General features: G+C 43.0%; 8 protein-coding genes, 7 long non-coding RNA genes and 1 pseudogene across 50 annotated transcripts; 8 read left to right on the top strand and 8 right to left on the bottom strand.

Annotated features, from left to right (window-relative positions):
* Positions 1-10,149: 10,149 nt before the first annotated feature.
* SUB1 (SUB1 regulator of transcription) lies at positions 10,150-30,621 on the bottom strand. 3 transcript variants are annotated; one of them, XM_021076608.2, is made up of 5 exons: positions 30,568-30,621; positions 27,748-27,820; positions 25,801-25,923; positions 16,413-16,521; positions 10,150-13,160 (listed from the first exon to the last, which is right to left on the bottom strand). In XM_021076608.2, exons 2-5 carry the CDS (start codon positions 27,817-27,819, stop codon positions 13,081-13,083), a joined length of 384 nt encoding a protein of 127 aa, XP_020932267.1. In that variant the 5' UTR covers position 27,820; positions 30,568-30,621; the 3' UTR covers positions 10,150-13,080. The 3 variants fall into 3 exon arrangements, with proteins under 3 accessions (XP_020932267.1, XP_084858177.1, XP_084858176.1); XM_085002051.1 differs by having other exon boundaries at positions 25,801-25,917; XM_085002050.1 differs by lacking the exon at positions 30,568-30,621 and adding an exon at positions 30,342-30,468.
* Positions 30,622-132,746: 102,125 nt separating this feature from the next.
* Positions 132,747-227,193, top strand: ZFR (zinc finger RNA binding protein). 4 transcript variants are annotated; one of them, XM_021076977.2, is made up of 21 exons: positions 132,747-132,863; positions 133,157-133,256; positions 154,125-154,148; positions 155,637-155,919; positions 157,585-157,729; positions 160,700-160,918; positions 170,449-170,696; positions 173,653-173,844; positions 174,932-175,223; positions 177,617-177,810; positions 182,120-182,239; positions 183,291-183,436; positions 187,141-187,303; positions 188,847-189,052; positions 190,737-190,887; positions 192,694-192,835; positions 197,582-197,679; positions 198,538-198,633; positions 215,481-215,592; positions 215,711-215,808; positions 225,676-227,193. In XM_021076977.2, exons 1-21 carry the CDS (start codon positions 132,827-132,829, stop codon positions 225,853-225,855), a joined length of 3,246 nt encoding a protein of 1,081 aa, XP_020932636.1. In that variant the 5' UTR covers positions 132,747-132,826; the 3' UTR covers positions 225,856-227,193. The 4 variants fall into 4 exon arrangements, 2 of the variants coding, with proteins under 2 accessions (XP_020932636.1, XP_020932637.1); XR_002339764.2 differs by lacking the exon at positions 197,582-197,679; XM_021076978.2 differs by lacking the exon at positions 154,125-154,148.
* On the top strand, positions 137,030-142,841 carry LOC110257314 (uncharacterized). The gene is made up of 2 exons (XR_002339766.2): positions 137,030-139,395; positions 140,483-142,841. It is a non-coding gene; the product is annotated as an uncharacterized LOC110257314 (long non-coding RNA).
* On the bottom strand, positions 153,106-160,154 carry LOC146395485 (uncharacterized). The gene is made up of 2 exons (XR_014831127.1): positions 159,490-160,154; positions 153,106-156,509 (listed from the first exon to the last, which is right to left on the bottom strand). It is a non-coding gene; the product is annotated as an uncharacterized LOC146395485 (long non-coding RNA).
* Positions 227,194-229,958: 2,765 nt separating the features above from the next.
* On the bottom strand, positions 229,959-230,239 carry LOC146395484 (mitochondrial import receptor subunit TOM5 homolog pseudogene; annotated as a pseudogene).
* A 20,997-nt stretch (positions 230,240-251,236) lies between these two features.
* On the top strand, positions 251,237-328,244 carry MTMR12 (myotubularin related protein 12). Of its 5 annotated transcripts, none has more exons than XR_014831104.1 (16): positions 251,237-251,466; positions 280,149-280,209; positions 282,718-282,860; positions 284,600-284,672; positions 285,806-285,936; positions 287,535-287,628; positions 296,566-296,695; positions 303,827-303,902; positions 311,271-311,377; positions 312,333-312,457; positions 314,955-315,033; positions 316,436-316,506; positions 319,349-319,521; positions 320,911-321,078; positions 322,225-322,381; positions 325,341-328,244. XR_014831104.1 is itself a non-coding variant. In XM_021077144.2 (16 exons), exons 1-16 carry the CDS (start codon positions 251,299-251,301, stop codon positions 325,908-325,910), a joined length of 2,331 nt encoding a protein of 776 aa, XP_020932803.2. In that variant the 5' UTR covers positions 251,237-251,298; the 3' UTR covers positions 325,911-328,244. The 5 variants fall into 5 exon arrangements, 2 of the variants coding, with proteins under 2 accessions (XP_020932803.2, XP_084858163.1); XR_014831103.1 differs by having other exon boundaries at positions 322,220-323,795; positions 324,759-328,244; XM_021077144.2 differs by having other exon boundaries at positions 322,220-322,381.
* Positions 328,245-373,165: 44,921 nt separating this feature from the next.
* Positions 373,166-422,213, top strand: GOLPH3 (golgi phosphoprotein 3). 2 transcript variants are annotated; one of them, XM_021077099.2, is made up of 4 exons: positions 373,166-373,717; positions 402,154-402,285; positions 409,769-409,883; positions 420,298-422,213. In XM_021077099.2, the coding sequence occupies exons 1-4, from the start codon at positions 373,493-373,495 to the stop codon at positions 420,720-420,722; spliced, it is 897 nt and encodes a 298-aa protein (XP_020932758.1). In that variant the 5' UTR covers positions 373,166-373,492; the 3' UTR covers positions 420,723-422,213. The 2 variants fall into 2 exon arrangements, with proteins under 2 accessions (XP_020932758.1, XP_084858165.1); XM_085002039.1 differs by lacking the exon at positions 373,166-373,717 and adding an exon at positions 398,920-400,569 and having other exon boundaries at positions 400,869-402,285.
* LOC146395483 (uncharacterized) lies at positions 381,942-388,487 on the top strand. The gene is made up of 2 exons (XR_014831107.1): positions 381,942-383,415; positions 383,724-388,487. It is a non-coding gene; the product is annotated as an uncharacterized LOC146395483 (long non-coding RNA).
* An 11,759-nt stretch (positions 422,214-433,972) lies between the features above and the next one.
* On the bottom strand, positions 433,973-850,915 carry PDZD2 (PDZ domain containing 2). Of its 7 annotated transcripts, none has more exons than XM_085002030.1 (25): positions 850,819-850,915; positions 712,175-713,013; positions 550,474-550,978; positions 540,057-540,199; positions 536,958-537,090; positions 531,295-531,450; positions 498,124-498,235; positions 490,455-490,600; positions 485,915-486,034; positions 484,740-484,854; positions 480,785-480,858; positions 480,426-480,651; positions 479,373-479,490; positions 477,593-477,725; positions 471,586-471,667; positions 469,855-469,889; positions 468,974-469,130; positions 466,655-467,454; positions 461,274-461,418; positions 454,304-458,207; positions 453,156-453,273; positions 449,529-449,630; positions 448,309-448,579; positions 445,219-445,353; positions 433,973-436,840 (listed from the first exon to the last, which is right to left on the bottom strand). In XM_085002030.1, exons 2-25 carry the CDS (start codon positions 712,648-712,650, stop codon positions 436,659-436,661), a joined length of 8,388 nt encoding a protein of 2,795 aa, XP_084858156.1. In that variant the 5' UTR covers positions 712,651-713,013; positions 850,819-850,915; the 3' UTR covers positions 433,973-436,658. The 7 variants fall into 7 exon arrangements, with proteins under 7 accessions (XP_084858156.1, XP_084858158.1, XP_084858157.1 ...); XM_085002032.1 differs by lacking the exon at positions 850,819-850,915 and adding an exon at positions 748,935-749,239 and having other exon boundaries at positions 468,974-469,097; XM_085002031.1 differs by lacking the exon at positions 850,819-850,915 and adding an exon at positions 748,935-749,229.
* LOC146395482 (uncharacterized) lies at positions 541,025-545,557 on the top strand. Its single transcript, XR_014831109.1, has 3 exons — positions 541,025-544,497; positions 544,566-545,283; positions 545,344-545,557. It is a non-coding gene; the product is annotated as an uncharacterized LOC146395482 (long non-coding RNA).
* On the bottom strand, positions 575,007-580,351 carry LOC146395481 (uncharacterized). Its single transcript, XR_014831108.1, has 3 exons — positions 579,585-580,351; positions 578,324-579,049; positions 575,007-577,794 (listed from the first exon to the last, which is right to left on the bottom strand). It is a non-coding gene; the product is annotated as an uncharacterized LOC146395481 (long non-coding RNA).
* Positions 610,912-617,260, bottom strand: LOC146395480 (uncharacterized). Its single transcript, XR_014831110.1, has 2 exons — positions 615,050-617,260; positions 610,912-614,108 (listed from the first exon to the last, which is right to left on the bottom strand). It is a non-coding gene; the product is annotated as an uncharacterized LOC146395480 (long non-coding RNA).
* On the top strand, positions 673,469-681,400 carry LOC146395479 (uncharacterized). The gene is made up of 2 exons (XR_014831106.1): positions 673,469-678,293; positions 681,342-681,400. It is a non-coding gene; the product is annotated as an uncharacterized LOC146395479 (long non-coding RNA).
* Positions 850,916-887,182: 36,267 nt separating the features above from the next.
* On the bottom strand, positions 887,183-887,659 carry LOC100525311 (Golgi phosphoprotein 3). The gene is given in 2 exon segments (XM_005672402.3): positions 887,183-887,529; positions 887,531-887,659. Coding segments are annotated over 2 exon segments (309 nt in total). The 5' UTR covers positions 887,603-887,659; the 3' UTR covers positions 887,183-887,292.
* A 31,892-nt stretch (positions 887,660-919,551) lies between these two features.
* On the bottom strand, positions 919,552-943,516 carry C16H5orf22 (chromosome 16 C5orf22 homolog). 7 transcript variants are annotated; one of them, XM_085002029.1, is made up of 9 exons: positions 943,328-943,516; positions 941,925-942,070; positions 939,790-939,939; positions 936,751-937,177; positions 932,102-932,164; positions 931,731-931,852; positions 929,821-929,887; positions 927,905-928,044; positions 919,552-921,438 (listed from the first exon to the last, which is right to left on the bottom strand). In XM_085002029.1, the coding sequence occupies exons 1-9, from the start codon at positions 943,406-943,408 to the stop codon at positions 921,384-921,386; spliced, it is 1,251 nt and encodes a 416-aa protein (XP_084858155.1). In that variant the 5' UTR covers positions 943,409-943,516; the 3' UTR covers positions 919,552-921,383. The 7 variants fall into 7 exon arrangements, 2 of the variants coding, with proteins under 2 accessions (XP_084858155.1, XP_003359785.3); XM_003359737.5 differs by lacking the exon at positions 919,552-921,438 and adding an exon at positions 923,599-924,591; XR_014831093.1 differs by lacking the exon at positions 919,552-921,438 and adding an exon at positions 923,889-924,591 and having other exon boundaries at positions 932,102-934,990; positions 936,243-937,177.
* A 112-nt stretch (positions 943,517-943,628) lies between these two features.
* On the top strand, positions 943,629-1,064,497 carry DROSHA (drosha ribonuclease III). 14 transcript variants are annotated; one of them, XM_085002015.1, is made up of 33 exons: positions 943,629-943,683; positions 946,613-946,678; positions 947,700-948,533; positions 953,392-953,484; positions 959,223-959,454; positions 962,412-962,553; positions 965,109-965,263; positions 968,867-968,947; positions 975,606-975,692; positions 976,975-977,061; positions 985,239-985,310; positions 987,178-987,259; positions 988,225-988,299; positions 999,623-999,792; positions 1,004,211-1,004,311; positions 1,005,967-1,006,066; positions 1,007,452-1,007,559; positions 1,012,953-1,013,060; positions 1,013,570-1,013,708; positions 1,014,026-1,014,086; positions 1,026,795-1,026,854; positions 1,028,179-1,028,278; positions 1,033,093-1,033,195; positions 1,035,701-1,035,771; positions 1,041,781-1,041,825; positions 1,043,307-1,043,464; positions 1,045,030-1,045,135; positions 1,055,663-1,055,804; positions 1,057,513-1,057,595; positions 1,057,687-1,057,790; positions 1,060,394-1,060,486; positions 1,061,297-1,061,343; positions 1,064,083-1,064,497. In XM_085002015.1, the coding sequence occupies exons 2-33, from the start codon at positions 946,662-946,664 to the stop codon at positions 1,064,211-1,064,213; spliced, it is 3,987 nt and encodes a 1,328-aa protein (XP_084858141.1). In that variant the 5' UTR covers positions 943,629-943,683; positions 946,613-946,661; the 3' UTR covers positions 1,064,214-1,064,497. The 14 variants fall into 14 exon arrangements, 13 of the variants coding, with proteins under 13 accessions (XP_084858141.1, XP_084858137.1, XP_084858148.1 ...); XM_085002011.1 differs by having other exon boundaries at positions 1,004,211-1,004,335; XM_085002012.1 differs by lacking the exon at positions 943,629-943,683 and adding an exon at positions 943,694-943,756 and having other exon boundaries at positions 946,614-946,678; positions 1,004,211-1,004,335.
* The last annotated feature ends 59,281 nt before the right edge of the window (positions 1,064,498-1,123,778 follow it).

Below are 1,123,778 nucleotides of genomic sequence, written 5' to 3'. Positions count from 1 at the left end.
TCAGTGGGCTGGAATGCAAACATTCTTCAAGTGGTCACTAAATGTGAGGGTGAGGGGCCGCCCTGTGACCCGCTGGTCTAACACACTTAGCAGCTCCTCCCACAAACACTCTAGAATCCCCAAAAAGACTGGAGAAATCTTTAAATGTCTTCCTTTGTTTAGAGGCTCCCCTCCAGGAGCAGACCCTGTAACCAACAGAAATGGTGGGATTAATTCTGGTTATGGAACTGGAGGCAGTGGTGGGTGGTGTCTCCATGGGCAATAAAGGTCCAGAGAAATTTGCAGCCCAAATGCTCAAATGCCATCTCCTTTCCCTACTGGTGCCCTTAGAGATCTTACTGGGCTGGGCATTTCACTGGTGCTACAACTAGTGCAGCTCTTACAACCAATCCTGGGCTTAGCCAGAACTGCTCTGTGACCACCAATGAAGGACCCCATCAAAGCTGCCAGAGAGGAGTTCCAGCCGTGGCGCAGTGGTTAACGAATCTGACTAGGAACCATGAGGTTTCGGGTTCGATCCCTGCCCTTGCTCAGTGGGTTAAGGATCTGGCGTTGCCGTGAGCTGTGGTGTAGGTTACAGACGCAGATCGGATCCCACATTGCTGTGGCCCTGGCGTAGGCTGGCGGCTACAGCTCTGATTCGACCCCTAGCCTGGGAACCTCCATATGCCGCGGGAGCGGCCCAAGAAATGGCAAAAAGACACACACACACACAAAAAAAGCTGCCAGAGAGGCTCTTGAGCTCCTCATGTGTCTTATTTTCATGTTCAGAGCTTTTGCTTTTCTCTTCCCCTGGGTGCCTTCTTAGAGCTGTCAAAAGTGAGGTGGCTACAAAATTTTTAGAGTCACAACTGGCCACAATGACGAGGTGCCACAGCCATTTGGTATATCAAAGGCTTGCCCTCCAACTGGTGGCTTTTCCAGGCTATCACACTGATTAGCTTAAGTAGTTGTGGCACCACCATATGCTGGTTAACTCATGTCCCATTGCCCCCACACTGACATTAGCCCTGTTCTCCCCAAATCTCAGAATGGAATTCTAGGGTCAGGTTCCCAGGGTCGTTTCTGGTACCTATTGCTGTAGCAGTCACAGTGCCAGCAGCAAGCAGATGGCACACTAAAATCATGACTTGAGAAGAGTTTGATAGAGACCAGTTACAAACGAGGACAGAAGAACCACAGGGACAGTGAGCACCTCAGGTTCAAAGGGACAGCTAAGGGAAATCAGGAGAGAATTGGGCAGAGGTCCCCCTAAGAGGCCACATTTAGTTGAAGGACACAGCCAACCCAAGGTGACCTTGAAGAGAGGCAGCCAGAGGAACAAACAAACATCTGATTCTGTTTCTCCATCTCTCCAATTTCCTAATGGGGCTCTGTACTGGCCAAAGCCAGCCAGGAGCCAGAAAGCAGGGGAGCCTGTTGCCATGTCCATCCAGGCCAGCCAAGCAGGGCCAGAGGGTGAGAGTGGATCTGAAGGTGCCCAGAAGACTGCTCACATAGAGTGTAGAGCGCCTCTACTAGGTTCCAAGTTCATTATGTTCAAGAAGTTGGGAAGAGGAGAGAATAAAGTCTGATTTTATATAATTCTCTTCTCTTTCCCAGCATCTTCATCACTAGTTAAGATTTTCCTGCAGTCACAAGGCCCATGGTACCTGAACTTGGTGGCCATAAGGCAATCCCAGTCACTATACTCTAGAACAATTCAACCCACCTGTTTCAGTTCTGGCTATAGTGGCAAAGTCCAACTAGAGCAAACCAACAGCAACTTTTATCTTACAGTTTAGCCTTGACTAAAGTGTTCAGCAAAGTCACCTACCCTGACAGGCTACCGTGTGCTGAAGATGCAAGTATGGACAAATGACCCCTTCTGCTCCTGCTAGGATGTAGGGAAATGGTTTTAAGAAACTCTGATTAAGATGTACTGGGTCAGGAGTTCCTGTCGTGGCTCAGTGGTTAATGAATCCGACTAGGAACCATGAGGTTGCAGGTTCGATCCCTGGCCTTGCTCAGTGGGTTAAGGATCCGGCGTTGCCATGAGCTGTGGTGTAGGCCGGCAGCTGTAGTTCTGATTCGACCCCTAGCCTGGGAACCTCCATATGCCTGGAAAAGGCAAAAGGACAAAAAAAAAAAAAAAAAAAATGTACTGGGTTAGGCACTAATTCTAGCTAATGAGGACAGTGAAATCAGGGTTACTTTGATACAGTCCATTGCTAAATCAATGAACCACAAGAGAATTTTGCTGTTGCCTAAGGTCTATACCACAGGAACATGGTGAGGTAAATACAGCCTCAGATTTTGGAGTCAGCCAGATGTGGATCCCAACCATGCTTCTGCCACTTATTGTGTTGCTTTAACCAAATCAACTGTTCTCTGGAAAACTCAAATTTCCACCAGTAAAATGTGAGTAGTAAGAGTACCTCTTCAAGAGAGGACAAGATGGCGGAGGAGTAGGAAGACACGCTCGCCCTCTCCCACAAACACAACAAAAAAAGCACATCTACAGAATAAATGACTCGCACAGAACAGCAACCAATCGCTGGCAGAGGAACCTAAACTCCAATAACGGCAAGAAATTCGTGACATTATTGCGCAGAACAGGAGAAAAGAGGAGAGTGAGAGAAGGCGAATCCGAGCGAGACGGGGGCTCCCGAAAGGGAACTGCGGAGGCGAAAGGGATCCCGCACCCTGGAAAGTCACCTACCGGGCGAAAGATCAAACGAACCGGAGGAATCTCCAGATGCAGAGAAGAGTGCAGCAGTAAGTTGGAGTACGGAAAAGCCGATCAAGAACCCAACGGACCATCTGAACTACGGGCAGAGTCACCAAAAATTGAGACGCCTGGGTGGGGGCTGGGCACCGAGACCTCGCCTCTGAAGGTTAGTCCCCGAGAGGGGGCCAAGGGACGCCTGGGTGGGGGCTGAACACCGAGACCTCGCCTCCGAAGGTTAATCCCTGAGAAAGGGCCGGGGGACGCCTGGGGGGGAGGGGCTGGGCACCCAGACCTCGCCGCAGAAGGTTAGTCCCCGAGAAAGGGCCGGGGGGGGGGGGGGGGGGCGCCGCCTGGGTGGGGGCTGGGCACCGAGACCTCGGCTCCAGAGATTAGTCCCCGGGCTAGGGGGGCGGGGCAGAGCGGAAACTGCTTGGGAGGTCTAGAAACCAGTTGACGGGGCAGAGACTGCCTGGGAGACTAGAAAACAAAGCTGTCGCAGAGGAAGGGAGCAATACTCCAGGAGTGGGGAAGGGGAAAGCCACATCAGAGGGAACCTGGGAGAAGAGCCTGGTCTGCGCCCGTGCTGGGGAGGGGAGAGAAGAAGGGGTGGGTCCCCATAGAATACCCCCCACGCCACAGCAAGCTTACAGGCCCGCTAGCTAGCTGAAAACTCTGCTTCCCAGTGCATCCCCTCCCCCCACCCCCGCCACGCCCTACGCTCTCACGGACCTGGGGCTGCCTGCCATCCAGGAGGGCTGGCCTCAACAATTGCCTGAAGCCTACCACCGCAGGGGCTCTCCCTGCACAGGCCTGCTTGCCCTTTGGAGGGGCTACACTTCCGCAGAGCAGCACCAAACAGCACCAGCCCCCGAGAAAAGGCCTGCAGCCTAGAAAAGCTAGAACAAGCTTAGCCAGGCTGTGAATAGATCGGCCTAATTCTCGGACAGTTTTTCTGAGTCGGGTTGCCCCGGGGAGGAGCCTCTTCGGTTTCCAACGGCCCTGCTACCCGCCCAAGCCCCCAGGGGATGCTCTAGTGGACCAGCTGCATAGGACTGCCAGCTCCAGGCAGGACCCCCTGCAGCCCAGAAAAGCTGCAACAAGCTCAGCCAGACTGTGAAAAGATCCGCCTACATTCTCAGGCTGTCCTTCTGAGTTGGGCTGCCCTAGGGAAGAGCCTCTCAGGTTCTCAGTGCCCCAGATAGCTGCTCCAGCCCCCAGGGGGTGATGCACCCCTAAAAAGCAGCTGCCCAACACCGCCAACCCCCTGCAAGAACCCCACAGCCTAAAAACACCAGAGCAAGCTCTGCATGGCCAAGTGAAATCTGCTACCATCGCGGTGTGGACCTCTCAGTCCTGTCGGCCCTCAGGAAGTCCTCCTTTGCTTCAAAGAAACACTGTTAGCCCCATCAACACTCCAGAAAAGCCACACTGCCTCAAAAAAGATTGACCAACAACACCAGCGCTTGGGAAATATTCCACGGCAGTGACAAGGCAAACACTGCCCGATCACGGAGAGTACAACTCCCTCAGGAGAAAGAAAACAACAAGCAAGATGAAGAAGCTGAGAAACCACTCCCAGTCAAACCAACAGGAGAACTCACCTAAAACAGTCAACAATGAAACAGATCTCGGCAGTCTGACAGACCTGGACTTCAAAAGAGAAATAGTGAAAATACTGAAGGAATTAAGAGAAGATAGGAACAGTAATGCAGATACCCTCAGAAAGGAACTAGAAAATATAAGGAGGAGCCAAGAAAAACTAGAACATTCATTTGCAGAGATGCAAACTGAACTAGGGGCAGTAAAAACCAGAATGAATAATGCAGAAGAACGAATCAGTGATATGGAAGACAGAATAATGGAAATCACTCAATCTGGTCAACAGACAGAAAACCGAATCAAAAAACTGGAAAGCAATATAAGAGACCTATGGGATAATATAAAGCGGGCCAATCTACGCATAATAGGAATTCCAGAAGGAGTAGAAAAAGATAAGGGAATGGAAAATATATTTGAAGAAATTATTGCTGGAAACTTCCCAAATCTAAAGGATACTGGATTCAAGATACAAGAAGCACAGAGGGCCCCAAACAAACTGAACCCAAACAGACCCACACCAAGACACATCATAATAAAAATGGCAAACGTTAGTGATAAAGAGAGGATCCTCAAGGCAGCAAGAGAAAAACAGAATGTTACCTACAAGGGAACCCCCATAAGAATATCAGCTGATTTCTCTACAGAAACACTACAAGCCAGGAGGGAATGGCAAGAGATATTTAAAGTGCTCAAAGGAAAAAATATGCAACCTAGAATACTCTATCCAGCAAGAATATCAGTTAAAATAGAAGGGGAAATAAAAAATTTTCCCAACAAACAAAAACTTAAAGAATACAGCAACACAAAACCCAGGTTAAAGGAAATATTGAAAGGGCTTCTCTAAACCAAAAAGAAAGGAAGGAAAGGGAAGAAAAAAGAAAAGAAAAAAAAAAAAAAAAAAAAAAAAGAAGAAGAAGAAGAGAAAGAACTAGGACTGAGGAAACTGCAATCAGAGAGAAGTCACTCAAATAAGCCAGCATACAGATTTAATCATGAACATGCTTCAAACAAAATAAAATTAAAAAGAAAAAAATAAAAAAGAGTCATCAAAACCATAAAATGTGGGCAAGGGATGTCAGGAGGTAAATAACCCTTTTTGTTTATATGTATGTCTCTCTTCTTAATTTTAATATAGTAATGAAGTGTTTGAACTTACAGGACCATCAGGCTAAAACACACATTTATGGGAAGGGGTTAGCATACTTAAAAAACAGGGCAATCACAAGCCAAAACCAAATATTGCATTTGCAAAAAATGAAAAAAAAAACCACTCAAGCAGATAATAACAGGAGACCATCCAACCAAAAAAAAAAAAAAAAAAAAAAAATGGAGAACCATAGAATCAACTGGAACACGAGGTTCAAAATGGCAATAAATAATCATCTATCAATTATCACCTTAAATGTCAATGGACTGAATGCCCCAATCAAAAGACACAGAGTGGCTGAGTGGATAAAAAGGCAAAAACCTTCAATATGCTGCCTACAAGAAACTACACAATGGAATACTACTCAGCCATAAAAAAGGATGACATCATGCCATTTGCAGCAACATGGATGGAACTAGAGACTCTCATCCTGAGTGAAATGAGCCAGAAAGACAAAGACAAATACCATATGATATCACTTATAACTGGAATCTAATATCCAGCACAAATGAACATCTCCTCAGAAAAGAAAATCATGGACTCCTCAGAAAAGAAAATCATGGACTCCTCAGAAAAGAAGAGACTTGTGGTTGCCTGATGGGAGGGGGAGGGAGTGGGAGGGACGGGAGCTTGGGCTTATCAGACACAACCTAGAATAGATTTATAAGGAGATCCTGCTGAATAGCATTGAGAACTATGTCTAGATACTCATGTCACAACAGAAGAAAGGGTGGGGGAAAAAACTGTAACTGCAATGTATACATCTAAGGATGACCTGACCCCCTTGCTGTACAGTGGGAAAATAATAAAAAAAAAAAAAAAAAAAAAAAGAGTACCTCTTCAAAGGCATTTCCCCTGTGGTGCAGTGGGTTAAGAATCCGACTGTGGCAGCTCAGGTCCCTGCAAAGGCGTGGGTTTGACTCCCAGCTTGGCACAGTGGGTTAAAAACTGCACCTGTGGCACAGGTCTCAGCTGCGGCTCAGATTCAACCCCTAGCAAAGGAACTTCATACGCCATTAAAAAAAAAAGTACGTCCTCATAGAATGATGAATATTAAATAGGAAAGCAAATAAAATTCCCAATACCTGCTTGTGCCCACACTTCTCCACCGTGGCACTCAACAAAAGGGAGTTATTATTCCACTGGGTAGTTTAGAGGAAGGGATAATTTAAATAAACTTACAAAAAGAGCTCCTACCTTCCCTAAGATAAAACAATTTCCAAACATGGGAAGGTTGAATCCAAATTCTTTTCAATACTTATAGGAAAGAATTGGAAGCACCTTTGTTTCTCCCCACTTTTAAGACTGCTAGAGTTGAAAAGTTTGCAAAACTCAGACTACCAAGTATTTTTAAATTCCTTTTAAAGTTATCATACCTGACGTTCTGCAGTTTTCTAATTGAAGTGGTTTGTTGACAGCACTGCTCTGAATACCTCTTTATAGCAAGTAATAGCTTTCTTTCTACTTAAAAATTCAAAAACCAGTTATAGGACTCCCGTGTGTTGAAAATGTTCGCAATTGTAGCTAAGAGCTTACTCTGCCTACCAGTTAATGACTGTAGTAAGCGAGAAATATTTCCCCACATTTAAGGGGGAAAAAAAGATTTACGAGTGCTTGGACACCAAAGACCTTTGTTTCTGAACTGAGAATTTTACATAGCGCTTCTGAAATTATTTTTCAATTAATAGTTAAAAAAAGGGAGTTCCCGTTGTGGCTCAGCAGTAATGAACCCAACTAGTATCCACGAGAACTCAGGTTCGATCCCTGACCTCACTCAGCGGATTAAGGATCCAGCGTTGCTGTGAGCTGTGGTGTAGGTCGCAGGTGCGGCTCAGATCTGGAGTTGCTGTGGCTCTGGTGTAGGCCAGCAGCTGCAGCTCCAATTCGGTCCCTAGCCTGGGAATTTCCATATGCCTCAGATGTGGCCCTAAAAAGCAAAAAAATTAAAAAAAAATTTAAAGGGTGAGTCTTCAAACCTCAACACCCTAAGTACTCCTAATCCCAGATTGAGGGCTGAAATTCTTAAATGACTCAAAATCCTCAGTGATTTCTGTTATATACCTTCTCACTACCCTTTCACCTTTTTGTATCACTCAAATGTGAATGAATGAAAATTTTTTTTATCTTCCAAGGCCAAGAAAAGGCAACAGAGCCTGTGCCTCAAAAACAAACTAGAGATCCTGTGAAATCAGATTGTTATGATCATTATACAACTACAGATGTGGTAACTTCATTTGAGTAATAAAAAAAATTAAATAAATAAAATTTTTAAATTAAAAAATAAAAAATAAATTAAAAAAAAAAAACCCAAACTAGAGAGGATCATGACTGGCTCACGCACCAAGTATGATTGCACAGCTGCCCAAGCCCAGTGCTGACGAACAAGATGATGGTTTACACTTGAGAAGCTCGATTGTGTGTGTCTGTGTGTGTGCACACATTGGGGGGGTGGGGTTTGAGAACCTAAATGGTCAGATTCATGACATTAAAACTGGTCATCAAATTCTTCTTTAAAACTATTAAAAGCATTCATGGTTCAGGAGAAAAAATCACCAGAAAACCAAAGCGGGAAGTGACTGAAACTATAGCTGACACCAAGCAGCACACAACAAACGTGTACTGAATACAGGCATCTTTGCACCATCACAAGTGCCACAATTTCCTTTAGTCACATGCCCGCCCTTGATTCCACACGCTTCCACATCCACCATCTCATTTCTTCTCTCACGACCAAGTTGCTAAGTCTCCAAATTCTGAACCAGCCTCCCTGCCTTGCCTACCCTTGTCAACATCACCCATGACCTACGAATTACCAAGTCACCAGAAATATCTATGTTGAAAAAGCAAAGGAGAAAGCAAAGAACCGGAGTTCCCACTGTGGCACAGTGGGTTAAGAATCTGACTGCAGCAGCTCCGGTCACTGAGGAGGTGTGGGTTCCATCCCGGGCTCAGCGCAGTGGGTTAAAGGACCTGGCTTTGCTGCAGCTGTGGCATAGATCGAACCTGCAGCTTAGATTCAATCCCTGGCCCAGGAACTTCCATATGTCATAGATGCAGCCATATTAAAAAAAGAAAGAAAGAGGAGTTCCCGTCGTGGCGCAGTGGTTAACGAATCCGACTAGGAACCATGAGGTTGCGGGTTCGGTCCCTGCCCTTGCTCAGTGGGTTAACGATCCGGCGTTGCCGTGAGCTGTGGTGTAGGTTGCAGACGCGGCTCAGATCCCGCGTTGCTGTGGCTCTGGCGTGGGCCGGTGGCTACAGCTCCGATTCAACCCCTAGCCTGGGAACCTCCATATGCCGCGGGAGCGGCCCAAGAAATAGCAACAACAACAACAACAACAAAAAAGACAAAAAGACAAAAAAAAAAAAAAAAAAGAAAGAAAGAAAGAAAGAAATTAAAGGAAAAAAAAGGAAGAACTACATCAGACTGAAGACTAAAAACCAAATGGGTTGGAAGTTTTGCTATAGAGACATAATTGGAACAAGCAGCAAAATTTGAATGGACTTTTTGACGAAGGGATATAGGGAATTCTCTGTACCATTCTTGCCACTTCATGTTTGGGAAATAAAATCAGAATAGAGCTATTAAAACACCAGGCTTAATTACAAGAGGGCCAATCTGGAACTTCCCATTACTTACCAAGACATATGAGCTACTACACACACAATTTTAGTTAAATTCTGGTTTGGGTAGTAGGAGAAACACCTTGTATACACAGCATTTTGCTACCAAGGTAGGTAATAGCATCCAACTGTTGAGATTCAGGACAAGAGCTTTTTTTGTCTAGCAAAGGGCAAGGAAGTGACATAAATCATTTCCAAGCTAAAATAAATTATCTAGAGGAAAGATAAACTACTTAAAGTTTCTATCAAGAGTCAAAGAAGAGAGAGGAGTGCTTTGCTTTAGGTAAAACAGTAGGTCATTGTTGGTTCAGGACTGAAAGGGCTACAAAGAAGATCTGGGAATGTCTGATCTCTGTAACAAACTCACACAAGTGAGTGAGGGAGGTGGGGGGGCTCTCTTGTGTAGCGAGATCTTTTACAGAGATGGCCCTCAGTCCTGAATAAACTGTTACATAATAAATAATTCCACATAAGTTTTTAAAGGTTTCATGCTTTTCAAACCTCCTTTCTATCCAATAATTCTTGAGTCGTACTACAAAACCACAAAGTCAGTGATTAACTGTATAAATTCCAAGTACTATTTTTTATTCTTGACTGGATTTGGGGGTATGTTTTACTAAAAAAATGTAGTTGATTAAATGGAACAAGAGTTATATGTAATCTTCCATAGGTCTATCCCTGTGTAAGTTTTCCTAAATGGAAATTTAAATGAGAGATCTCAGTATATACTTGAGCAAAAGTACTGAGCAAAAATACTAAAAAGGGAAAAATAGAGACTTTATAAATTAATTACAACAAGGAATAATCAGACTGCAAAGCACTCATACGGGTAAGAGGAGTCCACATACACCTTAAGATTTGCATCTTTTCACTGGATCAAGTAGATGAAAAAAAACGAAGCCACACCACCCGGTCCCAGAGGTCCTCAAAACATTCAACACTCTAAAGGCAAACTCACATTCCAAAGCATCCACACAGAAAAGTATCCTACTTGTTAATAAACCCATTCACCAGGTAACTTAGCCATTCATCTGCAGGTTTGTAAAACTGGGATGACACAGAGGGCACATTTCTTATTTTTATTTCAACATTTAAAATATTCACAGATGCAGTATTATATTCATTGACATCTCCATGGAAGATGTACCAAACAAAGCAGACAGGTATTACACAATTACAGAATTACATTTTTGTTACTATGTGAATGTTTACCCCTAGAGTTTATCTGGAAAAACACCACTTAAAAAAAAAAAAAAAGCAAAAACTTTTGAGTGTTTCACTGGGTTAATTTCCATAAAAAGTGAGTTGCAAAGAACTTCAGGAGAGATACCTAAATATTAGCGCTTTTTAAAAAATTCAAACTTTTACAGTACTCTTCCAACATACTCCCACCATCAGGAATACTTAAATAATTAATACTCAACTCTTCCTCTTTTTTCCCTCAATAGCCAAGCCAGGACGTACATACTTTTCTTGCTCATTCTTTTTTCCTAAACACATTAGGTAGGATAGGTTGACCATCACAGCATCTTGACTAGCTAATGAGGTAGGCGTTTTCTTTAAAATAAATTCTTCAGCATTTTATGAAGCAAAAGATAATAAAATTATAAAGTTTTTTTTTTAGCGGTTGTTCTTTAAAATGCCAAGAGCATTGGAAATTGGTCAAATGCTGCTTGTACTTTAATAAGACAAAGAGGAAGAACCCATTAGAAAGGCCCTGCTACTGAGCACACCCAAGGGCTGGCAAGAATTAAATTCATCCTGGCATTACAAGGTAAGAAACCACTGTCTCCTCAAGAAATCTTACCAAGAAGATAAAGTTTAAACAGAAAAGAGAAGTACCCTATATCTTTTCTTTCCAGTACAAGTTACTTTGTCTCTTCTTTCAACCCAGTTCTCATCCTTTTCTACCCTTTTCTAAGAGATCATTAATTTTTGTATATTTCATTTCAGTAATGAATTGAAATGAATTTAGTAGTAACCTTAAAATCTGCCAGAGAAACACTCCTTGTGTGAAAGTTTTAATGACATGATGCTAAACAACTAGAGAATGCCTTGGTAACAGATTTCAGCACCATCTCTGTATTAGATTGCTTCAGAAAGCGTACACCTCCTAATTTCACATAAACCTAGGAAATTTACTCATTACTCCCTCTTCATCTATACCAAAATCAAAGTTCTGTGTTCTAACTACCCTTTCTGTATATATAATAAGGAATACTTTACAAATCTACCCAATTCAGTTAACTGGGACATATACTATGTTCCCAAAATAAGGGGAAAGTTTTCAATCAAGTATGATTTGTCTAAAATACATATTCTGAACACTTTGGTACCTATTATTTAATGAAGGCTAAAATAACAGAAAAGAGGATTTATTTTCCCAATTAAGCACATATTAGGGTTACTGCTAAAAAAAAAACTTTCAAAAATCTTAAAAACGTGAAAGAAATACTTAGAACAGCTGCCAGAAAACAACTGCTAACTACATGCCCTGGCAGATGGTTTTGAAATCAAGCCCTTGACAATTCTACCACAAAATGTTTTAGATATAGCAATCAAACTTGGCATAACAGCGCAACTCTCTGATACGGCAGTAACCACTGAGATTAACTACCAAAAATAAAGTCATCAAGAATTTTTTTACATGTCGTTAAACCTCTCTTTTTACTATTCTATCTAGAACTGTGTCTTACAATGTGATCAAAATATCATGTGATATCATTTAGTGTGAAGACAATTCCTTCTTCACTGCCACTTTCTTTAATTTGTTATAGTTCCCCTACCTACACTCTTTTCCTAAGGCACGCCATGCCCTATTTATTGCTGCAAAGCCCCTGAAATCTGTGCCTCAATCTGTGTCTGCTTCATCATTATGGTTCAATGAAAACCACTTCAGAGTGCTAAAACTTAGTAACATTAAGTCTAGAATGCCATCGTTCAGTAGATTAACTGCAAAAGAACCAAGTCTACTGAAGCAAAGGCCAAAAAACACAAGTATATGCTCTATATGTTCTTTCCTCTAAAAACTGACCACAACATCTACCATGAGAATAAAGCTCAGTGATATCTCTGGCTATATATATAATCCATACTCAATGTTATAAAATAAAATGTTAGGCCAGTAAGCTTTCATAATTTTTATTAAATCCTAATCTAATTTAACAGTATCTGATTTTATAGACATCATCCCATGGTGAATATAAGTGAAAGCAAATCAGACATCGAAGTCATTAATTTCTGCAGACTAAGCAGTAACTACACAGAACACTACAGTTAATGACATACACTTACTTGCTCAGTTTTCATACAAGCCATGTTGTTTATCAAACTATATCTTCTAATATTTAATACAGTAGAATTAGTGATTGTAGTCTCATATTTTAATTACAAGTACCTTATTAACTAACATTTTGACAGTTTCGGACTTTCCAAATTAGCATAATATATTCAAGAAAAAGAGCAAAAAGCAAAATAAAAGCTGAACATGACAAGATAAGTTATTAGAAGTAAAAGAAAAAGGGGAAAGAGAAGTATCATTGGGGTTGGGGAAAAAAAAAAACCAAACCAGTCCAGACATTTGGTTAGAAGACTATAGATCCACTATGAATTTCACAAACCAAAAGTCAATTCAACACAATGTACATTCTTTTGAATGTAAAAGCTGAGTTGAAACTAAAAGGTCTATAAACTGTTAATTTTTGGCCTTAATACCAACTCTTTTGATCAAAGAAGGCCACAACAGTTAAGATTGTATTACTTGATTTTATTTCACACCAGGTGGTAGACACAAAAGCAATCCTCCTTAATAAAACTGACAATTAGCTCCACTCAGAACATTTTTAATAATGCACATTTAAAAAAAAAAGTATTCATCTTACAAACTGTTCTGCAATCCAAATATACAATAGCTTGGAAAACAACATTTAGAAAACAAAAGCCAATGTAGAAAGACAGATAAAACAACTAGGACAGTACAAGTTTTAATATGGCTCTGATTTTACAGTTTTCTTACTGCATCATCAATGTCAGATATCTGTTCTTTCAGCTGGCTCCACTGCTCAGGATTTAAAGAAATACCTAAAAAAAAAAAAAAGTTTATCAAAAACTGAAAATCTACTTAAGCTCTCTCAAGGATTTTCATACTTCCAACTAAAATAGTTTTATTAAAATTGCCATTCTGAATGGCACAATGGTACATTAAGAATCAAATCTCTAATGTTTGTCAATTATGTAATTATCACAACTACCTTAGCAGATCAATCTCATATCAAGTTTTACTTTCAACACTGCATTGTCCATAATGCCTATAATATACCCGGTGAGAACAAAGGATGGTGTGAAGATTTACCTCACAAATGCTTGCAAACTGGCAGGCTAAGTGGCCAGGCCTAGATTTGGTAAGTTACACCCCATTTCTATAACCAGTTGTTTCCAATATTTGCTCAAATTTAACAACATAAATGACTCTGTGCTGAGTTCTTCCAGAAGCATTCGTTTCACTCTGGAAAAATCCCTGGTTCATGCTCCAAACAGGATTTTTCAGATGTGCATACTAGTGAAGAGTGCACTCTGGAATCATGCTGTCAGGGTTCAAATCCCAAGCCCAGTAACTCTATGGCCTTTAAAAGAAGTATATTACTTCTAAGCCTCAGTTTCCTCACCAGTAAAATAGTGCTTATAACTCAAAGGGTTATTGTGAATGATTAAATTAACTAATGTGAATAAAATCTCAGCATATCATGACACATAAATGAGCATTAAAACATTAGTTAATAACATGTTGTTCCTATATAAGATGTAAAAGCATGTACAGAAAGTACTTTATAGAAACTTTCAGCGTTCTACTCCTTGGCCCATATAAACAGAAAAATAAACCAGAAATGGAAGAACTAATGACTTTCTTGGAAATCTGCTGGGAGGCACAGAAAGGAAGAGAACGTATTGGGAAGACCTAATCAAATCATTTTAGTCAAGAAAAGAAATCTGGCACTGGCTACAATGCGACAACCTGAATGATCAATCCAAAAAGTAGTCTGAAGAAAAGAAAACACAGAGTTAAGCTTTAAAAAGTCAAAAATTACCTGATGCAAACAAGTGGTACATTTCAAAACGACATGTAGGCAGAAAAGAAGAAAATAACATACAGAGGCATTTTTTTCATTAGCTAAGAATCAACCTAAACCAGCTAACTACCCAAATACATGAATTTCTGTTGGTACACAAATGCTCTCTAGCTGTTTGGTGAATGAATAAAGTATGCTTCTGTGATGATGACAAGCATGGGACAGATGAAGCACAAATAGAAGAAGGGCAAAGACCCACTTAAAGGACACCACCCTAAATAACATACTTTTGGAGATGAACCAAAAGGAAACACTGTAAACCAGGATTTCCATTCCTTTTACACCTTCCCACTGCCCCCACTCTCCTTCAAAATTGGTGTTATCTTTTTAAAGTACAATCAGAAGTAAGTTAGCAGCAACTGAAGTGATATTAGAGATATTATTTGGGGGGAGTGGTTTCAACAGCTGTATTTGAGACTTACTAAAATAAGTTTAAGTGTCATGTCCAAAAAGGCTACCAAAGATACGGAAATCAACTCAAGGAGGAAGTTGATTTCCTGCCCCCATTATTTCAACTTCAAATAAAGTCTAAACAATTTCAAGCTTAGGTAATTTTTTAAAATTCAGCCCTAATATTAGGACCAAATTCAGGAAATTAAATCTCACCTTTAAGATATACAGATGGCCAGCAAACACATGAGAAAATGCTCAACATCACTGATTATAAGAGAAATGCAAATCAAAACAACCATGAGATACCACCTCACACCAGTCAGAATGGCCATCATTAATAAGTCCACAAATAGCAAGTGCTGGACGGGTTGTGGAGAAAAGGGAACCCGCCTGCACTGTTGGTAGGAATGTAAACTGGTACAGCCACTATGGAGAACAGTTTGGAGATACCTTAGAAATCTATACATAGAACTTCCATATGACCCTGCAATCCCACTCTTGGACATCTATCCGGACAAAACTCTCCTTAAAAGAGACACATGCACCCACATGTTCACTGCAGCACTGTTCACAATAGCCAGGACATGGAAACAACCCAAATGTCCATAGACAGATGATTGGATTAGGAAGATGTGGTATATATACACAATGGAATACTACTCAGCCATAAAAAAGGAAGACATAATGCCATTTGCAGCAACATGGATGGAACTAGAGACTCTCATCCTGAGTGAAATGAGTCAAAGACAAAGACAAATACCATATGATATCACTTATAGCTGGAATCTAATATCCAGCACAAATGAACATCTCCACAGAAGAGAAAATCATGGACTGGGAAAACAGACTTGTGGCTGCCTGATGGGAGAGGGAGGGAGTGGGAGGGATCGGGAGCTTGGGCTTATCAGACACAACTTAGAATAGATTTACAAGGAGATCCTGCTGAGTAGCATTGAGAACTATGTCTAGATACTCATGTTGCAACAGAACAAAGGGTGGGGAAAAAAAAATGTATACATGTAAGGGTAACTTGATCCCCTTGCTGTACAGTGGGAAAATAAAATAAAATAAAATAGGAGTTCCCGTCGTGGCGCAGTGGTTAACGAATCCGACTAGGAACCATGAGGTTGCGGGTTCGGTCCCTGCCCTTGTTCAGTGGGTTAACGATCCGGCGTTGCCGTGAGCTGTGGTGTAGGTTGCAGACGCGGCTCGGATCCCGCGTTGCTGTGGCTCTGGCGTAGGCCGGTGGCTACAGCTCCAATTAGACCCCTAGCCTGGGAACCTCCATATGCCGCGGGAGCGGCCCAAGAAATAGCAACAACAACAACAAAAAGACAAAAGACAAAAGACAAAAAAAAAATAAAATAAAATAAAATAAAATAAAAAGGTACAGAGTTCTTGTATACCTTATAACACCTTCACATAGTTCACGTGATGATTGATTTTCTTTTTTTGTTCATCACATGAATAGGATAAAGAAAATGGATATATGCTCTAGCTTCACCATTTGCTAATGAAATAACATGGTCATCTTATTTATATAAGCTTTGTTTATCTGTAAACAAGGAAATGGTTCTAATAAAAAGAAAAAAGAACACAGATCTAATACTCTGAGAGAATATATGTCCTTGGGTTGGTTATAAACCGTGCTGTGCCTTAGTTTTCTGATTTATAAAACATGGATAGCTGTATCCACTTTATTGTGAGGGCTAAATTAATTGCTGTATGTAAAACACTGAGAACTATGACCGGCATGGAATAAAATATTTGTTATGTGCAAAAAAAAAACAAAAAACAAAAAAAAAAAACTCACCTTTTCTTCCTGGTTTCATTTCACCTTCTGGATCCATCCAATATTCTCTAATATCAATTAAGACTTTCCCTTTAAAGTCCCGAACACTGACATACCTCATTTTCCCAATCTGCAAAAGAAACAAACACATAAAAAGCTGTTCAACAATGGTATCCACATTTATATTCACATTTGCTGCATGCTCACTCTACTTTTTTTTTTTAGGGTTAAACCTGAGGTATATGGAAGTTCCCAGGCTAGGGGTCGAACTGGAGCTGTCAACTGCCAGCCTACACTACAGCAACAGCAACTCGGGATCTGATCCATGTCTGTGACCTACCCCACAGCTCACAGCAACGCCACATCCTTTAACCCACTGAGCAAGACCAGAAATAGAACCTGGGTCCTCATGGATACTAGTCAGGTTCATTACCATTGAGCCACGACAGGAACTCCCTCACTCTACCTTTTTTTTTTCTTTTTAGGGCCAAACCCTTAACTTATGGAGGTTTCCAGGCTAGAGGCTGAATCTGAGCTGTAGCTTCTGGCCTGCACCACAGCCACAGCAATGCCACATCCAAGCCGTGTCAGCAACCTACACCACAGCTCACGGCAACACTGGATCCTTAACCCACTGAGCAAGATCAGGGATTGAACCTGAATCCTCATGTATACTAGTAGAGTTCATTAACCACTGCGCCACGATGGGAACTCCTCCCTCACTCTACTTTTAATCACAAAAATAATTACTACTCTCAATATCAATACTACTCATAATATCAAAACTACACTGAAGGAACTATCACTGTTAAAAAGCTTTCTAAAAAAGATGAAACTAAACAAAACACATATCATGTTTCCAATCATTTTTACACTAAAAGAATCATTAGTAAAATAGTACAATGGAAAGCAGAATAGAGATGCCTTAAAAAATTAAAAATAGGAGTTCCTGTCGTGGCTCAGAGGTTAACGAATCCGACTACAAACCATGAGGTTGTGGGTTCAATCCCTGGCTTCGCTCAGTAGGTTGGGGATCCGGCGTTGCCGTGAGCTGTGGTGTAGGTCCCAGATGTGGCTTGGATCTGGTCTTTCCGTGGCTGTGGTATAGGCTAGCAGCTGTAGTTCTGATTCGACCCCATCCTGGGAACCTCCACATGCCATGGGTGCGGCCCTAGAAAAGACAGAAGACAAAAAAAAATTAAAATAGAACTGAAAAAACTAAATTAAAAAAAAAAACTAAAAACAGATCCAGCAGCCCCACTTCTGGGTATACATACCTAAAAGAAATGAAGGTTGAGTCTTAAAGAGATATTTATTTATTCACGCACCCATGTTCACAGAAGCATTGCTCACAACACTCAAGAGATGGAAGCAACCCAAATGTCCATCATCAAATGAATGGATAAACAAAAATGGGGGACACAGATACAAGAGTGTATTATTCAGCTTTAAAAAAGGAATTCTGTCACATGGATGAACCCTTGAGGATATTATGCTAAGTGAAATAAAACCATGACAAAAAGATACATACTGGATGATTCCGCATATATGTAAGGTACCTAGAGTAGTCAGATTCAGACAAAAAGTAGAATGGAGGTTACCAGGGGCTGGGGGAGGGAGAAACAGAGGGTTGTTATGTAATAGTTTTACTCTACAGATGAAAAAGTTATGGAGATCTGTTATCACAATAACACGAACATACTTAATGTTACTGTATGCTTAAAAATAGCTAAGATGGTAAATTTCATATTCAGAGTTTTCTACCACAATAAAAATCATTAGAAAGCAAAATCTTGCACAAACTACAGCCATAGGAAATCCATAGACTCAGCTAGCTACACTGGTTTAGCAACAATTCTGAATATAAGAATCCAGAGTTTGAGTCAATAGTAACATTTTTGACATTCATTTCAAATAACATCTTTAATACACTCCACTTCCAGTCTCAAACTGAGAACTTAAAACTGTCCACAGCGGGGGAAAACACTGTCCACAGAAAATTATTCTTCAAAACCTTCTACTGTTGCTTAACACGAACTACAGATGGCACAGGGAAGGAAAAGGCTTTACTCCACAAAGTGTCTGTAAGCATTTTCCCAGATGTCTCATGCTGCTATAAAAACAAGTACTCAGCTGCTTTAAGGGAATGGTACGATATAGTTAACACAACTTGTTAGCTAGCTACTTTAACTTCTACCCTCCTTCCCTAGAAACTTCTCACAAGCTTCCTCATCCATAATTTCAATGAGCTATGTATAAATGCTTCTGTTTACTACAGATGAACTTCGGAGGCATTTTCTTCCTACCAAATATGGCTAACCATCCACATATTTAAAACTTTGCAATTTTACAATTTGAAGTTCCTCACTGCTTTTCAAATAACCTGTGTTTGATTACACTAAATAAGAAATATAGGAAAAAATATAGGTCAACAAACCAACACTCTAAAACTTGGCAACAATGCTTCAGAGAACACCAGTACCAAAGCACTATGGGGATGGAAGGACAGGAAAGCCTGAGAACAGAGTAATGCTGCTCTACCAAAATGTGAACCTCTTACTGTTCTCTCTTTTTTTTTGTGTGTGTTGTCTCTTCTAGGGCCCCACCGGAGGTATATGGAGGTTCCTAGGCTAGGGTCTAATCGGAGCTGTAGCTGCTGGCCTATGCCAGAGACACAGCAATGCGGGATCCAAGCTGTGTCTGCGACCTACACCACAGCTCACGGCAACGCCGGATCCTTAACCCACTGAGCAAGGGCAGGGAACAAACCCGAAACCCCATGGTTCCTGGTCAGATTCGTTAACCACTGAGCCACAATGGGAACTCCTAAACCTCTTATTGTAACCAAAAACTTTCTGTGAATTTTGTATAGTATCCCTTAATATAGCTGGTGTTCATTTCAGCATAAAAAGCTTTAATGCAAATCTCCAAATAAAGGCCGGCAGCTACAGCTCTGATTCGACCCCTAACCTGGGAATCTCCATATGCCACAGCTGCTGCCCTAAAAAGACAAAATAAAAATAAATAAATAAAAATTATAAAATAAAAAATAGGAGTTCCCGTCATGGCGCAGTGGTTAACAAATCCGACTAGGAACCATGAGGTTGCGGGTTCGGTCCCTGCCCTTGCTCAGTGGGTTAACGATCCGGCGTTGCCGTGAGCTGTGGTGTAGGTTGCAGACGCGGCTCGGATCCCGCTTTGCTGTGGCTCTGGCGTAGGCCGGTGGCTACAGCTCCGATTCAGCCCCTAGCCTGGGAACCTCCATATGCCGCGGGAACGGCCCAAGAAATAGCAACAACAACAACAGCAACAAAAAATAAAAAATAAAAAAATAAAATAAAATAAAATAAATAAAATAAAAAATAAAAATAAATAAATATGAAAAGAAAAAAATCCTCCAAATCAGTAAATCAAACGATCCTTTCTTTTTTTTTGGCCATGCCAGAGGCATGCAAAAGTTCCCATGCCAGGGATTAAACCAGCGTCACAGCAGTGACAATGTCAGATCCTTAACCTGCTGAGCCACCAGGGAACTCTAAATGACCTTTTTTTAATAGGCAAAAAATTTGAACAGTCTTCAAACAAAAATATATCAGGCAAGTGCAAAGTCAAACTATATATCTATTAATTAAAGTGGATAAAATTTTAAAGACTGGCAATACCCACTGAGGATGTAGAGCACTAGAATCTTATACACTGCTGGCAGGTGTGTAAAACAGTACAGTCTTTTTTTTTTTTTTTTTTTTTTTGTCTTTTTGCTATTTCTTTGGGCCGCTCTCGCGACATATGGAGGTTCCCAGGCTAGGGGTCGAATCGGTACTGTAGCCATTGGCCTACGCCAGAGCCACAGCAAAGCGGGATCTGAGCCGCGTCTGCAACCTACACCACAGCTCACGGCAACGCCAGATCCTTAACCCACTGAACAAGGGCAGGGACCGAATCCGCAACCTCATGGTTCCTAGTCAGATTCGTTAACCACTGCGCCACGATGGGAACTCCAAAAGAGTACAGTCATTTTTGAAAACAGTTTGACACTTTCTTACAGAGTTAAACATACACTTAGCCTATAACCCAGCAAATGCACCTTGATATTTACCCAAAAGGAGAAAATGTCCACAAAAGACTTGAACAAGCATATTCGTAGCAGCTTTATTCCTAATAGCAAAAGACTAGAAAACAACCCAAATATCCATTCACACGAATGGATAAATGAACTGAGTACAGTCATACAATGGAATATCAATCAGCAATAAAAAGGCACGAGCTACTGATACTTCAAACAAGGACTGATCCCAAAACGTAATGGTACGCAAAGGACACAAAACAATACAGCCTATATGATTTCATCTATATGAGGCTTTAGAAAAGCAAAATAAATTTCTAGTGATAGAAATTATATCAGTGCCTACCTGGAGCAAGGGAATGGACTATAAAGAGAGGCCTAGGGGGAATTTCCCACCGTTATGGAAACGGCCTCATTATAAGAGCACGTTTATTACAGTTCATCAAACCATGCTTTAAATGTGTGCATTTTATCACATATAAATCATACTTATTCTGTTTTAAAAAGAAAGGAATTTGCCCAATAGTTACCTCTTCCTTGAGGAGAAATAAAGCTGACAAATTCTTAAATACAACAAACACCCCCCCAAAAAAACCCAAAAAACAAGGATACAGTAGTATAGATATAATAATTAAAAGCAGAAAGAATAAAGACCACTGCATTTACATATCATAGAAGAAAATAACAATCACATCACAGAATACGTACTTTTTTTTTTACCCGCACATCAACTGGAGATTAGTAGAGAAGAAAAAAAAAAAAAAACATGTATATCACACAGATCAGTGATTCTTAAATTTTTTTTTTATTTCCTGTCCCCTTTGGGGAACTGGAACTGATGAAGGTTATAAATAATCCCTTCTTTACAAAAAACTCAAAGAATTTCATGGGCTCCCAAAATGAAACCCCCAGGTTAAGAACATTTGACTCTGTAATAACATAATTTAAAAGTAACAGGCTTATCCTTAAATCATCAAATCAACTGAAGTAGTATTGCTGATCCTTTGTACCTTTCTTTGAAGAAAAATAGGGATCAGAGTCCTCTGCCTCAACCATTCTGACCTTTTAAGACACAAGCACTATAATTACAGGATAGCTCCCCAATTCATCTTTAACATCACTTTAAGTCATGCAGGGTAGATTACATGTTCTTAAAATTCAGAGCTGAAGAAACCAGACAAAAGCAAGTATCTAGTAGCATTTCCTCTCTAGTCAGGATTCTGCCCAATTCATTCTAGAGTTTAAAAGATTAGTGCGGTGACTTTCCCTGGGCACAATTCTCTTCAAATATTGTATCAGAGGGCTGCTTATGCTTGATGTACACTGCCTTATCAGAATTTAAGGTCATTTCCTCCATTTTTACTCTCAAGAGATGGATACTTAGGTTAAAAAAAAAAAAAAATCCTGCATAATGGCTACTAACCAATATCCAAACAATTTTAATTCAGAGTTCAGATCTATTTGTTTTTGGCAAAGTATACCTGATAACTGGGTCCTTAAAGATCCTAGCAATGTCTTAAAAAGTTCCATTCTAGGAGATGTCTTCAAGGCAGTTTCTTGGTAAATGAAGAGTGTAGAAAATACACAGCCTTTTTTTTTTTTTTTTTTTTTGCCACACAACACAAATTCCAGGGCCAGGGAACAAACCTACCCCACAGCAGCAACCTGAGCCACAGCAGTGACAACTGCAAATCTTTAACCTGCTAAGCCACCAGGGAACTCCTATAGCCCTATTTTTTTAAATGAACAGAATTTACAACTTTATAAAACACAATGAGGATAACTTATCTTCCTTCCAGAAACTACATCCTTCACCAGCCTAATAAAATTATCAAACCATTATTACCAATAAAAAGGAAGTCCTCATTTTATATTGTATTACCAGTGGATGCTAATGTGCTCTTAAGCCAATTAAAAGTCAGTATTACCACCAAAATATCTATGGCCAAAATACCACTTCAAGGAAAACATTCTAATGGCAATGAAATTAAATATCATATTATTTATTAGAATGCCTATCCAGACTACTTTCATAGACTACTAGGTCTGTGAAAAATTACTTTGAAAAAAAAGAAAAAGCCTATGTTCCTCCTAGAGGCACTTTCAAAAGGAGTCTAACAGACTTGTAAGGCTTGTGGAACCTTCCCAACGAGGGTTTTAGAACTAAACTCATTTTTTCTGGTGAAATAACCTCCCCATAAAAAAAGAACTGGTTTGCCATAACTACTCTAACAGAATAAAATCTCTAAATGTGGGGCCTGGTTTATCTGTAAAATCAAGAGTAGGGTAGACAAGATAAAATCCATTAATAGGCTACAGATGATCTATCATCCAAGTAAAGGTACACATATAGTGAACAGAACTGATCAGAGAAAAGCCCAAGATAGTTGCCAAGCATCTACCTCAAAGTTTTTACCTTTAGCAAACATTAAGTCAAAACATTCCAAAGCAACCCTTCATTCTACATGGGAGGAAAGTGACATACACTCTTGCAGATTTTACATTTCTTTCTGCCCTCTAAAATATCTTCCACTGCATTCAGAAAAAACTCAAACTCCTAGAAACGGCCTTCCTACAGGAAAGCCCTGCAAGACCGATCCCCTCGCCTTCCTTACCAACTAGATCTCCTACTTTCTAGGCCAACTTTCTAGACTCCAGCTACCAGGATTTTATAATTCCTGCACAATCCAAGCTCTTTCCCACCTAAAAGGCATCTGCACAACGCCCTCTACTCTGGAAACGCTTCACTCTTCCATACACTTGGCATGGCTGACTGTCCTTTATGTCTTAAGCTTTTTTTTTTTTTGCTTTTTATGGCCACACCTGTGGCATATGGAGGTTCCCAGGTTAGGGGCCTACGCTACGGCCAGAGTAACGTGGGATCGAGCCACATCTGCAATCTACACCACAGCTTACAGCAATGCCAGATCATTAACCCACTGAGCAAGATCGAGGATCAAACCCATATCCTCATGGATACTAGCCGGTCTGTTACTGCTGAGCCACAATGAGAACTCCTGTCTTAAGCTTTAAATGTCACTTCCTCAGAAAAGAATCTCAGAGCACCTTCTCACTCATAATATTCTGCCCTTTCACTTCTCCACCCTTATCATAGCTTCAGTTATATTATCTACTCAAAGAAATAAGAACCCTTTCATAACTCTTCCTTATATACAAAGGGTAATAACTTAGGTTCTCTACCAAATTAATCTAGTCTGCTTCTCATTCCTCTATATATAAAGTCAGAAGATTAAAACCCTTAAATAAATAATTGATCTGCATTTTGTCAGTTTTATCACTTTTTTTTTGTTTTTGCTTTTTTAGGGCCGCATTCGCAGCCTATGGAGATTCCCAAGCTGGGGGTCTAATCTGAGCTACAGCTGCTGGCCTACACCACAGCCACAGCCACGCAGGATCCAAGCCTCATCTGCGACCTGTACCACAGCTCACGGCAACGCTGGATCCTTAATCCACTGAGCAAGGCCAGGGATCAAACCCGCAACCTCAGGGTTCCTAGTCAGATTATTTTCCGCTGCACCCCGATAGGAACTCCTCATCATATAATTTTTAATAAAAAATATATGTATTTAAGGTATACAACATGATTTGTTATACATTATTCAGAGTGAAAAGATTATTACCCTCAAGCTAACACAGTAACATCTCCTCACACAGTTACCATTTTTGTATGTAATCAGTGCACCTGAAAATCTCTTAGTACAGCTCCAGTGTTCAATATGGTATTAAGTATAGTTACCATGTGTCTACTTCTTTATCCAGATGTATAGTAAGGCAAAATTGAGTAAAAATATCCAAATTCTGTTTTCCCATTCTGACCTTAATCCTGGTACTGCGTCTTTCAAGGACAGTAGTAAGTTAAAAAACAAAAACAAAAAAAAAACCAGAAACACATGCATGCACGCGCGCACACACACACAGCCTCATTTTGGTGTTCCCGTCGTGGCGCAGTGGTTAACAAATCCAACTAGGAACCATGAGGTTGAAGGTTCGATCCCTGGCCTTGCTCAGTGGGTTAACGATCCGGTGTTGCCGTGAGCTGTGGTGTAGGTTGCAGACTCCGCTCGGATTCCACGTTGCTGTGGCTCTGGCGTAGGCCAGCAGCTACAGCTCCGATTTGACCCCTAGCCTGGGAACCTCCATATGCCGCGGGTGCCGCCCAAGAAAAGAAAAAAAGACAAAAAAAAGCCTCACTTTGTTTGCAGTCTCATTTTGTCCAACCTTCTTTCTGGCTTCAAATGATACTAATGCCTCCTCTTAGAAAGGCTTAACTTTCTCATGTTCTCACAAAGCACTTATTTTTTTCTTGCTCCTATTACTGTACTCTTCCTATTTTCCTTCACCTTCTCTGACCTATATCCTCTTTTGTCCTTCTAACCTGAGTATCACCAAGACATGTCCTCACTCACCTCCCTCTTCTTCCTCTGGTTTATTATCTACTTCAGTGGAAGGCTTCAGTCAACCATACTAATGACCCCACAAAAAACAGTTCTCAACTAAGCCTTCCAGGTGTTAAAGGAGAGAGACTTTATCACATTTACAATCAGGTCCAAAAAGCCAAACTTAACAACCTTTGCCACTAAAACTAGTTTCCTCATATTTATCAAAGAAACCTTCACCTCTATTGTCTTTCAAATTCAAAACCAGTCTCTACTGATGGCTTCATGTCTCTAGTCCATTCTTCCTCATCATCGATCTATAATTACCATTATCTTATCTTTTGGAAAGACCATCAAATATTTATCCCCACTGCCTCTCCCATAAAACCTTCTTATACCGTGATACCAATAACAAGTCTCCCTAAAACAAGAAGCTATACTAGTACTGAGTAATTTCATCAAATCCCTTTAATGAACTTCCCTCATTTTATCCTGCTACTCAACCTTATTCCCCAACATATAAACAGAGGGCCCATATCAGTAATCCCATTTACCTGTTCTGTTATCAAGCCAAAACTAGGCAGGTTACATTGCTGTTTCCCCTACAGGAATATCTTCTGCATACTTCTCAGTCCAATGCTGGACCTACCTCCTCCAAACTGCTTTCTCAATGTGCAGTTCTCCATCTTTTTTTTTTGTATTTCTCTTAACTACATCATGTAAATTGCTTTCATTTCTACAAACTTGTTCTTACATTTCAACAAATAGCCTCAGTCGAGAGGACTATAACATACATAAAAGATTATTATATGTTATCAGATTAAGGTATTTTAAAAATTTTTTTTTAAGTATTGGAGAAATAACAATCAAAGGAAAAAAGGTACTTTTAACATCCTTCAGACCAAGGCAAATAATAATTCCTCTGGATCTAAGGAAATAACCAGCTAACCTGAAACATGTTATCATCTCTGCTGCTGCTGCTCTGCTTGGAGGACGACAGTGCTCTTGAAGTTTCACCAGTCTTTTGCTTCTTTACAGGTTTTTCTGGAGCAACTTGCTTTTTCCTCTTTAACTTGAAACAAAAACATGGTTAATATGATTAAAATTTGCCTAAGAACAAGACACATCTCAGGTTCAAAAGACTCCATTACTTTTCAACACTTGAAAGATTAAAAAAAAACTGTATTTATTAAGAAAAAAAGCATAAATACATACATAGGCAAGTTTCACTTGACAACAGAACTATGAAACTAACCTATCAAGTATAGTATTTTCAAACTGTGTTTTCAGAAACCGAAAAGATACTTCAGACATTAGTAGTGACCAGAGAAACAGTTATTCCATAGAATGTGATCTCACATAAGATTTCTTTGGTGGAAAAAATAGAGGGGCCTTCTGCCTCTGAATAAACTTTTGGAAACCACAAGTCTACTAAACTACTCAGTTATTTATTTTTACAAAGAAAATATACTAATTAGGACAAATGAACTAACTTATGATTATTTACATCTGCCCATTCCAAAAGGGACTGAAATTGGCTTAAGGAGTTGATAGTAGGCACAGCTAAGAATGTCACTTCGTACTGGGTACCGGAGGTGAACAACTCATCACAAAAAAAAAAAAATCGCTTATGATGGAAAGCACTATGTTAGACTAGCACTCAAAATCAAAACATTGTTTTGAAAGCAGCATTACTATAAAAGCTTTTTACATAGCCTCATTCCCAAAATGAGACATCAGTCCATGAAATCCAGTAGTTCCAAATCTAAACAGTAGAGGGCAGTCATGATCCTTAGTGGAAGGTATAAACTATTAAATGTTCCACCAAATTAAAGTTAGGTAAAATATAATGCATATTTATGTCCACAAATTGGAAAAGCGATTTAATGTAAGTGCTTAAAAGATTAATAGTACTATTTAGGATAAATAGCAAAAATTAGCGCAATAAGCAGTATGAGGCTTTGGATAGTCCCTGTGGACCGGCACACAATTGGCACATAAAAGCTCCAGAAAAATTTGTTAAATGAATGTATTCAAATGTTATACTGTAAGAAAATTTTAAACTCTGACATTTCCTCCTCAAATATAACTGCATATTCTTTGAAGCTTTTCAACCTTCCACGTGATACTTTATTTTCCTATAAAAAGTCCATCTCCTCCAAGATTCTCATATAAGCTCTCTTTTCTTCTAACACTGCTAACTGAGCTCAGGGACACAACTGTGTAAGCTTCAAGGAGATAAAGGACAGTGAGATGCTCAGTTAAGCAGATGCACAGTTAAGTTTATAGCATATCTGTTATCTAATGCAGAAAAAGCCTAGTCTATCAAAATGGGTAATTTCATGTTAGCTTTGCTGAGTGCTGATCTAACTAAAAGGAGGAGACCAGAGTAAATAACATTCTAATTTAAAATGTACCAAGCCTCCATTTTATGTAATCCCCGGAGGCAGAATAAACATCAAGGCTGAGAAGCCTATCAAACTGACATCTGCTTTCCAGGAGTTCAGATAATTTGGCTCAACTACTACACAGAATACCTAGAGACTAGGCAGACTACTAGATAATGGCAAGTAATGGCTTTGGCCTAATTCTAGCGCTTTTCCTCCAGGGTCTAAGGCAGTGGTCCTGCAGCTTTAGGGCTCCTAAAAACCTCAGCAGGAGACTTGTTAAAGTCAGAAGACATGCGCAGGTCTGACCTAGGGGCTTGGCATGTGTGTATGATTAAAAACCCTAGGCACTTTAGTCAAACGATCCAGGAGCCACCTGCTCTTTCAGAAACACCTATCCAGGCACTCGGTTTTAAGACTCTAACATGCTTTGCAGTTCTTCAGAACTGGAGGTGAGCAATACTGCTGAATTAATTATCACAAAAGTGACATGGTAGAGGTATAGTCACCTTTTTGTCAACTTCACTGTCAGAATCGCTGCCAGAAGAGCTTGAAGAAACAAGTTCCTTTGACTTAGGCATTCTGAAAGGAAAATACATTATGTAAGTAATTTACAAATTGTTCCATTACCTTCAACATAACTCTCCCCCAATTAGATTCCAGATGCTCCAAAATTCATTCTACCATTTTGTGGTACTGGAATTGTTACACTGAGGACAATGCTAGAAGTTATGTTCTTCCAAGTTGAAAATAACATGGCAGAGTGAAGTGCTCTGTATACAGCAAGAAGAACTAAATGTCATGTACATCTCATACTCCTACACCTCTCTCTTTCCCAAAGCCAGCGGGTCTTTTTATACTTCATTTTAGCAGGGTTAGATGTTTATGGATAGGGTAAATTGCAAGAAGGCAGCTGACAGCAATCCCTGCTAAAACCAGGAATATACATGAATAGTAATTTTCAGTACTGCTTTATACTTCCCATTGATGAGACTAAGTGTATGATCATTCACTGTGGGACTCCAACATACCAACAGCATGGCGAACTGTACTGTACAGATGTCGATATCTAGTTAAATTTTTACCATTATGATCCTATTTTTCATATTTTGTATATATTAATTTGGGGGGGGCTTTTTGACCATGCCATCAAAAGAGCAAGTACTGATTCAGAGTTGTACATAATTCACAGTTCATTACATTTTATACTGACTTTCTACTCTGGAGTATGACTAAAATTTGAAGACTCTGCTAATCAGAGGGGCAAAACCTTGCCTCAAATTCCTACTATGACCCTAGTTCCCAAGGCCCCCCAGACAGAGGTACATAAATCAGTGCCTTGCTTTCACATGCCTGAGAGCAAGGCACAGTCTTCTTCCTTTATGTTTCCCAAATTTCAAGCAATTCCAAGGCTTGCTGTACCTCTTTCCAAAGCACTATTACAAAAGTGGTAAAATGCTGGAGTTCCCGTCATGGCTCAGTGGTTAACGAATCCGACTAGGAACCATGAGGTTTTGGGTTCGATCCCTGGTCTTGCTCAGTGGGCTAAGGATCTGGCGTTGCCGTGAGCTGAGGTGTGGGTCGTAGACGCAGCTCGGATCCCTCCATGCTGTGCTCTTGCCTAGGCCGTAGGCCGGTGGCTACAGCTCTGATTACACCCCAGACCTGGGAACCTCCATATGCCGCGGGAGTGACTCAAGAACAGGCAAAAAGACCAAAAAAAAAAAAAAAAAAAAAAAAGTGGTAAAATGCTTACTTTCAAAACGAGTATCTTTTGTTCTCTCCATCTCTGAAAAGCCTGAGTCTTATTAATTTTTGTGTGCCATAAAGGGCCCAATGTACACAACACATACTGTAAATGGTTGCTGGATGAAAGATCACAAATAACGCAGCTCTCGACTAAACTTGCATTTGCACTGGCACTGAATGTGCCGCACAATAGGAGGTCAAGGTAAAAGAAATGGGCCATCCCCGGCCAGCACTAAATTCAAGAAGCTCAAACTATGCCCAACTCAGCCTTACTGCTTTTAACTGGCAATTTCTTGATGACAGGAGGAGTAAATTCAGAAGGGAGCAGCAACATTCATAAAACCACGTTGTATACATGAGTCCTGTTAGTGCCCCACTTTACAACCTAATCTCCAAAATCAATCTTGTTGTTTTTTATGCTAGTTGCGATTAATGCCCAAGAAACATTTTTTAAGGTAATTAAAGTGAACATAATCTATATTTCACTTTAAAACGGTCAAGCATAACTATACCATCTGTTCGTTAAAGGTACCTGGGGGCCTAAGACCATTTCAAAGAACCACCTCGTGTCTAACCCAAGTCAGTCCATCCGACACGAAGAGAAGGCAATGGTAACTAAAGCCAGCCTCTTTGAACTTCTAACAAAATACATTTTAATTTTTACTGAATAAGCCTTTACTGTTCGAGGTAAAAAAGGGGGCGGGGCAGGCTCCTCCTGAAGGCAAAAATGATACGAAAAGCGCCGGTATAGAACATACACAAAACACAACCTAAAAATCAATCTTCTATCTTTGATGAAGGCATGGGGGAGGGAGCATTAGAAAAGACGAGGTGAAAATAAACTAGGACCAAAGGACAGACGAATTCGGTACAACACGAGGGTGATAAACACTAAAACGGAGAAGGGGGGGGTCTCACAAGACCAAGAACCTCGGGACAGGCAACGACTTGGGCGAGGGGAGGCAGGTTGGTCGGAGGGGGCGTGGGAAGCAGCGAAATGCGGAGGAGACGGTGTGGGAAGAGGAGGGACTTGCACCAAGCGCCATTTTCTTCTCTCGAAGCGCTCGCTACCCCCCAGCAAACCAGCCGTCCCCTGCCACCCCAGTCTCTACTGCCGCCCCCTGGGTTCTCCTCCGCCCTGGCCCACTCTCCCTCACCCCTGGAGGGCCCCCCCAATCCTGGGGGCAGGGGTGGGGGCACCAGAGAGGCCTAGGGCAAGCGCAGGCCCCGCACGCGCCCCCGCCCGAGCCCAGGCCGCCGCATTGTCCCGGGGGCGCCCCGGCCCCCTCCCCGCGGCTCCTCGCCCCGGCCCGGCCGTGCCCAGCCGCCCCAGGCCGCTGTCCCCGGGTGCCACCTCCAGGCGCCGAGGGGCCTGCAGCGCGTGAGGCGCGGGGTCGGGTACAGAAGAGAGGGTCAGGGGAGGCGGAGGAGGAGAAGCTGGAGATCGGGCACCGCCGCCATTTCCCGTTGCCGTCGCGGACGAGAGGGAACGAGGGGAGGTAGTAAGCGGTTGGGCTGAGGGGGTGGGGGTCGGCCAGGTCGGGGTTTCGAAGGAGGAGGACCGGGACCCGAGTACTCACGCTCCGCTCGGGTAGGCGAACCACCTCCTGCTGGCTCGCTTGCTCTCGACTGACAGAGAACCGGAACTGACGGCAGCTAAGAGTCTCCGGCCCCGCCCCGCTGGGACCGCGGACACGTGATGGGGCGTGGCCTCCCCGCGGAAACCAACACCGAGACCCTTTCCAGGGCTTTAAAGGGACCTCCCCTGGTCCTGAACCGATGCCGTTAAAAGTGAGATGCAGCCAAGACTGGATCAGACCTGTGAGGGAACGAGGGAATGAATAAAACAAGAATGACAAGCACCGAGCTTTGCATTTGTTTAATAAATGTTTTCTTGTATTAAAATGAAATGTCCATACATGACCCTGGCTGGTAAAATTCAAAGGGAAGAAGCCAAACTCACAGCATTTAATTCCAGAAAGTGGGGAAAGGAAAAAAAAAAAAAAAAACTTTGCAGACCTCTTCGGCCACATACACATCCTTAATACCTAAACTGAATCCTGGAGGTGTATGGTAGTTCACAGAAGGCAAGAGAAATCCATACTACAAGCAGGAACACGGCCAATAGTTTATTTGAATGAATATTTAATGAATGCCTACTATGGCCAAGAATATATATATATATATATAAGCCAAGAATAAATATAAGCTCATATATGTACATGTATGTACATATATTTATTCTACACACATTTATCAAACACCTATGTTCCAGACACTGCAATGAGGCACTTAAATATTACTTATCCTAACAAGTACTTTCCAAAGTATGAATGATTATTCTCTCCATTTTGTAGATGAGGACATCAAGGATCAACAAGATGAAAGACATCTGCTGTAGGCTGTACAGGGAGTGTGTCATGACTCAAACCCTGCACTGCTGGAGTCACACTGGACGGACTGAGGAAGACTGAAAAAGCTCGAGCCCATTCCCAATCATGCAGTGTCAGGCTAGATGACCATTTTTAAAAAGAAAAAAAAAAAAGTGTAGAATTCCTTTTATATGATGTTCCTACAAAGGCAAGAATAATACATGGGGATCTAGGTTAGGTTACCTTTCGGGAGTATCGCTTGGAGTGAGAGTGAAGGAACCTGCTGGAATGCTGAATATATCTTGGTCTGAGTGGTGGTTAGATTTTCACCTAATATCTGTGCGTTTTACAATACATAAAGATACATTTCGATGAGAAAATTGAAAAAGTCAAAAAGAAAAATGAGAAAATTGAACTGTTAAAAATATGAAATTGGAGTTCCCGTCATGGCTCAGTGATTAACGAATCCAACTAGGAACCATGAGGTTGCCGGTTCCATCCCTGGCCTCGCTCAGTAAGTAAAGGATCCAGCGTTGCTCTGAGCTGTGGTGTAGGTCGCAGAGGCAGCTCGGATCCCAAGTTGCTGTGGCTCTGGCGTAGGCCAGCGGCTACAGCTCCGATTAGATCCCTGGCCTGGGAGCCTCCACATGCTTTGGGTACAGCCCTAAAAAAGCAGAAAGACAAAAAAAGAAAAAGAAAAAAAGAAAAGTAATTTACTCATTAACCACTGTTTCAGCGTTTGCCAGCCCAGAGTTTACACACCCAAAGATAGTTTGGAAAGGACCCCCACAAACTATGGCTAAGCTGACCAAAGTTCCCTTTGGGGCCAGTGGTGCCCTGAGGCTCTGTAGGGGGTGTCTGATTGGAATAAGCTCATATAGTGGAATAACTAGAGGATCACCTGGCAGCCTGGGCTCTGGGAGCCACGAATTCAGTTCTCTTTCAAAATCTGGATGCTAGCGGAGAAAGGACAGAGTTCAGGGTACTGGCTGGAGTCACTTAACACACAACCTCCCCTCCCTCTCATTTGAGATGGAAAGAGCTACAGTTCTCTTTACTTACATGGAGGAAACTGAGCAAAGGTCCTTTCCCGGTTTATTCACTCATTTAGTTAACATGTATTCAACACCACTACTGTATGCCAGCACTGCTCTAAGTGGTGGGAATTTAGGAAAGAATGAAACTGATAGGGTCACTCTAAACTCATAGAGCAGACAATAAGCAAGAAAAGTATTAAATAGAGATGGCAATCCAGATAAGTGCTAGAAAAAATAAAAGAGGAGTTCCGATTGTGGCACAGCAGAAACAAATGTGAATAGTATCCATGAGGATGCAGCTTCCATCCCTGGTCTCACTCAGTGGCTTAAAGATCTGACATTGCTGTGTGCTGTGATATAGGAGACACGGCTGGGATCCTGCGATGCTGCAGCTGTGGTGCAGGCTGGCAGCTGACGCTCCAATTCAACCCCTAGCCTGGGAACCTCCATATGCTGCAGGTGCAGCCCTAAAAAGCAAAAAAAGAAAAATGAAAGAAAATGAAAAAGAATAAAAGAAAAAGAGGATGCTGCAGTAGAGAGTTTTAGGGTGAGGTTAACTTAGATCTGAAAGAGGTGAAGTGGGAATATTTGGGCAGGGACTTTAATGAAAAGGGACAGCCAGGCTAAGATTTGAGTGCTGATGATTCCCAGCAGAGTATGAAATGTGTGCAAAGGCCGTAAGGTCTAGATGAGTCTGAAGAATAGAAGGTTCTCTTGATGTAGAATACCACTGGCGACCATAGGCTACACAGAGGCAGGAGCCACACAGCAGCTCCCCAGGCTCAGTGCCAAGGCTGCCCTAGCCCCCACACAGACTGGCTCTGCAAAGCTACCAAGCCCAGTTCCGGCCTTTCTCCAAGATCCAAGACAGCACCACTGTCTTCTCCTTCTCACCCATCGCTACTATGAATTAGCACCAAGGAATGCCACAGCCTCCCTCCAGCGGTGTCTGTGCCCAGAAAAAGAGATCTGTGCTAGGCAAGGGTTTGTTTTTTGAGGTATCACTGACACGAAATGGTGCAAGTCTCCGTGTAATCATCAAATGAAACCTGCAACCACAGATACTATGAAATTCCACAGAGATCTGAGCCTCTAGATTGGATGCTTAATGCGGAAACAGACTTAAGTTTGACCTAGGGGAGATGAAAGAGAACACTGGAGTGGGAGTAGAGAAAGACTGAGCTAGGAATGCCCACAAAATGAGTAAGGCACATTGAGAGCAGTCAATCCGGTCGGAGTCGAGAATTGGCGGAGAGGAAGAGGGCGATATAAAGATTGAGTTTTATGGGGTTCAGGGCAGGCAGCCCCAAAATACGCCACTTTGGCACATTGATTATATTGAATTAAAGTTACATAAGAAACTGTTGATACAAGAAGAATATCTGACCCTCCTTTGTCCCCTTGAAAGCAGGAAATAAATCTCCCATGTGCAAGGCACTCTCCCTGCATCAGGATAGAACAACATCCTTACCACCAGAGGCAGGGACCTCAAGGCCAGCAAGTCTATATAAACAAACTTTGTTATTTCTTGACTAATTTACTACAATGTCCCAAACGTTTTTGCCTTGTCGGTTCTTCATAAATGTATTGTTTCTTTGTCTAAAGAGTATGTATAAAAAAAACTCCACTGCTGGAGTTCCCGTTGTGGCTCAGCAGTTAACGAATCTGAATAGGAACCATGAGGTTGCGGGTTCAATCCCTGGCCTTGCTCAGTGGGTTAAGGATCCGGAGTTGCCGGGAGCTGGGTTGTAGGTTGCAGATGCGGCTCAGATCCCGTGTTGCTGTGGCTCTGGCGTAGGCCAGTGCGTATAGCTCCAATTTGACCTCTAGCTTGGGAACCTCCATATGCTGAGGGAGTGGCCCAGGAAATGGCAAAAAGACAAAAAACAAAACAAAACAAAAAAAACTCCACTGCTTTAGTCACTTTCTTTTTTTTTTTTTTTTTTTTTTGTCTTTTTGCCTTTTTCTAAGGCCGCTCCTTCGGCATATGGAGGTTCCCAGGCTAGGGGTCGAATCAGAGCTGTAGCCGCCAGCCTGCACCAGAGCCACAGCAACTCGGGATCCGAGCCACATCTGCGACCTGCACCACAGCTCAGGGCAATGACAGATCCTTAACCCACTGAGCAAAGCCAAGGATCAAACCCTCAGCCTCATGGTTCCTAGTCGGATTCATTAACCACTGAGCCATGACGGGAACTCCTTTAGTCACTTCTTTGAGTCTCCTATTTCTATGATCTCCCATACATACCATTTAAATTTGTTTTCCTCCTGTTAATCAGTCTCGTGTAGATTTAATTATTAGATCAGCCAAAAGGACCTCGAGGGGTAAGGGGAAATGTTCTCCTTGACAGTTTGAAGAAAGAAGGAAGAGCTGGAAACTGGAAACACTGCAGAGGAGGCTGCTCTAACTGCCGTTGTAAGAAGTGATGAATTCTTAGAATATCACAGAGACTTCCATTCAGACCTGGCCGCATCTCAGCTACCTTGCACATATCTGGGTCCAAGAGAAGGAGCACTAGCAGGGATAGACAAGGACAGAAAATCTGTTCTTTGAAGCCTAAACCACTGGGTCCAAGGAACTCTGCCTTGAAACCCATTTGCTGCGCATCCTCGGGGCAGAGCTTCCTGCCCGCGAGCTTGCGTCTCTCACAAGTGTACTTTTTTTTTTTTTGAGACAAATAGGAAATTTATTCTATACTTTATCCCATTTTGTATGGCTTTCATCATTACTATTTAGTATTATCTATTACATTTCAATTTTTCTTTAAAAATTAGCATTATATTAAAATTGTGTATATTATGCAACTAAAATTTATAAGGAAGAAAGCCTTATAAACCATTAAATATTTTATATAGCATAATAAAAAGAATAACCTAACTGGTAAGAATGACAAAAATAATACACCCTCTGAAAATAAGTAAAATATAAAATGCATTAATTGGTTAAAAAACAGTGTAACTATATAAATATGTCCTCACAATTTTGTTACATCTTACTGATTCTTCAATAAAGGCATTACACCATTCTAGGTGATGTGATAAACAAGACATTATAGATTTTACATTGTACCATGGAGAGAAATGGTTAGTAATAATACAATTGTAGACCTGTATTATTTAATTGTACAGTTGCATTATTTAATTATAATTACCATCAATTCTTTGATGGAGAGGAAATCAGAATCAGATGTAAGAAGACTTCAGCATTCCAAGAATGATGTCAAATAACCCCCTTCATGGTGGATTATGCACTTATTTACTATGAGATATATTTCTTCTTCAGAGATTCCTTGTTTGTGTTTCAATTGTAGATTTTTGGTTTGCAGTTATTCTGAAGTTTTGATATAAGAGTCTATATGTATATGAGATTGTTTTAAGTTGTTGGTCTCTTAATTGCAAGTTCATGTCCAGTGTCCTGCATTTGTACCCACCTCTTCTCATGATTTCTGATTTTGGTGGTATAATCGTGCATGGATGATTTCGTATCTTTACTGTATATATACATTTACTGCTGAGCCTTGTCATTTGTGGAATTTTTGTTTCCTGTTGCTGTCTTGTCTTTTCTGCCTAGAGAAGTTCCTCTAGTATTTGCTGTAAGGCTGGTTTAGTGTTGCTGAATTCTCTCAGCTTTTGCTTATCTGTGAAGGTTTTGATTTCTCCTTCAAATCTGAATGAGAGCCTTGCTGGGTAGAGTAATCTTGGTTGGAGGTTTTTTCCTTTCATTACATTAAGTATATCATGTCACTCCCTTCTGGCCTGCAGAGTTTCTGCTGAAAAATCTGCTGATAACCTTTTTGGAGTTCCCTTGGATGTTACTTGTTTCTTTTCCCTAGCTGCTTTCAAGATTTTCTCTTTGTCTTTAATTTTGGTTAGTTTGATTAATATGTGTCTTGGTGTATTCCTCCTTGGGTTTATTTTATATGGTACTTGTTGTGCTTCCCGGATTTGAGTGAGTGATTCCTTTCCCATGTTAGAGAAGTTTTCGGCTATTATCTCTTGGAATATTTTTTCTGTCTCCTTCTCTCTTTCTTCTCCTTCTGGCACCCCTATAATACGGATGTTGGTATGTTTAACATTGTCCCAGAGTTCTCTGAGACCCTCTTCATTTGTTTTCAATCTTTTTCCTCTTTTCTGTTCTGCATCTGTAATTTCCACTAATCTGTCCTCCACCTCACTTATTAGTTCTTCTGCCTCTTGTATTCTGCTGTTAGCTGCTTCTAGTGAAGTTTTTATTTCAGTTATTGTATTTTGCATCTCTGCTTGCTTAAGTTTTCTATCTTGTATCTCTTTTCTCAGTGTTTCCTGTAAGTTATCCATCTTTGCCTCCAGTTTATTTCCAATCCCTTGCATCATCTTCAGCATCAACAGTCTAAAGTCTTTTTCCTAGAGGCTAAGAATCTCCTCATGGCTTAGCTGATTTTCTGGGGTTTTTCCTTTCTCCCTCATCTGAGTTATAGTTCTCTGTCTTTTCATTTTTATAGGTTTTTGGTGTGGTGACCTTTTTACAAATAATAGAGTTGTAGCCTCTCTTACTTCTGGTGTCTGCCCCCCTTGTGGCTGAAGTCAGTATAGGGGGCTTGGTGTAGGCTTCCTTATGGGAGGGGCTGATGCCTGCCCACTGGTAGGTGGAGCTGATTCTAATCCCTCTGGGGGGTGAGGCTTAGTCTCTGGATGGGATTAGAGGCAGCTGTGTGCCTGAGGGATCTTTAGGCAGCCTGTTTGCTGAGGGGTGGGGCTGTGATCCCACCTGGTTGTTGTTTGCCTTGGGGCTTCTCAGCAGCTGACTGAAGGGTGGGGCCAGATTTTCCCAAAATGGCCAGCTCCAGAGAAAGGCAGCTGATGAATATTCCCAAGAGCTTTGCCATCAATGTCTCTCCCTCACAAGCCACATTCACCCCTCTTTTCCCAGGATGTCCTCCAAGATCTGCAGTCAGTTTTGACCCAGATTCCTATGGAGAGCTCGCTCTGCCTTAGGATCCAGTGAAAGTCTATGTGCGCCTTTTAAGGATGGGGTCTCTGTTTCCCCCAGTCCCTTGGAGCTCTTACACACAAGCCTCACTGGCCTTCAATGCCAGATGCTCCAGGGGCTCTTTCTCTGAGTGCCAGATCCCCACATGTGAGGGTTTGATGTGGGGCTCAGAACTCTCACTCCTGTAGGTGAGTCTCCCTCTGTGAACAGTTAGTTTTCAGTCTGTGGAGCTTCCCACCCGGGAGGTATGGGGTTGTTTATATTGTGAAATCGCCCCTGCTACCTCTTGATGTGGCCTCCTCTTTTTTTTTCTGGAGTAGGGTATCTTTTTTAAGGTTTCCAATCCATTTGGGTGGGGATTGCTCAGCTTTTAAATGTGAATTTTGTTGTTTTCAGGAGAGAAGTTGAGCTCCAGTCCTTCTATTCTGCCATCTTAATCCTCTCTAGCAATATCTTTTTTGATCCACCTCCAGAGGTGCTGGTAGGTTCTGGCTTCTCCTCCACTCCAAGTTCAAGCGTCCTATCTTAATAAATCTATTTCTTGCCTAAAGGAAAAGAAAAAGAAACCCACTTGCCAGCATTGACTGCAGAGGGGAGAAAGTCAATCTTCCTTCTTTGCCACTGATTATTGCATAGCTGTGGAACTGTGTGAGCCCAAGGCAGCTACCAAAAATAAACTCGGAGGCCCCAGTGTGCAGCAAGAGAGGACACCTTATCTAGGAGAGAGGAGGCCATGAACCCCAGCAGAGCTACACTTGTAAAACGTGTTCAGTGGTGGAGTTGCTGCATCAGGGTTCTGGAGCACTGGACACAGGTTCGATTCTTGGCCCGGGACAGTGGTTTAAGGATCTGATGCTGCCCACTGCTGCAGTGTAACTCACAGCTGTGGCTAAGATCTGATTCCTGGCCCAAGAACTCCATATGCCATGGGGTGGCCAAAAAAGATTTTTAAAAGATTAAAAGAGAGATAAAAGTGTTCAATGGTGTTCACCAAGCCCTGAGTCAATCTCACTCCCTGCATGGGGAGGTCCAGGAAGTGCATTCTTGTGGCCGCTATAGTAGAGAATGCAGAATCGCAAAATATGAAGAAGGACAGAGGTGGAGGGATGGTTAGGGATTTCGGGAAGTAAAAGAAAAATCCTGAGAAGCTCTGAAGACAAACCTGGGATGCCATGGAAGTCTGGGGGGGTACAGGGGAGGGGGTGAAAAAAAAGAGTAAACAAGCGAGTCTACCTATGGATCAATTAGATCCATGGTCACCATCCCCTCTCATAGGAGAAGGATTTATCCCCTCTGGGAAAATCAGAGAGGGATGGAATGTGTGAAGAAGTTGCAGGGCAAACAGACTACAGGAAACTGAGTCGAAGTCTGAACATTAATGTGAAAACATTCCTCCCCAGACTCTCCCCTTCTAGTACTATTCGACTTTTAAAAGACTGAGTGCAGGCGAAAGATATAAATTAATTCCTTAAAAAATATGTTTTGGGAGTTCCTGTTTTGGCTCAGCCTGTTAAGACCCCAACTAGTCCCAGTGAAGATGTGGGTTTGATCCCCTGGCCTCACTCGGGGGGTTAAGGATCTGGTGTTGCCATGAGCTGTGGCTCTGATTCTACTCCTAGCCTGGGAACTTCAATATGTCACAGGCACTGCCCTAAAAAGAAAACAAACAAACAAAACAGAAAGATATATGGGAGTGCCCGTCATGGCTCTGCAGTTAATGAACCTGACTAGCATCCATTAGGACTTGGGTTTGATCCCTGGCCTTGCTAGGTGGATTGAGGATCTGGCATTGCTGTGGCTGTGGCATAGGCTGGCAGCTACAGCTGCAATTTGACCCCTGGCCTGGGAAACCTACATATGCCAAGGGTGCGGCCCTACAAAGACAAAAAGACCAAAAAAAAAAAAAAAAAAAAAAAAAAAAAAAAAAGATATGTGTGTGTATTTTGTGAAACTCTGAATCATAATGAAATAAAGTAACCAGGAAAATAAACATGGACCAACATGGACCTGGTCTGCAGGCTCAGGCCCCTACCCCTCTTCACACCTCTCTCTTACAATCACCTACCTAAGAAACTAGGAGAGAGGCAAAAGTTTACCTCTACTCTCCTAGGGTCTTCACTGAGCCTGAAAACTAAATTAGGACAAATAAACAGGAGGAAAGGATAAACATTGATTTAGCATATGATGTATAGTACACAAAACCCTCAAAAGGAAATTAAGACCCAAAGAAATAGCAAAATCTAAATGCTTGTATACTAGGTTGAATTAGACATAATTGTGGCAAAGTAAATTATGTGGAGACACTAAAGAAAGATAATAATTGTTTGAACAAGGTCTATTTGTGTGGAATTTTCTGTCCTAATTTCAGTCTTTTTAGGACCGCACCTGCAGCATATGGAAGTTCCCAGGCTAGGGGTCAAATTGGAGCTACAGCTGCCGGCTTACCACACAGTTACATCAATGCCAGATCCAAGTTGGATCTGTCACCTCCGCCACAGCCTGCAGCAACGCCAGATCCTTAACCACTGAGCCAGCCAGGAATCCAACCTCATGGATACTAGTCAGGTTCTTAACCCACTGAGCAACGAGGGGAACTCCTCAACTTGTCTGTTATGTATGTATGTAGGTATATATGCATTTATTTTTCAACTTCAGTCTTGATGATAAGAATGTTACTTTCTTTCTGGTATGGAAAAGATATCTTCCACATAGGGATATAATTTATCACCCCCCCACACACACACCTTTTAGAAAGAAAAGGGGTAGGGTCAGAGTAATCTTCTTGCATTTGTTTTTTAAATGCCTTAACTCAAAATAATGTTGACATCCATTTTAAGGCATATCTAGCCTCTTTCAAAATCACACTCAGCATTCCAGGTAAACCAAGCATGTGTAAATGAAGGTAGGTCCTCTGTACTTTCATACCCTGCCGCTTTAACAAGAGTTTTCATTCAGTTTCTGTGTCAATGAGGGAAGTGGGCAGTGTACCTTCGGTGGTTTGAGTTTCAATTCTCTGAGCCTCAGGAGGTGGGGACCGGCTAAGGAAGTATGATTTTTAGAAGCACAGAGAGGTGAGGCTTTGCATGCAAATTTAGTTGGCTCTGTTTTCTTGGGTTGTGGTTCCTGGTGAAACTATTAGCAAATCCTGTTCATAAGTGATTTTCTTTCTTTCTTTTTTTTTTTAAGTAACTATAATCCGAAAAAATAAACAAAAATAAATTTATCCATTTGAGTGACAGAGAAAGGGCAAATTTTATTTACAACAAACTAGGTCTGCAGTTGCTTTCAAAAAATAGAAGGGAGGTGTAAATTCGTAAGCATTTGTACAGGATGGGGATTTGCTCCTGTTACAGACAATTCCTAGATGGACTCTTTGGCTGTGAAAGGACTCCACCCCAACTCCAGTCCTGGAGCAACAGCTAGTTTAAAAAAGGAAGCTAAGTAAATGAACTGAATCTGTAGTATCTGTAGGTAGAACAGAACGGGAGGACATCTGGAGAGCTGAGAGGAGAAGAAAAACAGTGAAGGAAACCACTCAGGAACTGTGAAAAGACCAGAACTTGAGAAAGAGACAGTGAAAAATTCCTGGAGACCTGGGGGGACTGGGGGAATTTTAAGTGGTCCCCTGCACATGATGGCACTAACACCCTCCATTACTCATTTGTTCCAAAACTTCAGAAAAAAGATTTACACAAGCAGCAGGATATTATTTTGGAACTGTTACCCAGTGTGGCTCTGCTTCCCAGCACTGCCTACCTTCTGACCCGTCCCCTCCCCTCCCCCCATCTCCTCAGCTCCTGCATTCCACAAAGAGGAGCGTGTAAGCACAGAACAAAGGGTTCAGATTCTTGGCTTTGGGCTTTTAAAGTCTTAGGACCCTAGGCATAAATTATAGATTTAAAATAGTAGGCAATGGGTCAAATTCTTTCCTTTCTACCTGTACTTCCACCCCCCTCTGAGATTTTTCCGGAGTCTGCAGACTAGGGAACGGGCAAGTCAGAGAGAAGAGAGATGAAACTTCTCTTTAGCGCCCTTGAGAAATAGCTCTGCTCCCTGTCCCCAGACCAGCCCTCCGGGATGATCCTGGGAGAGTGTGGGGATGGGAACAAAGCAAACCTGTGTCTTGCTTTCCGGATGGGCGTGATCTCTCTCTTTGCACCCCACAGAGTGTGAATGGAGATGGCCGTGTGACACATCAAGGGTGGCAAGCCTAGGGTGGCCTCGATGCATCCCAGGGCCCCTCAGGGTGAACAAGTCTTCCTCACAGGCCAAAGCTGCAAAGACGTGGCACCTACAATCAGCAGACCCAGAGACCTTGCAGTCAAGGCAAGGAACTCTCAGCATCGTGGTCTGAATAGAGCGGACAGAACAAAGCACATCTCAATAAATACCAGAGGGAAGAAGGAAGAAGGAAAAGAACCACAAAGATAAACTCTTTTTTTTTTTTTTTTTAAGCCCTCACCTCTGGCATATGTAAGTTCCCAGGCTAGGGGTCAAATCAGAGCTACAGCTGCTGGTCTATGCCACAGCCCAGCAATGTGGGATCTGAGCCTTGTCTGCGACCTACACCACAGCTCATGGCAACGCCAGATCCTTAACCCACTGAGCGAGGTAAGAGATTGAACTCACATCTCCATGGATACTAGTAGGATTCATTTCTGCTGCACCACAACAGGAACTACCTTTTATGCTTTTTTTTTTTTTTCAGGGCCACACCTGTAGTATATGAAAGTTCCCAGCCTAGAGGTTGAATCAAAGCTACAGCTGCTGGTCTATGCCACAGCCCAGCAATGTGGGATCTGAGCCTTGTCTGCAACCAGCACCACAGCTCATGGCAATACCAGATCCTTAACCCACTGAGCAAGCCCAGGGATCAAACCCAAATCCTCATGGATCCTAGTCAGGTTGGTTACTGCTGAACCATGACAGGAACTCCCCACAATGAACGCTTTTTTTCTTTTTTAATATTTTTATTTTATTTTATTTTATTACTCAATGACCCAGGATGAACTCTTAGGTGAAGACTAGCAAAGACAGATGAGGGAAAACAGGCTGCATTCCACCCCCACCTCGAAGCTCCAACACCATCTAAGCCCACCCCACCGCTGCCCAGAGTTAAATGGGGAGGAAGAGGAAAGGGGAGAATTCGTGAGTTTAACCCGAAAGAAGCTTCTGGCTTCTGGCTAACCTAAGATGAAGCTTCTGGCTACATGGAACAGTGATCATTAGACACAATCACAGAAAAGTCAAGAAAGTCCCATTTTTCTTCAGCCTAATTTTGCAGTATGAGAGCCAAACCTGTAACATGCAAAGAGAACAAGGGATAAAGGAAGAGGGGCAGTGCTGTGTGCGGAGGATGGGGTGGGCTCAGCGGAGGCCAGGAGCCCTTTGCTCGGGCTCACACAGGGAAGCAGACTACAGCACCAAATGAGATGAGAACATAACCCTCTCCAGAACAATTCTGTAAAACTAAGGGAGAAGGCTGGTGCCCCGGGACGCAGGAGATGGAAGTAACAACCGTTCCATTTGAGTATTAAACGACTGGTGGCTCTGGAAGTCTCCAGGTCTTGGGAATGCTAGGAGGAGGCCAACTGGATCTTATGTACAAATGGGAAAACACGTGCCCAGAGGCCCTAGGCATCCCTCTGGTGCAGTGAGTTGGGAAGGGAGAGGGTGCATTGCAAAGGGGGTGGTGAAAAGGAAGCATCCGTCTTTGCAGGGTGTGAGTTACATTCCTCAGACTCAGTCAAGTGAGCAAAAGCTAAGGGGAAAGGGCCATGCTTCACATGCTTTGAAGGAGATGGAAAAAGTAGTTTTCTGTCTCCCTCTTTTAGCCTGTTAAGAGTCTGCAGAGTTAGGCCTAGAGAGAGAGTAGGAAGGAAGCAGTGAGAATATTCACTTGGTGTTGTGTGGGCCTGACTACAACGAGACGTAATTCAACTCAAAGGAACATAGCAGGAGTTCCCATTGTGGTTCAGTGGGTTAAGAACCCGACACTATCCACAAGGATGCGGGTTTGATCCCTGGCCTCCATCAGTGGGTTAAGTTGCTGCATTGCTGCAAGCCATGGCATAGGTCTCAGATGTGGGTCGGATCCTGTGTTGCTGTGGCTGTGGTGTAGGCCTGCAGCTGCAGCTCTGATTGGACCCCTAGTGTGGGAACTTCCGTATGCCCCAGGTGTAGCCCTAAAAGGAAAAAAATGATAAAAAGGAGGGGACAGGCAGAGCTTCCATGCCTCCCCACTTGCATCTCTCACAAGCATCCTATCTTAATAAATCTATTTCTTGCCGATCAAAAATAAATACATAAAATAAAATAAAGGGGGAGGGACATAGCAATCAAATGCAAAGAGACCAAAATTTCTCTCCCAGTGGGTGTAGGTAATGCAGGTAATCTGAAGTGGATAAGACCAGGTGAATGAGGTGAGAGGAGGAAGGGCTGTTTGCTCCCAAGTGGGCAGTGCTCCGACCTAGTCATTAAAATTTCCGCTCTCAAACAAGCTGCGACAGGCTTCATATTTATCTGCTAAAATTAACTTTTATAGTACACCATTAAAAGTTAATAATTTGTAATTCTGAACATTCAATACTCCATCTCACTCAGGTAATTATAAATAAACATGAATTATATGTAAGGTCATATGCAATGAGTAACAGGAATATATTTAAGGAAGCTATTTAAATACAAACTGCTAAGCATTTTTCCCCTAGGGTGACTTTTCTGAACTTGGTAGTAGAGCTATTTTTAGATGCAACTTTCATTAGAAATGTTATGTCATCTTTTTCAGAATGCATTTTATAATGGCAAAAATCTACATACCATTTTTACAAGGTGAATAGCATAACTCATCTTACTATACACACCTGACTTATTTAATGTTCTATAAAACAGTGTAATTAGTTTCTAGTAAATATGCCACAACTTACATCCAATTGAGTGTTTTCCCCTTCAAAAGTCATCTTCTTAGAAGCTATATAATCATTGCAATGACTCTGACATTGGTCAAAGTTAACTTTTAGAACTCTGTTTCTAGAATAGCCTTCAGAGTTTGAGGCATGGTCTTTTATATGTCACTCGTGACAGGAAATCGTTAGCTTTTTTTTTTTTTTTTTTTTTTTTGCTTTTTAAGGCTGCACCTGGGGCATATGGACGTTCCCAGGCGAGTGGTCTAATCAGAGCTGCAGCTGCCGGCCTTCACCACATTCATAGCAACACAGGATCCGAGCTGTGTCTGCTACCTATACCACAGCTCACGGCAATACCAGATCTTTTAACTCATTGAGTGAGGCCAGGCATCGAACCTCTATCCTCATGGATACTAATCAGGTTTATTACCTCTGAGCCACAATGGGAACTCTGGAAATCTTTAGCTTTTGCGTTCAATTTCTCTTTGTAAAGAGCAAAAATATTTCTCAGATGCGTGATCAATAATATGAGTTATTAAGACATTCATGGAGTTCTCTTGTGGCACAGCGGGGTAAGGATTCCCTGAGCTGTCACTGCTGTACCACGTGAACTTCCACACTCCCTCCCAAAAAAGTGAAGATTTCTTCCTCATAGCATATCAAAGAGTTGCTGTTAAATCCAAGCAGAACTCTAGATTTGCAAAAAGGATCATATTCCATTGTGATTTGAGGTGGAGAGGAGGTAGAAAGTGTGTCTGAGGAGTAATTCTCAGGGGAGAGAGATGGAGGGGGTCGCGTTCTGTGAAGAGACACTTAGTTAATGAACAGCTGGTCTTTCTTCGGGCCCCCTGGTGCCAGGTTTTTCAGGAATTAAACCCTCTGATCTGGAAAATCAATCACTAATCAGCTTATTAAGTACTTCCGATGTGCAAGTCACTGAGCTTGACTCTAGGAACAAAGAGGCCTGATGGGAAGTGGGCATCATTCACAAAGCACCTCCTATGTGCCAGGCACATTACACACATTATCTCGCTGAGTGTTCACATCAACCCCGGGAGGATGGGATTTGATCTCCTTTATATAAAGAAAGGAATTACAGCCAGGCTGGGGAAAAAAGTAACACAATTTAGTGCGTTAAGCTGTGTTCCCCCAAAAGATATACTCTTATCCTAAACCCTGGTATCTGTGAATGGGTCCTCATTTGGAAATAGGGTCTTTGCACATATAATCAAGTTAAAACGAGACCATACTAAACGAGGAGGGGCATAAACCCAATGATGGATGCCTTGATAAGAAAAAGGAGAAGGAGATTGGATACAGAGACATGGAGAAGAAAGACTTGTGACAACAAAGTCAGGGATGGACATAAAGCATCCACAAGTCAAGGAACACCAATGACTGCTGAAAGTCACCAGAAACTGGAAGAGGCAAGGAAGACTTCTTCCCTGAAGCCTTCAGAGAGAGCATGACCCTGCCAACACCTTGATTTTGGATTGCAGACTTTCTAGCCTCCAGAACCATGAGAGAAGGAAATGTCTGTTTTTTTGTTTTTTGTCTTTTCTAGGGCCGCACCTGTGGCATATGGAGGTTCCCAGGCGAGGGGTTGAATCAGAGCTGCAGCCGCCGGCCTAGGCCACAGCCACAGCAACACCAGATCCAAGCTGCTTTTGCAACCTACATCACAGCTCATGGCAACTACAGATCCTTACCCCAATGAGCGAGGCCAGGGATCAAACCGGCAACCTCATGGTTCCTAGTTGGATTTATTCCCACTGAGCCACAATGGGAACTCCTTTTTTTTTTTTTTTTTTTAATGCTGGGTCCTGCCAGCTGCAGAACATGATAACAGAATGACGATGATGCTTTCTTTCAGGAGTTGGAAGCTGAACGCTTCAAATCTTGGCTTCATCTGGCTTCCTTTCAGTACAGTAAAAATCCCTTCCTATAAGGCCAGACTTTAGGAGTGGGGACTTTACCAGGACAGAGCAAGAATTGAGCCATTTAACATTCTAACTCAGAAGAATCATTTCTAAATAACCTATCTGTATATTCACTCCCAATACTTTTTATGAAATAATTTTTATTTATTTATGTATTTATTTATTTTGGTCTTTTTGCCTTTTCTAGGGCCACTCCCGTGGCACATGGAGGTTCCCAGGCTAGGGGTCTAGTCGGAGCTGTAGACACCAGCCTTCACCAGAACCACAGCAACACAGGATCCGAGCCATGTCTGCAACCTACACCAGGATCCGAGCCATGTCTGCAACCTACACCACACCTCATGGCAATGCTGGATCCTTAACCTACTGAGCAAGGCCAGGGATCGAACCCGCAACTTCATGGTTCCTCGTCGGATTCGTTAACCCCTGAGCCACGACGGGAACTCCTGAAATAATTTTTAAATAAACATTGTTTTCTTAAAGTTAAAAAAAAAAGTGTGGCATGTGGAAGTTCCTAGGCCAGGAGTTTAATCTGAGCCTGAGCTGCAACCTATGCCACAACTTCAGTAATGCCAGATGCTTTAACCCACTGTGCCAGGCCAGGGATTTAATCCATGCCTCTGCAGCAACCTAAGCCTCTGCAGTTGGATTCTTAACCCACTACACCAGAGTGGGAACTCCTGTTTTCACTTTTGTTCCTTTGTTAGATCTGTAAGCTTTATTTTGATTGCTTCTTTTTTAATGTTTTGCCATTGGATTGGTCATGTCCACAATGAAATGTTTCTTTCTTGTATCTGATCATTCTCAGGTATCGGCTGTTAAAATAACGGAACTACAAGCACAACCAGTTTAATTGCACTTCGCCTTATTTTGCTCTGCAGGTATTACACGTCTTACAAATAGAAGGTTTGCGGCAACGGTGCATTGAGCAAGTCTTTTGGTGCCATTTTCCAACAGCATTTGCTCACTCTATGTCTTTGTGTCACATTTTGGTAATTCTTACAATATTTCAAACCCACTGTCAGCAAAAAGATTCTGAGTCACTGACGGCTCAGATGATGGTTAGCTTTCTTTAGCAATAATTTTTTTTTTGTCTTTTTAGGGCTGCACCACTTGAATCAGAGATATAGCTGCTGGCCTACAACACAGCCACAGCAACGCCAGATCCAAGCGCATCTGCAACCTGCATCACAGTTCTCAGCAACAGCGGATCCTTGACCTAGTGAGCAAGGCCAGGGATCAAACCTGCATCCTCATGGATACTAGTCAGATTTGTTTCTGCTACGCCACAATGGGAACTCCAGCAGTACATTTTTTCTTATTATTCAAATGAATTTATCACATCTGTAGTTGTATAATGACATAATAATCCAGTTTCACAGGATTTCCATCCCATAACCCAAGTATATCCCCCACCCCCCAAACTGTCTCCTCTGGAGACCATAAGTTTTTCAACATCTGTGAGTTGGCATTTGTCCTGCAAAGAAGTTCAGTCTGTCCTTTTTTCAGATTCTACATGTCAGTGAAAGCATTTGACTTCGTATGGCTGACTTCACTTAGCATGTTAATTTCTAGGTCCATCCATGTTGCTAAAAATGCTGGTATTTCATTCCTTTTAATGGCTGAGTAATATTCCAGGGTGTATATGTACCACATCTTCTTGATCCACTCCTCTGTCAATGGACATTTAGGTTGTTTACATGTCTTGGCTATTGGATATAGTGCTGCAATGAACAACAGAGTACATGTGTCTTTGCAAGTCGTGGTTTTCTCTGGATAGATGCCCAGGAGTGGGATTGCTGGATCAAATGGTAGTTCTATGTTTAGTTTTCTGAGGAATCTCCATACTGCTTTCCAAAGTGGTTGCACCAATTGACAATCCCACCAACAGTGTACTAGGGTTCCTTTTTCTCTACACCCTCTCCAGCACTTCTTGTTTGTAGACTTTTGGATGATAGCCATTCTGGCTGGTGTAAGGTGGTACCTCATCATGGTTTTGATTTGCATTTCTCTAATAATGAGTGATGTTGAACATCTTTTCAAGTGTCTTTTGGCCATCTGTATGTCTTCTTTGAAAAACTGTCTGTTTAGATCTTCTGCCTATTTTTTGATGGGGTTGTCTGTTTTTTTGGTATGGAGCTGCAGAAGGTATTTATAAATTTTGGAGATTAATCCCTTGTCAGTGGATTCACTTGCAAAGATTTTCTCCCATTCTGTGGGTTGTCTTTTCGTTTTGTTTAGGGTTTCCTTTGTTGTGCAGAAACTTTTAAGTTTGATTAGGTCCCATTTGTTTATTTTTGTTTTTACTGTCATTACTCTAAGAGGTGGATCTGAGAAGATGTTGCTGTCGTTTATGTCGGAGAGTGTTTGGCCTATGTTTTCCTCTAAGAGTTTTATGGTGTCTGGTCTTATATCTAGGTCTTTAATCCATTGTGAGTTTATTTTTGTGTATGGTGTTAGGGAGTGTTCTAATTTCATTCTTTTCCATGTGGCTGTCCAGTTTTCCCAGCACCACTTATTGAACAAGCTGTCCTTTCTCCATTGTATATTCTCAGCAGTACATATTTGTAATTAAGGTATGTACATTGTTTTTTTTTAGACATAATGCTTATTGCACACTTAATAGATACAGCATAGTGTAAACATAACTCTGATATGCACTGGGAAACCAAAATATTCGTATGACTCTATTTATTGCAATATTCACTTAATTGCTGTGGTCTGGAACCAAACCCACCATATCTCTGAGGTATATATTTTGATTTCGATGAAGGGCAGAGTATTTCTTATTCCTTCTAAGTTGACAGCAGCTCACACTTTTAAGGAAGGACCCCAGCCGGAACAATGCCCTGGTAGCCACAGCAGGTGCAAAAGAGAACTGGGCTCTTTCGAAATAAGGGCAATGAACCGTCTCCAAAATAAGTATAGTGCCATGATTAACTATTTGAAAGCATCAACCGAACAGAGTAACATAAATACAGAATTGGACTGTTTTCCAGGATGAACTTTTCTTAAGAATGTAAAGTAGGCAAAAATGCATCTGCTTCTGCAGCTGTCACTCTGAACCAAATCAGGCAGATACTCCCAGGGACACATCCCGTCCAGTCTGACAGGTGTGGAAAGTAGGCAGCCTTAGCTAAGAAGAAGAACTAGACCATTTTCACTTTGACTTGCCCTTCTTGGTGGGTGCCCTAAACAGGGCTATTTATAAAGTGTTCTGAAAGTAAAAGAGTAATACAATTAAGGCGCTTTCGAGGCACCCTCCAAAACTCTGGTTCCGTTTCTCTTCTTGCAGCTACATGAGCTGCAGTGACTGGCAGCAGGAGAGAAAGAAGAAGGTCAATGCAGGTGAGAAGATGGAAACTGGAGCTCTTCCTTCCAGCCTCCCCAGGGAATTCTCTCCCAGAGGTGGAGGAGAAAGAGGGCCACAGGCTCACTTCATCCCAATAGCTCCCTCGTTCATCTTAAATACACAGCCAGGATTATTATCAACATTATTATGGCAGTTGGTATTGTTTTAGTTTTTCATTATTCTGGTGTGGGAGAAACTGATGTCCTGAGCTCAGATGTGGGATGCCTGTGATTGTACACACACACACACACACACACACACTAAATTAGGTTATCAAATGGTTGTTGAGTCAACAAGGAATGTTTCTTTATACTAGGTGCCAATAAAATCGATAAATACTGAGCGAGTCCTATGGGCCAGATATTCTCAGCCATTCTGAGACAAAGGTTATTCATTCAAAAGATAATTAAGAGTTCCTGTTATTGCTCAGCGGGTAAAGAACCTCACACAGCGTCCCTGTGGATGCAGGTTCGATCCCCGACCTTGCTCAGTGGGGTAAGGATACTGGCCTTGCCACAGACTGCGGCATGGGTTGCAGAATGTGGCTCAGATCCCACAGCTCAGCTGTGGCTGTGCTATAGGCTGGCGGCTATAACTCCAATTCAACCCCTAGCCTGGGAACTTCCCTATGTCACAGGGGCAGCCCTTAAAAAAAAAAAAAAAAGTCACTTCTGGAGTATCTACTATGGCACAGTGGGTTAAGAATCTGGTGTTGCCACAGCTGTAGAGGCCTAGGTCAAAGTTGCAGCTCAGATTCAATTCCTGGCCCGGGAACTTCCATATGCCTCAGATGTGGCCATGTTAAAAAAAAAAAAAAAAAGTGACTGCTAATTGGGTATAAGTTTTCTTTGAGGGATGATGGAAATATTTTGGAATTATCGGTGATTTCTGTACCATTTTACAAATAGATTACCACCCTATACAAAGTTAGAACTCTGTTTGTAATGGAAAGTAGAAAATGAACAACTGACACTGCCTGCCTTGTATAGGACAGAAGTTCAAAAGCCCAATAGATAATACATTGGCAACCGCCTACCACAGGGACCAGCCAGAATTTATTTTTTTTTTATTGAAGTGTAGCTGGTTTACAATGTTGTGCCCATTTCTGCTGTACAGCAAAGTCGCCCAGTCATCCACATATGTATACATTACTTTTCTTATATTATCTTCCATCATGATCTATACAAGATATTGGATATAGTTCCCACAGTATCTAGGACCTCATTGCTTATCCATTCTAAATGTAATAATTTGCATCTACTAACCCCAAACTCCCAGTCCATCCCACTCCCTCACCTCTCCCTTTTGGCAACCCCAAGTCTATTCTCTAAGTCTGTGAGTCTATCTTTGTTGTGTATATAGGTTCATTTGTGTCATATTTTAGATTCCACATAAAGTGATATCATATGGTATTTGTCTTTCTCTTTTTGACTTACTTCACTTGGTATGAGAATCACTAGTTGCATCTATGTTATTATTTTGTTCTTTTTTATGGGCTGCCAGAATTTGAACCCAGGTTTGATTGCTTCAGAACCAATACTTGGAGTTTCCGCCGTGGCGCAGTGGTTAACGAATCCGACTAGGAACCATGAGGTTGCGGGTTCGGTCCCTGCCCTTGCTCAGTGGGTCAAGGTTCCGGCGTTGCCATGAGCTGTGGTGTAGGTCACAGACGCGGCTCGGATCCTACGTTGCTGTGGCTCTGGCGTAGGCTGGCAGCTACAGCTCCGATTCGACCCCTAGCCCGGGAACCTCCATATGCCGCAGGAGCGGCCCAAGAAATGGCAAAAAGACAAAAAAAAAAAAAAAAAAAAAAAGAACCAATATTCTTTTTTTTCTTTTCTTTTCTTTTCTTTTCTTTCTTTTATTTTTTTTTATTTATTTATTTTTTGGTCTTTTTAGGACCACACCCATGGCACATGAAAATTCCCAGGCTAGGGGTCTAACTGTAGCTGCCGGCCACAGCCACGGTCACAGCAATGCAGGATCTGAGTCACATCTGAGACCTACACCACAGCTCACATCGATGCCGGAGACTTAACCCACTGAGCGAGGCCAGGGATCGAACCAGAGTTCTCATGGACACTCATCAGATTTGTTACTGCTGAGCCACAATGGGAACGCCCTCAAGTTCTTTAACCTTATCACATGTACAAGCTTCCTTCTTTTGCCCCATAAGGTAAAAGGCACAGGTTCCAGTGATTTGCACCCAGATATTTTGGTGGCCGTTACTTAGATCACCACAAATAGTAAGCTAGAAATTAATAAGGGCAAGAAAAGAAGGATAACAACTTTGGAAAGTGCCTTAAATAAGGAACAAACTGAGAACCATAGGGATTCAGAAGATCAAAGGAGAGATACTGCTCGGATAGTCAGATAGAGATGTATAAACGATTTGGGAATGGAAAGATAACACAGACATCCAAAGGAACCAAGTAAAATGATCCTGGTCTAAGAACAGACTGGGTCAGAGATGAAGGAAGCATTTGAGACCAAGAGACCTTGTTAGGGCTTATCTCCAAAGCTGGGCAAAAGGAGATTTAAGGTCCTTCACAATCCTGGGGCTGTCCACTTACGAGCATTTTGCTTTTTTTTTTTTTTTTTTTTTTTTTAGGGCCACACCTGCAGCATATGGAGATTCCCAGGATAGGGGTCCAATCAGAGCTACAGCTGCCGGCCTACACCACAGCCACAGCAATGTAGGATCCAAGCCGCATCTGTGACCTACACCACAGCTCACGGCAATGCAGGATCCCTAGCCCACTGAGTGAGGCCAGGAATGGAACCCGCAACCTCATGGTTCCTAGTCAGATTCGTTTATGCTGCACCTCGAGAGTAACTCCTTACAAGCATTTTGTATCCTCCTGTATGTCCTGCCCGAGGCAGATTCAGCCCCTTGTGAAGGTTGGGAAACCTCAGGATCAGGACTCGAGTGGGACAGGAGTGCCTGGGGTGCTCTCAGGTTGGTGCTGCCCTGAACCTGAACTTGTAGGCCCCTGAGACTGAGTGCCTCTGTAAATTTTGTGCCCTAGGCCCCGAACTTTCTCTTACCCCTAGTCCCAGCCCTGGGAGCATCTAGATGAGCAAGGCTTGCTTAGGAGTATACCAAGTCCTGCGCAATGTCGAGAAAGATATTTTATTTTATTTTTATTTATTTATTTTGCTTTTTAGGGCCACACCCACGGCATACAGAGGTTCCCAGGCTAAGGGTCAAATTGGAGCCATGGCCATGGCTGCCAGCCTATGCCACAGCCACAGCAACTAGATCCGAGCCGCATCTGCGTCCTATACCACAGCTCACGGCAATGACGGATCCTTAACCTGCTGAACAAAGCCAGGGATCGAACCCGAAACCTCATGGTTCCTAGTCAGATTCATTTCCGCTAAGCCATGACAGGAACTCCAAGAAAGATATTTTAAACTGTGTACTTTATCACCCTTCCTCCTATCATGACCCTTGGCAGACATCTTAATTTCTGAATCTAGACAATTTTTTTTTCTTTTTACTGTGGCGCTGGCAGCATATGGAATTTCCTGACATAGGAGTCCAATCAGAGCTGCAGCTGCCAGCCAACGCCACAGCCACAGCAACATGGGATCCAAGACACATCTGTGACTTACACCGAAGCTTGCTGCAACAGTGGATCCTTAACCTGCTGAGTGAGGCCAGGGATCAAACCCACATCCTCACAGACACTAGGTTGGGTTCTTTTTTTTTTTTTTTTTTTCTTTTTAGGGCTGCACCTGAGGCATATGGAAGTTCCCAAACTAGGGGCTGAATCAGAGCTTAGCTGCTGGCCTACGCCACAGCCACAGCAATGCGGGATCTGAGCCACATCTGTGACCTATACCACTGCTCACGGCAATGCCAGATCCTTAACCCACTGAGAAAGGCCAGGGATCAAACCTGCAACCTCACGGTTACTAGTTGGATTCATTTCCGCTGCACCACAACAGGAACTCCTAGGTTAGGTTCTTAACCCTCTGAGCCAAACGGGAACTCCAAGTCTAGACAATTTTGATGAAGCAAAGCATCTCCTGATCCAGGGAAGCTCTCAAACAAAAGCTGGATATCTCCTGCCATTTGCTTTAAGTTAACTTTCTTCCAAGTGCAAGCGCCTTTAAAAAAAGTAAAAGGAGTGAGTTCCCATAGCGGCGCAGTGGTTAACAAATCCGACTCGGAAGCATGAGGTTTTGGGTTCAATCCCCTGCCTTGCTCAGTGGGTTAAGGATCCGGCGTTGCCGTGAGCTGTGATGTAGGTCAAAGACACGGCTCAGATCCCACATTGCTGTAGCTCTGGCATAGGGCGGTGGCTATAGCTCCGATTAGACCCCTAGCCTGGGAATCTCCATATGCCACGGGAGCGGCCCTAGAAAAGGCAAAAAGGCAAAAAAAAAAAAAAAAAAAAAAAAGTAAAAGGAGGTCCCTGTCTGGTGGATTACCTCACTTCATGACTTCATGGGGGCCTGCAGGACCCTCAAACACGTCTCTTTGAGGACAAAGGGAGACACATGGGAAGCCGGGCCACTCATACCCCATGTGACCTTAGTTCCTTGGGCTGCTTGTAAGGCTCATGTGTTGATTTAGTGGCAAAACAAAGCAAACTGAAAAAGACATAAAGGTTAAAGGTATCAAAGTCTAAATAGGGGTCTTTGTTTTTATTCATTTTAAAACCATGCAGCTTCTCCTGAGGAAAGGAGAATTAGAGGAAGGAGAAAAGGGGCCAAAAATGCAGAGGAAAGAGAGAAGCCAGGGATGTTTGTAATTACACTTGAAGTTCATATTTCCCATGGAAATTGGGAAGAGGGGCCCCTGTGAAGGATTGCTGATTTGTTCTTGGGAAGCGTTTCATATTGCATATGGGGTCGGATAATTCTTCGTTGGGGGTGGGGGGGCTGTCCCGTGCGTTGCAGGATGTTTAGCAGCAGCCTTGGTCTCTACCCACTGGACACCAGTGGCACCCCTCCCCCCAGGCACAACAACAAAAAATGTCTCCAAACATTGCCAGTTATCCACCCCCAGGTTAGGGTGGAGGGATAATTCCCCTTTGAGACTTCCAGTTTTAGGGGGTTGTCAGTGCTTCACTTGACTTAATCAAAATGACTTTCCTATTATAAGACAGTGTTATGAATTCTGAATGAGAAGAAAAGGAGATAGCAATCTTTACTATGACATTGCAGAACAGTAACTCATCATTCTAGTCATCCTAAAACGACATCCAAAATAATAGTACAGCTATAGTTCCTGTCGTGGTTCGGCGGGTTAGGAACCTGACTAGTATCCATGAGGATGTGGGTTCGATCCCTGGCCTCGTTCAGTGGGTTAAGGATCTGGCATTGCTATGAGCTGTGGGGTAGGTCCCACACACAGCTTAGATCCCACGTTGCTGTGACTGCCATAGGCCAGCAGCTGCAGCTCTGATTCGACCCCTAGCCCGGGAATTTCCCTATGTTTCAGGTGTGGCTCGGAAAAGCAAAAAAAAACAAAAAACAAAAACAAAAAACAAAAGACTAGTACAACTGTTTCTTTTGTGTATTCCGTGGAATCTCTGATTTAGTAGAGAAAGAAGGGGGATAGCGCCCTGCTACAGCCCTCAGAGACCAGACATCACATATCTCTCCACCCACAAAAACGCACTTGCAGGGGGTTCCTGCTGTGGCTCAGCAGAAACGAATCCATGCAGATTTGGATTCAATCCCTGGCCCTGATCAGTGGGTCGGGGATCTGGTGTTGCCATGAGCTGTGGTGTAGATCTCAGCAAACATCCCCTCATCCTACCTTTCTCATCTGAAAAATGATGTCGAGAGCTACAACGAATAATCTTTCTAAATTTATTAATCAGGGAATTTCAACAGAAATCAGATACGTGGTAAATTTGTAAAGTGCTGAACTTCATATATTTATGTATATTAGAATACTGTATATAGTATTAAATAGATATAGATAGATAGCATTGTTTGTGTGTTTCTATAGCAACCCAGCTAGAGGAGTTAGTTTTCTCTGAGTACTAGAGGTAATGGTAAAATAGATGGTGTTAGCATAGCTTCAGGTGCTCATAGCTTCATCTTGCTGGATGCTCACAATAAGGCAGGGAACGTGATTAGGGTCATTTCTTGTGCATCTGGCATTTATGACAGTACAGGGATAATGGTCTCTCAACTGCCTCCATCACCAGAAAGGATGTGCAGGAGGAGAAATTGCCTGGCAGAGCTATTCCTCTGGGCAGCCTTATGTCCTATCTCACAGCTTTCAAGGTGACTGCATTGCTCAAAAGGAGGCCCAGACCTGCCAGACCCACCTTCTCCCCCTAACTTCTCATCCAGTCCCCTCCCCTTCTGATTCTGCCCACAGCTGCTGCTCTACAGCTCTTTCCTCCCAGGAACTTCAATGTAAATTGCTTTAAGCCAGGCCTCTGAGCATCCTTAAAGCACTTCCCCTGCTGTCTCCCATGTAGCTGGCCTGGTGATGAGCTCTGGTATACAGCATAGATTGACTGTTGTTTTGACAGTCTTCCCACAAGAATGGGAAAAACAAACAGCATCAGAAAAATGAGTAGACAGGAAGCTACAAAGGGGAAAAATAATAAACTTTTTTTTTTTTTAAAAGGGGGTTGGGGAATTCCATCGTGGTGCATTGGAAATGAATCCGACTAGGAACCATGAGGTTGCAGGTTCAATCCCTGGACTTGCTCAGTGGGTCAAGGATTTGGTGATGCCATCAGCTGTGGTGTAGGTCACAGACGAGGCTAGGATCTGGCATTGCTGTGGCTGTGGCGTAGGCCAGTGGATAGAGCTCTGATTAGACCCCTAGCCTGGGAACCTCCATATGCCACAGGTGCAGCCCTAGAAAGATAAAAAGACAAAAAAAGGGGGGGGGGGTTCATTGGAAGAAGGCTAGCAGGCTGCTGTAAAGATTCCTGGTACTATTTAAATTGGGCTGTAAGTGTGCATTGTACTTCCTTCCATGCTTCCTATTGGTTTTTCCTGCAGGCTTGTCCCCAATGAGACCAGGCCTGAGAGCTAAGCTGCCCCCATCAACTGTAAATATCCTCCCTAACACCAAATTATAGGGAGCATGATGGCCATATATCTTTGGACTTCAGGGTAGTTCTGTTAGTCAGGGTAGGGTTCTCCAAAGGAAACAGAATCAATAGAGGTTGTGTGTATGTGTGGAGAGAGAGAGAGAGAGCACAGAAGGGAGAGAGGGAGGGAGTAGTGAGAGACAGAGAGAGAGATTGATTTTAAGGAACTGGTGCACACAATTGTGAGGGCTGGCAAGTCTGAAATCCGTAAGGCAGGCTGGAGACCCAGTGAAGAGCTGAAGCTGCAGTCTTGAGTACAAAGGCAGACTGCAGGCAGAATCCCCTCTTCCTTGGGGAATTTCTGTTCTTAAGGCCTTCAGCTGATTGCACGAGGCCCACCCTTATTATGGAGGGTAACCTGCTGTACTCAAAATTGACTGATTTAAACATTAATCACGTCTAAAACTATGTCTTTGCAGCACTATCTAGACTGGTCTTTGACCTGGACATCCTAGCTAGGTTGACAGAGAAAACTGACAGTCACTGCAGTTCTAAGATCCTACCTAGTGGGATAGGAATAGATCCAATAGGACTTGAAACGGGGCTAAAGTACAGGCCTTGGGGAGCCACTCTGTAATGGTCCGGATTTGGGGATCCCATGGATAAATGGGCGGTTCTGCCTTCCACATGACTTCTCCACCCCCATCTTGTTCAAGCCCTCTCTACAGCTACAGCTCCTAAGAGCCCCCTGCTTCCCTCCCAAGTGATCATAATGCCAGCATAGTCCTCTCCTGCATGAGGGTTGCCTGGTCTTTCTCACTCATTCAGAGTCAGGAGGATGGGCTACACCCCTCAAGTAGAATTAGGCCAAAACGTACTGCAGGGCCAATGGGGGGAGCCTGGAGCAATCCAGGGATGAAAGGGCCTGGGCTGGCCCACCAGCCAAGATAAGTAAGTGCACAGTACAGAGAAGACCACCATTCTGTTAAATGTTACTTCTAAAACATCCAGAAGAGGCAAATCCATAGACACAGAAAGCAGATTAGTGGTTTCCAGGAGTTAGGAAAACTACTGAAACTAAAATTGAAAACTACTGAATTGTACTCTTTAAAAGGGTGATTTTTACAGTATGTGAATTATACCTCAATAAAGCTGTTTTTTTTTTCTTAAATGAATGAATAGGAGTTCCCTTTGTGGCTCGGCAGTAATGAACCCAACTAGTATACACGAGGACACAGGTTCGATCCCTGGCCCCACTCAGGGGGTTAAGTATCCAGCATTGCCATGAGCTGTGGTGTAGGTTGCAGACACGGCTTGGATCCCGTGTTGCTGTGGTGTGGTGTAGGCCGGCAGCTACAGTTCTGATTTGACCCCTAGCCTGGGAATTTCCATATGCCACAGGTGTGGCCAAAAAAAAAAAAAAAAAAAAAAAGAATGAACAGATGAGATCCTAATTATATCCAGATCGCTGGGATCATTTTAATTCAGTGTCAATTCTAGAAGGGAGGTTTGTCTTGAATAATTTGGGTCAGACATACGTGTAGCAAGAGATTCGAGTGGGTTGAATTCAAGATTCAGTTTGGCTAACCTAGATCTGTCAGTCCCATTAACCTTTGAGATTTGTTGCCTGATGGCCTGGTAAGGGTTGCTAGAATCCCCAGTCTTTAGCAATTGACCACAGGGCCCTTATCTCCCTGGAGTCACTGGTTGTCTGACTCTTCAGGGCACTGGGACACAACCATTCTGCAGAAATGCCCTTTTGGGAATTCATTTTACTACTTGCCATTATAGTGATGTAATTGCATGCTACTCATTGATAATGGACAAAACAACCACTAGAGAGTATAAACAAACAGATGGTGAGCGACTGCCTCGAAAAATGCTAAAGGCAAACTTCAAAAGATTCTTTTGTTTAATTGGTTTTGCAAACCTGATGCAGTAATCCCAGATGTGCAGTAGAGCATAAGCAGCAGCTCAGAAGTGACAGCGACACATTCTGTAAAATGGCACATTGTCAGAGCCATTCACGGGAGAAAACCCGAAGGCAATCAGGAGCCAGAAAATGGAATTACAATTCACTGGCAGGCCTTTATTCCCATTAATGATCCAAACGTTTCATGCTTAAAAACGCCTTCTGTCTCCCTAATGCATTTTCATACAGCATGCAAATTTCAAGTTGCTTCTCCAGGAGAATACTTTCCTCCCCCATCCAACAAGAGCCTATACGACTTGTTCAAGGAGCTCTCCATCATCAGGACCAACTGCTGTTGTCTGGGGGGCTAATAAAAAAGGTTCTGTCTAATCCCCAAGACCACCAACCTGTATTGCACCAGACCCGGTGCCGAATTTCTCTAACCACCTAAATGCACGTCTAGAACTCAGTCTTTGAAAAACTAAATACTTGAAAATTAACAAACCACTCTTACCGATGGAACACAAACATATGTAAACAATCCATGCGGTGTTCCCACTGTGACTCAACGGGTTGGAACCCAGCATAGCGTGAGGATAAAGATGTGAGGATGTGGGTTTGATTCCTGGCCTCATCAGTCAGTGGATTAAAGATCCGGTGTTTCCACAAGAAAGTCAGCGTAGGTCAAAGATGTGGCTTGGATCCCATGTTGCTATGGCTGTGGCAAAGGCCTCCACTGCAGCTCCTAGCCTGGGACCTTCCATGTGCCAAAGATTGGGCTGTAAAAAGAAAAAAAAAAAAAAACAAAGAAAGAAAGAAAAATCAATACAGGCCCACAAAAAATAATTGTTACAACAGGCAGAGTTTTATTAATTGCTGATCTTTTTTTGATGCTATTAATAAATTCTTCATGCAAGAAAGGCCATCTTGGGCCCGACCAGGTTTGTCATCTGAATCCTGGGTTCCTTCTTGTGGGATCTAGCAGAGCTGCACAAGGCTCTGAGCTTCTTCTTAGCTCTTAGCCACAGAGCATGGGTTGTCATTATTCTCTGTGGTTGCTCTATTCTTTTTCTTTTTTAAAATTGAGGTGTAGGAGTTCCCATCATAGCTCAGCAGTTAACAAACCCAACTAGGATCCATGAGGACATATGTGGCTCAGATCTGGTGTTGCTATGGCTGGTATAATTTACATACCATAAAATTCACCCTTTTAAAGTGTACAATTCCAGGGGTTTTTGTGTATTCACAAGATTGTGCAGCCATCAGCACCACTAATTTCAGAATGTTTTCATCACCCCAAAAGAAACCCTATGCCCAGAGCTACTGTTGTGGCTTGGTGGGTGGAGAACCTGACTAGTATCCATGAAGATGCAGGCTCCATCCCTGGCCTGGCTCAGTGGGTTAACAATTCAGCGTTGCCACAAGACGCAGTCTCACATGCAGCTGGTGTTGCTGTGGCTGTGGTGTAGGCCGGCAGCTGCAGCTCTGATTTGACCCCTAGCCCAGGAATGTCCATATGCTGCAGGTGGTGCCCTAAAAACAATAAAATAAAATAAAACAAAACAAAACAAATAAAATAAAATGAAACCCCATACCCAAAAGCAGTCATTCCCCGTCTCTTCCTGCCCCCAGCCCCTGGACACTATTAATCTACTTTCTGCTTTTTTAGACTTTTTTTTTTTTTTTTTTTTTTTTTTTTGTCTTTTCTAGGGCTGCACCCGAGGCATATGGAGGTTCCCAGGCTAGGGGTCTAATCAGAGCTGTAGCTGCCTGCCTACACCAGAGTCACAACAATGCCAGATCCAAGCGGCATCTGCAACCTACACCACAGCTCACGGCAACGCTGGATCCTTAACCCACTGAGCAAGGCCGGGGATTGAACCTGCAACCTCATGCTTCCTAGTCGGATTCGTTTCTACTGCACCACAATGGGAACTCCTAGACTTTCTTATTCTGGACATTTCAGATAAAAGGAATCACACAACCTGTGGTCCTTAATGACTGGCTTCTTTCATTTCCTATAATGTTTTCAAGGTTCAGCCATGCTATTGCATATGTGAGCATTTCATTTCATTCTTTTTATGGCTAAGTAATATTCCACTATATATTTTTCATCCATTCATCACTTGATGGACATTTAGGTTGTTTCCACTTTTTGGCTATTGTGAATAGTGCTGCTGTGAACTTTGGGGTGCGGGTTTTTGTGCTTCCTTTCTCTTGGATATACAATGGGGGTGGAGTTGATGCATCATATGGTGAGGATCTGTCTCACCTTTCTGAGGAACTCAAAAGACTGTTTTCCATGGCAGCTGCACCATTTGGCCCTGTGGTGGCTTCTTGCTTGGGTGGTGGTCGGGCCCTTTCTTGGCCTCTGCATTTTGGGCTCCTCACATACCCGCCTGATCTGCAGATCTGTCTTGCAACACATTTCCAGGTGCCGTGTTCTTGTTTCCTCTTCCTGTTTTCCTGTAGATCAGATAACCTTCCCCCAAACACAGAAGAAAAAGAGAACAAAAACGCCATGAGGCTGGCATACTGTCCCCCACACTTAATGTGCATGTGATAATCAGCCAGGGGACTCCTGGACTAGTTTTATGGCTCCAATCTGCTTCCCAGGCCTCCAAGGCAATCATTCTCAAACTATGGACCATAGAATCTGATGGTGCTCCGAGAGTTCAGCAAAGGACAGCCTTTTCTGCTCAACAATGAATATTTTAAATTCCTAAAAACCCTACTCCTTATTTTTATCTATTTCATATTTTGAAGCTCTAGAAATCTATCATACTCACAGCTTGCCCAGAACTTAGAATAATACCTCGTGTATAGCAGTTGTTCAATAAGTATCTAGTAAACGAATTTTTCTATTAAAAATTGGCAAGTCATGTGCTATGGTATTGATTCCCAAACCGGACTACATGTCAAAAATTGCCCAAACAGGAGTTCCCTTTGTGGAGTAGAGGCAATGAATCTGGCTAGTATCCTTGAGCACACAGGTTCAATCCCTGGCCTCACTCAATGGGTTGGAGATCTGGCATTGCTGTGGCTGTGGTGTAGGTCAGAAGCTGCAGCTTGGTTTCAACCCTTGGCCTGGGAGCGTCCATATGCCCTAAAAAGCAAAAACCAAAAACCAAACAAACACACAAAAAATTGCCCAAACAGTATTTGTTTAAATATACCTCACTGGACCCTGCTGAATCAGCCTAAGATAGGTTGTTAGAGTCATTGTTATCAAATTTCTCCAGGTGAGGCTAATGGAAGTTTCTAAAAACCTTAGTCTGGGGGCCATTGCTCTGAGAGATGCTGTCTTTGCCTGGCCCCAGGCAGGTAGCTTTTATGGTTACTCCCCACCCTAAGGCTTAGGGGTTGGACTCTGGTCCAGAACCACAGGTCAGCAACCCTGCAGTCAGGGGGCTCTTTCTGGATCCATTGGCTTCACATTCCACTGGCCCCTGCTGACTTCACTCAGACCATGAAACCTTCCAATATGTTTGATGATTCTCCATTCTGGAGCAACCATAGGTCAGTCTTTCCCTATATGTTCCTCATATTATTAAGTAACAGAGATGAAAGCCATGCTAGTTTAAACACCAAAATTCTCCATGGCCACAGAAGAGAACTGCATCACGCCTTATATTCTGTAACTCCCCCTGCTGTTCCCTATGGACTTGAGGGCCAAACACTGCCCACGCAAGCACGTATGGAGCTGGTGGTTCCCACTTTTCCCTCCACCTATCAGAAAGGGGCAGGAGTTCCCACAGGCTCAGTTCCTCTTTCAAAGCCAAGGCTGGTGTAGGAAATTGTAATGTTTTTTCTCCTGATGATGGACCTACAGAGGAAAAAAAAAAAAAAACCTCTGAGTCACCTTTATTTGCTTGCTCAAGTTTCACATCCTCTTTGCTCCCAGAAGGAAGGAGGACTTTATTGTACCAGCACATTTAAAGATTCTCTAGAGCTGTTCAGTTACTTATCTACAGTCAGAGGAGGACTGTGGGGTGAGGAAGACCAGAGCATGGCAGTGGAGATGCCCCTTAAGGCAGAGTAGGGGTAGCTGTGAGGGTGGAGTAGGGGGTCAGGGAGGGGAGGGGAAAGGAGGGGGAAGCAGGAAGGCAGAGTGGCTCTAGAGGACCTCTTAGTAGTGTCGGGTCAGCAAAGCACAGTATCCAGGAAGATGGAGCAATTTCCAATCCCAGTTCAAGCAAACCACCGCTGCCAGGGACCTGCATCTGCAGAGGATCAACCTACACTCTTAGCACTTTGCCACTCGAAGCGTGGACTTCCAACCACCAGCAGCATTTGTTTAAAAGGCAAAATCTCAGTTCCCACCACCTGGCTGAACAAGAGCCCCTGTGTGATTTGAACACACATTAAATGGTGCTCAGAACCAGCTTGGGAACAAGCACAACTCAAGAAGAGGTGATCCTGATTCCAGATGTTTCAACTAGTTTGTTTGTTTATTTTTTTATTTGTCTTTTATCCTTTTTAGGGCTGCACCCGTGCCACACGGAGGTTCCCAGTTTAGGGGTCTAATCAGAGCTGTTGCTGCTCTCCTGCACCACAACCACATCAACACCAGATCTGAGCCACATCTGCGACCTACACTACAGCTCGAGGCAAAGTCAGATCCTTAACCCACTAAGCGAGGCCAGGGATTGAACCTTCAACCTCATGGTTCTCAGATTCATTTCTGCTGCGCCACGACGGGAACATCCTCAACTGGTTTAGGGCCGGGCAGATGACCAGATGTTCCCACCTACATGTGAGCAGAATAAGGTTTGGAAGCCTCAACTAATTTTTTTCCATGTGTTTTTGTTTGCTTGCTTGTTTTTTGTCTTTTTTTTTTTTTTTTTTTTTTTTTTTTTTTGCCATGCCCAAGACATGTGGAAGTTCCCTGGCCAGGGATCAAACCCACATCACAGCAGCCACCCAACCTGCTTGCAGTGACAAGTTTGGATCCTTAACCCGCTGTGCCACAAGGGATCTTCCTCTATGTACTTTTATTTTTCTCTTTTGCCCATTCTTCATTTCCAGCAGATAGTCTGCTGCAAGCCCATTGCCATTTGGCAAGCATGTGAGAAGATGGAAAGCTATAGAGAATGAGAAAGACAGACAGACCTCTTCCCGACAGTGGCTTCTGAGAGCTTAAAGCCCATCATGGTACTGAATGTTTGGAAGTGGCTTTGGGGGAGAAAGAAATGGCTCCACACCAGAAAAAAATTGCTTTGTGCTGGGTGAAAGGAGAGACAGGCAAGAGGGAAGGTGCCCCTGAAGCCTGGAGACTGAGGCTCTGTTCCTGGTTGCTGCAGAGAGGAAGCCCCTGTCTTGGGGGAGCCCTGTGCCCTCATGAAATGGGGTTGGGGGGGGAAGGTCCTGGGACTTGAAGGAACCAAGTGGACAGGAATGAGGGGCATCGCAGGGTCAACCTGTACGAACTGGTGTGTCACAGAGACGGCCTTGGCGGACTCCTGCTGGACAGATGACGGGAAGATCAAATGGGCCTTCGCTGCCACCCTCACCACACCTTGGTGTCCACAAGTCCTGCAGATGCATTTAAACTCAGATAAATGGTGGGCGCCAATAGAAGGGGCAGGGTGGTAAGTGTGAAGCCCCAGAGGATGAGGCCCTTGGAATTAAGTTGCTATGGCAAATAAAGGCAGCCGGGATGTGCAGCGAGCACAGCACCAGCTGCAAGGGAAGGCAGCCGGGACTTTAACTCAGGAGCCTCCAAGCCATTCCTGTCTGGGGACCCGTCACGAGGCACCTCTTGGGCAGCTGCCCCTCTCACCACGACCTCTCAATTGTCTCTTCCGAAACCCCAGCTTTGCTCTTCAAACATCCTATTTTCTTTCTTCTTCTTTCTTTTATTTATTATCCTCAAAATTGTCTTTAACAGCCCAGCAGGAACAACCTCTACAGAGGTTGTTCAAATAAAGATCCTGAACAACAGCGAGGAAGTAGGCTTCTCCCTTGACCCACTTTCTCCCAGGGCAGGAACGCCAGTTTTTCAAAACACTGCTTCACCTCTCTCCCTGGAGAGCAGCGGGGACTGTGTGAATTCCCTCCTGGTGAGGTGACCTGAAGCCTCCCTGAATCTGCAGAGAAAGGGGGCAATATTCCTCCATTAAATGCAAACCAACTGTTCCATCCACTACCCAAGAATCCTCACCAGGAGTGTTTTTAATGAAGTCAAGGTGAAGTATGTGTTAGCTTTGGGGAGAAATGCCAGCTAATAACAGCTAAGGTGCTGTCCCCATTCCTGCCCCTCTCACCTTCTCCAAGGACAGGGTTCAGCTTTGCTAAAGATTCAGACCTTGGAGTTCTCATCATGGTTCAGAGGAAACTAATCCGACTAGTGTCCATGAGGACATGGGTTCGATCCCTGGCCTCGCTCAGTGGGTTAAAAGATCCGCAGTTGCTGTGAGCTGTGGTGTAGGTCACCGATACGGCTCGGATCCCTAGTAGCTATGGCTATGGTGTAGGCTGGCAGCTGCAGCTCTGATTTGACCCCTAGCCTGGGAACTTCTATATGCTGCAGGTGTGGCCCTAAAAGGCAAAAAAAAAAAAAAAAAAAAAGATAAAAGAAGAAAAGATTCAGGCTCTTTTCTGACCTGAAAAGTCTACCCCCCAAAGACCAATTCTTACTAAAAGCATTTGCCCTGTGATTGGTTCAGGAAGTGAAACTTTGAAAGGAGTTCCAGGAAAAACAATGGCCTGCTAGCGGCAACAGGCACCCCAGCCCCCTCCTTCCTGAAGAGAGGCCAGTGTGGAGGTAGAGACGTGCTGAGGGTAAGAGAAAACTCTGCAGACGTTCTCTGGGCTCTGTCATTTCTGGGCAGAAAATCCCCCTACTTGACCCAAAAAACAGCAGGGTCTGGCTTGGTGCCAGCCCCCCATCTCTAACCCACTGTGAGCCTCTACATGGCAGCCTGCTCCACGCTCCCTGGAGAGAGCAGTGGGCAGTTCTTCCCTCCCTCTAAACCCAGTCAGGTCTTTCATGCCTCTTTTCCAGGCTCAAAGAAATGGGTACAGACAGCTATCTTCAGTGATTCAGATTACAATCACCGCCTCTGCTTGCCCCCCACTTCCTCTTCCCCTCTATCACCTCTGAGAGGTACCTGTGGCTGCCTTTCAAGCATCCTGCTTTGGTTGTACATTTAGGTTCTAGTATGACTTCACCACGCTATTGTGGGACAGCCCACTGTAGGGGATCCATTCGTTGTAGGGCAGCTGGCTTCTGCCTTGTGGGCAAAGAAAAAGAAAGGGACAGAAGGTGTGGGGGGAAGAAGTTGTGAAATGGGAAAGTGGGAGATGATCAGCTGGCTCCTGACACTTCATTTCCTGCTCCCATTGGTCCTAAAGCCTGGCAGCCCTGGGTTTCATAAACACCACTGTGCATCACCCCAGCACCTCTTGTCTCCATCAGAGCCACACTAGTCCCCCACACAGATTGTCTGTCTCTCCACAATGATCCAGGATTTCATGGATACCAGGCATCTTTTTTTTAATCTGTATTTGTAACAGCTGCCCTTGTTGGGGAAGTCTGGCACAGAGAAGGTGATTTAAATGTCAGTTGAATGAATAAAAGGACAACTCGATTGTCCCACCTTATCCTTATGTGTCTCCACCCAAATTGTTAGATATTATGTTTGTGCTTTGCCCACACATGCAAATATTAAACATCTCTTTTTCCACCCACCGTTGACAGTTCAATGGAATCTTCTTTTGTAAATGCAGTGAACATGATTCTCTTCTCGGTACATGTGCTTTTTCTGGCTGCCTAGAGACAAGGGCTCTTTGGTGCCATGATGCCTGTGGAATCTCCCGCAGGACCTTCGAGAGGGAGTGGGTGCCTCCCTGTCATTCTCCCTTCTTGGCAGCAGCATCCGTGCTCTGCCGTAGATGTTAAAAATGCCAGACCAGGACTTCCTTTCGTGGCGCAGTGGTTAACGAATCCAACTAGGAACCATGGGGTTGTGGGTTCGGTCCCTGCCCTTGCTCAGTGGGTTAACGATCCGGCGTTGCCGTGAGCTGTGGTGTAGGTTGCAGACGCGGCTCGGATCCCGAGTTGCTGTGGCTCTGGCGTAGGCCAGTGGCTACAGCTCCAATTTGACCCCTAGCCTGGGAACCTCCATATGCCGCGGGAGTGGCCCAAAGAAATAGCAAAAAAAAAAAAACGAAGAAGCTCTGGGGAAGCAGGTCCTCCTTCATAACTGAAGAGACAGGATGGGAAGCCCCCTGCCTTGCTGCTGGAGACAAGACCTCGTGATGACGTGATGTTTGGAAACGTAGAGTGGTTTTAAAACCCCGAAGAGGAGTTCCATCATGGCGCAGCAGAAACGAATCCGACTAGGAACTATGAGGTTGCGGGTTCGATCCCTGGGCTTGCTCAGTGGGTTAAGGATACAACATTGCTGTGAGCTGTGGTGTAGGTTGCAGACTGCGTTGCTGTGGCTGTGGCATAGGCCAGCAGCTGTAGCTCCAATTCAACCCCTAGCCTGGGAACCTCCATATGCCACGGGTACGGCCCTTAAAAGCAAATAAAATAAAATAATAAAATCATGAAGGGACATATGACTGAAATGCTGAGAACAGCAGAGCAGGAAAAGAAAGAGATCCTGGCTGCTTAATGACTGTAGTAGGCTGAGTAATGACCTTGAAGACATCTATGTTCTAATCCCTATAACTTATACATCTTACTTTACCTAAGGAAAGGGGCTTTGCAGGTGTGATTAAGTTATGGATCTAGAGATAAAGTGCTTATCCTGAATTATCTGGGTGGGGTCTTTTAAAGGCAATCACAAAAAAAAAAAAAAAAAAAAAAAAAACAAAGGAGTTCCCGTGGTGGCGCAGTGGTTAACGAATCCGACTAGGAACCATGAGGTTGCGGGATAGGTCCCTGCCCTCGCTCAGTGGGTTAACGATCCAGCGTTGCCGTGAGCTGTGGTGTAGGTTGCAGTTGTGGCTCGGATCCCGCTTTGCTGTGGCTCTGGCGTAGGCCAGCAGCTACAGCTCCGATTTGACCTCTAGCCTGGGAACCTCCATATGCTGCGGGAGTGGCCCAAGAAATAGCAAAAAGACAAAAAAAAAAAAAAAAAAAAGGCAATCACAAGGGTCCTTAAGGGAGGGAGGCAGAGGAGATTTGACTACAGAAATAGGGAGAAAGAGGTTGCAGTGATTCCAGGAAAAGGTCATGAGCTAAGGGAAGCAGGGGGGCTCCAGAAGCTAAAGAAGGCAAGGAAGTAGATTCTCCCCTAAAGACCCCCAAACAAAAAACAAAACAGCCCTGCCAACTGACCTTAATCCAGTGAAACTGATTCCAGACTTATAGCCTGCAGAACAGTAAGAGAATAAATTTGGTTATTTTAAGATTCCGAGTTTGTGATAATTTGTCACAACAGCAATTTGTCAACAACAACCTAATAATGAACGAGCCCAGGGAATTCCCTACCTCTGGATTTCTTGTGAAGTGGTATCATTTTTTAAATCCCTGTGTTTTTAAGTGATTTTCCTGGAGGTCCGTTGTTAGCTGTAGCCCAATGCACACTAAATAAATTTTTTTCTTCTATTTTTAGGGCAGCACCCACAGTATATGGAAGTTTTCAGACTAGGAGTTGAATTGGAGCTGCAGCTGTCAGCCTACACCACAGCCACAGCAATGTGGGATCTGAGCCACACTGGTGACCTATACCAAAGCTCACACCACTACCAGATTCTTAACCCACTGAGCAAGGCCAGGGATCTAACCTGCATCCTCATGGATATAGTCAGGTTCTCAACCTGCTGAGCCACGATGGGAACTCCCCCTAAATAATACTTTTAGTGTGACTAATGGTGGTTTTGGTAGGGGTATTATAGGACAGTGGTTCTATGGCTAACACAGAGAGAACTTAAATATACACAGGAAGAGAGGGCTGGTAGAGCAGTTCAGGTTCAAGAGCTTGGCCCAGAATCAAGTTTCATCTGTCTAGTATATTAGGTACCTCTCACTTAATTTTTTTAATAGTAGTAAAATAAGTAGCAAATTTTAAAATTATAATTAAAATATATACTATTGCCCCGCCATGTCTATGGGGTCGCCCTCATCCTCCTGGCCCAAGGAACTTGTCACCAGTGCCATGGAAAACCAGCTGGAGAGGAGAGGGTCAGGTCCAAGGACGAGGGTCTGGAAAGCTGTACTTCCACTCATAGAACAATAGTCAGAACTGGCCACAGGGCCATGCCTACATGTCGGGGAAGCTGGAAGTCTTCACTCCAATGTGTCCAGTTAGAAACTCAAAAAAAGAAAGGTGACCACATATTGGGGGAGGCCAAATGGTCTGTTTCAGGAGTTCTGCAGATAGATTACGTGAGCATCCAAGCTAAAATCAAGGAGGGGTCAGCATCTCAGTACAATAGCCTATAGTCAATCCTACTGATGGCATTTAACTCAGTCCAGATGGCTCCTGGGCTGCTGCTTTATGATTTGGGGGCGGGGAGGGGGGGTAGCAGCAGAACTTTATATAAGAAAGACATCAGGGGTGGTACCCTTCCCGATTACGTAGTCTAGGGCATCTCTTTGGAACGTTAGTGTTCTAGGCACACACTTTGAAACTATGGCTTTGCTCTAAAAGAAAGCAAGGAGTTCCTATTGTGGCTCAGCGGAAACGAATCCGACTAGGAACCATGAGGTTGCGGGTTTGATCCCTGGCCTTGCTCAGTAGGTGGAGGGTCCGGCATTGCCATGAGCTGCGGTGTAGGTCACAGATGAGGTTCGGATCTGGCGTTTTGGTGGCTGTGGCGTAGGCCAGTGGCTACAGCTCTGATTTGACCCCTAGCCTGGGAACCTCCATATGCCAACCTCCATATGTGGCGCTAAAGACAAAAAGACCAAAAAAATAAATAAATAAAATAAAATAAAATAAAGCAAAACCATACTGCCAGACACAAATTCTTGGGGATTCCCAAGCCTGCTGAGTTTATTTCTCGGGTAAGAAACCCCTAGCCCTTGGTAAAGAAGCTGGATGGGTCCCATTTCTGCACTCAGTGCTTGGTCTATTTTAGAGTCACTCACTGCAGGGGAAACAGAAGCTCGAGCACTCCGCTCAGCAAGGGAGAAGCCATTTTCAATTACACTGCGCAGCTCAGGGTGCTGTCTGGGACCGGAGGAATGCTGGTTGCCATGGCACTGCTTTAAATTATGTCTATGCTGACACACCGTCACATGCTGTTCTCATACACTGGGGCCACATCTATCTCTTCCTGCTGTTTGTTGATTGATGCTTGAGCTCTGCACTAGGAATAGAGACATATGTGCAAGAAAAGCAAATCCATGTGGTTGTCACACCTTCTCCCTAAACAATATATAAGATACCAGGGATTGGAAATATTTGAACTAGGAAACAAGAGATCCAGGTTCTGCTCACTGTTTTCCATGCTGTGGCACTGGGTAAATCCTTTAGTCTCTTGGTGACTTTGGATTCCTTACCCGAACAATGAAAGAGACAGAGTGGCACGTCTCCTAGGTCCCTTCCTGATGTAACTGGCTCTGATTGCTGCGTGCTATTTTGAAGCCGCAGAGATGAGCAAGGTTCTGCCGAAGATGAACATCAGAGCTCAAGTGAGGCAATTCCTGTAAGTTGTTGCACAGTCCTCCCCATGCTGTTTCTGAAACTCCCTTCCCTCACCGCTGGGTTGCTAGGGATTTATTTTGAGTCAATTCCCTGGCAAGGTGCCATTCGCCAAAAGGTCACTTCTAAGGTACTAAGGGGACTGTTTTCAGGTTGGGTTGAGTCATTATTTCTTCTCAGGATAGTCCCTGGTTCTATGCTCAGGACTCTGGTTCTCCAAATTGTTAGCACCCCACCCTCAAATAAAGTCAATTCTAAAACTAGAGAAAAAGGAGTTCCCCCTGTGGTGCAGTGGGATCAGCGGCATCTTGGGAGCTCCAGGACGAAGGTAAGGTACGATCCTTAGGCCGGCAGCCGGGTTAAAAATCCAGTGTTGCCACAGTCATGGCATAGGTCCAAACTGCAGCTCGAATCTGATCTCTGGCCTGGGAACTCCATATACTTAGGGGCGGTAGAAGGAAAAGACGAAGGAGGGGGAGAAGCACAAGAAGGAGGAGGAGGAGAATAGAAGAAGAGGAAGAAGAAAAAGAAGACTAGAGAAAGATAGGCATGGGAGCTAGCCTTTGGACCTGTTTTACAGAGCATCATTGCATGGGACTGAGCAAACTGTGAGGAAGGAGCTTTGGTGCTTGTCTAATCAGGGTGCAGCTGGTTGCACTGTGTGTGACACGAATTAGGTCATCTTTACATTTCTGCTGACACTGTCCTGACCCCTACCCCTACATTTCTGCTGATTGCAGGAAGAGGGCCCCCCAACTTCAAAGTCTCCTCCCTACCTCACCTCAATCATTTCTGGGAATCCCCAGAGGGTGTCTCACATATACCCATGAAACAAAAATATGAGCTGGGAAACAAGGATAACAACAGGAAAAGGGTGCCTTGGCATAAACCAGGGCCACACATGTCATGGGAAAAAATCTAGGGCCTCCATAACAACCACCATCTTAATAACAAGGATTCAGAACCTTAGTTTGCCTGACAAGAGGGGAGAGAAAACTCTAGGCAGATTTCACAAACTCCAGGCAAAGACAGTATGTCTCAGAGCAGTGGCCCCCAGACTAGGGTTTTCAGAAACTTGCATCAGCCTCTGGAGTTCCTTTTGTGGCTTAGCCATAATGAACACAACTAGTATTCATGAGGATGGGAGTTCAATCCCTGGCCTCGCTCAGTGGGTTAAGGATCCAGCATTGCCTTGAGCTGTGGTGTAGGCTGGCAGCTATAGTTCTGACTGGACCTCTAACCTGGAAACTTTCATATGCCACAGGTATGGCCCTAAGAAGCAAAAAAAAAAAAAAAAGGTCCATCAGCCTCATCTGGGAAAATTTGATATAAAAAAAATGACTCTATGTCTACCCTAGAGAGGATGATTCAGCAGAGCCTAGTGAGGTATATTAAAACAAATACTGGAGTTCCCATCATGGCGCAGTAGAAACGAATCCGACTGGGAACCATGAGGTTGTAGGTTTGATCCCTGGCCTTGCTAAGTGGATTACGGATCCGGAGTTGCCGTGAGCTGTGGTATAGGTTGTAGACAAGGCTCAGATCTGGCATTGCTGTGGCTGTGGTGTAGGCCGGCAGCTGTAGCTCCAATTAGACCCCTAACCTGGGAACCTCCATATGCCATAGGTGCAGCCCTAAAAAGACAAAAGACAAAAAAGAAAAAAAAAAAAAAACTTGCTGTACAGTATAAATTTGACAGAACACTGTAAACCAGCTATAATGGAAAAAATAAATTGTTATAAAAATAAATAAATTATAAAAGAGTTAAAAAAAAAAAAGACAAATACTGGAGTTCTCTGACTATGAGGATGCAGGTTCAATCCCTGGCCTCAAACAGTGGGTTAAGGAACTGGCATTGCCATGAGCTGTGGTGCAGGTCATAGACATGGCTTGGATCTGGCGTTGCTGTGCCTGTGGCGTAGGCCAGTGGCTACGATTCCAATATGACCCATAGCCTGGGAACCTCCATATGCCTCAGGTGTAGCCCTGAAAAGACAAAAGTGAAAACAAAAAAAAAATACTTTTTTTTTTTTTTTTTTTGCTTTTTGTGGCCGCCCCAGCGGCACATAGAAGTTCCCAGGCTAGGGGTTGAATCAGAGCTGCAGCTGTTGGCCTATACCACAGCCACAGCAACATGGTATCCAAGCCTGTCTGTGTCCTACGCCACAGCTTACAGCAACACAGGATCCCTGAACCACTGAGCAGGGCCAGGGATCAAACCTACATCCTCATGGATACTAGTCTAATTTGTTTCCACAGCACCACAATGGGAACTCCCTGGCTGACTCTTAAACAGCGGAAGCTAGAGTAAATGATGATGGCTTTCTGGGAGGATATGGTGAAACAGATGTCTAGTGCCTTGCTCCCCAACTGACTGAGCCCTCCCCCTTTCAATTGGCAGGGTCAGATTTATCACTTACTAAGAACTCAGGAAGGAAGAAGGAAGTGTTTGTCAGCCAGAAGCTGGGTAACTCCCCACATCTTAGTTCTTTTAATATATCAAATTACACCCTTTCTTTGAGCTTTCTTTTTTTTTTTTTTTTTTTGAGCTTTCTTAATGTTAATATCTTACATACCAGGATGCAGTTCTCGAAAATAAGAAATTAACATTAGAAGAGTACTATTAACTGAAATACAGTTTATTTGGTATCCCCAGTTTCCTATTAAATCATTTCTTCTGTTCCAGGATCCAGTCTAGCATCCCATTTTGCATAATTTGTCATGTCTCCTTAGTCTCCTTCAGTCTGCAACAATTCCTCAGTTTTTCTTGTTTCTCTTGACTTTAACAGTGTTCAAGAGTACCAGGTATTTTGTAGAAAGTTTCTCACTGGGGGTTTGTCTGATGACTTCTCAGGATTAGATGGAGGTTATGGGTCTGGGAGAAGAAAACAACGGGGATGATGCAATATGTTTTCTTTTAACATAGAAACAGGAGTTCCCTTCACGGCTCAGCTGTTAACGAACCCGACTAGGATCCACGAGGATGCTGGTTCGATCCCTGGCCTCACTCAGGGGTTAAGGATCTGGGGTTGCTGTGAAATGTGGTGTAGGTCGCAGATGCTGCTCAGATCCCGTGTTTCTGTGGCTGTGGTGCAGGCCGACAGCTAGGCCTCTGATTCAACCCTTAGCCTGGGAACTTCCATATGCCAAGGGTTCGGGCCTAAAAAGCCAAAAACAACAACAACAACAACAACAACAACAAAAAACCCAAAACATAGAAACAACTTAAGATCCTGGTTGACAAGTGTCCTGTGATGCTGAAGGGAGGAGGGGTTTTGTGACATTTAGGCAAAAAAAGGGAAAGTTCATGCAACTGAGGCTAGGGAGAAGGATGTTGTGTTATTCTGCAGAGGAGGAGACACATGATTATAAGACAACAAATTCAAAAGGCTGGCTACAGTAAAAGAAGCTTTACCTGTCAAATGGAAATCTGTGTCCAGCAAAATCTTAAAAAGCTGAAATTTCTCTGAGATTTCATCTTTTCTTCTAATAGTTTAGGTAACAGGAAGCTCCGTTATGGGGTTGGCTTTTCTTTGTCAATAGGCAGAATGTGGTCAGGCATGATCATGCTTAAATTTTACTCCAAGAACAATGGAAAGTTAAGGCTGGAAACACTATTTCAAGCTGAGGGAACAGTATCTTGAGAGGCAGGAAGATGTGATAGAGAACTTGGCACATTCAAGAAAAGGGATTGCCTGGAGGGAAAGGTTAACAAAATGGCATCAAAAGAAATAAGGTACAAAAGGAATCAGTGGTCAGAGCAGGAAGAGCCTTATATCCCACATTAAGGCATTTTGGATCTGATAAGTGCCAGAAGTCAACAGCTGACTTCATTCTAGACTTTGGTCCCAAGCCCAATCTACCAATTATCTTGCAGACTCAAATCACTGATTTTAAGGAATCATCAGACAAATGAGCAGGTGAAACACTGCAAATTTATCATCTGCTCAGTGACATTCCTTATCACTGGGTCAAGAGTGTTAGCTAATGTGTTGTGAAGAATAGCACATGTATAGATAGCCCTGGAAACTCTACCTAGTCATTTATGATGGAGTATGATGGAGGATAATGTGAGAAAAAGAATCTATATATGTATGTGTGACTGGGTCACTTTGCTGTACAGTGGAAAATTAACAGAACACTGCAAACCAGCTATAATGGAAAAAATAAAAATCATTTAAAAAAAAGAATAGCACATTATTACCATTAGGCCAGCCATCACCAGTATTTAATTTGTTTGCACTATTTTATTGGCTACAACCCAGCATGGGGAAGTTCCCAGGAGCCCCAGGATGGAACCTGAGTCAACTTGGATCCTTAACCCTCTTAGCCACAAGGGAATTTCTGTTTGCATTATGAAAGGATTAACAGACATCCTCACTGATCTCCTTATACTAAGAATGTGTGGTTACCACATTCTTTTTTCCCTTAGATCTACCTGTTATAATAGATACTTTGTTACCTTCCAAACCATTAAATGTAGATTCTATCTCAGGCCCTATTTTCCCCCTATGTTCTTTCTCTCTGGTACCTATATCCTGAAAACTCCAAAATCTTCATCATCTGAATTATCATCTGATGTCCAGACTATATTTCCACTGACTCTTGGCCTCTGATTTGTCTACGACACATTCACCTCAAACTGAGCATGTCAGAAACCAAACCCTTTATATGCCTCTCTCCCACCAAAATCTGCTCCTCCTTTCATGTTCCTTATTCAGTTATTAGAACCATCATCCACCTAATCCCCTGAAAAACATAGAATCATCTTTGTCTTTTCTTTTTTTGTTTTATTGTTGTTTTGCTTTTTTAGGGCTGCACCCCCGCCATATGGAAGTTCCCAGGCTAGAGGTCAGATTGGATCTACAGCTGCCAGCCTACGCCACAGCCACAGCAACGCTAGATCTGAGCTGAGTCTGCGACCTACACCAAAGCTCACGGCAACTCTGGATCCTTAACCCACTGAGCAAGACTAGGGATGGAACCCACATCCTCCTGGATCTAAGGATTCGTTAACTGCTGAGCAAAAGGGAACTCCACCTTTGTCTTTTCCCTGTTTGTTACTTCTCATGTCTAATCTGCCACTAAATCTTGTCCATTTTTAAACCAATTTTCTCCCATTTCCCCCAAATCCTTTACTACGTACCATCCAAACTGAAAGTTCAGCCCAAACTGAAACTATATGCCATCAGCTTTGTTTAACTATCCTCCAACGCATTCTCAGAAACGTCATGGGTACTTTTTTTTTTTTTTTTTTTTTTTTTTTGTCTTTCTAGGGCCACACCCATGGCATACGGAGGATCCCAGGCTAGGGGTCTAATTGGAGCTGCAGCTGCCAGCTACACCACAGCCACAGCAACGCAGGATCCCAGCTAAGTCTGTGACCTACACCACAGCTCATGGCCATGCCGGATCCTTAACCCACTGAGCAAGGCCAGGGATTGAACCTCAACCTCATGGTTCCTAGTTGGATTAGTTAACCACTGAGCCATGACGGGAACTCCATCATCATCGGTACTTTTAAAAATGTAAATAAGCGACAGGTTACCTGATGTGCAGAGCAACCCTTCCCCTCACTGCTGTGGTGGTTTGGGGGAAGAGGGCGTGGTTGGGTGAATGGAGCCCTTGGACTGGTCCCCTCCAGCTGTAAGTAACCATGTCTGTTTAAATCTCAACACTTTCTATTCTCCTTTTCAGGCTCATTTCACACCCTCTCTCCCTGACCCTGCGTGCCACTCCTGGCCAAGCCCTGTTTTTTGTTTGTTTTTAGGACTGCACCTATAGCATATGGTAGTTCTCGGGCTAGGGGTCGAGATCAGAGCTGCAGCTGCCGGCTTATACCACAGCCATAGCAACTTGGAATGCGAGCCTTGTTTGCCACCTAAACCACAGCTCACAGCAATGTTGGATCTCTAACCCACTGAGCTGGGCCAGGGATTGAACCCATGTCCTCATGGATACTAGTTGGGTTCATTACTGCTGAGCCACAATAGGAACTCCAGGGTATGATGTATTCTTAAGATCAGTTAAGCCCCACACACATATGGGTATGTACTGCACACCAGACTCTAGCCCTACACTTTCTGCCCACCCAGCATCTGCTCCAAATGACCTGGCCCAAATACCAGCTCCTACAGAAATTTCTCCTTGACTTCTCCCAGGTAGATGTAATGGTTTCCTTCTTTTCTGTACCCATGCAGTTTTTCATACATGAAATAAACTCTTGATATTCTTAAGTTTAACATGCCTAGTTTAGCCAGTTCAAAAGTTACTCTCTTAAGGTGAATCTGTGAAGTGTCATCATTGTCATTTTGCCAGATTGGAACCGTTCTCCCTGAAGAGCTGGGGAACGAGAGTGAGTCACCTCATCTTGGAAGCCTCTCCTGAGACTCCATCCCACTCAGATTCAGACCCGGTGACCCTCTGAATCAGTGGGAATACTTCCAGCTCTGAGTGAAAACAGGAATAACAGCGTTTAATTACTTCACACAACAGAGTCTGAAGGTGAGTGTTCCCACGGTTTGCTTGGCTCCTGGTGCAATGTGAGAGCTCTGGGTCAGGATGTTTGTTAGCTACTCTGCCATGTCCGCACAGTGACAATATGACCATAGCCGCTCCAAACAGCAGCTCCTCATATAATTCCACTCAAAGTGGGAAGCAAGGACAGGGCTCCTGCCATGGCATTTGTCCTAAGGAAGCAAAAATTCTTCCTAGAAGTCCTCCATGGACTTTCCCTTTTACTTCGTTGGCCAGAACATACCGTGTGCCCAACAATAAACCAAACAGCAGAGCAGAGGTACAAAGGAACGATGCTTGATTATATCAGCGGTCCTCAGTCAGCAGCACCAGCATCACAAGTTAGAGTTACAAATGCTGGGGCCTCACCTAGCCCAAGTCAGAAACATTGGGGATGAAGTCCAGGATTCTGGGTTTTGAATGCCCTCAATGTGATTTTGATGCATACTAAATTTTGAGGAGTTCCTCTTATGGTTCGGCTATAACAAAACCAACCAGTATCCATGAGAAGGTAGGTTCGATCCCTGGCCCCACTCAGTGGGTAAGGATCCCAGGTCGCCATAAGCTACGGTGTAGGTCACAGACATGGCCCAGATCTGGCATTGCTGGGGCTGTGGTGTAGGCCGGAGGTTGAAGCTCAATCCCTAGCCTAGGAACTTCATGTGCCATGGGTGCAGCTCTAAAAAGACAAAAAAAAAAAAAAAAAAAAAAAGACAAAATTCGAGAATCACTGGCTTAGGGAGTTCCCTGTTGGCTTAGAGTTTAAAGATTTGGCATTGTCACTGCTGTGGCTCGAGTTTGATCCCCGGCCCAGGAACTTTTGCATGCCGCAGGCATGACCAAAAAAATAAAAGGGGAGAATCACTGGCTTAGATCTAACATAGTTCATCCTGAGCCTGGGGAATGTTCACCTACCTGAGAATCTTGCCTCCTGAAACAAAATCAGGATTCTGCGCACTAAGGGAGAAGGAGGCTGTTGAGTAGGCATCACCTTTCTATCATCTCCATTTAAAGTGTCACTAATTACATTATTTATCCACTGATTTTTCTCACCTGGCTCTCTGCCCCACCTGCGAGCTTCTTGAGAAAATGAACTTGGTCTTTTATTAGTGTTTCTTTCCCTAGCACAAAAGAAGGCACTCAATGTTTGCTGGGCAAACCAGTAAACATTAAAGTGGCCTCTCCTTTCTAATGGTCCATCCTCTTCACAGCTGCTTCCTGCTGCCTTCCACTCAAGGAACATTTTCACATCAGCTCATGCAGTGAGCCAAGAGCAGTCTCTTCCAGGGGATCTGAGAACAATTATTCCTTTGCACATGGGTGCAAGTGCAAACTCTGGCTTTCTGAAGACATGTTGGGCCTTTATGACATTCATTCTGTTCTGGGGTGTCCTCCAGAGAGCACTGCTGTACAATAGCACAGAACTGAGCATGTTGATTGTTCAGCTGAGCTCTGGCTGCCAATTCCTGGCTGGCAATCTTTCTCAGAGGCAGCTGTGTCCTCTGAGTCAAATATGACCTGGAAAAAAGCCTGCAAGTTTCATCCTCCGGCAAGAACTGCATAGCAAGAGGCAATGGCATGGCGGCAACACTCATTTTGTTCTGCCCGGCAGTAACCTCAACAAGCTGCTTTCCTGGGCTTTCTGAAGCCACTTGTATTAGGTAGGACTCTCTGGGTTACAAGTGACAGAAACCCAAATGAAAAATGCTGAAAATAAAGGAGAGGGGGAGGAAGACTACAGGGGCATAGAACTACAAAGTCTTGAGGTAGCATCAGTTGCAAGCTGCAGCTGTATGCAGATGCTCCAACGACGTCCTTGGAGACTTCTGGCTTCATCACACAACCGGATTTCTTCTACCTGGCTTCTTTCTAGGCAAACTTTCACCAAACAAGCCAGGAGCCACTTAGGACTTAGAGCCTATCCATTTACCACCTGTGGCAGAAAGCAAGCCCCTCTTTCTCAAAAGTGACAAAAAAGTGCTGGGGATGACCCTTATGGTCCTACCTTAAGTCACACGGAGGAGACCAAATCCACGCCTGCCCCAACTACCACTGTTCCTTACAACGAGTCTCCCGGGAACACTTCATGAAAAAGGCACCACAGCCATGCAGAGCTGGGCATCATTTTTCAAAGCAAGGAAGAAAAATAAAGTATCTCCTAAAGACAAATAGTGCAGATTTTCTCTTTCCCACTGGCTTGAAACAGCTCGAAGCCCTACTGAGCAGGGCTGGGGCGATGATACCAACAACCTCCCTCTCTGTAATTTAATCTCCGGAGCACCTGCCCTGAACAGTCAGCTCAGCCAGCAACCCCCTCTCCCCGAAACGTTCCTTGGCCCACTTTGCCGTCTTTTGTAATAATCAGTTAACATCTGCGATATTTTATATGTGGCAGGAGAGATATTTTTTGTCCTCCTTTACCCGTCTTCCTCCTGGAGTTGAATACAAGGTAGACTAGAATAACTAAATGAGATTTCTCCTAATAACCTAAAGATCCCTTAAGCTGAGAAGTGGCAGTGGTTGGAATCCCCTTCCTCCACCGATCCCAAGGGTAAGACCTCAGAGAGGCCTCGCCGTTGCTTTCCCCAGGACTCTCCTGACCCAAATCGCTGGATCCATCCAGGAAAGAATCAGAGGCAGCTGAGGGCCTGAATTCACCCTGAGAGAGAGGCCAGAGGGGGAAGGAAGGAAGCGCCGTGGTGAAGAGATAGAGGAGGTAAGAAACCTAAAGGGGTAGAAAGTGGAAGCAGGAGTTCCCGTCGTGGCATAGTGGAAACGAATCTGACTGGGAACCAAGAGGTTGCAGGTTTGATCCCTGCCCTCACTCGGTGGGTTAAGGATCTGGCATTGCCATGAGCTGTGGTATCAGTCGAAGATGCGGCTCAGATCTGGCATGGCTGTGGCTGTGGCACAGGCCAGCAGCTGTAGCTCTGATTGGACCCCCAGCCTGGGAACCTCCATATGCAGCGGTGGGTGCAGCCCTAAAAAACAAAACAAAACAAAAAAATGAAAGCAAAGATTCTTACTGTCTTCTAGGGGAACTGTATTTCTCCATCTGCAAGTGCTGGATGCAGCTCACTGTGAAGACAGTCTTTAAATCAATGACAAAATCAAGGACTTGGTCCCTGCCTCCACCTATCTCTGACTAGAAGTGTGAGAACGAAGAGCTGCCTTGGAGGGCGGGGAGCAAAGGAAGTCCAGGCAATCTGGCTCAAAGGCTCTAAACTGAGGTTTTCCACAACAGGGAGGCAAACTAGCAGGGAAGCTGGAAAAACAGGGCAGAGAAGCCACCCCCGGCACTTCAGCCCAGCACCCGCCGCTGCCGGGGGGCGGGGGGGAGCTCTCATGGACCTTCTCCCAGACCCCAAATCTAGGCTGTCAGTGAATCCATCCGAGGCGTGGACCAGACAGCAACTTGCTTCCTAGCACGGGTAAACCAATGGGCTCACATGTTTATTTATGTCAGAAGCATTGCCAAGTAGATGCATCAGAGGAAGGGATATTCTGCTGATTTAAAAATCTCTAAGGAGGAGTTCCCACTGTGGCTCAGTGAGTTAAGAACCTGACTAGTGTCCATGAGGATGAAGGGTTGATTCCTGGCCTCGCTCAGTGGGTTAAGGATCCAGCTGTGTGTAGGTGGAAGATGCAGCTGGAATCCCACATGGCTGTGGCTGTTGGCTAGGCTGGCAGCTGTAGCTCCCATTCTGACCCCTAGCATGGGAACTTCCATATGCCACAGGTTCAGCCCTAAAAGCAAAACCAAAAACAAAACAACAACAAAAAAACTCCAATGAATTCATTTCTCAAATGCATTTCTTCTTCTCTGTTGAACCTATAGCCCTCCTCTACCTGGGTCTGTTACAAGCTCTTTTCAAGCAACTCACTGACTTCCTAGCAGTTAAGTGGAAGCTTACTTCTCTATTTTGGAATTTCTTCCCAGGGGACCCTTCTTTTCTTCCTACAGATCCAAAAGCCCCATTTGATTTCTTCCTCCCTTCCTCACACCTGCTACTTTCTCTGCCTTTTTGTATATTTTGATCAGTGTTGCTAGTGGCCAACAAGAATCCTCTCTTGCTAGTTTATGCAGAAACAGATTCATTAACCAGTATTAGGTAGCCTTATACAAACTGCCTAAGGAGGAACCCACATTGGCCTAGGGAACCAGCCTTGTAAATAACCTCACTATTGCCACACAGGCCACTTAGCATCTCTAACCAGGATTCTCTTTATAATCCCAAGGCTCTCTGCTTACATTATAGACATCTTAGATTTGTTTACTATAATTTTCAGCAGATGGTGTCTGATTCTAATGTATTAACATACTAATCACAATTTTTAAGGCACTTTTTTATTTTTAGGGCCGCACCTGCAGCATATGGAGGTTCCCAGGCTAAAGGTCTAATCAGAGCTACAGCCGCCAGGCTACGCCACAGCCACAGCAATGCCAGATCTGAGCCACGTCTGCAACCTACACCACAGCTCACAGCAATGCCAGATCTTTAACCCACCGAGCAAGGCCAGGGCTCAAACCCACAACCTCATGGTTCCTAGTCAGATTCGTTTCCACCGTGCCACAAAGGGAACCCCTTAAAGCACTTCTTATTGAGGTGTAATTGCCATATTAGTTCCAAGTGTATAACATTCTGATTCTACGTTTGTGTGTACTCCAAAACGATCATCACTGTAGGTCTAGTTAACATCCATCACCATACATAGCTACAGACTTTTTTTCTGTATACTAATGACAATGTTTTTTGTCTTCTATTTTTTGTTTTTTTAACAGAAGTTTAGTAGCAGTAGGTATCTTTTTCTAATTAATATCAAGATGCTATATGGGTGAATGGGAATCATGCCCATGACCTCAGATATTAAGCAATGGAAACCACAACATAGCTGCTCCAGAAGAACTAAAAACATGCTTTCCAAAAGATGAGGTCTCCTTGCCCTCTGCCAGGGTCTCACTGGCACCCTGAAGCGTTACCAGGTGAGTTGTCTGAGGAGCCCTAGATGCACAGGAGTCTAGTAATGACAGGCTTCTCCTGCCCCTCCTTATAGGAACCCATGGTGTGTCGTTCTGTGAACCAATCCATGGGGCCATCTCTGAGGTCTGCAGTGGGTCGCATCTTGTCTCCCCAGACCCCATTTTGTTGCCACTGAAAAACACCATTCAGCCTCTGATCTTTAAACAGTTCTGCTGATCCCTATGGTGAAAATCCGAGAAGCCACGCAGGAGGGAGAAACTTGGAATCAGCAAAAACATCCCTTTTTATGGTGCATTATGCTTTGCAATTTACTCATTGAATGTTGCACGATATTTACAAAGCTACTGACATCTCAGAAAGCTTTCTCTGAATTCTTTCTTCAGTCTGTATAGAAATGCAAATAGAGCTTCTATTCCAACTCAGTGATCTGAGCACACACATGAATAATCTACCCGCCCCCCCCCACCTGACATCCCATCCGAATGAGAGTAAAGAGAGTGGAAAGGAGACATCCACAGCTAAGAGATTTCAGAGGCTCAAGAATGGATGAAGCTGCTGCCTTGAATTTATGGGGAGGGTCTGACTCCCTGGAGGAAGCACACAGCTCCATAGAGGGTCTGAGTCCAAGCAGAGCAGCCTAAACAGCAATGACTTGCATAGCTGCTTGTCACACTTGATAGGCAGCAAGGAAACCACCCACCCAAACAGAGATAAATTTATTACTCATGGGGGAGTGGCAGCTGTGTTCCGTCAGGTCCACCTGTCCCCCAAGCCTCAGGGGGTGATACAGAGCCGAGAGGGGTAAATGCTGCCCACACAGAGGTCCAGGTCATATTTGAGGAAACCCCCAATCCCTTAAAGGAAACCACTAGCCAACCTGCCCTGCCCCTCCTGTGCCCCGGGGGAAGCCAGTATCTTTGTTACACTGGTCGGAAACAAAACCATCTTTCAACCCAGACATTATTTGCAGCTTCCAAGGATGCAAATATGCAATGCCTGCAAACAACTTGAAAAGGCTATCTGGACAAAAGTGGTCATAAAATGTGCAGAAATACCATGGAGAATAGCCTCCCAGCATCCTGTTGGAATGACAGAGGAAGATGGAGAAGTGAGGAGGAAAAGGAGTCAGCTAAAGACCAGGGGAGGAGGAGCGATGTTTAACCGATATTCCGATATTCCAGCCCCTGGGGCAGGGAGCGAGAGTTTGAAGTTCGTACCTTGGCACCTCCTCAAGTGCAGGGGATTTTCTCTGAGGAGTTTTAAGGCTCCTTTGGCAGGGGTGGGGGTAGGGTGGGATGCTTACTGATGTCTGGGATGTTATGAAATGAAGGTGAGCCATAGAAGATAATCCAATAGGGACTAAGGAAAGCATTAAGGATGGACAGGAGTCATCAGGTTGCAAGGACATCATCATTGAGTGAGAAGCTGACTACAGTGGAAGAGACGTTCTCAAAGCACAGCCAGCCAACCAGCTGAGCTCCCCACCCTTACAAGTAAAGACCACTTCCCCAGCAGGTGATGACTCCACTCCCGACTCCCACTCACTTCCTGGGTCCTCGAAAAAGGCACTCCAATGAAAGGCCCCTTATTCTTTTTTATTTATTTATTATGTATTTTAGGGTCACACCTGTGGTGTATGAAAATTCCCAGGCTAGGGGTCATGTCAGAGTTGCAGCTGCAGCTGCCAACCTATGCCGCAGACACAGCAACTTGGGATCTGAGCCGCACTTTTTTTTTTTTTTTTTTTGTCTTTTTGCCTTTTCTAGGGCTGCTCCCACGGCATATGGAGGTTCCCAGGCTAGGGGTCTAATCGGAGCTGTAGCCGCCGGCCTACACTAGAGCTACAGCAACGTGGGACCCAAGCCGCATCTGCAACCTACACCACAGCTCACAGCAACGCTGGATCCTTAACCCACTGAGCAAGGCCAGGGATCGACCCCGCAACCTCATGGTTCCTAGTCAGATTTGTTAACCACTGAGCCACGACGGGAACTCCCCGAGCTGCATCTTTGACCCCACACCACAACTCATGTCAATGCCAGATTTTTAACTCACCGAGCCAGGCCAGGGATTAAACCTGAGTCCTCAAGGATACTAGTCAGGTTCGTAATTTGCTGAGCCCCAACAGGAACTCCAAGGCCCCTTATTCTTGTCCACATGGACACCTCAAGTCAGGCCTATCTCAGGGGAACTCCCAAGACTCTCTCCTCTTTCTTCTCCTCTGGAGGTTTCACATTTCTTTTTTTCCCTCCTTTATCAACCACCCCCACAGCATATTGAAGTTCCTGGGCCAGGGATCAATCCGAGATAGAGCTGCGACCTATGCCACAGCTGCAGCACCACTGGATCCTTGACCCACTGCACCAGGTCAGGGATCAAATGGGCGCCTCCACAGGGACAAGCCTGGATCATTAATCAGATCATGCCAGAGCAGGAACTCCAGTTTTCACCTTTTAGATTCAAGCTAAAGTATGGAGGAACAAATTATGGTTACAAAACAGGATATGACCTTATTAGCCTTAACAATGGAAAAGTCTGGTGAGGGCTTGGGAATTAGAGCATGGAAAGAGGAGCTTAAGGGAAAGGCAAGTGTTTAGGGGTTTTAATAAAGGGTGAAATAAAGAAGATATTGCTTATAATCATTGGAACAAGAAAGAGAGATTTAGGAGTACCCGTCGTGGCACAGAGGAAACAAATCCGACTAGGAACCATGAGGTTGTGGGTTTGATCCCTGGCCTCGCTCAGTGGGTTAAGGATCTGGTGTTGCTGTGGCTGTGGTGTAGGCTGGCAGCAACAGCTCTGATTAGACCCCTAGCCTGGGAACCTCCACAGGCCCTGGGTGCAGCCCTAAAAAGCAAAAAAAAGAGAGAGACTTAAGCCCATTGCTTAATACTAAAACGGTAACCACTAGAGGAACTAAAAATAACAGTATAACTCCACTGAGAGAGGAGTGTGAGCAGTCTAAATCCTTGTCATTCACAACAGGAAGTCAAGAGATAATCTCTAAAATTGATAAACTAAGAAATGGCAGTGTAAGCATAGTATATAGACGCACAGAGGTAGTTACCTAAAAGCAGAAACCAAGTAGCTTCCTCTGGGCAGCACAGAATATTCCTGAAACAGGAATGGGTGTTGTAGTGCAGCAGAATTTAATTTTTTTAAATTATGTTCCTGTTTTACTTTAATATGTTAAGCAATTTTAAGAACTATAAATGGGAATACATCTGTCTTCCCTCTCTTCCTATGTGGTTACATGAATAAAATTTTTCTCAAGCTTCTTTTCTTCTTTTTCCTGGTAAGACTCATCAATCTTCTTCCCAGTTCCACAAGCATTGATTTTAAGGATGTTCAGTGTATCAAACAACTTTAAGGCTGAACTAAACACCTAACACCCAAATAAGGAATTTCTTTTTCATTTATTTATTTATATACATATTCATTCATTCATACATCCATTCATTCAATATGTGTCCTGTGACTGTGTAATACACACTAGGCACTGGGGATAAATAGCAAATTTCACAGATTAGTACACTGACTTCAAGGAGATTACACTTCACTAGGAGGGAAACCTATACTGTGGTAAGTGCTGTGAAGTAAAAATATAGGGAGTTCCCATTGTAGCTCAGTGGTAACAAACCCTACTAGTATCCATGAGGGTGCAGGGTCCATTCCTGGCCTTGCTCAGTGGGTTAAGGATCCAGCGTTGCTGTGAGCTGTGGTATAGGTTGCAGATGCAGCTCGGATCCCAAGTTGTCGTGGCTATAGGGTAGGCCGGCAGCCGCAGCTCTGATTCGACCCCTAGCCTGGGAACTTCCATATGCCTCAGGTGTGGCCCTAAAAAGACCAAAAAAAAAAAAAAGGTGGAAATATAAGTATATGGAGGAGTTCCATGGTGGCCTAGGGGTTAAGGACCTGATGTTGTCACTGCTGTGGCTCGAGATTGATCCCTGGCCTGGGAACTGCCACAAGCTACAGGCGAGGCCATAAAAAATAAATTAAAAATATAGGGAGCTATGAGAACTAGGGGCAGGGGGAGCTGTTAGGTGAAAGAGGAATCCTAATTCGTTTAAACTATTGTTTCTGTATTTTGGAGTACTCACAGCTCAACCTGATCTTAACTAACACACAGACACTCTATCTGCCCAATAAAACTTGTATCACGTTGTTCTCTCCCTGGGCCTGAATCTGGGAAGAAAGGCACAGATCCCTTCACTCCCAGGGTCTGTGTCTCCCCCACAGCCACACCCACCCCCACAGAGCCCAAGGTCCTCTTACTCAGGGAATTGATCAACCTCCATGTACCCAGGGCATTTCTCCACTTGCTCCAGTTGGAGGAATCTTTTTTTTTTTTCCCCATCTTTTTAGGGCCACACCTGAGGCCTACGAAGGTTCCCAGGCTAGGGGGTCCAATCAGAGCTATAGCCGCTAGCCTACACCACAACCACAACGGCAGATCCAAGCCGAGTCTACGAACTGCACCACAGCCCACGGCAATGCGGGATCCTTAACCCACTGAGTGAGGCCTGGGATCGAACCTGCATCCTCACGGATGCTAGTCAGATTTGTTTCCTCTGAGCCACGACAGGAACTCCAGGAAAATAAATTTTAAAAGTTCTCATCACAAGAAAAAATTTGTAAATAAAAACTGTGTAGGGACAGATGGCTATTTGACTTATTATGGTGGATCATTTTGTAGCGTATACAAATGTCAAATCATTATGAAATACACCTGAAACTAGTAGAATGTTCTGTATCAGATGCTTCTATTTAAAAAATTATTTTTATGTTTCCTGAGGTACCATTTACATACAGTAAAGTTTATTCTTTTTGGTACACAGTTCTATGAGTTTTTGTCATCTAAATTTGTGACTATCTGGCAAATTTAATAGATAAGGAATGCTGAGGTTTTAAGGATACTATTTTTTTTGTTTGGTTTGGTTTGGTTTGCAAGTTGTCCATATATGTCAGGGAGAGCCCTGCTCCTTGAGAGGAAAAAATCAGATTTAGGACTGAGCTTATATGGAATGGCTTAATATGACTTTATTTTGTATTTTCACTTTTTAACTTTTTTGGTTTTTTGTTTGTAATGATTTTTATTTTTTCCATTATAGCAGGTTTACAGTGTTTTGTCAATTTTCTACTGTACAGCAAGGTGACCCAGTTACACATACATGTATACATTCATTTTTCTCACACTATCATGCTCCATCCTAAGTGACTAGACATAGTTCCCAGTGCTACACAGCAGGATCTCAATACTTATCCATTCCAAAGGCAATAATTTGCATCTATTGACCCAAAATTCCCAGTCCATCCACTCCCTCCCCCTCCCCCTCGGCAACCACAAGTCTATTCTCCATGTCTATGATTTTCTTTTCTGGGGAAATGTTCATTTGCACCACATGTTAGATTCCAGATGTAAGTGTAATATGGTACATATGGTATTTGTCTTTCTCTTTCTGACTGACGTCACTTAGTATGAGTGTCTAGTTCCATCCATGTTGCTGCAAATGGCATTGTTTTGTTCTTTTTTATAGCTGAGTATTATTCCATTGTGTACATATACCACACCTTCCTAATCCAATAATCTGTCAGTGGACATTTAGGTTGTTTCCATGTCTTGGCTATTGTGAATAGTGCTGCAGTGAACCTGTGGGTGCATGTGTCTTTTTCAAGGAAAGTTTTGTCTAGATATACGCCCAAGAGTGGAATTGCTGGGTCATATGGCAGTTCTATGTATAGTTTTCTAAGGTACCTCCATACATTCTGTTTTCCATAGTGGTTGTACCAGCTTACATTCCCACCAACAGTTCAGGAGGGTTCCCTTTTCTCCACACTCCCTCCAGCATTTGTTATTTGTGGACTAATTAATGATGGCCATTCTGACTGGTGTGAGGTGGTACTTCATAGTAGTTTTGAGTGGCATTTCTCTAATTATTAGTGATGTTGAGCATTTTTTCATGTGCTTGTTTGCCACCTGTATATCTTCTTTGGAGAAATGTCTATTTGAGTCTTTTGCCCATTTTTCCATTGGGTTGTTGGCTTTTTTGCTGTTGAGTTGTATAAGTTGTTTGTATATTTTAGAGATTAAGCCCTTTTCTGTTGCATCATTTGAAACTATTTTCTCCCATTCTGTAAGTTGTCTTTTTTTTTTTTTTTAATGGTTTCCTTTGCTGTGCAAAAGCTTGTCAGTTTGATTAGGTCCCATTGGTTTATGTTTGCTTTTATTTCTGTTGCCCTGGAAGACTGACCTGAGAAACCATTTGTAAGGTTGATGTCAGAGAATGTTTTGCCTATGTTCTCTTCTAGGAGCTTAATGGTGTCTTGTCTTACATTTAAGTCTTTCAGCCATTTTGAGGTTATTTTGGTGCGTGGTGTGAGGGTGTGTTCTAGTATCATCGATTTGCATGCAGCTGTCCAGGTTTCCCAGCAATACTTGCGGAAAAACCTGTCTTTTCCCCATTTTATATTCTTGCCTCCTTTGTCAGAGATTAATTGACCATAGGTGTCTAGGTTTATTTCTAGGTTCTCTATTCTGTTCCATTGGTCTATGTGTTTGCTTTGGTACCAGTACCACACTGTTTTGATGACTGTGGGTTTGTAGTATTGCCTGAAGTCTGGGAGAGTTATGCCTCCTTCTTGGTTTTTGTTCTTCAGGACTGCTTTGGCAATTCTGGGTCTTTTGTGGTTCCATATAAATTTTTGGATTGTTTGTTCTAGTTCTGTGAAAAATGTCATGGGTAATCTGATAGGGATTACATTGGATCTGTAGATTGCTGTGGGTAGTATGGCCATTTTTACGATACTAATTTTTCCAACCCAGGAGCATGGAATATCTTTCCGTTTCTTTATATCTTCTTTAATTTCCTTGATGAATGTTTTGTAGTTCTCAGCATATGTCTTTCACCTCTTTGGTCAGGTGTATTCCCAGGTATTTGATTTTGGGGGGTGCAATTTTAAAAGGTATTGTATATTTGTATTCCTTTTCAAATATTTCATTATTGTATTCCCATCAGTTTCTCCTTTTATGTCTGTGAGTATTTGTTGTATTATCTGGGTGCTCCTATATTAGGGACGTATATATTGATGATTGTAATATCCTCTTCTTGAATATATCCTTTAACCATTAAATAGTGTCTTTCTTTGTCTTCTTTATGGCTTTCATTTTATTTATTTATTTATTTATTTATTTTTTGTCTTTTTGCCTTTTCTAGGGTCGTTCCCTCAGCAAATGGAGATTCCCAGGCTAGGGGTTTAATCAGAGCTGTAGCCACCGGCCTACACCAGAGCCACAGCAACATGGGATCTGAGCCGCATCTGCAACCTTCACCACAGCTCACAGCAACGCTGGATCCTTAACCCACTGAGCAAGGCCAGGGATCGAACCTGCAACCTCATGGTTCCTAGTCGGATTCGTTAACCACTGCGCCACAACGGGAACTCCCATCCTCTCACTTTCAATCTATATGTGTACTTTGCCCTAAGATGAGTCTCTTGTAGACAGCAAATTGTAGGTTATTGCTTTTTTTTTATCCAATCTGCCACTCTGTGTCTTTTGATTGGAGCATTCAGTCCATTGATATTTAAGGTAATTATTGATAGATATGTATTTATTGCCATTTTAAACTTTTTTTTCCAGTTGATTCTATGTTTTTCTTTTCTTTTTTTTTTTTTTGGTTGGATGATTTCCATTTATTTTATGCTTGAGTGCTTTTAGTTTTTGTGAATGTAATGTTTGGTTTTGATTTGTGGTTGCTGTGTTTTTTAAGTGTGTTAACCCCTTCCTGTATCTTCTTGCTTTAGCCTGATAGTCATATAGGCTTAAACATATTGTTAAAATAATAAACATATTATTATTAAAATAATAAACATATTATTAAAATTTTAAAAAGAATCTATATTTTCTTACATTCCTTCCCCACATTCTATGATTTTGAACTCTTTTTTTTTTAACATCTTCATGTTTAGATCTGTATGGTGGTTTATTTAAGTGATTGCTTTCCAATTATGGTTTCCTCCATCCTATTTCTTCTTACCTCTTTTGTTGTTGTTGTTGTTTTATTTAGAGAAGCACTTTCAGTATTTCTTTTAGAATGGGTTTAGTATTGCTGTACTCTTTTAGCTTTTGTTTGTTGGAGAAATTCTTCATTTCCCCTTCTATTTTGAATGATATTCTTGCTGGATAGAGTATTAGAATACAAATTGCAAATTTTTTCCTTTCAGCACTTTAAATATATCTTGCCACTCCTTTCTGGCCTGTAGTGTTTCTGTAGAGAAATCAACTGATAGCCTTATGGGGGTTCCCTTGTAATTAACACATTGCTTTTCTCTTGCTGCCTTCAGAATCCTCTCTTTAACTTTTGCCATTTTTATTATAATATGTCTTGGTGTGGGCCAATTTGGGTTCAACTTGTTTGGGGCCCTCTGTTCTTCCATATCTTAATATCAGTTTCCTTTTGATTTGGAAAGTTTTCAGCCATAATTTCTTCAAATATATTTTCTATCCCATTTTCTTTTTCTTCTCTTTCTGGAATCCCTATTATGTGTAGATTGCCCTGCTTTATATTATCCCATAGATCTCTCTCTTTCTCCCTCTCTCTCTCTTTTTTTTTGGGGGGGGGCACACCTGCAGTACATAGGGGTTGAATTGGAGCTACAGCTGCCAGCCTACGCCACAGCCACAGCCACGTCAGATCCAAGCCTCATCTGTGACCTACACCACGGCTCATGACAACACCAGATCCTTAACCCACTGACCGAGGCCAGGGTTCGAACCCACAACCTCTTGGTTCCTAGTCAGATTCATTTCTGCTGCACCACGATGGGAACTCTCCCATAGATCTCTTATATTACTTTCATGTTTTTTTAATTTGGCTTTCTGTCTGCTATCCTGATTAGGTGAGTTCCATTATTCTATCTTCCAAGTCATTAATTCGTTCCTCTGGATTATTCATTCTGCTATTTAGTGCCTTTAGCTCAATTTGCATCTCTGCAAATGAATTTTCTAATTTTTCTGTTCCTCCTTATATTTTCTAGTTCTTTTCTAAAAGAATCTGCATCACTGTTCATATCCACTCTTAATTCCTTGATATTCAGCCTTAATTCCTTCGGTATTTTCACTAACTCCCTTTTGAACTTAGTGTCTGTCAGACTGCAGAGGTCTGTTTCATTGTTTGCTGCTTCATGTGAATTCTGCTCTTTTAGCTGGGAATCGTTCCTGAGCTTCTTCATCTTGCTTATGTTTTTCTTTTTCTATGAGTTTAGGGAAGCCAAACTATAGTCCTGGAGAGCTACTTCTATGCAAGAGTACTCCTTTGTATTTTGTGGGGGGTTACTATTTATTTTTGTCATAGGAGTTTGAATATCTGCTGTCTCTTTCTTCGGTGTGAGCAGGCTGTTATCCCCAGGGTGCTGAGCGTGTTTCCAGGGAGATAGAGGCAATGGGTATGGCTGGTAGTCAGTGCCTCATTGCTGGGCTCTTAACAGCAGCAAGGACCTACAGGAAGGTGGCATAGGCTACTCGTAGGTGCAGTGCCCTGGGAAGTGTAATGAGCCTAGGCAGATTTACAAGGTGCTCAGAGCATTTGGCTGTGAGTTCCCAGGGGAGTGAGAGCAACAACAGGTAGTGTCTGGTCACAGTGCCCTCCTCTGAGGTGACTGGAGATGCAACTGGTGGGGGGCCACGCCCACCTCTGGAGTCTGAGATAACTGCAGTGGTTTCACCCACCACCTGCAGACCATGCAAGAAACACCCTTTCTTACTTGGCCCACACAGGAGGTGCTGTACAGGCTGCCCCAAATTGCAGGATCCTGTGAAGTGACAGAGATCAAGCATGTGGGCATTGCCTGGAGTGTTCAGCAGTGACAGCAACATGGCAGGTGTGCTCCCAGGGGTGTGAGAACAACAGGTGGTGTTCGGTCACAATGCCCTCCCCTGTGGTACCCTTGAGATGACTGGTGCCTGTTCACAGACCCCTAGCGCGGTAGGCCACGCCCATCTCTGGAAACAGAGATAACTGCGGTGGTTTGCCCCCACCACCTACAGACCAAGCAGGAAGCACCCTGTCCCACTCAGGAAGTGCTGCACCAGCTGCTCCTAGTTGTAGGGTCTTGGGAAAGGACAGTGATCAAGCATCTGGGCGCTGCTCAGAGCATTTGGCATTGGCAACTGCAAGGCGGGTGTGTTCCCAGGAGGGTGAGAGCAACAAACTGTGGTGCTTGGTTGCACTGCCTTTTTTTTTTTTTTTTTTTTTGTGCCAACCCTGAGGTGACTGGGGCCTCAGGTGGAGCCCACTCACAGGTCCCCAGTGGTGGCAGGCCACGCCTCCCTCTGGTCTCTGAGACGATTGCCACAGTCAGCCTCTGATGCCTGTAGATCACTCAAGAGGCACCATGTCACACTTAGCCCTGCACTGTCCTTTGCCCACACAAGAGGTTCCCAGCCACCCGCAGCCTGCATCAGAAGTGCCCAGCCTCCTGCAGCCAGAGCAAGTGGCTTTTCAGCACCGGTAGCCTGTGCCAGAGGCACCCAGCCCTCCGAGAGCCCTAGCGCACGCGCGCAGGGAGATTCCTATGACGGTCCACCCCTCCTCCTCTCACCCTCCCCAGCAATGGCGCCTTGCTTCTCCTGCGGGCTTAGACCTTCTCCTGCGTTCCTTCTGCAGTGGTGTTCCACTCCCCAGCCTCCCCAGCCTCCCCAGCCCGTAGCACGCCGCTCCCCTTCCCCGGGGGCACATGGCTCCTTAGCCCCTCAGGCTGTCCCCACACAGCCAGCCCCAGTCCTCTCCCCAGGACTGACCTCTGGAGCCTGAGTCTCAGCGCCCAGCCCCTGCTCCAGCGTCTCAGGCTGTGGTGTCCAGAGCTGTGGTACAGATGATCTGTGCGGCTCTCACTCTACTTTGTCCTCAGTCCAGCTGCTGCGCTTTTCTCAGCGACTTTGAGGTCCCTCCGACTCAGCTGATGTCCCTGTCGGTAAGGTGGCTTCCCAGGGTTCCTTTTCCCCTTCACAGCTCCCTCTCAGGAATGCTAGTCCTGTCCTGCTTCTTCTCTCTATTTTTCTTTTGTTCTACCCAGTTATGTCTAGGGTTTCTTGCCCTTTTTGGAGGTTTAAGTTCTTCTGCCAGCATTCAGTAGATGTTCTGTGCACATCATTTTACATGAGGATGTGTTTTTTTTGATGTGTTTGTGGGAGAAGATGAGCTCGACCTCTTACTCCTCCGCCATCTTGCTCCGCCTCCCCGACCCAATATGACTTTACCCAAATCAATTATGAGGAGGGAGGAACACAGTATCTGAAAGGGCCTAACAGTGCCTGACAAGTGGGAGGAATTTGTTGAATATAGATCCAAAGCAAGAATGACAGAAATGGAGTTCCCGTCGTGGTGCAGTGGTTAACGAATCCGACTAGGAACCATGAGGTTGTGGGTTCGGTCCCTGCCCTTGCTCAGTGGGTTAACGATCCGGCGTTGCCGTGAGCTGTGGTGTAGGTTGCAGACGCGGCTCGGATCCCGCGTTGCTGTGGCTCTGGCGTAGGCCGGTGGCTACAGCTCCGATTCGACCCCTAGCCTGGGAACCTCCATATGCCGCGGGAGCGGCCCAAGAAATAGCAACAACAACAACAACAACAACAAAGACAAAAAAAAAAAAAAAAAAGAATGACAGAAATCATGTTTTATTCATGCTGGAAATGCAGGAGTCCTTCTCAGCACCCTCCTGAGGAGTTCCTGATGTGGCTCAGTGGTAATGAACCCAGCTAGTATCTATGAGGATCTCGGTTCAATCCCTGGCTTTGCTCAGTGATTAAGGATCCAGCATTGCCATGAGCTGTGGGTATATGTCACAGACACAGCTCAGATCCTGCATTGCTGTGGCTGTGGCATAGGTCAGCAGCTGCATCTCTGATTCAACCCCTAGCCTGGGAACTTCCATATGCCGCAGGTGTGGCCCTAAAAAGACGACAAAAAAAAAAAAAAAGAAATCATTACCCTCCTGGATTTCCCTTACTCATGTCATCACTTGAATGTCCATATGTTCACTCCCTCTTGTGTCAACCTTTCTCTGTCTCCAACACTACCCCCACCCCAGCCATTATTATTTCTCATGTGAACTACAAGGAAGCCCATGTCAGCACTGATATAGGCCTGATGTAAAAAACTCTATTAGACGTGCCAGGGAATAACACCCAGAAGACAACACAGAAGGAGGAGATGGGGAGCTACAGAGCAACCTGTGTAAAAAAAATTAATAAACAGGAGTTCCCGTTGTGGTGCAGTGGAAATGAATCCAACTAAGAACCATGAGGTTTCAGGTTCGATCCCTGGCCTCAGTGGGTTAAGGATCCGGCGTTGCTGTGAACTGTGGTATAGGTCGCAGATGCGGCTCAGATCTGGCATTGCTGTGGCTGTGGTGTAGGCCAGCAGCTGTAGCTCTGATTAGACCCCCCTAGCCTGGGAAACTCCATTTGCCGCAGGTGCGGCCCTAAAAAGACAAAAGACAAAAATAATAATAATAATAAAAAGAAATCTTAATTAAACAGAATGAGGAGACCAGCAGAGGGAGCTCTCACTGCCTACACTGAAAGCAAAGACCGTGGGAGGAAGACTTCCTCTTCTTGCCTGGCAAGAGCTCAACCAGTGAACATCCAAGGACTCTCTTTCCTATTGTCCTCCCAACTTCCTTCTCCCCTCTCTAAAAGAGTTCTCCTCTCCATTTTTGCAGGGGGCTTGTACAGGGCTCACCATGGTTGCAGACTCCAAATGCAGTTCTTTGCTAATCTCCAAAAAAAAAAAAAAAAAAAAACCCAAGACCAAAACAAAACAGAACATTTTTTTGCTGAAGAAATAACTGGCAGTCTATTTGTTTTAGGTCAACAAGTGCATTATGACAAAGAAATAAACTGTCTTCGGTATTTGCCATGTTGCATGACTTCCTGCAATTATCTAGCATGAAGCTCATCCAAGAATGAGGTCATTTCACATCGAAACTAGAATTACTCTCAGGCACTACTGAGAGAAAGATCTAATTTTCAGGATCTTCAGTGTCAGGAGACAGAGGGAAGATAAAACTCAGAAAAGAAAGCAAGGGGAGAAAAAGAAAATCTGAGTTGGAAACTTTGAGCTTGGAGTAACAGACCTTCCAAGGAACCCTGCAATTTATAAAGTTCTGTAAAATTCCAAAGCAACCCCCATGCATCATTGCACAGGGCCCCAGTACATACATAGTAGTGTCCCATACTCAGTTAAGGCTCTGCTGTCACCACCTGGAAATTCTTTTTTTTTTTTTTTTTTTTTTTTTTTTATCTTTTAGTGTTTTTTTTTAGGGCCTCACTCGTGGCATATGGAGGTTCCCAGGCTAAGGGTCTAATTGGAGCTGCAGCCACCGGCCTATGCCAGAGCCACAGAAATGCCAAATCTGAGCCAGGTCTGTGATCTACACCACAGCTCATGGCAATGCCAGATCCTTAACCCACTGAGCAAGGCCGGAGATTGCACCTGCAACCTTAGGGTTCCTAGTCGGATTCGTTTCTGCTGCGCCACAATGGGAACTCTGGAAATTCTTAATTTTTAAAAAAGATCCCTGCATTTTTATTTTGCACACAGCCCTGCACATCATGTAGCTTGTCCTTGCCAGGGCAATTGACCAAATGGAACCTAAAAAACAGAAATTCTAAATCATTATTTCATGGTTTCAATTTAAGCAGGGGGTATAGCTCAGGGATAGAACATTTGACTGTAATTTAAGTAAATTCCCTTCTTCAAGGAGAGTTTCTCTTTTCCCCTCTTGAGATGATCTGATTTCACAGTGGGGGATGCCTTCAAGGAGAGTCAGAGTGGCCATGAGTGGCCGCCCACATGCCCTTGGCTTTCTGCTGTACTCTGAGGGCTGCTTACTGCCCACACCTGCCTGGAGATGCTTTTCCGGCCTCAGGAGGCTGCCTGAGCTGCACAGGGGGCAATCCTGAGTGCTGGAGAACAGAGTTAGTGGCTATGGACCTCCTTCTCAGGAATAGGGATATTTGAAGCATTCTGAGACTTGTTCTGCTCTACTCCCAGCGCTCCTCAGAGGGTAAGCTCTGGCTGCTTGTGGTGGAGACCTGCTTGCTGATGCTTACTTTATTGCTCTCTTCCTCACCCCATCTCATGCCTCCATTCCCCTATTAGACTTTCCTAGAATTACCTCCTGAATAAACTGCATGCAGCCAAATCTTCATTTCAGGAAATTTCTGGAGGAACCCAAAGACAAGTCATTCCATTCAAAGAGTGAAATGAATGACAACTTACACATAGTTCAAGGGCTGCTTTCTCTTCAGTTTGGCTCTGAGCCAGCAAACAAGAGTGCAAAGGATACACACCAGGTAAGAATTCAAGCAGGCGAATCCTTAGTTCCTCTCTGAACAGTGGCTTTAGAGTTGGGAACCTGCCAGGCGAGATCTGCAGACTCATTACCCTCTATACCAGTAAGTTGAAGGAGAGGCCTTCTTGAGATATAACTCCTGCCATGTAAGGAAATTCTCGCTGTGCTTTCATTACTTTATGTTCTTCAAGTGACAGAAAACTTAGGAATGTAGCTTAAACAAGTAGGAAGTTAATTTGTCTTTCACAATAGCAGGTTGTCAAGGGTTGGTAAGAGACTCCTAAGTTTTGTCTCACTCTGCATGACCTCCACCCTCAAATCTCCTCATTCTGCAAAATGGCTGCTCACAGTCCAGCCATCTCATCCATGTCCCAGACAGCAGAGAAAAGAAAATAAGGAAGAAAACACACCCTCTCCCTTTTAAGTCTCCTTGGCATATGTTATACATATTCTCTTCTGCCTGTATCCCAAAGGCCAGAATCTAATCTCATGACTTTACCAAGGTGCACAGAAGTCTGGGAAAGGTAGTCATCACTCTGGACAACATGTGCCCAGCTAAAAATTAGGAGTTCTATTTCTATAGAAGAGAAGAACAATACTAGGGAGGGACAATTAACAGTCCCTACCATCGCAGCCTTGAAGAGTTTCTTGGGCCCTAGTTTAGCCCAGAAAATGCAGAATAATGTCCTTTTGCCCCACAGAGGCATAGATATGGCCAAAAATCCCTAGCTCTGATGAAGCCCTGCAAACTGAAATGAGGTGGACAGATAACTATAGAACAGATGCATGTCTCAGGAGATGCCAACTTGAATAGAAGACAACTGAAGTCCAGATGCCCTCCACTATCATGGCATATGCCAGCCCTCTGCCACCCTATAAATGGAACCCCGGGAAAAAGAGGAATCCTAAGTTGGGTTAGATCGGGTTTCTACTTCCTTAGTGAAATGAAGGTTATGATAACCATTTGGGCTGGTTCTCCTCCTACTAGATGGTAGGATTTGCATTTCCCTGACCCTTTGAAGTTAGCTATGGTCATGTGATACGTGAGGCCAATGATAGTTGAGCACAAGTGAGATATACTCTGTCTAGGCTGAAGGGTTAGAGTTCGTGATGGTTAATTTTATGTGTCAGCTTGGTTGGGGCATGGATCCCAATTTTTGGTCAAACACCAGTCTCGATGTTGCTGTCAAGGTATTTTTTTAGATGTGATTGATTAACCTTTAAATAAGTAGACTTTGAGTAAAACAAATTATCTTTCATAATATGAGTGGGCCTCATTCCATCAGCTAAAGGCTTTAAAAGAAAAAGACTAAGGTCCCCTTAGGAAAAAGGAATTCTGCCTCCAGAATGCCTTTGGACTCCAGCTATATAACATTAACTCTTCCCTGGGTCTCTAGCCTGCCCTGCAGATTTCAGATTTTTTAGTGCCTGCAGTTGTGTGAGCCAGTTCCTTAAGGTAAATCTCTCACTGTCTGTTTCTCTGTCTCTTTCTGCCATACACACCCACAACCATACCCACCCAACCCCCGACACACACATTCCATTGGTTTTATTTCTCTGGAGAACCCTATGCAGAGCCCATGTGCAATTTGCCGTATTTTCTTTTTTCCCTCTTGAAGGCACATGTGGAGATGAGGTCTCTGGCCTGGGTCCTTAAGTTACGGTAGGAAGTAGAGTCCCCCTGTTGACCCACAGTGGACAGGTGACATAAGAAATAGCATGTAAAGCCAGTGAGAAAAGGGGGCTGTTTGTTGTCACAGCATAATCTAGTCTATAAACTAGTCTGGGGAGGCAAAATAGAAATTAGGTTGACATAGAATCCTAAAGGAATTTCTATGTCTCCCATTCTGGAATTACAGACTAAGATTTCATTTCCTCCTACAACCACTCACTATTTCTTATTTTTTCTGGCTGGGATTATCCCAGGGTTCGAGGCCCTCAAGAAGCAGCTCTTGGAGTTTCCCCTACTTAGAATGTCCGTGGAATCAGTGTCCTATTCCCACTCTTCCATCCTTCATTTAAGCTTCCCTGGCTCTAAAATTCCTCTTCCTCTCAATTCAATAAAAATGTTTCCTTTTCTTCTTAGTGTGAGCGATCACAATTATGCAACAAGAGGTAATAAGCAAATTCCCTCCAATGAATAGAAGCTTCATTTTCCCAAGGGGATTTGCACTTGAAAAGATTTAAAAACAAAACAAAAATCCCACACAAATGAAGCTATACTTGGCGAAATTCCAGAAAGTGCGATGAAGTGAAATTTCCTGTAGTAAGGGAGACATTTGGGGATAAGAGGAATTTTTCACAGGTGCTCTGCAGAAGGTATCGATACCGTTGGATTTTATTTCTTGGAATTTCTGGGAGCTGCTGAGAGCTGGAAAACAAGGACTCCTCAGGGATGCTTCAGAACAACTTCCTGTATGGTCCAATAATCCCCATCTCTCCTTCCAAATGCTTCCCAGTGACCATTGTGGTCCAGCCCTTCCAGCCTCCCAGCCTTTCCTGTCCATCCTCTGGCCCAGTTGCCAGCCACTTGGTTTTCCACAGGGAGCAGCTTCCCAGGATGTGTGACCTCTACCTCAGTGTAAGGTCCTTGAAATCCAAAGCACAAGTACCCTTGGAAGCCATGTCTCCTCCCCTTATTCACCCCAGGAGGCTTACTTCTAATCTCAATTGTAATGTATATTCATAAGAAACCAACTAGGCAGCTTGTTTAAAAATGCAGATACAGAGATCCAGATTCTAACTCAGAAGATTGGGATGCAACCCAGAAAGCTGCATTTGTACAAGCTTCTTTTCCCCAGGTGGTTCAGACTAGACTCTACTTGGAGAAAACAGTGCCCCAGGGAGACTGGGTGGGCTATGAGAACAGCCTGCCCTCCCAAATCCCCACAACATATAGAAGCCATTGGTATTCATTGGAAGCATGTCCTTCCAGAACATTTACATATATAAGTGTACATAGAATAAGTAAATATTCTAAGCCTATAGAGTAATCTTATAGGGCTTTTTTTTTAAAAAAAAAAAAAAAAGATCATGTTGTACCTATAGTCTCTTGCAGCATGTTTTTGTTTTTGTTTTTTTTTTCGTCTTTTTTTTTTGCCTTTTCTAGGTCTGCTCCCGCTGCATATGGAGGTTCCCAGGCTAGGGGTCCAATTGGAGCTGTAGACGCCGGCCTATGCCAGAGCCACAGCAACACGGGATCTGAGCTGCGTCTGTGACCTACACCACAGCTCACAGCAAGGGTGGATCCTTATCCCACTGAGTAAGGCCAGGGATAGAACCTGCAACCTCATGGTTCCTAGTCAGATTCGTTAACTACTGCGCCACGACAGGAACTCCAGATTTTTTAATTTTTTAAATTTTTTATTTTATTTTATTTTTTTGTCTTTTTAGGGCTGCACTCGGGGAACTATGGAAGTTCCCAGGCTAGGGGTTGAATTAGAGCTACAGCTGCCTGCCTACACCACAGTCACACCAATGCCAGATTCCAGCCTTATCTGCGATCTACACCAAAGCTCAGGGCCACGTCAGATCCTTAACCCAATGAGCGAGGCCAGGGATTGAACCTGAGTCCTCAGAGATACTGGTCGAGTTTGTTACCTCTGAGCCACAATGGGAACTCCAGCACAATTTTTTTTTTAATTAACAATAGGATTTTTTCAATCAACTCTTTTCTAGTAAGCTCCGACTTGTGTTTTTGAACCTTAAAACAAACAAAACCAATAGACAAAAATGGAATGTTGTTTCTAAGAATTTCTGGGCCACTTTTCTCTTTTCTTTCTGTTTACAAAAGGAGGGGTCTTTTTTGTGATTTAGTCTTTGGTGACAAAAAACGAGGACAAATGGTTGTCTCCTCTCCCACTCAATGTTTACCATATTTGCAAAGAACTTAAAAGTTAACACATAAGAAAGAAGCAACCAGCTCCAAGAGCTCTCAAATGAAAGTTGGGATAATCAAGAGTTAAATGACATTTGTTAATTCAGGGCTTTTATAAACCTGGTTTAGAGCCAGTAGCCATAGGGCAGAAACCAATACTCAAAAAGACAATCCATTTGACCAACTGAAGGGTTAATTTCTATGGCCTCCAGGAAGAGGCCTAATAGTTCCCACATACTTGGAAGTAATTATCCCTCCCCACCCCCAACCACCCCAGCGCCAGTCCAGCCCCAAGGCTGATATCTGACCGAAATTCATGTGCCCCCTGGTGGTTTGAAGGTAAACTACAATTTTATTTTGGAAGAACAAAATCAGTTTTAATATCCTTGCATTTCACCAGGCAACATCCACACAGAGCTTTCCAGGGACACATGAGCAGGCACAGAGTCCTCTTCAAAGGTGCATCAAAACTGTCAGGTAAGGATATCATAGCTTTGGTAGCATCCTCAAACACGTGGGTGCTTATTCTACACACCTCAAATATGTGGGTGCTTTACTACTTCACAAATGCAGACATTTAGCAGTCCTTAAAAACAGTTCTGGAATTCCTGTTGTGGCTCAGTGGTAACGAACCTAACTAGTATCTATGAGGACTGGGGTTCAATCCCTGGCTTTGTTCAGTGGGTTAAGGATCCAGCCTTGCTGTGAGCTGTGGTGTAGGTCGCAGACACAGCTGGGATCCTTAAGTTGCTATGGCTTCAGTGTGGGCTGGCGGCCGCAGGTCCAATTCAGTCCCTAGCCAGAGAACTTCCATATGCTGCAAGTGAGGCTCTAAACGGCAAAAAAACAAAAATAAGCAGTTCTTCCCTGACTCACCTCTAGACACTGAACCAGGCCAACCCACCAGTGCATGTCACAGACAACACTTGATAAAAATCAAGCCCCACGTTCAGCATGGGCCCTCTGGCTCCACCAGTGCCACACTTCAATTCCAGGCCTGCCTGCCCACCTTCTCACCTCCTTTCCTGTGTTTGTTTTTCTAACCACCCATGATGGATCCCAGAATCTGCTCCAGAGACAGAGCTTGCATTCGCCGTCTGCCCCCTAGGCTCCATCCAGTTTGCATGTCCTCTCCATCTCCACTGCTCTAAATAGGGAAAATCCGACAACTCCTAACCAGGAAATAATAGAAAAGGGCCTCTGGACCTTCAAAACGGGCTACCAGCCTTTAGCAAGACACTCTATACACATGCAAGAGTCTTTTTATTTATTTATTTATTTTTTTGTCTTTTTGCCATTTCTTGGGACACTGCTGTGGCATATGGAGGTTCCCATGCTAGGGGTCCAATCAGAGCCGTAGCACCGGCCTATACCAGAGCCACAGCAACGCAGGATCCGAGCTGAGTCTGCAACCTACACCACAGCTCATGGCAACGCTGGAACCTTAACCCACTGAGCAAGGGCAGGGATCGAACCCACAACCTCATGGTTCCTAGTCGGATTTGTTAACCACTGAGCAACGACAGGAACTCCTCTTTTTAACTATAAATTGTATGGACATGGTCTATTGTTTAAAAAAAATCAAATGCAACATATAGAAGGCTTTGTTGTTAATTCAGAGCATGTCCTTCTAGAACTTTCCATATGTACTTACATATATATAAGTATACTTAGATAAATATAGAGATTTGTAAGCTTGTAGTGCTTTTTATAAAAAAACAAACAGGATCATATTGTATCTATCTTTTTTTGCAGCATGATTTTTAAAATTAACAATAAGATTTCTAATATCAATAAATCTTTCTGGAAGTTCCCTGGTGGCCTAGAGGTTAGACCACCAGGGAATGTTGCTGCAGTGGTTCGGGTCACCACTGTGGCTCAGGTTCAGTCCCTGGCCTGGGAACTTCCACATGCCACAGGCATGACATAAATAATAAATCTATGTGCATACTTATGGGGCCATTTTGTTCTTTTTAACTGCTACATACTATTTCATAGTCTTGGAAGTTTAGAGAGCTAAAATAATAATTCTTTCCTAAGTCTGGGCTCAGGAAAGAAAGCAATGGAAGCAGCAGACATAATCAAAAGAACTGACAGAAATCAAAATATTCATGATGTTAATAATCTGATTGGCAAACATGGCTTAAGGGCACATCTAGAAGAACTTGCTGCTGTTTCACCCTGTATGAGTATAAACTGACTTGCTGGGTCACAGGCTTCCCTGGACACTCCGCGTGTCCTCGGGCAGAGCACAGGCTAGAGCGCCCGCTGGGCAGACATCTTGGAAGACGGCGGTGAAACAGCTGAGCTAAGGCGCCCAGCCCTTTCTACATAACTCACCAATTGGGCAAACCAGTTCTCTTCTCATAGGGATGGATGCATGAACAAGGTGTGGGAGGGAGGGCAAGAGTGTCATCTAAAATCTAACTGAGGAGTTCCTGTCGTGGCACAGTGGTTAACGAATCCGACTAGGAACCATGAGGTTGTGGTTCAATCCCTGGCCTTGCTCAGTGGGTTAAGGATCTGGCGTTGCCATGAGCTGTGGTGTAGGTCGCACATTGCTATGGCTGTGTCGTAGGCCAGTGGCTACAGCTCCGATTAGACCCCTAGACTGGGAATTTCCATACGCCATGGAAGCGGCCCAAGAAACGGCAAAAAGACAAAAAAAAAAAAAAAAAAAGGAAAGAAAAATTATGTTTAGGCTTGATTTATGTTTGATCTTTAAGACATGTAATAAATCATATATTTTAGAACAATTTCTATTTTTAAAAAGTGGTAAAAATAAATACTATTTTGGCACTTGAAGGCGCAAGTTTCCATTACATGGAAATATCGGTGATGCAGAACCTTGATTCCTACATGTCAGGTCCACTGAGTGTTGCTATAAGTCTTAGATATAAAAAGCCATTGCAGAACCAAGCTCATAAATGCAGAGCAAGGAAGACCTTACCTATAATTTTAAGCAAACGTGAAGAAGACTCAGGTGCTTATTCTCCCACGCCAAGCCTGGTTCCTGCATTGGGCTGCACAGATGTGGAGCTCTTTATCTTACAAATTGCAAGCTCTTTTGTGTTCCAGTTCTTGGCCTTGTTGTTTCCTGCTGCAGATAGAAGTTCATGGTCCTATAATTTGAGGTTCCGTAGACTCACATTTAGCCTGGGGTTAAAAATCAGGGAGGCTGAGATTTTAGGCTAGAGGGTAAAATCGAGGAATATGAATCAAAGTAACAATAACAGAGAATCAATCTTCTGCTGCCTGCCCTTACCATTGAGATATCACTCCTCTTGCTCAAGGTGTCTCCATGGTAACCCACTTGTGCCTCCAAACAGCCTTGATGGGCCCTGTGGGAGACTGGGTTACTGCTCCTCCACTCCTTCCCTGCAGTAGAATGAAACATCCACAGCCTTTGCCTTGTGACTTCCTCGGGTCTCTCATTGCAGTACATTTTCATGCCCCATTGATGTGGGGCTTGACTGTGTGATTTGTTTGTCAGTGGAATATTAATGAATGTCACCTAAGCAGAGGTTGTAAACGTGCCTGCATGGTTTCTCCTTTTTTTTTCTTGGAATTTTTTTTTTTTTCCTACATCCGTGGCATGCAGAAATTCCCCAGCCAGGGATCAAACCCTCCCCACAGTAGTGACAATGCTGGACCCCTAACCTGCTGAGATACCAGGGAACTCCCCCTTCCAGTTTTATTGAGATATAATTGGCATATAGCACTATATAAATTTAAGGTGATTTAGGGAGTTCCCGTCGTGGCACAGCTGGAATGAACCCGACTAGGAACCATGAGGTTGCAGGTTCAATCCCTGACCTCACTCAGTGGGTTAAGGATCTGGCATTGCCATGAGCTGTGATGTAGGTCGAAGACATGACTCAGATCCTGCATTGCCGTGGCTCTGGTGTAGGCTGGTGGCTACAGCTCTGATTAGACCCCTAGCCTGAAAACTTCCATATGCCGAAGGTGCAGTCCTAAATAAGGAGTAAATAAATAAATAAATAAATTTAAGGTGATTTAAAAATAAATTTAATGATTTGACTTACGGCTTGACTTCTTACACGTCTATCATCCTCCACCACAAGCTACTGGTCCCCATGAGAGTCATGAAGCCACAGCCTGAAGCAGAACCCCCCTTCAGCTGCCCTGAAGACCTATAGTGAGAAACAAATGTGGTGCTGATGTTGCTGTAAGCTGCTAAAATCTGAGTTTGTTGCTTTGTTTAAACATCATTGCAGTGAAACCTGATGGCCCCAGCCGCCTTTCTTGGCATACCTTGGGTGTTGACCCTGAAGCTCCCCTGTCACTCCAAAAGTCACTCTTCACCAGACATGAACTGTGACTCTTGAGCCTGGGTCTCCAGTCTCCCCACTGTGCCTGGTGCCCCTCATAATCCCCTGTAATAGGTGCCACGTCTCTGGGGTCAGAGGCAAGGTACAGCTCCCCTCAGGTGTCGACAAAGTAAAACACTTTCTTCCAATCTGGGCTGAACTCTATAAAGCCATAAAACAGGAGTTCCCATTGTGGCGCAGCAGAAATGAATCCCACTAGGAACCATGAGGTTGCCGGTTCCATCCCTGGCCTCAATCAGTGGGTTAAGTATCTTGCATTGCCATGAGCTGTGGTGTAGGTCACAGAGGTGACTCAGATCCCACATTACTGTGGCTGTGGTATAGGCCGGCTGCCGCAGCTCCAATTAGACCCTTAGCCTGGGAACCTCCATATGCCATGGGTGTGGCCCTAAAAAGACAAAAAAAAAAAACACAACAAAACAAACAAACAAAAAAAACTATAAAGCCATAAAACAGAACCACCCTGAGCTGTTATCTACAGATCTTAAGTTTAACTAATTTTTTCATGTTAGCACAGGATTCCTCTCCACAGGAGGCAATATAAGACAGCTGGGCCTAAAGATCCTTTGAAATTCTCTTCAGAGATGCATTGTTGGGGTGAGTTCCATTCCGTCTAGGACACCACCGAGAAGGTTAAGGTAAAGTCAGTTCTCTAATTGAATGTGGGTTCCAGCCCTGAGGTTGTCAGCCCTAGGGAACGAGGCACCAGGCTCCAGTGAGGAAGGGAGCCATGGGGCCCATGTGGAAATTCACACGAGCTCCATAGCTTATGCCTGCATTCTGGGATGCCAAGTAGGATAAGGAGCTGGTTAAGAACCGTATTTTCACTTTCCTGTTCTCTCGAGAAGACAGGTGTGTATCAGACTAGTTCTGGAAGATTCACTCATTCACACATGTAGCCAATACGTACTTAACTACTGCACTAGAGATACAAAGATGAAAGAAAAAAAGTTCTTGCCCTCATGAAGCTTACATTCCTGGGAACGGGAAGAAAATAAAGAGGAAGGAAACAAAATAAATAGAAAACACATGATAATAAAATAAAGAGAAAAACATAATTTTCAGTAGTGATAGGTGCTACAAAATTTTAAAAAGCAGGGTAAATGGTGGAAAGAGGTAGGGCTCTTTACATATGGCAGAAAAAAAGGCATCTCTCTGAAGCTAACATTTAAGTAGATACCTGAATCAAGGGAGGGGAAAAAGCCATTAGATGTTTTAAGGAAGAACAATCTAGAATAGTAAGAACAAATATAAAAATCCTGATTCTGGAGCTGTGGTGTAGGTCACAGACGCGGCTCGGATCCGGGTTGCTGTGGCTCTGGTGTAGGCCAGCGGCTACAGCTCTGATTAGACCCCTAGCCTGGAGACCTCCATATGCCTCGGAAGCGGCCCTAAAAATGGCAAAAAGACCAAAAAAAAAAAAAAAAAAAAAATCCTGATTCTGGAGTTCCCATCGTGGCTCAGTGGTTAACGAATCAGACTAAGAACCATGAGGCTTCAGGTTCGATCCCTGGCCTCACTCAGTGGGTTAAGGATCCAGTGTTGCCGTGGTCTGTGGTGTAGGTGGCAGACACGGCTCGGATCCCACATAGCTGCTCTGGCGTAGGCCAGCAGCTACAGCTCCCGTTGAACCCCTAGCCTGGGAACCTCCATATGCTGTGGGAGCAGCCCTAGAAAAGGGAAAAAGACAACAACAACAACAAAAAAAAATCCTGAGTCTGAGGCAAACTTTCAAGACCATCTTGAAGGCCAGTGACTAGAGGACAATGAGCCAAGAAGAGTGGAAAACGGTAGGTGGGCAGGGGCCAGGGTATAGAGTGGCATGTCATCCATGTAGGGAATTTGAAATTTTTTGGGTTCTATTTAGGGCTGAATTCACGCCATATGGAGGTTCCCAGGCTAGGGGTCGAATCAGAGCTGTAGCCTCAGGCCTACACCACGGCCACAGCAATGTGGGATCTGAGCTACATCTTCGACCTATATCTCAGCTCATGGCAACGCTGGATCCTTAACCCACTGAGTGAGGCCATCGAACCTGAGTCCTCATGCATGCTAGTCAGATTTGTTTCCGCTGAGCTGCGGTAAGAACGCCAAGGAATTTGAATTTTATGATAAGCGGAAAAGGAAGCTACTAGAGAGAGTCGAGCAGGGCAGTGGCTTATGAACGGATTAATATCTTTAAATCCCAATGTTCACTGATACAAAGGATAAGGTAGAAGCAGTAAGATCAGTTAGAAGTTTAGGAGTTCCCGTCGTGGCTCAGTGGTTAATGAATCCGACTAGGAACCATGAGGTTGCGGGTTCAGTCCCTGCCCTTGCTCAGTGGGTTAAGGATCTGGCGTTGCCGTGAGCTGTGGTGTAGGTTGCAGACGCGGCTCAGATCCTGCGTTGCTGTGGCTCTGGCGTAGGCCAGTGGCTACAGCTCCGATTCGACCCCTAGCCTGGGAACTTCCATATGCCATGGGAGTGGCCCAAAGAAATAGCAAAAAGACAAAAAAAAAACCCAAGTTTTTGTGGCAGTTCCTGTCGTGGCTCAGCAGGTTAAGAACCTGACTCGTATCCATAAGGACTTGGGTTCAATCCCTGGCCTCACTCATTGGGTTAAGAATCTGGCATTGCCGTGAGCTTGGTGCAGGCCGGCAGCTGCACTTCCTATTCAACCCCTAGCCTGGGAACCTTCACATCTCGTGATTGTCACCCTAAAAAGTAAAAACAAGAAGAAGTTTACCGCAGTAGACCAGATGAGAGAGACCAGTGGTTTGGACTGAGTGGCAGGAAATGAGGTAATGAGAAGTAGTCAGATTTGCGGGATAGTTTGAAAGTAGAGTCAACAGGACTTGGTAAGCATTTGGATATGGAGGGTGAAGAAAAGAGAAGAATCAAGGATGACGTCCTGGGCTGGGCAGAGGGAAGTGGGTGTAGGTCTTAAGATACCATCTGGAGCCCTGTTTTACACATTGTAACTCAAGATTTACTCCCATTCCCCATCATTTATATGAGAACATCCTAAGGACAGTTGGCTATGCATGTCCCAAGAGAGGCCAGAGCTAGAGGTATGAACCTGGATGAGTTTGAAGCCCAGAAGCAGGACGAATTCTCAAAGGAGAAATTGTAGTAAGAGAAGGGATCTGAGGACAGAATCCAACATGCCTGGCATCTCACAGTTTGGAAGTCACCTTGAGAAATGTGGATGGTTTTCATTTTGGATGTTATGGTGGAACCTGATTAAGGCAAGTATGCCTTAATCATCTTGGTCCCTCCTCCAGATTTTGCATAAGCTTGATGGTGTCTGGCCCCTGGCTCAGTAGCAGGGAATTTCAACGGAGACTTCAGCTCTGAACCTGAAGGAACAAAGCCAAATCAGGCTTGAGTTGCAGCCAGAAACCAGGAGAGAGCTGACAATTTACTTTGAATTGCATGTGGTTCCATGAGAATTCTGTGGCCAGGATGTCAATTACATTGTATGGGAAAAGAAAAATGGGGAACAAAAATTTCTTAGCGTTAGAAATTTTCAACTATCTTTTGAGTGAAACTCTAAGTTCTTAAAATAAATCTTTCACAGTTGCTGTGAAATAATTAAATTTTGCTGCCCATATCATAATTTTTAAAAATATTTTTTTTTGTGGAGAATTTCTAACTTATACACAAGTAGACCAGGAGTTCCTGTTGTGGCGCAGAGGAAACAAATCCAACTAGTATCCACGATGATCTGGGTTCGATCTCTTGGCCTTGCTTAGTGGGTCAGGGATCTGGCGTTGCCTTCAGCTGTGGTGTAGGTCACAGATGCGGCTCAGATCTGGCATTGCTATGGCTGTGGCATAGGCCGGTAGCTACAGCTCTGATTCGACCCCTAGCCTGGGAATCTCCATGTGCTGTGGGTGTGGTCCTAAAAAGACAAAAAAAAAGAAAAAGAAAAAGAAAAAGAAAAAAAAGAAAGAAAGAAAAAAGAAATGAAAAAGGAGAAATCTCAAAGGAAACTGCAGAAATACAAAAAACCATAAGAGCATACTATGAACAATTATATGCCAACAAATTTGACAACCTAGAAGAAATGGACAACTTTCTAGAGACATACACCCTGCCAAAACTAAATCAAAAAGAAATAGATCATTTGAACAGAATGATCACTAGAAACGAAATTGAATATGTAATAAAAACACTCCCTGCAAACAAAAGTCCGGGACCAGATAGCTTCACAAGAGAATTCTACCAAATATACAAAGAACTTATATCCATCCTTCTTAAACCTTTCCAAAAAGTTGAAAAAGAAACACTCCCAAAGACATTCTATGAAGCCACAATTACCCTAATACCAAAACCAAAGATACTACCAAAAAAGAAAATTATAGACCAATATCTTTGATGAATATAGATACAAAAATTCCCAATAAAATTTTAGCCAACAGAATCCAACAACGTATAAAAAAATCATACACCATGACCAAGTGGGATTCACCCCAAGTTCACAAGGATGGTTCAGCATGCATAAATCAATCAGTGTGATACACAACATTAAAAAAAGACAAGTCAAAACCCACTTGATCATATCAATAAGTGCAGAAAAAGCATTTGACAAAATCCAAAATCCATTCGTGATAAAAACTGTGATAAAAACTGTTACCACAATGTAGAGGGAACATATTTTAACATAATAAAAGCCATTTATGACCAACCCACAGCCAATATAATACTCAGTGGAGAAAAGCTGAAAGCCTTCCTGCTAAAATCTGGAACAAGACAAGAATGCTCACTCTCAATACTTTTATTCAACATAATATTGGAAGTCCTAGCTATAGCAATCAAACAAAAGAAATAGAATGTATCCAAATTGGAAGAGGAAATATTAAATTGTCACTCTATGCATATGACATGATACTATACATAGAAAACCCTGAGGACTCCACACAAAAGCTACTGGAATTGATCAATGAATTCAGCAAAATAGCAGGATAAAAGATTAACATTCAGAAATCAGAGAGTCCCCACTGTGGTTCAGCAGCTTACAAACCCAACTAGTATCCGCAAGGATTCGGATTTGATCCCTGGCCTTGACCAGTGCGTTAAGGATATGTTGTTGCCATGAGCTGTGGTATAGGCAGGCAGCTGCAGCTTTGATTCAGCCCATAGCCTAGGAACTTCCATATGCCACAGGTGCGACCCTAAAAAGTAAAACAAAACAAACAAAAAAATTCAGAAATTGGTTGAATTTCTGTATACTAACAATGAGATACTAGAAAACAAATATAAAAATAAAATACCTTTTAAGGAGTTCCTTTTGTTGGTGCAGCAGAAATGAATCAGACTAGGAACCATGAGGTTGTGGGTTCAATACCTGGCCTTTCTCAGTGGGTTAAGGATCTGGCTTTGCTGTGAGCTGTGGTGTAGGTCACAGAAGTGGCTCAGATCTTGCTTTGCTGTGGCTGTGGTGTAGGAGGGCAGCTGTAGCTCCCATTTGACCCCTAGCCTGGGAACCTCCATATGCCGTAGGTGCGGCCCTAAAAAGACAAAAGACGAAAAAAAATTACCTTTTAAAATTGCACCCCCAAAAATTAAATATCTAGGAATAAACCTGACTAAGGGGGTAAAAGACTTTATTTGCTGATAACTATAAAACATCAATCAAGGAAATTAAAGAGGATTCAAAGAAATGGAAAGATACTCCATGCTCCTGGATTGGAAGAGTTAATATTGTTAAACTGGCCATACTACCTAAAACAATCTACAGGTTTAATGCAATCCCTATCAAATTACCCATGACTTTTTTCACAGAACTAGAACAAACATCCAAAAATTTATATGGAACCATAAAAGACCCAGAATTGCCAAAGTATTCCTGAGGAACAAAAACCAAGCAGGAGGCATAACTCTCCTAGACTTCAGATAATATTACAAAGCTACAGTAATCAAGACAGTGTGGTACTGGTACAAAAATAGACATAAAGACCAGCAAAACAGAATAGAAAACCCAGAAATAAACCCTGACACCTATGGTCAATTAATCCTCGACAAAGGAGGCAAGAATATAAAATGGGAAAAAGACAGACTCTTCAGCAAGTGGTGCTGGGAAAACTGGACAACTGCACATAAATCAATGAAACTAAAACACACCTTCAACACCATGCACAAACATAAACTCAAAATGCCTTAAAAGCTTAAACATAACATAAGACATCTTAAAACTCCCAGAAGAGAACATAGGCAAAATATTCTCTGACATCAATTGTACAAATATTTTCTTAGGTCTGTTTCACAAGGCAATAGAAATAAAAATAAAATAAGCCAATGGGACCTAATCTAACTTAAAAGATTTTGCACAGCAAAGGAAACCATAAAAAAAAGACAACCTATGGAATGGGAGAAAATAGCTGCAAACAATGCAACCAACAAGGGCTTAATCTCCAAAATATACAAACAACTCATATAAGACAGCAACCTAATTGAAAAATGGGCAGAAGTCCTGAACAGACATTTATCCAAAGAAGACGTACAGATGGCCAAGAGGCACATGAAAAAATGCTCAACATCACTAATTATTAGAGAAATGCAAATCAAAACTGCAATGAGGTACCACTTCACACTGCTCAGACTAGCCATCATTAGTAAGTCTACAAATAACAAATGCTGGAGGAGTTCCCGTCGTGGCGCAGTGGTTAACGAATCCGACTAGGAACCATGAGGTTGCGGGTTCGGTCCCTGTGCTTGCTCAGTGGGTTAACGATCCGGCATTGCCGTGAGCTGTGGTGTAGGTTGCAGATACGGCTCGGATCCCGCGTTGCTGTGGCTCTGGCGTAGGCCGGTGGCTACAGCTCCGATTCGACCCCTAGCCTGGGAACCTCCATATGCCGCGGGAGCGGCCCGAGAAATAGCAACAACAACAAAGACAAAAGACAAAAAAAAAAAAAAAAAAAAAAAAAAAAATGCTGGAAAGGGTGTGGAGAAAAGGCAACCCTCTTACACTGTTGGTGGAAATGTAAATTGGTACAACCACTATGGAAAACAGAATGGGGGTACCTCAGATAACTAAATATAGAACTACCATGTGATCCAGCAATCCCACTCCTGGACATATACCTGGACAAAACTGTCACACAAAAAGATAAATGCACCCCTATGTTCACTGCAGCACTATTTACAATAGCCAAGACATGGAAAGAACCTAAATGTGTCCATCAACAGATGAATGGATTAAGAAGATGAGGTACATATATACAATGGAATACTACTCAGCCGTAAAAAAAGAACAAAATAATGCCATTTGCAGCAACATGGATGGAACTAGAGATTCTCATACTAAGTGAAGTAAGTCAGAAATAGATAGACAAGTACCATATGATATCTCATATCTGAAATCTAATATATGGCACAAATAAACCTATCTACAGAGAGAAATGGGAGGGGGAAGGAGTGGGATGGACTAGGAGTTTGGGGTTAGAAAATGCAAACTATTGCATTTGGAGTGGATAAGCAATGAGATCCTGCTGTATAGCACAGGGAACTATATCTTGTCACTTGAGATAGAACATCATGGAAGATAATATGAGAAAAAGAATGTATGTATATATATGTATAACTGTGTCGCTTTGCTGTACAGCAGAAATTGGCAGAACAAAGTAAATCAATAATAATAAAAAAAATTTAAGAAACAAGAATCTACATTCTCACTTAAAAAAAGGGGGGGAAGAATCCAAACAAGGTCCACACTTTGCAAGTGGTTGCTATGTTTTAAAAATCTCTTTCGATGATTTTTTTTTTAATTTTAGGGCTGAACTTGCAACATATGAAAGTTCCTAGGCTAGGGGTCTTATCAGAGGTGTGGCTCCTGGCCTACATAGGATCCTGCCTTGCTCCCACAGCTACAGCAACTTGGGATCCGAGCTACATCTGTGTCCTATACCACAGCTCATGGCAACTCCAGATCCTTAACCCCCTGAGCAAGGGTGGGGATTGAACCTGAGTCCTCATGGATACTAGTTGGGTTCGTTACCACTGAGACACAAGAGGAATGACTAAAAATCTCTTTTAGTCACAGGTTTTCCCTCTACTTCTTTTTATAACATTTGCAATTTATCTGTTGAAAAAACAAGGTTGTTTATCCTGAATAGTTTCCAATAGTCATAGGCTTTGCTTACTGCATCATACAGTTTATTAAATATCTTAGTCCGCCTCTGTATTTTCTATAACTGGTAGTTGGCATTAGATCATTTTTTAAATACAGGCATTCTCTCAGTATCTGCTGGGGATTGGTTTCAGGGATCCCACAGATACCAAAATCCTCCAATGCTCTAGTCCCTTATACAAAGTGGTATAGTATTTACATATATCCTACCCACATCCTCCTTTTATACTTTAAATCAGCTCTAGATTTCTTATAACAATTAATACATGTAAATGCAATGTAAATATTTGCCCATGTGCAGCAAATTGAAGTTTTGATTTTTGGAAATTTCTGAAAAAATTTTACTTTTGTTAAAGTATAATTTATTCAAAGTTTACTTTTAACTCTCTTTTTGAATAGTAGAGAGTAAGGAGTTCCTGCTGTGGCACAGTGGGTTAAGACTCCAACTGCAGGAGTTCCTGCTGTGGCTCAGCGGTAGTGAACTGGACTAGGATCCATGAGGCTGTGGGTGTGATCCCTGACCTTGCTCAGTGGGTTAAGGAGCTGACATTGCCAAGAGCTGTGATGTAGGTCGAAGACATGGCTTGGTCTGGCATTGCTGTGGCTGTGGCTGTGGCGTAGGCCTGCAGTTACAGCTCTGGTTCAACCCCTAGCCTGGGAACCTACATATGCCATGCGTGTGGCCCTAAAAAGACCAAAAAAAAAAAAAAAAAAAAAAGAATCCAAGTGCAACAGGCTGTGTCGTTGTGGAGGCTCAGGTTCCCTGAGGCCCAGCACAGTGAGTTAAAAGGATCTGGCATTGCCGCAGCTACAGCTTGGGTTCAATCCCTGGCCCAGGAACTGTAAATTTAGCAGGACCCTGTGAGACTGTCCCATGTCCTACTCATGTGGAAGACAGGAGTAGATCCCCACTCATGTCTTCCACATCCCTTTTTATCTACAGAAAAACTTTAGTCAAAGAACCAGTTTAATCAGAGAAGTGAAAAAAATACAGAGAAAAAAGAAAACTAATAATAATTCAGCCATTCAACAAAGTCAAGGACCTTCAGTTCTTCAAAGACTATAGAACTGTGGTGTAGGCACAGACATAGCTCAGATCTGGCATTGCTATGGCTGTGGCGTAGGCCAGCAGCTGCAGTTCTTATTCAACCCCTAGACTTCCATATATCACAGGTGCAGCACTAAAAAAAAAAAAAAAAAAAAAATAGAAAGAAAGATGTGTTGTTTAATATATGCGCCAACTTGACTGGGCCAGGGGGTGTCCAGACATTTGGTCAAAACTTATCCTAAGTGTGGTTTACCGTGGTGTTTTTGAATGAGATTAACAATTAATCCATAGACTCAGTAAATCAGATCCCTTTCCTAATGCGGGTGGGGCTCATCCAATCAGTTGAAGGCCTTGAATAGAACAAAGACTGATCCTCCCTGGAGTGAAAGGGAACTCCTCCTGCCTGGTTGCTTGCTGGGACATTAGTCTTTTTCCAGGACGCAAAGTGAAATATTGTTCCTTCTTAAGTCTCAAGTTTGCCAGCTTTTGGCCTAGAAATTATACCGCACCTCTCCTGGGCCTCTAGCTTGCTAACTGCAGATCTTGGGACTTCTTGCCTTCCACAATTGAATGAGCCAATTCTTTATAGTTTAAAAAATGTCATATATGTTTTAAAAATATTTGTATGTGTGTGTTTTTGTATTCTGGTTCCGGTTTTGGCTCTCTGGAGAACCCTGAATAATACAGAAACTAAATGGAGGATGGAACTTGAGCTAGGCTGTGAGGGATTGGTGGCCTTTATTTTTATTTTTTATTTATTTATTTTTTTTGTCTTTTCACTATTTCTTTGGGCCGCTTCCTCGGCATATGGAGGTTCCCAGGCTAGGGGTCGAATTGGAGCTGTAGCCACTGGCCTATGCCAGAGCCACAGCAACGCGGGATCCGAGCCGCGTCTGCGACCTACACCACAGCTCACGGCAACGCCGGATCGTTAACCCACTGAGCAAGGGCAGGGACCGAACCCGCAACCTCATGGTTCCTAGTCGGATTCGTTAACCACTGTGCCATGACGGGAACTCCAGATTGGTGGCCTTTAAATGGTTAAAGAGGAGTTCCTGCTGTGGCTCAGTGGGTTACAAACCTGAATAGTATCCATGAGGATGAGGGTTCAATCCCTGGCCTCAGCTCAGGAGGCTAAGGATCCGTCATTGCTGCAAGCTGTGGTGTAGGTCACAGGCCCAGCTTGGACCTGGCATGCCTGTGGCTGTGGCTCTGGCTGGCAGCTGCAGCTCTGATTCAACTCCTAGCCTGAGAACTCCCATATACCACAATTGTGCCCCTAAAAAGACAAAAAAAAAAAAAAAAAAAAAAAAAAGATTAAAGACAAGGGGGAAGGTTATGCCAGGAAACCAAAGTGGAAGAGTCTGGAATACGAGTCTGTTCCAGGGGGCTTAGGGGGGAGATTGGGCAGACTACAGTCCAGACTTGGGGTTGTTGTGTTATGCAGGGTTTTGGAGGACAGAGTAAGGAATATGTACACAGTCCTACAGGTAAACAAGAATCATTGTCCACTCTCAACAAGATAAGAGCCGAATGTTGAAGAAATTTGATGCATAGGCAAAACAGCTCAGAGCAGCAGGATTTGCTGGACAAATTCCATTGCGGAATTCTGAAAGAATCCAAGATTCTCATTATCAACCTTGTGTCAGAAGTCCCACACGGTATCTTTATTTTTTGTTTGTTTTTAATGATTTTGCTTTTTTCCATTACAGTTGGTTTACAGTGTTCTGTCAATTTTCTACTGTACAGCAGTGACCCAGTCTCACACACACACACACACACACACACACACATATGCATTCTTTTTCTCACATTATCCTCCATCATGTTCCATCACAAGTGACTAGATACAGTTCCATGTACTATACAGCAGGATCTCTTTGATTATCTACTCCAAATGTAAGAGTTTGCATCTATGAACCCGACTCCCAGTCCATCCCACTCCCTTCCCCTACCCCTCGACAACCATTAGTCTGTTCTCCAAGTCCATGTGTTTCTTTTCTGTGGAAAGGTTCATTTGTGCCATATATTAGATTCCAGATGTAACTGATATCATATGGTACTTGTCTTTCTCTTTCTGACTTACTTCACTTAGTATGAGAGTCTCTAGTTCCATCCATGTTGCTGCAAATGGGATTATCTTGTTCTTTTTATGGCTGAGTAGTATTCCATTGCTCACAAGGTAGCTTTAAAAGCCACATTTGGGAGCCCTCCAAACAGGAGCTGCAAGGCTGTACAAGCATCTACCTCCACACAGTCACACCTTGATTTTGACACTCCTTCCTGCTCTCCACATCCCTTTTGACTCTCTGGTTCTCTCTGGTTCTCATCCTTGAAATCTGTGTGTCTTCTTGATTTCATTTCATTTCTTTCTTTCTTTCTTTTTTTTTTTTCTTTCTCTGGCTGCACCTGTGGCACGTGGAGGTTCCCAAGCTAGGGGTCAAATTGGAGCTACAGGCCTACACCACAGCTCAACACCGTATCCTTAACTCACTGAGTGAGGCCAGGGATCGAATCCACATCCTCATGGATTCAAGTCAGGTTTGTAACCCACTGAGCCACAATGGAAACCCCCTCCTTGATTTCTGATGCATTCTAGTTGCCATTCCTTCCTCAAAGAGTCAGCTTCAGCCCAGGAATATCTGCCTGGCTTAGGTAAGAGGCAATATAAGGTACAGTATATTGCCAACAATTAACCCGTTCTGTCTATTTATTTTTTGGCCACACTTGCAACATATGGAAGTTCCTCAGCCATGTATTAAATCCATGCTACAGCAGTGACCTGAGCTGCTGCAGTGACAATGCCAGATCCTTAAACTGCTGCACCAAAAGAGAACTCCTAACAACTAATTTTGCCTTTTTTTTTTTTTTTTTTTTTTTGTCATGGGCCCACAGCATGTGGAAGTTCCTGGGCCAGAGATCAAACCCAAGCCACCACAGTGACAAACCATGGAACTGCCCAGGAACTCCCAGCTCTGCCTCCTTAAATAGCTGTGTGATCTGGGGCAAGTGCCTTAAACTTTCTGAGCCTGTTTTCTCATCTGTAAAATAGAGTGGTGGCAACTTAAATTATTATTAGGAGAATTAAATAAGATGTCACCTGTAAAGTGTTTAGAACAGGTCTGGCACAATACTAGTAGCTGCTTTAAAAAAAAAAAAAAAGAAAAGAAAAAAAGCATGAGGTCTCAGGAGTTCCTATAGTGGCTCAGAAGAAACAATTCCAGCTAGTATCCATGAGGATGTGGATTCGATCCTTGGCCTCGATCAGTGGGTTAAGGATCTGGCGTTGCTGTGAGCTGGGAGTGTAGGTTGCAGACCTGGCTCGGATCCCGAGTTGCTGTGGCTGTGGTGTAAGCTGGCAGCTATAGCTCCGATTCGACCCCTAGCCTGGGAACTTCATGTGCGGCAAGTGTGGCCCTAAAAAGTAAAACAAAAACCAAAATAAAACAAAAGACCCAAAAACCCCACACACGAGGTCTCTCTTTCCACAGCTCCCACTGCTCCTTCACCTGTTGAGGTCACCAGTGACCTCGAATTTCAGCATCTGGGTCTCAGCGCTGTGTACAGCACTCTCTCTGACAACTCTGCCAGGAGAACTGGATTTCCATACTGCTAAACCCTAAGCTGGTTCCTTACCCCTTGTCCCATCTAGTTAAGCACCTAGAGGAGGTGCAGAAGAGGAGAGGAGAAGCAGAAGCCAGGACCTGTTTCTGCTCAGCTGTGGGCCCTGAGGCCCTTTCCCAGCAGGCTGAGCTGGCCCTGACCAGGAAGGGAGGTGCAGTGGGAAAACCTGAGCCACAGTAGGAGGGATCAGGAACCCTACCTTAGTTGTCATGGGCCTGCCTGTTATCTGTTCTGCTAGATCTTCTCAAGCCCTTAAGCCACAGGCCCGGCCCACCCTCCAAGCCTCTGGACTCTGCCTGCATTTCCCTTTCCTCGTCTGGACCAGGAGTCTTCCCTTTGGCAAACCTGACTTGTGTTTGACACTCTAGCCCAAAGGGGTTCTCCTCTGTTTTCCTCCAAAGGCGTTATTGATTTTTCCTTTTATATTTAAATTTGCAATCCATCAGAAATTGATCCTGCCTCTAATTTGAATATCCTACAGAGAACTGAATTGAAATGGTTGCTTTTTGTTCTTTAGGCAGTGGTGTCTGCCAGGCTGTTCATGTTTCCTTACCCTCTGGAGCTGACTTTGTTCCTACTCAGTCCCAAGCCTGATTTTCCAGCCTTCCTGTTCAGTATATGAGCTTTCTAAAATCTCCCCTAATGTCCTATTAATTGTATCAACCAGAGTTTCTATGGCTTGCAAAGATTCCTGATTTTTTTTTCTCTTTTTTTTTTCCTTTTTTCTTTTTTTCTTTTTCTTTTTTTTTTTTAGGGCCAGCCACAGCCACAGCCACAGCCACAGCAACTCGAAATCCGAGCTGAGTCTGTGACTTACACCACAGCTCATGGCAACTCTGGACCTTTAACCTACTGAGAGAGGCCAGGGATTGAGTCCTCATGGATACTAGTCAAGTTCATTACCACTGAGCCTCAATGGGAACTCCTAAAGATGTTTACACTGCAGAGAAGTGGATGGCTCAGGTCCAGCTATCTGGTGGTAGCAATGAAGATCTTTGGGTTATCAAAGGATTGCCATTGGTAAAATAGTAACCTATCATATTTACTTCATTTATGCAGGAGACTAGAAATGCCCATTCCTAGGCATTGCCTAGAAATTGCAAAGTATGGGTAGCCATAAATTTGTTTGTGGTGGAAACACTGGCCATAGGCAGACAAAGATTGCATGTGTGGGGCATTCAGCAAACTGCCAATAGGTTACTGTACATCTCCAGAATAGATTCTGGGCTCTTTAGGATAAACCAAGTCTTATTCTTTCATTTTTTAATTTATTTTATTTATTTTTATTTTTATTTTTTTGCCTTTTTGTCTTTTAGGGCCGCATATGGAGGTTGGCATATGGAGGTTCCCTGGCTAGGGGTCAAATTGGAGCCATAGCCGCTGGCCTGCACCACAGCCATGGCAACACCAGATCCGAGCCACATCTGTGACCTACACCACAGCTCATGGCAACGCCAGATCCTTAACCCACTGAGCAAGGCCAGGGATCGAACCTATATCCTCGTGGATGCTAGTCAGGTTTGTTAACCTCTGAGACACAACGGAATTCCCCAAGTCTTATTCTGGCAGAAGAGATGCCCCGCCCACACTCAGCCTGCTTGCAATGGCTGAGCTGATCAAGGACACCCTCTGTGCACACAGCCCATCCTAATTGTTTCGGGGCTCTAGAGATTTGTGAGGGAGAATATGGCAGGGCTGAGTGGCTAGAGACACATGATTTCACTATTACCAAGAGTACGATAATCATAATCACAACTTTGGTGTCCCCTGCCACCAACATAATTCTCAGTCTGCTACTCAAGCTGGAACCACCTAATCATCCCATGGAGAAGGAATGGCAGATATGGTTAATGGTCCACTTGGCAGCTACTCTGCAAAGGGTGTAAAAATTAGGAATCTTTTCAAGCCATAGAAACAACTCTGGCTGATACAATTTTTGATGTGGGATTTTAGGAGAGATTTCAGAAAGCTCATGTACTGAACAGGGAGGCTGGAAAATCAGGCTGGAATTGGAGAGGAACAAAGCTGTCATGGGCTGAATGTGTGTGTGTCCCCCAAAATTCATGTCAGAGCCCTAACCCCCAAATGTGATGGTATTTGGAGCTGATGCCTTTGGGAGGTAATTAGGGTTAGGTGAGGTCAGGAGGGTGGGGCCCTCAGGATGGGATTAGTGCTTTTATGATAGGGATAGTGTAGGATAGTTGCACAGGTAGTATGTAGGAGATCATAGATAGAGAGGGAAACCTAGGGAAATTTGAGAGACCACTGTGAGTTAATACTCACTCAAGAAATCCGTCAGAATATCTTGGAATGAAGCAGACTTGTGTAACTATAAAGCCATAAGTAAAAGCACAAGATGTGCCCCAGATCATTAAGTGAAAGATAAAATGAGGCCTGCATTCAAGTTCATCAAGATAATGATCCTTAGGATCAAGGACAGGAATTTAAGGGGAAAATGACATTCCAAAGAAGGAGATCCTCATTATATGGAAACCTGAGATGATTCAACATTTTAGCGTATGTTACCACCTTACTGCTGATTTGAATAAGCATCATGACAGTCCTAGTTTGACTTCATAGGGTCAAATATTCTCTTACTGGATATGGAGGAGGACCTAATGATGTAAGCCTGACGTCTACTCCACGAGGAAGAAGGCAGTCTCTTCCCCCTCCCCACTTTCTTGTGGCCACCTGATCCTTGGGGCAGAGCTTCTTTGCCTGCCCACTTGTATCTCTCACAATCATCCTATCTTCATAAATCTATTTCTTGCCTATCACTTTGTCTCTTGCTGAATTCCTTCTGTGCTGAGACACAAAGAACTTGAACCTCAGTAAGCAGAGAAACCAGGTGAGTGGTTCTAATTTAAAAAACAAAAACGAAAAAAAAGCTGTGGGTTCAAATCCCAATCTGGCTTTTAGCTGAGTTCAGGTCAGAACTCAGAAATTTTGTCAGTTTAATTTATGAGAAGAGATACCAGAGGGTTTGTTCTTTTTCCTGGCTGCTTCTCTCTCCCAGCACACACTTCGGAAAAGGCCACCTGAGCAAGATGCAAGATGTCCAAACAGGAGTTCCCATCATGGCGCGGTGGAAACGAATCCAACTAGGAACCATGAAGTTGCAGGTTCAATCTCTGGCCTTGCTCAGTGGGTTAAGGGTCTGGCATTGCCGGAGCTGTGGTGTAGGTCACAGATGCGGCTTGGATCTGGCATTGCTGTGGCTCTGGCATAAGCCGGCAGCAACAGCTCTGTTTAGGCCCCTAGCCTGGGAACCTCCATTTGCCACGGGTGCGGCCCTAAAAGGACAAAAGCAAAAAAAAAAAAATTAAAAAAAAAAAAAATGTCCAAACAGGAAGAATGTCTTCACCAAGAAATTGAACCCTGCTGGACCTTGATTTTGGACTTTCCAGCCTCCAGTCTTCTGTTGCTTGAGCCATCCAGTCTATGGAATTTTCTTATGATAGCTCTAGCTAATACAGCAGCCATTCCCTTTCTTTCCTAACAGAATCCTTATTTTGTGATGAGTTGAACCCTCTGGCAATAGAATCCTAGGGAATGAATAATGATTTGTCTAAGATAGTCATGTAGTACCATCCCCCTTTTCTAACAGTGGGTTTAACAGTGGGCATGTCAATCAGTTATGGCTAATAAAAATCAAAAGAAAGTCAGGGTTCAGGTTGCTGCTATGACAAGGGAAATTCCACATGCTGTAGGAACAGCAAAAAAAAAAAAAAAAAGAGTAAAAAGCCATAAATAATCCTTTTTCCTCTGCTGCCCTTTCCTTTCTTTTGTGCAGTTGGAGCAGCAGCAGCCATCTTGTGACCAGGAGATAATATACATGAGAAAGAAAAGCTAATACCCTGATGACAGTCAGGCCAAGAGTACTTAATGATATCACTGAGCCATTTAATCAGTCCTGGGACGTCATGTTAAGTAAGCAACAAACATCCTTATTGTTCACAGTTACCAGTCAGGTTTCTGTTATTTGAAGCTGATACAGGAGGTCATTGGACTTCTCCCCAGGCAGGTTGAATTCCAAAAGGCATTTAGCCAATGGAAGGCTGTACCGTTTCTCTATGCTCAGAGGACAGATTCTTGGTAAACTGTTTTCTCCCCACTTGGAGGCAGAATATCATAAAAGTTAAATGCTCCAGCTTTGGAATCAGATGCATGGGTTCAAATCCCTGCTTTTAAGCTGATTAACTGTGTAACCATAAGAATGTTACTTAACCTCTCTGTGCCTCAGTTTCCTTTCTCATCAAAACCTAGGAATAATAGGAGTTCTTGTGTGGTTCCACAGGTTAAGAATCTGGCGTTTTCACCGCAGTGGCTCAGGTTGCTGCTGTGGCACAGGTTCAGTTGCTGGACTGGAAACTTCTGCATGCCACAGGCATGGCCAAAAACAAAACAAAACAAACAAAAACCCTAGGAATAATAACAGTGACAACATCATACGGTTGTGAGACTATTATGAGATGATACCTGTAGAGTACTTAGCACAAAGTAGTATACAGCCTGGCATGTAATTATCACCCAAATGTTTGCTGTGATCTATGACGGAAGATGAAGTATAAGGTCTTCACTACTTAGTGGATGAGACTGTCCAGCATGGATTCATGCAACCTTTGATTGTACAGGTTGACCCTCTGCTCTGAAATGTCTGGTGAGTCTTATTTATAAAGGGAGTGAAGCTCTTAGGGCAGAGGTAGAGATAGAGTTTGACATTACAAGCATAACTTTCACCTGTTTAGGAGCACAACTCATCTCCTTAATGGACTTAACCTCAAGCATCAAGTACAGAACACTCAAATCTTCATTAAAGTGGGACTCCAGGGAACCTAATTTGGGACAGACCAGCAGTGCAATAAGTAGAGAAGCTTTGAAGACCTGACAGAGTTTATTCAAATTGGTTCCGCCCATCAAATTACTTTGATGCAGGAGTTCTCTTGTGGTGCTGTGGGTTAAGGATTCAGTGTTGTTACCTTACCTCTATGGCTCAGGCGCTGCTGTGGCACAGGTTCAACCCCTACTGGCCCAGGAACGTCCATATGCCTCAGGAACAGCAAATAAAAAATTTCTTTGACGTAGGTAGATCTTCAAGGGTTTCATGAATGAGAACACTAGTGGCTTCTAGCATAGAAGTCATTCTCTCCACAGATGGTGCTCTACCAAAGCAACCTTCCCCTGGGGAAATATTGGAAGTCTGTGATTGTCTCAGTGAATGACAACCCTGGCATTTAATAGTCAGGGGCCATGGATATTAGACATGCTGCAATGCACAAGGCCATCCTGTGTGACAATGGATTGCCTCAATACCAAACTAGAGGGAATTCCCGCTGTGGCACAGCGGATTAAGGATCTGGCATGGTCTGCAGCTATGGTGTAGGTGGCAACTGCAGCTCAGATTTGATCCCTGGCTCAAGAACTTCCATAAATTGTGTGTATACCAAAAAAAAAAAAAAAAAAAAATCAAACTGGACATTTATGTACCTGTAAAGTATGTTTATAGTGATCTAAGCCTAGAATCTAAATTATCTTCAATATGTAAAAGCAATGTATTTTTGCATAGTTTTAACATGCTCTAGATTTGAAAGGAATGTCATTATTATGGAAATGAAAGGATGGTTGCACGGTGTTCTGTTTAAAATGTTAGCACAGATTGTTTACTGTTTCAGAAAATGCCATCACCAGTGCTCTAGTAATTAGCTGGTACATTACCTGGATGCCATCTGCACTTGCAAATGTTGCTTTCTTGGAGATTTTCACACTAGGTGCAAGCACCTGTTGTACTCAATGTCTCCCAGAGAAGTCCTGACCAAATAGCAATAAGCTGAAATAGACTTTTTTTTTTGTTTTTTGTCTTTTTGTCTTTTCTAGAGCTGAACCCACGGCATATGGAGGTTCCCAGGCTAGGGGTCTAATCAGAACTGTAGCCACTTGCCTACAGCAGGGCCACAGCAATGCCAGATCCAAGCTGTGTCTGTGAGCTACACCACAGCTCAGGGCAACGCCGGATCCTTAACCCACTGAGCGAGGCCAGGAATTGAACCCAAAATCTCATGGTTCCTGGTTGGATTCCTTAGCCACTGAACCACGAAGGGAACTCCCCAAATTATTTTATTATAAAGTTTCTCCTTCTCCTTTAGATTTCTAAGGCACTACATGGATTTTTTAATTTAAAATTAAAATTTTATTTTAAAAAGAAAAAATTTAATTGTACATGGAATATGTACAGTTATCTACAACTTTCATTTCAGCAGAGAGGATATTACAAAATATTTGTTATAAAAGGGGCCGCAGTATTTGGGTTTGATAAATGGAAAAGCACTGCTCTATGGGGACTTTTTTTTTTTTTTTTTTTTTCTCTTTTTAGTGCCGCACCTGTGGCATGTGGAAGTTCCCAGGCTAGGGGTTGAGTCAGAGCTATAGCTGCTGGCCTAGCCACAGTCACAGCAACCCCAGAGCCGAGCCACATCTGCTACCTACACCACAGCTCACTGCAGTGCCAGATCCTTAACCCACTGAGCAAGGTCAGGGATTGAACCTGCATCCTCACGAATACTAGTTGGGTTCGTGATAGCTGAGCCACAACAGGAACTCCTGGGGAATATTTTTTGAAGTAAACTTGACATTGAAGTAAACACACATCCAGAAAAATGCACCAATCATGAGTGGACAACTCCATGAATTTTTTACAAATAACCTGTTATTGGAGTTCCCTTCATGGCGCAGTGGTTAACGAATCCAACTAGGAACCATAAGGTTGCAGGTTCGATCCCTGGCCTTGCTCAGTGGGTTAAGGATCCGGCGTTGTCGTGAGCTGTGGTGTAGGTCGCAAACGCGGCTCGGATCCCGCGTTGCTGTGGCTCTGGTGTAGACCGTTGGCTACAGCTCCGATTGGACCCCTAGCCTGGGAACCTCCCATATGCTGCAGGAGCGGCCCAAGAAATGTCAAAAAAGACCAAAAAAATAAAAAACCAAATAACCTGTTATTACCCATTTTGTACACTTATAAATTAAATTTTTATAAGTTACATATCTCCTCTGATGGACCCTAATATTACAATTTCACAGAACTCTGCCTCATACCCTTCCCAGTCATTTCCACTCACTATCCTGACTTTTAACACCAGAGATTAACGTTGCTTCTTCTTAATTAAAACTTAATGGAAAAAATTATAGGAGTTCTGTCGTGGTTCAGCAGGTTAGAAGCCCGACATGGTGTCCTTGAGGACACTGGTTTGATCCCTGGCCTTGCTCAGTGGGTTAAGGATCCAGTGTTGCTGCAAGCTGCAGTGTTGGTCACAAATGCGACTCAGATCCACTGTTGCTTCGGCTGTGGCCTAGTCCAGCAGCTGCCCCTCTGATTTGACGCCTAGCCCAGGAACTTTCATATACCTCAGGCACAGCCCTAGAAAGAAAAAAAAAATTATAATTATGTGAGGTAATGGATTAACATAATTATGATCATGTGAGGTAATGTGTTAACTAACATTGTAATCATTTCACAATATATGCAACATTCAATAACTGTATCAAGTTATTATACATCTTAAACTTACACATGTCAATTATAGCTCAATAAAATTAAAAAAAACTTCAAGTAAATGACATCATATAATTCTGTACTTATTTATGTCTGACTTTTTCCCCCTCAGCACTATATTTATGAGAACCATCTATGCTGCTGCATATATCAATAATTTATTCTCAAAGCTGCTATTATTTATTTTATTTATTTTTGGCTGTACCCATGGCATGTGGAAGTTCCCAGACTAGGGAATCAAACCCCCACACACGGGTGTGTGGTGACAATGCTGAATCCTTAACCTGCTGTGCCACAAGGGAGCTCCACTGATACCAGTCTTTAGTATGAATGTAATAGCATTCATTTTTCCTTATTTGACTATTGATGAATACTCAAGTAGTTTCCAGTTTGGACCATATGAATCATTGCTCCTATGAATATTATTGCACATATTTTTATTAAATATATATGTGTATATATATATATACTTCTGTAAGTATACTTCGTACTGATGCTGGATTGAAAGTATGCATTTATTGAGCTTTACTAAATTCTGCCGGGTTTTCCAAAGTGGTTGAAACAATCAGCACTTCCTCTGCAGTTATGAGAGTTCCACTGGCTCCACACTCTCTAACTCCACCTTAGGCAGACTCTTGCCCTTCAGGCTTTGAGAAACTAGCAAGGTGGGAGAGTGACCCCCTCAGCCTAGAGTCCTCTCTGAATGTCTTCAAGGTTGAGTGTTGCTTAGGGGCATAGCTGGCAAGTGCTATGAGCAAGGCCTTGGCTGAGTCACAGCCCAGTCCAACCTCTCTGAGGCTCTGGAGCTCCCACTGCATCTCAATTGGTGGAGGCGGAGGATGACTCAATGCCAAGGCCCTTCAGGCAGAGAAGAGGTTGTTCAAATGCTCTGGGCCTCCAGCCTGGCTGAGCTGGCGGAGTGACGCAGAGCTGGCTGCACATGTGGAGCGTGGAGTAGGCAGCAGCAAGGGAAATGAGAGAGGGGGCTGTCAGTCAGCTAGAAAGCAGACTCAAGGTAGGTGGAAGTGGGGGAAGCCAGGGTACAAATGGCTGTGTTTCCAAGATGTGTGCCAATCAGATGTACTTAGGACTAGGGTGGGGTTTTTGTAGCTTTTTTTTTTTTTTTTTTTTTTTTTTTTTTTTTTTTTTTTTTTTTTGCTTTTTAGGGCCGCATCCGCGGCATATGCAAATTCCCAGGCTAGGGGTTGAATCAGAGCCGCATCTGCAGCCTATACCACAGCTCATGGCAACACCAGATCCTTAACCCACTGAGCAAGGCCAAGGATCAAACCCGTGTCCTCATGGTTACTAGTTGGCTTCATTTCCACTGCTCCACAACAGGAACTCCTAGAACTAGATTTTAATTGAAAAATTAATTCAGTGTACAGGGAAAACTTCTTCCCAACCACCACAAAAGGCCCTATGATGAAAAAATAAAGTCTCTTTTGCCTCTTAGATTGATGGTCCTCAGGACCCCTTCCCAAAAGAAACACAGCCTGTATTTATGCAAGAATAGACACAAAGCTATCTTCAATAAGTTTTGCAACTTCTCTGGGCTTTATCATCTTCATCCCTAGAATGCTAGGGCTGGGCTAGTGTTCTCCAAACTTCCTTGCTGATAAGAATCACTTGAGGAGTTCCTGTCGTGGCGCAGCAGAAACAAATCCGACTAGGAACCATGAGGTGGTGGGTTCAATCCCTGGCCTTGCTGTGAGCTGAGGTGTAGGTCGCAGACGCGGCTTGGATCTGGCGTTGTTGTGGCTCTGGCATAGGCCAGCAGCTATAGCTCCGATTAGACCCCCAGCCTGGGAACCTCCATGTGCTGCAGATGCAGCCCTAAAAAGACAAAACACACACACACACACATACACACACACACAAAGACTCACTCAAGGAAAATTGTTCGACACACGGTTTCCCAGGTCATAGGTCCTGGGATTTCGATTTAGTGGGACAGCAATTGGATTTAAGAATTTGTATTATCAGGAGTTCCCGTTGTGGCGCAGTAGTTAACGAATCCGACTAGGAACCATGAGGTTGTGGGTTCGGTCCCTGCCCTTGCTCAGTGGGTTAACGATCCGGCGTTGCCATGAGCTGTGGTGTAGGTTGCAGACGCAGCTCAGATCCCGCGTTGCTGTGGCTCTGGCGTAGGCTGGTGGCTACAGCTCAGATTAGACCCCTAGCCTGGGAATCTCCATATGCCGCGGGAGCAGCCCAAGAAATGGCATTATCAGAAGAATCCTTAGGTGATTCTTATAATCAGAAAGTCAGAAAGTTGAGGGAAACACCGGATTTAGTGTAATTTTATTTGGTTTTGCCTAGGGCAAGGGGGTGGTGGGCATGAGGGGTGTAGACCCTAAAGATCCAGCCTCTATTTTTCTGGTTTCCTGACATAGAGAATAAGGACACGTAAAATATCTATTTAACAAAGCTGGGGATTTATTATTCATATGAATCAGTAATCAATTTCTATGACAAAATGAAACTGGCTTTGGGCTGAAAGTCAGGAGATGTGTTTGGATATGGCACTGCCACTAAGGAGCTGTGTGACCTTGGAAAAGTCACTTACCTCTCTAGACCTATTTCCCTATGTTTAGAGTGAAGTGTTCATTTGCTAGTACCTTATTTATTTACTTACTTACTTATTTATTTATTTATTTATTTTAGGGCTGCACCCGTGGCATATGGAGGTTCCCAGGCTAGGGGTTGAATTGGAGCTGTAGCCGCTGGCCTACACCACAGCCACAGTAACTCAGGATCTGAGCCATGTCTGTGACCTACATCACAGCTCAAGGAAACTCCAGATCCTTAACCCACTGAGTGAGGCCAGGGATTGAACCCACATCCTCATAGATCCTAGTTGGGTTCGTTAACCACAGAGCCATGAAGCAAACTCCCTGAGTTTTGTTTTGTTTTTCTCACAGTTTTTTTTTTCAGGGCCACACCTGTGGCATATGGAGGTTCTGAGCTAGGAGTCAAATTGGAGCTGCAGGTGCCAGCCTACACCACAGCCACAGCAACACCAGATCTGAGCTGCGTCTATGATCCACACCATCGCTCATGCAATACCAGATCCTTTAACACACTGAGCGAGGCCAGGGATTGAACCTGCATCCTCTTAACCCACCCGGATTCTTAACCCAGTGAGCCACAATGGGAACTCCTTTTCTCACATTTTGATATCTCTGAACTCAGAATGTATCTTATAACCAAGAGTGTCTTACAAATATCATTGGCAGAGTTTTTATTTTCTTTGCTGCTTTTACACTCTATAGCAGACTAGAATCAATTAAATACCACACTTAGAAATTTACTTCTAGCCTAGGACTGGTAAAGACTGAACGCCTAGCCATGGGACACCAATTGACTGTGAGAACTGTCCATCATGAACTGGGTATTATCCTGCAAACCATGAAATTAAACCCATACAGCAAGCCTTCCAAAATAGAAGCAGTACATTTGTGTGTATTTTATATATGTTTATATTTGTGTGTGTGTGTGTGTAGCCTATCTGGAGCAATCCAGTAGGCACAAATAAACTATCTCAAGCTGGTGGCCCAGAATCCCATGTTCCCCGCTCCTATTACTTTGCCATGTCTGCAACCTACACCACAGCTCAGGGCAACGCCGGATCCTTAACCCACTGAGAAAGGCCAGGGATCGAACCCGCAACCTCATGGTTCCTAGTTGGATTCGTTAACCACTGCACCACGACGGGAACTCCAGAACATTTCTACCTTTGAGGAAAGTTCTTTTGGGCAGTGTTGCTCTAAGAATGTGGGCTCTAAACCAATATGCCCTTTAGTATCTCTCATTAATGATCATACCAAGTTCTAAGTCAGGTCACAGTGTCACTTGGACTCTTCTCTGATTTCCTAAATAGCTATTCCTTGTGGCTGCCTTGAGCTCTGAAGGTTCTTCAGATTCCAAAGACTATGTTACTGACACAAAGAAACCCTTACAACCCTGCTGCTGGGTGCTGACTTGGCAGCAGATTACATGGGCTAGAGTGTCAAGGGAGCTAGGAGGACTAAATTAGGTTGGCATTTGCGTATGTGCTTGGTACTGTGTTGGGTGGCCATTGGAGGAAGTTATCAAAGATACATGTATAAACCATAAAAACATTGCTCTCAGGAAATGAAGGACACAGGGCTAAGCTCATCTACCTCACAAACAGTTATTTAGTACCAACTATGCTCTTGCCATGGTCCTAGGTACTGGGGTTTTGATGGCAGATAAAACAGGCTTAGCTCCTGACCCCTATGAAACTTTTTTTTTTAATGGTTGCACCCATAGCATATGGAAGTTTCCAGGCTAAGGATTGAATCCCAGCTGCAGCTGCAAGCTACACCACAGCTGTGGTAATGCTGGATCCTTTAACCCATCGTGCCAGGCCAGGGATCAAATCCATTCTTGGGAGACAACCCAAGCCACTATAGTTGGATTCTTAACCCACTGTGCTACAGCGGGAACTCCAGAACTTACATTTTTTCCTGGGGGAAAGAAAGATATTGAGCAAGAAATAACAAGTCTGGAGTTTCCATTGTGGCTCAGCATTTAACAAACCTGACTAGCATCCATGAGGATGCAGGTTCGATCCCTGGCCTCGCTCAGTGGGTTAAGGATCCGGCATTGCTGTGAGCTGTGGTGTAGGTTGCAGATGCGGCTGAGATCCTGCATTGCTGTGGCTGTGGCCAGCAGTTACAGCTCCGATTAGACCCCTTGCCTGGGAACTTCCATATGCTACAGGTACGGCCCTGATCAAACCCAGGGATCAAACCCGCCTCCTCAGGGATACTAAGTCGGGTTCCTAACCTGCTGAGCCACAACAGGAATTCTTGGACCTCTACCTTTTTATTCCATTCGAGGCCTCAGTAGATTGATTGATGGTCTCCCACATTGGTGAGGACATCTACTGATTCAAATGCTAATCTCTTCCAAAGACACCCTCACAGACACACCCAGAAATAATATTTAACCAGCTATCTGAGCATTCCTTAGCTCAGTGAAGTTAACGCATATGAATAAATGTTCACAGTAACAGTATTTTTATTTTTTTTTTTATCTTTTTGCCATTTCTTGGGCTGCTCCCACGGCATATGGAGGTTCCCAGGCTAGGGGTCGAATCGAATCTGTAGCCGCCAGCCTACACTAGAGCCACAGCAACGCCGAATCCTTAATCCACTGAGCAAGGCCAGGGATCAAACCCGAAACCTCATGGTTCCTAGTTGGATTTGTTAAGCACTGCGCCATGACGGGAACTCCGAAACTCGTTGGGTTCTTAACCTGCTGAGCCACAACAGGAACTCTGAGATTGTTCTTGTAAATTCCCTCTTTGTAGAGAGTACACCATAAACAATTTTCACTGATGCCACACCTACTCTGACCTCTAGGAACAGTTACAGAAGGAAAGAGGCACGCCTCCCTCTTTCCACTTACATGCCTGCTTATCAAGGTTTGCCTGCAGTCCTCTCCCATCCTCTAAATACCTGTCAAGCAACCAAGCATAAAACTGGCCTAAAAAGAATCTTCTTGGGCAGGTGATTAACACCTGTCTTGTCTCCTCCAGTCTTATTCAAATAGCCTAGTAACTAACAGTGCCAATTTATCAAAATAATTACAGTCAGTGCCTCCAAGCCTTGATCCATGAAGCTCAAAGCAAATTACCTTTAAAATGCAGTTCTAGGAGTTCCCGTCGTGGCGCAGTGGTTAACAAATCCGACTAGGAACCATGAGGTTGCGGGTTCGATCCCTGGCCTTGCTCAGTGGGTTAACGATCCGGCATTGCCGTGAGCTGTGGTGTAGGTTGCAGACGTGGCTCGGATCCAGCGTTGCTGTGGCTCTGGTGTAGGCCGGTGGCTACAGCTCTGATTTGACTCCTAGCCTGGGAACCTCCATATGCCGTGGGAGCGGCCCAAGAAATAGCAAAAAAAGACAAAAAAAATAAAATAAATAAAATGCAGTTCTAAGGCCCTATGTGTAGGAGATGTTTTTTCCTAGCAACACACTTGGAGCACAAATAAGTTTTGCCCTGGGAAACATCAGTGTTCTCAAAAACAATGACATGGATTTTTCTCAAAAATTCTACACTTCCTCTTTTTTGAAATGAATAAGGATAATTTAGATGGGACCTTAGAACTGTACCTTTGCATGAGGTATGGGGGAGCAGGATTGGTACAAATAAGAATTGAGGTATTGTTGGAGTTCCCATTGTGGCTCAACGGAAACAAATCTGACTAGTATCCATGAGGACAAGAGATTGATCCCTTGCCTCCCTCAGTGAATTAAGGATCTGGAGTTGCTGTGAGCTGTGGTGCAGGCTGGCAGCTGCAGCTCTGATTCAACCCATGTCCTGGGAACCTCCATATGCCATGGGTGTGGGCCTAGAAAGACAAAACAAAACAAAAAACAACAAAAAAGAATTGAGGTATTTTTCTCTTCTGTCATAAGAAGGTGGGATAAGGCTCTAAACTTCGTGAGTGAGAGCTGTGGATTTTTTTTTTTTTTTTCCTAGGGGTACATGGAAGTTCCCCGCCTAGAGATACAGCCTATACCACAGCAGCAAATCCAAGCTGCTGCGGTGACAATCCTGGATCCTTAACTCACTGGCCCACAAGAGAACGCCATTTTGCGTTTCTTAAAATGCTCAGGTGAATAGCAGAGGCACTGGGGTGATGGGCATGGATAGGGCAAGGAAGAGGTGAAATGGAGAACTTGGGCATTGATGGGAGGCAGGAAAGAGGTTGGGGGGAGAAACAGTCAATCAGAATGAGGGATTGCAAGAGGAAAAAGAAGGGTTGTAAATGCATAGGGAAAGTAAAGAGAAAACAGCGAGAAAGTAGAGGGAATAGACACATGCTTGCATGGGAGAGAATATCATTCCATTCCTACAATAAAAGATTTGGCACTCTTTCTTTTTCGTCTTTTCAGGGAGGCACCCGCAGCATGTGGAAGTTCCCAGGCTAGGGGTCCAATCAGAGTTGCAGCTTCCAGCCTACACCACAGCCACAGCAACGTGGGATCCTAGCTTCATCTGCAATCTACACCACAGTTCACCGCGAGGCTGGATCCCTAACCCACTGAGCAAGGCTAGGGAGCCAACCCGCGTCCTCATAGATACTAGCTCAGCCACATGCTGAGCCACAACAGGAACTCCAGAAAGATTTGGCACCCTCATGAAGGACTTCCATGATCCAGACTCCTTGTCCTCAACTCCACCAGACCAATTTCCTTGCTGCTCTTGAGCACCCCTGCCTTAGGACCCTCCATTTTGCTGTCTTTCCCCCAACCATTGACCAGATTTCTTCCTTCGCTTCCTTCAGGGTTCTACTTGATGGCTGTCCTAACCACATTCCACATAAAATAGCATCTTCCTCACTCTCTATCTTCTTTACCCTGCTTTATTCTTAAAGCTTCAATCACCAACGACATACTCATTATTTATTTGGCTATTGTCTAAATCTCCTCTCCCTACCCCAGAAGGTAAATTCGGTGTCAAGAGGGACTTTATTTTGCTCACTGCTCCATCTCCAGTACCCAGAACAGGGTCCCATGCTTAGGGGGCTCCATACTTTAGGAATGGGTGCCAGCCGGAGAAAAAAGGACGGAAGAGATGTGGTTGGGAGGGGTGTCCAACGCAAGAGCACACTTGCCTTTCTTTTCCTCTTTTTCTACTCCACATCTTATTTACTTATTTGTTTCATTGTTTTTTGGCCGCACATGGCGTTCCTGGAGGAGGGGTCGGATAAAAGCCGCGACCTAAGCCATCCTTTAAACTCCCTACACCAGCCGGGGATCGACCCTGTGTACTCGCGCTGCAGAGACACCAACGATCCCGATTTGCCACAGCGGGAACTCCTCCTTCCCCATTTTAAAGGCTAAGGACAAGAAGCGGGAATACGAGAAATAAGGAAGGATCCAAATTAGTTCAGCTCAAATCCTGATGATGGAAAGTTCATGGGAAGACCGAAAGGTGGAGAACAAATGCGCACGTAAAAGTGAAAGAAGTTTAAAGTAAGAGGGAAAGACTGGTAGACGTCACTCTCTCCAGTCACTCTCCCGGATTACCCCAAGGCTGGCCCACAGGGAGGCTCGCCTTCGTCTTTCACCGCGGGCACTCAGCCAGCCTAGGCTGAGGCCCGGCTAGCGCCCGCGGAGCCGCGAAGGCTTTAGGGACTACAGCTCCCAGAGTGCCGTGCGCGGGAGCGCCTGCGCAGTGCGGGGGGAGGCGGCGGTCTGTTCTCCGCTGAGGAGGAGCGGGGCAGAGGAGGGAGGCAGCGGGTGAGAGTTCAGAGTTCAGCAGCAGCAGCCCGAGCCCATGATTCCCATATGCCCTGTAGTTTCTTTCACCTATGGTGAGTATAATGTGCCCCGCCGGGGTCCCCGGCCGGCCCCTTCCCCGGCTCCGGGCGGCGGGGAGGCGCGGGGGTTGGGGCAGGCTCCGGGGAGGAGGCGGCGGCCGCCACCGGGGCGTGTGAGTGAGTGAGGGAGTGCGAGGCGGGAGGGGGAGGCGGCGCGGCCGCGGCCCGGCCCGGCGAGGGCGGCTTCTCACGGCGCCTCTCTCTCTCTCCCCTTCCCTCCCTCGGCGTCTCTGCCCCTCCGCGCCTCTCCTCCCGCCATGGGACCCGACTCTCCGTGCCCGCCGCAGTGCCCAGCCGGCTGGGGGAAGATGCCAAAATGGCGACCGGCAACTACTTTGGATTCACCCACAGCGGGGCGGCGGCGGCGGCGGCTGCGGCCCAGTATAGGTAACGGCTCCCCGCCCTCTCCCTTCTCTTCCCCTGTTCGCCCCTCCGCCCGGATCCCGCCGACACGACGCCCCCGCGCCCGCCCCCGCCCGCCGACCCCGAGCCCCGGCCCGCGGCAGGCCAGCTCCGCGGTCTCTCCCGGCCGGCGGCGGCGGCAGCCCCGGTGGGGCGGGAGGGAGAGAGGGCCGAGGCTGCGGGCCCCGAAGGGCCGCCCGGGCCTTCGGCGGCCCCGCAGCTAAAATGGCCTCCCGCGGCCTCGGAGCCGAGCCGCCTCCCCCGCCCGGCGGGCAGCGGGAGGGAGCCGAGACCGCGGCCCCCCAGTCCCCGCCCCCGCCGGGCCGGTCCCCACCTCCGGGCCCCCACCCGCTGGGGGACGGAGAGGGTGGGCGAGGGAGCCTCGGGAAGAGTGCGAGTCGCACCGCCCGCCGGCCGCCTCCGCGCCGCCTCCCGCGCACCGGTCCTTGCCCGGTGCACGGGCCCCCGAGCCCAGATAACGTGTTGTTTTCTCGGGTACTTTCTCCTCCGTTCCGTGGCGTCCCTCGCTAACAAACTGCGGGTGTCACCTCATTCATTTGGTTCCTTTAGTTTTCCCTCCAAGGAGAGAGGTAAACGTACCAACCACCTGTGAATTGGGTGGTTGGTAGACTGGAAAAGATGTGTGAAGTTTCTAGTGCTGATAAATGAGTCCACAGCCTTGTTCTAGGTATTGCGTTTAGGCTCCAGGTGGGCCAATAATTCCCCTTGACGCGTCTTTCCCCTCTGGGGAAAAGAAAAGTGCAAGGGAGGTGCTGAGTTAGTGAGATGCATCATCTGAAATCTCTACCTTAAGGGAAGCTCTAATTTCTGAAGTGTCTATTTCGCTGTATATCTTAACAAGAGTAAGAAAAACACTAGATTGTGTTGTTATTGTTACTTTTGAGTCAGTCTGGGACAGTCTCTTTAGACTCAGGCCTTAAGCGTACTGTGATCAGTTTTTTATATCGAGAGATTATTATATTAGATATCTGTGTGTACCAGGTAAATTAGCTATTGGTCAAACCCAGATAGTTTTATCTCCTTCACTTGGGGTGGCAAGCTATCCAATGGAAATGGTTATCATTGGGAACCTGAAGACCTGGGTTCCAGTCTTTCTCCTCCTGATTTTATGATTTTGAGGACATCTCTTATTTGGACTTTCATTTTTCTCATCTGTAAATTGGGCTGTTTTGGGGGGCTAAAACTTGTAATTCTGAGGAGTAGAGTTGCCATATTTCATGGAATTTATAAGATGCCATTTATTGTAAGGGAGGGGTATCATTATTTTACGTGTTCCTAAAAAACACTACCGATTAAAATATGACTCTGCTTAAGACCCCATTGATTTTTAAGAGATGATAAAATATATAAATATGTATTTTATTGATGAATTTGGTATTTTACTAATTGTTGAATGCCTTGAACACATGTGGCATTTTTTACAAGTCTCTTTTACCTTGAAGTTTATTTTCGGAAAACGGACTGAGATGACAAATTATTGGGGCAAAATTTTGGGGCTTTTCAGACATGAAAAAATCCTTTGCTTACAAGTTGTGATAATTAAACATCTAACACAGTCTCAGCTACTTTGATAAAAAGCTGATAATTTTTGTGGAGAGAGAGGAAAAAAGCCATTTTCTGGGAAACAAGAGCTAGCTAATCAGCATCTGTACCATAAATCTATGGCTACTAAGTATTGTGTGTTCTAGACGAGGCTGTATTTAACCACTTACATTTTAATTGTTTTACACAGTATTTTTCTGTTACTATGGGCAGAGTGATAGATTTGTTTGATTACTGTTTACTGAAAATGCAACAGGATTGTTCTTTGTGGCAGTTCTGAAATATTTTTTCTAATGTAGTCCTATAGATAGAAATGAGGGGGAGGAAATGCCAATTTAAAGATAATCATTTTTTGATAAAATATTTGCATGTATGTATTTTATCCTAATATAAGAAGCTATTGCAGATTTTCTGTGCCTAGTTTTTCCTTAGCTTTGAATCGCAAAGTTTCAGTAAACTGTAATGGCAATTCAAAATATTAAGTTGCTTGTTATGTGTATGTCTAATGAGAAAAGACCAGTCTTTTGACATTACTTATTTATGCATATATTGGCAAAACTAATTGTTAAGAGTCTCTGTCTTTGTTTATAACATAGTATATGGAAATTGTTTGCTTTTAATGGAAAGAAATCTCGTCCAATAATGCTAATACTTTGGCTCAAGGAAGATGAACAAATAGCATTAATAATAAAAGCATATGTAAAAATGGTTTGATGATGCTGATCTTTCTTCCTGTCTAGAAATCATTGAAATGTGATTTTAGACATGGAAGACCAAGACTGACTTTGAAAAAAAATTTCTTTTTCTCAATTTGAAGGCTGTAAACTCAAGGAAATCTTAAACATATATATGTGGATTATGTGAATAGTTCCTTCACCTGTCACTGAATACAGATAACTAAAAGTAACTATATACTAAGTCGATTTAATTCTGGATTTTATTTTTCTTGGTTAGAGCTGTGTAAGGTATTTGATTAAATTTATTTTAAATTCAGACTTCTTTTTGGTTGTTAATATTTGAGATTTATAATGACATACTAAATATCAGTTCTTTAAGAGGTGTTATAAAGATCTCTTATAAGTTCTGCTGCTAATAACTTAGATAAATCAAGCTTTTCCTTTGTATGATGCATATTAAATATTTTTGTGGTAAGCATTTGCTCAATCCTTGTGCTGCACGTTCCATCAACTATTGAATGTTTTTCTTCCTGCTTTCTGTATTTTTCCAAGGCTAGTAAATAAACATATTGTGCCATTTGCCACTTTTGCAAATGTAATCTTTTCATTTTTTCTTACCTTTCATGTGTTTTTTTTTTACCCCCTTGGAAATGAAATTAAAAGAGATTTTCAGGAGTTCCCATTGTGGCTCAGCGGGTTAAGAACCCGGCTAGTGGAGTTCTGGTTTTGGTGCAGCAGAAACAAGACCTACTAGTATCCATGAGGACGCAGGTTTGATTCCTGGCCTCATTCAGTGGGTTAAGGATCTGGTGTTACCTTGAGCTGTGGTGTAGGTCACAGATATGACTTGCTTGGATCCTGCATTGCTGTGTCTGTGGCGTAGGCCAGCAGCTGCAGCTCTGATTTGACCCTTAGCCTGGGAACTTCCACATGCCACAGCAAAAAAAAAAAAAAAAAAAGAGATTTTCAAGTATTATTATGTTTATATGTTTCTAGTAGGATGTTAATTTGGAGTGCATAGGACAAAGCAGATCTCTAGAATAATGGAAAAAATAGGAATAGCTTCATGGGACAAAAGGAACTTGGGTAGGTACCTACTTCAGTTAGAGTACCTTTTTTTTGTTGAAGAAAATATTCTTAAAAACTTGTAGACAGGAGTTCCTGTTGTGGCTCAGCGGTTAACGAACCCAACTAGCATCCATGAGGATGCAGGTTCTATCCCTGGCCTTTCTCAGTGGGTTAAGGATCTGGTGTTACCATGAGTGGTGGCGTAGGCCAGTGGCTGCAGCTCCAATTCTACCCCTGGCCTGGGACCCTCCATGTGCCGCAGGTGTGCCCCTAAAAAGACAAAAAACAAAAACAAAAAACTTGTAGACAGTAATATTATGATCTTGGAAAAAACTGCTTTACAGATGTAGGACTTAGGGTAGCAAAGTATGTGAGAAAGGTTATTCTCAGTGGAAAAAACTTTCTAATTAATATTTTCATAGGATCAAATCAGTTTTTTGCGTCTCCATCATTATACAGAAGTTCAGTTTTTTACAAGAATTTGTGGCATAAATAAATATTCTATGTATGTGTGATATAACCTAACATAATCTCATTGTTTTTCACTATTAATAGGATATAACCACTTCGTTGAGAGTTTTAAACAGCCAGTTTCTCTTACACTTTAGCAAAGCTTGGACATACCGGTTCTTGTCACCTTTCTTATCCAAGATACTTATCTGTTACCTGCATGACCTAAATCTTTAGCTTGTGCTTAAACTCATTTTCTTTGTTCTATCTATAAATCTTAGTGTATCATTGATATCTGAATGTTATTCTACCTTCAATAAAGTTAGCTATTTAAAATAATCATTTGGCAACTTTTTTTTTTTTACCCTTTTAATATCAGAATTTATTGAGTTCAAAGATTTTGGAGTAAATGATTATTTAAAGGGGCAAAGTAATTACCACCATACTCTAGAGTCACAGCAAATGTTGTTATATAATAAATATTTAAGTGGATTTCGACTGTTGACTGGACATTAGTTTAAGTTAAGCATCTGCTAGTCAAAAGAGGGCATCTCATCTAATGATTCTTGAGATGTCTTTAGGATATCTATTCCTAAAGGATAAGTGTCTCTTCACATCACTAAGATAGTTGATTAGGCTGATTAGTGAATTTCCCTTTTTTTCTTTTTTAAAAATTTCAGTGTAGAGTTAAGAATATTGTATCTTAAAGGGAAGAATGAAAGTAACATTAGTAAGGAAGAAAAAAGTAATCACTAGCTGAGATGGTGAAAAAAAAGTGAACAGGTTTTTTAAACCAATCTTAGTGATGGAAATTTACTGGCTCTACAAAAAAAAATTTGCTGCAATAGCTAATTATATCAGATCGTCCATTGTTGAATCAGAGGTCTTAGGATTCCTATTGCATGAATGAATTTGAAATAATGAAAATTTTCTCTCCAAAAGTATTATTGCTGTTAGAGTGATGATTTATCCTGTATGTGTTATTAATAGCCTTAAGAGTACAGTGAGCCAGAATAGCCCTGTATAGAATGCCTAAGGCGTATGCTTGACTGTGCTTTTATACCTTGCCTCACAATACAATATGATGAAAAGGGCATGAGCTAGTCAGACTTTGAATTTGACTTTCAGCTGTATTTCTTCAGACACTTGGCCAAGTCACTTAATCTTTCTACAGCTCAGTTTCCTCACCTAACTTGCAACTTCCTAGCCTACTGCCTTTTTTTGAATAGGCATTTTACCAATGCTCGTTTTCTATAGTGATTTGAATAATACTGTAAGGGTTTTAAAAGATATCCTTAGTTGATGTCTGTCATACTTAATATATAGAGCTTCATAATCTCAAAATATTTTAAAAGTAGATCCTTGAATATTAATTGGAGGCCTCGGTTTCAATATCAGTTTAATAGGGAAGAAGGGGAATTTTTTTTTTTCTTTTTACAGCTGCACCTGTAGCATTTGGAAGCTCCCAGGCCAGGGGTCAAATCTGAGCTGCAGCCTATGCCACAGCCATAGCAACACTGGTCCTTAACCCACTGAGCCACAATGGGAACTCCAGGAAGTTTTTTATTATTTGTAAGCAACATGATTATAATCACAGACAAATATGGGAAATAATAAGAGTTCAGCAAATGTTCTTGATCTAAGATCAGGGAAATATTGGTAACACTCCTGTTTTCAGCAATGTTGAATTTGATTATTGAATTTCAAATAAGTTCCTTATATATAGCCACAAAACTTAAGTAGAAATAAAACTAATGAGACATGCAGAACACTTTAAGGAAAAAATACAATGGGCTATAAAGGATATAAAAGAAGACATAAATGAAGATGGGCTCTGTTCATAGAGTGAAAAAAAAAATCAATAGTATCAAATTATCAATTTTCTCTTTAGTCTGTATTTAATGTAATTCCAAGAAAAATCTCAGGAGGCTTATGGGGTAACTTGATAAAGGAATTCATGTGGATGGTGAAGAGAGTATTTGTTCAGAAGTAGTCATGAAACCAAACGTTATTAAACAGAAAATTGTATTGGTAGAGGGACAAATAGGTCATTGGCTTAAAATTGAGATCTTAAGGAGTTCCCTTGTGGCCCAGTGAGGTAAGGGTCCGGTGTTATCACTGCTGGGACTCAGGTCACTGCTACGGTGCAGGTTCCATCCCTGGCCTCAAAACTTTGGAGTACTGAGATCTCAGAAATATAAGTGCTCGTGGGCAGTTGGATTATAATATATATGGGTGTTTAAGTAGAGGTATTTATCCAAAAAGCAAATCAACCAAATGATTATTCAGAAATCTGCTCTCGGGATAATGAGTTCCCATTGTGACTCAGTGGGTTTAAGACCCCGTTCATATGCATGAGGATGCAGGTTTGATCCCTGGCCTCGCTCAGTGAGTTGAGGATCTGGCGTTGCCACAGGCTGCAGCCTAGATCACAGATGCATCTCGGATCTGGAGTTCCTGTGGCTGTAGCTTAGGCTGGCAGCTGCAGCTCTGATCCATCCCCTAGCCTGGTAACTTCCACATGCTACAGGTGTGGCCTTAAAAAAAAGAAAAGAAGATGGTCCTTAAGCTTATAAATGTAATAATTGATAAAATATGTTAGAATTACTATTAGATTAAAAGTGAGGGGTGCACCGACAGTGCTTGTCCATACGTTGTTCTTGGCATCACTCTTATCAGAATAGAGGTTGTTCTCAGTATGACATTTCTTAGTATTTTGTGCAGCGCAGCTTTAATTCATTGTTTTTGAGGGTGAATTGGTGAAATCAGAACATTGAGTTTTTCTTTTTAATATTAGTTTCCTCCTGTAAAGTATATATATTAAAATATGTTTATAGGGAGAAACTTATAAAATGCATAGTTCTCACTCTCAGGGAGTTTACACTTCTGGGGCATGAGAGTAGAGGCAGATATACCTACAGGAAACTGCTATGATAACAATCATTTCTGAGCTTTAATGGAATACTAAAATGGGGAATTGGAGAATTGTATGAAGTTTGAAATACGCTTCATAGTCTTTAATTCTGAAAATCTAGGGAAGGTCATTTTAGACAAAATGTTTTGAGCCAAGACAAGAATGAACTACTTGCTAGATAGGGTTGATAGTGGGTGGGTTCTGAACTCAGGCTACCTGAGCTAAATCCTGACCCCATTAGTTACTTGCCATGTGACATTGGACAGTCTTTTGGTTCTTGAGTTTCTTCATCTGTAAACTAGAGATGATACTAATAATTACTTCAAGGATTAAATTTTTTTTTATTTTTTAACTTTTTTTTGTTTTGTTTTTGGAGGGCCACACCCGTGGCATATGGAGGTTCCCAGTCTAGGGGTCTAATCGGAGCTGTAGCTGCTGGCCTACACCAGAGCCACAGCAACTCAGGATCTGAGCCATGTCTGTGACCTATACCACAGCTCACGGCAACGCTGGATCGTTAACCCACTGAGCGAGGCCAGGGATCGAACCCGCAACATCATGGTTCCTAGTCAGATTCGTTAACCACTGAGCCACAATGGGAAATCCCTTCAAGGATTAAATTTTTTTTAAAATTCTCTATTAAAGTATATATAAAAAGAACTACATATATAATGAGTGTAGCTTGATGAAATGTCATAAACTGGTCACACCTGTATAACCAACACCCAGATCAAAAAAACAGCATTATCAGCATCCCAGGAGACCTCTATATTCTCCATTATGTTTTGAGAATTCAGTGAGATAATATTTATAAAGTACTCAGAAAAGTTCCTGCATTCATTTATTACATCTTCATCAGTGTTAGCTATCCAGTAGGCATTTGGAAATGGAGCTCAGGAAAGGAATAAGGGTTATGTAAATCTGAATATTACCCATATGGTGCTGAGCAATCATTATACCTGTGTGTATGGATGCAATGAGAGAAAGTAAACAGCTGGCATACATCAAACATTTAGTAAACACTTTTTGAATGAATGAAAAAAAGAAATAGAGCCATGTTTACAAATTTGGGAATCATGTGTTTATGGTAGGGCTGGAGAAATAAATACTGGGCCAGGGTTGGAGGTGGTGGACAGAGAGCTGGGAGAATGCAGTGTCATAAAAACCAGAAGAGGATAGAGAGGTAGTCAGTAATGTTAGGGCTATAGAGAGGCTGGATAAAAGATTAGTAGTTATCAAAATCATTGGTATAATTTTTTTTCATTTTTTAAAGTTTTATTGAAGTGTAGTTGATTTACAAGGTTGTAATAATTATTGGTGTAATTTTAATTGGTAACCATTATACAAAAACTAGAATCTGATCACTTGGAGCCGCAGAAAGACAGGCATAAAATTGGTTTTGTAGTCCAGTCAAATTCTTGAGGGTCTTAGGTGTTAAATGGGCTTAAAGTGTGAGTTCCTGTTGTGGCTCAATGTGGGATTGCTCCCTGGCTCTGCTCAATAGGTTAAGGATCTCACATTTCTGTGAGCTGCGGTGTAGGTTGCAGATGCAGCTCGGATCCCATGTTGCTCTTGCTGTGGTGTAGGCTGCCTGCTATAGCTCCAATTCAGTTGTAAGCTGGGGAACTTACATATGCCATACCTGTGGCCCTAAAAAAAATTGAAAAATAAATGGGCTTAAAGTATTGGAAAACACCGTGTTTGAAGAGCAATTAAATGAAAATAGAATTTTAAATTTATTTTTTTATTTCTGGGAAAAGATATATTGTATAAAATGCTTTACTTTGGTGTGGTAGCATTAAATGGGCAGAGAACTTTTTTTTAATCTTTTTAGGTTCACACCCACAGCATATGAAGGTTCCCAGGCTAGGGGTCAAATCAGAGTTTAGCTGCTGGCCTACACCGAAGCAATCTGGGGTCTGAGATGCGTCTTTGACCTACACCACAGCTCACGGCAACAGTGGATCCTTAACCCACTGAGTGAGGCCAGGGATCGAACCCAAGTCCTCATGGATACTGGTCGGGTTCGTTAACTGCTGAGCCATGACTGGTACTCCAAGAACTTCTTGAAATGAGATTTGAAGAAGTCTGCCACTTTTTGATAGGGGGAAAAAAAACAGTAAGAATGCATTTTAAAAAATAACTGTAGGTGAGGGCAAAGAATGATGTTATTTATGAAGATGGTTTTATTGCTGCTTTCACTCTCCAGCCTCATCCTTCTCAAATCATTTTTTACTGTAAGCAGAATGGTCACTATAAAAATGTAAATTTAATCACAACATTCTTCTGCTGAAAATCCTTCGTTTGCTATCCATTAGTTTCAGGATGTATGGTTATCCTGGCTTTATATTTAGAGGATTTGGGGTTATTTTACAGGCTTACAATTCCTTATTCACATTTTGGAAATCCAAAAACTCCTGAAAACACTCCTAATAATTTAAAAAAAAAAAAAAAAAGGAAACTAATATGAATTGGAGGTCCAGTCACGGTGCAGTGGGTTAAGAACCCAACTGAAGTGGCTCAGGTTGCTGCAGAGGTGTGGGTTTGATTCCCAGCCTGCCACAGTGGGTTAAAGGATCCAGCGTTGCTGCAGCTGCAGCCTAGGTCGCAGCTGTGGCTTGGATTCAATCCCTGGCCTGGGAACTTCCAAATGGGGAACGGCCATTAAAAAAAATAGTAATAATGTGAATTGAAGGAAGGCTATTTTTAGTTCTTTATTTTCATCTCCGTGTGACTATTTATATCTTTCCCTGAAGAAATGTTAGAGACATAATGAACAATGTGTTTTTCTAGAATATAGAAAGTCATAGAGCACTTTGGTGTAATTGATTCATGGTATCCATCAGCTTTAATTGTACCCAATAGCTTGTTTCTTTTTTGAGTAATTCTGTTTACAAATAGAGAAAAGGATTAATATTACATGAGGTTTTTTTTTTTCTAAGTGGATTTCCAAAGAAAATAATTTGCTTATTTTTCAAAATGGAATAAAATCCATTTTAACTTTTTCTTTTTTTTTTTTTTTTTTGGTTCAGGTCTGGAGCATGTGGATGTTCCTGGGATCAAACCTGAGCCACTGCAGTGACTATGCTGGGTCCTTAACCCCCTGCCACAAGGGAACTCCTGGATTTTTTTTTTTTTTTAATAAGCCTAAGATTTAAAGTATGGGATCTCGTGATCTTATTTTTCTGTAACTTGAAACATTTTGCTATTTCATAATCTGAGGAATTTTTTCCTTTTTACTCATCCCTTATCCCAACAATGCTATTAAAAAAAAAAAAAAAAGACAACAGGAAAAACTGTTGGAATCACTTAGGATGGTACAACAGTGAAAAAACTGGAGGATATTGCATTGCCCAAAGTGTTGCATCTTTCAAAAAAGGCTTGAAAAGAAAGTAGAGACACTGCCTTTAATAGTTGGCTTTTAGTTTTCCTTTAACACAACTGAGGAATTGAAATTATTTGTTCTGGAGAGTTCTCTTGTGGTGCAGCAGGTTAGGGATCTGGCATTGTCACTGCATCAGCTTGGGTTGCTGCTGTGGCATGGATTTGATCTCTGGCGCAGGAGCTTTCACATGGCGCAGGCATGGCCAAAAAAAAAAATTACTCATTCTTTGTTCATACTGGCAAAGAGAAGAAATTTAACACAAGAAAATATTTGACAATTATTAGATAAATAAGATGAATGCAAAAATAGCACCAGTCTAGACAAATTATATTGTATAAGCAAAATCTCAAGACTAAGGTTTTGTTTTCTCATTTTTGGCTGCCTTGTGGCAACGTATGGAATTCCCAAGCCAGGGATCAAATAAGCCTCAGTTAAAACCCAGGCCGCAGCAGAACCAAGATTGAACCACCTTGCATCCTGGCACTACAGAGATGCTGCTGCTGATCCCATTGCACCATAGTGGGAACTCCTCGACTAAGAGTTTTTAGGTAAAATGTCCTAGATGAATTTTTTCATAGAAGAATCTATAAGTAAATATATTTCTGAGGATTAAAAAAGATAATAAGGTATTCTTATTTAGTTACTAGGACTTCATCATGTAATAGTCTGTGGCAAGATCCAAAATATCCCATTTTGCTAAAAGTATATGTAGCAGAATTCTTTCAACTTTTGTGATGTTTGTGAACCAAAATTTATTGATACAGTTCATTAGTGGACAAATGCTCAAGACCAATATGTATACAAAGGTAATTGGTGGGTTTTTTTTTATTTTGGCAGTGCCTGGGTCACATTGAAGTTCCTCGGTTAGGGAACAAATAATTGGAAATAGATGATGTAGAAATTAAGAGTTTCATTAGATCATTCCAAAATAAAAAAATATTTTGATGATATTTTGCAGTTATGGAGAAAAGTAGACGACCACTTCTCTCTTTGACAAAATATAAGCCATAAAACACTTAAAATTTTTTTTTGAAGCATTGCATGTTTACACTTCAAATGCAGGAAGAAGAATCAGAAGTAATGATGGGTTAGAACTCAGAGAACTGTTTGAAATGTGGAATCAGCATTTATGGGGTGGACATGTTCCAGGTTCATGCATGAAAGTTCATGAACAGTTAGGTTCAGAAAGCGTGATCTATTTTGTGTATATATGAAATGAAAATTTGAGTTAATACTTGTTCTTTATTATCCCTTACTCTTAATGTAAATTGTCAAATGACATCAAAATACAGAAAATGTGAGAGATCCAGTGGACCCAAGTGATAAATGGCAGTGGCTATTTCTCCTAGTATACTGAGGATCAAAGGTCCCAAGAAAAGTTAACAGTTTTCATATGACATTTAACCACCTCCTCCCTTGTAGTCTACCAGTTTAATGAGTTGGTAGAAATTGTAGGATTGATTATTGTATTTGGTCTAGTTTTTAAGATGAAAATGGACCCTGAATTTAAATTTCTAAAATTCTAAGTGATACAGTTATTATTTTAATAGCATTGTGAAGGTAATGGAAGCATGGCATTACCATATTAAGTACAAAGAATACTTAAAGATGGTTTGTCTTTGGGGTGATTCTGTCAGTTTAATTTTCCATTATTTTCAACATTATGAACTATTAAATCTAATTTAAAAGAAGTTAAATTGTCAGTAATTTTGCAGATACATAAAATGCCATAATTTGACCTAGAACAACCCAACAGTGATGAACATTAAATTTGGACTAATGAAAAAGTCAGATTGTGTTTTGTGTGCCAAGAGAAAGAAAAGAAAATTTTGTCTGTCGGTTACTTTACCATTTTATCCAAAGTTGAAACAAAAATGCACACATAACACAGTTTATTTTCCAGGGGAGAAAAAGCACATCTAATAATGTAAGTGACAGAAGTTGTCTACATTTTCTTTTTCTTGCTTTTTTTTTTTTTTTTTTTGTTCTTTTCTTTTTTGTTTTTAGGGCTGCACTTGTGGCATATGGATGTTCCGAGGCAAGGGGTTCAAATTGGAGCTGCAGCTGCTGGCCTGTATCCACAGCCACAGCAATGCCAGATCTGAGCCATGTCTGCAACCAGCATCACAGCTCATAGAAACACCAGATCCTTAACCTACTGAGCAAGGCCAGGGATCAAACCTACATCCTCATGGATACTAGTCAGCTTCATTAACACTGAGCCACAACAGAAACTCCTTATTTTTTGGGGGGATGCCTTTTTTTTTTTTTTTTTAATTTTATTTTTATTTAACTATAGTTGATTTACAATGTTCTGTTAAGGCCTTAATGTTTTCTTGATTGAGACTTTTTCCCCTCATTCCCTTTCACGGTCAGAAATGAAAAATTCTGCATCTGTCCTGTTCTGAAGTTCCTCTAGAGGTTTAGCATGAATATTTCACTTAGACTAAAATCATTATCTTTACTCTCTTAAATAATAGTAGGACTTAAAATGCTTTAACTTTGATGAGTCCCCTCCTGATTTTTGTGCTTTTGTTGTACTATTGTGTTAGATTTTTTTAATCCTACAACCATTGTTGAACAAAATTATTTTATATAGCCAGTGATTATTTAAATTGCCTTGATATTTACCACTTTTTTTAACTTAACATCCATTCATTCTGAGATCATTTTCATTCTTCTTAAAGTAAATCTTTGAGAATGTCCTTTAGTGTGGATCTACTAATAACAGGGTTTTGTTTTTTTTTTTTAATCTCAAAATATCTTCATTTTATCTTTCTCATTCTTGAGAAGTCATCATTTAGTCTCTAGGGAATTTTTTTCTTCCCTAGTGCTTCTCTAGTGCTGCTAGTGCTTCTCTCTCTGGTGTTTACAGTTTCATTCAGATATATCTTATTGAGGATTCCTTATTTAATCCTACTTGGGGTTTGTTGGGGCTCCTGGATCTGAGGATTGTTATCTTTCATTAGTTGTGAGAAATTTCACACATCTGATTTAGATGTTTCCTCTCTCATTCTTTTTGTTTTCTTTGCTTTTAGGGCTGCACCTGTGGCATATGGAGATAACCAGGCTAGGGGTACAATCGGAGCTACAGCTGCCAGCCTACACCACAGCCACAGCAACATCAGATCTGAGCTGCATCTGCAACCTACACCACAGCTCATGGCAATGCCAGATCCTTAACCCACTGAATGAGGCCAGGGATCGAACCCCCAACCTTGAGGTCCTAGTCGGATTCATTTCCACGGTGCCACAACAGGAACTCCCTCTCATTCTTTTTCTTTATTTTCAATTCCAATGATTTGTAAGTTACCATTTTTTATTCTTTCCTCTTCGTCTTTTTTTTTTTTTTTTGGTCTTTTTATCTTCTTAGTGCTGCACCCAAGGCACATGTGGCCCACGCCACAGCCACACAGGACCCAAGCCACGTCTGCGACCTACACCACAGCTCACAGCAATGCTGGATCTTTAACCCACTGAGCGAGGCCAGGGATTGAACGTGTGTCCTCATGGATACTAGCCAGATTTGTTTCTTTTTTTTTTTTTTTTTTTTTTTTTTTTCTTTTTTGCTATTTCTTGGGCCGCTCCCGCGGCATATGGAGGTTCCCAGGCTAGGGGTTGAATCGGAGCTGCAGCCACCAGCCTACACCAGAGCCACAGCAACGCTGGATCCAAGCCGCGTCTGCAACCTACACCACAGCTCACGGCAACGCCGGATCGTTAACCCACTGAGCAAGGGCAGGGACCGAACCCGCAACCTCATGGTTCCTAGTCGGATTCGTTAACCACTGCGCCACGATGGGAACTCCCAGATTTGTTTCTACTGAGCCATGACAGGAACTCCTCCTCTTGGTCTTTTAACCTCTTTAATGTCTTTGATCTCTATGTGTATGTTCTGGGTATAGGTTTTTGTTTTTGTTTTTTTGCCAGCTATGTCTATAATTTGTGTGATGCCCTTCTGAGTTTCTGATTATAGTTTTTATATACTATATTTCATCTCTGCAAGTTCTCTTTATTTATTTGCTCATTCATTTATTTTGTCTGTGCCTGTGGCATGCAGAAATTCCTGGGGCCAGGGATCAGATCTGCACCACAGCAGTAACCCTCGACACAGCAGTGACAGTGCCAGATCCTTAACCCACTGAGCTACTGGGGAACTCTCTGTTTTTTTTTTAAAATTGATCCAGTTGTTTTTGATTGACCTCTTAATTCTTGCCCTTGGTTTTAATAGTCTCTTTGCTCCTTTAAGTGTACTTACTGTGTATTTTGCCAGGGATTGAACCTGAGCCGCAGCAGCAACTCAAGCTGCTGCAGTGATGACATCAGAACCTTAACCCACTGTGCCACAAGAGAATGCCTCAATTTTTGGTTTTTGGTTTTTTTTAATTCTGCAAATTCTTGTTTATTATAGCATCCTGTTTCTTTATGGGTTTCGTTGTAATTTTTTTTTTTCAAATGGAGAACACTATTTATTCATTTATTTTTGCTTTTATGGGCCACACGTGTGGCATATGGAAGTTTCCAGGCTAGGGGTCAAATAGGAGCTATAGCTGCCATCCTACACCACAGCCATAGCAACTCAGTGTCTAAGCTGTATCTGCGACCTACACCACAGCTAATGGCAACATCAGATCCTTAACCCACTGAGCAAGGCCAGGGCATCCTCATGGATCCTAGTTGGGTTCATTACTGCTGAGCCACAACTGGAACTCTCTGGATTTTGTTGTGATTTTTGATTGAAGTCCTCTCTTTCTTGGAGCATTGTAGCTTTAGAGAAGAATGTACATTTTGTGGCACCTGGATGGACTGTCAGCCTAGAGAGACATTAACTACTTTGCTTGGCTTTTCCTGGCCAGGTAATATGAATTCTAGAGCCCACATTAGGAGAGTGCTTGCTTGTGGTTAAGAATTTTCAGGGGAGACTTCTCTCCTTTACCCAGAGCCAGATTGAGACTAGAAAGTTTCCTTAGTGTTCTCCCTTAAAAGGGGCTGGTTTTTTTGTTTTGTTTTGATTGTCTTTTTGCCATTTCTTGGGCTGCTCCTGCGGCATTATGGAGGTTCCCAGGCTAGGGGTCGAATCAGAGCTGTAGCCACTGGCCTACGCCAGAGCCACAGCAACTCGGGATCCGAGCCGCGTCTGCAACACCACAGCTCATGGCAATGCTGGATCCTCAATCCACTGAGCAAGGCCAGGGATCGAACCCACAACCTCATGGTTCCTAGTTGGATTCGTTAACCACTGAGCCACGTCAGGAACTCCGGGGCTGGTTTTTTTCTCCTAATTCACCAGTTGGTTTCTTGTAGGAGTTCCATAGTTCTGAGCCATTATTTCCCAATGTCTTTCATGTCTCTTCTAACACAGAAAATGATATTTGTACAGCAGCACACTGGGTAATCTGAGAGGAGATTTGGAGCCCTAGATAAGACTATTAACAGCTGTAAGGCAATAGACTCGGGGCTCTGACCACTCATGCACTGCTCATCTTACCTGAGAACAAATACTGTTTCTCTGGGTTTTGTTGTTTTTTGTTTTTTAATTAGGAGTTGAGTGATTTGGTTTTTTTTTTATTTTTTAAAGTTTTTTTGAAGTATTGTTGATTTACAGTGTTGCAATAATTTCTGCTATATAGCAGAGTAATTCAACTATACATATACACACATCCATTCTTTTTCAGATTCTTTTTTCATATAGATCATCACACTCTCTGTTAAAAGACAATTTTGCTTAAAGGGGTAATAAGAGCAGAAAAATGAACAGTGAGTACTATTACAGACTATTACAGTTGATGCTCTTTATCATAAAATGGTGGTTCTTGAGCTTTTTGGTTTGAGACCCTTCTAACTATTGAAAACCCAAAGAGCTTTGTTTATGTGGATTATATTTACTATATTAAAGGAGTTCCCTGGTGGCCTAGCCATTAAGGGTCTGGCATTGTCACTGCTGTGGCTTGAGTTCAGTCCCTGGTTCTACAACTTCTGCATGCTGTAGGTGTGGCCAAAAAATAGAAATATATATATGTGTACATATGTATGAATGTATATATATGTGCATATATATACACACACTATATTAGAAATTTTAAAAATATTTATTAAATTATTTAAAAATAGTAGTACAATTGCTACATGCTAATCAAAAATTTTTTTTGTGAAAGATAACTGTATTCTAATCAGTGAAAAAGTAGTGAAATGAGAGATGAGAAGCATTCTTTCACATTTCTACAAATTTTTTTTTTTTTTTTTTTTGGCCTTGCCCACAGCATGTGGGAGTTTCCAAGCCAGGGATTGAACCCACACCACAGTGGCAGCCTAAGACACTGCAGTGACAGCACTGGATCTTTAACCCCTGCTCTGCAAGAGGACTCCTGCAAATCTTTTTAATATCTCAACTAAGATGGGTATAGCCTCATATCTGCTTATGCATTTAGTGTTTGCAGTAAATTGTTAGGATTAAAATATATGAAGGCAGTCTGTAATTGAAAAGGGAGAGCCAAGCTCCTGGACCCTCTGAAACAGTCTGAGGGACCCATAGTGGTCCTTGGATCACATTTTGAGAACCATCATTGTATAGAAACTAAAGGTGGTATAGAAATGTTTTCCCTATTACGAAATGCCACTTTGTATGTACACATAAATTATTTTACTTTCAGTAGTCACTATAATGTAAAGCCAGGTCATATTAATGGAATTTGAAAGCACTTAAAGACAGGCCCAGAGTTGGATATAGGTTAGGGTCGAGGCCAGAAATGTAGATATTAGAGTTGTGTTGGGTAACTAGAAAAGAACATTTAAATTTGGGGTTGGTTTGTTAGTCATTCAAGTTGCCAGTTTGAGAATTCTGATACCTTTATGTTTCCCGGTCCTCCACCTCCAGAGTAATGCATGAATTAATTTAAAATATAGAAGGGCTTAATGAAAACAACATTGCCTTATTTTCTTTCTCTCTGCCTCCCAATTCTACTTCCTAGGGACTCCCACCTTTAATGCATTTTGGTTTTATTTTTAACCTTCCTAGCACTAAATAGTATGCTTCTCTTTTAGGTCTTAATTCATCAACATTGTGTATTATATTTTGAGTTTTTACAATCATGGTTAGGGTTTATTACATACTCTCATGCTTATCATTTCTCCTCCCAGATTCAGTGGTATGCCTGTTTCTCTTAGTTCAAACAATACACTCTAATTCTTCTTTCATCAAAGGTAAACAGTATCTTGGTATTCTCTAAGAATCTTGAAACTCTTGTGCTTTATTTCCCTCTTTCTCCACCCATCCCCCAAATTAGCTATAGTTTTCCTTGTGATAGCATTTGCATTGTGTTCTGTAGTTATGGTTTATCTTCTGTGATTTAGGTTAATTCTAAAACTTAAAATCAGAAACTGTTTCATTATTATGACTAAATAGTTTTTATTTCGGAGCCAAGTACTGTTCTCTGATTATAAGATTTCTAATGTGTTTCATTTTTACAACCCCATATCACTTAATAGAGAATCTCAAGGTCAAATGGATTTTTCCTTTTTTATACCCTACTAATTACTAAACTGTGATCATGAATTTTCTTGAGCAGTTCAATATTTCCTGAGATCTTTCATTACCTTTTTTTTCACCCAAATCTTCTTGGTGTTTTGATTATTCCATGAAATTTTTCCAAGCTCGTGGTTTACTGTTTATTGTCCAATCTTCTGTTTTCCTTGACATCTTTCTCTTGGAGGCTTCTGTCCTTCCTTTGATTCTAGTCTCAAACTCACTACCTTTCTTGGCCTGCTGTATAGCTGCTGACCTGGGCTTTCATCTCTCTCCTGAGTTTAAAATCCACTGTTTGTGGGTCCCGTGGTTTTTTTCTTGGCTTATTTTTTGCTGAAGTATGTTTTCATGTAGCTTCCTAAGGAAAAGACATATAGGAGGTAAACTCCTTCAGACCTTGAATGTCTTAAAAAAAACCCTTTATTGTGCTTTAATAGTTTAGCTGGGTACGGAATTCTACATTAATAATCATTTTTTCCCTTGAATTTTGAAGACATTACCCTGTAGTTTTCCAGCCACTAGTGTTAGCAAGGTCTGATTTTCATTTAGTTTTATGTAGGTGACCTGTTTCTCTCTCTGGAGATTTAAAGGATCATTTTTTGTCTTGAGATTATGAGATGCTATATGTCTTTTAGTATTGTTCTGTTTTCTACTCTCTAGACCTTTGAATTTGAAAATAGGTACCTCTCTTCAAGAGTGGCAAATTTCCATTTCTTTTTTTCTCTTTTTTCCTCTTTAGGGCTGCACTTGCAACATAATGGAAGTTCCCGGGCTAGGGGGTTGAATCGGAGCTGCTGGCCTATGCCACAGTCATAGCAAACAAGCTGCATCTGTGACCTGCTGCCCCTTGTGGCAACGTGGGATCCTTAACACAATGACGTAGACCTGGGGTTGAACCTGCATCCTCATGGAGACTAGTCTGGTTCTTAACCCGGTGAGCCACAACAGGAACTCCAGAAATTTTATTTCTTAATTTCTACCATCTGCTTTATTTCTTTTCTTTAGAATTCCTTCTTATTAAATATTAGACCTCCTATATTTATCCTTTCTCTTTTCTTTTATAGTTTTCATATCTTTATCTTGTCTGTGTTTTTCAACTTTATCTTCTAACTAGTGTAAAGCTCTTGTTTTATGGATACAAATTAAGAGTTTTTAAAAATTCTTATCTTGTTTCTTTTGCAGTTCATAGTAGGCTGTCTTTAAACATCTGGTGGTTTTGACTAACTGTTTATTTTGGTAAGGCTTCTGGCTGCCTTCACTTTTTGGTAAGCAGATGGGGAACTGACCTGACCATTAACCTTCTGCTTAAGTCATAAATATAAAGGGGTTTTTTTTGTTTTTGTTTTTGTTTTTGTTTTTTTCTCTTTAATATTAATAATTTCCTAAATACTTTTTTCTTTCCCCACCCCAAGAGAAATACCCTTCCATTGTATGTCTGATTGTTTCTTAAACTTTCTTACCCATGTTGTTTTTCGTTTTTTGGCCTCATCCATGGCATGTGGAAAGTTTGCAGGCCAGGGATGGAACCCGTGCCACAGTAGTGACCTGAGCCTTTTCAGTGACAACGCTGGATCCTTAACCTGTTGCACCATAAGGGAACTCCACCCATGTTGTTTTTATATGTTTGTTCATGATTTGGTATTGATTTTGTCCCAGTTTAAAACTGAAATAAAAACCTCTGCTCTACTGGATGCTTAGTAAACAAAAATCTTATACTTTACAAATATTTTTTGATGGCACAATATTTGTATTTGTAATTTATATCCTATTTTATTTAAGAAATAATTTAAAGACACAATTGTCTTACATTTTATGTAGAGGTATAATTTAACACCTTTTATTCTCACACTGTAGGAAAAAACCTTGATTTGAACTATTTCAACTTAAGACTAATTTTGTGTAAACTAATATGAACTTGACCTGAATTTATAAAAAGTAATTTATTTAGACTTAACTACCTGATATTTAATTGAATTGGTATAGTTCAGTCTGATCATCTACGTCATGTAAAAGTCAGTTTTTCTAAAGATAACTGAAGTTGGAAGAGCATTTCCCTGATGGGTTTAAGATAACAAACCAGAGAATCTTTATTCTGAGCTGCAGTCAACTGCCCTAGCCTTTGACCCCCTGAGAACTGGGACTGGATCATCATTTTTCATGATGTTTTAGTAGAGAATGTGGTTCCAGCCCAGGTGATGCTAGGGACCTGGCTATACAGAGCGAAGCTAGGTTAGGGAGCTATAGGGATATATATGGTAATTGCTAAATGAACTGGCATCTTTTTTATGGTTCCTGGGAAGGGTAGCTAAAATTTATTGTTTAAACTGAGATACATAGGAGAGTGAAAATGTTATTAATTATGCCAGGGACAGTAGGCATGAACCAGAGTGCAAGGTCATCCCTTCCTGAGTCACATGGACTTTTTTTTGCTTTTTAGGGCCACACCCACAGCATATGAAAGTTCCCAGGCTAGGGGTTGAATCAGAGCTACATCTGCTGGGCCTACACCACAGTCACAGCAACGCCAGATCATTAATCCACTGAGTGAGGCCAGGGATTGAACCCGCAACCTCATGGTTCCTAGTTTCTGGAACTAGGAACCATGGTTCTTCGTTTCTGCTGCGCCACAACGGGAACTCCACAGGGACTTTTAAGAATCAGAGTTTGTATAAGTCAAATTGCCTGCCTAGTGTACTTGACACTCCTGTTCTATATCCCCACTTTTGCTTTTTGTCCAGTAAGACATGTTTTGGGGACCAAGAAATGGAAACAGATGTTCATTAAAGAGCAGTGGTATGAATGGAAACAGTATAGGAATTAAAGACTGTCTGAATTTTTACATAATGAAAATCTCTCCTGTGTAATAGCCTGTATGTACAAAATCTTATCAGTAAATGTTAAATACAAGTTTCACAGAACTGATATATTTATATTTTAAACATAATTCTTTTTCTCAGTTCTAGGAATTTTGAAGAAGTATATGTTATTGGACTTTTTCTTAAGAATGTGGAATTATCCATAGAAAATATCAAATTATCCATAGAAAATGTCAATTCCCAAACCAATTTCTCACTATTACAATATAAACTTCCCTTTTCATATCTTATAATTGGCATATATGTAGAAATTGTTAGCTAATTTTAATATCAAAATGTGGAAAACCTCATCCAAATAGAAATTTTAAGAGTTTCTTTGGACTCTGTTCTAAGTTTTTGTTTTTTTTTCTTTTTCATATTGGGCTGAAATCTGCCACCCTTCCATCCATTGGTTCTAGTTCTGTTCTCTGGAGCAGCATGGAGTAAGTCTCTTCTATTAGAAGGCAGCTGTCATATCTTCCAAGGTCACCTTTTCTAGACTGAATGTCCTCAGGTCCTCTACTTTTTGTATGAAATAATACCCATACTTAAAAACTTCATATTGACTCCCTTTGAACACATCCTAATTATCAATGTTTTCCATAATACAGTTAAAGTATGATGGCCTCAAATTTTAATTCTGTGCCATATTTTTATGATATTGTACATACTAGTGAACAATACCTTGTACCATAACCCATGAATCAGAAACTAGTTTATTAGTTCAGCTTCAGCTTATGTCAGGTATTTTTTTTCTTAGCTATTCTTAACTGTTGGCTCATATTAAAACTTATGGTCACCTAAATCCTGCCAACTAAATAACTGCTGGGGCTTTCTCTTTTTTCGGAAGGCATTTCTGCCTTAGTAATACAGAGTTATTTAGCAAGTGTGATTGTGAATGTGTTACTTAATCAGAGAACTTAAAACAAAAATGTTTCGTATGCTAACGTCTCTGGGCCTGGTTTTATGTAACATAGGCTCTAAACTTAAAACTTAAATGTTATTTTAAGAATTTTAGCTTAATATTCTTTTGATTGATAGTTTTGGAAAATGTTTATCTCTTTGCGGTTTAAATGGTTATGATTGCAAAGCATCTGATTTAGGTCTCCTTTTGCAACACATGCTATGTTTTTAAGAGAAAAAGAAATGTTTATATTGAATTGCTGCCTATAATCTGGAAAAATGTATTACAATAATAGATTTTTCCATTGTAAATTCTGTACCCTAGAGCAGGACTTCTCAGCACTGTTGACATTCTTTGGATAATTCTTTGTTATGGATAGCTGTCCTTTAATAGGATATGTAATAACACCCTGGCCTCTACCCACTAAATACTAGTAGCACACATCACCACCTCTTCCTCTGCAGTTTGACCATCAGAAGTATCTCCGTATCTCCAGACATGGCCAGATGTCTCCTGGAGGGCAAAATCTCCCCCAGTTGAGAACCACTGCCTTCAGAGTGTCAGAAGTATTTCTTAGTCATCTCAGTAATAGTTTCTACCTTAAATATTTTCCATAACTAGAGTTACAGTATTTTTCTTAATATAAATTCTTCATAGAGTTTTTTTTTTAAAAAAAACTGTAGAACATAATAAAGAACTTTATATACAATAATACTTTTTAAAATTCCTAGTTTGATCAGTTTTTTCTTTTCTTTCTAATACTGCTTCTTGTCCCAGTTTGTCCTCCCTGCTTTGTGATGCAATCTTTGATCTGAAACATAATGTGTGACTATCTAATTTATTGAGATTTAGAAATGAAAATTATGCAACAATAACAAATAGGGTACTGATTAGGTGGTTTATTCAGCTCAACTACTTGCTCCTTTGTATTAAATTACTGGAAAATGTGCTTTTGATTTAAGTTGATTAAACCCCTACATTTTAAAATTAAATTGTTTTATGTTTATTCTTTTGCTCCACAATATAGCCAGCAGCCAGCTTCGGGTGTAGCCTACTCCCATCCAACTACAGTTGCTAGCTACACTGTCCATCAGGCTCCAGTAGCTGCTCACACAGTTACTGCTGCCTATGCACCAGCAGCCGCCACAGTTGCAGTTGCCAGGCCTGCTCCAGTAGCTGTTGCAGCTGCTGCAACAGCTGCTGCTTATGGAGGTTACCCCACTGCACACACAGCAACTGACTATGGTTATACCCAGAGGCAACAAGAAGCACCTCCACCACCACCCCCAGCTACTACACAAAACTACCAGGTAAGAAAACTGCTAGTTTCATTAGCCTTAACATACATTTTCAGTGGTGTTAATGTTTAATGTTAATGTCCAAGCCAATACCTCTGAAACTCGGGTCTTCCAAAATGTACTTCTAATGATAGAGAAAAACGAATGTGTATTCCTCTGTAATTTGGGGGCATATTCCAAGCATTGAGTTTCCTTGCAATGAATTTTATACTAGTAATCCCTCAGCCCATTCCACTCCATTCCATATCTAAGTTTGCTTTAGTTAAAAAAAAATAATAATATTTACTGATTAAATATTTTGTTTTTATTCTAAGTTTTTGAGAAAAATTAAGTCATGCAGGATCTTCTGCTCATTGTTTTACTGTGCCGTTCTTTATCCACTTGGAACACTCTTATGTCTCCTATTTTGAGAACCATAAGCCTGAGCTATGTAGGACAAACAGATTACCTAGTGCTTTCTTGAAACTTTACAAAGATGGAAATTCTTTTGCCTAGGTATGCATTCTTCTCCTCAAGGTGTTCTTTATTGATACTGAACAGAAATTGATCCTGCTCTCTCTTTTTTTATTTTTTTGTCTTTTTGCCTTTTCTAGGGCCACTCCCTCAGCATATTGAGGTTCTGAGGCTAGGGGTCTAATCAGAGCTGTAGCCACTGGCCTATGTCACAGCCACAGCAACTCAGAATCTGAGCCACATCTGCAGGTTACAGTACAGCTCACGGCAACGCCGGATCCTTAACCCACTGAGCAAGGCCAGGGATCGAACCTGCAACCTCATGGTTCCTAGTCAGATTCATTAACCACTAAGCCACGACGGGAACTCCCGATCCTGCTCTTAAATCATAATTGCTAGGTTTATGGGGACATAAAGGTCTAATTTCTATTTTAATAATATATAATTCTCTTTATGTCTGATATAGTACTAAATTACTACTTGCTTATTTAATTAAATTTGGCCCGAGTTCTTTAACCCATTTTTTGTTTGTGTTTAGGATTTGTTTTTTAAACATTGGTCCTTCTGGACTTTGCCTGGTTTTTTAAAATTCTTTCTAAAATACAGAAATTTATTTTGTTAACTAAGAAATTGACATATGAATCAGCAGTATTAGTATTTGCCATTAATATTTAGCAAGTTACTAAACTTGGAATTGCTTTGACATGTGTGGTTATTTTATGTCCAGAGACAAAAGATAAGGAATGTCATTGTTTTTAATAGGGTGTTGCTGTTCCTTTCCCTTGGAACCTCTGTTCCCCTTTCCTCCACCTGGAAGCTCCTACTCTTCATTATGTTAATAAACGATAGTAAATAAGGAAGAGTGAAAAGAAAGTTGAAGCAGTCACAAAGCTTAGAACACCTAGGTTTTCTTTACTGTGCGTTCCATCTTTAAGGCAGATGAAATTTTTCAAGAAAATTAATTTTTTTAATCAATACATATTTTAAAATATTTTGATAGTTTTTCCGATTGTAAAAGTTAAGCATGCTGCTTAAAGTGGTTTTGACCTTATTTGATTAAGTCCAAAATGAATACCCTTTGTATTGAATTTGAATCTTTCGTCTACCTTCATAGATATTTAGATTTTTGTTTTCCTTTACTGTGTTTTTTATATACTAAAGATGAGGGTTTTTTCCCGTGTCACTTCACTCATAGCAAGATTTTCTTTCATTCTCTTTCTTTAGGACTCATACTCATATGTAAGATCCACAGCTCCTGCTGTAGCTTATGATAGTAAGCAGTACTACCAACAACCAACAGCGACTGCTGCTGCTGTAGCTGCTGCTGCCCAGCCTCAGCCTTCTGTTGCTGAGACCTACTATCAGACAGGTGGGTTTTAACATGTTTTCATTGTACACTATTGAAACATAATTATTCAAACATATTTTTAGCGAAGATAGGCTTTTCAGTCCATCTAGACTCATTGTGTTATATTACCTTGAAAGCTAGGTTCTAGGAGTTCTTGCTCTGGTGCAGCAGGTTAAGGATCTGGCCTTGTCTCTGGCAGCACAGGTTTGATCCCCAGCCCGGCACAGTGGGTTAAGGATCTGGCATTGCTGCAGCTGTGGCATAGGTTGCAACTGCGGCTTGGATTCAATCCCTGGCCTGGGAACTTCCATATGCCACAGGGTGTAACTGAAAAATCAAAAAAAGGAAAGCCAGGTTTTAGTTATAGCCTTCTCTTTCTCTGCAAGAAGAATGCCTTTGAATCAAAGGGAGAAGACCATAGAGGCAATTCACTTCCTTCCCTCCTGGAAGTGTATTTTATATCTGGTCTTCAGCTTATAGTTCTTTCCTGCTGAAATAAACTATACAAAGGAAGTTGTGGCATTCGGGGAAAACTATGGCACTTGGGGGAAACTATTCTATACTCTGTGATAGCTTATATAGGGGAAGAAATCTGGAGAAGAATGGATATGTATGTATATGTTTATGGTTGATTCACTTTGCTGTATACCTCAAACTAACACAACATTGTAAGTCACCTATACACCAAAAAAACTTATTTAAAAAAAAGAAGAAAAAGAAAAGGTTGTGGCAATAACTTCTGGCCACCTTCTTCTCTTTGCCAGAATGCCCAGAACATAACTGCTGACTGCTTTTGTAACCAGTAGAGACCCTGGTATAGTTTCCATTTTGTGGACCCATATTTTTCATTCCTCTTTTTCTGATAATAACAGTTGGTTCTATTACCAGCTGCTGATATTACGGCATATAGTAATGATTTGAATGCAGAAAGTGTTTTGTTTGGAAAGAAGCCTATATATTTGTAGTCTTTAAAGATGGATTTTTCATGGAGATATAATTGAAAACTTTTAAAATAAACCCCTCTTGTTTCTGAAAAGTGGGCAACTCCTTTATTTTAATCATTTTTGAAGGACCATGAGAGTATAGATAGAGCCTTAGATTAGAATAGACTGGAATTGGTTTCTAGCACTGTCACTACCACTAACATGGGCAAGCGATTTTTACATCATTTCATCTCTGTTTTCTTACTTGCGAATAAGATAGTAGATTCAGATCTTTCTGGGGGTACTTTTAGTTCTAAGATTGATTTTATGAGTCCCTTAAAAATGGTTTAAAAATATTTTGAATTATAATGACCCTGACTTTGCTTAGTCTCTTGTTTGATTTTTTGTGGGTACCGTAAACTATAATGATCTTTTGGTTAATTACCAGAGTTAGATTTTGCTTAAGAGTACTGAATTATCTAAGAGTCAGAAGACCTTAATATAGTTTAAGCTCTGATAGCAACTATGTGACTTTTGTAAATCACTTAGCGCTTGGACATAGGGGTTTTTTTGGTAAAATGTACTCATCTGTATGTTGTTGGGATCAAATTTCATACTATGTATAGATACACTCTCAACTGCTATTTATTTAAAATACCTTTACTAGGAGTTCCCGTCGTGGCGCAGTGGTTAACGAATCCGACTAGGAACCATGAGGTTGCGGGTTCGGTCCCTGCCCTTGCTCAGTGGGTTAACAATCCGGCATTGCCGTGAGCTGTGGTGTAGGTTGCAGACGCGGCTCGGATCCCGCGTTGCTGTGGCTCTGGCGTAGGCCGGTGGCTATGGCTCCGATTGGACCCCTAGCCTGGGAACCTCCATATGCCGCGGGAGCGGCCCAAGGAATAGCAAAAAGACCAAAAAAAAAAATTAAAAAAATTAAAAAAAAAAAAAAAATACCTTTACTTAACTGAGCATAAAATGAATTTGGCCCTTGGTGTTTGGGCCTTTCTCAGAAAATTATATTTGTATGCTTTAGTAATCATTAATATAATTTAATAAAAGATTTATTATTAATTTAGTGGTAATAAAACTCGTAACATTCTTAGAATGTACTTTTTTTTTTTATATGCCTGCACCTGAAGCATATGGAAGTTCCCGAACTAGGAGTCAAATCAGAGCTGCAGCTTCAGCCTGTGCTTCAGCTTACAGAAACGCCAGATCCTTAACCCACTAAGCCAGGCCAGGGATCAAAATCTATGTCATCACCAATCAGTCCCTTAACCCACCATGCCACAATGGTAATTCCTACATTTGTTTTAATATGGTCAAAGGCAATAAAAAGTTTAGCAGAAACATTAATGGTAGCCATTTAAGAAGAGCTGCACTTGGAGTTTCCTTGTGGTGCAGCAGGTTAAGGAACAGCATTGTCACTGCAGTGGTTTGGGTTGCTACTGTGGCACAGGTTTGATCCCTGGCCTGGGAACTTCCATATGCCATGGGTACAGCCCCCCACCCCAAAAAAAGAAGAATGGCTACATTTAAGCTATTGACATTTGAAGAATTGAGTCAGTAGCTCTTTGTCGGTTGTAATTAGATCAAACTTCACTATGTGGTATATTAATAAGTTCCATGTAAATTTAACATTGAAAATTTTACTGTGACTTACATTATACTTTGAGACTCTTCTCTTCTTGTCCCATACTAGGCATAACCCTCAAGTAGACTGAATAGACTAAGTACACACACACACACCTCCTTTTTAAAAACTTTAATTATTAGTAACTTGTTTTAACTAGTACTGATATTTCAGTTAGTGGTAAATTTTGACAAAGTGCCAGTTACATATTTATAAATATGTAAAAAGCATCTGGGAAGGGATAGTAAATTAACTTTAGAGATGTTATATTTTGTTCCATTGGTAATAAGAATTTTACCCCTTTTACCAAGAAGAAATTACTAGCAAAGAATTTACAGTTAATGATGTTACATTTATTTTTTTCTAGGATATTGGTACAGTAACTGTAGTGGTTCACCTTTCTAATTTTCTGATGTCTCTTTCCCAATTTAGCCCCTAAAGCAGGTTATAGCCAAGGTGCAACTCAGTATACACAAGCCCAGCAAACTCGACAAGTGACAGCCATAAAACCAGCCACACCAAGTCCAGCTACCACTACTTTCTCCATTTATCCTGTATCCTCCACCGTACAGCCAGTAGCAGCTGCAGCTACTGTGGTGCCATCCTATACCCAGAGTGCTACTTATAGTACCACTGCAGTTACTTATTCTGGTAAGGCTGATAAACTGTTTAAATGAGTAAGCAAACTAGAAGGAGACTCACTAAGAAACTGTCTTGACTGACTTTCTGTGTTCCATGAAATGATCTTATTGCCAGTAGCAAGAATTGAATTAATTGTTAGTCATTAATACAAATACAGGTGCATAATGTGACAAGTGAACCATACTCTTAAGTTGTATACTTTTTTTTTTAAAGCCAAGACATTTTAGTAGAATGTAAAAATGCTCTTTGGGCGTTTGATAGGGCCTAGCACTGCAATTAGGGAAAATAAATGACCCTGTAGAATACCTGGGTATTCATTTCCTATCTGACTTTTCCAGATGAATTTGAAAATTCAAGGTTAACTTCAGGAAATACTATTGATGGAGTTCCTGTTGTGGTGTAGCGGAAATGAATCCAACTGGGAACCATGAGGTTGTGGGTTCAATCCCTGGCCTCGATCAGTGGGCTAAGGATCGGGGTTTCTGTAGCTGTGGTGTAGGTTGCAGACTCGGCTCGGATCTGGCGTGGCTGTGGCATAGGCTGACAGGTGTATCTCTGATTCAACCCCTAGCCTGGAAACCTCCATATGCCCTGAGTGCGGCCCTAAAAAGAAAAAAAAGGAAATACCATTAACAAAATATTTAAATTGTTTATTTCAGCTCTTGAACTGCTGTATCTTCATATTTATTATCAGAAATAAGTGATCTGATAGAAAATACTGGGTGACCTTTATAAATATCTGTGGGATGATGGTTATATACATCTCTCTGAAGGAAAGAGTAGCTTTAATTTCCTTAAGTAATCATACATTTTCCCTAAAGAAGAATAATCACTAAAATCTTGCTGTGCCCCCCTCTCTTCATTTCTAGTTAAGGTATTTTGTAGTATTGCAGTGATTGAAGTCACACATTGGGAGTTCCTGTTGTGGCTCAGCAGTTAACAAACAGACTAGTATCCATGAGCTTGCAGATTCCATCCCTGGCCTCACTCAGTGGATTAAGGATCTGGTGTTGTCATGAGCTGTGGTGTAGGTCACAGTTGTGGCTTGGATCTGCTGTGGCTATGGCTGTGGCGTAGGCTGGTGGCTACAGCTCTGATTCAACCCCTAGCCTAGGAACCTCCATATGCCATAGGTGATGCCCTAAAAAGACAAAAATAAATAAAGTCACACATGGCTTTTTTGAAGACGCTTAGCCCTGTACTACTAGCTGGCTTGTTTTACATTTTTTTATTTATTTAGCATGCTGTCTTGTTTCATGCAAGATTTAGGTGACATAGTAATTTTAATCTTACCTTTTGATATTTTGTGGTAGCTTAGATGTTAGAAGCCTAGCTGAATTTAAACATTTTCTTTTACTTATTAAAGGGTTTGTTTTTTGTTAGCTCTTATGTTAAATACTGTGCTGGATGCTAGGGATACAGTGATGATTCAGGCAAGCTTGATGTATTTGGGGTGAACAGTTCTTTGTGGCTGGAATACAGGATATTTGGGGTGAACAGTTCTTTGTGGCTGGAATACAGGATATTTGGGGTAAATATCAGGAAATGAGGCTGGAAATGTCAGTGTGGAAAGCCTTGTAGGGTCTGCTGTGGTGTCTGTCTTTATCTTAGGAGCAGTTAAGTTGCCAAAAAGGAGATCTCAAGAAGGGAAGCAGTAGGAACAGATTTGTAAGTTAATAAAGACAACCATGTGGAAATGAACTGACGTGAGGAAATGTTATCATTCCTAGATATGTCATTCAAGATTGCCCAGATACAACTTTTCTGCCTTTTTCTATCTCATTAACTAGTTATAACTGTAACTGGGATTATTTCAGTGAAATCTGATTCGACAGTTTTTTAAATCCGTATTAGCTTTAACAAAATAAGGAGTTTATATAATGGTATCATTTCCTATTCTGTGTTTCTCTTTTATATGTACTCCTTCTTGTCTCTTTTCTCTCTCTATTTCTCAGCCTTTGTCTCTCTCAGTTGCTTGAATATACCTTACACAGAATGAAGATAATTATTTTTATTTACTGCTTTATTATGTGCCTGATACATCATTTTAAACTTGAAACTCTAGATTAAAAAAGGAGAAAAAACTACTGAACATCTACCCCTAGACACTAACCATTAACATTTTAGTGCATGTCTACTTTTCTTTCATGGTAACATGCATTATATAAAACCATGGTTTCTTGGAGTTCCTTGGTGGCATAGTGGTTAAGGATCCAGCGTGTCACTGTTATGGCACAGGTTTGATCCCTGGCCCAGGAATTTCTCTATGCCACAGGTGCTGCCAAAAAAATAAAATAAAATCCTGATTTTTTTTTTTTTTTTTTTTTTTTTTTTAATGAATTTGTCTTGGAGTTCCCGTCATGGCACAGTGGTTAACGAATCCGACTAGGAACCATGAGGTTGTGGGTTCGATCCCTGCCCTTACTCAGTGGGTTAAGGATCCAGCGTTGCCATGAGCTGTGGTGGAGGTCGCAGCCGTGGCTCGGATCATGCGTTGCTGTGGCTATGACATAGGCTGGTGGCTACAGCTCCAATTGGACCCCTAGCCTGGGAACCTCCATATGCAGCAGGAGCGGACCTAGAAAAGGCAAAAAGACAAAAAAAAAAAAAAATTGTCTTATCTGCACTATTATATAAACTATTTTCTTCATTGTGAATGTCCTTTTATCTCACTAAATATAGAGGTATGGCATTCCTTTGATTCATGCTTTTCTCAAATTAAAAAAAATTTAATTCTGCAGAAAAGTTGAAAAAAAAGTACAAGGAGTTCCCTTTGTGGCTCAGCAATTAACAAACCCAGCTAGTATCCATGAGGACGGAGGTTTGATCCCTGGCCTGGCTCAGTGGGTTAAGGATCCAGCGTTGCTGTGAGCTGTGGTGTGGGTTGCAGATGCAGCTCGGATCCTTCATTGCTGTGGCTGTGATATAGGCCGGCAGCTGTAGCTCTGACTCAGCCTCTAGCCTGGGAACCTCCATATGCCTCAGGTGCGGCCCTAAAAAGACCAAAAAAGAAAAAAAAAAATACAACAGATGTGCAAATAATGTTTACCTAGATTCACTGATTATTATTTTGTCATACTTGCTTTTATCTCTTCTCTTTAAACAGATTTTTCAAATGGCTCAGCAGTATGTTTTGTAAGTTGCAGAGACTTGCTGCATTGCCTGGAATTTTTCCTCCTGTATTTCCTAAGAATAGGGACATTCTTTTGTATAGCCACAGTGCAAATACCACAAAAAGGAATTAGACATGAATATTACCTAATAAATTTATCCACATGTCCACAAATGTCTTCTATGGCTGGGCTTTTTTTTTTTTTTTTTTGGTCTTTTTGCCATTTCTTGGGCCGATCCCATGGCATATGGAGGTTCCCAGACTAGGGGTCAAATCAGAGCTGTAGCCGCCAGCCTATGCCAGAGCCACAGCAGTGTAGGATCCGAGCCGCGTCTGCAACCTACACCACAGCTCACTGCAATGCCAGCTCCATAACCCATTGAGCAAGGCCAGGGATCGAACCCACAGCCTCATGGCTCCTAGTTGGATTCGCTAACCACTGAGCCACGACGGGAACTCCTTCTAGTTGGGCTGGGCTTTCTGTATGGTTGATGTATTTGTGTTTATGCTTTGTTTTAAATTCGGGGCCCAATCAGGGATTATGAATTGTATCTGGTTGTTAGTTTCAGTTTCCTTTAACGTAGAACAACCCTTATTTTTTTATCTTGTCTCTCATGACCTTGATGTTTTCAAAAAGTTCTGGCCAATTGTCTTGTAGAATGTTCCACAATCTGTATTTATCTGTTTTTTGTTTGTTTGTTTGTTTTTCTTTTTAGGGCCACTCTCGAGGCGTAAGGAGGTTCTCAGGCTAGGGGTCAAATCAGAGCTACAGCTGCCAGCCTATACCACAGCCCCAGTAATGCCAGATCCGAGCCACATCTGCGACCTACGGCACAGCTCATGGCAAGGCCAGATCCTTAACCCACTGATCAAGGCCAGGGATTGAACCGACAACTTCATAGTCAGATTTGTTTCCGCTGCACCATGATGGGAACTCCTATCTGATTTCTTTATGTTTAGATTCTGGCAGCTTTGCAGTCAGTAATTAACTACCTATGTGAACTTTCCATTTTTTTCACATCAGGTGCACATAATAATTAATGTCAGTTTATTACTTATTGATGATGCCAAGAATAACCACTCATTATAGTGGTGACTACCAGACCTTTCCGTTGTAAAGACATCCTTTCTATTTGTAATTAGCCAAGTAATCTGTGGGCCTGTTACCCACTACTTTTCTCTGAAGGTGTTAGATCGTTTGAAAAACTTAATAACTGAATCAAGTTCTACAGTGGTGAATGCAAAATCCTTTTACTAAGAATCAGTGTAAAAGGATTTGGATTCTTAGATGTTCTTCCCTAAAGAAGAATCCCCTCATCCCTTCCTTTTTAGTATTACTGTGGGTTCCTTTTTTATTCAATGTAATATAATCCATTGCTTTTCCTTTTTCTTTTTGAGGCACACAGTGTCCCAAAATTGGTCCGTGGAATCCTTTTCAAACCAGAAGAGTCTTTTGAACTTGGCATCATTAGTCTTTGAGCACATCTTTTCTTTCTGTCACAGTAAGATGTGACTCTGCCTAATAATTCAGCATTGTATCCCTAACTTCCAGTATAGCATTTGACATAGGGTAAGAGAGAAAAAATATCTGAGAAATTAAAAAAAAAAAATTTAAATTCAAGCTTATAACACCCACGCTAGACCAAAACATCAAGAGCTGAAAACTGAAATTGCTCGTATCACCTTAAATCCTCCATGGAACAAGACAGCATATTAAGGCATAAATAAAATGCAAAACACTTTGAGCCTTTCCTGTGTTAGATTCACAATTAGCCATTTTACAAAGGAGCCAAGGTTTATTATATGGTAATGGTATTTAGAAACCAAGATCTGTGCTTAGAAAAACATAGGTTGGTTGGTTGGTTTTTTGCTTTTTAGGGCCAGACCCGTGGCATGTGGAAGTTTTCAAGCTAGGGCTCGAATTGGAGCTACAGCTGCTGGCCTGCATCGCAGCCACAGCAACATGGGATCCAAGCCACGTCTTTGACCTATACCATAGTTCGCGGCAACACAGGATCCTTGACCCACTGAGCAAGGCCAGGAATTGAACCCCCCATCCTCATGAATACTAATCAGGTTCATTTCTGCTGTGCTACAATGGGAACTCCTAAAACATAGTTCTTAATAAAAGTATACTGTTAATGTATGCATGTACTATGTTTTATTTTTTGATAGGCAAGAAGTGGATTTATTAATATTGCATGCATATGAAAAATACAAGTCATGGGCGAAGGGGCTCTGTCCTTTTGTTTCTTTTCTTTTTTTTTTTTTTTTGTACTATATTTTCACGTTTCTATTTGGGGACATTTAGTTTCATATTAGGGAAAAACTAGAAACAATCAGTACTGGGTAAAATCCTTTTCTGTAAAGATTTGTCTGTTTTTTCCACTTGTTTACCTAGGATAAATTCCTAGATTTGGAACTGTTATTATATCAAAGATTATATAGTTTTTATGGAGTTACCTAGTGGCCTGGTATGTTAAGGATCGGGTGTCACTGCTCTGGCTTCGTCACTGCTATGGCATGGGTTTAATCCCTGGCCCCGGGAACTTCTGCATGCTGCAGATGCAGCCTAAGGGGGGCGGGGGGGAAGAGTATGCATTTTTGAAAGAACATGTGATACACACTGTGAAATTACCATCCACAGATGTCATTATCAGGGATTCTAAGTTCTCTGCAGTTTTATATTGGCTACAGCTTAGGTCAGCTGTTCTTTTAATCTCATTAGAAGATGAGTTCTAGAATACTGGTACCTACTAAATGATGACTGTAGCATGATGCATTTACTGCTGAAGTGATAGTTTTGTTTCTGATACCATACCTTTAAAAGTTCTATTTGAACTGTTAGAATTATGCAACTTACTAATTGCGAAGTATTTGTAATAACACTACTTTTTAAATGAAACCATTTTAGCTTTCAAAAATTGAGCTTTCTCTTAGAGACACAACCTTGTATTTATTATTTTCCCATAATACTTTACAAGAAATGTATGTATGTTTGCTGTTAGTTATAGGAAATTTAAAGGTGATCCTTAGCAGAGTTGCAGACTTTCAACCTACCTTTCAGTTTATGCTTTGATTTTTTTTTTTTTTTTTAATCTTTTTTTGTCTTTTTCTAGGGCTGCTCCCAAGGCATATGGAGGTTCCCAGGCTAGGGATCTAACTGGAGCTGTAGCCACTGGCCTACACCAGAGCCACAGCAACTTGGGGTCCGAGCCGCGTCTGCGACTTAAACGCAGCTCATGGCAATGCCGGATCTTTAACCCATTGAGCAAGGGCAGGGATCAAACCCACAATCTCATGGTGCCTAGTCTGATTCGCTAACCACTGCGCCATGACGGGAACCCCCAGTTTATGCTTTGATATATATATTTTTTTAAAGCTAAGTAATAAGCTTATAATTAAGCTTACCTTTTATTAGTTTTAGAACACGTATGTGCAAATGAAAGTTATTTTGTAAATATTACCCTTAACCTAGTGATTTTCTTTTTTAACTATTTAAAGGACCTTAGCCTCACTTTTCTCATCTACAAAGGAGAGTAAGGCCTGAAAAACTACCTTATAGATCTGTTTTGAGATTTCACTGTGTTTGAAGCACTGCCTTTCACAGAGTAGTAGATTCTCAACTTTTAAAAAACCCAGAAGTCTGCTCATCAAGTTTTGAATAAAGATTTCATATAAAAATTATAGTTGTAACCAGTAATCCACAAGGAGCTTTGGTTTTTGTTGTTGTTGTTGTTGTTGTTTTGTCTTTTCTGGGGTCACACCCATGGCATATGGAGGTTCCCAGGCTAGGGTTCTAATCGGAGCTGTGGCTGCCGCCTATACCACAGCCACAGCAACGCCAGATCTGAGATCCGTCTGCAACCTACACCACAGCTCATGGCAATGCTGGATCCTTAACCCACTGAGCGAGGCCAGGGATCAAACTCTCAACCTCATGGTTCCTAGTTGGATTCATTAACCACTGAGCCATGATGGGAACTCCAGAAGCTTTGTTATTTTTAAAATTGGACAATTTTATGGTGTTTAAAGAGCAAAATTTAAACTGTACGTATTTCTGCCTATAAATATGAAAGCATTTGTAAGCTTAATTATGTTCTTTTATCACATTCTTCAGTAATAGAGGCCACTAGTAGTACTGACAAGTGAAGAGTTTATTAATTTATAGAGATTTTCTTTTAAAAAATTATACCAATTGTTTTCTAATTTTTAAAAATCTGATTATATGCTTATTGTTAGTATGTTTACCTGCTTCTTCCTACTTTTTTTTTTTGTCCACTCCCATGGCATATGGAAGTTCCCAGGCCAGGGATCAAACCTGTGCTGCAGCAGTGACCCAAGCCACAGTAGTGATAGTGCCAGATCTTTAACCCACTGAGCTACCAGGAATCTCCCCTACTTTCATTTTTATATATTTTCTTCCATTACCACATTTTCTTTCTTTATATCTTCATAAACAGGTCATTTAATAACATTACATAAAAGTCTAGGGACACTTTTCATGAATGTTACCCAGCTGCTTTCTCTCAAATATATGTGGTTTCAGGTTCTTATGATTCTCATTTCCCATACATCTTAACTCTCACTTTTCTAATTCATATTTTCTTCTCTGTGTGTATTATATATATTGGAGTCAGTGAGGGTCGTAAGTCTTTACTTTTCTGTATAGTAGTATAGCAATCTGAATGTGAGATACCAAAAAGTTCAGTTTTCCCTTGGTAATTCTTCCATGTAATAATGGCAGCTAGGAATCTGTTTTTCTTTGTTTTTGGCTATGCCCTCAGCGTGCACAAATTCCTGGGCCAGGGATCAAACCACCATCACAACAGTAACCAGAGCCATAGCAGTGACAATACTGGATCCTTAACCTGCTGAGCCATCAGGGGACCCCTAGGAGTCTCTCTCTTGTGCCTTAATTCTGCCCACTCATTTCAACTTTGGGATAAAAGGATGATAATTAGGGAGTCCACCAAATTTCCAGAGATCTTAGTTTAGGAAGCATTAAGTTTTCCAGCTTTGAATAGGTTTGTAAATAAAATCAGCAACTTTGTCCAATGTGAGGCTCTTAAAGACTTTTAAATCTAAATCACTGAACAGGAGTTCCCATTGTGGCTCACCAGTAATAAACCCGACTAGGATCCATGAGGATGCAGGCTCAATCTCTGGCCTTACTCAGTGGGTTAAGGATCCGGCATTGCCATGAGCTGTTGTGTAGGTCACATACACGGCTTGGATCCTGTGTGGCTGTGGCTATGGCTCCGATTCAACCCCCTGGCCTGGGAACTTCCAAATGCCACTAGTGTGGCCCTAAAAAGCAAAAAATAAAAAAGTAAATAAATCACTGAACATAAACAGCCTTTATGTATTATAGTAACTACTTGGTGTGCTTATTCATCAGAGTCTTTGAACAATGGAAATGGATAAAATCCATTTAACCAGAAAATTCAGTACTTTTTCATCTTTTAGTAGATGAGAACCAATAATGTATTTGGGGTTTTATTTCAAGATCTTTTATTTGTTGTCCTAGATATTCACTTCAACTCCAACTCCATATTAGGGACTTCTGCTAAGCTTTATTCACCTTGCCCCTCCACCAGTTTCTGTCAGCTCCTTGCTTTTTTTGGTTGCACAACCAACCCATAAGTCATCCCTGGGATTGAAAAATCTTGGTGTCATCTTTGTGTGTTTTTGTCTTCTTTAATATCTTTTATCCTCTCAGCCACCGAGCATGTTTCATGCCTTTTTTTTCCTGTCTAGAATCCTAGTTTAGACTTTTCAAATCTAGCATTCCCCAGATTGTATTCAGAGGTATTCTGCTTGGGGAAACTAGTAACAAGTTTCTAGAACCAAGTTCTCTAATCACCTAAGTTTATCAAACACCCTATCACATCCATCCAGCTGAAATATAAACCTTTTTTGTCTTGTTGCCATTTCTTGGGCCGCTCCCACGGCATATGGAGGTTCCCATGGTAGGGGTCTAATTGGAGGTGTAGCTGCTGGCCTACACCATGGGCACAGCAACGAGGGATCCGAGCCACGTCTGGGCCCTACACCACAGCTCATGGCAACGCCAGATCGTTAACCCACTGAGCAAGGGCAGGAACCTGCAACATCATGGTTCCTAGTCGGATTCGTTAACCACTGAGCCACGACAGGAACTCCTGAACTATAAGCCGTCTCGAAAGCAAGGACCAGATATTTTACTTACATAAGTAAATACTTTGTTGATTTACTTACATAAAAGCAAAATAAGTGAGTTTTTTTTTTTTAGGTTTTTTTTTTTTAAGGTTTGTGATACGCTTTATTTGTAAATATGCACATGATGTAAACCTGCCTTTATTAGTAGAACTTAATGGATTTAAATTCATTTATCTTTCCCATTTATAATTATGTAACATAATCTTTGTTTGATTTTATTTGTAAGGTACCTCTTATTCAGGTTATGAAGCAGCAGTGTATTCAGCTGCATCCTCCTACTACCAACAACAGCAGCAGCAACAGAAGCAGGCAGCAGCAGCAGCTGCAGCTGCAGCTGCAACGGCTGCCTGGACAGGGACCACCTTTACTAAAAAAGCACCATTCCAAAATAAACAACTGAAACCAAAACAGCCTCCCAAGCCACCCCAGATTCACTATTGTGATGTTTGTAAGATCAGCTGTGCTGGACCACAGGTACTTATGTTTTATGTTTTACCATGGGTCTTCAGTGGTTATTTTTGATAGTTAAGTGTGGTTGATAGTCTAGCTTCTATGACTGCTAAGAAGGTTTTTATTTTCTTCTCTTGTTAGCTTACAGTCAACAACATAAATATTTGTTAAATGGTCATTTTTTAATGGTCTTTTTTTTGAGACATAAGCATTCTGTTAAGAAAAAGACCATAAAAATGATTGTAATGTAAATGAAAATTGGGCAGATTGAGGGGTTTTTTAGGAAGGATACTTTGCTCTTTAAATAAAACTTTAAATTTAGCGTAATAGAGATCCTGCTCTATAGCACTGGGAACTATGTCTAGTCACTTATGGTGGAGCATGAGAATGTGAGAAAAAAGAGTGTGTACATGTATGTGTAACTGGGTCACCCTGACGTACAGTAGAAAATTGACAGAACACTGAAAACCAGCTATAATGGAAAAAATAAAAATCATTATTAAATAAATAAATAAATTTAGCATAATATTAGTTGGGATTTGGGAGTAAGAATGAATCTTTTTTTGACACCTATGACTTGCTTTTATAAATAAAGCCTTTATGAAAATATTTTCAATTTAAGACATGGGTTATTTATTTTTGAGGTCCATTTTGAATATATAAATAGAATTTTATAGCCAAAAAGGGATGACCACTGAGATAATTAAGCTTTGCACTCTTGTATTAAAGATTAGAGGACTTTGTCAAATGTATTATTTTTTGTAGCATATAAATAATAGCAGAAATCATAGCAGAAAATTGTCTTTCTGGAGTATTAAAAAAAATCCTTAATAACAATTTTAGGATAACATTTCTAATGAGACTGACTTTTGTGTATGTTACTTATTTCTGTATAATCTCCTTCATGAAGATATAGGGATGATGGGAACAAAAACAGTGTAGGGAAGTGTCTTTTTCAAAAATATCAACTAAAGAAGCGTGCAGAATCTTTTTTTTTTTTTTTTTTTTTTCTCCTGTTGCTGAATTAAAATAAGGGATTTAGGGAAGAGTCTGTTTTAAGTTCAACTTCCTTCCCAACTTTATTTGTTAATACTTTCTTTAGGAATGTCTAGTTTTTATATAAAAATTTAATAATTTGTCAGACAAAGGCATAGTATTTGAAAAGACAAGTTTTTGACTCTAGTGGTTTCTTTCATTTGTGTCTGTCTCCAACCCTTAGGCAACCTATGTACATTCTTTTTAATTTACTAAATTAGTTGTCTACTTTTTAATACTAATTTTTTGGGTACTTTAAGTTAGCAGCATTTCCTGAGTTACACCAAATTAGGAATATTTTAATATATGTGGCTAGTAACAGAAAATCTTTTTCCTATTTTGAGTATGATGGTAAAGTTTCATTGTGGTTACATGGTTGGGGGAGAGGAGACAGGTGGGAAATATTTGCATCAACCCAGGATTAAACATGAAAAGGAACAAAAATGTTGGTTTTAGTATTTGAGGAGTGTATCCTACTCAGTAATGACTGTTTAGAGGGGATGATGCTATGAGAGGCACGTTCAGACCTTCAGAGACTTATTGACTGTGTGGAACCTGTATAAAAGGATAGAACATGGCTCTAGGGTAATAGGTTATTGGCAGCATTTAGAATAAGCATGTATAAGGTTGACCATTGAGTTAGGACGGCTGGATGGTTTCACAAGAATAGTCCAAGGGTACTCCTACAAGTTATAGGCACTGACTTAAGGGGCATTGCCTTAGAGAAAAATATCACTGAGTTGGTAAGTTAGAGTCTAGTGTAGACATAGGGAGGGGGGGAGAGTAAGTTGGTTCAAATATAAGGGCCATGATTCCAGTCCTGTTTCTGTGACTAACTTGTGGATTTGGGCAAGTTTAACTTTTGTTTAGTTTTTGTTTCTTCACTTCTGTAGTAAGGACTCATCCTAAATAATTGAGGCTCACACTGCTTCATGGAACCACTTTAGGCTGCTGCACATAATAGGAGAATCAGATAGCTAAGTGTTCAGTCTTCCTTTTGTTTCAAAAACAGAGTAGCTTTCCTTACTTGTGCATTTTGAGAAAGGATTCTGTTGTTTAAGATTTAGAAAATCATTGTTTTAGGTAATCTCTAAAATCCCATCCAACTCTGAGTCTATACTGTGTATACAATTTTATGCTAATCATATGTCTGTCCTAAAAGCAATTTTGAAAATAATACGTAAAAGATGGAGTTCCGGAGTTCCTGTCATGGCTCAATGGTTAAGGAATCCAGTTAGGAACCATGAGGTTGTGGGTTCAATCCCTGGCCTCACTCAGTCGGTTAAGGATCCGGCATTGCCGTGGGCTGTGGTGTAGGTCCCAGATGTGGCTCGGATCCCTCGTTGCTGTGCCCATGGTGTAGGCCGGTGGCTGCAGCTCTTTTCTAGGGCTGCAACCCTAGAAAAAACAAAAAATTAAAAATAATAATATGTGAAAGAGTACCTATCTGGCCCCACTCAAGAAAAAACAGACTACCCAGTAGTCTTTATTAACCTCTTCTCATTTTAATAAAGCTGCCTTCTTCAGTCATCTGCATTCAAGACAATTTTTAATACATAATTTTATTTTGACGGCTAGTATTACAACAATACTGTTTTCCCTTTCAAAGATGCACACACAGTTTGGGCTGTTAAATATTTAAGTAGGCTTTTGTTCAGGGTGGCATGGATTCTAACACAGATTCTGTGTGAAAATGCATCCTGAGTTTTCTCAGATGCAACTGACTTTTGTAGGTCAGTCTTGTAAATAAACATACCTGTTTGTGAAGTCTTGTTACCATATAGTAACTTTTTTTCCTCTCATTTCATATGTAGGGAAACCACATGCTCTTGTTCAGTTGATTTTTAAATTGTTTAGTGTTCATTTTTTTTATGAGAATTGAATAATTTCAAATGATGTAGACAGAAAATTAGTGAAGAAAAATTTATTCTTTTTTTTGAAACAGACTTATAAAGAACATTTAGAAGGGCAGAAACATAAAAAAAAAGAAGCTGCATTGAAAGCTTCACAGAATACCAGCAGCAGCAACAACTCTACTCGTGGGACTCAAAATCAGCTACGTTGTGAGCTCTGCGATGTGTCTTGTACGGGAGCAGATGCATATGCTGCCCACATTCGTGGTGCTAAGCATCAGAAAGTAGGTGTTTTTTCCCACACACACTTATGTCTTACTCTGTTTTCTTTTCCTTTTTCAGTGAGGGGTGGTGGCAAGTTCCCTGGTGGCTCAGTGGATTAAGGATTTGGCATTGTCGCTACTGTGGGGTGGGTTCAGTCCCTAGCCCCAGAATTTCCACATACCACAAGCACAGCCAAATAAATAAATAAATAATAAATTAAAAAATAAAGGTGACTTCAAGGAGTTCCTGCCACTGGCACAGTGGGTTAATGATCCGGCTTGTTTCTGTGGAAGCTCTGGTTTGATCCTTGGCCTGGAACAGTGGGTTAAGAATCCAGAGTTGCTGCAGCTATGGCATAGGTTGTATCTCTGGCTCAGATTCAGTCCTTAACCTGGGAACCTCCGTATGTCCTGGGTACAGCCAAAAATGGGGGGGGGGGGAGGTGGCTTCAAAATTTGAAAACTTTTGAGTGTGTTATATACCTTGCTTATATGCCTAATATATATAAAGGTGGCGTCAGATAGTCATTGCCTAAAGAAGGAAAGACTGGAGATCTTTCTTTTTTAGATTTAACTAGGTAATTTTTTCCACCAAATGGAAATTGAGTTATGTGATTATTTTTCTCCTTTTATCTTGATCTAGTCTGGGTTGGTATGCATGTGGCCTAGTCATTTCATCCTTCTCTACCTTAGTTTCCTCACCTGGTGGTAGATGGAAAATGTATCCATATCTGCTTCACTGAGATTATTTTGGAGATAATGAGTTTTTATCTAAAAATGTATATAGGAGTTCCCACGGTGGTGCAGGTGGGATTGGCAGTGTCTCTGCAGCGCCAGGACGCAGGTTCCATCCCACCCTGTCACAGTGGGTTAAAGGATCCAGCCTTGTCACAGCTGGAGCATAAGTCACAACTGAGACTTAGATCTGATCCCTGGCCTAGGAACTCCCTGTGCTGTGGGGCAGCCAAAAAAGAAAAAAATATGTATATAACAGGAAAAGTAGAACAAAGAAAAATATAGTTAACATTTTCATTTTATAGTGTTTTTTAAACTTTAAAAAAAAAATCTACACTCTGAGATTCCTGACAAATATGCTTTTATTTTGTAGGTGGTTAAATTACACACAAAACTTGGTAAACCCATTCCTTCAACAGAACCAAATGTTGTTAGCCAAGCTACTTCTTCAACAGCTGTGTCTGCTTCAAAACCAACTGCCTCTCCTTCAAGCATTGCAGCAAGTAATTGTACTGTGAATACTTCATCAATTGCAACTTCTTCAGTGAAAGGTCTTACAACTACAGGAAACTCGTCTCTTAATAGCACAGCCAACACTAAAATATCAGCAGTGCCCACAAATATGGCTGCCAAGAAAACATCTACACCCAAAATAAACTTTGTTGGCAAGTACTGAAGATTCTCTGTGTTCTTCATAACTGTTAAAGTGATGTTTCTCCTCCATTCTAGGACTAACCCTTCTACTTATGCTCTTGTATTGGTCTTCCCCTTCTCTTCTGGAACCTTATTTAATCACATATCCGTCATTTTTTCAGTTCTCTAATGGCTTTTTCTCCCTTTTCTTCAACTATCAGGTATACCTGTGTCTTTCATGGTCTAAATATATATATATATGTGTGTATATATATCCCCCCATTCCTCAGGCTGGTAACCCAATTCTTATTTTCTCTACTTCCTATCTAATCCTTAGTCTCTTAGGGTGTCTATTCTTTTCTGCAACTGCTTTCAGGAGTCACCAGAAACTTACTTGCCAGATCTAATGTCCAGTTTTCCATTTCATCCCATTGACGTAACATTTGGCACAGTTGACTACTCTACCTTAAAGCTGAAGATAATGTCTGTCTCTATTACATGCCCAGTCACCCATTTCTCATGTGTCTTTATTGGTTCTCCTACTTTCATGTTCCTTAACCAGTGACCCTGTGACTTCAGTTCTAGCTCACATCTCACTCCAGTATTCAAGAGCTGTCTCATCTATTGCACTGTATATGCAGTGACTTTAAAATCATTTTGGCAAATTCAATACCCCCATTCAAGTTCTAGAGCCATATTTTAGGTATTTCTTGGTATGGTTCTGCTGATGCCTGCCAATGTCTCTAAGCCATTAACTCATCACAAGTTTTTGCATACTGCAAAATAATAAAATTGCTGCTTTTTCACATGGAAAACTTCACTGACATTATTTCTTCTTACCTATTGCCTCCTCCAGTTGTTGACGTAATTGTTTTGTTTCCATCACTACACTACTTCTCCACAAAGTGTCTTGTCTTCTTCATAGCCGCTGCCTTGTTTTTAGGCCTTCAAAGTTTCTTCCTTGGAGCTTGTTTCTTAACTGCATCCGGTCCCTCGAAAGCTTTTGTCAGTCATTTTTAAAAAGATGTGTATCAAGTTGTGTTAGTTTCCTGTCCAGAATTTTCTTTGGAAAAAAAAGGAAAAAAGAAAAAAGAGTTCCTGTCGTGGTTCAGTGGTTAACAAACACAACTAGGATCCATGAGGATGCGAGTTCGATCCCTGGCCTTACTCAGTGGGTCAGCGATCTGGTGTTGCTGTGAGCTGTGATACAGGTCACAGACGTGGCTCGGATCCTATAGTGCTGTGACTGTGGTGTAGGCCAGCAGCTGCAGCTTGACCCCTAGCCTGGGAACTTCCATATGCCACAGGTGTGGCCCTAAAAAGCAAAAAAAAAAAAAAAAAAAAAAAAAAAAAAATTAAATAAAATGAAATTTTCTTTGGCTTTCCTCTTGCATATAGGAAAAAAAACTCTTATTCCTTAATTATGTCATCCACGGCCTTTGACAGTTTGACCGCTGTCTTGTGTATCATCACATTTACCTGGGTAGTAATTCATATTAAATTGGTGAGTCTTCTTTGAATTTACCATAGTCTCTTTAACCCTGTGTTGTGCTTCTAATTTGTACATGGTGTTTTTTCTATTTATTTATTTATTTTTGTCTTTTTGCCTTTTCTAGGGCCGCTCCTGAGACATATGGAGGTTCCCAGGCCAAGGGTCCAATTGGAGCTACAGCTGCCAGCCTGTGCCACAACCACAGCAATGCCAGGGATCGAGCCCACAACCTCATGGTTTCTGGTTGGCTTTGTTAACCACTGAGCCACAATGGGAACTCCTGTTTTTTATATTTAGACATCATTCTCTTTTTTTTCTGCCTGGCCATTTCATATTTATCACTCTTCTTTCAAAGCCCAGCTCAAGTGTCACACCTTGGTGAACGAAGCCTTTCTTAACTGTATTAGGTTAAAGGGTACTGGCTCCTTTCTTCCCTTTACATTCCTACAATACTCTATTAATGCTTATAATAGTGCTTCCTGCATTGTATCATAATGACTTGTATCTTCCTTAAATTATTGACACCTCAAAGACAGCTACACTTTTTCTCATTATATTACCAGAACTTAGGACAGTACCCAGTTCTGTGGCGCAAAGGGATACAGTATGAATTAGGCTTAGACTTTAACATTTCAGGTACTTGGTATTTATTTTTACGTACTTGATGTTATAAGAGCCATAGTGGGGACAGAGTAGACTCTTGCGAATTGGCAGGTAGAGAAGCGGAAAATTCAGGCATGTGTTTCATTAATACAATAAAAAAGCCAAGTGGTTTAGGTTTATATGGCTCTTCAAAATTCTGATCCGTTGTATGTCAAGCAGGAGTTTGACTTTTGGTAGGAAATACCAGAACTTTATCTGAAGTTTTTGTTGTATCAGGTTATACATTACACAGAAATTTAAAATTATTATAATTCTTTTATTCTCTCCTAGGTGGTAATAAACTGCAATCAACAGGAAATAAAACAGAAGACTTAAAAGGAACTGAATGTGTAAAAAGCACTCCTGTCACTTCTGTACAGATTCAAGAAGTAAAGCCAGACACAGTGTCAGAACCAGTCACACCTGCATCTCTAGCTGCTTTGCAGAGTGATGTACAGCCAGTGGGCCATGATTATGTGGAGGAGGTATTGATTTAAGAATACTACTGCTGGAGTTCCCATCATTGCTCAGCAGAAACGAATCTGACTAGCATCCCTGACGATGCAGGTTTGATCCCTGGCCTCACTCAGTGGGTTAAGGATCCGGCATTGCCCTGAGCTGTGGTGTATGTCATAGATGTGTCTCGGATTTGGCATTGCTGTGGCATAGGCCAGTGGCTACAGCTCTGATTCAGCCCCTAGTCTGGGAACCTCCCTAAGCCATGGGTGGTGCCCTGAAAAGACCAAAACACAAAAAAATACTACTGCTGTGAAATTAGATAAAGGGAAGCGATGTGTCACTTTGTTACAAGCATGCTTTATATGTAAAATTAAATTATTCTCAGTTGTACTTTAGATTACTTATAAAAGAATATCAAAGGAGTCTTTGTTAATTTTTTTTTCCCTAAAGCCCGCCTTTAAAGCTGGCCTAAATGACATCACAATATTTTTTTTGTTTTGTTTTGCTGACTTATGTCTTTCCCTGCTAATACTATCATTATGATGTGAAGTAACTTTACATTTATTTGTTTGGCTTTCTTTTATTGCACCCTTCTGCTATTCTAAACATAAACAGTAAAAAAAAAAAAAAAAAAAAATTGTGAGCGGCAGACACGTTGACAATGAGAGCCACTGTTTCTCTTGAGCAGTTTCATGTGTAAAATCAAGATGGCTGATTTAACAGATCCTGTTTATTTGATTTCTCATACTGGTTAGAAATCAGTTTTATTTTTAAATTTAATTTATTTGTTTATTGCTTTTTAGGGTCACACCTGTGGCATATGGAGGTTCCCAGTCTAGGGGTCAATTTGGAGCTACAGCTGCTGGCCTACACCACAGCCACAGCAACGCAGGATCCAAGCCGAGTCTGACCTACACTACAGCTCACGGCAACACTGGATCCCCGACCCACTTATCGAGGCCAGGGATCAAAGCAGCATCCTCATGGATACTAGTCAGATTCATTTCCACTGCGCCACAATGGGACTCTGAGAAAACTATTCCTGTTTTACAGGCAGAGTGACTCAGTAAATGGGGGATGAGAGAACTTCAGAGGGCCTTGATAGATAATTTGCTTTTAGCAGAAAGGCTAACATACAGTGATGTAGCCCTACTCTTTACTTTCACTATGTTATAGAACAATTCTAGAGAATTAAGTTCTTTGAGCTTCAGTGTCCACATCTATAAAATTTGAATATCTCCCAATGAAATTGTGAAGATTAGATGAAGTAAAGTAACACAGTACCCAGCATAAAGAAGATTTTTGGCAAATATTTATTTGTTCCTTCATCCTTTTCCACATCAAGAAAAATTACACGTTGAGTTCTTTGTTTACAAGGTAGAAAAGTGGGCTATGTAGTTTATAAATAGTTCATTTACAATTTTAATTTGAAGTTACATGTTTTAAAAGACTTAAGACTTGGCTGTCTAAAAAAAAATGTGCACAGCCAAAACACCTTAATTACCAATGATACTGGTTGGTAATCTATGTATATTCTTTTGAATATTCTTTTCGTTTGTAGTTTATTAAAGGAGATTAAATATAGTTCCCTATGCTATTACAGTAGGATCTTGTTGTTTATCCATTCAATATATGAGAGTTTGCATCTCCTAATCCCAAACTCCCAATCCATCTCTACCTCACCCTCCCTTCTCCTTGGCAACCACAAGTCAGTTCTCTGTGTCTGTGAGTCTGTTTCTATTTCATAGAGGTTCTTTTGTATCATTTTAAATTCCACATGTAAGTGATGGTCATGATATTTGTCTTTTGTTGTTGTTGTTGTCTTTTGTAGGGCTGCATCTGTGGCATATGGAGGTTCCCAGGCTAGGGGTCTAATCAGAGCTGTAGTTGCCAGCCACAGCCAGAGCCACAGCAGCTCGGGATCCGAGCTGCATCTGCGACCTACACCACAGCTCCCGGTAACGCCGGATCCTTAACCCAGTGAGTGAGGCCAGGGATTGAACCTGCAACCTCATGGTTCCTAGTTGGATTTGTTAATCACTGAGCCACGACAGGAACTCCTGTATTTCTCTTTCTGAATTAGTATGATCATCTCTAGGTCTTCCATGTTGCTGCAAATGGCATTATTTTATTCTTTTTTATTGCTGAATAGTATTTCATTATATGTGTGCATATAAAGATGTGTGTGTGTTTAATGTATGTTGTGTGTATATATATGTATACACACACACACACCATATCTTCTTTATCCATTCATCTGTTGATGGACATTTAGGTTGTTTCCATGTCTTGGCTATTGTAAATAGTGCTGCTGTGAACATGTTATCTTTTTGAATTATAGTTTGGTCTGGGCATGTATATATGCCCAGGGTGGGATTGCTGAATTATATGTTAACTGTTTTTAGTTTTTTGAGGAACCTCCCTACTGTTTGCCATGCTCTTTTCCCTAGTGACTGCACCAGTTTGTATTCCCACCAACAGTGTAGGAAAGTTCCCTTTTGTCTACACACTCCCAAGCATTTGTTTTTGTAGACTTCTTGAAGATGGCCATTCTGACAGTGTGGGGTGATACCTCATTGTAGTGTTGATTTGCATTTTTGTAATAATTAGTGGTGATGAGTGTCTTTTCATGTGCCTGTTGGCCATCTGTATATCTTTGGAGACCTGTCTATTTGGGCTTTCTGCCCATTTTTCAGTTGGGTGTTTTTTTTCTTAATTGTGTGAGCTCTTTCTGTATTTTGGAAATTAGTCCCTTGTTGGTCACATCATTTGCACATATTTTCTCCCAGGTCATAGTTTGCTTTGTTTGTGGCTTCCTTTGCTGTGCAAAAGCTTATAGGTTTGATTAGGTTGATTTGTTTATTTTTGCTCTTAATTTCTTTTGCTTTGGAAGACTGTCCTAAGAAAACATTGGTGCAGTTTATGTCAGAGAATATTTTACCTCTGTTCTCTTCAGTGAGTTTTATGGTGTCATATCTTGTATTTAAATCTTAAAGCCATTTTGAGCTTATTTTTGTTTATTTATTTGTTTTTTTGTCTTTTCTAGGGCCTAACCCTCGGCATGTGGAGGGTCGCAGGCTAGGGGTCTAATTGGAGCTGTAGCCGCCAGGCTACACCAGAGCCACAGAAATGCCAGATCCGAGCCGCGTCTGCAGCCTACACTACAGCTCACGGCAACACCAGATCCTTAACCCACTGAGTGAGGCCAGAGATCGAACCTGCAACTTTGTGGTTCCTAGTCGGATCCCTTAACCACTGTGCCACAATGGGAACTCCCTATTTTTGTGTATGATATGAGGTGTATTTTAATTTCATTGATTCGCATGCGGTTGAAGAGACTGTCTTTTCCCAACACCACTTGCTGAAGAGACTGTCTTTTCCCCATTGTATATTCTGGCATCCTTTGTCAAAGATTAATTGACCATAGGTTGTGGGTGTATTTGTGAGCCTCTCTTCTGTTCCGTTGATTCATATAGCTGTTTTTGTACCAATACCATGGGGTTTTTTTTGTTTGTTTGTTTTTGGTTTTGTTTTGTTTTTTGCTTTTCGGGGCCGCACCTGTGGCATATGGAAGTTCCCAGGGTAGGGGTCAAACCGGAGCTACAGCAGCTAGCCGTTGCCACAGCCCCGGCAACTCAGGATCTGAGCTGCGTCTGAGACCCACACCACAGCTCATGGCATTGCTGGATCCTTAACCCACTGAGCAAGGCCAGAGATCAAACCTCATGGATCCTAGTGTTCGTTAACCACTGAGCCACGAAGGGAACTCCCCATGCTGTTTTGATTACTGTAACTTTATAGAATTGCGTTCAGAGCCAATCTTTAAGATTTGCAGACAATTTGAACTCGGAATTTATTGTAGACTTTTTAATAACATTCTAGTCCACTTGTTTTCCTAACTGGTTGTGCAGTTAGAAAAAACTGACATTGGTTTTCCATAACGCAACATAGGCTTTGAGGAAATAAACCAGAAGAATGCTTTTAGTCATTTTTCTTTCCATTTCCAAGAGCAGTACCTAGCCAGTAGCAGATATTCAGTAAATATTAGAGATTTTAGGGTTCTAATTGTATTGAAATAAGAATGTTTACATATAAACAAAAGCATTAATTGAAGTTATTTAGAAAAGCCTTGCATGCTACAGTTAAAAATTCTAACCTTTTCACTTCTATAGATTATCCTTTTTGAAAAGTATAGACATTGCCTCCTTTTTTCCCCTCATTTCAAATTTCTAAAAGTTATTTACAACTTTGTCAGAGAACCCATGAAAGTTTATAATTGAAATCTTTAACTGTAACATCCCTGTTGTGATTCTTGAATTTTTTTTCCTAATCAAGGTACGAAATGATGAAGGAAAAGTAATTCGATTCCATTGCAAATTATGTGAGTGCAGCTTTAATGATCCCAATGCTAAGGAGATGCATTTAAAAGGGCGAAGACACAGACTTCAGTATAAAGTGAGTAAAATTTCAGCTGTCTTCTCTTTTTATATGGCTTGGAACATTCTAGGTTCAAAAACAAAGCATCTAAATATAATTCATTAAGTCCATGAACTCCCATTCTAAGATTGTCATGTCTCAGAGTCAGATATTTAATTTTTATTTATTAGTTTGTTATACTTAAGTAAAAACAATACTGTGGTGACTGGCAGATAAACATGTAACATTGCTTGGATCAAGTAATCATGTAAAGATGATTGCATCACAGGAAGTGCTTAAAAGAAATGTCAGATCTCCATCCATTTCCTTCCATCTTGGCAGAATTCCCACTGCAATGAATTTTAAATGAGGGATTCTACATTGAAAACACTTCAAGTGATAAGTTAAATAAAAATAGTCTGGAAAAGGGCAGTACTTTGATATGAAAAGAATATTGTAACCCCATACTCAGATACTTAGAATCATGTAATTACAAACAGAGGAAAATTAAATACCCATCAGTCCCCTAAGGATTTCTTCCATTGGTTAGTGCTGAGTTAAATACCTTTTACGTAGTGTTTATCATTTAACTTGGACAGGAGTTCCCGTTCTGGCTCAGTGGTTAATGAATCCGACTAGGAACCATGAGGTTGCGGGTTCCATCCCTGCCCTTGCTCAGTGGGTTAAGGATCCGGCGTTGCCCTGAGCTGTGGTGTAGGTTGCAGACGCGGCTCGGATCCCGCGTTGCTGTGGCTCTGGTGTAGGCTGGCAGCTACAGCTCCGATTTGACCCCTATCCTAGGAACCTCCATATGCCACGGGAGCGGCCCAAGAAATGGCAAAAAGACCAAAAAAAAAATTTTTTTTTTAACATGGACAACTAAGAGTCTTCAGAGTGGGAAGGAAAAAAAATGTTGATTATTATATTCTGAATTTTTCTTCTGATGCAACTTATTTACTGCTTTTGCTCTTGCAGTAAGAAATTTGCACCTAAAAGCCTCTATGATGAAAGAATCTGTAGGATTGTATGATTTAAAGATATGTGTAGATTGTTAGAGGTTGGTTTTAAAAAGTCTTGTCTGTATTAACAGAAAAAAGTAAATCCAGACTTGCAAGTAGAAGTAAAACCCAGTATTCGAGCAAGGAAGATTCAAGAGGAGAAAATGAGGAAACAAATGCAGAAAGAAGAGTATTGGCGAAGAAGAGAAGAGGAGGAACGCTGGAGAATGGAAATGAGGTACTATCTTTAACACTTTTTTTCTTTTTAGGGCCACACCTGCAGCATGGAAGTTTCCAGGCTAGGGGTTGAATTAGAGCTGCAGCTGCCAGCCTACACTATAGCCACAGCAACGCAGGATGTGACCTGTACCATAGCTCATGGCAACACCAGATCCTTAACCCAGTGAGCGAGGGCAGGGATCAAACCTGCTTTCTCATGGGTACAAGTCAGTTTCATAACCTGCTGAGCCACAGCGGGAATTCCAGTATCTTTAACTTTTAACACCATGATAGTGGTTTAGCCTTTATTTAAAAAAAAAAGAAAGAAAAAAAAAAAAAAAAGCAAGCCCTAACTACTCTAACTTACTCCCATTCAGAGCAATTTGATTTATTTCATATACTTTCACTTCTCAGGAAGCTCCTAAGTCTAGGAAAGAAATGCATTAAAATTAAATTACTGGCTATTCTAATATTTGATCATGTCCTTGCTTTAGGAGTTATATTGGAAATGCTATCTTAAACACCTCAGTTTAAAACAAACAAAATAGAACCTTTAGTTATATGGTAAAAATATATTGAGTATTAAGATTTAATGGATTCTAGGATTCCCCAGTGGCTGAGCAGGTTAAGCTCTGGTGTCACTGCTGTGGCTCAGGTTGCTGCTGTGGCATGGGATTCACTTTTGACCTCAGAACTTCTGCATGCTGGTGGGCATGGCCAAAAAAAGATTTTAAAAAGAAACTTTTATTATAAAAATGTTAGAGGCTACAGGGAAGGAGAAATGAGAAAACATTTTCCAGAGATACATAAATGTTTAGTTTTTATTGATAAAACAGGCGTATCTTTAAATGATACAATTTAGTATTTTTATTATATTCACAGTTGTGCAGTCATTACCACAGTCAATTTTAGAATATTTTCATGATCCACAAAAGAAACCACAGACCCATTAACAGTCACTCCCTATCCCAACACCCTGTTATCCCCCCACTTCTCCCTTTCCCCTAGACAACCACTAATAAACTTCGTCTTAATAGATATGCCTTTTCTGGAAATTTCATGTAAATGGAATCATAAAATATGTGATCTCTTGTGTCTGGCTACTTTCACTTAGTGTGTTTTCAAGGTTCATTCATATTCTGGTATATATCAGTACTTCTTTTATGGGTAAATAATACTCCATTATATAAATGTACCACATTTTGTTTATCTTTTCATCAGTTGATGGACATTCATATCATTTCTACTTTGAGGCTATCAGACATAAATATTGCTCTATGAGTATTTGTGTATAAGTAGTAAAATAAAGATAAATATGAACAGGAGCATAATGTGTGTGTATTTTATAACCTACTTTTGTCATTTACATAGCAACATTTTTGAAAAGTAAGCTAAAACTATTTTCCATGGCTACATGGTATTCTCTTGTGCAGATGTTAAAATTTTCCTTATAACCAGCTCCATATTGTTAGATATTTAGGTTTTTGCATTTTATAATTATTACGTTGACCATTTCTGAGGCTGTATTATTGAATAAATCACACTCAGTTGCTAATAATAAAATCCCAGAAATGGAAACATTTAACTGATGGATACCCATACTTCTCCCTGTACTGGATAGTGTAACTTAGTGGTTCTCAAACTCATGGGTCTCAGGACCTTTCTTTCTTTCTTTTTTTTTTTTTCTCAGCCGCACCCACAGCATAGGGAAATTCCTAAGCCAGGGATTAAATCCAGGCCACAGCTGTGACCTGTGCCACAGCTGTGCCACACCAGATCCTTAACCCACTGCACCACAGCAGGAACTTCCCCCAGGACCTTTTATACTCAATAATCATTAAAGACTCCAAAGAGCTTTTGTGTATATGGATTATAGTTGTCAACATTTACTGTATTAGAAATGAAAACTGAGAAGTTTAAATACTTAGGAATTTAAAAGGTTACTTTAATTATATTTGTTAAAATGTAGTTAAATATGTATTTATTAATAAAGTATTAGGTCAAATATATTAATATGGTGGATAAATATAGTGTGATAACTATAAAGTAACTGCATTTATTTCCCAGAGTAAAGGGAATGACATCATTTTATATTTTTGCCAATCTCTTTATTTTTTTTTATTTTTTTTTTGTCTTTTTGCTATTTCTTGGGCCGCTCCCGCGGCATGTGGAGGTTCCCAGACTAGGGGTCTAATTGGAGCTGTAGATACTGGCCTACGCCAGAGCCACAGCAACGTGGGATCCGAGCCGCGTCTGCAACCTACACCACAGCTCACGGCAATGCCGGATCGTTAACCCACTGAGCAAGGGCAGGGACTGAACCCGCAACCTCATGGTTCCTAGTCGGATTCGTTAACCACTGCGCCACGACGGGAACTCTTGTAATATCATTTTTTAAGCACTTATATGTGCCAGGAAGTAGCACATAGTGTGAAGTATGAATTGGTAAACTGTGGATAAAGGTCCCTGCCCTTATTTAACTTAGACGTCTTTAGTAATAACAAAGTATTCAAAAATGGAATGAACATGCCTTTCCAGATCCTTCAAGCTATTCTTATTTATTTTCTCTCAAGGCCTAAATAACAGAAGTATGGTTTTAGCTGTTTCAAGTCGGATAAGCTAAAAAGCATTGCTTATTCCCAACCTGCAGAAATTGGTGGTTTCTACAGTGCTACTTGAGAAGCACGTTTCTTTCTTAAATTTTGTGCTTAAGCAAATTTGTCTAGTAAAAACTTAATGTTACCAGAAATTCTAAAGTTATTAGGTCCCTAGTTTGAAGCTGAAAGTGAAGATAGAACCGAGAGGGAAAGAATCACCTAGTATGAAAGAAATTAGATTCTGAAAATGTTGACCATTCATTAAAGCAGTTACACAATAGCTGCCCAGAGTTCAGCCCAAAGGTGTTTTATTTGGTACAGCATGAACCAAATAATTTAAAGACCATGAGATTTCACAAAAATTCTGAAGACCTTGAGGTACAGCCTGTATTCTCTTATGGCAGTAACTAATAGCTGAGCCAGAACAAGTACTTTCTTCTTTACCATAATTCTCATCACCCTTAATATGCCCACGTGAGACAAGATATGAGTTGCCATTTATCACTGTTTTTCCTCATGGTAGAGAAATGTCTTTGTCTCTGCCTTTATCAGATAGGGGAAATTAAAGGTAGTCTTCAGACATTCTCTCTAAAGAAACAAATAGAAAAGAGCACATTTCTTTGGAAATAATGAAGAAAATTCTTAAATGTATGCCTTGGGTCTTTCACTCCCACACATTATTGGTCTGGTCATATTAGGTAAGCATTAAGTTTATAATCTCTTTCTTTCTTTTTTTTATTACTCTGAATTTTATTACATTTATAGTTGTACAACAGTCATCACAATTTGGCTGTGATGATTGTTGTACCTGTTTATAATCTCTTAAAGAGGGAGAATTTAGAAGGAATTTGATGGTTCTGGTGCTTGTCCTTTCAACTTTGTCCTCAGGCTGTGAGTTTTTCCTTTTCTCTTTATTTTCTCATCTTCTTTTTTCACTTGGATTCGCTTCCATTCACTTCTAGGTAAAAGCAAATAAAGGTAATCAGATACATCAGGGAAAAAGAAGATGTCTTAACTAGACTGATTTGTGGTATTTTTTCTCATTGTTTTTTTTTAATCATTGTTGATGTAAATTCTTGGATTGTATTTTTCTTATAAGCTTATAGTATCATTCTCTGTGTTTCAGGCGTTATGAAGAGGATATGTACTGGAGAAGAATGGAAGAAGAACAGCATCATTGGGACGATCGCCGCCGAATGCCTGATGGAGGCTATCCTCATGGTCCCCCAGGCCCACTAGGCCTTCTGGGAGTGCGACCAGGCATGCCGCCTCAGCCCCAGGGGCCTGCAGTGAGTGTCCACTTTGTTTACATAGAGGGTGAAAGTCTAAGTCTGGTTCAGCATTAGAAGATAACGGTTTGGGGAGCTAATTCTTAGACTTAATAATCTCCAAATCTCAATGTAATTTTCCATCTGATTCAGAATTTTCCCTCCTTTTATTATAGGTTCTCAACTCATGTTACGGATTTCATGGAATTTCCATGAATCTTTCTTAGTTTCAATATAAGCTAAGGGAGCAGAGCTTCTTTTGCTAACTGTTCCTTCATGTAAGAGATTTTCTTGCCTTTGTTCTGTAGATTATCAGGAACAAATAATTTTGAAGGCAGTTGCTTTGCCTTCAGAATCATTCTTATTTTCTCATTACCAATGGCATAGAATCTTTTATTCTTTCTTCAAATACTGAGCATCTAAAACCTACCACTGCTTCTGAATTAAGTGCAGAGTAAGGGATAGGTAAATGGTTCAAGATGAGCCCACAGTGGATGTGTTAGGAAAAGTGTAGGAAAGATCTAGATCTTGAAAGTTTGTGTTCTCTGGAAGCTGGATAAAAGAAGAGACACCTGGTTTATGAGGAATGTTTGCACATAAGTTCAGACTACAGAAAAGAAGAGCTTTTTTCCCCTTTATTTTTTTTTTTCTAGAGAGCACTTAGAAGGAAACAGCAAATTCATGCTCTTTAAACTATTTCTCATGTGTCTTTCCATAGAACAAGCATTTGTAAAATGTTTCAGGAATTCCCATTGTGACTTAGCAGGTTAAGGAACCCAACCCAGTGTCCCTGAGGTTGTGGATTCAATCCCTAATCTTGCTCAATGGGTTAAGGATCCCGAGTTGCTGTGGCTCTGGCATAGGTCTCAGCTGCAGTTTCAGTTCAGCTCCTAGCCCAGGAACTTCCATATGCCGCAGGTGTGACCCCAAAAAAAAGAAAAGAAAAAAAGCAAAATATTTCAGAATCACTGGTTTTTAAAGTTGAATAAAAAGCATTTTTATAACCTTAGATGGTATGTATTATAATTTTACTTGTTTTGACTTAAAAAAAAATGCACACATAGGCGTTCCCTTGTGGTGCGGCAGGTTATAGATGCAGCATTGTCCCTGCCACTGCCTGGGTCACTGCTGTGGGGTTCCCTGACATGGGAATTTCCATGTGCTGTGGGCATGGTCAAAAAAATGCATGCCTACATAATATATACATACTTACATACTCACTCTTTTTGTTTTTGGCCATGGCATGTAGCACCCTGATGTGAGATCTCAGTTCTTAGACCAGGAATTAACCTGGGCTACAGCAGTGAAAGTTCTGAATCCTAACCTCTAGACCGCCAGGAAACTCCCCGTACTCACTCTTGATAGTATAATTCTCCATGGTTTACATTTTTGTTTTTACTGAAATGGAAGAAAGGGGAAGATAGTTTTAAATGGACATTTTGCATAATTAGTCAATTTCTTATTGAAAAGATGTGACAAACATATATATGTTTAGTTGAAAAATAATTGTTTACTTTTGCTCAGGAAACTTTTTTTAAAATAGTTGTCTTTTTTTCCTCTCTAGCCTTTACGTCGCCCTGACTCATCTGATGACCGTTATGTAATGACAAAACATGCAACCATTTATCCAACTGAAGAAGAATTACAGGCAGTTCAGAAAATTGTTTCTATCACTGAACGTGCTTTAAAACTTGTTTCAGACAGCTTGTCTGAGCATGAGAAGAGCAAGAACAAAGAGGGAGATGATAAGAAAGAAGGAGGGAAAGACAGGTGCGTTTTTAAAGTATTTTACTTCGTATATTTTTGTTTTTCTTTATGTGGACTTCTTACACTTGAAATAAAAGTTACGAAGATGAAAATTTTCTGGTGAGTTTATGTGTCTTAATGCTTATGTTAGACATTTAATGTATTCAGCAGCCTTTTGCTGAAATGAAAAATAATATAATTTCATACAATCTCCAACCTTATAATTTTACTTAATTTAAATTTATATAAAACTATTTCAAGGAGTTCCTGTCACGGCTTAGGAGTTAGCAAACCTGACTAGCATCCATGAGGACGTGGATTTGATCCCTGGCCTCACTCAGTGGGTTAAGGGTCCAGCGCTCCCGTGGGCTGTGGTATAGGTCACAGGCTTGGCTTGGATTCTGCATTGCCGTGACTGTGGTGTAGGCTGGCAGCTACAGTTTCGATTGGATCCCTAGGTTGGGAACCTCCATATGCCACAGGTGTGGCCCTAAAAAAGACCAAAGAAAGTATTTCAAGTCTGTTTTTAAAGCAGCCTTTGTAATTGTACAGTTGTATTCAGCTGCTTTTCAGTTTTTATTTATAATGTTGCATCTGTCTCAAATTCACTTTGTACGTGGCTTCTTTTTCCTTAACACATTGATCTATAAGCATGAATAAGCCCAAGCCATGGCAACATCTTTCATAATTGAGTTTACATTATGACCTATAACTTCATTTTCCCTATGCCATTTTTAAATATCTTTTTTAATTTATTTTTTTGTCTTTTGAGGGCCATACCCGCAGCATATGGAGGTTCCCAGGCTAGGGTTCTAATCGGAACTGTAGCCACCGCCTACTCCAGAGCCACAGCAATATGGGATCCGAGCCGCGTCTGCGACCTACCCCACAGCTCATGGCAACACCAGATCCTTAACCCACTGAGCGAGGCCAGGGATTGAACCTGAAACCTCATGGTTACTAGTCAGATTCGTTTCCACTGTGCCACGACGGGACTCCCTATACTTTTTTTTTTTTTTTTTTTTTTGTCTTTTTTGTCTTGTTGTTGTTGTTGCTATTTCTTGGGCCACTCCCGCGGCATATGGAGGTTCCCAGGCTAGGGGTCCAATCGGAGCTGTAGCCGCCAGCCTACGCCAGGGCCACAGCAATGTGGGATCCGATCTGCGTCTGTAACCTACACCACAGCTCACGGCAACGCCAGATCCTTAACCCACTGAGCAAGGGCAGGGACCGAACCCGCAACCTCATGGTTCCTAGTCGGATTCGTTAACCACTGCGCCACGACGGGAACTCCAATATACTTGTTTTTTTAAACATGATTTTTATTATTATTTTAAACATTTAAATATATTATTATTTTAAACATGATTTTTATTATTCAGTCTAACGCTTTCCCAACTGAGCTATTTCAGCCACCCAATATTATTCTGATTTGTGAAATAGAACACACAAAAACATTAATGATCTTTGCCTTCCAGTTGTCCCTGTAAGAACTTAGTTCTCGATTTATTAATTTATCTGTATTTCTTATCTAAGTGAAGGTTACTTCTAAAAATACTGTGGGTTTTTGTTTGTTTGTTTGTTTTTTACTGTAGCTAAGAATTTTAATGGTGTAAAAGTTATTTTCATGTACTGTTGTGTGTTGGGAGATTACCATGGTTCTTGTTGAGAAGAGAAATGTCACTGGTATAACTGGATTTCACTGCAGAGCTTTAAAAGGAGTTTTGCGAGTGGGAGTATTGGCAAAAGGATTGCTTCTCCGCGGAGATAGAAATGTCAACCTTGTTTTGCTGTGCTCAGAGAAACCTTCAAAGACATTATTAAGCCGTATTGCAGAAACTCTACCCAAACAGCTTGCTGTAAGTATTATGGAAATGTTCATTTTTATCCTTTGTCTGGTTCAAGTTTTTGGCAGGACTAACTGTACTTCAGCTTAAACCTAAGCCAGACTTTAAAGTTTTGGCTTGACTTTCCAAATTGAAATGTCTGCTTGATTGCACAAATGGGTAGAACTATTTTCTACTTTGTCTTTTTAGGGTTTATAGTGCTTCTCTTTGAAATGAAGCCATCTTGCTAATTTATTTTAAAATATAAAATTACAGCATGTGTCCTCTTCCCGTTCTTTTTCCACGATTTAAATAAAGAGAAAAGACAGTTGTTGAGGAAAAAAACAAATTTTTTTAAATAAAGCCCATGTATAGCAAGCTTAAATTTTTAGAATTCATGAACTTCTTTCCTACTTAATTGAATGTATTTTTAATAAAATATAGTGACTGAAACTGAAACTCTGATTTGAATTTTTAGTATAATTACTTTTCGTTTCCTACATGTTATAATGGCAGGAATTACTTCTTGCTATCTATCCAGCAGATTGCGGCAGTGCACAATTAATAGAATATTCCCTTTTGGTCCAATAAAAACAAATCTTTTTTTTATAGGTTTGAATTTTAAAAATTCTATGTAGTATCTTGTGAGAGTCATAGACTGGGATTTAAAATAAAGGTTCCTTGAGTAATTTAATATATAAAACTTAGGTATTAGAAAACCAAACATTATTTAGTTGGTAATGTGTATTCTGTAGTAATGTCAGAATAAATAGTATCTGACTATAGCAAAGCAACTGATAGCAAGAGCTATCCTATCACTTGAGGCTGTGAGGGCAATGAAGGGGAAGAAGGTGTTTGAGGACCTTGAGAAAAATACGTAATTTGCAGGAAATGTCTTGATCCTGAATTTTGGTGCTTAGTAGGACTACAGAGCAGGCAATACTATATCCTAAGTAGCTAACAGTTAAGCGCTTAAGCTAAAAGCAGAATACTTTTTCCAGATCAATCTGTACTTATTGCAAGTGTATAAGCAAGAGAGAATTGATTCTCATTATCATCATTGTCATAGTTAGCATTTATATAATGCTTACTATGTGCCAGGCACTGTTTTAAGTGTTCTATATAGCTAATTAATTTATTCTTCTAGCAATCCTATAGGTTAGATAAAATTACTATCCTCATTGTATAGAGAAGTTAAACAGTTTGCCCATCTTCGCATCATTAGTGAAGTAGCAGAGCTAGAATTTGAACCTTGATACTATGCTGTAAACACTGTAATTTCTGTAGTCTTCATTTGTTCATATAAACTGGAGTTTGTTATATGTGTACTAAATTGCAATGTGTCTTATTTTTTCTTCTGTTGATCAGGATTGTTTGCTCCCTGATAAATGCAGATCTGTTAATTTCACAGACAGGGTTCAGTGGGAAATACTGAATTACATCTCCTGTTAGTTTCAGATGTCTGTTTTAGTCTCATTCACATTCTGCAGTTATTTCAGTACTTAACTACCCAGATGCTATTAGGAAGGTATGGTAATAAGTATGGCAGTGTTTCTTTTATTTAAGTGTTTCATCATCTAAGAGAGACATAACGCACATACAGATAACTCATATGATACAAATAATAGTAAATATTAGGTCAACAAAGAATTCTGAAAGGAAAGAGGAGTTAGAGATTTATATTTGCATGTTATTGCAAGGTTTCTTGGGGGGAAGGTAATACATGGTCTACCCTTATAAAATGGCTAAGGTAGAGAAAAAATGAAGGAACCATGATGAAGCTGCTTTGTTTAATAATGTAAAAGGTCCGTCTAATTTCTTGTACTCTTCATTACATAGGTTATAAGTCCTGAGAAGTATGACATAAAATGTGCTGTTTCTGAAGCAGCAATAATTTTGAATTCATGTGTGGAACCCAAAATGCAAGTCACTATCACCCTGACGTCTCCAATTATTCGAGAAGAGAACATGAGGGAAGGAGGTTGGAAAGCCATTAAACATTCTACTTTTTAATAACTTTTATTTTCCCATTTATTTACTCTTTAAGATGGCATTAAGCCCTAGAAGGCAACATGCTGGCATTGCATATGAATTTGATAGATTTGACTTATATAGCTACTAGTTTTGCTTAAGATCATTTCCCAGATCTATTATTAATATCTCTTTATAATGCACTTTTATATAAAACACTCATGGTATTGATTTTCTTGATTTTTGTTTTCTTGCTAACCTCAGATTTCTGGAAAAAGAAGTTCAAAATTATTCTTACCAGCATAGTTGACCCATGAAAAAATTAAAAGAAATGTTGCTAGTAAGGGGCCACAAATTTAACTTCGGTTAAGAAGTTCTTGTTCTTGCCTTGTCTTAAAAAAAAGACAAGAGAGTTTCATAAATAAAATTGGTTAAATACTCATAACACTTAACAGTTTAAGAGGCACTGTTATATATGTAATCATGGATTTGGCTTGTCATAAGGTAAATATTTCTAGTTCTCTGAGGTTGCTCTTTGGTTTGGAGCGCTTTCATAAATGCAGAGCATCCTAATGCACGTAGATTTTACTAGAGATACTGCAAAATATATAAATGGTGTAGGGATAGTTAGTGAGTTATAGTACAATTCAGGGTTTTTAAACTTACTTTACAATTACAGAATATGAAATCCTGTTGGTGCCAGCAATGTTGCTTTAGGGACTGTTCTGTAACATTTTCAGAGCTTCAAAAGCTTTTAAGCCAAAAAGCATGGTCAGTGTCTGCCTCAAGTTGGTTCTGTTGTTTTTTGGGTCAGATAAAATCTACTTTGTTTCCTTTCATGTTGTTTTGTATACATCTTAATTTGTTGAGTATGGAGTAATAGTCTACACTGATATTTCTTTGTGATAAAGATAGGAAGAAAAGAATGCTTAAAATTAATTTGCCTGAAATAGCATAAGTAGGCTCTCAATTACTGTCCCTTTAAATTTGTTTTCTTATAGCAAAGCAGTTTTGGGTTTTTTTTTTTCTTTATTTAAAGGCACTGGGCTTTCTATAACCCAGGAAAAGAACATTTTTATGAAAAATATGATCACCGGGAGATGTCTAACCTTGCCTATATTATATATACACCGCATATCATATATTGTATGTTATATAAGTTTTACATCTTAATACATGGGGTTTATGTAAAGGATCTTTTACAGAACATGAGTTTCCACTCAAGGTCTGCCTGTGGATATTGCTGGAAAAACAGTTTTCACATTGACCTGAGTCAATCTGGTCAATTTAGGTGCAGCATGTGACTGTTAGGATTTGAAAAAGAAATCTTCAAAATTTGGTTATAAAGAAAACTTGCAACATTTAGTGTGAAATCGTAACCATTTAACTTTATTTCAGAGCGTATTTTGTCCAATTATATTTAGGCTTACTAAATTTGTACAGTATCAAGTCATTTTATGATGTTGGCAAAAGTGTAAAGTTAATAGTATCATATTTGTAGTAGTCTTTCATAACCTGTCCCTTCTAAAGGAAACAAAATTATATTTTTGTCTGACCCAGACTTGAGTTAGAATTATTGTTCTGAATTTCATAAATATTACGGTAAGAGAAATGATCAGTCCACAATTGAAAGATTTTACTTCAAGACACTGAGCTGAAAAGTTGGAAGTGCAAAGAGTGTAGAAACATTGATAGTGTTCCTTGCTGCATATAACTGCAGTAAACCATGTCTTTAGCTTCATTATGAAGATTGCTGCAGAATAACGGTATGTATGCTCTCTCACTGCAGCTCCGAACGCTCTGTGTCTTACAATCATTTAAAGCCTGTAGCTTGCTTTGGGGAGTTAGTACAGGGGAAAGGAAGGCTTTGCCGGAAGAGCACTTGCATGTAAATCATGAGACTGGCAACTTGCGCATAGTTGTGGTAGCCTCTTAATGCATAATGGTTTTGTTTAATACCAAAAATTATTTAAAGGAAATTATTAAATTGCCCAAATAACTGTTAAACGCATGACAGATGTATTTTATAGTACTGTGTTTGACAGTTAAACATTAAGTAAACATTTAATTGACTTGAAGCTTGAAATGTTCAAAATGCTCTAACCCTTGCTACAGAATCTCTTCTGTAACAAGTCAAGTATTGTGTGTGTTTTTTTCCACCTGTAGCTTATCAGGCCCGGTCCAAAGCCTTCTAGCAGAGGGAATTGATTCCTGTCAGGGGTTGCTGCCAAGACATCGGAAGGATTTTTGACCAAGGTTTTCAAAAGCTCAGTGTCACACCTGCCATTTGATTAAGGAGGGATTTTGGATGCAGAGTCTGGCATTTAGTGTCCTTTGTGTGGCTGTTTCGTTTGTTCTGTCTTTGTCTCTCTAGAATTGAGCAGTGTTCACACTAGTTTTTAAATTGTTGGGTGGATTATATTTTTTACATAACCATTTAATTTAAATTAATATATTCCCATTAACTTTTAATCATAAAATAGTGTGGACACAGCATGTCTTCTAACTGGTGATTAACCCCTTAAAATTTATGAAATACATTTTTTTAGGTTAAGAATTTGCTTTTTTTTAAAGTAAATTAACTTTTTCTTTAAACTGGGTGTCAGGAAGCAAGTATGATTTTAGTACAGTATATATCTAAGGGGTTAATCCACTTGAAATATAAAATGGGTGCAAAAATCCACACTCTAAATTTGACAGAAATTTCCTACTCACAGCTCTTAATTGTTTTTAAATTGCAATAGGTGCCTTGGCATCTTTGAAATTGTATCATTAATTTAAATTTCCAGAGTTATAGATGCTTGTGTGCAAAAAGAAAACTGTCCTTACATATTGGAGGAAATTAAAAGATTGTGAATAAGCATTGAAAATTCAGAAACTTTTAGAAAGAGATTGCATATTGTCACCTATTTGCATCCTAGCTTTAGCAAATAATGTAAATAAATAAGGAACATGGAAAGGGTTCTTCAGCATGTTCTATAACCTTGCTTGGGGGAGTGCTTTTTTGGTGTTGTTTCTTTTTTTATTTCTTAATTAGCAATGCTATCCTGTGTTCCTTTTCCTTCTCTCAGAATAGTCCATTTATTATGTTCAGTATATTTATGGATTCAGAAGTTCGTCTTGCAGGTTTCGAGATTGACTAGTTTTTTAAAGTAGTAATTTTAGTATTTTAGTAAGAGAAGTCAGAAAGTATTTCTGACTTGATACTTTGTTTTTAGTACCCATATTCCTCCTTCCGTGGTCACTTTCAGAATGCCACTCGGTGTTCTTTGATTATCTGTAAATTTCCCTTTTACCCTATCTTCTGAAAATCTGTGCCATCTGACTAATTAAGGAGTAAGAACTTGAGTAGAAAACCCAGACAAGGGATGGAATTCTTTGTCACTTTTAAAATAAACTTTTTTTGTATGTCATCTACTCAAGGACAAATACCTTTTAAGATTTCTGGATGCTCATATAAAAGTATACAATTGGGGCATTCTCTTGTGGAGCAGTGGGTTAAGGATCCATTGTTATCACTGCACAGGCGTGAGTTTAGTCCCTGGCCCAGAAACTTGCACATGCCAAGGGTGCTGTGAGGAAAAGATACATATACAATCAAATAACTTGGCTAGAGTTGCAATAGTACTCTTAAAATAAAATCATCTTTAATGTTTACTTTTGTCATACATTTCTTCTTTTGTCCCTAGTATTCATTTGGTACTTTCAATAATTTATTAAATTATATCCTAAATGCCCCATAATTTTGTTGCTTTTTATTTAGAAGACTATTAAAGTCAGTAATTACTTGCCTGGTATATAATTTTCCTGTATCCAGAAAATATTTTAAAATCACAATAAGTTAGATTGACTTACTTACGAAGTTTGATTAGCAACTTTTATGTACATCTTACAGATACGTTTAGATGAATGTAAAGCTGGCCCTCCAACTACTTTTATGAATGTAAAGTTAACTTCTTATCCTGATTTAGGTTCAGATTTCCTCTCAAGTTTCATATAGCTTCTTTATGTTTTAATACAATAATATGATTAAAATCAGTTATTAAAACTGACTTTATAACTTAAAAGATTCTACATATTTATCATCATAGCATTCTGCTTACTGCATCTGTTCTATTTCTATACTTATCTTGTTTAACCATGGCGGTTCTTATTGCCCTTTTCTACTTACTGTTTCTCTCCAACTGTTCTTCGAAACATTGTGGGAACTTTGAGTTTTAAAGGGGCAGTTCATATTAGAGCTAAAATTCTCTTATGGAAGAGAAAGCATTGAACTCTTAGAAATGCCTGTTTTGGGCTCTTGATTTTTTTATGATTTTTTACTTTATTGATCATGCCATATTTATCATTAGTTCTTTACCATATTAGCCCCAGAATAACCTATGACCATTTAAAATACTGAACAAACTCAGTAGTTTATTGTACATTTTCATTTTTTAAGGTGGATTTTTGTGTTCCCTCTTGTCTCGTCTTTGCTGGTACTCTATGTCCAATAATCCTTTCCTTTTGATTTTATTTTGGTGGGTAGGTTTTATTTTTGTAGAAATTATTTATTATATAATTAAAGAGTTCAACCTAATTCTCTTGATCTTCATATTGGATTATGTAAATTTGTCGAAAGTAACTCCCTGGGGACTTCAAAGTGCCAATAAACTCAAATGGCTCATGTGACACTGATGCTACTTTAAGGAAGTGTCTTGCTCACCTGGTCAAACACCCATTCCTCACTGCATTTTGCCAATTCAATCCATTTTAGATGTAACCTCGGGTATGGTGAAAGACCCACCGGACGTCTTGGACAGGCAAAAATGCCTTGACGCTCTGGCTGCTCTACGCCACGCTAAGTGGTTCCAGGTTCGGAACATCATTTTACTTTTTTCTTGTAGCCTTATGAGAGAGTAGTTCAGTAAAACATGTTTAACTGTGTTTAAACATTTCAAAAGATTGCTCAAGCAATACTATTTTAAATTAAATATCAGAAAATATGTTAACATAGAAAGCCGGGTATGAAGATCTGCATATTGCAGTTACTCTTCATTTGATAATAAACTCAGGTTTTGGGGGCATTTTATAGTTTGGGTCTTTTTTTTTTATTTTTAGTAGCCATATTTAAAGTTGACTTGTTTAGGAACATCACATTTGTGTATATATATTGTATTCCATAAGGCTGCAGATTAACTTTGCTTTGAATAATGGAATATGTGTTCAAGCTTTGTGTATAGTTTTAAGATTTTCCCCCTTCTTTCTCTAAGTTAATAAGTGTAGGGAATGAAAGGTGAGGAAGCAGCTGTTTGGTTTAGTGACTTTGCAGTTATGCAAAGGCACAGAAAGGAAACCAAACAGATTTCCTTAACCTTTCAGTCCCTAGACAAACTTTTTAGCTCTTTTACTTTTTCTTTTATTTCTAATTTAGGCAGACTTTTTTTAAGTTCATTGTTTTAAATGATCATAGGTCAAGGTTCACAGGGGATCAAGAACAATTATTCTTGTATAATCTGTTTACTTTGACCTAAAACATCAGCTTTTAAATACTAACCCTGGCATAAAATACTGCTGTAAATGGCAGCTCATTGAATCTAATTTTAAGTGTGGTTATTTTGTTTTATTTTTATCTGAGCTTCCATTGAACAGTGGTATTTTAACTTTTTTTCATCAAGGGATATTTTCAATATTTCTAAGATTAATTCAGTTGGTTTTTGTGTTGCTCTCAAGGCTAGAGCTAATGGTCTGCAGTCCTGTGTGATTATCATACGTATTCTTCGGGACCTCTGTCAGCGAGTTCCAACTTGGTCTGATTTTCCAAGCTGGGTAAGTAACATGAAGCTGTAATGGTCTGAAAAATAAACATTTAGGAAATATTTCTGTAGGGTTTTTTTAATAACCCTATCTTAGACTTAATGATCAACTTTATTTCCGTTGACTAAATGTAGTCTTTTTCCTTTTCTAGTGAGAGATACTGAGTGGGTCTCAGGGTGTTTATTTTCTGAGAATTGTACTTGATTTTCTCTTTGTATTTTCCTCTCTTTTTTTGTTTTTACTCTTCTCTCGGTGTTTATAACTTTTTTTTTAAATAGGTGCAATTGTTAGTTGACTTTTACATAAAGGTACAAAGAAAGCTAAAAATGAGCTATTCATCTTCCTATACAGGGTTTTGTTGACATTTTTTAAATACAAGGAATTTTTAAGATTTAGAAATACACATTATTCAAAAATACATAAAGGAATTCCATTGTGGTGCAGTGGGATTGGAGGTATCTCCAGACGGCTGGGACTGGGGCCTATCCCGGGCCCAGCACAGCAGATTAAGGATCCAGTGTTTTCACAACTGAGACTCAGATCTGATCCCTGGCCCAAGAATTCCTTATTTCTCAGGGTGGCCAAAAAAGAAAAAGGAAAAACAAAACAAAACAAACAAAAAAAAAAAACGTAAAATTAGGATATGTGAATAATGCAGAAAGGCACAAATCAGAAATGAGAGCTTCTCATCATTTAAAAGCAAGTTACCTTGAACACTTTGTTGTGATTTCTCCTGGGGGGTGTAATGCATGCATTTATGCATCATGTGTGTTCCTGTTTTTATGTATGTACAAATAATACCCCTTTGATGTTGAACTCTTCTGTTTCCTGAATAGTAAGAATTCACACACAAAAAAAGGGATTCATTCAAAAATAGAACTGAACCACAGTTCCCGTTGTGGCGCTGCAGAAACGAATCTGATTAGGAACCACGAGGTTGCGTGTTCAGTCCCCAGCAGCACTGCAGGTTAAGGATCCGGTGTTGCCATGAGCTGTGGTATAGGTCGCAGATGCAGCTCGGATCTGGTGTAGGCTGGTGGCCACATCTCCAATTAGACCCCTAGCCTGGGAACCCCCATATGCCGAGAGTGCGGCCCTAAAAAGACAAAAGACAAAAATAAATAAATAAAAAACAAAAATAGAACTGAACCTACTGATTCCAGAGTTGTGTCAGGGAGAGTTGAATAGCCAGGGTTCTTTTTTTGACGTAGGAGTGGGTCATGCCATTTACATCATTTGCATCTTTCTTAACAAAATGTATCTTGGAGTTCTTTGAGCACCGCATTGACTACACAGTATCCTGTTTATATGAACATGCCATGTTTTATTTAACTGGTATCCATTTGATCGACAGTTGGTTTGTTTTCGGTGTTTTGCTATGAAATTTTCATTGTGTGGTCAGGCTTCCATGAGAATTATACATGTGATAAGTGGTTAGGGTCATTTGCAATAGAATTCCAAGGTCAAAGAACTTGTGTTGATTGTTCACCAGAAAGTTGGAGCATTTAAAAGTTCCAAAAATTGTTGAAATGATCATTTCTTTCACACCCTCACTAACCTTGGGATAGCATCACACTTCTTAACACATGGTAGATAAAAAAAATGTCTCTTTTTTTTAATTTGAATTTCTTGGAGTGATTATTGGCATTTGTAATTATTTTTTCTCTTAACTGCCAGTTCCTTTGTTTCACATCATTTTCTCACTAATTTATAACAACACTTATGAGAAGTGAGTTCTTATCTGTATTAAAAAATAATTATTTCCAGGTTTTCATCTGCTTTTCAGCTTAATTTTTGCTGTTTTATGAAAGTTTTTATGAATTCTTTTCTTTTTAGGGCCACATATGCCTATGGCATGTGAAAGTTCCAAGGCTAGGGGTCAAATCACGGTTACAGCTGCCAGCCTACGCCACAGCAACGCGGAATCCAAGACGTGTCTTAGACCTACACCACAGTTCATGGCAACGCTGGATCCCCGACCCACTGATCAAGACCAGGGCTCGAACCCACATCCTCATGGATACTAATTGTATTTGTTTCCACTGCGCCACAATAGGAACTCCTTAAATTTTTATAAATTCTTAAATTTTTATAAATATTTTATGGCTTCAGGTTTTGCATTCTGCTTACAAAATTCATATTTCAGGTTATAAATTATTCACACACACTTCCTTCTAGACCTTTTTTCCCCCCAGCAAATTATGTTTTATACAGATGCTTACTTATTTAATTATTAATCAATTAATTAATACATAGCAAAGCTCCTGGAAGGATATATTTCAATTTTTAAAATTCTTTTTTTAGGGCCACTCCTATGATACATGAAAATTCCCAGACTACGGGTCAATAGCAGCTTCAGCTGCCAGCCTACACCAAAGCCACAGCAACACTGAGCTAGGGCAGGGAACAAACCCAATCCTCATGGATACTAGTCGGGTTCATCACCTCTGAGCCACAACAGGAACTCCCTCTTTTACATTGTGACAGTGGTTTTCTCTGAGTGGTGAGTAGGAGGAGGAAAATATGATTAGAAGAGAGATCTATAATGTTTTGTTTTACTAGGCTAAAATATACATATATTACGTGTATAAAAACTGATTAAATAAATAGACTAAATGTAGAACCAGCTTTGTGTTTTTCCAGATCAATCGCCAATTATTCCAGTACCATTTAACATTTTATTTAGTAGTGATATTTGTTCTCCCAACCCTTGTTTTGAAATCTCACCATTATCATAAACCAGTGGTTCTCAACCAGCATTAGTTTTGCCGTCCAGAGGACACTGACAATTTTTGGTTGTCAGAAGTGGTCATCAGTAGCACCCAGGAAGAGAAACTCTGTCCTAAAGCCAAGTTCCTTTTCTGTGTGCCTATTTCTATAGTCATCTTTCATTCCTCAGTCTGTTTTCTTCTCTAGTAATAGACTCTTTTAATTATTAAAGCTTCATAGTGTTTTAAAATTGTCTTTATCACATTCCTCCCTCTCCATTCTTTGTTGATCACTATAAACACCATCTTGCACAGAATTCTTTTTCCAAATGAACTTAATTATCATTTTGTTCAGTTTCTCTAAAGTTCTCTTAATGATTTTTCATAGTACTATATTGAATTAATAAATAATTTGCAGACTCCAACCACTTTTATAAATACTACTCTTCTTTATGGAATGTCCTACCTACTGGAATTAATTTTACACACTTAACTTAGCTTTGAATGAGTTCTGTGTATGATTGTTTATACGTAGGTATTTATCTTTTAGAATTTTTTTTCAAATTCCAATTTCTGGTTATCGTTTATATATATTAATTTTGTTAACCTACTGCCTGACTGCATTCCTTTATTTGTAGTAATCTTTTTCATGTGATATTCTTGGGTTTTCTAGTCTTAGAATCATACCTACAGGAGTTCCTGTCGTGGTGCAGTGGTTAACGAATCCGACTAGGAACCATGAGGTTGTGGGTTCGGTCCCTGCCCTTGCTCAGTGGGTTAAGGATCCAGCGTTGCCGTGAGCTGTGGTGTAGGTTGCAGATGCGGCTCGGATCCCGCGTTGCTGTGGCTCTGGCGTAGGCCAGTGGCTACAGCTCCGATTCAACCCCTAGCCTGGGAATCTCCATATGCTGAGGGAGCGGCCCAAAGAAATAGCAAAAAAAAAAAAAAAAAAAAAAAAAAGAATCATACCTACAAATGATATTTTGCGTTCTTCCTCTTTTCCATTTTAATCAATTAGTACTTCTAGAATAACTACGAAATAAAATACATGGATTTTATATTCTAATTGCATTGAAAATGTTTGCAAATGCTAAAGTGTATTAAATATGTTGATATAGCCTTTTATTTGAGATATTTACTTCTTTGTAATGTTAGAAATATCAATCTTCTCTTACATTACTAAGTTTTGGGTCAGGAATGGAAATTGAACTTCATTAGATAATTTTCAAAGTTTATTGACATAAATTCTCATATATATGAGAGTAATCTTAATGAACTATTAAGTTTTGTTTGCAGGAATTTTGCAGTGGCACAAAAGAAATTTGCGTAATTTTTGTCCTGTTAGAATCAATAATGCACTCACTATGAAAATAATTTAGAAGTTTTTGTTCTTTTTCTAAATTCTGAGACAGTTTTTAGTAGTATCAAAACTCTGTTTTTTGATAATTTACAAAATTCCCGAGACATCATCAGTTCTCAGTCCCCTTTAAAGCAGAGTAGCATTTTCTTGGTTCCTTTTATTGTGATTAATTGGTTTAATTTTACCTTCTCCTGGGGTTAATTTTGGCAACTTATCTTTTCCTAGAAAAATTGACAAATTCAGCTAGGTACTCAGATTTTTATATAGTATTGTTCTCTTGGAGTTTTGAAAACACCGGTAGCATCTTTATCATTACTTTTAATTCTTTGATAAGACTAGCCAGTTAGAGTGGTTGCCATAGAGGAGCAAAATAACAAATGTATGTTTCAGTATTTATTTGTGATCAGAATTCATTGAATTCTTGAGTTCCTGCTGTGGTGCAGTGGGTTAATGATTCGGCTTGTCTCTGTGGAGGCACAGGTTTGGTCCCCACCCTGGCACAGTGGGTTAAGGATTTGGTGGTGCTGCTGCAGCTGTGGCAGGTCGCAGCTCTGGCTCACATTTGATCCCTGGCCTGGGAATTTCCATATGCCACAGATGCAGCACAAAAAGGGAAAAAAAGGATTCATTGAATTCTTTTTTTTTTTTTTTAATTCTTTTTGCGGGGTGGGGGGGAGCCACACCAGCAGCATATGGAAGTTCCAGGTTTGGGGTAAAATCAAAGCTGTAGCTGCCAGCCTATACCACAGCTCACAGCAATGCTGGATCCTTAACCCACTGGTGGGGCCAGGGATCAAACCCACATCCTCATGGAGAGTAGTCGGGTTTTTACCACTAAGCCACAGCAGAAACTCCCTTAATAGATTTTAAATATGAAAAATTACGAGCATTACGTAATTTAAAAAAATTTTAATGTATAAAAATGGGGGTTCCCTGGTGGCCCAACAGTTAAGGATTTGGTGTTGTCCCTGCTGTGGCTTGGGTTCAGTAGCTGGCCCAGGAACTTTTCTACACTGCAAGCAAGCACTACCAAAATAAAAAGTATAAAAATGTGAGTATTACATATTATCATCTTACTTCCTGCTTTCTTCAGCCCAGATGCCCTTGAAGCTATTTCTATAGAAGGAAGTCTAAGCTTCAGTACTTGTGAGACTGGGCCACCCCTTCTGAGCTACTCTAGGAGTCCAGCACTGCAGATAGCACTGCCCTGCCCTACGCCTTACTTTTGTTTTTTATCAGAAAGCAACATTAGCTTCAAGGGATGCTCTCTCCTTTGAGGGTACAGTGGTCTGAGAACTGAGTGAAAAAGAGAGGATACACAGGTGAAGGGAATTGGGGGAACATAGGCCATGGCAGGGTAATGATGAGAGAACCAGGGAGGGCAAACAAAGCCACTGGCCAGTCTTTTGAAGCCATGTTCCGTTGTGGCTCAGCAGGTTAAGAACCTGCATCATGTCTGTGAGGATGCAGGTTCAATCCTTGGCCTTGATCAGCGGATTAAGGATCCGGCTTTGCTGCAAGCTGCTGCATGAGTCGGAGATGTGGATCAGGTCTGGCATGGCTGTGGTGTATAGGCTGGCAGCTGCAGCTCCAATTAGACCCCTAGCCTGGAAACTTCCATATGCCACAGGTGTGCCCCCCCCAAAAGGGGGGGGAGAAACCATGTATATAAAATATACCAGTATTTTGGTAGTTTAAAGCATACCAAAATGTCAGTATTTTGACATTTAAAAATCTCTTAGTATGATATTCTTTAGGCAGTGGTTTATTATTTTTCCTTCCCACCCCAGAGAGAGCCAACTCCTTGGATTTAGCTACCAGGTCTGCTGTCTTCCTTAGTAATGATTTGTTAATTTCTGATTTCATCTCTGATTTTCTGTTCTCCTTAGATTAATTTTTATTCCTTTACAGACTTTTTTAGTTGGATACTTGTTCATTCACTTAATTTTTAATTAATGTAGAGGTTTCAGAAATGTTATTTAAAGCTAGAATCTTTTTTTGGTTCTCTATATAATATTTTCTCTTGCAATATTTTCTATATAATCTTAAATCCAATTTTTTAAATTTATTTATTTATTTATATTTGCTTTTTAGGGCTGCACTCGTGGCATATGGGGGTCCCAGGCTAGGGGTCTAATCAGAGTTGTAGCCGCCAGCCTACACCACAGCCACAGCAATGCCAGATCCGAGCTGCATCTGTGACCTATACCACAGCTCACGGCAACGTCAGATCCTTAACCCACTGAGTAAGGCCAGGGATCAAACCCACAACCTCATGGTTCCTAGTCAGATTCGTTTCCACTGCACCACAACAGGAACTCCTGAAATCCATTTTAATATTTGTCTTTAAGCCAAGAGTAGTTTTTTGAGGGAATTTTTAACTCTACATGACTGAAGAAGTTGCTTTTGTTTTCATAAATAACTTCCAGTGTTTATAACATAAAATCCAATAATTGTATTCTGCTATTTGCAATTTGGGAAATTTAAAATTTTATTTGTGGTCTAATATGTACAGTTTTTTATAAACTGTGAGCACTTAAAAAATGTCATCTCAACAAGGTATAGCATACAATGTATACCCCTTAGTTTAGTTTCTTCATTTTGTTCCTGTCTTCTCCTTTCATATTTTTTGTCGACTTCATTTTTCCTAGGCCTGAAAATGATAAATTAAAATCTGTTATTTCTTTGTCTTCTCTAAAATTTGTGCTTTATTGGTTTTTTTGCAATAATATTTTGGACATAAACACAGTACAATAATGTCATTATCATGAATTTGAACCTCTTGCCATTATAGAAGGCATTCAGCACTTTCTGCCACTATTTTGTACGTCTTGTCTGTTTATTAGTATTAAAACTAGCTTTTAAAAAAAAGAATTATAACTAACATACAATGTTATATTGGTTTCAGGTGTAGAGCATAGTGATTTGATATTTCTTAAACATTGTGAAATGATTGCTGAAATAAGACCAGTTACCATCTGTCACCATACAAAGTATTGTAATATTGACTGTATTTATTGCCTATGTGCATTTACATCCCTGGGAGTTTGTACCACTAAATCCCCTTCACTTATTTCATCTTTATCCTCGCCCTCCTAAACACTAGCTTTTTTTAAATTGGAGTCTGGCTGGTATGATTCTATTTATGTTCCTTTTGTTTTCTTCTGTCCTTTGCCATAATTCTTTTTTTTTTTTTATGTGTGAATGTGTTTTCCTTCTGATTGTTTAGACAATTAGTTGTTGCCCTTATAGTTTTGTATGGTATTTTCATTCATCTGTTTAACTTTTTTTTTTTTTTTTTTTTGGCTTTTTGCCTTTTCTAGGGCCACTCCAGCGGCATATAGAGGTTCCCAGGCTAGGGGTCTAATCGGAGCTGTAGCCGCCGGCCTACGCCAGAGCCACAGCAACACGGGATCGGAACCGCATCTGCAACCTACACCACAGCTCATGGCAACACCGGATCGTTAACCCACTGAGCAAGGGCAGGGACCGAACCCGAAACCTCATGGTTCCTAGTCGGATTCGTTAACCACTGCGCCATGACGGGAACTCCCACTTGGACCCACTATGCCTCAGCAGGAACTCCAAAAAATGTTTTAAGTTTTTTAAATGTCTATCATGTTTGCAAATCTTTGCCAATTACCGTTTATTGAAAAATACATTGTTAGGTCACAGTTTTTCCTCCTCCATTTATTGATGTTGTTCCATTATATTCCAGCATTGAATATTGCTAGATCTGATGAGCCTAGTTTTTTTGCCTTTTTCTACAGGCTGCTGAAAGAATTCTTTCTTTATTCCTGAATTTCAGTAACTTAACCCAATTAGGTCTTAAAATCTTTGGTTCAGTATCAGCATTTAATGGAAGTCTTCATATCCTTCTTTTTTTTTTTCTGCAGAGCTGATAAATGATTAATATGATTCTCTATTTCCAGGGGCACCAGTTATTCTTATGTTGGATTTCATTTGTCTTGCCTGTGTTTTATCTTTCTGATTGTTTTATCTTTGCTTTCCTCTCGTGTCCCCTGTGATTGTTTCTTTGACAGTAATTTACCTTTCAGCTATGTCTTAATATTCTTTGTTACTCATTCATTCTGTAATGTTACTTTGCTTTTCAATTTGCTTTATTAGCTCTGCAGTCTTCATCTCAACTTTGAGTTCTTAATTTGATTGGCTTTTTACATTTACTAAATTCTTTATAGCTCAGAACATTAGCAGATTATCTCTTCTTTCCCTTAAATTAAGATTGTTCCAGGAGTTCCCGTCGTGGCGCAGTGGTTAACGAATCCGACTAGGAACCATGAGGTTGCGGGTTCGGTCCCTGCCCTTGCTCAGTGGGTTAAGGATCCGGCGTTGCCGTGAGCTGTGGTGTAGGTTGCAGACGCGGCTCGGATCCTGCGTTGCTGTGGCTCTGATGTAGGCTGGCAGCTACAGCTGCAATTCGACCCCTAGCCTGGGAACCTCCAAATGCTACGGGAGCGGCCCAAGAATGGCAAAAAGACAAAAAAAAAAAAAAAGAAAAAAGATTCTTCCAGAATAGTTTTTTTATTTTGTTTTTGTTTTTTTGCTTTTAAGGCCGAATGTGGCTCACGTTCCCAGGCTAGGAGTCAAATCGGAGCTGCAGCTGTCAACCTGTGCCACAGCCACAGCAATGCAGGATCTGAGCCTCATCTGCAACCTGCACCACAGCTCACAGCAACAGCAGATCCTTAACCTGCTGAGTGAGGCCAGGGATCAAACCCACATCCTGATGGATACTAGTCAGATTCATTTCCACTGCACCACAACAGAAATCCCAGAATAGTTTTTTTTTGTTTGTTTTTTTGTTTTGTTTTTGTTTTTGTCTTTTGTCCTTTTAGGGCCGCACCAGCAGCATATGGAGGTTCCCAGGCTAGGGGTCTAATCGGAGCTGTTGCTGCCAGCCTGTGCCAGAGCCACAGCAGCACCAGATCCGAGCCGCATCTGCAACCTACACCACAGCTCCCCTCACGGCAATGCCAGATCCTTAACCCACTGAGGGAGGCCAGAGATCAAACCCGAAACCTCACGGTTCCTAGTCAGATTTGTTTCCGCTGTGCCATGACAGGAACATTATTTTTTAAGATATTTTTTAAAGCACTTTTTGATTCACAGCAAACCTGAGCAGAAAGTAGAAAGAGTTCTCACATGTCTCTATGCGTGTGTGACCTCCCCCTCAACATTTTGTACCAGAGTGATACATTTGTTACAAGCAGTGACACATCATTATCATTCAGAGTCCATGGAGAATAGATTTTTCATCTCTGTTTTTCATGCTTTTGTTGATGGTATGTTTTCATCATGACAAACCAGATGTCCTGCCTGATTTGTTTTAGTTTTTTCATTTCATTAATGTTTGGCATTGTCAGGTCCGTTACCAGATCATCCTTTTATGCTGAGACATCCAGATAAGAATTGTCTTTGCATCTACCCACACCTTTTAAAATACCTCTCGTTTTCCTTCCTCCACGAGCTCTGCCCTGAGGGTTGTTTATGGAAGTAGGGTTTGACTACTTACAGACTTGTTGCAGACATGAGCCTTCTCTCTACTATGTCCTGATTAAATAATGTGCTGGGGTAGTTTACAGGGTGGATTCCATTGGCACACCTTTAGACTTCAGGTTTCAAACTTGGGATGGTTTCCTACAGCTTTGCCTATGCAGAATCTGCTGTTTCCTGAGCCTATTCGCCATCTCCTTTCAAGAACAACTTATGTTTCCCTGAAAAAGAGAGCTTTGGGTATGTGAAGCCACTTTGAGACACTTGTGTTAAGAATTCACAGCCAGCTTTTTTTTTTTTAGGGCCACACCTGTAGCATATGAAAGTTCCCAGGCTGGGAGTAGAATCAGAGTTGCATCTGCTGGCCTATGCCACAGCCGCAGCAACACAGGATCTGAGCCTCATCTATGACTGACACCACAGCTCACACAACACCAGATCCTTAACTCAGTGGGTGGGGCCAGGGATCAACCCTGCATCCTTATGGATACTAGTTGGGTTCATGACTGTTGAGCCATTATGGGAACTTCCCACAGTCGTCTTTAATATTTTTCCCTGCATCATACTCCTTTGGAAGATCTTATTTTTTTCTTTTATCTACATGTTAGTCAAATGTCTGTTTATTATTAAAGATAATTAGATGTGGATAATTAGAATTCCTTTTATTCTTCCCTTCCTGTCTTCCACAAAGAGTCTTCCCAAGTGGTGTATTTTGTTGCTTTTCCTTTTCCGGTTGAATGGAAGGTGGTTAGAAGAGGTTATGTTTAGAGAAAATTCTTTATCTGGGGTGACCTGCAACATGATTTGTTCTTCGTCTCTTGAGTTGAGACTTTTTGGTGAAATTTAAAATTTTTTTTTCTTTTTCCACCCAACTGCCAACCCCCTCCCCATTTTCTTCTAAAGCTCTAAATTAGGAGCTATTCATGGAAAGTTGCCCAAGCCACTCAGTTTCTTAGAAATGTTCTCTTTTCCTGGCCTTTTCCTCTGTTTAACTGAAGCTGTTGTTTTTGCTCCTGTGGCAGTAATGTGCGTCATAACATTTCTTTAATCATAATCAGGTTTGGGGAACAAGAGATCTGGAGATCTGCCTTTGTGCTCTCACCTTAAGGAGAGAGTACCTTTTCTTAATTTTCATAGAAGAAATTTGAAATTCTTAGGAACTTCATAAAAATCTATAATTTTGTTTAGCCCTAGACTACCATGTATACTTTGCATAAATCTTTATATAACAACACCTGCTCAGAATTTTCCTTTACCACTGCAGTGAGTACAGCAAATGATAGTCTGCCTTCAGAGTGTATCTTTTGTTCTAAAACTATGGTGATGAAGTAAGGAAAACATAAAGTTCTCTTGTGAAATCAGTCTGACATCACAATTGCTGTGTAGAATCTAAACCTCCTTTAGAATAGTATACCTACTGTAAATTACAAAAAGGCATACAGTTGATTTTTAATGTTTATTACATGTTTTATTTCTAAACAGTATATGTTAAGCTAAGGAAGGTTTTATGAAGGAGAATGACCTATCACAGCATGAATAAACCTCCAAAACAGTATGCTAGGTGAAGGAATCCAGACAAAGAAGGTTATGCTTTATATGATTGCATATTCGTGAAATGTTTAGAATAGACAAGTCCATAAACAGAATACAGATGGGTGGTTGCCAGGGACTTAGGAGAAGGAGTGAGTGAAAAGAAATTGCTCAGTGGGTCAGGTTTTTGCTTTGGAGTGATAGAAATGTTTTGAACTAGATAGAAATGTTTTGAATTAGATAGAAGGATGGTTGTACAGCATGGTAAGAGTACTAAATGCAACTTAAATGTTCACTTTAATATAGTTAATTTTGTGTTATGTGATGGCCTGGCGGGTTACGGCTCCTGCATTTTCACTGTTGATGCTCTGGCTGCTGCTGTGCGGCACAGGTTCGCTCCCTGGCCCAGGATCTTCCACATGCTGCAGGTGTGGCAAAAAAAGGGAGGGGAAAAAAAAGAGGAGGGGGGAGAGAAAGAGAGAGAGAACCTGCAACTCTCATTCAAAAAAAAAAAAAAGTGAAGGGATAGTCTTCAAAGAAGAGATTGAGAGAACTGCCCTAATTATACTTTCTGCTCAAATAGCAGTTAATATGTATGACTCGGTATTTGTTTCCTCATGTTTTATTTTTCAAGAGTACAAGTAAATTAGATTTTAGTGATATTGCTTGTAGAAAGAGAGCTCATGTCAGTTTTAGAGTCAACGGAGAGGTTTTCAGTAATGAGATACTGACATTACAGGGCAAAGAACTAACAATTTTAGCTTGCAAAAGAAGCAGCAAATTATACTTGGACTGTGTCATCTCATTCACTTTAGCTTACAAACCATAACTCAGCACTTAGCTACCTCCTAACAGAAACCATCTACTTAAGTGTATACACACTCCCAAATCACCAAAAGCTGTAAGTAAACTTTTTTTAAGAAGAGTTGAGTATGAAATAAAGTGCTGTGTGTAAATATAATACAAAAATATAACATCCTACACATGAGTTTAGGAACAGGAAGTCTGTCATGAATGTATCAATCTTAACCTCTTTACATTGTAATATAGAAATGACTTTTATATATACACAACTGCTTATTGTAAAATCCAAATCTAATAACATAAACGTTTTTATCTGTCATATGAGAATAATAGTTGGATCTACCACCAAGAAGTGGTTATAATGATTAAAATTGATTCATGCCTTAGAATAATGCTTAGCATGTAATAAGCATTCAGTCAGTGTTAGTTATAATGATGAAAAGGATAACTGCTACTACAGTTAGTTAAGCCAAGTTTCTAGTGTTACATACTTAGACTGTTTCTAGCCCATTACAGATAAACAGTTGCACTGAACGTTGTGTTTTCATTCAGTGTAATAGCCCTATTGTGAATTTTTAGTACTAACATTGCTGCGTTTGTTGGTATGTGCCTTTGAACTTGCCAATTTTGTGATTTTTATTTTATTTTATTTTTGCTTTTTAGGGCTGCACCTGCGGCATGTGGAAGTTCCCTGGCTAGGAGTCCAGTTGGACCTGGAGCTGCTTGACTATGCCACAGCCACAGCAATACCAGATCCCAGCCTGCGATCTATACCACAGCTCACGGCAAGGCCGGATCCTTAACCCACTGAGTGAGGCCAGGGATCAAATCTGCAACCTCACAGACACTGGTTAGGCTCAGTACCGCCAAGCCACAACAGGAACTTCTGTGATTTTTTTTTTTTTTTTTTTGAAGGTTTTACAGGTTTACACCACCACCAAATGAAAGTACTTGCGTTACCATAGTCTCCCAAGGTTTTTTTTTTAATCTTTAAAATTGTGATATAATGGCATTTAGTTATGAGAAATTAAATGAAATCATGTATTTAAAGTGCTTAGCATGTTGTCTTCCCCTTAGTAAGCACTGTTTTTGTTGCTACTACTGAAGATGGGAAGGAAAAATACTTACCATGTGAAAGCAAATATTACCATCCTAGATTTAATATGTAATATTTAAGAGAGCTTTTCTCTCTAAATAACTTTAGCCACCAAAATCCTTTATAGCCTAAAAAATCATGTCCCTAATTTGATTCTGTTTTTAATACTGCCCTTTTACTTTTGAAGGCAGACATTTCAGAGTTTATAAACCTCACATGCTTTGTTGCTTTCCTAACTGTAGGAGAGCAACTGTGTTCCATAGAACATAAACATTTTTAAGTTGTTTGCTTCACAGCAAATGATATCAGAAGGGCAGATGGTTGACTTAGTTTTATTGTGTGATTAAATATAGGAGCTTTTTGTGTTCATAAAAAATTCATTTCTTTCTTGCTTTTAGTTTATCCTAATATGTAAGTATAAATTACAGATATCTACTTCTAAGGTCAGTCAATAAGTGGATTTTGAAAAAGCTTTGACTTGTAATACATTTTATATTTTGACATACCTATATTATGGCTGATTACTTAATACTTATTCTTCTCTTAATAGTCTCTAAAAGTACTTATAAATTTGAATTATTTTTAGTAAGTTGTTAAGACATCAATTTTGTATTTTAGTAAATTGCTAATTATAATCCTTGATTTCTTCTACTGGCAGCATTATTTTCCCATTCTTTCCAAAAGTAGTCTGTTTCATAAACATTTATTGAGTGTTTTCTATATCCTGGCTACTTAACGCTAGGAAAAAGGGTTCAGGAAGACATTTGACTATCTTTATCTTCAGAGATTGTAATCTTTGGACATATTAAAATAATACTTATCTGGAAAAGAGTTTTTTTATATAATAGAGTTCCCTGTAGATAACAGACACTGATTCCTAAATCAGTTTCAATTTTAATACTAAAATTTAAAATGAAAATCCTTAAAAAGTATCTTAAACAGCTTCCTGCATTCTTCAACTGAATAAACCATCTTCATTTTTTTGGTTGTGCTAAGAATTATTTTTATTTAAAACATCTGAATAATGGCCTTGGGGTGAGTGGTTGAATGTAGTTTTTATCTGTTTTAAATCTATGAGTTTTTTTTTTTAATTTATTTATTTATTTTGTCTTTTTTTTTTTTGCTATTTCTTCGGCCGCTCCCGCGGCATATGGAGATTCCCAGGCTAGGGGTCCAATCGGAGCTGTAGCCACTGGCCTACACCAGAGCCACAGCAACACGGGATCCGAGCCGCGTCTGCAACCTACACCACAGCTCACGGCAACGCAAGGCCAGGGACCGAACCCGCAACCTCATGGTTCCTAGTCGGATTCGTTAACCACTGCGCCACGACGGGAACTCTGAGTTTTTTTATGTATGCAACTAGAAGTGGATTCTCACTAGGGCATTTTCAGCTTCGGTATCATTTTAAGGATTTCATTCTAATTCCACTCTGTTTATTTTCTTTGAATTATTGGCGGTCTTATTTAACTAAAATCTTATAACATGATGAACCTTAAACATTATTAGGCAAGGCGTTCCCATTGTGGCTCAGTGGTTAACAAACGTGACTAGTATCCATGAGGAAGCAGGTTTGATTCCTGGCCTTGCTCGGTGAGTTAAGGATCTGGCATTGCGGTAAGCTGTGGTGTAGGTTGCGGCTGGGCTCAGATGCGGCATTGCTGTGGCTGTGGCATAGGCCAGCGGCTACAGCTCTGATTGGATCCCTAGCCTGGGAACCTCCATATGCCTTGGGTATGGCCCTAAAAAGACAAAAAGACAAAACAAACCAACATAAATACATTATACTAAGTGAAAGCCACATGTTTAATTATTACATTTGTATGAAATACCTTTTTTTTTTTGCCGGCCCAGATCCAAGCTGCAGTTTTGATTTACACCACTGCAGCTATGCCAGATCCTTAACCCACTGTGCCAGGCTGGGGGTAGTGATCCTGCATCCCACCACTCCAGAGACTGCCTCCCATCTTGTCACGCCACAGGGGAGCTCCTAGATGAAATATCTAGAAGAGGCAAATCTATAGAAATAGAAAATGGTTTAGTTTTTGCCAGGGGTTGGAGGAAAGGGAGAATAGAGAATGACTGCTAATGGGTATGGAGTTTCTTTTGGGGGTGATAAAAATGTTCTGGAATTAGAGAGTGGTTATGATTGAACACCTGTGTAAATGTACTAAATCCCACTGAATTGTACACTTTAAAAGAGTGAGTCTTCATATCTCAACTTTAAAATCTAAATGGAAGCACATTTTTCTTTTTTTTTTTCTTTTTTTTTTTTTTTTTGGTCTTTTTGTCTGTTGTTGTTGTTGCTATTTCTTGGGCCGCTCCCGCGGCATATGGAGATTCCCAGGCTAGGGGTTGAATCGGAGCTGTAGCCACCAGCCTACGCCAGAGCCACAGCAACGCGGAATCCGAGCCGCGTCTGCAACCTACACCACAGCTCACGGCAACGCCGGATCGTTAACCCACTGAGCAAGGGCAGGGACCGAACCCGCAACCTCACGGTTCCTAGTCGGATTCGTTAACCACTGCGCCACAACGGGAACTCCTGGAAGCACATTTTTCTAATGAAAAACCTTTCAAAACACTTTCCAGATCTAAATCTATACTTTTTTTCTTTTATTCATTGGTTTAGATTTTGAGTCTCTCAAATATAATTTGTGTTTTCCTTAAGGGTAGCAGAAGTACAGTTGTGCATTAAATGAAAATTTAGATAATAATTTATTGTTTGTAAAGAAAAAACAAAAGTCTTCTTTACTCAGCAGAATATTGTCCTGCTGTAACTCCTTGGTATCATCAGTATGTAGGTAAGAAAAACAAATCTATGTGGGAGTTCCTCCTGTGGTGCAGCAGAATCAGCGGCATCTCTGGAGTACTGGGACACAGGTTCAATCACTGGCCTTGCTCAGTGGGCTAGTAAGAATCCGGTGTTGCCCTGAGCTGTCGTGTAGACTGGCAGCTACAGCTCCAATTCGACCCCTAGCCTGGGGTACAGCCCTAAAAAGACAATAAATTAAATAAATAAATAAATAAATAACAGAAACATAACCTGTTTTTCTTCATTAAGCATAAATTGGAAAATATTTTTAAGATATGTTATATTGCCTTATTAATTTTGTTTTCATTAGTTTAATTTTTGTTTTTATATTACATATAATTTTTAATTTATATTTTTGTGGTTCTGTGTAACTTTTTCTTTCTGTCTTTTTTGTTTGTTTCTTTCTTTCTTTCTTTCTTTATTTTCTTTCATGGCCACACCTACGGTATATGAAAGTTCCCGGGCTAGGGGTCAAATTGGAACTGCAGCTGCTTACCTCCACCACAGCTTTCGACCACGCCTGATCCTTAATTCACTGAGTGAGGCCAGGGATCAAACCCGCATCCTCATAGATACTGTGTCTGGTTCTTTACCTGCTGAGCCATAATGTGAACTCCCTGTGTAACTTTTTCAGTCTGTAAAATTTTTTTTTTTTTTTTTTTTTTTTTTTTGCCTTTTCTAGAGCTGCACCCTTGGCATATGGAGGTTCCCAGGCTAGGGGTCTAATTGGAGCTGTAGCTGCCGACCTACGCCAGAGCCACAGCACCGAGGGATCCGAGCCGCGTCTGCGACCTACACCACAGCTCGTGGCAATACCGGATCCTTAACCTACTGAGCAAGGCCAGGGATTGAACAACCCGCAACCTCATGGTTCCTAGTTGGACTCGTTTCCACTGTGCCATGACAGGAACTCCTCAGTCTATAAAATTTTTAATGACAGTACCACAAGTAGTTTGTCATTCTGCTGTTTGAAAATGAGTAATTTCTTTGAGCTGTAAGCTGCTAAACACATTTTTATGTTTTTATTTTTAGGCTATGGAGTTATTAGTAGAGAAAGCAATCAGTAGTGCTTCTAGTCCTCAGAGCCCTGGAGATGCACTGAGAAGAGTTTTTGAGTGCATTTCTTCAGGGATTATTCTTAAAGGTAAGTTTTACTTCATTTTTATTATGTGCTTGCGTATTTGATGGTTGAATGAGAACTCTTCTTTCTTTTACAAATAGATGATGTGAATGCTTTTTTCTGTCTGCACTGATTGCTGTAGGTAGTCCTGGACTTCTGGATCCTTGTGAAAAGGATCCCTTTGATACCTTGGCAACAATGACTGACCAGCAACGTGAAGACATCACATCTAGTGCACAGGTACCAGTGTGTTCCTAATTCTAAAACTTTGTCATATCACTGCCCTTAAGGTTTTTGTTTTGTTTTTTGGCTTTGTGAGGTGTTTGAGGCCGTGCCCATAGCATATGGAAGTTCCTGGGCCAGGGATTGAACCCACACCACAGCAGCAACCCAGGCCACTGCAGTGACACTGTCAGATCCTTAACCCACTACACTACAAGAAAACTTTGGTCTTGTTTTTTTTTATAGTTGTTTTTTAGAAGAAATCACTGTATAGCATTCATTCTTCTGCTTCTTTGGTAAGGCCTTATAGAGGATATTAAGTAGATTTCATTAATATAATCTTAAATTTTATTATTTTAACTATGTATTTGTCTAATTAAGTGTATTAGGTAAATATAAAAATACAACAGTATTTTTGATGTCACTGAATCTGGGTATTACATTATATATCAAGATCAGTAGAGACACTATTTGTGTCCTCTAGATGTACAGAAGTGTTGTGCTGTGTGGTTTGTGGTAAATTTTGTTGTAATTTAGCCTTTCCTACCAATAAAAGTGCAGCTAATGTAGTAATTAAAAATGTGGGCTTTGGAGTCAAGACTTCCTTGAGTTTGAATACCAGCTCTGCTGTTTCATCTATAAGGGATAAGAGTACTATCTGTCTCGAATAGGATTATTGGGAAGATTAAACAAGTTAATATTTCAGTCAGTCTAAAACTGCTCTGGCTTTCCTTTTTTGACTCCAGAAGTGCACTGAGAAAGCTACTTAGCTGTAAATAATAATAATCTACTCTAAGGCATTTGAAATTATTGCACTTAAGATTTTGATCTCTTGTCTCTTCTGGAAAGGATAATTTGGAATTTGGAAAATCATGATTAAAGTAACTTTTCATGCTAAAAGTATATTGAGGGAGAGTCAATAGTAATAGAAATTATAAATATCTTAGACTCATAAGATTTGAGTATATTAAACAAATTTTGTTTTTATTTTGGGGGGTTTAATTTTCTTTTTTTTCTTTTTTTTTTTTGCCTTTTCTAGAGCCATAGCCATGGCATTTGGAGGTTCCCAGGCTAGGGGTCCAGTTGGAGCTACACCTGCCAGCCTACACCACAGGCACAGCAACACAGGATCCAACCTGCATCTGCGACCTACAGTGCAGCTCATGGCAATGCCAGATCCTCTACCCACTGTGCCAGGCCAGGGATCGATCCCCCAACCTCATGGTTCCTAGTCGGATTTGTTAACCACTGAGTCACAACAGGAATTCCTGTCTTTGGGTTTAATTTTCTAAGGAAGAAAACAGTTGCCCTAAGTTGCTTTTCTTTCTTCCTTGACACTTAAAGAAGGAATTCTTATAAATTTATTGTTAGGAGCAGCAGGGCATTAGAAAACTAAGAGAATTCATAATTGGAAGGAAGGAAACTTTTTAAAAATGTGACTTTGAAGAAAGTGATCTGGTTTTAAGAGGTAGTTAGAAATGTCCTTGTCAAGGATGTCCACTTTCACCACTATTATTCAACATAGTTTTGAAAGTCCTAGCCACAGCAATCAGAGAAGAAAACAAACCAAAAAAAAAGGAATCTGAACTGGAAAAGAAGTAAAACTATCACTGTTTGCAGATAACATGATACTATACCTAGAAAACCCCAGAACAGCACCAGAAAACTGTTAGAATTCATCAACGAATTTGGCAAAGTTGCAGGCTATGAAATTAATAGACAAAATCACTTGCTTTCTATATACTGATAATGAGAGATCAGAAAAAAATGAGAGAAACCATCCCATTTACAATCAACATCATGCAGAGTTTTTTCAGCAGAAACTCTGGCCTGCAGAGTTTCTGCTGAAAAATCTGCCGATAACCTTAATGGGGTTCCCTTGTATGTTATTTGTTTCTTTTCCCTAAGCTGCTTTCAGTATTTTCTCTTTGTCAGTTCAGTTTTGGTCAGTTTGATTAATATGTGTCTCAGGGTGTTCCTCCTTGGGTTTATTTTATATGGTACTCTTACACTTCCTGGATTTGAGTGAGTGGTTTTTTTCCCATGTTAGGAAAGTTTTTCGTTATTACCTCTTAAAGTATTTTTTCTGTCCCTTTCTCTCTTCTCCTTCTGGCACCGCTATAATACGGACGTTGGTGCATTTAACATTGTCCCAGAGTTCTCTGAAGACTCTCTTCATTTCTTTTCAACCTTTTTTCTCTTTTCTGTTCCTCATCAGTGATTGCCGCTAGTCTGTCCTCCACCTCGCTTATTTGTTCTTCTGCCTCCTGTATTCTGCTGTTGGCTGCATCTAGTGAATTTTTTATTTCAGTTATTGTATTTTGCATCTCTGCTTGCTTAAGTTTTATATCTTGTATTTCTTCGCTCAGTGTTTCCTGTAAATTATCTATCTTTGCCTCCAGTTTATTTCCAATGTCTCACATCATCTTTAGCATCAATAGTCTAAAGCCTTTTTCCTGGAGGCTGAGTATCTCCTGATCACTTGGCTGTTTTTCTGGGGCTTTTTCTTTCTCCCTCATCTGAGTTACAGTTCTCTGTCTTTTCATTTTTATAGGTTTTTGGTGTGGTGACCTTTTTGCAGACAATAGAGTTGTAGCCATTCTTACTTCTGGTGTCTGCTTCCCTTGTGGCTGAAGTCAGTATGGGGACTTGCTTAGGCTTCCTGATGGGAGGGACTGGTGCCTGCCCACTGGTAGGTGGGGCTGATTCCTATCCCTCTGGTGGGTGGGGCTTTGTCTCTGGGTTAGATTAGAGGTGGCTGTGTGCCTGGGGGGTTCTTTAGAGAGCTTGTTTACTGATGGGTGGGGCTGTGATGCCACCTGGATTATTGTTTGACCTGGAGCTTCTCAGCACTGATGGGTGGGGCCAGATTTTCCCAAAAATGGCCACCTCCAGGGAAACACATGCTGATGAATATTCACGAGAGCTTTGCCTCCAAGGTCCTTCCCCCACAACGAACCACAGTCACCAGTTTTCCCAGGAGGTCCTCCAAGAACTGCAGTCAGGTCTGACCCAGATGCCTATGGAGCCTTTGCTTTTTGCCCTGGGACTCAGTGTGCATGAAAGCCTGTGTGTATCTTTCAAGAACTGGGTCTCTGTTGCCCCCAGTCCCGTGAAACTCCTGCACACAAGCCCCACTGGCCTTCAATGCCAGGTGCTCCAGGGGCTTTCTCCCAGTGCCAGATCCCCAGGCGTGGGGATTTGATGTGGAGCTCAGAACTCTCACTCCTGTAGGTGAGTCTGTGATACAGTTATTTTCCAGTCTGTGGAGTTTCCCACCCAGGAGGTATGGGGTTGTTTATATCACATAATCGCCCCTCCTACCTCTTGATGTTGCCTCCTCTTTGTCTTCTGGAATAGAGTATCTTTTTGAAAGTTTCCAGTCCATTTGGTTGAAGGTTGCTCAGCATTTGGTTGTAATTTTGTTGTTTTTGTGAGAGAAGTTGAGTTCCAGTCCTTCTATTCCACCATCTTAATCCTGTCTCCAAGACACAACCATTTTCTATGTAGACAAGTAGAACACATACTCTTCATGTGACTCTATGTGAAAAAGAAGCTTATCTGATAGAACATTGTATTAGTTCCCTGTGGTGCTGTAACAAATTATTACAAATGTAGTGGATTAAAACGACAGTTTTTTTCTCAGCATTGTGGGGACCAGCAGTCCAAAATCAAGAAGTAAGCAGAGACATAAGCCTTTGAGAGTCTCTTCAAGCTTCTGGTGACTGTCATTGTACAGTCAACATCAAAAAGAATAAAATACCACTGTTCCTGTTGTGGCGCAGTGGTTAATGAATCCGACTAGGAACCATGAGGTTGCAGGTTCGATCCCTGGCCTTGTTCAGTGGGTTAAGGATCCGGCGTTGCCATGAGCTGTGGTGTAGGTTGCAGACGTGGCTTGGATCCCGTGTTGCTGTGGCTCTGGCATAGGCTGGTGGCTACAGCTCCGATTGGACCTCTCGCCTGGGAATCTCCATATGCCAAGGGTGCAGCCATAGAAAAGGCAAAAAAAGACCAAAAAAAAAAAAAAAAAAGAATAAAATACCTAGGAATAAACAGGAATAAACTTACCTAAAGAGACAAAAGACCTATACTCTGAAAACTATAAGATTTTGATGAAAGAAATCAAAGATGACACAAACAGATGGAAAGATATATACCATACTCTTGGATTGGAAGAATCAATATTGTCAAAATGACTGTACTACAAGGCAATCTACAGATTAAGTGCTATCCCTATCAAATTACCAAAGGCATTCTTCACAGAACTAGAACAGAATATTTTAAAATTTGTATGGAACCACAAGACACCCCAAACAGCCAAAACAGTATTGGGAAAAAAAAAAATGAAAATGAATGAATCAAGCTTCCTGACTTTAGACAATACTACAAAACTACAGTCATCAGAACAATACGGTACTGGCACAAAAACAGAAATATAGATCAGTTGAACAGGATAGAAAGCCCAGAAATAAACCCAAGCACCTGTGGTTAACCAATCTATGACAAAGGAGGAAAGAACATACAGTGGAAGATAGTCTCTTCAGTAAATGGTGCTGGGAAAACTGGAGAGCTACATGTTAAAAAATGAAAGTAGAACGCTAATACCATATACAAAAATAAACTCAGAATGGGTTAAAGACCTAAATTAAGGCCAGATACAGTAAAACTCCTAGAGGAAAACAAAGGCAGAATGTTCTTTGACATAAATCACAGCAACATCTTGTTTGATCCACCTCTTAGAAAAATGACAATAAAGGCACAAATAAATCAGTGGGACCTAGTTAAACTCAAAAGCTTTTGCACAGCAAGGGAAACCATTAAAAAACCGAGACAACAACCCTCAGAATGGGAAAAAATCTTCACCAACGAAGCAACAGACAAGGGCCTAATCTCCAAAATAAACAAACAACTCACGCAACCCAACAACAAAAAAACAAACAACCCAGTTGAAAAATGGGCAGCAGACCTAAGTAGACATTTCTCCAACGAAGACATGTGGATGGCCAACAGGCATATGAAAAAATGCTCAATTTCACTAATTATTAGAGAAATGCAAATCAAAACTACAGTGAAACGCTGCCTCACATCGGTCAGAATGGCCATCACTAACAAGTCAGCAAATAACAAATGCTGGAGAGGGTGTGGAGGAAAAGGTACCCTCCTTCACTGTTGGTGGAAATGTCAATTGGTACAACCTATGTAAAATATTATGGAGGTACCTCAGAAAACTAAATATTGAACCACCCATATGATCCAGCAATCCCACTGCTGGACATACATCCAGACAAAATTTTCATTAAAAAAAAGATAATAATGAACCCCTGTGTTCATTGCAGCACCTATTCACAATAGCCGAGATATGGAAACAATCTAAATGTCCATCGGCAGGTGCATGGATTAAGAAGATGTGGTACATATATACAATAGAATATTACTCAGCCATAAAAAAGACAAATCAGTGCCATTTGCAGCAACATGGATGGAACTAGAGATTCTCATACTAAGCGAAGTAAGCCAGAAAGAGAAAAACAAATACCATATGATACCACTTACATGTGGAATCTAAAATATGGAACAGATAATCCTATCTTTAAAAAAAGAGAAATGGATCATGGCCAAGGAGAGCAGACTTGGGGTTCCCAAGGGGGAAAGGGGAGGGAGTAGGACAGATGAGCATTTGGGGAGTTTTTTGGATACAAACTGTTATATTTGGAATGGTCGGGCAGTGGTACCTTACTGTACAGCACAGGGAAATGTGTGTGATTGGGTCATTTTATTCTACAACAGAACTTGAAGAAACATTATAAATCAACTATACTTTATTCTGCTTTTTGGTGGGTTTTTTTTGTTTTGTTTTGTTTTTTGTTTTTTTTGTTTTTTTTTTTTTTGTCTTTTCTCTTTTCTAGGGCTGCACCCACGGCATATGTAGGTTCCCAGGCTAGAGGTTGAATTGGGGCTGTAGCTGCCAGCCTACACCGCACTCACAGCAATGCCAGATCCTCAACCGCTTGAGCGAGGCCAGGGATCGAATCCACCACCTCATGATTCCTAGTCGGATTCATTAACCACTGAGCCACAATGGGAACTCAACTATATGTTAATAAATAAAAAATAAATGAGAAAATAGTATGACAAAGAAGAAACAAACAAACTAGAAAGAAATGTCCTTGTTAGAGTTCCCTGATGGCTCAGCAGGTTAAGGATCCCGCATTGTCTTGAAAGTCAGTGGAGAAAAGGGAATCCTCATACACTGTTAGTGGGAATATAAATTGGTGCAGCCACTGTGGAAAGCAGTATGGGGGTTTCTCAAAAAACTGGAACCACCATATGACCCAGCAGTTACACTCCTGGGTGTATAGCAAAAGAAACCAAAATCTCTTAATTCAAAAAGATAGACACACCCAAATGTTCATAGTAGCCAAGATATGAAAGCAACCTAAGTGTCCATCAGCAGATGAATTGATAAAGATGTGGTATAGATACAGTGGGACACTAATCAGCCATTAAAAAGAGTGATATTTTGCCATTTGCAGCAACATGGATGGATTTGGAGGGTGTTACGCTAAGCGAAATAAGTCAGAGAAAGGTAAATATTGTATGATACCACTCATGTGGACTCTAAAAAATATGATTAGTCAGTATAACAAAAAAGAAGCAGACTCCCAGATGTAGGAAACAAATTAGGGGTTACCAGTAAAAGGAGGGAAGGGGAAAGGGACAGTATAGAGGTAGGGGAGTAAGTACAAACTATTATATGTAAAATAAGTTACAAGAATATATTGTACAACATCAGGAATATAGCCAATATTTTATAATAACTCTGGAGTGTATTAACCTTTCAAAATTATGAATCACCATATTGTTCATTTGTAACATATAATATTGTACATCAGCTATACTTCAATCAATAAAAAGGAAGTTACATATACTGCATCATTCCATTTATGTAACATTTGTGAAATAATAGTTGTAGAGATGGAGAACATATCAGTGATTCCTAGGAGTTAGATATAGGGCAGAGGATTGGTTTGGCTATAAAGGGAGTCTAGTGATAATAGAGTTTAATGTCTTCTAATGGTAGTTATACAACGCTGCATATATGGTAAAGTTTCACAGAGCTAAACATCACAGATAAACAAGTGTATGCATAGCTGGTAAAAAATCTGAATAAGCTCTATGCATTGTACCCATGTCAATTTCAGTTTTTGCTTCTTGGTGGCTATAGTGAGCACATTAATAATTATCTTCCTTCCTTAGTCTCTGTCTGGATCTATTCCTCTCTTTCTTCTATATTATTTACCTTTATTTTTGTATGCCTCTGTATGTTTTTTCCCTAGCAATCCTTTACCAGTTACTTCTGCAAGATATAGCCTTTGTCATTTATTCAGATCCCTTACACGGATCCAATAGAAAAACATACCTTTTAAAAGGTACGTAAAGGTGCCATTTACATCTAGTCAATCCCCCTACAAAAGGAATTCAGTAAACCTTAAATCTTCTTTGATATTGTTTAAAAATGCCAAGATTACTTTGTATGGGAGTAGTTTTAATACTAAATCTAATTATTTAGCAGCAAGCTTCGGTGCTGCTAAATAATTGCCAAACATACAGTTGAAATCTCTCTTCTTGTCAAAATTTAGAAAGACATACAAACCATATGCAGAACAAGAACTTAAAAGAGTGCTCACTCTAGCCTCAGATGCTATTTTTAGTTTTTCTTACTATAATAATTCTTCTATTTGGAAACTCCTAGTATTAGAATAGGCTGATGATCAGTAGCAGTATCTCTGTGGTAGAAATGTATTATTACTCATTATTATATACTAGATGTCTTTAGATGTTTTAATACAGAAAAAAAATTTTATCTTTGGGAAGGAGCTTTTGTGAGTCTCTAAATAAAGTATTCTGTTATGATAAATATTCTTGGTTGCACTTCAGAAAGTTAACAGCCTTATAGCTTAAATGAGATAGAAAAGCACCCGGTACTGCCAAAAATCCAAGACTTCAGACATATCAAGTTCTGAATATATAAGTGATTTGGGAACTTTTCAAGGTTTAAAAAGCCAATCAATGTATGAGGCAAAGTTCTAAGGAACTAGAATCATCAAATCTGGAAAAAAAATTTTAGAACAATAAATTCTCACATGGATGGTTGTAATCAGTAACTCTCTCAGCTGAAGAAAGTAAACAGGGATTTAGAATAGTCTTGAAGAGTAGCCACTTCGGAAAACAGTTTGGCACTTCCTCAGTGATTAGACAGAGTTACTGTATGACCCAGCAGTTTGACTCCTGGGTATATACCCAAGAGAACTGAAAATAAATGTTCGTTTAAAAAATTTAGGGAGTTCCCATCGTGGCTCAGTGGTTAACGAATCCGACTAGGAACCATGAGGTTGTGGGTTTGATCCCTGGCCTTGCTCAGTAGGTTAAGGATCCGGCGTTGCCGTGAGCTGTGGAGTAGGTCGAAGACGAGGCTCAGATCCTGGGTTGCTGTGGCTCTGGCGTAGGCCAGCTGCAGCTCCATTTGGACCCCTAGCCTGAGAACCTCCATATGCCACAGGAGTGGCCCAAGAAATGGCAATAAGACACACACACAAAAAAAGGCACGTGGTCTCAGGACAATTCCTGTGGTGGCTCAGGGGAAACAATTCCAACTAGTATCCATGAGGATGTGGGTTCGATCCCTGACCTCGATCAGTGGGTTAAGGATCTGGCGTTGCTGTGAGCTGCGGGTGTAGGTTGCAGACCTGGCTCGGATCCTGAGTTGCTGTGGCTCTGGCGTAGGCTGGGGGCTACAGCTCTGATTAGACCCCTGGCCTGGGAACCTCCATGTGCCGCGGGTGCAGCCCTAGAAAAGGCAAAAAGACCAAAAAAAAAAGAAAGAAAGAAAAAATGTATACACAGGAGCTCCCCGATGGCTCAGCAGGTTAAGGATCCTGCATTGTCACTGATGTGGCTCTGGTTAGAGCTATGGCACAGGTTTGATCCCTGGCCTGGAAACTTCTGTATGCCATGGACACAGTCACAAAAAAAGAAATTTATATGCCAAAAAAATAATTTAAAATTTTAAAAGTAGGAATTCCCATTATGGTACAGCAAAAACGAATCCGGCTAGTATCCATGAGGGTGTGGGTTCGATTGCTGGCCTCGCTCAGCAGGTCGGGGATCCGGCACTGTTGTGAGCTGTGGTGTAGGTCAGACGTGGCTTGACAAAAGACAAAAATTGTGATACATGAGATCTTGTGACATTGATGCCTAGTATATTCCTATTTATATACAGCCATGTAGTGAAAAATCTTTTTTTAGTTGATGAAGTAAAAAGTTGAAAAATAATATTCATTTTGTAAACCTGGGGAGGTGTGTGTACCTGTAGCCTACACACATGGGCATCCACAGGAAAAGTATGAAAATATGTGAATATGAACCAGAGATTCATTCAAGGAGTGAAATGCTTTTTCTTTTACTGTATATTGTTTTAGGATTTTTTTTTTTTAATGAACATGATACAATTTTTTTTTTCAGGATAATTTTTTTAACTTATGGTTTTGTTTTGTTTGTTTTTGGCCCTGCCTGTGACATTTGGAGGTTCCTAAGCCAGGGATTGAATCTGGGCCACTCAAGCTGCTTCAGTGACAACGCTGGATCCTTAAAACCCATTGCGCCACAAGAAAACTCCTTTTTTTTTTTTTAAACCAAAATAGTATGCACTCAGAAAAGCCTGAAAATAAAACCGTCAGAACATATTGACTCCTTCATTTGTGAGACTTAATATTGTTCAACGTCCATTAAACATGCTTTTTTTATATTGTGTGGGGCTATATACCTAACAAGAATTAACATTGATTTTTTAAATTAACTAAATTCTTACTCTTTTTGTTGCAGTTTGCATTGAGACTCCTCGCATTCCGCCAGATACACAAAGTTTTAGGCATGGATCCACTACCCCAAATGAGCCAACGTTTTAACATCCACAACAACAGGAAACGAAGAAGGGATAGTGATGGAGTTGATGGATTTGAAGCTGAGGGGAAAAAAGACAAAAAAGATTATGATAACTTTTAAAAAGTTACTGTAAATCTTCAGTGTTAAAAACAACAGGTGCCCATTTGTTGGCTGTTTTTCATTCATAATAATGTCTACTTTGAAATAATTGTCAAGAATTTAAAGAATTTCATGGAAGAACCAAGTTTTTCTATGACATAAAAATCTTAATGTACAGTGTTAGGTATTATATGAATGGAAAGACATCCCCCAAAATTGTGCTCCAACTAGGGGGAAAACAATTGTTCTGATTTTTTTTTCCCATTGCTTTTGTTTTATTTACTGATTGCCCTAGCTCCCCTGTATTTGTGTCTTTTACTAACTAGTCCTATTAAATCTTTACTGTATTTAATGCAGTATTTGTGCTTCAGTTGCTATGTGTATTTTGATATTTTTATTTAGAGGTTTTGTTTGCTCCTTGACACTAGTTGTTACTTTGTGTTACAGATATCCTTTGCCCCTTAATATTTTACAGCAGTACGTTTTTTTGTAACGTGAGACTGCAGAATTTTTTCCTTTTGTTTTATTATTCTTTTATGTGATGGACTACGACACAAAAAGTTATTCTGCCATTTAAGTGCTCAGAACTGAATGTTTCTGCAGATCTTGTGGCATTTGTCTCTCTAGTGTGATATATAAAGGTGTAATTAAGACAGATTTCTGTTAATCTAATCAAGTTTGCTGTTAGTTGTGCATTAGCGGTATAAAAGCTAATATATACTATATGGTCTTGCAACAGTTTTAAAGCCTCTGCATAATTGATAATAAAATGCATGACATTTTTGTTTTTAATAGACTTTTAAAATTATTATTTTAGGTTTGACACATAGATCTTTGTACAGTTGACTTTTTGACATAGCAAGGCCAAAAATAACTTTCTGAATATTTTTTTCTTCTGCATAAGTGGAAAGGGCATTTTTCATAAATAAGTGGGCTAACCAATATTTTCAAAAGAACTTTATCATTGTGCAACTAACAACAGTAACTAGCCCTTAATTATGAAGACAGTTCCTTACTGGTGTGTGTGAGATTACTCTAGCAACTATTACAGTATAACACAGTTGAATGATCCCTCCCCCTGCCCCCACACCCAATCACCCAGCTAATTTACAGTTCTATTAACAGTGAGGTCAATAAAGTATTACTGATATAATTTAAGATTATCTGAGAAAAAAAAACAGAAAATTATTTGGTGTGGCCATCTTACATGCTTATATGTCCTACAAAAAGCTAAATATTCTGGCAGTGGTGTAATGAAAAGTTACATCTTACTGTTAATAATATGTATGCTCTGGTACACAGATGTCATTTTGTTGTCACAGCACTACAGTGAAATACACAAATAAAAAATTAAATTCATATAATGACTTACATGTATTATATATTAGAATTGACATCATAAATACTTTTGCTTTGAAATGACTTATGCTTCAGTAAAACCATACATATTCAGATTTATTGGGTACTTATATTTTGTTATTCCTGACAAAGGATAATTTCTACAAAATTAACATAATTGAATACCATATTGGTTCAGTTTCTTTCTTGGGTCAGAATCGTCCGCTGGACACCATAGGAGACAAACGCTGTGGGGAAAAAATAAGAGACTAGGGCTTTTCTCCCAAATTTGTCACATGCTATCTTCATACCTTGGGCAGGTGTCTTTTTAAGCTTTTTTTTTTTTTCTTTTTAAACTTTCTGAGTCTCATTTTATTTTTTTGAATATTGAATCACCTAGTAAAAATTTTGAAATTTTCTTTCTCACAGTTCTCTTGAGAGAAGAGGAAAGAGCTAACATCACACACTAATGACAGACACCATGCTAGGTTTTTCACATGTTTTCCTGTTTAAAACTGTCATAACACTAAGAATAAGTGAAGATGCTGTCTGTACTTATTTTTCAGATGAGAAAACTAACACCCAGAGTGCCTAACTAAAGGTAGTACATAAATTTAGTGACAGAGTTGAAATTGAGAATCAGGTATCAAAACTCATGCTCCACACTTTACCAGTCTGCTCCCTTCATCCTGCAGGTATGTTCTAAAAAATGTTTTCAGCCCAAGTTTCAAATTCTTACATTTAGTTTTGGATGTCTTCATCCAGATATACAAGTGGTGCCACTTAATTTTTTTCAATAATTATTCACTATTATATTTACATGGCTTGTTTTCATAGCTGTGGCTGTATCCCCATTGACCATCTCATGAAACAAGTTGGATTGAGTATTTGTAGTATCTTCTGCTTTGACAGTTTTTGAAGGAAACTACAAACTCTTAATCAAAAGAAACAAAAACATTGGTCACCCTGCTGATGCATTCTTTTTTTTTTTTTTTTTTTTGGCTGCACCCACAGCATATGGAAGTTCGAGGTCAGGGATTGAATCCAAGCCGCAGCTGGGACCTACACCACAGCTGTGGCAACACAGGATCATTTAAACCACTGCACCAGGCCAGGGATTGAACCTGCAGCACCGCAGAGACAATGCAAGATCCTTAACCCGCTGCACCTCAGCAGGAACTATTACACATTCTTGAACCAGTTGTTTTGGCAACTAATATACTTAGTTATTCTTTGCATTTCAGACTGGCTTTCTCTGTTAAAATATTGCATGCTTATGTTTCAATGATGATAACCTGGATAATAAATGCATCCTTCTCACCTACCCCCCCTAATTACATGATGCATTCCAAATTAGATTTTTGTCTTCACCACTGTTCTGTTTCTTTGAATAAGCTAGTATTAAAAATGCAAGCTTGCGTGAACAGCGTTGGAAAGATCCCTGATTTTTTTTTTCCAAGTCAGTAGCATTTTAAATCATTTATTCCTGCTTATTGACAAAAAAGCATAAATCTTTTGCATGGTCACGCTATTATGTTGTTAATGTATGTTGTGACTTTAAGTTATAAATTTAATGGATTCACCATTTTTTATACTGAATTTAGCAGAACTAAAATTTTTCCCAATAAAGGGTAAATTTTATAGTATCATACATAACACTCATAGTAGTGATTTCAATTTATTCATGAGAGTCATCTGGGGAACGTTCTAATAATCAAGATTCCTAAACCCTAACTCCAAAGATTCTGACAGAGGAGGTAGGTCCAGAATAAGCCTGAGGATCTGCATTTTAAGATGACTGTTTTTTGATCATTTGAATGGGTTTTCATAATGTGTTATAAATTCAAAAAGTGTAAAGGAGTGTAAGGCATAAAATATCTTCTGCCTCCCTCCCCTTAGCCTCGCATTCCGTTTCCCTTTCATAGAGGCAAGTAGCATATCCTGTGTATAACCTTCCACAGGTGGTGTGTGCACATGGCGACATTGATGCATGTGCCCCTTTGTTCTGTTCTCCTTATGGAGCACCACGTACTGTGCACACTGTCTGTTTTGCACCTTGCCTTTGCTGGTTTACTGTAGCGTGGAGTCTTGGAGATTATTCCATATCAGTACACATAGGGAAACTGCCTTTTTTTTTTTCTGTCTTTTCTAGGGCCGTACCCTCAGCATATGGAGGTTCCCATGCTAGGGATCTAATTGGAGCTGTAGCTGCCGGCCTATGCCAGAGCCACAGCAACGCGGGATCTGAGCCGTGTCTGTGACCTACACCACAGCTTACGGCAACACCAGATCCTTAACCCACTGAGCAAGGTCAGGGATCGAACCCGCAACCTCATGGTTCCTAGTCGGATTCCTTAACTGCTGAGCCACAACGGGAACGCCTGAAACTGCATTTTTAACAAGCATTATAGGAATATTCCAAATTAATTATTTTCTTCAACTATAGGTGATTTCTTTTTTTTTTTTTTTTTATTGCAGACATAATTCCCTTACAATTAATGCTTGGTAGAAAAGGGAGTTTGACATCATTTACAATTATACCAACATTCATGGAGGCTAAATATTACAGGCAAAAGGGTGTACTCTGACCACAAGACATCTGTTGATAATTCCCAGATAGCTTTTTCTTTTAGCTATGAAGGTCAATTACCAAAGCCAAACTTAGTGAATAGAATTTTTATGTCCATCCAATCAAAGAGTCTCATAGCTTTCTGGGCCTATTCATTAGCAGACAGGAGTAGACGCCGTAATCAGGTTCTTAAACATTCACACATCATGCCCACTCTTCATATGCTGTCCAGTTTCTTTAAAAGGAGTGACTCAAAGCAGGGCCACATAGATGAGAAAGTGCTGTGTGGAGGAGATCACATCCTCATGCATCTTCCATTTCATCTCTTTGGGGTCCAGGCTTGATGCAGAGTCCTTGATCCAGAACATCACGGCTCTGCCTCACCACTTTTAGTGTTCTTAGTGTTCTAGGTCTGCTCTTAGTGGCTGCCTGGTGCCAATCATAGGTGGTTCTGATGCAAGTGGTACATGGATTGTGCTTTAATAAACAGGCTTTGCAGCCCAGAATTTTTATTCAGTATTAAAGGTATTTTATTATCAACCATACAGTATAGCAGTGAGTTGCAATATTCAGCAAATTGTAATATCTCTATCCCCTAAACAACTTTACTGATTAGTTGTCATCCAGGTAATTTTAATAAGCTATAGTTAGTTTTAGTCCTTTATCTTGCTTAGTGTAATATTAGATGTAAAATAAAATCTGAAAATAGGAAACAACTAACTTCAAAGCTTGAGGAATATTTTTGAACAATGTGTAAACTGGTTTCATGATAAAAATCTATTATATTCATTTTATCCAAATATAATCCCAAGATACAGTGCTAGAGACAAGTTTCTTCAGTTTGGAAAAGACTATTTAATCAGTTGAGTAACTTTACTTTGAAATACTTTCTTAAAAAGCAAGTAATCTGTCAAACAAAAGTGGAAAGGCTGTTAAATTGATCTCACTGATTAATCATTTAAAATACCCGAATATTGGAGTTCCCTGATGGCACAGCAGGTTAAGCATTCAGTGTTGTCACTGCTGTGGCTTGGGTTGCCACTGTGGTATGGTTCTGATCCTTGGTCTGGTAACCTCCACATGCCTGAGGTGTGGCTGGAAAATAAAATACATAAATATTGAGGTCAGAAGTAGAACGGGAAAGAATACCTAATGCTTGGATCAGTATGGACCCTGTATTAAAGAAATACAGGATAATGCAGTTTCGCAGGTTCCTGATGAAAAGAAGCCCAGTATGTTGCAGTTTACTTTGAGCTTTGCCAAAAGCTGTTTAAAACGCAAGTTGTACCTCAGTGTGATTTAGTATGCATTATAAGGCAGACAAAAACAGAAAGCCTGCCTTTAACTAATGCATAATATAGAAGGCTGGAAGGAACTTAAAACCTGCATTACCAATCACAACTAATTTTAGTGAGATAGCATTGCAAGCCTTTTAACAAAAGAGCTTCCTTGTATCCTTTATGTGAGTGATAACCAAAATGAGTGTCCTCCTGCCCTTGGCATTAGTCACAGCTTATCTGAAGTATGGTGTTCAGTTCCGGGTATTAATTTTTATTCTTATTTTATTTATTTTATTTAGTTTTGGCTACCCCACGGCATATGGAGTTCCCAGGCCAGGGATCAGATCTGAGCTGCAGTTGCAGTTACAACAATGCCAGGCGTTAATTTTAATGTGATAGTCAGAACAATCAAGATAGTGAATTTGTTCAAAATTATGGTAATTGGAACCTCGGAGCAGGATGGACAAGAGATGATGTGGGAGAGAGAAAGGATTACCTTCTAATATGAATGACTATGGGGGAAAAAAGCCGTTGAAGAAATGGCTTTTAAAATCATCAACTGCAACAATAAATGGACAGGGGTCACTTACAAAGAAGCTGCTGCCCATGTTAAAATTATAACCACCTCTTTAAGATTTTGGTTAAAGGTCTTAGGATTAGGTATAAGAACATCTTTTCCAGGTTTAAGATGCTATTATTGTACTCTTGGTCCATGTACTTAGCAAAGGTCATTTGAATAGAACTCAAATGGCCAGCTGCCTTAACCTAGAAAAGAGTTATTTCACAGCAGTCAAAATACAAATAGGAAATCAGATTTGGGGAAAATGGGTGCTGGTTTTCTTTTCCCTCGTTTTCCTTTTTTCATTTTTTCCTCCTACCTCTTTGAACATTCTTTCTCTGCTTCTGAAGCTTCTAAATAGGATCAACCCTTGACTGCACAAGTTTGAACTGCACTGGTGCACTTACACATGGATTTTTTTCAGTAGTAAATATCACAGTACCGTACAATCCGCGGATAGAGAGGAACCACGGATATGAAGGACCAACTACAAGTTGAGTGGATTTTTGACTGCAGAGGATCGGCTCCCCTGTCTGCCTCACCCCTTATACTGTCCAAAGGTCAGCCATACACTTCTATAATTCTGTCATCAGCATCTTCTGTATATGTACATGCTATTGATGATCTCATCCATCTTCTAAGTTTTAAATACCCCTTTTGTTAAATTTATTTCTAAATCCTTTCTATATCCAAACTCCATTCTTCCTCTTTTTTCTTTCTGCCTCCAATCTCTACACTATTCGACCTACATCCCCCAGATTATTCCTCTTAAAGCATCAATTTGATCATGTTGTTACTACTCTAAAGACCTTCAAGTAGCCCTACGTCACTGTGCTAAAATGATATAAAGTGGTTTCATCTTCAAGACATCACTGGGTCGTAGGTGTTCATTACATGTGTGCAAACCAGGGTTTGAGGTTAAGTCACATGCTGTTGCTATAGTAAAAGGGCATTTGAATATCTCTTCTCGATCTGATCTTGATTCAGATCTTCATGATCCGAATATGTCACATCATCAGAAAGCTACGTATGCGGAGAGTCCACTGACGTCAAAGCCCAAGCTTTCAACCTTTATGCTGTGTACCTCCTACAGACGTGTCTTTTAGTCAAGACTCTTTCTGCGAAATTTTAATGCTTAAGACATGATGTACAAATAGATGTGAAGTATCTCAACTTTGATCTCCTCCAAAGACCTACCCATTAGCCTTTGTTCCCCCATCTTCCTTCTAAGGAACTTACAGAGTTCTAGCTCTTTCAAAGATCAATGATTAAGGAAAAAAGAAAATTCCATCTCCTTTGCTCTGCATTTTAACCTTACCTGAGCAAGAAGTAAACTTGATATCTAATGTACTATACCCAGGACATAGCTGTGTCTCACTGTTAGGAACACTGTGAGGAACTCTGAGCCAATATTAAGCGAAGATTTCACGCAAAATCCCAATTTGACTTTTGAAAACCTACAAAATCTGATGACATAAGGCATGTGTTCCTATGATGAGAGTAATGTCTACTCCTTCTAGAGAATAAATTTAAGACAAAGCCTGTTCCGGACAGTTTACCAAAGCCTCTACTATTCCCTATTTTTTGCCCTGTGGGCATTTGGGGTTTTTATATTTAAGATCCTGGACATTTTACCTATAGACTCTTCCAGTTTTCATGTGCAATCACATTTGTTAAACTGAGCAGCGACAACCTCTAAAATTACTGTCAGTTCAAAAATTCAATTCTATAATCATGTGTTTTTCTCTTATACACTAGGATACTTGATGTTTCCCACAACTAAGTTAAAGAATAATCATAAAGAAACACCTGGAGTTCCCGTTGTGGCGCAGTGGTTAACAAATCCGACTAGGAACCATGAGGTTGCAGGTTCGATCCTCGCCCTTGCTCAGTGGGTTAATGATCCGGCATTGCCGTGAGCTGTGGTGTAGGTCGCAGATATGGCTCGGATCCTGAGTTGCTGTGGCTCTGGCGTAGGCTGGCAGCTACAGCTCTGATTCGACCCCTAGCCTGGGAACCTCCATATGCCATGGGAGCGGCCTAAGAAATGGCAAAAAGCCAAAAAAAAAAAAAAGAAAGAAAGAAAGTAGCACCTGATGCACTTCCTTCTTTGTTGCAAAAGAAATGTCAGGAAGGAGGCATGAAATTTAAGCAAGCTACGGCCTCAAGGGAATCCTTTATTTCAGAGCAGAGATCAAAACCTATCTGCTGAAAATCTTACAGTAACTTTAAAGCTGCCTGCTTGTCTTCCTCTCTGCTCTTTGGTTGAACTAAAAGAGGAGGAGGGAGAAGAAAAGGCTGTGGGAGTTGAAGAGAACGAAGATGGGCTGTAAGGAAAATACGATGTTCTAGATGGAAAAATCCTTAACTGTGTGGGTTCTTAATCTTTTTATGCAATAGCGCACATCAAAAAAGATTTTAAAAAGCAGAGGGCTTAGTATAAAGTGAAGTGGAAGGGAAGCTACAACTAAATTTTTCATTGAAGCCAAATTTATGAGTTCCAGTCCCTGATCAGATGCAGTGCAGCAAGCACCCTCCTCCCTGCCATTCCCACAGATTTCAGCTATAAAATCTGGATAAAATGCATAGAACAGCCCTTCGAGGACCCTGAACAGTAAGTAGCAGGCAGATTGGAGAAAACCAGAACCGAGGCATCATCAAACCTACAGTTTTAACATATTTCCCCTTTCAGCAGTAAATTCTGCTTAGCCCTGCACACGAGTACAGTCTTTGAAGTGTGTGGCAGAATGCAATAACTAAAGCCCCAGATTTCTGACCAGCAGATTGAAAAGGAGAGTCATAAGAAACTGGAACCTAAGAAGCAGACAGGGAAGAGGAAGGAGCTAGGCAAATGACCTCATAAAGACATTTATGAATACTACTATAATAATAATTATTTTCTGGGGCTCAACTCCAACTTAATTTTATGAGGCCTAGATTACCCAAATGCCAAAACTAGATAGAAATAGTTTAAAGAAACAGAATCACTTTGTTGTACAGCAGAAATTATCACAACATTGTAAATAAACTATGGTACAATTTTAAAAAAAGAAAAGAGAAAAGCTACATTATCATTTCAGTATTACAAGCATTTGACAAAATCAACACATTCACAATAAAATTCTCAGCAAAATTAGAAATAGAGGGAAGTTAACCTGCAAGAAAACGCAGGAGTTTCCATCGTGGTGCAGCAGAAATGAATCTGACTAGGAACCACAAGGTTACAGGTTCAATCCCTGGCCTCACTCAGTGGGTTAAGGATCCGGCATTGCCGCGAGCTGTGGTGTAGGTTGCAGATGCGGCTCAGATCTGGCATTGCTGTGGCTCTGGCATAGGCCAGTAGCTACATCTCCAATTAGACCCCTAGCCTGGGAACCTCCATGTGTCATGGGTGCGTCCCTAAAAAGACAAAAAGACAAAAAAAAAAAAAAAAGAAAGAAAGAAAGAAAGAAAACATACAGCTAACATCATATACGATAATGCAATATTAAATACTTTGTCCTTAATTTCATGAATAAGGTGAAAATGTCAACTTTTTTTTATAATTTTTTTTATTTTCTCACTGTACATCAAGGGGGTCAGGTTATCCTTACATGTATACATTGCAATTACAGTTTTTCCCCCACCCTTTCTTCTGTTGCAACATGAGTATCTAGACAAAGTTCTCAATGCTATTCAGCAGGATCTCCTTGTAAATCTATTCTAGGTTGTGTCTGATAAGCCCAAGCTCCCGATCCCTCCCACTCCCTCCCCCTCCCATCAGGCAGCCACAAGTCTCTTCTCCAAGTCCATGATTTTCTTTTCTAAGGAGATGTTCATTTGTGCTGGATATTAGATTCCAGTTATAAGTGATATCATATGGTATTTGTCTTTGTCCTTCTGGCTCATTTCACTCAGGATGAGATTCTCTAGTTCCATCCATGTTGCTACAAATGGCATTATGTCATTCGAAAATGTCAACTTTTACCTCCTCCATTTAACATTGCACTGGAGGTCCTAGCCAGTTTTATATGGCCAAACAGTGAAATAAATTCATCAAGCTTGGAAAAGAAAAAAAATAGATCAAAGAAAACTCAGACCAATATGCCTGATGAAATTAGACTGAAGAATCCTTAACAGAAGATTCTACAAAGCAAATCTAGCAATATACATAAAGAATAATCACCACCAATAAAACCAAGTGGAGTTTATCTTGGGAATGCAAGGCTGGTTCAGTATGAAAATCAATCAACATGTGAATTTCAGTTCTAAAAATATAAAACTATGAATTTTTTTTTTTTTTTTTGTCTTTTTAGGGCTGCACTAGCAGCATATGGAGGTTCCCAGCCTAGGGATTGAATCGGAGCCATAGCCACCATCCTACACCAGAAACCACAGCAATGCTGGATCCCAGCCGTGCCTGCGACCTACACCACAGCTCACAGTAATGCTTGATCCTTAAGCTACTGAGCGAGGCCAGGAATCGAACTCTGGTCCTCATGGATGCTAGTCGGATTTGTTAACCGCTGAGCCACTATGGGAACTCCCAAAACTATAAAATTTAAAGAGAAGTAACTGTGGACGCCATTACAATATGTCAAAGAGTTGATATTAATAGATATGTTCAAATCATTTGTCTTTTTTTTTTTTTTTTTTTGGTGGGGCCACACCCATAGCATGTGGAAGTTTCCATGTTAGGAGTTGAATCAGAGCTATAGCTGCCGACCTATGCCACAGCCACAGCAGCGATGGATCTGTGCCTTGTCTTCGACCTACACCACAGCTCACGGCAACACCAGATCCTTAACCCACTGAGCAAGGCCAGGGATCAAACCTGCATCCTCGTGGATACTAGTCAGGTTCGTTAACGCTGAGCCATGATGGGAATTCCTGTTCAAATCATTTGAATCTGATTCTCCTAAGAAAGAATTGGACACAAGTATAAAGATTTTCTACCTGAATACTCAAGAATTGGGAAAAAATGGGACATCTGTGGAGTGAATCATTACAAATAACGATGTAGCTGTGTGTTTATTGACACTCCGAGATTTTCACAAATAAAGTATGTAAAACAAGTCTATGAGTCCACATTTGCAATACATGCATTCACAGACACACACACACACATGCATAGACATGAATTGCAAATGTGGACTCATACATACACCGTATGCACACACGCACACACACACACACACACACACACACACACACACACACACGAAACAGTCCTAACTCAAAATTCCCATCGTGGCACAGTGGTTAATGAATCCGACTAGGAAGCATGAGGTTGTGGGTTTGATCCCTGGCCTTGCTCAGTGGGTTAAGGATCTGGCATTGCCGTGAGCTGTGGTGTAGGTCACAGACGTGGCTCGGATCTGGCATTACTGCGGCTGTGGGGTAGGCCGGTGGCTACATCTCCAATTAGACCCCTAGCCTGGGAACCTCCATATGCTAAGGGATTGGCCATAGAAAAAGACAAAAAGCCAAAAAGCCAAAAAAAAAAAAAAAAAGAGGAAATAGTCCTAACTCAAAACTGTTAACATTGGTTTTCTCTGGATTATGAGATCTTGAATGACTTTTCCTCTGATTCAGATGAGTTGACTATTCAGATGATTTGACAGAATACTTTGGTGATAAATAATAAGATAAATTTCTTTTATTTATTTTTTCATTAAAAAAATTTTAAGGTACAGATGATTTACAATGTTGTATTAATTTCTGCTATACAGCAAAGTGATTCAATTATTCATACACACTTACCCATTCTTTTTCATTTTTTTTCCCCCATATAGTTTATCACCGAATATTGAGTAGAATTCCCTGTTCTACACCGCAGGTCCCCGTTCCATATACAATAGTGTGCATATGCCATTCCGAAACTCCCAGTCTATCCCTCCCCGACTTTCCCCTTTGGTAACAGTAAGCTTGTTTTCAAAGTCTGTGAGTCTGTTTCTGTTTTGTAAATAATTTCATTTGTACCATTTTTTAGATTCTGTATATAAGTAATATGATATTTGTCTTTGTCCAACTTACTTCACTTAGTATGATAATATTTAGATTCATCCATGTGGCTGCAAATGGCATTATTTCATTTCATTCTTTTTTATGGCTGAGTAATATTCCATTGTATATATGTACCACATCTTTATTCCTCTGTTGATGAACATTTAGATTACTTCCATGTCTTGGCTATTGTAAATAGTGCTAGAGTGAACATTGGGGTGCATGTATCTTTTTGAATTATGATTTTTCTCTGGACATAGGACCAGAAATGGGACTGATGGATGGTATGGTATTTCTATTTTTAGTTTTTCTGAGGAACTGCCATACTGTTCTCCATAGTGGTTGTACCAGTTTACATTCCCAGCAACAGTTTAGGAGGCTTCCCTTTTTTCTGCACCCTCTCTAGAATTTATTGTTTGTAGACTTTCTAATCATGGCCATTCTAACCTAAACTTCTTTCTCTCAAAGGGTACGGGGGCAATGTACATGACTGGACAATTCTTAACAGAAATATATATTCTCAAAAGAAATATAAATAGCCAATAGCCATATGAAAACAAAATTTCAACCTTGTTAGTAATCAAGTAAATACAGTTTTTTGTTTGTTTGTTTTTTGTTTTTTGGCTGCTCCTGTGGCATGCAGAAGTTCCTGGGCCAGAGTTCAAGCCCATGTCACAGAGACAACCAGCGCCACAGCAGTGAGAAAGCCGGATCCTTAACCCACTGAACCATGAGGGAACTCTGAAATAAATATACATGTTTTTAAAGTAATAGGTTTTTTCATAACTAGATTAACAAAGATTATAAAGATTAAAAATATTAAGTAATACTAAGACCTCAAAGACAGAGGCAGGGGCACCAGCTCAGTTGACATCTAAATTACCTTCCTTTTTTTTTTTTAATGCAAAAAAAAAAAAAAAATGGGGGAGAGATTTTGATCCAGTAACTGAACTTTAAAGAATTTATTTTAAGGAATTAAACTAGGGAACAATTTTCAGAACTTTCTGAGGTTCTGTTGCTGGGTTATAATCCTCAAATTTGGCTCAAATAAAAATTTCCACTTCATGGAATTCCCTGGTAGTGCTGCAGGTTAAGGATCCAACATCATCCCTGCTGTGGTGCAGGTTTGATACCTAGCCCAGGACTGCCAGCAGTGCCACCAAAAAAAACACCACACTCATTCAACCCCTGCTATTCCTGAGATGTTGTTAGCCCCCTTAAGAATGTTCACTAGGGGAATTCCTGTCATGGCTCAGTGGTTAATGAATCCAACTAGGAACCGCAAGGTTTCGGGTTTGATCCCTGGCTTTGCTCAGTGGGTTAAGGATCTGGCGTTGCCGTGAGCTGTGGTGTAGGTCGCAGACATGGCTCAGATCCCACGTTGCTGTGGCTGAGGTGTAGGCTGGCCGCTACAGCCCCGATGAGACCCCTAGCCTGGGAACCTCCTTATGCTGCAGGAGCGGCCCTAGAAATGGCAAAAAGCCAAAAAAAAAAAAAAAAAAAAGAGAGAGAGAGAGAATGTTCAGTAGGAAAAAAGCTGAAAATAACTATGTCAGAGCCTAACACAAAAAGAAAGTTACTTTATAAAATGTTTAATGAAAAAGATCAGACGGCCAAACCATGTGAGAAGGTTTATATCCCTTTTTGTCTTAGTAGAGAAGTATGTATACATAGCCCATTCTTCCCCAAAATGTTTCCGGTGGTTACCCCTCTGAAGTATGACTATGGCTTGCTCATTTTGAGGTTTTTATTTCTATTTGATTAGGAGATTTGCTAATCTCTGTTTCTGTAATAACTTTTACTATGTCGTAGGAAGTGATGACTTCACAATTGTTAAATAATTACTACATAATAATTCTTTAAAAAGAAAAAATTGGTGTCAAAACCCTCCATGCCTAAAGACAAATTCCCAAATCCTGAGCATGGCACTCAGGGCGCCATAAACTATAGCTCTAACCCGTCTCTCCCTTAAGCCTGTCTCCTGCGGCTCCCTGAGCTGGAACCTGCCCTGCAGCCCCCAAAGCAAAGCGCTTGCTCTCGCCTCCCCATGTCGGCACGTCCTGTTCCCTCTGCAATCAGCCTCAGAGGCCTTGGAGGGGCTCCTTTATGACCCAGAGTGACAAAGCCTTTGCTGTGGGACAGGGCAGGGTGGGACCCTGGAATCCTAAGGCCAGGCAAAAAGCAGAACAGAGAGACTTCTTTCCAAAAACAAATTCTTTTTCTGGCCACATAAGTGGTTCCAAATTTAGTTTCTTTTCGTATTTGCCCTGGAGTTGATGTGGTCTCCCATGGCTCTTTTTTTCCCTCTCTTTCTGGGTCCCCGGTTCAGCGGAGCTGTAAAACTTCTTTTCAGGCTTCTTAAACCTGTGCGAGATGTTTGCAAAGTCTGAGGCTGCCCTGCTTGGTGCTTTACTTGGCTGCCTTCAGATTCTGCTGCAGAGACCAGGTGAATGAATGGTGAATAGACTCCAGTGTTCTGGAGGCAAATGATTAGTAACTGTGCTCAAGCAGAAAAGTTAGCCTGTGAAAAAATATTACGATATTGCTCAGCAGTGCAGCCGTTTCCATTTCACAACACTCTCTCTTTGCCTTTGGACAAAAAGGAGTTTTAAAAAACATTTTGGTTACATTTTAACCTTGGGATAGACAACCTACATCAACCATAAAACAGTGGGCCTTTCACACCCTCTGTGGCCTTTCACAGCACCTAAACAATAAGCCTTTCAGGTTCTCAGTGAGTGGGGATGGGTTCGCCAAACTCAAAACAGGCCTGGCTGCACTTGGAGCAAAGATCAAATAACCGCTGGGGAGGCGTGCTTGGCCTGTTTTTATTTGAGATGTTTCTCCCCACCCTTGTGACGGCAAAGGCTTCCTTCTTCCCTCTGAGGTCATTAGGCCTCAGAGGCAAGTGGCCCTTCTCTGTGGAACAGAGGTGTCTTCGTATGGTTCCTCCAGCTTTTCAAACCAGAATCAGCTATGAGCAAACCCAAGAAGGAAGAGAAGATTCTCTCAGTGCCATCTCCCTTCAGATTAGAGAATCAGCAGCCTGGGGAGTTCCCGCTGTGGTTCAGAGGGTCAAGAACCCGACTAGCATCCACAAGGATGCAGGGTCAATCCCTGGCCCCGCTCAGTGGGTTGAGGATCCAGTGTTGCCATGGGCTATGGTGTAGATTGCAGACTTGGCTCAGATCTGGTGTTGCTGTGGCTGTGGTGTAAGCCCAAAGCTACAGCTCTGATTCAACCCTTAGCCTGGGAACTTCCACATGCCACATGTGTGGCCTGAAAAAGAAAAAGGAATAAAAAAAAAAAGAGAGGTTGAGGAGTTCCCATCGTGGCGCAGTTGTTAACGAATCCGACTAGGAACCATGAGGTGGCAGGTTTGATCCCTGGCCTTGCTCAGTGGGTTGAGGACCTGGTGTTGCCATGAGCTGTGGTGTAGGTCGAGGATGCAGCTCGGATCCCTCGATGCTGTGGCTCTGGTGTAGGCCGGTGGCTACAGCACTGACTCAACCCTTGGCCTGGGAACCTCCATATACCAAGGCAGCGGCCCTAGAAAAGGCAAAAAAAAAAAAAAAAGAGAGATTGAGAATCAGCAGCCTGGATTCCAGGTCCCCAACCAGCCCAGTGTTACCAGAAATTGTAAGACCTAAACTTAATACCATAACATACTTTATCTACTTTGTGATACTGGGCCTTCATATGCTTAGATGACGTGTTAAGCATTCATTGTGTCAGTCTTAATAATTGGAGACATCATTGCTCTCAACTGGAGATCATTCCTGCCTGCTAGATGCTAGATCTTGACTTCCCTTATCCTGGAAGGACTCAAGAGAAATCTGAAATGAAGAGCCAGCCAAAATAACAGGTTTTCGGCTTGCTGCTTCCTCCTACCCCCCACTCCAGACACCCAGACACAACACACACACCCCACGGGTATGAGCTGGGGAGAGGCTAGCTTGGAGAGAAAGAGCAAAGTGAGAAGAGGGAAGGTCTTGCACTAACCACCTGTCCCACAGTTACCCCATCGTTTAGGAGAACTGAGAGGAGAATGGGCCCAGGGCTGGTGCCCTGGGAAGGGGCTTTGGGAGTGTGGTAACTCTGCTGATGCTTCCTCCCCCAGACTCTGGGCTCTGCTGAAGTTGAGGTGGTACCTTGGTCCTTCCACGTGCTGGAGAACTTGCAAAAGCCCCTTGATTCTTCTTGTCTCCCTGAAGGGTTTGGAAATGATCCACAGTTTTCCATGGACTTAGGAGAGGGAGCCAAGTTGCTGCCTGGAGGAAATGGGTACCCAGTTTAAGGATAAGGCTGTGCCAGCCGGCTGCACAGGGGCTGGATGAAGTGACTGTACCCGAAGCCGGCACCCACTGAACCAGGTACTTTCCGTGCTTGGGAACAGGCAGGACAGGAAATGGGACCAGGCCAGGGAAATGGGCAGCCTGATCTGCCCCACCCAGGCCTGGCTGGGGCTTTGCTCATCCTGGAGCTTCGACTCAGGCCAGAGAGTCAGCGAGAAACATGGAAGGAAGCTCTGGGATGGACCGAGAGTGGCTTAGAAGATTTGACATGACAGTGATAAAACTCAGAAATAGCCAGATTATGTTGCCTGCATCACGTCACCATGGCTGGAAACTCATGTCCAGAAGCCAGATTTTGTGGCAGAAATAAGTCCCCAGGGCAGCACTGACCAGCAGTGTGATCTTGGGCTAGTTGTTTTCCTTCTCTGGGCTTTTTTGACAACCTCTCCCCTCTCCTCCCCCCACCCCCCCAGATCTTCAAAATGAAATTTTTTTCCAGCTGTGGGAGTCGTCTGCAGCCTCTGGAGGTGGCCCAGCAGTTAACCTGAGCTGAGTTTCTACAGCATGAGCGGTCGTGAACCCAGTGAGTCCAGAGGAGGCAGAGGTGGGCGTGGGGAGGAGGACAGCGAGGCGGGATGCGCTCTGCCTTGCCGCCTCTGTCATTTGCCTTTACCCCTTCATCCCTGCTCCAGCTCCCCAGCTGAGGGAGCTCCCTAGCTGGAGAACACCTTCCTCGTTACCACAATTTAAATAGTCCTGCAGAGGGCAGAGTTTCCTCTGTCCCAGCGGCTGCCTGTGTTCAGGAATGATCAGAGCTTCAGTCAGGTTCTGAGGGCTCTTCCATCCCCGGGATGATCTGGTCAGAGCACTGACGATAGCGCTGTAGGGAATATGGAGAAGGGCAGGCCTCTTCTGAAGGTGAGAAGCTCCTGGCACAGCCCCAGGGAAGAAGACAAAGACGTGGACCTATTGCACTGGTTCTAAGACAGAGTCAAGTTCGCTGGTCAAGGCAGCATACAGAGTCCAGATGCTTAGAAATTCAGAAGTGGGAGTTCCCGTCATGGCGCAGTGGTTAACGAATCCGACTAGGAACCATGAGGTTGAGGGTTCGATCCCTGCCCTTGCTCAGTGGGTTAAGGATCTGGCATTGTCGTGAGCTGTGGTGTAGGTCACAGACGTGGCTCAGATCCTGCGTTGCTGTGGCTCTGGTGTAGGCTGGCAGCTACAGCTCTGATTCGACCCCTAGCCCAGGAACCTCCATATGCCACGGGAGCGGCCCAAGAAATGGCAAAAAGGCAAAAAAAAACAAAAAAGAAATTCAGAAGTGGTCTAGTCTGGTGCCAGTAGTCCCCAAGGAAGATGTCAAAGAGGTGGTGGCATTGGGTGTAGACCTTGCTGGATAGAAGATTTAGGGACCAATGCCAAGCCAACAGATAGAAAATGGCAAGAGCTTGTTAAAAGTTAGATTATAATTCAGTGTGTTTTACTTGTTCATTTCTAAATGGCTGACATTAGGAGTTCCTTTGTGGTGCAGTAGGTTAAAAATCCGACATTGTCACTGTAGCAGCTCAGGTCCCTGCTGTGACATGGGTTCAATCCCTGGCCCAGGATCTTCTGCATGCTGCAGGCATGGCCATAAACAAATACATAAATAAATAAATAAAATTTTAAAATGGCTGATTTTGTGTTATGTGTCTTTCACTTTAGTGGGGTTCGTATGTTGTTTGTCTTTTTAGGGCTGTACCTGCAGCATATGGAGGTTCCCAGGCTAGGGGTCTAATCAGAGCCATTGCGGCTGGCCTACACCAGAGCCACAGCAACGCCAGGTCCGAGCCGTGTTTGTGACCTACAATATAGCTCATGGCAACACTGGATCCTTAACCCACTGATCGAGGCCCGGGATCGAACCCCAAACCCCATGGTTCCTAGTCGGATTGATTTCCGCTGTACCACGCCGGGAACTCCTCACTTTAGTTTTTTAAAAAAACAACATGAGATAGCTCTTTAGTATTGTTGAGCTAGATAAGAATTCTCATGGTTCAAAATCCAAAGATTTAAAGAGTGTACAGTAAAAACTCTTCTTACAGTCTTTCCTGCAAATGTCCAGTTTCCCCTTCTAAAGGTAATTAAGGCTATAGTCCCCTTTAGATCTATCCAAAGCTCTTCTCTGCAAACATCTTTATTTCCATCCTTTTATATGCAAATGTTAGCCTACTCAGCGAGCTTTAGGGCACCTTGCTTTGATCACTGACTGTATCTTGGCTCTCACACCTTAGATGCCAACTCTCTAAAAACGTCCTTTAATCCTCACAACTATCCCATGATGTAGATGCCATTATAATCTTTATCATCCTCATTTTTTTTTCTTTTTTTTGCCATTTCTTAGGCTGCTCCTGTGGCATATGGAGATTCCCAGGCTAGGGGTTGAATCGGAGCTGTAGACACCGGGCTACACCAGAGCCACAGCAACGCGGGATCTGAACCACGTCTGCAACCTACACCACAGCTCACGGCAATGTTGGATCCTTAACCCACTGAGCAAGGCCAGGGATCGAACCCGCAACCTCATGGTTCCTAGTCAGATTCGCTAACCACTGAGCCACGACGGGAACTCCATCCTCATTTTTATAGTGAGAAAACTGACGTCAAAGAAGACAAATACCTGACGTTGACACATCTCGTGTGTAGAGGCAGGCCTTAAACCCAGTCAGTCTGACTCCAGAATATTTGCTTTTACCTACTAAACTTCACAGCCTCTACTTAAAGAATTTTCTCATTCTTTTTTTAATTTTTTTCACAGAGGCATAGTATACCATTGTGTGGCTGTACCATAATTTATTCAACCCATCTCAACTAAAGAACCCTTAGGTTTTTTCCAACATTCTGCTGTTACAAAAATTGCTGCAGTAAGCTTGGATAGATAGCATTTCACCTGGATCAGAGTCTCTTCACGATATATTTTTATTTCATTTTTTAATTTTTTTGCTCTTTAGGGTCACACCCGTGGCACATGGATGTTCCCAGGCTAGGGGTCAAATTGGAGCTACAGCCGCCAGCCTACACCACAGCCACAGCAATGCCAGGTCCTTCACCCACTGAGCAAGGCCAGGGATTGAACTCACAACCTCATGGTTCCTAGTCAGATTCGTTTCCTCTGTGCCACAAGGGGAACTCGTCTTCAGGGTACATACATTTTTTATTATTTATTTATTTATTTATTTATTTACTTAGTCTTTTTAGGGCCACATCCGTGGCACATGGTGGTTCCCTGGCTAAGTGTTGAATCGGAGCCACAGCAACGTGGGATCTGAGCCGTGTCTGCGACCTACACTGCAGCTCATAGCAACACGGGATCCTTAACCCACTGATCGAGGCTAGGGATCGAACCCACAACCTCATGGTTCCTAGTCAGATTTGCTTCCTCTGCACCACAATGGGAACTCTTCTTCAGGATACATTTCTTAGAAGCAAAGTTCCTGACACAGTTTTTGATGGATAATGCACAATGGCCATCCCTCTTGCCCCAGCCATTTACATCATTCCCCCAGTAATGGATGAGAATCTCTGTTTCTCCAGTCCTCACCGAGGGCTTACTTAATATTGCAGCCCCCAATAAGTAGCAATGTATTAGTTAAAGAGGAGACCATCTCTGCCCTCCAGAACTTCCAGTCTCGGAGTTCCCGTCGTGGCTCAGTGGTTAACGAATCCGACTAGGAACCATGAGGTTGCAGGTTCGGTCCCTGGCCTTGCTCAGTGGGTTAAGGATCCGGCGTTGCCCTGAGCTGTGGTGTAGGTCACAGACGCAGCTGGGATCCTGAGTTGCTGTGGCTGTGGCGTAGGCTTGGCAGCTACAGCTCCGATTCAACCCCTAGCCTGGGAACCTCCATATCCCATGGGAGCGGCCCAAGAAATGGCAAAAAAGAAAGACAAAAAAAAAGAACGTCCAGTCTCATTGGGAGAGGCTGGAAGACAAGTCACAGCAGACCATCAGTAAACTTTTATTTAATAAATGAAAGAATCAGACAAGTAACTTATGTTTTTATTGTCAGTCTGGGTTCTTGGACTCTTTAACCAAAAGAAATTGATAAGAGGCCAGATGAGAGAGTGAGAGCAAGGAACAGGTTCCCTTGCTCACTCTTTGAGGGGGTGGTGAGCTGGTCTCTTAAAAAGGGTGAGGGTAGGGATGGGTGGGGCCAGAGGGGTGGCTTAGGTGGTCTGCCCACCCCCTTGGTGGTGCTGTGTGCAAGGTGCCTGTGCAGCATCCTGGGTTTTGTTTGTTTGTTTCCTTTTTTGGCCACCCTGGGGCATATGGAGTTCCCAGGCCAGGGGTCAGAGCCACAGTTGTGACCTAAGCCACAGCTTTGGCAATGCCGGATCCTTAACCCGGGGGATCGAACCTGGGTCCCAGCACTCTCAAGACCACTGATCCCTTTGGGCCACATCAGGAACTCCTGCAGTACTCTGCTTTTGCTCCCCATACCTCAGAAGTGGCAGTTGAGTTTTGGCCTTTTTCTATCTTGTTGTTTAAAATTTGCTCCAAATGCACTTTGTGCGCCATAGTTATTTTTGGTTTCTTTGTATTCTGTTGCTGAGGAGAATTTGTCCAGGTGCAAGCATGGCAGGAAAGGGTCGAAATCCCTGCCTGTCTCATTGTAAAGAAGACAGATCATAGAGTGGGCTCATCAGAGTGGCCAGTATAGGCTGTGTGTTTGTGAAAGAAAAAAAAATTCACCAGGAAGTCCTTGTTCATAATCACCAAGTCTCCCGACCAGGCGCCACAAGATTGAGAACAACCCAAGCACTTCTTAATCCAGGTCTACGCCTCACCATCTTCAGAAGAGGGGTAGGAGACCCATGGTCACAGCAAGAAGTTAAGGAATTTTCTATTTTCAGTGAAAGAAGAGGGTAAGTCTTTAGATCTGGACTATTTGCTAACATTGGAATTTGGAAAGTGGCCATTAAACAACATGTGCATTTTTGTCCTTGAATTTATTTGTTTTTCATTCATTCATTCGTTGCTACTTTTTTTTAAAAATCAGGGAGTTCCCGTTGTGGTTCTGTGGGTTAAGAACCAGACTAGAATCCATGAGGATGTCTGTTAGATCCCTGGCCTCGCTCAGTGGGTTAAGGGTCAGGCGTTGCCTTGAGCTGCAGCGTAGGTGGCAGATGCTGCTTGTATCCTGCATTGCTGTGGCTGTGGCATTGGCCAGCAGCTACAGCTCTGATTCGACCCCTAGCCTGGGAACTTCTTTATACCGCAGGTGGGGCTCTAAAAAGAAAAAAAAAAAAAAAAAAAGAAAAAAAAATCAGGTCCTAGTTTGTATCCAAGCGATTTAAAGTGTAGACTTTATCTCCGATGCTGGAGTTTGAACTCCTGTTTGCCCTCTCATCCCACCCCCTGTCTAATCAATTGCTATCCAGGCTGCTTTTTATCTAATAACCTTTCATTCAGGTGCAAATATTATTGAATCCCTGCTATGTGTGTGGTACCTGTCAGATAAGGCTGAATAACACCCACAAGTAGGCTGCTTCCAGTGACTCTGAGGAGAAGATGCAAATACTCAGCCTTAACTCTCTGCCGGAGGAAAAATATCTCCTCCTCCTGTGGGAGTGCGCTGTTGGCTTCAGTTTTCTGTGGGAAGAAATGGCCCTGCCTTTTGTCTGGCACTCATTTCTGTGTGAGCTAAGATTTGTGCCTATTTATAATTCTCCAAGAAAGCTTAGGGCAGCATTAGGAGAAAGGAGTGACCTTAAACTATTGTGTGTAAATTAAAATATTTCAAAGTCTAGGAGCTGCCATCTGTGTTTATTAATAGATGGGGAATTATTTGACCTCAGCATGACAGGAATTTTTCAGTCAGTTGGGAGGGACTCTCCCAAGGAGATTTGATCCACACCCTAAAGATCAAGTGAAAATGTGCTGATAGCTGGAGAACCTTAACAGGAAGATGGAAACAGATGGTAGCTTTTTCTCTGTCCTCACTCCCTTACTTTTCCCTAAAGAAAGTGTGGGTTTTCATCACTGAGTCAAAAGTGCCCCGGAAGCAGCCAGCCATTCAGTCTTTAAAAGTGTTCCTCCTGTGCTGGCTATAGATTTCTGAGAGTGTATGGATGCAGTGGTTGTGTCAAGTTTCTAGAATCATCACTTTGCAAACCCATTTGATCACAAATGGATGCTAAAGAGCAGAATAAAGTAATTATTATAAACCATTAAAGCAGGATGTTTTGAAGGGAGGGTAATTCAATGTGGTGGATTAGAAATAAAAGCCATTATTTCTAGTCCGAGGGTTGGGCGCATGTTAAAAACAAAAACAAGAAGTTCAGTTTCTAGCCTCACTCAGCAGGTTAAGGATCTGGTGTTGCTGCAAGCCAAGGTAGGTGTAAGTCGCATATGTGGCTCAGATCTGGCATTGCTGTGGCAGTGGCCGGTAGCTGCAGTTCCGATTTGACCCCTAGCCTGGGAACTTCCATATGCCTTAGGTTTGACCATTAAAAAAATAAAAAAATAAATAAATAAATAAAATTAAAAATAAACATTAAAAACAAACAAAAAAGGAAACATGCCTTTGTTTAACAGGTGCCTTGGCTGATCACTGAGAGAAGTCACTGTGCTTCTCTCTCTACAGTCCTGGAAAAGGGGTAGATTGTGTCCTGCTCTCTAGGACTGTACTAAGGTCAGCCAGCACCTATTTAGTTCTTGCTGTCTACTAGGCATCACCTGGGTTATCTCATTGAAGCTTCATAACAATACTCAACCAGCTTGATGTAATTATTATTGCAGTTACTGTCATCCTAGATAGAAATAGAGGCACAGAGAGATGGAGTAACTTCTCCAAGTTCACAGATAATAAAGGGCATAGCCAGGGCCAGAGCAAAATGAAGATTGTGGAGTCCTGGCCCAAGACAAGGAAGTTAATTTCCCTTCCCATAGACGGAATGGGGGTGGGGGTCTGACTTCCATGGGATTGGAGCCTGACCACATTTGGTAGCTGCAGTGGAGTGGTTGAAAGGCCCTGGCCTGTTGCCATAGAGCTGCCAGCCTAGGGCAGGGATGGCTGCTTACACCACCCAGAGACCTGGAACGGATTGGGGCCTGTGACTGACCCTGACCACCTTGTCAATGTTCAGGCACTCATGGGGGCTAGGAGTTCCCCTCTGTCAATGAGGCCCGATTGCAGCTCCAAGAGGTCAGCAGGAATCTTAGGTCTGGCTGGGGCAGTCCAGGGTGCCAGGGCACAGTGGGCACACAAGAGGACATGGAATGGCACAGGAGCTGAGGCTGCAAGACCCCTTCATTGGCTCTATTGTCACATCAAACTTCACTTAAAAAACACAAATTTGGGAGTTTCCATGGTGGCTCAGCAGGTTAAGAACCTGACTAGTATCCATAAGGGTGAGGGTTTGAGTCCTGGCCTCACTCAGTCGATTAAGGATCCTGTGCTGCCATGGCTGTGGCGTGGGCTGGCAGCTGCCGCTTGGATTCAAACCATAGCCCGGGAACTTCCATATGCCACAGGTGCGACCCTAAAAAGAAAAAAAACAAAAACACAAATATAAAGGTAAAATGATTCAGGATTTGAAGACAGAAGCCACAAAGCATTTAAACCCCAAGCCCTTCTAAGTGCAAGTCTTGTGTGACTGCGCCAGTTGCATGTCTGAGAAGCAAGCCCTGGCCACAGGCGGCCATGCTAACATACTGACTATGGTGGAAGAACATGAAAAATTCAAAGTTCTTTGAGAAGAAAGAAAGTAAAAATTTGTTCAGACTGTAAAAATATGCCCTGCCATTTCACTTTGATTGTTTTTTTTGTTTGTTTGTCTTTGTCTTTTTTTTTGCCACTTCTTGGGCTGCTCCCTCGCGGCATATGGAGGTTCCCACGCTAGGGGTCTAATCGGAGCTGTAGCCACCGGCCACGCCAGAACCACAGCAACGCAGGATCCGAGCCGCGTCTGCCACCTACACCACAGCTCACGGCAACGCCGGATGGTTAACCCACTGAGCAAGAGCAGGGATCGAACCCTCAACCTCATGGTTCCTAGTCGGATTCGTTAACCACTGTGCCACGACGGAAATTCCCATTTCACTCTGAAAAGTAAAAACTTCTGCGAAATATAAAGTAATACTATTAGTCTCCACAAATAACGTCATTCCCAACACCTCCCTAAGGAATATCTTTCAAATGAAGTCTGACTTGGCCTTCCCAAAGAGAATTGACCATTCTTTTATTGGGCTTCTTCCCAATTTGTATAATTATAATGTTCAGAACCTGGGCTTTGGAATCAGACACACCTGGGTTGGAATCCCAGCTCTGTTAGTGACTTATTATGAGATCTGGATAAATTACTTGCATTTGCTCTTCCACCTGAGAACCAGGATAATGTAATTCAGGGGTGGCTCCAGAACTGCAGTATCTGATAGGCTGAAGGATGGCAATCTGGTTGAAATGAGGCCACAGGACTTGTCCTGACCTATGTGTGCAAAAGTAAGCACATTCATTTTCGCTTAGAGTTTATGTTTATTTGGAGTGGCTTTGCTGGTGACCATGGGGCAGTCATGGAGAAGAAGAGGGTAAAGAGCCATTGATGGACTAGAATGCTTAGCAGGGTCTGATAGCGAGAAAATTAACTGCAAATATTTATTTTTAGTTTTTTCCACTAGACTGAATTTCTTTAGAGCTGGTCCTGTCTTATTCATCTGTGTCTAAAACTATGCTTAGCGTCAAATGTCTAATGTAAATGAATTTTCTTTACAATCTTCACTAAAAATGAGGGTTTTATCGGAACTGGAGAAGGCAGATGAAAGACACCTCTTAAAGGCTTTGGTCATTCTGTTAGAAACACAGAGAAACAAACACAAAAGTTTAGAAAAATGAGGTCGACAAAGTCTTTTATGATCAAATATTTAAACCTGTTCCTAGATGCCTCTTATCACTTGGTTTGTCTCATTCGCATTCGGTGATATCTGACACCGCGCACTTGGGGAAATTTCATTCCAAAATGGCAAGAGAAGAGAACGACTGCAGTAAATCAAAGCTCACAACTCAGTGACTGCAGAATCTGTGGGCGACTGCGATGTTCTTACTATCCAATCGCCGAGGAGTCCGGAGAGAACGCTCTCTGGATTGGTCAGAGGAAACATCGCTCCAGGTTCATTCAAAGGGGCTTGAAGTGGGGGCTAGGCCCGCAGAGCCTTCTGGCCAATCAGAGGACGCATGACGGCGGGCTTTGCCGAACATAAGGAAAGGGACCTATCTCGGAAGGCGAGTATCCGCCAGTCAGCCCCGCAGGTCGGGAGCGGAGGGGGCGTGGCCTCCGGCAGCGAGTCCCAGACACCCTCGGCCCCCGTGGAGTGGGCGGGGCCCGCGGGCCTGGGCGGGGCGAACGGTGTCAGCGGCTGAGCCGGATGCGGGCGGCGCCGCGGCCGCCGCGGCCCTGGGGATGGGCGGAGCCCCCGCCGCCAGTGCTGGTGGCCGCTGCGAGCGGCCGCCTTTGCTCCCGCGCGTCGCTGCTTCTCAGGGCGGCGGTATGCTGGGGAAAGGGGTAGTCGGCGGTGGCGGCGGCACCAAGGCGCCGAAGCCCTCCTTCGTGTCATACGTGCGCCCAGAGGTGAGGAGGCGCCGCGCGGGCGGGGCGTCGGGCAGGAGCGGCCGGGGCGAGGGGCGCCGGGAGCCCCTTCCCTGCCGCTGGAAGGGCCGCGAGCGCTTCCTGCCGGTGTCCGGGAGGGAAGCCGGGCAGGGTGAGATCCCCAGGGGCGCGCTGGGCCCCCCCGCCGACCCGGGTGGGGATCTCCCGGCGCAGGCAGGCAGGTGCCCGAGTGAGGGCCCGGCTCTCTGGCGACCAGGTGAAGGGGCCCGAGACGGGGAGGTACTGCGGCCCTCAAGCTCCTGGCTACAGTGGAGGGGAGCTGGGGTTTGGGGCACCGCGGGAGGGGAAGGGTTGGAAGGGTCTGGACCCCCGTGGGGACCTGCCCAGAGCCTGCAGTCCGGGTGGGTCTGCCCTGCCCTTGGAATTTCTCAGCGAGCGTGTAGAGCTTGCTTATCTTAGCAGCTTGCTTCTGAGTGCTATTTGATGCCGCTGGTGGGATACCGTGCACTGCCTCCCGCCTCCCATCAGCACTGCAGGGAGAAAATGTGGGTCGGTCCCAGCCTCAGTCAGTCTCTGCCTCTCCTTGTGAATTCTCCGTCGCTTCTTCCCGCTTTCATTTCACCCCTCACCATCACCCTTTCGACGTCCTCCAGGAGTTTACTGTCAGGTTCATTCATTCATTCAGAAAATATTTTTTCAACTCCTATTCAGTGCCAGGCACTGTTCTAAACTGGGGTATACATCATTGAACAAAACAAAGATCCCTGTTGTTCTGGATCTTATCTGAGGGAGAGAGGAGTAAACGACAGATAAAATACATAAAAGTAAATGATATGGCGTATTAGAAGTTGAAAAGTATCACGGGAAAAGAAAAGACCCCTCTTTCCTCCTTGTACAGTGGCATTTGAGCAAAGACTTGGAGGATGCTTGGGATCTGAGGTGCAGGTGGAGCGAAGAGTCTGGAGTGTTGGAGGGGCATCAAGGAAGCCGGACCTGCAGAATCCGGTGGGGGAAGGGGAGAGTCAAAGAACAGGAGGTTAGAGAGGTTACAACTTGTAGGTCATGCTGAGGGCTTCTTGAGCAATAGCTCCCAATCCGAATACCTAATTAGATGTGTTTTCATTTTGGATTTCTCCAGGTTTTTTCCTGCTCCTCTCTCAGCCCTTTAATTAGCCCTGTGCAGGCACACTAGAAGACTCTTGTGCTGTCTTTCCACTTGGGTAAAGCAAAGGCAGGTGGGCTATGGATGGGCGGTCTTGATCTGGGACTGCTTCTCTAAGACCACCTGTGGCCCAAAGCCTTTGCATATCTATCTTTAAATTCAAATGTGTCTTTCTTTCAGTGGAGTGGACTTATTTTTAGCCCTAATTTTAAAATAAAAACCACTTCCTTTGTAAATGCTTGATAAGGAGTCAGGGTCATCTTGAGTTTTCAACAGGCTCCCCTTATGTGTGGAGGGTAAGTCATGTGGTCATTTTCTCTTTGTGTCTTTTTTTTTTTGATTGAGCCCTGGTTGAAGTACAACTGATCTTTTAACCTTTCCTCTTCAGTGAGATTAAGCTATAAGTGGAAAGTCTTCTGAAATGTGGCCAGAGTTCAAGAATGTTCAAATTTTTTATCCACCAAGGGCACATGTTGTAATTAGACATGTTTTCCCTCTTTGCCCACAGCACCTGATATATTTCCTTTGAGGAATAATTAGGGAAGGGGAAGGGTTCAACCCCAGCATAAGCCCAAAGTGGTCACATCTTTCAGATCCTTAAAGTTGGCAGTTTTGTTATCGTGCAATAAAACACTACTGTGTAGACACTATCATTCTTTGTTGAAATCTGTCTCTCAGAATAGTTACTAACAGAGGGTAAGGCTCTGACCTAAATTGTAGATGATTTTCAGAAGATAAGGGAATGAGGGAGTGAAAAGGCAATTTGTTTTTAAGTACAGCACAGCTTTCGCTAGGTATTACATTATTAGAAATGCGTGTGTGTGGCTTCATCATGTAGCCTATGTGCCTCTGAGAGCCTTGGGTGGAGTAAACTTCTCTTGGCTCAGTTAATAGGAGTCCTACGGACACTTTTCTGAAGCCTGTCATTCTGCTGTTTTCTATTCCTTTGCCTCAGAGTGCCTTCACCTTTACTGCCTCTTGTGTGTTTTCCTTTCATTTACTTCTTCACATGCCCTTTGCTTTTGTTAGCTGGGAAGTCACAATTTCTCAGACACCTTTTTCATGGTAGATCACTGAGCTACCAGAACAAGCTTCACACCTTCATGGTGTAAAGTGCCTTGTGCCTGGTGGTGAACTTGTTCTTGGCTGATCAGATCTTGGAAGGTTCAGCAGCAGCTGCATTCTGTATGCCGAAGAGGCTATCAAGGGTCAGCACTTAACTGTTAAAAACAGAAGGCTTAACTGGGTCAAGTATTTGAACGTGATGCTTTTAAACGTGATGGCTTTTTTTTCCCCCCTGTAATCAGAAAGGATTGGCATTGGACAGCCTAAAATGAGGGTAGGAGTTACCTTTACCTGTTAAAATTGGATCTCTGCCACAGTAACTTGGCTCTTGTGTCATTGATTCTCCTAAATCAGTGAACGTGAAAGTTAAAAAAATCCCCAGCTGTATTTTAGGATTTTTGGTCATGTTTTATAAACTCTGCCTGGAGGGCTGTGGCAGTATATTCTGTAGATGGGAAGCCCATGGTTCTGGAAGCTGAGGTGAACAGGAGGGAAAGAACTGGGTGTATCTTGGTGGTACCTGATGCTAGTACCTAAAAACATCTCAGCATCTCCACCCTGGCTCAGCCCCAGGCACAGGTGCAAAGGATGTCTGTGCAGGGAACCCAGGGTGCTGGTCCGTGTTTCAAGGAGGTTATAGTTTGAGTACCAGATCCACTTTTCTTGTTAAATAAAACACCTGTGTGAATTATTATTTCAGTGGTCATAAGGGTTCATTGTAGAAAAACAAGACAACAGAGATAAGCAATTTTTTTACAAAAAAGTTATAAGCTTGTCAATAACAGGCGTTTCAAGTTAGACCCCTTTTCTAATTAATAGAAACACAGTGTAATGGGGAAATGTTTAGTAACACGAAGAGCCCAAGAAAGTAGTGTGGCTTTTAAAAGGTTTTCTAGTTAGTCACTTTCTCTGGTGCCGAATGACAATTCTGATTCTTTAAGACTAGCAGTTCTCTGCTCGGTTACCTTTAAATCGTAAGCACTGGTTTGGTAATTCATAGCGGTTAGAGATGCTTCGTGTCTGTACCTGGTGGCTTAAAAACAAAGGACCCTTAGGTGATCCTAAGAGAAAGTTCTGATTTTGCTTTGTTTTACCTCCCCCCCCTTTTAGGGCCACACCCACAGCATATGGACGATTTCAGGCTAGGAATTGAATCAGAGCTTCGGCTGCCAGCCTGTGCCACAGCCACAGCAATGCAGGATTTGAGCTGTGTCTGCCACCTACATCACAGCTCACGGCAATGCCAGATCCTTAACCCACTGAGCAACGCCAGGGATCGAACCTGCGTCCTCATGGATACTAGTTGGATTCATTACTACTGAGCTATGACAGGAACTCTGAGAAAGTTCTGATTTAATAAGAACTGGTTCCATTGTGATAAGGGAGCTGAATAAAAGCTTCAGGCTGCTCTTGTGTTTTTCTCTGAAACTAAGACCAGGAAAAATTTGGCTTTTAGAGTCTGCTGTAACTAAATACATTCTAGAGTACCTGATATCACTTATTTCTCAGTGAACATATGTCCTATATAATATAATTTGCTGGCTGTGAGAGGTCTTGGTCTCAGTTTTAAGTCTAAAAATTATTATACTGTATGACACTGTATTAACTATTTAATGCCTTTATGCATGAGCATCTTATACATAAAATTGAATTATGTGCCCATATTTGTGTGATAGTCCAACTATGGTTAAAGTGTACTTTCTAGTAGAGTCTAGGTCAGTGTTTGCCTTGAATGTGCTAGTAATAGTTACTAATTACTTAATTGTGAATTTTTAGATTTGGAAGAGAATTGAAAGATGATCCACTGCACCACTGTGCTCTTCCTCTGTTCTGCGGATGTGGAAGTGAGGCCCTGGGGGGTTTATTGTCCTGCCCAGGGGTACAGTGTTATTGCAGAACAGAGTTAAGAACTGTCTTCTGGGGCCAGCAGTGCAGGTGGTGAAGCCAGACCCAAAGGAGCTCAGGAAGATTTTTTTTTTTTGCCTTTTTTTAGGGCCGAACCCACAGCATATGGAGGTTCCCAGGCTAGGGGTCCAATCGGAGCTTAGCCTCTGGCCTACACCACAGCCACAGCAACACTGGATCCCAGCTGCGTCTTCGACTTACACCACAGCTCACAGCAACGCTGGATCCTTAACCCACTGAGCAAGGCCAGGGATCGAACCCGCATCCTCATGGATGCTAGTTGGGTTGGTTAACCGCTGAGCCACGATGGAAGCTCCAGGGATTGTGTAGATGTGGGGAGAAAAGGCAAGGAAAGATGTGAAGATTGAGAAGTGTCCAAAAAAAAATCCAGATTTGAGAGCTGATTTTTTTCCCCTTGATCCTTATTTACAGCCATTTCTTTTGGTGAGGAGAAGTGAACCTCTGCTCTTGTATTCTTCCCAGAGCTATGATGGAGGGTATATATCAGAATGAAAAGAAAAAAAAGAAGAGAGTTGACTGATATTCATTAGGCATTTCTGCCGAGGAGATGCTCACCTCATTTCTTCCTCAACGATCTGATGTGACTTGGTGGATACTACTGTTATCTCTCTTTTTTTCGTTTCTTGCTTGGAAAGTGAGACCCGGAGAGGTTAAGTACCTTGCTCAGGGTCACAGCTGGCCCGGGTTGGTCTGACTCCTGGTCCATTCTCTTATCCCTGTCTTTGTGAGCACAGGGAATCTTCTTAGTGAGACAGGCGTATAGGTCTGCCTGGGGTTTGTGCCTAGAGTGCTTTCACATTCTTGCTATTAGCAGCGGCTGCTTTCTTGGCTTTTGTTAGGTTATCCACCAGGGTACTGTGAGCAGATAGGGGGCTTGTTAGAGATAAAGCCAATTTGTTCAACAGATTCACACCTGCTAGAACCAGGCACTATTCTGGATGTTGGGGGATCCAAAGGTGAAATGATTGAGATTACTTTTTGGTGGAACACAATGGTATTGGGGTCCTACCTTTGGTGACTTAGTTGGATCAAGGACAAGAGGAGATTGGTTTATCCTAAAACAGACCTCCTTCCTCAGTCTTAGCAATACAAAATACCTTTTAAAGCAAAAACCTAGATCTGTTACTTTAAGACTGTAACTTTTTCTCCATCGCAAACTAATTTTTCTTTTTTTTTTTTTTTTTTTTTTTTTTTTGTCTTTTTGTTGTTGTTGTTGTTGCTATTTCTTGGGCCGCTCCTGCGGCATATGGAGGTTCCCAGGCTAGGGGTTGAATCGGAGCTGTAGCCACTGGCCTACGCCAGAGCCACAGCAACGTGGGATCCGAGCCGCGTCTGCAACCTACACCACAGCTCACGGCAACGCCGGATCGTTAACCCACTGAGCAAGGGCAGGGACCGAACCCGCAACCTCATGGTTTCTAGTCGGATTCATTAACCACTGCGCCACGACGGGAACTCCCGCAAACTAATTTTTCAATGGCAGAATTTTCTCCTTAGCTTAGATGTCATTGAGAGTGATTTAACAGGCCATTAAAGGACATTAAAAGTTCTTCCAAAAGTGACCACTTTCTTAGCTGTGGCTTTAGCCTGATCCTCCCAGAGCTTCCGCTTTTTCTCTCCTGCCTGTACTTCCTGCGGCATCTCCCTGGGTCCTGTCCAGCAGCACACAGCTTCTGCAGATGGAGCATCAGATGTCCTGAGGCTGTTGTCAGGCAGCACTTCCTGCGGCCCATCAAACAGTTGCCACATGGACAACCCCCGTCTTAGCTAGCCGCTCTTCTGCACCCTTCTTCCATCTCTGAGGTTAAAACCAGGGCTTGTTATCAAAGTCTTAGCTATGGGGAGCCCATGGTTAGAAATGTTAAGTTCTAGATCCTTCTCTGAACATCCTCAACAGAATGTTTGATGTTCTTTGACTACTTCTGCATGAATCCATCCTGTGTCACAGAGTGTTGTAGAGAGAACTTGATTTTTAGGGGTCAGAATTTTTTTATCACCATAAAAGATTTATACCTTGTGTTTATGATAAAGACAGTATAATAAAGTTGCGGACTTTGGAAGTTAGAAAAATTTAAATTAGCCTTAATTATGCTAACATAACCAAAGCAATTATTTCCATTTTTTAGTATGTCCAGACTTTGTCCATTTATGTCATAGGGTTGTGCTCATAATATGTGCAGAAGTTTATAGCCCGCCCAGTGCTTGTTAGGTACGAGGGTGGCACCGCTGATTCATTGTTGTAGAGCAGAAACTTTGAGTTGTTTCTCCAGCAGTGAGCCTCCCTCAGTTTCTTAGCAAGTTAAGCTTGTGACTTCTGCTGTGCTTTTTTTTGAGACAAAGAACAACAGTGGGTTTGCAGTTTAATGAATCCTTCAAAATAAACCTCTTGAGGGATTTCTCTTGTGGTGTAGCAGGTTAAGGATGCGGCATTGTCATTGCAGTGGGCTCAGGTTGCTGCTGTGGTGAGAGTTTGATTCCTGGCCTGGGAACTTCTGCATGCTGCAGGTGTGGCCAAAAACAAATAAATCAATAAAATAAGCCTCTTGAAGTAGATTAGGAGGTAGGAGTGAACTGGAATAATTCTTATAACCTCAGAAGATTTTTTTGCTGCTTTGGAAGGAAGAAGAGAGTAGGTAGAAATGGAGGCCTCTAGGAGGGAGCAAAGCTGTCCAAGAGCTGGGAGGGCCGCAGGGCCTCCCCCTTCCCCTAGTGCCCTCTGTGTACCTGGAGTGTCACACCCCAAGGAAAGCCAGCACTTGTCATCTCTGTCGCTTGCTAGCTGTGCATGAGGCCAGTCTTTGAAGCCTCGGTCAAGCCTCAGATTTCTATTTGAAAAGTGGGAATAATAATTCCCATCTTACCTGGTAGGTGTATGTGGACATTTATGAATCTGAAATGTGATTATTCAGGCAAAGGGTAGCCTTCAGTAGATGTGGGCTAGTGTGGTTACTATTAATCAGAAGCACCTGGAGGGTTTCAGAAAGTACTTAATCATCAATCTTAGAACACAGAAATCTTTCCCAGCTAAGGTATTAATGAAAGTGGAATATTTAGTTGTTATGGTTGTTGCCATGGTATCATGCTAGAAAAGTGCACTGTGAGCTAAGTCTTTCTTAGAGTATTTTTTACTATCTCTGAAAGTTTCTTTTCCTCTTTTCTTTGTTCCTTTATATATTTGAGAATGACTTGATTATATTTACGATTGCAACCTAATGAGAACATTTAGTAGTAGACTTCTTTCACTGTTAACATTTGGCCTTTGACATTGTGCTAGATTCATTCTGTGGACTTACTATTTTACCTTTTCCTCCATTTCTGAGTCTCTCCATCCTAGGTCATATTTTATCACATCTGGTCAGTGATGTACTTAAGATATTAGTAAGTAAAAGCAAATTACCTCTTGGAGTAATATTTCTCTTTACCTACTTTAAAGGCAGTTGCCTGACCGTGCTGTTTTGATGTTATATATAAATGCTTTTCCCTCCTGTGCCCCTTGATCATTCTTTGTAGACCTGGCTGGTGGACATCCTTTCAGAGGTGGCATTTAAGCCCTCACTTGTTTGCTTTGAGAGAATAGTGGGGCTTCAGCCAGGAGAAGAGCAGGGCTTGTGTATGGAAGCCATGGCCCCAGCGGTGAAATATTTTGAAGTCTACCTTTCCTTTGCGACAGATCACCAACCCTTGATTCAGGTAGTGGTCCTGGGCTGCTGCTGCTGGATTTTTGCTTTTGTGTTTCCTGAGAGGGTTTTTTGAGATTCCTGTGAATACTTTTGAAGGGAATAATACCAGTTTTTTGGATGAAAAAAATTTCACTTTTCCTACCCTTTCTCCATACATAAAATTGAATTCCGGTTTTGCTTTAATCCCTTGAGAGCCACTTCCCAGTGTGACTTTACCTCTCTGAGCCTCCCTTTCCTGGCCTGTCATGTTGGATGCCCATCTTCCTAGCAGGCTTTTTTTTTTTGGCCATACCTGCTGCATGTGGAAGTTCCCAGAGCAGGGATTGAGCCCAGGTGGCAGTTGCTCCCTGCACCATAGCTGCAGCAAGGCTAGATCCTTAACCCACTGTGCCACAAGGGGACTTCCCCTAGAGGCTTATTTATTTTGAGCATGAGAAGAAATACCACGGATACCCAGTTCAGGACCTGACACATGGCAGATACTCAATAGCTGCCAGATACTGTTATTATAACAATAACTTGAATGGGAAGAATTACAGAGTGCGTAGCTACCATTTGCTAAGCACCGTTAGAATTAGGAGTGAAAGAACAGGCAGTCTGCACTCAGGAGGTGCACATTCTGCTGGAGAGATGGTGAGTCGACAGATGGCCGTGATGCGCGGAGGTAGGTGCTGCCTGTGGCTGAGGGAGGCGTGCACGGATGCTCTGAGAGTGGCGCAGAGGAGGGCCACTGCGGCAGCATCTGGCTTCCTGGGAAGGCTGTGTGGGACTTGGAAAGGGCAGCGCTGCAGTGGGCTGGTGTGCAGAGGAGGAGGGTGATGCCATGGGCAGGCAGGAGGGACAGCTAGGTTGTAGGCGTGTGGAGACCAGGTGGTTGGAGCATCTGTCCTCATCCCTTATGTAAGGTGTGTGCTGGGGTGCAAGTGAGGCAAGTCTTGCAGAGTGGAATCCAGGGCCCTGCGGGGACATGCAGGTCCTTTCTTCCTTTCTGTGGGTGCTACTTTCCAGGTCAGCCTGGCTCTTGGTGAGCCTGCAGGCAGCCCCTTGTGCTCAAATACCATGGGAAAGCTACTGCCCAAGGCTTTGAGCTCCTTGCCAGCTTCTTGGCTGACCTGGTATTTACACAGCAGTTCTGGAGGGGGACCAGGAGGGGAGACACAGAAGGCAGCGCCACGTGTTTCTGCAGCTGCTATTGGCCCATCAGTGAGCTTCCATGGCAAGACTGGCCACCCCGCAAAGTTCTCCTCTGGTGCAGTGGGTTAAGGATCTGGTGTTGTCAGTGCAGCGGCTCAGGTTGCTGCTGTGGTGCAGGTTTCATCCCTGGCCCGGGAACTTCCGCAAGCCATGGGTGTGGCCAAAATAAAAATAAAAAAGACTGACCGCCCCATGACTGCCTGTGACATCTTTCTTCCAGTGCTTGTACACTTTCTAGCACTGCCCTCTTCATGTTGCATGTAGCATGGAGGTTAGGAGTGTGCCTTTGGATTAGAGCTTTGCCACTTGCGATAGAGATTTAGGCTGCATGTGTAACTTCTCTGAGCCTCAGTTTCCCAGTCTGTGAAATGGGAATGAAAGTAATACTGTCTAGCCCATAAGACTGTTGTTTGTCTTAAGTGAGGCCATCCATGGAAAGCTGCCAACACAGTACAACTTGGTGTGTAGTAAACACTCGTGAAATGTTAACTGCTGTGGTTGCAGTTACTCTTCACTCCAGAAGCTGCAGTGTGTGTGTGTTTATTGCTTGGGCCACCAGAGCAGGTTCCGGTTGTGGCCAAGATGACCTGTATTCCCTTCCAGCATTGTTCTTCCCTTGCACTCTCAGAGGCTTGTGTCTGGAGCCAGGTGTACCAGCCTTCTTGTCAGACCTCACAGTGTGTGAGTTTCCAGCTACCCTTGTGCAGTTCTTTTCCACTGAGTTATTTCATGGATTCCCTCTCCGTCCTCCTAGAGCAGTATCTTCCCTTGTCTCAAGGCTGCCAGAAGGACCTGGAGTTTGGGTAGCATGTTAGCTCCTGTGCCTTACCTCCCATTCAGCTCCACTTCTCTCCTTCTAGCTGCTGCCAGTGACCACCTCTCTCCCCAGTCACGTGGGGTACAAGCCAGTCACAGTCCCCAGAGTGCCCTTTGAGGGAAGCCTTTGTGGTGGTCTGTCTGTATTTGCATTGCCACTCTTCCAGCAGCATCTCCTCTAGTGCCTGGTACCACTGACCACAACTGCTTATCTGGTCTGCTTATCTGGTCTCTCCACCTGCCACTGCCACCTTCTGCATCCCCGCTTCCCCACACACCCTCATATCATGGCTGGGCCCCTTTTGTCTTTTTGTTTTTTTGGTAGGGCCACACCCGAAGTGTATGGAAGTTCCCAGGCTAGGGGTTGAATTGGACCTGTAGCTGCCAGCCTACGCCGCAGCAACGCTGGATCCCAGCTGCGTCTACAACCTACACCATAGCTCACAACAACACTGGATCCTTAACCCACTGAGTGAGGCCAGGGATTGAACCTGTGTCCTCATGGATACTAGTTGGGTTCTTTAACCACTGAGCCACAACAGGAACTCCATGGCTGGGCCCCTTTTGGATGTAGCCTTCATGTGTCAGTTTCTTATTTGCATCCTTGATGCCCCCTGCCTCTTCCACTGGTCCAAATCTTAACACACTTCCCAGGCTCACTCCAGGTTTCCCCTGCTTCTGTTTTGCTGAAAGAGCAGCAGCTTGGATTTGGGAACCAAGGCTCTGGCCGTTTCTTTTCTGCGTGTCCTTGAGGGAGCCCCTTTACCTTTTTGGGTCTCATTTCCTGATTTATAGAGTTGGATTAGGCAAGTATTTTGGTTTTTATTTTTATTTTTTATTGTTGACATACAATATTAGTTCAAGTGTACAGCAAAGGGAATATTTTAGATATATACGTGTGTGTGTGTGTGTATACACACACATATATCCATTCTTTTTCCCACGTAGGCAGGTGTTTTTAAACATATTTTGTGCAAGGACACACCATCCCAAGTCCTGCTTTAGAGATTCAGATATGACCCAGGGGTGGGGAAGGGTGTGTGTGTGTGTGTGTGTGTGTGTGTGTGTGTGTATGTGTAGGAACCTGCATTTTTTCCCATTAACTGTGATCTCTTTTTTCAGCCTCTTTTGGGAACCGCTATTTCAAATGAAATCTTAGGGGAAATCCCCAAATAGAGAACAGAAGAGAGAGAGTGAGAGGTACAGTGTGGAAAGCACCAGACCAGGCAGTACGGAAGGCTTTTATTACTGTAGGCTCTTTTTGTTCTCAAGGCTTTCCTGCTAACTGGCATCCTCCTTTCTTTTTGTCTGTGATACAGGCTGCCTATAGCTGTAGATTCTTGGTGATGCCATGAGTGTTTATTCTCTACTTTGTGTATAATTGCGCTATGTCTGTGGCTTTTATTTCCCCAGCAGAACTGTATGCTCCTTGAGTGCAGGGCTGTAGTGCTGGCTACTCACTGTGGCCTTGGTGGGTCTCCAGGTGGCTTCAGAGAGGGCTGAATAACTGTGACCCAGGACCATCCTGGAGAGGGCTTCAATAGGTAGCTGGTGGGAGCATTCCTCAGAGGTTGTTTTTATTTCTCCTGCAGTCATTTGGGGTGTTGAGGTTGAGAACCACGTGAGGCGCTTCAATATGATCACTGACGGTACTATTGGTCCTTGTGCCCTAGGAGTCAGCTTGGCATGAGGTGCTTTGCCTAAAAAATATTCTCTTTTGTTGTCATCCTGGCACCTAGTTTGGTAAATTGGTGACTTGCATGGATGCCTGAAGCTCTTCCCCATGATGTGTCTCCAGAGGCCCTTTGCTTCAAGCAAGCAGACCCTCTTTGCTGGAATTGAGCCAGCTCTTCAGTGACTTCAGATCTGTGGGTTCTGAGGCTTACACTGCTACATGGGTCTCACCATTTCCTTTCTAGCTTGAGTTTCCTACTAGAGAGAATGCGATAAAGTGTTTGGATTATTTAGAAGCCTGGAGAATGCCTGGTAAGAGTGATCCTTGCTCAGAAGCATGAGTAATCTTTCCACTTCTGTTCAATAAGTGATGATCATTCAGAACAGGTGAGGGCTTTGCTTTGGGTCTTCGTGAGCAGTTACTTTTTCCCTCCTCACTCCCACCCGCCCCAAACTGAGGTAAGGGAAAAAAGCAGTAGATCTAAATGTGAGAGAAAGGATTTGAATGGACACATGAGTGAGTATTGCTTAACTGTTGGGGTAAGAGCACTGTGGAAGGTTGTTGCCTATTTTCCCTGTCCTGGAGACTCATTACAGTTGAAGGGACACTCGATGGCATTACTTTGTAATAGGAAAAATGTTTAAGATTGTCTGCCTAGGGCTAGGGGTTGAGTTATAGGGAGAATGGGGAGTGACTGTTAATGGGTACAGGGTGCCTTTTGGGGATCATGAAAATGGTCCGAAATTGACTCTGGTAAATGGTTGTACAGTTTTGCAAGTATACTAATAAACACCATTCCTCTGTGTGTGTGTGTGTGTGTATTTTTTTTTTTTTTTTCTTTTTCTAGGGCCACAGCCGTGGCATATGGAGGTTCCCAGGCTAGGAGTCTAATTGGAGCTGTAGCCTCCAACGTGCACCACAGTTCATGGCAACACCGGATCCTTAACCCATTGAGCAAGGCCAGGGATCAAACCCGCAACCTCATGGTTCCTAGTTGGATTCATTAACCACTGAGCCATGATGGGAACTCCTTTTTTTTTTTTTTTTCCCGTCTTTTTGCCTTTTCTAGGACTGCTTCCTCAGCAAATGGAGATTCCCAGGCTAGAGGTCTAATTGGAGCTGTAGCCGCTGGGCTATGCCAGAGCCAAAGCAACGCCAGATCTGAGCCATGTCTGTGACCTACACCACAGCTCACGGCAACACCAGATCCTTAACCTGCTGAGTGAGGCCAGGGATCGAACCCTCAACCTCATGGTTCCTAGTCAGATTCGTTAACCACTGAGCCATGACGGGAACTCCTTCCTTTGAATAATTTAAATGGTTGAATTGGGAGTTCCCTAGTGGCCTGGTGGTTAAGGATTTGGCATTGTCACTGCTGTGGCTTGGGTTTGATCCCTGGCCCAGGAATTTCCACATGCCATGGGTGCAGTCAAAATAAATAAATAAATGAATGAATTGTACAGTATGTGAGTTGGGTCTTAAAGCTTTTACAGAAACACAGTTTGCGAATCAGAAGGACTAAACGTGGTGTCAGAAGTCCTGAGAATGAGTTATGGCTTTACCACCTATTTAGCCTTGTGAGCCTAGGTATGTTATTTAACCTCTTGGAGCTTTATTGGTCTACCTGTAAAGTGGGGATGAAAATTCCTTATAGGATTGTTGTCAAGACAAATGACATAGAACATGTGAAATTGGACATAGTAAAACCTCCAGCAAATTATATGTTTATGTGTTTAAGTTAGGCATATATTTTTGTGGATAATAGATGCTTAGTCTGAAAGGCTCTTAAGAGTTCCCAACTCGCCCTGTGAAATGAACACTTATTGTGGCTGAGAACTGATTTGCATGATGAGTTAATAGCAGAGTCCTTAAAGACCAGGTCCCGAACCGCCCCGTGTCTGTGGTCTGTTACGTGGAGTCCAGACAGTTTGCCTCTTACTGCATGTCTGCTCCCCCAGCTTCAGATGCTGCTGTCTTGCTTTATTGTCAGAGTAATTGTTGCTTGTGATGGACTGCCAAGGCAGTGTATGGTTAGTAGAGTTAAGCTGTGGTCAGACTCTCAGAGGAATATGAGCCTGCTGATCAGGCTGGCTCAGAAGGGAGCGAAAGCTCTCTGGTCAGGAGCAGGGAACCAGGAGCTCCCCTTGTGGCTCAGCAGTAATGAACCCGACTAGTATCCACGAGGGATGTGGGTTTGATCCCTGGCCTCTCTCAGTGGGTTAGGGATCCAGTGTTGCCGTGAGCTGTGGTGGTGTTCTAAGATGTGGCTGGAATCTGATGTTGCTGTGGCTGTGGTGTAGGCCAGCGGCTGCCGCTCTGATTCAACCCCTAGCCTGGGAGTTTCCATATGCTGCAGGTGTGGCCCTAAAAAGCCAAAAAAAAAAAAAAAAAAAAAAAAAAAGGGCAGGGAACCAGCAGCCCTGGGACCAGCTCCAGGAAACAAATTCTATTTTGATTTCTCTAGCTTCCTACCTAGACCTGGACAGGGAATGGATTCATTTCATCTCTATCCTCAGTGAAAAGGCAATTGTTTTCTTTTGAAGTATAGTTGATGTACAATATTATGTAAGTTACAGGTATACAGTATAATGATTCACAGTATTAGGTAGTAATTTTTAAAAGTGCTGTTTCTTTTCTTTGTTTTTCTTTTTTTTTTTTTTTTTCTATTTTTTGCTCTTTAGAGCTGCACTTACGGCATGTGGAGGTTCCTAGGCTAGGGGTCTAATCGGAGCTACAGCTGCCAGCCTACACCAGAGCCACAGCAACACAGGATCTGAGCCGCGTCTGGGACCTACACCACAGCTCACAGCAACACCGGATCCTTGACCCAGGGATCAAACTGGCAACCTCACGCTTCCTAGTTGGATTCATTTCCGCTGCGCCACAACGGGAACTCCAAAGCACTGTTTCTTTAATCTCTCAATAACTATGTTTAGGATTAAAAAATACAAGAATTATTTGTCTCTTGGTATATTTTCATTTATGCGTGCTTTCAGGAGACTATTATTGACAGTTCACTATTTTTCAGGAAGTGTATGCTGGGCGTTGACACTAAAAATATATATAGGTACAGCCTCAGCCTGAATTCGTGTCATTGGTTTGGGATACAGACAAGGTAAGAGACTATTCCATACAAGAAAGCTTTGCAGGAGTTCCCATCGTGGCTCAGTGGTTAACGAATCCCACTAGGAACCATGAGGACGCCAGTTTGATCCCTGGCCTTGCTCAGTGGGTTAAGGATCTGGCATTGCCATGAGCTGTGGTGTAGGTCACAGATTAGGCTCGGATCTGGCGTTGCTGTGGCATAGGCCGGGCAGCTACAGCTCTGATTCGACCCCTAGCCTGGGAACCTTCATATGCTGTGGGAGCAGCCCCAGAAATGGCAAAGAAGATCCAAAAAAAAAAAAAAAAAAAGCATTTCAGAGGACTTGAACTGTGTGGACAGTGGGTTAGACAGTGAGTTGGATGGGTAGAGCTGGGGGATAGTGGCTTGGGTGCGCCCTGTGGGTGCACTGGGGGCTAGATGGAGGCAGCACGACCATAATCACAGGAGTGTGCGAGATGAGGGTGGCCTGAAGAAAGGGCAGCAGCAGAGATGGACCGGCATGGACAGAATCTGCAGCTGTTAAGAAAGCAGAGCAGACAGGATTATGAGAGGCAGGGGATAGTGGAGAGTGACAGCTGGGTGGATGGCGGGGCCAGAGTCCCGAGGAGGACAGCAGGTTTGGAGAGGGTCAGTGGGGAAGTGATGGGCTGACTTAGAGGTATGAATTTGGAGGATCTGGGGACATTCCAATGCCGGAGGCCTGGAGGCCCTGTGGGTGTCCACATCTGGAGCTCCGAAGAGACAGCTGGAGCAGAGAGCCATTTGAGGGGTGGGTGGTCATCAGCATATGTTGTTGGAGAGCTCCTCCAAGGAATGGAGGTCCCGTGAGGAAAAGAGAGGACCCTGCCCAGAAGGGAGATGAGGAAGGGCAGCCGGACAGGGTGTTGGTCATTTTCCCCGGAATGCGTTTCTGCTGATTTTCACGTTTCTATCTGAGTGACACTTCCTGGGGAGAGCAGTCTTTTTTTGACCCTCTCTGAATGTGGTTGGGTGTTTCTGCTGTGTTTCCATCGAGGCCTGCTCTCCTCAGAGTAGCACTGCACACACGGCTTTATGCTGTGGTCAGAGCCCCATGTGCTCTGGGGCGTTAGGGGCTGTGTGTATTCATGCCTGCATTTGCTGCGCTGGTGCAGCAGGTGCATAAGAAATGACAGTTCAGTCAATGAGCGAGTGTGTGAAAGGCGTGGGGGAGGAGACAGTGTCCCCGGGGAGGATGTGGTCAGCGGGCAGAGGCAGGTTTATTGTAGTAAAGAGCACGGCTCTAGGCCGGCAAACCCAGGCTCAGGTCTCACTTCACTTAGCCTTGGTCAGCTTCATTTTCCTCCTCTATAAAATGGGAACAGTAGTGGACTTAGCAGTTGTGAGGATTAAATGAGATGATGCGTAGGGAGAGAACCTTCTGCAGGTGTCTCATATTGTGCTGATTATCCAGTGTTCCAGTTACTATTTTTTATTTGTCTAACTGTTGTGAGGGCAGAAGTCTTTTTTTTTTGTTGTTGTTGTTTTGCCTTTTCTTGAGCCGCTCCCGAGGCACATGGAGGTTCCCAGGCTAGGGGTCGAATTGGAGCTGTACCCACTGGCCTACGCCAGAGCCACAGCAACACGAGATCTGAGCTGCATCTGCAACCCACACTATAGCTCACGGCAATGCCGGATCCTTAACCCACTGAGCAAGGCCAGGGATCGAACCTGCAACCTCATGGTTCCTAGTCGGATTCGTTAACCACTGCGCCACAACGGGAACTCCCTTTTTTTTTTTTTTTAAGTGGAAGTGAGTTTTATTTTTAATTTTTTGGCTCTGCCAGCAGCATGTGGAAATTCCCAGGCCAGGGATTGAACCTGGGCCCCAATAGCAACCCAATCTGCTACAGTGACAATGTCAGATCCTTCACCCGCCGAGCTACAAAAAACTCTGAGTTTTGATTTTTTTTGTTTTGTTTTTTTAATGGCAATAGCTGACCTTTATTTTATTTTTATTTTTTAAATTTTTTTGGCCTAGGCGTGATGTGGGATCTTAGTTCCCAGACCAGGGATTGAATCCATGCCACCCAAATGTTGAAAGCACTGAGCCCTAGCCACTAGACTACCAGGAAACTTTGTTTTTGTTGTTGTTTGTTTGTTTGTTTTAGGGCTGCACTTGTGGCGTATGGAAGTTCCCAGGCTAGGTGTTGAATCAGAGCTGTAGCTACCAGCCTATGTCACAGCCACAACAAATCAGGATCTAAGCTGCGTCTGCCACCTACACCAAAGCTTATGGCAACACTGGATCCTTAACCCACTGATTGGGGCCAGGGATTGAACCCGAATCCTCATGGATACCTGTTGGGCTCATTACCACTGAGCCACAGTGGAACCTGCCTGATAAATCAATTCTTATTCATCTTTTTATCCTGGGCATTTGGTATTTAGGGTACTAGGGAGCTCTTTGTTGAAATGAATTGGTGTCTGTTGGAGATGAATCATCTTGCAACTCTGAGTAACCAGACATATAACTTGAGTGTTGACCTACTGGTTTCACTGCATGGGCTCTTTGGAACCCTGAGCTTTGGGCCACTCCTTCTCAGAAACAGTTCTGAGGCATCAGATTGACCCCTTTTAATTGCTGGGCCAGCTGTTTGGTGTAGGTTCCAGCGGGTGTGTCTCCCTTGGGCCACAAGCTTGCTGGAGAATTGATGGCAGTTCCAATCTTGTCTGGCACAGACGTGGCCAGAGAAGGAGTGCTTCTGGCTCCTCACTGGACAAGTTTCTTGGATGAGGTGGGGGTAGCAGCAGCTGCGTGTCCTGGGAATTGTTGCTACTTGCCATGGGAGCAGGAACAGATGTAGCTTCTTTTGATCTGTGGGGGTAAAATGTGCAGAGTCTGGAAGACTTGCTATTTGTGCCCTTATCCTCTTTTTAAATTAAAAAGTAGCCATAACATTGGAGTAAATGTTGAAATAAGGAATTAACCAAAAAACCCCAACCTTGATCTTGCCACTCTGGCAGAACCACACTCTATGTGTGTTCACACCACTGTTCTGACTGAATTCAGCCCCCTCGTATACCCTAGTTTTGAAAACTTGGACATTGAAAACTTGTGGCCAGTGCCAGTAGCCTTTGCTGTGCTTTTGTTGAAAATTTACATCATTTTCAAATGAGTTTCTTTTCAGGCCTCTTGCGAAGAAAAGTCTATCGTCATAACTAGCAGAACCAGTTTTGCTTGACTGTTAAAGAACTGTACTTTTTCTACCTTCTCTTCTTACACATTGAACTTGATACTTAATTGGGGTCAGTAAGGAATTTTATCCCACTTGTCATAGCTCTGGAAGTAAGATTGTGACCCTTTGCTGATGGGGCAGCTGGGCAGGGAGTGTCAGCATTGCAGGATAGTGGGATAGAAGGAACAGAGGGTTAAGGGAGACTCTGGGACTTTCACTGAGGCCATAGTGACCCAGGTGACAGTTTAAGAAGCTCCCACCGCTCTGGAGAACAAGGGATCGTGCAGGTAGCTGTCCCTGGGCTCTTGCTCTCCTGCAGTTCTTACAGGACAGGCTTTACAACTTCCAGTCTTTCCAGATTAATACCACATACATGACAGTCTCGAATGGAATGTCCTTTACAGTATGATGAGAGCATTTGGTGATGCTGCCATATTAATGCCTAAGCCTAGATAATGTCTCTTAATCTCCCATATGTTCCTTGGTCCCTGCTGGGTGCAGTGTTTTTAAAACCTCTCATTACTTAAAGCCATTCTTAATTAAATTACTCAGTGAAATCTTTTGAGCACTTATTGTTTGCAAGGCCTGTACTGGATTCTGGGGCAACATGGCGAGCAAAAAACCAGAGAGAGGACCCGCCCTCAAAGGGTGTATAGATTGCTGGGGAGCTAGACTTAAATAATTACATAAACAGAGATGAAATTGCACTTGTGCCAAGTGCTAGGTGGGAGAGCTACATGGGGCTGTGAGAACCTGGTAGCAGAGAAGGCCTCCCCAAGGAAATGATCCTTGTCGTGAGATCTGATGGATACACAAAGTTCACAAGGCAAAGAGGGAAAGGAGAAGCATTCTAAGCAGAAGGAACGTGCACCCGGGATGGGAAGGAGCTCGGCAGTGTGGCTGGCATGCAGACTGAGAGGAGGATGGTTAGACAAGTGGGTGGGGGCCAGGCTGTGCAGGGCCTCATAGGCTTTATTAAGCCGTCGCCCTCATCTCACCAGTGATCCAAAGCAGACGGTGTTCTGAGAGGATCACTGCTGCTTTTGGGCGGAGTATGGGTTCAAAAGAGGCAGATGCGGGTAGAGCAGTTGGGAAGCTGTTGCAGTGGTCCAGGTGGGACATGATAGCTTGGACTAGGATGGTGCTGGTGGAGATGAGGGAGGAGCATGGATTCTAGGTCTGTAACAGGCAGTGTTGACAGAATTTGGTGATAGATTGGGTATAAGCGTGAAGGAGAAAGAGGTGTAAGGGCGGAGACTCTTAGGATGACCTCTAGGCTGTGTGCACATGAAGGGAAGCTCCGGGCAGCCCAGAGTGTGCATAGCAGTGTTATTTGTGGTTGGAGCCTTTCCCGGAGTGTGGTACATCAGTAGGTTCCCACTGAACTCTCGAGGGTTGCATGGGGCAACATGCAGAGTCTTAGGCCTTGGAGGACCCAGTGGAGTAAGTCGTTAAGAGGTGATCTCTTAGCTGGTGTTGACGAAGCCTGCAGATTCTTCCCCACAGAGGCAGCCGCTACTCCAGGGAGTAGATACGTTTTGTTTTTTTTTTCTTTTTTTCTTTCAGCCTCTGTCTCTCCACAGCACCTTTAGGCTTTTTTGCTGGGCTTTTTCAGTGATCCATGCGTCCCCTACCTCCTTGCTGTGAGGATTCAATGAGTTGATAAGTATAAAGCCCTTTAACAATGGCTGGCACCTAAGGCTCAGGAAATGTTGTCGTTCCCCTCTTGCCTCAGTAACGGCTGGCCCTTGAGAGTAGCCACCTTGGCACTCACAGAGTGGACACTTGTGATTTCTGCAGTCCACAGGCAACCCCTGAGTCACGATGCAGTTATTTGTGATGTCAGAAAGGAAAAGATTGTATTTATTCATCCAATTGTAAAGGTCAAGTTGGACAGCCTTTAATCACTCATCCAATAAATTTGCCCAGGAAGACAATAGCTTATACGCTTTGAGAACTCAGCGTGATCAAGAGTAGGATGTCCTCAAGGGAATTTCATCATGTCCCCTAACCCACTGTAAGTCCTCTGTCCAGCCTCAGCGCATCCAGACCTGGGCTGTGTCCTTATTGTTAACCTCTTCCCCTCTCCTCCATTCGGCTGTGTCCATTCTCCCCAGAGCAACAAATGATGGGTGTTACAACGCTTTTTCTCAAGAACTTTGTAATATTCTCTCCCTATTTGTTAGTTAGTTCTGTGTTTTTCTTGTGGATGTCAAAAAGCTATTATAAAAATACAGCGGTGGAGGGACACAGCTGGTGAGTGCCCTCCATGCTGACCTCCCTCCCCTCTCCCCTCCTCCCAAGCAGAGAGCCTCCCCAATTAAAAGGCGAAATTCCCCCCCCCCTTTTTTTTTTGGTCTTTTTAGGGCCCCACCAGCAGCATGTGAAGGTTCCCAGGCTAGGGGTCAATTCAGAGCTGCAGCTGCCGCCCTACATTACAGCCATAGCAACTCGGGATCTGAGCCAAGTCTGTGACCTACACCGCAGCTCATGGCAACTCCAGATCCTTAACCCGCTGAGCGAGACCAAGGATTGAACCCGCAACCTCATGGTTCCTAGTTGGATTTGTTTCCACTGCTCCATTACGGGAACTTCCTAAATTCACTTTTTTTGAGGAGAACTTTTCTTTATGATTCCTCTTTGAACACCCTGATGTATTGGAGCCCTTGAGGTTATTTTCTTCCTAGGACTGGTGTATAGTTTGATTTGGGAGCAGGGGCAAAGGGGAGGGTTGGTGGTAGGGGTGATGGTACTTATTTTTTCCTTGAGTTGATTATCTGTAAGAATTGATAGTGAATGTTTATAATTTTTTTGAAATGTTGCCAGAGGCAGGTTAGATACGAGTGATGAGTGCCTGCAGTGTGGCTCCTTACAGTTCAGTGATCAAGTGCTTGCTTAAACAGGTTTTTAATCTCAATTTGTCACTAACTTTCACAACTTAATCTACTTTGAATAAATCCAGTAGCCGAGGAAGCTTTCCTTTTGTATGGCTTGGCCTGAGCAGTCCCTCCTTTGAATGTGGTGTTCTCATAAGAAAGCCATTAGTTTACCCTTTGGGTCTTTCTTGTAGTGGGTTCAGAGTACTTTCTATTGGAGAAGAAAAAGACACCATATGACCAGACCTAAGTCATCGTGGGCTTGTAGAAGACAAATCCTATTAATAGAGAAATGCCATTTCTTTTTCCATGACTTCAGATATTCCTGTGTAGTCACAGTCTTATGGAATTAGGGCCAACCTGGCTATTGCTAACTGCCAGAGCTTCTGATCCACAGAAAAAAGAATTGGGAAGCCTCCCGAGTGGCATTTTATTTAGTTTATTGAGGGAAACAGGATTAAGAGAAAAGTAGAAATTACTCTACTTGTGACAGAATCTTGAATAATTGCAACCCTCAAGTAGTATATTTGAATTCTTTGTTTAGTCATCAAAGGAAAAGAAGAGAAAGGAGTCAAGAGGCAATACGGGGAGTTCCCGTCGTGGCGCAGCAGAAACGAGTCTGACTAGGAACTATGAGGTTGCGGGTTTGATCCTTGGCCTTGCTCAGTGGGTTAAGGATCTGGCATTGCCGCGAGCTGTGGTGTAGGTCAAAGACACGGCTCGGATCTGCTGTGGCTGTGATGAAGGCTGGCAACTGTAGCTCCAATTAGACCTCTAGCCTGAAACCTTCATATGCCAAGGGTTCAGCCCTAAAGAGACAAAAAGACAAAAATAAATAAATAAATAAAGAGGCAGCACAGAAGCAGCAGCACAGTTAATGCTCTCAGACAGTTGTAACAACTCCCGTCTACTGAATATGTCTGCCAGACGTTTACACCCATTTCTCTTTAGATCCTCATGTTAGGCAGAATTGTTTGCATTTACACTGGAGGAAACTGAAGCTCCATCAGGTTAAGTGACAGGTCCAAAGTCATATCTGTAGGTACCAGGGCTGACTTTGGACTATGTGTTATTTCCGTTTTTAGTACAGGCACAGAGAGATGTTTGGAGAAACAAAGGGAAAGACTAGTAGTACTATGGTAGAGACACAGCTCTCTGCTTCAAAAGAAGGTAAGTTTTGTTCTAAGATACACTTGGATTTCCTCCCAGTGTGTAGATGAGAATGCATTTCCCCCTTGGATTTTCTATTTTAGCGGAGAAAACAGAGTATTAAGTGTCTGCTTTAGAGCAGTAGAGTGACTTGGAGGAAATAAAATGTTTGTGTATGTCTCTTTAGCACTTGGTGCCAGATGTGATTGAAAGAAACTGTTTTGGAACCTTTAGGGATGTTATGTTGCCTTTTGGAATTTGCCCTTCTGGCTGGATGAAATTAGACTGAGAATAACAACTTGGGTTTTGACTCAAAGCCCTTGTAAGCAATGAGGTTGATGTGAACATTTACAAGCATTTTGGCCTATGAGAGATTCATTGCAGGGACCCCCACGCCATTCTTTTCAAGGTTAGTGATCCTCTGGCAGGCCCTTCCCTTTCGCTGCCTTTGCCGAGATGCCCTAAATCTATCACACTTTTAAGATGTGCATCCTGAGTGTGAACTTGGTCAGAAACTAGAGAAAATACTTTTTGAGGACCAGTGGAATGAAAACAACCAGGCTGCTTTGCAGCCTCTCAGCAGATTCTCAGGAGTGTAGCTGACGTTAGCTTTCACGTGCTTTTGTCCTGTCCATGGCAAATCCTTGTACAGTGCAGTACGGTTCTCTTAAGGGAATTTTTCTAATTTGTTCTAATCAGTTTTGTAACAGGAGACTGATTTTCTGCTCTACGCAATGGATGTGATGACTCTTTTTTCTTTTGTGGTAGGAAACTGGGGACCGTGTCTGTTGGAACGAGTGCACAGCTGCAAGGAATGTGGGCTGTGGAGTTAGTCAGGGCTTGGGCTTGGTCAGTAACTTATTTTCTCCTATAAAAGGGAAGTTCCTGAGCCTCTTTAAGCCTCAGTTTCTTCATCTGTAAAATGGAGCTAATACCAGTCCTAGACCGGTCATGAGGATTAATGAGATGCTAATGAAGAGTACTTAGCTGCCACCTCATAGAGCTTAATAAATGCAGGCTGTTATCATGACAGTTAAAAGCATGCAGTTGAAATGGAAGCTGGGACTGATGGCCAGCTTGCAGAGGGCTTTGATCCCTGTGTGCAAAGTTGGCCACATCTGGCTTGGCTGCTCAGAAGTCTTTCACTTTGTGATTTTCGACAGTGTCCTGAATAGCTGAGCTTGCTGCCTGGTCTGTGTTTTGGCAAAGTAAAGTCTTGTTAGAATTCCTTTAGTGGCATTGAGGGCAGAGGCTCACATGCACTGGATGATTAGAGTCCTTTTTCCTGGCCGCAGCGGCTGTATCTCACTGTGCTGTTCTGGCCTCTCCTTTCCCGTCCACAGTGCTGAAGGAAGTCTGATGAATAGCAGCAGCTATAGTAGGAAGTCAAGCACTGTTAAGAATCTTGGTGGTTTTTCTGTCACCCCCTCCAGTGATGAAATTCCCACACTCTTTGTGAGATGTGTGGCTCCTCCATGCCTTAGCTGCTTAGTGGGTTTTTCCCTTTTCTTAGATCAGTTTCTGGTCAGTAACTTGTTGCCAGTATCAGACTGTATTTAATATTATTCTAGGGAAGACGAGTCCCTACTTTTAAAATGAAAAATGTGGAGTTCCCGTTGTGGTGCAGAGGAAACGAATATGACTAGGAACCATGAGGTTGTGGGTTCGATCCCTGGCCTCGCGCAGTGGATTAAGGGTCTGGCATCACTGTGAGCTGTGGTGTAGGCCAGTGGCAACAGCTCCGATTAGCCTGGGACTCTCCATTTGCCGTGGGTGCAGCCCTAAAAAGACAAAAGACAAAAAAAAAAAAAAAAAAAAAGAAAAAAAAAAAGAAAAATGTGTACTAAGCTTGTGGGGCATTTGACAAGGATGAAGGTGAGTGGGGAAAGATCTCCATTCCTTCCCTTTTCCCCCCTCAGGAAATGCTTCTAACAGATTTCATTTTCATCCCTTTGAGAACACGGTGCCATGTTGTGACAGAGGGCTTGAGACAGGAGGGGGCAGGAGTCCTCCTTTGTCCATTTCTTGTGAGGGAATGCCCCCCCAAAGTCCCAGCCTCCTTTGCGGGCACCAATACTCAGGCTCACTGCACTATCATGATTTTGATCTCGGGCAGGCAATGCAACTCTTGATTCCATTCTTTTGCATGGGGCACTAAGGCCTGGACACTTGTCTGAGATCCTCCTGGTATGGTAGCCCTGTAGGCTAGGGCCCACCCAGGTTCCTGAATGAGTCCTGTGCTTTTACCTGAAAGACATTGGAGATAGGAAGTAACCACGTGCTTAGTTCACTCCTCTGCTTAAAATCCTTCATTTGCTCCCCATTGCTCACAGGATAAAGCCCAGTCTCCTCAAAATGGTCTATAAGCACACTACCCGCCAGCCCTGTTTCTTGCCTCTCTTGTGCAATTACTTGCATCTGTGTTTTTGCACCTTTTTCTTCCTTTCCTCCTCTCTCTGCTGGACCCTCTTTTGAACTCCTGCACGTTCCTTATGAGCCACTTCTCTGGAAGCACTTGCTGGAACAGTCTCCCCACTCCCCTCCTCCCTCTGTGGGCCCCCTACAGAGTTAGGTCCCTCCTTTTGTGCTCCCGTAGCCCCACATCAAAGCCTTTGTCATAGCATCCATCTTTTTGCATATGGTCGTGCAAGCGTGTTAGTATTGTCTGTCCTCCCCCCTGCACTCTGCGCACCTCTTGACCTAGCACTTGTGGGGATTCATTTAAATTATCTTCGTTTCTTTTTCTTTTTTCCCTTTTGGCTTATAAATAAAAATTCAAAGTTGTTTACTCTTCTATCCATCCCATGAGCATCCATCCAGTTGCCTGTCAACTAGTAAGGTGCATGACTGCTGTTCATAAATCCTCTTGAAATGTTCGGGATAATAGAACATCTGCCTTTGCTTAAAACTTGTTCCATGCCTTCTAGCCGACTCCTCTCTTCACACCTTTATACAAAAGGTCCCCCAAATCTGCACCCAAGCAAGCCATCCATGGATAAAAACAGAAGTATAGCAGGTTCCAGACATGTCAGAGACCCAAGTCCACCTCCTCAACTTTCTGCTAGTTCTGCCTAGCACCTTTCTGCCCATAGATACAGCACTGAGCTTGTGCTTTTGGATCTGGGAAGTAACAGTTTCATGTAAACTTAGGTGCAACCCTATGTTCTCTAAACCACCACTTTGTGCGTCTTGGTTAGAATAATGGTAGTAGCAATTCTTGTCATCCTCACAGTCAAGAGTAGCAAATAAAACGTCATCATTGTGCTATCTTTGTTTCTTGTAAACCTCCTGCTCCTTTTCCGTGTACGAACCTTAATTATCTTTAGAAGCCTAGTGTCCTCTGCTTTTTTGTGTATATGTATATGTGTGTATACATATGTGTGTGTACACAAATGACAGAACTAAGATGATGTGGGGGCATTTTGTTTTTTAAGTCAGTTTTTGCCTTTTTTTTTTTTTTTTTTTTTTTTTAACCTGGTGTGTGGGAACTGGTAGGGCAGGGCGTAGTGTGCACCTCTGTACCCAGAGAGGTTGTGTAGGGTGGTGGGGGTAGCAGCCAAGGAAAGCCTTCAGGGAGGTTTTAGCAGTTGAATAACGGTGAAATCCTATGAGACTTTGCAGCTTGGAGGCCTCATCCGTCCTCACCCCATCTAAAACCCACACACTTGAGGGGCGGATGCTAGATTGTCTAGCACTTGACTCTTCCCTGCCAGTCTTACTTTTGTGAGATGGTGACTGTGTGATGTTGGTCCCTCATCCTATGGCCCTGGATAATTGTACGGTGAGGTGTTGCATGACATCTGTCATTTGTGGTTTCTCTGTTGTTAGTGTAGTTGACCTAAGTCAGTGTCCTTCGTGATAATCAGCAGAACCACGGTAGCTAATTTTTGCTAACCAGGGGATCCATTATGAAGATACAGGTGTGATTCGTTGAACTGTGGGCCAGAGGCCTGTCGGGGCCTGGCCAGAGCCCAGAAAGCCATGGAGTCCAGGCCATGGTTGTCTGTGTGTCTGGGGGTGGAGGTTTTATCTCCCATATCTTCTTGATGTGTCTCATTCTCTGTAGAACAGCTTTATCTGCTGCACTGTATTTATGACTAGCTCTGCGAGTCTGTAGTTGAAGCAGATTAGATTCTCTTAGCCCTTCAGCCAAATAAATGGTGGAGATAAAGTAATTAGCCACTTGCCAGTACTGTCTGCTAATCCATGCAGTTGATGAGGGGGGTGGCTCACTCCGGGAGGTTGTGGGAGCCGGGAACAGTCTGGGGGAAGGCAGTTTGGGGTAGGACAGATTCCTAAAAGGTGTCTCCTGATTGTCTTGTTTATACGATGTAAACAAAGAATTTCACTGACCGTTTCAAGAAATGTGTGTGGGTAGTTTTGGATAGTACAACATGCTTATCATCAGAAGATGATACTTCTGCGGGCGGACATAGCAGTAGGGTGGTCTTCTCCATGCCAGCTTCAGGTTTTGAACTGGAGTTCCAAGCACTGAAGATGATTGCTGGAGTTCTGACAGCCAATTGAATTTAATGAATTCGCTTCGCTTTCCTCAGAGAAAGATGATAAGCCTGTCAAAAATAATTATGCTTTAATTTAGTTCTTTGTCAATGACAGATCTTGAAAACTCTCAACAAGAATTTCTAAATTATCAAAACACTCAGAGCATTTACATTTGCAACAATAGTCCCTCTTGTGTAACCTAGAGCAGTGCATCAAGAGTCATCTGGGGAGCTTTTACAAAACCTGAGGCCCAGCTGCAGCCCCCACACTCTGCTTCCTCAGGCGTGTGGTGGGGCCGAGTGTCTGCAGAGCTAACAAGCTCCCCAGAGGATCTGACTCTCTGCAGGTTTGAGAAGCACTGCCTCAGAGAGGCTTGATTTATGGGCATCTCCTGGGATGGAAATCATCGTTCTCTCCAAAACTGAGTCGTCTCCACACTCAAAAACAGGTTCTCCCAGGAGGCCATGACGTTGTTCTTATCCTTCAGCCTCAAGGTGGGCTGTCTGGTCTCTCCCTACCTTGGCTGTACCCAAGTTTCTTCTGATGCTGTGCTTCAGTCTGAATCAACAAATTCAGAAAACTCATACCACCCAGAGACTTCTACCCAAAATGAAATAAAAATATTCCATTTTTATTTGTTGAGAGAACTCGTGTTTTGTAGAATTTCTCACAGTCAGGATTTGACTGGTTGCATCCCTGTGGTGTCATTTAATGTGTCTGTCCCAGGGTTCTTATAAATCAGTGGGTTGACATAGAATCTCACGCAGCTTGAGGTTAGATCATTAGGCAAGAATTCTTCATAGGTGGTGGGGTAGGTTGATGAGGAGGCCCAACTTGCCTCTCTATTTGTTATAGTAACAGCCTTTTAGATGATTGTTTTGGTCCATTAATTCATTAAGGATTGCTCATTATCTTTGTTTTTTTTTTCATTTTTTTATTACTCAAATGAATTTATCACATCTGTAGTTGTATAATGATCATAACAATCTGATTTCATAGGATTTCCATCCCACAGCCCAAGCACATCTCCCCACCCCCCAAACTGTCTCCTCCAGAGACCATAAGTTTTTCAATGTCTGTGAGTCAGCATCTGTTCTGCAAAGAAGCTCCATCTGTCCTTTTTTCAGATTCCACATGTCAGTGAAAGCATTGGATGTTGGTGTCTCATTGTATGGCTGACTTCACTTAGCATGATAGTTTCTAGATCCATCCATGTTGCTAAAAATGCTGGTATTTCGTTCTTTTTGATGGCCGAGTAATATTCCATTGTGTATATGTACCACCTCTTCTGGATCCACTCCTCTGTCGATGGACATTTAGGTTGTTTCCATGTCTTGGCTATTGAAAAGAGTGCTGCAATGAACGTTTGAGTACATGTGTCTTTGCGAGTCGTGGTTTTCTCTGGATAGATGCCCAGGAGTGGGATTGCTGGATCAAATGGTAGTTCTATGTTTAGTTTTCTGAGGAATTTCCATACTGCTTTCCACAGTGGTTGCACCAATTTACAATCCCACCAACAGTGTCATAGGGTTCCTTTTTCTCCACACGCTCTCTAGCACTTATTGTTTGTAGACTTTTGGATGATGGCCATTCTGGCTGGTGTAAGGTGGTACCTCAGAGTGGTTTTGATTTGCATTTCTCTAATAATGAGTGATGCTCATTATCTTTGAATGTATGATAAACACAACCCAACATAGAAGCATTTGAAGATATTTTTATTGAGAAACAGTGGCGCAGAGCCTGGCCTCGATTCCTTGACTGGCAGCAGTGGCATCCTGTGGCACTGTCCTGTGGTTTTAGGTAACTTAGAATGGGCCACAGCGTGCCCAGCTGCCTTTGCCTGAGCCCTGGCCTGCTACAGAGTAGAGGGATCAGGATTGACCAAGTACATTCATTTTTTTCCTATTTTTACCTTCAAGCCCTTGACACTGGTCCATTTTCTCTCAAAAACACACAGTAGTCTTGTTTTGTTCCCTTGATCCTCGCTGGGGAAGAGGGGGGTTGTTCTGTGGACTGGCTTCCATTCTCTTCCTGATTCTGCCTGAGCTGCCTTACTTTGCTGTGTGACATTTGTCCCTTTACTTGCAGAGTGCCCACCCCTGTCCCTCTGCTTGAGACAACTAATAGATGTTGACCCTAAATAAATAATGTAATACATGGAACTAACTTGTTGGAATTTTCTGAGTTCCTTCAGTTAAAGTACTTAAGAAACCCAAACAACTAGCTTGTCAAATAAACAAAAAGCTCCTCTGTGCATATGGTGTTTTAGTGTGTATTCTGAAAACATAGCTTTTTGTTATTCATTTTGAGCCCTTAAACAAAGAAAAATATCACCCTTTGCTCTTCTCTTTTAGGAAATTCACACAAACGAAAAGGAAGTAACAGAGAAGGAAGTAACTCTTCACTTGTTGCCAGGTAACAGTCATGTTAGCATCCTACCTTGTGTGCAATTCAAAGCCAGCGATAAATTATGTCATCCCTAGTAGCTCTATATATAAACTCCTTTGTTTTCATCCAGACAGTGTGTGACAGTAATGAGTTGGGCAAAAATATCAAGGTCTTTAGTTCAATAACTGCACACCTGGGACTGAATATTACAACATCAAGAAAGAATTTGTTTCCCCTTCCCCATAGCTGATAAAAATAACCCTAGGACATTCTCACCTCTTTTCTAAGCAAATGAGGCCTTTTTTCAGGTTGCCTTACTTGGCTTCATCAAGTTTTCTGGTCCCCTAGTCAGGGAAATTCTGGTCCCCCACAGAGCGCTACACTCCACATGCACTGGGCTTTAAGCAACTGTGGGGCTGCCAGGGCTTTGCTCTTAGGTCATCACCGAGGAGCCTGGCTTGGTGGGAATTTTTATTTATTTATTTTTTTTTGAGATGCAGGAGAGACTTTCCGTAGCTTAAGTTTTAATCATTTCTGAATTCACAAACAGAAACTACTTGGTATAGCCCTCCTGTATGTAGCTCTCCTGTGAATTGTGCATTCAGTCCTTCCATTTACTTTTTTCTGATCTCAAATGGCTTTTTTCCATAAGTATTTTTAAGAACATCTTCCCAAAACAATAGAGGCCTTGTTCTGGTACTTGTAATTTTATTCCATTTTATAGGGAGGATGAGAATGAATAAGCACACGTTTCTGATTGATCCACCTTACTTGGTAAATATATCAGCATCTATAACTTTTTAAAAAATGTTTATGTGTTAAAGGCTTTTCCCCATGATAATGGCATAGTCCTCAATCCATATATCCTATTGTCTTTGCTTCGGTTATAGATTCTGAAATTTACTTTTGTTTTTAGCTTAGTGCTATGCATGTTCTCCCATCCCCTGGACCCCTGGATTTCCTGACAGTCTCTTCTAGGTGTGCAGCCTCAGTTTTTGAGACTAGATTAAGATTTCTTCCAGCTCCTGCAGCCATGACTCGAGACTCTGTCCGCTCCCAGCGGATAAGAGTGGCGCAGCGGGCCGTGCTTGCGGAGCCCCAGCCCCACCCCGGCATGTCCTGTTCCACCCTGTGTGCTGGTGTCTGGTCTGCAGGGCATGACCACAGACCCATATGGCTTGCCTGGTCTTGCGAGAAGCTCGCCATTAAAAGCTGTTTCACACCAGGAGTTGAAAGCACAGGAAGCCATGCTCACAGGTCTTCCACCCCGGACTCAGCTGAAGCACTTTTTCTGGAACTATTTGAAACCCTAAGGAGGCCCTGACGTGATTGTTTTCTTCAGGCTCTGTGGTGTCTGTAGAGGCTGACCTGGTGGCTGAGGATTCCCATAGTAATTAACTCCTTAGAAGTCTTAGTGTCTGAAATTCTTCTTTGTTTTCATTTTGAAAGTTAGACCAAATGAATTCTGAACCAAACAGTATATTTAGGGACATTAAAGGAAATAACCAGAGGGAGATTCTGAGGAGAAGATGTTTGTCTGTTGGATGAGAAGAAAATCCCCCCCCCCCCGGTTTTTGGCTGGCCTCTGGCATATGGACGTTCCTAGGATAGGGATCAGACCCTTGCCACAGCAGAGATCCAAGCCCCTGCAATGACAACGGTGGATTTTTAACTCTCTGTGCTATAAGAGAACTTGGAAAATTCCTTTTTTTTCCTTTCTTGTTGCAAAGTATTTTCACCTTTTTTTCATGTCCCCTGTATCCTTCTCTTTGTTCCTGCCCTCACTCAGACATCCAAGCCCTCATGAGCTTCTCCACTTCCTGCCTCTCCCTAAATCCTCATCTTTTTGACTGTAGAGAAGTATTCTCTGTCACCAGGAAATAGAGCTTCTCATGCTGCTGGGCGTCTGCAGATAGAGCAGGAAAGGTGACACACTGAGAGGAAATACCCTCAACTAAGAAAGAGAGGAAACACTGTTTTTTCCCACAAACCCCTGACCTCCCTTTTCCTCCCATCCCTGTCCGTGAAGCCAGAATGAATGTGATTGTGCTGCGCCCTCTGTGCCTGAGGAAGCTGCCTGAGGGCCCTGGCCAGGGAGACACCCGCCCTCTTTCAGCAGTTCTGGGGGGGAGGAAGGGCCCACTTGCCCTGGAAAGGGGGCCAAGCGCTCCATCCAGAGGACGCTGGCCAGCCTTTCTGGCTTTGCTCACCTAGGGTACCGCTTGGGTCCAAGTGATAAAAACATGAACACCTGTGCTTGCACGTGTAGCGAGGCCATTTCCAGCCATTTGGAAAGGTCTGCTCTTCACCGTGAGGAGACAGAGAAATGCCCCGTGTGCAAGTGTGTCTGAACCATTGTGATTTCACTTCTCTGTGGTCTCCACTCCGCTTCATCTTCTCCCCTTGGTTTAGCAGCTCCTGAGCTGCATCGTAGCGTGTGTTTGTCTTTGCGGGCATAGAGCTGGGGAAGCTTGTACTGTTCGCATTCTGTGTGTTCCCTGAGGACTAAAGGGGCCTTGTTTTGGTTTCGAGCAGGTGAACAGCTGCTCTGTGAAGCCAGCACAGTGCTCAAGTGTGTCCAGGAAGATTCCTGTCAGCGTGGGATCTATGGAAGGCTGGTCTGCACAGACTTCAAGATCTCTTTCTTGGGCGACGATGAATCCGCATTGGATAATGATGTACGTATGAGCTGCGTTTGGCTGAGTTCAGGGGAGCGGTGCCCTTGCAGCCCCACTCTCTCTTTTCCCAGCTTCTCAGTTGCTCGCCCCCCAACACACACACATACCCACAGCGACCAGAGTCCTTCTCACCACTGGTTTGCTCTCTGTCCTTTGGCATCTCCTTTCAGTGGGAGGACCCTCTGCAGTTTCCCACCAGTGCCTCACGTCACACTGGCTAGCGTTTGACTTCCTAGGTTGACATGGGAAGCTTTTTGTTTTCTTCTGTGTTTTAGTGCAGTACATAGCACTCATGGGAGTCACATCTCCCCAAACAGGCTAGTTCCTCATGTTTCCTCTGTACTTAACTCTTCTTCAAATTCAGGAACTGAGTTATGAAACTGGGGCTGAGGGCAGCACTTGTGTTTGAGTTTACTCTGCACCAAGAAGTAGTGTCCTCGTCCCACTTATGAAGAACGAGCAGTGGAGGGAGGTGAACGCCCACACCCCTCAGAGTGCGCCGTGTGACAGCAGGAACCAGCCACTTCAAAGCATGGGCTTCTGTGCTCCTGTTGCTCTAGCAGCTTGGTTCCTAGTCCTGTAGAAAGACAGCATTTACAGAAACTTGGGGTTTTCTTCCTGAAGCTCTGTCACTTACCTGTGTGCGTCTGCGTGGACAGGTCTGAACCTGCATGTGCCACTTCCCAGAACCTCTAAAGGGCTCTTAGGTGGCCTGGGAGCAGCCAGGAAACAGCAAGTCCTGCCTGGGTTTGAAAATGAGCGCTTTCCGCATTTCTCATACACTTCACTCCTTCAGTGTCCCTTTCTTGGGGATGGACTACATTTCCCTCTTTGTTCAGTTTTTTAAAGAATGTATACCTTTTCAAAACGACAACAACAAAAAATGAAACAAAGGAAAAAAAGTATACCTTTTCATTTTTTCCTGGTTTATTGAGATATAATTGACATAACATTGTATTCGGTTTTTTTTTTTTTTTTTTTTTTTCTTTTTTGCCTTTTCTAGGGCCACTCCCACGGCACATGGGGGTTCCCAGGCTAGGGGTCGAAGCGGAGCTGCAGCCGCCGGCCTACCTCAGAGCCACAGCAATGCGGGATCCAAGCTGTGTCTGCAACCTACACCACAGCTCACGGCAACGCCGGATCCTTAACCCACTGAGCAAGGCCAGGGATCGAACCTGCAACCTCATGGTTCCTAGTCAGATTCGTTAACCACTGCGCCACGACAGGAACTCCAACATTGTATTAGTTTAAGGGTACATACAGTATAATGATTTTGATATATTTTGTATTGTGGTAATTTCTGCTGTACAACAAAGTGATTAAATTCTATATGTACACAAAAGTTTTTTCTTGTGATGGGAACTTTTAAAATCTACCATCTTAGCAATTTTCAAATGCACAACGCAGTGTTAATTATAGTCTCCATGCTGTACGTTATATCCCGAGGACTTATCTATTTATTTATGATCAAAGTTTGCACCTTTTGACCACCTTCACCCATTTCTCCTATCCCTCCCCATTTTCCTTCTTTTTTTAAATTACTCAATTAATTTATTACATTTAGAGTTGTACAATGATCATTATAGTCCAGTTTTATAGGATTTCCATCCCACACCCCAGCACATCCCCCCACCCCATTTTTCTTAATATGCAAGTGGAGAATGGTGATTTGCTCTGCCTATAAATGTCTAACAGTACACAGAAAGGAGTCAACAGTTGTTTCTTTTTGAATTTTGTAGGAAACCCAATTTAAGAATAAGGTCGTAGGAGAAAATGACATTACACTCCACTGTGTTGACCAGATTTATGGAGGTAAGTTTCTGTTTTCCCCTGGGGTGTTGTCAGTCTTCGAAAGTGTAACTGATAATGATTATTTTTTGGTCCCTTTATAGTTGACTAAAATTTCTTCACATATTTACCTTGTTAAAATCAGTTTTGTGAATGATAAAAATGAGGTGTAAAGTGGCTTATTTGGAGTCACTTAGCTGGAGGAGTGGGCTTGAACTTGGAACCTGTTCTTTCATGATGCCATTACATATTAGATGTTGATCATATGTCAGTGTTAGCTGTGCAGGTCTTACTCTTTTATTTTTCTTTTTTTGTCTTTTAGGGCCACACTCACAGCATTTGGAAGTTCCCAGGCTAGGGGTCTAATCAGAACTGCAGCTGCTGGCCTACACCACAGCCACAGCAACACCAAATCTGAGCTGAGTCTGCATCCTGCACCACAGCTCACGGCAATGCTTGATCCTTAACCCACTGAGCAAGGCCAGGGATTGAACCCGCAACCTCATGGTTCCTAGTTGGATTCGTTTCCGCTGCGCCATGACAGGAACTCCCAAAGATTTCCTTTTTTTTTTTTTTTTGTCTTAAAGGCTAACCTGATAAAGGTCTGTTGTGGTGCTCTTGAGTGTCTTTGCTACTGACTAAACAAGCCTCTCTCTGCTCCACTTCTCTATTTTTGTAGTCAGGGCTTTGTCAGAAATCTTCCAGTAGCGTTTATGGTGTTCCCAGCACCAACAGACCCTGCGGGTTCCAAACTCTGGGGTGGAGGTGGGGGCGTGTCCGGAGGGCCTTAACCATGAGTCCAGGATTTGACTGTCCCCAAAGCACATCCCCAGGGAGCTCCCTTCCATCTTTTATAATTTCACTTTCCAGAGTTGGGTTTTCTGCACAAGTCAGTTCTGCTGACAGTGGCCAGTCTTTTTTTTGGTTTTGTGCTTCCTCGGGAGGAATGAGGAACCTTGGCTGTTCTTGGAGAACCAGGGCCCCTGCTGGGTGGGACTGGGCCCTTGCCGACAGTTACTTAGAAGGTAGAGCTTTTCTCTCACTTTTGAGAGGTGTCCTTAGAAGTAGATCGTCTACCTTGTTACTTTAGCATTAACTTGAAACTTGATTTTCCTTATAACATGATTTTCCTTCTTAATTTCATTGTTGATGTGTAGTGTTTGATGAGAAAAAAAAGACTCTCTTTGGACAGCTGAAGAAATACCCTGAGACACTCATCATCCACTGCAAAGACCTCCGGGTATTCCACTTTTGTCTGAGGTACACAAAAGAAGAGGAAGTCAAAAGGGTAACTAGTTGCATGTGTTTTTAGGTTTTATTTCCCATCAGGTTTTCCCCACTAACTCTAGTTCTTACTTCCAATTCCCGAAGGTCGTGGGGAGCCTATCACTCTGTAAAGTTGAAATCAGTTACAATCTGTGTGCTTAGATTTGAATTGAGAGCTGATTTGGTAGCGCATGACTGTATTATCTTGGCACATGCTACCTTCAGTCCTTCTGTTTATAGTGTTTTTGTTCCCGGAGCCTCCAGAGGATGGGAGGTGGTAAAGCAGGGTCAGAAGGCAGTGGGGGAAAGGGGAAGATGGAACTGCTAGAAGCAGCCCTCTCCGCTCACCTCTGACAGCCTTCCCAGAAGGCAGCAGCAGTGACCCCCAGCTCCTGGAATGAATGAGTTGACATCTGGGAGGCTGTGGTTACCCATGGAAGGAGGAGGAGGTACATGGGTCAGATGAGCAAAAAGCAAGTCACCAAATAAGCCTGCACATTTGGTCACTTACTTAATCTGGTTGCTGCAGCACATTGAGATAATGTAACTGGTTTCCATGGTTATCATAACTTCCAGGATTTCTCTTAAGATACTGAAGATTTCAGGCTGGCCACAGTCATGGTAGATATATCAGGGGAAACTTATATGCGTTGTTTTTGGCTACAGTGAGTTATGCATTCTTTTTAGGAAGCCTTTTAATTTTCTTCCATGTAGTGTGGTGGTTCAGTTAGAATAATAAACATGATTTTAGTGTCTGTTGTGAGCAGGAAAAAGAGTGGTATAGATAAGGAAAATTGCCAGAGGAGCCAGAAACTTCATTTTGAATGATGATTTTAGTCGTCTCTCTAAACACACTTTTGTTGAGAACTTCAGACAAAAGGCACAATGGATTGATTTCCTTATCTTTTTTTTTTTTTTTTTTGGTCCTTTTGCCATTTCTTGGGCTGCTCCCACAGCATATGGAGGTTCCTAGGCTAGGGGTCGAATCGGAGCTGTAGCTGCCAGCCTACGCCACAGCCACAGCAACAGCAACGTGAGGTCTGAGCCGCGTCTGCAACCTACACCACAGCTCTCGGCAATGCCGGATCCTTAACCCACTGAGCACGGCCAGGGATTGAACCCGCCACCTCATCATTCCTAGTTGGATTCGCTAACCACTGAGCCATGACGGGAACTCCTGATTTCCTTATCTTCCAGAATATTCTCAAGGCCACAGGAAGTAGATCAGGATAGCTAAGCATCTTCGTTTTTATCTGATGTCACCTGTGTGTCTTTGACAAGTCACATTTTTGAAGTATCTGAATATAGCACTTAATTTTTTTAGCGCTTTGTTTTTGAGAAATTAGACTTAAGTGTAAAAAATTGCTTTGGAAATTTAAAGCTCTTAAAAAATCTGACAAAATGGTTAGCATTCTGTTTATTTGGCATTATTCCCAGAGATAACATTACAGATACAGACCTCAACAAGAGTTGGCATGCTGCCCATCAGAACCCATTAGCGTTACTGAAAACCTAGACAACTTGGTTCTTGTCTCTCTCAAGTTTATCTGGCAAAAGCATAACTCTCTCAAGTTTATCTGCCAAAAGCATGACTCTTTCCATTGCTTGGTTCTCTTCTAGATTGTCAGTGGCATAATTCATCATACCCAGGCTCCAAAACTACTTAAAAGATTGTTCCTGTTTTCCTATGCAACTGCAGCACAGAACAATACAGGTGAGGTTTCATCTGCAGGTAGCCAAGACCCTTCCGGTTCCTACCTGTAACTTATGGGAGAAAACCCATCTGTGGTTCCCCTCCTGCTTCTCTGCAATTGGTCATTTCTTGCTTGGGTGATTCATTCAGATGTCTTAAAAATTTTTTTTCCTGTCATCTTTGTTGCTTTCTTTCTTTCTTTTATTTATTTTCACAACCACACCCATAGCATATGGAGATTCCCAGGCTAGGGGTCAAATCGGAGCTACAGCTGCTGGGCCTACACCACAGCCACAGCAAAGTGGGATCCAAGCCAAGTGCGTGACCTACACCACAGCTCAAGGCAACACTGGAACCCTGACCCACTGAGCGAGGCCAGGGATAGAACCTACATCCTCATGGATACTAGTTGGATTTGTTTCTGCTGTGCCACAATGGGAACTCCTTGTCCATGGGTTCTTTTTTCTACTTGAGTATATTTGATTTCATTTCATAAGACTCTACAAAATGTCTTGCATTCTAGTAAGTTTTTCAGCAATGAAAACATGCTGTATAGCAAATATTTTAGGGAGAAATAGAATAGTTGGGTATAAGACAACACATCAGAAAACTAGTTTGATTAGAAAACTTAAAATTCCAAATGTTTTCCATTCTATTCACTGTAAAAGAGCAATCTTTTAAGTAAGAAACTTTGGTCATCTGCATTAGCTATTAACAGTGCCTAGCATTGAATTAGTGTTTCCACAGATGTCTGTCTTCTTCCTTCTCTGGATCTCACCTCTCCATCTGTTCACTTGTTCTACCCACTCTTCTTTTGCTTAAAATTCCAAGCTAGCATTTTTATTTTTTTCTTCCAGTTGTATTGAGATATCATTGGCACACAGTACTGTTTAAGATTAAGGTATGAAGTTTCCTTAATACTTAAGGTATGAAGTTCTTAAGTACTTCACAAATACTTCATACTTAAGTATGAAGTTCCCTTCATACTTAAGGTATAAAGTTGGTGGCTCAGCAGATTAAGACCTGGTGATGTCCCTGCTCTGGCTTGGGTTGCAGCTGTGGCTCCGTTTCAATCCCTGACCCGGGAACTTCTGCACGCTGTGGGCGCAGCCAAAAAAAAAAAAAGTTTTAAGGCATACAGCATAGTGATTTAACCTACATACATCATGGAATAATTACCGCAAAAAGTTTAATGAATATCCTTCATCTCGTATACAAGATTAAAGACATAGAAAAACATTTTTTTTCCTTGTGATGAGAACTCTTAGGATTTACCCTCTTTAACAACTTTCACACGTAAATGCACAGTGGTTTGTTTTGTTTTGTTTGTCTTTTTGTCTTTTCAGGGCCACACGCACGGCATATGGAGGTTCCCAGGCAAGGGGTCGAATCGGAGCTGTAGCCTCAGCCTGCACCACAGCCACAGCAACACGGGATCCGAGCCGCGTCTGCGACCCACACCACAGCTCACGACAATGCCGGATTTGTAATCCACCGAGCAAGGCCAGGGATCAGACTGGCATCCTCATGGTTTGTAGTCGGGTTCGTTTCCATTGCGCCACAACGGGAACACCCAGCAGTGTCAATCATGTACATCGAACCCCTCTGCCCATCATCCTTAACGTGAAATTGATGTTTAGTGCGCCTGTGTGCCTTGTGCTTTTCACCAGGGAACTGGCATGCTAGTTTAACCTCATTTATCATGCATACTTTCTGACATGCTGAGTTGCATTGTCATTAACTGCTCACTTGGTAAATGTTTATCAAACGCTTGCTGTGGGTTGGGCCCTTGGGGAGATGAACAAGTCTAAATCCCTGCCCTCTAAGAGCCTCAAGTCAGACAGAGGGATGTGTGCCCTGGTGGGAGGGCTATCCAAGGCGAAGGCTGTGACTGAGCTACAGGTGGAGATGGGGGAGTGTCTGGCACGCACACAGGAGTCTTTGGCCTGTGCAGAGATGTGCAGAGGGCTAAAGAGAGCGGGTTGCATTTTGGGAACTATGGTGATTTAGTAGAAAGGGTCTGAATTTGGAGAACTGTCCCACCTGAGTTCAAATCCTTGCCCAGCTAACCAGAGCTGTGTGATCCTGGGGATGACATTTAACTCTTGGAGCCTGTTTTCTCACTTAAAAATTGCAGTATTAATGCTTCCCTTGGAGTGCTGCGACGATTGTAAATTGTTTGCATGGTGCGTGGGGTGCAGTCGTTGAATGAGGGGTAATTGAGAGTGTAACTGCTTGTTCAGGACAGACAACGTCCAGAGGATCTCGTGTCAGTATGAGATACATTTAGCACTACTGTCAGGCTAAACATAAAACCTGTTCCTTAATTCAGTAAGTTCATCTTTGAAATGACCTTTTCACTGTGCAGTATGTGTATGTGCTGATTAACTGGGTACTGGCTGACAACAGCTTGTTGCAATATGACATATAAAATAGGAGGTCTTTGTTGATTCCTCTAACTTATATAAACATTTATTGTGTCTATGTTTGAAAATCTTACTCTTGTTTTTGGGAACTCTGCCTCTTCCTTATATCCTGGCTCTTGGTCTGGACCCAGCACAGGACTGTTTGACAGCTTCCTGGCACATGTCAAGCTGGGTGCCAGAACCTTTACTTTGACTGACCCTGGCAGTTTCATTACCTTGCGGTGGCTTTTTGTGCCAGGAAGCTCAGGATATGTAACATCTTCTCTTCTATCTGAATTTTAGCCCCTTTATCGTCTCCTTTCAACCTCCATTTTTTTTGGGAAGTGAAGTCTCTAATGATGATGCAAATTGACTGATGAGCTTTTTCACTAAGTAGGGATTTGTAGGGGGGTGCTTTGCAATCTGAAATCTTTCATTATTCTCAGGCTTAGTAATTCACAGATGTGGAGTCCCCGTTGTGGTGCAGTGGTTAACGAATCCGACTAGGAACCATGAGGTTGCTGGTTCGGTCCCTGCCCTTGCTCAGTGGGTTAACGATCCGGCGTTGCCGTGAGCTGTGGTGTAGGTTACAGACGCGGCTCGGATCCCGCGTTGCTGTGGCTCTGGCGTAGGCCGGTGGCTACAGCTCCGATTGGACCCCTAGCCTGGGAACCTCCATATGCCGCGGGAGCGGCCCTAGAAATAGCAACAACAACAACAACAAAAGACAAAAAGACAAAAAAAAAAAAAAAAACCATGCGGGTTCGATCCCTGGCCTCAGTGGGTTAAGGATCTGACATTGCAGTGAGCTGTGGTGTAGACCACAGACGTGGCTCAGATCCCACGTGGCTGTGGCTGTGGTGTAGGCCAGCAGCTGTAGCTCCAATTCGACCCCTAGCCTGAGAACCTCTATATGCTGCAGATGCAGCCCTAAAAAGCAAAAAAAAAATAATAATCATAATAATTCACAGATGTGCTTGAGCTGAAAGGTACTAAATGCTTTTATGACAGGGTATTTTAGGGAAGAACTTAGCTGTATTGATAAGAAAATGATCTATTATGCATTGTATTATTATTACTTATGTCCATGGGGGACTTCTTTTACATTCATTACTTTATGGGAATTTCCTGGACTGCTGCCTAGATTTGATTCCAGCTCTGCCATTGCTTAGCTTTATGACACTGGACAAGTTACTTGACCTTTCTGTGCCCCTTCTGTAAAATTGAGGAAATATTACCACCTGTCCCATAGGGTTGTGGGGATTGAGTTTTTAAATGAAATATGCTCAGAACAGCACCTGGCACATACCAAGTGCTGTATAAACTTAACTACTTAAAAAAAAAAGTTAATCTTATTATCATCCTTTGTACTATGATCTGGTTTCATTAAAAGGAGCAGGTGGAAAAAAAAAAAAAACACGTGGCAGCTAAACAACATGCTACTAAACAACCAATGGTTCACTGAGGAAATCAAAGAGGAGATTAAAAAATATCTAGAAGCAAATGACAACAAAGATACCACCCTCCAAAACCTATGCGATGCTGCAAAAGGCGCTTTATTTTATAGCAATACAAGCCCACCTCAGGAAACAGGAAAAAGCTCAAATAAACAAGCTAACTTTACATCTAAAGCAGCTCAAGAGAGAAGAACAGACAAGACCTAAAGTTAGCAGAAGGAAAGAAATCATAAAGATCAGAACAGAAATCAATTAAGTAGAAATGAAGAAAACCATAGAAGAGATCAATGGAACAGAAAGCTGGTTCTTTGAAAAGATCAGCAAAATGGATAAACCCTTAGCCAGACTCATCAAGAAAAAGAGAGGACTCAAATCAATAAAATCAGAAATGAAAAAGGAGAAGTAACAACGGACATCACAGAAATACAGAGGATCATAAGAAACTACTATATGTAACTATATGCCAATAAAATGGAAAACCTAGAAGAAATGGACCAATTCTTAGAAAAGTACAATCTTCCAAGACTAAACCAAGATGAAATAGAAAAGATGAATGGACCCATCACAAGAACTGCAATCGAAGCTGTGATTAAAAACTTCCGGAGTTCCCATCGTGGCGCAGTGGTTAACGAATCCGACTAGGAACCATGAGGTTGCGGGTTCGGTCCCTGCCCTTGCTCAGTGGGTTAATGATCCGGCGTTGCCGTGAGCTGTGGTGTAGGCTGCAGACTCGGCTCGGATCCTGCGTTGCTGTGGCTCTGGTGTAGGCCAGGAGCTACAGCTCCAATTCGACCCCTAGCCTGGGAACCTCCATATGCCGCGGGAGCGGCCCAAAGAAATAGCAAAAAGACAAAAAGAAATAAAAAAATAAATAAATAAAAAACTTCCAACAATCAAAAGTCCAGGACCAGATGACTTCAGAGGTGAATTCTATCAAACATTTAAAGAAGAGCTAACACCTATCCTTCTGAAACTGTTCCAAAAAATCGCAGAGGAAGGGACACTCCCAAACTCATTCTATGAGACCACCATCACCCTGATACCAAACAGACAAAGATATCACACAGAAAAGAAAATTACAGGCCAACTTCACTGATGAACATCGATGCAAAAATCCTCAACAAAATACTAGCAAACCACATCCAACAATACATTACAAGGATTGTACATCATGATCAAGTGGGATTTATTCCAGGGATGCAAGGGTTCTTCAGTATCCGCAAATCCATCAGTGTGATACACCACATTAACAAACTGAAGAATAAAAACCGTATGATCCTCTCAACAGATGCAGAAAAAGCCTTTGACAAAAATCCAACACCCATTTCTGATTAAAAAACCCTTCTGAAAGTGGGCACAGAAGGAACCTACCTCAACATAATAAAGGCCATATATGACAAACCCACAGCTAACATCATTCTCAATGGTGAAAAGCTGAAAGAATTCCCACTGAGATCAAGAATAAGACAAGGATGTCTGCTCTCACCACTGCTCTTCAACATAGTTTTGGAAGTCCTAGCCACAGCAATCACAGAAGTCAAAGAAATAAAAAGAATCCAAGTTGGAAAGGAAGAAGTAAAACCATCAATCACTATTTGCAGATGCCATGATACTATACCTAGAGAATCCTAAAGACTTGACCAAAAAACTGTTAGAACTCATCTGTGAATCTGGCAAAGTCATAGGATACAAAATTGATAACACAGAAATTGACTGCATTTCTATATACTAACAATGAAAGATCAGAAAGAGAAATTACGGAAGCAATCCAGTTTACCATCGCATCCAAAAGAATAAAATACCCAGGAGTAAACCTACCCAAAGAGACAAAAGACCTATACTCTCAAAACCGTAAGACACTGATGAAAGAAATCAAAGATGACACAAACAGATGGAAAGACATACCATGCTCTTGATGGTATGGGTTGAAGAGTCAATATTATCAAAATGACTATACTACCCAAGAAATCAAAGATGACACAAACAGATGGAAAGACATACCATGCTCTTGATGGTATGGGTTGAAGAGTCAATATTATCAAAATGACTATACTACCCAAGGCAATCTACAGATTCAATGCAATCCCTGTCGAATTACCAAGGACCTTTTTCACAGAACTTGAGCAAAATATTTTAAAGTTTGGAAGCACAAAAGACCCAGACTAGCCAAAGACATCCTGAAAAAGAAAAATGGAGCTGGAGGAATCAGGCTCCCAGACTTCAGACTATACTACAAAGCAACAGTCGTCAAAACTGCATGGTACTAGCACAAAGAAAGACATATAGATCAGTGGAACAGGATAGAAAGCCCAGAATTAAACCCATGTACTTACAGCCAACTAATCTCTGATAAAGGAAGCAAGACTATACAAAGGAGAAAGGACAGCTTGTTCAATAAGTGGTGCTGGGAAAATGGGACAGCCACATGGAAAAGAATGAAATTAAAACACTCCTTAACACCATACACAAAAATAAACTCAAAATGGATTAAAGACCTAGATATAAGACCAAATACTATAAAACTCTTAGAGGAAAATGTAGACTGAACACTCTCCAACATAAACGACAGCAACATCTTCTCAGATCCACCTCTTAGAGTAATGACAGTGAAAACCAAAATAAACAAATGGGACTTTATCAAACTTAAAAGTTTCTGCACAGCAAAGGAAACCCTAAACAGAATGAAAAGACAGCCCACAGAATGGGAGAGAATATTTACAAATGAATCAACTGACCAGGGATTAATCTCCCAAATTTATAAATACCTCCTACTACTCAATACCAAAAAAAACAAACAATCCCATCAAAAAATGGGCAAAAGATCTAAACAGACAATTCTCCAAAGAAGACATATGGATGGCCAAAAAACACATGAAAAGATGTTCAACGTCACTCATTATTAGAGAAATGCAAGTCAAAACCACTATGAGGGTACCTATCACCTTACACCAGCCAGAATGGCTGTCATCAAAAAGTCTGCAAACAATACGTGCTGGAGAGGGTGTGGAGAAAAAGGAACCCTATGACACTGTTGGTGGGATTGTAAATTGGTGCAACCACTGTGGAAAACAGTATGGAGATTCCTCAGAAAACTAAAAATAGAACTACCATTTGATCCAGCAGTCCCACTCCTGGGCATCTATCCAGAGAGAACCATGACTCAAAAAGATACATGTACTCAAACGTTCATTGCAGCACTCTTTTCAATAGCCAAGACATGGAAACAACCTAAATGTCCATCGACAGAGGAGTGGATCCAGAAGATGTGGTACATATACACAATGGAATATTACTCAGCCATAAAAAGAATGAAATATTGGCATTTTTAGCAACATGGATGGACCTAGAAATTATCATGCTAAGTGAAGTCTGTCAGACAGCCAACATCAAATGCTTTCACTGACATGTGGAATCTGAAAAAAGGACAGATGGAACTTCTTTGCAGAACAGATGCTGACTCACAGACTTTGACAAACTTACAGTTTCCAAAGGAGACAGGTTGGGTGGGGGGATGCGCTGGGGGTGTGGGGTGGAAATCCTATAAAATTGGATTGTGATGATCATTGTACAACCATAAATGTAATAAATTCATTGAGTAATAAAAATAAATAAAGGAGCAAGTGAAATAAAAAAAGCAGGTGGAAGTTTTATCAGACACTTTTTTTTTTTTTTTTTTTTTTTTTTGTCTTTTTGTCTTTTGTTGTTGTTGTTGCTATTTCTTGGGCCGCTCCCGCGGCATATGGAGGTTCCCAGGCTAGGGGTCCAATCGGAGCTGTAGCCACCGGCCTACGCCAGAGCCACAGCAACGCAGGATCCGAGCCGCGTCTGCAACCTACACTACAGCTCACGGCAACGCCGGATCGTTAACCCACTGAGCAAGGGCAGGGACCGAACCCGCAACCTCATGGTTCCTAGTCGGATTCGTTAACCACTGCGCCACGACGGGAACTCCATAGACACTTGTTTTTTGAGAATGCTTTCTTTTTCTCCTCCCACTTTTCAGGGCTGCACCTGTGGCATACGGAGGTTCCCAGGCTAGGGGTTGAATCAGAGCTGCAGTTGCCGACCTACGCCACAGCCATAGCAACTCAGGATCCAATCCACGTCTTGGATCTACACCATAGCTCACGGCACTGCAGATCCTTAACCCACTGAGCAGGGCCAGGGATTGAACCCACATCCTCATGGATCCTAGTTGGGTTAGTTACCACTGAGCCACGGTGGGAACAAATACGTATTTTTTAAAGATGTGCACAAGTTTGAATTAACTGATAGGTGTAAATACACGAGATTGTTTTTGTTCTCGTCACCCCCATCAAGCAGTGGCTTGGGAGGGGACCAAGGACACACTTGCTGAGCTATAAGTGCAGTGCTCCTGGGGACTTGCTCCTAGCAAGCAGAGTTGAGGCAGCAGTCCCCGTCACCATGATGCGGCCCTAGGCAGGCAGGCCCTGACCTTCACCGTGGCTGATTTGTTCATGGCTTTCAAAAACCAGTTCTCTTGTGGCCCAGGGGATTGAGGATCTGGCGTGGTCACTGCAGCGGCTTGGGTCACTGCAGTGGCCGGGTTCGATCCCTGGCCTGGGAACTTCCACATGTCTCAGGTGTGGCCAAAAAAAAAAAAGAAATCCTCTTCTTGGCAGTGCATTTTCAAATCAAAGGAGGTTTCGCACTCAGGAATCTGACATGCTGTTCAGATGAGTTTGCCATCTTCTGCACACATTGGTAGGGCTAAAAATACTTTATTATTTTAGTATTTGTGCCAAGCCTGTCTTTTAGTGCTTCACAGGATCTTTTTATGTTATATAAATTATCTCATGGTCAGATGACTGAAAATGGAGCTATAAATTACTTTTGCAAGGAATGGAACAAGAACAGCTCCTTCCCTGCCCCCAGTATAAAAAGGCAGAGCCTCAGTCATAACTTTGGATAAATGACGGAAAAAAGGAACAAGGTTAGGATTAAGCAGTGAGTTCATTCTTTGTGGATAAAAATGGGCTTAATGGAGGAAGTTGAGGCCCAGGGATCCACTTTCACTTCATTAAGATACCAGTGCTTCATGACAAGACTTTGTCTTTTTCAATTTTTCTTCTTAGCTACCGACCGCAAGAACCATGCTGTAATGTTTGACACACTCCAGGACTGGTGTTGGGAGCTGGAGCGGACCAAAGGCAACATGAAATACAAAGCAGTGAGTGTCAATGAAGGGTATAAAGTCTGTGAAAGGTAAGCCCTCAGTGCTGTGCTTTCCTGTTTTGTTTTTTTGTTTGTTTGTTTGTTTTTGCCTGTACCCGCAACATGCAGAAGTTCCCAGGCCAGGGCTTGAACCCATGCTACAGCAGCGATGAGCTGCTGCAATGACAACACTGAATCCTTAACCCACTGAGCCACAAGAGAGCTCCATGCTTTCCTTTAATAACAGCTTTATTGAGATATATATGCATATATATATATATATATTTTTTTTTTTTTTGGTCTTTTTTTAAAAAGGGCCGCACCCTCGGCATATGGAGGTTCCCAGGCTAGGGGTCTAATCGGAGTTGTAGTTGCCAGCCTACATCAGCCACAGCAATGTGGGATCCAAGCCTCGTCTGCGACCTATGCCACAGCTCACAGCAACCCCAGATCCTTAACCCACTGAGCAAGACCAGGGATCGAACCCGAGTCCTCGTGGATACCACTCGGGCTCATTAACCGCTGAACCATGGCAGGAACTCCCCATATTGAGGTCTAATTCACAGTTCATCCATTTCACCAATGTGAAGCGTGTGGTGTTCTTTTGGTACCTTCACAAGTTTGTGCCGCCATCACCAGAGTCAATTTTAGAACATTTTCATCAACCCCAAAAGGATCCCATCCCCGTTGGGAGGCACTCCCCATGTCCCCCCAACTCCCCGATCCCTAGACAACCTCTAATCTACTTTCTGTCTCTATAGATTTGCCTCTTCTATGTATTTCATAGGAATGGAATCATATAGCATGTGGTCTTTGTGCCTGGTTTCTTTTACTTCATGGAAGTTTGGCAGGGCTCATCCATGTTGCAGCATATATCAGAATTTCATTCTTTTATTACTGCTGGATAATATTCCACAGTATGGATATACCACATTTTATTTATCCATTCCTTAGTCAGTGGACTGATTGGGTTGTTTTCCCTTTTTGGCCATTATGAATATGCTGCTCTGAACATTAGTGTACAGGGTTTTGTGTGGATGTATATTTTCATTTCTCTTGGGTCTATACCTAGAGTGGAGTTGCTGGGTCTTGTATTAACTCTGCATTTAACCTTTTGAGGAACTGCCAGACTGTTTTCCACAGCCACTATACCATTTTACATTCCCACCAGTAGTGTGTGAGGTTCCACCTTCTCCATACCAATACAGTGCTTTTTAAAAAACCCTGAGTGTATCCCTTAAAACGTTTAAAAGTGAGTGTCTTTTTTTTTTTTTTTTTTTTCTTTTTGGGCCACCCCGAGGCATATGGAGTTCCCATGGCCAGGGATCAGATCCCGTAACCCACTGTGCCGGGCTGGGGATTGAACCTGCATCCTGGTGCTGCAGAGATGTCACTGATCCCATTGCGCCACAGCAGGAACTCCTGAATATGGGTCATTTTCTTCCCATTATTGTATCTAATCTAAATGTAAAACTTTCTGAGGCATTTCTGAATATATATTATGTTTTAACTTTACTTTTATCAAGCACTTCGATTATTCATTCAGTAAACATTTTTGAGGGCCTACTATGTGCCAGCCAATGTCTCAACTACTGGAGATGCAGCCTAAAAATCCCTGCCCTCCTGGAGCTTTCCTTCTAGAGGGAGGAAAATGATGATAGAGTAAATGAGTAATTAGACTGTATTAAAAGGTAGTAAATGCTACGGAGAAATAGGACCAGGCAAGGGGCTTGGGTGTGCTGGAGGTGTTGGCGGGACCTTGGTCAGGCAGAGGGGACCACAGGGGCAAAGGCCCTGAGGTGGAATCTTCTCTGCCTTGTGTGAGGAACGGGGAAGAGCCCCAGGGCAGGAGGGAGCAAGGGGCAGAGTAGTAGGAGGTGAGGTCGGAGAGGAGAGGGGCCCGTGGAAGCTGACGGCCTGGATGCTTTCATAATTTGTGGCGCATTGCTGAGGAGTTTCAGCCCAGGCGTGATGTGCTCTGACCTACATTTTTAAAGGATGATTCTGCACAGTCCTTTTTTGGAAATTTGAATCTTATCGTTTTGGAACATACTCCCCAACACCCTGCTAAGTTGCCAAAAATTTGTATTTTTTGTAGAGTGTTTTGTATCCATGGTTCTGAGGAGCGTCTTGAGCAGATCAGTTCTGATTTTGATCTGTCTCAGACACTTACAAGGTTAGCTGTCCTCTGACAGCACAAACCAGGGTGATGCTGCAGGGCAAGTTTCTTATACACGCCCCCACCCCCACCCTGCCCCTCCTCCCATCTTTATAATCACAGAGCTCAGAAAGGGCAACCCTTCCTCAGCAGGTGGTCAACACCCTTGCCCCTAGGAGGAAATATTTTGTAACATGATGTTGACCTTAATGGAAAGCGTCCCAGTTCCCAGGATTGTATTTTAAATCCTGCCACATACTGATGAAATTTCTTGGTATTTGCGTCATCACATCAAAAACGTACCAGGTAGAAAAGGTGGTGGGAGTGGGGTGTTGGGGGTGTTTGTAATTTGAGGTGGATGGGAAAATAGAACCCCAGCAAACTTTTGGTGCTCAGAGTCCTTGGTGCAAACACCCCAGGATGCCCCATCCATGCACTGCCGCAGCCCCGCACTCACCCCACTTTTCTGCCCCGTGGGGATGATAGAGGAAAAGCTGTGCTTTGTTTCTCACCTGGACCACTTGTGGTAGCTGCCCCCATGGTCTCCCCCTGCCCCACTTTGGCCCCCAGCTTCCATTCTCCGTGTGGCAGGCTGAGTGTCTCTGGTGTGCTTCTCGTCATCCTCTCCCTTGCTTCGCTGGCTCCTCCTCTTCATGATATCGAGGATAAAACTCCTAACAGGTGCTACAAGGCCCTTGGTGGCTTGACTCCTGCCTGACTTGACAGCTGTGTGTGAGCCCTGTATACATCCCCACCCCCTCCATCGGGCTGTGCCCAAGCCATCTCCTGTCTGGGATGACCTTTTGCTTCTGGCTGTGCAAGTGAGTTACCTCCACTTCATCTGTCAGGTCTCTGCTCAGGCATGTCTTGTAGAGAGTCCTCCCAGGACTAGGGCAGGCCTCCTGGTGCGCTTTCTTGGCACTGCATGCCTGTCTCCATAGCACTGCCTCCGATCACGAGGTTCTTTTTAATCTCTATTGCCATCTGGTTAATGTTTGTTTCTGCATCCCATCAGCTCTGGGGAATCAAGGACACTGCTTTTGTTCATCTTGATATTCTCAGCACCTATGGTGCCTGGGTTAGAAGAGCCACTCAATAAATAGGAGACAGAATGAATGCATTAACAAAAGCCCCAGTAGTTAGAGGAGACCCCAGTTAGTTTGGGTAAGAATGAGAAACTGACTGTCTACTTTGCCTTCGCCTAGAAAGCTTTTCCCATGCCCCACCTCCCTGGGAAAGTACGAGGAGGTCCCAAGCCTGCAGGATATGTGTCACACAGGAGAGCTATGAATTGATGCTGCCGCAGGAGGACACTGCTGCTCTGGTGCTGTTGCTGGGGCGCCTCCCTCACCCTAACTGAGGTTGTGCCTAAGTGGATCATGCAGCTTTCCTTAGACAAATTCAGCTTGTGTTTTGAGAGGCTGTTTACTTTGTGTTCAGAACTTATCCTAATGACAGAAAGGATCAGTTCAGGGAGGGATAGTTGTTTGTAGATGTTGGGGGTCTCACAGCAGAGCCTCCACAGAACCCCCTTGAGTTCCCTGGGACAGGGTAGGGTTTGACAAGCTCCTCTGCTGGTACAGAGCTGTCCTCCTCTCTGCAGCCTCCTTTCTGCAGTGACTGACATGCTAATACACTTGGTTCTGATATTCCCCCCCGCCTCCCGCTTTGGTGAAAGACTAAGAAAAAAATTAACTGGTTAACCAACATCATAAAATATTTAGCCTCACACGTTGGGGAAGACATGCAGATTTTTTTTTTTTTTTTTTTTTTTTTTAAAGCAGTGAGGCCCCATCCCAGCTTTGAAGAATGAGCCTCTGGGGAAGGAGCTGAGAATCTGATTTTAAACCAACCCCACCGGTGACTGTCCTATAAGGGTTGGGGGACACTGTTCTTTTTGTAAGTTGCCATCTAGAGCCGTGCTCCTCACTGGAGGCTGTGCTGCTCCGTCATCACCTCGGGAGCTTATGAAATGCAGATTCTGACCCTGGAGGTCTTGAGAGCTGCTTTCCTTATAAGCATCCAGGTGATTGTTGCTATTCACTTAGAGTAGCAGGAGCTTCTACAAGAACTGCACTCATCCTGGTTGCACACCTGGAGAGCGTTTCATAGTTCTGGGATGGAGACTAGACATTGGGAGTTTTTAAGTCTTCCATGTGATTTTAATGGGCAGCCTGAGTTTGAGAGCCAGTGGTCTGTGAAGTGGCCTTTACTTCAGTGACAACCCTGAAGAAGGGATAGTAAGCTCACGCACCTGAGGAGACATGCAAGAAAATATTCCAAGCACTTCAGAACCTCACAAGTCAAATAAATCTTCTAAGTTTTAATGGCTTGAGGTACCTTAGCCTTGACCAGTGGCTAGTGGCTCCCAGACCTGGTTTTACATCACAGTATTATGGGAGCTTTTTTTCCTTTTGAATTCCCTGTAAGGGTTTCTTTTCTTTTTTTCTAGTGTAAAATTTCAAGCAGTATAAAAGAAAAGAGAATTTGATGAATTCCCTTTTATGTATCACCCAGCTTCAACAGTTATTAATTCATGGTTAGTCTTATTTTCTCTATGCTTCTACCTACTCCAATACCTGTCTCCCCAAACATTTTGAAATAAATCCTAGAACTTATCACATTTCATTTATGAATATTTCAGTGTTACATCTCTAAGAATTATGCATTCTTTTTATAAACATAACCATAAAGCCAGAACCATTAGCATACTTTTCAAATTTAATACTTGAGCCCTTGGACAAAAAGACCAAAAAAAAAATTTTTTTGACCCCTTAATGTCATTCAGTACCCAGTCTAGTATTCAGATTTCTCCACTCTAATAGATGTTTAAAACAATCTGTCTTTCTGGCACACCCTCCATGGGGTAGCACTAGTTATCCTATTGCCCTTAAACCTTCCTTCTCGGCAAGACATAATAAACAGTTCCAGACCACACAGCTACTTGGTGAGTAGGGGGACAGCACAGAATTGCTGTTTGCCTAGAAACCTACCTGTCACCTGAGACGAAGGCTGAATACTTTGGTCAAAATTAATCTCTATCTCCACTCAGAAAAAAAAAAAATTATCTTTCGTCTTTTTTTTTTTTTTTTTTTTTTTTTTTTTGTCTTTTTTTTTGCTATTTCTTGGGCTGCTCCCATGGCATATGGAGGTTCCCAGGCTAGGGGTCGAATCAGAGCTGTAGCCACCGGCCTACTCCAGGGCCACAGCAACGCGGGATCCGAGCCGTGTCTGCAACCTACACCACAGCTCACAGCAACGCCGGATCTTTAACCCACTGAGCAAGGGCAGGGACCGAACCCGCAAGCTCATGGATCCTAGTCGGATTCATTAACCACTGCGCCACGACGGGAACTCCTCTTTCATCTTTTTAATCTGTTTTAACATTAATCAAGATTTAGTGAAATTGCTATCTTGAAAATTGATAGGTTCTTAAGCTTTTTAATCTGTGAGGTTCTCACACTGTCATCTTTTTCTTGGAATTTATTTGAAGAACCAGGCCATTTGTCTAATAGTTTCCTGCATTCCGGATTTTGATGGTCACACCCCCATGGTGATGTTTAAAATGTTGCTCCATCCCTTATGAATTGATTAGACCTGGTGGCTTGATCACATTCAAATTCTAATCTCTTCAACTTGGAAAATCCAACTTTCCCATGAACTAATACTTCAGAAATTTATCTCAAACATGCAGCATGCATACCAACACCACCTGATCACTTCCCAGTGTAGTTTTTACACCATAGGCACCTTAATTCTCATGGGGCTTTAATTCAAGCTTTTTTTTTTTCTTTAAATGAACGTATTTTATTATCAGAATATAAATCAGAATTTGATACTTAATATTTTTTCTCGAAAATCATCTTTCTTTGATATTTTAAACAAATATATTTTACAAATATTTTAAACAAGTTCAAGCTTTTTTTTAGTGAAAGCTGTTTACAGCTTGACAGTGATAGAACTCAGGTGGCCTTAGTAATTGAAACCTTCATCTAGGTGTTCCCGTTGTGTCTCATTGGAAACGAACCTAACTAGCATCCACGAGAACAAAGGTTCAATCCCTGGCCTTGCTCAGTGGCTTAACGATCCGGCATTGTCGTGAGCTGTGGTGTAGGTCGCAGACATATCTCTCATCTGGCATTGCTGTGGCTGTGGTATAGGCTGGCAGCTCCGATTTGACCCATAGCCTGGGAACCTCTATATGCCGTGGGTGCAGCCCCGAAAAGATAAAAACAAAAAAACCCTGCACCTATTAATTAGAGGAGGAGACAGTGTCACTGTATGTCATGGATCTCTACAGCTCTAAGAATCTAGCTTTCCCATATCCTACTACTTAACACATTTGTTATTTTCAGAACCTAAATCTTCCCCTGTAGAAACCGAAGTCACACTTCTTGGGTCTAGGTCCCAGCTCCACTAAGACAAGTTGTCTAACCTGGGAAGGGCCTAGATAGAGCTCTGTTTCTTTATCTGTAAAATGGGAATGAATAATAAAAAGTACATACCTCGTAGAGTCTGGGGAGGATTAAATGAATAATTCATGTTCAATAATTAGAACAGATGAGGACAGAGTCTGACATACAGTGAGCACTTAAGTGTTGTCAGAGCACTTGATGAAATATCTGGGCAGCAGTCATGGTAATTACTGGTTTTTATGTTATCTCAGTGGAAGCAACACACGTATTAATATTGTCACTATATGATGAGAAAGATCACTATAATTTTGGAATAAATATACTTTTAGATAACATGTCTTAATTCCCTTATTTTATACATGAGGAGACAGACCCAGAAAGGTGGGCTAACTTACCTAGGCTTGCACAGACTCAGAGGCAGAGCTAGCATTTGAACCCAGCCTCCTGACTGATTTGGTCAGAGATGATTCATTTGTGCTGGTTCTTCTTAACAGGGAAATATGGTCCCTGTCATAACACTCTGCTTAACTTCCTCTGTTCATTGATGTTGAGCTTTCCTATTTAGTGATTAACTCCAACGCTAAAACCAATGACATCTCTTTCTTCTAGGTTGCCGGCATACTTTGTTGTCCCCACCCCGCTTCCTGAAGAGGATGTGCCACGCTTTCAGGGTCACGGCATACCAGTAAGTGCATCTGGAAACCCTAAAAGCATAGTTTGCTCATCGGCCCATCCTGGCAGTTTATCCTGCTGCTTTACCCTTGGCTTTGGTATTAAAGAGTTTGTCCTCAGTCCAAGAGCAATCTAAAAATATCTTGGGGACTCCCTAGAGGAGCCTCTTCGGCATGAGGCTCCCGGGGACAGAGTACTAAAGTTTTCACAGATGCAGTGGAGCTCTTAACAGAGAGGTCTTGAACGAGCTTTAGCAGGATTACAAATCTGTCTGGTGTTGAAAGCCAGCCTGATTTAACACCTAAATTGTTTGGAGGCTGACCCCCTCTAAGGGTTGTAGGGTTTAAGATTTTTTTGGCCTGCACCATTGATCTCGAATGGACACGGCTGAGTTTTCTCCCAGAGACAGCATGGAGAGCTGACTTAGTTTTCACAGAATGGAATGGACTGGGATGGGAGCCACATTTAATGTGTCACTGATCAAAGAAAGCAAGACTCTGGCGGTTATTCTAGTTTTTACATGGTGGTTGAGAGTTTACCAACCCTGCAGGGAATTTAGTACAGAATGAGAGTTGCAGATAAATGCTGTGCTATGCGCATGGCTGGTTCACCAAAAAAGGTCACTCCCATAGTGGGAGTGTTAAGCAGGGGTCAGATGCCCAGAAGTGCATGCAGGCCAGGCAGGTAATGAGGGTGGCCCCTGCAGTGAACCAGGGACCCTCTGCCAGGGTAAAGGGGTGGCTGCCCCTCTGTGCCAGCCGGGTTGTGCCATGTGGGATTTTAGGCCTAATCTATCTGGCCAGATGTCCTCATTTCTCAGGAGCAATCAGAGATACACATTTTTATGTGTTTTCCTAATTTCTAAATGTATGCAGCTGTTTACAGCTGATTCAGATGTTTATAAAGCATGTCTCTGGGCCAGAGTTGGCTCATGCCCCACCAGTTTAGAGCAGTGATTCTCAAACTCTGGTCTCAGGACTCTTAATACTCTTATTGAGGACTTCAAAGAGTTTTTGTTTATGTGGTTGTATCTGTTGATATTTGCCATATGAAAAATTAAAACTGAAAAATTGCTTAATTTTTTTAGTAATAAACTCATTTCATGTTAATATAAATATTTCTATGAAAAATCACTGTATTGTCCAGAACCAAAAAATAGAGTAGTATGATTTTGCATTTTTGAAAATAGAAGACAGCTGCATTCTTGTATCTGCTTCCTCCATTCAGTGTGCTGTGGTATGTTGGGTGTGGTTGAAGTACATGAAGATCCAGCCCCACACAGATGTGTATTTGGGAAAGGGAGAACTAATTGATAGCTTTTTCAGATAATTGGAAAATACCATTCTTTGATGGTGCGCCAAAAAATTGATGTGGTATTTTCATAAAGGTTAACTGCCGTAAGGAATATGAAAATATAATCAGTGAATGTCTCATTCACTACTAACTTAAAATCCATTGGTTTGTCTTGCACTCTGAATGGATCTTAAAACATGCATGTGGGAGTTCCTGTTGTGGCACAGCAAAAAACAAATCCGACTGGTATCCATGAGGATGAGGGTTCAATCCCTGACCTCGCTCAGTGGGTTAAGGATCTGGCCTTGCTGTGAGCTGTGGTATAGGTCACAGATTTGGCTCAGATCCTGCGTTGTTCTGGCTGTGGTATAGGCTGGCAGCTGTAGCTCTGATCTGACCCCTAGCCTGAAAACTTCCATATACCGCAGGCGTGGCCCTAAAAAGAAAAAAAAAAAAAAAAAAAAAAGCATAGTTTTAGAATATAATACATTGGTTATTTAAAAAATATTGGCTCACTAGGTTATACAGATTGTCTAGGGACGTGCTTTCTTATGTAAAAATTGTGTTTATTACTATCATTCCTGTCTCCTCAGAAAAGTCTTTAAATATTAGGAAGCTGTCCAGCTAAAAAGACAGAGGCTAGTTTTCCAGAAGTCTTATTTTTGCTTGAAAGTTCAATTTTTTTTTTTTTTTTTTTTTTTTTTGCTTTTTGGGGCCACACTCGCGGCATATGGAGGTTCCCAGGCTAGGGGTCAAATCAGAGCTGTAGCTGCTGGCCTTCGCCACAGCCACAGCCACAGCAACGCAGGATCCAAGCCATGCCTGCAACCTACACCAAAGCTCATGGCAACCCCAGATCCTTAACCCCCTGAGCAAGGCCAGAGATTGAACTTGTGTCCTCATGGATGCTAATCAGATTCTTTAACTGCTGAGCCACGATGGGAACTCCGAAAGTTCAATTTTTATCATTGGCAACAAATTGTCGGTTATTTTCCTTAAAGTGATATAGGCTTGCTTTTTTTTTTTAAGAATGAATGTCTGCTGGATACCAGAGTCCAGACACCCAGAGTTTGTCTCTTACTGTTTGAGTGCCATGGAGACAGCAGCTAGTTCACAGTCTTATAAGTGCTTTTCCCTGAGACAACACTTTCCACTCCATCTCATAGATATAAAAAAATTAGCATTAAATATTAACATGTAATGACAAATATTAATGTAATGAATAATGTTTAGTTTTTCCTTATGGACATTCTTGAGTGAAAGTTTTGTTTTTGCAAGTGCGTAGCAGAGAAGGGTACAGTGATGACCAGGGCGATGGGTAGCAGTGCCTTAGTTGGTGCCAAGGCACCAGCAGTTGTAACACTATTGGTGCAAATGTCAACACACTGAAAAAGACAAACCATATCATAGTATTATTCTCGGGCCTTCTATGAGGGTGTTTGGATCTGTAGTGTACATTGTGAGAATCGCTGTTTTAGAAGAATAAAAATGAGGGTCTTGGAGTTCCCATCGTGGCACAGTGGTTAACGAATACGACTAGGAACCATGAGGTTGCGGGTTTGATCCCTGGCCTTGCTCAGTGGGTTAAGGATCCAGCATTGCCATGAGCTATGGTGTAGGTCGCAGACGAGGCTCGAATCTGGTGTTGCTGTGGCTCTGGTGTAGGCCGGCGGCTGCAGCTCCAAATAGACCCCTAGACTGGGAACCTCCATATGCCTTGGGTGCGACCCTAGAAAAGGCAAAAAGAAAAAGAAAAAAAAAAAATGAGGGTTTTCATCCTTCAGCCTGTCATAGATGAATCTAGAAGAGGGTATGCGTGTGGGAGGAAACTAAGATGAATTGTCTACACATTGAGGGAATAGGGTCCCTCTCCACCCGGCATTATTTGAAATTTTCATCCTCTCTTCTAGCCAGACCTTAGGTCTGAGAAGTAGAAACTATCCTGAGACAGTCTGGTCCGAGGAGCCAGCAACAGAACTTTGTTAGAAACTATAGGAGGGAGTTCTCACTTGATTAATTTTAGGTCCTGAAAGTCATAGTGGAGCTTGTGGAGATGGACAGTAGAAAAATATTACACAAAACAGCATTTACACATGCACTCAGGGAACACAGCTCTCAATACACACCACATCAAATTTACTACTAGTGACATTTAATATATTCACGATGTTGGACAACCGTTATCACTAGTTCTAGAATATTTTTGTATCTCTCTTCTGCTTTTTCACCCTGACTGTTCACCAGGTCTGTGCTTTCCTGCCTTCATTTACTCCTCTTCAGGGAAGACCTGCCTCATTTGTGACACCAGTCATGTCCTTGCTGCCGTTCTAGAGACTGGGCTCCTGGAGGGCCCTGTGCTGTACTCCAGCCCCGAGGATTGATGGATTTCCTTGCTTATTTTGCTGTGGGGCTGGTGAACACTCCTGGAGATGATTCACAACTGCAGAATGTACTTAATGAGATACATGAAAACTGGTACCTTGCCTCACCTGGGCCCTGGTTCTGCTCAGCAGCTGGTTAGGGTTCTCCTTCTGGTTCCCGTGTCATGCTTCTGTGGGTTCAGTGCAAACACCTTTTCATTCGTGTTAACTCGGTGATTCCATCCTTAGGTCTCACTCTGGGTAACCACCTTTCTCTCGCTTCCTTGGGGTCTTGGAGAGCAAGCGACAGAGCTCTCTCGTCTCTCCCACCCCCTTGTCCATCTCTGTGCTCCTGTTTCCTTCATCTCCAGTCCTGACCTTGGCCTGGGCTCTTCATCTCCTCTGCCCTAGATGTGCCTGGAACCCGCTTCCTCTGCTCTGCCCCTTCTGCGTATGTCTCCGGAAATTCTGCTCTGTGGAAGGCACGTTCAAACATTCACACGTTCATGTTCATCTCCCCTCACCCAAAGAAGCCTTCCCTTTAGAGCTGAGTCCTGGCCTGCTCTCCTTGACTGTACTGCCACACATAGTGAAGGTCTGTACTCATTTTCTCCACTTGCCTCTCTACCTTCTCCCCTGGCAGCAGGCTCTCTGCTCCACCTCTGCCGATGGACCTCCCAGGGTTCCTGAGCCCGCCCAGCCCCCGTTCTGTATGCTGGCACTGTAGTTCTGGGCGCTGAGCACACCCTCCCTCTTTTGCCTTTTAAATTGCTGTCTTGGGGAGTTCCCGTCGTGGCGCAGTGGTTAACGAATCCGACTGGGAACCATGAGGTTGTGGGTTCGATCCCTGGCCTTGCTCAGTGGGTTAACGATCTGGCATTGCCGTGAGCTGTGGTGTAGGTTGCAGACGCGGCTCGGATCCCGTGTTGCTGTGGCTCTGGCATAGGCTGGCAGCTACAGCTCTGATTAGACCCCTAGCCTGGGAACCTCCATATGCCACGGGAGCGGCCCAAGAAATAGCAAAAAGACAAAAAAAAATAAATAAAATAAAATAAATTGCTGTCTTGACTTTGGAAATACAGTGCTGTCTTGGTCCTCTTAGCTCCTTGGTAATTCCTTCCCTTCCTTCTTACACGGCTCTCTGACCTCCAATTGCAGGTGTTCCCTGAAAGCTCTTTGGCTCTATTAAGAGAGACACCTTAAGATGTACCAAGTCATGCAAAAACTATTACGTATAAAAGAAGCTGCAGGGATATATTGTACAACATGGGGAATGTGGCCAGTATAATAACTATAAATAGAGTGTGATCTTTCAAAATTGTGAATCTCAGAGTTCCCGTGGTGACGCAATGCAAACAAATCTGACTAGGAACCATGAGGTTGTGGGTTCGATCCCTGGCCTCGCTCCATGGGTTAAGGATCTGGTGTTGCCGTGAGCTGTGGTGTAGGTCGAAGATGTGACTTAGATCCCGCGTTGCTGCGGCTGTGGCATAGGCTGGCAGCTGTAGCTCTTCTTAGATACCTAGCCTGGGAACCCCCATATGCTGCAGGTGCGGCCCTCAAAAGACATAAGACAAAAAAAAATTTGTGAATTGCTATGTTGTACAATAGTAACTTACATAATATGTTACATCAGCTACACTTCAGTTTTTTAAAAGACCAAAAAAAATAAAAGATGTACCAAATAATGAATAATCTCCCCCCTCCCTTTTCAAAAATAAACAGAATCATCAAACTGATTCTTGTCTGTTGACAAGTCATTCATGCCAAGAACTCTGTGGTGCTTCCCCGGACAAAGAATTGTACATAATACAATAGAGAAGACATGCGCCTTGTGCTAAATTCCTGTGAGAAGTCTCTCTCTGATGAGGAATTTTGCTTGTTTTCTCCCTACTGTTTCAAGCAGAGAGTGTGAGGGAATTGCCCCTTAGTGCCTTGGCTGAGAGGAGGCGGTTATAGATGAGCCCCCCATAGAAAATGAGCTATGGTTGAATGTCACCAAAAGCCCCCGGAGAGGAGATAAAAAGGATTAAGAGCACTGAATTTCCTAGAGTGTCTCCCTTCTCAGAGTGAGCTGCACCCATGGGGCAGCAGTGCCTGGGGGTCAGACTAGCAGAGGGCTGAGTGCCAGTGCTTAGCATGAGGTTGGAAAAGGGAGTAAGAGGGCAGCCAAGGGCCCTTGGATTTGTCTCAGTGTTCTAACACTGCTGTCTCGTTGGGAGTCTTAGAGTCAGCGCTCTTTTTGACAGCTCCTGAAGCAGTTGTGTGTCCCTCTGTCCTCGCTCCAGGGTGGCCCAGTGTCTCTTCTGCTGTAGCTGGCAGTCAGCTCCCGTGTCCAGAGCTCCAGTCCTGCCTTCCTCTCCTAAGCTGATAACCCTCATCTTAGGCGCCCCCCGAATGTCTTCACGTGGTTGTCCTGCGGACAGTAGACACCCAGCATACCCAGCACTGATTCTTCCCCTTTCCCCTGAAGCCCAAACCAGTTCCCTTTCTGACTTCCCAAGCCTTGTGCAGAGTATCATGCCAGACTCTGTGCTGATCTCTCACTTCCAGCCCAGGCCGCTGCTGTGCATGGTGTGTATGTTGCAGGTGACTGGTGAGAGGGTGCCTCTTCTGGGCAGCTGAAGTCTCTCAGGTTTCCTTGAGCCAGGGCCCCAGGGCTCCGTCAGCAGAACAGGGCTGGGCGTTGGCCACTTGCAAACCCTCAACCAGGCCTTTATACAGGGCACAGAGTCTACAGCTCTGCTTACCTGCCCCAGCCAGCCTTCCCCCGTCCTCCCTTCCAGGCTCTTCTGGCAGATTCCTTTGCCCGCACATCAGTTCTTATCACCTTGTGTTCCTGTAAAACAGCAAACAAATGAAACTTCCACTGTATTCAGAAAAATCCTTGAACACTTGGGTCCATCCCTGGTGGGCATTCATACTATTTCTTCCTCCACTGCCCTCCCTTTTTGTCCATTGAACAGCCCCTTCTCTTGTGATTTACCACCTTCAGCTTTCTGTTGTATTTGCAAATGTATTTCCCTTTTTAGTGTATAAGCTCCTTGAAGGTAGACACAGTATCTTAGCCCCCTTTGCATGCTCTCACAGCCTAATTCAGCGCCTTGCACACATGAGCCTTGTATATGTATGAGGAATAACCAACTGCGTTCTTTCTAGTGTGAGCTTTCTCTAATGATGGGAGCTGCCCCCTTTTGGTCATTCAGGTAGAGCACAGCCTTCTGAGTCACCGCGGTGCTGTCTATGCAACTCGGGGAAGTTATTCCATCTCTCCAAGCCTCAGTTTCTTGCCACTAATGGGGATAATACTCACACCTACCTGTCTCAGAGCGTGCTTGTGAGAATCAAATGACTTAATTCACGTAAAACCCTGACATAATGAGCTGCACTCCAGTGATAGCCTCTATCCTGATAATAGTAATACTGCTTTTATTATCATCATCCAGGTTCCCAACATTAAAGTCAAGTCAGAAGGTATATATTAGACCATAAGCGAGTCTGAGTGTGACTGCCCAGCCCTGGGGGTAGGGGTAGGGGTGGTTTTTAAGACTAAATCAGTCTTTTTCATTGTGAGTATAACACATTTATTCCTTGGCATAAGAGTGAATGGATCCAGCTATTTCATATTGAAGGTTTATATTTCCCTGTATGAATTTAAATGCTAAGCCTCCTTGTCCTCTGTTAGGCGGTTTACATTATGTCTGGAAAACGTTTATTCTGTTCTGCAGATATGGTGTTGGTCCTGCCACAATGGATGTGCCCTTTTGAAAATGTCAGCACTGCCCAAAGAACAGGATGATGGCATTTTACAGATCCAGAAGAACTTCTTGGATGGGTCAGTACTGTCCTACATTTTCTTATGGTTTATTTAGCTCAGTGTTTGTTTTTCAGGAAGCAGGGACCGTTCTTGGTAGTTTGCCCTTTTCAGTTTACCTACTGCTTACTTGGGGATACTGCTTAGGGTGGTTGTTTTTAATTTGAAAGGAATCAGTACAACGTAATCATGAAGACTGTCAACTCAATTGTTTTTATTTTTTAAATTTTTATTTTTTATTTTTTAATCTTTTTATTTATTTTTTTTCTTTTTAGGGCAGCACCCGTAGCATATGGAAGTTCCCAGACTAGGGGTCGAATCAGAGCTACAGCTGCCGGCCTACACCACATCCACAGCAACCCAGGATCCAAGCCGCATCTGCAACCTACACCACAACTCATGGCAATGCCAGATCCTTAACCCACTGATTAAGGTCAGGGGGCGAACCCTCATCCTCATGGGTACTAGTCAGGCTCGTTGCCTCCGAGCCACAACAGGAAGTCCTCAACTGCACTGTCTTGAGAGATGCATGCTGAAGCCTTTAGGGGCGTGGCATCTGTAATGTTAAAGTCGTCAAATCCAGGTCAAGGTATATGTCGCTGTGCCGTTCTTTTCTGCAGGTTTGAAAATTTTCAAAATGAAAAGTTAAGAAAAAAAAAAAAAAAACACCACCACCCAAAACTGGATGAATTAAAAATCAGAAAGGGAGTAGACTTTGGAGTTCAATTGCCTTGGTTCTCAGGTCATGGCTCTGTCGGGTTATAAACTTGACAGTCTTGCTCCTTGTCCCTGTGCTCCCACCTCCTCTGACGGGAGGGGCAGTCGTGTGGTAGTTTCCTTGTTGGGAAGGAGCTGGTGGGAGGATACCTACCGAGCCCTTCCCACAGGTCCTGGCACATAGCAAGTGCTCAGGAAAAGCTAACTAGTGCCTACTCTTGCCTGCACTTCTAATCTCTTGTTACTTTTTGGTACCTAGAATTTACAAGATCATCCACAGGCCACCCTATGAAATTGTTAAAACTGAAGACCTGTCAAGCAACTTCCTATCCCTGCAGGAAATCCAGACGGCATACTCTAAGTTTAAACAGCTGTTTCTGATAGGTGAGCAGAATGCTGAACAAAAACTTTCTGTCAGAGGGGGAAATACCTGTCACGTGGATCAGGTGAACGCTGGTGCCTTTGCCCTGGGGTCCCCATGGTATTTCGCAGAGGTTCACAGCCACCAGGGCCGGTGTCGCAGAGTGGAGGGGCTGGCCGCCATCTGCACACTTGCTGCCACTTTCTTTCTCCAGGCTCGTGCCCCACTGCTCCTCTCAAGGCACTGAACTCAGAACCAGCCTCCTCTTCTCTTCCCTCCCAGCACTCTGGTTGTCTTTAGGGTCATGGCATCTGTAATGTTAACAGTCGTCAAATCCAGGTCATGGTTTATGTCACTGTGCTGTTCCCTTTAGAAGTTGTCGAATTGGGTGAGTTCCCATTGTGGCTCAGGGGAAACAAATCTGACTAGCATCCTCGAGGACGCAGGTTCAATCCTTGGCCTTGCTCAGTGGGTTAAGGATCTGGCATTGCCGTGAGCTGTGGTGTAGGTCACAGATGCTACTCAGATCTGGCGTTGCTGTGGTTGTGGCGTAGGCTGGCAGCTGTAGCTCCGATTCAACCCCTAGCCTGGGAACCTCCATATGCCGTGGATGCAGCCCTAAAAATACCAAAAAAAAAAAAAAGTTGTAGAATTGTACAATACCTGTATTCACTGGCTATTTTGGAAAGTGAATGATCTATTTCTTTTCCTTAGTGGCTTATTACAGACTCCTCCCTGACTAAGTGGAAATATTTTACTTTTTATTTTTGGATTTGATGTGCATGTGTGTATTTATAGTGTTAAAAAATTCAATTAATCAGAAATGTACAAAGAACAAAATATGCCCCTCCGAGCCACCTTCACTTTCCTGCCCAGGCTGCCCAGTGTGAACAGTTTAGAACTTGAGTAAGATTTAATTAAGATCAGTCACCTATTGATTCTCTTTAGTTTTTTTTGTTTTTGCTTTTTTTTTTTTTAGGGCCACACCCATGGCATATGGAAGTTCCCAGGCTAGGAGCCAAATCGGAGCTGTGACTGCCAGGCTATACCACAGCCACAGCCACACGGGATCCCAGCCGAGTCTGCGACCTACAGCACAGCTCATGGTAACACTGGATCCTTAACCCACTGAGCAGGTCCAGGGATTGAACCTGAGTCCTCATGAATGTTAGTTAGGTTCTTTACCACTGAGTCACACTGGGAACTCCCTCTTCACTCTAGAAATGAGTGTTTTATTAGAGGTTTGTTACACTTACAGGTAATTTTTCCTGACTTTGACTTTTGTAGATAAGGATGAATATGACACCAAGGGAAACAAGTGTACACCTCTAACTCGAATACATTGTGCTACATGTTATAAAATAGATTTATAGGAGTTTCCCTTGTGGCTCAGCGGTAACAAACCTGACTAGTGTTCATGAGGATGTGGGTTCCATCCCTGGCCTTGTCAGGGTGTTGTCACGAGCCTGTGGTGTCGGTCACAGATGAGGCTCAGATCCCACATTGCTGTGGCTGTGGTATAGACCCCTAGGCTGGGAACTTGTATATGCGGTGGGTGTGGCCCTAAAAAGACCCCCAAAAATAATAATAATAATTAAAGATAAATAAATAAATAGATTTATAAAAAGCAGGCACCTGGCAGTGAGAGTAAGAAATTCTGCTATCTGATACAAGACTGATTTTCTACTCTGCTTTCACCATCCAGGACTTGTGGGGTTATCTGCTGTCTCATTGATTTGAGTTGCCAACTTTGACATGCATAGACAACTTGAAAATGGGCTGCTTTTTTTTTTTTTTTTTTTTTTTTGTCCTTTTAGGGCCGCACCCTCCGGCATATGGCGGTTCCCAGGCTAGGGGTCTAATCAGAGCTGTTGCCGCCGGCCTATGCCAGAGCTACAGCAGTCCCAGATCTGAGCCTTGTCTGTGACCTACACCACAGCTCACGGCAATGCCGGATCCATAACCCACTGAGCAAGGCCAGGGTTCAAACCAGCAACCTCATGGTTCCTAGTCGGATTCATTTCCACTGCGCCACGACGGAAACTCTGGGCTTGTTTATTAAGGTGGGTTGGGGAGATTGTTTCCAGTGTGCAAGGTGAATGTCTGGGTGTGTGTTTAGGATTCTAGCAGAAGCTAGCCATCCCCTCAGGCCTCAGAGCAGCAGAGCATGTCCTGGGTGTCTTCCTTTTCTAGGAGCACCAGCCTGGCTGTTGGCTCTGTCTGCCTAGAACATATTACTCTCAACTCAACAATGTGCATACAATATACCCTGTGTGCATATTGCAGGGCACTTTTTATTTGAGCAATAAAAGTCTGTTTTTGACTACCACACCCTGCCAGGGGTTTACAGGTCAAAACCTACTTCAGTTGAAGATTTGAAATGCCCTTTACTTAAAAGTGGAAGCTCGTCCTGGATTTGCAGCTTGGTCTGGGGCCGCACGTCTGCATAACACAGGTTTCACAGCATGTGTGTCAGCAGTTGGTGCCTGACTTCTTTAATCCTTTCTTTCTTTTTTCCAGATAATAGTACCGAATTTTGGGACACAGATATAAAGTGGTTTTCCCTGCTGGAAAGTAGCAGCTGGCTTGACATAATCAGGTATTTCAAGTCATTGTGTTTTGCTCATGAATTTCACGGTTCTCTAATCTGAAGTGGTAAAAAGCAAACTGACAAATAACTTGTATATTTTGCAGTTAAATACTCTAGATCACATGTTCTGTTCAGGGCTCAGCTGAATTTTACATTCCTCATTGATTATTTCTGTGCACATCTGATCAGCATTTACAGACATGCCACCTGCCCACGAAGAGATCCACTCCCTGGACTGTAGGCTAAGGATCGAGAGGCCACAGAAAAGGGGCGTGGAGACCAGCATTCTGACTGAGCATCCGGCTCACCTTCAGGGGAGGAAGCTGGGCACTGAGAAGGGGAGGGTGCTGAGTTTTCACTGAAGGCCTTTTTAGAAAAATCCTGTGTCTTTTATGTCTCTTAGCTATTAAATTTTTTTTTTTTTTACTATGATTAATGCCAGGTAGTTGTGTTTCACCTTGGAATTAGGTAGAGATTCCAAGAGAACAGAATTTTATTCCCTTCATATTTTGAATCGCTTCTCTCTGTTGCCCTTAAGTGGAGGAGAGGGCAAAGGAAGGCACAAAACAAAAATGACAAGGGGGAGAGGAGGGGAGAGGATGGCTCCAACCCCAGGACACATGTGAGGAAAGGGAAGACCTCTCCCTTCTACCACGCTCGGCGGCGTTGTCTCTTAGCTCTGCCTGGGAGTTTGGGCAAGGGAACCTCAGGCCTCCAAACGCTTGTTAACAGATAGGTTTTGAGGAGCCTGCTGCATGTCCCGTGATTTGAATATATAATCACATTGTGATAAATGCATTGTGATAAATGCTGTAAACAAAGGAACCTTTCTGTGTACATGGTGGCTAGAGAAGGCAAGGGTCTCTAACCAGAGGAAGAGCCGTGGGGGAGAGAGCAAGGGTATGAAGCCCGAGTAATTAGTACAGAAGGCAGAGCTGCTGGCAGTGGCAACAGTCTCTAAGGGCATAGTGTGTCTAGAGAGAAACAAAGGGATTTCTGGGCATGCTGGGCCTCTCCAGCCACATCAACACATTCGGCCAATGACCTTGAATTAAGCATGATGGACGTGCAGCACAGCCTGCAGGTGTGGGCTTGAGGGCTCTTACTGGGACTCACCGACACACTCAGCTGTGAATTTGCAGTAAGAATTTCTAGTTTAGGGATCACCTAGGAACATTTTTATGTCAGTTTTGGAATTCTAAAGAATTTAAGTTTCTGATAAGCAGATGAGTGTCTTGCAGTATCTGAATAGTGTAAATGATAATTTGTTTCTTTTCTGAAGGAGTTTTAGCACGAAACAGTGCGATAAGAAAATGAAGATCAAGTCAGACACCTCTCAATAAATTTCTTAGTGTGTATGATATCAAGCTCAAGACCTAATCTCCCCTTTTCTTGTCTCTCTCCTATTTAGACGCTGCCTGAAAAAAGCAATAGAGATTATAGAATGTCTAGAAGCACAAAACATGAACATTCTTCTTCTAGGTAATATATTTACAGCACAAAGAGTGGTCTCCTTTTTTCTTTACTTGGGATTTATTTATATATGGGGCTTTATGTAATTGGAATTCTCTTAAAAAAAAGGGTGAGCTGGTGTAGAAATCCTTCCCATTCTTTTTACCCTGACCTTAGAATCCTTTGCTTTGGATTTCAGTGTTGGAGTTTAAAAATGAATTCTTTCACTTGGAACTTGGCAGACCTATTTGTAGCCCAAGAAGGAATTGTTTGCTATCTTTTCCAAAGCTCACATTTCCTAATGTTTTGAGGTTTTTTGTTTTATATTAACTCAGTTAAAGTTAAAATCTTTGGATGATCTTTTTGTATGAAGAGACCCATGGATGGTTTAATTGTTACTTTTGCATCTTTGTGTCCGACAGTTTTGTATAGTTGCCATAGAGACTTTGTGGTCCCCGATTTCCTTTTCTTTTGTGGGCTTAACTTGCCGTGCATGCAGACAGGACATACACATTCGGCATGTGAAAAAGCAGAGCGTAAACCTTAGGCGATGAGGATTGTTGCTGGAATTGGTTAGATTTGAGCTGAAGTAGTATGTTTGCTGTTTTGAATATTTAAAGTTTCTTCTACCGCATGCTTAAGTAGACTGTCTCATGCTTTCATACCCTTGAGCTTTTAGCATTTTCCTGACACTTTCCATGACTGCTGGGATTTGACTTCTGTGGGCAGACTGGAAAAGTGTGTGCCTGGGGCTTCTTGTACCCTCTGATGCTGGCTCACTGACTTAAATTTGAATACATTCACAGAGCACCTCCCATGTACAGAGCTGTGTGCTTCTGCCTTCTAGAAATTTACCAGCCTATGAAGAGAGCAAGCCTAAGGTTGTTATTGAAGAAGTCCTACCTTACAGTGGCAGAACAGAGTACTGAGTAACTGTGAAAAGGAGGAATAAAGACTGGGGGCTGAGAGATGGAAATACCCAGGGCCCACCTGCACCAGTGCCAGAGTTGCATAAAATGAAATGGGAGGAGTTCCCTTGTGGCTCAGTGGGTTGAGGATCCAGGTGTTGTCACTGTAGCAGCTTGGGTCACTGCTGTGGCCACATTTGATCCCTGGCCCGGGAACTTCCACATGCCCTGGGTGCAGCCAGGAAAGAAAAGACACTACAATAAAACCCAATTAATGGGAATCTCTGGCGGACGAGGCTGAGCTGTCACTTGATCCTTAGTGGATTGCTGGGTTATGTCTCCTCTGAAATCTCGTTCTTCCTGAGACCCACAGATGTACAGTTAACACCCTTCACACAGAAGAAGGAAGATCCTCTGAAAAAAATGAAACTTGTTTCAAAAGGTGATAGCACTAGGAAGACACATAAAAATCTGTTTCTCCTAAAGCCGCGTGTTCCCACAGTTTGACCTTGTTTCCTGGAAGAGAAACAGGAGAACAAGTGTTCACTCTGGGGTCACAATGAAGCTTTAAGAGTGGAAACACTTCCCTGCTTAGAATTCTCTCTGAAGCTTCTCTAACTCCTGCCGGCACTATCGTCCTCATGGACATTTTAAAGTAGCAACTGGAGAAGTTTCCTGTCGTGGCTCAGTGGTGAACAAATCCGACCAGGAACCATGAGGTTGTGGGTTCGATTCCTGGCCTTGCTCCGTGGGTTAAGGATCCAGTGTTGCCGTGAGCTGTGGTGTAGGTTGCAGATGCGGCTCGGATCCTGTGTTCCTATGCTCTGGTGTAGGTCGGTGGCTACAGCTCCAATTAGACCCCTAACCTGGGAACTCCCATATGCCGCAGGAGTGGCCCTAGAAAAGGCAAAAAGACCAAAAAAATAAAATAGCAACTGGAGTTGCACTTATTTTTGTAAAGTAGAAACCACAGGGGTGTAGACATTGATTTTTCAGGACCTTAAAACTCTAAGACAAATGCATGGGTATAGACATGTTTTTATTTACTGTAGGTCATGGCTGGCGAGCCAGGGTGTGAGCAGAATTTTCATCATGTGGGTTTTGTACCGTGCACTCCAGGGGTGGACGTGTGGCTCACACTTGCTGTGGAGAGCCTCCTCTAGGCTAGGCAGGGGGAAGCAGGCCCTTCTCTGCTCTCAGATAGAAACGGAAAGAGTCTTGGAGGGAGAATCAGAGGCATCCTAGTGCAGTCAGAAATACAACACTTCCTTGGAGTTCCCATCATGGCACAGTGGAAATGAACGCAGGTTTGATCCCTGGCCTCACTCAGTGGGTTAAGGATCTGGCGGTTGCCGTGAGCCATGGTGTAGGTCACAGACGCTGCTTGGATCTGGTGTGGCTGTGGCTGTGGCGTAGGCCAGCAGCTATAGCCCTGATTTGACCCCTAGCCTGGGAATGTGTCGTGAATGCGGCCCTAAAAAAAAAAAGAAATATTACACTTTCTCTGAAGCAAGAGGTAGCAGAGGGAAGGCGCCTGAGAAGCAGCTGAGCCTTGGAACAGTGAATTCAGTGATGGGAACTCGGACACACTAGCTGGAAGGGTTTTGAGTTGTCTGTGGAGCCCAGCAAGCCACCACGTTGTGTGTGATTCTGCCCTCATCAAGTGGCACATCTGGACCCCGCCTGCTGACAGTGGGTCTGTTGCGCTGTGTTTAATTATCAGTAACAAGCCCATCTTAAGTGCCATTGTGCGCTGGGACCTATGCCAGCCAGGCTAGAAGCAGTTTGTCTCTCAGTCTGAAAGCATTACCTTTTTTCCCCCACTGGTTCTGCCCTTTTGAGAATTGGAGCTTGACGGGAACAGACATTGGTTTGGGGCCGTGCTGTTACCTGTGCCTCTGCAGCTATTTAACTCTTGGTACCCTTCTTCCTCTCTGCGCTGCCACTGGGCACCGCCTCCCCAGAGGAGAACGCCTCCGACCTCTGCTGCCTCGTCTCCTCTCTGGTGCAAGTGATGATGGACCCTCACTGCAGGACCAGGTTTGGTTTCCAGAGTCTTGTCCAGAAGGAGTGGATCATGGGTGGGCACTGCTTCCTGGATCGCTGCAACCACCTGCGTCAGAGTGACAAGGAGGAGGTGAGTGTTGTCATCACAGAGCCATTCAGCCCTGGGCAGGCAGAGCCCAGTCGTGTTTAATACCTATCTTCAGATGCAAGGGTCACTGCCTACGCAGGGCATGCCCTAGGGGCTTGCCACGGGGGCTGAGGTCACTTCACTGTCGGATGACTTTGAATGCCTTAAAAACATTGGAACCCTTGCAGGGGAAAGGGATATATATTAACAGGCGTGTTCTGGGGGGAAAAAACAAAACAAGCGTGTTCAGAGTCTTGTAAATCATGTACCCAAGGCTGTATTATATTTCCTGGTGGAAGTAATCCTGATTTGTAGAACTTAAATAAAAATTAACTCAACGAGATTCCAACAGCTTCTGACAAGTTAGTCTTTGCAAAAAAATGAATATTCTGGCAACAGCGTGCAGCAGCTTGATGTGGGATCTCAGTTCCCAGACCAGGCATTGAAAGTGCTGAGTCCTAAAGTTTCAGTTATGGCACTGCAGAAACGAATCTGACTAGCATCCATAAGGAGGTGGGTTTAATCCCTGGACTCGCTTAGTTTGTCGGGGATCTGTCGTTGCCATGAGCTATAGTGTAGGTCACAGACTCAGCTCAGATCCTGAGTGGCTGTGGCTGTAGACTGGCAGCTGTAGCTCTGAGTTGACCCTTAACCTGGGAACTTCCATATGCCTCGGGTGTGGTGCTTGAAGAAAAAAAAAAAGTGCTGAGTCCTAACCACTAGACCACCAGGGAACTCCCTAGAAACTTATTTTTGCTGCTTATACCTTCTCTCCCATCCTGTCTCTTCTGGGCCCTCATCGTCAGGGAGTAGAGAAAGGTTCTGTTGACAAAAGTTGACGTAACTGAGTAGGGGGGGGTTTTTTTTCCGGGTTTTTTTTTTTTTTTGGTGGGGGGGGTGGCTGTATCTGTGGCATGTGGAGGTTTGGGGCCAGGGATCAAGCCTGGGCCACAGTAGCAACCCGAGCTGCTGGAGTAACAACACCAGATCATTAACCCGCCTCACCACAGGGGAAGTCCAAAAGTGGAATTCTTTTTGGGAGGCAATAGCATTTGACTTCTTGGGGTTCGGAGTTAGTGTTCTCTGTTAGGATCAGTTGCAAGCGCCCATCTGTCAGTGCTGATTGACAGGGGCGTTTTACACATTTCATCTTGGGAATATCTTTCACACCGGTAGGTCTTGCCAAGTCCTGAGGTTAATCCACAGCCGTGTGGTTTCAGTTGAGCATCTTTATCACTGGGAATGGGAATCGCCTAGAATGTGTTTCCCAGAGAATACAGTGCCTGCAAGAAGTGGTTATTCTACAGCTGTGGAGATGCTGTCCCTGAACCAGGGACCGCTGGCTTTGGCCTTTGGTACCTACTCAGCCACATGTATCTCATTGCCTCCTAGGTTCCCGTGTTCCTGCTCTTCTTAGATTGTGTCTGGCAGCTGGTGCACCAGCATCCCCCAGCATTTGAGTTCACGGAGACGTACCTGACCGTTTTGTCAGATAGCCTGTACATACCTATTTTTAGTACTTTCTTCTTCAATTCGCCTCATCAAAAAGATACGAACATGGTAAGCGTCCCTCTTAGGAAGCTTTTAGTGTACTGAAGAAGCCGTGTCTCAAAAGTAGGATGCAATAGGATTGATGATAAAATCGATATTTATATAACACCATCCTGGGCCCTGTTTTTTGTTTTTTGGGTTTTTTTTTTTTTTTTTTGTCTTTTTAGGGCCATACCTGTGGCATATGGAGGTTCCCAGTCTAGGGGTCAAATTGGAGCTATAGCTGCCGGCCTACACCACAGCCACAGCAACATGGCATCCCAGCCACATCCATGACCTACACCACAGCTCATGGCAGCACCAGATCCTTAACCCACTGAGCTAGGCCAGGGATCAAACCTGCATCCTCATGGATGCTAGTCTGGTTCGTTGACTGCTGAGCCATGATGGGAACTCCCTGGGCCCTGTTCTGCTTTCCGGGTATTGATATTTAATCCTGAAGCACTCTGTGGGTCTGAATTACTACTATCCCTGAGGAGCTGAGGCACTGAGACAGTAACTTGCCCAAGGTCACGTGGTCAGTATCGGAACTGGGAGCAAGTGTCCGAGCTGAGAATTAAGTGGATTAAAAGTCATCTTTGTGAACAGATCAGATGCCTTCTCTTCGACTTGCCTGATGCTCGGAGTGACTGAAGAGAGTGGAGTTAAGTGGTCTGAAACCCCTTTAGGCTCCTTTAAGGCCGTGTTTCTGAGGCTTCCCTGCTCTGACCAGCCCTCTGGGGGCCTCGTGGTTTGCTGCAGCTCGCCCTCCAGTGGGAGAGGTTTCACACAACCCCTCTAGGGAAATGCGAAACACAGAACCCAGGCCTCCAGTTGCACGGCCATGCGGCTCACCAGCTCTGTGACCTCAGGTAGTTTATTCAGTTTTCCAAGCCTCAGTTTCTCCAAAGGTACCATGGAAAAGTTGGAGTGACCTCACAAGGGTGTTGTGCCCAGCACAGAGGCTGGTCTCCTTCCCCCACCCCCACCGAAAGCCGAGAGGGAAACAGCCCCTGGTGGCCTTTGAAACGAAGGGCTGGGAAGGCTGGGTCTCAAGTAGGGCAGGCGGGCAGGCGGGCGGGCGGGCGGGCGCGCCTTTTGTGGCCTCTCAGGACTGTTTGCTCTCCTCAGCCCTCCCTGGAAACATCGTGACCTGTGCTTGTTTTGGCAGGGTAGGGAAAGCCAGGATACACAAGGCAAGCCTTTGAATCTCCTCACCGTGTGGGACTGGTCTGTACAGTTTGAACCCAAGGCCCAGACGTTGCTCAAAAACCCTCTTTACGTGGAAAAGCCAAAACTGGACAAAGGCCAGCGGAAAGGAACGCATTTGAAAGTAAGACATGCATGTATCTGACCCCCTTCATGTGTGCAGAGATCCTCATGTTCGCAAGGATAAAAGTTAGATACGGATTCTGGACACACAGCCGCAAAGTGGAGATTGTGACACGCAGATTGTCAGGGCCGGAGAATCCTGTGCGCTCAGCAGGTCTGCCTCCACCGAGGAGACTCGGCCGTCGGCTGAGTGTCACCAGGGGTGCTGCGGCCTGGGCCGCCGTGAGCATGGAGTCACATGTGGTTGGTAGAGTGGAAGGAACGTTGACCACCAGTTCGCAGCCTCTCTTTAGGCTAAAAGGGATTTTTGTGACTAATATGTTCTGTCAAGGGCCACAGAGTCTCTGACACCACTCCCCCCACTCCACTGTAGTGTGAAAACAGCTGCAGACGCCACATAAGCAGCCGGGCATGGCCGTGTTCCAGCATTTACGAAAGCAGGCAGCAGGTCAGATTGGGCGACGGGCTGACCTTTGCAGACCTGGACTGTAATTGACAAGTGTTGCATTATTTGAGTTTCCTTTTAGGTATTTACTCCTGATTTTACTAGGTGTTAAAACCCCAGCATTCCCGAGATGATGTGTGATTTGCATGGCCTTTCCTAGTCCTGTCTCCTGACCTGGATGCCTGACCTCCCACCAGACTCCACAAAGGGGAGAGCAGTGGTGGTCGGTCGCAGGCTAGTGCACGTCGCCACCTTTGGCACCACTCTCCTCTGATCCCACTGTCTTGGGGTGGGGAAGGGCAGGGGAGGTGGCTCCGTGCTAAAGAGGCCTGGGGACCCAGTGAGCCAAAGCCAGTACTTTCAGAAGATGCCAGCTGGTGGAGAACTGAGAGCTGCCACTTTGCCCTTTCCAGGGTCCTCAGGCCCGAGGTGGGAGTTTCCCCTCTTGATTCAGTGTCCTTCCTGTCTGTTGGACACAACTGCCCTGAGCTCCAGAACAGCTTGGCCAGGGGACAGACATTGTCAGTGTGCTGTGCCCCCTGGTGGCTGCACGCACACTTCCTGCCTGGTCAGGATTGCAGAACTGCCCTGGGCCCCAGGGGCAAGGGCGCTCAGAGTCAGGCAGACACCAAAGCTCCAGCTTGTCAGGCTAGATTCCTTTTCTCTGCCCACGTGCCCTCTTCCTAAGTGTCCTTTCTCCTCTTAGGGAGGAACAGACGGCTGGCTTCCAGGAGCTGGCTGGTGGGAGAGGCTTGAGCTGAAGGGTAGGGGCGTCTCAGGTTGTACTCATTAAAGCAGAGCAGGGTTGGGCCACTGAGGACTTTTGAAGCCTTTGGGTGGGGAGCCCAGGAGACAGGCTTGAGGCCTTGTGGTAAGTGCATGGGCAGCCTCAGAGAACTTCCTAGAGACTGAGTTGCCACAGCCAACCAGCACAACGTGCTGCCCTGGGAATTGCCGCAGGGTCCACCAGGCATGCAATCCCAACCTCAGTCCCAGGCCTGGACCAGCTCTGGGTACGTGGTGTTGCTCCCACCTGGCCCATCTGGAGCGCTCCCTTCACTTAGGGTTTGAGGGAGGTGCTTCCAGGACAAATGGGGTTGTGCCAAGAGAACAGGCTCTAGAACGAGACTGTGTGACACCACATCTGGCACTTGGTAGCTGGGGCCATTGCAGTTTGCTTAACCTCTGTGCCTTGGTTTCCTCACCTGTGACACGGACCATACAGTGACTTTGAGAAATGGGTAAGTAGAGGCACGTTAAGCTCTGAGCGCAGAACCTGGGAGGCAGTGGACACCTGCTTCCCCAGTCCCTGCCCTGCCCAGCTCAGCTGGGTCACCGGGGAGAAGAGAGGCCAGCCCCCAACTTCTGGTCTTCAGCTCTCCCGTCCCCAGAGAGTCAAAAATGCTGGTCATCTCTCACTCATGGTATTGTGAATGGTTTTGCTTTATGTTTTTATTGTTGTTCTATATTCTATAATAAGGAAGTATTTTTTACAAGGAAGAACTGCTAGTAGGAATATGTTAAGGAGTTATAAGGCTAACCCAGAAATAAAACGTTTATCTATTCTTACTCCAAATGAACACCTCAGGAGCAGAAGAATTGGGGAGAAACAGCTTCTACTCATATCTTTTCCCTTCCCCTTGAGCACCAGGAATCCCTCGTATCCTTTTTTACCCATCTTCACAGCCCTTCCATGGTGCATCCCAAAGTACAGCACCTGCTCTGGCTGCAGGTAGAATTACCGAGGAGGACAGAAGTGTGAAGGCGCCCACATTTTCTACCTTGTGTGGCTTAGCCAGTTCCTCAACTTCCTTTTTCTCCCATCATCTGTCTCTTTATCCAAAAGAGTTGGTTTTTTTTTTTTTTTTTTTGGGGGGGGGTCTTTTTTTTTTGTCTTTTTAGGGCCGCACCCTTGGCACATAGAGGATCCCAGGCTAGGGGTCTAATCCGAGCTACAGCTGCCGGTCTATACCTCAGCCATAGCAACGCCAGATCCAAGCCATGTCTGCAACCTACACCACAACTCATGGCAACACTGGATCCTTAACCCACTGAGCAAGGCGAGGGATCGAACCCGCCACCTCATGGTTCCTAGTCGGATTTGTTAACCACTGCGCCACGATGGGCATGCCATCATCAGCCTATCTTAAACTTGTTCTTCGAAAGTACTTAGTGCCCTGTGGTATCACTATGATGGAGAGAAGGGATTTAAATTCTCCCTCTTGGTGTCACAACTTGCCTTTCTGCACAGCTCCATTGTACCTGGTTACATCCATTTGTTTGTAAACCCGTTGTGCATCTGACTCGTGCATTGTAGAATAGACAGTACCCCCACTACCACCACCACTGCTCTCTATGTGCAGTAACATGGTAGTGAATTGGATTCACAGGGAAATTCTAATGTTTCGTGGCTCTTGTTAAAGCAAGATTATGCTTGCTTGCTTTTTTTTTTTTTGAAACAACTGAATCTGCTCTCGGGCTAACCAGAGATTTTTATTTGTGTTTTCTCTCAAAGCATCAACGACAACTTTCTTTGCCACTCACCCAATCTAAATCATCTCCAAAAAGAGGATTTTTCAGGGAAGAAACAGATCATTTAATTAAAAACCTTCTGGGCAAGAGAATTAGCAAACTGATCAATTCTTCCGAGGAACTGCAGGACAACTTCCGGGAGTTCTACGACAGCTGGCACAGTAAGCCCCCCAGCTACCATGGGCTGCTGCTGCCGCACATCGAGGGGCCAGAGGTCAAAGTCTGGGCCCAGCGCTACTTGCGCTGGATTCCAGAAGCCCAGATCCTGGGTGGTGGCAGAGTGGCCACCATGAGCAAACTCTTGGAGATGCTGGAGGAAGTCCAGAGCTTACAGGAGAAGATCGAGGAGAGACACCACAGCCAGGAGGCCCTCCAGGCGGAGGCCACCTCCCTGCTGAGGAACTCGGCCCGCCTGTCCTCCTTGTTCCCTTTTGCCCTGCTGCAACGCCATTCCTCCAAGCCGGTCCTGCCCACCAGCGGGTGGAAAGCTCTGGAAGATGAGGAAGACTTGGCCAAGCGAGAAGACGAGTTTGTGGATCTAGGGGATGTGTGACTGGTCTCTTCGGCCATGGCAAGAGAGGAATGTCTCGGGCTGGGGCAGGAGTCAGGTGCGTCTGCTCCCTGCGTTGGTGTGTCGGGCTGAAGATGACTGCCGGGAGGACGGGCTCAGCTCCGGGCCCTTAGGAGGAAGCCTGGGCCTTCAGGAAAAGAGCTGGTTCTCATTTTCCCCCCGTGGTTCTGAGAGACTATGCAATTAAAACCGTATCGCTAGTATTATTCATTGAAAGGAGTTACTGCTTTACCCATATTACTGTTGTGGCCAGTGTCTGCTGTGAGGTATCGTACAGACCCTGCAGTAGCTGGTTTCCTACTCAGAAAGGGCTTTGGTAAGAGACGCTTGGACTCCATACTGTCTTCAGGTCTCTTCTGTGCCAAGTTGCTTGCTCCAGTCAGCAGGAGTAGTGTCTCCCCAGCCCGTCTCAGTTCAGAGCAAGTTCAGCTTTATGTGGTGTGTGTGTGTGGTGAATTGAGAGATTCAAAGAGAGGTATTAAGATGTCTGGCCTTAGTTTCCAAACCATAGCATTTTTCCTTTCTATGTCCTCTTGTCTCTAGAAAAGTGGGGGAAATTGCACGAGTGTCGCCCATCGTGACCTTCGAGGCTGTCCTCAGACTGTGTCACTGTATGTGGGGGCTGGGGGCTAGGCGACCCGCAGCGCCCCTGCTTGGGGGCTGACAGCTCCAGGGCGCCCTGGCGGTTCCGTACACTTGCCGCCAGCCCTGCACGCTCCCTGCCTTGGTGTCTGTCCCAGGATCTTGCTGCTAAACCTGTTGGTCAAACTAGGGGAATCTCTTTGGTTTGCCCAGAGGAGCTTCCAGTCTTCTGAGGTGCTCAGTGTTTGAAAGCAGTGGCTCTGGCTTTTTCCAGTGGCGCGCCGAGGCTGTGGAGCGTGTGTGACCGCCGCCCTCTGCAGCAGCCCCTCCGTTTCCCCAGATTCTCTTACCTTCCAGTCTGATGCATAGGTTCACTGCTGCACGTGGCTTTCGGAGGGAAGCCGTCAAGCGTAAGCATCAGAAGTGAGAGTTATCACATTGTACCTCAGCGATTTAAAAAGCCATAGAAGACACTTGACTCTGCCTGGTAACCTTCTTGGATCTGCTGTCTAAATGATATATATTTTTTAAATGCAGGAAAGTACACTTTATAAGGACCGGTTTTTTCATTCTCCACGGAACCCTGTTCAGTTCCCCAGAAGGAAGGGGGGGGAAATTATCTCACGTTAGAATGTTTCCTATCGAATGTTTGCCTTTCATATACATTTGCTCTCCAGTATGGATCCCGAATTGAATATTCCTTGTCTAGAGAAACGTTCAGTTGCTCAAAGGCAATAAGAATTTTGAAACGGTTGACAAAGAAGGGTTTCTTGGTTTGCACTGAATCGTCTTTTGTACACACAAGAAATTGCTTTGCTGTCCTCCCCACGCCCTGTTAGTCTGTTAAGACGATGGAGGTTGAGGGGAGGGCAGGATTCATGTATCTGGGGCCAAACACATGCCCAGTCTTGGGTGCCTTAAGAATCTCACTAGTAAGGTCAGTGTTAGGCTTGGAATAGGGATTTTAAAATTATCCTAGTTTATTGGCCACCTTTAAGTATGTTCTATGGGCCTTCTTAAACTAGCAGTAACCTCTACTTCTCTGCCCCACTGCCTCCCAAATATACCATGGAGCTGACTAATTTTGTGACCATGTTATAATGGGAATATTTATACAGTAGCTCTTCAGTCTTAAAATTTAGTAATTTTCATTCCAAAAATGCCCAGTGTGATGCTTTATAATCCATAAAGTATGGTTTAAAGGCACAAGGTCATGGCCCCTGTCATAGCAGTTGAATGTGCATTGAAATATTTTTCTATGATTTTTAAAAAATTACAGTAGAAAAATAAGCTGTTGTAACACGTAAGGTCATGACAGTTTATGTATTTATATTGAAATCAGATTTCTATAAACTTGTATTTGTGTACAGGATTCTCAGTGGGTTTATATATTGTGACATTTTTATTCAAGGTTGAGATGTGGATTATGCTTAATAGTAAAAACTGAAATGAGACCATTTACTTTGTGTAAAATGCTGCACTGCGCACGTTCGGAAATGTAAATTAATTTGCTGTATATAATATCTTGAGTTTGTTTATACCTCTAAGTTTTTACACTGAAGATAAATTAGCTTTAAATACATTCAAAACTCTTTTTTTTAAAGGAAATAAGCTGTTGGGCTAAATCTGTATAAATGTGCTTTTTATTTTCTGGATGTACAATGAAAGTTTATACTTGTATTTCACTGCATCATATCTGATTGCAGAAATTAAAGCACAATTTACAATACTGTATTTGGTGTGGTTGATATCACATGGAATAATTACTTTCATTTATTCAGTGTGTGTGTATGTGGTTGGTTGGTTGGTTGGTTGGTTGGTTGGTTGGCGGTGGGAAACCAGTAACCAAATAAAGATTTAAAATTTCAGATGTGACAGAATACTGTGAAGAAAAATAAATAGAGTAGGAGCCCTATAGGGTGAGTAAAAGGAAAGGGCTTTTGATCCCTGAAATTAAGTATCATTACCTCTTTGCTTTTATAGGGATATAGAAAATGAGAATTCTCTTATTTTGTCGCTGGAAGAGAGGAGTTCAGTTAAACCATTAGAGAGAAAAGCTTCGTTTCTCCTTCCAGAGAGGATGAGCAAGCTGGCACTGGGTGAGCTGGTGGGTACAAGCAGGCTTTTTTCCTACTTGGTTTTGCGTAGCACTTACTAGATTGAGAGCCATCGCTTGTGTTTGCTGAGTTCTCTTTCTTCGGCCTTTCCTACCTGCGTCTCCCTTTGGTCCTGCTCCTCTATCACAGAGCGGGCTCTGAGCCATCGCCGGGCCTTCAGAAACCCTCATTGCTGCCACGTTCCTTCACATGTTTCCGTTCTTTGATATTTGTATAAATTCCCAAGCAGTAACTCTGGCCCTATAGGGTGGCAGATTGTAGTCCTATTTTACACATTCGTTAACTGGCTTGGACTCGAGATGCACTGGCCATCTCTCGGGATTTTGCTTGTTCCTTAGTTTCTAGGTGAAGGTGTTGGGGGGACCTGAGGGGAGTGGGAAGAGGTGGGCGTTTTCCTTCCCCTGTGATACAGGATGGGGGCGGGGGCGGGAGGGGTGGCTCCTGTGCCTTCGCACCTCCTCCCATCCTGGAAGGTGAGTCCAGGGGCAGAGGCAGCCGGGAGGCTAGCCTGTTTTCCAATCCCCTTCCATGGTTGTGGCTAAAGTTGCTCAACAGGAGGCAAGTCTCCTCAGCTGCACACATGCCCCCAGGCTCTGGAGCATTTATGAAGCCCGCCCTGGGGCAGGACAGGTTGAAGCTGAGCCCCCAGGACCTTCCGCTGCAGGGACAGGGTCTGTAGTGAGCCAGCCTTCCAGCAGCCTCCCCCAAACATGCACTCACTATGCTGCCCTGAGAGACAGTAGATGGTGTAGGGGAAGCAGCACTGTTTGTGCTCTGGGCTCCAGGGTAACCAGGGATTGTGCAAGGGCTTCTGTTGATAACAAGGTGGGCCAAGGGTAGTACAGTGTAACTGTTTAGATGTCCTTTATATATTGAACAGGAAAGTAATTTGTTAGAGTGGTGGTTCTGTGTCTTTAAAAACACAGACATCTCGGTCCATTTGGTGGTTCAGATCCAGGCTCTTTTAAATTCTTTATCCTGACTCCACTGTCTGCCTTTAGCAATTTAAGGATATATAAATATGGAAATACACACAGTAAACTTTCGGCTTTCTTTTAAAAAAAAACTTTCCAGTCTTGCTAGCCAGTCCAGTTTTTGTTAACAGTTCCCTTTTTTAAATTGAGATTTGAATATTCCTTTCATGAAAGACTGTGTGGGTTTTTTTTTTTTTTTTCCTTTCGTCCTGAACAGAGGACTTTTCAAATGGCCCTCTTCACAGAGGTTTGGGGCCTCTGTGAGTGCAGTGCTTGCTTATTCCCAGCCCTGAAAGGGCACAGCGCGTGCGCCATGTCCGTGCTGGCTGGGAAGGAATGCAAACTGACCTGAGCACCCCGCTTGGAATGCACTGCAGCGCCTCAGGGAGAGCTGAACACAGCCCCACCCAGAAAACCTAGGGTGAGGGTGGACGTTGGGGGCAGGGATAGGCACGGAAAGGGCCGTAAGGGAATGTTCTGGAATGGTTGCAGCATTCTATATCTTTTTTTTTTTTTTTTTTTGTATTTTCTAGGGTCACACCTGCTGCATATGGAGATTCGCAGTCTAGGGGCCTAAAGGGAGCTGTAGCCGCTGGCCTACACCACAGCCACAGCAACGTGGGATCCGAGCTGCGTCTGTGACCTACACCACAGCTCATGGCAACGCCGGATCCTTAACCCACTGAGGAAGGGCAGGGATGGAACCCTCAACCTCATGGTTCCTAGTCGGATTCGTTAACCACTGAGCTGTGACGGGAACTCACAGGAGTATATCAAACCACCTGGCTACCAGGAAGATGCAGTGGAACTTGGAGAGGGAACCAGAACATTCATGCTCCCCCTCTCTCCCCACCTCAAACCCCCATTTTCTGTTTCTATTGTCTTTCTGTGCCATCATTTTCTGTTGCCTGAATCATTGTTCTGACTCCTTTCTGCTTTTGGTTGCCTCTCTCATGTGGCCATGAATCCTCCTAAAGCAGTCATGTGATTTTTTTTTTTTTTCTGTTTTTTTGGTTTGAATACATGTAATGGGTGCATCCATCAGAACTCTGGGTTGCAGTATTATCTTAAGCCAGAAAGAGGAATTGTGTGTGTTTGAAGGTTTAGGTCAGAGATGCTGTTGGGTCTCAGTTCCTAAAACCCAAATAGTTTTTTCTGAGTGTTCTTTGCTGCTCTTGTTTGGTCCACCAGCTTCCTCATCTTTCAGTCAATGAAGTGGGATGCAACTCCCATAGCAACTCTGTTTGCAAGAGACCAGTCAGATTGAACTGGAATCTTGGCCCTTTTCCAGATTCTGGGGAAGAGTCTGGGCCAGCCAGCTGTGGGGCAGGGCCCTGAGGTCACCGCCATCAGCTCCGAGGATGCTGTGGGTGTGCCCTCCCAGCTCAGACTTTGACAGCTCACTAATTGTGATGCCACCATCTTTCTCTGTCATATTCTCAAATTTTGTAACATTCTGACTGTCATATTTCGTATTTCCCTAAGTTAACTGGCACTGGCCCTCATCAGGGGCTATGGCATGTGATGGATGGGTAAGGAGCTGGCCTCTCTGCAGCCAGACTGCCTGAATCTGAGCCCCTGATACTTAAATTACGAACCATGGGACTTGGGCGAGGGAGTTACAATTCCTCTCTCTGTTTCCTCATCTGTAAAATGGCAACATTCACAGAACCTACCTTGCTGAAGTGCTAAAAAAGAGTTCCTTTTGGAGTTCCCCTCATGGCTTAGCGGTTAGTGAAGCTGACTAGGATCCTTGAGGATACGGGTTCTATCCCTGGCCTCACTCAGTGAGTGAAGGATCTGGTGTTGCTTCGAGCTGTGGTGTGGGTCACAGATGCAGCTTAGATCCCGTGTGGCTGCGTCTGTGGCGTAGGCAGGTGGCTACAGCTCCAATTCAACTCCTAGCATGGGAACCTCCTCATGCTGTGGGTGTGGCCCTAAAATAGCAAAAAAAAAAAAAAAAAAAAAGATGAATTCCTTTTATGTGTCTGTTGCATGGCAGATGCTCGAAAAGCTAGTATTAAATTGTGTAGTCATTTAAATGCTTTACGTTGACAGAGGGGGGTGTGTGTGTGTGTGTGTGTGCATGTAAATTAACTTTACTCTATCCCAGGAGCAGGTAGCATTGGAAGTGAAATTCCTAAACACTAATCCAAGTTCCTGAAGTGACTACATAAGCACCTTAAATGCTCAAAATCCACCTCAGAAAGTTTGTTGAGCATTTTCCAGTGGTGAAATGTGTAGGTACTTCAGATACTTGATTGGCTGGACAAGCGGTAGAGGCCCCATCCTCAGATCTACAGGATAAAAATATCCCCCAGGCCCAGCAGTGTAGACTGTGGAACAGAGCACGAGGTCTAAAAACCCCATTGGTCCCATGAGCTCCATGTCACTTGACAGACCCCAGGGCAAGCTGATTTTGCTATCTCATCGCCATCTGTCTTGGAAGTGAAATTTTCATGCAGAATTCTGAGTGGAGGCCTGAGGACAGAGAGGGAGGCTTCCTTCGCAACTAAATACAGGATATATGATTGCTTTGTGCTGTTAATAAATGTTCACACACCTGGTGGACTTGATCCACGACTGGCTTTCATTGTAAAATGCCATCTCCTAGGGAGGTTGTGGTGATGATGGCAGGAAATTATGGCCCCCGTCTACCTCTGATTCCCAGAAGCTGCTGACTTAACAGGAGAATATAATAGTTGCTGAAGGGCCAAAGTGACTTAGATCAAGTCATGACATTCATTCAGTAGTCGTATCTGGGGGACACTCGTCATGCCTTAGAGTTGTATGGGAAGCTCAGGGTGTATGAATTCTGTCTGTGATCTTTGGCCTCTCGTGGCTGCTGGCTAAGGTCTATATATCTTAGTTTGGGTTGACCTGGTAGCTGACATGGAGACAAAGTTTGGGTGCAAGTAGTTTCTTTGGCAAGTGATCCCAGGCAGCTGTGGTCAAAAAGTGGGGAGCTGCGACAGCAAAGAGCAAGCAGTGCGTTCATGAGCAAGTTACTGCTGTGAGCATTGGGCTCCGCCCTGCTTGGGACCCTCTGAGTCACCATATGAATTTTGGGCAGGGGGATGTGTCGATTACACCCACATTTCTTCATCCTGCCTTTCTCACGCAGCATTCTCTTAGGGAAATTCCTCTCTTAGGTGGCAGGTTCCAATGCATCCTTATATGATATCTCCTCAGAGAGCATCTTAACAGGCTGTGCAGCAGCCTCTTCAAGCCCATTTCTCACTAACCCTTTCAGCTCTCTCCTACCTCAAGAGAAATGCCCTGTGAGCATTTCTAAATGCCCTTCCTATTTCTACCAAAGATTGGATTTCATCCTGCTCTGAGCTAGTTACAAGGCCTGATTTCCCAGAATTCCTTTTTTTTTTCTTTTATTTTGTGGCCGTGCCCACGGAATGTGGAGGTTCCAAGGCTAGGGGTGGAATCAGAGCCGTAGCTGCTGGCCTATGCCACAGCCACAGCAACGCCAGATCCGAGCCGTGTCTGCGACCTCCACCGCAGCTCATGGCAACGCCAGATCCTTAACCTACTCAGCGAGGCCAGGGATGGAACCTGTGTCCTCAAGGATAATAGATTCGTTTCCACTGAGCCATGATGGAAGCTCCTCCCAGAATTCTTGAAGAGTTGACCCACACTGTCCTTGCCTTGTAGGAAATGGCAAAATTAACTAGATGATGATGTGAGTCAATCCTTCCTATAAATTAGAAACTTTTATTAAATAAAAAACTAAAATAATTTCAGTGTTTTCCATTCCTATCATCTAATCTCAGGGACCCTGCCAGCCCATTGAGGTGTAATAACATTTTCAAATGTATGGCCACACCCCAAATCCTCCAAGTTTCAAAGCATTAGGAAAGGACAGCCAGAATTCAAGAAATAAATGTTTGGTGATTTTTTTTTTTTTTAATGAGCTAAAAGCCAAGACATTCAACAGCCTCTGTTTATAACAGGTGGTAAGAAAACATAATGTAACACATACTGTTTCCTGCCTTTGCATAACCAGCTTGATGTATAGCTCTACTGTGTGAGCAGATTCAAAACTTGTTGGTTTTCTTTGCAATAACATAGCACATGCCGGGGAATAAGGGTTCAGTGTGTTGTAGGCACAAGGAGAACTTATCCTGGACTGACTCAGGCAGAAAGGAGCCAAGTCAAGACAAAGGGCAACTTAGACACATAAATTCCAGCACGACGCCCACGGCTGTTTGGTGCGTGGATACGGTTCTGTGGCTGCATCCCAGTGACCCATGTTAATGGGGACCTCTCTACTTAGACCAAGTAGTTGAGAGTGTTCATGACTCACAGAAAGAACAGGCGGGGTAGGAGGAAGCTGGACTTTAGCTGAGTTTTTCTTTTGGGGGGAAGGGGCAGGTAACAACTTTATTGAGATATAACTCACAGACCATACGACTCACCCATTTAAGGGATACAAATCAGAGTTTGCCTAGTGGCTCAGCAGAAACAAATCTGACTTGAATCCATGAGGACACAGGTTCGATCCCTGGCCGCATTCAGTGGGTTAAGGATCCGATGTTACTGTGAGTTGTGGTGTAGGTCACAGACGTGGCTCAGATCTGGTGTTGCCATGGCTGTGGTGTAGGCCAACAACTGTAGCTCTGATCTGACCCCTAGTCTGGGAACCTCCATATGCCGCAGGTGCAGCCCTAAAAAGACAAATATTTTTTGAAAAGGATAAAAATTGATAGTTCTTAATATAATCACAGTTGTACAACCATCCCCACAATTACAGAATATTTTCCTCACCTCCAAAAGAAACCTTTACCCTTAGCTATCATCACTCCCTAACCCCCATGTTTCCACCTTGGAAAACCACTAATCTACCGTCTCTACCTATTTACTTATTCTGGACATTTTATAAAAACAGAATCATGTCTGTGGTCTTCGGTGATCAGCTTCTTCCACTTAGCATAAAGTTTTCAGGGCTCCTGGACCCTATAGCACTTATCAGATCTTCATTCCTTTGTATGGCCTAATAGTAACCTCTTGTATGAATATCCCATGTTTGGTTCATCCATTCATTGGGGCATTTCGGTTGTTTTCTTATCTTAGCTATCACGAATAGTGCTATTAGGAACATTCGTGGGCAAGTTTTTGTGTGGACATGTGTTTTTATTTTTCTTGGGTTTGGATCTAGGAGTACAATGTCCAGAATGAGTAATAACCCTTTGTTGAACTTCTTGAGGTTCTGCCCAGCTGTTGCCCAGAGCAGCTGCACCATTTTCTAATCCTGTCAGCAGTGTAGGAAGATTGTATTTTGCCACACCTCACCAGCACTGGTTATTACCTGACTCTCTGATTCCAGTCATTCTAGTGTATATGAAGTGGTGTTGCTTTTATTTATTTGCGTTTCTCTGATGACTGATGATGCTGAGCATCTTTTCACGGGCATGGTGGCCATTTGTTTTCCTTGGGGTTGGAGAAATGTATTCCAATTCTTTGTTCATTTTTTAGTTGTGTGGTCTTGTTAAAAGGTCTTTGTGGAGTTCCCTTCGTGGCACAGTGGAAACGAATCTGACTAGGAACCATGAGGTCGCTGGTTCGATCCCTGGCCTTGCTCAGTGGGTTAAGGATCTGGCATTGCCGTGAGCTGTGGTGTAAGTCACAGACATGGCTCAGATCTGGTGTGGCTGTGGCGTAGGCTGACGGCTGCAGCTCCAATTAGACCCCTAGCCTGGGAACCTCCATGTGCCATGGGTCTGGCCCTAAAAGGACAAAAGACTAAAAAAAAAAAAAAAAAAAAAAAAAGGGTCTTTGTATATGCTAGACACAAACTCCTTATCCGACATGTGATTTGGTTTTGGTACCAAATGTTGATCACTGAAACAGATTGGAGAGCCCAGAAACAAACACATGCTTATAATGGTCAACTGTTTATGACAAAGGAGCCAAAAGTATACAGGGAGGAAGACAGTCACCTCAATAAGTGGTGTTGAGGGAGTTCCCATCATAGCACAGCAGAAAGGAATCCAACTAGAAACCATGAGGTTGTGGGTTCAATCCCTGGCCTCACTCAGTGGGTTAAGGATCCAGCATTGCTGTGAGCTGTGGTGTAGATCACAGACGCAGCTTGGATCCTGCATTACTGTGGCTCTGGCATAGGCTGGCAGCTGTAGTTCCAATTCGACCCCCTAGCCTGGGAACATCCATATGCCTCAGGTGCGGCCCTAGGGGGGAAAAAAAGTGGTGTTGGGAAAACTGAACAGCTACATGCAAAAGAAGAGAACTGGACCATTTTCCTATACCATATATAAAAATAAACTCAAAATAGAATACAGACTTTAATGTAAGACCTGAAACCATAAAACTTCAGAGGTAGTATGCTCTTTGATATCAGTCTTAGAAATATTTTTTGGAATCTGTCTCCTCAGGCAAGGACAACAAAAGTAAATAAACAAACAAATGAGACCACATCAAACTCAAGAGCTTGTACACAGTGAAGGAAACCAAAAGAATGAAGAGGCCAACTACTGAATGGGAAAAAGATATTTGCAAATGATACATCCAATAAGGGGTTAATATTTAACTATTTAAAGAACTCACAGCAAAAGAAACCATTAAAAAAAGTGAACACACAGTCTGTGAAGTGGGAGAAAATAGTTGCAAATTATGCAAACGACAAGGGCTTAATCTCTAAAATACACAACTCATACAACTCAACAACAAAGAAACAACCCAATCAAAAAATGGGCAGAAAACCTAAATAGACATTTCCCCGAAGAAGACATACAGATGGCCAACAGGCATATGAAAAAGTGATCAATAACACAATTATTAGAGAAATGCAAATCAAAACTACAATGAGGTACCATCTCACACTGGTCAGAATGGCCATCGTTAATAAGTCTACAAATAAAAAATGCTGGAGAGGGTGTGGAGAAAAGGAAATCCTCCTTCACTGTTGATGGGAATGTAAATTAGTACAACCACTATGGAAAACAGTATGGAGTTTCCTCAGAAAACTAAATGGAGAACTACCACGTGATCCAGCAATCCCACTCCTGGGCATACATCCAAGCAGTACTATAATTCAAAAAGATACATCCACCCATATTCACAATAGCCAAGACATGGAAGCAACCTAAATGTCCATCTACTGATGAATGGATTAAGAAGTTGTGGTACATATACACAATGGAATACTACTCGGCCATATAAAAGAACAAAACAATGCTATTTGCAGCAACTTGGATGCAACTACAGATTATCATACTAAGTACATCAGAAAGAGAAGGACAAATACAACATAGTAGCACTTGCACAACATGGTATCTAAAGTATGGCACAAATGAACCTATCTGCAAAACAGACTCACAGACATGGAGAACAGACTTGTTTTGCCAAGGGGGTGGAGGGGAGGGAGTGGGATGGACTGGAAGTTTGGGGTTAATAAATGCAAACTATTACATTTATAATGGATAGACTTATTATCCTACTGTATAGTACAGGGAACTATATCCAATCTCCTGGGATAGAATTGTGATGGAAAGTAATATATTGAAAAAAAGAATGTATATATATGACTGAATCACTTTGCTGTACAGCAGAAATTGGCACAACATTGTAAATCAACTAGTTTAATAAAAGTAAAAATAGAGGCAAAGAGAGAAAAAATATTTAAGGAACTCACACTTCTCTATCAAAAAAAACCCAAACAAATCAATTAAAATTGGCAGAAGAAGGAGTTCCCATCGTGGCGCAGCAGAAGTGAATCTGACTAGGAACCATGAGGTTGTGGGTTTGATCCCTGGCCTTGCTCAGTGGGTTAAGGATCTGGGGTTGCCGTGAACTGTGGTGTGGGTCGCAGACGTGGCTCAGATCTGACATTGCTGTGGCTGTGGTGTAGGCTGGCACCTGTAGCTCCGATTAGACCCTAGCCTGGGAACCTCCACATGCTGAGGGTGCAGCCTTAAAAAGCAAAAAAAAAAAAAATTGGCAGAAGACCTGAAAAAACATTTTCCCAAGGAAGACATACATATGACCAACAGATGCATGAAAAGATGCTCAACATCACTAATTATCAGGGAAATGAAAATCAGAACCACAATGAGCTATTATTACCATGTGTTTATCAGAATGCTATTACCAAAAAGCCAAGAAATAACAAGTGTTGGTGAGGAGGTAGAGAGAAGAAAACCCTTGTGTACTGTTGATAGGAATGTAAATCGGTACAGCCACTATGGAAAACATATGGAGCTTCCTCAAAAGATTAAAAATAGAACTACCACATGATCCAGCAATTCCACTTCCATGTATTTATGCACAGAAAACAAAAACACTAATTTGAAATGATAGATACCCAATATTCACAGCATTATTAACAATAGCCTAGATATGGAAGTAACCAAAGTGTCCACATATAGATGAATGAATAAAGAAGATGTGTGTGTGTAGATACATATATAATGGAATATTATTCAGCCATAAAAAATAATGAAATCTTGCTAGTTGGACCTAGAGGGCATTATGATAAATAAGTCAGAGGAAGACAAATACCATGATTTCACTTATAGGTGGAATCTAAAAAACAAAACAAAATGGTTCCCTTGTGTCTTAGTGGGTTAAGGATCTAGTCTTGTCACTGCTGTGGCTCAGGTTGCTGCTGTGGTGTGGGTTTGATCCCTATCCCAGGAATTGGTGCATGCTGTGGGCATGGCCAAAAAAATTTTTTTTAAACAAAACAGAAAGTGACTCCTAGATCCAGAAAGACAGTTGTTGCCACGGTGGGGGGGAGGGGGGCGGGAACATGGGCGGTGGCAAAATGGGTGAAGGAGATTAAGACATACAAACTTACAGTTATACAATAAATTGCAGTGATATAATGTACAGCATAGTGAGTAGAGCCAATCATCTTGTAATAATTTTTAGTGACAGATGGTTACTAGGCTTATCGTGATAATCAATTCATAATGTGTGTAAATGTCTAATCACTATGTTGTACACCTGCAATGAATATTGCATGTCCACGGCATTTCAATAAAAATTTGTAAAGAGTTTATTCTAGATACAAGTCCCTTATCAGACATACAATTTACAAGTACTTTCTCCCATTCTGTGTGTTGTGTTTTTACCTTCTTGTATTTTCACAGCACGAGTTTAATTTTGATGAAGTCCAATTTATCAATTTGTTCGCCTTTTGTTGCTTTGCTTGACTTCATTGCCAAATCCAAGGTCACAAAGACTTACTACTATGTTTTCTTAGAAGGGTTTTTACCATTTTAGCTCTTATCATTTGGATCTCTGATCCATTTGAGTTAATGTTTGTATATGGTCTGAGTAGGGTTCAACCTCATTGTATTCCATGTGGATATCCATGCAAGGTTCTTTTTGAGACTTCTCATTCCATTCTGCCTGCTGGTATTTGAGATTCTTTTTAATTAGAGGGATCCTATAGGATACAGATGCAATGGGCCTGGACACTGTAACCTACTGTGTAATTCTAACCCAATAAATACATGTTGAAGAAGCTAATTCAGAAGAAGGTGGCTTTGTACTATTTGGTCTCAGATTTGTTATTATAAAAGATTGGCTTTGATATTTGTAAATAGAGCCATCGCTAGACATTAAATGGACACTTTTATTAATAGTGAAGAAAGAAAATCCTCCCTTAGCTCTGAGGATCTAACTCTGAATTTTTTTTTTTCTTTTTTCTTTTTTGGGGCTGCACCTAAGGCATGTGGAAGTTCCCAGGCTCGGGAGTCTAATCGGATCTACAGCTGTGGGCCTACATCTCAGCCACAGCAATGCAGGATCCAAGCCGCGTCTGCAACCTACACCACAGCTCACGGCAACGCCAGATCCTTAACCCACTGGGTGAGGCCAGCAAACCTGCAACCTCATGGTTCCCAGTCGAGTTGGTTAACCACTGAGCCACGAAGGGAACTCCTGAGCTCAGCATTTTTCAGGGAGGTTGTGGCTCCTGGTCCACACTCCCCATCACCCCTGGCCTCCCATTGCCTTTATCCCACCATTTTTCTCTCTATCCCTCCTGTTACAGTGGAAGACTTGGCTTCTTCTCTCCTTTGGGAGTCCCAGGACCTGTGTGTGGGCTGCCATCACCTGTTGGAATGTGCACAATCCAGGAGCATTTACTCCCTGTTATCTTCTGTCTCCCTGGTCCTTTAGTCTCTCCTGACCCTGCCCATCCGTATTTCAGTGAGCCCTGCCTTAGCTTATCTCTAAGCAAACAAAACCCCTGTCTCAATCCTGTCTTCCCCCTCAGGCCCCCCTCCCTGCCCCGCCCCTGCCTCCCCCATCAGGCTAGACCAGAAGAACCCTCTTCAGTGAGGTTCTCGCCATCCTCCCTCACACTCGCTTCTCAGTCCACCCCAGACCGCCGAGCCTGTTAGCTCAAGAACCCAGTGAGTTCCATGCCACCCAACCCAGCGGTCCCTCGTCAGTTCCCATTTTGTTGAACCGTTAGGACTGAGCAAGACAAGCCAAGAAGAAGGGGAGAATGGACACTGGGAAGGTGGCTGTCAATGTCTGCCAGACCTGGCCTGACTTCCTGAGTGGTCAGCGCCACAGGCTCTTGCCTCCTCCTTAAGTAAGTCTCTTCATTTGGGCTCCGGGATACTGTGCTCGCCTCCTTTTCTTCCTACCCCTCTGGCGGCTCCTCCTTGGTCTCCCTGATAGAGATTCTTTTTTCTATCCTCCTCAGGTCCCTTCTCACTCTTTGTGTGTGTGTGTGTGTGTGTGTCTTTTTTTTTTTTTTCCCAGGGCTGCACCTGAGGCATATGGAAGTTCCCAGGCTAGGGGTCAAACACAGCATCAGCTGCTGTCCTACGCCACAGCTCATGGCAACACCAGATCCCCAACCCACTGCAGGGATTAAACCTGCCAGGGATTGAACCTGTGATCATCCTGGATACCAGTCAGGTTTGTTAACCGCTGAGCCACAGTGAGAACTCCCAGGTCCCTCCTCACTCTTAACCCTCCGCCTGGGTGATGTCATTCATTCCTGTGGCTTTAATCACCTGTGGACACTAATGGCCTCTGAAGCCTTATCTCCTGCCTATATTCCAAATCTTTATCTCCTGCTTCAATCCATATATCAGGACTTGAATGTCCACAAAGCCCTGAGAACTCAGCATGTCCAAAATGAAACTCATAGAGTTCCTATTGTGGCTCAACGGAAACGAACCCGACTAATCCATGAAGGGTTCAATCCCTGGCCACACTCAGTGCGTCAGGGATCCAGCATTAACATGAACTGCAGTGTAGGTTACAGATACGGCTTGGATCTGGCGTTGCTGTGGCTGTGGTGTAGGCCAGCAGCTGCAGCTCCGATTTGACCCCTAGCCTGGGAACTTCCATGTGCCATGAGTGCGGCCTTAAAAAGCAACAAAAAACCCCAAAACCCAAAAACTCATTTTATTCCCTCCAAACTTCTTCTCTTGCAGAATTGTGTCCTCCCAAAATGGCTGTACTGTTAAGGCAGCCGCCCAGCAGCCCCCTGGCCAGAGTGTATCAGCTCTAGCGACAGCCCTGGGGCTGCAGTGTATCAGGTCTTTACCCAGCGAGAAACCAAGTGAGCCCTTGGAGAGTTGGAGAACTCAGGTTTGTTATGCCTCCAGCGGGCTCAGAGGAGATCGCTCTCCAGAGCCTGAGCCCCGAAGAAGGGTTTCACAAGGCTTTTATGGGCAACCTCTTCTGGGTGTATGCTTGGCTGGTCGGACCAGAGTGAGAACAGGCAGGGTTGTAATTGCGGAAGCAACTTTACAGAAGCAGATGCATGGGGGAGGGGTGGTTAGGAGCAATTGGCTGGACTTTGCTGAGTCATCATGGCTGGGGTCTCTCTACTTTTTTATCAGGACGTTTCCTCCTACAGTACCATCCTTGTAGTTGTGCTAGACGTCTTGTTTCCCTTTACTCCCTGACCCCAATTAACACATTCTGAATCCTTCATCTTCTCTCCCCACTGTCACTACCCTAGCCTTACCCAGCGTGGGCAGTCCCCTGGACTCCAACAACCTTTCTCAACTCATTTTTCTCCATGTTAATCTCCAATCTGATACCCACTCTGTAGCCAGAATCTTTCCAAAATGTCAACCAGATCAGCTCACTTGCTTCTCGTGAAATAAATCATCATAGAGTAACAAAAACGGTATTTTGGAAGCATACATTCATAGACACGAGAAAGTGCCCACAATATAATCCATAAGTGGAAAAAAAAAAGTGAATTTAAAACTCCTATCAAATTTCTAATTTCATTTATGTAAATGCATAGAAAAGTGGCTGGAAAAATATTCCAAAATGGTTGGAGACATTATCTCAAACTGGTAGAAGTATTGGTCATTGTTTGTGTCCTTCCTTATATTTTTATTAATTTGACAATTGTTTCTATCATGTAGTTGTGAATAACTTAGGTGTTTTTTTTTTTTTCCCCCTTTGGTTGCAAGAGAAGAAACCCAAAGCAAATATGCTTTAGCTAAAGGGGGAAGTTATGAAGATCCTGTTCTATCTCAGAAACTAAATGATGAGAGAACAGCCCAGCCTCAGCAATTACTGGAACCAGAACTGCAAATGCTGCCTGTGTTCCTTCTCCATCTCAGTGCCTTTACTCCGTTTGTCTACATTGTTTCCTCCCCACTTTCCAGACCAGTTTTCTCTGATCCAAGTAAGAGAAAATGTCCTGGGGTTCTTAAGAAAGACTAGACCACCTGTTCCTAAATCCAAACCAGTTAAGGATTAGGGATGTCCCAGCTCAGCTAAGTGTACTACCCTTGGCCAGTCACCTACAGATGGGCAGAATCATGGGGCACTCATAGTGGCTTCCATGGTGATCATGTGCACGTGTGTGTGTGTGTGTGTGTGTGTGTGTGTGTGTGTGTGTGTGTGTGTGTGTGTGTGGTCGGGGGAGGGACTGAAGAAAAGAATAGTAGGTGGTCATTTCCAGAAGGAAAGGAGCTCTGTATTTACAAAGCAATAATCACACCAACATGATTATTTTAATTTATTAAAATTAGAAAAAGTCTACAGTGTATCTTTAAAATCTCATAAATTGTTTTCAGTAACTTCTCAGTAAATCAGCACTGACTCAAACGTTTTTCTTTCAAACAGCTAACCTCAGTCCTCACTAGCTTCTTGGAGTTCCCGTCATGGTGCAATGGAAACAAATCTGACTAGGACCCAGGAGGTTTCGGGTTTGATCCCTGGCCTCGCTCAGTGGGTTAAGGATCCAGTGTTGCCGTGAGCTGTGGTGTAGGTTGAAGACTCGGCTCAGATCCTGCATTGCTGTGGCTGTGGTGTAGGCCAGCAGCTGCAGCTCCAATTTGACCCCTAGCCTGGGAAACTCCATGTGCCACGAAAAAAAGGACAAAAGACTAGCTTTCTTTTCTTTTTCTTTTTTTTTTTTCCGTCTTTTTACCTTTTCTAGGGCCGCCCCCGTGACATATGGAGGTTCCCAGGCTAGGGGTCGAATCAGAGCTGTAGCTACCAACCTACAGCAGAGCCACAGCAATGTGGGATCCAAGCGGAGTCTGTGACCTACACCACAGCTCACGGCAATGCTGGATCGTTAACCCACTGAGCAAGGCCAGGGATCGAACCTGCAACCTCATGGTTCCTAGTCAGTTTCATTAACCACTGTACCACAATGGGAACTCCAAGACTAGCTTTCTTATAAATTATTTCTACTGGTCATTTACCCAGAAAATATACAGATTATCTGCTTCAATCCTGGTTTTTTTGTTTTGTTTTTGGCTACACCTGAGGTATGTGGAAGTTCCCTAGCCAGGGACTGAACCCGTGCCACAGTTGCAACTTGTGTCACAGCTGTCGCAGCACTACCACAAGGGGACTTCCAAGCCTGTCATTTTAGATAGGATGGACTCAAGCCCAAAGGGAGGACATGGCTGGCTAAGCTCCCCCAGGGGTTTAGCAGAATGCCATTTCAACACCATCCTTGTCCAGCCATTTCTGCTCGTCTATCTAAACCTCCCATCTTCCTAAGCCACCTCCAGCTTGTGTCCCCAAGACTATTCAGAACAAAGTCTCAAAAGTACAACAAGCCTGACAGGCTCTTGGCATATAATTACTCTCTTCAGCTGCACTTCCTAGACCTAGACGTTCATTGGGAACCTTGAGTCTTTTCCTGCCTAAGTGCTCTAAGTCACTGACATTCCAAAGAGCATAGGCAGGGCAAAGGCTTTCAAGGATATACTGGCGAGAATGCAGGCACATTCTGAAGAAGGGGAGCCTATTGCCTTTAAATCCTACAGATTATAGATCTGGGAGTCTAAATACCTGAACACATCCAAACAATGTGATTGCTGAAAAGACTTCCCCACTCACCCACCCCGGCTTCATTCTGCCGCCTTCTTTTTTTCTTTTTTTTTTTTTTTTTGGTCTTTTTGCCTTTTTTGGGCTGCTCCCACAGCATATGGAGGTTCCCAGGCTAGGGATCAAATTGGAGCTGTAGCCGCCGGCCTACGCCAGAGCCACAGCAACGCGGGATCCGAGCCGCGTCTGCAACCTACACCACAGTTCATGGCAACACCAGATCCTTAACCCACTGAGCAAGGGCAGGGATCGAACCTGCAACCTCATGGTTCTTAGTTGGTTTCGTTAACCACTGCGCCACAACGGGAACGCCTGCATTCATTTTTTAAGAAGCACAGTATTGTATGAGTAGCATACTGCAGGATGTGCTTCAAGTATGGACTGTCAGGCCTGGGTTGACTTGTTGGCCGTATTGCATGGCCTAGTTCATCTTATAAAGAAGGGATGGTAGGAAGGGTAACGGCTGGGAAGAAGAAAATGACTCAGTGTGGCAGGAAGCCCCTAAGCCGACTTCCAGTGGTCACATCCTTGTTCATCTTCTCTCTCTAAGTGTGGGCTGGACCTCGTGGCTCTCTCCTAACAAATCGGGTATTGCAAAGTGAGTCTGTTACAAAAGAATGTGACTTTCATCTCTCTCTCTTGTTTGGAGTGCTTGGGTTAGGGGAGGGAAGCTGCCGTTTTGTGAGCTGTCCTGTAGAGAGACAAGAAACTGATGTCTCTGGCTAACAGCCATGGAGGACCTGAGGTCAGTCGACAACCAGAGGTAAGCTTGGAAATAGACCCTTCCTCCATTCTCCTGTAGGGATATAGTCACCTCCCTGAACGCTGAGGTGACTGCACCCCTATAGGAAACGTTGAATGCAATCTGAAAGAATTTGAGCTGGAGTTTCCCGGAGTTCCCACTGTGGCTCAGTGGGTTAGGGAACCAACGTCGTCCCTGTGAAGATGCAGGTTCCCTCCCCGCCCTGGTTCAGTGGGTTAGGGATCTGGTGCTGCCATGAGCTGCTGTGTAGGTCACAGATGCAGCTTAGATCCAGTGTGGCTGTGGCTGTGGCGTAGGCTGCAGCTGCAGCTCCAATTTGACCCCTGGCCCAGGAACTTCCCTATGCTGCAGGTGCAGCTGTAAATATAAAAAATGGAGAAAAAGAAGAAAAAAATGTACCTGAGCCAGAGGACCCAGCTAAGCCATGCCCAGATTCCTGACCGATAGGAACTGTGGGATAGTAAATATGTTTTGTCATTGTAAGCTACTAAATTTGGGGATCATTTGTTATGCGGCAATAGTTGGCTAATAGTCAAAAGCTACCTCATATGGAGAACATGTCATAAATTTCATAAAATGAAGACTACTTATTGCTGAGCTGGAGACATCCTAGCTGCACACGCTGAAAGAGAAACTTAAAAGGGAACGATGTTTTTAAATCTTTTTTTTAAATTTTTCACACTTTTTTTATAGCTGGTTTATAGCGTTCTGTCAATTTTCTACTGTACCTCATGGTGACCCAGTTACACATACATGTAAAGATTCTTTTTCTCACATTATCATGCTCCAACATAAGTGACTAGGTATAGTTTCCAGTGCTATAGAGCAGGATCTCATTGCTTTAAATAGAGCTGTGACTACAAATCTGATAAGTAACTTTGCCACATTCCTACTTTGTTTTTTGTTTTTTTTGTTTGTTTGTTTTTTGTTTTTGGTCCTTTTTAGGGCCACACTTGCAGCATATGGAGGTTCAGGCTAGGGGTCTAATCGGAGCTACAGCTGCCAGCCTACATCACAGCCACAGCAATGTGGGATCTGAGCCTCGTCTGTGACCTGCATTTCGTCTCATGGCAACACCAGATTCTTAACCCAACTATTGCGGCCAGGGATTGAACCCGCATCCTCATGGATACTAGTCAGGTTCATTGCCACTGAACCACAACAGGAACTCCAACAGCATTCCTATCAGCACATCACAAAGGGTTTTCTAATAAAAAGTTCCATATTTTTAACTTTGCATGATGCTTTTAGGAATGAGGCTCTTTTTTAAGGAAATTGAATTAAAAAATTTTTTTAAATTCTGATTTTTTTTTTTTTTTAAATTGGGGGGGAGTTCCCTTCATGGCTCAGAGGTTAACAAACCTGACTAGGATCCGTGAGGATGCGGGGTTCCATCCCTGGCCTTGCTCAGTGGGTCAGGGATCTGGCGTTGGCTTGAGCTGTGTTGTAGGTCACAGATGCAGCTCAGATCCCACGTGGCTGTGGCTGTGGCGTAGGCCGGTAGCTGTAGCTCTGATTCGACCCCTAGCCTGGGAAACTCCATATGCTGCACCTGTGGCCCTAAAATAGCAACAAAACAAAACAGAACAAAAAAAACCCATGGCATATGGAAGTTCCTGGGCTAGGGATCGAATCTGAACTGCAGCTGCCATCCATGCCATAGCTGTGGCAATGCAGTTCCTTAACCCACTGCACTGGGCCAGGGATCACTTGCACCCGTGCCACTGCAGAGACAACACCGGATACTTAACACTCTGTGCCATATAAGGAACTCCAGAATTCTGATTTTTTTTTTTTTTGTCTCTAAAATTGTTAAGTAAATTAGTAATGAGTCGAAGTCCCTAATGTTTAGGAAAATTGATTTTCCCCATTATCAACTAACGCAGTTCATTTTGGTCCTTAGCAGCATAGTGTAGTGATCAATAGCATGGAATTTTTTAGGAGTTTATTTAATTTGGTTTATCTCATTATCACTCAGACTCTTCAGTAATGTGCTTAACTTCCCAACCATTCATTTCCTTTAATGGAAAAAAGCCTCAAAAATGTATTTTTTGTTTTCTCCAGCTTCATCTAGTTAATGTATATTTTTGTATGGCACATCATATTATACATAGTATTAGACCATTTTTAAAACAGACATATAGTTTTCCACTGAAGTTTTTGCATGTCTGGCCTAAGATTACATTAATTCTTGGATGGAAAACAAATAGCACAACTTCCCGACTGCACATGTTCCAACTCTAACTCCATGAGTAACTGGTTCTGTGACTTTGGGAAGTTACTTAACCTCTCCATCTGGAAAATGGGGATAATAGTGGTATCTGCCTCATAGGGATTTTAAAAGGATGGCACAAATTAATAAATATAAAGCAATTAAAACAGTATATAGCATATACTCAGTGTTATATTTCTGTGCTAGGAGGAGGTTGGAGAAGGCGTTGAGTGAACCAGAATGCAGTATCTGCCTAGAAACAGTGCATTTTGATAGGAAAGTTAGTGTAGCAAATGCTGCCCTCCCAACCTCCCTGCCCAAATGCTGGGCAGAGTGGGACCCAACAGTTTGCATGGGACATAAGCCATGTTGGAGAAAATGTGGCGGCCAGTACTTAAACAGTTAGTGGAGGGGTTCCCTGGTGGCTCAGCAGGTTAAGAATACAGTGTTGACACCACTGTGGCTGGGGTTGCTGCTGTGGCATGAGTTCAATCCCTGGCCTGGGAACTTTTGTATGCCCTGGGCATGGCCAATAACTAAATAAGTACAGTGTATGAAGAGAACTTAGTCTCAGAAAAACAGACAGTTGGAAAAAGGAAAAATACCCCTCCAAAAACCATAAAGTTATGCCATGAAATTTTGATTACATAAGAGGTTAAAATTTTAGATTAGCATTTCTTCACTTGGCCACTCCTATTTGCATCATGCATGGATTTGGTTGAAGGCTGGGTCAGTGGTTATTTCCCTGAAATATCATTAGCATTTCTGAACACACTTTTCCACCCAGGAACTGACCTCATCTACTGCAATGATCTCTCCTGAACTAACACTGACATTTACGAAATAAAAAATGTTGCTTCTAAGTTTCAAATGCTATGTACAAGACCAGTTATTTCATTTTTACTCTTGGTAGCAGAATTATTTTACAAAGTTGAATCAAGGAAAAATTTTAACCTTGCCTTCATTTCTCCACATCCACTAACGTCCTAAAATACTTACTAGATAAGCTCTACAGGAGACAGAGGGAATAACTCAAGAGCTCCAAGCAGTTTTTCATTCATTTAATTAAACAACACTGAATACACCTGCTGTGACTAGGCACTGTGCCCTACTAGATGTCTCAGATGACTAAAACATGGGCTCTTCCCTCAAGAAACCTACAGTCATGTATCAAATGAAATTACAGGAGTTCCCATTGTGGCTCAGCAGCAATGAACCCGACTAGTATCCATGAGGATGCAAGTTCAATCCCTGGCCTTGCTCAGTGAGTTAAGGATCCAGTGTTACCATGAGTTATAGTGTAGGTCGCAGACATGGCTCAGATCTGGCGTTGCTGAGACTGGTGTAGGCTGGCAGCTGTAGCTCCGATTTGACCCCTAGCCTGGGAAATTCCATATGCTGAGGGTGTGGCCCCCAAAAGAAACACACACACACACACACACACACACACACACACACACACACACACACACGCATGCAATCCATCAGACATAAAAGAAGACAAATAAATGGAGAGACACACATGCCCCTGGATGGGAAGACTCAGTATTATGAAGGGGTTGGTTTTCCTCGACTTAAACTGTAACCCAATCTCAGAATAAATCTCAACCCAAATTTGGCCTCCACAAAATGATTCTAGGTTCACCTGGAAAAGAAAAATGAAAACAAAATGAAAATTTTGGCAAAAGAAGAGTAAGGAGGAAGACTTCCCCTGAAGATAATAAGGTACATGATATAGTAATTATATCAGAACACCAAATAGCCGAAAATGATTAGAAATCAAAACAGGACAAGGAAATGAAAAAGAATAAAGTCTAAAAATGGATGCAAGGAGATACAAAAATTCAGAATATTGTTATTTTGTTTTTCCAAGCAGTATATTGATTTTCAGTCCAAAATTATTGTTTAGGAGTTCCCATCGTGGGGCAGCAGAAACAAATCCAACTAGGAATGACGAGGTTGCAGGTTCGATCCCTGGCCTTGCTCAGTGGGTTAAGGATCCGGCATTGCTATGAGCTGTGGTGCAGGTTGCAGATGCAGCTCGGATCTGGTGTTGCTGTGGCTCTGATGTAGGCCAGCGGTATAGCTCCGATTAGACCCCTAACCTGGGAACCTCCATGTGCCACAGAAGCGGCCCTAAAAGGACAAAAGACAAACAAAACAAAACAAAATTATTGTTCAATAAATGCAGTTAGAGCCACTGGCTAACCACTTGCAAATATATATATATATATACATATACACACATGTATATATATGTATATATTTGGGATTCCTACATCATATTTATATTAAAATCTGATTAAGTATTAAACATAAAAAAACCATGAAAGAATAAAAAGAAAATGTAAGTGAATGTTTTTACAATCAAAGCGTGGGGTACACTTCCTTAAATGTTTGGCTTCGGTGGATACTGCCAGTTTTCCAGGGTGGTTATTAAACAGTTTGAAGTTCTTCTATTTTTTTTTTTTTTTAGGGCTACACCCGTGGCATGTGGAAATTCCCAGGCTAGGGGTTGGTTGAATCAAAGCTGCAAATGCCAGCCTACACCACAGCCACAACAAGGCCAGATCCAAACCATGTCTGCAACCTGCACCACAGCTCATGGTAATGCCAGATCCTTAACCCACTGAGCAAGGCCAGGGATCGAACCCACATCCTCATGGATACTAGTTCGGTTCATTACCGCTGAGCCACAAAGGGAACTCCTTAGTTTACTCTTCTATCAGAAGAGTATAGAGTTCAGTTGCTTCATGTTCTTGCCCAAAATTGGTACCATCAGCTTAAAATTTTTTACACATTTTGATAGTTGTAAGGTAGTGTCTCATTGTGGTTTTAACTTGCATTTCTCTGGCAACCAATATTGAGCACATTTCCTTTGCTTATAAATATGTGTACGTTTTAAATCCAGCAACTTTACTTCTGGGATTTTAGGTGCACTTCTACTGTGAAGTATGATTATCTAGTGATAACTACCATTAATGTCTTGATTGTGGTTAACCTAGGTAATAGAATGATGAGTAATTTTTTTTTATCACAATTCTGGTTTCATCCTGACAGGTGATTTTTTGTCTTTTTGTCTTTTTGTCTTTTGTCTTTTGTTGTTGTTGTTGTTGTTGTTGCTATTTCTTGGGCCGCTCCCGCGGCATATGGAGATTCCCAGGCTAGGGGTCGAATCGGAGCTGTAGCCACCGGCCTACGCCAGAGCCACAGCAACGCAGGATCCGAGCTGCGTCTGCAACCTACACCACAGCTCACGGCAACGCGGGATCGTTAACCCACTGAGCAAGGGCAGGGACCGAACCCGCAACCTCATGGTTCCTAGTCGGATTCGTTAACCACTGCGCCACGACGGGAACTCCCTGACAGGTGATTTTTAATATGTTCTTGATTTTTAGCATTTTCTGAATTTTTCACAATGAGTGTATATTTTTTTTGTATTTGGAAGACATGGACAAGTATTCCTCTTTTATTTGGGAACAAATAGAAATAAAAATATAGCCCAAATAACTTGACAGAATATCCACAGTTCAATCCTGAGCAATGCCATTTGAGGTCACATCCCTCATTTAAAATGGAAAAGATATATCTACTATCCATATCTTTCTAAATATTATTTCATCTCTAAAAAGAAGCAGGGCTCCTTGGAGGAATGGCTGAGTCCAGGTCTGGGACAGGGAAGCACAAGATGAGCCAGAAACATAGGGACATCCTGGTGTATCAGAAAGTAAGGAAACGAAGGAGTTCCCGTCGTGGCACAGCAGAAACAAATCTGACTAGGAACCATGAAGTTGTGGGTTCGATCCCTGGCCTTGCTCAGTGGGTTAAGGATCTGGCGTTGCCATGAGTTGTGGTAGGTTGCAGAGGCGGCGTGGATCCTGCGTTGCTATGGCTCTGGCATAGGCTGGCAGCTATAGCTCTGATTCAGCCCCTACTCTGGGAACCTCCACATGCCGTGGGTGCAGCCCTAAAAAGCCAAAAAAAAAAAAAAACAAACAAAAAAAAGGATTGCTAAGTCTAGGAGGTGAATGGGGGAGTTTGATGAGGAAGAGGGTGTAACAGAATTCTGAAGTATTTCTTCACAAATTGCTTGTTAGTTGCAAGGGTAAAAAATAACTACACAGTGGAGAAAGCTGACAACGCCTGCATCACTTGATCAAAATTAACCAACAAGAGGCAGGATGACATGGTGTGCTTCCAGATATGGTTCCTGGAGAAGACCAGAAGAGCATTTCTGTGTTAGTGGGTAGGGGACCCATGACCTGAATCGAGTCATGAAGAAACATCAGGCAACTCCAGCAGAAAAGTATTCTACAACACAACCAGCTTATAGTCTTTAAATATAGCAGTGTCATGAAAGTCCAAAAAATACTAAAGATCTTTTCCAGATTAAAGAGACATGATAATTTAATGCATATGCGATCCTTGGTTAAAGTTTCTACTAGAGGGGGAAAATGCTATAAAAGAATTTTATTGGTATAATTGACAGAATTAGAATATGGATTGCAGAATAGAAAAAAGTATGGATCAAGTTAAATTTCTGATTTGATAACGGTTTTGTGCTTATGTGAGACACTATATATTTTTCTTTTTTTAAAAAAATCTAGGAGTTCCCATCGTGGCGCAGTGGTTAACGAATCCGACTAGGAACCATGAGGTTGCGGGTTCGGTCCCTGCCCTTGCTCAGTGGGTTAACAACCCGGCGTTGCTGTGAGCTGTGGTGTAGGTTGCAGACGCAGCTCGGATTCCGAGTTGCTGTGGCTCTGGCGTAGGCCGGTGGCTACAGCTCCGATTCGACCCCTGGCCTGGGAACCTCCATATGCTGCGGGAGCGGCCCAAGAAATAGCAAAAAAAAAAAAAAAAAAAAAAATCTAATTTTATTGGAGTATAGTTGATTTAAAATGTGTTGGTTTCAGGTGTACAGCAAAGTGAATCAGTCATGCATATAAATATATCCATTCTTTTTTCCCATATAGATTATTACAAACTATTTATTTATTTTTGTGCCACCTGTGGCATATGGAAGTTCCCAGGCTAGGGGTGGAACTGGAGCTACAGCTGCCAGCCTACACCACAGCCACAGCAATGCCAGATCTGAGCCATGTCTGTGACCTATACCACAGTTCAAGGCAATTCTAGACCCTTGACCCACTGATTGAGGCCAGGGCTGGAACTCGCATCCCGGTGGATATTAGTCAGACTCATTTCCTCTGCATCGCAGTGGGGACAATCATCTATTTTATACAGTAATGTGTATATGTTATTGCCACCCTCCCAATTCTTCCCTCCCCAAATGATTTCACTTATGGCAATCATAAGATTGGTTTTGAAATCTCTGAATTTGTCTCCGTTTTTTAGAAACAATACTTTTTTTTTCCCTTTTTTTGGACACCTGGTGGCATATGGGGTTCCCTGGGGCAGGGATCATATCCAAGCTACAGTTGCAACCGACACAGCAGCTGCGGCAACAACAGATCCTTTAACCCTCTGCACTGGGCTGGGGATTGAACCTGTGCCCTAGTGTTGCAGAGACACCACTGATCCGATTGTGCCACAGTGGGAACTCCTAGAAACTATACTAAGTAAATAAATAAATAGAGTTCCCATTGTGGCTCACTGGGTTAAGAACCTATGAGCTGTGGTGTCGGTCATAGATGAGGCTTAGATCCTGCGTTGCTGTGGCTGTGGTGTAGGCTGGCAGCTGTAGCTCCGATTCAACCCCTAGCCCTGGAAACGTCCGTGTGCCAAGGGTGCAGACCTAAAAAACTAAAAAAAATAATTTTTTTCTTTGTAATGGTGATCTATTTGTTTCCTTGTTTATTGAGAGGCATCTTTCATTGCCTAATTTCAAGAATATAGGAGTTTTGTTTGTTTGTTTACAATAGAAAAATAAACCCCAACCCACTGAGGGAGGCCAGGGATCAAAGCTGCCTCCTCGTGGACGCCAGTCGGATTTGTTTCTGCTGTGCTGCAACGGAAACTCCTTAAAAAGAAATTTTTCTCGTGAGCACCGTGGAGGAGATGTTTGTGGCCACTGGAACGGGACTGTCACACCTGTCAGGAGTTACATTTGAAGAAGAGAACACACCTTAGAATGGTAGGTGTGTCTTTGACATACCTATAAGAAATCCTACAATTTTAGAGTTCCTGTAGTGGCTCAGCGGTTAACGAATCCGACTAGGAACCATGAGGTTGCGGATTCGGTCCCTGGCCTTGCTCAGTGGGTTAAGGATCTGGCGTTGCCATGAGCTTTGGTGTAGGTTGCAGACGCGGCTCGGATCCCACGTTGCTGTGGCTCTGGCATAGGCCGGTGGCTATAGCTCCGATTGGACCCCTAGCCTGGGAATCTCCATATGCCAAGGAAGTGGCCCTAGAAAAGGCAAAAAGACAAAAAAAAAAAAAAAAAAAAAAGAGAGAGAGAGAAATCCTATAATTTTGCTAACATGATAGGTAGAATATAGTTCAATTATGTAAGGCCCGTCCAGCAAAGATTTGTTGATATTTAACTTTGCCTTCAAAACTTCCCACTGGTCTGGCCTTTGAAAAAGGCAAACCTGAGTTACTGTTGTGGCTCAGTAGGTTGGAAACCCAACATAGGGTCTGAGGATACAGGTTCAATCCCTGGCCTCGCTCAGTGGGTTAAGGATCTGGTCTTGTGGCAAGCTGTGGTGTATGTCACAGATGTGGCTTGGATCTGGCGTAGGCCAGCATTAGTGGCTCTGATTTGACCCAAAGCCCAAAAACTTCCATATGCTGGAGCCGTAAAAAGAAAAGAAAAAGAAAAAGCTTAACCCAACCCATTCATTTTCCACCTCCCCTCCTTAACCCTTATGGAGACAAACAAAAATAAAACTAGTAAGCCAGACCTGAAGGCTGGATATAGCTATGATTTAGACTTGGACAAATGAGCTTTGGAGGAGACATTAAGATTTTAAGGTCATGGGAGTTCCCACAGTGGCTTAGCGGCTTAAGAACCTGACATAGCGTCTGTGAGGATGCTGGTTTGATCTCTAGCTTTCTCAGTGGGTTATGGATCCCGTCTTGCTATGGCTGTGGCTGTGGCTGTGGCTGTGGCTGTGGCTGGCAGCTGCAGCACCAATTCGACCCCTAGCCTGGAAACTTCCATATGCTGTGGTGTGGCCCTAAAAAAAGAAACAAACAAAAGATTTTAAGATCATGAGGTACCAGTTATTACAATGAGGCAAATGTGTTCATCCAAGAGGAGGCAGATGGAGTAAAGGGTTTAATGATGCTTCCAGGGGTACATGCCATTCACCCCAGGACAGGCATCAATCAGGGAGAAGATGGCTAATTCTAGTCAAAACTTTCTACACGTATGTTATAAATCTTCCTTTGTTTTCTTTTATTTTTTTATTTTTATTTTTTGTGTTTTGTCTTTTCTAGGGCCACACCCACGGCATATGGAGGTTCCCAGGCTAGGGGTTGAATCGGAGCTGTAGCTGCCGGCCTACACCACAGCCACAGCAAAGCAGAATCTGAGCTGTGTCTGCAACCTCCAGCACAGCTCATGGCAATGCCGGATCCTTAACCCACTGAGCAAGGCCAGGGATCAAACCTGCAACTCAAGGTTCCCAGTTGGATTCGTTAACCACTGAGCAGTGATGAAAACTCCCTTTCTTTTATTTTTCTTTTCTTTTATCTTAAAAGCATGTATTAATATTGAAGTATTAACTTTGCCCAAGGAACTAAAAATAGTAGAGAACCAAGAAAGGTAAACATCTGTCAAGCCCATCTTTCTTTTCTTTTCTTTTTTTTTTTTTGATCTTTTTGTCTTTTTAGGGCCGCATCCATGGCACATGGAGGTTCCCAGGCTAGGGGTCTAATCGGAGCTGTAGATGCTGGCCTACATCACAGCCACAGCAACGCCAGATCTGAGCCATGACTTCAACCTACACCACAGCTCACAGCAACACCGGATCCTTAACCCACTGAGTGAGGCCAGGGATTGAACCCTCATCCTCATGAATGCTAGTGTGTTCGCTAATTGCTGAGCCATGATGGGAACTCCGTCAAGGCCATCTTTATTAAGAAAGTCTTTGAGAGAGCAAAACTGCCTTCCAATGGCTCATCTCAAATTCTATGTCTTACTTAACCTCAGCTTCTGCAGCTTAATTTTCCTGCCAGCGGCATCTTCTGTTTCATTACTGAGTAGCCATTCTAGAGTTCCTGGGAGCAGTCCACTCAAGAAACAGTCCTTAAAGCCACCAGAGAAAAGGATGTCAGAGACTATGTGAATGTGATGTCTACTGGAGAAATAAGTCAGATGTGAGCTGCTTTATTCAGCAGCCCACACTCAACCTGAAACCTGGAATCTACCTTTTTTTTTTTTTTTTCTTCGTCTTTTTGCCTTTTCTAGGGCCGCTCCCGCGGCATATGGAGATTCCCAGGCTAGGGGTCTAATTGTAGCTGTAGCCACCGGCCCACGCCACAGCCGCATCTGAGCCACATCTGCAACCTACACCACAGCTCACGGCAATGCCAGATCCTTAACCCTCTGAGCAATGCCAGGGATCAAACCCGCAACCTCGTGGTTCCTAGTTGGATTCGTTAACCACTGAGCCACAACGGCAACTCCTGGAATCTATCTTGTAGAAACACTCAAGATGCAAGATGTTTGTACAAAAGAGTTTATTGCAACACTGTTGGAATAGTGATCACTTAGGAGTAATTTAGATGCCCTCATCATTACAGAACTGGTTAAACTGTATGCCCATATTGTGCAATACTTTGCAGCCATTAAAAGACATCTTATTTTGTGGAAAAAGCAAATTGCAGAACAGCATAAACAGCATAATCCTTCTAGATTAAAAATCTGTATAATACATGTGCATGTGCTACACATAATTGCATAGAATGGGGACTGGGGAGGGAAGGATGGCTGTCAAATCACAGTTCTAGCTCATATGGGGGAGGGACCTGAAAATGGGGGGTGGGAGGAAAGGTGACTTTCATAGTTTGCTCTCTGGAATTGATTCTTGTTTGAATCTTTTATTGTAAGAAAGTGGTCATGTCACTTGCATAATTTTAGAAAGAACGTATGATGCATTTACTCTCCTAAAAACAAGAAGTGCTAAATTCAGTGAACCTCCTTGGCATCTGACCTACCCACAGCCGCCTTCAAGAGCTCAGAGACAATTGAGACGATTTCTGTGACAGCTCCTCAAACTCACCTCCACTCACTTAACTGGTATGACGTCTCTTTGTCCTGCCTTCACAATTGCAGGGGTCTTTCCCTCTCTTTTGAGAGCAGATGGACTTTCTTCTGTCCCTGACTGCTGCATTACCCTGGTGGGTTTTCTCAGCCAGCCTGCTCCTGGCCCCTGGGTCCACTGATGGCCTAACTCATCCTGTTTAAAATCTCCAGCCTGTAAAATGAGTTGTAGGGTCAGCTTCCACTAAATTACTTATTTGGATGAGGGGAGCTGACGGAGGGTTCAGAGTTCTAGCGTCAGTTAACAACAATTCCTCTTGGTCACTGACTTGCTTGTTTCACCTCAAAAAGGGGGAAGTCCTTTGAATCAAAATACATACCAGATTCTGCCCCGGAGAAGTTTGAGCCAAGGGAAACTCCACTTACTCCATGAGTCAGTTATTTGTTTCTCAAGATTCAATGGCTCATCTCTGCTCCCCATGGCATCAGCTGGGACAGCTTGGCTGCAGGGCAGGAGTCACTTGCAAGATGCCTCCATCAATGGCTGGCCAACTGAGCTGTGCACTGGGAACTCAGCCAGGGGCCTCAGTTCCTCTTTAGGTGGGCCTCTCAACAGAGTGTTTGGATTTCCTCACAACCTGGTGGCTGACTCCAAGAACCATTGTCCCAAGAGAACACAGATGTATGTATTCTAATCTACCTTCGGAAGTTACCTAAGGTCAGTTCCACCATCCCCTGTTGGCTGAGGCAGTCTCATGATTCAAGAGGGGGAGATACAGACTCCATCTCTCTCTTTTTTAAATTTTTATTTATTTATTTATCGTATTAAAATATAGTTGATTTACAATGTTGTGTCAGTTTCTGCTGTACAGGAAAGTGACCCAGTCACACATGGCTATACATTCTTTTTCTCATATTATCTTCCATCATAGTCTGTCCCAAGAGACTGGATATAGTTCCCTGTTCTATACAGTAGGACCTCAGTGCTTATCCATTCCAAATGTAATTGTTTGCATCTACCAGCCCCAAAATCCCCATCCATCCCACTCCCTCCCATCTCCCTCTTGGCAACCACAAATCTGTGTGTCTCTTTCTGTTTTATAGGTCAGTTCATTTGTGTGATATTTTAGATTCTACCACATGTAAGTGATGTCATATGGTATTTGCCTTTCTCTTTCAGACTTACTTCACTCAGTATGAGAATCTCTATTGCATTCCAGAATCCCAGACTCCATCTCTCTCTCTCCTTTTTTTTTTTTTTTTTTTTTTTTTTGCTTTTTAGGGCTGCACCGGCAGCATATGGGAGTTCCCAGGCTAGGGGTTGAATCAGAACTTCAGCTGCCAACCTATGCCACAGCCACAGCAACTCGGGACCCGAGCCGTGTCTGCGACCTACACCACAGCTCATGGCAATGCCGGATCCCTGACCCACTGATTGAGGCCAGGGATTGAACCTGCATCCTCATGGATACTGGTCAGAATCATTTCCACTGTGCCACAATAGGAGCTTCTCCATCTCTGGATTGGGGCAAATGTAGGCCATCTATCGGCCACCCCTGGGTTTTGAGAGAGAGCATAGACAGAGCTCACCGAATCCAAAGAAGCATATAATAGCAGTTAAGCAAATGCAGACTGAGAAATTGATCCTCCCAGATCTTCCTCAAACAGAGCTTCTATAGTTTGGTTGATAATAAATTTTCCAAAAACCCTGAATTATTCATCTGCAAATGTAAATGCAGAAAGAATAATAACTCAAAACCAAAAGCAGAACCTACTCAATCCAGCAACCCTTCCAAAAAATCCAATTTCAATGTCAAAACCAAATTTCAATTTCTTTTTACATTTTGACTTATCTAAACCTCCCTTTTAGAAGGAAATAAAGTTAATTACATCCCATTATATTATTTATTAAGTAGTTCAAGATCAAATTTTCCTGGGATTTTGAGTTAAGGAAGATAAAGTCATTGTTAAGGTTATTAGGAACATTGCTATGTCACCTATTAAGATAACTTTCTTGCATTTTCATCTCTTTTTGGTGGGAAGAAATAATCCAGTGGAAGTAATCATTTCCATTTTTAGCGGATTAAATTTTGGTAAAATTAGTGTTTCCAAAAACGACGCTGTTGCTGTTCCATTCGGCTGATACACTCTATTCAGAGGAGCTTTCCCCCTTCCGTTGGTTTTGGATACTTTCTGAATTTTGTGCATGAATTGATAGGGAGGGATTGTGGTGGAGAGAAGGTAGAGTAGGGACAAATTCAAAGGAGAACCTTTGGGGCAAAGCTCAGAAGGATATGGTAAAAGGTGCCATGCACTCCTGAAGAGTATTGTGAGCTTCTAGGAAAGGGGTTCTATAAATGCAAGATAATAGCACAATTTTATATACATATATAGTCTTTTTAGGGCCGCACCCGTGGCACATGGAGATTCCCAGGCCAGGGGTCTAATCAGAGCTGTAGCTGCCAGCCACAGCCACAGCCATATGTGATCCGAGCCTCGTCTGCAACCTACACCATAGCTCACGGCAACGCCAGATCCTCAACCCACTGAGCAAGGCCAGGGATCGAACCTGCGACCTCATGGTTCCTAGTCGGATTTGTTAACCACTGAGCCATGACGGAAACTCCCAATTTTATATTTTAAAATTGGGTAGGAGATGGGAGAAGACTATTCTCACAGGGCTGTACCTTGGAAAATCTCCTCTACCCTTTGGCAGTAAAGCCTTTTAGCGAGGAGGGCAGGAGCAAGATGGAGAGAGAGCTACCCTTCAGGAGGGGACAGAGCAGAAAGCCACTTGGGAAATTCCAAGTCAGCTGGGGATGGTGGCCACCGGGCAGCAGGCAGCATATTATGTAGATTGTTCTGCTCTTAGTATTTTTCTCTTAGTATTTCCTTCTGACGCAGCATTCCCAGAAATGAAGGTAAATGAAGTGTGGTGGCATTTGGGCCGGGAGATGTTTGCATTGGCACAGGAGCAAAGTAAGCAGAAGCGATCGTGAGTGAACAAATGGATTAAATTTATGTGTGTAGGAGAAAAAAGAGACAGCCCCCGCCCCCGACAGAACGGGCAAACAGGCACATCTACAGAAACAAAAAAATTTGTTGAGTTCTCTGGTGGCTCAGTGGGTTAAGGATCTGGTGCCATTACTGCTGTGGCTCAGGTTCGATCCCTGGCCCAGGAACTTCCGTATGCTGTAGATGAGACCAAAAAAAAAAGGTAGATTCATGGTTGTCTGAGGCCAAGGAAGGGAGGTTGGGGGCAGAAGGGGATGACTGCTAGTGAGGAGGTGTTTTGTGGGGAGGGGATGATGGAAATTGTTCTAAAATTGATCATGGTGATGGCTGTAACTCTGTGAACACATTGAAAACCATTGAATGGTACAGTTTAAATAGGTAAATTGCACGTGTATGAATTATATATCAATAGAGCTGCTATTTTGAAAAAGTAAATTCCACAATTGAATATAAGTAAAAGTATATGGATGCGTAGATTTTAAAAAATTGTTATGTTGCATAGAAAGTGTCTTTATCATCTATTCATTCACCACTGTGTCCCTATTTCATCTCTCAAATCATGTAATCTCTTTTGCTAGTTTCTTCTGTATCTTTCCAGGGCTTTACCAATGCTTATGGAAGCAAATATGAATATGTATTCTTTTGTTCTTCCCTTTCTTGCATGAAAGGCAGCATATTATGTAGATTGTTCTGCTCTTAGTATTTTTCTCTATACAATACATGTCAATGATCTTTCCACATTGGCACAATTTTTTTCTTTTTTGTCTTTTAGGGCTGCACCCGTGGCATATGAAAGTTCCCAGGCTAGGGGTCTAATCAGATCTACAGCTGCCAGCCTACACCACAGCCACAGTAACGCCAGATCTGAGCTGCATCTGCGACCTACACCACAGCTCACAGCAATGCTGGATCCTTAACCCACTGAGTGAGACCAGGGGTTGAACCTGCGTCCTCATAGATACTAGTCAGGTTTGTCACCACTGAGCCACAGTGGGAGCTCCCTATTGGTGTAGTTTTAATGTTCCTTAAGATCAATAAAGTTAAGCTCTTTTTCATACTTAAGAGCAACTGAATTTGTTTTTCTGGGAACAGTCTGTTAATATGTTGTGCCCATTTCCCCCCCATTTATCATGTGTCTTGACTTTGAGATTTGTTTTCCATTCTGAAGTTTTTAATTTTTATGGAATCAAATTCATCAGTGTTTTCTTTCATGACTCTGGATTTTGGGTGATGGTAAGATAGGCTTCTTCTTCCCAGTGTTACAAAAGAATTCACTTATATAGTGTTCTTCTGGTACTTCTATGTATTTACTAAATGCTTTGAAGTATTTCTCAAAATGAAAAGTTGAGAGAAAAAAAAGAAAACAAATAGCAATGGTTAAAATGAACATGTATTAGGAATAAACCTAGGGACTTATAGCTGTGGCACAACGGGACTGGCAGCGTCTCTGCAGCCCCAGGATGCAGGTTCAATCTCCAGGCGGACACAGCCAGGTAAAGGATCCGGCGTTGCCACAGCTGTGGCATAGATGGCAAGTGTGGCTCATACCCGATCCCTGGCTTGGGAACTCCATATGCCATGGGCCAAAAAAAAGAATAAATCTAGCAATATTTAAGACTAACATGTGAAGCTATCTGGAGATAATAGCTTATTTAAACAAAGGTTAATTAACTACTTTAACAATAATAAACATTAAAAGCCACTGTGTCTTTAACCAGATACGAAACACTCAGTGTATGAGAATGGATACTTTGTAGTGGCTATCAGGTGAGTCTTGAAGTGTCCTCAGGTTGGAAATTGGCAGAAGTCTGAAAGCAGACTTTTAGAAAAGAAGCGGAATGTTTTCCCACCTGTTGCATCTTGGCTCAGCTTTGATCGGTACAATGTGGCAGAAGTAATATTCAATGTCTGAGCCTTGTAGCTCCTCTTCCCCTTGGAAATCAGATGCCATGAAGAAGACTGGGTCAGCCTCCCCAAGACCTACAGCCAACACCAGTTCCCACGTATGTGAGTGAGGCTCTGCTAAACCAACCAGCTCATGTCAAGCTTCAGTTTGATACCAGCCATGCAAGTAACCCCATCGGAGACCAGCAGAGGAGCCCAGCTCAGGCCAGCCCAAAGTACAGAGCCTCAGAATAATGAGCAAATAGTTGCTGCTTTAAACCATTATTTCGGGGACGTGGTTTGTTAAACAGCAATAAATAACTCATATAAATGCTTTTCTGAGGAGCTTTGAATAAAGAAAAGAGATAGATTAGCTTTTGTTCATTAACTGGTTCATTCACATACTCCATCTCCAGGCAGAAAGGATTCAAGATGGCTGAATGGTGCAGACCCTAAGGTGCTGCCAGTGATCCTGTATTCTTGTTTGCGCCTTTATATAATCCTGTCCTCTGGAGTGTGGGCTGAAACTAATGACTGCTTCTAACCAATGGAATTTGGCAACCGCGATGGGCTGTTGTTCCTATGACAATATTACATTACATAAAACTCCATTATGCTGACAGATTCGCAGGAAGAATCTAGGGATTCTCCTTATTGGCTCAATGAAGTCAGCAGTTGTGTTGAAGAAGCCCATTTAGCAAGAAACCGAGTGCAGCTTCTAGGGGCCAAGGGTGGCCTTCAGCCAACAGCCAACAAGAAACAGAAGCCCTGAGTTCTAGAACTCAGAAATGAGTTCAACCAATAACCCAAGCAAACTTGGAAAGCAGTCCTGCCCCAGTTGAGCTGCCAGATGAGAATGCATCTCAGTTGACATGGTGATTCCAGCCTGGTGAGTCCTAGGGTGGAGGATGCAGCTGAGCTATGCCTGATGCCTGCCTTACAGAAACTGGGAGATAATAAATGTCTCCTGTTTGTTCTGCAGCCTAGAAAACTAACATAGTAGCTGCTCAGGAAGAGTCACCTTCTTTCAATTCCTGGATGGGAAAGCAACCTGTGTTCCTAGAAGGAAAATTTGTGGTTTGTGAAAAGAAGATGACATTCTACGGCTTTGGAAGGTCAGTTCTTTCTTATCACACCGTGATTCATTTAAAATCTTGGACAAGAGGGTATTTCCTGGTTGACTCAGGAAACTGAGGATAATTTATTCAGAGAAGGTGGGGTAGAGAACAAATTAAACTTGGGAGTTCCCTTGTGGCACAATGGGTCTGGCATTGTCACTCCTGTGGCTTGGGTCGCTGCTGTGGCATGGGTTCAGTCCCTGGCCTGGGAACTTCCACATGTCACTGGCCAGTCCAAAAAAATATTTGTATACATATGTAAGAGGCTTTTTTCTAGGTAACACTGAGTAAGCTATTCAGTTTCCACTGAGCTGAATAACATAAAGAGGTGTTTAGTACAAGAGGCTGGAGGATTATACCTAAACCTGAAGTAAATTCCAAGAAGATTGCTTTGGTCTAAAACTTCTATCACTGTAGAGATCTTTATTAATAAGTCAGGAAATGCCTCATCTCCACATCAGCAAGTTTTCATATCTGGCCTCATACAGATTATAATTAGGGATTTAACTTAGGAGTTTAGAAGACTTCCTAATTATTATGGTGGAAAGATGCCGAACTACCTGGTAAAATCATGAAAACTTGCCTGGCTAGCGTTCCAGGAAAAATGAGTAGGCAGTTGGAAAAATTTCAGAATTGTGAACTGTTTGATCTCTTGAGAGCCCCTTATACTATAGGATTCTAGAATTAGTGTGACAGAATGTTATATAAACAAAGAACAAAAATTGTTTTTATAGCTTAACTAGTCAGTGTATTCCTTTGATGTTTACATTGTTTTCTCACTGTGATCTTCAAGAAAGGTGAGAGAAATTGCTTTCTTCTACATTTGTTTAAAATTTTAAATCCTAGTGCAAATTTATTAGTTAAAAAAATAAAAATTTCTTTTAGTATTCCAAACGTATATTTGTTTTTCATTATCTCCCTATAGCAATAGATAGGGAGTAAACATTTTAACCTAAAAATTAAAAATGCCTATTAGAAAAAGCACATTTTTTTCCCTAGGAGTTCCCCTTGTGGCTCAGTGAAGTAAGAACCTGACATAGTGTCCATGAGGGTGCAGTTTTAATCCCTGGACTTGCTCAGTAGGTTAAGGATCTAGCATTGCTGCAAGCTGTGGTATAGGTCGCAGATGCAGCTTGGATCTGGTGTTGCTGTGGCTGTGGTGTAGGCTGGCAGCTATGTCTCCCATTCAGCCTGAGCCATGTGCCCCGTGTGCAACCCGAAAAAGAAAAAAAAAAAAAAAAGAACAGCACATTTTTTAAAATCCAAATTTTTTTCTTAATAATATAGTATTCTGGCACATGCTTCCAGATAGACCCAATTCAGAGATCCCTAATTTTTGTTAATAACACGTTTATTGGAATGCAATTTATGTACCACACAATTCACCCTTTTAATTATTTATTATGGGTTTTTCTGGTTTGGTTTTTTTTTTTTTTTTTTTGCTTTTTAGGCCCACACCCACGGCATACGGAAGTTCCCAGGTTAAGGGTTGAATTGGAGCTGCAGCTGCCAGCCTATGCTGCAGCCACAGGACGGGAACTCCCAATTCACACTTTTCTTTCTTTCTTTTTTTTTTTGGTCTTTTTTTTTTTTTTTTTATCTTCTTAGGGCCGCACCTGCGGCACATGGAGGTTCCCAGGCTAGAGGTCTAATCAGAGCTGCAGCCGCCAGCCACAGCCAGAGCCACAGCAATGCAGGATCCAAGCCGCATCTTCGACCTACACCACAGCTCACAGCAATGCCAGATCCTTAACCCACTGAGCAAGGCCGGGGATCAAACCCGCAACCTCAACCTCATGGTTCCTCATGGATTCGTTTCTGCTGTGCCAAGATGGGAACTCCAATTCACACTTTCAAAGTGTGTAATTCAACGGTTTTTAATATATTCACAAAATTATGCATCTGTCACCACAACTAGCTTTAGACCACTCCTATCACCCCCAAAAGAAACTTTGCACCATTTAACGGTCATTCCTGTTTCCCCTTCATCCTCCTTAGCCCTGGGCAATGCTAAGTACTCTCTGTTTCTGTAGAGTTGCTTATTCCAGACATTTCATATAAACAGAACTGTACAACATGTGACCTTTTGTGGCTGGCTCCTCCCATTAGCTTAATGTCTTCAAAGTCTCTCCATGTTGTAGCATGTATCAGCACTTCATTCCTTTTTGTTGCCTAATATTTCGTGATGTGGCTACACCACATTTTATTTATCCATTCACTAGTTGATGGGTATTTGGGTTTTTGGTATTTTGGTATTTGGGTCACTTTTTCAATATTATGAATAATACTGCTATGAATATTCATGTACAGGTTTTTGTGTAAACATACATTTTCATTTATTTTGGGTATATAAGTAGACATGGAGTTGCTGGATCATATGGTAAAATCTATGCCAAATGGTTTTCCAAAGTGGTGTACTATTTTACATTCTAACAAGAACTATGAGGGTTCTAATTTCTCCAAATCAAAATACTCGTTATGGAGTTTCCATTGTGGCTCAGCAGTAACAAACCCGACTAGTATCCATGAGAATGTAGGTTAGATTCCCCAGCCTTGCTCGGTGGGTTAAGTATCTGGTGTCACTGTGAGCTGTGGTGTAGGTCACAGACTTGGCTCAGATCCTGTGTTGCTGTGGCTGTGGTGTAGGCCAGCAGCTGGCGTTCCAATCCAATCCCTAGTCTAGAAACCTCCATATGCCGCACAAGCATCCCTTAAAAAAAAGTACATATATATACTTTTATATATATATATACACACACACACACATATATATATACATATATATATAATTGTTAACAGCTGTCTTTTTTATTATTGCCTTTCTAGCAGGTGTAAAGTAGTATCTCATTATGGCTTTGACTTGCTCGTCTCTGATGATATTGAATGTCTTTTCATTTGCTTATTGGCTACTCTTTTATCTTCTTTGGAAAAATGTCTACTTATATACTTTGCCTATTTTTAAATTGGGTTATTTGTGTTTTTATTATTGAGTTGTAAGAGTTCTTTATATATTCTTGATACAAGTCCTTCATCAGATATATGATTTATAACAAGGTTTTTTTTTCCCATTACAAGGGTTGTCTTTTCCTTGATGATGTCCTTGAAAGCATATTTTCTTAGTGGTGTTTTTTAACAATGTTCAATTTATCTCTTTTTTATCACTTGGGCTTTTGGTACATATCTAAAGAAATGTTGCCTAATCCAAGATTATGAAGATTTATGCCAATGTTTTCATCTAAGCATTTTGTATTTGTAGCTACATATTCAGATCTTTAATCCATTTTAAGCAAATTTTTGTACATGATATAAGGTAAGAGTTCAACTTAATTTTTTTAAGCTCTTTTTATCTAACAGGATTCTTTGTATGTGGATAAACAGTTGTTCCTTCATCATTTGTTGAAAACACTGTTCTTTCCTTATTGAATTTTCCTGGCACCCTTTTTGAAAATCAACTGACCATAAATGTGAGTGTGTATTTCTGGTAACTTTTTGTGTGTATGTGTGTTCTTAAAGTTTACCTTGTCTGATATGAGTATAGTCAGTCTAGCTTGTTTATGGTTGCTATTTGCATAATACATATTTTACCACCCTTTGTTTTTAACCTACTTTCGTCTATGGCATAATAAATTACTGCAAGTTCAGTAGCTTAAAACAACACATTTATCATTTCAGAGATTCTGTTGGTTAGGAGTTTGGCATAGCTTAACTGGATTCTTTTTTTTTTTCCATTGAAACGGTCACATCAAGACCATTTTATTATTGTATTTCTTTTAAGTACATTGACCTCCACCAAAATGAAGTTTATGCCCTAAACCATATACAAAATTTTTAAAGATTGGCTTCATTGAGGTATAATTTACACAAAATGATTCTTCACAAAGTTATACATACAGGTACCACCACCATGATGGACATATAGATTATATCCGTTAGCCCTTCCCATTTGACCCTTACCTGCTCTGTCACGTGCCACGCATATTCTCTGATGTGCTATCACTACCATTTAGCTTTGCCTTTCCTAGCCTTTCCTAGAAAGGAAAGCATTAGTAAGCTCTTTTTATCTAATGGGATTCTTTGCTTAGAGTTTCACAAGGTTGTGATCCAAGTGTGGGCTGGGTTACATTCTCATCTGGAGCTTGGGGTTCTCTTCCGAGGTCATTCATGTTGTTGGCATAATTTAGTTATTGTAGTTCCACGACTGTGACCAACGACTCTTAGAGGTTACCTCTCTCTATCAGCAGTTCACAACACAGTTTTCTTTTTCGAGAGAGTGTCTGGAGAGTCATCAAGAGAATGCCTCAGCTGACTCAAGTCTCTCATTAGGGAAGGGTTGGATCCACTTTCAAGGCACCACATGATTATACCCACCCAGGATTATCTCTCTTCTGATTAGCTCAAGGGAATTTATTCGGGACCTTAATTACATCTGCAGCATTGCTTCCCATTTGCCATCTTCTCGTGGTTAGACGTGAGTCACACTCAAGGAGAGGGGATTACACAAAAATGTAGATACTAGGGCAGCAAGAACTGAGGGCCATGTTAAAATTATGCCTATGACAGATGGGGACACGGGTAGGAGCACAAGGGTCTCTATGTACATTCCTTCTATCCATTTTGATTTTGGAAGTATGTGAATTTACTATTTACAAAACAATAACACTTTAAATCTTTGAAACTTTGCATTTGTGTCACTGGACTTTTATGTCTCTTACCTGCTTTGTGTAGCGGTTCTTACTGTAAAAATCACTAAGTCATTATGAGGTGTTGGTTAAGAACATAGACTCTGGAGGCAGGCTGAGCAGCTTTGAGCAAGCTATTTTATCTCTTTGTGCCTAGTCTGTAAACTGGGGCTAATTATAGCACACAGGATGTTGTGAGAACTGGGTTAACACATTAGTATCAGATACTGCTGCTTGACGACACAGAATCTTAGTAGCATATAATAATAAGCATTTATTGCACCAATCATCAGGTGGCTAGAATGGCTCTGCTGATCTCAGCTGGACTTGGCTAGGCTTGGCTTGGCTCTGGGCTGTGGATTAACTTTTTTCTGCTCCATTCTCATTCTCCTGGGACTAGCACACTACCCAGAGGAAGTATTTTTATGGCCATGATGGAATCTCTTCTTATGGCAGTAGTCAGAGCACAAGAGGACCAGTACCTCTGCACAAGCTTATTTCATGCCTCTGTTTGTATCACATTAACTAACATCTTATTTGCCAAAGACAGTCTCACATGGCTAAATTCCAGGTTGGGCCAAGCCCGACATCAAGGAGTGATGAAGTATACTTCACGCACTATGAGGTGGTGGCAAGGATATGGATGTATAATATGACTAAAGGGGAGTGACAAATTGAGACCTATATAGTTCAGTCTAAAATTAACCTATAAGACACTTATAGCTGTTTTACATTTAAGACATTTACAGCTGGAATATAATAAATGCGCAACAATCTTTGCTGTCATTGTATCAGATTTTTTTTTAAAAAGAAATAATAATATTGCTATCCTAAGAATAAAGCTGGTGTAGGAATATAAAATGGTAAGCCCTACTGGAAAAGAGTTTGGCAGTTAAAAAAATAACAAAAAAACAACTAAACATACACTTACCATATGACCCCAACTGCACTCGTGGGTATTTATCTCAGAGAAATGAAATCTTATGCCTGCACAAAAACATGTACACCAATGTTTATATCAGCTTTATTTGCAATAGACCAGAGTTGGAATGCAAAAGTCACTCAATAGGTGAAGGGGTAAACAAACTATAGAATATCCATACTGTGGAATACCACTCAGTGACAAAAGTGAACAAACTATTGATACACACAAATTGGATGGATCTCAAGGGAAATATGCTGAGTGAAAAAAGACAGTCTCAAAAGGCTACCTAGTATATGATTTCATTTATATAGCAATCTTATATGACATAATTATAGAGATGGAGAGCAGATTAGTGGTTGCTAGGGGTTAGGGATGGGAGCAGGGAGGCGAAGGAGATGGGTATGACTATAAAGAGGTAACATGAGGGATCTTTGCGGTGATGAAAGTTTTGTATCTTGATTGTGGTGGTGGTCACATAAATCTACACATGATAAAACTGCATAGAACTACACACACATGTGCACACACACGCACACACAAATAAGTGCCTATAAAACCTGTGAAATACGAATGTCTGTGGATTGCATCAACATTTCTTTCCTGGCTTTTGTATGTACTATAGTTATATAAGATGTTATTCTTGGGGGATACTGGGTTAAAAGTATATGAGACCTCTGTACTAATTTTGCAGCTTCCTATGAATCTATAATTATTTCAAAAATTTTTTATTGGATTTAGAGTCATAATGAGGAAGGCTTCTCCCCTCCAAGTTTATGAAAGAGTTTACTTGTACTTCTCGTGTTTTTATAGTTTCATTTTGTGGGTGCTTTGAAATTTTTATTAGATTAAAGCAGAAAGCTCCTATACATCCAGCTATGTAGACAGCATCTCCTCTTGGGAGTTTCATATGCTTCACAAAAAGAGATAAACTCACACAAACCTGGTCAGGGCCCTGTGGTCCCTGTCTCATTGAACGGCTCTCCTGTCCACACTCATATAAGTCAGAAGTGAGGATTCATCCATGAAAAACTCTCTTCCTAATACCTCACTCACTCCACAGTCAGTATTCCATTCAGTTCTATCAATTTTACTTCCTAAGTATCTCTTGAAAATATTTGCTTCTTACTGTCTCTTCTTTCATGGTCATAGTTATCATCACATCCTTTGGGACTACTGCAGAATGAACATGCTCCTGTTTTCATTGTGACAACTCCTTGGTGTATCCAGTGAGCTTTTCCAAGCACAAATCTGATAATATCACACACACACCCATTCACCCTTTCCAGCCTTCCCCAAGCAGGACATTTAAAAGCACCTTTGATAGCTTCTCATTGTGTTTGGTTGGAAAAAGACGAAAATCCTAAAATGATCTCATAGCATTGTATGATTGACCCTTGTCTGTCACTAGTACTTTTATTTATTTATTTATTTATTTTTGCTTTTTAGGGCTGCACCTGTGGCATATGGAAGTTCCTAGGCCAGAGGTCAAATCACAGCTGCAGCTGACAGCCTACACCACAGCCACAACCATAGCAATGCGGGATCTGAGCCACATTTGAGATCTACAACACAGTTTGAGGCATCGCCGGATCCTTAACCCACTGAGCAAGGCCAGGGATTGAACCCACATCCTCGCAGATGCTAGTCAGGTTCATAACCCTCTGAGCTACAATGGGAACTCCTGGTTTAGTTAACCTCTGCCCATTCTTGGCTTACTACTTCCTTAGAGTTGCTTCCTTTGAATCCTAGGTAAAATATGTTTCCTGTATATTTGAGCGCACATGCTCTCAGAGTACTGCATTCCTACTGTATTCAAAGCATTCTTAATTTATACATTAAAGTGATGATTTGCTTAATATCTGTGCCCTTTACTAAACAGTCTCATGAAAGACTATGTGTCTCTTGGCTTACTGTGATATCTCCTTGCTGAGCATAGTGCCTGGGTGTTAGGGCACATATGCATAAGTATTTGTTCAGTGATTGAATTAGGGACCTGGGTTTTAGCCACAGGCTTGCAATTTGCCAGATGTGTTATGTTGGGCAGATTACTTAAATGGGTGTCTCAGTCTGGGGTTCCCAGAAAGCAGGGACTAAGACAAAAGCTTTCGTGCTGCTGTTTCGTGAGGCAGTGCAACTCCCAGGAACCAGGAACGGGAGCCAGGGGGAAGGAGTGAAGAGTGAAGCAGGGAGAGCCCTACACAGAGTGTGTAGTTGAGCTTGCTGTAGCTAAGTGCCACTGAGAAGCTGTATAAATTATCTATAAATAAGCCATTTGGGGAGAGACAGAGGAACATTGATCCACCAGCTTCAAACCTGCTAATTCCTGCACATTTCCAGTTGACCCACTGGGTGTGAAGTGTGGTGCTGACAGACTGCACTGGGAGAGGTGGCTGGACTCCTTGAAGAATTGCAGTACAGCAGCAGCAGCTAATCTGCAGGGACTGAAAACATGCCTGGCACATATTCAGCAGTCAATAAATGAAGGGTCATTGACATTAGGAGTACACATTTTGATCCCAAAATATAACTTATTTCCTCATGCTCCTCTTTTTCCCTCCTTTTCACCCTTCCTTCCTCCTCTCTTTCCTTCCTTCCTTCCCTCCCTGTTTCTTTGTATACAGACAAGGTGATTTTGAAGTCTACCTTGTGGAATATATAAAAAAAAAATGCTAGGAAAACTCTAAAAAACAGCAACAAAGGTATGTAAAGTCTCAATAATTTCAAGAGTGTGATACAGGTACATGAATAGTAAGACAATGAGCATATATTTTTGGGGACAAAATATATGTGGCTCTTCATTATATTTATTATAGCATTGCTTGTAATAACAAAGAACTGGAAACAACCTAAATATCTGTCAATAGAGGACTAAAAAAAATTACAGTATGTTTATACAATATAACTGAAACAAATCACAAAGAAGCTCTTAAGTAATGATATAGAATATAGAGTAATATAGTTGTCACTCATTTGTGTATATGCCCAAGTATTCTGGTACCTATTACTGTATAACAGATTACTCCAAATTTAGCAGCTTAAAACAACAAATATTGTCTCACTGTTTTTGTAGCCATTCAGGAATAGTTTAGCTGGGTGATACAGGTTCAGAATCTTTCATGGAGTGGCAATTAAGAGGTTAGGTAAAGGTCTGACCTGGGCTGGAATCCACTTCCAAGATGGCTCACTCACATGGCTGTTGGGTAGGAGGCCTCAGTTCCTTGCCACTAGACCTCTTCATAAGGCTGCTTGAATGTCTTCATGATATAGCAGCTGGCCTCCCTTGGAGTGAATGATCCCAGAGAGAGCAAAGGTGAGCAAGGAAGAAGCTGAGGACTTTTATGATCTAGTCTAAGTCACACAGTCATGCCTGCCACATTCCTTCATTTGAAGATAGTCACTAAGTTTGGCCTGCACTCAAGGGGAGAAGAATCAGGCTTCACCGAATGTGTTGACATATTTTAAAATCACTATGGGGCTGTGGGGGGGTGGGGTGGGGTATGGAGGTGGTAACTGGGCGAACAGGGCCAAGGGTAAAAGGAAGATTTTTCACTATATCTATCTTTAAACTCTTTCAACTATGTATTTGACTATATCGATCAAATCATTAATTATATTTCTTTTAAAAAGCAACATTTTAAGCTGTTTGGGAAAGAACTGGAAGAGAAATTAAAAAAAAAAAAAAAAAGGAGTTCCCGTCGTGGTGCAGTGGTTAACGAATCCGACTAGGAACCATGAGGTTGCGGGTTCGGTCCCTGCCCTTGCTCAGTGGGTTCACGATCCGGCGTTGCCGTGAGCTGTGGTGTAGGTTGCAGACGCGGCTCGGATCCCACGTTGCTGTGGCTCTGGCGTAGGCCGGTGGCTACAGCTCCGATTCAACCCCTAGCCTGGGAACCTCCATATGCCGCGGGAGCGGCCCAAGAAATAGCAACAACAACAACAATAAAAAAAGACAAAAAAGACAAAAAGACAAAAAAAAAAAAAAAAAGAGTTGAACAGGATTGTGAATGAGAGAAATTGGTTGAAGTGAAACTGACCTTTGCTCTAAATGATAGGAGAAAGGGATAGTTGACTTTGTGGTCACCCTCCTCCTCACTCCAGAAGATTTAGTTTCTCATTTTCCAAGGCATGGGGTGGCAGTGATGGTGAATAGCCACAAGATTTGTGGGTAATGGGTCTGTGGAAGGGGGAGAACTTTTTTTTTTTTTTGGTCTTTCTGCCTTTTCTAGGGCCGCTCCCGCAGCACATGGAGGTTCCCAGGCTAGGGGTCTAATCGGAGATGTAGCCTAGGCCAGAGCCATAGCAACGCCAGATCCCCAACCCACTGAGCAAGGCCAGGGATTGAACCCACAACCTCATGGTTCCTAGTCGGATTCGTTAACCACTGCGCCACGACGGGAACTCCCGGGAAGAACTTTGTGTTCAGAACGTTCTATGGGACGATTTTACTGTGGGCGTTTATCACTTACTACAGCCCTGTTAGGACAACGCATTCCTCATTTCCAAATCTTTCTGTAGCCACAGCCTGTGGTCACTATTGATTTTAAATAATATCGGATGGCATACAATGCCATTTCTGGATAATGTTTTGCTTAGAAGTTCTACTTTTCTGGATCTCCATCCTCCCCCCGCCACCCCTCAGGTTTGACGCTATTCTTTAACATAAATTGCACAAACTAACATGCATGCCAAGAGGATTTAACCCACTGATTAAATTGAAGGAGATTTAATGTGTACAAAGACGTGGCATGAAACCCAACGGGTTTATTGTTTCTATAAAAGGTTCGTTAAAGTTGACTGACTGACGTGTGCAGTACTAACTGTACTTACTGCTCCCTGGTCCCGGAGGGAGGAAGAGTTTTACAAAGAAAACTATTCAGTTCTTTCTAACCTCTCTTTCCATACCGTCACACACCCAGAAAACACTAAAGTCCACTTTCAAGCCATTTAAAAGCAATTGTTCCTCCTGAAGTCTGGGAACGCGGGCAGAGGACGCACCCTGCCCTCACCCCATCAGCGCTGAGCAAAGTCCTCCGAGTGTCTCCTGGGGACCCCGGATTCCAAGACGGGTCCCTTCAGCCCTATCCGAGGGCGACTCCGAGGTCGGTGGTGTCCGAGGTGCTAAGAGCACAGCTCGAGGCTAAACAGGGTTCACGCTCGCTAGGCCACGGGGGTGGCCCCTATTCGCGGGGGCCTGGCCAATCTCTGGCTCCAGCCCGGGCTCCTCGACCCGCACAGGGGAAGGCGGGCGGAGGGCGGACACGTCACGGGAGGGGGGCCGCGGGCCGAGCGCGGAACGAACCGCCAAGGAAAGGGCGAGCGCCGGGGAAGACCCGGGGACCGGGGAAGGGGTCGACGTCCACAAGCTCCCACTCCCACCCCTGCCCGGGGCCGCCAGGTCCTCGCCGGCCGCTTCCGGCGCCCTCCGAGCCCCTCCCGCGCCGGCCGTGCCACATCCTCCAGTGACGTCAGCCAGCGCCGCCATATTGGAAAGGCGCCGCCGCTGCCGCCGCCGCTTCCTCCTCCACCGCTGCTTCTTCCTTCACCGCCTCCGCCACCGAGCTCCGGCTGCCAGGGGGTCTGCGGCAGCAGTAAGAAAGCAACCCCTCGCTCGCCCCGCCGACGCCCAGCCCGCCCGCTTCGCCGCGGCCCGTATCCCCATGACTGCCTCCTGTCCCGCTGCCCGCGGACGTCGCCCCAGCGCCCGGGTTTAACACGGAAGCGCGGGTCGGGGGCTGCGGAGGGAGGAGGAGGGAGACCCGGCCGGTCCCGCGTCTCTCTCGGCCCGGCGTGGCGCCTCAGCCGGAGCCATGACCTCGCTGACCCAGCGCAGTTCCGGGCTGGTGCAGCGGCGCACCGAGGCCTCCCGCAACGCCGCCGACAAGGAGAGGGCGGCGGGCGGCGGCGGCGGCAACGGCGAGGACGACGCGCAGAGCCGCCGCGACGAGCAGGACGACGACGACAAGGGCGACTCCAAGGAAACGCGGCTGACCCTGATGGAGGAGGTGCTCCTGCTGGGCCTCAAGGACCGAGAGGTGCGGCCCCGGCGGGCAGGGCGGGGGCGGCCGGCGCGGGGCTCGGGCGCCAGGCGGGAGCCCGGCCACTGGTTCCGCGCGTCTGCCCTCGGAGCTCCTGAGCTCCGCGCTCGGGAGCGCCCAGCCGGCCCGGTGCTTCCAGATCCTCCCCGCACAGATTGTTTGGATTTCCCTTTCTCCTTTCACAGTCACTCCTTAAATTTTGACTCCCCGACAGTCTCTTTCTTCCTCGCTTTTTTTCCCAGCGTGTCTAACCCGTATAGACCCCAGGGTACAATTCCCACCTGGAGACTGCGGGTTAGAGTGAAACACATGGAACCACCAGCGCCCCGAACTCATGGTTCTGCAGGTTTTAGGACCTGGGAGGGATCCACGAATCTGCCTTCTGGGGGATTTAAAAAACAAACAAAAAACAAACCCAACAGCTTAAGGTGTACCTTTTGGAATTTTGGGAAATTACGGTGAGATGGTAATGGAGGCAAAAGTTGTTTTGCTGATAAAGTTAGAAGTCCAACAAAATTCTCGTGAAGCCTCCTGGAAATTGACCTTCTAGGTAACTTGCTTTGGGTGAGAGATTATTTTAAGTATTGCTTTTACGTTTTATTGCTTGACTGTGTTCAAAAAAGTGTTTACATTCTCAAGGAAGGACTTTTTCGTGGGGGTGCTTGAATTGCTAGGTTTGTTATTTGATGAAAGGCCTGAAAGTTTCAGTAGATAACTTGTGTTCAGATTTTGAAATGATTATTTTCACCCCAGTATCTTGTGAGAATGTTCACACATACAGAAGTTAAGAAAACACTGCAGTGGACACCTATATACTCATCTCCTAGGTTCTGTAATCATTATTTTATTATATTTGTTTTATCATATGTATATGTCTCCAAAAATTATAGACTTGCAGAGGGTCGGACAGGTCAATGGATATTGTATAAATTAGCTATGGTGGGGAGGGTTCTAGAAACTTGTTTTATCTCCATATGGAAACTACAGACAGCACATTTTAGAATCAGATACAAAAATATCTAAGTTTTTAAAAAATTTTAATAATATTTTCCCAATTCATAGAGGTGGGCAAGAAAAAATTAGTTCTTATTAAAGCAACTTAGTCTTATTTCAGCAAGATTTATCAGATATAGGTGAGTTTTATATGGATTATTCGTGGACTCCTGATATTTGGTAATCTCATGAATTAAAACTTACCTTGATGGAAATGGCAGTATTTCCAGAGTATTTGCAGTATCCAGTTTTCCATTTTGCTCAGGTTTTACTGATGATCACTTGGAAAAAGGTTGACGTCCCTTGGCTATTAAAGGGCCTGGTATCTGTTTTTGAATTATTGAGTTATGATGAAAGCAGCTTATATGTGAAATATCTTTTCGTTCTTTGGAAAAACGAACTAGATGTACATTGACCAATGTGACTTTTAGAAAGTACTCAACTTGGTTTTTTTTAGGCTTCACACCTTAAAACTGTGGTTCTAAACATTTTTCTTTAAGGCTTTATCTTTTTCCTTTGAGACAAAAGTAACATTGTAGAAAATACCCCCAGGAGTTCCCTCTGTGGCTCAGCAGAAAGGAAACCGACTAGTATCCGTGAGGATCCGGGTTTGATCCCTAGCCCCTCTCAGTGGGTTGGGACTCCAGTAGTGGGTTGGGGATCCAACGCTGCTGCAAGCTGTGTTGTGGGTCGCAGACTCGGCTCAGATTCCGAGTTGCTGTGGTTGTGGTTGTGGCTTAGGGCTGGCAGCTGCAGCTCCGATTGGACCCCTAGCCTGGGAACTTCCATGTGCCACATGTTCAGTCCTAAAAACAAAACAAAAAAAAACAAACAAAAAAAGAAAGAACCCCCCATCTCCACCCCCCCAGCAAAACACCCAAAGTGAAGCAAACAAGTTATTCATGTTACCAAGTGAACAGTTTGGTTTTAGTTTTTGAGACTTTTCTATGTGAACACTTTGTAAAACTAAAACTTAGAAGCTAAAACCAAAACTAGTTTTTGGACTTCTGAGTCACTTTAAATGAGAAATTATGGTGAGAAAGTACCTTTTTTTTTCCAAGTATATGTTACTCTAAATGTTTAACCTGAAGTGTATTATTAGCATGCTGTTTTCTTTGTGATGAGTTTTCATGAAGATAATCTAAAGAATTATTTGTTGAAGCTTAATGATGCTTACACAATAAGTTCTCAGGTGGCAGGTAATTCACTGTACTTTGCCATGTCATGGCCAAGGTCCGGACACTGGCTAATTCTGAGCATTTCTTGCTGATTTCAAAAACCACAGAGGGAAACTTTTTCACCTCTTTTTTTTGTGGCAAGTCCTGTAGTGGAGGTGGGTGGGATTGGGACTTTGTATTGCTTTAGTTTTAGCTTTTAGATATTTACCTGTATATTTTTCCCCTGTCCTCACATCTTTACATAATAACTAGCCCTGGCAACTCATCCTACCAATGCTCCTCCCGTGTCTTCAACTCATATCACTCTTTAGGGGACAGGAATTATTCTCTTACATAGGTTCGAGGCATTTATGCTTGTTAATGTTATATTTTAACTTACTAAATTTAATGTTAACAAGTTCTCAACTTTAGCCACAATATACAGCTTAGTTAATTCACAGCTTTAACTGTTATTTTAACTTAGTGCTCATCTTTGTGATATCTGGGTACTCCTAAGATTTAAAAGCTAGATTTAAAGTTTTGGTAGGTCGTTAATGATAGACACATTTTATATATATGTGAGCTAATCTTGTTTGAAATAAAAACAAGGAAAATTTTAAAGAAATTGTGGAGTGGTGAAATTAGTTTGACTCTAAAAATGCTGGAGACTTATGGCTTGTAAAAAATAATTTTTGTTGAATAATAAACCTTCACATGAGTGTGAAGAATTTTTGCAAACTGAGCACACCTGCTAAACCAGTGCCTCGATCAAGAAACAGGACATGTCCAGCTCTCCAGAAGCCCTGTCTGATTTCTTTTCCCTTCACTGCCTGGTCCTCAGGGGTCACCACTCTCTTGACTTTAGAATTCAGCATAGAATAATTTCACCTAATTTTGTACTTTTTCATTTGTGCCTTTGTTCAGTATTGTTTGTGAGCTTCAACCATGTTGTGTGACGTTGTCATTTGTTCATACTCATTGTACTGTCAACTTAACTTTTTAACACATTAACAATCTACAGTATTTTAAAAAATCACATCCTGAATCTAATACTATCCCCTTCACCCCTTTACTGAACAGAAGGCTCAGCCTGCCTGCCGGTAAGCATATGGTCTGGCTTCAGATTACCTATTAGGGGTGACTATAAAGTTATTGTGAGTTTCATTTGAGATTTTTTTTTTTTTAACCAATGATTTTCCTTTCTGGCTTTTATTAAAACACAGATGCCTGGGCCCCTCTGGGGATTCTGGCACTCAGTCTAGGCAGAGGACTTAAGTGTTGAAGTAAATCTTCAGAGGCCACAGCAAGGATGGCAGATAAGTTTAAATTTGAATTCAGCTTCCAAATAATTAGCAAGGTTTCTGCAATCTCCCCTCTGTTTGAGGGGGAGGGGCAACAGACAGGCCGGGTTTTTTTTTTTTTTTGGTAGGCAACAAATAGATTTATTAAGATGGGGTGCTTGTGAGAGATGCGAGTGGGCAGGAAAGGAGGTTCTGCCAAGCCAGGTATTTTCTTTTCCCCAACTATTTGATTTTTCTGTAGAGGCCTTAATAGAGTGTTTTTGGAATGTCTTACTAAGGATTATCTGAAATAACTTGGTGTCATATACTTTTAATTTACATTTGTGGTAAATCTTAGTAGAGTTGGATTTGATTATTTTAAATAGCCAGGTGTAATTTAGAGTGTGCATATGGAATAGCTAAGGGGAAAGAAGGGATGTAGTCCTGGTCTGAAGTATATTCTTTGTTTCACACAATAACTGAACTCTGAGCCTCACAGCAGCATATGGAGATTCCCAGGCTAGGGGTCAAATCAGAGTTACAGCTGCTGCCTACGTCACAGCTCACGGCAATGCCAGATCCTTCCCCCAATGAGTGAGGCCAGGGATCGAACCTGCAACCTCATTATTCCCAGTCGGATTTGTTTCTTACTCTGTCACAATGGGAACTCCTAGTAAAATCTTTTTAAAGTTAGCCACAGTCAGTTACTAATGGTTTGTTTGTTTTTAAAATTTTATTGAAGTATATTTGATTTATTATTTTCTGTTTATTTCTGCTGTATAGCATAGCGACACATTATATAATGTATTCTTTTTCATATTCTTTTCCATTATAGTTTATCACAGGGTATTGAATATAGTTCCCTGTGTTATACAGTAGGACCTTGTTTATCCATTCTATATATTAATAGTTTGCATCTGCTAATTCCAAACTCCTAAACTGGAGGAGGGATGGATTGGGAGTTCAGGACTAGTTACTGATGTTCTTAGTTCTTACAGATAAGAATCTGTTGTTTTTTTGTTTTTGTTTTTCTGTCTTTTGTCTTTTGTCTTTTTAGGGCCACGCTCACAACATATGGAGGTTCCCAGGCTAGGAGTCGAATCAGAGCTATAGCTGCTGCCTACACCACAGCAATGTGAAATCTGAGCCTTGTCTGCCACCTACACCACAGCTCATGGTAATGCTGGATCCTTACCCTGCTGAGTGAGGCCAGGGGTCAAACCTGCAACTTCATGGTTCCTAGTAGGATTCATTTCCGTTGCGTCACGACAGGAACTCCATGAATCTTAATGCCATAATTTCACTCTGTATCTTGAAAAATAAGTAGGTGCCTGAGCTGGATAATATACAGTTAGGATAAAATAGGTAACTTTATCTAAAATGGAACTGATTTTTGTGTGACTTTTAAACTGGCTCCAAAGATTGATCCAAAGATGTGTTCCATTTTTGGAGTAAGTTTTTCCAAGGTTGCTACTTTGAAATACAGTATTTATCAAGACTTCTGAGTTTTGGAATTTTGTTATTACTTTAATACAGATAATATGCTTTTCACATTTTTGAAAGATTTGAATTTTTATTTTTTTCAGCTGTCTTTAAGACTAAGTATAGTTCTCTTGTGATGTAGTTGGTTAAGGATCCCCTGTCACTGCTGTGGCTTAGGTTGCTGCTGTGGCGAAGGTTCAATCCCTGGTCTAGAAACTTCCACATGTTCTGGGTGTGGCAAAAAAATAAAAGAGTAAGTACACAACTATGAGATAATCAGGATCTCAAAAATCAGTTTTTGGGTTCATTGAACCACTTGATTGTATCTTTTAAATAAGATTTTATATTCATAAAATCACTTTTCATTGCCTTGGGGTTCTTTCACAGTATGGCAAAAAACACTCATTGTTCATTTTATAAGTCATACTAATGTTTGATATTTATTAATTTTAAACCATCTGAGCATTCCTGTATGGGTCATTTTGAGATTATCTTTTAGAATTATAGTTTGAAATTATTTTGATCAAATAGTTTGGGAGTTTTTCTGATGTTTGAAAAAATAGCCTGTAATAGTAAGTGTAAGCTTACATGTAAATCTCAAAAGACCTTGAGTGCATTATGCTTGTCCTTATGTCATGTTCAACTTTTGGGCCCAAATCCTTTATGTCTAAGCAAACTTTCCCTGTTTTGTATCAGCATAATTTTTTTTTTTTTTTGCCATTAATCAGAGTAAATTGTATCATTCAAAGTTGCTATAGTCTTTGTTTAGGGAATTTTATTTTCATGAATCTCCTTTGGCAGGAGATGCATGACTATAGCATGTGGAAGTTCCTGGGCCAGGGATTGAACCCGTGCCAAGCAGCAACCCAAGCCACCTCAGTAGCAACGCTGGATCTTTAACCCATTGAGCTAGGGGCCAGGGATCTAACATGTACCCTCATGGATACCAGTTGGGTTCATTACTGCTGAGCCACAATAGGAATCCTAAAACAGGGTGCTATTCACATTATCTCATCTTAGTAGTTGTTTGGTAAAACCCTGATCTGCCAGAATACAATTAATCTTAAAGTATATTACATTACAGAAAGAATGCCTCTGGTAAATACACTTTTAAGCTTGAAAAAGTTAAATTTTAAATGAAAAAAGTAACTTATTTTTGGATTTAGTCAATTGTATGTAGTTTACATATTCCTTTAATGGGGAAGTTCTTAAATTGAAGTCTACCGGTGGAGTTTCGCAAGTTCGTGAACACTCTGAAGTTGTGTGTGTTGCACATGTATGTTTTTCTGGAGACAGAGAACACAGCTTTCACCAGATACTCAAAGCACTTAGTGAACGGTTTACAAATGATCCAGTAGAAACTTTCTTTATTTTAGTTTAACTTTTTTTGTTTTTGCTGTGTTTTGTCTTTTTTTTTTTTTCTCCTCCTAAAAGTTGACTACAGAAAATTTTAGGTTTCAGGGTTGCAGTGAGTTGGATTTTCAGTTCTGTGAGATTTGAGATAAGAAGCTAACATTTCTTTAGTCTGGTCATCTTGCTAAATGACATAAGGTTTGTAACTACCACATGGAGAGTTGTGACAACTTTATGCATTCATCATATGTTTATTGAGCCAAACCCTTGATGAGTTGCTAACACTAGGGTGAAGGTGTGTATCTTCAAGCCCATTTCATTTTAGTTCTTTTGGGTTAAAACTCTTATAGTAAACTAAAGAACTAAATTGTGTTGCTGTCATGGAATTTTTCCATGGTGAATATCTTAGCCTGGCATATAGCTACCACTCAGTAAATGTTTATTAAGTAAATCATGTATTTTCAATGAGGGCAGTGTCATCCCTAAGGGAGGGAAAGTTAGTTCTGGAGGTGGTGGTAAAAAATTCTTAACTCCTTTTATGTATAAAACATGGATATACATGTGGTATATAAACTGATACACGTTGTGCCCACTTGCTAAAATTTTATGGGAGAGGATGTGGTTAGGGAAAAAGTCTGAAAAAGCTATTTTAGGGGGCAGTGATGAAAAAAAAAGTTGAGAAATACTGAAATAAATCAGTATTGGAAAATACTAAGTTTGTGCTTAGCTGAAGGTTTAGAAATCTTTTTCTCTGATAGGAATTTTTATTATAATAGAATGTGATTTTTTTCAGTAGTAGGAGGAACAGTTTTAGCATACTGAATTGTAAGGAGTTGTGGGTTATTCAGAAACAAAGTTGTTCTTGTTAATAACATGTAGGTAAACTTTTTATTCCCTACTCGCTACCATCTAGCCTCTGGAGTGATTGAAAATTAAAGGACTGCGTAGCCATTTCTAATGGTTGTTTTGACTATGGTTTTGTTTTTTAGTTTCAGTTTCTTATATGCAGCTGTTAAAAGTTCTTTACCATGTTAATGAAATAAGCTTAGAAATAGCATTTTTAAGAATTTAGCTTAAATTTTAGTGCAGTCATTGAAATTGAGCTCGTTATTTTTTTGTCTATACCCTATTACATAAAATGGAAACAGATTTAGTTCAGTCCACCTATTGAACACCTATGTGTCAATGTCTTTGCTAGGTGGTAGGGTTAGAAAGAAATACTTCTTACCATCAAGGAGCGTCCAGTCTATATACGGAAGCCAGATTTACAAATGATGTCACTAAAATAGGTACTGACTTTAATGGAAGTACATGTTAAGTGTGGTAGGGACATAGAGGGATGCTTTGGATTAGGAATAAGAAGATTGCCATGTACTTGAATCCCAGCCTTGTTCTTGACTAGTTAGAAGAGTGAGGATAAATGCTTTGACTTCTTAGACTCTCAGTCCCCCCTGGACACAAAGGGCCTACATTTATGGGCTGTCCCATAACCTCTAAATTGTCATGATCTAACGAATTGGCACATGTTCAAGTGCTGTGAAAACAGCAAGGTGTTAAACAAATGTAAATAGGTAGTACCTAGCCTAGGGAAGTGAATTAAGGTTTCTAGTGATCTAAACAAGTATTTAATATTTTCATTATTTTTATTTCTTTTTCTTTTATTTTGGCCACGCTCACATCATGCTAGTTCCTAGGCTATGGAGTGAACCTGCTTCACAGCAGCAACCTGAGCCACTGCAGTGACAATGCTGGACCCTTAACCTGCTGAGCCACAGGAGAACTCTTTTATTATTTCTTGACCCTCTTGTGCTCTGCTGGGTTTCGTGAACATTCCATTCAAATGCAATTGCTTACAGTAGTTCCTGTTGTGACTCAGTGGTCAACGAATCTGACTAGGAACCATCAGGTTGCGGGTTTGATCCCTGGCCTCGCTCAGTGGGTTAAGGATCTGGTGTTGCCATGAGCTGTGGTGTAGGTTGCAGATGCCGCTCGGATCCGGCGTTGCTGTGGCTGTGGCATAGGCTGGCAGCTACAGCTCACATTAGATCCCTGGCCCGGGAACCTCCATAAGCCATTGAGTGTGGCCCCAGAAAAGACCAAAAAAAAAAAAAAAAAAGAGCAATTGCTTACATATGCTTGCCTATTTGTGCACTTGTCCTGAACCTACAACCTGTTTTATTTTTTTGGTAATCCCTGGCCTGCTGTACAAGAAATCTGGCAATCTGAAGTACTACTTCTTGTTCTTAGGCTAAGTCCAGAGTCTTCTTGAACAATTATAGGTACTGCTGACTCTCTAGAGACAACAGAATTCTCCAGTCCTCCAAAATGATTAATGACTGTAATGATAATTAACTAACACATTTAACATGCCTAGCATAGTTGTATTAGCATAGTAAGTATTAGGTTTCATTATGTCTTGGCTCTAAATTGGAGAGCTTTATGGAGTTCCCTGGTGGCCTAGCAGTGAAGAATCCAGCGTTGTCACTGCTGTGGCTCAGGTTCTATCCATGGCCTGAGAACCTCTTTATGCTGTGGATGCAGCCAGAAAGAAAAAAATTGGAAAGCTTCAAAAAAGGTTCTTGATCTCTTGCAGCCCCTCTGGATCACCAGTTCTTCCCACCTTTTATTGTTTGCACCTCCTGTTTTTGATAACCCTTCCCCCATTTTTTAAGGTGGAGGAGTCCTTCCTGTCTGAGTTCAAGGCCAAGACCTTCTTAAAGTGGTAGGGCTGGGTCCCTAGGAGAAGGCATTGGCCCACAACCCTTTTTAAATTTATCTTTATTGAAAAATTTCCGCCATTTCCTTTCTATCTTTTAATTTACTTTTCATTTCTCCTTTACTGTAGGTTCTTTGGCTACCTGAGCCCTTTTCCCGCGGAGGTTGAGAGTGGGGAAAGATGTGGGAACAACAATTTCCCCAAATTGCACCAAATTATACAGTTTTACTCTATGCAAGGCTTTTTGTTAAATGAGAATAGGAATAAAAGTAACAGGAAGAGTCCTAGTCTTCACAAGTTTATAGTCTGGTAGTGGGGAGACAAGGCACTTGAGAGTTAAAGCAACAGTGTGAAGTAGTATCCTGAGTGCCGCTTGGGTAGTAGAAGACAATACCTTTTTGGTTCAGAGGAAGTAGTGAGTTAGGCTGAGCAGAGGAGAGTTGCCTTGAGCATTGAGCGTTGAGCTATTTGAGACAGAGGGGCATTTCATTGTAGGAGAGTAGGGCAAGCCAGAGCTTGGGACAGAACTTCCCAGGGAATTCTATTCACAAAATAGTGTGGAGCTGACTGGAAGTTGGTTTTGGAATTAACATTTGATTGTCGCAAATAGTATTTTAAGATGGTGTTTATGAAATTTTAAATTAAAATTTAAAACGTTTTAACGTACAATTCAGTGATTAAAAAATATTTAATACATTTAGAAATTGTTTTTAAGTTTTGAACTTAGTTTTTCTTTTGGCCGTGCCTGTAGCATGTGGAAGTTCCTGAGCAAGAGATCAAACCTACGCCACAGCAATGATCTGAGCCACGGCGGTGACAATGCCAGATCTTTAACCTACTAAGCCACTTAAAGTATTTAAGTCTACCCTTCCATCCATTCATCTCTCATTTGTCCTTGAGTAGCTGAGGATCTTTTATCCTCTGGACAGTGTTCCTAGTGCTGGGCGAGAAACATCGCAATAGTTCCCTTCCACCATCTCCATAGTCTTAATGTGATTGATAGGTGTCGAAGAAAAACTAAGTTTTTAATTTTAATTTTTTTATCATGGTAAAGCATACATAACATGTACTGTCTTAGCCCATTTAGAAGCGTACAGCTCAGTGCTGTTAAGGGCCTTCACATTGTTGTTACATGCACATTGGTGAATGTTGCATCCACCATCAACCACTCTTCTGTTCCAAACTGAAACTCTTGCCATTCATTGTTAACTCATTTCCCCTTCTCCCTGGCCTCTGGTAATCACCATTTCATCCTACTTTCTATCACTGTGAATTTGACTATTTTAGTCACCTCATACACGTGGAATGATACGTGTCCTTTTGTGTCTGTTTTACTTAGCATAAATGTTTGCAGTGGTCACTCATGTCATAGCATGTATCAGAATTTCATTCTTTTAGGCCCGAATAAGCTAGTATATGTATATACCTTATTTTATTTATCCATTTATCTGTTGATGGCCAGTTTGGTTGTTTCTGCCTTTTAGCTATTTTGAATAAGGCTGCTTTGAACATTGTGGTACTTCAGCTGAGTCCCTGCTTCAGTTGTTTGTCTGTTTAGGGCCGCAGATTTGTTATATAGAAGCTCCCAGGCTGGGGGTCAAATTGGAGCTATAGCTGCTGGCTTACGCCACAGCCACAGCAATGTGGGATCTGAGCCGAGTCTGCGACCTACACCACAGCTCAGGGCAACGCTGGATCCTTAACCCACTGAGCGAGGCCAAGGATGGAATCTGCATCCTCATGGATACTAGTCAGGTTCATTTCTACTGAGCCACAGTGGGAACTCCCCTGCTTCAGTTCTTTTGGATATATACCTAAAATCAGGTTCTTGCTCTTTCAACTCCTTTTCCTGTATCTGTCCATCTCCTCCAGTGACCAACCACACACTACCATTTTGAGCCTTGTCATGGCTTTACTTTCCCCATACCTTAGTGTGGGGGGTTTCTGATCATAAACTTTGTTATTAGAAACTCTGCTTTCAGTAAAATTGGTATTGAAGGCCTAGGATTTGCGTTTTTTATGTGGTTTCTTCTACCGTTTGCTGGAGGAAGTGGCTTTTCTGTCACTTCCAAATTTCTTTGATCACATTTTGTCTGATGCTTTTGCCTCATCTGTAAAACTGTGGCAGCCTCTTTCAGTTGGGGGGAAAATTTTTTTTTTAAATCATCTTAATAGCTGGTAAGAAAAGTGAATTCCTTTAAAGAGTGGAGTTCCTCATGTGGGCACTTATCCAGATTTCATGAAGAGTGACTGTCATCAGTGGTAGAGTGGGTAGGAGCGCTGACTGCTGTGGGGACTGGGGCAGGTGAAGGTGACTTGCAGTTGCGGAGTGTGGCTAAGGAGGACTGTTGGAAATGGTAGGGAACACTTGGGGAGATAAGTTTTGAGTGGAATTTCGGATGAGATGTGGCATGTGACTTGATAGGAAACTAACATTTGAGACAGGATGTATTTTGATAGATTGCTATGTATGTGAAAGTAACTAGATGGGAAAATTATCCTAAAAATGATGTGGTTTTACACAGCTAAACAAAAAAATCAGACTTGTTTAATAATGAGAACTTGTTTAATATGATGGGGATTGTGTGTGAAATAGGGAAAATGAAAAGTCATTAGTACCTTAGGAGCTTTAAACATGGTTAGAAGTGATATTGGAGGCAGTTATAGGTTTTCTTTATTTTTTTATTTTTTGTCTTTTCTAGGGCTGTACCCACGGCATATGGAGGTTCCCAGGCTAGGGGTCTAATCGGAACTGTAGCCGGCCTGCACCACAGCCACAGCAACTCAGGATCCAAGCTGCGTCTGCAACCCACACCACAGCTCACGGCAATGCTGGATCAGATCCCTAACTCACTGAGCGAGGCCTGGGATTGAACCTGCAACCTCATGGATCCTAGTTGGGTTCATTAACCACTGACCCACAAAGGAAACTCCGGAAATCACATTATTAATTTTTTAGGCCTTTATGCTTATAGTAGTAGATTCGTCTATGTAGGGTCTCCCTTTCTCTACCTGGCAGCCAATTCTTTACCCATCTCTTGATGCGAGAGTTTTACTTCACATTATCCTAACCCCAGAGGGACCATTCGGTTGCTCTCATATCCCTTTTCCTTATTGTTGTGTACACCTAATACGATGTCTAGAATCCTGTAGGTGTTTATGCATGTGTATTAGTCTGCTGGGGCTGCCATAACAAAATACCTACAGAAGTGTAACAGAAATTCCTTTTCTCATTGGTCCTGGAGGCTGGATGTGTATGCAGTTAGTTTCTGGGGAGGTTCCTCTTGCTGTGTCTTTGGCAGAGGGAGAACAGAATCTGATATCTGTTCCTATAAGGGCACTAGTCTCATCCTTATGACATCATCTAATCCTGATTATCTCTCAAGAGGCTTCATTTCCATATACCATTGTATAAGAGTTAGGTCTTCAACATGTGAATTTTGAGACTTGTGTGGAGGTGGGGGAGATCCTGTTGAGTTCATAGCATGTTTTTGGAATGAATGAGTGAATGTCATTTTATTCATATCAGTATTACGATATTTGTTACATTGAATTATAATGATTATTTTTTCTTTTCATTCTGTACCTTGGATTTTGGTCATCTCTGTCACCTCTGCTTAGCAATGTCTTAGTTAGTACTCAGTGGGCATTTAGTGAATTAAAATTATATTTTTCTTCAAGAATTAAAAACATTTTTTTACTTTATGTAGTTTTAAATCTTATGTTACTTTGTGCCCTTGCCTGCCCAATGGGGTTGGTTTTTTACTAGGGAATCATGTAGAGGCCAACATCTAATAAATTTGTTACGGTGACTTGATAGAAAACTTAAAATGCTTTCCTGATTCTATATGCTTTCCAAAATGTCCTCAATTTAAAATATTGACAGTGTAATGTAGTGTTGAAAGCACTATATCTAGAGTCACAGCACTGTGGCTTTCAGCATAACTGCTGATGTGTAAATGTGGTTGTACTTCCTAATTTACCTAAATTTCAGATTCTTCAAATGTGAAATGATAACATTTTACTTGGTCATTGTGAGATGAGGTGATAATTTACATATGTGAAAACAGCTTTGTAAACTGAAATGTTATTGTGTTGTGTTTACTAAATTAAAACTTTGTTTCCTAGGGAAAAATTAAGGTTATAGGATTATAGTTCAATCTTGTTAATAAGATACTGTTAAATATACTTTTTAAGGAGTTCTTTTGTGGCTCAGCCGGTTAAGAACCTGACATAGTGTCCGTGAGGATGAAGGTTCGATCCCTGGCCTCACTCAGTGGGTTAAGGATCTGGCATTACTCCAAGCTGTGGTGTAGGTCGCATATGCCACTTGGATCCTGCATTGCTGTAGCTGTGGTGTAGGCTGGCAGCTGCAGCTCTGATTCAACTAGCAGGGGAACTTTGATATGCCATAGGTGTGGCTGTAAAAAGAAAAAATACGTATATATTTTTAAAAACACTGCTAGTCAAAAACATGTACATTTTTGCCACACATCCTTCTAAAAATTCATTTGCTTGAGAGGAAGTCAGTTTCTGCTCACAGTTTTTGTGCTCTGCAGTGAAGTGAACAATGGCAGGTATGGAAAGAAAAATGAGTAATACCTTCCGTTTTCATGGGGGCTGAAAGGAAGCACATGTGCAGGAGAGGAATAATAGAGCTGTGGCTTTGGCGCTAGGGAGACCAGTTTCAGTTCCAACTTTGCCTCTCAGTAATTGGCAGGTCTCTTAGTTCCCTTGTGCCTCAGTTTCATTATCTTGTAAAAATGAAAGAATAAATCCTGTTTTACTAGGTCTTCTAAGGATTAGATATGATGCATATCAAATGCTTAGCCCAGGTTTAATAACTTAGAGTAGTACCCAGGGTATGTGTGCACATCGGATATGTCCCAAATGTTAATAGACTGTTATACTTGAGGGAAGTGAGTGATGGGTGGAAGGGGAGGGAGGAGGTAGAGACTTTAATTTCTGTCATACAGTTCTATTTGAAAAAGATTTTTAAACAAGTGAGAGTGATTGAGATGTCTCAAGAAGAGTGTATAAATGAGATAAAAGATCACTTACACAATAGGTAGAAGTGTAACCTTTAAAAGCCTGAGCATTTGTATCTTTTTTTTTTCAGATTCTACATATAAGCAATATCATGTGCCATTTGTCTTTGCTTTGTCTGGCCTACTTCATTTAGTGTGATAATCTCTAGGTTTATCCATGTTGTTACAAATGGAATTGTTCTTTTTTATGCTGAATAATATTCCATGTATAAATATACCTCCTCTATCTGCTCCTTGGTCGATGGACATTTAGGTTGCCTCCATGTCTTGGTTGTTGTAAATGTTGGGGTGCAGGTATCTTTTTGAATTACAGTTTATTTGGGATATGTGCCCCGAAAGGGGATTGCAGGATTATATGGTAGTTTTTTAAAGAACCTCCGTACTGTTTCCCATAGTGGCTGTACCAGTTTACATTCCCACTAACAGTAAAAAAAATAATCTGGATGAACTTACATACAAAACAGACATTGACAGCAAACTTACAGTTACTTAAGGGAAAAGGGGTGGAGGGATAAATTAGGAGTTTGGGGTTAACATACACACTATTACATATAAAAGAGACAACCAACAAGAACGTACTGTATATAGCACCGGGAGCTATACTTAATGTTTTGTAATAACCTATAAGGGAAAAGAATCTGAAAAAAAAATGTGTAACCGAATCACTATGCCATATACCTGAAACTAATACAATGTTGTAAATCAACTGTAATTAAAAAAAAAAAAAGAAAAGAAAAAGCCTTAAGTAGGAGCTGCAGAGGAAAACAGGAGAGCAGTGTTATGGAAGCCAGAGGAGGAGGGAATGTCAATAGCTTTTGTGGGTTGTTACTCAGGAGAACTGTATCTGTTGTTGAGAACTGGATCAGATTGCATAGGTTGGGAAGTGAAATGGAAGTGGGGGAAATTATTTTTGACTATACTTTTAAGAAGTTTGCCATGAATGGGAGTAAGAGAGCCACATTGGTCCTTGTTTGTCCATCTCTTTCTCTTGATGGGGCAAACTTGAGGATGTTTGAATGTCACTAGGAAGGTGCTAATAATACATATGCTAGAGGTTTAAAGTATTTTAGGAGGGCAGGAGTTCAGAGCAAAGGTACATCTTGAGGTGGGAGAGAGTGGATAGAAGAATTAGCCTTAGGAAGATTTCCTATTGTAACCAGACAGAAGAATGAGTATGGACTATGAAGTTGAGTTTGTTGGTGTGGTTCATTGCTGAAAGTTGAGGTTGTTCCTATCTGATGGTATTTACTTCCTATGATGACATCTGCTGAAAATGAGCCAGGTTGGGATTGGAGGGGAATGTCGTTTTGAAACAGTTGCTATGGAGAGTGTGTAAAAGTTTGATTAGGGAAATGTAGAAGGATTTGCCAGGATGGGCTTAGTTTCATTTGTACTGAGATGTCACGTTTTCTTTTTTTCCACCAGGAGTTCAGAAGCACAGGTACTGAAAAGGAGAAAGTGGACAGTTGGCTGGATCCTTTGGAATTTTGCTAGGTTAGAATGCAATAGAAGAAAAAAGAAAATTCCTTTAGGAAATTATTAGCAAGACTGTAGTTGAAGTGGTATAGTCTGGGCTTATTTTTTTCTACTGTGGAATTGGGGGTGATGATAATAGTACTTACCTCAGAAGGTGGTGAAGGTTTAAGCAAACTATTTAGGATAGTACTTTGGCACAGAATGAGTGCTCAGTAAGTGATTGTGCTGCAGAGAGCTGAGGGTACTGATGCATAGAAGGGAAGGAGGCGTGCGTTTGGAGTCTGCACAGAATTGAGAAAGAATTGCACATAGATTGAATTTATTACTTGGGTTGGGTTCTAACAGAGGGGTTCTTGGTTCGAGACTGGTTTCCATGTTCCCAGGGAATAGATTGGTTCTTAGCCTGAGGTCACGGGTGGAATTCTCGATAAAAAGCTTGGGTGGGAAAAGTTATTTCTTTATTTTTAAAAACTTATAACCGAAAGTTATCATCTACTTAGTTATGACTATAGGAAAGCTGAAGTACTGGTAGCAGTATCTGTGAGTGTGTCATCAGTAGAAACCAGAGATTATTTTTGTATCACATCATATATTACATCTATTTAGACACATTGTCTGCTCATCACTGTTGGAATTATGGTAGTTATAAGACTTATGCCACTAGAATTTGTTGTTTAATCTAATAAGGAAGAACATGTAATATCACATTTGTTTATTTTTAATATTTTATTAACTTTTAAGTTTGGTTTCCTTTGTAATCCTATGCTTTTTATTTTATACACTTAAAAAGCGGGATAAATACAGTAGTCCTTAGGTATCTGTGGGGCATTGTTCTAGGACCCCCACATCCAAGGAGATACCAAAATCCTCAGATGATCAAGTCTCTTATATAAAATGGTGTTTGTGGGGTTCCCTTCTGGCTCAGTGGGTTAAGGATCGGCATTGTCATGGTGTGGGTTTGAACTCTGGCGTGCTTGTGCTGTGGCTTTGGCCAAAAAACAAAGTGGTGCTGGCATATAATCAACACATATCCTCCTCTATACTCTTAAATCATCTTTAGATAACTATTTACACTGCATTAAATATTATAAGTTGCGGCCACATTTTTTAAAAAGTTTTATGAAGTATAGTTGATTTACAATGGTGTGATAATTTCTGCCATACAACAAAGTGACTCAGCTATACATGTACACAAATCCATTCTCTTTCAGATTCTTTTCTCACACAGATCATCACAGAATATTGGGTAGAGTTCTCTGTATTATGCAGCAGGTCCCTGTTAGCCAATCATTGCATATACCTCAGTGTGCATATGCCAATCCCAAACCCCCAGTCTATCCCTTCCTCCCTGACCTGTCCCCTTCAGGAACCACAAATTTTTCAAAATCTGTGAGTCCATTTCTGTTCTGTAAGTAAGTTCATTTGTATTCCCCCCCCCCCCGGTTTTTTTTTGCCTTTTAGGGCCATGCCCATGGCATATGGAGGTTCCCAGGCTAGGAGTAAAATCAGAGCTGTAGCTGACGGCCTACGCCACAGCCAGAGTAATGCAGGATCCGAGCTGAGTCTGCGACCTACATCATAGCTCACAGCAACACCTGATCCTTAACCCACTCAGCAGGGCCAGGGATCCAACCTGCATCCTCATGGATGCTAGTGAGATTCATTAGCCCCTGAGCCATGATGGGTCTTTGTATCCTTTTATGAGATTCCTCATATAAATGGTATATGATGTTTGTCTTTCACTGTCTAACTTCACTCAGTGTGATCATTTCTTGGTCTATCCCTGTTGCTGCAAATGGTGGTATTTCATTCATTTTTATGGCTGGGTAGTATTCCATTGTATATATGTACCACATCTTTTTTTTTTTTTTTTGGTCTTTTCAGGGCCACACCTGCAGTATATGGAGGTTCCCAGGGTAGGGATTGAATTGGAGCTGTAGCCACCGGCCTACTCTATAGCCATAGCAAAACAGGATCTGAGCCACGTCTGCAGCCTACACCACAGCTCACCGCGATGCTGGATCCTTAACCCGCTGAGGGAGGCCAGGGATCGAACCCCGCGTCCTCATGGATGCTAGTCGGGTTTGTTAACCACTGAGCCACGATGGGAACTCCCTATGTACCACATCTTTATCTATTCCTCTGTCAGTTGACATTTAGTTTCTGTCCATGTCTTGGCTATTGTAAATGGTGCTGTAGTGAACATTGGGGCACATGTATCTTTTTGAATTATGGTTTTCTTCAGATAAATACCCAAGAGTGGGATTGCTGGATCATATGGTAGTTCTGTTTTTAGTATTTTGAGGAACGACCATACTGTTTTCCATAGTGGCTACACCAATTTACATTTCTACCAACAACCTTTCCACACCCTTTCCAGCATTTCTTGCTTGTAGACTTTTTAATGATGGCCATTCTGGCTGGTGTAAGGTGGTACCTAATAGTAGTTTTGATTTACATTTCTCTAATACTTTGCAGTATTGATTTTACAGTGTAAATGGAGGCAACTTCAACCCCCCCCCCCCTTTTTGGCATTGCCCTCATCAGCATGTGGAATTTCCTGTGCCAGGGATCAAACCTGTGCCACAGCAGTGACCCAAGCTACTGCAGTGATAATGCTAGATCCTTAACCCGCTGTGCCACAGGGTAACTCCAGATTCAAAATTTGCTTTTCAGAACTTTGGATTTTTTTTTTCCCCTAACGTTTTGGATCCAATTGGTTGAATCCTTGGATGTCAAGGGCTCACTAAAATTAAAATTCTTTTAAGTGCTAAGTTTTAGAATAAGGAGTTAGTGTCTTAGTTACTTTCAATAAGGTATGGGTTTTTTATCTTTCTTAAAACTATGACTTGTAGGTTTTTTTAATCGTTGTGTTTCAATCACTGGTATAATTCTTTTTGATGTTCGAGTTGTCTCCCCTTTGGCTTATGGGAATTCATTTCTTTTGGCTTCAGTATTTTTTTGATATGGCTTATTAACCTTTGATACTTCTTGCCTTCTGGTCAGCACTAGCAAATGTCCCAGGCTTATCTTGTGCATGCCCTGTTTCAGACCTGGGACCAGTCTTCAAGGAATCCTAGTTTTTATTAGTGGGGAATGAACTACAACCTGGGTACTGGGTGTACTCAGTTTTATTGAAATGTCGCTGCTTCTAGGACTTTTCAATATGCAGAGATAGAATATATATTTTTGAAGGGGCAGAACTTGTATTTTGCGGGGAGGGGAAAAATCAGTTTACCCCGCCTTTTTTTTTTTTCTTCTTTTTATGGCTGCACCTGTGGCATATGGAATTCCCTTGTTCAGGGTTAAATCAGAGCTGCAGCCTGCAGCCTACAGCCTACACCACAGCCACAACAGCACGGGATCCAAGTGGCATCTGTGACCCATGCCACAGCTTGCAGCAGCACTGGATTCTTTATCCACTGAGCAAGCATCCTTACGGATACTATGTTGGGTTCTTAACCCACTGAGCCACAATAGGAACTCCTTTACATGGTTTTTGATTCAGATTTAACATGGATTTTAATTTCACATGCTGAATTTTATGACTCTTTTTTTCTCTTAATTTAAAGTCTTGGTTCCTAAAATATTAATTTATTTGCATGGACTTACTACATGTATTTCAATAGTTTCAAAATAATAATACTGTTACTATTGCTACTGATTGACAATTAAGTTCAGCCTAAAATTTCTTTGCAGTACTTTACTAAGGATGTACAGTTAAAGTATTGCATTCTAAAGTCAGAATAGTTACTACTTCTTTGTGATTGTATCAGTAAGTAGTATACAGTTAGGTTAGTTCATTTGTTTTCATTATTTAAAAATCTTGTTTCTGTTTTGAATACCTGTAACTACAAGTTAGAAGTCTCATTTCCATCATTCCTCTACCTCATTCGTTTCTTCTCCTGTTGGCCACTTTTAAAACTTAGTTTGGGGTTTGTCTTTCCAGTATTTCTTAGCAAAATTATACATATATTCATTCTGACCCCTCTCGTCCATATATAAAAGGTAGCCCATCATATGTGCTGTTTGACATTGCTTGAAGATTGTTCCACATCATTATATAGAGATTTCTTATGGCCGTATAGTATTCCATTATGTTTATATGTCTTCATAAAGTCATTCAGGTTTTTTTTTTTTTTTTTGCTATCACGTGCAGGAGCTTGATGTGGCATCTCAGTTTCCAGACCAGTGATTGAACCTAGGTTGCAGCAGTGAAAATGCTGAATCAAAACCACTAGACCACCAGGGAACTCCCCTCATTCAGGTTTTTTTTTTGGCTTTTTTTAAGGGCTGCACTCACAGCTTAAGGAGTTTCCCAGGCTAGGGGTCGAATTGGAGCTGTAGCTCCTGGCCTATGCCACAGGCACAGCAACACAGGATCTGAGTCGTGTCTGTGACCTACACCATAGCTCACGCCAAGATTGGATCCTTAACCCACTGAGCAAGGCCAGGGATCGAACCTGCATCCTTGTGGATGCTAGTCAGATTTGTTAACCACTGAGCCACGATGGGAACTCCCCTCATTCAGTTTTTATTGATGGATTTATGGGTTATTGCCAAGCTTTTGCTACTTCAGATAATGTCACACTTAATAACCATATGCTATATTATTCATATTGATGGGGATGTATTTCCAGAGTAGATTCCTAGAAGTAGATTTCTGTGTCAAATGTCCTTTTTGTCCCTCTTTTACCATCTTCTTTTGTGTTAAATAGAAAGTTAAAATTACACTGTTTAAATTTCCTTTTCCCCACCTTCTCTCTCTCCCTACATACCTATATCCATTTGAGTGTTTTCCTCAGTAGTTGCTCTAGGGGTTACAACATGCATCTTTATCACACTCTTGATTTTTGTAATACTCATTTGATTCCAGCAAAATATGGAAACTTTGCTGTAGTAGTGCTTTATTTACTCCCCCTTCCTTTGTACATTGTCGTTGGAAATATTACAAGTTTATGTGCTATAACCTCATTTGTACTATTTTATTTTTATTTTATTTTATTTTTTATTTTTGTCTTTTTGCTATTTCTTTGGGGCCGCTCCTGCGGCTTATGGAGGTTCCCAGGCTAGGGGTCGAATTGGAGCTGTAGCCACCAGCCTACGCCAGAGCCACAGCAACACGGATCCGAGCCGCATCTGCAACCTACACCACAGCTCACGGCAACGCCGGATCCTTAACCCACTGAGCAAGGGCAGGGACTGAACCTGCAGCCTCATGGTTTCTAGTCGGATTCGTTAACCACTGCGCCACGATGGGAACTCCTATTTTTGTTATTTTTGACTGTTCCTGTGGCGTGTGGAAGTTCGTGGGCCAGGGATTGAACCTGTGCCACAGCTGTGCCCTAGCTGTTGCAGTGACTCCAGGTCCTTAACTCCTAGGCCATCAAGGAACTCCCCAACAGTACTGGGGAGTTTTATACTTATTGTTTTATGGAGTCCTTTCCTTTCAAAGAGAGAAATATGTAGTCTTTTCTAGTTATTTACCTTTGTCTCTTTTCTTCACAGGGATGTGAAATATTGCCTAATGTTATTTACTTTCAGTCAGCAGGGCTTCCTTTATTATTTCTTTTAAGACAGGCCTCCTAGCAACAAATTCAGCCTTTGTTATCTGGGAATGTCTTTATTTCACCTTCTTTTTTTTTTTTTTTTCCCCGCTTTTTAGGGCCGCATCTGTGGCATATGGAAGTTCCTAGGCTAAGGGTTGAAATGGAGCTGCAGCTGCTACTCTACACCACAGCCACAGAAGCGCCAGATCTGAGCCACATCTGCAGCCTACACTGCCTCTCATGGCAATGCCATATCCTTAACCCCCTGATCGAGGCCAAGGTTTAAACCTGTGTCTTCATGGATATTAGTCAGAATCGTTACTGCTGAGCCACAGTGGGAACTCCCTCACCTTCATTTTTGAAGGTTAATTTTGCTGGATATAGACTCTTAGTTGATAGTTTTCTTTTTTCCACACTTTGAATGTTATCCTAATGCCTTCTGGTCTCCAGTATTTCTAGTGAGAAGTTATCTGGTAATTGTATTGTTCCTGTATAGGTGTTGTATTGTTTTCTTGTGCTGCTTTCAGTACAGTCTCTCTGTTCTTGTCAACAGTTTGACTGTGATGCACCTGGGTGTGATGATCTCTGTATTTATTCAGCTTGGAGTTTGTTGAATATCTGGATCTTAGATGAATATTTTTCACCAAATTTGGGAAATTTTCAGTTGTTATTTTTTTCTGCTGTCTCCTCTCTTTTTCACATTTCTGTCACTTCTGGGAGGCTTCCTTTTGAACACTTTAGTCTCTGAGGCTTTCCTCATTTTCTTCATACTTTTCTCTTTTTGTTCTTTAAATTCAAGTCATTGATTTCTCTCTCATCTCACATCTGCTGTTGAGTTCCTATCGTGAACTTTTTATTATAGTCATACTTTTTAAAGAATTTCCATGTCTATGCTGAAATTCTGTATTTGATGAATCATTGTTTTTCTTAATGAGTCATTGTCATTCCTTCCTTTAATTCTTTAAATATGGTTCCCTTTATTTCTTAACCAGTTATTTGATGGAATGTCCTTTGGTTTGAATTTATTGTGTAAATGATTTTTAATGTGTATCTTAATGTGTGTGTGTTTTCTATCTTTGTAAGGTTAAGGATGTCAGGGTTTCATTTGCTTCTAGTTAAATGTGATTAATTGGAATGTGGCACTTTAAAGTGTAAGTGGTGTTTGATTAATCACAAATCCTGATTTGCTCTCTGACAGATGGATTTAATTGGTTTGATGGGACTGTTTGTTTTCTAGTAAGCAGCTGCCCTTATTGTGAAAATTACACTTTCTAATAGCAACTAAAGGTTAAATGTATGCAAAATTTGAATTTCTTGGCCATGCATAATATTTTTTAGCCTATAATGAATCTTTTAGTTACAGTTTCTATGCTTAAATTACAGAGACCTTTGTTAGATACCACTGGTTTAATATTTCATTAAATTCCTTTTGATAACACTAAAAGTTGCTTGCAAGAACAGAAATCTTGGGAGTTCCTTGTGTGGTGCAGTGGAAATGAATCCGATTAGTAACCATGAGGATGTGGGTTTGATCCCTGGCCTTGCTCAGTGGGTCAGGGATCTGGTGTTGCAGTGAGCTGTGGTGTAGATCGCAGATGCACTTGGATCCCATATTGCTGTGGCTCTGGCAATTTTCCCGATTAGGTTATCACGGAATATTGAGTAGATTTTTTTGTTTAATTTTTCAAGTTCATTCTTAAACAACAAAATGCTTCTGGTTAAATATTCTGGAGCTCATGACTTGAATAATGAGAACTCTTCTCAGTGTGCATATTTAGGGGCTCAGTGAGCAACTTCCTTTTTCTCCATTCAAGTTGGGTCACTTGAAGAAAAAGTAATCGGGCAAATAGAAACAGCCAAATTTCTCTTTTTTTCACTGAGAAAAAATTGTGCTGGAGGTGGTTGCTTAGATGTGCAGCAGCATTGGGTTTCCTGTATGTAGTCTCTGTCTTCTTAAGTGTAGATCTTGGGACTGCTCACCAAGGAAAGGATTCTGTCTGCAGAGTTTGTCCTTGATCATTGCCTTGTTTGTTATTGTACCATTCATTCTTTCTCCTCAGGTCCTTGCTTCTGAGTGGCATACTGTTTGGTAAAGGTCATTTATCCCAGTTTGAGTTACAGCCTTCTCATGAGCTCTGCCTAAAGGTTGGCCAGTTTCTGATGCTGAGTTTTACCAAGAATGGAAGACTGATTGGAGTGCTCTGTAGTTAGTTTGCTGGCTCTGCATTGGGAAAGTCTCCACTTATCAGGTTATTATTAATATTTGTTGTTATGAAAGTGGAATGCTAGTGAAAGGCAAGTAGAGGTTCCTTGAATTAGTTTCCAGGGCTTTTTGATACCCTGTCTCTTGTGTTATTCTTGGTTTTGTTGATGGCCTGTGAACTGCACGTGGTATGACTTTTGAATGTGCCTGTTTAAATTTTCTAGCATCCCAGCTCACTGATAATAACCATATTAAGGCCTTAATGGCATCCTTATTCTTTCATGTTTCCCATTGTTTTGGACCCATGACCCTGATGAAATCATGTTTCTCTAGATTCTGTGGGAAGTAATGTATGATCCATCTCTACCTGGCATATTTCTGCCTCTCCCATCCTTATATTTTAGAAATAGGAGCTAATTCTAATCATAATCTTGAACTTGTAGGGTCCCCACATGGTTTTTTTCCGGTCATTTAATCTCCATCAGGACCCAGTTGAGTCTTCTACAGTGATTGCAGGACATCCTCAAGACCCTGTAGTTACTGGTATTCCTAGTGCAGTGCTGCTGTTTTATCTTAAGATGATAGTGGTTCTCCCTTAGTGTGATCCTAAACTTTGAGCACTAGTACCATGTCCTTGAACTGACCCAGAGCATGAAGACGTTTCCTCCATTGCTGGTGGTGGCATCTCAGACCCATTTGGGGAACTGAAATGATTATGGGCATTCAAGCACAGAGCTGTGTCATGTCACTAAATACATAGTCATAATATTTTTTGTAATAATTATTGTTGCAACTTTACTCTTTTACAATATGGTTGCAAATGTAGCTAATTGTGCTTTTGAACCAAATTATAAACTGCTTGATATTGTCAGGCCTTCCTCACTTATTTTAACCATCATTTTTACTGTGGTTGGCTTGCTTTTTTGACAGAGGGTATAAGGTTTTTTTTTTTTTTTTTTGGTGAGTGGCAACAAAGACGTGGACTTTATTTAGGCACAGTTACATTTCCCAACAAGTAAGAAAGTGGTTTAAAATCACAGCTTCCCCAGGCAACTGGTTCCTATGTACTTCTGACAGGAAGGTGGGAAGTAGGGTGGAGAAGTGGGTTATAGCATTAAGGCCCAAGAAGCTCACTAGTGAGGAAGAACTAGGTAGGAGGAACAGAGAGGAAGAGAAACCTTGCAGGAAGAAGAAAAAGAGGGAAGGGAAGGGTCCTTGAGGAAGGTGGAAGAAGAAAAGGAAGAGGAGGAGGAGGAAGGGAAGGAAGCCTTGGAGAACAATGAGGCAGCTTAGGATGAAGCTGGCCTCAGATCATGCGCAAGAGGGTGTAAGATTTTTACTGGGGCATAAACATACTCATGTCCTGAATATATAAACCATCCTATTTAGACTACAGTTTGTTGTAATTGTTTCAGGGAGTAGTGGTTTGAGGACAAAATACCTCTGTCCACTTTGGTTGTTACTAACCTGCTTTTGTAAAATCTTTTCCGCTGAGAAGTCACGTGGATTGGTGGCATGCCTGGATCTGGATGTTCAGTCACGCATTCTTGTACCAGGTTCTAAGTACTCTCAGTAACTGTCAAGTTAGATCCTAGTTCATCATTAGACTGATGTACCTGTGAGACCTGTGCTACATGTCTTTTCTTTCTTCCATGGGTTTAGGTTAGCTCAATAGCTATAATACCATATTTTCTTTAATGTACTGTCTATTTAAAAATGAATCTCAATATAAGAAATACAGCTTTTTGCCCCTCAGTTTTATTAAAATAACTGATATACATCACTATATAAATTTGAGATATATAGCACGATGGTTTGATTTACATATGCAGGCATATTTTATTATATAGTGGTTTGGTTTATTATGCTCCAGAGATATATGTCTTAAAAACTAAAGGTTTTGTGGAAATGTGTTGTCAGAAGATCATTAGTATTTCTTTCCTTTTTTTTTTTTGCGTTTTGGAGCCAAATCTGTGGCACATGGAGTTTCCCAGGCTAGGGGTCAAATCAGAGCTACAGTTGCTGGCCTACGCCACAGCCACAGCATTGCCAGATCGGAGCCATGTCTACGACCTACACCACAGCTCACATCAGTGCTGGATCTTTAACCCACTGAGCAAAGCCAGGGATCAAACCCTCATCCTTATGGATCCTTGTTGGGTTCGTTAACCTCTGAGCCAGGAAGGGAACTCTGATCGTTAGTATTTTTTTAGCAATAAGGAATTTTTAAGTTAAGGTATATACATTTTTTTAAGACATAATGCTATTGTACACTTAATAAACTATAGTGTAGTATAACTTTTATACACACTGGGAAACAAAAACATTTGTGTGACTTGCTTTATTGTGGTGATCTGGACCCAAACCACTGGTGTCTCCAAGGTATACGTATATTTTAAAATGATTTCCACAGGTGGGTTTAGTTAACATCCATAATCTCATTTAGAGATAAACTTCTAAAATGTCATTTTGGGGTTAATGAAGTGTAGTTTTAAGGTTAGCACTAGAGACTAAAAGATGAAAGTGCTCTTTAGCACTTGGCAAGGCATAAGCTGGTGCTCCAGCTTCTCTGTAGTTCTGCCTGCTGTCTCACACGTGTTGTGACATGGATTCACTGCAGAATTTTGCTGGCCTAGGTCATGACCAAATTCCCTCAACTCATTCCAGTGTACTGCTTTCCCTCTAATATACTTAATTCTCAAGGATGGCACTGCCATCTGACCCAGTAATTCCATGAAAACTTTTTACTTAACATTGCCCTTTTTAGTACCCTTTCTCTCCCACCCCCCATCTCCTGCAACTTGGTTAATTCCTGATTGTACTTTTATGATGTAGATTTAGTGGGTGTCATCAACATGCGAGAATATTCTGTTGCTTGCTATGACTTCGATGGCTTCATTTATCTTGGAATATTGCTTGTGAGTCCTAGAAGCTTTGCTACAGAACTCTCCAAGCCCATTTTCCCACATGAATTCAATTCTGTTTAAGCTTGTGTCTTTTAATGTTAATGCCCTAAAACCATTTGCTAAATGTAGATCTTTAAAGTCTGTTATTAAAGACTCCAATTTGCTGCCATATCTGGGTATATCATTATGCTGGGAGCAATCAAGGTTGAGATGCATTTCGTTCTCTGCTAGCAGATAGAAGCTTCTAAAATTTCCATCTGTCCATCCGAAATGTCCAGGTTGGAGAAATAGCATGTTCCTGTCCACATCCATCACTGTTGTATGAGATGCTCTCTGTTGTTTATAGTTTGTAGAGGCTCACCTAGAAATTCCATCTGTATGTCCAGGCCAGTTGTAACTTGATTTCATGTGAATCCATTCCTAGGCTTCTTAGAGCTTTAATTGTCTTGGATCCATAAGCCATGGATTTTACCTAATATCAGCAGGTTGGTCTTATTAACAATTTAGCTAGTCACCAGTGATCTTAATATAACCAGATACCTAACTAAGTTTTAAAGGATTCCCTCAAATCCAGTCAGTGTCTGCTTTCCCTGCCTCACATTTAAATCTTTTTTTTTTTTTTTTTTTTTTTTTTTTTGGTCTTTTTGTCTTTTAGGGCTGCACTCGCTTCATACAGAGGTTCCCAGGCTAGGGGTCCGATTGGAACTGTCCCACTGGCTTACACCACAGCCACGGCAATGTGGGATCCAGGCTGCATCTGCAACCTACACCACAACTCACGGCAACACCAGATTCTTAACCTACTGAACAAGGCCAGGGATCAAACCTGGGATCGAACCTGCAACCTCATGGTTCCAAGTCGGATTTGTTTCCTCTGAGCTGTGATGGGCATTCCATCCTAAATCTTCTTCTTTTTTTTTTTTTTTTTTTTTTGGTCTTTTTGCCATTTCTTTGGGCCGCTCCTGCGGCATGTGGAGGTTCCTAGGCTAGGGGTCGAATTGGAGCTGTAGCCACCAGCCTACGCCAGAGCCACAGCAACACGGATCCGAGCCGTGTCTGCAACCTACACCACAGCTCACGGCAATGCCGGATCCTTAACCCACTGAGCAAGGGCAGGGATCGAACCTGCAACCTCATGGTTCCTAGTCAGATTCGTTAACCACTGCGCCAGGACAGGAACTCCTAAATCTTCTTTAAATTGCTCTTTTTTGTTTATCCCTTGTGGCTCCCTTAATCTAAATTGTTATTCTCCCAAAGCATTCATTCGCAGAAGTGGTGGCTTTGTTATTTAAGTCTCTCTGTCAGTAGTGAAGTCCCATGGACCCTGATGGTCAGTCTTTCTCCGAAGTACAAGCTGACCAGTGTGACCTGGCAAAGTACTAAAACTGACCTCAAGAAAGTACTAGGACCAAGGATCTAGGCCTTCCTATTTCTCTGTCCTCCATTCTTCAAAGAATCCATTAATCTGTTCTTCCTCCCATCAAGATTATATGTTACCCTTTTCCGAGTCTTAACTAGAATCAGTTACAGCTTCTGCTTTCTCCTCAGAGTTAGGTACTTTAGTAGCTGGCAGCCCTGCTGGCAAAGTTCATGGCTTTATAATTTGGACAGTCCCAGTTATTAGCTCTCAAAGAGTGCCGTGACTTCATCTGGTGATACCTGTTTGACTGGAGTATTCCCACGTCCCTAGACGTCTTCAGTCTCATTCTGTTTGACTGCCTGCTTTGGATGTTGTCCTTAAATTTCTCTTTGTTGGGGCGGGGGAGGTGGGGTGCACCCATCTCATGGCTTTACTGTTTGTTATTCAGAACTTTAGGCATGGCTCCATATGTAAGTTTTCTGATATATTCTTCCAGATGTAACCTTGTGCTTTTATTTAAGAGTTGAATGATGTTCTAATTCTACATGAGGCCACGTTGGGCTAGAGTATTTTTCCTGAGCTTCTTAATTTGTCCATGTATTCTACTAATAAACCACTATAATCTAGGGCTGAGCGGGTGACCCCTGAGTCCTGCAATCTAAAGAGCCTAATATGCACTCATAACTTAGTGACTTCCAAAGTTATGTGTTGTTTATCTACATGAAAGTGGTAAAAAAGACACTTAAATTCCTGAAAATCCTATGTTAGTACTCTATAGTAATTATATTTTTTCAGTATTATGGAAAGACATGAAAGGTAAAAGTCATAAGAAATAACTTTGGCTAAAAATAATTCTGTTCTTGGCTCTGAGCACAAAGCAAATTAGCTCTTTTGTTTTCTTTTTTAATAGGGTTACACATCATTTTGGAATGACTGTATATCATCTGGATTACGTGGCTGTATGTTAATTGAATTAGCGTTGAGAGGAAGGTTACAGCTAGAGGCTTGTGGAATGAGACGTAAAAGTCTATTAACAAGAAAGGTAAGAGGGGACTATATAACATCACCTTTTAAAAGAGTTTGTGCTGCCTAAAAAATAAGACCGTTTCTGCTAATAGCTTTCAACAATTAAAGAGGAAGTTGATTTTAAAGTTGTCTTTATTGAATCATGTCTTTCTAGCATCTTGGTTTTTTGGTTCTTTGTACGTAATGAATAATGTAATTCATTGTTATGATCACTGGCCATTGTGTCTTGAATCTTCAAAACAACTCTGTACTTTATTTGCTGCTCCTGAAAGTCATGATTTGGATGACTTGATATAACTACTTAAAGGTGATATTGTGCAGATTTAACTATGCATAGGCTATTTATCTCTTTGCCAGAATACGAATACTTTTCAGATCTCTGCCTCTCCAATGTGAAGGGCTGTGTAAATAGAGGTAGTATTGGCTAATTTTTAGAACTTCAACCTTAATCTAAAATATTCAAGACTGTTTCTCTTCTAGTCTATCATTGTTTCTTGAGGAGCATGGGGTGTTTCAAAACTATTTTTCCCTTAATACACTGTCTTAAAATGAAGTCCACAAAGTTTCAGGTGAAAACTGAACGTTTTTTGATTGATGTGGTAGAGTAATAATCCTATAGGAAAGAAAGACTTAATGTATTCTTTAAAGTTATATGCAAAATAAACATGGTAAAGGAGAAAATATTCTGCTTACAATTTAAAAATTCAGTCTAGTCCTGTAGAGTAGAGTCAAAATGAACTGGCATGAGATTAGGTTTAAAATTACTGTTTTAGATATCTGTCATAAAGGAGAATATAATTTTATTTGTTTATTTATTTATTGTCTCCTTTTTTGCCATTTCTTGGGCTGCACCCTCGGCATATGGAGATTCCCAGGCTAGGGGTCGAATCAGAGCTGTAGCTGCCAGCCTACGCCAGAGCCACAGCAACGCAGGATCCGAGCTCGTCTGCAACCTACACCACAGCTCATGGCAACGCCAGATCCTTAACCCACTGAGCAAGGCCAGGGATCGAACCTGCGACCTCATGGTTCCTAGTCGGATTCGTTAACCACTGAGCCACAATGGGAACTCCAAGGAGAATATAATTTTTATTTCCATTTTACTGTACTACCATAGATTTATGGAGGACAAAAACATTAAGAATCTGCCATTATAATATCAGTGAAGTATACACATTGGTTACTACTTCTAATAAAAATTATAAGTAATTTTGTGCTAATGTTATGGAGCCCTGACCTAAAGTGAAAAGATTTTGATACTGTTTGTGTGTGTGTGTGTACGTGCGCGCTCGTGTGTAGGCGGGAACAAGAAACAGTTTTGTGTTAGTTATCAATAAATTATTTGCTCTTTCATTTATTTATGTATTCATCATGTATTTATTTAGTGTTCTATGCATTGTGTTTGACCCTGGGGATACATTGGCGACTAAGAGACATATGTTCCCTGCCTGCGTGGGCTTTTTATTTTAATCTTCTTGTTTGTGTGACCTTAACTAGGTAGTTGGTATGTCTTTTGGAAAAATACTCCAATGTGATTTCATTTACTCAAAAATAATTGACTTTATTAAGCTAATACATATGTGATAGTTATAAAATCAAATTGTAATGAAAGGCTTACAACAAAAAAATAGCAGTTTTCTACCTACCCTTCCTCACTTGTTAGTCTCGCTCCTGGGAGACAACCCAGTCCTTCTCTTGTGTGCTAAGGCTGCCTTAACAAATTACCACAGACTGGGTGGCTTGAAACAACAGATGCTAATTCTCTTACAGTTCTGGAGGCTGGAATGTGCTGTGCTCTTGTTGAATGCTCATTGAAGAAGATTTTGTTCCTTGCCTCTTCTTAGCTTCAGATGGCTCGAGGCTTTCCTAGGCTTCTGGCTGCATCTCCCTCTCTCTTCTATTTTCGAATCACCTTGTCCTCTGTATGTTTCTCCTTTGTATGTCACTTTCATTGCATGTTGGCTCATCTGGGATAATCCAGGACAATCTCATCTCCAGATCTAATTTAACTTAATTTTTATCTACAAAGATTTATTGAGAATTAGGTTTCTGGGGGTTAGGTCTTTTGGGGACCACCATTCAACTTGCTACAGTTCTTGGTTATTTTGGCATTTATTTCCATATTTCTAAATAATCTTATACCACCGTCTCTTGAACAGTCAATTTGAGGTGCTGTTTACTTATATCTGTTACATAAAACCACTTTTACCCCCACTTCTCAGTCTTCCTAATAATGTTACAAGTTTTGGCAAAACAGTAATGATTGTTTTATATTATTACTACTATGTTAATACTGTTTTCTGCAGAGTTACGTTATATCCTGTTACTTCCTTTCTTACATTTTTTCCCCCTAGAATTAATCTCTCTCTCTCTTTTTTTTTTTTTTTCTTCCCCTTTTATGGCCACATCTGTGGCATATGGAAGTTCCCAGGCTAGGGATTGGAGCTGAGCTGCATCTGCAGGCCTGTGCCACAGCCACAACAACACTGGATCTGAGCCGCTTCTGTGACCTACACTCCAACTTGTGGCAACACTGGATCCTTAACCCACTGAGTGAGGCCAGGGATCACACCTAGATCCTCACAGACACTGTGTCGAGTTAACACGCTGAGCCACAGTAGGAACTCCAGTCCCTTTTTTTAATAAGGTTTTCTACATGGCTGTTCTTTTTTTCTTATATGCTCCATCAGAGAAAAATCAGCATTATTTTAAAATGTTCAGATACATCAGTTAACTCCACTACAATTTGCTTGTGCTCCATCCAGTCTGGACTAGTTGTGCTTTGGTTCTACTGGGACTTCCTTTCACGTTTTAACTGCTTTCAGCCCCTCAGTTTCTTTTTTAGGGCAGCACCCACAGCCATAGCCACACCAGATGCGAGCCGCATCTGCGACCTACACCACGTAGCTCATGGCAGTGCTGGATCCTTGTAACCTATTGAGCAAGGCCAGGGATCAAACCTGTGTCCTCATGAATGCTAGTCAGATTCATTACCGCTGAGTCATGACGGGAACTCCCCCACAGAATTTTTAAGGCATTTCCTCACTGTACTCTAGTGCACAGAGTTGCTATTAAAGTCTTATACCCTTTTGATTTTCATTCTTTGTATGATACCTGTTTTTTCTTCTCTGGATACATTTAAGATATTCTGTTTTTTTCTGTTGTTGTGAAATTGTGGGTCTTTTAAAATTCATTATGCTTGGACTTTTTCAGTCTAGAAATGTGTGCCTTTTGATTTTGGAAAGTCTTCTTCAATTTCTTGTATCTTCACCCTGTTTTCTAGAACTATGTAAGTTGGATGTGGACCTCTTGCCTATTCTTTTTTTTTTTTTTTTTTTTTTGTCTTTTTGCCATTTCTTGGGCCGCTCCCGTGGCATATGGAGGTTCCCAGGCTAGGGGTCGAGTCGGAGTTGTAGCCACCGGCCTACGCCAGAGCCACAGCAACGCGGGATCCGAGCCGCATCTGTAACCTACACCACAGCTCACGGCAACGCCGGATCGTTAACCCACTGAGCAAGGGCAGGGACCGAACCCGCAACCTCATGGTTCCTAGTCGGATTCGTTAACCACTGCGCCACGACGGGAACTCCCTATTTTTCTTTTCTTATCTTCTTTTTTATTTTTATTTTTAATTATAATATTTTTTTTATGACTTTATTTATTTATTTATTTATTTATTTTCCCACTGTACAGCAAGGGGGTCAGGTTATCCTTACATGTATACATTGCAATTACAGTTTTTCCCCCACCCTTTCTTCTGTTGCAACATGAGTATCTAGACATAGTTCTCAATGCTATTCAGCGGGATCTCCTTGTAAATCTATTCTAGGTTGTGTCTGATAAGCCCAAGCTCCCGATCCCTCCCACTCCCTCCCCCTCCCATCAGGCAGCCACAAGTCTCTTCTCCAAGTCCATGATTTTCTTTTCTGAGGAGATGTTCATTTGTGCTGGATATTAGATTCCAGTTATAAGTGATATCATATGGTATTTATCTTTGTCTTTCTGGCTCATTTCACTCAGTATGAGATTCTCTAGTTCCATCCATGTTGCTACAAATGGCATTATGTCATCCTTTTTTATGGCTGAGTAGTATTCCATTGTGTATATATACCACATCTTCCGAATCCAATCATCTGTCGATGGACATTTGGGTTGTTTCCATGTCCTGGCTATTGTGAATAGTGCTGCAATGAACATGCGGGTGCATGTGTCTCTTTTAAGTAGAGTTTTGTCCGGATAGATGCCCAAGAGTGGGATTGTGGGGTCATATGGAAGTTCTATGTATAGATTTCTCAGGTATCTCCAAACTGTTCTGCATAGTGGCTGTACCAGTTTACATTCCCACCAGCAGTGCAGGAGGGTTCCTTTTCTTTTCTTTTCTTTTTTTGTCACGTGAGGATCACTAGGACCTTTCTATTTAAAGATAGCACAGTCTGCTCTATGTATACCCATAAGTCATTAAACTACATTCTCTAAAACTTTTGCCTATTCTGTTCCAATGTTATATTTTTTTAAAAGATTTTAATTTTTCCGTTATAGTTGGTTTACAGCATTCCGTTGGTTTTCTGTTGTACAGCAAAGTAACCTAGTCACACATACGTATTCTTTTTTTTTTCTTTCTGGTTTTTATGTTCTTTCTGGTTTGTTTCCTAGCTGTATTGAGATATAATTGACATGCTCTTGGTCTCTCTTATCTTTTAACCCTCTCTTGAGTTTTTCATTTGGGCTTTTATGTTTTTGATATTCAGGAATCCTTTCTTGTTTTTTCTTTTTTTAAATTTTGGCTTCTTTTTCTTGTCTTTATCTGTGCTTCTGTTTCTTCAGTTCTTGTTTTGTCTTTTGGTCTCTTTCTTGTTAAATAATTTCTTGCAAATGTTTTGTCACCTTTATTACCTGTTTAAGAATCAGCCTTGTCCTCCCCCCAAAGAGTAAAGAGAAATTATATGTTTGGGCAGAGAATATTTACTTGTGGGCTACCACATTGCTGAATTTTGTTAAGGAGTTGGGACTTGCTCTGAGTTAGTTAAGAATTTTAAGCAGAAACTAGAATATCATGATAAGATTTGCCTTTAGAAAGATTAGTGAGGAGAATGGATTGAAAGGGCTAAAACCAGTACAGGGAAGCTAGTTAGGAAACCTAATCCAAGGAAAGACGCCAGATTAGATAGATTAGAGTGATTGCAGAGGTGATAGACAAAAATAGTTGATCTGAGACAGATTTAGGGTGTAGAATTTCATAAGAAAAAAGATCCGACTACACCGGCTTATCGTGACTCTGAGGCTTGTCTCAAAGGGATGGACATGTGGTAGGCTTTGAGGCCGGATTGCAGTGGATTTAAGGAAGTTAAGAAATGGTATAGCCACAGCATCTAGACATACAACATTTTCTGCCAGAGTTCTCCTTTTCTTCTCATTCTCTCTGACTTTCTACTAAAAGCATGGTCTAGAACAGCACTTTCCAATTAAATGTTCTATGATGATGAAAATGTTCTATATCTGCACTGTCCAGTATGGTAGCCACATGTGTCTTTGAGTTGGACATTTGAAGTCTGGCTAGTGCAAATTGAGACATCCTCTAAATAACAACACACTGGATGTCTGAAGACTTACTTATTACTATGGAAAAATAAGAATGATAAAATATCTCAATTTAAAAATATTTATTATCAGAGTTCTCTTGTGGTACAGCAGGTTAAGGATCTGGCATTGTCACCAGTGGCTAGGGTCGCTTCTGTGGCATGGATTTGAGACCCTGGCCTAGGAACTTTTATATCCTGCGGGCATGGCCAAAAAAAGAAAAAAGTGTGTGTGTGTTTATTTATTTATTTCTTATATGTCAGTATTTTGGATATGGTGAGTTAAATATATTAAAATTAATGTCACCTCTTTCTTTTCCTTTTTAAATATAACTACTAAAAAATTTAAAAATAGGTTTGTGGCTTGTATTTCTGGTTCTAACTTTATTTGCATTGGGTCACGCTGTCTCAGAAATAGACACTGTATTTTTTTTTTTTAACCTTTCATAAGATTGAGCAAAAAGGAAAGGTCATACTGTTGAGGACAAATTTTAAGTGAGGGCTGTCCCATTTAAAACATAGTACTGTTAGGAGTTCCCATCGTGGCGCAGTGGTTAACGAATCCGACCAGGAACCATGAGGTTGCGGATTCGGTCCCTGCCCTTGCTCAGTGGGTTAACGATCCGGCGTTGCCGTGAGCTGTGGTGTAGGTTGCAGACGCGGCTCGGATCCCGCGTTGCTGTGGCTCTGGTGTAGGCCGGTGGCTACAGCTCCGATTCGACCCCTAGCCTGGGAACCTCCATATGCCGTGGGAGTGGCCCAAGAAATAGCAACAACAACAATAACAACAACAACAAAAGACAAAAAAAAATAAAAAAATAAAAACATAGTACTGTTAAATTTCATAACATTTTAACAGCTAACATCAAGTAATATAACATTCAACTTTGATATTAAAAGAATTTCAACTAGAAATTTGTTGTTTAGCCAAGAACATTAATGAAGTCTATATAAAGATCTAGAAGTTGGCTGAAGTGGTATAGCATTTTCTTATCTCAACTCCACCTCCTCTTAAGGTGGATTCTCTATCCATCTTAAAGTTTTGTAATATTTAAGAATTTTATGTAATCAAACCTATTAGTATTTTCAAGGTTTCTGCTGGTTATCACAATTTTGAAAAAACTTTCTCATCCTCAAAATTTTATATATATATATATATAATTTTTTTTTTTTTTTAGGGCCACAAGTGTGGCACATGGGAGTTTCCAGACTAGGGGTTGAATTGGAACTACAGCTGCTGGCCATAGCCACAGCCACAACAATGCCAGATTCAGACTGCATCTGCGACCTCTGCCACCGCTCATGGCAACGCCAGATCCTTAATCCACTGAGCAGGGCCTGGAATTGAACCTGCATCCTCATGGATACTAGTTGGGTTCATTTCTGCTGAGCCACAATGGGAACTGCTCCAAAATATATTTTATATTTGAATCTTAATCTTTCATTGTGGTATAAGCTCTGAGGAGCCAAGTCTTAATTTTTACTTTTAATTTGTTAGCCAGTTGTTTTAGTAATGTCTGTTGAAAAAGTGTATTCTCCACGAATGTGAAACTCCACCTTTATTATGTAGTGAATTCTTATATAGGAGTCTGTTGTGGAACCAATAAGTGTTTAAAAAAATGAATCTGGATCAAATAGCTCAAGGTTTAGCAGTGAAAGGAATCACAGTGAGGATAAACTGTTCTACCATTTTGCTTTACTACTTATTGCACAGTAGGTATATTTTTCCCATTTGTAGTAGTGGCTAATCTGGTTATGTTAAATACTGGAATTCCTTAATATAGAATTAATTTAATGTATGCTGTATGAACACTTGTTGCTGTATGAACACTTGTGACTTTAAGCATAATGAAGTATTTGCATAATTGTTTTTTATTTAAAGAGATCAAGTGGATGATGTGATTCTTATTGCTTACATTTTAGGTAATTTGTAAGTCAGATGCTCCAACAGGGGATGTTCTTCTTGATGAGGCTCTAAAGCATGTTAAGGAGACTCAGCCTCCAGAAACGGTCCAGAATTGGATTGAATTACTTAGTGGTAAGCTTCTGTGTATGAATTAAAAATCAAATTCTCTAAAAGATTTTTGTAAAAGTTTAAAATCCTTTTGAAAGGAACTTAGACAAAATAGCCCAAAGCTTATTTTAGTTAGGCAAACTTGAAAGTTAATCAGTCATAAATATAGAAAATTGTGTTTTTTAAAATTTTATCACCTTTTCAAGACTAAGTATATGTTGAATGAGATATACTTCTTTAGAGCTCCTATCATTCTTTATCAAAATTACTTCATGTTACCTTATTCTGATAGGCGAGGTTAAGCTGTGGTAACAACCCTAAAACCTCAGTGGCTTAAAGCAGATTAATCTTCACTCATACTGTAAATCAGTCACAGGCGACTTTATTCTCACTTTGGCTTCTGGGCAGATGGAGCTGCTACCATCTGAAGCCTCATAATTCACTACTGTAAAGGGGAGAAGATCGAAGCACATCACCCAGGCTCTTAAATTGCTGCTCCGAAATGACATGTGGTTTGGGTTTCATTGGTCTGAGCAAGCCACATGGCCTTCCCCAACTTGAAGGAGACAGAAAGTGCAGCCATAGGAAGGAACACATACTTGGTTGACAGCAGGAATGACTACATTTATTTTAAAGTTATTTGTGTATTGGTCTAATCTTCAGATAGTGAACTACTTGAGCATAGGACCTAATCTACCTTGCTCTTTACTGTTATATAAATTGTAGCTTCTGCATACATTTATGTTCATTTCATTTTATGTTTAAATAAATGGCTCTTTAGAGTAACTGTTTTAAAAACATTTGAAGATTGTCAGAGATTGGTAATTGAATATGGTGTCAGTTTTCTTAGGAAACTCTGAGTTGTATGATGAGGATGTTCTTATATCAGTATAAGATTGAGTTTTGCATGTTTATTTAAAGCTTCAACACTCATTTTCCATTCTTAGCTAATAGGACAATAAATGGGCACTTTTCCCTTAGGGCAGGGTTCATTCTTCTTACAGGTAGAGAACATACTTAATCACAAGATGTGGTCCTGATAATTTTGAGGGTGTTTTGTTTGTTTGTTTTTTACTGTCCACTTGTAGATCTACTGATAAATTTCTTTTTACCTGATTGTGTAAGAGAAACTTTAATGTGACCCTTTTCCTCTCTTTGTGCTTGTGATATTGGTATTATCTTCAATTATAATTTTTTTTTTGTAGGAAATCTTTTTTTTTTTTTTTTTTTTCTTTTTAGGGCCAAACTCATGGCATATGGAGGTTCCCAGGCTAGGGGTGGAATCAGCCGCTGGCCTATGCCACAACCACAGCAATGCCAGATCTGCCCCACATCTTCAGCCTACACCACAGCTCATGGCAACGCCAATCCTTAACCCCCTGAGCAAGGCCAGGAATTGAACCCATGTCCTCATGGATACCAGTTGGGTTTGCTACCTCTGAGCCATGATGGGAGCTCCCTCGCAACCCTCTTTGGGTGAGTCTTCCACTTAGGCCTGTCAGCAGACTGTGGCCATTTGACAGACACTCAGTGAGGGCATGAATGTTAATATAACTCCATATGTTAAATATTAGCAACTATAATTTTTAAAGATAAAACCAGAAGTGCTGGAGTTTCCATCGTGGCACAGCAGTTAGCGAACCCCACTAGCACCCATGAGGTCATGGGTTCGGTGCTGGCCTTGATCTGTGGGGTTAAGGATCCAGCGTTACCCTGAGCTGTGGTGTAGGTTGTAGATGTGGCTCAGATCCCACATTGCTCTGGCTGTGACATAGGCTGGCAGCTTTAGCTCTGATTGGACTCCTGGCCTGGGAACCTCCACATGCCATGGGTGAAGCCCTAAAAGACGGGGGCGGTGGGGGGGAATAGAAGTGCCGATAACTTCTGACTGTACCTGATTGATCATTTCTACATTCTCAGGAGATAACTCGCCTAAGTAGTCTTTGTGTTGAGTTCATGTTGTGCTGCCATTGTTAGTGCATTCCCACTTCTGGCAATATAAATTAGACTTTGTAATTACACTCTCAGCTAGCCAGAAGGGGGGTTTCTCAGAGTTGTAATTACTTTTTTGGCAGAGTGTTAAAGTTCTTTTTATGGAACAAGGTGGAGATCTTGGCCTAATGTCATTGTTATTGATACCCACTTTGGTACCACTTAGCACTGTGGAGGTATTTTCAGATGCTCTGTCCATCAATGATCTCTTTATCTTATATTATGTGTGCTGGCAGCATTGTATGGGATTTGACTTTTTTTTTTTTTTTTGACATTCTTTTTTTTTTTTTTTTTTGGTCTTTTGTCTTTTTTTTTGTTGTTGTTGTTATTGTTGCTATCTCTTGGTTCTTGGGCCGCTCCCGCGGCATATGGAGGTTCCCAGGCTAGGGGTTGAATCGGAGCTGTAGCCACCGGCCTACACCAGAGCCACAGCAACGCGGGATCCGAGCCGCGTCTGCAACCTACACCACAGCTCACGGCAACGCCGGATCGTTAACCCACTGAGCAAGGGCAGGGACCGAACCCTCAACCTCATGGTTCCTAGTCGGATTCGTTAACCACTGCGCCACGACGGGAACTCCGGGATTTGACTTTAATAATATATCTTAGACCACTGAATTTCCTCTGACAGTTTATATACCAATCATGTACATGTGTATGCAAAGAGTATGGCTTGGAAAGAGTTGCATTTCTCCATTTATGGTGGCATATATTTCTTAAATTTATATAACATTTTATGCATGTATGTAGCTTACCTGGTACTCAATGTAAATGACACTTACTTTAGCTGCTGTGTGCTGTTCTTACTTGATTGAGAAATGAGAGGAAGGCAGAAGTCTATAAGCTTTTCTCAGTTTTATTAAATACAATTAAGATTTTGTGAAACAGTGTCCATTTGAGTTGAGAATTTGTGTAAACCAAGAAGCTAATACTTAGCAAGTGTTTTTGTTTTGTTTTGTTTTTTAGCGCTGTACCTGGGGCATATGGAAGTTCTTGGGCTAGGGGTTGAATTGGATCTGTAGCTGCTGGCCTACTCCATGGCAATAGTGATGCAGGATCCGAGCCACGTCTGTGACCTATACCACAGCTCACACAATGCTGGATTAACTCACTGAGTGAGGCCAGGGATTAAACCCACATCCTCATGGATCCTAGTTGGGTTTGTTACTGCTAAGCCTAGCAAGTGGTTTTTAATTTTTGTTTTAAACAACATCCTGTGAAGTTGAGGATCTCTGTAAATGCCACAATATTGCCTGTAGCACTTTAGTTGCATGTTCTTGATGTATAATAGGAATAACATAATTTCAATGTAAAAGAATCTAGAGTGGGAGGAGGAAAAAAGCAGTTTTTTAAAATTAAGAAAAAATGTCTACTTCCCATCTAATTAAAGTACTGCTAGTGCTTGCTGATTTTTTTTTTTTTTTGCATGTGGTAAGATATAGCCAACCTAACAGCATTTTAACCATTTTTAAATGTTCAATTCTCTGGCCAGCTTATTGATTTAAAAAATTTTAGTTTATTGATTTAAAAATTTTTAGTTTAATAAGTGGTATCAAATATCAGTTACTGCAGCAATACTGATATAGGTACTGTAAAACTCCATACTGAAAAAAAAAATCTTTTTCTTTTTTTTTTTTTTTAATTTTATTTTTTAGGGCCGCACTCAGGGCACATGGAGGTTCCCAGGCTAGGGGTCCAATCAGAGCTACAGCTGCCGGCTTACCCCACTGCCACAGCAACATCAGATCGAAGACTCGTCTTTGACTTACACCACAGCTCATGGCAATGTCAGATCCTTAACCCACTGAGTGAGACTGGGGATCGAACCTACAACCTCATGGTTCCTAGTTGGATTCATTTCTGCTGTGCCACAACGGGAACTCCTTGAAAGAATCTTAAAATCTGTTTAGGGGATGGTTGTATTTTTCTAATAACAGATTAGAGTTTAACAGTGTGGTTCTCTGGAGGTGAAGTAGCTAAGAAAAGAAATCCTTTAGTAGTTAGAGGTGGAAGTGGAACTTGGATTAGGCCTTTGAAGGGTGAGAATGAGACAGAAAGAAGGAAGTGTTCCTATTCAGAGGGATTAGAGGAGGTGGTAAAATTGGTGGACTTGTCCTTACACAGCTAAGTCTTATTATGTGGTTTTCAAAACTATATATTGTACTGAATTGTTGAGGGATACCTGCATAGGTGGCAAGTGTATATGTAAGGAAAAAAGAAGGATTAACCTGAGTTGATCTGGTGATTACTCCGAGGCAGTGTACACATGTTAAAACTGCTGATATTTAAAGATTACTTATATATCTTGTTAATTAAAAATTAATAGATGCGTATATTTGAGGCAAAGACTTAAAAAAGTTTTTTTTTTTTTGTTATAAAACATTTAATGTTAACCTACAATACAATGTAAACTTTTATGAAAAAAATTTAAAGTACACTAGATTTCTTCAGTAAATTATCCCATAACTATTCAGGTACAGTACAAGCTGGGGCACTGCATCCTTTATGGATGGGTATTCTGTTGCTGTGTCCCTCAAAAATCCTAAAAAAAGCCAGTTGTAAAGTGGAGCTCCTTGTTCAAGCTTAAAAAAGTTTAAAGACTACTTTTTAATAGAGTTTTTTTGCTTTCTGAAATCTGGACATGTAATTGATCAGTTTAGTCACAAGGTGTCACTATACTGCCAAATTTATGAATAAAGCTGCTTTTTTTGGCAACATGATGTCAAGGAAGATGGAAGTTTTTTGTTGTGAAATTATTTAGGTACCTGCCAGTATGTCATTTTCACTGAAATAGTTGTTGGGCAGCGGATATAAATAACCTTTGAAGAACTTTTCCTCTCTATATGTACTCCTCACAGTTTCCGCAGTAAAAAGTGAACTATAAATAAATTCTGTACCTTTCAAATTTGCTTATGTAACTTAGAAAGTCTTTTCGCATGGTGAATAATTTAGGATGAATAACAATGTGGAACACAGTAACATCTTTTAACCTAGAATTTTGAACATTATTCATCCATTAGGTGTTTGTTACATTGTGTTTGAAAGATATTCAACTTTCTGCTAAAATTGAAGCAGCTAAATCTTTAGTAGATAGTATAGGTTAAACCTTTCTTCTTTTCACTTATCCAACTACCCTCTTCTCATCCCAGTTTATGCTAGTGTCCTAAGGATGCTCATCTCAGGGGTCACTACTCTTTAAATTGAGCTTAATTTGGTTCTTTTAAAAGAACAGGCAGAAATGTTAGGGTGTCAAGACGCTTTGACCACTTAGGTATTTCATTGTGCTTTTTCGGGGTTGCCCAAAAAGTATTAAACCACTTTTGACATTACTCACATTGGTTTAGCCTTCTGCTTATGGGATTTCTTCATTTTTTTTTTCAAATATCTGATATCTGAATAACATTTTTGTTGGAGTGAATACACAAGATTTGCCTCTTTCCAGGAAATTACTACAAAAGATGATGATGTTTGTGTGCTTTTTTGTTACTTCCTCTGAAGCAGAAATGATTGCTCCTAAGAAGGTCCAATCATGAATGGACCACCTTATTTTTAAAAATTTTTGTAGAATACCTTATCGAAGGTGGGTCTTTGTTCAGGCTCTTCTCATTTTTAGTAGCAACATTAAACTAAGCATACTTTTTTTTTTTTTTTTTGGCTTTTTAGGGCCACACTCATGGCATATGGAAGCTTCCAGGCTAGGGGTTGAATTGGAGCTGTAGCCGCTGGCTTACACCACAGCCACAGCAATTCGGGATCTGCGCCACATCTGTGACCTACACCACAGCTCACAGCAATGCTGGATCCTTAACCCACTGAGTGAGGCCAGGGATTGAACCCAAAACCTCATGGTTCCTAGTTGGATTCATTTCCACTGTGCCGTAAGGGGAGCTCCCAAACTAAGCATATTTTGGATTTGGGAGATTTGTCACAGGGACTTTATAAGCATTATTTGTTTTATGGGTTGCAATACATAAGCTTTAATTGTGGCTAAGGTATAGATAAACCTTAGCGTGACTTCAGTATAATAGACAGTAAGTTATAAACTGCTAATCCCATTTATTTCCAGTGAGAGTGGAGAACTGGCAAATTATTACTATAAATATAGCTACTTTACCTTGGATTTGAACTAGAGCTTTTTGTGGGGTTTTACATAAATTTGACTATGGATTATTTTATGTTCCTTAGTTTAAATTTCAAAAGTCAATTAGGAATGTTAGAAAACATAGCCTAGCCAGTTCTAGCCTACCACATGCCAATGACCTTAGAAAACACAAAAAGCCCAAACTGTCTCTTGAAAGGTATAGCAGGCAGGCATTTTTGGGGGGAGACAGTGGGTTGTCGGTATCACAATTTAAAAATGGAAGTCAACTAATTTTTGAAAGAAAGTGTGTGACTCTACTCTGGGGCTCATTATTTTTTGTGCATGATCACTGCCTATTTGCTTTGTTTTTTCTGCCTGAGCAGGCTCCTCTTTCATAGGATGTCAAACCCTGATGCATTTCAAGGTTTAACTTGAAAATTCTTTCCCCTGTAACTTCCCTAGAAATACCTCTTAACGTCAAACCCAGGTAATTTCTTATTCTTTTTTAAAATACTGTTTTTATGGCCCTGTTTACATCTTATTCTAGCCAGTACAGTTAGTTCTTATATTATGAATCTCTTTCCTTCACTTGATTTAAAATTTCTAGAGTTAAAAATATGTCTTACTAATAATGTGTGCATTCTCAATACCTAATGTGATTTTTTTTTTAAGACCATTATAAATAGGATAAACTCTTTGTGCCAAAGTGCTGATTCTGCACATGGATAAATAATAATAGCTAACATTTATTGAGAGCTTGCCATGCACCAGGCTCTACTCTTAGAACTTGATGTGTCTTTAACTTACTTAATCCTCATAATAACCCTTATGAGCTGGATGTAGTTGTTACCCTTGCTTTACAGATAAGGAAACAGTAATAGGGGTTAAGAAGCTTTGCCCAAGGTTGCACAGCTAAGAAATGACCAAATTGGATTCAAATCCAAACAGTCTGGCTGCTCTTTAAACCTGTTATGCTATAATGCTTCTTCAAGTAACTATTAATGATTTCCTTCTCTTTTGGTCTTTCTCTCTCTCTCTTTTTTTTTTTTTTTTAAAGGCCGCACCCTTGGCATATGGAATTTCCTGGGCCAGGGTTGAATCAGAGCTGTAGCCACTGGCCTACACCATAGCCAAAGCAATACCAGACCCGAGCTGTCTGCGATCTACACCACAGCTCACAGCAACTCGGGATCCTTAACCCGGGATCAAACCTGCAACCTCATGGTTCCTCTGCGCCATGATGGGAACTCCTCCAGTGATTTCTTAACATTAAATGTCTTACACCAGGTATTGGAAGTAAGTAGAATTTCATTTATTATTGAGTTATATTTTTCTTTTACACTAAGTTTTAAAATCCAGTATGGTATCAAATATATTTTAACTCTTTTACTTTTTGAAGTTATCAAGGAAATTGAATACAGTGATTCTTATTCTTTGTGGAAGCTGATTTGCCAGGGTTTTTTATTTGAAAAGGTTTTTTCTTTAAATGCAGAAGATGACTTTAATTCAATAGTAATTCATGGTACCAGTCCTTAAATACTTGACAGTTTTTTTCAAGTCTTTAGTTTTACAAAGTGAATCACAAAATACAAAATGGCAATTCCAGATCACTTGTTCTATTTTTTTTTTGAGTGGTTTTTTTTTTTTTTTAAATTATGGTTGATTTGCAATGCTCAACAATTTCTGCTATATGCGAAGTGACCCAGTTATGCATATATTACCTTCTTTTTCTTACATTATCTTCCATCATGTTCCATCACAAGTGCAGATCATTTGTTCTTTAAAAAAAAAAAAATCTTATTTTCTATTCATTGTGTTCATATTTCCCTTTATTTAGATAGTTGTAATAGCCATTTTTAAGTACTTGTCTGCTAATTCATCATCTCTGTCATTTCTGGGTCATAGAAATGACCAAATAGATTTGGTTGACTGTTTCTGTAGATTTTTTTTCCACGTAGTTTTGGGTCACATTCTCCAGTCTTGTAAATTTTTTTGTCTTTTTTGGGGCCACACCCACAGCATATGGAGGTTCCCAGGCTAGGGGTTGAATCAGAGCTGTAGCTGCTGGTCTACAACCAGAGCCACAGCAACACCAGATCCGAGCCACGTCTGTGACCTACACCATAGCTCACGGCAATGCCATATTCTTAACCCACTGAGCAAAGCCAAGGATTGAACTGGTGTCCTCATGGATACTAGTCAGATTTGTTTCTGCTGAGCCACATGGGAACTCCCCAAGTCTAGTAATTTTTATTGATTGCTGGCCATTTTGAATTCTGTGTTGTTGTGTGCTGAATTTTGTTTGTCTTTAAATAGACTTCCTGCTGTGGTACAGTGGGCTAAGAATCTGACTGTAGTGATTCAGGTCAATGTGAAGGTGTGGGTTTGATCCCTGGCTTGGCATAATGGGTTAAAGGAACTGTCATTGCCATAGCTATTGCTCAGATTTGATCCCTGGTCCAGGAACTTCCATGTGCCATGGGTGTGACCATAAAAAAATAAAATAAAGACTTTGAAATTTGCTTTGCTAGGCAGTTATTTGTAGTTCGGTTTGTTTGTAAGCTTTGTTAGACCAGGTCTTGAGTAGCCTTTATTCAAGGGTGAGTTTAGCTGTACTACTGAGAAATGATCCTTCTGAAGTCCTTTCTGGATGAATGTCCTGGGTGTTCAATAAGACCTTTTCATGTTAATTGCGCTCAGATTTTCCCCAGTCCTCTGTGAACTATTGGAATGTTTGCCTTACAACTTTCTGGTAGTTTTTGTTTGTTTTACCTTGCTTTGTGGAGTTTCTCACCATAACGTGTGGCTTCATTTTTAGCCAGACTCAAGTAAACACCACGCAGATTTCTAGAGCTCGTATTCTGCATAATCCCCTTTTGTCCATCACCCTGCCTTATGTATTCCAGCTGCGTTAGCCTATCCCGACTCTGATCTTTGCCTTTTTAACTCCTTGTGAATCCTGTGCTCTGCTTGAGGTCTTCAGTCCTGCTGCCTGGGATGTGCCTTTAGGTAGTAAGTTTGGGCAGCAGTAGGGCTCACTTAAGATTTTTCTCCAAGATCACAGCTCTGGGCTGCCTTTTGACTAGCTTCTGAAAACAGTTGTTTCATGTATTTTATCCAGATTTCTAATTATTTCAAGTCAGAGGGCAAGTCCAAGACAAATTACTCATAGCCCTGTATTCTTCAGTGTTAAGTCATATAGCAAAATATTTTTGGCCATGCCCATGGCATGTGGAAGTTCCCAGGCCAGGGATCGAACCCAGGCTGCTGTGGTGACAACACCAGATCCTTAACGTGCTGAGCCAGGACTAATGGCACCACTAAGAGAACTCCACTAGGGCTTTCTGTGGCAATTGAAATGTTCTATTTCTGTGCTGTCAACTCAGTAGCTTCTAGTCCCAGTTTGCTTTTGAGCACTTGAAATGTGGGTAGGGCAGCTGAGGAATTGAGGCTTTTATTAATTTAAATTTAATAGCCCTATATAGTTAATGGCTCCTGTAGTAGACAGTGTAATTTGTTTTTTCTCAGTGTTAGCAAATTTTATTTTTACAGCTTTTGCATGTGATAAAAATGTCTGTGGTTAATCTCTAATATGTCCCAATTTAGAAAATTACTATAGTATTTTTTCAAATTATACGAATAGTTACATATTCATTTGAGATCATTTGGAAAATACAGAGTACAAAAAAGATAATTTGTCACATATAAGCCCAAAGATAATCAAGATTAATACTTTGATTTATTTCCTTTCAGTCATCTTTAAGGAAAAAAAAAGTTTTAGTGAAAAATCATTTGGTTTTATTTTAAATATTTGTCTTGGAAGAAAATGTGCATAGATCACGAGATTTAAATGATGAAAATGTTTTGTCCTTCTGCCATTAGCTTTATATTATTTGTCATCCAACAATAGCATTGCTAAAAAGGCTTTTTCCTAGCTTTATAGACCAGGTATATATGTAGCAGTTTTAGAAATAGTGTATTAATCAGGAGACTTTTGTATTCTTTCCTCTCTTTGTTGCAGATTGGTGTTTAACAGAAAAGACATCTTATTTTGCTATTGACTGCTTTTTGACAATAGCCAGAGAGAGGCCAAATATAATTTATTATTAGGTGGGACTGATTTGAAGACTGCTTTTATAAAGTTTGGTCTTTTGAGTAATTACTGTGCCTGAAAATCATGTGTCAGGGACTTAGAAACCAGAGGCCTGGCCCTTAAGGAATTTTAGCTGGCAAGAAAATGTAGTTGGATTTTCTTCTGTTTCTCTGGAAGAAAAAAAGTCAAATGTTGCTGTTCATTTTACTAGTACACATTTTAATGAAATTAGAGAATACCTATCATTTCTAACTTCTGAAATCTTTTGTTAGGTGAGACTTGGAATCCATTAAAATTGCATTATCAGTTAAGAAACGTGCGGGAACGGTTAGCTAAAAACCTGGTGGAGAAGGGTGTACTGACAACAGAGAAACAGAACTTCCTGCTGTTTGACATGACGACACATCCCCTCACCAATAACAACATTAAGCAGCGCCTCATCAAGAAGGTACAGGAAGCCGTTCTCGACAAATGGGTGAACGACCCTCACCGCATGGACAAGCGCCTGCTGGCCCTCATCTACCTGGCCCACGCCTCGGATGTCCTGGAGAACGCCTTCGCTCCCCTGCTGGACGAGCAGTACGATTTAGCCACCAAGCGGGTGCGGCAGCTCCTGGACCTGGATCCTGAAGTGGAGTGTCTGAAGGCCAGCACCAACGAGGTGCTATGGGCGGTGGTGGCCGCCTTCACCAAGTGACTCAGCCCCGAGCCAGGCGCTGTCCTTTCTCTCGTGTGAGCCAGTAGTTTTTCTTCTCTGGACTTCTGGTTTTCTGCAGTTTGTCCTTTCCACACTATAATTGGCTTTTGTTTTATGAAACGGTGGGTGGCTTTTTCTTTTCTGTATGTATGCAGGATTCTGCTGGTACGAGAGGCCTTCTTTCTGTTTTAAAAGAAGTTTTACTGCCATATTGGCATTCCACTCCTTGTTGCCATCTTCACTGTTACCTGTTTTGGGTTTCTGGTGTACTTTGGCTTTCAGAGTACCTCCACTCTCCTCACATGCACATCTTTTGGATTACCTCAGGTTGAGTTTTTCCCACATGTGCACATACATCTAGCATTCTGCCTGCAATTCAGACAGAAGTCACAAAAAGGCCTTTAACTCACCAAAGGTAAATATCTGTATCTATTAGGACATTTTATACATAGAACTCAGTTGAGATGTATACTTAACAAAATTATTTTTAAATTGAAACAACACAGTAAATAATATAAAGTGCCCCTTGGATTTTGCTTCCCATGTAAATCTATTGTATTATTACACTTGTTATAATTTTAACTATTAAATCATAAAGGTCCAATTGTTTCACAAAGCCAGTTTGGGATGGGCTGCATTCCAGCTATGCTGTATATAGTTTGAATTATATATAAATTGCTCTTTCTTCTGGCCACCCCTGCCCATCTTAGTATTTTGCAAGATATAATTATCTATACACCTGGTGCCCCTTACTTGCTACAGTCATTATTATTTGATGGCAAAATAGCCCTCTCATCATTGAAGGAGAGAGAAAAGATGTAAGTCTAATTCGTCTCAAGATTTTTTGAGCTGTGCCATTCATGGTACTCTTTGCCTATGCATCTCCTTTTTCGAATTTTTTTTGGTCTTAACTATTTTTATCATTTCTGTAGGGAAGAGGCTTGTGACCAGTACTAATCTTGAGTACAGTTTTATCTTTTTCTGTCCACAAGTAAATTAATGTCTGCTCTTAAATGTCATTTATCTACTCACACTTTCTTGGGAGAAAAAAATCAAATGTCAGTTCTAGCAGATGTTGCATGTAAATTGTTAGCAAGTAATGACTACAACTCAGATGATTAAGAATTTTGTAACAGAAAGCTCTGCTGTTTTAATTTTTATATACAATTATGATTAGCACATTGTAAGAATATAAACCTTTGCTTTTTAAAGTTTATTTTTTACTATTTCTTTATCACTGTTTATCGTATCACCTTTGGTTTCATAATGTAAATACTATATATTGAACAAATTAAATGTCAGATTTTTTATTACCATAGTTCATGTTACTAGTGGGGCTTTCAGGTGTTTAGAGATTTTTTTTGGTTAACATTCAATGCAAAAGTACTAGATGGTGTATAACTCTAGGTTGAATTTTAAGGGATTCCCTAATATGTATCCTATCTTTTTATCTGAAGTAATAAATAAACTATGATCTTGAAAGTGCCTGAATCAGGTCAAGCATGTCATTTGTATTTTTGTATTCTAATTTCTGTGTTCTTAGTTTTCTTTCTGATGAAGTTTTACTTAGCTGTAGTAGAGTGTGGGAATATTTCAGTGCAGGAGTTGGTAAACCTTGTCTTATCAGGCCAGAGAGTACATATTTCAGGCTTTGAAGCCATGTATGTTGTCACAGCTACTCAACTCTGCGGAATGAAAGTTGCCATAGACAATAGAAATAAATGGCTGAGGTTGTATTCCAATTAAACTTTATTTACAAAGGCAGGCACCTGGCCAAGGGCAGAAGTTTGCAAATTCCTGCTTTAACGCTTGGAAAAAGATTTTTCCATCCATTAAAATAACCTCCTCTACTTCCAAAAATGATATATCACTGGTGGTAATTCTGTAAGATGGTATTATAGTTTCTTCCCATAAATGAATCTTTTTTTTTTTTTTTTTTTTCTGGCTGCATCCATGGCATTTGGAAGTTCCAGGGCCAGGAATCAAACCCAAGCCACAGCAGTGACAATGTGGATCCTTACCCACTAGGCCACCAGGGAACTCTTCAAGTGGATGCTTGAAACTGATACCAGTGTCCTGGAATTTCTTTTTAGGCGGAAGATTCACTGTTTTTCCTCCTTCCTTCCTTTTTTTTTTTTTTTTTTTTCTTTTTTTTTTTAAGATATACTGTTTTTCTCCTGAAAATATTTTAGAAATAAGGTAATAAGGAGTTCCCTTCATGGCTCAGCGGTTAACAGACCCGACTAGGATCCATGAGGATTCGGGTTCAACCCCTGGCCTCACTCAGTGAGTTAAGGATCTGGTGTTGCCATGAGCTGTGGTGTAGGTCACAGACGCGGCTTGGATCCTGTGTTGCTGTGGCTGTGGTGTAGGCCGGCAGCTGTAACTCTGATTCTACCCCTAGCCTTCCATATGCCGCAGGGGTGGCCCTAAAAAGGCAAAAATAAATAAATAAAATAAGGTAATGGATATTTCTAAGGTATTCTTTCCTTTGTCTTTCTTTTTCTTTTAGGGCCTCACCCTGGCATATGGAGGTTCCCAGTCTAGGGGTAGAATCAGAGCTGTATCCGCTGGCCTATGCCACAACCACAGCTCTGCAACGTATACCACAGCCCGTGGCAACGCTGGATCCTTAACCCAATGAGTAAGGCCACTGCAAAGAGTCTGCTCCTTTTTGACTTATTCATACGTTGTTTAATTGCTAGTCCCGATCTAGATTAATGCTCTAACAGAAGGGAGAAAGGAAACTTAATGCATAGTCTGGTCTTAGTATTTTATATCTTGTGTTTGACCTTCCAAAATTCCAGTTACTATCTTCATTTAATGAAGAACATGCTCAGAGAGAGGGATTTGCCCAGTCTCACCTTATCTGGTAAGTGTTTGAGCTTTTAATCTGAAGTGATGGAAATAATGGCATTCAGCTATAGTTTTTCCTTATTTGGGCATAAGGAGGTGGCTTCTTTTCTTTGAGACAAAAACAGAATAGCTGGCATGCAAAAAACTCTCAGATGGTGCAAAATACAATGATAAAAGGATGTCTCTGCTTTATTCTAGTATCTTGGTATATAATTTAACATAAACTATCTTTGGAGGAATGAAAAAGTTGACTAATTCTATATGTTCTCAAAAGAAAGAAGTGTTGTTAAATGTTAGATGGCCAAGAAAGCCTTGGCTTGCTTGCTGAAGCAAGATTGCCCTGTGGTCTCTGATGTGCTCTGTCCCTCAGTTCTTCCCATCCTTTGGTGTCTAACTGTTTCAGTGGTGATATAGGACCATGAGTAACGACATCCAGCCTGACAATGGCAAAGGGTCTATGACTGTCATACATGGCTACTCGTGCCCCAGGAACTTGGAAACTATTAGTCACAAGTCTGTGTGAGATACTTACTTTGCGAAGTTTAATTCAACTCTGCGGCCCCTCCATTTACATTAACATGTATATTGTCGGATAATATTGTTATATTTCACTTTCATCCAGATCAAGGTGGCTGACACCCTGAGGTGATGTCCAGTTCATGGTAGCCCACTGGGTTCCAGAATGATATCCTGGCTCTTACAAGTTCTGCACGAATGTCATATATTCTTTAATAGCACCAGTAAGGTAGTGGTATTAATGTTTATAACCTTGCAGGCTACTCTTCAAAGAGGTATGGATGGTAAAGTTAGATTGATAACCACACTTCCTTAGTCCAGTTTTAGAATTATATAGGCATCTACTCTTTTTTTTGGTCTCTTAGGGCTGCACTCAAGGCATATGGAGGTTTCCTGGCTAGGGGTTCAATCAGAACTGTAGTTGTCGTCAGCCTATGGCAGAACCATAGCAATGTGGGATCTGAGCCATGTCTGCAACCTACACCACAGCTCGCGGCAATGCCGAACCCATAACCCACTGAGTGAGGCCAGGGATTGAACCTGTATCCTCATGGATGCTAGTTGGGTTCACTAACTGCTGAGCCATGTCAGTAACTCCTAGGTGTCTACTCTTGATAGAGCAGTGGTGTACTACAATTCCCACTAGCATCGTTAGATACACATGTGCAGTTTACTTTTTGCCCTTATATTGTGGAGAACTTTCAAAATAAGCACACACTCTTTTTAATCAATTTTGGCTTCATTGTATAACTTCTCCCATTAATGGACATTTGGATTATTCTCATGTTTTTCATTATTACAAACAGTATTGTAATGTATATTTTTGTACATATCTTTATTTGATTTATATAGGAATTAATAGAACTGAATTTGCTCAAAGGGTATGGCTTGGTAATGTAAAAGATAAAGCCAAAGTTTCTAGGATGCATGTTAATGTGTACTTTGAATAGTGTAAATATGGGTTTCCTACATCTTAGCTATTAGTGTAGAGGATATCATCAGTCTTCATCTTTGCAAAGGTAGTAGTAAGGGAGATTGATCAAATTTTAATTATCGAAGGGCTGAGTATCATTTACTGTCTTTACTGGTAATTTGCATCTTTTTTCTACAAATTATCTGCTCATTTTCCTCATTCATTTTTCTAATTTAGGGTATTAATCTTTTTATGAGTTGATTCACCAAGACTTTTCATATGTTATGGATATTAACCTTGTGTCCATGATGCAGTAGCTTTCCCTAGTCTTTGGAGTTGGTATACATGGTAAGTTTTTTTTTTTTCCTTCATCTTTGTTTTTTTTAACCATTCAGAAAAATGTTAAGTGCGGTGCTCAAGCATGGATTCTGTGGAGACCTTAATTGTCATACTAAAGAGATCTGTATGGTATCCTGGTTTTGGGATATGTATAAATGTTTCATAAAAGTCTGGAGGAGTATGATTAAACATAACAAATACATGGAGTTCCCACCATGACACAACAGTATTGGTGGCATCTCTGCAGCATCAGGATGTAGGTTCGATCCCAGGCCTGGTGCAGTGGGTTAAAGGATTCGGTGTTGCCACAGCTATGGCTTTGGTCACAACTGTGGCTCAGAATCTCATCCCTGACCTGGCAACTCCATATGTTGTGAGGTGGCCAAAAAAAAAAGGTGTGTGTGGGGGGAACATAATGTATAACAATCCAGTGTATGTCGTGTATGTAAACATTTCATTTACTTTTATTTTTACTATTTTTTTTTTTAGGGCCTCACCCGCAGCATATTGAGTTTCCCAGGTGGGTTTGAATTGGAACTATAGCTGCCGGCCTACACCATAGCCACAGCATCTGTGACCTACACCACAGCTCAGGGCAACGCCAAATCCTTAACCTACTGAGTGAAGCCAGGGATCAAACCTGTGTCCTTTGGAAACCGTAAGTCAGCATCTGTTGTGCAAAGATGTTCATTGGGTCCTTTTTTTAGATTCCCCATGTAAGTTACAGAATATGACGTTGATGTCTCACTGACTGATTTAGCACGATAATTTCTAGGTCTATCCATGTTGCTGCAAATGCCATTCTTTCTTTCCTTTTAATGGCTGAGTAATATTCTGTTGTGTATATGTACCACATCTTCTTTATCCACTCCTCTGTCAATGGACATTTAAGTTGCTTCTATGTCTTGGCTATTGTATAGAGTGCTGCAGTGAACATTGGAGTACATGTTTCTTTTTGAGCCTTGGTTTTTCTTTGGCTAGATACCCCAGAGTGGATCAAATGGTAATTCTGTTTTTAGTTCTTTTGAGGGATCTCTATACTGTTTTCCATAGTGGTTGCACCAATTTACACTATGTAACAGTCTCTTACAGACTTCCCGTTTTCTCCACACCCTCTCCAGCATTTATTGTTTATAGACTTTTTTGATGATGGCCATTCTGGCTGGAATAAGGTGGTACCTCATAGTAGTTTTCATTAGCATTTCATTTGCATTTCTGTAATAATTACTGATATTGAACTTTTTTTTTTTTTTTTTTGGTCATATGTCTTCTTTGGAGAATTGTCTCTTTAGATCCTCTGCTTTTTTGAGGGGATTGTTTGTTTTTTTGGTATTGAGCTGTAGGAGGTGTTTATAAATTTTGGAGATTAATCCATTGTCAGTCACTTCATTTGCAAATATTTTCTCCCATTCTGTGGGTTGTCTTTTTGTTTTGTTTAGGGTTTCCTTTGCTGTGCAGAAACTTTTAAGTTTAATTAGGTTCCATTTGTTTGTTTTTATTGTCATTACTCTAGGACGAGTCTCTGAGAAGATACTGCTATGGTTTATGTCAGAGAGTGTTCGGCCTATGTTTTCCCCTAAGAGTTTTATAGCTTCTGATTTCATTCTTTTCCACGTGGCTCTCTAGTTTTCCCAGCACCACTTATTGAAGGGACTGTCTTTTCTCCATTGTATATTCTTGCCTCCTTTGTCATAGATTAGTTGACTGTTGGTGCATGGGTTTAATTCTAGGCTTTCTATCCTGTTCCACTGGTCTGTATTTCTGTTTTTGTGCCAGTACCTTACAGTCTTGATGACTGTAGCTTTGTAGTATAGTCTGAAGTCAGGGAGCCTGATTCCTCTAGCCTCCATTTTTTCTTTCTGAGGCTAGTTTTGGCTCTTCTGGGTCTTTTATGCTTCCAAACAAATTTTAAAATATTTTGTTCAGTTTGACATATACCACATTAACAAACTGAAGAATAAAAGCCATATAATCCTCTCAATAGATGTGGAAAAAGCCTTTGACAAAATCCAACACCCATTTCTGATAAAAAAAACTCTTCAGAAAGTGGGCATAGAGGGAACCTACCTCAGCATAATAAAGGTCATATATGACAAACCCACAGCTAACATCATTCTCAATGGTGAAAAGCTGAAAGAATTCCCACTCAGATCAGGAGCAAGACAATGGTGTCCCCTCTTGCCACTACTATTCAACATAGTTTTGGAAGTCCTAGCCACAGCAATCAGAGAAGAAAAAGAGATAAAAGGAATCCAAATTGGAAAGGAAGAAATAAAACTATCACTATTTGCAGATGGCATGATACTATACCTAGAAAATTCTAAAGATGCTACCAGAGCTCATCAATGAATTTGGGAAAGTTTCAGGATACAAAATTAACACACAGAAATCAACTGCATTTCTATATGTTAACAATGAAAGATCAGAAAGGGAAATTAGAGAAACAGTCCAGTTTACTATTGCATCAAAAAGAATAAAATACCTAGGAATAGACCTACCTAAAGAGACAAAAGACCTGTACTCTCAAAACTGTAAGATGCTGGGAACTCCTTTTCCTAAGTATCTTAATTATGTTCTTTTTGACATAAACATCACTTTCAAAGTCTGATTATATCATGATTTTCTTTCCCTGATGAATGCATTATTCTTTTTGCCTGGAGCCCACAGAATTTTTCCTCCCAATTTCTTGCCAGTAATGTTACTACTGGTATTGGTTGTTGTGGATCAGTACTCCCAAGTACATGGTGTTTTTTTTCAATACATAGCATCAAATATTTTTTTATTCTCTAGTTTAGGAAAATTAGATGTTTAGTGTTTGTTCTGTTCCCTTGTTTAGGCTTTCTTATTTGGGGATTGCTCTTATGTGTTTAGGCTTTCTTATTTGTGGGTTGCTCCTATGTGTCTTTTTTTTTTTTTTTGGTCAGTTTTGCTTGGGTTCTTTATTACTGATCTTTTAAGTGTTTCATGCTTTTTATCTTCTCTTAAGATGTACTGTTTATTCACTGTGAATGATCTTTCTAGTTTAGTCCTTTCAGTTACTTTAATTTTTTTCCTGAGTTTTAATCTAAATTTTTATAATTTCTTGTTGATATCATTTATTCATATTTTGTGTCATTTTCTCCAGCTATTTTAATTCATTTTGGGGTTTGTAATTTTCATTGGTTCCTGAGTTATGTCTTTCTCTTGTGCTTTTGTTGTCTGTAGGGATTGTATTTGCTCCTTGTGCTCTTTTTTCTTAAGGTAACTTTGTATGGGATTTGACTTAGATTATTTTCTGTTGTCTATTTTTTCTTGAAATTACTTTCCCCTTCTTTTAGAAGGGAAATTGTGGGTCCAGGTAGCTCTTCTAACTTTTTATTTTCTAGAGCTCCTTCTTCTGTTTGAATATAAATATGACAGCTTGCTTTCTGACATCTGGTTCTGCTATTCTCACCCACCTTTATCTGGGCCTTCCTTTTTTTTTTTTTTTTTTTAAATCTCTATTGCTCAATTTGCATTTTATTCCCAGTAGTTTTCCCTTAGTGTGGAGCATTGGCTGATCATTTTTGAGAGTGAAAAAACTATTTAAGTTTCAGGGGTTATTATCTGGTTAGTCCTCTGAACATCCCTGGTAATTATAGGACCTTGGGTAAGAGGGTGGGGATGGGGTGTGCGTCTTAGGGCTTTGAGATACCCAGTCACTTCCTTCTACTTTTGCACAGATTCTGCTTCCAAACTGGCTTATTGCTGTTAGTAGTTTGTCCCTGCTCATTTGTACATTTTGGGGTTTGTGAGGGTACATTCACACCTACTTTTGCTGTAGATATTTACCTTGGCTTTCTGCACTGGTTGGTCTGGGTGTGTGTGTGTGTGGTGTTAGTGGTGGGGAATGGGAAATGGGTGGGATATGAAGAGATTAAAAAACTCATTGTTCTTGCCTGAATCTACTGGGACAACCCATAGTGGTTTTTAGTTTGTATGTAGTCAGGTTAAATTATGAGTCTCTTGCTTTATACCTTCTGAATTTGTTAGCCTCGTATTCACTTTATGATTAAAACAATATATTTAGCTATTTTGATGGTTTTTTTATTTTCCTTTCTTGGTTTTAAATTTCTGTATGATGACTCTGGAATTTTATTTTGTTGTTAAGGATTTCGTTGCAAGGGATTTTTTCCCCTAAAATACCTAGCCAGTTTTCCTAAAACCAGCTATGTTGAATAATCTGTGTTTTCTGTTACTGATTTATGACACCCTTTTGAATTTTCTTTGAATTCAGAATCCATCTCTCTATCTGTTGTTATAGCAGTGGTTTGCCAGTCTATGGAAGAGGAGCCACTGTTTTAATTATAGTAGTTTTCTGATGATGATGTCATAAGAATAGTCCCCCACTTATTATGCCTTTTTCAAAGTAATTCTTGCTGAGTTGTGTGTGTGTGTGTGTGTGTGTGTGTGTGTGTGTGTGTGTGTGTCTTTTTAGGGCCACTCGCATGGCATATGGAGGTTCCTGGGCTAGGGGTTGAATTGGAGTTAGAATTGCCAGCCTACACCACAGCCACAGCAATGCCAGATCCGAGCTCTGTCTGTAACCTTTTTCAGGTTAAAAAATTATTTTGAGATCATTGTTGGACCTAATATTCCAAACTAATTTGAAGAGCTCCCACTTTGGCTCAGTGAGTTAAGAACCTGACATAGTCTCTGTGAGGATGCGTGTTCTATCCCTGGCCTCCCTGGGTTAAGGATCTGGTGTTGCTGCAGGCTGTGGTGTAGGTTGAGGATGTAGCTCTGATCCTTTGTTGCTATGGATATGGTATAGTCCAGCAGCTGCAGCTCCAATTTGACCCCTAGCCGGGAACTTCCATATGCCCCAGGTGTAGCCCTAAAAAGAAAAAAAAAAATTATAAACTAGTTTGAGGAGAATTGAGATCTTTTTTAGTATTGAATCATCCTATCTAAGCTATATCTCCCCATTTGTTTGAGTTATTGTTTTATATCCTTTAATAGAATTTTGTAATTTTTTTTGTCTTTTTGTCTTTTTGCCATTTCTTGGGACGCTCCCTCGGCATATAGAAGTTCCCAGGCTAGGGGTCAAATTGGAGCTGCAGCTGCTGGACTATACCATATCCATAGCAACAAAGGATCAGAGCTACATCCTCAACCTACACCACAGCCTGCAGCAACGCCAGATCCTTAACCCACTGAGCAAGGCCAGGGATCAAACCTGCAACCTCATTGTTCTTAGTCGGATTCGTTAACCACTGCGCCACGACCTGAACTCCTCCAGAATTTTGTAGTTCTTTTAGTCTTGCTGGTTCATGCCAAATTAAATATATTTTCAGTTACTGTTGTGAATAGGTGTTTCCTCTTATAATATGTTTTATCTGGTTATTTATAAATAGCAAAACTCTTGTTTCAGTGGATAATTTTTGATACGACCTTACTGAATTATATTTTAATATTTTTAAGTTGATGTGTTTTGCTTACATATACCTAGATATATCTATGCAAATTATGATACTTTGTTTCTTTTCCACTATTTATACCTCTTTAAAAGATTTTTGTCTAATTGTATTGGTTTGTACCTCTAGACTATTGTTATCCAGCAACAGTGAACATTATTTTTGTGTGTATTCCTGATTCTAATGGAAATGATTCTGGTGTTTCTCCATTAAGAATTTGAGGCAGGCTTTTTAGAAAGTATGTCTTTTTGTTGTTGTTGTTGGGTTTTTTGTTCTGTTTTGTTTGGCCATTTTTAGGGCCACACCTGTGGCATTTGGAGGTTCCCAGGCTAGGGGTCAAGTTGGAGCTGTAGCTGGTGGCCTGTGCCACAGCAACACCAGATCCAAGCTGTGTCTGCGACCCACACCACAGCTCATGGCAACTCTGGATCCTTAACCCACTGGGCTATGCCAGGGATAGAACCTGCGTCCTCATGAATGCTAGTCAGATTTGTTTCCGCTGAGCCATGTTGGGAACTCCTAGAAAGTATGTCTTGCACAGGACTTTTTTTTTTTTTTCTTACTGATATAATGGACTACATTTATAGATTTATTAATTTCAAATCATTGATGTATTCCTAGAATTAACATCACTTAGGCTTGGTATTTCTTAATTGTACTACTGTGTTCTATTAGCTCATATTTAATTAAGATGTTATTTTATTTTTAAATTTGTTTTGTCTGTTTTCATTTTAGTCTAAGCATTTTCCTTTTTTAAAAAATTTATAGAGTTGATTTACAATGTTCTGTCATATTCTAAGCATTTTTCAAGTTCATCAAGTTTATCTTCAATGTCACTGACTTGTATTTCTGAATTTGCTTTGACTTGATGCTTCTTTATATGGCTTTGGTTTGGTAAGGTGCTGTATTCAGTTTCTGTTCTTAGTTCTACCAGATCCATATTAATAACATTTGATTTTCTTATCTCTTCTTTGATCTTGTGCTTCTTAGAGGTCACATTCTCTTTAAGTGTATTGAGAATACAAAACTGTTTGTGTTTATGATTTTCTTTTGATTCCCAAGTTGGCTCTCCAAATTATATTTTTCATCTGCCTTTTGCTTATTATGTTTCAGCATCCTCCTTTTACCAATTTCCTGGTTTTGTGTTCATGAGAAGGACCCTTGTTGAGCCTGACTGTTTACTGGGAAGATGGGATTCTCCAGCCTGCCATTTGGTCAGTGGTGGATCCTTCAGAGCTCTGTGTTTAAGCATTGTTCAGCTCATTTCTTAGGATGAGCAAGGAAGGTTGGATACCAGCTGCTTTTAATCTTCAGATCTCCTTAGCTCCTTTGGGGGGATCGAGAGGAGGGATGTGGATTGGCACTTGGTATGACCTTTATGGGGTTGGGTGAGCTCTGGCCACTAATCCCTGAGTTGATCAGTGATCCCTTTTGCAGCAGGAAACCTGTGTGGTAGGAGTGCCCCTCAGATCAGACTGTCCCTTGCCTGTTACTCCTCTGACTGCCAAGGCTGACTTAGTACCTGGGGAAATTAAAGTGACCCACCTCTTCAACTTCACCTTCCCCGCCATTCTGAGGAGTGGAAATGGCTCCAATTCTGGGTGCTTCCTTCTTTTTCTGGGGCCCACCTTCTCCTGCAGTTGTCTTTCTTCAAGGTAAGTATTTGGTGACATTCTTCAGAACTCTCATTTCATACCACCTTTGCTCCTCTTATTCATAGAGAATTGTATCCCATTTCATTGTTCTCCTTCAGTTTGGTCTCAAATTTTATTTCTTGTACAATATGGTATGTAGCCATCAACATTCACTGAATGGATTTGTGACTATTTCTGTAAGATATTAGCATCCTGCCACCCCAAAAAAGCTCAGCATTTTACTTTTATGTATATATAGAAAGTCAGTCAGCAAGCCTGTATGTCCAGAGAAATTCTGTGATACAGAGTGGGGCCAAAGTTAGGGCCCTACTTTAAGAATGCCATCTTAAGTAAAAGTGTGAGGACCTGGGGATAAGGCTACCAACTGGCAGAGGGAGGAGAATCGAGTCTGCAGAAACACCCACAAATTGCAGTGGAGCCGTCAGTGGCGGTGGGGGGGACACTGAGTGACGACGCAGGAGCCACGGAGGTCCCTCTGTCTTTGTGGCCTGGTCCTATGCTAAGTCCTGTTCTTGACTTTCTGTGAGATGCAATTCTGCCTTCTTCCTTGGGTTACTCTAGGTTGTCTGCTTTTGAAAACCAAAAGAGCCTAAAATCAAGTAGATGCTTTTTATTTCACTGTGAAGCAAGGTCCCAAGATCATCCAGTGATGTGGGTGGGGTGATGAATGGGTAGGGGTTTTAGGAAGAATCAAGAATATAGTCATGGTGAAGAAGGAGAGAAAAAACTGACAAGGAGACAACCATTGCATAGCATCCAGAGTCCAGAGGAGGTTGGGAATGGAATTGATAGCAGCAGCATTCTGTGTAGGTGTGATTTTCTCTGGGATAGGGAGGAAGGAACCAGGAAGCTGGCTAGTTGGAAAGATCCCAGATCCGTTGTGGTGAGGGAGCAGAGTGCCTGTGGGCTGGGGGGAGAGGGTTGTGCTCTCCCGTTGGTCTAGTCTCAACAGAGTTGGGGAAGCAGTGGAGGTTCTGAAGGGGAGAAAATCGATGGTCTAGGGATTGGAGGGCCTGTTGAAATTGAAGAAGCAATCCTGGGAGGAAGGGGAGAAAGCTCCAGGCGGTCAGGAGGTTGTAAAAGCGTGAGTGTTTAGCAGGTTTAGAGGTTCTGGTTTTGGATTGTGTCAGATCTGAATGTGGCCTTGGGAGAAGGGTAGCTGCTGAGTTCTGTTGCCTTTGTCCCTCTCACCCACTCCTGTAACCAACATTTTTTTTTTTTTTTGTCTTTTCTAGGGCCAAACCCACAGCATATGGAGGTTCCCAGGCTAGGGTTCGACTCAGAGTTGTAGCCGCCGGCCTATGCCAGAGCCACAGCAACGCGGGATCCGAGCCGTGTCTGCGACCTACACCATAGCTCACGGCAATGCCGGATCCTTAACCCACTGAGCAAGGCCAGGGATCGAACCCGAAACCTCATGGTTCCTAGTCGGATTTGTTAACCACTCAGCCACAACAGGAACTCCTCAACATTTCTTATCTTGCTATTTTAAAAGGTTATTCTGTAGATGCAGAACTAAATAAACACACCCCCAAACAAGTAGTAAACAGTTTATTTTTTTAAAATTACTTAAAAAAGGTTGTTTATAGAGATGTGGATTTACATAACTTGGCGACAACATTTTTTAAAATGTACAGGCTATTTCATATTATTGCACTTACTCTTTAATAATATATAAGGCATTTTATTTTACATAAATAAAGGATAATGTATAATATCATACAACAGGTGTGATGCCAATTAAGTTAACCCTAAAATTAAATGAGCTGTGTATGGAAGGATAGAAATGAAACCCAACCTACTTCAACCTTCACGGTATATAGCCTTGCAACTAAGACTGACTTACATGTTATAACAGTTACCATCATAGCTTATTGTGGATGACTGACTGACCAGTTAAGAAACGAAAACAAAGCAAGTTTTAGTAGGACAACACCATTAGTGTTCATGTCAGGAAGTGTGGGAATTTATTAGACTCATTAGCAATACTAGTCATGCCTTGAACACTGACGACAAATAAATAGCTTTCTATCTTAGGGTCAAAGTTGAGCTTTTGCTTCTTCCCTTAAATCCCAGCTGCCATATTGCAAGGGAACTGTTTTGGCAAGGTCTTCTAGAAATGGCTGATGACTTTAATACAGTTTAGTGAGCCAGAGGGCCACCCTTGCATGCTTCCGATACAAGGAAGAACCGGAACAAGGTCTCCGATACAAGGAGACCGTTCCATTGCTCCCACTGCTCTAGAAAGTCCTGTCACACAGGACTGTGCATTTCTATGTAGGCACAGCCGGAAGAAGGGAGGCAAGAAATTTAAAAGGCGTTTTGACCTCAAATAGCCTCTCATCATTTAGGCAAGAAAGCAGAAGCCACCAACTGACCCCAGAGACTTAGAAACAATCTAGCATGCACCTTGCACTGACTGACTTCCTATAGTATCCTACCTGGAACTGTAATAGTGAAAAGTAGAAGCTAAATTAATCTGGTCTTTCTAGCTAACTCTTGAACTACATTCTCTTTTGTATAACCTGTTTAAAAATGAGAAATCTGGGCTCATACAAGCCAGATAGTTCACTGCCATCTGAGCGACCTCTCTGGGCCAACTCCAGAGGTTGACTGGGATTAGTCACTCAGAAATAGGTTAATTAAAGAAATCGCCAACAGAAAGCCTTAGCGTCACCATGCACGCAGGCATGCAGGCTCACCCGTATTCACAGGACTCATTCAGCTTGTGTCACCCGAGGATGTGGGTTGTCCCCACACAGTTCTGCTCCTTCCCTTGAATGACCACTCACCCTCATTCTCCATCTTCTTCTTACATTTTGGTAAATTAAGCTGATGTGGGTTTGGATTTTAGGAAAAGAAGGTACAGTACGAGGGGAGAAGAGCCAGTTTTGTGACGACGAAGAGCACATCGAATGGGAACAGATACTCTGAAGAAGCTCGTGCTTTGAAAGAGCAGCTGGGTCACAAGCAAGCGTGAGTCACAGCAGTATTCTGCAGGGAAACATTTTTGGCAAAAGGAAGACGTTGCAAAACAGGAAAACAAAAAGAGCAAAAATTTCAGTCACTGCAGGGCTATGTCATTACACCCAGGTCAGAAGAATAGATCCAAGGCTTAGAAATGCTACATTTCTTAAGCCTGTTCAGAAAGTTGTGGGGGTGGGGGGTGGGGGGCAGTCAAAGAAAAAATGTTCCATAAAAGGATTATTTTAAGCTCCTCTATTTGGATTATAAATCCAGGGATACTAAAAAGATAACTGATTTCTAAAAATTTACATTAGTAATTGGAGTACATAAAATATAGAAATGGAAACCCAGTGACAATGATATTTTTGTTTGCTCTTTTGTTGACCAGTCTTGAATTCAAGAATTTATTCAAGACAAGTTCCAAACTAGATGCAAGGTGCTTTCAGAGCTGGAACTTTCTGCTCATTCTAAGCAGCAAAGTTCATGGCTATTCAGTACAGTTTATTGGAACTGCATCCCTATAAAACTGCCTTATGACATACACTTTTAGATCATGATCAACACTTAATGGTGATCAATAACCACTGAGTTGAACTATGCATCCGTACGCTGCACATTACACTCACTAAAAATACCACTTTCTCTATTCTGCTTTTTCATTTTTGGATAAATTCCTGAGCTCAGCCTAACCAATCGGTCATAATTGATTTTGTTTTTCAAGTGTCATTTTCTTTTCAGGATAACACACAGACCCAACAGCTCTTTCCACTGAATGTGCCTAAAAGCCTTCTGTTATTTACTTACAAAATTATATAAAACTACAGTCCTTTCAGTTGGGACAGTTGTGTTGCTCCTCAGATTGTTAGCTCCCTAATTGCCAAGACTGAGTATGCTGGGACAGGTGGCAAGAAGGATTCGAAGGTCTCACTAAAGGTTTCAAGTGAAGAGGGGCATGCCGCATCTTGTGTCCCCATCAATGAACATAAAGGGTGGTAGGGGACAGGCACTGGAACAGGATGAGCCCTCCTGGCCTAGGTGATTCAGTCGGAAGACTTCTGGGGTGCAGCTCCATTGCTGCTGTTTCACATATAAGTAAAAACTTGGAGAGTTTGATAGTCCTTTTCCACACCAGTGCTTCTCTGTTGTTTCTGGAACCCACTGTTTAAAGTCTTTATGGTTTGCTAAAGAAAGAAAAGAACTGAGAAGAGGAGATTCTGGTTAAAAAAAAAAAAAGTAACAAGCACTATTAGTGTTACTACCAGTGCTTGTTGCATGAAGAATTCCTGTGCTTTCTAATGACTAACTGCACAGGTCCCTCTGGGACAGACTTCATAATATTCCAGGCATCAAAGTGCACGAGCCCAACCAGAGATTTCCCATTAATGGCAAGAATTTCATCTCCAGCTTCTATTGTTCCAGCTTGCTCAGCTGCACCACCTGTGAGGATAAATACAGAAATAACAGCTTGATACTGTCATAGAATCCAGAATAAATTCCAAGTAAACTAAAAACTTAGGTGGGAAAAATCATGTGCCTGTATTCTTAATAGAGGGAAATTTTTCTTAAACAGGACAAAGCATATATCCATAAAAAAATTAGACTACATGAAAAATTCAAATCTGTAACCCTTCTTTCCTCAAAACATAAGCAACTGATGAGGGAAAGAGTTTTTCAATGTATTTAGTCAACAAAGCATTAATTCCTAGCTGAGCTAAAAACCTGTAAATAATGCAGAGGAACAAATTAGTGACTTGGTAGGTAGAATAATGAAATCACCCAATCAGGACAGCAGACTGAAAACCAAATGAAAAAACATGACAGCAATACAAGAGATCTATGGGATAATATAAAGCAAGCCAATCGACGCATAATAGGGATTCCAATTCCAGAAGGAGAAGAAAAAGAAAAGGGGACTGAAAATATATTTGAAGAAATTATAGCTGAAAAACCTTCCAAATCTAAAGGAAACATATCACGAAGCACAGAGGGTACCAATCAGGGTGAATCCAAAAAGGCCCACACCAAGACATTATAATAAAGATGGCAAAAGTTAAAGAGGATTCTACAGGCAGCAAGAGAAAAAACAAAGAGGTAATTACAAGAGAGCCCATAGGCTATCAATTGATTTCTCCATAGGAACACTACAGGCCAGAAGAGAGTGGCAAGATATATTCAAGGTTCTAAAAGGGAAAAATCTGCAGCCTAGACTACCCAGCAAGAATATTTAAAATAGAAGGAGAGGAGTTCCTGTCGTGGCGAAGTGGAAACAAATCCAACTAGGAACCATGAGATTGTGGGTTTGATCCCTGTCCTTGCTCAGTGGGTTAAAGATCTGGTGTTGCAGGGAGCTGAGGTGTAGGTCACAGACCTACAAAAAAAAATTAATAATAATAAAATAGAAGGAGAAACGAATTTCTCCAACAAACAAAAACTAAAAGAGTACAGCAATACTAAACCTAGTCTAAAAAATATTGAGAGGGCTCTAAAAAAAGTAAGAAGAACTAGGATGGAGGAAATCAAAACTGGAAAGCAATCATCTAGATAAGCCAGTATACAGATCTGAAAGAAAAAAAAACTATTGTAAAAGTGAACATCAAAAGGACAGACATAAAGATGTTAAAAAAGGATTTCAAAATCATAAAATGTGAGGGAGGAAAGTAAGAAAATCCAGCCTTTTTTTTTAGAATGTGTTTGAGCCTGTATGACTATCAGACTAAACCAAGCAGATACAGGAAGGAGTTAACATCTTGAAAAACAGGGCAACCACAAATCAAAACCAAATTTTACATTCAAAAAAATTAAAAAGAGAACACAAACATAAAAGGAAATCATCTGACCAAAAAAAGAAAAGAACAAAGGAGAAACATAAAATCAACTGGAAAACAATGTTTAACATGGCAATAAAGTAGTTCCTGTTGTGGTGCAGCAGAACGAATCTGACTAGGAATCACGAGGTTGAGGGTTTGATCCCTGGCCTCACTCAATAGGTTAAGGATATGACATTGCCATGAGCTGTGATGTAGGTTGCAGATGTGTCTCAGATCTGGTGTTGCTGTGGCTGTGGTGTAGGCCGGCAGCTGTAGCTCTGATTCGACCCCTAGGCTGGGAACCTCCATATGCCACGGGTGCGGCCCCCAAAAGCAAAAAATAAAAAATAAAATGGCAATAAATACATATTTATCAACAATTAACTTAAATGTCAATGGACTGAAAGCTCCAATCAAAAGACATAGAATGGCAGAATGGATAAAAAAGCAAGAGCCTACAATATGCTGTCTACAAGAGACTCAGCTTAGGGCAAAGGACACATATAAATTGAAAATGAGGGTATGGAAAAAGATATTTCATGTGAATGGAAAAGGAATGCAGGAGTTGCAATACTCTTGTCAGACAAAACAGACTTCAAAACGAAGCCAGAGTTCCTGTCCTGGCTCAGCGGAAAGAAATCCAACTAGGAACCATGAGGTTGCAGGTTCCATCCCTGGCCTCACTCAGTGGGTTAAGAATCCGGTATTGCCATGAGCTGTGGTGTAGGTTGCAGACATGGCTCGGATCTGGCATTGCTGTGGCTGTGGCGTAGGCCAGCAGCAACAGCTCTGATTCGACCCCTAGGCTGGGAACCTCCATAGGCCATGGGTGCAGCCCTAAAAGGACTAGAGACAAATAAATAAATAAATAAATGAAACGAAGGCCATAAAGAAAGACAAAGAAGGACACTACTTAAAAGGATCCACTCAAGAAGAGGATATTACAATCATCAATATATATGCCCCTAACAGAGAAGCACCCCAATACATACAACAAACACTAACAGACCTAAAAGGAGAAATTGATGGGAATACAATATTAGTAGGAGACTTTAGCACCCCACTCACATCAATGGACAGATCCTCTAGACAGAAAATCAATAAGGCAGCAGAGATCCTAAATGATGCAATAGAAAAGTTAGACTTAATTGACATTTCAGGGCACTCCATCCAAAAAAATCAGAATATACATTATTTTCAAGTACACATTGAACATTCTCAAGGATTGACCACATACTGGGGCGCAAAACTAACCTGAGCAAAAATTAAGAGTATAGAAATTGTTTTAAGTGTCTTCTCTGACCACAAGGGCATGAAACTAGAAATCGACAGGAAAAGAAATGAGAAAAAGCTGACTACATAGAGACTATACAATGTGCTACTTAAAAACCAGTGGGTTGGAGTTCCCATCATGGCGCAGTGGTTAACGAATATGACTAGGAACCATGAGGTTGCAGGTTTGAGCCCTGGCCTCGCTCAGTGGGTTAAGGATCTAGCGTTGCTGTGAGCTGTGGTGTAGGTCAAAGATGCGGCTCAGATCCTGCGTTGCTGTGGCTGTGGTGTAGGCCCAGGGCTATAGCTCTGAATAGACCCCTAGCCTGGGAACCTCCATATGCTGTGGGTGCAGCCCTAGAAAAGATAAAAAGAGAAAAAATAAAAATTAAAAAAACCAATGGGTCAACAAGGAAATCAAAAGGGAAATTAAAAAAAACCCAAACGATAATGAAAACAACCATTCAAAATCTATGGGATGCCACAAAAGCAGTTCTTAGAGGGAAGTTCATAGTGATACACGCCTTTCTCAAAAAAGAAAAATCTCAAATTGACAACCTACCACCTAAAAGAATTAGAAAAAGAACAAACAAAACCTAAAGTGAGTAGAAGAAAGGAAATCATAAAGATCAAAGAGGAGATCAATAAAACAGAAATTCAAAAAACAGTAGAAAAAGTCAATAAAACCAAAAGGGTAAACAAAATTGACAAACCTCTGTCCAGACTCACCAAGAAGAGGATAGAAAGAACTCAAACAAAATAAGAAATGTAAAAGGAGAAATCTCCACAGATACTGCAGAAATACAAAAAAACCCATAACAGAATACTATGAACAATTATATGCCAACAAATTTGACAACCTAGAAGAAAAGGACAACTTTCTAGAGACATACAGCCCACCAAAACTGAATCAAGAATACAACAACTAAACAGAATAATCACTAGAAATGAAATTGAATATGTCATAAAAACACTCCCTACAAATAAAAGTCCAGGACCAGAGGGCTTTGCAGGTGAATTCTACCAAATATACAAAGAACTTATACCCATCCTTCTTAAACTTTTCCAAAAGACTGAAGAAGGAACACGCCCATAGACATTCTATGGGAACCTCCATATGCCGAGGGTGCAGCCCTAGAAAAGACAAAAAAGGCAACACCAACAACAAAAGATTAACATTCAGAAATTGGTTGCATTTCTGTATACTAACAATGAAATATTAGAAAAGGAATATAAAAATACAATGCCTTTTAAAATCACACCCACGAAAATTAAATACCCAGAAATAAACCTGACCAAGGAGGTAGAAGACTTATGTGTTGGGAACTCTAAAACATTAATCAAAGAAATTAAAGAGGATTCAAAGAAATGGAAAGATATTCCATGCTCCCGGATTAGAAGAATTAATATCATTAAAATGGCCATCCTACCTAAAGCAATATACAGATTCAATGCAATCCCTATCCAATTACCCATGACATTTTTCACAGAACTAGAGCAAACAATCCAAAAATTTATATGGAAGCATAAATGACCCAGAATTGCCAAAGCAATCTTGAGTAACAAAAACCATTAGAAGGCACAACTCTCCCAGACTTCAGACAATATTTCAAAGCTACAGTAATCAAGACAGTGTGGTACTGGCAAACAACAACAACAACAACAAAAACCCAAAAAACAAAACAAAAAAAACCAGACATACAGACCAATGGAACAGAGAACCCAGAAATAAACCCAGACCACCTATAGTCAATTGAAAAATAAGGTGTGTACACACACACACACACAGTGTGTATATATATATATTTTTTTATATATACACACATATACCACACACACATATGTACATATACATATGAATATACACACATGCATATACATATATGTGTATATATACATATGTATACATATATACTGTATATACATGTATATATGTATATACACACATATATATATAACTGGGTCACTGCTGTACAGCAAAAATTAACAGAACATTGTAAATCAACTATCTTAAAAAATAAATTAAAAAAAGGAAAACTCCAGAGTTCCCGTCGTGGCTCAGTGGTTAACGAATCCGACTAGGAACCATGAGGTTGCGGGTTTGATCCCTGGCCTTGCTCAGTGGGTTAAGGATCCAGCGTTGCCAAGAACTGTGGTGTGGGTCACAGACACGGCTTGGATCCTGCATTGCTGTGGCTGTGGTGTAGGCCAGTGGCTACAGCTCCGATTAGACCCCTCGCCTGGGAACCTCCATACTGCCACCGGGAGCAGCCCAAGAAATGGCAAAAAGACAAAAAAAAAAAAAAAAAAATTCCTACATCTAAAATAATTTTCTCAGAAATCTTTAATTAGATCTCAAAACACTGAGCAGATAAATCTATTTCATCCTAAATTTGTGAAAATCATTGTTAAATATTATTTGATATCAATACACATGTAATTATAGTTGATTACAAAGATTGACAAAATTAAAAAAATATAGCTGGAAGAAGGTAAGTTCAAATGCAATCCACACATGGACAAAAATGCTTGATGTTGTTAATAACAGAGACAGATCCAGTCTTTGGAAAAGAGATGAGACCAGCATCAGCCCCACAGTGGGAGCAAAGAGCCCGATTTAGTCCCAATCATTTTTCTCAAGATACACAGTTTTGGAGGAACCAAAGCACTGTTGTCTGACATATCCAATTATTCTGTGTTGGCATATTTTCTTTTCTACAAATATCAACTAAAGGCCCCGAGCAGATTATGCGAAACCAGAGAATTTTCTTAGTGTTTGTCAGGGTCTAAGGACGTGGAGGGTTCTGTTAATGAAAATAGGAGGCTGTGAGTTAGGGGAAAAAGTGCCTTGAATGAATAGCAGGCCATCAGAGTGGTGTGGCCTCAAGTCTGTGACTTCAAGCAAGTTACACGTTTCTTGAAACCTGTTTTTTTCTCATCTGCAAAATGGTGGTGTTACCCTGTCTTGGGTTATAGCAGGCATCCACTGAGATGAAATAGATCAAAAGTCCTTGAGGAACCATTCAGTGCTGTGCGGACCAAAGGAAGTGCCAGCTTTTGACTTATACATAAGAGAGAAGTACATTTCTTTTGTTTAAACCACTGTTATTTGGGGTTTTCTATTACATGGGGCCGAAAAGAATCCTAACTGATTTCATCAGGCTATGTCTATTTATTGAGGTTTTTTTTTAAAAAAATGTCGTTTTAGAATGCCTTTATGCTGTTCCCCAAAAAGGTCATTGCATAATTTGTGTGTGACACACTGTTGGTTCTTTCAGGTTGTTACTGTGATTTGGGATCATACAGTACTGACTCTGCTTTTAGCTTTTCCCCCCATTCAGCACTGCTCTTGAGCTGGTATATAGATCTAACTTGCTTTTTTTTTTTTAATTACTCAATGAATTTTATTATTATTATTTTTGTCTTTTGTCTTTTTAGGGCTGCACTCACACCATATGGAGGTTCCCAGGCTAGGGGTCAAATCGGAGCTGCAGCCACCAGCCTGTGCAGCCACAGCAACTTGGGATCCGAGCTGCGTCTGCGACCTACACCACAGCTAACAGCAACGCTGGATCCTTAACCCATGAGCAACGCCAGGGATCAAACCCATGTCCTTATGGATGCTAGTCAGGTTCGTCAACCACTGAGCCACGGCAGGTACTCCTAACTTGCTTCTTGAACTGCTATATAGTTTCCTTTTTATGGATGTAGTATATTTTACTCATCACTTTGCTACAGATAGATATTTAAATTATTTCATAGCTTCCATTTCAGCAAACACTGCCAAATTTTCCCCCAGAGAGATGAACCGGTATATGTATTTCTGCCAGAAAGTATGAGTGTTCTCCTTTCCCTACATTTTGCCAACACATCACACTATGGAATTTCTCATTTGTGACCAACCTAGTTTTAAAAAAATTATTAAATTATTAGATTTCTAATAGTTATAATGTTCACCCAATAACTAATAGAAGTTTGAGCATCCTTCCCTGTATTTCTTGACCATTTAGGTTTTAACTTTGGTCTATTTTCTATTCATTTCCTTTATGCAGGTTTTTTACTTTGTATTTTTCTTATTGAATTATAGTTCTAAATTTCCTATATATCAGCAATAATGACTATTTTAAAATGCTATAAAGAGGACTACTAAAATATCACACAAAAACACATCATAAAAGAATATATATAAAATGTCGAGGCGTTCCCTTGAGGCTCAGCGGTTAAGGATCCAGCACTGTCACTGCATTTCAGTCTGAATACTCCTGTTGTTTTTCAATAGTCATGATTTCTCCAAATATTTCCTCTCTTATTCTCTTTATTTTTATTTTTTGCTTTTTAGGGGTGCACCTGCAGCATATGGAAGTCCCAGGCTAGGGGTCAAATTGGAAGTGCAGCTGCTGGCTTCCACCACAGGAATGCCAGATCCGAGTTACGTCTGCAGCCTACACCCCAACTCCCGGCAATGCCTGATCCTTAACCCCCTGAGCAAGGCCTGGGATCGAACCTCCATACTTGTGGATACTAGTCAGGTTTGTAACCCACTGAGCCACAACATGAACTCCCTGAATTATTAATTAATTGCAGAAATATACCACGCTGCTACTGCCTAGAGGGTCATTTAAAAAATAACAATCCTGGAGTTCCCGCTGCGGGTTTGGTACTAAAGAGACACACACACACACACACACACACACACAAAAGGTAACAATCCTTACTTAAGAAGAACTGACCTTATTACTTGTTGACTTACTTATTCAGTTATAACCCGTTGGAGTGTATGCTATCCTGCAGGAAAGTAAGATGGGAACAGTAGGTATCACTGGAATAGCTGGTAGGAATGAGATCTCTTCATGAACTTGAATAATTCATTTTATGATCTTGGACTGTTACTTTAAATCTCTTCAGGTTCCTGAGCTAATTATGTTAACAATTACCAGTATACGTGTGTATGTTGTAATGCTAACAATATCAGAATATAACATATATTGTATATAGGACATAGTATTATAGTATAAAATATTACATGTAATAGGATATATTATATAATCAGCATGTATGCGTATATATATATAAATATGTCATTAGTATAATTATGTTGTTAATTTAGTTGCTCAGCTCAGGGACCAGAAGAGACTTCTGAGAAACGTCTAGGATCCTAAAACGAAGTATTCCAGTTCATGAAGAGCCCTCACATCTACCAACTATTTGGCGATAGCTCCTGCTCCCTGCTGCAATCCATTATTTGCAGTTTTAAGTGAATATGATCTGGACCAACATTAAGTACCCTTGACTGGCAGTTCTGACGGCATCACTTAGCTGTCAGCGATGCGAACACAGCAAGCTAACAGTCAGAACACGAAGGCACGACCATGGAATTAGGGGTCCAGTATAGAAACTGGGGCACAGGCTCTGGAGCCAGACTGCCTGGCTTCAGACTTGGTTCTGCCACTTACATCTGTGTGACCTTTGGTGCCTGCGTAACTAACTGCCCCGTGGCTCCGTTTCTTCTTCTGTAAAACAGGGATGATGAGAGAACCCATCTTATGGAACTGTTAGGTGGACGACATGAATTAATATGTGTAACATGCTCACAACAGAGTTGTGAGCACATGGTGAACCCTGTATGTTAGGAAAACACTTTAGATTTAAAACAAGTTTGATTTCCAAATGGAGAGCAGCGGCACACACAGAGAGAAAACAGGTACCAGGCGGCCCGCTGGACTTCCAGGACATTACCTTTATACACTCTTTTAACGAACAGGGGCCCGTCTCCAGACATAGACGATTTTCCTCCGTCCAGGCTCAACCCCAGCCCAGCTGAGGTCTTCAGCACTTCAACACACAGAGCCTCGTGGGCAGCCAGGCTTCTCCCTGCAGCGAGTGCGTTTGTAAAGATGAGAATGACAGGGACACACACGTACCCTCCTGCCCGGTGCTCCAAGTGTGTTCCCCTGGTACCAGGGGTCTCCTCTGCCTTGAAGTGTTGATAACATTTGAGACCAGCTTCAGGGATGGTCTCCCAAATTTGAGCTGCCCTCCTGGCTGTGTCCTTGCTGTCCCTGTCCCTCTGTTCTCCTAAGCACTTCCTGCAGGTATGGAGACTGCATTTATGCCTAAGCAGAAACCCTCAGAAGCCAGCCTGCTCCTGTCAAGACCACACAACTGGTGTGTGTCTCGCTTGGGGAATCAAATTTGATTTCCTGCCAACCTCGGCTGCCGATGGCAGCAGAGCGTCACAGTCTGGTGCCGACAGCCTGCAACACCCAAATGCCAAGCTTCACGTGAGACGTGGAACTTCCCTCCCCTTCCCCCATGCCTGTCCCTCTGAGGGTACCCCTGCCTCTTCTTGTCTGTCTGCATCACACACTAGCTGCCTTCCTTGCCAACTCTCGCTCCACTGTGGGAAGAGCGTTTCCATGGTGATGCCTGCTCCATAGCAACGAGAGTGTGCCTACTTTGTGTGTTAGTTTGGAGAGGCCAGACTGGGACCTATCATGGGGGTTGGGATTGTAAACTTGCTTTTTGTTTCTCTTACTTTCATGCTGTATCAGTGAGGATGTCTGAATTAAGTGGAAAGGGGCACTTAATTGCTTGGGAGGCAGGGCAAGGACCACAAATAGATTAAAGTGCCAACCTAGCATCATCGCCTTTGAACATAAGGGCCATACATGGTCTGAGAGAAACTTACTAACAGTGGGAGCAGCACCATTTTTCAACAGCTGATTTTACTCGCTGTTAAACAGGAAAACAGACCCATTACAGTGGTCCTCAGTGCTGGCTACACACTGAAATCACCTGGGGACCTTAAAAAGATATTGGTGCTCGCCCCCGCTCCATCCCCACCCTTCAGAGTTTGACTTATTGAGCAGGGTCATTTCCTGGGCATCAGGAGTTTAAAAAGCTTCCCTGGTGCCTCTAACATCCAGCCTCCTGCATCAAGCCCCAAGCGCGATGCTCTCAGTTAAGGAATAATTGCATAGGACCCGGTAAAACCCTGGTGCAGGGGTATTTTAAGGAATAGGAACATGAAGAAGTAAGTTTAAGCCCTGAACTTATTTCTTGCAGTTTGATTACTGTAGCGGCAGGTTCAAGGCTAGATGCCTTGAAGGTGTCACAGGAATACTTAATAATTACAAATTTCGGGATAGCCTTCCAGATGTGTCATGAGTCCTAAAAACTCTGAAAGCTGTTAGGACTAAGTGCCAAGTGGTTTCCTTTGAAAGATTAAGTTTCCAGGATCCCATGGAAATATACCAAACAGTTGAGACGTTGCAGAAGCAAAGGGGATGAGGTGTTTCCCTGTAGCAGGAAGGGCTTCCACTTTCTAGAAGAATAAGAGCAAGACAACAGAGCAGAGAGAGGAATAAGAACACCCCCAACACCGTGGAGGCATCTGGACAAGAAGAGTTTCTCATTTGCTCAATGGAATCAGTGCCATTTTCAGCAAAGTCATTACAAATAGCTCAGGCTGCCATGAAGGCCGATTGAGCAGAGAGGAAATCGGCCAATTTCACTGGGGAGAGATGCTGAGAAGAAACAAAAGGCCCTCCCAGGAGGCAGCACCCTGACCTGAGCTGCTGTAGCCTCTTTTGCCCTCTGGCCTAAAGCAGCCTTGCTCCTGAACCCTAGGTCGAGGACACCACAGAGGTCTGCAGTATTTACCTGAGAGCGTCATCAGCCTAGGTTTCCGAAATAAAAGTGGTACTTAGATTTGCGTTAAGTACTCAGATGGCTCCCTATGTGGGCCTTGGTGTGACAGAAGGGAGGGCACACAGAAAATCTGTTTCTGAACCTCTTATAGGTTCTTTGTGATTAGGGCTATAGCTTTTGCTTTTTTTTCTTTTTGCCTTTTCTAGGGCCGCGTCCCCGGCATATGGAGGTTCCCAGGCTAGGTGTCTAATCGGAGCTGTAGCCGCCGGCCTACACCAGAGCCACAGCAACAGCAACGCGGGATCCGAGCCTCGTCTGCAACCTACACCACAGCTCATGGTAACGCTGGATCCTTAACCCACTGAGCAAGGCCAGGGATTGAACCCGCAACCTTATGGTTCCTAGTCAGATTCGTTAACCACTGAGCCGCGATGGGAACTCCAGGGCTATAGCTTTTGTTTTTAAACACCTTGCCCCCTCATTTCCTTGTGTTCTTCTAAAACAGAAAAGACTACAAACCCTGATGTGTCCCAAATCTCAGTTCTGGAATTTCTCTCTCAACAATGATTTCCTCTATCACAAGAGTTTGTTTTACTCACCAGCCATTTAAGTTCCAAAGAGGGCTGTAAATGTGAAAAGGATTCCCTCTTAGGACATTTAGAGAAGCTATAAAACAGTCATTTAAAATCTTCAGGGAGTTCCCATTGTGGCTTAGTGGTAATGAACCTGACTAGAATCCATGAGGAAACATATTTGATCCCTGCCCCACCCAGTGGGTTAAGGATCTGGCGTTGCCATGAGCTGTGGCGTAGGTCACAGACGCGGCTCAGTGCCCACGTTGCTGTGGCTGTGGCGTAGGCCGGCAGCTGTAGCTCCGATTCAAGACTTAGCCTAGGAACTTCCATATGCCACAAGAGCAGCCATTAAAAAAAAAAAGAAAAAAGAAAAAAAGGACCAAAAAAACCCCTTCACCAGTGTGGTTTTAGCTAGGGTTTTGTTTTTCTTTTTTTGAAACTTATTTGTAACACTGCTTTTATAAGAAGCATCCATAAACACGCGACCTCACTACATTTCATTTCTCCAACCCAGATAATGGTAGTGATTGTCTTTGTGTTCAGCCAGAATCAACTCTCGCCAGCTGTTCATCCCCTGTAGGCAGCTGAACTGCTGTCTTACCCATTCCAGCCTCCAGGGGGCTGCTCTTTCCGGACATCAAGCCCTTGCCGTTGGCTGTGGGAGGCTCCTGCCTGGTGGAGGGCCTGGGCTGATCACTCCCTTTCTTGATGACCATGAGGACATCCTTGTGCAGCTGAGCCTGGTGCAGAACCTTCAAGACATCCCCGTGGGCTAAGCCTGCCAATGAGGTGCCATTGACTGATAGAAGGAAATCCCCTCGGCTCACGGTCCCTTCCTGAGAAGCCGCCCCCTGAGAAAACACCCTGTGGACCTGGTACAAGGAGAGGACAAAAGCCAAGTTCATTTGCGACCTCTAATCAAAGCAAAAGGGCAAATCTGTAGTAAAGAAATTTTCTAATGGCAAGTTTTCCAAATCATACAAACACTTGGTTTGTTAAAAACACTTGGTGCGAGGAATGGCATTAAAGACGTCAGTACCAGCACCTCAGTACATTTTCACTCTATCCTTGCTAGTGTCTAAAGTGTGCCTGGCACTCCATGGGGCAGTAAGAGTAGAAGATGAACAGGACCTGTTCTCGTCCAAGGAAGGTGGCCTCTCCCTAATGATCTCAAAGCCCTCCGGGTGGTATAAAATTTTAAGTTGTTGATCTTGAGCAAGAAGTGATTTATAAGCAAATACAAGTTTTGGTCAATTCGTTCTAATGTTCTTCTAGTGCTTAAACCAATAAAATATTTAAGTGGATACAAGGATATAGACAATCATGTTTAGATGTATTGGCATCTCGGAGGTCACTCAGCTTGTACATCAGCCAGCCAGCCACGTGTTAAAAGTGCAGGAGTTCCCTGTCGTGGCTCAACGGTTAATGAACCTGACTAGTATCCATGAGGACGTGGGTTCAATCTCTGGCCTCACTGGGTTACGGATCTGGTATTGCCATGAGCTGTGGTTTAGGCTGCAGACGTGGCTCAGATCCCGCGTTGCTGTGGCTATGGCTGGCAGCTACAGCTCTGATTTGACCCCTGGCCTGGAAACCTCCATATGCCGCAGGTGCAGTCCTAAAAAGACCCCCCCCCCGCCAAAAAAAAGTGTGTATCTGTCAATGAAAGTTAAGTATTACTTTGCCATGTTCCGATTTTTGTATGGGAGCAGGAAACAAACACCAGCATTCTTTGGACCCACTGCCATGAATTCTGTCCTGATCAAATCCTGAGGCTGCTTCAGGAGGGACTCTCAACGGCATCTCGATGCTGTCACTCACCACAACTGCTTTTGGCTCCACGTCTGTCCCTCCTGCCACACTGAATCCCAGACCTGAGCCTTCTTTTTTATTCAAGACTATGAAGCAAACATCTTCTTTATTCTAGTGGAAAGAAACAGAAACAAGCATATTCTTTGTGCCAGAGTAAGGAAGTTCCGGTGTAAATCCTCCTGTAGAACCGCAGAGCTTGTCACCACTAACCCCAACGGTCCTGCAGGAGCTTCCACACCATGCTGGAACCAGGGTGCCCGTGTCAGACATCCTGCATCCCTCCTGGGTGGTGCTTATGTGGAGTTTTGAGGGTCCATCCTGTAGCTCCAGAACCACGAGGAAGATAAGATGAACCAGGGTGGTGGCAGGGACAGGGACACTTTAGAAGCCATTCTTGGCACCAGCCTGTGTCCCCCCAGATCTGATTATAGCGACCTACACCACAGCTCACAACAATGCCGGATCCTTAACCCACTGAGCGAGGCCAGGGATCAAATCTGTGTCCTCAGGGATACCAGCTGAGTTCCTCACTGCTGAGCCATGACAGGAACTCCCATAGCACATATTTCAATCATGAAGGAGATTTTTTACAATTTTCCAAGTCTATAATTGAGCAGAGCCTGTGTTCTCAGCAGCTGAGAGAAGCAGAGGTGCCAAGAGACAGAATAAGAGCACATTGAGGCTGAAAGTTCTATGTCCCCTCCCACCATGTTCAGTTCTTTGGGTTTCAGGTGCCATTGAAGCTGGCAGTCATAAAACACAAACTGCGTTGAAAAATAAAAGGAAATTAAAACTATTTGTTAACTCATATTGAGACTAAAACAGTCTTAGTAGGTTCCTAGTATTAAGTAACAAAAGACTGTCTTGTGTTTCATGCATCAATTGAAAGATACCTTTGGAATAAAGACTTTTTTTTCTTTTTTGTCTTTTTGCCTTTCCTTGAGCCACTTCCTGTGGCATATGGAGGTTCCCAGGCTAGGGGTCTAATCGGAGCTGTAGATGCTGGCCCGTGCCAGAGCCACAGCAATGGGTATCCAAGCCACATCTGTGACCTGCACCACAGCTCATGGCAATGCTGGATCCTTAACCCACTGAGCAAGGCCAGGGATCAAACCTGCAACCTCATGGTTCCTAGTCAGATTCGTTAAGCACTGCGCCATGACAGGAACTCCAGGAATAAAGATTTTAAAGTGAAAAAAATTAGCTGGGTTAATTATTTTGAATTTTGACCTCAACCCACGCAGTAGATATGATTCAGCATCATTTTAAAGATCTGTGTTGCCAGGTTTCTCATGAAGTGATTTATAATTCAAAATTGGAGATGTTCTCAAACACAGCGATAGAAAAAGAATCTAATAATAATCTTCCAGGATTGCTTTGACAGAGAAAGTGAAGATGTTGGAAGAAAAAAACCATCTCTGTGTTGTGCTGGGGAAAGAACTCAATATTTAAAAGAAACAGTGCTTTTAATCTTCTTAGTTAAGTCATAAAGAATCATCCCAAACACTTTAGACCTTTTTAACAAGTTCATTCAAACCAAAGCTCTATATGCTGACACTACAATATCCTGCAGAAATTTGGGGGCTGGGGGCTGGGCTTTTGGCTTTATGGGCAGGTCAAAGCACATGTATGTGCAGACACTGCTGGAGAGAACAATGATGACTAGGCATTCTCACAAAAAACAGGAACATGTGGTCTGGGAAATGATCTCTGTGCAGTTTCAGGAAGTCTGATGCAGAAATTGAAATACTTCTCAGATATTTACATGCCTCATTGGAGCAAAGAGACAGAATATTTGAAAATGTGACACTTGCACTCCAGGACGTCTCGCCAAAAATTTTAACTTTTTCAAATTCTTTCTTTTTCCACTTGTGTTTGAGGATACAGGTGTGCCAGAAGCTGTCAGGCCAAGACCTGCCTCCCTGAGAAGCCAGATAGATCACCTCAAGAGCTTTCCAGGAATTGCCCGTGTGGAAGTCACAAAACCAGGGCTTGTTTCCTGACTCTCGCTAATCTCTTGCAGCGCCCTCCAGAGGCCACATGGAGTCATCGCATGCAGCTCCCTTTTTGACACCTACAGACCACACTCATGGGAAAAAAGCAAGGCTGGAAACTTCTGGTCTGAAGGTGGCAGAGAAAGGACATCTCTCCTCACTGCTCCTATCTGAAGACAGTAAGAGAAAAAGGGAAAAGAAAGCTGCATTCTGATGAAAGTAGGAATAATCTTCAACACAAAGCCACGGTACCTGCTGGTGGTGAATATGGAGCCAGAGCAGGGGATGCGGGAGGCTCAGAGCACAGCCCACCATGGTGCTCAGCACCCACCTTCTCCAAACAAAAAGTCTCTACTTCGTTTGTGCTCCCTGATGATGTGCCTCTCATCTGTGAGGTTGGTTGAGACGCTTTGGTTTTCTCCGTATAGCTCAGACTGTAAAATGTCTGGAGCAAAGAGGGCCTGGCAGAGTGTGAACCCACTGGGCCACCGTGACTCAAAATCCCAGAGTAACACTCTCATGCTTTGCCATGAGTTGAAGGAGGAAGGGAGAGGATGGACCAGTCCCTTTCACTGAAAGGAAAAGACGCCACATGTCTCAAGGTGTTTCCTCATCGCACAGATCCAAAGCGGGGCTGAGAATCCGAAGGGAGTGGAAGATGAAAGGAATTAGTGTCCTGTCTCCTCTCCATGCCAGCTCACTCCTTAGATGCCAACGTCATGGCTCTTCTGGGTAATAGAATTGTTGGAACAAGTTTGTGGGTGATATCAGTGGCCAGATACAGTGCGCCACTCAAGAAAAATTATTCTTATTTGCTTTTTTCTCTAAACAGAAAATATTCATTTGTTAGGGTTCAGATCTCTGTGGGGCATTCTGAGAAATGAAAGCGCTTCAGAATTCCCTTCATGGCTCAGGTGTTAATGAATCTGACTAGGAACCACGAGGTTGCAGGTTCGATCCCTGGCCTTGCTCAGTGGGTTAAGGATCCGGCGTTGCCGTGAACTATGGTATAGGTCGAAGACGTGGCTTGGATCCCATGTTGCTGTGGCTGTGGTGCAGGCCGGCAGCTGTAGCTCTGATTCGACCCCTAGCTTGGGAACTTCCACAGGCCACGGGTGTGGCCCTAAAAAAAAAAAAAAGAAAGTGCTTCAGAGAAGCATTCTAGATATGAACTCATGGTTTCTTTTGTTATTGTTTATTGCCACAGCCAACTTATTGAAAGACTTGTAATGACTACTCAGCTTCTTTGAAGCTCTTATACTTGGGGCCAAGGTAGGGCTACACAGCTGTTAACTCTTACTTGCCCAGCAGGTGGCTCCCTTGACAGATGGTTTATGTCCACTTAGGTGGACAAAGGTACTTGTGCCTGTTCCCCACCAGATGCCTAGCCCTGTTTGAAGGATTCACTGCAGACAAATTCTAGGTGTGGGGGGTAAGTGGGCAGGATGGTAACCAGTTTCTACCAGGGAATTAAAACATCAGTGGTAGTAGCAATCTAACACTAAAAATTCAAGACAAGCAAACCTCTGAAGCAAGTGAGACAGAAGTCAGACTGAGTTGCAGAACTGGCCACTTGAAGGGCTCACCTGAGCACTAAGGTAGCGGCTGTCCCATCTTCCTGTGTTTTCTGAATTTCACTCACCTCTGATTGTGCTTTCGCTTCCTGAATGAGAGTTAGGACAGTAGATTTTGACCCCACGGATGTCAAAACAGACTGCAGTCTTTGCTGGTTCCCCGCCGAGACCAGAAGTTGATGCAAACTAAATAACATAAATGCATTTGAAGAATATTAAAGAAAAAAGCAATTTCTCCATTTTATTAGGATGCATTTAAAACTATCTCCTTTCTACATTATTGCAGGTATTTTCTGATTTTCAAGCTCTTTTGCTCGCAATTCCCATTCCAAACTGCTTGAAGAATCCCACATGCTGAACAGGAATTTCATTCACTACCGACAGCAGTGGAATTCCTATGGATTCTGGGATCCCTCCAAGATGTTAGGGGATGTTCTGGAGTTTAACAGAAAATCTCAGACATATTAAATATTCTATAGGCTCGAGTGAAATATTTTAAAACAACCTAGAAATTTCCTGTTAAGATTTCAGTCACCTTCAAAGGCCCCGAGCTTCCCCTGTCCTGCCATTTTTCTCACAGCGCTTCTGCCTAAGTGCCCTGCCCTACAGAAGCCTCTCTTTAGAGCAACATTTTGGCAAACACTTTTCCTTGCAGGCTCTTTATTTTTCCTGTAATGATATTAAGAACAAAATTAGAGGCTAGAATAAAAAAAGGAGGACGTCAGTGAAATTTATTCAGAGAAATCTGAATCAAGTCTTTTGTTTAGCTACTTGTGTTCTTCCAACGTAACTTCCTACTTTTGACAAACGGACCGTGGGTTATGTAAGATTTTTTTTTTTCTTTTTTCACTACTGTACCGGCGGCATGTGGACATTCCCAGGCTGGGGGTTGAATCAGAGCTGCAGCTGCTGACCTATGCCACAGCCACAACCATGCCAGATCTGAGCTGTATTTGTGACCTACACCGCAGCTCGCAGCAACGCCGGATCCTTAACCCACTGAGTGAGGCCAGGGATTGAACCCGCATCCTTACAGACATTATGTTGGGTTCTTAACCAGTTAAGCCACAATGGGAACTCCACGTAAGAGGTTAACATTAGAAGGAGCTGGGCGAAGGATACATGGAAGTCTGTACTCCCTTTGCAACTTTCTATAAATCTAAAACTAGTCCATAAAAAAGTTTATAGAAATAAAAGAGGAGGGGCAGACACTTACTTAACTGACCAGCTTTTTCCGGAAGGCAGATCCTGGGTTATCTCACTCATATTGGGGGCTGAACTGGGTGCCCTGGGCTCAGTGGCTTTAGGGCTGGCCCTGTCCGCGCCCTTCACGGGGCAGGAAAAGGCGGTGGACCCCCTGAGGCCTCCAGGAGGGGAGCCAAGTGACCTCTGGGGGACGATTTGCAGCTCGGTTTTGAAGAGCACAGCAGTCGGCCCAGCTGAGAAGTCCTCGCTGCAGAGCTTGTCAAGGTCAGGCATGCTCAGGGCTCTCAGCTCCTGCAGCTTCGAGCGGGACAGAGGCGAGGCCTGGGTGTGGCGCACGGAGGACTTATTCCTCTTGGCGGGAGACGCCGGGGTCACCGCTGGGGTGGGGATTCCCGAAGGACCCAGCCATCTCTTTGGGTCCGAGTCAGAGCCCTTGTTACCGGCCTCCACCAGGCTCTGCCGGGAGATGGTCAGCATCATGCTCGACGGGGACTTGGCCATCGGGGGGACGACGGCGCTGGCTTCACCTTGGCTTTCGCTGCAGGAACTCAAGCTGCGTCTCAGTGACCTCGATACTGGGTCACTGGCGTGGCCGAGGCTCCCGGAAGCCACGCTGCCGGATGACCGTCTCCCAACGGGAGGCTTGGAGCTGACCGACAGAAAAGGGGAGGCCCCGGACTTGGCCACAGGCCGGTCGGAATTGGCCAGGTTCTCAAAAGACTTGATCCTCTGCTTCACAGAGAAATATGAGGTAGATTCATGGGGCCAGTTCTGCTCTGCGTAGTAGTGTCTTCTGGTGACTTTGATTTTGTCTGTGAGCAGGCAGCTCGTTTCCGGCACTGAAAGGACATCCCCTTCATCTGTGGTTGGAAGGTTCCTCGACGTCTCCAGCAGGGGCTTTACGCTATACATCCCCTGTCCATTAACCAGGCCCAGCACAGCACCTCTGGATGCCTTGGCCTCCAGGTGGCCCCCGCTAGCGGCAGGGCTCTGGCTGTCCCGGGGGGTGCGCCCTGGGCTGTGCAGGATGTGCCCCTCTCGGCTGAAATGGCTGGAGAACTGGGCTGGCATGGAGTAGGTCCTGGTCGCTGGCCGTGGCGTGAAGTAGGGATGGTCATCCAGTGCCGAGCCCGCTGGTGCACTGCTCCTGGACGTCCCAAGGGCGTCTGACATCTGGCCTGACTTTCCCTGGCAGGGATCTGCCTTTCCAGCTGGCAGCTGCGGGGAGGAGGAGGAGGAAGTCAGTTTCGCCACGGTGAAAGATCTCTGCGTTTCCAGCTCTCCCTGGGAGGTCCGAGGCGTCAGTGAGGATGGATGATTTGGGGAGGATTCCACTGACTGGTGACAGAGCCTGACTTCACTCTTCTCCTGACAGTTGCTCTGGGCCAAGAACTCTCCCTGTCTGTCACTCTCAGCTGTCTTGTCACCACATGTGTTCTTTGGCATCCTTTCAGAAGAGATCTCAATGATTTTCAGCTGGTTAGTTCTTTCTAGAGGCTCACCGGCAGCCACTTTGCTTCTTTTGTCACCAGTCACCCCAGCCTGGGTGGCTTCTGCTGCTGAGTCCAAGTGGCTGGATTGGGGCCGCTGGCCCTGCCTGGGAGGGGTGGCTTCCCACTTGCTGGCCCCCGAGGACCCACTCCTTGGTGCCAAGGGACTCGCAGGCCCTGGGGCTGCAGGGGAAGCCTTGCTTTCTGGTCCACACTTCGGAGACCTGGGTGCTGCTGGGCAACCTCGGTTGGGTTCTGAGTGCACAGCTGGGTGGAGCCTACCGCAGGCACCTTGCTCAGGAAGAGTCCTGGGGGAGGACAAGGGTGACGTGAACGTCCTGATGCTGGTATCCGAGGCCGAGGGCTTCAGGGAACCTGGGGCCCCCAGAGGAGGCTTGCCCTCCAGCACACTCTGGGGAGATTGGGGGGCTGCTGCGGTGTTTTGATCCTGTTCCTCATGGTCAGCTGTGTGGAACCGGTGTGCCACCACCTTAGGAAGCATTTTGTGGGTGGCTTGGGGGGAAACAAGGGCTTTCCTGGGCTCAGTGCTCCCCGCCTTCCCCGTGTGAGAGGTGGGGGCCTCGGAACTGACTTTGCTTTTGCTTTTGATGCTCAGTCTCTTCAGCTTAGGACCAGCTTTGGTTTTCTGACAGTTACTCAAAAGGGTGTCCATGGAACTTTTTTTGGGCGGGTCTTTATTCTCAAGATTCAGCTTCAGGAGAGGAGAACTATCTGGCACAGCAACCCCCTTTCTGTGGCTTGAGCCCAGCGCCTGACTTTTGGGGTCTGGACTTCTGGCCAGCATCGTGGATCGTTCTGTTTCGGCTTTGCCCTGCGGATGTGTCCCTTGGTTGTTTTTATTTATCTCTTTAAACCAGGCCACGATGGGCCGCCTGGAGATCATTTTCGGCTTCTGTAGCGAGTCATCTGGGTCCTGACTTTCGGAGATGTGCAGGTTCCCCAGGTCCGGCAGGCCGACCTCAGGGACATCTGCGCTGAAGGAGGACCCACGTTCAGTGGTCTGCACGTTTGTTTCTTGTTCCTTAGGTGGGGTCTGCTCCTCCAGCCAGTCGTGCTCCAAACCATTCACCATGTTAGGAGAGCTGGGGGTGTCTGGGGGGCCTGGAGGAGGCCGGGTGGCTTCCCCAGTGTCCCCTGCCCAAGGGGGGCTGTGGTCCAGGGACACCCTTGCAGCCGCAGGAGGGGGTGGCTGGGGAGGGTCCAGGGCTGTGGGGCCCGAGGCAACAGGTGTCAAGGAGGCTGTGTGGCGGGAGTCTCCCTTTGCTGGGCCCAGGGCTCCCCGCTTGAAGGGCAGGACCTTGGCGAAGGCCGGGCCGGCGGCCACCCGGGCAGAAGCAAGGGGTGGAGCGGAGGGCCGGTTGGGGGACCCACTCGCGGAACAAATTTCAACCTGCTCCTCCTCAGACTCTGTAGTGTCTCCCTTGTGAGAAGACCCACGAGGACAGGGACGCGGAGGGGACCAGCTGTCCCGGGCGGGAGCTCGGGGGGCTTCAGAGAGTGACTCAGGGTCGGAAGATGAGTCCTCAGCATCTCCGTACATGGACGAGAGGGACGGCTCCGTGCTGTCGCCCAGGCCCGAAAGTGACGTACTGTCTTCGTGGAGGTTGCTGAGATTTCTAGAGTAGTTGCTCAGAAAGCTTTTATTCACAGCAAAGTGTTTGTCGGGATTGATGGAATCCAGAACCGAAGGCTGGGCAGCCCACTGCGGGGGCGGGGCCGGGCCGGCGGCACGGGGGCGCCTCGGGGTGGGGTCGGGGGTCTGGCTCTCAGCGGCCGGCGGGGGGCCCTGGGCAGCGCCCTCCTGGCTCAGTGGCTCCCCTTTCTTGGTAGTTGGGAGCCTGGCTCCAGAAGCATCCAGCTCCTCGATGAGCGTGTCGATGTCAGTCATGGGGCTCCCCTGGGGGCAGCCGGTTCCCAAGGCACTGCCGCGTCCCTCCCGGGCCTCCTGGCTAGGGGACTGAGGCGCCCTTACACAGCCGGAGCCTGTTCCCTCCTGCAGAGACAACTCTTGGCATTTTTCAGGGACGAGGATGCCTGTGGTTTGCAGAGCCTTGCTCTGGTGACCTGGAAGCTCCTGTCGTTTCTCCTGGGATGTGAGGTCTGGTGACAGCACGGCGCTAGCTGGAGATGTCCCCTTGGCTTCGGATCCCACATCCCTATGGCCAGCTGCCTTCCTGATGGCATCCGGTGAGCTGGCTTCTGAGACTGCTCTCATCTCCAGCTCAGGTCCAGCCATTGCTGTCTTCCCCGGGGATGTGCTGTCCTCAGACATGGGGACCCTGGGTGACTCCGGCTCTCCAGGGCCCTCAGGATGCCTCACTCGCCCTGTGTCCACAGAGGTGTTGCTGGAGTCAGGGTGAGCCTGTCCCGGGGAAGGGACAGGGCCTGGGGAGCTGTCTTGTCCTGTGTTGAAAATGAAAACAAAAGGTGGGTTGGTGGGGGAGACAAAGGGGAAAGGTGAGAAAATAGAAAACCTCTCAATTAAAAAAAAAAAAAAACAAAATTGTAAACAGTTTCAATCTTTTTGGGTCTTTTTCAGAAGACATCTCACAGCTTTAATGTAGGCCTTCTTGTCGTTCTGTTTTTGTCTCTAAAATTACAGAGTGTTCACATCTAACAAATACCACCCTGCTTTAGAGGCTCTAAAATAACTCAGACTGGCTGGCAGACTGAACCTTTGCTTCTGCCCTTTTTGGATATTTTTAAGGATGGGGACACCAGAAATCCTTCCACTTGTCTCTCTACACCATCCGCCCTGTGATGGAAAAAGCCACAGGAGTCAGGCCGTTGTTCTATTTTTTTTTTTGTCTTTTTAGGGCCGCACCCATGGCATATGGAGGTTCCCAGGCTAGGGGTCTAATTGGAGCTGTTGCCGCTGGCCTATGCCTCAACCACAGCAACGCCAGATCCAAGCCGAGTCTGCGACCTACACCACAGCTCAGAGCAATGCCGAATCCTCAAACCACTGAGCGAGGCCAGGGATCAAACCTGCAACCCCATGGTTCCTAGTTGGAGTCCTTTCCGCTGAGCCACGACGGGAACGCCCCGTTGTTCTATTTGACTCCTCAGCTTTGATGATTCTGCAGATGTCCCTGGTTGATCACATGGGGGTTGAGCCCAAGGCAGAGTCAAGGCTAAAACAGTCCAAGCGGGGAACTTTAGGGACTTAGTGCCTAGGGCAGGAGAGGAGGCTAATTTGGGAAAATACATGGAATGCTTCAGATGGGATGGTAAGCTGTCCTGGGCTCTAGCATGCAGGGAGCGGGTGACCTAGGAGGTCAGATTAGTCTGGAAGCTGTGACAGAAGAGTGGGGACTTGAGTGGGGTTCTGGAGGGACAGTTTCACTCCAGATGCATAAGGAGAAAAGTGAGGTTGGATAGGGCATCACAGCAGAGAAGCAAGAAAGAGCACGGAATATAAATGAGGTGCCGGCAAAGATGACACCTGCCTGGAGAGAGTGGGAAGTCAAGTCACCTCATGAGATGAGTTCTAGCGCCTGTCCTGGAGATGCCTGCTGAAAAGGCCTGCATACGGGCTATCCTGTCCACCTCTGGCAAATGGCATCGTACAACAGGTGGGGAAACTGGCATAAGATCACGGGATCTCTATTTTCTTACAAACTCTGGGTCTGAGGTTGGAGTGAAAGACTCACTCCCAATGGGAAGCATGTCTCCCCCAAAAAGTTATATTCACTCCACATCTCCCAAGGAAATCGTGTTAACTGCATGTGTCATACCCTCTGAGGTGCCTACATCAATAATTAAGAACTAGGAGTTCCTGGCGTGGCACAGTGGCTTAAGAGTCCAACTGCATTCGCTGGGGTTGCTACAGAGGCAAGGGTTCAATTCCCAGCTGAGTGCAGTGGGTTAAAGGATCCGTCACTGCCGCAGCTGTGGCGCAGGTCGAAGCTGTGTTTCGGATTCAATCCCCAGCCCGGGAATTTCCATGTGCTATGGGCAGGCCATAAAAAAAAATTAAGATCTAATTACTAGGACTTAGCACTGTGCTAAGAGTTTTTCATGCACTTAATTTTTCTCCCAACAACGTGACTGTCTGCACTGGAATGGTGGGGAACCGAGGTACAGAGTGGTCAAGCAATGTATTCAGGGTCACAAAGGTTGTGGCCAAGGGGCCACCCCAGGGTCCTGGCTCCACAGCCCACCCTGTTACTTAAACTCTGACGACACAGCCTCTGTAGAGAGCACCTCGCAACAAGGCATCGAGACACCCGTGGGGACCAGACACAACTTCCCCGGGTCCCCCGTGGGCACGACAAGATTCCCATTCACAGCCTCTGTCCTTCTCTGCTCAACCTTTTTGAACTCCCTTCAGCGTGACTTTGCTGCTTCTGCTGGTGCCAATGATGGGGAAAAGTAGCAACAAGGAGACAAACGGAGGGGATGAGAAGCTGTTTTTCGGGCTGACTCACTTGCTGAACCTTAGCATTCTGTTAGCCATTGGACTTTTGTGCAAAGTATGTAATGTCCAGGGGTTTTACTGAAGGAGATTAAATTATATGAGGCAGTCCATGATGTCACCTTTCAAAATATTCTGTCACTTGGAAACCCCAAACACCTGATAACGGGAAGCACATTGGCTCTGTTATGGCACCTCATGGAGCAGAAGGCCATGCAGCCTTCACAACTGGTGTCGTAGCTGTAGGACATTGAGGGTTTGGCGCAGCTTCCTAACTGGAGTGGGTTACAGGCGTGCTGATAACCCAAACCACCGGTGCTGGGGACGACCTGCCAGTCACTCAGGCCTGGGAGCGTCTTGCTGACCATAGCAGGCTCCTTGGCTAATAGCTTCTGTGGTTTCATGAGGTTAAAATGTATTAATGTTTTATTTGTCCTCTGTGGAGGTTTCTGCTGACATGTTTATGATTTTACAGAGGCAGAGTTTCGGACGGGTAGGCTAAACTTCTGTTTCATCTCCTGACTCATTCATTAAGGTACGTGTCACAGAAGGGCTAAAGACTGTGGACTGGCTGAAGATGGATGCACTCGACATGGAATTTAAACTATGAGTTTACAGAGTTCCTGCCCTGGCTCAGGGATTAACGAATCTGACTAGGAACCATGAGGTTGTGGGTTCGATCCCTGGCCTTGCTCAATGGGTTAAAGATCCAGCATTGCCATTATCTGTGGTGTAGGTTGCAGACACGGCTTGGATCCCGAGGTGCTGTGGCTGTGGTACAGGCCGGCGGCTACAGTTCTGATTAGACCCCTAGCCTGGGAACCTCCATATGCCATGGGTACAGCCCTAGAAAAGATAAATAAATAAATAAATAAATAAACTATGAGTTTAGGCACAGTGATCTAGTAAAGTTGTTAAATGCAGCTAGCTTTAACTATCATTAATCTGCCTAAGATTTCCTGCGCCCTCAAAAGTTTTCACATGTAATGCTTTTATTAAAATAACTTCTCCCCTCCCATCCTGAAGCTTCATAAGTGATAAAATAATCTTACCTGTTTTGGATTGTTGCCCTTGCTTGGGTGCAGCTTCAGGTGGGTTCTCTGTGGGGTGACCGGCATCTGGATGGGGCAGGGAGCCAGCTGGCCCCCAGTCGGTGGGGACCTGCCCGTCCCCAGTGGTTGGCTTCCCCAGAGATTCCTGGCACAAGGACAACGAGGAGTCACTGACAATGGCTTTCAGGGTTTCTGCATCCTAAGACATCATATACAGGGGAGTGCTGATTTGGGCAAGTTCAGAGTCCTGGACTAGAAGCCATAAGGTCCAGATTCTGGGTTTAAGTTCATGATCAAAAAATTTGATGATCTTGAAATCAAGAAATCAAGAAATTTCATGATCTTGTCGCTCTTCCTAAGCCCTCAGTTTTCTCAGCTTTAAGATGCGAGTGATTAGAAAAATGCACATCTCGGGAGTTCCCGTCGTGGCGCAGTGGTTAACAAATCCGACTAGGAACCATGAGGATGCGGGTTCGATCCCTGCCCTTGCTCAGTGGGTTAAGCATCCGGCATTGCTCTAAGCTGTGGTGTAGGTTGCAGATGCGGCTCGGATCCCGAGTTGCTGTGGCCCTGGCATAGGCTGGCAGCTACAGCTCCGATTAGACCCTTAGCCTGGGAAGCCCCATATGCCGCGGGAGCGGCCCAAGAAATGGCAGAAAGACAAAAAAAAAAAAAAAAAAAAAAAAAAGAAAAAAAAAAAAAAAGAAAAAGAAAAATGCACATCAAAACCACAAGGAAGAAATTTTCTTGTGGTGGATCAGGTTAAGGATCTGGGTTGCTGCAGCTGTGACACGGGTTTGATTCCTGGCCCAGGAATGTTCCCATGCTGTGGGTGTGGCCAAAAAAAAAAAAAAAAGCCCACAATAAGATATTACTTATACCCATTAGGATAGCTAGGATAGCTATAGTCAAGAAAATAAATAACTAGTGCTGGTGAGGATGTGATGAAATTGGAACCTCCTGCATCGTTGGTGGGAATGAAAAAGGGTGTAGCCACTATGGAAAACAGTAGGGAGATTCCTTAGAAAAATAAAAACAGAACTACCACATAATCCAGCAATCCCAGGCGTTTCCGTCATGGCTCAGTGGTTAAAGAACCCAACTGGTATCCATGAGGATTTGGGTTCTATCCCTGGCCTTGCTCAGTGGGTTAAGGATCTGGCATTGCCATGAGCTGTGGTGTAGGTCACAGACGAGGATGGGATCTGGCGTTGCTGTGGCTGTGGCTGGCAGCTGTAGCTCTGATTAGATCCCTACCCTGGGATCTTCCGTATGCCGCAGGTGCTGCCCTAAAAAGAAAAAAAAAAAAAAATCAGCAATCCCTCTCCTGGGTATATATCCAAAAGAACCGAATGCAGGGTCTCCAAAAGCTATGCCTACATCCATGTTCACAGCAGTGTTATTCACAATAGCTAAAATGGGGAGGTAACCCAGTCCTGGAGAGATGAATGGATTCGCAAAATATACATACAGGGGACTGCTTTTCAGTCTTAAAAAGTAAGGACATTCTGACACATGCTACAACATGGGTGAGCTTTGAGGACATTATGCTAAGTGACGTAAATCAGTTACAAAAAGACAGATATTGTATGATTCCAGTTATATGAAGTATGCGGAGTCATCAACATTTTGGAGACAGAAAGCAGAATGGTGGTTTCTGGGGCTGGGAGGCGGGAATGGAGAGTTAGCAGTGCTTAATGGGTGTTTAATGGGTGGAATTTCCATTTTACAAGATAAAAACTGTTCTGGAGATAGATGCTGGTGAGGGTTACACAAAGTTATAAATGTACTAATACCTTTGAGCTGTCTACTTTCATGGTAAAGACGGTAAATTTTATTTATTTTTTTATTATTATTATTTTTTGTCTTTTTGCCTTTTCTAGGGCCGCTCCCGCGGCATATGGAGGTTCCCAGGCTAAGGGTCTAATCGGAGCTGTAGCCACCGGCCTACACCAGAGCCACAGCAACACGGGATCTGAGCTGCATCTGACCTACACCACAGCTCACAGCAACACCGGATCCTTAACCCACTGAGCAAGGCCAGGGATCGAACCTACAACCTCATGGTTCCCAGTCAGATTCGTTAACCACTGTGCCATAGATGGGAACTCCAAAGACGGTAAATTTTATGTGTATTTTACTACCATAAAATATTAGAAAAAAGATAGGGATGATAAAATTTGCCCTAACTCAGAGTTTGACATAAAAGATGATTAAATGAGACAATGGTTATGAAACCAACATGTAGCTTACAAAAGGCTATGGAGAGGTAAGGCATTATTGTTATAATATTGCATCACGATATGCAAGATCACAATCAGTTCCTCAGGTTGGGAGTTAGTGAGTAATATGGATGCATAAAATTAACTTTGAACAAACTGCACTTCAATCAAGTATCAAGTACTTCATCTTCCTTCTTTTATCTAATACCTTCTGTCAAAACAATTTTTTAAACAAAGTTGCTAAAAAGGTAAATCAAATTTATTTGAAATTTACACGCTGAGCAAAGGAGTCATAAAAGTGGCCCAAAGGTGGCAGTAGAGGAAAGAGGTGAAACAGAGGAGTATCTTTTAGCTACTCTGGTTACCAAAAAACCAAACAACATTTAGTAAAATGTCCATTATCTGCCGAGGGAAATCTATACAACGTTTAACTCAGTGAATTTCCTGTTTACCAGTAAGGCATAAAGGTAATATAAAAACCGTAGAAGACTGGAGTTCCCCTCGTGGCCCAGTGGTCAACAAACCCAACCAGGATCCATGAGGATGCGGGGTCAATCCCTGGCCTCACTCAGTGGGTTAAGGATCTCGCTTTGCGGTGAGCTGTGGTGTAGGTCGCAGACGTGGCTTGGATCTGGTGTTGCTGTGGCTCTGGCGTAGGCCGGCGGCTGTAGCTCCAACTCGACCCCTAGTCTGGGAACTTCCATATGCCCTGAGTGCAGCCCTAAGAAAAAAACCCAATAAAAACAGCAGAAGAGTTTGGAACTAGATAGCAGTGGTGACTCTACAACACTATGAATGCAAGTACCACTGAACTGTACATTTTAAAATCTTTACTTTTATATTATATAAATTTCACCTCAGTTTTTAAACATATTCGATGAAAACATCAGAAGATGCCAAAAGAGAAAGTTTTGTTTTTTTAAGCTTCTAACATTTGAGGGTAAATACTTTATGGCAACGCATTCTTTTTCTTTCCTATATATAAGTAAAATAAAAACTGGGAATTGAAAATTTTATGATAAAAACTGAACTTTGGTACAAACGTTTTAAATGCTGCTCAAAGTTCTTACTGGGAATACTAATTCATAATTACAAAAGCTCTTATTTTAATAGATATAAATTATTATGAATAAAACTCCTGATTTGGCTTTATATAGTTATTCAAAACTTGCTATGATGCTTTTAAAAAGAAGGGGTTTACCCATTAGTGAAACATTACATTTTAAAACACGTGCTAGTTGGAGGTAATAATTTTTTAAGAGGTGGGAAATAAAAAACTCCTTTTGTTTAGAATAGTTATTTTTTTGTTTTTTTTATTTTATTTTTTTGTCTTTCTGTCTTTTCTATGGCCGCACCCACGGCGTATGGAGATTCCCAGCCTAAGGGTTCAATTGGAGCTGTAGCCACCAGCCTACACCAGAGCCACAGCAACACTAGATCCAAGCCACATCTGCGACCTACACCACAGCTCACAGCAACACCAGATCCTTAACCCACTGAGCAAGGCCAGGGATCGATCCTGCAACCTCATAGTTCCTAGTCAGATTCATTAACCACTGAGCCATGACGGGAACTCCAGAATAGTTTTTTTTTTTTTTTAAATGGCTGCACCTGTGGCATATGGATATTCCCAGGCCAGAGGTCAAATCTGTGCCACAGTAGCAACTTAAGCCACTGCAGTGACAGTGCGAGATCCTTAACCCTCTGTACTGCAAGAGAACTCCTGATCTGTGACCTTTGATGTTACTATTGCAAAAAGATTACATCTCACTAAAGGCTCAGATGGTTAAAATTTTTTTACTAGTAAAGTGTTTTTATTTCATTTTATTTTATCTTATTTTTGCTTTTTAGGGCTGCATGTGCAGCATATGGAAGTTCCCAGGCTAGGGGTCAAATCGGAGCTGCAACCACCAGCCCATGCCACAGCCACAACACCACCGGGTCTGAGCCACGTCTGCGATCTATACCACGGTTCAGGGCAACGCTGGATCATCAACCCACCAAGCGGGATCGTGATTGGGTCGTCATGGCTGCTTGTCAGATTCGTTTCTGCTGAGCCGCAATGGGAACTCCAACGCTGGATTCTTAACCCATTGAGTGAGGCCAGGAATTGAACCCGAATCCTCAAGGATACTAGTCAGGCTCGTTACCACTGAGCCACATAAGGTACATACATTATTTTTCAAGACATAATGCTACTACACAATTAATAGACTGTAATATACTGTAAAGATAACTTTACATGTGCTGGGAAACCAAAAAATTCATGAGCCTCACTTTGTTGCGAGTCGCTTTATTGTGGTGGTCTGGATCCAACCTGTAATATCTCCGAGGCATGCCTGCATGGCCTTACTCGTCATCTCACATTCTCTGCTCAGAGTGTAATTATTTATGTTGAGGAGACTGTAATGTTTGTTTCTCTTGTTAAAGTGGAGGTCTACTAAAATTTTTTAAAATGTGTGATTTGATAATTCTGGGCCATTCTAATATACTGGTAACCAAGTAGTAACATAAATAATATTAACCTGCATTTAATGTGGTGCATTATGTGTTTCTCTGTGAATGCAGGCTTATTATTTTCTGTGTACAACACGGGTATGAGTAGCTATAATTACAGATCATCCCTGTAGAAAGTCTGAAAGAATAAGGATCAATTAGCACCTTGACAGCTAGATGTGATCACTGTTCACCGGTATCTGAGGGTCACCCCGACTCTGTGAGATGATCAGGGCGGATAGCACCATCCTATTTGACAGTCCTGACAACTGTGGTTCAGAAAGAGTCAATAACTTGCCAGGTGACCACCAACGCGTCTGTGGAGAAGCCACGACCAGACCCAGAGGTTTTTTTTTTTTTTTTAACTGGCCTCGCACGACCCTTCCGTCATCACAGGCCCTGTGTACAGGTAAGAGAGTGATGATCTCTTTTGGCCGAATGATCCCATGACTTAACGCCTGGGTGCTTTCGCCACCAACCTGGTGATACATTAATAGGCTCCCAAGCAAGTCTGTGCATTGAAACGAATGACTCTATGGAAGGGTGACGCTCCAATCATCCCCCTTTCTTTCAGGAGAATTCTTTCCTTATGCTTAACAACATGCTTACTACTCACTCATACAACACTCTCTAGAGCCCAAGCAACTCAGAGAAATCACTCACCTTCTCCACCGTCGCACCTGGTTGATAACCAGTCACGGTCACTTGGACGGAAGCGGCCTGGACTTTCGAGTCGGGACTGCATGGGTCACTGGCTCCATCGGTTAGGTTTGCTGTTTCTGAGCTCCTGGGCCTGGCCTCAGCTTCGGGCCGCTTGCAGTGTGGGCTGACCCTGGCCACTGGTTTGTGCCTGGACCCCAGGCTGTCATTCTTCTGCTGCAGGGAAGTGGGGCCGTCCGTGCTCGCCAGGCTCTGGGTGCCTGTCACAGCTTTGCACTCCAACTTGGGTGAACTCCGAGATCCCGAGAGTTCCCTTCTCCCCGAGCAGCCAGGGCTACCCTTGGCAGCCTCTGAAGGGGCCAGCAGGTTGGCCACATGGGGAAGGGCATCGCCCGTGCTCCCTGGGATACTCTCCTGTAAGGCCAGTGAGCTGCCAAGGAGAGGCACTGAGGAGGCCTTGCTGACCAGTGTTTTCTGGCGATGTTCCTCTTGGTGGATCCCTGGGCCCTTGGAAGAGGCTGTCGAGACACAGCCGTCCTCTGTCAGAGGCCTGCTGGGACCTGAGAGGGTCCCTGGGAGGGAAATACAGTCCCCTTCCCCATCAAACTCTTCCTCGTCGCTGGCATCATCATCATAGCAGCCCACCCTCCTCTGGCGGAGGAGAGGGTTTCGGAGGACCTGTGGGCTCCCAGGGAGACTGGCTTGTCTGGCGATTGTCACCTGCTTGTGGAAGAGCCCAGAGGCCCACTGGCTTCCGAGAGTCACAAGGCTGTTGGCTCTGGCTTTTCCTGGTTCCTTGTGAGCTGGCGGGGTGGGGGGAAGAAGAGTCAGATGAGAGAGCTTCCCACCTGGCATGGTCTTTTAATCTAACCCCCCCTCATTCCATGCGAGTGATTCCATGTTCACTAATGCCAGATATACACCTTTGGCCACCGGACACCAGGCTTAAATGATATGGCTTCCTGGGATCTGCACAGAACAGAGAGCCAGCTTCCCTCTCTCCTTTAATCCCAGCCTCTTTTTTTTTTTTTTCTTTGTCCTTTTAAAAAAAATTATTATTTTTTTTCTTTTTAGGGCCGTACCCACAGCACATGGAAGTTCCCAGGCAAGGGGTCAAATCGGAGCTGCAGCTGCAGACATATGCCACAGCCACAGCCACAGCCACGCTGGATCCGAGCGGCATCTGCTACCTACACTGCAGCTTGAGGCAATGCTGAATCCTTGACCCACTGAGCGAGGTCAGGGATCCAACCCACATCCTCACCCACTGAACCACAATAGCAACTCCTCTTTGTCATTTTTTAAATCTTAACCTCTGGATTGTTTAACTTAAACATGTGTGCTGCCTAGCAACAGAAATGTGTACCTTGTCAACATCCATGATGTCTAAGCCATTACTGTGTTCAACCTAAATGCTGCTGCCAAGTATTCCTGTGTGGGAGGATGCCAGGGACCAGCAAGTCCTGCACACCTGGGCCTTTTTATCACCTGAGGTCCTTCTTTCATCTGCAAAAGGGGGAGCTTGATTCATGGGTGCATGAGTGCCTATAGCACAGTGCAGTGAAGCCTGAGATTACACATAATTTATAAACTCCAACCTGGGAAGGGAAGCGTGGGCTGCTCTGCAAACTCTTCACATCTTGTTAAATGTAGTGAAAAATTACACGTGCTTCCGCCTTGAAATGCTTCCATCAGAGACTAGAGGAAGCATACTGACTGCTCCAAATCATCTAGACAGGTCATCGTCTGTCTCGCCTGATTCAGGGAGTTTTTCTTATTCATTAGAAATGAGCAAAAGGAAACCACACTGGCAGAGGTGAGATGTCAGTGCGGTTCACATCAGGTCATTATTTCAAATTATCCGGCAAAAATAATCAATGAGGTTTTTTCAACCCCCTTAGGTAACATTCTTATAAGTTCTGAATCTTTCACTCTCTGCCTTCTAAAAAGAATTAAGGTAGGCTCTCTAGTGAGGGAAGGAATTTGACTAGGATTCCCCTAAAACATAAGGCCGTCAGGCGCCAGCCATGATCTGATGCCAGAGATTCCAAGACTACACTGTGTAAATAGCATCCAAGGGGGGTGGTTTCGCCTCCTTCAGCCATTGGGGTACAGAATGTATACTGAGCCCATTGGGTGCAGACCTGGGGGGCCAGTCGCCAAGAGTAGGCTGCATTTTCCAAGAACACACTCCGAAGTCAGCCAGGGTAGGAAGGTGCCTTCCATGCAACCAGAGGCCTGGTATCCAGTTCTCCTTTCCTATCCCAGCCCCGTGACCCGTAAACCATCACATCGGGGAGTCAGAAAACAGTCATTGCTTACGGGATGGGCCGGCTGGCAGGCTGCTGTCCTTGGAGCTGCTGCAGCCACTTCCCGGGGGATCCTCGTCCTCTGAGCCGGCCACCATGAAGTCAGAGAGCGGGCCTGGGACGTCGTGAGAGAAGAACTGGGAGAGATCAGATTCAGAGGTCAGGGAGTCCTGTGGAAGAAGGCAGTGCTGGGTGAGGAAGGTGCCCCAGAGGCGGACAGTTTTAAACACTAATTGCATCCTATCTTTCTGAGAACACTTTGTCCTAATCTATAAGCACGTGAAGCAGCTGTGATGGCAAACACCCACTTCCATTTACTTTAGGATGGGCTAAATTAAACAGTTAATGAATAAAAAGGCAATGGCTGCCAGACAGTGTTTTTAAGACAGAAGTTTTTGGCCCTGCTCAGAAAAGCCACAGCAGCAATACATCAACCATCCTGGGAAAAACCCTGGAGAAGAAATAGGAAGTAGAATGGAATTCTGAGCCACTGGTTCCGCCTATTGATGAAACAGAAAAAAGGGAGAGTTTGAGTCCTGGACTCTGATCCACCAGGGTTTGGGAACAGCTTAGCTGAGAGAGTCCACACTCTCCTTGGAGTTGCAGGTCCTCCCCAAACTGACCGGGAGTCCCGTTTATTATGGAGCAGCTATTTTTCAAACTGTAGCTCAGTTATTTTGCTGCCTTTTTTTTTTTCTTCCTAGATGCATATTTAATAAAAGAAACACACATTTGTATATTTGTTCTCAAATGAACATTGTTGCTGTTTCCTGTGTAAAGTGGCCCAAATGTCTCATGGACAGAAATATGGGCTGGGCCCTGCGGTCTGACGTCTGGGCTCCAGGAATTGGTTCATGGGCCAACTGAGCGAGGTGGCAGTATGCCTTGACTCACCTTTTTAGCAAGAGAAGGACTCTTCAAGGGGGTACCTGTTGGGGGTGGGGGGAAATCACCATAATGTCAAAACAGTGAAGCTTGATAAATCCCTATGAATAGGCTCACTTCCTTAACTGGAAAAAGAACATATTAAACAAAACCCTCTTTGCTTGACTGGCACAGATGGGCCACTGCATGGGGAGGGGCATGCATGCAGTCATGCAGTCTACCTGGGTACCTAATCCCCATCCTATCCTGCCTCCCCAGATTCTCCTCGGGCCTCAAGCCCTAATTTAGATGCTACTGCTGCCCTGATGATCCCAGGTGGAATGAACTGCTTCTTCTGAATGTCAAAAGGACTTTAAACCACCTATAGAGCAATTTCCATTGCATAATATAATTTAATTATTTTTTGGCACATTTATTTATTTTTTAATTGTTATTTCCCCAATACATTTGTTTTTCTACTGTACAGCATGGTGACCCAGTTACACATACATGTACACATTCTATTTTCTTGCATTATCAGGCTCTGTCATAAGTGACTAGACATGGCTCCCAGGGCTACACAGCAGGATCTCATTGCTAATCCATTCCCAAATATACTATAATTTCATTAAAAGTGGATGCACCTCCTCTCCCTTCCTCAACTATTTACCTATCACTGGTCTGGCCCCGCAGTGCCTGGCACCAGGATCTAGGACGTGTTCAATGCTATTTGTTAAATGGACTGAAGGATGAATGGACAAAGGAACACCGCCCAAAAAACTCATGAAAGAACTCGAGAGGGGGTGAAATAGCTATTTTAGTTTTAGTTGAAGGACAAAGACTCAGCATTGAGATTTTAAATTACAGCCCTTGAAGCAAAAAGATCTTGGGCCTGGGGATCATGGCTTAATAAAATCTTCCATGAATGAGTGAGCGGATAGGTTGGCATTATGAGGGACAGCATTCAGGCAGGTCAGGAGAATGAGTTAGTTGAATAAAGAGCCCATTATGGCTGTGCCCACTTTCAATATATTAATTACGGATGCAAATAATTAGGGTATTTCATGGTTGCCAAAAAACCGTATGCCTTCCCTTTCCTCTGACAACCAGGAACTCATGTCTCAGTTTCCTTCCGACATCAGTCTCAACATCGGTAATATCTCGTCTGCAGAGTCCCCTTAGGTTTCCACCCTACAGGAAACACTGCTTTTCAAGTTTGATGTAAAGTTTCATATTTTAAATTCTTACGAAATTCTTTCTACCTCAATCCTTTTCTGCCTGAATGTTCCTCTTAAGAAGGGGGGGGAGGGGAAATCATGATTTTTGCAGCCTCTGTTACCCCTAAGTTGAAACTGTTAATTCATAGAAAGAGCTCCCAGGTCTTTGGCTGGACTGCACTTTGGATTGTACCACATCTACCAAAACAAGTGGTACTTTGGTAGCGCTCCATTTCAAATGCTCCACCTAGAACATTTCAAATGAATCGTGACATAGACACCTGAAATGCAGCTAACTCATTTTTGCAAGTTATCTCAAAGCAGTCTCAGAAGCATGCAGGGTTGGAATGTGGCTACAGCGCATTAAATAACTGCAGAACTCCAAAGCAGCAGCTGAGAGTAAGCATGGAATCTCTTTGACAGCTACTTCTGCCAAACCTGGTAATTACCACGACTCCAATAATACTGCACGGGGAAGTGCCCCTGGGGGGAACTTAATGAGAAACTCTTCTGAATGTTGAATGAAGATGTGCAATTACAGTACCTAAGCCAGGAGAGGGATTGGCCTCTTTGCTCTCCTGATAAGTGCTGCGTGCTATCACTTCATCCATTTCCTGCTCGGAAACCTGATTGTCGGCAGAAAGCACAAATTAGATGGTTCAGTTTATTAATTCTCCCCCCCCCCAATAAAAGCAGATAGGACCAGAGTCAGAGACGGGAACACAGATAAAGAGGAAAATGGCAGGGCCAAAGATTATGTCAACCCTCTGAAGCAAGAACTCAGGGCACAGAAAGAGTATGGCTGGGTTCTGGGATCATTTCAGACAATGTTTTTAAAAGAAGACCTTTAACTGGCTCTCAAGTTCATGAAGCAAAGCATTCAGTTCTGGTTACCGGCAACATCCGCCTCTCTCTAAAACACTCCTAAATCTTTTTTTTTTTCTTCTAAATTTTATTTAAACAATTCAAACCTACACAAAACTTGCAAAAGTAGCACAAGCATAGCACACTCTTCACCTAGGCTCACTATTTTTTTTAACCATCTGCCACATTTACACTCATGATTTATCTTTATACACATACCCTGCTGCAATGCTTTCTAAACTATTTGGGAGTTACGTGCAGACATCCTGACCCTTCTACTTGTATGTAATGTAGCCTGGATCTCCTAAAAATAAGGACATTCTCTTCAATAACCCTGGTACTGTTATCGAGTCCAGGCAATTTAATGAAGATACAGAATGACTGTCTAATGTACATTTCACATTCCTAATACTACCCTTCAGAAATGCTACTCAAAATGTGTCTTTGGGCTGGAAATAATTCACAGAAAGTTTGATGTCAGCTTGGGACAAGATAAGGGCTCTCCTTGAGGATGAAAATCAACACTCAGCTTCTTTCATCAACAATGTCTTGCGAGGGGAAAAATGTCAACTGAATGAAACAGTGTGTACAATGATGTGACTGATCTCCATTCTGGTGTCAGCTCCTTCTCTGTCATGGGGCTTTTAGTGGACTGTCCCTGGCTAACTTCTGTAATGCTTTAGAGGAAAAAAAAGTTGGGGGTGGGACAAACCAGAATTCAATTTGGGATTCTGTTCTCATGTCTACTTCATCTTCTTTAACCCAAAGCAATTCTGAGCCTTTGTGTTTCATGATCCTGATCATTTGAAAGAAACCAGGCCTGGAGTTCCCTGGTGGCTCCACAGGTTAAGGATCTGCTGTTATTACTGCTGTGGCTCGGGTTCAATCCCTGACCCTGGAGGAACTTCCACATGCTGGGTATGCCCCAAAAAGAAAAAAAAAGAAAAAGAAACCAGGCCAATTGAAACCCTCAATTAAGAGTTGTCTGATAGTTTCTTTCATGCTTAGAGAGTATGCCTTTGGGGGCAGAAAAACTATAAAATGACAAAACTGTTTCCTTTTTGGTGCATCACAGAGGCATTCAGGGTCAGTGTGTTTCATAACTGGTAATAACTGACTGCCTGTGTGGGGTGAAGTTCACCAGACTCTCCCTGGGCTTTGCTGTTGTCGTCATCATTAATGAGCCATCTGGCAGGAGATAGTCTGAGACCCTGTCATTATCCTGCTCCCCAAAATATCCTCACCCAGTGGCTTTAGCATCATTGACTATTGGTGCTGAATCAATTACTACCACGAAGTTTTCAAAATAGTGATTTCATAACTCCTTTTTTCCTTCTATATTTATTGGTATCATGGTAAATTCATGCATTTCCCCCCACGGATTGTCATCCACAACTGTAATTATTCATGGGAAGATTTTTTAAAAAGGCTGAAATATGATAAACTATGAGTTTTTTTTTTTTTTTGCCTTTTCTAGGGCCGCTCCTGCGGCATATGGAGGTTCCCAGGCTAGGGGTCCAATTGGAGCTGTAGCCACCGGCCTACACCAGAGCCACAGCAATGCAGGATCCAAACCACATCTGCAACCTACACCACAGCTCACGGCAACACCGGATCCTTAACCTACTGAGCAATGCCAGGATCGAACCCGCAACCTCAAGGTTCCTAGTCAGATTCATTAACCACTGCGCCACGACGGGAACTCCTTTTCTTTCTTTTTATAAGGGCCACATTCGCAGCATTTGGAAGTTCCCAGGCTAGGTGTCGAATTGGAGCTGTCGCTGCTGGCCTATGCCACAGCCATAGCAACTTGGGATCCGAGCCTAGGTCTGCAACCTACACTGAAACTCGTGGCAATGCTGGATCCTTAACCACTGAGCAAGGCCAGGGACTGTACCTGTATCCTCACGGATACTAGTTGGGTTCTTTATCCCTGAGCCACACAGGAATTCCTTTATTTTATTTTTAGAAATATTTTAAAAGACAGCGACACAACTTGTATAGTTTCTATTTTAAAGGTAAGACTATTTTAAATGTAGAATGGTAATTTTTGTCTACTAAAATGACATTAGCATAAATAATATTTGGATAAGCATAGCAATTTGCCTTAAGAAGAAAATAAATATTTCTGTACAGGATTGAGCATTACACTTTAACCTAACAGTTAAATCCTTATCTCATCATGGCCTTGGCGTCATACTCTCTAGTAGGCTTCCCAGGAAATAAAATAGGTGCACACACCTGCACACAGGCATACCCGCAAACCCCCACATGTACCTTCATTAAGCAAAGAATCATTTTGAATAAATGAGCCATTAAACAGTAGCTGTACATTGTTCTTGATATTAGACTTTCAATATTTGCAATTACTTTTTTTCAGTGGGAAGAAAATGGTTGGAGTTGGAAGCAAGCGAATGATTTCCTGGATAATTCTAACCATGCTGAAAGCCCCGGTACCAATTAGTATCAGACTCCTCTTACTTTCTTCTACTTAACATAAGCTAGAAGCTGCTACCCAAGCAGGTCCCAATCTTAGCTTGTCTAGACCTGGAGGGTTTGAATATCCCAATTGTGCAGCCACTGCCCCCGTCATTATGAGAAACAGAAGAAAAGAAAATCCTTGTGGTGTTTCTCTTGGAACAACATGAAAACTAAGGAAGCACATACATTTAGTATCAAAATGTACTAGTGGCATGAAATGCTGGGATAAGTGGTCCAAAAATACATTAAACGTAAAATGGAATCTTGACCCAAAGGAAAATACAGTATGATGTTACAACTAAGAACACCATGTTTATCTAGGAGGAAACATGAAATCTGGTTAAAATAGTACTGAAATTTGGTTTTGCTGGATGTATCGCCATTGCTATCCTGACGACCATTTTTTACTGTGGCTGGAAACACGAGTCAACCCATGTGTGCACGGGGATCACAGACCACCCATCCATCAGGATTGTTACGCTTTGCACTGCAAGGCCACTGAGGTGTTTGATTGTACTGGCAAATTAGGCAGATGCTTTGGGCTGAGATTAGGCAGACCTGGAACAAATCATGACCTGTGTTAGGCTGGAATGTATTTTGAAGCGGGGCATGCCTGGACGCCAAGGACTGCAAACCATGGAGAACTCAGCTTGCTCTAATGGTGCTGAGGGACGTGCTGGGTCACCCACAGCTTGCTGGACTGCTTCCTAAGGTGAGAGGTGTGTTGCCACATGGGTGGTGGAATCCAGGGGAGAACGCTGGACGAGGGAGCTGAGACTAGGAGGCAAAGCAGTATTTAAAGTGACCCAGAGAGGAGTTCCCATCATGGCTTGGTGGTTAACGAACCCAACTAGTATCCATGAGAATGCGGGTTCGCTCAGTGGATTAAGGATCTGGCGTCACTGTCATGAGCTGTGGTGTAGGTCACAGACCTGGCTCAGATCTGATGTTGCTGTGGCTGTGGCGTAGGCCGGTGGCTGCAGCTCCCATTCAACCCCTACCCTGGGAACCTCCATATGTGTGGGTGTGGCCCTAAAAGGAAAAAAAAAAAAAAAAAAAGTGACCTAGAGAGAGCCACAGGCCCTCAGGGGTCTAAGTAAAACAGATTCTAATGGAAAGCTAGGATACGGAACAGAAAGGAGGAGAAGGGGAAGACAAGAGTGGGAAAAATGGAAAAAGGTGGAAGTGGGACTTGACTTTCTATTAATGACATTTATTCAAGAAGTTTTTATACAAGACCTTTTTAAGAATGCTTGTGGGAGTTCTCACTGTAGCTCAGGGGGTTAAGAACCCAACAAAGTGTCTGTGAGGATGCTGGTTTGATCCTTGGCCTCGCTCAGTGGATCAAGGATCCAGCATTGCCCTGCGCTGTGCTGTAGGATGCAGATGTGGCTTAGATTTGGTATGGCTGTGGCTGTGGTGTAGGCCAGCAGCTGCAGCTCTGATTCCAAGCCCAGTTTGGGGACTTCCATATGCTGCAGATGCAGCAGTTGAAAGGAAAAAAAAAAGTTTGTAGATAAGAGAAAACAATCTGGGGAACAAAAGTCGTAGGGTTAAGTCTGAATCAGTCTAATGGCAATCTTTGTCCAGGCACCGTGGTTGACATCACCTTCCCAAGTCAAAGTATGGAGTCAGGGCTCAAGAGCACTTATTTGTTTGTTTGTTTGTTTATTTATTTAGTGCTTTTTAGGGGTGCACATGCGGCATATGGAAGTTTCCAGCCTAGGGGTCGGATTGGAGCTACAGCTGCCGGCCTACACCACAGCCACAGCCACGTGGGATCGGAGCTGGGTCTGCGACCTACACCACAGCTCATGGCAAAGCTGGACCCTTTTTTTCTTTTTTTGTTGTTTTAGGTCTGCACCTGCAGCATATGGAGGTTCCCAGGCCAGGGGTTGAATGAGAGCTATAGCTGCTGGGCTGTGCCACAGCCACAGCCACAACCACAGCAATGCAAAATCCAAGCTGTGTCTGTGACCTACACCACAGCTCACGGCAACACTGGATCCTTAACCCACTGAGCGAGGCGAGGGATCGAACCCGCAACCTCATTGTTTCTAGGTGGATTTGTTTCTGCTGTGCCATGATGGGAACTCCAACGCAGATCCTTAATCCACTGAGTGAGGCCAGGGGTCAAACCTGCTTTCTCTTGGATGTTAGTTGGGTTCGTTACCACTGAGCCACAGTGGGAATTCCAATAGTGCTTATTTGTACAGGGAAACCAGACAATAAACGACCAGCACGGAGAGAGTGAAAATGACCCCAGGAAGTTAAGACACTAAAGAAATCTCAGATGCGGCCCATCCATGAGAGGACCCACCAGATCTCTTGGCACAGACTTCTTCCTCTTAAAATGGCATAAGAGTGCATCCAGCAGAGCAGCCTGAGATTGTTTAGGACATAATCATATTATACTACAAATGAAACAAAGGGGGTGGCCATATGACAGGAAGACCTAATGCTCTTAATGAGCGTTCTGAGTTGTTGCAAGGTCAAATTTTGTCAAACACAACCTGATTACTAAGTTAGAGACAAGTTAATTTTAAAAGATTTTTACCTAGAGTACTGAAAAAACAAAAAATAGTGCTTAAAGTGGGTTGAGTTGAACTTGCTCAAGTATCCTGTGGTTAGCTCAAAAAATTAACAGCAATTGCCTAAGTATAGAAGAGATACAACCAAGTAAATAGCAGAGGTCAGTGATACAGGGGCTATGATTACCTGCAAGTTCAGTATGGGTCAACAGTGTGATGCTGATGCTGAAAGAAAATTAGTGGGCTTTTAAGCCTTAATTACACAAGTGTTCTGCTCAGGTCAAGGATGGCCTAGACAGATCATCCAGTTCAATGCTCTCAAATATTCTGGATGCAGAAATCCAAAGAGGTTTAAGTATTTCACCAGAGATCAAATAGCCAACTGGGGGGTTTCTCAGAAGTCAGCATCCTACCGTCCACAAATTTTAAGTTCACCAATAATATTGTCAATGTTTTCCAATAAAATTTTCTGAGGGTGAAGATGAAGAAGTTCAGATCAACAATTCACATCCCATGCGTATCAGTTCCCTTGGTCACAAGGTGGCCACAGGCTGATTCCCACCCCCAGCTGGATGAACTCTCATCAAAGAGTATGCACTGTCACGGGATTGGGTGTGTCATTGCTATTGGACAAACAGTGTCTTTCCATACTTAGGACAGTATGAAATATTTCACCTTCGGATTAGGGTGCCGGCCGATGACCAGGCGAACGGGTCCTGGGGGGCATTTGCTCAAGATGGCGTGGACTTTGCTCAAAGCAGCATGGCGGACGTTGACAGAGTTCACTTCCAGGATTTGATCTCCGCGGCTGGGGAGGGCAACATGATCAACACTCTGCAGTAACAGTCAGCTTTTTACACGATTTCCTTCTGGGGGAGGTTTATAATATAAAATCTTTTCTGAATACTCTAAAGATGTAAATGACATCTTCTCATCTTTGCAAATGTATAAAATAGCAATACGCTCATAAACACATCAGGTTTGAAACTGGCAAGGGTCATTATGCCCATCTTTTTGAATCTCAGAAGTAGTAAAGTTAAATCAAATTGGTAATGAGGACAAGGACGGAGGCTACGAGTTCTTGAGCAAGTGGTGTAAGCCAAGCGCTATACAGAGAAATTTATATATCAATGCTTTAGATAGGTATTAGTATTCCCATTACATGGATAAGGCTACCACAGGCTCAAAGAGGTCACCCAGATGTCACACCCTCTTGAACTCAGGTCTGTCTACCTTTTGCTCATCAAGTGATAGTCCCTCGACCACCATCCGTTTCTTTTTTCCTACCATCTTGAAATGATTATTATAATATAATTTAAGAGGAAAATATCTGGAGCTCAAAGGTTACCCAAGAATTTGTAAAAACGTTTCAAATTTGAACAAATGAGAAATTGGGGACAAGATGCCCATTTTGACTTGAAATTATAGGGAGAGAATTCAGTATGAGAGAACAAAGACTCTTTATGTGGGGCTTGAAGAATGTTCATTTGGCAGGCTCCAGACATATGGAACCATTCAAGAAAGAAACATCATCTTGGGATGTCATTAAAGGATTTTTTTTCCCCTTGGATTCTAAAAGTATATTTTCTTTAATGTACTTTGGAAGATTTGCTAAATTTTTTTTTGTATGGAAATTCACTCTGATGATTAACTAAAAACATAATACAATCTATTAACAGGACCCCAAAATGGCAACCTCAAGGAATGTCATTTTGACAATTCCTCAACTGCTCAAAGCCTTAGAACCTTAGCGGGGAGAAAGATGATACTGTTTGCACAAGAGCGCTTTGTGCAATGCGTGTACATTCTTGTGAAGTTTAGGTGGGCACAGACCCATTGCAATTACTATATAACAGAACACCTAAACTTCTCTTGTATAAACAGAATACCCATGCTACAACTCAACTATCTGGGCTGAGAAATCAGACACGCAGTGACTTCAGACAGTAAGCATCTAGACACCACTTCTCAAAAAGGTATGAAACAACAGGAAAGGTTCAGAAGATTGTACTTAATAATAAAAGCTCCTGTTCGAGGGCATGACTTCAGGTCTCTCTTGTGTCCAGTGATTCTGAACCACTTTGAACAGTTCCCAGCATCTTATATAAATTTTACATAAATGAATATAAATGTGAAAGAAAATATTTGGATAATCATAGATACCTGTATAGGGTTGTATCGTGTCAAGTGTCTGAAACTGAGCTTCTGAGTCCAAAGAGAACAAAACTGGTAGGGAAAGCCAAGATCCAGAGTTCTCAAAACTCAACCAAATTTCATTGATATTAGCTTTTCATCTTTGGAGATGCATTTAATTATAATTACAGCTACATTACTGCAAATAATACAACATTTAGAATCCCGCAGAGGAACGTGATAGGGCAGTTATCTTACATGTGTACATAGTCACCTATTCACAAACACACCAGAACCCTACCCTGTCAGGTTTACAACGAACCTCAGATTGCTCTCCATCTTGGCCACTGATCCTGGGGCAAGGCTGTGAATGTAGATGCCAGGAGGGCTGTTTTCTAGGGCCAGGCAGCAGGCACCAATGCCTAGTCCAACTCTTGGCTCTGTTGAAGGCATCATTCAAAGAAAACAAAATTTAAGAAGCAAAGCAAGGCAAAGCAAAGCAGTCTAAGTGATTTGAAACGGCATCAGTGTATATTTAGACCAATAACCATTTATTTTTGGACCAGATTCTGAATATAAATTCTGCTTTTCTTTGTCAACACGGCCATGATTCTGTTAATGACATGAGTCCATGGCGGAACCAGGGGCTAGCTGCGGACTGTGAATTAGTCAATAGCCTGTACTCCTCCCGCTCTATAGAGCCTCTTCAAATCTGCTTCTGGAACCAGGCAGAGTCCAAGTAGTATTTTTATTTATTTATTTATTTTTAATTTTATTTATTTATTTATTTTTATTACTCAAATGAATTTACCATTGTTATGGTCATTATACAACTACAGATGTGATAAATTCATCCAAGCAGTATTTTTTTATTGTGGATATACAGCTTTGGGTTCTTTCACCTCCTTTGGTAGCAATGAATCACTTGATTCTTTGACTGCTCATCCCATTTCCCTGGTGGGTGGGGAGGAAAAGGAGACAAAGAGAAAAAGCAGTCGGATTTGGTGTCACCCAGGACTTTCAGTTACTGGGGTTAACTGTTTTCTCAACTGTGTTCTTCATTCTCTAAAATGTAATATTAGTCCTAGCATTGAGCTAGTCGGTGACATTTTTTACCACGAGTCTCTGACCCACAGTGATTCGTCTGGAGAGAGCTTAAAGGATTTATGCTCCTGGTCACGTCCCTTCCCTTTAGTAAAATGACTAAAATCTCTCCTTTTGATCCCGTTGTCCTTTTAGAGAATACCACATGTTGTCAGCAGCAGATTGTTCCAAAGGAACAATTCCTCCAACCGATATGAAAAGTGAGCCTAAGAACGGATTACAAATTGGCACTTGAGAGGGCGGAGGACAGGGGAGGGAGAGCTGGTCTCACCTTTGTTGAGCGTTACTTCCATGACAATTCTGTCCTTGGGCCCGGGGGCCTTTCGCCCCAGGGACGAGGAGCTCCCCTCGTCGGCCCCCACCGCAGAGGTCCCCGTGCTGGCGTTGAAGTTGGGGGAGCTGGATCTGCTCATGTGTGTGGGTGTCGAGCAGGGGGTGAGGCTTGGGCTCAGTAATTTGGTGCGTACCGTTAAGACGAATAAGCCACTCCGGATTTGCTGGGAAAACACGAAAGGAGGGCTGAAACATTCGGACACATCTAGCAAAGGGTGAACGAAAGCCACCGAACCCAAACCAGAAGGAAAGAAAGAAAAACCAAGAAGATAAGGAGATCAAGAAGAATGTCACTACCTTAAAGGTGTGGATGGCTTCTTGAAATGTCAAGCCCTTGATGGGTATTCCATTTACATCTAGGATTTCATCCCCTAGGGACCAAATCGGGAGAATTACATTATCATTAAGCTTTAGTTTACTGGAATCTAACTGCTTGGTCAGTACTAGGAGATACCAGACGGTCCCAGATTTACAACTCTATAAGATGAACTGTTCCAAGCCATTTTCCTTAGCTTAGCTCTTAGGAGTGTCATAAAATGGGAAAATAAATGACAATGCGTATTCTTTTGCAGTAATTCTATATTTCCATTTTTAATTAAAACAACAGTGGGAGGAGTTCCTGTCATGGTGTAGTGGAAACAAATCCGACTAGGAACCATGAGGTTATGGGTTAGATCCCTGGTCTTGCTCAGGGGCTTAACCATCTGGCGTTGTCGTGAGCTGTGGTGTAGGTCACAGACACAGCTTGGATCCCGCGTTGCCATGGCTGTGGTGTAGGCCATCAGCTGTAGCTCCGATTTGACCCCTAGCCTGGGAACTTCAGAGGGTGTGGTCCTAAAAAAACAAACGAAAACAAAAAACAAACAAACAAAAAACAACAGTGAGAAGTATCAAGATCTTATTCTCTAGTTACTGCCAAGTCTGATAATATATGCCCTACATTTAGAGATCAAACTATATAAACTGAATCTCTAGGCTTCTCTTTCTTTCTTTTCTTTTCTGTTTTTTTTTTTTTGGTCTTCTTAGGGCCGCACCCGTAGCATATAGAGATTCTCAGGCGAGGGGTCAAATCGGAGCCTTAGCTGTGGGCCTACATACAGTCATATTAACGCCAGATTTGAGCCACGTCTGCGACCTACACCATAGCTCACAACAACACCTGATCTTTAACCCATTGAGTGAGGCCAGGGATCAAACTTGTGTCCTCATGGATGCTAGTCAGATTCATTTCCGCTGAGCCACAATAGGAACTCCCCTGGTCTTTTCTTATAGTCTTTGTTTTACAACTTAAACCCCAGTGGCAATGAAGCATGAACATACATGTGAGAAGCTATTCCTCTATTTATGGAAGGACAGGATGGTGTGTGAAAAACAGTTTAAATGACAGAGACACAAACCTGGTGAGGGATTATTTAGGAATGGCAGCCCCACCTCTGCAAATAGTCTAGATGCCTGTCTTATTGACAGCATTTAAGGTCCTCAGTCATTAAGCCGGCAAGTTACTCCACACTTCTATGTAAGATCACTGTAGACTCCTATCAAATTGTTTTCTCTCCCGCTCTCTCTCAAGATATCCTGCACGCATCTTCAACCCTAAGCAGGCCCACCCAGGTCATTTTTTGAGCTGTTGATAGTGTCTGCTGGGAAGAGAAAAGAACTTGGACATCCTGTTGACTTATCAGAGCTTGTTTCTGACTTGATACTCTCGTGACATGATCTGTTTTTGGAAATACGGTTCATCAAAAATACTACAAAGATGCCCCAGAAAGAAGAGATGAACCTTGCACAGCAGTAGGGTACAGAAGAGGAACTCCCTTTACCTATAATAAAGTACAAAGCAGACTAAGAACACACATTTGTACCTGTCATGGACAGATAATGACAGGCGCACACTGGCTATTATTCCATTAAAGGGATCCCTGTATACAAGTTTTAAAAGGCAGCAATACCTCACCCATTTGTTATGTGCCTTTTCTTTTTTTTTTTCTTTTTAGGGCTGCACTGGAGGCATATGGAAATTCCCAGGCTAGGGGTCGAATCTGAGCTACAGCTTCTGTCCCATGCCATAGCTGCAGCAACACCAGATACGAGCTGCATCTGCAACCTACACCACAGCTCACAGCAACCCTGGATCCTTAGCCCACTGAGTGAGGCCAGGGATCGAACCCACAACCTCATGGTTCCTAGTCGGATTCGTTTCTGCCGCGCCACAATGGGAACTCCTATGTGCCTTTTCTTTACTGCAGTTGCAGAAGTTCTAAAATAAGTGAAAAAAATCTGTTTCAAAATCACCTGGTATAACCAGTTACTCAACTAGGTGAGGTTTTTGGTTTGTTTCCACCTGGGAAAAAGGGTGGAAACATTAACACGATTGCTCACGCTCTTAAAAATCTTTACAAGATCACTTAAAAGACAGATCATTCAACAGGTGAAAATCCATTATGATGACATATTTATTGTAAGTGAATACATATGAAAACATAGTATTTAGAAGAAGCGGGTGCTATGAACCTCTTTTTAACTATTGATTTTTTTCTCCATTTTGTTTCACTCCACCAACACTGCAGGATGAATTTCAATCAAAAGAACACATGGTACATCCATTGTAAAAATGCTCTGCTAGAACTTTACGTTGTTGTGAAACCAGCACAACTAACACCACCTGGGAGTTAACCCTTCTTTTGAGAGAGAAATAAATATTCTGCCATCAAAATATTAAGTCTGATTGTGACTTATTGTTAGCACGCAGGCGTCTACGGTCACTCTGCCTACAAAAAAGACGACTCCAATTCACTCTGAACAGTGAAAAAAAATAAGCTGGTAAAACACCACGGCACCTATATTTGGACCAACTGAACGGAACAGTCACAGCAATTCTGGAGGTAACGGGAAACTGTATGATTTAGTCATCCCGTGCAGGAAGCGTATTACTAAGGAGAAAAGGAGTTCCCCTTGTGGAACTCAGTGGTTAACGAATTCGCTAAGGGGTTAACGAATCCAACCAGGAACCATGAGGTTGTGGGTTTGATCCCTGGCCTTGCTCAGTGGGCTAAGGATCTGGCGTTGCCATGAGCTGTGGTGTAGGTTGTAGCTGTGGTGTAGGTTGCAGATCCTCAGTGGGCTAAAGATCCCGAGTTGCTGTGGCTCTGGCGTAGGCTGGCGGCTGCAGCTCCGATTCGACCTCTAGCCTGGGAACCTCCATATGCCGCCCTAGAAAAGGCAAAAAGACAAAAAAAAAAAAAAAAAAAAAGGAGAAAAAAAAATCAGGATTCATGAGCAGGTTCTGGAGATCCAAGGTATAGCATGGGGCCTCCAGTTGACAATAGTGTGTTCGGTGCTTGAAAATTGCTAAGAGAGGAGGCGCTGAATGTTCTCAGCACATGTGCAGGCAAAGGGCCGTTCTGTGAGGTGATGGAGACGTTCACTAACCTGGTTTGGCAATCATTTTGCAAGACAGAAGTGTTACCAGTCATCACGCTGTACACCTTCAACTGACACGATTATTCATTATATCTCAATAAAGCTGGGAGCAAAAAAGCGCTTGTCTAGTAGGTTTACATGCGGCAAAGTGGTAGAGGCTACAGAGGATGTAAAAGATGTTTATGTCTTCCAGCCCCGAGGCAAGACTGGATGGCAAACATCAGGGATTTTCAAGGTGGGGAACATGATCAAGGTCCAAGGGGACGAGATACACATTTAAAAACCCAAATAAAACTATTAAGCCACTTCTCCTAGAACGTCTCATTTAATCCTCATAACAACTTTTTTTTTTTTTTTTTTTTTTTTGTCTTTCGTCTTTTTAGGGCTGCACCTGAGGCATATGGAGGTTCCCAGGCTGGGGGTTGAATCGGAGCTGCAGCCACCGGCCTACACCACAGCCACGCCAGATCCAAGCCATGTCTGTGACCTACACCGCAGCTCACGGCAACGCCAGATCCTTAACCCACTGAGCGAGGCCAGGGATAGAACCTGCAACCTCATGGCTCCTAGTCAGATTTGTTTTCTGCTGCACCACAACGGGAACTCTTAACAAGTTTTCAATGTAGGTATTAATATCCCGAGTTTACAACTGAGGAACGTGAAGCTCAGGTTACATCAGCTGTCCAAGGTCATGGTGTAGTGAGTGCTGGATTCAGCCCAGGTCTACTCGACTACCAAGCCCACAGCCTTAGCTTCACGTCATACAAGGGGGAGGAGTCTCCTGGAATCACAGCTCAGTGCCACCCAGGACCACGAAGAGGCTTTCTCCTACCTTCTTTGAGTCTTCCATCCTCTGCAGCTGATCCATTTGGGAAAATGGTCTTGACAAAAATCCCCATCTGTCCTCGAATGCAGTCTCGACCTCCAGCAATGCTAAAGCCAAGGCCCTACATGCAAAGCAGATGGGGGACAGACTGTCAATACAGTATTTCACCGAGGGCACCCTTCCCATTGCGGTATTTTACTGGGGTCTCCTTCTCCACCAGGATCAGAATTAAGCGAACCAGCTATAAGTTCAAGGTTGTGTTCCCTTCACCATTTCCCTTCTCAGATGCATTTGCACTGCACTAGCTGTGCATTACATTAAAAGATGAAACATATGAAACGGCCAAAATCTGACGTCTTTGGTCTCCAAAGATATCAATTGCACATGGATCAGCTAATAGCTCATGAAAGTCATTTTATGCCCTGCAGGTGCCGTATTTGTTTTATTCTTTTATTTTAGTCTTGCCATTTTGTATAATATCAAAATTTGATATCAAATTATTTGGACATCAAATTATTTGTAATATTCCTCTTATGATAATGGCAATGCCATGAAGTTCCTTCAAAAGGATAACTGGGAGTATCCTCTGCAGCTGCAGGGTCTGACTTTCTTTCAAGCATGGCAAAAGTTGGGGCATTTACCCCACCCTCAATTGTGCCCTAGCTGCCAGGTGGTGACTCCTAACATTCTAAGGACAAAAAGGGGATGACGATGCCACTTGCAGGCCCAAGGAAAGGAGGCCAGGGAATCCACTCAAACCCACCCAAAGGCCACTGACTCTATTTTGTTTTCTACCTTTTATTTTTTATATCATGTAAAACAACAACACTAAAAAGTAACTATTTAAAACCCACATGTTGGAGTTCCTGTCGTGGCTCAGTGGTTAACGAATCCGACTAGGAACCATGAGGTTGCGGGTTTGATTCCTGGCCTTGCTTAGTGGGTTAAGGATCCAGTGTTGCTGTGAGCTGTGGTGTAGGTCACAGATGCAGCTTGGATCCTGTGTTGCTATGGCTCTGGCGTAGGCCGGTGGCTACAGCTCCGATTGGACCCCTAGCCTGGGAACCTCCATATGCTGTGGGTGAGGCCCTAGTAAAAGACAAAAAAACAAAAAAACGAAAAACAAAACCTGTACGTTAACATTTATCTGGGGAGCAAAACAGTGTCAAAAAAACCCTCACCTTGCCTTTTTCTTTGTACAGCCCAATGATAGAGATGACTGACGGCCGGATGAGTCTCCAAGGAGATTCCACCTGAGTAGTGCTTAGCGACCGGGTGGACTTCTTCACGATGTGGTATTCCTAAAAGTTAGCAATGACGTCAGACACAGCTTCCCTTATCCTGCCGGGGTCTCTCGCATAACATATACTCAGATTTGGAAGATCTCAGTTGTCTTTTGTGTAAGATGGCAAGTGCCCTCTGGTCCACAGCTGGTCCAGCGGCTTAATTAAAGTTGGTTATGAGGAACAGTGGAGGAATAGCTCGTACTGCGACTGACTGCCCAGCCTTCCTCCCCACACAGAGAGGGCTGCTTGGCCACCATCTGGGGATGCTCTTTCCTCTGCCCTCGTCCAAGAATAGATCTTATTTCTTGCTTTCTTGAGTGGAGTTAGGGACCTGAAACTGAGAAGCCTCAGAGGCAGACAACAACCATCCTCTGGGTCAGATTCTCCCTTGGAAGTCACCCTGCCCCCAAACCAAGTTCTCAATCATGGCTAGAAAGTATCTCACCTTTTTTTTTTTTTTTTTTTTTTGGTCTTTTTAGGGCCACACCATGGCGTATGGAGGTTCCCAGGCTAGGGATCTAATCGGAGCAACAGCTGCCAGCCTACACCACAGCCCCAGTAATGCCAGATTTGAGTCGAGGCTGCGACCTACACCACAGCTCACGGCAACGCCAGTTCCTTAACTCACTGAGCAAGGCCAGGGATCGAACCCGCAACCTCATGGTTCCTAGTCAGATTTGTTTCCGCTGTGCCACGACGAGAACTCCCCTATCTCACCATCTTAAGCTTAACTCATTCACTCAAAACTCAGCAAGCCCTTGCTTCTTTAAAACCCAAACTGCAAGCCCAGACAACTGCTATTCCACATTAAAAAACAAAACCAAAAAACACCCCACTGAGAAACTGCAGCAGCTTCACTTCTAATCCCTCATATTTGGAAAATAAAATACTTTCCCACAAGCCACACTTTCCCGACCTGGCACACAGTGCTTCCAAATCCTGATCTCTTTATCCTGTCCATCACCCACCATATACATGTGTATAAGCAGGGTGAACTATTTATAACATAAACAAGAGACTGAATGAATCTATTGCTAAGGCACTGCTACAATCTAGCTCCTTGTTATTCTTCATAGAATAATAAATTTCTTAAATGACACAGATATTCTAGTCTAACCCCCCACAATCATTTCATATTTAATATGAGAAAAAGAGACATACTTACCCTTAATTAGTATATTCTACATTCAAAGGTAGAAATGAGATGCCTGCTAATGATATTTTTGCATTCTTGGCAGCTTAGGACAATTACATCTTGCAGTTTTACAAAATATCTGCCAGCTAAGTTGGCCTCTCAGACGCTCATTCATTTAAAAAAATGATGTTGGCTTGGCAAGGTTACTAGCCTTTTACCGAAACCATTATGGAAATGGCCAGACCTAACCCAGAGGTTTTCAACCCTCGAAAACAGAGGTTCATGTGCAGACTCATAAGGGAATGCTTTCTCTGAACACTGATCTCCAGACTCATCCCATTGCCCCTTGGGGAACCAGAGGCCAGCATGCTTCGCCATCCTCTTCAAGAGTGTCAGGGGTCCCACTGCACTTTTAGACCTCTGTTGTCCAATACGGCAGCCACTGGCTACCCGTGGCTATCTATATTTAAATTAAAATGAATGAAAGTGAAAAATGCACTCCTCAGTCCTACCAGCCACTTTTCATGGGCTTAATAGACACATGTGGCTACCACACCGGGCAGGACAGGCATCAGGCATTTCCATCACTGCAAAGAGCTTTATTGGATAGCTCCATTCTGGACAATACTTTTGAGAGGAGGGAGAGAGAACAGGAAAATGAAAGGTGAACCATCCTGGATCCTGGGAGAAAAAAATGGGAAGAGAAAGAACTTGAAGAGGAAAAATAAGTCTCTTCTTTAAAATCTTCACTAGCCTATGTTTCCTGGCTCCTAGAAGTCTGGTTAGAAACAGCTATTTCTGGAGTTCCCATCATGGAGCAGTGGAGACGAATCTGACTAGGAACAAGGAGGTTGTGAGTTTGATCCCTGGCCTCGCTCAGTGGGTTAAGGATCTGGTGTTGCCATGAGCTGTGGGGTAGATCGCAGATGCGGCTTGGATCTGGTGTGGCTGTGGCTGTGGTGTAGGCTGGCAGCTACAGCTCCGATTAGACCCCTGGCCTGGGAACCTCCATGTGCCAAGGGTGCAGCCCTAAAATGCAACAAAAGAAAAAAAAAGAAATAAAAAAAGCTACTTCTGGGCTCTCTATATGGTCAGACTTCCTCAGTGGGTGGGGTAGGAACTCGTCGCCTCAATGCCGGACATCCTTGGCCGTGAGGGCAGGAAACCTACACTCATCTTCGCACCACCAACAACAGTCTGACAACCCAGCTCCCCTACGACCTCCTGATCTGTCCCTGACTCTGCTGATCCAGCTGGATCATTCTGAGCAGCCTACAGACTTGTTTCTAACAGTCCCTGGTGGTCTAGCGGTGAGGATTTGGCACTTCCAGACTTGTCTCCACACACGGGTCTGGAGGACTTTTAACCAGGCTCCATGCAAGTTTTTTTTCTTTTTTTTTTTTTCTTTCAAGGGCTGCCCCTGCAGCCTATGGACATTCCTGGGCTCAGGATCAAATCAGAGCTGCAGCTGCGGCCTACACCACAGCAATGCCGGATCTGAGCTGCATCTGTGACCTACGCCACGGCTTGCAGCAACACTGGATTTTTAACCCATTAAGTGAGGCCAAGGATTGAACCCACATCCTCATGAACACTATGTCGGGTCCTTAACCTGCTGAGCCACAACAGAAATTCCACAAGTTTTTCACTTTGATTTTTTGCTTTTTTCTCCCTGCCCTAGGGGGTGGACTCAACACAGACAGCCTGACTAGCACCTGCTTCTGAAACATGGGCACTTTTTAATTTTTCTTTTTTTTTTTCTCTGTCTTTTTAGGGCCACACCCACAGCAAATGGAGATTCCCAGGCTAGGGGTTGAATTGGAGCTACAGCTGAAGGCCTACACCATAGCCACAGCAACGTGGGATCCAAGCCGTGTCTACAACCTACACCACAGCTCACAGCAACGCCAGATCCTTAACCCACTGAGTGGGGCCGGGGATCAAACCCACACCCTCATGGATACTAGTCGGATTCATTAACCAGTGAGCCACAATGGAAACTCCAGGGCACATTTTAATTTTGTTGGTCAGGCAGAACTTCTTTTCCAGTGGTTCTGGCATATCACTGAGCAAAATACTCAACCTCTTGGGCAATCAGCTGTCCATGGGATACCTGCAAAAGAGCAATATACCAAAGGGAAGGGCCGACCCAGATGCCCTGAGCCAGGCCTTTTAGAACTCCCGTACCCAAGTCTCCAGGCACTCACAGGGGTCACTACGGCCAGCTCCGCCTCCTCCTCTGCTTCACTCTAGGCCTGGAGACAAGATGCCAGGGACCCCTCTTGAGCCCTCTGGCGGACGGTGCCAGGACGGAGCACTCCACAAGTTCCCCAGAGACTGCATCCAACTTGGTTACAAGATGACTACCTGGTTTCAACTGGGTTGTGGCTGATGTGTTTCGGGGGGAGCCCCATGCAGAAAGATGGAGCCCCGAGCTCTGGTGGGGATGGGCCCTGGAATAGTAATACCACCACCTACCTCCCCTTGCTCTGCAGCCTCTTCTGACCTGGACTGTCTGAGTCATTACTGTGGTGACAGAGAGGATCCCAGGCCCAGCACAGGCACACACACACACTCCATCCCTCCCTCCCACGGCCCCACGCCCACCCAGCCACCCAGCCACCAGGCTATGCTGACAACGACACACCCACCAAACAAGAGATGGTGGTTCACCACAGACCGTGAGGCGCCATTGTCTCCTGGCAGCTGGAAGTGCCACTCGTTGCCAAAACACACAGTAGGAAGAGGATCAAGATTTTGAGATCCAGCAAGGGATTTTTTTCTTCTCTTCTCTGTTCAAATATTAAGCTGCCTTCCTTTTAGCCTCCCTGGATAGACCTCATTAATGCTATGCTACCTCTGGCTGCAAAGGTTAGGGCTAGGGTTAGACAGACAGCTCTTCAGAACACGGAAGCTCCTTTGGTCTCTGAGAGAATCAAAGAAAACCTGGAGACCCAGGGCTAGAAACAGGCTCTTCTGTCCCCAACCCAGTAAGTATGACTAGATAAGAAAGCGAGAGGGGGAGTTCCTGTCGTGGTTAACAAATCCGACTAGGAACCATAAGGTTGCAGGTTGGATCCCTGGCCTCACTCAGTGGGTTAAGGATCCAGTGTTGCCGTGAGCTGTGGTGTAGGTCGCAGACGTGGCTTGGATCTAGTGTTGCTGTGGCTGTGGTGTAGGCTGGCAGCTGTAGCTCCGACTCCACCCCTAGTCTGGGAACTTCCATATGCTGCGAGTGTGGCCCTAAAAAGCAAAAAACGAAAACAAATAAAAGCAAGAGGTTCCATGGTACTGAGCTACCTGTGCTGAGCCTGTAGAGTCCAGGAGCTGTGGGAGAGAGTGCTTTCGGCCATCTCTGGAGACCTCCAATATCCGGGCGCGGGGATCCCCATTTCGCACCATCAGCTCGTTATACTCTTCAACAGACTCTAGACGGTGTACGCCGCCTGGAAAACAGGGGGGAACGTGACTTGGGACAGAATGAAAATAACCTTAAGCGCATGCATAGCTATAAACTGGGTGCATTTACACCCACATTCACGGTTTCTCAGAAGGCCTGGTGTGCAATACTTTCCAAGCACCCAGCTCGCTATGTTCTACCATCAAGTACAAGCTAGGCGTGTGCTCAGGCCATCGCGCCAGACAATGAAGAATGTGCTGGTTGTTGAAGTGGCCAGCGTGGATGCAGGGCCATGGATATGGGCCATCCAAGTAAGACGCAGCTGTGGTTGGCAAGGCAATAAACAATAGTGAGAGTGCTACCAGGAGAGGGCTTTGGAGGGGTGGAGGACTATCCTTTGCTGGTGGGTAGAGTTCCATGGTTGGAGCAGATGCTTTCTTCATGTATAGTGATGACTGTTTCCTGCATCAGGTCTATATATAGTGCCATGAACTTTCACCAAATGAACGTGCCGATAACCAACATCCAAACTGAGATGTAGAATATTACCAGATCCTCAAGCCCCCTTTTACACCGGCAACCACCCCTCACCAAAGGGTAACCATTACCCTGACTTCTAACACCATAGCGTACTCTTACTTATTTTCACTTTATATAAAAGAATGCATACAGTAGGTTCATTTTTTAATCTGGCTCCCTGTTCTTTGCACTTGTTTGTGAGATTCCACCATGTTGTTACATGCCAATGCTTTGCTCATCCCATTTCTGCATACTATCTCATTGTAGAAACATATCAGGATGTATTTACCCATTCTATTGCTGAAGGACATCCGATTTGCTTCCAGTTTTAGATCAGGAATAAGGGTGAGCAAACTTTTTCTGCAAACGTCAGATAGCGACTGTTTTAGGTTTTATGAGCTACAAATGGTCTCAGTTGTGCATTCTTCAAGTTTTCTTTTTCTTTTTTTTTTTTTTTTTGCAATGCACCAAAAATGTAGAAAGCATTTCTGTCCGCAGGCCATACAAATACCTCTGTGGGCGGGAGTTTGCTGACCCGTGATCTAGAACATACTGTTACTGGACACGCCGTACACGCTGTAGCTGCTGGATGCACGTAGGAGGGGAGTGGCAGTGACAGGAATACATCCCCCTTCACCACGTGGATCACCAGGTGCAGGAGAACTCCTCTGTCTATATCCTTGTCACCCTTACCAGTGTTGATCTTTTTAACTTTAGTCATTTGGGTGGATATATAGTTGTACTTCACTGTGGGTTTTGTTTTTTGTTTTTTTTGTTTTTTTCCTTTTAGGGCTGTGCCTGCAGCATATGGAAGTCCCCAGGCAAGGGGTTGAATCATAGCTGCCAGCTTACGCCACAGCCAACAGCAAAGTGAGATCTGAGCCATATCTTCGACCTATGCCATGGCTCACAGCAATGCTGGATCCTGAACCCACTGAGCAAAGCCAGGGTCGAATGTGCATCCTCATGGATAGTAGTCGGGTTTGTAACACCCTGGGCCACAGTGGGAACTCCCCTCACTGTGGTTTTTAATTTACATTTCACTGTTGTTTAATGAGATTGAGCTTCTTTCAAATGTTCATTGGCTGGTTTCCTTTTGTAAAGTTGTAAAGAGATGGGTCAAATCTTTTTCTCATTCTTTTTTTTCTCCTTTTTCTGTTTTTAAATGGACTACTAGAAATTTTTATTTTAATTTTTTCTTGCTCATTCTTCTATTGAGTAGTTTTTCTCTGTTGATTTATAGGAGGTTTTTTTTTTTTTTTTTTTTTTTTGGCGGTGCTTGTGACATGCAGAAGGGCCAAGGATCAAACCTTCACCACAGTAATGACCCAAGCCACAACAGTGAAAATGCTGGATCCATAACCCACTAAGCCACCAGGGAAATCCAGGAGTTTTATTTTCTTTTTATTATTAATCTATTTTGGATATGAGTCCTTCATGGGATCTACGTAATGCAAATATCTTCATGTCTGTGACATGCCTTTTCACTCAGTGGTATTTTTAGATGAACAACAATCCATAATTTTAATGCAGAATAATATATCATATTTTCCTTTTACGATTAGTACTCTTGCATCTTATTTAAGAAATAGTTACAGCAATGATTTTTGAAGAGATCTTTACCAATACCTACTTTTTATTATATGCTATTTTTAAATAAGATAATTTAAGGGAGTAATTTTTTAAAATTTATTTTTATTGAAGTATAGTTGATATATAGTATAATATAAATTATAAGTATACAATATAGTGATCCACGATTTTTAAAGGTTATACTCCATTTGTAGTTATTATAAAATTCTGACTATATTTCTCAGCTATATCCTTATAGCTCATTTTATACCCAGCAGTTTGGACCTCTTACTTCCCTACCCCTATATTGCTCCTCCCCCTTTTCTCTCCCCACTAGTTTGTTCTCTATATCTGTAAGTCTGCTTCTTTTTTATTAGATTCACTAGTTTCTTGTATTTTTTAGAGTCCACATATAAGTGATATGATACAGTATTTGTTTCTTTCTGACATATTTCTCTTAGCATTATGCATAATGCCCTCCAAGTCCATTCATGGTGCTGCAAATGGCAAAATTTCCTTTTTTTTTTTTGGTCGCACCTGAGGCATGTGGAGGTTCCCAGGCTAGGGGTCAAACCCACTGCAGTGACAACGCCAGACCCTTAACCCACTGCACCAGAAGGGAATTCCTCTTTTTTTTAAGTTTTTCTTTTTTATGGCTGTCGTATTCTACTGTAGATATACCACATCTTCTTTATCCATTCACCTGTTGATGGACACTTAAATTGCTTCCGTACCTTAGTAAATGTAGACAATGCTGCCATGAGGAGTTCCCGTCGTGGTGCAGTGGTTAACGAATCCGACTAGGAACCATGAGGTTGCGGGTTCGATCCCTGCCCTTGCTCAGTGGTTAACAATCTGGTGCTGCCGTGAGCTGTGGTGTAGGTTGCAGACGCGGCTCGGATCCTGCGTTGCTATGGCTGTGGTGTGGGCCGGTGGCTACAGCTCCGATTGGACCCCTAGCCTGCGAACCTCCATACGCCACGGGAGCGGCCCAAAGAAATAGCAAAAAGACAAAAAAAAAAAAATGCTGCCATGAGCATTGGGGTGCATTATCTTTTAGAAGTTTTTTACAGATATACACTCAAGAGTAGAATTGCTGGATCATATGGTAATTCTATTTTCGGTTTTTTGAAAAACTTCCATACTGTTTTCCACAGTGGGTACACCAATTTACATTCCCACCAATGGGGTTCAAGGGATGTTAATCTTTTTTTTTTTTTTTTTTTTTTCTATTTTAGGGCTGCACCTGTGCCATATGGAGGTTCCCAGGCTAGGGGTCCAATTGGAGCTGTCACCCCTGTCCTACGCCATAGCCATAGCAACTTGGGATCCGAGCTGCGTCTGTGACCTACACCACAGCTCAGGACAATGCCGGATCCTTAACCCACTGATCAAGGCCAAGGATCGAACCTGCGTCCTCATGGATCAAACCTGCGTCCTCATGGATCCTAATAAGGTTTGTTAACCCCTAAGCCAGGAAGGGAATTCCAAGGAATGTTAATCTTAAATGATGGATCAATTACACTTAATCTAGTTATAATCACATTATAATGTTTACATTACACACCCTATATATGTGTATATGCATGTATGTATATATATATATGCATTTGTATATATAGCTTTATATACATATAGATTATTTGAAATATTAAGTTCTCCTAGACTATGTAATATGTCATTTGATGACCACAAATTTCAATTTACCTAAAAATTTCTCAGGAACTTTTTCATGGAATGAATCAAGATGATTCTGTACTCTTTGAAAATAATATATTGATGAGTTTTTAATAGTGACTTAAAAATTAAAATAGTGCTGATACAGTTATATTATAATGGACATCACCAAAGGCTTGGTTTTTCAAAAGCTACATATTAACTTTGTGATACAAATTTCAGGTTTTCACACACCTGAAATTCCTTAGCAATCAAAGGAAAAATTTCGTTTAAAAGGATCACAAACCTAAGGCATTAACATGGATAAATCAAAAATATCAAAGTTAAAAAGGAACCCTGCTAGCAAAAAAGGAGGTATGAAAGAAAGAAAACTCTGGTTGGGATATCAGGAAAAATGTTCCATGAAATCGCTTTAGTCATTTTGGAGCCAGACTGGGCAAAATCTTAGTGGAAATGGCTGGAACCTCTTTACAGAACCTCCTTAATAATTCATGACTTAATAATTCATGACCAGATTAATCTATCTTGGCATGCTTACTCATCTGAAAAAGATTTATTCGAAGAAAATTCCTTTTGAGCTGACAGCGAAGCACTTGCCATGGACAAAAGAGAAACCACATACGGTAGTGTCTGTAGATAATATACTGATATGTGAATACCAGAGTGACTCACTTAAGAAAATATGAAATAAATATCCAAATTTACAGCACATGGAAATTAGGAGGCGATCATATTAAAATCTCTCGTATTCAAATGTCTTTAAACTGAACATATTTCAAAGCCCTGAATGAAGAAGCAGTTCTTTAAGCCTCTTTAACGTGCCTCCAAATTACTTTTCCAGTCTTATCTCCCACTACCCTGCTATGTGAATTCATTGCTCTGGTCTGCAGAGTCTCGAAGGACGGGATCTGTCCTCCACCCACATCTTTTCCAAAACTAGGGAGCGTATAAACATCCCTTGAAGTTTTACCCAGTTTTGCCTGTACCATCACCTCCCATGCCAAGAATCTCCTCCCCATCTCTCAGCTGGATCGAACTCTTCCTGTTGGATTTACTGGATCTTTCAGATAGTTGAGGCAGAAAAACAGTGGCCAAAAACTTCCTTATCGATTTCTTTTCCTCATGGTCCCTAAACAGTCCTCATGCATTTTGTCCCAAGTCCAGAGCACTGCTTTCCTCCTCCTGTGTTCTACCAAGTCCTGCCAATGTACTGGCCCTCCTTTATCCTGCATCCTCTGGATGCCTCCACAACCTGGAGAGACTACAATCTTCATACCTCTTGCGCATGCCTTGTCAGGACCTACGGGAGTTCCTGAGAGTCTTCCTTCTGAGCCCATGCAAGCATCTTCCCCACTTGAGAGGGGAAGAGAACAAGAGTGAAAATGAAAAGGACAATGATGAATGTGATATTGGCAATGACAGTGATGACAACAGTGGTAGCTACCATGTGGGGAGGGTCTAGTGCTGCCACATTTGAGAATGGTAGTGCCATATGCTGCCATTCTGGATCTTTCAGCGAGAAAGATCTCGACTAGATCTTTCAGCGAGACCTGACACTTTGAAGGCACTCCCACTGATTTGTAGAATAAATGTACCTTATCACCTTCATCTTACAGATGAAAAAAATAGAGACCCAGGGATGTTAGGTCACCTGTCCCAAGTCACAGAGCCAGTAACGGCAGAGCTGGGAAGTGAACACAGTTCTTCCTGACTTTATGCAGGTGCTTCTTCTACTGTATTTCCTTGTTATGGCCTTGGATGCCTGGGAAAAAGTACAGCAAGAGAGGGTGGCCTTCATTTGTGGCGAATAGTAGCCAGTTCTAGATTGACCACTCAGCTGAATGTCCTTCCCGTTCTAAATTCTGTTTTTTGTCTTTTCAGGGCCGATGTGAAGCATATGGAGGTTCCCAGGCTAGGGATGGAATCGCAGCTGCAGCTGCTGGCCTGTGCCAGAGCCACAGCAACACCAGATCCAAGCTGCATCTGTGACCCACACCACAGGACACCGAATCCTTTAACCCACTGAGTGAGGCCAGGGATTGAACCCGTTCTTCACAGACACTAGCCGAGTTCTAAACCCTTTGAGCCACAATGGGAACTCCCCTGCACATTTGAAATTAATAGTATGAACACGGAGAATCATGGATATGGAAGGTCACCGGCTGGGATTCCCTCCCCACAGCTGTACTCGTAAAGCTCCAGACTGGGGAACAGGATTCTTTCCAAGAGTCTCAGGAAGCTAAGGAGTAGGAAGCACCATGTCTGGAAGGCAGATCTTTTACTGACTGAACGAGTGACCTTTGGGATCCTCTTAACTTCTCTGCTCGCATCCATAAAAATGAGAAATGTGATCGTCCTGGTTTCAAAGGTCCCAGTATTTCCCAAGAGCTCTGTGACCCTCCCCAGGGAACTGTTTATAGCTGCTGATCAGACAGTTGACCTAAGGACCTCCTCCCCTATCGCAAGCATACACAGGATTTAAATTAATTTTTCTGTTATTTCTCAGGATCATCAGCATGACCTTTCCCCACAGACTTATTAGTTTCTGGTCATCCCATTGCTTTTTTGTCAAAACCCCACATCCTAATAGATAGATGCTACCTAATTATTCTCAGATACAAAGCAATTAATTCATTGTGTTAGGGTTTTTTTTTTTTTAAATGGATATATTTTATGGTCCTAAACCTGCCCTCTTACCGGAGAAGAGTAGAGGGGCAGGCAAAGGGAGTTGGGAGATGCTCTTGCTTGACAGCCATAGACATTCCCTCCACCACTGTGGAGGTAGGAACATGAAATTGACATATCCGGGGATGGCAACACAGCATGAAGCTGGGTGTTTGTTTTAATCTGCTCAACCTTTCAAAATCAGGACTCTAATCTTCTTTTTGAGGTGAGGGAATGGAAGTTCAGGAAGGTTAAATAACCAGCCCAAGGTCATAAGGTAACTCAAGAGCTGAGGGGTAAACTTGATTCCGCCAGCCTTCCAAACCCTCGCTTTTCCTGCTAGACCAGATCTCCTTCCTGGGTGGAGAACCAAGGCTGATTTCTCCATGGGACCAGCAGACACAGTGCTAAGGGGGCCCACGCCACCTTTAGGGGCCACAAAAAGGTTTTCATTTCTTTTAAATTCAGAAGAAAAAAAAATGAACGTAATAGTAACGAACGGATGATAATGAATCCAGCTTGAAATTTACACCAACGTAGCCATAAAATATAATTTTCCCCCCCTTTTTTGGGAGAAAGAGCTGAAGTGCCTCAGATCCACGAAAGTCACAATGGGTTGACCCCCCCATCCCCACCGTCCTCTAACTTTCTATCCTGGGGCCTGGGCCAGCTGCTCTGAGGATGTGCCCAAGAAATGTCAAATCTATTTGTTATAAAAGCTGCGACTCCATCTCACCCCCCCCCCACTCCCCCGCTTCAGTCTGAGATGCAGATTTGCTATTAAATAAATAGCTCTTTGCCCCAGGTTCTGCTGGACCAGGGGTGTGAGGGAAAATTCCACAGTGAAAGGGTCACTAACTTAAGTTCTGTTAAAGTAAATGAACCAAACATAACAGGAAATTTACGCTGCAGCAGAGACAAGAGATGTTGACATTCACTTCATTATGACTCAAATAAAAATATTCACGTGGGCAGCCAGACTGAAAGGTGGTTGTTATGCCCGGGGCAGGCGCCGTTAAGAGGAAAAACAATTTGGAGGTTTTAAGCAAAGAAAAAAAGAGCTCATCCTGCTAAGAACCTTATCCTCCCAACCCTTGAGGCTGGAAGCTCATCCATAGGCAAAGAAAGTCCACTTACCTGAAAGACGACTCTTGAGCTTCATTTTATTGCTGCCCTGTTTGGGACTTTCCAAGTTCCCCTTGGATTCCTCGGGGCCGCACGAATCTTGGGGCTCCTCTGTCCCAGGCATCTGAAAGGCAGAGAGCACAGAGCTGATGGGAGAGGCTGGCCTGCGACCACTGACGCCATCTGCTCTGAGAAGCTATCTCAAGGCTCAAGGAGCAGCAATGCAGGTGTCACATGAGAAAAAAGTTCACGAGATCAAAGCATAGCCCTTCCGACCACTTGGAACCACACAGTCTCAATGCTGATAAGTTCCTTCTCATCATACATCTCATGCACGGCACAGAACCTGGGAGGTTTCAAACTGGAAAGTGCCCCTTGGGCCATTTTGCTTCTTGAGAAAGTATAGGGTCAACGTCAGCTGGGTGGTCACAAAGCCACAGCCAGAGTGCAGGTCTCCTGACTGGTGGGCCAGGGCTGTGCCTGACATTGTAAACTTTAACACATATTTAACCAGAGATTTAAATGCAATTCTAAGATTCTCAAACTACCGTAGGTGCTTTGATTTTATAGCAGCCAATAACTACATCTCAGGCCAACATTTCATGGGTTATACTCCTATGAAAAAGAAACAACACCCCCAAAATGGAGTTGCTTGTGATAAGCCCTACCCAGACTGCATATCTAAAATAACTGCAGGTGGAGTTTCCGTCGTGATGCAGCAGAAACAAATCTGACTAGGAACCATGAGGTTCCAAGTTCGATCCCTGGCCTTGCTCAGTGTGTTGAGGATCTGGCGTTGCCGTGAGCTGTGGTATAGGCTGGTGGCAACAGCTCCGATTAGACCCTAGCCTGGGAACCTCCACATGCTGCAGGTGCAGCCCTAAAAAGACAGAAAAGACCACAAATAAAATAAAATAAAATAACTGCAGGAGCTCCTTTTGTGGCTCAGTGGAAACGAATCTAATAAGCATCCACAAGGATACAGGTTCCATCCCTGGTATCACTCAGTGGGTTAAGGATCCGGCATTGCCATGAGCTATGAAACAGGTTGCAGATGTGGCTTGGATTTGGTGGTGTTGCGCCTGTGGTGCAGGCTGAAAGCTGTAGCTCCCATTCAACCCCAGCCTGGGAACCTCCATATGCCGCGGGTGCGGCCTAAAAAGACAAAAAAAAAAAAAAAAAAAAAAAAGCAACTGCAGTTTCAGCCTCTCCCTGGATTAGAATTTAAACCAGTCTGGAATCTCCCAGTCAGTGAGGTAACTTGCCTGAAACCCCATCTTTCTTTAAGGGATGGTAACCTGCCTTGAAATAATCCACTCTTAGAACTTGTGGTTTCACCCTTTCTGCCTGTATAAAACCTTCCGTTTGTACAACTCCTGAGCGTCTTTCTATTTTCTAGGTGGGATGCTGCCAGATACATGAAGCGCTAAATAGAGCCAATTCGTCCTCAAGTTTACTCGGTTGAATTTTGTTTTTTAACACTCCTGATACTGCTTAGACAGCTTCCAGAATCAAGCACCACCCAGGCTACATGGAGGCGTCTGCACAGTCAGCCCACACGTCTGTAAGCTGTAGGTCCACATTATCAGACCCCAAGAGGTGATGCAGAAAGGAGGACCCCAAGGCCTCTTGGTCGCCCATCTGAGAAAAGCCCAATGTGCGAAGAAGAGCTATGCTTATTAGAGAGGAAAAGGAGACTTATATACTTGAAAGTGTTTATACAAATATCCATGTAATGATAAAAGTCATGTAATAATAATGTAAAAAAAATCCTGAATTTTAACAGATAATGAAATTATATAGTAGATATCAACTTCAGCTTATGAAAATGTATAAACTAAGCAGTAAGAGTAATCTCCCAGGTTACTCCCCTTTTGAAGAGGTAATTGTTTATATCTAAATCTTTTTTTTTTCTTTTTAGGGCCAACCTTCAGCATATGGAAGTTCCTAGGCTAGGGGTTGAATTGGAGCTGCAGCTGCAGGCCTATGCCACAGCCACAGCCACAGCAAAATAGAATCTGAGCTGCATCTGTGACCTATGCTGCAGCTTGCAGCAACATCGGATCCTTAACCCAGTGAGGCCAGGGATGGAACCTCCATCCTCGTGGATGCCATGTTGGGTTTTTAACCTGTTGAGCCACAGTGGGAATTCCTATATCTAAATTTTATATGTAACCTAAAAGATTTGGAGGATTCCCCTCTCCCCCTCAAGTTCAATTACCTTTCAGGATGAGAAAAAGAAGAGAAGTCCTGAGAAATGAGGAGATGAAGGCAAATCGAGGAAGAGGCATTGGGAAAACAAATTCATCTTGGAGTATAAAACCAAGATGAATTTGGTGAATTCCTATTACAATGTCAGGGGTTGGCATATCTCCAGGTTTAAATGATGAAGTAGAGGCAAGAACAGAATCCTGAGGGTGATTTTGGAGATTCTCTAAAGGGACATCTTTCCTAACACCAAACCAGGACACTGATTCATGCCCAGTGCAGAAGAAGCCTGTTGGAGACGCGCCAGGATCGGGGGCACAGAAGGAGACATGCAAATAGGAATAATCCAGAGAGAAGCCTCGGGGCCTCTCCTTTGCTTGGCTTAAAAACTTTATGGAAAGAATCTGTCTCCAGACTGTAAACAGCAATTACCGGAGACAGAGTTGAATTCCTGCTTCTTTCTGGTTACACCACCTGACCTGGGCTCCCAGAGCAAGGTAGCCCTCAGTTGGTTAGTCACTGCCCCCTCCGGTGCCCATAACGTGGGTTGCTTATTACACACTGGCCAAGTCTCATAGCATCAGAAAGGCTGACCAAGAAGCTCAGACCGAGGAAGGAAAACAATCCCCGCTTACTGTTCCTGGACCTGCCAGGTTTCCTCCTTCCACTCTCTTTCTTCCACCTAAGATGCCCTCCCGTCTTCCTGCACAGTCCCCCGTCTGTACACACTCAGTGACATTGTGGAGGTGACAGGAGCCCAGGTGGAAAGTGGGTGCCTGAGGCTTCCCAACGCATCCCAGGCAAGGCTGTGACTTCACATTCAGTCTCAGGATTTCTAGGGTCCAAGATATTTCCTACCTCCCACCTAAGATGCTTTTCAATTAAGTTAGCAGTTTGGCTAATCAATACTGTGTTGCACAGTTGGTTCCCTTCAATTTTTTTTCCCATTTAACTTTCAGAGCAAATTTGTATCTCCAAGTAAGTAACATTATCTCCATTTGACAGATGAAGAAATACAACTGAGAAGTTCCCGTCATGATGCAGTGGGAACAAATCCGACGAGGAGCCATGAGGTTGCGGGTTCGATCCCTGGCCTCGCTCAGTGGGTTAAGGATCTGGTGTTGCCGTGAGCTGTGGTGGAGGTCGCAGACATGGCTTGGATCTGGCGTGGCTGTGGCTGTGGTGTAGGCTGGTGGCTACAGCTCCGATTAGACCCCTAGCCTGGGAACCTTCATATGCCGTAGATGCGGCCCTACAAAAAAAAAAAAAAAAAAAAAAAGCAAAAAATAAATAAATAAATAAAACTGAGACCCTAAAGAACACGCTTTGTTTACAACACCCAGGATCTAGGATAGATTGTATGTGAAGAGAGTACAGACTGAATGATGTGGCGTTTCACAACAGCTTTACATGCACTAGTGTGAATCTGAAGTCTTTTTTTCTTTTTCTTTTTTGTTTCTTTTATGGCCGAACCTACAGCATATAGAAGTTCCCAGGGCAGGGGCTGAATTGGAGCTGCAGCTTCGGTCTCTGCCATAGCCGTGACAACACCGGATCTGAGCCGTAGCTACTACCTACACTACAGCCTGCAACAACGCTGGATCCTCAACCCACAGAGCAAGGCCAGGGATAGAATCCATGTCCTCACTGAGTCAATGCTGGGTCCTTAACCCACTGGACCACAGTGGGAATTCCTAAGGTCTTCATGATGCAAACACGAATGCTGTCAACTTTTCTTGATTTTTAGAATCTGAGGGAAGTGGTTTAGGAGAAGGAACCACAGCCCGAGGAAAGAGTATTTTTTTTTCTTCTAATCCTGAAATGCACCAAAGAATGAAATGAGATTTAGTTTCCATGATCTACAAAATACCAATAGATTATACCAAAGAAATCTTATGCGAAAGACGGTGTATGTTGCACGAGTGCTGAAAGCCTGTAGCTAAAAGCTAAAATCAATCGGAACCACACAGAGACATCTGGAAGGGTGGAAAAAGGTATCCTGATGAGTTTGAAGCTCTGTAAGGGAAATCTTAATTCAGAACTCCCTGGCCCTGTTAGCCTGAGGTACTGAATTTAAATGGAACCATTTCCTCTTGTAACAAAAAAGCGGTCTGTCGTGGTGTTAGGTGGCTTGTAGCTCAATGAACAGGAAACAGGTTGCTTAGATACATCAGTTCCAGATTATTTCAGGAAGTAGCAACATACAAAGTGCAATTTTGATTACAATAAGCCTCTCTTCAGTCCACACTCCAAGAAATTTCCTTGCCTGTATTTCTTTCTTTTCTCAGACACACAGAACAAATCAAATTGTTCTGGGAATGATGTCATTTTAGCTGTTCTGAAATGAAATGTGCAAGAAGTTCTCCTGGAAGGCCTCTGGTTCAGAGAAGCAGCTGATATAATCTATTATTCATCAGAAATTTCTAATTCATGTGTCATAAAAACAATGCCATTATATTAATGGAACCTAATATAATTTGCCAATTTCCAGGTTGGAGACTCTCTGTTCACAGTTTCCCACACCTAGAGCCTATGAGGTTATCTCTCAACGAAGAATCTCTAGCTTCTGGTTGTACAGTGAAGGGGTGGGGCAGCGTGGTTTAGAATCTAGCTGCCTGGGAGGTCCCAGTGTGGCTCAGCAGTAACGAACCCAACTAGTATCCATGAGGACGAGGGTTCGATCCTTGGCCCTGCTCAGTGGGTTAAGGATCCAGTGTTCTTATGAGCTGCAGTGTAGGTTGTAGATGCGGCTTGGATCTGGAGTTGCTGTGGCTGTGGCATGGGCCCGCAGCTGCAGTTCCAATTCGACCCCTACCCTGGGAACTCCCATATGTTGCAGGTGCAGCCGTAAAAAGGAAAAAAGAAAAGAATCTAGCTGCCTGAGCACAAATCCTAGTTGCACCATTTCCTGGCAATTTAGGCACATTAGCCAACCTCCAATGTTGTCATTTGATAAATAGGGCTTAAGAATTAAACGATGTAGTCTTCTGAATGAAGATGGCATATTTCTCTCTTGAAACCACACTAAAATGATGGGGAAGAGTTTTTTTTTTGTCTTTTTGCCATTTTCTTGGGCCACTCCCGTGGCATATGGAGGTTCCCAGGCTAGGGGTCCAATCAGAGATGTAGCTGCCGGCCTAAGCCAGAGCCACAGCATCATGGGATCCGAGCCACGTCTGTGACCTACGCCACCGCTCATGGCAACACCGAATCCTTAACCCACCGAGCAAGGGCAGGGATCAAACCCGCAACCTCATGGTTCCTAGTTGGATTCATTAACCACTGAGCCATGACGGGAACTCTGAGATTTTTTTTTTTTTTTTTAATGAAAGATATAATCCCACAAAGATAAAGAAAGTAGATGACAACAGCAACAAAATCCTGGAAACTGTAAGCACATGTGCAATCACAGATCTGATTTGAGAAAGTTGAATGCTAAACTGGAGAAAGCCTCAAAGCAACTTGGTTTGCACACAGACATCCCACAAAGACTCAGGGGATAGAGGATCTCTGGCAGTGGCAATGACGATAAGGCTGAAGCAGTGGTATGAGAAATGGTCCAAAAGGAGTTCCCTTGTGGCTCAGTGGGTTAAGGATCTGGCATCACTGCAATGGCTCTGGAACTTCCGCATGTCAAGGGTGCAGCCAAAAAACCCAAAAAACAAAAACGACATGGCCCAAAGAGTTGGAAGTGACAGGGAAGAGTGGATCTGATTTTGAGAGATTCTCAGATGTCAGGAATGACCTAGACAAACTTTAGAGAATTCTTAAAAGCTCAGGCTACAGATGTGAAACAGAGTTATGGGACTGTGCAATTCACCACTGTCTTGGTCCAAACAGAACCAGCCTCTAAAGGAGATGCAGGACTGAGCTGGAGTCTCCCCAGTCCTCCCTGCTCTCCCAAGCTTACTCCAGAGATGGAGAACAGGAAAACGGAGGCCCCCAGCTACACCAAAGTAGCCTGTCAACTGAAGAATGTGGCAAAGTCGTTATCATCTGGCTGCTCTCTATTCAAAATAGAGGTATTTAAACAGCAACTGCGGGAACCTCTAGCCCACGCTCTGTGTGAACTACAAGCACATGAAATGTATACAAAATATAATTCAGTTTATAATTTATGCATTGTAGGTATAAGTTATAAACTGAATAATTTATAATTATTATTTCAATTATTGCTTATGTTAATAGAGCATTGATATCAGAGGCAGTTCTTTGATTATGTAAAATAAGGAATGATAGTACTTATTTTTAAAGGGTTAAAATTACCTCGTAATTATTTTATAGGGTTATTATGAGGAATAAATATGAATGCACTTAAGAGTACTAGTAGACTGTCTACTGTGTATCATGGTGGTACAGTGAAAGTTCAGTTGAAATTAAAAAAAAAAACAAAACACCCTCAAGCTTTCTCCCCACCAGATCTCAGGATGCTTCTGGATTTGATGATTACATGATTATGGCTCTAGACTATGTTTCAGCTTCATACCTACAGAAAGGAAATAGATTTAATGAATACAACAAATGAATACAACAAAACCCAAAGAGAATATACCAACTTCTTGGATTCACAATGAGAAAGAAGCTCCAACAAGTGACTGCAAACCTAACAGCTGAGAAGGCAGTTTCAAAGGCACGTGCCTAGGGCACTCAGATTTTAGCAATCAGGCCTGCACAGGACAGCAAGGAGGATTTGAGACACACTCTGGTCTGATAATCAGAAGAAGAGCAAAAGAAGAGAAAACATAAAGAATACACAGCGGGAAGAGAAAACATAAAGAATACACAGCGGGAATACAAAGCAATAACAAGTTCAACCAGCATCCATGAGGATTCGGGTTCCATCCCTGGCCTCGCTCAGTGGGTTAAAGGTCCAGTGTTGCTGTGAACTGTGGTGTAGGTCACAGGCAGGGATTGGATCCTGCATTGCTGTGGCTGTGGTATAGGCTGGCAGCTGTAGCTCTGATTCAATCCCTAGCCTGGGAACCTCCATGTGCCGCAGGTGCAGCACTGGAAAGCAAAAAAAATAAATAGAAAGTAATTAGCTAGAGGAAGGAGCAACCACCTTGGAAGAAAAGGGGAGATCTTAGATGGCAAACCAGACAGTCACAAAGGAGAGATATGGTGAAGTCAACGGTGAGAGCTGTGGCAGCTCCTGACCCCTACTCTGAAATTGGGCATGGTAAACGTGGGAGACACTAGTTACTCTCAGACTCAAGGGGGTGGCTGGAAACTGAGGAAATCTAATGGAGAAAGAGAGGCAAAACCACAGAGAATGGAATGCAGCGACTCCCCCATGGGGATCCCAGTCCCCCAAAACAATGAGAGATGTGATTTATAAACTGCAGGTAAAGAGCTTGAGTAGAGGATACGGAACGGCTCTACCAAGAGGGATCAGAACGTTTGGACAGATTCAAAGGGGGGAAGAAGACCAGGAAGAGTAAAAAAAATATCCCGGGTATATTTATTATTTATTTATTTATTTATTTATTTAGGGCCACACTTGTAGCACATGGAGGTTCCCAGCCTAGGGGTCGAATCAGAGCTGTAGCCGCTGACCTATACCACAGCCACAGCAACACCAGATCCCAGCCACATCTTCAACCTACACCACAGCTCATGGCAATGCTGGATCCTTAAACCACTGAGCGAGGCCAGGGATTGAACCTGCATCCTCATGGATGCTTTGTTTCCACTGAGCCATGACGGGAACTCTTTGAGTATATTTTAAAGGGATGATGATATATATATATATATATATATAGATAGATAGTTACATATATATATATATATGTATGTATTGTTATATGTATTTATGTATTTTTTTTGCCCCAACAACTGTGGCCTGGGAAAGAAATGAAATTAGGGCTATAAAGAAGCAAATAGGCATCCCAAAGTGGAGCCAGGCGGGATGGTAATATGCCAGAACTCGACACTGGTCTGATGGGAGAGTATTTCCTCAGAGGTGGTGATGAAGATGTATTAGAACAACAGATACTTTGGTGAACAGATGCCTCACTGATTCCACCTCTATCACAGTGATGGGCCCCTGTGACAGAATCTAGAAGAGTCTTTTAGGAAAAAAAATCTGGGTCGGAAAGCAAAGGAACAGGAGAAGTAAGAATGGCACACAGATTCAGCAAGCAGGGCCATGCAAGAAGAGGGGGAGCCTTTCACAGAAAGGGGAAAGACAAACAGAAACCTAAGCGAGTCTTTCCCAAAGGGGACAGATAGGAAACACTAGAGGCATATCCAATTACTAAGGCCTCCCCCCGCCCCCCCAAAAAAAACATAGCAGGAAGGACTACTCGACCCCTGAAATATTCAAAACCTGAGGAGCAGGTGGCAGAGGTTTTAACCTTTAGCAGTTCATTAGGATATAAGCTTCAGAAGCATCATCCACAGCAGGTCTGGTTCTCAAATCTGCAGAAGGTGTTCTTCCAGCTGTGTAAATGGGGAGGAGAGATGCAGCTTCCTCCAGGCGAAGCACTTCCATGCCAGAGGCAGCGGGGATGGGAAAGGTGGTCCAGGATCAAGAATGCCTGCTCCTGAGAACCAGAAGCTCTGACAGAGGCACATTCCCCACCCAGTGCAGTATATCGGGAGGCCTGTGCTTTCATCCCAAAGTGTAAATGCAGATCGAGAAGCACTTTAAGCAGGACCAGGTTGATTTCCTTCACTCAGACCGGGAGGCAGATTCCTGCCAGTGGGCTTAAGTTCATGGTCATAGACTCCAAATAACTGTTATAGACTGACTGGCATCTTTCAGAAAAGCCAAGAATATTTTCTTTTCTTTTTTTTTTTTTTCCTTTCTTTCTTTCTTTTTTTTTTTTGGTCTTTTTGCCTTTTCTAGGGCTGCTCCCGCGGCATATGGAGATTCCCAGGCTAGGGGTCTAATCAGAGCCATAGCCACCGGCCTACGCCAGAGCCACAGCAACGCGGGATCCAATCCGTGTCTGCAACCTACACCACAGCTCACGGCAACGCCAGATCGTTAACCCACTGAGCAAGGGCAGGGACCGAACCCGCAACCTCATGGTTCCTAGTCAGATTTGTTAACCACTGAGCCATGATGGGAACTCCAAGAATATTTTCATCATTGACCCTTTCCCCCTTCAGTTGCTATGACTATGTCTCTGTCACAATGCTGGGGGACAGTTCTCTATGGGTCTCCCCCATTTCTATGAGGCTTGTGAACAGGGGCATAGGCTGCTTTTATTCTGGATTATCTAGCTTTTCAAGGATGTTTATTGGGTGAATAGCCTTGAACTTTAGAGAGTGTCTTAGAAGGAAGGGGCCGGTTTGTTTACTGTCCAGTGTAATAAAGATAATGTCTCTTTTTGGAGCAAAGGGCAGTTAAGTTTGCTTCCAGCCCATCATAAAAGATTCAGGTTGCCTACGCTCAGGGTTCCTCAGCTGTGATGCAAATCCCCTGTGTGTGTGTCTACCTGAGCCCCTTGGCATCACCCCTTAGGACTTGGGGGTGGAGGGAGTGGGAATTATGCAAACATGAGGCTCTAAACTGGGATTAGAGAAAGCCAAAAGCTACTAGCTGTGTCATGAGTAATAAAGTCATTTGTCTCTGACCCAGGAATCTCATGTCTCCTACTAGCATGCATGAACCTGCAGTGTCAAATCTCAGGCCTTTTTTTTTTTTTTTTTTTTTTACAATTCTTGATGTGGCATTTGGCAAAATTAAATTAGGTCATGGAGACAAAGTTTTGCCTGGGACAATTGTCCAGGGGCTAGGGATTGGCTCATTTTTCTAGATGTCAAGGGTGTGGGGTCAATGACTTGAGACCATTATGGGTCCACTTACTCTTTGTTCAGTTACATTTCGAGAAAAACTAAAGCACACATGAGAGATGCTATTGAACAACCCCAACCTTCTTGGAGCTCAAGGAGCCATATTTGTTCCAACAGAAAACAGCCCACTCTGCAGATGCCAAGCAGAACCCTCTCTCCCCAGCACCCAGCACATCAAGAGTCTCGTCTGCTCAGACAGAACAAAGGAGGAAATTGGAGAGATCGAAGGTGGCCATTAGTACTTTGGTTTTTAGAGTTCCCACTGTGGCACAGCGGAAACAAATCTGACTAGTATCCATGAGGATGCGGGTTCTATCCCTGGCCTCCAGCATTGCTGTGAACTCTGGCGTAGGTCAAAGACATGGCTCGGATTCTGCACTGCTGTGACTGTGGCTGGCAGCCACAGCTCCAGTTTGACCCCTAGCTTGGGAACTTTCATATGTTGTGAGTGTGTCCCTAAAAAAAAAAAAAAAAAGAAAAAAAAAGTACTTTGGTTTTTAACTCAAAAGCTCAAGGAAATTTAAGTTTGGATGTTAATTATTTTAGATTTTAACATCTTTGGATTAGGTCTTGTGAGAGGATTTGTATTTGCTGGCACTTGAATTATTTGAATATCATTTTTGTGTTGGCGTTTTATTTCACTATAGAACCTCTGAAAAGCTCTACTGGATAATGTAGCTAGAAATAATTTTGGATGAGAAGCGGCAGAGGGATTGAGTTCTAGCTTCTGGCAAATTTTAGTCTTCTGGAGGTGCGGAACGAACGAACCATCATTATCCATGAGACAGGCCCCTTGGGTCCAAACAGAAAGTCTAGTACTTAATGTCCTATAATTGTGGTCTAAAGCATTTATGAGATCTCCTTGAACACACTGTGACTGATATCATGCTTAACTCCTAAGCACCATCTGTCTTTCTCAATTAATTTTTGAAGTCTTACAGACAACCCATGCAAAGTATGGCTTTTATCTCCAACTCTTTCCATTGAGGAAGCATAGCTGATCCCAAGGAAAACTGCAGGGGGACTGGTTGCACCCAGTTCATGCCATGTTTTTATGGTTCCCGACACTTGAAAAAAAAAAAAAAATCTGCAGATGTGACAGAAGACATCCAAGCTCCGAATCCCTAGGAAGCTGTGTTGGCTCGTTCTTACAGGACAGGGGAGCGTGGTGATTTCTCTTTCATGCTTCAGTCACACTAAGATTATTTTTAGGCTGCCAGAGGAAGCTCATTTTCCAAATCTCTGGGGCAGATGTTCGAATGACCAAAGGAGAACCAGATGGCCATCAGAGAGGCCAGTGCTGGGAATGAATAACCATTCAGGAAAAGGGAATCAGAAGAGCAATAAATCAGCCCAAAGGAGCAAGAAGCCTGCGAGTTGACTGCAGAAATTAAAACACAAATTGACTGCTACACTATAGACTCATTGCTTTCCAACAAAGAGCCTAACTCAGGACTGAAGAGGAAAAGAGGACGAGTGAAACGTCGAACTCCCCGCCTCCACCCCAGCACACACAGCGTCAGATGCAGCTGGGGAAGAAGCAGCTGATGTCAACGGAGGCGCTCGGGCTGTGGCTTCGCCAGAGAAATAATATTGTCCTTGTTCTAGCGGAGCCCATTTCCGGTTTCCTCACATGTATCATCCCCACAACGTGAAGGGGCTTCACACGCTCTGTTGGCGAGTACTTAGATGATTTTCATGCCTACACATTCAACAGATCTCTGGGTCCTTTAAAAAGGGGAAGCAAAGACATCACCTTTAAGGGCGCGGTCACTGGCCCACATGCGCCCCTCCTGTGGTGGGTCTGTGTCACCTTCCCCAAGAGAGGACAGTGTGCTCAAGGGACTCTCAGTTCTTCAAAAATAACGGGATAAACTGCATGTGTCCCTCCTTGGTTTTGATTTTAAACTAGGCAAGGCAAGACCAGACATTCTCTACAAAGCAGGGGGCTCTCATTCTTACCACGTTTCCATGATCGAGCGGGATGTCTGTGGGGTCCAGAGTTCTTCTTCGGTTTTGTGGGCTGGGCACCAAAGGCAGATCCTTGTCTGCCTCAGGTCACTTCTCAGCAGGAGCTGGCTTTCTGCTCCCCTTGGACAGATCTCTGGGTGCAACAGGTCTGGGATATACTTTACCCTAAATTCCGGGATGATAAAATCAAGAGTGTGTGCGTGCGTGCGTGCATGTGTGTGTGTGTGTGTGTGTGTGTGTGTAGGAAAATCAAGACATATAAAAAGTACAGCATGGAGAGCTATGGAGAAAGAAAGGCATGCAAAAGACCTAAGAAGTAAACAGGAAGAATGGCAGGAAAGAAAATAAGAGATGAGTTATCTGAGGTGCCCTAATACAGCTGCTGAGTCAAATCCAATTCAGCAATAACGATAAACAGGCCCGATTTTTCCAGGGCCTTTTTTCTATGCAAACATTTTAGAGGAAGTTTTACATGATTCTATGGCTTACTGTAATAGAAAAAGGCTGTTTTAATTGGACATACCATCTAGGCAGGTTTTAGATGAAAGTGACTGGTCATGTTGAGGCCACTGTGGTGACATTTTGGTCTGCTGCTAAGTTCCAGGCAGCACCCTAAGGACTTCTGCTGCCTTTTCCAGCTTAATGTGAGCTGGACTCAGAATTCTTTATTTTCCAGGAGCCACAATGAATTCACACTGATTTACTGGTATATGCTTCTTTCTTTCTTTTTTTTGTCTTTTCCAGGGCCACACCCTTGGCACATGGAGGTTCCCAGGCTAGGGGTCTAATCGGAGCTGTAGTTGCCAGCCTATGCCAGAGCCACAGCAACGTGGGATCCGAGCTATGTCTGCAACCTACACCTCAGCTCATGGCAATGCTGGATCCTTCACCCACTGAGCGAGACCAGGATGGAACCTGCGCCTCATGGTTCCCAGTTGGATTCATTAACCACTGAGCCACGATGGGAACTCCTGCTGGTGTATGTTTCTAAGGGCATGTAACTCCTTGAAGAATGGGACCCGAAAGCTGAGATGTGTTCCGTGGAGCCACATGGGAAGCAGTAATAGGAGAGGCGGACCCAGGCTCACACATGATTTTCCACAGCAGGAGTCAGCAAACGGCTGCCCGGGGGCCAGATCTTGCCCCACACCTGTTTTTGTAAAGTTTTATTAGAACCCAGTCATGCCCATTAGTGTGCTTACTGCTTACGACTGCTTCTGCACTACAAAGCCGGGGTGAACGGTTGCAACACAGACCGCTTGGCCAGCAAAGCCTGAAATATTTATGCTCTGGCTTTTATAACTGCCGACCTCTCATCTACAGGAATAATTCATACTCTAGCCCTACCCATCGCCCCACCTCCATCCCCAGCTAAAGTCACTGGGAACAAACTGGAGAATTTGTAGGAAACATCACTTTCTGAGTTGAAGGGAAAGTACTGACAAGTACAGACATCCTAAGGAAGCTGCTCCTGGAGGCAAGGCTTACTGGTCGACCTTGGAATTTCCTCTAAAAACATCTTTGTCATTCAGACTTTTGGGGTTTTATCTTTAAGTTTCATTTTTTAAAGGATCCTGATAAGAACCTCATTTGAAATAACAAGGATTCTCTGTTTTAAATGCACAGGCTTTGCTAAGTGTCATAGAGTTATTGGCCATCATTTAAACTGGTTTAATTGGATGGCTTTGGAAACAAACCTACTGCTTGGAAGAAACAGAAAGGTTTTTTTTGTTTGTTTGTTTTTTGGTCTTTGTTGTTGTTGTTGGTGGTGGTGGTGGTGGGGAAAGTGGAGAAAATGACTTGGAGAAGAAGAAAGGAGAGGGAACCTCTTAGGGGAGAGGGGAGACTGTGGGTGTCTGGATGAGGGAGTTTAGAGCAGTACGGGGATGCTGGGCTCTAGAAAACCTGCAAAGAGGGACCAGCAAGTGAGAAGGTGGAGAAGGAGGTGACGGGAGGCTGGAGAGTCAAAGGTAACCAAATTCCAGGCAAAATACTGCCGAGGATCAGTCCTGCCTTCAGAAAAAGAACAGGGGGTATTGGGGTGGGGGGAAGAATCTTACTTCTTGGTGGGAACCAAGCAGCCCTGCTTGCAGAACCCAGCACTCCAGTGGGCCAGTCACACTGCTTCCTGCCTTTCCATCAGTATGGCCACTGTGGCCACCTCTCCTTCAGTCCAGGCTCTGGTGACTTCTCCATGGAGCTAAAGCCAAGGCCTCCACCTCCACCTCTGCCTGTCTTCTGCCCAGCTCTTCTTCTACCTCACTGCTTGAGGAACCTTAAAAACTCTGATCCCACCATTCAACCTTCAACCTGTCAATGAGTGTATAGCTTGCTGGTAAAGCTGATACTCAAATTTAGAAGTCGTGGTATTTTAGTGTGGAACTAAAAGCATCAGCTGAACATTTGCACTTAACTGACTATTTGTTGATCCTTGAACAAGCCTTGAAATCCAACTTGTGGACCACTGTACATGGTATTTTCCACTCCAGGATGTCACTCGCTCCTGCGGGTGCTCCTGTGGAAATCCTATGGGACAGTCAAACAGTACCCCATCCGCTGAGCTCCCCCTGACCTCTGGAAGGAATAAGACATCCCTTCCAGAGATCAATGTACCATACGGCTCCTAAGGATGTACTGTAGGAAAGGGGGGAATATGAAAAGTGTAAAAATAACTAGCATTCATCATAGAATATGATAAACACCGTAAGAGAGGAAGACTGCGACCTCTGCGTCCCCCGGAGCACCCAGCCTGGCGCTCAGCATGTAGATAGCAATGTCCAGCAGGCTGGCACCATGACCTGGTTGTGGACACCTGCAAAACCACGTTATCAATTTCTGAGGCTGTGTCTGGTATCAGTGGGAAGCACATTAGGAAGAATTAGAGAGACATCCACTCTGGGAGCTGAAGAGGTGGTGTGTGGTGCCAGGCAGGTTACCTATTCGCCACTACTAGCTTAAAAGACAATTCTGCAAATATTTGTTAAGTAAATACATTTGTTATTCTAGGGGAAATAAATTTGTCTTTTTTTTTTTTTTTTTTTTTTTTTTTTGCAATTTCTTGGGCCGCTCCTGCGGCATATGGAGGTTCCCAGGCTAGGGGTCGAATTGGAGCTGTAGCCACTGGCCTACGCCAGAGCCACAGCAACGCAGGATCCGAGCCGCGTCTGCGACCTACACCACAGCTCACAGCAACGCCGGATCCTTAACCCACTGAGCAAGGGCAGGGACCGAACCCAAAACCTCATGGTTCCTAGTCGGATTCGTTAACCACTGCGCCACGACGGGAACTCCGTGGAAATAAATTTGAATATCAGCCTTACCAAGAACTTTTTGAAAATCCCTACGCCTTTATAAATCAGGAGGGGCCCTTCTGACTTTTAAGTGCGCCCATGTGAGAAATGGGCCATCAGAGAAAAGAGAGCGGACAGAAGGCTGGCAGAATTAGAAAAGTCTCTGAGGAATGAGGGCTTCTGCATCTCGAATCTCGAGTCAGGAGTCGAAGGAAGGAGAAAAAGCCAGAACCAGGAGAGAGAGGCATGGTTTTCTTTTCTCTGCAAGTGTCATTCACTGAGCTAAGTCGGTACTTACATAAAAAGCTAGGCAAGCAAAGCAAGCAAACAAAGAGCAAACACAATGCCAGGCAAACCAATACAATCACAACAGGGGGTGGGGGGGGAGGGCTCTGTTCCTGTTACACAGCTCTGTTTCTTTGAGAAATTTCTGCCCTGGATTCCACAGGGGAACTTCTGATCTCTCATATTTTGCTTTGTTTTTATTTCTTGGCTCGGAACCACCATGCTGCATACCACGGCGTGAAAAAGCAGAAAGCAAACAACAACAACGGCAGGAATCCCTCCCAATCTTCCACGTCTCATGAACTTTTCAAGTCAGGTGTGTTTCTGCCTAGCACACAATTGCCTATTTGCCTAATTCATCTAGGCACTGTGATTTTCTTAAAAAAGCCCCACGTGATAACTGGAATGGAAACCAAGCAGGGATATCCAGTTTCTCTTAAGAGAGTGAGAATCTCACTGTGCATATCAGCACACTGTCCCCACGTAAAGTCTCAAAAGACACGTCCATCTCAAGGATTTCTGTTACCTCGGAGGCTTAGCAAAGCTCACCAGCAAATAAAATAAATCACCCAAGAGACACGGGGCGCCAATGAGTCACAAGGTCCTGTTTTTGGCCCCTGTGTAATCGCCGTCATTTTGTCTATTTCGGTTTCATGTCTGCCACCTTCCTTCAATCTTCATCTGTTCTGCTTTACATTTCAATGCGCAGACGACATCAGAAGCTCAATTAATAAGGATGGCATTTACAAGAGGAAACCTTGTAGTAAGGGGCATGGCTCAAAGGCATCTCGGGGTACTTGAGCAGAATACCCAAAGATGCGCCAGAGTCACTTCATGACCCCTACGGTGCTATTTTCATAAAAGAATATAATTTGAGGGCAGAGCAACTTTTTTACATGCCCTAGTCATCCATATTTTCTTTCCACTGAAATGTGAAGGAACTTTTCACATCCAAAGATGATAATAAAGTTGACGGCATCCTGAGGGGATTTCTTTAACTGTATTTCACGCTGCTCCGTGCTGTGATGTCAACCTTTGCAGACTGTGTAGCCGGCAGGCATTCCCAACATAGATTCATAAATTATAACTCCACGCTACCGTACTCATGTAAACCCACTCTAAAACACAAAATGATCTAAAGTGAGATAAAACCTATACACACTCTAATCCTTTCCTCCCACTCTCCAAAGGGACCGTCAGGCTCCCCTCCCCACCCCTCACCCCGGGGTAGGGGGGTGTGCTCTCCCTGCTTTGGAGACCGCTGTGCTAGGAGGCTAGGCTGTACAGTACGTTTGCTTTTCTATGCAAATTCACTTGGGCTGTTTACTTCCTTGAGAACAGCAAATGGCTAGGATGAAAATGCAGCACAAGGCCAGGTAACGAGTTGGAACAGGCCCCAGAAAATGTGCCATGGGAATAAGCCCAATTCCAACTTCAGCAGTTTTCTGGGCAACGCATCCAGGCCAAATAATTATTCTTATCTACTCCCCCCACCTATTTAAACAATCTCATCTCCTGAAGTATGTAAGCCAAACCAAACAAAAACCACCCCTGAACTCAAATCTTATTTTCTTAGACCAGCCATCATGGCAGCCTGTCTGTCTCATCTTGCTCTGGCAATTCCACTGCCACCATGAGTTTCTTTTTTTCTTTTCTGGTCTCTTTAGAGCCGCACTTGCGGCATATGGAGGTTCCCAGACTAGGGGTCAAATAAGAGCTGTAGCCGCCAGCCAACACCGCAGTCCTAGCAATGCCAGATCTGAGCCTCGTCTGTGACCTATACCACACCTCATGGCAACACCCGACCCTTAACTCGCTGAACAAGGCCAGGGATCGAATCTGCATCCTCATGGATACTAGTCGGATTCATAACCCGCTTAGCCACAGTGGGAATTCCATCCACCATGAGTTTCACACAGCCTCATGCATGGCCTGAGCCAGCTCAAGTGTTACTTAAGCAACATCCAAGTGCACTGAGACTTATTTAGGGAAGTCTAGAACTCTGAGGCAAAGAGAGGGGTGTTCCCAATTTGGGACGGGGGGGTGGGGGTGGGGCAAAAAATGTACAACTCAGGGGGAGTTATGGATCAGCATGAGTTCCTGGCTGGTTCAGGCTGGCAGCAGGAACAACACAGTTTCTGCATTAACCACAGCAGTCCATACACCAGGAGCTGGTGTCTGTAAAGGCAGCGAGAGCCAAGATGTACATGCAAGTCTGTGTTCACTACGGAGCCCCAGAGCGGGCTCGGGGATCTGTGCTGCCCATCCCCCTCACAAGCAGCAGAAACACCAGCACAGCCCTCTTCCCATGTCCCAGGCTGCAGGAAGGAAAGAGGCATCTGGAGGCTTAAAAGTTCCTCTTATCTCAGAGCCATGCACAGATGGGTCCCTGGGTCTCATCCAGCCCCCAGCCAAAGACACTTAGGAGCCCTGCCACTTGGTGTCACATCCTGGAAATTAACATATGGCCAACAAAGGGATGTGGTCAAACCCGCTACTTCCAACAGTGGCCACCATCTTTCGCAGGTTTGCTTCTGGAAATCTGGGTGAGCATCAGAATCAATTGGGAAGCTTCTGAAACTAGGCTCCCCTCCTCAACACACACACTGAGATCTGCCAAAAGGGGCTCTCCAGCGTGGAGTCTGGAAAGTGAATGATCAGCCGAAACGCTGCATTTTAACATGCACCAGAGGGTGGAGCTACCTGTGTACATTTCCGCGTCTGTTCCACACAGCTATCCCCTCACTCCCCTCACGTGTCTGTGAAGTGCGTTTGCCTTTTCCTTCAGGCACTTTTGCGTCTCCCTCGTTGCTGCCTTGGGCTATCCCCGACTTGTCCAAGGGAACAAGTTTGCTCTCGCAGAGCTCAGCAGTCTTCTCCCTCACGATGGATTTCTAGCCTACACAATGCCAAGTTCGGAGCAGCTAACCTGCAAGGTTCCTGGTAGCTCTGACACTTTGTGGGTCTATGTACCAGAAGTTGCACTTGTAAGACTCCTGGTTCTGAGCTCCCCAGGGCCTTTCTGGCTGGTCTTTTCATGACTTGACTTGCCACTTACTACCTCACTGTGCCCTGGGGTTAGTCAATCCTTGACTGTGGTTGATTTGTTAGAAATTCCCTATTTTAAATTCTCTTTCTCGCTGCTAGAAGCTTTCAAAGCTTAAAGAAATAGAAAATAAGAAATCTATTCATTTGTTAATGTGGTGGTACCACGAACGTCCTATTTTAAGCAAAGGGACACTGTTGTCCCAATGCTCTACTTGGAAAAACGATTTCTGTATCACTGATGTTTGTATCCCAGATGGGAACTCCCAGAAGAGAGAGACAGGTACAAACAATAAATGCCTACTACGCGCCCTGCCCATTTTAAATTCATGGAGTGCTGGGCAAGGTGGGACAAGTTTAGAGAAGATAGCTAAGCCTTACGATGAAGGGTATTTGGGGGGTGTTAAGGAAGGAGAGAGGGAACATCAACCATCCCCCTATCTGCCCACCTGTCCAACCATCCATCCATGATACACATTGAGAGCTGACGTGAACAAACCTGGCATGGGCCCTGCCCCCATGGGTCCTCGACTGATGGGAGAGGATGATATTAAGCAAGCAGTCCCACAGGTAAACACATCATTACAATCTGTGTTAAATAAAGGTCATGAAGGAAAATACCGTATGTATCACAAGCATGAAGGATATGTGTATCCAGGAAGACTTCCTGGAGGAGGTGAGCCTTGAAGTTAGATCAGTAGAAAGTAGAGGCCCAAGGAGGAAGAAAGGCTGTTCCGGACCCAGGAGCAGATGGAGGATGTCTCTGAGCAGTGGCTGCTACTGTCTTGTGCTCAGAGGGACCCCGAGACTCAGCAGCAGAGCCCACCGCTGCCCATGGAAGCAGCCTGTCTTAACATCCTTCCCTTGAGGCTTTAGGGAAAGAACATTTGCTCCACTTACAAAAAGCTCAGGGAGCCCTGAGGCAGTGTCTCTCTGCTAACAGAGTTAATAGTTTCAGTCTGTGAAGATCTGATTTTCTGGTCTGACCCTGGGACCTTCCTGCTTTAATACGAATCACAAGTTTGCATCCTCAGTGTTCACTATTCTTTGCATTAGCCTCTAAGTTTGATTCACCAGAAAAATCTAGCTCAGGCCCCAAACAAGAGACAGTTTCCCATCCAGGATGCCCGGACTCCACCAGAAATGGCACCTTCAGACACCTTAATACAAGTCCTTAGTGCCTAGACACTTTTGGAAACTTTGAAAGCCAACACTTTACCAATTATTCAATCGAACACAAACACAAGAGAGCCTCTCTTTTCTCTCTAGTATAAATTTCTATCTACCCCCCAGGATGCTGGATTTTCCACAAGAGTGTGACTCAGGTTCTCACACCTCAGGGCTAAGCCACCGACAGAGAATCAGACACCGACAGGAGACTTACAGAATCCTAAGATCCAGTTTGGCTCGTCTTTCCTTTTGAGAGACGAAGTCCTTTATGCCTTCTTAAACAGCAATATCCCAAAAGTCCTCCAAGATTTTCCAAACCAGCGATACCAAAATGTTAGAACCGATTCCCTTGATGCCAAAGGAAGCCGGATACAGGCCTGCTGATTGATGTGCTAAACAAAATCTTCCCAGCTGAGCTTCGACAATTGCAGATTTGGCAGAGACAATCATGACTTCCATTTTCGTTTTTTGTTTTGTTTTGTTTTGGTTGAAAATGTAAAAAGGGAAAGACCGGCTCCAGATCACTTAAGAAGTATTGCCCGTGTCACACCCTGTTACATTAAAATGCATACTGCCCTCTTCATTTTAAAAAGAGCCACTCTCTCAGAAGGCCAGATATGTTTTTTCCCCTTAAACATCTCATTTTTCAAAAGATGAACTATAATCACTTACACTTGAGAAAGGATACACGCTTTTTAAAATAGCTAATAATAACACATGTGCTGCTCATTTTACTGGCGGGCTTTAAAATTCTCAAACGTTAGCCTGAGTTCAAGTCACTGGGAAGGCTTTTTAAAAACAGATTTTTAGATGCCGTCCTTGGAGTTTCTGATTTAGCAGTTTTGGGGTGGGACTGGAGGATTTTCATTTCTACAAAATTTCCAGGTGATGCCGATGTTGCTGGTCCGAGGACCACACTTTGAGAACCACGGCTTTACAGATAGCTTTATGGTCCAGAAATATGTACTGCGCATTTATTGAATACAAAGTACTTCACTGGCTCCTGGGGACCCAAGGAGGGGGTACCTGACTGCAAAAGTTTTCAAACTGAAGCATTTTCTTTCTTCTCTCAAAGACATATGCAGCAACAAATAAAGAGAAAACAGCAGATGCTAAATACCAGGGGAGCAGTGATTTAGCAGATTTGGAGAGTGCCAGGCGAGTGCTGTGTGTGTGCGTGTGTGTTTAGGGCTGCCAGGAGCACATACAGGAGGAAAGGCAGCACAGGCAGGCTGGAGCTGATGTGCTCTACTGTAAAGGGGCTGACTTTAACTTCATTGTGACTGAGAGCAACTGAATGACTTTAACCGACATGGTTAGATTCTTATTTAAAAAAATTACTTCTCAGAAAACCAATAAAGTAACAGAGATCCTAAAGGAAACAATAGAAAAGTTAGACTTAATTGACATCTTCAGGACACTACATCCAAAAAAATCAGAACACACATTCTTCTCAAGTGCGCATGGAACATTCTCAAGAATTGATCACATATTGGGGCACAAAGCTAACCTCAACAAATTTAGGAGCATAGGAATTATCTCAAGTATCTTCTCTGACCACAATTGCATGAAACTAGAAATCAACCACAGGAAAAGAAATGAGAAAAAACCTACCACATGGAAACTAAACAACAAGCTACTAAAAAACCAATGGGTTAATGAGGAAATCAAAAAGGAAATTAAAAAATACCTTGAAACAAATAATAATGAAGGCACAACATCTCAAAATCCATGGGACACTGCAAAAGGAGTGCTCAGAGGGAAATTCATAGCAATACAGGCCTTCCTCAAAAAAGAGGAAAGATCTCAAATTGACAACTTAACCCTCCACCTAAATGAATTAGAAAAAGAAGAACAAAAAACACCTAAAGTCAGCAGAAGGAAGGAAATTATAAAGATCAAAGGGGAAATAAAAAAAAAAGAGACAAAAAACAATAGAGAAAATTAATAAAACCAAGAGCTGGTTCTTTGAAAAGGTAAACTAAATTGACAAACACCTGGATAGACTCACTAAGAAGAGGAGAGAAAGAACCCAAACAAAATTAGAAATGAAAAAGGAGAAATCACAATGGATACAGCAGAAATACAAAAAAGCATAAAAGAATACTATGAACAACTATATGCCAACAAATTTGACAATCTGGAAGAAATGGACAACTTTCTAGAATCTTACAGCCTGCCAAAACTGAATCAAGAAGAAACAGACCAACTGAACAGACCGATCACTAGAAATGAAATTGAAGAAGTCATAAAAACACTCCCTACAAATAAAAGCCCAGGACCAGATGGCTTCACAGGTGAATTCTACCAAACATACAAAGAGGATCTGGTGCCCATCCTCCTTAAATTTTTCAAAAGGTTGAAGAAGAAGGAACACTCCCAAAGATATTCTGTGATGCCACCATCACCCTAATTCCAAAACCAGACAAAGATACCACCAAAAAAGAAAACTATTGGCCAATATCTTTGATGAATATAGATGCAAAAATTCTCAACAAAATTTTAGCCAACCGAATCCAACAACGTATCAAAAAGATCGTACACTATGACCAGGTGGGGTTCATCCCAGGTTCACAAGAATGGTTCAACATATGCAAATCAATCAACATCATACACCACATTAACAAAAGAAAAGTCAAAAACCATATGATTATCTCAATAGATGCAGAAAAAGCATTTGACAAAGCCCAACATCCATTCATGATCAAAACTCCTGCCAAAGTGGGTAGAGAGGGACCACTCCTGAACATAAAGCCATTTATGACAAACCCACAGCAAATATAATACTCAGTGGAGAAAAACTGAAAGCCTTCTCACTCAAATCTGGAACAAGACAAGGATGCCCACTCTCACCACTGCTATTCAACTTCGGTTTGGAAGTCCTAGCCACAGCAATTAGACAAACAAAAGAAATAAAAGGCATCCAAATAGGAAGAGAAGAGATAAAACTGTCACTGTATGCAGATGACATGATACTATACATAGAAAACCTTAAGGACTGAACCCCAAAACTACTTGAGCTGATTAATAAATTCAGCAAAGTAGCAGGATATAAGATTAACATTCAGAAATCAGTCACATTTCTGTACACTAATAATGAAATATTAGAAAAGAAATACAAAAATACTTTTTAAAACTTCACCCCAAAAGTCAAATACTTGGGAATATATCTGACCAAGGAGGTCAAGGACGTATATGCTGAGAACTATAAAACTTTAATCAAAAAAATCAAAAAAGATGTAAAGAAATGGAAAGATATTCCATGTTCCTGGATTGGAAAAATCAATATTGTAAAAATGGCCATACTACCCAAAGCAATCTACAGATTCAATGCAATCTCTGTCAAATTACCCATGACATTGTTCACAGAACTAGAACAAACAATCCAAACATTTATATGGAACCACAAAAGACCCAGAATCACCAAAGCAATTCTGAGAAACAAAAACCAAGCAGGAGGCATAACTCTCCCAAAGAAATATTACAAAGCCACAGTCATCAAAACAGTGTGGTACTGGTATCAAAACAGACAGACAGGCCAATGGAACAGAATAGAGAACCCGGAAATAAACCCTGACACCTATGGTCAATTAATCTTTGACAAGGGAGGCAAGAACATAAAATGGGAAAAGGACAGTCTTTTCAGCAAGCATTGCTGGGAAACCTGGACAGCTGCATGCAAAGCAATGAAACTAGAACACACCCTCACACCATGCACAAAAATAAACTCCAAATGGCTGAAAGACTTAAATATAACACAGGACACCATCAAACTCCTGGAAGAGAACATAGGCAAAACACTCTCTGACATCAACATTATAAGTATTTTCTCAGGTCAGTCTCCCAAGGCAACAGAAATAAAAGCAAAAATAAACCAATGGGAACTAATCAAACTGAAAAGCTTTGCATAGCAAAGGAAACCAAAAAGAAAAGAAAAAGACAACTTATAGAATGGGAGAAAATAGATTCAAATGATACAACAGAAAAGGGCCTAATCTCTAAAATATACAAACAGCTTATACAACTCAACAGCAAAAAAGCCAATCACCCAATGGAAAAATGGGCAAAAGACCTGAATAGACTGTTCTTCAAGGAAGATATACAGATGGCCAACAAGCACATGAAACAATGCTCAACATCCCTGGTTATTAGAGAAATGCAAATCAAAACTACCATGAGATACCCACCTTACACCAGTCAGAATGGCCATCATTAATAAATCCACAAATAACAAGTGCTGGAGGGGGTGTGGAGAAAAGGGAACCCTCCTGCACTGTTGGTGGGAATGTAAGCTGGTACAGCCACTATGGAGAACAGTTTGGAGATACCTTAGAAATCTATACATAGATCTACCATATGACTCCACAATCCCACTCTTGGGTATATATCTGGACAAAACTTTCCTTGAAAAAGACACATGCACCCGCATGTTTGTTGCAGCACTCTTCACAACAGCCAAGACATGGAAACAACCCAAATGTCCATCGACAGATGATTGGATTCGGAAGATGTGGTATATATACACAATGGAATACTACTCAGCCATAAAAAAGAAAGACATAATGCCATTTGCAGCAACATGGATGGAACTAGAGACTCTCATCCTGAGTGAAATAAGTCAGAAAGACAAAGACAAATACCATATGATATCACTTACAACTGGAATCTAATATATAGCAGAAATGAACATTCCCACAGAAAAGCAAATCATGGACTTGGAGAATAGACTTGTGGCTGCCTGGGGGGAGAGGGAGGGAGTGGGAGGGATTGGGAGCTTGGGGTTATTGGATGCAAATTATTGCTCTTGGAATGGATTTACAATGAGATCCTGCTGTGTAACACTGAGAACTATGTCTAGATACTTACATCGCAACAGAACAATGGGAGGAAAAAAAAATGTATACATGTACGTGTAACCTGGTCCCCATGCTGTACAGTGGAAAAAAAATTATTTCTTTAACCCTTTAAAAACTGAAGTATAGTTAATTTACAATGTTGTATTAGCTTCAAGTATATAGCAAAGTGATTCAGTTACACACACACATACACACACACACACTTTTTTCAGATTCTTTTCCATTATAGGTTATTATGAGATATTAAGTATAGCTCCCTTTGTCCCCCCCCCTTCTTTTTACAGCCACACCTGTGGCATATGGAAGTTCCCAGGCTAGGGGTCAAATTGGAGCTGCAGCTGCTGGTCTACACCATAGCCACAGCAACACTGGATCCAAGCCGCATCTGCTACCTATGCTGCGGCATGCACTTGGGGCAACACCAGATCCTTAACCCTCTGAGTGAGGCCAGGTATTGAACCTGCATCCTCATGGATACTATGTCAGATTCTTAAACCACTGAGTCAAAACAGGAACTCCCTATACTTCCCTATGTTATACAATATAGGTCCTTGTTTATTTTATGCACAGTAGTGTGTATACATTAATCCTAAACTCCTAATTTATCTCTCCCCCCACCCCACCCTTGCTATCCCCTTTGGTACCCACAAGTTTTTTATTTCTCTGAGTCTATTTCTGCTTTGTAAATAAGTTCATTTACATCATTTTTTAAGATTCCACATATAAGTGATATCATATGATATTTGTGTTTGACTTACTTCACTTAATATGATAATCTCTAGGTTCATCCATGTTTCTGCAATGGCATTATTTTAGTATTTTTTTTCTGGCTAGTATTCCATTGTGTATGTGTGTGTGTGTATACCACATCTTCTTTATCCATTCATCTGCTGATGGACACTTAGGTTGCTTCCAGGTCTTGGCTATTGTAAACAGTGATGCTATCAACACTGGGGTGCATATCTTTTAGAACTTGTTTTCTCCACATATATGTTCAGGAGTGGGATTGTAGGATCATATGGCAGCTCTATTTTCAGTTTTTTAAAGAACTGCCATAACTGCTCTCCATAGTGGCTGCACGAATTGACATTCCCACTAACAGTGTAGAAGGGTTCCTCTTTCTCCCCACCCTCTCCAGCATTTATTGCTTATAGACTTTTTAATGATGACCATTCTGACTGGTATGAGGTGATACCCCATTGTAGTTTTGATTTGCATTCCTCTAATAATTAGCAATATCCAGCACCTTTTCATGTGTCTGTTGACCATTTGCATATTTTCTTTGGAGAGACATCTATTTAGGTCTTCTACCCATTTTTGATTGGGTTGGGGTTTTTTTGATATTAAGCTGTATAAGCTGTATAAATATACATTTCATGGCTGTGCCCATGGCATATGGAAGTTCCTGGGTCAGGGACTGAATTTGATCTACAGCAGCAGCAACACTGGACCCTTTAACCCAAGGATAGAACCTGCACCTCTGTAGCAACCTGAGCCACTGCAGTTGGATTCTTAACCCACTGTGCCACAATAGAAACTCCAAGCCATATATTTTGGAGATTAATCCTTTGTTGGTAACATCATTTGCAAATGTTTTCTCCTAGTCCACTGGTTGTCTTTTCATTTTGTTTATGATTTCCTTTGCTGTGCAAAAGCTTTTAAGTTTAATTAGGTCCCATTTGCTTATTTTTGTTTTTATTTCCATTACTCTAGGAGACAGATCCAAAAAACATTATTGTGATTTATGTCAAAGAGTGTTCTGCTCATGTTTCCTTCTAGGAGTTTTATAGTATCTGGTATTACATTTAAGTCTTTGATCCATTTTGAGTTTATCTTTGTATATAGTGCTAGAGAATGTTTTAATTTTATTCTTTTACATGTAGCTGTTCAGTTTTCCCATCACCACTTATTGAAGAGACTGTCCTCCATGTATATTTTTGCCTCCTTGTCATAGATTAATTGGCTATAGGTGCATGGGTTTATTTCTGAGCTTTCTATCCATTGATTTACATGTCTGTTTTGGTATCAGTACCATACTGTTTTGTTTACTGTAGCTCTGTAGTATAGTCTGGACACCTCCTTATCCATCAGCACACAGGCTGCCTAAAGACTTTCCACGCCCACAGCAACCTCTAGACATGACCATAGATACAGCCCTGCCCACCAGAAGCAAAGACCAGCCCCAGCATCTCCCACTAGAAAACCTGCATAAGTCTCTAGACCAGCCTCCCCCACTGGGGGGCAGATACCAGAAGCAAGAAAACTATGGTCTTGCAGCCTTCAGATTGAATCTGCCAACAGAGGCCAGATTACCCTGGGATCAGCAGGCACTTGGCCCTTGTGTGACAAGAGAAGGGTACACTGCTCTACACTGCTGGAATGCACAGGCTACCACAGAAGGCCACTTCTCCAAGGTCAAGAAACATACCTAACCTACTCCATATACAAAAATACAAATAGCAATTTAGACAAAATGAGGTGATGGAGGAATATACTCAGACAAAGGAATACCATAAAACCTCAGAAGAACTAAGCGATGTGGAGATAGGCAATCTACTCTAGAAGGAGTTCAGAGCAATGACCGTAAAGATGATTGAAGACATTGGGAGGAGAATGGATGCACAGAATGAGAAATGCGACGTTTTTAACACAGAAAATATAAAGAACGAAAAAAGAGAATTGAAGAAGACAATAACTCCAATGAAAAATACACTAGAAGGAATCAATGGACTAACTGAGGCAGAAGAATGGAGTAATGAGCTGAAAGACAGAGTAGTGGAAATCACTGCCACCAAACAGAAAAAAAGAATGAAAAGAAACGAGGGTAGTTTAAGAGACCTCAGAGACAACATCAAGCACACTAATAGTCATATCACAGGCATTTCAGAAACAGACTGTCATTTAAAAACTATCATTGCAGAGCAGAAGACAAAGTGGAGAAGAAAGACTTAGAGCAGCCATTCAGGTGGACAGGCCCACAGTCAGAAGTCGGGGGGGGGGTGTGACCCAGATATTTCTGAGACCAAATTGGGAGTCTTTTATACTGGATGTGGTGGTGGGTGGTGGAGGGAGGTACCTCTCACTGAAGCCAGACCCCGCTGAGATGAATGAATATTATGCAAATGACTGTGGGGTCTCACTCTCCCCTTCCCCCTTTCCTTTTCCTGCCTCTAATCCTCACACTTGATGTTCAACATATGGTTCTACTCAAAGCATGGCTGGAGCTTTTCACAAGGAAAACCTCATTGCTGTTTACTGTGGTCATGAAAAATAAATCATAAGGGTGCTCGTGGCAGATCCCGAGCATTTGTATTACATTTGCTCCATCCAAGTGCTTGGAGAGCCCAGGACTTACAGGTGCAAGAGGAGTCAGTGTCAGAGTGGAACTTGGCAGCAGGTTTAATCATTATCATCTGGGAAAGAAAAGGCTTTGTGACTTAGTTGAATAAACAGTACTAAGTTTCTTTCACTGAAGGTTCAACAGTATTTAAAAATTATAGAAGAGTCTTGAATTGTAAACATAGAATTTTAAAAGGTTTTTTTTTTCTTTTTCTCCTTCTTCTGCAATAGTTCAGCATCTTCAAAAGGCCCAGTGGGGCAGACCTTGGGCTGATGGTGAAGTTGGGAAAATGTTATGTGCCTATTTCCTGGCCCTGTGGGGCTGTCTCCTGTCTGGGTCTTCTAGCGTGAAACCAAAGCTCAGGAGAAAGGCGGGCAGACAATGAGCGTTCAGGAAAAGGTGCTTCTGTGCTGAGTCAGGTAAGAAGAGCCGTGTCCCTGCCTTCATGATGCTTTGGGAGGGGAAAAGAGCTCAAGTTGGTGTCTGGGGCACAGAGAAGGCAGAACTAGCTGTCAAGACAGGCTGGTTTCTCCACCGAAAACGATAACGGGTTTGGGATTTGCATGTGAGAGCTGGGGGTGACGGAGAAATCCAGAATCGCAACAGAAACATGGGGACTTGTGGGGGATTACTGCTCAGAGTCATTTGTTTCTCCTTAAAGGCAGCGTTTCCCAAAGAACGCGTATTATGACAGGATGCATTGACATTCCTTTGACAAAAGTGCAAAAATTATATACAGCAATGTACGATCAATTAATAAACTTTTAAAACGTAATGTTAATGTTATTGGTGACAATGGGACCTGGGCACTGCTGGAAGTGTAAATTAGTGGAACCTCTCTGGAGAAAACCTTTAAACAATTCTACTGCTATGAGCTAAATAAATAAATAAACAAGAAAATGAAAAATCTGCAGAATTCTTCACAATTTAAAAAAGTAAATATACATATGAGTGATATAATGGAACTTATGGCAGAAAATTAGTAAAATAAATTATGGGCACGTCTGTGTTATGAAATATTTGCCATTATAAATCATGTTTCAGGAGACCCTTTAATGACATGGGGAAATGTTCATGCTTATGTCATCAAGACCACAGCAAGGTTCCCAAGGATGCCAATTAAAAAAACATATGTGCTGGAGTTCCCGTCGTGGCGCATCTGACTAGGAACCATGAGGTTGCAGGTTCGATCCCTGGCCTTGCTCAGTGGGTTAAGGATCTGGTGTTGCCATGAGCCATGGTGTAGGTCGCAGACATGGCTCTGGCATAGGCTGGTGGCTACAGCTCCGATTAGACCCCTAGCCTGGGAATCTCCATATGCCGCAGGAGCGGCCCCTAGAAATGGCAAAAAGAACAACAACAACAAAAAATATGTGCTTAAGAAAAAAAACAAGTAGAAAGGTATAGCAAAATATTAAAGATGGCTGTCTTTGAATAATAGGATTGTGGGTGATTTGTATTCTTTTTGGTGGGCTTTAGTGGGTCAAAAACCATTTATGTAGTGGAAACACTGCTTTTGTAACTGAAACAGTTCATTTAACTTATAATTTAAATTATAATAAATTTATAAAAATCATTATAAATTTATGAAACTCTAAATTATAATTTAAACAAAAACACATACAACATGCAATATGTGTCATATACACACTAGCTCATTTCTTTCTTTTTTTTTTTTTTGTCTTTTTGCCTTTTCTAGGGCCGCTCCCGTGGCATATGGAGGTTCCCAGGCTAGGGGTCTAATCGGAGCTGTAGCCCCAGCCTACACCAGAGCCACAGCGACACAGGATCCGAGCCGTGTCTGCGACCTACACCACAGCTCACGGTAACGCCAGATTGTTAACCCACTGAGCAAGGCCAGGGATTGAACTCGCAACCTCCTGGTTCCTAGTCAGATTCGTTAACCACTGTGCCACGACGGGAACTCCACTAGCTCATTTCTTAGAGCAGTATTTAGTGCGAAAAATTCCTAGGCAAGTTAATTCCTTGGAGCTTTTTGCAAGAGATGATGCATTATGAAATTTAAAAAAAAAACATGTGACTATAACCTCTCCACAGGCTATTATGCCACATAGTGGGCTTTGGCCTTTATTAGGGGAGGTACAGCTGTGCTGCAGAGTATTCCTCTCTTTAAATCCTGAGCTTACTCAGCTCTCCCCTGAACACTGGCTGAGTGGTCCCAGGGCACAGTTGCTGAGCCCTGGGATCCTGTTCAGCAGGGGCGAACTCTCCAGACTGTGGGCAAGTGAGGGGAGAACCCGTGGGCTGGAGAGCCATGTCTGGCTAGGAAAGGTAGGAACTCAGAGTCATGCTGGACTTGAGAGGCCAGACTGGCCAGACTGCCACATACTCCACCGTCCTTCTGTGCAGAGGGTGACTGCTCTGTCTGGGCCAGGGGAGGTCACAGGGTGGAAGGATGGGTGGGCTCAGAAAGACCTTGGCCCTAAAGGATAGGCAGATAAGAGTAGAAGAAGACACATAAGATGCTCAGCCTGTCCTAGGCTTATTCAGTGAGGTCTCTGCAGTCATTCCTGTAGGGGCCGGAATGCAACTATTGCCCCATCAGCACTTTGATGCTGCCGTGATATGGTCAGCTACGAGCCAGGGGAGTAGCCATAATATACAGTGGATAAATCCAGTTAGAGTTTGTTGTTGTCATTTTTTCATTAGTTTCCAATGAATGCTTGTCTTATTGTTTTCATATGAATTTATTTATCTACTTATTTATTTATAGTTTGGCCATGCCCGTGACAAGTGGAAATTCCTGGGGCAGGGACTGAACCTGTGCCACGGCGGTAACAACATGTCTTTGAATTTACTTAGTTTTTTTTTTTTTCTTTTTTAAAAAAATAACTCAACGCCATTTGTACTGGCTAAATTCCAGGGATTCACGGAAACCCAAACCAGTTGTTGCATTCCCGCATCTCTTGGAGTTCACAGTTGGATGGCAGAGGCAGATCTTAATCAAATAATCACAAATTTAAGTGGGACAAGCAGTTCACAGGAAAGCCACGTGGTCTTGGTATGAGAACTAAGAGATTTAATATAGATAGGATATATTCTGGAAGTTTCTCTGAGGAAGTAACACTAAAGAATACAAAAGGGAGTCAGGCAGGCAAAGAGGATTCCAGAGAGACAGAATAGCACTGGCAAAGGTCCTGGGGCAGAAAAAATGTGCGTTTAGTGGGATGGATTGGGAGTCTAGGGTTAGGAGATGAAAACTGTTGCATTTGGAGTGGATGGGCAATGGGATCCTGCTATATAACACAGGGAACTATATATTTAATCACTTGTGATGAAACATGCATGATAGAGGATAATGTGAGAAAAAGAATGTACATGTATGTATGACTGGGTCACCCTGCTGTACAGCAGAAATTGACAGAACATTGTAAATCAATCACAATAAAAAATTAAAAGAAAATCAACAGATTGTATACCTTAAACTTACACAATGTTATGTAACCACTATATCTCAATAAAGCTGGAAGAAAAAGGGGAAAAAAAAAAAAAGGAAAACTGTCCAGTTATCATGAGGGGCTGCAGAAAGAATAGTGCACTCGGTGTGAGAAGGAGGCAGGGTCAATCATGTCATGAAGGCAGTGGCGGTCTCTATCCTTGCTAAAAGTAAAATTAAGAGAAAAAGTAAGGAAAAAGGACCTACTGAAGGGTATCATAACATCCACCCATTCGGCTCTGATTTACAAGCTTCACAGGTTAGTTTTCTGAGAAAGCTCTCTTTTGAGGGAACAGCAGCTGGAATAGCTTTGAAATCACCAATGGGCCTGTAGAAGGCCTCTGGGCAAATTACAGAAAGGTAAGATGTTTTCCTTCTTTTACTGGAAAGTTGTCCTTAATGTACTGATTTTGTTAGAGCAAAACTCTTTACTGACATCTTCCAGAACACTTTCCTCATAAACATAAACATAAACTACAACACTTACGATGTAAATGGTGCATCCTTAGATGTGGCACATTTGTGCAGTCCACAATCTGTACAACCACACTTCAGTGGCCCTGGAATGCCAGTTATCAAAAAGGAAGGGGGAAAGTAATATTTTCTTCCTTGAACTAAAATAGCTCATTGTGTAAATGTGATTTCATATGTGTGTATATATATATATATATATATATATAAGATGATGATACATATATAGATGATTTATCTATATCTACGTGTGTGTGTATGTATATGTCTTCTAAGGCCTAAGTATAGGCAAGACTGATTTCCCAGAGCTTACCCATGCTGCCTACATTCAGTGCTGATGGGAAGGAGCAAGGGTTCCAAATGACAGACAGGAGGCACGGCACCCTCTCCATGGCACGTTGGATGGGGAAGAATGGCTCACAAAGGTTTACACTAAAAATGACTTATCTGTCAGATCTGGGATACAAAGAGGAGACCACAGAGCCGCACAGCAACCACAGTTAACCACAAGCCCTCCCGACTCTGCCAGGCCACACGTGGGAGCAGACGATGAGAGATGAAGCGTTACAGGCTGTGTAAGGAGCTACAAGCCATGTGAAAGTCCACATTAGATTAAAATTGGAAGACGCATCTATACAACTTTGCCAGAATGGGTTTTGTCTTATTTTACCATTCGACCTTCAGCCAGAAATCTCTAAGTTTAAATTTACAAAGAATAATTTGCAAGCACTAAATCAAGAAGTAGCAATAAAACCCTTGTGCATATGATTAGATATCCTAGAACTTGATATATATGTTGAACTCAATATCCAGTTACTCTTTTATTCTGTTTTCATTTCTTTTAATTTTCATTCTTAGGGCTGCACCCTCAGCATATGGAGGTTCCCAGGCTAGGGGTCGATTCAGAGCTGTATGTAGCCACCAGCCTACATCACAGCCATACCAACACCAGATCCAAGCCACATCTGTGACCTACACCACAGCTCACAGCAATGCTGGATCCTTAACCCACTGAGCGAGGCCAGGGGTGGAACCTGGGTCCTCATGGATAATAGTCAGATTCATTTCTGCTGAGCCCTAATGGGAACTCCCAATTTTTTTTTTTTCTTAAATAGAAAGTGTTACCCTCACAGATTTTTCTGGACAGTTATGACAAAAAATCTAAAAGATGCACCGTGGCCCCCTCCCAACCTGGTCTCCATCATCCCGTCTACCTTAAGCTTTTATCTCTGGCCCTGGCACCTACCAACCTAGCAGAGCATCCTGGGGAAGCAGAGACACACTTACTGCTCCCTGGGCAGAAGATGAGCCGGTTCCTTCGTCCTCCTCCCCGTCGGGCTCCTGATCTTCGTTGTCTGTCCAAGAAGACACGTCCTCTACCGAGCTGGTCAGATCGGGCAAACTCTTTGATGTTAGCCTGAGCAGGTCCTCTTCAGAGGTTTCCTATGGGGACACAATTAAAGGTCCATGAATCACTCCCTGGCGTCAAGGTCAAGGTCAACTCTCCCTAGCAGAGTCAACCACGGTGGTCACTTGCTCCCCATTCAAAGACTACCTGGAGTGTATGTTCCACATTTCCAGGTGTGCAAGGCTGCCTGAAATGTCAGGGGTATGGACCCAACGTAAACCCAGACCAATTTTTTTTTTTTTCTTGATGAATCTGTGTTTCTCAAATGAAAGTTTCTCCAGGCAAGCTCAGCTCCCTGAATGTAAGATCCTCTGATGCCTCCTTCCCCCCGCAGTCTTACTTTCAGGACATGGTTGAGACCCCCTTCGTGGGCAGGCTGATAACAGCGATTCGGCCTCTCGAAACTCATCCCCCTCCACTCTCCCCTCAACCCACGCCTTCCATTCAAGACACACCGACTTCCAGACACGCCAGCCTCTCCCAGCCTTGCTGCCTTTTCCACCAGCAGCAGCCTCTGCGTGGACCACGCTTTGTGTCGTGACTAAGGCCCCTCTGGGCAAAGCCGAGCACCCTCTCCTGCAAGGCTTCCTGAATCACCTTTGGAGGCATTCCGGTGGCCCCTCCCTTCGTCTCTAATGCCCTCTACTGTTTATCGCTTTGCTGTGTGTGTCTAACTCACTCGTCTTGCTCCCCCCTACGTGTCTGAGAGTTCCCCAGACTCAACAATCTTTCTACTCAGCACGGTGTCCCCCAGCCTAGCTCAGAGCACAAATATCCATCCTCTTCTCTCTCTCACTGTGGGGTAGAAAGAGATTAGACTGCTTATTGAATCACAGTGTCAGAGTGGAGACTGATAATGTCTTTTCAATGAAAGCAGCCCTTTAACAACCTTTTTTTTTTTTTTTTTTTTTTTTAAGGGCCACACCTGCCGCATATGCAGGTTCCCAGGCTAGGGGTCAAATCTGAACTGGAGCTGGTGGCCTATGCCACAGCCACAGCAGCGGGGGATCTGAGCTGCCTCTGCAACCTACACTACAGCTCATAGCAATGGTGGATCTTTAACCCACTGAGTGAGGCCAGGGATCGAACCCGGGTCCTCATGGATACTAGTCGGATTCATTAACCACTGAGCCATGAAGGGAACTCCCTTTAAACAACTTTTAAAGGTCAGCAAAAACACATGGACTCAGACTCCATTAAGATGAGACTCCAAAGCGGGCTTTATCAACACAGCCCTTCCTTCCTAAACTTAGATAAGGTCAGGATGGGGGGTGAGAGGCAGGTGAGATCAATGAGGCCAGTGACAGTCCCAAGGATGGATGAGCCACACACACACAGGAGCCAAGAGCTCGCCCAGGGAATGATGCAGCACATAAGGCCAGGGACCTGGGCTGCAGGGCTGATCCGAGGCCAGAAAAAAAGAGCGATGTGTCTTCTTCTCTTTCTCCCATTCCAGTAACTTCTACAAGGAAGGAAACATGTGGGAAGTTTTGATTATCATATTCCTTGGGGGAATGACAGAAAAGAGGACAACAAAAAAGCACCCATCTTGTACAAGGGACGCTACACCATATTAGTGAATTGGCAACAGTGACGTTTGTTAACTAGGTTGATGCAGGTTCCACTTGCAAGGTACCTGAAAGCTCATTCTTTTTAGGTCAGTAACGTGTGAAGACCACACTTTCAGACCTTTGCCTGAGGAAAGGAGAAAGAGTTGTTAACCCAAGAGTGAGTTAAGTCCTCTTCTGGGATGTCAATTCTGGTCAACGATTGACCAAAAAAAGAGCATGGAAAAAAAAAAGAAAAAAGAAAAAAAGAGAGAGAGAGTAAATTTCACAACAGCCACAGGAGAGAATACTCCACAGTCATTAAAAAGGGTGCCACAGAAATGTACTTCCTGCTGGGGAAAGAGTTCTCGTAGAACGTTACTTAGTGAAAAAGCAGGTTAAAAAGAATGCGTGGTAACCACATTGGTGATGGATGTAACAATAAACTGGATACAATAACATGTGATAACCATAAAGACAAACATTTGTCCAAATGCTCACTGTGACCGGCTACATTGTTCAGAGCCCTTTATCATTCATCTTCCTCGCATCCCATGAAGTAGTTATTGATTCTCATTGTGTAAGTGAGATTCAGAGGTGGAGTAACTTGCTCAAGAAACACAGCTTTGAAAGGGCTGTGCTGGCACTTAAATCCTGGTGGGACCGCCTCCAGGTACACTCTGTCTCCTCGTGTTCGATTCCATTTAAAAGAAAACGTGCTGTATTTGCACACATGTATGTGTTCCCGTCCGGAAGGACACGCCAGACGGATAATGCTATTGGCGGTATTGCAAAAATGTTATCTTGCTTTTCTTCTCTATATTTTTGGGGGGTTTCCTCCAGTAGATATGATAAACATCTATTTCTTGTTAATAAAAACCAAGAGTGGGGCGGAGGGAAGGATGAGAGAAATCCGTATTGCTGTGCATGGACTTCTAGGAATAGCAAAATGAACCTGGATATTCTTCAACCTATTCATTCAGCAAAAACTTTCTAAGCTCCTCTGAATACACAACAACATATTTATGTGGAAACCCACATCCTCTTCAGAAGAAAGTACCTGCTAAAGTTTTGTGACAAGGTGACGATTATCTGCAATAATGCTAATATATATTTTTATTATTCCTTATGTTCAGCACATCAAAAGCTCTTTTCCTTTTCTTCCTCTCTTCAAATATAAAGGCAGAAATGAAGTCTGCAGATGACTTGCTCTTGTGAGATAAACTTACCAGAAGAGCAGATGCCAAGAGGTACCTAAAACCGGACTTTCTTTTTCTCCTCCAAGGATGAGCTCCTTGGATGTGCATAGTTTCAGGAACAAGCAGCAGGCAGCTGATGTAGCAGTGTATTCCCTAGCAAATGGGAAAGAGTGAAAGGCAACCCAACTCTGAAGGCTGGGTCAGCTTTAGGGTTGTAGTTCAGGGTAGACGGCCAAGGGCCAACGGATTGAGAACTAAGATGGATGCCCATTCCTGGGCTCTGAATGCTGCTCAGCCCTCCAAAGACCCCAGAACATGCCCCGAAATGTCAAAGCCTCTGTCTGGCAGGGCACCACTAGCTTTTTCTAATACCACTGGCTCTCGTGTCCTTTGTATCTTACATGGCTAAGGGGCAGTGGTGTACGGCAAGAAGCATGAAACTGAAGTGCAATGGACCCAGGATGAAACCTGCTTCTGCCACCCACTGCTTGTGTGACCTCTGGGAAAATTAATCCCTTAGGGTTTTGTTTGTTTGTTTTTGACCTCACCTGAGGCATGCATAAGTTCCCAGGCCAGGGATTGAACCCGTGCCACAGCAGTGACAATGCCAGATCCTTAACCCACTGAGCTACCAGGGAACTCCCTAACCCCTTAGACTTTAATTTCATTCTTTCAATAAAAAAGAACTAATGGCTCTCTCATGGGATTTATTTTAAGAATTAGATGAGAGAGTGGGTAAGAAGCCCTTGGCATCCAGTGGGCACCTGATATGTGTCAGTGTCTCTCTTTCTACAAGTCATGAGTGAAATTGTTGGTCAGGCATCGAAATCCCTCTTCAAAAATTCTATGTGTGCTCCTTAATTGTCTTTACCCATGAGTGGCCCTTTTTTATGTTTCCTTTATGTCACATGTTTGTGGGTAGCAGCTGACATAGAAGATAATACTCTTCCCCATTTTCCAACCCAGCAGGAGAAGGAAGTCAGCATAGAAACGAAGGTTTGGTGCACGTGGTATAACTCCTGTGCAGAAGCCCCTGTGTTCTTAAGCTGTGGACTGTGGTGAGCTGGGTGTGTATATACATGTGTGTGTGTAAGAATCAATAATGCTTTTTTCCTTCTTCTACTTTTTAGGGTCACGCTGGAGGCATATGGAAGTTCTCGGGCTAGGGGTCGAATTGGAGCTGCAATTGCCAGCCTATACCACAGCCAGAGAAGATCCAAGTCGAGTCTTCGACCTACACCACAGCTCATGGCAACACCAGATCCTCAGCCCACTGAGCGAGGCCAGGGATCGAATCCGTATCCTTATGGATACTAGTTGGGTTTGTTACCACTGAGCCACAATGAGAACTCCCAATAATGCTTTTCAAACTCCCAACACATCTGGCCGAATGAGGAATTTATTTCTCCTTCCCTCACAGCCCTTTGCTCCTTGTGGGATTTTCCAGGAGAATGTCCTGGCTTTACTCCTCCCCACCCCTGGTGAGAAGATGCCACGCGGGTGCCCCGTGGCACCTCTGGCAAGGGAGAAGGGGCCCTATGAATGGAGAATATCTCAATTCCTGCTCCAGGGCCTCAGCGTCAGCTCTTCCTGCCAAAGCTCTGTATTCTAGTTGGAAGCCTGAAAGTCTAGGTCAAGGATTTGGGGTAAAAGCCATAAAGGAAGGAAAGCTGATTTTTCAGATGGCTCAAAATATTCTTCTAATCTATTTATTAAACACTTCCCGAATAGGTAATCAACCTTGCCATCTAAGAAGGAACAGACATCAACACCTGTGGATGCTAGGTTCAAAAGTAACATGAGGGATAACAGGAGTGGCTGGGGCATTAGCCATCCTGGAAAGAGCGTATTGCTGCAAAGGGTTAAGGGCTATGTGGCCTCACCCCATTTCTCCCCTGAGCCAGAACTGGAATGAAGTGGAATGAAGACCCTCGGCTCCCCTGCACTGGCTCCTGAGTCCTGGGGGCTCTTTCCCAGCCTCAGCAACAGCACCTTGAAGCAGCACAGCAGAACCAAGACAGCCCAGGTCCTCCGGCTTCTCATCACACAGCAGGGGCATCTTGCGGCCTCTTCCCAGTGTACTAAGGCTGGGGGGACCCCAGGGAGAAGGCAGATGGGAACCCCTCGGCTTCAGCACTATCTTCCCACACTCCAGGGATCGAAGTGAAAGATGCTCCAGCCTGAGGCCTCACCAAGAAGAGGTGGCAGCAAGATAGAAGGGACAGACAGACACGGCGGTGCGTCAGGAACCAGGATCCCAGCACCGCCAGCAGCATCAAGGCCTCCTAGAGATGGGAGCTCTGCCTTGCTGGGTCATTTGTAAAACTGAAGGGAGCAGCTAGACAACAGGGTTCACAAGGCTTCCTCCGGCACCAACACTCTGCCAGGCCTGCAGCCTGCCCATGGCTGGGCCCTAGCCTTCTTCCTTCAGGACCTGGATGGTGCATGGTTTCATGCGTCTCTGCTGTCCCTGCTGAACAGCCGACCTGGTCACTTTCTCCCTGGATGAGCTGCTTCTCTCCCTACCCTGTCCTTCTTTCCACCCTCCCGTCCTCCCCTTTTCCGTAGTCCTATGATTGCTTGTCCATCTCCTAGGTAATACCTATAAAGACCCTTCAAGGAAGGCAAGAGAATTAAACACCCTTCAGCCATGGCCTGTAGAATCACGGCCATTTGAATGGTCCAAGGAGAAGGCAAGTACGAATGCGGGTGGAGGATGGAGGGGAAGGGCTCCCAAAAAACCAAAGTCACCACCACCATTTAAAACACTTTATAAAACAAACAAAAACCACCTACCTTGCTGGCCACCACCAGCTGAACCACTCCAGTGGCTGAGCGAAGAATGGCCACAGCTTCCTCGTGGGAGAGCCCGACCAGTAAGTGGCCATTGATTACCAGCAGCTCATCTCCCAAGGACAGTCTGCCATCCCTGAGAAAACGGAGATGGGAAAAAAAAATCCCTTGTCAAGACATTCTGGGCTTGAGAAGGGCCATCTTCCTGGAGCTGGGGAGGGTGGGGAGAGGGCTCTGTTCAAATTGAGCGAAAGAGGAGTGAGGCCAACTGGAGTAAGCGGGGATGGGAGGGCTTTACCCTGCGGCTGGCGGGTCCAGATTCCAAGCTAGCGGAGCGAGGAGCTTCATGATTTCGGATGCTCCCTCAGTCCCTGCCTTGTTCTTAAGTTACCACTGTATCCCACATCAATGTCAATGAAGCATCTCCCATCCAAGTGGAGATGTGATGGGGGACGGAGACCCCAAGGTCCTCAGATAGTTAAGTCACACTTTCCTTAATTCTACCTGCCATCCTGCCCTGGTGACTGAGTCATTAGCTAAAGCTCTGGGCTGAACCCTCAAAAGAACAAAAGTATCCTAAGCTCACCAGGAATCCGCCTCTAACCCATGGTCCCTCTCTCCTCCAGGGTGACACACCCTTGCCCAGATTTCTTCTGCAGCATCTGTGACACTACATGACATGTGACCGTAACCCCCATCCACAGGAGTTATGGGACTTGGAGGGTAAAGTGTCACAGTGGCTCCTTCTTCTTGGGTCCCTCTAGCCAAGTTTCGTAAGTAGAAGGATGCACAGAAAAATGAACAAAGAAACTGCCTAAGCTACCCCCGCTGCAGGTGTCAGCCCTGGGGTAGGACACGGGTGTACAAACATGTTCTGTTTCTTTATTTCCTTTAAAGGAAATGAATGACTTGGAGCTTCCTTCCCAGTGGGCTGGCAGGAAGCCCAGCTGTCATGAGGTCTGCCCACCCTCGAGTGGGTCAAGAGTGGCAGACTGTTAAAGCACTGTGCCCGCCCCATCACTCATGGTGGGCCAACCATCCTGTGGGTTCCAACTGAGCCTCCAGTGGTCTGGTCTCCTGTGATCCCAATGCAGCTGGAGGCTTTTCATCTCCACTGCTAAATATCAGATGGGAAATTTGGTGAGGCTGAGAGACCCAAAGCCCATGGTTCCACCACTCCCTCTGAAGGATTCATATCAGCACCCAGGGTGCTGCTGGGGAACCCACACCTGTCTCCAGGACTCTCAGATTCACCCCGCTCTGTTGCTCTCCAATCTGTAGACTCTTTCACTTGCTTTCTCTCAATGAATTAATCAAGTTCTCTCTCTCTCTCCTCCCCTCCCTCACCAGTTTCTTTCTGTTTCTCTCTCTCTCTCTGTCCTCTAAGGCATGCATCATAATCGTTCCAAGAATCTAGGCTTTAACAGAAAATAGGACACAACAGAGACTTCCAAGAGCCTCTGCTTTCTGTCCTTCAAATCCCCAAAGCAGAGAAATGCTAAGAACCCCAGTTGTTGCTTGGGATGGAGGGAGAAGGGAAAGAAGAAAACCACAGAGAACAAGCAAACTGGAACCTCAGGAAGGTGTGTGGGTGGGTCCTCTAGGGGAGAGGGATTCAGAAACAAGCAAGACCATGATGGCTCGGGCCAGTGTCCCTGGGTTTACTTAAGCACACCATCATCAGGACATCTCTGTCCCCGTCTTCTTTTATTTCCCGTCTCAATCCTAGCTTTAGTTATTTACCAGAATGCCCCATATGTAAATTAACCCCCCCAACACAAACATCCAGACTAAGGGTGTAAGAAAATGGTGAGACCCACTAGAAATAGCTCCCATGGAAAAGAGACATGAACAGTTCTACGTCAGCTCATCTCTGGGCACAGGAATTTCCTCATCTCCAACTTTCCAAAGACAGACTAGAACCTAAGAGCTGGGGCTAAAAGGAAAACGGCTATCTGATGGGAATTCCATCATCTGGGAAGTGTGATGATGGATATGAACTACCTAAGATCTTCACCCTTCAATCGCGCCTGCCCACCCAGACAACAGACACCTGCAGAGAATCTCATCTTTACTCATTATCAGTATCATACTCTAGTTAGGGGACCGAGGAGCATGGAACACTGATGCTCCACTGGTGCCCTGGTCCTCTCCCTGGCATTCTTCAGGATAAATACCTCCAAGTGCCTTCACCTGTGCCTCATGAACTGTATTTCTCTCTTGGGCACGCAAGTGTTGCTCTGGCTTGCCGTCCCCTCCTTCACATCAGGTACCTGCACTGAACACTAATTCCAGGCAGATTCACCTCCCTCATCAATGAAACACTACCTTTATCCACCTACTGTATATGAGTGGGCATCCAGTGTGGGCATATGCCCCACTGTGCTTTGCCAACAGTAGATGCCTTATGTATAGGGAAGCAATTAGCCACATGGCAAGGGCACCCCTTACGTGTTGGGATAACTTCCTCTACCTCAACACAGACTTCTTTGTACATGCTCTGCCTATGAACCATCTCTCTTCCTACCTCAGATGAACTGTCCAGGTTTTGGAGTGTGAATTGTTCTCAAGCCACAAGGAGAAAAATTAACATTTATTTCTCCCCCTCTCCACCTGCATGACAGAGACACATGTCTCTAAGTGTGTATCAAATCGTGATAGACCTGACAAATCCAGACACGGCACGTGAACGGGGGTCACACTTAAACCCCATCACTTTCCCGAGACGTCAGCCACAGTCTTATGGGGGTGAAGAAGTCATGTGTTCTGCTGCGTGGCACGGTCTTGATCAGTAACCCCATGTCACCAGCATCCCAAAGGTCAGGATAAGTGACACTCACTCAAAACTCAAACTGGACTAGAAAGAACTCCAATCTCTCCTTCATGGTGTGGCAATGCCTGCAGTGTCTCCAGCAATTAGCTTCCTGTGCTCAGAGGGGAGCTTAACGAGAACCGCTTATGCCTGACTTCCGTCTGTGCTCCAGCACCATCCTTGTCAATTGGAATTGGCTGTGCTCTGGCCAGACAGAAGAGTCCCGGCACCCGGGGGGCAGGGCAGGGAGAGGACAAGGAGGCAGAGAAAGGGGGAGATGAGCTAGTCACCTGTGAGCGGCACCTCCTTCCTTCACTTGAGTGACAACGATAGCGTGAGGTGAGCGCTTTGATCCTCGGCCTCCACTAACCTGAATTCCCAGCCCATCCGATTCTTTAAGCAGCTCCATCTTCCATATCCGGCCAACTTCCTCCTTGGGAGAAAAAGTGAGCACACTGTGAAGGATCTGGACAGACACACGTCACTGTCACGGGAGGGTGGAGCCGGTGGATCAGGCCAGGCACTCATCACTTGTGGACAGGTGAGCACAGGTGAGAAAATTCTGTGGGTTGGACCAAAGTCTTGAGCTGGCAGTGCTGTGCAAGGAAACCTTCTATGATGATGGACGTGTCCTAGGTTTGCAGCATCCAATATAAGCCACTAGCCCAGGTGCTTACTGAATACTTGAAATGGGGCAACAGAGACACTGAACTTTTCATTTCATTCTAAGTAACTTTCATTAGCTACCTGGAACTAGTGCTGACATTGGGTGGCAGAGCAAGAGTGACTTGAAAATTCCTTGACCAGGGTCCTGTGAAAGAAAGCAGCTTCTGCCTGAAACCCAGATACTATTATGTGTATAAACACTGCCTGTGTCTGATTTCCTTTTATTGAAGACAGCTACTCATTAATAAAGGAAGATGAAAGGAAGACAAAGCTATACCTTGGTGCCAGGAGACTTCAACTAGTTTGAGCCAAGCTCTGCTACTTAGTACTTATGAGTCATCTAAGTCCTGCAAACCTGTTTCCTTGGCTTTTATTTTGTATTTTTCTTTTTTTTTTTTTTGGTCGTTTGTCCTTTTTAGGGTCAAACCTGTGGCATATGGAGGGTCCCAGGCTAGGGGTTGAATCAGAGCTATCACCGCCGGCCTACACCAGAGCCACAGCAACGCCAGATCCAAGCCACGTCTGCGACCTACACCACAGCTCACAGCAACACTGGATCCATAACCCACTGAGTGAGGCCAGGGATGAATCCGCAACCTCATGGTTCCTAGTTGGATTCATCTCTGCTGTGCCACGATGGGAACTCCTTTATCTTGTATTTTATTTTTTGCTTTACAGGGCCACACCTGCAGCACATGGAAGTTCCCAGGCTAGGGGTCAAATCAGAGCTGCAGCAGCCAGCCTAGACCACAGCCACAGCAACACTGGATTTGAGCCACATCTGTGACCTATGCCACAGCTTGCGGCAGTGTTGGATCCTTAAGCCACTGAGTGAGGCCAGGGATCGAACCCGAATCCTCAAGGTTACTAGTCAGGTTCTTAACCTGCTGAGCCACAACATGAACTCCCTCCCTGGCTTTAAAGTGGGGATAATTAGTAATACTTCCAACTTTGTTGTTGGGATTAAATGAGATATTTATGGAAGCCGGTGGCAGTGCGGTGCTCCTGACATCTAGCAGAGACAGAATAAATGTTGGTAGGTAAGCATATACTACCTACACATGCACATACTATATGTTAAAAACATCATATTGAATTGAACTCAAATTTCCTTAAAACATGAATGAGATCTTGGGAAGGAGAAACCAAAACAGGGATTTAACTGATGACTTTTTTTTTTTTTTTTGGTCTTTTTGGGGCCGCACTTGCGGCACATGGAAATTCCCAGGCTAGGGGTCAAACTGGAGTTGCAGCAGCTGGCCACAGCCACAGCCATGCCAGATCTGAGCTGTGTCTGTGACGTACATGCAGCTCAGGGCAACGCATGCCCTTAGTGAGGCCAGGGGTCAAATCTACGTCCTCCTGGCTAATGGTTGGGTTCGTTACTGCTGAGCCACAACAGGAACTCCCTAATTGATGAATTTCTTACCAACTTCTGCACACATTGGTCCGTATGCTCTTGAAATACATTAATAAATGCCTCAACACCTATAAAAATCTATCCTTTGTAAAAATGAACACAGGTTTCTAAGTCCCTGGGCCTGCTGGTAGCTCTTCTGCTTTGGTTCATTCTCCATTTGACTCTGTGTTTCAGTCCGAGGACACAACCATATGCCCACTGCAAAGTGTACTTAGATACTTAGCTGTTCAAAGAAATGAGAGCAAAAGCTTCCAAAGTGATTTATTTGGGAGTCTGACTTGAGGCTTATCCTGAAGTTCTTTTTAGCTCTACAGGTAGGGGTCACAAGGTGTTCCTCAATGTATAAAACAAAAGCGACCTATTTTCTCCATCCACCAGGAAGGTCCAAAGGAACCAGTAAGGTCCAATACAGATGAAGCCATCATCCCCTGAGGAACAGGCAACTTGCCCATTCAAGTTGCTTGCAAAAGAGGAAGAATGTGAAGCATTTAGAAAATCTGAAATGCATTCTGTCAGACACTCAAATGAAACTTTATGCAACAGTAAAAACACCAGATGGTGAACGGCCCCTGATGTGCGGCAACAGGAATGTCTAGGGAAATTATTACCAGACAGAGACCTGTAGGGTCCTACACTTTCCTAGCCCAGTGATGCTCGCTGGGGCTCCGCGACTCCAGCAGCATGCAGCGGTGCCAGCTGTCTCCTTCATCCATTGACCGCAGACCTGCGAAAGCCTGTCTGGCCAAATGTAACTTCAGAAGTCATTGGCTTACCACAGCAGTTCATGAACTTGTCAGGGCTCCCTACATCATCCAGTCATCTCACTTTGGACTCCGTGGGTTTTGGTGTGTTGCCTCCGACCTCTGGAACACCTTTCTCTCCTTCCCATTCAGAAACAGCCTCCCTGGCCTTCAGAAGTCTCTCACAGCTCCCCTGCGTCCAAGAAGCCATCCTGGAGAATCAGTGCTACCTCCGAGATGGCACACACCCAGGACCTGGGTCCCCTTGCCTAGTGGAGAACCTCAAAGGGAACCAGTGCAGGGGTGTGCTGATTAGCCGTGGTCCTGGCATACTGGGCATCCCACACGAGCACAAGGGCCAGCCCCGTGGCTGCCTCCCTGGGCCTGTCTCTCTACAGGTGAGAAACAAGAGCACATGGCAGTTTGACATGGTTTTTTTTTTTCTCTTCTTGGAAGATATGCCATGGCTCCTGGGGTCTTTAAGACATAGGACTATGCTCCTCCCTCCCCCAGGACAGAAAAGCTGCAGAACTCTTTCCCAAGAGCCACAGGGACCATTACTGGAGCCCAGAAATAAGAAAACCTATTTAGTTTTAGCCCAACTTAGTAAAACAAACAAACAAACAAAAAACCTATCTATCCCTAATACTAGTTAATATCATCATTTTCTATTCTCTTACCCTCCTTTTGCTAAGCAGAACAGGTTAAGCATGGTTCACAGAGGATGTGACAGTACTAGATACAGTTCTAATTTTTAAATGCTTTAAGAAGTAGGACTTGTGACAAGAAAACACAAAGAACTACAATGATGGGGAAAAAAGAATGGCCCAAATGTTAACCCTGACAGACAGTTTTCAAGGGAATCCACACGTCCACTCCACACCCTCCCCTGCTCAAGATGCACACAACTAGTTAAAAGCAAAACAAAACATGTTATCTAATAAAAATGGCTTCACAGGGCAGAAATGACCAATCTATACTATCCCCCCCACGATACTAGTCAGGAAACAGATATTCTAATAATATCAGTTTATTTTATTTATTTTATTTTTGGCTTTTTAGGACTGCACTCTCAGCATATAGAAGTTCCCAGGCTAGGGGTCGAATCAGAGCTGTAGCCTCCAGCCTACACCACGGCCACAATCACGGTCACACCAGATCCGAGCTGCACCTGCAACCTATACCACAGCTCACGGCAACACCAGATCCTTAACCCACTGAGCGAGGCCAGGGATTGAATCTTCGTCCTCATGGATACCAGTCAGATGTGTTTCCGCTGAGCCATGATGGGAACTCCCAGGTATTCTAACAATTGAGAGATTCAATGATGCGATTGCCACCCCAATCCCAACAGCAGGAACTCTAAGGGGAGAGTGCAAAGAAAATGATGTAAGTTTCCTCACCCTGGGATTCCTTGATCGTCTAATGAAGGGGTTCCGAGAAACACAAAAGGAGGTCAAAAGAGGAAGAGGCAGAGGTCGTCAGTCTGTCAATTGATAACAACCGTCAGTATTAAATCTAGCTATCTACAGCTGAAAGCAGTGCTCAGTTAAAAATAAAATCAGTGTCTAAAGTTTATCAGTCTAAAACTGGCACTGGCCAAAAATCAACAGGTCAGCTTAAATACAATGATACCAAGTATATTTCCAAGGGCCTCCCAACAATTCCACTTGGGTATCTACTACCTACACCCGCAGGGTCACAATGGACTCTCCTTCTCTCCCATCCCTGGCTTTCCCATCTCAATGGGAAGAGCAAAATCTACTCAAGCTTAAGAGAATAGGCACACCGAAAGCCCTGAATTACCTCCGGTTCATCCTTACATTTCCTATTTCCCTAAACCACGAGCGAGATCTGAAGGCTCTATGTGCAAAACAGGTCCACATTCATATACTTCTGTTCCTCGTCCCTGGCAACCCCCCCTCCCCCCACCGTCAAAGCCATTGCAGCATCTTTAGCTTGGGTTATCCCAGTAGCCTCCAATCTGGTCTCCCTTTTTATGCTCTGCCTCTCACAAACCACTATTCTCTCTTTCATATCTAAGGAGAACTTAACAAACAAATGGACAAACATCAGTGTATACTCAGCTTAAACCTTCCACCGTTCCCCCACTAGACTGAGAAAAAGATCCATACGCTTTTCAATGGCGAACATGGAAGCTTTGTAATCTAGCCCCGTCCCCATCTCCCACGTCACCTCCCAGAACTTTCTCCAGCTGCATGCCTGGTTCCTTGCTGGAAACATTCTGCCACCAGATTTTGCACGGTGGCCCTTTCCTGACACTCAGTCTTCAGCTGAAACACGGCCTCTTTAATGCGGTCCTCGCTGACACCCAATATCAATTCGCCCTCCACTCACGTCGCTGCTGGGCCATCTTTCACATCAATGTTTTATTTCATTTACCACACCTGTGGTCAGCATCTACCCTTCTGATTTATTTGTTTATTTATTGCTTGGGCCCCATTATACATGATAAATGCCACTTACCAATGGATGCTCCAGCAGTTAGTTAGACAGTGCACAGCACAGAACAGTGCCACATAAATATCACTGGATTAGCAAATCTTGAATGTTTATCCCCTAATCCTAAGGCCCTTCATGGAATCCAATATACAGCACAAATGAACCTTTCTACAGAAAAGAAACAAACTCATGGATGTGGAGAACGGACTTGTGGATGTGGAGGGGGAGGTGGAGGGACGGGGGTGGACTGGGTTTGGGGTTAGTAGATGCAAACAATTGCATTTGGAGTGGATTAGCGATGAGATCCTGTTGTATTGCACAGGGAACTATAGCTAGTCACTTGGGATGGGATATGATGGAGGATAATATGAGAAAAAGTGTGTGTGTGTGTGTGTGTGTGTGTGTGAGATTGGGTCACATTTCTGTACGGTAGAAATTGACAGACCAATGTAAATCAACTATAATAGAAAAAATAAAAACCAAAAAAAAAAAAAAAAAAAAAAAAGAAAGAAAATGCCCTTCACAAGTCCCTGAGACTGACGTTAAGAAGTTGGGCCAGATGGGAGACGTGTGTTTGCCAATGTTCAGTGTGTGAACACGGATCCAGTTGTAGAGATGATTGAGTTCTGAAACAGACCCTGTCTAGACAGATGGCTTGGACCTTTGCTTCCTTTTACACTGGCTTAAAGGGCAAGGAGACTTTGTCAGCTTGTTGAGAAAAAGCCAAACCACGCACAATTGGACGCTTTGGAAGTCTGCACTGATGCTGGAGTGCTACCCTTTCCTATAAACCGCCAATTACGGTGTGAACTCACACATGCATCTCTTCACGAAGGCAGGCAGGGGGATTTATGTACCAAAACGGGGGTAGTACATTAGGGAAAGCTGCCTTGGCAGCATTTAAATGACCTCATCTTCTGTTGGAACCCAAAATAAAAATTGTACAACAGCATCTTTGCCCCAAATGTGTGAAGACACATCATCCAACTCGAATTTCACTGCAGTCAATGCTCTGGCTCCGGTTGCAGACCTATTCTGAGACCATTTGCTTTCCTTTCTTACTTTGAATGATTGGTAAGAAATGAAGAACCATGTGATCATAATGTCAGAGTTGAAACCCCTTAGTCATCAGCCCCAAATGCTCAGGTAAGAAAAACTCAGAGAAAGGCCATGGCAGCCTGCAGGCCACAGAGCTGGGGATGGGAGAACCAGGGCTGGACCTCAGGGCCTCATCTCTCAGGCCTGGGGTTCTTGGTTGCCTTCAGGTGCAAGGGGCTGAGCTGGAATGCAAAGCCTTGGAGGCCAGAGTGAGTGTGGCCTTTGGAAAAAAAATAATTCAGGAGTTTCCTGGTGGCCTAGCAGTTAAAGAGCCAGCATTGTCACTCCTGTGGTTCAGGTCACTTACGGGGGCGTAGGTTCAATCCCTAGCCTGGAATTTCTGCACACCTTGGGCGCAGTCAAAACAAAAAAAAAGAAAGAAAGAAAAAAACCTAAGCCCAAATCAGGGAGGAAGATAGCAGCGAGAAACATGGGCAGAAATTTAAGCAGGAATCAGATGATGAAGGGCCTCGTGCTCTACGTTGTGCCAAGGGTTCAGATAGTAGCCCAAGGGCAAAGTGGACTCATCCAAAAGGGTTTAAGCTGCAATGTGTGCGCATGCGTGTGTGGTAAGATTTGTTCTTTAGGAAAGTCCCTCTGGTTGCCGTGGGAACAGTGGATGATGGGATGAGAGCAAGAACAGCAAGACGTGTGGAGACTGCTGTGATCCACCACACAGGTGAGAAATGAAAGCAGCCTGGCCCTGACCGAAAGCTGTAAGGGGGACAGAAAGCGGAATAGGCAGGGATCCCAAAGGGAGCTGGAGCTGTCAGGACCGGTGACTGACTGGATGTGGTGTTGGGGAGAGAGCAAGTGTCCCAGCTGACCCCAGGCCACCACTTGTCCCAGTCTGCCTGGGTGAAGGCATCTCCCAGGACATGGGATTGTCAGGGCAAAACCAGGGAAAAGTTCTGCACTAACCAGGACGAGGACTCCTGAGCTGAATCTCAGGTTTCTGCCCAGAGCAACTTTGTGGATGGTTGAGACCTGGGAGATTGGAGCAGGCGCAGCGGTGTGGGAAGGCGATGCAAAGAGTTTCAGGCATGACATGAAGTATCTACAGCAGAGATCCTGTAGGCAGTTGTAGAAAGATGGAGAGCTCAAGAGAGAGGTGAAAGCAGATACAAACTTAGGGGACATTAGCACACAGGAAGGTGTAAGTTCACCTGTTCCTAGAGGAGGTCCATTCTCCCGCTGCCTTTGCGTGATGCAAACCCCAGGGACCACCAGGAGATGAACTTGATGTCAACCTCTTTCTGAGGCGCACACACTTCCCTGCACATTCAGGCCTGGGGCAGCCTTCCTGAAGTCCCTGCTGAACCACTGACACAGAAAGTCTGGAGAAGAGGTCCATTACTACACCGGGTAGATTTGGGCTGCTGGGGAAGACCACAAACAGACCCAAACACACACACGCCTGCCGTGAATAAACTCTCCTGACTGGCCAATGGCAGAATTCTTTCTTTCCTTTTTTTTTTTTTTTCCAGTGTTAGGTGACTAAGTTTGGTTGTATTCATTTTTACCACGCAGCATCACAAAAATACACACTACATATGTCACCCTGGATGAGTAATCCTCTTTGCCAGACAGGGAGTGAGGAACTCTGAACTCATTTCTAGAAATGCTTATCTATGTCCTAGGAGATGGCTGTGCTTTAGCAGATAGGCCCCCAAACTTTTGTATTTTAAAAAATTAGTCTGGTTGCCTATGTATCATTGAGTGTTAATATTTTATAGAAATGAGCCGCTTTTGTAAAAGGAGATATTTGTTAAAAAGGAAATGTGTTTCCTATAGGTCTGTGAAAGGAGAACGGAATATAGAAACAAAGTCTGAGGATTTATTTTCCTCTAACTAATAACAGTCTGTGAAAGAGAAGAACCTGACAAACAAAAATGGTCTGAATTCTCATCATAAGCCTTGCCCGTGATTTATTAAGTCTTTGTAGATATATTAAATCATTAATAAAACAGAAACGGAACGACGCTGACATGTCTGGTCTCCCATTATTCAAATGGAATGGAATTTTCCCCCCGAGGCTTAAGAGGTAAATAGCTAATTTTTGTTTTTCTGGAAATTCCATTTTAGCACGACCTTGGGCTCATCCTGGAGTTAAATATAAACCTACTCAGCTCAGGAACCTAAGCAACCTTCCATGGAGGTCTGTTGGTCCCAGTTTGGTGCCAGTAGGATGCAGAGGAAAACGTAAAGATCTACTTCTTGGCAACCCTACTAATCCTGGGTAAATGCACCTAAAGATGATGCTTCTAGGGTTAAAAAAGGGTACTGAAGGTGGTCCCGCTGTGCTGCAGTAGGTTAAGGGTCTGATGTTTTCTCTGCGGCAGCTCGAGTTGCTGCTGCAGTGAAGGTTTGATCCCTGGCTCAGTACAGTGGGTTAAGGGGCACTGGTCGCAGCTGCAGCTCAGATACGATCCCTGGCCTAGGAGTTTCATATGCTGTGGGTGTGGCCAAAAAACAAATGGTACTGAAATATTCATGCCTGAGAAAGTATGTGGCCAATTCTGACTTTCTAAGACTACAAGTATAACCCCAGGTCAATCATCAGTCTATAGATTATAAGAACAGTTATGAAGAATGCAAATTCCAGATGGCAAGTCTCACCTTTCTATAGGCATGTAGCTGCAAAAAACAAAAACCAAAAAACCCTGAGGGAAGGGATCAATGTTTGGGGCTTTTTTCATCCTTTCATTTGTATCTTCTTGGACATCTGACCCTGACTGCAAAAACCAGGCAAAGGATTCTCTGGTATGTGTGGTCTTAAAATAATTTAATCCCAAAATTCAATTTTATGTTACTGCCTTTAATTAGGATGAGCAGAGGATGGTACTCAAAAGTTTGCTGTGGCATTTTCTCTTTTAATATCATTCCAAATTATTTCCACTGTTGTTTTAAGCTGAGTGAAAGTCTATTCTTTTGACTCAATGTAAGATTCAACCTCAAACTGTTGATACCTTAAACCCTCAAAACTATTAAGGGAACCCAATAATACCCAACTTATTTTTTTCCACTTTAGGCTTTTTGCAGTTTCACAGTCTAATCATTAGAGGAAAAAAAAAAATCCTATCAAGATATAGATATATCATTGGTAAGAAACACAATATTTTTATTGCCCTGAATTTTGGGGAGGAGTGTACATTATAATCTTTTTACTGCCTTTAGTCCCCTTTTTTTTGGGGGGGGGAGCATAAAATTCGTAGAAAGTCATGATAGAAACATTAATTTTTCCTTCTGATTTGTTTGTACAATTCCATCTACAAATATACCTTGTCTGTGTAAGGCTTTATGAAGATCATCCAGCTCCTCAAATGAAGGAACATTAAGAGGAGAGTTGTTTCAATTCTTCTCAACTCATTATACAGATTGGCTACAGTTGTAGAAATATGCACGAAATAACCTTACGAGGAATTACATTCACTGCTAGGGCACCACTTCCCAGGATGCAAAGCTGAACTCGATACTCCCTCTGTGACCATTTTCCATCTTTCCAACTTTCTCTTTCATCCTCAGAGGGTATCCCAAGTCAGAGAAGAAACCAATCAGGAACTACCTAGGAAACTACTGCTCTGTTAGGAACCCAGAGGAATAGCTGGCCAAGAGGATTCTTGGAACGAGCCCGCCGACCCCAAAGAAATGTAACTTAACAAGAGAGTGTTGGTGATAATGGGGGAGACAACTGGAGGCTCAAAGTGTGCCTATTACCATTCAGAAGAGACCACATCTGCTTTGCCTTTAGGGAAGACCAGCTCTGACCATCACAGCTGGATATCATAGTATCGGAGATTTCTGTGAAGTTTCCAAACTTCACTGGAATTCAGCAATAAAATAACATGATCTCATGAAAATGTCACTGGTTCTGAAGTGTTAAAAATAAAAGCAGATGCTTCCCTGCAGGTTGGACATCCTTCCTGCGTAATACCAAGGCTTGGATATTTATGCCTTCAGCGGCCACCAGGAATTCTTGGCCTTGTAGTGGCAATTCCACTGGTGACAGCAGTGATAAATAATGATGTAGTTGAATTACTTTATCTGGGCTTCATATGACTCAAATTATACCACAGAAGGCTTGAATTTTCCACTTAGGATCACATGACTACCTCTTTATTTAAGTGGGATAAAATGACTTGGATTTTTTTTTTTTTTTTTTTTTGCTTGTTATTGTTAGTGTCCTCTGATCATTTATCTCAATAAATCTTTTGGCTTCTAAACACAAGGCCACCTTAGATGTATTTTCTAAACCTTAAACGCACCTTCAAACAACCTTCCGTTTAAAATTCAGTTGTGTACAATCAAAGCAAAGCTTACCTTTGCCAGACAGTTGCTGGACTGGAAGTCCGTTTTCCCAGATTTTGAGAAGCGGCGTTTGTCACTGCTTGTGGCCAGAGGAGCATCTATCCTTGGAATTTGAGGCTCTGTCCCTCTGTCCAATTCCGACCTGTCCAGGTGGGATCCTGCCACCTCCTTGAGCGAATCTGGGCCATTTTCTAGCTCCGAAGCAGCATGACCGTTTCCCAATTCAGGGTCAAGACCATTGCCCAGCTCAGAGATGGGGTCATTGTCCAACTCACCGCCAGGACTGCTCTTGGAATCTTCGGAGGCTTTGTTGGGGGAAGGCCTGGCGATGACCCCAAACTTTCTTGCTCTTTTTCCCTTTTTCACAGTTCGGTCCCCCAGCTCCAAGGTAGGTGTCTCTCCGGGTTCAGAGCTGTTGCTGCTGTTGCCGTTATAAGGAGAATGCACCTTATGCTTGAAGCGCCGCAGCATGATCAGGTAGATGAAGCCGCCATTCCAGCACTGCTCAGCCAGGTAACTGCAACAGACACAGAGGGGCTGCTTAAAGCCCTCAGAACATCCTTTGAGAGCAATGCCGTGACCTGACGCACTTGGTGGCCCACACAGGACCCATGTGACAAAAAGCTTGGCCACATAACTGAAGAACTAAGCTTCTCAAAGAGGCTCACCCCTCCATTCTTGAAATCTATTTAATTGCTGAGGCTAAAAATAACCCCCCAAACAAACCACAAACCCACCGTGAACTGGAAATTACGCATGAAAGTACTCTACAGTCGATGGTCAGAGCCAATCCTATTATTCAAAAAATTGATTCTCCATTGCCTCAACAACTTGTTGCATCAGAATCATGCTAGTCTCCTATTTACGTAGTTCTGATGTGATAACACCAAGAGTCCCTGGGGTAGATGGATAAAATAGATCACGGGAAATGTCAAGTTCTGCTGTTAGGATCAAAATATCAACTGCACAATGCAAACGATTATATATACACTGGATAAACAAGAAGGTCCTACTTTTGTTTAGGGAACTATACTCAATATCCTATGATTAACCATAACGGAAGAGAATACGAGAAAGAATACGTCTAGCAGAAGTACCGTGCTATATAGCACAAATTAACACAACATTGTAAAACAACTACACTTGACTAAAATAATTTTTTTTTTTGTCTTTTTAGGGCAACACCTGCGGCACATGGACGTTCCCAGGCTAGGGGTCCAATAGGAGCTGTAACTGCTGGCCTACGCTACAGCCACTGCCAACTCTGGATCCAAGCTGAGTCTGCAGCCTATACCACAGCTCACGGCAACGCCAGATCCTTAACCCACTGAGCGAGGCCAGGGATCAAACCCTCATCCTCATGGATGCTATCTGGGTTGGTTAACTGTTGAGCCACAACAGGAACTCCCTAAAATAAATTAAAAAAAAAAAAACTAAAAACAAAAAACCATAGATTGGGAAGAGCCAACGGTGGAGGAGGAGTCAACTGGGAGTTCCCTGATAGCTCAGTGGTTAAGGATCCAGCATTGTCCCTGGTGTGGTATGGGTTTGACCCCTGGCCCAAGAGCTTCCACATGCTGGGGGCGCAGCGAAAACAAACAAACAAACAAACAAACAAAAAGAAACTCAACTGCATGAGAGGAACCTTGGCCTCGCAGTAGAATGCAGAAAGATCCTAAGTGCAGGGGGCGGGGGGGGGGGAGTGGAGGGGGTGAGCTGGGCTAAGAGGTAGCTGATGTAAAGAAGCACGGGCAAGTGTGTATGCAGCATTAAATGAGGATCGGGTGTGTGTCTTGGTAATGGTTCTAGGGTGTGCCTTACACACGGGAAGTGCTATGAAGAGGAAGTCTGACAAGGTGGAAAACACGCAGACAGAAGGAGACCAGGACGAAGAGGGCTGCTGGAAACCGTGGCAACCAGGAACAGGGGGAGGAAGGGGGGACTTTAGCTTGAGGGAGACAAAGGGCAGGCTTGGTCGTTTTTACATGTATCTGAGGAGGACAGCCAAACACTCAGAAGCAGGAAATCACATAAATGAGATAGGGCACATGAAGCCTGACACAATGACTCCTCCAGATCTGAAAGAATAACAATAGAACATCAAATGGGATGAGTAATTAGCAGTGTCCAGGACCAGAGCATTAAAGTTTTAGCAAAGAAAACACTTGCTCAAAGTCAGGAAGCTAGGCTGGGCTGGCCCCGCCACTTGTGCCACCCAAGATAAGGATGCACGAACCCCAGATGAACCCAGGGAAATGCCTTCACCACCGGAATCTTGCCGCATTCTACACATCACTGGCTTCCAAGGCAAAAACGTCAAGGACCAAACCCTTAATGAGTCAGATCTGCTTCCCATCCTCATGTGCCCAGAAAGAGAAGGCCTGGGGAGATGTCACCTTCATCTTCAATAAGTGGAAAACAGCTTTTCCAAAGTCCACCAAACTAGCTCTGTCTCTTCAGGCCTAAAAATCAGACCTGAAAGCTGGGGCAGTCAGTACGTGGGAGGAGGCGAAGGAAAATGTACGAAGTTCTTGGCCAAAGACATGTATTTCCCATACCTAATGGTCAGGATAATGCAATGGCAATGATTGTCTCACTGAAGAAGAGAACGATTCTGAACATTTGCCTCACAGTAAAGTGAACAAGAGAGAAGGGTTCTCAAACAACAACCAAAGCTAGTAAAAACTTTCTTTGCTCTTGGGCTATGAACCATGGTAATGAACTTACATGTAATAACCGGGTAGATAAAAGATACTGTACAGACCTCAGGTTGTTCTGTGAAATAGTGAGATGGAGAGGCATGAAGACCTTTCTAGAGTTTGGACCATGAAAATTTGTCCTGGTTCCCAGCACCAGTTTTCTATAATGTGTATTTATTTATTTTGTCTTTTTAGGGCAGCACATGCAGTATATGGAGATTCCTAGGCTAGGGGTCAAACTGGAGCTGTAGCCAGTGGCCACACCACAGTCACAGCCATAGCCACGCCAGATCCGAGCCGCGCCTGCAACCTACACCACGGTTCACGGCAACACCGGATCCTTAACTCACTGAGGAAGGCCAGGGATGGAACCTGTGTCCTCATGGGTACTAATCAGAGTCGTTTCTGCTGAGCCATGACAGGAATGCCTCCATAATGTTTAGATTTCACTTTTTGAATTGTGTAATTTTCTTCACACTGGATCAACTCTTTATTTATTTATTTTTTCGGCCGCACCTTCCAGCATGCGGAAATTCCAAAGGGCCAGGGATCAAATTCTTGACACAGCTTCAGAGCCACAGCAGTGACAACAGCAGTGACAATGCCAGGTCCTTAACCCCCTGAACCACAGGGACTCCTTGGATAAACTCTTTTGAAGGTATAAAACCATAAGAGTAATTAGCCAGGTTGTAAGGGTTTCCTTTGAGCAAACCACTACTATTAATCCAACATATATGCTCAGATGTTATGAAAAATAGGAGAGGGTAGTAAAAACAGGACCAGGTTGAAAGTTAGATACTCAAGTTCTCATACATCTTTGGCCCAACCATGTAAAACAATGTAATTATACCAAATTTTCAATGACTGATAAACGGATAGACAAAATACAGCATATCCATATCATGGAATTCTATCTGATTTTACAATGTGGGTAAAGCTTGAAGCGTTATGCTCAATGAAGGATGCCAGACCACAAAAGGCCATCTCGGAGTTCCCCTCGTGGCTCAGTGGTTAACAAATCCGACTAGGAATTTGTCAGGAGGTTGTGGGTTCGATCCCTGGCCTTGCCCAGTGGGTTGGGGATCTGGCGTTGCCGTGAGCTGTGGTGTGGGTTGCAGACACGGTTTGGATCTGGTGTTGCTGTGGCTCTGGCGTAGGCCAGCAGCTACAGCTCCGATTGGAAACTCCTGTTGGGTGCGGCCCAACAAAAAGATAAAAAGGGGGGGCATCTAGCATTCCATTATAAGACACTTCCAGAACTGGCAGATCCATTGAGAGAGAAGATAGATTAGTAGTTCACAGGAACTGAGGGTGGTGCAAGGGAGAGAAGAATTAAGAAAAATCCCTAATAGATTTTCATAGGGTGTGATGTTTTAAAACTAGATAGTGGTGATGGTTGCTCAACATGGTGAATATACCCACTAAACTGTACATTAAAAAAAATTTTTTTTTTTAATTCCTGTTGTGGGTCAGCGGGTTAAGAACCCAACTAATATCCAAGAGGATGCGGGTTAGATCTCTGACCTCGATCGGTGGGTTAGGGACCCGGCATTGCCTTGAGCTGTGCTGTATGTAGGTTGCAGATGCAGCTCAGATCTGGTGTTGCTGTGGTGTAGGCCAGCATGTGCAGCTCCAACTCAGCCCTTAGCCTGGGAACTTCCATGTGCTGCAGGTGTGCACCTAAAAAGAAAAAAAAATTTGTATGGCTGCACCTGTGGCATATGGAAGTTCCTGGGCCAGGCATTAAATCCCAGTAGCTTTGACCTGCATTGCAGCCTCAGCAACCCGGGATCCTTTAACCTACTGCGCCAGGAAGGGGATCAAACTTGCACCTCTGCCACCAACAGAGCCGCTACAGTCAGGTTCTTAACACACTGTGCCACAGTGGGAACTCCTGGACTTCCCGTGTGGTTCACAACTACTTGGCATTGCTTCTATACCGTGGGAACTCCTAAACTGTACACTTTAAAATGGTGAATTTTATGTTACGTGAATTATGTCTCAATTTTTTATAAACAATAGCAAATGTATTAATACTGGCCAAGTTTTGAGTTTATTCTTTTTTTTTGGCCATGCCTGTTGCATGTGGAATTTCCCAGGCCAGAGATCAAACTTGAGCCACAGCAGAAACGAGGCCGAATCCTTAACCAGCAGGTCACAGAGAACTCCTTGAGTTTACCCTCCTTAAGAACGCTCCTTAAGAATGCTTTTTACAGAAGAAGAAATTGAGGCTCAGAAATATTAACACAAAGGGAGTTCCCGTTGTGGCTCAGTGCTAATGAATTCGACTGTGGGTATCCACACGAGCACAGGTTTCATTCCTGGCTTCGGTCAGTGGGTTAAGGATCCAGCATTGCCATGAGCTGCAGAACTAGTTCACAGATGCGGCTCAGATCTGGTGTTGCTGTGGCTGTGGCATAGGCTGGCAGCTACAGCTCCGATTTGACTCCTAGCCTGGGAACTTCCATATGCTGTGGGTGCAGCCCTAAAAAAAAAAAAAAAAAAAAAAAAAAGAAATATTAACTAACTTGCCCAAGTTCACAGCTGCCAGCTGGTAGACCCAGGTCTGCCTGCTTCCCAACCCTATGTTCTCTGCAATTCTGCTTCTTAAATCCTTATTGTCCCTGTTCTTCAGTTTCCTCTTCTGCAAAGTGAAGGTGTTAAAATGGACCATCTCTAGGTTGCTTTCACATTCTAATTGTGAATGCTAACTTCCCGGGAAAAGTGCTAGGGATAGAGGAACAAGCCATCCCAGTGCCAAGGATAAAGCATAAACCTGGAAAAACAGAAACAGTTTTTTTATGTCCAAGTTGTCCTAGGACTCCAGGACATTGACCATTAACCTGAAAAAGATTTTACTTGAAGAGATAATTCCTTTAAAATTGCTTTGGGGACTTTAACTTTTGTATTAACCCTCTGAACACCATGATGGATTGTCTGCAGAGACCTTCTTTTCAGGACCAGAAAGGCTGGTCCATCGATTTGGAATACAAGAATCTGAATATCTTTCTCATGTTTACTCTCATGGATGCGCCAAGAACCTGGAGAGTTGCCAAGACTGACAGTATTTTATTCCTTCTGCAGGAGCCACACTCAGCAAAACTACAAAGTAGGAGGAGTTTATCCTTTGTCTGGAACCCTCTCCCTGTCCTTTCCTGGCTTCCTAGCAATAAACGAGGTCCTGATGCCTTCAGGGGACTGTATGACAGGTTACTTTAGTCCTTCCTGGACACCGCATTTTCTAAGGTCGCCCCAAAGGCAAAGTATAATTAATGAATTACGGACACTGGAGCAAGTTGGTGAAAAAGAGACTTTCAGACAGCAGGTAATTTTCTTTCAGATCTTCAAATCCCTTTAAATGTAAGGCTGTCACATGCCCTCTCCAGCTGTATTTAAATGACTTGCCTAACTTCCCTAGCACCTGCCTGGCTGATTCACACTTCAAATCTCCTTTTCTGTTCAGTAGGATTCTTAGCCACTATTAGACTCTTTATTTGATTTTATTTTTTGTATAGAACAGTTTTTATTTTTTCCTTTATAGCTGGTTTACTGTGTTCCATCAAATTTTTTTTTAATCTCTTTAGGGCCCCACCCATGGCATATGGAGGTTCCCAGGCTAGGGGTCCAATTGGAGCTTTAGCTGCCAGCCTACACCACAGCCACAGCAACGCAGGAACTGAGCCCCATCTTTGACCTACACCACAGCTCATGGCAATGCCAGATCCTTAACCCACTGAGCAAGGCCAGGGATCAAACCTGAAACATCATGCTTCCTAGTCGGATTCATTTCCGGTGCTCCACGATGGGAGCGCCTCAATTTCCTACTGTTCAGCAAGGCCACACAGTCACACAGACTCTTTAAACTTCACTATCAGTGTCAGGGAAACCTGAAATGAAATACGATGGTGTGACTTAGAAAAACAGGTCTCGTCTTTATTAACCACAGGTAAAATTAGCCTTTTAGAAGCTTCTCTACCGTATGATTATTTTTCTGGTTTCTGGAAAAGATGTGAAACTGTCCTCTGCTATGTAAAGTTATTAATTCAATTAAAATTTCTTTGATGTTGACCACCCTAGGCTGGCTGTAAGATAAACGAGAAAAGGCCACCATGCTCAGCCGTGAAGTTGCGAACTCTTTCCCCGGGAACGTGTCCCAGTTCTTCATTTCACTTGGCCTTTGCAAGTTTCTTTTCTGACTAGTTCCCTTCCTCGCCCTTTCTCTCCAAAAGGGCTTTATCCAAAGGAAAGTTTGAGCACCTCCTCTGTTCACTGATGCTTTGTCACAATTCTGAAGCCTGGGCTCTGCAGGGGTGGGAGCCTGGGAAGGGGTCGGCAGGTAAGATTAGATACTTGGAAGAGCTGAAGGGATAAAGCTGCGTGGAGCTTGAAGAACAAAGAGGCCAGGAGGCCAGGAGATCAGAGCGGGGTAAAGGCAGGAGAGATGCCAGAAGGGCAAAGACCATCATTATTTACTCATGCTCTGATCCTATCATGAGAGGGCTGGAGGCAGCCGTACGATTTTGATATTCTGGACTATTTTGCCAAAGCCCTTGCAAGGAGCCATCTTCAGGTGCCTCTGAAAATCATCTTAGGCCTCCAGCCATCAATCACTGATGCCTGGGACATGGTATGAACCCACAGAGGGTGCTGCTGGGCTGAATCACAGGTGCGTGCGCACACGTGTGCATGTGCGTGCATGCGTGCGTACGTGCGTGTGTATGTGTGTATAATCTCAGAGGAACATGGATTGCCACCTCTGGGCCCTGGCCTGTACTAGAGTGGCTTGTGTAACTCAGAGAATACATCAAAGAATTTTGGAACTCAGACTTCTCACCAAGGCAGATAGTCTTACTTCATCTGAGTACATCAGCTCCCTGGTTGAGACAGCAGGAGACTAAACCCTGACTGCAAGAAGATGTTAATAGACAAGGTACTACATCCAGGTCTCAGTTATTCAAGAACGGGATGAGCTGCTATTAGCCACCCTAACACCCAGGACAGAGAGCCACTATTCCTGTCTATGATATCCTCTCACCTAAGAAATAACGAGAGGCAGAAAAGCTGCTTGGGGTCCTTTGAATTAGCTGCTAAGCCTAATGAATCCAGACGGCTGTCTGAGGTTATAAATCTGTTAGTTCCCAGAGAACGATGGGCTGGGAGGAAGTGTTCAATATATACAGAATAATTTCCCAGGGAAGTCTTGGCTGGGAAATAGAGGCAGGCAGGTTTGGACAGCTCCGCACGAGGGGCTGGGAAGATGATAAACATTTCCTGAGTCATTCAGGAACCAGGCTCCCCTAGGGAAGTCTCTCTTGGGAGTTGCCTCCCTGCTACCCTGAATTTGGGGCTCAGTTCTCCCAGATCCCAAAACCTTTCCTACAAAGATCCAAACTTTCTTTGGGGGACTCTGAAGGCAGAAGCTGGGGGATGAATATCATACTAAGAGTGTCCTGTATCCTCGGTGTGCTTCGAAAGCCTCTGCTGAAGATACGTCAATCTGCTTCTTTGCTAGTTCAGAGAGGGGGAGGAGTTCCTGTTGTGGCACAGTGGTTAACGAATCCAACTAGGAACTATGAGGTTGCAGGTTCGATCCCTGGCCTCGCTCAGTGGGTTAAGGATCTGGCATTGCTGGGAGCTGTGGTGTAGGTCACAGACGCAGCTCAAATCTGGCATTGCTGTGGCTGTGGTGTAGGCCAGCAGCTATAGCTCCGATTAGACCTCTAGCCTGGGAACCTCCATATGCCGTGGGTATGGCCCTAAAAAAAAAAAAAAAAAAAAAAAAAAGACAAAAAAAAAAAAAAAAAAACCCCAGCAAAAACCCAACATAAAACAGAGAGGGGGAAAGTTAGCTTCTGAGAGAAGATGGGGCTTAGGCACCAGAGAGGATGTGAAAATAGATCAGGCGCTAAGCTCTGTGTAGACATCAATAGGACACTGTATTCCAACTGCTGGATGTGGGAGGTCACCAAGCCAGTTTTTACTACTTCTTATTCCTCTGTTCAGCACAAATGGCTGAACGCTCAGTAGCTCTCCCCTCTGCTTCCTTAGGTGGAGCCCAGAGCAGAGAGTATGAATAAATGAATATATTCTCTTCATTATAAAACGTATATTTCAAAGTTCCCGTTGTGACTCAGTGGTAATGAACCTGACTAGTATCCATGAGGATGTGGGTTCAATCCCTGGCCTTGCTCAGGGGGTTAAGGATCTGGTGTTGTCATGAACTGAGGTATAGGTCACAGATGCGGCTCAGATCTGGTATTGCTGTGGCTGTGGTATAGGCCAACAGCTGCAGCTTTGATTCGACCTCTAGCCTGGGAACTTCCATATGCTGCATATTTGGCCCTAAAAAGCAAGGAAAAAAATGTATTTGTTATTTTTTTAATCATAAAATTTGGATTGGGAAACACAGGCTCAGAGTGAAGAATCTGGGTAAATATTATATTTGTAAAAAATTTGTTTCCAATCTATGATACAATATTAGCCATTCAAACCCAAACCAAATTCTCAGCTACTCAAACTTGTAACCACCACACAGTGTAGCAATGAAATTTAAATTGTATGTGCCTATATGCCAGGACAGAGGTCCACATTGCCTTGGGGGAACTAGAGTATGGGGAAGTGGTGAAAGTAGCTGGCTACTGCTATTTCTATAAATAATAAACTGTCTTCCTCTCTGATATAAGAGTCTCCTGTCTTCTGCCAGCAGGCTAACATATTAGCTTACTAATAGGGTAAAATAGGAGTTTTTGCTATGTAGCAGAATAATACACAGAATAGCTCAGTTTATAATCAATATTGATCCCCAACATCAAACTTATCAAAGGAACTCAATGACATATTATTCTTCACACCAGTGACTAAGAAATAAAAATCAATATGCATCTTAACATCAAAACAATATTGAGTATATATACCACATCTCCCGAATCCAATCATCTGTCGATGGACATTTGGGTTGTATATATACACAATGGAATACTACTCAGCCATAAAAAAGAATGACATAATGCCATTTGCAGCAACATGGATGGAACTAGAGAACCTCATCCTGAGTGAAATGAGCCAGAAAGACAAAGACAAATACCATATGATATCACTTATAACTGGAATCTAATATCCAGCACAAATGAACATCTCCTCAGAAAAGAAAATCATGGACTTGGAGAAGAGACTTGTGGCTGCCTGATGGGAGGGGGAGGGAGTGGGAGGGATCGGGAGCTTGGGCTTATCAGACACAACTTAGAATATATTTACAAGGAGATCCTGCTGAATAGCATTGAGAACTATGTCTAGATACTCATGTTGCAACAGAACAAAGGGTGGGGGAAAAATATAATCGTAATGTATACATGTAAGGATAACCTGACCCCCTTGCTGTACAGTGGGAAAATAAAAAAAACAATATTGAAAATAAACCTTTAAGACAGAAGCCAAGATATGGAAACAACCTAAATGTCCATTGACATTTGAATGAATTAAGAAGATGTGGTACATGGAGTTCCCGTTGTGGCTCAGTGGTTAACGAATCTGACTAGGAACCATGAGGTTGAGGGTTTGATTCCCGGCCTTGCTCAGTGGGTTAAGGATCCAGCATTGCCGTGAGCTGTGGTGTAGGTTGCAGATGCGGCTCAGATCCTGCATTGCTGTGGCTCTGGCGTAGGCCGGTGGCTACGGCTCCAACTAGACCCCTAGCCTGGGAACCTCCATATGCCTCAGGAGCGGCCCTAGAAAAGGCAAAAAGCCAAAAAAAAAAAAAAAAAAAAAAAAAAAAAAAAAAAAGATGTAGTACATACACACGACGGAATTCTACTCAGCCATAAAAAAGAACAAAATAATGCCATTTGCAGCAACATGGATGGAACCAGAGACACTCATACTAAACGAAGTCAGGAGGAGAGAGACAAATACCATATGATATCGCTTACATCTGGAATTTAACATATGGCACAAATGAACCTATCTACAGAAAAGAAACAAACTCAAGGACATGGAGAATAGACTTGTCTTTGCCAAGAGGGAGGGGGAAGGAGTGGGAGGGACTGGGAATTTGAGGTCAGTACATGCAAACTCTTGCGTTTGGAGTGGATAAGCACTAAAGATCCTGCTGAATAGCATAGGGAACTATATCTGATTACTTGTGATGGAACATGATGGAAGATAATGTGAAAAAAAGAATACATATATGTATAATTGGGTTACTTTGCTGTATAGCAGAAATGGACAGAACATTGTAAATCAACTATAATAAAAGAAGTTTTGTTTTTTTTTTTAAAGAAAATAAACCTTTAAGGCAGAATCAAACAGAGATGAAATTATACTAAGAGGAGGAATAAAGAGAGTGGGTGTTCTGGCTTCCACTTCCACAAATACGGATAAAATTCAGTGTCCCAGCCTCGGAGGCAGCAGCTATATGTTGGTGTCCATCGGCATGAGGTATACAGGATTCTGCCTTTGCCCTGCTTAAATCCTATCTCCTATAATATCTATTCTGTGCTGAAGCAGAGAGGTTCTCCTTCTGCTTCCTATGAAGATCCTCTGGATGTAAAGGGATGTGGGTGGGGGGAGCTACTGCAGAAAAACACTGAATAAAAAGCAGCAAAATCACAGGCCCAGTGAAAAAATGATTTTGATTTCTGTGTAACAAGGTATCATTGATTTCACGTTGATCTTAAAAATTCACATCTCAAACTAACAAGATCCATTTAAATTCCCCAGCCTCACAGCAAAGTATCTCTACCCCAGGGACGCACTCCACATTTTCAACTCCAATACGGCTTTGACAAGAAGGAACTAGAAGTGCGGCCTTGCTATCATGTCGCAATGAGTTTATATAAAGTTTCCATTTTCCTCCAAGGTTTTCTTGGTCCTCATTTATGCATGAATCAATAAACACTTTTTTTTAAAGGACCCATACACCTTTGGGAAATAGGAATTCAAAAGCTAAATTAAGTGGAAATGCCTGATCAACAATAAGCACTGACCTTATAAAACACACTGCCCCTCAAAAGAGAACCAACCTCTAGGCTTCTATTTGCAAATGACTGCATTTCTTTATTAAATTACTGTGAGTGAATCAGGGTTTCTTATGAGGGTTACTGTGAGTGAATCAGGGTTTCTCAACCTGCAGCCCATACAGAATCAAGTTAGACCTCCAGCCACACAGTTCTGCTAACCCATCCGGATGATGTTGGTCACATTTTCCCTGAGGGGGCAGAGGGAGTGCAGGTCAAGTTCAACTTTGCTGTACATGAATGAGTCAATGTCATCTCTCTAGGGGAACTGATGAGCTCAAACAGGGCACATGGGAACTCCTTTCACTTTTTTTCCCCCTCATGACCTAACACTTTTTTTTCCTGCTTATAGAATTACCACTTGCTCATTACAAATTCATTCACTTACTCAACAAATAGTTATTGAATACCTACTATACACTAGGCACTGTTTTAGGCATTTGGGGTTCAGCAATGAACAAAATGATGCCCAGTTTTGTGGAGCTCACAGTTTAGCAGGGGGAGAAGACAATAAGCCACAGACCTATCAAAATAAGCATCCAAATAAACAGTATGTTAGGTGAGATGTGCTCTGAAAAGTGGAAAACACTGAATAGGATAAAGAGGACGGAGTATGCCAGGAGCTGGAAGAGTCGGATTGAAATCTTAAATACAAAAGTGGGTATAGAGGGAATATATCTTAACCTAATAAAAGCCATTTATGACAGACCCATAGCAAATATAATACTCAATGGAGAAAAGCTGAAAGCCTTCCCACTAAAATCTGGAACAAGACAGGAATGCCCACTCTCACCACTGCTATTCAACATAGTATTGGAAGTCCTAGCCACAGAAATTAGACAAACAAAAGAAATAAAAGGCATCCAAATAGGAAGAGAACAAGTAAAATTGTCACTGTATGCAGATGACATGATATTATATATAGAAAACCCAGAGGACTCAACCCCAAAACTACTTGAACCGATTAATAAATTCAGCAAAGTAGCAAGATATAAGATTAACATTCAGAAATCAATCACATTTCTGTCTACTAATAATGAAATATTAGAAAAGGAATACGAAAATACAGTACTTTTTAAAACTGCACCCCCAAAAAATCAAATGCCTGGGCATACATCTGACCAAGGAGGTGAAAGACTTATATGCTGAGAACTATAAAACACTCATCAAGGAAATGAAAGAAGATTCAAAGGAATGAAAAGATATTCTATGCTCCCGGGTTGGAAAAATTAATATGTTAAAAATGGGCATACTACCCAAAGCAATCTACAGATTCAATGCAATCCCTATCAAATTACCCATGACATTTTTCACAGAACTAGAACAAACAATCCAAACATTTATATGGAACCACAAAAGACCCAGAATTGGCAAAGCAATCCTGAGGAACAAAAACCAAGCAGGAGGCATAAATCTCCCAGGCTTCAGGCAATATTACAAAGCCACAGTAATCAAGACAGTGTGGTACTGGTAGCAAAACAGATATAGACCAATGGAACAGAATGGAGAACCCGGAAATAAACCCAGACACCTATGGTCAATTAATCTTCGACAAAGGAGGCAAGAATATAAAATGGGAAAAAGACAGCCTCTTCAGCAAATGGTGCTGGGAAAACTGGACAGCCACATGTAAATCAATGAAACTGGAACACACCCTCACACCATGCACAAAAAATAAACTGAAAAGGGTTTAAAGACTTAAATGTAAGACAAGACAGCATCAAACTCCTAGAACAGAACATAAGGAAAACATTCTCTGATATCAACCTTACAAATGTTTTCTCAGGTCAGTCTCTCAGGGCAACAGAAATAAAAGCAAAAATTAACCAATGGGATCTAATCAAACTGACAAGCTTTTGCACAGCAAAGGAAACCTTAAAAAAAAAAAACCCAAAAAGACAACTTATAGAATGGGAGAAAATAGTTTCCAATGATGCAACAGACAAGGGCTTAATATCCAAAATGTACAAACAACTTTTACAACTCAACAGCAAAAAAAAAAAAAAAAACAAAAAAAAACAAAAAAAAACAAAAAAAAAAGCCAACCCAATGGAAAAATGGGAAAAAAGACCTGAATAGACATTTCTCCAAAGAAGATACACAGATGACCAACGATAACATAAAAAATGCTCAACATCTCTGATTATTAAATAAATGCAAATCAAAACCACTATGAGGTACCATCTCACAGCAATTAGAATGGCCATCATTAGTAAGTCCACAAATAACAAATGCTGGAGAGGGTGTGGAGAAAAGGGAACCCTCCTACACTGTTGGTGGGAATGTAAATTGGTACAACCACTATGAAAAACAGTATAGAGGTACCTTAGAAAACTATACATAGAACTACCATATGACCCAGCAATCCCACTCTTAGGCATATTTCCAGACAAAACTTTAATTTAAAAAGACACACACACCTGCATGTTCACTGCAGCACTATTTACAATAGCCAAGACATGGAAACAACTTAAATGTCCATCGACAGATGAGTGGATTAAGAAGAGGTGGTATATATACACAATGGAATACTACTCAGTCATAAAAAAGAACAAAATAATGCCATTTGTGGTAACATGGATGGAACTAGAGACTCATACTAAGTGAAGTAAGTCAGAAAGAGAAAGACAAATACCATATCACTTGTATCTGCAATCTAATATACAGCAGAACTGAACACTTCCACAGAAAATAAAATCATGGACATGGAGAACAGACTTATGGTTGCCAAGGGGTAGGGACAGGAAGTGGGATGGACTGGGAATTTTGGGTTAATAGATGAAAACTATTGCCTTTGGAATAGACAAACAATGGGGTCCTGCTGTATAGCACTGAGAGCTTATCTAGTCACTTATGATGGAGCATGATAATGTGAGAAAAAATGTATACATGTATGTGTGACTGGGTTACCTTGCTGTGTAGTAGAAAATTGAGAGAACACTGTAAACCAGCTATAATATGAAAAAGAAAAAAAATTTTTAAAGAAATTTTAAATACTTTGAGCAAAGACTTGCTCAGAGAAGATGAAAGAGTTGGCCGTGTGTGTAGCTACCTGGGAGAAGAGTGTTTCTAGACAGAGGGAAGAGCTAGTACAAAAGCAGTAAATTGGAAAGGTGCTGGGTGTGTGTGAGAAACAGCAATGAGAAGTGGGCAAGGAGGAGAGGGACCAGGGGCCAGTTTATACAAGACTGTCATAAAGACTTTTGTGCAAAATAGGGAGCTGTTCAGTTCTGAGCAGAGGACTAATGTAATATGCACTATGTTTTAAAACAATTCCTTTGCTTCTGTATTGAGAAGAGACTGTTGGCAGAGCAGGGGTAGGAGGGAGACCAGATGTTCGATCATCTTTGGAAATTCCAGAGACAGAGAAGCTGACTCCGTATGGAGTAGCATTAGAGATGGTTAGAAGTGGCCAGATCATGATCAATTTTGAAGGCAGCAGCCTTGCTTTTGGATCTGATACAGGGTATGAGAGGAAGAGAGAAGTCAAAGATGGTGCCCAGGTGTTTGCCTTGAGTAACCGGAAGGATGGAGTTGCCATCACTGAGGCTGGTAGAGTAGCCTTTTGTGGGTTGGGGCTATCTGACCTGTTCTGATGCACAGATCTATTCTGGAGTTATGTTTTGGACTGTGTTGAGTTTGAGATGCTTGTGTAGTTGTTGTGTGGTTAGCTGCATGTCTAAATCTGGATGCTGGAGCACAGGACTGATCTGAAGATAAAAACTGGGAGGCATCAGAATATTGATGGTATTTAAAGCCTCCTAAAGAGAAATTCCTTCAGGTGGATTTTCTGGGTCCAAAGTACTTGCTGGATCAAAAGCACATTCAAATGTCTTGTATGTACTTCCAACTGTTCCTCTAGAAAGGAGTATAACAATTTAGAATCCTACCAGAAGCATCTTAGACAATCATTTTTCACTCTTTTTAATCTCTGCCAGTCTGACAGTCAGGAGCTACCTCATGTTCTAATTTGCAAATTAGTAACGAGTAGTAAAATTCTTAGTAGTCATTTCAAAAATCTTCTTTGAAAATTGCCTATGTAAGCCTTTGTAAAGATTTTCATTTTGATATCCTCATACACTAGCACAGTGACTGGCATATCATAAGCACCACACGCGCGCGCGCGCGCGCACACACACACACACACAATGACTGGTCAATGAAAAGATCTCTTCTATTTTAAAAATAAGACTCTTTTCCTTTGGTAAAATGGCTTTTTGAGGCATATTTTACAGCTCATGTAATTCATCCACTTCAAAAATACAATTCAATGATTTTTAGGAAATTTACCAAGTTGTGCCACCATCACCATAAATCAGTTTTAGAACATTTTCATCACCCCAGTGAGATCCCTCATGCCCTTTTTACAGTTAATGCCATTCTGAGCTCAGCCACCACTTTTCTGTCTCTATAGATCTGCCTCTTCTGGACATTTCCTATAAATGGAATCCTACAGTAACTACTCAGTCTCTTGGGTCTTGCCTCTCTTAAAAGCAATTCCTTTCTAGTAGATCCTTAATCACCAGACTTAACATCCTTCTGCGTCCTCTCTGCCATTTACCCTCTACAAAGTCTTATCCAAAGATTTATCCAAATAGGCTCCATCCAAATATGCCCCTTTTGTGATCTCTTTCCCACTTTCTTTCAGATCACACCCAGTTATCCTCAGGAGACAGCCCTCATGGCCCTGCCATCATCCCACCCATCTTCCCCCCTCACATTATCCCCCCCCCCCATATTATTCCACTGAATACCCACCATTGCTTCCAGGTTAGGCTACAAAGCCCCTGGTAGCCTCCTCCACCTCCCACGTTCCTTCTGTGACTGCACTTAAGTGGGGGCAGGCATTCTTTCTCATTTGGTCTCTGAGATTTTCCCCTCTGTTCCAATAGCATCATAAACCAACTCTTCTTTGAAAGGAAACCTTTCCTCATGAACACTAACTAGGCACAGACTCCAAACACCAGGCTAGTGTAATAGTACAGAATAGGTATCATACGCTAAGGTCGTCATGTTACTCTGCATTGCATTTTTTTTCCATTTTCATTTGACAACTATGTGGCATTTTAAATTTTCTCCATGTTATTTCTGTCCAGGACAAATGAGCAGGGACTACTGGACCTAAAGTCTCCTCTGCACGTCTTTTGTCCGGATTGCTGTTATTGAGGCTTCCATGTCTTTCCTGCACCCTGCTCCCTGGCCCGCCAAAGACACTTTTTTCATATTACCGAGGTCTTTGCTATGAATTGCTCCTGAGAAGTGGAGATAGATCACGTCTAGGAAACTGAAAATCCAAAGCAACCCACTCCCCATGACTCAGTCTCGCCTGACACCCAACTCTCCTGCCAGGTGCATTTCCTCTGGCGATTCTAGAGCTTCTCTGCCCATGGTGTTACCCTTGGCCTTGCCTTGGAAGAGGCAACCATCAATGTTCAAGGGTAACCAAAGCCAGACCACCATGTCCCAGAAATTATGTTCATTTTCTTCAGAGCCACCAAGCTTGAAAAGCACGTCAAAGGCGGCAAAAGGACCAAGTTCCATAGTCCCCCTGCCCCATCTTGCCTGTTCCTCCACAGTGAACGTGCTGGTAGCTATGAGAACTAGAAACACACACCCTCCCTTTCTGTCCCTCTTTCCGCAAACCAACCAAATCTGAGAGTTCACAGCCAGCCAGTAATCCACAAGCACCATCCGCAAAGCACCACCCTCTCCCCCTTCCCCAGAGGTGGCGCTAAAAGACTGGAGACTCCTGTGGGTGCCAGCATCTCTAAACACACATGGCCCCACTCACACACTGATTCCAACGCTGATGAAATGTCTGTGCCCCCCACTTCCCTCCCTTTTCAAGTGGGTCCAGCTCCATCTTGAAACAATTTCCCCAGCTTGTCTCAATCCTTCCAGGGTCTGTTCCATTGGCTTGGCCAGAGCCTGCCCCCACCTCCCGCCAAGGCTGGTTTCATTTATGTCAAAACAGCTTCCATCAAAATCATGGGTTTCTTTTTCAAATCTCTTTCACTGTTTTGAAGTGAGCAGAGAAAAGATACTTCAACTGCAAAATGATTACCTCCATCAATGTGTTCTGGCTAAGGCCAGGCACTGCTCTTCTCCCAAATCTCTCTTCTATATAGTGTACTAAGGATTCGTTAAAACACGATTTTCTGTTTTCCTTTTTCTTCTCTCTCTCTCTTTTTTTTTTTGGCTGTGCCCAGAGCATGCAAAAGTGCCTGGGCCAGGGATGGATTGAATCTGTGCCACAGCAGAGACAACAATGACAATGCTGGATCCTTAACCCATTAAGCCACGAGAGAACTCCCTTTTTCTTTCTTATCAAGGGCTCTCTGGCAGGCATGGAAGGGCTGAACAGGTCTCATAATTTACAAAGGTTCATGTAGATGGACTTTCTAAGTTTTGCAACCTTCTTTTCCAAGTGAAAGGTGCTCCTTAGAGGCTGAATTTGTTGTATATTTTCCCTATTGTTCATCCATCTGCATGATCCTCTGAGGCTCTTCTTAGTTTGGAGGATTTCAATTACAAGGAAGCCCAATGCATAGAACTCTGGCCCAGCAAAAGAGATACACTAAGACCTCATAGATGCAGACAAAACAACACAAAATCTGTGTACTCATGTGTCTGTTGACCAGTTCTAACTGCGACATCTAGAAATATTGTGTCCCCTGGTTTTTAGTTACGGTCAGACAAGGAAAACGCAAGGCATTTTTCTATTTCTCTACTGGGGCTTTTAAAATAATTGCAAGTGAAGCATTAAAGAAACCATAAATTATTGGATGCACAAGCATAAATACTGATATGAAAACACTAAAGCTTGCTTTTAGTAGTGTGTTTACATTAGAAGTGCCAAAACTAATATGAATTATAATAGACAAGGGAGACAAGTACCAACATTAAGTTTAACTATATGCTGTGCATCGAGTTAACTGCACACACACACCACCTTGATCCATCTTTTAGAGATGAGAAAACTGAGGCTTAGAGAGATTAACTTGCCCAAGGTCACAGAACTGGTAGAGGTGGAGCTGGGATTCAAATTTCCATCTGATTGCAAACAAAAACCCAGGTAATGACCTTGGGATTTACTCTGCGCCCTATCCTAAGGTTGTTCATTATGATCAGGTTTGGATAAAGAAAAAGGGCTGCAGCTTCTAACAGCCAAAGGGGCCTCTGCCCACATTAGTATCATAAGGGATTCCACCTCAGTGGTATGTTAACACCCCAAATATGCCCCTGACCCCTAAGGAAAGAGCCTTGGGGAGAACAAGAGGTCTTTTCAGATGGGCGCATAAGGCAGGTTAGTATTTGGGAGGGGTGAGGCAGTTTCTCACAGTGGGTGGTAGAGGCCCGCTGCTGCATGCCATCTCTGAGCTCTGAGCTTGAGACAGGCTCCAAGAATTCTGGAGAGGTCGAGGCAATACTTGCTCAGATTACCCAGAATCAGAGGATCAGAAGACCAACGTGGGCCCCCAGTCCAGCCACGTCAGACACAATGGGAAACCCAAGCTATGCCCCTCCGAGGCTGGCCACTCCCCTCATGCACTCTGGAACCCAGTCACCTCCCCCCCCTCCCCCCGAAACCCCCTCTCCAGACCACGCCTTCTCAGGTGGTGCTGTGCTCTGGACTCCTCCCTCTCTACCATAGACCACCCCTCCCGACGGCAGGAAGTCTGTGCACACCTTCTGGCTGTAAACAAGAAATGTCTAAATACCGTGTTCATTGTTCCTATGGATTCTCGTGGAAGATAACATGTTGTCAGGTGCTGATGGGGCCACAGAAATCAGAGTAAGGGATCCCTGGGCTGAAGTGCCACCAAGAGGTCCCTTCGAGGAGGAACTTGCTCTCGAGCTGGAGAGGAGTGTTAGCGCATGACCTCCAGCTGTGAGCCTCATCAAGGCCATGCTCTCCTGGGGCGGTTCCTGGCCAGCGGTGAGCAAGATGGGAGTCTACGCCTGATCATTTTCGCCTGGTGCAGACTCTTCTAAAGCGTAAGCTTCGCTCCAGAGCTCCCTGTTGTGCTGACCGATTTTGTCAGGTCAGCAGCTTGGGGCCAGCTCCCTCTGCCTAGACCTGCTCCCTCCCTTTTCCTGCCAGGGACGTTATCTTAGCAGATGGTCTACACTCTTAGCCCTAATGCAGCATCTGCTTCCTGGAGAAACCAATGTGAGGCAGGGCGGTATAATAAGAATAACAAAGTATTTCCCCAGGAGGAGATGAGGCAGCCAGCAGAGCCTTCTTGGGATGTCAAGTTGGATGAATGGCATTCAAAAGATTTCCTCTAAATTTGTTGGCTGGTAGCAGGAAAACCAACAGCAAAGAGCTCCTTTGGGAGTGGGGCTGTCTTTAATAACTAAACGGCGTCACCAGAATTCACCCCAATATCAACTATTTGGAGCAAGATCACATGCACTATTTGGAGCATGGCTGCTTGGGCCCTTGGGCAGGACACTTCGCCTCAGTCTCATCTAGTTCTGAGGTTCTTGGGAGGATTCAGTGGGATGATGGACTAAGCCAGCTGGTTTCCCGCCTGGCACAAAATACACGCCGATAAATGTCAGTTCCTGATGTTTTCAGAAATTTGCTAGGTGATCACAGGTCAACTAGTTAAACTTGGCAGTGGATATGGTCTTGGAGGAAACCCCTGGAAGGTGAGCTCACAGAAGGGAGTAGTCGAAGCTGCTTCTGTGGTCGGAACAGAGCAAAGAGAACCAGGGACAACTTGGGGTGAAAAGGAGTCCTTGGAAAAATCAAGTTCCCAGGGACGGGCAGAGAGTCAGAAATGGATTCCAAAACTGAAGATGTGAAAAAGAAGGCAAACATGCTTTAGATGCCAGGCTTCTTTAGCTCCCAAGACAGAGAGGCACTTTTAGGGTTTCATAGACCTAAGTCGTCTCACTGAGAAGTCGTGTGTGAGCATGTCTGGCTGTGGGGAATCAGGCTGTACAGACAGATGATCACAGAGGATGGCCAACTGCAGGCCACATTCTCTGCCAGAAAGGAGAGAGATGTCTTTCAAAACAGACCAATGGAGGCCTCTTATTTTGCTTCCATGTCCATCTGGCCTGGGTCAGGCTCCCAACTCCCAGAGCAACTGCAAGCTTTCTGGCCTGACCTGAACTCTAAGGAAATTTCCAGAGGTCCTGGAATGGCCCCCAAACTCAGGGTGGAGTCTGGGAGGCTGCCCATCCCAACCAAGCTGTGAAATGGGCTGACCCCTGAATATTGTGTAAACTATGCAGGCTGCTCACAGTGACACAAGCAACTGCCATGAAGAAATCAGATTGTGTGTATGTGTGTGAGAGAGAGAGAGAGAGAGAGACAGACAGACAGACAGATAGACAGACAGAAACAGACAGAGACATAGCATCTCTCCCACGACCCACTCCCTACCACCTGCCTTTTCCTTCATCTACCACAGATATCTGGACCACAACCCTCCCTTCTGGTTCAGACGCCTCCTTTAAAAGGGCTGCCTTCACGTTTTGGAGGTGGGAATTTCAAAAGCCTGGTTGTTTGAACATTAAATGTTCCAACATATGACAATGCCACGAGACAGTTAACATTGTGTTGGTGTTTTTAAATGTCAAGAGAGGGTCTCTCTGCAGACCCATGATTTCAGCCCTAGGGGCAAACACTCCCAGCATGAATAGCTAGCTCTGCTCCCGACAAGGTGTAAGCAGGTGTGGGTTTTTGAGTCACATGCACATTTTAGAATAGCAGGAACTCACTTCGTTACCAAGTGTTCTCAACAGGAAAGAGCCAGCAGACGGCACACACTAGACTTGGAACCTTCCTACTTAGAGCAAACAGAAAATATCCCAAACTAAAATCAGAGCCATGGGCTTGCTTGGAAAAATAAACACCGCCCCCCCCCCCCCCCAGTTATTTCTTGAATTGCACACCAGGAAGTGTGTTCTGGAAGAATCTGGATGAGGGGAGAAACAAAAGTATTGACCAGAGAGGACCTTCTCAAATCTCTGCGGGGGAAAAAAAAAAAAACCAACCAAACACATGAGGGTTTTCCACTGTGGCACTGTTGTCTTTAGACTCCCAAATATTTCTCATAGATAAGGGGCATCTTAAGTGCTCCATGCTGGGGAGCTAACTGCACCCATTTTTCACACAGACGGGCGCTTAATGAGGATGGCAGCTGTCCCAGGTCAGGGGTGGAGGCATCCAATTCACCACGTACTTAAAGGACTCCATGGGCTCTGGGAAAGAACCAGAGAACAGAGCAACATTCCATAACTAGGGGGATTTTTATTGCTACTGTTAACACTTCACATCCGGAATCCTCCTCCAAGATTTCCTTTTTTTTTTTTTTTTTTTGGCAACACCCATGGCATGAGGAAGTTCCTGGGCCAGGGATTGAACCCATGGCACAGCAGCAACCCAAGCCACTGCCGTGACAACACCAGATCCTTAACCTGCCAAACCACAAGGAAACCCCAAAGATTTCCTCCTAAAGAGACTTACTGCAGTCTTATAAAATTAGCTCTTAGGGCCTGAGAGCATTAAGATGAGATTTATCTAATTAGCCTCCCTCCCTGTCCAACTTCCTCTGAGGGCTGACATATTAGCACCTCCTGTTCTCGGAGGGGCCCCCCTCCTGGCACTTTGGCTTTGAGCAAAAGGAGAGGTTCCAGGTATGACTTAAGGACAAGTGAACTTTGACAAAGCAGATTTATGGGAAATTTCGATATTGCTGGTTTTTAACGGGAAAACAGCATTCTCAAAATTATCAAGGCACAAAGCTTATGAAATCCAGTTTCATTTATCTTCCAAAAATATAAATAAACATATCACCCAGTCCAAAGGGGCCTCACATGGGCTCTTTCGAACGGCTGGAGAGCCAGATTGAAGAACCTCCAAAGAAGAAAATGTTTTTTTTAAAGTTCAGATGCCTCCATTCTCACTCTTCCTGGGGCAGAGGTAATGGACAGAGGAAAAAAAGAAAAAAGCAACCAAGAGGAAGAAAAAAAAAAGGGAGTTTTCAGATTTCATTCTTTTCTTAAATCCCGATACGATTGATGCACGGAGCTATATTTTTAAATGCCCTGCCTCAGATTTCCAGATGGTGCAAAGAATCTCTCAGACAGCACCCAATCCAGCTCCATGGACAAATGTGGGGACTGAAGAGAGAAAACACACAGCTACTCCCCTGACCCCACCCCCGGGGGGTAGTTCCGGCGAGGCGTTCAATAGCAGACCCAGAAGGGAGGCAGCCTTGTGCCAAGGAACAGATTTCCTCTGAAAACGGAGGAGATGAAAGAAAGAGGAAAAGCTTCAAAAATTAAGTGCAGGCATGGTGCTGACAAAGCAGTAAATAAATAAGGCAATTGATCCCTGCCCTCAGAGCTCTCACAGTCAACCTGCGATTAATTTAAAAAATGAAGGTATCAGTTGTATGGCCAACAAGCACATGAAAAAATGCTCAACATCACTAATTATCAGAGACATGCAAATCAAAACTACAATAAGGTACCACCTCACACCTGTCGGAATGGCCGTCATGCGTTAAGTCTACAAACAACAAATGCTGGGGAAGGTGTGGAGGAAAGGGAACCGTCCTGTGCTGTTGATGGGAATGTAAATTGGAACAACCACTAGGGAGAACAGTATGGATGTTCCTCAGAAAACTAAATATAGAACTACCATATGATCTAGCAATCCCATCCTGGGCATCTATCCAGGCAAAACTTTAATTGAAAAGATACATGCACCCATATGTTCACAGCAGCACTAGTCACAATAGCCAAGACATGGAAACAGCTTAAATGTCCATCGACAGATGAATGGATTAAGATGTGGTACATATACACCATGGAATACTACTCAGCCATAAAAGAGAACAAAATAATGCCATTTGTGGCAACATGGATGGAACTAGAGACTCTCATACTGAGTGAAGTAAGTCAGAAAGAGAAAGACAAGTACCATATGATATCACTTACATCGGGAATCTAATATATGGCACAAATGAACCTTTCCACAGAAAAGAAACAAAATCATGGACATGGAGAACAGACTTGTGGTTTCCAGGGGGGAGGGGGAGAGAGTGGGATGGACTGGGAGTTTGGGGCGAGTAGATGCAAACTATTGCATTTGGAGTGGATAAGCAATGAGATCCTGCTGTATCACACAGAGAACTATATCTACTCACGTGTGATGGAACATGATGGAGGATAATGTGAAAAAAAGAATATATGTATATATACGTATGTGTATATATATATATAAATAACTGGGCCACTTTGCTGTACAGCAGAAATTGACAGAACATTGTAAATCAACTATGATAAAAAATAGAAATGGGTAAAAAACAAAATAGTAAGATATAAAATAAATGCAAAGTAAAATTTACTCACTGTGAAAGTAAATGTTTATAAATAATATTAATAGAACAGTGAAAATATATCCATGTATATCTTATAAATTTAGAGATAATATTAACTATGTGAAGAATGTCCCTTCAAAAGTGCAGGTTACTTCAGAAGCGTCTAAAGGAGACTGGGCTGCTTGGAGGGTGGATGTGGGTGGACAGGTTCATTTTCTTCAGGAAAACCAAGGGCCTGAGGTCCAGCACAAGTTAGCTAGGCTGAGAGGAGGCTGAAGCATGGGGTCTGGGTGGATGGGAGAGGCACGAGGGTCCAGGCAGAGAGCTTAAGACCATATTTAAGGTCCTGGGCCAGGAATTTGACCATGAACTCTAATTCCACCTCCAACTGGAGATGCAGTAGTAGAAAGTCTCTGGGTTCAATATTGTGCCCCCCAAATTCATGTCCATCTAGAACCACAGAGTGTGACCTTATTTGGAAATGGATGTTTTTTGTTTTTTTGGGTTTTTTTTGTAGATGGAATTACTTAAGTTTTCAGATGAGACCACACGGGACTAGGATGAACTGGAAATCCAGCATCCTTAGAAGAGATGGAAAGAACATGGAGAGACCCAGAGAAGACGGCAATGAGGATGGAGGAGACACGGAGTGAGGCACCTACAAGCCAGAGATGTTGGGGGTTACCTACAACTGGCAGCCGGAGAAGGGCTGCAGCGTGCCTTCTCCCTCAGAGGCCCCAGAAAGAACCAACCGTGCTGACAGCTTGATTCCAAACTGCTAGCCTCCCCAAGTGTGTGAAAATAAGTTCCTGCTGCTTTAAGCCTTTGAGTTGGTGGTGCTTTGTTACTGTGGTCCTAGGAAACCAACACAGCCTCCTCCCCTCTTTTGAGCTTTGCCAGGAAGGACACTTTGACCCTTGGACTTGTTTCCTCGGAAGATGCAATCTTGTAAAACCTTTACGATCTGCTTAAAATAATTTCTATCATGGTTGGCACGGTCACGATAAAAGAAATTTTCACGCATTGAGGTATGGGGAAGTCGTTCTGGCTCACACGAGTGGACTTGAATCTTATGCTAACAGCCTGTTTGTGGCCTCTTAAACATACATGGTACATCTGCCTTAATTATTAAAGAAAAGGGTGCATTGACCAGATGTAAAGAATGTCCATGTTAAAAATAAAGATTAGGTAGCTCCCTCCTGAGACACCAAAGCTGGACTTCCTTCAATGATAAGACTCCCATCCCGGGTGCTAAGGCCATACTGACTCCCTGTGTATGTGCTGATCTGTTTGTTTTTTGTTTTGTTTTGTTTTTTTAAACCTTGAAGGAATGTATCCCTGACTCGTTGCATGTTCTTTGTTCTGACAAGATATAAAACTGTGCCAAAACCCACACTGCTCTGGAGCATTTCCTCAGAGTTGTTGGAGAGGCTGTCTTCCAGGTTAGAGTCCTCAGTTTGACGTCAGTAAAACTCATTTCTATTCCCATTATAGTTTGGTTGTGTATTATTTGCATCAACAGTTATATAGCAAAGTGATTTTAAATAAATATATTAGATATGCTATTAAAGTACTTAGAAACAATCTTCAAAAATATCAAGATGGGAATTTCCTCGTGGTCTAGGCATTAAGGATTGGACATTGTTGTGACTCAGGTTCAACCCCTGGCCCAGGAACATTGCATGCCCCAGGTGCAGCCCCCCGCCCCAAAAAAAATCAAGATAAATTTCCCTATTTCACAAGTGATGCATGTCGCTTCATTTGCTTCAGATTAATCCATAAGAACACAAATGATTTACTGACTCAAACTGAAATAATATACATCATTTTAAAGTATTTAAAATATATATTTTAAAGTACAGAGAAAAATTACCTAGTGATATCTATGGCATCAAGAATAGAAAAAAAAAAAAAACTTGCCATTTTCATTCTTGGATGTTTAGAATTTCTGCGGTTGAATTGTGTGAAATGTCCTGGTTTGGATTTTCAAATCATGATGTTTGATATCTAGATGGCAACATGAGAGATTTCCAGCTGCAATTTGCCATCACTTCTCAAACAATACACTGTAGGGGGGCGGGGGACAGTCTTTATCCCAATAAACAGCAGCTACACTGGACAGAACAAGTGGCAGCTCTTCCGGATGAGTTTGGATCAGATGAATGTAACTTCGAGATCCAATGGCGATCATCTTGAGGAGAATCATCACCATGAGGTCCTTGTTAATTTGAATCACCAGTGTCACCTATCCTTCCTGTCATTCATGACTCGTTAACGGCACAGCAAGCAGAGATAGTACCAAGCAGGGAAAATGATTTAGGACTATTCAATGGGCAGTACCACTCTGATGACCAGAGTGGGTCATCTGTGAGATGAACTGGGTATCTGAGTGGTAAGAACACCAACTATTTTCCTGTTCAGTACCCATCTTGAGATCTTTGAAACCATTTTATCTATCCATCCATCCATCCATCCATCCATCCATCCATCCATCCATCCATCCAACGATCCATCTATCTATGCCGTGCCCATGGCATGTGGAAATTCCCGGGCTAGGGACTGAACACAGCAATGGCCATGCCAAATCCTTAACTGCTTGGCCACCACAGAACTCCTCAAAACCATTTCAGAGGGAGAAATGTTTAAACAATTATTTTGTTTTCTGATTCTCAGCAATGCATTTCACCACCTTGAAGAAAATGCACTTGAGGACCACCTCTGCCAACGGGCAGTAACTTCCCTGTCACAGTGTTGTGGTGTCTGGCCTCGTGTCTGAGAGGGGGAGCTTGGGGCACAGTGAGCTTCAGAGAGCTTGAACCACGGGTTGGGGATGTGCCCCTGGGCCAGAGCCGTGAGGTCTTCACTTTGTTATCATTTCAGCCTCTCACCTCACTGGACACCATTCAGAAGGTGTTTGGGATAAAGATGCCAATGTGTCTTGTCGGTATCCCACACAGGTTTCTAAAGGAACCTCAACTTTAGAACCGACTCCGTTTCCTCTCTGTCCTTCCCCCTTCAGCATCTGGCCGGTTATGGAGCACACGTTTTAACTTGCCAGCAGCTCGTCTATGTTTCTGCAGCGCAGGAGGGGCCGCCATCTTGTCAGCCAAGCATGGGCAGACACGTGACAGAACGGAATTATGAAGACTTCAGTCATTTGCATTGCTCAGACCTCACCCAAAAGTTCTTGTGAAGGGAGGAGTCCTTGTTTCTTTTTTTTCTTTTTCTTTTTTGCTATTTCTTGGGCCACTCCTGCGGCATATGGAGGTTCCCAGGCTAGGGGTCTCATTGGAGCTGTAGCCGCCGGCCTACACCAGAGCCATAGCAACTCGGGATCCAAGCCGCGTCTGCAACCTACACCACAGCTCACGGCAACGCCGGATCCTTAACCCACTGAGTGGGACCAGGGATCAAACCCGCAACCTCAAGGTTCCTAGTAGGATTCATTAACTGCCACGACGGGAACTCTGAGGAGTCCTTGTTTCTAACTGCTTTAAGACCCACTGATGTTTCTCTTGGGTGTCTTCTTCTAACGAGGCTATTTTCCCATCCTTAAACAATAAGGTCTGGGTTGGTTACTCAAAGCTTTATATTTTATGGAGTTCCCGTTGTGGCGCAGTGGTTAACGAATCCGACTAGGAACCATGAGGTTGCGGGTTCGGTCCCTGCCCTTGCTCAGTGGGTTAAGGATCCGGCGTTGCTGTGAGCTGGGGTGTAGGTCGCAGACGTGGCTCGGATCCCGCGTTGCTCTGGCTATGGCGTGGGCCAGTGGCTACAGCTCCGATTTGACCCCTAGCCTGGGCACCTCCATATGCTGTGGGAGCAGCAGCCCTAGAAAAGACAAAAAGACAAAAAAAAAAAAAAAAGCTTTATATTTTAGGGGAGAGTGGAGAGGAGGTTCAAGAGAATAGTGCTGGGCAAAGCGCAGCAGTGGAAAGACAAAAGACCACTCAGAACTTGGGGTGCACATTAGGCAGGAACATTTAGGGTCTTCACCTTGCTTTGGTATGAGTCTTTAATCCTAGGAGAGTCATGATTAGTACTAGTGTTGTCATCACTATGGACCATCCCAAGTCTGGGAGATGGGTAAGGCAGATGAGGTTGTCACTAGTTGACACCACTTAGGGATAGAGATGATGGAACTTCATAGAACCCTTCTGGACTCCTGGCCCAGAGCCCCTTCCTCCCCTCTGTGCAGGGAGACGAGAGGTGGTGACACTGCTGTTTTAGGAGTAGCTGGACTCTGGCCAGAAGATCTTCCAGAATTCTCCCTGAGCCACAGAAAGGGTGTGAAGTTCACAGGACAGTGGGCTGGGTGAGGCCCAGCAGCCTATTGGGCAGAATGGGGGTTGCAGAGCCTGGCAGACCTAGGTTCTGTCACTTACCAATTGCGTGACCTTAAAGCAAATTATGTTTTTGTTTTTGCCTCAGCTTCCTCACCTGAAATGGGCTGCTATGAAAATTAAATGATATATGAATGTAAAGCTTGAGGCATACAGGGAGTTCCCATTGTGGTGCAGTGGAAACGAATCTGACTAGTATGCGTGAGGATGTGGGTTTGATCTCTGGCCTTGCTCAGTGGGTCAGGGACCCAGCATTGCCATGAGCTTGGTATAGGTCACAGACTCGGCTTGGATCCCACGTTGCTGTGGCTGTGGTGTGGGCTGGTACCAATAGCTCCGATTTGACCCCTAGCCTGGGAACTTCCATATGCCAAAGGTGCGGCCCTAAAAAGAAGAAGAAAAGCTTGAGGTGTACATTCATGATACTTGGAAAATGTTCAAAATGACCACATCCAGCCTACTGGGCTACCTATAGAGAGATGTCAACCAACTACACATAAAAATCCCCACTGGTATACATGCACCCCTATGTTCACAGCAACACTATTCACAATGCCCAAGACATGGAAACAATCTAAATGTCCATTGACAGAGGAAAGGATTAAGATGTGGCACATATATACAATGGAATACTACTCAGCCATTTGTAGCAACATGGATAGACTTAGAGATTATAATATTAAGTCAGAAAGAGAAAGACAAGTATCATACTATATCACTTACATGTGGAATCCCAAATATGATACAAATGAACCTACTGACAAAAGAGAAACAGATTCACAGACATAAGAGAACAGACTTGTGGTTGCCAGGGAGAAAAGGCAGTTGGGGGAGGGGTAGATTGGGAAATTTTTGGGGTTAGCGGATGCAAACTGTTATATATAGGATGGATAAACAATAAGGTCTTACTGTATAGCACAGGGAACCATATTCAATAGCCTATGATAAATCGTAATAGAAAAGAATATGAAAAAGAATATATACATATGTGTAACTGAGTTGCTTTGCTGTACAGCAGAAATTAACACAATGTTGAAAATCACCTATACTTCAATTTCAAAGAAAAAGACGTTGGAACTAAAAAAAATAAAAAAATCCCCATTGGCAACAGGCATGAAAACCCCCATGGTGAAGATGAAAGTGCCGGGCAGCTGGCTACCAGCCCCAGGGCCCTGGCCCGTGTGCTCAGGGAAAGTCAATTTCATGGCAGCCCCAGGAGAGGCCATCTACCTCCCAAGTAAGGCAACTTCCTAACCTGGCATTCTAGAGCATTTCACGTGAATCATCACCATCTCTGAGCCCAGACCCAGCAAGAAAGCGGCCTGCTTCAAAGGAGTAAGAGGACAGAAAAGTTTCCAGAAACCTCTGTCTACCACTGCTGGGCTCCTTCCTGTACCTCTTCCTGGCCCCTGGAGAGGCAGGTCCTCTCCGGAAGTTCCACAGGACACAGATCCTGGCCATCCTCCAGTGTCTGGCCCTGGGCTGATCCCACTCAACTTGGCACTTGAAGAGAAAAACTTTTCCAAACACTCTCTAGTGGTTTTTACTTGTATGTCTTGTCAATCGCAAGTGGGCCCATGGCTGTTTTTACAGCCTCTTGTCCCTGCTTCCCCCACATCTTCCCCAGAGCAGCATGTTCCTAGGCACCTTGTAAGCCAAACATCACAGTGCATTTTTTTTTTTTTTTTGTCTTTTTTGCCATTTCTTGGGCCACTCCCGTGGCATATGGAGCTTCCCAGGATAGGGGTCGAATTGGAGCTGTAGCTGCCGGCCTACACCACAGCCACAGCAACGCGGGATCCAAGCCGTGTCTGCGACCTACACCACAGCTCACGGCAACGCCAGATCCTTAACCCACTGAGCAAGGCCAGGGATCAAACCCACAACCTCATGGTTCCTAGTTGGATTCGTTAGCGACTGCACCACGCCGGGAACTCCTACAGTGCATTTAACAAGAGAACTGACTCCTTTATCCTCGGCATTGAGAAGTAATGAAGAGTAAAAATGTATTCAGAGTGTCAACAACAGGCAATAATTTTCAATACATAAGAGAATTTTTTTTTTCTGCACCCACAGCATGCAGAAGTTCCTGGGCCAGTGACTAAACCAACACTACAGCAGTAAACCAAGCCACAGCAGTGACAATGCTAGATCCTCAACCCACTGAGCCACTGGGGAACTCCAAAACATAAGAGAATTTTACAAAAATATATACAGACATGGAGCTACATTTTAAAATTATGAATCATTGTGAGGAAAGGGGCTTAGAAATAGTAATAGCTGCTATAATTTATATGCATATTTGCTGTGATCCACACATTGTAGTAAACACATTGAGAAAATTATACAATGACTGAATACATTCTTGTGTAAAAAAAAAAAAACTCATATGCTAAAGTATATTGAGTAAAACATGAAAATCACTCCTTCATATCACCCCCCCAAACCATTCAAGGAACTTGACTTTCAAGCTTTATCTTAGGTGTCTTCTCATCTATAAGTTCATTATATCTTCTCCTTTATAACTTTCTGACCTATAGTCTTACTTAGGAGGCTTCTAGATAATAATCTCCTACTTCTCTTCTGATATTTTCACAGATTTCATTCTTATATTTAGTTCTTTAGCTCATCTGGAATTTATTTATTCAAAGGCAGGACCAAACTTCACATTTATAGGAAGGCTAAGGATCTGGCACTGCCGTGAACTATGGTGTAGGTCGAAGACGTGGCTCAGATCCTGCATCGCTGTGGCTGTGGTGTAGGCCAGCAGCTGTAGCTCTGATCAGACATCTAGCCTAGGAACCTCCATATGCTGAGGGTGCAGCCCTAAAAAGCAAAAAAAAAAAAAAAAAATCTAGCTAATTCTTTCAGTACAATCCACTAAACAGAATGTCATTTATCCTCCAGTTTGGAAATGTCTCCTTTTCATGCACCAAATTTCTGACACAGATGGACCTACTTGGGATTCCCTGCTCCGTTCCACTCATCTGTTTAGCAGTTCCTGTGCCATTCTGTTTGAAATTACTGTAGCTTCAAAGTATAGTTTGCTGTCTGGTGAGAAAGAACACACCCCCTCCTTATTGTTGTTATTTTTCCAAAAATCTCTTAGCTACCCACTTGCTTTTCCCCTTTTCAGATAAATTTTACTTCATCGGTTTAGGTTCCCAAATAATTATTTTCATGTTGTTTTCTTCTTTTTTTAGGGCCACATATGCAGCATCTGGAAGTTCCCAGGCTAGGAGTTGAATCAGAGCTGCAGCTGCCAGCCACATCCACAGCAATGCCAGATTGGCAGCCTATACCACAGCTTGCAGCAATGCCGGATCCTTCACCCACTGAGTGAGGCTAGGGATTGAACCCCACATCCTCAGGGATACTAGTCAGTTCTTGACCTGCTAAGCCACCATGGGAACTCCTATTTTCAGATTTTGATGGAAATTGTGTGTATTTACAGATAGGAAAGAAATAAGCAGCATCAAGTATCCTTGAAACACTGCCTGCAAGCCCATTTATTAGGTACGAGAACTGTGGTTGAAGATACATAATCTGAACAATGGTTTTTTTAGTTGATACTGTGACAACTTAAGGTCATTCCCAATAGAAAGCAAATGGCTAAGTCACCCAGCCAGCCCTAGTGGTCAGTTCTGAATCTTCAGAATAAATCTCCACACTGTAATCAGCATCCCACACGTTTTCCACTGAGCTTATGAAATCCAAGAAAGTTTTCTTTAAAAGTTATTTTTACCAAATAATAAATCAAAGGCATACAGAGGTTTCAAATTCAGACATTTCCATCACATAATTACTTCAAATCACCCTCTCTCTTATCCATTCTAACCTGAATTTTAGAGTGCAGTGTTTATGATATAACTATGTATCTCTTGGCATAGATATCTCAAGATTATTACCATAGACATTTAGTGGAACTGGTCCAATTTTAAACTGAAAACGGTGCTTTAAAAGAGATTTTTAAATTCTGGTACCCCTGTTTAGGAAATAATTACAATTCAATAAAAAAAAGTCATAATATTAAGACAGTGACAGAGTTCCTTTGGAGATTCTTGACTAGATTTCTTCCTTAAAAAGAAAAAAAAAGAAAAAACAATAAACAAGAAGAGTTTAAACTTGTTTCAAAGTGTAATAAGAGATAGAAACAAGATCTATATTCAAAACAGACAAAAAATCTAGTGCTGATACTTGCGGGCAAAGAAAAAGAAAACATACATACTCTGTTTAAATACTCTCCGTATTTTTTTCTACACTTCAGGAAATACTATAAAGATAACAATCTGGCATGACTAAAGTGTAGGGGTTGCACACAAGAACAATCATTTCTCCGTCTGATAGACCATGCAGAGAAGAGAGAAAAAGACCACAGAACCTCTTTCAAGAGATGTTACACAGACCTCTGTCTCATGTAACGGCACATTCAAGGAAGGAATGGGTCAACTAACAGTGGCACTTCTACACAACGGAATATTACTCAGCAAGGAAAGGGAATGAACTTTCTTTTTTTTTTTTTTTTTTTTTTTTTGGCTTTTTAGGGCTGCACCTGTGGCATATGAAGTCCCCAGGCTTGGGATCAAATCAGAGCTGTAGCTGTGGGGCTATGCCACAGCCACAGCAACACCAGACCTGAGCCATACCTGTGATCTACGCTGCAGCTCATGGCAACACTGGATCTTTAACCCATTGAGCGAGGCCAGGGATTGAACCCTGCATCCTCATGGATACTAGTTGTGTTTGCTACTGCTGAGCCACAAAGGAACTCCAGAATGGACCACTGATACATGTAACAATGTGGATGAATCTCAAATGTATTATGGTAAGTGAAGGAAACAAGACTTTAACGGCTATGTGCTGAATGGTTCCATTTATATGAACTTCTGGAAACGGCAGAACAACAGAACATATCAGCGGTGGCTGGAAGCAGGGGTAAGGAGAGGGTTTTACCACAAGGGGCATTTTTAGGGTGATGGAACAGTTCTCCATCGAGTACGGTGGTAATTCACATGACTTGATTTGTTAGAGTTTATGGACTGGAACAACTAGGAAAGGTCTTCCTTTAATTTCTTTGTTAGCATAATGTCTCAATTTTGCACTTTAAATGTAGTCCACTTAATACTTTCTTCTGAAATTGGGGAAATTTTATTATGCTAAAGAGTGTAGGCAAATTATACTTCAGTAAACTTGCCATCTTCATCATCACTATCATCATCATAAAAGATACTCTTGCAAACCAAATCCTGTCTTCTCATACCGTCTTCCATCTGTCAATAGCATGCTAGCTATTTATTTGCTTACACAAGAAGGATTCACTTAATGGAAGTGAACAAAACTCAGTTTGTGCTCTGCATTTTTCCAGCCATCTAGAACTCACCTTCCTGTGGACGTTCTCTTTAAGGAATCACAGTAACCCTGTTAAATGCTGGTTCTAGGCTCCCAGATCAGAATCTGATCCTGTGGGATATTAGACTGTTTTTTTTTTTAGGGCTGCATGCATGGCATATGGAGGTTCCCAGGCTAGGGGTCGAATCAGAGCTGCAGCTGCCAGCTTATGCCTCGGCCACAGCAATGCTGGATCCAAGCCACAGCTGCAACCTTCACCACAGGTCACGGCAATGCTGGATCCTTAACCCACTGATCGAGGCCAGGGATTGAACCCACATCCCCACGGATCCCAGTTGGATTCATTTCTGCTGAGTCATGACCCGGACTCCTTGTGGGGTATTTGAAATGGGTCCCATATAGCTTTAGCCAAATCTATGGGTCTTCCCAGACAGACAGCTTAATTTTAGGACAGAACCAGCTCAAGGCACTGCAATAAGAGAAGTATACTGTCCACATCTAAGGAAGGGATAATCTTGTTCAGGAAGAGACTGCATATACAGGGAGGGATTGATTCAGTTCATGCATAAATATTTTAAAATATTTTAAAACTCTATCATACAATGAGCAGCTTGAAGAGACTAAGGGTATTTACCCTGAAGATAATAAGTAGGGGAGCGGTCAGGAGGGATATAGTGGTTTTACACACAAGTACCCAAAGGGTCATAGGAAGAAAGGGGTAGACACTTCACAGTGGCACAGGTTAAAGGATTAGTACTAACGCCAAAAAGATCAGGAATGGAAGATATTTGGCTTTATAAGCCAAAAAATTTTCAAATACCTTGTGCTACCCCTTGATCTGAGGGCAGCCTTCTGAGGGACGAAGGCTGCTAGGGATGTGGCAGGCAGGGTTTCAGATCTGGTGGGAGGCTGGGTAAAAGCCTTACGTGAATAGAAATGACCAACAGTCAGCCAATCACACTCAACTTGGTAGTCAACAAGCTGCCTCAGCCAAGAGAGGCTCTTCTCCTTGTTAGCACATAGCTCCTCACACAAACCCCTTCCTCACTTATCACTACTCTGTGCCTTTACCCTCTGGGAACTCACTGCCCATTCTCTATGCCTACCCAGATCCTACTTATGCATCAAGGTCCAATTTAAGAACGGCCTATCCCATGAGCTCTCTCCCATCCATTCCAACCTAAGATTTTTCAGAGACTCTTACTCCCTCGGAGCTCAAAGGGCCCCCTAGTAAGCCTGTGGCATCTATGTCACGTCATTAAATCATATACTCCTTTCCTAGAAGTAATTTCTTTCTCTTTTTTTTTTCCTTGGCATATGGAAACTCCCAGGCTAAGGAATTGGAGCTGCAGCTGCCAGCCTATGTCACAGCCATAGCAAGGCTGGATCCGAGCCCCATCTGTGATCTATGCTGCAGCTTGTGGCAATGTTGGATCCTTAAGCCACTGAGCAAGGCCAAGGACTGAATTCACATCCTTACAGACACTATGTTGGGTTCATAACCTGCTAAGCTGCAATGGGAACTCCTAATTTCTTACATTTTATTTTAATTTTCATTATAACTTATACCTTTCCCAAAGCCTGTACATTTTCTGTCTTTCTTTTTTTAAATGGCTGCACTCGAGGCATATGGAAGTTCCTAGGTCAGGGACTGAATCCAAAATGCAGCTGCACCACTACAGCTGTGGCAATGTCAATGTCAGACCCTTTAACCCACTGTGCCAGGCCTGGGATTGAACCCCTGTCTCCGAAGCTACCTGAGCCACCCATGGTCAGATTCTTTTTTTTTTTTGATGAGGGCGGTGGTGGTGGCGGCGGCGGCGGCGGAAGGGGGGGGGCGGTTTGCACTTTCAGCCTATGGAAGTTTCCAGGCCAGTGGTTGAATCAGAGCTGCAGTTGCTGGCCACAGCCACAGCCAGATCTGAGCTGCGTCTGACCTACACTACAGGTCATGGCAATGCCAGATCCTTAACCCCCTGGGCCAGACCAGGGATTGAACCTGCATCCTCATGGATACTAGTTGGGTTCTTTCCTGCTGAGCCACCATGGGAACTCCTGCAGTCAGATTCTTAACCCACTGCATCACAGCAGGAAGTCCCGTATGTTTTCCTTAAGCAATTCTATAGAGACATATGTGGTACTGAATATCATTCAGGTTGATTACGAGAGACTGAGTTCTCTTCAAGCAGTGTTATTTCTTAGGGAGAAAAAGAAAGCTTTGTCCATTTTAGGTTTATGTCTCTGTTGGAACAGTTGCAGAAACTTTTTATAGATACTAGAATCTGTCTGGCTCTTAACCTAGTCTGAAACACAAGGTTGAAAACTCTGCCTCTCAAGATGAAGACTCCTGAAGCCTTTTCACCCCTCGGAACAGCAGAAGAGGCATGAAGGGCCGTCCTCGCCTTTGAGCAGACAGGAAAACATCCTGTGACTTACATGCACCAACTCGCTCACCCAGATGGTTCCTGGCTCTGGAGCACAGCTGGAAAGTGGCCATTAAGGGGCAGAGGGTGTGAAATGATTCACTAATGGGCCATTAGAGCTGCTTTAATCAGGAAATTCAGCAGTGATAGATTTCTATAAGAATCTTGATTTTCCTCCCTTCCCCCCATCAGGAAGCCCTTTCATTGGGTTATAACAGAATCAAATATTTCTTCAATCTGTAGTGATTCTATTTGGAGCCACTCAGCAGAAATGTCAGGTCTTAGGAGATAATATAATCATATTGATGATGATGAGACCACATGATGATTATACAAGGCTTCGTACTTTTCCTCCCCAAAGCCTTTTACACCCATCATTTTATTTGATTTCACAGTAGCTTTGTAGGGTACTTTGTGGCACAGTTATAAGTATTTTCATCTTGGAGTTCCCGTTGTGGCTCAGCAGTTAACGAATCTGACTAGGAACCATGAGGTTGAAGGTTCAGTCCCTGGCCTCGCTCAGTGGGTTAAGGATCCGGCGTTGCTGTGAGCTGTGGTGTAGGTCACAGATGCGGCTCGGATCGCACGTTGCTGTGGCTCTGGCGTAGGCCAGTGGCTACAGCTCCAATTAGACCCCTAGCCTGGAGGTCTAATTGGAACCTCCATATGTCATGGGAGTGGCCCTAGAAAAGGCAAAAAGACAAAAAAAAAAAAAAAAGAAGAAGTATTCTCATTTTATAGATGCAGACATTGAGGCATTGAAGGAGGAAGTGTTCGAATGAAGAGGGGTGGTCCCTGGTGAGCTACATCTCTCAGCTTCGGCAGCATCAGGATGGCTGATGGCACCCACAGTTTGGTGCTAGAGCTGGAATACTGTTTGGTTACCATGAGCATCTGCTTACTGTTGCTCTACTATGATACTCCTGAGGCTGAGAACAGTGGGTCTTGTCAAGGAGAAGAGAGTCTGTACCGGGTCTGGACTTCAGACCATAACCGAGATGGTACCCTCTCATGCCAGTCGGCCAGTTCATCCACGAAGCCTCAGTTTTCTCTCCGTAAAATGAGGGCTCTGAGTCTGAGAAAATGGGTCGACTGCAGTGGTTTCCAGACTTGGAGGAGTATAAGAATAACCTTTTCTTTGAAGAAGGAGAGGACAAAGAGATTGCTTTGTATGGTGACACACGTTCATTAGGTATGACTTGAGCAAAAAAGAAAAGTATAAATAAGAAGTAAAAGAGGAGTTCTGCCATGGCACAATGGATGAAGAATCCCACTCCAGTGTCTCAGGCTGCTGTGGAGGTGCAGGTTTGATTCCTAGCCCAGAGCAGTGAGTTAAAGGATCCAGCCTTGCTGCAGCTGCGGTATAGGTTGCAGTTGTGAATCGGATGCAATCCCTGGCCCAGGAACTTTCCTATGCCACAGGTGTGGCCATAAAATTAAAAAAAGAGAAAAAAAAAAGTAAAAGAGCTCTCCTATCATTACCCATCAGTGACAGGGCAGCAGTGACACAAAAACATTTTGAAACAGGTGTCCGCCATCTGAGGGATTTCTTTGCTCCTCTGGAATGCTCAACAAGCATGACGCTAGATGCTCACCCAGAACTGGGGTTTGGGGCTTGGTAATCTTATTTTATAAAAACTCCTCTTGTGAAACAGCCAGATTCATGGGATGGGTGGCTTTTTTGAGAACCAGGGGAATATTCTTGCAGAGATTGATATAAAAAGCATATTTTTCAGGAAGAACTTTCTCAGTCATAAGGTGCCATCTGTGTTTCCACAAGGCTGGGATCATCACTCGTGGGGCTACAGGAAATTGGCCCCGAGAGTACAAATAGTGAGAAAGAGTGAAAAGAGAAAAAAAAGTAAGAAAGAGAGTAGCGATAGTAAGAGTCACCCTATGATGGCTGTGTGCCTGTACCGCCTGCTGGAGTTCCCTTGCGGTGCAGTGGGTTACGGATCTGGTGTTGTCACTGCTGTGGCACAGATTCAGTTCCTGGCCTGGGAACTTTCACATGCTGTGGGGGCAAAAAAAAAAAAAAAAAAAGAAAAAAAAGAAAAAGAGTACCACCTGCACCCTCCTCCCCAAGCCTCTTCAGAGATGATCCATGGATGGGTGGGTAGGCAGCTGTGGAGACCCAGGAAACATCTGGACCCAGTCCAGTGGAGCAGATGTGGTCTCAGGCAGGCAGAGCCTGGAAGCAGGGATGCTGAAGCAGAACACCTGCTAGATCACCACAGAGGAGGAGAGAAAGGGAGAGAAGAAGCAGGGAGGGGGAGGGAGAGATCTTAAGGGAATCTAGCCGAGGGGAGCCCAAAGACTGAGGGGATGTGGGTGCGGTCCTTTGGCCTGATGCATAAACCCTGAGTCTAGGTCGCTGGAACATTCAGACCTATTCCATGTAGGTCCTCACATTTAACTATCTCTCTGGGAAGATGGGGCTAAGGCAGCAGAAACAAGCAAACGGCAAAGATGGCAGCAACATATCCGGTCCCCGGAAGATCCTTCCTTTGCTGCAAATTCATAAACGGCTTTGCATGCTGGTCTCTCGGGAATTTGATTAGCATGAGTCAGTCCCCAGGCATCGGAAAACCTCTAGAATACGAACAAAATTGGATTTCTGCACCTCTGCGGCCACCCTATGAAGCCACCACCTGGCCTCAGAACATAAGTGGCTTGTTTGAGGCCAGCAACACCCCTTTAGGAGGAAGCACGCCAGGACTGGGGGCTCTGGGGTTAGAGAGAGCTGCCTGGACCACGGAGGCTCAGAGGCATTTTTCCCCTCAGACTCTGCCAAAGGACCTTTTTCCAATTTGCAAATGTCTATGAAAATCTTATGAAGATACACCACTTGCATCATCTAATTACACACTTAATAAATCACCCTTGGGGAGAGAAGAAAGCTATACACATGGCTCTGAGGAGCAGAGCATATGGTCACCACGCATGTACAGAGATGGATGGCAATGCTGCCTTCTTCACGCCCAGCCTGGTGCAGGCCATGGTTCACCTGGCGTGTGGGGCCCAGGAGCGCAGGAAACAGCCCCTCACAGGGCACAGCTGCAGTAGCTTCCTGGGCAAGGCACTCCCGTGACGGAACCACCTGGAGATACACATCTGCTCCCACACCCGTACCTTGGCAGCCTCCCCAGGCCTGAGCTGCAGCCAAGTTCATGGCCCAGCCTGGTAGCTACCCTGTGGTCCACGAGACCCAACGTTCAACACTTTGAAGCAGGTAAAGTTTGTCCTTTGAGAGTCTCCCACTCTCGGTCTCCTGGGACATCTCTTTCCATCACTGAGTGTTACTGTAGTTAAGCTACAACTAAGATTAAAATGATTGCAAGTGAGTTTAGAAAATGTAGGCTTTTGGAGTTTCTGCTGTGGCTCAGCAGGTTAAGGATCTGGTGCTATCCCTGCTTGTGGCTCAGGTCGCTGCTGTGGCGTGGGTTCAATCCCTGGCCTGGGAATTTCTGCATATGCCACATGGGTGTGGCAGAAAGGAAGGAAATGCAGGCCTTTATTTGGATTGCTGTGGGCTTCTGCCTGGCTACTCTGAATTTTTTAGAAATGCAGAAATCTCAGGCCCCACCCCAGATCTACTTCATAAGAACCTGAATTTTATCAAGATCCCCAGATGACTCAGAGGTTAGAACACACCCTGTTCTGGGTTAATATTTTTCTCTTGGTAAACAAAGATCTAAATAAATATCGAAAAGTAAATTTTAAGACAGGCTTCTTCCTTTTTTTTTCTTTCTTCCTTTCTTTCTTAATATTTTTGTAACTTGGACCTCACTGCCTATCTGGTAAAGTCTCAAAATAATATTTTTTAAATGCAGAAAACACCTAGGATTACAAAAAACCCAATTATGTTGAAATACAATAGCCTAACTATTTTAAAGGGTACAATATCAAAACCCATGTGCTTTTTTTATGAACACATCAGGGACATCTAGCAACAAGTTTATTAAGTGACATAGTTTCAAAATAGTAATGAGTGTTGATGACATTGAAAGATACCCCAGGGGTTAGTAGATGCAAACTGTTACATTTAGAATGGATCAACAGCAAGGTCCTACTGTATAGCACAGGGGACTGTATCCAATCTCCAGGGAAAGACCATGATGGAAGTAATTAAAAAAAAAAAGTATGTATGAGTCACTTGGCTGTATAGCAGAAATTGGCACAACATTGTAAATCAACTGTACTAAAAATTAAAAAAAAAAGGAAGATTATGTATCATTTCTACTGGTGACAAAGAATATGCATCATTTCTACTGGTGACAAAGACACAGAGGCAGCCAATACTACTGTGCTTTCTTGTCCACATCCACGATTGAAGGAAACACTAAATATGAGCTACACTTAGTGACAATAAACATTTTTTTTCCCTTCCAGGTCCATTATCCCCTGGTCCCCCTGACATCTATTAATAGAATCTAGGTTACGAGGAGGAGATGCTTAGGGTTCTTACACAAAAGGGTATAGAGAGCTGTGCTCCATATCTGTGTCTCTGTCTGTCTGATCTTCGTTGGAGCACAAGCCTGTCAAATCACTTCCTTCTCTGACAGCTACTGGGGTTTGCCTTTTTGGCTTCTGTGAGCTGGCTTCCCTGTAAGTTGCCACCATAGAACTAGACACTTAGATGTGTCATAAGTACTCCTGATCAAATCCTTTAGGCTGGGGTCTAAGTATTTCCGAAACAGACATGCCAGGCTACATTCTGAACACCATTACACAGAGTAATAAAAATAATCCCCTTTCACAGGAAGCTGCCTTCTCCGTCCGCATAGGTATTTCCATACAAGTGTGGATTTGATATAAATTAGGGACACCGAGTTCTGAAACACTGCCCCTGCTCCATCAGAGAGCCTGGGGCAGGCTCCCTGTCTCTTGGATCAGGAATACCTTTTCAGGATCGTTTTCCTGCCAAGAATAAGCAACACTTCCCACAGCCATGTCAACTGCGGTTCTCAAAATAAGATCCGTTTTCAGAAAAAGCCGAAATCGATTTGTCTCTGAATTTTGAAACTGTACATCTAAGCCATCTACATCGCTCTGCTATTTTCCCCTCACGCTAACCAAAGCGCTGGGAAAGCAAAACGGGACCTAACACAGCAGCCTTGGGGAACCCTGGGATGCTTGATTTGAACTCTCCCCGAAAAGCCAGTATGACACAACGAGGCATTTCTCTAATGAAAACAAATCACGTGAGTGTGTTTGAGCCACATGCTGACAAAAGAGAAGGCAGACCCTCACATTTGAGACAGGGTCTTACATAAAGATTTATGCTCAAAAATAGCCATGTCTCCAGGTCTATGTGTTAGCTGTGAATTAACTTCAGCTTGCAACCTTCACACACACACACACACACACACACACACACACACACACACACACTCTCTCTCTCTCTCTCTCTCTTCCACTTAGCCTTTCTTTACACAGGTTTGCTCACCTGAAAAAGATTTCTCAACCTTATATTTTGAACATCCTACTATGAGTTATCTGCATCATCCTTATCTAGTTCTCTGCCCGTCTCCATTCAGGAGCTTGTAAACTAAAATAAGTAATCGAAGAAAGAATGGCTGGAAGCAGAGGGAACTTCACAGATTACGGAGGCAATCTGTGGTTAACAAGAGTCTATCATAGTAAATCGTATCAGAGTAGAATGGATTTTGAAAATCAGCACTGTATTTGGGCTTAGAAAGGCTTGATAGCTCAGCTTTGAGACCACGTGGGCTTTGGAGTAACAGAGAGCTTGCTGCTGGAATAGATGAAGAACCCACAGTAAAAAAAAAAAAAGCACACAAAACTAAAAGTGATAGCAGATCCTCTCCCTCTTCTGAAACCCCAATGGCAACAAATGTAATTAATTAAGCCACCAGAAGACTGTAGGAATGACTCATGTTTCTCCTACTGAGAGTCTGAAATAACTGGCTCCACTCACTTTTAAGATGAAGTGTTACATTTTTGTTACCATGAGAAACTCATTAAGTGTCTAATTAGTTATAGACACAAGAATGTCTAATGCCTCAGCATTTTGAAAACAGCAGGATTTCCATCACACCATGTTTGGTCCAGCCTCTGGGACCCCAATAAAACCCTCACACACCCAGATGTCTCCAGGTACATTTCTCAGTTTCAGCGTTCCGTTCTCTTTTCACATGCTTTGACACACTTGAGGGAGAAACTGAAGTCAAGCAAGTTCTAGCCTGTAAAAAGGATTGTGCAAAAGACTTAGCTTTACAAACCCAAACTGCATCCCTCATTTCTGCCACCTTCTTCCCTGTGGTGCTTAGAGGTAATTTTCTGTTTCCCCTCCAGGTCTTTATTGCTCCCCTGCCAAAGCTGTCTTGCATCTGTTACAATAAAATACCTGTGATGTTTCTCAAAACCAGCAGCTTCCTGCCAACAGTCAACCCTCTACCCCACAGGCAGCAGTCAAAGTGTTGCAAGCTGAAGGTGACGGTGGAATGTGGCAAGTCCAAGAGGGGATTCCTTGGGAGGCTGCTGATGGAGCTGGGGGGCGGGGGGGGGGCAGGAGAAAATAAGAACACTCTTGGCAAAGGGACAGAAACAGGAGCAAAAGGTAAGAGGAAAGGGTTGCTATGCCATCAAGAGCACCATGACAAAGCCTGAGAATCACGGCATTCCTAAGGTCAAGTTCGGTGCCTCTGAGTTTCACGCCCCCACTCCCCCTGGCTTGGGTGCTTCCATTCATGTTCTGATTTGGGGAGAAATTCTAAATCGTTCATTGCAACACCACTTTTTTTTTTTTTTTTTTTTGAGGGGGACGAGGGGAGCTTGTAAAATTGTTGAAGTTCTTGCTGAAAGCACAAGGCTTAGCGAAATGAATGTTTAAGCAGGAGACCATCTATCCACTGGTTCAGGGAGTGATCTGTGCCTGCTGCTTTGCCCCCATAGCCTGAGGCTCTCACTTCAGTTGGGGCTTCTTATCAAACTGATTCTCAAGGGTGACTCTTGCCCTTCCTCAGATTTGCCCTATTCTGCCAATTTCCAACTTGGTTTCCATCTTTTAATTTGAGTAGAAAAACAGTGTGAAATTAGAAGGGCAAAGAAGACGGTTCAAGGGCATCTTGCTTTAAGCCAACCTGAGAGCCTCCAAACTGGAAAGTTAACAAAAATCCAAACCGGGTTTGGATCTCTCTCTTTTACCAAAGGAGTCACTCTTGGTTCCTCTAAGTGCCAGATTCCTTTGGTGCACGTAAAACTTAGTAGTGTTGCTTCTTCAAGAAGAGATTCCAAACAAGGAGGAAGACCTGGAGCCCAGGGTCACTGTCAGGGCCTGACTCGCTGCACAGGGACTTCACTTCTAAGCCGAGATTGAGTCAGGCAGGCCCAACTGGAGGCCACCTGGGTTAGTCAGGGTGTGGCTACACGCCTATGCACACCTGGATTGAACAAACTGAGGCACCCTGGAGCAGATGCGCCCTGCAGGGACGGCAAAGCTAATGGAGGAACTCCTGGGGTGGCACTCGGCCTGCTCCTCTGTTAAGCAGAGCAGGAGCCGTGTCAGTGGAGGAGGAAAGCAGCCACCTTGTCCCCCGACCACAGAGGAAAAGGCAGAGCTGCAGTCAGGACCTCCAAGGTGAGAGGGATTTTGTGCTACACTCCCAGAAGCCACTGCAAGAAATGTATAGAGATCATGTTTGGAGCAGAGGGTGCATTGCCTATAGGAGTTCTTAAGAACATGCACACAAAACCACATAAAGGGATCCCTGCCAGCCATCAAGACGTGAAATTACTGATTCTTTTTCATGGACATGGTCACCAGTTTTCTAACTCAGAATCATGACTTCCATATGCTCGGCTGTTCCTCTCCTTTAGGTTTACACGCTTTTGCACATGTGTGCACACATTCAGCGCTGTCTTTTATCCCTTACACCATCAGGAAAAAGCTGAAGAGCAGAGGTCAGATTCCAGCTTTGTCCAGACAGCCAAAAGGAAGGGCACATGCACCAGGTTTGAGCCAAAACACTTCATTCTCCCAACATCTTCTAAGTGAGCGGGCTAATTAAGGGCTGCTCATGCTTGTACTCCACTTCAGCTCATGGTCAAACTTTGACTGATTGTCTGGTTGCCTCTGTCTCTTTAAGAGCCTTCCTGGGGAGTTTCCGATGTGGCGCAGTGGCAACAAATCCGACTAGGAATCATGAGGTTGCGGGTTCGATCCCTGGCCTCGCTCAGTGGGTTAAGGATCTGGTGTTGCTGTGAGCTGTGGTGTAGGTCGCAGACGTGGCTCGCATCTGGCGTGGCTGTGGCTGTGGCTGGCAACTACAGCTCTGATTAGACCCCTAGCCTGAGAATCTTCATATGCCATGGATGCAGCCCTGAAAAGACAAAAAAAAAAAAAAAAAGTGCTTGGTTGCATGGCTCAGAAGTGAAAAGGCTCTGCTTGTTTCCCTGAGATACCAGGTCGTTCTAGGTCTCTGAGATCCACACCCTTGACTCGTGTAGGTGCCCCAAACCAACCCTTCACCTCAGAGCCTGCCCCACTGAGTCCAGCCCCACAGACCACACCGTCTTGGGCTCACCTGATAAATTCCCTCAGGTGCTGTGATCCCTGACTAACTGCCCTTCGCTTGGGGAGCCCAGGCCTCCATTTGGTTGGCTTCCAGTTGAGTTTCAGCAGTTACGCAAATCAGGTTTCTGACGGTGTCTGAAATTCTGGTGCATACAGGAATAGCAGGTTGCTTAATCTCTACATTCAGAGCCAACCCCCTTTCTAAATACTGGTGAAGGAGCAGCCTAGCTCACGTGGTACATGAAAGGGCCCACCCTTGCCCGCTCTGACAACCCGCCGTGTCACGTGGACAACCGCCATCTTGTTTTTCAGGCGCCAGCTCCCATGGGCACCATATGTACATATTTTCATCCTTCCTCGCTTGTGTCCATCTGTCAAAGGAGGCCCCACCCCCATTCTTCTCTACTGACAGCATCCCGTTTCCAAATACAGGAGGAGAGATGGTTGCAAGGTCCTGAAGGAAAAAAAAAAATTACACTGGCCGTTTGGTTTTTTCTTCTTAAACTACAAACGCCTTGTGAGAACTTTCCTGTGTTTCTTCCATGGCCAAGAAGCCACTTTCAGAACTTAGACACACAGCCAGGCCTGCCGTTTTGACACAAGTTAAACATGAGCAAGGTCACCGGATTTTCCTCTTCCCTTATGAAAAATGACATTAATAATGAAATCCTGGAGTTCCCGTTGTGGCTCAGTGGTTAATGCATCCGACTAGGAACAATGAGGTTGTGGGTTCAATCCCTGGCCTTGCTCAGTGGGTTAAGGATCCGGCACTGCCGTGAGCTGTGGTGTGGGTCACAGAGGCAGCTTGGATCCCGCGTTGCTGTGGCTGTGGTGTGGGCCAGCAGCTACAGCTCCGATTAGACCCCTAGCCTGGGAACCTCCATATGCTGTGGGTGCGGCCCTAGAAAAGACAAAAAAATAAATTAAAAAAAATAATGAAATCCTGTGCTGGGTTAAGGACAAGTCCATGTTCAAGGGTCAGGTTGGCCGCCCCACGGTAAGCTTTCTTAGATACCAATAACAAAATCCTGTTCTAAATATGAGAAAACATGATCATCACTTGACTATCTTTATTATTATTACTACTATTATTATTATTAGAGAAAACATCTTTTTTCCAAAGGGCAACACCAAACAACTCAGGTTGTACCTGTCTGACCAGCATTCAGTCTGTAAAAGAGGAAAAAAGGAACTGGATCATTTCTGAGTAAGACAGCAGAGTTTTGGTTCCCCCGTGGCATTCTTTCAGTGGCAGACACAGTCAACACGTGGTAGGTCTGGTGGCTGTAACTACACCAGCAGGTTCACCAGGGAGGGAGAGGGTGAAAACCCACCTACAGATCATAGTTCACCTAACATTTCTTTCCTCATGTTTGGACCCTGCAGAAAAACTTCAACTTTCTGCTCTGGAATCTTCCCTTTCGGAAGCAGTACGGCCATGGAACACAGATTGAGAAACTAAAGCCAGGTGCTAAACGGCAGCCCATTTGAACTGCCGAGGACTTAATGAGTGGCTGGATCCACGGGACACCCTGCTCCTGAGTGATGTCAATCAGGGTTGGCAAATGTTGGCTCCAACAGGTCATATATTTGGGGTTTGTTTCTTCAACACTTTAAGATGGAAAACACATTTCCTCGCTCTGGAGCCTTACAAAAACAGGCTGGGTTTGGCCCATGGACCAGAATGTACCACTCTCTGATTGCATCCAGAATGGACTCTATACAGAGGAGCCTGCTCCCCTCGCTTGGCTTAATTTCCTGCAAATAGCACCCAGGACAGACCAGTGTGAAGGATGGGGGACCCCGGGGACTCACCCAACAGGTGGACAGTAGGCAAGAAAGAACAAGAGTGAGGCTGGAGGAGGTGGCCAGGTTTCCTAAAAGACCACAGAAGTGCCACTCTGCCACCCGTGAATAGGGCTAGCTGTGGAAGGCTATGGAGTTAGAGAGAAGGTTCAGGCTTGCCTTGACTAAGCATGGCCATCTCCCAGCCTCTGAGCCTAAAATGCAAAGCCACAGGACTTGGCCACCACAGCATGAGGGCAACAGCCAGCCAGTCAGCACCACTGAAGCCGCTCCCACATCTGCCTTCCCAGACACACCCCTTCTGCTACTAGGGCATCTCTAAGGCTCTGAGTGCGCCAGCATTCGGGCGGGACTGTTCGACTGAAATCAAGTTCTCTGCCTAATTCTGACGCTCCTGTCATGCCGACCACACGCACTTCTTCCGACCTAGCCCACATCAGCTCAATTTCATAGCACCCTGACCGATTCATTGCAGGGGAAATCCAGGTCAAATTATCCAGGCATCTATCAGAAGCAAAGCCTGGAAATGGTTCAGAAACCCAGGCTTGCTATGGTCTTTTTTCTGTGTTGCTTCTCTTATCACGAGCCCCGACGAGGGAAGGGATGCTTTGAGACTCAGCTACAACCTCGGGAGCCACAAATCAGTCTTTAAATTGTCCTTGCAGGTGGCTGCCACCCATGACCCTCCTCATTTATTTTCTCCTCCTGGGTGCAAAGACGGCACAGTGACAATTTCCAACCCTTTCTCCCTCACATCCCCTGCCCTGCCCCCAGACAAATATTCAGGATCCACACTCCACTCTCACCATTCTTTCCAATTCCCTAGTTTAGGAGCAGAGCAGAGGCAGCTGCCTTAATGGAGAAAACATTAGTGCATTCAGGCTTCACTCTGGACCCCAGTCAATTTCTGGATATTTCACAGCTGTTATACCTCCACCTCCTTTGTTACAAAAGCCAGTAAAAATTAGCTAGCACCTTGTTAGCTCTAAAATATGAAAACAGAGCAACAGTCAAGCCTGGAAATCAAGCCTGGGTGACCATTTTCAAAGTATTTGTTCTAAAACAGTATCTGCGGTTCACTGATTATCCGCCAATTTTTAAATTGACTTAACCCAAATGCTGTATGGTTTGGGGTGATTTTTTTAAGGCACCCCATAGAATATAGCTGTCATCTGGTTATCACACTAGTAACCGAGGAAAAACTCTGCCCTGGGCAGATATCAGCACAATTCAGTCTAAGTCTGTTTCTTATGTCAATAATATCTACTCATTCCTTATAGACTTAAAAAAAAAAAAAAAAGGAACTTTGGAAGACATGTAAGTTGTGTGCAGAGAGAAAATAAGATTCTCCTGGCCACTCAGGTCTCCCCTCCTACCTGCTTCACAGGCTGATCAGGTGAGCAATCTCCACTGTGTTTCACAGCTGCTGGAATAGGACCGACTCCAAAGTATGTTGTGCTTCATTTTCCTCCTCCATTCAGTTCTTTCATGTCCTGGGTTATTAACTATCAACAAAAATGTGAGCCATGCCAGTGCCTGCTCCGACTTCCTGCCAAGTCCCCATACTCCACTGAGCCCAGGAGCGTGAGCGCTGTCTCTTCTCTCTCTCTCCCCTCCTCCTCTCCGCTGCACCTCCTGAGTGCGAGGGCCCCACCCACAGCCCTCAGATCATTTTTCATTTATGAGTGCATCCTGCTAAACTGTGTTTGTAAGAGGACAAGCCAACCCTTGCCCTGCCAGCGTATTGGAACCGTGCTGCTGAAACGGCTTTGCTTTTCAGGGAGTCCGGGGGTGGAAAATCAGACCCTGGCAGAAATCATGCATGTCTTCCTCCTGCAGGTAACTGAGGATCAGTTCTGCTGCCAGCAAAGGACGCTCACCTTGGTGATGGAGTTACGACGACTTTATTATCCAGACACCACCCCTGCCCACTGAGGTGCACGAAGATCACAGGGATAAGACAACCAGAAATGTACTGAAGTGTGTATTTCATGTGCTCCCAAAATGTGAAGCCAGGACAATGGGTCAAGAAACGTGCCATCCAGTCACTTAATACTTCACAATATATTAAACATTTTGCCTTGCATTTTATATCTAAGGGCCAGGTTCTTATTACATGCCAATGGGAATAAAAATTGAGACTTCAAATAATTTTGCTGTGACGATCCCAAAGCTGCACTTCTCCTAATCCAACAGCTCTCCCATCTTCTGTCCCAGACCACTACCAGCCAAAAGAGAGATGACCAGCCGGCCCCTGAGAACACTTCCTCCAGTTAGAACATCAGCAACTATGAAAATGATTGGACTTTACTCTCTAAGATTTTATCAGGAAACAGAATTTTAAAAGCCAGATTTCCATACATACATTGTGACTTCCTTTATGGGTAAAAGTCACCTTATTCTGCAGCTGGAGCAAAAGGGGTCTTTTGTGATCAACCAGAGACAGAGGTCTGCAAGACCCTACAGCCTTCATGGTAGGCGTGAAAATTCACATAAACTGTTGAAAGGGGAATGATGTCTCATTATTAAAACACTGACCATCCTTTAGCAGCTGCACTTGTCAGAAACCAAAGAGCACAGAGCCTCTGCTTGGGACAGTCATTCCCACACCATGCTTCTGGGAAACCTGGAAGGACTGTTTGTCTTTTTTTAATCTACCCATCTCTTTTAGAGTTTGATCCAGTATGGATTCTCTCCTGGCTAGAAACCCCAGGGTGTCAGCAGCTAGTCCCAAAACACCATGGGAAGTTCCCCATTCTACAAAATTGTTTTTACAATTTTCATATATTAAAACACTGGTGACTGGGTATCCAAGAAAGCCTGTTTTTTGGTTTGTTTCTTCTGTTGTTTATAATTAGATAGCTAAAATATCTCCTAAGCTTCCTCAGAAAACTGAATATAGAACTACCATACGATCCAGCAATCCCACTCCTGGGATCCGGACAAAACTATAATTCAAAAAGTTATATGCACCCCTATGTTCATAGCAGCACTATTTACAATAGCCAAGACAGGGAAACCACCTAAAGGTCCATCCTCAGATGAATGAATTAAGAAGATGTGGTACATATACACAATGGAATACTACTCAGCCATAAAAAAGAATGAAAAAATGCCATTTGCAGCAATATGGAGGCAACTAGCAATTCTCTTACTAAGTGAAGTCAGAAAGAGAAAGTATCATATGATATCACATACATACAGAATCTAAAATATGGCACAAATGAACTTATCTACAGAACAGAAACAGATTCATAGACATAGAGAACAGACATATGGTTGCCAAGGAGGAGGGGAGAGAGAGTGGGATGGACTAGGAATTTGGGGTTTTGGGGAGTTTGGGAAGTTTGGGGATTAGAGGTGCAAACTACTACATTTAGAATGGATAACTAATGAGGTCCTACTGTATAGCAAAGGGAACTACATCCAGTCTTGTGGGCTAGACTATGATGGAAGATAATGTAAGAAAGGAAATGTGTGTATGTGTGTGTGTGTGTGTGTGTGTGTGTGTGTGTGTGTGTGTGTATGACTGGGTCTGTTTGCAGTATAGCAGAAATTGGTACACCATTGTAAATCAACTATACTTTGATAAAAACAACAATAGGAGTTCCCTTTGTGGCCCAGTGAGTTAAAAACCCGACTAGTATCCATGAGGATGTGGGTTTGATCCCTGACCTCACTCAGTGGGTTAAGGATCTGGTGTTGCTGCAAGCTGCAGCAAGGTCACAGATGCAGCTCGGATCTGGTATGGCTATGGTGTAGGCCAGCAGCTACAGCTCCAATTTGACACCGAGCCTGGGAACTTTCCTATGCCACTTACGTGGCCCTAAAAAGCAAACACAACGAACCAAAACAAACAATAGCAACAAAACACTAAAGAAAAAAATCTCCTAAAAAGAAAATGCAGTGTATTTCCACACATGCTCCAAACCAGGTTCAAGTCATTCTGACAAACAAGCAATCTGCCTTTTACAGATGAGGAAAAGGAACGTAAGCTGCAAAGTCACTGGTGTACACATCATGTTTCACTGGTTGGGGCAGAGGGAACTGACGGGAGGATTAGTGCCGAGTCTTCACACCCAAGCAGGGAAGCCCCAGACCAGCCTGAAGTTCCCGTGTAGTCCAGAGGCCAGGATGCTGATCACATGGGTAACCTCTTGGGACTCACCTTCCCAGTTCAAGGACAATGGACTTGCTCTGACTTTCAGCTACGGAGAAGAATATCTATTCTTAAAAAGTTTTTTTTTTTTAAGGAAGTGGGGAAAAAAGGAGGTTAAAATTTGCTTGGCCCATGACCAAGCTACAGTCTTAACCAGAGGTAATATTTGCCTAGAGAGTATTCTCTCCAGTATTAGTTTGTGACATCTGCCAACAAGCCACAGTGAAACCAGTTATTCCACCTTTCTTTTGTCCTATTCTCTCAGCAAGTATGGGTAATATATAATTTTGCTTTAAGGGGAAATGCTACTATATTTACCCATGAAACTAAGCATGTAGTATGTAGCAGAATGCAACAAGAATACAGGCTGTTAGAAACATCTAATCATCCAAGACTTCAGGGGGGATGGGGTTTTTGGGCAAACTGCCCATGTTAGGAGTCTGGTGCTCTGCTTCCTTCTTATCCACCAGGCTTCCTGCACTGAGAGACCACCACGGCCTCCCCCCCTCTGTGATCTGGGAGGGACCCTACAGCTTACTTAGCTGCACCTTCTCATTGGTGGAGATGTGGAGACAGGGACCCAGAGAGACAAGGAAACTGGCCAAGATCCGGGCCCATTAGCAGAAGCACTGAGATTAGAACACAAACCTTCCTGATTCAAACTCTGGGACAGACCTAGGTGGACAAGATGTGTGTCTTCATAGCCAAGAACCACAGGCAGGGGCTCAGGGGTGGCTCTTCAGCTGCCTAGGGACACATGGAAGACTCTCCCAGAAGCAAAAGTGGAAGAGTCGCAGACAAAGGAAGTATCCAAAGCAGAGGGAGCTAGAGAGTGATTCCCCAACAGAGGAAGGCATCAACAATACTACAAAAGCCAATGGACATTTCTGGGTAGGCGCCCAAAAGAATCCAAAGCAGGAACACAAATGGCTCGTTGTAGAACCACATTTATAGCAGTAATACACAAATGGGGAAAGCAACCCGAGTGTGCACTGATGGATAAGCAGAAAAACAAAATGTGTTACAATAGAATATATATATATATATATATATATATATATATATATATATAGAATAGAATATTATTCAGCTTTGAAAAGGAAGGAAATTCTGACATACGCTACAACAGAGGATAACCTGGAGGACACCAAGCTAAGTGAAATGGACCAGTCACAAATAGACAAATATTACACGATTCCCCTTATGGGAGGTACCAGGAGAAGTGAGATTCAGAGACAGCAAGCAGAATGCTGTGGAGATGGGAGAATGGGCAGTTATTGTTTAATGGGTAGCTTCAATTTTGCAAGACGAAAAATGTTCCGGATGGGATTGCAGAACCATGTGAACAGACATAATGCCACAGGACTGTACACTGAAAAATGGCTAAAAGGGTACGTTTCATATGATATATTCAGGTGTCCCTTGGAATCTGCAGGGGACTGGTTCCAGGACCCACCGCATAGACCAAAATCCACGTAAGTTCAAGTCTCACAGCTGGCCTCCTGTATCCATGGATTTCACAACCACAGATTCAATAAACCTCAGATTGTAAACATAACAATATACGTATTGAAAACATTCATGTGTAAGTGGCCTCGCGTGGTTCAAACGCAAGATGTGCAAGGGTCAACTGTATTTTGAAAAAGCCAATGGAACTTGCTTTTTCCTTTACAGTTTTCCCAGGCCTCCAGCGAGCGTGCTTCCTATTATTGAAGCCACACCATGAAAAGACTACCACTTGCCAAAATTCATGAATGGCTTGAAAACGCAGGAAGCATTCTTGTTTCCTTCTTTCTTTAAGCTATCCCACCTCAAAAATATCCCAGAGATTATGAGAGCTAACAGGTGCTCAGGTTGTCCCCATGTCCTATGATGGGAGATGATAACATGAGGCTGATATGGAAGACCCTGCAGCTTGGGCGAGCAAGGGACAGCTGTGACCTGGAAACTCAGAAAAGCAGCTCCCTTCCAACTTCCGTCCTCAAGCCAGAGGTTTCACAGGCACCCTGGGGAAAGCCAAGTTCTGTGCCCTGTGATCCATCCTCCTCTGCAGAGCTCTTGGAGAGCACACACACCCCTTCGCCTCACTCCACTTTGGCAGCATTCACTGATGCCATCACGCGTTTTGGTCCTTAATTATATACAGAACTGGTTTTTAGCTGTTGAATCTGTCTAATTAGACCATAAATTGCTGGTGGGTAGAGCTTCCTAGCTCTCTGACCAGGTCTTTCAGCCTCCATCCTTGACTTCCCTATTCCCTCCTCGCAGCCCAGGGTATCTGGAGGGGCACCAGCATTTCTGTCTGTCTGTCTCCTCTTCCAAGGGTTATCCCCTCTACATGCATGGCAATACCAACCAAGTAAGAGCCCCCAACTCCTCAATCTCCATACCCAGACCTCTGCCTGCCCCCTGCCCAGTTCCAGCTCCAGGTCCCGCAGGCACCTCATGGCTTGAAATAAAACCCACTATGCCCTCTGTCACCTGGTCCCTCCTTGTATATTTCGTCTTTTCATTAATACCAGTCCCTGGCCACTTAGGCACAAATGAGTCAACTCCTCTCCCATTTTCGCATCTGGTGGTGAGGTCCTGTCAACTCCACTTCTTCACTCTTTCACCTGTGCCCTCCCCATATTCTGTCACATTTTAGGAGCTTGACTCCAAACTACTGTCTCCTCCTCAGTTGCTAATCCTGTCAATCTATCCGGCGCACAGAGACATCCAGTGGTAAATACCCAAGATCTGCTTGATAATTTCTCATTGTTCTAATAATTTCTCACGCCCAAAGAATAAAGCCACTCTTGATCTAACTCCTAGGCCTGCCTCATGAAACATGCTGGCTGCTGCTCTTTTTCGTGTATCTAGACTTTCACATAAACCAGCGGTTCTCTCCTTCGGGGAGGAGGAGGGGTTGCCACCGGCATCTAGTGGGGAGAGGCCAGAGAGGCTGCCAAACAGCTGACAATGCACAAGGCAGCCCCCAGTAACAAAGAACAATCCACGTGGGCTCCTAGAGCCTTGGAGTATATTGCATTCATTGTTACCCTGATGGCTTCCCCCTCTAGGGGCTGCAGGCACAAATATCAGGGTGCAGGGAATTGAAAAAGAGAAGCAGATTAGAGAGGTTTCCTCATGGCTCAGAGGAAATGAATCTGACTAGTAACCAAGAGAACACAAGTTCGATCCCTGGCCTGCCTCAGTGAGTTGAGGATCTGGCGTTGCCATGAGCTGGGGTGTAGGTCAAAGACATGGCTGGAATCCCTCGTTGCTGTAGCTGTGGCGTAGGATGGCAGCTGTAGCTCCAATTCGACTCCTAGCCCGAGAATCTCCATATGCTGTGGGTGCGGCCCTAAAAAGCCCCTCCCTCCAAAAAAAAGGAAAGAAAAACAGCAGGTTAGGCAAAAGCAATAGGGTGTGTGGAGCAGGCATGACCCTCCTAAAGAATTTGGATTCAAAAGTGCAAAAACCCGGAGGTGAATTCTGCAGCAAGGGGGGGTGGGTTTGCAAATTTAAAGGCTCCTGAGCAGGGCAGGAGTTGTCTCCCTCTTTCAGCACTTCCTTCCTTGGAAGTACTGGGTCAATATTTATTGAAAAGTTCCCTCTTATATTTCCTTTCAAAACTCAGCACACTCCTAAATTCTAGTAAATAAATGGAAAAATAGAACAAAACTCTCTTCATTTCAGATCCTTAGTACAGTTTCACTGTCCTTTTATTTTATTATTATTTTTATTTTTTGTCTTTTTAGGGCCACATCTGTGGCATATGGAAGTTCCCAGGCTAGGGGTCGAATCGGAGCTGCAGCTGCCAGCCTACACCACCGCCACAGCAATGCTGGATCCTCGACCCACTGAGCGAGGCCAGGGATCAAACCTGTGTCCTCATGGATGCTAGTCAGATTCATTTCCACTGAGCCATGATGGGAACTCCTCACTGTCCTTTTTTGTTTTAAATCCCCACCCCCAAAGGTTCTTTCTTCGTAATCTTTCTAATGACCGTACTCTAGTTTTTCAAACACACACATCACTCTACAAGGCACCAGTTTGAGGAGATGCTCTGTGGAACAAGGATTCCCAGGGAAATAAGTTAGAGAAATTTGCATACTGGTTCTCCTTTTCACTGGCACATCCAACTCTTACTATCTCAGAGTTCTCACCTCTGCCTTTTTTATAACGTAGGAAACAAGGGCTTTGAGGACTTTCTGAAAGACTCTCGGGACCTCTCCTGGGCCTCCCTTCAGTGTAGGGCATTTTTTGAGTTTAAACTTCCCTTTGTGTGCAGACAAGTGCCTGCTCCCCATAACCAGCTCCCCATCTATCAGGCCAGACTCCTTCTCTCTCCTTGCCCGTCTCCACATGGAAATGAACATGGGCCTGCTGAAACTGCAGGTGTTCTTCAGGGAGGAGCTGCCCAGGGTAAAGGTGAGGGAGGCAAGGGGAGTTCCCATGGCAGTAAGAAAGTATGACAGGTGGAGTTCCCGTCATGGCTCAGTGGTTAACAAATCCGACTAGGATCCATGAGGTTGCGGGTTCGATCCCTGGCCTTGCTCAGTGGGTTGGGGATCCGGCATTGCCATGAGCTGTGGTATAGGCCGGTGGCTACAGCTCCGATTAGATCCCTAGCTGGGAACCTCCATGTGCCACGGGAGCCCTAGAAAAGGCAAAAAAAGATTTAAAAAAAAAGTGTGACTGGTATGTGTAACTGGGTCACCATGCTATATAGTAGAAAAAAAAATTGTATTGGGGAAATAACAATAAAGAAATTAAAAATTAATTAATTAAAAAAAAAAAGTGTGACAGAAGAGGAAGTGCCCAGGTGAGCCCGGGACCTGGCTCCAGGGCAAAGATACCTGTCTCAGGGCTATTGGTCACCTCAGGCCAGCTTTTTAGGATCAAGGCCCATGAACGTGGAGGAGGTCAGCCCATGGAAAAAGGATTAAGCATGTGTCTTCTGGACATTGATGGAAAAAAGAGCAATGGCTCTGGGGCAAGGAAAAATCTAACTTCAGATGGGGCAGGACGCCTTCATGACTTACACAGCTGACGGATCCCCACCCCCACCCCCAGAAATCTGGAGCAGCCCACACCTTCACATCAAGGCATTTGCACCCGCCTGGCCCCCAGCCACGGACAAACCACTGAGACGTACCAGCCAGGGGTCCTGGTCCTGGAAAAGTGCTCAGTCCCCGCTTTTAGCCTGGCTGGTCTGTCCACTCAGTCCTTTGAACTGGGGTAGATTCATCATAGAAATTGAGATATTTTTGGCCTCAGAAACTAAATTCAGCCCCATCACCACCTGAAGTCACTCCCATGAATCCTGCCCCAACCCTGAGGACCCCCTGGTCCAGGCCACGGGAGTCAGTGTTGAGTTACCCTTAGCGGGGCAGAGAGCACAAGGGGCTTTCTCAGCCAATGTCACTGCCACCTGCAGCTCGAGGTCCTTCTCTGATGCCTCCTCAGGCCCTGGGTTCTCTAAGAAATCAATTTGGGGGATATCTCTGCAGACATTTCCCCAAAGCTTCAATAGATGGTCTTGTTGGTGTCCATGAGGTTAGCTCTCAAGACCAGGATCAAAGAGTAATTAAGAAGATCTGGGAGTTCCCATTGTGGCTCAATGGGTTAAGAGCCCGACATAGTGACTATGAGGATGTGGGTTTGATCCCTGGCCCTGCTCAGTGGGTTAAGAATCCAGCATTGCCACAAGCCATGCTGTAGGTCACAGATGCTGCTAGATCCAGCATTGCTGTGGCTGTGGCACAGGTCAGCAGCTGCAGCTTGGATTCACCTCCTAGCCCAGGAACTTCCATATCCATGTGCCATGGGTGTGGCTGTAAAAAAAAAAAAAAAAAAAAAAAAAAAGAAGAAGAAGAAGAAGGGTCTCTTCCAAGCGCTTGTGTGGGCAGACTTGCTGGGCAGACCCTGTTCACATTCCCATCAGGGCAGGGCAACGTGGGCTAGACGGGAAGTGATGGATCAAGGCACTGAGCCAGCAGGATTCCCACACAGAGGTGTCACCACAGGTCGAGGTGAGCACGAGCGGCTTTCCCCAGGGTGTGGGTCTTAAGCAAAGCCTTTAAGGCAGCTTCTCAGTTTTGGCATTTCCCACAATTTCACACTCCTCCCCTCAGAGATGAAAAGAGAGCGGGCTCCTCCTCACGGTGGCTGCACCTGGAGACAATGGCATTCTTCCTCACCCTCCTGACTTGGCACCACCATCGCCTGCAGAACATGCCAAATGGCAGGCTTGCTAAACAGGCATTCTGGAAAGGACTGCTGCCAGCCCTGCTGGGGATCAGGGTGCTGCCCACGCTGCTCGGAGCCCATGAACAAGACAAGTGTGACAAAGTCCACAGTCATGCTTCCAAGAAGACTCCGCACGGGGAGAAAAAAACCCGGGGGCAGGGTTTGGAATCTTCAACCCTTTAGATTTTCTTTCTCCTACATTGATACTGTCAAGTCATCCAAGTGTTGCCACTTATTTGGTTTTCAGAAACTGAAGGTGGGGTGGAGGGTTAATTCCTCCAGAATGACTCCACCGAATGAGGTGCATCCTAAATGCATGTAGATTGTCAAAGTACACACCTTCTAGAAGGCTCAGATGCAGGAGGCTGAGTTCTAGGTGGTTCCCAAGCAGCAGGCGAAGCAGCTTAGTTTTCCACTCTTGCTAAGGTGCTCTGTGGTCAGGGGGAGCTGCTGACTCTATGCTGCTCCAGTCACCGGAACAAAGCGTATTCCATGCACGCTCCATGCCTGTGACCGGGCTGCAAGCACATTCAGAAGGGCTGGGGAAACCTGTATAAGCTGGAAATGGATATTTTTGGTTTTGTTTGTTTTTTAGCTGCACCCATGGCACACGGAAGTTCCTAAGGGATCGAACCCATGTCATGGCCGTGACCTGACTACTGCAGGGACAACGCCGGATCCTGATCCTGAACCTGCTGCACCACAAGGGAACTCCTAATGTGTTTTCTTCAAGGCAGTTTCTGTGACAGTTCCAACTGCCCTTCCGTAAACTTAACACTGGCTTTCCCAGCACTGCTCAGAGTTTTAAAGGTTTATTACTGCACCCAACCTGTAATTTCCAGATCTAAAATAATTCCTCTTCAAAAAATATAGTCCCTTAAGCTTACCAAGTCTATGTTATGTTGAAAAATTATGAATCTTTCCTGGAGTGAAGGCCTTGGAGGAAGAAATGGATCAAAACTCACTAAATGCTCAATGAGGCTCTGGGCTCAGCTGAACTTTGAAGGTGTTTCTCATCTTTACCAGGAAGAAGCTTCTTTCGGAATCACGTCTCATTCTGTGGTGGTAGGAACTTGACTCCAAAAGCTCAGCTTTCATGAGCACTGGTGAGGAAGCTGGGTCATGTATGGAAATTTCTTTCTATGAGCCTACAAACAATCACTTGTTTGTTTCCCCCCATTTTTTTTTTTCCCATAAGAAGAATTTCTCTAAATAATTAGAGGCGATTTCCCATGGGAATCAGGCACTGGTGACTTCCAGGTCTTAAACTTATTTAAAACAGTTTAAAAACAAAAGACCCAAGAATGTGCCTGGCTGGCCTATAACAATGCACATTCTGGCAATCAGAACTGCAGCCCAAGCATGAAACTTCGAGGTCCTCAGAGGAGGGGGAGCACTGGGATAAAGCCTCTTTGGTTTTGGGGTCCTCCTAGCACTGACCAATTGAAGTTTAATTTTTAAGACCTATGAAAAAAGTTTCCACGGACCCTTCAAAATCTAAGTAGCAAGAATAATATTAGATTCTGTAAGACACACTCAGTTCAAGAACTTCAAAAATTACTTGAGCTACAACCATTTGTGCATAGTTAACACAGATTTCAGCCAATGACAGAGGGCTAGATGCTTCATGGGGAGGGTTGATAGCCGAGATTACAGAATGGAATCTTCCAGAGTTCAAGGAACATCCCTAAATTACAGATGGTTGAAGAGTTGGGATTCAAAATTCCACCCAAATCAGGTCTGCCTGTTTACAAATCCTATGTTCTTTCCTCTTTGGCACTGCACTCTTTTTTTTTTTTTTTTTTTAAGGCCTCATTGCTACATATGGAGGTTCCCAGGCTAGGGGTCGAATTGGAGCTGCAGCTGCTGGCCTACACCACGGCCACAGCAACACCAGATCGGAGCCATGTCTGTGACCTACACCACAGCTCACGGCAACCCCAGATCCTTAACCCACTGAGTGAGGCCAGGGATCAAACCCACATCCTCATGGACACTAGTCGGGCTTGTTACTGCTGAGCCATAATGGGAACTCCTGGCACTGTGTTCTTAATGTGTCCCCTTGTCGCAGTGGGTCTGAGTGCCTCTTAGAGGGGCACCATATTTTGTGAGAGTGAGCTTTGGTTGAACAACGGTTAAACTCAGCACCCTTTGCTTAGCAGCCATGTGAATAATAAGCAAACGTCTCTAGGGCTCAGCTTGCTCCTATGAAAAAGTATGACGCCTTTAGAGGGTTTCTGCTAAAAGAGAGAGAGGGTAACATCTGGGTTCCTCCCAGCATTGGCCACATAGTGGGCCTCCGATAAAATGAGGTTTTAAAGACGCTTGTGTAAAGCCTATTCCATCCACCCCTATTGCTTCACATTTAAAGTTTCCTCTCTGCTGTTCTGGCTTATTTAGATCACTAACCAAATTATACATGGCTTGTCCCGCTTCCACAAGTTCCGGCTTAATTCAAAGTGACAAAGGGGATGCGGGGAAGGAAAGCAGAGTGCTCAGGGAAGGCTGGTGTTAAAAGACCCAGACGTCGGTGGTATGCGTCCCCCAAAGGGGCTGCCAGCTCCAATCAGGTCACTGGTTACGTGACAAGAGGAGGAAAGAGAGACCACAAGCCGACCTGGGTTTTCCCTGAAAAGCCACACACAACACCGACACGGAGGCCTGTTGAAAAACACCCTGGCCAACCTTCTGTGGAACCGCCTGTGCCAGCAACGAGATCAGGGCTCCCACTCAGAAGGGAACTGCACTTTCCCTCCCAAGGTGCCGAGAGCTTCCTCTACTTTATTTTCCAAGTGATTCCCTGTCAGACTAGGGATGAACCAGGTCTTAATCTCTCTCTCTTTTTTTTGTCTTTTTGCCTTTTCTAGGGCTGCTCCCACGGCACATGGAGGTTCCCAGGCTAGAGGTCTAATCGGAGCTGTAGCCACTGGCCTACACCAGAGCCACAGCAACATGGGATCCAAGCCACGTCTTCGACCTACACCACAGCTCATGGCAATGCCAGATCCTTAAACCACTGAGCAAGGCCAGGGATTGAACCTGAAACCTCATGGTTCCTAGTCGGATTTGTTAACCACTGAGCCACAACGGGAATTCCAATCTTTTTTTTTTTTTTTAATTGATGAAGAAACAAAAGAACAAAGATGTGTAATGAGTAAGGCGATTAAGCAATCAGAGGAGACTGAACCAGCCCTATCCGCTGAGCTATTTAAAATGAAAACTTAGCCCTGAGACTCAGGAACCCGAGAGGACCCATCTTTGTCCTTTCCATGGACCAACTAGAGCCTGCCTCGGGGAGAATTCTGAAACATCCAGGAAGATGCCCATGAGGGATTTCCAGATGCTTCTCTGACTGAACTTCCCAATCCCAGAAGCTCTGTGCAATTACTCTGGCTTGGTCCACGTACAGGGGTGACACTGGCAATTGAATGTGCCATTAGCCATCTAACCATCCTAACACCCTTCCTGTTCCATGCTCCCTTCAGCCTCACAGGCACCTACACTCTAAGCATCGGGAAAGTCCTTTCAGAACTTCTCTTTTCTTTCTATATGCCCTCCAGTGGAAAGGGATCCTATTTTTGATTATCCTTTGTAGCTCCCCTTGGCCACTGGTTTATAATGGTCTCTGCCTGGCAGGTGTCAAATGCCGTAGTATTCTGATTCTGTGACTCCTGGAGTTTCTCTGGGTCTGATGCAAACTCCTGACTGTGGTCATCAAGCCCTTCAACTGGCTGACCCCATGTTCCTCAAGGTTCCCTGGTTCCCTTTTTTCTTTTTGGTCTTTTTAGGGCCCTACCCATGGCATATGGACGTTCCCAGGCTAGGGGTCAAATGGGAGCTATAGCTGCTGGCCCACACCACAGCCACAGCAATGTCAGATCCAAGTCGCATCTGCGACCTACACCACAGCTTGTGGCAATGCCGGATCCTTAACACACTGATAGAGGCCAAGGATAGAACCTGCATAGTCATGGATACTAGTCAGATTCGTTACCGCGGAGCCACAATGGGAACACCCCCAGGTTTCCTTAACCTTCCCAGCAGGCTGCTGCATCCTGAATCTTGCTCAAGTGGTAGTGCCTGTCTTCACCCACCTTTGCCTCCCATGCCAGCCACATCCTTCCCACGTTTGCACACAGTGCTGCTGCTGAGTTTATAAACAGTTCAGCACAAAGTGGACCTCCCATGGTGACAATCAGCACAAGGACCCCCAGTAAATACTGATTGATGTCAATAGGAGGCGCGGACTGCTTTCTGTTTCACACCGAAGTAAACTCTGCCCCATCCTCCTGGAGCTCCTGCCCTTCTCCAGGCATCTGGACACTAAGTTTAATCTCCAGCCAAATGAAAGGCTCTGGCCCAGGGACAGCTAGGCAGGTGGTTTCTGTGCTTGCAGCTCTCTGCAGATTACAAAGCCTCCAAAGAGTTAGAATCAACAAACACCCCAGGATCCTTGAAGAAAACGGCTGAACACGTGCAGGTCACCGCCTTGCAAAAGCGACACTCAAATCAGGACAAGCTCAGTCTAAAAATAGACGCACCTGAATTAGGACATGAGAAGGTATCAGAAGGCACAGGAGTGCCACACCTAGCTCACAGGTTTGCTTGCTGGGCTGGGACAGCCAGTGCCCTGGCTGTGAGGCAACACAAAGATGGCACAGGCGTACTTGTTCACCTCTTGCTCAAAGGCAAGGAGGGACCCAGTGGGAGCAGAAATCAGGCCTCAGAACCCAACTGAGGGCCCAGAAAGGCACTCTCCCATCCCACACAACTGCAGCTGGGGTGGAGAGGCCAACCCCTGGATCCAGCCAACAGTCTCTGAATGACGCCAGGGAGATGTGCCTGCTCCAGGCAGGGCAACCACAGCTGCCAACATGGACACCAAGCCCTGTGGTAGAATGGACCCATTATGAAGGCTTTTTGTTTTGTAAACACATCCAGAAAATGTCCATAAAAAACAATGGAAAAAAACAAATTCCAGCCTAAAAAAACCCCAACAGCTTGCCCTCCAAGGACTAAGTCTTTAGCCTTCACAAGCACTTCAGCAAACTACAGGCGCACACAGGGGCCCAGACCTCCGCTCCAAAGGCCCCCACCACGTGCATGTTGACATGCCTGCAGCCCCTGCCACGCCAACCTCCCTCCAATCACTTCTTCTTCAGAACAAGAGGCTCTGAATAAAGTGTTCCTGAACAAAGCATTGGTCTGAAGGTGCCCTGTAGAAAGGGAAATTGCTCTGCTGACAGAGCGGACAACAGGACTGTGCTCAGAGAGGGCTAAGTGTTCACGAACCTGTCTGTGTACTGCTGGTCCTTTCATCTGTTTTTCAAAAACACGTCTAAGAACAATATTTCTCTCTATGCAAGATGAGTGTTGAAACAAAGAAAAATTAAATATCAACACACACACACATCCCAGCACGTGTATGCGTGCGCACACACACACACACACACACACACACACACACAGCAGCAGCAGCACACAGATCAGGACTCTCTCATACCCTCAGCTGTCCATCTTTGACACTCTGGCCTGCAGGGATCAAATGATGTGCTCATAAGCCTTCAGGGTGTTTTAGTTCAACCCAAAAATGCCCTTTTCTTGCGGAGAGAGTTTGGAAAGTTCGCCTGCCTCTAGGCTGAATGTCTGGATACAAGACTCAGAGGAAGATGGTTCTCTTGGCTGAGCGCCCAGAGGACAAGCAGCAAGGAACAGAGGAGACCCCCGACCTCAGGGTTCCCTGCCTCTGCGGCACAGGTCTGGGGCTGGTGACCTGGTTAATTAGGGACTACAAACAAAATCTGGGGAGAACCCAAGGATACAGCTGCTCTAGAAAGGAGCAAGTATAGTGGGCTCTGCTCATCCTCTTCCTTTGTGTGGACTTGACAGTTGCAATCTAAGAAAATCTAGCAATTTCAAAGGGAAAGATATTTTCTCAACTAGAGGGTCAGCAACAGGAGGGTAGCTGCCACCTCTTCCCAACATTCCTTTGCATCACTGCACAGTCCTAGAAACATCCAACAGACATTTTTTAGAGAAAGTAAAGGTGTCCAATGAAGTCCCCTAGCACTTTCTTTTTTTTTTAAATTTAAAAAAGTTTTCCTTATGGCTGCATATAGAAGTTCCTGGGCGAGGGAATGAATCTGAGCCACAGCTGTGACCTGCACCGCAGCTGCAGCAATGCCAGATGCTTTAACCTACTCCATCAGTCTGGGGATCAAACCTGTGCCTCCACAGTGACCCAAGCCACCACGTAGTGGGATTCTTAACCCACTCTCCCATAGTGGGAACTCTCTCCCTGCTAGTGCTTTTAAAGGAAATAGGAACATCCCAAGACCACCTCTCTTCCAACAACTAAGCACATTTTCACCACTTCAGGCTTTCTCTGTGCCCTACATTTTGCTGAACTTACCCTCTGTAGATGCTAATCCCCACCAGGCTCACTGTAAATATTTTATGCTGCCCCCACCTCCCTTACAAGTACTTGTCAGAATTACTGAGGCTGCTAGACTGAATTCAGGTTTGCTTCACCAGCTTTCCATGTCACTTCTGTGTTACAAAGGTGCACTGTGCATAGTGCAGCCTCAATTTCAACTCAGCTTCCAGCTGGAACAAAACCAATCTTTCTCCCTGGATGCTTGCCTCATTTTCTTCATTGAAGAAAATGGCATTAGGCGTTCCCGTCATGGAGCAGTGGTTAACGAATCTGGCCCATGGGGTTGTGGGTTCAATCCCTGGCCTTGCTCAGTGGGTTAAGGATCCAGTGTTGCCATGAGCTGTGGTGTGGGTTGCAGACGAGGCTCGGCTCCCACGCTGCTGTGGCTGTGGTACAGGCCGAGGCTACAGCTCCAATTGGACCCCTAGCCTGGGAACCTCCATATGCTGCAGGAAGCGGCCCTAGAAAAGGCAAAAAGGCAAAAAAAGAAAAAGAAAAAAGAAAAAAAGAAAATGGTGTTAGCCGTGACACCAGATTTTATCAAGTTACTCTCACGATCACCCCATCCTCCAAAAACGTCAGTGTTTTTCCCATGAGGCATGTACCACTATATACATCCAGAGAAAAAACTTTTCCTTTCCTAAATGAGATCCCTGTGGGTGCTCATTTTGTAATGTATAGAAATATCAAATCACTAGGGTATACCAAGAACTAACATAATGCTGTATGTCAATCATACTTCAACAAACAAACTCATAGAAGATCAGATCTGTGGTTACTGCAAGTGGTGGGTACGTAAAGGAAGAACTGGATGAAGGCAGTCAAAAGGCACAAACCTCCAGTTACCGGTAAGCACTAGGGATGCTATGTGCAACATGATTAATTCACACGGCTGTACGCTATATATGAAAGCTGTTGAGAGTATTTCTAAGAGTTCTCATCACAAGTAGAAAAAACAATCTTGATCATAAAAAAACTTAAAGAAACACACATACACATCCCAAATGAGATCCCTGCATCAGGAGCAGAATCTTTTTCTTTTTTCTTTTCTTCTTTTTTTGCTTTCTATGGCCACACCTGAAGCATATGGAAGTTCCCAGGCTAGGGGTCCAATCAGAGCTGCAGCTGCTGGCCAATCCCACAGCCACAGCAACACGGGATCGTCTGTGACCTATACCACAGCTCATGGCAATGCCAGATCCCCAACCCACTGAGCGAGGCCAGGGATCAAGAACCCACGTGGTCATGGATACTAGCTGAATTCGTTGCCGGCTGCACCACAATAGGAACTCCCAGGAACGGAATCTTTAGTATGAATCACTAGGGATGACATGTAGTGAGTTTTTGTCATGAGTGATTTGAACTTACAAAACTCCAAGTTGCCTTAAAAAAAAAAAAAGTTTCAGGGCTTAATGGGCATGAGCTGCTTGAACAGAGAATTTTTCCAGCTTTCCAATTCTGGAATTGTAGCCTTGGAGAAGTTCATGGAGGCACTTTGCGGTTGGGCTGGTGCCAGGGAAGAGCTGCAGACACTGGGGGCCGTGTCACTGAGATGCAGGGAGAGGCATCTGGCTCCAACTCTCAACAGCAGAGAGGGATGCTGCTGGTGGGGAGGGGGGGGGGTGACCCAATTAAAATGCAAATGACTCCTCTGCTTGTTGCTGCTCAATGAACCCTGAAGGAAAATTAATACATATACCACAAGCCCCTGGCCAAATTAAGACTTTGTGACGACCAGGGAAGTGCAAACTAAGATCTTTCTTGGTGACTTTAATACTCTGCAAGATTCCTAAGGATCAGAGTTGGTGTTTTTCCCCCAGTCATCTCAAGTTTCTTAAACTTTGATCTGCTTATTCACCTGATGATGCAGACTAGCCTATAATTACCAAAGTAAGAAAAACGGAAACCCACGTTGGCTGCAAGAACCGTGGGGGGAGGAGGGGAAAGGTGGGAATAGTGATTTCTTACATGGACAAGAAGTTAAAATTTAAGAATCGCCTGCCAGACACTGTGTCCAGAGTTTGAGCATTTCATTCTGACAATCTTAGCATCTCAGCATCTGTATCTTTTCCAATTTTACAGACTAGGTAGCTAGTCAGAGACATGAATGACAGTTGCCTGAAGTGGCCCATTTGATAAGGAGACCAGCGGCTAATTCTTGGGTTCGTGTTCCTTTCACTACGATATTATTTCCCCAGTCAACACGCTTCCCTCAAGTCTTTATTATTTTCAGATCTTCCACACAATGCTCTTCTCAAAAGCAATCAACGCCTGAAGCCTAAAAGAAGTATGCAATGTATTTCTTATAAAGAAGAAAGATGCTGGCCCTTCTTTCACTTGTTACTTTTGTCATCACTTATCAGGATGTGGGACCCCAGATGAAAGCCCTGGGTGAAGAGAGGGACTCGGGAATGAAGGTGGGACTGGAGGTACCCAGGCGCTGGAGCATCTCCAACCAGCACCCCAACACCAGCAGAAAGACTTCTGCTATTAAAACAGAACTTGGCTAGATGTTTGTTTTTTTTGTCTTTTGCCTTTTTAGGGCTATACCCACAGCAAGTGGAAGTTCCCAGGCTAAGAGTCGAATTGGAGCTACAGGTGCTGGCCTACAACACAGCAACACCAGATTCGAGCTGTGTCTACAACCTGCACCACAGCTCACAGCCACACCAGATCCTTAACCCACTGAGCGAGGCCAGGGATGGAAATTGCATCCTCATGGATACTAGTCAGATTTGTTTCCACTGACCCATGATGGGAACTCCTTGGCTAGATGTTAAAGAGGTTGCCAGGATATGACAAAAGTAGTTAGAAAATAAATACTTCGTGTATACTTTGTGTTAAAATTCATAAAAAAGACTCTTCTGAAAACAACTGGAGGAGTGAAATTGTTACAATCCCCTCTAAGCCTTACAGATGCTTTATTACACTTGTCTACTAGGTTGATAAAGATGAGAAGGGGAAGGGTTCTAGGCTAGAAGACACTTTGAGATTATAGGTTTTGTGTGCAGTTTATTCAATATTACATGTATGTAAACTTAAATCCTTATTTAAAAAAACTCTAATCTTTCTAGATATTTAAAAGTGTACAACATCTGTTAAAAGTAAACAGGAGTTCCCGACATGGCGCAGCGGTTAAGGAATCCAACTAGGAACCATGAGGTTGTGGATTCAGTCCCTGCCCTTGCTCAGTGGGTTAACGATTTGGCATTTGCCATGAGCTGTGGTGTGGGTCACAGACGCAGCTCGGATCCCGTGTCGCTGTGGCTCTGGCGTAGGCTGGTGGCTACAGCTCTGATTAGACCCCTGGGCTGGGAACCTCCATGTGCCACGGGAGCAGCCCAAGAAAAGGCAAAAAGACAAAAACAAAAACAAAAAAAACTTTCACTTTTCTAAAAATTCCTTGGGACAATAAAGGAGTTACACCTAAAAAAAAAAAAAAAAAAAAAAGTAAACAGTTAAAGTAACCCCTTTTAAGACTTTTTTCTCTTAATTCATAGGAAAGGTCGTATTTGGGGAATGGGCTTGTTAAACTTGAATCTTGGCGAGTGTGCTGACTGATCACTGGGGGGTAGGGGTGGAGAGACAGCAAAGGCAGTGCAGCGAGCGCTCTGTGCTCATTAGGCTTTAGACAGGTTCAGAGGGTCTAACCATTGTTCTGTTTGTGCGTTTCAGTTAATATTGGTGCGTGTTAAATAATGAACAAGTCCTGGAGTTCCCATCGTGGCTCAGAGGTTGATGAACCCGACTAGCATCCATGAGGATGCAGGTTCAATCACTGGCCTCGGTCAGTGGGTTAAGGATCCGGTGTCACTGTGAGCTGTGGTGTAGGTGGCAGATGCGGCTCGGATCCTGTGTTGTGTGGCTCTGGTACAGGCTGGTGGCTACAGCTCTGATTGGACCCCTAGCCTGGGAACCTCCATATGCCTCAGGTGTGGCTCAAGAAAGCCAAAAAAAAAAAAAAAGAAACAAGTCCTAATGTCCAAAGTATATTGAAAGTAGAGGCAGTAAAATAATCCTTTATAAACGCCCTTTTGTGGGCTTTTAGGAAGGGCTCTGTCTTCTGGGAGTGTCTATGTTAATTCACCTCTTGGAGCTAGATGTTGTCCTGTAGTTAGTCTCTGAAATGCTGGAGGAGGGGCAAGAGGAAGGATGAAAGGAAGGGCTCTTGGCTAATATCTCCACATCTGGACAGTTTTAGGTGATAACCATAGGTCTACATGTGCATTTTGTACAGCACCTATGTGTATTATGGACAAGGTTCATTGTCTTGGGACATCTAATTTTTTAGCTGTTCTGGGGTGACAACATATGATAAAAAGTATGAGAAAAAGTAGAGCTAGTGCATTAACCAATATGTAAATATCTTAATGATATAAAAACAGCATCTTGGACATGGAATTGTATGAGTCTCAGAAATGTGTGTTAGGACTTGTGCATTAGGTTGGCAAGCAGAGGGGCAGATGGAAGTACAAAGGGTGTGTGTACATGTGTTCATGTTTATATTTTGATGATAACCATTGATGTGTATGCATCTTTTGGCTGTAGTATAGGAATACATTGTCAAGTAATTAGGTGGAAACATACCTCCTTGCTAACACTTTAATGGTTTAGATTAGATAATGAATCCTCTTAGAAGCATTATACTTTCTGTACTCTGTTGCTTTATGTGTCATTTTTAATTGAACATTAAAGGAATGTAGTATTTTAATCATAACTCTACCAATATCTTTATCTTTTTGGGGGGAGGGGGCTGCACCTGCAGCATTTGGAGGTTCCCTGGCTAGGGGTCTAATAGAACTATAGCTGCGGGCCTAGACCACAGCCACACAGGAGCTGAGCCGTGTCTGCGACCTACACCACAGCTCACGGCAATGCTAGATCCTTAACCTACTGAGCGATTGAACCCGAAACCTCATGGTTACTAGTTGGATTCGTTTCCGCTGCACCACGATGGGAACTCCCAATATCTTTATCTTGAAGCCTGTTGCTACTTTTGTCTTTGATGAAATTTTATCCCCAAGAAAGGCAGGATTACATTTCTTTTCCTGTCCAGATTGGGTTGGTATAGCATATTCTTGATTATCAAAACAAAATAATCATACAGCATTGACACTTTGAAATGGTAAATATTCCTGATGTGTGAAAAAGCATGATACACAACTCTATGATCTTAATTACATAAAAATGGGTGCTTCATTGTGTAGACACACAAACCAGATCTAGGAGGACACGTCAAACTGTAACCTGCTTGATCATGGATGGCTTTGTTTTTTTGCTTCCTATTTCCTTTTGTTTTTCAGTTTCCTATTACGCACTTGTTAACTTTTAAGAAATAAATGTTACTTTAAAAACCTTTTAAAAAGTAAATACAACATAACTTGGGAAAATACTGTCGTGTTGCATAGATACCTCCATGGAACAGGTTTCATCTGTGAATCTGAATGGTTTTCCACAAGGACCCTCAAGTTACCCAGCTCCCTGCTGGCTCACCAGCTCTGGTCGGAGAAGCAGAGCAAGGGCTTTTACACTCAGAGGAGCAGGGAAGTGTCACTCTGTACCCGCCCCCCCCAGGCACCAGGTACTGAGGACACACACTACCCATCTGGTCTTTGTGGGGAGCAGCCAAGGTTGGGGCTTAGTAATGGGATGAATTAAGGGTGGCAGACACTGTAAACTAGCTCATCAACTCCCATTTAGCAGAAGATGGAAAACAAAAAAAAAATCACATTTCTCAGAATCCCTTGTGCCCAGGGTGCAGGCACAGGAGCTCATTTTTACCAACCAGACCCAGATGCAGAAGTGAACAGGGGTCACCCAGCCTCGTGGCGAGATGGCGTGGTTCTAGTGGTCTCTCTCTGGAGCCCAGGGCCTATGCAGGGAGCCAGGGAAGCAGTGTGGTTTTCCTGCTAGAAGGGTCCTACCATGGGGTTTGGCTTCTCTTCCTGGCTCCACACCAAGCCTGACTCTTGGTCCCTCCCAGAAATTCTGTGAGCCACCTAGCTGACATCCTTTCATGCATCCCTTTCTGCTTAAACTAGCTACAGGAATTTCCTTGTTTGCAGCCAAAAGCCCTGCTGGGCTCAGCAAGGGAGAAAGCAGAGAACCGAGAGAAGCTGGAAGGATGGTGGAGGCCAGCTGGCACAGGCCGGCAATGCCCACATGCGCCAAGTCTTGGGCTTCTAAACCCAGGGCTGTGTGCCCAGCAATGGCACCTGGGGTCATCCACAGTGCCCGGGCTGAGAGTTGGCTGGACATGGCTGAAGTCTCAACCCCTCTGCCCCATCTCTGTATCGTGCTGGGCAAGTCTCTCATACTCTCCGAGCCTGAGCTTACTCATGTACGAAGTAGGAACAATGCTATTTGCCTGACAGACTTAGAAAATAAAACAAGGTAATACAGGTACTCAGCCGAATACCATGCGTATAACCAACAGGTGTTCCAGAAATAATACAGCTCTCTCTCCAAATCTTCAACTGTTTTGACTTACATGTTCCTACAGAGAAATAGATTTGTCAAAATATAAGATTTCTGTCCCTAAAATTATCCTCACCAAAGAGGAAGCTGCCTCATATTTGAATCTATAGATTATATTATGAACCACGCTTTCATTTATTTTAATTTGGGTGACTATTTGGAAAAGACACAACTGTTTCCATCCATGCCCATCTTAGATGCTTGTAGAGGTCAGAATCCGGTTTAAAATAAAGGGGAAAGAGAAGTTTAATGGGGAAGTTACCAATTATTCCTGGGGGAAATAACCTCAGTGTTCGTGTGCTGGGTTTCCTGCTAGCAGAATAACATGGTGGTTAAAAGCATGAACTCTGGTGCTCTATAGCTGGGTTGAGTCCTGGCTTTGCCTTTCAGGTGCTGTGTGACTTTGAGAAAGGTACCTGACCTCTCTGGACCTTAGTTCCCTTAGTAAAATGAGATAATAGAGGTAAGCTCTGTCACAAGGTTGCTGTGAGGAGTAAATGAATTAATACATATAAACCACCTATGACAGTGTTTGGCACACACTAAACGCATCCTTTGGTATAAGTGATTCTCGAGTACGAGATGAAAGGGTGGGAGAATTGTGGCAGGGTTCTTGTGGACAGCAGATTCTTATAGCCTCGGATAAAAGGTCCAGGGACAGCGCTATAGATAACGTAAAAATTGCTCTCTCAAATAATGAAGATGGAAATAAAATTGATAAACCCTGAAAAACTGACTTAGATGACATAAAATGTGGCTCTGCTCTATAAACTATATGAGTGGGAAAAGGAATATTCAAAATTAAAATGATTTATGTTTTAAATGGGATTTTAAATGTGTGTGAATAAATAAGGCAGATATTATAAAGATGAGTATTTCATGTACATTGCTATATTATTAGTACACTGGATGGGATACTATGTCATATATATATTTATGATTATGCATATTTGTTAGCCAAAAACTTTTTGCAGATCTTTTCACTTCTCTCTGGAGCTTATATTCTACTATATATGGTAAAAGAAAATATTCTTTTTCCCTTCCTAATCAGCATAAAAAATACAAACCGATATTAAGAAATACCTTACACCACATGTCTCTGCTCTCTTAAATTTGTGCTCTTCTGACCCCATTCCTGATTTTTGCTACATTTCAAACAGGAATTAGCAGCATCAGACCAACATAAAATACAAAGGAGGATGTAGAATATTTTCAGGTTTTGAAAATATATGTCATCTCCAAAATGGATAAGGCTGTTTGTTGCACAATTGTTTTTACCTGATACCTTCATTATGCCTCATTTTCTTGGGTGTGGCATGGGGATAATAAAACCCAACAAAAGCAATGTGGAAGAATTTCTACATTCCTAAAGCATGGAACATGCAACCCAGAAAATACTGTCCATCATGGGGTCTTCAGTGGAAAGGGGGGATGAGTTCAGCCAGAGAGTCCACACCACACAGTGTCAGTGGTCCTCTTGAAGGAAACGCACCCTCACTTTGGCAGGCTTGTCAGCAGAAGTGTTTATGATGTTTATGACACGAGAGAGGACGAAAAGCTAAGGAGCAAGGCCACTCATGCTTCAACTGCCAGCAAAGCCTGTCATCCATTCCCACAATATAAGCCTTTTATGTTGATCTTTTTCTCACTTCTCTCTGAATCCAATTATAAAATTGTGCTAACCAAGCATTCTCCCCAGAATTAGATAACCTGTACAGCTCTCATAATATTAAATATAATTCTTATTGGATATCAGACTATCCAAATATGGAAAAGGGAATCCAAACATTGTTTCAGATAGTGAAAGCAGTTTTTTGTTTTTTTTTTTTTTTTCTTTTTACAGATGCACCTGCGGGATATAGAAGTTCCCAGGCTAGGGGTTGAATCAGAGCTGCAACAGCCGGGCTACGCCACAGCCATGCCAGATCCCAGCTGCATCTGCAAGCTATGTGGCAGCCTGTGGCAACACCAGATCCTTAACCCACTGAGGGAGGCCAGGGATCAAACCTGTATCCTTACAGACACTACGTCGGGTTCTTAACCCACTGAACCACAATGGGAACTCTAGAAGCAGCCTCTGAATTAATAGATTTCTCAAGTCATTGGTGAAACCAAGCTAATTAGACATCAGTAACACTTGGTGTATTTTACTTGTGCGGAATTTAAAGGACCTCACTTTCACTCTTAGCAACACACACACTTAAAACTCAAGAAGAGTCACTAAAGTTAGCTCAAGAATTGAGGGGGATAAAAATGCTGATATTAAACAGTACAGCACTGTGTAACTGTCCTCCTCTGAGGAAAGAGGAGGACAACAGATAGCAACAGACAACGGGAAAAAATCCAGCAACTAAGGCAACCTCTAGCAGATGGGCCATGTCGTCCAGACTCTGAATGGGTTGTTCCCAGCCTTTTAAGTCACCTGAAATGATGTTATGAATGAGTGCTGCCCTAAATCAGCATCATCCAAGGGCACTCAGCACTTGAATAAGGCTGTTCTTCCCCTGGGAAGCTCTCAGCAGGGAGGTATTACTCTTGTCTTAAGAAGACACATTTCTGACTGAGAAGACTATGCAGAGATCCAACTCGGGATTACATTTAATGGTATTTAACAAGGGGTCTACTGGGTTGGAAAAGGCAAACATCTCTGAGTGGTAGACTGAACTCAACCCCAAAGGAGGAAAATATGGGCCAAAAGCTCGGAGGAAGATTCCATTGCCAGGCTTAGTTGCAAGAGGAAGGAAAGCAACCTCAGCATCCTTGGGATTTAGGCAGAGAAGGCAAGAGATTATCCAACCACTTAGATTTAAGCTAGAACACCTGCAAGGTGGTAGCAAGGTCTGCTTTGCATTCCTTCCTCCATTACAAAACAAAGGAGGGGCGCTGATGAGACTTACTCCCTCAGGGAAAAGCAGACGCACCCGTAAAATTTTAAAGGCTAATTTAAAAGACAAGCAGCAACATACTGGATGTGCTTTCCTGATACTAATTCTAACCTCAGCTTTCTGCTTTGCTTTTTCTTTCTTTTTTTTTTTTTTTTTTGCTTTTTAGGGCTGCACCTGTGGCACATGGAGGTTCCCAGGCTAGAGGTCCAAACAGAGATACAGTTCCTGGCCTATGCCAAAGGCACAGCAATGTGGAATCTGAGCTGTGTCTGTGACCTACACCACAGCTCACGGCAACACCAGATCCTTGAACCCACTGAGCAAGGCCAGGGATGGAACCTGCAACCTCATGGTTCCTAGTCGGATTTGTTTCCGATGCACCATGAGGGGAACTCCTAACCTCAGCTTTATCCAGGGTAATTCAGTGTAATTACACCCAGAATTCTGTACCTTTCTAATAGCAATCAACATCTACTACCTTGAGTTAAACTCTTTAGGCTCAAGTTCTATGTCTCAGCTACGATGTAATGATAGCAGTATTTATTGTTTCCTTCAAGCAATATATCAGCGTGTTTATAAATACTGGTTCATTTCGAAGGCCTTAGGAACACAAATCTACTACATTTCCTTCATGTTAACTATGACCAGCTTTGCCCAGAGTAAGCACTCTATAAATATATGTTAACTGAATGACTGTTGACTAAATCAACTTTTCCTTGACATTTAGTGGCTGATTAACCAACATTAGTGGCTGATTTCATTAAGTCAACTCTCACCGATCTGTAGAAAGTTAAGACATAGTAAGTTCTGATTAATAATTACGAAATGACAGAGATCCCTGGGGCTGCAGCAGGTTAAGGATCCAAGGTCATCAATTCTGTGGCTTGGGTTGCCACTGTGGCACAGGTTCAATCCCTGGACAGGGAACTTCCACATGCTGTGGGTGTGGCAAAAAAGATGGCTCAACTCAATGAATAAATAGCTCATATAAGAAATAGAATGGATTAAAGACCTATATGTAATACCAGAAACTGCAAAACTCCTAGAGGAAAACAGGCAGGATACCCTGACATAAATTATAGCATTATTTTTTGGATCTGTCTCCTAAAGCAAAGGAAATAAAAGAAAAAACATACAAATGGGACTGAAAAGTTTTTGCATAGTAAAGGAAACCATTGACAAAATGAAAAGACAAACTACAGAAAGGGAAAACATATTTGCAAATTATATGACCAATAAAGGGTTAATACTCAAAACATAAATAGCTTATACAACTCAACATTAAGAAGACAATCTGATTAAAAACTGGGCAGAAGACCTGAACAGACAGTTTTCTAAAGAAGGTATGCAGATGGCCATTGGGCACATAAAAATATGCTCAATATCAGGAGTTCCTGTTGTGGCGCAGTGGTTAACGAATCCAACTACGAACCATGAGGTTGTGGGTTCAATCCTTGGCCTTGCTTAGTGGGTTAAGGATCCGGTGTTGCCATGAGCTGTGGTGTAGGTCGCAGATTCAGCTCGATCTGGCGTTGCTGTGGCCGTGGCATAGGCCGGTGGCTACAGCTCCAATTAGACCCCTAGCCTGGGAACCTCCATATGCCATGGGAAGCGGCCCTAGAAAAGGCAAAAAGACCAAAAAAAAACCAAAAAAATATGCTCAATATCACTAATCATTAGGGAAATATAAATCAAAACCACAATAGAGCACCTTGCACCTGTCAGACAGCCATCATCAAAAAACCCCTACAAATAACAAATGCTGGCAAGGATGTGGAGAAAAGAGAACCTTTGTACACTGTTGGTGGAAATGTAAATTGGTGTATACACTGTAGAAAACAGTATGGAAGTTTTCTTAAAAAACTAAAAATAGAACTACCATATGACCCAGCAATTCCACATCTGGGTATATACCAAAAAAACCAAAAACACTAATTTGAAAAGGTACATGCACCTTAATGTTCATAGCACTATTATTTACAATTGCAAAGACACATAAACAACCTAAGTGTCCATCAACAGACAAATGGATAAAGAAGATGTGGTAATATACAATGGAATATCACTCAGCCATAAAAAAGGAACTCTTGCCATTTGCAAAAACATGGATGAATTTTCAGAGTATTATGCTAAGTGAAATAAGTCAGACAGAGAAAGACAAATACTCTATGATAGCACTTATACGTGTAATCTAAAATACAATGAACTACTAAATATAAGAAATAAAGAAACGGACTCATAGACACAGAGAACAAATCAGTGGTTACCACTGGGGAGAGGGAAGGGCATAAGGGGAATACAGACATAGGGGATTAAGTAAAACTATTTTTTATAAAATAAGCTACAAGAATATACTGTATAACAGAGGGAATATAGGCAATATTCTGTAATAATTATAAATGGGGTATAATCTTTAAAAATTGTTAATTATTGTATAGTACATCTGTAACATATAATACTGTACATCAACTATATTCCATTAAAAATATTATGATAAAGACTTGTTGGCCATTATTTTGCTGCATTTTTCTGATTTGTTTTTTATTTCTAATTTGGCTCATTAAAACAGACACACTGCAAATTAACATACAGCTTTAAAATATTAAACATATTTTTCACTAAAATGGAATGACTTCCCCTTTTCCAGTTATTCTCTTTCCATCCCTAACTTGCATATTAACACTTAAGTTTTATTTTTTGAATTATAAGAGTGTTTTTACGAATACAAGTCCCTTTATCAGATATATGATTTGCAACAATTTTCTCCCATCCTTTTCAATAAATGGTGCTGGAATTACTGGAAATTCATATGCAAAGGAAAAAAGTTGGATCCCGTCACCACACCACACACAAAAACTAACACAAAATGGATCACAAACCTAAATATAAGAGCTAAATACATATTAAAGAACCTCAGAGTTCCTGTCTTGGCACAGCGGAAACAAATTTGACTAGGAACCATGAGGTTGTGGGTTCAATTCCTGGCCTCGCTCAGTGGGTTAAGGATCCAGCATTGCCATGAGCTGTGGCGTAGGTTGCAGACACGGCTCAGATCCTGCATTGCTGTGGCTATGGTGTAGGCTGGTGGCTATAGCTCCGATTAGACCCCTAGCGTGGAACCTCCATATGCCACAGGTGCAGCCCTAAAAAGACAAAAGACGGAAAAAAAAAAAAAAAAAAGAACCTCGAACAACTCAATAATAAACACACAACTCAAATGAAAAATAGATAAGGATTTGGAGAGACAGATTTCAAATGGACTAACAAGCACATGAAAAGATGCTCAACATCAGGCAAATGTAAATCAAAGCCATAATGAGATACTACTTCACACTCACTAGGAATGGCTACAATAAAAAAAAGGCAAATGATAAATGCTGGTGAAGATGAGGAGAAATTGGAAGCCTCATGCATGGTTGGTGGGAATGTAAAACAGTGCAGCCACTTTGGAAAAGTTTAGAAGTTATTCAAAATGTGAAACACGGAATTACATGACCCAGCCATTCTACCCTTAAGTATATACCCAGGAGAAGTGAAAACAATGTCCACAAGACTTATGAATGTTCATGGCAGCATTGGTGAAACAGCCAAAAAGTGGAAACTAGCCAAGTATCCATCAACTGACAAATAAAAGGTGGTATATCCACAAGTTGGACTATTATTTGGTTATAAAAAGGGATGATGGACTGATAAATGCCACAACGTAGTATAATGTTTTCAAGATTTGTCAAAGTGAAAGAAGTCAGTCACAAAGGACCACATATTGTGTGATTCCATTTACAGGAAAAAGAAGAAAAAATGCAGAGAGAGAGAGAAAGTAGTTAGCAGTTGCCAGAGGCCAGGGCTGCAGAGGAATATAGAGAATGACTAACAGGCACAGGGTTTGTTTTTTTTTTTTCTTTCTTTTTGTAGAGGATATGTGGGGGGCAACAAGAATGCTCTAGACTGTGGTGCTCTCCCAACTCTGAGAATACTAAAACCATTTAGTTGTACACGTTAAATGGGTGAATTGTATGCACGTTTATACAACAAAAATAAAACCTCCTAGGAGGTCAGACGTGGGCATGTGGACTCCCTAACACTCTGCACGTCCCTTACAAACACACTGAAGATTGACTGAGGGGAAGGATCCACTTCTCAAATTTTAAACAGGCAAAATCAAGATCACCTAAAACTAATCTAGGTAACAAAGTCACCTCATCTTTTTTTTTTCCCCCATTTCATTTTTATAGACACTTTGGGTTTTTTATTTATTTTTTTTATTTATTTTATTTTTTTGTCTTGTTGTTGTTGCTATTTCTTGGGCCGCTCCCGCGGCATATGGAGGTTCCCAGGCTAGGGGTTGAATCGGAGCTGTAGCCACCGGCCTACGCCAGAGCCACAGCAACGCGGGATCCAAGCCGCGTCTGCAACCTACACCACAGCTCACGGCAATGCTGGATCGTTAACCCACTGAGCAAGGGCAGGGACCGAACCTGCAACCTCATGGTTCCTAGTCGGATTCGTTAACCACTGCGCCACGACGGGAACTCCCACTTTGGGTTTTTTAAATTGAAGTATGAGTTCCCCCATCATGGCTCAGTAGAAACCAATCTGACTAGCATCTCTAGGGATGCAGGCTCGATCCCTGGCCTCGCTCAGTGGGTTAAGGATCCTGAGTTGCCATGAGCTGTGGTGTAGGTTGTAGATACAGCTCAGATCTGGTGTTGCTGTGCTGTGGTATAGGCTGGTGGCTACAGCTCTGATTCGACCTCCAGCCTGGGAACCTCCATATGCCACAGGTGCAGCTCTAAAAATAAATAAATAAATAAATAAATAAATAAATAAATAAATAAATAAAAACTGAAGCATAATTTATACTGTTGCATTAATTTCAAGAGTATATCAAAGTGATTAGGTTTTCTATATGTGTTCTTTTTCATTATAGGTTATTACAAGATATTGAGTATAGTTCCCTGTGCTATACAGTAGGTACTTGTTGTTTACCTATTTGATATATAGTCGTGTGTATCTGTTCATTCCACACTCCTAATTTATCTCTCTCCCACCTCCCCTCCCCGCCAGCTATCCCCTTTGGTAACCATAAGTTTGTTTACTGTGTCTATGAATCTATGTCTGTTTTGTAAATAAGTTCATTTGAATCATTTTTTCAGATTCCATATATAATAGCCTATGATATTTGCCTTTGTCTGAAAGTCATATATCCTTATAGCAGTTAACCTAATGCAAATTTTATTTTATTTTACATTTTTGTCTTTTTTTTGCCTTTTCTATGGCTGTACCCTTGGCATATGGAGGTTCCCAGGCTAGGGGTCCAATCAGAGCTGTAGCCACCAATCTACGCCAGAGCCACAGCAACGTGGGACCCAAGCCGTGTCTGCGACCTACACTATAGCTCACAGCAACACTGGATCCTTAACCCGCTGAACCAGAACAGGGACCGAACCCGCAACCTCATGGTTATTAGTCGGATTCGTTAACCACTGAGCCCCTAATGCGCATTTTAAACGCTTGGCAAGAGGAAGTTCTTAGAAAGGTCATTTCTTGCCTCCAACTCCTCAACCCATTTTCTTTCTTCTTTTGTTCTAGCGCCACACCCGTGGCATATGGAGGTTCCCAGGCTAGGGATCAAATTGGAGCTGCACCTGCTGGCCTACACCACAGCCACAGCAAAGACGGATCTGAGCCACACCCATGACCTACACCACAGCTCACGGCAACACTGGATCCCTAACCCACTGAGCAAGACCACGGTTTGAACCCACATCTTCACCGATACTAGTTAGGTTCTTTACTGCTTAGCCACAACAGGAATTCCAACTCAACGCCTTTCTAAACTAGCTCATGCTTGGGCAAAAAAAAAAAAAAAAGAGAGAGAAAATTATCAAGTTACTTTTAAAAATGATAATGTTTATTTGTCTAGGAAGATTTATGAAGACATATTTTAGTAGAAAATTAATTAGTAATCCCCCTAAGCATTCTTGCTGGGTTTTTCCTTTTCCTCAATCCCCCATGTCCACACAAACCTTGGGGCCAAGCAAAAACAAGAACATTTAGTTCCTTTATTCCAAGGAGTAGGGGGTCTGTATAAGTATGCCCATTATATAAAGAAACTAACAGCTCGGATCTGATCCTTGTCCCAGAAGCTCCATATCCCTCTGGGCAACAAAAAAAAAAAACCCTAAAACTCATCTATTTGGGAGTTCCCACTGTGGCTCAGTGGTAATGAACCTAACTGTATCCATAAGGATTCCAGTTCGACCCCTGACCTTGCTCAGTGGGTTAAGGATCTGGCGATGCCATGAGCTGCAGTGTAGGTCAAAGACTCAGCTCGGCCCTGGAATTGTTGAGGCTGTGAAATAGGCTGTAGCTCCAATTCAGCCCCTAGCCTGGGAACTTCCCTATGTCACAGGTGTGGTCCTAAAAAGCAAAAAAATAAAAATAAACGAAAATTCAGGGCCATAAAACTAGCTGTTCCTCAAGGTTATGATTAAGAGAGGTGTTTTTAGTGCTCCTGGAGGCTCACATGCTCTCCTATTTAAGAAATAACTGAATGGCACTTTACATGTGAAATCGCCTAACTGTGGTCTCCCGTGTGCTTTTGGCAGGGCCTTGCTTCCTCAGGCCAAGGCAAGACAGACGCCCACCGACAGGAACAAAGTGGAGAGCATTACAGGCTGGCTGGACTTGTGGCGGCAGCCTCTTGTCCATCCCCGCCCGCTGCCTCACCTCACCTTCCTCAAGACTACAGGACACCCTCCCCAACCCTCTCCAGCTTGGCGAGTCCAGAGCTGACCTTCCTTCCAGTCCCCAAGCCTGTTGCCTGTCACCTTCAGGTAAAGAAGGAAATCCTTCATCCATCAGCAATAACCAGGGAGCTTTTTGCAATGTTGTCTGCACACAGATGGCTTTCTATCAATGAAGGCTGAGTCACCTAATCCATGAATCAGCCAACATCCCCCGTAATCATGAGTACTTCCTGCCTGCCCAGGGTCATCCAGGACCTCGGAAGTGTGGTCCACCAGTGCTGTCCACCCCTCCCTGGAATCTTAACCAAGAGGAGCCACCAAGGGGGCAAATGGGGGGACACAATCATCCCTCCCAGTCACTCACCCTCTGCCATTCCAGAACTTCAGGCAATGATGGTTTATTACATCACTTACTGTGTGCTACGTGCCAGGCAGCGGGTCAGCGGCTTTACGTGCATTCTTTCACTTAAGCCTGGCAACAAATCTGAGCAGGAGGTACAGTTATTATTCTCAGTTTATATATAAACCTGCTTGGCAGAGCTGAATAACTCACCCAAGGCTACCCAGTCTGTACGTGGTAGAATGTGATAAGATTCAGGACTTTGGAGCCAACACTGTTAATCAGAGAAGACAAGGGTTGCTGATGCTGACACTGGAGGGTCAGTAAGAGCCAATCAGCCTGGATGATGCTAGAAATCTGTTAGAAAAGAGGCTCCAGGAATTCCCGTTGTGGCTCCATGGGTTAAGAACTCAACATAGTGACTGTTTCATCCCTGGCCCCACTCAGTGGGTTAAGGATCTGGCATTGCCACAAGCTACAGTGTAGGTCACAGATGTGGCTCAGATCTGGTGTTCCTGTGGCTGTGCCTGGCAGGTGCAGCTCCAATTTGACCCCCAGCCTGGGAACTTCCATATGCCACAGGCATGGCCATAGGAAGGAAGGAAGGAAGGAAGGAAGGAAGGAAGGAAGGAAGGTAGGAAGGAAGGAAGGAAGGAAGGAAGGAGTCTCCATCTGTCCTGAGGACCGACCCCAAGAGCCAGCCCAGGTGAGCTGGTTAGTGAGTTCTCATGCATTGGAAGGAAACTTCCAAACAACACACACCAGCAGAACCCAGTCTCCGGGGACTGCCAAGCCCAGAACTTAGAGAAGCCTGGAGTGGATGGTGGGTGCTCAGCTTGAAGGAACCTGAGCAGCCCTTTGAAAGGCTTTCTGTATCAAAGCAATGAAGCTCCCACCTTCACTAAACATCTTTGACAGGAGCAACCTGGTGGCGTCCGTGTTTTATTTACCCTATCAGTTACCCTTTGTCCCTGGCAACTGGCTGGAGGAGCCTTTTCTGCTCCTCTTTTTCCTAGGGCTTCACTGCCAAGGACTTACGGTCCTAAAGCCTTGCTTTACACCTCTACCTCCACACTTTTATCGTCAGCCAAACAGTACATGCAATTACCTGCTGAACTGATAGAAATGGATAAATCTATGGAGTCAGCCATGGTCCAATGGAAAAACAATAGGATCTTAAGTTAGCTGATTCTGGGTCCTATCAGACTCTACACTTTGGGGGTATGATTTTTTTTTTTAAATCATACCCCCAAATAAAATGCCTATAATAATAAAGCCAACTGCAGGGAGGAAACAAACGACTAAGGGTCTCCGCCCTCTAGGGTAAATGCAAAAGGTACACACACACACACACAACACACACACACAACAATGGTCATGCCCAGATAAGAGATTATATACCTGAATGTTTTATATGCATCTTTTCCTACTTAACTGTCATTTGTCAGTAGTTGAAGGTTGTCTGCACACTACTTCCTTACCTGCCCCCATCCCAGAAAAAGAAAACATTTTCACACCAATAGAAGGTGCTGGATAATGTAATTGGATCCAGTGCAACTGCAGCCCGTGTTTCTCCTGAATACACTTCACTCCTGCTGACATCCGAACATCAGATGAAGCAGAGGAGCTATCAGAGGTGAGCACCGCACTCCCAGAGCTGAGAGGTAAAAGTGACCATCCTGACTGGCTGGGGAAAGATCCAAGAGCAGCCCAGGCTGCCCACCGATTTTCCAAAGGCAGGAACCTGGTTTTCAAGTTGTGATAAGGGACCCTGAGGCTCACTTTCCCTGACACAGTCCTAGGGCCCTAAATTTCAGGTGGGAGCTATTCCATTGGTTTAGGTTTTACTTCAGAAAGTATTTTAAAATATATTTCTGCAGAAGGAAAATATTTAACCCTGCCCTTTTCACCTGAGAAATGTATAGGGCCATTTTATTTATTTACATAGGTTTTTTTTGTCTTTTTAGGGACGCACCCACAGCATATGGAGGTTCCCAGGCTAGGGATCAAATTGGAGCTGTAGCTGCCAACCTACACGACAGCCACAGCAACTAGGTATCTGGGCCTTGTCTATGACCTACAGCACAGCTCACGGCAATGTGGGATCCTTAACCCACTGAGCAAGGGCAGGGATCGAACTCACAACCTCAAGGTATCTAGTCGGATTCATTAACCACTGAGCCACGATGGGAACCCCATTTATAGGACCATTTTAAAGGAAGAAAACTTATCTGACTCCCCTGTACATCCATTAAGAATGTCTTGAGTATTACTGATTCAAGAAAATATTAATTGCAAAATCTTTCTGTTGTAAATACTGTTGCAAAAGAAGAGTATTTTCTTAGTAACTGGCAAAATACTTTTAAAAAGATTGTAGTGAATGCTTCAAAAAAATTCTCAGGCATCTCTAAAGATTCAGAAACCCTTATTTGAGAATCATGGCTTTAATTTATTTAACAGTCTCCATTGAATGAATATCCAGCCCTTCGCAAAGGACTTGGCAAGTAGTGAGTGTTCAATAAACTTTTTCGAAGTGGATGAATTTGTTATGAGTGGAGACAGGAGCTGGGCAAAGTCGGCCATCAGGGCAGGCACCAAGTTGTGACCCTGGGCAGTTGGGTTTAGGAAAGAACCACAAGAGAGTATCAAACAGGAATTTGATGAAGCAATTAAGTCACCCAGGATGGGCTAAGTGCCCGTGGTTACCACCAGAAAACTGGCTGCTGAGGACAACAAACATCTTTCTTGGCCCATGGATGCCACTGTGTGCACACAAATACCCTGGGTAGTATTTTCCTTCTAGTCACAGTACCTGGGAGGTGTCAAAGAGAGGGCCAGAGGCAAGCCTGGTCCCATGGAAAACATGGCAGGATGTAAGGTGTGCCTGCTCTGGACCCTGCCACTCACTGGGTCTGTGTCCTTGGGCGCAGTTCTTAAATTCCAACTTCCAGTCTCCTCATTAGTAAAACAGAGCAAATAGCTATGTCCCCCTGTTGTTGGATTACCCATGAGAATGTCTATCAAAGGCCCCGGCACATGGCTGATGGTTAATGACGTGAGTTGCTCAATGGTTAATGAACCTAACTAGTATCCATGAGGACGAAGGTTCAATTCCCGGCCTCGCTCAGTGGGTTAAGGATCTGACGTTGCCGTGAGCTGTGGTGTAGGTCACAGACTCGGCTTGGATCCTGCATTGCTGTGGCTCTGGCGTAGGCTTGCAGCTGTAGTTCCGATCTGACCCCTAGCCTGGGAACCTCCATGTGGTGCTGGTGCGGCCCTAAAAAGACAATAAAAATAAGTGAGTTGCCTAACAGGCAGGAGGACAGAGCCTCTTATCCATGGTAATGAAGAAAGGAAAAGCTCGGGTTGGGAAAGAGGCCTAAGGCCATTCCCTGCTGCTCAGGCAGACAGGCTAGCGTTTTGGACGGGGCTGGGGGTAGAGCAGAAGTGAGGCGAGGAGAAGGTCCAGCTGCTTTCCCCAGGGAGGTACGTTTGCTGTGTGGCTGATTGAAAAAAAGAGGAAGGGGATTTATCACATGTTCTTGTAAGTTTCCAGGCAGAATTTAAAGTCATTCCATTGGCTCAAATTGAAAAGATCCTCTTTCCAACATGTCCCAACATCCCAGCAGAAGACATGCTGGTGAGCCAAAAGGGACTTGGCAGGAGAAAAGAGGGGAAAGCCAGTACAGAGCATCTGTGCTACCAGTGAAGTGCACCAGGGACAGGACGATGAGGTAATAAGCTCCTAAAAGCCTCTCCAGCATGTAAGTTACTCTTAGGTTTGCCTCTGGACCATTGCCCTCCTCTGTCAACAAGGATTCATTCGACTGAGGATAGAGCCATACACAGACACTGTCTTTCAACCCTTCATGTCACACCAGCTCACCCCAAACTTAATTTCATGCTATTGTAAAAACCAGAATAAAATGACATCAGGATACACTACACTTACAACTATGCTATTACAAGGATGCCCGAAGACAGGGGTCTGGAAAAGCGTGGAAAAGCCAAATAATTGATGTATACTGGGTGGTAAAATTAAGGAAAAATTTCTTTTTAAACAATTATTATTATTATTGGAGTTCCCAGCATGGCTCAGCAGAAATGAATCTGACTAGTATCCATGAGGACACAGGTTCTATCCCTGGCCTTACTCAGTGGTTAAGGATCCAGCGTTGCTGTGAGATGTGATATAGGTTGCAGATGTGGCTTGGATCCCTCATTGCTGTGTCTGTGGTGCAGGCCAGCAGCTGTAGTTCCAATTCGAGCCCTAGCCTGGGAACCTCCATGGGTGCAGCCCTAAAAAGACCAAAAAAAAAAAAAATTATTATTACTTTTGGCTGTGCCTGTGGCATGTGGAAGTAACTGGGTCAGGGATTGACCCTGTACCACAGTAGCAACCTGAGCCACTGCAGTGACAATGCCAGGTCCTTACTGCTCTTGCCAAAAGAGAACTCCTAAAAATTATTCTTTAAAATTCTTATGGTCTTATGAATACAATATGTAAAAGTTGAGAAGGGGGGAAACATTAAGTCAGGAATAACCCAGCCTTACCCATGTTACTTAGCTTAAGGCAGAAGAATCTGGACTGAGATCCCTGTGGAGACCCCACACTTTATCACGTGTGGCTTTCCACCCATTCGAGAGAAAGACGGATGCAGCTGCAGCCCACAGAGGACTAAGCGGCTTAAGACTACATTTCTTTTGGTCAAAACTTTAATGCAAATTTGACCCACATGCAGCTCCCTTATAATGTTCCACACTGATTTCAAACTAGACCCGAGAATTTTTTGCTCTATACAACTTCATGCTACCAAACACCTAAATCAGTGTTTTCTACCTAGTCTGAAATTTTTAGTAGTTTGGCAATGCACAGACAACACCTGAATCCCTGCTGAGGAATGAAATGGCAGTTCCTCCCTAACCCTAACCCTCTCCCAGTACAGGGAGAACAGGATGAGAACCTACACAACCTGACTTACACCTTCAGACATAACTGATCACTTTACAGGGACTCCCCTGAAAAGTCACCCATAGCCCTTACAGTTCATTGCCCACATATTTCACACAGTGAAACTGTTTGTTTGTTTGTTTTTCTTTCAAATAAACACAAACCTCAATGCTGGACTAGACAGTAACTTGGGTATAGGATGCTCTCAAGGATGACTCTTGGAAAATACCATCTTTACCTATATGTGACTCAACCCAAGGCTACACAAATAAACCCAATGAGGGCAAGTCACAAGGTCCCTCCTACCCAGGGGATGCAGACTGCATGGTTGCAAGGTCCATTTGCCTCCACTTCCTTCTAGAAAACTCCCTTACCCTCTCCATGGCCTCTGCCCATCCTCACACCTTGTTTACACCAATTTCAATACTCATGCCACGGGAATGCATTTGCTTATATGCTTGTCACCCTGCCAGATTGCAAGTTCCTTGCAAGAAGATTCTAGGTGTGTGCCCCAACTCAAGCACAGGGCCTGGAACTGCGCTTGAGGGTAGATGCTCCATCCTCCCTGTTTTCCTCGGGGTCTTGGTTTAAATAATCTCAGCATGACTCTTAGTACCCCATTTACTAGCAGAAGCGCACTGCTGTGTATGATACATCCTGTGACTCCCCTATCAACACACAGTAGATGAATGCTGGCCATTGGTTTTATGAAATCTGTATGTTGTTTTTCCATTATCTGCTGCTGTTATGGTAGGTATCAGATAGGCAGGTAGGTAGGTGGGTGGCTAGATGGGTAGCATAAGAGCACGACTCTGAAAAGCAGGTAATCCAGAAATTTGTTTTGTTGAGAACGTGGAAGCATGATGGGGAGCTTTGATTTGTCACAGCAGTTTCCTTCTAATCATCTAGTTGAGTCTTTGGTAAGAGTAAAGGGTTTTGTTTCTCTGAGCACCCTGGCATGGCCTGGGCCTGGCTATGGTTAAAATGTGCTGGTGGCGGTGGAGAAAGCCACATCGGCATTAAATCCACGTCATGGTTACTGAGAACGAGTGCTGTTGGCAAGTGTTTACTGTGCTACCCCAGACATCCGCGTTCTGTGGCCCAGCCTCCTGCCAGCAAGGTCAACCCTTCCCCTACAGGTGCCCCTTAGAAACAGGAAAACCCCTGCACTTTTCTTCCAGTCCTCAAGGATGAGATGGAGTAGCAAGAGCCAGAAATGGCAGGGGTGGAGTTGGAGCCAATGAAGAGACTGCGTTTAGGGCTCTGCTTTTTACAGCAGCAAGGGGCATGTTCGTTCGTTGCCAGAAGCCCTGATAAAATCAGGATTATCCAAGTGTATGCCATTTGTCCTGGGGTCTGGCCTTCTTACAGCGCATTAAGGATAGGAAACTAGAACCACAAGTTTCCATGGGTCCTTCCGCACTTGAAGTCTCCACAGACAGGGCCACGTGAGGGAGGCCAGCCGGGAGGGGAGCTAAGCCACCTGTCTGGCCCATTTCCTCTGGTTCCAGAGAAACCCCCTCCTTGGATTTAAGGGCCCAGAGGGATTTCCTAACGCTCTCTGCTCATTACGCCTGTTTGATTTTAAAGGAGAAGATTAAGTACACAGCCCACAGCCACAATTCCAGATGTGAAGCCAGCCTTCCTTTTGTGGTTGGGGTCCCTTGCTAAGAAGTGCTTCTAATTAACAGCTAATGCTGGGCTCCCAGAGGCTGTCAGGGGTGGCGGTCCAGGCAGGAGGCCCTGGCTCTAGTCCCAGCTCTGCTGTTTTTATCAGTCGAAGATCTGAGTCCCTCATGGGCTCCTCTGGGTCTTGGTTTCTTCATGTTTTCCTACCGGGAGTGGACTATCTGGCAAAGGTGTGCCCTGCACAAGCAGTCTGGCAAGGTCTAAGGCAAACAACTGGGTGCTCTTCAGAGAAAGCAGGAAAGCCCTTCAGGGCTGCCCTGTATAATGCCCGCACTGAAACCTGGGCTCATTAAAATTGAAACTTCAATTCCTGGCTCACAGGGCTCAGTAGCCACATGTGGCCAGTGGCTACCAGGCTGACCACCTCAGAGGGAGAACACTAAAATCTGGAAGGGTCAATGGGTCCACAGTGCTCTCCAGCCTCTCAGAAATCTCTCTGTAAAAAATGAAGATGACGGGGAGTTCCTGTCATGGCTCAGCAATAATGAACCCGACCAGTATCCATGAGGACTTGGGTTCAATCCCTGACCTCGCTCAGTGGGTTAAGGATCTGGTGTTGCTCTGAGTTATGGTATAGGTTGAGTATGCGGCTTGGATGCCCATTGCTGTGGCTGTGGTCTAGGCTGGCAGCTGCAGTTCTGATTAGACCCTTAGCCTGGGAATGTCCATAGGCTGCAGGTGCAGCCCTTAGGAAAAAAAAAAAAAAAAATCATGGCAGCCCTGTCAAATGCTCAGGAAGACAGTGGTCCACATGCATTTTAACGTCTACAAAGAGAGAAGCCCTTTGTACCGGCACAGTAGGGCCACAACCAAGCTCTCTTCCAAGTTCTTCAAAGAAAGCAGCAGCGTTTTTCTTCCCAACGTATAACACAGGCGCTGGTAACGTGAGAGACTTTTCTCCTACAGACCTCCTGCCGGTTCTACTCAGCTCACCCTTTCAGACCTAATCTATTATTTACATAGTCCGACTTTTCAAGAAAACGCCTTTTCAAACATTCTCTTGACAGGACCACTAGGTCTGTGCAAACCCAGGGACCACGACCAAGACCGAGCCACCCCGTTCCCACCTGCCCGACAGGCCCCTCCCCAGAGCACTGACAGCCAGCGGCCAACTTATTTAGCAAACAAAAGGACCCAATCCTCCCTGGGGCCAAGTGTTAAAAGCATTCCAAAAGAAAATGGCCCCAAACAGAAGCTCCTCCTCTCCAATCTGCTCCTCCTGGGCCAAGGATTTATTGGCTCTGGCAGTAAATTAATCAAGTGCCAAGAGAAAGTAAAGCCCTGTGGCTCCGATGTAAATACTTGTTGGTAACAGTCCTTCAGAGGGACACTTCCGACTTCCAGTGGCTGGGTGGCCTTCCCGACGCCTCATTACATGGCAGCTTTAGAGCACTGAGTGGAAAAGGCTCGGGAATTGTCCTTACAAATGTGTACATCAATCTCTTCAAGGACAAACGATAGAAAATTCACAAAATGTGTGTGACGGGAGAAATAAGGAAGACAGATGGTCCAGCGAACTGAATGAGGAAGGAGAAACTGAGGAGCAGCGAAAGGTCAGTCTAGAGGTTTTCCTGCCTTGTTGCCTTAGGGTATCTTGACACTGGACACTTCTGGTCAGCCTAGCATTTGCTTAGCCATCATCAAGTGGGCCCCCCTCCCAAACCGTGAACTCCTAGGCCCTGGGTGGCGGCGTGTGTGTGTGTGTGTGTGTGTGTGTGTGTGTGTGTGTGTGTGTGTGTTCATCTTCTTCCCCCTCACAGAATCTGTCACAAAGATTCTCAAGTAGCAGGAAATTCAAATCAGTCAAGGGTTCTGACTTCGCTGAGTGAAAGATTCAGTGTTAAGAAAAGTTGTGTCATCAACACTTGGTTATTGACGGGCCTGTGTGTGAGCCACTACAGTAATGCTTGGAAAAACACTCACCCTTTGCGCCCGAAAATAATTGAACGTGTTTTATGGAGTGTAAACCGGCAAATTAACAGTTAAACCCACAAGGAAGCCACTACCTTGAACACACAACCCTCTCATTGAGACAAGTTCCCATGGGCATTATCTGCTCCATCCAAACCCCACTGTTCTGAGTGGACTGGAACAGCAGCGGACCTGGAACCCCGCGTGGCAAAGAGGGTTGTTTCCCTCTCGTGTGCCCATAACACCCGTGGGTGCATGTGCATGTACACGTGTGTGTGTGCACGTGCATGCATGCGTCTGTGAGGTTAATCTCTCTACCCTTCAGCTAAGCAGCCTCTTAAAGCTACAAGTGGCCCCCAAGGAGGCCAATCCATTTTATTTTTCCTGTAGAAAAGGCTTTCTTAAAAAACATATAGAACTGATGGCTGAAACCAGAGGAGAAAGTTCTGAAACAGAGCACACGTGCCTGCAACCATGTGCATGTGGCAATCATGACTTTTCCTAATTGGCAGGTCTCTACAGCTATACCAGATTTTGTCAGATTCCTATGGATAAATCAGCCCCATTGTTCCAAGACAACAATGGGCAACTGATAACTAGTGCAATGAGACTTGGGAAGCTGACTCTGCAGATCTCAGGAATGGTACTTTTCCGCTGTTAAAATGGGTCCGATTGGGGGAGTTCCCTGGTGGTCTAGGGGTTAGGATTTGGTGCTTTCACCACTGCAGCCTGGGTTCAATCCCTGGTCCAGGAACTGAGATTCCCACATCAAGCCACTGCATGCTAGGCAGCCAAAAATGAAAAAAGACGAGAACAAGGAAATTTAAAAAAAATATCTGATTAGAAAAGCTCCTATCTCAGTAGCCCTCTTGCATCCTCAAGTCTGCTTCTCCATCTCAAAAAAGCAACAGCAAGCAAACAGAATGTGCAGATTAGTGAAAACTGCTTGCAAGCACCTAATGTGGTCCCTCCACTAAGACGCCAAGCTCCTTCTCCAGAGACAGTATCTCCAGATCCAAATTTGTTCCAAGCACGTCTAAGGTGAGAGTCATTTTCCTAATACAGTTCCTATTCTGTCCTGCCTTGGGGCTCACCATATATACCATCTGTGTGTGTGTGTGTGTGTGTGTGTGTGTGTGTGTGTGTGTGTGTGATCTGCTTCAGACTATTAAGAGTCTAGCAAGTCCATACCTAAAACATCCACCCTTCAAGGAACTTGTAGGATTTCCAGAATGTATACAGAAATCCAAAGCAAGAATGAGTCCAGGTCATATCAAAGCCTGAAGGACTAGGGACAGAAGGAATCTGCCCATCTAGGTGCTCACAAGGCTACAGCCTGGTGGGAAGTCTTGCACCCAGCAGGCATTCAAGAGACTCTGACAGAATCTACCTGATGCCTTAGTACCTCTGGGCTTGGTGTGTGGGAGTCGCTCGGTCCTAACACAGGAACTGAATTCCACCCTAGGCACGTGGGCCAGGGACGTGGCAAAGGTCCCGGGATATGGCACGGAGCCCATGCTTCACAGCATCCTTCACGGAAGCAGTTTCCTGCAGGGAGTGTGCTGGTCCCCAGCCAGCCCACAGTTCTCAGAAGGGTGGAAGGGCAGAGGGAGGAATTTCTCCAGCTGGCAGATCCTCAAGGCGGGAGGAGAGAGGAAGGGAGTCGGGCAAGGAGCTCGTCAGGCTGGGAGGAAGAAGGTGTGGCAGGGAAGGAAGAGGCCCTCTGGAGGCACATCCACCACTTGGCGATGGCAGATCAAACCAAGCCCACCCTCTGAGCCCCTCCACCCAACTTAGAGTCCCCCTGGCCTAGAGACATGCTCTAAACGTGTTGTTCGTTGTATGCGTTCCTGCTGTGTGTTACTCAAACTACGTAGATAAGCCTTCCTCTCCTCAATTCCACTGTCCTCCTGAAAAATAAACACTGTTTTCTGGTTTTCATCTAGACCTTCTGGACGCAGCACTCACACACTGTTCTATTCATACGGGGGGGAAAAAATCACTTTACTTGAATGGCCACAAAATGTCCTTACACTCTACCCTGTGCTCTTTTCAACACTTAATTTACATCTTAGAGATCTTTCTGTCCTCACAGAGACACACTCCATTCTCTGAAACGGTCACACAGCATTCAACAATGTGGACTTACATATTTTATTGATTTAATTGTGCTACCGATGTTTAATTTTCACCCCATCCCCCACCGCCCCACTTCCAACAGTCCTGAAGTGGATCTATGTTCAGATGTAAGTATTTCACTAGAATACAATTCTAGAAGGGAAATCACTGGGTGAAAGGACATGCGTGATTTTAACAGATTATGGACAAAACCCTGGGACAGGTTTCACCCCCACTGCCATATGTGGACATGTCTTTCCTTAACTCTACCCATAACTGATTCTATCATCCTTTTTTTTTTTTTTTTGCCTAGGCCTCATCTTAACCCTGGCATTGTCCAGACTGGATGGTGGGCAGTGTTAGGGAAAAAAAAAATTCTACTGCTTTGAGCTTTTCTGAGAGACCAAGCATTTTGTTTTGTGTTTACTGGCCATATACATTTTCTTTTCTGAGAGTTACCATTTCACAGACTCTGCTCAGTTTTCTTTTGGGTCATTCACTTCTTTTTTCTTATGAATTTATAGTTCTTCACATATTTCATTACTCTATTATCTATTCTATTTGTTTTATTTATTTTTCATTTTAGTTTTCTTTTCTTTTGTCTTTTTGCCTTTTCTAGGGCCACTTCCCGCGGCATATGGAGGGTCCCAGGCTAGGGGTCTAATTGGAGCTGTAGCCGCCGGCCTACGCCAGAGCCACAGCAACTCGGGATCCGAGCTGCATCTGCAACCTTACACCACAGCTCACGGCAACACCGGACCCTTAACCCACTGAGTAAGGGCAGGGATCGAACCCGCAACCTCATGGTTCCTAGCCAGATTTGTAAACCACTGAGCCAGGACGGGAACTCCTAGTTTTCTTTTTATGGCTGTACCTGAGGCACATGGAAATTCCCCAGCTAGGAATCAACTTAGAGCCGCAGCGGCCTGCCTCTGCCACAGCCACGACAACACCAGATCCTGTGCTACAACTTGAGGCAATACCAGATCCGTAACCCACTGAGCAAGGCCAGGGATCACGCTCCCATCCTCACGGACGCTATGTTGGGTTCTCAACCTGTTGAGCCACAATGGAAACTCCTATTTGTTTTAAAAGATTGTCTTTTAAAAAATTTTGCTCATTGCTCTTTCCCACAAACAGGTGTTTTTTCCATGAACAATTCAGTGGCTTCCAAAGTGTCCTGTTCAGCAATGGAATCCTTTCTCCAATCCAGGGAAACCCCCAACAGATAGAACACAGCAGAACTGCTCTGGCTGAGCCTAAACCAGCCTTTTACGGTCCCACCAACTCTCTCAGCCAGATTCTCAGGGATGCTTCCAAGAGCAAAGTTTGAAAACAAAGATTCAGTCCAGTGCCCTCACGTTACAGAAGAAGAAATCCAGAATGAGGACATGTTCAAGGCCTGCTACCAGAAATAAGACCAGAACTGAGGTCTCTATCCTGTTTCTATGAACCCAGCACAGTCTTTAAATTATACAAGGTAAATTAATTCCAATTTGATCTGGCAGCAAAACTCTGCTATTCGGCATCTGACACATATATTTTTCTCCGGTCCAAGGAAAAGAAAGTCAAATGCTAATAAAATAAACTGAGAGGTAATTTCACTTGAAAATGCAATTTAAAAAAACACTTATCATTGCTTTCTAGTTATGTATTTCTGTGTTAACGTCCTCTCTCCCCACAAGAATATAAGCTAAACAAAACAAGGGAATCCTTGTCTTTCTCTCTCGTGTCTCAAAGATCCAGAACTGGGCCTGTCAAATTATAAGTCTCAATAAACATCTGCCTCCCAAACTATTCTCTACAACGAAAAACAAGCAGAAAGTGATCCAATTTGCTTTTTTTTTTTTTTTAATTTCAACTGCATCATTTATCAATGTAACCTCTGTTAGAACAGCTATCCATGAGCAGGTAGCCTAACAAGTGGGATGCAGGAAGGAGCATCAAGGTCTTGAGAATCCAAATGGAATAACTGAGAGTAGTACCACTGAAAACATATGACCACCCTCCTCCTCCTTCCCCATAATACTTTGGGCTTCTGGTTGTTATGTTTGTGTTTTCTAGGATGTTGGACACTTGAAGGTCCCTTTGTAAAAACCTCCCTAGGGATGAAGGCTTTGTTTTTTTTAGGGCTGCACCTGTGGCATACGGATGTTCCCAGACTAGGGGTCGAATTGGATCTACAGCTGCCCACCTACACCACAGCCACACCAGATCCTTAACCCACTGAGCAAGGCCAGGGATCGAACCCGCAACCATGTGGTTCCTAGTCGGATTCATTTCCACTGCACCACAATGGGAACTCCAGATGAAGACACTTTGATTTAGCTGACTTCTAGTTTGAGGTCTTTCTTCTCACCCGCAGTGTGCTAATTACCAACTGAAATGTGGGAACTTGAAGAGGGTACACAATTGTGGGGTTCCTGCTCTGTAAAGTGGGCACAACCACAGACCCTGCATCTCGTGGGTTTTCAGAAGCCGGTGTCAATGCATGTATGTTGCTTAGCATAATGCCACACACATGTAGCCACTGGAGTTTATCAGTTAAGATGGTTGCAGAGCTGCCAACTTTTTTGAGACTGGGTTTTCGTCTTTTTTTTTTTTTTTTTTTAGGGCTGCACCCACCACATATGGAAGTTCCCAGGCTAGGGGTCACATCAGAGCTACAGCTGCCGGGCTACACCACAGCCACAGCAACACCAGATCCGAGCCGAGTCTATGACCTACATCACAGCTCACGGTAATGATGGATCCCTAACCCACTGAACGAGGCTAGGGATCGAACCCACCTCCTCATGGATACTAGTCGGGTTCGTTGACTGCTGAGCCACCACGGGAGCTCCTAGAATGGGTTTTTTGTAGGCCCAGATGAGGGGACAGAATCAGACTAAATACTGTTAAATATGAAAATATGAGGTGGGCTGGCGTTATTAAAAATTCATTCCTGGGAGGACAACACTCACTTACAGAGCAAGTCAAATCCAATCATCCTGGTGAATATTAGACGGAGGTCTTAGAACTCTAGACTGACCGCAGAGACAAAGGTTGATGCAGAGGCTTCAGTTAAATGCCAGCCCGCTGGGTTAGAGATCCCAGTCCCAACCCACTGCCCCAAGGCTACCTTCTACCTCCGTGTCTGAGGGAATAGGAGCCCACGTTTACTTCACTTGGCGGCAGGGGCATTTTATAGCTTCCATTCGCTCCTCAGCAATCACAAAAAATGTGTTCTGGCCCAGGCCCACCCCTCCGGGGAACAATAACCATTTCATACATTGGTATTTAGTTACATGGCTGTGAATGCCCTCTAGCCAATCAAAATAGGGTTCTTGAAGATCAGATTTTCATTTCTGCCAATGAGGATATTGGCTAAAGCCACTCTGGAAAAGGAAAGAAGAGCAAACGTTCTGTTCCAAAAACTTTGGGTGTGCTTGCTTCCTATGCACGGATAGAGACGGTTGCTGGAGCCGTGATGATGGAGGTCATAGCACAGAATGTGGAGACACAGGCAATTCACGCGTCAGAGAATTCCGATACATCCCAAAAGATGAAACGTAATAACAGAAAAACTTGTGTCTTCAAATTGGCCAAAGCAGGACAAACCCTCATGGGTGTTAGCATAAAGCATAAACAAAAATACCCGTCCTTATTCTGGTCTTTTAAAGTCAGACTTTGCTGGAGCAAGTGCGAGGAGTCTTAGAAGCCCATCTTAGCAGAAGTGAGATCAGATCTAGGGATTGAGTCACACACAGAGCAGTTTGGACACTGAAGGTACCTTTCTCTTCATCACAGGAAAAAAAAAAAAAGGTTCCCCTTTATTTAACAAAGATACGGAAGATAAAGAGAAATGTTAAGCAGAAAAGCATTTAAAAATCTGCTTTGAAAAGAAAAAAAAAAAAATCCCCAATTCTTATAGCTCTCCATGTGCTGCCTGGGATAGAAGAAAAGAGAAAGCGATACGAAATGAAATGGGGCATGAAACCCACAAGTTGACAAAACAAGTTTGCCTCCTGTTGAAATTGACTGGACTAGAACCTCCAGATGCCATGGGAGCGGCCCTAGAAAAGGCAAAAAGACAAAAAAAAAAAAAATATGCTTAAGACTATTCTTTTTCTTTTTTCTTTTTTGGTTTTTTGGGGCCGTACCTTCGGCATATGGAGGTTTCCAGGCTAGGGGACAAAACAGAGCTTCAGCTACTGGCCTATACCACAGCCACAGAAACGCCAGATCCGAGCCACATCTGCGACCTACACCACAGTTCATGGCAACGCTAGATCCCCGACCCTCTGAGCGAGACCAGGGATCAAACCTGAGTCCTCATGGATGCTCGTTGGATCCACTTCTACTGCGCCACAAGGGGAACTCCCCTGCTTAAGACTATGCTTAAGGATGACCTCCCTTCTCCTGCTGAGAGACGCAGAAGGAAGTTTTCAGAGTTACTAGAGTTGCTCTTAATTCCAGCCTTTGCTCTCTAAAACACAGAGGGGTAAGACAACTTCCCGGGTCAAACATGAGGAGAAATTTCCACTCTTAGCACTCACCCGAGCACTTATCCACAGGGCTTAGAGTACAAATGGGTGGCCACCCCCAGCGCATGACCATGTCAACATTGTATTCCAACTATCACGCACCTTCCTCACTGCCCAGTGCCCTGTCTATGCAGTCACAGGGAGCCGACAGTGGGGTGTGCCAGAGCACATACTGAAACACAGGATCAGCCACTTTCTACTAAGCTCCAAACTACGCTGAGGCCACTCTACCACTAGACGCCCAGGAACCTTACAAGTGATGCCATTCAGGGTCTCGAGATGGTGTGTGCATTTCTGGGGGTCAGAAAAAGAAAACAGGGCTTTAAAGCAAAAGTCTAGGAAGCCAGGATGGTTGATGGGGACACTGAGAGAGGATGGAGCTCTCTGATCAGGACCAAGAAAAAAGACCACTGTGGGAGGCATGGGCCAGATGCGCTTCCTGCAAATGCAAAGGGGCCCAGAGATGCTCTTCTTGGCGCTGGGGTCCGTTATCACCTGAACAGCCTGAACAGGTGAGGTTCTGGGGTGCTTGCTGAGCTTATGAATCACAAGCTTATGAATCACAGTCATAGTATTTTCTCCTCTATCTCGAAGATTAAATTGCAAACCATTTCAAAGCTCTAGATTCTAGTTTACCCCTCTAGTAGGACACTAAGGCTAGTGCCCTAGATAACCTCATCATTAACAAAAACAGGCCTGTTAGCAAAGTTTGTAAAGCAAACTTCTGTGCAACAATTTGCCTTTTGACCTGTATTGGGATACTAGGCATCTTCTAACCAGAAGTGATAGGATTACAATGAGCACAGCATTTCAAAACAAACTGAAAAAGAAAAGATCAACTTTCTGATAAAGCATTAGTGAGTCTAAGCTAATAATAATACTATGCCACATCTCAGAAAAATTCCAAATACTTAAAGTTTAAAAATGCAGTACAGGAGTTCCCGTTGTGGCACAGTGGTTAACGAATCCAACTAGGAACCATGGGGTTGCGGGTTCGATCCCTGGCCTCGCTCAGTGGGTTAAGGATCCGGCGTTGCCGTGAGCTGTGGTGTAGGTTGCGGACGCAGCTCGGATCCTGCATTGCTGTGGCTCTGGCTTAGGTCGGTGGCGACAGCTCCGACTGGACCCCTAGCCTGGGAACATCCATATGCCGCAGGAAGCGGCCCTAAAAAAGCCAAAAAAAAAAAAAAAATGCAGTACAGATATCATGATAATAGGTAAGAGTTACTGAAAGCTTATACTGGGTCAGGAACGCGCAGTAACGCATTGAAGCCTCTCAACTCTCATGAGCAGACAGTACTGATACCTCCGTGTTACAGAAATCTGAGGCACAGAGAGCTTCCAAGGACACTCAGATGTGATAATCTAGGGACCTGGGTAGTCTGGCATCAGAATTTAATGGTCTGAAAAGCTGCATAAACTGGACATTGAAATGTTGTAAGAATTGAATTTGAGGCCATATCTGGTCGCCACCCAGAACTGGTGCCCCCTACTGTCTATTTTCATCTTTATGTTCCCTGGCACACAGTCTGAACCCCAGGTCAAGGCCCCACATTATACTCAGGGAACTTTGTGTCATCGTGGACATCGATGTAATTATAAAGTATGTAATTCAAAATGGTAATGAAGGCCTACAGTCAGTTTTTTAAATATTTAATTATCAAGACCAACTTTCAAACAATTAGAATTGATAGGAGGATGCTGCACGATTGCTGGAAACAAAACTCCAAATTCAAAGATCAAGAGCGTTCATTCCTTTATACCAGCCGTGACCAAAGAGAGACTATAAGAAGAAAAAATTGGATTCCATATTAAGCCAAACTATAAAGTAGATAGGCATACATCTAAAAAGAAACTTCAGGAAAAAAATTATAAAGCAGCACTGAAGAATACAAAGAAAGACTGGAGTGAAAAAACCTTGTTTATGGAGAGAGAGAGAGAGAGACGTCAGTGTTTCCCAATTAATAATTTCAACGAAATTCCAAAAAGATCTCAATAAGAATTTTTAGGAAACTTGAAAAATAGTTTAATATTTATTTTCTTCTTTTTTGGCTGCACCTGTGGCATATGGAAGTTTCCAGGGCACGGACTGAATCTGAGCCAGATCTGGGACCTATGCTACAGCTGTAGAATGCTGGATCCTTATCCCACTGTGCTGGCCCAGGGACTGAACCAGCTCTCCACAGAGACAAGGCAGATCAATAATGCACTATGCCACAGCAGGAACTAAAAAAAAAAAGTTTAATATTTTTATGGGCGAGTATAGGACTGAGAATAAGAATTTTGAAAATGAAATACAAAGAAGATGGACTACATTATCAGATATTAAAACACTTTAGAGAACTATAGGAATTAAGACAGTGTGGTACTGATACAAGAACAAATTATCAAAATGGAATAAAGAGTCTTGAAACTGTCCTATTTATTTTTAAGGAGGACTACATGATATATGTGGGACAAAGGCATGCTAATTGATGTGTTCAATTTGCAATCTATCTAAAATTTATTTTTAATCCATATTAAATTTGCTTTTATCTGTAGCGTGAGGTAAAGATCAAATTATGTCTTTTCCACATGAATGCCAGAAACGAAACAAAACAAAACCCCTAGATATGGAAAACTCCTATAAGAAAAATATAGGGGAGGTAGAGAAATTTCTTTTGTCTTTCTGCCTTTTCTAGGGCTGCACCCTCGGCATATGGAGGTTCCCAGGCTAGGGGTCGAATTGGAGCTGTAGCCGCCAGCCGACACCACAGCTCACGGTAACGCTGGGTCCTTAACCCACTGAGCGAGGCCAGGGATCGAACCCTCAACCTCATGGTTCCTAATCAGATTCGTTAACCACTGCACCACGACGGGAACTCCGAGAAATTTCTTAAAACAGAAAAGTCAGGTAAAAGGTATGGTTCCATTAACGTGTCCAGATCTCAAAAAAGAAAAAGACATAGAGTATAAAAAGCAATATGATGCAATATGATGCCACTTATGTCAATTAAAACACACATAAAGATGCCTATGTCTAGCTATAAATACAGTGTTTAAACCTCTAAAAGTTAGTCTGGAAGGAGAGGTTCTGGAATGAAATGGGGGGAACTTAAGTTATGACTAGTTTTTTGTTTAAAAAAAAGCCTTAAAAACAAATATGGCAAAACACTAATAGCTATTAAATCTGAGTTGGAGGAATATGGATGTTTGCTGGATTATTTTTGCATTTGTGCATTTGCTATATTTTTTAACTTTTTAAAGAAAGAATCTTTGAACTCAAATGTTAAATCTCAAGTTTCTTCATTAATCTCCCTATTACCCTACAGAGTATTTTCTTGATTATCTATAATCTTATTCTTATTTCAAAATAAGCAATATAAACAGGGCAGACAAATAAATGAAGCTGTCAATCCCAACTGTGATGCCTACTTTTACGTGTCAATTCAGCTCAGGTACGATGCCCGGATGTTTGGTCAAACACCAGTCTAGACGTTGCTGTGAAGGTATTTTTTAGATGTGATTAATATTTAAACAGTGAACTTTTCTTGAAGATTCCTCCCCATTATGTAGTGGGCCTTGTTTAATCAGTTGACAGCCATAAGTGAAAAGAGACCAAGGCTTCCCAAAGGACAAGGAACTGTCCTCAAGACTGCAAAAGGAGTTCCTGTTGTGGCTCAGTGGGTTGAGCACCTGCCATGGTGTCCCTGAGGATGCGGGTTCGGTCTCTGGCCTCACTCAGTTGGGTTTAGGATCCAGTGTTGCTGTGCGCTGCAGCACAGGTCAGATGCAGCTTGGATCTGGTGTTGCTGTGGCTGTGGTGTAGGCTGGCAGCTGCAGCTCTGATTCTACCACTTGCCTGGGAACTTCCATATGCTGCAGGTGCAGCCTAAAAAGAACCAAAGAAGACTGCAACATAGAAACTCTGCCGAATTTTCCAACCTGCTGGCTCACCCTACAGAGTCTGGACCCGCCCATCCCCATGACTGCGTGAACCCATTTCTCAAAATAAACCCTCCCCACTTTCTTCACACACATGTATCTCCTCTCCATTCTATTTCTCTGGAAAACCCTGACTATACCAACACTGCAAGATTGGAGGCTACCACGGTTTCTCAACAATGAAAATGGTTCACAGTTTTTGTAACAAAAGGGTAGTAAACCATGCTTTGGGGGAGTGAGGGGACAAGGACAGACCAGTTTGTGTTGACACACTGGAATCAAACACAGCTTGTGTTTATTTTCTAGGAAAATGGCTCACGAGGAGATAAAAGTTCCTCAGTAAGATGGCGTCTTGTCAGAGGTGTGATTTTTCTGAGTGGAAAGGTCCCCACTGGCCTGAGATTACCTGCTGGCCAGATGCTTCTGTGGAGGATACCTGTCCACACTCCTGCAAGGAGGATCAAGAGGGGCCGGAGGAGTGAAGGCTGGCCTTCCCGTGCCCGGGATTTTTTCTGAGGGGAATTCTGCCCGTTTCTTTCACCAAAACCACACGTTGACAGGCTGCCCAAGACAGACTGCTCTCTGTAGACCGACTTCTCCACCCATGGGCCTCGGCTCTGCTCACACTGTTGTCAACCGTGTCAAGTGCTCTGGCTTCATATGACAGCCCACAGTCCCCTTCATCTGTGAAGTACACCTCCAGACACCACATACACCTGCATAAAAGGCTACAAGGACCCCTAAATAGAAGTTGGTATCCCTTTGTTCAGCGTAGATCTCTTACGGATCTTAGAGAAAATGTATCTGAGCCATTTCATGTTGTGCACTTCTGTTCATTTTACTTTGGTTTGGGACTTGCAAACCAAGAAAATTCAAGTAAGGAACAAGAGTGGAGTTACTGAAACAGCGGTTCAAGATGACAACAGTACATGTTATAAAAATGCTTCTTGACATCAACCGGCATTACTTATAAAGTTAGAAGTGAACAAAGGACATCTCAGTGGGGACCATGAGATGAGCCCAAATATAAGCAGTCACCTACTGTCCCAATCAGAACAACTTGGTGGGGGGTGGGTAGTATTTTGGTTAAATAAATGCAAATGATGTAAATGAAAGACTATCATAAGATGGCAACAGTCCACCTAAGCAGCCTTCGGTGGAAATGTAACATTTAAAATATTTACTGTAAATATTTTACAGTAAAAAATGTAACATTTAAAATATTTACTGTAAACGATTTAAGACAGTAATATAACAATCCACATGGTTGTGGGTGCAAGAATATCATACACCTAAATCCTACATAAACAGCATACGTTAACACTTATTTAGAAATATTTCTAGTTTCCTCCCGTCTCTGACTCTCACATATTAGAAAATGATTTATTCAGAGTCTTCAGTGGCTGTTTTACACCCATGCTTGTGATTACGGCTGCATTCGGGGTTTTCTAAAGCACATCCCATTGACTCCATGTCAGTTATTTGGGAAAGGTTCTTGACTTGTGCCATTTTTAAATGATCTTTAAAGGTCTTGTTTACAAAGAAATTCAACACTTGTTACTGTGAGGTCAGATGCCCAGGAATACTACTAGATTTTTTTTGAAACCTTTTGTTAATATGATTTCCTCAGTTGACCTCTATGGAGCATCCAGAACCAGTATTGACAGAGGTCATTTCAGGCTAATGCATGTTCTCTAAATAACACTGTGATGTTCAAAATAAAATAATTGTGAGATCTTTCCACAGCATGAGAGAATTTGTAAAGATTTAAATCTAAGTCAATTTCCTCATTTCCTAAGATAATTTTTTTTTTGGGGGGGGAGTGGATAGGGACCATGCCTTACATTTAATTTGGGCTTATGAGGTACATCCTGCAACTTCATTTCCCACACCCTCCCCACCTGCCTCTCCTCCTCGACAGCAGTCATGGCAACGTGGTACAGAATCCTACACAGAGAGATGGGGGACTCCTGGGGAACCCAAAAGGCTGTGTCTAGAGGACCCGGAAACAGGCACCTCTCCCACAGACAGATGGGGCTGGGAGGCCCCTGACTTTTTGTCTTGTCTTTCCTCTGCTTCTAAAAATAATTTGTGCAGCTGTGGTGTGATGCCTTTAAGAGTGGCAGGAGTGGAGTTCCCCTTGCGGCTGAGCAGGTTAAGAACCTGACTAGTATCCATGAGGATGAGGGCTCGATTCCTGGCCTTGCTCACTGGGTTAAGGATCCAGTGTTGCCATGAGCTGTGTGTAGGTCGTAGACACAGCTTGGATCCTATGTTGCTGTGGCCAGCAGCTTCAGCTCCAATTCGACTGCTAGCCTCGGAACTTCCATATGCTATGGGTGCAGGCCTCAAAAGACTGAAAAAAAAAAAAAAAAGAGTGGCAGGAGAGTATCTGCAATGGGGAGACTCTGGGCAGCCAGAGAGGTCTGTATGTAGGAGATGGGGAGAATTTTCTGGAACATTCTGAAGAAAGGCCTAAATATCTTGGGAGCATCACTGAGCCCCCACCTATTACCTATTTCAGTGACTGAAGTGGAAAGGAACAGTGGCCAATGCTCCAAGCTGCATAAGGTGCTCATTGCTGCCATTAAATTTCAGTTCAAAGAGGAGGGGTGGGGGAGGGGGGAAAGAGGAGGAGGATAATAAATATACATCAACAGTATATATTTTGTGATCTATAGTAAGAAATAAATATTTGGTCTCTGGAGTTTTCTTGTGGCACAGTGAGTTAAGGATTTGGCAGTGTCATTGCAGCGGCCTGGGTTGCTGCTGTGGTGTGGGTTTGATACCTGGCCTGGGAACTTCTACATGCCATGGGTGAGACCTCCCTGCCCCCCCCAAAAAAAAGCAACAGGAGAAGGAAAGAAATATTTGATCTTTGTCCACTGTTCCTTGCACAGAACTCCTAAAAGCCTTGTAATTCTCTACACAAGAGTCATAAGGGCATCTTTCCATGTATTTAGTTCCTGAAATAGCCCCAGAGCAATAAATATGAAATGGGTATCTTTTTTAGCAAGTCCCTTTCAATCACATCTAATTCTGTAATAACATGATGACATAGAAAATGAGACTGGTTGCTGGGGAGGGGGTTTTGGGGGAGACCCAGGCAAAATTAGAGGGTTGGAACATTCAATCCCACCCCCTTGACCTCTGGGGAAGGGCGAGGTGCTGGAGATTGAGTTCAATCATCAATGACCAATATTTAATCAATTGTGCCTGTGTAATGAGACCTCCATTAAAAACCGCAAAGGACAGACCTGCAGAGGTTACAGGTTAGAGAACACCTGGCGATGCCAGGCCCCCTTCCCCAGACCTTGCCCTAAGCATCTTCCACCTGGCTGTTCTCGAGTTGTATCCTTTTATAACAAATCAGTAATCTAGTAAGTAAACTGAGTTCCGTGAGATATTCTGGCAAATTAAACAAACGATTAATTAACCCTACTAATTAAGAGGCAGGGTTGTGGGAATTTACAGAGTGCTGGTCAGAAACACAGTTGACAACTTGGACTTTTGAATGGCCTCTGAAGCATGTGTGGTACGGGGAGGGGGCAGGCTTGTGGGACTGAGCCCTTAACATTGGCATCTGATGCCACCTCTAGGGAGACCACGTAGGAACTGAGTTGAACTAAAGGACACCCCCCTCCCCCGCCGGTGTCCACCCCTGTCCCCCACATGCACATTTGGTTACCAGAAGTGTCAGAAGTGAAATAGTATTCAGAGTATTATGTATAATACAATTGAAAACAATTAATAAGACTTTTTCTTTATAACCCGGGCAGTCATGGAAGAGAAGAAACCCCAAACCGTAAGGCCAAGAGAGTGGAGCTGGAATATGGCAGGATTCAGAAAAGCTACCTCCAGGGCATCTGACCGAGTCCACATTTTCATCAGTAGACTGGGGTGGGCTTTGTCCTAAAGTGACACACAGACCTGGCACTTCCAGAAATTTGATAATTGTAACAAGAAAGATGGGGATCTGCCTCATGCTCCTTGGGTTTTTCTCCATTAAGAAAATTAACCTTTAACTCAAGCCTTGTTGTATGACTGAGGAAAGGACTCCGTAAAGTTAAGAGACAACAGTTAACAAAGTGCATCCAGAAAGGAGAAGCAACAAACAGGAGCTAAATTTCATCCCAGGCTTATGTGTCTGGCACAGAGATGAATTGTGCAGGCAGTATCTCGATCCTTACCCCCAGCCTATCAGGGAGTAACATACATTATCCCCACTTTACAGTTGAGAAAACCAAGCCAAAGCAGCTACCGTTCCCCAGAGTCATTTAGCAAGAATGTGGGCCAGCTGGGTTTGGAGTGTCACTACTTCACTGACAAGACTTATTTGTGAACTGATGAGATGCTATAGGTGATCTATCACTTCACGCTACCTATGTACTTCTGGGTAAGTCTCAGTCCTTCTGAGCCTCAGTTTCCAAATCTACAAAATGGGTGCAACACTTAGCTACCTGGGTGTGAGATCTTTTAGTTAAAGCTGCCAGGACAAAGCCTGACAATGAACAAGCACTCAATAAAAATACTCTTCCCTTGCTTCTCTTTCCCTAATCTTCTTGAACCTAAGTCTTACAGGTGAGGGGTAGCAATTTATCAGCCTCCAGCTGACTTGCATAGGTGATAAAATGTAACATACGGAAAAAGACACTAATTACTGACATGCATCTTGTCACATGCAGACCTCGACCAGTCTGCTTTGTTTCTGTTCATTACGGAAAGGCTTTTCCTTACCCATCTTAAAACCAACTTTACGATGGGATTTAGCGGAGCCAACGGTTTTTGATTTTGTGGGGAGCACCTTACACTCTGGTCCTTGTGAGGTAGGAGGTAGATGGGCCCCAGGGCTGAGAACAGCTGGGACTTGCTAGGCCAAGTAAGTCAGGCCTGGACACGTTGAGGAGAAAGTTAAGGGCAGGAGCTCTGCTGGGGCATAAAGATGACCACTTCAATCACTCCTAGGGTCAAGGAGACCTCTCCAAGTCACATGCGCAGAAAGACTCCTAGGCGTCAAAAAGGGAGGGGCGCCCGGCCATCATGAGTCCTGATTCTGTCCCAGAACCCTTTGCTCTGGAATCCATCTTGGCCAAAAGATGTGCATGCCTATCGGGAAGGGCCCTGGGTCTGGTCAGGTGTGAGAAATCAAACAAGGTATTTTGCCAAAATATCAAACAAGATATTTTGCTTGAAGAACTGTCCTATACAAGTCATTTAAATCACCTCTCCAGTGTGCTCCTCATTCAGGAGAACGCCCACACCCACACTTCTCTTCTGGGGTGTGTACAACTGCTTTGCTTCTGCTATAGATAAAGAGACTACTTCTTGGTGTGCTCCCCCACATGTTGTACTATGTTTCTACAGGAGGCAAGAATCAGGGCAAATCAACTTTTAGCCTCTAGTGAGTTCAGTGGCTAGAATTCTTGGTTTTCACCCAGGCTGCCCAGGTTCAATTCCTGAGCAGAGAATTAAGATCTCTCTCCAAGCTATCACTCACTGCCATCTCCCTGAGATCACTTGCGGCAAATGGGCTCACAAAGGGCCATCATCACAGGAGCAGTGCCCATTGATGGACGTTCAGGTGAAAGGCTCCATAAGCAGCCGGCCTGACTTCGAGACCACATCTCTCACAGAGAAGGCCTGGCTCCAACAACCACAGAGTTTATAACTCACTCGCCCAACCCAACCCCAACGCCTCATACACCCACATAAAATGTTGCCCCAAAGTTTCAAGTTGGTGAAGGGGGATGGCCAAGAGTGCCTGCGGATTGGTCCAAGTCTTGCCTCAGCTGCCTACACATGGGGCCAAGGTCAGAGCCTGGGTTAGAACCCACCACCTGCATCCTATTAAGTGCTTTTATGAGCTCAGAGCGTGACTATCTGGTTTATCTGGTTTGCATTAGCAACGCAGGGGGACGTACTAAGGGGTGGCAGAGAGGCTTTCTAGAGGACACCTGATGGGGGTTAGTTCCACCAGACAGCACCTACGAGGTAACAGGCTGACTGACCAGAGGGAGGTGGAGAAAGACCCCTCCCCAGGGCAGAGTCAGGGCACCAAGTTCTGGCATCATCCATACCACCTACACTTGCGCCCCAACACAAGTACTGAACCACCCAGCCTGAACTTCACCTGAAAATGACGAAATAGAATTAGACCCGCTCTGAGGTTCCTTCTAGCTTGAAAATTGTTATTTCATGTCTCTAGGAAAGCTCTTTATAAACCTTTGTGAACTCCGAAAAAAATATTACTATGGATACCTAGCATGATGTGTTGCTGGTCATTATTTACTTCATTAAAAAAATGAACCAATGATGACTAAGATACAAATAAAGCTTATTTTAAAAAATCAGGGAGTTTCCCTTGTGGCTCAGTGAGTGAAGGACTCGATCCTATCTCTGTGAGGATGTGGGTTTGATCCCTGGCCTCGATCTGTGGGTTACAGATCTGGCGTTGCTTCGAGCTATGGCATAGGTCACAGACGCGGCTTGGATCCAGTGTGGCTGTGGCATAGACCTGTAGCTGCAGCTCTGATTCGACCTCTAGCCCTGGGAACTTCCATATGCTACAGGCACAGCCACAAAAAGTTAAAAAAATCAATAGTCATAGATATATCCATGTATATACCACATACATACATGTACTTCTATACATATGTTATTACCTTACTTCAAGAGTTGTCAAGGGAGTTCCCATTGTGGCGCAGCAGAAACAAATCCGACTAGGAACCATGAAGTTGTGGGTTCGATCCCTGGCCTCACTCAGTGGGTTAAGGAGCCGGCATTGCCGTGAGCTGTGGTGTAGGTCACAGACCCAGCTCGGATCCTGCGTTGCTGTGGCTGTGATGTAGGCTGGCAGCTACAGCTCCGATGAGATCCCTAGCCTGGGAACCTCCATATGCCGTGGTGTGGCTCTAAAAAAAAAAAAAAAGAGAGAGAGAGAGAGTTGTCAACTGTGAGTTCTGTATGTAAAACAGTATTCCAGACATTACAGGGAGAGGGCAGAATAATCCACACCCCTGCCCCCACCAGGACTAATAATCTAATAGAAAAGACAGAATAGACACAAAAATAAGATGCAACTCTCGAACAGGACAAGATATGACTCAACTTCAGATGTACTAGAGTAAACGTAGCTGGCATTTTAGAGCCAGACATGACAATCAAGATTTTACATAAGAGATGAGCACACACTGTATCAGTCATCGTTCCCAGCAGGAAACAAGACACACTCCAAAGGATTCAACCATAGATGGTTTCACACAGGGACTGTGGACAGGCAAGTGCAGCACCCAGAATCCAGCAATAGCTGGGAAACTATCACTACCTGGAAGTGTGAGGGCAAGGGGAGGAAAGAGTGTGAGTTGGAGCCATGAAAGTGAGCTGTCTGTGAGAGCTCAGGAGAAACCAGCCATGGTCAGAACCTCAGCAAGGCTGAAGGGACAGCGGTGACGAAGATGAACACCCTGACACCCCCTCCTCCTGCCTTCCGATCTCCCACCTGTGCCTCTGGTTGGGGGAACCCAACCAGAAATAGGACAATGGAGTCCGGATGACGTAGTTCACAGATAGAAGCTTCTTGGTGCAGAGGGAGGCAGAGAATGAACTGAGGGGTAACGGAGGGAGAAGAACACACATACACCTCTGATACACACATGCATAGACACTGGAGATGCACTGGGGACAAGGAGATCTTTGACTTGTCCCCAGGAACATCGCCAATAGAAAAAATCTAGGAAAAAAATCCTTGGTCCAACCAAAGGGTTTCACCATTGGTTTAAAAGGTCTTCTAACATATCTCAGGTAGAATTTAAATGATTACAAACAAACTTTTTTAAAGTGCAAATAACTTCTACTCAACACCCATGGACACATGGTGTGTCTGTTTACTTAGGGCTGAACAAGTGAGACTGTTGAGAAGGCAACCCATGGACCAGACAAAACTGTCTCATACGTTTTCCTTAATCCTCTACCCACCCACTGCCAATTTCCAAAGATAAAACAAACTCCAGAGTTTGCACACGAACACATTTTTCCGTTTATATCTTCTATCAGTTGGCAATTAAAACACGAATCCCAGAGGTCAGCCAAAAGTCTTAAACAACAAATGAAAGAGTCAGATATATTATCACTGGATTCAAAAGCACCAAACGACATGTTATGAGAAACCACCTGGAAAACGGCAGTTGGCAGGCGACATTTCAGAGATCCGCAGTTCAAACGGCAATTCCCTGCCAACGAATGCTTAACTTTTAACAGAGACCCTCAGAGAAGGTTCTAGAAGTATTGAATATCGAACCCCCTGTAACGCCATCCGCTTTTAAGCAGAGTTCGGATGGACAGGAATCTGGAGCAAGAATAGGATGGCTCCTTGGGGTGGTGGAGGTGGGAGAAAGTAAGGTGTAAACGAAGGTGCAGGAAGAAGAGAGTTAAAAACTCCCTATGGTTGCCTCCCAATTAGGGGCCACATGTCTGAGATTTCTCGGCAGTCCCAGTCTCAGATATCCTAGCCTATACTACTTCCATGGAGTTCCCGTCATGGCGCAGCAGAAACGAATCCAACCAGGAACCATGAGGTTGCGGGTTCGATCCCCGACCTTGCTCAGTGGGTTAAAGATCCAGCATTGCCGCAAGCTGTGGTGGAGGTTGCAGACATGGCTTGGATCTGGCGTTGCTGTGGCTGTGGTGTAGGCTGGCAGCTGTAGCTCCGATTAGACTCTTAGCCTGGGAACCTCCATATGCCATGGATACGGCCCTAAAAAGCCAAAAAAATAAATAAATAATATATATGTATATGCATATATATATATGCTGCTTCCATGTCCAATCCTGGGGAAATAGTTACACAAATTATGGTCCTTGGACTCGATGGGGAAATATGCTGCCATTAAAATTAATGAGTCTGCAATGACATGAAAAATCCTTGAATTTATTCACTCACTGTAACATCTGAATCCCTCTTGTATACTGCAGATGGTGCCAGGGTGTGCAGGCTGTAATGATGAATTCTATGGCATAGAGCATACCTGTGTGTAGCATAGAATGGCCTCCAGAACCAGACTGCCGACATCTGAACCTCTGCTCCACCAGTGAAAACCTGGACAACCTTACACTGAAAAGCTGGACAGCCTTGAGCAATTTCCCTCAATACCATGTGCCTCAAGGGATCTCTGCTGTCAAACAGATAATATGGGTACCTTCTTCATAGGATTGTTGTGAGGATAAGTTCCGATGCATAAAGCTTGCAACAGCACCTGGCAAGTAACAAGTGCTTAATAAATCAGCTATATTACAATACGAAGGGCCTGACCTTACAGTCTTGGTTTAGTAAGAGATGCAGACACAAACAGGAAAATGATGGTATAACGCTAAATACAAATCAAGAGCTTCCCTTCAGGCTAATATTATACTGGGAATGGAAAAGATCAGGAGGGCCTCCTGTTCATAAAAACAGTGTCATTGTCACTTGAGTCAGACCAGAGAAAACAGGAACCGTCAGTCTACTTTCTCCTGCATTCCACTAAGCACTTCCGGAGTTTATTTCATCTTCCACACTTCCCCAAGTCTGAGATGCAAGAAAGACAAAGGGAGAAAGACAGAGGAAATGATACCAAGTGTGCAGACAGACCTGCCAGGCCCCACCACCCCGGGAGTGGGTGATAATGCGCGCTTAGCTTTTCACAGGCGGGAATGCACGGGATTTCTTCATTTTAAGAACAGTCTTCTTTTCTGTGACAGCCCCAAGATGTTCTCTCACTGGGATTGCCTGGCAATAGCCAAAGCAAAGGAATCCTCTTTTCCCTTCCAAATGTCTCATTGGCTATTCCTTCCTTTGAAGTTGGAAGAGAGAATAAAATTACTTTCATCTGCCTGGAAAATCGGCAGAGTAGAGAGGAATCCTCCTTAGAATCAGAGCGAGGAATCAGGCAGCTCAGATCTTCCATAAGGTGAGCCCATAGTCCGCCTTAACTCCTTTTGGAAATGAGATGCTGTGTAAATCAATATCCACCTGCATCAGTGTGGCAGCAAATGCTACCAAACTCCAATTCAAGATGGCTTAAACATGATGGGAGAGCAAGGGAAGATGGTGCTTCTCGATGACACTCTGGGATCGGCTCTCTCCTACAGGTTGGCTTCATCCTAAGGCTGACAGCAAGATGCCTGCAGCAGTTATGGTCAGCAACGTAGGAGGCAAAAGGGTCATTTGTTTTCTGTGTCTTTTTCTCAGTAATGAGCAAACCTGCCCTAGGAGCCCCACAAGAGACATTCCTTCACACCTCATTGCCCAGACCTGGATCACATGCTCTTTCCTAGATTTGCCTCTGGGGTGCAGGATGGAGGTACCACAATTGGAGTGGGCTAATGACCTCAGAGAATGGATGCTTCCAGGTCCACATGAACACCGAGCCTGCAGGGGGCTTCCGGCCAGGACCAAAGAAGGAAATGAACATGATTATTTTTCAGAGCAATCAGCATGCTGTACAGTGATCATCACAGACAGAATTCTGGAAAGCCACAGCATCAAACACATTCAGAAATGCCTTCTGCCTGACACACCACACATACAAAGCAGCAGCATTCCTTCTGATACAGAAGATGCTAACACACCTAGTATAAATGCCTGAGAACCATGCTACCCAGGCCCTGGGCATTTATAATGATTACTGCTGAGCTGACAGTACATCGAGTAGCCTATTAGCATTTTGTCCCAAGTGGGCACCTGCAGCAGAGGGGAATACAGAAGAACTGAGAGGAGGAGGAGGGAGAGTTGCTTGCCAGTAAACAGGATGGATTGAATTGAGAGTAAAGGAATTTTTAAAGTGTGGGGGGAGGGGAACACTAAACTCTCAAAGATAAAGAGAACAGAAGAAACAATGACTGCGACAAAATTTAGGAAGCTGAGAAGTGGTCTAACCTGCTGGTAACTGACTTAGCAGAAGAAAGCGGAAACCTAGCACAGCAGGACAGGAAGCCTGGAAGCAGGCAGGGATTTATGCCACCGAGCTCCAGGGGCTCTGGAATGGAGGTCACCAGGCACTGAGGGCGTGGGGGGCCAGAAAGCAGGAGGAAGGGCTGAGCATCTGTGCCTGAAGCTGTCAAATCCCCATCGCCTCTCTCAGCCCTGGCTCTCAAGTGACCACCTGCATTGTAACCCGAATTCTGGACTCAGAGACACCAAGTGTAGCTGAGGGAAGTGGATATTCTTTAAAAACAGGGGAATCCTCAAAGGTCTCCATACCTAACGCTGGACTCCTGGTTTCCACCTACATCTGGCTCATACATAGAACATGGCAGCCACCAATCCCCCTCTGTGTCAGGGTTTGTCTTGATCTAGTCAGTTTCCTTTGAGAGGAAAGACCTTCCACCAACAGGTGGGAATCCTTCGATGAAACCGCTCAGCAGGATAATCCTATAGCTGAGATGCTCAGGGTACATGGGACTCACCTGGGGAGCTCTTCACAAATCACCACTACCTGGACCCCAGCAAGATCCTGCATCATTCAACTATTTGGCAAATCTGAATGGAAAGTGTACGGTGTGCCAGGAATTGTTCCAGATTCTGAAACACTGTTCTAGGTGTCTTTCTTGGTAAGGTGGAACTGTCCCTGGGTCTAAGCCCCACCCAGGCATGCAGACCTTCCAGTTTACTTTTCAGTGCTCAGTTCCGGGATTGCCAGACATTTGAGGAAAGCCTTTAATATGCAAGGGATTTAAAAATGAAAATAAACACAAAACAAAAACTAAGAGGAAATCAGAGGAAAAGAACCAGAACAGGAAATGGAGGACACTTCAAAGCTGTCATCAATGTCCTCAGCAAGTTGAAAAGATTTTCATCTGTGAAATGAGAACAGGAGGTAATAAAAAGAAAATTCTGGAGTTTTGTTTTTTTTGTTTTTTGCTTTTTATGGCCACACCCGCAGCATATGGAGGTTCCCAGGCTAGGGGTCCTATCGGAGCTATAGCTGCCGGCCTACACCGCTGCAACGCAGCATCAGAGCTACGTATGTGACCTACACCACAGCTCACAGTAACACCAGATCCTTAACCCACTGAGCGAGGCCAGGGATGGAACCTGCAACCTCATGGTTCCTAGTTGGATTTGTTTCCCCTGTGCCACAACGGGAACTCCAGAAAATTCTGGAGATTTTTAAAGAACTCTTGGAAATTAGAAATTTGATGGCAGATAGGAAAATTCCATATATATCTTGGAAGATAAATTTCCCAGGAAGTAGATTTTTTTATTAAAAGGACATAGAAAATATAAGAGAAAAAGTAAGAAAATTGGAGAGTCAATCTGTGAGGACTCCCTTCCAACTTAATGTGTTTCCAGAAGAAGAGAGAAACCATCTTTTTTTTTTTTTTAACATTCCAGAAAATGGTTCAGAACCGAAGTACATGAATTTCCAGACTGAGATGGTCCACTGAAAGCCAAGTAAAACAATGAAGAGAAAGACTTGCAGTGAGGTATGTTATAATGACACTTCATTACAGAGAGAAAGGACATCACAAAGACAAGAAGAAAATCCTGAAAACTGTCAGAGAAGGGGAAATAATGGTATTCAAAGCAACGGGAATTAGAATGACAGATCTCTCAATGGTAATAGTGAGCCTGGAAGAGCAACACATTCCAAATTCAGAGGGCAAAGGATTTCCAATGCAGACTTCTTACCAGATTCAACTAGCAGTCAAACTTGGAAGATCTCAAAAAATGTATCTCCCATTGCATTCTTTTGGGGAACTTCTTTATAGAAGATGTGTTTTATCAGCAAGAGAACAGAAACAAAGAAAAAGGGGGACGTGGGTCTACAAAACAGGGGATGCCCCCTGAGAAAGAGCAAAATGAACCCCTGATATGACGATAAAAGGGGATTCGAGGATGGCTGTGCCCAGGTCCCAAGAGCCACAAAGCCAGCTTGGAAGAGGTCCGAGGGCCAGGTCAGACAATGAACCAGGTGAAGCAGGACATACCTGCTATTTAGCAATGTGGACAAAGAGGGGGTGAACTGGTTGTCTCTGGAGCACAGGCGTCAAGGTTGGTGACAGGTGGGGCAAACGACTGCTGTTTCTAATAATAAGCCTTATAGAAATATCTGACTTTAGAATTATGCATCTGTACAGCTTTGATAAGGAAAGAAGCGAAGCTCAGGCAACTGATCAGAGTCCAGAATGAGAACTCAGGCAATGATCAGGAGAACCTGCAGCTAGAAGGCAAAGGTAGTTTGTAAAACCTCTGGGAAACAGAGAAGAGCTACCGAAGGCGGGGCTGAGCACCTGGCAAGAGCAGGTGAGAAGAGAATGGCCCAGTAAACAGACAGGAATGGGGTCACCATTTCTTTTCAAGGAAAACAGTTCCTAACTGTGTCCTTGCCTGGAGTTACTGAGGTCAGTAGGAGCAGAGGAGCGGTAGGAGCCAAGTGTGGCGCCGGGAAGTGAGAAGGCAAGCAGAAAGGCCGTCTGGGGACACTTTGCTGCTCTTTAGCCTGGCTCTCTTCCTTTCCCCTAGATTAGGAAGACGGCGACTCTATCTTCTGAGACAATGAAGTTCGGCCACGCCAGCTCACAGAGCTCAAGGCTGAAAGGGCACAGGCAGGGGTGAAATCCCAAGTCCACGTTGGTCCCCCCATCTCTTTCTATGGTGCATCCTATTTCCATTTCCTCCGTGTAAACCACTTCGACAACTCTTTTCTTGCCTTTAGAACCTGACACAGGTCTGGTTTCCCAAAGCCCACCCTACCCATGAGTCCTCACGGCAGCACCTGAGGGACAAGAGGTTTGACCATCGATCCTGAAGGCAATTAACTACAGGTGAATCCTGTTAACGTTGTTAACACCTCAGCCAAAAGAAGAAGGCCACGGTGCATCTACAGGTTAGTGAGGATATGACAGCCAGGTTAACACTGGTGGGAGGGAGATCTCCTTGAACCTCACTTTGATTCACCTGCAGAGTGAATTCAGAGCTGCAAAACAGTATCGAAGGGCAAAGCCTGAAAGTACCGTATTTTTGTGTATTTCAAGATACTTCCACATAGAGTTTACGCCATCCCCCTTATGGTAGGAAACTCAGCTTGACCTATTTTTATGGAAAGTATTTACTATTTACATTCACAGAATCTATTCTCCCAGAAGTGGTTCCCAGGGTGACAGCTGTAGTTCCCGCATCTTTCCCTCCCATATCATGAGAGAAAATTTGACTTATTTCACTCCCAGTGTTTATAAACGGCTTATGAGAGAGTAGCAACATGACAGAAAGTGTCATTCTCTTCCTAAACACGCATTGTTTTTTAAAATCTTTGATTTGTGGATGCTTCAATCAAAACAGTCTATGCATCAGTGGTGGGGGAGGTTGCCCAAGCAGGGTGTTTAGTAGTTTACCGCAACGATCTGCCCCCAAAGGAGATCATGACCACTTGAGGGGTTATAAACAGTTCCTGCTGGTGGAAGCCTCAGCTTTGCTCTACCCCAGATTCCTTCCCCGAAAGCCGTAGCGGGGAGCAAGGGGAGAAGGGCAGTGTAACACCGGCTTCCGCTTCTTGGGGTTCAACAGCACCTCTTATCAGGAATGACTGAAATAACCGTGGCTCTGGAGCCCCTCCAGACTTGTCCCTTGGTCCCCCCAACTCCCCCAGCGCCCCTGCCCCGCCCCTCGCATGCACTCAGGACGCCTCCTTCTGGCTAGCGACGGATAAACCAGTTCCAAGTCGGTTGGTTACTCCTCCCGAGAAACACAAATCATCTCTAAACATGCAAATCCCCCAAGTCAAAAGCAAGACACCCCCCCCCCCCAACTGATCTGTGAGATGCGTTCAGCGTGCGGGAGTGCGCTGCTGCGTTTCTCCGAGGCCGTGGCTCAATTTCCACATTGATGCTTGCTGCCTCCGGCGGCACCCCAACCCAGATCGGATGGGGAAGCCTGAGGTTTTTGTTTGCTAAGCAGATTCCTACCTCCAGTTTTGAAGTCACCTTCGGGGGGGCTCCTCTCGACGCCTTCGGTGGAGGCTCGGCCAGGAGCAGCTGGCCCGGGATAATCCTCCGGGGCTGGGCTCACACGCCCCGGGGCGCGCGCGCCGGAGCCTAATCACCTGCCGGCCGCGGGCGGGGCGGGGCGGGGCGGGCGCCCGGCCTGGGACTCGGCCCCACGCGCGCCCCCCGACGGTCCTTGCGCAGCACGGTCCCTGCGGGAGTCCCGAACGCTCCCCTCCGTCCGCTATGGGTCCGTGGGAGGCCCCCTCCGCCCTCCTCCAGCCCCGGTTGGAAGGTTATGAAAAGACTGTAATGGAATCCCGGCTCGGCTCGTCACTCCCCTGCTCACTTGTCAAAACTCCACGGCATTCCAGAACCCCTTCCCCGGTCACTCCCCTCGCAGGGAAAAAGGAACCGCCCCGGGGAGCTTTCAGGGCGTTTGGGGTTTCTGAGACCGACACCTTTGTTCCCATCAAGTGCCCCGGAGCTTCCAGCGGTAACCGGGAGCAGGTTGGAGGAGAAAACGCCCTGCCCAGATACCCTCGCCCGGTCAAAAGTTCTCCCTCCGGCCGCCGCGATTAGCTCCACCTCCCCGACATCGATTCATTTCATAACCGCTCCGTTTCATAATCAGCAGCAGCATGGGTTCTTACTGGGGGTGGGGTGAGGGGGAGCCCCAAACTAGAATCACAACCATCACACCAGGCAGGATATCAGGCAACTTTCCAGAGAGCTGCAGTCAGATTCTTTCTGCCGGAGAAACCAAATTTACCACTGCTGAATTACAATCGCCGGTGACTGCACAACTTAAGCATTTCCTTTATACCTTCTCCTGCTCCCGGGCCCCTCCCGTCTTCTGCTGGGTTCAGTCAACAAGTCGTCCCCGGGAGAGGCATGAATGGGTTTGGGCCGCGCAGCCATCTCTCCAGCTGCAAACTGATGAGGAAGCCCGACCCACGAGGCTGAATTGTTTACATCACACCCACCGAGGGCTTCCTGTCTTCAATTAATGGGAATACAAATAAGACAGGAAAAGGGTGTTTGCTTTTCTTAGAGCAGGGGTGGGGGCTGGCGGGGTTGGGGTGGGGGGATCGCCCACGGTTCATTGCCCAAAGAGGTTGCTTTGCAGAATTTCAATTGTATTTTATTCTTTCGCCCCACTTTGAACACTTGTTGAAAAGGAAAATCGTTGCTGTGCCAAACCTCAAACCATTAAGGAACTTCTGCTCAAAACACATTTTCACCTGGCTTGGAAAGGGATCCAGGTTGGAGCTCCCAGGGGAAGCTAGAGGTACAGAACCTCCTGCCATTGAATGGCACAAATGTCCCCATAACCTGAAACCCTGTGCCAGACAGGCACAACACTCACCCCACTCCTTGGGGTTCATACTAGAATCTTGCCCCAGTCCCACTCCCCAACCCTTTATCTCTCAGCTCTGGTTCTCTTCTTGGGCATCCAGCAGCCCCTTAAAGTAAATTAGCTCTGCAATAGAATTCAAAGCAATTAATTATAAAGGAGGAGGCAAAGGAAGGCTTCAGTTCACCATTACTGCCCCTGGAAAGGGTAATGAGAGCCTGGGAGGGGCTAACCCATGCCCAGGCCTGCCTGGACATCTGCCCACTCTCAGAAGCAGCCCACAGAGCACATGGTAAATAATGATCTTAATCACCAGTCCTGAAATTACCCCCAGTTGCTTCCTTCAGTTTGGCATGACAGCAAACCCAGAGATGGGCAGTACACTGGAAGTGCAGGAAGAAAAAACTACGGGATAAAGTGTATCTCAAGGAGGTATGGGCACTTCAACCAACAATGACAACGGCATTCAGGAGGATAGTATATGTGCCCAGTGAGAACAAGTTCCACAAGCAGTCCTCAAAATACTGCAATTCCTGGGTCAAAGCAAGTTAGGCTGGTGATTTTAGAAACAGCCAAGTGTATCAGTGCTCTCTGATAAACAGTGGCCACCTTCCAGGCATTATGGGTCCCAGGGAACAACAGCTCCTCCCTGCTTCCCTTTTCCTGTCGGCCAGGAGGTGGTGGTCCTGGGAGAGTCATTAGCATACTTTTAGGTGGCATCTCGGTATCTGATACATTTTATGGGAGTTCGGTTCAAATTGAATAATCTTCTAGTAATAATTTCATGAGTGCTCCCTTTCTCCCTTCGGATTGCTTTCTCCACTGACAGTTTTCTGCTAACTTTCTCTCTTCCTTCCATCTGGTATGTAATTTATGATGTGCAAACCAATGCTGTTTAAAGTAAATCCATGATTTGAAGCATAATGCAAATAGCCCCCTCTTCCCCCACCAATTCTGTTGCCCAAGCTCAGAGTGTGTATGTGCTAAGAATTAAAATCTGACCACATCTGTATAATATCTTAATTTCAGGACATATGACATTCTCATCAGCAGGCCAGAAAGATATGATCTGGTCTGTCTTTTCCCTCACCGGGTTTCACCGTGGACTGGAAAAGAGATCAATGGCTCAGTAAACAAAGGGGTGCTTAAAGTGTGGCCTCCAATTTTCTCCTAGGTCTGGTTTAAATAATACTTAAAATTGCTATATGCACACCCAGCATCTACAAATAATATTAATTTAGTGGGGATTGCTGATATGCTAAGAGAATCCAAATTGGCTTCAACACATGAAGGAAATGTTTCATGAAAACCAGTTTCGAGTTCAGCATGATGTCTGACGACAAAAGTTGTAGCCTGAGGGGTGATGATCAAAATGACAGGCATAAATGGGGCTTAATATCTAGATTGGAGAAAAGCTGACAAAGACGTTAGGATCACAGCAGATCATGCATTTAATAGGAATCTGTGCGTTGTGCTGATAAGAAATAGGCAACGCAACAGTGGGGTAAATTCAGCTGGTGGGAGTCTGACATGAAAGGAAAATGTCTCTCCCCATTTCTGCCTCCCCCATCATAAAGAATTTGGCAGCAGGCAGACTCTTATTCGGGTGGTAGGTCCAGGCTGAGGCCCCTTATTTTAAAGGGTGACAGGAAGACACTGGAAAGGTTCCAGAGGAGAACCAAAATGATTAAAGAGACAGAAAATAGAACCTATGAGGGAAGGTTAAAGGATTTGCAATTGTTTAGTCTAGAGTGAAAAAGTGCCTGAAGGCAAACTTAACAGTCCTCCCCTCCCACTTGAGAGGTTATTATAAAGAGGACACCAACCAGCTGGTCCTCATCTCTTCAGAAGACAGAAGAGGTAAGAGCATCAAAACGCAACATTAAAATTTGGGTCAGACACAAAGAAGACTCGCTTGATGATAATGGTAACTGACATTGACATCACCAGGCCTCTCAGACTTTATCCTAGCGATAGTCTTGCATGTTTAGGCACAAGCCAGGCTAGAGAACGTTCCTTCCTTTCTCGGGCCACGGTATTCCTCCTTATCCTATTGAATGTGGGGGCGATGGTTCTAAATATCCACATGCCCTAATTCAGAAACAAGGTGCCACAAGAATGCAATTCTCTTTTCAAACATATACCCACAGCTCATTGGACCTTTGTTTACTGGGATGGGTATCTCTAAGAATATGCCCGCCTTCAGACATTGATAAGCATATTTTACAGATCCAGTCCTCTATACTGTCTCTATGGACAGGCACCTTTACTTTTTCTTTAAAGTAAAAAAGTAGTGAGCAGACAAATATTAGTTGATGATGATGAAAATAATAATAATAGCTATGAATTATTAAATACTTCCAATAATTATGTTGCGTACGTGCTAGCTACTTTATGTAAATTGTCTATCTCATTTAATGTTTGCAGCAGCCCTGTGAAGTGGGTATAATGATTAGCCTTATTCTAACACAAGGAAACTGATTCACAAGAAGGTTAAGTAACACAGCTAGGAAAGGCTGGAGTCCCAATTCAAACCCATTTAGTCTGACTCAAAAGGGTGTGCTTAACCATTCATTCTTAAGACCTCTCATTCTTAAGTATTTTTAGGTCTTAGGAGTGAGGAAGCATTGCAAAAAGAAGCATTTATTCTTGTTGACCCAGAATGATTAAAAGCCAAATCTTCCACAGGTTTACATCACCTGGGGAACACAGTTGTTTTTTTTCCCCAGCGTAGCAGAGGAAGGAAGAACTGACTTCGCCTTCTGATCAGAAGCATGCATTGCTATCTCCCACAAAGCTACAAAATCTAATCAAAGTCTACCTCTATTTTATCCACTAGAAACACTTAGCTCTTCATCTGTACCCTGTCTGATTTTGCACATAGTGGTTGTTCCATGACTGTCGAATGAATGAATACAAATGCATTATGACTTTGATGATTTAAGACAAACTGAGCTGAATTGAATTTTTCCGTCATGCTGGTGGTCAAGGCTCTGTGGGTCATTTCTATGGGCCTCTTATCAGATATCCCCTAAGAGTCTTAAAATCCAACTGTTTCCTTTAATTCAGCATCCATGAGAAAGGCATATGGATGGGTCACATATTTTCCCAGCGTCAACTACTTTTAGATCAAGAAAAGATTTTTCGTGGGGTTTATTGAGTGCTGTTGTATATCAACAATAGATGAGTCATAAGTGAGACAGACATCAAAATGATTTTTAGAAAGGCGAACGCACCACACACAAACAAAAAATTAAAAGCCTTGATCCAAATTACGCCAAAGGACAGATATTTTCCCATTAGGACAATTTATCCTGAGTCTATAAACAGAGAAGGGCATAATTACCCAAGTGTTTGCTAACAGATCTAAACCTTATGTAGCTATAAAAAGCTGGAGAGAGGAAGAAAGAGGAAATTCCCAGGAGAAGATCCCCAACCACATCCAGGGCCATCAGAACTCCATAAATACAAAGCCCAGCAGTGGTACCAAGTGGAGCACGAGAAGAAACCTCAGGATTTTAACACAAGCCACAGAAATAACCCTGAATTGTCTTAAAACTAAACAATGACAATTCTATCCAATAAACTTCCAGCTGACACATAGGCAGAGGGGTGACTTATTGGCGATCCAGATGTAGTTAATAGAAACATGATGCCCAAAAGACAAAAAGATATTCAGTAAATGTTGACTGAATGGATGGATGAGTGAATGAATATCTGAACAGATGTCCAGGCGGCCTCTCCCCACCTCTGCATCTCTGTTGGAAAGATGTCTGCAATGCTTCAAACCCTAATACCCCGAAGAACCATTTGACACTGGTACTCTGGGAACAGTTCTGGAGCCAGGGACTGGTTTCCGACCTAAAGATACCAATTCGTGATCTTCCCATGAGCACAGGAAGGGGGATTGTGATATCTGTGAAATATCTTTGGAGGCCTTGATTCAAAAGGCCCCATTATTTACTGTATGGGTTCTAAGCTACCTGAAGTCAACAGAATCAAGCACTAAGCAGCCAGCATCTACTGAGAATTTACTGGGTGTTGGGTCCTGTTCTAAGCCCTTCAGATATTAACTCATTAAATCCTTATTACAATCTTAGGAATATGTAATATTATTACTATTATTATTAATATTTTGCTTTTTAGGGGCACACTCAAGGTATATGGAGGTTCCCAGGCTAGGGGTCCAATTGGAACTATGGCTGCTGGCCCACACCACACCCACAGCAACATCAGATCCAAGCCGAGTCTGCAACCTACACCATAGCTCAGGCAATGACAGATCTTTAACCTACTGAGGCCAGGGATCGAACCCGCAACATCATGGTTCCCAGTCAGATTCATTTTCCACTGAGCTATGACAGGAACTCTGAATATGTACTACTATTATCAACCCATCTTACAGGCAACAAAACTGGGCCAAAGGATTACCTAATTAGCTCATGGTCCCACTGCTAGAAAGCAGAGGAGCTGGAACTCAAACAGATTCCATCTGGAACCAGCACTTGTTCTTAACTTTGATGCTCCTTGTCCAGATCTTACCTCCTGTCACTACTCAACACAAAATCGCTATCCCAGTCAAAGCTTATACCTGCCAATATTCAAAGAGCATCCTAACCTCTGTAGGACTCTTTCCCTCACTTCCCGAGGGCACGTCCCTCCCGAGTGCTCATATCACTCCTTCTGCAGTGATTACAGTTGGCACTTGATTCACAGCACATCTCTCCAACTAGATCTTAGGTTCCTTGGAGTTAGGACTACGTGTTGCATGGTAGCCTGGGGATATAGTAGAATAAGGGAGACCTAGATTTAAAGTCCAAATCCTGTAGTTATTACCCATGGGACTCTGGGTAAGTCATTTAACACTTCCTACTCTCCTATTCAAACTATATTCCTTAAGGGCTTATTGGCGAGGGGAGATTAAATGAGAAAATGTGTGTGAAGGATACAATATAGGATGAAGCCTGATATTGTAAGCTAGCGATTTTCAGGCACCAGCTATTTGACGCCCAAGGGACATGAGGCAATATTTTTGACAGTCACAATTGTGGGGAGGGGTGCTCCTGGCACCTAGTGAGGAAACAACCTATGAAGCACCCATGAAAGGCCCTCACAACAAAGGATTATCCATCCAAAATGTCAGTAGCAAGGATACTGATGCTGAAACACCCTGCTGCAAGCTATTAAAAAGTTATCAGGAGTTCCTGTCATGGTGCAGCAGAAACAAATCCGACTAAGAACCAGGAAGTTGCGAGTTTGATCCCTGGCCTCGCTCAGTGGGTTAAGGATCAGGCATTGCCGTGAGCTGTGGTGTAGGTCACAGATGTGGATCGGATCTGGCGTTACTGTGGCTGTGGTGTAGGCTGGCAGCAACAGCTCTGATTAGACCCCTAGCCTGGGATCCTCCATATGCCAGAGGGTGCGGCCTAAAAAGACAAAAAACAAACAAACAAAAAAGAATTTATCAAGAAATAAAAGGTCCCAATCCCTTCCCTTTCCTTATTTTTCATGGTACTCTGCTTACAGGAGGTATTTGGAAAAACTTTATGGAGTAAACTTTTGGATAAATGGGTAAGCAAATGTATGAGTTCGAAGATATTTTGCTAGTCAACATTTGACTTGAGAGTGTGGTCTAGTTATGGCAAGGGTTTGGATGGGAGTTAATTAATCTAGAACCAGAACCTTCAAATAATCACACCAAATGAGGAATTCTGCAATAAACCCAATGGAACATTGGGGGCCTGTGCCCAATGAAAGTTATGTCAAAGTGGTCCTAGGAAAGCTGGAGAACTTAGAACTTCCCATATTACCCTACAAATGCTCCCTCATCTGATTCTATTCTCCACCCCAAAGAACAATATGGTAAAAACAGCCAGAAGACGATGGAAGAATTTATTCAATTCTCTACCCTACTCCATCATCCTCACCCCAAAACAACAGCGCATAACCTGGAGCCCAATCAAGTGAGCTCCCATCAAGAACTTAGATTACAAAACACAGTGGAAGCAAAAAGGACTTGCAGTCATCACATGAAGGCTTTAGCAGGTTTAGGAAGACCAGTTGTAAGAACTGGAAACCCAAGAATAAAAGCCTACATTCCTGGGTATAGCATAGATCACATTAACAGAAACCAGAAAACCAAAAGAGTGAGAGGGAGAGAGAGAGAGGTGCCTTCCGTTTCCCATTCTCCAGACTTGGTGGCAACACCTGCTTCTTAAGTTCTTAAGAAGAACTGAAGAATCCTCGGTCTGAATACAAGAATGACTTTTGTGTGGCTGTACATGAGAAAAATCTAAAACTTGAGTTTCCAGTCATCTTTAAACATAGCTGGGATGCTTAATCACCTGAACTAAATTGCCTGCCCAGAACTGGAAGAAGAGAGATTCTTTTTTTGCCTTGGGCACCTGACCATATCTAAGCTGGGATTGTCCTCCCTACTCTAACCACCTTCCTGACTCACCTCTAACCAATTCCTAGTCGCCTCTCTGGGCTCAGCTCACACATCATCTCCAGAAATCCCCAGAAATCACACATCAGCTCATACATCATCTGACCTTCCCCTGGAATACATCTGGGGCCTTCTTTGTCACTCCAATAGCATCCTCACCACCCATTCACTTGTCTAATTACCCTTTATAGTCTGAGAACTCTTTTAGAATAAGGTCATGTGGCCCTGTTTACTATTTTATTCCCAGAGCCCAGCACTATGCCTGGCATATACAGGTGCCCAGTGAATGAATGAGTGTAAAACAGGACATTTCTAAATTTATATGTTCCTGAAACTGCTTACTGAGTGCCTACTATGAATCAGGTATTAGTTTAGGCCCAGGGAAAACAGCTATTACTATCTTAATACTAAAAACAGAAACAGTAAAAACTACCATAGCTAATGTTTACTGGGCCTTTGCTATGTGCCAGGGATTGTGCCAAGCTTTTCTATATATTCTTTTAATCCTACCTCCCAATACCCACGTGGCAGGTACTATTGCTATTTCCACTGTACAAATGAAGAAAGATGCCAAGCCCCTCCTGTGGACCTTAACGTGAAAGAATCCCTGACATTTAAGTACTTCCAGGTCTATTTACATGGGCTTAAGTCACAACAACTAAGAAAATATTACTTGCGACTTACTGACTTACTTCACTTAGCATGATAATTCTCTTTCTTACTTCACTTAGCATGATAATGTCTAGTTGCATCTGTGCTGCTGCAAATGGCGTTATTTCATTCTGTTTTATGGTGGAGTAGTATTCCATTGTATATATGTACCACACCTTCGTTATCTATTCCTCTGTCAATGGACGCTTAGGTTGTTTCCATGTCTTGGCCACTGTGAATAGTGCTGCTATGAATATAGGGGTGCATGTATCTTTTCGTCTGGTCTTTTTTTTTTTTTGTCTTTTTGCCTTTTCTAGAGTCGATCACACGGCATATGGAGGTTCCCAGGCTAGGGGTCGAATCGGAGCTGTAGCTGCCGGCCTACGCCAGAGCCACAGCAATGAGGGATCCAAGCTGTGTCTGCAACCTACACCACAGCTCACAGCAACGCCGGATCCTTAACCCACTGAGCAAGGGCAGGGACTGAACCCGAAAACTCATGGTTTCTAGTCGGATTCATTACCACTGCACCACTATGGGAACTCCTTCTCTCTCTTTTTTTTGACCATGCCGGTGGCACGTGGAAGTTCCTGGGCCAGGGATCAAACCAGCACCACCGCAGCAACCCAGACTGCTCCAGTGACAATGCCAGATCCTAAACTTGCTGCACCAGAAGAGAACTCTTTTTTTTTTTTTCTTTTTGAATTGTAATTTTGTCTGGATAGATGCCCAGAAGTGGCACTACTAGATCATATGATAGTTCTATGTTTAGTTTTCTGAGGAACCTCCACACTGTTTTCCATACTAGTTGCACCAACTTACACTCACATTCCCACTAACAGTGTAGGAGGGTTCCCTTTTCTCCACACTTCTCTAGCGTTTGTTATCTGTAGACTTAATAATGATGGCTGTTCTGATTGGTGTGAGGTGATACCTCATTACAGTTTTGATTTGCATTTCTCTAATAATTAGTGAGGTTGAGCTAAAGAGTTTTAAGATAAGTTGGTTAGAAAGGATCGCACAGCTACCTCTGTCCTTGGCGGATGAGCTGTTAGAATCCCAGGGAATCAGCTGCCTACAACCTCTGAGTGGTGCTTTGGTGGTGGAACCCATATGCCTGTAGTCCCGCCAGTTAACAGCAGAATCTGCCACTGAGCCTGATGATAAACTCAGGTGATTCTGCCCACAGAGGACTATCACATGATGACCTTCAGAGTGAAACGCTGGGAAGGGTCTCAATGGAGCACCAACAAGAACAGTAGCGGAGACGTCATCGAACTTTTCCAAGCAGATGGCGGGACTCTTTCTGTGCCCGCCTGCTAACACCGGCTCTGCGAGTGGCAGAAGTCAAGGACTTGCTTTCATGGTAACCTACCACCTGTCACAGAGGCTGTAGCTTTCTCAACTACTCCTGATAATGTTTAACAAAATAACCTGACAACTGTGAGCAGCCAGTTGGCTTAGGCAACACCCTCTTCCCTACCTTGGTCTCTTGGAGAACACCCATTCATCTTTCCCCACGATGGTCAACGCTCCCCACCCCCCACCCCCTGCTGCAAAGTCCTTCTTGATGATTCATCTTCCCTTTAGAGCTCTGAGGAATCCTCCAGTTGTCTCTGTGTGGTTGAGATCCTTTCGATAGACTCCAGTCACCTAAGATAACCTGATAAGCATCTTCTTAAACCCTGAGAAAGTCTAATTTAGTGAAACTTTAGAATGTGACTTATTGAGGCAAGGGCCATATTAGGTGCTGAGAAAACCTGGATGAGCTGCACTGACCATGGGCCCAGTGAGCTTAGAGATGGTGGAGGGACAAAGAAAGCAACAGGCTTTGGCTACTGCAGCAGGGGTAACTGCTAAGTCCAGGAGCCATGAGAAGTCCATCAGGGACACCTGATTAGATTTGGAAGATCAAGGAAGCCTTCCAGAAGATGTGACTGTAAGATGAGCCCCGGGGATGAGCAGGAATTAACAAGGTAAAGAAAAGACTGCAGAAGAGGAAGTGCGAAATGCAAAAGTCCAGAGCCCAGACCACGGCAACATGCACTGAGGATTACAAAGTCCAGCCCAGCTATGGCATGTGGTCAGCTGGGGGTGGAGTAAGGAGTGTGGAAAACTGGACAGGGGCTGGACAAGCAGGGCTTTGTGAGGCAGTGGTTTGGGCTTCATCCTTGAAGGGCTTTTAGTAGAGGAATACATGAACAAATTTCCATGTCAGAATAGACCATGCCAGTTCAGGAGAAGAGAATAAATCAGAAGTGCAGTTAGATGGGGAACAGAAAGGGGGCAAGAGGGAGTTCCTGTCGTGGCTCAGCGGAAACAAATCTGAGTAGGAACCACGAGGTTGCAGGTTTGAACCCTGGTCTTGCTCAGTGGGTTAAGGATCCAGCATTGCTGTGAGCCGTGGTGTAGGTCACAGACGTGGCTCAGATCTGATGTTGCCTAGGCTGGCAGCTATAACTCTGATTAGACCCTTAGCCAGGGAACCTCTATATGCCACGAGTATGGTCCTGAAAAGAAAAAAAAAGGAAAGAAAAAAGAAAGGGGTAAGGAAGCTGTTGTATGAATCCAGGCAAGACAAGCAGGTGCCTGGGGTGGGGGGCAGGGGGAGGGCGGTGGTGGTCTCTGTGGGCCCACACTTCCCCTGGATCGCTGATAAGACTCCAGTATGGCTATTTACACACTCTGTGCCTCTGCTAGACTGTCAATTCCTTGAGTGCAGAAATTGGCATTTACTCATCTCTGGAGTCTCAAGTGATGAAGCTCTCAGTAAAGGAGAGAATTCCTTAATTCCAAAAATGATTTCCTTCTGCTGGATTCCTCATCATCAGACCCCCCACCGCCACCCCCTCTCTGCCACTGCTGCCTGCAAAAAAAAAGTCTCCTCAGCAACTACGGTACCACTTCTACATTTGGTTACTCCAAGTTGTAGGGTGACTCCCAACACACTTCACAAAGCACAGACTTGGATCTGTAATCTTCAAAGCCTCCCGAAGAGCACAGCGTACCTCTCCCTCCAGCCCAGCTCATCCCACTGCTCCTTCCAGTCAAGACTTCACACACATTCGGCTTAAAGTGCCCCTCCCCCACCACCTTGACAGTATCCCGGGGGGGGGGGGGGGCTCACTTACGTGGAGCAGCTATTCTCTCCCATCTGATTTCCTAAATCCATCTCATTATTTAAGTCTAAAACTAAAACAATCCCACCATCTGCAAGAAGCATTTATGAACTTCAGCTATTCGTGACCTCCAGCTGACCTGGTGGAGACCACCCCCCAACCTTAATCCCATTAAAAGGTACTCCTGTCAACCGCATATGCCTTGATGTTTTCCCCTCAAGGACATTATACAGAGTATTACAGAGTCATGTCCTTGTCTCTACCTCCCTTGCCTCTACCAACAAGCTCCTACTCCGTGTTCCCCTTGCCCTGTTCCTTGGACCAGCCAATGTTCCCTTCTTGTTCCAGCCCACAGGGGTCACTGCCTTTGACCTACTCCCAAGGACTGGGGCTTGGCCAGGAGGAACTCAGAAGCAGAAAACCCCAGGCTGGCCCACATCTCAGTCTTGCCAGCTGGCTTCCTAACAGTGAGCACTGTGTCACCCAGAAGGACTTTCTACAGACTCTCCAGCAGAGTTAAAGGTGATTAATATCCTAGAGGTTATTCCTTTCCCTGGAGGTTTTCATCTAGATGGGGCTGGTGCCCTTCCTTCCACAGGTTTGTACTAAAGCTGCCAGGTAAAATATAGGAGATTCAGTAAAATTAGAATTTAAAGTGAAAAACAAATACCTTTTTAGTATAGGTATGTCCCAAATGTTGTAGGGGACTTTTTTTTTTTTCTTCGCTAAATCTGACAACTCTAGGTTGTACTTGCTACTAAAGTTTTTACAAAAATCATACCTACACTTATAATAGGCAAAGAGGTATGCAGAAAACAAAACATATATACATTGTTAAAACTTGGGACCCTTGAAAATATCCTTTGTGCTGTTTCTTACTCTGATGGACATCTCCTTACAAGGATGGGTTTGCCATCATCTTTATAGCTCACTTGAAATCCCTCACCTCTGCCCAACCTTCCTCACTCAGTTTATAATTCTCTTCCCATGATCACTCTTTGCATCATTAAGTTCAGCCACTTTGACCCTTCTTCCGTTCCCAAGCAATTACTATTCAATTGGGTGCTTCACCTTGACTTGCTCTGTCTTATGATGATAAATCAAAACATCTCTTTACAAGTCAGTGAACCACATTAAGGAAACACTGCCTGGCTAGTAAGTGGTTCCCTGATTCTTCCAAATTGACTTCAAGGATCAGATGCCTTACCTGCCCTGTGCTCTCCAACTTTAGGAAATCCTTCCAGAAAAGCAACTCCAGGACCCCAACCCTAATTCTGATCTGGTCCACCATTACTCTCCATCAGCTGGAGAAGGTCCTAGTTGGGAACAGCAAGGAACAGACAAAGCCCTGAACAATTTTCTCACGAATGAAACAAATAGGTTCCTCCTAGAGTCCCAGGGGACACCTCAACCATGTTGTTTACAAAAGCCACGCTGTTTACAAACGGTGCCACATCTAGCATTGCTCCAGGCGTGGAGACTTGAGCCCATTTACAAATGTATGTCTGGAGGAAAGGACTTTCAGTTTGCACAGAAAGTAATTGGGATTATGAGCGAGAGACAGAATCAAACTCAGAGGATACCAGAGTAGCCGTTAAGAGGTGATGAGACATGGATGCTTCCTAGTTAGGCTGGTTAGGAAGAAAGAACATTAGTGAGCTCAAGAAAGAGCTGATAATGGATCCAGGGGGGAAAAACACTTTGATTTACCAGAAGAACATCATTAAAGACAGCCATGGTGGTAGAGAGGTAGATAACATCATTGTTATTTAAAACTTCCATTTTATTACTAGTATTAGCATCATTTCCCTTTATTGCTTCATCCTCACGAGAAAGCTAAGATAGATAATGATTACACTCTGTCCCAAGGAAAAGACTGTAGTAAGCAGGATGTAGGAACTTCAAGGGACCCAGGTTTCTTGACCTCCGGTCCAGGGTGCCTTCCTTGCCTAGCAGAGAGGTGCTTCTTTATTAGGAACCAGCTGGACCCTGGCCAGGAAGCCAATTTCAGACTCATCCCAGTACTTCTGGAAGGATGTGCTGGGATTTCAGACTACGCTGTGTCGGGGTGAATAGCCCAGGACGAAAAGGGGGCCTGGATCCTGGCTCTTTTTGCCAGCTTGGATTCTCTCGTCTCTAGTTGGGGTTAATACTAGTATGGCAAAGAGGTGCTGTGAGCTATCGCTGAGCTGGTACATGTAAAGTGCTGGCACCTAGTTGCAATATGCATACACACTATGATTAAGAGAGATCTCTGGAGTTCCTGTCGTGGCTCAGTGGGTTAAGAACCCAACTAGTATCCATGAGGATATGGGTTCACAACTCTAGCCTTGTTCAGTGTGTTAAAGATCTGGCGCTGCTGAGGAGAGCTGTGGTGTAGGTTGCAGACGAAGTTCGGATCCTACGTTGCTGTGGCTGTGGGGCAGGCCAGCAGCTGCAGCTCCGATTTGACCCCTTGCCTGGGAAATTCCGTATGCTGCAGTTGAAGCCCTGAGAAAAGCAAAAACAAAACAAAACAAACAAAAAAACCTCACACCAGAGACTTCTAACTGTAGGTTCAGGAATCTAACCTGTGTTCAAATCTATGCAAATCCCCACAAAGGTAGGGATGAAATGGATGAGAGGTGGTAGTTTTTGAAAGCTCCCGAAAGGCTGGTCGAGTTACATGTTCTCTGAAATTTTTTTTGTGTATGTCTTTTTGTCTTTTTGCCATTTCTTGGGCCACTCCCATGGCATATGGAGGTTCCCAGGCTAGGGGTCCAATCGGAGCTGTAGCCACCAGCCACAGCCACGTCTGCAACCTACACCACAGCTCATGGCAATGCAGGATCCCTAACCCGCTGAGCAAGGCCAGGGATCGAACCCACAACCTCATGGTTCCTATTTGGATCCGTTAACCACTGAGCCACGACGGGAACTCCCCACATGTTTTCTGAATTGACATGAGAAAGTTACAAGCTAATAATGACTCCCATTTGTTGACTGCTCACTGTGTCAGACACCATGATAAACCTTTACATGCATATCCGCATTTACTCTCCCAGGACCTTACGAGTCAGGAATGGTTTTTCTTTACTCCAGCTTACAGTTAGGGAAACCTTGGTTTAGTGGGGTGAAGAAATTGCCCATCGTTACACATTTCATAAGTGCTAGGATCAGGATTCATTTAGTTTATGCTCTTCAACACGAACAGCCCAACCAAACCAGTCTGGCAAGGAAGGGTGTGTGTGTGTGTGTGTGTGTGTGTGTGTGTGTGTGTGTGCCCTCAGACATTCGGAAGAAAATACACTAAGTATAAGCAAATACAAGCACTACCTCTGGGTAGTGGGATTACAAGTGGTCACTTTCTTCTTTTTGTGTTACTGAACTGAGTATGTGCTGCGCTTTTCATTTAAAATATTCTTCATGTTGTTAATACAAACTTCGTAAACCAAAACAAGGCTTCAAAAATATAATGAAAATGACTACACCTTGGGCACATATTGGGGGAGGAAAGATATAAATCATCATGGCATTTTCAAGGTCCGCTGTAATTGAACGTTCAAGTTTTTCTTTCAGTCAAAGAAAGCTTCAGAATAAAACAAGCTTCTTGGAAATAAAAATGATATTCCTCCCTGCCAAATCCTCAAAGCTCAGGTTCCATGAGCCCCATCTTTTGGGCCGAAGATCTGAGTTCTAAATCTTAAATGTGCTTATGATTTGAGCATCAACACTAATCCAAAGATTTTTCAGTGATTTCCTCTAGAAGACCACCACCGAGTTCTTACAATCTGCTTTGTTTTACTTCATTTCTTCTTTGCACGACTGTTTATAACTGAGTCGCAACCTCTTTTTCTTCTCTGGTCATTGACTAAGGATAAAATGATGAAAGATCCCCAAGCAAACATTCATCTTACTGTTTGCTCTAAACTCTGAAGTCTTCTTCAAGAGGACTGCGATGATAAATTAAGAGTCTGTACCCCCTGTAAACAGAGCTGGTCCTCAAAGATGACCTCAGTGGGGGAGGAAAGGAATTGAAAGCAAATCGAAGGAACGCAAACATGATGACCTTTTCCTGTTTTTCTGCTCTTGGCAACAGTGCAGGAGGAGGCGTGAGAGAGCACCACGACCTCCAGAGCTGGGGCCAGTCCCGGTGAGAGCTCCACGGAGTCCCCAGGTCATGTGATCAGGGAGCCGCCAAGGGAGGCCACGCCCTGCCTTCCATCCCCTTTAGAGATGGTGTGGAAAAGGCGGGAAGAAGCTCTCCTGGGAGCAGAAGGTTTGGAGTTCAACTAAGCCCGAGTCCAGGCTGTGTCCGTGAACCTGACCTCCTGGGACTGCCCAGATCTGGGATTATCTATGGTGGGTCCGGGGCCCTGGCTACAATGCAGAAGGGGCAGGGCCAAATTTACCTGGATACCAGACTCCTAAATCAATGAAAAACCACCACTGCAGAAACACCCTGGACCTGTGAAGAAAACAGGCATGACTGATTTGTCTAGCCTGTTTTATTTCATTTAATCTTAGAGAACAATGCTTCCAGATAAGTTTTAGGTTTTCTGTCTTTTTTTTTGTTTTGTCTTTTGTCTTTTTTTTTAGGGCTGCATTTGCGGCATATGGAGGTTCCCAGGCTAGGGGTCTAATCAGAGCTACAGCTGCCGGCCTACGCCACAGCCACAGCCAACTCGGAATCCTAACCATGTCTGCGACCTACACCACAGCTCACAGCAATGTCGGATCCTTAACCCACTGAGGGAGGCCAGGGATCAAACCTGCAACCTCATGGTTCCTAGTTGGATTTGTTTCCACTGCGCTGTGACGGAAACTCCCCAAATAAGTTTTAGAAAACTGGGGAGTTCCTGTCGTGGTGCAGTGGTTGCGGGTTCGGTCCCTGCCCTTGCTCAGTGGGTTAACGATCCGGCGTTGCCGGGAGCTGTGGTGTAGGTTGCAGACGCGGCTTGGATCCCGCGTTGCTGTGGCTCTGGTGTAGGCCAGTGGCTACAGCTCCAATTCGACCCCTAGCCTGGGAACCTCCATATGCCGTGAGAGCGGCCCAAAGAAATAGCAAATAGACAAAAAAAAAAAAAAAAAAAAAAAAAAAAGAAAACTAACCTTTACATTGGCATGACCTGTTTGAATTTTGGTCATTCTCTTTTTCAAAGTAGTCAGGTGGGGTTAATGATCAAAGTCTTCCAGACTCTGATTCCAGAGACCTGGGATTGTCTGGGCTTTGGAGGAACGTGCTTATGCAAATCTCTCTGGGTATATTTCCTGCTCCAAGGGTTTTTGGAGTTTAAAACATACCCCAGATTCGGGTTCAGACTTCCCATTGTGGCTCAGCGGGTTAAGAACCTGACTAGTATCCATGAGGATGAGGGCTTGATCCCTGGCCTTGCTCGGTGGGTGAAGGATCCAATGGATCCAGCGTTGTCAGTAAGCTGTGGTGTAGGCTGCAAATGCAGCTTGGATCCCGGTTGCTGTGGCTGTGGTGTAGGCTGGCAGCTGTAGCTCCAATTCAACCCCTAGCCTGGGAACTTCCATATGCTGTGGGTGTGTCCCTAAAAAGAAAAAAATAAAATAAAATAAAAAATTAATTAATTAAAAAAAATACCCGGGGTTCATAAAATCTGAAAGTACAGAATATATCTTTAATGTTAATTTGTTTCTTTGCAGACTGAAAATGTCCTTGATAGAATTTTGTGTATTTTACCTGTATTTCCACAATTAACAGATACCAGATGTGTATATATTCCTTCATTTGTATTTCAGCTCCTACCTTCTTTAGTCTCACTCCACTGTATTTTGAGGTACGGTTATCAGTCAGGGTTTGAAAGGCAGAACCACTAGGACTCACACAGAGAGCCGGCAGGGCAGGTCACTGGGTAGGAAATCCACAAGTGGAGTAGGGGAGAGCCAGGACCGTGGAAATGTGTAAGGAAGAGCTGGAACCAGACAGAGGGGACAGGGACCCGACCCCTCACATCAGCGTCCAACTGGGGTGGTTGTGCTGACCTGCAGCCGGAGCTGAACACACCTCTGGCTCAGGGATGGGGAAGCTGAAGGAGGAGACCAGGGGTTGGAGGAGGGGCTGGCCTGGCTGCTGCCCGGAGCTGCACGCCCTGCCCTGGGCTGGGGCTGGGAACTGAGGGAGGAGATGCGGTAGGAGGAGGGGCACAAAAGTGTGCCTGCTACACCACCCCAAAGAGGTGAGTTGGCAGAGAATGGTGCCCAGGGCACCACCTTTTGAGCACGTGCATATGGGCACACGGGGACACACACACACACACAGAGCTGCTGCTTCACTTATACATTCTAAATCTGGTGCACAAGGCCTGCCTTGGCTCACACTAGCCCAGAACTATGCAAGGAGGACTTCTGGGAAACACAGCTCTAGCTTAGTTCAGTCACCCCCCTACCCCCCAAACTCCACCAGAGCCTTCACTTCACACGCAGGCTCTCAGGGCGCTAGCCCCAGAGTGAGGCCAGGAACATCTTATCACCAACATGGTACAGAGCAGGTTGGCAAACCTGTTTTGTAAATAGCCAGAGAGCCAATAATTTAGGCTTTGCAGGCCACATATGGTCTCTGTCTTATTCTCTTGGTGACCTATTAATGTAAAATCCGGAGTTCTCTGGTGGCTCAGCAGATTAAGGGTCTGTCATTGTTACTGTTGTGACCCTGGTTACTGCTGTGGCATGGGTTCAATCCTTCATCTGGGAACTTCCATCTGGCACATGTATGGCCAAAAAAAAAAAAGAGTAAGATCTAAACAGACGTTTCTCCAAAGAAGATATACAGATGGCCAAGAAAACACATGAAAAGATGCTCAACGCCACTAATTATTAGAGAAATGCAAATCAAAACTACTATGAGATACCATCTTACACCAGCCAAAATGGCCATCATCAAAAAGTCTATAAACAATAACGAGTTCCTGTCGTGGTGCAGTGGTTAACGAATCAGACTAGGAACCATGAGGTTGCAGGTTCAATCCCTGGCCTTGCTCAGTGGGTTAAGGATCCGGCATTGCCGTGAGCTGTGGTGTAGGCTGCAGATGAGGCTTGGATCCCTCGATGCTGTGGCTCTGGTGTAGGCCAGCAGCTGTAGCTCTGATTAGACCCCTAGCCTGGGAACCTCCATGTGCTGCGGGAGGGCCCTAGAAAAGGCGAAAAGACAAAAACCAACCAAACAAACAAAAAAACACAATAAATGTTGGAGGAGGTGCAGAGAAAAGGAAACCCTCCTACTCTGTTGGTGGGAATGTAAATCAGTGCAACCAGTATGGAGAACAGTATGGAAGTTCCTCAAAAAAACTAAACATAGAACTTCCGTATCATCCAGCAATCCCACCCCTGGACATCTATCCAGAGAAAACCATCACTCAAAAAGATACATATACCCCAATGTTCACTGCAGCACTGTATACAATAGCCAAGACATGGAAGCAACCTAAATATCCATTAACAGAGGAATAGATAAAGAAGAGGTGGTGTATATACACAATGGAATATTACTCGGCCATAACAAAGAAGGAAATAATGCCATGTGCAGCAACATAAATGGACATAGAAATTATTATACTAAGTGAAGTTAGTGAGAGAAAGACATCAAATGACATCACTTATATGTGGAATCTAAAAAAAAAAAAAGGATACAAATGAACTTATTTGCAGAACAGAAACAGATTCACAGACTTTGAAAAACTTATATTTACCAAGGGGCACAGGTAGAGGGGAAGAAGGTATGGACTGGGGGTTTGGGATAGAAATGCTCTAAAATTAGGTTTTAATGATGATTGTACAACTATAAATACAATGAAATTCACTGAATTTAAACACAGTAAAATCCACTCTCAGCTGGCAAGCAGGAGTTTGCTGTTCCCTGGGAAAAGGGCCCCAGCCTGACAGTTTGGAGACCTGACTGCTCCTCCCAGCTCTGCCACGGATTCCCCAGAACCTGGAGTATTTCGGACTTGTGCAGCACCAAGAATGCACACCCAAGACATAGTGAGCCTGGATTTTGAGAGGAGGAGGTCCAGGCATGTGAATTCTGTCTGAAAATTCAATACAGATTCTTATTACAATATTTATTATTATTATTATATAGATTCTTACTGGGAATTAGCTAAAATATACCTTTCCTCTTCTTTCAAAAGCAAATTAAGAGTTCCCATCGTGGCACAGCAGAAACGAATCCGACTAGGAACCATGAGGTTGCAGGTTCAATCCCTGGCCTCACTCAGTAGGTTGAGGATCTGGTGTTGCCATGAGCTGTGGTGTAGGTTGCAGATGTGGCTTGGTTCTGGCATTGCTGTGGCTCTGGCGTTAGCTGGTGGTTACAGCTCCGATTAGACCCCTAGCCTGGGAACCTCCGTATGCCACGGGTGGCAGCCCTAAAAGGACAGAAAAGACATTAAAAAAAAGCAAATTAATATATGTAATTTATTTTAATAATCCTGGATAAACTAGATACCTTTATCCAGGAACTTCCAGAGGTGATCAGAAAAGCCCTTGCCTATCCTTCTACTTTTGTTATTAGAGCACTATCTTGGAGGGAGAAAGAAAGGAAGATTTAGATTGAGCTGTGGAAATTTGCAAAAATCATGTTTGTGTGCTTGTTTTTGCAAAAACAATAAAATTACTACTTGTTTATAGAGAAGAGGCTGAAATAAGCTTACACAAACACCGCCAGCATGTTATTTTTTGTAAGGATACATTTCAATCTATTCTAAAACATGTAAGTCAGCCTGGTGAACTGGGAACACCAATATAGAACGCCTTTTTGCAAACACAGCAAATTAAAAAGCATATAACATATAATGCTTCTATCTATTTTCAGGTGGACAACTATGGAAATTCCAAATCTGGATCCACTAGGGTTTAAGACTACATTCTCCATCACTGATGCTTCTGCCAGAAATAATGGGACTGATTCAGAATCCACAAACCCGAGACCTTCATTTTAAGAAGGAATATTTACCTTACTCAACAAATATTTCTTGAGGTTTCATTATGTATGGGGTGCTGAGTTAATCAGTTTTAAAAATCACTGGAGGAGAAGATGAGCTTGTTTCTGTACCTGTCCCTAGATGAACTTGACCACTTAGGAAAGCGAGATCCTTGGGCTCAGAGATAAACTTTTAGAAACATTACATGGAAGAGCAGAGAGAAGAAAGGTACAGAAGATACTTGAGGAATAACAACATGCAATGCTCTCGTGTGTTAACAGTTGGATCAATGATGCCCACATGTCAGTGGTCACCCTCTTATTGTGTTATCTCTGGATTGTGTATACTGGATAGACTCCAGGATAGAAATGATTTCCATTGTCTGGCTCTAAATCATAACATACAGAGTGTTCTTTCTCTGTCTCAAGAGCAACTGAGAGTCGAGTCCATCTGACTGGGCCATCAAAATTATGAAACAACACCTTTTTTTTTTGCTTTTTGGGGCTGTACTCACAACATATGGAGGTTCTCAGGCTAGGGGTCCAGTTGGAGCCACAGCTTCCGTCCTACACCACAGCCAGAGCAACACAGGATCTGAGCCATGTCTGCGACCTACACCACAGCTCATGGAAACACCAGATCCTTAACCCACTGAGCAAGGCCAGGGATTGAGAACCTGTAACCTCATAGTTCCTAGTTGGATTTGATTCTGCTCTGCCATGACGGGAACTCGCCCAAACAGTAGATATTTCTGAAGAGCCAATATTCCTGAAGAGCTCAGGTTTTTTTTCCTTTTGATCACTCCTTACTCAGCACAGCTAATAACAGAATGAAATAAATCTCATAAAGATATGTTTCCCAGTCACTGAACTATTATTTTTCTCCACAGGCAGAGGTTACCCATCAGTTTTAATGCTTGAAATGTCAGAATGAAAAAGTCACCAGGAATGGGTGCTGTGGAATGTTCTGTGGAGCAGAAAGATGTGCACAGGGGTATCACCATGAAGTCACAGTTTTACGGTCATTTCTCTACCTTCTATTTCTGTTACAGAGTCAAAAAAAACTTGAAGGGTGTCCATAAATTCAAGCAACTCTTTGTCACTTCATCTTGAAATGGATGTCTTGTTATCATGCAATCAGCCATGTTAAACTCCAGGAATCCCTTTTAACTTTGACTAAAGTGGCATACTAGTTAAAAATGGAGAGTATAAGCATGTCTTATTCTAGGAGTTCCTATCGTGGGGCAGCGGAAACGAATCCAACTAGGAATGATGAGGTTGCAGGTTCGATCCCTGGCCGTGCTCCGTGGGTTGGGGATCCGGCGTTGCCGTGAGCCGTGGTGTAGGTTGCAGATGCGGCTTGGATCCTGTGTTGCTGTGGCTCTGGTGTAGGCCAGCGGCTATAGCTTGATTAGACCCTTAACCTGGGAACCTCCATATGCCACAGGAAGTGGCCCTAGAAAAGGCAAAAAGACAAAAACAACAACAACAACAAAAAGCATGTCTTATTCTACATCTTCACTCCTTGGCGGTCAGTGGCTAGTGACAGAGGAGGGGGACCACTTACTCCAACTGGTCATGTTATTCTTCAGACCCTGAGACCCCCAGAGGGGGAGTCAAGGGGTAGAAGAAGGTTTTTTTTTTTTCCAAGTGTTTTCTCCTCTTGGCAATGGGACTAGCTTAGCTTCCAGTGCTTTTTGTTCCTGAAGTTACTTTGTATTAAATTTCATCCAGAAAAATGTCCAGCCATGGGATCAAGTTCTGCATCAGAGATGAGAGAGCTGGACAGTCCTTAAACCTCTCCTCCCTGAAGCACCCCGCATCTCCGGGATGCTCAGCAGGGCTCAGGCACATGTTGACAGGCCCAGAGGGGGCCCCATGACTTCACTTCCATGGTCACGGCCCCACTAGGTGAGTCTATGTGGGGTCTAGACTCATGGCCCTTCTACCGGCTACCACATCAGCTCTTCTTGACTGCCATCCATTTGGAGGGTTTTTAAGCTTTTCAGATGATGTTGATCAAGCAGCAATAATATTCTAGGTCAATGCCACCCTCAAGGTCCAAGGTGAGAGAGTCACCAGACTAGGCACAGGGCACACTAACATCTTTCAGAAGAATAGAAAGCCCTGTCCCCACTGTCTTCACAGGGGATCCTAGAAGGCTCAGGAAATTGGAATTGATTCACATTTCTCTGTCCACCTTTGTTTCTAGTGGTCATTTTCATGTTATTGTCAACAAGTGTCTTAACCTTTCAATGAGTTTTGGGAGGGGCCAAGTACAGTTGACCCTTGAACTACACATTTGAACTGTGAGGGTCCACTTAGACTTTTTTTTTCCCATCTTTTTGTCTTTTTAGGGCTGCACCCGTGGCATATGGAGGTTCCCAGGCCAGGGGCTGAATTGGAGCTGTAGCCTCCAGCCTACACCAGAACCACAGCAATGCTGGATCCAAGCCACATCTGCGACTTACACCATAGCTCACGGCAATGCTGGATCCTTAACTCACTGAGCGAGGCCAGGGATCAAACCCACATCCTCATGGATGCTAGTCGGGTTCATCAACCACTGAGCCATGATGGAAATGCAGTGTTGTTGTTGTTGTTGTTTTTTAAAGTAATAAATAACTCCAGTATTTCATGATCCCTGGCTGGCTGAATTGGCAGGAGGCAGAACTGTGGATACAGAGGAACAGCACAGATAAAGGGCACCGTAAGTTATGTTCAGATTTCCCACTGCAAGGAGGGTTGTGCCCCTAACCCCTGAATTGTTTAAGGGTCAGCTGTATTCACTGCACTTGTTTATCCACTCATCCATCAGCAGACATTTGGGTTGTTTACCTTTCAGCTATTGTAAACAGTGGTGTTACAAACACTGACGTGCAAATATCTGTTCAAGTCCTGCTTTCAGTTTTTTTGGTTATGTACTTGGAAATGCAATTGTCAGTTCATGTGGTAATTTACAGTTATGTTTTTTGAGGAACCATCATACTGCTTTGCACTTTTTATTTTATTCACCACTCATGGTAAAAAGTTGTAGAGAAGATATAAAACAATATCTAAGTATGTATGGTCTGGACCCTGGATATTTTGGCCTGTACTCTTTTAAAGCACTCTGTCTTCTGCTAGGGTGAAAAATTCCTTACAAAGGCAGAAGTGTATTTTAATCATTTTTATTAGGTATTTCAAGTCCTTTACTTTTATCCAAGCTCTTCACTCAGTTTCCAAGTTTTCCCACCCTTGGTTATTCTTTGTACCATTAACTTCAACCACCTTGACCCCTTTTCACTTCCCTAGCAATTGCTCTTCAATGTCGAATCACTACGATTTAGCATCTTGTTTTATCCTCCATCAGAACATTTCCTTTTCTACTGGCTAATGATCCATGACAAGGGAAAAACACCAAAAGGGAGCTGGGTCCCCACACCTCATAAATTGCTCCAAGGAAGGCCTTCATCCTCTTCCTTTCCCACTGGGGGAATTCAACTGGAGTGACTTTGGAACATAAACACCGACTCTGAGAGGTGCCACAGTGGCTCTGAATTAGCTAGAGAAGCCTTGGTCAGGAAAAGCAAAAAAGTCTGCATGGAATGATAAATCTTCCAAAGGCCTCTGAGAAACTGGTCCTCCATCTGTACAAATCAGAAAGTTTGGACATTGTGCAAAAGTCCCATGAAAACCCATCTAGCTTTATCCTGAAGCGATTCCAGCTTTCCACATTTATGTGGATGATCAAGTGGGTCGGTGAGTCTTGGAAAAAGGGATAGAGGAGAATTACAGCCAATACTCTAGGGCCTGGTTTGGTGATAGGAAGATGGTTGTGATGATAGACGAATTGTGTGAGGCAGGAGAAGCTTGACAGAGATAAGTGGGTGCCCTGAGGAAGTTAATCAATTTTAAAAATTCTAAAATTAAATTTAATAAGCAAAATAAAGATGCCATTAGATAAAATGTGTTAAAGGAGTATTTTAGGGGAGAAATATGAACAATCAGAGTCAAACAGAGCTGGGGGAAAAAAAAAACCATGATGGTGCTGGACAGGAAAGTTATCCTTTTACTTTGGTTAAGGGGACATGTGAATAACAAGTAAAGGGTGTGAGGAAGGGCTCTGTGGTGCTAGTAAAGTTCTGTTGCTTGATTTGGGTGGTGGCAAATACAAAAATTCACTAGCTGAACACATGATTTGTGCCTTTTTCCTTATGTATGTTATACTGTAAAAGTTTTTTAGAGGTAGCATTTCTGGAATGATAGAATAAGGTCTTCCAAAATCCATTTCTCCATAAAAGCAATAAGAACACCAGAAAAAATTATCAAAGGAAAAATTTTCAGAACTCTGGAGATTAAATAAAGGTTTGAAGCAGTCTAAAAAGCACCTGTTCAAGAAAAGTGGCTGAGGAGTTCCCATTGTGGCTCAGTGGTAACAAACCCGACTAGTTTCCATGAGGTTTCGTGTTCGATCTCTGGCCTTCCTCAGTGGGTTAAGGATCCAGTGTTGCTGTGGCTCTGGTGTAGGCTGGCAGCTACAGCTCCAATTTGACCCCTAGCCTGGGAATCTCCATGTGCCACAGGTGTAGCCCTAAAAAAAAGCCCCCCCCCCAAAAAAAGTGGCTGAATCGAAGAAAGCACAGTGAGCTTTATGGCATTTTAACTTACACTATTATCATCTCTTTCCCCCTACCCCCCACAGCCTCAAAAACCAACAGTCTCGGAGTTCCATCGTGGCACAGTGGAAACGAATCCAACTATGAACCATGAGGTTTTCGGGTTCGATCCCGGGCCTCGCTCAGTGGGTTAAGGATCCAGCATTGCTGTGAGCTGTGGTGTAGGTCACAGACGTGGCTCAGATCCTGAGTTGCTGTGGCTGTGGTGTAGGCCGGCAGCTGTAGCTCTGATTAGACCCCTAGCCTGGAAACCTCCATATGCCATGCGTACAGCCCTAAAAAGACAAAAAGACAAAAAGACAAAAAAAAAAAAAAAAAACAACAAAAAAAACCCCAACAATGTCACAACTGTGCTAGTTGTGGAAATGAGCAGCCTAGCACCCAATTAGTCAGCGCAAATTTAGAGGTCCTCAAAACCCTATCCCCAGAGAACTGTCGGTATGGACCAGTCTGGCAGCTCTCTGAAAAGCTCTATTTTCAGGACTTAACTTTATTTGACCTGATTGAGCATTTACTGCAAGAATAGTACTAACCCTAAGTCATTTATTGAAAACAATCAGTGACAATTGTTTAACATGTGTAGCTTCCTGAGAAAATATTTGCAAATCATATATTTGATAATAAGAGACTTGTATCTAGCATACATAAAGAAATCTTAGGGAGTTCCCATCGTGGCTCAGTGGTTAACGAATCCAACTAGGAACAATGAGGTTGTGGGTTTGATCGCTGGCCTTGTTCACTGGGTTGAGGATCTGGCATTGCCGTTAGCTGTGGTATAGGTTGCAGACGCGGCTTGGATCCTGAGTTGCTGTGGCTCTGGTGTAGGCCAGCAGCTACAGCTCCAATTTGACCCCTAGCCTGGGAACCTCCATATGCCACAGGAGCGGCCCTAGAAATGGGAAAAAAAAAAAAAAAAAAAAAAAGAAAGAAAGAAAGAAATCTTACAACTTAACAACAAAGGCAAATGATCCAATTTTAAAATTAGCAATGGATTTAAATAGATGAAAATATATACAAATGACCAAAAGCACATGAAAAGGTGCTCAACATCATTAGTCATCAGGGAATGCAAATCAAAACCACAATGAAATACCACTTCACACCCTAGAATGGCTATAATAAAAAAGACCAAGAATAGCAAGTGTTGATGAGAATGTGGAGAAATTAGAACCCTCATAGGCTGCTGGTGTGAAAGTGAAATGGTATAGCCCTTTTGAAAGACAGTATAGCAGTTCCTCAAAGACTTAAACATAGAATTTCCATATGACCATCAGTTCCATTCCTAGGCATACATCCAAGAATACTAAAAACATGCCCACACAAAAACTTGTACACCAATGTGTGCAGCAGCATTATTTGCAATAGTCAAAAGTGGAAATGTCCCAAATGTCCATCAATTAATGGTTAAACAAATGTGGTATATCCATACCACGGAATACTAGTTGGTATTATAAAGGAATATAGTTCTGAAAAGTGCTGCAACATAGATGAACATTGAAAGCATTATGCTAAGTGAGAGAAGCCAGGCACAAAAGACCACATACCGCAATACCCAGAAAAGGCAAATCTATAGGGACAGAAAGTAGATTAGTGGTCACCAGGGACAGGAGAAGGGAGAAATGGAGAATGACTGGTAATGGGTGTGGGGCTTCTATATGGAAGGATAAAAATATCCTAAAGTAGATATTGGTGATATTCAACTCTGAATATATAAAACAACTCAATTATATACTTTAAAAGGATAAATTTTATATGTGAGTGTGCCTTAATAAAGCTATTGTAATGATTCTGGGCATGCCTGGGTTCCTTATGAACCCTTCAGACTCCATGGCTGTCATTGCTGCCAACATCTTCAGCATTCCATATTACCAGCAAAATGAGGTCCATGGCTTTGCACACAGTGTTCTCACCAGTGGTGTGCTGGACCAGGTGGCTAATGCCACAAAGACCATTTTGTGTGAGACCCCAACTGGCTAGAAGTTTTTTTGGAATCTGATGGATGCAAGCAAACGGTCCCTCTGTGGGGAGGAGAGCTTCAGAACCAGTTCTGACCACAGCTGTGAGAATGACGGACCCTGGGCTGTCCTTGCTTGGTTCTCCATCCTAGCCACCTGCAAACAGAGCGTGGAGGATATTCTCAAAGATCACCTGCAAATTGATTTTGGGGCCGGGACTTCTTCACCAGGTATGATGACAAGGAGGTGGAAACCGAGGGTACAGACAAAATGATGAAGGACCTGGAGGTCCTGATTTCTGATCACTCCTTCATGGGGAAACAGTTCCCAGTGGGTGACAGAGTTTACACTGGGGAGAAAACTGATAACTCTGAATACAGTTATCCCACGGATGAAAGTGTTTCAAGAAATCAGAGCTTGCGGCTCATTTCTGCAGATGGTTCTCCCATCATCTTTTGACTGAGTGACAGTGGGAGTGTGGGCACCACCATTTGACTGTGATATGGACAGCTATGAGAAGGACCCAGGGGCTTATACTAATGTCAGCTCCTTTTCGCATCCTAGTGCATTGCTGCCGTGTGGGTATTTGTCTCCTTAGCACCAGGTCCTGTTTCCACTACAGTGTGAGATGGAGACTGGGCATCAACTAGTGAGGCCAATTTTCATCCTTAGGCTCTGCCCATGAAATGACAGAGCAAGTTCCTTTCCAAGTCCTTGGCGAAATGTGTCCTCCACTTACTGTTTACATGTCATCCAGCAAAATGCAATTTCTGGTGCCTTCTCTCCAATCAGTTCTTTCCTCAGAGTGAGATGTACATATATACAGATTTCAACATAGTCCCACCATTCACACAAATACTTTGGGATTTTGTTTGTTTGTTTGTTTTTGTCTTTTTAGGGCCACACCCACGGCATATGGAAATTCCCAGGCTAGGGGTCAAATGGGAGCTGTACACAGCGACAGCCACACGGGATCTGAGCCACATCTATGACCTACACAACAGCTCACATCAATGCTGGATCCTTAATCCACTGATCGAGGCCAGGGATCGAACCTGCGTCCCCATGGATACTACTCAGGTTCGTTACCACTGAGCCACAAGGGGAACTCCTATTTTGGAATATTAAAGCAAAATATGCTAGCAAAAATAAATATATAAAGCAACATAGTTCAAAGATTCCTTAGTATCATTATTAATCATATTATCCCTGCACGAGGGGTGAAGTGGTTTTCTAAGACATGAATGCAAGCCATCTCTAAAGTCAGGGATGTTGTATGTCTTGTACACCAGTATTTCCCAAATACATACAATCAGGGCTAAAACACTGTAGGCAGTCAAGAGATATTCTTACATGAATAAAAGAGTAAAGAGATTAGAAACAGTTTAGATCCAGATTTCCCGCTTTCTATTCCTTCTTCCACAGTGGAGAGGTGTGGTAGAGAGTGATTTCACGAATAAGGAATGTGAGTGACCAGGATGCTGCCTACAGAAGTATTACTATACCCTCCTCACTGAGAAGTGGGTGTGCTGTTTACTTAAGATGGAGGTGCTCTCTTTGGGGACAGATATGCTATTTGGGGGACAGGTAGTCAATGGCAGAGCACTCTGGCCTAAAAAAAACCCTCAGGTCTTAGAGGCAGGTAGGCCTGGGCTTGGTTTCAGGCTCTGTTCCTTAGCAGGTATGTTTGCCTAATCCTTCTCAGCCTAAATTTCTTCATCTATAATGTGTTGTTGGGTTGTTGTCAGAAATAAATAAGAGTGTATTAACACATATGGCTCATATGCATAACATATAACAAATATTTTCTTTCTTTTTTTTTTTAGGGCGGCACCCGTGGCATATGGAGGTTCCCAGGCTAGGGGTCGAATTAGAGCTACAGCTGCAGGTCTATACCACGGCCACAGCAATATCAGATCCAAGCCATGTCTTTGACTTATACCATAGCTCACGGCAACGCTGGATCCTTAACCCACCGAGTGAGGCCAGGGATCGAACCTGCATCCTCAGGATGTTAGATTCATTTCCATTGAGCCACGACAGGAACTCCTATACCGAATATTTTCATTGACATTATTAACACCATTATGACTGAATGGGTTTTTCAAATACCTTATAAAAAACAGAGATGGGCCAGTGAAAGTTGTGAGGCCTCACTCCTACCCTCCCAACATGGTAGCGTTGAACAAAGAAGAGAAAAACAATGACTTGTCCCTCAGCCATAGCCCCCACGCCCCAGCAGCCTTCAGGCTGGCTTGAAACCGACAGTTATCCAGAGGTGTGGTGGTAAAAGGTATGAGATAGGAAATATCTCACCTTTTGGAGAAAAGAGGGGGACAGGCAATTTATGCCCATGCCAAAAACTTACCCTCCCCCATTTTATAATGGTGCCATATTTAGTTGTTTTTCTTATTAAAAATGAACACATGCCCATAAAAATGCAACTTATGTCCAGGTCTATAAAGGAGAGGAGGGCCAATTGAACTTGAGCTGGTGCCTATCAGAAGTTGTAACCTCGTCAGAAAGAGGGGGACAAAGAAGCTTTTATTTTGCTTGACACAGATTTAATAACATCCCTGGAGAAACCGGTTGCAGTGTTAGAGAATACTGTCTAATTGCTGGGAAGGATGTGACTGTTAAAGATTTAAATTAGGTAAAGCAACGGGCCCCGTGGTAGGTCCTCAGTAAATGGTCACTGCTATTTTCAACACTGTTTTCTTAAACACCCTCGGTAGAGTATGCACTCCTGTGAAACAAACTTAATTGAATAGTGCCCTCCAGAGGCCACGGGGATTCAACTGTGCTGACAGTTGGAAAAGACCAAAGAGAAACTCAGTTGTACGAGGACAAGGAAATCAAGTGGAAACAAGCCTAGTTAGGCACCGTGGGAACGAGTGCTGGGAACTGCAAGTCCCCGAGCCCCTGGGAGCTCCTGTCCCATCCCTCTCTCTCTGGGGACACTGTCTCTTGGCCCTGCATCTCCACTCTGTGTTGCTCTAATGGAACATCATCCTCTAGAAGTCTGCCCTTTTGTGACTTCAAGCATGTAGCTCTGGCTCTCCCTGGACATGATTCTGGACTTGAGTCCGTTTGACCTTTCAGCTCATCTCAAAGAACTAAGCAGATTCATCTCCGCTGGTTTGACTCCAGAGTCCCAGGACACAAACTAATTACCAGTCTAGAGGTTGGGTTTAACTTATCCATCTCTGGTGACCAGATCCTGGAGGTAGGGGTGTGTGTGTGTGTGTGTGTGTGTGTGTGTGTGTGTAGGAGGAGGGAGATAGGGCCAGGGTCACCTAGTACACAACAGATATAGCACACAGAGAATATAAAAACTATAAGAGGCATTTCAAATAATCTCCTAACAATGAGCTAATATTGATAGTGTTTACCATGCACATCCATCCTACTAAGAGCCTTAAAACAATCATCTCATTTAATCTCACAACCGTCCCATGAAATTTGATCCTATTATCATCTCCCACCTTCACAAGGAACTGTTGGTAACAATGGTTGTATATACTTCAGTAATCTGTTCAGTGCATTTTATTCTTATTTTACAGATGAGTGAACAGAGGCTTAGAGAGGTAGAGTTTATTACCTGACTGGGGAGAGATGAGATTTACACATGTGAAATGATGAGTAAATGACACGGGAGTGATTAAGTGCCAAATTGTGTGTTGCCACTGTATTCATTTTCATTGCTGTGTAACACATCCCCACAAATATAGAAGCTTTGGGGCAAGCCCATAGGTCAAATGTATAGCACCGAACAATGGGGCTTTCTGCTGGGTGTTTCATGAGAACGACATCAAGGTGCTGGCTGGGGCGGCCAACAATCTCATCTGGGGCTCAGGGGCCTCTTCCAGGCTCGTTGGTTGTTGGCAGAGTTTAGTGCTCTCAGTTTTAGGATGGCGATCCCCATTTTCCTGCTAGTCGTCAGTCACCAACTGCTCGCAGGTCCTAGAGTGGCACCTTTCCACGGCCAGTTCACACCATGGGTATTTGCTTTCCTTCGGGGCAGCAGGAGCACATCCCCTTGGCTGCCCCTTCTGCTATTAGCCAGACAACGCTCTCTGCTTTTCAAGGACTCCTGTGATAAGGTCAGGCCCACCCTTCTTAAAGTCAACTGTGATGTGATATAATCGTATCATGACAATAAAATCCATCCAATTCACAGTCCGGGGGATACCGGGCTGTGTACAAGGTGGGAGTGTGTGAAATCCTGGGTGCCGTCTTAGAATCCTGTGTATTATACCCCTGAAAATAGATTTTGTATGCGCAGGTCAGAGCTATTCCCAGGAGGGGGAGAAGGAAAGGTTTGTGTGTGTGTCTTGGTGGGGGTTAGGGTTGGACTGGGCGTTGGGCCTTGAAGGATGGACCATGCTGGAAAAGACAGCATTCCTCTGAGATGACGGCCTTAGAAACTCAACACCATCATTCAAGATAATTTGGGGAAATCAATGGGTAAGAATTTCAAACAATATTAGAAAAAAATTTCAGCACCAAGATCAAGGAGGAAGCTGGTACTACTAGATGTTATGACATGATCAAAATACTAAGTGATGAGCATGAAAATAGACATATAGATGAGAACAAAAACAGAACACCTCAAAAGAGAAATGTATTATATATGTATGTGTATCAGAATAAGTCAAGCCTCACAAATGAACTGAAGAAAATTGATTATTAAAAAATGATGTTTGGATAACTACACAGAAACTTAGAAAAAAAAGACAAAATTTCCACTATAATTTGAATAATTCCACAATTATTCAAAATAAATGCCAGTGAAATTAAAATGTAAATTATAAAGATAGATTTAAAATGCAATCATGAAAATTGGGAGAAGAGAGTTTCAGGTCTTTGGGAGGATAAGGACATCCTAAGATTAAAGCAGATTAAATTGCAAAGACAATTACAAAGAACAAACTCAAACTCATCCACAGAAAGAGTTAAAATTTCTACACAGTAGCAACACAAATTTATTAAAAGATTAAGGGGGGGACTTTTAACTGCATAGGGATTAAAAGATTAAGACCTATAATATCTAAACACATATTCCAATGCTGAAGATTAGAACTCCCACAAAGAGGAGACAAAAGACATGAATAGGTGATTTAGACAACAGGTAAAATAAGCTAGGAAAAAAAAAAAAAACTGGCGGAAAACTGTCAAATTCTCTGATTAAGTCAATGCAAATTAAAACTATAAAAGTGATCCCTATTTCAATGAATTTAGTTCAGTTCTATTAAACATAATTTTAAATCATAAAACCCAGTCCTGAAATGATCCTTGTACAGTGCACTCACACATTTTTGGTAAAAGTATAATTGGGGCAAGCCATTTGTGAAAAGGAATTTGGTAAAATGTCCTTCGATGTAGTACCTTCATTCTAGGAAATCTGTCCCAGGAGCATGATTCAAATGGCAAAAAAGTCCTGGTCACAAGCATTTTAAATGCAGGATTACACATAATATTGAATAACCGAGAATAACAGAAAGAGCATACTTAACCTTTTAAATTGTCATTGATGATTGTGCTTATGAAGACTATTAAGGTGTAACGTGTTTGAATACGTTACGTGGAAAAAGATACTACTGAATTCTGCCTAGAGGATAACTCAATATTTTAAAAGTGTTTCTATGGTATTGGTGAAATTATCAGAAAAACAGTACTTTTACATACTGTCATTAGAAACACAAATTAGTATACCTTCTTGGGCAAAACAATCTGCAATGAGTAAAATATTTTAAACGTGATGTGTGGAGTTCCCTTCATGGCTCAGGGGTTAATGAACCTGACTAGGATCCATGAGGTTGCGGGTTCCATCCCTGGCCTCGCTCAGTGGGTTAAGGATCCCGGTGTTGCCGTGAGCTGTGGTGCAGGCCACAGATGGGGCTTGGATCTGGCACTGCTGTGGCTGTGGTGTAGGCTGGCAGCTGTCGCTCTGTTTCAATCCCTAGCCTGGGAGCTTCCATATGCTGCAGGTATGGCCCTAAAAAGCAAAAAATTAAACAAAACAAAATAAAATTAAAAAAATAAAAAATTAAATGTGATTTGTTTGCAGATTCCACTTCTAGGACTGTATCCTTCACATAAACGTGCATGTACACACATAGAGACATGTGAATGTACGATTTATTGTAGAATTGTTGACACAGCAAAGATTGTACAATGAAAATGCCCACTGATTGGTGACTAGGTAAATAAATCACATTAGAACCTTTTAGTGGGATATTATACCGTTGTTAAAAAGAAAAAGAGGGAAAACGATATGTTCTTCTGATTGAAACAATCTCTAATATAGGTTTTTAAATTTAAAAAAAATAGTTAAGATGCAGAATAATGTGCAGACGGTGTGCCCTCATTTGTATAAAAGGAAAATAACACAGAGAACCTGTATATGCTTAGAGAATTCTTGGAAAGATACCCCCAAACTGGTAACACTGGGGCCCTGGGGTGCAGCTAGAGAGTGGGGTCTGAATTGAGGAGAATTCTCATTCGCTGCCCTTCTGTTCTATTTGAATGTTCTGCCATGTGCAAGCATTACTTTCCAATGGCAAAATAATAGTTAAGAAAGGTCATCTGAAAAATGTTTTGCAGAGGAACAGAGATGAGATGGAAATAGATCTGTTGAATTAGTGTGTTAGGGCGATATTCCACATGGTCCCAGATTAGATATTAACATAGAAAAATTAAATTAATTGAGAATTAGAGTAGTAGAATGGCAAGTCATTCTTTCCTCTAAAATGCAATTTCAATATTGTTTTAATGTTGCCAGTGAAATAAATGAAGATTAGTGTGGGGGGAGGGACTGGGTGCCTGGGGAATTAACTAATAGCTTTATAAATATGCTGCTCTGGAATGAATAAAGGGAAGAATAATCAGCCAAAGAGAGCTTGCAAAATGGTCCAGGGAGTAAGCAAAATTAGCAAGAGGAGTGTGTGTGTGTGTGTGTGTGTGTGTGTGTGTGTGTGTGTGTATGCGGGGTGGGGTGGAGTCAGAGTGTCTGCTTGGTGGCGCAGCTGGCCAGGACACGCCAAGAGAGGAACTCAGGGACCACCTGGACAGCAAGCACAGAGGAACTGGGTAGGCTGAGGAAGGGGTCCAGACCTGCAGAATACTAGGCTGATGAGAAACATCTAGATCCCACCACAAATCTCAAATGAGACATTTCCTTAGAGGGTAGGGCTAACCTCTATACCTGTGAGATGACTACTCTAGAATTGTTTTTTTTTATATATATATATAGCTGATTTACAGTGTTCTGTCAATTTCTGCTATACAGCAAAGTAACTCGGTTATACATATAACTTCTTCTCACATTATCTTCTATCATGTTCTATCACAGGTGATTGGATATAGTTCCCTGTGCTATACAGCAAGATGTTATTGCTTATCCATTCTAAGTGTAATAGTTTGTATCTATTAACCCCAAACTCCCAGTCCATGCCACTCCCTCCCCTTCCCCCTTGGCAAACACAGGTCTGCTCTCCATGTCTGTAAGACTGTTCCATTCTGTAGATAGGTTCATCTGTGCCATATTTTAGAGTCTACAAATAAGTGATATCATATGGTATTTGTCTTTCTCTTTCTGACTTACTTCACTTAGTGTGAGAATCTCTAGTTCCATTCATGTTGCTCCAAATGGCATTATTTTGTTCTTTTTAACGGCTGAGTAGTATTCCATTGTGTATATGTATCACATCTTCTTAATCCATTCATCTGTCAATGGACATTTAGGTTGTTTCCGTGTCTTGGCTATTGTGAATAGTGCTGCAATGAACATAGGACTGCATGTATCTTTTTGAAGGAAAGTTTTGTCTGGATATATGCTCAGGATGGGATTGCTGGATCATATGGTAGTTCTATATTTAGTTTTCTGAGGAACCTCCATACTGTTTTCCATAGTGGTTGTACCAATTTACATTCCCACCAATAGTGGAGGAGGGTTCCCTTTTCTCCACATTCTCTCCAGCATTTGTTATTTGTAGTCTTATTGCTGATGGCCATTCTGACTGGTGGTACCTCGTTGCAGTTTTGATTTGCATTTCTCTAATAAGTAGTGATGTTGGACTTCCCGTTGTGGCACAGTGGTAACAGACATGACCAGTATACATGAAGAAGTGGGTTCGATCCCTGGCTCTGTTCAGTGGGTTAAGGATCTGGTGTAGCTGTGGGCTGAGGTATATGTTGCAGATGCAGCTGGAATCTGGCATTGCTGTGGCTGTGGCATAGGCTGGCAGCTGAAGCTCCGATTCACCCCTAGCCTAGGAACTTCTATATGCCAAGGGTACAGCCCTAAAAAGCGAAAACAAAAAACAAAAAAAACCCAAAACCAAAACAAACAAACAACAATATTTAGCATATTTTCATGTGCCTGTTGGCATCCATATGTTTTGTTTGGAAAAATATCTATTTAGGTCTTTCGCTCATTTTTCTTTTTCTTTTTCTTTTTTCTTTTATTTTTTTTGCTGTTGAGTGTATGAGAGTTGTCTGTATATCTTGGAGATTAAGCCTTTGTCATTTTCATTCTTTGCAACTATTTCTCCCATTCCATAGGTTGTCTTTTCATATTTTTTAAAATGGCTTCCTTTGCTGTGCAAAAGCTTCTAAGTTTGATTAGGTTCCATTGGTTTATTTTTGTTTTTATTTCTATTGCCTTGGGAGACTGACCTAAGAAACATTTGTACGGTTGATGTCAGAGAATGTTTTGCCTGTGTTCTCTTTGGGAGTTTTATAGTGTCTTGTCTTATGTTTAAGTCTTTAAGCCATTTTGAGTTTATTTTTGTGCATGGTGTAATGGTGTGTTAATTTCTCATACCTCTTAGTAAAAAAAAATGAGCATGCACTGTGTATATATATATATATAATTTATTGCATACATGTACTGTTGTACTAATATATTATATGCATCATAAAATACATGAAAAAGCTATTTTTAAAAAGATGAAGTGCTTAATATTTAAAAATTTTCACTTTTACTAAAATAAATTACATAGAGTGAATGTTATGTTTAGCAAAAGCTTTATAGTTAAGTATATGTCAAGGTTTTCAAAAACTTGGCTTAACATTTTTGGATGTGCTAATTCACAAGTACAGTTTGAAGTTCAAAATAAATGGATGTTGGTTTTAAAGGCTTCCATAGCTGAAGCTCTCCCATGAGGCCAGGGAAATCCACATGGAAACAGAACTTCAGAGGCAGCACTCAATAAAAAGTAATAGTCATTTTCCAGCCTTATCCATCACTTGTGCGAAGGCTTTGGTTGAAACTTCGTGTTCATTTTCAACTTGGTTTTGCTTTTCTTGCCAAGTTATTGGGAGGTACAGTCTTTTTAAATAGCTTTTAACATATATGTCTTGTAAAATTCTTTGGAAGATGTAAAACATAGAAAATTTTGTTCTCAAGATTTCAAATACACATAGGAAACTTTTAGTTGGCAAACACAGCATTTGGGGGGAAAAAGTAATAAGCATGGAAACATTTCCAAAAATTTATTTTGAAAATGCTCTTTCCATAGCATGAATTTCTTTCAAATGTCGTTAGTACTTTCTTATTCCTTGTCGCAGCATCATCTTTAACTTGAAGAAACAGATCACGTGTGTTTGTATTTGTGAAAACAGCCTCCAGGAAGCAGGCCATTGAGTACGACTTATTTTCACAGAAAAAGTGGGGAAATTGGAAATGACTGCCCTTTTTGTAGAAGGAAAAAAAACACATGGTCATCTTTTTGTTGTTGTTGTTGTCTTTTTAGGGCCGCATCGCAGCTTATGGAGGTGCCCAGGCTAGGCGTCAAATTGGAGCTGTAGCTGCCGGCCTACACCACAGCTGCAGCAACACAGGATCCGACCTGTGTCTGCCACCTACACCACAGCTCACAGCCACGCTGGATCCTTAACCCACTGAACAAGGCCAGGGATTGAACTTTCGTCCTCATGGATGCTAGTCAGATTCGTTAACCACTGAGCCACAACGGGAGCTTCCACATAGTCATTTTTAAGTTTGGTTGCTCTACATGCTTTGTCTCCTGTGGTATATGGAATGACTGGCCAGTGGGGACCTGCTGTATAGCACAGGGAACTCTACCCAATATTCTGTGATAATCTATATGGGAAAAGAATATGAAAAAAAAAAAGGATGTGTGTATATGTATAACCGAATTACTTTGTTGTAAAGCAGAAATTTATCACAACATTGTAATCAACTTATATGTCAGTAAAACTTTAAAAAATGAAAAAAAAAATGCTTTGCCTCAAGATAAACACCAGTCCTCTAAAGAGTAAAACTTTTCCATGGTCATTCCCCATCTTATTACAGAGAAGCATAAAAATTCTACTAATTTTAAAAGTCCTGTTTTTATAAAATTAACCATACTCATGATGTTTGTTAGCATTTTTGACATTTTGGTCTTTTGTTTCTTTGCTGTATTAACTTTTCTAGGACCAGTGCAGTGAATCAGTTTCATGTTCTGGCCTATTTTTATAACCTTACCCTGAATTTAAAATGCTAATCAAAGCAGCTGTTACCTTACATAATTTCCCCATAAAGCATTATTTTAACTAACGGAGTCATTGCTTTTTGAAAATACATCTTTTTTTTTTTTTTTTCTGGTACCTCTTTCCTTTAGTGACTCATGAATAAGTAGGTGTCTCATTGCATCGCTGAAACAGAACTAAGCAAATACCCTTATTTGGAACATGTGAGAAACAGCAGTACTTTTCTCCAACCACACAGCAAACTGCCACATGGCATACTGTTTCTTGAAAACTTCAGCAACGTTTCATGCGATTCCAGCAGGCATTTTATTTTGGAGCTATATTGTTCTCCATGTATTATTTTAGCTATTTTTTACCACATCAGGAAGAATCTTTGTTTTCCTGGTGGCATGTGACTTTTTGCCTTAAGCAATTAAGAAAAAAAAAAAATTCCAAACAGGCTCTTAAAATATTCAGTTTAGCAAAATTCTGGACTAGATTTAGTATTGAATAATTATTAACATGGCTGAAACATTTAGCGCTACTTATATTCATGTGGTGGATATTTAGATTTTAAATATCTTAATAATGATCATGGCTTTGATACCATCATTAAGGATTATCTCAAGGCACAGTCTATACTTACAGTGAGATTTTCCCTTAATAATAGAGGCTGGAAATGTGTATTCCACATAGACTCCTGATAGCTTTGAATTTTAATTTTTTGTCTGACTTATCAATCTGAATAGATTGGCATCGCTTTACTTTATAATGAATGAGGTGGAGAATATACCAGTGTAAGAGAAAGGTCAACACAGCCACTTTTTGTGTGTGGTTTAGTTTGCACCTGCATTAATTATTTTTTATTTTCCTTTTTCCCCCCTCAAGAAATTTAGTTTCTTTGCCCATTTGGTAAAGTTAATTTAAATCCAACTAAATGCATACTTTCATCCATAAACCTACTTCACTGAGTGGGCTGACATAAACTAGTTACCTGAAATAAGTCCAAAGTGAATTAATCTTTGAGGGGCCTTTAGACCACCTCTTCTTCCCTCAGGACACATCACATACCACACAGGACATGGACCCTCTGACACACAGATTGATTAAGGATGCCACTGTCAATCCACATCTAAAATATTAGCCAAACTGTAATTCAAAAAGATACATGCACCCCTATGTTCACAGAAGCACTATTCACAATAGCTGAGGCATGGAAACAACCTAAATGTCCATCGATGGATGAATAGATTAAGAAGATGTGGTGCATATACACAATGGAATACCACTCAGACATAACAAAGAATGAAATAATGCCATTTGCAGCAACATGGATGCAACTAGAGACTCTCACACTGAGTGAAGTAAGTCAGAATGAGAAAGATAAATACCATCTGATATCACTTTTATATGGAAATCTAAAATATGGCACAAATGAACCTATTTACAAACATCAGATACACAGACATAGAGAGCAGACTTGTGGATGCCAAGGGGGAGGGGGGAGGGAGTGGGATGGACTGGGAATTTGGGGTTGGTAGATGCAAACTATTTCATTTAGAATGGATAAGCAATGAGGTCATACTGTACAGCAGAGGGAACAACCTCCAGTCTCTTGGGATAGAACATGATGGAAGATAGTATAAGAAAAAGAATGTGTGTGTGTGTGTGTGTGTGTGTGTGTGTGTGTGTGTGTGACTCTCCAGTGGGAGATTTGGGTTCTCCATCTCCCATGGCTGAAGTCAGTCACTCAGCAGTGGCTCTGACTGGGGATGGGAGGTGGGTACCAGGAGAGGTGGGTCCCTGGAATGCAAATTCAAGAGCATCTCTGGATGGAGCTTGGCAACCTCACTGTCCTTTAAATTATGGAAAATGCCTCCTTTTGTGTAATCTCTTCCCTTATAAGAAGAAGCAGGTGGAGTGGCTGGTGGAGTGTTTGACACTGCCCCGCTCCTCACGCTCTCCTGAAGCCTTTTGGATCCCAGGAGTCTGGAGCTGGGCTGGGGAAGGACAACTTCTCTCCGCCACCTATCACCAAGAGCTAAGCATGAGTGGGTTGATCGGATGTGCTACTTATCTACTTGTGGTGGACCTGAGGGCCAGGGCCATGTTAGGAGAGGATGCCATGGGGGGAACAGGGATGGGGCATCTCCTGGGAGGAAGCACGAGAACACAAGGCACCGCCGAGAAAAGGGGATGGTGCCTGAGTCACTTTCTGCCGAGGGATGCTCAGATGTTGCCATTCTCAAGAGAGCTCTGGAGGCTGAAAACATCATCCCAACAGCACAGCTGAGAAGCCCACACAGTCTAGTGAGTAATAAGCTTCGCTAAATCTCCCAGCACTGTGCTTGGCTTCAACCACAAGATGGCAGGCGTTGGCAGAAGATCATCTACCGCCTGGCCCAGAAAGACCTGAGGGAAAGCTCTAGTCCAGTGGCCCTCAGTTACACAGTTATGAGGCTGCTGTAAGCTAAACTCTTGTTGAGAAGGAAGGTTCTAGCTGTAATATCATCCATTTAGAGAATGGATGTAGAAATATGTACAAAATTTTGATTTTCCATTTGTTTCTCACAGTCAACAGTAAAATTCCAAAAAAAATTTTTTTTGAAATTTCAGATTTCATCGGTTTCTCTTTGTAGTGTTGAAGCAAAAGTTCTAGAATTTGAGACAGAGGTCCTTGCTCTTCTCTGAAGAAGATACTTGGCCCCAGGAAACGAGCTCCTGGAGCCTCAGTTTCCTCCTTGGTACAAGGAGAAGACAGGCCTTGGATGCACTATGGGCGACCTTCCAGAAACTAAGACATGAAGTGAAACAGCACGTGGGGAAAGCAGGCCGAGAAGAATGAGGTGGGCTCCAACGTAAGGTCCTGTAACGCTCCATTTACGCGGCATCCTTGGGGAATGGGCCGTTCCACACGACCACGTTTCCAGATAATTGAATTTTAAATGCTGAAACGTGTTTTCCTTTTAACCTTCTGGAATGGAAATCTTTCCGAAGTGTATTACACGCTTCTCTGGCTTCTTAAACAGCAAACTGAATATAACTTAACCTTCCCTGAATGTTCGAGGTCATCACGATGACCGCCTCTTACTGTTTATACCGTCCTGAATAGAGCCCTGGGTGCCTCTGGGCATGTTCAGGTAGACAGGACCCTTGTGTGAAATGGTCCCGGAGGCAATGTAATCAAGCTAAAATTGGCAATTCCTCCTTTCTGCAATCTCCTACATCACTACCTGCAGCCATTTCTCCAACTAACACCTTCTAGCAGCCTCCTGACACTCTGCTTAAAATCGGCTATAACCCTCAGAGAACTCAGGGTTGCCATGGGTAACCAGAGTCTGAGCTCGTATCAACTCTAAATTTAATTTTACACACGATTTAAAGGCAGTGGGTGGTGTGCTGAAGGTTACTTCTGGCCCAGACTCATACAGCTAGTCCACCCAGTCAGTAGCAATGCTCCTGGGCCAGTTGGCCCAGCACCATGAGCTCCCTGGGCCCTCTTGCCAGCCCAGCACCCTGGCCCCCATTCTTGGACCACACGGGCATCTCACACCCCAGGAACGCAAAGGTGCAGGCTGGCCCTGGGGGCTCCAGGACCCCTCCTTTCACGCATCAGCATCCTTTCCATCCGGGGAGTATCCACTCCCTTCACCTTGAATATTACCTTGAATTCTGGGCTGGAAATTATTCTCTTTCCTACTGAGCAAACCACCAGAGTTTTAGTCTCTTCTCTGTCCCTCAGCCTCAAAGGCCTTTTCTCAGTTCATGCTGTGCCCTGGGATCAGGTCTCCTGAGGTCGACCAGGAAGGGTGTTAAGTCACCTTTGACTGAAATCTACCAAGGTCCAGAGGCCGATTCAGTACATTAAATAAATCATCTTATCTCATCCACTAAATGACTCTTTTGGGGAAAGCATCCACCTCCTGCGGCTGAGCGAACTTGCCCACAAGGACAGCAGGCGGGTCTGGAAGCCAGATCCATCTCTCCGAGGCCCGTGTTCTTTGTCCTGTGATCTGATCACATTTATTCGTGTACCAAAAAGTCCAGTCGAGGTTCCTATCCTAAAAACCACATTGTAAGTGAAACATAGGCCCTTTTACTTTTCAGAAAAGGCTACTTGTTTTTGTTTTCATGTGTGGGTTGTGTTTTAATTAATTCCACATTTTGTTACCAATTTGGAACAATCTGTCCTCAGGGAACAGATCTGGTTTACTTATAGAAAGCCAGCCGAGGGAGGGAGGGACTGGGGTTACAAACATTCCTTGTAGGACATAATCTAAAAAATCTTCCCAGTTCTCCCTTCACCAAAAAGATATAAATAGAACATTCCAGAAAATCTCATCTTCCCCAGACTAGGTATGTATGATAAGGTCTCAAACAAAAACCTTCCTCCATGTGTTACCAGCTATGCCTGCAAGATGGGGGCATGTGACATCAACCATTACTGTATCCCTCCCCACCTCAGGAATTTCTCTAGAAGTTCATCTCAGGATGATGCTGTCACCATGCAAAAGAATGAGGGATTCCCAGAGCTACTTGGGGAGCCTGCAAGCAAACTGTGGACCTCGGGGTAACAGTCAGGGAGAAAGCAGGATGGGCTCTGCAATTTGGGGACAGTCCCAGGTTAGGCTTTGGAACTGGTTCTGGGGTACAGAAGAGTGTCAAGTTCATGGTTGTGAATTCTCTGCTCCTCCTCCAGGGATGAACTTCCCAAACTGACCCAAAGCTAATTTTTAAACTAAGCCAACCATGACCTCAGCTTCTACTTTTTGCACCTGCTCCTCCCACACTTAACACACACGCAATTTTCAGAGCGTCCTCTTCCAAAAACATCCACAGGGCTCCAAAGTTTCCAGGGCAGCCTTGTCAGGGAGGAAATTGTCTGAATAACTGGCCAGCCACAGATGACAAGGTCAAAATATTACATGTATTAATGTGCTAGAGCTGCCATAAGAAAGTACCGCAAACCCAGTGGCCTGAACAATGGAAATGTGTCTCATAGTTCTGGAGGCTCAAAGTCCAAGATCAAGGTGTTTGCAGAGCTATGCTCCCTCTGAGGTACTAGAGAAATGTCTGCTCCAGGTCCCTTTCTTTGCTTCTGGTAGTTTCTTGGCTTGCGGCAGCATAACTCCAACTTGTACATGGCATTCCCCCCCCCCCATATCTGTGTTCAAACCTGCCCTTTTTATAAGGACACTAGTCATCTTGGATTAAGGGCCCACCATATGGCTTACGCCCATATGACCTCATCCTAACTAATTATATCTGCAATGACCCTATTTCCAAATTATGCCACATTCAGAGGTTTTGGGGGGTTCAGACTTCAACATACGAATTTAGGAGGCGGGACACGCAATGTAACCCATAACATCATCTAAAGTAGTTTTGAATTCAAAATCAGACTCAAGAGAAGGAACAGAATGGACTGTCCAAAAGAGTGCCTTGTGTTACAATTCCGAGTGATACTGTGGATGACGCATCATGCAGGTGGGCTGGCAGGGAAATTAGTGTGTTGCTACCTGAGATCCGCTGCTTACGAGTAAGGACGGATATGCCGTCAGTGAGGGGCTGTGTGCTGAGGGGCAGAGAGGTACCCTGGGGTCTCTGTAGAACCTTAATTCCACTTGTTAGGACGAAACCTACATAGGTATGTGGAAAAATTGAGTGTGGAAGGAACCTGGTAGGTACAGAGAGAGGGAAAAGGGACATCTTGAGAATATTCAAAACACTTTAAACGCCTTGAGACTTAATCTCAAAGTGCCTCCAGTCCTCAAGCTCTGGCTAGAGATAAGTTTGCCAGAAGGATTCTATATTAAAATTGGGTTTTCTTTTATAAGGTGGGGGCGAGGGGCTTCTGTTTTCCTTGTCAGCTTGGGTAGGTGGAAGCCTTGTAGTCTGTTCTCATCATTTGCTTCCCCGCTGTCTACAGTTATACTGAGGAGGTATTTTTGTGAAGCTGTAAACAATCCATGAAATGAAGCACCAGACCACACGACAAGGACCAAAGTAAACTCCAGGGCAGATCGGAGGTAGCACAGCACAGGGGTTAGGAGCACAGACTGTGGTGGCAGCTAGAGCCAAGTTCAGATCTGGTTCTGCCTCTTTCTTCGGTGACTGTGGGCACGTTACATGGCCTCTCTGTGGTCAAGGTTCTCATCTAAAGCTCGCCTTTAGAGAGTGGCAGTCACTAAATGACAGTGGGTGGCACAATGTCCCTATGGTAGCAACTGCTCATTAAATGTATAATGGACTTATTCCATTAATAAGTGCAATTAAAATAGACTTATAATTATTCTACAGAACTAGGGAGTGAATCTTGAAAAATCAAGCTCATCTCTGTCTCGCCCATCTTGTGAACATCCTGGTTGTTAGGGGCATTGGGAGACCAGGACTCCAGCGCCCTTACCTCCATGCCTTAGTCACTTTCATACCACCTTGAAGATCAAGCAGTGGGTCTTGGCCTTCTCCTCCTCCTCCTCCATCTGAGGAGCTCCTGGGTAGACCTTCCCTCATCCGTCCCTTCACCGTCCAGCATCACACATGGCTGCCCCATCGGAGAAGGGAATTTCAGAGCCATGACTGCTCACTGGTTAAAAAAAGTTATCTTTGGAAGATGTACTTCCTCAGCTGTGGAAAATTTTTAGAAACCCAGTGCATTGACTGTATTTCCTTATTTTTGTATTCTTGATGCTCTGGCATTTGGGGCTTTGATCCTGCAGAGACTACGCCTCCCAGGGCCAGCTAATTCCTAGAGATAGCAAAAACTCCCCTGTGTCAGTCATTTCCCTGTCTGCATGTCTTATCATACTTCATTAAAACACCCACAGGCCTATTCCTTGAGCTTTTTCCTATTTCTATTCTCCAAACTCCTTAGCTTCAGCATTTCAGTGCAGCTGTCAACTGGCTACATTCGTCTGAATGTCTCCTCCTGACCTCACGGAGGTAGAGTGGTGCACTGGGTTGGATACCCAGCTGGGAGTCAGAAGGACATTGAGTCTCAGCTCTGTCAGTTATCATTGGCCAGGCATCACAGGAATGCCTTCACCTCTGCAGTCTTCTTGAACCAAAATGCCAGCTCAGATGGATCAAGCGAAATGCTACATAGATTCTCTTCCCCTCCCTCCATATGTTAGCAAAGACAGCTGTGGCTAACTTCCTTCCCACCCCCACTCCACTATCCCAACACACATACCCAGAGCCTCAAAGCCAGTTTCCAGAAGACCTGTGGAGAGAACCCTGAGTCCCAGACTCAGTCCACTGCTTCTTCCATCACATCATACTTGCCCCTTCTTTACAGCTTCCATGAAAGAGTCTAGTGTCGTTTTCCCTCTTCTCTCCTGGCCCTGGGCCCATCACATTTCTATTCTTCTACATCTTCTTTCTTTGCAAAAAGGGCACCATCCGATCACTCCCTCCAACAACTAAATTAAGACCACCAAAGAATCCTCCTCTGTAACTGAAAACCATCTTATTCCAGGGCCAGATATACTCTTAGAGCCTGAGACAGAAAATTCAAGCTCTTAAAGATTCCACGGCCTTCAGCAGGACAAGAGAAGAGCTTTCAAAAAAAAAAAAAAAAAAAAAAAAAAAAAAGTCCCCACTATGGGAAGACTTTCTCCAAGGTCCTAAAGACTCCACCAACCTTTTGGATAATAAAGTTCCAGTCTTTCAAAACACTCTCCATCCTATTATTTCAAAATGACAATAGTCATTTTGATGCTTTTATTGAGCATTATTTACTAGACATACTGTTAAGCCTTATATGTGCAATGTTTCATCATTTGGTCATTGGTATCAACAGTGTTATTGTTCCTATTTCACAGATGGTAAATCAGAGGCTAAGAAGGATGATATTCCTAAGGTCAACAAGCTGGTAAGTAGGGGAACCTGGGGGGGCAGCCCCAGCTGTCTGGCTCCAGAGCTGCACCTCCTGATCACAATGCTCTCCTGCTGGACATGCCCTCCATGCTCCTCCTTCTATCTCTCCATCCAAATATGTCCCCTTCATATCAGATGGCTGCCAATGGTGAGGGCATTCAAGAATAGCTCTGATAGGGCTGCCTCATGGTGACCCCCACTTCTTCACTCTATGGACTTTACCAGCAGGGGCTGGAGTCACTTTTTTAAGCCCTGTAGCACCTTGAGTGCTACTGTAGTCAGCCCTGCTCTTCACTAAGAGTGAGCTCTAATACCAAATAAAAATACTTCTTTTCAATATCCCTCCTCGGAATTGAGCAGTGTCTCCCAGGAACTGCCAGTTGGGCACTCAGCCACTAGCCACAAACATCCCATTGGTCCAATAGGCAACCCAAAGGAAATACTGATGAGAATGTCTCCTGAGCAAGTACTCACATCAACCAGCTAACCCTATGCTATGTTGTTTCCATGCACTGGCTCATTTAAATTCAGACCACATTGCATATGCCTGATGACTTTTTGTTGGCCCCCTATGTCCAATCTCCACATTTTTCTATCCAGCTTTAACCCCAGGAGGCTGACACATATGTACAACAATATGCCCCTTGCCCCTGGCTGATTCCCACTGATGGGAAGCTCTAATAGGAGGTGGAAGGAAAGGATAAGATTGAAGTCAAGGTATTTTTATGCTGGTTCTCTCTCTTCAAGGTCTCCATGGGTTAGATGTCTCCCACATCAAAAGGTCACCATGATTCTTAAGTTGGCTCCATGATTCTCTCCTTCTGGAATATGAGAGCCCTTCTTACAGGAGCCCTGGAAGGCTTGATGAAACTTATGCATCTCTGGGAGTTCCCATGATGGCTCAGCAGAAACCAATCTGACTAGTAACCATGAGGGTGCAGGTTTGATCCCTGGCCTTGCTCAGTGGGTTAAGGATCCTGTGTTGCCGTGAGCTGTGGTGTGGGTTACAGACATGGCTCAGATCCTGCATTGCTGTGGCTGTGGCATAGCCTGGCAGCTGGCTCCGATTTGACCCCTAGCCTGGGAATTGCCATATGCTGTGGGTGCTGCCCTAAAAAGACACAAAAACAAAATAAAACAAAACTTATGCATCTCTGAATATCTTCAAGCTTCTCTTCTCTTGTTTCTTTCATATATGCCTATCATAAAACCCTGATGTGCAGTAATGTGTTAACTTAGCAGGTTTGGAGTATTTAATTCTTGTGCATTCCAAAGAGAGGAATGTCCATTGACCTACTCTTTGAAGATAACCTCTAAGCCCTTGGAATATCCTGACTGATAATAATGTCTTTGTAGACCTGGGGCCAAAGAGTTTATGCTAATAATGTATTCTATGGTGGGGGCCTTGGGCCATGTGGTATTAGTTTGACCTCTGGAAGGACTGGATACTGAGTAACTAAGATCAGCTACACATGCATAGAATGCCTATGTGATCGACCTCCAATAAAAACCCTGGACACAAGGCTTGGGTAAGCTTCCCTGGTTACCAATACTCTATATGTGCTGTCACACATTGTTGCTGGGAGAATTGACTGCTTCTGTGTAAATCTGCTGGGAGAGGACAACTAGAAGCTTGCTCCTGGACTCCATTCACCTTGTGCCTTTGCTGATTTTAATCTAACTCCTTTCACTGTAATAAACTGTAACCATAAGCATAACAGCAGTTCTGAGCTCTGTGAGTCATAGAAACCGAAGGGGGCCTTAGGAACACTAATTCATCCAAGAAACAACAGAACAGTCCAATTATAACTTATTGCCATGGTTGGGTGGTCACATAGGTAGAAAAAAATAAATATGTTCATTCAGATGAAATCCAAATGGATCTTCCAGGATGGGGATATACAGAGGGTGGGGAGGGGTCATCAAAAGACATTTCTAAGCATCTCAAGGGGCTTCTGGATTGTAAGTCCCTGGTGAAGGTAACATGGGACAGGCAGATGGAAACATATCTAGGACCCAATTTTTGCTGCTCCAGTTGCAGGTAAGCCGCTATGTTGAATGGAAAAGAAGGTCTAACTCAATGTGATATTTCTCATACTCTTATGATGTACCATTTCCTTTCTCTGTACCATTTCCAAGTTTCAAGGAAAAACTCTGAGCCTGAGTCTTCTAAGAGAGAATGAAACAAAAACTTATAAATACCTCAAAACTTCAACTTAAATTTTCCCTTTATAGGATAAATGCCATTAGCTTCTCACCATAGCAGGACTCAAAACCCTCAGCAGCTGCAGATCCCAGCCTCAGACATAAGTGAACCACAGGGGTCCCACCTCCCACCCCACGTCACTGGTGCTCCCTCACTCACCTGGCCCCACTGACATCAACTCCGACCATCAGCTGCCCATTCAGGGAGAGGATCTCATCCCGAAGCCGGACCTTCCCACTCTTCCCTGCCGGGCTGTTCTTCCTCAGCTCCGTCACCCAGATGCAGCCCACATCCAGCACAGGGCCCTGGTGGGTTTTCCTCTTCTTGCCCCCTCTGCGCTTTTCTCCATAGTCTCCAAAAACAGGAATGTTCCCAAAACTGAGGCCCACAGTCTCTGTGTCCCCCAGCTCCTTGGTGAGGTACACAGTGCAGATCTCCATCCCTGGGGGGCTGTGACCAGCTGGGACTGCACTCTCATCCACTGCAAAGTTCAGCTGGATATACTCCTGTAGCTTCTGGATGGCCGCCTGGCAGAGGCGCTGCTCCGGCCCATCCCCGCCCTCCCGCAGGCTGTTCTGCAGCCACCGGTAGAGGAGGGGCAGGTGTAGCCCGGCATTGTCCTGGGTGATGGGCATGGTGCTCACTCCCGGATGCCAACATCATGAGAGGACCTGCTCCTGGGGGCCAGGCCCCGCAGGGCCCCACGTCCCTCGGGAACACGGGCTGTCATCAGCTTGGCCTGTGGTCATGTTCAGCTGGCAGACAAGCCTAAGAAACACTTACTCCAGTCCTGGCTGTTTGCTTTGATGAGAGGAGGATGGGACTCTGTTAGAACAACAGTGGAACAATCGCAGGGCCCAGAGTGTCAACGAGGGAAGGAAGGAAACGTCTGAACAGTCTTTGCTTGGGTCATTTCACAGAGGGGCCTGTGCAAAGGACTTGAAAATGAGGTGTTCCTCCAGCAGCAACAGGGGGACCTCCCCTGGACGCGTTCACACCTGGAAGAGGAAAAAACAAAAAATTGCAGTCACAAAAGTGAATCTTCTGACACAGAAAAAACACATGGCCAGAGTGTTAGAGAGGACAGAGTTTGCTTTTTGAGTAAGAAACTTAAAGCCTCTCCCCATTCCACAGTTTAATTCTCCCCACCCTGTGCACACCCATGTGCACACACACACACACACTCATACAGAGACACAGATATACACATAGACACACACAGATATACAGATGCACATACAAACACACAGATACACACACATACACGCACGCATACGCACACGCACATGCGCACACACAGGCATCCTTCCCACAGACAAGAAACCTCTGGAATGCTGACCTTCATCAGCAGAGAAATGAGATGACTTTTGCCAGGACAACCCCCATCGAACTCACATCCACCCAGGAGGCTGTGTCATCAGACTCCCTGGAAGATTGTTGAGGGACTTGGGACATTTTTAAGAGCTCGCATTGGTCGGAAATTCAAATCAATCTCCACTTGCCTTGATCAGCCCAACTGGCTGTCCAGGAGGTCTGTCCTTTCCAGAACTCAGTTCTGAGAGTGGTGCCACAGGAGAAGAGCTGATCAACACCACAGAGAGAGGTGGGTTTTCCCCAAGATGCAGGTTCCCAGCTAGTGGCAGACTCCCCAAGACCACTACAGTCCTGAGCTTAGCGAGTGGTTCTGCCTTTTTTATTTTTTTCCAGCTACCCCATAGCATACGGAGTTCCTGGGCCAGGGATCAAATCTGAGCCAGGGCTGCGACCTACACTATAGCTGCAGCAATGCTGAATCCTTAACCCACTGTTCAGGGCCAGGGATTGAACTCACATCCTATAGCAGAGACATCTTTAATCCCATTTTTTGTTTTCTGTTTTTGGTTTTTTTGCCACATCAGGAACTCCAGCTCCATCTTTCTCATGTAGATTCACAGAGAATCCTGTCCCTTTACAGCCTATAAGTCTCCTCTCTTCTTTTTCTTAGGTAAACTGTTGAGACCCATCCACTCTTAGGCCAACACAAAAGCCATCCCCTGCAGAGAAAAGTTTCCCCAAGCTTCTGGGTGAGAAGCTCTGGCCTCACCCTGGCGTGCCCCTGGACGCTCTGCTGTACAGCCACACAGCCACACGGCCACACGCAACCCCACCCACTAAGCCTCACCTGCTCGGGGCTTCGCAGGTGCGGCTTCCCCGCAGAGCAGAATGATCTCCCAGCTCTGAGCATGCACAATGTCTGGCACACATACCTCCCCCCCATGAAAGGTTAACTGAACTCCATTGCCAATTCTCCTTCTCCACCAAAGAGATTTTTCACCTCCATCCTCTGTAAACACAGAAAAATGACCCCTTTCAGTTTCTTCTCAGAACTTCACTTTCACCCCGAGGAAGTCAATACAAACCGTGCCAGCGAAGATGGAAAACACTCTCTAGCCTTCTCAGGAAGTGATTTAACAAGGAATAATAATAAATGGGAGAGGTGTCAGAAGCCACGTCAATAATAAATGACCTTATTACTCAGTAACCGTAAAGAAATTTCCAATAGAGTTAAGTTGTGGATTTCCAAAGAACTCGAGTGCCAGCTATTAATTGGTTCCAAATAAATCAAAAGCTTAGCACATTTCATCTGCATAATCACACGCTATTAAAAAGAAAAGCAAGATCTAAGAAAAGATAATCCATACATGGACAAAAATTGAATTGCTTCTCTGGCCAAAATAAGTACTGCCTCTTCCTGAAAAGTAACTCCACACAGATATACTAAAATCTTATGAATAAATCCAAACATTTTCCATAAAGCCTAACAACTCTTAGGAGTCTATTTCCTCATCTATAAAGGGAAAAAGTTAAGCCAAATGATCTCTAAGTTCTTTCATACTCCACGGAGAGGTTCTCAGACATAGAGACAATGTTTGGTTCATCAATACCTTCCCTACCCCAGCACAGTGTCTGTCACCTTGTAGACTCTCAGTAATTTAAAACAACCTTTTTCTTTTCAGCTGTACGGGTGACGTGCAGAAGTTCCTTGGGCCAGGGATCGAGCCCAGGCCACAGCAGTGACTAGAGCTGCTGCAATGACAATGCTGGATGCTTAACCAACTGTGCCACAAGGTAATTCCTTAAAACAATTTTTTAAATTTCATTTTTGGTAGCACCTCTGGCATATGTAAGTTCCTGGGCCAGGGATCAAATCCGAGCCATGGCTGCAGCAATGCCCGATGCTTAACTTACTGTGCCACAGCAGGAACTCCAACAATTTTTTCAAAGATCTTTTAAAATTAAAAATTTGATGGTAATTCAAGGTGTTAATTCACAGTTCAGATGGTTCTGCACATATGAAAACAGAGTAAATATCTTGGGCAAGATGTTCTTTATTTTATTTTTTTATTTTTTTATTTTTTTATTTTTTTTGCTTTTTAGGGCCACACTTACAGCATATGGAGGTTCCCAGGCTAGGGGATCTAATCGGAGCTACAGCTGCCGGTCATAGCCACAGCCACAGCAATGCCAGATTCAAGCCTCGTCTGCAACCAGCACCACAGCTCACAGCAGTGCTGGATCCTTAACCCACTGAGCAAGGCCAGGGATCGAACCCTCAACCTCATGGTTCCTGGTCAGATTCATTTCCACTGCGCCACGACGGGAACTCCAAGATGTTCTTTAAATAAGTCTGACTGAAGAGAACCAAACTTGAGTAATAGAGAATTTTTTCCCTGATGTCAACTTGTATTTCTGCAACATGTATTTATGGAACATTTATTGAGAACCAGACCTTGAACCTGGCATTGGGAATACATTGTCAAAAAGGCAAATTCCTCATCCTGAAGGCATTCTTGTCTAGTGGGAGATGCATAAATAAATGGAAACTAGTGACTAACAAGTCAGTGACAAGCCTCTTAACAGATGTGACGAAGGCATGTTTCTGGCAGCCACGTTCACATAATGTAAGATAAGCCCTCAGCCCCTGATGGTGGGTCCCAGGCTGGGCATGTCCTGTAAGCTGGAGCCGCGTTCTCTGAGAACGGAGTGACATGGAGAGATGGAGTCTAGTCTCCAGGGTGTAGAAGGAACTGTAACTTTTGAACTAGGGCCTCCGGATGGCAATACTGAGTACTGAGGGGCAGAGAAAGTCATCCTGTCGAGAAATAAAGATGATCCATAGAAGGCAGAAAGACAAGATAAAGGAAAGAGAACCCTCTGGTTTCCCCACAGCATCCCGGGTTTCACCCATCCTGGATGAGGCAGCACTGCTGCCCTCCTACCTCGATCTAAAGGACCCTATCAGTTCTTACAATACATGACATTTGAAAATGCTAACTATTTAAAATAAGAAAAGGGAGTTCCCGCTGTGGCTCAGTGGGTTAAGAACCTGACATAGTGTCTGAGAGGATGCGGCCACACTCAGTGGATTGAGAATCCGGCGTGTTGCTGCAAGCTGTGGCATAGGTCGCAGATGAGGCTCAGATCTGGTGTTGGCATGGCTGTGGTGTAGGCCAGAAGCTGCAGCTCTGATTCAACTCCTAGCCTGGAAACTTCCATGTGGTGTAGGTGTGGCCGTAAAAAGAAGAAAAGAGGGAAAAAAAAAAAAAGGTAAAGAAAAACAAAACCAAAAAAAAATCTCTAAATCCTACCTTGAGTTGTTTTCTACTCTTTGCAACTCCAAAGTTGTTAATGAATACACAAGAAGCAAGTGGAGGGTGGGCAGAGCCCTGAAGTATCAACAAGGCTACTGGGAGCTACTCTCTGACCCTGGAGGTGGTGAGAGCAGGGAAGGAGTTTTCAAAAAAGGCAACATACACCCTCAAAGTGATTTAGTCTTATTAAAGTGTTCATTGGCTATATAACCTTCCAATTCCATACCTCTAATTGGGAATTTCTCAGTAATTTCCAGCTCCCTATCTGATCAACTCCTTTTCTGGGATTTTCTTTTTTCTTTTTTTGTCTTTTCCTTTTAGGGCCGCACCCGAGGCATATGGAGGTTCCCAGGCTAGGGGTCTAATCGGAGCCATTGCTGCTGCCCTATACCACAGCCATGCCAACACCAGATCTGAGCTGCATCTGCGACCTACACCACAGCTCACGGCAACGCAGGATCCTTAACCCACTGAGCAAGGCCAGGGATTGAACCTGAGTTCTCATAGTTCCTAGTCAGATTCGTTTCTGCTACACCACAACGAGAGCTCCCTAGGATTTTCTATAAATAAAGGAAACAGAGGCATTCCTGCCCATTGCAACAATTTGTGATATGAAAAGGTACACAATCTTCCAATACTACTACGAAGGGAGAGGTTCAGCCACATCGCCCAACGAAATAGTCCAGTCCCAAATATTCCTATGAACAGAACGCTGACCTGGAGAAGACACAGAAATCTGCAAATGGCTACAAATAACCAACATCTCTCCATGGCTGATCTGTGCTAAGATCTAAACGCTCCTCATCTGCAGATCAATCCAGTGCAACTGGGTGTGGGATTTGTGGACATGGAGGCCCACAGCAACGGCACGGTTCCCTTCTGTCTACCACACATAATTCTCCAATTAGCTTCCCATCTCAAGCAAACAGCCATGATAATTTAAATTAATTTTGAGTAGCTTGAAGCTGACAGCCTTAACATTCAAAATAAACGCTTCTGTCCCCGAGGTAATTTATTGATATGGTGTTAGAATCGACCAACAGTCTGGATCCCCTTTCAACTAAGCCACGTGTTCTCAGCAGGGCGACATCACCCAGAAACTTAGATATTATAGTGGCTAATGCCCCCTCCCCTGCAAAGCTCAATCCCACCTGACACACACTTATTCCTCAGTATTTAATTTTCTGTGTTAGACTTTAAATTAAATTAAAATCCTCTCTAGGGTTAGAGGAAGGGGACAACTATGAAAAAGTCTGAGAGGAGTTCCTGTCATGGTGCAGCAGAAACGAATCCCACGAGGAACCATAAAGTTGTGGGTTTGATCCCTGGCCTCACTCAGTGGGTTAAGGATCCGGTGTTGCTGTGAGCTGTGGTGTAGGTCACAGACGCGGCTCGGATCCTACGTTGCTGTGGCTGGGGTGTAGGCCGGCAGCTATAGCTCCGACTGGACCCCTAGCCTGGGAACCTCCATATGCCGAGGGTGCGGTCCTAATAAGACAAAAAGACCAAAAAAAAAAAAAAAAAAAAAAAAAAGTCTGAGAAACACTGAACTAGGGGAAACTAATCATCTGCTCAAAGTCACAGGCCCAGCGTCACCTGAAATCCGAGATTGAGTCTTGAACCTGGCAGGAGGTTCAAGGGGGTGTAAACAAGTCTTCTGGCTTATTCATTTCTCGCCTCCAAATCAGATTCTCACTGGGCAATCTTGTACTAACTCCCTCTGCCTAACTGTCTTAGACTCTAAGACCTCTGCTAAGTCCAAATTCCTCAAACTCCATCTAATCTTCCTTCCTCCAGGGCTCCTCGTTTGACTTTTAGAAAATGCTCATATTTTAAAAAGAAACCAATGTTGATTAAATATTTACTACTGATTTGTTCAACAGATGTTCACTGAGTGCCCATCACGTGCTGGGCCCTGAACAAAGCAATGTTCCTACAGAGCCTCAGGAAGCCTGTCCTGAGGAGGGCACATGAGTAAACAGAAAATACGGTAATGTCAGATGGTGCTTAGCACAGTGAAGAGAATTACGGCAGAGCCAGAGGCTAGTGAGGAAGGGGCGCAGGAGGGTGTCAGGAAAGGCCTCTCTAAGAAGAGACCTGAATAAAGTGAGAGACGGAGGCAAGAGAATATCTGTGGGAAGGCTGATATCTACCAAGGGGACAGCAAAGACAGAGAGGTCAGAGCCTGGTGGGGGGCGGGGTGTGAGGATGGGGTGGCTACGAAGAGGGAGTGAAGGGGAAACACTCCATCCCCCAACAGTCTGATTCCCCCCTTCTCCTCCTCCCCCCAACCCCGCCTCTCCCCCACCCAGCCCCCGCTGGTGGCTGGCAGCTTCCCCAGCACCTCATTCTCTCTCCTATCTTCACAAAACAAGGGCATCTGACCCCATTTTTCCAGTACTGGCTAATGATTTCTGAGTGTAACTACAACCTATGTCAGACACTGTTCTAAATGATTATCTTATTTGCTATAATAATATGTAGGGAAATAGTGTGCACTTTTTAAAGGCCCAGAAAAAAAAAACAAAAAAAAAACAGAAACAGAGAGGCTAATTAACTGGCCCACGGGCTCACAGTAAGAGAACCAGGACTTGAACCCAGAACCACTGGACAGGGCTTGCTCCTCTCTGCGTCACTACACTGCCCCCCCTGCTATGGCAACTCTGCTTGGATCTGGTCCCTGGCCCTGGAACTCCACACGCCACAGAGAGGCCAAAACAACAGCAACAAAACCTCACCCTTCTGCATCGCACCCAACGTACCCAGGCTGGCCCCCTGCCTGGTAACCTCTGCTCCACTAATGCCACTGGGCTTCCTATGATACATGTGTAGGTAGCCTGTGGCTTGTGGCTGTCTATCTGATTCCCATTCTCTCTCTCTTCCCTGATTTTCTTGGGTGTAGTGATTCATTCATTGAAAACCCAGCCTCTCCTGCTCTCCTGGAGGTGTGGAGAGCTCTACAACAGGATTCTGGCCAATGAAATGACAGTGGAAATTCTTGGATGGGACTCACATCAGCATTATTATTATTATCATTATTGTTTTGTCTACTTAGGGCCGCACCCGCGGCATATGGAGGTCCCCAAGCTAGGGGTCGAATCAGAGCTGTAGCTGCCAGCTTACATCACTGCCACAGCAACAAGAGATCCAAGCTGCATCTGCGACCTACACCAGAGCTCACGCCAATGCCAGAACCTTAATCCAATGAGCGAGGCCAAGGATTGAACCTGCATCCTCATGGATACGAGTCAGATTCGTCTCTGCTGTGCCACGATGGGAACTCCACCTATCAGCATTCTTTAAGAGCAGGTATGAGGGAAAAAGTCAACCCTCTTGTTGTTTACTCGCTATTATTTAAATTTTTCAAAACCCAAACAATTAGCTGAATTAGACTCCCAGCAAGCGCACAGCATGGTATCCAGAGGTGGGGAGACTAAAAGTACCAGAACCTGAAGTGTGGAACTCAATGGGCGAGGGAGGGAGACAGATGACAAGGACTTGGACAGTATAGACGAGACAAGTGACTCTGGCTGCGTTGTGACGTATTTGGTCCACCAGGAGCTGCTGTGCATTGGAAAGTCACTGATGTGTGGATTGAGGCTCTGATGTTAGAGAAGATGATGGGGCCAAGTGAGAATCCCGGTGATGCCTCATTTCTCCCAACAAAGTTCTGAGCTCCTCCACCCAGTCGGCAGGGGGGAATGGGAAGATGTACTGCTCTGCTAAGAAGGCACTCTGGACATTCGGCTGCAATCTCATGCCTGAGGGGCTCACGTCTGAATCCTGGCAGGGCCCAGACAGGCTGCTTTATTAGAAGGGGTGGGTGCCCTACCAGCCAGAGGCTGTGAGCCTACTGCCAAAGGTGGGCTCACCCAGCATAGCCCATTGTGTCAGCTGTCCCAGCAGCAGGTGTTAAGTACCTACCTTAAGTTCCAATTTAGGGAGATGGGCAGAACTCATAAACGAGAAAGCAAAGGAAACAAATCATCAGGAATTGACCAGAAGCCTACTAGGTTTGTGAGGGTCACTGTGCTGCCAAAAGACCCAAACCTGGTTTGCAACAGCGTGGGCTGGTTAAATCCCTCTGGCGTTCGGAAACCCCTCCCTGGCAGTTCACATCATCACATCAATGAAAAGCAGCCCCCCGAGAGGCTGTCCTCCCCACACCCACCATAGAAGAGGCCATGGGAGATGTGGGGCCATGCAGGGCAAGGAACAGGAGTCCCTGCTGCCAGAGCCAGGGGGTGGACTCTTTCTATTCTTGCCCAGGAGGATCTGGTCAGCATTAAGGACAATGACTGCTGTGTAAGGACAATGACTGCTGTGTTTCCCGTTCCCATCCCTCCTTTTATAAAGGAAAGCTTTTGTCTGTTTTTTGTTTTTGTTTTTGTTTTTTCAGGGCTGCACCGGCGGCATATGGAGGTTCCCAGGCTAGGGGTCGAATCAGAGTCATAGCCACCAGCCTACGCCAGAGCCACAGCAATGCAGGATCCGAGCCACGTCTGCGACCTACACCACAGCTCATGGCAATGCCGGATCCTTAATCCACTGAGCGAGGCCAGGGATCGAACCTGCAACCTCATGGTTCCTAGTCGGATTCATTAACCACTGAGCCACGACGGGAACTCCGGAAAACCATTTATGTTTAAAGAGCTGGTACCCAGCCAAAAAACCAATGTTGCTTAGTGTTCCTTCAGGGAGGGGTGGCCATAAGATACAGTCATGAAGTTGTTGAGTGGGCTACCAGAGAGGTTCACTGTTTTGTTTGTTTGTTTTGCTATGCCCATGGCATGTGGAAGATCCCAGGGCCAGGTATCAAACCAGAACCACAGCAGTGACCCAAGCCACTGCAGTGACAACACTGGATCCTTAGCCCACTAAGCCACATGGGCATTCTGAAAGGTTCATTTTTCATGGGGGTTCCCTTTTCTTTTTCTTTTTTTTTTGTCTTTTTGCTATTTCTTGGGCCGCTCTCACGGCATATGCAGGTTCCCAGGCTAGGGGTCAAATCGGAGCTGTAGCCACCGGCCTACCCCACAGCCACAGCAACACAGGATCCGAGCCGTGTCTGCAACCTACACCACAGCTCACGGCAACACCAGATCCTTAACCCACTGAGTGGGGCCAGGGATCAAACCCGCAACCTCATGGTTCCTAGTCGGATTCGTTAACCACTGCGCCACGATGGGAACTCCCCTTTTTTTCATGCTTAAAATGCGTATGTGATGGTGGGAGCTTTAGCAGCCATATTGTGACAAACTGTAAGGCAAAGGCCTGACTTCCTTGAGAAGCTATACCAACCCTAGATGTTCTACATCTAGACTTAATTACTGAGAGAAAAACAGGCCCATAATGAAACTGATCAGGGCCCTGTGAAGCTCCTGGGCAAAAGCCTTTCTGTGTCCCCTATTTCTTGTTTTTAAGGAGTGAGCTTTAGCCTCCATGACCTTCCCTGAGTTCCAAAGGACAGGTTCAAACAGTTGCTAACCAGGGAAGGGAGGGGATGTAGAGACCAGGGAGGAACAGTCAAGAAACAATTGTGCAGCCTTGGGACAGGGTCCTGGCTCCTCTTCAAGGGACATACATAACAATACCTTCTGAGTTCTTCTGTAGAACTAAAATCTCCAACAAATGAAAACCAGAGAGGGGGACCAACAGAACCAGTCCTAGGGCCACTAAACACCAACTTGGAAGAAGACTGAAAGCTTGCATCTATCCCGATCCTTATCTGTGGCCCTATTTTTTTACTCCCAAACTATAAAACCTATTAAGGCATTAGCCTGTGTGGCCTTCTTTGCCTGGCAAAGCAATAAAGCTGTATTTCTCCCTGAAAACAAACAAACAAACAAAAAAAAACACGAAAAATAAAACACTTCCTAATCTTTCCCAAGAGAAGGCACAGTCTTTAGGGCATTAGCTGGCTGTGCCTCCTTTACCTGACAAAGCAATAAAGCTACTTTTTTTCTCCTTTGCCCAAAACACTGTCTCTGTGTTTCTATTTGGCACCTGTGGACAAAGACTGAGTTTTGGCAACACTGCCTTGTCTAAGCCCTCTTAATCAGACTTTCTGTTATAGGTGACCAAAATCCCTAATGAGTACATTGCTTTAATTGACTCTCGACCATTCAGATTCAGGGTCCAAAATATAATCCTGAGTGCTTTAGCATCAGCCTCGCTACTTTGTCAATAGCAGCTATTATTGAGTGCCTACCTTGAGTTGAGGGCATCACCACCACCACCACCACCACCAATAACAAACAGGGTATGTTTCTGTCCTTTAAGAGGTAAAAGAACAGCCCCATCAAAAAATGGGCAGAAGATCTAAACAGACAATTCTCCAAAGAAGACATGCAGATGGCCAAAAAACACATGAAAAGATGTTCAACATCACTCATTATTACAGAAATGCAAATCAAAACCACAATGAGGTATCACCTTACACTGGCCAGAATGGCCATCATCAAAAACTCTATAAACAATCGACGCTAGAGAGGGTGTGGAGAAAAGGGAACCCTCATACACTGTTGGTGGGAATGTAAATTGGTAAAATCACTGTGGAAAACAGTATGGAGATTCCTCAGAAAACTAAAAATAGAATTACCATTTGATCCAGCAACCCCACTTCTGGGCATCTATCCAGAGAAAACCATGACTTGAAAAGATACATGTACCCCAGTGTTCATGGAAGCAATGTATACAATAGCCAAGACATGGAAACAACCTAAATGTCCATCGACAGAGGAGTGGATCAAGAAGATGTGTTCCATATACACAATGGAATATTACTCAGCCATTAAAAGGAAAGAAATAATGGCATTTGCAGCAACATGGATGGACCTAGAAAATAATCATGCTAAGTGAAGTTAGTCAGACAGTGAAACACCAACATCATATGCTATCACTTACATGTGGAATCTAAAAAAAAAGGACACAATGAACTTCTTTGCAGAACAGATAGTGACTCACAGACTTTGAAAAACGTATGGTTTCCAAAGGAGACAGGTTGGGGGTGAGGGAGTAGGCTGGGGGTTTGGGATGGAAATGCTATGAAAAATTGGGTTGTGATGATCATGGTACAACTATAAATGTAACAAAATTCATTTAGTAATTTTTAAAAATAAAATAAAGAGCTAAAAGCACACAAAAATTCACCCAGTGGTTTACTTGTACCACTATACAGTCCCAGGTGTTACAAATCAACCTATAACTGATTGACACTCATAAATACAAATGATTATGACTCCTTTAGGTCAGCTTATGTTTGGGGAGGGCTAGATATTGGCTACTTTTTAACTATCTACATGACCGCCAAACTAAGTGAACGGCTGTGTGTTTAACAGAAAAAGAAATTGATCCAGTCTTTGTTTCATGCAACAAGGGGTGACTGTGCCAGGCACTGTGCCAGGCGAGGGAAGGAAAGATGACCAGACCTGTGGAGGTGTTACCAAAGCACAGTGAGGCCAACAAACTGAAATTTTGGAGTATGGAGCAGAGAGAGGTTTATTGCAGGGTCAAGCAAAGAGAATGGGTGGCTTGTGCTCAAAGACCTCAACCCCCCTGATGGTTTTGGAGGAGAAGTTTTTAATAGGCAAAATTTGGGGTAAGGGCTGCAGGGTGTGACTTTCTTCTGACTGACTGGTGGTGAGGTAAGAGTGGTGCTCTAGGAATCTTGTGCTCAGCCTGAAGTCACCATCCGCCACCTAAGTGGGGGCCTTAGTTCCTGAAGAAGAGCTCAAAGACATTGCTATGTATATTCCTTGCACAAGAATCAGGACTCTGCAGCACTATGGTTTCTTGACTGCTCCTTCCTTGTTTCTGCATCCCCTCCCTTCCCTGAGAAGCAAGTGTTTGAATCTGCCTGCTGGAACTCAAGGAAGGTCAAGCAGGCTGAATGAAGTCTTTTTCCTACAAATGAGAAAAAGGGGACATAGAAAGGACTCACGCCTGGGAGGGTCCCACAGGGTCCTGCCCGGTTTCAGGAATAAAGAACAAAATGATTGAAATGAAAAAGACTGACCTGGCAGCTATCTTGAGAATTTAACACTTGAAGATACTGTATATTCTAATAGATGGACTATTTGTCCAATTTTTTTTTAAAAGTGGGGATGAGTCAAAATTGCAGAAATTCATGAGACATCATGAATTTTTTCTCTCCAGATGAGAGCGAGAAAACAGTTGGGGACCAGAAAATCAAAATGCATACTATAAATAATTTGTTTCCTACCTACTTCTAAAATATAAGCTGTGGCTTCGAATACTGAAACAGATTTGTACATTTGCAGTTTAAGATTATTTACTCAGGATGTCAGGATTTGGGCAGTTGTGATTAGACACCTAGAATTCAGACATCTAAATTCTAAGTACAATGTTTGGGGAAAGAGGCATTTAAGGGAGAACATACATATTTGTGAAATGGCAATTCAACACTCTGAAACCACTGCTATCTACCAAGTGAGGAATTGACTCAGTCAGTCATCGCTTCCATGTTGGCAACAAGACTATCAGGAGGTCCCTGTGGTTGCCCACTTTAACGTGACCATCCTATCTACTCTGTATGGATTGGGCAGCCAGGATGCCTCCACCCGCCTTCCACAACCCTTAGATCGTGCCATCAACACACAGGCTGCATATACTGGTAACGTAAGTTCTTCAACTACACCAGAATTTTTTTTCTTCTCTTTCTTTCCTCTTCCTTCCTTTCTTCCTTCTGTTCTTTCTTTCTTTCTTTCTTTCTTTCTCTCTCTCTCTCTCTCTCTCTCTCTCTTTCTTTCTTTCTCTCTTTCTTCCCTCCCTCCTTCCTTGCTTCCTTCCTTCCTTTTCTTTTCCTTTCTTTCACCACACCTTTGGCACATGGAAGTTCCCAGGCTAGGGGATCAAATCAAAGCTGTAGCTGCCGGCCTACACCACAGCCACAGCCACAGCCACACGGAATCCGAGTTGCGTCTTCGACTTACACCACAGCTCACGGCAACGCCTGATTCACGACCCACTGAGCAAGGCCAGGGATTGAACCCACATCCTCATGGATACTAGTCATATTTGTTTCTGCTACACAACAACGGGAACTACCTGGAATTTTTTCTTCTTTTTTTAGGCTTGCACCCACGGCACATGGAAGTTCCCAGGCTAGGGGGTTGAATCAGAGCTGTAACTGCCGGCCTACACTATAGCCACGGCAACACCAGATCCTTCACCCACTGAGCGAGGCCAGGAATTGAACCCACATTCTCATGGTTACCAGCTGGATTCTTAACCTGCTGAGCCATAAGGGGAATTCCTGGAATTACTATTTTTTAATGGGTGGTTAATTTACAATTATTCCTTTCAGAACAATTTTGTAGTACAGATGCTTCTGGTGTTTAGACTTTGGGGTAAATAATCTTATTATATTTAAATTCTTAGCATCCAACTGCAAAGGATCTGACCTCATTGTTAATTATCAACTCAAGTATTTCCAATAGCCAGTAATATACTCTGCCATTAGCCAGCTACAGGTCCCCAGGCAAGTCATTTAGCATTTTGGAGCCTCAGTTTCCTTATCAGCCAAATGAGGTGGTTCTGTGACGTTTCCTTCCAGGTCCAGCATTTTGCTGGACGTTGGAGCTGAATTAGCAAGTCAGGGATGGAGTCACTGGCCTCAGTAAGAAGCATGTACACAACACATGAAGGTTTTAAGCTGCAGCAAAGATGGGCCAAATTGCTTTATCAGATTTTGAGTGTTTGCCAAAACAAAGGGCGGCGAAGGGGGGGGGGGGGCTCAGTGGTTTTACATTCACGTGCATATAACCACAGTTCAGCATTTCCGGAAGACAAGAAGAAATATATCCTACTGAATAAAAGCTCTGTGGAGCCGCAGAAAGGACCAAGGTTTCAGGGTGTGGAAGGAACTTGTCTAGGGGCTGGGGGAGATGGGAAATGCAGGGTTTCCATGGAGAACCAGCAGACTTTCCAATTTGGCAAATGCCTAAGTGGTGCAGAGACCGGCCCCCACTCCCTGCCCCTCCAGGCTGCTCGCAGGAGTCAGCGCTGGAGGGCCTGGTGCAGGGAGCATGTCCTCAGAGGAAACCGAGAGATCGTGGAGCACAAAGGTTCAGCTCCTGCGCCTCTCTGAGAAGCATCCCCTTTTCCCAGGCCTCGCTGTGGGAAAGGCTCTGACAACAGTCATGAGAAGGCAAATCCACATCCATGGAGCGACAGGAAAGGAATCCTCAATTGACCTCTTCCAGAGGGATCAGAATCTGGGAGATTGTGAAGCCTGTGATACACCAGTCGCCACACTCGCAATGGCCCCCAAGGCGACTTGTGTGCCATCTTGGCCTTTTAAAGGGTAGTGAGACTGAGCAGGGCCCCAGGTGGGTTGTGGGGTGGGGGGGAGGGGAGGTTCCAGGATGCAAAAGCCTCTTTTCCATGTCCCTTGTTTCTTGTTTGTAGGAAAATAGCTTCAGCCTCCTAGACCTTCCCTGAGTTCTAGAGGCCAGATTCAAACAGTCAAGGATTAGAACAATGGAGTCACAGGACTCCTAGCTCTTCCTAAGGCACAAACTGATACACATCTCTGGGTTCTTCTCCAGGAGCTAGGACCCCACCCAGGTGGAGGATGGGAACTCCCGGCTGAGCACAAGCACAAGGTCCCCAGACTGGCTGGAACCAGCAGGCTGATGACTGAGATTCCTGGTCACGTCACTGTGACCTCCTCACCAACCAATCAGAGGACACCTGCAGCCTTCCTCCCTAAATTTTGCCTTTAAAAACTCTTCCCTGGGAGTTCCCATCATGGTGCAGTGGAAAGGAATCTGACTAGTATCCATGAGGATGCAGGTTTGATCCCTGGCCTCACTCAGCAGGTTAAGGATTTGGCGTTGTTGTAAGCTGCAGTGTAGGTCACAGATGTGGCTCAGATCCTGAGTTGCTGTGGCTGTGGCGGAGGCCAGCAGCTATAGCTCTTGGACCCTTAGCCTGGGAATTTCCATACACCACAGGTGTGGCCCTAAAAAGCAAAAAAACAAAACAAAGAGACAAACAAACCTCTTCCCTGAAAGCCACTGGGGAGTTTGGGTCTTTTGTGCAAGAGCCACTGTTCTCCCTGCCTGGCCCTGCAGTAAATCTTGTTCTGCTCCCAACTCTGACGTTTTGGTTTGTTTGGCTTCATTGTGCATCAGGCCACAAACATGGGTTTGACAACAGTGGGAGTGAAATTGAGCAGAGAGAAAATAAGACAAAAGAGAGCAGCCATGGAAGTGAACTGGGCTTGAAGTCATCAAATTCTACTGTGGGTACAGCTGTGATGACCTTGTGGAGAAGTCTGGGGAACGGAAGAGGTTGGACCCTATAAGATCCTACTGTTCGCTGTGTCTGTGCAGATGATCAGGGGCATGTGCACAGCTGAAAGCTGTGGCTGGGGAAGGCCACTGGTAGGCCAGGGAGGTGCCACAAGGGGAGCTCGATCTTGGTCAACTTCCCACCATCCATGTGTCCAGGCTCTCAGGTGCAGCAACATGGACTCTGCCTGCAGAGTGAAAGAGTACTGCCTCTCTCGTGTAGAACACACAGTTCCCAGCAAGAAAACGCATTCATTAATTTTCAGTTGGAAATACAATTACTAAGTGGGCAGGATGTTTTTATCAACCGAGTCTATGCCCGGTTTCCCTGAAGGCAGGATGCAGAGGAAGGCCAGCCTCAGAACAAGTACAGGGGAGCACAGGAGGGCTCCGTGGCTGAGGCACTCTCTCGCACGGCAGCCTGGGCTTTGCAAAGGAAACCATCCACTGAGCCGAGACGCCCCTCCCCCTGACAGCACTTGAAAAGGCATCCCTCACATCTGGCTCCTGAAGGGTTTTTTTCCTATTTGCTATGCTAACTACCCTCCTTCTATTTATACTCCTTTCTCCTAACCACGTACCACGACATCAGTAAGTGTTGATTTCTAGTCTTTGAATTACGAGCCCAATCATATTTGAGTCCATAGGCCCCAAGATTCCTGTGATTCGAGTTTTGAGTTTTGTTTTAAGGCCATACCCACAGCATATGGAAGTTCCCGGGCCAGGGATTGAATCCAAGCCACACCTGCAACCTACGCCACAGCTGAGGCGATGCCAGATCCTTTAGCCCACGTCGCTGGGCCAGGGATTGAACCCGTGCCTCAGCGGCGACCTGAGCCACTGCCGTTGGATTATTAACCCACAGCGCCGCAGCGGGAACTCCTGTGATTCGAGTTTTGGATTTGATAGGTTTTTACGGACAGTTTCTTAACTTGGATATTCCTGAGGCTGGCTATTCAACCATATGGGATGTATTTACCAGTTTAATTCTCAACATAGAAACTTGTCTTTGTTTCAGGGTTGTGGGATGAGGGTCTCACTATTGCCCCCTGAGGATCAAGGACACCTTCCAGATTTAAGCAAACTACAGGAGGCCACAAAGCGGTCACACAGCAGGCCCTCTGCAGCACGGCTCTGACCTGCCCAGATTGGTGTGTGTGAAAGCATGAGTGAGGCGAGGGCAGAAGGGACAGAACTAGTCACAAAGAAAAAGCCAGGGACCCCATGTTCTCCTCACCGCTTTTGACCCAGGGCCCTGCTGAGGAGCCTTATGCTGCTCAGATTCCAGACAGCTCTAGCACTTCCCAGAGCCCTGTGGCCCTGTGGCAGCAGCCCCACTATACAGATGGGGGAACAGATTGAGTGGGGACCTGGGATTCAGTCGGCAGGCAGACAGCTAGGTGTCCATGACGTCACCCAGCAAACTCTCACTTGAGATTGGAAGCGGGTTCTCTTCCATCAGGCACAGCCTCTGGCCAGGAGAACTGGAAATTGGAACCCCAAAACATCCTTTATAATTCTCCCTATTGGGGAAGATGTAGGCTTTGGAGCACATCTATATAGGGAGACATGTAGATGGTTGGATCCATCATGGGTCTCAAGTTTTAAGACGGTAAACTGGTCTTGCCACGACGAAGCCTACAGAGATAGATGCTGTGGGAAAGGATGCTCCCGGGCACCCTGCTGATGTGGGGAATTACCAAGACTGGCAAAATGGCCATTAACTGCCACCCACCCAGTTCCGCTGAATCACTTCCAACATGCTTTAGGTACCCTGGTCAGCCCCCCTGCAAAGCTGAGCACGTGCCAAGTCACGCTCTAACAGAATCCTGTGAAAATAAAACAAGACTTGTCCTCAACTTGAAATTGCAAGTCTCTTCGCCTGAGGAGGTGATTAAAAACTTGGCCCACGTTCCCATGTGGATGCTCCTGTCCCCTTGCCCAGGGGGGCCCCATGCCTGGCTCTGCTCTCTCTCGCTCTGTCTGGTTGGTACCCTTCCTGCCCACCGCTCTCCCAGACTCTCTCTGTTTCACCTTCCACCCAAGTCTCTTCCCATGAGTCTCTTGACCCGACAAGAAATGGAAAGAAAGACACTTTTGCTGCAGGGGTTCCTGGGGGATGAACACAGATGAAGCCAAGGAGGATTCCTCAGGGAGGAATCATTCACTCATGCACTCATTCTTTCAACAAATATTTACTGAATGCCATAAACAAAGCCACATCCTCGCCTTCAGGAACTTAAATCTGAAGCAGTCTTCTGAAGCTGGGCCAGGCCGCAGAATCACTGGAGGCCCTGGTGGTTTTCAGACATCTGCATTTTTAACAGAATGTACCTGGGCCTTGAAACTATTGGTTGGGTAGAACAAGAGCTGCTGCTACTCCATGATGCAGAATGGAGACCATGGGAAGGAAGTCAACTCTAACATCCTAATGTTTCAGGAATCCCCTCATTTCTCATCCATGTAGGGCTATTAGATTTAGCAAGTAGGAATATATAGGGCCCCATGAAAAGATGCTCAACATCGTTAATTATTAGAGAAATGCAGATCAAAATCTACAGTGAGGTTTTACCTCACACCGGTCAGAATGGCCATCATCAAAAAGTCTACGAATAACAAGTGCTGGAGAGGATGTGGGGAAATGGGAACCCTTCTACATGGTTGGTGGGAATGTAAATTGGTTAGTCACTATGGAGAACAGTATGAAGGTTCCTCAAAAAACTGAAAATAGAGTTACCATATGATCTGGCATTCCCACTCCAGGGAGTATATCTGGAAAAGACAAAAACTCTACCTGGGATAACATGCAACCCAGTGTTCACGGCAGCACTATTTACAATGGCCAAGACATGGAAGCAACCTAAACGTCCACTGACACATGAATGGATAAAGATGTGGTACTTATACGCAATGGACTACTGCTCAGTTATTCATAAGAATGGAATAATGCCATTTGCAGCAACATGGATGAAGCTAGAGATTATCCTACTGAGTGAAAGACGAAGACAAATATCACATGATATCACCTGTATCTAGAATCTTTAAAAATGATACAAATGGACTTATTTACAAAACAGACATAAAAAGACTTGTGGCTACCAAAGGGGGAATTTAGAATTAACAGATATACACTACTAAATATATGTAAATATGCAGTATCTGGGACATACTTATACTAAAATTGTATCCATGTTTTATCCGATATGCATATTTAACTAGACATCTCATATGTTATGTGGCAACCCTACCTACCCCCACCCCAAGATGAAGCTCTCAGTGCCTTTGACCTTTGTGCCTTCTCTGCCCTCCGTGAAGCAGTAGTATCCAGCATCTCTGTCTCTGTCTCAACAGGCCTTTCACTTTCTCCTGGATGCAGATGTCACCCATGGGCCACCCACACTAGACAGGTGCAGAATGAATGGGTCAGCTCTGGGATCACAACTCCTCACCCCCTCAGAGGAACTTCTCTTCCAGCACCCTGTCACCTCAGCCTCTGGTCTCATGTGTCCAAAGCTGCGACTCCCAGCTCAGATGGCTTCCTTGAAAGCCCCTGCTTGCCTGGACTCTATAAATACTGGTCCTCCCTGTATTTATAGGGAGCGGCCAGCTGACCTCCTGTCTCACATAGTGCAACTGTGTCATAGGATGAAAGGAGGCAAGGAATAAAAAATGTTTGGTGTAAACACAGGAAGTACTCCACCTACCACTGTCAAACCATGATCTTAGGACCTCAGTGTCCTGTGGTTTTACAACCACAGTGGCTCAGATCTTATCTGTTTGTTTATTTTTCTGGGTAGGGTTTGATGTGAACGAACTAGCTTAAAAAAAAAAAACTTTGAAAGTCACTAGAGCATACAGTTGGTAACAAATTCTATGGTTTATTTTCAGTTGTTGAGGACATGGTTGACTGTTTACCCGGGATCCATTCCCTCTTTGGGTATGGAATATATATATACATATTCTTTTTTTTCATACTATTTTCCATCAGGTTCCAACCCATAAGACAGTACACAGTTTCCTGTGCTGGATAGTAGGACCCCATTACCCATCCATTCTAAATGCAACAGTTTTGCTTCTACTACTCCCAAACCCCTATCCATCCCCTTCTCTCCTCCCTCCCCCCTGATTTTTTTTCTTTTTAGGGCCACGACTGTGGCATATGGAAATTTCCAGGCTAGGGGTCAAATTGGAGCTGTAGCTGCCAGCCTACGCCACAGCCACAGCCATAGCAATGCCAGAGCTGAGCCTTATCTGTGAAACACTGGGTCCTTAACCCACTGAGCAAGGTCAGGGATTGAACCCAAATCCTCTTGGATACTAGTCAGGTTCTTAGCCCGCTGAGCCACAACAGGAATTCCCATTCCTTTTTTTGCTCCCTTACAGAATTCTGTTTTTTGTTGAGGGATTCCTCCAACCTCTTCTACACAGCAGGTGCCTCAGCTCTAGAGATGGGCCCTAGGGATCAATGGTAACACCCTTTCCCTGCCAGCAACAGTTTCAAGAATGGGGGCAGGTGAGCCAACACTGGTCAATGAGTCATGAGGTAGAGCCTTTGGGGTGGGGTCATCTGGAAAACTCCTAAGAGAAAGTCCCAAGAAGCAATGGTCCCTCTTCTTCCTCTGGATGTCATCTGGGCTGAGTCAGATGTCTAGAACTGCTGCTGCCATCCTGATACCAGCCTGAGATGAAGCTTAATGCTGAAGATGGCAGGGTGAGGGGGAAAAACAAAGGTGGGATTTCAATGACACTGTGGACACAGGAGAGCTACTGAATATCCTTTTTGTTGAACCTGGTTTGCATAGGATTTCTAGTACTTGCATCCCCCAAACAACCCCTTAGAGTTGTGGCTATGCTTAGAGCTTCTACTAAAAGGGAATATCAAAGACAGACATTTAAATTTAAGCCTCTGAGATTTGCAACAATAAACGTGGATTTACTTGTCCCTGTTTCTACCCCAGAGGGCAGAAATGTGCTCATCCTTATTTCTCTTTGGATATTACCTGGAGTGGGAGCGGAATTGACTAGCTTTCCCTTTTTTATGAGTTTCAATCAAAATAGCTCTAATTTAATGTTTGTTGATGAAGCGCTGAAAATACATTTACTCCTCCCTCTGGCAAAACCTCCATACTTAAGCATTCTCAGACCCACAAGAAACAGCACAGGAGGTTTGAACTGCCTTATGCATTTTTCTCTGGAGCACAGGTAGAGGCCAAAGCTGAAGTTCCTTTGGCACCTTAAAGACACAAAATCCCACAGCCCAGGGGCAGAGCCCCAGGTCCACTACATCCCACTCTATGTTCATGACCTTGACTTTTCCTGCCACCTTCCCCTTCAGTGATTGCTGACCTCCGGCTCCCACACTGGAAAACCTGCCCACGCCGCCTTCTGTTGCAAACATTTCCATAAACCTAAATACAGCTTTTCAGAAGAGGGCTGACTCTGGGCTATTGACTCTGAAAAACTGAGTTTGCTTCTCAGGGATTCTCCATGGTACAGTAACGCCACTAGAAACAAATGACATCTTCAACCCAGCAGCAGAATGATACAAGTAGCGGATGGCTCTAAGCCAAGGGCTCTTACTTCAACACAGTAAGACCAAGACATAAAGGAGGAAAAGAAAATATAATCTGGATTAATTATGGACACTTATAAAAACCAACCCATGAAACTGGCAAGAAGATAAACACAGACATACCAAATCAAGGCCGACTCATTCCGTAAATATTTACGGAGTGCCTGCTACCCTGTGCCAGGCATGACCACAAGCTGCTAAAAATACAAACTAAAATCTGTTTCTGCCCTCAAGAGATTCCCAATTTTCTTAGGGACAGACACACAAATAACTGAAGATAAATCTTAAAGAATGAAAGAATTCACAAAGTGGGAATGGGGGGAGGTGGGAGTCATTTACACAAGCCGATGCATAAAGAATTCTCCAAGGAAACACGTAGGCTTTGAATTCAGACAAAAAATGGGGGTGTGGAGGGCGTGGGGGCTGGTGGGCAGGGGTGGGAGATAAGCGTGCAGGTTGGGGCTGGTTAAGTTTGGCCTTCCCTCCTGTTCCAAGGAATTTGACCTTCTGCATACACATAGGCAATGGATTTTATATTGTTTGGTGGATTTATGTATGTATGTATGTATGTATCTTTTTAGGGCCACACTCACAGCATATGGAGGTTCCCAGGCTAGGGGTTGAATCAGAGCTGCAGCTGCTGGCCTACGCCACAGCCACAGCAATTCGGGATCCAAGTGTGTCTGCGACCTACACCACAGCTCATGGCAACGCCGGATCCTTAATCCACTGAGAGAGGCCAGGGATAGAACACGCATCGTTATGGATAACAGTCAGGTTCATTATTACTGGTGAGCCACAAGGAGAACTCCTATTTGTGTAATTATTTAAGCAAGAAAGTGACCTTGCTTAACCAAATCTGTGATTTTCTTCTAGAAAAGTACCAGTACGGGAAAATGTTCACCATAACACATGATGAAGAAGGTTGCCAACTAGTTTTGGTTGTTTTCGTTCAAACAATCTCTTTGAAGGATAGTCACAAAAATGGTAACTATTTTTATCTCAGGGAAGTAAGTCCATGGTGGTTTTTCACCTTTTAATGTCTGGATTTTCTAAATACTTATGAACATAAATTATTTTGCTGATTTAAAAAAAAAAATGTGCGGAGTTCCAGTCCTGGCGCAGCAGAAACAAATCCAGCTAGGAACCATGGGATTGCGGGTTCGACCCTGGCCTTGCTCAGTGGGTTAAGGATCCGGTGTTGCTGTGAGCTGTAGCGTAGGTCACAGATGTGGCTTGGATCCTGGATTGCTGTGGCTGTGGCGTAAGCTGGTGGCTACAGCTCCGATTAGACCCCTAGCCTGGGAAACTTCATATGCTGAGAGTGTGGCCCTAAAGAGACAAAAAATAAATAATTTTAAAAAATGTGTGTGTGTAGGCATAGAGATGGGACTTCTACAGACTGAGTGAGACTAGACATCAGGAAGGCCCATTGGAAGACTGTGGTCACAGCTCAGGTGTGATATATGACTCCTGGGACCAAGGCTGTGGGGACAAGGTGGGGTGTAGTTTCTTGGACCATTTCAGAGGCAGCGTTGACCAGTCTAGGTGACCATTTGGAGGCAGGTTGGTGGGGAAAGGGACAGAGAAGAGACTCAGAGCGAGACCCAGGGGTTGCCCAACACCCTGTATTCACGCTGGTTCCATCCTTGGCCTCTTATTTACACTCCAGGCAACTGAATTGGGCCCTTTTGTCAGGGATCCAAACCAGACTTCTTACCTTCCTCTATTTCACACTGGCTACAGAAACGAAGGGCAAAGCCAAGTTTCTCCTTTTTACTGTGACAATGGGTTCCCCCGCCTCTCGCCCACTTGCAATACCCCACTTCCCACACCTATGAAGTCTTAGTTGGAAACTCCCTGTCTGAACTCACTGGGTCTGGAGAGCCAGGTTTGTTATCAGGAGCTCACAAAGCCTCTTTGAAGGCAATTAAAATTTCAGTGTGGGAGACCTTTGGCACCAACTACTTTTTCCACCCAGCCAGTCGACTCTCACTGTGGATGTCATAGTCCACCAGCCTAGGAAGCCAAGCGGCAGATGACTCCACAGACACTACTGCCTTGTGAGTGCAGCCCTCCCCTCCCTCTGCCCCTTGCAATTTCCCAAAGCGCCCGTTCAATAAGGAAAACATGGATCTGATTAGCAGGTTTGATGTGGGCCAAACAGTTGCAGCCCCATTCTCCTCTGACAGACAGGAGGCCAGTTTCCATCCAAAAAAAAAAAAAGAGTGACAACCCTAGAGCTGAGCTAGCTGGGCTGAGGAGAAGGAGTGCAAAGGAGAAAATTGCCTCTATTAAGTCAAATCCATCCTGGGATAATGGATTGCAAAATCAGTTCCAGGCCACTATTTGCTTGATCACATTAATCTGTCATTTTTTCTTCAACTACATTTCTATTCCTGCCACCTAATAAAGTGTGGGTCCAATCCCCACTCATATAAGGATCTTCAGAACACAAGAAAAAGGCAAACTCTAACTAGAGGACAACATTTACAATTAGTTGTGTAAGTTGTGATCCAGCTCTAAATTCCAAAAGGAAAACAATTTTGATTCAAAAAGTAGGTAATTTGATAAAGACAACTTTCAAAAGTTTAGGCATAAAGAGTTTTGCACTCTACTGTGAAAGAGGCAAGGCTAAAAGTTGCTCAGAGCTGTGCTCTTGCTGGCTCCCAAAAGCTGACTGGTAAATTTTCAGGAATTTGCAAGCTGGTTAACATCACATCAGTAGTTGGAAATTAGCTATGGTGGGAGCATTTACACCATGGAAATTGGCAAATGCTACAAATCAGGATGGCTCTCCCCTAGGCATTTGTTAAACATTTACCAGCACACCAAATGCTTATGAACCTATTTTCATTTAAAGGTCTATTTATATACACATTGGTGTGTGTATATGTGTGTGTGTGTCTGTAAAAATCCAGAAAGTAAAATTGTTAAAATAGTAACCATTTTAATTCCAGGTGAGTGATGAGACTAACAACTACGTTGATCTTTTTTACTTTATATTTTTTCCTACAATGAACATGTATTCTTTATATGATAACCAACCTTCTGGCAGAGAGAAAGATTCCTTTCCCTTCGGAGCTCTTTGATTCACCCCTTTCCTCTCCTTCCTCTTTAAATTTCCTCCTGCTCTGACCTCCCAGGTTTTCATTCCCTGCGTAGGGTGCTGCTGAGATTCCAAACTATTCACCTACCCCCACACAGGCAGAACGCCAAGTAATGAACAGGTGAGCCGGCTCCAGGCTCCAGGTGCATGGAGTCCAAACTCAGCCCACGCCAGGCTCAGCCGCGGGGGGCTGCAAAGCATGTTGTGGTGATTTAATACGAGAGCAGTGAGCAGCTGGGCACAGCAGGAGTCTCAGCCCAGGAGCCCCCTGCTCTGTGAGCAGGACACCATCTCTCCAGGTATTCAAGTCTGCTTTCGCCCAATGCATCCTGGCCATTCCAGTTGGTTATAGGGCAGGGTGACCACTCTCAACTTTTACATCTAGTGTTTCACTATATCCTTGCCATAGTTGGGTGTTCTCTCAGTTTACCAGACATAAACCCAGGCAAAGACGGCCCAAGTGATTTGCCCAAAGTCACACAGCCAGGAGCAGAGCCGGAGCAACAATCCAGGTATTAAGACAGAAGTTCAGGTTTTTCCCACATATGCTATAAGACACTGAATTTCTGATCATACAATTTTTTGCTTTTAAGTAGAAACAATTAATATATAGTTTAAGGGATTTTATTATGTTTATTTTTAATTTTTTTGCCAACTGTGTAGTTTGAATGAAACTTGAGCTCCCATTTTCTCATGATTAAAGAAGTCGAAGACAGATGTTCTGAGTAAAGGAAAGGGGCTACTAATGCCCGTCTGACTTTGTTTTGAAACCAGTTTATGGTCTGTGCAGGAAGGTAAGATTCCGCCATGTTTTTTGGTACTTTCCACACAACTGCCTTTTGAGTGTGAGGTGAATGCTGGCATTATGGCTGGTGTGGCTTCTCGATCCCTTTCACTTCCTAATTCCACAGCCTGTGACTCTCAAGACCCACCTGCTGCCTTCAGATTCCCACCTCACGAGGATGAGGGCTGGGGCAGGGAGGGCCAACGCTCTACAGGATCTCTTCAGACAGACGGAAGACGTGTGGGTCCACAGCAGAGTCCAGCTCTGGTCCAGGGCCTCCTGGCTCTGGTTACTCAGCTGGCCTGCAGAAACTTCTAGTTGGCCTATGACTGACAGAGAGGTCAAACTCTGTGGGGATGGGACACTTCTACAAACAGGAGGGGCTGCCCTCCAGGCGAAAGTGCTAGAAAACCATGACAGCTCTAGAAAAAAGGCAGCACTGGAGTTCCCATTTCGGCTCAACAGTAATGAACACAACTAATATCCATGAGGACTCGGGTTCGATCCCTAGCCCCACTCAGTGGGTTAAGGATACAATGTTGCCACCAAAAAAAGAAAAGAAAAGAAAAAATAAAAGGCAGCACCGATTTCAAATCCTGTTGACCTATTGACCAGTTGATCAACCTTCTGAGCTATAAAGGATTTAAAAAATTTATCCCATATATATATATATATATCGCGCCAAATAGTAACATGAATATTAAAATGGTTACAATACTTATATCACTGTCTATTTCCCCTTTGCCAAATACAGAGTGGCAGAACTTCATCTGTTGTCACAGAGGCTCCCAATTTATGAACAACAAAAACATCAGATCAAACCTGGGTCCTCATGGATTGGGTTGGGTTCGTAACCTGCTGAGCCATGACAGGAACTCCTACCCTATTACCTTTTATTGCTGTTTCCAGGTGGTGAAGGAATCACCTTGATATATAAGACAGGGGTCAAGTAGCTGGGGCTTGGGTACCCAAGCCTGCTCTTCCCCTCAGTGCCAACTGTATGATGTATGTATGTTTCTTAACAAAATCTTGTTTTTGGAGTTCCCATGTGGCACAGTAGAAACAAATCTGACTAGGAACCAAGAGGTTGAGGGTTCGATCCCTGGCCTCACTCAGTGGGTTAAGGATCCGGCGTTGCCATGAGCTGTAGTGCAGGTCACAGATGCAGCTCGGATCTGACATTGCTGTGGCTGTGGCAAAAGCTGGCAGCTACAGCTCTGATTAGACCCGTAGCCTGGGAACCTCCATATGCCAAAGACAAAAAGACCAAAAAAAAAAAAAAAAAAAAAAAAGAAAGAAAAAGAAAAAGAAAGTTACACATCCAATCTAACCATGTTGTTAAAGAGGTTGAAGAAACTGAGGCCCAGGGAGGCCAAGTTCAGGTAGCAGTTGAGTGCAAGAGCCAGGTCTCCACTATACCCACACTCGCCCTTGCTTCAACCGTCCTTTGACTTGGCAGGCAGTTGACTCTGGCCTCATGGAACGCTCCTATCTTTTTGGTCTACCACAGCTCTTGTTCTGGCCCGTAAGGAAATGATCTAATCGTTTTCAATTTTGGATCTGCTCCACTACCTGTACTTGCCTCCTTGTTGATTTAAATTTCCTGAGCATGGACTCTGGCCAATCCAACAGCAGACCTGCCAGACCCTGTCTTATTTCCACATCCTCTGCATCTTCACTCAGTGCAAATCCACATCGACTGCGGTGGTCCCGGAAACTGCCCAAACACCCCATTGACCTGGGATGGAACAGACTATAGTACACTCAGTGCCCATGCCTAGTCAGCCCTAACTGTTGCTAACGATGCTGATGATAAACTTGGGGATGACAAGGCAGCTACACACAAGATAAACACCAACATATACTGAAGCATCCACACAGAGACTGAGATTCCTCCCAAGAGCGCCAAATAGTTACATGAATATTAAAATGGTTACAATACTTATATCACTGTCTATTTCCCCTTTGCCAAATACAGAGTGGCAGAACTTCATCTGTTGTCACAGAGGCTCCCAATTTATGAACAACAAAAACAACAGACTCAAAACTCACCCCTAAGCAGTTCCAATAAATTGTGTTTATTTGCACAACCAAAGAATTCTTCCCTTTACAAATTGCATTGCTGCAGTGTTACCATAACAGCAAGCTTCTCTAATGATTTGACCATATACCCTTCTTTACCAAAAAGAAAGAAAGAAAAGAAAGAAACCATGCAAAATTTTAAGACCACAACTCTTGCAAAAAATGAGGCACCCTTAAAAAATGGGCAAAAGAAAGTGAAAAGACAGAAGTCAAGACCCAGAGCTGAGGCCATTACCAGCATACTTGGCTTTTTTTTTTTTTTTTTTTTTTTTTTAATATTGAGAATCTAGGAGAGCTGCAGGTACAGCAGAGAAATTGCCCTGTTTGGTACTTTACTCATAAAGCACCCCTCTGAACGCAGATGTTTAGAGCTCTCTGAGTCACTAGGTTTGCTTTACATCTGACAGTTCTGGGGTGGCCGCTGCTCTGAGCACTTCTGTCAGGGAGTCTGACCTGGTCCAAGGAATCCCATAGCCCTAAAGACCAGGGGAGTCAGCACTTTCTCTGCAACTTCTGCGTCTCCTAGTCCTGCTTCCAACTTCTTTTTCTTTTTTTGTTTTGCTTTTCAGGGCCACACCTGCAGCATATGGAAGTTCCCAGGCTAGAAGTTGAATCAGATCTGCAGCTGCCAGCCTACAGCACACCACAGCAACTCAGGATTCGAGCCATGTCTACGACTTACATCACAGCTCACGGCAACGCCAGATCCTTAACCCACTGAGCGGGGCCAGGGATTGAACCTGCATCCTCATGGATACTAGTTGGGTTCGCTACTGCTGAGCCACCACAGGAACTCTGATGTCCTATTTCCAATTTCTGAGCCCTGCTGACAGCCAACCCCGGCCAGGGGACTGGGAACCTGAGACTGTAGCTACCGGGGCGGCAGGTTCCCAAAGCCAGACAAGCCCCCCAAACACCATCTTCCCATCCAAGTGCCAGCTGCAAATGAGACTCTGAAGCACGTGAAGGATGCAGCCACTTGGCCCATCGGCTCCCTGTGGCCCGCTCGTCTCAGGGAACGAGGCTTGGACAGGCTTTTTCTCCCAACCCAGTGGAGACCCTGAGCCTCTGACACAACCGCTTTGGCCAAGAAGCTGTGATAAAACTAAATCTGACACGTTTGTCTTCATCCTCTTTTCTTTTGCTTCCACAAACAGAACAGGCTCCAAGTGTGACCTACTTTCTCTTCCTTTGTGATTATGCAAAACGCACGAAGCTTTTCCTTGAGACTGACTAATATTTTCAGTGATATGCCTTTCATCTTTCAGAAAAGAAGGGTCCGTGTCAGGCTGCCACAGCACATACATCTTGGTGAAGTGACTGAGGAGGGCAGACAGTTGCAAGGACCTCACTGCGGGACCCAGTGAGACACGTCACTGAACAGGAGAGAAAAAAACCAACAGCTACACAATCAGATCTGGTTCCTTGAAAGGCAGTAGCAGTGTCTCATCAACAAGAATCAAGACATTATTGAAGGGCTAAGTGATTCCAAACCTCCTCACCACAGCCCACATCCTATGACCATGCACTCTGGCCTTGGCCAGAGCCCTGTCACACTCCCAGAGCCACTCAGGCACATCCAAACTCTGCAACTTGCATTAAAAATTAATTGACTTCGGAGTTCCCGTCATGGCTCAGTGGTTAACGAATCCAACTAGGAACCATGAGGTTGTGGGTTCGATCCCTGGCCTGGCTCAGTGGGTTAAGGATCCGGTGTTGCCGTGACCTGTAGAGTAGGTCACAGATGCAGCTCAGATCTGGCCTTGCTGTGGCTGTGGTGCAGGCTGGCAGCTACAGCTCCAATTGGACCCCTAGCCTAGGAACCTCCATATGCCCAGGAGTGGCCTTAGAAAAGGCAAAAAGACAAAAAAAAAAAATTAATTGACTTCTTCCAACTCTTCTGTGAATCAGGAAACAACAGAACTTAAATATCAGGAGGAACAATTTAAAAAAAAAAAAAAAAAAGAAAGAAAAGAAAAGCCAAGTACTCAGCTTGGGTAGAAACCTAGCTCTATTAGTCAAAATTAAGCTGATATAGATTTTTTTTGCCCTATTTTAAAACTTGGAGGGTGTGCACTTTTAAATGTCTGAGCGACTGTCCTTTTCTGAGGTTGAAACTCTGAATTACAATGGGTGGTTGGGAAACATTTGCTTGGTGATTTTAGATATGTCGCTGCTGGTCCAACGTCTGGCCCCAGGATTCTGATCCAAAGCTTCCCTTTTATCCTCAGTGAGGTGAAGCACAGCCTGCTAAATGTTTACTGGACAAATTGTTCAAAATGGAAACAGACTTACAGCCTCGGGATCCAACTGCGTTTGCTTCCACCCAGGTTAGTTCAACTTCATGCCATATCCAGGCTGCCTGGTCAGCATTGACTCAGACACAAGCCACTCAAGTCTGAGTGGCCTGGCAAAATCACTGTGTCAGGACTCAGCAGATGCATCTGCCCACAGCAACGTAAGGACCTAGATTTCCAGCTTCCTGAGCATCGCCGTCTCCACTACTGTTAAATGGTTCCCATCCATTCATTCATTCGCTCCTTCATGCACCTGTTCATTCTGAAAGCATTTACTGAGCCCCTCTGGGGTAGCACTGTGCTCAGGTATTGTCTCCATCTTCAGAAAGTGAAGATCAGGATCAGGATTATAAGTGGTACAAGAGGGAAAGCAGAGGGCACTATTGGTGCTCAGCCTTTGCCTCTCCAAGTGTGTGAGCGCACAGGCGCCATCGGGCATCTGCAGGGCAATCGTTACTTTGGGTAGGAAAGATTGGAGAGCGGCGTGGTAGCATACCCTGAGACTCAGCATCAATTCATCCCCATCGCTGCTTCAGTCCTGATCATGCTCTCAGTTCTAAACTCCCAGCCTCGTATATCTCTTGCTAGTTTCCACCACCCTGCCTCTTGCAGTGACAGCTGGAGTGTGTTGCAAGCTGCCTGCCAGCCCTTCGCTGAGTTCTACCAGCCTTTAGAGAACGGGTGCCAGCTGTTTGCCTGAACCACAGCACACTGTTACTGGATCCCTTTGATACGAAACCCTGCCCACCTCACTCGGTAGACTAGAGACCTAATGCCAGGACCCTAACACACGTGATACCACCTACCCTCTCGCTTTTGGCTGGGCCAAGCCTCTAGGTGCAGTGACACCTCGGAAGGAAGTGCTGACCTCACAGGTGAGAAAGTTGGCAAGTAAGGAAGATGCTGTTCCAGATAAGTGGATCTGGTTGCTCCCAATGTATTACTCTGCCTTCAAATATGTTACTGAAAAATATTTGGCAAAGGATTTCTCCATCCAAAAAGAGGACAAAGGAAAAATGGCTAAACAATAATTGGCATAAGGGAGCTGCATAAATCCTTTCAAGAAGCATGGGTTAAGGACAAACTGGGAAACAAGGCAGGCGCCATGACCTCAGGCTCAAAGGAGATCATGCATGGAAAGGTACGGGGCCTGCAGGGGGACTCTGAGCCAGCCGACAGGCACCACACAGCCATGCTGCCCAGTGCTGCACTGCATGGCCAGCAGTGCGGCCATGGGCAACTGTTTCATCTCTCTGGGCCTCTGCCCTTCCTTAAAGCTGCAGATGATAAGGCCATCTGAAACCTTTTTAATAGTCCTTCTCTCACTTCAAGCTGGTGGATGGATCTTTTCTAAAACCTGGTCAAATTCTTTAAAAAAAAAATCATATAGAAAATACAAGGTATTGAGTCATCTAGTTTGAAAGGTTAACTGAGACAATGAAGGGTTTGAACCGAGGAACAGGGACAGAGCCGTTCTACTGAATAAGGGTTCCAGGAGCCACCTGACTGAAGAGGGTTCCCTTATCAGGGACATTGGAGAACTGCTGTCTATTACCCACTCTTCTTAGCATCATCATTCCTGCAGAAGTCTCCGAGAAGTCCTGTACTGCAGAAACCTGCTTCAGGCTTAAACCAGAGCTCTTACAACTTCCTTGGTCAGGGAACTCTTTTTATATTCACTTATTAGCATCTTTCAGATGTGGGTATCTGAGTTTTGGATCGTGAGATAATTTCTGTAAGAGGTGTGTTTGCTTTAAAAAAAAAACAAAAAACAAAAAACACATAAAGAAGGAGTTCCCATTGTGGCGTAGCGAAAACGAATCCAACTGGGAACCATGAGGTTGTGGGTTGGATCCCTGGCCTCGCTCAGTGGGTTAAGGATCCGAGTTGCCATGAGCTGTAGTGTAGCTCGCAGACATGGCTCGGATCCTGCGTTGCTGTGGCTCTGGCGTAGGCCAGCAGCTGTAGCTCCGATTAGACCCCTAGCCTGGGAACCTCCATATGCTGCGGGTGCGGCCCTAAAAAGACAAAAAATAAAAATAAAAAAAAAAGAAAAAAACAAAACCCAACAGGCATTATCTTAATTTACCATTCTGAAACCTGAATCTAGCTCATGGATGGATAAATATTCAAGGTTATGCCCAGTGTAGGCCTTCTCTTTCTTATTCATTGACCCTTGGGTCACTGCAAAGATATGGTCCAGCTGGGCCAAGCGGTGACCTCAGCCTTTGCCAGCCATTCCTTATGGGGCCCCAGGACACACAGAACGCTGTCAGCAAACCAAGCAACACAGACCTAAATCACAGTGATGTCTTCCTGCCTCAGGGGGGACGTGCCTCTGCTTGCTCGGTGGCTGTGGCTCAGGGACATCTAATTGCATTTCAGCTCAGGCTACACAGCTTTCTCACATCCACTATTCCCCAGGGTCATATTTTCTCGAACTGCATTTTTCAGAGACTAGGGCGGGAGGAAGAGGAAAAAGAGCAAGCCGTGGTGGGCAGGAAATTGCCTTTTATCTTCACTGCAACTTAAATTACTGTCTTCAAAACCCTTCCCTTAAAACAAGAAAGAGTTCTTTGCCAGTTTGAGCTTTTGGGTGGAAGGCCGGAGGTCGAAGGTCCAAACTAGAGGGACGTGTGGCCACTGAGGTTGGAGAGAAGAGGAGGAGCACCTTCCGTGTTCTCCCTGGGTGCTGATGTGCCGGAGGAGGGGCCAGCAGTGCCCTGCCCGGAGTTCTGGGGCTCATCCCCTTCAGGCTCTGTCTTTAGCGTTCCAAGGCCAGACCATCCCCCTTTCATGTGAAGCCTCTACTGTGACCCATTACACATTGCTCTTGGATTTTATCATCAGAAGGCTGCCTCCTTTCCTTTATTTTCAAATTCGTTGAAGATTGAGGGCAAGTGGTTGGCCACATCCAATCTGCGGTCACGTGATCAGCTTTGACACAGCTGGGTTTGTGCCCACCTGGGTTGCAGAAATGCTTAACTGCGTTCCAGATTTCTCACTAAGGCTACTGGCCCACGTGCCGTTTTTAAGTGGACATCTTCCTGGGTGGAAGGAGAGGCTGGGACTTCCTGTTCCGCCATCTTGCTGACATCACTTCCTCTTTGTCTCCTCGGGTCCCACGTCCCTGATTTCACATTGTAATACCTCAGAGCACACGTCCTCAACATTCATATGACTTGTCTGCCAAAGCGGCTCTTCCCTCTAAGATCCTTCCCTGCATGCAGCTCGTGAACATCACTCTCTCTTTGTGGGCGGTGGTGCCTGTTGTTGAGGATGGTGAATGTTTTTATTTTTATTTTTGGGGGTCTGATTTAAATAAGAAACCTCACAGCTGGTAAGGAGAGCTCCATGGCTGAGGTGGATGGTGGGCTGCATGCTGGGAACTGGCCAGGAAGGCAGGGGACTGCTTTTCTTAGGAAGCAGTTCAGGGTGACAGTCCAACACCAGAGAGCAGCGTGGGCTGCAGCCCTTGGTATGAGGTGTTCTGTGGGCAGAAGGTAGGGGTCTTGCTGGCACTGGCAAATTTCACCCTGATATTGAGAAGTACTGATGGCTCTTCTCAGAGCCCTCAGCTGCCCAGAACATAGATAACAATGTCTTAATCATTGCCCTCACAAACCAGCAGTGCTTATTCGAATGAAAAAGACGTTTCTGGTTTCTCATAACTCCCCAAGTGCTTAAAAAAAATCACATTCTTAATTACCTGCTCTACTGAGCTCCACCTTGATTTCAAGTCAAATTACTCCCAGTTTGCTCACTGCTGTGGGGAAGTATGTGGCAGAGGGGTGGGGGCAGGAGAGAAGACTGAAAAATGCCTATAAATGTCAGGCCAAGTTTAAACACTCCAAGTGGGAAAGACACTAGAGATAGCAGACTGGATTATCTCTCACATTCAGCCCTCCATTTACAATCCCCCCCATCCTGATTTATTTAATGCTTCCATCTAATGAGCTTTGATTTGTGGCCAATGATTGCAGTCAGCCAGCTGTACTCAAAACCACCGTGACACATGGCTTCCATCAACGTTGTTGCAAAACTGTGAACCGGTTCAAACACTGAGCACTGAAGCACTAAAGGGAGGGAAAGGCCCATGCTGGCATAAGGAGTGCCCGTAACTTTTGGAAGGTCAGTCAGGCATCAGAGGGAGCGACTAAGTAGGATGGCAGATCCCGGGAAAGTGCCAAAGTTGTGCATCAAGCTTGGGCAGCCAAACATGAGGCATCTGGCTGAGCTTGTTCCTCTCCATCCATCACCACCATGGTTGCAGTCAGACCAATACCACAGAGGGCCAGGTCTTGAAGACTGTTGGAGGTCACCCCACCAGGTCAGCTCCTGGTCTTGGCTGAACACATATTGGTGAGAATGTAAAGAAACTAGAATCCAGAGTTCCTACTGTGGCTCAGAGGAAATGAAGCTGTCTAGTATCCATGAGGATGTGGGTTTGATCCCTGGCCTTGCTCAGTGAGTTAAGGATCTGGCATTGCCTCAAGCTGCAGTGTAGGTTGCAGACGTGGCTTGAAATCTGCTGTTGCTGTGGCTGTGGCTGGCAGCACAGCTCCGATTTGACCCCTAGCCTGGGAACTTCTATATGCCACACTTGTATCCCTAAAAGAAAAAAGAAAAGAAAAGAAACTAGAATCCTCATACATTGCTAAGGGGCAGGTAAAGTGGTACAGCTTCTGTGGAAAAGTTTGGCAGTTTCTCAGGAAGTTCAACATGGAATTACTAGTTGACCCAGCAGTTCCATGCATACTAGTCAGATTTGTTTCTGCTGAGCCACAACAGGAACTCCTGACCCAGCAATTCCACTCCAAGATAGATCCCCACCACCACCAAAGAATTGAAAACAGGCCTGTAAACAGAACTTGTACACGAATGTTATGGCAGCACTGTCACAACAGCAACAGGTTGGAAACAACTCAAATGTCCACCAACTGAAGAATGAATAAACATAATGCAGTATATCCATACAGTGAAATATTATTCAGCCATAAAAAGAAATGATATACTGCCACATGCTGCCACATGGGATGAACCTTGAAAACATCACTGTAAATGAAAGAAGTCAGTTACAGAAGCCCATATATTATGAGTCCATTGATATGAAATATCCAAAATAGAGAAATCCATAGAGACAGACAGCAGATTAGTGGTTGCCTGGAGCCGGGATGAAGGGGAGGGAGAGGGACTGTTTAAAATGGGAATGGGGTTTCCTTTGGGGATGATGAAAATCTATGAAACTAGATAGTGCTGATGGCTGCACAACACTGTGAATGTACTTAATGCCAGCTTAAAATAGTAAAGCAGTACATTTTATGCTTCATGTATTTTACCACACACACACACACACACACATACACACAAACACACATAAAAGAACTAGTCTTGGTCAATTACGTGCCTGCCCTACCCTCAGCACCCTGCTTTTGGCCCTGTACCTGCTGACTTTGCCCCAGCCAGTGCTTCTTGGACTCCCTGTGCCTCTTGGTTTGCAGAATGTGCCAGTGATTTCTAAGAGCCAGGTCCCCAGTCTAGCCCTGGCCCCAGCATGCTCACATCAGGGTCTTCAGCTCCTGTCTGACCCCAACATACAACCAAGAGGATGTGGCTATCCCTTCAGTCTTGATGTTACTGCTGCTACATCAGGCTAGTCTTCACACGAAAACATAGACTCTATTCTATTATTCTGCTCATGACTTTAAAAATTAAAAATCCTCAAGCTGTATGATAGATATCCAGAGGTGTTGTCTGAATATTCATTGGCCATGGTGCCTCAACACAACAGCTCAAAAGGTGTCAGTTATCTTTTGGTCCCATGAAAAATTCTGAAGGTGTTCTTATTTCGACCACCTCCAGGAAGTAAGAAACTGCCTATTAAGCCAGTAGGCATGAATCAGTGGACTGTTAATATTCAAGTGGACTTTCTCCTATAACATTTAACTGATTGGCATGAGATGCGGGTAGTGAACAGAGACTTGGTCTTCAATACACTGTGTCCGCAGAATCCCATTAGATGCTTATTTACAATCTGGATGTCCAGACACCCAGAGATTCTGGTTCAGGAAATCTCACCAAGGTCTCTCTGATTCTTACACCTGATTCTTTAATGTCTGCTTCAAACTCTCCCATAGTAAATACCAACCTGGCCACAGATTTACCCTCCAACTTTCCCAGAGTCACAGACCTCAATATCCCTCTGCGGCCTCACACTATCCCTAGATAGTGGTCAGATAGGACAGGCAACCAGGGGCAGCCCCAAGCCCTTAGCGCTCTCGTGTTCCTCTCCGAGATCGCTCATGCAAACCTCAACATCCCATTCCCAATGACCTTCAGGACATTTCTAGTGGGGTGCTCTGACACATCAAAATCCGGGCTCTTAGACATGCCTTCCTCTAACCCCCACAAGGATACCAACATTCTAATTATTCAAATTCTGGGTGTGGACTTTACCTTCTCCTTCTCCATTACCCCCTATACCTATCTCTTTCCTTTAGAAGGTCTCAGATTTGTTTCCTGTACCCTAAGTGCTACTGCCCAAGAAGTCAGAGTCTGACTTTCTCCTCCCCACCCTGCAGTGGGTCAGCAGGCTAATGTCCAGGGTGCTGGCATAGTGCTGCTGTTGTCGTTCTTCCATTTGGGTGGCTTTTCTTTGTGGTCGCTTTCTTTGCAAATTAAGAATCTATGACATGACATTTGAATTTTCCATCCTGGCATTCAAGACTCTTGACAAGTTGGCCCCACCTTGTCACCCTATGGCTCCTATACAGCACCACCCCCTCAGCCTGGCCCACGGTTCACACCACCTCAGCCGAGTCACCACATTCCCACTCCGAGCTTCTGCTCCACTGTTGGCTTCTGAAATGCCCTTCCTCCCTCCTCTACTGTATCGCTCATTCAACAAATGTTATTGCAGCTACTGTGCATTGAGGGTGAAATGCTTATGGACAAAACAGATCCCCCGGGATCCCCGGGATTTTACATTCTGTTGCTCTACAATCCATATCCCCCACACCCTAAGCCAGTCTTTGACACCCACCCCTAGTTCCACTTTCTCCTGCATGTCTTCCTGATAACCCTAGCACGTCCAATTTCCCCCATTTTACCTGTTCATAGCACTTACTGTGGTCATCATATGTCTCAGCACATGGGTATATATTGCCTTGTACTGTTCTCTGATTATTCCTCTTGGCTTGTTTTGTGGAAACTGTTGAAATTATTTCACACTTGGAACCATGTTTGGTTCACTGTTGTTTAAGCTCCTAACACGTTGCCTGCACATTCCTCAGAATGACTCCGAGTACACAATGGATGCTCGATAAATACAAGTTTTAATGCAATTCTGCCGGAGTTCAACATCAGAGCTGCCAACCCTGTGGCCACTTTACCTCTTAAGGTGAACCCTCCTCCACTCCTGCTCTGCTTCCTTAAGAAGATGGAATACTGGCCAAGAAACACCCTCCCCACTCCTCCCACCTGCCTCACCTGGAACAGGATGTCCTCAAGCCTCTCCTGGGAGATGCTCTGCCAACACAGGGTCCTGAGGGTGGAAGAGGCCATAAAACATATTCCCTTTGGGAAATTTAGGACGAATCTTCTCTTTCTCTCTCTCTCTCTTTTTTTTTTTTTTTTCTCTTTAGATCTGAACCTACAGCATATAGAAATTCCCAGGCTAGGCATCAAATTTGAGCCACAGCTGCTGGTCTATGCCAGAGCCACAGCAACACAGGATCCGAGCCATGTCTGTGACCTACACCACAGCTCATGGCAACGCCGGATCCTTAACCCACTGAGCGAGGCCAGGGATCAAACCTGCATCCTCATGGGTACTCGTTGGATTTGCTTCTGCTGAGCCACAATGGGAAGCCCCCATTTCTCATTTTTGATCACCTTTTATTTTTGGACATCAGAATGAACAACAAACGTAACCTATTAATACTTCTGAGAAGCCCCTCAGTCGAGAGATTTTAAGTTTGTTTACCTGTGTTTTCCCAAACCTTATTCACTAGAAGTACCTAACCATGGACCTCGCACTGGACTTCAGATGAGAGGGCCAGCCAATCAGGCTAACCCAAAGTTTTGGGTGAAGGAACAAAGAACGGATCTTTTAATTTCATCCTGGAAAACTCTGCTCTCCTGGAAGTCTCCCCAAAGAGCCTGGTGTGTGTGTGCCTACAGCTGTTCAAACGCATCCTTTTTTTTTTTTTTTCAAATGCATCCTTTTTAAAACTGTGGCTGTGAGTAGGGTGGTCCCAATACATGTTGACTCTGCAGCAGCTAGCTCAGGCTGTTCCCTCCCAGGCATCCAGGAATAACAACAATGGAGACGGTAGAGTAAGAAGGTGGGGGAGTGGGTGGGCACAGACAAAGGGAGGTGGGGGCTGATGATTAGTTCTGGCGTGGGGGTTCGCTGATCACGGCTTGTAAGAGTCTTGCTAACGGGGTTAGAACTGGGGCAAAGCTAATGGCTCAGAGAGGGTGAGAACCTGCTGGAAACTGAGGTGGAGGAGGAGGAAGACGTGGGGAACAGTCAGGCAGGACCAGGAACAGACTGTAATGAGAGAACCCGTGGGGAGCGAGAGGAGGGAGGGGTGGGAGGCGGTTAAGGAAGAGTGGAGCTCTTGCCCTGACACTCTGGCTTTTTTTTTTTCCCTGTCTTTTTACGGCCGCCCTCACAGCATATGGAAGTTCCCAGGCTAGCGGTCAGATCAGAGCTACAGCTGCCAGCCTACATCACAGCCACAGCAACACCAGATCTGAGCCGGGTCTGTGACCTACACCACAGCTCACGGCGAAGCCAGATCCTTAACCCACTGAGTGAGGCCCGGGATCGAACCCGCATCCTCATGGATACCAGTCGGGTTCCTTAACCACTGAGCCATGACGGGAACTCCTCTAGCATTTCGTTTTTCAGGCAGAGACTGTAGGCTTTCCATACTTTAGGAGGAAGTGGGCAAATTCTGAAATGGACACATTTATCCCCCAGGGGGGCCATCTCTGTCCTTCTGCTTTCGGAGAGAAGATAGAAGGGGAAAGTTAAAAAGGGAAGGGAAAGAGGAAGGAAGGGAGGGAGGGAAGGCGGGAGGGAGAGAGGAAGGATGGGTGGGGAGGGCAGGAAGGGAGGAGAGGAGGGAGTCCAGGCAGGGAAGGAGGGAGGGAGAGAAAGAAGAAGGCAGGAAGGGAGACAGGGAAGGAAGACTCCCGAAAGTACACATTTTGGAAAACTCAAAATGAGAGGATTTCCCACTTGAAGCTGACACGATTATGGGACTGTATCGAGCAGGTCTGTCTGGGGCCCACCTGTGAGGTGGTACATCCTCCGGGCGGCCGTCACCCTCCCATCATCTGCCCCTTCCCCAGCCCAGGAGCCACGCAAGCACAGCGTGCTGCCCAGGGTGCTGCCCCTCCAGATCAGAGCGCGGAGCCCCTCCTCCACTGTCCCCTCCCAGGCCCCGCACATCTGCCAAGCTCTAGGATGTCCCATCACTCGGCACCTTGGCTGAAAGGTGGCCCGACCCACCACCACCTCCACTGGGAAGACTCCCAGCCCTTGCTCTCCCCGAGCGGTGGCACCTGCCTTCCAAGGCGCTTTGAATCTTTCACTGACTGAAAAGAATTTGTTTTGTTTGTTTGTTTTGTTTTTTTAAGTAAAATAATTTATTAAAATACAAAGTTGTTTACTTTTCTTCTATCCATCCCACAAGCATCCATCCAGTTACTTGTCAATTGGTTAAGTTGGGTTGACTGCTGCTCATACATGCCTTTGAAATCTTCAGGGGAGCAGAACATCTGCCTTTTAAGCCATGTTCCAGTGCCTTGTAGCCAACCCTTCTCTTCACACCTTTACACAAAAGGTCCTCAAAATCTGCAACCCAAAAAAGCCATCCACAGATAATACCAGGTACCCCCTAAAAAAGCTGGTCCAGACATGTCAGATAAGTTCACCTCTTCACCTTTCAGCTAATTTGAAAAGAATTTGTTGAGCCCCAGCTAAGTGTCAGGTTCAGGAAAGGTATAAAATACAAGTGCCTTGGGAATTTCCTCTGTGGCTCCAGCAGGTGAAGAACCCAACTAATATCCATGAGGAAGCAGGTTCAATCCCTGGCCTTGCTCAGTGAGTTAAGGATCCAGCATTGCCACCAGCTGAGGTGTAGATCACGGATGTAGCTCGGATCCAGTGTGGCTGTGGCTGTGGTGTAGGCCGGCAGCTGCAGCTCCAATGGACCCCTAGCCTGGGAACTCCCATGTACCGCAGGTATGGCCCTTAAAAAGGCATAAATAAATAAATTAATTAATTAAATTAAATACAAGTGCCCTGAAGTCCAGGCCCTCAAAAAGCCTAGACTCTACCATGGCCAAGAAAGGAGGAGGGGAGGCACCTCTCTTGGGAGGTGGACAGAACTGCCAGCAGACAGGCTGACAAGTCGCAAGGGACAGCCGAGCAAGCCCCCGGCCTGGGCAGTGACAGCTGCGGGCAGAAGGGACCAGGCATGTGGAATGCATTAGGGAGACAGGCAGGAGCTGGAATTAATGGCACAATAAAAACAAGAGTTAATTCACCCTCAGAAGCCAGAGCACTTTATAGGGTGCGGGGCTGGGTTGACGGCCTGGCTGACTCCTTGTGACATGGGGCTCCAGGAAAACCACAGCCCCGCACAGCCCATGGCTCCTGGGGAGGAAAGGGGCAGAGTCAGGGCTCACCTCATGCTCACCCAGACTTGGAAAAGCTCTCTGATGCTCTGGTGGGGCTGAACCAACAGCAAAGCCACCTTGACATTCTCTTTCACTTTGAGACTTTTCCTTAAGAATGTCACATCATTCATGTCAGCCAATGAGCTGTCATAGCCCCTGGGAACTGCCATTAACATATTCTGAATACACTGTAACCTGCTGGCCCTTGTCATGCCTGATTTGACACAAAGTGAAATTCTAAAATGCACACAGTGCTATTTTTGTTTTGTTTCTTCATATTTGCTTAATTAACCGGATTACTCATCACACTGAGGGTTCTTCCGGCTCCTGCCCCCAGGGGACACTGTGTCTTTTTCTTGGCCACCCAGCATGGCCACCCTACTTCATCGGCTTGGAAGGAGGGGCTCCCCCATGTCCTACGTAAGGCAGTGCCTGCTTCCCAGCAGGCTGGCCATTGCAGGGACAGTCAGGACCCAAGCCCACCAGTGGGGGGAGGCCTGGCCCTTCTCCCCTTGGACTTGGGATCTAGGAGTCCTTTCGAAGGAGTTCTCTGCAGGGGGCAGCACTGAGGGGCCAGAAGCAGCAGGACAATGTCAGGGATACACAGCTGTGCTGCGGGTGTGGAGTCAGCCCAAGGTCCCCGGACCAGCCCCGTGAGCCGCCTGGCTGTCTTCCCGCAGTCTACCTGGACTCCCCCTGCAGGCCCTGCTGGCTCTGTGGGCTGCCCAACGTCCTTTCAATAAATATTTTTTCTGCTTCAAGCATCCAGAGGAGGTCGGTTCTTGTACTGGTCCCCCACTAGAGGGTCCCCATGGCTGACCTGGCCACAGTGCCTCGGCAGCCACAGAATCCCTAGTGGGCCAATGGAATGCTGATCAGCACTAGTGTGAGGTCTTCCCAAGCTTCTCTCCCCTTCCTTTTACCTAATTATCTGCTAAATAGTAATGAGTAGTTATATCAGTTGGTAGACGCTGGGGATGTGATGATGAAAAGAGGAAATGGTCCTTACCCTCAGAGAGCTGACAGCTTTTGTGCAACTGGCCTTAGAAAAACTCTGAACGTTTCTTAACCCCATCGTAACCCCAGGCCTCATTCCTGAAGGTCTCTTCTGTCAACAGTAAGCAAGCATCTGACCTTGAGCTCTGCACAGGCACATGCAGACACACGCCAGGTCCTGGAGGCACCTGGCTGCCTCTCCCTGCCATGCTTCACCTGAACTCACCTTCTGCGAGTGCTGTCCTTGCCTTTCCCCATCAGAACTAACCTATTCCATGTCCCATTCCTGCACAGCCGAGGTTGCATGTGAAGGTCTCAATCACAGCCATTGACACCTTAGTGGCCAGCAACATAGTAGTCCAGCCTTCCTACGAAATCTAAAGACAATAGCCTTATGCAGCTAATCTGTAGACCTCAAAATTTTGACCCTACTTCTCAGAATTGGTGTCAGCGTGGGCAGTTGTTTGTGGCCACGTCTAGCTCTTCAGAGCAGCCTCGTAGTCCAGCCAGCTCTTCCTCTCCTCTCAAAGGCCAGATTGCCTTCACTAGCTGCTAATATCTGCCACTGGAAGCTCATTTCACAGAGAGGTGGGCAAATTGATTCTGGGGCCAGTGGGGTTGCGGGGGAAAACGACGTGGTTTCCCTCTCCGCTGAATCTATCATTCACATTAGCTTCATCCTTTTTAAGGAGTTTACTTTGAGAGAACAAAACCTAACTTCGGTTGTCCATTTTTTTTTCCCTGCCAAAAAATACAACACAGCACCTAAAGATCAAGAAAAAAAGTGAAAGTGACACAGCGCTCAAGTCTGCTGATGCGTGGATCTGGAGCCTCCGGGAACAAAGCGTGCCCAAAAGAGGAGCAAGGGAGGCTGCATGCAGCTGTCTGATCAGCTTTTTGCAGGTGACATTTGTACAAAAGTGGGTATTCCCTGTGTGCCACCTTCACACTCTGGGGCACCACTTCCTTCAAAACGTTGGTCCAGGAGTTCCCGTCGTGGCACAGTGTTAACAAATATGACTAGGAACCATGAGGTTGCAGGTTTGATCCCTGCCCTTGCTCAGTGGGTTAAGGATCCGGCATTGCCATGAACTGTGGTGTAGGTTGCAGACGCAGCTCGGATCCCACGTTGCTGTGTCCCTGGCGTAGGCCGGCAGCTACAGCTCCGATTAGACCCCTTAGCCTGGGAACTTCCATATGCCTCGGGTGCAGCCCTAAAAGGACAAAAAGACAAAACGAAACAAAAAAACGCTGGTCCAAATGGCCACTGCAGACTTCCGAGCCCAGAGAAACTTCTTCAGGCTTCTTATTTCCATTCTTACCCCTTCCTATTTCCATTCTTCCCATGTTATAATTTGCTCCTGTTTACAACAAAAACAAAGAGCCATCCAGAAACAGTGGTCGAAGCCAAGGCAGTTCAGATCCCGACACAGATGAGGAGCTGCTTGTCATCGATGGTGAGCTAGACCGCCAGTTCTGAACGTCTGTGCTTTGTCCCTAGGGCGGACCCTGAGAAACCTCCAAAGGGCGCTCGTCAGCCGGCCGCGGGTGCTGCTACCCTGTCATTGACTGTGCTGCCTGTAATTTTCAAGCAGGATGCCCCACATCACACGACACCAACATCCTTCTCTGTGCTTTTTATAACATAAACGCTGAGTTTTTGCTGAACAAGCCCTCACTTGTCCAAGCCTCAGTTAGTCTGTTGTATAACATATGTAGATTGGTATTTTTATTGACTTTTGAAACCCACCAAATGTCAACCAAGGTGGAGTTTGGTGTCATTTCACAGAAACACCGAAGGCATCTGTCGCAAGCACTGGAAGGGACATGCGTGGTCATGTAATTTGATCTCCTCATCCATCCAAGGCTTTGGAAACGAGGCTAAGAGAAGTGACTATCGCGTGTACGTTCATGCAGGTCATTCTAGAAGGAGTCATCGTTGGAATCCTGGCTGATTTCTGAACCAAAGCTCTTTTCACTCAAAGAGACCAAAGTACAAGCCTTAATCTTTTAAAGGCACGCTCTATTGGCCACGGTAAAATGAAACGAAAAGAAGTGACTTAAAATATAGAAAGAAGCTAGATGCTTGATGATAACCAATTAGGTTAATGTAGCCTCTCAATTAAACCTTCTGCGCAGAAGCCAAACTGTGGAATTTAAATTCCTCTGCTCATCTTCCCAAAGCATTCCTAATGAGCTGTGGGGTGACCCAAAGGTGGACAAAGAGAGGAAAAAGACAACCAAGGGCCCTGAAAGTCTAGCCTCGGGCCCCCACACCCGGGGCACGAGGGGGTGCCTATGGCTTCCCTCTCCTTCAGAGGCCACAGCTACAGCAGGCATTTGAGCCCCTCATCCTTGTAGCCCATTTCAGGATGGGCTGAGGGACTCAGCCCCGCCCTGACAGCTGTCCCCTCCTGAGGAGAGTGCGTACACGGATCGATGAGTGACTGGTTGCCAAGGGCTGCCGGCAGAAGCTGAAAGGCACCCCATTAAGCCCAACATCATTATTATTAAACCTACAATTTAAAACCAATTATGCTTTGCAGAAGACTGCAGCCTCCATTTAAACCACTCCTGCAGGAAAATAAAAAGCCCGTTATACAGAGTTCAAGGCAAACTGCAGAAGTGCTTATGCCACACGAAGCTGGGATCCAGGCACAGATTAATAATAGCAACCCTGGGGTTCCCACTCAGATTGGAAGCAGGACAATGGGAAGCAAATGTTAGCGAATAAAAACAAGATGCAAACAGCTTCTTTTTAATGAAAAGCAGCCAGGTCTCCTTGCAATTTTTAGATAAATTTACCTATTTGCCTCACTGGGGAAAAGTCTGGCATGTAAATCAGAGGTCCCAAACTGGTGGCCGGGCCTGCCCAACAGTGCTGGCAGGGTGGAAAATAAGGCAGGGGGGGATCATTTGAAACGATCTCGAAATCAGGGTTTTCCATGATTTCTGAATTTACAGCTTCTCCTGACATATGAGATTATCCAGGAACACTGTGGAAATGACTGCCTAGAGCCAAGGTGAGGTTGTTGTCAACTTCAGGTGGATGGATCAGCACCTGTTCTCTGTTCACCCCAGTCTCCACCATCCCCTGTCGCCTCCCAACAGAGACCCTGCATCTGTTGCCCCTTATCATCTTATAACAGGTGATAAAGAAAGTGAAATCTTTCTTATAAGGGCATCTCTATCAAAAATATTCTGGTACTGGTTCCATTTCATTTATGTATATTCTCCATCTGACATATCCCAGACATTTGATTATTCGATTCCTGACCCAAATCATCTTTGGGAGACAAGTGTTCTGCAGCTGCTGAAATATATGAGTCATGAAGGAAGTCAGTTTCAATTTGAATAATATTTACCATGTGCCTACTGGGTTCAAGAGACGGCGCTGGGCCCTGTGGGAGGGACTCAAGGATCATTCAGGCCTATCCCTTCGCTGTGGGCATCCCAGCTCAAAAGACTGGGTAAAATCCTGGAGAAGATGATGTCAAAAGAAAGGCATAGACCACTATGGGGTTCAGAGGAGGCAGAAAACATATCTGGCTGGGACATCGGGAAAAGCCACATGGAAGAAACAGCATTTGCAATGAGCTTCGAGGAAGTGGTGGTATTTTGACAAGTGAACAAGGAAGGCAAGAAAGATTGGCTCAGGAGAGAACAAGGTAAGCATTTGCAAAGGCAGAGGAACACCAGCGTTCGCAGGGAACACGGAGGAACCCTCCCCCGAAGATGGATAAACTTGGAAAGAGAGGGGTTGGGCTGTTGAACTTCTAGGTTCTGTTCCCACCTCCTCCCCCAGCCCAACTTCTGCAGAGGTGGCATCTTAACTATCTGATGACAACTGAGTGATGCAGAGGGGCCGCCCTCACAAAAATCTCCTGTACTGAGAACACCCAAACCACCACCCCAGATGCTGATGTCACGGAATGGGGTTAGGGCTCGAGGTTATCAATCAGCAGAGCTGTCTGCTCCTGGACTCCATTATTTGATACAGCACCCAAGTGGGACCCAGGCCCGGCCGGGGGATGCCCCAGGATGTGGTAGAGTTCCTGCCCTCATCAAAAGGAAACTGACACACAAATAAAATAAAAAATAAAAACGTTTAAAAACTTAAAAAATTAAATAAAAAGTGAGTTCTCTTGTGGTACAATGGGTTAAGGATCCGGCATTGTCACTGCAGTGGCTCAGGTTGCTGCCTGGTTCAATCCTTGGCCCAGGAACTGGGAACTTCCACATCACACACTTTGGGCATAGCCCCCCATCCAAAAAAAAAGAGAGGAAACTAACAAAAAGGTAATTAGCAAACATGAGTTTAGCATCATTTTTCCACCTGGTTGTTGACGTAAAAACTCTTGAAATCCAGACATGACTTCCCATCCTAGCCCATCCCTACTCAGAACCCAGAGTTTCTACCCTTAACTCTTCTCATTACCTGAATGGAAATCGGGTAATGTGTCCAAACTCTTCTGTGTCCAAACTCTTCTCATTACCTGAATGGATATCACTTTAGCCCAAGTCCCCTGGCCCTACACCTCTGCAAGAGCCTCCTACCAGTCTCTCCACTTCCGCCCTGACTCCTCAAAGTTTATGCTTTGGTGGAAAAGTCAGTTTGCTCTTCCATGCAAGACACTGAACAGCAGCCCATCATACTTGGGACAAAATCTGAAGTTCTCACCACAGCTTTCAGAGGGCTGGACAACCTGCTTCCTAACTACCTCTTCACCTCCTCTGCCACCCCACCCTCTCCACTCCAGCCATGGGCCAAGTCCTTACCAAGTGCCCGGCAGCCCTCTAGGTACTGGGAATATACCTGGAACACTGACCCATTGCTCTTTCATGAATACAGTGAAAACTGAATGTTGCCTCAGGCCCTTTGCATTTGCTGTTCCCTCTGCCAGAAACAATCCGTGCCTCAGATCCACACGGACCCCTACTTCACATCGCTCACTCAGCCCTTCCCAAATACCCCAACTAGAATGGCACCCCTAGTGATCCTGCTTTAGCTGCTTCCCAGCACCTGTCATTAGCAGACCTTTCCTTATGTTATAAACCCATTTGGGCATTGTGTTTATTGTCCGTCTCCTCCGCTAGAATGTAAGCTCCTTGAGGGCAGGGCCTTTGTGTTGTCCACTGTAGTGGCCCTCGGATTTAGACAAATATTTGTTGCATCACAACTGTTCATTAACTATTTACTGAATGACTGAAAGAAGGGCTAACCTGTAGGGCCATAGGAGCCAGCAGAGATCAGAAAAGGAGGAAGCGAGGGTGAACCCCAAGGCACTGGTGGAGCCTGAGAGATGAGCTGGGCTCCAAAGGCCAGGGCAATGGAGACAAACGCAAACGGGAGCAAAGACTTTTCTACTAGGAGAAAAACCACAACCCCATGCATGGAAGTAGGATTTGGCATGACCTGGGCTGGAGAGGGCAAGCTGGCCCTTGTGACCCTAAAGGTCAGCCCCTTGGGACCCTTTAGCTGCAGATAAAGTTGGATAGGAAGGACAGGATCGGTTGCTTTTTAAAAGCACCTCCCCAGGAGTTCCAATCGTGGCTCAGCGGTAACGAACCTGATTAGCATCCACGTGGACGTAGGTTCAATCCCTGGCCTCACTCAGTGGGTTAAGGATCCGGCACTGCCGTGAGCTGTGGTGTAGATCTCAGACATGGCTCAGATCCTGCGTTGCCGTGGCTGGGCTGTTGTGTAGGCTGGCAGCTGCGGCTTTGATTAGACCCCTAGCCTGGGAACTTCCATATGCCGTGGGTGTGGCCCTAAAAAGCAAAAAGTAAAAAATAAATTAAAAAAAAAAAAAGGGGGTCAGTCTCCATTTCCAGAAATCCTGATTCGGTAGGTCTGGGAACAGCCTGGGAATCTGTATGTCTAGCAGGGTTGGGAACCCCAGAACAGAGACGCCTGCAATCCCAAAGATAAACACCACTAGAGCAGGATGCCAGATTCCTACAGACCTCTTATCTCCTAACCCCTCTGAGAGCCTCTCCCAGGTAAGGCCACCTAGGGAAGGAGCCGTCTTGGGCATGGGTCAAGCCTGCAGGGAACCTAGAGACACTTAGAGGAGGGCACAGGGAATGCAGGTGAGCCCCAAGAAGATGAAACATTGCAACCACCCCATCCCCCTCTTCACTCCTGAGTCAGCTGGTCTTGAAGGAGAAGGAGGGCTACCCCAAGCTAATTCCCTAACCTCTCAGAGCTTGATTTGCTCATGCACTCACCCATCTCGGAAAGACATGGAGAAACAGAAAACTAACAAAAATTCCCGTCGTGGCTCAGGGGGTTACAAACTTGACCGGTATTCATGAGGATGCGAGTTCAACCCCTGACCTTGTTCAGGGGGCTAAGGATCCAGCATTGCCAGTAGCTGTGGTGTAGGTTGCAGACGCAGCTTGGAGACTTGGATCCTGTGTGGCTGTGGTGTAGGCCAGCGGCTGTAGCTCCAATTCGACCCCGAGCCTGGGAACTTCCATATGCTGCAGGTGTGGCCCTAAAATGCAAAAAAAAAAAAAAAAAAAAAAAGAAGAAGAAGAAAGAAAGAAAACTAACAGTGCCCCTACTATGTGCAGCTGAACTAAGTGATATGCAGATATGCAGAGATCATCATTCCTGCTACTTGGTTCCACCAGGAGACAGAGTAAGCAAGGAACCAACTTCAAAACAGTGAACCCTACCTCACTGAGTTGTGGCAGGGGGTTAAGAAGTAATTATCAATGAAAAGCCCCATATAAAATCCAGTCAACAAAGTCACTTCCATCCACTTGCTTACTTAGAGCTGCTCCTAATTTTACTAAGTGCTGGCGAGGGACTGGTTCATCCCAAGTTAAGGGTTATCCTGACTGCCGATCCAAGTCTGAGAATCCCGGTGCTAGAGGCAGTGCTCCAGAGACACAGACAAGGACAATCAACCCACCTCAGACACTCCCAGGCGCAGAGAGCCCAGCCCCACCAGCATCTCAAGGCGAAGAAAATCCAGAACCTCCTCTAAGTCTTTGGTTTCAACCTTTGCCCCAACCAAGTGTGTGATCAGAGCTGCTGATGAGCAGCAAACCAGAGAGATTTAAATTTCATCTCCTTTTAATTTTCCCACCCACCCCTGCCAAAAATGCCTACATGCAGGGAACAACCTACGCGGAAAGATGGCCAGAAGGCGGGCGGCGGGAGAGAAACATCGCAGATTCTACTGCTCAGGGGAGTTGGGAAGAGCCAGGTCCTCCTTTATGCAAGGGGTGAGGGAAGCCCCACGGCCCTGCTCACTCTGGGCCTTATTTTGGCTTCAAATGGAGTAGGGGTGGTTCTGTATGTTAGGATTATGTGTCGTATTTTGAAAGGGGGACCTTTTCTAAAGCAGTGTGATGGTCACTAATGTGGTCTTCCCCCCCCACCTAACAGATGAGGAAGGGAGTGTGGGGGGGTACTGGCCACAGGCACACAGACCATTTGTGAGACAGTCAGGTCTAGAATCCAAGTCTTCTGACTCTAACACTCTCATCTCCTGTTGGTAACAAAACCAACACCACTACCACCCATACAAAAAATAAAAATACAAAATCAAAAAGAATACATTGGGGAAGGCCAAGGACATTTTTGCCTGATCAAATATCCCCTTTTTTTTTTTTGGCTGTGCCCAAGGCATGTGAAAATTCCCAGGCCAGGGATTAAACCCATACCAAAGCAGTGACCCAAGCCACAGCAGCAACAATGCCTGATCCTTAACCTGCTGAGCCACCAGGGAACTCCCCAACCAAATGTCTTGATGCTTAATCTGGGAAATGGGGCTCTCACTCCCAGGTCGTTTGAGAGAGGCCCACAAGTTAGCATGAAAACAGCCAACCAGACATTTCCAGAAGGAATCTCTGCTTTGACTCTGCCAAGTCAGCTGCCCATTGCATCTTTTTAAAATTTGTGACTTCAGTGCCACACAGCTTGAGTTTATTCATGGTAACTTAAAGAGTCGGGGGCCATCCTGGGAATAAACGTACATCCAGTTTTTGTTTTTGTTTTTTTATGTATATCCAGTTTTAACAAAGAAAAGAAACACACCCAGGGAATCCCAGCTCTCTCACATGCAGCACACAGACCTCAACTATCACTCATGCCTGGCCAGTGGGCCTCATGTGAACGCTCCACCCGTGGGAGAGAGTGGTGGCCAGTCCATTTCAGGTGCGGGCTTATGGGACTAGGTTTTTGGAAAGCCAGCTCTCTGAGGTCAGGCTGTAGGGCCATTCACACCACAGAGAGTGGGAAGGCCTAGCGCTGGTATTTGGAAAAACAGCACAAGTAGATGGTTTTTATGGCTCTGCTGTCAGGAGGTGCCAAACTAGCACTGAACATGCCTTGGAAGCCTGCCAGCAGTGGCAGAAAAGTCGCTGAGCCACGGAACTCTCCCTGGGAGCCCCTTTGCACAGTGTGTTGAGAACAAAATGAGGTGGACGCTTGGGTGGGACACTCCTTGTCAAGTCTGGGGAACTTGAGCCCCAATCAAAGGGCTCCCTGGAAACAGGGCAGAGCAGATTGGAAGGGAGATCTTGCCCCCACAGCCCTGGAATTCAGGGGGAGGATGTACCTGAGGGAACACCTTCCCTCTGAAGGGTGTCTGCAGGGAAGAAGGCATCACAGGTTCTTGTTTACTCTTGCTCTCTTGGATAATAGCATCCCTTTCACTCTTAAAAGTATCTTGAGTTCCCGTATGGCTCAGTAGGTTAAGATCCTGTCAGAGTGTCCATGCGGACACAGGTTTGATCTCTGGCCTCGATCGGTGGATTAAGGATCCATTGTTGCTGTGAGCTGTGGTGTAGATTGCAGACGTGGTTCAGATCCTTCGTTGCTGTGGCTATGGTGTAGGCTGGCGGCTACAGCTCCGATTAGACCCCTAGCCTGGGAACCTCCATGTGCCACAGCTGTGGCCCTAAACACACACACACACACACACACACACACACACACACACACACACACAAGTATCCTAATTTGATTTAAAAAATCATATCGTCCCCCTAGTCACAGGGCTCTTTATAACATACTTTTCTAAGGGTGATCATTTAAAATTCCATTTCTGAGCAGAATAATCTCACAATCTACACCAAGGATGACAAACAGCTGGCATACCAGTCCCCTCCCTGGGACCCCTCCCCATGACAGACATTGTTTCTGGATCACAGCTCTCTTTTCCACTGATCCTAGACAAAGCCACAGAATCTTCTCAGAACAATTCTCCTGAGAGACAAGGAAGTGAGTTGGCTCATGAGTTAACACGGATTTGCCTTTGCGGGTCTCTGTCTCATCTGTTCAGGAAGCCACTCATCAGGGCTTCAGGGTCCCGAGGCCACAAAGACACAGTCACCAAAACCTTGCCCTGGGGGGAGGGAGGGTTCCTTCCCCGGATGCCAGGAATCCAACCAACAGGGCCTGACTTCCAAGCAGACCAAACCAGCTTGAGCCTCCCAGCTCTGTCGAGAGCCCTTTTTGGGTTGTTTGGCGGCTCCAAGGGGCAGTTTCTGCAGCGGCTTGCTTGCTGTAACGCTAGGCCCTTCCTTGGCTTTACGGATCAAATTTCACTTGCTTTTATTTTTTTCTTTTCGTCCCAGATTTCGGCTACTGTAAGAGACGCAATTCAGACAAATCCTGCTAAAATTTCACATGCTGTTTCCTAGCACAGACTCTTACGTTCTTGGTATTAGCAACAATTCACTTACATGGTTTGGGGAACACCTTACTACACATGTATACCCCGAACTTAACCCCCGAAAATGCAAATTGTCACTAAGACAGGATGTGGCGGCACAGGGATAACTTGAAATCAAAGAAATCTGACCTTACGAAGAAGAACTCCTTTCCTCCAAAGAGAGGGAGGAACTAAAACAGGAAGGCTAAGGGGCAAAGGGCACACTTCTCCAGGAACGGACAAGACTCTGAGGAGCGTGGAAGTGTGCAAAGCCACAGAATCTTCTCAGGTAAGTGTGCACAGGGAAAGGGCCAGTGAAGGGGGTTTTGGCCGCAGGTTCAGTGAAACCTGAAACAGGATGTCTCAGGTGGTGCGGGCACATTTCCTGGAGGAGGGAGATTTCTCAGCTCTCTTATTTTTTCAGCAAATACTGAGCACCTATTGTGTACCAGGCGCTATTCTAGATGCTGAGACTAAGCTAATGAATAAAGTCACTCTCCTTCTTTCTCTCTACCTCTTTCTACACACACACACACACACACACACACACACACACACACTCTCATAGCATTTTTATTTAGATGTTGAGATTACGAGTCATTATGACTCTTTTGGTCCATTCACATTTTCCGATTTTTCTACAACATGAATTTCCTTATTAACACAAAAAAATACTACTTAAAAATTCAATATTGGAGGAGTTTCTGTTGTGGCTCAGAGGAAACAAATCCAACCAGCATCCATGAGGATGCGGGTTCGATCCCTGGCCTCACTCAGTGGGTTAAGAATCTGGCATTCCATGAGCTGGAGTGTAGGTCACAGACTCTGCTTGGATACTGCGTCATGTAGGCCGGCAGCTGTAGCTCTGATTCGACCCCTAGCCTGAGAATTTCCATATGCTGCGCGTGCGGCCCTATAAAGCAAACCAACAAACAAAAATTAAATATTGGAGTTCTCCTGTGGTGCAGCAGGGTAAGGATCCAGCATTGTTACTGCAGTGGCTTGGGTCACCACTGTGGCATGGGTTCAATCCCTGGGCCAGGAACTTCCACATGCGGCAGGCTTGGGGAAAAAAAAAAAAAAGAAAACACTGAGCACAAGCACCAGGAAGACGCAAGGCAAGGGGCATCCAAGGGGCACTTGAGGTCTGCTCATTTGAATGATGAAGGTGGGGACAAGAGCAGCCAGCTTCCGGTATACCCCTCCCTCTCCCTAGTCTCTCAGGGGACCTTTTGAGGCCTCAGCCTGCAGGCTTGGGAATACCTGGGGCGGGGAGGGAGCCATAAGCAGAAACAACGCACACTAACACAGAGCTTCTTATTCTTCCAGGAGCAGAAGTTTTTAGCACTATGAGGCTTTTTAGTGAAGTTCACTAAAGCCCCCTGAAATAATCTGAATATATCCTTCGCCTCAATCATTATACATACAAAAAAAAAAAAAAAAAAAAAAAAAGGACAAAGAAAACACAGTTTTTACAATAAGATTCTTTCCTGTTCAAACTACAAATTAGCATCTAGAATTAGCATCATGGCCATATTGGCGAAGAGAAGAAATGTCAAAAGAAAAACGATTTTATGACTCATTCAAATGATATCAATATCAAAGGGACTCTTGACGCAAATCATTTTCTTTTCAAAGTGAATTAAGACCCTCTCTTGAACACCGGCCTTGACAGAAAGGACTTTTTGCCTAATTAGGATTATGGCAGACCCTCTCCCGATCCTCCTCAGCTAGTGGCCAGCAAACACGGGGGAGGCAAGTCTTGCCCTGGTTTTGAAAGAAACCAAACTACCAACTCTGCCCACATCTCAAGGAAACTGATATAATTTTCAGTACATGCATGTGATTTAGAAATGGAAACCACTTTAGAGCAACCACTACAACGTACCCCTCCACAGCACTGTGCTTTACAGTTTGACGGTGGCAAGAAAAATTCCACCTATAAACTCTTTAGAAAGTAACTACCTCAGAAACCCAGTTCTATGGACTCTGGAGGGCAGCCCTTTATAATGCTGTTATCATGTTGGTAAGAGGTTGCTTGTAATGGGGCTTATAAAATAGGCACAATTAAAGGAAAAAATACTGGGAGTTCCCGTTGTGGCTCAGTGGAAATGAATCTGCCTAGCATCCATGAGGATGCAGGTTAGATCCCTGGCCTCACTCAGTGGGTTAAGGATCCGGTGTTGCCATGAACTGTGGTGTAGATTGCAGTCTTGGCTGAGATCCTGCATTGCTGTGGCTGTGGTGTAGGCCAGCAGCTACAGCTCTGATTCAACTCATAACCTGGGAGCCTCCATTTGCCATGGGTACAACCCTAAAGACAAAAAAAAAAAAAAGAAAGAAAGAAAGAAAGGAATAAATACTGAAAGACTAGGACAGAAAAACTACACATTTGATGTCACCTGAGCCACCTACCTGAGCTGGAATACTGATTTCATTCTCCTACCCACCAGCTTCTCAGAAGGCAAAGGTATTGTCTGAAACAGCAAATTACAGGTCAGGTACACCTGGCTGTTCCATTTCTTCTATGCATGTGCTTCCTCCATTTCTTCAGTTATCTGAGGTGCCACACTCTTTGTCAAGAATCCGACTGAGAGTGGGCCCTCTAGGAGAGGTTGCTGGGGATGGATGAAGGGACAGGTAAAACTGCCATTACGAGAGACCTGTAAGGACGCCACTGGGCCTGACTTCAGAAGAGCCATTTACACCTCCTTCTAGCAATAACTTCAGCTGTTCACCCCATGAGTGACTTATTATCTGCAAAAGGCTAGGTATCATGAAGGATATAGGAACAGAAAAATATGACAGAGTTCACCCTCTAGTTGAAGGGGAAAGACAGGCAGCAACTAGCAACAGAATATAATCAAGCATGAAAACATGTCATATAGACTCACGGGAGGTCAAAATCAATGGATGGATGGATGGCACGGAAAACTCACTAAGGGGAAAAGAGTTCTGTTATTCACGCGACATTCTCCAAAGGGAAGGAGAGACTGGCTTGCCTAAGAGAATATTTGGAAGAGTTTCTAAATTTCTTTTTTCTCCTAGAAACTACCAATTAACAAACAGCAGAGGGAGTTCCCGTCGTGGCGCAGTGGTTAACGAATCCAACTAGGAACCATGAGGTTGCGGGTTCGGTCCCTGCCCTTGCTCAGTGGGTTAACGATCCAGCATTGCCGTGAGCTGTGGTGTAGGTTGCAGACGCGGCTCGGATCCTGCGTTGCTGTGGCTCTGGCGTAGGCCGGTGGCTACAGCTCCGATTCAACCCCTAGCCTGGGAACCTCCATATGCCGCGGGAGTGGCCCAAGAAATAGCAACAACAACAACAAAAAAAAAACAAAACAAAAAAAAAACCAAAAAGACCAAAAAAAAAAAAAAAACAGCAGAGACTAACTGGTGATAGATAGATAGATGATAGATAGATAGATAGATAGACAGATAGATAGATGTAAACTATATCATTTGATTCATATCCACCAGCAGAAACTGAGAAGTCAAACGCCTTCAGAGGCCAGGCAGGTTAATCAGATCAAACACCTACATTCTAAATATGTCACACCCATTTTATCACTTAATCCTTGCCGTAATCCTCTCAGAAGATACAAACATCATCTCACTTAGATAAGAGACACAGGGTCTGGCATGTTATGACTTTGCTGGTTTACCAGTTTAGCTAAAGTCACATAACCAGCAAACAGTAGAGCAGAGACTCCAGAGAAGTTCTGCCTTCAAAGCCCAGTCCTTCATCCTCACTCCCTTCTGCCACAGAGAGATGGCAGTGCCAGGGCCTTGGGGACAGCGAACAGCCCCTGCTGAGCTCTAGCAGATGGGAGCCACATCACGATGCCAGGACCCGGAGAAGTAAACAAACAAACCCACACTTTAAAATGTGAAATCTTGGAGTTCCCGTCATGGCTCAGTGGTTAACGAGTCCGACTAGGAACCATGAGGTTGCGGGTTCAATCCCTGGCCTTGCTCAGTGGGTTAAGGATCCGGTGCTGCCGTGAGCTGTGGCGTAGGTCGCAGACATGGCTCGGATCCCGCATTGCTATGGCTGTGGCATAGGCCAGCGGCTACAGCTCTGATTAGACCCCTAGCCTGGGAACCTCCATATGCCTCGAGAGCAGCCCGAGAAAAGGCAAAAAGACAAAAAAAAAAAAAAGTGAAATTTCGTGATTTTAAAATATCAACAACAAATCTGATTCTTAAAAAATAAAAGAAAAGCACTCAGCAAACCCAACAAACCCACCCGCCTTAACCTCCAGTGGGCAACCTCTGCCTTAACCCTTCGCCAAGGCTCATTTCACGCCCGTGGTTTCACTTTTCACAATAACCCTGGGAAGGATTCATTTTTGTTTCTGATGCAGGGATGGAGAATCCCTGAAGGATCAGGGAGAGTGAATGACTTTCCTGCAAGCACACCTGTTCACAAGCTGAGGGCCTAGACTCAACATCCAGGCTCTGAGCCAGCAAAGCTGGGCTCCCTTAGCCACCTCACTGGTCAGAGCCCCAACGCTGCAGCCTGCAGGAGAGAGCGGTCCTTTAAGGTCCAGGTTCCTCCCCTTTCCCTATGAAAATGTAACCAGCAATAGACAAGGTCTTGGGTGTAAGTATTTACTGATCAACGACCCTTGCATTTTGATAAACACGGATTTGAAGGAATGAACCAGATCCTTTCCAAAGAGCAGTCTTCCTTGGGGGCAGGTTGCAGACGGCATCAGAACACCATGGGGGAGGGCAGCATTATGAGGAAGAGCAAACACCATAGAAACAGATGTACAAGCATCGGAAGCCTTCACAGGCTTGAGGAGAACTGGCACTGCTGGATCCACTCCTTTCCCGGGAGACTTGGCCATGAGACGAACTTGGAGTATCTGATGGTTTCCTCCAGACTCTCAGCCAGTCAGAGAGGGAAGTCTGGGTGAGAACTCCGGTACTCTGATCCTAAGTTCACCTTTCTCTTATTTCACCTACAGTCATCCTCTTGTTTATCACAACAGACTAAGCTCAGAGCTGTCTTGACCTTGCAAGTCTCAGTTCAAATTCACTATGGAGCTACAGATGCCTAGGTAGAAGACTCCTAAGAAAACTCTCAAAGAGCTCTTCTTAAAAAAAAAAAAAAAATCAATTTTCATTGCAAAAATTAAAAAATGGAGAAAACAGAGAACTACATAAAGAAAAGAAAATCACCCATAATCTCACCAGAGGCAATCACAGTTGTGGATTCTTTCTTCAGTCTTTTTCCAAAGTTTGCCTGTGTGCATGTGCAAACGCATGTAATATTTTATGTTTAATTGGGGTCACACTTGATATTCCATTTTGAAGCTTGTATTTTCACTTGTTAGATCTTAAACATTTTACCGTATAATTCTTCAAAGACTGATGTTTTAATAACTGCGCAGTACTATAACAAATGGATCACCATAATTTATTTCACTAGTTTCAATCTTGGGAATTTAGGTTATGGCCCATTTTTTTTTTCTTTTGCATCATAAATGATACTCTGATGAATACAAAACTGTCTCTATGTCTAATTAGTTCTTGAATAGAAAAGCAATTTGGGGTGAGAGGGCACGCACTTTGAAGCTCTTTATACACACTGTCAATATGTTTTCCAAAAAGACTGCAGCACAATTTTTACAAATCCTTGCCCCCTTTAATCTTTCTTAACTTCAGAAACAACTCTCTTCCAAAGAGACAGGGCTCCCCCCCCCCCCCCCCCCGCCTGACCTTGTGTATCGTTAAACAATATTTAGGCAATAACTGCAGCTGTGTTCTTCCCCATGAAGCTTTTATTTCCTTTCACTTCATTTTTGATGAGTAAATGAACATGCAACACTTGCTTAAAGAGGCAAAAATGCACTTTATTGTTTTTAAAAGGCCTCTGGTGGGGAGGCTGCCATGACATGCTGTGACACCGCTGACTCCATCCCCATCATGTAAATCAGGAGAAGCAGGCCTGAAGGAGAAGCAGGCCATTTGAAATGGCAGCGGTGGTTCAGAGCTGCGTGGCCAAAATGCCCATTAGCTGTTTGTCAGGAATATTTTTAGAACGTGCAGAACAAGACTGTGATGAGAACCAGTGTCACAGTGTCACCATCTCCCCAGGAATCCGCCCGCAGCCTTCAGAAGCTGGTCAGGAATCAGCTGCGCTCCCTGCACTGACAAACCCAGATCACACAGGCCCCAAAGAGCACTAGAGGCACAACGGACAGAGCAAGGACACACATCCGTTCAAATGTCCCTCTGAGGCTCGTCAAGAGTTCCACTCAGTGCAGGTAACACATTTCCGTTCTTAGACTGTGCAGATGTGAGAAGGTTTGAGGTTAAAGCCAAGGACCCCATCTGTGGGGAGGTGGGCTGTTATTTTTCAGCTCTCTGAAATGATTCTAGGGCAAAATCCCATGATCTAAATACATCCTAGATTTCAAGCTCTCTAACATGCAAAAAAAAAAAAAAAAAAAAAAAGTCCTTTCCACTACTCTTCTTTAGGTGTGTGGTTTTCCAGAGTGAATGAAGCTTCTGGCAGAACTGTGTGACCCTGAACACATCACTAAGCCTCTTCAGCCTCAGTTTCCTCATCTGAAAAGTGGAACCAATGACTGCTTCAGAGAGGTCTTATGAGAATTAAACAAAATAATCCATATAAAGCATTCAGCAGAACACCAGCCCTATCAGACTGTCTCAGCAAGTGCTAATTTTAATACTGGAGGTCATGGCATAATTCAAAAGCTGCTTCATCCATCTATAAATTACTGGCACATTTTACTTCTGGAAACCACAGCTCACTAGCCTCCCCACAGGAGGAAGGGAAAGAAAAGAAATGAAACCTAAAGAGTCACATTTGCATTATTTTAGCCTCTCCTGGAAGCCACATAATGGGAGGAGAAATTTGTAACAACTGCTAAAAATGAAATTATTAAATGACCTATGGCTATTTCTGGCCCTGTTTAGCAGCTTTCAGAGGATGTGAGGACACGCAGAGGATGTACCTTTGTGTGAACTCTGCACGGTGTCAGGACTTTCCTCGGATTCTAACCCCCGCTTCCAACAAGAAAGCAGGCTGCCTGCAGTTCCACAAACCCGGCTGAGGCGCTCCCAGCCCCAGGGTGTAAGTATGTCCACCTCACTGGGGCAGCATCAGAGACCTGTGGTCCAGCCTTAGCCTCCTGCTGCCTACACAAGTCCCTTCCCCCCGGCGGTACAATAAGGCAATGGGTCTCAGGTTCATCTCTAAACTTTTTCTTAGTGATACGAGAGTATGTGGTTCTTCCTCATGAACAATTTTTTTTTTTCTTCTTTTTGGTCTGCGGCTGTGGCCTGCGGAAGTTCCCTGGCCAGGGATCAAACCTGTGCCACAGCTAAGGCCCAAGTCACAACAGTGACAACGTTGGATCCTTAACCCGCTGAGCCACTAGGGAACTCCTCTCCTCATAAGCAATTTGAATAAGGAAAATATTGTTTTCCTGTGGACCTTATGAAAGTGTTTCTTCGAATTGTAGTTGTTCACGTCAGGGTGCGCAAATGAGTCAAAGAGGGTTGAACATCTGTCAGGTTGAAACAAAGTTACAGGGCTGTTGATAGACTGTGAGAATCAGGGCACGAAAGCTGTATCAAATTAGGTCAAGTCAACAGGTATTTACTGAATGGTCACTCACAGCCTTACACTGTAACAAGCCCCCTTGATACAGAGGTGCCTGCTAGCCCTGTATGGGCTTCCAGACCAAACAGAAGCCCTGATAGGAAGATCAACCAAAAGCAAGAAATCTGCTCGTTACTTAAATAATGTTCTTTTGTTTACAGTTGATCCTTGCACAACATGGGGGCTAGGGTCACCTACTGCCTGCACAGTTGAAAATCTGCCTATAACTTTTTTTGTTTGTTTTAGGGCCATATGGAGGTTCCCAGGCTAGGGGTTCAATCGGGAGCTGGAGCCGTCAGCCTACGCCACAGCAATGCCAGATCCAAGCCACATCTTCCACCTACATACACCACAGCTCACGGCAGTGCTGGATCCTTAACCCACTGAACGAGGCCAGGGATTGAACCTGAGTCCTCATGGATGCTAGTCAGATTTGTTTCCACCAAGCCACAATGGGAACTTCCATGCCTATAACTTTTTTTTGTTTTTTTCTTTTTTGGGTTTTTTTTTTTTTTTTTGGTATTTTTGCCATTTCTTAGGCCACTCCCACGGCATATGGAGGTTCTCAGGCTAGGGGGTCTAATCGGAGCTGTAGCTGCTGGCCTACGCCAGAGCCACAGCAACGCGGGATCTGAGCCGCATCTGTGACCAACACCACAGCTCATGGAAACGCCGGATCCTTAACCCACAGAGCAAGGGCAGGGATCGAACCAGCAACTTCATCGTTCCTAGTCGGATTCGTTAACCACTGAGCCACGATGGGAACTCCCATGCCTATGACTTTTGACTCATCAAAAACTGTTGACTGGAATTCTTACTGATAACATGAATAGTCAATTAACACATATTTTGTATTTTATAAGTATTAAATACTGTCTTCTTAGAATAAAGTAAGCTAGAGAAAAGAAAATGTTAGGAAAATTCTAAGGAAGAGAAAATATGTTTATAGGTCTGTACTCTATTTGTCAATGTCATAAGTTTATGCATCTGTTTATAAGATGAATCGTCTACCAGTATCTACATCAATATTGTCTTATTTGATACAAAACACTGTAGATGCTATACATATTACTAACACCAGACATCAAAAATGAAAGGATAATGTGCAAAATAAATTCCTATTTATTTACAGGTATAACGATGCATACATTGATAACAAGGAAGCAGCCGTGTGAGGGCTTTGTGGTAGCCTAGCGTAATTGATACGATCGCTTCATGGTAGCCTAGCCTGTACACTAATGAATGGTCATAAACATTTTATGGCATACAGTATACAGTCATATTTATACTATAGTATTGGGAAGCATTGTTACATTTTTTAAAAAACTGCTTACCTGTGATAATAGGCTGATACACAATTTCTCCAATTAGGAGAGAGAGAGAGAGATACTGTAAATGTAATTTCTTTGAAAGAAAACATGAAACAGTAGGAAAACTAATATATTATTAATTTTATATTACAGATCACACATCTTATGCCTATATAAGGGCAGATTATCATCCACATATGTTTTATGCATTCATGACATGTCTCATTTTATTTTATTTTGCTATTTCTAGGCTACAGAATTTCTCTGTTGTTTTGTTTTTTGTTTTTTCAAGTTGTTGCAAACCTCCCCCAGATTTTCCAATATACTCATTGGAAAAAAAATCCACTATAAGCGGACCCGCACAGTTCAACCCCCTGTTGTTCAAAGGTCAACTATGCTTACAAAGTTATCATATATCATTAAATGGTTTATTGAAGAATATTTTCCATCCAGTGAATAGCTGAAAAATCTATAAAGCAAAACACAAGATACTGTTAGAATCACTTCTATTTTAGGTGATTTTGATTTAGTGCCTTCCTCTGCCCTGTCAGGTAGAACCACCTCAGTGATCTTATTCTTAAAACTGCCACCTTAGAATTCCTTTGTGTACTTTATAATTTGGGATACTTTAAAACACAGAGTGTCTATGAAATGGGAAGTGGGAGGTCACCGTTGGGCCCTTCTTGGTTATCTCCAGCAGGCTGGTCAGCTCCCATCAGCCCATGTGTGCTCACTTTCTCTACCTCTGTCTTTTTTGGGAACATGCTCATGGCATGGGGAAGTTCCCGGGCCAGGGACTGAACCTGCATCACAGCAGTGATCCGAGCCACAGCAGTAACAATGCTGGATCCTTAACCACTGGGCCACCAGGGAACTCCTCTTCTAATTATGTCTTATACATAGATAAGGTCCTCAAGAGCCAAGTCCCAAGAGAACAAGAGGAAGCAACGACCCAGTGGCAGCACTAAGCACCCCCATGCCATCCCAAGTAAACACACTGGGCAAAACAGCATGGAGCTGTGCCAACGCAAATTCAGAACAAGTCCCCTTCAGCTCATCCCTCCAATCCGACAGAAATCTCTAAAGCCCCCCCATCTCTCCACCCCCAACTCTCACAGTTTGAAGCTGTCTCTGCCCTTCTGGGGGCTCGCAGAAACCCTGAGTGCCACAGTAAAAGAAATCAGATTTGGACAAGTATATCAAATAGTTCTGACTGATCAAGGAACAAATCTGTTTCTCAAACCCTTGGAGGCAAGGGATAGAAACTCAACCAGGAGAAGAGAGGAAGAAAAGGGAATTTATCAACACATAACAAATGAAAAGTCCATGGGAAATGGAGACAGTTCTCAACATGGTTGGATCCCTATACACACTCACCAGGAGTCTTGACTTTCCTGTCTTCTGTGTTGGCTTCATCTCTGGCTGGCACACTCCACATGGTAGCAAAGACGGCCAGCCCCAGCCAGAGCTTACGTGCTACCAGCTTAGACACCCCAGCTGAGAGCTTGTGCCTCTTTCCCAGTGGTTCTAGCAAAAGTCCTAGGATGGACTCTCATTGTCTGACCTGGATCATGTGCCCATCGCTTTTCCAGCCTCTTGAGTTCCGGGCCAGCTCGTGGAGCCAGAGGGGAGGCTGACCACCTGTGGCACATGAGTGAGACAGGCACCCTCCAAAGCAAGGGGGGTGGGGGGATGCCAGGAAACCAAGGCCAGCCCCAAACAGAAGGCTTAGCTGCTTGAATCATCTTGGCCCCAGGCTTTGCCTCTTCTCAATTTGGTGCCTGCTAAGTGCTATCTGAGATTCTGTTAACTCACAAAGAGTTGTTCTCTATCAAGAACTAGAACATAATCACCCCTGGGGGTACCCTTTGTGCTCCCTTCCAGGCACCCCCAGCCTGAAGGTAACCACTATCATGACTACCTCACCCCACAGATATGCTTTGCCTGTTATTATATGTCATAGAAACGACGTTGTATGAAATGTGTACTTTTCAGTACATACATTCTATTCAATAAAAAGCTTATTATTTTTCTTTTTAAAAAAATTGTTATTTCCCCAATACATTTTTTTTTCTACCGTACAGTATGGTGACCCAGTTACACATACATGTACACATTCTATTTTCTCGCATTATCATGCTCCGTCATAAGTGACTAGACATAGTTCCCAGCGCCACACAGCAGGATCTCAAAAAGCTTATTTTTAAAAAGAGCTGATGATGACATTTTCCCTGCTCTATCAACATCAGAAACTGTGCAACTTTCAAGGACTTTCTCAACTTTTTTCAGAAAACGGCCTTGTCTCCAAATGAAACAATCTCTTTGATAGCGAATTCTTTCAACATCTGCAGTAAACCGCAGGTGGCCAAGGTCACCAGCAGTGGGGCCCATGCAAGGGGCTTGCCACGCTCTTCAGCGTCCTACCTCCTTCTGCACAGCCTTCCACAGCCTGGCCTTTGTCCTCTCACAGGGGGGCTTTAGGAAGATGCTTTGTTGGTCTTGGCATGTGGGTGGCAGAGGGGAGCAGAGGGCAGCTGTCAGTTAAGCACCAGTCTGCCAGTAAATCTTCGAAGGCTCATGAGCAGGAGAGAAATGGCATTGCTGGGTCACTCCAGAGCAGTGATTCAGAGTCCCCCTAAGGAAGAGTGACAGTTACAAACTCTCCCCTCAGCCCTCCACACTGAAGCTCATCTGTGGATAAACCTCAAAGGTCTATGGATTCCAGGTGAAAGACTTTTCTACACAGCAGAACTCAGACAAGCCAACAGGAATGTAGGCCCCTCTGCCATGGAACTGTGCATGTAGGGGATGGAGGGGCTTCTATAAGGTTTGGTATAGACAGACCTCCTGGAACAGGTGAGAAGATAGATTAAACTATCTTTTGTTTTTTTTTTTTTTAGGGCCATACCCATGGCCAATGGAGGTTCCCAGGCTAAGGGTCAAATCCAAGCTAGAGCTGCCGGCCTACACCACAGCCACAGCAACATGGGTTCCAAGCCACGTCCGTGACCTACACCACAGCTCATGACAATGCTGGATTCTTAACCCACTGATGGAGGCCAGGGATCGAACCTGCATCCTTATGGATACTAGTTAGATTTATTTCCGCTGAGCCAGGACGGGAATTCCCTCTTCTTCTTTTTTAATGGCCACACTCGAGGCATATAGAAGTTCTCGGGCCAAGGATTGAATCTGAGCTGCAGCTGTGATCTATGCTGTGGCTGTGGGCCCAACCCAAGCCACAGCAGTAGGATTCTTAACCCACCATGCCACAGTGGGAACTCTGGATTAAATGATCTTTAAGGCTCTCTCTAAGGCTCTGATTTCATGATTCTAATAAAACCCCTCTAATGGTCCTAAGAGCAGACCATCAAAACCAATGCTATGCCTCAAAAAGTTAAACATAGAATTACCACGAAACTGAGCAATTCCACACCTAAGTACATACCCTATAAGAACTGAACACAGGCATTTGAATAAATACTTGTATATGAGTGTTCACAGCAGCACTATTCACAACCATAACACAGAAACAACCCAAATGTCCATCAGCAAACGAAGAGATCAACAAAATATGGTACATCCGTGCAATGAATACTATGCAGCTTTAAAAAGGAATGAAGTTGATACATGCTATGACGTGGAGGAACATTGAAAATATGCTAGGAGGGAGAAGCCAGATACAAAAAGCCATGAATTGTATAATTCCATTTATGTGAAAGAGTCAGAAGAGGTGGACAGAGAGCAGATCAGCGGTCACCAGGGGTGCGGTGCGGGGGCAGGTGAACGGGGAGTGGCTGGTAGTGGGTACAGAATCACGTTCTGACGGATGATGGAAATATTTTGAAACTTGATGGAAGTGTTGGCAGCACAACATCATGAATGGACTAGATGCCACTGCACTGTAACCTTATGTGAGTTTACCTTGGTAAAAAATAAACAAAACCAATGCTGAGTGAGCAGACGCTATGTGGCCCTGGGCCCCCTGGTAGCCTGGCACATAGGGGGCCCCTGTCATTCTGGGCCTCTTAACCAGACATGTCCAGCCCACAGTCATTTCCTGGATTTGGAAATTTTAAACTAAGGCAAAACAACAACAACCTCATCAACAAAAACACCAGCCACCCTGAAAAGGCTCTTTAGCCTCTAATACCCAACCTCCAGGCTGAAACGGGAGAAGCAGATGTAAATCAACCACTTACAAGCCAAAGGGCAAGCATTTTAAGTTTGAAAACACCTTGGGAGGGAGCGCAAACAGAAGCTAGAGGAACAATTTCCCCTAAACTCCAAATAAAGCAAAGGAATTCCCTCTAGACCTAGCATGGGTCACACAACCTAGAAAAGACACAGTAGTACTTGATGACCTCAAAATCAGCTACTCCACTTAGACTGAGCAAATGGCCACATCATGAGAATCAACACCCAAATTCCCACCCTTACTGTTCCTTTAATCTAATCCTTTTTTTGCCTTATAGAACAAGAACACATCAATGTAACCCAATAACCAAGCAATCTTCACAGTCCATCCATGTCAAAGCTGGTGACTTTCTCATTTTGAGGGCCCAGGTTGATCCCTGAGGTCTGTTCTATGGGATGACTGCTCAGCCATTTACCATGTAGAGATGCCCCTGACCACACCCAACTCCTTACACACACACACACACACACACATCCCTGTAGGCAGTTTGGCTTCCTGGAGTAATTTCTTCCTTGGTTGAACTGTCCTCCTTATAACATGTGGTCCAGCTGGAAGAAGATGCATTTGCATCAGAATCATACGTCCCCCAACCCTCGCCAGTAACAAGTCCCACAGAAGGAGCGACGGGAGTGAATGGCAGCACTACTCTAGGATTCTTTTCAAAACAGCTGCTCCTCATGGAGTCTAAAATTAGAGGGCAAATGAGAAAGAATTCATTTCCGGAACTAACTTGTAAGACAGAACTTCCATTCCTTAAGAGACATGAAGAGTTTTTTTCTCCTTCTCCACTAAATCTTGCTAGAAGTGCATAGGCGCAAAGATGAATCACAGGGCAAATGTTTAGTAAGCACCAACTCCGTGATGAAAAAGTTACTCTAGCTCTTTGTCCTCTTAGAATGTATAATCGTTTTGACTGGAGAAGCCACGTACATTGAAACAGATTCGACCATTTTGTAAAAATAACTCTTGGGTGAAAAGAAATTGTTCTTAAACTGGTGGATGAATGAAACAGCTGGGGATAGGCCTTAATACCCTAACCTGACACTTCTTCCAGAGTGGTGGAAAACACAGGCTTTAAAGAGGAACATGTAAATTTGAACACCATCCCCATCCTGTACAGGCTGTGTAACCCTGACAAGACATGAAGCCTTTTCCAAGCCTCACTTTTTCCATCTGCAAAATGGGCATCATGCCGCCTATTTTGCAGGGTGCTTGTGAGCATCCAATAAGATATTAAGTTAATAGTACACAGAAGATGAGCACTGCATAATAGCTATAATATAAATAGCACATGACAGAGAAATTTATCAATAATACATAAAAATCAGAGTTCCCATCATAACACAGTGGTTAACGAATCCAACTTCGAACCATGAGGTTTCGGGTTTGATCCCTGGCCTTGCTCAGTGGGTTGAGGATCCGGTGTTGCCGTGATCTGTGGTGTGGGTCACAGATGCGGCTCGGATCCCGCGTTGCTGTGGCTCTGGTGTAGGCCAGCGGCTACAGCTCCAATTAGATCCCTAGCCTGGGAACCTCCATATGCTGTAGGAAGTGCCCCTAGAAAAGGCAAAAAGACAAAATAATAATAATAATAAGTAAAAATAACTATGCATTGGAGGCTGAGTATAGGAAATGCCCTATCGGAATTCAATCTTTCCAACCTTGTTATTAATCATTTTATAAATTATTTTACAAATTTAATTTCGTGGACATCGCATTTGTTAAGGTAAGCTAATCTGTGCAATCAAGAAGCCTACACATCCCTGAATTTTCCTAGACTAGATAGAAGCTATAAGTAGCATTGTATTAGGTGTGGTCCATGGCATCCTCTCCCCACCACCATTAGCACTTGCCAAGGAGAATTCAAAACAAGGGCCTTTCGACTTGAGCCCAATCAGGTTGAGTAAGTGCAGTTGTGTTCGGTATTCAGCTTAAAGTACATTCTTCCACAGAATTCTTTTTGTTCATCCCATTTACTGGACAATGACTTCCTTCAGGGCAGTGATTCTTAAAAAAGGGAAGGGATTTTGCCCCCCGAGGACCTCTGGCAACATGTGGAGACACACTTTGTCGTCACAAGTGTGTGTTTCGGGGCAGGGGTGACGGGGAGAGGTGTTGTGCTATTGGCAGCTAGTGGAGAGAGGCCAGAGCGTCCGCCCGGGACAGCCCCCTCCCCAAACAAAGAATATCCCCCCTGTAAGCCACTGAGGTTGAGAAACCCTGTTTCTCAATGGGGCAGAGAAGGAATCTCAGATTTCCCTGTACCTGTAATATCTGCCCAGAAGGTGGTCAGAGACCATTTCCTGATTGACGTTGTCACAAGAGCCCAGCTTTTTGGAGCACAGCCTTGCATAGTTACAGCAGGAAACAGAATTGGAGGAAGGAATTTCAACCAACCTCACTCTCAGAAGAGCCCAAATGACATCTCACCAAAATGAAGAAACATAGCCCCAGTCAAGTCCACTGACTTCAAGGTCAATGCCTCTTCTTTGCAAGGAAGTTCTCTCTTGGTTCTTTAGTATTCGAATGGTGGGTATTTTTTGTGGGCCAAACCTGTGTTCTGGACCACAGCAGAACGTACAGGGCAGAGCCTTATACACCACTGTCACCCCCAGGTTCAGGTCCTTGCTTTCCCTCTACACCTATGATTTAAAGCAGCCTCCTCATCTGCTGAAGGCGCAGAAACTCTGTGCAGTCAACTTTTTGGATCTGATTCTCCTCCAATCCTACCCTTCTAGTCCTTAATGACACCTACCACGCTGGGCAAATTCCTCCCTCCACGTATAGGAGCAACAGGCAGGCACAGACATCACCTCGGTGGCCAGAAAGAGCCTAGAGCAGGGGCCTCCGCTTACATCCTATCACTGAGGAAAGGGAAGCTCAGAACACAGTGAGTTTCCCAGCTACATGGCGAGGGGGAGATCTCCAAAGCTGAGCTTCTGCCTCCAAGGTCAGTGCTCTTGCCACTCCTGCACACAGAGCAGGTAAGGCCATGGCTGCCTGTCTTGCTACCTACCTACTATGCATTCAGCAGGGAACGGAAGCCTGTGAGATGCACTGGGGTCATCAGGCCAGGAGAGGGTGGATGAATGCGGGTCATCCATACTTGGCTGCCGAATCTGAGCACCGGGTGGGAGAAGCACAGAGCCTGCGAAACCCCCACGGTCAGATGCTAGCAGAGGGTCAGGGGTGGGGGCAGCTGGGGAGAGGTCTGAGACTGAGGGTACCCTTTCAGGAGGAGGGCTTGTTCCTCAAAGGCAGGGTAGAAAGAGGTCTGGTAGAGAGCCTGAAGGTTCTAGATTGCTTATTCCTTCATGAAACAGTTACGGAGCCAGATGCTGTGGATACAGAGCAAACAAGGCAGATAAGATCCCCACCTGTGGAGAACTTAGATTTTAGGCGGAGAGATAAGTAAACAAACAAACAAACAAAAAGACAGATGATTGTGTTAAATACAAAAAGATAAATAAACAAGAAATTCAAATAAGCACCAGGACTTCCTGTCGTGGCGCAGTGGAAACGAATCCAACTAGGAACCATGAGGTAGCAGGTTTGATCCCTGGCCTCACGCAGTGGATTAAGGATCCATCATTGCCGTGAGCTGTGGTGCAGGTCGCAGACGTGGCTCAGATCCCATGTTGCTGTGGCTGTGGTGCAGGCCAGCAGCTGTAGCTCCAATTCGAGCCCTAGCCTGGGAATCTCCACATACCACAGGTGCAGCCCTAAAAAGCAAAAAAAAAGTACCAGGTTGGGAGGGAGTACTATTTAGACAAAAGATCAGGGAAATATACTCAGAGGAAGCCAAGATCTAAAAGGTGAGAAAAAACCAGCTCCCTAGAGAGAAGAGAGCTCGAGGGTCCAGGGTCAAAACCTAAGGGCAGATTCGAGGGGTGACAGAGGGGAGTGGTATGCAGCGTGGCAGGGGGCCACCACATGCAAGGCCTTGAATTTTATCTAAGAGCAATTTTATCTAAGAGCACTGGAAAGTTTTATGCAACACAGAGACACTGCTGTTTTGCAATATCATTTGGCTACAGTGAGAAGATGAACAAGAAAAAGACCATACTGGAAGCAAAGCAATAATCACAGAGCCTTGGTCCAGGCATGAGATGAAGGTGCCTTGTTGGGGGTGAAGAGCACAAATCTGAGAAAGTAGAAGTCGAGCCACCAGGTCTTGCTGATGGCAGGGAGTGGGAGGAGGGAGGCAGGAAGGAAGGCTGGTGTTAGGCTTCTGCACTTAGGCGATTACTAACTAATGCCAATTATCCAGATGGGAACATGCGGAAGAGGAGCAGATTTGGGGGGCTCCATATTCCAACTCTCTAACCAACCCCAGTCTCAGAAAATATCCTCATTCTTAGCCTCCTTAACATTAATAAATACTTCTTGACCAAATACAACATTAAGGCATTGCTACTGACTCACATTTTAGGAAATCTAAGATACGGAAAGTAGAAAAAACATTTGCAAAGCAGGTGTAACTTGATGGCACTTGAGATTTTCAAAAAGATAATATGTAAATACATAAATGCTAGTTATCAAGGGACTTGTATTTTCCACTTTATACTTTCCTTATTAGTTTTTATAGCAACATTTTTTTTTTTTTTTTTAAAGAATGAGTTATTCCTTTGAAGTCAGGCTTTGTTTCCAAAACACCCCTCTGAAAATGCACAGCATATTTCCTCCTGGAAGCCATAACCTATTAGGATATCCAAAGGGAGCAGAGTGGGGAAGGAAAAGGACACAAGCCAAGGCAATTATGCAGACGACCCCACGCAGGACGCCCTGAGCGCTTTCCAGCCAGCTCTCACAAGAGTCTACCACTAATGCATTCAGATTCCAATCTGCCTTTTCTTCTGGCTTCATCGGTTCTCATTTTTTAAATCTGACACACTCACTGCGGAGGCATGCTAAGAGTCAGAGGAGGAGGATCTTTGTTTTTATTTAGCCAAGCTCCCACCTTTTGCTTCAGCTCATCAAGATAAGCTCAGACCTCAGTCACCTCCTCCAAGAAGCCTTCCATGACCATCTCAGGCTACTAACACCTTTTTTTTTTTTTTTCTGGTCTCCATCATACCGTAAGTATCTTGATTTTAGCCCTTGTCCCACTTGTTTTTCAATATACAACTATTTCCCCCATTAGATGGGGAGCTTAAAACGGACACCAGTGCCTTTTTTCTTTTTTTTTGGCCACACCTGCAGCTTGTGGAAATTCCCAAGATCTAACCCGTGCCACAGCGGTGACCAGAGCCATAGCAGTGGTAATGCTGCCTCCTTAATCACTAGGCCACCAGGAAACTCCTACCCCGTGCCTCTTGACATCTTTCCTATGTATATAGAATTTCCCATCTCATGATTTTACACATCTTTAAGGCAGAGGCAGAAACTTGTTTTCCCAGTTTCCCTTGCCAGCTATGCTATGGGCACATGACCTGGGTTCTACCAATCAGTAAGAGGCATGAAACAGTGGTTGCCATGTGGAAGCCACTGTGGCAGGGCCACTGCAGGTATCCAACTTTGTCTCGTGCTCAAGGGCAAGCATTGGTGCTCATCCACCAATAGGGGCAGAAGGGGCTCCATGGGACAGTGCATTGACCAGATCGGCTGCGTGGCTTCCAAACCAATTCTGCCTCTGCTAGAGCTTCTTTAATAAATCACTTCTCTGCTTAAGCCAGGTAGGGTGGATTCTGTTGTTTGCAACCGAAGTCCTTTGCTGATATCCGAGGTCTTCAAGACAGGGATGGAATGGATTCATTTCTCTATCACTTTGTTTATTAGCAAAGTGTTATACACATTCCCCCATCCACCTGCCAGAATAATGATTTTAGGCGTTACTGAAGGTGCTTAATAAATTATGTCAAATAAATGAATAAATGAAAAAGTGAATGGAAAAGCCAGACTGCAAATGATTAGCCTCTTGAGTCTGCATTCTTTTGGTGATCATTAAAAAGTATTATTTGTCCTGTAAGCCTTCTGGGCAACTAGAGAAGACACAAGAATGTTACTTCCCATAGTGATTCTCCAACTAGGTTCCTCTAGAATATAGGTCGTTCCCATTGCCAACACTGGATAATAGTGAGTTTTTTCCAAATACATACAGAAAATGTATGTAGTACATGGACTTCTGTCAGTTTCAAGTTTTCATTGAGAAAGTTTTAAAACTCTGGCACCTGCTCCTGTTTTGTCAGCAAGTACAGCGGATGAAAAAATAATTGAGCAAGTAAGCAAATATAGCAAAAACTCAAAACTGCTGGTCTGCTTAGTTTGACAATTTTCCTCCTCCCCATGCCCAATTTTTCACTGGGATTTGAGATGGCATGCTTAATACAGCATCCTATTTTTTTGCTAGTGAAGGTGTTCTTAGTCCAATAACGGAATCCAAGAATTCAACATGGTACTGGATGGATACTGTTGACAAGCAAATTCCTGGCCCCATGAACATGTCTGAGAAGCGCAGTTCTAAGTTCCTGCCACCGTGCTCTCCTTCTGTTACGAGCTGAACTGTGTTCTCCCCAGATCTCTATGATGAAGCCCTAACCCCCACCTCAGAAGGTGACTGAACTTGGAGACACGGCCTCTAAAGAGATGGCCTAGTTCAAATGAGGCCATGAGGGCTCGCTCACCCAACATGCCTGGTGGCCTTGTAAGAAGACATTTGGACGCAGCAGAAAAACAGACCCTGGGGCGGGCAGGAAAAAGACCATCTGAGGAATCAGAGAGAACACAGTCCTTTGCAAGCCGAGAAGAGAGGTCTCGGGAGAAGCAAGCCTGCCAACATATTGATCTTGAGCGCCCAGCCTCCAGAAATGTGAGAAAATGTTTCCCTGGTGGAAGCCCCCAGGCTGCGGTCGCTTGTGATGGCAGCCCTGGCCCTCCTCCTGCTGTCTGCTTCCCAGCCCCTGGCTGGGAAGGCGCAGGAACAAGTCACAGGTGTGCTCTGGGGCAACACTCAGCTGTCGCCTCCGAATGTCCCTCCAAATTGGCAGGTTCCTGACGCACAGGCCCACCAGGCATCATCGCCTCATAGCAGGGACTGTGCCCTCCTTCCTGTGCTCTTTCACGGCGACAGAAATACCATGGGGACGGTGACCTTTCAATTCGTGACTGCTTTACACAGAGGAGCTGACAGCACAGTCTGCAACAGGCCCCTCTGGAAGGCCCTGGGGCGGTGGGGGGACTCGGGACAGGAAGAGACACACAAAGAGGAAGCCGGGGGGGAGGGGGTGCGGGGAGGAGGGCACCCGGACCAACTGTCTACCTCAAAATTGTCTCTGGCTTTGTGCTGGCTGCAGGCCCTGCCAGAGACAGTGGTTTCTGGGGCTCAGAGAGCCTGTCCAAAGGAGCCTCTGGGTGGTTAGGGCCCTGGTGGGTGGAGAAGCTCCGCCTTACCCTGCCAGGCACTCCTCACACTGTTCCCCTCCCAAATGCCCGCCACAAGGCCACAGCTGGGGCAGCTGCTCTGAATTAGTGCCTAGGCTCTGCTGCCTAACCGAGGACCAACAGGAACGGGGCTCCCACCCAGCCCCTCTAACCAGGTCTCTAGGAGGAGCCGGAGTCGGTGGGGAAGTTGGGAGGCAGTGCTTTTCCTTCAGTGAAGCCACATGGCATCTCTTGGCAGCCAGTAGAGACGGAGAAGAAGGGACAGGCTTGACGACAGCTTTAGAAAAAGTGAGAAGAACCAGATGGCTGAGGTCGGGGGGAGGTGGCCAGGTAGACCGTGAGGTCATTCTCTGGTAGCAGGGACGCTAAGGCGTGGCTTTGGAGATGATGGTAGCTTCTATTATGACAATGATCGTGTTATAATAAAGACGTTTACATCTCCGGCTCCAACTAGACTGGATACTTCTTGAGGTTAGAGACAGCATTTCAGGCACTAAAATATAGTGCCTGAGACACAATATAGACAGCGTTTCAGGCACTTCTCCACACCCTAGGCCGGAGTCTGGGCATCCTGTCAGCACTTCAGTAACAAGCATGAACTGGAGGCCCACCATGCCAGGTCTAAGGCTGGATCAAGTTCCTCACTAGCTCTAGAACAGCAAAGACCAGACACACAACTGACACTCAATGCATGTGCATTGCCTCTTGGGTAAATATTTGAAGGATGGCATATTAACCATATTTTCTTATTTTCTTAATGCTCTGGTATCTGGGGCTTGCCGACTGGGGAAAGACTGCTCCTCCCACAGCTAGCCAGTTTCTGGAGACCACAAACCATCCGACTCAGAGCACACTTTTCAGATGCAAACCAACCCATGCAGAGCCCAGATCTCGAAACCACCTGGTTTATGAAGCGCTCACACTTGATCTCCGGCGCTACTCACCCCAGAACCTAATCACTCCAGTTGTACCAGACAACCTGGGGCATTCCCTAAACCCTGGAGCCTGCTGAAAGTATTCAAACTAGCCAATCCTAAACTTGCTTTACCCCGCACCCCCACTCCAATCCTTTTGCAAACATCACAACAAAGGATTTTACCTACATTTTCTCTTTGTTCTCCTTCTGCCTCCGGACCAACCTCGGTACTGCCCCCCATGGCCCTGTGTGGGGTACCTTCTGTTCCCAGGGATCTGTGCATATAAATTTCTACCACTACAGTCATTTCTGTGTCTGTGTGTCTTACCATGCATGATTAAAGCAAATCCGGGGTACATTTTTAAACAGATGGTTAAATGTGAATAAGCATTCAGTAACTGTAAATTAACAACTAATTTCTTCCAAGCAGTGCAAAGTACATCTTCTTCAAAAGAGAGAAAAGAGGTGTTAGTTCTGTCATTATGTTAAAATTGCACAGAAGTGGGGGAGGAAGCTAGTTTTGAGAAACGGGCCAAATCCATATACATGTGGTCACAAAACTAATGTGAGGTCAGGGTTTGAAGAGCAAAGAAAGCAGAAGAATGGCCTTCACCGTGCACTCTACAGAGCCCTGCACAGGCTGGCAGAACACAGGACAAGCCAGTTGACACCTGCCACATCAAGTCCCAGAATCTTCCTTTCTAGGAATGACTTTATTAAAGCCATGCCACCCAGCAGAACAAGGGGACAAAGCAAGCACCCCTTTTATGATGTTTATTTCTTAATGGTGCCATCACAAGTGCCCATTAATCCAGAAAGATGGCATGAGATCATGGGTACACATGTGGCACAACATCTGGTATCAAGTGAACACTCAACAAATTACAGCCATCCTTACTGATGTTCTTTCTTAGCAACTGGCAAAATGGATTCTCTAAGTGGCTTTTCTAGTAAACAATATTTAGATGACCAGTTATCAAAAAGACAACAAAATGAAATTCATTCAGCATAATGGCTGGAGTGCACATCATTTCATCTTCCTTTAACACCTTTGAGGATACAGTTTGAGCTCTCACCTGGCTTCCAATAGATCATGAAGCACATGAACTGCCACTGGATCTTAATGATCGTAAAATGTATCCTCATCATTTGCGGTTCCTGGATATACAAAGGTGACTCACTGGGAATGCCGGGGGACCCCAGAATCACTGGAGCAAGGAGTATGATTTCCCCATGGGGCATCTGTAGAGCTATGGCCCTTCTCAGGGATGTCAGCCGTGTGTGACTTCATCTCCAGGGAAGTACCAATCTAATCTTGCAGCAATGCTATAAAGTCCTTTCTACTAGAGACCTGAGAGAAACAGACAGGAAACAGGTGTCTAAGAGCCCTGCTCAAAATTGAATATTGACTTTTTTCTCTTCGCCCTACCAACCCATGGATCAACCCAGGTTCCACAGTTAGATAATTTATTAGAGATTAAGTAACATCAATTATGATGTCTGCTTCTTCACATTGGTCTCTGGGGATCTTATATGAACCCAGACACAGCAATACACAATTCAAAGGGATTCGGCCAGATTTACTTTCTCGGTTTTGAGCTCCAGATATGGAAGCATAAGCACCTAAGAGGCACTAATTAACCCTTCCAAAGTAAGAAGGACCAGTCTTCCCTTGGGAGGCATGAGGGATGCTTAGTCACCCTCTCCCTCCCCATGAGACTTCTCAAAGCTCTTGTCACCTCCATGCCACTATTTCCTTCTCTGGAGTCTTTAAACATCTCCCATTCACCTACCATTTTCAGACTGATAATTGAAACAACAGGCAACAACAGGGGCCATAGGAACTTAGGTACACATGGAAGCTGTGGACGTGTCATCAGGAATTACCTGTGCAGAATCATAAGCTACCCGACAACTTCAGCCAGAACCAGCACCTGGGGCCACGTGACCAACAACTCTGCTTTGGCCAAAGCTATATACCCTTGTTTCTGATCCAGAGAAACTCTCCTGGAAAAATTCAGCTGAGCCTATGGGTATTAACCTATTTCCACCACTGAAGCCTGCAAAAGGAAATATAGAGGCAATATATTCAAATTCCCTCCTAGTGCTCATCTTAAGTTGCTACCATCAGGACAAAGGCCAACTTACTTCCTGGGAGCTGTAAGGAAGGACGTATAGGAGCCAGACCTTGACTTAAATTATCTAATAGCCTAATTAGGAATAATTATTATGCAGATGTAAAGGTAATTAACAATGCATGGAAGTATCTAATGGTGGAAACTCAGCCTCTAGATCTCAGTTGATAAAGATCTAGAAACTAGGGTGGTCCAGCAAAGCTTAAAGGAGGCAGTCCTTAAAGACCAAGAAAGTTGCAGGCAACCATGGAGAAGGAGAGGAGCCCTGCAAATGGAGGCATGTGGGAATGTACATGCAAGTTCAGAGGCCAATACATATTCCTGTCTCCCTTCTGACAAGAGCACGGCAGGCTCAAAGCCAGGGAGAGAGTAGATCTCAATGTCAAAAGCATTGCCACCCTCCAGTCCCACACCCAAGACAGACATGACCCACGCATCATGGCACCAAGTCTTGATGTGGTCTCATGATCCTTCTCAACACTGCGCTCCAGGAAGCTGCTAATAGTCAATCAGAATCAGCACTTGTGATAAAAATCATTTCTTCCTCTCTGACACAGAGTTGGGCAAACCCTGGCTGGGTGAGAAATTCTGGAGCTAGATGTGTTCCAGATCACTGAGTCAGGATGGCTTCCTGGATGTAAGAAGCAAAGAGATGTCATTACATCTCACTCCTGGAGCCAGAAGGAGGCTTGATCTTGAGAGATAGTTAGGCTGATGTTCTTGCAACCAAAGACCCTCTAGGCATCATTACCCCTGATGTGACCCCAGGCTCCAAATTCTCACCAATTCTGCCAAATGGGCCTTGTAGTAGCTTATCCCTGAAGATAGCCACCTTCCATTCCTTCCCTCCTGTGTACACATGCCACATCCCCATTGAGAAGCAAAGTCTATTCCTCTATCCCTTTGAACCTAAGCTGCTTCAGGATTGCTCAATGGAATAAGCAGGAAAGACACAGCCAGCAATGACATGGTCCCACCTTCGAGAGGATTAGCAATTTCCACTTTGTCTCTTTCCTTCTCTCTCTCTCCCCCAGAGCTGTCACATAAGAAATCTGGTGATCCTGCTAAAGAGACCACATAGAAGGACTATATGGAGAGGGAGAGGCACTGGGACTAAAATGGAGAAAGAGAGAGAAGTCCAGCATGTCAGGGCCCCAGCTGAACCCAACCGTCCAGCCCTGCACTGTCAGTCTCTACACCAGAGCAAACCCTTCCTAGACCATCCCAGCCATGAATTCAATCCCACACTAAAGGATCCAAGTCAATGCCACATGAGGCATAAAACTGCATGGCCAAATTCTGCCCAAATTCCTGGCCCCAAGAATCATAAAAAATAAGAGGGTGGCTCTCTTAAGCCACTAAATGTGGAGGGGATTGTGCTCCACATTTAGATCAGCAGGACTATCTGTGCACAGGCCCCACTCCACAAGCAACTGAAGTACTTCTAGGGCTCTGAACTCTGGTTCTAACCCCTGCAAATCCCCTGGGCCTGACCACATCTGAGACCAGTCAGGGCGCAGTGTTCCAGAGCAAGACGCTGCACTTCTGACTACCCACAGCCTTGGCCTCAGCTCCCCTCCTGCTTTTGTCCTTGAAGTCAACACACAACTTCTGAAGAACCCAAGTTAATCACTGACTTCAAGCCTCCAAGGTTCAAGTGTTGTCTATCTGTTGCTTTTTTTTTTTTTTTTTAAAGATACAAAGGGCAAACCTCTCTTCCTCCTGAGGCTGGTGCCTTTGAGAACTGCGGCTTGACCTGTGGACTGGGAGCATGAGTGTTCAGATCCACCAAGCAAAGCCCATGAGTCGGCTATAGTCAAGCCTCACCCGCTCCAGCCAGCGGGTCATCACGTGGCTGGGATGCAGCTGGTCTGCTAAAGCTCAGCGCCACCCAGAAGCTTACAGGTCCAACTGGCTCATTCGGCAGAAGGCACAGAGGCTTAAAGATGAGACATGGTGTGTTCCAGGTCAAAGAAGAAGTCAGCACAGGATGCAGCCAGACACCAGACCCCCAAGTCAGTCCAGGAGGGACCCACTACCTCCCTGATTGAGGGTACTGGGAAAGAGGCCCTCAGCCTCATGGAAACACTTCCTTTGCACACCCTCTGATTTGTGGTGGCTTCTGCACCGTCCTTGAAACCACTCTCAGCTTAGGTGCATGTGTGTAGTCAAGCACAGGCTTGCTTCTGCTTTGAGGTCTCTGTCCAAGAGCCCCAGGAAAACTGCACCATAGGCAAGAGCAAAAAGACCCTTTCTTCTATACTTAACTCTCCTTCCCATCCTCCCCCCACACACACACACTCACACACAGAGTATCTTAGGTACAGCACATTTTCTGGTTTGGCAGAGTGCATGTGGACCCTCTGCCTTTTAATTAGGTTGAATAGCATATTCCTGTGCAAAGCCAAAAGGGCTGAACCTTGCTGGTTCCTGTTTTAGCAAAAAAAGGGCAACTCCAGATCCCTCTGCCCATGTGATCCTTCTACCCTGTGAACATCCTGCATGAACCCTCTACCTGCAAATGACCTTTGCTGCTCTCACCCCAACCTGAACACTAAGTCTTAGAGGCATCTCAGAGAGACTCAGCAGGTCACAAGAGCTCCTGAAACACGATGTGTTTTCGCAGGACATTGCAGGAAAGAGTTGCAGCACGTACTTTTGATTAGCAGCAATGACATGCCCTCTGCCAGATGCTCTCCTAGGTGATCTGCAAAATGGGTTATCTCCTTTAATTCCCATCTGATGAGGGAGGTTGTCATATCTCTCTTTATTGATGAGGAAACTGGGCTTCAGAAAAGTTAAGAAATGAGCTCAAGGTGCCCAGAAAGTAAGCTGCAGAAAGTAATCTGGAATTTAGACAGAAGTCCACCCAACTCCATGTTCTGAACCATCATACTGCATTGCTTTATCTATAAGCTTATCTCCATACGGTTCATTATTGTAATTCATTCCAAACAAATAAAACCAATACTCATATGACAGTCTCAAAGTGGTACTGGGACCACAGAAATACAGTCCTGTGACCAAAGGGGAAGGCCATGTTCTTTTCTTTTTCTAAAAGGGCATGTTCATGTTCTTTTTTTTTTTTAATTGAGATATAATCGATATATAATATTATATTAGGATTTGGTATTTGTATCTGTTGTGAAATGTACCTCATGATCTTTACATGCATCTTTCAAACATCATGGAGAACTTTTTTAGACCACAGCTATGGTTCCTGGAATGTCTCTTTTACTTCTTTTTTTTTTTTTTTTTTGTCTTTTTGTCTTTTTGTCTGTTGTTGTTGTTGTTGTTGCTGTTGTTGCTATTTCTTGGGCCGCTCCCGCGGCATATGGAGGTTCCCAGGCTAGGGGTGGAATCGGAGCTGCAGCCACCGGCCGACGCCAGAGCCACAGCAACGCGGGATCCGAGCCGCGTCTGCAACCTACACCACAGCTCACAGCAACGCCGGATCGCTAACCCACTGAGCAAGGGCAGGGACCGAACCCGCAACCTCATGGTTCCTAGTCGGATTCGTTAACCACTGCGCCACGACGGGAACTCCCTCTTTTACTTCTAAGCCACTTCCTTCACATGCTGTGCCTGCTTTTCTCTCTTCAAGACTTTCCAAAAATCTGCCCCAGATACAAATGGAACTCAGAGAGGGCAGCTGTTCCTGTGCACACTCTCCCAAAGCGGTCATGTTTAACCAGTTTTTGAGGAAATGTTTCGATGTGACTTTCTTTATGGCTATGGGCAAGTTACTGGAGGAAGCTTGGGGGTGCCCTGTCCCAGGCTTGCATCCCCTAAGGGAAAAACCTGTTGATAACCAACTTGGCCTTAACCCTTGCAAAGACCCAAGAAAAGGAAAGGCAGGGCCCTTCTCAGAAGGCAGGTCTGAAGAAAATGAGCTCAATGGCTGCTGGTAGGGAGGGCAAATGGGAAAAGGCTGGGGACAGAGCCTATTGATTTCTGCTCTGTCATATTTATGTTCTGGGTTTGTTTATGTCATTGGTTGAGTGACTGATTTTCCCCTGTCTGAGGGAAGGTCTCTAGCGATAATCCCGTGAAAAGCTCAGGGGCATAAACCCACAGCAGCTTTGGCATAGATTTTGTACACTTGCTTCCTTAAAAGGGAAAGAAAAATGTCATTCATTTAATAGCAGTGCAAGCTGAAACATGATTTTCCATTGTAAGACTTATTTTTCCAATTACTAAATACCTTTTTTTTCGTTTTTTGTTTTTTTTGCTTTGTTTTGTTTTGTCTTTTTAGGGCCGCACCCGCAGCATATGGAGGTTCCCAGGCTAGGGGTCTAATTGGAGCTGTAGCCGCTGCCTGCCTACACCACAGCTCATGGCAACGCCGGATCCTTAACCCACTGAGCGAGGCCAGGGATCAAACCTGCAACCTCATGGTTCCTAGTTGGATTCGTTTCTACTGCGCCACGACAGGAACTCCAGTAGATACTTTCTTTAAAAGCAAAAAGAAAGTTGTTAAAAGAATAAGTTCTAAGAGTTTTCATCACAAGAAAAGATCTTTTTTTCTCTCTCTTTTTTTGTATCCATATGAGATAACAGATGTTAACTAAACTTGTAGTAATCATTTCATGATATATGTCAGTCAAATCATTACGCTGTACACCTTAAACTTACACATGCTACATGTCAATTACACCTCAAATTTTTTAAAAAGAGGGAGTTTCTGTTGTGGCGCAGCAGAAAGGAATCTGACTAGGAACCACGAGGATGCAGATTCGATCCCTGGCCTCGCTAAGTGGGTTAAGGATCCAGTGTTGCTGTGAGCTGTGGTGTAGGTCACAGATGCAGCTTGGATCTGGTATAGCTGTGGCTGTGGGGTAGGCCAGCGGCTACAGCTTTGATTTATCCCCTAGCCTGGGAACTTCCATATGTTGCAGGTGCGGCCCTAAAAAAAAGAGGAAAAAAAAAAAAAGAAAGAAAGAAAGAAAAAAAATTTTTAAAGAAAAAAAGGGTGAGGGGAGGAACAAAAGAGCTAAATTTTCCAAGGTCTTATTACTACCTAAAAGTTAATAATTTTAGATGGAATCAAATTAGTACAATTATTCCTATGGCTTCTTGGAAAACATCATGGAATCCCTATTATCTCATTATCATAATCATTTAAAAATAATCAGTGAAAATTACAAAGGCCATCAGGACCCATGTTTAGAAAAGGAAGGTTGGAAGGAGAAGATCCAAGCCAAGGGTTTTCCTTAATGTCTTATCAGGGAAGCAGGAGGTTAGGCCTAAGCTGCAGGTGACCCCAATATGACCTTGGCCTCAAACCCCGGTGAAAGTCAAGACGCAGGCCCACCACAATTCTAGGGGAAGGACTCCTGCTCCTCTGAGTTGCTCAGTGCACACCCTGGACATGGCAGCCTGACTTTACAAATAAATGATTTTCAGAGACAGCAGTTCCTCTACGACAAAACAGAAGCACCAATTTCACTGTAAAAATAGATTTGGGGGCTACAGAAGTTAGTAGAGAAAGAATAAACATAATCCAAGCCCAGAACAGGCAAAGAAAAACACATGCCCAGGCTCCCGCAATGTGGCCCCTCCCCCAGAACACCAGTCCCCTGGGGGCCTTTATGGTTGGGACCAGATGCTGCAAATGAGGGGTAGGCAGTGACTCCTGCTGTCCCCCTACCATATACCCTATGATGTACAATTTTAATTTATAATTGTGGGTGAGTTATATCTGTGCTCAGAGTGGAGCAGGGAGGGGCCATCAGGAGGGGGCAGGCACTTAGATAAATAGGTTTCGAAAGATACAGTGAAAAAGGCCAGACCAAAATTGAAGAGACTAAACTGGGTTCAGACGACTTGAGGGTGCCCCTCCTCGCCTCCCCAGCCTGCTTCTGCTACATCCCTCTGCTCTGAGCTGCTGTTACTGCCACACGGGGTGTGGGAGGTTGCTCAGCTACACAGGGACAGACTGACGATGTTTCAGTTCTCTTCTATAAATGAAAACCTCTGTGAGGTTTTAGGCTTCTGGGACTAACGCAGTGTTCACCTTTTCCAGGTTGGTGTGAGTTTATCTTCTAGAGAGGGTGTCTTAGTCTGCTCCGGCTGCTGTAACAAAATACCTGCCTGGGTGGTTTAAACAACAGAAATGTATTTTCTCACAGTTCCTGAGGTTAGAGGTCTACATTCAAGGAAGATACCTGGCTTGTACACAGCTGCCTTCTTACTGGGTCCTCATGTGGCCTTTTCTCTGTGCACTCTCAAAGACAGCTAGCTGATGTCTCTTCCTCTTCCTGGAGTTCCTGTTGTGGCTCAGTGGGTTAAGGACCTTATATTGTCAATGCAAAGATATGGGTTCGATCCCTGGCCTCGGTGGGTTAAGGATCCAGTGTTGCCGCAAGCTGAGGCTTAGATGGGAGATGCGGCTCTGATCTGGCGTTGCTGTGACCGAGGTGTAGGCTCGCAGATGCGACTTGGATTCGACCCCTAGCCTGGAATTTCCAAATATCACAAGTGCAGCCCTAAAAAGAAAAAAATAAAAAAAAAATAGACACCAGTCCTATCAGATTATGGTCCCATCCTATGACCTCATTTAATCTTTGTTTTTCTTTTTAGGGCTGCACCCTCAGCATATGGAAGTTCCCAGGCTAGGGGTCAAATCAGAGCTGCAAGTGCCAGCCTATACCACAGCCACAGTAATGCCAGATCCAAGCAGCGTCTGTGACCTACACCACAGCTCACGGTAACGCCAGATCCTTAACCCACTGAGTGAAGCCAGGGATTGAACCCAAGTCCTCATGGATATTAGTTGGGTTTATTACTGCTGAGCCACAATGGGAACGCCTGACCTCATTTAATCTTAATTACTTCCTTAAAGACCCTATCTCCAAGTATAGTCACATTATGGGTGAGGGCTGCAACATAAGGATTTTGGAAGGACAGTCCGTAATAGAGGGTTTGGGTCCAAGAAGAAATTAAGTAAATCTGCATACAAAGCCTTCTGCCCAAGTCAGGAGGCTCCTCTTCACTGGCCCCATGTCTACCTGCCAAATATGCTTCCCACTCACCGGCCATCCCTCCAAACTGCTGCCCACAGCAGCCCTGCTCCTTGGAATAGATCCCCCACTTTCCCCAGACATACCCTGTCAACTCCTGTCCCCACCACCTGCTGAACCTGTGCTTTAATTATACATTGAGGTCATTTCTGAACATGTTACCTACCTATATGCCTTGTCTGCAAGGACACTCAGAGTCAAAATCACAGCTGATCAGTAGAAATGCACACAGGGCCATACTGGCAAACAAATTAGCCAACCCTCTCATTCATTCATTCAACAAGTATTTCCTGAACATCTATTGTGCACATCATTAATCAAGTTCTGCAGGATCCATCATGAGCAAAACAGGCAAAGAATCCTTCCTTCATAGAGCTTACATTCTTCCTGTCCCTATTTTCCCTTCATCTTGATTTCACCTTTTTTTTGGAGGGGGCTGCTTTTTAGGGCCACACCCACAGCTTATGGAGGTTCCCAGGCTAGGGGTCAACTCATGGTAACGCTGGATCCCCTACCAATGAGCAAGGCCAAGGATCAAACCCACATCCTCATGGATACCAGCTGGATTCATTTCCACTGCACCACAACAGGAATTCCCTTGATTTCACCTATATTAAAAATATTTTTTATTCTGTGTCTATTTCAATCACATTATACTTGAAAATATTTCCAACTGTATTATACTATGTACTTTAATCTTTTATTTGTTTGTTTGTTTGTTTATTTATTTATTTTTTGGCCACATCCTTGGCATGCAAATCAAACCTGCACCACAGCAACAACAATGCCAGTCCTTAACTGCTAAGCTACCAGGCAATGCCCTGTATACGATAATCCTATTGTGCTGTATATTTTTTGCAATTGTTTTTAATAGTAAATTGAGAGGGCCATTGTAAGAAATAAATTAGATGAGGCATTCCCATTGTGGCTCAGTAGTTAATGAATCCACCTAGAATCCATGAGGATGCAGGTTCAATCCCTGGCCTTGAGGCTCGGATCCTGAGTTGCTATGGCTGTGGCATAGGCCACACCTCCGATTTGCCTCTAGCCTGGGAACCTCCATATGCCTCAGGTCTAGCCCTAAAAAGACCAAAAAAAAAAAAAAAAAAAAAAAAAATTGGACAATATGTATAAAGTCCCAAGCAAACTGTAAGGACGCAATACAAGTAACTTTCTATCTTTTAAAATCCCAGGTAGTCTTTAAGGCCAACCTCAAATCTCTTCTCTCTCCAGAGGTCTTTAATGGCACCGGAAAATGCAAGGATTTTCTCTTCTGTTACTGTTTTCCCTTAGTACATATTCACCTACTGCATAGTTTGACACTTTGTTATATATTTTTGTATATTATTCTCTAATTCTTTCCTGTGTGTAAATCAAGCTTTTTTTTTTAAGGAATAGGCTGTAAACTTAATGTATATGGTTAACCCACACAAGACAATCTCGATTTACATAAGGGGTGAAGTAACGTGCAAGCTTTCTCTCTCATTTTCACTCTCTTTATTTTATTTTATATTTTATTTCATTTATTTCATTTCATTTCATTTTTGTCTTTTTAAGGCCACACCTGCAGCATATTGAGGTTCCCAGGCTAGGGGTTGAATCAGAGCTGCAGCTGCCGGCCTACACCACAGCCACAGCAATGCAGGATCCGAGCCACGTCTGCAACCTGCACCACAGCTCAAGACAATGAGGGATCCTTAACCCACTGAGCAGGCCAGGGATTGAACCTGCCACCTCATGGTTCCTGGTTGGATTCGTTTCAACTGCGCCACGATAGGAACTCCTATTTGATTGTTTAAATCCAGCCCTCTTGGCAAAACAATACCTGGCTCCTTAATTGGGGTGAGGGGAGTTCTTCTGCATTTAAAAAGTAATTTGAGGCGTTCCAAATCCAACTAGGAACCATGAGGTTGCGGGTTTGATCCCTGGCCTCGTTCAGTGGGTTAAGGATCCAGCGTTGCTCTGGCTGTGACGTAGGCCAGTGGCTAAAGCTCCGATTAGACCCCTAGCTTGGGAACCTCCATATGCCGTGGGTGAGGCCCTAAAAAGACAATAAATAAATAAATAAATAAATAAAAATTAAAAATTAAAATGCATTTGAAGGCTCTTTAATGAAATGGGAGGAAGTTTATCACATTCTATTTGGTGGGGGAGGGGAGCAGTATTCAAAAAACTGTAGAGTATAAGCTCAATTTTGTAAATATCTGTTTATATATCTACAAATACACAGGAAAAATGATTGAAAAGAAATGTCTTAGAGGAGTTCCCATTGTAGCTCAGTAGAAACGAATCTGACTAATATCCACGGGGACGCAGTTTCTATCTCTGGCCTTGTCAGTGGGTTAAGGATCCGGCATTGCCGTGAGCTATGGTGTAGGTCGCAGTTACAGCTCAGATCTGGCGTTGCTGTGGCTGTGATGCAGGCCGGAGGCTACAGCTCCGATTTGACCTCTAGCTTGGGAACTTCCATATGCTGTGGGTGCGGCCCTAAAAAGACAAAACAAAAGAGAAAGAAATACCTTAGAAAGTGAACAGTATCTATGCTGAAATAACTGATGAAAATTCATTTGCTTTTTACACAGATATTTCTTTTACAATCAGAAAAAAAGAACATGCATTGGGTTGAAAACTAAAGTTAAAGAAGGCCCTCCAGGCATCACTTTGGGGACAGGGGCTGCAATGGGGAACGTGAGGGTTGCCTGTCATTCTGTGTGTGGGGTCAGGCCCTGGTCTCTGGTCCTGGCATTCAGGAAGCATTTCTTGAAGTAATGAGGGTTGCGTTTCTTTGAAAACACCCTGTAATTTTGGCTTTCCGCAAAATCCAATGGATGCTCTTCACAATGAAGGCAAAAGTTTCTCTGGAAATAAACACAAGCCCTCGGTCCTTCCATTCACAAAGGATGAAGCCCATCGCTCCCACACATGGGTGGGGCTGAGAAGACCAGCTGGTGGCCAGGGGTCATTTCCAAAAGAGAACGAGAGGGCCATCCATCTGAAATAGAGCAAACGAAAGGGCCCAGCCGTGCTCCCTCAGTTCCCTTCCATGCCCCAGCAGACAGAATTCACAGCAGCCCTACAACATCTCGCCTCATTCCTCCAGCGAACATCCATGTCGGTATTTTTAACCAGGCATAAAACCTTGTGATTCTATTAAAAACACATGCCTCTTATTTCAAAGCATGGTTAGCAACAGCCGCTGACATTCAGTAAACATGCCATCAACCAAGGGAACATACTCCTTGGACTCCAAGTCTCAAATTCTGAGTATTACATTTTTACCAAGCAACATAGGATCTTCTGGCTGGAATAAATTTTGAGATAATCTCTTGGGTCTGCTCTCTGACTTCTTTAGAAGATGGCTCGATCGGCTTGAAAACAACAACTATTCCCATTTTGACCATGTCTCCCAGGGAAGAGAGAGACGATCAGAAGGGTAGAATGTTGAAAGGTGGGAGAGGAGGAGAAAAGAGAAGGCTAATGAAGACTAGATCAGCCCCTAGACCTATTGTCTGCCAACACGTGTCAATGGGAAGTCCCTGTTCAAGTAAGGGATTTGTTTAGAAGCCACATGGACTGAAGGGTTGTGTCCCCTCAAAATCCATCTGTTGAGGCTCTCGCCTCCAATGTGGTGGTTTGGAGGTGGGGTCTTTGGGAGTTAATTAGGATTAGATTAGGTCATGAGGGAAGGTCACTAACAGAAATAAATGCCCTTATAAAAAGAGGAAGAGGAGTTCCCGTCGTGGCTCAGTGGTTAACAAATCCAACTAGGAACCATGAGGTTGAGGGTTCGATCCCTGGCCTTGCTCAGTGGGTTAAGGATCCGGCATTGCCATGAGCTGTGGTGTAGGTTGCAGATGTGGCTTGGATCCCGCGTTGCTGTGGCTCTGGTGTAGGCTGGTGGATACAGCTCTGATTCAACTCGTAGCCTGGGAACCTCCATATGCCACAGGAGCGGCCCAAGAAATGACAAAAAAATAAAAAAAAATAAAAAGAGGAAGAGACATGAGGTTTCTCTCCTTCTCCCCTCGTGCACCAAGGAAAGGCCGTGTGATGACCTAAGGAGAAGACGTCCATCTGCAAACTGTAGAAAGAGCCCTCCCCAGGCATTGAATGTGCTGATACCTAGATCTGGGTCTTTCCTGCCTCCAGAAGTGTGAGAAATAAGTGTTGTTTAAGCTGCCCAGTCTGTGGTATTTTGTTACAGCAGCCCAAGCTAAGATAGCAACCTTTTAAAATAAAGGAAGATGTGGGGAGTTCCTGCTGTGGCTCAGTAGGTTAAGAACCTGACTAGTATCCATGAGGATGCAGGTTTGATCCCTGGCCTCGCTCAGTGGGTTAAGGATCTGGCGTTGTCATGAGCTGTGGTGTAGGTTGCAGACGTGGCTCACCTCCTGCATTGCTGTGGCTGTGGTGTAGGCCGGCAGCTGTAGCTTGGATTTGACCCGTAGTCTGGGAACCTCCACATGCCGCCAGCGCAGCCCTAAAAATCAATCAATCATTAATTAAAATAAAGGAAGATTTGGATTTGCTGAGCTCACTAGTGAAAAACTCGGGCTCTACCAGCAATCAGACAAGCTCAGCCTTAAATCCATTTCCCCACTAACAGCTCTAGTAGCTAAACCTCTCTAAGGCTCAGCTTTTCCATCTACACAGCAGGGGTAACAAAGGATGCTTCTTTCACGGGGTTGCTTGAAGAATAAGACTAACAGAGGGCACAGCACGCAGTATTTCATAACCCTCTCCCCTCTCTACTCCCAGTAATGCTGCAAGAAAGCTTATGAGAAAGTCAATACGAAGAACATATAAACCAAGGCTGGGATAGGGAGAGACAAGTAATCAGCCAGAAAAATAATGAAAAATGAAGCTGGAGTTTCTGGAGGAACACAGGCCACATGTCTACTGAGAAGCCAGTTCCATGCATACAAATTGCCAGGCTTTTAAACGCTTCCCCTCAAATCCTGATGCTTGGGGTGGAGGGGAAAAAAAGGGAGGGAACCTCCAGATCAGATATCTTAGACTCCTGGACAGGAAAGGAAACAGGAAGCTTTATTTATCTGGGCTCCCCAGCTTGCTAATTAACTTACGGACTGGAAACTATTCTCATGCGTCAGCGCCTGCACATCTTCTCGTTATTAGAAAAACATCTGCTTGTTATTCCCCCCTCCCCCGCCCCCGTTTCCAAACGTGAGAGAGGGTGAGAGTTATGTTCCCAGATGCAAATGGGTGACATCGAAGCTGCCTCGGGCGCTGGTGGTCCAGCACAGTTAGGGCTTTGAGGAGATTAGAACAGGTATTGGTTTTGCTAAATAAAGCAGAAAGAAGACTTTGATCTTGGAGGCTCCAGAAGGGATTGTGGGCAGAAAGTCACCTGTGTGTATCATTTAACTGATTAAGAAAAAGCACTTATCCTCCCTGCTGCCCATTTCCCATACATAACCCAGGCTTCAGTCACTGGACAAATATTTACAGAGGATCTACTGGGCGCTCAGTCCTGGGCCTGTACGACAGCTCATCCCCAGGGAACAGGGGACGCAAGGCTCAGAGGGCAGGTGGCTCTGGCACAAGAAGCACCTGTCTCAGAGGCAGCCTGCGTATGGCCTGGTTACTGTGTTCCAGAGCCCTCCCAGGAGGTGGGAGCCTAAGTGGAGAGCGTGCCCAGCTCCCAACACGGCAGGAAGCTTCCCTCCCTTTTCCCCATCCGACCTCAGGTGGCCAACCCTCTAGGGGTACCCAGGTCTGAAGGGCTCCCTAGGAGGTGAAACTCCCAGTACTGGGATGTGGGACAGTCCTGGTTACCTCGCTCCAGTCCCCTCCTCTCGCCCTTCTCTCCCTTGGCCAATGGCTGGCTTCACCCTCCCATAGCCTCACTGGACGATGGCTATGTAACAGCTTAAAAAACTGGGGAGGGGGCGCTCGGTTTCCTTGTCTGTAAAGTGGAAAGACTATAAACCCCCCCTGCCCAGGGATGTTGGAGTATTTTCAGGGCCTTACAGGGAACGAAGCCACTCTGGCTCGACTAAAGTGCCCAGAGGGTTGAGGCAGGGGCTGAAGGACTGACAGCTGCAGGCCTGGGGGGGGGAATGGGTGGGGGGAAGAGCAGGAACATAGGAAGGGAACAGGGAGGGAGAATCAAATAAGAGCCTCAAATCCTACATTTCCAACCTCTGGAAACCGTCTGACTCACGTGCATCTCCAGCTCAACCTGCCCCCTCTATCTGGCAGCCCTGCCCTTGCCAGACCTGACCTCCACCTCTTTCTCTGTTCCCTCCTACCTCCTTTTTTTTTTTTTTTTTTTTTTTTTTTTTTTTTTTTTTTTAAGGGCCGCACCTGCAGCATATGGAGGTTCCCAGGCTAGGGGTCTAATCGGAGCTACAGCTGCCAGCCTACACCAGAGCCACAGGATGCGGGATCCAAGCCGCGTCTGCGACCTACACCACAGCTCACGGCAACACCAGATCCTTAACCCACTGAGCAAGGCCAGGGATCGAACTCGCGTCCTCGTGGATACTAGTTGGATTCGTTTCCAGTGCGCCACAAATGGGAACTCCATGTTCCCTCCTACCTGCTGAAAGGCCACGCCATCCGCCCTGGTGGGAGGCCAAAATTAGGCTTTAACTTTGCTTCCTCCGCATCCTTCTGTCTCTGGACCTCACTGCCTCCTTGCGTGGAGCCTTCCCCCAGGTCTCTCTCACATCTTGTTTCCAACTGAATCCTCTGTCCTGCCGTCATTGGGGCCAAATAGCGCCCCCATTGCTGCAGACTCCGGTCTCCAGCCTGTCCCCCTCCGACCAGCCTCCACCCAGAAGCCAAAGGGTGGTCTTTCTAATGCATGGAGCGGATCCTCAGAACGGGGGGACTCTGTTCAGACTAGCTCGTGAATCACCCACCCTCCTTTCTGATCTGGCACTTCTGAGCCCATCACGCTCTACCCTGCACCCCTCACTCTTCACCCTTGGGTTTAGCCGTCATGAACCACGTGTGCTTTCTTGGACTCCAAGCTGTTTCATGCCTCCACGCCTTTGAAATTCAGCTCAAAACTGACTTCCCGCGGGCGGCCATCCCTAACCACCCTTCCTCCTACCATCTTAAGACTGTTTTCTTTCTTTCTTTCTCTCTTTTTTTTTTTTTTTTTTTTGCCACACCCGTAGAATATGTAAGTTCCCAGGCCGGGGATCAAACCCTCACCACAGTAGTAACCTGAGCTGATGCAGTGACAATGCCGGATCCTTAACCTGCTGAGCCACAAAAGAACTCCAAGACTATTTTCGATGGAGACGCTTCTTCTTCCTGCTCCAGCCCTCTCTATCATTGCTCCTACCCTAGTGAGAAGTACTCACCTGTCCTTCTCCCCTACCAGAATATAAATCCATCGGAGGCAGGGCTTCTATTACTTTCCTTCCCATCCCTAATGGCAACTCAGCACTCTGAGCACACCATGCTCTTACAAATATCTGCTGAATGAATAAATGAAAACCAGCTGCCTCGTCCATACAGTATAAAACCAAAGCCCAGAGCAGGCTGATTTCAGGAAGTCAGATCTTCTCCACTGAGAGAACAGAAAATACTCCATGCAAAGATAGAGCCTCCTCTACCATCCTGGCCCTGGCACAACCCATGGTGGAGAGAAAGAATGACACAGCAAATAGCTTGGGCTTTGGAGGCAGGGGACCCAGGGTCACCACCCACCGCTGTAGGTGGTCCTGTGTGGCCCTGGACCGCCTGCTTAACTTCCTGAGCCTTGGGTCCCTCTTTCTTCATCCAGGGATAATAATAACCCCCACCTTGTGTTGTCACGAGGAGTAACTGAAGTTACACGCGTAAAACTGTTAGCACTTGGCAGACACTTAGAGCTGGTCCCACCCAGCCCACTGCCTTTCAATGTTACCAAAGCAGAGTCAGCGCCTCATGATAGCTGTTATCCTAACACACAGGCAGCTCCTGCCGATGAGACTCAATCTAAACACAGGGAAGGAGCAAAGACTAGCTTCCTGGACCGTAAACTTGGGAGGCACTTAGGCACAGCCCAGAGTACTTGGACTGGGGCCAAGAACTTCCAGCTCCCTGACTGGGACACAGAAATCTCAGAGGCCCCTCCATCACCCAACGCAGCTCCCAAGGACTTCATGTCAATGTCCCCCACCCCTTCCAGAAGAAAGAGAAACAGAAGAAAATCTGAAAGAACACGAGGAAACGTTAACAGTGGTTAGCTCTTGTGACAAGAGTCCAGGTGACTTTTTAAAAAAAATTTTTTAAAGAATTTTTATTAAAGTACAGTTGATTTATAATGTTGTGCCCAGGTGACTTTTTTTAAAAAAATTTTTAAGGAATTTTTATTATAGTTGATTTGGAGTTCCCGTCGTGGCTCAGTGGTTAACAAATCCAACTAGGAACCATGAGGTTGCAGGTTTGATCCCTGGCCTTGCTCAGTGGTTTCGGGATCTGGCATTGCCATGAGCTGTGGTGTAGGTCACAGCTACATGTGGCTCGGATCCCGTGTTGCTGTGGCTCTGGCGTAGGCCGGCGGCTATAGCTCTGATTAGACCCCCAGCCTGGGAATCTCCATATGCCGCGGGAGTGGCCCTAGAAAAGGCAAAAAGACAAAAAAATAAAGTATAGTTGATGTATGATGTTGTGCCCAGGTGACTTTTTAAATCATCTTACTATTCTTTTCTATTTTCTAAACTTTCCCCTTTTTTAGGGCCACACCTGCGGCATATGGAGGTTCCCAGGCTAGGGGTCTAATCAGAGCTACAGCTGCCAGCCTACGCCACAGCCACTGCAACACTGGATCCTTAACCCACTGAGCGAGGCCAGGGATTGAACCTGCAACCTCATCATTCCTAGTCAGATTCATTTCCTCTGCGCCACAACGGAACTCCTGTTTTCTAAACTTTCTGTCACGAATTTCTTCTATTGTCTAAAAACATGTACAATGCCCTGGTTAGACCTAATAACCGAGACTAGTTTCCCTGAGTCCCAGGTAGTTATTAACCTGTGAGCACAATTAAGTTGTAACAGCCAGTCCTGTTCTGGACTCTCTGACAGAGAAGGTTCAGGACTCTGTGGTCTGGGCTGGAAGAATGCCACGGTGACCTGGAAACTTGGGGCCATCAAGCAGAATCACTGTAGCCTTTGAGGGGTAGCTGAACAAAACCTCCTGCAATGGCGATGTAGGATGAGGCTCATTCAGGGTACCCGCAGTTGTCTCTATGGCCGGTGCTCCTAGGTAAGAGGAGCAGGGAGTTCCCTGGTGGTCTAGTGGTTAGGATTCAGCACTTTCACTGCAACTGCCTGGGTTTGATTTCTGGTCCAGAAACTAAGATCCCACATCAAGCAACTGGATTTGCACTAAAAAAAAAAAAAAAAAAAAAAAAAAAAGTAGGAGTCCAGAGATGGGGACTGGTAAGGAGGAAGAGAGAGACTGATACTAAGACACTTCACAGGACAGATTTCTGGGGAAATCTACCTCCTTTGAAAGAAAACAGAGCGGGAATCACTTCGACTTGCCAAAGACAGTTTGGCAACTTTCTTGTAAAGGGTCTTTAGAGCTCAATTGAGAAGACATGTGGAAGAACTTCCCTGGTAAAATCCCCGTTCCTGCACTCAGGCTTTTTTTGTTCCTTCACTCACCCACTCATTCATTCATTCACTCACTCACTCATTCACTCATTCAGTCACTCACTCATTTATTCATCACTCACTGGTTGAGGCCCTCTGGGTGCCAGGCATTGTATCTGCGGGGCAGGATGAGTAACTAAGACCATTGTTCTATCATTCATCACCACCACCACTCAAGAGGAAATCTTAAGGAAAAGAGTGGTTGGACATTTGTTTTGCTCAGGATGTAGAAATGAAGAGAAGGACCAGCAGCGTAAGACAGCTGGCAGGAGAGAAGAACTCTGCAGAAGAGAATTAAAAGATGCCGAAAAGTAGGATTTTGACGACATTATGCGTCTCTATCTTCCCCATGAAATCCTCAGTAAAATTCACACCCTTTGCCAAATGCGTTTGAGGTTGGACTGGGCAGGATCTCAGCTGAAATCAAAGGCAGACCAAGGAAGCCCAATCGGGTCTTTCCCTTACTTCCAAATAAACAGATGCTGTACCTGCTCTCAAAGAGCCTCCAAGAGGAAAGATACAGCAAAGACATGAGCCCCTTAAAGGGTGTGTGCTGAGAAGGGAGTTATCAGGGTATTGGGTACTAAATTCAAGTGGCTTCAAAAAAACTCAGTCATCAAGACACAAACAACTGATGCAGCAGTTTGCAAAATCAAAATTAGTGCAAAAATGCATGATGAGCAAAATGTCACAATTTTAAATAATACCAGCATTCATGGACAGAGTTGAGATGATCAGTGAGGCTGGGTTGTGCAAGGCAGGGTCGGATTCTTCTAAATGTTGATATTTAGTTCAAGGTAGACTTTTTTGCATTAAATTAAATTTTTTTAAATAGTGACTAAAATATTATTTGATTACTGCATTTTTTGTATGCTCTTGTATTTCTCATCCTAGCCATGCCCTAAGGGAGCACCTGGGGAAGAGGGACTAACTTAGCCAGAAAAGGCCAGAAAATGTTTGCTTCTCTGAGGACTCAATATTCAAGGTGGATTCTGAAGAATAAACGGAGTCTAACACATGCAAAAAAATAAAGAATATAGCCGATCTGGCCTGAGGGCACAGCCTATGGAAAAGGGCCACAGCAGCTATAACTGAGTGCCCCATCTTGTTTCATCTCTGGGTTTCATTTCTTGAGGGTGAAACAGCAGGCTGAATCAGGTGACCACTGAGTGGGGGGGGGGGGTCACAACTTCCACATGCCGGGTAGCCTGGATTCCAAAATACAGGAAAAACGTAGAAGCTGTGCAAGCCTGCCCCCTCAGAGCTCACGTCAAGCTAAGACACCTGATGTCATTTCTGGCTCCTCACATTCTGCAAGCATTGTGTTTGTTTTTGACAAAAACACATTTTAAATATTACCATTATTACAAAAGCGTTATTTAGGAGTTGCCCACATGATATCATTTTTCTAAAAAAAAAACTAACAAACCAGGAGTTCCCATCGTGGCACAGTGGAAACGAATCCGACTAGGAACCATGAGGTTGAGGGTTTGATCCCTGGTCTCGGTCAGTGGGTTAAGGATTCGGCGTTGCTGTGAGCTGTGGTGTAGGCTGGCAGCTGTAGCTCCAATGAGACCTCTAGCTTGGGAACTCCCATATGCTGCAAGCGCGGCTCTAAAAAGAAAAAACAAAAACAAAAACACCACCAAAACACTCAATTTAATGCAACGAGAGAGTGATGATCCATTTCTTTTCTTTTTTCTTTTTATGGTTGAACCCTCAGCATATATACATTCCTGGGCTAGGGGTCAAATTGGAGCCACAGCTGCCAGCCTATGCCACAGCCACAGCAATGCCAGATCCTAGCTGTATCTGCAACCTACACTGCCGCTTGCACCAACACTGGGTCCTTAACCCTCTGAGCGAGGCCAGGGATCGAAGCCGCATTCTCTCGGACACCATGTTGGGTTCTTAATCCACTGAACCACAATGCAAACACCAGACGATTCATTTCAAAAAGGGCCTTTACAGGTATGCTCTCCATAGCTCGTTTCATTCACCCACAAACTGGAGTGAGTGCCCCCATCTCTCATTTTCCAAAATAAGTCAGCTCCTCAAAGTTTTCTGACCAAAGGGGCAAAAGTGGGACTGGGATCCAGGTCTCCTAACTCCTCTTCCTTTGTCGACTGGCGCAGGGGGAATGAGTGAGCAAACTGGAGAAAGGTTTTCCTCCACTTCCATCTAAATTTGCTGAGAGTTTCAGGCTAACCCCTGGCAGCCCTGAACACACACAGGCCACTTCGGTTCATCCTGAGCTCCCTGTGGGGGGTGATTAGCAAATGACCAGCCCCAAAGCTTCATCAGCGAAAGAGACAGAAAAGAATGCTTTCTTCACCCTGCCCTCACCACCCCCTACAGATTCTCCCCACCGGGGGCACCGAAGGGCCTGGAAACCTCACATCCAACCATTAATTGCACAGCAGGTCCCTGCCAAGCACATCCTCTCCACCCGGGATTTCACTTTGCACGCGGAGGTCCCTGCCAGATCCCAAACTGCAGCTTCCCATCCTGAAATTAAAAAACAACAAGCCGCCAAACCTAAGCCAAGCAGGGCCCTGAGAATGCCAGCATCCCGGCTGGGAGGGTGCCTCCCACGCAGTGGTGAGGGGCAGACGCTGCCCTGTTCTCAGCCTGGACAAGGGGACCTGTCCCCCCCAAGGCCTTGGCAGCGGGGGGCAGCCAGCCGGGTGCAAGCCCTATCCTGCGCAGCACGGCAGCTGCTCTCAGCAGCAGGCCAGGGCCCCGGCCAGGCCTGGATGTGGGAGATGGGCCTGCTGGAAATGGCATCATGCTGAGCCCTCACGGGGGAGGTGGGCAACCTGCCTAAGGAAATGGCATAAGGCCTCGGCGTCCTGGCTGACATGAGCTGACCCAGGAGCCCACCGTCCTGGGGCAGAAGGACATGAGGGTGTCAGAGCTCTAGACACAGAGAATGGTCTAGAATGCAGTGAAGGGTAGGAGGTGGAGTCAGGCCAGAGGCCAGTCCCCCTTTGGCACCACCCTTGACTACTCCCCATGAGCCCCTAGATGTGCCTGTGCTTCCTTACTGCTTTGTATTGTCACTGTCACCATCACCATCATCACCAGGTAGCACTTACTGAGTGCAGGCCTTCGTGGTGGTCCCCCGAAAGCTATGTCCACATCCTAATCCCCCAAATCTGTCACCTTGCTTAGAAAAAACTTGGGTCTTTGCAGGTGTGATTAAGGATCTTGAGAAGAGATGGGAGTTCCCATCTTGGCACAGTGGAAACAAATCCAACCTAGTAACCATGAGGTTGCAGGTTCGATCCCTGGCTTCACTCAGTGGGTTAAGGATCCAGTGTGGCCATGAGCTGTGGTATAGGCTGCAGATGCTGTTCGAATCCTGTGTTGCTGTGGCTCTGGCGTAGGCCGATAGCCACAGCTCCGATTCAACCCCTAGTCTGGAAACTTCCATATGCCATGGGTGCAGCCCTGAAAACACAAAAGACAAACAACAAAAAAAAAGGATCTTGAGAAGAGGCACTTAGCCTGGACCATCCAAGTGGGCCCTAAGTGTCATCATGAGTATTCTTACAATTGAGAGGCCAAGGGAGATTAGGCGGAGACCTAGAGAGAAGATAGAGAGGAGAGGAGGAGGCCCTGTGACCTCTGAGGCTGAGAGGGGAGCGATGCGGCCACCACCAAGGCAAAGGGGCAGCCGCCAGAGCTGCGAGGAGCAAGCGAAGATTCTCCCTCAGGGCCTTCCGAGGCGGCACAGCCCCGCCAACACTTTGATTCTGCACATCTGGCCTCCAGAGCTGGGAGGAAACAACTGTCTGTGGTTTGAGGTCCCCTCATATACGGTACTTTGTAACGGCAGCCCCAAGGAAGGAAGATAACACTCCCAGCAGCTCCATTGCAAGGGGGTGGGGGGCCTTCCTGAGCACATCCTGAACAGCTACCTGCACCTTCTGGGAACCCGGCAGCCTGCTGGGTGCTTTGCAAGGTTGGCCAGAGCCCCTGGGTTATTTCCACTCAGCAGATCAGCAAGCTGAAGCATCATGATGTTAAGGATCCCGCCAGAGTCATCTGGGAGGCAGCTGAAACCCAGCCCTGCTGTCCTCTGCTCTTTCCAGCCGGAAGAACATTAACTGCTTTGACAGCGTCTTGCTTCTTTGCAACCACCTCACGAATCCGCACATAGGAGCTGAACTCACTTTTGATCCCCAGTGATATTTTTACCAGAGTTTCTCTGAGGTTTGGCCTGTTCCAAGAGTCAAGGGATGACTAACTGTGGGGCCGGGAGACGTTTCAAATGACCCCAGTGTCGTCCTGATGAGTTTTCCAGAGCCTAAAGTGCTCCAAGGGGCCGGCGGGAATTCCCATTCTCCCTCCTAAGGAAGGACTTTGAAGCCAAGACCCACCAAGAGACGCCTCAGCCTCGACCACGGGAGCAGACAAACAGCACGAGATTTTGGCCCTCTTTTGGAACAGAGAGTAAGGCACATAACTGGAGAAACTGATAACCTTCCAGAAGTCTCTCTGGCCCAGAGAGCAGAGCACCAGAGAAGATTCCTAAACTTTGCTTCTCCAGGAACAGGGAGGAGAATCTTGGAGGTTGGGCTTAGCTTCCCTCAGGAATCTTAAGGACATCATCAGCTACCACAGGGCTGGGCAGGATCCAGTCAGAAGGTGTGGGAGCGAGGACTAAATTTCACACCAGTATCTTTAAATTGTCTTATTAGACATACACATACATGGGAAGGGCTGGCTGGCTTGACCCACAGTTTCGCTCATACAGCAAAGTATCTCATGGCTGAAAATGGGTCTGGACAAGCCCTTCCTGCATCCCGCAGACGCTGGGCCATCCTGCTCTCAGGCCCTGGCGGGTCCCAGTCCAAAGAGCAGTGGCCCTGGAGCTTCCAGTGCTGCTGCCTGGGTAACCAGAAATGCTAATTATTAAGGAGGCCTAGAAGCTCAACAGAAACTGCTGGAAGAGTAGCTTTGCCTTGCTGTGATGTGGCTACCTACTCCCTGCTCTGCTCAGAGGAAACCCCATTTCCTCAAGAAGAACAAATATTGGAGTTCCCGTCGTGGCTCAGTGGTTAACGAATTCTACTAGGAACCATGAGGTTGTGGGTTCGATCCCTGGCCTTGATCAGTGGGTTAAGGATCCGGCGTTGCCGCGAGCTGTGGTGTAGGTTGCAGATGCGACTCAGATCTGGCATTGCTGTGGCCCTGGCGTAGGCCAGTAGGTACAGCTCCAATTAGACCCCTAGCCTGGGAACTTCCATGTGTCACGGGTGCGTTTCTAAAAAGCCAAAAAGACAAAAAAAAAAAAAAAAGAAGAAGAAGAACAACAACAACAACAACAAATATTAAGTTGACTTGGCAGTATATTCATTCACTCTCCATGGAGGAGAGAAGAAAGGGAGGGGCCCTGGGAGGCAGTTCCCACCTCAGAGTAGACCTGCTGGTCCATCCCTCAGCATCCCAGCCCTCAGCACCACTGGACAGCTCTGTGCATCCAGCATCCAGCCTGGCCACCTAGCAGGGAAAGTGGGCCAGCAGCTCAGCGCCCAATCCCTTGGGTTTTGCTACAAGGTGTGTGTGGTGGGCTTGCGGGGGGTGGGGGGGGAACAGAGCTGGGTGGGTGGGTCATGGAAAATACAGGCAGTAAGAAGCATGGATTGTTAGCAAGCCCAAGGTTCTGGCATGTTCTATGTGTAACTGGAGATTCTCAGGGCGCGGGATCTTGGAGGTCAGCTAAGTCAAGGGCAACCAATACAATGAGAAGGGGCCAGTCCCACACCTCTTTATTGCCTCTCCAGGGGACCTGTTTAGTCTCTCAGGGCCTTTGCTCACCAGGGCTCATGGCTCCTAATTACAACTCCTGAACCCAAAGAGCTTTGACAACTGCACTGGCTTTATAAGGTATTTGGCAGAAAACCTTTGCCTGATCTAAACTGTCTTGAGGCCATTTGGGGTCTTTCTCCATCCTGCCCTTGTAATAGTCCTATATTTTGCTGCCAAGATATCAATTCATTTGATTACAAGGTGCTACTCCAGACCCCTCTGAAGTGGTATATAACACATTACATGCATTGCTTGATCTTTCTGAAGAAAGAGAGGAAGCTGAGAGCTGAGCACTGAATCGCATCTGGTCCTGAGGATCCCCCTAAGGAAACGTGGGTGTGCGGTTCCAAGGCTGGACATGGTCCTCTACTTCCCTGCCAGACCCGGTCCACACCTCCTGGAAGCCTTGACTTAGTAGCCCAGTTCTGCTATGAGCCCTCCTGCATTCAGAAGCCTTTCTTGACACTTGGTGACTTCATTTGAACTTGCTGATGAACTTCTTGGGCATTTGTGAATGTGAGTGTATAATTTTGTCTATCTTGATGTCTCAAATGAATTCTCAAATGAATTAAATTCCCTCTGGGACCTAATAACTTGTTTGGGATCCCCTGAGTCCCATTGTACCAACTCTTCAACTCTGCCTATGGCAGGCGTGCCAAGATCCTAAGTGTGTGTGTGTGTGTTCTCACCACGCTGATTCCCCGATTTCAGACCCCTGTGACTGCCGGCATGAGAAGACTAGAAAATAGTCTGGAAATGACAAGAAAATGCAAGAAAGTGGCAGATTACAAAGTTAATACATGAAGATTGTTAAGGCTGGTATATAAAAAAAATAACAGTTTGAAAAACGCAGTGGAAACCAGTACCTCCATTTTCAATAGAAAGTAAACAAGTTTGCTTTTTTTTTTTTTTGTCTTTTTTGGCCACCCGGCAGCATATGCAGTTCCTGGGCCAGGGATCAGATCCAAGCCATAGTTGTGACCTGAGCTGCAGCTGTGGCAATGCCAGATCTTTAACCCACTATGCCGGGCTGGGGATGGAACCTTTGTCCCAGCACTCCCAAGACGCCTCTGATCCCATTGTGCCACAGTGGGGGAAGAAAGATTTTTAAAGCTTTGATATATTGATATTCGATAACATAGATATAGATAAATACATAGCTATTCAATAAGAAACATGCCTGACCTATTCAAAGATAACTTTAAAACTACTGATAAAAAAATAGTTTTAGGTTTTTTAGCATAATAATGGTATTATGGCTATATTTTGAAATAGCATCTTCATCTTTTAGAAATACATACTGAAATACTTACAGGTGGAATAATGATGTCAAGGATTTGTTTGAAAATAACGGGGGAGGAACAGGGGTGGAGGGGAGGCATGGCCTTGGGTTGAGTGTGATAAAGGCTGGTGATAGGTACAGGAAGGTTCATTCTACTCTTTTCACTGTTTCTGTGCATATTCTAAATTCTGCATATTAAAAAGTTAAAAAATCTATTGAGGGACTGGAAGGAATGTTTTTAGTTTAGAGAAAAACCTACCTGACTTGTATTCATTTACTTATTTTTTGGCCATGCCTGCAGCATGTGGAAGTTCCCGGGCCAGAGACTGAACCCTTGCCACAGCAATGACCCGAGCCACTGCAGTGACAACACCAGATCCTTAACCAGCTGCACCACAAGAGAACTCCTGAAGCCTACCTTACTTTTAGACGAAAAGCTTCCATAATTTTTTTTCTCTGAATTAATCTATAAATTCAATGTGAACCCAATTAAAATATCAACAAGGAGTGCTTTTAGAAAATAAATATATAATAGCTAGGAAAATGATGAGAGATAAGGGGGTGGGGGGGCTGGGGGAGAGAAAGCCTGGTCTTACAAGTATTCAAACTTACTATGAAGCTGCAATAAGAAAAGCAGTTTAGCAATGGAGAGCAAAGAGGGCAATGGTGCAAGATAAAATTCCACAAATAGGCTCAGGAGCGTACTATGTACTGTCCAAGATGCTGAATGATAACAGAACAGACAAAAACTCTAAATTGTAAACAAGTGAATAAGAAACTTCATAGAGTGATAAGTGTTTCAGAGAAAATAAAGCAAGACAATGAGATAAAGACAGATGAGGTGGCATCTGAATTGAGACCTAAGGAACTAACCATTACAAAGACGATCTAGAAAAGCCCATCCCAGGCACAGAGAAAAACAAAAGCCAAAACGCTAAGATAGAAATGATTTTCAAGTGTTCAAGAGACAGAGAGAAGATCACAGATGACAGAAAAAGAGGCCAAAAAGATAAGCAGGGGCCAGATTCTATAAGTCTTGCAGAGGCTGATAAGGAGGTTGGATTTTAGTCTAATTGAGATGGAAAGCCATTAGAGAGTTTTAGTCTGCAGATACAATCTGATTAGTATTTTTAAAAATTACTCTGGCTACTATGGAGAGAGAGAATTCTCTAACGACAAGAATGGAAAAGCAATTTCAGTTTTTCCCAGCAATGATCTACCCACCCGCCAATGATCTTTCTCAGCAAGGATCTACCACTCCTCCCTAGGTACCAGGTAAGAGAGGAAGAAATGTTAAGTGGTCTGATTCGGGACACAATATTTACCTAGTGCTCGTCAGCTGGTGACTTAGAAGTGAAGGAGGAGAAAAAGAAAAGCAATCAAGGATTATACCGAGTGTGCTAGGCTGAGTCACTGGGTAGATGCCATTACTGAGGAAGAGAAGAAGAGCCTTGGCAGCGATGATAGTAAATCCAGGACTTAATTATCACCTCTATCACTTGAGCTACCTATCAGACATCCCAGAAGAGTTGGCAGTAGGCAAGTGGCTGTTTCATGAGGAAGGAGCTCAACCATGGAGATGTATAATTGAGTATCATCAGCATAAAGACAGAATGAATGCAGCATTTCAAGTCTGTAGGGAAAACAGAGTGTTTGATGACCAGTGTTGACTTTGCATTGGGGGAAAAAAACAAACAAACAAACAAAAAAAACGTATGAAATCCAAAGTCAAGCTTAGAGCAAAATAATTTCCAAATGGGTCAAAATTTTTAAAAATGGATCAGTGAGTATACAAGGAAAATGGCCCCTCTGTACTGTAGTTGGGAAGGTAAATCTGTGCAACCTTACTTAGCAGCAATATGATACTGTTTAGCAAATTTAAAATGCATGTTTTCTTTGTTCCAGTAATCCTCCTATCTGTATTAATTCATCCAACAGATAGACATGGAAGACATTCTATGTACAAGGATGCCCGCTGCAGACTCACTGCAGTAAAAAGTTCAAAACAAGCAGTGTGTCTCAACAAAGGACTGGTTAAATAAACGATCATATGTCCATACAATGGACTACTCTCCAGATGAGACAAAGGGAAACTGTGTGCTGATCTTGAACTATCTCTAAGACACATTCAGCAAAGTACAGAATCTCTGTTTTATTATCCTTCCGTGTATATGTGGATTATTTATGTGTAAATGCATATTTATGTATAAAGGCTTTCAGTTTCATTTTTTTTATCATTCTGCACAGTTTGAATTTTGTAAGCCTGTACATATTTTCCATTAAAAAAATGCCTAAAGGGATTATCTGAACAGCAATATTGGTCACTTTTTTGTTTTCTTTATACTTCTGTGTTGATTTTTTTAAAAAGCAACTTGTGTTATTAGGAAGAAGAAAAAAAAAACTTCAAAGAATACGGTCCCACATTCTACACGCTAAGATGGTAAACAAGTCATCTTAAATCTCCGTGAAAATCTTATGACCTTCTTTTCCAATTCTTTTTTTTTTTTTTTTTAAGCATTCTCATCTAACAAATTTTGTACCTTCAGGCTCTGTTGGAAGCAGCCTGTACCCAAAGCCAAGCTGTAAAAGTTGCAGGGGAGCTACAGAGCTGCCAAAGAGGGTGTTTAATGAGCAAAACTTGAGGGTTGATGCAAATTGCTGGCAAACACCAGATGGCAGGGGTCAGGCAGGAGATCCCCTCAAAGAGATAGAGTCAGAGCACCGGTCAGGTCCCCAGAAAGATAAAGGACTCCCATCTGATTTGGAGGGCGGGAGTGTCACAGGAGTCCAGTATCTGGCTGCACACTCATGCAAAATCAGGAGGAAGGGCTCATGGTTAGAAGATGGGAATGGAGTGGGGGCAGGGGGAGGGAGGAGGATGCAAAGGACTCTGGGCAGCGTGTGGTGGAAATGGAGTGTGTCCACCTGTGTGAAATTCACCTGTGGTGCTTTTGAGACTTAGCTGCTCTGAAAGCCCAAAATATTTGAGCCGTGGACACATGTGCACACGCACACATACACACACACACACACACACACACACACACGGGCGGGGGGTGCTAAAACTGAGCCTGCACTAGTTCTGTTGAACCATGGAGGAGGGAAAAAAAAAAGCAGATTTCAATGAAATCGTCATTAAGAATTTTAAAGGGGAAAAGGCTCCCTATTAGCCCTAGAATTTTTACATTTCTTTAAGCTTTAACATTATATACCTTATTTAAACACAAAGTTAATAGCGCTAGGCTTATTCGTTGTAACAGTCTTGTTTCCAATAGGAGGCAAGGGTGTACCGTTCTACCTCTCCCAATCAAGCACCTTCATAGGCAGCCAGGCTCCAGGAAACCCAAGGCTGTCTATCACTATGACACTGAGACCTCCCAGGGCCAGCCTGTCCTGACTGCAAATACGGTACCTTGGTAGAAATAAACTTATGTGCATTGGCTTAAGTATTCAAACTTAAAAGTGACCACAAACATCAGAGCATCCTGTGAAGTACTGACTCCTCTCATTGCCAAGTCTAATCTACCCGTCTCTGGCTAAGCTGGGGTAGCTCTCCCCCTCCTCCTAGTCCAACAGGAAATGGGGAACAGCTATCACCTCTACCCCTCACTCTCACCCCCTCTGGTTTAACCAGTCCCAGTTCCTTTCAACTTTCCTCTTGGGTCTAATTTTCCAATCGTGTAATTATCTCTGTGGGTCATAGGGAGAAGAAGGCATGTGGTGTTCCAAAAAAATTATACCCTTCTTTTGGTCCAATACTCTGCATTTTCTACCCCCGCTAAAGGAATCTAAGCTATGCCACTACAATATATCTAGTTGGAGTAATCACCTTTCCAGCATTCTTTTGTTTAAATGAACTATTGCCTTCTTGGGAGAAGCTGAAGCTCAGGGGAGCTGGGTTTTTTATTGGAGTTTCTATATTCACCAAAAGCATCACACATAACAGAGAAGGGCTGCAGGGTGAGGTTACTGGAAGAGAAGGTTTCCCAGAAAACAAATCACTCAAGCTTGTCTACACTGTCCATGGCCAGAAAACACAGATTCAAGGTTTAATGAAATCAAAATCATCAGGAGAGGAGAACTGAAGAAAATGTACAGCCCTTGGTTCAAACGGTTGCTACAATCAGCTAGTAAATATCTTAAAAGAATGTTGAATCAAACATTTTTCAAGATAAACGTTTTAAGGACTAACTTTAGGAAGATGGGAATAACATATGCACACCACTGTATAAATAGATAATTAACAAGAACCTACTGTATAGCACAGAGAAATCTACTCAGTATTCTTTAATAACCTATATGGGCAAAAAGAATGGATATAGATACATGCAAAACTGATTCACGTGGCTGTACACCTGCAACTAATACAACACTGTAGGTCAACTATACTCCAATAAAGATTTTTTTTAAATAAGACTAACTGTTGAAAAGAGTTTTATAGTTTTGAAAACTTTCCATATAACATTTTGTAATATAATATGGTAGGAGAGGAAAGTGTTGATAGGCAGATAAATAGATATAGACATAAATACACATTATATAGCATATTATATATATTATTAGTACAATAAAATCGGTATAATATTATACATATGCATATACATATATCTATACACACATATAAACATGTATATATCATATGAGGAATGAGAAGCTCAAGAGAGTTTCAGTTTCTTGAGGCCATAAAACTAATAAATAAGTCCCTGGATTTAAACCCAAGCTGGACAATGAGTCCTGTGGGAAATCTTTGATATCTATGATATGAACTAAATTGATACCATCTGCTGTTCACAACCCAAGATGACAGATGATAGCCAAGTTTTAGTTGCTATGATAAAAGAAAAGTATATTTCCTATAAGAGAAGCCCACAGTCAATGTAATTCACTGTTTTGCTTTTTTAATGCCTGAAACACTCTGATGTTAAACAAAGATGTTAGTAAATGCACTGTGGGATCCTGCACAGGATCCTGGAGCAGATAAAGGACATGAGTGAAATCTGAATAAAGCAGGGAGTTCAGTTAATAGAAATGTGTTACATTTGTTTCTCCGTTCTGACAAGTGGTCCATGGTTACGTAAGAAGTTAACAATAGGGGAAACAGGATGAAGGGTACACAGGAACTCTTACTATCTTGGCAATGCTTCTGTTCATCTAAAATTATTCCAGAATTAAAGTTCATTAAAAATGAACAGATGTTATAAGTATCATAACCCAACAGTCTTAAACCTTTAATGTTTATCACATGTCAAAGGAAGGAAACAGAAGTAATTTTCTACCCAAGTGGTGGCTCCATAATCAGAAGCATTTAGCGATAATCTGGCAATCAGCTCCATTCATGGAAAAAGCAAAACCATTCACTTTTATGGTGGTAATTATTTTGCAGGTGTTGACCTTGAGGGCAAGAAGGCTGCGGGAGTTCAGAAGTGGCCAATCCCCAAAATGAACAACTATTACTGTCTGAGATGCCAAGTCTGGCTAGAGAAGCACAGGCTAGACTGGTCACTCTGGTGCATCCCTCTGAACTGCAGGAGACAGGCTGCCAGCCTGGGCACAGGCTCCCTGTACCCTCAGCAGGGAGGGATTTACAAACCCAGCAGGGCCTGGCGCCTGGTCAGGGACTTCAAGGACAAGCCCACAGCCTTTCCAGAGAGCTGCCTAGTCATGGAGCTCACAGGCCTAGACAAGAAGCCTGGCAGTCTTGGACTGCAGAGCCACAGGGCTGCTCCTGGCCGCCTGTGTGTGTTCACAGCCAGGGTCAGGCCACAGAAATGGAACCAACAGGCAGGTCGGTTCCAGGCAGCACAGGAAGACTTACCTTCCTGAGGCTGACACGAATGGGGAATATTTTTTAAAATATGTTTTCAAAGTGCTAAGTTCTACCCAATCCTCCGGAGGCTGAATCCACAGTCAGCCCACCCTACCTCCCACTAGCAACTGGCCTCAGAGATTTGGACCCAGCACTATTCTGATTTCCTCTCCCATCAGATGGATGGGTGGAAGATTTTCTGTTGCACTGTCTGCAAAGCAAAGCCTTGTCCATTCTCAATACCTGCTCTACTTCTTCCATCTGACAAGAGCCTCAGTTATAAAGGGAAGATGGAGTCACCATCAGAACTGTCTGCTAGGATCCAGGCAAAGTCTGGTGACGGGTGGCCAGTGAAGGGTCCTTTCCTCTCCAGGCTGACCCTCCACTCAGCTTTTCCATGTCGTCTACTGCAACAAAGAGAAGGCAGGGAGGAAGGAAGGAAGCAAGGAAGAGGAGTTCCCGTCATGGCTCAGAGGAAACAAATCTGACTAGTATCCATGAAGACGTGGGTTCGATCCCTGGCCTCGCTCAGTGGATTAAGGATCTGACGTTGCCTGGAGCTGTGGTGAAGGTTGCAGACATGGCTAGGATCTGGCGTTGCTGTGGCTCTGGTGTAGGCCGGTGGCTACAGCTCCGATTCGACCCCTAGCCTGGGAACCTCCATATGCCGCGGGAGCGGCCCAAGAAATAGCAACAATAACAACAACAACAACAACAACAAAGACAAAAAAGACAAAAAAAAAAAAAATGGCTAAGTATGGATAAGTAGACATAAATATACAACTTTCCAAATTTTCAGCACATTAGTTGGAGGTCAGAAATAACTCCGTTCTCTCATCTGCAAAAAGGTACTATTTCACAGGAATGCTATGTAGTAAATTAAATGAGCTAATATTTACAAAGCCTGGGAACAATGGCTGGCACATAGTAGGTACTGCTTAAGCACTTGCTACAAAAAATACAATTCAATACAGTACATACCCTAGTACACAAGACAATGATGAGTATCTCACAGGTCACAACACCCCATGAGGTACCTGTGACGAATCCTAGAATCCTTCCCAGAGACAATTTCTCTCAAGATGAAAGAGTAGCTTCCTCAATCCACTTTTAAAAATCCTCAGCTTTAGAGAGGGAGACTTTTAAAAGCATAAGCTCCTGGAAATGTCTTTAAGCATAAGCTGCTTTGCAAAAGAAAAAAAAAATATTCTGCTTTCCACAAGAAAACTTGGAATCTGTGCCAGTCCGGCATGGGTCCTACAGTCAAATGCAAGGAAAATAAGAAGCACCTGAAAAGTCTTTTTTTTTTTTTTTTTTTTTTTTTGGTCTTTTTGTCTTTTTAGGGCCGCACCCTCAACACATGGAGGTTCCCAGGATAGGGGTGGAATCAGAGCTGTAGCTGCCGGCCTATGCCACAGCCATGGCAATGCCAATTCTGAGCCATGTCTGTGACCTACACCACCACTCATGGCAACACCAGATCCTTAACCCAGGGATCAAACCCGAAACCTCATGGTTCCTAGTTGGATTTGTTTCCGTTACGGAACTCGCATAAAGTCATTTTAATAAGAAAACAATGCTCTGATAAGCATGACTCCCACACGAGACAAGAGAGCCAGCCCTTCTCCTTTGTTAGTTCAAGGGAGGGGGGCTTTGTAACCAGAGACCACCATCTTACGCACCTCACTTCCCCTCAAACGGTCTGGCAGGACTAAATTTTTTTTGACATCATCAATATCTTTAAAAATAAAAAAGAGTTATTTAATAAAGTAGGACCCGATCTAATTTTCCCTTTGACATAATTTAAAAGCAAAAATAAGATTAAAGTTCCCAGACTACAAGGAGTGCTATGATGCAGGGCTGAAACCCCAGCTTCAGGAGGGGCCACCAGCACAGTAGCTTGTACTCTAGGAAATGGCCATCTGCAGCTGCTTCCAATGTGGGAAAGCAATTCCTGGCTCTTGACTCCATGGTAGTCCAGAGATCCAGGAGTTGCCTGAGTCCTTGGCTGAGCTCTCACTTCAGCCCAGTCTCTCCCTCAGGCAGGCCCACTTTCTACCTTGCCCCCACGGGGTCTGATCATGAGCAACCTCTCCCCCAGGGAGTCTTCTCCGTGCTGTTACCACTCAAAGTTAGCCTCCCAGGGACTCCAACCTTCAATACACACGTGTTTGCGTTTTTATAAAAAGGTTTATTGAAGTAGAGCTGATAGACAATAAACTTCACATATTTAAGCATATAATTTTTAAATGATTACTTTTAACATATGTATGTATCCCTGAAACCATTACCACAATTAAGATGATTCTCACATAGGTGGAGGGTCTCCCACAGATGGAGGGTCTCCCACAGATGGAAGGTCTCACATATATGGAGGGTCTCATATAAATGGAGGGTCTCATATAAATGGTCTCTTATAGATGAAGGGTCTCTTATAGATGGTAGTGCAACACAGAACTGTGATTTGGAATCTCCTTGGGCTTTAGCCTCCCAAAGTCCCAAATTTGAACCCTTCACACTTCTCAGCTCTGACAGAAGGCAGTATTACTTGACTCCTCTCTGCCCTCATCTGTCAAATTGAGGCAATGAAGAGCTGTTGCACTGAATAAATGAAATAAAGGAAATAAAGTTCACAGCACAGTGCCCTCAACAAACTGTAGCCACTAATCTCTTATGACAATGACTCCCAAATGTTTCATCTATCCCTAGGTCCTTCCTTGTCCAGCATTCACACTGCTCTAAAGGGTCCCATCATCACTCTCTAAGTTTCCCTAATTCAGACACCTCCAGTCAGCCACAAAATTCAGTCTTATGACCTGCTTCTGTCCCACCCCTCCTCCCATGGCCACCACCCTGGTCCAGACTGCTATGGTAGCTCATCTTCACTTGTATAACTCCCCAATTCAGTGGCTCCTAGACATCTAGGTTTCACAGTCCAATAAAAATTTTACAAATTATTTTTGGAACTAAAATATTTCTAACTTTTTTTGTCAATAGAGAAACCAAGCAACTAACTAAATATCATTGAGAAATACCTTAACAATTCACGACAAGACAATTTTACCTCTTCCAAAGTAGTATAGCATAAAGCTCTGTTTTAAAATGAAAATATTTAGCTTTAAGAAAAGTTCATAGATCTTGTTTTCCTCATGTCTCACCAGACTGAAACTCCAGCACTGAAGAGCATCTGTCATTTCACAGACAATTTGGAAACCTATTGGTCTAAGTTGTCTTCTGGACTCTTTTAGTCAGCTTAGGCTGCTAGAACAGAATTCCATAGACTGGGAGACTTCTACAATAGGAACTTATCTCTCACAGCTCTGCAGGCTGGGAATTTCAAGGTCAAGATGCCAGCCCATTCGGTTCCTGGTGAGGATTCTCCTCCTGGTTATGTCTTCATGTGGGAGAGAGAAAGGGAGGGGGAGAGGGGAGAAAGAGAGAGAAAGCTCTCTTCTTTTAAGGGCACTAATCCCTTCCTGATGGCTCCACCCTTGTGACCTAATTACCTCCCAAAGGCCTCACCTTGAATACCATCACAATAGGGATTAGAGCTTTAGTACATGAATTGGGAGTGGGAGACACAAAAATTCAATCCATAGCACTGACAAATCCCCTCCTCTCTAACCCACACAAACCCTCCCTCAACATGCTAAGGCACACAGCCTTTCTGCTGGAAATCCAAGGGTCACATCCCATTGTCTAGGTATGGCTCATCTAACATAACAACCCAAGCTTAGCCAGAGGGAGTTCCTGGTGCAGCCATTTGCCCTTCAGAGCTAGGAATGCATTTGTCCCATAGAAATGTGAATACATGCATGGGGAGAACCCTTTCCCCAGCCCCCACACAGTAGGTACTAAAGGAAACACAGAACCAGCCACCACAGATGAGAGCTGCTCAGGACACTTGAGATAGCCCAGTGGGGACCCCCACCACCCCTATGTAGAGACCGGGTTGGCAGTTCCCTGCTGTCCTTCTGCTTTCCCCACACTAGGATCCTTTGATTTGGGTGACTTTCCTGGTCTCACAGCCACTTTTCTTTCCCCACACGTTCTCCAACCTTCTCACTAAAGCGTGGAGGAAAGGTCTCCTAGGAATTTTTACCGTTTCCAATAGTAGGAAATAGACAATGGCTAAAAATAACAACAGACAAGGTGACAGCATTTCTAGATATCTACCTTTGTTCATGGCCAGAATAACTCCTGGGTTCAGCAGTAGAGGAAGGTGCGGCTCCCCCCACCTCTCAGCCCCATCGGGCTTAGGCCTTCCTTGCTCCATAACTGCAGCTGCTTCTTGGCTCTGACAAGCATGCCCTAAGCCCTAGTCCCCAGAGACTATCTCCTTGAATCTTCTGGAATTTCAGCTTGGCACACCTGGGCTTCTTACCTTCCATAAGGAAGGGTCCCTCCTCCTATTTTCTCCCTTTAAAACTCAGGTTAAAAAAAAAATGAAAGACTCAAAAGTGCAGAGTAGCCTTTTGGGGGACCAAGAATCCCTAGTGAGATCTTGTACATATCAAACGCAAACTCAGATCAGCTGCCATTCAGAGGAAGGCTAACTCCTCCCTGGACAAGCAGATAGGAGCCCGACCCCTGCCCCCTTCCACTCCCCATCCCCCAACCTCCCCCTCCTCAGTGACGGGGGCGGGGGGGGGGGGGGAATTGGTGGGGGAGGGGAAAGCAGCAGCTACAGCTTTAATCAACCTGGGGAAATAAAAGCAAACTAGAGAAACTGATCAAAATTACAAGCAATTGTAGGGATACCTTTGAGGCTCTGGGTCCAATCAAGGCTCTCAGTGGGGACCACTGTTACTCAGAGTGTGGTCCCCAACCAGCAGTATCCGCATTACCTCGGAGCTCCAAAGAAACCCAGACCCAGGCTGCTTCCCAGACCTACTGAATTAGAATGTGCATTTTAGCAAGATCCCCCAGGAACTGGTAGGTACACAGAAGTCTGAGGAGCAATAAGAACATCTTGGCCAGTGGCTCTCAAGCTGGGGAGACTTTGCCTTCCAGGGGTCTTTTGGCAATGCTGGAAGACATTCTGGGTTGTCACTACTGAGAAATGCTACCGGCATCCAGTGGCTAGAGACCAGAGATGCTGCTAAACATCCTACGATGCACAAGGCAGTCCCCATGACAGAGAATTACCCAGCCCTAAATGTCAAGAGCGTGACACTGAGAAACTCTGAAAGTTTGGTGCAAGTGTTCAATAGAGAAATGGGTAAGAGGTTCTAGAACCGTGCTATTCCAAGTGTGGACAGCAGACCAGCAGTGTCAGCAAAGGTGGAGGCTGTTAAATGCAAAGTCTCTGACTAGATCCCACCAAATATGGACTCAGAGCCTCCAGCAGCCCAGGAATCTGTGTTTTAACAAGCTCTCCCCATGAATTGCAGGCAGACTTTTTGCTTCTCGAATTTTGCTCTGAGAAGCATTAGTGTAGGCCATGGGTCCCTGCCTTTGAGATGGCCATCAGCAAAGGTGAGCTCATCAAAGTTGACCACCGTCCAGGATTTCACACCAGTAACAACTGCCATCTGGATTTCAAGAAGGGCCAGCTCCAGCAGATATGGAAGGCAGTGGAGCTGGCACCAGCCTCTTTCTACACAACTTCAAGGACAATGGCTTAGAGGCTCTCGATGTTGCTAGTGTCAGGCTCATGGTCCTGATGCTGACCACAAGAGCATCCTGGCATGACGGGGCAGGGGACAAGGAAAATGAAAGCTTCAAACAGCAAAAGCCAGACAACCCTTGACATGGCACCACTTCACTGTGCCCCAGGCATAGGGATAAGGAAGACATTGATGATAGGGAACTACCTTTAATGTGTTCTTAGCCCTTCAATGTCACGTCCTCTGGAAAGGCTTTCCTGATTTCCCCCCATGGAGTCATCTTCTCTTCTTTGCTGTTCTCCATTCTTTATACACCTTCCCATTGTCCTACTGTACCATGAATTCTACTGACTCCCCTGCTCACAGCAGGATGAGTTCCTTGAGGGCAGAAATTACACTGTAGCACATGCTGTGGTCACAGCCCCTGGCCCACCTCCCTGGAGATCACCTCAGTTCCCCAACTTGCTCTAGGGGTCTCCTGGCTCCCTGCCTGAGGAAAGTGCCAGGGAGTTGATGTCCCCAGAAGCATCCTGCACCCAATGAAGGAATAAGAGTGGCAGCTGGTGGCTAAAGAACCCAGTGTCCATCAGCCATTCTGCATGTGTTTTGCACAGTCTCTTAGAGGCCCACAGAGGGACTTCCAAGGGCCTGCTGTCACGGCAGTCACCACACTGGCACAACCCTCTGTCAACCTTCCTCCCTTCCTCTCTCACCTCCCCACTCCTCCCCATGATTTCTGTACCCAAAGCCTTGTCTCAAGGTCGGTTCTTAGGGGAACCCAAACTAAAACAGGTATTTTGCTCATGGAATCCCCAGTATTTGGCCACTTCCCTAATACAGTAAATACTCACAAAAACGGGTATATATGGAAGTTAAATAAAAATCCCCATATGCCTGGAAAATCCAAAGACAACAGCAACCAGAAAATGAACAAAAACTCCACTGAAAGCCTGGGTGATACAATCCAGAAGAATATACCTACATCTTCTCCTTGAGTTTTGGTCAAAACTCTAAAATCAAGTCTCCTGACTATAGCAACAATTTAATTTCTCATCACCATGTAGAAAAAGATGAGAGCTCAGTGGCTAGGGGTTCTAGCTCTGGAATTCAGTAGAACTAGGCTCAAATTCCTGACCCCAACACCCGCTAAGTGACCTGAGTCCCAGTCCACCCCCTCTTAAGGGGGATAATAATAGCACATGCTTGCTGGGTTGTGAGGCAAATTTAATGAGATAAGCAAAGGATATTTATTAAAGGGTTTAGTATAGTCCTGGCCCAGCATAAACCCTCAATAGTTGTTCTCAACAGTATATTCTCATCACCATGATTGCACTGCCCCTTTTAGGCAGTCGGAAGACTGTCACTCAGGGGACAGATGGTAGCAAAGTGCCAAGAACATAGCAGACACTCAGCAAACGGTTACTGCAGGAATGAGTGAAGTGAGAATCCAAGAATAGAATATAACAAACTGGCAAAAACTCCTTTTGCAAAAGCTCCTTGAGGAGGAAAAGGATCTTCAGTTCATTCATCCTACTTCTGTTGCTCAAAAGCCATGGGAACATAGAAAGTCACTTAATCCATCCAAAGTCCTCCAGGCACCACACAGATTAGTATTAGGTCATTTCCAAGGCCCCTTCCAGGCCTTCACTTGGAGATGACGTTAACTCCTAGGAAAGGGCGGCAGAGCCACTTCACAGCTGAAGGTTGGACAACATGCAACAGGGAGAGGCAGGTGGGTGGTCGTGCTCTTGGCCTCAGCACCGTGGACATTTGGGCAGGACGATCCTTTGTTGTGGGGCTGTCCTGTGTGTCACTGGATATTTAGCAGCCTCCCCAGCAGCTACCCACTAGAGGCCCCCAGCACCACCAGTGACAACCAAAAATGTCTCTAGACATTGCCAAATATCTGCTGGGGAAAAGTGGCCCCTGCTGCAGAACCCCTGTGCTAGGAGTTTGCTTCCCACAGTGAAGCCCCAGCCCCACAAGGGGAGGGGGGCTTTCCAACATGGCTCCTTTGCCTCAGTGAACCTGCTTTTATCTATCTATCTATCTATCTATCTATCTATCTATCTATCTATCTATCTCTCTATCTATCTATCTATCTATCTATCTATCTATCTATTTTATTTTTGTCCACCCCACAGCATATGGAGTTCCTGGGCCAGGGATCAGATCAGAGCCGCAGTCACGACCTAAGCCACAGCTGCGGCAACACTGGATTTTTAACCCACTGTGCTGGGCCAGGGATTGAACCTACGACCCAGCGCTCCTAAGACGCCATCAATCCCATTGCACCACAGCAGGAACTCCTATTTTTCCTTTTCCTTTTTCTTTTAGGGCTGTATCTGCAGCATATGGAAATTCCTGGGCTAGAGGTCAAATTGGGGCTGCAGCTGCAGGCCTATACCACAGCCACCGCAACACCAGATCCGAGCTACATCTGTGACCTACACTGCAGCCTACGGCAACACTGGAATCTTAACCCACTGAGCAAGGCCAGGGATTGAGCCTTCATCCTCGTGGAGACTATGTCAGATCCTTAACCCTCTGAGCCACAATGGGAACTCCTATTTTTATTATTAAAAAGCCCCCAAGCCCCCAAGAGACTCCTGGGATGCTGTTACTACTTTCCCCCTCTTATCCTTCATTCTCTACTGAACCTCATTAAAAAGCAGGCCCTTTGGAAATAACCAAGCATTCACTGCAGATTTTGAATTATTTTGTTTTCCCTAGTCTGTCATTAGCCATATTTGCCTGCAAATAAGATGGATGTTTGTAAAGCTCATCTCCTTGCAACCCTGGAACATAATCCCCTCCCGGGTTATTACCATCCGTTTATGACATTAGGAACAGCAGGAGACCGAAACTCCAAAACCCAAATGATCTCGACATGCAAATGCGTCATCAAAACCCAACCACGGCAGAAGACTGCAAAAGATTTATTAGCAACGGAGCCGCTGTTAACTAGACAGAGCCGGGGAGTTTTCCAGGCAATGGTCAAAGTGGCTGTACCATGGGCCAATTAGACCCAAAGTTCTCTGCTCTCCCAGGGCCAGCGCCTGCCCGACAGTGGGCAGGACCAGAGTTCTGAGAATAGAAAGCAGTGGTTTTTATATTCGACCAGCTTCCAAAGGACTTTCTCCAAACAGCAAGGTTGTCTGCGTCCAATTTCTTCCTTTGCACCAAAAAGCAAATTCCTGCAAAGACTGGAAACCAAACCTACATACATATCCACCTGTATCAGATTACAGCAATCCAAAAAGACAATTCTTTAGAGAACTCTGCTCTCTCCACAGGCTTCCCTTACCTTTCCGAGAGCAGGGCTCTTGCTTTTCTCAAGCGGCATCACCCCCACTGCCTCCTGCCTTCTGGTGGCTGGCCTGCAATGGCCCTTTCCTGCTGCACCGCACAGCCACCAGCCCTGATGGGTTTCTTCCCTGAGGGTGTGGGGGATCCACGCCTAGCCAGCTCCTCACTTCTCAGATCTCTGCTCCAACATCACTGTCCCAGAGCAGCCTTCCATGTTTACACGATCTAACCAAGCCCCCTCCATCACTCTCGAGCTGCTGAAGCTGCCCTATTTTTCTTCAAGAAGCACCTGATTCCTGAAGTGACATAGCAGATCCATCAGTTTATGGGCTTTGTGTCTGTCCTTCTCCCTCTAAACTGTGGGTGCTCTGTGGGGCCGGGATTTTGAATGCCTTGCCCACCCCTGTATCCCTAGTGCCGGCGAAGAGAACAGAGTAGGTGTGCTGTAGGTGTGTGTGGGAGGAATGAATGAATGTCTGCACGCAGGCTGACAAATCACAAGAAACAGAGCGGACCGCCTGGGAGGCAAATGCCAGAGGCAGCCTGAACAGCTGCTAGTCCTGTCCTGATCCATCCCACCTCCACGCCTTACTCTGTACCCTGGACTCTTGGCTTTCAGCTTCTGTATCAATGATTACTCTCCCAAAATATATGGATCCAGCCCTGGGCTTCTGAAAAGCCAGTCTTCAGACTGGAGTGGGTTAGGACAGAAGAATGGACAGCTCTCTGGGGGAGAGCCCATGGGGTGAATATAATAGTCTCCTTATTAAACCATCCTGCCAAGGTTTTCTTCCAAGCATCCAGCTCGCAGGTCTGTTTTTACGTCACTCTATTGGTAACCTAAACAGTTCAAGCAGCCTCATAAAGGCAGGATCAGGAGGTCCCTTGCATGTATGAACTTGTCAAGATAATTGCAAAAGGCACTTTTCCTTGAGATCATTAAAAATAATTAGTATGAAAATATTTTTTGAATAAGGAGATAAGGCCAGCTGCAGGAGAAACATGCTCATTTCTTACATCCCCAAATTAAAACCCAATGTTCCTTTATAAGATCCTGGGCCTGTTGGAACAGGAAGATGCATTCCATCACTGCTTCGACCCTGGAAGTTTCTGTACTCCCTCGGGCCTGTGCTCAGAGACTGAGTCTGGCTCCACAACCATCTCCTTCTCCTCCTGGTCAAAAAGGATGCTTCTGTAGGGAGAGCCTCTGCCCTAAATTGGGTGTCCCGCTCCTTAACCAGTCTTCGGACATTTTTCTTATTTATTCTCTAGAAATAAGGCCTGAGAAACAACTCCAGAAACCCACTATTAGCAATATGAGTCCCTGAACTGAGGGGCTTGGAAGACCCCTGCTGCCTCTCCACCTCCAGAGAGCTGGAGCCCTCTCGTCCAAGGTCCAAGTGGCCGGAAGGTTGTAGTTGTCCCTGCCTCCCTCCCCCATCACCTTATGCTCCCCTTCCCTCCCTCTCCTCTTTGATCCCCTGCCGTTGACACCACGGAAAACTGCCACTTGATTAGCAGGAGTGCCTTCCTAGGGGCTCTCAAATCCCAATAAATAAAAATCGCTGGCTTTGCTTTCAGATAAAGCCAGAACACATGCATGCAAACTGGATTTCTGGTCCAGGAAAAGCTTCTTGGGAGCAATGCCTTGCAAGTTTGATGAAATATTGTATTAGTCAAGGGAAGGCAAGGTGGGGTGAGAGCAAAGTTTTAGAGAAAAGAAAGAACGTATGCGAGGTGTGAGAGACACAGAAAGAAAGGCGCATTGGAGGACTGAAACCAAGCTCAGGGGAGCAGAGGATAAGTGACGACTCCCCCGCATCCCAATTCCAGGTTAGGTGCCTCTCTTCTGCACCTGAGTAGTACCCTGAGCATCACCGCCCCCCCCAACAGAGTACTTATCAGTCAATAACAGAGACCCCCATCCAAGCACCAAAATCTCCCAGAGTCCCCTTCCGCGGGGCAGACACACCTCCCAGCCCCTTGGCATCCATACAAGGCTGTGTGGTTAGTTCTCCCCCATAGAATATGCTGCTTTCAAACCAAGGCATTTCAGGAGAACCTACCTTCTCTCTTCTTTCCCCTTCCACAGCCCTAGAAAACCTGTGGGGACACAAGACGGAAAGAGCATGGAGGCCTGAATCACTATGTGGAGGAGAGTTACCTCTGATCAAGAACTCTCGCACAAAGCTGCTATGTGAGAGGCAATGTGGTGTGATGTGTGGCCACTAAAACTTGGGGGTTTAATGATCACAGCAGCTAATGTTACCCTAATACACAGACCAGGTAACATTTACTTATTTAATTGTAGGTAACCTCCTCATGGTGATAGGAGTCCTCATTATACTGCCAGCATCCAGCAAAAGGTGGATATTAAAGAAACATTTGTTCAGAGTTCCTGCTGTGGCGCAATGGGATCAGCAGCGTCTTGCGAACGCTGGAACACATGTTTGATCCCCGGCCCTGCACTAGTGGGTTAAGGATCCAGCATTGCCACAGGTGTGGCTTAGGCTCAGATCGGATCCCTGGTCTGTGAACTCCATATGTCTTGGGGCAGCTGAAAAAGGAAAATAAATAAGTAAACAATGAAAACAGTCCACCCACTTAGAAGGAGGGCCTTTCCAGAATCCCTGAAATCCCAATAGACAGAAAATGTCTTACCTTGCCATAAGGGCAGCACATACTCAAATACACACACACACACACACACACACACACACACACACACACACACACACACACACACACACACACCCCTAAGTTTCCACACTGAAGCCACAGACAGTTCATGGCCAAACCTGCCCCAGCTGTCTTATGATTCATATGACAGCAGCAGCCATCCTAGGAACAACTCTTTCGAGATTCTGTTCCCCAGCATGGGTATCATACACAGCCAAATACCGCAAAAGAAAACTGGAATAGGAAAGAAAAAGTCATCAAGAAAAATAGTCCAGATTTCTCATGATCTCACCCGTGAGTCAGATCAGCGTTTGGGATAACAACTAACCAAGTAGACCAGAACAGTCTGTCTGTAAGATGTCAGCCTGCCAATTTCAACAGCCTAGACAGGGCACACTCCTTCAATGGGCTTAAAAGGACAAATCCAGTACACTTGTTTATTATTTTTTTTCCGTCAAAAAAAAAAAAATTCGAAGGTGGAACAGTCTCCTATTTAAAAATAACTCTCTTGGAAATTAAACTATAATTTTCTTTTAACTGCTGATTGCCAAGTACCTGCATCTTTCCATTTTGAGCAGTTGGGAAAGGTCCTACAGAAGAGTCTTTGCTGTGTAGCACTTAGAAAGCCACCTTACCTCTCTGGGCCTAAATCTGTACAGTTATAAAATACGAGACTAAAAGAGATGATCTCTAACTGTTCACGGAAGAAACCATCAGTGGAACAGAAACCAAATTTTTCATGCCTTATAAGTCTTGTAATATTCATGGAAATTATTCCTAACAGAAAAGGATATTTTTGATGGGAGTCTTAATTTAGAGGCATTTATTCATTTTGGACAGAACGTGAGGTCCAAGGCGCTATAGACGTGAGTGGGTCTTGAGTGGTGAGAGGCAGGTGCAGGACGATTCGTTCTCAAGTAACAGGCAATGTGTGGAGTACTGAGCTAGGACTGTGTGTCAGGACACTGTCTTCTTTTAGAGAAAAAGGAGACAGAATTTAAAAGCAACCACTTCATTCAAAGCATAAAGAACGCCAGATCTAGAGATGCTGGCTACCAGAGCTACAGCGACGGTATCTGGATGAGAGCAGACTGCTGGCTGTGGGTCCATTTCTCTTTTCACTCCCTCCCAATCCTGCTTTGCTCCTCAAACAATGGTAGCAGTTACACTTCTGCCACCATGAAATGTCTCTCTGGGAAAAGAAAAAAAAAAGGCACTGAGAGAGGCGCTGGTCATTCTATCCATCTTTAGGCTTGGGAATTGCTGCTGCATTTTATTTCCTCAATCCTTGCCTAACCTTCAAGCCCACAGACAAAGAGCTCTGAGCACTCCAACAATAAGGCTGGGATCAGGTGAAAGGTGCAGAGGTAACCCTACACCGTGGAGTGTGTAAGAGGCTGAGTGCTCCCTAGAGTTCTGGGCATGGCAGCTAAAGAGAGCCACGAAAGTAACCGCACACAGGGGATCTGCAAGGCAAGGCTTTACAGTCTGGATTTCAGATCCTCAACGCAACCACCCCCCTGGACCCCCACCTTGGCCCAGGTACTGTCCTAGACTGGCTGCCTTCCACTTGGACATTCATCTACTGTTTTCATTAGACCTCTGGTTCCTTCTACAACATTCTATTAGAGGCCAAACTGAAGATGTAAATACGGGCTTACACATGCTTTCTATACCTCGAGGCAATGCCCCCCTCCCCAAATATGTGGCCTCTCCTCCCTTTCTTTCAAGTTCTTAAAAGAAAACCCAGGATTGTCCCCTTCAGCATTTGTCACCCAGCAGGAAGCTGGGACCTGCATTTAATTAAAAGCCAGTCTAAGTAAATGGGAGTTTTAACCCTTTCTGATGTGTTCCTCCCCAAGCCTCTGGGAAATGGATGCCTAGGCAGAAAATTGCATGTGGTTATTAGGATTGCTCGTTATACTGATAAAGCATCTGGAGAAATAGAAGGGAAGGGTAATCGGCCATTAAACATGGGGACACATTTAAGAAGAACTTAAGCTGCGCATTGATTTATTTAAGCTCTGAATCCAAGAATTGCTCCTTTCTATTATCCTCAAAGGTCTACCTGCGTCGATGCGGGTATACAGCTAACTAAACGTTACTGAACTGAAGTCCGTTCCCAATGCCAAAGAGAAGGCAGCAGCTTCACAAAAGCAGTGGGCTTTGGGGACACATCTGCTTTGGAGGCCTGGCCCTAAAAACCGATCATCCAGTTGGATCACCTTGGGAAAATTACTTGACTCTCGAGCCTTCTGATTCCCCGTCCAGAAAATGGGGCTAATAATCTCCTAGGAAGCATAAGTGAGATGATATGGACAAAGTAGACTGGAAGAATTTATTTGCTGCCAATTTAAATCTCAGAGTTGGCAGAGGCACTGGAAGTCCCCCAGCCCCATCCTGCAACAGTCCTCCAGCCTCTGCCTGGTGCCTGCCGTGAAGTGAAACCTACTGCCCCTCAAGGCAGTCTCTGCCACTTTGAGACTCTAATGATTGTGTTATAGGCTTCAAGACCCCTTCAAGGAGATTAAACCCAAAAGCCTCTGGCCATGTCACATTGTAATGCCACTTCCTCAACCTTGACCAACCTGGGCTGCTCACTCCCTGCTAGAGAAGTAATGTCACCCATTCCCTACCCTGCCACCATACAACCTGTTCCCCATGCAGACAAGGTATCCTGCCCAAGATCAATCAGAAGATCAAATCGGGTCTCCGCTCAGGTCACGTTGTAGGGTATAAAGATAAGTGCAGAGGGAGTCGGGCCCTCTTTTTAACCTGCACGCATGTGAGTTCTCTCGCTCCCTCTCTGAAAACATACTTTCACTTTAATAAAACTGTAAAACGTCTGCCATTCCAATGCTTTGTTACAGTAAGACAGGAACAGAGGAAACTGTGACAGTATCAGTTAGAAGAAATTTCCCACCATGGAGCTGTATCTCCGTCCCTTAATTTCAAACGCTTTGGCCTTTGTTCTGGTTTTTGGACCAGAACTAAGTCTTAGAAGTCCTGCATGGGAAAATCATTGCAATACTTTATTTCTTTAACCATCTAATGGATTGTAGTTACAGACCTCCCACATGCAAGGATACAGAACCACAGAGAGGAGAGGGTGAGTCCACCTTTGCTGTTTGGGGGCTGGTTGTGTGCGTGCTTTTGGCCAAGACAGGGAGCAGAGGGGGAGGGGGCAGGTCCATTCAGGAGATGTGATGAGCTCACGCTGCGAGGTGCTGCTCTGGAGTAGCTGAGGGTCGCCAGATAGAGGTCATAGGCAGACACTGCACATGAGAGTCCCCAGCTCAGGAGGAGCATAGAGGCTACAGGTACATATTCTGGAGGGATCCGTATATGAGTGGTGACTGAAGTGGAAAATGGGGCTGAAATTGCCCAGGGGGAAATGAGAACATCACTGTTGAAGAGGCGACGTATAAACCAATCCAAAAAGTAAAAGGGGATAAAAATTGTTGCAAAAATAAATGCCAGCACTCCATGGAGAGGAGCTCAGAGAGATGGAGACTAGGCATCAGGTAGAAAGAAAGCCAGGAGAGGAACAGTGGTGGAGAAGCTGGAGAACAGTGTTTCATAAAAAGGAGCCAGCCAGCAGCCCAGCTGACGTAAAGGAGGGAAGCGTTTCCATTGGATTCTGACAGGAGGCCCATTGATGGTCCCGACAGGGGGCTTTCAACGGAGGGTTAGGAATGGAAATCAGATGGCCTAGTCTGTGGAGGGATTGATGAGAAGTTAAAGAAGTGAAAACAGGCAATACGGATCAAGGGTTCAGGTAATTTAGTTGTTAGGGATATACAGCCCAAGAGGACTTAATTAAGAGGGGGTGAGGTTTGCACTTGGTGGAGAGGAAGCACTGACAGGCAGGCGGAGGGAAAAGACGGGCAAAGCGTGAGCTGCTTAAGTATGACCCTGAACCTGGGGGAAATGTTCCATAAACGGAGGGAAATTCTCTGAGAGGCAGGAAGCAAATAGACTGTAAGTGTGGGAGCAGGACTGACGGAGTTTCCACTGATGTTCTCTTTGAAGAAAACATTATGGGTCTGGGCTTGGAGAGAGGGGAAGGGGAAGAGTCAGACAAGATAGTGGGGGGAGGAGGGAGGCAGGGAAAGGTGATTGGGATCCTATGGAGAGACTGTCTACCCGTCTGCCAGCCTCTGAGGCTGATGAGTTTAGAGGCCATTATTCTGCAGGTGCACCAAGCCACAGAGATGGGCTTTTTTCCCCTTCACAGAAATGCTTAGCAGCCAGGACACAGGCAGAACACGCAGGTGGATGAGCTTATCCAGTGTAGGGGCTTTGGACCATGGGGACAGCAAAGGGAAGGAGACAGGGACTTTAGGGTACTGGCGAAGGAGGGAGAGAAGTGATGGTCCGAAGGGGCATGGGCTGGAAGGGGAAGGACCTGGGGGCAGTGCTGATCTGTCCTGCAAATTTCTCTGACCAGCTCCCCCATGTGGACCCTTGCCTCTGGATCTGCTACTTTATACCATGTCTTGCCCAGAGCAGCAACAAGAGCCTAGATGTGTGGTCAACACTGTTTCCGGGCCTCTCACATTTGGCATTTACATTTATTCGACAGTCACATCACAGCAATGATGCACATTGATCACATCGTCAAATGAACTGCCCGAATCTTTTACACAAAGACCACTGTGAAGGCAGGTTCCTGATCATCCTGTAATACATGTAGTTGGTTTTTCAGACCTAAGTGCAGAATCTTCCCTTGAGCCCTTGGCTGATCTGGCAAGATGTGGCTGATCCTGCAAGTCAATCTAGAGTCTGATTCTGGTGTGAAAAGAAGTCACTGTGCCTCCCAGATCGGGGTCATGAGCAAATGAGATAAACATGTCACCCACATCTTTATTCAAGTCATCTAGGAAAAAAAAAAAAAAAGCAAAAAACAAAACAAAACAAAACATTGAACAGGAGCAGGATACATCCAATGGCAGAAGTGTACCTGACTCTTTTTTTTTTTTTTTTTTTTTTTTTTGTCTTTTTTTGCTATTTCTTTGGGCCGATCCCACAGCATATGGAGGTTCCCAGGCTAGGGGTCGATTCGGAGCTGTAGCCGCCAGCCTACGCCAGAGCCACAGCAACGCGGGATCCGAGCCACGTCTGCAACGTACACCACAGCTCACGGCAACGACGGATCGTTAACCCACTGAGCAAGGGCAGGGACCGAACCCGCAACCTCATGGTTCCTAATCGGATTCGTTAACCATTGCGCCACAACGGGAACTCCCCTGTACTTGACTCTTACTGTTAGAACCTTCTCTCTGGATGAACATCAATCCATCATCCCCTTTGTCTGGGCATTTAGTCAGTCAGCTACATGTCACCAGGTTCTTCAGCTATCTAGTCAACATTTCTCCGTCTTGCCTACAAAGATGTCACAAGGGACCATCCAAACACCATGCTGAAAAGTCCAGATATGTTATGTCAACAGCTTTCCAGTGATGTTCTGATCTAGTAACCTTATTCCCATGGAAAAAAACACAATGCACTTTTCTTTGCTGTGTCTTTTACACCTACGACCAGATGGAAATTGGTTTATGACATTTTACAGCTTTATAACATTTCCTGTCTCACCATGACATCAGTTTCCCCCAATCCTAGGGCTTCAAAAGGCCATAAAGGTGTTAAGACCTTAGTTTCTAAACCTACCTCCTACTCCAACATTTTAGGTCAGCTGATCTCTCAGCCTGCTGAAATGAAGAATGTTAGCCTGATAAGGAGACTCTAATAGAAGAGCCACTATTTCAAATAGAGAGAGAGGGGTCCTACAAGGTGCCCCTCCTTTGTCTTATCTTGGGGCTTCCTCCAAGCAGCCCTAAAGGGTGTTTTAAATTTATTTCCTGGAATGTGATTTTGAAAATAAAGGCAAATGTGATTATAGCTGAGCTTTCCTGAGTATGTCGTTTTCAACCGTACTGAAATCTTGAGATTTTAAACCATACGAGCTAGCTAGTTGCTTTAAACAAACAAACAAACAAAAAACCATGAGATAAGAAAGATATCGATCAACAATAACCCAGAGGAAAAGATGCCAGGGTGTTTATGAAGGGTAGTTCTCTAATTACACCAAGATGGAATACCCTTCCCCCTTGGCAATGCTCCTTAGAAGCTGTCAATACATTCAACAAGAATAGTTTAGCCAATCCGTCTATTTACAGCCGCTGCTGGGGATGCAAAGACATGAGAAGTATGGCCAAGAGTCCTCGGAGAGTTTACAGTCTGGCCTGGGAGGAGCTGCACACAAAGACACTTTCAAGGAAAGGTTCACCAACCAAGGCAGCGTCTGATGGATGCCAGGAGAATGTGCCAGGCAGTGTGTGTGCCAGACGCTCTGGAAGAGGCTGCCAGCTAGACGGTGAGGAGAAATACTCCTCCAAGGGAGAGTGAGACTTTGCCTGGGTCTTAGGGGGTGGACAGAATTGAGCCAACGAGTGAGTAGAGGGGTGTTCAGGTGGAGGGTATGAAACAAATGCATAAAGCCCATGAGGATAAAAGCAGGTAAGTGGATCCAAATCCCTTCTCACTTTTCATATACAGTCATGGGACATCAATTCCAAGATCCCTGTGGCTATCTAAATCAGAGGATGCTCAAGTCCCTTGTATAAAATGATGTAGTATTTGCATATAACCTACGCATATCCTTCCTTATACTTTAAATCATCTCTAGATTACTTATAGTACCCAATACAATGTAAATGGTTGTGAATACAATGTAAATACTGACAAATTCAAGTTTTGCTTTTTGGAACTTTCTGGAATATTTCCCCAAAATATTTTCCATCAGCGGTTGGCTGAATCTGCAGATGCAGAACCTGTGGATACACAGACATCGAGGGCTGACTGTATTTAAAGAGAAAAGCTGGCTCTTCAATAAGGAAATTAAAGAAAACACTTGACCTTACAGTAGGAGGTCTGTGCCTCCCAGGCAGAGTTCAGCCAAGGTCAGGCAGGGATGAACGTCCACTACATTCACTCTAACATGATGCTCTGATGAAAACCCAAATATCCTATTACACACAGCACAAATTTCATCAAAAGCATCCCCTGAAATTTAAGTTTGGAAACTAATGGATTTTCTAAGAATGCAACAACATAGGCCACAGAGGTAAAATCCCAAGAAAGAAAAAATAAACAAATAGGGGTTTGAAACCCTGGCTCTACTTAGACCTACCTAGGAAACATTCAGAAGATACCAATGCTTGTGCTTGTCCTACCAATTACATCACAATCCCCGAGGCATCGACATTGAAATTAAAAATACCACTGACTCTACTTCATTCTCCCTACAAATTGTTTTCTGAGCGTCTGCTGTATGCCAAACCTTGTTGTAAGTGTTGAAGATAGAAGAGTGACTCAAATAGATGCCCCCCTCCAAAAAAAAAAAAAAAAACTACCCTCATAAATTTTACATTGCAGCGGGGCAGAGCAGGCAGAAAAGCAAATTAAGTCAGTAACATATACATGCTTAAAAACTGACAAGGTGCTAAGGAAAAAATAAAGCTGCGAAGGGGATATGAAATCTCAAGCTCAAGCAGGGTGGCACGGAAGACTTCACCAAAAGTGACATATGAACTGAGATCTGAAGGAAGCAGCAACTCAGCCACGTGAAAGAACATGTCAAGCAGAGGGAATGGCAGGTGCGGTGGCCCTGAGGCAGAAGTGTGCCCATGTGGCATGTGGCTTGAGCTGAGAGGGAGAGTTCTAGAGATGGGGTCAGAGAAGGAGGGGAAGACGGGAGGGAAGTCAGGTAGTGAGTTTTTGCCTTTTACACTGGGTGAGATGGGAAGCTAAGGGAAAGTTTGCACAGAGAAGTGACATGCTCTGATTTACATGTTACTGGGATCACTCAGGCAGTTCTGCGCAGAATATGCTATGGGGGAAAAGGGAAGAGGTAGCAATTGAGCAATTCCTAAAATAATCCAATTAAGAGATGAGGACACTGGGGATAAAGAGAGGCAATGAACCATGGTCAGAATCTGGAATATTTCGATAAACCAGAGACAAAGCATCTGGAAGGGGTGGGGATGGACATCAGGAATTTAGATGTTAAAGTTTGAGATCACCGTTAGCAGAGAAGTCAAGTAGATGATTCTACATGCAAGTGGCACAAGAAGGAGATACACTGGTATGAATGCTTGGCTGATGGATGGCATGTAAAGCCAGGAAAGCAATGACATTACAGATAGTAATCACAGAAAGACAAGACAAGAAATGCAAGTATTGAGTCCTGGGCCCTTCAGCTATGAGAGATCAGGGAGAAGAGAAGGCAGTCAAGACAACTTGAGAAGGAACGCCAGCTAGTGAGCAAGGCGCCATACTGTCTGTACATTATGGTGTCCAGAGAGCCAAGGGAAGGATGCATTTCAAGGGTAAGGCAGAGATGTGCATCAAACACTTTAAAAGAGCACGGAAAGGAGTTCCCGTGGTGGCTCAGTGGTTAACGAATCTGACTAGGAACCACGAGGTTGCAGGTTCGATCCCTGACCTTGCTCAGTGGGTTAAGGATCTGGCGTTGCCGTGAGCTGTGGTGTAGGTTGCAGACACAGCTCCGATCCCACGTTGCTGTGGCTCTGGCATAGGCCGGTGGCTATGGCTCCGATTAGACCCCTAGCCTGGGAACCTCCATATGCCATGGGAGCAACCCAAGAAATGGTAAAAAAAAAAAAAAAAAGACAAAAAAATAAATAAAAAGGAGTTCCCATCGTGGCGCAGTGGTTAACCTCCATATGCCATGGGAGCAACCCAAGAAATGGTAAAAAAAAAAAAAAAAGACAAAAAATAAATAAAAAGGAGTTCCCATCGTGGCGCAGTGGTTGACTAGGAACCATGAGGTTGAGGGTTCGATCCCTGGCCTTGCTCAGTGGGTTAAGGATCCGGCGTTGCCGTGAAGCTGTGGTGTAGGTTGCAGACGCGGCTCGGATCCAGCCTTGCTGTGGCTCTGGCGTAGGCCGGCGGCTACAGCTCTGATTCGACCCCTAGCCTGGGAACCTCCACATGCCGAGGGAGCGGTCCAAGAAAATGGCAAAAAGACAAAAATAAATAAATAAATAAATAAGCGAGCATGGAAAAGGCTCAGACTCAGTCCTTAGGTTTTGCAATGTAGACGTCATTAGTGATCATGATGAAAGCAGTTTGTGATGTTCGGCAAGGTGGTGAATCACTTCTCTAGGAGGTCCTGTTCCTGGACACAGCTTAAAGCATATTGGATGTCTGTCTTCCCTAGTCTAAGAGTCTAGCACACAGCAAGTCTCTATCTGATTTACTGAAGAAATGACTGGGGCTATATAAGTGTGATGTTCATGAAAACATCTAAAATGATCCGAATGTAAAAAGGAAATCTTTCCATTTGGAACAATACTGTTGATGGAAGGATAACAATTAAGAAACTTGCATCAGAAGACTCATCTTGGAGTTCCCGTCCTGCGCAGTTCCGACTAGGAACTATGAGGTTGCAGGTTTGATCCCTGGCCTCACTCAGTGGGTTATGGATCCAGCATTGCCATGAGCTGTGGTGTAGGTCACAGACGCAGCTCAGATCCCGAATTGCTGTGGCTGTGGTGTAGGCTGGCAGCTGTAGCTCCGATTAGACCCCTAGCGTGGGAACCTCCATATGCCACAGGTGCAGTGCTAAAAAGACAAAAAAAGACAGGGGGGAAAAAAAAAAAAAAAGACTCATCTTCCCATACATCTTAAATCATGACTAGCACTGTCTCAGATTTCCTAGCTCCCCGTTAGATGATATGTTTCTGAGGGACAGGACCATTTCAGACTTCAAGGATTTTCACAGGTTTGCTGTAAGGAAGACCCAAAGTTTATAGTCCAGATTCATCTCCCCACTTGGACATGCTGGTCAGACACTAGTGTCGTTCATTTAAAAATCTTTCATGAAGGATCTACTATGGTCCAGCATTGCACTAGGCGCTTGAGTCACAGCAGCAAATGGGACATAGTTTCTGCCTGGAGGAACCTTCCAGTCTAGTGTTTCTGAACTAACACTGACATCAACTCAAGAAGTGGTTCTGGCTTCACTTTGGGTTGCAGTTCACATTCCCAACCAAAGCCACAGACGAAGGAACCAATGTGACATGGTCCAGATTTCCCTAAGCCTGGATATATATCCATAAGGAAATACACCAAGGCAGTTCTTAGCCAGTTCCAAGTCTCCAGCAAAAGCAAGGCTCAGGAAGCTCAGCATGTTTTTTTTTTTTTTTTTAATTTTTTTAGGGCTACACTCGTGGCATATGGAGGTTCCCAGGCTAGGGGTCAAATTGTAGCTGTAGCTGCTGGCCTACACCATGCCACAGCCACAGCAACGTCAGATCTGAGCCATGTCTTTGACATACACCACAGCTCACAACAGTGCAGGATCCTTAACCCACTGAGCAAGGCCAGGGATCGAACCTGCCTCCCCATGGTTGCTGGTCAGATTTGTTTCTGCTGACCCATGATGGGAACTCCTGTTCTTGAAGCTATGCTTTCTCTGCTGTTTCTCCCCCATCCCAAAAGACAGTTAAATAATTTGAGGGGTTTGATAATTCAAGGCAATCTGAATTTTATTTATTTTCATTGCCCATGCATTGAATATGAAATGCATATACTTTTTTTTTTTTTTTTTTGTCTTTTTGCCATTTCTTGGGCTGATCTCGCGGCATATGGAGGTTCCCAGGCTAGGGGTCGAATCGGAGCTGTAACCACCTGCCTACGCCAGAGCCACAGAAACGCGGGATCCGAGCCATCTGCAACCTACACCACAGCTCACGGCAACGCCAGATCCTTAACCCACTGAGCAAGGCCAGGGATCGAACCCGCAACCTCATGGTTCCTAGTCGGATTCGTTAACCACTGCCCCACGACGGGAACTCCAAATGAAATGCATATACATTTTTTTTCTGTACTTCTCTTGTATGTACTAAATAAATATTAGTTGGGTGAAAAAGGGGAAAAAAAGTTGGTTTGCAGCAGCGAGAACAACGTACAAACTCTAGGAAAGAACTGAGCATGGCTAGTTATACTGCCTCCTTCAAATGTCTGCTGAGCTTTCCCAATTTTCAGTGGTTTTATGAGAAGCTACCTCCTTCCTACCTGCATTGTTAGCAAAGTTTTTCGTGCTGTGTCAAGGTGGAGATGGGGAGTAGTGGGTGAGAAAGATTTACAAGAAATACTAAAGTCCAACTGTCCCGGCGTGCAGATTCCAACATGGATTATAACCATGGGTAACCATAGGAATCCAGAAGTATTCTTTGACCCAGCAAATGAGAGCTCTGGTGGGTGGCGATATTCCTCATGCGAATAGCATGTACACTTCCACCTGGGCTCCACTGTGACTACCCACCTGTCTGTTAGCAGAAACAATGAGCAGCTCCTCTTTGGATTATGATAAAAATAAAGGAGACTGCTAATGAGTGACATTTTACATGTGCAACCCTCCAGGCAAAGTTCTGGTTACCATAGCAAACCCCACTCATGACAGCAGAGGCAAAGCGCATGATGTATCAAATGGCCAGAGTTCTGCTCTCCCGCAGGAAAGCAGCTATACTTGCCAGATACACTCATCAGCCACTAGAGCCCTTTCTCCAAATAAAAGCCCAACCTACAGTTGTGGGTCTTGGCCATTCTCACAATTACTATTTGCCTGAAAGAGTAGCTTTTTGTCTGATGTGTACTTATCAGGATGCAATTCTCAAGATGGAACTTATTTTTAAAAAGAGGTCCAAGAGCAGGGAAGGAAACAAATAGCTGCTTTCTCATTTTCCCCAGTCTGCAACATTGGCAGAAGTTCCTTTGAGCCCCACATCTGGCAAGAACCTCTCCTTTGGCTTCTTCCATGACTGGCTCAAAGCTGGTGACAGAGAAATAGACCAGGGTTTTAGCAAAACCCAGTGCACAGGAGCTTGCCGTCAACTAATCTAAAAACAAGGGTCCATGTTCTCTTTGTAGGGTTCTATCAACAGAGAGGAGACAGGGAGGCAGGAAAAAAATATATAGAAAAGTATTGGTACATAAGGAAAACCAGGAAGAAGAAGATGTCAGGGTTTCCTATGAATGCAAACAAATTCTACCTTTGCATTCTCTCTAGAGAGATGATCAGGCTGGAACCTGGTCATTCTGCCTTTCTTATAAGCATTCAAGAAAGATGGTTTAAACCATTAAGTCTCCAGATGGATCAGAAAAAGTCTTGAGCCCAAATACCCAAGTGAAAAAAAATAGAAATGAATTTTTTTGTTTGTTTAGGGCTACACCCATGGCATATGGAAGTTCCCAGGCTAGAGGGTCTAAATGGAGCTGTAGCTGCTGGCCTGCACCACAGTTCACAGCAACACCTGATCCTTTACCCACTGAGTGAGGTCAGGGTCAACTTGCAGCAAAGGGCCTGAATCATATTCAAATGGCAACCCCAGGTTTAAGCGACACAGTGACGTGACTTGATATGTGTTTTGAAAAGACTCCTCTGGCTGCTCTGAGGAGGAAGGACTAAGGCTCAAGAGTACTCTCAGAAGGCCCCGTTAGAGGATCACCCCAGCAGGGGTACAAGGACAACCTCAACTGGAGGGGGGGCCTCCATGGAAGTGGGGAGAAGGAGGGGGGGATACTGGAGGAGGAGCCAACAGCACTTACAGACTTAGCTGCTGAGTATGAGGAAAAGAGATGAGTGAGGAAAAGAGAAAATTAGTGATGTAAAGAGGGGTTTCTAAGTTTGGGGAATAAGTCTTTAGCTGGTGTCACTGACTGAGATGGGAAAAGAAGGAAAGAATTAGCATAGAAATATCAAGGCTTCCCTTCTGATCATGCTAGGGCTTAGGCATCCATTCTACAACCACATGAGGATGTCAAGCTGGCAATGAGTCTGGAAGTCAGTGAGAGCTAGACACAGAAATTTGGGAGGCAACAGCACACAGACGGTAGGAAAAGCCCTGGGGTAGATGAGATCTCTGTAGGAGGGAGAAGAGCTAGAGAAGAGAACCCAAGGGCAAGTCCTGGGGCCACGTCAGAAAACAATGAGTATCAGTTGATGCTGGTATAATATTCGGTACCCTGGGAAGGAGAGTGTTGGCCAGTCACTGTTATCAGCATTTTTTCTTTTTTTGGCTGCCCCATGGCATATGGAGCTCCCGGGCCAGGGATCAGATCTGAGCCGAGCTTTGAACAAAGCTGCAGCTGTGGCTATGCCAGATCCTTAACCCACTGTGCCAGGCTGGGGATCGAACCCAGCGTCCCAACACTCCCGAGTCACTGCTGATCCCATTGTGCCACAGCATTAACTCCTTCTCTTTTTTTTTTTTTCCTTGGCATCTTTTTATCCATCTATCCACCCACCCATCCTGCCACTCATTCACACCAGAAGCAATCAGAGCACATTCCTGAGAGGTAGTGGAGATGACAGGTGGTCCCCAACTTATGATGGTTTGCCCTACAATCTTCAACCTTACGATCATGCAAAAGTGACACATGGTTAGTTGAAACCATACTTCAGATTTTGAATTTTGATCTTTTCCCAGGCTAGCGATGGGCGGTTACAACACTCTCTTGAGATGTTGGGCAGTGGCCGTGAGCTCCCGTCAGCCACATGACCACGAGGGTGAACAAGTGAACACCTGATGTGCTTATGACCATTCTGCACCCAGACAACCATTCTGACATTCACCTTCAGTTCAGTATCCAGTAATCCATGAGGTATTCAACACTTTATTATAAAATCAACTTTGTGTTAAATGATTTTGCCCATCTGGTAGGCTAAGGTAAGTGTTTTGAGCGCATTTAAGGTAGGTGAGACTAAGTTATGATGTTTGGTAGATGAGATATTAAATGCATTTCTGACTTAGGATATTTGCTGTTTATGATGAGTATTACTACTGTGAGTATATTATGATACGTAATGCATTGTAAATGGAGAAAGATCTGTAGTTCAAGAACACACGCTCTGGAGTTCCCGTCATGGCACAGTGGTTAACGAATTCGACTAGGAACCATGAGGTTGCGGGTTCGATCCCTGGCCTTGCTCAGTGGGTTAAGGATCTGGCGTTGCCGTGAGCTGTGGTGTAGGTCGCAGATGCGGCTCAGATCCTGCGTTGCTGTGGCTCTGGCGTAGGCCAGCAGCTACAGCTCCGATTGGACCCCTAGCCTGGGAACCTCCATATGCCGTGGGAGCGGCCCTAGAAAAGGTAAAAAGACAAAAAAAAAAATACACGTTCTGGAGCCACACTGCTCACCTTAAATCCCAGTTCCACAAGCTCCTATAACCTTGAAGAATTTGCTTAACCACAACCCATCCCTATTTCTCCATCTGCAAAAGGGTACATAAATGGGTTAAACGGTAACTTCAGAAAAGATACATTCACATGCTGGTACCTGAGACTATGACCTTATCTGCAGATGTAATTAAATTAAGGATCTTCAGATGAGATCATCGTGAATTATCCAGGTGGCCCTAAATCCAATGACAAGTGTCCTTACAGGGGACAAGTTAAATAGAGACACATGAAATAGAGGAAAGGGAGGACAAGAGTACACAGGGGAAGAGATGACACAAAGACAGAGATGGGGACTGGAGTGAAACAGCCACAAGGAGGCTGCAAGAGGCAAGGAAGCCTTCTCCCCTAGAGCCTCCAGAGGGAGCACGGCCCTGCCAACACCCGGTTTCAGGCATCTGACCTCCAGAACTATGAGAGAATATGTCTTTGCTGCTCTAAGCCACCAAGTCTGTGATCATTTATTTTTTAAATTTACTTCTTTATTTTTTTTGGCCGCACCTCGGGCATATGGAGGTTCCCAGGCTAGAGGTTGAATTGGAGCTGCACCTGCCAGCCTACGCCACAGCTGCACCAGAACCGATGCCGCAGTTTTTGGCAATGCCAGATCCTTAACCTGAGTGAGGCCGGAGATTGACTGGCATCCTCATGGATATCAGTCAGGTTCTTAACCTGCTGAGCCACAACAGGAACTCCAAGTGGTCATTTCTTAGATCAACCTTAGGAAACAAACATGGGGGTAAGAACAGCATGCAGCTCATCAGATGGCTATGAGAATTAAATTCACTAATACGTGTAAAGTATCTAGAACTCTGTCTGCTGAGTCGGGAACAAGCACTTTAATTTCTCCCCATGTCCTAAACATTGCGCCCGATCCTGAAGAGTGAGGAGGCAGCAGGGAGGCCAATCGCCTTCAGAAATCTCTACAGACTGGCGGTGCCTAGGACCCTGAGCAGGCGAGGGGCCAGAAGGTGGGAAGCAGGTGCTGGTGCTTGTATGACTCCCAGGTGCCAGAAACTGCTGAACGCTGCCCCCAGCAGCCACCGATAAAAAAATCAATAAGCCTTCCATCTGCTGGGGTTTTTAAAGACCAGTAGGAGGGCCAGAGAGGGGTTACTATAACCCTTCACGGTACCTTCCCCATCGTCCCCCCCACCCCACCCCACCCCGCCCCATGCCTTCTCACTGCCTGCTCTCTCATGAGAATCCGGGCTGATGAGGACACTCCAAGCACATTTTCTGGGGACAGCTGTCTCCTCTTTTAGCCTAATGATACTGGGAATAACGGGGACCAGGGCAGGGTAACAAGTGGAGAGTAGACAGTGGAGAAGTGGAGGAAAGCAATGCCAAATTTACATGCCAAGTGGTTTTTGTAATAATATTTGCGTGGCTTCTTTAGCCTTGGAAGTTAATTTTCTTCACCACGAGACCCATATAGCACAGCCTAGTTTTACCCAAATCTGTATAAAATACACTGTGTCAGAGTTCCCACTGTGGCTCAGCAGTTATGAACCCGACTCGTGTCCACGACGAGGATGCCAGTTCGATCCCAGGTCTCCCTCAGTGGGTTAAGGAGCCAGCGTTGCCATGAGCTATGGTGTAGGCTGGCAGCTGCAGCTCTGATTTGACCCTTAGCCTGAGAACTTCCATATGCCTCAGATACAGCCCTAAAAAAGACAAAAATAAATAAATAAAAATTTTAAAAATAAAATAAAATAGAATTCACTGTGCCAAAATGGGGGAGGTGGGTAATCCAACTGAAACACACACAGCTGAAATCAGGCATTCTAGAAGGGTCCATTGGCTAGCACACAGAAATGCAAAGAGTGTATTGACACCATTCTCATCTTCATAGGTGTAAAATAAGAACTGTGCAAACACTAGGGGAGACTTTGTAATTATATTTGATCACCTGCATGCAAATATAAGTAGTGTCAGGAGCCACTTAATATTCTTCAAGGGTGATGGCATTACTGGTGTTCAAACTTATCAATGCCAAGCCAAAATGGCATAGCGAACAGAGAAGGAGTCTTGTGGAATACCAGACGTCCAATGCCATCCCAGGATGTGTACACAGGACAAGCACGTTCACATTAGAGGGCATCTGCAGAGCGCTGGCCTCTGGTGAAGGGGACAAAAGAGCAGGTGTTTTTTCATTCCACCTTCCCCGCATATATCACAAGATCTCCTTAGGTGTGACAGTAATCACACAGTGCCCCAGGCGATCAAGTCTCCAAGTACTGTCTCCCCTCCCACTACCTTTTTCTGGATGCCCAAAGGCCTCCCCTGAGAGGCAGCCCAATCCTCCCACCTTCTACTGAGAACATCCTGATCCATAATTACCCTCCCTGATCCAGCCCCCTTCCAGCACAACGAGTATTCCCAAGTAATCCCTCATCACGTAGGCTCAGCCAGGGAGCTGGCTTGGGATTGCACAGCTCTTAGGTATGGTAAGAAGCCTATTCTGCATTGTATCCATGCACCTTGATTTGCAGCAAAGCAGGATGAACATCCCTCAGAAGCCAGGATGACACAGTGTGTATGCTCTCACCCGGATAATTCAGTTGAGGTAGCAGACGTAGTAAAAGTCGAATGCAGGCAAAGCCAAATGCTAGAGGTGTCGGGTGTCGATACAAAGGAGATGGTGAGCGGCTCAGTCCAAATCCATCTCCACTCCTGCCAAAACCCTCAAGGGATCCAGTCTGGAGCATCATTCTATTAAGGGCTACGTACACCATGAAAGCCCCTCCCTCAGGAGCCATTCAACCACCACAGATCCAACATGGAAAAGCCTAAATCTACTTCAACCTGAAGGCAAGGGATTGGATTATACCCCTTTGGGGATTTGCAAATCCTTCTGAGTATGTGATTTTTTTTTTTCTTTTCTTTTCTTTTTTTTTTAATCCTCATGTGGATAGCAAGGCATTCCAGGCTGCTTAAGGCAACAAAACTTTCCCTATCTCCTTGCCATAATTTCATCTAAAGCTGGGACATTAGTGTGGGCAACATTAGTCCTTTTCCCTGTAAAGTGGATTCCCCAAACCTGCTCCTCTAAAACCCCTTCACGTGTCCTAGAGCGCTTGATGAGCCCAGAAACACTTTAAAACTTAAAAACAAAGGATCCAAGAATAACGTAATCAGCCAGATGTTCAATGCTATCTGGTTTCATTAGACTGCTTCCTAAAGAGAGTTAATTCTGAAGTTTCTGATTTTCTACAAGTTAATAGCCCGGACACTGTTCACTCAGTGAATTGTGTAGGTAATGAAGCTCTCAGAATTCAAATTGTTTCCCCAGCCCATTGAGAATGTGGGGTAGAGAAGATGTTATTGTCATCGGAGAGCGGCCACAGCCAGGGGCAGGCCTCTCCCCAGACCTGGCAGACTTAAAAGACAAATGCGTCTTCTCCAAACACTTAGTGCCTTAAAAAGCCATCTCCCGGCTTGGCCTCCTTATCCGTCCACAAAGGGCCTCTTCAACTACCGAGTTTTCAAACCATAAATGCTCCCAGTGTTTTCTTGAACACATTTGTAAATAGAATGCAGAGCCCTTTAGATCACAGGCAATTCAAGTCTGAATCAGATGCGCTACCTTGCTTCAAATCCTTTCTTTACCCAGAACTGCAGAACCCAGGGGAAATGTATTCTTCCCAAGTCCATCTTTTTTTCATTTCTAGAAGATGGATATTATGAGATCAAGGATTAGAACATTTTAAATGCCATAAAGGGATCTATCATTTTATATGGAACCTATGCATAAGCCCAAAGGAGAACAAAATCTAGACATGGACCATCCAGGTGGAAAAATAAATCAAGAATAATCTGAAAACATATTTTTATTCTTCTCTTTCCTTAAAAAACATTCTGCACATTTCCCTCAAATACTATATAATTTGGCACACATCTATTGAGTGTTTACTAAATCCAGTTAATGTTCCTTTTCCTCCTCTCTTGATGAGTAAGTGAGAATATTTATCTAATCTTTCGAAATATAATGATAGATCCATTAATAAAAGCAAGGGTGGACACAGATTTTTAATTCCTCCTCACCCACCTCCATCCTGCACAGCTGTCACTGCAAGACAACAGTTCCCAGACCGGGCAACTGTAGATGTGACTCTAGCTCCAGTTGGACCGGAATGAGGTGAGTTCTCTGCTTTTCTGGGCCTCAGCTTCCTGGAATGCAGGAATTAGCAAGTCTGAATAGGCTGCTCCTTCCAAAAAGCACTGAGGAGAAGGGAAGACTATCCAGGATTCCCCTGCTTTGCGCCCTGGCACGCTGACCTTCGCATCAGAGAGGGCTGTGGTACATCTTTCATCCAGAGCGGAGAGAAAGCTTTGGTCAGTTCTACTGAAAAGCCCTGCCTTCTGCATACAACTGGCTGTCACTGACTTTGGCAAGAGGTTTATTCATTTCTCAACACACTCTCGTCAGGACTCACTACATACCAGACAGTGTCACTGAGACACATGCATATCTCAGTACCTCTTTTTATTCCTGCTAAGAATAACCCTGGGAAGCAACTCTTCTACCAATTTGCACGCAAAGAAGCTGAGGCTCCAAAATTTCGAATAGATGATGATGCCAGTGAGACGTTCTCTGCACAGCGAGGATTCCAGCCAAAGTTCTGGACCCCAGTTCCACAATCCTTCCCATCTCTCTTGGCTGCCTCAGTCGCTGCCAGGAGCAAGGTTCACCCTCCTGGCCAGCAGCAGCCCTTCAGCCAATGCCCCCCCAGGCTCCCAAGCCTCACATAGGACGCTCCTGGCTGGCAGCAGGCTCCCTCCAGCGCCTTGCTCCACCTCTGCTTCCCTCCCATCTTCCAGGGGAGGCAGACGCCAGCTTTTGTCTTTCCCTGCACCTGCTCTCAGTGTCTCTGGTCTCTTCCCTTCCAAAAAAACGCTTTGTCTAGTCTCCATTCTCTCCCACTTCTCTTCTGTTTACTAAACATGCCCCAAGGGGGAACTGGGGGACTCTCTTGAATAAACCATCCCACAATGCTACCACCTCCTCAAACTACTCTATTATTTTTAACTGGCACACTTCTGGATCCAGTATCTACACCCTCCACTTCCACTGTCTTGGCAATCACCCTCTCCTTCGTCCCTTGCAACCTGGCTTCCACAGCCAGCTTTTATAGATGCTGCTCTCAGCCTCGACTGATGGCCTTTTCCCATCATCCTCCTGGGATACTGGCCCTTCTCAGACATTCCTATCTGTGCCTGTCCTCCCACCTGCCTCAGAAGCCTACCTGCCTAACATCCTACTTGGTAGTGGGAACAGTTTTGAGGGCAGAAGAAAGAGGTTAAAAGCTGTCAAGGCTCCAGGTCTACCCTGTTAATGAGTCTGCCTCTCCTTGGGCTTGGTCCTGACCTCTTGTGGGTTTGTCTTCATTGGGGTGTTCCCCCTTGTAGATGGTGCGGAAAGAGGGACCTGGGGCCACCTTCCAGCAGGGACACTCCCCTCCCACCATAGTCTGAGTCACTTAGGCCCACATGATCTAGGCCAAGGGAGTATGCACAGCTGGGTGTCACCTTGTCCAGCCTACCAGCTCTGGAACTTCCAAGCCAAGGTTGGGACAACACCCTATAGGGCAAACAGCGGGTGCAAGGGAGTGGGGGGGGTGGGCAGTGGTATCTCGAGTGTTGGCTGTCCTCTTCCTGTCTAACTCAAGGAAGTTGGTGGGTAACTGGTCAAGGCCTTATCTGAGCACAAATAGGATAGGGTCCTAAAGAAACAGACCCAGGCATCAGGATGAGGTGCAAACGGGGCCCTGCAGAGCAATGGTCCAAAGGTAGGACTGCTTTAGGTCTCCTGGGAGAGGGAGAGGCAGAGAATTCACAGAGGAGGAGGGCCTGAGCTGCATCTTGAAGAATATAAAACACTTTCATCAGGAGGACCAGGGAAGAAAGGATATTCCAGGACCTCACTGTTCCCACTACCACCCCAGAAGAATAGCATTGTAGAGGCTGAGAGGAAGAGCATCAGGAGCCCTGCAGCTTGTGTACGTTTTATCAGATACAGCAAAAAAGAAGTCTGGAGAGGGACGTAGGATTTGGAATTCATCCCACGGGTCCTGGGAGCTGCTGACAGGTTTTACAAGGAGAGGCAGTCAGTAGGCCTTGGTGGCTGATGAGATGTGGGAGGAGTCAAGCAAGAGAAGTCTGAAAGGATTTCTCCAGGTTTCTGGTCTGCTGCACATTAAAACTCCAAACTCCCCATTTCAGCCATCTGTGTGTTCCGCTCCTCACCTGCGGCTGACTTTTGATTCTTCCTCACTCCAAATCTAAGCAGCGCTCACACTTCAAGTCCCTGTCTGATGAACCTTTCCTCTCTTCCAAGGCCACTGTCACCCACCAGCTCAGACCTCCATTACGTTCCTGCCCCTGATCTCATTACAGTCACCTCACCAGGCTCCTCAGCCCTCATCTCCCCATCCTCCTTACCAGAGATCAGACCAATCACCCTAAAGCACATAGTTGACCATGACCATGACCATGCCTTGCTCTACCAGAGCCAGAACTAAGTTCCTCCAGGTCCTCAGCTCAGCCTCTTCTTCTATCGAACCCCTGAGGGTCACAACCTTACCCACCTTAGGATCCACCTCTTAGCACCACCGTTTCTCCTGAGGTTCTCCTCCTCAAAGCCTTTGAGATCCTCTCAGTCAAAAGTGGTTTCTTTTCCCACCATACTCCCAAAATGTTGTATCTGGCTCACTTCTTCAGGTACTTCATTCATTAGCTCAATTCTTCATTCCTTCAACCAATAAACATAGGGTGCCCATACATGCCACACAGGGAGCCTCTTTCACCTGCGCACATCCCCAGGAACCTCCAAGCCTCTGTGCAAACCACAGGTACTCCAAAAATGGTTGAAATGAATAGAGGAATTATCATAAGTTTCCTTAAATAGAAAACTGCTTTAAGTGCATGCAAAATCGATTTCAATGATAGAGATTTAAAGTAGAATTTAATATTTTTCCAGGAGTATATTCACTTTGTCAAGGGAGGTGCATTTATATACTTTACATGGTTTTGATTCTTCCTCTCCCAGCACCTGCCATCCCCCTGCTCTCTCCCTCCACCAGCCCCACCCCTACCCCACCCCACCCCCACACTACATGGCTAGTTAGTTCCTGGGATCATTCTAATGGAAGAAGGAATTGATGAAGATGGAACAGCTAAGGGTTTGTCCTGGGATAGTCTATTCTGCCGCCACAAGCAGCAGTCCCACACCACATCTGCCAACCTGTTCCTACTTGATCCCCATCTCAGCAGTCACAGACCAGAAAAGATGCCCAGTAGAAATACCAGGTCCCTAGAGCAAATCCAGAGCAGACGGAGTGAGGCAGGCCTGACTAGGGAAGGACCAGCGGGGGGCTCACTGTAAAAGCAGATCCAGAGTATCACTTTCTGCAGCCACACTCAGCAGCCACCTCCGTCCTCATTTCTCAAGGGAAACACATCCACCCAGGGCACCCTACATCTGTGGGAGGCAAGAGGCCCTCGCAAGCTGCAAGAGACAGCCCCTTGCCCGCTCCACCTCCAGTCCCAGCGCACGTCTGCAGCTCTGGAATGCCCTCGTGCCTGCCATTCCAGTCTGCCACCAGCCTGTGCCAGACTTTGTCCTCTTCACACTCCGGTGTCTCTTATCAAGGTCTCGCGGGGTGGATCAGGGTTGCTGAGGACAGGGTTCTGGCAAACTCCACCAGGGACCCTGGACCCTCCCTCCCCCAACTCAGTTCAGCATTGCAGGAAGATTACAGCCCAAAGACCTGGAAAGGCAACACAAATCCAAGAGATCGAGGGAAAGAGAAAAGAGAGAAGGCGCGGAGGGGGGGGGCGGGAAGCGGAGGTGACTGGACTTCAGAGGGAGAGGGGTAGAGCAGGATTTCCCCATCTCTCCGGCAGACGCCCGTAATCTCCCCAAAGATGCCCTTGCTCTTTGCGCGCCCTGCCCTCGCGCCGCAGGTCTCTTCTCCAAGCAGGAAGGGGCAAGAGATGAATACGTGCCGGACGATGGATCCCAAGGCAGTACCTGAAGCCAGAACACCTGAGTACCTCTGCCCTGGAGGAGGGGACTAGCCGAGGGCCCAGAGATGGGGTTCCTGGGCGCGCGCCGGGATAGGGGCTTCAGGCCCTGTCCTGAGTGTCACCAGCAGTGCGTCTCAGGTTGTCCCACTGTCCCTGGCCGCCTCTGTCGGGCCCTTTTCCCGCTGCCGCATGCTCCCCATCCCCCGCCGGATGCGCGGGGAGTTTGCGACGCCCAACGCGGGACCCGGGTTCAGAGCCGCTACTCACCGCCCTCCCAGGGCTGGGATTCCCGCACCTGGATTTGTCACTAAACTTTCCTAGTCGCACGGGGTTTCGGGGGTGGCACACCTTCCCCTCAGCCCCCATCCATTCGAAGCCCCACGTTTCGGCTGCAGCCGGACAGTCGCTTCACCTGCACAGGGCTCGGCGGAGGCTACGGGTGCTCCTCGCGCTTTCGGACCGAGGCGCCGCCCGGCGGGTCCCCGCGCCGCTGCCGCCGCTGCTGCCACCGCGGGTGCCACTGCCGCGCCTGCCCGGAGCTGCAGCGCCGCGGTTCGCCCGCAGCCACGGGAGGCGCAATCCCAGGCGCCCACGGCCCGGCGGGTCCCCGCAGCCGCCACTCACCTCGTCTTCCCACCCGGGGCCGCACGCACGGGCGCCGGGAGTCTGCTCCTCCGCCAGCTCTCCCAGCTGCGCGGCGCTGGGGATCCGCCGAGCCTCCAGGATGGGCGGGGATTCCCTCCCTCTGGTAGATTCGAGGGGCGGGAACTCCCTTCCTGGAGTGACAGGGACGGGGGGCGGGGATTCCCCTGCAGGAATGACAAGGTGGGCGGGGATTCCCCCGAGCTATGCACGCCAGAATCCCTCGGCGCGAACCGGGAGCCCTGGGGCGCTGGCTTCGGAAACCTGGGGATCCTGGGAGGGAAGGATCCAGGGAGATGGCAGCTCAGAATTTCCAGATGGCGGAGTTCAGGGCGCCATCTAGGTGGAAGACAGTGAGCTAGGGAACTGGAAGTTGCCTTTGCACAGCACTTTACAGAGCACTGAGAAAAATGTCTATTGCCTTTTAATACAAGAATGGAGCGGAGAGACCAAAGGAAATGAGGCAAGGACTAAGCCACCCCAAGCCACCCTTGGCTTCTGGTCTTTGGGATACCAAAGCTAATTTAACATTGGTATGAGAATTTCGAGGAACCTCTTGGCACCCAAGAGCTGTTTAATCCCCCAGTTAAACCCGTCAGAGAAATTCTCTGAGGCAGAGTCCCAGGGCCCCAGGGTGGTGGTTTTGGTCACTGTGAGAACCAGCCAAGAGGCCTTGCTGAGTAGACTGTGACAGCTAATGCCAATCGCCCTTGGCCTTGTTCCAGGTCACTCGAGGAACAGAAGCCTCAGGCTTTTCGGATTCCTCATTCCCGTGGATTTTCAGGAAGGTCCTCAAATATTTTGGGTTTTTTTTTTTTTTTTTTTTTTTTGTCATCCTTGTCATTCTGCCTACCACAGGGAGAGGATGATAAGAACATAATAGGGAGACCGCATTGCTCTGCAAATTAAGCTCCCTTAAGAGGAAAAAGCTGGGCTTTTTCAAGTGCTAGCAGATAAGAGTAAAAATATATGAAAAATTACAAAACCTGAGATAATGAATAGTTGAATAATGCTTTTGACATTTTCTGCAGAGCAGTAATTGGAAATCTTTGCTTGGGGTGCGGGTATGGAGAAGGGGTGGGGCAGGGATCCGCTGCAGCTTTGCCCAGCAAGGCAATAAGCTCTGGTCTCTTGGAAGAACAGACAGACATAAATCACCTGCACAGATTCTGCAGCATCAGGGGCCAGGGTGGTCCCAAGGCATTCTGAGATGGTGTTTTCAGCAGGGGTTGAGGTGGGGAAGGACTTGAATTCAGTTGTTCTTCAGCCTTTATTATTACTAGGTCACTGAGATCAATCTCTGCACAAATCCAAGCTTCCTGTATTACAAGCTATGCAGTCTTAGGCACCCAGAGTTTCTTTTCCTATCTGTACATAGAAAAAAACAAAAAAACCTTCCACGCAGGAGTGTTGTAAGGATTAGCAGTAACATAGCTACTTAGCACAGCACTTAGGAGATGTTCAATGAAATGGCACCCTAACCCTAACCCTAACCTCAAAATATATTGTTGGAACACCAAAAAAGAAATCCTAAAATCCAACAGGATGGGCGGTTTCTATTCAGTTCACATCCGCAGCCCTGTATTCCAGCAATGTCTTCCAATCACATGAGCCATAAAGAGGAAGTCCCTGTCTCCTCTGCCTCTGTCCCCAGCACCTACCTCCTTCAGCACTCGTTGGAAGTTTGCTGAAGAAATGAATGTGCTTCTTACCCAACCCATTCCCAATCACATCATTCCAGCCATGCCCTCCTAACCAGTCAATCCTGTTTCCTCTGCCAGAATGACACTCCTACCCTCCTGTGTCTGCTGAAATCCCAAAGACTTAAATGTCGCCTCTTCAGGGACGTCTCATCTGATCACTGGCACCAACATCAGGTTTTCTCTCTTCCATTAATCATTGCAATGAGAGCACTTTCTGCACGTTGCTAATATCACCTTTGTCAGCTTGTGTTAAGTTGTAGAAATCATAGTGTTCCCTCTCACACATTTTCAGCTTGTGAGTTCCTGGAGGTAACAGAATGTAGATCTTATTATTGCGTTCTGAAAACCTAGCATGCCATAGCGACCGACTCAATAGCCACTCAATAAGTATTTAAGTTAAAATGAATCGTTAAATATATTGATATATATGACGTGTTATACACGTTATACGTAGGAATAAATATTATATAAGGATTTGCAATGTTTTGTCATCTGTCTCCTTCAGAACTGGCTCTGCTGACCAGCTTAAAATACGTACTTCTCATTTCAATCACTTTCATCTGATATTTTCCAGATAGTTTCTGGCAAGTTCTTGCCTGCTAATAATAGCTCACCTCTCACGGGGTCAATCAAACGGATGGAAATTTTGTTTTGCCCTTGCAGTCTTGCCAATTTGGAAAGCTCACGACTGAGGGCATTTATTTGCCAGTGTTTGAAGATCAAAATGTAAATCCTTTCTGCCCCCTTGTTAAATATTTAGTCACAGATTAGTACTTCTATCCAAGTTGCCATTTTCATTTATTGCTCACGATATACGTGATGTGGAGATGGAGGTTGGATATAGAAAATCTAAGGTTTAGGGACAAATGAAGATTAAAATAATGAACCAGGGCCGGGGTGGGGTGGGGTGGAATGTATTATCCTGGGCTAAAGTTCTGTTATAGATAAGACAATGCAGCGTCCTTGAGTAGATCCAAGTTTTTTGTGTGTGTATTTGTCTCTTTAGGGGCTGCACCAGCGGCATATGGAGGTTCCCAGGCTAGGGGTCGAATCGGGAACTCCAATCTAAGTGGATTCTTATGGACTATAGTGGCGTTTGGTTTACCTCTGAGCTTTCCCCCTCTGTGAACAAGAATCTAACCCCACCAAGCAGCTGAAACAAAAGAGGACATTTCATTACCAATAAAACCTTGACAATTGCTTTCCATCTTTCCTCCTCAGCTGTTCTTCCAAGTACCTTTCCAGTGGGGAGGAAGAGGAGCCCTAGTCAACAACTGGCTCAATTCCCTTTTCCCTCCCAGTCTCAGTGGGTTTATTTTATCTCCAGAACAGATTCCAGCTTCCTGTTTACCTAGCTAATTACCCTCCTTTCTTTCTTCTGCAAATTCCTGGCCACTAAATCTTCCACTCACGAACTCACATTTGGAAGGAGCCATCCCTCGGTCAAGCAGGGGCTTAAATATAAAGAACAATGATAGTAAAACATTAATTCTGTGGATCCTCATCTGGAATGTGTTTAAGATTCCTCAGGAGATTTGAAAATTCAGATACCCTGGCTCCTGAGACCATGTATGCTGAATGCAGTGAGGCTCTGGCCAGTGCATTTTAACCAGCACCGCAGGGGTTGGGACTTGGGTTGTTCCCAGAGGATACACAGTGTAATTAGAATGTTTGTAAAGGAGTTTCCACTGTGGAGGAGTGGAAACAAATCCAACTAGGAACCATGAGGTTGTGGATTCCATCCCTGGCCTCGCTCAGTGCGTTAAGGATCATTGCTGTGAGCTGTGGTGTAGGTCGCAGACACAGCTCAGATCCCGTGTTGCTGTGGCCCTGGTGTAGGCCAGCGGCTGTAGCTCCTATTAGACCCTTAGCCTGGGAATCTCCATATGTCGCAGGTGGGGCCCTAAAAAACAAACAAACAAAAAAGAATGACTATAAAAATGAGAGGGAGAAGTTACCATCATGGCGCAGTGGTTAATGAATCTGACTAGGAACCATGAGGTTGCGGGTTCGATCCCTGGCCTTGTTCAGTGGGTTAAGGATCCAGCATTGCTGTGAGCTGTGGTGTAGGTCGCAGACGCGGCTCGGATCCCAAGTTGCTGTGGCTCTGGCGTAGGCGGGTGGCTACAGCTCCAATTAGACCCCTAGCCTAGGAACCTCCATATGCCAAGAGAGCGAACCAAGAAATGGCAAAAAAAAAAAAAAAAAAAAAAAAAAAAAGAGAGGGAGCCAGGTCACATTCCAGTATTTGGTCTGGTGGTAACAGATTTTATTTGAAACCTTGATGAAAACTTTGTAATATTTATTCTGTCTCAGACCAAATCTTTGGTTAGCCAATACACGAAACGGACCTACATTTGATGTGTCCTGTTTTAAGATATTTGTTCAGGGGAAAAGTTAAATACCTTTCATCCTTTGTATATTGAAAATGAGGAGTTTCGCCATGTCCATGAGCATGACATTGGAACTCAAGCAAATGCATTCTGTTGCTTTCATGCAGAATTTATTATTTTCTCCTGAGGGAGAAAATACAGAATATACTGTCTCTCCCTCTATTTATTTAGGGGGTTAAATGATTCGTTATTTTATATCTTTGATTCAGCCTTCCATTTATACTGTGTAAGGAAGTATTGGTTGCCAGGGTAATTTTTTTTTTAACACAGTTTTGGCAGGAAAAAAAATATGAATTTATACACTAGCAAGTTACAGAGCAGGTATCCTTACTACTTTCACAGGTTATGCAGATAATTCAATCATTCTTCCAGTGCTGAATTACCCCCACATGCTTAGGGCACCAGCGAAACAAGGTTACAAAGAGAAAGAGAAGTTCAGCTTTAATGAAAGAGAGAGAAGTTCGGTTTTAATGAACTTAATGGGTGCTCTGCACTCCGTGTATCCAAAGAGAAGCTATTTTAGTCCCACATATACATAGGTTTCATTTTCTAGTGTCTTTATTTTGATTCACAGGAGACAGAACAGGGGGTTCTTCTTGGGGCTTAGAGCATCCACGATAATGGCACACATGGAGAAGACTCTCCCCCTTCTACCCGCCCTGGGAGTCAGCAGCTTCCACCCACCACCCCCCATTCCCACTTTGTAGCAATTCAGTCAAATCACCATGTAACTAAATTTGTAGCCAATCTAGGTACCATGCTTCTTCACTCCTCATTTGATGCACAAACATTCTCCTTCCCAACTCCTATCCCCCTGCTGATTATTCCCCTTGTTCTGTTCTGCTCTACTTGCTTAGAAAAAGGCGTCATTCTAAGTCAATCATATGCTATTTTTACTCCTTCCTCAGATACTTCTACTTCTAGATATCTTTCATTTAGCAATCGCCTCAGAAAAGCAATCAGAAAATAAACATATTGCTAGCCTATCTCTTCTGTTTTCTTGTTTTCTTTTTCTAATTGTACATCTTTACGCCTCATTGTCTCTTTTGCCCATCTTAGCACCTGTCTTTACTGGCAGCTGAAATGGACACGGAAATAAAAGGCAGGTAATGGTCCTTAGCCCGAAAAAGGAACAGAGAGCCAGCGCTGTGTTCTGTAGATGATCACAGTAACACAGAGAGATGTGGAGTAACCTCTGGCAAGCTTCTCTAAAAGGGGGATAATAATACTTGTCTCTAAAGGTTTCATTAGGATCTTGAGTCCCCAGTGAGATCATAGACGTGAAAGTCTTTTGAAAAAACAATGTAAAGCTTTCTTCAGATAAGAGAAGGTGAGAGCAATAGCTCTTTGGTAATTTCACTGTGTCGCTGAGTGTACATAAATGTTTTACATTTCATCTCATTGGACAGCAAGAATCACAAAGGGTATTTGATAAGGCTCTCCATAAATCATCATTAATGACTTCTTTGCATGATGTATGAATTGGTGGGTCAGATACAAGAAATGCACTTTGCATCTCCGCTGTGTTCAAGAGTGATGAACCAGCTAAGGAAGTCCACAAAAAGCCAAACCTCTAAAAATAGGATACAAAGAACAGATCTGGTGAAAACACATTGTCTATTGGAAAATATGTGAGAACATCTTAATTTTTGTTTGGTTTCAGCAAACCTTGAGTGATCCTTTCTCTCCAATTGTGCATCTGAGTGGGTTCCTCATGGGCTTATTTCTTGAAAAGAGCCGTGGGCATCAATCACAGTCTGGGTTGGCCTTTACTTAAGTCACAAGGTCTTTCTCATTTCCAGTTAATAGAACATTGTTTAAAATAACATTTAAAGAGTTGCTGCTGTGGCTCAGTGGTAATGAACCTGACTAGTATCCATGACGTTGAGGGTTTGGTCCCTGGCATTGCTCAGTGGGTTAAGAATCCCACATTGCTGTGGTTGTGATGTAGGCTGGTAGCTGCAGCTCCAATCTACCCCTGGTCTGGGAACTTCCATATGCCATAAAGGGGGGCCCTAAAAAAAAATGCCATTTAAATGCCCATTTTCTCAATTTGTTAATTTTTTTCATGAATCCAGGGAGAGATGAATCATCTTTTATGCTTCACTGTGTACTTATCAACAAAGCAAATTACCTAAATTGCTTTTAAATAATTTGCTTTTGTAACGTAGACAATCGGACCATCTAGAAATAGAAAGAGAAAGAACAAAAGAATGAAGGCTAAACAGAAGATGACAAGATCTCGGAATTCTAGAGCCAAAGGAGATTTCTTACGTGTCACCTTGCCCTGCCCATCCAATTCCGTGACTCTGCCTAGAAGTGCTTGTGATGGGGATGCGGAGCGTGCGTTGGGAAGGCAGTGGAGGAAGGTCCTGGAGGTTCAGGGGAGCTCTCTTTTGGCCCAGCATTCTGGCAGTGCTAACCCTATCTATCACATAATCTATAACGCCTGGCTTTCATATTCAAGATGCTGTGTCACTGGAGATCTCTGTGGCTCAGTGGTTTAAAAGGTCTGTTGTGGTCACTGCAGCATCTTGGGTTACTGCTGTGGTGTGGATTCGATCCCTGGCCTGGGAACATTCATATGCTGTGGTCACAGCCAGAAAAAAAAAAAGAAAAGAAAAGAAAAGAAAAAAAAAAAAAAGGATGCTGTGTCACAGAACAATGGGCTCTGAGGATAGAAAGACTGACTTAAGGACTTTTTTGTTTCCTTGTCATTGAAGGGTGCACACAGATATGTCTCAGGCCAGAGTAGAGGAAATATTCTCCAACAAAGTCAGCAGACTTATAAATTAATTCCTTATGATAAATTCCAAATGCTCCTTAAAGAATGATGTTTTTCTTATTAAAGCCTTTTGAGGCATGTACCATCAGTCAGAATGTCATGGGGCTTATCAATATTGTATCTCCAGCATGAATCTGCAAGAAAGTGCTTTTTAGAGATCAAAAAAGTTCACAGAAAATACAGTAATGCAGAGCGTCACATAGCCGAGTTGCCCAAGATGTGCTTCTTTGTGCATGCACATTTTTTTTTCCTAACAAGGACTCACGATTTACTCCAAAACTAAAAATTTCCCCTCGAATTGCAAATGGCTAAACCTTTATCTGAACTCAAAGTGAATGGTCCGTTAGATAGCATTTCATATTAGTCTTCTGCTGGGTGAGGTAAGGAGGTGCCTGGTGTACAAAATGTAAGGAGGCCCTCACGCGAGGGCTCACACTCAAGCTTGTGCTCGACCCCAAGAGTGAAGACCTCCTTAACTTGTGCCCTAGGCGGCTCTCTTGCCTCAGTCTATTCCTGGCCCTGGTTCTCTGAAGATACCAGGTTCAGCCAGAAGAAATATAGCAACGATAATTAATAGCACGAGTGTTGAAGAGCAGTTGGTCTTTGCCAGTGACCACGGGGTGACCTTGGGCAAGCTGGGCCCCGACACCTCACCCCTGATGCAATGCTGTACTCCCTGCCTTGCCCTCTGCCTGTGGGTGACCACACATGTGCTGCCCAGCACAACTGTCTGTACTTCCCAGACGATTAGCGGGGGAGCCTTGGCACTGCCACAGCCACTCTGGTTTCTACATCTCAGCTGAGTTCTGGTCGGTTTGGGTACTCCACAGCCTATAGGTGACACTGGAGATGGCCATCACAGCGCCTTTCTCACTTTTTCATTAGTCCACCCCACTGTAAGCCTTCTTTGCCACACGCTCAACCCCATGACATTCTGCCACAAGCCCTAGTGCAGTTTCCTTTCCCACCCTGGCCCCATACTGCTGACTAGCACCCCCTCTCCCTCACCAAGTATCCCCTATCTCTTCTCCAGGCATTCCTGCCAGCTCCAGATGTTCACCTTTGTGAAGATACAACTTCCCCTTCAGCTCTCTCTAGCAGAGCCTGTTTATTTGGTCACAACAAACATTCCCTATAACCCAGAGTCAGGAGTGCTATGAGGGACCCCAGTGATTTTATTCTCTGGCTTATCATTTCCATCACTCTCTTATCCAAACTGTCTTGTGCCTCAGTTGCACCTACCTGGGAAGCCTCACTCCAGGATGAAACAGCCCTTCCCTGACCCCATACCTAAAAGTGAATCAATGGTGGAAAAGATGGTCCTCGGGTAGATGGTGAATTCCTAAGTTTCCCATCTCCACCGTCTCTAAAGGGCGGGTATTCAGTTACTGTATTTCTCCAGTCAGCCCACTCCCCCATTTACACAGTAAGCATTTCAAACTTTCCTCACTATGTTCACATTTCCGGCTCAGCTTGTCTTATCCTTGTCCTACCCTCCTTCTATGTGAAGGTGATCTTGCTTTCTAATTCTCAGATAGAATGAAAGTTAGGAGATAGGAGCTCCTCCAACTTCCTACATCTGGATTAACAGATCTTTTCTAAAGTCAGCACCCACCTCACTCTTTCTTCTTGGAGTTGGCGTCTCTCCACTTGCCCACCTCATAGCTGCCTCAAATAATAAAGTACAAAGTGAATTTATGCTCTTTGCCCCCAAATTTCTTCTGTATTGTCTAGCTAGCCCAGTAAATAGAGCTCTGGTCTCAGAGTTTGTCTACTTGTCCAAAGCCTCATTCCTCATCTCCAAAGAGTACGTCCTATCAATCTTTCTCAAGTACCTGTAGGCTTTAGTGCTCCCATCCAAGCTACCTGCATCTTTTGTCTCTACCAGGGGTAGGTAAACAAGTTTTATGGGAACACAGCCACACTCATTCATTTATGGATTGTCTACAGCTGCTCGTACCACAAGGGCAGAGTTGAGTAGTTGCCATGGAAACCATATGGCCCACAAAGCAGAAAATATTTACTTTTGGGTCCTTTGCAGAGAAAGTTTGCCAATACCACCCTGGATCTACACTATTGGAGAACCTCCTCAGTGCACCCAGCACCAAGCCTGGCACTCTGTTCTCATTTTCATGCTCTCCAGGAAGGCTGTCATCTTTCCGAAGGCTGACACTACCAAGCTTGGAGCCCTTGAGAGCATGAAGACTGTGCTTGGGATGACATGCCATGTCCTTGGCCTGGGCTACTTCGCCCCTTCTGATCAGCCCCTGTCTACCTCTCACCCTCACCTTGTACCACTCTATGCCTTGCTTACCCAAGCCAGCCCTGCTATGCACCTTTCAGTTCCTCCAATGCACCATGCTCTTTCATTCCACAGAATTTGGAAAATCTTGCTTCGCCTACCTTGGAGGCTCTTTTGTTACCTCGATTTGCCCCTCATCCTATTCCTACTTATTCAAGACACTTCTTAGATCTCCCCTCCTCCAGGAAGCCTTCCCTTTCTCCCAGATTGGGTTAGTTGCCCTTTTTCATGGCACTATGTACTTTTCTTTTAAAATATTATCTCAACAGCTCTTAATTCTTTGTGAAATTGTTTAATGTTTGCTTTTTAAAGATAGACTGCAAGCGTCATGCTAGAAAACCTTTGTCTATCTGGTTCAAAAATATAATCTTCAGTTCCTAACACTGTGCCTGGCACAAGATACGTACTCGGAAAATATTTGTTGAATAAATGAATGAACAGCAATTGCATAATAAGGTTGTACCGATGATACTGAGAGGTAATCTACACATACCATTTAGTTAATTGCCTGGTACTGGCCAAAGTTAGATAATATTTATATGTTAGTACTATTATGTTCTTACTTTGAATCATTGCCGGACTTCTTGATTTGGAAAAAAAAAAAGAAGGTGCCTAAAAAGCATTTTGTTCTTGTAACATGTAGCGTGAATCATTCGTCAATTGATTTCTTCTGCTTGGCCGTCTATAACAAACATATCTGACTTTTCATAATGTGAGACCTTTAAAAAACAACAAATCCAATCCTAGAAGCCCAAAATTATACTCACTAGTGTCTGTTTCCTAGGCTGAGTATTTCCCACCTGGCCTCCAGATCTATTTCCCACTCCTCACCTCTCTCCTCTGTACACCTCCTTGTGCCCCTTGCCTTTTGTCTGACCGACAGTATCACCAGCCAGGGACTAGAGACAGGATAGCAAAGTGGAGACATTAATCCCTCTGGCTTGTCTTCTGAGCTGTGGGCTAACCGTGACTCCACTGCTCTATCTAGCTCCTATCAGGGGACATCTCTGAGCCATCATTCTAATCACCAGCCCTCCCGTGACCCCCCCCCCCCCAACCAGAGGTATGCCTTCCTCTTGATTATTCTGGCCTAGGAGAATTACAGCTCCCCACTGTTGCTGGCCTTGCCATGCTTCATTATCCCCTTCAGAGTCTCTTAACCTGCCCACACCTTTGTCAATTAAAGTCCTAGTTATTCCTGTTTGAGTGTGCCACCTGTTTTCCGATAGGACCCTGACTCATACAATTCCATTGCATAAATAAATATAACAAAAACATGTCAAGAGGCTCTTCTGAGCCTCTCTAGGTCTCTTGGCTCCTCTAAGTAAGTCTGCAAGCTTGGTTGTTAGGCGCTTAGGTGCCTTTACCCTCATTTCTCAGAGAGATGAAAGAGTCTGGAAGCAATCAAAGGAATGCACCCAAACTTCCAGAGCTTTGTGGTGGCAAAGTGTAAGCTGCAGATCAACTCTGAAGCTGACACATCAAACCCAGGGCTGCACTGCATCTACTTCCCTCCCAGAACCTGGACGGCTAGGATCCCAGATAAATCACTCCTGATGACAAAGCTCTCTGCAGTGAGTCTAATCCAGGTGAAAGCTGAAGCTGGTGGGTGTGTGCAGCTGACTTGGTGCCCCAGTTTGGAGCAGGTCTGGGAAGCATGCCCAGATGGCTCCTGGATGCCATGACTTTTTCTGGCTGCATTCCTGGGGGAGGTGGGAAAACACACAGAGGTCTCCTAGCTGCAAACCCAAGCAAAGAGCGCACTGTCATATCTTTAGCAAATGATAGCCCACAAATTATAGAAAGCCAAGGACTAGAGAGAGACATACTTCTCCTTTCTGGGGTACAGCTGAACTCATTCACTCTTTAGAGACAAGGGACAGCCAGCATAGAAGAGTGTCTATCCTCCTTGTGAATAACTGTCTTTCTTAAAAACAACTGCCCCCAGGAGTTCCCATTGTGGTGCAGTGGAAACGAATCCGACTAGGAACCAAGAGGTTGGGAGTTCAATATCTAGCCTTGCTCAGTGGGTTAAGGATATGGCATTGCAGTGAGCTGTGGTATAGGTTGCAGACACGACTTGGATTTGGCATTGCCGTAGCTGTGATGTAGACCAGTGGCTACAGCTCTGATTTGACCCCTACCCTGGGAACCTCCATATGCTGTGGGTGTGGCCCTAAAAAGCAAAAAAACAAAAAACAAAAACAAACAAACAAACAAACAAAAGCCTGCCTCTGCCTTTGAACAAATCACAGACAACCCTTCATTCTATCTTCTCCTCTCAATTTCCCCCACTGGAAAATGGGGTTCTGCCCATTCGTAAAAAGGTATGCGATTACTCATTAAGGTGAGCAAAAATCCCCATAGGTTTTAATTTGAAAACCTCAAATACAAAGCTACTTTTGATTTTTCTCCTTTCTGGGGTACAGCAGGCAATATGAGTCATAGCTGAGTGCATAGAATCTGGAGCCAGACATCTTGAGTTAGAATCCCAGTTCTAGCCACTCACAAGCTCTGTGATCTTGGGAAAGTAACTTAACCTCTCTGGGCCTCTGTTTCCTTATCTGTAAAATAAGGATAATTATGGTCTCTACCTCTCAGGGTTGACATGAAGATTAAAAAAATTATTAAAGGAAAGACGTTGAACAATGCATGGTTTGTGGTAAAAACTACTTATATAAGGTGGTTGAGTAAAATTCTTTCTGTAATTATCAATGTATCTTTACAGAGACACATCTGGAATCCTGACCACCGCATGATTTCTCATTATTTTTTGGCCTGTAGCCCAAATAACTTCTAGGGTGAAATAACAGATCCAGAGAAGCCCCGCTAGCACTGCCAGTCATTCAATCAAGGGAATTTGGCATGGGTCTTAGCTGCCATCAGGAAGAGAATATACCTGGGAGGCTAACGACTAGAAAAGCATATTTTGGTCCACAGACTCAGCCTGGCACACCCAAGATAGCACCAGGTGGCCTCATCTACAGGACTGATCCAGAATGACATGATGCTTTTCAGGCAGCTCATCTATCACGGATAACTGAAAGCCTAGCATGAATCCTTTTCCACCATTCGCCAGCCTTTTCATGAAGACAGCTGTCCCACAAGGCAAACACATCTCAGAGGCTGAATTAGTGTGCATCCTTCCCTCTCCTCTCATCTTCTTTGATTTTTCTATTGGAAATCAGCCACCAGCCAAGCAAGCTTTGGTTCTCTCTATTGCTCCCAATTAAAACACAAGTCCTTCAGGTCTGAGCGCCCCAGCAGGCTCTCCTCTTCTTAGGGAAATCCTGATTGACTGATGTTCTTAATGATGACATTTCAGTTCCCCTGAGAAGTCAAGAGTTCACAAGAGTGACTGTTCTTTCACAACTCAGTAATAATGGCCAATTTTTATTGAGTTCTTACTATTTGCTGGGTGCTATGCCAAACACTTTATATAATGTTCCTATTTAATTATCATAATTGTCCTAAGAGATAGGCTTGAGAGTTCACCACGTGAGTCCCTAGGGCAACGCTGTCCTATAAAATGTAATATGAGTCACAGATGTGGCCACATATGTCATTTTGAGTTTTCTAATAGCCACATTATAAAAAGTAAAAAGAAAGGAAATTAATTTCAATGATGTTTTGTTTAACCCAATATATCTTTGAATTGACATTTCAACATGTACTCAGTATAAAAGTTATTAATGAGATATTTTACATTCTTTTTTGTACTAAGTCTTCAAAATCCAACTTCCAATTAATAAATGTAGAAGGGATGAGGGAAATAGGAACATCACCATTTGTCAAACACAGTAGTAATAACTGTTGCATGCCAGATCCATCTATGGATGCTAAAATGAGAGAATGAAAATTTGAGGAAAAAATAGAACATGTCTGTACTCTGAAAAATCTCTCTCTCAAGATCTTGGTTAATGTCAAAGGGAGAAACAGTGACTTCACGGTGGAGAAACCCAGCAGATACCACCTTAACAAGCTGAGTAGAGTTAACATTGCCGGCAAGAGGACACATCAACATCCTATGGCCCCAGGTAGGAGGCACAGGAAAGAATACATCACTCCTGAGACCCTACCAAAATCAATAATTTCAATGAGCAAACATCAGAAACACCACAAATGGAAAGACAAAATAATAGGCTTGTACTCCTCCAAAATGTCAAGGTCATGAAAGACAAGGCAAGGCAGAGTAGCTATAACAACGAAGGGCAGTGGGGGGTCATGGACTGGATACAAAAACAGAAAAAGAACAGTAGTGGGAAAACTGGTGCAGTTTGAATAAGGTCTATAGTTTAGTTAAAAATCATGGGTCAGCGTTGATTTTCTGGTTTGATCATTTACCCTAGTTCTGTTGGTTGCTAACATTACGGGGAATTTGAGTAAAGGGCATACAGGAACACTGTACTGTTTTTTGCAATTTTTCTGTAGCCTAAAACTATTTTTAAAATGAAAAATGAAAAAACACAGTGCAATACAAGTAAAAATGTCAATTGATTACAAAGTACTTTTGCAGTTATTTCAAAAGATGCAGGAGTCTATGACATGGATGAAAGTGTTGAAGTGTTGATGAAAATGCATGAAAAGCCACTGATGAACTAGGTAGAACAGTTCACATTTGGAGAAGAAAAATCAACAAGGAGAGTAACAGGATGTGGGTTTCAAAACACAATAATTTAAATGTCAAGGAATTATGAGAGATCTTTGGAAAAATAAATGAATCTTTCTAATATGTTTGCCAAAAATTTTTTGCTTTTAAATTACACTTCATGCGAAGGCTGTTGTATTATGCCATGTATCATTCTAGTTAAAAAATTATGCCAAAATATCCACATAAGATGTATATTCTACTGGGTAAAATAAAATTTTATTCCCATAATTTGTAGATTCATTTTTTTTATGTTAAAAAGAAGCCTAGGGAGTTCCCCTCGTGGCTCAGGGGTTATGAACCAGACTAGGATCCATGAGGATGCGGGTTCTATCCCTGGCCTTGCTCAGTAGGTTAAAGATCCGGTGTTACTGTGAGCTGTAGTATAGGTTGCAGTCATGGCTCAGATCTGGTGTTGCTGTGGCTGTAGTGTAGCTCTGCTTCAACCTCTAGCCTGGGAGTTTCCATATGCCATGGGTATGGCCCTATAAAGCAAAAAAATTAAAAATTAAAAAACAAGAAGCCTAGCTTAAAATTTTAATTCATCTTAAAGGGCTTGACTTGGACCTATTTCAGCCTCAGTTATCCATTTCCCATCAGTTACTGAGAGAGGCAGAACTCAAACCCAAGTAACTAGTACCTCTGGCCCATGGTCCATGCTCCAAGCTCCCATCTCATGTGGTCAAGAGATGTTCTGTACACTATGCCCAGGTCCCAAAGAGAAGGACTTTTCTTTGTTTCCATTACATGATCAAATGTCCCTAAAGTCATCTCAAACAAGTTTCATGCCCTGTGTGAGGCATGCTCTATGAACTTGTTGAGGTTGGACAACTCTATAAATCAATGGAAAATAAGAAAATGGACATGAATGAGCACATGAACTTCATTAGCCATGTCTGGGTGGCATCTGTGAAACAGCTACCCTTTGTCTCCAAGACCCAACAAACCAGTTAAAGATGACATTCATTTTAAAATAAGCTCACTGAATCCTAACTCAGAAACCAAACCTATTACTGGTGAAATTATCCAAAAAGCTTAGTGTTTAAAATGATGAACTGTGATATTCAAAAGTGAGGCTAGAAGAAAAGAGACATGTACCATCAGAAAGGAGCTTGCTGCATTTGAAATTATCTGTATGGACAGAAGACTAATAAGTTACAGTGAGGGGTGAGAAGAATCAAGGGCAAAGTGGGTGGAAGAATTTTGGAGAAGCCTGGTGAGAAAACATTCTCAGCTGAGTTCCTCATATCCTGGAGCAAGTATTGTTTTAGAATGTTATACAAACTAATCTATCACAGAGGAGGCAAGAATATACAATGCAGAAAAGACAGTCCCTTCAATAAGTGGGAAATTGCTGGGAAAACTGGACAGCTAAATGTAAAAGAATGAAATCAGAACACTTCCTAACACCATACACAAAAAATAAACTCAAAGTGGATTAAGGACCTGAATATAAGATCGGAAATTACAAAACTCTTAGAGGAAAACATAGGCCAAACACTGACTGACATAAACCCTGCAATATTTTCTCAGATCCACCTCCTAGAGTAATGACAATAAAACTAAAAATCAACAAATGGGACTTAATTAAACTTAAGTTTATGCACAGCAAAGGAAACCCTAAACAAAATGAAAAGACAACCCACAGAATGGGAGAAAATCTTTGCAAATGAGGTGATTGGCAAGGAATTAATCTCCAAAATTTATAAACATCTCCTGCAGCTCCATCCCAAAAAAGCTAACAACCGCATCAAAAAATGGGCAGATCTAAAGAGACAATTCCCCAAAGACATACAGATTGCCAAAAATATACCACACGAAAAGATGTTCATCATCACTCATTATTACAGAAATGCAAATCAAAACCATGCTGAGGTACCACCTTATACCAGCCAGAATGGCCATCATCAAAAACTCTATAAACAATAGATACTAGAGAGGGTGTGAAGAAAAGGGAACCCTATTACACTGTTGGTGGGATTGTAAATTGGTGCAACCACTGTGGAAAACAGTATGGAGATTCCTCAGAAAACTAAACATAGAATTACCATTTGATCCAGCAATCCCACTCCTGGGCATCTATCCAGAGAAAACCATAACTTGAAAAGACACATGTACCCCAATGTTCATTGCAGCACTACATGCAATAGCCAAGACATGGAAACAACCTAAATGTCCATCAACAGAGGAGTGGATCCAGAAGATGTGGTACATATATATACATAATGGAATATTACTCAGCCATTAAAAGGAACGAAATAACGGCATTTGCAGCAACATGGATGGACCTAGAAATTATCATGCTAAGTGAAGTCAGTCAAACAATGAGACACCAATGTCATATGTTATCACTTACATGTGGAATCTAAAAAGGGGGCACAATGAACTTCTTTGCAGAACAGACACTGACTCACTGTCTTTGAAAAACGTATGGTTTCCAAAGGAGACAGGTTGGGGGTAGGGGGATGGGCTGGGGTTTGGGATGGAAATGCTATAAAATTGGGTTGTGATGATCCCTGTACAACTATAAATGTAATCAAATTGACTGAGTTAAAAAAGAATGTTACACACACACACACACACACACGCACACACTTGAAACTGAGATGGTATCGATGGGGTCATTATTAAAATGCCACATGGCAAGTTATCAGTCCTTCCCTAGCCCTGATCATACCTGAGGTTGGGAGGTTTGTTTAAGAGAAAAGCTCTCAGCCTTGGGGCCTTGCACAGACCATGCCATTTCCTCTAGGTGTACCTGCTCTACGTGGGCTCCTTCAGATTCATCTTTATCCTGAAATAAGCCTCGAATAACTGAAAGTTGCTCAGTCTTCCAATAACCTATTGTGCTGGCAGTAGGATTGATGTCACTGGGGCCGAGCCAACATTGGAACCCTGGACAGAGGGAAGCTGCTTCCTGTATCAGCAAATTGAAGTCCAGCACTTCTTTGTGGTCCCATCTCTTCTTCTTTCTGCAAGAAGAGTTGGGTCACTTTCTGTTGCCTCCAGGTGGGCTAAAATCCAGGTTGGGCCACTCTCATCCCAACTAAAGTGCTGCTGCTACAATTTCCAAGAAAAAGAAGGGATGGGTGGGGACAGGGTAGTGGTGACAATGGACACTTTGTTGGTCCAGCCCCATGATCCTTTTAGCTCTTGTTAGTTATTCACAGACCTTTTGGAGATTTCCCTTTTTCTGAGTGTCCTGCTTCTGATTCCTCAAATTGCACCGTGTGCTGCTTGTTATGACCCCCTTCAGGGATAGCACCCAGCTGTCATCCCTCATAAGCCAATTCTGGCCCCTCTTAGGCAGTCTTAGGCAGCTTCCACTATATATCTTTGGCCAAGACACTTCACTAGCCACTTGGGCAGCAGTGACAGGTGAACACAATAAGCCAGGAGCCGTAAATCCTCCATTCTTGCCTGCAATGAGCAGTTGCTGGAACCTAGAGAGGCATCAGAATAGAACTGAGGTGCAACTGTGCTGCCTTTGTGAGGATCGACTCTTACAGGAATAGAAGAGAACAAGCAGGGCTGGCGGAGGTGTGTGTGCAGAGACTCCTCAGGTGAGAAAGCTCTGGGGCTCAGATGGAGTATGGCTGGGAGGAGAGCTAAGCTCGAGGCCAGGAGAGGTTAGACTGCCATGGAACTGAGAGGGGAGGTGAGGGCAGCCTCTGAGCAGAGAGAGGAAGTGAAGGCAGCCATTGAATAGAGAGGGAAGCTGAGGGCAGCCAGTGAGCAGGGAGGGGAGCTGAGGGCAGCCATTGAATAAAGAGGAGGGGAGATCAGCCATTGAACAGAGAAGGGAGGTGAGGGCAGCCACTCGGCAGGGAGGTAGGAGAGAAGGTGGTGCCTTAGGTGAGTGGCCCAGGGGAGCCGGAGCTAGAAGGTGGGAGCAAGATAAGACATGGTCTAGGCAGGGGGTTCCATAAGCCAAAGCCAAACCCTGGACACAAAACAGAGTTTCTTTTTTGTCAGAGCCTCTAAGGAATTATGCTGGGTGTGGGCAACTCCTAAGAAGTACCCTCAAAACAAAGAGCTCCACAGATCTTCCAAACTCAGAACAAGGTGCCTGTTATGAATGGCCTCAGCAGCTATCACCCACCACACACATGGACTCGGCAGGGCAACGTTTGACTCTCATTGCTGGAAACAGAGGGACACCTCACACTCCTCAGGGGGGTTAGGGGTAGCATGTTCTTCCTGTGAGATACACAAGGCCAGTCCCTGTGGCAGCTCCACACCTCCAAGAGCACGGCACACTGTGCCATGGTTACCTTCCCGGAGACAATTCCCAAGACCCAGGTACAGCCCCTCGGTCACAGTGGGTTCTTGGTTCCCTCACAAAATAATCTTTGGATTTCCTTGCCCCTGAACTTTGGGAGAGCTTCCCAGAGAACAAGAGAAATGTTGGAAGTCGCCTAGGCTCATGGCCTTCTCGTCCAACTGCAAATATAGAAAAGGAACAGCGGCTGGGGCTGCAGGACCAGGGCCCATATGCCACGCCTCATCATCACGACACCCTGGGTGTCCTGTTTGTCCTCGTGGCTGTGTGCTTTACAACATTCAAGTGACACTGATTTTCATGAGTTATTTGCACGGTGGATCATATGTGCACCAAGGGCCTTGGCTGAGGCTTATGCTTTTTCTATTAATTAAAAATCAAGGCTCCCTAAAGGAAAACTGCTGACCTAGAATTTAAGATAAACACAGTGAGAAGTTAAAAAAAAAAAAAAAAAAAAAGAGGAGTTCCCGTCGTGGCGCAGTGGTTAACGAATCCAACTAGGAACCATGAGGTTGCGGGTTCGGTCCCTGCCCTTGCTCAGTGGGTTAACGATCCGGCGTTGCCGTGAGCTGTGGTGTAGGTTGCAGACGCGGCTTGGATCCTGCGTTGCTGTGGCTCTGGCATAGGCCGGTGGTTACAGCTCTGATTCAACCCCTAGCCTGGGAACCTCCATATGCCGCGGGAGCGGCCCAAGAAATAGCAACAACAACAGACAAAAGACAAAAGACAAAAAAAAAAAAAAAGAAAGAAAGAAAAAAAAACGCAGTTTCTCCCTCTACTAGTCAATTTCCTCACAGTCCTTCTAAGAGCTTTTCCATGTAAGAGTGCTGTGGGGATTAAGAAATACTAAAAAGGAGTTCCTGTTGAGGCTCAGAGAGTTAAGGACTTGACTAGTGGAGTTCCCATCATGGCTCAGTGGTTAACCTGAACCCGACTAGCATCCATGAGGACGGGGGTTCAGTCCCTGGCCTCGTTCAGTGGGTTAAGGATCTGGTATTGCCATGAGCTGTGGTGTAGGTCGTAGATATGGCTCAGATCCTGAGTTGCTGTGGCCAGTGGCTACAGCTCTGATTAGACCCTAGCCTGAGAACCACCATATGCTATGGGTGTGGCCCTAAAAGACAAAAAAAAAAAAAAAAAAGAAAGAAAGAAAGAAAAAAAGAAGAACCCAACCCAAGAGGATGCGGGTTCCATCCCTGACCTTGCTCAGTGGGTTAAGGATCCAGTGTTGCCATGAGCTGTGGTTTAGGTTGCAGACATGGCTCAATTTGGCACTGGTGTGGCTGTGGTATAGGCCAGCAGCCACAGTTGTGATTTGACCTGTAGCCTGAGAACTCCCACATGCTGCAGTTATGGCCCTAAAATGACAAAAACAAAAACAAATAGAAACCCTGAAAAGAGTGAAAAGAGTAACCTCTGTGGAAATGCCCAATCACTGTATGCCAGTAATAATCACTAAGAATTGCTGCAGCCTGAAGATACAAGTTCTGATGCCTCAATAACTAATTTTTTTCGCAGTTATTTATGCTACATCACCATGTGGAGGGGGTGCCATCGTGAAGCCAGAGAAAGACTGTCAGTGCCCTCCCAGCCACTTGGACTCTGATCTGTGGCTCAGCTTCTCTTCCACGGTAATTTCCTGCTTACAGAGAATGACACTGGGTTAATGGGACAGGCGTGTTTTATCAAGTCAGCTTGGCAGCTACTGGTTTAGGGCTAAGCAGCCACGCAGAGCAGTGAGTTAAAGAGACAAGTCTGGGAGTTCCCCGGTGGGTCAGTGGATTAAGGATCCACTGCTGTGGCTCTAGTTGCTGCTGTGGCCCAGGTTTGATCCCTGGTCCAGGAACTTCAGCATGCTGTGGGCACTGCCAAAAGCAGAGAGAGAGAGAGAGAGAGAGAGAGAGATCTGATGTGCTGGAGGTGGGGGAATTCTCCCTGCTGCCCTGGCTTTTCTCTGAAGGAGAACTTCCCTGCTGAGCTAGGTTGGCAGACGTGGCTGCTATAGACACTCCCACAGCCTTTGGGCTGCCTCTCCCTTAAGACAGAGGGTGAGGTCTGGTCTAACTCCCAGGCCCTGCCTCTCTCTCTCTCTCTCTCTCTCTCTCTCTCACACACACACACACACACACACAGGCAGATGCTGTAAATCAAGCAACTTCCTGGCAAGGCCTCACTCTCTTCATCTCAGAGTTGCAATGAGACCCTTGGGACTGACTAAACAAAGCCCAATTTCTGAATGAAGGAAAACTTACTCAATGGATGGCCTTCATTTTCCATGTAGCTGGCAGAACTTGAGCAGTGATTAGACGAGTCAGAATTACTCTCACCTGGTTAAATAGGAAAACAACTCTCCTTCCCGCCCTTGTAAGTAAGAAATGAGACCTCTGGAGTTGGCAAGAAAGTAGGCCTATCATCAGAGTGTTCTGAAGAGGGTAATTGTCGCCTACAGCAGTGGATGCAGCGAGGAACTGGGCCATTTCTCTCTCTTATGCCCTGGTAACATATCAGGGTCTTCAGCTGAATATCTGTGTGGTGCCTTGAATGTGCCAGGCTCTGAACTAGGAATGAGGTGCGTACCAAGAAGGCCCTAAGTCCTGATTCTACAGCAGGAGAGGGAATGGCCCCATATGCACCAGTGGAACTCTTCATTACCAAAGGGAGGCCCCACTGGTTGCCATGGTGGCCGTAGATCAAGTATAGAACCAACCGTGTTACCCGCCAGGCCCCGAGGACAGAATTTTCCATCCTCTAAGTCTTTGCTCACAACTGTAGAGCAGGACAGACCTCCTGAGAGTGGGCGTGTGTTCTCTGCCCCACGTTGAAAGTGTGGTCATGAGCAAAACCTCAACCTCCCTGAATCAGGGGCTCTTCATCTATAACAAGAGGGTAAAAAATGCACTGGGCACCACGCTGGCACAGGGGATGGGAAAGTACCTTTAAAACTGTAAGCACTGCATAACTGTACAGATTACACAAATCTGGATCCGTCACTTGAATAGATGCTGTCATTCTGGTCCCGGACAAGCACTTTTCATTACATTTTCCATTAAGAGAAAGACCAAGGACAGACAGGTGAGGAAGCCTCCTTACAAGGGTTTGGAGTATCCTTCTCCTTGCCCTTCTCTTCACCTAAATGAGGCCCATGCTTACTGTCCCAGATAGCGGGGTGAGTGCAGGTCTTCACGGGGCATTTTTACCTGACTAGCAGAGGTCTGACCTTACAGAGTGAATTAGTATGACATCTTACTTTTTTTTTTTTCTTTTTAGGGCCACACCTGTGGCATATGGAAGTTCCCAGGCTAGGGGTCGAATCAGAGCTGTAACTGCCAGTCTATACCACAGCCACAGAAACACGGGATCCAAGCTATGACTGCAACCTACACTGCAGCTCATGGCAATGCTGGATCCTTAATCCACTGAAAGAGGCCAGGGATCGAACCTGCATCCTCATGGATACCAGCTGGGTTTGTAACCAACCAAACCACAATGGGAACTCCTACATTTTTTTTTAATAAGTCATAAGGATGTCTGCCCTGGTACAAAGATATAAAATTACACTTTTAGCTCTTCAGGGTTTGTTTTTGTTATGTTTTGTTTTGCTTTGCTTTGCTTTTTTAGGGCCACACCCACAGCATATGGAGGTTCCCAGGCTAGGAGTCGAACTGGAGCTGTATCTTCTGGCCTACACCACAGCCACAGCAATGCCAGATCTGAGCCACATCTGAGACCTACAGCACAGCTCACAGCAATGCCTGATCCTTAACCCACTGAGCAAGGCCAGGGATCGAACCTAAGTCCACATGGATCCTAGTCAGATTCATTTCCACTGTGCCATGATGGGGAATCCTCTTCTTATGTTTTAGTTTGTTTTGTTCTACTGCTTGTAATTATATGCAACCTAACATTGTCACGTGAGACATGAGAAAGGTACACAGCTCAAAAGAAAGGTATTTGCATTATTTATTTTTCTTTTTACGGCTGGCTATGCCTGCAGCATATGGAAGTTCCCAGGCTAGGGGTCGAATTGGAGCTGCAGCTGCCTACCTACACCACAGCCACACCAGATCTGAGCCACACCAGCAACCTACACCACAGCTTGCGACAATACCTGTACTTAACCCACTGAAAGAGTCCAGAGATCGAACCCCCATTTTTACAGAGACAATGTCAGGTCCTTAACCTACTGAGCTACAATGGGAACTCTGGCATTTTCATTATTTAATAAAACAACCTGACCGTGATCTACACTGAGATCTAACATACAGGCACAACTATAAATACCAAGAATGATATCTTAACAATCAGGCCATAATTTATACATCCCTTCAGATGTTTTCCTTCCACAAGTATCCAAAGGAAAAAAATTTAATGTGGTTTTTAAAATGCTCTGAAAAAGACTCCCCTAAGAAGACTATTTTTAAGTTTGTCAGTTTGAAAGTACAGATTTGAGTGTGCTTATTAAAATCCGGTGCCTCGTTTTATGCTTCCACATCATGCACATCTCTATCTTTTGTTACTGTAGTGGGAATAATACCAAAATATTCAACAATTGGTACAGTTAGTGCACACACAAATCAGAATAGTCCTGTTCTGCAGTGCCAGGGCAGGCTGGCTAACTGTTTGGCAGTGAGGTACATCCTGGGATATTAAAACCTTAGCACAAGAAACAGAGAACAAATTGTACCTTGGAGAACCCTTGATCTTAGATCACATGATAAATTCGGATGAACTGGGACAAGATCACAAATAGTTCCACCAAGAGTTTTTGCTCTCCATTCAGAGAAAAGGATATCCGAGGACTTAGGATATTTTCCGATATTAAACATTTAGGCTTATCGTACACCCCATCCGTAACGATATTTTGTGATTGTAGCTGATGGCCCGGACTTTGTATCTTAACATTGATACAAGGAAGATGGCTCACCCATGGCTGGGTGTACCTAACATACAGGAAGTCACTAAGCAATGCAGTCAGCACCCAAGGTTTTGCTTCTATCTCTTTAAGTAATTAAAGAAACTTCATTTAATGCATTTTTGTAAACTGCCTTGAATGCATTCAGTCAGCACCACACTTGCTGTTTCGAAAGGCCAGTCTATCTCACTACCCCTGACATGGAGCTGAGGCTCTCCACTCCACATGGCCTGATGTCACCACTTTGGCCCAGCCTGCATAATAGACCCACCTACTTGGTGTTTCATATCCAGACATTTCTGGGTGTAAGGAATCGATTTCCCATCCACTACTTAGTTCTCTCTTGGCCTCATTTCAAGTTCTCCCTTAAGTTGGCTTTGGTCTGGGAGTAGGACCTTTACGGGCTATTTCAACACAGGATGATGACAAAATTAAAACAATAATCTCAGAGCCTTAGATTTAACAACATACTAATATGCTTTTTATACTTGTTGTTCTTTATCTTTGTTGTAAAATCAGCATCAAATAAGAGAGGACTTATTATCCACAATCCCTAAACAATCTCCTCTTACATGTATTTATGTCATTCATCCAACTTTCTATCTGTTATTGCATTTATTACATCTCATTGTAATTATTTGTGCACACATAGAATTTCCCTTCCAGAGCATGCATTCCTCAGGGGTAAGGTCTGTGTTTTATTGGTTTTTTGGTCCCCATCACCTAACATAGGGCCTGGCATGTCATATGGATTATAAAAACAGGTGTGTATGTGTGTGTGTGGTGTGTGTATGAGAGAGAGAGAGAGAGAATGAGAGAGAGCAATAAGTCCCCATCGCACTTATTGTGTGCAAGTCATTCATCGATGAACCAGTAGGCCTGGTTGCCATATTCATTAAGGAAGTGACTCATGCTACAAGGCAAGACTAAATAACTAGCATTTCCAATCCTAAAAGGAGACCAGCAGTAAAACTCCCAGAATTAAGTGCCTTAGTCCTGACTCCTTAACCCTATCAGAGACATGGAACCACTACAAAGATAAGGACTCAAGTATTTACTACATTCCAGAAGCAGCCCCAGCCTTTATTATTACTATCCTAAGAGGCATAAAATACCCAATCAGATTTATGCTACAGACAAAAAACAAGTTGTTGGACCATTTTAAAAGCCAATCTATATGCCCTGGGGAATTCATTAACTGCTCATGATTAGAGACCTCTAGGCAGCACACCACTCCATCTTCTGCATGGTCCCCTTTATCCCCATCCTGTGCTCAGCAATTATTTATCCCTTAGCTTGGTTGTATCTTAATCAGGATTTCCATAAATCTAGATTATAATAAGCAATTCTTAATATTATCCAAGCATTTTCTCTAAATTACTTTATGATTTTTGTATGTAAAGATCTGCTTTTTTTTTAGTATGTTTTGATTCTCAAGAATTCAGATTTTTGCACACATTTAAAAGTTTGCACTTACCCCCAAGTTCTAAAGCCCTTAACTTTAGAGTTCTTTCTGTCTTATCCATATCTCTGGATTTTTATCCCACTGCATGTCATCTGAATAGGAGTAAGAAGCATACCTTGACTGGGATTGAATGGCTGTGTAGAATGCTGTTCTGGTTAGATGGTGTCACAGCGTTGGGCTGAGTGTCATATCTATACCTAGCCATGATCAGATCAAAACTTGTCACCGGGCACTTAGACTTTTCAGCAAAGAGAAAATTTCTCTGCTCTTAGCCATTGTTGCCTTTCTCTTCTTCTTTTTAAATCATTAAGCTACATTGCATACTGCAAATAACATGTTTCACCCTAATGATAGCTATTGCATTAAGTAAGGGAAGCTCCATAGAATTAAAAGGGAAAAGTAGACTGAAAACTAAAAATAATATTTATACCTGAGAATATAACTCTTGGAAGCTGCCCAAGCCAATTTTTTTACCCATTTTTTTCAGGTCGCACCCAAGTTCCCTAGGCCAGGGATCAAACCTGAGCCACAGCAGTGACAATGGAGTCCTTAACTGCTAGGCTACTAGGAAACATTCCAATTTTTAAACTTTATTCAATTCCATGAATAATTTAAAAACACAAAGCAGAGTGCTTGGCACACAGAAGGCACTGAAAAATATTTGTCCAATGATTGCATGAATACTTTTGCACTTTAAAAAATTCTCCATGTCTCTTAATTAATTTGCCCTGAGGATAAGCATCACTCTTTTTAAGGGCATAGACCTATGTGGCCAATTTGGAAAGGTTTCTTCCTGTACTAACAATTACTACGCCCTAGAAAGGTCAGAATTCCACATGAATGGTTTCAACAGTCTACAAAATTCTCTTGATTTTCATATATAATCTCTACACCTGGGTTGTCCAACAGAAATTCCTACAGTATTGGGACTGTTCATAGTTGCCATAGCTGCACTGTCTGACACAGGAGTCACAAGCCACAGGTGGCTACTAAGCACTGGAAATGTAGTCAGTGCAACTAAGAACCTGAATTTTATATTTTAATTAATTTAAATATAAGTAGCTGCACATGGCTGGAAGCTACTATATTAGAATGCACAGCTCTCTAAAAAGATCAGAAAAACAAAATTTGAAACATGGGAGAACACATTTGAAAAAGCATTCCTGGAGTTCTTCTTCAGCGCAATGGGTTGAGGATCTGGCGTTGTCACTACTGTGGCTCAGGTTGCTGCTGTGGTGTGGCTTTGATCTCTGGCCTGGGAACTTCCGCATGCCTTGGTTATAGCCCCTCTCACCTCCTAAGCCCCCCCAAAAGGCATTCCTGTAAGTCTTCACCATTTTCGCCCTTCCATGGGGACAGTTTGTTCATTTCTCTTCCAACTCCCTTTATTGGTATTGTTTTTGAGTTTCATAGTTTTAAGGGTGGTAAATGCTGTTCCACCAACCAATTCTTTGTTCTCATGGTTCTTAAACTTGGCCGTGCATCAGCATCACCCCCAGAGATGCGATTCAGTGAGTCTGGGGAGGGGACTGGGCATCTGTGTTTTTTAAGCTCCACAGATGATTCTGATCTGCAGCCAGGCTTGGGAACGACTATTTTATACCAGAGATCCCAAACCGGTACCCCTTGGGCCAAATACACCCTCCAAACATATGTTCATCCCACACAGTGTTTTAAAATGTTTTGAATTAGTTGCCAACTTCTACAAATTATAATTTTTTTAATTCAAAAAAGTTGAGTTGACTAAAGACTGCCCCCTTTGGATATAGAGCATAACTTCTTTGGTTCAGTATTATTTGCCCACCTCATACAGGCCCAGGTCCCAGTAGGCATTTGAGTTTGAGACCCCTTCCCTATCCCGTATCTCTGTAACAGGTGCCCAAACAGACAGCAATTCCTTTGTATCTATGCACCATTCCTAGGATGAATGACCAATTGTTTTATCCATGGGGCTGCTTGTAATTATCTTAGCAGGCTCAAGAATATTATCCTACCATCATAAAAACCCTGAATAAATATGATGAAAGTCTCAGTAAAGAATGGATCCCAATCCAGAATCATTAGACGAGTCCTGTTGAGGGACAAATCATTAAAATAAGGGAAAGACTGTTATACTTCATCCTTTTTTTTTTTTTTTTTTTTTTTTTTTTTTTTTTTTTTTGCTGTGCCCATGGCATGTGGAAGTTCTCAGGCCAGGGATCAAATTCGTACCACAGTAGCTGCAGTGACAACACCAGATCCTTAACCCGCTGTGCCAGGAAAGAACTCCAAGACTATCTTAGTTTTTACATCCCAAACTCTGTCGCTTAAAGTACTTTGAGACTAGCCAACAATACCGTTAGGGAGGGCATCTTTGTTATAAATTCCACACTTTTAAAAAACTCTTCATAGCTCTCTCCTCTTTTACTCAGCTTCCCTTTCGATATAATTGTATTCACCCATGGTTCCGAATGTTAAAAGCAGTTGATCACACGCCTATATCGTTTCTCTCCTGAGAATCCTCTATAATGATAGCCAATGAATAAAAATATGTAAACCCAAACAATGAGAGAAAAATTAGACAAGTCATTAGTTATTGAAAAATAGACAGAAGACCACTAATTAATTTAGAAAGGCAAAGGAAGGCATAGCTTTGGAGTATTCGTGGAAGCAATAGATCATCTTCCTCAAAAAATGTGTGCATGCCAAACATTTTGCAATCAATTTTAGTGGGTTTGTAGCCCCATGAATCCTATCCATGGATTCCTAAGAAGACGGTTGATGACACACGACCTGTTAAATATTTATACTGATACAAAAGCACCAAAATGTGAGCCGTAGCTTTGCCAAGTGGGACATATTTTGAATCAAATACTATGATTAGTCTTTATTATTAACAAGAGGGAAAGTAGCCTGGTATATCATTAGGCTTTAAGTAAAATGCAAGGAATACACAGTCTCACTCTTAGGATCATATTAAACTAAGTGTCATTTAGAACTTGTAACTGAAGGCACAGTGGATTTCTCATCATAAAATAAATATAGCTGCATCACCGAATTTTTAAAACAAATCCTCAGAGACATCCATGACAAGACCGAGACATTACCTGAAATTGCACTCAAGCACAAACTGAGAACAGTCCTCCATACTTTAGCCTGGTAAGTTGCACTACTTCAGAACTGACTATTTTGCCCCCTCCTTCCCCTGAGTGGCAGTGGGTTGCATTATTGAGGTGATAAACTAGGAGTCACCTTAATGCATAAAACACACACTATGAAACTATCTTGTTTTATAATTGGAAATGCCTGCATTTCTATCCTCATCTATTTCTACATGTGACAAGCTCCAAGGTAAAGTGGAGAAATTCTTTTCCCACATGATGACTTGCAGTTTTCTATTTTAGCCACTTTATATCATTGAGAATGTTTAGACTTTTCATGCATCTTGATTTCCCCCAAAGTAGTGCAACAGATATTTCTTAAAAATCTTCATGTGTTGATCAATTCCCCTTTTGCCCACTGATCGTGCACTTTCTACCTTGCTCTGAGCTCCTGGAGGCTGACTGCTGTGGACCGCATGGCTCAGGCTCCCTTGACAACTGGCTTCCAGTAGCCAAGGAGATCTGAAAATGGGAGAAGAAGGGTATATTGGGTTATTTCTTCCTCTCTTCCTTCCTGCTTGGCTAAGCCTCAGCTACTTGCTGCATTCCTCCACAAGTAGAGATTCTGCCGGATGGTTCTTCCTCCACATCTCAGTTGTCATTGGTATCCAGTAATTCTATTCCTCTCCTTTGTCCTCTTGTCCTTGATATGGTAATGGCTGCCCGCTATTGCCAGCCTCTGCCTCAGTATCCTGTGTTTTTCCTTATCTATATCCCTTATTAAAGTCCCCTTTTTGGAACTAGTTGAGGTGAATTCAGCTTCCTCTTTGGACAATGGCTGACACACTTCATTGATCTTCTTTTCAAACAGGTAGGACATTTGAGGCAGAAAGGAGAGAGGAGAAAATTGAGGAAGAGATAGAAACAATAGGGTTTTTAAAGACAAAACTTAACAGAACAGAGAGACTAAAATCCATAAAATGAAAGTGTGCTTTTCTTTGCAGTAGATCTCTTAGTAAGACGTCACTAACGAAAACGGTCACCAACCTACCTTCAGCTGTGCTTGACCAGTCTTGATGAACATTACACTAATCCCTACTTTTGTTTATTCTTTTCAAAGCATAAATGAAACATATTTATTAGGCCCATTGTATGTGCTCATAACTCAATAATAATCAAGGCATTAATAATGTCATTTTAGAAAAGAGGTAACTGAGACTCTGAGAGATCAAATAATTGATCAAATGACTAGCAGGTGGTAAAGCCAGAACTAATAACTTAGCATATGTGATTTCATATAGAGTATTGCTTTTTTTTGGGGGGGGGGTTTGTTTTTGTTTTTGTTTTTTTGCCATTTCTTGGGCCGCTCCTGCATCATATGGAGGTTCCCGGGCCAGGGGTCGAATCGGAGCTGTAGCTGCCAGCCTACGCCAGAGCCACAGCAACGCAGGATCCGAGCCGCGTCTGCAACCTACACCACAGCTCATGGCAACGCCAGAACCTTGACCCACTGAGCAAGGGCAGGGATCGAACCCGCAACCTCATGGTTCCTAGTCGGATTCGTTAACCATTGCACCACGATGGGAACTGCGAGTATTGCTTTTTTACATTGTTGCAAAGTATTTACTTGACCACAACCTTAAGATGCTTTTTACTCTCTGCAAAAAGATCTTATTGTGCCCACTTATTTTTTGCTAAAAACAATTGATCACATTTGTTTATTTTTTTTATCTCTCGAGACTTTTCTATAGTTACAGTTAATGAAAAATGCAAAAGTCCAAATAATAAAATAAAAGGTAAAAGGGCCATCAGTTGGATGAGTGCCAATTGATTTAGAAAGGCAGAGAAAGGTATGGCTTTAAGGGATTCCAAAAGAAAATTGGGGCAAGAAGGAAAATTTGACTGGTCAAACCCTAGAGAACTTTGGGGAAAAAAATGACATACGTTGGTGGACAAGAATGAGAAAGAAGGGCCAAAAGCAGAACTGATGGAAAAACAGAGGTCTGGAGATCCTTGGTTATGTTTATATTCTCAAATAAGGCAGGGAAAAGATAATTGGGAAGTCTGGGTCTGTTATCAGGGTCTGTCATTTTGTCTTCTTTGTGTAGGATGATCATAAGGAAGATGGTTACTATTCCTCTTATTCCAACCCCAACTCACTCTGAGGATGCCTGCAGCAAGGTATCTACCATGGAGTCAAGAAATTAGAGGTTTCTCCCTGGAGAAATTGAATGGTCCTGGGGAAAGCACCTCCACATTTTGGCCTTTGTGCATTTTTCCTGTGATAATGCCTATTGCTCCCACCTGATCACCCTCAGCAAAGCTAGCAAACTTGCTCACGAACATAGCTTTTCCGCATCCCCTTCTTAAATATATATGGAAAGATGGACAAGAATCACCAGACATTTAAGCACCTCCAACATGTAAGACCATTTCTGAAATGAAAAATTCATGGGGTGAGATTCACCGTAGATTAGGTACCGTAAAAAGGAAGATCAATGAGCTTTAGAAATAGGTACTATCCAAACTGAAAAACAAAAAACAAACAAACAAAAAGCAACAGAAAAAGAAAAAGAAAAAATGAGGAGTCTCAGAATTCTGTAACAACTGGAAACCTAGATGAGAGAATGGTGTAGAAAAACATATTCGAAGGTGAAATGTTAGTGAAAAGTATCAACTCACAAATTTAAGAAGTTAAGTGAACCCCAAGCAGACTAAAGCACAAAGAAACCCATACTAGGCACATCATTGTCAAATTCGTCGAATGATCAAAAAAAAAAAGATAAAGAGAAAATCTTAGAGCAGCCAGAGAGAGAAGATAAATACACAGAAGGCACAATAACAACACTGATTTCTCAATCAGAAATGGTGAAAACTAGAAGACAATCAACCTCTTTAACATGCCGGAAAGAAAAAAGAAGACTGTCAATTTATAATTCCATATTCAGAAACACATTCTTCAAAAATGAACACAAAATAAAAAATTTTTCTGTTAAATAAAAGCTGGGAGAATTTGTCATTAGCAGATTCGAGTGACAAAAAAACGTTGAAGAAAGTGCTCTTCAGGCGAAAAGAAAATAATACTAGATGGAGACTCAGATCTACACAAAGAGCAAAGAGTGGCAATGATGGTTTTTAAAAAACTGTGGGTAAATTTATATGATTTCTTTCTCCTGTTTCTTAGATTTTCTGAAGTGTTTTTGACTATTCAAACCAAAAGTCATAACATTATAGTGTGAGGCTTAAATATAGGTAGAAGTAGAAATATGACAATAATAGCATAAAGAACAAAAGGAAGGAAATTAAAGTACTTGCAATTTTATGTGAAATAATACGCTTTATTCAAGGGTAGAATGTTGTGGATTAGGGATACATATTTTAAACCCTAGGGCAAACACTGAAAGCAATTTTATTTTATTTTATTTTACAAAGAGGCATAGACAATTAACAACAGAGAAAATAAAATGGAATACTAAAAAGTTGTCAATGAATCCCAAAGAAGGCAAGAAAGAAGAGAAAAAGTACTTAGACATGGGGCAAAGGTGAAAAATACAAAGGTAGTATCCTCAAAGCCAAGTGTATTAATAACTGTAGATCAATTGAAGGGTGGAAATTGCCAAGACAAAATTTTTTTTTAAATGACAGTACACACTGTATACAAGAAATATACTTTAACTATTAAGGTACAGATAGGTTAAAAAAGAAGAATGGAGGAAAAACAAAAGTCCACAAAAAGCTTTTCAAAATATGTTTGTAGCAGCTTTATTCATGTAATGCAAAACTGGAAATAACCTCAATGTTCCTACAAGAAAAGGGGTCAGTAAATTGCAGAATGTTCAGAAAGTGTAAGAGAGGAAAGGAAAAGAAACAAACTACTAATGCCCAGTATTAGTATAAACAAGAGTATATACCACATGATTCCATTTATATCATGTTCTAGATCTGACACACTTAATGAAATGTGAATAATCAAAGGTTGTGGTTGTCTCAGATGGTGAGGTAGCAGAACTGACTTAGAAGAGGCATGAGGAAGGAAGTGTCTAAGGAGATGAGAATGTTTTATATTTTTGAGAGGGGTGTGGGTTACATGGCCATATGCATATCAAAATTCACTAAAATTTACGCTTATGATCTGTATATTTCACTCTATGTAAGGCTGTCCATTTCACTCTATGTAAAGTGTAACAAAATTAAGAGGCAAACAATTGGGTAAAATTCCATTCTCAAACATGATAAACAAGCTCTTAGCAGTCTAAAGAAAGGAGATAACTTCCTTAACCTGATAAATCAAGATCTCTCTCAAAAATCTATTGTAAATATCATAATTTTAATGACAAAATTTAGAAATATTTTTATCAAAGACAACTAAAGGCAAGGACATTTTCTCCTAAGCATATCAGTCGATCTTGTATTAGCCATTGCAATACAAGACAAAAGAATGACGATACAGTAGGACTTTTCATTACATACCTTTTAATATTTATTCATGTGAATGCAATACCTATTCCAAAATTAAAGGAAAACTATAAAAAATAAATGTTACTGACTTAGCTCGGGAAAAAAAGAAATACTTGAACATCATCCTTTTCTGATAATATTATCATCTGTATAAAAAAATCCAAGAACGTCTAGAGAGGTTATTGGATCTGTGGTGTCTCTTCCTCTTATAAGGACACCAGTTCTATTGGTTAAGATCCCTCTCTTATGACCTCATATATCCTTAATTATCTACTAAAGGCCCTATCTCCCAATGTAGACATATTGGAGATTAGGGCTTTGATATATATATTTTTTTGAGGGGACACAATTCAGTCCATAACAATCAGATTCATAAGTGTGTTAGTCTTTCAACTAGTTGTTATATAAACCAACCCAAATTTAATGTTTTAATGACAATATTTCTCATGCTTCTCTGGGTTGACCATGAGGTTCTTCTGCATCATGTGGTGTTGGTAACAGTTTTGCCATTTTTTTCACTAGCACAGGACATGGTTTACAATCTTTCCAGACTTCAATGATTTCTTCACTGGTTTTCCAGTTTCTATTAACAGTTTCTTCTAACCCTACCCACTTCCTGGTCCCAAGGCCATGATACATGTATTAGGTTTTTATTATTAGCAGCACCTCATTTCTAGGTTGAAAGACTATCTCTTTCAACTAGTCTTTGTAACAGAGTAAAATACCCCAAACTTAATAGCTAAAATCAACACCATCTCACATAATTCTCTGGGTTGGCTCAGCAGTTCTTTGCTGCTTTTACTTCGGCTCATACACACAGCTGCATCCAGCTGGTAGGTCAGCTGGTGGAGTGCTGAACTTAGTGGGGACAGCTGAGTCTCTCTTTCCATATGCCCTTTTGTCCTAGGCTTCATTATAGTATGGTGATCTCAAGGCAGCATTCCAGGAGAATGAAGGCAGACACTATATCACTTTATGTGTCCCAAGCTCTGAAACTTGCAAGATGTCACTTCTGCCACATTCTACTGGATAAAGCAAAGAGCAAAGCCAGTCCAGATTCAAGAGGTAGCAGAACAGACTCCACTTCTTAGTAGAAGGAACTGCAAGTAATTTGCAGCCATATTTAATTTACTGCAGAAAGTTATGCTATGTTCCTAGACAGAAAGACTCAATATCATAAAGATGTCAGTTCTTTCAAATAAATCTGTACAGCCAATGTCATACCAATCAAAATCCCGAAAGGATATTTCAAGAAACTTGATAAGATGTTCCTAAAAGTCAAATGGAAGAGCAGAGGACTCACAATCACCAGCTCAATTTTCAGGAAAGGACAGGTCCTTACAAATATTAACATTTATTATAAAGCTATGGTAACAGCTGTGTATTGGTTGATACAGCAATTCAGAGAGTAATTCATGTGAAGTCACACTATATACAACATAAAAGGGATGTATTGCAACCCAGTTAGCTTTATGAAACAATTAACTTTTATGATTTAATAGTGAAAATATACAAGATTATGGAAAGCAAATTTTTTCTAACTTCACTGACATATAATTGACATGTAACATTATCTAAGTTTAAGTTGTACGACCTGTTGATTTGATATACTTACATGTACTGCGAAGTAATTACCACCATAGAATTAGCAAATACATCACAGTTACCATTTCTTTTTGGTGTTGAGAACATTTAATATCTTTCTTAGAAACTTTGAAGTATATCATACAGTATTATTTACACATCACTAAGCTGTATATTAGCTCCCCAGAACTTATTCATTTTACAGCTGTAAGATTTTACTTTTTTTTAAAATTTTACCACTGTACAGCAAGGGGATCAAGTTATCCTTACATGTATACGTTACAATGACATTTTTTTCCCCCACCCTTTGTTCTGTTGCAACATGAGTATCTAGACATAGTTCTCAATGCTATTCAGCAGGATCTCCTTGTAAATCTATTCTAGGTTGTGTCTGATAAGCCCAAGCTCCCGATCCCTCCCACTCCCTCCCCCTCCCATCAGGCAGCCACAAGTCTCTTCTCCAAGTCCATGATTTTCTTTTCTGAGGAGATGTTCATTTGTGCTGGGTATTAGATTCCAGTTATAAGTGGTATCATATGGTATTTGCCTTTGTCTTTCTGGCTCATTTCACTCAGTATGAGATTCTCTAGTTCCATCCATGTTGCTGCAAATGGCATTATGCCATCCTTTTTTATGGCTGAGTAGTATTCCATTGTGTATATATACCACCTCTTCCGAATCCAATCATCTGTCGATGGACATTTGGGTTGTTTCCATGTCCTGGCTATTGTGAATAGTGCTGCAATGAACATGCGGGTGCACGTGTCTCTTTTAAGTAGAGTTTGGTCTGGATATACACCCAAGAGTGGGATTGCGGGGTCATATGGAAGTTCTATGTATAGATTTCTAAGGTATCTCCAAACTGTCCTCCATAGTGGCTGTACCAGTTTACATTCCCACCAACAGTGCAGGAGGGTTCCCTTTTCTCCACAGCCCCTCCAGCCCTTGTTATTTGTGGGCTTATTAATGATGGCCATTCTGATTGGTGCGAGGTGGTATCTCATGATAGTTTTGATTTGCATTTCTCTTATAATCAGCGATGTTGAGCATTTTTTTCATGTGTTTGCTGGCCATCTGTATATCTTCTTTGGAGAAATGTCTGTTCAGGTCTTTTGCCCATTTTTCCATTGATTGATTGGCTTTTTTGCTGTTGGGTTGTATAAGTTGTTTATATATTCTAGAGATTAAGCCCTTGTCGGTTGCATCATTTGAAACTATTTTCTCCCATTCTGAAAGTTGTCTTTTTGTTTCCTTTTTGGTTTCCTTTGCTGTGCAAAAGCTTTTCAGTTTGATGAGGTCCCATTGGTTTATTTTTGCTCTAATTTCTATTGCTTTGGGAGACTGACCTGAGAAAATATTCATGATGTTGATGTCAGAGAGTGTTTTGCCTGTGTTCTCTTCTAGGAGTTTGATGGTATCCTGTCATATATTTAAGTCTTTCAGCCATTTTGAGTTTATTGTTCTGCATGGTGTGAGGGTGTGTTCTAGTTTCATTGCTTTGCATGCAGCTGTCCAGGTTTCCCAGCAATGCTTGCTGAATAGACTTTCTTTTTCCCATTTTATGTTCTTGCCTCCCTTGTCAAAGATTAATTGACCATTGGTGTCAGGGTTTATTTCTGGGTTCTCTATTCTGTTCCATTGGTCTGTCTGTCTGTTTTGATACCAGTACCACACTCTTTTGATAACTGTGGCTTTGTAATATTTCTTGAAGTCTGGGAAAGTTCTGCCTCCTGCTTGGTTTTTGTTTCTCAGGATTGCTTTGGCGATTCTGGGTCTTTTGGATTCTGGGTCTGTTTGGATTGTTTGTTCTAGTTCTGTGAAAAATGTCATGGGTAATTTGATAGGGATTGCATTGAATCTGTAGATTGCTGTGGGTAGTATGGCCATTTTTACAATATTGATTTTTCCAATCCAGGAACATGGAATATCTTTCCATTTCTTTACATCTTCTTTGATTTCTTTGATTAAAGTTTTATAGTTCTCAGCATATAGGTCCTTTACTTCCTTGGTCAGGTGTATTCCAAGGTATTTGACTTTGTGAGGTGCAATTTTAAAAAGTATCGTATTTTTGTATTCCTTTTCTAATATTTCATTGCTGGTATACAGAAATGCAACTGACTTCTGAATGTTAATCATATCCTGCTACTTTGCTGAATTTATTAATCAGTTGAAGGAGTTTTGGGGTTGAGTCCTTAGGGTTTTCTATGTATAGTATCATGTCATCTGTATACAGTGACAGATTTTACTTTTTGATTGACATCTTCCTGTTTCCCTCACCTCCAGCCCCTGGTAACCTCCATTCTATTCACCACTGCTTTGAACTTGGCTTTTTTAGATTCCACATGTAAGTTATATCATACAGTATTTGTCTTTCTCTGTCTGACTGATTTCACTTTGCATAATGCCAACAACAACAAAAAACTTGTTAAGGTCTGCATCTCAATTGAGTTTTATCAAAAATACTCTAGTAGATAGAGCTTTTTCCTTTTGGTGAGTTAAGAATATAGGAAAATTTGTACTTGTGGAAAAATTTAAACCCAAGAGATGCTAATGATGTGCTTTTGGAATTGGAAGTAAAGCACAACAAAAAATCTGAAACCTGTTACAGCGAGGCAACTCTCTTGAACACAAGAAGGAATGAAATGGCAATAGGCAGTACAACTTTTTTTCTTAAACCGAAACAGAAATATCTCTCATAAGCACATACCCACAACAGGAAGAGCTACCTATAAAACAAAAGCCAATTATAGTGTGGAAAGGACAAACTGCAGAAAACCAGAAGTCCAGAGAAGAAAAACTACTGGCTCACACGAGAGAAAGGACAGCGCCTGGCTCGGGGCTGAGTCACTTGGTGAAGGCGGCCACCACCGCCCATAGCACCTCGTTGGTGCTGGCCTTCAGACACTCCACTTCAGGATCCAGGTCCAGGAGCTGCCGCACCCGCTTGGTGGCTAAATCGTACTGCTCGTCCAGCAGGGGAGCGAAGGCGTTCTCCAGGACATCCGAGGCGTGGGCCAGGTAGATGAGGGCCAGCAGGCGCTTGTCCATGCGGTGAGGGTCGTTCACCCATTTGTCATTTGTCGAGAACGGCTTCCTGTACCTTCTTGATGAGGCGCTGCTTAATGTTGTTATTGGTGAGGGGATGTGTCGTCATGTCAAACAGCAGGAAGTTCTGTTTCTCTGTTGTCAGTACACTCTTCACCAGATTTTTAGCTAACTGTTCCAACGCTGTTGTTTTTTTTTTTGTTTTTTTTTGTTTTTTTTTTTTTTTTTTCGGTCTTTTTGCCTTTTTTAGGGCCGCTCCTGCAGCATATGGAGGTTCCCAGGCTAGGGGTCTAATTGGAGCTGTAGCCACCGGCCTACCCCACAGCCACAGCAACGCTGGATCCGAGCTGCGTCTGCGACCTATGCCACAGCTCATGGCAATGCCGGATCCTTAACCCGCTGAGCGAGGTCAGGAATCGAACCTACAACCTCATGGTTCCTAGTCGGATTCGTTAACCACTGCGTCACTACGGGAACTCCACACTTTTCTTACTTTTTTTTTTTTTTTTTTTGGTCTTTTGAGGGCCACAATTGTGGCATGTGGAGGTTTCCAGGCTGGGGGTCAAATCAGAGCTACAGCTGCTGGCCTCTACCACAGCCACAGCTACGTGGGATCTGAGCCAAGTCTGCGACCTACACTACAGCTCATGGCAACGCCAGATCCTTAATTCACTGAGCAAGGCCAGGGATTGAACCTGAGTCCTCATGGATACTAGTCAAGTTCGTTAACCACTGGGCCACGATAGGAACTCCCGCACATTTCTTAAATAAGAATGCAGTTTTAGGAGTTCCCGTCGTGGCGCAGTGGTTAACGAATCTGACTAGGAACCATGAGGTTGAGGGTTCAGTCCCTGCCCTTGCTCAGTGGGTTAAGGATCCGGCGTTGCCGTGAGCTGTGGTGTAGGTTGCAGGTGTGGCTCGGATCCTGCGTTGCTGTGGCTCTGGCATAGGCCGGTGGTTACAGCTCTGATTAGACCCCTAGCCTGGGAACCTCCATATGCCGTGAGAGTGGCCAGAGAAGTGGCAAAAAGAAAAAAAAAGAATGCAGTTTTAGTGGATTCCACGTCTCACCTAAACAGAAGCTTTGAAAAGCTAGGGAAGAATTTCAGATGTTATTTTCTTTGTACTCCTAATAGGAATAGTGAAAATGTGTTCATTGTAGCTGGTTTGCTTCTAGAGAAGTGAAATATAAGAAATCTTCTAGGTCAGTCTCTGTTCCAGAATGAAAACTTCTTGTGTGACAGAAATCATACTTTCTTAATCTTTGTAGCACAGCACCAGATATAGTTCCTAGGACATAGTACCTCTTCAATAAGTACTTGGAAAAGAGAATGAATTAAATTATTCAAATACATGAATTAGAGCAGATTGCAGATAGTTTTATTATGAGGTAGACATGAGTCACATTGTCAAGTGATCATTTCTGGCACATTTCTGTTGGCATAAAGTTGCCAAAAAATAGCCAAATGATAAATAAGAGAGGTTTATTCATTTTCACTTTAAAAATGTTTTTGCTCTGTCGTTCTGTTTTCTTTTTTTTTTTAATTTTCAATTTTTTTTGGCCATGCATGTGAAAGTTCTGGGGCTAGGAATTGAACCTGTGCCAGAGCAGTGATCCAAGCCACAGCAGTGACAATACTGGATCCGTAACCCACTCTGCCACAAGAGAACTCCTTTTCATGTTCACTTTTTGAGAAACATTTAAAAGGAGTAACTTTAGATTTATAGAAAATTTGCGAAGATAGTAGAGAGTTCCCACATGCCCTGCAGCCAGTTTCCCCGTTAGTGTAGTACATTTGTCACAATTAATGAACACTGATACATTACTATTAAAGTCCACACACTATTTGGATTTCCTTGGTTTTACCTGATTTTTTTTTTTTCTGTTCAGGATCCCATCCAGGTTACTATATTTCCTGTATTTGTCATATCTCCTTAGGCTCCTTAGGTGGTGACAGTTCTTCAGACTTCCCTTGCTGTTGATGACCTTGATAGCTTTGAGAAATAGTAGCCAGGTACTTTGCAGATTGTCCCTTTATTGGGATTTAGCTAATGTTTCTCTCATGATTGGACTGGGGTTATGGGTTTTGGGGAGTGAGACCACAAAGCGTGCTATGATCAGCATGACTTATTACGGTCAAGTTGACCTTGATCACCTGGCTGAGGAAGTGTTCGTCAGGTGTCTCTACTATGAAGCTATTTGTCTCCCACTCCTTTTTATTCTGAATTCTTGGAAGGAAGTCACCATGTGCAGCACACATTTAAGGAGTGGTGGGGTATGCAGCACTTCCTTGAGAGTAAGATATTTACATAAATTATTTGGAACTGGAAGTTGTATCTTTCATTAAAGAATTAAATTGAGATCCTCATTAAAGATGGGTGGTTGAATAAATGCTCTCTTCCTGATGAAAATGCCATGAAAATGAGAGTAAAACATTTTTTGTAAAGCACAAACCCATAGTGAGAGCAGGGAAGAACACAGTAGCAGTACAATTTTAGATACTGCAAAGTAGATAGAAAAGTGGTAGATGGATTAGTGGATCCAAGAAAGCTAATCCTAAACTGGCAGTGGGCAAAGTGTGGCAGTAAGCTACTTTACACGGCAGAACACCAGAGGCTCAGAAATTGGCACCAGATAGCTGTGGGAATGGGGGAGGAGGAGCAGATAATGGTAGGGCTAAAAATAGAGGGATTGTTTTAAGGTCTATTTAAAAACCATCTCCAGATCTCCTCCTCTATTCTGTGCAGCTGCCCCAGTAGAAGGTAATAAAACAGAGGGTCTCTGGACTCAGGGACACCAGACCCAGTTGAAGGAAGCAGGGATCTCCCACTCAAGTCAGAGGCATCAAGTAAGAGTTTATGTCCTAGAATTTGGGACATCTCAGCCCTCTCCCTCCTCTTGATTTCCAGAACATTGGAAGCTAGGATAAATCCTTTCAGCCAAGATGTTGGAGGAGTCTTCTTTGGAAAATTCCATCAGCCCAAGGAAAAAAAAATCAAAAAGACTGATGATGTTGTACAACTATAAATGTAATAAAATTCACTGAGTAATTAAAAAAAAGACTGATGAGAGGATTTCTCCAAAGTATTACAATGAGGCCCCCACTTCACTGCCTCCCACTATGCACATACAGCTTCTAAGTAGCTTCTGGGGACTCCATTTTTAAATATGAGCAAACTGCTAGAGAATGCCATACATTGAGGAAAAAAATCTTCTAATGGGAAATGTAGAGTTGAAAGTAAAATACTAAAATAACAAAAAAAGATGTTTCTAATTGCTCCAAAGTAGAAACAACTGAAATATCTAGTCAACTGGTGAATGCCAAAACAAGATGTGGTATGTGAGCACAATGGAACAATAAAGGAGAGTGGGTCCCTGATGCATGCTGCAACAAGGATGACCTTCAAAAATATCAGTGACGTGAGAAAACAGACACAGAGGAACACATATTGTATATTCTATTTATACGGAATGCCTAGAGAAGGCAAACATATAGAAAGAGAAAGCAGATTATTGGCTGATTGGGACTGGGATTAAGAATAGAGATTAATTGCAGATGGGTACCAGATACCTTTATGGGGTGACAGAAAATGTTCTACAGATGAATTGTAATGATGGTTAACTGACCCAATAAATATACCAAATTTTAGTACATTAGACACTTAACAATGGGTGAATTTTATGACATATAAATTATAACTCCAAGAAACCTGTTTTTTAAAAAAAGAAACTCAGAGGATACTGAAACTATGGAAGCAGAAGAAAAATGGGGTGGGGGGAGGCATTACTATTCTCAGAGAAATAAGAGAGAATATTATATCCATAAAACAGGAACAAAATGGTAGTTTTTTTTCATTATTTTTATTACTCAAATGAATTTTTCACATCTGTAGTTGTATAATGATCATAACAATCTGATTTCACAGGATTTCCATCCCACAGCCCAAGCACATCCTCCCACCCCCCAAACTCTCTCCTCCGGAGACCATAAGTTTTTCAATGTCTGTGAGTCAGCATCTGTTCTGCAAAGAAGTTCATTGTGTCCTTTTTTCAGATTCCACAGGTCAGTGAAGGCATTTGATGTTGGTATCTCTTTGTATGGCTGACTTCACTTAGCATGATAGTTTCTAGGTCCGTCTAAGTTGCTAAAAACGCTGGTATTTTGTTCTTTTTAATGGCTGAGTAATATTCCATTGTGTATATGTACCACATCTTCTGGATCCACTCCTCTGTCGATGGACATTTGGGTTGTTTCCATGTCTTGGCTATTGTAAATAGTGCTGCAATGAACATTGGAGTACATGTGTCTTTGAGAGTCGTGGTTTTCTCTGGATAGATGCCCAGGAGTGGGATTGCTGGATCAAATGGTAGTTCTATGTTTAGTTTTCTGAGGAATCTCCATACTGCTTTCCACAGTGGTTGCACCAATTTACAAATCCCACCAACAGTGTACTAGGGTTCCATTTTCTCCACACCCTCTCTAGCACTTATTGTTTGTAGACTTTTGGATGATGGCCATTCTGGCTGGCGTAAGGTGGTACCTCAGAGTGGTTTTGATTTGCATTTCTCTAATAATGAGTGACGCTGAACATCTTTTCATGTGTTTCTCGGCCATCTGTATGTCTTCTTTGGAGAACTGTCTGTTTAGATCTTCTGCCCATTTTTTGATGGGATTGTTTTTTTTTTTTTTTTTTTTTTTTTTTTTTGTAAGGAGCTGCAGAAAGTGTTCATAAATTTTGGCGATTAACCCCTTGTCAGTCGATTCACTTGCAAAGATTTTCTCCCATTCTGTGGGTTGTCTTTTTGTGTTGTTTAGGGTTTCCTTTGCTGTGCAGAAACTTTGAAGTTTGATTAGGTCCCATTTGTTTATTTTTGTTTTTCTTGTCAATACTCTGATAGGTGGATCTGAGATGTTGCTGTCGTTTATGTCAGAGAGTGTTTGGCCTATGTTTTCCTTTAGGAGTTTGATAGTGTCTGGTCTTATATCTAGGTCTTGAATCCATTTGGAGTTTATTTTTGTGTATGGTGTTAGGGAGTGTTCTAATTTCATTCTTTTCCATGTGGCTGTCCCGTTTTCCCAGCACCACTTATTGAACAAGCTGTCCTTTCTCCATTGTATAGTCTTGCTTCCTTTGTCATAGATTAGTTGGCTGTAAGTTCATGGGTTTAATTCTGGGCTTTCTATCCTGTTCCACTGATCTATATGTCTGTCTTTGTGCCAGTACCATGCAGTTTTGATGACTGTTGCTTTGTAGTATAGTCTGAAGTCCGGGAGCCTGATTCCTCCAGCTCCATTTTTCTTTTTCAGGATGTCTTTGGCTATTCTGGGTCTTTTGTACTTCCAAACAAACTTTAAAATATTTTGTTCAAGTTCTGTGAAAATGTCCTTGGTAATTTGATAGGGATTGCATTGAATCTGTAGATTGCCTTGGGTAGTATAGTCATTTTGATAATATTAACTCTTCCAATCCACGAGCATGGTGTATCTTTCCATCTCTTTGTGTCATCTTTGATTTCTTTCATCAGTGGCTTGTAGTTTTCAGAGTACAGGTCTTTTGTTTCTTTAGGTAGGTTTACTCCTAGGTATTTTATTCTTTTGGATGTGATGGTAAACGGGATTGCTTCCCTAATTTCCTTTTCTGCTTTTTCATTGTTAGTATATAGAAACGCTATCAATTTCTGTGTATTGATTTTGTATCCTGCAACTTTGCCAAATTCGTGGATAAGCTCTAACAGTTTTCTGGTAGAGTCTTTAGGATTCTGTAGGTATAGTATCATGTCATCTGCAAATAGTGATAGTTTTACTTCTTCCTTTCCAATTTGGATTCCTTTTATTTCTTTTACTTCTCTGATTGCTGTGGCTAGGACTTCCAGGAACTATGTTGAAGAGTAGTGGCAAGAGTGGACATCCTTGTCTTGTTCCTGATCTCAGTGGGAATTCTTTCAGCTTTTCACCATTGAGAATGATGTTCACTGTGGGTTTGTCATATATGGCCTTTATTATGTTGAGGTAGGTTCCCGTTATGCCCACTTTCTGAAGGGTTTTTATCAGAAATGGGTGTTGGATTTTGTTAAAGGCTTTTTCCGTGCCTATTGAGAGGATCACATGGTTTTTATTCTTCAGTTTGTTAATGTGGTGTATCACACTGATGGATTTGCAGATATTGAAGAACCCTTGCATCCCTGGGATAAATCCTACTTGATCATGATGTACAATCCTTTTAATGTATTGTTGCTAGTATTTTGTTGAAGATTTTTGCATCGATGTTCATTAGTGATATTGGCCTGTAGTTTTCTTTTTTTGTGGTGTCTTTGTCTGGTTTTGGTACCAGGGTGATGGTGACCTCATAGAATGAGTTTGGGAGTATCCCTTCTTCATCAATTTTTTGAAATAGTTTCAGAAGGAGAGGTGTTAGCTCTTCTCTAAATGTTTGATAGAATTCGCCTGTGAAGCCATCTGGTCCTGGACTTTTGTTTGTTGGAAGTTTTTTAATCACAGTTTCAATTTCACTTCTTGTGATGGGTCCTTTCATTTTTTCTATTTCATCTTGGTTTAGTCTTGGAAGATTGTACTTTTCTAAGAATTTGTCCATTTCTTCTAGGTTTTCCATTTTATTGGCATATAGTTGCATATAGTAGTCTCTTATGATCCTTTGTATTTCTGTGGTGTCCATTGCTACTTCTCCTTTTTCATTTCTAATTTTATTGATTTGAGTCCTCTCTCTTTTTTGCTTGATAAGTGTGGCTAGGGGTTTATCAATTTTGCTGATCTTTTCAAAGAACCAGCTTTTCGTTTCACTGATCTTTTCTATGGTTTTCTTTGTTTCTATTTCATTGATTTCTGCTCTGATCTTTACGATTTCTTTCCTTCTACTAACTTTAGGTCTTGCCTGTTCTACTCTCTCAAGCTGCTTTAGATGTAAAGTTAGCTTGTTTATTTGAGCTTTTTCTTCTTTCCTGAGGTGGGCTTGTACTGCTATAAACTTTCCTCTTAGAACGGCTTTTGCTGCATCCCATAGGTTTTGGAGTGTCATATCTTCATTGTCATTTGCTGCTAGGTATTTTTTAATTTCCTCTTTGATTTCTTCAGTGATCCATTGGTTGTTTAGTAGCATGTCGTTTAGTCACCACGTGTTTGTGTTTTTTGCGGTTTTTTTCTTGTTGTTGATTTCCAGTCATATAGCATTGTGGTCGGAAAAGATGCTTGATATGATTTCAATTTTCTTAAAGTTACTGAGGTTGGATTTGTAGCCCAGGATATGGTCAATCTTAGAGAATGTTCCATGTGCACTTGAGAAGAATGTGTATTCTGTTGCTTTTGGATGAAATGTCCTATAAATCTCTATGAAGTCCATCTGGTTTAATGCTTCATTCAGGGCCTGTGTTTCCTTATTGATTTTCTGTCTTATTGATCTGTCCATTTCTGTAAGTGGGGTGTTAAAGTCCCCCATTATGATTGTGTTATTGTTGATTTCTCCTTTTAAGGTTGTTAGCAGTTGCCTTATATATTGTGGTGAACCTGTGTTGGGTGTGTAGATATTTAAAATTGTTTTATCTTCTTCTTGGATTGATCCTTTGATCCTTATGTAATGTCCTTCTTTTTCCCTGAATATATTCATCATTTTAAAGTGTATTTTGTCTGATATGAGTATTGCTACTCCAGCTTTCTTTTGATCCCTGTTTGCATGAAATATTTTCTTCCATCCTCTCACTTTCAATTTGTATGTGTCCCTAGAAGTGAAGTGGGTCTCTTGAAGACAGCATATATATGGGTCTTGTTTTTGTATCCATTCAGCCAGTCTATGTCTTTTGGCTGGGGCGTTTAGTCCATTCACATTTAAGGTAATTATTGATATGTATGTTCTTATTGCCATTTTATTAATTACTTTGGATTTGTTTTTGCTGCTCTTTTTCCTTTCCTTCTTCTCTTGTACTTTTCTGCCTATAGAAGTTCCTTTAGTATTTGTTGTAAGGCTGGTTTAGTGTTGCTGAATTCTCTCAGCTTTTTCTTATCTGTGCAGGTTTTGATTTCTCTTTCAAATCTGAATGAGAGCCTTGCTGGGTAGAGTAATCTTGGTTGGAGGTTTTTTCCTTTCATCACGTTGATTATATCATGCCACTCCCTTCTGGCCTGCAGAGTCTGTTGAAAAATCTGCCGATAGCCTTATCAGGGTTCCCTTGTATGTTACTAGTTTCTTTTCCCTGGCTGCTTTCAAGATTTTCTCTTTGTTTTTAATTTTGGTCAGTTTGATTAGTACGTGTCTTGGGATGTTCCTCCTTGGGTTTATTTTGTATGGTACTCGTTGTGCTTCCTGGATTTGAGTGAGTGATTCCTTCCCCATGTTAGGGAAGTTTTCAGCTATTATCTCTTGGAATATGTTTTCTGTCCCCTTCTCTCTCTCTTCTCCTTCTGGCACCCCTATAATACGGATGTTGGTGCATTTCACGTTGTCCGAGAGTTCTCTGAGACTCTCTTCATTTGTTTTCAATCTTTTTTCTCTTTTCTGTTCTGCATCCATAATTTCCACTAATCTGTCCTCCACCTCGCTTATTCGTTCTTCTACCTCCTATATTCTGCTGTTGGCTGCTTCTAGTGGATTTTTTATTTCAGTTATTGCATTTTGCATCTCTTCTTGTTTAAGTTTTATATCTTGTATCTCTTTGGTCAGTGTTTCCTGTAAGTTATCCATCTTTGCCTCCAGTTTATTTCCAATGTCTTGCATCATCTTCAGCATCAACAGCCTAAAGTCTTTTTCCTGGAGGCTGAGAATCTCCTCATGGCTTAGCTCTTTTTCTGGGGTTTTTTCTTTCTCCCTCATCTGAGTTATAGTTCTCTGTCTTTTCATTTTTATAGGTTTTTGGTGTGCTGACCTTCTTACAGATAATAGAGTTGTAGCCTGTCTTACTTCTGGTGTCTGCCCCCCTGTGGCTGAAGTCAGTATGGGGGCTTGGTGTAGGCTTCCTGATGGGAAGGGCTGATGCCTGCCCCCTGGTAGGAGGAGCCGATTCTAATCCCTCTTGTGGGTGGGGCTTAGTCTCTGGATGGGATTAGAGGCAGCTGTGTGCCTGAGGGGTCTTTAGGTAGTCTTTTTACTGAGGAGTGGGGCTGTGATCCCACCTGGGTTGTTGTTTGACCTGGGGCTTCTCAGCAGCTGGCTGATGAGTGGGGCCAGATTTTCCCAAAATGGCCACCTCCAGAGAAAGGCACGCTGATGAATATTCCCGAGAGCTTTGCTTTCAATGTCCTTCCCTCACAACAAGCCACATTCACCTCTGTTTCCCAGGATGTCCACCAAGAACTGCGGTCAGGTTTGACCCAGATTCCCTTGGAGACTTTGCTTTGCCCTGGGACTCAGTGCACGTGAAAGTCTGTGTGGGCCTTTTAAGAATGGGGTCTCTGTTTCCCCCAGTCCCGTAGAGCTCTTGCACACAAGCCCCACTGGCCTTCAATGCCAGATGCTCCGGGGCTCTTTCTCCCTGTGCTAGATCCCCATACGTGAGATTTTGAAGTGTGGCTCAGAACTCTCACTCCTGTAGGTGAGTCTCTGTGAACCAGTTAGTTTCCAGTCTGTGGAGCTTCCCACCCAGGAGGTATTGGGTTGTTTATATCACGAAATTGCCCCTCCTACCTCTTGATGTGGCCTCCTATTTTTCTTCTGAGTGGGGTATCTTTTTTAAGGTTTCCGGTCCATTTGGGTGGAGATTGCTCAGTCTTTAGTTGTGAAATTTGTTGATTTTAGGAGAGAAGTTGAGTTCCAGTCCTTCTATTCTGCCATCTTAATCCTGTCTCCAAAATGGTAGTTTTAAAAAGAAGAATATTCATGGACTTCCCATGTGGCTCACAACAAAAAGAAGAATATTTAGAGAACAATAACAAAAACACCAGGAAAATAAAAATTGGGTGGCAGAAATGGAAATCCAAGTAAAAAAGTAGAAGATATAATTAGGGAATCCAAAACCTCGGGCAAAATGGCAAATAAATGGACAATAAGAGAAAACTTAAAAAATTAGTGGATCCATCCAGGAGGCCCAAAGCTAAATAACAGGAGTTCCAGAAAGAGAGAACAGAAAAGGATGATGATGAAAAGTGTTAAGAAAATAACATTAATTTCCCAGAGCTGAAGAACATGAGCCTTTTATCAAGTAAGACCTTTTGGATATCCAGCCCAATGAATAAAAGACAAAAAACAGATTAAAAAAAAAAAACCCAAAAAACAATAAAAAATAAAAAATCAACAAAACATTCATTATCATAAAATTTAAACACTGGTGATATACCAAAGACTCAAAGTTCTGGTGGGGGTGGGGGTGGGGAAAGACACGTCATGAGCAGAAGTGTGAGCAAGAATGGCATCAAAGGGGTAGGTAGGATCAAAATGGCAGAGGAGTAGATGTGGGGCTCACCTTCTTCCACAAACACATAAAAAAAAAAAAAAAAAAAAAAAAAAAAAAGCCCATCAACATGTAGAACAATTTGCAGAGAACTTCTACTAAACACTGGCAGAAGACCTCAGACTTCCAAAAAAGGCAAGAAACCTTCCATATAACTGAGTAGAAAAAAGGGAAAAAAGAGAGAAAGAAGAGAAAAAAAGGAATCAGGATGGAACCAGTGTTCCTGAGAGGGAGCTGTGAAAAAGGAAAGGTATCTGTACCCTGGGAGGCCGCCTAATTAATGGAGAGATCACCAAGGACAGAGGGAGAACCACAAAGCCTCAGAGAAAAGTGCAGCAGCTGGTCAGAAGAAGGCAAAGTAGAGAGAAAGCTGCAAGGACCATCAGTACCACTGCCTGGGACACTTAGGCAGGGGCTGGGCTTGGGCTATAGAGGTCAGGTCTGGAGAGAGGACTGGGGTTGCCTCTGTGGAGGCAGCATAGCAGGGCTAAGGAGTGGTGTGCTACAGCCCAGGGAGGAGTGGCAAGTGGAAGGAGGCCTGGGTCTGCAGACCCAGTCGCTTCAAGGGTCACTGCTAAGGGCCCTGCAACCAAGCACTGACTGTTGACCTCACCTCCCTCAGAAAGCACACATGCCACCAATGCTGCTGTCTAGGACTCTGAGCACAACCACCACCTCCCTGAGGGTCACTGCCACTGCCAACAGCCCTGCAGTGTCATATGCAGACACTGCCCATTGCCCCCATCTCCTTGGAAGCTTGTGCCTGCCTTACAACAGTACATCCCCTATCAAGGGGATAATAGCCTGCACACATTAAGGAAAGAGACAGCAAGCATCCAAACCAAGAGCAGCCTTCATGCCAAAAAAATAGTAAGCCCTCATAAACTACCCAGGGACACTTCCACATATAAATAGCCCTCTACAACTATAGTAGATAATTGTTTTCCCTAAACTCACAGAATGAGAAAAATATAAGCAAAATGAAGAAGAACAGGAACCATTCTCAGTTAAAAGAACAGGAGAACTCCTCTGAAGAAATGAACAATTAAACACGACTCTGCAGTCTAACAGACATTGAGTTCAAAAAAGAGGTAATGAAAATACTTGAAGGAGTTAAGAACAGCTATCAACAGTAATGCAGCTTACTTATAAAAGAACTAGAAACTATAAGGAGGAGCCAAGAAAAAATAGAAAATTTATATGAAGAGATGAAAGCTGAGCTAAAGGGACTGAACAGCAAAATGAATAATGCAGAGGAACAAATAAGTGACTTGGAAGATAGAATAACGGAAATCACCCAGTCAGGACAGTGGACAGAAAGCCAAATGAAAAAAAAATTAAAGCAATATAAGAGATCTATGGGATAACATAAAGAAGGCCAGTCTATGCATAATAAGGATTCCAGAAGAATAACAAGGGCATTGAAAATATATTTGAAGAAATTATGGCTGAAAACTTTCCAAATCTAAAGGACATATATATCCAGATATAGGAAGCACAGAGGGCCCCAAAGAAGATGAACCCAATCAGACCTACACCAAGACATATTATAATAAAAACGGCAAAAGTTAAAGATAAGCAGAGGATCCTAAAGGCAGCAAGATAAAAACAAAGAATTAATTATAAGGGAACCCCCATAAGGCTATCATCTGATTTCTCTATAGAAACAGCTAAAGTCTAGAAGAGAGTGGCAAGATACATTTAAAGTGCTAAAAGGGAAATATTTGCAACTATACAACCATATAAAATCTATGGGATGTTGCAAAGGCAGTTCTTAGGGAGAAATTCATAGCAATATAAGCCTTCCTCAAAAAACAAGAAGTATCTCAAGTCAACAACCTAACCTACAACCTAAAAGAATTAGAAAAAGAAGAACAAACTACAGAATGAAAAAAAAAAAGATGAGAGGAAATTGATAAATAGAGGTTAAAAAAAAATCAATAAAACCAAGAGCTGGTTCTTTGAAAGGCTAAACAAAATTGACAAACCTCTGGCCAGACTCACCAACAAGAAGATAAAAAGAATCCAAATGAACAAAAGAAGAAATGAAAGAAGAAGAAATCTCAAAGGAGATACAAAGACTGATAAGAGAATAGATACTATGAATAATTATGCCAACAAATTTGAAAACCTAGAAGAAATGGACAATTTTCTAGAAACATACAGCCAACCAAAACTGAATCAGGAAGAAATAGAGAATTTGAACAGACTGATGACTAGAAATGAAATTGAATAATAAAAACATTCCCTACAAACAAAAGTCCAAGACCAGATGGCTTCACAGGCAAATTCTATCACATATACAAAGAAAAACTTACACTGACCCTTCTTAAACTTTTCCAAAAGATTGAAGAAGGAACACTCCAAAGACATTCTGCAAAGCCACCATCACCATAATACCAAAACCAGAGAAAGATAGTACCAAAAAAGAAAATTATAGGGCAATATCTTTGACAAATATAGATGCAAAAATTCTCAACAAAATTTCTTCAACAGAATCCAGTAACACATTAAAAAGAACAATATACCACAACCAGGTGGGACTCATCCCAAGTTCACAAGGATGGTTCAACACATGCATATCAATCAACGTCATATACCACATTAACAAAAGAAAGGTAAAAAAACCACATGGCAATTTCAACAGATGCAGAAAAAGCATTTGACAAAATGCAACATCCATTCATGATAAAAACTCCTACCAAAGTTGGTATAGAGGGAACATATTTTAGCATAATAAAAGCCATTTATGAGAAACCCACAACCAATATAATACTCAACAGAGAAAAGCTGAAGCCTTCCCACTAAAATCTAGAACAAGACAAGGATGCCCACTCTCACCAATTTTATTCAACACAGTACTGGAAGTTCTAGCCATAGCAATCAGACAAAAAAAAAAAAAAAAAAAAAAATCCAAATTGCAAAAGAAGAGGTAAAATTATCACTGTAAGCAGATGACATGATACTATATACAGAAAATACAGAGTTTCCATCTTGGCTCAGTGGCTAATGAACCTAACTAGTATCCATGAGGATGCTGGTTCAATCCCTGGCCTTGATCAGTGGGTTAAGGGTCCGGCATTGCTGTGAGCTGTGTTGTAGGTCACAGATGCAGCTTGTATCCCACATTGCTACTATGGCTGTGGCATAGGCTGGCAGCTACAGCTCTGATTTGACCCCTAGCCTGGGAACCTCCATATGCCATGGGTAGAGCACTAAAAAAAAAAAAAAAAGAAAACCCTAAGGACTCCACACAAAAGCTACTTGACATGATCAACAAATTCAGCAAAGTAGCAGGATACAAGATTAACATTCCAAAATTGGTTGTATTTTTGCATACTAACAATGAAATATTAGAAAAGGAATATAAAAAACAACACCCTTTAAAATCACACCCCCGAAATTAAATACTTAGGAATAAATGTGACCAAGGAGGTAAAAGACTAATACATTGAGAGCCATAAAAACATTAAATCAAGAAAATTAAGCAGATTCAAAGAACTGGAAAGTATGTCATGCTCCAGGATTGGAAGAATTAATATTATCAAAATGGCTATACTGGAGTTCCTGTCATGGCTCAGTGGTTAACGAATCCGACTAGGAACCATGAGGTTGCAGGTTCAATTCCTGGCCTTGCTCAGTGGGTTAAGGATCCGGTGTTGCCGTGAGCTGTGGTGCAGCTTGCAGATGCAGCTCAGATCCTGTGTTGCTGTGGCTCTGGTGTAGGCTGGCAGCTATAGCTCTAATTAGACCCCTAGCCTGGGAACCTCCATATGCCATGGGAGCGGCCCTAGAAATGGCAAAAAGACAAAAAACAAAACAAAAACCCAAAATGGCCATACTACTCAAAGCAATTTACAGATGTAATGTAATACCTATTAAATTAACTATGACATTTTTCACAGAACTAGAACAAATAACCCAAAAATGTATACTGAACCATAAAAGACCCAGAATTGCCAAAGCAATCCTGAGGAATAAAATCAAGCAGTAGGCATAACTCTCCCAGACTTGAGAAAATATTGCAAAAACTATAGTAATCAAGACAGTGTGGTACTCTAAATTGGGACAACCACTATGGACAACAATATGGAGATTCCTCAGAAAACTAAATGTAGAACTACCAGCAATCCCACTCCTGGGCATCTATCTGGACGAATCTTTTATTCAAAAAGATACATGTACCAATACGTTCATAGTAGCGCTATTCACAACAGCCAAGATATAGAAACAACCTAAATGTCCATCAAGAGATGAGTGAATTAAGAAGATGTGGTACATACATACAATGGAATACTACTCAGCCATAAAAAAGAATGAAATAATGGCATTTGCAGCAACATGAATACAATTAGAGATTCTCAAACTAAGTGAAATAAGTCAGAAAGAGAAAGACAAATACCATATGATATCACTTATATGTGGAATCTGAAATATGGCACAAATGAACCTATCTACAAAACAGAAACAGACTCATAGACATAGAGAACAGACCTGTGGTTGCCAAGGGGCGGGGGGGAGGGAGTGGGATGGACTGGAAGTTTGGGGTTGGTAGATGCAAACTATTACATTTAGAATTGATAAGCAAGGAAGTCCTATTGTAGAGCACAGGGAACAACATCCGACATCCGATCTCTTGGGATAGACCATGATGGAAGATAATATAAGAAAAGGAATGTGTGTATATATATATATATATGCCTAGGTCACTTTGCTGTACAGCAGAAATTGGCACAACATTGTAAATCAACTATACTTTAATAATAATAATAAAAAAGAATGGCATCAATCTTCTAGAAAAGGAAGTAGAAGAGAAAGAAATTAGACCTTCATGTTTCTAAGGGGAAAATTTTACTGGCAATCAAGTGAGAGGGTGGAAAAAGGACAATTTAGACCTTAAGGACCTCCAAATATGTCCTTCCCAATCTCTTTTCTTAGGAAGATATCAGGGATGTGCTTACACACACCACACTCACATGAAAGGGCTCAGCTCAGGAGGATACTGGGATATTGGGATACATGGGCTTGAAGAAACAGGGGACCTAATAGAGGCAAAAAGCATCCCCAGAGTGATGGCAAATGGCCCACACTTGCCAATACAGCACAGGAGCAGTAGGCCCACAGTGCATGCATCCAGGTTGCACAGGTTGCAGCAGGAGGTGGAGGCAGCAGGACTGGCTTGGGCTAAAGGGGCTGGGGGCCCATGATGTAGTTCTTCAGTTAGCTAACATGTTGTGTATAACATTGAATGAGAGACATTTTACAGAGGTGTTGAGAATGTGGGAATATTTAGTCAGATATTCAAAGAAAATAAAGAAAGTCTTTTAAAATAAGGCAATTATTAACTCTGGCAGGGGGTGGGAGTTATGTAGAAAAAGTTATATAATCATGCTACTTGATGCAAAAATACACCATTTACTATATCTATATAGTCAAAATTATGAAAACACTGAACATAGATTTAACAGATCTTTAAGATATCATTTTATTGAGAAGATGGTGGAAGGGAAAAAGGGAATATAAACGAGTTTTAATCTTTGTTATCTATAATTGGAAATCAATAGGTAACTCTATTCAGATGAGTCAAGGGATAGCAGTATACACATATTATTAGAAATAAGAGGAGTTCCCGTCGTGGCGCAGTGGTTAACGAATCCGACTAGGAACCATGAGGTTGCGGGTTCGGTCCCTGCCCGTGCTCAGTGGGTTAACGATCCGGCGTTGCCGTGAGCTGTGGTGTAGGTCGCAGACACGGCTCGGATCCCGCGTTGCTGTGGCTCTGGCATAGGCTGGCAGCTACAGCTCCGATTAGACCCCTAGCCTGGGAACCTCCATATGCCGCGGGAGCGGCCCAAGAAATAGCAAAAAGACAAAAAAAAAAAAAAAAAAAAAAAAAAAAAAGAAATAAGAAAGTCAAATCAGAGAAAATAGCTATAAAAGCTGAAATTAATTATTTAGCAGATAATGCCGGTAGAAAGGTAAAGAAAAGAGACTGCTATTTTATAAAAGTACTCTTAGCAACATTTGATCTATTATACTATTCAAACAGCACTTTGATAAAAATAAAAGCAGATTAAAGATAATAATTATAGGCATTTTACCAAATGCAAAAATGTATATTTAAAATTATACAGTAACAAGAAATAGAAAACTTCAAGTTATGGTATTAATACTCAATTTAATATACATAAAATTCTACTTAATCATATGACTTAATACCAAAAAGAAGGACACAATTCGGAAAAGCCATTTTGCATTTTATGATTTGCTTTATAAAATTGGAGTTTTAAAACTGTGATAATTAATTCATGAAAAGTTGAAGATTTGATTCCTTCTTTCTGAAGTTGATTAATATTTAAAGCCAAAGTCTGTATCCGAAGCATAAAAAGCTTTATCAAATTAAAAAGTGGCAAACTATTCCCCTTTGAAGAAAAACATTACAATTTGCATTCAAATTCCTTCCTTATCTTCTTAAAAGAGGAAAGACAGCATTTATTTTAGGCCTCATTATATTTACTATCCTAAGAGTTTGTAAATGGGAATTATACCCAAATGAAGAGTGTAATCCTGATTACTGCTTTTTTTCTGGGTGAAACATATGTGCTCACACTTGTTCTTAACTATTAAGATATAAGCAACATTTAGTTTACCCATCTGCAGTCTGAGCCCAGTGATGGGACAGCCTTCCCACCCCTTCCTTCCAGAAGCATTAACTTTGTTCCTAGTATTGGCTGGATGTTGAGGATACAAGCAAGAATAAAATGCAATCTTTTCTATAGGGAAATCACAGACTGGTACCACTTTATACAACTAACCGTAAAACAACCCGAATCCTGGGAGGAGAAGAGGCAGCCTGGGGTGTTCTGCTAGAAATGGACACACCTGGGTAGGAGGCAGGACTGGCTCTGTAGAAAAAGCCAGGGATATTTCATTTCTAGTACAAAGAAGAATGCATTGTAAGCACATTTGAGTAAATGAGTGCTCTGTGAATAGAGCTAAATTTAAAATTCTTGGACCAAAGGATTTTCTTCAAGTTCCAGATGATTCAGGTTAATGTGAGAAAAGACAGACAATTTATATATGCAAGTTGGACATGAGATGTTCTTTCATTTAATACTTATTTGTTGGGCACCTGTGTTCAAGGACCAAGTACAAGAAAAGCTCTCACACTTGTGGTACATATTCTAGGGACTTCTATTCATTTACAGCCATCTTTCCGGATTGAAAAAAATCATTGCCAGAAATCAACTTAAAAATCCATCAAGGCTAATTTAATGGACTTACCAATAATACTGAAGAAGACTTAGATGCAAATGTGAGGAGATGGTTTAAAAACTTGTATTAGAAGATTGTATCATTACCCTTCGTAATATTACAAAACTGAAAGGACTTCGATAAATCTGGTAGTCTAGTGCCACCTTGCTTCAAACTACTCAATTACAATGTATTTAATAGCAAAGATTTTCTATTTTTTCTTTTTCCTATGCAGCTGTAACAAATTGCCACAGATTTAGTGGCTTTAAAACAACACAAATTTATTATTTTGTAGTCCTGTATGTCATAAGTGTGTAACAGATCTCAATGGGCTAACATCAGGATATCAGGAGGGCTGAGTTCCTTCAAAAATCCTAGAGAAGGGAGTTCCCCTTGTAGCTCAGTGGGTTTCAAGCCCAACTAGTATCCATGAGGATGTGAGTTCTATCCCTGGCCTCGCTCAGTGCATTAAGGATGGGGCATTGCTGTGAGCTGTGATGTAGGTTGCAGATGTGGCTCGGATCCCATGTTGCTGAGGCTGTGGCCTTGCCAGCAACTATAGCTCCGATTTGATCCCTAGCCTCGGAACTTCTGTATGACGCAAGTGTCGCCCTAAAACGTTTTTTTTAAAAAAAAAAAGATCCTAGAGAAGAATCTGTTTTCTTACCTTTTCCACCGTCTAGAGGCTGCCTGCATTCCTTAGCTGGTGCTCCCTACCCTCCTCAGACGGAGCAATGGCTAGTTGAGTCTTCTCAGGATGATTCACTCTGACACAGTCTCTCCTCTCTCACTTATAGGAGTCTCTGTTATTACATAGGGCCCACCTGAACAATCCATGGTAATTGCCTCATCTCAAAAAAATCAGGTGATTTGCCAACTTAATTCCGCCTGCTACTTTAATTCTCCCTTGACCTGTAACATGTAACATGTTTGCAGGTTTGGGGGATTAGCATGCATCCAGCTTTGGGAGGGAAGTGTTATTTCACCTACCACAGAGTCTATTTGTTTTTCTCTGGGGGCGAATATGCGATTTTACATGTTTTATCTAAATAAATGCTAAGGACTAAATGAAGCTGGCCTTTTTTTTGCCCTTATATATAACTTGGAATTGAGGGACAACAACAACAAAATCTTTTGCCAATGTCTATAAAATAAACCAAGAATTTAGAAACCACTCCTGCCCTGCCCAGTAATTTACTTACGCTTTACTAATAATCTTAGCTAGAAAAACCCAAAGTAAATGTTAAAATATTGTTAAATTAACCTAAAAATTATTTCAAACTGACAAAGTCCTGTCTTTGCCTGATAATACACAAAATATACAAACAGAGGGTCTTTGTTTATAGGGCAAATGGTTTTGTTCGAAAACTGGTCGGAGTTATACTCACGAAAACTAAAAATAAAATAGAAACCTTTAAAGGTATTAAAGGAGGAGAGAAAAGAGAAAGAGAACAGGTAGATTTTGGTTCTTTACCTCCTGTTATAGTAAGCACCCCACTTTTTATTGGTCATTTTCCAGCAGAGGCAAGAGACTTTTTTGCACCCACCAGGTTTTAATGGACCACTCTTGGATTGGCTTTCAGAGTCATTGGGTGATGTTGGCAGGGTATTAATCAAACATGAAGGAAAATCAACAAAATACAACGCATGGGTTTTCAACAGTGCTTTTCTTGCCTTTTCTGGATTATCATATACAGTGGGCTGTATCAACATTATCCAGGTAGGATGAGGAGAAAACATAATTGTAGACATTTTTCTGTTACCAAATATTTCACCAACTATTAGTCAGACTGACTAGAAATAATGCAAATCTTTCCAGGCCCTGGAAAAGGCTTTTTGTCCAGCTTGAGGAAGTATTCATCAAAATATTAAACTGGGAGTTCCCATCGGGGCTCAGTGGAAACAAATCTGACCAGTATCCATGAGGACCCAGGTTTGAACCCTGGCCTTTCTCAGTGGGTTAAGGATCTGGCGTTGCCGTGAGCTGTGGTGTAGGCTGCAGCTGTTGCTGTGGTTTAGGTCAATGGCTACAGCTCTGATTCCTGGCCAGGGAACTTCTGTATGCTGCCAGTGTGGCCCTAAAAAAAAAAAAAAAAAAAATTAAACTGCCTCTAAACAGAATCTCCTTATGAAATCTTTTAGTAAATAGCAGTTATTAAATTGCAGCTGAAGTCTTCACAGTAATGTGTTAATAATTTTCACGGTAGAGATTTTACATGTCTTTTGTTAAATTTTTTCCTAAGCATTTTGTGACTTTTTTCCCCCCCAGGGCTACTCCCTCGGCGTATGGAGGTTCTCAGGCTAGGGGTCTAGTCAGAACTGTAGCTGCCGGCCTACACCACAGGAACAGCAACACGGGGTCCGAGCTGCATTTGCAACCTACACCACAGCTCAAGGCAACACTGGATCCTTAACCCACTGAGCAAAGCCAGGGATCAAACCCTCAACCCCCATCGTTCCTAGTCGGATTTGTCAACCACCGAGCCACAACGGGAACTCCGCATATTGTGACTTTTAATGCTTGTTTAAACAATAATGGTTTTATTTCTTCCTATGTAATATGTATGACTTTAATATCTTTCTCTTACCTTTTGACACTGGCTGAGACCTCCAGTATAATATTGAAAAAAGTAGGGAGTTCCCGTTGTGGTACAGAAGAAATGAATCTGACTAGTAACCATGAGGGCGCAGGTTCAATCCCTGGCCTCACTCAGTGGGTTAAGGATCTGGCGTTGCTGTGATCTGTGGTGTAAATCGAAGATGTAGCTTGGATCTGGCGTTGCTTTGGCTGTGGTGTAGGCCAGCAGCTACAGCTTAGTATTGGACCTGTAGCCTGGGAACTTCCATATGCTGCAGTTGCAGCCCTAAAAAGACCAAAAAAAAAAAAAAAAAAGTTGTGAGAGTGATTATCTTAGCTTTGTTCAAAATCTCAAAGGGAAATTTCATCACTAAGTATGATATCTTTAGTTTTTTCCTAGATGCCTTTAAAATTTAACAAGAAGTTCTCTTCTTGGTTCTAGTTTGCAAATATGTTTTTGTTTCAAAATCCTGATGGCTATTGAATTTTATCAGAGGCAATTTTGCATTTATTGGTATGTTCATAAGGTTTTTCTCCTTTATGTGGCAAATAACATCAATTGATATACTGATGATATATCAATATATAGTAATTGATGATATATCAACTACTATGCTTATATGTACATATTTCAAATCAAATACTTTTTGGAATTTTTAAATGTGATTTTATTTTTTATTGAACTAATTCTGTGTATAATATTACATGATTTTTATGCACAGTACTGAGCTTTTGTGTTAAAATAAATGTATCATATAAAACTGAAAATTTAAATATGTGCCCCTTATTGTATGTGATTATATCGCTAAAACTGTTAAAAATATATTGTAAAATCTACCATTTTAATCATTTTAAGTGTATAGTTCAGTGGGATTAAGTGCATTTATGATGTTGTGCCACCAACACCACTATCCATTTTCAGAACATTTTTTTTTTATCATCCCAAACAGAAACTCTGTGCCCAGTAAACATCATTCCCCGTTGCCCCTCCTTCCAGGACCTGGTAACCTCCATTCTACTTTCTGTCTCTATGATTTGCCTACTCTAGGTACTGCATAGAAGTGGAATCATAGCGTATTCGTCCTTTTGTTTGATTCATTTCACTTAGCAAAATGTTTTCAAGTTTCATCCATGTCGTAGCACATAAACAGAATTTCATTCATTTTTATGTTTGAATAATATCCCATTATACATACATAGAACAATTAGACTTCATCGATCATTTTATTTATCCATTAATCTGTTAAGGGACGTTTGGGTTGTTTTTACCTTTTGACTATTGTGAATAATGTTGTTATGAATAACGGTGTACGCATGTTTGTTTGAGTCCCTGCTTTGAGTTCTTTTGGGTGTACACATTGGAGTGAAATTGCTGGGCCATATGGTAATCCCATGCTTAACTTTTTGAGAAATTGCTGAACTGTTTTCCACAGTGACTGCATCATTTTACATTCCCACTAGCAATACATGAAGATTCCAGTTTCTCCAAAGTCCTGCCAAAACTTGTTATTTTCCTCTTGTTGTTGTTTGTTTTTCAAATCATAGCCATCCTAATGGGCATAGAGTGGTATCTCACTGTGGTTTTGATTAGCATTTCCCTAATGCTGAGCAATCTTTTCATGTGCTTGTTGGCTGGTTGTATATCACTTTTGGAGAAATGCCTATTCAAGACCTTTTCCCATTCTTGAATCATGTTTGTTTTTTTTTTTTTTTTTTTCTGTAGCATTGTAGGAATTATTTATATATTCTGGATTAACATCTTTTATTAGATGATTTGCAAATATTTTCTCTTCCTCAGTAATCTGTCTTTTTACTTGATAATGTCCTTTAATACACAACTATCTTTGATTTTGATGAAGTCCAATTGTTCTATTTTTTCTTTGTTGCCTATGCTTTTGGTGTCATATCCAAGGAATTATTGCCAAATCCAATGTCATAAAGACTTATTTCTATGTTTTCATTTTACAGTTCTATAGTTTTAGCTCTTAAGCTTAGGCCTTTGACCTATTCGAGTTAATTTTTGTACATGGTATAAGGTAAAGGTCTAACTCCATTCTTTTGCATGTGGATATCCAGTTGTCTCAGTATGACTTGTTAAAAAGACTGTCCTTTCCCCCTTTTAATGGCCTTGGCACTCTTATTAAAAATAAATTGATAGGATATGCTTCGGTTTATTTTTGGTGCTCTCTATTCTCTTCCTTCTAAGTGTCTATCCATATGCCATTATCACACCATTTTGGTTACTGTAGGTATGTAATAATTTTGAAATCAGGAAGTGCGAGTCTTTCAAATTATTCTTTTTCAAAATTGCTTTGGCTCTTGTAGGCTTATATTGATTTTTTTTTTTTTTTTTTTGTCTGTGCCTGCAGCATTCAGAAGTTCCTGGACCAGGGATCCAACCTGTGCCACAGTGGTGACCTGAGCCATTACAGTGACAATGCTGGATCCTTCACTGCTAAGCTACCAGGGAACTCCTTATATTGATTTTTAAATAATGATTCCCCTCCTTATATTTTAATCACACATTTCACATGCAAATTTAGTATGCTCCATTCTGCTATAATTCTTTAAGGTGGAATAGCTCATATTAGTTTGGAAAGTAGGGAAACAAGGTCAGTATGCCACGGAACCTATATTGGTTCTGCTAAATTTCCTGGCATGTAATATTTTGTGCCACCAAGTGGGGGAGGGGGTGCCAGCACACTGGTGTGGTTGATGGCAAATGCAAGGAAGTAGAGTATGGAGACCAGTGCTCTTTTTCCCTCTGTTCTCATTCTTCTGCCTCCTGTATTCTGCTGTTGGCTGCTTCTAATGAATTTTTTATTTCAGCTATTGTATTTTGCATCTCTTCTTGCTTAAGTTTTATATCTTGTATCTCTTTGCTCAGTGTTTCCTGTAAATTATCCATCTTTGCCTCCAGTTTATTTCCACTATCTTGCATCATCTTCAGCATCAACTGCCTAAAGTCTTTTTCCTAGAGGCTGAGAATCTCATCACTTAGCTGTTTTTCTGTTTGTTTGCGTTTTTTGTTTTGTTTTGTTTTGTTTTTTCCTCCCTCATCTGTCTTTTCATTTTTATAGGCTTTTGGTTTGATGACCTTTTTACAGATAATAGAGTTGTAGCCTCTCTTACTTCTGGTGTCTGCCCCCCTTGTGGCTGAAGTTGGTATGGGGGCTTGCTGTAGGGTTTCTGATGGGAAGGGCTGATGCCTGCCCACTGGTAGGTGGGGCTGATTCCTATCCCTCTGGTGGCTGAGCTTTGTCTCTGGGTGAGATTAGAGGTGGCTGTGTGCCTGGGGGGGTCTTTAGGCAGCCTGTTTACTGATGGGCAGGGCTGTGATCCCACCTGGGTTGTTGTTGGACCTGGGGCTTCTCAGGCTGACTGATGGGTGGGGCCAGATTTTCCCAAAATGGCCACCTCCAGAGAAAGGCATGCTGATGAATATTCCCAAGAGCTTTGCTTCCAATGTCCTTCCCCCACGACAAGCCACATTCACCCCTGTTTTCCCAGGAGGTCCTCCAAGAACTGCAATCAAGTTTGACCCAGATTCCTATGGAGCCTTTGCTTTGCCCTGGGACCCAGTACACGTGAAAGTCTGTGTGAGCCTTTTTTAAGAATGGGGTCTCTGTTTCCCCCAGTCCCATGGAGCTCCTGCACACAAGCCCCACTGGCCTCCAATGCCAGATGCTCTGGGGGCTCTTTCTCCCAGTGCCAGATCCCCAGGTGTGGGGATTTGATGTGGGGCTTAGAACTCTCACTCCTGTAGGTGAGTCTCTGTGAACCAGCTAGTTTCCAGTCTGTGGGGCTTCCCACTCGGGAGGTATGAAGTTGCTTATACCGTGTAATCGCCCCTCCTACCTCTTGATGTGGCCTCTTCTTTGTCTTCTAGAGTAGGATATCTTTTTGAAAGTTTCTGGTCCATTTGGTTCTAGCTTCCCCATCTTTTCACCTCTTTGATACCCACTCTCTCTAGGTAACCGAACTCTTTAGTTTCTGGTTTATATTTCACGTACAGACAATCTCTAACTTAGGATTCTTGCCTTATGATTTCACTTTATGATTGTGTGGAAGTGACACCCATTCATATTTGGAATTTTGATCTTTCCCTGGCTAAAGACATGCGGTGCAACACTTTCTTGTGATGGTAGGTGAGGGCAGAGAGCTGCAGCTCCCAGTCAGCCATGCAATCGCAAGGGTGAACAACTGAGATGCTTACAATGTTCACCCAGACAACCATTCTGTCTTTCACCTTTACCACAGTGATCAATATCCCATGAGATATTCAACTCTTTATTATAAAATCATCTTTGTGTCAGATTATTTTGCTCAACTGCAGGCTAATGTAAGAGTTCTGAGCATGTTTAAGGCAGGTAAGGCTAAGGTATGGTATTCAGGTGTATTAAAAAACCGTTTTTGACTTTTTGGTAGGTTTGCTGGGTTGTAAATCCATTGGAAACCAGGGAAGATCTGTATGTCTTTTGCACAAATAAGATACATACGTATTTTCATGTATCTCCTTCTTGCTATGTGAATGGTAAGATACCATAGATACTCTTTGGCTACTATTTTATATTTTCTACCCCCACCCCCACACTCTCTTCTTCCTTTAGGCTTAGTTTACTTACGTATTTTTGCCTTGGATATGCATAATACTCAGTTTTCACTATCTTTATATATTTTTATTTTATTATCATATCCTACAAGCCTCAACTACTTTTTCTACCTCCTTCCATCAAGCTACTTTCAGCTTTTTTTTTCTTTTCTTTTCTTTTTTTTTTTGGCTGTGCCCATGGCAGGTGTCACTTGGAAGTTCCAGGGCCAGGGATTGAACCCTACCACAGCAGTGACCTGAGCTGCAGCTGTGAAAATGCTGGGTCCTTAACACACTGTGCCACTAGGGAACTCCCAGCTTTTTTTTCTTAAAGGGTAAGATTCTCATCTTACTGTAGTATTGCTTTATTAAGAGTTTCATTTATTGCTTGTTACTATGCTATATATTGTTTTTTTACCAGATTATGCTTTTAAAAAATTCTCTTGTTACATGGAGTTCCCGTCGTGGCGCAGTGGTTAACGAATCCGACTAGGAACCATGAGGTTGCGGGTTCGGTCCCTGCCCTTGGTCAGTGGGTTAACGATCCGGCGTTGCCGTGAGCTGTGGTGTAGGTTGCAGACGTGGCTCGGATCCCGCGTTGCTGTGGCTCTGGCGTAGGCCTGTGGCTACAGCTCTGATTCGACCCCTAGCCTGGGAACCTCCATATGCCGCGGAAGCGGCCCAAAGAAATAGCAAAAAAAGACAGGAAAAAAAAAAAATAAAAAATAAAAAATAAAAAAAAAATAAAAATTCTCTTGTTACGGAACTGCATAGACTCTGAGTGGCCGGCTTCAATACTTCCCCCCTGCACAAACCCTTTTATTTTTAGTGTGAAAGTTGGCAGAAGAAGATAAGGTTTTGTTTTTTTTTTTCAAAAAAATTTAGTAGCAGAAACACCTTTATCAATGGTTTCATCATTGCTTTTTGAGACTTCTAACACATTTTAAGAGGACATCATCTTAAACTCTATCTACATTTTTAAGAAAGTGCAATGTTGATCTTGTAAGTTTTGCTGTTATAGCAAATTTCATTCTGAGCCAGGAACTCTAAGCCATACACTGTTATCTATACAACCATTTACTGTATTCCTTTACAAACATTTTGTTGATAATGATATCTTGAACTGTAAAGCCATCTTTTAGGAATGATTAGTAAATGTGTACATTTCTTTACCTCTTTCAAAAGCAAATTCTATCCAATAAGCATCGAAAAATTTTCACATTCCTGTGATTAAGGAAATTCAAACCAAGATACTACTGCTTGATAATCAGTGGTTCGTGTCCCAGCTTTTATGAATGGGAAGTCTTCACCAGGTGCTTAGGGAAGACCAGCTAAAGGAGCTTTTCAACACTGGTGATAATGGTTCTAATATTATTGGAGGCTAGTGCAGAGCTTTTAAACTCACTGATCATACAGATTACTCAAGGATCTCGTTGAAATGCAGATTTTGGCTCAGTAAGTCTGGGGAGAAACCCAAGCTTCTGCATTTCTGACAAGCTCTCATATGCTGCTGCTGCGGGTGGTCGGGGCCCCCTCGGGGATGAGGAAGGTTGTAGATATTCAGACTTTACACTGCATTCACTAGAGCCTTCTGCAATAGTGGAAGTGCCCTATAGCTCTGCTGTCCACTACAGAGGCCACAGGTCATATGTGGCTACTGAGCATTTGAACTGTGGCTGGTGAGACTGAGAAACTGAATTTTAAATTAATTTATCATTAACTTGAATGTAAACTTACATAGCCCCATGTGGCTAGTGGCTACTGTCTTAGACAGTTAATATCTTTTTAAAACAAATATAGGAGTTCTCATCATGGTTCAGGGGGTTAAGGACCCGATGTGGTCTCTGTGAGGATGCAGATTTGATCCCTGGCCTCACTCAGGGGGTTAAGGATCCAGTGTTGCCACAAGCTGCGGTGCAGGTTGCAGATGTGGCTCAGATCTGGTGTTGCCATGGTTGTGGTGTAGACTGCAGCTGCAGCTCTGATTCAACTCCTAGCCTGGGAACTTCCATATGCCACAGGTGCAGCTATAAACAAACAAAAAGCAAATGTGTAATCATGCAGTTGTATCTACACAAGTGTTTAAGATTGTTTTGTGTTTTTTTATATTTTTCATAAGTGTCATGCTACTCAATTTAGCATTCTAAACTTTTTTTTATTCTTTTCATCTCAGTAGATATTAATTTATATCATTATTTTAAATTACTACACAATATTTCAGAGTATGAATTTACCATGGCTTATATACCCATTTATTGTATTGTTTGGTATTTTGGTTGTCTTTTTTTCTTTGCAACTATACACTGTGGGTAAGGATATCTTTGTGCATGCCACTTAAAATACATATTTGATACATATAGGATAGACATTGAAAAATAGAATTGTTGGGTCATCGAGAATGAATAATTAACATTTTCATAGTTACTGCCAAGTTGCTTTTCATAGAAGACGAAATAATTTATTTCTATCAGCTGAGTGGGAGAGTACCATTTCCTCATACTCTTGATTGGTAGTATCAACATTTTTTATTTTTTTGCCAATTATATGGTGAAAAGTTATATCTTATTTTAATTTACGTGTCTGTAATGACTAGGAAGAATAATACTGATTTTTATGTTCACTGATCATTTAAATTCCTCCCCCGCAATGATCTAAGCTAAACGTATATTTGTAGCCTTACTAATGAATTCTTGAATTAGCTTCTTAAACTGTAAACTAAATGTTTGTTAAACTGTAAACTAAATGTTTGTTAGGATATTCTGGGGAATTACACTGTCTTTATGGAACAATTTGGAGAGAACTGGCACCATCAAATATTGAAGCAATAATATCCTCTACCTTTTAAGGTTTTCTTCTATGTCCCATAGTTTCCTTTTTCCCTTGTGAGGGTCTTAAATATTCACTGTTATGTTTATTCTTAAGTATTTTATACTTAGGTTTCTGTTGCAAATTCCTTTTTATTACACTTTCTAACTATCTGTTACTGGTGAACAGGAAAACCAACAATTTGTGAGTGATTGCCTGCTATCTAGCCACTTTGCCGCACTCTGTTATTGTCAGTTTTCATTATATTTGTTTTCACAGTCTATCATTTGGTATACTAATATTACTACCCTGGAGCTGCCACCTCTTATCCCAAACTCCTAGGAATAAAAGGAAAGTTACAAGAATAAAGTCCGTAGCATATAGAAATATCCTTCTAGAGATAGTTTGTACATGTACTAAACAACACGCTTTTTCTTTCCCCATTTATACGGTACAATAGTATACTGAATACACTGCTAATCATTTTATATTTTCTGCTGTCTCCTGGTAAGAGTGCTCAATATCAGTGCAGAGCGGATCTGCTTCTATTTAAGCATGCCCTTGTATGGCTGTATAATAATTTATCCAGTGTCCTAGTGAGGAACCCTCTGCCCAGTCCTCTACTATTACAATGAAAATACTTCCATGAAAGGCTTTCCACCAATATCTGCAGGAGCAGTTCCTAGCAGTGAAATTCCTAAGCCTGGATCAAGAAGCATATATATCTTCAGTATTGATAGCTACCATCCAATTGCCCTTCATAGAGGCGGTATCAACCCACATTCTCAGCAACAGTAACTTAGCTGTTTCCCGATACCTTCAGCAACACAACATGCTGCTTAAAATTGCTTGAAAGGAATATAGACAGGGTTAGTATCTTAATTTTTGCTGTAGCAGATGCTGTTGATATTCCAGCCACTAACTTTACCTGCAGCCCATAAATAACAGTTCCTGCACATTCTGACAGCATCCAAGGGGTATCTTGAGTCTTTCTGCTTCTCTTCCTTAGTCATTTTGAGGTGCCACAGAACTTGCCCTCCGCCATGTGAGGGTGGCTGGGAAGAAACAGCATATTGGGCTCACAGAGGCAACCCCAATCCAATAAAGAAGAAGAATCAGTGGATAAATATGTCAGCTTCTCCATCCCTCAGTGGGCAATTCTTGCTAATTTCCGAGTGAATTCAGCTCTTGTTGAGTACAGCAGTAGTCTTCTGATGTATACTTTCCTGAATTTTCTACCTTCCCTGCCTCGCTTTCCCCACTCCCTCTCTTCCTTATGTTACCTCCCCAATAAACTACATGCCCCCCAATCTTTGCCTCAAGGTCTGCTTTTGGGGGGACCTAAACTGCAATAGATGGTACCAGAGATGCCCACAGAAAGTTGACCCTCAAGAACAGGACTAGAGGATTAGGTCACTCTCTGGTCAGGGGGCATCAAAACCCTTACTGCTGTTCTAAGTGGGGGAAGTGATAAGCTATGACTGCTGTAGCAGCATGTTTACTAAGACTTTCACCTCTGATTGCTTAGGATGAGGGACAGGTGGAAGGGACCAGGCTAGGGAATATGCAGTAGCTCTAGGTAGAGGGCAATGGTATTTGTAAGGATTGTAGGGGTGGCTGACTTTTGTTAACTCTCCTGGGAGCCTTGAAGAAAGAGACTGGCATACCAGGTCAGCCAACTATCAACTCAGGGCATGTTACGAAAGCCAGAAGGTTTTTATGGCTGACTTGAATTAGACTCACCTCTTGCAGCAGGAAGGCAGACTCTGCTGAATATTAGCTTCAGAATACAATAATAAGAATGTCAGAGCTACAATGGATACCAAATGCAAGCTAAAGCAGGTGTTCCATGTTAATGTAAGCATCCTGAAAGGGAAGAAATAGGATTGTGAAACCTTGGATTGTTGTATCTGGGTAAATGCACTACACAACCTTAACCTCGTATTTCCTTGAGTGTTCCAGGCAGGCATGCTTATTAATAAAAAGGCCTTCCCTTTTTCTCCTGTGTTTCCTAATAGTTTCCTTCAATTTTTTCATTCAAATTTGATTTAATGATAATTTTGTTTTAAGGAGCGAATTGAGAATCCAATTTTATTTTTTTTGAGATAGCTATCCAGTTCTTAAGCGTCATTAATTGAACAATTCATCTTTCCCCATTGATATAGAATGCCGCCCTGATGATATATGAAATTTCAGTATGTATTTTGGCCTTGGGCCAGAGAATGCTAGGTATTCCAAACCTGTTCCTTCTTTCTGGGCACACAACAGGGTAATTCACCAGCTTCAGTTGCAGTTAGGGAGTGATGAGCCTGGCACATAAAAGCTTCCCACACATGATCCTCCATCCTCTTTGCCTTCTGCTAGGCAGGATGGCGTTATCCTCCAGAAACACTTGGGAAGCTATGTGTTGAAGATGGCAGAGCTAAAGATGCAAAATGCATGAGTCCCCGAATCCTTGCCTGGAGAAGATCCTGCCAAGGAGGAACACCTGTTTGAACTTTATGAAAATGAGAAATAATCATTCATTTTATACAAAGCCATTAGTTTCATCTGTGCCTGCTCACGTGATAGTCATGTAATGTTTTAATTAATATAATTTTATAATGTGTTTTGGTACATAGTGGGGCCAATCCCTTCATTTTTACTTTACATTTTTTTCCTTGTTTCCTTCATTTTTCCATATGAACTCTACAACCAGCATCACTAGTTAAAGTAAAATCTCCTTGGTATGTTTACTGAAATTGCAGTATATGTAGAGTTTCATATGTGAAGCACTGACATCTTTATAATGTTGAATCTTATATAAACATATCTTTCCATAGATATTCATGCCTTCATCTATATGCAATACTTTTATAAAGTCTTCTTTGTACAGATGATAGTCTTTCATTTAGTTTACTCATGGGTATCCTTTTTTTCTTTTTTTTTTTTTAAGGGCCATACCTGCCACATATGGAAGTTCCCAGGCTGCTGGTTGAACTGGAGCCATAGCTGCTGGCCTACACCACAGCCACAGCAATGCGGAATCTGGGTTGTGTCTGCAACCTATGCCACAACTTGCAGCAATGCTGTATCCTTAACACACTGAGCAAGGCCAGGGATCAAACCTGCATCCTCATGGATACTAGTCGGGTTTTTAACCTGCCGAGCCACAAGAACTCCTCACGGGTATATTACTCTGGTGACATTATACTATTATAAGTAAGTTTTTTCTATTATATTTTATAATCAGTTGTTTATTTATATAGGATGCTATGTTGCCTGTCTCAGCATGTAGACAAATAAAAACACCAGTCTGCCATCCAAGAAAAACACTTAAAAGCAAAATAAACCTTAAGAGAAGTTTTAAATGTCTGTACTGCATAACAAAAACAAAACAAAACAAAACAAAACAAAACAAACAACAGACTGTATAAAGAGAAGGTATGCTGTGGGTTTATTCAGAATAGTCAGAGAATGTCCTCCTTTTGGATTGGAATTCCCAGTTACCTGCATTTATAAACCTTCCAGACTATTTAACAAGTAAGCATTGTTGTGTTGCGGTCTGAGGAAGGTCAATAACATCACTGTTGTCCACAAGCTCCTAAATAACCCAGAAACAGGCACAGGCATTCAGGCAGATGGAGATAAAAACATCATCATCACTGATCAAATTGTTATTAGAGAATATAATTGTTATTAGAGAATAACTCTGTGGCAACGACTGGTTTCCTACACTGCACCCCAGAGACCGAGACCTTGCCACTCACTGGCACCGCTGGACAAATGTGCCTGTTCTTACAAGCTTCTGACATGGAAGGACAGAGTGGCACATAAGAAGCCATGCTATAATGCCTTCTTTCACTCTTCCTTGTCTGGGGAGGAGTGAATAAAAGGACAGAGCAAGGCCAGGAAGGTGACTCCATAAGGAAAGAAAATCAGAAGTGAGGACTAGTGTTACTCCTCCAAGTCAGCAAAGCTATACTCTAAGAGCAATATTCTTTTTAGGGACCAAAAGTTCACATCCACAGTTTTTTTTTTTTTTTTTAATTATTTTATATGTTTATATATTTTGCCTTTTTTTAGGGCCTCACCCCCAGCACATGGAGTTTCCAGGCTAGGAGTACAATTGGACTACAGCTGCCAGCCTATGCCACAGCCACAGCCACAGCAACGCAGGATCCGAGCCATGTCTGTGACATACACCACAGCTCATGGCAACACCAGCTCCTTAACCCACTGAGCGAGGCCAGGGATCGAACATGCAACTTCATGCTTCCCAGTCAGATTCGTTTCCAATGTGCCATGATGGGAACTCCGTCACATCCACAGTTTTGGATGGTACTGTTAAATGCTAGATTTCAATATTAGGCAGAAAATAAAACTATATGGATTTTTATGTCATAAGCATTGTGGCACACAGACACGGGACAAGAGAGAACAGATCACACAAAGCTATAAAAGTGACACAATTGCCTTTCTTTTGTTTACAACAAAGTTATTCTATAGACATAATCATTAGATTACAGGTATTATCTTCTTGCTCTTTTGGGCTCCTGTAGTTAGTACATCCAATCCTTGGTAGATGTTTGTTCCTATGTTAATACGTGTATTTGTTAAATTTGTTCTCAAAGACAGCGTGCTTTTGAGATGTATAATATAGGGCACGTAATAATGTTTATTACTGTCAAGGCTCCAGTGACCACTGGTGTTTTTTGTACTCAATTCACTAAACATTTTTTTGAGGCCTTATGATGACTCTACCAGAGACTGGGGCCAAAAAGGTATACAATGATGCCGTCAAGGGGCTCAGCCTCCGAGGGAGGGCAGATGTAAACAGTTAATGTGCCATGCTTGAGCACAGTACGGAGTCCTCTAGGAACACAGGGGCCTCAAACCACGTCTAAAACAAGAGCTCTGACAGGGTATGTTGCCCATGTTCACAGAACTTGTAGCTGGCAGAGGCAGAGTTTGAACTTGGATGGATTTCATACCACCACCTCAGGTGCCACTCTGTGATGGTGGTGCCATTCATTACTGTGCCTGCTCCAGGGGGGGAAGTGCTGCTATGCAGTTCCCAGGGTAGTTTCTACCCAAAATGCTGGCCTCCAAGACCAGCTCCAACTCTGACTTCAGCCCCATCCCTTGCTCCCTGAGCCATCAGGGTCATGTCTGATGGGCTGCTTCAGAACCTTACTGGGTCAAGCTGACAGAGGTGCTCCCCCTTCTCTAATAATTCCTCTCCTCACCCACCACCAGCAGAGGCTGCTCTGTGGGAAGGCTAAGTAAGGCCTGGATGAAGGGAATGCTTATGAGGGGGCTGGAAATGAGTGACCTGGCTGGAGATACTCACTCTGCCCCACCGCCCCTGTCATGCTCTGGCTGATTCAGGAATATCTTGCAGGAGGTCACCTACATATACATTAGCAATATCAGCAATAGCAAGGACAACCCTAGAAGGTAATTTATAATAAGTCCAGGATGTAGAAACTTCCAAACACTGTCTCCATCTAAGGTTTAGCACCATAAATTTTAGATTTATCTACCAGCAGGCAGGAGGGGAGAGCAGAGGAATGAAAGCTTTGGCAGGATTTAACTTCCCTGACCACCCCCCAACACACACAAGTTTTAAAATTGTGAATAAACGGATGCTCAGACCAAGTCCAAGACAAGAATACAAGTATCTCTGCTTAAAGCCCCTGCTACTTCTTTCCTCATGGCAAAGACTTGCCAACATTGAACAAGGAAAGTGAAATCCCACTACTCACAGAAATACAGTGGAAGCTAATGTGGGGGATTAAAAAGATCAGTTTAGGAGAAGCCTGAGCAGAGCAGTCGAAGCTTGGAACAGATACCAAAGGGTACTCTAAGTAGGCCTGAGTTTGGAGGTGACAGCAAATGTTTACTGAATGGTGTTGGGGTAAGGGCTTTGCAGGTGTTACTCTCCACAATATCCCGATGCATTAAGTCTTTCATTGCAAAGGGGCAGCTGAGGCTGAGGTCACACAACCGGGACATGGAGAAGGAGACACTGGAGCCAGCTGGAGCCTTCATACTCTTTCCATGAAGCTTTGCTGTTTCAGTCGACACTTCTTGTCTTGATCTTGGATTAGTCTGTATCAGCTTTGGCGCTAAGGCTTCTAAACAGTGCTGGTGGCTGATGGATCAGCTTCAGAGACCTGCTTGCTGTTGAAGGCCGTTTTGATGTTACAGACATGGCAGGAATGCTGTAGCTGGAGGCAGGCTGACTATTCAACAAGGAAGGTCTTCAAAAGTGAAACGGTACAGCCTCAGGCTTGCCTCAGCCTCTGAAATGGACTCCTGCTTCTGGAGTGCCCTGGTAGCCTAGAAGTTAAGGATTCAGCACTGTTGTCACTGCTGTGGCTTGAGTTTGATCCCTGGCCTGGGAATTTCTGCATGCTGTGGGTGTGGCCAAAAAAACGGATGGGGGAGGAGAATGGGCTCCTACTTTTGAATCACAGGATCCAAACTCACAAGGTACTAATGTAGACAATGCTAACTTATTAATTTGCAATAACATAGACCCTTCTAGTGAGTGACCAGAATATTCACCGTTCTGAGAACTCTCTCCTAAGAATCAAGGTTCACAGCAATCTCCTAGTCACTATAATTTCATTTGTTGAACTCAAATGAGAATAAAGGAAAAGGATGGCACTGATGTTTGGAATTCCAGGAGGGCAGCTTAGAACTACAAAACCCGAGTGGTCCAGGACCAGGGAGCTCAGAAACAAGCACTTTAAGAGAGTGCTGAGGACGTGAGGACAACTAGGTAGCACAGCACAGATGATGCTCTCGTATCCACCAGTGTTTTGGAAAGACGTCTGACAAACACTCCCTAAGTTCATGAAAGTGCTTTCTTTTCAGATGTCTGAGATAATCTTGTTCTAAGAACCCCTCTGTAACCTGCTGGCAGTACCATTCACATGTTGCCCACAATCTGGTAAATCAGCCACTTCTGCTAAAACAAAATGAAGATTTGGAGAGAACACAACAGTGGGAAGGACTGTGACTAAGAGCTCCTGAGAACCGAGAACCTACAACATGTAGATAGAGCTCTACAGAAAAGTTTTAGAGAGAGAGAGAAAATTCCCCTGATACTGAGAAATACACACTTGTCAATTATCAAGGATTTAAATCATATTTTTCATTAACTGCTGAGCAGCCCATGCTTCAGTGATATCTGTACATAATCCAAAGCACGTACTGTGGTATTTCTCACTGGTACTGAGAACACAAATGAAGGATGTCTTGATAAGTATCTTCCTATTAGAAATGTACAGAGATATAATTTACTAACTTGGTTCTAGTCAACAAGTAGGGACTGAATTTTATTCTTCAAAGAGAACTACAGCATGAGAACTAAAGAATCTGGATGTTCCTAAAAAGGAAATTGAGGAGTTCCCGTCCTGGCTCAGAGGTTAACGAATCCGACTAGGAATCATGAGGTTGCGGGTTCGATCCCTGGCCTCGCTCAGTGGGTTAAGGATCCAGCATTGCCATGAGCCATGGTGTAGGTCGCAGACGCAGCTTGGATCCTGAGTTGCTGTGGCTGTGACATAGGCTGGCAGCTGTAGCTCCGATTCGACCCCTAGCCTGGGAACCTCCATATGCTGTGGGTGAGGCCCTAGAAAATATAAAAATAAATAAATAAATAAAAATTAAAAAAAAAAAAGGGAATTGATGCCCTTTTATTCTACCTGAGTTAAGCCAATGATGAATCTCGTCAAAGTTCAAACACAATTAATTAGTGCTATAGTTTGATTTTAAATCTTTAAAACCTCAAAACACATACTCTATTTACATACAAAATAATCTATTCATAAAAGTAAATAATTTATAGAACTCTGATAAAATTTTTTCAAAATTTAAAAATAAACAATAGCACTATTTTACAATTTTGATTTTACAAGGAAATAAAGCTTTTGAGGACATAATATTCTATCAAAATGGAAAGCTGAATCAGTTTGCTTTGCTTTTCACCATAGAAATAAGCATTTACACTATCAGCCTGGGGAAATCAAGCGACAGGAAAAACTGCTGGAAAATAAACCTATTAGAAAACTGGGATCTGGTGCCATCTACTGAGTGGCGGTGGTAATGCGACCTTGGGTATGTGACATAACATTAGGTAACACTGTAATTTTAGCTACATGCAACTCAATAGGTACACATATTGTCAAGGCCTGAAATTCATATGCAAAAAAGGAAAGTGACTGCTGTATTAGGAATGACGATCGATGGATTTTTTTTTTCTTTAAATGCCATCCTACCTTTTAACAGAAAGCAAAGTAGGCAGTTAAAAATGATTGCCGAATACAAGGAATACTGATGTGGGGATGACTGGCAAATTAGGTAAATGGAAAAGTCCCATGATCAAGAGTGATTCAGGTAGGATCTCTTACTCATGGAGAGGCTGGTGACAGGCAGTTATATCCTTGGTATTTGCAGTAGATTGGAACAAAGGATTTAAAATTTTTCCTACTATTTACATAAAAAGCTGTTTTATTTGAAAAAATTATCAATCCAGACTGCCAATTAAGTGCCACTTAGGAATTATAATTGTAATTCATACCCATACTGACTATCTGGAGGCACAAAAAACCCTGAAGGGCATTTTTGAATAGCAAAAAAAAAAAAAAAAAAAAAAAGTTGCACTTTGTTTGGTTGAATCTATTGAATAAAAGACCTCCTCGATACCAACAATGCTGAGAGCATTCTATAAGAGCTGGCCACAATCCCAAAAGTCTTGGAAAGGTAGACCTCCTGCAACATTCTCATGGGTTAGCAAGTTTATTGTTTCCTTTTCTGGTAGTAGCTTTTGAGAATGCTACTTTCCCGTAAGGCCAGGGTACCCTGAGTACTAAGAGCATGCCTCAGACGTATTTGTGGTTCTCCTTTCCTTCATAACACTTCTCAGCAGTCCACCAAGAGGGCAGAGGGCTTGCCCATTCTGCTTGTTACCATATACCCAGCACTTAATCATGTCTGGCACATGTATGTGTTCAGTAAATGTCAGCAGAGTTAATGAACAAATGAATGAATCTCATACAGTCCAACCAACTTCGAGGGAAGAAGAGAAAAGATGGAAGAAACCCTCACAAAAGTAAAGATAACAGTAATGGAATGGAATAAACATGAGCAACAGTTCCATCAACTGGGGTAGACTTGATGTCAGGAAAATTGTCATCATTCAACAAGCAGTGACATCTGTTTGGAGATTCAAAATACCTGAAAGATTTTAACTAAACATTAACATAAAAACAAAATGTTCTCTGGAAGACTTGTTTGCAATGAAAACCCTGTTACTACATGAAGATGTAACAGGAGCCTAGAGATGTGCTGTTTCAAGATGGAGCGGACTCTGCTGAGTACTCCAGGTGAATGTCTAGAGTCCCATAGAGGGAGCGCAGCACACTGAGGACTTTTTCTTGAATGGTGTCAACTTGCTCAGAAGGACAGTAATCATCCAGACTTGACCTGGAACCAATAAGAGAAAGAGAAAGGAAAAGAAAAATACACATAAATAGGATGAGATCACACTGTGTGGTGAGGAAAGCCTGCATGTGTTGATTTCAACGTAAGATTGAAATGAAACTGTGTTGAATTTTGGTATTTTACCTACCTAGTAGTAGGTAAAGGCTACTAAATGTTTACTCCATGTTGAATGCATTACATGAATTATATTCTCTAATCTTCTCAGCAACTCTATGAACACCCCTTTAAAGTAGTGTGAAACAGAGAAAGATTAGCCTGCACAGGTCACATAGCTCATGAGTGCTGGAGATGTGATTCAAAACCATACAGCATGTTTTCAAAGACTCGGAGCTTAATACTAGACCGCTATTTCCCTGAAAGGGAGATGCTGCTTGGGAACATTGGAGCTAATTATATTAGTGACAGGCATCGTGTTTCACATTCTTTTATTATGTGCACACTCAGGCTAAAAATTATGAGGGTGGAGGCTTTCCATCTGATAAAAGGTTTTTGCTTCTAAAAATAATTTGTTAACCACACAAGTGTACAGGATCATCCAAAAAGAATTGCACCAATGTGCTGGTATTAGAATTAGTTTCCTAGGCAGTACTGAGGAGAAAAGAGCAAAGTGAGATGGGGGGCAGGAATCTGTATTTTGGGTCTATCTAGAATCACCAACTGCAACTTGAGTGGCACCAGGCAGTCTCAATATCACAATGATTTGATCAGTGTCTCCTGGTTCTGGACTAGGGTGAGGAAAGCCACTGGAAGTCCCACTGGATTGAGAAGTGGCCTTGAAATCTTTATAGAAGGAAATGGAGTGCTATTTCGCCTACTCTTTATCATAAGAACTAAAGAAATAGTCTAAGACTTCTGATGAACTTATTTCCTTCTTTGGTGATTAGGTTATTTGGGGGGCTTGATGTTTGTTAATATTTAACACACAATAAATGATATAGAACAATTTTATTTTTTTAATTAATTAATTAATTTTTTTTTTTTTTTTTTTTTTTTTTACCATTTTCTTGGGCTGCTCCTGTGGCATATAGAGGTTCCCAGGCTAGGGGTCTAATTGGAGCTGTAGCCGCCAGCCTACACCACAGCCACAGCAACGCAACGTGGGATCTGAGCTGCGTCTGCAACCTACACTGCAGCTCACGGCAACACTGGATCCTTAACCCACTGAGTGAGGCCAGGGATCAAACCCGCAACCTTATGGTTCCTAGTCGGATTCGTTAACCACTGAGCCACGACGGGAACTCCCTGATATAGAACGATTTTAAATCATTAAATACTGTCTAACACATACATATGGATAAACACCTACTTTAAGAAATACTATATATAAAAGCTTAATTTATTAGCCTCAACAAATAAGGGGCACTTCAATGCTTTCACAAACATTTTTAGTTTCTTTAAACATTAGAGTGGTTCTAGATGAGGGAGTTTTGGAAATCTGCAGGTATATTTCTGATTGTCACAATGACAACTAGGGGATCAGTAGAAGGGGGTAGTGCTGCTAGAGTGCTCACAATATATTGCAGGATGGTCCTACAGCATGAATTGTCTCTGTTCCGTGTAGTTTCCAAAGTCCACGGAGCACTTACGTAAGTGAAAAACCTGCTATTAACTTTTTGAGCCTAGAATACTCTACTATATACGAACAAAGTATTTTTGAAAATGGACTACATATGAATTAATTTTTCTAACTATGCAAATACGCTTTGAATTGAGGGAGGATGGGACTTTAAGTTCAGAACTTTACCAGGAGGTTGCTGTGAGAGAATAATCATGCTGCCACGGCAGCACTCCTCGTGTATTTGCGCCAACACAACACACTACTATCTGTCTGCATTTGCAGGTATTACATCTAGTTACTCTTTGTAAAGATTCCAGTTTGGTTTGGCATTTTAACATAAATTACTTTATTATCAATTATTCTCACTTTATGTTAAGAGTTTTTGGTTTGTGTATACATCAACATATACTTAAATTATGTGTATAGATAGGTTGTTCTATAAACTAAAAGTCTATGTGCCCGCCCAAATTGAAACTTAATCTCCGATGGGATTATATGTGGAGGTGGGGGAAAGGGGCTTCGGAAGGTGCTCAGGTCATGAAGGGGATTAGTGCCTTTAGTAAAGAGGCCCCAAAGAGCATCTTCACCCCTGCCTCTTATGTGAGGTTATAGGGAGAAGATAGCTGTCTATGAACCAGGAGGCAGGTCCTCACCAAACACTGAATCTGCTGGTGCCTTCACCTTGGACTTCCCAGGCGAGAGGATTGTTAGAAATAAATTTCTGTTGTTAGAAGCCACTCAGTCTAAGATATTTTTTGTTACTGCAGCCTGAACCAAGTAGATCATTTACGTCATCTACGTATTATATATGATATCTAAATATATTTAAATTATGTGTGTATCTAGATTAGATTATCCATAAATTTCATTCAGGATGGTAAAAGGATTCACAAAATATTTGTGTAATGTATATATTACTCGCCTGTGCATTTAAAGTACTCATTTAGAAACTCATTTAGTTTCATACAGAATGAGTCCAAAGATGAACACAGAAAAGAAACTTTTATTAAACTGTTGTAACTATTCAGCACATTAGTACATCCAAATTTAAAACACTGGCAGCAGCTAAATATTCATCTTTAGGACACAAAAACAGCAGTTCTTATGTTCAACTGAATAATATCACCAACTTCAAAGACAAGATAAGGATTATATGTTGTTTGGCAACCATCACTAATAGGAAAGAGAAAATATAACATCTGAATTTCAAGCAGAGTAGTTAAAAAATTGGGAAGAATTACCATGTTAGTAATCATTAGATTCATCTATGGAGATTGTATTACTTCCCCACTGCTGCTGTAACAAATTACTATAAATTTGGTGACATAAAGCATAACAAATTTATCATCTTATGGTTCTGCAGGAGGTCTGAAGTCCTAAAATAAAGGTGATGACAGGGATGCATCTCTTTTCTATGGAAGCATCTGTTCCCTTGCCTTTCCAGCTTCTAGAGTCGGCCTGCATTCCTTAGCTCAAAGCCCTGTCCTCCTTCTTTAAAACCAGCAGTTTATCATCTTCCATTCTCTCTCTCTGAGTTCCTGCCTTCCTTCTAATAAGGACCCTTGTGATTACACAGGGCTCACCCAGATAATCCAGGATAACCTCTTTATTTTCAAGACTGCTGAGTTATTCATATCTGCAAACTCCCTTTTGCCATATAAGGCAACATATTCACTGGTTCTGGAGATCAGCATGTGGACACATGTGGTTGGCCGTTTTTCAAACTACCACACTTACCTTGCAATTGTCACAAGAGTAGGTTTTGGTAAATTTTTTAGAACATAATATACAGACTGAATAAGATATTCAATTTCTTTTTCTGTGCTGATATGGTGAGGAAGTTCTGAATAATCACAGGTTAGACCAGCCTGGTGAACCTGAAAAGAAGAAAATTAAAAATTACATGGTCATGATTCTTTTACCATTAATGGCTTTGTTGACAAAATTTTAATATTTTTGTGGATTAGGACCGTTTTTTTTCTTAATAGTTTGCATGCCACAGAAGTTATTTATTCTTTGAAGCTTTGGAAGAACTGGCCTGTACATGAGTTTGGGCCTGATGCCTTTTCTAGGAATAATTCTTTAACTATTTAATTTATTTTGTGATTATAGGTTCAGTTTCTGTCCTTACTTGAGGCTATTTCGATAACATATTTTCAAGCAAATTATATCCATTTCACCTAGATTCTAAAAGCTGACATAAATCCGTATATAATATTCTCAACTTACCTTTCTTCCAACAAATTTTTACTTTTATTTTTTTATTACTTAAAGAATTTTATTACATTTATAGGTGTACAACAATCGTCACAACCAAATTTTTTAAATACATGCAATGAGTACTATATTTAAAGCTTCAAGAGGATAGAAGAAGAGGTCTTCCTCCTACCTTATTGAACCTACTATTACGAGTTTCTTGTATATCCTTTATGTATAATCACATATATCGATATACACGTGTTTTAATGTAAACGACTGGTGTTCCCAGTCTTAGCACTTAATTAAATATGCCCGAGAACCAGAAATGGCTCACAGGCTGACATTTTGCAGCCTGTGCTTTAAAGTTTTGAGAACTAGAATTCAAATATGTTGAGGTTTTGCCTAGGGTACATAAGTGCGAAGCATGGAAAAAAATACTAATCTGCTATATTACTGGAGGCTCTGGATACATGCCAAAGATTTAATTGGCAATGATCAGTCAATGCACTAAAATGACAGACTCTGCATGTTCTTTTCTACTAAAATGATGAAAATAGAGTTCTAACCCTGTAGCTATGGCCACATCATATTTGGTTATATAATCTGCTACCAAGCCCATGCCATTCCTTTTTCTCAACAATGTACAAAACTGCTCTGCACCACCAGAAAATTCAGATGCAACGTAAAGTAGATCTGCATTGACACAGTCATTATCATATGAGCTCAAAGAGCTTTTAAACTCCAAGTGTCTTTTAACTATCTTTTTTTTTTTGTCTTTTTTGCCTTTTTAGGGCCGCACCTGCGGCATATGGAGGTTCCCAGGCTAGGGGTCCAATCGGAGCCACAGCTGCCGGCCTACACCACAGCCACAGCAACGCCAGATCCAAGTCGTGTCTGTGACCTACACCACAGCTCACGGCAATGATGGATCCTTAACCCACTGAGCGAGGCCAGGGATCAAACCTGCAACCTCATGGTTCCTAGTCAGATTCATTTCCTCTGTTGGCAAACAAAGTTATACAGGTAATACAGTTAAGAAGTGCTGCCACAATGCCTTCTTTTTGTTTGTTCTATCAGAAAAGTTTTCAGAGAGAGAGGAAAGAAAGGAGGAAGGGAGCATAAAAATGAATCAATAAAGAACAAACAAATTTATAAATTGTATACTTTCTTTTCTCTGCCAAGGAGAGCTTTGATCATAGACAAAATTAAAAAAAAAAAATCCACAGTGCTTTTTGCTTCATACACAAAATTGGCAAAAGTATGTTTTTCCTGGAAAACTTTTCCAGTGTTCTAGTTTTTAAAAATATGTATTTTTTCACTAAAAAAAAAAGTCCATTCACAATTTCCAGGAACACAAATCAAAGTGAATCACTTTAACAAAGAGCACATTTTTCTACCCAGAAAAATGCCTTTCTTAAGGAGTCAATTTTATATATTTCAATATAAATATTTACCATTTCATAGTCTGGTGCTTCCATCCGTTTTTTCAAACTCTGTACAAGTGGAACTAATGATTCCATTCTGGAAAAAAAGTCACTCCTCAATTAAACATCACACCACCACAACTAAAATTATAGTAGTAAATTATAAATTACACTAAAATTTACCATTAACAACATGTTTCATATGATGCTTGGGAAATGAAAGATGAAGTTGTTCAAATTATCATCTTAAAATATTAAGAAAGAAATGCACACTGCTATTTTCTTACCTAAAATATTACATATTGTGTAAAGATTGAAAATTGGCACAAAAGAAATTGAGATTTTCCTTTTCTTTAAAAATGGAAGTTCTACTGTGATTTTAAAAATTATTTTGATCAGGAGTTCCTGCTGGGGCTCAGTGGTAAAGGACCAGACTAGTATCCATGAGGACGCTGGTTCGATCCCTGGCCTCGCTCCGTGGGTTAAGGATTCAGCATTGCTGTGAGCCGTGGTGTAGGTCACAGACGCAGCTCCATTTCGACCCCTAGCTTGGGAACTTCCATATGCTGTGGGCCCTGAAAAAAAATTTCTTTGGTCATCAAGGAAACTAAGTGCCTTTAGCACACTGTGGTGAATGAAGACAGTTTCGTGAAATTTAAAAAATATTATACAATTACAACAAGAAAAGTTCTATATCATTTGACTTAATAACACTGGTGTTTTTAAGTTATTTAATAGAGGTGGAACTCTTTGGAAGCCCCAATTAATGTTTCCAGTATTCTAATACCTCCTCTACTAATATCCATTCACCTGCTGGGAGGAAAAAAATACAGAAAAAGGGAGCCATGGAGGCCTGTCACTCATCCTGTTACTTCTCTCCTTTTATTAACAATACTTTCTGGGGATGGGCTAATCACCCACCTCCTCCACTCCCTTAGGAATACTGAAGACTCCTTCATGCTGAGAAACTGACCCTTGAGGGACACGGTAACTTTGGGAACACTTTTCTTGCTGTCTTACTTTTTCTTTGTGCTATTCTTTTTTTCCTCCAATTCCAATCGAAGTCTACACTCACCACTGCTAGAGCCTTGTTGTTTCTTCACGTCTGTGACAGCACTGTCTCTATGTAGGTGGTGGAGAGCTAACTGGGCATGCTTTGCAGGCATGGTGGGTTCCAGTGGAAGGTGGCTCCATCAATGGACTAGATTCAGGATTTTGGCTATTTGGTTTTGTTTTGTTTAAGTTTTAAACTTGGGTTGAGACAAAAATCACAAAATAGTAGGTTCTCCAATACTTCTTGGAAGAAAACATATTCTGTAACTTATTTATCTCCCTCTTCTATCATAATTTCAAAAAAGAGGGAATCATCTTTAGAACTGGCTCCCTCCACTGGAGAGAAAAAGCATTAACTTATGTTAAAGTGCCTGGTCAGTATTTACTGACATGATTAACACTACTATGGTTTATTTTTCCACACCACTGCTCTCTTTAGCGACCCTAAAGTCTTAAGATATTTAAATTTCAGGGATATTTCTGAAAATTTTATATATAAGTAAAAACTTCACTAGGTATTTTGAATAGGTTAAAAAGCAATTTATCAGAGTTCCCACTGTAGCTCAGTGGTAATGAACCTGACAAGTTCATTACCATGAGGATGCAGGTTCAATCCCTGGCCTCGCTCAGTGGGTTTAGGATCCAGATTGCTGTGAGCTGCGGTATAGGTTGAAGATGCGGCCTGGATCCAGCTTTGCTGTGGTTGTGGTGTAGCCTGGCAGCTGCAGCTCCATTTTGACCCCTAGCATGGGAATTCCATATGCCGTGGGTATGGCTCTATTAAAAAAAAAAAGGCAATTTATCTAGCAAATTTAGCAATACATCAAGGACTAAAATATGGTAGAGTTGGAGAAAAACAAAACAAAACAAAACACTGAGGGTCTTACCCAGGATTTGAAGCCCATTTCTGTACAGTCTCTTCATCATCACCATCACACAAATCAGCAAAAGCAGCTTCTAAATCTTCTAATTGATGAATTCGAGTATCAACACAATCTACCAGATCTTCCTTTAAACACATTGAAAAGCTGAGATTATACAGACATTCTTCAAAAAAATAAGTGAAATCTCATTACAATGAAAATCTTAGTTCAAATAGTTGAAACATGATTTCTAAGTACTAACCATGGGTTTCTTGGGGAACCAAGAAACACACAGAAGATTTTGGACAGTTTTTTGCGAGTTCTCTAATATCATGTGAGATATTAATAGACATATTTAAAATAAATAAACCCCAAAAGAAACAAGTGGAGGATACCTCTGTCAGGTTGGTACCAGGCTTTTTAAATTGGTACAGCTCTTGCAATATTTTGTACTCTTCCTGGAAGACAAAACAACAAATCTATATAACTGAAAAAAATTAATTTTTTCAATGATACATTTAAATAAAAATTGGCTGTGATACAAGAACAGGTTAGATAATCAATTAAAGGTTAGTCTTGGAAAATCAGGCAAAATGTAAAATTCATTTTTCACTGTAAATATTATCACGTCTTTAGGGTAATCCTACCAATCTAGGCATGACAAGGATGTATAAAATCTGACTATGGAAGAAGACTTGATGGCTAACATGCAATGAGATAAAAATATTTCTAAAAATATTCTACTTTATAAATGGATACATCCTAGGATCTAAACAGACTTTAGCTATTTATAGGAAATACACATATCTTTATTTTTAATTAATTTATTTTTTGCCATGCCCGCAGCATGTGGAAATTCCTTGGCAAGGGACTGAACCTGTGCCACAGCAATGATCTGAGCTGCTGTGGTGACGATGCCGGATCCTTAACCCACTAGCCATAAGGGAACTCCTACACATATCTTTAATAATAACAATAAGAAAACTCTCCATGTTCTCTTTTCAGCCCTTTCCCTGGCCACAGACGAGAACTCTGGAGTACAAAGGCAATCCTAGGGAGTTCCCATCGTGGCTCAGTGGTTAACGAATCCGACTAGGAACCATGAGGTTGCGGGTTCGATCCCTGGTCTTGCTCAGTGGGTTAAGGATCCAGCATTGCAGTGAGCTGTGGTGTACGTTGCAGACCTGGCTCGGATCCCAAGTTGCTATGTTTCCGGCGTAGCCTGGTGGCTACAGCTCCGATTAGACCCCTAGCCTGGGAACCTCCGTATGCCATGGGAGCGGCCCTAGAAAAGGCAAAAAGACAAAAAAAAAGGCAGTCCTAGAGGCAGATACAATGGAAGGACTTTGCAGGAGAATGTCTCCCTCATTTAGCATAGGCAGGCAGCCCTGCTATAGATGGCTATATCTGTCCATAATAATTCTACCTAGGAGCACTGGCAGGAAAACGTTACATCTCAAGAACTAAAATTCCTTAGGCACAATGCTATGACACTAACCTCATCATTACAATCCTGTGAATTACGTATGATTATTATTTTGATTTTTTTTGCTTTTCTTTTTAGGGGCCGTGCCTGCGGCACATGGAAGTTCTCAGGCTAGAGGCTGAATTGGAGCTGCAGCTGCTGGCCTATACCACAGCTATAGCCAGTATAGGATCCAAACTGCCTTTGGGACCCACACCACAGCTCACGGCCAACACCAGATCCTTAACCCCACTGAGCAAGGCTAGGGATTGAACCCGCATCCTCATGGATGCTAGTCGGGTCTGCAATCCACTGAACCACAATTCCTTATTTTGATTTTATACTTAAAGAAACTGTGGGTCAGAAAGGTTAAGTAACCTTCCCAAGACCATAGAGCAAATAAGCAGTAGAAGTACAAACAGAACTTATTCTGACTTCTGAACATGTTCTTTAAAAAACAGTGGTTAAATTATAAAGTATTATACATGCTCTTTTCAAAAAGTTCCACAATACAAAAGGGTATAAAGGAAACAAAACCCCCACTTTCCCTGGTTTCCTGATAGCCCTGGAAAAGGAGTAACTTCCATTAAGTTCCTTATGCAACCTCTTAGAAGTTTCCACTACAAATATCTGGTGAATATATTTGTAGGATAAATTTCTAAAGTAAATTTCCTCAGCTTGAGGTATGCCCTTTCTTCATGTTTTCTAAATATTTCTAAGGTCATTTCATAATTCTGAAACCTGGGAGTTACAGTCACTGGTCCATATTCGAGAGCAGGAAAGAGATTGAGGGCAATTTTTCTCCCTTATTTGCAAGTTGAGAGAGCACTCTAGGTCCCCAGTTCTTGCTCCAGATTACACTTCAGTTGGGTTTGAACTGTGCAGATCCACTTGTACATGGGTATTTTTCACTGTATTGAAAACATTTTTGGAGATTTGCAACAATTTGAAAAAATTCACAGACCAACTGCATAACCTATATAGTAAAAATTAAGTAAAAGTTAGGTATGTCATGAATGCACAAAATATATGTCAATCTAGCCTATCCTCCTTACACAGACATAAGGTGAATGATAGTTAATATAAATTTAGTAATGTGTTAAGTTTTCCTACTGTTCTGTAGTTTTGTTTGGGGTTTTTCTAGCTGCACCTGTAGCATATGGAAGTTCCTGGGCCAGGGCCTGAACCCCTGGTGCAGCTGTGGCAACACTAGATCCTTAAGCCACTGTACCACAACAGAACATCCTGTTTTTATAATTTTATTTTCAAAGAATTATATTACTGTACACTATGCCTCTGTCTCTAATTAGAGAAACTGTATCAACTTATCATAGGTAAGTGATTTTTTAAAAAAATATGATGTTTCTAATACTGTATTATGAATATGATACTAATATGGTATGCCATAAAATTTTTATAATGATTCCTTCATTAGCGTACAGGCTAGGCCACTGTAAAATAACTGTATTCATTATACCAGGCTACCATAAAGCCATCACACTGCTGTTTCCTCATTATCAATGTACGAATTGTTATAACTGTAAATAAATATGAATTTGCCACATTATCTTTCATTGTTGTTACCTAGTGTTAGTAATACGTGTAACAGTGTTTTGCATCATACAAGACAATACTGATATAAGTAATGACAGATGATTCACCTTATAAACATGATGTAAACTTATGGGATGGATAAATACAATACAGTACTGTAAATGTATTTTCCTACGATTTTCTCAACATTTTCCCTTCTCTTGCTTACTTTAAGAATACAGTATATTGGGAGTTCCCGTCGTGGCACAGTGGTTAATGAATCCGACTAGGAACCACGAGGTTGCAGGTTCGATCCCTGGCCTTGCTCAGTGGGTTAAGGATCCAGCGTTGCCATGAGCTGTGGTGTGGGTTGCAGATGCGACTCGGATCCTGCGTTGCTGTGGCTCTGGCGTAGGCCAGCGGCTACAGCTCTGACTAGACCTCTAGCCTGGGAACCTCCACATGCTGTGGGTGTGGCCCTAAAAAAGGACAAAAGACAAAAAAAAAAAAAGAATACAGTATACAATACAAATAACATACAAAATATGTGTTAATTTCTGTTTTACACTATCTTCAGTAAGGCTTCTGGTCAACAGTAGGTTATTAGTAGTTAAATTGGGGGGTAGTTAAAAGTTACGCCTGGATTTTTTTTTTTTCCCTGTCTTTTTGCCTTTTGAGGGCTACTCCCGTGGCACGTGGAGGTTTCCAGGCTAGGGGTCTAATCGGAGCTGAAGCCACTGGCCTATGCCAGAGCCACAGGAACTCGGGATCCAAGCCGTGTCTGTGACCTACACCACAGCTCACTGCAATGCCGGATCCTTAACCCACTGAGTGAGGCCAGGGATGGAACCCACAGCCTCGTGGTCCCTAGTCGGATTCGTTAACCACTAAGCCACGACGGGAACTCCTACACCTGGATTTTTGACTGCACTGGAGATCAGCACCCCCAACCTCTTTGACGTTCAAGGGTCAACTGCGAATCTTCAAATCTTACCTATTTTTAATCAGTACCTATTAGAGGTCTTAGATAATTTAGATAAATCACAATGCCTTCAGATATGTATACAGAATAAGTATTATAAAGTGCAACATCTTCATTATAAATCAAATACTAAATTTAGGTAGAAAAAAGACAGTTAATTTGAATCCCCAAAGAACAGATCTGGTACCACCTCCTGTATGTTAAGGTAAGCGGTTACATGTGCTCAGAAAATGAATGCAGGAGTGGTCACTTGGATCATGATTTTATCAGTTTCTTAAATGCATACATAGTTCTGTCTCAGATCTGTACATGCTAATATTGCCTGGTGATTTGCATTTAAGGTCTGAGGAGGTACCCTGAGGCTCACACGATTGAATCACTAGTTACAACTAGTATACGTGTAATCAGGCACCTCACTGCTCAGGGAAATGTTTGTCACACAGGCTTTTACATACAGACTATCTCTGGAAAGATATACCAAGAAACTAGCTATGGTACTTCTTTCTAAAAAACTGAGGGGGAGTCCCTGCTGTGGCTCAGGGGAAACGAATCTGACTAGGAACCATGAAGTTGCAGGTTTGCTCCCTGGCTTCGCTCAGTGGGTTAAGGATCTGGCATTGCCGTGAGCTGTGGTATAGGTCACAAAAGCGGCTCAGATCTGATGTTGCTGTGGCTTGGCCGTAGGCCGGCAGTTATAGCTCTGATTCGACCCCTAGTCTAGGAACCTCCATATGCTGCAGTTGTAGCCCTAAAAAACAAAACAAACAAACAAATAAAAAACTGAGGGAATGGGGAGAGGACAAGAAAAAAGAGCAAAATAGCAAACACTATCTAGAGCAGGGATTAGCAACCTACAGGGTACAACTTATTTTTGTACAGCCCTCCAGTTAAGAATGGTACAGACAACTCTAAAGAGTATAAAAATAAATACAAAGAATATGTGACAGAGACCATATGGGGCCCCACATACAGAAACTGGCTCTCTGCAGAAAGTTTGCTGATCCCTGATCTAGAGAAATATCGTACAATTTTCCAGAGTCACATTTGAAAAATACCACACTTACCTGAGTGAACATTTCTTTGAAGGGGTTTTTGACTGAAAAAAAATCTAAGTCAATATCTAAAATAAATGCATCCCTGTTCTCCAAAATTTTCAGAATTTCTCCAGTGCTCACTGTAGTCTGGCATTCCTGGCTTTCAGAACATGAACATGATGGTTGTAGACAGGTCTGGTCCCTTTTCTGGGTCACCACGGCCTTTTCCAGTCCTTCTGAATAAGATTTACCATTAGTAGAGGCAGGGTTTTCTCCATCCTCCAGTGCTAGCTTTGGCTTCTTAGCAGAGGACACTGTATCTTTTTCTTCTTGATTGTTACAGAGTTTATAAGGTTTTACCATAATCACATCCAATTGTAAAGGTTTTGGGTTCTCTAGCTGGTCTTCAGTTACATAAAGACCATCGCTTAGGAAGTAATGATCTGTACTTGTAACCCTGGATCAGAGAAAAAAAGTATTTTAAAGATGAGTGGACAAAAAAGCTGATATTTCAGACAGTTTCAGAAATGTAAGGTCATATTCGACAAAAACTGGGAGCTGTCTCTATTATTTGTACTTTCTGTTCTTCTATAGAAATAGGGTTCCCCAAATTTTTAGCTGTGCACACAATTTCCCAGAGTAAAGACCGTATTTCATAGTACAGCTAGGTGTAGCCATTTGCCCAAGTTCTGGCCAAAAGCTGTGAGTAGAAAAGAATAGTAAGAGCTTCACTTTCCACTGCCCACTGACTGGCATATGAACACAGAAATGGCAAGCCTGGCTTAGACTCTGAGGACAAAGGCAACATTCTAGTGATGGTAGAGCAAAAAGACAGAAGAAACTAGGGTTGTCTGAACCGCAGGGCTGCCATATTGGCCCTAGGCTGTCTGTGGCAAACTATTAACATGAGAAAGAAATAAATGATCCCGTTTAGCCAGTGCTTCAGATCTCTCACATACCAGCTGGAACTTTATCCAAAAAAAATTACTTGAGAAAAACTATACCTGTAAATAATTTCTGCCCACCACCTCCCCTTTTTTGGTCTTTTTAGGGCCGCACCCAGGGCTTATGGAGGTTCCTAGGCTAGGGGTCCAATCAGAGCTGTAGCTGCCGCCCTACACCACAGCCACAGCAATGCAGGATCCTTAACCCACTGAGCGAGGCCAGGGATTGAACCCAAGTCCTCATGGATATTAGTCAAGCGCATTAACCACTGAGCCACAAGGGGAACTCCTGGAAATATTTTCTCTTAATAGAAGCGCCAACATATTTCAAAGCTTCATTAAATTTTATATAATCGTAATATTTTAAAATGAAAAGCAACCTAAAAAAATCTTGCACATGTACAGAATGCATTTCACAAGTTGCAGATTCTGATTTTAGACACATCAACATGTTCTTAGCTTTTCAACTATATTATGCTTTGGCAAATACTTTGAAAAGCAAAACCAAGTGCTTCTTCTAGGACCTATCCAATTAAAATAATGGTTAATATTTATTTCCTACCTGCCCTCCTGCAGCACATGCAGCCTTAAATTTAAAAAATATATAACTTTCCAAAAAGATATAATAAAACCAAAGTCCAAGCTTATTAAAAACTGCCAACCTAAGAAATACAAAGGCTGTTTCCCCCGCCTACATCTGTATTTTTCTTTAATAAGGAACGTTTTACTTTGTTCATATCTGTACAAGCACACACACATCTTAGACTGCTGCATACCTATATGTGTGTCTCTTCCATAAATTTCTACTTGCAGGATTAACTAAAATCATGAGATAATCCAAAGCTTCCTAATATTGTTATTACACACTGAGTTTCAAAAGTCTGTTTCAGGTTGCTCAAAACAACTGGATTTTGCAGAAATCTGTTACAGGTTAAATTAGGCCTACTTATCAAAGCAGTCAATAAAAACCCTACCACTCTTTCATATAAACTATTATTATGTATAATATTTACTATATGTGGAGCCCTATTTATTATATCCTCAATAAGTACAATTTTCATGTATACACAAGAAAGTTATTTGTCCAGCTAAGAACATTCAAAAGCTACTTGTATCATTAAAGATAAATCAAAAATAAATATCATTGTCAATGTATTTGCATTTCATCCCACTATCCTTCAGGTTTTAGAAAGTTATGATTCCACTGCTTAAAACATGCCTTCTGAAACAAGAGAATTTAGAAAGCCAAGAATGTTCTGTTATTTCTAAAGTTATTGCAGCATCACGAGATAAACAATATATTGGTTAAATAGTTTATACAACAAAAATAGTTGCACATGTAACTCAAGTTAACTCGAGCATTAAAATATACTGTTATTTAATTTTTTTTTTTTTTTTTTTTTTCCTTTTTAGGCATATGGAGGTTCCCAGGCTCGGGGTCAAATCGGAGCTGCCGGCCTACACCATAGCCACAGCAATGAGGTATTCCAGCTGCGTCTTTGACCTACACCACAACTCACGGCAACGTCAGATCCCTAACCCACTGAGTGAGGCCAGGGATTGAACCCACAACCTCATGGTTCCTAGTCGGATTTGTTTCTGCTGCACCTCGATGGGAACTCCATGATGCTGTTACTTAATTTAGAATAAGTAATTATCTAAAGCTAATCGTATTAATAAAATTAAAATCATATTAATAAAAATCAAATTAAAATACCAAATCTACTTTTCAGCCACTGAATTTCTAAAAAAACAACAAAGTGAGATAATTTTGCTTCTTCACTGCTAATTGTTAAATTCAGCAGCCAAAAGTTACACTGGAAACAAATAATAAAATGTACCATTAAATATATGTCTATATAATGGATTTAATGGAGTTAGTCATCAAAGAGCCAAGATTCCAGAGGATAAAAATCATGTTATTCAAAACCCAACTTGACTAGCAACAAAACAGTGTGTGGAAAAGATTAAGAGACTTGAAAACTTGTTCCTGATGTTTTGAGAACACTTTTTGGAAGGGTTGAAGACTAAGTTGTGTGCAGAGATACCTACAAGTTATTATAGGGATCCAAAATCAGATAGAAGCATTCAATTCCTTTCATACTCATAAATACAAGGAAATTACCTGATTGTTGTTGTAGAAGTGTCTTTGCCGACCAAAAAGTGATGTTTGCCCTCTCTGATTTGCTCAGCCCATGTGGGATGAAGCCATATTACGTGAGAAAAATGGCCAGCATAAACTGCAGGCATAATCCAATTTTCAATACTTAATTCTCTGGAAAAGAAATAGGGGGGAAACATGGCAACTACTAGTGAGTCATTTTCTCCAAATGTAATTTCATTCACAAAACTATTTTAAGACAGCAGGTCTCAAAGTGTGGTCCAAGGACCCTTACAAGGTTTCCTGAGACCTTTTCAACATGATTACTAGTTCAAGACAGTTTTCCTAATAACACCAAGACACTATTTCCCTTTTTTATTATATTGACATTTACACTGATGGTACAAGGCAATGGTGGTTGACATCCTAAGATTAACCAAGGTAAAGGCACCAAACTCTTCTAGTAGTCACTAGCAAGCACTAGTGCCCCAAACACCCATCCAGTTTCACATGATAACGTCTTTCATAATTTTATTTAACTTTGATACTGAGTATACATTTTTAAATAATCTGTGTGGCAAAATGGAAAGTGTACAAAGTATTCTTCTACATACTTTGAAATACAAAGGTCATCTCAAGGAAAAGTACTTGTAATTGAATTGCAAGCTGAACACCATTTTTCTTGAAAGGGAGATTGACTGATAAACCATAGCTGTTCCAACTTGAATCTGAATTGCTGGATTCTACATTCCAACTAAGCGTTAAGAAACAAGTCAAATTTTGGCATAGTATTAAAGAATACCCATAATTATCTGAAAAGGATAAGAAAATACTCTTCCTGAATTTCCTTCATGTACTTCCATCCAAACAACACATGGTAACAAATTGAATGGAGAATCTGAGAATCCAGCGGTCTTCTATAAAGGCAAATATTAAAGAGATCTGCATTGCACTGCTACTCTTCAAAAGTTTTTTTTTTTCCTGCTTTAGAAAATATATCTGTTTTCCAAAAAAATATTTTATTTATGCTAACATATAAAAGTATCATTTTGAAATGAATTCATATTTTAAGCATTTCTCAGTTTTAATTTCATATATGGTAAGTATCAATAGATATAACCCACATAAAAAAAAAAAAAACTCAAGAATTTTTAAAGTTATACAGGAACCCTGAGATTAAAAATGTTTAAAAATGTATTCTACAACTAACTCTAAAGTGGTCATACATGCTTCGTAATTCCTTTCAACTTCTAAAATATAAAACCTCTAAATATAAAAGACATAAGGACAATGGTAGCACTACCACATTTCTTTAGAAATTAGTGTGCTGAGTTTTAGTGTCAACTAAAAGAAATGCAGCAGGCTAAAATTAATTCTCACAAGCATCTGTTTTTTAATTTTGTATTATAACAAGAAAATTACTGCTATATAACTTTTCATAGTGTATGAACAGCTATATTGTGACAAATACATAAGAGACACTGACAGAATTTCAGGGAACTTATTACTGAAGAGAGACTAGTAAGTCACTATTTAGAGATACACTAGGTATGTCTTTCTTGAAGAATAGGGTACAATTTCACATCCATCTCTATGATTCTATATAACTGAAAGTCAATAGGATTTGTGACCTGAAAATAAAAAAACTGAGCAGTTGGAAGAACTCAATACTGAAAGAAAGCATAAATTAAAGATGTGCTGCTTATACAATTACTGAACTATGTGTTCAAGACACTTTTTTTGTGTCTCCATATCCCGACTTTTACAGGGAAAAAGGAAATAATTTCTAAAGTCTCTTCTACTTCTACTTCTAAAATCCTATATTCTAAAGCAGAGGGTGGCAAACATTGGCTGGGCCACTGGTTTTTGCAAATAAAGTTTTACTGGAACACAGTCACTGATACTTGCTGATGCTGTGTTTACAGCTGCTTTCACACTATAAAGGCAAAAATAAGTAGGTGCACCATATGGCCAGCAAGCCTAAAATATTTACTATCTGGCCCTTTAAGAACAAGTTTGGTCATACTTGCTATAAATAAAAAAGGCAAACAAAACAAAAGCAAAACTCAGGAGCTTCGAAAAAACTATTTCCCATAACTGCTTATCATCTACCACAAATTGTATTTCGGGCACATAAGCGATCATTAACAAAATATTACCCAAAAAGCGTTTCCTTATCAAATACAGTGTCAGCTGGCATATTCACAGGAATAAGGAGGTCTGGATGTGAATCAAAATGCACAAAACTTATGTTACTTGCAGGAAGATGCTTTGAGCCAATGGCCCGGTATATAAAAGGCAGAACCTGTAAAAGACACAGGCACACATTCAGAATAGGCACTGACATCATGAGCATACACCCAACTGCACGCTGAAAAATAATGCTAAACATAATTGCATATAATTTGAAGTCCACCAAGTTGTTAAAAAGTAGGAAAATATAAAATTTGTTCATTGAAGATGGGTATAGATAATCATCTTAAGCTTTATTTTTTCCTCAGAACTTCCAGGTTACACTTCTGAAGGCTTTAGTGGGCATCTCTGGCTGCCATGTTGCCTCCACCATGAACTAAAAGATAGCGTGGGGAAGCAGACAAGGACTGGCACTCGGGGAAAAAATTGATAGTTAATACACATTCTGGCACTAAAGGTATGCTCTGGACACTCTGGGTCTCTGGGCCTTTTCTATACTTTTAGGCTATGTGGTCTACAAGGCTCTGTGTTCTGTTTCAGTCTTTAGAGTTATAAGTTGAAGACTGAATTTGAAAGCACCACCAAACCCAAGCTTGCTCTTTTCTCCCAGATCCATATGCACTACATCTAGGTCCCCAGAAATCCAACTTCCTTTTTATTCTCTTATCTTTTTCCATCCACAAATCTGGAATCACCCTCTTCCTCTTTAATATCCAGAGAACTCTCAAGACGTACTACTGCTATTAAAAAAAAAAAAAAAAAAAAAAAAGAAAGAAAAAAGACTTAGATCCATGGGACTCTCGAAGGCTTTCGGAAGTCTAGATTACAACAGGTATCCTAAAGCAGCAATACTACAGATACAGAAAATATCTTTAATGTTTATAAATGCGGTGTTAAAAGATTTAGGCACGCACTCTGCACACAATAATACTCCTAAAGGACTTATGAATGAGCAACACTTAGTACCCACGTCACAGATGACAGTTCACATTCTTAACAAAAAGCTTCCCCCTTACACAGCAGGGCTGTGATGGAGATGCCAGGAGACAGTAAAGAAATCTGCGTTAAAGTGCAGGTTAAGGACTCCGGGCTCTGTAGTTCGACCGCCCACGTTCGAATCTTGACACCACTAGTTTGCTAAAGTGTTGTGGGATTTCGAACAAACCGCGGGGGTTAAATGAGCTGCCGGGCACCGCATAAACGTCTGCGCCTACTCTTCCAAGCTAGCCCGTTTGGTGTTTCCCCCACAGCAATGCAATTCGAGTGAATTACTAATTCTCGTCATCTCTCTGGCCTCCGAGGCCGAGGCTCCGCCGCTCCCTAAGTCCTCGGGCGATTCTGCCCCAGCGTCCGGCAGCCACCCGCTCACCTCCTGATGATCCTCCACCACCCAAACGGGGAGCTCCGGGTAGCACCGGAGCCGGGGGCGCTCTCCCGCGGAGTCACTCATGTTTTCGCGCGGGGAAGCGTCTCAGCGAGCCTGAAGCTCAGTGCGAAGACGCCGGCCTGCCGCAGCTGTGGCCCTGTCTCCACTCCCGGGTGGAAACGCGCGCTCACCCGGTTGCGGTTCCGGGTTGGAGAACGTAAGGGGCAGGGGGAGAGCACCGGAGGGCTTGACGAAGGCGATTGGCTTAGATTTCCGTCGCTCTTATTGATGCGCCAATCACTGCGCACAAGGCGCTGCGGCGAGTCCAGGAGCTTTCCCTACTGTGGTCCAGCTTTCAGGTTTGCTTTTAATTCTCTCGGTTTCCTGTTCCGGAGGCGCAGGAGGCGCTAAGGTCTTGGCGGCTCCGCTATATAAGTCTGGCTTTGCTCTGACGGAGATCCCGAGAGCCTCTTGTAGGTAAAAGGGGCAGTTTGAGGGTGTTGGAAGAGGGAGTGTTTTGGAGTGTCCGGATTTAAACCGGGCTGGAGTCCGGGGCTGGGGCGAGAGGCTCCTGGGAGTTAGATAGGGTAGTCCCTCTTCAGAGCTACCGCTAAGAGCGAAAAAGCGACCCTAGGCCCAGATCCCACAAATAAATAGGAGTGAAGAAGGAGACCTTTCATTCATTGTGGAGCGCATGCGGTGGTCCAGGCCTGGGGCCGCCCGGGTGTCGGAGGGGAGACCAGGAGCTTACCTCGTGGGGCTCACAGTCTGGCGGGAGATGTAAACAGGGGAAACATGCAATTACAGATCAGTTAGACGAAGATGACCAGCCTGCAGATTCAACTCAGGGAGAGAGGGTGTTACTAAAAACGTAGTCACACTTTGCAACCCTTTCTTACATGGACCGATGTTCCTGGATGTGTTAACTATGCAAAACAGCTCCCTAAGTTTCTCTGCTTCGAAACAGCAACTTAGGAGTAGGCAGACGCAGAAAATAATTTTCCAGTTGCAGTGAGGTCCTTGATTTGAATTAAAGTTTGCATCCACAATACAGCCTAACCATGCCTTTAATAGTTGATTTCATAATTAGGGTTTTCAGGTATTCTATCTTTAAAATCATCCATAAGGATCTGATAGTGAGTGTTCAACAGCAGTCTGAACACACTGTTCAAGAGTGTTGTTGATCCTGTTTGTTGCCCACCTCTAGATTCAGTACACTTTTTTGTTTCCCTAGACCCTGTGCATATCTCTTTTCTTGGGTTTATCCTAATACATATATTTAATGTATCTGTATGCGGATTCTGAGCTTAATAAGTAATCCAGGTTATGTATCTTACTCATCTTTGAGTGCTCAGGGCTTGTGACATGTGTAGGCTCACTAAGTGTTGCATGAATCAGTGAAAAGACGTGCTTTTGTCTGGTTTTGGTAATGCACATCTGTTGCAGATATATGCAGTGTGGAAATGTACAGTAGCAACCTAGAAACATACCATTAGTGAGACAGTAAACATTTATTGATCACCTACTATGTGCAGGATACTCTGCCAGGGCCTGTGAAGGATTCAGAAATGACTATGAATCAATAATCCAATCCATCAAGGAGCTAATAATCTAGTGGAGGAGTTAGACATGTGCACACATGGCTATAATATGAGGAAGTCTCTGGTAAGTGCTATAAAGAAGTAAGTACAGACTGAGAGTAACAGGAGTCTAGAAGGAATGGGATTACTTCCTAAAGGGAACTAAGAAAGGCATTACAGAAGAAAAGAGGTGGCATCTGACCTAGGTAGAGGGCTAGAAATTCAATGGGCAAAACCATCAGGTAGGAGGTTTTAGAAGAGCGGGAACAAAAACAAGCTTGGTGGTAGTACTTTGTTTAATTAGGCAACAGGGAAAATCGTAGGTGACAGGCGCTTGATGGGGAGGGTAGTGGAGGATTAGCCTGGAAGAAGTTGGTCCACATTGCAGAGGTCCCTGCAATCCAAACTTCAGCATGGAGTTTGAATTTGATTCTGTTGCCCCGAGTAGCCTGTGATAGCAAGATCATTGTCTAGATCCTAAGTTTATCATGAGGGCCTTGGACTGAATAATCATCATTAATCAGATATTATTTGCTACCCGCTATTTAGTAAGCAGAGTGCTTGATACAGCTAAATCATCTGATATTATTTTCACAAACCATTTGAAAATCTACCTTAGGCTGATAGGTAAAACTTTTAGTTAGAAAGACTTTACAAAGATGCTTCTGCACTAAAGCTTTTTGCAGTTGATATTTATTTGTGTTTTTTAAAAACATTTTGCTCAAGTTTGGTGTTTGGAGATCCATTCCTTTTCACAATATTTTTCTATGGGAATTGATGAGGATGAGAAACAACGATAACTCTTGTGTTTACAAGATTATAGGTAAGTTTGAAGGCCGGCCTCACCGTGAAGAAAACTAGAATATGGAGAGGGAGAGGAGAAATGATTTTTTCAGAGTTCCCTTCCTGGCTCAGCAGAAAAGAATCTTACTAGCATCCATGAGGACACAGATTTGATTCCTGGCCTTGCTCAGTGAGTTAAGGATCTGGCGTTGCCTTGAGCTGTTGTGTAGGTCATAGATGCTCTTGGATCCCATGTTGCTGTGGCTGTGGTGTAAGCCTGGCAGCTATTGCTCGCATTCAACCCCTAGCCTGGGAACTTCCATATGCTGTCGGTGTTGCCCTAAAAAGCCAAAAAAAAAAAAAAAAAAGGAAGTGATTTTTTTTTTTCCCTCTAATCTTTTATCAGATTAGAGATGGAATAAACTAAGTTTCCAGCCTTTTAAGCTACTGATTGTTTTGAGTCAGCAAGATAAATATTAAGGGTATCTTGAAAATTAGTTGCAAACTTTCATTTGGTTCAGCATGCTCTTGATTTTGTTAGTAGCTAAATGCATTGGTGAATGCAAAATTGGTGTTAAGATAATTTTATTTTGCCTTTTCTAGGGCCACTCCCGTGGCATATGGAGGTTCCCAGGCTAGGGGGTCTAATTGGAGCTGTAGCCACCAGTCTACGCCAGAGCCACAGCAACGTGGGATCCGGGCCGCATCTGCAACCTACACCACAGCTCACGGCAATGCCGGATCCTTAACCCACTGAGCAAGGCCAGGGATCGAACCTGCACCCTCATGGTTCCTAGTTGGGTTCGTTAACCACTGCGCCATGATGGGAACTCCAAAATTTGTGTTAAGATAATTTTAGAAATATCTTCTGGCATTAGCAGTCTGAGAAACATTTTTATGTCTATTTATTCTTTCTTTCCTCTAGAGCTTATATTATCTGTGGAAGATGTGACATATCCAGATAGTACGTCACTATGCAAGGCAGCTCATGGTGAGTGGTCTGATGGTAATGGCAGTCATTTTGGGAGAACAGAGAGGAGCAAGCAGTGGCACTGAGCCATTGAGGGTGGGAAGGGTTTAGATCTGTGGAGAGAGGGGAACTGTGTTCCACTGGGCCATATACAAGGCTGGGAACCCAGACCAGAGCAATTAATAAGATATCCTGGAGCCCAGTCTTGATGGCACTGGCAGTTCTGAGGTGTGGGCGGACCTCAAAGGTGGAGCGAGGTAATGAGTTGGTGACCATAGGACCTGCCAAGAAAAAGCAGAGTGTGTGAGAGGGAACCTAGTGAAGCTCTGGGAGTGGTGACAGTGTTTGTAGAAAGGCCCTCAAGGGCGTTACTGTAGCAGCCAGGCGGGAGACGATGGTCTGAAGTGGGTGGGCTCAGGAAGTATTTATGAAGCAGAAATGATAGGCATCTGGAAATAAATGTTTAACTAGAGGGGATAAGGCAGGAGAAGCTGTCGGGTAACGCCCTGGTGTGTGACTTGAGGACCAATGAATGGTCTCATCTGTTGAGATAGGAAACACTAAAAAAGGAGCAGGTGGTGTTGTTTTGGAGGGACGATCACTACTTCCTTTGAGGATGTTTTCGGTTGTATTTGCGAGTCTATGCTAAGTGGGGAGAGGGTATAGACAGGAAAATGCTGGTGCAGTTGCAGGGACGTGTTGGAGTGTGTAGACAAGATGACATGGGGAGGTTAAGATTTTGGGGAACTTGAGCAGGGATGTGATAGCAAGTGGTTGAACACTGGGCTGCAGACTTTGCCATGCTGGAGGTGGAGCAGCTTTAGAGAGTGACAAGGTCCAGGGTTGGGTGGCTGAGACGGGGGAAGAGAAGTTTATTGGCCTTGAGGAGTTTCAGATATTGCAGAGAACTCAGTATTAGATGGGTGGACTATTCCGGCGGCCTCAGGAGATCTGCCAGTTCTTCTTGAAGATGGTCAGGCATTTGTGAAACCCTGTTTATATAGTGAGCTTGTCTTTTCTCTTTTTCTTTCCTCCAACGAAGTCATAGAATGTCGTTCCACCCAGGACGAGGGTGTCCCCGAGGGCGAGGAGGACATGGAGCCAGACCCTCAGCACCAGCCTTCAGGCCCCAAAATCTGAGACTGCTTCACCCTCAGCAGCCTCCTGTGCAATACCAATACGAACCTCCCAGTGCCCCATCCACCACATTCTCGAACTCTCCAGCCCCCAACTTTCTGCCTCCTCGCCCAGACTTTGTACCCTTCCCTCCACCCATGCCTCCATCAGCACAAGGCCCTCTCCCGCCGTGCCCAATCCGGCCCCCCTTCCCCAACCACCAGATGAGGCCCCCCTTCCCCGTGCCGCCCTGTTTTCCTCCCATGCCGCCTCCCATGCCCTGTCCCAATAACCCCCCGGTCCCTGGAGCACCTCCCGGACAAGGCGCTTTCCCCTTCATGATGCCCCCTCCCTCCATGCCCCACCCCCCGCCCCCTCCGGTCATGCCACAGCAGGTCAATTATCAGTACCCTCCAGGGTACTCCAACCACAATTTCCCACCTCCCAACTTTAATAGCTTCCAGAACAGCTCCAGTTCCTTCCCCCCCAGTGCTAGTAATAGCAGTAGTCCTCATTTTAGGCACCTCCCTCCATACCCGCTCCCAAAGGCTCCTAGTGAGAGGAGGTCCCCAGAAAGGCTCAAGCACTATGACGATCATAGGCACCGGGATCACAGTCACGGGAGAGGCGAGAGGCATCGGTCCCTGGACCGGAGGGAGCGAGGCCGAAGCCCCGACAGGAGAAGGCAAGACGGCCGCTACAGGTCAGATTACGAGCGAGGGAGGACGCCGCCCAGGCACCGGAGCTACGAGCGAAGCAGGTAAAGCACATGAGGGTTGTTGAATGAGGTGCAGAGACCCTGACACAGGCCGTTTCAGTTGAACACACAGGCCCAGCAGTGTGCTTTGATTTATAAAAGGAAAGCACTGTTTTAAAGAGGAAGAGACAACAGGATAAAAGGTTGATGTCAGGAAAAAGCCACTTTTGAAAAGCATTCCCAAATCGTCAACATAGATGCACTTCGGTGACTGTAAGCCAGTTACTCTGAATAATACAGTCCACATTTAATGACGATCAGTGAAAGATCTTGTATTTTTTTGTTTGTATATTATGTTCAGTATGATCATCATATCAGGTTATAGCACTTTCATTCTTTTGGAATTGATGCTCTGCAGGTGTCATCAGTTAGGAATCAAGCTAGTTAATAAGGAGAACTGGCTTTCTGAGTTTTAGGATAAGTGGAAGTTTACTGTATGTTGTTGCCTTCTTGCTCTGTTTCCTTATAAAATGAAATAATATTAGTTACACGTTATCAAGGTTATAGTTTTCAGAATAGCTTTTCATTTGATTTCGTTGTATTCAAATATAGTCCTACTAAAGAAAGTTGTATTTAAAACACACCATTCCATTCCGGGGGATTATATTTCCTTTTTTCCAAAAGACCAAATACCTAAATATACAGGAGAATAAGGTTTCCAGCAGACATTCTTAACCTGGGATTCACAGATGGGCTTCTAGAAATGCTCTGACGTTATATGCAAAATTTTATGTGTATGTATTTTTTTTTAATAAGTTAATGGGTAGCTTACAGCACGCTCTCAAGAGATGGTGTGAGTCTTTTACTCCAGAGTCTAAGAACCATTGGTTTAGATGGAAAGATAAAAATACACAGATATGGATTGTACTAATGTTTATTTGTACCGTCAGTGAACTCTTTTTATCGATGAAGATTTGAGGTTTTCCACCTGTCGAGCTGGTAACAATACTTCTCTTTCTGTCTGCTGTGGCTTGTTTACCTTCATTACCTCGTGGAACTTGTGTGCTGAAAAGTTTGAGGTCCCCAATCCAGATCGCTTCATTACATGGGCTTTTAGAGAGCTGGTCTAATTTTTGCTTCCTGTGGAATCAATCAGTGCACTTCTCAGTTTCCAGGTTGTTCTCATGGCTGTGGGTTTGACTCTGGCTGGACTTTTTGCCTGTAAATGGTGGTGATCATTCTCAGTGCTGAAGAGAGTGACCAGTGCTCGGAAGGTGTGGAAGGAAAAATGCAGTTTCTTCTCCCTGATCCTGGTGGGAGGCGAGAAGCCCTGTTTCCTGCAGGACCTAAGCTGCCTGAGTCCTTAGACCTTTTCAGCATCATTTACTGTTTTTGGTCAATTTTGTTCTTAATTCTATGATGGAATAGTTGGCAGTGATAGTTTATTTTACAATTTGATGGTGAAAATCTAAACCAGCAAGAGTTTAATAGTTTTCTTCAGATTTTAAAGTGATTGCTAATAAACCTGTCTCTGGGGGAGCATTTTGCTACAAACTTCAACATTCTAGATGGCATTTTTTTTCCCCCCTGTTTAGAGGGCGCTGTGGTTTTTAGGGCACTGCTGTAAAATCCTGAAATCTTCCATCCAGGCTTAAGCTTGGAGTTAATGTGTTTGAAGAAGCACAGAAGTCCTGTAAACTGAGGATCTCTATTAGTAAATGAAATCAGGTGCTGAAAGAATTAACCTTCATCTCCATTTTCCTAAACCACAACTCCTTTACTATGAAGGACCTTAGGTGGTTGGCTTATCTTTCTAAATGGCCTGTATTTATATTGGAGTCGTTTTATAATGTTGTATTTGGCCTGGAGCTGCCTTAGTGTCACAGTGAAATTAAAATTGGCTCCCCGTGGGGTCTTAGTGGAGTGTCAGTCATTTCTTAAATGGAACGCTTCTGTGAAATAAACATGGGGCACGTGAAGTCCTAGTAAAACTTCTCGGAAGTATATTGGAGAAAACCAATAATTCACAAATTTGTGCGTTAGATTGTGTTAAGTATATGCAACTTCTTTAGTCTGTCCTCTGGCTACTTCTCCCCTTGGTTCTTGGGGTAAATGGATCTATTTTTCAAATTTCATTTTCCTTTTTCTTCTCCTCCGAATTGTGGTTGAATGATAATTTCAAGATTGTTCTAGGGCCTGCTGTTTCTCAAGAAAGTTTGTGAAGAAGTGGATCTGTGCATTGTGTATTATGAAAGACAGAGATTCCTCTGGGGGGTGGGAGAATAAACAGCTGCAGAAACAGCTGGTAAGAGCAGTGCAGTGGCTTCCTCCTGGTGAGCCATGTTACAGCACAATAATCCCTAGTGCTGGCTGGCTGGGTATGGTATACAGCCATTGGAGAGCAGGGTTATATATTTTTTTTGCCATGGACTGCAGTAACTTGATGTGAGATCTCAGGTCCCAGACTGGGGAGTGAACCCAGGCTGCAGTGTTGACAGCATCGAGTCCTAACCACTAGACCACTAGGGAACTCCCTGAGGAATATCTTAATGTTTGCCAACAGGAAGGAGTTTTTGGAAAAGTAACCCAAATGTTTTTCTTCCTTTAAATGGGCTCATCATTTAGTGTTACTGAGATTTATATCCATCTTTTTCTTTTCACTTCGTAGCCACTCAGAGGTAGCAGATCTTAGACGTTACACTCTTGAATGCAAAATTCTATTCCCTAGATGTTAAAAACAAACCCCCAAATTAGGCATATCCTCTAAATAGAATTTTTATTTGGAAATATAGGCAACATTTTTTTTTCAGCAGCCATGCTGTCATAAATCTCATTGTGGAGTTACTGTCATGGCTCAGTGGTTAACCAATCCGACTAGGAACTGTGAGGTTTCGGGTTCGATCCCTGGCCTCACTCAGTGGGTTAAGGATCCGGTGTTGCCCTGAGCTGTGGTGTAGGTCGCAGATGCTGCTCGGATCCCGTGTTGCTGTGTCCTGGGGCTACAGCTCAGAATTTACCCCTAGCCTGGGAACCTCCATATGCTGCCATTGTGGCCCTAGAAAAGACAAAAGACAAAAAAAAAAAAAAAAAAAAAAAAAAAAGATAAACAAACAAAAACAAATCACATTGTATCTTTGCCATGTGGCACAAGCTGGGATTTACTGCCTGAAGTTAAACTGTAGCTTTAGGAACTAATCAAAGAGTATAGAATCCCAAGCACTGACTGGGATTTCTTTTGGACAGCTAGTGTGTACTGAAGTCTTAAGTATATGTCAAAAGTATTATTCAAACGGAGTTCCCATGGTGGCTTAGTGGTAATGAACTCCCTGGCCCCGCTTAGTGGGTTAAGGATCTGGTGTTGCCTTGTGCTATGGTGTAGGTTACAGATGTGGCTTGGATCTGGTGTGGCTGTGGCTGTGGCTGTGGCGTAGGCCAGCAGCTGCAACTCCAATTCGACCCCTAGCCTGGGGACTTCCATATGCCTCAAGGGTGGCCCTAAAACAATTTTTTTTTTAATATCTAAGATCTCTATCAGTTTTGTAAGTTTTTTGTTTTTGTTTTTTTTGTCTTTTTGCCATTTCTTGGGCCGCTCCTGGGGCATATGGAGGTTCCCAGGCTAGGGGTTGAATCGCAGCTATAGCCGCTGGCCTACGCCAGAGCCACAGCAGCGTGGGATCCGAGCCGAGTCTGCCAGCTACACCACAGCTCATGGCAACGCCGGATCATTAACCCACTAATGAGCAAGGGCAGGGATCGAACCCGCAACCTCATGGTTCCTAGTCGGATTTGTTAACCACTTCGCCACCACAGGAACTCCAGTTTTGTAAGTTTTGACCTCAGTGAATTTACATTTCTCTTTGGCTACATGTTGGGATATTTTTGAGTTCAGACATTTTTATAGTCTTCTTGATAGACTCAGGCTTATATAGCAGTTTTTTCCCCCATTCTAAGATCTAGTAGTTATTTCTCCTAGATTTAGTTCTGATATAAACACACTGAAGCTCTGATTTTTGTTTCAGATCTCACAGTACTTATTAAATAGACTCAGAAGTGATTTGATTCCAGTGTTACATTACAAAGTTTAAAATCCCCCATTCTGTAAAACTCAGTGTCTCCATTTAGAATGTTTTTGTTTTTGTTTTTTTTAAGGTAAAAACAGCATTTAAAGGTAAAGTGACTTAGAGTCTCATGTCAATTAGCGGTAGCTAGCACTACACCTCAGGCCTGTAACCTGTAAGAATTTAGAACTCTTTCATTGTAGAACGTGGTCCTAATCTTTACTATAAAAACTTTAAAGCTGGAGTTCCCATTGAGGCGCAGCGGAAATGAACCCGACTAGGAACCATGAGAGTCCCTCAATGGGTTAAGGATCTGGTGTCGCTGTGAGCTGTGGTGTAGGTCACAGACTCGGCTTGGATCTGGTGTTGCTGTGGCGAGGGCTGGCAGCCTTAGCTCTGATTTGACCCCTAGCCTGGGAACCTCCATATGCCACCAGTACGGCCCTTAAAAACAAACAAACAAACAAAAAAAAACACTTTGAGTTGTATTTATTTCATGGATGAAATTAAGAGTAATATAGAAATCAGTAGACAGTTGAATCCTTTGATGTTTTCCCCAAAATTAAATAATCAAGGATTGGCTGGTTGAAAGGTCTCAAGAGAAGATTCTGATAAAATTCCTTTTGTTGCTTGGCATTAAGTATGACCTCTTTCTTTTAAATGTCCTCGCTAATTTCCTAAAGTGAAAAGCTCCTTTATCCTCTAATAAATGAAGGTGAATAATTAATGTCCCATGGTGAATCGTGCCTGCAGAATTCTTAGGTGAGGTGAGGTCCATTTATTTAGAAGATGAATTCAGTGAAAAGAGATGGTGTTTTTGAGTCTTTCTGTTGAAAACAGCTCTGTGTATTAATTCCTTTAAGAGAGCGGGAACGGGAGAGACACAGGCACCGGGACAGCCGAAGATCACCATCTCTGGAAAGGTCCTACAAAAAAGAGTATAAGAGATCTGGAAGGTAAGCAAGGAGTTGACACTGGAAGAAGTCATAGGATTATCTCCTGGAATTCAGATTTTGTGCTTATGCAAAGTATCAGCCAGGTCTTCAAAGAGCCTGAAGAGCCCTGTGAAGCACTAAAGTAGCCAGTTACTTAAACACCTTTACTTTGATGAGGTATTAAGAAAGCATAAGGACAATCTTTATACATTTCTCAAAATTAGAAATTATGTGGGCCACTTTTTCTGACCTCAGTTGCTATAAAACTATACATTAATAAGTCAAGGTTTTTTTTTTTTTTAACTTGAGAATTCATAGTTATGAATTTAGTTGTTTGAGAAAAAGAAAGTTTAGTTGTTTGAGAAAAAAAAAAGAGCAAAACTGCAGCCACACCTTGTATGGAAAAACAGATTGAGATTGCTGCAAATCAAAACTTACAGGATGTAACTAATTCTATGTCAGAAAGTAAAATTCATGTCTTATATAATGGTAATTAACAACAACTCTGTGACAGATTTGGGGCCAGTTACTAGTTCTCTCTGTTTTTTTTTTTTTTTTTTTTTTTTCTTCTTCCAACTTTGTTATTGGGCAAAGTAATTAACTTTTTTTTAAGACCTCAGTGTCTTTGTCTAAAATAAAGACATTTATACTTGCCTTGTTGAGTGGTGAGAGGTTATTGAAATAATACACCTAAAACATTTGGAACTGGGCCCAGTAGTGCCAAATAAATGGTAACTGTATGTGTAATTATTACCTGATCATTTGGCTCTAGAAATTGATAGAAAAGCAGAAAAAAGGATTTAAAGATAAAAGAAATTAATGAAATAGAAAATAGAACTATAACATTATAACTATTCGTAAATAAATGCTCGATTTCTTTGAAATGTCATATAATTTAAAATGTGGCAAATCAAGAAAAGAAACATACATTCCATTAGGTATAAGAAACTGTATTATTATAGGAATGAAGGTGATTTAAAAATTATAGTATGTTGGTATAAGTATAGATATTTTATTAAAAACCTTTAAAGACATGGATGTGATGGGTTGTTTTCTATGAAAACAAAAATTGCAATCTTTACACAAGAAACAGAAAATTTTAATAGGCCAATAACCATGGGAAAAGTTGAAAAAGTTTAATTTGTGCCACTTATAAAAAAAGTTTTAAACTCCTTAGAACACTGAAGAAGATGGAAGGAAAGCTTAGCTCATGCTGTGATACCAGGAAAATCCAGAAGGCGAAACTCAATCAATGAAAAGAAAACCACAAAACAATCTCTCTTATGAATATGGAAAGGAAAATACTGATTAGTGTATTAGTAAGTCGTTTTCAGTCATCTGCTAAAATCACTGAGAGTTTATTCCAAGATTGCATGGTTAGGTGGGTATTAGGAGATCTGTAACTATAATTCTTTGCATCAAAATCTATCAGGTTATCTCAGTACCTGCCTGTTAGATATTTAAAGTTGCATCCATTTATGAGTAGCGACTTTGGGGAACTAGGAGTGTAAGCAGACTTCTTTAACATGATGGAACATTGTCTCCTGATGGACATGATGGATCCCATCTCAGAAGAGCCAAATTTCATGTTGAATCCTTATAGGCCTTTCCATACACGCTGGAAAAAAGACCAGGAGGCCCCGTTGCCCACCACTGTCACCTGATGTATAGCTTAATTGGCAAGCAAATGGAAAACATTACATTCTTGTGTATCTCAGATATTGGACTTGCGTGGTGATATACTTGTTAACAAGAGTCCCCGCTTTCCAGGAGTAAGAAAGTTAAGTGCTGTGAGAAGTGCTTTTGATAGAACACTTACCTGTTGCTCTGGGAACACAGCAGTTGATAACTCATTTTAGGCTAGTTATAAAGAAGTTGAATTTCACAAATACCTAAAGTATGCTTAGGAATGCTTGAGGGAAGAGGATGGTAGGGGAGGAGAAAAGAGCAGGTGTGAAGGTTGCAGTGTGGAGAAATGGTGTGAGGTTGGGAAATGAATTAGAAGGCTTTTATTAGTAATCCACGAAAGAAATGATTGTGCCTAGACCAGCATCGTGACAGTGGCGATGGGGAAAGTTAAAGGGAATCGAGAGAGATCGATGAGGGGACTCGATAGGGCTGGATAATTGATCACGAGGGAAGAGGACAGCGGCCATCACCTTTGAGGGCTGTGAATACTAAGAAACAGGTAAAGGATGAGTTCAATTTTGGGCATGTGGAATTTGAGAAACAGTGAGACAACCAGATGGAATTGTAGTTATTTGCATTTAGACGTGTAAGGTTCAGATAAGAGATTCTAGCTGGAAATACTAAATTCTGTGGATTTGATGAGGTCAACTAGGGAGAATTTGTTCAGCCTGAGGAGGAGGAAAAGGAGGAGGAGGTAAGGATAGGAGAAACTCTTTTGGTAGAAATCAGTGAGGACCCATTTGAGGTTGATGGTTTTTAATGTAGAGTGCTGGAAATCTCTTTGGTCTATTGGTTTCTTCTCCAATGCGCAGTAGCTTGTGGAGAAGACAGAGACCTTGGTTTCTGTGAGTTCTAACTAATGTAGATGAGAAAATAAAAATTACACATGTCAATACTGTAAAGGAGGGAAAGTTATCATAGTTTGTAAGATATTGTTAAAAAATAATTTGGAGTTTGGATTTTGAAATTCAAAATGTCTGAGACACCTACCCAAAAAAGATGTTATGCTCTTGTTTTGAAATATCCCTCTCAAAGTGTTTTTAAAAAGAAAGAAAGAAAGAAAGAAAAAAAGAATACTAATTGTTGTTCACAAGAGACAACCCTGACCATCCATCATACAAGACACCTGCCTAAAGGGGATGGGTGAGGATGTCTTGTGCGCCTGTTTCTTGCTGATGGTAATAAACATTTGATGGGATTCTTACTACATGTCAAGATACCTGTGTCAAAGAACTGCATTAGCATTTAACTCCTAGTTATGAGCTTTGTGATATTGGGTGAGTGATGTAATTTCTAATTCTGTTTCTTCCGTAGGGAATGTTTTTATCTGCCTCAGGAGTCTTATAAGGACTGTGTATCAGTAGAGTGCTTAACAGAGTGTCAGGCTCTCAGCAAGCACTAAACACAAATAAACAAACAAACAAAACCATACCATTGGGAGCTAAGATTTGCCATTGTTAGCTAATGATAACATCAGGAAAACTTGAGGATCAGCCAAGAAACATGAGCATTAACTCACTGAAGTTGACAGTTATAAAATAAACATGGCTTAATTAATAGCCTTCCTAAATACCAGGAATACCTACTTGGAAACTATAACAGGAAAAAATGTAGATTCACTACAGAAAATTTAAATTAATTGAAGTTAAATTTCTTAATAAACTTAACTATATAGATCAATGGGAAGAAAACTATAAATGTAGCCAATGGCAAAGAAGGTGATGTAAATAAGTAGAGGCCATGCTGTAGTCGTGTAGTGGAAGAGGGGGTTGTAAAATACCTGTTTTCTTCCAAAAAATTGATAATTTTAATGTAAGTTCAGTTGAAGTACTGGTTTTAAACTTGATAAGGACTCAGATTCTTCTTTGGGAATAGGAGTGAGTATAATGAAGCAAAACAGTAATGCAGAGGTATGTACTTAATGCAGAGAAACATTAAAACATTCTATAGACACATAGTAATTAAAACAGTTTGGTATAAGTAGATCAATGTGACAAATCTTGAACAACATTCAAGTGTATATAAAATTTTATATCTTTCATAAAGTTTTTTCAAATCACAGGAGAAACTAATGTGGGGACAATTGGTAAACTGTATCGGGGAAAAAAATTCGCATTTCTGCCTTAGATCTTGGAGAGATACAGTAAAAAAAAAAATCGTGTTAAAAGTAATTGAAAAAAGGATAAAATATTTATTTAACTTTGGAATGGGAAAGGATTTCAAGCATATCACTAAGACTGGAAGCATAAACCAAAAAAAAAGTCTAGATTTGGCCATATAAAAGTTGTATGTAACCATCAACAGAATTAAAAGGAAAGCAAAAAACTGTGGAAGGTTACGTTATATATGACAAAAGGTGGGTGATTATTTTAACGAAAAAACTTTCACTAAATAAGAAAGACATTCTAATTTTAAGGGTATTGGCATGGCATAATGACTGGAATGTTCATAACAGAAGGGAACATGAGACGTGCCATTTAGTAGTGAGAAGGACTGCAAGTTAAATTCAGTGAGATACACTTCATCAGAATGGAAAAGGTGGAAAACAGTCCTGTGGACAGGATGTGTAGAAATGGGAACTCGCATATGGTTTTGTTGGTAATCTAAACTGGTACTTCCTATCTGTGGAGAAGTCTTAGAAAAAGTACATAGTCTTGATGTGAAATAGTCTGATAAATCCAAAAACAACAGAGATGTGTTTATAGTAACTTTGTTTACAAAGACCAAAAATATGGTAAAACCTAAATGGCTATGGTCAGACTTGTCAAATTATGGTATATGCATGTAAAAGAATAATTTGCACTTATTAAAAATGTCTCACATATAGATATTTTAAAATAGAATGCTGTTCCTGATTTACTATTGAGTCGAGGAAGGCAGACAACAGAGGTCCTTTTATGTTAAAACTTGTATATTTATCTATCTGTTTTAACACATTTGTGAAATATAGTGGTTATCTCTGAGTGGTGTTACAGGTGGTTTCTGTTTTATTTTTGTTAATGGTTTATTACATTTTACTTTACACTAAATTTTCTTTCTGGTAACAAATCTAATGATGTTCAATGTAATATTTAGAAGTTATATCAGTAAGTAATCAGTATGTCTAGTCTTTTAAATCACCTACCCCTTTCCCCCTGATGTATACACACACACTTGCTCAAATTTTCTCTGTCATGAAATTATAAGTTAGTGCTGGAGTGGATAGAAAGAGTTAATTTGTGACTTTGATCCAGATGTAACCTTTCTTGGATAATAGGACCTTTCTTAGTGGAGCTGCAGAGGCTGCCAGCACAAAGCAGCTACTGTCTTTGGCTGGATTCTCAAGGTCTGTGTGGTTCCACCTAAATTTCTTGGGCTTAACTGAAAAATCTTTCCTTTAGGTTGTTCCCTCCAAGCATATCCATAGGATGGACTTTTGCAGAGTTCATGGTCTAGAGATTCAAGGAGATAGAATTGTTTTTCTCCTTTTTAATTGAGTTGCTCTTAGTACTTATGGAGATCAGAATTAGGCAAAATTGTGGTTCAGTCAGTGCTAATACCCAAGAGATGATTCAGGATGGATTATGGTGCTCTGACTGTTTATGGCCAAGTTGAAGCCATGTTTTGTGAAGCCTGTTTTTTTTTTTTTTCCATGGCAAAGCAAGAAGGATTCAAACTAGTATCCTCAGTGCTAAAATTGTCTACACGTGGAGATTTCCAAATATTCCCCAAATATCTTTCTCTTCTAGGAGTTATGGTTTGCTGATTGTTCTGAACCTGCTGGATGCACAGCAGAATTACCTGGGGAGATTATTAAAAATACAGATTCTTGGGCCCCACCCCCGGAAACTGTGAATCAGTAAGTAGATCTGGGGTAGGGCCTGGGAATTTGTATTTTTAAACAAGGAACTTCAGGTGATTCTGATGCCACCAGTCTGGTGTCAGGGAATTGCTGGTTTAACAAGAATAAATATTGTGGTTTGGCATGACATTTTTCTTTTAGGTGAAAAATGAACTAAACAGGTGAAGTTGAATAGTTTTACGATAGAAGAACATTTTTAATAATTAGCCTCCTTCGCCCCCTTTTGAAGCCGCTCTCCAAGTAGGGAGAAGAAGAGAGCTCGTTGGGAGGAGGAAAAAGACAGGTGGAGTGACAACCAGAGTTCTGGCAAAGAGAAGAATTATACCTCAATCAAGGACAAAGAACCGGAGGAGGCGCTGCCTGACAAAAATGAAGAGGAGGAGGAAGAACTTCTTAAGCCTGTGTGGATTCGATGCACCCACTCAGAAAACTACTACTCCAGTGACCCCATGGATCAGGTGGTAGGTCTGAAGAAGGAGAGAAGGTGTAGACCAGAGCTTCTCAGCCTTGGCATCCTGGGCTGGAGAATTCCTCTTGGGCCCTGCCCCTTGCATTGTAAGAGGTCAAGCAGTGTCCCCCGGCTCTGTGCAGTGGGTGCCGGCCCGTAGCGGTCCTCCTTGTTGTGATAACCGGAAGCTATCTCCTGACATTGCCCAGTGTCCCCTGGGGGTGACAGACAACCCCCTCCCGCCTGGTTGAGAACCACCACCTTGGACAAAAGCTGTTTCTCAAATGCAGGAGTGCAGTAGATTAATTCAAGGATCCCTTCATTGTGCCTTTTTTATGACACTGCTAGGCTTGGTACTGGTGGTTTTGCAAGCTTTCACTCACAGCTGCTTTCTGCAGTTTGTGGTATATACCTGTAGGTGAGTGTGTTTTTCTCCCCAAATGGGACATACGGGAGAATTGAGTTTGTCTGTTCAGGTCTGTCCCTGACCGAAGGTAACCACAGCACTTTCCCGGGGCTTGGCCGCCGCACCTCGTGGCCGAGGTAGGTGGACCCCATGACCTCCCTGTGCTTAAGGCTCTTCTTTTCTTTCTTCCATCTCCATTTTATTTTCTGTCACTCTCCCTTTCTTTTTTCTCTCGCTCTCCCGATTGGTGTCATACCTCCGTCCTGTTAGTTTAGGTGTACTTAACACAGGATAGACACACAGTGATGTTCATTGATTAAATGAATGAGTGAAGGAATGAATATCTACACACTTAGGACAGAAGAGGTTAGAGATGTTGGAGTTAGTGCAGGGGGCAGATAAGTGAGCATTCTTTTGTTTGGAGTTTTATGCAAATAGCTTCTGCTTGGACTGGACCCTTATCTCTGGGAACTTGGGGGAGATTGGGTTTGAGAAATCTCTCTTTGGGAGACTGGGTTTGAGAAATCTCTCCTAGCAGCCTGGTATTTTACTCGATGAGGTCAAGGGGGGGCTCGAAGTCATAGTTTGTGTGGTACAGGGAAGGGGAAGCTCACATACCGGGCACTGTTCTGGTGCTGAACTTTACTCCATGCTTCTCAGATTATTTTACTTAATCCTCAAAACATCCCTGGAAGGAAGGTTTCTTGTCACTTCAGGATGTTGCCACAGATAAGAGACCTTCACTGATTGTGAGTTTATTTTTCTCAAAAGCCATCTGGAGAGAGGTAGTGGCCAGTGTTTGCTTAGCAGCTCAGTGTTGGCAGGGCCCTAGGTTGGCATCGCTGTCTTCTGGAAGGTGCATCACGGTTGCAGGGTGACCTCAGCAGCTCCAGGCCTCACGTCCTTAGCGTGCTTCTGTCTAGACACAGACACAGAGGGGAGTGTTGGGTGGAGCCTTCCTCTGGCAACTCGCCCAGAGCACTCTCGGATTCTTTCTTCTGACCCTTCAACAGAATTGTGTCGTATGTCTCCCCATGAATTTGGTTTCCATCTCTGCCGTAACAGCTTTCCACAAACTTCATGGCTTAAAACAACACACGTTTATTATCTCCATAGGTCGGAAATCAAGCTCGGTTCTCACTGGCAAAATCAGGGTAACAGCAGAGCTGCATTCCTTTCTGGAGAGAATCTTTTCTTGTTCATTTGGGTTATTGGCGGAGTTCAGTTCTATGTGGCTGTAGGATGGAGGTCCTTGCTGGCTGGCTGGTAAGGGCTCTTTCCAGCTTCTAGAAGACATGTGCATTCCTTGACCTGTGGACTCTTCCTTTATCTTCAGAGCCAGCAGTGTGGGTCAAGTCCCTCTCATGTCTTGAATATCTCCTGCCTCTTTTAATGCACATCTGACTCCTGTTGGGAAAGGTCCCTTTTTAATGGCTCATATTAGATTTCGCCCATCCAGATAAACCAGGATAATCTCCCCGTTGCAAATTCTGTAACCTCAACCACATTTGTAAAGTCCTTTTAGCCAGGTAAGGTGACATCTACTTTTAAGGATTAGGACAGAGACATCTGTGGGGTTGGGGGACTGTGGCTCAGCTTGCCTCCTGAGAGCACAGGTTGTCTGGCACAAATGTGAAGAGAATCATGGTTCTATTACCAAGGAAGAAGGGGAGTGGCTGTCATGGCTATTATTATTCTTCAGATAACAAAATTGAAGGCACTGAGGTTTAGAGCATTTAAACAAGCAGAGCCTTTTTTTCCCCTTACATTTTAATGAGTGTATTAAAACCCTAGTGTAGAAGGAAGGCTGAGAAACCAGAAACCCAATCTTGGCCTTTTTTGTTGGTGCAGAGAGCTGGTAAGAATGAGTGATCCTAGCATCACCAGTGTCAGTAATGAGGTGGGGCTGAGGAAAAGCAGTTACCCTCTTTTGGGATAACCCCTGTTTTTATGATTTGTTTTAATTTTCTTTTTATGTCCTAAAGTTTGGGTCCTTAACATTTTGAAAATTACTAAGTTAAAGAGTATAGACATTTAAAGTAATTTTCAATCTGGGAGGAGAGTGGGGAAAAGTGGAGAACTTCCTTCAGAAATGAATCACAGGACCCTGTGTTTGTGGAGTGTGTGTGTATATGTGTGTTTCCCTGTGTTTATGAGATGCATGTGTGTGGGAAGGGCATTGAGTTAGTGTGGAAGATAGATTGTCAGTGACTTTGGGTGGGAGGCAGTGCGTCTTCCCCAGGAGGGTGTCAGGTGTCATGAATTCTCAGGAGTTTATGATTTTTTGTTGTTATTGTATCAAAAGGGCATGGGTGAACATTTCTGATGTTTCTGAATGTTGACCAAGTGCATTTTCCTGAGGGCTCTGTTAGTCAGAAATGTGTGTGTGATTCAGAGCATCATTGCCAGCAATGGGCATTTTGTTTTTAAATGTTTGTTAATTTTTGAGGGTTGAAAAACCATGTCTTGTTGTTACAAATCATTGATTTATTGTGAGGTCTTATGCCTCTTTGGTAAGATTGTTATTAATATGGTTCCTAATGCTGATCTTGTATTTTTCGAAGGGAGATTCTACTGTAGTTGGAACAAGTAGGCTCCGTGACTTATATGATAAGTTTGAGGAGGAGTTGGGGAGCAGGCAAGAGAAGGCCAAAGCTGCCAGACCCCCGTGGGAGCCTCCCAAGACGAAGCTAGATGAAGATTTGGGTGAGTCAGAAGTTACTAGACCAAGGCCTTGTGCTCTGTTATTATTGCTTAATCCTGGGCTTTGGGGACGTGTCCTTGAGAGTCCCCAATTGAAATATCCTCGCTTATGGTCAGCGAACACATAGCGGTACAACTTTCTTCTTTTTGATCTTATTTTTCCTCTGTTTCATTCAGTAGCATACATAAGAGGTCTTATTTGCGAGGCATGCTGACAACTGTGTCCCTGTAAATTCCTTCTGTCTTCAGATCAGAAGGGACCATAATCCAGCTTTCCTCAAAGGCCTGTGCCTGTGGGCAGGTACCCCGTGGCCCTGTCCTCTGGTGGGGCTCTCCTGGTTAGATGAGGAAACCCCAGCTCCAGCCCAGCTCTGTCTGAAGCTTTTTCTTTACTCAGAAGTGTCCATAACTTTGTCATGTGGCAGGCTGTTTTTCATGCCTGTATTCTGAAGTTCCAAGGATATGCTGCAATCTTTGAGGATAGAAACTGCTCTCTGGTGTTTGGTGTCTTTGGCCCCAACAGAGTGCCGTATGCAGATGACATTCAGTGTGCCTTTTCCTATCTGTAGTCTGCCCACCCTCGTTATGGCTCTCTTGCTGAGAGGCAGTGTCCATGGTGCAATACAGCACTGACTGAATCAGCTGGCCTGGGTTTGAATCCCTGTTCCACCACTTGAAATGTAATCTCAGGCAAGTGATTTAATCTCTCTGAGCCTCACTTTTTTCATCTGTGAAGGAGGGCTGATAGAAGCTTCCATCTCAGGGGTTCTTACTGCAGCTCAGCGGTGACAAACCCAGCTAGTATCCATGAAGATGCAGGTTTGATCCCTGGCCTCCCTCAGTGGATTAAGGATCTGGCATTGCCATGAGCTGTGGTGTAGGTTGCAGATGCGGCTCAGATCTTGAGTTGCTATGGCTGTGGCGTAGGCCAGCAGCTGCAGCTCCGATTCAACCCCTAGTCTGGGAACCTCCATATGCTGCGAGTGGAGCCCTAAAATACAATTGTCCATCTCATGTGGTGCACCTGAAGGGTTCCTTATTGTTGTGCTGTGCACTCATCTTTTGTGGGGTTAGTCTAAATTCTAGGGCTGTTTTTTTTTTTTTTCTTCAGTTGTGGTAAAATACATGTAACATGTACATAGTACACGTAAGATATACCATTTAACCATTTGCGAACATACTGTTCCCTAGTGTTAAGTATATTCACACGGTTGTGCAGACAACCTCCAGAACGCTTCGTCTTGCTAGACTGAATCTTTCTTCCCATTAAAGAACACTCTCAGGCCCTCCCTCCCCCTGCCCCTCTGCTTTCTGTCTCTACGAACTTGACTACACTGGGTGCCTCATATAAGTAGAATCACACTGTATTTGTCTTTTTGTGACTGGCTTGCTTCATTAGCATAATTCTTGCTCTGTTTTTATCCAGTCACTTCCAAGGACTAAAATCTTCTATTACTACTATTGAAAGAAAAAAAAATTTCCGTTTTCTTTTCGGGCTCCACCTGGGGCACATGGAAGTTCCCAGGCTAGGGGTCAAATCAGAGCTACAGCTGCTGGCCTACACCACAGGCACAGCAATGCTAGATCCGAGCTGCTGTCTGTGACCTACACTGCAGCTCACAGCAACGCTGGATCCTTAACCCACTGAGTGGGGCCAGGGATCAAACTCACATCCTCATGGTTACTAGACCCGTTTGTTAACTCTGAGCCACGACGGGAACTCCTGAAAGAAAAAAATTTTAAATCTTCACTCTGGCATTCAAGGCCCCCACTCCCGAGTTTTTCCAGTGAGGCCTCTGCCCCAGCCAGAGTCCACATACGCTCTTGCATCCGTGCTTTTGCCTGCAGCATCTCTTCTACATTCCTTTCCTCTTAATCTCCTTATCAGCCTAGCCCCAACCCCTGTCTGTGCCTGGGTCACATGCACCCCTTTTCAGAATCCACAGTGACCTTTCTGAATCAGGGTCGACTCACTGTACCTTCTATTTATTTATTTATTTATTTATTTTTTCTTTTTAGGGCCATACCCGCGGCATAGGGAGGTTCCCAGGCTAGGGGTCGAATCGGAGCCATAGCTGCCAGCCTACACCACAGCAACTCGGGATCTGATCCTCATCTGCGACCTACACCACAGCTCACGGCAATGCTGGGTCCTTAACCCACTGAGCAAGGCCAGGGATCGAACCCGAAACCTCATAGTTCCTAGTTGGATTCGTTTCCGCTGTGCTACAACGGAAACTCCTCACTGTACCTTTTAAAATGTTAGACTCCATAGTGCTGGTTTGCAGTTTTTCTGGCATTGTTCACCAAGTCTTTCCCTGTAAAAATCTCTATTCCTTTGCTTCCCCTCCTAGAGTGTGACTTAGCATTATGGGCTGTGTTACTTTTCGTGGCGTTGTTTAGCAGGGGTCTTGGTGGAGTAGGCACTCGAATATTTGCTGAAGATACACAAGTGTCCTTATGGTGAGAGATTTGGGTCATTTGGAAGTAGTCTCCTCGTAGAACCAGCTTGCAGAATGCTTCAGCTTCTCTCTGTGTTTCTCCCCTCCCCTCTGCAGAGAGTTCCAGTGAATCCGAATGTGAGTCTGATGAGGACAGCACCTGTTCTAGCAGCTCAGACTCTGAAGTTTTCGACGTCATTGCAGAAATCAAACGCAAAAAGGCCCATCCTGACCGACTTCACGATGAACTTTGGTACAATGACCCAGGCCAGGTGCGTGTGTGTTTATGCTCTTGGTGTGAAGGTTGCAGACCCACACATCACGTTTATGACTCTAGGCTCAGAAGATGCATGTTGGCTGGTATTGAAACTGAATTTTCCTCTCAGGATTGGGCGTCATTCTTCACAGCTTATTTCTTTTCAGCGTCAGAGTTCAGCTCCAAAGCATAAGCACCAGAGCAACTGTTCCTTGAATCATATTTGACGATGTTTGTAAATCCTGTGTTGGGGAGCAGGATGATGGTGCTGCCTCATTAAACTTGCAGTAAACGGAAGGAGACAAATGGTAGGATGAGGGAGAGAGTGCTTGCAGCTCTTTTTAAAAGCAGTTCATCTGGAAGTTATCTTGCAGCCATACAGTAAACCATGTCTTAAGTCCTGTCAGACTTCACATTTCCTAGTTGGTAGTAGTCTCTGGTAACTTCTCTTTCCCATTAATAAGCATGTTTGAGGTAATGACATTATAGCAGGACAGAATCATTTTTATTTTTACTTACTGTTTTATTATGAAGTAATATATAATACAAAATAGTTTCTTCCTCCCTCTTTTCCTTCCCTCCTCCATCTCTTCCTTCCTTTCTCCCTCCCTTTCTTCTGCACCTACCGCATGCAGAAGTTCTTAGACCAGAGATCAGACCCGAGCCACAGCAGTGACCAGAGCTGCTACAGTGACAATACCAGATTTTTAACCTGCTGAGCTATATGGGAACTCCAAAAACAGTACCTTCATAAAAGATGTGTATTTTTACAAATGCAAAGTACATTCAAAAATAGTATCTTTAATAATATGAAGTTATCAGGCATGATAAAATAAATCCCTATAAAAAGATAATTTAAAATTTATATTTTATAAATAAATTCAAACCCTTCTATATTATTTGGAATGTTCTTCTCCTGGTTCTTATGAGGGGACAGCTATCTAAATTTTTTTTTCTTGGTAGAATTAATAGTTAGAATGCCTGACAGACAGGCACTGTGTGGTCCCTTTTGCTCTCTGGGAATTGAGCAGCAATGCTTGTTAATTGTTAGTGCATTTTCTTTTCTTTTTTTTCTTTTTTTTTTTGTCTTTTTGCCATTTCTTGAGCCGCTCCCACGGCATATGGAGGTTCCCAGGCTAGGGGTTGAATTGGAGCTGTAGCTGCCAGCCTATGCCAGAGCCACAGCAACGGGGGATCCGAGCCATGTCTGCAACCTACACCACAGCTCACGGCAACGCCGGATGGTTAACTCACTGAGCAAGGGCAGGGATGGAACCTGAAACCTCATGGTACCTAGTCGGATTCGTTAACCACTGCACCACGACGGGAACTCCCTGTCAGTGCATTTTCAAACTTACTTTGATATATTAATCATGTACATAATCTCTTTAAACAACTTTAGTGAGTTATAATTCACATACCACACAGTTTACACAATTAAAACATCTAATTCAGTGGTTTTTTTTGTGTATTCACAGGATTATGCAGCCATCATCACAATCTAATTTTAGAGTATTCTTGTGTTCCCTAAAAGAAATCCAGTGTCTACTAGGAGTCACTCCCCTTACCTTGTTTAAGGTCTTTTTAATGAACTGTTGTTCTCATATCAAGAAGCCTATCCCGGAGTTCCCTTCATGGCTCAGCGGAAATGAATCTAAGAACCATGAGGTTGTGGGTTCGATTCCTGGCCTCACTCAGTGGGTTAAGGATCTGGTGTTTCTGTGAGCTGTGGTGTAGGTCACAGATGCAACTTGGATCTGGCGTTGCTGTGCCTGTGGTGTAGGCCGGCAGCGGTAGCTCCCATTAGACCCCCCTAGCCTAGGAACCTCCATATGCTGCAGGTGTGGCCCTAAAAAGCAAAATAAATAAAAGAAGTGTATCCCTAGGTTTCTGTGGGTTCTTATTCCTCTCAGAGATTTACCAGGGTCTTATTCATAGTCTCAGCACTCTGTTTATTGGATTTGGTTTTGCGTCCTCTGTATAATTGAGCTTTATAAAGGGCTGATCCATGTCAGGGCCCAAACCTTGGTAAAAGACAGGAGCGTAGGATGTCTCTCTGCTTCCCTGGAAATTAGTGACTGCTGAGTGATTTTTTTTCCACATTTTTCATCACAGCAAGTTGTGCCCAGCATTAAGAATGTGTTATGACTTTTGGGGGTGTCCCATCACATCTCTACTTGCCAGCTGGTACCTTGGATAATAATATCTTAATGTAGTTTTCTTTTTTTTAGGTAGCCATGTTATTCCTCTGCTGTACCACCTGGAGCTGTAGATTTCCCAAAAGGATAAAGAGAGTTATAGTTTTTTTGCCTTAATATTTCTTTCAAAATTTTGTTGAGACATTTTCATTGGAAACATTGTAACAGTGACTTAAAAATCTCTAGAATTTTAAAGAAATATGTGTGTTAGGATATATATATATATATATCTCATAATATGTATCATATATATAAATATATATTTTAATTAGGATATATATATATATCTCATAATATGTGTCATATATATATATTTTAATTAATACAAAGAAAGTGAGAAATGGAACTCTACTTCCTCATTCTCCAGACAGATGCTCTGATCTCCTTTTTGATTCCATATTAACCATTTGTATTGACTAAACTCATGACACTAGCTTTTAAGGCGCTTTAAGATTTTGACCCCAGTTCTGCCTTTTTGGTCTTCTCACTCACATATATGACCCATCCCATTTAGATGGGTCTCACGTCCCTGGAGCATAACAAAGGATTTCTTTTTTCTCTCGTGCTGGTGCCATGTGTAGAAAAGCCATCTTCTTTTTCTGTCCTGTTTAGCCCTTCACATTTTGACCCCTTGAAGCCTGGACGTTTCCCCCTTTTTCTTTAAACATACTAAGCATATCATATGTGTGATATCTCTCCCATCAAGAATAAATATTCCTCATGCTCGCCTCAGCAGCACGTACAACCACAATTAGAAGAACAATTCTTTGTCTGTATAGACCCTCAGCCAGGCATCCCCTCCCTCCCCCTACAGCGCTTAGCCAGCATCTTTCTATCCAAGAGGCATTCAGGATCATTCATTTATTGAATCAGGTGAGTGGCATTCATGGCAGTAAAGTGAATTCAGGTGAAAAAACAGACACAGACTCATCTGATTAGTGTTGAAAGTTTTTCTGGTTCTAGTAGGCATTTTCTTCTCTTTGCTTCAGATACCTTTAGGTCTCTCTTTTGAAAACATTTAATCTGCAGGTCACCTTCAAAGCATTCTGTGTGTTCCTTCGGAATATAAAATAGGCTCTCCTTTTGTGAAAGAGTCATTTTTCCTGAAATAAGGAATAGGAGGAACATACTAGAAAGTGGTAGGAGAAGATGGGGGCAAACCGGGTGCTGACACTGATATTTTCTGCTTGGCTGCACAAATAAGTTGGGGATTCAGCGCTGTCATACCGTTTGCCTTTATCAGACAATATAGACAGTTTGCAGCTTTATTGGTTTTGGAACATCCGTTTAATCTTCTAACTGTGACAGCCTCTTCAGAGCTTCGGTACTCATGACATTAAAACCCACAGTTTCCGAGGCATCATTGTGCATGGAGTGGATTTTCCCCCCAATAAAAACGAATTACATTCTGTTTCTGACAGATGAATGATGGCCCACTCTGCAAATGCAGCGCAAAAGCGAGACGCACGGGAATCAGGCACAGCATTTATCCCGGAGAAGAGGTAACTGGTTCCGGTTATTATATTTGTCAGCGCTGAGAAGCCAGAAGTAGACAGATGCCGTTGCTATTCTTTTCCCCATAAATGAAATAACACCATGGAAGTAGTCGTCTTGTATTCCCTAATAGTCTGTGTTACTGATCATTGGAGAAGAAGTGTACTTGGGTTTTGCGGGTGGGGTGGGAAATGTTATCAAGGAAACTTTTAAGAGTTTGAAAGTTTCATTATTTAAAATTGGCAAGGTGAATTTGAGCTTTTTAAAAAATTATTTTAAGTGTCCTAAACTAGTACATATTGTAATATTTTTTTCACGTTTTCATTATAAATGGTTGTGAATCACCCTGGAGAAACGATCTTACTGAGGTTCTGTCAGGCACCTGTCTACTTTCCTTGGGGACTAGAGTGTGTACCGTTGTCTTTGTTAGTCTTTGTTTGTCTTTTGTCCCCACTCAGCTGTGAGTAGCACACAGACTTGTTTTACCAGTGTCACACTCCTCAGGGACCCTCCAGATACGTTTGCCTGATGGAGCTGGATACTTTTTATATCATAGAGTTTTATAGAGTTACTCCCTTTCAGTTATTTTCCTTCATTTTCTCCCCTGTTATCTTTTCTTTCTACAAACTATTGTTACTGATCCCAGGATTGTCACCTTGTGATTCAGCACATTATGTTTAAGCGTAATTTATGTAAATCCTTAATTTCTATTTAAAACTTGTTTGGAACCCTAACAGTAGTCAGACTGGACTATAAGACAGTGACTGAAGACTATGAGATGGTGACAGCTGGTTTGAACTACTTGCTTTTGCCTTGTTTGAGCGTTGGCAAGTGTGGTGAGGGCCTGTGGGTGGGATCTGCACCTTGCCACTGTCCATGCCCATACCTCAGGCTGGAGTCTCTGAAGACAGGGGCCTTTGAAGTTAGGGCTGCAGTGGAGACATTTGACAGGGATCAGGTGAGAAGAGTGTGGAGTAGGGATTGAGCAGAGGTAGAAGTCCACCTGTGATGGACCTTTGAAGCTGGGCTTGTCCGAACTGTCTTGCATGGGGCTGGAAAGGCCTTCATGCCCACATCTCCCTCTGTCCCCAGAACAAGCTGCCTGAGGAAGGGCACAACCTTGGGCTCGGTTGGGAGGGGGGCGTTCTGCTGTGCAGGCTGACCCTGATGGAGCCCATTGCTACAGGCTGTGTGCTGACTGCTTTCCTCACCGCCAGGCAGCAAGCCCTCCCTTGAAGGGAGATCTGGGGACAGTGGTGCTGGCTGAGGGCTTCCGGACAGGCCACCCCATCCTCAGAGTACATGTGTATTCCTGTGGCCCCTTCATGATGGATGGGGCCCATGTGGTCACCATTCTACCAAGTGGCAGGTTGGTCTCCTCAAGGAATGGTGCCATTTTGGGGGCCCAGGATTGGCCATTGTAAGTGGCCAGCTGGACCTTGGGTGGTGGCAGTCAGCTTTGCTAGCTTAGCCTTGGTAAGTGGGGCCCATGCTGCTTGGCTCATGCGAAGCTTCCGTCTGTTGCTACTGTGACCACATCGTTTATGTCCTCAGCGTTTCAGCTCTGGGTGGCTGATGACTGAGGCTGGGCGGTGTCATCTGGGCAAGTCATTCTGTCAGCTGATAGGTTAGTATGTCTTCTGTGGCAGGTGCTTTCCCATGGACACCCACATGCGGTGGAGAGATTGGCGTTCTCTCCCCTGTTTGTCACCCACAGGTCTCTCCCCTAAGACCTTCTAATCCCTGATCTTCCCATCTTTTTCCTTCTAGGCCTCTGACCAGCTGGCATGGCCACTTGCTTCTGCCGTGAATCTATGCATAGTCTAACCTCAGGCTACTTCTCTTTCCACTCAAAGTGGGTGACCAGGTACAACGCCTGAACCTCCATCCACTGGGAGTCTTTCAAAGCCGTCCCTGAATGAGGCTGCAGCACAGTCCATTTTCGGCTTACACCCCCTTTCTGACTCACCCATTTGCAAACCAAGCTTCTGCTTTTCCTTCTGCTTTCATCCTGCTGTCCTTAGTCATCAGCTGAGGCGGGGGTGCTGGTGCAACAGGGGTGGGCCCCCTGCTCACGCAGTTTGTGTATGTCCTCCACTTCTGTGTGTGCTTGGTTCTGGATGTGTACCCCCTCCATCTTACGATGGATTGTTGCTGGTCCCACCCAAATTTATACCTGGGTGGGACTGGCAGAACCTAGTTTATGATGGGCAGTTTCAGCCCCATGTCTGTTTGCTACCGCTGGGCCATGCCTTCCATATTTACCAGGGCCCATAGCACACCAGGCATTGTTTTTCAAAGGCATGTAATTCTTTACGATAGATGGCATGGCTTGGCTTCAGAACCCCAGAGACCAGCATTGTGATTCTCCCAGTGTGGCCACAAACCCCTCTCAGCCTCTCTACCCACCAACAGTGTAGGGTTTGCCGAGTTGTATGGCCCCCTGCAGCAGGGCTGCTTGTGCTGCAGATTGGAACTGCCTAGGCCTTTACTTGAGCCACACTCACAGCCACAGCCCTTGGTGCCACTTTCTAAATGAGCTGCTGTAACATTGTGCTGCCTCCTGAGCCTGAAGAGGCCCTCCTGGAATCCTGCCTCCTTCTTCACTGTGGGAGGTGGAAGATGCAATGATTCGGGATGTCTTGGAACTCTCCAGACCACCGACTCCTAAAAATGGGGTGGCTGTGGTAGGCCCTGAATCTTTGCAGGGTTTAATCTCTCACCCTTGAGTGTATACATTTTTACCAAAGCTTTTAACTTGATCAATGTGACAATCTCAGTCATGCAGTGGAGCAGTATAATGTTCTGCATATGCCAGAAGGTCAAGAGCACTGAACTGTGTTGACAGTGAGTGGGAGCGTTAACACAACCCAGTGGCAAAGGTGATCAGAGCTAGTCCTCATTCTGATTGGGATAGGAAAGAATACATTCAGCAAATCAGTTGCTGCACACTTTGTACCTGAGGTCATATCAGTTTGCTCTAACTCTGCTATAATACCTGGCACAGCAGAAGCAATCAAGAGTTGCTGCTTGATGGAGCTAGTGGTGGTCTGTAGTCATCCTCCAGGATCCACATGGCTTCTTTAGGGTCCAGGCTGATGAGTTAAACAGAGATATGATAGAGCAGTCATCCCCATGTCATTTGGATCCTTAGGGTGGCACTTACCTCCAGCATTCTCCCCAGAGTCATACTGTTTCTGATGCTCATGGATGGTGGTGGTGGTAATTTCAGTGGCTTCTGCTTGACCTTTCCCATTTTGATGGCTCCTACTCCACAGATCAAGGACCTAGTGTGACATGGCGCCATCTGCTAATTTTGTCAATTCTAGTGATACATTTGGGGGCTCGGGAAATGACCACTGGCTGGATCCGGGGACTCAGTGGTCCTACTGTAAGCCAGACCTTGACCAAGATTTTGTGTATTGCCTTGGCTTCATATCCCCAACTCTAACGGGGAATACCAGGATGAAATATCCAGTCTCCAAGTGTCAATGCAGATACTGTGTCCAACCCTCCTTGGGCTGTGTGGCTTCTTTCGCCAGTGTACAGTTATCTGAGCAAAACGGCCATAGGTCTCTATGGGAAGGACAACGCCGTCGTGACTACTTCTGCTTTAATAGTGTTGCAGGGCCCTTCTCCTGGGATCTGGCCACCTGTTCAGTCAGTGGACTTCAGCCCAGTAACTTGATCAGGTCTGGCCCTGGGCAAGGGATTATGACTGTTTTCTGGAACAACCCTCCTTCAGTCTCTCTGTTACTGATTCTTGATTTCTTCCATTGGTACAGACTAAAGCAGTACTCTGGTCAGCCACTCATTTATTTTGCACCTAAGAATACCATGTTGTGAAAAGCACTTCCATGGCTCCATGTGAGTCAGGTCCCCTTGGTTGCTACTTCGATCTTGCTGGTCATAATGATCATTGTGTGACCCGGCTTCTTATAATTAGTCCCATCCTCTGGCCTCTCTCACTGCAGAGTCCTGTCATCCCTGCTGCTGGCAGCAAGCTCTGTGCTTGGCCACTTCTTATAGTCAGCCTGGCCTGCAGAGGAGGCCACCGCTGACCTTTCTAGTGATATTGGTGCCCCTTCACCAGCACCTTTTGGCCTTGGTCACAGACATGTCCTCTGGGCCTTCCCATGGGCTCTGATTATCTAGAATATTTTCCAGTCGCAGATGTTGTAACCATCCCAGTGTGCCCATTTCCTTGAATCTTTGAATTCCTTCCTCCTTTGTCTTTCACAGCAATTTTGGTATTTTACTCAGTGTGTGTGGGCCATCACTTCTTTATGCTTTTAGGAGATGTCTTTTTTTTAATTAAAAAAAATTTTTTTTAATTACTCAAATGAATTTATCACATCTGTAGTTGTATAATGATCATCACAATCCAGTTTTATAGGATTTCCATCCCACAACCCAAGCATATCTCCCCACCCCCCAAACTGTCTCCTTTGGAGACCATAAGTTTTCCAATATCTGTGAGTCAGCATCTGTTCTGCAAATGTCTTAGTGGGGAGTTCCCAACATCTCCTGATGTCCTTGAATCCTGAATGCTCCCAAGTCAGTACAGGCTTCCCTAACCAGTTGTGTGTCCTGGCCCTTTCGATGGAGCGCTCCCAGCATCTGGGCCTGTGTGCACTCCTGCTGCTGACACGTATTGTGCCTCCCATCCTTATAGCTCCTTTGGGACATAATCTCTCCTCTTAGCACCTCCCAGCTGTGAAATATGAAACCAGTTATGCTGTGAAATGACAAGGAGAGCAGATGGGTGCAGAGAAGTGGGGCTTGGGGGCGAGGACAATGTTGCCCTCAAAGGCTTTCTTTGTCAGACAGGTGAGTGCTTGCTCTTAATAGACAGGGATGGCCACCTGGGTCATCAGAACTCCCCTGTCCTCATCCTGGGTTTCCACATCCCTGACCTTGGTATAACAGACCCACTTGGATGGCTATTAGTCTTTAAGATCCGCTCACTCTGACAGGTAGGCCCCAGGCTTGGTCCCGGTGCCCTCTGACCTCTCACTGTAGGTGATGGGAGCCTCTCTGTTTTCCGTACCTGGCTTCCAGCTGCCCTTCCTCCTCTGCTACTGCTACATGTCTGTAGATCAGCGGTTCTCCAATTGAGGCCTTTTGAATAACATCAGCATCATCTGGGGACTTGTTAGAAATAGAGTCTCAGCTGGGCTCAGCTGCTGAATCAGTACTCTGGGCGTGGGGAGCAAGCAATCTGAGATCACACTCAAGTGTGAGGAACATGGTAGAGCACCGGTGATGCTTTAGCCATAGCCATCATCCCATTATCCAAACAGCTGCCAGTCTGTCATAGTCTTCAACACATGGTGCATTGCACCTGCTTCCATTGATGCAGCCTCCCAGTGCAGCATCTTTGAAAGTTTCAGTTGGTGTGTTAGCTGGTGCCTGGGGCCATGTGTTCCACCTGCCACCGTGATGGGTTCCTTGTTGCCAGTTGGCCGGAAGTGGTTCAGCTCCAAAACTTCTCCTGATCTCCTGCTTTCTTGGATCACTTCTGGTACCAACTGTCACACACTGGATGTTCCAGAAGCAGATGCTAAGATGAAGTTTGGGGTGCATGCTGTTTCTTAGGGACCTTCACCTGTGAAAGGAAGAGGGCATTAGCAGAACTGGACAAATGGATGAGTTGGACTATGGGTCAGCCCCAACCAACAAATCCCCCCATCAACCGGGTGGTGATCCAAGAAATGAGTATTGTCAATTCAAGGTGAGCTGTAGTGGCTGGGTGTTTATACCTCTACCTCACTCATTGCACACCTGATGTCAGGTGAGGGGCTCTGCAGTTGACACGGGTCCTGAAGGAGGTGACAGTTGGAGTCTCTATCACTTCGTACCTAGTAATTCCACTGATGCCTCTGTTGCTCGCTCTTTTCCTTGTCCTGTCTTAAGCTCCGCACATGTTCTGTTCCACTGTCTCTTGGCTCCTCCTGTTTTTACTCAGCATATTTAATCCTTTCACTTCTTTTCCCCTCTCTATTAAAACCTACTGCTATTACTTCTGAGATTATTCTTCTTGCACTTTTTTTGTTTGTTTGTTTGTTTTGTTTATTGGGAGGTTAGCCAAAGGTCACTTCTTGTGTTATTTTACAAATAAAAGGAAGGTAGTCATGGAAATTTGATCTATATGTTGTCCAAACCCCTTGTATTGCACATGAGAGGAAATGTGTTGGATACCAGTGACTAGCTTGCCCATTTTTATCCATCTAGTTAACGGTAAAGTGAATACAGTTCTTTCCTACCAGTTTGTGAAGGAACACAAAGAAATCTTTTTTGTAAGATGTGAATTTAGAAAGTACAGTCTTGGGTGTTCCGGTCATGGCTTAGTGGTTAACGAATCCGACTAGGAACCATGAGGTTTCAGGTTCAATCCCTGGCCTCACTCAGTGGGTTGAGGATCTGGCATTGCCGTGAGCTGTGGTGTAGGTTGCAGACCCAGCTCGGATCCCGCGTTGCTGTGGCTCTGGTGTAGGCTGGTGGCTACAGCTCCGATTGGACCCCTAGCCTGGGAACCTCCATATGCCACGGGAGCAGCCCAAGAAAAGACAAAAAAAAAAAAAAAAAAAAAAAGTACAGTCTTATTTTTAAATAAAAATATTTTGCTACTTTACTCTTAAAGTCATTTTTGTTTTTTTCTGGTAGGCCATCAAGCCCTGTCGTCCTATGACCAACAATGCTGGCAGACTTTTCCACTATCGAATTACAGTCTCACCTCCTACAAACTTTTTAGTAAGTTCCTAACAAAATCAGATGTCATTTGTTTAAAAAAGTGAATAGGTTCTGGAGTTCCTATCGTGGCTCAGCGATTAATGAATCCACCTAGGAACCGTGAGGCTGTGGGTTCGATCCCTGGCCTTGCTCAGTGGGTTAAGGATCCGTGAGCTGTAGTGTAGGTTGTAGACGTGGCTCGGATCCCACATTGCTGTGGCTCTGGTGCAGGCTGGCGGCTACAGCTCCGATTAGACCCCTAGCCTGGGAACCTCCATATGCTGCGGGAACAACCCTAGAAATGGCAAAAAGACAAAAAAAAAAAAAAAAAAAAAAAAAAGTAAAAGGTTCTATGTGTATAAATGGGTTAAAATGTGAATAGTCTAAATATGGATTTAGTTCTTAAATGTTCCTTCTTTTAAAAATATTTTTGTGCTGATAAAAATGGTCTTTATTGAGTACCCTGCTGGCATAGTGGATTCAGCCTTGTCACTTCTGTGGCTTATTGTCACTGCTGTGGCTTGGGTTCGATCCTTGGCCCCGGAACATCTGTATGCTGCAGGCATGGCACAAAAAAATTGGCCTTTATCATAATGACTTTTATTTTGGTTTCCTCTCATTATTACTACCTTCTGGCTTAAGATTAAAAATGGTGTGCTATAATAATGGCATAAAGAAGAGAGTCTCTGTGCTTAGATCAACATTGAATGTTTTAATTAGTTTTCAGCTACTTGAGATCTTTGATATTACGCAGGAGGTGATTTGTTACAGAGTAGGATGAGTTGGCATCTCCTTGGAGGGTCTGGGAATGGAGTGATGAAGGGATGAGTTTCTGGCACCCTGTGGCCTTTCAGAACCCTTCAGGCTGTTGCTGGTCTTAACTGTCATGATACTGAGTCTTCTCTACTGTGAGCTTTGATTCGACTGTGTTATTATCTTGTTCTTGTTAGGAATTCTGTTAGTTCAGAAATATAGTTCAGTAAGACTAGAGATGGTAGTATTGTGAGATTAAATAAAACAAGTTCCTAGAAAATGAAGCCATGTAGCCCTTTTTTTCTTTATGGCACTTATAATAAACATTCTTGATTGTCTAGTATACAAATATTAGTGAAGCCAGAGAATTCCACCAAGCAGGAGAATTCTAGCTAGAATTAAACTCTTATATGAAGTCTCTCCCTGGTGTTTGGGAAAATGTCAATAGGAGTCCATACATTTCTCCTCTTGGTTGCTTTGTGTCCCGATGGGTTTCTGCACATGCAAATCATGTCATTTGTTCATGCTTTGTCTTTCTGTTTGCTTTTAGACTGACAGGCCAACTGTTATCGAGTATGATGATCATGAGTATATCTTTGAAGGATTTTCTATGTTTGCACACGCCCCCCTGACCAATGTAAGTATGTGCTAATGGGCTGCTTTCTCCTTCCCTGTGCCACCTCTCCTCCCTTCATTCTTTCTTTCTAAAAGTCAAACTGAATTTCTTTTCATCTAACTGCTAAGTGACAGTTACTTTGTGTCCCTCTGCCTGAGCTGCAGGAAGTCAGCAGCAGTGTGTGTCAGGTGGGAGTATGACATCTGTGCAAATGAGTCACAGGTTTGGTCCACATTAAATGGTGTAAGTAAACATGTGTCAGAATAACATTTTGAGAGTGTGAAAGATTGAAAAAGAAGGATAAACTGTGGAGTAATGTGTCAAAGCTATTTTGGGTTGGGTGTCCTTCAAAAGAAAGTTGGAAAGTTTTAAGGAGAAGCTACTACTTAGTCTCAGAGCAATAGGTAAAGAAATAGTGCTTGTTCAGGATATCTGGAGCCTGAATTAATTTCTGCTCCAGTTTTCTGCTTTTGAATCCAAGAAACAGAGCTTCTTTAAGAGACTTTGTCTGACATAGACAATTTTGTCTGACATCCACAATTTTCTTATTCAGGCGTTAAGGCTGCTTTGTTGGTAATCAGTTCAAATGGAAGTTCTGTATCTGTGAGTCATAATCTTTCTGCCTCAAAGCTGGCAGTCTTGGGAATTGTCGTACTTATTCTGTATTGCAGTTGGACCTGGAGTGGAATTCACTGGTGGTTCAGGAAGGAAGTGTAGCGGTATCCTTGAGCCAGTCCAGATGCTGCCGTAGAACTTTTTGAATTAAAGTGGAATGTTCTTTAATCCTTGGTTTGGTTATAAAAAAGTGCATTTGCAATTTGAAAAGTTATTTTAGTACTGTTTACTTAAAACATGAAATTCTGTCCCATTGGAGAATAGATTCTTTGCCTAATCTTGTTCCTTCTAAAATACTATTTTTTATTAGTAGACATGATTCTATGGTAGTGAAACTAATTTAAAATCTGTTGATTTTTTAGTGAGATTTTCTTTATGCCACAGTATATTTTATCCTAGAGAATTTTCTTTGAGGTGATTACATTGTAGGAATAAATGCATTTGATAATACATATTACATCTACCTCTAGGGTAGACCATAATATAGAAAAGGGTACAATATTGCACTGTTTTTTCAATTGATGTATAATAATATTAGTTTCAAGTGTACAATGTAATGATTTGATATTTGTATATGTTATGAAATGATCACTATGATAAGTCTAATTAACATACGTCACCATACGTAGTTACAAAATTATATATTGAACTAGTCTTAAACAACGTTTATGAAAAAGCACTAGGAAATTTTTGCATTTTGAAGGTTTCTTATTTTCTTACTTTTTTTAATGTCTCAATTAGGCACTCAAACCCTATATTACCCCAGATCTCATGGTCTTAGAGTTGGAAAAGCCTTTATTTATTTGATTGCGATGTTGTGCCAATTTCTGCTGTACAGCAAAGAGACAGTCATACATATGTATACTTTTTAAATATTATTGTCAGTCATGGTCTATTCCCGGAAACTGGATATAGTTCTCTGTGCTATACAGTAGGACCTTGTTGTTTATCCATTCTAAATGTAATAGTTCGGAGCTATATACCCCAAACTCCCAGTCCATCCCACTCCCTCTCCTCACCCCCCTTGGCAACCACAAGTCTTTTCTTAATATCTGTGAGTCTGTTTCTGTTCTGTATATAGGTTCATTTGTGCCGTATTTTAGATTCTCCATATAAGTGATACCATAGGGTATTTTGACATTCTTTTTCTGACTTACTGCACTTAATATGAGAATCTCTAGTTGCATACCTATTGCTACAAATGCCATTATTTCATCCTTTTTTGTAGCTGAGTAGTATTCCATTGTATCTATGTAGCACATCTTCTTAATTCATCATCTGTTGATGGACGTTTAGATTGTTTCCATGTCTTGGCTATTGGGAATAGTACTGCTGTGAACATAGAGGCACATGTATCGTTTTGAATTAGAGTTTTGTCCTGGTACACCTAGGAGTGGGATTCCTGGATCATATAGTAATTCTTTTTTTTTTTTTTTTTTTTTTTTTTGGAGCATGGAAAAGGTTTATTGCAGGGCCCTATGTAACTGAGCAGGACCCCCATCATGTCCTCTACTTGCCTTTTTATCTATAGAAAAACTTTAGTCAAAGGACCAAGTTAATCAGGGAAGTGGGGAAAAAAAAAACAGAGAAAAACCCAGTAATTCTGTTTTTAGTTTTCTGAGGAACCTCCATACTGTTTTCCATAGTGGTTGTAGCAACTTACATTCCCACCAACAGTGTAGGAGGGTTTACGAATAACAAACCCTCTCTAGCATTTGTTATTCGTAAACTTATTAGTGATAGCCGTTCTGACCAGTGTGAGGTGATACCTCGTTGTAGTTTTGACTTGCATTTCTCTGGTAATTAGTGATATTGAGCACCTTTTCATGTGCCTGTGGGCCATCTGTATGTTGTCTTTGGAGAAATGTCTATTTAGGTCTTCTGCCCATTTTTTGATTGTTTTTTGTTTGTTTGTTTGTTTTTGTTTTTGTTGAATTGTATGAGTTATTTGTATATTTTGGAAATTAAGTCCTTATCAGTTGCGTTGTTTGCAATTATTTTCTCCATTCTGTAGGTTGTCTTTTCCTCTTTCTTTCTTTCTACGGTTTCCTTTGCTGTGCAAAAGCTCATAAATTTGATTAGGTACCACTTGTTTATTTTTGTTTTTATGTCTATGGCCTTGGGAAACTGACTTAATAAAACATTTGTATGATTTTTGTCAGAGAATGTTTTGCCCATATTGAAAAGGACTTCGGAAGTCATCTAATTCAACTCCCCCTACCCCAACATAATACATTTCTTTCTTTATTTCTCAGAGGGCTTGCAAATAAAAAAATTGGTTGTTGTGGAAATATTCTAAAATTACCTATTAATTCCAGATCTCATTTTAACTTTTAGGATCACTTTAAAGAAGGAAAGCAGTATGGCTTCAGAGAGAGCATAGTTTAAACATTACTGAGTTCTGTTTACTAGCTGTGTGCTTGGACATTTCAGTTTTTATAAACCCTGATTTTCTCATCTATAAAACAAAGGTATTAGTTGTGACAATCTTATTGACTTTTATAAAAAAATGAATGACACATGAAAAGTATTTATCATGATGTTTAGTACACAGTATATATTAATACTTATTGCTTTGGATATGATGTCAGACCCACCCGGATTTGAATCTTTCTTCTAATTCTTCTTTTTCTTTAATTCTCGGTATTTAGTGACTTTGGATGGGTGATTCTTTGAGCTTTGTTAAAGTTCTTCAGTACAAGGTTTGGCACTGAGAAGCTGCTAGTGCTAATAGATTAATTACAGTTGTTACTGTTGATGTAAAATAAAACCTTGGACTGAAAAATTCCTGTCTTCAGCATCTATTTTTTATAAATATTCAAGTTCTTGAAACTTGAGAACTTAACTCTGTAATAAGATAAGCTCTGTCATTTGCGTTAGAGATGTTGATAAAATAAATCGAGTTTTAAGCCGTGTTGTATAGTTCATAGGAATTAGATCCATCAAAGGCCTCTTGAATTTGAAATAGCCTCCTAATAAAAAGAATTATTAAATCGCTTTACTGTTCTGATTCATTTCTTTGCTAGAGAGAGCACATCAGCAAGAAAGGCATGCAAATTGATGGTGATGTTAGAATCTCAACGCAGTCCTGTTCCGACAAGTTCTCTTAAGGTCTTCTTGAGTTGAGGTGGATCGAAAGCCTTGTTGGCTAAGTATAGAGTATTCCGGGAGTTTTATACTTTTATATGGTACATTTGTTACTACTTACAATACTAACTAAGGACTTTGATAACACAGCTAAAGATACCTAGATATATGTATTATGTACCTAATATCTTATCCTGTCCTCAGAAGCACAAAGAGGCCCCATAATCATTTCCGTCCTGCATCACTTGGCTTTCCATTTCCAGTGGCCCCCCTGCCCTGGATTTAGTAATTCAATGCCTGGAAACAGTAGAGTTAGATGTAACTGTTTAGGGAGGATTTTTTTTTTTTTTTTTTTTTTTTGCTTATTTTTGGTAGGATGAGTTAAGGGTTAGTGTTAGTATTAAATGTGTTTTAAGAAATGATAGGAGGCATTTGTATTACTTGATTGGCCAGTTGAGCTCTCAATCACCTGAGCTCCCAGTATGTAGGAAAATGATGCATTCTCTTTGGGTCTTAGAGAGAGAGATGAAAGTTTGAATAGAAAAGGAGATTCTGCCTTTCCAAATTTGTCTGTCTGAGAAGGGCTCTCGTTGTATGGACGAGAACTCCAAAGAAAATAAAGTGTATATAAGAGAAGAGGTCAAAGAAGAAATCCCCCAAAGTGATTTTAGTTGAAATAATGTGGGGAAAGGACCTCTCTTGCATAAATTGGCCAGCAGAGTTGCTTTTGGTAAAGAGTAAAGTTTTATACTCTTGCTCTTTCTCTCTTGACGATCTCTTTCTCTCCTTGGTACTTCTTTCCCCGACTAATGCAGCCACATCACGGTTTTTCCTCCCATATGTGTTCTGGTATTAATATTTGGAACTGTGACATATGGCTTTTTGATCCACACTCACATTTCAGATGCCTCAGAGGGACATAACTACCTTATTGTCCCCTTAGGGACCTCACCCTCAACCTGTATGAAACTGAACTTGTCATCTTCTTTGCATATTGAGTTTAGGATACTCAGAGAACACCCTATGTATTTCCTTATATTAATACCACTATGGAGTTCCCGTCGTGGCGCAGTGGTTAACGAATCCAACTAGGAACCATGAGGTTGCGGGTTCGGTCCCTGCCCTTGCTCAGTGGGTTGACGATCCGGCGTTGCCGTGAGCTGTGGTGTAGGTTGCAGACGCGGCTCGGATCCCACGTTGCTGTGGCTCTGGCGTAGGCCGGTGGCTACATCTCCAATTAGACCCCTAGCCTGGGAACCTCCATATGCCTTGGGAGCGGCCCAAAGAAATAGCAAAAAGACAAAAAAAAAAAAAAAAAAAAATACTACTATGATCCATCTTGTTTCCTAGTCCAGAAACCTAGAAATTATCCTCTATTCCTTCTTCTCTCTCATTCCCACATCAGAATGGACACTGCGTGTTTCTTTTTTCTTTTTCTTTCTTTTTTTTTTGTCTTTTCTAGGACCGCACCCGTGGCATATGAAGGTTCCCAGGCTAGGGGTCGAATCGGAGCTGTAGCTGCCAAGCCAACACGGGATCCGAGCCGGGCTGCACCACAGCTCACGGCAACACCGGATCCTTAACTCACTGAGCAAGGCCAGGGATCGCACCCGCAACCTCATGGTTCCTAGTCAGATTCATTAACCACGGAGCCACAACGGGAAATCCAAACACTGCGTATTTCTGTCACATCTATGTTATAAATTCTCCCTCCCGCCTTTAGTGTTCTCTTCATTTGGCTCCTGGACTGTTTGATTAGACTCCAGTCTGGTCTTCTGGTCTCTTGCTTTGCTCCCCTATAAGCTGTTCCCATCCTGTTTACATGGCAACCCACCCTTGTAAACTGGTGGTCTCTCACTGAAAGCACTTGAATGACTTCTTGTTGCCTTTAGGATAAGCTCTGAATCCTTAACACGGCTTGTAAGGTCTGCAAAATACAGGTCAAACTTCCTCTTGCTTCTCTGTCTCCATGTATTTCACTCCTGAGGAACTACCCAGGACTGACCAGTTCTTCCCCCGGCTCCCTGTTCTTTGTCTTATCCCTGATCTTCCCCAATTTAATTTTCTGGATGACCTGGAAAATCTCTCCCAGCTTTGAAGAGTCAATTCACATATTATCTTTTCTTTAGTTCTGTTTCACATTGTGCTTTTTTGCATATTTGTTTTTAATTGCACTTATAAGTTACCCTGTATCATAATCTATACTTACTTATATGCCTTGTTTCCTCTTTTAGATCCTTACCTTTTTTTTTTTTTTTTTTTTTTTTTTTTTTGTCTTTTGTTGTTGCTATTTCTTGGGCCGCTCCAGCGGCATATGGAGGTTCCCAGGCTAGGGGTTGAATCGGAGCTGTAGCCACCGGCCTACGCCAGAGCCACAGCAACGCAGGATCCGAGCCGCGTCTGCAACCTACACCACAGCTCACGGCAACGCCGGATCCTTAACCCACTGAGCAAGGGCAGGGACCGAACCCGCAACCTCATGGTTCCTAGTCGGATTCGTTAACCACTGCGCCACGACGGGAACTCCACCTTTTTTTTTTTAAGTTGGCTTATATTTATTTATTTTTATTTTTTATTTTTTATTTTTGGCCTATCCTAGGGCCGCATCCCACGGCATATGGAGGTTCCCAGGCTAGGGGTCTAATCGGAGCTGTAGCCACCCGCCTACTCCAGAGCCACAGCAACGTGGGATCCGAGCTGCGTCTGTGACCTGCACCACAGCTCAGGGCAATGCTGGATCCTTAACCCACTGAGCGAGGCCGGGGATCGAATCTGCAACCCCATGGTTCCTAGTCAGATTTGTCGCCACTGTGCCACAACGGGAACACCCAGAATCAATATTTTAAAAATATGAGTAATTGTACCAATTTACAGCTCTCAATTTTGTTTTGTTTTGTTTTGTTTTTTTAGGGCTGCATCCACGGCATATGGAAGGTTCCAGGCTAGGAGTTGAATCAGAGCTGCAGCTGCTGACCTACGCCACAGCCACAGCAACTTGGGATCCAAGCTGTGTCTGTGACCTATACCATAGCTCATGGTAACGCTGGATCCTTAACCCATTGAGCAAGGCCAAGGATCAAACCTGTGTACACATGGATGCTAGATGGGTTCGTTAACCCCTGAGTCATGACAGAGCTCCAGATATTTTTAAATGATTGTAGGAAGAAAGAACTTAAAGATGATAGTGGCCTTAGCATGTTGCTGTAGTTGGTTTCGAACTGATTACCACAAGAAGGCTGAAAATGGATCTCTCGTTAAAGCTAATTATGAATTTCACCCAAATTAGCTGTTGTCCTTCAGAAAAATAAAAAAGGAAGGGAGGGAGGGAGTAAGGGAAAAGAAAAAGCACCAAAGAGCTAAACTTCATTTCTGAGAAAAAGATTTCCAGCAGATGGCATTATAAGACTATTTTTGTTTTCCTCACCATTCCTTTTGCTGGTAGAATTAAAATTTGTTTCTGATTGCTATGGTTTGTAAAAACTATTACATCTGTGTAAAATCTTGTTATGGACAGATTGAGCGGCCAGAAAAGCCTACTTAACACATCTCTAGGGCTTCTGAGCCTATTATTTTCCCCAGCTAGTCAGCCAAGCCACTGCAATAACCTCCCACCCTCCCTTTCTTGTTCTTCCTTCATTCAAAAATATACTTACAGAAAAAACCTATTAAGTCTAGGCACTAGGCTAATGTCTGATGATACACTGGTGAAACAAAACAGATGTGGATTTATTTCATCTAAGCCTCCCTTCATTTTCACGCGTACCCTGAGTATTAGAATAGGTAATGAGAGGTGGATATCCTGGTGGCTTAGAGCTAGAGTCTAGAGCAAGAATTTCTAATTCACCAGCTGCCAGTTACCATTGGCAAAGTACCTGATGATGGCATCTATTTCCTCCACTGCACAATGGGGAGAGTAGTTGTACCTCTCTCACAGGGGTGGTTACACAAGTGACGGTATGTGAAGTAGTAGAGGAGTACCTAGCTTAGTGAGTGTTAGCTGTTATTATTATTTTTATTACCATGATTGCTTTTGTCCCAGAGTCAGAGAGGCAGCAACAGTTGTGTGTACTTCACTGACTTATGCATCTAGAACTGATGAACCGTCTGCCTGTTATCCTTGCTCTGCCTAAAGAGCCGAAGATTCTGAAAGATTTAAAAAACCCAAGAAAAAGCAGTATTTAATTGTGGTTTTATTAATTCTTAAGAGGCTATATGTTTGGTTTTAATAGATTCTTGTCATGTTTGTGTTGCTGCTGCTAATAGTTAATTAAGCACCAACATGATGCAGGTATCCTGTAGAGGCTGGGCCGGCTGGGTTCTTGCCATTAAAACCCCACAGTTGTGGTCAAGCTTCATGTGCAATATCGTTAGCAACTTAGATTAAGGTGAAAATTTCTTATTTGGTTCATGGCCTTCTGGGTCAGGCAGCAAACACATGTACAGTGTGAGCGCAGGAAGGTGTTTTGAAACTGAACCTCTCCTTGTTCTTATTGCAGATTCCACTGTGTAAAGTAATTAGATTCAATATAGACTACACGATTCATTTCATCGAAGAGATGATGCCTGAGGTAAGGGAAGATTATTTAACAGCTTGATGTAGTTTACTCTTTTGTTTATTCCATATGTATATCTTTAAAGCATTGAACTTGGCTAGCTCTGGCTTTTTGCTGTAAGAATACCCTTGAAGTATTGTATTCACTCTTGAAAGGACCAATCAGGTGTAGCTGTAGTCAGATGTAGCTTTAGGAGCAAGGTTAAAATTTGGGGAGTTTTCCAAGTTATTAACCTATGTTTGAACCCATTTCTCCTCGTCTTGCATCTACTGATAGTAACTTTACATCTGTTTTAGTTTGTTTTGGACAGGGGACAGCCTTTGGTTACTGGTCATTATCAGAGAGGAAATTAGAAGAGTGAAACTGAATCTGATAACCGTTGGAATAATCTTATTCATTATCTCCAGTGACAAGATCAATGCTTGGTTCATTTTTCTTCCCATGTATTTACATATTTTTCCTAATTGTTTTTCACTGCCGATGCTCAGCAGCAGATTTATCTAAATATATGCAAGAGGCTTAAAATTCCAAAGCAAGATTAATGTGAATCTCAGAATGATTCATTGCCTGATCTTGAATTTAGTGGTGACAACAAATCACACTAAGAAATAACAACTAGACAGCAAACAAGCTTGTGTACTTAACGTGGTGCTGGAGTCGGGGTTGATTTCCTGAGCCACTGGCTCCTCTTGCAAACCTTGTTTAACCGTGAGGCTCTGTTGAGGGCAGTGGAGCACCGAGGTGGATTGATGAGCATGACACGCATGCTTAGTTTGCACCTATTTCATTCTGGGCAAGTCCTGTTAATTCCACCTGTCTTTCAAAAAGAATTAAAGAGAAAGGGCCACCTTTTCGTTGTTCAGCTGAGAAGGGCTTTTTTTGCTTCCTTTTGATTTTTGAGGTCATAAGCCTCCATTTGCTATTGTAAAAGTTTATGACTTCTGGCGTGATCTCACGCAGGGTGATTTATGAACCCTGAGCAAAACAAGTAGGAGGAAGAATTATGAGACAAGTCTCACTTGCAAATATATCATCTGTTAAGCTTGTTTACAGCAGACATTTTAGTACAAAGTTTTCTAGTTTTTCTTAGCCCTTTGTTTGCCTTCATTAAGAATTTGAACTTTTTTAGCACAGAGACCTCTTTTCATGGTCGCTCTAAATAGTGGTTCTAGGTGTGTTTGTGGGGTGGAGGTGAGAAGGGGTAAGGTGGGGTTGCTGAGGATAATCCTATCTGAGCTGGCCACCCAGTGTGTAATTTGAACTAACTAGAAGCTCCCAGGAGATTCTAATATGTTTTCTAATTGGTTAGAAAATTATGACATAAACATGACTTTAATTTTTTTAAGTTTCACATCATTTTATTTGTATGTTGGAAAGGGCCAAGTTCATATGTTCTTAGACATCCTAATGGCATCGTTGCCTACTTCATTAATGTCTCAAGCCAATGAGCCATTATAGGATGGTGGACAAACTTTTTAGGAGGCTACATTGTTTTATTATAGTTTCAGTAGACACTTTTTTTTTTTTTTTATTGTCTTTTTGCCATTTCTTGGGCCGCTGCCATGGCATATGGAGATTCCCAGGCTAGGGGTCTAATTGGAGCCATAGCTACCAGCCTACGCCAGAGCCACAGCAATGTGGGATCCGAGCTGCATCTGCAACCTACACCACAGCTCACGGCAATGCCGGATCGTTAACCCACTGAGCAAGGGCAGGGACTGAACCCACAACCTCATGGTTCCTAGTCGGATTCGTTAACCACTGCGCCACGATGGGAACTCCTCAATAGACACTTTTTTAAGACACTTGACTAGAACAAGCTGAACCTCCAGTTAATATATATTTGCATACTATAGTTATTTGGTTTTGCTTTATTTTTCAGAATTTTTGTGTGAAAGGACTCGAACTCTTTTCATTATTCCTATTCAGAGATATTTTGGAATTATATGACTGGAATCTTAAAGGTAAATAATAGGATTTAGAGAAAAGTGGAAGGCTCCTTGAAGAAAGAATGTTATAGCATATGTGAGAACTCTTATAGAAGTGAGTGGGTATTAATTTCAATGATAGTTGAAATTCCTCTTTTGAAATGCCCAGGGAAAATTGTGTTATACATAGGAATGTTTGACGTGAATATCATTTGACATGAATAAGTTCTTATGGAGCTTATTTTAGTATGAGGTAAGTGTCCATTACTGAAGATTACCATTACCTGTTAACTGAGAAGATGGTATCAGTTTGTTGAGTAACTACCTTGATCTGTGTGCATTGGGGAAAATCTTATTAGTTAATATTTTAAATCCATTGAACTTTATTGTAATGAACTTCTTCCAAGATGACAGTTTATTAAAACAGAACTTTAGTTAGCCCTCAGAACACACACAGACACTCTGAGCTACGTCAGTTCAAAACTTGATATTTGGTTCTTGAGTAATCATTCACTCTTTTGGAAATGCCTGTATTCCAGCAGACATTTGTTTATTTTTAGAACAGTATATTGATGAATGGCTTTTCAAACCAAGTTTTTAATAGTATTTCTCTCTTTTTTTTCCCCCAGTTATATTGATTAAAATGGAGTGGAATGAAAACACCAACATATTATATATCATGCAATAATTGAGTTATAACAAAGTCTATCTTTGAATTTCTAAAAACAGATTTACCGTATATATAATATATCGCATATATCCTTGAGGCTTCCATTCTTCTCTTACTTTGGGTAGTCTCCTCACTGCAGTCTTCATGGGATGTTTGTGGCAGTTACCACATGATGGATTTAGTTGTTGAGGAGGAGGGGCACTGTTTTTTACGATCCTCTTTCTGGTGGTGTTTTTTTGTAGTTATCATAAATCTCAGGAATTAAGTTGCAGTGTTTGTTTCCTAAGGCAGTTTTATTTATTTTTTCTTTCCTTCCACTTGTTTGCTTTAGGTCCTTTGTTTGAAGATAGTCCTCCCTGCTGCCCAAGATTTCATTTCATGCCACGTTTTGTAAGATTTCTTCCAGGTAAATCTTTTGGCTTGTCAGTGACCTGGTGAGAGAGTGCATCTGAAAATAAGCCTGCCATTTTCCTTTCAGTCTTTAGGGACAGCTTTCCTGCCTCAGACACTTAATTATCTACTTCTCAGGTCAGGCTTGAAAATGTAAAATTATACATGTAAAACACACCATAATTTCTGGTAGCCCCAAATTAGATGAGCAGTGGGAGAATTGATTTATAAATTTTGAGTCTTGGTAAAATATCATGCAAATATTAAAATTAATATGGAAAAATACATGTGGCTTAAAATGCATATAGTTAATTAGAAAACAGTTATAAAATTTTATAAACAATATGATTACGCTAAAATTATTGCAGTAGTTGTATTAAGATAGTTGTATTATTGGTGGTTTTTTCCTATTTTTTGACATATATGTTTATTCATTTTATAGTAATAATATATCTTTTATGAAATTAAAAATATATAAGTATATGACTTCTATATTTTTTAAAGCAATATTTTAACAACTTTAAAATTTTTGTCAAGAGGCTAGCTGTGAGTTAAGGCATTATATTTAGTGTTTTAAAAATGGTTGTTTTTAACAAAGCCTTTGGATGCTTTTTGTTTGCAAAATCTTCACCATCAAAGAGAATTCATCTCTGGAATCTCATTTTCCTATATCTCACTTTCTGGTGACATCTGACTATACTTCCAGCCTCTTGTTCCCTTATGCCCTTTGCTTCTGCTCGAATCTTCTTTTTCTCTCCCTGTGTGCAGCTACCTTTCTTTACTTTCCTGCTTAAGTCCTGTCTTCCGACTTCTGTCTCAGCTCTAGTGGCCTGTGCCCCTTGTGCCCCTCTTTCCTTCCATGGAAATGTTATTTCAACCATTTGTCTTTTCTTCTTCCATGTTCAGGCCACTGAGTGATATGGGAGAAAAAAAAAAATACTGCTGCAATAAATCTGTGGTTTACGGTTTGAGTTGGGGAGCTTTTCATCGTGTGAGCTGTCTGCCATGTGCACATAGCAGCAGTTTCAGAAATTCAGGCCTCTGTTTATGCTTTCCTCCTCATGTCTGGTCCTCCTGGGGCCGGGAGCCCTTGCCTCCCCCATGCCTCTGGACCCTGCCCTGAGCCTGTCAGATTCTGGGCCATTCACAGCCTGGCTCTATTTTTGTGACACCCCTACCCTGCTACAGCTGCTGACACCAAAGCCAGCCTCCAAAATGCCAAAACCAGTGGACACCTTTTAGCTTAGTCTCCCCCCAGTGTGGGCTCTTGGCCCTGTCTGTCTGCTGAGCTCGCCTTACTTTTCTTCTAGCTCTCTGACTCATCCTCTGTGGCTTTGGTTTCTTGTCTACCCACTCTAGTTTAGCTTTTCCTCCAGAGGTTGTCCTCGGTACCCTTTCCTCAGTTCACTCAGTCCCAAGGGCTTATCTTTATTTTGGGATAGGGTTAATCATATTTTTAGTATTATTGTTAATGTTTATATTGTTTGGAAAATGCTTTCAAAAGGTTTTCTCTTTTGGAATCTAGTTTTATTTTATCGAGGGCCCCCCTTTTTTTTCTTTTCAAGTGAATGCTTCTATGATTTTATAATGGAGCCATAGCAGTAAACTTATTAGAAAATGATGTTAGAGTTTGTTGAAAAGCCATTCCTTTCTATATCTATCTGCCTCTAGGCCTTTTATGACCAAACAAATCTCTAAGAGAAAGTGGATACTTTTAAAAATCATCGTAAAGAAAAATCTCATGTCAGATATTTACTTTGTGGGATTTCAACTCTCACAAAATGTTTCTCATAACCGCGTAGGGATAACACTTAGGTTGTCGTAAAGAAAAAGGTCTATTGATTTATTTTTAAACAGGATTTGCTTTTTCATTAGGCTTCCTTTCGAAAATATACTTATTCAAAAAAAAAAAAAACAAAAAAACAAAACACAAAACCCTGAAGGATACAGAAAAATGCCTAGTATATAAAATGCATTTTGGTATTGGATGGTAAATTGTGTTTGGTTCATTTTTTATAATATGACTTCACTAAAGATCTTTAGGCAATGGCGCGTTAAAAAGGAAAACACATTTTGATGTGTATTTTCATTTTTTTCTGTGCATAGATTTTTCCCATAGTAGAATCATACTGATGTATGTTTTGCATCCTAATTTTGTGGTCGTTGTATTGATACATGTTTTGCATCCTAATTTTTAATAATTAATTGAGCAGATAGTTTTTGGGGTTTTTTTGTTTTTTGTTTTTTTTTGGCCAAGCCTGCAGAGTATAGAAGTTCTTGGGCTGGGGTCAAACCTGTGCCACAGCAGTTACCCAGGCTGCTGCAGTGACAATGCAGGATCCTTAACCTGCTGCACCACAGCAGGTGGATATTTTTAAAGATCATGATATGTAGTAACAAATTTCTTGTCAGAAGAATTGTATCAGTTTATGCTGCGATGAAAAAGGCATTATTAGTCTTCTTCCCCATTTTGGACCCTCCCTCTATCCCTCCTTCCTTCCTTATTTTTAGAATTTTCAGCTGTAGTTCCATGAGACTAAGGAGTAAATTGTCTTGTATCAGTAGTAACATACTTCTTGGCACATAGCAGGGGCTCAGTAAATACTTGTTTACCGTCTTTAATTGGTCATAATAGTGCCTTAGTTAAATACGAGTGTATTTTGTTACTAATGAGAGTGAATGTGCTTTTCAAACATTCTTTGGGATTGTTTCTCTCTCTCTCTTTTTTTTTTTTTTTTTGCCATTTCTTGGGCACGCTCCCATGGCATATGGAGGTTCCCAGGCTAGGGGTCTAATCGGAGCTGTAGCCACCGAGCTACGCCAGAGCCACAGCAATAGCAGATCTGAGCCGTGTCTGTGACCTACACTACAGCTCACGGCAACGCCCGATCCTTAACCCACTGAGCAAGGCCAGAGATCGAATCTGAAACCTCATGGTTCCTAGTCGGTTTCGTTAACCACTGTGCCACGACGGGAACTCCTGTTTCTCATTTTTAAAAAATAAACTTTTGATTGAGGTAGAACGCAAGTACTGAAAAGTGCACATATCATAAATATAAAACTCAATAAATTTTCAAAGTGAATGTTGACTGTGCACTCAGCACCCAGCTCAAGAATACCAACATCTGAGAGCCCCTTTCCAGTCACTATCCAGCCCCTCAAGGTAGCCTCTCTTCTGACTTGAAAATACCATGTATTACTTTTACCTGTCTTTGAATTATAAAAATTAGAACTGTGTATTCTTTTTTGTTTCTGTCTTCTTTTGTATTATGTGTTTTCGAGACACCTATTGTTCCAGTGAACTGTAGTTGTCTCATTCTCATACGAATGAGATGTATTTAACCTGTCCGTGATTAATGGACATTTAGGCATTTTCAGTTTTTGATTCTTTCAGATAGCATACATGTGTTCACCAAACACTTTGTACATGCCTTTTGGTGAGCATATATTTATTCTTTTTTATAGAGGATGTGTACCCAGGAGTGGAAATTCTGGATGTGTTCATACTAAGCTTTGTAGATATTTTCAGTTTTCCAAAGTGATTGTACCATTTTACTGTCCTACCTGCGGTATATATGAGAGTTCAAGGTAGTCTACATTTTTACCAACACTTGGCATTTTTCTCTTTTGCAGGTTAGCCGTTCTGATGAGTATTCAGATGTATCCCATTATGGTTTTAATTTTCATTTCCCTAGTGACTAATGCAATGGAGCGCCATTTCATATATTAACTGACCATTTAGATGTTGCCTTTTGAAGTGGCTGTTCAAGTTTTTAGCTCATTTTTCTGTTGAGTTACATCTTCCTTTTTCTCATTTATTTGTAGGTATTTTATATACACATATACTGTATATGAGTTTTTTGTTATATATATATATTGCTGATACCTTTTCTGTGATTACTTTTTTACCATCTTAATGGCGATTTTTGATGTATAGAAATTCTTAATTTTAACATGGTCCAACTTAAGTATTTTTTCTTTATGCTTAGAGCTTTCTGTACCTTGTTTGTGAAATCTTTGCCTACCCCAGGGTCATCAAGAAACTCTTCTATATCTTCTACACATTTAGGTCTATAATCTGTCGCAAATTTGTTTTTACAAATGGTATGAGATATGGTGTTCCCACTGTGGCTCAGCAGTAACGAACCTGACTAGAATCCGTGAGGACGAGATTTTGATCCCTGGCCTTCTTCAGTGGATTAAGGATGCGGTGTTGCTGTGGCTGTGGCTGTGGCGTAGGCCTGCAGCTGTGGATCCAATTAGACTCCTAGCCTGGGAACTTGCATATGCTATGGGTGTGGTCCTACAAAGACAAAACAAAAACAAAAACAAAACAACACCAAATGGTATGAGATGGGGTCAAGAGTCATTATTTTCAACTTGACATCCATTTGACACAGCACCATTTATTAAGACCATTCCTTCTTCACAAAATTGATGTGTTACTTTTGCCTTTAATTGTGTCGACTTGTGTGTGTGTGTGTGTGTGTACACAAACAATACAAAGATATACAAAGTAGACGTGTGAAAATGAGTAGGTGCTATAAATGGTTTGATTTGTATTTAACTTGTAGAGAGAGAATTATGCTTTTTTCTTTTAACAGTAAATATGTTCTACTACTTAACCTTTTTACTCAACTATTTCAGAATCCTCTATGAAAATACATTGCCCAATTTTTAACACCTGTATGGTATTCCACAGTAGGAATGAGCATTAATAGGACATCAATTTTGTTACTAGTTCTTCTAGTGTTGAGTATTTTGGAGGTCTATATTTTTCCCCCATTACATATAAATATGTCAGGAATAGTCTTGTGCATCTATCCTTTTGCATTTGTGACAGTATTTCTATAAGATAGATTTCTAGAAGAGAAATTGTTAAGGCAATATGAACTTTTTTTTCTTTTTTTTTTGTCTTTTTGCCATTTCTTGAGCTGCTCCCGCGGCGTATGGAGGTTCCCAGGCTAGGGGTCCAATCGGAGCTGTAGCAGTAACGAACCTGACTAGAATCCGTGAGGACGAGATTTTGAGACACAGCAACTCGGGATCCGAGCCGCGTCTGCAACCTACACCACAGCTCACAGCAACGCCGGATCGTTAACCCACTAAGCAAGGGCAGGGACCGAACCCGCAACCTCACGGTTCCTAGTCGGATTCGTTAACCACTGCGCCATGACAGGAACTCCAATATGAACATTTTAAATTTGGAAATTTGTTCTCTGTGGAAAGGAGACATAATTTGTAGTTCTACTTCTTTCTTTCTTTTCTTTTTTTTTTTCCGTCTTCTTAGGTCCATACTGGAAGTTCCGAGCTAGGGGTCAAATTTGAGCTGTAGTCACTGGCCTACGCCACAACCACTTCAGATCTGAGCCACAGGTGCGTCACGCCACAGCTTGCAGCAGCACCAGATCCTTAGCCCATTAAGCAAGGCCAGGGATCAAACCCACATCCTCATATAGGCTAGTCGGGTTCTTAACCCACTGAGCCATAAAGAGAACTCCCCTTATTTGTAGTTCTAACCAACATTTTTAACAGTACCCTTTTTCTATACATCTGCCAACACTGGATATTACTAGTCATCTGATAAGTAAAAAGTCATCTCACTGTTATTATCTGCATCTTACTTGAACTCCTGTGAGAATGAGCAGCTTTTATATATTTCAGATATTTCGTGGTCTTCTCATTCTCATTGGATTTTTATATATGTCAGTTTATTATAATATATAATTTATTAAAGTTTATCAGTCATCATAATTTTTCTCTAGTTTCTCAGTGGACCTACTTTGAAGACATCTGTTTCAGTTGCTTTATACAGATTTATCCAAAATTAAGCTTACAGTGTAAACCAAGGATTGTTCAGTACAGCTCAGTTTACCAAAAGTCAGATCATAGAACATCCAGTTTATTGATATTTGAAGAGTTTTCTCAAGTTGTTGTTTCTTTCTTATTCCTGCCTCTACCTTTGGTAGCCATATAGTTTTTTGTTTGTTCGTTCGTTTGTTTTGGTCTTTTTCCTTTTTTTTTAAGGCCACACCCATGGCATATGGAGGTTCCCAGGCTAGGGGTCAAATTGTAGCTGTAGCTGCCAGCCTACACCACAGCCACAGCAACATGGTATCTGAATCATGTCTGCAACCTACACCACAGCTCATAGCAACGTCAGATCCTTAACCCACTGCGTGAGGCCAGGGATCGAACCCGAGTCCACATGGATACTGGTCGGGTTTGTTAACCACTGAGCCATGATCGGAACTCCCAGTAGCCATATGCTTGATAAGCTTTCTCTTAGAGCCATTTGAGGTTTTATCCTAACTGCAGGCAGGACTCTGGCAGGGTGTAATTCAAGAGAGGAAGGCTGCACTTACAGGAAAGCCTTCTCATTGTTTATATCATTATGGTAGTAAAGCTTTGAGGATCCTGAATCAATTTCGCAAATTGACTATCTAGCAGATTGATTTTTGGAAACTGTCCCATTCTGGAGAAGTAGTTCTTTAGGTGTGGCTGACAGAGGGCCAGAGGGTCAGAGAGTATGTCAGAATTCCCAAGAGGCAAGTGTAATTTGTAAAAAAACATCAGTTGCTATAGCATCTTACTGTAACTTTCTGTTTGGAAGATTTAGAAAATACTGTGTTGTTAATGCAAATCTTCAAAACTTAAGATTATATAAAGTTGGCTTAGGAATATACAAGAGACCTGGAGACACAGTTATGTAGTTATTCTTTCTCAGTATAGGGAAAATGGAAGGTATTTTTATATTTCCTGAAATTGAGTGTTACACTGTTGAGAAAGACTCGTTTCACCAGCTATATTCCTAACACAAGTTCCCTAACAAATGACCCCACCCCCTCAAATAACCATATAAATAATCAAGCAATATAAACTGGGAGAATTGGGTCTCTAAGAAACAGTTTATAAAGTCTGTCAGTTCATTAATGACTGTCCAGATTCATTCCCTGAAACACAAACTCCAGTTCTTCCCGAATAATGAGCCGTTGTCACAGTTCCAGCCCCAGTGCTGGCAGAATTCCTGCTAACCTTAGCTTACCCGCTCTAATTTCTCATTTATATCGTGTCCTATTTATCTCAGCCAACGAGATAAAAATTACTTCCTAGCCCTCTGTGACATAGTTCCATAAATCCCCAACATAAACATGTAGCAAAGTAGACAAACCAAAAGAGCCAATTCATTAACATTAGTAAACTCATGGCAGTCTGCAAGCAAGTGGTCACGTTATTTATCTGCTTCAGAAAGTCATTCCACAAATATTTGTGGAGTGTCTCTTTTGCCAGGCTGGGTGTGAGGCTGCAGCCCTTGCCCCATGGGCTGGAGCAGGACTCTCTCGTCTTGTCTGCCTTTCCTTACCCTTCCAGAAGGATTGTACCTTAATTCCCATCCTGGAGCAGCCACCCCCCGCCTTGATAAGCCTTTCACCTCAGATTCTCTGTCCCAAGTTTCTACTTTTTCACATTGGTAAATATCTATGTTTTTAGGTTTTAGTTGCTATTTAAAATATTTAGCAGACTTCCACGGAGGTTAACAGTTTGGCCTTCAGCATTACCACCTGCACCTAATGTGTATATGTTTTTAAGAACCTATTTCTGGAGTTCCCGTGGTGGCGCAGTGGTTAACGAATCCGACTAGGAACCATGAGGTTGCGGGTTCGATCCCTGCCATTGCTCAGTGGGTTAACGATCCGGCGTTGCCGTGAGCTGTGGTGTAGGTTGCAGACCCGGCTCGGATCCCGCGTTGCTGTGGCTCTGGCGTAGGCCGGTGGCTACAGCTCCAATTCGACCCCTAGCCTGGGAACCTCCATATGCCGCGGGAGCGGCCCAAGAAATAGCAAAAAGACCAAAAAAAAAAAAAAAAAAAAAAAAAAGAACCTATTTCTGGTTCCATGCTGCTGTAAAGCTCTCCTCCCTCAGCAGCTTTGCACCCAGACTAGGTAGACGTGTTCTCAGAAGCACTGGGTGGCCATACCTGCTTCGTCTCACAGGTATTCTTCTCCTCAGTTGGGCAGTTCCCTTGGTTTGTAGGTTTAAGTATTCCTCAATTCCAGTAGCTCTTGAATTTTTTAGTCTTTTCACTTTAAATCCCAATACCCCTAGTCCTTTTCACTTTTATTTGAAATGCCCTGAAGTCTGCCGCTTGCAACTGCTTGAGGGGAGATTCCAGCTCCAATTTGTATTCCTGGATTTGTGGACCTTTGTTCCTCCTACCAGGCACCAACTTCCTCCAGTAAAATCTAAATCTTTTGTAATCCTTATAGCAAAACAACACTCTGCTCCTTATGGTATCCTAGACTCTTTATGTATCCATAGAGGCCTGCAGTACTCTTGAGTAATCTTACCAAATATAACGATTCCTAGCTAACTGCTATTTTACCCTTTCCTTGATTCCTAGCAAATCTTGTCAGTGTGGCTGATCTCTGGGCTCTCCAGGTTTCCCTTCTCCCTGCTGTTGTGTGGGTATACACACACAGTGTGAGTCAGCTGACTCTGGCTTTAGAGTTCTCTTATCCACCTGCTCACCTCAGGCCCCCTAGAAGCAGAGATTACCATGGGCTCAGATGACAGACAGGCATTATGGGTTTGCTGGGTGCTTTAGCAAAGAGGGGAACATCATTGACTGAGAAAGACATGCCGCATGCAGATGGATCGAAATGCCTTTTGAGACAGACTCTGAGAAATATGCCCTTAACCATGAAAATCTGTTAATCAAAGGTGACTCTTGGGTTTAAGGCAGATGTTTTATAATGAAGCATAAATTTTTTTTTTTACTGCTGTAAACATTAATATGAATAGTAGATAGAACACGTCTTTGTGTGTGTTGATTATATTTTGTACATTAGTTACTTCTTAGTTGTTTTTTTTTTTTTTAATGTTTTGTTTTGTTTTTTTAGGGCCACACATGAGGCATATGGAAGTTTCCAGGCTAGGGGTAGAATGGGAGCTACAGCTGCCAGCCTGTGCCACAACCACAGCAATGTGGGATCTGATCCGAGTTTTGCGACCTACACCACAGCTCACAGCAATACCAGATTCTTAAGTCACTGAGCAAGGCCAGGGATTGAACCCACATCCTTGTGGATACTAGTCGAAGTCCTTTTCCCTGTGCCACAATGGGAACTCCCAGTTTGTTTTTTTAAATTAGAGACTCTGTGTCTTTGATTAAAAGAACTCTCTTCTCAGAATGTTATCTGCAAAGATTCCTCTAGGAACAGTTGTGATTAATCACCGTTAGCCAGTGTGCTTCCTGAATACCTAGATCTTGTGTTTTTGTTTGTTTTTTTCCCATAATTACTATACAGGAGAACTCATAGTTCACATAATGGTGAAAAACATGCTCCCATCTGAGAATCAGCTCCAGAGCTCTTACTCTGCTCTGTAAGGCTTTGCAAGATCTGACTTCCCTGCTTGCCTCCCTTATGCTCACCTCCTTACTTCACTCCATCCATGCCCTCCTCTTTGCAGTCCCTGGAACACATCGATCCCATTCTACCTTACTGCTTTTGCTGTTTTTTCTACCCAAGACACTCTTCCCCAGTTAGCTGAAAGGGGCTCTTCTCTTTCTTTCAAGTCTTTGCTCACGTGGTACCTTTTCAAAGATGCCTTTCCTGATCCCCCCTTTTATGTATAGTTGCCCAATTAATTTTTCTACATAGCATTCATCTCTGATATATTATGATGTAGGGTTTGTTTTTGTTTGTTTGTTTGTTTTGTTTGTTTGTTTGTTTTACTGTCGCTTTCCCTTCTCTGGAATATAAGGGGTTTCACCTTTTTAGCAATATTGTGTTCCCTGGGCCTGCTACATAATAAGCGCTCAGTAAATATTTGTTGAATGAATGCATGAATATTTGGATCGATGAATGAACGCATCTCTACATATATAGTAGCTCTGTAGCAGCAATGCCATCTAATTCCAGAGCAGCATCTGAGAGAGAAACACAGATCAAAAAGAAATTTTGGGAGTTCCTGTCATGGCGCAGTGGTTAACGAATCCGACTAGGAACCATGAGGTTGCGGTTTGGTCCCTGCCCTTGCTCAGTGGGTTGACGATCCGACTTTGCCGTGAGCTGTGGTGTAGGTCACAGACTCGGCTCGGATCCCGCGTTGCTGTGGCTCTGGCGTAGGCCAGAGGCTACAGCTCCAATTTGACCCCTAGCCTGGGAACCTCCATATGCTGCGGGAGTGGCCCAAGAAATAGCAAAAAAACAAAAAATAAAAAAAAATTAAAAAAAAATTTTTTTTTGACCCTTACTGTCTTCTCTCACATGTAGGCGTATGTTTTTAACCCAAAGCAATTCAAATTAAAATCTTTTGTTGTCTTCTGTTTTCTAGTATCCCAGATTCCTTGGGTGCCATGAACTCTTCTAGCACAATTAAGGCCCTTTCCTTTTTGCCCACCCATCTCTACCATCTTGGTCCCCTTGTTTCTCCATGATGTGTTTGGTTCTATCATATCTCATGACCTGGGGATGGTATTATTGTTCTCTACACCTTCAGGGCTCTTACCCTTCCTTTGAGGGGGACTAGATAGAGAAAAGCGAAAAGGTGGACAGGGTGATTGCACATGCTAGTCAAGAAGCTAAACCCAAAGAGAAGACCTGTGAACTTGAAATTAATGCCCACCTTAGACGAATGTCTTTGGTTCATCCAGCACCAGATTAATTGACTTTTTCCAAGGTACTTTCATTATGTTCTTTGTTGTTTTTATTCTCTGTACTGGGTAATATATGTTTCTGTAAGTCTCAGAATATTGGTATTTTTTCCATGTACTAACTCCATAATGATCTTCGGGATATTAGTACAAGCTCTTTAGCTCTATTCATCACGGCAGGTGCAGCACATTAGCGCCAAAAAATTAGACCATAACGCAACAGTAGCTTATTGAAAACATCCATAAATATCTCATAAAAGCTTAGAATTTCTTTAAGACAATAATTTCACTTCCAAAGAGCTTTCATTTGTTACCCCAGAAAGAATGATAAAATATTTAAAACATAACATGGTTTTGTATATTATAAACTGTGGTTCTTTACGCTAGGTGGTTTTAAATTTATTTAGGTAGGCACCTTTTTTATATTCGTACCTCACAAATGGAGCCTTTTATCATTTATAATGTTGTTGCCATTTTAGTAAATGAGATGGTTTATGAGCACTGTTCATCTGTGAAACAAATGGCTTTCCTATTACTTGGCACCTGGTTAAACAATGTAAACTCTAAATTGCCTTTTTATAAATGCTCTTTTCCCCCGCATGGTCTTGGTTTTCCTTACTGGGTGGATGATTGGCTGTGAACTGAGTAGCCTTATTTCCCCCTCTCTCCACTCTCCCCCAAGATGGAGGAAAGGAAGTGCTGTCCATGCACCAGATTCTCCTTTACTTACTGCGGTGCAGCAAAGCCCTGGTTCCCGAAGAGGAAATTGCCAATATGCTTCAGTGGGAAGAACTTGAGTGGCAGAAATATGCAGAAGAATGCAAAGGCATGATCGTCACCAACCCTGGAACGGTATGTGCTGGTTCACAGTCTGAGACCGAATCGCCTTTGTTTCAGGTTTGAGTGTTTCCCAAAAATGATAACAGGACATTTTAACAGATTTAAACTCTCATTGCTACTTGTCCTCTGAGTTATTTTTTCCTTTAAATATTGAGTAAATAAGAAAAACATTACAATGTAGGCATGTTTAGTAAGTTCATCCGATTAGTAAATGTATTCTGCTAATTATGGAGCATTTTGAAGTTTTTAGATATGTGCAGATCTAATTTTTTTCTGAGTATAAAAGTAATATATCATCCATTTAGAAATTTAGGGCAAGAGAAAAATGGCCCAAAGAAGATAAAAATCATCCATAATTCAGTTCTTCAGAGGTGATACTATTCACTTTTCTAGTCCCTTTAGAATAGATATATTTCATATTTTTGAAGCAAAATTGGCATATACTATTAAATATTAATATTTAGGCCTTTTCCTTCTTATCTTCCTCTAGGAACAGCAACCACAAAGTTACTATTTTTCCTTAGTCTTAATTTTTTTTTTTTGTCATGTAATTTAAAAAAGGCCCCTAAGTTATTAAACCTCTATTACTGGGCACTTGGTTGCTTTCCGATTTTTGCTTTAACAAATAAGGGTGTATTGAACCTGTATATGTATGTATAAATGTATATACCTAGGTATGTATTTATCTTTGAGTGTGTTCATTTAATTCTTAGGGTATGCACAGTTGTAAGGCTTTTGATACCTGTTATAAATTACCTTTTAGAGGGTTGTACTCTGACCAGGAATAGGTGAGAATGCCCATTTCTTCATATTGGCTATACTAGTTTAACAAAAAAACTGTCAGTTTAGTAGGGGAAAAGATATTGTTTAGTTTAGTTCTCTGTTTATTTTGGTTTCTACCAAAAGTTGGTATTTTAAATGTTTATTGACCTTTAATGCTTTTTTTCTGATAATGGCTTATCAGTATGCTTTGTTTGATTTTCTTTGTGGTATTTGCCTTTTTTTAATTGATTCTTTGCCATCGTTATTACAAATATTTCCCATTTTATTTATTTTGTTTCTTAAATATTTTACTTTAAAATTTGCTTCTAGTGTTAATTTTTGAAGTAAAAATATAAAAACCAAATCAGCTAATTAATAACTAGTTTTCTCTTATAAAGAACATGATGTTTTATATATTATTTGAAGTCTTTTTCTCTAAAATATGTTGTTTCATGAAATAGTTATATGTTGCCATCTTATCAGAATAAACTTTTCCAAAAGTGGAGAATTAAAATACTTCTCTGTAAAGACAGAAAGAAATCTATTAAAACAAAGCTGTTGTTCTGTTGTTTTAAAAAGGCTGCCAAATTGTTTAATAACCTTGATTCATAAAAATAAAAATTCTGGATCAACTTTTTGTAGCATGACAGTAACATCTGCACAAACAAAATGCTGCTATTTGCAAATCAAATATTCCAGCTAATATTGATTACTTTAACAAATCTAGAAAGTGAAAGTGTTTAATAAAAATGTGTTCAAACATAAAATTTATTTGAAACTGAAAAAATTACACAAGTTTTACTGTTAGTTAAGCCACACAAATAATCATTAGAGTAACTTTCAAAGAAATATAGCACTGTGTGAGTGTGACTGTGAATTTCATTTCTTTAAATAGTTGCATAAATTTACATTTCTTCTGTCAGTTTTGTAGTTGAGTCAGAGGATGAACGGGGGATATTGGTGGTAGGAGACATGCCTTTTCACCTTAGTAAGGTCTGCTTAAAAAACATCCCATGATTTACTGTGGAGATACTTTCACACTGGGACTTCTTTCCATAGCATGGTTAAAATCTCCTGAAAGCCTGGGATCAGTTGGAGAGCATTTGAAAAATATAAGGATGCCCTGATTGACCCCATCCCATGTACTCCAGGTATTGGGGCTCAAGGATCTGTAGTTTTTTTAAAAGAATCCTGAGTTTTTTCTGATTCACGCCGTGCTTGTTTTTGAGCCAATGGCATAGAGGATGTTTACTCCATGGCTGTGATCATCATTCAACTCAGTTGTTGAGGGACTACTACGTGAGCTAGCTACTAGTGAAGTGTGTAGATTATATATGATGCTTGTCCGGCTGCAAACTCACAGCATATCCATATGAAAGGAGTTTGTGATGAATTATTGAATCAGTGGACCAATCCGTGAAAAAGCAGGTCAGAAAAGCCTGTAGTTTTAGGTGAGTTCACTGGGCCAGGCTGCCAGGGATGCTTCATAAACACTGCAGTCTTTAAGGAATCAGAAAATTGTGTAAATTATTGGCATGATTGAATGTACATACTTGAGATGGTATATATGGCCAGTTTTGAAGATAAAGAGGAAACCACAGGTAAGTCAGGGTGAAAAAGATTTATGTTGGGAAGTAGTGGCAGAAGCTAAGTTTGGATGTCAAATTAGGGACATGTTGAAGTTGATTCCTTTTTAGTATTTAGTGTTTAGGCTTAAAGGAGAAAAATGTCCTGAAAACTCATTATCATGGAAACATCATTTCATTATATCCTTTTGAGAATAAGGCAGAATAGACATGGCACCACATTTCATCCTCTGCAAGTGCTTGCTTTGAAAGAGTGCCCAGTGGAAAGAGTATTGGGGAATTTATTAAAATTTTGAAACCATTATTGTCACATTAAGTGTTTTATTGCTGTAGAAGTTAAAACACTTAATCTCCTTCCCTAGGTACTTTGCTTCTGCTGGGGAATACTTTGGTCATTGGCAAGAATATTTTTGATTTTCTACAAGAACGGTTTGATCGATAACTGTAGGGTGTGGCCAAAGTCTGGAACTTACTTCATCCCTTCTCCCCCTGCAAATTAGAGATACTTTTGATATTTTAAATCTCTGTCTCCTCTGTTGATACTACAGCATGGAGTTTAAAATTGTAAAAACATGAGTAGTTCGCTAGTGTTTTTCAGTGGTGCAATTCCTCTTTTAAAAATGTATTCTGCTTATTTGATGAATATAATATTGGGAACAGTTTTCAGACCCACATAACACGTTGCAGCTGCTGAAGGGCATTTAACTAATTACCTGTGACCAAAATCTTATCCAGTTTTTCATTTTGAGAACAGAGGTCAACTTTTCAAGATAATAGTAAATTTTGATTGTTAAAATGACATTGAAATATTCTTTTAAAACTTAAGTCCAAGTTGTTTTTTCACTAATATGGATGAATTTACACAAATCTTTTTACTTTGTCACCTACTTGTATTTGCAGATGGCCGATTAGGACTGCAGTTGTGGGTAGGGTGACCAGCTTGTCCCAGTTGCTGGGGGCTTTCCCAGTTTTAACATTGAACCCCCTGTGACCTGGACAAACTAGGCCACCAACCAGACTCTAGTGCTTGGGCATAGCTGTTGAGCATTGCTGTGCAACAGAATGAAGTTTATTGACCTCCATGGGGATGAATTCTGTAGTCTTTGGCTCTAAAGCAATTGAGCCGAAGACCCCCACAATCTCCTGGTAAGAATTTAGTTTCTAATTAAGGGCTGCCCTGAGCATTGAGTATAAGGGAAGATGTTGCTGAAACATGCTTTCCATGATTTTACCACCTGTTCACAAACTTAAGCTTTCAGGGTGAAAAGTATTTTACAAATGTGTCCTCATACTTTAGTAACTTAAGAAGGAACCAGCTGTTTTTCTTCTTCTTCTTCTTCTTTTTTTTTTGGCTGCACTCTCGGCATGTGGCCAGAGATCAAACCCATGCCACAGCTGCAACCCGAGCCACAGTAGCAGCATTGCTGGATCCTTAACCCACTGCACCACCAGGGAACTCCTGTTCCCTTCTTTTTTTTATTAGACTTGGAAAAAAAATTTATGAGGCTCCCTATTAAAATTTTAAAATTGCCTACCTAGACATCAATAAGAGAAGCTTAACTATTTCATTTTTGTACTACCATGCCTTTTAATTTAAAGATGTAGAATGAAAGGAATACACAAGGAACATAGAGAAGTAATGGGAAAAAATTGTATTAGAGGCATCTGTCTGTGCATCCTGAGTAGACATAAGCTATTCATTTGAAATGTGTCAGAATAAGCCCGAATATCTCTTTCTGGTCATGTGGAATACTTCCTCTGTGCCTTTGGAGAGGTTAAGGAAAAGTTACATATCTGACTAGGTGTCCTTTCAAAAGTTTAATTTTTAAAGGTTTCTATGTGGATGGCAAAAAAGGACAAAATCATTGTTCATTATGCCAAATGGCACAGACTCATTTACAGGGATGACATTATAGTTTTTATATGGTGTAGCTGCTATGATTAAAGGGTTTTAAATGACATTTTCCCTTTGGGGATGAGGCTTTCCCAGGAAAAAATCCGATTAATTTCTTCCCTACTTAGGTTAAAGTCAATACTTAAAGACTTCCTCAGGGAATAAATGGCTTTGATTTTTCTCTCTAGAAACCAAGTTCTGTCCGCATCGACCAACTGGATCGTGAACAGTTCAACCCCGATGTGATTACTTTTCCGATTATCGTCCACTTTGGGATACGCCCAGCACAGTTGAGTTATGCTGGAGACCCACAGTAAGATATTTCTCGGTGTTTGTCTTAGCCAATTTCACCTTCTACTAACAGCTGAATTAGTGCGAAATACCTTTAGTGAATGTTTTCCTTTTTAAAAATTAAGACCTGAAATGAGCCATGTTTCCAAATTTAGGCTACCAAATAAAACAAGTTTGGGTAGCTCCTGAAGAACTATTTCCTCTACATATTTAACTGCAAGAAATTATTCTTCAGTAGATGATCCTTGGCAGTCCTGGTTGCCATGAGTGTGTATGTTTTTAAGCTTTCGGGAACTTTTCCTTTATTCATCGTCATAGTACTTGTTATTATTTTTTATTTTTTTCAGTGCCCTCTAGAAGAAAATAGCACCACATTGGTTCCTAGTACTGCTGCATTTACGCAGAGATCTATTTTTGGGGGCGCCTTAGTAATAGTGCAACATCCCATGCAAAGTCAAGGGTTGATTTGAAAGGAGAAGCCGTGACTTCCTCCTCTTAGAATCAGTGTTACGTTCCAGATGGCATGTTAGTATTTTGCTGGGAGAAAATGATGATGTGTGGGAATGGAAATAGTACCATTATATTTTTCAGGAGTGTATGATTTTCCTATCTTGTTAAACAAACAGTTTCCTGATTTAATTTTTTAAAGGATTCATAATGGGAGAAAAGGGCATGGGAGATTTTCAATTCATAAATCCAATTCTGGCTGATATATTAGAAGAGGCTAAAGGGTTTTGTTCTTTTTTTTCCCCCCTTTGGATAAAAGTATGAAGCAGTAACCAGGCACTGTGTAAGTACTTCTTTCTTTCCTCCATTCTCTAAAAAAAAAAAAATGTTTTCAAAAAGGAGAGACCCAGCTAAGGCCAAGAGGGGAGCGGTTTGAATATGACAGAAAATCTTTGGAAAGTCCCTTCTTGTCAGAAAAGTGTTAGTAGAATGTGATTAGGCTCTCGTGGACTCTCAGGTGGCAGGAGTGTGAATGGATAAAAGACTGCATATTCTCTTCATTCCCAGGATGCTGTAACTGTATGCTTTAGACTGATCCAGGATGTAACATATTTGGCTACAAATATGCTTATTTTTGTCATGATTCATACACATTCGTATACCATTTGTCTTTCCCTTCACAGTGGAAAAATGGGTGTATGTAGATATGTAGCTTGGATATTGTCACAAAACAAAGGGGGTTCTCTTTTCTTATACTCTCCAACTTCTGCTCTCAGTGAAGGCATTTCAGAGACGGACAGCATCCCTGTTGAGTAAGGGTACTGTCTTTCAACAAATGTCAGAAAGTACATACTTAAATAAAATGTGTTCCTTTCAAAGAGGTAACAATGAGAGACCATATGTTTCTATTGTTTTTTGTGTCTCCTTTGGAATTTTTTTCCGGAGAGATTCCCCCATATAGTGATACCGTATTTTTAACCCAAATAAGCAAAAATCAGCTTCATTAGTAGGTTCCAGATGACTCTTGGTCATCTTGCTCCTCAACCCCTCAAAACATGTCCTTCCTGAGAATGAAGGTCTGTGGCCGTTAAGGAGATTCACAAGAAGGCAGTTTATGATTGAGCAGGCCTGTTAGAGCACCCGCCTTTATTGCACTTTAGGTTTGCCTTCTTTTTGCCTGAGATGTCTGTCTGTCCTTTTCCTTAGGTACCAAAAACTGTGGAAGAGTTATGTGAAACTTCGCCACCTCCTAGCAAATAGTCCCAAAGTCAAACAAACCGACAAACAGAAGCTGGCACAGAGGGAGGTTGGTATTAGAGCTGCTGCTTCTGCGATTGATGATGCTGAACTTCGGGTTCATTTTGAGATTGTTGTTACACCACACTTCTACAATAAGAAGGAAGAATACTTTGAAAAACCACACTCTTCTCCCCTCCTCACATTAGTATGCAGATTGACTTTCTTTCATGTTTTAGTATTTAAGGGGCCATTTCCCCCCCAAATAGACCATTTTTTTAAAAAACAGAAATAGGGATAAATATAGCTTCTATAGATATTAAAGGAAATTTAAAACTTCCTGGGTCTGCCTTTATTATTAATTAGTCTGCATATAGCCACGTTGAGTCTTATTCAGATTTCCTGGTCCTAAGGTTGTAAAGATTGTCTTCCATATGTTTGTTAGTTTAGTAGGGTGAACTTATTTGTAAAGTTTTATATCCCAAATTCCATTCATTTTAAATTCATTTCCACTTCATTTTTAATGTGTAGCATTATCCATATTCTAGGATCATTTATGTTTTAGTTTTAGTTTTAAGAATAAATGGATTTGGTGTCAACATAGGTTTTGTCTTGCAACATAGGTGTTGTTAAGAGCATGGTTTTGAAGCCAGGAAAAGTGTTTGAATTCTGACTCGTCACTTTCTGTGACTTGAACCAGTCAGCTTCATTGTAAAGGAGGGAAGCAAGGCTGAGAGAGGCCTACCAAAATGTCCTTTTGTTGGTGTACCCAGAGAAAAAGGTGGCTGGGTGGACTTTGAAATATTCCAGCTAAGTTTCCTTCAGTGGTATTCGAACTGTAATAGTGGAGGTGGTGGTGTGTTTCCTGTTATTATTATGAATTCCTTTGAGACTTTTATTGAATTAGTGTACAAGTATAAAACTGTTTTTTATCATTAATTATTTAAAGAGTGGTAGTAAAAGGGAAGAGTCGATTCCTGTTTATGTCTTGCACAAGTTTTGGATCATTGTCTCTTTTTAGTAAAATGTACCCTTGCCACAAGAGTTTTTGTAAGGGCTTGCAAATTAGAAGACCACTTTGAGAATTACATGGGTTTCTGATTAATTTACTGATTGTCTGTCTTAGGTGTAAATGCTTAACATAAGGCTTGGTTCAAATTCCAAGCACCACGTTTTGTTTCTTTTTCAGTAAAAGACTTTTTTTTTTTTTTTTTTTAAACTCACCAGAGTAGTCGATGTGGTTTAAATTGTTTTCTTATCCATTTACCAGGAAAAGCTGGCTTATCCCCATGGCTTTGAGCATTTAAAAAAAAAAAAAAAAGTAATTTGGCATGAAGAAGTTTGACTACCTGAACGTGATATTAAATGAATCCAACTTATTTACTAATGCTTGCTGTTTAGCTTAATGTTTCTTTAGAACTGTCAGGTTATTCATCATAATGAGTTCTTTTCTAGGAAGCGCTCCAAAAAATACGACAGAAGAATACCATGAGGCGAGAAGTAACAGTGGAGCTGAGTAGCCAAGGATTCTGGAAAACTGGCATCCGTTCTGATGTCTGTCAGGTGATGATGCTTCCGAGAACACAATTATACCCAAACATGCCTTCCTTTAAAAGGCAACTGGCACTGGAGTTTTCCTAATTCTGAGAAGTTTCTACACAACCTATTACCTTGTAGCTAAATGGCACACCACCAGAAGTTGTTTTCTGTCCTTGGGGTTTTGTTTTTGTGTCAGTTTGCCTGTTGTCTTGTTTAGTTGTGTGTATGTGTGTGTGTGTCTGTGTGTGTACACGCAGGTGCATAGTGGGGGCATGTGAGGCGCCGCCTGAGCAATACTCGGTTCTGTCTCTGCACATTGAGTGAAGGCAAGTCTCTTCTTCAGATGTGTCTGCCTGCTGAGCACATGGGTAGGTGCCTGTCTAAAGAGATAGTCCAGCAGCTCCCTGGGCAGATTCCTGAAGGTGGTGTGTGCAGATTTTCTAGACTTATGACTCAGACTTACACTGCAGAGAACTGAAGGCAATAATGAACGGAAGCATTTCATATCTGAGCCAAATGATATTTTTTTCCTTGAGTGAACTTAATAGAGGAACATTTCAGCTATATATAACTGGCTCACTAATAAGTATTTTTGTTTTCCTTTTGGGGGGAATTTTTACCAGATTAAAGATCCCCCAAACCCAGCATGTTCTTTGACTCTTCACTTGATTCTTTTGTTATGATTGATATTAGTTCCGCTCTGTGGGAATTACAGTAAAGGAAATGAATACACAGGCTGGAGTCAGGTAATGCAATTTGCTATGTTCAACCTTTTGGAAGAATATTTCCAGGCTGCCACTTAGCTGTTTTGATGGTAGCATGTATTGAAATAAGTTCAGACACTCTTAGGTATTCATTTCATCATAATGAATTTTTTTAAAAAATCAATGCTGGCATTTAATTATTGTATTGAACAGTGCAATTTAATCCTATCATTAAAAGGTATTGCTGTGTAATTCATTTACCATGTGAAGCTAAATGTTTTTGTGTTAAGATAAACTGCTGTTGATGCAATATTGCTAAATACTTTGTAAATAATCATCTGCAGTAGTAGCTGGTCCATCCACCAAGCCCTCAGTTATTTTGCGAATTGACCAATTTTTTTTTTTCCTCCAGACACTTTCAGAAGTGAATATTTTACTTCCATTCATTCTTTCTTAGGGCCACGTGGAGCCATATCACACAATTTTTCTGTTTGCTAGTGTTTCTCCCAAACCAACGTAACATATTAAGGTATCATAAGAACAATGAGTAGAATGTTCAACAGTCTGTTCAAAATCTGGTGATCTCGATGATGAGTCAAGTTGATTATTTAAGAGATTATAAAACATTTCTTAATGCTACCCATCCCTGGATGTGGAAGTTCCCAGAGTAGGTAGGGGTCGAATAGGAGCTGCAGCTGTTGGCTTATGCTACAGCCACAGCAGTGCCAGATCTGAGCTGCATCACGGCAATGCCAGATCCTTAACCCACTGAGCCAAGGCCAGGGATCAAACCCACATCCTCATGGATATTAGTCGGGATTGTTTTGCTGAGCCACAACAGCAACCCTTTTTTTTTTGTTTTAAAGGACTCCTAATATATGCATCTTGCATCTTCTCTGTATATTTTTCATATCTATCATTTTTCTCTCAAATCCTTCATTTCTTTCTGATTTTTAGTTTTTGTTTTTCTCCAAGTTTTTCTCTTTTCCACCTTTTATTTTTCAACAGCACCATTCATAGGTTAGTTTGCTGTTTTGTTCCTTCTCTCTGGTCTATGTTCTTGGAATCATTATATTCTTCTGTGTCTTTTTACTGAGTTTTGTCGTTTCAGATCTTCCTTTCCTCTAGTCATCTCTTTTCCAAATTAATAGCATATTTATTAATACTTTCTTTTATAACTCCTATTATGTTCTTAATTTTGTTTAGCTTGTCTTGAAATAATAGGTTACAGCTTTCATCAATTTTGTTGATCTGCTTTTCTGGCTTTTTTTTTTTTTTTTTGCTTTTTAGGGCAGCACTCAAGGTGTTTAGAAGTTCCCAGGCTAGAGGTCAAATTAGAACTTCAACTGCCGGCCTATGCCACGGCCATAGCAACGTGGGATCTGAGCCGACCTTGCGACCTACACCACAGCTCACGGCAATGCCAGATCCTCAACCCACTGAGAGATGCTAGGTATTGAACCTGCATCCTCATGGATACTAGTCGGGTTCATTACCAGTGAGCCACGATGGGAACTCCTTCTGGCATTTTTTAATTATCAGAAATATCAAATTCTTTTCCTTTTCTCATTTTCTTATGAAATCTTTGGGTAGGTTTTAACCATGATTCTTTTCTATTGCTTTTTAAGATAAAACATGTAAAATAAGTAAAATGTTTTCTTGGACTTTTAGGGGAGGAAATATAAGCCAAAAGAGTTTTCTTTGTTCTAGAGCCCCTTCTATTACTTTTGTAAAGTGATTTTTAAAAAATGGCTTCATCAAAGATCTACTCCTTTGTTTTTTCCCCCTAGTTTTATCTGGATTTTCTTTTTATTTTGCCCTTTATCATTTCTCTCCTGCTCAATGTGGCTCTTATTCCCAGTACTGTCTTTATGGAGCTTTCCCCTGGAAGGGAACTTCACTGTTTAATTTGAGCATTTTTAAGGTCCAGGCTTCTCCCCTACTGTTAGACACTCCTCTTATACTCCTCCAGTGAATTGGACTCTGCAGCGCCCTCTGCAGTTTTGGTCACAGTTCCAATGACTTCATGTCCATCTGCGGCTCTCCCATTCTCAGGCCCATCAGGAGCCCTGCAGCCCTCCTTGTCTTTTCTCTCTCAGATGCTGAGCCCACCCAGGTTTTTGTCCTCAGCTACACTTACTCTGGCGCTCATGGGGGTAACTTGAAATCTAGTTTTAATCTAGATATTCCTCACAGGTCTATTTGGCTATTCTAGTTGCTTAATTTTTAATGGAGAATTTGAATAGATGTACAAACTGAGCATTGCGATTTCCTCACATTCTTCCAAAGGAGCTGTTTTTTTGTTTTTGTTTTTGTTTTTTGCCTTTTTTAGGGACGCACCTGTGGCACATGGAGGTTCCAGGCTAGGGGTCTAATCGGAGCTATAGCCACCAGCCTATGCCAGAGCTACAGCAACGCAGGATTCGAGCTGCGTCTGTGACCTACACCACAGCTCATGGCAACGCCGGATCCTTAACCCACTGAGCGAGGCCAGGAATCAAACCTGAAACCTCCTTTTTCCTGGTCAGATTCGTTTCTGCTGAGCCACGACAGGAACTCCCCAAAGGAGCTTTTTAAAATGAAAGCTGTTTCTAGGCATTAAGGGGCCAGGAAAGAGATGCTCATGATTGTGTATGTTTCAAGTTGCAAAGATTGATAATTTAAAAAACTGAACTGGAGATTATAATAGTCTTGTAGATGACATGGAGACGTGTTTGTCACGGGTACAGATGGACATGGGCCGTATGTACCTTTCTGTGCCATTCATGAGAAACAGACTGACTTGGAAAGAGAAACTGGCTCTGTTTGGAGCGAGGTTAAAGGAAGTGGTGGAGGGACTCACAGCTGGTTCACATGAGTAAGGTTAAAGAAAATAAGACTTAGTTATGAGAAGATGGGAGGTTTGTTGTTTGTTTCTAGGGATAGAACTAAGTTCAAACGGGTATACCTCCAAAGAGACAGATTGGAATTTATTAATAATTTTCTAATAATCAGAGTCCTCTAAAATCGTGTTATTTCCTTAACAGGTAATGACTCATCTCTCACTGGGGGTATTAGAACAATTCACCAGTTTGAACTCATATTTTAGAAATGTAGCTACACTGCATGGTCTTCATGACCCATCCTCCTTGAGTTTTTAGCATCAATACCCTTGAGTCCCCTGCAGTTATGTGCCTGGAAAACTATTTTGCTTTGGCTACACTCCGTTTCCATTTTATTGTGTTTTTTAATACAGCACTTATAAAAACAAAGTGGATGAAATGCCAATAATTTGAATCAGAACGGTGTATCTCTGGGAAGCCCTCAGGTGCAAAAAGAATGTCTTCATTTTTTTTCTTTTCCACAGCTACTTTAAGCCTTGCGCAGGGAGGTGCTACACGTGTATTTATTGAGTTGAACCAGAAAGACTTTCTGTTGATTGGAGATTCTATTTGGGAGAACTAATCTTTCTTTATAAGTTAATACAGGGAACTGATTTCTATTAGTTTTAAGCAAATCCATTATCATGTATTTTTAAACAATGCCAGCTTAAAATACTTCAAAGACTAAAATGATATAAAGTATATGTCAGTCATTCTGTGGGCTGAGCATCCTCCAAGTTCTGATGAATGACTCCTTCATTCTCTTGAGTTCTAGGGAAATGTTATTAAAAAAAGAAAAAAAAAAAAGATATGCCCTTTGTGAAATCATCTCCCAGTAAGGAATCTATAGCCAAATGAAAAGTGATTAAAACAGAAATAAAAGTTCTATGTCCTCAGGTGATTTAGCTGTATTGGTAGTTTTATCAGGAGTTCTCATTGTGACACAGTGGGATTGACAGTGTGTCTGTAGTGTCAGGGACCCAGCTTTGGTCTCTGGCCTGGTGCAGTGGGTTAAGTATCCCATGTTGCCACAGCTGTGGTATAGGTCACAACTCTGGCTTGGATTTGATCCCTGTCCTGGGAACTTCATATGCCACAGGCAGCCAAAAAAGAAAAAAAAAAAACAAAAAAACAAATGTTCCCATTTGTTTAGATTGAGTATTAAACCTAGAATGGCCTTTTGAGATGATCTGGCTGAAAAGTTCTTACCTGGAGGATAGTGCTGTGCTTTAGATATCTATGAATGCATTAAAATTCCATACAGTTTATGCATGCTTATGCACATAGGCATTTTTCTGGGGAGAGTCATTTTCCTTAGATTCTCAGAAGTGTCTTGATCTTGACAAAGCTTCAGAAATAATGATGGACAAGGAGAATAGACAATGATAGACAGAAATTCTTATGACTTCCTTGAGATTACACTGCTGGGTACCGATGAACCAGGGTGTTCCTATCTGAATGAGAACTAACAGACCTTGTTATAATAAAACTTTTATATTTTTTGCACTTAATCCTTTTAAGTGGTCTTGAAAGTAGCTACACTGATTATCCCCATTTTGTAGGTGAGGAAACTGAAACAGAGGTAGTAACTTTCCCTGACTCCAACGATGAATGAGTGACAGCAGGATTTTGACCCAGGCATTCATGTTCCAGAGACCACGCCTCTAACCACTGCAGTCTACCACCCCTCACAGAGAGAATCTGCCAGGAGGTCATGTAGCCAATAAACCGATAAGGCTGTGAGATGAAGTAGGGGATGTGAAAATGGTTCTTGTTTGTTGTGAAATAAATGAAGTGTTTGTATAAGTTTTTAGAGAGTAAAAAAAAATTGAAATGTGTTTTTTTTTCCTAGCATGCGATGATGCTGCCTGTTTTGACCCATCATATTCGCTACCACCAGTGCCTAATGCATCTGGACAAGTTGATAGGATATACTTTCCAAGATCGTTGTCTGTTACAGGTAAGAATTACTCTCCTGCACATTCACATAATAGCAAGATAGGAGTGATTCTTGTTGCAGGTTACAAATGGAGTATTGAGAGTCTCCATTCTGGGAGATGATGAGGACGTTTAGAAACCGCCTTCTCCATTACCCCACTCTGATTGCCACTTTCAGGCCCCTTTTCTCCCTTTTTTGGGGAGGCTATCTCTAAGGAAATAGACTCAAGCTAAAATTTGCCTGTCAAACCTGACCCCTTCTTTCAGCTTTTCCTTCTTTATGGCTCTTCTTCCCAGGTGCTGCATATTTATCTGATTCTTATCTGAAGCATGTGGATTTTTAGGTTTGTTTGCAGAAGAGGGCTTGCACCAAAGCTCTGAAAATTTGACACTAGATGAAATAAGGTGGAAAGATCAGGGCTTAACTTTTGACTGGATAAACAGATCTCTTTTGTGTTGCATTTGAGATGATATAAGGATGGTGCTTCTAGTTGAATTTTTAAGACTGAGTTTATTTCACTGGCATTTTAGCTGGCCATGACTCACCCAAGTCATCACTTAAATTTTGGGATGAATCCTGATCATGCCAGGAATTCATTGTCCAACTGTGGAATTCGACAACCCAAATATGGAGACAGAAAAGTTCATCACATGCACATGCGGAAAAAAGGTACGTTTGCATTTCACTCTTGTATTTTGTTGTTACCCCTATTGTAAATTAAATCTCCACCAGGGATGGTTCCATGGTGATGGTTTCATTCTCTCATTCTTTATTGCTTCCTGATCCATATGTAGTAACCTTTACTTAAAGCAGAGACTTAGAGTTCTAAGAGTGGATGAAAGTACGTAAGTTGATCAGACTTGCGGATATGCAGATATTAAATCTTTTAAAGTCAAATTGGGATGATATAGATAATTTCTTTCTACCTGTCATATGATGGTTCTAGACTATGTCTAACATTATTTACTTGTGAATTTTTTTAATAGGAATTAACACCTTAATAAATATTATGTCACGCCTTGGCCAAGATGATCCAACTCCTTCAAGGTAAAGTAGATTTTTTTTAGGTAACAGCTTAATTGAGATATAATTCACATACCATACAATTCACGCATTTAAAGTATGCAATTCAATGATTTTTAGTATGTTCACAAAATGGTACAACCATGATCACGATCTAATTTTAGAGCATTTTCATCACCTCAAAAAGAAACTCCATACTCCCCATTTCCCTTAGCCTGCCCAGCCCGGGGCAGCCACCAGTCTTCTTAAAAATCCACTTTCAGAAAAAAAAAAAAAAAAATCCACTTTCAATCTTTATGGATTTGCCTATTCTGAACATTATGTATAAATGTTATCATATAATATGTGTTTCTTTGTGACTGGCTTGTTTTACTTAACATAATGTTTAAAAGATTTATCCATGTTATAGTGTTTGTCAATATTTCATTTTTTTTCTTATTGCTGAATAATGTTCCAAGGTATGAGTAGACCACATTTTATGTATCCAGTCATCAATTAATAGTCATTTGTTGTTTTTACTTTTTGGCTGTTATGAATGATGTTGCTTGAATATTTGTGTACAGGTTTTTGTATGGACATATGTTTTGATTTTTCTTGGGTATAAACCTGGGAGTGGAATTTCTCAGTGATATGGTAACTCTGTTTCAACTTTCCTTTAAGGAGCTGCTATTGTTTCCAAAGTAGCTGCACCATTTTATATTCCCAGCAGCAATGAATGCAGGTTCTGATTTCTTCACATCTTTCTTAACACTTGCTGTTGTCTGTCTTTTGAAATCTAGGCATCCTAGTTGGTAGGAAGTGTTATCTCACCGTGGTTTTGTTTGTATTTTCCTGATGGCTAATGATGTTGAGCATCTTTTTATGTGCTTATGAGCCATTTGTATATTTTCACTGGAGAAAAATCTGTTCAGGTCCTTTTCTCATTTTTAATCAAGTTATTTTTAATTATTGAGTTATAATCATTTTTTATATATTCCAGATACAAATCCCTTATCAGACACATGATTTGCAATTTTTTTTTCTCATTCTATGGACCATCTTTTCACTCTTTTAATGAAGCACAAAAGTTTTGATGAATTCAAAATACTAGATAAATTTTGTTGCTTTTGGTATATGTCTAAGAAACCATTGCCTAATCTAAGTCACAAAGGTTTACATCCGTTTCTTTTTTTTTTTCCTTTATTTTTTAGGGCCGCACCCGAGGCACATGGAGGTTCCCAGGCTAGGGGTCGAATCGGAGCTACAGCTGCTGGCCTACACCAAAAGCCACAGCAACACTAGATCCGAGCCAAGTCTGTGACCTATGCTATAGCTCATGGCAATGCTGGATCCTTAACCCACTGAGCAAGGCCAGGGATTGAACCCAAAACCTCACGGTTCCTAGTTGAATTTGTTTCTGCTGTGCCACAACGGGAACTCCTGCCTCTGTTTCTTTGAGGAGCTTTATGTTTTTTCTGTCATATTTAAGTATTTGGTCTGTTCTGAATTAATTCTTATATGTGGTATGAAATAGTGGTCCAGCTGTATTCTTTTACTTCTGGATATCCAGTTGTCTAAGCACCATTTCCTGAAAAGGCTAATCTTTCCCCACTAAATCATCTTGGCACCCTTATTGGAAATCAATTGACAGTATATTTGAGAGTTTATTTTTGGATTCTTAGTTTAGTCCATTGATCTATATGTCGGTCCTTAAGTACCACACTGTCTTGATTACTATAGCTTTGTAGTAAGCTTTGAAATCTAAAAATGCAAGATCTCTTCTCCAACTTTATTTTTTCTTAAAAAAAAAAAAAAAACATTGCTTTGGCTATTCTAGACCTATTACGTTTCCATATGAATTTTTGAATTAGCTTATCAATTTTTACAAAAAAGCCAGAGGGGATTTTGATAGGAATTGTGTTGAATCTGTACATCTATTTCTAAATGATTACCATCTTCATATTAAGTCATCTTCTTAATATTGCCTTCTCTTTCTCGAACATTAGATGTCTTTAATTTTATTTGTTGTCTTTAATTTCTTTCTTTTTTTTTTTTTTTTTTTTTGTCTCTTGTCGTTTTAGGGCTGCACCCGTGGCCTATGGAGGTTTTCAGGCTAGGGGTCCAATCGGACATACAGCTGCTGCCCTATGCCACAGTCACAGCAGCGTGGGATCCGAGCCTCGTCTGCAACCTACACCACAGCTCACAGCAATGCCAGATCCTTAACCCACCAAGTGAGGCCAGGGATTGACCTGCAACCTCATGGTTACTAATTGGGTTCATTAACCACTGAGCCACTATGGGAGCTCCTCTTTAATTTCTTAAGAATGATTTTTTTAGTTTTCAGCATATACATTTTATGTGCCTTTTGTTAGATTTATTCCTAAGTATTTTATTTTTTTTTGATGCTATTGTAAATGACATTATTTTCTTAATTTTATTTTTGGATTGGTCATTGTATATAAAACTGTAATTGATTTTTGATTATAGCTTTTGAACCCTACAACCTTGATGAGCTCATTTGTCAGATACAATAGTTTTTTAGTAGATTCTTTAGTGTTTTCTATATAGATTGTCATTTCACCTGGAAATAGAGGTAGTTTTTCTTTTCCAGTCTGGATGCCTTTTACTTCTTCTTCTTAACCTAGTTGCCCTAGTTAAAGTCTCTAGTACAGTATTGAATAGAAGTGGTAAGAGAAGATCCTTGCATTCTTCTTAATCTTAAAGGGAAAAGATTCCTTTACTACTGTGTATGATGTTAGCTGTGGGTTTTTCATAGGTGCTATTTATAAGGTTGATGAAAGTCCCTTCTGTTCCTAGTTTGCTGAAGGTTTTCATCATGAAAGCGTATTGAATTTTGTCAAATGCTTTTTCTGCCTGTACTAAGATGGTCGTGTGTTTTTTTCATTAATTCTATTTACTTGGTGTATATTACGTTAATTGATTTTGGGGTGTTAAACCAACCTTGCCTTCCTGGGATTCATCACATTTGTTCATGGTATATTATCTTTTTTATGTGGTATGTTTATTTAGAATTTAGTTTGCTAGTATTTTGTTGAGGATTTTTGGTCTGTAGTTTTCCTTTCCTATGATGTTTTTGTCTGATTTCATTATTAGAATAATACTAGCCTTATATAATAGGTTGGAAGGTTTTATATGTTAGCTTCCCCTATTTTATTTCTTGATTTCAAAAGATGTCTTCATATATTAATATTCTCACTTTTGTTTGGCCTTCTGCCCCTGAAGAATCTGAAAAGGAAGTGGACTGGGTGTATATAGACTCATTAACACCCTGGAAAACTGAACAGAAGCAAATGCCTAATGACTGATGAGACTGTGATGTTGCTCTCAGGAGGCTTACTTTTGTGTGTCAAGTACAGCAGGTTCTATTTTGAAAGCCAGTAGAGGGGATTGCATGGCGGGGGGTGGGGAGGGGCTTGCTTTTTAAAATGGGTCAGTGAAAAGGTAAATGGCCAGGCTTGTCCCCCCTGGGGTCCAGATTTAGATGAATGAAAGGTGGGTAGAGCAGGGTGAGAAGTGACAGAGAGTTAAGACAACTGCAGCCGCTGGTAACTGGCCTCCACAGCCCAGTGAGTGCCCAGCCAAGCTCACACAGCTGCCTTTCTACCTTTTGCTTCCTACATTACTGTCCTTTTCAGATAGACTTGCCTTGAGGTTGCTCTCTTTTGAGGTTATCATAAACCAAGCCGTCTTTCCTCTTCAATCAAGAGGTAAAAAGAAAAGCAGGGCGAAACTTTAAAATTCCAGTTTGAAGATGATCACAGGCCTCACTGCTGTGTGCTGTGAGAGTCTAAGATCAGAAAAGGACTGTCTGATTAGAGGAGCCCTTAATCACACCCTCAGGGATGGTGTGGCCGCGGTTTCATTTCACTTTGCCCTGCTATATTGTGGAGTCTCTAGATGGTCGGTTCTGTATTTTAATAAGTGGAACCCTAGGTCCCCTGCTGCCCCTTTAGGAAGGCTGCACATGCCATAGACACTTCCTTGTCCATGTTGAAAGCACGGGTGTAAAGGAGCTTTTGTCTCATCTACCCCAACCACAGTTGCAGCTATGTAGATTATATCTTTTGATGGCATTGTTTAAACCTCATGACTTATGTTTTCTTTTGTTCTTTTACAAAGAGATGGCTTTCTTACTGTGGCAAAGGGAATGTTAGCTGAGAAACTGTGTTCTTTCCGAATTTATCATTTTGAAAGTGTTAGCATTAATACTGAATAAACAGATGATCTCTCTTGTCCTTTGACTTCCAGCCTTTGCTGCTTGTGCTGAGTGCCTCTTGCCCTGTGTCTGATCTTTTTTGCTGCTGTTGAGTTGACCCCAAGTTTCTGTTCAGAATGAACCTTGTAGCCTTAGTGGCTGGCTGGCTGCTGCTGGACTGCTGCTGTCTGGTGGCCCCAGCTCTGCACGGCCCTAGGAGCTGCACTGAAGAAGCTTCAGACAGATTTACTCCAACAGTCATTCCATCCAGTGTCTTTTGAGTTTGAGGCAGTTTGTGGGTATTTTAAGGGGATCCCGAGGCGAGTAAGACAAAGGACCCACTCAGCAGGAGGTGTGACTACCTGGGATTGGGTAAGAGTGCCATAAACATAAATAACTTAATCTCAGAAAGACTCTGCTAAGTGCTTCAGTGGAGGTCACAAGCAAAACATGCACACAAGACTGCTCTGGGGCCAAGGAGGCCTCTGGTGGTTGTTTAGGGATGATAGGTCGGTTATATACTAATTGAGTTCACTTGAAACGATTTGCTCTCTTCCCTGTTTGTTTCTTAGTTTGCTGTTATAAAGTGGGATGCTGTAGTCTCCACTCCTTGGAAGTATTTGCATATCTGTAAAACAAATACTATCCAATTTCAAGTGTCATTGGTTATATCTCCTCCCAGGCAAGCTTGCTCAGAATTTTAGACTTGAGAAAAGAGAGAGAGAGCCATTGTGCTAGTAGGTTGTGTGGGAAATCTGTGTCTTGCATTGAAGGTGGAGAAGCGAGGCAGGTAGGGGCTTTTGACAGAATTCTTCCCCCAGCCTCCCTGAAAACCACTCCCATTCCTGCCCATCCTGCAGCCGAATCTACCAGGTTTTCCTTCAGACTGCCTCTCCTGGCCTCACTTTGCTATTTCTTCAGTGTCAGTTCTAGTTCTTAGCTGTAACCCATTTAAAAGCTTTTTGTGATACCTTGTCACCTACTGAAGAAGTCTGAACCTCCCCAGATGGCAGTCCCAGCACCCAGAGCCCCAGGTACACCTCCCTGCCCTGAATGCTAGTAGTCATTGCACCTGTGGAACAGCTTGTAACCCTGGGACATCCTGCTGGCAATTGTCTTGTGGTGCATATTCTAGTCCCCTGTGTATTAGAATTCTGTTAGAGTCTGCTGCTTTTTCTTTCTTTCTTTCTTTTTTTTTTTTTTTTCCAACTGTAATCATTTTGAAGATCTTTGGTCCTACTCTTTCTTTCAAATTCTTTTCCTTTCCAACTAGTAAAGGAAAGGAAAGGCTTAGTAAATAAGTATTAAAAAATACCATTCATGATATATATAGTTTTTGATTTTTATGGCTGCACCTGCTGCATATGGAAGTTCCCAGACTAGGGGTCCGATGAGAGCCACAGCCGCCAGCCTAAGGCACAGCCATAGCAATCCCAGAGCCGAGCCTTATCTGTAGCCTACACTGCAGCTTGTGGCAACGCCAGATCCTTAACCCACTGAGCGAGGCCAGGGATCAAACCTGCATCCTCATGGATACTGGTCAGTTTCTTAACCCACTGAGCCACAGTGGGAACTCTTCACGATATTATTTTTATTCCAGGTTATTTACGTGTTGACTAGAAATAGGGAAACAGAGGAGTTAGGAAAGGTCATGGTGAGAGCCATCAGCAAAATTTAAATGACTGCTTAGTATCTTAATGTGATTTGGGATCAGCTAGGATTTATAAAAAGACATGAAGACTTAAAATTAATAAATCAAAACCTACCTGCTATCAAAACTACAAAATTATTAACTTTTAAGGTGGCATTGGAGTTCCTGTCATGACTCAGTGGTAAACAAATCTGACTAGGAACCATGAGGTTGCGGGTTCGATCCCTGGCCTCGCTCAGTGGGTTAAGGATCCGGCGTTGCAGTGAGCTGTGGTGTAAGTCACAGATGCGGCTCAGATCTGGCGTTGCTGTGGCTCTGGTGTAGGCCGGCGGCTATAGCTCCGATTAGGCCCCTAGCCTGGGAACCTCCATGTGCCTCGGGTGCGGCCCTAGAAAAGACAAAAAAGACAAAAAAAATAAAAATAAAAAAAATAAAGATGGCACCATTTCAAGTGAATATGCCATCCATCATTTTTAAAAGTGTCACTGTTTAACCACCTAACTCTCAGTTGTATATTTAACTCATGCAAATTGCAGTGAAATGTTACCACAGAGGAAGTCTCTGAAGGATTAGGCATTTGTGGCATTCAGGTAATCCATGTTATTGGTAAGACCTTTGGGAAAGAGGGGCTAGAAGACTGGTAATGGAAAAGTAAGCGAATCAAGCAGCTTTGTTTTGTTTTGATTGCTAGAGTCATTGTTGGACATAATGTGTGAGAATCTATTGGCCCAACAGAGAAACCCATATGGATTGTTTATTAATGTTTAAGGAAATGGTAGTTGCAAAGTTAATTTTCAATCTGTTATACATAAGTAATTTGCATGAAAACCACAATAACAACACGCCTTGAATATATGTGAATTCCACTGAGTGAATCTATTGACTTCAACGCTTCGAGTTAAAACCCAGAGATACTTAACCTGGAATGCATAGTTCCAGTTGGGTCTGAGATCTAGTAGCTCTCCTCCACACAAGTGTTCATGTAGATGTGATGAATCGGAGGAATTCCCAAGCTGGGTAAAGGCTCAACTGACCTGCAAAGTGCCTTCTAGCACTACCCTACCAGTCACCGCTTGAGGCTTGGGATGCAAAGGCACAAAAGTGTTGCCCTTCCCCTCACTCCAGCAGTTACCCTTCGACTTAGCCCATCCCAAGATGGTTTTCTATGGAGTAAATGACACCTTGGAGTAATTACTGTTACAAGGAGACTGTTGTGTTTTCTAAAGTGCTTTGAATTCCTCAGACCAAATGTGCTGTATAAATGTTACAGTTAATCTAGATTTCATAATGCCTCTGTTGATTCAGTTCTCAAAAACAAATGAAGTGTTTACTCCCCTGTAAACATTTCATCTTAGAGCTTGCTAGTATTTAAACAGGGAGCGATTAAAGAAAGTATAAACAATGCGAGAAGGAACAAAAGATTTGCTACTGGAGTCGGCAAAGATCAGCAGCTCACACTGTCCTTTTTTTTTTTTTTTTTTTTTTCCCCCAGATAAAACACTGGCTTAGCAATTGTCCAGTATAATAATACAGTGGTATTTAATCGCCATATTTTGTTTGTGGCTTGTTGCCAGAGTTTAGTCACAATGTAGATACAGAAAAACATGCTGGATGGGGCAAATTATTTAATGGATGGCAGACTTACTATTGAATAAACCTGTTTAGAACTGTGACCTGCATTTTAACACACTGAATAATAGTCTGTGATTATTAAAATCCTAGACATAGTTCCTGTCTTCCTGAAAGTTTATAAAAGAAATTAAAGTAAAATTTATGCCAGTATTACTTCATTCAAAATAGTATATGACTCAAAGCAGCGATTATTCTTTGACCAGTGGTTTTATTGTTCTTTTAAGCATAAGGCAATCCAAATATGGTTTGTCTCCACCTCAGACCCCTGTTTCTTGCTTTCCATATTAACTAGATTTTCCCATGTAGTATTTTGAACAGTTGGGAAGAAAATAATGTCTTTAACGCAGAAAATGCATTTTTACTTTACTGGCTTGTGGGAGAGAATAGGATAATACTAATTTCTTTCTTTTTTTTTTTTTAAAAAAAAATGCTATTTCTTTCTTAGTTCCTATCATCTCTCAGGAGAGTAGCATATTACGTTTCATGAAATTAAATTAGCAAGAGAGCTTCGGGGTTAATGTCATCTTACCATTAAATAGTGCCTCTCTGTGTTGGTACTTTCTCCTGGAATGATGACAGATGCTTTTGGAGTTCTGGTGTATCTGTCAGAGAGCAAAATCATAGTACTGAATAGCTTCTGTAAGATTTTTTTAAATTACAATATTTTATATTCCACCATGAAACTTTTCATCACTCTTGGCTAGTGGACTAGCAACACCACCAACAACAAAACGTCTTTTAAAATCTAGTATATATTTGGTAAGAAGAAGAAAAATACATTTTAGAACTTAATATTTATTTTCCTTCTTTTCTTTAGTAAACGACTCTTCGTTGTGAATTCTTAAGCATAGCCGTAATTTTTTTTTTTTTTTTTTTTGGTCTTTTTAGGTCTGCACCTGTGGCATATAGAGGTTCCCAGGCTAGGGGTTGATTTGGAGCTACAGCTGCTAGCCTGTGCCACAGCCATAGCAATGCCAGATCCTTAACCCTCTGAGCAAGGCCAGGGATTGAACCTGCACTGTCATGGATACTAGTCAGATTCATTTCTGCTGAGCCACGACAGGAACTCCAACCATAACTTATTTTCTCTGCTTTTATTTATTTATTTATTTTTAATTTCCCATCTTTGGCTACTAACTGCTTGCCCTAATGCCTTTTTCACTAAGTAAAGCCCATAGATTGAAATGAGCATTCACAATCACATCTTTATTGCTCGGATATTTCCAGTTTTCTCCTATTACATTTATTTTTCTTTTAAAATTCCAAAATGTTAAGGAATTGTAGGGTAGAAAAATAAACTTATTTGTAAGATATGTGAAATAATATAAAATTGAACTCAAATTGCCAAGCAGATAATTTGGTAGCCAAGGGTCAAATATTTTCTATTTCCTATGTATACTGAAACTATAGGGAGACTTTAGGTATGGAAACTAAACTGGCACACATGAAACAAAGAACAGTAGAGGTAGTATATAATGTTGTCATAAAATGAGTGATAGATGTTTGTCTTATGGGTAGGGGGGTTTAGCCAGCATCCCTGAGAGCTCCCGTAGTGAGTGCAGGCCTCCCAGCTGACCTTGCTAATAACCCAAGTTTGGAAAATACTCAAATAAAGGCCTGTTTAGTGAGTGATAAGCCAGCATCAGCTACCAACCCTCCCCTGTAAACACACACCCATCAGGGACATACGGGGAAAGGGACAGATTAATAAAGAGAGAAAGAAGATGTACAGATGGCCGACAAGCACATGAAAAGATGCTGAACAAGGTTAATCATCAAAAAATGCGAATTAAAACCACAATGAAATACCACCTTATACCTGTTAGAATGGTTTTTATCAAAGACTACAAATAGGAGTTTCCATTATGGTTCATTGGGTTAAGGACCCAACGTTGTCTCCATGAGGTTGTGGATTCAATACCTGGCCTCACTCAGTGAGTTCAGGATCTGGCATTGCTGTAACCAGTGGCACAGGTCGCAGATGCGTCTCAGATCCGGTGTTGTGGCTGTGGCATAGACTGCAGCTGCAGCTCTGGTTCAACCCCTGGCCCAGGAGCTTCCATATGCCACAGGTACAGTAGTTTAAAAAAAAAAAAAAAGACCACAAATAACTGGTGTTGGTGAGGATGTGGAGAAAACGGGGACCTAGTACAGTGTTGGTTGGAATGTAAATTCGTGCAGCCACTGTAGAAACAGTATGCAGTTTCTCAAAAAAACTAAAAATAGATCTACCATATGACCCAGCAATTCCACTCCTGGGTATATATCTGAAAACACTAATTCAAAGAGATACATGCATCCCAGTGTTCATTGCAGCAGTCTTTACAATTGCCAAGATACAAAAGCAACCTAAGTGTCTATCAATAGACAAATGGATAAAGAAGATGTGGTATATATACAAAGGAATACTACTTAGCCATGAAAAAGAATGAAAAATTTGCCATTTCCGACAACATGAATGGACTTGGATGGTATTATGCTTAATGAAATAAGACAGAGAGAGACAAATGCTATATGATATCACTTACATGTGTAATCTGAAAAATAAAACAAACTGGTGAATATGGCAAAGAGGAAACAACTCACAGATGTAGAGAACAAGACAGTGACTGCCAGAGGGAAGAAGGAGAAGGGGAGAGGCAAGATAAGGGGTGGAGGATTAAGAGGAACAGAGTATGATGTATAAAATAAATAGGCTGCTAGGCATATATTGTACAACAAAGGGAATGTAGCCAGTGTGTTGTAATAATTCTAAATGGAGTATAACCTTTGAAAATTATGAATCACTGTATTATATACCTTATAACTTATAATATTGTACATCAGCTATATACTTCAGTTAAAAAAGTAGATTTTTTTTTTTTTTTTTTTTTTTTTTTTTTAAAGAATGAGCAAGATTTGGGAGGGAAACACAGAAGGGAGAAGGAATAGTGTCTGTCTGGGACAGTGCAGAGTTTGGTCCACCTGGAGTTCAAATTGCTGTTGAAAGTAGATAAAATGGGAGTTCCCATCGTGGCTCAGCAGTTAGCGAACCCAACTGGCATCCATGAGGATGCAGGTTTGATCCCTGAATCTTGCTCAGTGGGTTAAGGATCCGGCATTGCCATGAGCTGTGGTGTAGGTCGAAGACACGGCTTGGATCCTGCATTGCTGCGCCTATGGTGTAGGCCAGCGGCTACAGCTCCGATTTGACCCCTAGCCTGGGAACCTCTGTATGCCGCAGGTACAGCCCTAAAAAGACAAAAGAACCAAAAAGAAAAAAAAAAGAACAGAAGTAGATAAAATGGGTGGATGTGGTGGGAGTAGATAAAGAATGACCTGAAGAGGCTTGGTGGTGAGCTGCAGAGTTTCTTGAGAAGATGAGCTCGGTGCCAGAGTTATTTAAGGAAGCTTTGGAGTTAGGGAAGCTCTGGGCCAGGCCCTTCCCTCTCGCTCTTTGCTCAGGTCCCAGGAGCCCATGTGCCCTCCTTCTCTCCTCACCACTTGTCACCATCCTTTCTGGCTTCCTCCCATTCTACATCCCCAGCCTTCCCTGAACAGGCACTCAGGTTCTTCTCTTGTGTGGCTGTAGGTGATGCCTTAGTTCTCAGCCTACTGACCCACAGTCAGGTTTGTCTCTACCACTTACAGAGCTTGCCTTTCATTGGCCTCTGTGATTTCCTCTTGATGCGTCAGTGCTTTCTTCTCATCCACTCAATCTGTTTCTTTGTTGAAACATGCTTTTCTCTTTGGCTAGAGGGTCATCCTGGCCTCCCCTTCCTCTTGCCACCATGGCACATCCTTGTCCTTTACTGACTTTTCTTCCGCTTGACCTCTCTGTGACCCTTTCCTGGGCTCCGTCCTGGGACCCCTTTTCTCGCTGCAGTCTTTCCCTGAGCAGCGCCATCCAGTTTCAGCACCTGGGATCCTGTCTACATACTGACCACTCCTAAAGATATCCTACCAGCTTTGTTCTTGCCCATAAACAATAGGTTAATACAGCCAATGTTTTGCTGGCTCTCTCCATTTGGATGTTTTATGGACATGTTCAAGTTAACATTTCTAAAATGCAGCTCTTGCTTCTCCCCAAACCTGTTCCACTCCCTTGCAGTAAATGACACCACTTTCACCCGATGACATAAGCCAAAATCTGGGCCTTGACCTTTATTCTTTTCTTTTGGTTAGCTTCCCAGTCCCAACTATCCACATCTCTTTTCTTCTCGATCTTTAAACTGTCTCCCAATCTGACTGCTTCTCTCTCCTCCACCATCACCTCTCCATCCTAAGCCTCCATCATGCCTCATTGGGACATGCAGCACCCAACTTCAGTGCTTCTCTTTCCTGCTCTCAGCCTCTGCACAGCAGCCAGAGCGACCTTTAAAACCATGTCCCCTTTGTGCTCAACCAAAGAGGTAGTGACCTCAGTGTGCTCAGAGAAGGTGTCTTCGCTGGACTCAGGCAAGAGGAGGTTTCCTGAGAGCCACCTTCCTGGTTGGTTCATCTCTACACTTGCACTTGAGAAACTTAGCTTGTGAGAGCACAAGATAGAAATAAAATACGATCTCTGTACTGAGGGGGCTGTATTGAGTTTGACGAGGGACTCAGGTTGGCGTTCATTTGGAGCTAACATTGCGCTGGAGCTCGAGGGATGAGCAGGTGTTCAGGGTGGCTCAGCGCACAGGGGAGAGTGGAAAGCAACGGAGCGCTCGGCCTGAACAGAGGCACTGGCTATTTTAAAGGATGCCCTTTTCAGAGAGGTCCAGGCAGTTTGGGGACTGGACCCTGCACGTGGGTGGGAGAGGATAGCAGTGGATAATGAGACTGAGAAAGTGGATGTTGAAGGACTTTAAATGCCAGGTTAAATTTACAGTTTGTGGAGTTTGGACCATGGGAAGCTAGAACATTGTACCAAAGCTGGTTTTTCAGTGTTCTGACTAAGAATGCATTCTCCTTTCTCTCCTCTACCCGATAGCAGTATAGAAAGATTCCCAGTCGTTAGAGTCATCTCCTTGCTTTAAATCGGACTCCCTGGGAAGGATGCCTGGGGGTGGAAGGTCTGAGTCACGTAGCATGTGGGAATGCTCCCTCACTTTCCCACTAGGCAGCCCTGCAGTTCCTGCTAAGATGGCCATGAGTGCTCGTGATTATGAGGAACAAGGTGGGGCGTTTTTATTTATTAAAGGAGCTAACCCTCAGTGCCCTTTTCTTGGAGCAGAGAGGGAAGAAATGTAAATGCATGCTATTTTAAGTGGTCTTTTTGATTCTCCTGTAGAATTAATCACAACGAACGGTTGGAGTTCCTGGGTGATGCTGTTGTTGAATTTCTCACCAGGTAAGTAAGCTTTTCTGCTATTCCCCAGTAACTGCATTTCAAAGGTAACATATTCAATACATTACCTTCTTTGTAATTAGCCAAATGAGGCCTTGAAACACCAGGTTTTTGGTCTCTTCTGAGAGCTTAAAAGCCACACATCTGTGGCTCTTGCCCTGATAACTTACACTCACTGATGCTGTAATGAGCAAGATTACAAGATGAAAGGCTAGTGTCTCCATCCTGTCAAGTTTATGTTCAAGTTGCTACAGCCATAGGAGATCAGCTTGTCTTAGTCTAGATGCTTCAGAGCTTATATTCAATTTGTAGAGAAAGGGATGATATTTTAAAATGTCATTTCATTTTCTAGGATTTGTCTCTGATCCCTTTCTCACTCTTTTTGAACTCAAGGGAAGTAAAGCTTACAAGAATTTTAATGATTAGATTTCGGGGTGTGTGTGTGTGTGTGTGTGTGTGTCTGTCTGTCTGTCTGTATATTTGTATGTTTTCTGTCCAGAAATGTTTTAGGGCCCTTAATTTGGAGGTAGGGGTGGGAAAGTACATTTTTTTTCAATACTCACAAAATTTATTTTAAAGGGAGACCACACATATTTCTCTTGGAACTATCTTAAGCTATTTTTATTCTCTTTGGGTCATTTCTTTTTCCAAGAAGGACATAATGAGGCAAAGGGGCCATTTTCTAAGCTCGTTCTCATTGGACACATTAGGACCAAGCAAGCTTAGCTGTCCCGATTAACAGTGGATCTTAGAAACTGGTGTGAGAGTTAGGAGAGCACAGTTTGTGGTCTGAACTGGTTTTCCATCAGCCTTCTTCCCATTTCCCGTCCTTTCCTGATCAACCCTATTAGGCTCGTCCATAGGGCACCTCCCTGGTTCTAGGCGCCACTCCTGGTTCTTCTGTTCCTTTCCCTGTCTATATTTGTAAAGAATGTGCTTAGGGCTCCCAGGCTCTTCAGGGGCCCTTCTGACCCAGCTCAAGCAAAGCTTTTTGTTTCCAGCTCTGTTTTCAAGCATTAGATAGGTTTGCTGTCAGCAGCATATGAACAATTGTTCAGATCTTTGTTGCCATCATATTTCAGAGAAACCTTTTAGCAGAGGTCATTGTGTACATGTAAGCGAATGGTATTGGCTTTTAGCACATTCAGCTATACTGTGCTATTTAACTTGCAGAGACTTTTAATCAAACCCTTTGGTTTCAGTTAAGCCCAATTCAGCTGGTATGCATTGCCCAGATATTATGGGCCAGACCTGTTTTTTGGACTCAGAACCACACACAGAATGTTGATGGTACATATTTATGTATATGCTTTTTTTTTTTTGGCAGTGTCCATTTGTATTATTTGTTTCCTAGTCTGGAAGAGGGGGGATTAGCAACCTACAGGACTGCCATCGTTCAGAACCAGCACCTTGCCATGCTCGCGAAGGTATGTCAAATATCTGATGCATCTGTAGTGAGGTCTGACATTCTCTTCTTCAGTCTGTGCATAATTTTGCATTTGAATAAGTAACTCTTTAGGGTGTATAGAGGGTTTAATATTTTATAGCTGAGGAAGGATTTTTTGGTTTGGGTTTTAAGGATTTAGCCCTATTCTGTTACCTAAGTGAGTTTCACCAGCAGGTAATGAACTCCATGGTGAGGTAACTTGATAACAGAAGAGGAAAAACTTGACAGATGAACAGAGTTAAGCATCTGGGGAAAAGGAACATAAGAACAGAGCAAAAGAAAGGGAATATTTGGTATTTTCCCTTTGTGTAATATTTCTGTATTGCATTTTTTTAAAATTTTTTATTACTCAAATGAATTAATCACATCTGTAGTTGTATAATGATCATAACAATCTGATTTCACAGGATTTCCATCCCACAGCCCAGGCACATCCCCCCACCCCCAAACTGTCTCCTCCAGAGACCATAAGTTTTTCAATGTCTGTGAGTCAGCATCTGTTCTGTAGAGAAGTTCATTGTGTCCTTTTTTCAGATTCCACAGGTCAGTGAAGGCATTTGATGTTGGTGTCTCATTGTATGGCTGACTTCACTTAGCATGATAGTTTCTAGGTCCGTCCATGTTGCAAAAAATGCTGGTGTTTCGTTCTTTTTAATGGCTGAGTAATATTCCATTGTGTATATGTACCACATCTTCTGGATCCACTCCTCTGTCAATGGACATTTAGGTTTTTTCCATGTCTTGGCTATTGTAAATAGTGCTGCAATGAACATCGGAGTATACGTGTCTTTGCGAGTCGTGGTTTTCTCTGGGTAGATGCCCAGGAGTGGGATTGCTGGATCAAATGGTAGTTCTATGATTAGTTTTCTGAGGAATCTCCATACTGCTTTCCACAGTGGTTGCACCAATTTCCAATCCCACCAACAGTGTAACAGGGTTCCTTTTTCTCCACACCCTCTCCAGCACTTATTGTTTGTAGACTTTTGGATGATGGTCATTCCGGCTGGTGGAAGGTGGTACCTCAGAGTGGTTTTGATTTGCATCTCTAATAATGAGTCACGTTGAACATCTTTTCATGTGTTTCTTGGCCATCTGTTACATTTGTTTTTAGTTTACTTTAACAAGCAGAATTATAGCTTTGAATAGAATACTCCAGACCATTTGTATCCGTGGGGGATACTTTAAAGATCTTTGAGATTCCCCCCAAATCACAAATCTTATTAATTAAGATTTTGGGTTTAGGTCTTCTGCTAGCCATGTTGACTTAGCTGAGTGGCTAAGAGAACCTTCTTTTGATTTAGATTCATGGTAAGCATGTTTCTGACATGATCTTGTTTGATGTTCTATCTCTGTGCTGTGTCTTCCTGTTGTAAATCATACTAGGGAGAACAAGGGCACTTGCCTGGGGGACACCAGTCCCCACCAGTCCTTAGAGCAGAGCGACCATGGACAAAGTATCATCTTCATCAAGCCTCTGCTTTCTCATCTGTAGAATGGAGATGGTGTTAGCACCTGCCTCACAGGGTGGGTGTGAGCATTAAATGAGATTATCATTTGAGTTTTGATGATTCACTTTATAAAGTGCTTGGTATAATGCCTATTCAAAGTGATCACATAAACATATGAATAAATTAATAGGAGTTAGTCGTTTTTATGCTGCTACCACCTATAAATTTCATCTCTAAATCATCACATTTTACAGATCTGTGGGTAGGGGAAACTGTGGCTATTAAGTTCCCAAACATCAGTGATCCATTAGAAAAGTTTTTATGAGTTTTCCTTGATTTTTGCTGTAATTTCTATTTTGTGTTCATTTTGACAGAAATGTTGGAATTTGGTAGAAAAGACTAGATAAAACTGATTCTAGGAGTTCCCGGTGTGGCGCAGTGGTTAACAAATCCGACTAGGAACCATGAGGTTGCAGGTTCGGTCCCTGGCCTCGCTCAGTGGGTTAAGGATCTGGTGTTGCTGTGAGCTGTGGTGTAGGTTGCAGATGCGGCTCGGATCTGGCATTGCTGTGGCTCTGGTGTAGGCCAGTGGCTACAGCTCCGATTAGACCCCCAGCCTGGGAACCTCCATATGCCGTGGGAGCGGCCCAAGAAATGGCAAAAAGACAAAAAAAAAAAACAAAACCGATTCTAGTGTTATCACTGACTTCTTAATTTGATCTTGCCAAGGCATTAATTACATTTGAAATGTGGCTAGTTTTACCCCATGGCTTTTGTGTTGGCAAGTGGGCATTGCTGTATTGTATGTAACATCCTCATCGCTTTGGTGGTAGGATCTGGTCCAGCTTCAGTGGTATTTCAGAATATAAATACTGATGCCTTCAGAAAAAACTAGAGGCAACAGGTGTGCTAACTTGGTTTTAGCCTCACAGTGAGTGATATTCCACAAGTCTGTGTAAAACTGCTTTAGTGTTTAGTTGATATAATTATCAACATGCTTCCTAATAATTCACATAAAGGCCCATTGGAAATCCTTTAATAAATAGATTGTCAACACCACCACCCATCCCCTGAGCCACTGCCGTTGTTTTCGTTTCAGTTTCAGATATAATGGGATTGTATAATTATTTTTCAAACAGTTATAGGGAGGATATTTGCAAAGTGTGGGAAATTACCATAGTGTGAAAATGAAAGCTATTACTTACTGCACTGGGGACTGTACAAAGCCATGAGTTATGATGGGGCAGCCAGTTTCTCCTTTCAGGGATTTCCATGTGATCTTCCTCCACCTCAAACCCTGACACTCCCATGGCACTGGGGCAGCAGACAGTGGCAGTCTTGCCCCTTTGGGAGGAGGGGCCTTGGCGGAGGAGGATTGCTGACTCTTGAGAAGGCGGTGAATGCTCTAGGTCAGCGCTCCAGACAGTGAGCATTTTAACACATGCACCACAGTCCCATTAATGCCTTCACTGAAAAATAGAACATAGAGGTGGGATTATGAGAAATTGGAAAGTTCATAGCATTCAAAAATAGTTATTTATAATATAAAATATGGCTTGCAGTCTGCTCTCAAGCAGGACTCCAGAGATAGCAAACAATTGGATTTTCTCAGTGAAGTTGTGAAACAAATGAAATTTACATATTCTAGTATAAACTCTTGCACTTGGGGATCAATTTTTTTAAAAACTGGTGCTTTCTGCTGTTGTATTTATGGTAGTCAAAACTCTCATTTGAGTTTATAATACACTCATGAATTCCTAGCAGTACAAAATACTGATAGCATGTATGTCCTGTTTTTACTGTCTCTTTTTCCAATGTAAATGGATATGGTTTTGTTTTTTTGTTTGTTTGTTTGTTTGTTTTGCTGCACTGCAGCACATGGAAGTTCCTTGGCCAGGGATCAAATATGAGCTGCTGCTGCTGCAAGCTATGCCACAGCTGCAGCAATTCTAGACCCTTCACCCACTGCACCAGGCTGGGGATTGAACCCTTGCCTCAGCAGTGACCTGAGCTGCTGCAGAGACAATGCCAGATCCTTAGCCCACTGTGCCATAGCAGGAACTCCCGGATATGGACATTTTTAGCATACATGCCATGACACACAAAATCTGAGTCTCTTTTATTTGAGGGCTGATGAGATTCATATTGTCCGAGGTTGTTCATTGACTTGTGACTTGTTCCATATTATGTGGCATGTTATTACTTAGTATTTAGTGAATCGAATTACATGGTAATAGGAACAGATTTATTGCATGCTTATGCAGTGTTTGTATCTTTCTCTTTTTATGGAAAGAGTTATGATTTCCATCTATTCAATCTCAAGAATTTTATAAAAACAATTCATTCATACTGTATCTAGTTCTAACAGGACCTGATTTGTACGTTATAATACAATGGGGGTGGGGTGGGAGGATGCGCTGGGGTTGTGGGACGGAAATCCTATAAAATTGGATTGTGATGATCATTGTACAAGTATAAATGTAATAAATTCTTTGAGTAATAAAAAAATTAAAAAAAAAACAAAAACAATAGGATAAGAAATAAGTGGGTACTGAACTCAAAATAAAGAGAAAATACAGGCAAGACAGTAAAATGAAGAGGTAAAGTTAGTGTGCACAGACATATTCATAAGTCCTACGTACTTTCTAGAACTGGACTACAAATTTGTTTCTAAACCTGTCTGAGGCCAAATGAAAAAATAAAATGTAATTCATTATGAATAATATTCCCAGAGGCCTTAAGATAATTCCAACCAATTTCTTAGAAGATCTCACGGAGCCTTTAGGAAGATGAGTGTGGAAACCTCATAACGGGGACACAAGGACAAAGATATAGGACCCCTGAAATCCTTACTAAATAAAAAAAAACCCCAAGATGTAGAGACATAAGGTATTTTGAAGTCTTCTGAGGGTCCGCATTTACTCTACCACATAAAAATGGGTTATGTATGGTGCAAACACCATCAGTACCACATAACTCTGGAATCATAGAGGTTAACATTGGGTTGAGTTTGTATCTCTCTAGGTATTAGGTGAACCCAAGGGCATGGTCTTGTAGCAGAGTCTTATTTCAGCTTAAGCTAGTGCTTGTTTTGAACTGGAATTGGACAGATCTGAGCTGATCAGTTCTGAACCATAAGAATTCATAAAAGCCTGCTTGGGAAAAAGTCAAGGTTTGTCAGACCTGAGGCATATGTAAGAACTCATAGTGAATGGCAGACTAAACTTTCTTAATATACTGACATAAGGCCAGTTAATTTGTAACCATAACCCCTAGGAGATGCCGAGTGGTTACAGTGATTATTTTGCTAATTGTTTCTTACTTTTTGTCGTTTTGAATTTTGTAGAAACTTGAACTGGATCGATTTATGCTTTATGCTCATGGACCTGACCTTTGTAGAGAATCAGACCTTCGACATGCAATGGCTAATTGTTTTGAAGCATTAATAGGTAATTTCTCTTTTTATGGTCTGGTTTCTTGCATATCTAAAATATCTAGAGAGGAGTTCCCCTTGTGGCTCAGTGGATTGCAAACCTGACTAGTATCCATGAGGATGCTGGTTCAATCCCTGGCCTCTCTCAGTGGGTTAAGGATCCAGCATTGCCATGGGTTGTGGTGTAGGTCGAAGATGAGGCTTGGATCCCTTGTTGCTATGGCTGTAGCGTAGGCCTGCAGCTGTAGCTCCGATTTGACCCCTAGCCTGGGAACTTCCACGTGCCGCAGGTGCGGCCCTAAAAAGCAAAATAAGGTGAAATATCTAGAAAGCACATAAAATTCAGTGTGGAGACTTGGGACAAAATTACTTGTTCCCAAAGCATGTGAGGCCCCTGGTATAATACCCACCTCCTTGTACTCTAGCTGCTGTAGTTCCTCCAGAGCAGCCGCTGTGCTTTCTTTTCTTGAATTCCTTGTACCATGTCATGCACGTGCTTAGTATATACTAAACTGAATTGAAGTAAATGAATATGGAGATGGATTACTTGCCAGATTTGATTCAGGATCACATTCATAAATAAACAGTAACTAAGTTGCTGGTGAGGCCCTAGTGCTGTTTTTGATCATATTTTAAACTATTCACAAGATTTTCTGATTTAAACATCTTGAAGACACTGCATATTTGAAATCCCAGGGCTTGAGTCTATTATTTATTCACTGGAAGCAAGACTGATGCCGACACTTTACTTCCTCATGCAGGCGCTTTACTTTCTTGGTTTCTTTTTTACTGTAACCAGCAAATAATTAGCTGTTTGTACAGAAAAGTTATGAAGAGTTAATTAGCTGGTGATTGGAAGTATGCTTTACAATGAAATGTTACAGTAGATTGACAATCCCTTGATTTTTTTTTTTTTTAGGTAAATGATCGAGTACATTTTATATTTCAAAGGCCTTTGTACTTCTTTATCAATTTTGCCCTCTTCCTTTGAAAATGAATATAAAAGCTTCCCATTTATAGTTTTATGCTGATGATGGGAGCGAGAGAATGTTTAATAATTATCCACAGTCTTTTCACAGCTATGTCTATTTTGCACAAATATGTCTATTTTAGAGGGTTTGTCACGTGGAATACTGTGCTCTGTACACATAATATGTTTGACAGTTAGTGTTCCCATTGGCTCCAGAGCCAGGCAGACATGATCCAGTTTCCTCCTGTATCATTTATCAGCTCTGGGTCTTTGCCAAGTTATTGAATCTCTCTGAGACTCCTTTTCCCCTTCTATGATGTAGAGATAGTATCATTTGCTTCACAGAGTTGTTGTTAGGATCTTAATATCCTGAGCTCGGCTGCATCACATCCAGAGCAAAGTTCTGTTTCCTTTAACCCTCCCCCGAATCACATACTTTGGGCCCCGTCCTGTAACTCTTTTCTGATACCCTCTTACTGATGTGCCCTGAAGGGTAACAATAAGAATGGGAGAATGCTTTGCAGGGGCCCTGGGGTACCAGTGGCCCCCAAGCCCCTACTACTGCTGTTATCATCATCATCATTATCACTGTTACCACAACTATGGAGGAGTAATAAATGTTTAGTCATCAAAAGCCCTGGTGACAAAGTGTCTGAATATTTTACATGGAAAATTGCCATTCTGAAGACAGATGGAAAAATATGATTTTAAGAACCACCCTACTCAGGAGTTATTTGATCGTTAAAGTGTTACTATAGTACTTAATGGTTATGATTAATGGTAAATGGGTGTATAGTGTCTAATTATTTCAACAATTTTCAAATAATCATTTCAAATTAAAGGTGTCGGAGTCTCCGTTGTGGTGCAGCAGAAAGAAATCCGACTAGGAACCATGAGGTTGCAGGTTCGATCCCTGGCCTCGCTCAGTGGGTTAAGGATCTGGCGTTGCCGTGAGCTGTGGTGTAGGTTGCAGACGTGGCTTGGATCTGGCATTGCTGTGGCTCTGGTGTAGGCTGGCAGCTGTAGCTCCGATTAGATCTCTAGTCTGGGAACCTTCATATGCCGCAAGTGTGGCCCTAAAAAGACAGAAGACAAAAAAAAAAAACAAAAAAAGAAATTGAAGGTGTGAGGATTGTTGTGATTTTTTCTTTGCAGAAACCTTAAGTAATCTGAACTCAGGTATCCATGGTCTGACATAAATTATAAATATATAAAATAAAACATAACATTTTTATAAAGTTACATATTTATACATAATTCCTTTAGTAATGGTTCATTCTCATATCCTTCATGATAGTTCATATTTTGCCTCTTTTTTTACAAAATTAGATTTATATTTTAGTAAATTGAATTTCATATTTCAGTCTAACTTATAACACAAAGCACAGCTAAAAGAGGGAAAATGCTACCTTTAAAACAATTGCATATGATCTTGTCGATTTTTTTTCCATGAGTGGGTTTTGGCTTGCCTTTTTGCTTTTTATAGAGATATGTAATTTTCTCTGAATATTAATGTGGTCTTCCTTTTGGCATTCTCTTCCTTTTATCTAGGAGCTGTTTACTTGGAGGGAAGCCTGGAGGAAGCCAAACAGTTATTTGGACGCTTACTCTTTAATGATCCGGTATTTATCTCGACTCATTTGATTTTTCTCAGTTACATATCATTACAGAAGATTTTATATCCATTAGTCTTTGTATTTTAAAGAGCATGTAAGAGGAACAAAACCCCCAAATCTACCATAATGGTAGATTTCAAGCATTTCAAAAACAGCTTATTCAGTTCTCTCACAGATGGGAAAGTTCTGTGGACATTTACACTAGGAGTTTGTCTTCTACCTGAAACCCTGTCTTTCCTCATGGTCATTTGTAAATTAAATATGAATATAAATATAGTAGGACTTTGCTTTATTTTTAAGTATCTTAAAATTAATTACAATTTTATATTTTATAATTTGTGGGTACCTACCCCATGTAGGCTTAGTTGAAGCTATAGCTTTTTGGCTTTTCTTTTTCTTTCTTTCTTTTTTCTTTTTTTTTTTTTGGCCACACCCACAGCATGTGAAAGTTCCAGGGCCAGGGATTGAAGCCGAGCCACCACTATGATCTATGCCACAGCTGTGGCAACACCAGATCCTTAACCTACTGCCCCACAGCAGAAACTCCAGCCTTTTAGTTTTTCTGTTTATGATTTGTTTTTATGTAAATTATGTAGACTAGATAAATGTATATTTATTTTAGAGAGTCTGTTCATAGGGAGTTTCTGATAGCGCTATGAATAAAGAGTATGCAGCTACTTTTTAAAAAGCAAATTATAGTTTAAGAAAAAACGATAGATTCTGAAATAGTTTCTGTTGTTACTAAAGTATTAAGCTATTAATATTGCCAGAGCTACCTTTTTAATCCTGCATGTAATAGAGCATACTGGATGCTTTTTGTACCAAAACAAGTCAATTTAACATTTAAAGGGAGAAGCAACTCTGTATTCCAAATTGAAATGTCATTATAATTGAATGAAATAGCCCTCGTGGAGCAATAAAGAACATGGGAAGCCAGTGTTTTAAGCCTTTGTGAAACATTCAGCTTAAGTGGCTGTCAGATGTTATTACTGTATTCCTTAGGATAGTTTTGAAAAAAAGAATCAATGGTTTTGAAAAATGGGACTGGACCATGTTCATATCTGAGGATTTGGTTTTCTTTTACCTGTTTTTATAGAGATAGGTGATGATTTTATGTGCGAATTTCCTTCTCTTGGGAACATTGTCTACAGATGTTCCATGTCCCGAATTTTGCCCTCTTGATTTGTGTCCATGGCAGATGTATTTTAAGTCTTTTTCTCAAATCTTAAAATAACTTTGTTCCAGCCTTTATCTTTTGTTGGCAATTTTAGCAACCTCTTTACCTGATTTCCTCCTTGAGCCTGGACTCCGTGTGCCCCTCACCTCCTCACCTTGTCGCGTGCCTCCACCTGCTCCTGCCCCTGTGTCCCATCTTACCTTTATCCCTTGTCCTCTCTGTGTTCCTGTGCTCCTGAATTATATGCAGGCTTACACCTGGTGTTCCTAGCTGTATCAGTTTCGTTTAGTTTCTTTTTTTCTCTTTAAACCGTTTCTCTCCCACATGTCTACTTAGCAGGCTTATCGTAAGTTTCCAGTACGGTGCAGTGTTGGCATGTGCAGTGTTTAATAAATATTTGTTAAAGGAATGAAATGAATACATGACTATATGAAAAGGCAGAGTGAGAATCATTTTACCAACGGGAAGGCTGACATTCAGAATTAGTTATGTTGTGTCTTTTTGTGAAGCAAAACAGGGCTTGGTGAGATGCGTTCTTCCCACTTGGGTGTTTTCAAGTGCGCACAGGCGGATGTTCTGACTCATCTGGCATCTCCACATTGGTCTGCTTCTCCTAGATGTAGTATGTGTGTGTGTGGGGGGGTGTTGATGAACCATTGTACTTTTTCTTGAGTAATGGTATTGTGAGAGTCCAGTCAGCCAGAGACAGCGAGAAACAAGCTGTAGGCTGGCAAGGTCAGGTTTATTGGCTCCGTGCAAAGAGGTGGCGGGCCGCTCACCACAGGGAGGGGCCCTCCTTTCTGAGGCCTGGGCTGCTGACTGCTTCTGAGGGGCCCAGGAAGCAGGGATTGGTTCTTGGTTGGTTGCCTTGTCTGAGGCCAGATTAGAAGCCAGGGATTAATTTGGGAGCCGGTGGGGGGGGGGGAGCAGTTTAACTATTAAGTGTCCCCAGTAATCTTTATTCAGGGGATAAGAGATAACAAAGCAGGTCAGAGGACGACACTGGCAGGAAAGCAATTGTCCCTCAAAGGGGGGTCATTCTGCGGAGTTCCCGTCGAGGCTCAGTGGAAATGAATCTGACTAGCAACTGTAAGGATGCAAGTTCAATCCCTGGCTTTTCTCAGTGGGTTAAGGATCTAGCGTCGCTGTGAGCTGTGGTGTAGGTCACAGATGTGGCTTAGATCCCTCGTTGGTGTAGTGGTGTAGGCTGGTAGCTATGGCTCTGATTGGACCCCTGGCCTAAGAACCGCCATATGCCTGGGTGCAGCCCTGAAAAAAAAAGACGGGGTTTTACAGCTGCTGTAAGATCTTTAGGGAAGTGCTGTTTCCTGTTAACTCAGAAGCTGGCTTTATCTGTGTGGTCCTCCCAGCCCTGTTAACAGCCGGGCTGTTTTTCTTTCTCAGCCTGAATTGCTTTTCACTCTTTTAGCCCCAGGCAGATTTTTGTCAGTTCTGTGTTGTCTGGTTTGTGTGACCCTTCCTGGCTTACCCAGTACATTTAGAGCCATTGTCTCCGTTTGACCATTCAATGACCCTCTTAAAAATATAGGGAGTGATTACTGTGTAATCTTTCCTAATCCTCCTCCCACCCACCCCTGCTTTTTTGTCTTTGCTCATCTGTCCCAGTTTTTCACATCCAGGCCTTTCTCTGGAACTCTAGAAATTAGAAAAAATGTCTTTTCAGCTGGCATCTGGGCAGCTTCATGTGGGTGTTACACGGACACCTAATTTGAACAGGTTTAGTATTTGAATTCATCAGCTCAGCTCCCAGACATTTTTCTCCTAATTTACTTTTGTGATCTCAACTAGAAACCTTAGGATCTTCTTTTGTCCTTAAGCGTTTTTCTCCCCATCTCCATTCAGTTGCAAACCCTGGTCTCTTTGGTCCCTAGTATCTCCTGAGTGGGTCTACTCCCGGCCACCCTACTGCTTTAACATTTGTCTTCCTCCTTAACATTTGCCCCCCTGAAATGCTTAACCTGTTGTCATTGCCCACTGCTCTAGTCCATCACTCATGCTTTGTTTCGTGAAAAATTGTCTGCTTTTAAAAGCACAGATTTGATTATGGTCTCTGTGGCTCAAAATCTTTGGTTTCTTTATTGCCTGCCAAAGTCTGTATTAGACAACATAGCATTTAATAGTTTTCATAATCCCACCTATTTTTCTCTGCCTTCTTTCTTTTCACTCTCTCTTTATGCCAATCTAGGAATTACCTTTTTAAAATTTTTAAATTAAAAAAAATTTTTTTTTTTAGATTCAGAGCACAGTGAGAGGAAGGTACTGAAATTTCCCTATGTTCCCTCCCCCCTCACATGCACAGCCTCCCTGTTTATCAACATCCCCACAGAGTGGGACCTTTGGTATAATTGATGAACCTAGATTGATACATCATAGTCACTCAAAGTCCACATTTTACCTGAGGGCTCACTCACTCTTGGTGGGGTACCTGCCAGGGGTTCAGACGAATGCATAGTGACAGATAGCCACCCTTATGGTATCAGACATTTTCACTGCCCTAAAATCCCCTGTGCTCTGCCTATTTAGGAGTTACCCTTTTATGTGTGTGCTTTTAGACCTATTATTTGTGTGTGTATAGTGCCCTGCTTTTGATTCTCTCCCGCTGCTGATTTCCTGAATTCCTCGTGTTCTTCAGGATACAGCTGAAGAGTCACCTCCTCTTTGAAGCTTGATCAGACACCCCAGGCAGAGTTTTCCTAGCACTTGATTAGGAAGTGCTAGGAAAATAGTTCCTACAATAGTTCACTGTTGTAGAACTTATCATGGTTGATTAATTATACTTATTTACCTTCACTCTTGCCCACTAGGCTCCTTTCCGGACAGGGATAGTGTCTTATTCCTCTTAGTAAGCTAACACATAACAGGTATTCAGTAAAAATATGCTGTACGAACAAATGTCCCAGTGGTCAGTGAACACTTTGCAGAAGAGCAAACTGAAGGCAGAGGCTTTACGTGAGGTCCTTGGGCTAATAGAAGGCAGAGCCAGAATTCCAGTTGAGGTTTTTCCCAGGCTGTTTTCACCGACACCAAGGTGCCACAGAACCTTATCTCAGTGTGCAGGTAGACTAAAGGAAATGAATGCCTTTGCAACAGGGTGCTTGTGAGGTTTTAAACTGTTATACCAAGATGGGTGGCTGCAGACATCAAAGGGAAAATAAAGTGTTTTTGAGTGAAAAACATACAGAGGAGAAAGAAGCAAGATAAATGTAGAAGTCCCGGAGAATTTTGAGCTTTGGAGGATGGAGATGGTCAGAAGAGATAGTTGTTTGTGGTCATTGTTGATGTCATCGTTCTTAATAGTGGCATTTTTCTGTGCGCCAGCACTGGGTCTAAGGCTTTGAGTACACTGTTCATTGAGGCATCAGAAAATGCTTTGAAGTAGGTACTGTGATTATCTTTGTCTTATGCTTGAGGAACGTTCGGCTCAGGGGGGTTAAGTAACTTGGAATCAACACAACATGGAATCAGGATTAAACCCAGGCAGCCTGTCTCCTCCGCTTGCCCGCTTTTCCTAACACCATACTCCCTCATTTGAGGTGAAAGGTGAAAAGTTATAATTTGGTCATTTAGGTATGAAGTGAAAGATGCCCATTAAGGCACTTAGAGTTATGGACTTGTAGTGTGGATGACAGGCCCAAGCTGCAGCAGAGATGAATGAGTAATTTAAACTGAGGTAGCAGTTAAGACAATGGGAATGGCCGGGGTCTCCAGAGGGGCAGGGGCAAGGGGCCAAAGATGGGTAAATCTCCATTTCAGGTGTGGCAGGATGAAAAAAAACATTGAGAGAGCATGAGAAAGTTGCAGCAAGGGAGTGACATTCAGTGTATGTTATCCTACATAATATTCAAAGGAAAGGTTATTGAATTGGTTAAGAGAAGTCCTTTAAAATGCCTTAAAAGAACAATTTGGTATTTCAGCTTTTTCTTAATACTGGCCACACACACCAAAACCTAAGTGTATTTTTCTAAGATGCAAGTTGTGCAAAAACCTCAGGTATTTTATTTCACTTTGTCATCATCTGTATCACAAGTGATAATAGACCTGCCTATACCTTTCCCCTCTAAAAATTTTTTAAAAATATTTTTTGCTTTTGTAAAAATGTTGTTATTTATCTCAAAAACCTCTTATCGAGGCCAGAAAAGAGAGTCGGTCAGAGGCTCCCTAGAGTCTAAAACTGAAGGGGAAAATGCTTTAATCCTAAGGAAGATCTAATTATAACTGCCTCTAGATTTAACTCAACAGATAAAATATGTATCGGGATTTTTCACAAAATTTATTCTTTCCCTGATTTCAAGTAAACATTTGTAATTACAGACCCACAGTAAAAGTGTGGTCTTACAAATCTAAGAGTTTAGGAACTAGCTATGGCATGCTTTCCACTCCATCTTAAAACAGCTCAATGATAATGAATTAGTGCCTAAAATAAAGGACCGTTTGAGATGACTTTTAATTACAAAAGGCGCAGCTGATACACATTTCTGGGGACCGGTAAACTAAAAAATATAATTAAAGCAGCAGCTTAATCCAGTGTATTAGGTTAAGCAAATGTGTGACTTAGTTTTAAAAGGTGTCTTTGACTCCTGGAGGTGGGGGCTATGTCTCTTTTCCTCCCCAGCTTAATAGGCTAATTAGAGTCACTACAGGCAGTTTGAGTGGTGAATATACTTTTAAAAAATTAGTTTGCCAGCACTATTGAATTTGTAATAAGTGGAGTCAGCATCTGAAATAGTTCAGTATTTCACATAATGGCATTTTATTTAGTACTCTAGAGTGTGTTAAATGGCTCCCTCGAGCATTAAAGGCATCACTCCATTTTCCAGGACCTGCGCGAAGTCTGGCTCAATTATCCTCTCCACCCACTCCAGGTAAGTGTGACCTTCCTGTCTGCAGTGAGCTTTATGACTTCGGGTGTTCATGAGGCTTCAGTTTGCCTTTTGTCCCCTCCTGCTTTTATCCTTTGAGTCCCTTCAGTGGCATAATGGCTTTAAACTGGGGTGTCAGACTGAAAAACTCTGGAACAAATATGAAAATGATTCCATGTGTTGCATTTTTGTGGACTGGGGTGAGGTGGGGGAAGTACTGGGAGTTGCCTTCCCTCACAGGGCAGGAAGAACTACTTGTGTGGCTGTGATTTGGTCCCCTCTCTCCCCTAAAACAGTGACATTCAGAGCATAATATGTTGACCCCTGTGTATCCACATACCTGCTGTTGTAGGGGAATAACATGGAAGGAAGCCTGGGCTTGTTACAAAGCAGAACACTCAATTAACATTGCTCAATCTAATCTGGATCTTAGAAATCCAGGGCTTTGACTCTGAATGCATCATATTCTAAATTAAAAGTTTAGTACAATCTAGTGACTTTTTATTCAAGATTTTGGAATTTAAAAAGATCTGTTTAAGGTGACACTCTTTTCCCAGTTGGTTTAAAAATTCTTCCTATGCTTTTATTTCCATTTTACCTTGGAGATATCATATGTATGTATATATACATATGTGCACTCATATATGCATATGTATTTATGTGACTATAATCACCATCACTAGTGGCTGAGCTCTCTCATGAGAAACTTCCCAGTAATAAACGACATGGATTCAGAGGACTTTAGTAACATTTTGTTAATGTGAACTTGCCCCAAGTTCTTGAAAATGTTCATTTTAATTATACTTTTCGTATTTGTTCTCTGCCAGTGAATAAAGGCTCATTGTTATGTGGAGCACCTGCCTAGTGGTGTAATTATCTCCAGTGTAAGCTGAATCCAGTTATAATGATGTTGATTTGCCAAAATAGATTGGTCCCTAGAAGATACACAGCAGTCAAATTCCTCAATGCACTGGTTCTCAAAGGCCGGTCCCCAGACCTGCAGCATTTGTGGTACCTGCGAACTTACCAGAAAGGCAAATTCTTGGTCCTTATTCCAGGCATACTGAATCAGAAACCCTGGAGTCAGGGCCTGCCATCTGCTTTTAACAAGTCCTGCAAGGGTTTGATGAATGCTGAAGTTTGAGAAGCACTGAGCTACTAAATATCCATATATCTGTATATTCTCCACCAGCAGTTCTTCAGCTTGCTCTTCCTTGGAGAGTTAGGATAATACTTGGGGATTTTGAACTAGTATTTGGCCTTGAAATCTGGTGGAAGATTGCAAAATATTATTTGAGCCTTCTTTAAATATTAGGTTTATTTGCCATTCTAAGGGATGAGAAAAAAGCTTTCATGTTATATTGGCATTTTAGAAGTTTCTGCCCATGGGAGAAGGGAGTTTACAAAACACTTTTAGAATTGATAATTATTCTTGTAACCCAAAACTGCATGTGATTTTTTTCGTCCTTTCTTTCCTGTGGTAGCTTCAAGAGCCAAATACCGATCGACAACTTATTGAGACATCTCCAGTTCTACAGAAACTTACTGAATTTGAAGATGCAATTGGAGTAATTTTTACCCATGTTCGACTTCTGGCAAGAGCATTCACATTGAGAACTGTGGGATTTAATCATCTGACCCTGTGAGTTAGAAATACACATGTAGTTCTAACGTGACCATTGAGACAGAAAGTCCCAAACCTGTGCTGTGTGCCCTTCAAATGAATTGGGGTTTCAAACCTGTTTTCAGGGTAGTCACATTGTTAGATGGATGAATAGGTCTAGACACTGGCACCAATTCCACGGGAGTCTTCTCTAATCTAATACTTTGGGTTTCATTTTCATACATCTTATTTCTTTGTAAAGTGTAAGATAAGTGTGATGGAAGTAAAAACTTTTTCTATGAAGGGACACATAGTAAATATTTTAGTCTTTACAGGCCACGTGGTCTCTGTCACGATGACTTGACTCTGCCTGGGTAACAAAAGCAACCACAGAAAAAAAATAAGTGAAGGAACATGGCTGTGACCCAGTTAAACTTGATTCACTCAAACAGGCCATGGGCTGCATTTGGCCCTCCAGTCCCTGCCTGGATGAGTGATTTGAACATGAGCTCATGAAATAATTAAATAACCAAAATGTTGTTTCTCTGCATGCTGTTTTTTGTTTTGTTTTGTTTTGTCTTTTTGTTTTTTCTAAGGCCGCACCTGTGACATATGGAGGTTCCCAGGCTAGGGGTCCAATCGGAGCTGTAGCTGCCAGCCTACACCACAGCCATAGCAATGCCAGATCCGAGCCTCATCTGCGACCTATACCACAGCTCACGGCAATGCCAGATCCTTAACCACTGAGCAAGACTAGGGATCAAACCTGAAACCTCATGGTTCCTAGTCGGATTCGTTAACCACTGAGCCGCAATAGGAACTCCCTGCATGCTGTTTTTTAATTCAGTTTTTGGCTTCCTTCCTTCAAATCAGATATTCACAGCTCTCTTTAAACTGTAAAGACTAAAGGTTCTTGTCATAGATTTTTTAGTCCTTAAGCTGGAGTCCAGATTTGAATAATGGAGTGTATTTTTCAATAAAGAGGTAAAGATTTAGCAGTGAAAATTCTTGGACCTTTTTGCTTGGTTTTGTCTCTAGAAGGATTGTCTGTGCAGCATTGTTGTCTGTACTATACAGTTGACCCTTGAATCATATGGATTTGAACTATGTGGGTCTACTTACATGTGGATTTTTTTCAGTAAATACATGCTATATTGCTACGTGGTGTGGTTGGATGAATCTGCAGATGCAGAACTGTGGATACAGAGGGCTGACTGTAAAGTTAAATTGGATTTTTGACTGTGTGTAGGGTTTCTGCCCCTGACCCCTCTGTTATTCAAGGATTTAATTGTACTTTATTTTTCTTTTGGTACCCCTCAGCTTTTGAGCAGGTGCCATTTACCAGTCTTTATTTTAGCAGTTGTTTAATCCTTAGATAATACTCACTTTACTCTCCTTTGAAACTGAACCTGTATTGCCTCAGATCTCTTCTCAATTGAGGAGCCTTAGGGAACTGTATTTAGTTTTGTGCTTTAAACAAGATGAACACATGCCTTTTCAAAATCATATCTTTTTTCAAAAAAATTTCTGTTTTTTTTTTTTTTTTTTTTAATCCACAAATGCTTTTTGATCTCTTTACATTGATGGTTTTTTCCCCCCTCCAGAGGCCACAATCAGAGGATGGAATTCCTAGGTGACTCCATAATGCAGCTGGTAGCCACAGAATACTTATTCATTCATTTTCCAGATCATCATGAAGGACACTTAACTGTGAGTTTGTGTAAAATTCCCTCACACAAGATTGCTATATAATAGACAGTGAAGATTAGAAAAATCAAATATATATTTATGTAATCGATGACTTATTTCTTGGTGACTTTAGCATATCATATGGTTTTGTTTCATCATGTAAATATATGATAAAAACTCATTTTACATTCCTTCATTTAATGATTGCCTGTTCAGTACAAGACATTGAGTTAGGCTTCATGGGGCAGGAGGTATTGGTGGGGTAAATATTAGTTGACACCTAGTCTGTCCATGAGAAGTTTAAAAACCATTAGAAGGAATTTAAAATGTAAGTAAATAACTATAAATTCTCTCCTCTCTCTATATATATGTATGTATATGTATATAGATACAGGTGTAGTAGGCATGTGTATACACATATATGTACACTATAAAAGGTGTAAGTAAATACCTAAATACAAAGGAGAAGCATGTTAAGTATTATGAGGAGACATAGAGAAACTGCTATTTAGGGAAAGTAAAGTTTCTTATAGCTGTGCAGTTTCTTGAAGGCTTCATGGCTATGATGATACTTGAGACTTGAAGGATGGGTAGCATTTGACCATTGGGAGTTAATAGGAAGAAATTGCAATGCAAAGACATTCCACACATTGGGATTGCTGAAACAAGGACATAGCATAGAAAATCAGAAGCTTTATTTTGGCTAGACCATGGCAGAGTTGAAGGGAACTTAAAGAGACAAGGTTTGATTTTTTTTTTTTTTTTTTTTTTTTGGTCTTTTTAGGGCCGCACCCAAAGCGTATGGGTAACTACTCTTATGGACGTTCCCAAGCCAGGGGTCGAATTCGACCTATAGCTGCCGGCCTACACCACAGCCACAGCAATGCCAGATCCTTAACCCAGTAATCGAGGCCAGGGATCAAACCTGTGTCTTCAGGGATACTAGTCAGATTCATTACTGCTGAGCCACAACAGGAACTCTCACAAGGTTTGATTTATGAACAAAATGGAATGGTCCCCATTCCTCTTACTTTTGTTTCATTTTATAAAACTTTATTGAGCTTTTTTATTTGCTGCATACTCTTTTTTACTCCGTGAAACCAATCAATAATAAAACCAGAATGGAGAACAAAACATATCTGGAAGCCAATCATGATGCTCTCTTACATGTAGCGTACAGAATAACCTTTGAGAAGTCCCTCTTTCTAGGGCATTGAGAAAGCAAATACTTTATTAAGCAAAGAAAAATCATAATTTTATAAGCCATTTTATCACTACAGACTTTTGTCATGATGCTTGAGACAAGTAAGAATTTTTTCATTCTTTGCATCTCTGCAAATTCTATGCATGTTTTGCTTTGAATGGAATTGACTCTTATCTTTGCAGCTATGAACCCCGGAAGTACTTTATATGAGACGCAGATATTGGAGTTAGGGAGAATGTGTTTATTTGATTATGTTTAGATATAATTATTCAGCAGAATTTCTAAGCCCAACAAAATATGATCCTTTCATTCATTCATTCAGTGAATATTTATTACATTCCTACTATGCCCCATGTACCATTGTATGGGAAATCAGGGGTATTCTTATTTTAAATTTAGTTTAAAATTAGCAGTTTGATTACATTTAAGGTGAACTGCTTTGGGATAGATAAGAAATTCTTAAAAACACATGAACACGTCTAGTATCTTGCCAAGTACGCTCAGGAATTAAAAAACACTCATTCAGCATTTTCCATTAGGGAGTAGACTTCATAGCTGTAAGAGTATCTGGTTGGTCTGAGAAATGGCCAAACTAAACCAAGCGGCTTGAAGTAGTAATTCATTTTGCAGCCATGTAGTAGCCACTGGTGAAAATGTGTGAGTTAAATACACACATTTACCCCGTATTCCTACAAAATCAACTGTGAACTGCAGGAGTTCGTGGAGGTGTGAGGTGCAGATCAACAAATTTACTACTTCCCTTCTAGGTCACAGCACATGTGCCCCTGCCCACTCCCCTCCTGGGAGGCCCCCAACATTGAATAGATAATGAGATCAGAAAGGCATGGTCCCTGCCCAAGGTCCGGGTAAAGGTTCTGTGTTCTTTCCAAAATGATCTCTCAGTGCAATAACTAATTTTATCCGAAATGTGTATATCAGCCTTGCTATCTTAAAATCAGAGATTTTGGGGAGTTCCCGTCGTGGCACAGTGGTTAATGAATCCGACTAGGAACCATGAGGTTGCGGTTTCAATCCCTGGCCTTGCTCAGTGAGTTAAGGATCCGGCGTTGCCATGAGCTGTGGTGTAGGTTGCAGACGCGACTCGGATCTGGTGTTGCTGTGGCTCTTGCATAGGCTGCCGGCTACAGCTCCGATTCGACCCCTAGCCTGGGAACCTCCATATGCCGAGAGAGTGGCCCAAGAAATGGCAAAAAGACAAAAAAAAAAAATTAGAGTTTTTGTTTTTTGTTTTTTTGGTAACTTATTAGAAAGATGTTAACAAATGACAGAATTCTGATATGGTGGTTTTATTAACTACATTCACAGAAAGTTTTGGTAGAAATCAATAGGACCAATAGATCTGCCAGCAAAAGTGGTGGGCAATGCAGCGTGCTCAGCTTTCTCCCTGAGGTGTGTGCTACTCTTGGAAAAGCTGGCCTTGACAATTCTTGGGGCATCTTTGTGCTCTCCCATGATGAATATTGTCTCAGGTTTGGGGTCTGTCTGGCAGTGTTGCAGCTCCCTACGCCAGCCTTCCTGAATTACCTCTTGCTCCCGTGCAGTCCATATTACCTGCTGTACCAGGGAGTCTTCACAGCATGTGTTTTTCGACCACACTAGCCATTCATCTTCCATCCACTTTAATTTTTCCTCTTCACCTCCCCAACCTCTTAATCTTGGAGGGCTCCCCATTCTCAGACCTCTTCTCCTTTCTCTTGACTTCTTTTCCATGAGTGAGCTTCGTGGCCTTGAACAGGTCTGTACGTTACCTCCTATTTTGTCTTCAGGCCTTACTTCTCCCCCTAACTCCAGGCTCATACATTGTATATATATATATATATATATTTTCTTTCTTTCTTTTTATGGCCACACCTCCAGCATACAGAAGTTCCCAGGCTAGGGGTTGAATCAGAGCCGCAGCTGCAGCCTACGCCACAGCCACAGCAAGACTGGATCCAAGCCACGTATGCAACCTATGCTGCAGCTTGTGGCAACATCGGATCCTTAACCCACTGAGTGCAGCCAGGAATCACATCCACACCCGTACAGAAACAATGTCAGCTCCTTAACGTGCTGAGCCACAACAGGAACTCTAGCATCTATAGATTTATAGAATACTCAGATATCCAGATATATAGACATACTGGGATCTCTAGTTGGATTTCTGTGAGTCCAACTCAAACCTGATATGACCAAAACAAAGCTGATTTTCATCCTCAAACGTGTTTCTCTCTGGATGTTCTCCATGTTAATAAGGATTACTCCGTACTTGTAGTTGCTCAGGCTTTATAAAGACCTTAGACCCTTCCCTCATCCTACACCTCCTAGCCATTAGCATAGCCTATTGATTTCACCTTAAAAGTGTGTCCAAGGTGTGACTACTTTTTACCAGCTCTGCTGTTGTAAGCCTGGTCTGGGCCTCAGTTTTCTGTACCCTGAATTACAGCTGTAGCCTCCCAACTGGTCCATCCCTGCTCACCCTTCAGACTAAGTTTAGCACATCATCTAAAGAATTGTTTTTGTTTATTTATTTTGCTTTTCAGGGCCTCACCTGCAGCATATGGAAGTTCCTAGACTAGGAGTCGAATTAGAGCTGCAGCTGCTGGCCTACACCACAGCCACAGTAACACAGGATCCCAGCTGCATTTGTGACCTACATCACAGCTCACGGCAATGCCCGATCCTTAACCCACTGAGCGAGGCCGGGAATCAAACCGCATCTTCATGGGTACTAGTCAGGTTCATTACTGCTGCACCACGATGGGAACTCCCTAAAGAATCGCTTTCAAAGGGATGTCAGCTTATAGGTTCCTCTGTGTAAAACCTTCCAAAGCTTCCTCTTCTCAAGGGTAAGAGACCGTGTTGTCATCTACAAGACCCTAGATGACCTTCCTTCCTGCTGCCATCTCTGACTTTGTTCTCCCAAATGCTTCATGTTAGCCTCTGTGACATTCTGCAGGACACTAAAAGAGCCTTTGCCTCGGGGCCTTGGCACATGCTACAGCCAGATCCCTCACCTCTTTCAGGTCTCCATTCAAATGTCATCACCAGTGAGGGCTTTTTAACGTACCCTGCTTGAATGGTGGCCTCTTTTCCTGGTCCTTAGCTCCCCTCCCCCAGCCTGGACCCTCTTCTCCATTTTCTCCTTCCTTTTTCTCCTTAGCACATACTATGTATTTTATTTGTTTACCATCTGTCTTCTCTCATCAGAGAGTAAGCTCCATGGGGCAGGAGGTTTGTCTGTTTTCTTCACTCCTGATTCCCTGGGTGCTTGGCCAGTTGCTCACATGTCAGTGCTCAGCAGAAATGCTGAGTGAGTGACTGTCATATTCCAGTCCTGCTCTTCATTTGTTCTTTGGAGAGTTTGGAACGAACAAGCCGGCCCACCTGCCTGGCCCCCCGTCACATGTGGTCTTTTGACTCTGCACCTCTGCTCTGGCTGCTATGCGTTCCTGCAGTCCCCTCCTGCCATCGGGCTTTGTACATGTTGTTCTACCTGGAGACCGTTCTGCTTCCAGCCTTCACCCCCATCCCGTCTTCATTAGATGTCAGTTCCAGCGTGACTGCTGGGTGCAAAGGAAACTTGACAAGCAAATTTCCACGTTCTTTTCCATTCTGGCACTTCTGCGAGTTTGCCTGTTCCACTGTCCTGGAAGTTCTGTGAGAGCATGTTTTTATTTATCACTGTGTGCCCAGCAGTGCCTGGTATGTGGGCTCTCAGGACCTATTTGATAAATAAATAGAAGAATGAGAGTTTTATGGGCCGCTGAGTCCTGTAGAGAGGGAAGTGAAAGTGGCATTGGAGGAAAACAGCACCTTGTTTTATGTGTAAGGAAAGAAGCTGAAAACTTATTTATGGAAGTCTAAGGATTAAAAGTAATTGTAAAAGTTTAGGGGATTACTTACTGCAGTTGCACTTGGCCAGGCAGGGGGGTGGCCGGGAGAGGGTGGCTGATTATTCATTACTGTGGTCAAAGAACACAACTACAGCAAATCACACGGAGGCATTAGTTGGTCTGGAGCCATTCCCTTGCACACTTGTTTCATAAAGAATAAGGACAGTTGAGCAAATGAAATCATGCTTTTCAAGTTTTGAATGCCGATTCGGGAAAACAATGTTCCGTAAGTCAGGTAGTCAAGAGAGTCTAGGAAGGGATGTCAGGCTATGTAATTGTTCTAGGATGACAGAATTTGAGTTGAGATGTAGAAGGAAGAGGTTCTGTTTCATAGACTGAAGTTTTGGTGTTTGAGGGTAGAACCCACTCAGTAGAGTCAGAGTAAATAGTGAGAGGGTCTCAAAGAGCACTTATTCAGACTAGAATGCCTGTCTTGTCACACGTTTAAGTTTCAACGATTGCATGTGAATTTTCACCTCTATTTCATTCTCTTCTCTTAGCCTCTACTACAAGCTACCGAGCTAAAAATTGTTGTCGGTCGCATGGCTCCAGAATGCAAGGCAGTGCCCGGTGGAGGCATCCCCCAGCAAGATGAACTTGCAGAAATTTTTGGTTTTAGAGGAATGATTTGGGATAATGACAAAACAGGAACGACACAAAGTTTGAGAATCAGTGATCTAATCCTTTCCCACTGCCTCCATTAGGCATGAAACATAAATCATTCCAATAAACAGGTATCTTATCTAAAAGATCCTTTTGAGAGGATAGATATCACAGCCTCCTGTTTGAGAATTTCTCCATTACTGATGTAACTTGGCTCTTTCTGACCTGCACTCCAGCTGCTAGCATTTGCCTGCCTTTTTTTTTTTTTTTTAGTTAACACGGGAGTTGAGACCATCTGGCTACCGCTCTTGGCGTGGTAGACCTGGGTGGCACATCACTGCCATTTTTAATAATATGTCCTGTTTTCACCCCATGCTCTTATATTAATAAGCCCTCAAAATAATAAATCACACTCTCCCTAATTTACACTAGGGGGCCCTCTTTGGTAGCTCATGTCCCACAAATGGGGTTTTCTCTTTAAATTAAGAGTACATAGACGTTGAAGGAAGAGTGCCAGTATGTTTCTTTGCTTATTTTAAACCAATAAACCTTTTGTCTTATTAAAATTTAAGTTCATGCTAATTACGAAAGACTGCTCTGTTGAGATAATAGAAAACATCCTGGATTCTCAGAATCACAATTTTCAGTTTTAATATTCTTATCGGTCCTTGCTGTTGCTTCAGGATGTCAGCAGTCTTTTTCTCAGCTGTACAGAGAGCCCTCCGTTTTTCTGGTGACTTCAAGTTACATTTTATCTTTTGGTGAGGCGGGTGGGGGTGGGGGTGGGGGAATGGAGTGTTAAAAAAAAAGTATTTAAAAAAGGACAGGTCAGCACTTAGTAAAATGGAGAGTTTGGGAGACAGTTAATGGACCGGTATCCATAATATTTGCATTGAAAACAAATCTGGAGGAATTCCTAGAACTTTCTGTAACTTTTTCCCTGTAACCAAGGAGAAAGCATATCTTGCCTAACAACGATGATGCCAGTAACAACAGCAGCTAACATTTCTGTGTGTTTATGAGCCAGTCATTGTACTTAAATTGTAAACTCATTCACTTTAATTCTCATTACATCCCTGTGAGGTGGGTATTACTTCTGCATTTAATGGATGAGGAAACTGAGCCTCAGAGAGATTTAGTAGCTTATACAGGGTCCCTTAGCCAGGAAGTGGTAGGTCTATAGTTTGAACCCAGGCAGCCTGGCACCAAGTCTTTTACTTTTTAGCAGTACATCTAGCTCAAGACATTGTTTGCAAAACAGTCTGATAACTATCTCATGCTCAGTTGGGTGCTTAACATTTTCTAGATTTATACTGAAAAAAATTTCCTCTTTGTCAACCAGTAATTTATAGCATCACCATCTCCAGGCTTTCCAACCTCATGTCTTACTCCATTCAGATACATCCACCAAAATGAGCTTTCTAAATTCATAAGATTACCTTGTCACTGCTCCCATATGACACCTTTTGGGATGACTCTCCCTGGCAGAGGCTGACCAGCCTTATCTGTACCAGTTCTTCTCGACTAGGCTCCGATTTCTCCTCCACTTCCACCCAGTAATCACCTTACTGTGTCATGGCCCCTTGCTTTTATTATTTCCTCTTCGTGGAAAACCTTTTCCTCCTGTCTTACTATGTGTAGGCTGGTACAGCAAAAATACCACACACTGGCTTTCTTATGAACAGCAGAAGTTTATTGCTCACAGTTCTGGAGATTGAAATCTGAGAGCAGAGTGCCGGCATGGTCAAGGGAGGGCTCTCTTCTGAGTCACAGACCTCTCATTGTACTCACAGGGTGGAAGGGGCTAGAGGTCTCTATGGGGCCTCTTTTTTTTGGTGCACCTGTAGCATGCAAAAGTTCCTGAGCCAGGGGTCAAACCTGGGCCACAGCAGCAACCTGAGCCACAGCAGTGATAACACAGATCCTTAACCTGAGCAGGGAACTCCTATGAGATCTCTTTTATGAGGGCACTAATCCCCTTCATGTGTGCTCCACCCTCATGACCTAATCATCCTCCAAAGCCCCCCACTTCCTAATACCATCGTCTTTAGGGTTAGGATTTCAGCATAGGAATTTTAAGGTGACACAAACATTCAGACCCTAGCACCCATTCCTCTTCCACTGGTGGATTCATTCTTTTCAGTCTTTCCTTTACATGCATCGGAATCCACCTGCTTGAAATTGAGAAAAAAAAAAATGTATATGTCCAAGTTACATCCCCAGAAATTCTAATCCCTTGGTTCTTGGAAGAGGCTTGAGCACCAATATGTCAACAGTACCTTATGATTCTGATATAACAGCCAGGTCAACAAGCCTCTGAAATGTTTTTACTCAGAGGTCACATCCTGCAGGAGGTCTTTTTGGAAAGCTGGCTTGGAGAGGAACACCTGCGTGCACTATGGCCTGTGCTGTCACTGCGGCTGCCACGGTGCATTGTACCGACCACTTTGTGTGTGACCACCTTTAGAGATTAGCAGCTCTCAGAGGGCAACCACGGATGTTGATCATCTCGGGATCTTTAGCCAGCAGCACAGGGCCTGGCCCAGCATCTCTACGACTGTTGCACTGAACTGCCATAACTTTAGGGGGTTTTCTGCCTTGTGATCCCCTCTTGATCTCACTCGTTGGCAAACAGCATGATTCATTCTGAAACAGAGTTCAGTAAAGGCCAAGGACGGAGGTTGTCATTTAAAGAACTGCCATTCAGACTTCCGTGTTTAGGTAAAGAGCAAGGTCTTACCTCTTTTCAGCTCATCTTCTAAATTTAAACCGACTCTAAAAATATGGATGATTTATTGCTTCCTTTTCCCCCACTGACTTTTGGTTCAGACTCTGGGTTTTGGCAAGAACTGAAAGATTTTACTTTCTGCCGGCCACCTTAAAGTTAAGACCCGTCAGGTTGTATGTTAAATCAAACCGGAAGCGTTTTTGTTTCCATCCTCCCTGCTGTCCTCCTCCCGTCAGACAGCATTACTGTACCGTTCTGAATGCGGAGCCCTGATGCTGGAGGCAGCAGCTGGGGCCCAGTAACCGGTGATGTATCGTGGTTCGTGTGTGCTCATGTGTACATCAGGCTTGTTGAATCTGAGGCATGAAGTCTCCATACGCATAGCCCAAATTAGAGTTTTTTCCTCTCACCAAAAGTATAATGAGAGAGAACCAGCTTACTCAGCATAGCAACATTTTCAAAATAGCCCTCCTGTTCCCCCATGAGCCTCTCCCTTCCCCATTAGAAATCCAAACTAAAAAAATTATCTCCCTTCCAGCTCACTTACTCTGTAATTACAAGGTATTAGGCTGGTGGGCTCTCTATAGGTTGTGTCTTCTTTTAACGTTATATGCCAGGCCTTTTTAATTTTGAGCTTCTCTGTGGATGTAGTTTTAATGAAACACTTACTATATTGAAGAAAAGATAGAGTTAGGGGGAAATCAGAGGAGGAAGGGAGCAGAGACAAGCAAAGAATAATAGTCTGTAACTCAACAGCAAGCATGGCTTATGAAGATCAAGTTGTATTTCTGCTTCATGAATCATTGTCAGACAAATTAAGAACATATTGTTTCTTATTTATCTATTGTCAAGGATGCAATCTCAGGCATTGCGAATAAATCTTGATTTTCATAAGCTCAGCTGACACTGTGGAGCCACAGAGCATAAAACTTGCATCTAATAAACAAAGCACGATGTGGAACGGCAGGGAGTGTAATACAGCATGACTTGAAGCTGCACCCTGTTCCATGGCCCTGGTGTCAGGGATATTCCTTAGTAGGAAGGAATTGTGCTAGACCAAGAGTTTGTTGTATCTGTTGTAAGAAGAAGTTCTAGTTTTAGGTGCATTATTCCCCCAGATCTTAGAGATTGGGGGTAATTACTTTCAGCTCTTGTTTGGTGCGTCCTTGTTTGGTGGATCTTTGTATCCACCCACTCCCCCCGGCCTCCCTCCCCTACCTTCCCCCAGTGAGTGATTGGTGTTAAATTCCTAACCCACGCCTGTTTTATGGGCACCTCTACAATGGACTGGTTGCCCAATTTTCATGCACTGTTTGATGTTGCTACTTGGGAGAGTCCTTAGAGGACTCCTAGCTGACTGAAATTCCTAAAAGAAATTTTTGTTTGGAATTCTTGAAGTTGAAATATGGAAATTGTATTTCAATTTGATTAAAAACAAAGGGTCTTGGGAAAGGATATATAGTATAAATCTTTAAAATAATAAAAGTAACAATAATTTAAATATTTTAAGTATTACTAAAACACCACTTTCCCAAATCCTACAACATCAAAATTAGTGCCATAAAACTTGTAGCTTATTTTTGACTTTAAAGAAATGCTCCTTTAAAACTAGTGTGCACTGACAGGAAGCAGGTCCAGTGCCTGGTGATAGATGGATGAGATTGATCACCAAGGGGTCAGGGAACTTGTTTGGAGTAATGGAAATGTAGAAGCTTGTCCAATCTCATTTAACTATACTTATAATGAGTGTGTTTTGTTGTATGTAAATGGTACCTCAGAAGTTCGTTTTCCAAATTTTTAATGCTCCCCGATTTAGTGACATTAAACTTAAGGGAAGCTATGACCTTTAATGTTACTGCTCACTGCTACTAAACAACTAAATGAACTATTTAAATGGTAGCTGGGTAAAATCCAGATGCGAGTAAGTTATTAAGAAGAAACTAGAAGCATGTGCAGTTTGTCACTGCTGCCTGGGGGTCATGGTTGAGACCTTACGCCATCGCTTGTCCAGGTGTCCCTGTCAATGAGATGGTCTAGGCTGGTTGGACCCAACACAGGAGCAAGAAGGAGACCAAAGGTGAAGTGGTTTCTAAATGTACCTCAATTCCTTTGGCCAGTTGTTGCGAAGCTCTTTGGTGAACAACAGAACTCAAGCCAAGGTCGCCGAGGAACTGGGCATGCAGGAATACGCCATCACCAATGACAAGACCAAGAGGCCTGTGGCCCTTCGGACCAAGACATTGGCAGACCTTTTGGAATGTGAGTCCTATAGGATAAAGCTTTTCTCTTCACCTGCAGGTTCAAAGTTTAAATCAAATGGTCCAACATTTATGCTGCTTCTCCTTATTATTTATTATGTTCTGATTAAAGAAGTCTCTTTTCTATTTTAATTTTTATTTACGCTTTTCTCTGAAGCATAAATTTCCCAAATCCTATAACATCGAAATTAGCACCATAAAACTTGAAGCTTATTTTTGACTTTCAAGAAACGCTCCTGATTGGGATGGAAATGCTATCCATCAATCAATCGGGTTTTGATGATCGTTGTACAACTATAAATGTAATAAAATTCATTGAGTAATAATTAAAAAAAAAACTAATGTACACTGACAGAACAGAAAGCAGGTCCAGTGCCTGGTGGTAGATGGATTAGATTGATCACCAAGGGGTCAGGGAACTTGTTTGGAGTGATGAGGGAGAATTACTTGGAATTAAGATGTGAAAAATGAATTTACGTTCAATTGGTGTTCAGTGTGGCATTACCCCCCCCGCCCCCCCGCCTCCGCACTCCTCCATCTTAATGCTGGGCCATCACATCTCTCTCTGAGAAACAGTAACAGAATGTGAAGATTGGTGATGCTGAATCACAGGTGTTTTTGCCACCCAGCAGCCTTTAGATAGGGACGTAGAAGAAAGAAGGGTAATTTATTCACTAAATACTAAAACTATTTTCTGTTGTTGTGAATGAGCTCAAAGCTCTATAGACAGTGTTGTCATCTTTTACAGTTTCCGATGTGGTCTGGTAGCATTATAAGTAATCCTGTTATAGCTAACAACTGAAGGATTATACACACAATCGTATTGTTTCTGGTACTACTTTAAAATAAGTGAGCTGTTCACTGGCCTCTGGAACTTTTTTTTTTTTTTTTAATGTTATAATCTTTTTGACAGTTGGAATTACATACAAATGTTAAAGTCCAGCTGATTTTACAAAGTGCAAAAGCAATCTGACTAAGGCACTTAAAAGAACTTCTTTTTCAACTAAAGGAAAGTAACTTAAGATTAAAATTACAAGAAAATTAAGTGATCTGTCTCACTGGCCTTTTTTTTTTTTTTAGATAAAAAGTTATTTTTATCCCTTCTTTTATCCCATTTGCTTTTGTAGTTAAGATACCTTAAGATACCTTTTAATGAATTCATCTTTGAGATCACTGTTTATTAATGCCAATTTGGTTATTTTGCCACTAAGCCCAATTTCAGGTTATTCTTTGGGCAGATTGAATCTATAAAGTGTCCCATTTCTGTTCATGAAATGTAACACAAACCCTTGTAAATGGGTGATCTCCTTAAGACTTGGTGTTAAGAATAGCAGGCCCCAAGCATATGCTCATTCTGGCATCGTATCTGATCTGCAGGTTTTATTTTGATTTATTTGGTGTTAACATGTTTGTGTTCCCAGATATCATTCTTTCTCTACTGTACAACAGCATTTTGGGTATCATTTTTAACTAATTATTCATTTAGCCCTTAGCCAAATGTAGTTTGGTCTTATACTGTATATTACATCCTAATCATTCATGTGTATTGCTGCTCTAATATTAGTGATAAAGAAAGATGAAATGGTAATGCTAAAAAGTAAAGAGGGCTTGAAAATTGAAAACCTTATGAAAACGTTCCTTAAAAGTCTAGGTCCTGTACTCTTTCTGGCAGTGCATTGTGGTTTATTTTTTAATGTTGTCTTTTTCAGCATTTATCGCAGCCCTATACATTGACAAGGACTTGGAATATGTTCATACTTTCATGAATGTTTGTTTCTTTCCACGACTAAAAGTAAGATCATAGAAAATTTAAATCGGTTGTATGTTCTATGCCTGGTGATTCTAGAAACCTTTACTAAATGCTTTTTGGGGACTTGCTGCAGGAGTTCATTTTGAATCAGGATTGGAATGACCCCAAGTCCCAGCTTCAGCAGTGTTGTCTGACGCTTAGGACGGAAGGAAAAGAGCCGGACATTCCTCTGTACAAGTAAGTACAGCTGCCTCGGGCCATCAGCCCCTGTAAGCTGAGCATTATGCTCCATGTGCCTGGAGGAAGAGCTAATCACTGCAGGGTAGTGGTTACAGAGTCCTGGTGGTGACTTCAGCACTGAAGCTTTGGGCCTCTCAGTCCTTCAGCTCCAGTAAGTGAGTCACCTGTGATTATGTGTGCTTTCTCCTCTCCTCTCTGAAACACTCAGTGAACTGCTCCCTGGGAGCAGGACATACTCAGGTGTTCAGATAAAGATAAGAAAAATTTAGGTTAGGAGTTCCCGTCATGGCTCAGTGGTTAACGAATCCGACTAGGAACCATGAGGTTGTGAGTTCTATCCCTGGCCTTGCTCAGTGGGTTAAGGATCCAGCATTGCCGTGAGCTGTGGTGTGGGTCACAGACACAGCTTGGATCTGGCATTGCTGTGGCTGTGGCGTAGGCTGGCAGCTGTAGCTCCGATTAGACCCCTAGCCTGGGAACCTCCATATGCGGGAGCGGCCCTAGAAAAGGCAAAAAAAGACCAAAAAAAGGAACCAAAAAAGAAAAATTTAGGTTAGTGTAGGTTGCAGACACAGCTCGGATCTGGTGTTGTTGTGGCTGTGTCTGTGGTGTAGGTTGGCAGCTCCTATTTGACCCCTAGCCTGGGAACTTCCATATACTGCAGGTGTGGCCCTGAAAAGAGAAAAAAAAGAAAAATTTAGGTTACGTTGTTTTTATATACATTTTTATATTTGTCTTTTTATTTCTTATAACCCCTACTGGCCTACACGTCCAGATTAAGTGGGGTGTGCTTACTTAAAATGGTATCTGGCTGTCTCTGTCCACTCTCTCTGAAGCCCTGTTGGCCTCTGGCCCTTCAGTCACTGTAAGAAGCTGGGCAGTTCTTCACCACTGCTGTGTTATTCAAATATTTGGAACTTTTCTTTCCAGAATATGTACCCAAAGCTGCTCTGTACTGTTAAATATCTTTAGTAATAAATCCTTATCCTTTGAGTGATAGCCAAAAGTCATTCAAAGGAAGTGCAGGTTACAACACACCTAATGCCAGTTTTGATGAAAACAGGAGGTTTGACTCTGAAATAGAGTAATTAGTTTGAGACATTCAGAGACGGTTTCAGAAGGTGGTTTCAAAGAGGAATTATAAAAGGGAAGGCTTGTCAGCATAGGTGGATTTCCTACCCAGGTATGGTCGGTCTGATATGTGTTTTTAAGATTGTTTTAAAGAATCCAGTTTCAGTACCGGCTTACCCCTTGCCACATGGGTGCAAGTACACACGTCCGTGAGAGTGTTTCATCTGGAACAAAAGCCCCTCTCCTGTGGGCTCTCTCAGACTTCATGGTACTCAAGGGAAAACACCGGAGTGGCAGTCGGGAATTTTAAATCCTTTTTTATGTTTTTATTTAATAGTCACAACACGTTATAGGCTTTTTCACTAAAAGAAAAACTGAGGCCAAGAGAAGGTTGAGTCACCCCACAGCAGGCTACTATAAATTGTCCCAAGAAGCTGTCACTGCTCAACAATGTTTCCTTTATTTGTTGGGAAAAAAACCCAAATGTTTAGAAATAGCACTTTAATACGTGCCCAATAGGCATAATGAATATCCAAACTGTATTACATGAAAGGCTCAAAGTATTTCCTCATCAAAGTGATAATTAAAGTTCAATAAATAAAATGAGGATGATAAATTTCGCATATCGCAGGCATGATTACTATAATAAGCGCCACCTTTAAGAAGCCACCCGTGTACTTTCATCCCAGCGAATGCATAAACACAAAGGAAATGACTGCTCTCTTCTCATAAACCCCCCAAATGAAAGCAAGCGGTGAGCTTGTTCTTTTTTATCAAGATGATGGGGTTGTTTTACATAGTTTTTTTCAAGATTACTGTGTTCATTCCATTATCTTTGTTGGCTACTTTTAATTTCCCTTTTCCATGAAGCTATCAGTTTGACTGCATTTGAAATCTACACCTTGTCATTAAAATCCACAGTACCTGGGGTTTTGTCTTTTGGCAGTCGTGTTGTGTACTCTGCCCTATAGCATACCGTTGAAACCATCTCCGATGTTCCAGAAGTTAAATCTATTTTCTGATCTTTTAGATAAGATACCAGACATTAGGAAAAAAATCCATAAAGGATGCGAAGCCATTCAGCTGTGGTTTGAGGTGTATTAGCCAAATACTTATTGTCTTTAGCTGTGATTAGCACTGAAAAACAGAGAACAAACTGAAATGGCTAACTTTACACTGATGAAAGTTTGTTAATTTTGTGATCCTTGGAAGAACACTGAAATTATTTAAAAATATTTTACACCTCACTCTTTGCCTTCAAATACTACATATAATGCTTTGGGGGAATTATATATGTAACATAAATACTTAGATATATATAAATCCACTGTAGAGTTTTTTAAATTTCCCACTCAAAACTCTCTATTTGTCAGATTAGCAAGTCAAAAACGTACTCCTTTATTTTTCTAGTTATGTTTACCTTCCTCTCTCTAAGCAGTAAGTCCCCTGGTTTTTCCTGTAGCTACATACTGGCAGTAACAGTAGAGTAACACGTCATGTAATGCACATCCTTTTCCTTGTCCTTTCAGGACTCTGCAGACAGTCGGGCCATCCCATGCTAGAACCTACACCGTGGCTGTCTACTTCAAGGGAGAGAGAATCGGCTGTGGGAAAGGACCAAGGTATGAGGAGAAGAAGCCTTGAATTTCTTGTGTCTGAGATGTCCCTGCTTGGTATTTCCAAACTCTGCAACCTGTCCTTTTAAACTTAGAGTATGGAGTGTTCGAGGGTAATAGCAAAGTAAATCCCAGGGATTAATGTGCCCACCAAGTCCAGCCCCACACTTGAGAATCGACCTTGAATAGTGGGAACACCACTGCGTAAAGGGCTTTGGCCACCTTGAGAAAACCACATTACCTGGTGCACAGGTAAGGTCTGTCCAGTCTGAGTTACCCCCCAGAGTACTGAATTTTGCTGCAGGCGTTTTATAAAACATGTCATGCATGACACTTGATCTCCTGTCACTCCTCACCTGAGCTTTGTAGAGATGCTCACATCTTCAGGTAAAAAGAATTATGTATGTTATCACCTTTCTTTGAAACGTCCAAGTGATTTTAAACTGAGACATGATTTGAAGTCTGCCTATATATATATTTTTTTACTCTTTGCCTCTTAAACTTTACACTGAGAATGTTCAAAATTTAAGTAAGAAATACTTCAGCCCTAATATAAATGGAAGGCATTTTGTTGCAGTGTCGAAGGTGTGGAACGGATAACATGAACAGGCTTTGTGCAAATAAATGACATTTCTGCATGCCTTTGTGTGTATTCCTCCAGTGCAATTCAGCATGTAATAGTAGAAGCAATCAGATAAAATTTTATGTGCTAAACATGAAAATCAGCCTGAATAATTTGGAGCCATACTTTCTGTTTTTGAAAAAAAAAAAAAATCTTTAAATTAAAGCATACCTTTTCTTTATTTTATTTAATAGTATTCAGCAAGCGGAAATGGGAGCAGCAATGGATGCACTTGAAAAATGTAAGCCTATCTCTTTTTCTATAATTGTATGTTCATAATGTAATGAGTGTTTTATGGAAAGAAAATGGGGAAGTAGAAAAATGGTAAAGTACCAATAAAATGTGATCTTCCTTTCTTCATAATTATTCTCCACACAGAGTGTAGTAGAGTGTAAGGTATATGTAAAATGAGCTTATAATTTTTTTTAAAAGAGTATTCCCAAATGCTTTTTGATTTTCATTTTCCTTTTTTGTGTGGAGTCCCACTCTCAGCCCAGGCAACATGCATGACTTAGTGTATTTCATTCTATATATTTCTCTGTAACTCTAAAATCTGAAACCAATGAAGGTTTTTTTCCTCTTTAGTTTTTGGCCATTATTTTATTAAAATGAGATATTCACGTACGTCTCTGCATCCTCCTTTGCTTGCTCAGTAATACATCATGGGCAGCCCTGCAGGTCATAGTGCCTCCAATTCATTCTTTCTTAAGGGCCGCATAATATTTCATGCTGTGGCTGTGCCATAGTTTATTCAACTTAAAAATTTTTGGTGGATGCTGCTGCTCTTTATCCCTGTTGACAATGGAAGTCTCGACGTTTGTGCTTTTAGTTCTGGGAGATGGAGTCTCAAGAGTAGGGTGGCTGGGTTGAAGAAATTTCAGTTACATAATTGACCCTGTAGGGAACTGCAGAGTCTTTTGTAAATTGAAGGCATAAGTGCAGGGAAGTTTTCTTCTGAGGTATATTGTGTCGCACAGCAGCACCTGTGGGCAAAACATGACAATGCAGTTCCGTTCTGCTTCAAATACCAGCTCAGTGTGGGCGAGGGCAGAGTGTGGGAAGCTGGAAGTGAAGAGGCCCAGGTGCTCAGCCTAGGAGGGATTTCAGGAAAGGCAGGATGGCCAGGAGCCAGTGGGAATCCGCAGATGATAACTCGAGGGTGTGGGGAGAGAGGAGGCCTGGGGGCAGAAGCTGGTGTTACCAGGGTCCCGTGTCTGTGGAATCTCACTGAGAGTTTTGTTGACTCTGTTGAGGAGCTTTTTTAATCCATTGTGTGTAATCACATATTGCAGTAAAAGTGAGACTCCATTTTCTACCTGTAGGATTGTTAGACATCGTCTTTAGAGTTTTTCTTTGTTTGCTTTCAACCATAAAACAATACCGTTCTGAGGAGTTCCCTTCATGGCTCAGCAGTTAACAAACCTGACTAGGATCCCTGAGGATGAGGGTTCGATCCCAAGCCTCACTCAGTGGGTTAAGGATCTGGCATTGCTGTGGCTGTGGTGTGGGCCGGCAGCTGCAACTCCGATTCAACCCCGAGCCTGGGAACCTCCACATGCCTTGGGTGTGGCCCTAAAATAGCAAAAAAACAAAACAAAACAAAACTGTTCTGAGACTGGCCTCTGCATACGTACTTGTGGGAGTGAATTGTTTAAACTATATGTATCAGGTCCTTAAAGATGTCCATATGCTTTGATCTAGAGATTTCATTTCTAGGAGTCAAACCTAAGAAAATGATTGGAGTTATGAGCTCAAGTTCACATGCCATGATAATTGTGACTCTTTGGTTTGGAGTAAACAAAAAATCGATTACTCAATCAAACTGCATGTTTAAAAGTAGGTGAATGTTTATGGAGTTCACATTGTAGCTCAACAGTAATGAATCTGACTGGTATCCATGAGGACGAGGGTTCAATCCCCAGCCCTGCTCAGCAGGTTAAGGATCCCGGCTTAGTGAGCTGTGGTGTAGGTCACAGATGTGGCTTGGATCCTGTGTTGCTGTAGCTGTGCGGTGTAGGCCGGCAGCTGCAGCTCCGATTCGACCCCTAGCGTGGGAACTTCCGTATGCCACAGCTCCGAATTATAGGTAGCTTGTGCTGCTCTCATTCACGCCTGCACCCCTTTGTGATGTTTGTTGTTGAAGCATGTTTGCTGACAAGTGTGTGAACTGACGTTTTTCCTCGTTCCGTGTTTGATTTCTTACTCCATTACCGCGCTCATTCTAGACCACAAATAACAACGGAATTGTGATTTTTAACATTTTAATCAAGATTGCAACTGTGTCAGCACTCTTGCACAGGGTCAGATGTCAAACTAAATTTAGCTCAGATGGTGCTATTGAGTGACCCGTTTCCTCTCACCAAGTGCAAGGGCTCCCCTTGAATTGCTGTTGTCAGTGTAGCTTCGAGCTTCTCATGGTAAACGTCACAAATTGAGTTTTCAGAAATAACGACTTGGGATGTGGCCTACCTTTGTCCATCTGATCTTTTTTTTTTTTTACTCTTTTTCCAAAAAACTTTAATTGTTGGTAAATAATGGTGATAATACCATTATTCGTTTGAAGGTTTTGATTTAAGCTTTGTAAAAATATACAACTCCCTTTTGCTGTAGCCTTTCATCTCTCCTGGAAATCGCTTGCTGCTAGGAGAGCTATGTTAAAACACCTAGCTGGAAACATTCCGAAGCCACACATCTGTGTTTTAACAGTTCTGTATGTTTCGGTGCCTTTTATGCTTGAGTTCACATCGGATATTGAAATCTGCAGTCGGGCGCTGATCCAGACTTCCATTGTGTTCCCGAATGATAAAAGAAAAAGAGAAGAAAACAAACATTTTTTTTTCTCTTTCCTTATAAAATACAGCTACACAGATTTCATGTGGCTACACATTTGTGTGTATGTGTGAACGTTTAGTTTGCATCATTCTGCGTGCGCACTAGTGGCTCTCCTTTATTAAGTGTAAAATATATCTCCTCGTGTCAGATAACTTTCCCCAGATGGCCCATCAGAAGCGGTTCATTGAACGGAAGTACAGACAAGAGTTAAAAGAAATGAGGTGGGAAAGAGAGCATCAAGAGAAAGAGCCAGATGAGACTGAAGACATAAAGAAGTAAAGGAGGGCACGGAAGTGGTGGCGTATTTACTTGCCTAATAACTGTGACTGTTGCCCATCGGAGACTTAGCCTAGTTTTCCTGGAGACAGTGAATGAAGTGTGCCCATTGAAATAAAACACAAAGTCAAATCACTCTTGTTGTTTTACTGATCTCACGTTCGGATTTTAGCTGGATGGTCTTTGTTACAAAATATTTGATTTCTCTCCTATTTAATGGAAAACCACTTGGGTGAATGTGCATACTCCCTATATTTTGTTCTTTAAATAATAAAATTCAAAAAGTATATTCTGTGTGGAATAGATCCTGTTTTTCTTATCTTTCTCAGTTTGTGACTCCAGACTCTCAACTGACAAACGAAAAATTCACCATACCAGATATTTGGGCTACACTCTATTAACGTCTATACTGTTTGAAATCTCTGGACTGTTAACTCAGTTTTTCAGCATTCATCTGGATGTTTATCATGTTCTCAGTTCTCATTGTGCTTAGTCTCACTAACCAGTGACTCCTTTGCCGAAGGTATCCCTTTAACCAGCTAACGGAAAGGGGGAAAGACTGATATTTGAGTCACATATATTCTTTGAATCACTAGAATAGGGGAGAAATCATGATTTCAAGCCAGATGACACTGGAAATCCTGCTCTTACCCTGGGGTCATTGTTCCCTTTTAGAAGTTTATGGATAGACTTCAGGGAAGTCTCAGAACCTCCTGGAATTGTATTAGATTTTATGTGTGTGTTGCGTTTTGGGAGGGGGTGGGGAGCAGGAAGAGGAGCTTTCATCAGCTTGAAGTGGTCCCTGCAATAAAAGGCTGACATTGCATTAAATGACTTTTTTAATGTTAATTTAAACTGAACATCACTGATTTCTTATTAATAAAGACACAGCTTTTTTTTTTTTTTTTAAACGAATGTGTTTTCATTCATTACTTTAACCGATACCTAGTGAGTACCTGCCCCGTGTCAGGCATTTTTCTAGTCTCTGGGGCTCGAGCAGTGAACACAGCACAATTCCCTACCCTTGGGGAGTTTGTGTGCTAGTGGGGGAACATACACAGTGACAGGAGGTAGAACATGTTATGTCACAAGGTGATGCAGATGATAGACAGAATAAAATAGGAGGTGAGATTGGTGCAGTTTTCAATCAGGTGCTTGGCGAAGCTCCCCAACAGGGTATTATTTGAATTAGGATGGGAAGAAGGAGGGAGTTCCTGTTGTGGCACAGTGGAAATGAATCTAACGAGGAACCATGAGGTTGCAGGTTCAGTCCCTGGTCTCGCTCTGTGGGTTAAGGTTCCGGTGTTGCTGTGGCCGTAGCATAGGCTGGCAGCTGTAGCCCTGATTTGACCCCTAGCCTGGGAACCTCCATATGCCGTGGGTGTGGCCATTAAAGAAAAAAAAGAGAGAGAGATGGGAAGGAGGAGAGTGAGCCATTCAGGTATCTGGAAGGATTCTTTTTTATATAATTATTGAAGGTTACATATGCATTGTTGGAAATTTGGGAATGTGTTAACTTTTATTAGGAGAAAGAATCAAATGTTACTTTGGAAATACTGTGGAGAAAGTAGAAACCATAGGCAGAAAAATAAATCACTTGAGATTCTATCACGCAGAGATTTTTATATTGTCAGACCTTCTGTGTTCACACACACGTGCACATGCACTCAAGTGTGCCTTCACAGTAGGGTACCTACCTACATATGGTTTCCATAGCCTTTCTTTTTTATTAACTAATAAATCATCTCAGAGTTGAATCCACATTTACATTAATGGCTGTGTATTCATACGTATCATGTATGCTAGTCATAACTTACTAATCTAATGAAAGGTACGTAGGTTGTAAGCAACTTGTTACTGCTGTAGACAATGCTGTCACATACATACATACTCGTGCTCGCACACGCGTGTGCCCACACATGTGAGACGGAGGGAGAGTTGGGGAGGGAGGGATGTGAGAATAGACTTTATCCTCTGTATCAGATCTAAAGGCTTGATTTTAGGTGTAGGTTCAAATGTTGTGGCACATGTGTATTTCAGGGATTTTTTTCCCCCCACCCCTGAGATAATAACTTCAACTGTGCCAGTTTTCTAATTCTTTTGGGGACTAAATGGTTGTGATGATTAATTTTACGTGTCAGCTTGGCTAGGTGAGGGATCTTGTTTTAAGCAACTGGGTGTGTGGTCATTTGTTATGCAGCATTAGAAAACAAGTACCTTCTCATTCTCTTTCCCAGCGGTTAATCATTTTGTGTTACTCTCCTGTTTAAAATATTTCATGGGTTTCCCCTTGCCTGGAGGATAAAGGCCAAATTCCTTATCATGGCCTTGAACTCCCCCACTGCCAGATATCAGCCTTTTCTGCGGGCTCAAGCCCCCACACACGCTACACTCCAGCCTCACAGAACAAGTTGCAGATATGTAAACACCTCCTACTTTCTCCCCCAGGACTTTGCACTGCCTGAAATAGGCCACCTCCTTGTTCATTATCTCTTACTCATCTTTTGGGCCTCAGCTCAGAAACTCCCTTGCAATCTTTTCTTTGACCTTAAATGTAGGTTATGTGGACATTCTTGGGCTCTTTGCTGAATGATATTTGTCACATTGTATTGTTACTGTCTCTTGACTCGCCCATCTTTGCCCGCTAGACAAGTTCCTGGCAGGCTGGACCATCACTAATCTCCCTTTGAATCCTGGGCTCTTTGTGGGCTCTTCATCACAGTTGGCTGCATAAAAATAACCAGATTCCTTGCCCCACCTACCCTAGAGCAGAACACAACTTTCTCCAAGCAGCCTTCCATCCTGCAGGAACTCTGAGGCCAAGGGGAAGGGAAAGACTGTTGAAGAACACGGCATCTGCATCCCCTCTGGACCTCCTGCACTTGGACTTGGCTGGGAGCTCGGTGCTAGAGCAGCAGGGCACAAGCCGAATGGGATCCAGCAGGAAGAAGGGGGAACTTGGCCCCTCTTGCCCTCCTAAAGCTGTTGCCCTCACACCGCTCCAAGTTCAGTGAACACAAATGGACAAGCAGACAAAGCATTGCTCCAGAAGCTTCATCCTAGGTAATGAGGTGGAGCCACAGAAACCCGAGGAAAAGCTTTAGTCACCCGACCATAATCTCTGGCAGCAACTCCCACTCAAATATTCCTTGCTCTGGATAAATGATCGTTATTCAATCCCATATAATTGTATATCTAAACACAGCTCTAGTTGGCACCTCCAACTAGATTGTTGCTTCTTTTGAGAAATTCAGGAGCTGCTGTAAGCAAAAAAGGGCAGAACCCTCAGTTTTCCCTCACAATAACCCCAACTAGATTGTCACATCTTTTTCTTGTGCCATCAGTGGCCCCAGAGACGTCCCTTTGAAGAAACCCTGGTTAGATCTCTGTCAATAACCCAGCTGTCCCCTCACCCACATAACCACTTCTGAAAGTTTCATTTCTACTGAAATGCTTGGTTAAAGAAAAAGTTTTAAATGAAGTTTAAAGACAAAACACCCAGCTTGCTAATCATTTGTATGCTGAATATTAGCCCATCACAACTGGAAACTCTCAGATAAAACAACTCATAATGAAAATGCAGCAAAACCCTTAAATGTAGCAATTCTAACGCTCACCTCTATTATTATAATAATAGGGGTCTCAAATGGAGCTGTTGAGAAGAGTGGCTGCCCCTGACTAGAATTCAACCAGAAAGATCAAGAGAGAGCCCTAATTGCCTTTCTTCTCAGATCAAACAATTGACTTAATTCTCCAGGCCTACTCACCGAAATGTGTTTGAGGAGATTCAAATAGGTTACTATAGAGGATTAAGGTTTTCTCTGCAGATTATACTTTTATGCCCTGTAGTTCATTGCTCGAAGTGTTAAGTAGTTTTGTCAAAATAAGCAGGGCTGGAAGGATTTTTAGAATCTTACAAATCACACGCTCTTGCTGTGTAACACGAGGGACGTCTGTTTCCCCCCCCCCCTTTTTTATTTAGTGGTTGGGGTTTGGGGGTGGGGAGAAATTAAACATATTAAAGATTAGTTGGAAATTTCAAGAGGCATCACAGATAAGAGAAATAACTACAAGGGTGGGGGGTTATTGTGTTTCATCTTTCAAAAATTGTTTCAGAAAATGATGCAGCTGAAGAAGCCACATAAGGAGAAGGGATTTTCTTGTGAGCACTTAACAGCCTGAAGAAAAGGTCCAGAGAGGCTGTGAAATCAGACCCTGGAGGCTTCTCTGTAGTGCTGTGCTAATCAGGGTTATTTTACTCACCGAGACTCCATTTCTGCTTAAAGGGGTTGGTGGCAAAATAAGCTTTCACAATAGAGTATTCCCAGGAAAGGGTGCTTGTCGGCAAGTCGTCAGTGACATTCTGTCCTTGGTTCCACAGGTGGCTCAGTTGTCCTTCCAGGTGCGCTGGGAATGCATTCCTCCTTAATCAAAGGGTTGTTCGTGAATATACCCGGGTCATTAACTGCACAGAGCTTTGGTGATGTGTACACCGCATTCCACTTTTTCAGTTCTCCTGGGTCCATCCCTCTTGGCAAAGCCACACAAAGAGCTTAATTGATGTTGCAACATTGCACACCGTACCTAGCAAATGAGAACTGCAAGACTAGATAAAGCCTGGACAAGCTCGGTGTGCAAACGTCCCCTGGCAGCATGGCAATTTTGTTTCGGTCCAGCCTGGCATAGTCAGTTACTTCTGAGGTTGTCTTTCCAGTTTCTCCAGAACTCCACTCCATGAACTGGTCATGGCAGGTGCCAGGGAGGGTATTCCTCTGGCTTTGATCTCCATCTCTAGCATGGGCCTGGCTCCCTTTTCCTCAGCCATGTCTCTGTCTTCCTGTGTGTAAGAAGTCCACAGAGACACCACCCATGGCGGATACTTTCAAACCACAGGTGGAGGCACCCACAGCACCACCACACCCCCCCAGAGTCCCATGGGCCAGGAAGACTCGTAAGTCATTTATTGCCTCCTCCCCCAGTAGGGAGGGAACTTGCAGAGTTAAGTGGTAAGGGTGGGGAGGCAAGGTTGTCCTGGAGTTGGAGGGAAACCAAAGTCCTAGAGGGAAGGCGAGAGTGGTAGAGACTGTGGGACCTGCGGCTTCTTAGGGTGGTGGCAGAGGAAAACAGGCCATGGAGCAGAAGAGGCACAGGCAGGGAGTCGGGATGGGTCCTGGAGAAAAGGCCAGCGGAGGTCAGGGGGCACAAAGTACTGTGGCTTCAGCCTTGCAAACTCCCTTCTTCAGTGTCTCCTGAGAGAGCTTTAGTAAAGCACCTGTTGCTCAGTGATGGAAGAGAGCAATGGAATGAACAGTGATGAGTCCAGTGGGGAAGAACCAGGACCACACACAGGGCCTCATCCTATCTGGGCCACGTCACATCACATCCACCCCCAGGGGACTGGGGACCTGGCTTCTTCCATTGCTAGCTCTATATGTCTGTCTTCTCTGTGTCACACTCCTTTTTGGGGACCATTTGCATCCTGTCTGAGTCCCAGATGGACCCCTCTGCCCTTTCAATGCGCAAGCCTCAGCCTTCTTTGCATATAGCACACTTTTCCCTCAGCATCTCTGCACAGATGAAGTCCCTGGCTGGCCTGGCAGCATTCAGATTGCTGAGGACCTCTTGAGTTTCTTGGCTTTGAGTGCAGACTGAAGGCTTTAAGACAGGGGTCGGCAAACTTTTTGTTTACAGGACCAGAGAGTGTGTAGGCATTGCAGGCTTTGCTGGCCAACAGGCAAAGCTGAGAGTATTGTGCAGGTACTTATTAGAAAAGGAGATCAAAACAAATTTTCAGGGAGTTCCCGTTGTGGCTCAGCGGTAACAAACCCGATGAGTATCCATGAGGACTCGGGTTTGATTCCTGGCCTTGCTCAGTGGGTTAAGGATCCAGCGTTGCTGTGAGCTGCAGTGTAGGTCACAGACACGGCTCAGATCCTACGTAGCTGTGGCTATGGTGTAGGCCAGCTGCTGTAGCTCCAATTTGACCCCTAGCCTGGGAACTTGCATATGTTGTGGGTGAGCACCCCCCCCCCAACAAAAAGGGCAAAAAATTTTTTTTTCACAAAGTTTTATAGGCTGAAATTTGAATTTCATATAATATTCACATACCACAAAATACTATTCTTGTCTTGATCTATTTTCAGTTATTTAAAAATTCTAAAAGCCATTCTTAGCTGGTGGGATATATAAATAACAGGTAATGGGCTACATTTGGCCCCCTGGCTGTTACTGGCCAACCCCTGTTTTGAGAAGAATGAAACATGTCACCATCGAGGAAGCTGCACTCAAAACACCCTATTCTTCCCACATCTCTGCAGACTTGTGACGATCTGGATAAAACTGCGGGTCATCAAAACCTCAGTTCCAAAATCAATGCCTGTGATTCATGACAGGTAGGCAAAATGACAGAGTTATAGAATTTTCTACTCTTGTTCCAGATAATTAGGCTGCAGGCCCAAATGCCTGGGTAATTAATGCTGGCGTGTCCCTTAAGCACATGGCCTTTATCAGAAGTCTGCACCCAGGACCACGGTAGTGATCTTACATTTTTATGGCAACATATGGTTCTCAAAGCACTTTAACGTCACTATCTCATTAGATCTTCTTAACAATCTGAGAGAGAGAGAGAGTAATTATTATCCCCACTGTGTGACTGACTGAAAAGAACCTAAACAAAACCAAGGCTTCAAGAGGTTGTGGAGCTGCCTGTGATCATTTATTTGGTAGAAGATGGAGACTGGACCTCAGGTGTTGCTAGAAGCTGGGGTTAGAGCAACAAAGACCAACCTAGAGCTTCGGTCAAGAGGGGCAGCAGCCAGCAGAGAAAATAAAATAATCCTACTAACATTAAAAGAACTGGTACACCTTATCAAGATGAAAAGAACTCCCTCTTTGAATATTTCCAGAAATATTTAGCCTTGTTTGTTGTAACCCAAAAGCATATCTTAAGGTAAAAGCCTCCAAAAAACTGAATAAATCCAAAAGATAAAAAGAATAGACTTCAAGGTGATAATTATACTTCCAAAAACAGTCCCAGGACGCTTCTAAGGGCCAGTACCCAGAATACGAGGTTTATTTTTACCATGTATATGAAGATCTTAAAGCAGGCAGCAAAGAGGATGTTAAGAAAATCAGAGTGCTCAGGTCAACCCTCAAGGAGAGCGTGAATTGGAACACAAAGGCGGTGGCGGTGACCTTTTCCCACAGATCCCAGTGAGATCACAGAGGCTGGAGGCTTTGATGAGCTGCTGCAGGTTAGTGGCTAGGCCATCCGGCTACCTGCCTAGAGCTGCCTTCCTTCTGGGGGGAGGTCAGGGAGGCAGGGACAATCTCCTGCTGCCGCCTGCTTCTATCACAGCCACACAGCGACATCACACAAGCCCCAAGTCCTTTGAACACTGCCCTCAGGAAGTGTCACTCAGTGACAGAGCTGATGCTCTTGGAGGTAGTGGTTAAGAGTGAGAACTCCAGAGTCGCACTAACCTGGGTTCAAATCCCAAGCCCTCCCCTCACTGACCTTGACCTTGGGGAGCCTGCCTTCATAGAGTTCCTGGTTTACAAGAGAGGATAACGCAGTGGCTACGCAGTCGGCTTGTAGGGAGCCCTAAATGCGATAATGCACGTAAAATGCCTGGCACGTAGCCTGGGCTATTGCTATGGGTATTATTTATTAGGCCCAATGGCAGGCCTGAAACAGCTAATAACTCTCTGGAGACGCAGCTCCGTGGCAAAAGAAAGAGCATTAAGCTGAGATTCCAAAGGCTTGGGTTGCACGTGAAATTCTGACCCTTGGGAGAGGTTAAGCAATCTGAGGAAAGCCACCCCCCTACCCCAGCCCCTGCCCTGGAGCCTGGACTGCCTCCTCTCAGAAATGGAGTTAATAATATCTATTTCACAAGGTCACTGGAAGGATTAAGAAAGATGGGGTGTGAGATTGCTTTCTGTATTATGTTATTATATAGTGCCACGAAAATGTTCCCAGCAATGTCTCTAAACAAGCAATATATACATATTTATGTGTACACCACGTCTCGTTCCCATAAAAAATTTGAGATGTTCTTCAAACCTCAAGCAGAGCTCAAAACCCATATAAATAAAAAGAATCCACACAAAATAATGAACCATAAATATGATTTAAAAAAGAAGACCCAGGAATAGGTAAAAGTAGGAACAAAAAGATCCTGGAGAAATAAACATTAAAATTGTAGGTCAGAAGATTTTATCTAGTGTTCAAATTGAATATCCAATTTACCTCAAGTTTCCTGAGAGTCAAAGGAAAAGGGAGATGTGGTTTTTCATTCTTACCGAAAATAAATATGAACTTATCTGTCTAGCCCTCTCTTCTCCCCTCCCTTCTCCCAATTCTTCAATTTATTATGTAAACTCTTCTTTATAAGGTATAGTAAAAGTAGTTTGCAACCCTTACGACACCCTTGCCAAGGTAAGTACCTCAAGAAAAGAAGAAACCAAGACTCAGAGAGGTTACCTAGCTTGCCTGAGATCACAGAATGAGTAGGAGGCAAGGTCAGGATTCAAGTTCAAGTCCAAAGGCATCACAGCTCTATTCCCTTCATGGCACTAGGAGAAGAACTGTTCAGCAGGGACCTTACTGAGCTGCAGCAGCCAGGGAGGCTGCTTCTTAGACTCTAGTCAGCCAGAGACCATTGAAATGCCCCAACTTTCTGCCCAGTGTATGATTCAGGACAAAACTACATGTCAAGGCCAAAGAAGCAGAAGTAAACCCTCCCATTGCCTCAGTGCTGGACAAGCTGCACCAGCCTTTGGATAGACTTCATATGGACGAAGAGGCAGTTTGCTGTCCTTGGGCTCAGGAATGAACTTGGCACAGGCAGGGCACTTGGCAGAGGTGTCCTCCAAAGCCCACTGTTGTGGGAGGCTCATGTGACATAAATGTGGGCAAGGGCACAACAGACTCTCGCAGAAAGTGCTCTGAAACAAGAAGGAAGATTCCAGCTCAGTCCTGCGTGGGGGCAAGGTGAGCATATTCACCAGCACGAAGGGAGCAAGGCAAGAAGAGGAGGACAATAAAGTGATTCTTAGAAGTCCCAACCAGCCAAGCCTCTTACGCAGGTCTGGGAACTGATACCACAACTCCATTGTCCAGAATCCCCTGTCATTGCAACTAAGTGAGGTTCAAGTTTACAGGATAGTATAAAGTATATAGTTCCCACTGGTCTTTTTAATAGATCCATAAAGTCCTGAGTTAAGGGGCTCCTCTAGGCACCATCATATTGATACCCAGACTGGAGGAACCTACTCGTTATCGCAGCCCAGGGTGACACCTGTGCTTTTAACAAGGTTTATGTCTCTTCAGGTGGCTATAGATTATGTTAGCATGGATTCCAAATCTTACTATGCATTTCACAGTAGGGTCATAAAAAGGGCAGTGAGTGACTGAGAGAACGATGTCTTCAAGCGATACCCTTACAGCACATGTGTTATCTAGTCTCATAAGGCTTTTCCTCTAGTGTCTCTAGATCAAAGCCCGGGGCCTGACGCCTGCAGTCCAGCTCAGGAAAGGCAGTTCTGAGCTGAGGCCAAAAGCACTTGTTTCGGTTCCGTGCCATCTGGTGTCAACTTTGATCAAAGATAGATTTATGTGGCGTTAGGTCATATATATGTCATACATTTTTAATGACTGTCTCACAATCTCCACCTGAGGTTTTGATAAGAACTAGACAGTTGACAGTTCGGTGTTATATTTTTGGACGCTGTCTTACATTAAAGAGAGACAGTATGTCCATCAAGGCTGGAGCAGTGTCCTTTGGAAATAAAAAATAAACAGATGGAAATTTGATACTATTTTATGAAATGCGAGTAGGCAAAATATGCTCTCTGCTTGGATTGATAGCTATTTGACTACTGCATGGAGGCCAGATGCAGAAAACTAGAGTTGTGCTCAGAAGATAATTTTGGGGCTTTTCTGGTTCTTGAAAAAAATGATTATTTAAGTCTTGAAAATTTTACACCGTAGAGCATGAAAAGAAGCTTTGAGCCTGGAGATTGTTAGAGCAGTTGTTACTAGTTCCCCTCAAAGACTGTATAATACCTGGATAACGTGCCCACAGAAAACACAGTTTTGATCAAAACAGGGTTCTGAAGAAATTGCCAGGATGCATTAATTGAAAGATGTACTCATTTTAGTTTCTAAATAAATGTCCCTGTTTTATGAGATAATTGGATATGAACCAATTAGGTTTAGGATGGTATCTGCCAAAAATGACTTTAGTTGGGTTCTACAATTGAGTCACTGGAGGTCTTCTGAATCACAAGGATTGCTTGTTATTGAATGTAATTTGGAAGAATTGGGGCCATAAATCCCTGGCTGTGAAGACTGTTCAGCTTGAGTCATGGCGTTTTAGAGCAGGAGTTGCAGTGTTTAGGAGAGGGCCTTTGCCTTTAGTTGGAAAGACAAGCTTTTGTGGACAGGACCAGTGAGGAAAGGCAAGAGTTAATGGGTGACCAAGACAAAAGAAATGTAGGGGGACACTTCTCAGGCCCAGCATCACCCAAATGAATTGGAATGCCATGTTAGTAAGTCCAGAAATAGCTGAGCCTCTCAAATACGTCACTAACCATGCTGCTGACCAGAATCTAGTTTTCGGGAAAAAGGTGTAATGGTCACCTATTATATTTCTGTCATTTTGTTTCACACATTTTTGCTCAGACAAGATACCCCTAGCATAACTAGAAATATGAGTCTTTTCAAGGAAAGACCTCAGGTAAGTGATGGAATCCAGTCTGTTGTCAGTCAACAGAAGGTCACCCTTGGAGTTCCCATTGTGGCTCGCTGGGTTAAGAACCTGAAATAATGTCCATGAGGATGCAGGTTTGATCCCTGGCCTCAGTGGGTTAAGGATCTGGTGTTGCCATAAGCTGCAGCGTAGGTTGCAGATGGCTTAGATATGGTGTTGCCATGGCTGTGGCATAAGCTGAAGCTCTGATTCAACCCCTAGCCCCGGAACTTCCATTTGCTACAGGTGTGGCCATAAAAAGAAAAAAAGAGAAGTTGCCCTTGTCATTTGGGATGCTCCAAAGTTTAGTCCTGACTCAGAAGTATTAAAAAGCCTCACTTATGAAACTCTCGCCCCTACTAAAGCCATGTATTCACTTCCCTGGTTCTTCCCTGAGAGTTATTGGCTCTCCTGGACCAGGCTTCTTAATTGCTTCCTGACTCAGGTTTCTCTAGCTCTTCAGATGAGCAGCATTGTAGTAAACTAGGAAGAGAAAGAGGATGTCTCAATGAGAGCTAGCAACATGGTCAGAGCTGGTGAACCTTAAGTCTGGAGTCATAATATGATTAAAAAAATTCTAGATATGGAACCATATTTTAGATAAGAATCAAACATTCCATATTCATAATAATTCTGAATCAAAAACTGGCTAAAGTGCTCTTTTCCAGGGCATTAAATGATATGTTAAAATTGACCTTAAAATATATTGATAGGGAGTTCCCGTCATGGCTCAGTGGTTATCAAACCCAACTAGGATCCATGAGGATGCAAGTTTGATCCCTGGCATCACTCAGTGGGTCAAGGATCTGGCATTGCTGTGAGCTGCAGTGTAGGTCACAGACGTGGCTGGGACCCGACATTGTTGTGGCTATGACGTAGGCAGGCAGCTGTAGCTCTGATTTGACCCCTGGCCTGGGAACTTCCATGTGCCACAGACGTGGCCCTAAAAAAAAAAAAGCAAAAAAAAAAATTGATAAACTCAAATTAAATAATATCCTAGCAGGAGGTCGATTTCGCCATATGAAGAAAAAACAGATTTGTACCAAAGGTGGGCCAAAAATAAAAAGATAATAAAAAGAAAGAAAGAAAAACAGTGGTTTGACAGCAACCATTTTCCTTAGGAGATAATGGAACATAAACCTCTGGCTTCTCACAAAACTTTGGATCACAGGAGCTCCACATGGTTTGTACACATGACTTAGCAGAAACCACTGGTCTTAGGGTTCCCATCTGCCAGACAACAAGCCAGAGAGCTCAGGACACACACCACTCTTGGAAAGAGGTGTTCATGCAGGGAGATGCCTACTCAAAGAAATGTGTGCACGGGAGCTGGCAGCACAGTGGCACTGTCTGTGGGTGTGGCTAGTGCATGCTGCTCCCAGGGGGTGCTGGGTGGAAACCAGCTGTACAAATAGACAAGTCCACATGCGTGCATTTCTGCACATTTAGGGGGAACAAAGTCATGTAAAGAAGGCAGTGCAGGTTGACTAAAGTTCGTCTGTCTCCCCATGTGCACCCATCAGCAAGGCCTAGGGGAATTCATTTGAAGATGTGTGAGTTAAATTGGGATCATACCTTGACAGCCTCTTTTTTTGTTCAGTGACCGGGAAGAAGAAATGAGTTTAGTTTTCTCTGTATTGGAATCTATGGAAACATATGCTCCATTTCTAAAATATTTTCATTAAGATATATTTAAACTAATAGAAAGAATATTTTTGACCTTTACTGAGTTAACCACTGCGTAGCGGTTAGGTATCTGACAAAGCAAGCTTAAGTCCTGGCTTTGCTTCTTACTAGCTGTGCGACTCCAGCAAGTTGTTAATACCTCATCCTTTTTTTAAAAAAAAAAAAAAACACAGGTCATTTCAAAACCACAAATACCATTGGCGGAAGTGTGGTTGAGAACGTCACTGTCCCATCTGAGGGACATCACTGGGGATCCCATTGTCTACCAACGTCCCTGATTCTGTGTCTCATGCTTGGTGGGTGTCAGGTCCTCCCTGATGTCTGTCTGACTTGTGGGGAGAAGGGGTGGAGGGTAAGCCCCATGAAAGACTACAGCAGGGGATCCACTTGGCCTGCTGGCATTTACAGAGGCTGCCAAGCAGCTCGTTAATTATGGGATGACAACCCCTTCAAAGGGCCTTTTTTTTTTTTTTTTTTTTTTTTTTTTTCCTGACTGTTGTCTCAGACTCTCACCCCCTCTCAGTCTCAGTTTCCCGAAGGAAAAGGCCAGGAAGTACTATAGTTATGCTCAGAGGGACTGTGAGAAATGAGGGCCATTTCCTATTGATTTCCTATTGATTCAGTCACCTCTGGGTTCTCAAGAGTAGAGCTATTTAGAGAGCAGACTTGACTGAGAGTGTTTCTTGGGATAAGTAAGGCTAAAGTGGACAGCCTCCTACTTTGTTTCTCTTCTTCCACGACGGAGTCTAGAAAGCCTCCACTTTCCCTTCTGCTTAAATCTTTGTGTTCATTTGTCCTCTACTTGCGCATAATCTTGTGCGCTACTGCCAGAGTCAACAGAAGCAAGAAGCAGCCTTTCAGACCTGGTCACAGCCAGTCTTTAGCTCTTACCAGTGGATACATGTGTGAGAATCGGGGCTGCACAGATCCTCTGCCTGGTGGTCTGGAATCCACATCTGATGACTTGGTCATCCCTGGGTGTCCCAACCCCTTGGCCTTGGCCTTGGAAAACCCATGCTGTCACAGTAGGAAGCCAGACTCCTTTGGTGCTGGCCAAGGTGCTGACTATGAACCCAAAAGTCCTCCTGGAAATGCAACTTCTGCAAGGGAATGGAGCTGGACATCCTGTCCTCACTGGATAACTCAGTAACCTTCTACTTAGGAGGAGCAATCATCACTGTGCTTCCAGGGCTCCAGCAGTCATCCCCTCTTAGCTGGGGTTGGGGAGGGAGAGTGGGGGCTAGGTGCTGTAAGGGGAGCACATTCAGCAAGAGCATGCAGTTTTATTTTGAGTAGAAGCACAGATGGGGTGGAGGATGAACAGCTTGGGGTTAAGGTTCCTAGGCTGGAGGCCAGAGCGCTCCATGGAGCTAGTTTCAGGAAGGATACAGAAGGTTGAGAAGGACCACGGGGACTGCCTAGGCAGCAAGAAGAGCTAGGGGATGAAGGCAAGACAGAAGTGGGGACAGGAAGCAGGGGATAGAGCCAGTAGGGTTTAAGCCTGGACTGTAGCAGAAAGGCCCAGTGCAAGTGGGAGGAAATGCAGCGCCAGAGAGGAGAATTGGCCAGGAGGAGGGTGAAATATCACAATGGCAAAATGTCCCAGGGAGGAGCTACTGCAGAAAGCCTTCCCTCTCTTTGTAACTACTTTATAGCTCTCTGAACTGTTATTTTATAAGGCAAAATTCTTGTTTTCAAGGAGTTTACAGTTCAGCTGATGGTAAATCATATTCACTCAATAAAGGGTTAACTAGGGAGTCCCCTTCATTGTGGCTCAGCAGAAAAGAATCCAACTAGTATCCATGAGGATGCAGGTTTGATCCCTAGCCTCACTCAGTGGGTGGGGGACCCAGTGTTGCTATGAGCTGTGGTGTAGGTCGCAGATGTGGCTCGAATCTGGCATTGCTGTGGCTTTGGTGTAGACAAGCAGCTGTAGCTCTGATTTCAGCCCCTAGCTTGGGAACTTCTATATGCTGCAGGTGCAGCCCTAAAGAGAAAAAAAAAAAAAAAGGGTTAACTAAAAGGCCAAGTAGCACAGGATAAAGTGACCAGTAAGCAGTATACAGAATGAATGAGAGTTCTAATAAGGGAGAGTTCACAAATGAGATGGAGTGATTGGAGGGGGCAGCATGGAGAAACTGGAATCCGAACTGAATCTTAAAGGAGGACGCATGCTTTAGAGAGGTAGAGGTGGGGGGGGCGGTGTGTCAAGTAGGAAGAACACACTATGGCAGAAATGAGAAAGGCGTTTTATCAGGGAAAATGCAGCAGGCTGGCCAGATAGAAACTCTGTGAAGGAGACAAGTTGAGGATGCTTGAAAGATAGCAAGGAAGCCACAGTGATGTACTCATCCCAGGACACAGAAGAAAGAAGGCTGTCAATACACAATGCCAGAGCTTAGCTGTGCCTGGTCACCTTAAACACTGAGCTGTACTGCTAACTTAGGAGACTGCACTGTAACAAGATCCAATATATAAAATTAACACATATAAAGAAAAAAATCAGAAAAAGTAAGGTTAGGGTGTTCCCTGGTGGTCTAGTGGTTAAGACTCAGTGCTTTCACTGCTGCAGCCAGGTTTGGTTCCTGGTTTTTTTCCTGCCATGGCCAAAAATAAGGAAAAAAAAAAAAAAGGTAAGGTTAGTCAGTCTTAGAAGCCCAGCAAGTGAAGTTTGAAATTTGGCCATCTCCATCAAACTCTGTCAAGAAGGAGGGAGTTTTCCCCAAATTACTTACAGCCTCTGGGCTCATAGGTAAGAACATAGCATGGGGAGATGCCAACCTCAGAGGGCTTGAATAGATATTCAATTAGATGAATAAATAAATGAGTAAATAATCTTATTAAACATTCAATTAATCTGATTCTTCTCTTTCTGACTCACCAAGCATTCTTTTGATTGTAACTTAGCATTCCTTTTCGATTTGCCTGCAGACAGATAATTACTGATTGTAGACATTTCATGTATTCTAGTCTCTACAATAATTTCTTACTGTACAAAAATAAGCTGGCATTCTGGTTTTCTGCATTATTACTTTGGCTAATCGGAAAGGTCTTCTTTTGGTTTCTGAGGCTGACTACCAGACACTAGATGGTGGTCAATTTGCTGGCACAAAAATCATCTTTGAGTAAGGTTTCTTGAGAATAACATTTGCCATAGTGGATAATGTGCTATATACAGCTCGATTGGGAGGGTTTTAAATGTCAGAGTGAGGAGTATTGGGTTTCTTCTTTAGGTGTCTGGGTGTAGTTCAGGTCGGCACATGCTTACTGGGCATTTGCTATGGGAAAGGCATTGCTCCATGGGGAGGAGAACAGTCATAAACTGTCTGTGTGGACTCTACAGGGTAGTGGGGAAGGCAGCTCCTCACAAAACCATTTACGATGAACACTGAGATGAAGGTATAAAATTCCTGGTCCCTGGACTGCAAACTGAGATCCTACAACCGCTATGTGCCATGGCCAAAAATAGGGGGGGGGGGAAATGCCAGGGAGGAAGGGGCATTCAAACCAGGCCTAAAAGGAAAAGGATACTTTTTAAGCTGCAAAACTGGGAGAAAGTTCATTTTAGGATATGGGAGCCACATAAGAGATGACAAAAACCCCCTTGTACCTGAAAAGGGATGATGAATATGGTAGGTTGGATAAAGCAGAGTTAACCTTGACCAGTGGGCTATCTTCCAAGTAATGGTGGTTTGTGAACAGGTGAGTGGTGCAAGAAAATTTCTCTTTAGAAAAAAGTTAAAGGATGGAGTTCCCATTGTGGCTCAGCAAGTTATGGACCCGATGTTGTCTCTGTGAGGATACAAGTATGACCCCTAGCCTTGCTTAGTCGGTTAAGGATCCGGCATTGCTCCAAGCTGCATTATAGGTTACAGATGTGACTCAGATGTAGAGTCGCTGTGGCTATGGCATAAGCTGCAGCTCCAGCTCCGATTCGACATCTGGCCTAGGAACTTCCATATGCTGCAAGTGCAGGCGGTATAAAAATAAAAATAAAAAAGTTAAAGATCTTGAACAATGGATTTTTAAAAAGACATTTGGAAGGAGATATACAAATTCTAAGACTGTGTTATATATAAGGTGAAAGATAGTAAGAGCCTGAACTAAGGGTGTGAGGGGAAGGTGGTGGGAGTGGAAAGAAAAGGGCAGGTTCCAAGCAGAGTTCATGGTGGCCAAGAGGCTCCTATACATCTAATTAGTGAGCTAAAAGGATGCATAGACCTCAAAAGTTGTGTGTCAAATTTTTTGGAAGTACAAGTGCCAATTTAATGGGGGGAGAGTATCCTATTAGTTTGCAATCCTCCAACAAGCAGATGCCAAGATCATATTAAACATTTCAGAACTTTCTTAGAGAAAATGCCCATGGAAGAAAATAGGGAGGGAGCTGAGAGAGCCTTCCGAGAGGGAAAGAAGGAAGTGAGTTCTGGTAGAATCCTTTTAGAATACCACGCTGCCATGTAAGGAAGCTTCAAAACCGCCCATAATGGAGACTTCCAGCCAGATCGCTCATCAGAGGAGTCCCTAGTCTCCTTTAAATGGCTGTGCCTTTGTATCCCTGCTATGTTTAGTAATTGTCTGGGAACAGCCTGTCAGAAGTGGAGCTGGGGTGCAAAGGCAGCAGCTCTATTTCTGAGCACAGCAGCCAAGGCCCTTGGTCAGTGGCACTCCCTGCAGCTGCAGTTCTGAGAAGCTCATTCTTGGATTCCCAAAGAGGTTCATGAACAAAATGGGGTTAAAACATCACCTTTCTAGAAATGTTTTGGTAAAATTAACAACATCCATGAATAATTTTCTGCATATCTCAGAGGATGATGGTGCCACTGCAGGATGAGACAGAGCGCAAGAAAATGTGCTTTGTTTCTGCCATGTTGTATTTGAGATGCTGATGAGAGAGCTCATCAGATATCCACCAAGCAAGCCAGAAGCTCAGAGGGCACAGTTTGAGCTGCAACTCTGTGAAAGAGACTGTTTGTGGAGAACTTGTGGCCTCAATGGAAACAGTGAGAATGAGTCAGTTTCCCTCAGGAAGAGGTAGATTGAGCAGGGCAGAGGGTCGAGTGTCTGTTTGGAGTGGGCACTGGGGCATGCCAGTCTGGGTATGTTGCTGAGAGAAGAGAGGGCGAGGATGAGGAATGATCCAAAGGGAAGGAGATAATCGCTAAAGCACTTGTATCCTAAAAGCAACGAGGACAGGATCTAAAAACAGTGGGGCTGTCAAAAATGCCAAATGTTTGCAGAATATCAAGGCAGGAGAGGTCCAAGAAAGACAGCCATATTTTAAGAAGATACATATCAGGAAACGGAGACCTCATCTTATCACTATATTACCTCTGTGATTGTAGTCTCCCTGCATTTTTGTAAAGAACTGTTTACTATGTTCAATTTTTTCCCCTCAACTTCAAATCAGGAAAAAGTGCGTGGAGTAGGAAGGAGGCTGGAAGGATCAGGATCTATCACAGAGAAATGAAGGGTGCTTTTTCAGCTATGTCTGAGACACTTTTTCCTCTTCCTCTCTTGAGAAGGGATCACCCAAACCCTATGAAACAAAAACTCAGCAATACCTAATACAAGTTATGGTAAATATTTTCAGTCCAATATATATTTACTTTTGAAAGCTTCTCATAGCATGTATAGATGATTGGTATCATCTTTGATTCAATTCACTTTTGAGAAACAAATTTTCTAGGGTGAAGATATTTTTCCCTGTGTACTGTGGGGACCAGAAATTTGTACTGTTGTCTGATGGTTCAGAGATGCTTCTTGGTGCCAGTTATTGATCCATGCTATTTGATGACCAAGACTGTAATTCCTATACACTGTAAGCATATGGAAAGTTGATTCAAGGGTTGTCCATTTGAATGGCCTGTCGTCTCCTTTGCAAAATGGTAGTTTTGATTTTCTCCACTAGGGCACTACTTTCCATAAAGATCCATATGACTCAGTGACTTGATTTTTGCTCTGGGAATATTTTATCTCTAGTGTTAACTTTATTGTTGTAACTTATTAGAAAATGCAAGCTTTGTATATAACATACTTCCTTTTCCCCCTTGGTACAGAGCATTACTTGATACTTAATTGTAATGGTGGGTTAATCTTGGTCCTGGTGAAGAGGACTTCTAGAGAAGTACCTGGTTAATATGTACTTGCCAAATGACTGAATGAGTTAGTTCATGTTGACCAAATCTGTTCTACTTCTGATGTAAATGTCATATTTTACATTGCACCTCAGCTGGCAAATTACTTCAGGTTATCTTGGAAGCAGACTGAAAATTAATCTTGAATTCAATCTGCAAAACAAAGAAGCAAACTGCACCTACAAAAAAAGAAAAGGACAATGAGTTTCTTTGTTTTATTTTTTTTCAAGGCTTAGCATAATAATATAATCTACAAGAGCACAACCAATGTTGGTTTAATCTCTATGGTAGGTCACAAAGAAAAAACACCATTTCACCGTTTTTAGTTAATACTTTGAATTGGTTCAAGGAAATAAGGTCACGGGAGGAGCCTGGTCTTTGAAGTCAGACAGATTATAAAAAACTTACTAATGTTGTGACCTTGGAAAGCTAAATAGCTTCTCTGAATCTCATATTCTTTGTAAAATTGAAGCAATGAGGTCTCATATTTCCTAGGGTGGCATATGAGTTAAATGAGATAAAATATGTGAAGCCCTAGACATATGACCTGATAAAGTTAAGTGTTCAGGCGACTTCAGATCTCTCCCTCCCTTTCCTATGAGCATCACCACAAGCAGAAATTCAATTATGGGAGAAGAAAGGCAATTAAGGAACATTCAATTCTCCTAGCTTTTATAAATCAAGAACATATTTATAAGTTATATTTTAGTGTGCTTACTGGAGGAAAAGAAAACAACAAGCAAAAACAAGGCACAGAACCTCACTTTGCTCTTGTATTAGCATGACTGTAAAATTTGGTCTGTGGGCATTTTTCATCGGCCATTTAAAATCTGGTGTTCCTGAGTCCTGTGAGGAAGCCCACAAACCACTCACTCCGCTTCAGGTATTGACATTCCTGTGAAGAACAGATATTTTCTATAGGATTATTACTCATCATGACTGAAGTTCAATAGATAAATTAAAAACACAGCCACTCCTCAGCCCTGGAAGTGAGTCACTCCTCAAGGAATGCTCTCCCTTCACTTCAAGATGGGCTTAAAGCTGCCCTAAATCAGAACTGCTCCTTGTCAAAGGGGCCTCTGGACTGTTCCCAGAAGAAATTGCGGGTTGTCTAATAGAACTGCACAGGCATTTGGCTGAGTGCTTTCTGGAGCTTGTCCTGCAAATTCCTGTAATTTGCACCAGGTCACTTGTTATCCATTTTAGCTGACTGAACAGTTTGAATCACGGGTGTGAAAAGGCAACTGAAGCTGTAATTAGCAGAGACCTTCCAGGAATGCGCTATTGCCATTCTGACCAGGTGTAAGCTGGGGCCATGAACTTCAACAAGCTCTTTACTTTCCAGAAAACACACACACAAACAAATTTTGGTTGTTTTCAACAACCAAAAAAAACAAACGACCTGATTAGAAAATGGGCAGAGGCTCATTTTCCAGAGAAGATATGCAGATGGCCAAAAGACACGTGAAAAGATAAGAAACAACAAATGCTGGTGAGGCTGTGAAGAAAAGAGAAATCTTGTGCACTGTTAGTGGGACTGTAAATTTGTGCAGCCACTATGGAAAAGAGTAAGGTGATTCCTCAAAAAAAAATTAAGAATAGAACTACCATGTGATCCAGCAATTCCACTTTGGGGTATTTATTTGAAGAACATAAAAACACACATTTGAAAAGAAACACACATTTACAATAGCCAAGATAAGAAAACAACCTAAGTATCCATCAGTGGATGAATGGATAAAGAGGATGTGGTTATAAACATAATGGAATATTACTCAGCCATAAAAAGAATGAAATATTGCCATTTATAAAAACATAGATGGACCCTGAAGATATTATGCTAAGTCAGATGAAGACAAATTCTGTCTGATTTCACTCATAGCTGGAATCTTAAAAACAAACAGACAAAAAAATCAAGCAAAAGCAAACTCCTAGATATAGATTAGAGGCTACCAGAAAGGAAGGGGCTTAGGGGTGAGTGAAGTGGGTGAAGAGGGTCAGCTGTATCGGGATGGATGGTAACTAGACTTGTGGTGGTGATCTCTTTGTAGTGTGTACAGATGTTAAGTTAATGGTGTACATGTGAAACTTATATAATAAGAAGAAAAGAATAATGATCAGTCTCTGGGAAAATTACCTTACAGTGAGAATCTGCAATAAAATTCTTTTTTAATTCCAAGAAATCTAAGCCTGAGTGGAAAATGTTCCAACTAACTGAAAGCAAACACTTTTTAAACTCTAATGGCTCTCCAGCCTTGTTTTAGATATTTTCAGTGTTCTTTTTAGATTAATTGGAGCTTAAACAGTCCAGTGTTGTTCTCTATCTGTGTTATGTTGCAAGTATAGCAATCAGGTACTTATTTTCCAGTTTAGTATTTCACTAATAGTCTATTATTTTCCACCTAGGTTGCTTTGTGACAATCTCATGTAGAATTCCTTTCTATGTGGTCTTTTCTCTTTTAGATACATCTTATTATCCATTAAAGAGTAATGAGATAATAGGGGCCATCTAGTGACTATAGGGGAATAAGTGCCCAGCACAACCTTGTAAATAAGTGGTTGCTTTCTTCCCTGAAAAGCCTTAAAATATGTCCACACTGGAAACATTTTTAAGGACTGGTTAAAAAAAGATCATCACTTGGTATTGCATCTCTACAGTTCTCACGGGAGTTTTGTTAAAACTCTATTTACCATGAATACATGTGGGTGTTCACAGAAGCAAGAAAGTGAACATGAAGTGGTTTTCCCATCATGCAAGTTTCGTGCAAGTTCCATGTGTAAGTATGAAGCAAAGAAGTGACCAGAAATACTAAATTTCTGCAGGGAAGCCAGCAGCTCAGCTCAGAGCATTGAGGGAATAGTAGCTGAAGGCAGAAGTGTTATGACTTGAACTGCTGGCTTCTATTGTCACTAGGGGCAGTAGTCACTCCCTGGGCTTTCTTTGCAGGAAGAGGGACCTTTGCAGGAACAGGGACCTTGTCCCTTGGGGTAGGAGGAATGGATCCGTGGCTCATTGTGCAGTGTTTACTATGAGGAACAAGGCAGGTGGCCAGCTGGACCTTCCACATCCTGTGTAGCTGCTTGGTCCCTCACTAGAGCAGGAGGTAAAACAGTTCACCCACAAGGCTGGTCCCCACCCTTTGTTTCTCTGCTCAGATCTCCCATGGAATTTCACCACAGGGCCAGTGGAATGCTCTGACCTCTATCCTCCATGGTCAGCATCCAGCCTTCAGACTCCTTCTTAGTTAAATTTGTGAAATGGAGGTTGGAATTTGGAACAAGGTTACCGTTCCAGAAACTTAAAAGTAATTATTCAGAAAATTTCTTACATCTTCTTTCCTCTATCCATCTGAGTATCATGGGATTTCAAATTTATAGGTTAGTTTCTCCTAAGAGCACACCCGATGTTCATGTTGCTGTGGCAACATTGCTCATGAAAGAGTTTCCATAAGACCCATTTGTCAAACTCTGTTCCAGGCATGAGGGCTGGATTTATAAGCTCCATAGACTACTCCAACTCTATTCCTCCTCTGCAGATTGATGTATTATTTTACAGGCAGGTATCAAACTATGTAGCGGGATTAAAAATTAATAAAATACTGGGGCTGATATGCTACTATTTGAGACAAATTAAGATGACCATGATCATCACTGTACATAGACAGCGTTTTCTTTCTTGAATTCATACAAGCTTTAGTGGCAAAACTTTTCCCCAGTCCTGCCCATAGCCATGATATAAAGACAGATACCATCAAACCGACCACAACCCTGAAAAAAACTGATATATTCAAGCTTCTGGGGCTTCAGTAATTTGAATCCTAATTTCAGATTTCCACTTTGACCCCACCCTCAGTTTGATGTTATCAGTTAGAATGTGATGCAATCTTTCAGAAATGATAGGCAGGTTGTATCAGAATATACTCTGTAAAGGACATGCTTCAGTTTTAAGAAGGCAGATTGAGCACACATTTGCCTTTTGACATTTCTCCAGAACCATTGGAGAAAAAATATATAGAAGTAGTTAACCCATAATGAGAAGACCAAAATAAGGGCAAAGAAGGGTGGGTCAACAATGGATAAAAAAGTTCAATGGATTTCTGGGAGACACAGAAAGAATGGAAGTGTGTTGAAGGAAGGAAGCCTGGAACATGCTATGGGAGACAGCAGTACCAGTGGGAGCCAAGAACCTTGAAGAGGTCCTACAACAAACCATGGGATAAGACAGGATTGAAGGGCACTTCTCAAAGATAATCTTATGGGAGAACTGCACAGATAGATCTTTCACAGCTCTGTATGCAGAACAGCAAGAATCCTGGGACTTGTCTGTAAGCCAAACCAACCAACTAACCAACCAATTATCCAGCCCACCAAACCACCAACCAACCAGCAAAAACAGAGAGATATTTTCTTTTCTTTTTCTTTCTTTTTTTTTTTTTTTGGTTTTAGGTCCATACCCACTGCATTTGGAGGTTCCCAGGCTAGGAGTCTAATCAGAGCTCAGCTACCAGCCTACACCACAGCCAGAGGAACGCCACATCCGAGCCACATCTGCAACATACATCAGAGCTCATGGCAATGCCGGATCCTTAACCCACTCAGTGAGGCCAGGGATCAAACCCGCAACCTCATGGTTCCTAGTCGGATTCATTTCTGCTGCGCCATGACAGGAACTCCCAACACAGGGATGTTTTCTAAAACAAATATGAACTCTGAGAAAAAGTCAAGGTCCTAGCTATGTATTGGTGCCTGGAGTAGACCACTCTTTGTTTTGCCTGTCAACCTGCAGGCACCATTCTGCCTGTTGTAAACCTGCAGCCTAACAGAGGTTGAGCCCTCACTCATTCTAAAGCAAGACAGTCAGCTGACATGCTTTATCCATATGAACAAACTTCCCAATCAGAATTCTTTCAAAAATAGAGAGGGCCTTTTGGGTATAAATCTACATGCACAACAGCAGAGGCAAGTCACATCAGCTTCTCTGGTTTCTACTCTTACGTATGAATGAACTTCATCAGTCAGAGGACTAAAACCAGGCACATGGAAAAGAATGATCAGCTAAGATGCATTCAACTGCACATGACAGAAAATCCAACGAAAGTGGACTTGAACAAGGAGGACATATAATTTCTTATCCAAAGAGAAATCTGGAGACGGGGAGTTCTTAATGGAGTAGCTCAGCAATGTCATTAAGGACCTGGGATTTTCATTCTTTCTGTTCTACTGTCGTAGGCACGTCAGTGATTTCTTTCCACATGGTTACAGGGGGTAACAGATATTACATGAAGAAGATTGATTATTTTTTTTTACCATGTATCACTTATTATTAGTGAGAATACCTTACCCATAAATGTTCCAGGAGCTTTTCCTTACACTCATATTGGATATCAGGAAGTGGGTATCATGCCTATGCCTATAAAACCATGAGAAATGGGAATGAAGTTATTATGAAAGGCCTAGATCAGGGTTTCCCAACCTTCACACTCTTGACATTTTTAGACTAGACAATTCTTTGTTGGGGTGGGTTGTCCTGTGCATCGTAGAGTGTTTAGCAGCTTCCCTACAAAGTCATAGAGCATTCGGGAGGGTCATCCTGTTGACCAGTCTCAAGTAGGCCATTGAAATGATGTTGACACAGTGAGACTTCTAGAGAGAAGAACCAAGGGCAGAAGGACCACGGCAGCTGCATACAGAGAATGGAGCCAAGGCTGACCTTGCTGTAGTAGGATTTGATGTATGTGACCTGGTATCTATACATATATATATATGATATATATTTGAAGAGTGACCGCTCCACACTTCCTGTTCTACTATTTCCCAAATGAGTGGGTATTGTCCTATTTTGTTTTGGTTTTTGGTTTGTTAGTTTGTTTTTTGCTTTTCAGTTGTTCTGTTTCTTCTCCTCCATTGTATGTCAGATGTATTGTTTCTTAGCATGTTTCATCTGACCCCAAGGAGAACTATCTACACTTGGCAGAGGACAAACCATCATTTGGAAATTGTGGACTTCAAGGTTGATGCAGCAAATGAATGAGATTCTGTGGGTATCACCCTTGGTGAAAGGGTATGTGTGTTCCTCTAGTGTTATATGAATATCAAGGAGCCAAAGGGAGGACTTTGGCAGACACTATTGGATTACTCAACATCTGTTTCCAACTTCTTCATTCTTCCCTGTCTTTACTATAGAGGTTGTAAATGTGCATTCTTACCAGTTACTCACATGGCTTGTGGTGGCCACATGACACATGACACAGCCACATGCAGCCAACAAGACATAAACGGAAGTTTATGGAGACGACCACTCTAGGGAAGCATTTGCTTTATTGATAAAGGAAACAGATGCAGCTGGCCCCAGCATTTTCTTTGTGTTTCCACTTCCTCCCACCTGATTCACAAATGTGATTCCTGGACGTAGTCATCTTGCAGCCACGAAACAACAAGCCAACATGCTAAAGATGGTATGGTGGGTGGGTAGAGTCTAGGTCTTCCATACCATCGTTATTCATTTTCTCAGTTCTGGAGTATCTGTCTCTGAAATGATCTATATTTGAATAATTTATAAGTCAAGTATATTTGAGTCATTATAAGTCAGGTATTTTTATCACTTGAAACTGAACAGCAACTGATTAGTAACATAGAAGGTAGAGTGAAGGAGAAAGGCTGAAATGAAGGCTAGAGATGCAAACAGCCTCACCTTACATTCAGTGGAACTAAGATACTGATGTCTGTCTTTGGAACGAGTCTATGGTAATATTTGGTAATTACTCACCTACCCTCACCATTTTTTGTGTTTTAATCCCTGGGTCTTCTTTTTATTAAATATTATATATTAGGCTGGGACATTCTGGGCTTATTACTAAAGGAGGGCTGACATAGCCACATACTTCAATTGGGTTACTGGCATTTGAGATTCAGAGTATGCTTTTGAAATTCATTGTCTAGAAATCCAAAGATTTTCAACGTGCAAGAGCCAGGATTTTTTAGAAGAGTATGTATTGAATTCCAAAAGCTTGGTTTTATGTATCAAAAGAAAAAAAATCTCTAAAGGTATCAGGGCTAAAAGTAGGTTTGCCTGAAGTCAGGAAAGAGACTAGAGGTTTGTTTGTTTATTTATTTAGGGCTGTACCCGAGGCATATGGAAGTTCCCAGGCTACTAGGGGTCGAATTGGAGCTGTAGCTGCCAGCCTACACCACAGCCACAGCAACGCCAGATCCAAGCCATGTCTGCAACCTACACCACAGCTCCCAGGAACGCCAGATCCTTAACCCACTGAGCGGGGCCAGGTATCGAACTTGCATCCTTATGGATACTAGTGGGGTTTGTTACCACTGAGCCACAGCAGGAACTCTTGAGACTAGACGTTTAGAGACTAAGCAAGCACTTGGCAAGTTGCTTGGACTCTGCCTAGCGGCCTCCACCCCAATCCTGGGGTGGGAGGAGACCAGTCTGAAGTGTAAGAGTAAGTCGGAGTAGAGGGGAGCAGGTCACACCTCTCAGCATTCAACTCCCAGAAGGTAGCAAGCTACACAGCAAGCCTTGCAGAGGTCCCTCAATGCTTCAGTGAATGGTACCATAGCCATAAAATGGGAATTACAGGAGTTCCCGTCATGGCGCAGTGGTTAACGAATCCGACTGGGAACCATGAGGTTGTAGGTTTGATCCCTGGCCTTGCTCAGTGGGTTAAGGATCCAGCGTTGCCGTGAGCTGTGGTGTAGGTTGCAGACACAGCTCGGATCCCGCGTTGCTGTGCCTGTGGCTTAGGCCGGCATCTACAGCTCTGATTAGACCCCTAGCCTGGGAACCTCCATATGCCTCGGGATTGGCCCTAGAAAAAGGCAAAAATAAATAATAAAAATAAATTAAATAAATGAATAAATAAATAAATAAAAATGGGAATTACAGTGGGGCAGGCCAAGACAAAGCGGGCCTGGGACAGGCCTGCTGAATTTTTTTTTTCCCCATAGTCATGGAAGAGAATCAAAAAACTATTCATGAGTGAAAGGTGTCACAACAAGGTTAAGATGGTTAATGGATCTGTTGAGCTGTCTTATCAGAACATGATGGTACACACCATGTGGGCAGGCACCCAGATGGTGCCTTGATCAGCACAATGGATGTCAACAGATGTCAGTGGTCACTGGCAAGTCATAGGTAGAAGCTGACTTATCCCCCGTGCTTTGACACCACAGCAACCCTCCTGAAATAATCTGCCCTCCCATAACAGTGGGTGGGAAGGGAGGAATGAAATCTGACTTTATAGAATTTAAATGTAAAATGACCAAGTTTGCTTGGAATTTATAATAATTAAGGTTTCTACCAGCTGGTACAATAGGGTCTTTCATTTAGAGAAAATACAGTTAATCCTTTTGAAGCCCAAGAATGTGGCTTGAGAAAATTGAACCTGTTACTTAAGAAATTGAGGCATAAGTACATTATTTAAAGTAATTAAAGATAACCAAGCAAAGAAATAACAATCATAATATTCATCAAATATTATCAAGAGGAAGAGGTATGCGAGAAGAGGATAGTTATAAAAGTTAATTAAATCCTCATCTTTCATTTCTGCAAGACAATAGGCTAAATATAAGTTTGATATATCCAGAAATCTCATATTCATGTTACTTAGTATTTTGAAAGTAACAAATATAAGAATTAAAAAATAGTTAAGAGGTTGTTTCTTGAGAGAGGGACTGAGGGTAGGTAGGAGACTGTTTCTTTTCATCAGAAATTTTTCTTTACCATTTGATTTTTTTTTCTTAACATACTTGTGTTTCTTTGATAAAAATTGAACTAGAAAAGAATAATCATGAGCCTGTGCATGTTTATGTTTTGTTTTTGTTTTTGTTTTTGTTCATTTGTTTGTTTATTGCTTTTTAGGGCCATACTCTCGGCATATGGAAGTTCCCAGGCTAGGGGTCCAATTGGAGCTGCAGCTGCTGGCCTACACCACAGCCACAGCAATGCGGAATCTGAACCATATCTGCAACCTACACCACAGCTCATGGCCACACCGGATCCTTAACCCACTGAACAAACTCAGGGGTTGGACCCACATCCTCATGAATACCAGTCAGGTTCATAATCCACTGAGCCACAATGAGAATTCCCTGTTTGTGTTTTATGTTGTAGCTGTATATGCTTATAGAATACACCCTAGTGAAAAATAAAAGTACACCTATGTGTTCTGAGAATACAGGCTACATGCACTTCAAAGTGGCTTTGCAGAGCTCTGCAGGAATCCCTAGACTCTGTGGGCAAATAGGGCAACCATCAGACCAATAGGATGGATATTATGGGGCAAAAGACAGAAAGAAGGACAAATAACATGCAAAGTTTGGACAGGGAGACTTTTCTTTTTTTTTCCCCCTTTATTTTTTTTAATTTTTTTTTGAGGAGTGTGCACATATTCCATAATTATTTTTAATTACAACAATAATAAAAACTCCATTAATTAAGCAAATCTTGTTAGAAACTAATTAAGAAAACTTGGTAGAATTCAAATTGGAAACAGTTTAAATTGACAATTCTGAGTGAATAGTAGCAGGAAACTATCTATCGTACAGTAATTAAAGAACATTTTACATCTTACCCTTCAGCTGTATCTTCATAGCTCTTTTATAATTGTAGGTAACTAGCTGGTTAACTAATTCCAAAGCAAATATATTCATCACTGTATACAATTTTCTTTTCATGTTCAATAACATCTAGTGATTGGTTTGTATGGTTTAGGAAGAATGCCTGTTCTTTAAATTTTTTTCTTTTTTTACAAAATAAAATACATATATTTAAGCACAATTACATTCACACAGATTATTATATCATGGATCTTAAGAAACAGATTGACTCCCTTGGGAGAAGTGGAATGGAAAATATGCTGAGACAAATAGGAAATTTATTCTATACTTTATCCCATTTTGTATGGCTTTCATCTTTACTATTTAGTATTATCTATTACATTTCAATTTTTCTTTAAAAATTAGCATTATATTAAAATTGTGTATATTATGCAACTAAAATTTATAAAGAAGAAAGCCTTATATACCATTAAATATTTTATATAGCATAATAAAAAGAATAACTTAACTGGTAAGAATAACAAAAATAATACACCCTCTGAAAATAAGTAAAATATAAAATGCATAAATTGGTTAAAAACAGTGTAACTATGTAAATATGTCCTTGCAATTTGTTACATCTTATTGATTCTTCAATAAAGGCATTACACCATTCTAGGTGATGTGATAAACAAGACATTATAGACTTTACATTGTACCATGGAGAGAAATGGTTATTAATAACACAATTGTAGACCTATATTATTTAATTGTACAGTTGCATTATTTAATTATAATTATCATAAATTCTTTGATGGAGAAGAAATCAGAATCAGATGTAAGAAGACTTAAGCATTCCAAGAATGATGTCAAATAACACCCTTCACGGTGGATTATGTACTTTTTTACTGAGATATATTTCTTCTTCAGAGATTCCTTGTTTGTGATCAATTGTAGATTTTTGGTTTGCAGTTATTAAGTTTTGATGTAAGATTTTATATGTATACAAGATTGTTTTAAGTTGTTGTTCTCTTAATTGTAAGTTCATGTCCAGTGTCCTGCATTTGTACTCACCTCTTCTCATGATTTCTGATTTTGGTGGTATAATCATGCATGGATAATTTCATATCTTTACTGTATATATACCTTTGCTGTTGAGCCTTGTCATTTGTGGAATTTTTGTTTCCTGTTGCTGTCTTTTCTTTTCTGCCTAGAGAAGTTCCTTTAGTATCTGTTGTAAGGCTGGTTTAGTGTTGCTGAATTCTCTCAGCTTTTTCTTATCTGTGAAGGTTTTGATTTCTCCTTCAAATCTGAATGAGAACCTTGCTGGGTAAAGTAATCTTGGTTGGAGGTTTTTTCCTTTCATCATGTTAAGTATATCATGCCACTCCCTTCTGGCCTGCAGAGTTTCTGCTGAAAAATCTGCCCATAACCTTATCAGGGTTCCCTTGTATGTTATTTGTTTGTTTTCCCTAGCTGCTTTCAAGATTTTCTCTTTGTCTTTAATTTCGTTCAGTTGGATTAATATGTGTCTTGGTGTATTCCTCCTTGGGTTTATTTCATATGGTATTCGTTGTGCTTCCTGGATTTGAGTGAGTGGTTCCTTTCCCATTTTAGGGAAGTTTTTGGCTATTATCTCTTGGAATATGTTTTCTGTCCCCTTCTCTCTCTCTTCTCCTTCTGGCACCCCTATAATACGGATGTTCTTGCGTTTCACATTGTCCCAGAGTTCTCTGAGACTCTCTTCATTTGTTTTCAATCTTTTCTCTTTTCTGTTCCACATCCATAATTTCCACTAATCTGTCCTCCACCTCGCTTATTCGTTCTTCTGCTTCCTGTATTCTGCTGTTGGCTGCTTCTAGTGGATTTTTTATTTCATTTATTGTATTTTGCATCTCTTCTTGTTTGAGTTTTATATCTTGTATCTCTTTGCTCAGTGTTTCCTGTAAGTTATCCATCTTTGCCTCCAATTTATTCCCAATGTCTTGCATCATCTTCAGCATCAACAATGTAAAGACTTTTTCCTGGAGGCTAAGAATCTCCTGATCACTTAGCTGATTTTCTGGGGTTTTTCCTTTCTCCCTCATCTGAGTTATAGTTCTCTGTCTTTTCATTTTTATAGGTTTTTGATGTGGTGACCTTTTTATAGATAATAGAGTTGTAGCCTCTCTTACTTCTGGTGTCTGCCCCCCTTGTGGCTGAAGTTGGTATGGGGGCTTGCTGTAGGCTTCCTGATGGGAGGGGCTGGTGCCTGCCCACTGGTAGGTGGAGCTGATTCTAATCCCTCTTGTGGGTGGGGCTTAGTCTCTGGATGGGATTAGAGTCAGCTGTGTGCCTGAGGGGTCTTTAGGTAGCCTGTTTACTGAGGGGCGGGGCTGTGATCCCACCTGGATCATTGTTTGCCCTGGGGCTTCTCAGCAGCTGACTAATGGGTGGGGCCAGATTTTCCCAAAATGGCCACCTCCAGAGAAAGGCAGCTGCTGAATATTCCCGAGAGTTTTGCCTTCAATGTCCCTCCCTCACAACAAGTCACATTCACCCCTGTTTTCCCAGGATGTCCTCCAAGAACTGCCATCAGGTTTGACCCAGGTTCCTATGGAGACCTCGCTCTGCCCTGGGACCCAGTGCACATGAAAGTCCGTGCATGCCTTTTAAGAATGGGGTCTCCATTTTCTCCAGTCCTGTGGAGCTCCTGTGCACAAGCCCCACTGGCCTTCAATGCCAGATGCTCTGGGGGCTCTTTCTCCCAGTTCCAGATCCCCAGGTGTGGGGATTTGATGTGGGGCTCAGAACTCTCACTCAGGTAGGTGAGTCTCTCTCTGTGAACCATTTAGTTTTCAGTCTGTGGAGCTTCCCACCTGGGAGGTACGGGTTTGTTTATATCATGAAATCGCCCCTCCTACCTCTTGATGTGGCCTTCTCTTTTTCTTCTGGAGTAGGATATCTTTTTTAAGGTTTCCGGTCCATTTGAGTGGAGATTGCTCAGCTTTTAGTTGTGAATTTTGTTGATTTTAGGAGAGAAGTTGAGCTCCAGTCCTTCTATTCCACCTTCTTAATCCTCTCTCGTAAGCCCCCTTTGGACAGGGAGACTTTTCAAAACAACTATTTAGAAAAAGATTGAATGATAGGTGTCATAGCTGTTGGAACTGTGGGAAGATACATGTGGAATTTGGATCACCTTTTGTGAAGTGTTCTGAGCATGGTTTTTAAAGCTTAAAAATGCACACACGTACATACAGTGGGTTTAAATTGTGCTCTGGTGCACTAATCATTGTCTTCTTCTCACTTAGCCCTTGGGTCTTGGGAGTCTGATTAGACTGTTGGAGAAGTAACAATAGTCTGTGACACTCTGATCCCACAGCCTTGCCCTTGTCCTCTCATAGGCAGAGGGCTGATAGACAGAAGTAGCAGGTTATGCCTGAAATCAGTGGTCATTTGACCCCTGCCAAGACATAAGGTCTACAGAGCAAAGGACTGTGGCTTCATAGGGGTCTTGGAAAGAGCCCAGCAAATCCTTGCAGTGTCATGTAGCACAGTACTCTGAACAGCAGCACTGAGACTTTTGTGTCACAACTCTGGCCAACAGCTTTCATTATCTCTTGGGCTCTTGGAGCCCTAAGAGCAGAAATATATTCAAAAACAATTTTCTCAGAGACAGAAAAATAGCAATTGGATAATGAAAACAAGTTAAATAGTTAATAAACAATTGTAAAATACATAGAATTCGTGCATAAAATGTAATGGGATGTAAGTTTAGGATACTTTCCCCCTCCTACACTGTTTTCTTCACCAGTTTTTCATCTGTTTTAGGGCTCATGGTTATCTTGCACTCAAATAGCACTCAAAAATATTAGCACAGGGAGTTCCCCTTGTGGTGCATTGGAAACGAATCCAACTAGTATCCATGAGGATGCAGGTTTGATCTCTGGCCTTGCTCAGTGGGTTGGAAATCTGGTATTGCCGTGAGCTGTGGTGTAGGTTGCAGATGCGTCTCGGATCCTGCGTTGTTCTGGCTGTGGTGTAGGCCAGAAGTTGTAGTTCCGATTTGACCTCTAGCCTGGGAACTTCCATATACCATGGGTGCAGCCCTCAAAAACAAACAAACAAAAAACAAACAAACAAACAAAAAAGAGCACAAATATCTTTAGGGAAAAATAAAGGCTAAACATGAGAGCACTTTGAAAGACATAGAAATGGTCTAGGCAGTCTTCCAGCAATACAATACACGCAGAGGAGCATTTTCAACATGCCATGTTCATTCTCATAGATTCTAAAGCGGCAAGTGAGGGTTATATATATATTCTAGATCCCAAATCAATTCAAGTTTGTTTATGACTGGTGACAACAATTACTGGGATTAAACTTTTCCGACTGAAATAATTTCCTGGAATTATTTGCACAATTCTTAGAAAGAAGAGAATGAACTAGTTTATTTTTATTTTTATCATTATTATTTTGCTTTTTAGGGCTGCACCCACAGCATGTAGAGGTTCCCAGCCTAGGGGTCCAATCAGAGTTACATCTGCCGGCCTACACCACAGCCAAGGCAATGCCAGATCGTTAACCCACTGAGCGTGGCCAGGGATCAAACCTGCAACTTTATGGTTCCTAGTTGAATTTGTTTCTGCTGCACCATGACAGGAACTCCTGAACTAGTTTATTTTTAAAAATTGATTTCAACTCATGACACCAAGGCTACAAATCATGCTGTTCCATAACCGTATTATGGTTCCATCAAAGAACAATTCTATTTGGGTGGCCACAGAGAGGTGAATGGAGGCTCCTGAACTCTAACAGTGCAGCTTGCTTTCTCAGTAACAGCATCCTGGAAGCACTGGGTACGCCTTGGTTTCCCTAGAATGCAATACCTGAAAACCAGTCTCGGCTTTCTGGCCGTTGGTCTGCCACCTGGGAGAGACCTTATTCCCAGCTGACAATACAGAAAGAGGTTTAATAAAAAAATCAGGCTCTGTACACTGATTTATACCTACAACAGTGTGCCTTCGTTGAAATTCAGCCCTAGGCTGCCTACTCAGTCAACTACATGGAAATACACCTTACCCTCTTCTAGCACTGTGAGTTTTTTCCCGAAATCCCTGCCATTAAGGGAAAAGCTGTCACACACACAAAAAAAAATGTCCATTACTTTTAAGAATTCTGTTCTCACTCAAGATTCTCAACCAATTTTCTCAGAGTGAAAAATCTATCAATTGGATGACGAAAACAAGATTAAATACTTAATAAACAACAACTGTAAAATACATAGATAGAATTTGCACATAAAATGTAATGGAGGCTTATTATACTTTTTTTTTTCCCTGCACCATTTTCTTCACCAGTTTTCAACTGTTTTAGGGTTCATGGTTATCTTGCACTCAAACTGCATATAAAAATAAATTTAAGGAGTTCCTGTTGTGGCTCAGCAGATTAAGAACCTGACTAGTATCCATGAGGATGTGAGTTCGATCCCTTGCCTTGCACAGTGGGTTAAGGATCTGGTGTTGCTCTGAGCTGTCATTTAGGTCTAAGATGTGGCTCAAGCCTGGTGTTGCTGTGACTGGGGTGCAGGGCAGCAGCTATAGCTCCGATTCAACCCCTAGACTGGGAACTTCCATATGCTGCAGGTGCGTCCTTAAAAAGAAAACAAAGCAAAACAAAAATAAACACAGATATCTTTAGGGAAAAAAATGACTAAAGGTGAAAGCACTTTGAAAGATATGGAAATAGTGCAGGTACAACAGACTGAGGTTAGAAGAGGCCACCTTTTTATTTCTCTTGCTCGGTATTTGTCCACAAAGCAAAACATCCAAACACGTACAAAATTCAAATTCGTTCCAGGTGATATTTTCTAACTAGAAGCTGTTGGCCTGAAAATTGGTGTGTCTTTGCCTGAAAGTGTAATTTCAGAATATCACTTCTTATAGCTCATTTATTTAATATACTTCGGGATACAAAAGTCATTGTACTGAAAAAATAGAGGCGTGTGTTAGGCAGGATAACAGTCCCCCCAAAGGCGTCCATGTCCTAATCCTCCAAACATTTGAGTATGTTACCTTACATGGCAACAGAGACTATGAGATGTGATTAAGGTAAGGATCTTTTTTTTTTTTTTTTTTGTCTTTTTAGCTATTTCTTGGGCCACTCCCATGGCATATAGAGGTTCCCAGGCTAGGGGTCTAATCGGAGCTGTAGCCACCGGCCTACGCCAGAGCCACAGCAACGCCAGATCCGAGCTGCGTCTGCAACCTACACCACAGCTCACGGCAACGCCGGATCGTTAACCCACTGAGAAAGGGCAGGGACCGAACCTGCAACCTCATGGTTCCTAGTCGGATTCGTTAACCACTGCGCCACAACGGGAACTCCAAGGTAAGGATCTTGAGATGGGATGATTATTCTGTATTATCTGGGTGAGCCCAAGGTAATCACAAGGGTCCTTATAAGAGAGAGCCAGGGAGTGGGGGGGTCAGAGATGTTGGAAACAGAGGTCAGATTGATGCAAGGAAGAGGCCACCAGATAGGCATGCAGACAGATGGCCTTTAGAAACTGGGAAAGGCAGGAAGATGCAGAAATGGATTCTCCCCTAGAGCCTCCAGCAGGAGCACAGTTCTGCTACTCCATTTCAGACTTTCAAAAATTGTGAGATAATGAATTTGTGTTGTTTTAAGCCACTAAGTTGGTGGTAATTTGTTACAGGAGCAGTAGGAAACTAACAGAAGTCATTCGTTTTCAAAAGAGTAATTGAAAAGTAGTGCACTCTTCTTTCTTTTTTTGGTCTGCACCCACAGCATGCAGAAGTTCGCAGGCCAATGATCGAACCTGTACCACAAAGTGACAACACCGGATCCTTAGCCCACTGAGCCACCAAGGAACTCCAGAAAATTACTGTAATTTTCAAGAGCCATTGTGGCAAACTAGTCAATTTGGCAGTCTTTATGAGATGTAAATCTGCACATCCTTTGATCTAGAGGATTGGGACCCAGGAGCTAAAGGCCTATTTTAGGAGCATACTTTCCTGAATTTGGCTTAGATAGAAATGTGTCTCCAGGAACTCTGCCGTTGCTGTTTGTGGACAATAGTGTGGAGTTGGGGGATGGGGTAGAGATAGTGTTGGGAACAAATATTTTTTTTTGTTTTGTAGGAGTTGGGATGGCATTGTGCCTAAAGTCTGATCCTTCCTGAGTGATGAGTGGAATTGTTGTCATTTACTTTGATATTGCTGTGAACCGAACCGTGGTCTCCCCAAATTCAGATGTTAAAGCTATAACCCCCAATGTGGTGGCATTTGGAGATGGGGCCTTTGGAGGGTAAGTAGGTTTAGATGAGGTCTTGATGGTGGGGCCCCCATGATAGGATTAGCATCGTTATAAGAAGAGACACCAGGAAGCTCCCCACCCCACCCCAACCCCCTGTTGTGTGAGTACACAACATTTGAAAGCCAGTTAAACTTTCACCAGAACCTGTTACTGACACCCTGATCTTGGTTGGTGCCCCTCATGTTAGCAAAATGACTTCTGCAACTCCAAACCTCAGGCCCTCACCACCATCTGAGGAAGACTGTCTTCTTGAATATATTGTCTTTGGAAGACAAAGAAAGCATCTATTGTCAAAGGTCCAGTAAATAACTTTTATGCCGCATGGCTTTAATTGGATTATATCTTCTTTCCTAAATAAAATATCAAGACTTAGGGATGGGGGAGGGGAAGCAGTGAAGCTCATGGATTGGTTTATGCTTCACTTGAACACAAAGGAGGAATAAATTCAACCCAAATCACATGACTGAGAAAAGAGAAGGAGAGAGAGTCCTTCCAGAGAAAGGTTGGGTTCTGTTGAAGGGAAGCGGTGAGTCAATACCAGGGTAGACGAAAATAAATGCAGTAAGATAAGCACAGAGTACTAGGATGCTATGGTGTCAAAAAAGAGAAAGGGTCAACCTTTCGTCAAAATTAGCGAGATATGAAAAGATTTCATTATATTGTTGTATATTGATTCCTATTTATCATTAAAGGTCTGCCTTTGAGAGGCAAAAACACGTCCTTGGAAGCAGGAACATAGCAGCAAAAACAAGGAAGCAGAGTTGTGTTACAGTGTCACTAATGAATGTAGCACGACTACAGAACAAAATGCTGGGAGATAGAGCTGACAAGGAAAGTTGGAACCTTATTGTGAAGGGCTTTCCTTGAATTCTAGCAGGAGGAGTCTTGTTTAATTTAGAAACCAGTGGGGAGCCATTGACAGGTTTTGAATAGGGGAGAGATATAACCAAATATGCCTGCTGGAAATATTAATCTGCCTGCAACGAGTTGGATGAATTGCAGCAGAGAGAGACGCAATGCAAGGGGACCAGTTAGGAGGCTATTGTAGGATTCAGAAAAAAGCAATGGAGTCCCCTGGCAGCTAAGAAGTGGAAGGAGTGGATGGGCATGAAAGACTTAAGAGAGTAGAATCTTCATGGCCTACTAATAAATTAGTTGTAAAAGGTTAAAGCTGAAGCAGTACTGACATACTCTCTGATGTCACTGTGACGAGCAAGAAAGTGGAATCTATCATTCGTGAAAATGGGGATCGCAAAGGCGCAGGTATTTTGCAAACAAGCCCCACTGTTGGGGAGGGGGGTTAAGACAGCCTACCCATGTGACAGCTGATCCTTAATTTTTTGAAAAGCGAAGAGGCCCCGCCATTAAAATTCATCTCTCTGTCTGCCTTTTTTTTTTTTTTTTTTTTTTTGGCTGCTCCCCTTCCCCACCCCACCCCCCACTCCCACCCCTGCATGTAGAAGTTCCCCAGCCAGGGGATCAAACCTGCACCACAACAGCGACCTGAGCTGCTGCAGTGACAACGCCAGGTCCTTAACCAGCTGCACCCGAGGGAACTCCTAATTCACCTCTTTCATGAACCAAAGTAATTAACTATAGACCTCTTTTTTCTTAAACTGTGTAAGTTTGTCAGCTCTTAACATCTCAGAGCCATAGCTGAAGGGCAGGATCGTGAGCCTGCAGTAGTGTTGGGATCTGAGGGAGTTAGAATGACATCCATTTTTCCTTAGCAGGTTCAGAATTAAAACTCTAGAGTCACATAGGTGGCAATCAAAATAATATCTTTAGGAGTTCCCGTCGTGGCGCAGTGGTTAACGAATCCGACTAGGAACCATGAGGTTGTGGGTTCGATCCCTGCCCTTGCTCAGTGGGTTAACGATCCGGCGTTGCCGTGAGCTGTGGTGTAGGTCACAGATGCGGCTCGGATCCCGCGTTGTTGTGTCTCTGACACGGGCTGGCGGCTATAGCTCCGATTAGACCCCTAGCCTGGGAACCTCCCATATGCTGCGGGAGCGGCCCAAGAAATGGCAAAAAGACAAAAAGACAAAAATAATAATAATAATAATGATAATATCTTAAGTGATCATAAAAACTGGGAGGAGTTCCCGCTTTGGCCACACTGGGTTAACGATCGGGCTTGTCTCTGTCTCTGATCCCTGCCTGGTGCAATGGGTTAAGGATCCCACTGCAGCTGTTGCTGCAGCTGTGGTGTAATTCGAAGATGCAGCTTGGATTAGATCTCTGGCCCAGGAACTTCCATGTGCTGCAAGTATAGCCAAAGAAGAAAAAAAAAAAAGTGGTAAAATGAGGCTTAATGTGAGGTTCAGACGGACCTCTTAGATTGCTGCTAAGTAAGAATTTAGACTCACGATTTACAGTCAGTGCTGGGGTGCAAGTTTTCTCCTGCAGGAATGGGGCCTCTGAATGAAAACTTAAAATGGCACTGTCTCTGTGGGCAGACAGGTTCCAGCGAGAAGAGAGACATACCAGCCCGTTCTTTCACCTGAGGAGTTAGGGGTGAGAGGCACAGACAGGCCTGAGGTTTATTCCTCACTGACAATGGGGCCCTCCCATGACTCCCTGTAGAACTTGTCTTCCCTTTCTTCACTGTAAATGCCCAAGGTCCTGATTCCTGGTGGCCTTGGACTCTGGCTCCCAGCTCTGGTTAGACAGGGTGGTAGAAGCACCCAGGTCAGATAGATTTCCTAGTGTTCACATAAGGGGTTTGAAGGATTTGAATTGATGACGTGGTGCGGTCAGATTGGGGTGTCACAGTTCACTCTGGCGACAACGTGGAGAACAGCACATTTAGAAAGATTGGGCTGGACTCCAGGGGGAAGAGGATAGGGAATGTGCCAAAGCATTGATGGTGGGGCTGCGGTGGGACAGACAGATTTGTGAGCCATGTAAGAGGAAAGGTCCATGAGACCACAGGTGGACAGAAAGGAAGAGAAAACTAGATAATCACCAGAGACCTCCTCAAGCCCTTGGTTGGACAATAATGTCCTTCCTCAAGAAAAGAACTATAGAAGGGGGCAACATAAGATTTCATTTGGGACATTTTAGTTGCATGTGGCGTTTCCAAGTGAAGATGAGTGGAGGTGACTTCAGTTCTCTGCAAAGCACAGGACAAAATAAAGCTTAAGATCAACTTGGGGAGGGAGCTTAGAGACACTTATTTCCCACGCCTCACATTTGCATTGAGGAAGCAAATTACACGGCCCCACCCAGAGAAAAGAGGACGAGGAAGATGAAGATCCTTTGTGGCTCAGTAGGTTAAGATTCTGGCTTTATCACTGCTGTAGCTCTGGTTACAGCTGGGGTTCGGAGTTCAACAGGACCAAAACAAAACGAAAAAAAGGTGAAGACACTCTCAACTTCTCTCCACCCCCTCACTCACTCCTTCACAGGGCATCCTCTTTCCTCCTATTGGCTGCTCTGGGTCGTCTTTCTTCTAGATCTGTCTACCCACCTAGAGTGCCTCTTGGGCTCCTCCACATGATATGTTTCTAGGGAAGCCCTGCTGTTTTGATTCCAATGCAAATCTTATTAACTGCTGATCCAATGCCACATTCCCATATCAGTTTTATCAAATATATTGCAGTTCCCTTTGTGGAGCAGTGGAAACAAATACAGCAAGTATCCATGAGGATATGGATTCAGTCCCTGGCCTTGCTCAGTGGACTGGGGATCCAGCTTTGTTGTGAGCTGTGGTGTAGTTTGCAGACACAGCTTGGATTTTGCGTTGCCGTGGCTGGGGCGTAGGCTGGCACCTATATTCCCGATTTGACCCCTGGCCTGGGAACTTCCATATGCTGTGGCTATAGCCCTAAAAAGCAGAAATATATATATATTTTGTTCCCATCTCTCTGTTTCTTCTCTTTTTTATTCAATTGGGTCAGAGCTCTGGAGGAGCTGCTATAGCAAAGTATCTATCACAGACTAGGTGGCTTAAACAATAGAAATTTTTCTTTTTTCTCTTTTTTAGGGCCATACCTGCAGCATATGGAAGTTCTTGGGCTAGGAGTCATCAGAGCTGCAGCAGCAGACCTAGGCCACAGCCACAGCAACACTGGGTCCCCCCATCTATGACCTACGCCACAGCTTGCAGCAACGCTGGATCCTTAACTCACTGAGCAAGGCTAGGGATTAAACCTGCATCCTCATGGACACTATGTTGGGTTCTCAACCCACTAAGCCACAACAGGAACTGCAAAATTTATTTCCTCACAGTCCTGAAGGCTACAAATGCAAGATCAAGATGTCAGCAGGATTAGTTCCTTGTGAGGCTTCTCTTCTTGGCTTGTAGGTGGCTATTTTGCCCATTTCCTCACTTGATCTTCCCTCTATAACTGCCTGTGGCCAAATTTCTTCTTCCTGTAAGGATGCCACTTGTAGATAAGGACCCACTCTTCTGATCCAATTTTGGCTTAATTTTTTTTTGTTTTTCTTTTTAGAGCTGCACCTGCTGCATATGGAAGTTCCTGGGCTAGGGGTCAAATAGCTGCAGTTGTAGGCCTACTGCAGCCACAGCAACGCCAGATCTAAGCCACATCTGCAACCTATGCTCACAGTAATGCCAGATCTTTTAACCCACTGAGCGAGGCCAGGGATCAAACCCGAATCCTCACGGACACTATGTCAGGTTCTTAACTGGCTGAGCCATAATGGGAACTCCTTAATCTCCTTTTTAAGGGCCCTATTCCAAATACAGTCACATTCAGAGGTATCAGTGGGGGGGGGGGGTGGTTAGGACTTCAACAAATGAACGGAGTTTGTGTGTGTGTGTGTGTGTGTGTGTGTGTGACTTTTTAGCCCAAACAGAGGGAGGATGGTATTTATTCATCCTCTAAAATTTCACCAACAGCCCCTCTTGTTCCCTTTCTTAAATGCATTGCCACACACAATTTTGAAACTGATTTCCCCCCCCCACCACCACCACCACTCTGTTCCCATGCCAAGAACTAGGAAAATTTTAATCAGGGCACTGTTTAGTTTCATTAAAGAAAAGGCAGGTCAGTGATGCTCAAAGACTGGCTCTCAGTAGGGGGAGGATGCTGGGCTGTATATCATTAGGACCTGCAGAGAGTTCGAGACACGCCCTGGTGGGAACCTGCGGCTCTGGTAATCCAGACGACGGGAAGTCTTCCCTCAGAAACTGCAAAGCAATGAGATCACCATTTCCACAACCCAATGGCATTTACAGTTCGCCAAAATATCCTCCGTTAATGTGTGCATGGTGTGTATACTTAGGTTCACAACTAATTATTAGGGCTTAATCCCAGCTTATCTTTCTTCATGAGTTTTCCTCTCTGATATGTATTTCTCTTGCCAAGTTCGAACTTGAGTGGTTTTCCCAAGGGAAATAAATTCTGCATCCAGAGTGATGGCTGATTTTATGGAATTGTGTTAATATCTTCCACAACTGAAGATGGCCATTCAGAGCTTTGTTTCAGGGCCGTACAAACTTTAGGCACTTCCACACAATGAAAGAAAGAAATGACAGATCTGTGGCAATGAAGCACTTTTCTTGATCAGTGTGATTATATCAGAATGCTCAACTTGGATATATTGATTTGTCTTTGAGACTGCTTTGTGCCACATAAATCTCATAGAAATATCTTTACAGACTTGCCCCAGAAGGCCACTGCTTCCCTCCTCAGCAAAGACAAGCAAAGCCAGGGAGTCATTTTTCAAAGTTTCAAACAGAATGGTCCATTTATGAACTGACACTGGATGGTTTCCTATTCTGACATTCATAGGATTTTAAAACAAAGATGTATTTTATGATTAACCTCAGCATAGAGAAGTGAAGAGCTATATTTGTCTCTTTCGACTTACTTCAGTAACCTGAATTTTTTAAAAATCACCTTCAAGGAGAATCATATTTATTATACTTCAAAATTTCAGTTTATATGCACCGTTATCCAGAGCAATTTCTTTTTCCCTATGTTTAATAGCCAAGTAGTTGTTTGTTTGTTGGAGATGTATTCATACTTTGGAAGATTTGGCCACTGATGGAAAAGAACATTCTTCAGAGTGTGTCCCTCCTGACCCCCCACCCACCCTGGCCCCCGCTGCCTTAGTATGGGAAAAGAGGTGCTAAAAAAAATGGATTTTAAAATATTGATTAAAAAGTTTCTCATTTGCTCTTTATTCTGGGACACAGAACCTCAGTTTTCCAATTTTTAAGAGCTATAGTGAAAGGAGCATCTTTTCTTTCTTCCCTTTTTTGAATTGAATGGCCTTGAACAATGACTGAATTACAATTTACTTTTTTCCTTTATCAAATTGAGTTATTGTGGCATAAGTAGGCCATGACAGAGAAAGAGGGCAGATAGTTTAGCACATTATTTATTTAAGAATGTGGGTTTTGAGCCAGTGTGGCTTGATAAATCTATTTGCTGGTTGGATGAAACTGGTCATGTGACTTACCCCCTAAGCCTTATGTTCCCTATCTGTGAAGTAGGCCTAAGAATTGCTTTTTCCTCATGTGGTTGTTTGAAAAAAATAGTGAAATAATTTACAAACATAGTGTGATATCAGCCGCAGCATCATTATCATTGTGAAAATGAATACTGATTTAATTATTTTACTTCCCTAAATATAAGACACAGACTCAAAGAGAAAAGTAAAATCCATAAAACTCAAACTCTGTCCTGGGCAAAATGGATTGAAACCAGATTAATATATTTTGGAATATATCTTTTGAGTATCTATATTCATATATATATTTGCATATATATATACATGCACACATAGACGTACATGAATATTTATATAAAAATATAAAATAAATCTATTTATACTCAGTTGAAATTTCACAGAAACTTTAAATAACAACCTGAAATGTATTTACCAAGATTTTATATTATAACTATACTTTCAAATGCAAAACCATTTTCTAAATAAAAAAATATTTAGTCACAAGTACAAAATTTGAGTAAGATTTAATAATCTCCCTTAGGAACTGATTTTAAGGTTTAAATTGTCTTTTTAAACTGCATTAACTTTTAAATCCTTCTTATAATGTCTTCATATTTAAGCTTCAGTGGAGAAAGAGAGGAGCTCACCATTCTCTCCCTTATTTAAAAATATTCCTGGATTTAAAAACATTAAGAGCTTCTGCTTGAAGATGGCAGCGTAAAGATAATTATATTAAGCTCCACTCTCTAATATCAACGGAAAGCAACACAAATTCTAAAAGAGAGTCCATCTTTAATGAAACCAGGAGACAGACACAACCCCAAACTATAAAGAATTGCTTCTAAATATAGGGACATTTGGCCTCAATTCCAAAAGGACGCCAAAAGTAGATTCACACTTGACAGTATATGCACACACTGTAGAGTTTTCCAGAAGTAGGTGGCGCATCTCAGAAGCGCTTCACCAGTTATCCCTTACTGGAAACAATTCCACATCCCCCACTGAGGAACTAGACCACATGGGACTTGAAGGGAAAAAATCCATTAACTTTGCAGGAGACATCCTGGAGGCATACAATGGGAATAATATTAGCACTAATCACAGTATCAACAATAACAATGGCTGATGGTTATGGAATGCTTACTATGTGCTAGGCTTATATATACCAACTCAGGCAATCCTCACAGTAGTAGCTTTACGGTGAGGGTAGTATCATGATCCCAATTTTACCCATCCATTACCGACCCTGACTTTTTATCCTCTGCACCCTTTTTAAAGGAGAATGAAAATAAATGTCAAGTCACCACAAGAGAACTTGAGCCTTATGGGGCTTCCCCATAAGCCTCAAAATCTTCTGCTCCCTCCGAGAAGGAATGCAAGTCATGAGGCGGAGACGTGCTTGAAGCAAAGGCACAGCAGAGTTGATGAGAAAGTCTTCTGAGATGAATGCTTCAACAAGGTTTCTGTGATTCTGGCTCTCTCCCCTGTTCCTTCCCAAAGTGACTCTTGTGCCAAAAGCTGAATAAGATAGACCTGCCCTCATTGAAAGATGAGTCATAATTAGAAAGAAACTAGCATAGGCTAATGTGTAGATATTTAAAAGATAGAAAAACCAGAAAAACATGAAGAAACAAATAGCCAATGTGGTGAGTTGGAAGAAAAAAATTTTTAAAAAGCAAGCAGATAATACACATCAGAAAACGAATTAAATCATGAAATGAATAGAATTTCAAACACTTTTCAGCAAAAAGAGAATAGAAATCATGGGAACCCCTAACATTTTAAAAATAAAGAGAAAAAAGCCCACTGCCATAAAAAAAGACTTGATTCTGGGGAAGGTGCACACCATGTCCTTATGCCTTAGGACAGCTGGCAATGGTAAAGTTGCTGGACCTCAAGAATAAAGAACCTCCCACAGTTAGAAGAGTACTTATTACAATAGACATTCAACTAATACTTGTTGAATCAGTGTATAAAACCAAGGCAGAAAATCAAGACATTCACCTATATTAAGGGAAAACCACACCAGCGTTAAACTTCCTAGCAATAATGCTAGAAAATGCTAAGGCAATTACTACAAAGTCTTCAGGGAAAGAAAGTGTGTTCTGAGATTCTTATACTCAATTAAATGTCATTCGAGTATATAGGACACAAACAGATTATTTTGACACACCAAAGAACCAGGCAACATGGCACTCGTTAATTTTTGTGGGGGAATTCTATTTGATTATGAAGTCTAGTCAATCAAGAGATAAGAGAGAAATAAAAATAAAGAGTTCAGGAATAAATTAATGAGAATATTGATACTATTTAGATATAGCACCAGAACTAAATACCTGGGAATTATGGCCTTAGAAGAGAAGACAAAGGTTATAAATTATAACAACATAGAAATAATGATCTCAGTACAATAATCAGGAAGTCAGAAGAAAGTAGAGATGGGAGGAAGTGTTCGTTCCCTCTTATTTCATTATGAAGCATGAGAAGTTCTAATAAATGCTTATAATTGAAATTATGAAGGCTTAAGTGTGTTATTTTAGTGCATAAAGATAACACCTGAAAAAATCGAAATAGCAGAATTCCCATCATGGCTCAGTGGTTAACGAATCTGACTAGGAACCATGAGGTTTTGGGTTCGATCCCTGGCCTTGCTCAGTGGGTTAAGGGTCTGGCGTTGCTGTGAGCTGTGGTGTGGGTTGCAGACACGGCTGGGATCCTGAGTTGCTGTGGCTGTGGTGTAGGCCAGCAGCTACAGCTCCGATTCAACTCCTAGCCTGGAAACCTCCATATGCCATGGGAGCAGCCCAAGAAATGGCAAAAAGACAAAACAAAACAAAACAAAAAAAAAAAAACCAACAACTGAAATATCAATATAACCAGCCAAATCAGTATGTGGACGGTGTGTAATTTGGGAGGAAAGGTATGTATGATAATTTCCTCATATTCCTTAGGGGAATTTCCTTCCTTACTGTTTAAGTTTGATGAACACATTTTAAAAGTTGTTTAAATGTACTATTCAAAAGTATAAAATCTAAAAAACCAAAAATTTATTATAAACATAAAACCACACAAAAACAAAATAAAGAAATCCTATAGGTCATATAGGGATACAGAGAAAACTATGGAAGTATTAAATACGTAAACTATAAAACTAAGACTAAAGATAATGTCAGATTAATAAATGTAAATAAATAATATCTTGAGAGAAATTTTTTTAAAAAAAGAACTCCTCATACCTCATATTGCCTAAAAAAATGTAATTCCACAAGATGGAATGTAAAAGAGACACATCTCAAACAAAGTAACTCAGCGAAATTGAAAATAAAGGTGAGTAGAAATCCCCCACTCCCATTCCTCTCCACAAAAAAACGCCACAATAGGAGTTCCCTTCGTGGCGCAGTGGTTAACGAATCTGACTAGAAACCATGAGGTTGCGGGTTCGGTCCCTGCCCTTGCTCAGTGGGTTAACGATCCGGCGTTGCCGTGAGCTGTGGTGTAGGTTGCAGACGCGGCTCGGATCCCGCATTGCTGTGGCTCTGGCGTAGGCCAGAGACGACAGCTCCGAATTGGACCCCTAGCCTGGGAATCTCCATATGCCGCGGGAGCGGCCCAAGAAATAGCAGAAAGACAAAAAAAAACAAAACAAAACAAAAAAAAAAACGCCACAATAAATCAAGGCCAATGCAAACAGAAAGGAAGCAGGGGTTGTTAGTATCATCCAAGATAAAGCATAATGGCCAGCTCAGAGAAGTGATCTAGTTAAGAATTGAGAAGACAGAGTGTTGGATGAGTCATCAACAAGGTTGAGATTATTCCCAAAACAATGGAAGCTGTACCACTAGAGATGATGTTTGCTCTGTGCTTAGCATAGTGCCTCGAACATCATAAGTTCTCAACAAATGCTAGCTATTCTTTTATTGATTTGAGCCCTGTTCTGTGCCCTTTGTTCTAATCTCTTTCAGAAATTCCACTTATCTCTGTGTTGAATCTCTGCTGACTTCCAGGGGTCAAATATCCATATCTAGTTTTGATGTGTTTCAACCTCTACTCCAGGCACAAGCCATGGACTTGTGCCATTCCTTTTTCTTCTACCCCTCTTGTCATCCAGCCCAGCTGCCATCCAACTCTGCTAGGTAGGCTGGCCCATGCTCATGGGCTCACAGCACAGTTGCTTCTAGATGATGGTAGTTCTCCTGTGACACACTTCCTGTTTGCCCCAGAATCCATTCTTTTCTTCAACACTCAGCCTCAAGCTTGGAGGATATTGCTAGGATTTTCCCCAAACCTCCTCTACTTATTTTCACATGGTTCCATCTCTACTGTATCTCTTTGCAGTCATGGCATGTGGAGGAACTTTCCCTAATTCAAGTGTTGAGACAACTTTCTCAGTACTTTCAAAATAATTGTGTCACTATAACGAGGGCCTGGGTAGATTAGACATCTTTGCTCAAGTTACCATTTGACATAAAGTTCCTTTTTTCCATTTTGTTTTGACTGATTGGACTCTTGACTTCCTGCTCTTATTCCTCTGGGTCCCTATCCTTGTTTTAGTTTCCACTTTTGGACATTCTCTTTGGAGTTCTGTTGACTTCTCCATTTGGCTCTCCAACTCTGGTTTTTTATTCAACTCTCTACTCTGGTCTTAATATCCCTCCTCATATTACCCATGTCTTGGAGGAGAGTCACTTCTTTTAGCTCCACCCTTGTGAGATGTGGTAGGCAGGACTTGAAGGTGGCTCCCATGACCAATGTCCCCTGTATCACTCCCATGATGTTATGTCATATGGCAAAAGGGAGAGTATCTAAGTGTGCCTAATCTAGTCGCATGAACCCTTTAAAAGCAGAGTGTTTTCTCTGGCTGGTTGCAGAAGAGGATGCCAGAGATTTGAAGTATGAAGATTCAACACATTCTTGGTAGCTTTGAAGACGGAAGGGGCCATATGCCAATCAATGAATGCAGGTGGCCTCTAGAAGCTGACAGTAGCCCCTGGCTGACAGCCAGCAAATAACTGGGGACTTCAGTCCTGCAGCTGCAAGAAACTGGATTCTGCCAAAAGACTGAATGAACTTGGAACCAGATTCTTCTCCAGAGCTTCCATGTAAGAACCTGGCCCTGCTGACACCTGTTTACAGCCTTGTGAGACACTGAGCAGAGAACATAGGCATGCCATGCCAGATTTCTGACCCACAGAACTCTGAGCTAATAATTGGCTGTTTTAAGTCGCTAAGTCTGTAATAATTTACACAGCAAAGGAAAACCAATATATAAACATCACTCACTAGCTTAATATGTTCCAGAGAAAAACCTGACAGTAAGTTCTGGGTGGGAAGAAGTAAGAGGGCATTGAAATACTTTTGCATAGAGAGGCTAAACCAAAATATAACATTAACTCTTTTCCTCCACTCCTACCTATTGCCTAGACAAGAAAGAGCTGGTAGTCACCCTAGCATCCATTTCTCCTTCTTCCTTACTCTTAGTTAGTCAGCAAGTTCTATCACATGTCCTTCTGATATATCTCCTTTATTTTCTATTCTCACTGAGTGGTCTTACTTTGAAAACTTCATTACTTTAAAAAAATTTTTACTTTTATATTGAGATATAGTTGACATAAAATTACATTAAAGTGTACAATGTAATGAGTTGAAATTTATATATATAGCAAAATGATCATCACAGTAAGTCTAGTTAACATCCACCATCACACAGTTACACATTGTTTTTTTTTGTTTTTTTTTTTTTGTGATGAGAACTTTTAAGATCTACTCTCTTATAAAAGTGAACCCTCCTACATTGTTGGTGGGAATGTAAATCAGTACAACCACTATGGAAAACAGTATGGAGGTTCCTCAAAAAACTAAAAATATAGCTACCATATGATCCAGCAATCCCTGGGCACATATCCAGTCAAAACTATAATATGAAAAGATATGTGCCCCCCTCCCCCCGTATGGTCATAGCAGCACTATTCACAATAGCCAAGACATGGAAACAACCTAAATGTCCATTGACAGATGAATGGATAAAGAAGATACGCTACATATATAAGTGGAATACTACTCAGTCATGAATAGAATGAAATAATGCCATCTGCAGCAATATGAATGGGCCTAGAGATGATCATACTAAGTGAAGTAAATCTTCTTCATTAGATAGTTGGGTACATTAATTTTTCCCTTCATCACTGACAGTTCCTGACAACCACTCTCTCAATATATAAAGAGACCTGGATTTAGACTAGGGTCATACAGATGTGCATCAGACAACATCTAGTCCAGGTCCAGAAGTACAACTTGATTTTTATTCTTATCTTAGAATATGACCAGCTTTGGAGCATAGATGAGGCATTTTGCATAGGAAACTCAGAGATGTGGGGGAAAGATGGTTTTGTCACTCCTCTGCCTCTTCTCACTGATATTTGAGTTTGTGGAGACCTTGGGGTTTACAGGCTTGACATGTTGAATGTCTAATGATAGAGAAGGATAGCAAGGCTTTTCATGTAATGCTAGTTTGAATCCAAAGAGTGAGGTGAAAGGCTGGTCTTTAGGTGCTACTGAAATGGTCATGGAGAGCCTGTTTTGGCCCTGGGAAGTGGTTACATGAGCATGGAAAAGCTGGTAACTCAGGCTCAGCAAGGCATGGCCCACCTTCCCTTGAAGGACATCCTCACAAGCAGCAAGGAACAGGGTACTTAGCATAAGGTAGGACAGTCAGCAGCTGCGGCCACTCCTTGCATCTTTACTTCCAGAATGATTCTTCCTCCAGAAGCAATTATTTTCCATTGCTGCCCAAATATCTGCCATCTAAAGCCCGTAGGGTAACAGACACCAGAATTTGTTCCATCTGCCCTTGAAGTGGCTGAGGGAGGGAGTGGAAAGAGATTTGATGTGAGAGCTTGGCTGATTTCCCGCGTACTGAGGAATCAACCCCATGGAGCTATTATTACTTTGGTAGCTAGTAGGATAGTGTCTTTGTTCCGCTTATGGTCCTTTGGACACAATCTTCCAGCTTCTGCTCTTCAGTCAGAGCATTTCCTCTGTGTTGGAGCTAGGGTGACAGGACAGACTTCCTTCTACTACCTGAGTGGTGGTGTTTGAGCAGAGTCCTCTGGGAGTTGACCATTGCCTACTGTTTGGACTCCGAACAACCACTTTTTATCATTTTCTTAGTAACATTTTATTTGGGTGAGTAACAGAAAAAAAAATAAACCCGCTAAAGTAATGTTATTTCTTTCCTCACTCTCTGAAAAATAATGCAAGCAAACTACATAAGTAACTCTATGAGTAACGGAAACAAAACTTGAGCTACCTAAAGCATTTGTCTGATCAGCTATGGCCAGGACCCCCCAGTCACGCTGGGGTGGGATTGTCCATTCTCAGGTAAGCAAGGCTGGTCAGATGCCTCCACAGGTGTCCACAACAATATCTACTGGTTTATCCATTTGTTTCTCCAACCAGCTAATAAACATTTGAACATTTTTCATTTTTTTTTCTATTTCTAGTGACTATCTCACTTCTAACAGACAATTCAATAATTTTAAACAGTTATTAAAATGCAGTTTTAAAACTTATGTTCGCCAAGGGGAAACGTTAGGGGGAGGGATAAATTACAGGGTTGGGATTGATATATACACACAACTATATATAGAATAGATAGGTAATAGGACCTACTATATAACATGGGGAAATTTACTCAGTATTGTGTGGTAACTATTTGGGAAAAGAATCTGAAAAGGAATGGATATGTGTATATAACTGATTTACTTTGCTGTATGCCTGAAATTAACACAGCTTTGTAAGTCAACCATATTCCAATGAAATATTTTTCATTGCTTTTATTTCATTTATTTTTTTGGCTATACCTGAGGCATATGGAAGTTCCTGGGCCAGGGATCAGTTCAAGTTACAGCTGCGACCTATGCCACAGCTGCAGCCACACCAGATCCTTAAACTACTGTGCCAGGCCAGGGATAGAAACTATGTCTCAGCAGTGACCCAAGCTGCCACGGAGACAGCAACAGATCCTTGACCTGCTGCACCACAGCAGGAACTCCAAGTATGCTTCTTAATTACAGTTATTTTGGTACTTGAGAAAAATATTTGATGCAGATTCATTGGTGACATAATTTTGTATAATCAAATGGAAAACTATGAAAGTTGTAATAAAAACACTATTCTGTATTTACAGTAGTCAAGATATGGATGCAACTTAAATTCCATCAACAGAGGAATGGGTAAAAAAGATGCTTTACATACATACAATGGAAATATTACTCGGCTATAAAAATGAATGAAATAATGCCATTTGCAGCAACATGGATGGACCTAGAAATTGCCATACTAAGTGAAGTAAGTCTCAGAGAAAGATAAATATCATATGATATCACTTACATGTGGAATCTAATTTTAAAATGATACAAAAGAACTTATTTACAAAACAGAAACACAGACTCAAAGATTTTGAAATCTAACTTAAATTTACCAAAGGGGGAGGGGGAGGAATAATTTTGGAGGTTGAAATTATGTATACATTAGTATATGTAAAATAGATAACAAGGACCTATTGTATAGCACTAGGAAATCTACTCCGTATTCTGTAATAACCTATACAGAAAATGAATCTGAAAAAGAATGGATAGATGTGTATGTATAACTGATTCACTTTTGCAATACACCTGAAACTAACACAACATTGTAAGTCAATTATACTCCAATAAAAACCAAAACAAAACACTGCTCTACCAACACATTTAAGGCAATTGTTTCCCTCCAAATTTGAAATTACCTAAAAAATACAAAGCTTTTCATATAGAAAATACAGAAACAAGAAAATAATAATTAAAAAAAAAAACACATCATAGCGTTCCTGCTGTGGTATGGTAGATTAAGAATCTGACTGAAAAAAAAAAAAAAAAAAAGAATCTGACTGCAACAGCTCTCTTCGCTATGGAGTCGAGGGCAATCCCTAGACCAGAGCAGTGCATTAAAGATCTGGTGCTGCCACAGCTACAGTGTAGGTCACAGCTACGGTTCAGATTCAATCCATGGCCCTGGGAACTTCCATATGCTGCAGGTGCTGCCATTCAAAAAAAAAAAAAAAAACCCACAGTATATGATTATACATACCTAACTATATCAAATATTATTTTACACTAATAAAAATGCTTAAATATTTAATTTTTATAATAATTTTTCCTCTAATTCCATAAAAGGAATGAATAATTTATACAGTAAAAGAAGGACACTTGTAATTTGGACTACTTTAAATTTAAAATTTTACTACAAATAGAAAAATCCTTTTTGTAAATCTTTTTTCTTTCTTCACTCTATGCAAGATAATGCAAAGTAAGACTTTGAAATACTTAGAAGCATGATTCAATGTATCCAATTCTGCTAATGGAAAGGTAGCCTATTAATTTCTCCTTGGGAGTTTATTAACTCAAACCACATAACAAACTAGTTAGAAGAGCATCCATTATGGCTAAAATAGCTAGAGGAATCAAGCAATCTTTTTTTTTTTCAAACTGCTGAGAGTATATACAGACATTTTTAATGAACAATACTGAATTTAATGAACAATCTGAGCCATTCCCAGCATGAAAATATTTAGCAACTCTTCCAGGATAAACAAGAATCCTACTCTCTTTTTACCTCTGACATGGCTTTGCAAAGAACTTTGCATGGAGCAGGTACATGACAAATGCTTTTGGAAACAACTGAATCAATGCATGCAGAAACAAAGAGAAGTTAGTACAAGAGTGTGCTGAAGGCAATAACACATCTTGAATGTTTGGGATGTTGAGAACAAACTTAGAACAAAATAGTTTTATAGGTAAAAAACTATCCATTTCATTAACTATCCTTTTGAAAGTTATTGTTTTTATCTGAATCAGTGATTTAAAAAATGTTTTTCCTGCCTTGAACTTTCTGGTACTGTGCCTCAGCTATCTTCCTTTGTCACACCTTCACCCTAACAATAGATCAATAGACACAAGTAGCCAAATCCAGAAAACAGTGTTTTCTTTTTACAAAAAGCCAAAAATTCAGAAAGCAATCTTAACCCCAAATCTTTTAAAAAATTACCTAACTTTTGAAATTAAAAAAAATTTTTTTCAAAGTCACTTGACGAGACTCTTCTCATCAGTTTTGATTGTGTAGCAGTTTTCCATGGTCCACACTAATATCCTGAATATCCTGCTTGCTCAGCACCATTCTCCTCTCCATCATCATGTATTCAGAAGAGATGAGCATTGCCTTTCAGTGTGTGTATAACACTTGTCCCCGAGGTATTCAGCCTCTTTTCTCCTTATTAAGGAGCCCAGCTGCAATATTCAACACTAAAAATAAAATAAAACAACACACACACACACACACAAATGGTTTTTCCTGTGTCACTATCCAATGTTGTACAGTGGGGATTTCAAGGTCGATGTGTGTGATAGCTCCACTGAGAATCTTGACTATGTGGGACAATTGCAAACATGAAAAAGATGCTTTATGCACTTGCTATCTGAAAGTGAATGTGAAAGCATGTAAATTAAGGTGCAGAAGCTTAGGAAAATATTACAGTTGTCACACTTGATTACTTTTAGACACAGCCTGACATTCCTGAAGAATAGATATTAAAGAGTAACTCTTCTCCAGAGATATAAAATTCACTCATTCACGTACTCAATAAATATTCACTGGGACCCTACTATGTACATGACATGGCAGGTACATTGATGGATAACAAAGTTGTATAACGTATCATATTGACTGTGTGTGTATTGATTCCTAGAGGGCTTTGCCAACAAAGCAGAAATGGGAGGGCTGATGACTTAAATGGCATTGGAAGTTATTCTTCAGGTACAGTAGTAACATGACCAGACATACCTTTAAAAACCTGGTCCCCCCAAAGATACATTACATATTACTCACCAATATCCAAGGAGAATTTAATTTTATTATTATTATTATTATTTGTCTTTTTAGGGCCACACCTGTGGCACATGGAGGTTCCCAGGCTAGGGGTCCAATTAGAGCTGTAGCCTCCGGACTACACCACAGCCACAGCAACGCCAGATCCGAGCTGCATCTGCGACCTACACCACAGCTCACGGCAACACCGGATCCTTAACCCACTGAGCAAGGCCAGGGATCGAATCCGCAACCTCATGATTCCTAGTCGGATTCGTTAACCACAGCGCCACTACGGGAACTCCCAAAGAGAATTTTAAAAGACTTTTCTATGGAGGAAGTAGGCCGAGACAAAATCTGATTAAGTACAGATAATCTGAGCACCAATGCTTTAAAAAATTTCCACGTGAAATAAGATAAACCTGACTTGATTATAGAGGCCATCTGTTTTCTGAATTTAAAACAAAAAGTGTCAATGCAATGCAACATCGTGATGCCATGATTAGAAGGATTTTTTTTTTTTTTTAATGTATAGGAAGCAGCTCATTCCCTATGGATCTATTGAAGGGTCTTTGAAACTAAGTGAACAAGAACAATCAAATAGATTAAGAGAATCATTTAAAGGCTTTTTCTATGAAGACACATGATCTTCCAAACTTTGAACTAGATTGTCAAGAGACCGAAATTTTAACACTGCTGAATATGTCATTGAATCGTTCTATAAAATACAGAACCACTATTTCCCTAAATTTTCTATGCATCTTACAAAATTTGATGGAAAGGTGAATGGCTTTCTATCACATTACATCTTTTTGGCTTTGGGGAAAAAGGAGATGATTCAAATTTTAATCACTCAGGCTAGAGACTGGAGCCACTATAAATTCATGGTCTTGAACACTAACTTGGATCTGAATGCAACCTGGAAAGCCTTCCCCTTTCCGTCAGCTCTCTCTCTTCTCCACTCAGGTAGCTATGCCTGCTTCTCCATCTGAACCTCCTGACGTCACATCTATTATCCTATCAGTGCCTCACATTCCTTGCCATCATACTCTTTTACCACTTACCTTCCAGGGAGAGTTGGCAAGTTCACTGACTTCACATCCTTCCCCGTTACACCCTGGCTGAGGGTCCATCTCCACTGAAATTGCTACAGCCAAGGTCATCTACTACCTCCTCCTCTTTATGTCTACTGGAACTTTTTAGTCTTTATCTTAGTTGACCCGTGGGTAACATTTGGTACAGTTGACTTTTCCATCCTCATGACAACACTTTCCCTGAATTGGAAACAACTCCCTTGCGCTCCTCCTAGTTCTTGAGAAAATCTTTCCGTTTACCAAGCAGATTCTTTGGTTTTTGTTCACTCCTTAAACTCTGGTGCTGGGTGCGTTGAGTCTTGTTCCTCTCCTCTTCACTCTACAGACTTTCCTCTTCACACTCTCATCCATTCCTATGCATGAAATTGACATCTTTATCTTGCTGACTCTCAAAGCTACATCTATATCCCAAATTGCTTACCCGAAACTTCAGATCCATATGTTCAACTGCTGTCTGACATCTCTTGAATGTCACACGAACACCTCACGCTTAGCATGCTCAAATATCTTTCTTTCAAATGCTTTCCTTTTCCTGGACCCTCTCTGTGATAGCACCACAAGCTATCATAGAGACTTAAACGCTCTTATCATGACACTTAAATGCTCAGTCCAGACACATGAATCAGTCCACAATCTAGTTAATGGACAAAACCACTCTAAATCTCTCATGAACCCACAGACATCAAATAAAATTACTGTTAACCTCTGTGCTATTACCAGCTGTTTTCACCACCTGCCTGAATGACCACACTAGCCTCCCATTGTGTTCCCTTGCTATAATTCCCTCTTGTGCCAAGACTTTCTCCACAATAGAGCGAGAATTATCTTTCAAAGGAAAATCTTATGTCATTCCCCTTCTTCAAATCTTACAGTGGTTTCCATTTTAGAATAAAGTCTCAAGTCTTCAAAGTGTCTTCCATTGCCTTTCACCATCTTGCTCCAATAGCCTCCTCTTTTCTATTTCACCATCCTTCCCCCATGTGCTATGCTCCAATCATACCAAACTTATACAGATACCATGTCTCCTTTAAGTTTTCTCATAGGCTCTTCATTTTGTCTGGATGTTCTTTCTCTCATCTCATGCCTGACTATTTTTCACCGCTTAGCATAATCATTTATTCCTCTCAGAAGCCATGATTTGTATTCATAGCCCCCTCCCCGCCGTATCATTGCACTTTATTATAACTGCTTATTTCATTACTTGAGTTTTTTTTCTCTTAGACTATAAGCCCTGAGTGTCTGTCATGTTCAAAGTTGTGGTCTCAAACATCTATCACATAAACATTTATTCATATTCACTGATTGATGAATTTAGAAGATGAAAGGAGGATAAATGAGTAGCAACTTATTTAGCAGAATGGAGGAACTAAAGCCTAATTTCTAGTGTGGAGCGGCAATGTAATAAGCAGCAAGCTGATTCGTAATGCAAAACACAGGCAAGGTCAAGACATAGTGGTGCCAGGTATCTCTCATTGCCAGAGTGTGGGGGTGGCTGGAAGCACATCGACTGTAAATCTGTATCCAGAACAGTTAATTTCCAGATCCTTTTCTACCCTCCAGCTGACTTTTTTCACTACTCTCTCCCCACCCCCACAGAAGGGAGGAGGTTTACTCTCTAGAAATGTTGAATCATACAGGAACAATAGGTACAGTTCTCAGGAACAATAGGTACCGTTGAGGGCAGGGGGAAGAGCTGTACTTTATAGGTAAATTACTTGAAAATCTCTATTCCTCCAGTTCCTTCCCTGTGTAAAGGCTTCTAAATCTTGGCTGGCAGCCAGGATTGGATCCCCAGGGAGGAGATTGGAGGAATCCTCTCAGTGGAAACTGACTAACCCAAGACTAAACATTCATGATTGTGACATTTGAGTGTCTAATGAAACCATCAGTTTTCTTCAGTCACCCTATGGGCAGGCCCACCAGCTGACACCCAGAGCTTCTAATTAGCTTTTCAGTGCCTCATTATTAGCTATGAACAGACAGCTAAGAGTTGCTGGACATTTGAGGAAGACTTCTAATGTGGAAGACCAAGACTAAAAAGAAAAAGAAAAATGGGCGGATTAACTTACACAACTGCAAGCAAAAGAAAATGGACAGATCACCTTACACGATTGGGAGAAACTTAAGAATCCGTCAGGAAGTTGGTGGCTGAATTGTGACAGGTATATAGAAAACTAAGCAAATTTTTTAAAGAGGCAGTTATTAATTTCAGGGCAAAATAAAGTTGAACATGGAAGGACATGAATCACAGTACAGTGAAAGGCTCCACTGTGAGGTATTTACATTGGGTAATAATGTAAACTCTTGATCACCAGTCGTGCTCTATTGGAAGGATGGCAGAGAAGTGAGCACTGTGTGTGTGTGTGTGTGTGTGTCTGTGTGCGCGCGCGCGCATGTGTGGACACTCTCTCCAGAGTGGGAACTCAGTAGACAAAGTTCGGAATGGTACACTCCATGAAATGATAGTATTAAGTTGAACCATCTGAAATTGTTACTGTTAACTATTTTTCACCTACAAAACACAATTTCTTATGATTCAACATGATGTAAGTTGAACCATCTGAAATTGTTACTGCTAATCATTTTTCACCTACAAAAAACATTATTTCTTATGATTCAACCTGATGTAAGTATTTTTATAAATATGGAAGTAAATACTAGAAGGACTACCTGGAAGAGTTGAAGGGGATTACCTCTGGGTAAAGAAATACCGGTGGAGTGGGAAGTTTTTGCTACAAGTTTTACAGAACTATTTGGCATTTTAGACTATATACATGTATTAATTTAATAAAAATTAACATTAATAAAAGATTGAATAAGTGGCTTACTTCCAAATTACCGAAGTGAAAAGACCTTGTTTTACTAGGAGGAATGATTAACAGTGGTAATTGATCTGATTGTGCTCACCTTTTCTCCTTTAAGGATTTTTACCCTTAAAAAAATGACTATTAGGAGAGCTTTCTCTGAAAAGACAAAAAGAGTCTCTTCTAATAGCTCGTTTAGAACTTTAATTGGAAATTTGGTTGTGTCTTCTTCCAATTAAGCTAATTGAAGTGGAGCTCTGATTGGGCCCTGGGAGAGGAGGAGTTCCCCAGCTGAGGCTCATAGAGTAACAGCTGACTTTAAAGAGAGAATAGAAGCAAATGCTTAGGAAGACTGGTGAATCAACTCTATAGGGATTTCAATTATTTACTTATTGACTGACACACGCAGGAGAAGTAGCCAGAAAAGTTCTGGGAAAAAAATGGGAGAGGGAAGAGCTGCACCTGAGGTTTTAAATGAATGTTCACGAACTACTCCTGGTATTTTAATTGGAAACTTGCAAACCTTTCTAAGGAGGGCACCTGTTTCAATCCCCTTATCACTTCCTAGACAAGTACATGCTCTGCATTCAATAGGTAAAGAAAAGTTGGAAGGCATGTGCAAAAATATTAGAATGCCACCCCTTCCTGAAAGTTCTTTGCTAATCAAACTGATCTACCAAATTTCCTTGACCATGCTTTGCCTTTCTTACCTCAACAGCGCTGCTTCTATCTCAAACTCTAGTGTGCATAAAAATCACTGGGGAACTTACTATAAATGCAGATTCCCAATTCCATCTTCACCTTCACCATGATATCTTTCAATGCATTAGGCACAATACATATAGTACCTACTTTTGCTCTCAGATGAGCTGCAGTCCCCAAAAGTCCAAGTTGTTTTTTTTTAAAGGGTTTCAAAATATAGAAGGAAAATTGCAAAAATAAAATCAGCTAAAGTCAAATGGTTCATATAACAGTGTTGTGTAAACTGATAAACTTCAATGAGATTCACATATTCAAGGTAAAGTGTGAGTATATTTTAATATGTTTAACACAATGAAGGTGGAACCTCCAAGACATTGGAATGCCTACAGCATGTGGAGTCTATAAAATAGCCCTGATTATTTTTGGAGTGGGACCGGGGAATTTGCATTGTAGAGAAGAAATTCTCTTGGAGTAGGCTCTAGTACTCCTTCCGAGGCCCAGCTCAAGTCTTAGTGCCAAAAATCAATCTACCCCCCAACCTTTTCTCACCTGAAAACTATCACTGGAATCTTGGTATCATTTGGCCAAAGTCTTTTTTTTTTTTTTTTTTTGCCACACCCATGGCATATGGAAAGCCCTTGGGCCAGGGATTGAATCCTAGCCACATCTGCAACCCAGGCCACAGCTGCTGCAAGACAGTATCTTTGATCCACCCCCCTGGGCAGAGGATTGAAACCGCAATGCCACAGAGAGAGCCTGGATCATTAACCCACTGTGCACAGAAGTACTCCATTTTGGCAAATTCTTTTAAGGTAGATATAGCTCTTTGCAGCCAAAAGGAACTAAACATTCTGGATTTCACATATTTACTGTTTTCAATACAAATTAATTATTAAATATATATTCAGTTGTGATTTAATTTTCATAATTCTGCAATATTTTTTGTATACATGTTTTCACAAATCAGAAAGTACTTTATCATGATGTTCTAATGTCTTGCATCATCAATCTAAATTCTAAAGATCTTTTTCCTGGAGGCAGATAATCTCCAGATCACTTAGCTGTTTTTCTGGGGTTTTTCTCTTGCTCCTTTACCTGAATTATAGTTCTCTGCCTTTTCATTTTTATAGGTTTTTGGTGTGGTCTCTCTCTCTCTCTTTTTTTTTTTTTTTCTGTCTTTTTGGCATTTCTTGGGCTGCTCCAGCAGCACATGGAGGTTCCCAGGCTAGGGGGTCGATATCAGAGCTGTAGCCACAGGCCTACGCCAGAGCCACAGCAACGCAGGATCCGAGCCATCCGAGCCGGGTCTGCAACCTACACCACAGCTCACGGCTCGCTGGGTCCTCAGCCCACTGAGCAAGGTCAGGGTTCGAACTCTCAACCTCATGGTTCCTAGTCGGTATTCATTAACCACTGAGCCACAACGGGAACTCCGGTGCGGTCTCCTTTTTGCAGGCAAGAGAGTTGCAGCCTGTGTTACTTCTGATGTCTGCCGCCCTTGTGGCTGAAGTTGGTATGGGGGCTTGCTGTAGGCTTCCTGATGGGAGGCACTGCCCACTGGTAGGTGGGGCTGATTCCTATCCCTCTGGAGGGTGGGGCTTTGTCTTTGGATGAGATTAGAGGCGGCTGTGTGCCTGGGGGGTTTTTAGGCAGCCAATTTACTGATAGGTGGGGCTGCGATGCCGCCTGGATTATTGTTTAGCCTGGGGCTTCTCAGCTCAGACGGTCGAGGCCATACCTTCCCAAAATGGCCACCTCCTGAGAAATACTTGTCACGAACATTCTCAAGAGCCTTGCTTCTGATGTCCCTCCCCCACAACAAGCCACAGTTACCCCCTGTTTTACCAGGATGTCCTCCAAGAACTGCAGTCAGGTCCGACCCAGATTCCCATGGAGCCTCTGCCTTGCCCTGGGACCCAGTGCACACAAAAACCTGCAAGGGCCTTTCAAGAATGGGGCCTCCACCTCCTCCAGTCCTGTGGAGCTCCTGCGCACAAGCCCCACTGACCCTCCAGGGGCTCTCCCTACCAGTGCCAGATCACCAGGCGTGGGGACCAGATGTGGGCTCAGAACTCCCTCTCCTGTAGGTGAGTCTCTGCGATAGTTACTTTCCAGTCTGTGGGCTTCCCACTCGTCAGGTAAGGGGTTCTTATATCATGTAATTGCCCTCCTACCTCTTGATGTGGCCTTCTCTTTGTCTTCT

This window comes from Sus scrofa, chromosome 16, assembly GCF_054392235.1.
Source record: "Sus scrofa isolate SSC_HxYL_T2T_F1_AM1 chromosome 16, Sscrofa_HxYL_maternal_Yorkshire_Landrace_v2.0, whole genome shotgun sequence".
Lineage (NCBI taxonomy): Eukaryota > Metazoa > Chordata > Mammalia > Artiodactyla > Suidae > Sus > Sus scrofa.
This window is presented reverse-complemented; position numbering and strand designations above follow the sequence as displayed.

Bases quoted from the DNA above. Each gene is read 5' to 3' on its own strand.
- PDZD2 (XM_085002030.1), bottom strand. From the start codon at position 712,650: ATGCCCATCACCCAGGACAATGCCGGGCTACACCTGCCCCTCCTCTAC. The intron at 486,035-490,454 runs GTAGCTCAGTAC...GCTAACTTTTAG, and splicing joins ACTCTACAGGCTCAGCACAG to GAATACCACATCGTGAAGAA. The intron at 448,580-449,528 runs GTGAGTGACAGC...TCCTTGTACCAG, and splicing joins TGGAGCCAAAAGCAGTTGTG to GTCCACAGGGTGTTTTCTCA.
- MTMR12 (XM_021077144.2), top strand. From the start codon at position 251,299: ATGGGCGGAGCCCCCGCCGCCAGTGCTGGTGGCCGCTGCGAGCGGCCG. The intron at 280,210-282,717 runs GTAACAGTCATG...GGTTTCGAGCAG, and splicing joins AACTCTTCACTTGTTGCCAG to GTGAACAGCTGCTCTGTGAA. The intron at 312,458-314,954 runs GTGAGCAGAATG...TCTTTTTTCCAG, and splicing joins TAAACAGCTGTTTCTGATAG to ATAATAGTACCGAATTTTGG.
- DROSHA (XM_085002011.1), top strand. The intron at 1,004,336-1,005,966 runs GTAAGATATTTC...CCTTTTCCTTAG, and splicing joins AGTTATGCTGGAGACCCACA to GTACCAAAAACTGTGGAAGA. The intron at 1,055,805-1,057,512 runs GTGAGTCCTATA...TGTCTTTTTCAG, and splicing joins ATTGGCAGACCTTTTGGAAT to CATTTATCGCAGCCCTATAC.
- GOLPH3 (XM_021077099.2), top strand. From the start codon at position 373,493: ATGACCTCGCTGACCCAGCGCAGTTCCGGGCTGGTGCAGCGGCGCACC. The intron at 373,718-402,153 runs GTGCGGCCCCGG...CTTTTTTAATAG, and splicing joins TGGGCCTCAAGGACCGAGAG to GGTTACACATCATTTTGGAA. The intron at 409,884-420,297 runs GTAAGCTTCTGT...ATCTTTTGTTAG, and splicing joins TTGGATTGAATTACTTAGTG to GTGAGACTTGGAATCCATTA.
- ZFR (XM_021076977.2), top strand. From the start codon at position 132,827: ATGATTCCCATATGCCCTGTAGTTTCTTTCACCTATG. The intron at 198,634-215,480 runs GTAAGTAACATG...TTTTATTTTTAG, and splicing joins GGTCTGATTTTCCAAGCTGG to GCTATGGAGTTATTAGTAGA. The intron at 215,593-215,710 runs GTAAGTTTTACT...TGATTGCTGTAG, and splicing joins TTCAGGGATTATTCTTAAAG to GTAGTCCTGGACTTCTGGAT.
- C16H5orf22 (XM_003359737.5), bottom strand. From the start codon at position 943,408: ATGAGTGACTCCGCGGGAGAGCGCCCCCGGCTCCGGTGCTACCCGGAG. The intron at 939,940-941,924 runs GTAATATTTTGT...TTTCTTTTCCAG, and splicing joins GATAAGGAAACGCTTTTTGG to AGAATTAAGTATTGAAAATT. The intron at 937,178-939,789 runs GTAATTTCCTTG...TCTCTGATCCAG, and splicing joins ACTTCTACAACAACAATCAG to GGTTACAAGTACAGATCATT.
- SUB1 (XM_021076608.2), bottom strand. From the start codon at position 27,819: ATGCCTAAGTCAAAGGAACTTGTTTCTTCAAGCTCTTCTGGCAGCGAT. The intron at 16,522-25,800 runs GTTAGCTGGTTA...TTTCTTTTGCAG, and splicing joins GAGATGATAACATGTTTCAG to ATTGGGAAAATGAGGTATGT. The intron at 13,161-16,412 runs GTGAGTTTTTTT...TTTTTTTTTTAG, and splicing joins AATGAAACCAGGAAGAAAAG to GTATTTCTTTAAATCCTGAG.